Raw genomic sequence first — 1,126,241 nt, forward strand, 5'->3', positions numbered from 1 at the left:
CACCTGATGGTAAAAGTAACGGTCATTATTTAAGCAAAATTCTAAATAAAATTTCAAAATTACATCACCTCAATGATATGTAAATCCTATATGTCTAGCGGGAACGAACCACATGTGTGTGGATAACATGCGAGTAAGTGCGTGCGCCTATGTTTGCCATAGTAAGTATGATGCGTTAGTAAGGTGACACAGGCGAAATAGGTCATCGAGGAGCCAAATGTGCGCGTACTTACTCGCTCATCTATCATCTTAAGGGGTTAACTCCTTCTTGGGAACATTTTATTTTCTAACCCAAAGGGGATAATGCACATTTTTACTTTGAACCTTAAGAGCAATTCTCAGTAAGATATAAGAGTAGGTAGAGTAAAAGATGAATTACTGAAGTGAATATTATTATAGAGTCGACTAGCTAATAGACATTAGCTGCTAATGGTTGCTTAGGCATTGTCATGATATGAGTAAGGCAGATAAGTTTATTACACAAGATAGGTAACTAATATGTTGGCGGTCAATGTGCTACATTCATAATTCTAAGTAACTACTACGACTAACTAACAAAATCATTATAAATAGGTAGGTAGGATTAAGAAATCATATCATTGAATTATACCAATTCGCACGTTGATGGTAATTTCTTTTGTAACTGTTCCAGTTATTAAGAATTTGTAATAAGATAGCTGGGTAAGAAATATTAAACCAATCTGGGCCATTTTTCAACTGTAAATAGAATGCAGGTTCAATTTAGTCGTCTGTCAAGCTCACGCAACGTAGATATCGACATGTCTTACTCTTTACATAAATTCAAGTCTACCGTACACAGGGCATTATCATAAAGGTGAAATTGGTATATTATTGTTATTTTTATTGTTTTTTTTTTAAACTTCGAAACTTAGAAGATGTTTAAGTTTTTTCTTCATCCTTTCTGTTATTTTTCGATAGCACAGGTCAGCGCAAGGTAGTTACATCGAACAATCAGCGTTAATTTACATGATCACTTACTTTCAATTTATCTATACTTAATATGTCAATGTAAGACATTGCTGTATCAATGTGTCAATCCATTAATAAGTTCTGTAAATGTTTGTTACTCCTATGTTTAATGCATGCCGTGGCAGCCTTTAATTAAGGCTACACTACAAAATGTATTTATGTGAGTGCTATAACATGTATTTTCTGGTGTATGCTTTGTTGGTTGTCCTTAAATAAATAAATAAATTAAAAAGATTTAAATAAAAATGCTTGTTACTGTAAAAAGGGTAATCATTTTATTAATTGATAATTAGGTACAATCATTTTTCCAAATAAAATTTACTGTAGAAATAAAACGTCGTAACGTTTGACCATTTAATTATATTGTGACCAAGCCCTAATCAGATATAATGGTACCTTTAGTTATCAACAACTTCATCACGATCAAGGCAGGCACATGTATGTGTATGCATACTTGCACAATAGGAATATTGAGGCTTAAATCTTACCACTTGATTCATTTCTTATTTTTTTGACAATTTTGAGTGTAAAGATAAATAATACAATTAATATTCTAATAAACCTAAATATTTTAACATAAGACATAAATTCTAAAATATAGAAAAATTAGATTCCCTATGGTTGTAATGCAATCAACTGCAGAAAAATTCCTTCAAAAAGGAATAATATAAAATAATGAAATATTAATTATTCACAAAAATAGAGGCATGAAAGAGCAGCACCTGAGCTAAAACCTGTTCACATCAAAATTTAATGGAATATTTGCAGTTCTTAAATCTTTACTATGTTTGCAACCATTCATATTAACATTATAATATTGTAAATAACAAACCCATAGAAAATTTTACACAAATCAGTACAACATGGTCACATACGAGCCCCAGTCTTTGCTGCAGTATCTTACTCAATGTAAGCATTCTGTGTTGAATATATTTCCCAGACAATGTAGTAGAAGTATTATTTTAGAGACTACAACAAAGACTGGGGCCTGCATCGAAGCAGTGTGAGCATTAGCAATCCTATTAATATACACGTATATCCACACCGCACTAGTGACTATCAAATCAAGTTCTATTTCATCAGCACAATTTTAGATTGTCTCCGTGCTCTATCGAGTCTGTTCTACACGTTAGACACTTTGTTACTCGTTAATTTATACACTTTACACTCGAGTCAACTGTAAAATGGACACAATTTGAAGCGCGCACACAAACTCAATGCTCGTGCTAATCAGATCCGCCGTCATCGGCGTCTTCTAAGAAACTAAACTTGTTTGATGCAACAAAGTTCTGTAACAAAAAGCAAACATTGTAATAGGATTCAATCGCCAACACAACATGTATTTCGTAAAACAATAAAAATATTGATTAATAAATTAATAAAATGTAGAACATACCGGCTTCTCCTGATCTTTCAACTTCGGCAGTGGTTTTTCCTCGGCGTCGTCATGCCTGTCGCGCGAGCGGCTGGGACGCGAACGTCCGTTGCGCTCGTGTGACGGCGGACGGCGATCGTCGTCCCGATTGCCGGAATAGTCGCGGCGTCTATCGCCTGAAGGATCGCGGCGTCTTTCTGGAGACGCCTCCCTGCGCCTATCGCCAGAGTTGCGACGGGAGCGTCGGTCTGGCGAGTAGTCGCGACGGTCTCGTCGATCGCCAGAAGAGTCTCGGCGTTCATCTTTGTCGCGACGATCGCGATCGTCACGGTAGTCGCGTCTGTCCCGCTCTGGTTCTCTCCTGTCTCGGTCGTCACGTTCGCCGTGACGATCTCTGTCGTCCCTATAATCCCGTCGGTCCCGATCACTATAATCGCGACGGTCCTTGTCATCTTTAGAGTAATCACGTTTTTCTCGGTTGAAATTGCGAGAATCTCTGGGACGATCATCTGTAACACATTAAAATATAGAATAAGGCATATCAAAAACAATGTTTTTATGAGATTATGTACAGAGTAATAAAAATTGAGATTTTCCCTCTTCGAATTTCCTCTCGATCCTTCCAGCCGTTTATAATATTACTAATATTAGTAGGGAATTATTTGTATTAAAACATCAACACAATTTGTCTTGAGCTATGGAACTTTATAGGATTTGGTAATTATATCTACCTCGTTTTGGAGCAGGTCGACGATCGCCGGAATGATCGTTCTGTAAAAAAGAAATGGTGACGTTAGTGTTTGATTTTTATTTAAATAAAAGTAGTATTTAGTGTTTATATAGCAAATTTTATTGTACTGACCCTTCGCCCCCAGCGCTCCTTCTCTTCCCCACCACGCCGGGCTTCTTCCTCTTGTTGCTTTCGTAAACGCTCCTCTATCTCTCGTTCTCTGTAAGAGTAAAACAATCAGCAACAATGTTTTGGTAATAATCATTTATTTGAGTATATACTTAGTAAATTTTTACTTTGAAAAAGTCAAAACACTACTACTATAATAAAAGATCTAACTTACTTAGCTGCAGTATCAACAGGTTTGGCTGCACCAAACACTTTTTCAGCTGGCACGGGCTTAGGTGCTGCCTTCTCTGGCGGTTTGTCGTCCACTGCGGCGCCATCTGCTGGCTTCGTGGGTACCTCGGGGTCGCGAGGGACCGTACGAGGCAGCAAATTGAGCTTTGGACGCTCTCTTGGTTTTGTGTCTAAGGAATTATAAAATATTACATATTAATATATAAAACTCGTAATTTTTGGTCAACCACCATTCATGTTATTTTTGAAATGATTAAATTTAGAGTCATCATTGTATGTAACCTTTTTCTCAGTTAGTAAATTCTTTGGATTTCATACTAAAGTTTAAAGGTTTGCCCAAATGTTTATCGAGGCATACTAGTAGTTGGGTATTTTATTAGAATTTCGAAATTAAAACGGAAAATCAAAAGAATCATAAATATTTGTAAACTGGATGTGTTTACAAAAAAAATAATAATAATACATTTAGCTACAACTGTTATCAATATAACTAGAAGTACGGAAAATTACTTGATGAAGTAATTAAACTGATAAGTGACAAACTAAAGATGCTGTGTCATTAGTATGTTACGACATTTTAATTTATATTTGTTTGGAATGATATCAATTCTAAATATTAGTTCTTGTAATTAGTAAACATTCATGATAGAAGTCAAGTGTTATTGAATGTTTTTGGTTTTTAGGAAATTATCAATCACAGCTCAAAGTCCAGAATAGAACCCATGTATGGTAACAGACTCATTCCCTATTTAAAGGTGACTTAAAACATTTCTGTTGAAGAGTGGGTGTTGCATTTACCATATGTACTCTACCTTTGAAGATTTAATTATATTATGTATGACAACAATTACCTTCTCTTGGTGGTGGATCACGGTCACGGTCGCGATCACCGAAGTTTCTTCCGCCGAAACCTCTGCCTTCTCTACTTCTATAAGGAAAATATCAAGTTATTTTACACTTTTTCCTGTTAAAGTTAGAATAATGTGAAATATTTTAGTTTCGCTTCGACTTCCTCAAAATGTGGACCAATGATATTTTATTTTAGAAGTATGACAGTTAATGACTAGACCAGGATTTTCCCAATGGACTTACCCAAATCCTCCATCACGTTCAGCAGTACGGAACCCGTCGCGGCCGCCATACCCGCTGCGTTCTGGACGGTCCTCACGGCCTCCGAAACCACCACCGCGCTCTCTACCCCTGTCAAATTACCACATTATTAGAATATTTCCTAATACATTATTGCTTTTAAAATATAAAAGTGTAACAATGTTGGTATAGAGCGACCGATTCTAGCACAGAGCATGAGCCGGTGTCTAGTTAACCTCTTTAATCTAGCACTGTGTTATATAAAATTATATAACTCTTATAAATACCGAAATATTGATATCTCGCTACTTTTTTCATGTGCTGGAAGACTGTTTTATTACAGTCAACGAATTCTTTGGAAGAAATTAGTTTGGTATTTGACTTACTCTCCATAGCGGTCGCGTCCGAACGAGTCGCGTCCACCGTAGGGTGTTCTTGCGGGCTCAGGTGGTGCCGGGCGGTCGCCATCGCGCCATCCGCCGGGACGATTATCGGCACTCGCTAAAAATGGTTCACAGTGATAAATATACAAAGGGATAAACAGATTATGAAATGATTAGCAAATAAAATATTATTCACTCAGAGTTGATTACTTGGTAGAAGGAGCAAACTAAAGACTAGTCTGAATTGAGTTATAGCGATGCTATGTCACAGATTGAACTAAAACAGCTGGTCACAGGGACTTCCAAGGGCAAAAACAGCCAAGTCTCGTCCAAGTGGAGTCCTCAACAAAGCTCCTAAGCCCGTGTTTCTGGTAACCCTGCTACCGCTATAAGCAGTACCCCTTGCTGAAGGGTTCAGTGCCAAAATGCACCTGACCTTTACTCAGACCTTCCCGAGACGTATTGAGTAACCAAAGTCGTCGATTTAAGTAATAAGATCGGAAAATTCCAACCAGCTGAGATGATTATGCCTAGCGGACTACGACGTATCAGGATACGTAGAAATTTTAGCTGCAGGAATGCCGGATCATGCTAAGCGCGCCCCTTGCTTGTTGCTTTATTGTTCGATCTATGTTCACCACGTTAGTCTTCCCCTAAGACCGCAGGTCGATCTAATTGAGTCAGCTGTCGCTGAAGAGCGGTGCCAGAGCCAGTGTATGTTGTCCCTAGTCCCAGTGAGTCGGAACTGTGCCGCTGGAGCCCAGTGAGTCGGGTGCGGGTGCAGGGCGATACTCCAGTGAGTCGGAGTAGTGATCGCAGTGCCCCAGTAAAGCGAGGTACATGCTGCGAGAGTGCGTAGTGGCTGACTGCTGCGTGTGACGGTGAGAGACGTCCTCTGCTTACGTGAACCGTGTGCAGTGTGCTGAGCCTACACGCTAGTGAGGCCGAAGGAAACACCAGGCATGTGTCTTTGCTGCATGCATATGGTGTCCCTGTTGGGGCTGAGGTGCTGGTTGGCTTTGACTTGATTACTGCTCAATGGTGGAGGAGTGCTGTGTTGGGAGATCATGTTGGTGGTGACGCTGCCTAACTGCTCCGTGATGGCTACTTCCAACCGCGTCGGGGTAATGTTAGGGAACGTCATGTGTTCTTAAGTCAAGAAATAGGACCATCCTATGACAAGCCGCGGCCCAACTGATGGAACTTTGCCACATCATTATTACAATAAATCGACGAATGCTTGTACTCTGTATGTGCGCCCCAAGTGTGACATTATAGTTAGCTCCGACCGCCAAATAACCCATCATCATTGTGAAGTTTTAAAAATCTCGCTATGGTATACCTGTGTTAGCGTTATAAATATGTACATAGCTACACTAATACACATTCGTCACGAGCAATTTATGAGTTTTCCGACCGGAACAACAAAGTTTAGGTAGATAAGCAAATAATTCAGAGAATTTCTAAACATGTTGCCATGGAGAGGTGACCCTAAATACAGTAAATGATATCTTATAAATAATGTATTAGGGGCCGTTCAATTATTACGTAAGCACTATGGGGGGCGGGGGGTCTTTGCTTTGCTTATTTTGGATGACATGGGGGTAGGGGAGTCTAGATGATGATTACGTCATCGGTAGTTATTTTCTTTTTTACACGAATGGCAACCCACACATTGTCTTTGCTTGAAAACGAAAAGCATTTTCGGGGATTCCCGCAAGTAATACATACATTTAGTGAACAGTGCGCGGTAATTCCCCTACTCGCTTTAGAACCGAGTAAGGGAATTACCGCGCGCTGTTCACTTGTCTAAATTTCCTCTATCAGTGTATTGTTTCGTTTGGCTGCTATAGCGAGTAGACGTATTGTAAGCATAGTAAAGCAAGTTAACATTTGTGTTACCATTCATTCCATTATCCAAAGTTTAATGTTTAAATAAGATGTCATTTCAAATAGACAAATCCAAGTTATACCAAAAATTGTTTGAAAGTTTTAAAAAATCTCATACAAGTACGAAAGTACAAAATGTACAAAAGTTAGTTAACGAAGTGTGGCGAAATTATAAATTACAAGCAAAATCCGACAAGGAACTAGATATTATTGTATCTAAGAGAATCGAAGAAGAATTGCAAGCAGCGACTAAGAATAAATCCAATTTACTACATTTTTTTCTAAGGTGAGTGACGAAATCATTTTAGGTACCTACTAGAAATATTAGAAATCGCCAAAAGTTTCTCTTTGCTAATTAGAAAATATTATGGCCTATCTTAAAGTATAGAGGTAATATTCATTATATAGATTTATTTCTTATAATTGATTCCGTCAATTGGTCACAAAATACAGGATGTCAGTTTTATACATATATATTATATACCTACAGAAAACTATACTCTATTCAAATAGGTATTTAACAGAATGTAAACAATCTTTATATGTCTTTTTATTGAAATATGTGGTTTAAAATTGTAAACTGTGTAAAATCTGTTGTGATTCATTTAAAAACTCAACCAATATTAACCCTATACTTGACCATGTGCACTGTAATGCACACATTTAAAAAATAAATATAGCGACCAGACACAGCAGTATTTATGTTTTATTTTACTACTACTGTATAGATAAATGTCCTAAAATGTCATAAAAAAGAGAATCAGTGTTATTTGGCAACACTGGTTGTCAGTCGGCTTCAAAATAGCGGCGCGTGCGCACACGTCGATGACTAACATGGTAAAAATCGATTATAATACTTATTTATAATCGCTTAAACTTACGTTTTATAATGTTAATCTACTCTTGAATGTGTTTGCTTGGATGATTGCTAATATTTCAAAACGATGGCGGTAATTTGGTATCGTAATATTTGTTTATTTCTTGATGTGTCTGCAAATGCACATTGCCAGCTTGCTTGCATTTCTACCTTCCCTATTCTGTGTGCATTCAAATGCACATTGCCAGATCACTTAGTAGGTACTTATAATTGTAAATGGAGGAGGCTTACGTTCAGTAGCGGGCTACAATAGGCTTATTGTATGTAATTAATAATAATGAAAGTCCATAGTAACATTTTTATTTTTCGTACAAGATCAGAGGACAAAAAATATTAGCGTTAGTCCCCAAAGCAAGAGCAGGATCTGGCGCAGAGAACATTGATTCCTCAGGAGACGAACTAACGTTTCATCGTAGTATTTCTAATCATGGCCGCAGACGTGACTCCGACACAAGCTCAGGGACTCCATCCTTACCATCTTCATTAGAAAATCTGCATTGTTGTGGAGATGTGATGGCTGGTTGATGAACATCGGTGGTTTTCTGATTCAAAGTTATTGGTCCAGACGGAGAGTCTAACGTTGTAAAAACTTCACAGAATTCATTCTCTTCATCTGACAATAAATGCCCAGGCATCTATTCTCCGCCAAACGGAGTCAATTTCCACTGGCTCCTACTTTCCGAAATGTACCCGTTCCAATATCGGATCATCTTGAGCTTCTGGGCGTAACTCTCTCGCCAACGCTAAACTTCGGCTCTTATATAGAGTCGAAGGACATCTGGCTGGTAGGAAGCTGGGTATCCTCTCGAGGGTGAGACGGTACTTCACACCGAAACAACCGCTGAGCCTGTACCAAGCGCAGGTTCGGTCATGTATGGAGTACTGTTCTCACCTTTGGGACGGCTCGGCTAAATACCAGCTGGATGCGCTCGAACACATTGAAAGGCGTGCCAAGAAGCTTATCAATGATGATGCGCTTGTGGAGGCCCGGCTTCAAAGTCTTGAACACAGGCGCAAGGTGCGACCTTGCGCCTTTCCGTTTTTTACCGGATACATTTCGGAGAGTGTGCGGGGGAACTGCATAACTTGATTCCTCCTAGTCCTTTCCATCATCGAACCACAAGACAATCGGCGAGGCGTCACCGCTTCATGGTAGATATCCCACCCACTCGCACGAAGCGAAAGCGAACTGCTAGGGAGTGGAACTCCTTGCCGGAGTCTGTGTTTCCTGATGGGTATAACCTGGGTGTCTTCAAAGCCCGAGTGAATAGGTTGCTTATGGGCAGACGTGCTTCATCGTAGGCCGCATCATCACTTACCATCAGGCAAGATAGCGGCCAAACGTCGGCCCATTTAACATAAAAAAAAAGATTATCACACAAAGTAAAATTATATTTACTTTGTGTGATAATCTCAACAGTTACTATCAGATTTTGTAGTAATTACGCGACTGCGACTCAAATTGTGATCTCAAATATAACTTATGTGATTCTTAAAGACTTGTTAAAATAATTAGTGTTAAGAATATTATTCCTCAAACATTTATTTTTATTATAAACTTGGATTTTTATTTTTCATGTACTACAGCAATGTGCATTCTGGGACACACACGCTTTTTTCCATTGTTATTCAGACCCCTTGGCAATGTGCATTTTAAGACACATGCAATATTACAATAACTATAGACGTAGGATTTTTTTATTATTTTTTACAAGTTACTTGCCCATGTCAAAAACAGGGTAAGAAAAAAAAATTAAAAAAAAGCACCTAAAATTCTTTGCCAAGTATAGGGTTAAAAAATTGCTTTTCTGTAAATACATAAAGGTGCGTACAAACATCGTGAGGCGTGCGCCGCGAATGGTTCGCACGTATACATGTGCCGTAGCATGCCTCAGGTTGATGTATGCGAGACGAACCATTCGCGGCGCAAGCCTCGCGATGTCTGTACGCACCTTTACAGATATCTGATTTTATAATTGCATATTTCAATAAAAAGACATATCAAGATTGTTTATATTCTTTTAAATACCTACTTGAATAGACTATAACACCCTGTATTTTGTGACCGGAACGATTTGCTCGTTTAAAGATATTAGATTTAAAGCCATAGGGTTTTGTATTTACCATATTTATTGCCATACTTTGTATTTATGTAGCTTAATAAGAGAATCTTTAGCAGAACCCATAGAAAGTTTTTATTTTTAGGCAACCTGTAAACCTGCAGAAAAAACACAAATTACACAGCCAGCTTCAAATATTAAAAAACAGGAAGAAGATAAAATAAAAACCGGTAATGAATCACAACAGCAATGCGAAATTAATAAAAATACAGATAAACAGAGACCAAAACCTTCTCAGGAAGCTATGAAAAATAAGATTGCTCTACTCGAAAAAAATTTGAATGCTTTGTATTCTGCCAGAGATACTATGTCAATCCGTGCTGAAGTTGATAAACAGATCATTAAGTTGCGCGAGGAAATAAAAACAGCAAAACAGTCTTTAAACAGGAAGGTTCAAAACGCAGTTGCCCAGAAGAAACACAGGGATGGTATGAAAAGAAAGTTAGAAGATATTTGTCATGAAAATCCAGAAATGAAAAAAAGACTATCTCTGAGGGATTCAGTGGGACGTCCTAATCTTGAAAGCAATCAACCTTTACTATTGAAAACAATCGCGGATATAGCTTTATTTGGGAGTGCAGCAGATGATAGAAGACGAACGGAATCAATTCGCAGCGTAAAAACTCTTGATGAACTCACACAAGAATTACGTAAAATGGGATTTGACATTAGTCGCAGTGGGACATATCTTCGTTTGATTCCCAGAAAATCTAATTCTGCAGAGGGACGAAGACATGTATCGACAGTCCCCGTTAAGCTCATTCGGGCTCAAACTGATCACCACAAGAGCCACTTAGATAGCAAGTTCGCTGAAACATCAATCCATTATTTAGAGAACATAGCATCCATACTAGGACCAGATCAAGTATTTTTCATATCTCAAGATGATAAAGCTCGAGTCCCTATTGGCGTAACTGCGGCAAATAAGCAAGCACCTCTTCTAATGCACATGGAATATAGAATCAAATTGCCTGATCACGATTGGGTAATCGCTGAGCGTCATAAATTAATACCATCTGTTTATGCTGGTATCAAAATCACTTCCAATATGCTAGGACAACCGCAAGCCGTTGGATATTCTGGACCAACATACATCGCTATTCGAAGTGGAAAGCATAGTTCATCTACTGCTAATACTCATGCTCAGGATTTCGAGACGCTTCTCGAACTTGAAGAGTTTCGACCATTAGCTAAAACTGACCATGGACTAGTAAAACCAGTGGTAATCATGACGGTTGATGGAGGGCCAGATGAAAATCCGCGTTATCAAAAAGTCATAGGGTTTGCTATACAACACTTTAAGCGACATGATCTCGATGCATTGTTTTTAGCTACCAATGCTCCCGGAAGAAGTGCGTATAACAGAGTAGAGCGCAGAATGGCTCCTCTTAGTCGGGAACTGGCTGGTTTAATATTGCCTCATGACCATTTTGGGTCTCATTTGGATGAACGTGGCGTTACAATTGATGAACATTTAGAAAGATCTAATTTCGAATTTGCAGGAAAAGTATTAGCTGAAGTATGGAGTTCAATGGAAATTGATGGCTATAATGTTAATGCAAAATATGTTGGGGCAGGTGAACAAGATCTTCCTGATTTTCCAGACATTAAATGGTATTCAGAACATGTGCGTGAAAGCCAATACTTGCTCCAAATTGTAAAATGTAGAAATACAGAATGCTGTCGTCCAAGAAGTGGACTATTTAGATTACTAGACAACAGGTTTCTTCCACCACCTGTAAAAGTAAAACAAACAGTTGATGACTTGGTTTTAGATGAAGGAGGGCAATTTCTTAATCTTCCAGTCAATTTAGCTCTACGCTTAAGTGCTTCACTCAAAGATTTCCTGCAAATGCCATACGATTATTTTTGTCCGACGGTACAATTGAGGCTATCAAGTCGAACATGCAAAACGTGTGGTCTTTATCATGCTTCCGTCAAGTCACTAAATCGTCACATCGAAAAGATCCATAAGAAAGTAAACACGCACACTGATAGGAAAGTTAGACCTGTAAGAGTCGCTGCTCGTCGTGCTAATGAACTGATGTGCATTATTCAAAATTTAGAGCACCATGATGTTGAATGGCTCGATGAGAATGACGTAGACATTCCAAAATCGGATGAAAGCGAGCAGACTCACAACACTGAGCAGCAATCGAAGCAATCCAATGTCATCGAAAACTTAGAATCATGGATTCGGGTTTCATGGACTGAAGACTGTTAATTTGAATTTAATATATGTACCAAAAATTTAAAATAAGTTTGTTATGTTAGTAAGATATAATATTTTTGTCCTTTACTCTATGTTGAATACCGTTTCAGTAAAATATAATCTCTATCCTAAATCTATTTTCTTATTTTTCAAATTATAATTATAACATTATAAAATTAAAAAAACAATACATTAATTGACAAATGTTTACGTAAGCATGGGGGGAGGGGGTAAGAGCTTTGCTTACTTTTGCTGACAAGGGGGATGGGGGGTAAATAATTGCAATAAATCTGCTTACGTAATACTTGAACGGCCCCTTAGTATGTCACTCATAAATAACTGCTAAGCGTATGGCGCGGTGCGTGCCTTTGTGACGTCATCGTGGATCGCGTGGTAAGTTGAAGTTGTAATGAACTGTACACATTTATGTTATCGAATCGATGTTACCTAAATCTTTGGCGAGTCCTGCGTCAACATCTTTAATAATATTTAATCATTCGCTCGGAATTACGGGTAGATTACCAGGTACCGAGGCCACCGCATAACACACACAACAGTAGTTATTACCTAGAAAGAATACTGCACTCCCTTTCGCTTCACCCAGAGCAGGAGTTATCTGATCAAAAAGAAGTATTTCATAAAGCTTTACTTACAATCACGTTCACGATCGCGATCGCGATCCATGTTGCTGCGATCCATGCGTCGCTCTTCATTGCGCGGCCGGCCTGAAGGCTCGGGCATAGCACGTGGCCCAGATCGCCAGTCACCCATAGTTCTCTCTGGATCATATTCCCTAATACAAATAGGTATAATTTAATAAAGCATTCTCTAAAATAGATATTCTATTTTTAAGTTTGAGCTCGAGTAATTCAATTATGTTTGTGTGTATTAGACAAAGTATTATTGAGTCGTTTTAGGTTATATTAAATATTCTCAGCAGTAGCATGAATATACAAACGGATAAACAGATTACAAAATGATTGTAGTCAGGAATAAAATGATTGTCGCTTGACGCTAGCATTTACCCATGTGTCGTGGGTGCGTTTACAAACATACAATTTCAGATAAATCCCGCGAATAGAAACCGCGGCACATTGTATATTATGTGCAATCAATGTTATCAAATTGACTATTATATACTGATTACATCACTAAAATGAATCCCATTAATCTTATCATCTGTATGTGCTTTATCTGCACCATAAACTATTACATTTGGTTTTGTAATTCAAGCATCAATGTGGTGAAACCTTCACATTCAATATTAGAGAAAATTCTTGAGTACTCAGGTAAAAGCATCCTTTTTTTGTAGTACTTTTGTCAACTGATACTTCAAATGGTTAAGTAGTTCTACAAAATGATTATTGTTCTTAAAACTGACCATTTGCTGCAAAAAATATGGTAAGTAACAAAAGTATTTACCTGTCACGGTCGTTGCGACCGCCCCTTCCCATCCGACGGTCATTATCCTGCGTCGAAACTTCGATCCGTATTCTCCTGCCCCCAATAGTCTACAAACAAATGAAACTAGTTACAACCGGCCCACACACAATAGACCCTTTTCAACAAAAAAAGGGGTCTGCCAAAATTTTTTAATCAGTATAATAGAGAGGCAACAATATAGGGACATTTCTTTGTCTTGCTAGTACAGCTGGGTCTTCAAACTTCTTTGTTCTAACTACAATAAATGTGAGAAATATTCAGTTTGAAAACATATGGTTTTAAAACTGAATAGTTCTGCTATAACATGATATGTAAGTGAATATTATTCTTACCAAGTCAGGAATGTTCATAGCATTTATGAGACCTTCCCGGTCTTCAAAATCCACGCAACCATATCCTTTAAGACGGTCGCCCTCGCGCGGCAGTCGAAGATTTGTGATCTGGTAAAAAAGAGAGAATTATAAATTAAAGAATTCATTATTATTATTACACAACATGTCATGTTTTCTTCACCTTTCAACTTTTCTAATATCATAGCAGTAATTACTAAAGTTTCCGCTAAAATAATAGTTTGTTTCAACCATCCATTTTGTAGGATTATTAAAAAGTTCATGCTGCATTATTACGTCTTTAAAATATGCTTTAAGTTGCTAATCTACAATCGTAATGTGAACTAACATGCTTATTTATGTAACAGTATCAAAGAATAAGATCTCATATTTAAAATGTTGTATGATAAACTGGTATGTATGTTCAAGCAACTGGTTTTGTTGTGTTCAAGGCTGTTGACATAATTTACAGAGATATACTTTCTATAAGTTATAAAATTCATACTAAAGTGGTTATTGTACTTGTTTTCATGTTCTAGGTTTACATATAATATAGGTTACAATTAATATTATTAAATTCATGTTCAAGAATCACTATAATAAGTTACTGAGAATGGCACACCTGACCACGCCCAAGATATTCAATCAAAATTGACTGTGGGATTCAGTATCCAATGAATAAAGGAACGGTGAACATAATGAGATTACATTATATTCCAGGGCTCACCGATAAACAACTTTACGATTGTACCAAAGGACATATTATAAACGAGATTAATTGGTTTTAGTAGGATGATGCTAAATCAAGTAAACATGTGGTACTTGTATTACAATACTTTAGATAAATTCGCCTTTTTACCTGGTATCTGTTGGGATAAATAACATAGAAACTATTCTGGTAAAAATTGTCTTGCATTGTATATAAGGTCCTCTGCCCTACGGAGATCAATATGGAGACTTGATGTTATGTGTGTACTGTGTGAATTGTTTGTGTAAATGGCAGATCCAAAGAATTTCTAGAAATCATTATATTACCTTCAGGCCTGTGAACAGTTCCATTATAGCTGATTCGTCGACGTCATAAGGTAGGTTGGAGATGTGTGCGGTGAATGGTGGGCGCCGGGGGATGGACTCATCGTCCACCGCCAGGCCGCCGCGCGCCGCCCGCGACGCCGACGGCAGCACCACCGGCGCTCTCTGCCGGGACTGGTGGTATCCTCCGCCATAAGCATTTTCCGCTAAGGCAATATAAATTTTACAACATTATAATTACAATTCAAGCTTTACAATACAAGACGATCCTGATATCATTTCATCTTTATTTATTTTTTATTTATCAACAAAATGTTATGTTAAACGACTATGTTCATATATAACCTATTTGTTGTAGATAGTGCTAATTACATCATTAAGAAAACATTAACAACTAATTGAACATGATAAAATTGTACTGTATAGGTAATTATACAAACATCAAACTAAATGCTTCTTTTTAAAATATTATGAAATATCAATATTGAGTTAGAACACTATAAGATGTACAATATATTCAGTAGATAGATACTGTCAGAAGCAAAGGCTAAGAAACTGTATTGTAGTGTTTGAAGGAAACTACTGGCCGTTGTTCTCTATGTTATTGTTGTATACAAAAATCAATAAAAGAACAACCAGTATGATGATGAACAAATGAAAAAATTTTTTGTTGTTAATTTGTGTCTTAAAATTTGTATCTACATTATATTATTATGGCAGTTATAGCAAATACATATTGTTAACAAAAATGTATGATACATGTGGTAATTAATTCAAAGCAATTGAAAAGTTTGTTTCAATATTTTATGACCCTCAGAACAATTAGGGAGCAAGCCAATGAAAGACTAGTCTGAATTGAGTTGTGACATAAGTCATCTCGTAGATTGGGCTAAAATTGCTGGTCACAGGAGTTTCCAACAGTGATAATGTCAACAACTCCACCTGACCCCACAGGCCTGGCTTCACAGGCTTAACATTACACTGTAGTTTCTGGTTCCCCCGCCTTCCCTTTAAGAGAAGCATCCGGCTAGAATGTGTTTAAACACAAAGACCTTTACTCAGACCTTCCCGGGGCGAAGAGAGTGACAAGCACTCAGCATGTGCACCCCATGTACGAGATTGACATTGGCGAGCCTTTACCCTTTACATCTCATCATTGGGTCGTACTGAGACTCAACATTATAGTGTTATGATAGACATGACTATTTGCACTTACGTTCCTCATCGACCGAGTCTGCCCAGTTGTGGGTTGTCGGAATCGTCGTCGGCTCCGCGATTATGTCCGTGATACTCGCGGGTATCCATTTAGATTTCTTCTTTGATTTGCCTGGAAAGGTTACACGAGAAAATCATCATATGGTCCGTACAATATTTGTGACAGCTGGATGTACGAAATCTAGAAAAGGACAAGCTAATGAATAATGATGACGCATAGTAAGTGAACGACCTACTCCGTTTTTGGAAAGCGGTTATTAGCGGACTTATGAAAGGACAATTAGCATTTTACTATTCACCTATATCCTCACCTCCTCAAATATTAATAAAACCCATAATTTGAATATTATATCGAGTAAAAGAGGCAATAAAAAATTGAGAGAATTGAAAAATGTGGCCACGCGGTAAATCCAAACGTCCGCAGAGGTGAAATGATGACACGTTAGCATTATTAGATAACATTATATGAGCTTCAAAATGGGTACAATAGAAAACTGTTTCACATGCAAAGTAAATTGGGTATGAATTTTTGATAATACATAATAGAATTAGATAAAATTTAGAGATTTTTTCACGTGACAAAATTACCAGAACTAACCTGAAGCGGCCATATTACAGGCTGACCGCTGAATCTGATGTTGCCAGAATAATACGGACCATTGCAGGCAGACGTTTACATCCAAGTGTTGCCAACAATAACATTTGTTTTATTACTAAAAACCACAAAAAAGTATAATTATCCAGATTGTAGGTATGTTTAAATTTTTGTTAAACAGGCTAACAACATTGCAGAATACATTGAAATTCAATGATTGAATTACAATGTGAGTATATTGAAATGTGTAATTAATTTTAATGATGAAAGCATTTTTTATCGAATTTTATGGTTCTCTAATGCTTCTAGACTGTATAATGAAAACGTTATTACTTTTACAATAAATTACTGATAACTCAGGTTCATTCTTAAAAAAATATATGGTAAAGATTTTTTTAGGATTTTATATGAAAAAAAAATGTGTCCGAACTGAAGAAAGATTTTTCAGATAATTATTCCAAATGGATAAATATTAGATAAAAAACGAATTTTCACTCACTATTTATCCTTTTCAGTATATATCCAAAAAACGCTCACCTCTCTCTATTTTACATAATCAATCAACGTCCTTGCATAATGCATAAGTAATCCAATAATCATAACTTATTATTTTGTCGAAGCTCGAGTAGGAACTTGAGTTGAAACTAGTATTTTTTCCTTAAGTTAAGTAGTTTACGCGACTTTATTTTCGAAAAGCATATTAAAATTGTTAACAATGAATAATGTAATATACTCTAATAATGTAATAATGTAAAATACTCTAATAATGTAATATACACGAAACTACTAGCCCGCCATAATGGAATCAGTACGGTAAATTAAATAATCAGAATTAAAGAATGCGTGATTTTTGAAATTATTTTGCATTTGTTGTCTTGCGTCATTGGCTGCATCTGCATACCTATTACCTAATTTTATACATGTTTTATTATTTAACTGCAAATATGTTGCCAATTTTTAATTTTTCTTTTTTGCTTGGCAGTTTTGAATACTAGGACTTTGAGAATCCAAACATCAGGGTTCAAATTTAAGGGCTAGGAGTGCAAAGAGACATTTTTAGGGTCAAACAATTTTCAAGGACGTTATAGGAGCTACAAACTTAGATGTAATATTTTAGTTTTATGCGTACAATGGAACTGACATTAAAATATTACAAAATTGGCTTTATTTTCCATTATTGACATTGCCTGTTTCTAATGTCTCTGTTGAGTTTTTATTAAATTAATTTTTTTACGTTCGTACAGATTTTACCTTGGCCAAGCTCGGCTTCCATGGCCAAGCTTGGCGGCATAGCCGCACAGGTTTTATCTATTCACCAATAGATGGCGTTCTGCAACTGGCGACCACGGCCAAACTTCGCGACTATGGCCAAGATTGACGGCCACGGCCAAGCTCGGCGACCATAGCCAAGCATGGCGACTATGGCCAAGCTTGGCGACCATGGCCAAGCTTGGCCAAGATGGCCAAAATCTTAGCTTAGATTATGGCCATCTTAGAAGGCCCGGAAGGAAGGAAAGAAGGAAGAAATGGCCCAATAATCATAATGACATTGCCACCTTAGCGTGACAGCACGACACATTTAGCTTGCGTCACTAGAAATTGATTGTAATAATATAGATATTGGTGTTATCCTTCTCATTTACCCACCTAGGACTAGTTAAGTAAGGGGTGAGAATAAAAAAATCGATAAATCGTTCGACCTGTATGTATGTATTTTTGTATGTATGTATGTTTGTGCGCGATTATCTTGCGTTTGTCTCGCTCTATTTTTTTTTTTTGAGGTGGGAAAATCATCTAATGACTTCTCCCGCCTTGGGCAAAGCCAGAGGGAGTGTCAGACTCTTACTGATTAAAAAGCACCCCGTTCTTTTTTTTTTTCAAGTCTGTGTAGTTTGTTTTCTAATAAAGAAACGAGCATGCCTAAAAGGAAATATTTTATATGGAGAAGCATTAAATTAAATAGGTACCGTAAAACATGGCAACTTTACCATATTTTGGAACAAAAATCGAAATATATTTTTAACCATAAGACGCATAGAAACCAAAACTATATATTTAGAATTGTAGTCTATCTGGCTCACTTTACCGTAATCGTCATTATATACAAACGCTTACTTTAGCCGTAGTAAAGAAAAAACAACATGGGTAAAGATACCAAATTTTTGGCAACTTTACCTACGCGCCGTATTCATCGTGTATTGCATATTAAAGAGTTGTTGAGGTACAGAGGGCTTCATCTAGGACCTCTTCGTATTATAATGCAAACAATATGAGGAAATCTATAAAGATAACGGCTACACAGACGTTCGCGAAAGTTGCCACGGGTTTCATCGAAATTTACATACAAATAATTTGTTACGCTCGGGGTTGTCAAAAAATGAGAATTATTTTTATGACATGTATATTTAAAAAAAAATATATAAACCTTAAACCTAAAGTAAAAAAAAAGCATAAATATCTGACATAAATATTGTTCCCTTTTAAACTAAATTAAGTTCTAAAATTTTAAGTATTTATGTTTAAAATTGTAAAAAAAGGCTACAAAATAATGTTTAATCTTTTGACTTTTTAATTTTTTGACTTCACTATCTCCATAGCTAATTTTAACATTGCTTTCGTATACTTTTTATATTGTCTAACTCCGAGTTATCTGCGGTTTTGTTTCATGTGAGCCATTTTGGCTCTAAAACAAAAGGTATTATTAAATACATTATAACTTATCATCCAGGATATTCACTATTATGCTGGGAAATTTAGGTATTCGAAAATGGTTACATACACACAAACAAGAAAAAAACATTTATTGCCAACCCTAACTGTAGGTAAAGTTGCCACAAAGCAGGCCGTGGCAACTTTACCTAACCTGTGTCAACATTACCGAAGCGATTATTTATCAATAAATTAAAGAAAAAGCAATTGCTGACATTACAACAGTAATCCCAACTATATTATACATTCAAGATCAAAATTTCACTCACCTGTGACATATAATTAAGGCTCTGTGAGCACAATTTAGGAACTACTAACTTTTAGCACATTTTCACGCACTACACTGTGACGGCCATTACTGGTATAATAACAGTCTTGCGTCTACGCAAAATATAGTAAATATTTCCTTTTAATGTCTAAAAAATACTACTATTACAAAACAGAATTCTAGTGGGTAGATTTTTAGATAAATGAGTTTATACTGAATACCTATAGTATGGTAAAGTTGCCAAGGGTCCGGTAAAGTTGCCATAGTTTACCGGTACCGAATTTGAACGTACTTTCGTTCGTTCGTTGCTAAGCATTTGACGTAATTGAAGCAGATTATAATTGATTGATATGTAACATAAATTATTGAATGACATCATCGTACCATTTCAACCCGAGAGGGTGCCGTAAAAGGCGTCTAAGGGACTAACCTTGAGCAGACAAGAGAATTTCGGTAATCTTCGAAATTACTGATCCGATTCTTTCACTATACTATTAGGAAGCTACAATAGCGCCGAGTGTGATCTTATGTTAAAACAAGAAATTTTCCGCGGAGGAAGTTGCGGGCAGAAGCTAGTAGGCTATAAATCGTCAAGTTATAATAAACGGGATCCAAGTAGAGCGGTTGTATACGCGCGGGAACTCCTAGTGGATAATCTATGCACCTTGTGCCTCATCGTCATCTTCACTAACATTATTTTAAGTGTGGGAGAGCCATGCTTCGGCACGAATGGGCCGGCTCAACCGGAGTTACCACGACCTCATAGAAAACCGACGTGAAACAACGCTTGAGTGAGGTTTGCGGAGGTCCAATTACCCCTCTTCCCAATCCCCGATTCCCCAACGAACCTTAAAATTCCTAACCCCAAAAGGCTGACAACGCACTTGTAACGCCTCTGGTGTTTCGGGTGTGCATGGGCGGCGGCGATTGCTTACCATCAGGTGATCCGTAGGCTCGTTTACCGGCTTATAACATAAAAAAACATACATCATACTAGGGCGTTTTACATAGTACACACATGCATACAACATTCACATATCTATATCATCACGCCTGTTTCCTATTGGGGTAGGCAGAGACAATGGAATGTCAAATGACGCGATTCTGGCATAATATTAACTTCTGTTTTATCATCCATCGGCACATCATCGAGGGGTTTACAACGAAAGGTTAGACCTGTGCCATAATCTTCATGTTTGGCAGGTAGGTTGGAGACGGCAGTTTACAAGGCTTTTTCATCAGTGAGGACTGATTAATTGCAGTATTTAATTTATTTGGCACAACCGCACAGGATTTTTTCTAGTATTTCTGTGGGCACAGCATTGCTAGTCACTACAGCTTACTTTTTATGTTCTAATTGCGTCATACATGTAACATTGTTTAGAGTTCTGCAGTATAAATAAACCGGCCAAGTGCTAGTTGGACTCGCACATGAAGGGTTCCGTAAGAACAAGTAGATGACATAATATAAAAGCTATAAAGTAACTTGGTTGTACATAGTGTTTGTATGAACATTATACTTGCGTTTTTTGAAAATGTATTATTACTTACTTAAAAACTAATAATTACACTAGTCTACAAGAAAAAGTATCCGAAATAATTTTAACTAATTTTTGCTTGTCTATACATGCTAAATACGATTTGATAAGTAAAAGTAATTTATTAGTTTAAGTTTTCAAGATACCTCATATCTCAAAAATGTTACGATTAACTTTGTTAGTTGGCATCAAATGTTAAAAATATCGTACTTTAGTGCTCTGTTCTGTATTACTGAATAATAAATGTGCTAAAAGTGAAAAAAAGTAAAACTAAAAATTATTTTATAACATAATGTCTCGGAAATGTGCGAATAATCCCGACAATTTTTGTTACATTTGCAGAGAGGTGATATTTAGTAAACAAAGGTGTTCTATATCGCCTATGATAAAAAATCCTATTCTTACTACTTTAACAAAGACATATCACACCAGATCAAAAGCTGGGTTCCACATTTCTGCTGCAATCCGTGTGCTACAGGTTTGAGAAATTGGCTGAGTGGCAAAAAAACATCATTTCGTTTCTAATAAATGGAAACTAATTTATCTAAATAATTATTGTTTTCGTTACCAGCATGTGAAGATAAATAAAAAAAACTACTTTGCTCGAAGAATACTAAGGCAAAATTTGTCCAAGGCGGGAGAAGTCATTGCATGATTTTCCACACTCAAAAAAAAAAAAAAGGCAAAATTTGTAGACCAGTGTTATTGATATCTCGTGCAAACCAATTTTCGTTGAGAGTTTCTATTGAAATCTAGCGGTCACCAGAATACATCAACTGACAAAGTTTTAACTACGTAGGACCAACAGTTTTGCAAATAAATGGCTGTGATATACAGACGGCCGGACGGACAGACAGACATGACGAATCTATAAAGGTTCCGTTTTTTGCCATTTGGCTACGGAACCCTAAAAATATTGATGATATGATATGATTTTTCAAGTCGAATGGAATTTTATCAGAAACTAGCCTTGCATTGTTCGAATAATCTATTGTCGCAATGCTTTTCAAAGAAGCTTTATGAGTAAGCCGTATTTAAGTGCCTGCTCATAATTCGTAGTTTTACTTCTCTAATCAAAATATTTCCTACTAAAGAGTGATTAGATAAATTGAGTCCTAAATAATATTTATTGCTAGTTTACATACATACATATCGTCACGACGTTAATCCCCGAAGGGGTAAGCAGAGGTGAAAATTATGGCAGGTAATACACAATGTACACCCGCTTTTCACAATTTGTGTTGTAAGTCCCATGTAAAAGGTGGTAAGCCTATTGCCATATTGCTAGTATAAACTATAAAATATATCTAATCAGATTTATTTGTAGATTCTGTAGTTATAAAACTGAAATAGATACCAGAAACTGAGGCAGCTGATTAAAAAAAAAATAGCGTATCTGCCATGTTATTATTTACTGTCTGGGTGTTATATCATGTTGTCGTAAGCATTTCCTCGGCGACGACGCCCGCGCCCGCCGCCCGCCACGGCGCGGGTGACTGGGCCGGCCAGCAGCGCTCGCGGCACCAGCCCGCAGCCCGCAGCCCACCAGACGTAGTGTGCTCGCGATAGATGGCATTCAGGTCGGACGACGTTACCGAGCGGACGCGCGTTCTCATATTTCGAGCGCGCCCACCTCGATCGTTCAAACATTTCTAACGAAACTTTTTTGTTGCACAGTTTTTATTTAGCTTTTACTGTTAGACTGCTACGCGGGTGCTAGTACTAAGATAATATTAAAAGTCCACATTTAAAAGCTTACGTGTTCTCCTTTCTCTGTTGTGGTTGACATAAATTGAATTTTGTTACCAAGTGACGTATAAACACTGTGCCGGTGATAACGGAGAATGATGTGAATAGTGTTGTGTTTATGTTTGTGATGTGCAGTTTAGTGTAGACGTGGGTTGTTTACAATGGGGTACGCGTCGAGCGGAGCGGGGCGCGCTGCCCACGAGGCGCTGCTGGCCCGCCAGGATGCCGAGCTGAGGCTCATGGAGACCATGAAGCGAAGCCTCCAGGCCAAGATGAAGAGCGACCGCGAGTACGCCCTCGCCCTGTCCGCGGCTGCAGCACAAGGCCAGAAGATGGACAAGTGTGAAGAACTTAACGGTAAAGTTCACCGCCTGTTAACGAGAATTAGCCCTATTAGCACCGCCGAATAGTCTACTAACACCAAAACTTCATTTCTCTGTTATTTTAAAGAGTATTGTATAAAGACCAGGAGCTAGAAAAACCTAGATTACAAATTATAGCGTTTAAATAGATAAACACTAATTTAAAAAAAAAGCTCTTAAACAACACTGCAGTGGAATATTTTCTTTGTTTACGTGAGCTACTTTCTAGGATAATTTGCAAAGCAACTGGTAAATAGAATCCCAATTTGAGTTTTAAAAAGAAGGTACTTTGAAATTGGAATAGTTAGATGGCGAAGGTGCATTATAAAAAAAAATACCAGTACCTAGTAACTAGTGGTCTTTTAACTGGATTATTTCGTCTATAGAAAAAATTTGAAATTTAAATTAGGTTCAACATAGGTACAAGTTTCTTTTTTCAAATTCAGATAAGCACAAAAAAAAAGATGTCGGAAACCATCGATTGGGTGGCTAGACTAATGATTTAATTTCCTATTTACTTTGAATCGTGTTTAAATTAAACATTTTTACCAATGATACGGGTGTTGTTTATTTCCGGCAAAATAAAGACCTAGGCTGTTTCCTGATTGCTGTTAATTAACTATCTAAGATATAATTAGGCAGTAGTTTGTTAGCAACTGTTTTAAAGGTTGATTCTCACGAGAATTCGGATTTTAAATTTTGCGACAGGTACGTGTATGTATCTCCGCCCTAGTAAATGCCAACAATCGTCAGCGAACTAATTAAAATATTAATTTACAAAGCATCGAATTTGGTTGTTCCTATTTCAAACGTTTCAATGTTTTACTATTCTGTGGTTTTGCGGCCGAATTTAATAACCGATCGCAATTAACAAATCTATGGATTAAGACCTATTTTAGACATCAGCTGTGCCTATAGAGTGACTGTTATAAAAACAAATATGTGTTAAAAAATAAACGCAATTTAAACTTTATTATCAACAGACATTTTCATTATCTACATAATCTAAATTAAATTTGGGGCATCCTTGCGAAAACAAAAAAAAAAAACAAGATAATAAAAAAAATGCACCAAGTGCCAAACTGCAAATTAACTACAACCGTATACTTAATTATAATTATTATCCTTTTTACGAATGACGTTACATAATAATTAATAATTATGTTTTTATCAATATTCCAAGTGGTAGGTGTCGCTAGTCACAGTGGGCGATACCATTGTTCTCACTACAGATAGTCCACTGTGGGGTGGTCCTACATAATTATTGTTTTTGAAGACCATATAAAAAAATTGTCACGGTTACTTCAAAGTAGGACAGGAGGCAGGTAGCATTTTGTGACTTATTTGGTAGCTTTTAATTCTCATTTTATGCTACTTTATCTCGTAGGTAACAAGTTAGTTATTCATATATACTTATAAATAAAAATGAATATACGTTAGTTAGTCTCGCTATAAAGAGAACCGATTTGACAAATTTTGATTTGAGAAAACGGCTGAACTGATTTGACGTATATTAGTCTTGAAATATTCGTGGAATACCAGGGAAGGTTTAAAAGGCGAGAACAAAATATTTCAGACAATACAAAGTTTGCCGGTTCACCTAGTGTGAGATAAAAGAGTAAGTCTATACATGTAAACAAATATTACTTACAACTGGTACCTGGTAATTGTAAAATTATTACTCTGATGATACGATATCTTATCTTATGAATCTCTGATACCTACATCTTGATTTGCAATTGATTTAACTGTTTATCGATCGTGATCGTATCATGATTGATGATTTGTTGACGATAAATAAAATAGCAATAAGTATCTATGTAATAATAAAACAAGGATTAAATAAGAAAATAACATATATAGGATGATTACCTAATCAGATTAATACCAAAATAGGTCTTTTTATTAAGTCTTTTACTGCCAATAGAAAACTGTTAAAGGCAAATCCTCCGCTAACGTCGGTCACCGGTGACCACCACGGCGTTCAATGTGTTAAGGCACCTATCCCACCTGATGTAATACGTAGATACACTATGTAGAAGTACTACCTAACCACACAAAAATAGTAATTGGAATGCGTGAAAAAAAGAAATAGATTAGTGGGACGAGTGTCATGCAAAATGCTTTCAGTCAAATAGTGCCAGGAATCAGTCACCAGGTTCGACACGCCTCCAGTCTAGACGGAAACGTAATCAGTAATGTCTTATGACTTAACTATGTTACATAAATATTTTTTGTGACGGTCGTTGTAGACCAGCGGTTCCTAACCTTTATTCTGGTTAAGGACCACTTTTATAATTCTTGTTAAGTTAGAGATTACTATTACTTTTTTCATGTGGTCTCACACTCATATTTTCTCTTTCACTCATAAAAATAGTGACCTTTGGATTATTAGCATAGGTTTAATTCGAGTATTAACCGTTGCATTTATTGGACAAAGGTGTAGTCTTGTGTATTAATTTTTTATCTTGCGGATCACCGGTTGATAACTGTTGTAGACAAATAGGTGCAGTTATTTCCAAGATAATAAAAAAAAATTGCAACGTTTTCTTATATCATCATCTGACAATGGCATGTAATGCTGAACAGAAGTTTCTTTCTTAAGAGGAGTTTAATGAGACAGCTAAGGATTATTTTATATTCAAAATTCTAAATCCATCTATGATTATCATATCAGCTATAAGACGTCCACTACTCCACCGGCTTCCCCCAATTACTTTTACCTATTATTACAATTTTTCTTTCCTTATTCTAATTTTTCGCGATGTCAACAATGAGGGTCAAAACTGCCTTATTAAGTGATCATTTTCATCTAAAATGTTTATTAAATTGTTCCTATTAAACAATGATTTCAAATAAGATAAGAATGTAAACGTATCACGTTACATGTAGCATTCTATACTTACAGTAATTGTCCTTTTGTTCCAGGGTCTGTGATAGCATCTGCCTGGCGGGCCATGACCGAAGAATGGGAGAATATCAGCCGCCTTATCAGGGCTAATGCTGAGGCTCTAGAATCTAAAGCCCTAGACAGACTTACTACCCTCATGACAGAACGACGAAAGTCAAGGAAAGTCTATCAAGAAGATCACACAAAAATCTCTTCGCAGTTCACACAGGTACGTTTGTTACAGAAAAAAGTTAATAAATAGATTATAATAAGTTTATATTGTACAATAACTTAATATAGAATTCCTTAATTAGTACATGAGGATTAGTATTGTCTACAAGGCAGAGTAATGATATACCCCTTTTCTTTTAAGTCTTTTCGCAAAGAATTTATATGGTTTTATCTAAGTCAATTATTTGTCTTCGAGAGCTTGTTTTAATTGAAACAGGCTCCCTAACAAGTCCATAAGTCGCAGCTTTCTTATCAGGAGTGGTATCACCATATCGGATCACGTCTGACGTCGATAATACTGACTCATGTACTATTTCATTGCTTCTTTAGTTCCTATTCAATCACGTACGTCTGTCGTTGATAACTTGGAACGAAGTTATCTTCTCATGTTTGCTAGCTTCTCTTAAACAAACCTTTATCTTAATTTGGGAAAATTATGGAATTGCGATGCCATTTTTGGAGTTTATTTTAATGTTGTGTACTTAAAACTATACCATGTCGTATGACTGCAGTGTACAACGTTCTCCGTAATCAGATAGTACCGTTCGCAGTTGCACATATTGTGTTTATGTTTATTTATTTTCTAAATGGCCATGTCTAGAGCCGAACAGTCGGAACCCGCGGCCCGTTACTGACCGGTTCGGCTAGCTTCTTAGTTCCTCGTTCGCTTCCTATCGCTGATCTACTCCCAGTACCTGATCCACGCAATTAGGTCTTAGCGAACGGTGCAAACCAAAGAACCGTGTCGAGGCCAGTTTACAAACAGACTTTAACTTTACCACCAACGACTGGGTTCCATGTTGGTTAATCGATTTCATACGACGGACAATGCCTAGTACCACTGGTAATTAATGAATGATCCGCTATGATCATTGTCTATAACAAATTGTACAAGAGAACATGCGAGTGAATCGACTTATTGCCAGATGCAATAACACAAATCGATTTCATATTCGCTCCAAACTAACGTTTACCGGATCGAATCTCGGGGAGGGACCAGTTTTGTAAAGTGTATTTTTGCAGCTTAAGTTCTTGTTAAACTATAAACCTGTTTGTCGAGATTAGGATTTCGAAATACTCAGATATCATTATGGACGCCATCTCGTTTAGGTTTTGGACTAATGCCAATTTTTTGCTTGTGATGTAAATAAAACAAGCAATATTGGCGCCGTCGTGCCGTACGCCGAGCGTTACACCAGTTATACCACCAACATTATACACGCATCTGTTAACATTTTATCTGGAACTTAAAATTAGGTTGTGCTCTATTTACCAATGCTTACTGGCTATAAATGATTTATATTTTCGCAGAAACTGCGGGTTTCTTTCTGGGCGTGGACGAAATGAACGTCAGTGTGACTAAATGTTAGAAAGTTAGTTACCGACTAGTGTCGTGGCTCGGAGGTAGAAGCGACAGGAAGGACATTTGTATGCTAGGGAATGCACTCGCTTTAATGAATGACTGACATTAGACCGCACAGTAACGACCTCCTGGAATGCGTGGGACGATACCCGGAGAATTACAATTCCGTTCACAGATCACCGTCTACTTGAACTTTTTCAGCTAACAAAGGATTACGTAAGCCTTTGGATCAAAGCTTACAACGATGACTTTGAACTTTTGTGAGAACTAATAATAAAATCTGTTTCGTTCTTAATGTTAGTGCGGGACATGAAGTAAAATTGAGCTTTAATAATGTCAGACTAAGTTAGTGATCAGAAGATTGATCGGTAAACAAAGCCAGTGCAAAAGCAACCCGGGTTAGGTGAGAGGTCCTTCGCCCTCCGCGTCTCGCTTTCACTCGTTGTTATTCGAATGCACCAGAGAAGGATGTAGACATAATTTCGTGATTTGAACCGAGTCGCGTAAAGTGAGATTCTGTATCGGGATTGGTCGCGCGGCACCTGTCAACGTTCATTGGCCCTGCGCCTGCGCTGCGGCGCGTGCACGACTGATTTCTTTTTAGTTTCACCTTTTTGGCCATTATTTTTGCATTAGTTTAAAAATGATTGCTTTTTGTATGAGGATAATGTTGTCTCAATATCTTTTACTGTCAAAGAAATACAAGATTTTTGTAGCAAATTGTTTTTAAAGGACAATAAATGAAGTCCTAGTCCTATATCATTTGTTCTGATAAGTATAGGTATGAGTATTTATGCCACATTCCCACGTCAATACCCATACCTATAGGTTTAAATTATTCTGCGGTTTTAGACCGGACATTAGTCATATTGTACCTATTATGTGCATGTAGTAGATGTCGAAATGCGAAACTAAATCCGGTTGGGAATATAGTAGAAGTACTCACGGAGTCTTCGCATCTACGTCGCACCGGATGTTTGTCATGTTACTAGGCCTTTTACACTCAGTTAGAAAACCAGTGTCTTTTCGTGTTTGCATTACAAAACGAATAAAAACATCTGTATCTAGGGCAAAAGAATCGCGACGTGCTTCTCTAGTTTCCCTGCTGACCGCTAACTATTCACAAGTCACCCAGTTTCGTTGATGACTGACAATGCTTTCCACTAAATTGCTGTTCATTTCTACGGCAGATGTAATAATTACTTCCTGATTAAAGTTTGTCTTTTTGTCTAGACAGAATTTGACTGATGAAGTATCAGAAAATAACCAAATTGTCTGAACTACTGTTATATTGAACTAGCTTTTTCCAGCGGCTTCGTCCCCATTCTCATGGGATAAAAAGTCCTATCACCCAAGTCAGCTCATACCTTACCAAATTTCATCAAAATCCATTCAGTAGTTTCAGAGTGATTGATGGACAAACATCCAAACAAACAAACTTTTACATTTATTATATTATATTAGTGTGATAGTGTGATTTTGATTAATCATTTGACTAACAAGCATCCTTGGGGAGTCGCAAACAAATTACAATTTCATACCGAGACATATTTCTCACGTCGCGTCGATTCACGTCATTTGAAGCCCGAAGGTGAATGTCATAACGTGTATGATACCGATGTTTAAGTCATCATTGCATTTCAGCCAGTCTGCAACATCATTAGGCCATTACACAGATATGCTATAATTGTAGACTTGCTGTGAACTGTATTCAATTATCACTTTATTACTTTATTTTCTAAAGGTGTCTACTTTATAGCTAGGATATACAGAAATCTGCGGACGACTTAGCGGGTTATCAGGGCTCCGGTTCGGAGCTGGAGTAGGAACGGGGTAGTTTGAAGTTAGTAAGAGTCTGTTGCTCACTCTCACCTTATCCAAGGTAGCAGAATATCATGCAATCACCATGATAGGGAATATCCCTCAAAAAAGGATGTAGAGAAATAACAAAAATGTGTGTTCTTGTCTGCAATGTTAGCTTGTGAGGTCAAACAATACATATTTTATTTACTTACGATGATATGAATGTAATTGTAGTAGAATATGAAATGCGTATTTTTTATAAAGTAGGTCATGTTCATAGCACGCAGTGTAATTACGAAGTATTTCTAGACTGTGTGTAACGTACAATTAGCTGTGTGAACATCAGTCTATGACATTTTATTTCTTGTCTTTATAAACATAGTTATCTGGTTTGTATTGCAAAATATCCGTTTGACTTCAACCAGTAATCCCACGGAAATAACTTATTTTGTAACATTTAAATAGGTATTATTTTTTTGTCGTAAAGATTGAGTTGGTGCCAATGCCAATATTATAATACGATGCTACAAATATTTTAATGTAAAACAGATTTAGTCGTAGTCGTGCGTCTTGTATTGATGGATTGGGCTGAATCCATCCATAAAAACAACAAAATAAAATTGTGTCATAGTTATATTTAGATGAGCCTATAATTAAAATAATTGTTCTGGGCAAAAAATTAAACGATAAACATTTTTTCTCAAATAAAGGATAGCCGTCTGTTCGCCGAAAGCAATTTATAACAGTTGGTATAAACGGCCATGAAACCATTTGAGTAAATTGTAAAATAAATTGAATGGGCAATTGCTAACCGTATGGATATAGCGAGTTGTGGATCAAGACATTATTGGTACTTGGGAGGCGATTGTTTCGTATTTGATAAATATGAGGTAATTTACGGTAAATACTGTACGAGTACATTATAAGGTCACACTTTAACAAGCCCGTATTTAAATATAATATATTAAACTACAAAATATAGTAGTGTATCTGTTATCACACATTGGGATATAACACAGATATTCACACCAGATAGTCTGATTTGAGAACTATCTTCCGCTGTTATAGTACACTAACGTCTCTTCAGTGGGAGTATAAGAATGAGAACTAAGTTGACAGGAAATCAGAGTGACACGATCGTTCCAAATATGAATCGATGGGAGCCTGCGACGCCCCCATTGTTGCGCAAGAGTCGAATCGTCTCATTAGTGGGCCGAGTGCGCAGGGAAAGTGAAATCAACCGACGATCAGTGAAAGTCTCAATGACAGTTATCTAATTTTGATAGCAGGTTCGTGATTATGACGCGTCTGGCTGTGGGTGATCTCGGACCAGTTTAGGGAAGATCAATTAGGGACGAGTTTTGATACAGCACCTACGCTGCGGCCGCGGTCGCCGGTCGGCTTTATTCCAATTAAACTTCCGATCGTGACTGATCTCTTCCTCACTGATTTTACTCACATTCTTCGTGTCAAGATAAAACTAGATCAAGGTAGTTCGTACTTGTTTGTTTCTCGGTAACATTAGTAATTCTGGTCGCCTAAGGCCGTAGGACAAACAGAAAACCTGACCAGCTGTTCACACTAAATGTTTGACGCACGTTATTGAACAGAAGTCAGTGTTGTTATTTATTTGTCTCTAGTATTAGCTGCTACAGAAAACATTTATTAGATAGGCAGGTAAAGTTGAGTAATTTCTAATAATTGTTGGCATATCTGTGTAAAAACCACTTAACCGACAAATTCCTTTGAGTGATGTACCGTATTGCAACATTAAAACTCGACAATGAGGTTTTATCTAAGAAATTGCATTCCAACGCCGCGCTGAGTCAATGGACAGTCTTTGTTCCCAGTTTGTGTGAATACCGAACAACAGTATGGTTATTTAGTGGTATTTCCTTTTACCAGAGATAACATTATCTTATGACATTACCGTGCAAATATCAAGGTCACTACTGAGTCTCGTAGACTGGACGATGCTATTCTACTGACACTTTTCAGGTTTTTATTGTAGAAATAATATTAAATGAACACGAACCTGCTTAGTGCTAGAAAAATGTTAATGTCAATTTTAATTTGGAACGAAATTATTCTTTGCCAATGGAATAATTAATTTCAAGTAGCTAGTAGTCTTATCTATAATGAGTCTCATTCACAAAAATATAATTATTTATTATGTCTTATCTTTAATTAATTAGAATCCACTACCAAGGAAAAGAGAAGTAAGACAAAATATGACAATAATAATGAAATGTTAGAACAATCAATGGAATATTACTGGGTGCAGATGATCTAGGCTGAAATGATAAAGATAGAAGAAGATAGATCGCCTGTAAACTTACTGTTGATGTAATTCTATAATAATAGTCTAGTCTAGATCTTATAAAGGAAACGCGTAGTAAGGACGGGATAGCATAGCATTGTTCCCAGTCAGCACTTATATTCTGTTGTGACCATTACGAATTTACATAAGCACTAATTTTAACCACATACCAGTTGTAGTGTTTAGTCAATGTAATGGAGTCACAGGCAATAAATTATGGCAAGATGGCTGACTGCCAGAAATGTCCAACTAACACCACCACGTTACATCGCTTAGAAGTTTTCTTTGAAACCGTTTGTTCTTGTTGTCTACTGCTCTCCTAGTACTTCTGGCGGCCATTATTTTGACTAACTAGATTTAAATGTAGTGGTAGCAACGTCACGCCTTTTATCTCCGAAGGGGTAGGCAGAGGTGCACTATACGGCACGTATGCCGCTATACAATGTACTCCCAGTTGCACCATTTGTCTTATAAGGCCCATGTAATAAGTGTGAGCCTATTGCCATATACTGGGCACAATTCCAGACTCCGTGCTACTACTACTGAGAAAGCTACTACTAGTAATCCTTTGCCCGACCCGGGAATCGAACCCGAGACCTCTTGACCGGCAGTCGCACTTGTGACCATTCGACCAACGAAGCAGCTGATTAGATTTATGAACTAGATTTAAATCGTACTGTAGAAAGTAATTTGCATTAGCAACTATCAATTAATTAATTTATCCTCATTATCCATTTGTTTATATTCCGTAATCTCTTGATAGTGATTCAACAGGAAAATATTATGCAGCAATAATGTTATCCATTCCATTCCACGAACTTCGGGGACTTTTCGAGGTTTTCGGTTCAGAAAAGCTAGGTGCATATGTAGTAGGTACATCCCACCCACCGGGGGTAATACTGCAAGTACCTATTAGGATGCAATAAAATGTATCAGATTTTTATAATTTTGGAAATAAACCTGATCCCGGGGAAGTTTAAATAAATGATAGTTAGTTGAATTAACTTTTTTTTTGGTTTGCATAATAATTTTGGCTAAAGGTAAATTTTTTGTTATGAGTCAAAGTCGAATTGAAGTATAAACTCCAGTCTAAATATGGCTTGGGCTTTACCTGTCGGTTTTGGCTAAGGATATTCCCAAGACTGTTCTTTTTTTGAGAATATTCTATTTCACAGCTTATTTTCATATTAATTTTTGGCTTGTTGGGGAATTGTATGGATCTAAATTAGAAGATAGTTTCAACAGCATTATGTTTTGCTTGTCTCGTTTACCTGTTTTCTTTATACTGTTCTCGCACGATTGAATTTTTGCAAAATCGAATTGGAAAAGATGATGACTCAATAAGAAAGAGCTGTTAAGTCATCCCCATTGTTACACCAACGTTCAGTTACCAAATATTTATATCGGGTTTCATAACACTCCAGTGATTAGATAAAACAAGTTAATTAAAACAACACATCTCTTTCAATAATTTATTTTCTTGTATCACAGTTTGTACAACTTAAAATTAAATGGAAATAAATAATGCATTAAGAATAGATGACATGACGTTGCTTGAAAAAAGTACCGGTACCAATTGGTACCACACATGTGACTAACTTACATGACATAATAAATTCAAAGGAAAATCATGTTACGGAAATGGACGTTGGCATGTCCATACGTCACTAGCCAAGTAGTTCCCCTGATAGGAATTAAATACCTATAATCTATAATGTTCTTATAATATTTTCCTGTATTCATTTACCTATTTTAGTTAAATATATCTATATCTAATCCTAATTCTGAAACGAAATCTATCCGATTTGACGTGGAATTAGGAATCGATAACACAAAATTCAGTCGTTTGTTCACTTCTGCCTGTTTTCTTGGGGCGAAAACAGGCGGTTATCACTTTGCTCCCAAAATATCACTATGAAGTAAATACTGATGAACTTTACACACTCGAAACTCCGTTGATAAGTCACTTTTTACTTCTTCCAAGTGCCTTCTTCACGTACAAACTAATGAATTTCTCGAGACTAACTTTAAAGGACTTTTTCTCCTTTTGGCTCTTTATAACAGTTCTGTTTGGTAGTCCATTGGGTTCAACAGCTCCATCAACCGTCGTACTATCGTCACAATTAGACACGTTTATTTTCACTGTATTACTTGCACTTCTCATTTCTACACTTCCATAGTTATCCATAACGTCTATACTGCACTCGTCACCGATTATTGTGACGCTGCCCACATTTTTATTAATTTTAATGTAGTTATTGTTGCCCACAATCTTCAATAGATGGACATTCGCTTCCATTTCCATCTTCAAATTATTCCCAATAATTGAATATTTCTTCATATTTGTTTCTATTATTATATTCCCGGTTACGTAATATATGTCCGTCTCGCTACAACGTAAAGTCACAAATGAGCTTTTGAATCAATTGTATTCCTCTTTTATTAGTGCCTACGGTCACGTTGATGGTGAATCCCCGGTGCGGCGTGCGGCCGGTTATTATGAAGTCATCTAGATATATTTTATCAATAATGTTATTTTTATTTTTCGTTTCCACCGTATCTTTATATTATTCAGTCGACTAGATTTTAATCATTGAAAATTCATGCATTATTTCTTATGCTTTCAGTTGCATATAAATGTACCTCAGCAGTTATTATTACCAATATGATTCGCTAATTTCCGTGGCGTTTATTTTAAAACATAAAATAAAATTGTAAGTAATAAAACGTTGTCATGCTCACATAACTTGGGTTTGGCTTGTCGATAGTCGATAATAATTTCAACGGATTGTCAACATGCGTGAGCGTCGGAGGCCGGACCGGATGACCTCAGGTGGCTCGCTCTAATACCCGTCTTGAGATCATTATGATCTATTATAGCCGACGAGACGTATTGATTACGTCGGCACAGATTTTGCAGACAATAAAACAGCCGTTAACCTGGTTTAACGTCCAAAGTTCTACATCCAAACATAATGTAATGTTTCTGATTAAACCAGATAAGATCAACGTCGACATGTACGACGCGGGGTTACGACGTTATTTATAATTATTACATGCGATTAAATAACTAGAAGTTTGGTATGAAACCATAACATCAGCATGGTAGCAATTTGCAATCGTTATCGTGTTAATATATTCTGTTTCATTTGGTCCAGAGATATGGCGCAAATTACTCACTATACCTGCCTTTGTTGACGACGCCGCCATTTTAATTTGGTCGAGAATAACCGTCTCGGTTCGGTTTTAGTTTCGCGAGGAGGAGGTTGCTCGTTAGACGATCTCTGGGACCTGTTATTTGCCTCGCCGACAATCGCATCCGACTATTGGTAACTCTAGAACGCCTCTTTCATCTTGCGTGAAATTGCCTTTTGATCGTTGTTTTTAACTTGTTTTATGTCCGGACGAATAAATTATTATTTGGACAAAAACTTGATAGGTTTGGACTGAAGATCGATGCAGATTTGGTTTGGATATAGATATGGGATTGTTATTAAATAAAATTCAAATAATAATCATTCCCAAGACTCCAAAACATGTGCGTAAACAAGAGATGTCAATATCCTCTGAAGAGCCCATAAGATGAATTCTATGAACTGTGAATGAGTATGACTTCATGTTAATTGTATATTGGAGTCTGACAGTCCTTGTGCAGTTATTGATTATATTCCAGCTCATTAGGCTCAAGTCAATAATAAGTGCGTTGTTGTTGGCTCCGCGTCTGCCCCATCATTTATTATCTGACTGCAGAACGCATCAATTATGGATATTAATTCGAGATGCAGAGCAGAAATAGATCAAACTCGCGCGCATCTGATGTATGATATCACAGGCGCATCTGTTCCAATCCTTTAATTGCATATTGATTTGGTTTTGGCAGTTACACTAATTCATATCTTGTCAATAAGTCTGATATCATGCCAATGTGTTAATTTTGTTTATCCATGTCGAAGGCTTGAGAAAGATCTTAGAACTTGGTGGGTTTTGATAAGTAAGGGCCCAAGTGAGGTTATTGACGTAACGTATATTTCGTTGAAAAGATTGTAACGATGATTTTGAAAGTTGCGACACAAATGTCTACATTGCTGACAAAATTTAGTTAGGTGAGAATTGTTGGCGACTCAGTGAACAGAAACGACAATAGCTCATTAGAGTTATGATAGTGGGAGTGGGAGTATTTTGGCGATCGTCCCGGTCTACATGCGATGCACATTAATCTATTTACTCCACAATAAAGCCTTATATGTTACGTTATCGCAAACAAAATCGTTACGTCTTATATTGCGTCAGCTTTGCTAAAACATGACTGGTTGTTTTGGTCATGCGTAGCTAATTCAATAGGTGAAATATTGTAAAAAAGAATCTAGATTTATTCGGAGTTAGACCAGATCCCAGAATAATCGTCTATCCAGGACTGTGTTTAATGGCTATTGATACAAATGTTCGTGCAAGAAAATAAAATGAAGTGTTCAAAACAACGGTTCCACTAAATAACCAAGCAAATGCAATAAAATGGCGGTTTAGCGTGTGGGTAACAAAGTCCGTACTTTCAATCGACATTCGGCTGGCTCTCAGCCGAGCCACCGAGTCGCGCTTCTTGGAATTAAATGTCGCACCGCTCCAAATAGTTCGTTGCACTGTCCTCGCATCCAGCCATACTGACCTCTCTCGAAACAAGACCACGTGGACCGTTCGTACCGTCGCCATTATAATCGTACACTTATGAACACGAATTATCCTAATCTATTTCGTCGTCTGTCTTATTTTACAGACGTTTTATTCATGCATTGGGACCTACTTTTTGCTTATTATGTCAATTTCACACTGCAGAATTATTACAGTCGGTTGCTTTATTTATAATAATATCGATTACAATTTTACTGTCATTGCAAATCGTCGGAAATCTTTTATTTATAGCGTGCAGTTATTGAAGCAAGTAATTCAATTTTTCTCGGTTCAGTGAGATCTTAATTGAATGTTGCATTTAGGGCATTAGGCCAAAATTGTTCTTTGTGAAGATTATTTGTTTTGAACTGCGCAGTATTTTAACTGTTATAGGAACACGTCTGAGCAATATTCTGATTGTGACGTCCATATTAGGTACTTTGAATAGCGTTAATAGCATCTGAATTGCTAATTTGTAAAGTTCTCAAAATGGTGCGCTCGATTTAGTTTTCCCAGAAAAACCCACATAACTGATGTGTTGTAAAGATGGATGTATCGATACTGCCAAGAAAACTTAAATTTTTCAAACATGATTCTCTACAAGTATAAAAATTGCATTTAAATATTCTCTTTACTTCACGACAATGTGCATTGTAAAGAAACAATCGAGCTTTACTGTGGATTGTTGTTATTATAAAGATAAATACCACGTTCACCTTTGTTGCTTGGTAATTACTTAATAGACATGTTGCAACATGACCCGGGTGCTTGTCGGTGGCAATGCTGACATAGACACATGGCATGGTGTCAGTCATGATCTTGTCGGAGACAGAGAGACGACGACCTCAATCCATTCAATATCTCATTATGAGACTGACGTATTGACTGGACATTTGACAAGTCAAGAGACGAAAGTAGCACAAGGAATACTGAAGTTTGCATTTCATTGTCGTGTATCTTCAATCTAATCATCATCTAGTTCATTATGTATTGCATAGTTCACCACACTCTTTTCAAATATGTGTTGTTAGATGACTGGTAAACTTATAAAAACATTTTACAATAGAATACAATCAAAGATGAATTCAGAATGTCATATTAATTGGCGAGCTCAATTAAAATGTTTGATATCATCTGTGTTTGTTGTTTCTGTGTCTTCATCTATCTTTGCTCTATATTTTGGTTCCATTGCCATGTCATTTTACATTTTAATGAAGGTAAAATTAAAATATAAATTCACTTTTTTATACGCACGGTGCTTAAAACTATTGTTTGAATGTTATCTAGTTTAATACCGCACAATTAGGTAAGTGGTCACAACTGTAACGAATGACGTAACATAACAAAGCTGTTGTGAATTTTTGCTTTCGTTAAGATTTGTGATATAATAAAAGTTAGTACAACTGGGTTGCGCTAAAGTGCCGTGAGAATATGAATTTCAATTAGTCTACGCATTTACAGAAATATCTTTGTTGTTAATGTTGTTATACAATTTTATTATGGACACCCAACTCGTTTGGTAATATAGGAAATAATTACTTTTTTCTAGGTTTTCAGTTTTCAATACTTCACTACCTTTTTCGCAATCCATCATCTTGTTTTATGCGAGCTGTGTTGTCATAGTTTTATTATTTAACATCGATATTAGCACTAATCGCTCCGCTTATGAAAATGTGCTGTATTCCAGTGATTACTGCTTTTAATAAATACCAGTCTGGCGTCAATTTAGAGTTCAAGTAAAAGGTCAATTGCCAATTTCCTTTGAGATTGTGAGGGGCTAATTGCTTATTGAGGAGATGGTCTATGGCAACGCTCTGCTCTACAACTAGTGCATGGAAATGTGCGAGATTACAAGCTCTGCCAGTATTTATGGTATCTCCCTCCTGCGTGTTCAATATCTGGTGAATACATTACCCTAAAACCGTGTGTGCTGTTTTATTTTTAGATCCAGCCAGTTCATTTTACTTCGCAGAATAGATGATTTTTTTCAAATCCTTGAGCACGTTTCTTACATCTAAAGTTATTATTAAACTGATGTGGATGTTTAGTTTACATCGGGTTTTTGGTTTCTGTTTAAAGAAAGAAAAATAAAGTTATCAAGTTACTTTTTACATTTAATTACGATCATATTAGTAACTTTGTAAACATTCTACTCACTTGAATGTCTTTTGTATTCCAATAATAATCTAATAAATACAACAACCGCCCCGCAGTGAGGGATCGACACCAACCATTTTCTGTTGTTAACATAAAATTAGTTATTAGTTCTGTTCGTTTAACAATTTATTTATATTTTATGGCATTTCACACGATGGCCCCGATACCACAATAAGCTCCCACCGTAAAATGGTACACTCCGTTCAGGTACCTAACTCGACGTCGACTAAAAAACAAAATTGACAGCCAGCGTCCAACGTAATATATTAATGAAAAGATGGGATAGAAAAAAAGATATTAGAATTCGAATTTTAAAAGGCGGTGCGTTCAAGCAACTGTACTAGAGTTTATTTTGTTTGAGTGTTCGAAAAAGAAAACAAAAGTGTGGACGTTCTTTTCTCCTATTTGCCTCTGACCTCGCCTCTTATTGACAATGGCTGCCAGAATGAAATATGGCGCGCCTCTAACGAAAAAGAGATTAGGTGGACGATATTATTTCTCGTCTATTGTGGAGTATCGGTGCGGCGCGGCACTGTTTGCCGTTTCAAATGCATTTTACCGTGTTATTTTTTTAATCACCTGTTAAGCTGTGACGAAGGTTAGATGTTTTCTTAGGACGTCATGAGATCCATCATTTATATCATTAACATAAAAAAATGATTTGATTCAGAAGTATACATAGGTGCTTCGTTGTATAATATGTTAAATCCGTGACCTTTAATCCACCAAATCGTGTACCAGATAATTGGAGATGAAGAGTATTTAAATAAGAATATCAGACATCCTCTGTCCTTGTTTACGTTTCATTTAAAAAAAAGTAATACCTGTCCAAAAGCAAAATCATGCTTAACTATCTTAAATTGAATAGTAGCAAGTGATCCAAATCAGCGCGTAAATATCACAAAGCGTTGGCGCCTGGGTTAGTTGACCACTAACACATCTGTGGGGGGAGGAGGGGGAGTCTGGAGGGCCGGTAATGAAGCGGCGCGTGTGGCAGAGGGCAGACACAATAGTCGCCGCCGCCGCCGACGCGCCGAGCCTTCTCAGAACCGGTCCCGAGGGCAGCGCTCTGCCGAATTTCGCGTCGACCACCCATCGCCCCGCTCCATCCTGGGCGATACTTATCGCGCCTGTATTTATGACTAGAAACACCATTACAGATATAGTCCCCAGGCGAAGAAATCGCAACTCGGACCACCCGTTGTAGTCTCTGCAGCCAGTGAAATAAATCGCTCTGCGGTTTCTGTCCGCGCTCACCATTTGACTTATGCTCGGCTACAGCCGCGCTGTATTCATAAATTCTCTGATTGAAGGACGCCCGTCTTATTCTTTAGTAGTCTGTTAACACTTCGGTTTACAAATTTTGAATCACTTTCAATATAAGCAACCCTAAAGCCTTGCTATAGTGTGCAAAAGAGAGGGAAAACTGCACCGCTAGATTTAGATACTAAGTGTGAGTGAAATGGAAGGCTGCACCGCTAGTCAGTGCAACGATCTCGCCTACTTAACGTCTACTCTACTCAACCATAGTGTTGTTGTAACTATCAATCTCAAAAATATCGACTGTTGTATTTTGCCTCCATAATTTTCGAAAATTATAGGTCTTCGTTGCTTAAAATTTGTTTTCTTTTCCAAATCAGGTTAACTGCTTTGATGAATTTCACAAATTGTCCCTGAGACATATTTCTGTTGGTGACGCAGTGAAGCGATAAATGAAAAAAGTGAGTGACATTAGAGTGATCGTAAACCAGCGTAAACGAACTTGTCTGTTGCCTTGTCGCGGCCACATTATACATAGATGACGCATCTACCGAAATACATGTATTGGCAGAGAACGTTACAATAAATAACTTGGAACATTCGTTTAATGTAGACAGAGCTAATGATAATAATTATATCGTTTCTAATGAACCGATTGTCGGAATCACAGGAGATAGATAAATGATCCTTGAGATAAAGTTGTTAAAAATTCGATAAAAATATGGATGAATCGAGTTGTCCCACCTCTCGAGGCGAACAGTTCATTGAGTAAACCTGTGTCCGGGGCTGGGCAGGGCGCAGCGCCGCGGGCGCGCACGACCTGCCCGTGTTCGTGTGTGCGTCTGTGTCAGCCACTTATTTGTTGTGAGCACTCGTAAGTTTAGAAGCTCGCCGGCGCCCGCGCCGCTCTCCAACGTGTTTCGTTAGCTTTAACAGTTGTTATTGTATATTTATTGTTGTTGTTCGCTTCTCTGGGAATCATGCCTCGATCTTTTATAATATTACTGCCTTTCAAATCAATTTTTATATTACTTATTTATCTATTACCTACCGCACATTTGCATATCTGAATGTATTGGCTGCAGCGTTTTCTATTTCTTCAGCCATCAATCAAACCGAGTTGGCTACTTCATTATCAATGATTGTATAAATCTAAACGAAAGCTTGTTTAGTAAACATAGATTTCCGTGTTGACTCCGACTTCGCAGCACGAGTGAGGGAAAGTTGACTTTCTGAATACTGATCGATTAAAAGTAAAAGTGCCGTCTATGTTGTATTTGAGAAGTATAATTTGCGTAATAATATGTTATGCGAATTACGTATGAGAGCCATACAAGGTGTGAACTGCATCTAAATTGTAATTACACCATTTGTAATGGCGAAAAGAATAACAAATAGACATATTAAAACCATGTCCCATTGCTCAATAAAGACATAAGTGTAGGTCGTGACGTGCGTAGGGACATGTATGAATGTGTTGCCGAATCGAAAGTTGCTTTTGCTGTAGGAGGACAAATTAAAAAGGAATTAATGACTGGTGGAAACTATAATGACACATCGATATAAGGAGCAGTTCCAAGATGTAAATGTGGAACATTATGTAAAGGCAACATGCACCTTATATGTAAAATTAACCCAATTAGGTACAGATAACATATTGATCGGACGAAGGATCGACGTCTGATGTAACATACGATAGTTTCATTTCCTGCCAACATTTCCGGATATTGAATTTAAAATATTCAAAAAGAATTCAGCAACACTTTTACAAAGTGGAACGAATTCGTTGATGCATTATATCATTATGGACAAGAAATGGATAAATATTTTTGGCATCGATAAGAAATCATTGAGTAAAGGCAGAACAAGATTTGGCCTCAAGAGGAATGAGTAATTTACTTCTTTCTGTTTCCAAAGTGTTTATAGAAACAACAAAATAAACACAACAAGAAGATTTATTTCCGAACAATATTCGTAAATGTCAAGAATCACTACAGTCTACGGAATTTCCGACACCTTGAGCCCTTTTAAGGTGCGTCGCGGCGACATTAGCCGTGTACCTACAGTGCTAACGTTTCTTAGCGTATAAATAGTGGAAAGTTGTTGGCTCATCAATAGGATGCGGTGTCGTTAGTGTCAGGCACTTTATTTGAGGCATTAACTGGACATTACAGAAAATGAATGTCACAAATGAAACATTCGAAAAGGTTGTAGTAGATATAGATTTAACTACAGAATATATAGCTTTTGTTGAGAAGTTGATGAAAACAGATGCAGCAACGTTAGCACAAGTGTATCGGATCGGAATACAACAAACAATGTCCCTGTTCGACGCGACAATGTTTTCCACGAGAACTAGTTAGTTTGGCTGGCGCAACACCGTCGTCATCATACTTTAATACAAACCCACCATCTTACCAAGAACCGTTGTCGAATACCAAATTACCATTTATTGCTTCATTATTGCTCTCAAGAGGGAGGCGAGAAAGGTCTGCTTACATTGGATACCGATAACACCACGCAGTTTGTATAGCTGTGCAAATAGAGTCGGTTTGGTAGCAACACGCGCGATACCAAGAACTTTCTCGTTTACTTACCGTTGTACTTAAATTATATTTATCTTTGTTATTTCTATTAAGTCACCTACGGATGTGAACGCTGATAATGTTGTTTGCTTACACATTTTCGTTGAAGTAATATTTTTAACGTTTATTGATTGTTAAACATGATGATGTCTCTGAAGATGGAGACAAGTCAATGAATGCTGTTGCAGTTAGGAATTCTCCACAATTTGTAAGAATAACAAAATCTTTGATGTTTTTCCGTGTGGCTAACGTTATCCATACCAAATTACATAGTTGTGGTGGGCGAAATATTTGGATGAAATGTTAAAATGCTGCGTAGTAATGTCAGGTCACCCATGTTAAAAACAAAGGGTTCAGTGGCTTAGCAGCATTAGTTATCATCACGGACGTGCAGGCACGTACGCTTCCACCAGTCAACGTCCTCACTATATTGTTTACAGTACACGACAATGATAAATTGCTACTGCTTATGTGAATACTATTTTACCGCCGTACTCAGAGACATATTTATATTAAACTTAACCCTGTCTTTAGGATTTTTTTAGGAACAAAATCGTTTCTAAAGTAAGTATAGTTTAAGTAATCGTTAATTGTTCCTGAGTACGGCAGTAAGACTATTAGTAAGACTATTAGCTTGTGGATATTCAAATCAATATTTGAACACTTTTTTTATTCTACGTTAAAAATCTGACTGAGTTTTCAGGAACTGAAACATTTCATCCCAACATTGTCACATCGAGTATCTACTGTGTGTGAAATGTGTTAAGACATAAATCATAGTGTTTCCCGTGTTGTTATATCATCATTATTAATTCTAATGTCATGCTGTGCGCAATATTTTTTAATTACGTTTATAAATATCACAACAGATGACGTAAATCGTGAAACAGCCACAATGTCGTTTTTACTGTGTCACATTGAACATTTTTTATAAAAAAGAAAATGTAGAATTTGAAATTATATTTGTTATGTACACTTATTATAAAGATTTATGCACGACTAACGTTATATAAAATAAACAATTTTATGATTCTTACATAATATGCAAATGTTTGGGTTTACGTGGAATATTCATATATGCTAAATTCAATTTTCGTACGGAAGGACCAGATGCATATCTTTAATATACACGTTTTATAATTGGGGAAGAGAACGATGATTCTAATAATCATGATTTTATAACACAAATTAACACTACAGGAAAAGAAAAGTTACTTTATAAAAAGAATAAACAAGAAAAAAATCACATGGCTACAACTCCACCTGCATACAAGACCATAAACTTAAAAATTTCAACTTTAAAATGAAGCTAAGCATTCCTTGCAAACATTCATCGAAAATTGTTTTTTTGCATAATAAATTGGCACCTAAGTATAGCTTAGGTTAGGTCTGGTGTATCTAATTGGGGCGTTGTGGAGCCTGCCGTGGGAACTTGCCTGAGGTAGTAACCACTTCAATGAACTTAAACATGATTGTGAATCGACTCATCTAGCTATTGTTGCTAAGTAATTTACCTAATTATCAGAACAGTTTACTATATTTTCATTGATGAATGATATACATTCATTGATTTGGTGATATGAAAAGAAATTACGAGTTTTTGAGTTACTGAATTATTTCTATCAAATAATGTTTTTACCCGACTGCCAAGGAAGGGTTATGTTTTTCGCGCGTATCTTGTATGTATGAGCCTAATATTCTTTATTACCTCATTTCTTCGAAACGGCTTGATGGATTTCGACAATCAGGGTATCGTTAGATTCGTCTTAATTACCCAAGTGTTCTTAGATATGTGACGTAAAACAAAAACCAACATGGCGGCCGTGAGGCGCCCTAGATAGGAGTAAAAAAAAAAAAATTTTTTTTATTTGCTACAATATGGGTATCAAATTAAAGAGCTCATCATGAGGATTCCAAAATGGTATATCACTGACATATAGAAAAAAATACTATGTGCAATTATGTTCTTTATTATCCAAACTAAATACTCGTATAGGTACTACGCGACGCGATTGACTAGCGGTGTCTGAACTTAAAAGTGAAAAGTGATAATAAAAGTACGTCTTAACTAAATTATTTACAATGAATTTATTTATAAATAAAGGACTAGCGACCCGCCCTCGCTTTGCTGAACGTTAAATAAGGAATCTATCTACATAGTCGTTTACCTATAGCCCATGCGACGCGTCAACTGTAAAGACCGTTTTTTGTCTAAAACTAGTAGAAATTTTGAAACAGTGTAAAGAGCAAATTTTATCTTCATTTAATGTAGAAAATTAATAGACTATTTAAAAGGATAAGGATTAATACTATTACGGACAAAAACCCCTCACAATAAAAGATCCAAAAAAAATATATTAAATAGTCCACACGACGAAAATTCTTTTAAAGAATTAGACCGTTTACGAAATTTGTAAATAGTAAATTTACTGCCCTTAATCCTTCTTCTTTTTCTAATTCCTTTACTCTCTTTGTGTTACGCAATCAATCTAAAATAACTGGATCGACGTGTGTTATTTTTTTATTATCTTGGTATTGGAATTAGTTCTCTCGTGTCGCGGGTGAAATCTTGAGAAACACATAGCCGAAGTGTTAAATAAAAATAAATAAATTTAAAAAATTAAAAAACCCGACTGCATAAAAAACACTTTAAATAAAAACTGAAAAGTAAAAAACAAGCTTAGTCTAAAAGTGTAGATAGCAATGCTATTACCACCAAATTAAATAATTTCATAATCAATACACAAAAAATAATAATCTTATGCGAAACATAATTGAGTGTAACAGTCGGGACCCATTAAATAAACTAGACTAAAATCATTCAATATGGGTCCCGAATGTTGCACTCAATTATGTTTCGCATAAGATTATTATTTTTTGTGTATTGATTATGAAATTATTTAATTTGGTGGTAATAGCATTGCTATCTACACTTTTAGACTAAGCTTGTTTTTTACTTTTCAGTTTTTATTTAAAGTGTTTTTTATGCAGTCGGGTTTTTTAATTTTTTAAATTTATTTTTTTCTGTTTGTGATCTTCTTCTTGTTCGAGTTCTCTAGCTTCAAATAATTAATTTTGTCATTAATAGACCTCTGTGTTAATCAATCTAGGGAATAATTTATTTAAATAACATAATTTAGCATTTTTCCTCCGCCTTTAGACTCTATACACCTTTTAGAACCATCTGCTAATGAAGTACTTTTTACAATTCTCTGTAAAAGTTTTGTAAAAGCAATTCAGAATGCAGTACCGTTGAATATGAATGAGGAATTAGTTAGTACAAGGAAAACTTCACATTGGACAGTTGTTTGTTTTTCACTGTTTTCCTAAAGACCTCACGTAGCGTTGATGTAAGTGTGTACACCACACGTGCTTAGATTTAGAATTCGATAGCTGTTCCCATTCGCGGTGTGATTTTCCTTAACATGTTTACAAGTGCTATAAATGAACGATAGAGAGGTCAAAAACACATTTATGGTTATTGGTCCCTATTACGTGAAAATTGTCTTAACATCTCCATTTCTTGAAAAACACAACATGTTTTGGTGGTTCCATTATAATCAAATAATGCGAAAATTTGATAACCAGACTTTACCAGACGTTATCGAAGTTACGTAATAATTCACTGCAACAAAATACCGACATTCAACTGAATTTGAAAAAGTCCCTATAGATCCTGATGATGTTGATAAGAAAATCTAGATCAAGATGATAATAAAGTAGACCAAATAGTTCCACACATTGACAAGGCTGTTCCTGAATCTGTAGCACCAGTAAGGAAACATTGAGATCATGTTCAATTTCTAATAACGCCCATAGAATATAACATACCATAAGTTACTCAAGTACTACTTGAAACGACTTGAGATCTCTATTGCCATCTGTTGATGACTTACATTACGGTAGATACAGTAAATACCTTGTTCAAATATAAATAAGATGAAAGCGGTGTTCCTAAGAAACTAAATCATGATACAATCACAACATAGCTTTCCTATCAACTTATCGATGTCACGTATCTAATGATTGTACAAGTAAATAAATAACTTTCTGTCGCTAAACTATCATGTCTATCAATTGGTAAATGATGAGTAATATCGCCTTATTCATTCAAATAATTTACTGATAGAGATTTAAATCTATTTATGAGTAATATTAGGCTTAATGTTAAGTTTTTGGATTTAGTTTTAGTTTCGGATTTTTTGTGTTTGATTAGTTTGAATTTTAGGAATTTTGGGGATTCGTTGTCGTCCTATACATATGAGCTTTATACATAGGTGTGACTGACATTAAAGTGATGTTATATTAAAAATCCTATTCTAGGCTATACAAAATGTCCTCTATTTATTTCTAGCTACACTATATTCAGCATGTTACCGACCTAGTTTACAATTAGAATCGGTCGTCATAAATCAACATGTCGTAACCTTGGTATTGACAAAGTTTGGGCTGATGTGGAGCATATCACACTTGTCAACGTCAACGCGCGTGCGCACCGCACGTGCAGGGCGCGGGCGACCAGCTGACTAGAGAAAGCCGTCCCGCTTGCCACACCTAGCTGCAAGTCGCCGTTCATTCTACAGATGCAGTTTTTGTGCTTTAGCAACGGAAATGTCTTTCGGTCTTCAGAATCGCAACGTTATATGTCCAATGGCCATCCTTTTATAAAGCTTTTTTATCTTACAAAATGGAATCATTGAACCATAATACAATTGCTTCGTTAATCTCTTTCTAGTGTAGGACAGAAATAATATTATTAGGGATTTTAAGTGTCATTAATGATACAATCTGGAATTGCGTTCAGTTTATCCCCATTGTATATCTGACAAAATAGTTAAAAGAAATACCTATTTGTCCATACAGAAGGTGTCTTAAGATACGAACCCAATAATCAAGTATTCAATAATAGATAATGCATGCAATCATTTATTTTATGGACTAGTAAACATTCAGGTCCAGAGTCCTGTTCGCAAGTAGGACGGGCTTGGAATTTTAAACATAGTGTCGTCACTAGCCCTGAGGCCATTCCCGTACATCCCTACACTTACTAGGTACACATATCAGGGTATATATGACCAGTATAAAATGACCGTTGCTGGTGAGAAAAGATCAAGGAAAGCGAGGTCATGATAAACTGGTTTTGTATAGCTTTAAATGTATCTGTGTACAAGCAGGTCCAACCGCTGCATTCGAAATTACCTGGAGACCTGGTGATGACTCACAGCCAATATACAATTTAAAAAACTATGTTGTAAGACGTGTTTCAGAACATATGATCGACATTCTTGCTGGCGAAGTCATTCCTTTTCCTATCTTAATGTCTGAGGTGGATGAGGATAAAGGTTTTACTAATTAAATTGTTTGGGAGGAAAATTATTCAATCGGTGTTTTTGTGTGACTTGTCTCAAATGATTAGAGGTGAAACAGAAGTTGACAGGAGTTAAACAGTAATTTGAATAGAAATAAGTATTAAGTATTTAATGCTCGACAAGTTGTAGATTGCACAAATAACAAATAACGTAGAGACATGATATGATTTAATAAAGATAAATAATAAATAGACTATACACGACTTTAAATACAACAATTGTAATGAAGTCTAACACAAAAATGAAGATATTAAAATGGTCAAAATTGTAATCTAGAAGTCCAGAAAAAAGCTAACCACGACGGGCCTCATGGCTGACTCAATCCAAGTTCAAGGAATCGTTAATCGATAGATAACAAGTAAGAGGATGACACGATGACTCATGCACTCACCGAGCTAGTTATCAAACCGAAATCGAAGTTTATGCGTAATAAAATGGCTTACTAAAGATGACATAATTATACCCGAAAAAGCTTAACCTTAAAGTCTGAAATATATTTAGAAATTGTGTTCAGTTGTAAAGGTTCATAGTCCAGAAATAAACTGTCACAGGCAGTTTTTGATGTTCAGCTTTTCTATCTATCTTTGGGTGATGCAGAGTGATAAAATCATTGGTAATTTGCGCCACGTTTTGCGAAAAGTATGGTCTAATACCAGTAAGATAAGATAAAGATTGTTTATTTGCAAATTTTGGTTAGACAATAAAATGTGATATTTAGTTAATGATGATGATGAAAGGAGACATGAAAAAACCAGCACAAATAATGATCATTTAGCAGAAAGCTTGCGTGATGTAAAATCGATGCTCATGACGTGAACAAGGGTTCATGAACATGTGATAAATAGGGAGGACCCTTTACAACACGTTTATTATAATTATACTCTAAAGCTTTGTCAGTTTCGATCGAGGGGGACATGGGACATGGTTCGATGGTAGTGCGTGTTCACAGAATGGCGGCCACACGATGTGCAGTAGACGATATGATGTAAAATGAATTGTTTTCTTCTCAAACGTTGACCGCAAATATTTCACGTTCAGTGGTTAAAGTTTTATTGTCAACGTGTTTTAAATCTTGTTTTTTTTTTTATTAAACAGAATGTTCCTTTTGCCTTTTTTGAGGTAAATGAAAATAGGTATGTTTTATATTTGTAGGAATTAACCAATTACTTGAATCCTGAAGGTTAGGTAGATAGGAGAAGTATTTTTTAAAGGGCCCTATATTTTTTGTCGCTTGTCTTCAAATATGTCAGTACCAAATCCTTGTAGTTTGTAATTATGGATGTTTGCTACTCTTTCACGCAAAAACTACTTAAAGGATCGAGATGAAATTTGGAATAGGGTTAGACTGTAGTCTGGAATACCACATAGGCTACTTTATATCCCATGGAAACGCGGGCAAATCCACTGGCAGAAGCTAGTTGTTCACTAAGAATAAAGTTAGTATGATGGCGTTAAAACATTACAAGGTTAGACATAAAAGTCACACATTCTTCGTATAAAAGACCTATTATATTCTTTGTCGGTAGGAAGATTTTAATATATCTTAATCTTTTTACATTTCCCTATATATACATACCTATTGTCAATAAATAATGAACATTTTATACGAACCACCACTGACCTCACATTTGTTTAAAACGAAGTGATATTAGTAATAACGCTTATGAATTCGAAAAATTTGAATATAAATGGCGTTATTTAATTTATTTGTTTAGACACAATTCGATTATATTATAAATTATGTAAATAATTAATGAATGTGGCGCCGACAATGGCTATGCTGAATGTCGCAGGATATTTTAGAATTAATCGTAGGAAGCTACTGTAAGATTACACTCCGGTACACAATGATATTTACAAGGCAAATAATATAGCCTCTTAGGTACAATAAATAAATATTATCATAAAGTTATTTTTCTTAGAAGAGGTAGGAAGTCGTGTTTGAATACTTATCTTTCGAAATAAATTGCAGAATCAAGGATAACTTAACAAAGGAACAAATTGTCCACGCACTGCTAATTAAAACGTAAATAAAATTTGGATTCAAGCCAAGCAAGGCAGATTAGGAAATGTCAAATCAAAAACAAAATAAAAAGATTTTATAACACAATCTGATTATATTGGGCAATAAAACTGTTATTTCAGTTAAGTACGATGTGAGTATTTTTATTTTTGACAACTATTTAACTCCGGTTGTTGAAGAATTGACGTAAAAAGTACATAATGTTTTATCGTTTCTACGAAAAACGCTTTCTCTGCCGTCTGCGGTGTTGCTCAAAGAATCTTGGTTAATGCCATTACAGCTTGGTATTGGTACAGACGGTTTTGTCACACCGTTTTAATTTTAAACTCTTTTTTCTTCAACAGATTCTGAGCAAATAAATCGTCGAACGTTTATGAAATACTCGCTTAATGGCCATAAGCTGTAGGCCCAGCGTCTTGGTACTATTGACTTATCAACTGGCTGTGTTGTTCGTCATTTATTACCGCTTGCCCTATTTAGATATCCTTGATAATGTTTGCAGTTTGCTGTTATTAAAGCAGGGTTTGTTATTGTGGAGTTGTTTCTTTTGTTATGTTTTATTTTACACTTTTGGTCCTTGTGTACGTTTAAAATCCTAAAGGACCATTTAAAATAATTGGTTCCCGTTACGTCTTGTAAGTTTTTGTCCCCACAGTATTGGTGGTTTTTCTTACTTTGGTTTAATAAGAAAACGCTTTTCCGATTCAGTTAATGAGGTCAGTTCGATGACAAATATGGAAACTGTGACTGCACACAGTTACCTTATTTGTTTACAGAAAATCGTTAATACTGGTTGTTATTCGGTACGCCTCAATAATGCACATATTTTCTCACGGGACCTGTTGCTGACGCTTCTCGGAAGTCAAATACATAAAAGCATTCTTTGGTCTAATGCGCCGCCGTTACCTACATAGTTAATGCCACAATTTGTCAATATTTACTCAGGGTTAATGTTACATTTTCTTACCGATAAGCAGAACTATGTGTCAACATGTAGCTGGTTATTTGACTTCGTACACGGGATTTATATTATAGCGAACAGTATTGTAAAACTTCCAATAATATGTTTATTTAATTTACATCCTCAGATAATATGTATGAACAAACACACAATTTTTTGTTGACCTCGAATTCCTTTAGAGTTGTATGACGTCAATATGCCATTCAGTCGATTATTGTCGATGACGTGTATCGATGGGCAACAACACAAGTAAGATATCCTCAAGTGGAGTCAAAGGCAATGGCATGTGAGTTGCCGCATCTGATGTAAGTGGGTCACAGACAATGGAGGTGCGTGTTTATGTTTATAAATATCTAGCACACATTCTTGCTAATGTCTCTTAGTAACAGGAGTCGAGCTCGCCACACGGGATTCTCGAGGGGCTAATTCTATCCTGACCCAGTTCACTACTTCCGAACTGTTTGCAAAATCCACGTAATATCCTAGGATCTTTCCGTAATAAAAAGTTATATTCTAAGTGAAATGCTAAGTTCTCTCTTTACTACAATAACCTCATTGCCTGTGTGTTGGCTATTGACTTTCTTATCAAGAAAACGCGTTTATGTGGTACTAACTTTGCACTTAGAACAATTGAGTGTAACCTGACATGAACAGTTAGGTAGCCCATTTACAAATGTACACTTGTACAGATTTATGCTTATCGTAAAAGTAAAAATATAGGTTGCTTATCTAACTAACGTTCACATAAAACGAGGGTTTTACGTTGGCAGACACCGTTCTTGGAAAACCGTTACTTTGTCTCCTTCCGTGCATGCGACATTGTTACTTTCTGCTTTTGTTCACGACACCTACTAACCGTACCACTTATGTTACTCATAATACGTAGTTCTCAAGCATTTTACAAGTTTTTATTTGCACAATACTGTTGCAATTTTATTGCATTGCTACTTTCTCTATACGAAATTCTATTGGCAGTTATTAACATCTAAAAATACATGTGTGACGATTTCACTTTTAATCTAGCACATCCATCTTTGTATACATAAGGCATTATGTCTATTAAGTAACATATTAATGTTTTATTTTGGTCTATGACTCAAGATAATGCTATTCGATACACTTCGTGGTTCAAGTGTTAGTCTTTACGCAGTTATTATTGTGTTGATGTGTAGAAGATTTTTACAGACTTAAGTAACTATTTTTGCGCATTCAGACCATGGATACGATTAGGCTTTAGGCTTTAGATACTACTATACATAATATACATGATTTTTGTATGTTTAAAACAAGATTTTTCCTTTATGATTACTCATTTTCAATGATGATAGTAAATCTTCGTTAATTTGCTGAGAGTGAGAGTGTTGGAGTCAACGAACTGAGTGCGTTGTTTGTGGTTTGCCACAGGGTGCTGTACTAGGACCTCGGACATGCATGGCTTTGTTCATTCTTTTGTGCTGACATTTTTATGACAAAATATGTAATTTTACTTATAGGATACTAAAATTCGTGAAGTTGAAATTGAATTTGATAATACAGATACAAGTCCCAAAATTTTCCCATTTGAGCCAAACAAAAATATTATTGTATTTACTTTTGACATTGTAACGTCCAAGAATACCAAAGCATTTTGCATATACATTATATCATACGGTCATTATGTCTTCGAAGATTTATTTGACTGGAGAGCATTAGCGTGAGAAATCATATTGTGCGAATTACCGTATTCATTGTCCAATGTTAACGGTAATGCAAGTCATGTGATTTCAATTCTTGTAATTATCACCATTCAAAGATGTTCCAAGATAATCCTTGTATCAATTTTATCAATTCATTTCTTAGTTTGCAAGTCTCAGTATTTCTTCTTGCGTGTTCGGTGGATGCCGTAATTACCTAAATTATAATATAACTTCCAATATCTCCAAGACGAACCCGTCATTTATAAGAGGATTTTTAACGGCTAGCCACGAAAAAGTTGCCATTAATTCTCAAAATATGCACTGGTGACCGGATGCTGTTATTTTGATTTTATTTTTCTTACGCCAGTCTGGAATTTTTTACTGGAAAATGTCAAGAACATCAATTTCATCATTAACAAAATAACTGTAAAGGATTTAATTCAGACTGAATAAGATTGATAGTCTTCATTTAAAATATTCGCACGTTAGCAACCAAGGTTTTTACATTTAATACGATTTTAATTTAAACCGAAATTAATTTTGATGTGTTACATCCCAAGGCAGTTATGGATCATATGATTCACCTAATGATGATTTAATGTGTTACGATATCTCAAGTTTTGTACGTGTTGAATTGAATTTTTTATTATGTATGTTATGTTCAGTTAGAAAGGTATGCTATTAATGAAATAAATAAAATATTTATTCTTCACATTCTCATTCATAAATTCTATCTACTGAAATTGAATTATACGCAGAATTTTCTATTATGTATGTTATGTTCACTTATAAAATCATGCTATTAATGAAATAAATAAAATATTTATTCTTCACATTCTCATTCATAAATTCTATCTACTGAAATTGAATTATATTTATATATACTCAATCGAATATTTTTTACAATTCTATAAAATGCATTTAAAACATTCGTAATTCTGTTGTTGACAATAAAACAAAGGTTGGTCAGTAAACAATCAATGTGTAAACATAAAAAGGACCAAACTCGGTGTTGTTATTCCAAATATTTCCGGACGGCTCGATTCGATGACGGACGCTGACGTGAATTGGCTCCTAAACATTTTTAACAAGATGCTTGTGATCGAAGTATTGGTAAAGAGACCCGATTTTATAAGGAAGTTGTTAATGAATTTACTAAACAATAACACTTTGCTTAGAAGGAAAAGATTATATTAAAGAAGTACAAATAACATAATTTAATCGTCATACTACAGTAGGTGTTCCGCAAGGGACCGTTTTTGGTCCTAATTTTGCGAAATACCATTATGTTGAACGTAGAAGCATGCAAAACTGAACCTGGTATCGTTATTATTGTATTATTTAGCGTACAACAAAATTTAGTTTTGACTATTTGAAGATACGATACTAATAAATCATTAAACTTTATAGAAACAGTAACCAAAATACTGAATGTTTATGCGTTTCCATTTTTTTAAACAAACGTACGAGATATGTTTATTGAAGAATGTGTGTATACCATATTGTTTGTGGTAAGATCTCCTTTGTTTTGCTTGTTATTGTTTTAACGTCCATTAGCTATTACTATTACCCATTCAACAGTTGTTGAATCATGAGTTGCTAATGCCTAATAAATATTTGAAGCATTATCATAATTTAGCTGTAATCCAATGCTACAATGTTTTAGTGATTTATCGAAACATTTATCTATAAACGATTTGATTAAAAGCATTTTTATTTTCTTTTTGTGTGTAACATGACTTGGCAACTGATTTCGCTGGCAGTTTATAACGCTATTAATTTGTGCTTCCTGTATTTTATTTGAAATAAGACATGTTTTTTCGTCTATTTTTTCTTTGGTAGTTTTATTATGTACGATGTGGCTTATGAGGGTTACCTCATCTATTTTGGTCTAGGTTTATTGAATGCACGATTCTGGTCCTTTGTGACTCAAGCATAATTACATCATCACATCTAGATTTAAAACTGATTGACGAATAATTTTGTCTCTCTGCTTTACCAGGAACTTCAGCTCCCTGCTTAGATTGCTTATTCTTGCTTCAGCTTTTCACGATTAAAATAAACTTAAACACTACTATCATATTTCAATCCAATTATGGTAACGATTTTTGTAACTTTATTGATATCTCATTTACAAATACATTCATAGACTTCAGTTTTTACTATAAATCAAATATTTATTTAATTTCAGTCGTAGTAACGTTGCACAATACATGACATGACATCATAATGCACAATACATATTTACATAAATAAATATGTACATAGTAATCTCGTGTGTAGTAGGAAGAAATTTTTTGTCCAATTCTTTGCAGAAGCAATTTGGAATTAGCATTTAATTGTTAATGGCCGCTGTAAAAAACGTGCCGATACTTATGAAGCAAGCTCTAATAGCCGAGGAAAACATTAGCTAGTGTCGTTAACTCTTTATTTAATTAACTCACTATATGAAGCCAGTAAGGTCGTGAGAAAACTTTCGGATTTCAACTGTTACTGAAGTTTTCTTCACAATTATGAGCATTTGTGGAAGCTTAAACTTCGATAACGATTCTTTATGAAACCATATAGGTATATACGCAAATGTTTCCACGGGAAATTACATTCGGATAAGACTTTTGCTGATAAATATTAATGTGTTGTAATGATTTTGTACACTCGCTGATTAATGTCGTAGTTACTGCGATATACCATGATAGACGCCAGTAGTCAAGAAACGGTCGCCGTAGCCGAAACCGGCATGGAAGGACTACTATTATTATCAGTTACTGCGAAGATATTTTTGCATTTGTATATAGCATCTCTCTAGTATGGTCGGTTGAAGTCACCGCTATATATTGTTCTGCTGTAATTAAATCTGAGTAAATAGATGTTCCTACTAGCAAGGCGTTAACGCGAGGGCGCGATGGGAGAATAAATCTGGTTGTTAGCATGATTTGTTCGTCCCACACCTGCGCGCGCGCCTCTCCCGCTTCACTCATTTATTATTCAAGCGCATCTGTTTTCATTGGCAATTTATCGCTTTATTTAATAGTTCGATATAGATGTGAAGATAAGCCCACGTGGGAACATTGGCTCGTTTCGTCAAACTTTATAACTTGAAATGCAAAAACTGGTTCGCTTTTGGAAAACATAAATGGTTTCCTACGTAATTTTCCTGCTCGACAGGTTAGGCTTTTGTCTGCGTATACGCATGTCCTTTTAGAGAGATCCAGACTGACTGGTTTATCAACGCTCAGCTTAAACACCTGGGCCTTGATTGTGAAATCCCGGAATAAACTCATGTTTCTTTTTGTTTCGATGTAATATCGGTTCTAGTTGGAACAGTTTTATGTGTTATAATAAATTATCATTTAATGCATTATAGGACTGTTGTTCAAGCTTTTGATTGGTTAGGCATTTTTTCGGATGATAAATTAGAGACAAAATGATGTAGATAGAGGTTAAAGTGATTCCCATGGTAATACAGTTGTTATAACATTATTAAATGATGATGTTTTATTGTTCACAGCTGTCTGAGGAGGTCCAGAGGAAGCAGAGCGAGTACCAAAAATGCCTCGAGTCTTACAAGCAGATGAGGGCCAAGTTCGAGGAGAACTACCTCAAATGTAAGTTATACTCTTTGATTTGATCTGTTTAAACAGCTACACGCTTTTATTTCTAGGCACTTTTAAAACTAGGCATTTATTTTATTCATGTTGCTGATTTTGATCTTGTAAGAAAAAAGATTCGATTTAAAGAAATTTTAGCCGTGGTCGTCCCACTGTAGGGCAAAAAGCATACGCCTTCCTACTCTCCTTCCACTTCACTTTATGGGGAACTTTGGGGCCAATCCTTATCGAAGGTGCCAAGTTCGTCCCGTCATTAAACAAAATTAATGTACAAAAAAAAAACCGTCATATTTATTTTGTCAATCTTCAGTCCACATCATAATTCACATCTCTTTTAAAACTCACCATCTCCTTAAACAAAATTAATGTACAAAAAAAAAACCGTCATATTTATTTTGTCAATCTTCAGTCCACATCATAATTCACATCTCCTTTCCAATCTTCCAGGTCCCACAAGCCGAGGCGGTCGCAAGCTGGATGAGACGCGTGACAAATACGGCAAGGCCTGCAGACGGTTACACAGGGCACACAATGAGTATGTCCTCCTGTTGGCTGAGGCTACGGAGTGCGAGAGGGCACTGCGAACCGCTGCATTACCAACGCTGTTGGACCAGCAACGCCGGCAGGGAGAGGCTACTGCTACGTCTTGGTAAGATTGCTTTAAACTTTATCTAGGCTTTCTTTTAAGGGGAGAAAATCATCCAATGACTTCTCCCGCCTTGTGCGAGGCGAGAGGGAGTGTCAGACTCTTACTGAATAAAAATCACCCCGTTCCTACTCCTGCTTTTCGTGCCGGAGCCCCGGTAAACCCGCTAGGTAGTCCGCAGCTCCGGAAACTTTACCTAGGCTACCAGAAAGATCTACTAATTAATTAATTATTTAGGTAAACTGTAAATAAGCTTAAATTATTGATCGTGGTTCAATTTTCGAAATTATTAACGAAATACAAAAAGCATTATATACTAATGTTTGCAAAATTGCGTTTATTTCATCTGGTAACGTTTTAGTATTTAATATTGCAATGGACAATTTACCTAGATTGTTATTGGCACACGTCTAATCGCGGTTTCCAACATCAACATTAGTTATATTCTATTTAGCTTGGAAAGTTAGGTAGCTGTTTATTAAATCTCATTATTAGACTACCTAGTTCACATATAAGGACGTTTAGATCCTTATTACGTAGTTATATGAATTTGCAACGGTTCATTATTATCAGCAAATAAACTCAATGTCCTAAATGGGGAGCATAGTATTGTATTGTCGCAATTGCACAAAATGAAGTAAAGTACATATCAATAAATAAACGGTTATAGATAATATTTGATAAGGACAGTTTAACAGAAGTGTCCCACTCCATGTGAGATAAACATCTATCGATATAATTTAATCAATCGATACGAATTCATGTATCGTTAAACTTCGATATGCAATCACTGCAGTGACAAAAATGTTTTTACATTGATTCTGTCTGTTGTCATTCGATAATGCACATGAACATAATCGATCAATGTAGATTTAGATTAAATACAAAGATGGAATGCTAGATTGGAAAGATAATTTTATCAGCTGATTATGAAAATTAGGACAGTCTTACGCATTGTAGCAAGAAATATGGACTGACAATACAAACAGAAAGTAGCTAAGTTTTAATGACTTATGAATTGTGTTTTGTTATTTCATTATGGTACGATATTTCCATAATTTAGCTCACTTAAGTACTGACGTTTTTTAGAGAAAACTTCGGTTATCTTTTTCATATTTTTTCTACAACATAGATTCATCGCCGAACACGACGAATAAGTATTTAAATTCAGAATTCTTACAACTTATGATTCAATGTCAAGAATCTTCGTAGAAATATAAATACTATGGTTTGTTACAGGAAAGGCGTGCTCTTAGAGGTGGTGCAGAGGTCAGACTTCAGCACGGACAAGTTCAGAGAGATCCAGACCAAAATAGAGACCACGATACAGAACCTGAGGCCACAGGACGAATACAAGGAGTTTATCGAGAAGTACAAGTAAGTGTAATGAAGAAAAGTATACGTATTTTGTTTTAATGATCACATTACTTGGGTCAAACAGGACCGTACCGATAGTATAGTATAAGACCTTTTTTTTTTGTTTACGTGGGTTTAGCTTCAAGCTTTTTGGGGGAAAAACTAGGCGGTGTGGGTTCATTACCTCACTAAAACCTCCCTGGTGGCCACCTAATCTAAAAAAGGCACCGGGTCCTCTTAGTAAACCCACCTCGAGCCCTACGAAGAGTTAAAACTTAAACACAAGTTGTTATTAAAAAAATATTCAGTATTCATTTATATTGTAAGCCAGACCATTTTAGCATCCTAATAGTAGCTAGATAGGTACTATTTAATAGCAATAAAACTTGAAATCGCAGAACAAATTGACGGTCACGACTAAAGAATACATAAGAAACGATGAATGTAAATAATTTCCCGTCCGAGTTATTAACATTTCGCAATTATATTTCTATAATAGGTTTCTTTTTTACGTATCATTCTCGAATTTCAATCAACGGTCAACGGTAAATGTGCAACATCATGAGTTATCATTAGTAGAAAGTAAAATGATATCTAGGTACCGTATACTTTCGACTTTGCTATATTTTTGTAGCGTATGCACTTTGTGGCGGTGACAGACGACAGACGGAGTACAATATTTTTTGTCATTGTCTCCACCCCTACACTTCAGGCGGGTGTCAGAACAACTGATTAAGGAACTATAAACTGATAAACAAGGAACCTTACTGCGATCCTGTGTGTGGAGATTGTGGCAAATCCTATCTATGTGAATGAGGGTCGGAGTCCAGAGAGTTTACTCTTGAATTCAATTCCAATCGATTGACATTGATATTGTGAAATTTTATATTTTTGAGTTGCAACCCTTGCGGCCATTGCATCCGTATTGCGTGGATATAGAGTTAACTAAATGGTGTTGAGTTTAGTTTTACATTCCTTACTCTGAATAAACTTTTAACAGCTACGATTTGGGTTGATAGTTTTAACATTGAATAATTATTGAGATTTTATTGTATTGAAATTGCAATAACATTCAGATTGATTTCAAGAGTAAGCATCCTTTGCATGGAGACTGGAAAATCTTCCTTACGTGAAGGAGGCCCATAGTCCAATGGGTTCTGATAATAATAATAAATATGTCTGTACTACTGCAAGTAGGTAGTGTACAGTAGTAGTAAATAGGTGCTTAGATTGCAGGGTATAGTTTTGTGAAATGGACACAAAAAGTCGATGTTTGCTGTTTTGTTCCTAGAATAGTAGTTACTATATTACAGTGTTAGTTATAGCATTATTTGCTTACTATGCTGAGATAGAAAAATACGATATGGGTAGTATAACCTTTAGTTACATACTGTGTTTAATACTCTTAGGCTATGTTAGAGTTTGTGCTGAATAAATATGGGTATTTTATCAGTTAGCTTCAAACGGATTACTAATAAATATCTCGATAAAAAACATAAGATTAATCGAGTAGGCTGTACGTCTTAAAACTGTGAACGGCCACCGTTACTTGCTAGTGTCTTCTTAACTGACCTAACTGCAACCCTCAAGCACCACCCGAGTAGGTACCTACCTATAGCAATTTCTGCGATCAGTAGTGGACATAATCCCTTCCTCTTCAAACCATCTTATATAGAGGAAGCTAGCAGCGGACTGTCTCCTGTAGATGTTAGACATCTTTGAGATAATAATGAGCAAAACATAAGACGATACTTTAACCCCAGTAAAGATGATGAAGAAATAAAAAATACCAACTAAAGACTTTGTGAAAGTGAAACTCAAGTTCAATGGTAACTAGTTTTTTCTATTCCGTGGGTAGTAATAATTTCAAGTTCAAATAACAATTTAATGACTAAACATTTTACTTTTGGTACGGTTTTTAAAGAGTTATCGGTGACAATGAGCGATGAGTCGTACATCGAAGGTAAGCCATGAATCAGTGGTAGTCAGGAACTTACCGTTACTTTCAAACACTCAAAGGCCATGTTTGTACAATTTGTGGCTTATTTGAGGCCATTTAAATGTTTAACAATGGTTTTAAGGCACTCAATTGTGTATTTCTTTAGTACTGATGATTTTGTGTATTGTTTTTTAATTTTAAGTGATAAGTCTCACTTTCGAGTGGGGTTAAACTGGAACAGAAAAAACAAATGGGGTTAAGTGATTTCAAAAGTGATCAACAAAAACATTGAGAGTTTGAGCTCGTTATGAATAAAGTGTTTTGTAATAGCACTGGCAGTTACTAGTCTGCTAAATCAGATTTTAAACATAGTTGATCTAATATAAATTAATATCTTCTATCATCAATTCATCACGTCATCTGCCATTAAGGAATAATTCGTAATGAGTTCGAAATTCAACACCTTTGTGTTGATTCTCTTGCCTAAACACGGAAGTTAGGACTTGGCTTATTCTTATTCTTATTCTTATAGATAAATAAGGATGAAGTAATCATGCGTTTACAATAGCCTATCTTCCGCAAAAAAGCGATGACGTTATTCGTCAAAACAAATTCACGATGATCACAATCGATTCTCATTTTGGAAAAACGCAGGTAATTTACCAAAACAATGCTATTGTAAATCCCAGTCTTGAATGAAGAAATAAATGATAACAAGTATCTCGATTCTGAAACCACAAAAGCGGTAATTTACAAACCAAACCGCATTGTGACGTCATATTTGTGATTGTGTCAACGAGTACTTTATGGAATGCATTCAATACTAAAACTCTGCCGTTATCTTTTATTAACTATTGGCTAATTACCTGTTAATAAATACAGAGGCAGTTCACTGCTAGACTACTGATCTCTTTTACATAAGAGAATTTGCTATGATCTCCACTTTTAACAAAATTGCACGCGGCTTAGAAAGTGGTTGTTTCTAGATAAACATGTCATATACAATGTTCGTGATTTTTGTAAGCCCATTCTTTAAGGCCAGAAAAATAATTTGAAGTAGAATTCTAATCTAATGCCTAACCATAGTGTCTGCAATTTCTGGTTCAATTACATAAAAAAACTCGTATATAAATAGGTCACTCATTAGTTACTCCATCGTTAACCTTATATGGTGCAAACGACTGATCCATATTACCTATTGATCCATTGTATCCACTGTACTTAACCTTTTTAATCAGCTTAGGTACTTTACACACATTTCTCATCTAAAACGAGGAAAACCACATTAAAAATACTTTTAATAAATTAATGTTCCTCCCCACAATTCTGCACGTGGCGTCAGGATTTTACATACTACTGACACTGAGTCATCAAGTCATGTTACCTTCGTAATAAACGCCTATTCAAAAATTTATTTATATGTATACTTAAGTTTAGTTTAAGGAGTTCTTTGTTAACTTCTAATTTCCTTTGATGACGTTACTAGGAATTTGAGATTGATTAAACCTTAAACATGATTAGAAAGAATTGATCCTATAACTTCTTCTGGGGGTTTTCGGGAAGCCATGCCTTCCAGAAAATGATGACGCAATGAAAGACTGGGTATGGTAGTGCATCCCATTTTGGAACTCCCACTTATCTACCGACACTTAATATATTATTATCTATCTTATTGTAGATCACCACCATCAACACCAGTCACATTTAACTTCGACGAAAGCCTAGTCGAAGACACGAGTGGGAAGCTGCAACCAAACCAGTTGACTGTCGACAACCTGACGGTGGAATGGCTGAAGGAGAAGTTGACTGAGCTGGAGAACACGCTACAGGACAACCGGGAGAAGCAGTCGGCTCTCCAGGGTCCTGAGATCATAGGGAACGGAGTCTGCAAGAACAATAATACTGGACTTACCAATGGAGTTAATGGTATTGATAGGTGAGTGTTGTGAACAGAACATTTTACTTTTTAACCTAGTTAGAGTTAAAGTGACTAATGCTATACCTAGAGATATAAGAAAAAGTTACATTGAATAATCAAGATTTAGTATTCAATCTGATAATGTCTTTAAAACGTGTTTATTGATACTTTATAATTTTTTCTGTTAAGGTGTATAATTTTATTTTTTATCAATTGCATAGGCATTCCCCGCCACCCCTGCCAGTGACAACCTCAGAGCCAATAAAACTCCTGGAGCTCCGTGTAGCGGAGCGCAAATGTGCCAAACAAGCAGAGATGATCAGGTCAGCCCTGGCTGAACTGGGCTGTGAAGAAGCGCCAAGTGGATGTCCAGATCTATCTGCTGAAACTGTGGGCGTTGACAGCCTGGACGGCAGCTCTCCTGACCACCAGGTAGGTTTACTTGCATGATTCTTTATAGACAATAAGTTAATACTGAACGATTACCTGTGCGGCGAAAAAATTGTATTGATAAAATGGTATTGGTAAAACAAAGTTACCGGCTTTGCTAAAGAAATAATTCGGTTATCAGGATCGCTCCTCAATCGGATCTAAGGCGTCGACAGACGTTCTAAGATTGCACCTCCACTCAATAATACCACCGAGACCCTTCTTCAAACTATTCACACGGCCGTTCCGGCGCAAATCTGCGCCTTCCAGCCCGGCCCTACCGCCCAAGACGTATAGAAGCAGCAGTGAGGGCCCTGCTGACTCGGTAATCACGCCACCTCGCAGAAGGATCAGAGTCCTGAAGCATCGCTTTCGAAAACGTGTGGATATCTATGTGCATTGCCGAGTTCACAACAAAACGCTCTTCAAAAAGAGGAAACAGAGCCGCGTTGTACTCGATAGTTGTTCTAACAGTGTGGTGAGTGCCACTAACCGAGAAATCCCTCACCCACGCATGGCATGGAATTAGTTCGATGCATGAAGCTTTCGTCTTCCACGACGCCACTGGAAATGGCACAATTAATTCGCTCTGAAACGAGCTTCAGTCAAAACGTGTCAGTGCTAATTTTAGCGCAAACACTCCACGTCACCGTGCACCGCACGAACTTCTGTCGGGAATGAGATTTCAAATAAAATGAAAATAGCCCCGGCTCTCCTTAAAACTCAGTTTCAAAATCAAGGTGAAGCCGCTTGCGACGTTCCAGAAATGAATCGATGTTTACGTGTGGACTGTGTACGCTTCAGTCGTGGGGTTTACGTCAAGTTCATCCTGTTTCTGGTAACGTTCGCAACATGCGGTGAAATAAACGAGATAATAAAGTAGTGTCGGTGTGTTTTGCGGTGTTGTGACCGATTCGTTTGTGTAATGGACGTAATGGATCCGTTTTCGATGTACATCACGCACAGCGAGCTGCCCCCGCCGGTGGTGGTGCCTCGCAGGAAGAAGCGGCTGAAGCAGCTACAACTTGAACTTGAGAAAGAGTTAGAGCTGGAAGTATGTTGTCGCTTATGGTTGTTACGTGTTTGTTTGTCGTGTGTTTTTATCGCATTATGTAATTAAGTAGGTGAGTGCATGTGCATCGCGTGCTGTGTAGTATTTTTTTCTTGATGCGTTTGATCGTGTTACTAATATGCTGTAAACAATTAGCAAATGTTTTATTAGTGTATTGACATTATCAAGTAAGTGGAATCGTTTGCAACAGCAAAACCAATTAATTTTATTGATGGTTCTCAATCACACTTAAATATTATTATAGCCATCAAATCAAATAAAATAGTCAATATTAAATGATTCGATTTACGTCTAGCAAGGCAAAGCAGTCACTATTTATTTTACTCTTTACCTTAGTCATCGATGTTTCTTCTAAAAGTTCTCGTCCTTGACATCGTCACCGACTTTCATTATAACCTACCTACATGTATTTATTAATATCTCTGTTTTCTCAGGTGAGTGTGAGCGAGACAGAGAGATCCTTGGTGGAGCAGGAGTGGTTCCATGGAGTGTTACCACGAGAGGAGGTTGTGAGGCTTTTGAGGGCAGATGGAGACTATTTGGTGCGGGAGACTACGAGGAACCATGCGAGGCAACTGGTGCTGTCTGTGTGTTGGGGACAACACAAACACTTCATTGTACAGACGACCCCTGAGGTATGTATTGCAGTAGATAGTGTGCCTCTTCAGCTATTCCAAACTTTGCGCCTGCAGTTACGTCAGAGCGTCATTATAATAATGTTTTTTGATAATAAGAAAGTTTAAAACTTTCCAACAAGTCAATAGTCCTACTTAGTAAGATACTCAAGATGTCTCAACTCAAGTCCCCAAGATACAGGATTATCCTAGTTTGGGGACTAACGATACACTTAATGATAACACTAAAATTAAACAAATTGTGATATAGTATAAGACCATGATTGTGAAGTTCATTAATAAATTTATTCTTATTCTTTATTCTTCTTAACTTACAATGTACATTTTGCATACTTGTTGCTACCTCTTTATAAAGCTCTTCCGAATTCCTATGCTCCTGACCAGTCTAGATTCGCTAAGCGGTTTACACAAAAAATGTCTTGCAAAAAATATTACTAGTTACACCTGTTATTTGGAACGTTTTTTGTTTATGTTCTTAGAGTATGGACCTGACAATTGCTAGATTGCTCCGAACAGGTTTCAATGCAAATCTTCAAGTAACATTTCATAGTGAATCGATTCTAGAGCCTGGTACAGGTAGGTATAAGATACTACTTAATATCTATTCCGCATTAAAGACTAATTAGTGCTCATTTAGGTTTTGGGAACAAAACATTTCACATAGGAATTTTGAGAATTAATTTTAGGCTTGAATATAATGTCTTAGACTTTCGGGATACCTATTTAGAAACAGGAGCATTACATTGCAATGCAGGTTGTGATCATATACATATTTACTTTTTACGATTACGATAGGTTGGTTATACCTTGAAAGCTTTGTAAAATTGCACAATTCGTAAGAGGAAATTACTTAATTACATTAAGAAAGCGAATCTGCAATCAAAACGTGGTACGACAGACATTTTGCGATTTGTGAATCATAATTTTAAGTCGCATGGTCGTCAATTAATGAATCTTTTAATTTCTCAGAAGTTCGACTTGCCTAGTTCAGTTTAACGATTGAAGAATTAATTTTATAAGAATTTTAGAACATTATGAGGTCAATCGTGGTCCATTCCACTTAAAAGCTGTTCTTCTTTTTGTATGATTCATTTATTTTGTTTTGTATTTTGATTAAATTGTTGTTGTTTTGCTCAAGACGACGCAACGGGACAAATTATTATCGTTGTTGGTTGTTGCCATCCTTTATTACATGGGACTTATAACACAAATGCTGAAAAGTGGGTGTTCATTGTATAGCGGTATTAAGTGCCGTAATGTGCACCTTTGCCTACCCCTTCGGGGATCAATGGCGTGACGTTGCTTTGTAGGTTGTTGAGCTTATTAGTCTGAAAAAGAAGCAAAGAAAGAGGTAGACATCAAATGCGTAGTACAGGGAAAGCTGGCGCTAAAGGCATCGGCAATTTCACAATTTTTTGGCAAGACAACTGACAAATATTATGTTGTTGAGTTATGTCATACACTACAAAACATTAGGTATAGCTCTGAACGTAACTAACGAACGAATGCGTCATAATAGTCCATTGAAATGTTACATGAGCTTTACATTTTTTAGAGGACGCAATTTTATTTTTTGATCATGTAAGGGGGTCAATAGAAACTTAACTTGAAGTTTGTGGGGTCGCCACCCTTGTCCCTCGGCCGCCATCTTGGAAAAAGGGATGGAAACACTTTTTTTGCTATATCTCGGAAACTATGCATCGTAATAAAATTTTTAAAATCATAATTTGTAGGAAATTATTTTGCCTACAAATATGTTTCATAACTTTTTGCCCTAAATTAACAATTAAAGAAGTTATAAGTAAAAAATTGAAATTTTGTTAATAAAATTTTCTCTTTTGCTCTATAACTTTTTTTACATTTTATAAATAAATGGCTTCAGACCAATCTAGTAGAATATTTTTCGAGAAAAATTTTTCCATACAACTGTTTTCAATTTCATTCATTAGAAACTCAGTTACAGCGCTCCGAAGTTAACCGGGTTCGTCAAATTAGTCCAGTCAAATGAGCTTAAATTAGGTAAGAATCTCGGAATGCGAGATGACCAGCTGTAATTTTGTAAATACTTGTATATTGACACCCTAAAACTTGTCTCAAAACCATGGTATATATGGTAGGGTGTAAGCAACTCTTAAAATTCAAGGTCAAAGGTCCCAAAAATCGTTATTTTGCGGTTTTTTGGAAATATCTCATTTCCTATGGGTTTTTGGTATTTGTATTCATTATCAATATTGTAGAATACAAAATTCTCTACAACTTTTGTCTAAATTTTTTTTTTACATGATGAACCGTTGTCGAGTTAGAGGGCGGAGAACGCACGGTCACTGCATCACATCAGACATTTTTTTTTCAGCTAACCTATCCGTGATGGTTGGTTATGGATAGGACATTAAAAAAGACGTTATGGTTTCTAAAACCATTTTTCGTCAAATTCAATTGTTTGAAAGATAGACGCTTCCAAAGTGGAAAATTGACCGTGCGTTCTCCGCCCTCTAACTCGACAACGGTTCACCATGTAAAAAAAAATTTAGACAAAAGTTGTAGAGAATTTTGTATTCTACAATATTGATAATGAATACAAATACCAAAAACCCATAGGAAATGAGATATTTCCAAAAAACCGCAAAATAACGATTTTTGGGACCTTTGACCTTGAATTTTAAGAGTTGCTTACACCCTACCATATACAACTATGGTTTTGAGACAAGTTTTAGGGTGTCAATATACAAGTATTTACAAAATTACAGCTGGTCATCTCGCATTCCGAGATTCTTACCTAATTTAAGCTTATTTGACTGGACTAATTTGACGAACCCGGTTAACTTCGGAGCGCTGTAACTGAGTTTCTAATGAATGAAATTGAAAACAGTTGTAGGGAAAAAATTTTCTCGAAAAATATTCTACAAGATTGGTCTGAAGCCATTTATTTATAAAATTTAAAAAAAAAGTTATAGAGCAAAAGAGAAAATTTTATTAACAAAATTTCACTTTTTTACTTATAACTTCTTTAATTGTTAATTTAGGGCAAAAAGTTATTAAACATATTTGTAGGCATAATAATTTACTACAAATTATGATTTTAAAAATTTTATTACGATGCATAGTTTCCGAGATATAGCAAAAAAAGTGTTTCCATCCCTTTTTCCAAGATGGCGGCCGAGGGACAAGGGTGGCGACCCCACAAACTTCAAGTTAAGCTTCTATTGACCCCCCTACATGATCAAAAAATAAAATTGCGTCCTCTAAAAAATGCATAATTCGGCCCTCAAATTGTAACATTTCAATGGACTATAAGTGACGGAAGCAGATTTGAAATAACTATACCTACGAGTATGTCTATCAAGTTCCAGTAGGAAGTAGCTATTCTTAGCCAAACGTTGGGACTAGGTTTCCGTTCGTCAATTTAAATGATATGATGAGAGATATACCCATAGCTATAACCTATATTATTCTCCAGTGTCCTATCTTCAGGCAAAAGAATCATACCTTCCACAAAACGCTTCGTGGCGACGTAAAAGAAAGAACTGATAAAGTCATTCTCGTAATTTTAATATTAGCAAGTATAGGAATATCTCCTTTTTCATTGTCTCAACCTCCGTTTATTCTTTTTTAACAATACGCTTTTAATTTTTAGGGCCACTACCGTTTCGAAGGAGCAGCGTTCCCGTCAGTAGCTGAGCTGATAGCGTGGCAGCGGACCAGTGGAGTACCCGTGACTGCTCGATCGGGGGCTCTACTGCGACGCGCTGTGCCACGAGAGAACTGGGAGCTGAACAATGACGATGTACAACTACTGGACAAGATTGGACGAGTAAGTTTTATTTGTAGTTGCTAAATCTACCTAGGATTTTTATCACAAGATTACCTGTAGGTACAACCTTTTCGGTGATTTAGGCTTTCACAAGTGTTTGGTGTTCTCTTAATTAGGATTAGGACATCATCTGACCCAATTCCGATAACTAATATCTTGTTTAGTCTGGAAATGGAGCTGAGAGGTCTTCTTGAAAACCTCTTGGGAAGAACTTTGTATTTAGAATGTTACTAATATGTATATGTGTCTGAATTGAAGGAAATCTTGAGGGCTTTGACACATCTTACTGATGTAAAGTGAAAAAAATGAGTTAAAACCAATATTATGAGTAATAGTTTTTTTGTAGTACTTAAGGATAAAAAGTAAATTAATAAACAAAATAGGTTACTTCCTACTTTATTCATTGTTTACTTCACTCCTAGGTAATTAAAAGCTAGGTTACTTTGTAAGCTTCTAAGAATCAGGTCCATTGTTCAGCTGGACGTTATGACACAATAACTAAGGTGCATTACGTCTGTATGTATGTTTATCAATGCACCGGTCACAATAGCTGTTTGATTGTAACAATAAGAAGTTTACTGCATGCGTCACACGAAATTAGATGCATTGAATAATCGTTTATTTCAACTTGCGTATATTACGTAAAGATAAGGAACAATTCGTTCTAACGTGGTTTGGTAAATTACCTACGTAATCTTACCTATATATAGGTGCCTAGTATCAATTTGCATGGGCTCCCCCTTATTAGAACGAGGAAAATGTATTTAAATACGTGTATACGTATTAGGTAAATTATAATGAATTGTATATAAATAAATTAATTATATAAAGTCAATTTGAAGGAATTCCTTAAGTATTTTATAATGTTGGATTCTATAATTATAAATTGATACTTACCGACTATTTTGTCATTTAGATAAAACATTGATGTTCATCGCATCACCTCATTAATAGGATATGAAGCTCTTTGATAGCACGCTAGTCGTTAAATCGATTATTTGCTCTTCTGGTTCAACTACCTACTACCATAATACCAGGCTACTTTAAGGATATCGAGATTTCACTTAGTACGATGGCACTGGCATCCTACACTAAACTCTTAACGAATCTTAAATCTTAATCTTGTCTTTCTTTCACCAGGGTAACTTCGGGGACGTGTACAAGGCTCGGCTGAAGAGCACCAATCAGGAGGTAGCAGTAAAGACCTGCAGAGTAGCGTTACCAGACGAGCAGAAACGGACCTTTTTGCAGGAAGGTCGCATTCTCAAGCAGTACCAGCATCCGAACATTGTGCGGCTCATTGGCATTGCTGTGCAGAAGCAGCCCATCATGATCGTCATGGAACTTGTGCCTGGTGAGATTTTTGTTTTAAAGCTGAGTTAAGAACTTTTTTTATCATCCAATTACTTCTCTCGCTTTGGGCGGCTACTGACTTAAAACCACCCCGTTCCTACTGCTTTTCGAGCCGGAGCCCCGGTAAACCCACTATGTATTCCGCATCAGGCCCTACTAGGCGCCATCTATGTGAACTAAGAACTTAGGATAATGTTTAGGTACGGATTAGACCATATTGGAACAGGCACATAGGTATGGATTAGAAGGTAGGTAGGTGAAGAGTGGCTTGAGATGGTTAGAAGCCAGGTACATAATTTTGGGATAGATTTTCATTTAAGATTTGTGAAAAAAACATATTTATGGATACCTACATGACTCATATACTGACATAATACTTTATCTTAAAATATTATGTTTATACTTTGTACGTGGTCTGTTCAGATTGATTTGTTATTACGAATTTTCAGTTTCATTATTGAGATAAACTGAACTGAGGTTCGTTGATCTCATTTTATGGCTTAGCGAATGATAAACACATACCTGGCTACGCTAGAATATTGTAAATCTTATGTGAGTGTTCATAAAAGTCAAAGAAGCATTAAAATGACTCTAGCTTTGGCTTAAAAATGTGCTAACGCTCACTTCAATTCCTTTTCATGAAGCACTAACTCATAGCTAAGCTTAGGTTAGGTCTAGGTATTGCTAATAACCTTTAAGACCTACCTACTAACTTTTAAGACTACCTGGGTGTATTTTTCTAATGCCCCAACTACATAGGTATAACTACCGTACCGACCAGACAAATATAGTGGAATTTCAGACGCAATAAGTAGGTGCCAGGTAGCCAATATCTTCACATTAAAATACTTCGTTTTAAAAATATCTCTCATAGTTGCATATGACAGATAACATTTGCTAATTTTATACAAATATTGTTGAGTAGGTCGCCAAAATTGAATAAACATGAGTGTCATCTTTTGAGTGTGAGTTATAAAAATATGCATTTATTTTTACAATGTCTTGCGTCACACGTGGCATATCAAAAGTCTTTGGTTTCGTCTACATTCCGTGGACAGAATTACCTCTTGACCTGATTCTTTTAGTAGGTACATAATTAATTTTGAATGCTTCTTCGTTTGAGTGATGGGTATTGGGTATAAGTGTGATCTGAAGAATGACGTTAGGCTTTTATCCTATTATGTGCATTTTCCCGTTAACTTGATTAAATACTCTGTAAAGAGGTATACATACTCTAAGGTATCTAAAATTTATAGGGTTTTTCCCTCACATTGAATGATAAGTTCATCATCTTTGTTGGGATTTAGGTTATCTAAACGTTAGGTAATAATCAAAATACGAAATAGCTGTTTACGCAACAGCACCTAAGTATAGTTTACCGTGGTGTTTCGGGAGGATGTTTGTGAAACTCGCCAGCGTGGGTGTCCAGACCCATTTCAGGTTGGGTGAAACATGCATTTAAAATTATCTACCGACATTAGTTTTCAGAACACACGTGGCCATACATTTTGCTGGTAATTACGTGCAAACATGTAGTTATGGTTTTATGAGGCAAAGCGAAAGTCTCAGTAAGAGCGTTTGAACACCCGTTCATAATAAATTCCTGATTATGATGACAAAAATGTTTAGCTACGTTCTTACATATTTATACTAAGTTACATTATCTGTCATACAGTATCAAATCAGCATTTATTTCTGACATAAGTTCCAGCGATTTTTTTTATCAATAAGGCCATGTAGCAATTTCTGATCATCACCCAACTTATTTCTTCTCCTCAGGTGGTTCCCTCCTCACATTCCTTCGTACGCGAGCATCGTCTTTGAGTTCCCGGTCACTCCTGGCGATGTGTCGAGACGCTGCCGGTGGCATGCGCTACCTGGAGTCCAAGAACTGCATCCATCGGGACCTTGCAGCCAGGAACTGTCTCGTGGGAGACGACAACATCGTCAAGATATCTGACTTCGGCATGTCGAGAGAGGAGGAGGAATATATCGTGTCGGGAGGCATGAAGCAGATTCCTATCAAGTGGACGGCACCAGAGGCACTTAATTTTGGTAGGTATTTTGGTTAATTATTAGAGCAAATTGTGTTTTAAGTGGGTTTGAAAGGACCTGACAAGTTTTACTATATTGGTTTTGTTGGGTTTGAAAGGACCTGACAAGTTTTACTATTTGGATTTGTTCAAATGTTTGCATTCTTCCAGGTAAATACACATCGTTATGTGACGTGTGGAGCTACGGCGTGCTGATGTGGGAGATATTCTCCAAGGGAGACACTCCATACGCAGGCATGAGCAACTCACGAGCACGCGAGAAAATTGATACAGGTAATTATACGAAATGTAAACACACATTATTTTCATGGCATATTCCTCTCAGGAAATGATGACATTAATCTTGCACCATACTAGCCTGGTGGCAAACGGATTCCGTAGCTCTAAATACCTACATTTGCCTACTTCAGGCATCGCAAATGTACTTAGGTGATGTCTGCTTACGACCAGTCCGTCCATAAGCTTTGCTACTACTCATAGTAGTAAGAAAAAAATTACCAATTATATTTACCAATTTTATACTTACCTTCCTTTTTCTTCAGGTTACAGAATGCCAGCGCCCGAAGGCTGTTCCGAAGACGTATACGCTTTAATGCTACGCTGCTGGGAATACGAGGCAGAGAAGCGGCCACACTTCCATCAGATATACACGATCATAGACAATATTTACAATAGGTAACACTGTAGGGGTCATTTCCTGTGTTAAATATGCGACATCTTGTTCTTCCACCCTGGGTCTCCTCTCGAAGCCAGTAGAAATGTTTGATGAACTAAAACTGCGTCTATTCTATCGCTGATAAGGTGTCTTTGCATAAGAATAGTCCGTCAGCCATACAACGCATTTATTTCGAAAGTCGGCGACAAAACGGTTTCAAAAATAAGTGCCTATCTAAGAGGAAAGGACACATTATTATGAAAAATCTTCGAAGCTAAACTTAATAATTTGAAAATAACGGCTATTGAACGAAAACTTGAGTCTACTCTGCCTAGTTTATAACCAGGGTTGCGACATTAAAAATATAATTTTGTAAACATTCATTAATAAAAATAAATAATTATCTGTGTAAAATAAATATAGCTACTTTACTCATTTTTCCATTATACAATAAGCAACTGAATTCTGTATTGTCTGTTTAAGTTTTGTTATATACTTATTTTATGTGTTAAATAATAAAATTGTACTTGTATGTAGTGACTATATCTTTTGTATTATAAATGGATGTGTTGCGATACATATTTAAAAGAAACAACAGGGGCTGTGGTTATCAAACATTTTTTTCTTAAATAAGTATTCAAATGGCAGCATAAACTATATTTGGTAGCTATTGAAATGTGTTTTAAAACGAATATCCTTGTATAAAATGTGAATTACATGTCCAACGAGGATATTCTGTAATTATCAATTGGAAGTCAGCTCGATCGCTGTCCGTCATGTCCTTGGTTGTGACAATAATCGACTCGACCAATGACGGGTGAAAATGCGATCGAGTTCACTTTAACGTTTCGAATTGACAATATTACAGAATAGCTTTACAGTTTCTGAGTCTTTACCTACTTAAGAATGTAATGTCGATCTTATATTTAGCTTTTATATACCTACTTATTACTAAATTATATTCATTTACCTTCTAGTCTAGAATAATACAATTGTAAGGAATAATGTGGATTAACCTTGAACTTCAAAAATACATAGGTAAATGTTCTGAAGTAAAGACTTAATTAGAATCGCCGCCCTCTGTTGTTTCTTCTAGTATGCCTACTTATAAGCGCTAGACAGTGTTCTTTATAAGTAATCGAAGTGTTGATCTCTTACGAATGGTACTTTAGCGATAGATGGAAATAATAGTATCTAAGTACAACATATTATATCAGTTCTGACTGACATATGTACGTATATTTTGTATTCAAGTACAATGTTAAGTATAATTTAGTTTATGTATATGAAACAATATTTGTATTTGTAAAGTATAGCATCAAATGTTAGATATAGTTTAGATATAATATTAAGATACAGAATAAAACCTTTTTGAAATGAGCCTACCGTCCTGGGCAACTTATTTTATATATATCTACGTATTACATAGATTTCTAACAATGTAACTTGAGTATAATAGTAAAGTTATAGCAATGAATAAAGTCATATATTTTATAAATTTCAGTATATAATATAAACAGTATAAAAAGAAAATATTATCCTTCCTTAGGGCTTCCAATACTTTCTGAAGATTTTATAATGAAATATTTAAGTAGTTTTTTTAATTAAGATAGATGTAATTATAACTAGTGGCAATAAAGGACATGTTTGTGATATCTTTAATGCTTCCACAGATAGTGTAACAGTGTATCTAATATAAGTATTGTAACGTATATCTTCTTGCCTAGTATAATTGCATGTTATGATTAATTGATATTTTAACACAAAGTGAGATAAATGTATAGGCAGTCTAGTATTTTAATTGAACACTATACTATATTAAAACTATGTAAATATATTTCGTACAACATTAAAGTGCCAGACATTTTGGAATTCGATTTTTTTTCTTGTTTAGAATTACCCAACTTTTTCCTTTATGATTTCCTTATTAATTTATATCAGAGTTACCCAACCGATGGTAAACAGAGGGCAAAATATTGTCCGCTGACCGCAAAATAAGAAAACTACACAAGACAAGACCTAATTAAAATGGTTAAAGCTCCAATAAAATATATGTCACAATTGAGAGGATCAACTAGTATCTATAATCAAAATGTCGTTCTTATGAGAACGAACCTCGCGACTCTAGACTTTATCATAAAAAATAATAGTAATAGTGGTCCCTGGCATCACAAAAATGTAGAAATGGTCCTGACTCCAGAAATGGTTGAGAACCCCTGATTCCTAACAGAATTTAGACAATTATTCAAAAGCACAACATTTCTTTAGTTTTTCCCTAATTTAAATTAAAACAAAAACAAACCTTGAATACTTATAAATAAAGTTTATTGTACACATAAATATTTACAAATACAGTTTCATTAGTTCGTCACTAACCGCCGATGGTGATAATATTCCTAAATCGGTGAACAGCAGCGTGATATATACAGGGGGCGTATAGTCAACTAGAGGGTGTTCCTTCGACAGGTCTTTACCGGACTTTATGACACTTGACAGGTACTTGAACTCATTTGGTAAGTCCATCTCGTTCAAAGGATATATTCTAGAGAATTTGAAGCTCTCCGTCAACACAAACACTGGCTTCTTCAGTTCGTAAGCGGCTATTCCTAATGAGTAGGTTCCGATCTGAAAAAGGTAAATAAATAAAAATAAGCAATAAAAATGTAAAGATCAAGATCAAACTTAGTGGCGTGAGGCTTTGTACACCAGTAGGTCGACTGTGATTGTTTTTATCTTTATTTTTTAAATAGGGCTTTTTTCCTAATAGAGAAACATCTGCCCCATTATAGGATTCCAAATGAGTACATACTACAATGAAACAGCTAAACGGTTTAGGTTTAGCTTGTCCCTAAACTTAAATATGAAGTAATTAAATGATACAGAGATCTAACCTTTGATGATAATGTGACCAACAAGCTCTGAAACTTACCTTATTAATAATTCCTCCATTCTCTGTGACGCCCTCAGCGCCCAGCAGCACCAGGTCCACCTGTTCCATGATATAGCCGACTGCTGCGTCCAGGATGAGGGTCACATCTATACCGGCTTCTTCTAATTGTTTCTGCATTACTAGTCTGGAAATAATCACATTGTCTATTTAAGTAGTAGGTACTTTTTATTGAAACTATAGATGATGGATAATCTTTTTTACGAAGAACTGTTATACATGATAGTCCGTAATTTTAATTTAAAGATAAATGACAATGCCAGAATATCTATAGAGCTTTGCCCCACCAAAAAATATATTGTACAGGCATACCAAATGTAGCATTCTATTGCTGCTCTATTAGTGATAACTAAATACAGGATTAAAAGCCTTTAGAGCTTGCGGTTTCTATATAAATCTAAGAACAAAATATTACATTTAGGTTAGGTACCGGTTTAGATTAATTGCAGTTATAATGGTAGAAATAATAAAATTAAGTGCTTTATATTATTACAATGCTATCATAGGGTGTTTAGCTATGAAAGGAAGGAATGTCATCACCAATATCACCTTTAGTAATCCTACTTTTCATTCATAGCCATAACGAAACAACAATGTAAACAGAACAGACAGAGCGAATGTCAAATAATGACTTTTTGGACATAACTGACACAAGCACGCCAATGACGTTTCGTTACATCTGATCACTTACGTTCAAATACGAAATAATAATTAGAATAAGCATTCATTATAATATATATTATAAAAATAAATAAATTAACTAACAGTATGTATTTATATTATACCAAATTCATATTAAAATCCGTACACGTTACATTAATAAAACTTTTTTTATTGAATGACTCGTTTTGTTCCTTGTGCAAGCGTACTAAGAAACGCAGATAGTCGCGATAAATACAGGAAATAGGCCTTGGATTTTTTAGATTCTTTTTATTTCCTAATTTTTATCCGCAACCTTATTAGAATAATAATTAAGTAACCAGGGGTCTTATTTTCATTGCATAATATTGATTAATTTACATTTCTTGTACATTGATGAAATTAAGTGGGGCAGGATCTGGCATTGTCATTTAAAGTCCTTCTTGATTCCTACAAGAACAAGGTACTAAGAAGATTACTTATTTGTCATAAACTAGTGTAATGGTATACTTACCATTGTAGAGGCTTAAAGCTAAAGACAACATTTTCGTTTATTCTGTTTAATTTATCAGTTGCTAAAAAATTTAAATGATGGCAATATTATAGTCATAATAAGGAGTACTTACCCGCTATTGTCAGGGCCGGACATTGTAACAAATACTTTAAACCTTTTATTTGCTTTAGCTGCTTCTATCATGGCTTGTAGGACCACTCTTGATCGGGAGTGTGTCAAAATTCTCTGGAACATGAAGTTTATGATTAGCTCAGGCAAACTAGGCTACACTACAAGAACTAGCCAAAACAGTAATTGATATTTTATGGTAATAATAATAATACATTCAAAGTTCCCTTTATATATTATGGAGTACAGTTTAATAAAGAATAAATTAAATATTTTCTGGTAAATAGCCATGCTTTGCAATGCACACTCGTAGCATTTAACAAGACACAAGTGATTTGCAGGCATTTTAAAAAGGAAGCAATACGACATCTCATCTTTAATCCGTGAAGGCAAAGGTGCACATTATAGCATGTAATGCCTCTATAAAATGTGCAAGCACTTTTAACCATTTGTGTTAAGTATATGTCCCATATAATAGGTGGTGAGCTTTGGGAGCAGGAATACATTCTTATTTAGGTTTGAAGGATGTATATGAATAGCCATGCTTTGCCCATGAACACTTGTTGCATCCAAGCAGTCACAAGTGATTTGTGGGCCTTTTAAAAAGGATGCAATGCAACATCTCGCATTTTATCCCCGAAGGGTTAGGCAGAGGTGCACATTACGGCACGTAATGCCTCTATACAATGTACACCCACTATTCACCAGTTCACCTTTGTGTTATAAATCCCATATGTGTAAGCCTTTGGAGAAGGAGTACACTCTTATTTTAGTTTGAAGGATGTATATGGTATATCTACACTTGGCCTGGTTGTCATACAATTGTTGTGATACAATGAATACTTACATATCCATCATTTATGGCATGTGCTGCTATGTTGGCTACCTTCCCTCTAGCCTCCAGTAAGGTGTTCAAAAATATGTGACCTCTTTGCAGCATAATTTGTTCACACTCTTCAAAGGACTGGAAAATACAAAAATGATAATAATAATGAACTGAATGGTAACAATAAAATATTAATTATAGACAACATCTAACCTGAACAAATTTGATTATAGTCTGGCAAATGATTGCAGGTGAATATATAAAAAAAACGTTAAATAGATAAATGATTAAATAGATGATGTTGATAACACTTAGTACAGAAGACATTCACAGCTGAACAAAGGCTTTTCTTTTTTGAGGAGATTTCCCATAGTACCAATGGAGCATCCATTGGGGATTGCAGTTAGTTAACCAAAAACTAATGATGTTGCCCAATCTTCAGTAGTTTAAGGACTTTCAAGTACCTAATTATAATGTTTATTAATTTCTTACCTTAACATCAAGCTTGGCAAAAGTAATAAACCTCATGAACAGCTCACATCCCGAGGAGATGGCGGTGACGGGCTGGTCACAATGTTTCATGGCATCTACAGCCAACTGCAGGTTCAGATCCAGCTCTCTAACTGTTGCCACTGGTAGGATAAATATTAAAACATACCTAAATCATGGGACATCTCAATTATACGACAAACACAAACATCCATGGCCCATGTCCCTTTTACTTGTTAATTCTTAAATTTATGTGATCATAAGGTGTGATATTGCATTTGGGTTATTTATTTATTTCTATACAGCACATACAGAATATAGGAAATCTTAATTATCAAACTGAGGTATATAGGTACTGCATATTCCTGTTGAAATTTGTACCTATTAATAGAAGTCTATAAGTAAGTCTGATTCCAAATGCAATGAGACAGTAATTACCTAGTTTACTAAACATATTTTATTCAGTATTATCTTAGTTTCAACTTTTAATGATTTCTTAGCAACTAGTATTATAGCTAGTTATGTAGGGCACCCTAAATAAATTGTAGTTGACCTTGGAAATACTTGTAGTTGGACTATGGTTATGATAAAAGTTCAGATTCAACAAATCAATAGATCTCATAACACTGAAAAATAATAAGAAAGGTTGTACTTATGCAAAAAATGTATAGAGGTAAGGTAAGTAGGTACACATGGTACCTTGTTGAAAAATCAAATTATCGTGATGAATGATGCAAGAGTAAGGTAGATATATGAAGTGTAATTTAACTTTGTTTTTTGTTTATTTACCTTTGTAGTTTTCTATAACAGATAATAACGTCCTAATGGCAGCAACTCCTGCTGATACATCCTCTTCCTCCTTCAATATTTTTAGAAAGATTTCTTGAACTTCTGAAAATAGTAGAACACACAATACATGAAAATTCACCATTAGAGTTAGTAAATTTTATTCTTTCCTTATTTTAAGTCAAATTTATATTTCATACCTTCTTTCTTCATTTTGGTAATTGAATTGTTTAATTGATAGAATAGGCAAAATAATTTAAATTTGTTTACGTATCATACATCACACAACATAACCTTAAAACCAACAAATGTCAATTTAAGACAAGCAAGCTCGACAAGCTGTCAAAGTTACGTTTAGAAACACAGAATTTTACAGAAAGACTTCATTGTATAAAAAAATATATAATGATAATTAAAACAAAAAAGAAACAAAAATAAAAAAAATATTAATTGCCTACGGAAGTTTTATTATTATCAGCAATTAGTAATATTCCAAATGTAATTATCTTATTCGAACAGGAATAACAGGTCAATTATAAAACAGACGTTTTTTAGGCGAGAACAGGAGCAGTTCATTAACTTGTGTTGAAATATTTAATCACTGTTACTTATTTATTTAACTAATTAGTTACATGCCATCAACAACTATTTAAAATCCATCGTAAATTTTAAATGAGTTAAACTGTCTAGGGAATAAATATAATGTTTGACTGATGTCTAATTAAATAGATTGGCGATTGTTCAGATAAGTACTTACTCAAAATGGATAAATATGGACTAATTAACCAGTTTTACTTGAGTACCTATTTATCCAAAAAATAGATAAACACTCAGTATTTACTCAGTTGTTTTTCATTTTGGGTAGGTATAGTATCTGTCTTATAGGTCTATCTAATTAATCAGTAAGTAAAGCAGTAGTACTTGGTAGTATCTACTTGGGTAATCCCAAGTAAAGCAGTATTACTTGGTAAGGTTATACAGACAGGATATTTTATGATAACACTTGTACTTCCCGGCTGCTCACCGTATTATTATTGTAAGCAGCTGCTGTAAACTAACGCACACAGCCTTGTTGATGCAAACAATTAATAGTGGGAACTACGAGACCAGTATCACGACCTAAGGATACTCACTGACCGAGAAAACCCTCTAGGAGGCATTTGGTTAAAGGTAAAAACATAAGAGTAATTAATAAAAACTGGCATATGAGCGTCGCACCCACCGACTTATCATTACACTGGTCAAATAAAAATACATTGGCAAGAGAACTTTGTAGGTAACTAAATACTGTTAACTACGTGCTTACTGCGCGAACGCACACATCTAGAACCTAGCAGGACGTAGGTGATAAACCTGCTTAGATGTTAGATCTACTTAGTAACTCATCACGTGTGAAATAAATATAGAAGTTTATAATAATCAAGAACATAAATCATCGATATCCGTAATAAACATTTATTATCAACATTCGCAATAACAACTTCTCTGTAGGTAATGGAAATATCGACGAACACCCCATAATGCAGCGGTTAACGCCATCTATTATCACATTGGAGGAACTAAATTAAGCGGGAACACGACACAATCATCCCGAATTTCCTTTGATGGCGGTCTAAGATTTTCTTAAAACAATTAAAGGAAATGACGCGTTGTTTCTGTTAGTTAGCGAGGGAAAGTCATGGCCACAGCTCTCTAAGTTGACGTTGGTTATAGTGTTACTGGTAGTTGCGTGGGCTAGACGCGTTTTATGGATAGCAGACACTGCTTGTTTACTAAAACACCGGTATTCATTGTGAACTATTGTTGAAGTACCGACCAAATATGGGAAACTCCGCATCTGTCAAGCTGAACGACAAACGACGGTGGCAGTAAGTTTATAATATTTTGATTGACTTCCTTTAATTAATTATATTAGATCTTTTTATGATTAACACCTTACAATGTGAACTGAATTAGTTATATATAAATAGATAGTTTGATTTTAATTAAGCAGACCTGCGTACCTACGTAGTTTAAAATGTAACGAGGAAAAGTTAAACATGGTATTATTTTACAATTGTTTTGGCAATTTATACGTGTGGATTAGCATTTCGTAGGTCGTGGGTAATGTTGTAATTCTACCTGTTTTGTAGGGAATAAACAAAACAAGAACTTATTTTTCTTTAATTAGGTACTAAAACAAATATCATAGCGTAACTGATTTAGGACCTAAAAGCCATAATGTTATGGACGAAAATTAAATTGAACTTTTGTTTACAATTTTACATCTACTTAAAAAATTAGCAGTAATTATGTCACTTTAACTAGGTAATGTTCTAGTAGATAGAATGTTCTACAGTTTTGTCGCAACGGTCTTGTTTCATAGGTGACAGTTAAAATGTTGAATCACTTAGGATTCGTTTGAATTTGAATACAATAATTATTTGTTTGTATTTGAAAGTTCAAGGTAATTAACTAACGTAGAGTAGGTTAGGTTCATATTTTTTGAAGACTTGGGCGCCTTCCATGTAGGTACCTTAGTTTTTTAGGGATAAAAGACTAGGGAGTGTGGGATTTTTACCTCTCTAAAACCACCCTGGTGGCCACCCTCAGCACCTATAAGGGGCACCGAGTCCTCTTAGTAGACCTGCTTAGGAGCCCACCCATATATACGCACCTACGACATCGAATTAAAAAAAAAAAAGTTTCTTTTTGAAATTTTTGAGGGGATGGGGAGGGCTGGACTAGGTCTATTTCAATGGTGATATTCATACAAGCACTAACAACACTTCACTTTATCTAAGCGCGAATGCTGAAAAAGGGATCTTGGATGCGGTTTTTAAGTTTTAAGTAGTAAACCTCTGCCACACCTTGTGAATTAAAAGGTTGTTGTGTTTATTTGTAAACAACTTCAATTGCATTCGGCCAGTGGGTCATCTTAGGGGCGGATTTCATTGATTTCGATTTTTAGTAGCAACCACACTTTGAGAAACACACACTTTGCGGATTTTTTACCTAGGGCTCAACGCACTTGTGTCTCCTCTGGTGTTGTGGGTGTCAATGGGCGGCGCTGATCGCTCACCACGAGGTGACCGTTCTACCTATCCCTTAGTTAGATAAATAAAAGGGTTGATGTTATGTAATATCTCGGTAATTAACTAGTTAAGTTACACTACAACTGCAATCAATCAATTAGGCTAAGTAAATAGATATTACCTAGATTGGTATACCTACCTAATGCTAAGCTCACAATAGGCGGCAGTGCATTGTTCTAATGTTCGTCAGCGACCTTATCTAGATCAGTGGCGCGATAACAGACATTATGTTTAGTTACTGTTTATTATGATATTGTCTACGTCATAGCCCATATGCATAGTCTACACATAACATAATATTATGTTTTACGAATCTTTGAAGTTACATATCGTCTTAAAATGTATTATCGATTCATGTAGCACCTTACCTAGTCTTCCCCACTCAGTACCTAATTCCCCAAACAGTGCAATTTTTAAAGAAGGTTTCCTTCTAATTTTTAGTACCTAATATTAATTAATTTACTAATCTATAGATCGCATCTGATTTGGATTTCTACTGTCGTATTATTTCTTATATATTTTCTTTAAATTGTATGTCATTTTTTGTAATTCAATTAAATTTAATTTGCATGTTTTTTGCACGTGTTTTCCTTTAATTGAAATATCACAAGACTTTCATCGTGTATAGTAAATTTTATTTTAGCTTGCAAGTGTTTCCTTTGTTGGGAGTCCAAATAAACAAATTAAATGGGTCTAGCTAAGTATGTACCTTACCTATACTATCTAATATCAAGCTATAAAGAACGTTAATGCTTTTATAAGTGAACCAAACCAATTCATAATATTTAATATTAAAAACTAAATACTTTGAAATATTGCCCTATATTCTTCGTAGTCATATTAACGTATCGATGTTATGTAGTAATAATAAGTATTTAAAAAACCTATAGCCTATAAATAGTGTTAAACATAAGTAATCGATATGCTTAGTAGAAATAATAATGAATGTGTCATAGCGTGTTTATTTGTGTAATGATGTCAGTAGAAAAATATAGACATATTTTAAACACTGCATCTACATTGACCGGGAGATTTTGGGTTCACTGAGGACAAACACAATAACATTAGCTACGGGTTTTTATTTAGGCGCAGACAGACAGACTGAAAGACAGACAGGATGTTATTAGTCACATAGGCGGCTAGCTCAAAGGAGCATTGGAGCGATAAAATCTAACAAAATCCATAAAAAAAGTATATGTAATCTATACAATACAATAAATGAATAAACATTTTTCCATAAAAGTAATCAATTAATTAATATTTTAATAATACGTATCAATTGTTTGAAGCACTTAATTTTTTTATCATTTTCTAAGAGTTTACCGCTTTGCTGCACCTTTGAGTCTGCCGCCCACATGCACATGTAACTATTTAACACTTACCTATCTACAAATATCTATTTTAATTTTGGGTTATTCTTGAACTATGCATGAACACATCTATAGCTAAGTTCATCTTTATCTATATTAAAAATGATAAGATACATACATTAAATCACGCTTATTTTATTATCAATACATTTTTTTCGTATGGTCATTAATAAATGCATTCTTGCATTTATGATGGATATGGGTTTGAGTGTCTTAAGGCAGTCAGTTTAATCTATCGCTCTGGAATAGTCTAAAATGGGTTTTAAAAGTGTATAGACCACACACAACCTCCTTACATTTTGAAAGTGAAAAGAGACCAAGTTTTATCGCTAATTGTGCAAAAGTGCAAAAATAGGGAATGAATTCATTTTCTGAATTCTGAACTTTATTATAAAGTCCTAAGGGTTATGTGTTGTCGACAATAAGTCGACAAAACAGACAATATAACACGAAATCTAAGCAGCAACGAATCGGGAATCTTCATCGTTACATTTGGTAAGCAAATAATCAGAGCGAAACCTTTCCTTGGCCTCGTAAACACTATAGATTCTAAGGCCATCGTGTTGTAAAGTAAATTTATATATAATTATATTTTATATTGTATAATATTTATTTCTTTTTAACTATCATTTAGATGAGGTAATGATTTAGGAGTTATGAGTTAGTCAAGGATTCTAACGCCTGTACTGCTATGAGTACATTTTTTCTGATTAAAGAGTTTCTCAAAACCTTTAAAATAACGCCCAATATGTTTAGTCTCGCAAAAGCAGACGTATTGATAAGAATATCATGTAAAATGGTAGCAAAATCTGTCTGTATTCCTAAAAATCTAATTTATATTAAACAACTGCTTATTTTCAATAGTGGATTTCTTGGGGCTGATGACACATAAAACTAACATACACTAGACATTTACAGTGAGTGGCCAACTTTATCGATCGACAATAATTTTGAAGTCCGTTTAACTATTCAATTGATAGGCTTCAAATTTGGGTCATAGTGTCATTCACATTTGGTCAAGTCATTCTCCCATAAAAAGACCCATGACGTACCTATACGTAGATACTATAAGAATCAACTTAACCAACAAGGATATTTTGCCTTAGACATAGACACCACAAAATATAACTGGTTTTGTATAAATGATAGATTACATAGGGAAGTATAATTATCTTCTTACTCGAGAAGCGATTTTCCGACATTTTAGTACACGGTAAAAATACTCTGTCTGGTATGGGGATTCATCAGACAGAGTATATGTTCGGTGCGGGTCTCCGGCTCGTAGCAGGAGTTAGGTCCGATACTCCCTCTCGCCTCGGAGTAATTCGATGATTTTCCTTCCTTCCGCATAAAAATAATAAAATAACGACAGTGTATTTTTGGACTTCTTCGATCAAAAAAATCTAAGGAACGGTATTGAGTTTGGAAATGGACCAATACTCTTAGTACAAGTTTGCTTTACGTTTAAAGAAACGAGGGTGTGAGAAACGAAATGAAACTCGTACTGAGGGTACAGGCTTTTATATCCATACAATTCTTCATACAGTTAAGTTTTTTGTCACACTATGGGTTTTCTGTACTACAAGGCCGTCCGACTTCCTCATAAAACTTTGCGTCTCTAACGGTGCGTTCCAATAAACTACCGATCGGTAAATTTGCTTACGAGCCGTAGAATTTTGACACATTTTGTATGGAGCTTATGTCAAAATTCTACGGCTCGTAAGCAAATTTACCGATCGGTAGTTTATTGGAACGCGCCGTAATTGTGGTCCAGTTTGCGCTGAGTAATATTGACTTTTATTGCCAACGTTACTTACGCCCAGTCATGTTCGTTAGTCACTAGATTTATGACCTTACTATACTATACTATGTTGCTTATTGTATTCTGTTATCGCAGGGTTACCTTCAGCTGCATCGGGTTCCTAACTGTTACTGTAGCTAGAAGGTTTAGCTAGGAAGTGATACAATTAGGTTTATTTTAAGCTTGTATGTACCTAGTTATGCGGAACGATATTGTATGACCTTATTTTTGTCTAAAAATATCTTAAAATACTATTTAATAAATAACTCCTACTCTTCCTACTTCGTTCATGGTTCGTTTACTCAATTTCCTAAATTATTTTTATTTTCATAGGCTGGTAACCTATCGATTTTTTTGGAAGTGGTTAGGTATCTGTGTTATTACCCTAGGGGTGTCATATTCCGACTCGGATCTGCGGACTGCTTAGCGGGTTCCTACGGCTCTGGCTCGAAAAGCAGGATTAGGAACGGGGTGGTTTTTAGTTAGTAAGAGTTTGATACTCCCTCTCGCCTCGCCCAAGGTGGGAGAAGGCAAGGATGATTTTCTACCATTACAAAAAGGGGTGTCAAATCGAGGATTACAAAACCTTTGAGAACATGATGATAATAAAATTGCGAATTTATACCGCGACCGTAAGTAGTGATCTAATATCATTAAAATCTTCCGCTCACAAGACAGGATATAATAGAATGTATGACTGTATTCTTAGAACTTTTGGTCAAGGCAACCAAACCGAGTATTAAAGGTTACAAGTCCACAATACACACCAGCATAGTAATTACACTACAGAAACAATCAACTGTACCTATCATAATTTGGCCTCGAATTATCTCCGTACTTTGCAGACAGACCGGCGGCCATTACAAGATACCGAATTATCAAGATTTATGTACCGAACACACAGAAACGGAGTAAAATAACTAATTGTGCAAAACGTTTTATCCGTTCATTCACATTTGCCTCTGTTTTGTAATTTACTGGTTTCGAAATTCCCATATTGCGCCCGTTCACGAAGTTTGCAATGTTAGAGTAAAATATTGTTTTTAAATAGTTTTTTAATGTTGTGCCACTATTGTCATACATTTAACTTGAGTTGTGGCTTTTACCAGTCAGGTTAGTTGGGGTTGACCTTGAATTGCCCAGTTAGTGAATTTCCGTAATTTCCTTTAAAGTTGAACAGTTACTTAATGACTGTTTGTCAGTGAGTAATTTTGATCTCTATAATAGCATTAATCTGTAATGAGAATCAGAATTTACACATTTATATGTGTGACTGGTTTAGATAGTGTCAGTTACAATATCTCCTACGTCCTCGTACGCCCTGGTTTCCTCAGGCACCGATGGCATCAAAGATTACTTAGTGATACGTCAAACATTTTTCTTTCCCATGCGATAATCTGACAACGTGACAGCCCTGACCTCGAAACTTTCATTTAATACTCATTGTGCACATTAATGAACGCGTCGTTACCACACAAGTGTCAACCACATATTACCCCCCACTCTTGGGAATATACGATAGAAATTACTATGTATATGTATAGCCACAATTTTCCAAACAAAATAAGTGTGGAAAACCTGTCCATATAAGTATAATGTACATTATATTTTCACTTTCCACTATAACAGGCGTACAGCACTCTCTCCTAGATGCGTATGATTATGCGTAGGCGCAGGTATTTGCGTAGTTTCGTCAGAACGCTACGTCTGCGCAGTGCAACTGTGCAACTCACTACACTACCATTACTGCACTTACCACACCGTGATTTGTGTAACTGCGTTATGATTACATGTAGTTTTAATAAACGGTAGCCAACATGTTCATTCTATAAATATCTAGTTAGGCAGTGTTTTCTAATGTCTTTTACTCATGATAGCTTTTTATTAAAGAAAATATATGATTTACTCTATAAAATATAGCCTGATTATTTGATTTGCATATAATAAAATGCTATTTTCGTTGATTGAATTTATAAGAGAATGTAGGAAAGGTCCCTTTATATGTTTACCTTAAATAAATTGACAGACGACGCCTTAATTTGGATCTATTTGCTGTTACGAATATAGCTATGAAATTTTTATAGTCTATTCAAACACTAACGGCGCGTTCCAATAAACTACCGATCGGTAAATTTGCTTACGAGCCGTAGAATTTTGACACATTTTGTATGGAGCTTATGTCAAAATTCTACGGCTCGTAAGCAAATTTACCGATTGGTAGTTTATTGGAACGCGCCGTAAAACTAAACCAGTTATTTATTTTTAGCTGTAATCTAGTCCCTCTGCACGGCAAAAGACTCCCTACCTTCCCTCCACTCCTCTCCATCAACCAGTTATAAAACTAAATCAGTCATAAACAACATAAATCAAAAGTAAGTAAACCAAGAGTGTCGGTGTCATCAGACCGGTGCACGATGCGCAGGAGTTGCCCCATCGCTCAACGTCGCCTGTCATTATGGCGGCTACTTTTTGTCTGACTTGCAAAACTAATGTAATGTTCGGTTCTTCGGTTACATCAATCCCAACGTTTTTTTGTTTTCTAATTCAACATTGTGTTGTAGACAAAATAATTATTTGGCTTGTCCTTGTAAATTATGCACTATTATAATAATACCAATCTAATCATATTATTATATGTGTCTAACAATAATTAAAGTAATATTTATGGCTGGCTTTATTTTTGGGCGTTTGTCAACATTTACTGTTCTTGTAGGAATACAAATAGGAAAATAGGAAACGTCACGTGATCGGAGTTAGGTTACAAACTGCCGCAATCAGAGTCATTTAATTATTACTTAAACTATTCCTTAGTAACGATTTTATTCCGAAAACAATTGCTAAGGACTGGGTTAAGTGACCATTAAATGACACCGAGTACGGCAGTAATTTATTTAGAGAAAGTTACTCACTGTTTTTTGGCGTCTAGTTTCAGTATTAGACATAACTAGGCGTTTAAATATTAAAATAAAGATGCTATAAAATATAAAAGATCTTCAGCTAGACGATGAAACATGGAAAAAATATAGTGCATTGCAAAAGGCCTCGGTATAATGTTTTCATATAACTTAATGTTGTAGGTTGAACTAATTTGCAAAACATCGTATGTTTTCATAGTTTAAGCACGTACGGTACGTAAGGTACGTCTAAACGAAGGTACTTTACTATTAACTACTTCCATTCTATCTATTCTTTTATTCTTACGTATCAATAGAACTATTGTATAATATGCATTCTTGTTTTTTTGAGTTGGGAAAATCATCCAATGACTTCTCTCGCGTAGGGTGAGTGACAGGGAGTTTCAGACCTTTACTGACCAAAAACGTTCCTATTCCTGTTCTTTGAGCTGGAGCCGTCGCAACCCTTTTGGTAGTCCGCAGCTCTGGTTCAGGGATCAGCCCTATCTGTGATGGGTGTACTCTGGAAAAAGTAATTTATTGGATAGATTCAATTTTCCATTTCGATTTGCTAAGAGCTTGTAACAGCAATCAACTACGTCATTGCGTATATTCCTAAATTATAGTGTTGCCCATGGTATGAATGTAAATTGTCGTAATGGGAGTGGGACGCGACTTAAAATGTCAGAATAATTAAAATAATGACTGCAAACACGGTACATTGAAGGAAATGTAGGTAATACTGTTAACCCTTCAAGTGTCTTATTTATGTGGGTCTTTAGAGTCGGAAGACTTGTCTTCAACACTTCTCAACAGCCTATAAATGGTCACTGCTGACTAAAGGTCTCTTCTTACACGGAGAAGATTTCATCATGTCAGTCAGTCAGTGGGGCGTAAAATCATCCAATATCTCGCGTTGGGTGAGGCGAGAGGGAGTGTTAGAGTCATACTTACTAAAAACCACCCTGTTCCTCCTGCTTTGAACTGGAGTCCCAGTAAACGACATTATTACCTTAAACATGAAATTCAACATGCTTTAAACGTAGGTAAATATGACCGACGACCTAACTGTCATTGATAAGCCGCAATCAGGTCAAATGTCTATGCACTAGACACCTAGATAATCGTTATCAACATCAATACAGTGCTCGATTATGTATGTATATCACTTCCTTGTTTCTAGATATTTGTACATATGTATAATTGTATGTATTTATTGGATAACCACTAATTTTATCAGAGTTTTTTTTCACTAATGGTTAAGGTAAACTTTGTAAATATTCTATTTAATGCGATTTAAAAATGTTCAAAGCATTTATTTTAATTCGAGTACAGTTCAACCTTTGATTTTAAATATGCTTTTTATTATATATTAGCTCATTTAATTACACATTAAATATAATTAACGAATCATCATAATTATAGTAAAAGAGCCATAAAATAACAATTTCAAACATGAATCTCTAACAAGTAATTATATAACCTCCTAATAGGTATTGCCCTATCACGCTGTATAACATGCGCTTTCTGCCCTTGGCCTGATCTTGATCGACCTGCGCAATGCTCATACGCAGCTCATGCGAACGTCATGTCAGGTCCGCCATGACAGAATATTGTAAACGACATCCGTTCTACTGCAGTGACATTGTAACTAATCTTTTGACCTTTTTTTAATGGGCCGGAAGAGCTTTAGATTTTTGCTATAAATCTATTAGCCTAGGTTATTACCTAGCTAAGATATTTAAAGCAAAAAAACTTCACCCCAGGGAATTTTATTATAGTGTCGAATTTTCAAAAAACAGTAAGAAAGAAAGAAAAAATATTTATTTTGCAGTAGTCATGCGACGAAAAATTAAAGGAATAAAGTTCGTGATGCAATGTTATGCAAGTAATTTATTTTAAATTATATTTTTAAAGAAACTAAATAAATAAGAGTATATAATAAATAGTCTCCTGAGAAGACTGGAGAATTGGGGAGACTCCTCCATTCCAGTTATGATAGTCAAAACCGATCGTCGTCAAATTCGTTGTGGTTTTAGTAGAACTTAGTTTTATTAGAGGTAGGAAAATCATGTATCGTCTTCTCCCGCCTTGGTCGACGAGAGTGTCAGACTCTTACTGACTAAAAATCATCCCGCTGCTACTCCTGGTTTTCGAGCCGGAGCCCCATTAAACCCGTTAGGTAGACCGTAGCTCAGTAGAACTTAGAACGTTAAATGTGAATACATTCTTTAATCCCTGAATTAGCGTTTATTTGAACTGATTAACCTTTGTTGGATGTTTGTAGTATTAATGTTTGGTTAGATTCCAAAAATGTCTTGTTTGCATTATGATTCGGTTACGAGGTAGAGCTGTAGGTTGATTAAAAATTATGCTAAAGAAATGAAACACATATTATGAAACATTATGTAAATGGCAACATAGTTATAAATAATTACACGAAAACGTTTGTGATCACTTTTATTCATCAGCATCACTACATTTAACCAAATAATATGAGTGAAAGTCTCATAGCCTTGAATAAACCAAAATATGACTTAGCTCAACAGACAACAAGTACATACAAAATTACATAACGAAATATTTAATAACAAAGCTTCAATGTAAACAGAAAGGTCACTGACACATACATCAATACAGGCTGTTGTTAAAACACAAGTATTTTTTTAAATACATTATCGCAGTTTATTTAATGTGGTGAACTAGCATTTGCTCGTGAATTTGTATAAAAATTAATTTACATAAAATTTACTTCTACTACAACTATTTGTTTTTTTTTTAGGGTTGTGCTATATTTATTTCCACTTTCCACGACTAATTTGGTGTTTCCATAAATATTTGAAGCAAAATCTACAGATAAGTACGAAATTCCAATTTCTACAACGAACAATTGCGGTTGCGCGTTGTCTGTCAGTCACTAATTGGCGAACAGATTTATGTACATAGAATAAATAATGTATATACCTATTGTAAATTAATATCACCGGTGAGTTTCCGTTAACAAGTAGATAACACGTTCAGGTCACTCCAATACCTACTGATAAAACTGTACAGCTATAAATATCCCAATTACTATGTAATATAATCACGCGTGTCAGTTTGTCCATTCAGGAAATGATGAATAAAAATTACGAGTTGCATCATTTTGGTTATTTTTTAAGTCCTCACCTATGTCATTGTAAAAAGCCAATTCATCATAGTAATTGTACATCTAAATCATCAGGAGATAAAGTCTAAGTGTGGGAAAGCCATGCTTCTGCATGAATGGGCCGGCTCGACCGGAGTGATACCACGGCCTCACATAAAACTGACGTGAAACAACGCTTGCGTTGTGTGAGTGAGGTTACCGAAGGCCCAATTACCTCCCTTCCTAATCCCCGATTCCCCAACAACTCTAAAATTCCTAACTCTTAAAAGGTCGGTTAAAACCCACTGGTGTTTCGGGTGTCCATGGGCTAGCACTAGACTAATCTTCTATTATATAAAATGAGAGATATCATACGTTACGAAACAGTGAAATGTATTTAAAATAACAACAAAAATACATGTAATAAAAATAATAGAAATGCTTAAACATTTCCGAGAACAACCTGTATAATATATAAAAGAGTAATAAACCCCTAAATATATCGATTACCAGACTACAATACAAGCCAAAACAATACTTCCAAAACTTGCTACACTTTATGCGTTAAATATAGTAATTAAAAACATAAATTGAACCAGTCTACCCTACAGCCTCTCTGTCTCGTGATAAAAACAAAATCAGCTGCTTATCACACGACTAGCATTCTGAACTAATAGAGATGAGTAGAAGTGATCTCAATCGCGGTTATAAGTACTAGTCATCTAAATCAGCACTTTATTGCTAATAGGTCTCCGATCAGTGCGTACGGGCTCCTTGTGCTAGGCAATCAAAAATCCCACTAGGGAATATACCAGTACAGAGACAAAACAGGTAAGTGTCTCATTAATTTAAAACTTAAAACACGCTACTACTCTAAAATTGACTTTATCATTATTTATTTAACGCTCATTTTTGTTAATACCTAGACAAGCACCGATCACGCGCTTTCAGATTATTTATTTATGCGCCGCGTGATGGCTGCAGGTTCACAGTTGATCCAGTATCATCTTATTGATATTGATAACTCATTTATGTTCCGTGACACTACTTACCAACCTTTAGTTGTCATTTAGAGTTCGTTTGAGCTCCTTGGCAATCTGTTACTTTCTTATTTATTTTAGAAATATCACGTGTTAATTTAAATTCTATAATTTTACTGTAACTTCTATTAAATTAGAATTGATAATATTTTTCTAAATTAATAAAACCTCATTTCTTGTTTGTAATAAAAAAAACGGATAAAAAGTTTAATTCAAAAATGGAATTTTTGTCGCGCAAAGTAAAGTCACATGGACAAATTGACGCACGTCAAGTGAATGGCGCGTTGGATACTTCAAGAGAAATTAAAAAACGGTAAGCATTGGTTAGCAATAAATTATAGGAAACAATATTCGATGTGAATTCACAAGTAAATGAATTAAAATCTTATTAAAAGTAACAGTAAACAGATCAAGTAACTATGAAGGCTCGTGAGTATGTTGTTACATGTGTTTTATATGAAATTGTCTTTGTACAAACATTGTAACAATGTTTATCTTTACCATTTATGAAAGAATATCACTATGTTTAATACTTAATGGTTTATTTTTTTTAATTTATTTTAATTTTTTTAGTACTTACAACCTTTATCCGGACCGCCGACAATTTCCTGAACGTGCACAGTCCGAAATTATTGAATCGTCTCCGTTTACTAGAAAAGTAAACTTCTTATAACATTTTATTATTATTATTTTGACACAGTACCTGTAGTGTAGAGTTTGAATTTGTTTATTACGTATTTTTCAATTATAATTTAGGCTAGCAATATGTAGTGAAAATTGTGAGAACACGAAATTAAAAACGTAATAAAAATTACGCTGAATTGCGACTAAATTAATATGTAATCTTATTACAATTTATTTGGCATTATAAATGCATATATTATAGATAGTTAAACGTCCGAAAAAGAATTGTATAGTGTGCCCACAAGCGCCTGATAGCATGTCGCGAGCAATCCGCGAGCGGCGCATTCGTCAGATGTGGATACACCTTTAAATAAATATCCCTAATACCATTTTCAACTTAAACCATTTATAAAAAATATATATAAATGGTTTAAGGTGGTGTAAATATAATTTAAAAAAGACACCCTAAAGAAACACTTTCTGAAAGTAATATAATTATTTTTCGACAATATTTATTAATTATTGAAAAGCTATTATTTTATTTTCTTTCAATTATACTTATTCTTATTTCCAGATAGTGTTTCGTAATGAGCTGTCCTTGTAACGTGGGGGATCGACGCTGTCCCGCCATACGTAGGTAGGCCGTAGAGCTTCGTAGCATTGTTGTAGCCTCGTAGGCCTCGTAGCAAGCTGCGTAGCCCGCACCTGTGACGTAGACACGTTTTAAGATAAAGTTGAGAAGTAACTTAGATCACTCAGTTGTGTATTGTAGTATATGGATTTTCTAATAGTAGCGTTGTTTGGTTGTAAAGTAAAGGTGAAACATAACACTAGGTTTTTGTAGCTATAAGCAACTTCAACCTCCTTTTTTTGCAGTCGGTTAATATACCTGCTTCTAAGTGTAACAAACACTTTTCTGAAAACCGCATCAAAATCGGTTCGGCCAAAGGATCGATCAGCTAAGGTGAAACAAATAACCTCCTTTTTTGAAGTCGGTTAAAAATACAATACATGGTTTTTTAACAGTTACTTGCAATTATACATTTTACGTCCAATCAAATTATATTGATTATTTTTTGTTACATGAAATAGAGTATGGTCAACTGTTATTATTTAGCAATACAAACAAATCTTAGGTACTAATTATAAAATAACCCAAAAACTAACATAAATTAATAAATAGAAGCTATACATTATATTACCAGTAAAAATGTTGCGTCCTCCTCGCTCTACTATTATACTTTGACTAAATAATAGGTTACTACCAAGTACCTACCTATCTTCACGCCTAGTAGATAACAATAAAAGTATATAGGTAGGAGTGCAACCGCAGTTTCCTGAGATAGTAGCAATGGTGTCAATGACCCCAATCACAATTATTTTACGTGTGGTTAATGTATGGACTGATAACTGTATAGGTATGCTGTTATCGTTATTGAAAATGTTTAAAAATAACTAGCTTTTTACTCCCGACTTTGTCTGTGGTTGCAGTGAAATTTTGTTTGTATTTTCTTAAGTTAAGAAGATCACTCCAATCTCAAAAATCATATTATCAGAAAATGTTCCGATTTTATGTTAAACCTAAACATACACATACATTTTGTATTTATAATATTAGGAAGTACTGCATTTATTCGGCTTCTAAAAATTTTCAATAGGTGATTTTCTTAAATAATATACCCAGCTTATATTTTTATCTTCTATTAACATTTGTAGTTTAGTAAACTTTCACAAAAAACTACGTAAAAAAGGATTCGCAATACACCTAAATATTCTCACGCTATGGTTCAAGGACCAGCGCCATCTGTTATCAAGCGGAAGAGACCGCAATGCGGTTCCGAACGTTATCGCTGAAACATTTTCCTGCTTTCCCAGGAGCGAAACCGCGATGAGTCCAGCGCCCCCCGCCCAACGAGACAAAACAAGCGCGACGCATGCCGCCGTCAAGCAGTCGTACGCGACAAGCGTAGGGAAGTGTACGTACGAGATGGAACGCGATCGTATCGGAATATGGGGCAGCGGCGACTCCACGTCCGCCAGCAAAGTCTCCGGCCTCGACCGCCTCAGGCACCCGGGACTCAACAAGGTATGTACTCATTTAACCATCCCTTAAAATTAATCTCCGTATATTTTCGGTTAGGTCATGGTTGTAACTTGGCGGAAGTGTTCTGTTCTTACGGTTACGGCAAATCATATAATCCGAGTGCATCGGTCTAGTTAGCATTATAGCTGAGGTGTCAATGTCGGTGTCACCTCACATCCGCCGTGCAATTGTCATGCAAATGTTTGTTTTGAACTTTACACCCGGCGTCAAAGTTCACGTGGTCGGGTAATGTCAACAAACTTACGGGAACAAAACAATGTTACTTACAACGTAGAATATTGGTGAAAATATTGAAAAATGTATTCTCTACTTTGTATAACTGGATGTATGATGAAATTGACTTGTAAACACGTAGTCGTAATGATTAATCATTGCGATATGCAAGTTGTGAATAAACAGCTAATTCCTAAGCCGCTTATAAACAAATCACACCGTAATAGCACAATTAATTATATTACATATTTACTTTGTAGTTACATAAGGAAGTGTCTAATACAATTGATAGATAAATCCTTGTTTTCATAGTTAGATAATATAATATAGCACTGGTTGTAATAAGGAAATATTTCGCCATGACATTGGCATACTTCCGACTCACTATTGCAATTTTGATTACCTGTTATATTTTGTTTGCCTTGATATCAATATAGTATTAATGTGACAAGCGTGAGTTGTACATAAAGACGTAATTTTCCACACATAAGAACATAGGTAACGGTAATTTAAAAACGAAATAAGTATCTTATTTTTATTCATTGTTTTGATGCCACTAACTCTGCAATCAAGCTGAAATCAAAACCAAACATTACCCATTTGTGTGCCAACAACACGCCTATGTTTTATATTTATATCTTCAGATGTGCATCATAATTCAGATAAACATTATCTTATCGCCATAGAAACATATTTGGCAGACAAAAATAAAGCATGGTATACTCAAAATAAGATTTAAAATACAGTGACGTGATTTTACTTGAAAACGTGTGTAAAGAACGTATAACACTCATTAGTACAAAATCAATTACTTGATTCAATTGTGTTAATGCAAACAAGCCCTTATTATCATATGTTAAGTCTCAATACACTTTACACCCGTCGTTTTTACCTTTTCATCATAGAGGGAAGCAGGAACTATATCCTGCATTTCACTCCTAAATGAATGGGGGTTCATTATACTATAGATATTTAGCGCGCCCCAGACACTATTGATGCTCTTTAAAAGGGGTCACTGATTCATCTCAAAGGGGGACTTGCTTTAAAGTGCTTTAAACCGGTAGGAGTGTGTTTTACTAGCATTTTCTCGTGTAGTTTCTTATATTTATAAACTACTTTGTCTAAAGAGTAACTTATAAATGTTTCGGAAAAATAATTTTCCTTGTACAATTTCTTTGTCTTTTATCGTGTAAAATATAAACAAGAAAACAGTGCTTATTTCAGCAATAGTTAATCAATAAATAACTGAAGTTATGGGTAGAATATCGTTATAATGGAATTCAAAGGGTCTGAAATAGTCTAAATAGTTGTCGAGGCTTTCAGTGAATCACAAACCCAGGTGCTTTGAAAATGGTTGCTATAGTAACCTCGTAGTAGATATTGATTAGAATTCTGTATCTAATAATAGGAATGAAGTATAGTTGGCGATATTGGAAATTTCATGTCTGTAATTTATTTGGTCACAGAGAATCTTTAAAAGATTTCTAGGGTTTATGGAAAAAGATATTGGAATTGTGAGATTATTACTTCATTAAAAGGACTCCGGTGTTCACTATGAGCCTATAAAGGACTAAATAGGTCTTTAGTAGGTAACCCTATAGGCAGGCTTGCTCCATCGTAGGCCGCATCAACGCTTACCATCAGGCGAGATAGTGGGCAAACGCCTGCCTATTACCAATAAAAAATACACATGATATAATATGTTGATTAGTAGTATTTGAAATTTTGTTACAAAACAGATAAATACAGATGAATGAGTAATATTTATTTTCGCAATTCTTGTTGAATCGTTACGTGTTTTCGATACATAACCTTCACGATTTGTTAGAGCCTATGTGTGGAAATGTAAACTAGTTTTTTTTTAATGTACAGGTCATACATGACTCTTGAAAAGGTAGTAAAATGGTGTTAATTTATAACTCTTAACATTTTTTTACGTGAATATTTTTTTTGCAAATAACAGCTAAAATATTTCTGGTGTAATGTCTACAATTTTATAACTCTTGTTTATTTGTTTCCTAAAGAGGAAAATGAGATGAAAATAATGGGCTCGTTTTTAAGTCATTACAATAAAAATAGTTTCCTGTACACTAGGATTTTAGCATTTACAAACATAACTTTACATTATGCATTGACTTACACATACACATACATAGCACAGCCAGACAACATTTTGTCACACAAATAATTGTTATGTGGAATCTACAAGCGTATGACTCGACACAATGCACAATATATTTTAATAGCTCTATGGTTTTACTGTAACTTTTATAAACACTGGAATCCAATTCTAGACTACAAGCTACTAAATACCAACTACATTAGGAAATTAATCGGTTAAGATCGTTTATTCTCTACTAGAAGACCGGTTGCAGTTACCCTTTGATTCTTAGAACTGCAACTCTATATAATTAATTGTTACTATGAAATCTATTTAACGTGCAAATATATCTAATTGCATAAAAAAAGTATGTTAATTTAATTACAGTCTCAGTAGTTTAATGTAGAATCTGAATTCTGAATACTATTTAAACACGACTCGTGTACGTAACAATTAAAATTTCTAATTAATACTGAGTTTCTCTGACAATTGAGGCTAGTTTCTAAATGCTGTAATACGTCTAGATTATAGAATAGCCTTAAATTAGATTTTATTGTCAGAGTTATTTTTGTTTTAGTTAATAATCGTACTAATTAAAAATAATGGTTTGGACTATTTAAGAGGAGCTCTGCTAGTTTCAAGTCACAATGGGAGATGTGAATTTTTCCAAGAAACTTTCTTTTGATAACTCGTAAAACATCAGAAAATTCGTCACAAACATGGTAAAACACTTCATATATTGCACACAACATCACACTAATATTATAAATGTGAAAGTTTGTATATTTCGATGTTTGTCCATAAATCACGCTGAAATTACTGAACGATGATGAAATTTGGTATACAGGGCGTATAAGCTGACTTGGGTGATGGAATACTTTTTTATCCCTCGGGTTCGTAGTCACTACAAAGTATAAAACAAAGTCGCTTTCTCTGTCCCTATGTCTCTTTTTATGCTTAAATCTTTAAAACTACTTAACGGATTATGATTTTATTTTTTAATAGGTAGGGTGATTCAAGAGGAAGGTTTATATGTATAATACATGCATAATATATCACCATTGCACCATTGCGAAGCTGGGGTGGGAATCTAGTTAGTAATAATTCGTTCCGTTATAATAAATAAATTTAAAAAATAAAATAAATAAAAAATTTATAAATAAATAAACGTGTAATAATTATAATAAACGTGTAAATTACAAATTATTCGCAAGTTATTCTCTCTAAATTATTACGTAAACTTAAACACAAAATGAGAGTTTAATCGTCGCCTATGAACTTTAAGCTAACGAAACTTAACCGTCAATTAATAGTCAAGGATTAGGATAATCCCTTGTTACAACCAGGGGTTTGTTCCTAATGAGTTTAACTTAACCTTTACTTTATCGAGTTTGCTAACTTTATTCACGGGATATCAAGTTAGGTGAATGATTTATCTAGTATTGCAGGTGTACTAATGCCCGTTTTCCCCTGAAACTGTAGAACATAAGTTTGTAGACTATACTGTTTAGACCATTAGTAGCTATTTAGTTATTGTAGTTATAGTAGCACCTAAACTATCTTTTTTTGGTGTTAGGTATCACTTACCTATAGGTTGGTGAAAACAAAAATGTTATTAAGTGTCCTAGCTATCTTTTTAAGGGTTCCGTAAGCTATGGTGCGATTGATAGTACTCTAAAAACGATTACACTCTCTGTTACTTGGGATTCAAAACATACACTTTCAAAGTTAATTGTAATGTTGTTATGTTCATCTCTGCCTTTGGATAATAACAGACATACTTATACTCTATATTATTAGTGGAATAGTCGTATTTCAAAGTTCATGGTAACAATAACTACGTAGAGACTAACGACTAAAATATCGATTCTTTACTTGCTTACCTAACCGGAGACGATGCCAATACAATGTTTTATAGCATACCTAAGTCATATATAACATGTCTGTCAAACGTTTGAAATATTTTTAATTTTAACTCAAGATCTGCTGAATATATTAAATTTATTAAACGTAGTTTAAAATAAAAACCGACCTAAAACTTGTTTTTTGTTCTAAAACCTGGTCCTATAATACTTTATAGGACAAGGTTTTTAAAAAAAAATCTAATATTTAAAATTGAAAATCATATCAAAATTGGTTCATTAGCGGACCAACACGTACATACATACAGACATTATCTAAAAGCGAACTCCAATCTCAAACATTGAAAACTTTCATTCATTTTCAATAAACAATTTTTCATTTTTCATACTGGCTCATCTTTTTGAGCTGGCTAATTTTTTATCTCTATTTCTCGGAGAAAAGCGTCGTGCATTATGCAAGCACGCTAGAACATAAGTCAGATTTACCAACCCTATAAATTGTTTGCTAGGTAAACACTTTACTGAAGTGAAGAACAGCTAGTTCCACTTTACTGAAGAATGGAAAATTTATAGCACAATGGAAGCTTAAACGATTTTCTTTGAAGATTTTCTTGAGTAAATGTTTATTCCGTAGACTTTAGAGAGGGACTTTAGAGCTTGCTTTATGACTCACAATGGACTTAGAGAAATACGAAACTTAGGTCTAATAAAAATTTCAAAGAGTCTTTATATCAGAGAATTTAATACTGAAATATATAAAAGACTTTAGCACCTGTAGTACTCACAGCTGTGTGGTTGAAATCGGATTACATAAAATACGTGATTCCCTCTTGTCTATTATTTTGAAATAAGCTCCTTACACTTTCAGTCCTTTCTAAATCTCAGTCTTCTGTATCTTCACACCTTATACTAAGGGTAGGCAGAGGTGCACATTAAGGCACGTACTGTACAATGTACACCCACTTTTCACAATTTATTTTGTAAATCTCAGTGTTTTATCAAATACAAACTACAATAACTTTAAACTCAGAACAGTTGTCTAAACATTTTAAGTATATTATTTTAATTTTCTTTCAATATTAAATTGCACTACCACAATTAGGTCAAAATCTAATACGGGGTCCAACAAGTAACATATATTCTAAATCATAAGCTTCAACTACCTCTAATGCAATCCGTCTTCATAATTGACATCCTAAGGGTCAATTTCAATGTCCAATCACGTTCCGTGTCTCACAAGTTGAGTCGGTGGGTGTGTCGTGACGTCACTAGTGTCGAGGTCAACGCTATTTGCTTGGTCATGATCGAAACCTTGCCGTGGGCTATCAGCTACCGGTAATTAAGCTATTGCTAAACACTGATTTACTTGTTTACTGTTATTAGTTTATTGTGGCTATCTAGGTTTATAGTTTATAGCTTATATTTTTATATTATGATGTTGTTGTTGTTGTGTCGTATAAAGGTATAGTCGTAATAAAGGTATAGGTAGTTTTGGTATGGCTATGAATTTTTGGATAGCTATTCGATAGCTATCCAAAAAGTTTAGGTGCTACTTGCAGCTCTAGTAAAGTCTATAAAAAGCATCTTTTCCCCAAGAAGCTCAATTTTAGTTAAAAAATTCGATCCTGTGATTTATAAATTATGTAGAATGTGCTAGTAATAAATACTGGCATTTTAATTTTTATTTTGTTTACATTAAAGACATCTAAGGCATTTAAAACAATTTACTTTTCATCCATTCATAAATCTTATTTACTAATAAATCTTTCCTCTTGTTTTTGGCACCATTTCTAACTTGACACACACACATACACACAACGTATTATTTATAGCTATCTCCACCGGCGTTTATAAATAACTTCTAATCAGTTTTTAATGAAAATAAAATGCGTCGACTGTCCACGACTGCTTTAATGGCTGATGGCTGCATGCGACCCTGGCCTTGTCACGAACGAATGGAAAATCAATCAGATACACCTGTTCCTGTTCCATTTAACTCCTATCTCTTTTATCGTAGACTCTTTGGTGGGTTATTTATTTTGAATTTGACTTTTGAATTAAATCGAATGTATTACTACTCATTCAAATAAACACGATTTGATATCGATTACACGCACAATTGAAGATTGACTTGAATAAGTTTAATGTATGTTTTGTTTTCTAGCAGTATTAATGTATGTTTTAAAACTGGTAAAAGGCACGGTTTTTACAGAAGACAAATATGAGGCTTTAATGAAAATATCATGATAACTAGAGGTAGATACAGTGATTTTTAATAGAAACTTTTATAATTAGATAAAAAGGTACAGAGGGATTATAGTCCTCTTTTTGATATTTAAAGAATTTAAACCTAGAGAAGTAACGAAATACGGTTGCAATGTAATGATGAACCATAAATAAAAAAATAAATAAATCGTTTGCCACTTATTCCATAAAAAACCCACTAATCACATTTTACGTCATATCAGAGCTACATCTTCAGCTGTTTTGATTGCGTTATCAAAACATGCAACCTAGTTACACGTGTTGAACATTTTACATCAAAGATGACCTCAGATATTATCAAACTTTGTTTTTATCTCTGAGAAATATCAGATACTGATATAAATCGTCAGCTTCCTTAAAATGTACCGTGACGTCATTTGTCTGATGAAGTCGGCAGATTGTGTATTATTTCACATATACACTAGATAGAACTATTTTTTACAGTTTTGGTGAGAATCTCAAACATTATTGGATCCTACATAATATATGAATACAATTCAAGACGTTACTACAATTTGTTACTAAAATTTACGGAACTAACGAACGGAATAACCCAATAAATACTTCACTTTAGCTTTTGGTTTCCTTTCTATGGTTACATTGGGTTTGGGTTTTTTGGCATGATATCGACGTCATTTTCCTAGTAGCCGGTGAAGCAATAATAAAAGTTACTTCCCTATTACCTATCTGGTGTTAATAGTGTGGTGTAGTAGAGTAATATATGTATATTTTGAGATTCTGCTTTTTCATTGCGTATTCTCATGTACGTGGAGGACCAAGGGGAGGCCTTTGTTCAGCAGTAGACGTCTGACGGCTGATGATAATGATGATGATGATTCTCATAGAAGACCCCAGCAGGACAAGCAAATTGGAACAGTATATCTTTAATTGGGTTATTGCTTCCTAAATTAAAACTAAACCGTTTCTATTAACAAATCTATTAAATTATTATATGATACTCTTATTCTTTAAATACTTAATACGAGTAATAGTACTTGTGTTGCTAAGTGAATTCTTCATTCTGAATTCAATTCTGAATTCAGTGCCAACAGCTACATTACCTGTACAACAATTTAATCTATACTACTACTCATCAAAATAGTTTACTAAACTGCAGCATAAACTTCGGCCACGTTTAAATTTCTAATAATTTCATAAGCCGAACTATTCTCCGGTTTTAAACTTAGTTTCTAACACTTAACACACATTTGATTCAGGAAGTCTAGTTTAAATGTGTATTGGTACATAATTGATACAATAACTGAGATTGGTATTGGTGCAATCAGTCAATTTAGTTTAGGTAATGTGTGTCTTATTTATTAATCTTTTTAAATATATATACGTCAAAGCAAATATTACAACATTAAAAAAAAAAAACAAAATATTTGTCTGTCGGTCAATCCTCTAGTGTAGCTATTTGCTCGTTCTAAAGTGTAGATTCCTATGAAAAAGAACGAGCAAGAAACTCCATTATATTCCATTTTATATGAAATTGTCTCCTCTACTCAGACCAAATGGCCCAATCACACACAAATGCTCATCTCCAAAAACCGATGAACCCATGATTATTCTCGTCATTTTTCTACACAAAAACTTCATGGTACAAATAAAATGCTTCATCATCTTCGGTTTTGTGTTTTAATCGCACGATTAGTGACGTAAACTACTATGTATTTTTAACTGACTATGTATGACTAAGTAAATTTTGCTTTGCGTCATCAGTTCACTTCAGATTATTGTATAACCATTACGATGAGTTTCAAGCGACTTAAAGTAAATACATAGACATAGTTTTCCAGTAATAAAACGTATGTCTACAATACCTTCACAAATATGACTTTTAATGAGACAAGCTCGCCATAACCTCCCAAATTCGTAAATACAACCACCAAAATACCGAAATACTGAAGGCGCGTGCGTTCCAGGGACATGAATAATTGTTTTGGATCCCACAACGAAATAAATCAGAAGATATTAGAGGAGAAGAAAAAAAAAACGATTGTTTCCATTAACCTCGGTGAGTTTTATGCAGGAGACAGAACGTGAACACGACTTGCTTAATTTAATGTCCCTTTCGGGGTATCTAGAGGAAGACAACTCATCCATTGCGATCTGTCTTAAGTTTCAGGCTTCGCCAAAAAAACAGTTTCAGATAAAATTTCCCGTAGGTCTAGTGAAGAGTAATTAAATTAATTGTAATCTTCTCTTCTCTTGTATATAAAGCTCGATGTATTTGTTCTGGTCCAATCCTCTTTGCAGTACACTTAGCAGTATTATGTGACTAACTGTGACGTCATTAATGTGACGTCATTCCTATCCCATTACAGATTTCTGGCGCCGTCACGGATTACATTCCTCCTTTGTATTTAAGCACATACCTATCTAGTTTCTTTTATGTAAAATGCTCCACATTCTAGGATAACAAAAGCAGTTTTCTTTAACAATTCAAAGGACTAGAATGTTTGTTTTAACGATAAAGGGTTTTTGGTAAAGGCAAAATTTTGTTATTTCTTTATGAGATCAAACAAAGAAAATTCTTTTTCCATACACATTGGTTTTCTCTGTGTTTATTTAATTTCTTCTCGAAATGTAGCAGAATATATTTCGTCCTTATTTCTCCTGTGAGTAATTCTGAATACTTATTGGTATTTATGTGACGCACAAGGGACTGTCAGTCAATATTACGTAAACGAGTGACTTTCATCAACTGAGAAATAAAATATTCAAGAATTTTACCTTTACATATTTATTTATATACATACTATAACTAGCTTCTACCAGCGGCTTCGCTTGCGTTCCCGTGGGATTAAAAGTATCCTCTCACCCAACTCATACCCTGTATACTAAATTTCATATAAATCGGTATAGTAGTTTCAGACAAACATCCAAACAAACAAACTTTTACAATATTAGTGTGATTAATAATAAGTATCTAATGTAAAATGATGTCGTAGTGTATGTATAAAGGAAAGATGCGACTTATACACGTGTTTTCTTGTGAGTTGCACAATTAGGTAAGGATAATTCATCATACAATATGTTTTCTATATATATGACTACTAAGAAAGGGATTTTTTCTATGTAGGAACATCCTCATAAACCATCGCATTAACTACATTACCTCGTACATACTTGTAGAATAGATAATAATAACACTACGATCTTTAGAAGATGGTCAAATTAATTTTCTTAGATTTGATTACCTACATAGTTACATAAATAAATACAGGTCGACCAAATAACAACGTGTTAAAAACCTTTCTATGAATATTCTAGAAGCTCCTAACCTTTATTTATATTCTTAGCCAAAAAAACAAATGCCAACTTAAGCAAGTTACGTGTGTACTCAGAAGATAATCGCTCCCGATTACTTACGTCCTCTCAGGTGCAATTCTATTGTCTTGAGATGTTCCTACTCGTGAGAGGATCTGATAAATGTATGCTAACGTAAGAGGCATTTCTTTCCTTTCTTCTTTTATTTATCAGAATTAGAATGTTTTTTTTTCACCAGTGATGTGCTATGCTACGTTGCTGTGGATGCCTTTGGCTTCCACCAATCATATTCATTGGTATACATGGCTTAGCACTGGTGGAAACGGAATCGCCAAGCTATGTTTTTTTGTATGGGAAGATGCGTGTTATGTATGTCTTCCCTTCTATCGATACATCGCATACTCAAGCTGTGCATGTTCCTCGCACAGCTACATAGCTTAGTATCAGTGGAAACGGTCAGATAGTTTCACAGATCAGCTATTACATCTTCGTAGCATAGTTACAAAGCACATCTCTGGTGGAAAAGCACCCTTATACCTGGGTAACAAACGAGGTTTCTCCTTAGTGCAATTTCCTACATTTTTTGCGGCTTTTCTTAACATATGTGAAGGTATAAAAGTGTCTGGTTTGAAATGAATACTGCAGTTTACTTATTATTCTGTGACTGCAAGCCGTTTTAATTAATTTTCAAGTTGTGTGCAGCAAAGAAAAGGGTAGAATAAAATAATGGTTTTACCTTTTATAAGTTATTGCTCTCATAGAAATTATAACGCAGTTATGATATGAATATTGATTACCACGCTTGGTACGTAGCTTCATAAAACCCCAGGATTCGATGAATAGAAATTCAATAAAAGTAATACCTGCGATATTATCATAATTATCGTTATTTATTGATGTCCTTAAAAGTTAAAACACTATTGAAAATAAGTCCCTACCTTTGTAAACATATATCTATCAGTATGTATATGTAATCTTATGTTTTGCCTTGATTTATTATCGTTATTTCAGATTGAAAAGATCCCCAAATCAATTGCCACGTCACTAAATATTAGACTCTTTATAATCAGCAAATCTTTGACTAAGCTACACAATGTCTATTTTACCTCAATTTCAACGCATCGCAACATCACGCATCTTATCCTCGAAGGGATAGGCAAAGGTACCTACACTTTACCGCAACCGCACTTCTCAATTTCAATCAATCCCTTATCTAAAACTAAACTAGTGTAATCAGTACTATTATAGATTTATTTACTACACACAAACACCAAAGAACACAAGTATACACTATGATAGATACAATCACTTAGCTAGACTTGCCGTCGCCTATCGATTTAGGTCACAACATCCACGTCCCGAGGCGAAAGATAAAAATTTGCATTTCATTTAATCATATCTAAACGGATTACGTTATCTGCATATTAATATCTGATTCAGGATTGATATATGGATTTATATCTAAAGTGTTTGTAGAATACTAGCTTTGGTTAGTTGCTTCGCTTACGTTACCTGGATATAAAGTAGCCCGTGTGCTATTTCAGACTAGGCTATTTCAAAAGTACTTATTTATGGTTTAATTGGAATAAACGATTTAACTTTAACTTTGGTATAATAATATATTTTGTGGCGAATTTCATTCAGATCCGTTCAGTAATTTTTGAGTAACAAATACACATACGTCCTCACATACGTTTCAAATATAAATAGTAGATAAATAGTATAGGATATATCACGGGTTCTAGACATTGACTGGTATATTTCTGAACTTTTCATGCATGCATTAGAATTTGTTATCAACACGGTATTAAAGTACATTTAAACTTTACAAAAGTAGCTCAATGCTCCCTAGTTAGAATATGCCATTCTACTGGTTTACCTTTAAATAACTGCTACACCTACATTTCGCCATATTTAAGTTTTGATTTGACTGTGTAGGTTCGTTATTACATTTATATTTCTTCTCTAACGTATATACCAATCCTCTTTCACCGTCTTTTCGTAAGTTTACCAAGGAATTACAATGCCCTAAGGACTAGAAATTTACAGACTTAGTCGGTTTACTTTAATTTTATGCCTAATTAAATGTTCATGTAACTTAGTAGAGCTAGCTATTAGCTGAAAAGGGCGATCCATGCATTTTTAACGTGCCCGTAATAAAGGAAAGTGTTTAGCTATTAATTATCAAATCCCAATATAATTCCCAGGTGTTCCATCAAAATGAAATAGGTAAACAGTTGTGTGAGTAGAATCAGTTAGGGCTGGTTGCATGTCACGGTTAATTGAACCATTCCGTACATAATCCTCACACACCACGCGTAAGCCCTGCTTAGTTTGTAGGGCGGCTTAGCGTTGCTATGGCAACACGATAAAGTATTTCAACGGTGTTATAAAAGCTATGAAAAAGGTTGAACCTTCACGCAGTCAGTGTGAAGTGGTCCTTTGTGTGATTCCCAGTTACGTTTGGGACATAAATAATAATTGTCGTGGCCGAAATTACGCGTTGTTTGCAAAATATAAGCGGTTATTGCGTATAGTTGATTGTGATGTTTGTGTGCGATGGGTTTGTGGCTTTCCTAACGTGTGGTTACTGGTCGCATTATTTTGTAAATGCTAGTTGTATCTTCATTATCATATAAACAGAGTGGTAATAAAATTAACAATGACTTTGAGTTGACAAAAACAAATTAATGAATTTTACTACATTATACTTATTACGCTGAAGTTGAATGAACGATGCATAAACAAGTAATTTAAATATTTACGTTCTTTTGTTTAAATAACATTATTTTATACAACGTAAAATGACATGGGTAGTATAATTGGAGACAATACAGATGACAATCTTAATATGTAATTACATTATATACAAGAGATGAAACTCCTGTATGATAAGAGGCTTATAATTAATATTTCTGAATATGACTAATATGCAGTCATTACATTTAATGCTATAAGCATTTTTAATATAGAATAGTGTTCAGTTATTCTGTTTTTATTGATTATATTATCTAAGTAAATATCTCTAAGATAAAGTGGTATATGGCATTGAGCAAGCGTAGTGATTAATGCTCAAACCTTCTCCGTACGAGTGGCCACTTACAGGCTGGTCTATGTCAGTAGGCTTAATTCTTAGTAGCTATTTCACCCGCTCTGTTCGGCTCCTTTTGATTGTAATGTTTTGTTTTATAGCCTCTAACTTTTCTCGATAAATGCACTATCGGATACAAAAAGATTTAATTAGCGGGTTCAAACAAACAAACTATTCAGCTTTATATATCAAGTAAAGCAAGCAAGTTGCTTGGCCTCACAGCATAACTGGTGAAAACTAGTAGTGTTACACTATATAATATATAATATGCACCCTTACCTAAAATATGAATCCTTTGGAGCTCAAAAAGACGTGCTATCATGTTCCTTTGAAAATGGCATTCTTTTAACGTCATATCAGTAACGTTAGTGTTTATTTATTCACGTTTTACCGAGTCGGGCTTCCTGGCCCCGCTTTGTGAATGTAGGTTACTGTATCAGTAAGCTATTGTTAGCAACCTTGCACATATCTAGGTGTCCTAAGCTAAGACCTAGACTAGTCGGCACGCCCCACACGTTCTGGTGTATAGGTATCCTTGCATTGTTATTTATTGTTATAGTATTTTATCTTGTTTTATTACAGCTCTTTGTAAAATACTATAAGTATTGCATAAATAGCCTCACTCCCAGTTAGGGAATTGGTACGATAAAAACACCTCTATATACATCTCGTGTTTAAAAAACGACTTACGTGATGATTCTGTTACTTATTTATGTCAAAATTGAATTGAAACTGTTGAAAATAGAATTTAACTCAGTTATGAAGCCAGAATTAACCGATTTAAAACTTAGTTGTGGTGTGTTTTTTAAGATGATTTAGTTAGTTATTCTGTTAGCTACTTAAATACATATACATACATAACCTCACGTCTGTCTCCCATGGAGATAGGCAGAGACAATAGAACGCCAATTGCTACGAATCTTACATACCTCTTTCGCTTCATCAACAGTCATCAGTCTTTTCATGCATGCTCTTCGGTTAAGGGTACTTTTAATAAAATAACATTATAAATTTATATAAACACAATCTTTTAAGCATTGATATTGGAGTTTGTGTTTACAATTTGTTTCTCACAATTAATATTTGTATTCCAATTTCGAACAAATCGACCTAGAATTTATTTTTCGTTTCCAAATCTAGAATCGAATGTCTCTTGAGGCGCTGAATTGTTCGTACACTCAAATATAGGTCATATTACATATAAATAAGGTCAATAGTGTAAAAGGCAGCCCCTCTACTTTGGTGTTGTTGTATGGATGAGGTTTTTTATCCAAAAATGTGACTACTGACTTGACTAAAAGGTTTATTTTCGGTTAAAGCAAAAGTCAATAAATAAATATTTTCCTCCTTTTGGCTTTTCTTTGTATTGTATAAGTCAAAATTCTTTGTAAATATATTCTGTAGCCTTCGCAGTGGGTACGCTCAGGAATTTATGGAAGCCAAATTAATTCCACCTCGTTTCAAACTAATTATAACGAAGTAAATATTGAAAGTTTCATGAATTTTCAAGACGTTAGGTACTTATTATGAATTATTAAATATTTTATCATAATCTTTGTTGAATTAGATATGATATAGAAGTACCTAACTTAATGTCTGTAATATCTAGTTTTGAGATATTTTAGAATCTAAATCTTATGTGGTTTCAAGTACCAAACTGTACCACATGGAATCCGCGATTCAAAATGATTAAGTACCGACTTACACTAAGACATATAAATACTTAAAAATATAGAATTAATTTACATGAAAGAGACCTTTTAACATTTTACCTCTACGCAATTAATATGAAATGCATAAATTCCTTTTACACACATATGTATGCAAATACAAACCAACAGTCAACGATTCACGTCCCAAATAAATTGAGCTTCCTATCTGAAAGGCCTTTAATCAAACCCCCTTTAAATTGCTTCGCTTTGTGCATCAAAGAGAATACTGTATGCCTACAATCTAGTTTGATGAAACTGGAATATTGTAGTGACATGCGTACCTGGTGAAGTAAAGAGACTATCTAATCCAAACATTCCCTTCCCTGTTTATTTCAATGGTTAACATAACATTAAACCTTTTGGTACTTTAAGAAGTTTTACTGCAACATACACTTTTCGGTCTGATCCGGAGCTGCGGACTGCCTAGCTGGTTTACCGGAGCTTCAGATCGAAAAGCAGGAGTAGGAACGGGGTGGTTTTGAGTCAGTAAGAATATGACACTCTCTCTCACCTCATCCAAGGCGAGTTATTGGATGATTTTCACCCTTAAAAAACACTTTTTGTTAGTTAGGAAATTGATAAAGAAACACAGATTGTCGTAGGTTTTTACCTTCTATAAGTAAGGCTATATCTATGGAGGTACCTACTTACATTAATTATAAAGTAAACGGAATTTGCAAGTAACTAACTACTATCGATATCTGACAGTGACAAATGTACCAACCTAGCTCAATAAACAATCTGTGCCTTGCCAAAATTAATGATTTATTCATAAACTGTTTAGACATAGAATTTATATAACTACATACCTGATAGTAGACTATATAGGACTTCTGTGGAAAGAAATCAAAGACAGTAAAACTTTCAATAAATTTTACTCTTGTACCTATAAAGAAAAGAAACGTGTAAACATTCGAAACCAAATTCTCATCTGGCTTTGTTCACGCCAATGTAAGATTTTTTTCCGTATTCTTATTTCGTGTAGCTACACAACAAAAAGGTTCCATATTCACATACCTATCCATGCATAGTCAATTGGGAGTAGTAAAAAACTCACACGTAAGGGTTGCTTACAAAAACGGATAGCCGCCCATAAGTAATGGGGTAGTCAACACATGAGAACATTATTTTTTAATGTCGAGTATAACTTTCCTACACTCAACGACCATACTTTTAATTGAAATGCAAAACCTTGCACTCTGCATACTTCGTGGGTAAATATACACCTGACAACTGCAATTAGTGACGTCACATCAATTAAACATGTGCTCGATTGCTATGTAAACAAATATAAACAGTAAACTATAGAATAAAGCGCTTTATCGCTTTACACTTGCGGTACAGCGCTGCAAGTGTCAAATTGATGAATATTGACTCCGTGCCAAGTTTGTTCCCCCAAGCGACTTGCTAACTGGCATTTGGTTCAGTGTCCTTACTCTTGATTTTAAACGTAGATGTCACAGGTACATAAATATATCTACTAGTACTATATATCTACTACTACGCACATATTACGTCACTGAACTTCAACGCGCGCGTAAACGTTGAAAGCATTTTTAACGCCTCGTGCACTTGGAAATTTTAACAACGAATGTTAATGTCCCAGTGTATTTTGAGAGCCATGTCTGAGCAGAATATGAGATATTTTACGTTAACACAAATTCTATTTCGTGGTCTCCAGAGGGTCGGGATGAAATGCGAAAATAATAAATTATATTACGCGAGTCTAGTGATGTAATATATGAATTCTCCCTTATCCAATTTTGAGAATTTTATTCGAGAAGCCTATGTCTTAGCAGTGGAGGGAAATGAGCCGATGTTGGTGATGATATCTTCATCACCAATCTGCTAATGGCATCACACCATCATCGGCTAATGGCATCGGCAAACTAAGTTTTGCTACCTTACTACTACTAATTGCTTCGCAGATTAAGCCATTTTGAATTTGTTTCTTACTTCAGTTTCAAATTACGTCTATGTTACACCCTCGTTAATTTAACCCATTTATTATTTATAGAAATAAAAACCGTGAATAAACGCGTGATGTAATCATACAAAAACGTCTGATTAAGATCTATTACTGCGGACCCCAATTTGTCTACAAAAACTGACCGTGACTTGTCCAAAGTATATAATATACTGATCTGGTCATTAGGTCAATGTTTTTATACTAGACTAATTTAGAGAACATTTCATCTTTTTGCCTCTGTCTAACTAGGTTGGTTCTTAATGTCGTATTAGGAAATTGACCTCTAAGATGATGGGTCGATGACATAGTTTCAAATGAACCTAGACTGGTAAGACAATTGGGCTAAAATAGATGGCATGAACAGAACTAGGTCTTATCTAGCCACGATATAGACGATAAGTGATCTTTATGAATTACAATAGCGAAACACTTATGTACGTCATAGTTAAAATTTACATATGTAAATAAGATCGGCTAAAATAAGAATTGAAAAGTTCTGAAAACAGTGCGAACTAAGTAGTTACATCTATATTATTCTTAATCTAAATAGGTAAAAAAGGTCTTTTTTTAGGGGTGGTAATCATCCAATGTCTTCTACCGCCTTGAGCAAGGTGATAGGGAGTGTCAGACACTTACTGACTAAAAAACCATCAGGCATCAGCCCTCTGGGGCCCATTTGTGGAGCTAAAGGTCTACGTCATTTAACGAAAGCATAAAAAAATCCATTTTTGAGGGTAAACATTAAACAGGAGAGCTAAAATAAATATTACATATAAAGTCATGTTTATCGACGTCACGACATCACGAAACAACTTTTCTGCAACGTGTAAGTGCCAATAACAATAACGTGGCTCCGTTATTTCGATGTTAAAGTAAATAACGCTTGTCACAGGATTACGAGAGCTTTGAGCGTGTTTATCGTTGTCATAGTGCCTGTTATAGATATCGTCAGTAAACGTAATCACGCTAAACGGTTTACTATGATTACACAGAGCTGTGAGCGTGTTTCGCACAAGATTTTGTTGGTTGGTAAATATTTGTAGACCAAGTTAGGTCATGTTAGTCGGCTAGATTAAGCTGTGAAAGTTTGATCTTAATTTTGGTTCATAAAAGGGTATACATGTAGTTAGAATTGAAGGATAAGGACTGTTAAGTGGCTTTTCACTCTTCTGTTTTTAAAATAGCGTCATTATTACAGAAATGTTTCAAAATGTAGTGTATAAAAGAATAATAATGGAAATTATTAAGCTCAAATGATGTTTTTAAACAAATCCCAGGAGAACTTAAATGAATAATTAAGATAAAATTTCACTTCACTTATTTTATTAAGCTGTAAACCCGAAAAGAGTTTACTCGCTTAATGGCCTATTCCGTGGATTAATTGAGTAAGAAAATGAGCCATTTGTCTATATGACAGAAAAGTCATTTGTTGTTTATGTACGGAGTATTAGAGCTACTGAATTTTATAAGGGGAATAGGGCCACCTTAACCTTGGAACGGGTGCAATTTTCCGACTTTTCTTGGAGATATTTGCGAAGTAATCATTCACAGTCTCGTCCTAATACTGACAGTAAGACAGTTATTGTACATGTAATAAAAAAGCAGTCAATTTTGTTGTGATGTTTTTAGAGTTTTATACTAATACTCGTGATAATTATTTATCTTTATTTACTTCTATAAACAAAACACTAGTAGTAAATCGAAATGTATTTTTTTGTCAGTCATACTTTCGAAAGTACCTAAGATATTTTAAAAAATATACTACACAGAAGAATAATCCGAGACATATTATAATATTTAGATAATCTCATTAAAAATCTTGGTAAAGATCAAAGAGTAAGTCTGTAGCAAAAGTACAGCCACTTACCATAATGAAAGTATATTTCCGAACAAAAGTTATAACTTGAACTTAATTAAGAGTTCATCCATCTCTCTTAGAGATCCAAGTAAATTTTAATTAATGTGGCACCTGTTTTATGCCCTGTGAAATTAAAAAGATATACGAGAGAAATAATTTATAGGTAATTCTTTTACGTTGGTACTCTCGAAAATGTTTTAGAAGTTAGAACCTGTTAGCGTAACTTTTACTGATTGTACCTCTACTAATAAGGGTCGGTTCATATCTGATGAACCATGCGTCGCGTAACGCCATATCAGGCAAATGTATAGAAAAACAGTTGACAATAAACACTCAACCGATGATACGTCTGTACGGCCGATGATACGCTCGACGTATTTTACGTCAGATATAAACCGACCTTAAAACGTTAATAAGTGCTACAGTTACTCGAGCCCCTTGTGTACATAGCTCCAAAATTATGTACCTGCTAAAGCCAACACGGGAATATGAGTTATTTGGTCTGAAAATTCATGTTGTTTACATAACTTCTCGTTGTTTGCTCCTCCTGATTGCTCGCCAGATTCTCTCTCTTGTATGAATTCATATTTTCATATTTGTGTTTGTTCCGTAAACTGACTGGACAGCGAACGAGGTTTTTGGACTCGAAGATAAATAGACTATGAATTTTCCAAAATTTCTGCTATAATTACGATAGTGTAATTTTATATTTACTAGGAAGTTTCTTTGATAAAATATACATAAGGTACTCTTTTTAGGTAGATAAACACTAGATTAACTTAATCTTAACAATATAATTAATATGCTGGACCATATATCAAAGAGTAAATTGAAATTCCATGTAACTAAATATCCTATCAAAATCAAAACAGTAATAATTCAAAGCTTTACAACTAAATCCATTACTATAAGACGTACCTACCATTGACAACGCAATTAGTGTCAATGCTAGCACCCAGTTTACGAAACCTCTAACGATCCGGAACAACGTCAGTCTTCATAAAAACTAAATCGATTTACCGAATACGGTTCGTAAACGTTCCAAGATTTGTCGCCGACGGCACTTTACATCAAGTTGAAGGCTATTAGGTGATTACTCATGTAATTGGGACAATTTGCGATCGTATCGGATCCGGCGACGGTAATGAGAGTTCCGATAGAATTGCCGTTGAGCCTTGCTCTGAGCCCGCGAGGGATAGAGACGTTGAAATGTCGAATCTCCTATGTATTTTGTAATTAGACACGTTTGTAAAGGTTATTGTTAATTGAAACGTGTATTAGTGAATTCAATGTAGATTTTATTGAACAATAAGCCTTATTGTGTAGTGTTAGAGAATAGTTTACTGTCTGTAATTTCAGAAAGCTGTTTGTTATGTTAAAATTTAATCCAACACAATACGCACATATCTAAAATTTTAAACGTATTGTAGGTACTCGTTGTTGGTACCTTGGCAAATATTCTTACCTAAATATTGTCTTTACCTGCCTTACGTAATAATATGTCGGTCTTTGTTTAAAGAATTTATAAATACGCTCAAACATAAGGACAATTTGGACCTTTCTTTTAATGTTAGGAACCTTTTCATATTAATTCACATTCACTCGAGATGACAGCATTAAATTAACATAATCCATGTTAACTCAATGGGTTTCACAACTGGAATAAAAATGGTTTGAGAAGGGTAAATGTGAGAGCGATGACAGGATAATGAATAAGAAAATTTGGTTAAAGTGTCTGAATGTAATATAGAAGTAGTCTTTGTATCACAAATGGTTAAAAACAATAAATTATATTAAGGTGAACATTACAGGGGATTTTTCTGTCATAGTTTTATATGAAATTAATGTACGTGATGTCATACGATTCTGATTCGTCATACCATCGTTATTTATTTATTAAGTGAAAATACATGTTCCATATTTTAATTAAATTAACTTTTAACGATATAAATATTTGTCGTAGTACCTATTACATAGAAATTATTAGGTACTAGGGGAAGTCAGCTCAAAGCGGCCACCTTAACTTTGAGTTTAAAAAAAAGCCATTGAACGAAAGATTTTTAAAGAGAATTTTATACTAGCTAGTCGAGAATTTATCGAATTTTTGTAATGGCCAATTGAAATTTGCGTAAGTTGAATAATAATCATATGATTTGCAGATTACGAAAACTTGTCATAAAACCGCTTTGCCCGAGTGGTCGCCCAAAGCGGCCACGGGGGTAAGGGCAACGTGGCCACCCCAAAAGTTTTCAAGCAATGAATTGTTTTTTGTTGGAAAATACCGTGATTGACAAAATAAAAATGCAAAATCAAAAATCAACACATATAATTCACATAAAAAAAAATCAACAACATTTTACCTATTTTAATCACAATCAGTCATAATTTTATTTATCAATCTCAATCAATAATAATATATGTTCTACTTACTTCTATTATTTTAAGTCTTAATATCTTCTATGCATTTTTTTTTTTTGAGAGGGGAACATCATCCAATGACTTTTCTCGCCTTGGGCGAGGCGAGAGGGAGTGTCAGACTCTTACTGACTAAAAACCACCCCGTTCCTTCTCCTGCCTTTCGAGCCGGAGCCCCGGTAAACCCGCTAGGTTGTCCGCAGCTCCGGATTAGACATCAGCCCTACTGGGCCCCATCTGTGGTGGTCTGATGGCTCTTTGAGGCGCGCGCGGAACGCGACGCGCCGCACGCACGGGTCTGGTTCTGGTCGGGCGGCGAACTACCCTTGCTCGCCGTCCGCAGGCCCGCACTTACGGTGGCCGGAGATCGTCGCGCGATCCCCGACGCCCGGAGTGTCTCTCGCGACGGCTGGGGCGTGAGGAGGTTCGTTCTCTCACGCGCCCCGCCTCCTCCTTAGCTAGCATGACTGCTTCGCAGAAGGAGGAGACGGCATCCCAGTCCCCCTCGCTCCGCACCATGGCTTGTACCAATGCCGGACGCGAGAGGTCGCCGTCGCCAACCACATCCCTGAGGACACGGCGGTGCTCAGCCCATGCAGGGCACAGCGCCACCGTATGTTCCACTGTGTCCTCAGGACGGTCTTCGCAGTGATGACACCCGGGCGTTTCCTCCCGCCCAATCAGAAACAGGAACCTACCGAAACTTCCATGTCCGGTAAGCACCTGCGTCAGGCGGTAGGTGAGGACGCCGTGGCGTCTCTCAAGCCACTCCTCAAAGAGGGGACTTATCGCTGCAATGACAGCGAGCCCAGCCCTCGGTTGCGACAGTCGTTGCTGCCATTCCGCCATGAGATCGCGCCGGAGCTCGTCCCGCCACGCACTAATCTGGCGCGGCAGTGGAGTTTCGCCCCGGCGACATCTTCTATGCATAATCTACGAGTTTTAACCTATACCTAGCTTCGTCCCAAGAAGCCTTTTTTTGTTTTTTTTTTTTTGAGGGGGGAAAATCATCCTATGACTTCTCCCGCCTTGGGCGAGGCGAGAGGGAATGTCAGACTCTTACTGACTAAAAACCACCCCGTTCCTTCTCCTGCTTTTCGAGCCGGAGCCCCGGTAAACCCGCTAGGTAGTCCGCAGCTCCGGATCAGGCATCAGCCCTACTGGGCTCCATCTGTGGTGGTCTGATGGTTCTCGGAGGCGCGCGCGGAACGCGACGCGCCGTACACACGGATCTGGTTCTGTTCGGGCAGTGAGCTACCCTTGCTTGCCGTCCGCAGGCCCGCACTTATGGTGGCCGGAGATCGTCCCGCGATTTCCGAGGCCCGGAATGTCTCTCGCGACGACTGGAGCGTGAGGAGGTTCGTTCACGCGCCCCGCCTCCTCCTTAGCTAGCATGACTGCTTCGCAGAAGGAGGAGACGGCATCCCAGTCCCTCTCGCTCCGCACCATGGCCTGAACCAGTGCTGGGCGCGAGAGGTCCCTGAGGACTTGGCGGTGCTCAGCCCACGCAGGGCACACCGCCACCGTATGTTCTACCGTGTCCTCCGGGCGGTCTTCACAGTGATGACACCCGGGCGTTTCCTCCGTCCCAAGAAGCCTGCGCTGTTTTTCTCTTGTAGTTATTGACCATCTAAACAAAATAAATAAGAATTATATCTATGCAGCGATAATATGAAAGTAAGGGCAAAGCGGTCAGTTGGCCGCTTTGCCCGAGCCGCTTTGCCTTTTTCAACCATTTTATTTAAAAAAATATTTTCACTTACACTATTTACTATATTTCGAAGCAAATGCCACACAAAAAAGGCAAAATAGATAAGTAACGTTAAACGTGCAATAAAAGCATTTTAATATAAATAGTTTTGACCAAAACAGGTTGAACTTACCTCGTATTATTTTAACAAAACGCACAAAAAAATATTTGTCGTTACTAGAACCACGGGTTCATTCTCACCGCTTGAAAATGAGTGACTGGCGCGGGGCGGGAGTTTGGTTATACGTACAGAACGGCAACGTTACGCTATCATTTCAAATAACCGAAAAATTAAGAGTGGCCGCTTTGCCTCCTATGGCCGCTTTGAGCTGACTTCCCCTACGTGTCAAGAACATTCGCCCTACATTTTCTTTACATACATCGTAAAGAAAAGACATGATGTACAGTTATTGAAGTATCGATCGTTACTGGTGCCGCATTCCCGATAAATAAATAATAATGGCTGTTCTAGTAACTGAAGTTCCTTCCACTTCAAATGCAGTCCGATGGCCGTCAGCGACGCTGAAAATTGAAAAGCGTCCCATTTAGATTAAGTGTAAAGAGATGCTCGTGGAACCGAGTTAATGGGAGATAGATTGGAAATAACCATGCAAATACGTCCTATTATAATACAATAATAAAAATTGTACTTTATTATAGTTAACGGTAATGATAAACCAGTAAAAGTCGATAAAAATGAATGTAATTTTTTCAACGGTGACGTGATTTGAATAAGTGGTTTGTGACGTCAAGTGTAGCCTTGGTTTAAAGTGATGGTGCTTTTGTAAATAAAAGTGGACTTGGTGAGAAATGGAGAGGGACTGGTGGTATCTCACACCTCGCAGGGATTTGTACTCCGTGCCGGAATGTGTTGCTGCTATCGATTCTCGGGTTTGTTTCATTTCATATCTTTTTACGGTTGAGAGACTTGATAAATAGTTACGAGTAATCGGATGTTACAGAAGCATTGTTATTAAAAATATGTAATTTTCAACTTAACAGAGGAGTGGGCTTGATTGAAACACGGTGTTAACTTTTAGGTCTTGATGTCGCGGGCGAGGGGAACGTTATTTACTTTGTCTTCGCCGTCGGTTTCCGTGAGCCTACTTAATTTCGCATCCATCTTTGCCCAAAGCGATAACCAAATTTTGTAGCCAGCTTATGTCATTAGTCCCATTTTTCCTGGATCCGTGTGAATTTTGTTATTGTACCTACGGTAAGACAACAGCCGAAGTGCAAATATAATAATTTTCAGGACAGACAGACAGACAGACAGACGTTTTAAGGTTTTTATAGATTTTATAGGCTTCGGCTATATTTAACTCATTCACGCCCTTGTCTTACCTTCGATACAATTATTTCTATTTTTTCACGATGCAAATTTTAAGCTATACGTTCGTATATTCTTCTTATTTTCTTATACCTAATATTTAAATAACTTTACGTCCTTAATGTTCTGTGAAATTAGTGGGTATCTAACTGGTCATATTTCGCTTGAATCCTTCTCACTTACTTATTTCTCTATACCACTCAGCAGCTGTTGACCCTTTTATCAGGAGTCAGATCACGTCTCCCTACAACGTGCTGCCTCAGCAGTTTTTAAGATCCTTTTTAGGTTCACTTTTTATGACATACGACGGTGCTGTAATTTTTGCTGAAAGGCTGAAGATACTTTACGTGCATTTTTAACACCACTTTGATTGAGAAAGTTGTTAACTGTTCTTCTCGTTAAGCAGCAAAGTTTATGGGGGGATTTTTTATGTTTCGACATAATTTTTTAAATTAATTATTCTTATGAGGTCACTTTAGCAATCTATATTTTACATGAAAAAGTTCAGTAGAAGAACAGGACCTTCTACATTCCATCTAGATGCCGGCAATCAAACAGCATTTGAATTCATGATTACAATTTTATTTACAAAGACGATTCAAATCAAACCAAGTCCCGGCCTAAGCAAATGTTAGCACAATCCTAATGGGTTTAAATTGTCCTGAATTGGTGTGTTCCTCAACATTCGTAATGAATTCTTCACAAAGCTCTTACAAGTACCATACCTACTCCAGACTTGTGACGTCACATTCATTTTATTTCAAAGCAACCATTTAATTTTACTTGTGTAAGTGCTGAGGGCAGCCTTTTGTACCCTAATTGCTTTTTAATGAAAGGGTTCAGTACTTTAGAATCCGTGTTTTGTTGGTATGATGAGGTACCTTAAATATTCAGGCTTCGTTAGTACATTAGGTACTTACCTAAAATTTTCTTTGTTGAATAGGTAAAGAAAACACTTGTCTACGCTTTATTAGTTTAAAAAAAATGACAATTTAAAAAAGTAATGTAATTAAGCTTCAAAGCAACCCGCACTGAGCAAGCGTAGTGATTAATGCTCAAACCTTTTCCGTGCGAGAAAAGGCCTTTGGCCACTTATAGCACAGCTTATAGGCTGTTGATGTGGGATGTGTGTAAAGTTTAAATGTAAAATCTGTAAGATAAATCCTGTAAGTACCACCTTTATTTTAAATAGCATTTATAAAATGCGAACATGTCAGTAAATCCGATGTTATCCCACTTAAAATGAGCTTGTTATCTCACGGCTTTTAGCAACACTCGATAATGTTAGTTTAGCAACAATGTAATGATCAATTGTAAATACTTATGAGTATTTAATCAATACCAACAAGATCAGGATCATCTAACATGAATATCACGTATAATCTTTAGTCGAGTGGTTATTAGTGTCAATGTTCAACCACAACGTCTGGAGTTTGATTCCTGAGATGGATAAAAAACTGATGCTAGATTTTTACCCAGTAGATACCACTAAGGTGGTCCTATAGGTATATAGGACTTGTATCTTTTATATCTACTCAGTAAGCAAGGACTACTGAATATTTCGATATTATTTTTTTTAAATATTAGGTAGGTATCCTACATAACGGTCTTCAGTCTGGATCTAAGATAAAAATAAAAAACATGTTGAGCTCAAAAATTTACTCACAGACCTTTATGGGTGCAAAGAATTCTCATTTCTATCTTATTGTTAGCAGAACTAGGGAACAATTTTGTAAAACCAATTTGTTTCTTGTTACGTACATTTCTATTAGTTTCACTCAGTGGCTTTTGTTTTCATTTATGTATACAACAAAGTTTTTCTTCACGGATGCCTCGGGCGAGCTGCGAGAAAATTAAACTTCCGACATTTTGTTCTTACATCATTTCGTATTTTTATATTCTGTTGGGAATTTCTGTGTTTAATATGTCATGTCTACAAAGTCTGTGGAAATCGTTGGCTTCCAAAGCTAAGAAGCCATAGAAATGCGTCAAATCCAAGTAAATCGAGTCGGAAGGAAATTATTCACGTAGTACAGAATGTAACTACGTACTTGTAACTGCCGATAAATCAAAATAACTAGCACTGTCAACTACAGGTCATACCCGCAACGATTTAGCGGAAACTTTCCCACCATAATATAACATATAACCCGATAATTGCGATCCAAACTACTATAAACCTTAAGTCGATTACATTAAAGTCAGTTTACTGTAACCAGTAGCGGTGCAGAATCGAAGGTCGTTTAGAAGCGGTCACCTTCGTTACGTCATTAGCTCTCAGCTGATTGTCGGCCGATCGTACGTTTCCGGGGCCGATGTTTGTGGAATTTTGTTTATGTACCAACTAGTATGTACAGCAGATCAACCTACAACATTCTGTACATTTTTTCCATTGAATTTTCGTCGTTAACTCAAAATAACAAAGTTGAAAACGTACTAAATTAGTAATTAGCAATAAAGACTCTTTTAGAGACTTTATACCATTTATTTAGTAACTGGGTCTTTATGGACTTTATCTATAATTATCTGTAAAGTGTTGCAAGTAGGTACATTTTGTGTGGGCGCAGTGCAATGCCCATTGCGGTGCACCGCAGAACCGAGCGTTGACTCGATACTCACTCGTAAGGAGGAAGTTATCAATCACGTACTGAACAATGTCAGTCACTGCAACATTGTATTCTGCGAAATTTACTTCGCATTCACTTAATAAAGGAAATATTGCGCTGTTCCTTTCTCAGGACTTTATTAGTGATCTTTTCTGATGAAATTATTGCACAAAGACTTTATATTTTACAGCGAATAGGCCAAATAGATAGCGGTACAATATAAACTAGTATAAACTAGTATCAATTAGGTATATAATAGGTAGGTAATTGGACAATTACCTTCCTTCGCTAGTTTCTAACCCCCAAAAGGCTGACAACGCAATTGTAAAGCCTTTGGTGTTTCGAGTGTCCATGGGCGGCGGCGATAGCTTACCATCGGGTTATCTATCTGCTCGTTTACCGGCTTATATCATAATAAGAAACAAAAAAAAAAACTAAACGGCACCCTAATGGTCAGTGACAAACGCTCTATTAATACGTAATTAACTAATTTCATTAGAATACGTAAAAAGTAAATAAATATAATCGAAAAATAGCACTAAGTATCATGTGGCCATCATTCAGTACTCCACAGTAATGTGTCGACCGTTATCTAAGTAGATACTCATCGATTTTATGACTATTGTCATGTTTACAATACTATTATCTATGTACAATTGTCATATTAAACTGCAACAACAGTTATTTGTTGTGCTATGTACGTGTATATGTATGTAGAAGGGAATAATACGAATTTATCACCGCACTAGAATCTTGGAACCGCGCCAAGTAAACGGAAGATTTCCAGCTGAAATGAAAAATGTTATGTAATTATTTTTGCACTGCTAGTAGCTAATGGAATGTGGAAATCTCTTATAATTGCGGTCTAATAAAATATTTTTGCTTACTTATCTAATTTGAAAATCTCGAAAAACGAACCTTCGGAAATGAAAGACAGCTTGAGTGCTTTTCCACCAGAGATATGCAATATAGCTATGCTACTAAGATATAATAGCTAAGCTATGTAGTTGTGCGACTAAGATGTGCTATGAAGATGCGCCTTGCAAAGTGGCATAAATCTAATCTATTACGTTGTCCCATACTATAAAATCTTCCTGAGTCGTGGGTGTTTTTATGAACACTGACGTACATAATACAGTAGTCTAAATATCATAAAACCAAGTTACAACCAGCTTTAGATAACCCTCATATTTTCATTTAAGCCATTTTCGATCTTGGTACTAGTGATCTAATGTCCAATTTCTATTGTCCACAGGGCTTGGCGTTCACCATTGAGGAGCGTCAGACCTTGGGCATCCACGGGCTGCTGCCAGCCAGGGTGAAGAGCCAGGAGGAGCAGGTCCAGCTGTGCAAGCTGTCCATCGAGCGGTATGAGGACCCCCTCAACAAATACATCTACCTTATGTCACTGTTGGTAAGTTTTGATGTATTGAGTGTATCTTTGTGTATTAATTCTGATATCATTTGGAGACTCTCGGCTCCTTAATTATATTACCTGATGTTTAGCGCATTAATAGGTGCGGTGCAAAATTTGTAATTAACTTGGTGTTCACATGCGTATCGTCGTACGCAGGGTCATTTAATGGTTATTCAATCCAGTTCGTAGTAATTGTTTTCGATACAAAATCAAAACTAACTATTTCAGTTTTTAAGAAAGTAATCATTAAATGCCTCTGAGTGCGGCAGTTAGACCGGTATACAAAATAGAATAAATCGTAGTAGCGTTAATAAAAAGAGGTTAATAAAATGTTCAGTTACATCTTAGTTGTCTAAATAATAATTAATAGGAATGAAGTTATAAGGTAACTTACTAAATTAGATCCGAATTTCCAAGTTGAATATTAATATTAATATAGTTAGCACTTTAGCGAGACGAAATTATATTTATTTTTCCCTTAGAACAGTTATTTAAAAGTTCTAACTTGAGTTTCGAATGAAATATTAAAGGTTATCAAATAATTGCTACGAAAATATTCACTCGGCTTGTTTATGAAAAGAATTCATCATTCAATATTTATTTCGGTACTTCGTACATAATAAATTAGGACGAATCTTTTGCTTCACCGCGCGGAATATTCACGAAGTTTCAGACAAAAGGACTGACAGACGTTATATCTTGATAATAGGGACTTGCAGGGTTATAAATAACAATAAAATATTTTAGCTGTTTTCGAGTCTATTTCATAAGGATTGATATTCTAGAAAACTGAGAATCGAGTGTTTTTTTTAACAATATTACTCATATTTTATTAACCGAAAGCGTGATCACTGTTCAAAGTTGTTGCTACTTTTCACCTTTTATTGGTAAGGAACGTCCCATAATACCATACTTTTGTTCTCTTTCTACGACAATACTACAAAAAAATTATTATCAAGTATCCATTGAACTATAAAATAGTTGTTCAAGAATTGTCAGATTCTCCAATTTGCAAGCTAAACTGCAGTGAAGGGACTCATGAAGCATAAATCCCGTCAATGCAAGGTTGTACTTGTACCAGCTGTGACTGTGGACTTCCTACCTACACAATGACTGACTTTATTGCAACATAGCTGACCATTTTAGAGCTTCAGTTAAAGAAGTTATAGTGTCAAAGTTACTTATTGGCGTAAACTGAAAAAATTCAATTCAAATTAATTACTAATTTAGATCCATCTTCTTCTTAGAATCTTACAATTTCTCAACGTGGTCAAAGTTCTTTTATCAAACTATTAAAAGTAGATTGGGACATATAATATTAAATTCGTATTTTTTAATTAGAACCAGCAATAAGCTATCGCCTACAAATTCTAGAACCATTTCTTGATATTAAATTGTGGGCTGGACTACCGTACCACTGCCACGTACAATATTAGCACAACTTTGCAACAACTAAACCAATTAGAAACTTTGCTCTACGTTCAACTACGCTAGTTTTACTAACTACCCGCGTCACAGACGTACGCTTGTTAGGACCTATTCAACTATTTCCACATTTGGCCAAAGGTTTTTTACTGGTAAGGGTCTCTATTGTGCTCTGACCCTTTTCAAAGATATGATTTCTCTCTTAGAAAGTTGATAAATTGAAATATATGAAGGTACCTTTACCCTTGTTATCATTTATGTATATACTTTTCGCAAAGATCTTAGGTATTTTACTGAACACGGAGAGCAATTCAAAAGTTAATAACAAATTCAGTACTTTACGATTAATAATAAGTAATAGCTTTACGTTCAAAGTAATCGAAACGAGTCTGATTTTCCGACCATCCAATCAGAGCGCCAAAAGCGCTCTTGTCTAACTAAAGACCCTTTCCTCATCAGTAGCATCCGAGACAATAGGACAAAATAAGAAGAACAATGTCTAATATCAATTTAATTCTTTCTCCAGGACCGCAACGAGCACCTGTTCTACCGCTTCGTGGGCGAGAATGTGGCTGACATGATGCCCATCGTGTACACGCCCACCGTGGGCCTGGCCTGCCAGAAGTACGGGCTGGTGTACCGCCGCCCCCGGGGCCTCTTCATCACCATCCACGACAAGGGACACATCTACGATATACTTAAGAACTGGTGAGTTTTCGCCTTTGACAAGTTTTATCATTACTCTGTTTATATCCACCATATTTTTTTCTGCCCTTAAGTGAAGATTGAAGTGAACTGGTTAAACTGAACAGTGAATTTGGTATCAAACTCCTTCTGAGTTTGGTAAACTTTTTGTGTCACCCTCTTATGTCAGTCTATCCATCTTCTTTTCGTAATTCTACTTTGGTTTTCTCCATCTGTTGTTGACCCTTTGAAACTGTTTGCAAGTCAATTAGAGAAGAAAAGAAGTCACGAAAACCAAAGAAGTAATATGTTCTGATCGTTAATCTTTTAAACGTTTATGCTCCCATCAACACCACATTCGCTTTTCTGTATCCACCTACTAAAACATATTAAGTTGGTACGTTTTCTGCATTTTCATGTTACTTATTAAAAATGTCTTCTTTTTTTATTCACCAGGCCTGAAACAGACGTCCGAGCTATAGTAGTGACAGACGGAGAACGTATCTTGGGTCTGGGAGACCTGGGAGCCTGTGGTATGGGCATCCCGGTCGGCAAGCTCTCTCTATACACCGCACTCGCAGGCATCAAACCACACCAGTGCTTACCTATCACTTTGGGTAAGTGACATCATATTTAGAACATTATAATGATCAACTTGTGTAAAACTAGGATTCAAATATGTTCTTTTATTGGTCGTAAAGTAAAAAAATGTGTTTGTCCAAATAAGAAGTGTGTATGTACTTGACTTTGGATTTCACTTTTATGGCTATCGTTTATTCTATGCAGTCTTCTGACTTACGTAGATATTATTTTTCAATCTTATCCAATCTAATTTACAAAATAAATGCTTCAGTACAAATGATAACAACCAAGCAATGCAACTTGCAAGATTTATATTTATACCTCTATTATACTAACTAATCTCACTCAATGAAGATATAAATAATAGGTTTATTGTGTACTTAATATATTTATTTATTTTATGGATATCCAACAGCTATACATAGCAAGCAAATAGTGACAGTATAAATATAATCTTCTATTAACCCAAAACTTCAAAAATGATACTATCAAATAACACAATTATTTATGTATCCTTATTCCAGACGTGGGTACAAACAACCCGACGATGTTGGAAGATCCCCTATACATCGGCCTGCGCCAGCGCCGCGTGCGAGGGCCGCAGTACGACGAGTTTATCGACGAGTTCATGGACGCCGTGGTCCGCCGCTACGGACAGAACTGTCTCATTCAGTTCGAGGACTTTGGCAACGCTAACGCCTTCCGTCTGCTCGAGAAGTACCGTGGAAAGTCAGTACCGTTTGATATTATTGCTATTTAACACGCTAACCGCTGTGAGGAACACCATGTGGGCCCCGCTAGCGGAGGATTTGTCTTCAACAGTTTTCTACTGGCAGTTAAAGACTTAACCAAACTCTAGATCTAGAGCGTAGACCACGCTCTATCTATCATGACTTTTCAGTATCAATTTATGAAATTTTCGAATCCAAAAAAGTTAATTATCATCATGAAAAACGTGACATCTAAACAGTTATCAAATTTTTAAAAGATGTAACTACTACTCTCCCCAATTACATTTCAGTTTCAAAAGTTCTTGTGTTCTTAACAAATGATTATCTCGTCCAGATACTGCACGTTCAACGACGACATCCAGGGCACGGCGGCGGTGGCGGTGGCGGGGCTGCTGGCCAGTCTCCGCATCACCGGGAAGAAGCTCTGCGAGAACACCATCGTCTTCCAGGGCGCTGGAGAGGTACACATCTATCTCATCATCTCTTTACGTATAATTTCTAGCAAGCAATGTCGCGCCTTTTATCCCCGAAGGGGTAGGCAGAAGTGCTCATTACGACACGTAATGCCGCTATGCAATGTACAGTGTACACCCGCTTTTCACAATTTGTGTTTTAAGTCCCATGTAATAGGGGGTCCCATATAATTTCTATTAAAAAAAAACCATTCAACTAACTCAAAAATTCTTTCTTCTCAGGCAGCTTTGGGTATCGCCGGTCTGTGCGTGATGGCCATGATTGCCGAGGGTTGTACGGACGAGAAGGCTCGCTCTCGCATCTGGATGGTGGACTCCAAGGGTCTGATCGTGAGGAACAGGCCCGAGGGAGGCGTCAACGAACACAAGGAGAAGTTCGCTAAGGACCATGCTCCAATCCGCACTCTAGAAGAGGTCATCGATGTAGCCAAGCCCTCCGTGCTCATTGGTAAGTTGAAAAAGCTCTCATATGTCAGCTGAGACTTCAAAAGAAGAAGGCGATTGACCGTTTTTGTATGCGAATATCATCAAATGACTCCTCCCGCCTTGGGCGAGGCGACCGTCAGACTCTCCCGTTCCAACTCCTGAGAAGAACTAAGACTATTAGTCTGATTATGAAAAAAATAATTTTGTATAATTACGAAAACTGTGTCATTTACAATATTCCCTTGCAAACAAGTATTCCATAATTTTTGCAAAACTGTTGGGTAAAGTTTCTTAAAAGCTATATTTTGTGTATTCTAGGCGCGGCAGCCATCGGCGGAGCGTTCACTCCGTCGATCCTGCGCAAGATGGGCGCGCTGAACGAGCGGCCCGTCATCTTCGCCCTCTCCAACCCCACCAGCAAGGCCGAGTGCACCGCCATCGACGCATACTCCAACACCGATGTACGTGGACAATTACACTTTATTTGATTCATCATTATCATCATCATCACACCTTGTGTGCAAACTGCAAACTCCAAACTGCTAGGAAGTGGAACTCTTTCCCGGAGTCTGTGTATCCTGATGGGTATAACCTGGGTGCCTTCAAAGCCCGAGTGAATACCTATTCACTCGGGCACACGTCTGCCCATAAGCAACCTTGCTTATGGGCAGACGTGCTCCACCGTAGGCCGTATCATCACTTACCATCAAGCAAGATAGAGGCCAAACGTCGGCCCATTTAACATAAAAAAATCATTGTGAATTGTTCTAAGTTAGCAGAGAATAAAAATAATTATTATGTTATCGGCTTACTCACGTAACTGTTTGACGAGGAACTCGACTAGTTTCAAGCCATGCTAGAGGCTCTTATTCATAAGCAGCATTCCGCGACACACGACGCGGCTATTGTCGCGTTGCTACTCTCAGCACTCAGTATGAGCGCATAATACATAACACATTTAATCATTATTTTAGTATGTGTTACGAAGGTTATAATAAAATAATTTCAGGAGCGTGCAATCTTCGCGTCGGGCTCCCCGTTCCCGGACTACCGCACGAAGGACGGGCGCGTGCTGCGGCCGGGGCAGGGCAACAACTCGTACATCTTCCCCGGGCTCGCGCTCGGCATCATCTGCGCCGGCATCATCGACATCTCCGAGGACTTCATGCTGCTCGCTGCCGAGGTACCTAGACCTTCCTATTTGTTGTTCTACTACTGCTGAATACTTATGGTGAAAGTCAAAATTATTTATTTCAAATAGACCAGAAAGGCACTTTTGAACGTCAAAGCAAAATATAAGTACTTCTTTTTAGTAGAAGTTTACTACAATCGGCGAGCTTGGTAAATAGATAGAGTGACCTCGTACGAGTTTAATTTACTATTAGCGAGATCGTGTTCGGCGCTCTAATGAAGCAACTATGCTACATTCGAGCCGGCCAATCAGAATGCCGAACGGACTCTCGTTCTGATTTCGTACTAGGCCCTCAGATCGCTGAAAGTTTAGAAGATACAGTTATTCATAGAGAGATTCAATAGTAATTGAGAATATGAAACTCGAAATTACTAATACGTACACTGTCAAAATCCAACTTTAGTAAAGTAATGAAATCAAAATAATTCTGAGGATTGTCATCTATTTTGAGAAAATAATCAGTAATAATGCCGCTCCCTCGTTGGCATAATTGCCTGTATGCTAACTCTGATATTCCCGTGATACAGGCGTTGGCCGAGATAGTGTGCCAAGCGGACCTGGACCAAGGCAGCCTGTACCCGCCCCTCAAGGACATCCAGGACTGCTCCGTCAAGATCGCCAAGAAGATCGTCGAACACGCTTACCAAACTGGTCAGTATTTGTTATATAAATTGAAGATTTTATAGAACATTTACTTAGTTTTCTTGTTCTATAATACATACTTAGAGACAGAGTTTATTTCTCGTTTCAATCTTAAAGTATGTTAGGACTTATTTATTATGTCATCGGCTTACTCACGTAACTGTTTGAGAACGAGGAACTCGACTAGTTTCAAGCCATGCTAGAGGCTCATATTCATGAGCAGCATTCCGCGACATACGAAGCGGCGATTGTCGCGTTGCTACTCTGCTAGTAAGAATGGATTGATTGTGTTACTCCTGAATTTGAGATTTATTAAGGACTTGCCCTATCGTCGATCTAAAAGAAGTCAGTTGAGGAGTTCTTACATATGAGTAATAAAAACGTCAACGTTTTGCGTTTTATCAGTACGTTTGAAATGCGCAAGATTTACACAGAACGGTATAAAAATAGCCTTAGTTATAAACATTTACACACAATGTTAGTTTAGTTTTTTATCGATGTTGAATTTGTAGATAACGGTTTTATTTCTTTACTCATTAGGTATAGAAATTATCTTAGCGCCTTCTTCCATTATACACCATATTTTAAAAAACGTCTCATGATTTTTACAAATAAATTCGATTGAGAATCCTATGATTGATAACGTCTACAATGTTCCACATCACACACCAACATCCTATATGTGGGTACACTGCTGACGAAACGCTTCATTTCACACGAAAAGGGTTTGATCGAGTATTAATCACCACGGTTGCTCGATCCGGGTTGGGGATTTCAATCTTATAATTAGAAAATAAAAGCCCAGGTTTCTGTATATAACTCAAAAAAGTCACATTGACTGATTGACACTTGCCGTTGATAAGTTTTGAAATTGCGCCCTCATGCATGAGAAGCGGGCTTAGAGAGCTTAGATCTGCAAATGTTCCATAAGAGATAAAAATAAAAAAGGAAAATTAAATACTCATTAATGCGGATACGGAACACTCGATTCGTTCTAAGCAGTTCTAAAATAATTTACCAAGAAGTTGACGTACCTTTGGCTACCTATTGTATTCCGAGCTTGTCGATGAATCATAGCGCCTGTGTATTGAGGTTTACGGAAATATCTCATTTTGTAGACCGCAGCGCGTTTAGGCGTGACCTCGGCATTATTACAGATATTTTAAAGTGGTCTAATGGCTGCTCGTATCACCATAATATTTGTTTCTTTAAGGCTGCTAGATATTTCAACGTAGGCCGACATAAAATTTGTAGTTATGTGTCTCGTGCGTCATACTGTCGGCAAATTAATTTTATTTTAGCTCGCATCTCTATTAAACGAATGAATTATGAAGTTAATTTGTTAAGCGTTTTCTCGAATACCTGTCTGGTATTAGTAGACAAATTGGAATTGTAGAATGTGTGTGAAGTATGCCAGGCTAAAAATATACTGATTCGAAGAATAGGTTACTGAACTGAAGCGACTAAACATCAACTAAACGTGATTCGGGTACTAACACGCGAAACTAAAAATCTTTCGAATCTGAGCCGATAGTATAACCGAATCTAAAGTCCTGTGACATGGTCATGCATAACTTTAAAAGATACGTAAATAGAAATAGACAAAGTCGAGTTAAATATAACAAATAGGTACATTGGGCTGTAAGGTCGAATTTTTCACACTTTGGATATTCAGGTGTAAGAGTCAACCCAGTGTGTGTGGTGGTAGATTTAATATAAGTATATTAATAAACATAATATTTTCTTCACCAGGCAAGGCATCAGTGTTCCCTCAGCCAGAGAACACGGAGGCGTTCATCCGCGCACAGATGTACGACGTGCGGTACTCTGCCGCCGTGCCGCCCGTGTACACGTGGCCGCGCGACGACATGCTGCGCGTCGACATGATCTAGGAACCACACGCAGCGCTTGGACACAACACACAACTCATTTGTACGACGCCATTCTCAATCAGAACTTTATAGCGAGGCTGAAACGCTGTGTTGCAACGACGCATTATACATTATATACAATTTCGAACGGTAATATCTAAATTGCGATCAAAATCTTGTCGCGCAACAAGACGTTAACGATTAGTGTAGTATGCGTCTCATTGCGTTGTGCGGCGTCGCAGATGTTTGCGATGTGTCGTCGCAAAGCAAGGTATCGGCCTCGCCCTAAGGCAGTTGTCCCAGTATTTGCGAGGAACCGTGTAACTATCGCTTATTTTTCACAAAAGATTTAGTATTATCAGGTGAGATATCGCTTCACTAGTTTAATACGAGCTTATATTTCTTCAGAAATTATCAGCGCGAACGGTTATGCAAGTAGGTACTACCTAATGTGCTTCTCGTAAATCACCAGCGATGGGATAACTGTCTTAGCTCGGACCAATTGAAATAAAAAGTAAGGAACAAAGAGTTGGCAGTACACGCGCTTCTACTGATATAACGCGTCGAATGTAATGTGTCGTAATATGCTTTGTCTCGAATTTATCGCCAATCGTGTTACTTTGTAAATATCATCATGTCTGCATTATGCTAGCAGTGGAAGACTCGGTAATATTGTTTACTCACCTCAGTGTAGCGATAAATAAACGTGGAAATCCTGTATGAACGTTATTTAGTGTTTCAATGTTTCAGTTTCAAGCGCTCGCAGTGTTCTCAGAATCTAGCTTCGAATATTTATTTTGTTAAGTCGATCGTACTGATGACCAACGGGCTGTTCTAATGGATTTGTTAAGTGAACTTAACGTATATGGCGGTTTAAGTGACTGAAATTATATTTAACGAAATACAAGAGGCATTTATTGTGCCGCCTGATGTTGTTTATATTAATTCGCGGGTCGCGGCACACGCGCCGCTAACCAACGCGGCGAGCCACTCACTACTTACAATATTACTTCAACATCGATGTACACAACAACATTGCGTGTGTGACGACCCTTGCTGTTATTTATTCACCATTCCAAAAGCAACCTTGAAATTAGTTTTATTTTGTACTTAAGTGTTATTTATTAATGAAATTATTGCTTGGTAACTAAGCTCGCACATAGCCATCAAGCAGGTTTTGTATTTGTTCATGTAATGTTATTGCAATGTATATTGAGGGCAGTTTGCGGTTATAATGTGTACATTAGAATTAGATTAAATTGCATGACGTTCCTTTAAAATTATAGTATAAGTTAAAACTTAAACCATAAATGTACGGTATTTATATGTAAATTTTTGAAATAAATTGATTGTAACATATTGTTGTTGTTTTTTGTTTACAACTTGTTGAATAACAAGTACCTACCTAACATTTCGTTGCCAAAATTAATTTTAGATTGATTATATGATCAACACGCAATAGTCAATAATTATATATTCATTGTACCTAGCTTCTGCCTTCATCAACAAAATAAGACGTAGGTATTCTATGGCAATGGACTAATGGGATAAATTATTATACTAATATGATAAAATGCGAAAGTTAATATGTAATAGCAACTTTGTTACTCCTTCACGCGAAAACTGCTGAAGGGATCGGAATAAATTTAAACATACATACATATCATCACGCCTTTAATCCCCGAAGGGGTAGGCAGAGGTGCACATTATGGCACGTAATGCCACTGTGTACACCCACTTTTCACAATTTATGTTGTAAGTACCATGTAATAGGTGGTGAGCCTATTGCCATATACCGGGCACATTTCCAGACTCTGTGCTACCACTGAGAAAATTTCGAAAACCCGAAAAAAGCCAAGTAATACTTCGCCCGACCCGGGAATCGAACCCGAGACCCCTTGCCCGGCAGTCGCACATGCCACCACTCGGCCTCGGCCTCGGTAAATTTAGAACAGGGATAGACATTATGGTCTGGAATAACACATATAAGCTACTTTTAATCCCGCAGGTATGCGGGCGAATCCGTTAGCAGAAGCTACTATGCAAATACATCGTAACTATTACGTAATAACACTCACCCACCATAGGGTGCGTACCCTATATTGGATGCCGATGAGGCTGGCCTTTGTTTCAATCAGGGAAAATTAATAGGTATATTAACGGCGCATTCCAATAACCTACCGATTAGATTTTCCTACCAGCGGTAGAATTTTGACACATTTTGTATGGAGCTTATGTAAAATTTCTACCGCTGGTAGGCAAATCTACCGATCGGTAGGTTATTGGAATGCGCCGTAAGTATGCAAGTAGTTCAAGTAGTAGTTTAGTTGGATCAAAACCCAGCGTTTGCCCAATATTGATTCATATAAATAAAAATGCTACCGAAGGTCGCCGCCAAGATTACTTTCAAAGAGATGCATAAACTAAATAATTCAAAACAAGTTATAAAGACCTCTCATTTTCAAGACGCCGTTAATTTGTGCCTCTGTGCTACAGCCTCCATCAGTGGCTACTCGTACCTATTGCAAGATTTTTAAATGGCTAGGCAAAGCCAATCTATCTGCCGTAACTTTGAAAATTATCTGGAGCTGCTGACTGCTTAGTGGGTTTACCTTACTTAGTGGGTGGGGTGATTTTTAGTCAGTAAGAGTTTGATGCCCTCGCGCCTTCGCCTAGGCGGGAGAAGTCAATGAATTTTCCCCTCTTAAGAAAAATATTGAAAATTAGTAGTTAAGTATTCGATAGGTGTTTATGACATGATGTGTAATGTGGTAAAGAAAAAAAATACAAGTTATTTCAGACTGACAGTCTTTATTTCGAATAATAGTTACTTTATAAATACAAATTGAGAAGTACCGATTCACAACAAAATATTACCTAGATTACAATGTTCGACAAAATAATTATCACTTATCACTTCATTACAACTGTACAAGTTTACACGGTCGGCGGGCACGATGCGGCCGCGCCATTTTGACTATCGCTGTACTGCGGGCCGCCGGGCCGGGCCGGACCGGGGCGGGCCGGATGGCCGGGCCGGACTCAAACTCCGGCGGCTCGAGCCTCACGGCGCCCGACTGCCGCTCACCTGCTGAGCGAGTGCGATCGTTCGCGGGACCCTGAGCTTTCACCGTTGCATCGCAACCGGTCATTGCCTGTAACACATACACTCCTATTATTTATGTTATCACGGGGAAAATGTTTAAGCAATAGCTATAATATATAACAATACGTTAAAAATATATAACATTTTGCAACACTAGCATCATCAAGTTCTCATTTGGAACATAAATAAATAAAAATACATTTATCATGCAAGCATACTAGAAAGATCTGATATTAAAAAAGTTTTTGATGGCATAAATAAGCCGATATGGTGATCTAGTCTATCTATCCAATTAATTTAGGTTGCTAAATTAATTATTAGAACTTCATGATACGTATGCAACAGTGTATGAAACTACGTAACAGTGTAAGAACGTCTATTACTCGTATATGATTAGGTTTACGTAACAGCTTATGCAGTTTCATACCTACTGCTATATTTAGTTTTCGAATGTGACGAAGTGAGCAGCACGGTATAATCATCAGATGGCTTGATTGCCGGTTTCGAATACAAGTAAATAATAAATCAACAGAGTAGGTTAGGACGAGAACAAAAAGTGAATAAAGCGAAAGAAATCAATGACACACTAACAGCACAATGTAAAACCAATTAATGATAACGTCATGTCGCAACATGTGTTTCATTAAGTATAATACAGAAAAAGCTTTAATAGGTAAGCATCTAACGACAAATAGGCCTGACCTAAGGAATGATGGCCTTGTAAACTGGTGTCCTATAACAAAAGATCACTTGTCACAAGTTACAGCTTTATAAGTTACGAAACATTCAAATGAGCTTCCTTGAACATTTTATTTGTATTCAGTTTTTCTTTTTTATTTTATGTAGAATAAATTGTCCAGTGGCGACAAATATTCTTATAGCACTATATACATAACATAGTGATATGTAAATGTCTATGTTTAGCCAAACGGGTAATATTGCAAGGATCTTGTTATTTTCCTGTTTCAAATATATTGTTGTTTATTACTGTGTCTATGTAGGACTTATATGTACAATGTATAACTACTCACCGAGCCTCTGGTGCTGTGGAAGTTTGTTGAAGAAAGGATGCTTGAGTGCCTCTCGCAGCGTGATGCGTTGTGAGGGCTCGTACTCCAGCATGCGCGCGATCAAGTCAAACAACTGCCGCGACTCCTCGCTGTTACTCTGCAGGTACCTCTGTAGACAAGATACACCATGCATTAAGTAGGTAGCTTTCGAATACATTATAGATGATTGAATGTACATAAACATCTTGTTGTCAAATATGGATTTTTATTTGTAACATTTCAATTAGAAAGGTGTCGTGAGTAGAAATTGATTGTAGTGGTAAAGGAAACGCAACTTTCTCGTAATTACTTACATATTTACGTTAAAACATGTATTTATTTACAAAATACCATTGGATAATAAAGCAGCCAGGTTGCGATTGCTATTTGCGGTTGTACTCACCATTAGTGGTTTACAGTTTTCTCTGACGTATCTGCCAGCTGACGATTTCTCGTCCCAGTCTAATTTTCCGTGGTAAAAGTATTTTGTTTTTGTTTTGCGCGCCATTCTGAAATGACACAAATAAGAATATTATAATTAGTGTAATGTGGGGCCGGTATGCGACGATAATAATTGCCCTGGTTTTGAAAAAGCAGACAAGTATTTATACCACGCGGTACGTATGTGTACGGAACAAATCGGTGTGTTTATTTAAGTCGTTCGGCATGTCGGTTATAAGTACTCAGCTCGCAGAGTTGGGTAAAGTGGAGCGGTGCGCGAGTAAACAAAGACATCAGAACACTCGCAGCGCCAGTGTAAACACACCAATATAACCAACATACGTTGGGTTTTTAGAATGCAGACACATTGGCGAGTTCTGGAATTTATAGACGACATAATAACGCAAACATTTCTATATTCAGATTCAAAGAATGCGAAACAATTAAAATTATTGTCTAGACATGATGTCTGGTGTACATTAACATGGCACATACCTGTATGGTATAGGTCCTAAGATTCTCTCCATCATGGCGAGATGTTCTCTGTTGTCATGTGTTTGGAAGAGTGTGATACCGAGGTAGAGCTCGAACATGATGCAGCCGATAGACCAGACATCACACGGCTGTGACCACCCCAGTTCTGGAAAAGAATACATATTTTGTTACAACAATGCATTTACGACATTATTTTACATGGCTCTAAGAGTTTTTTTTTTTCCTTCTTGTTTTTATTTTGTCTAGGGTAATGTATTATTAGGATTATATCGGAATGAAATTGTCAGTCATCATAACACGAAAACTAGCAATGTGCCTACAGTTTGATTCAAGCTTTTACAGTGGCTCCTTAATACAATGGAAGGAACAAGTAACCGACGAAAACGGTTGTGCAATAAACACATCAAGATCAGGGTGGTAAGTGAAGTATTTTGTCAGAGAGATGCAAACATTTCCAGTCAAAGATTGCTGGCTACTTAACACACTATCATAGTTTCGTGAGATAGACAAATTTTTGTAATTGTGTGGCACCCCTTAACGAATTACATGATCAATCATGGTTACAACAATTAGTAGAAAGATATCGTACCTAGTATGACTTCAGGCGCCCTGTAGTGCCTGGTGGACACGATGGTACTGTGGTGTTCGTGGTCAAAGGTGGCGCTGCCGAAGTCTATCAGTCGCACGTCACTCCGCTTCACACGCATTAGGTCATGTTTCTGTAAACAAAATACAACAATATTAGGTTACTGTGTATTTACCCATATTATAGAAATAGAATACAATCAATTCCTTGTAGATTTTAGTTTTAAATTCACTTATATCTTTAAAGTATTAGGTAATACAATCATCTTAAAACTGTAACAGTAGAGATTCTCGTGAAAATGACGAAAATAGCGAGAGTTCTATATTGAGGAGCGATTAGTCATTACTTGGCCATCACACGTGGTGTACTGATTCAACGCTATACCTAACTACACAGTACAGGTCTGCAACGATTGCTACTGAGCGGTTCGATTTGTGCGATCGTTAACATTTTTCGTGTTTCCAACAAACATTGAACACATTTATTTATTGCATTGTTATATGGAATCCGGCCGAATGTTCTATATTGTATTTTACATAAATATAAAGTAAATGCGTCAGCGGAGCTCTGCCAACTGCCAAAAATGTTTAACATACTGTTGATGGGCGACAGACTAGTGAACTTTGTTCGTCATCGTCACTTTGTTTTTCAGGTGGGTAATTACCTTTTCCGCAATGTATTGTGCGATTATTTATAAAATTTTGCTTTTTATAGCATAAAGACTTGGTTGTATGAATGATGGATGTAGAAGTTGTACCTTTTTAGAGGCGTTGTAAACGCTGACGACTTCGTAGTCACTGTCGACGAAGAGAATGTTCTCTGGCTTGAGATCGGTGTGCGTGAGTTTGTTGTCATGTAGGAACAGCACGCTGTATATGAGCTGGTACGCGATGTGCCGGACCTGCTCGAGCGGGTACGGCTGGTAGTTATTGTCTTTCTGTAAATACATAATACATTCATTTTAATATTAAGTTTATACAAGACATCTTGTATGTGGGTTTAGCTGTGTGAATAGTATCGTGATTGCAAGAAATGTTCCTGTAGTTTTGTATTAGCTATGCTAATTAAATTAATTAACCGATTTCAATTATAGGCTTAGGTGAAATATTTTCTCTATATAGAATCCCAAAGTAAATTGATGACATTGCAGTAATGTCAGGACGTGTCAACTGCGTGAATGAGACTGGCTCAGGACCAAAAACTATGACGTAAGCGGGAAATGCAGAATATACGACTGTAAGTGAGAATGGACGCAGCCAGACGTAAATCCGATTTCATATTCATGTACTGGGAACAATTTCAACGATTTTATGGAACAACAACACTCAAAAACCACTTATGAAGCGTTTGAAGTCAATATAAAAATATAGTTTACCTTGTAGCAACAACAATAACTACAGTTTGTGGTAAGGAAAACCAAAATATTGCTATAAAATCCAATATGTGATTGTAGCGGGACAACGATGTTTGGTTTGTTTTTATTTTTGCGTGAATATACTTCTGTGTGTGCCTTAGATGGTAGTCGGGTGGATATTTTATGATAGCCAAAGAATAGTTGACTAAATTATCTCTTTAACCAATTTTAGTGTAAATTGTCAAAATCAATGACTCAACCTCGGCGTATATAATTAATTGGGGACAATGTAAAAACCCCGCATGTCGGAGAGCCATTACCATTGACGTTAATACTTGTTTTTAATAACGTTTATCGTACGCGTGTACGAGTGTACAGTTACATGGACAACATAACTAACGATAATAATAACTTGACACTCACCAGGAAGTCAAATACACTCTGGCCGAGCATTTCAAATGCGATGCACATGTGTCCGTGGTACTCGAACCAGTCCAACATCTTAACACATAAGCTGAAATAGAATAAAACAGTGTTTGAGTAAAACTTTCCACTTTGCACTAAAAATAAAGGTTTTCTTTTTATATAACCTTTACAAAGTGGCGTCATACAATGAATTACATGGAATCAAATAATATGTGGAGCCGGTGTAGTGGGCAGACGGTATTTTTGTGTGTTAGGAGTTGACATCGGGGTTCTTCGTTGGCGAGTCGCCAGCCAGGAGCAGTAACGTCGCATATAAACGTGCAAGGTCAAATATTGCTACATTCGCCGGCGTCGCGCGTCGCCCGCTCCAGCCTCGACTATTATCAACACGTGACGTCGAGCACAATAATAACACATCATAATATCAAACACTCACTTTTTACAATCAGGGTCAACTTCTGCTAACTTTTCTAATACATTTATCTCGAGTTTTGCAGCCTCTCTGTACTTCTCAACGTTCTTGATAATCTTCAGAGCCATTCTGTGCTCCCTGAAATGTATAATTAGACGTGCTTTATTTCTGAATATAAAACTTGGAATTTTGGCAATATGTATTAAAAATTGTCGGTGTTACTATAAACAAATGGAAATAGAAATGAATAACTACTAGCGAGGCGTGTCCTGCCAAACAATGCGTGTCATCATCCGGCGCCGATGTGAACGACACCACATCGCCTTACTATCACAGAACTAGCTACTCTATTATCCAACAACTGATCCTTCAACCAGATATAACTTGTTTGCTTTCTGTCACGTTTTGTAAAGTTACAAATAACATAAAAGTGGTTCACGTTTTAATGCAGACTACAAAGCGATATGCTAATATAGTGAGAGACTTACACGTTTCACCACGAGTCACAAGTACAGCGTGGTAGTGAACTAGTGATAGTATCGCAGAGATTACAATAACTTACTAGCATACGTCTGTATAATGTATAAAGAAAGATACTCACAATTCCAAGTCCTTCACCTCGACCACCTTGCCGAAGGTGCCCTCACCGAGCGTATCGATGATTTTGTCTGCAATAAAACCAAGGCAACATAATTAATCAAATGTACGCGGCACAAAGTCATGATGGAATCGACATTGGTATTCCATTCACTATATGTTCACTGATACACGTTCGCAGACTCTGAGAATTATGATATCAATTCTTGAGAACATCAACTACTCCAGTATCAGGAAACAACAAATAGTTACAGGTAACCAACGTGCGAGGCTCCAACATGACTCATTTCACATCCAAATGGAATCTGTAATCTTGTTTAGTTTTATCAAAAGTATAAAAATACAATTAAAAAGCAGAAAAATTTAAGTCTGAAATCTTCAAAACACGAATCACTGACTGCGAGGACTTGGCGGTGGTTAATGTGTGAGAAAACTCGTTTCTTGTTCAATTTTCAGCCATCTGTCGTGTAGTGTTATGTTTTTGTGAGTCACATTTAACTAGTATGAGTTCTAGTTATTCTGAAAGTGTAATGAATGTTTCATTTCGTTTTGTGTTTGTTTGTGTCTGTCTGTGTGTATGTGTGTATGTATGGTGATTTGTTTGTATGTGTCATGTTTGAAATGTGTATTTATGTGTGTGGTTGTGTGGTGTTTGTGTGTGTGTTTGTACGTGTGTGTGTATGTATGTATGTATGAGTAAAAAGTTGTTTAAGTTATGGGTGTGGACACGAACATCTCGCTCCCATGACATATCCGGGCCAGTAGACCAGATGTCCGTCCTTGTCGTCCTTGACGGAGGAGCGTGCCCGGGAGCTCTGCATGCGCCAGCGCCGCGCCGCCGCACGAGGTCACCGCCGAGCCGCACAAGCCGCCGAGCCGCGCCGCGCAGACATCACGCCACACCAGCACAAGCCCGCCAAGCACGGAGAGCGCGCCACACGATCCGCACGACCCGAGTAGTGTTGTACCCAACAATCAGACAATGGAACGGTTGCCCGTCAGACAAGCGACAATTGGTATGGTGTGTCGGAGGCATGCTGTTAGAGGGCGGACGGGTGGGCGCAGCGGGGCCGAGCCGGCCGAGCACCGCGCGGCCGGGGAGGGGACGGGACGTTCCGGGATTGGGATATACCACACCACTCGCATTCCGATCACTAACACAATCTACATCCACACAGGTGATTTAGGATAAATGTCCACCCGAACCTCTTAACTAACAATTATTTCATATAACACATTACTATACGGGAAACAGAACTAACGCTATTTCTTTTAATTTTTGTTTTTGAAAACATTTTAACACACAAAAGACACATGTTAGCTTTTAAACCACGCACAAAGAAATTTAGGACATGCACTATCATTGTTCTTATTAGTTTGTTTCTGTATAACTCAACTGCCATGTGAATTAGTTGCTCGCGCTAAGCTTTTTTAAGATACCCTCATAAGATTGATTTTATTATTTTACTTTTTGTTCTACTCTAGCTTGTTTAATTCATATCGTATAAACTGTAGTGAAACACATGCACCCTCTATGTTTTTATTATGTCAACTGTTTATTTTTTTGTTGTTTTTCAAATAGGTACGCATTTTTTTAATATTACCGGTAGTATAATTTTATGTAAATAGTGAATAAATGTGGAAAACCACGGACCAGGTATTTGTTAGCGGCACACAGTGCGCAGGCGGTGTGTTAGCTTGTGCTTACAGGCGGCGTGGCCGCGTGCCGCATCAGATGGCGAGGCCGCTGCGGCCGCTGCCGGCCGCGCAGCTCGGGCGGCAGCACCACTATATCGCCAACAGCTAACGGCTCAACCTTCTTTGGAGCAGCTAATCCATTCGTTTTCTCGTTAATCTCCTTTTCGCCGATACGTCCGTACATCTCATCAACGTGTGCATACTTCATGATGAGCCCCTGTATCTCTTTCCGCCTAGTTTCTCGCTCACTGAGCACTCTGTCTCCTACCGGGGTCTTGTCGTCGTCTTCGTCACTTGATGGAAAATATATTTGTTTTTGTCGTCCCACCTCTCTAGCAGGAGAAGCTGCAGGAGTTTTTGTTATTTTTGATTTTCCATAAGCTTCGTTTATGTGTTGTTGGGGAGGTGATACTAAATCTCTAACAGCTGGGTTTATGTTTATGTCTATTGGACGCAATGATAGTTTGCCCATTTTTCTATCGTTGTTTTCGCTTTTTTCAGCTCTTAGTGATCTTCTTTGATGTCTTCGATATACACTATCTCTGTCTTTACCATAATGCCGATCTTTTAATGGAATGTCAAATCCATTTTTGTAATCATCTTTTTGTTTATGACTAGAAGACAGTCGTCTGTCCACCGTGTTTCTGAAAGGAGTTTTATCTCTAATTTTTTCATGGGAATAATTATTTCTTTTAAAGGAATTTTCACCAAAAACTGCTGTCGTAAGACTCCTCATCAGTCCTCGGGATAATACCGGTTCAGGTTCTAATGTCTTATCACGGTCTTCCTTTTCTTTCCTTGCCCTTTCTTTTTTCTGTACCGCTATCCTATCTAAAACAGAGGAATACTTGTCTTCCAATCGACTACGCGTGCTACCTAACAAAATGCCATCAATGTTATTGTTGGCCTCTTTCAATGGGTACCGCTTAGTGAACGGTGATGATTTATCCTTCAAATGAGCTCTGCGGAACGAGTCAGTGCGGCTGAGTGCGCTAATCCCGGAGGTAGAATGCAAAGGTGATGTGTCGACGCGCGACTTAGTCGCGCCCAGGTAACTCGAGTACGTACGGTCATCGTTCAACTTCCGCGCTGGCGCACCGGACGTCAAAGATGTGTATGGTGAGATGTGGCCATTGTTCTCGTACCGTCGCACATTCGATAGTGCGGAATTTTTGTTTGAAATGAGTTTTTCGTCGAAACGCGGTCGCGCAGTGCTAAGTTTTGTGTCTGAAATAATTTCACTTTTCTCGGATGGTCCACGACGAGTTAAACGATTGATAAAACTGGAGTAACCGTCTGACAGTAGCTGTGTGACGCTCGTGGTGGAAGATCTATTATAACGTTGACGACGAGGACTAGTCGTACCACTAGCACTGGTGCTCAAACTAGCCATTATGTTTGTTTTTTTACTGTTTTAGTGGAAACACTTTAGCCTGGATATATCACATAATAGTCCATAATAGTCATATTTACACGACAGAACCGTTATCACGACACATTGATATATTCCCGCGACTTTCTTTTTTACACGACCACTTCTTCGCCACCGGACATAAGACTGGGTCTATCTCGAGATCGAGAGCGTACCTAAGCGCGAACGAATTTCAGAAAGATCACTAGCGCAACCGAGTGCGGCCGCCGGTGCCAAGTAATCGTCGTGCACTAAAAATATCGGCAACCCGTGGGAGCGCCCTCCCGCGCACTCCGAGGTGCCCGCCGCGAACACATTTCTTCGCATTACACTTTACTACGTTTTTTCGTATTATTGAAATGTAGATTTCATGCCTATTCTGCGAATTTCTATTATCGGAGTATATAGTAGCCAGAGGTTAATGACCTATTTTTAATAACACCTAGGTTCTATTTAGTTCACGTCATGATTTTGGCAAGGAAATAATTTTTATCAATACAATTTAATACACAATGGATTATACGTGGTATTTAATTAAGTAGCTATTTACTAAGAAATCAATAATATTCCTGACAATAAGTGTTTATGGATGTTCAATACGTGTTAAATATATAAACGTAAACAAGTGTTGAAACTTATACATTTTATAGGTTGAAATTAAAATGGTATCATTGTTTCATAGATGCACACCTTTCTCTGAACGGTGAGCAGCGGAGCCAAGACAGTTCTGTCAATAAGCTGTAGGTAACCAGGTCAGTGGAGCGCGTGTGAGCTGTGAACAATGCCGGCGGTGGCCGAGTCTGACGCGGACAAGCCTCAACACGGCGCGTGCGCAGCGAACACGCAGTGTTATCTTTATATACGCATCATTGGGCCTAACCCCGTAATTTGTACTTCTAGTAATTATCAAATCAGCGTGTCAAAGCATGCTTTATCTATTGAGAATGAATACGAGATGAGCGGATGCGGGCTACCGGACTTGAGATGATAAACTAACGCTCCACGATCCATGTACGTGCGCTCTCACGCTTATCATTGTGTTAAACATATCTGTCCTCATCCGCGTTCTCTAATAAGTCGGCAGACTGTATTAAAACCTTGATTGATTCCGGAATGTTCCAAGAATTATCTATTATTATTTATTTGAATAAATTATCGATAACTACATCATTTGTTTTTTTATTTCTCTAAAACACAGGGTTCGAAGATAAAATTAAAATACGTAGGCAGTTGCTTTACAATACTGCACAGTAACGTTGTCATTTTAAGTCAACACAAAATTGTATTGCATTCTCGCAAAATAGCTCACTCGCAGTTACCAAAGCATATAGTACATATGCCCACTGCGTGGTAATTTTCTACTTTCACTTGGCGAGTAAACATTTTTCAACACGATTAGACGGCGTCGCCGTCGTTACAAACTACCGTATTGCTTTTAATTACCGATCAATATCTGTCACTTTTAACTAGATGCATGTATTTCACGACAATTTATTGCTGTTTTACATTGGAAACATTATTCTGAAAAGACATACCAGTTGACAATCCTTTTCATCTATCAACTCCGGATAATTGAATTTTATGATTTTTTCCAAGACACTTAGCAAGCAAAACGTTTTCATTTTGTGAACGGTCAGATAGGTCGTAGTCACTAATAACAACACTGATGCAATATGTCCACAAGTAGCACAGTTATCGTCACTTTTGTTCATGATAACTACCGCATGGGAATTATTAGTTAACATTGCACATCGACGCCACGTGAAGGACTGAATGTTGTTCAAAATGCCGAACAGCTGTTTTGCTCGTTTGTTGTTAGGGTGCAGGTAAAAAGGAACTCCCAAAGGGTCGGCCGTCGTGTTATCGCATCCTATTACTAAAGGGGCCAAGCAAAGCAACACATTTTTGAATGAGTATAAATAACGGTCACATTTGCAGCTGTATTATGTAATTTCAGTGAGTAGTACATATGAATACAGTTAGTTTATTGTACCTATGAGCAGTTCATTAGCCTAAAACATGACATCTCCGTAAATACGATAACACTTGCTTAAATAATATTAAAGAGACATGTGAATGTTATTTGAATGTGAATGCTTTGTTATTTATTTGTTAGACGTTATTACAGATCTTAGTTGGAATACCTATTTTATTTCATTGTGATGCATTTTATATTAATATTTTGTATTGGCGGAATTTTTTTTTTGTTTGCCTAGTTTGAGTGAACTTTGCAATATATGTAGGTAATTTCAATTTATGTTAAATCTGAACATCAGTATAAGGATACTTCAGTTATGGGAGTAACTTTTCTATGCCAAGCCGTTGTTTATGACTGACCTTGCCCGCTAGTCGACTACAAGCTCCGTCTACATCGAATAGGATTTCTGCGACCACAGAAAGTAACTTCGATACATCATGCCACTTGCACCCGTGCTCCTTGAGAAACTTCTTGTAAAGCTCATAGAAAGAGCCGAAGCGTAAGGGGAGACGCGCGCGGTCTTGTTTCAATGACAATTCTGCCATTGTGCACTTCACTGCACTGCACTGCACTACGTGTCTAGTGAGCACTGTTTAGTTTACAACACGAGCGACGGAACCGCCGGCGTCGTGGGGCGGGTGGCCAACCGGCCGGTTATTACACAACTGGGTAGCGCGCCGCGATACCACTGCACGTCTCACTTAACTTCGCGGGCGACACAGATGACACAATCAAAAAGATAACCCAACTCAAATATTGTACTAAAACGCTGTAAAACAGTTGAGTAAAATGTGTACTCCGTTCCGCGACTGCGACTTGACTGCGCGAGGACCACAATTCCATGGCGTTTAATTAAAGATGGCATGCACAAATGGAGCAAACAATTTCAAGCTTTTTCGTATCGGTTTAAACAGGATTGATCCGCGTCCCACTCGTTAACATTGTTGTCGATCCGACGACAAAATACCAAGGGAATTTTTGGTATGTACTAATAAACACACTGGTTCCACTCGCTAAATAAACCTAAATACTTTCTTGTTCTAATTGTTTTCGCACTGAATTGTACAACTTTGGGGCAATGCCCTTTATCTTAATTTTAAATATTTATTTTGATAACAAAATAATAAGTGCGTAATTCAGTTCATACGTAATTAAAAAAAAAAAAACAATATTTGGTTGCACGGTTGACGCAGTGACTGAGAGGCCAGACTGCTGAATTGGTGCGGGTTCTATGCAAATTGCGTGTTTGTAAACGCACGTACGACCTAGGAGAAAAAGCTAGTGTAGAGCTACGTACAAAATATACCTACGATATAATATAAGTAGGTACTGTGTGTACCGTATTGTTAGCTGTAGGAATTTACAATATTGGTATTCATAACGTCAGCAAGTGAGTATTTTAATGATTTGGAACTATTTTAATTAATCAAATATGTCGCCAATAGTTTATAGTTGAAATAGAATTGTGAGCTATTTATAGCAAAGTAAAAAGAAAACAAAAATGGGCAAAACAATACAATTTGTTTAATCGAAACTGTTTTATAAATACCTAACGCCACAAACGAAACAAGAGCAATTCTGAATATTAGTAGAGAAGGATCAGCGACACGAGAGTAGATGCTCAAGGCAAGAAACAGACGGGTGCTAGCAATCGCAAGTGATATTTGGCGAAGCAAATCCGTGCACTTGACGTGTAGTGGTGCCGCAACCTGAACGATATGGGCAAGGTCGACCGGAAGGAATCGGGCATTACAAAATAGATAGGTGTGCAAAACAACGGGCGCACCACATTTATCAGACCATATCTCGCCCGTTGCGGCCAGCACGCCACGGCCTATTGTATTAATGATACGCGATAGCATATTCTCTCACTACCTTATGAACTTGACCCTTAACAACCATTAAGCGTTAACTACTTATAATAACCTAACGTGACTAATAGAATCCTATTTAATTAACGATATTTCTTAATAACGTACGAACAGATTGAATGTATGAAATAATGGTTATTGTAATTCTATTATCAGACAAATACGAATGCTGTAAAAACATTGTTTACTTAAAATCTAATTAAACAGCTTGCAAGTAATGTGAATTACATCTGCATCTATTACTGTTTTAGTTCTCCTAGATGAAAGTTCATTATGTAATATGTTATGAGAAAATGTTATTGCATTCTTATCAGTTTTGCGTAAACAAGCTGAAGGGTAAACCTTTCAATGTTATATCTTTCTTTATTTTCTAGATAATGTGATCGTAACAATTATAGATTTTCTTTATTATACGTTAGTTTATAATAATTTTAATGCATTTCAGTTGTAGCAATAATACAGGATTTTTCCTTGTCCAGGTATCAAGATGGTGGATTAAACATCGCACACAATAGTTTCGCTACATGAGAAACCATGTGTTCGTTTTATTACTACATTTTCCACTACAACGATATCATCTGCATCGATCCGGATACAACAAGCTACAATTTAGTTTTGGTTTCTCAATTCAATACAATTGACGAGCACGCCTCTTGATGAGCATTCATTAGGCAAACGTATCAAGTATGAGTCCACAACGATTTCCACTAACTCTTTATTGTCAAACTCTGTAGTATCTTACTGTTTAATAGTTTGATATGAATCACTGCACGCTGTATTAGATAGTTAAATAACTTGATGTGTTTATTTCTTAAGAAATCGGAACCAATTTTACATTTACAGGTTTAAAAGCAAACGCGAAGCAAGAAAATATTTTATTCTCTGTTGCAAGCCACGCTTAGGACGGAAACTAATACATTTGGTTATTTTAACTGCGGTTACCGCGACACTGAAAGCAAATGTAAACTCGAAAAAATGTTATAATAATATGAAAGTACTTCTTTTCATTGACGATGCTTTTGAAATAACAACGAAAATCTAATGTATTTAGTGTTATCATTGTAGAGATATATGCATGACGGTTCTCTCCTAGGTGAAGGTGATCATCGAGAGACTATTTCTGTGCGCATGCGTCGTTCATGTTTTCTGTTTGAGAACAACAACTCGCAACGCCATCTATCGATCGCTTTTGGAATCTCATAGATCGTGCCAGCTGCTGATACTATTTTAGAACATCATACAACGTTGTTTATTACACATTGGTACATAAAAATCATTATTGTTCTATTCTATTATAGTTAAGAATACACACAGCCATAGATGAAATTATGTTGATAATGACTTCTTTATTTCTGGAACCTAAAGGAATTTATATCCATGCAAATGTGACGTTTCAGTATTCAAAGAAGTATGCTATATGCATGTCGAGAATTGCGTACTCTGTACAGCAAAAGCAGAGGTTAAATACAGCACAAACGTTATTAAGGCTAAGAGGAAGTCCTTTGGTTCGGTTTTTAAACATATTTAACAGCGTTCCGAGGATAGTGATAAATCCTTGACCTAATAATATATGCTAAAATAGATGCACATTGCTCTCAATACACGCGCGCTGGCAGCGCGTGGCGCAGTTACTTTTCATACAACATGTTTAATATAACATCAAATAAAATAATGTTTGAGGCTTGTTAAAGTATAAGATATGTTGGCTGACCTCTACTTCTTTGGACTGTTTCTCCGGTTTGAGCTGTGAACTTTGAATCGGTTGTTGCGGTACGAAGGAGCACGAAGGCTGCGGCTCCACTGCTGGTTGCTGTGATTTCCCGGGCGGCTGCGAGGCAACTTTGGGGCTCTTCTGCAAATCTGTCACAGCGCCTTCTGCGTTCTGGACACGTATCTGAGGCGGATGCACCACATTTGTTTGAGTACCACTAGCTTGCGGTCTTGGCGCCAACCACGACGTGGGCACCGCGGGTGGAACAACAGGAGGTTGTTGTTTTATTTTCAAGGCATGATCATTAGTATTATTGTCACGGACACACGGTTCTGGTAATTGCTGACTCGTTTTATTACACTGTGATGTATCTATCGGTTTTATTGTTTCTGGTTCATGGCTCAGTGCTACTTTCTTATTGGATTCTAAATTTTGTAAGTTTTTTTCTACATTAACCGTGGCTTTTGTGGGCTCATTTTCAGATTCTTTATTTATTACAGGAGGTATTTGCGTTGGAGGTTGTTCGTGAAATGGAATGGATGGCAATTGATTTAGAGGTAAATTCGAAGAAGCAGCAGTAGTAGTAGTTATAACTGCAGCATTAGTTACATTTTGATTTTCTACGGTAGCCACAGCGTTACTTAACGTGGGCAATTCTGGAACCGTCGGTGAAACTTCTTCTCTACTTTGGGAAAAATCATTACTATCACAACAAGAAAGCTCTTCAAGACTTTGTACTAAATCAAGTGCAGATGCTTCGTGATAATCTGTTGAACACGGCGATGTGTCATCACTGGTGTCGTCAGTATCATCAGGTCTCTGGGAACTTTTACTACTAGGAACAAAAGCTAAACTAGACGTGACGTCGTTTGAAATGTCTGCATTCAATGATTCCTCACTTTGTGTTGATTCTCTATTAACAGAAGAATCAATGGCACTAACTTTTTCTTCTTCACTAACTACATTGCTCACTACGACATTTGACACTGGAATATCATTATTGTGTGTGTTGGCTTCATCGTTGTTATTTTTGTCACTAGGTTCATTAGCACTAGTTTGATTTGAGTTTTCTAGTTTGCTAACGTTGCCCTCTATGTTTTGTACTTTCGCCTCCTCCACTACAGGTAAACTCATATACTGTGGTATGGCATAGTCTAAATCAGTTAACGGTGTATAATGAACACCTTCCCCCGCCAAAGGTGCTTCATAGTTAGGAGCATAATATTCAAAAGCAGCATTTTCATTGCAATAAACAGACCAAGGATCGTTTGAAGGAATTAAAGGTAGACCATCATAGTACAATTCGGGATTAAATTCTCTATCTATTAGATATTCAGGTTTATAATCCCAAGTAGGGACGAATGAATCTTCAAAAGCTAAATAATTATCAGGTAGCATCACCATAGCTGGATTGAACTGATTGGGATCCAGTGCATACGAACCATCATAGAAAGGGTTATTGAGCACAAGAGGGGGTGGTTGCATAGGTGTGCACTCCATAGTTACTTCGGCAAATAATCCATACTTGGACAAATCAGGTTCAGATCTTCTATGTCGGAATGCGCGGGAGTCGATTTCGTGAGCGATATTTGCAGCGTAAATTTCAGAAACGTCAAAACTATGTGTTCTTCGTAAATAGCTTTCAGGTGGCAACTGGTATTCATTGTTTTGATCTTTTTCAATAAGTTCTACTTGATCATCGTAAAAATCTTCACAAGTGGGCACACCCACGTTGTTTATTTCGTGTAAAGCATCGGCTTCGTTTGTTTGGCTGGTAATACTGGATGCAACTTGGAGATCGCCGTTGCTGCATGCAGTATCACTGGGTAGTAGTAACACGTGTGGAAGGGCAGGCGGAGGACTGCAGAACAGGAGGTTGTTAGGAGGAGGACGCGGTGGCTGGGCAGCCATGACTCCGGGGCAGGCCGCCCGCGGCCCGACGCGGTGACTAGAATTTCGGTGCGGCAGAGACGCGCCGGGCGGCCGGCTCAGCTTTGCGACTGACTGAAGGCGTTCCGAGTGACGAAGGCGAACACAAATAGAACGGGCGCAAGCGCGAGGAGGTCGCCGTCTCTCGCGCACATCTTCACGGGCGAAGGCGCACGCGCACTCGCAAGCCAAACCCGTCCCGCGTGTAATCCCAAACAGGCACGCTGACGTTTTACGCTTTATTCTGGTTCCGCACTTTGCTTATGAGGTGCAGTACGTATTGTGTCTTAGAAGTGAAGGATAGACAGGTTTACGGGTGGACATTACTGTGAGGTAATGGCGAGGATTGGATTTTACGAGTCGCACCATCCTTTCGCACATCTTCATAATATAAGAAAAAGAAACAGTAGGACTCACCTGTTCAGGGGGTGAACGTGGCGAAGACTCGTCGCGGTGGTGTCTCCTCCGTCTGTGTGATGTAGGCGAACGCCGGTGATGTGACCGTTTAGAACGTTCATTTCTCCGCCTCCACGAGTGCTCCGAGCTGTGAAATCATCGATCGATGGACTGTAGGGTTAGTGAGTAGGACATGGCAGTGCAATGTATGCAACGAACGTTTAGGTGAGGTCCGTGTGTAAGCTAAGTTTAGCCGAAGTTTTACTAACGTTGGCGAGCGTTTTCCATGGGCAGAATGTGGATCTATCAGCTGTGAGAAATGGTCGGGTGGCGGCAGGCAGCAAGCGCTCAGGAGCGCCCGCAAGGCAGCCCACCGCCTCTGCCCCGTCCCTAACTGTTTGACGGTGCCCTATCTCTATAATCGTTCTTGTGACAACATGTGAAATGTCGCATACTTATTAGGCAGTATTACGTATACTTATTTCCTCAAATACAAACAGAAATTTATCTAAAATAAATACTGTGATTACCGCACCCTACAATTACGTTAACACACAATCCTAATATCTGCGGTTAAGCCTTCACAGTCAAGGTCACTGTAACATAAATCACTTTTTATTCGAGCGTTACTAGAAGCGATAACACATGAAGCGGGGAAGTTGAAATTAGGTATGTAGTAAAATGAGTTTGAATGTCTGAGCAGCTGTTTGGTGACAATCGTAAGTGGTAAGTCCGCGAGAACCCGGCGCGAGCTGCGGTCGCCGACACACTGCCAGCTTTGTCAGCTCGCCCGTGAACAAGATACCGGCTCAAGTAAAGCGGCGTACAATCAAGTGTTCATTTCAAAACACCGCCGCCCGCCGTCACAACCTAACAAGCGAACAATCAAACCTCACGTCATTGGCACAATGTCATCGTCTATGAGAAATCACCGCTCGATTGACGTTTGTATACTTTGACACAAATTATAGTAAATTCATGGCAACATTTTGTAATACATTGCGAAAGAGAATAATTTGGCTAAGTAAATGATATTTAATAAACATGTAATAATAAACTTAGCTATGTATGACTTACCAGCAAACACGAAAGGTTTGTGGGCTATTTATTAAATTATGATCAGTGAACGTAAAACTGGCGCTTTTGTCACCCATTTTCGAAAGGACCATTATAGAAAATGAAGCTTAAAATGCAAATACTGTATTAAGGGAAATAAACTTCACACCAGTAAGACCCAACTGAAAATAACATAAGAACACTGAACGACGAACGCTAGCGCAACTAATAGAATTAAATGTACGTAATTGGTTTACCTAGTCGCAGTGGAGATAAATATGTATACGCAGGAGATAATGCATAAAATAGATTACTTACTGTTACTACACTGTAGGTACTTTATAAAGATAAATAAGTTACATTTCAGAGATGTGTACATTAATAGACATCTAGCGGCGAGTAGTGGAATTACTACATACGAGAAAGCTGAGCGAAATATTTGTGTCGCGCTTGTTCACAAAAGAATTTACGTTTAATTATAATTCTTGACAATATCATCACAATTATTCACATAAAGCAGTCAAGATGACGCGGTAAAACAGAAAGTATGTAGTGAAAATGTTAAGTGCGCTGGAAGCACAAAAAATGTTCTAATTGCGGAGTGACTTAATTTATTTTTGTACTAGATATGAATAACCGGAGTTTGTCTAGTATAATATACTTCTATTTAAATATCGATGAAAGAAATATAACTGTTTTTATTTTTATTTAGTTTATTTAAAATTGACCTGAAATTATTCACATAAATCGGTTGAATGATTGAATCGCTTGAATATGAAATTTGGAGTTCGGTTCGTGAAACGAACTTTGGTACTAGTTAATAAAAAAGGTGCAGTTATGTATTTCTTGACTGAAAAATGGTACTACGGTGACTATCCCGATGCCTCGATTTGATTCGGTTTCCGAAAATTATTAACATAGCAGTAAGTCTAGAATCATTATGATCTTGCTATAAGGCAACGGAGGTTCGCCCTCGTTTTAAAGAGACTTTATTAACACGCAAAAAGTAGGTTTCCTGTGCAATAGATGTTGTTATGAGAGACAGTTTCTATGATTATTATTGATTGTACCTGAGAATCTTTATTTTTGCACATAAAGCATAAAAGTATAGTATACAGCAGTAAAGGTACACGATATAATGTAAAAATAAATTCCTTAAACAGTTTGTAGTGTCGTTAAAGCAAGCACGAGCGCGGGCGCAGACGAAGTGGACTGCGTGGGCATCGTTCATATCTAGAGCTTAATGTCACATTGTTTAGCGCCATACGACAAGTTGAACTTGAACACTTTATTGTTTCTAGGCTGCGAGCCTTCGCAATCTCGTGCTAAGACCATATGTTAAATAAACAACGATGTCAATTTAATTTGTTGCATTTCATATGGTCACTACTAAATCGATCATTCGAGTATTCCACAATATACATTTCAATATTTGATTCATAGTGGAGTTGTGACCCATTTAGCGACAACAGAAAAGAAATATAAAAAAATCCGTAATTATCGGTCTACTCTATAATTTTATTAATATTAGGTTGGTGAACAAGTGAATAATCTGATTAAATTAGAGATCTGCACACTTCGCAGATATTGGCAATAGACATTGTAAGCCTAGTTTTAATTTAGTTTTACTATAATGAGTTCGGCCATTTAGTTTGATAGAAACTTCACTGTTTCTTGTAAGCGGGACAACGTTGTGTACCTACCATTTTTTTGTTTCATTTTCGCTGACCCAGATTATTTTCGTACAAGCAGATTTCGAAAGTGATTTAGTATGGCACAATTAAGTTAGGCTACGGTGTAATTTGTGTTTAATTCAATAATTTATTTAAAGATAACCTATTTGGACTGTTGAAATCTTGAAATTTGGGATATTTTCTTGTGTCCTGTCAAAAGGCTTTGAAGTTATTTGCAAGGATTTATTAGGTATGTGAATAATATTCATTGAATTCCTTTTCTTAAAGACATACGAGGTCGATATATTTGTAGTCAAGCGCTCGGATTGTCGAATGTCAATGACAACCGTATCGGTATGGTTTGTTAAATTTTCGGCTACCTATTTTAGTCAGAAACAATAAATTTGAATGTTATTTCTTTTATTTTTAACCTTATCAAGTTTATTGGTTTTAACTTAATTTCGAATGGCATGCCATTAAATAGTATCTTTAATAAGTAGTACAATATATTTAGTTGGCTGTCTCAATTTACTAGTGCCGTGATCGTAAACGTCGTGAGTATTGATTGCACAACGTGTGTCACTTTTATTTAAAGAAGGCACTCGATGGTGGTATCAATGTTCAACAAAGCGACTCACGTCACACGACACGGACTCCGTCGCGAATAACAAACACCGGAACATTCACTTTCGACGAACCACGACATAACATTATAGATTCGAAGCCTCAATGTAGGCATTCATATGTGTAAGCTACTCGGAAACCGGCTATTTCATAAAACTCTAAAACCAGTGTAACCAGTACCCACACGTCACTGACATGACACCAAACTAATTTCATTAATTAATAGCATAATATTCGTCTCTCATTAAATATCGTCTGCTACCATTAATTTTAATTGGTCGAATTCCATATTAGGCTTTCTTTCCTCTTGGTTGGATACCGGTAGTCGAGGACTCTTTAATTACAGTCTGAGGTGGTTGTTGAAGGTGAAAGCGAACTTGGTCGTAATTTGCGAGTCGCGTTATGTGTTTATGTCCTCACAATGTGTACTTTCGGTTCCACGGCGACCAGCTGACTTGTAATAACTATATTTGTCAATATTTGTAGAAAATCTGGTGAGAAAGTGAGTTTATCTCTTGGGGCCGGTTTTGTTACATATGGTTGTTATGTACAACTTCCTCCGACTTCAAGTTATGTTATTATAGTGCCCTTTAAGTTACAGGTACCTGTAATGCGAGGCGTAACAATATTAAGGAAATTCAACAAATTCGTTTGATGGAAAAGCGTTGAAGGGAAACATTAATTTGCAACGCGGTCAACGTTCAAGTAACAACGGCATTCACACAACGGTTCTTTATATTTAGAAATACTCAACACGTGTATCGTATTGAATCATCTCTTGTTTCACTGGTATTTATTTAATTTTACTTTCTTCGACCCTGTGTGACTTGATGTAATTATAAGAAAAAACACTATTAGGTTATAAAATTAGCACAAACAACGAAGAGTATAAAGGTCAGAGAGCTAACGGAGCACGCAAAATTATAGCGAGAGTGGAACGCCTCTGGCACAATGACCATAATCGATCGGTTGGTCGGTGCACACTGCGGGCTTGGTTACGAAATCGAAAGCCGAAGTCGGCAACGTGACACGAACAAGTACCCGGTCAAGGATCCACAGCATGACAGCCGAAGCACATGATGTATACTCGTTTCAGGCTTTCAGTAGTTAAGTACCTACATTGTTTTACTCGAGGAAGTACTCCCGTCCAAATGAAAGGGTCCATACTAGTGATAAGTTACAACTAAATTGTAGCATACCAGAAGAATGGATTCTCGGCACTCTGACAAGGCCGCGCCGGATGAGCGATTACTGTGAACCGTGTCAACGCTGCAGCCACGACTAATCACCCGCCCGCACCGCTTTTCGTCGGGTCAATGACAAGCAAAACTGAACGCGTCGGTCGTCGTCGACAAGTAAGAGTAACACGAAAACTGACATTATTTTAGTTTCATTTACACATAGAATAAAATACCATTTAGGACACCTAACACTGCGTGAGGAAGACGGCCCAAATTAATTCTAGTTCATAGTAAAATACCTAATACATTAAGTACAGAGTAGGTACGTTGAAACACACCACGAGTTCGCCTGATCGCGTAACTAAAAACCATTAGCCATAATTAGAATACCGAACCACCGATAAAGAAAAGTTACCTCGTCATGAAAATGGATAATTGCGGGTTTGTATCTCCAATGTTGATACATTAACTATGCATGAATTGAAGTTAATAGTATTTGTTTAATACATTAATGAAACGAACAAAATCAGGTGAGTACATAAAGGTACTAAATATTTTGGTCACTATCGACATCTCTTTCCAAAGTATTGGATGAGTCAGTGATAGACATTTTTAAATCAGTTTGCATTATAAAAGGCAGACCATTCCGTAAATTCCAAACGGACAACTCAGACATGGAAAAATAAAACATTTAATTGTTGTATTTGTGTAAGCAAAATAAAATTCGTTTAGGTATGGCTAAATATGTCTAGCTTTCTATTAACTATTGATTGATTATGTGAATTCTTAAGAGAATTATATAGATATAATTAATGTAATAAACAGCATATACTTATAAGATCAACAATATAGATATATTAGTAGAGGTATATTCAATAATAAAATACACATGCTACAATTTATTATTGAAGAAGTCAGTCAGACTGTTCAAGAAATCTGAAGTGAAAGTTCAATAAAAACCATGAGCGTGTTTTGGTTATCTACGTGAGCAGGACACTGTTTTCAACATTATCAGTCAAGACGCGAAATAGTTACCAAATTAAATCATTATTTAACTTTTACAATGTGCGTAGTTATATATTGTTAGGTTTCACCTAATTTTATAACACGTAAAGTTTACATAGGTATGTACCTACGTTCTATGTATTTTAATTTTTACCGGCAATTGAGAATTTCTCTGTCTGATGTGTTTTTGATGACTTGGTGAATGTTTTCTCAGTTGTTCAAGTTGAAAATTGTGTTAGCTGACGGGGTTATTTTTGAGCTATTTTGGAAGTTGTAAAATCAACTACGCTCGATTTTCTTTTTTTGATCAGTTAAATTTCAAAATTATGATTTGCTTTCCTTAATCCAATTTAAACGGACTAAGGTTCTTGGTACTAAATGGTTAATTTTTTTTTTATTGTCATGATGAGTAGGAAAAGCCATAAAAACAATTAATATACTTTTATTTTACTGTAATCGCAATTGTTGCACTTTCTCTTTTCATTACCACTGCTCGTAATATTGCCTTATTATTGATTGATGATCCAGTATCACGTATCAGTTCCGAGTGCAGCCGTACAGGAGGAAGGAACAAAATATGTCTTAGTTACGTCATAACGCCTACCGAGTTGACAAATCCTTTGCGAGCACAAACCAGGACAGGACCTTGAAACATTCACTGAGAACGCTATCGAGACGAATCTTTTAAGCTATGGCTATGCTTGGCGCCCACGAATTTGTAGTATGTTTATTTATTATGTTAAATGTTTGTATATAATAACCAAATCTAATACAAATAAAGACTTCGTTACGTACAGTGACTTTGTACTAATTTATGTATGTGTCATATTGCGAGATAATAGCGCAAGTGAAAGACCCGTTATTCGACCTGAAAATTATAATTACGCGTCTCTGTGTAAACGTGCACAAATGGAGGCTACGGTCCGCCAGACGGTGGATCTTATATCTACTTTAAGATTGCTTTACAAGTAGTGCAAGTAGTTTTCTATTCCTTAAGGAATCAGGTACTTAGTAACCAAATGGCGTTAATGAGCAAAGAGATTAAGCAACCGCTAGCAGGATGGAATAAAGCGCAACGATGGTGAGTCACGGTGAGTTGTGCAATGATTTTGCACAACCACTCCTCGAGCCCTCACCACGTCTACTGCCATACTTCAATATAATAAAACGAGCTAGTATAAAAAATGTATCAAAATAATGTATTTTGTGTTATAGGGGTCATGGCCAGTAAGCTAAACTGGTAAAAACAATTACAATGTCATAGAAACAGTTAGCGAATTCTCAGTAAACCGTACAGTAACGGTACAAACATAATGTCTGCGAAATAAGAATGAGTGTCGAGCATACCGAATGTGATACAGATAAGACTCAGTTAACAAAAATTATGACACATCTAATGGAAAGGAAAAGTTTTTATTTAGTCCAGTTTCTATTTTAACCGGTAGCTGAATATATAATATTGTAGGTTGGCAAACTGTTACATTGAGGTACGAGCAGAATAATGCATACATGTAAACACGTTCATATTGTTCCTGGAATGGTTAGATTCGTTGTAAAATATCTCTGTTGACAAATACGAAATGTAAAAGCCTACTCAAGTGCTCACGCTGCACTCAGACCGGATCAGAAGCAAGTCGATGCACTCGAGCTACCGACTGCGCGCTAGCTTTTTTTCCTATTTATAAGCGCATGGAATAAACTCGGTTTCCAACATGTTTAGCATGGTATATACTTCGGCGCGCTCATTACAAACACACAAAACCAAGGTGGGATTCTTAAATATTCTGTGAAATTAAAGGTATGGAGTATGTTAGTATGGGACATTGTGTTGGATGTTGGTACATACGAAACGCTCCACTCGTGGTCCCGCATGTTCTTCTGGAATGCGGCTGATTTCGGTGTCCAGGAGTCTACTCCCCGGTAGAGAGCGGGTAATTCAGCCACCTTCACCTCGAGACGTTCAGCTAACCTCTGTTCAACGATCGCCTTAGGACCGCTCGTCAAAGGCCGCTGTTGCTCTTTTGCACTGCGCCGTTCCAAACCACCGTATCCATTTAATTTCTCTCCGTTGCAAGACGTCACGCTTTTGGGGCTATCTGTGCTGAGCAATTTGCTTTTAACGGTGTCTACCTTACCGTAATTTTTATATTGTACTGATTCAGTTCCGTTCGCAGTTCGCGAATACTTCAAAGAATCGTACGTGTCGCCGTTTAGGCTGCTATATTCGAGATTGTTTAGGTTGATGTCTCTATCGACTCGTTTAGTCGTAGCATCATACCCATTTCGTTTGCTATAGCGTTCCTCGTGGCTTTGTTTGAGGAAGTTATTTTCGAAACTAGTTTTACATTTAGGAACATTATTTAGGTAATCGCTATAACTTAAATCCTTATTGTGTAAACCTTTATCACAGCCCTTCTTAAGTGTTTCTTGTATATCGATACCGTTTCCATTAACACGGCTGTATGTAAAGCTAGCAGGCTGGCCATTATCAGTTCTGTTGTCAGCAGTTTCTGTTCGTTCAGCATCCTTGCTCTCGAATTCGTGTTTGGCAAGTGCAACACGCGATACGTCGCCGTTGACGCCGTTCTTGTACTGTGTCTTGCCGGTGAAATCGGCCGCAGTGATGCCAACTCTGCTTTGTTCAGTAGGCACAGTCCACGTGTCGTGCTTTTTCTTTTCACTGCTCTTCGAAGACCACGCCTTTGCCAGTGCAGCTTTGAGTGCTTCCCGCCGCTCGTGCACGCTGACCCTCGGGTACTCGTGTATAGGAACAATAGCGGGAGCGTACAGAGTCGACCGTGGTGTGGCTCGCGTTATGCGGAAACTTCTGAACTCCCTGTTGAACTCCGAACTCAGAGAATAAGCCGGTATTCTCGAAGTCACCATTTTGAGATCAAAATTTCCAGTCAACAGTCATAAAAACGTATTATTCTTCACAATAAAATCTATTTTAGCACAGAGCACACTGAACACATATCGACTCTACCTGTAAACAACGTTGCGAGTGAGAAAAGTGTTGAACTAATGATAATGGTAGAAGGGTGCAAGTAATACATTAGTGTGTTATTTTCACGTGTATTTGTATTCGATGCAAGTCGTGGACGTGTCGGTGGGCTGTGGGCCGCGACCTTCGCGGTGGGCGGTGCGCGACGGAGCGGCGGGACAACGCACTGGTCAACGAACCGCCCCGTGCGCCATCGCTCAGCTTACCAGCCTGCTTGCATAACGCACTCGCAAACGGCTGTCCGCTATCCTACCTTATCTCTTATGCAGTTATACGTCAATCATTTCGACCGCACGCACATTATATCGAACATAAAGAAACAATGAACGAGAGTGCCGTTTTAATATTTATGAACATTAGTAAGTGATAAAGTAATATGTTAAATGGCAGACGAGACGTCACCAGTTTTGTAGAGCATTTATACCGTATAAGTGCAACAAGTGTCGCCTTGGTCGGCGTCCCTAATAAGGCTAGTGGCGTTGCTGCCATATGGCCCGCGACCGACACATCCTAGCCTGTCTCCACTCCAGCTGCACCGATATCAACGTATCGTTGTTCAAACATGTTTTCTGGGCCAACACTTTATGACAGTTATTTATTATGAGATAGATCTGTTGGTATTGTTTATTATCATAGGATTGAGTTTGACAAACTGAGACTTTTATCTAATGTGTAGGCATAGCACAGGCTGTTTGATTTTGATGTTGAATAATTAACATAATTTGAATTCAAACGGTTATAAAAACAGTATTATGTTGTAAAACAATAATAAGACTTCTTTATTGAATACATATCACGAATTAACAACACACAATGTTTATTAATGTATTAATGCGATTATTTGTTGTGATATCCAGGAAAACAATAGAGCGACACTTTTATCATTATTATTTAGTTCAACACATTTTCGCAAACACTGAAACCGATATCACTGAGTATAAATATGTATACACTTTACAAGACACAGACGCGTTCGGTGGCTGCAGCAAACCAAATGGCATAGAGCACAGGATATTATACATAGCGAATAAAACCAGCTTTAGTGACACAACATTACGTCCGTGTAGCGTAGGACAGAGGTAGTATCAGTTGTTGGAAGGAGAGCAGCCACCGGAAGCGAATGCGTTTCGATAGCGACGGTGGCGGCGGAGCCGGTCCGTGCATACCTTCTCGTTGCGAGCGCGAGAACTGCGTGCGGTGTGCGTGCACCGCTGCGACTAAACTGACTGAAGGGAGGCAAAGCGCGGCGGCCCGATGCGAGGACCCCACCGCTGCCGCCGCCTCTCTCCTGCGGTCCACCACTAGTGACTCTATCGCGAGAGCAGTACGGGCTGAATCGCAGGAGCACTGACCTTCGATACAACGACGAGATGCCGATACACTAGCGACTGCCGAGCTCGAGTGCACGCTTGCATCCGAACGACCGACTGCACTATTCTACTACAACTTTGTAACAGTTGCCAACGAAGAACCGAACTAAATGCACGGGTTCACCAATATATATAATAGCATTTTAAAATGATATGCCTTTATAAGTTAAAATTACCTTGCAATAGTAGCACGCCTGTTTTAATATTTTTTTTTTTTTCTATTTAAGAGATATAAAATTCAGGGGTACAGTTTAGTATTAGAAATTAGGATTGTCGGATTGTAGTGTGTTGGTAATTTTATGGACATGAATCTAACGCCAACCTACAAAGTGTTGTATTTTGCGTAGAGTACTTGATTGCATTTCCTGGCCTTGCGTAGTAGAACATGTGGGATCTCACCTTAAACGTTTCGTTGCACGCGTTATAATGGATAATTACCTGAAACAAAAAATATTTTGTTAATAACACTGCGGTTTTAACCTTGTCAAAAAACGTTACGATAGTTACGATAAAAAAAAAACATTCAATGAAAAAAAATATGATCACATCAAGCCAACCGGGGTACAGAAGGTTAAGTCGATTTCGAAACAACTTCACTTTAACCGAACATTATTATTATGTATTTGGGCCACAGTGAAAATATAACTAGCTGTATAATATGTATAGGTACTTAATAATACTATTAATTAGAGTACAATAGAGGTATGAAGATTTACTGAAATTATAGCAGATATTCCCATTTTAACATGAAATCGGATTAGATTGTTTGTGCTATAAACGAGTTATAAATATAAATTTCATTTTCAGGTATAATTTTTAAAGTTATTATACATTATGAAACCAAACAGTTGAAACTGGAAAGTAAACAAGTTAGGTAACAAGGCGGTTCGCGGTTGTATAATATTAATATTATTATTTTACAGTTAGATAATGTTAGGATTAAGTCACAAAATCTTACAAGTATTTTATTTTTCGTTTTAATCATTTTAATAATATATCTACAGAAGCTATCACGCAAGTACCTCAACAATGAAACAATATGGGGTTTTATTTTTTGTGGAACTTAGCGTGCCGCTAGGACTGATGATGTCTATTTTATAATTTTTAGAAAATCGTATCCAATACAAACACGATAAATTTAAATTAGTTTTCTTCTGTGTGAAAAATTTAGTCCTGAAGAATGGAATCGAATCCTTTAGTCAAATTGTGAAGTATTTTACTCAATAGATTAGTATCAGATACTTCGTAGTCCATGTGACAGGAGTGGGCATGATCCTCTCCAGGTTACCAAATATGGGAGAAAGTCATGGAGAGAGGTAATGAAAACAAATTGAATTATAGCCTGTCGGTCGTCTTGTGCATAAATTATTGCTGCCTACAGTTTGTTACTAAGAAATATAAAATTCAGAGAACATGCTCGAGAGAGTAGAGAAATAAAAATTGAACCGACTTGTTTCCTTGTGATTGAATTTCGGAGCGCGCATAATAATGGACAGTATTGCCATGATTGGTCTGTCTTAAAGATTTGCTTACCCTAAAAGCACCGATACATAGTAAACATATTTAATGAATATTATAGTGACACGGTCCGTTTAATATTTATTTATGTGTGAAACAAACATGGCCTAGACTGGAGCATTATTGCTTATTCAGTGGTGATGTGTGTCACTGCCAACGATTATGCGCTTGTATGATTTCATTCCCCTTAGGGCTTAAAGCTTTGCAACATTTGCTTGACCTTTATCGCACATTATACTGTAAATAGTAACACAGAAATAGTTCCGAGATTATCGATCTATTTTAGCAAAATGAATTTGACATTTGAATGCACATTGACAAAACAATAATTGGTCACATTTATTTGTTGATTTAAGGAATATTCAAATAGAGCAATACTCCATCAGAAATTTTATCTAAGATGACTCATCTGTTATCAAAAACTGACGCGACACTGCGTCATTATCTTTAAATTTTTGAAACTATATTTAATTTTAATTATATGTGATATCAAGATAATTTTGGTTTTTATTCATGATTTTCTTGTAAAAATTATTAGTCAAGTTATTACTAATAGGTACGTGTTAAGTAAGACACCGTTAGATATCTCCCATCCTACACAACATTGTTTGTACGCACCCTCAATCATCTCCGTTACACAGTAAGAAGAAAAATACAAAATTGATGGTAAGAATTTACATATGCGCGTCATCAGTAAAAACACTGTTCGATCTGTGATTGTAGGCGACCACGTCACTCAGTACAATTGGTGGCACGTAAATGGTGGCAAAAAAATAATGACACCGGAGGCGGCGTCGAGTAGCCGACAAACGGCGAGGTCCAATGACCCAAATGGTTCATTACTAGGCCGGCTAGACTAACTAACGAAAGAAAAATCTACCGCCGCCAAGCGCAACGACGCGCTGTCGCTTTTTCTCAGTATGGATGGCCCCAACGCAAGAAGCTCCCGGCTGATTGTCAATTAGTGTCAATTGATTTAATCTGATTTCTAGACATTGAACCTCTTCTAGTCCGAAAGTAATTAAGTGTTTTTCAAAAGTGTGAACGGAATTGAGGATGCGACAGCATGCACCAGGTGTTGAAAAAGAAACTTATTATCTGTTAAATGGCAATTAATGTCGATAAGCTAATCCACCATCCCTGTGGCTGATCTGTACAAGTAATAATCCGTGAACATACGTATTAGGCGGGTGTTTTAAGTGCCGCGATGCTAGCAATGACCACAGCGAATTAATCCGACACCATAAATGGAGCTACAGCAGAAACCTGATCAAGCAGACACGAGTTTGAATCCAACAAACGCCAATCTAAATTACATATCAAAATACCGACCATAAATAGACTTCCTGGAGTTATGGGATTCAACGCCACTACTTGATTATTATTGTTGTATAAGCGTGAGTAAGGAATTATTTTATAGGTAAGTACTTTACTAACGACAGTTATTAGGGTATATCAAACAACTTGACAAATCTCTTTGTAGTATTACAGTCTTCCTACGAAGGCTAAGTATTTCAAAAAATAACGCAATCATAACTGAGTCAAAACTAACGGTCCTCATTAATCATTGGGGTCAAACAACTAACCAGGTACGAGTATAACAGAACATTACTCGATATTGATTCGTCATCTTTCATTAAAGTATTTGTGCCATTTATGACGTTCCATTTTCCGTAAAATTTTCCGGTTGCCCCAGTAGGTACAGTTATGTTCAATTTACATGTTAAATAACATGTGCGCACTAGGAAAACAAAGGATACTCATTAGTTACAGAGACTAATTATAAACTACAACCGATAATAAATGCGTCAATTGTGGGTTTGTTTGCCCTATTCTACCAGGGATTTTTTTTAATTACAATAAACCCATACCGCTTATTCGTAAATATATACAATAATGTTTTAATAAACTAGTATCTTACATAATGGAATGAGAACTACTGTAATATCTGGAGGATGTATTTGGTGTTATTTTCTTTTTGTCTTTTATTTAGCCTACATACATCAATCAGCATAAAATCAAATCTTAACTTTCATTAATTTGATCAATTGTGAATGGTTATCATAAAGAAAAATGATGGAGTCTCGTAAAACTACAGTATAATAATGACGTTTTAAATTAAGGATCATAAATAAACTGAATATCTAACACATTAAGTTTCCAATTGGACGATTTAATTATTTTTTACTTTTATATCGTCCGGTAAGCAGGACAGGAGAAATCAGTCCGTCGACCTGCATTAAAACACCTTTCCCACAAAGACGTACCCGTTGAGCTTCTCGGAAGCATAACAAAGATCCTGTACACGTTTGTGACTCACACATTCGGTACAACCTTCAGTCCAGACAAAAATAAAAACAAACTACTGATCATCACATCAGTAAAAACGTTTAACCTTATACATAGGTTACATTTTATAATGATTGGTTAAAGGGAATTATAGACATACCATAAAGAACGACGTATATACAGAACCTATCGTATACAATAAGTTTAAGGACGGTTACAGTGGAATCGAAGATTCAAGAAAGTATACCCACGTGTTGGTAAGTACCAGCATGAAGACATGTGTAATTGGGGCAGAAAGTCGGTTCACCGTACAGTTGGATTCTTCGAAGTGGAGGCGCGTAGGTGTCGCCAGCCACATTACCGTGCTCGCCATCCTTCATACAAGAAATTGCTTGTTCCCATAATTTGTATTCGGGGCCACCGTCACACTTGTGATGTGCGATTAGAAAGGAGACGGCAATTGTATTGCGTCTCAGAAATGATCCACATGTGGGTGGTTACACCCGATACTGATTGGGGTAACTTTCCAATGAGAAACGCCTACTCTGTCAATCAGTCATCAAACAAATCATCAATAAAAAAAAACTACTTAACTGAAAATGCGAGCATACTCGTCTTAATTAAAATTCTCTGAATTCATATCCAGTGAGTGCCCTACACAAGTTACACTACAAAGACAGCGGTAGCATTGCCCTAGGTCCACTTAGCATTAATTAAATTCACTATCATTAGCACCTGCACACTGCACAGTATGACTCACATCAAGAAAAAACACATTACTTCGGACTATTCGAAACGAGGAAATGGGTATTTTGTTGAGAAGAAGGTTAAACGTTTGACATTACTTTTCTAAACGTCAATTGCTTTAAAACACTTCGTATAAATCTTCATAGTCGCAGATTGCCGTAAAGGAAACTTTCACTGATTAATATTTCTTGTGATAAAAGGGAAATCATGTCACGTCACATGACAAACGACTGCAGACAATGTGCAATGGCGCGGGTGGATAACAATCAAGGCCGCCGAGAGTGGGCCACGGCAAAGCTCGGAAGACGTTTGAAAACAAAAGTGATCAAAGTTTACGGGACATGCGAATATCTGATTGCGTAAACCAAACATTAAGCTTTCCGAGCTTAGCGTCTTACTGAGGAAATAATACCGCCCACGCCCGCATTCTGATGTATTAGAGACGATCATTTCAAGAACTATTTAATAGAGAAATGGCTATAGTTAACAGAGTTCACCTCAGGACATCTGACACCTTTGTGCTGTTCGCTAATTGATGAAAGTGAAAAGTTTTCGTCATTCAATTCAATGACAGGCAATGTTACTAGGCTAAAACTTTCTCCGAAAAAGATTTGTCAAGATTTGGACAACCAAGTATCTACTTACTTATTTAATTAATAATCTTTATGCGTGTTTTTGAATGAATGTGCTTCAAGATCCACAAATAATTAATGGATAGTTTACAAAATATGTGTAGGTTTTTCTTCACAATATATGGGTATCTAAAAATTGCAATACGCCTAAACGCCGAAAAAAAGGCTATGGTAGGGTTGAATTTAGTTTGTCTTGTGTCGTACCTTAGGCATAACTCTTTGAAAATCAATTAAATAGGTAAATTAAGGCATCCGTTACCTACATATTTCCAGATAAACGTAAAATGTCGTAGTCCAAATGAATTAGAATAAAAACTTGATCATGACCATAAAAATATCATTGTTTAAATGACAGTCGGCGGTGCTTAATTTTTTTTTACGTGGAATTCTTTTTAGTAGGTATACAAATAAATGTACAAAAAAGACAAGCAGCATGTAGGTACGTGTAGTTCACATAGTATATGTTCCCACATAAGTTATAACTAAAAAGTATTGCGATTTACATGGAACGAGTGGCTGTTAAATACTTCCGTGAACGAACGAATTACCGAATGATTGTTTGCAATGTTTTAGTGCGACGCCTCCGTCGATATCTGAACAATACGTGGGCGGCCGATGCATTGCCAATCCTTAAACGGAAACCTTGTTTACCTACTTGTCTTCCCTTTAGGATAGCCGATATCGATGCGCGACAAGGTCCCACTGTCATTATGTCCACTGTTGTACAGCGAGGAATCTTATCTGACACTTAATAAGTACGTACACACGCCGGCTCCCAGTCCGTCCTTGACGAAAATGATTCAAATATGTATTGAACTTCCGTAATCGTGACCCACACTTAATTGTAATGCGTGTTGTAAATACCGTGATGAGTGCATCGACAGCGTTGTTTACAATAAGCATTTTTATTTCCTACGAAAAAGGAAATAAATGATTCGATTTGCATAATCGATAACGAATCGTCACGGTATATCTTTATATAGTAAAACTAGCTTAACGAACTAACTTACCGCGCATAAACGCAACCACATTGAATTGAATAAATTACCAATAAAACTACATGATGTGATGCAAAATATCCGTACACAAAGTTCAATAAAATATTCAAATACGTGTTTTTCCTTTGTGCTTTGTTTGCGTGTGATGGCCAATGTCGAGCTACAGTAAAAGCTCACGTTCATAAACCTACGACATACCTACATACAAGTTAGATTCTTTTTAATACGTGGATTCATACACTTTCCAAAGGAGAATGCTCAAAAAAAACCCAGGCCCGGCGCAAACTATACGTATCTCAGTTTATCAGTATAAATGAGTAATGAAATGCTATATAGGTACCATCATCGAAAACGATGGCTAAATGTTGGAAATTGATATTTATTTTTTAGCATGGATTAATTTTTATCATTGTTTTGATTTATGAAACTTAGTAATATCTCTTTATTTTATTGAGTTAATACGCTTCGTATACGCCGTGAGCATCAATTACAGATCACCCCCTCATCAATACAGCGTGATATAAGACGGTTTATATAGTAGAGGTAGTGGCAGAAATGCAATTGGCGAATATTATTGTTCATGCATACATGGGAATAGGACGCTCGGTTGTTGTGCCCATGTGATGTCCATCATATACTACCTTGGGTGGGTAAGGCACCAAGATGGTTTTGCAAATCCCGCACTTTCACTACAAAACGTAATATAAGAAGTAGAACTAAGATGATTGAACTTTGAATAATCTAATACATGATGTTTTGATAATGTATACATTTGTTTTAATACCTTCTACTCGTAATATCCTTTAAATATCATCATCATACCAGCCGAAAGACGTCCACTGCTGATCGATTTAAATATAGTCCCTGACAAAAAACAAATAGCAATTTCCTACATTTAGCCACCGTTTTCGACGATGGTACCTATACGGGATTTTATTATACATTTATACTGATAAACTGAGATACAAATCGTTTGCGCCGGGCCTGGGTTTTTTTCCCATACTTCGTGAGCATTCTCCTTTAAGATACATTTTAATTTATACTAATTGCTAATATTATAAACAAAAAACATTTATATTTTGTACGTTTGTAACGATTTCAAACAAACACTACTGGACCGATTTTAAAAAATATTTTACCATTTGAAAGGCAATATAACATTGAAAAAACAAAAAAATAGGGATCCCTAATAAAAAAATTAATAAACATTTATTGCCATAAACGCCTTTAATTGCGTATACTGAAAGTATTGATGATAGAACAATAAAATGTTCTACAATATTATAGACTTTAACATAAAATAATCTACAAAATTTTAGCAAGACTACATATCGGACTGTTGTTGTAGTTCCGTCACTAAGACGTCACAAGTGCGCCACCGACCTTTGGGGAGGGGACCGGGCCAAAAATCAGCCTTATGTCACTTTTAGACAGAATCCAGTATACGTAAGGGCGATGGAAATTGTTTTGGAAGCATCCGTGTTCTTCAGTTTCTACCAAAAGTAAATACGCTACGAGTTACACACTACGCGCTACAAGCTACACACTACGAGCTACGCGCTACGAACTGCGCACTACGCCGCAATGAGCTACGCGTTACACATTACGAACTACGACGTCGGCGCTACGAGCTACAATATGTGCTGAGAGTTCACGCTACGCAATACACATTAGGCGCTACGAGCTACGCACTACGCCCTATGAGCTACGCGCTCCGAGCTACACACTACGCACTAAATAAAGCTATGGACGACAATGAGAGTTGAAGCCAATTGGACAACCGGGAGCCGTGCAACGTGTAGCGGGTGCGATTCCTTCACGGTGCAACTCTGTGTGATAAACAAATTGTTGTTTCGGGTCTAGGTGGCATGGGTGCGTGAACTTGTATTTGTTTGTAAACGCACCCACGACACTGGAGAAAATCCTAGTGTTGGGCAATATTCATATTAAAGTAAGAAGCTCTTGAAAATTTGGGTTAACGTGCTCGTTTATAGATTCTGAGTGAGTCAGAATCGAATAAGTTACTAAGCTGTGGTCAGTTTGAGTTCCCACTTGTTCTAATACCCCACATCTTTTAATATCGCATTACATTTAAAAACATTATGTGAACTCATTGTGCCAGTCTTTTCTATACAATGTTATAAAAACATATGAATTTAGGTTATGTATCATCCGCTGTCGGTAATTCAAAATAATATAGCTATTATAATAATAATATTTAAATACATACATATAGTGCGTTTGACCTATATGCTGTGAAGCAAGTTATCTATCACCCACGCATGCCCTGGCGAGACAATAAAGCATTATTTGCTACGAGTTCCATGAAGCTCACACAACGGATTTGGGTACTACATAGTACATATACTATTTAACAAACACTCGTAAGTATATTTATTTGGTACGTTTAACGTTCGATCGATTGGAACTCATATGAATACAATGGAGATGCGTTATCGTACTCTCTACGTTGTAACAGATTTAAACATTGAATTTCTATTAACCGAACCGTTAATCTTTTATTTGTACATAATTGATTGCAGTATTGGCCATATCATATTTGTTAATATACATATTATACATAACTTCACGCCTGTCCCCCCCATTGGGGTAGACAGAGACAATAGAAGGCCAATTACAACAAATATTATATATTTCTTTCACTTAATTTGTTCATAACAGCATTAAATATATGTACATACATTATGCACGCAATTGCCAGAAGAGCAGGGATGCATTGAAATAAAAGCTCATTATTGGGAATTAATCCGAATTCAGAACCTATGGCAGTACTAATGAAGACTACACCAAGCAACGAAGCAGACATCAAAGTTATAAGCGGATATTACGAAAAAGCGTTGTGACAGCACACTAGAAACAAATTTATTACTTTTCTGCGAAATGGAGAGTTTATTAACTAATGATTTTAATTAACAAGTGAGTATAAACAAGTCCACATTGAAAAGCTTTCACTGAACGCCCACCGACCGCCGCCAGCAGTCAGGGCTGGATACTACAAAATACAGGTTTTGTGTTAGAAAGAAATTTTACAAGGCAAACCGATGCAACAGCTAATTTGTTTTAAAATCTAGCTAATTAGTTACTGCTAACTGCAAATTGTTTCAGAATTTGATTGACATAGTAATGGCGAAAGTGAAAAGATGTCACGGTTAGTAATTTTGAGAGAGAAAGGCTCTTTTAGATGCCTATGCTAAAAAGTAATAATGGTATGTACGTAATATGACTTGAATTAATATTAACCAAACGAGACAGGCGTAAAATCATATTCTTGTTTGTTTAGTTTTTTTATATAATTGTTGTTTTTATTTGTGTTCCAAATTATTAAAAACATTGTGGAAAGGTATATTCATCAACTTTCCTACAATCATAAAAATAAGAAATATAAATCAAACTGTAATTTTACGATTGGAATAGAAGGCAAACTGCTAATACTTACATACGTATTTCATTTTGAGTGATGTTATTGTTATAACAATTATCTATGTCTATTTACTCAAAAATTAAAAAAAATAAAACAAAAATAAAGTAAAATTTTCAAACACATAATTACAATAATTACCTACATACAATCTCTTTATATTCTCCATTGGCTCAGCACTCTTCTACATTGCACGTTATTGTAATTGTTTGCATGCTGCTACTGCAACTTGTCACGTTACACGATTATCGTACAATTGTTCAACTGAGCGCAATATTATGAACACTAAGATGTAAATATTGTGTATTACTATAGATTTGTAAAACACCTTACATGTAGCGAAAATCTCTATAAGGAATCTAGAACAAAATCCGTTTAACACAATGTATCTAATATATTATAGTAGTGCTAATAATTATAAATAGTAGAGGTTTAACAATACGGTCGCAATTACCGTTCTTGCACGCGTCGGATACTTTCTACGAGACTCGTCTGCCACAATGAACAATCACATTATTATACTTTTTGTGTATATTAGTAAAAGTAAACACCTTTGTTTCACACTCATAGGAATCAAATCACTTTCCGATACATGTTGGCTGTCTGTGTGACTTTACTGATAATCTAAATAAAATTAGTCAATCAAAATGTCATATACTAAGGAAGTAACAACATATTTCCAGTAGTCTTAAAGCTTTTATTTAAGCGACTGCATGTAAGTTGAGCATATAAGTTGTAGTTTTTTGTATTGCTCGGAACCTACAGGTTCAAGTTATTCAGTCATCAAAACGGATATATTAATGGTGAATAAGATTATAATATATCTGCTATTTCACAAGTTATTAAAACAAACGTTAATCTAGCTAATGAACCACCATCATAATCTGTTTGAATGCATCACACATGCCTATAAACGCAACTCGACTATTTAAGTCAGAAGCTTCAGTACGCTCAAATAAGCGTTCATTGAGCATGAATCAATTTATGAAAAGTCACTCATGTGTAGTGAGTAGTGACCGTGGCGGGTTATAAAAAACCACCCTTTTATCTTAAAAATAAAATTAATTAGTCAGCTTGGTAAAACACGAGATAAAGCCTACACTCGCTTTCGTCTTCTAAAATGGCGATAGCAATAACGATGAGTAATGAATAGAGAGCTGCTTTAATTCGCGCCGCTGCCTGTGCCCACGCACTCAGTACAACGCGCATCCACTCGGAACAATGCTTACTGGTTTACTTTCTCGATTGACTCATACAACAATTCATTGCATATGTCTACCACTACGAATTAGATAAATGGTCTCTTTATCAATTTGTAAAAATACGAACTCATTCTAGCAACAGACAAATGCTTTATGCTTTCATTGTGGCCGTGTGCCGCACACTTTTCTTTACACAAGCAAAACCAACACAAGATGTTTTAAAATATAAATTGAAGAAGTGGCACCACGATAAAATAACGTTACAAAGGCTAAGTAAGTAGAATTTCTACGGAAAACATAAAACCACAATACTTGGTGTCGGCCATGAGAAGCGCAATGTCCTCGTAAACCTTTTAATTCAACAATAGGTGCGTACCCGACAAAGAAATGACGAATTAAACAGGTCGGGTTCGTAAATCGCACGTTTAAACAAATATAAACATTTATCAAAGGACACTACTTAAGAAAATATTCCGAGTTTTACAGCTTTTAATATTACTTTGCTTGAATTTTGACAGGACGGAAAATACAAATTTATGGCTTCCGTGATGGGACCTTCATCAACGTAAGCGGTAGGTATACGACCTTTAGGAGAATAATACCAGACACACGGTTATTGTCTAAACTAGCACATAAGTTTAGTGAAAAGGGCAATTTATGAGGCTGCTTGTATACAAAACTGGTTGAAGGATGGAATAGCGTGTATTGTTGGTATAATAACCTGACATGCAAGTGCACATAGTGTAACATGTAGAGGGAGGGCTGCGCGGGCGCACGAATGCACTAATGAACGCGTGTCGCGCCGCTGACCCCCGACCCACGCGAGTTCGACGCCCGGAGCCGCTCCCCGCACACCCGGCCCCCGCTAAGCCCTTACACTACCAGGACAATGCCAGACAGCTTTATCACTTTTAATCAACACCAACTACTTCTTGTTTACCCGTCTTGGTTTACTTGGTTACTACCAGGGAAATAATGAAACATTCTTCATAATATATTTAGCAAAAACAACATTTACAACTAATGTGATTTCTCCAGGATCCATCGCATAGTTGTTTCGTGATAATAAGTAGTAGATCAAACCGGTGTGCATTGACCATATGCGCAAAAAACACACATTTTCCTATAATTGTCATAAACGACAGAACTGCGCGGCACACCTGCTAGTAATTGAGAAAAAACGAGCAGATACAAGTTGTTAAGAACAACGAGATGCCGACGAAATCGTCTGCGGAGTAAAACTAGTCGTGGTTTACTGCACCTTCTTTAGTCGTTAGTAAGGGAAAAACATTTCACCCAAGCCCGACGCAAACAAAATGTAAAGTTATAATGTATATGTACCCATATAATATGTAATACATCAGAACTGCATACTCTACAAAGAGGGCACCATTGAAATCGGTGGCCAAATTAGTGATACCATATTTTATTATTCGAAGAATGGGGTACTACTGGAAAATAAGATCGAAACTTATACCAACTTGTTCAGATTGGTAATGAATCCTTTTGTAATAGGGAGCGAGGCTATGTAACAAGGACAAAGATTCTCAGTTAGCGTCCGAGGGTAAAAATAGAGTGGTACAATGGCGGTACTGCATAATTCGCGTGCGCAGGCACAGACAGTGGCCCTCAGGAGTCAACGTACTGTGGGGACCGGTTCACTAATCGATCCTGCACCGACTGGCCTGCGCTCCTGTCCGCACCTAAACGCGCGCGACTAACGGCTCCTTCGCAACCAGCCGGGTACGTATCGTGGCAGTGCAGTTAATACATTTCTTCAACTTATGTTCATTGCTAGGCACCATGCACTGCAACTGATCTAGCAAACTCTGACTTACTAATATGATATAGTACATATATTCCTACAGTCAGATATTACTTTTTCTAGTGGATATTGTTAGACAACGCTGATTTCAAAGTTGCTACAAGTTATTTATGTCAATATTACTGATATACAAGGAAGTGACGCGGGTGTATGTGCAATTTTCTCTAAACTGATTGAAAAGAGCATTAAACCCGCAATTCGGGCCAATTTCCACGGACATGACAATGGTATCATTGTTTACAAGTATTGTCCGCCACAATGCATCGCATCACTTTAGTTTTTGTGGTCTGGTTTTTACGGAAGGACTTAATTTTACAAGCTCTTTTTAGGTTAATATAACGGACCGTTGTGTTCTTCAATGACGATCATAATAAAATGTCTATATCCACAGAACAGAGAAAAATAAGTAGAAGTAGTGTGTAGGCGGGGCACGCGTAGCCCCTGATAAGTACAGATATGCTTATGTTCGTCATTTAGACGTTTGTACGCATATCAGTCTTCGTTGGACTGTAATAACGTCAACTAGACTTGGAAAATAGCGTCAAAAATCGAAAAAAACATAAAAATGACGAAATGTGCTATTTTATAGTCAAAAGATGAAAGCCATGACAAAAATGTGCCTAGTAGTGGTATATCGTATCATCGGTAAGTGCTTTTTTATTTTATTTTAATTTATATTTGGCTTAAAACTATTGACATATATTTTTTTAAATCTACAAACTAAATATAAGTTTATGTCTAAGATGATAGGGTCTACTTTCTTTCAAATGCAAACTGCTGTTCTAGAAGATTTCATTCGTGACATCTAATATTTTGCTACCCGTTTAGGGATTGACATTATCGATAACAAGCTGTCGATATAATTAAAACTTTTTATTACGAATATAGATAAATACAAAAATAATGGATAATAAGTAACTATTAAACATTAATTATGTTGTTTTAGATTTCCGAAGGATCCAGAAATAAAAGGAAAATGGATCGAGATGACTGGAAGACAAAATTGGTTTCCTGCCACTAACTAGTACAATTTGTTTGGACCATGTTGTACAACAAGATATTATATTATGAGTATAACTGAAAAAAATGCGCAATTTTTTACTATAAATAATCAATAAAATTTCCAGATTGCGCAGGCAGAAATACCTAATCACGTTATATAATATTGGCCACCAACTGAAGGGAAGTAACTTTGTTTAATGTTCAGTTTTATTTTCTATTTTTTGTAACTTACGACTGTAATAAAAAAATAATTTATACAGGGTTAAAGGGTAAGTCGACCTAAATCCTTTAAGACGTGATAGTTTACATCATTCCTGACTGATTTGACCATGGGACCCCATATCCCAAACTTAACCGTTTTCAAATTATCGGCATTTTAACTTTTTTGATAAAATTTCCCATTTTTTTGGCTATTTCTCCCTTGTTTTGTCTTTGGTGGCTAAATTTTGTTTTGTTTTTGCTTTTTTGTGTAGTAGATTAGTTGCTTTATTATTTAGAAAACTAAAACTGTTAATAACTGTACCAACAGAGTCGTAGCAGACGATCGAATGTTAAAAAAGTAAATAAATTTGTGATAAGTTGTTTTTCTTTGTAAGATATTTAAAAAAAAGTCTATGACAACTGTTCTGCAAATGTGCGTTAAAATATCTACAATTCTTCAGCTTTCTGATAAGGTATAACATGATAGGGAATAATTTGAATTCTTTGCCAAAACATCGATGAAGTACTACAAGGTAGTAATAAGAATATCGATATTTAAGCTTCAAATTTAACTTGAGTCAGATAACAAAATAAAACAAACTGGTTCACTTCACTTCAGAAGGAGTGTCAGGGAGAGGCTTTTTTTTGAGTGGAGAAAATCATCCAATGTCTTCTCCCACCTTGGGCGAGGCGAGAGGGAGTGTCAGACTCTTACTGACTAAAAACCACCCTGTTCCTTCTCCTGCTTTTCGAGCCGGAGCCCCGGTAAACCCGCTAGGTAGTCCGCAGCTCCGGATCAGGCATCAGCCCTACTGGGCCCATCTGTGGTGATCTGATGGCTCTTTGAGGCGCACACATAAAAATCCATAGGGGTCAGGTCTGAACTTCTAGCTGGCCACGGTACAGGTCCGCCTCTCCCGATCCACTTATTGGGATAATTAGTGTCCAGTGCGGGCCTGCGGACGGCGAGCAAGGGTAGCTCACCGCCCGAACAGAACCAGACCCGTGCGTGCGACGCGTAGCGTTCCGCGCGCGCCTCAAAGAGCCATCAGACCACCACAGATGGAGCCCAGTAGGGCTGATGCCTGATCCGGAGCTGCGGACTACCTAGCGGGTTTACCGGGGCTCCGGCTCGAAAAGCAGGAGAAGGAACAGGGTGGTTTTTAGTCAGTAAGAGTCTGACACTCCCTCTCGCCTCGCCCAAGGTGGGAGAAGACATTGGATGATTTTCTCCACTCAAAAAAAGCCTCTCCCTGACACTCCTTCTGAAGTGAAGTGAACCAGTTTGTTTTATTTTGTTATCTGACTCAAGTTAAATTTGAAGCTTAAATATCGATATTCTTATTACTACCTTGTAGTACTTCATCGATGTTTTGGCAAAGAATTCAAATTATTCCCTATCATGTTATACCTTATCAGAAAGCTGAAGAATTGTAGATATTTTAACGCACATTTGCAGAACAGTTGTCATAGACTTTTTTTTAAATATCTTACAAAGAAAAACAACTTATCACAAATTTATTTACTTTTTTTAACATTCGATCGTCTGCCACGACTCTGTTGGTACAGTTATTAACAGTTTTAGTTTTCTAAATAATAAAGCAACTAATCTACTACACAAAAAAGCAAAAACAAAACAAAATTTAGCCACCAAAGACAAAACAAGGGAGAAATAGCCAAAAAAATGGGAAATTTTATCAAAAAAGTTAAAATGCCGATAATTTGAAAACGGTTAAGTTTGGGATATGGGGTCCCATGGTCAAATCAGTCAGGAATGATGTAAACTATGACGTCTTAAAGGATTTAGGTCGACTTACCCTTTAACCCTGTATATAAAGTGTGATTTTTTATTTTTGCAATACAAATTTTGTTAGAATACTACGAACGGCATGTGACTCTTTCCGAGTTATATGTACTTAACTAAGACCATTAAGACACCACTGACAAATGGTGAAGGAAAACATCGTGAGGAAACCTGGGCTTATTATTTTCTAATTACCTATTATAAGTTTGAAATCGACAACCCACATTTGGCAAGCATGGTGATCAATGCTCAAACTTTCTCCGTGCGTGAAGAGGCCTTTGGTCAGCAGTGGCCACGTTTAGGCTATTGATGATGATGATAGATAGATAGATACTACTACTTTTTCAGTCCAGTTTCAGTTTGCTGCGCCCGATGTGACTTGAAACTAGTACAGTGATAAACTAATGTAGAAAAGTCTACATTAGTTTATCAGAGGACGCTGCTTACTTCAAATACATATATACTTATTTTATTATTCTGTATACTAATAAATCTAAATCCTTCAACTATTATCTCTTTAAAATTATAGTTTAGAAAAGAAAAACATATATATTTACAGTTTTACAAGGAAAGATGTTTATTTCTATAGAAAGATAAAATATTATAATGTATACGAGTATTAAAATGTGTTGAACATTTTAATTATATCGATAAGTAAGCTTTCGATATCAGAACATTACTAGAGAAAATACAAGCGATAAAGTAGCTAGTTAAACAAATGTCAACCTTAACATGATAGCAATACAGCGTAATTGAATGCATTTATGATAGTGACATCTAGCGTCGAGTAGCAGAACTTGTTTTTGAAATTATGTTGCATTGAAAAAGAAGATTCTTTATTTTAAAATTAGTAGACAAAAGTCAACTCTATTAATATGTAATTAATGTGTTTTTTCAAAGTGGTGACGGCTGATTTAAAGGCTATTTAACACGGACCAGTCACAGAAAGATTTTGCTAGTGTGACATATTATGATTATCCTGGAGATGTGTTAATTTGGGCGTGGCTTCAGAAAAATTGCCACGCTGGTTCTGATACTAACACAAGCGGTATACTATTTCTATCTCTTCTTCTTTATTCTGTGTCTATATCAAATAAGGTTTGATACTATAAACATGGTGTTGTATAAAACAAAGTTGTAGCTATCGTAGGAATGATTTACAAACTCTCCAAGTAGGGTTAGACGAGTGATTTATTGTATTCTAGGACTAATAAACGACACGACCGCTCAGTTGGTGCAAATACTGTTTGTACCAATCTGTATTTAATACAACATTAAACTTATTTATTTTACACCACAAATTATTTACTTCGTCTTAGCACAAACATATTTAAGTGGAGAACTACTTCACAAACTTTACTCCTCGACTAACTTATTACCCGACTGTTTTAATATAAGTTTTTAAGAAGTTTACCCAGTGAGATTTGACCGGTCACAGATACGTCTTACTGCCATTAGTAATAATATGACCACCGAGCAGTGTTACTAAACATTAAACAATCATCATATATTATGTATTCATAACACATATTACAATAACATCGGCAACAGCACCAGCTGAACTACACTAAGGCCTTTATCAAGACACAACACACGTGTGCATTTATGCAATATCACCAGGATAAAAACTACAGTAGCATGTACTACGTATACATGTGCAGGTATGCTAATGAAGTTAGACTTAGATCTATACTATGATAGTTTCCAGAAATTGAGTTTTTTAAGTATTTATTTATGGGGACAATATAATACCACTAAAACAAAGGTACCGATTTTTTGTGGTGGGAACAATAGGAAAACAAGGTACACGATAATACATACGAATTTGATAAAAATGGACGTAACAGCAATATGACAGAGAAGACCCTGATAAAACCCTCGCAATGTAAAGACGACGCGAGCGAGGCCGACGCGCGCTTGGTTCGGAGAGCTATTGTTAAATTAACAGGATATGATGAGATGTGACCTTGCCATCATAATCCAATACGTTATATTTCTTACAATAACTTTTGCCTTGTGTTTGTGTCAAAAAATGGCTTGACAGCGGCGATGTGTTGTAGGTAAGTATCCTATTGCGGAAGTAGCAATACCGACTTGGAAAACGATCATTAAAGAGTTCGTGATCTTTGTGCAAACGAACCAAGTGTGGCTAGGAAGTCGAATCTGTAGACTGTAGAGTAACGAACGGGCAACAACAGGCAAGTGGTATAAATCCTCAATCGGATTATATCGGACGTGGCGATACAAGGCATAAATCGCGACGGCGGACGGCAGCGTTCCGCCTCGCGACATGGAAAGCGTTTCTTGGCCGAGATCTACGCAGATCACGCCAGATAAATCTCGCGCACCGCGTGCCGTACCGAGCCAGGAACGCGGAGAAATCAAAAATAATAAAATTGCTTTATTTGATTCTAATTCCTAATGTCTCCAATTACAAATACTACACTTTACTATTAAAATAAATTTTAAGTTATTTTATTTTAATATAGAAGCTCCTTTGATTGCATAAATGTGCACGAACTTTGTATTAATAATATTTATGCATACATGGCTTTAAAGATACTTCGAACATTACAAACTACCGAATAGCAAGAATGCAGCACATTTAAAGCTCCCGAGACCGGTTGTGGATAGTATTAGCAGCTTGCAAAAAGCTCAGCGTGGGTCGCAGCTGCACCTACCTACTGCACTTCTAGTTTTACTGTGTCAAGAACAACGCCTCTCGCCCCCACCCCGCGCGCCTTGCCAGCATTTGTCACCTGAATAATACACGAAACACCAGCTCTTGCGACAATTGGTGCTCGTACCATGTACGCAATCACTGGCCCTCGCTTACGAGATGTTGCACTTTTCACTAAATAACAATGTTGTCTGAAAGCTTCCTCATTTAGCAATTCTACTGTTTCAAAGACAATAGCCATTCGAAACTATTATTCGTTACAATAAGACGAAAAATATTCAGATAGGCACACTGTCGTTTTGTGTGGTTAGATATTTCCAAGTAAAGAGATTAACTACGTGCTTTAATTTAGTGAAAACCAAAACAAAGCATTGTTTGCTCAAAGATAAAATAAAGATTACCGTTTTGGTAAACGACCTTTCAGATGTCCTTGGCATAAAATCGTTGCGAAAGACAAGAAAATGAAAACATATCGACATGTTAAGTCATGTGCGTGCATCAGCATTACAGTTGTGGATAAAAATATCATGCGAAGCTATTCAACCGCTTATGATTCTGATCATTCAACGTGTAATAAATACATCGTGATCTTACGTTAGTTGCAGTGTTCTTTAGTTAATTGACAAATCTGAACAAATTGGCAATTGTAATCGAGGAATTGAGATAAATTCGTTATTGTCTGACCTTAAATTCAGAGCACAAACAGGGTTCACTGCCCTCTTAGGCAAACGTTCGAATACAGCATGTAATAGACTCAATTTATCCTTACAGCGTTATGTAGTTATTAACAATGGACAGTTCAATATTCTATGTTTATAAACTTGTAACGCGACGCACAGGTACAACACTGTAAGTGCTGAAACGTGTCATCGTACGTCTATAACACTGATCAATAGAATATTTTGTAACAGCTGTAACAATTGTGTTACTTAAAGAACTTAATGGGAGCAGGGTATTTTGCAGGTAGATGTAATGCCTGATAAATGAATATGAAAAATATACGATATTCTATACTTTATAAAACGTCCACAACTTTACAGATATAGATGGGTGACAAAGGATATCTGGTAAAATAAAACTGTATTCTTTTACAATGTTTATATTGAATCAAGTTGTCAAGTTTGGATTTTTTCTACAGTGAAGTTCAAAACAAGTTTGGTTACAAACAAGTACTTATTGCAAAACATAAAATATCACAAAAAGATTTAAAAGGCTGAAAAGGCAGTTATAATCAACACTCTTTACTTAGTAGGTTATGACACATAAAAATGAATAAATAAAGAAACATTCTGTCGTTAAATCGAGTGAGAACAAATTCGCAAAGTAAATCTTGGTCAATAGGGTAAATGAGTGTCAATGTTACCGTGGCCAAATGAAGAAAAAAGGAATATAAAGTCAAGTGCGTTCCCACGAAACAACACACATGAAGGCCGACGTTAATCAGCCACGTGTGACAGCAGTACCATAGCTTGTGCTGCCAATTTGTACAACAAGAACTACATACTTAATCATGCAGTAATTGATTGGCACCTCTTGACAAGTGCCAACAAAAAGATGCCGCCAAACTCGATATTGCACACAACATTTTTTATGGTAACTCTGTAAAATTACTTATTTATCGTTGTATAGCCACGTCGACATAAATTTTGTAGTGGTCTTGCGTCAGACGCTTCGGATGATCTCCGTGCACATAAAGAAACAAGATTGCAATGGCGAGATAATTTCTTATTTATGCTGACAACGAGAACAAAGACGTGCTTGTTCGCAAATAATTATTTAACCGAACATTATGACACATTGATCTTTAAAACTGAAAAATAAATCAGTGTACATAAATGTATTTCAACGGAGTAATAAATAATTAATAATATTATCGGTGGTTTCCTGTTGACCTAATGCTTAGGTACCGTAGCAAACTTTGTAAAGACGAAAGAGTAAACAAAAATGACATGAGAGCGCAGTCCCGTAAGGATCAGTAGTGGTTTGGGAGCGGGGTCGATCCGCTCACCTTGCACGACTCCCCACAATATGACTTATGCCCCGACAGCGGGCCCTAATCTGTAGATACCGTACACTAACCCGTACCTACCTGGAGACACCGTTAGTTTCGCTCAATACCATCTTATGCATTCGAATATGTGCTCTTTATCAAGTCGTATAAGCTCTCATTATGCACATTTGAAGATGCGCAAAAATTTTAACATCCAAAGCTACAGATCGTTTTGTTATTTTAAATATCGGAAAACTAATAATATTTGTAATCTCTTCAATCTATTCTGGCCCTATACACATTTCACTAAGGGTGAAAAGCCGCAATTAACAGTAATGTAGGTATGTTAAGCTTACATCAAAGCTCATATTTTAGAAGTCTTCCAGGTGGTCTCTGTGAATAATGTAGATTTGCATATTGTCCATTTACACATAAGGAAGTAAATCTAGGTACAGCAAAAAGTACTTCACGGAGGTATGTTTTAAGTACTTAAGTCTGGGTTTCATTACGAGTGCGCATTTTAGTCCATAAGGAAAACAGTTACTAAGCAATACAATGGCCATTAACACAATTAATCATAGGTATTGCTTTCAATTACCTTATATTTACACGAAAAACAGGAAAATGAAAAACAAATACACATAGGACTATGTATTTTTACATGTCATGTTGCGTACTTTTGTTTATTATGTATTTCTTAGAAGATAGCAAAACACGATGCCTAAACAAAATTGTAAAAATGCAGACAGAAAGCAGTACCTGCAGTTTCAAAGTATTAATACCTGTGGCATTTTACATTGTGACATTTTATGTTTTTAATTAGAAATGTCTGCTGAGAAATGGATGCTTTTTATGGTAAACGAGCAGACGGCTCGCCTGATGCGATCAGCGCCGCCCATGGACACCCCGCAACACCAGAGGAGTCACCAGATGTGTTGCCGGCCTTCAAAATATAAAAGTACATAAGTACGTACTTAAGCAGAGGCATTGCTCTGCTCTGCACCCATCAGGACTAAGGAGTAAGTATTACAATCAAACCTTTATCCAAAAAGGAACCAGTGTTTGTTGGACTGTATTTCATTTTATTAGTATCGCTTAATTTCGTGAAATCATGTAAAGGTAGGTAATCGTCAGTCATTTGATCACACAATTACATTAAAAATATTTTATGACTACAGTATATTTTGGAACTACAATCGCCATCTAGCGACTAGTGGCGGTAACGTATAAAATTGACTACGTATGAGCTGCGGCTCACTACGAGAAACTAAACCGAGCCAATAGATGTCGCTACTGTCAACATAATTGCAATGACCTCGACTACGAACGACTGTCTGAATTGAAGCATAACAAGTATGTTTTTCCTTCATTATACATGATTTATTTTTTATCTTGCTCAATTTAACAATGTAACCTACAAATTCTGGAAGGCTTGTCCATCAAATCTTGTTAGTAATAAAGCAAAAGTGATAATATTAATATTTTGTTGTTGCAAGTAAGCAATTTATATAGCAAGCATTTCAGAAATATGAGGACAAGCTAAGTAGCTATTTGCTTACTTAGCATTTATGTAAACCTATGCAAAGCTAACCTAATCAATTTAGTGATCATGTATTCATAATCACTTTACATGATCATGTTGGGCAACAGACTGGTAACTATCCATACCTTAAATATGTTGCATTTTACCTATAATTTTTTCAAAAAGATATTAGTTACAAAAGGTACACCCAATATTCATAATTAACATTAATTCCTAGACAAGATATGTGGTACAATCAAAAACATTTAAATAGAAGTATGTAAATAAGTATTCCAGATTATAACTTTTTTTTGAGTACTTAGGAATGTAATTTAAGACAAAAGAATTATGTCTGAAAGTAGACAGTACATACTACATCTATAATATGTAATCCTGTCTTAAATCTATCCTATATCATTCCTTTAGGAAATATAATTTTAATTCTTATGTTCTGTAGGTAGTTAATTCACACATTTGGGTTAAATTTAAGGTAACATTGAATGTTTACTTTGAATCACAGCCTAACAATTAAGTTAAAATGACATAAAACATAATATTATGTCTTCTAGATTAGTAAAGTATGTAATCAATTAGGTTTTTTGAACAAGAGACCTCTGTGTATGTGGGTGTTTATATCATACAGAATTATAATGATGTTGCTGGTAATCACTGCGAAATAATACGAAAGTATTCATGAATAATCATTTTTATTGAAAGTTTAATATTTTTGTAACATGTGTTTATCTATTTATGTTCAATACTGTCAATTGAAACATAGTATTTTGCTTATGTGCGTCCTTTTTATTTTTTAGAAGGCGAAAGAAGTAATTGTAGAAAATCATCCAATGACTTCTGCCCCCTTGGCAAAGAGAAGGTGTGTCAGACTCTTTCTGACTAAAAACTGCTTTTGTAGTCAGAGCCCCAGTAACCTGCAGCTTATGTGAATCCCTGCCTACCCAAATTCGTGGTATTGAATTACGTTATGCAACAATGTGGGGTGTGTAACGACAGCAGACACAGAATACATTTGTCATTGCAAGTGCTTTTTCCGCAGGTTTGTGTAGTTTCCACAAATTAAATGTAACAGACACTTCACCAGTTTACTTTACTAAAGAAACTCGAGAATTTCGCGATTAGAAACTCTGAATAATATTTAGCATTGACACACGAAGATCCTTGACTTGATTAATTAAAATAGAAATAAGAGGACCTTCATTAGATAATAAAGGTCCTCTTATTTTCCGATGTGTATGTAAATGATTAATATCAATAAAAATATGTGCACTAACCTGTCTCTTTCTCCCCTGCTGCGACTCCGCTTTCTGTAGGAACCCTCCGTAGATCCGTCGTCGAGGCGGCGGCGCTTCGCCTCGTACGAGCGGGACCGAGATCTGGAGTGAGATGAATAGTGCTTCCTACGAGTTCGCGGCATCTGTAAACAGGATACACTACTTGTAAATATTCTATGAAGCATAGCGAGGAGTTTACCAACATGTCACATGTCACCAGTATGACAAATGTATGTAGTTATTTTTATTAATGCTTCAGTTATGAAATTTATTAGGTTTTCCTAGTGTTATGTAACTATGATTTTATGTTGCATGATCTGCTCATACTGCCATCTGGTGCACTACATGCTTCCTCCTCATTTAACATCAATTCCAAAGAAGTAGAAATATTAGCATTTCTAGCAGTACAGTTTTTTTTTTTCAAAGGCAGCTCAGCAATTGATAGCAAGCTGTGGACTGCCACACTAATAATGTTACTATTACTGGCAGATGGAATACTAATGGGTGCTTGTACCATAAGCATGGCTGCTATTGCTGTGTAAGAAAGATAGATACTATTTGTTGTTAATCAATTGGTAACTAACAACAAAGTTATATGTACACAATCAGAAACTAAATTCTATTCTAACTGTTTTAGGTAGCTATGTTATTTTATTTATTTATATATATTATATTTTAGTTGAACACTTAATTGGCTTGTTCTAAGCCTTGCATGGCAGTTAGGGCAGTTTCTAAGTATAAATGTTATTGTATTAATTTAGTCTTATTAATTTTATTATATCTGATGGATGCAAAAATTATGAATAATCTTAAAGATTTCCTCTTTGTTATAATGTGGAACTATGGTTTTTTGCTATTGTATGTTAATTTTAATGGCAGGTTAGAGTTAAACATAGGTCTACCATAAAGATTTGTAACAGAATGATCACCAGAAGGTTCAGTGAACATTACATGTTGATTGGTTTTATGAAAAGTAGTAAACATTTAATTAAAACATTCAACAACAGAGTATCTACCATGAAAGAATTGCAACATGTTTTATAGAACTAATTGTTTATTTAAAATAAAAACAATGCTTATAGACATGACAATGTCCAAATAACTGGTTTCATTCCATATTTGAGAACCGTTATCATGTCACACCACTATTATAATAGTTAAGACTTCTAGAACATTACTAGAACATTCTTTCACAGGAGATCCTCTAATAGGTCTTCAATACCATTGAATCAAGCCATTCCACTTATAAACCAAACATGCTAAAAATGTGTGTCTGTCAAGAATAATGCATACAGTAAGATTAATTACAGTTTACATTATTTTTCACAGACATGCTTTAGGAAAGTACATTTAGTACTTCCACTTACCATTACTAAGATACCAATACTCGTATCCGAGCGGTTTAAGCTGAAAAACATAAACTTTTTTAACCATTGACAATAAGTCAAAGGTGCGTAGTGGAATTTGACTTCACACTGGCATGCACTTTGAATAGTAAGCAATATTCTAGAAAAGTTTATGACTTGGACAGAGATCAAAGCTGTGTTCTACATGGGTAGATAACAGATGTAGCTGACAGTACTTAGAGCCTGATGTTTGATGGTTAAACGGGCTAAATAAGCCTAACAGTGGACAGCCAATACTGTAGTCAATTAGAATTATGGTTTTAATGATGATATTTCAGCAAAATATCTAGTACATTCGTGTCTTATCAATAAGTACAAATAATAAATAACACCTAATGAGAGTATCTCGAAGCACACCTCTTTTGATAACTGATAAGCCTCAATAATATCGATCACAGTTGACGTATTTTTGGGTCTCGGTTGATTAGCCTTGAAACTCATTAAATATCAACAACATAGTAATAATCAAGATGTCCTAGGTATATTTTTAGACTGGCTAACTAATGCTTGACTCCAGAATACTAGTTTGCCAAATATATCGCAGCTGCGACACTTGCAACTGCAACAACTAAAACGTATTGTATCTGCAATCTCTTATGCGAAAAATTGTGCCCGATAGGATAAAAAATACTACGTTTGCAATTACTAGTCAAAACCACGACGCACTATACAAAACTATTTTATTTTCTTGCTCATGTAGACATAACGATAAATGTCACAAGTTATTTACATTTTACATGCTGGCGCCATGTTGGTTTCTCTACGACTCCACTGGAGCCCTAAGTACGCGTTGATAATAAATCACATCTATTTTAACTTACCCTCAATTCACCAATATATTTCAATTTACACCAAAGTAGTTGAGTGAAATTAATTAAACAATTCCAAGTTCGCGATGCAGAACCTTGAAGTATGCTTCTTCGCAATAAAGGCCCGAACATCGATCCGAATCCAAGACAGATGCTTGTTGGTTGGTTGAACGCAGCGCGATGGCGTAAATCGTAACTCAAGTTTCTCTTCCGTATGAAGATAAATACTTAAAATAGGTCATTCATGACGAAAACTTATTGAATAACTTAAATAAAAATTATAAAATATATTTCACTAAATTATTAATTAAAATATAAAGTTAAAGATAAAATAGATATTAAAAGAAGAAAAAAGATTCCACTGCAAAGGAAGTTGTCATGATTATAACGCCATCTAGCGATATTTTTTGTAACTTATTCCAACTTGGTGCTACCAACATAATGAACAAAATTATGCGTTCATGATAAGATCACTTGCGAAAATAAACATTCAATTTTATTTTGTTTTTAAACTTCCAATCTTAAGTAGTTATTAATGATAATATTTAACTTGTTGGATCGTAAAATTAATAAGAGAACCACAAAATAATGAGATTACAGGAATTTTATGCCTTCATAGTAAAATGATAGTATAAATAGCGTTTTATTATTTCATTAAGATGCGATCATTTCTAGATGGTATAAATTTCTTCATAGATTTCTTTTTTCTATTTCTTAATAGAATTCTATAATAGATTTTCGATTATTTTGCGTCAACTAGGTAATAAAAAGTAACAAGGAAAGTAATAAAAAGCAAAAATATTTATTGAAGCTCTATAGAAATTGTAAAATATTTTCCAAAGTGTTGACTGAGTTACAACTGCTTTTATTAATACATATTTTGGCGACGTTATCCGAGTAGCCTGTAGCTACGTAGGGAGATATAACTCATCGCTACAGTTCCAAATGGACGGTGACGTAGTAAACCCGTCGCAAACTCAGTTATGTCATTCCAATATTAATGGTACAATTGCTTGTTTTTTTTTATTATTGGGACAAGCCCGCCGCAAGCTCCCGTACCGCTGCAACTACTGTAAGCCAGGATTTAAAGTAGATACAACCATAAAAACACCGGAACACTGAAGTCCGGCGCGTCCCAGGGAAATGAATGACTGTCTTGGATCCCGCAACGAAACAAATCAGAAGATATTATTAGAGGAGAAGAAAAAGAGACACATAGGATTGCTTGTTGCTAATTTGTCTAACCAAAACGTTACAAATAAATAGTACCTATACAAATAGTTCCCTACATTATAATCCCAATGCCAATTTGTCAGATACCTACAATTGAATAATTACTATTGAATGCATTTAGATAGAGATACACAATATATACCTACCTATTTAATGAAAATAACGAAAATTCAATATACAAAGAGAACCTGAAATAAGAAAGACTGTTGATTCATGTACTGGCTCTGTATAGTAGAATTCTAACTTAGTTTGAAGCCTATCTAAGCGTTTGCACATTTTACACCCAGATGTCGCTAGTAACTAATGCAGAGTGTTAAAACTTCGTTACTTATATTTATTATTTTTATAAACATCAACGTAACTTACGCACGGTTTTAGTCCCATTTAGTTCTACATAGAAATTAAACGTTTAGTAAACCTTAAATTCAGTTCATATCCCTGAAAGTCTTGATACCTACCTGAAAGCTTACAAGTTCAACTCTACAGAAAAACTTATTTTTAGAAAAAGCTTAGTACTCACTCTAAGCTATATTTTCTTAGACAGTCAGGTTATATGGATTCTGATATTATAAAAAAGAAAAATGTCGTGTGTAGATATGAATGGTGAGTTTATAAAGTTTCATGTGTAAACGAGAATAGTGTTACACTCGGACAATGAGTGAAAGTGCAAGGAACGGGCACAGGCTAAGGGGCCGACCTTCTGGCGGGAATCAGCTGATCAGGTTTGCGCAGTGCGCAAAAGTGCGGGGCGCGGGGGGCAGGGCGAGATGAGCAGCCGGGGTGTGCGGCGCGCCCGGCCAGTCGCGCGCGCTGCGCCCGCCCTCCGAGCCCACGACCCGCCGCGAGTCGCCGCGCCGCCGCGGCCCGCTCTTCCACCAGAGAATAACAGAAAACTGGCACCGCCGGCGTCCACGGACACCCCACGCTCCACACTAATGCTGTAACTGTGATATTTGTACAAAACTCCGCGCTCCGCCACTCAGCCGACGCTGGACCATGCGGGTACACAACGTGAGGAACGGATCCGTGCCCCAGCCTCCCGCGACACGCGCTGCCACGCTGCGGAGATGAGGGACGGTCAGAGTGTACCTGATACATGTACAAAAATGTTCGATATGTCAATTCAAGAAGTGAACGGGAAAGGACCTAAAAAGAGGAAAAAGTCGTTAGAGCGTATCTGTGATAATGAGGAGCGTGGGGCTGAAGTGGCCGGGGAGAGTGCGCCGGAGGAGAAGCGGGCCGGCGCCAGCAAGGGCGAGGAGTCGGGCGGCGTGCAGCTGCTGCACTGGCGGGACATGCCGCAGCACCTGCAGTTCAACCCGTACGTGCTCACCGGCTACCGCCCGCTGCAGAGCTGGGCCGGCTGCGTCGGCAGCCTCTTCTACTTCCACAACGAGACCATCAACATCCTCACGCATGGTAACGTACCGCCTCACTTATTTCCGCACCCTCACAATATACGCGAACATTGAATTCGCGCGCACCGCTAGTTTACTCTTGTTTCCCACATGAAACCGGTTACATAAAGACTTAGTCGTACAATACTTTCATGATTATACTTCGCCACGGTTACCAGGTTTTCTTTTAAAATTATCTGGTAAATTCTTATAACTTTTAATAGATATTTAAATATTTAATAACTTCCTGAAAGTGGTTAAAAAAGAAAAGCAATTGGAAAATTCTTTTTTATCTTTGACGAAATAAGAATAGGAATAAGTATAAAATATTTAGTAAGTGTTACTGAGTGGGTTAGAGGCAGATCGCGGATCGGCTGAGTGCAATCATAAATTGCGAACATTCCTGTATCCGCATACGTAGCGTAGCGTAGGCTACGTCGCGTCTCTCGTAGCAGCGGGCTACGGGCTACGGGGTTTCGTAGCAGAATTTATGTGCCATTTAGAAATACCAAACGGCTTAGTGAACAATGCACGCTGTAGTATCAGTATTTTAAAGGTGTATATTTATATTATAGACGTTGAAACTAAACAAAAGAGTTACACAATTTTCTAGATTGAAATTGAATAACTAGAATTGTTTAAATGACATCTAAAACTATTTCATTAAGTTTCAATGTCTAAAATGTAGGAACAAATTTATATTCAACTCACTTGCCGTAACCGATTCAATGGGATTCGACTTCAGAGTACCCCATAAACCCGGGCATTGTGAGCCGAAGCGATGCAGTTATCGCCGACGTCTTTTGTATCTAGACACCCCATGCATTGGCCTTGTAGTCATTAGGCACCCCTCGAAGCTTTTACTTTAGGCAAAGAGCTCTTTTTATTAGGGGGGGGGGGTGGATTTTTTCAAACTAAGCGTGAATATCAGTAATGTACTTGTACACATCCATGCATTTTATTATATAATAATAATACGTATTGTAAAATCTCAATAAAATCATTATGGACGGAATTGTATGATTTCCCAATTTATTATAGCGAGGTTATTTTACGGGATCTTTAGGAAATTGTATTAATCGGACATAAAGAAGTCAATCAATCTTAATAACACCATTGGGGAAGTAGTTAGAGAAGGAGAATGTGGCAAATGGAGAAAGGAGATTATGGCACATGTGGCTCTTATTGTTAATGATGACGATGAACATTGGTATAAAGGAAGTAAAAGTTTTATTTTGTTTATTTTAACTTATTTCCATTAACAACTAGCAAGGTACTTTCCTACATCACACCTTTCGATTGAAATGAAACAGGCAGTAATATATTTAAATATGTCTTTGTCTTATCTCTAATTAATGGGTCGACGTATAAAAATCACACAACCACGCTATTATAAAAGTTTGTTTCTTTGGATGTTTGTCCGTCAATCACGCTAAAACTACTGATCAAATTTCAACATTTCCAACAAAAGCTGAGTTGGGTGATAGTATATTTTTTATACCACAGGAACGCGGACAAAGCCGGTTGACAGAGGCTAGTAAAAGAACAAAACAAACCGATTAGATACCTTGGCTTACTACAAAGTAGATAATTGGCCGGCCTACCCAAGTTATTGACAACGGATTACATGATTAGCCAATAGAAACCCTATTTATAGGTAATCAGGGTATCATTTGGAAAATTACCTCACTTTTCTAATGTTTGCTCTAGTATTGAAATTACTGTTTGTGCATAGTTGGAGTAATTTACCTTTGTGTATGATTAAGTGGAGTGGCTCGGTGAGTCGGTATCATTAGGGGTGCATAGATAATGTACCTAAGTAGTAAAGTAGCGTAATGTTTCGTTGACAAGTCGGTCAGCAAGTCAAGCAAGGAGAATTAACAGATATTATTTTGGCTACTATACAATTATCATCATAATCTACAACGCTTGATATTCCACAGCTGGACTATGAGTCTGCTCTACATAAAAGGGATTGAACTCTTACCGCCGCACTCAGAGTCATTAAATGGTTACTTAAACACAGTCCTCACCGTAGCCTAGTCCTACAATTGTTTACGAATAAAATCGTCTCTGAGGAATACTTTAAGTACAGTTTGTTGTAGTACTAAAGCACAGGGGTGGCTATAACTTATAACATGCGATTAAATTAGTAGGATTTTATAAAAATTAGTAGGATTTTATAAATTGAATTTTCTCGTTGATACTTTGAGGTCTCAAACTTTAGGTTTGTGATTTAGCCTGTTTATGGATATGTAGTAGAAGTAGATATTGGGCCTTTCTTTTTCAATAATCTTTCTTTAATTATAAGTACATATTATTTGCTCGTTGAGTTATCAATGAATTTCTGCAATTTATATTTTACACCACTATGTGATTAATATCGAAATAGACTAAACTTGCTAAACAGTGAATTTAGGTCATGGGTTCAAATATACTGTATAATATATAGGATACAATTATACAAGGATACTTGGTATTAGATATTAGTTATGAATGTATACATAATTATAATAAGTATGTCTTAATGAAGAACACACCAATGCTCAGCTGTCGCCTGTCCTCGACCCATCACCTTCCCAGCACTGAAACATTGAATGCATTTACTTTCATAAACTGCATATCTTTGATGTTTTAACTCGTTTTTCTTTATGTATAGCAGTTAATGAGCTACTTGACTTTATAAAATGTTGCTTTCAAGGCAAATGTATGCTAGAGCCGCGCTGGAGCATTTATTTTTAAATTAAATGTTATTCAGGTTTCAGAATTTTGTTTGAACACGTCTCATCTTTACTGGGTTTTATTCCCCCTTAAGGAAATGCACACTTTGGTATTTATGTACAGATAATGAAATCACCTCTATCCATTGGTCTTTTAAAATTGATTTTAAGTAGTTATTATTCAAAGTGTTTAATTTCATATTCGGCTACTATTAGCAGTTCTAAAACTGCTGTAGTGAAAACAAATATGTTTTAAGAACGGTACATAACATAGATAAATATGAAATTGAAACCATTTTTTTTTAAGATTGACTACATAGCAACTTCGCTTTTGTATCCTGTTGAATTATGACGATGATAAAAAATATATTATTAAGGTCTTATTTTAATTAACAAAAAATACGGTTTACTCATATAAATTTTTGGAGAAAAGCTCTATTAGTTTCGAGTGCCAGATACTCTTACTTAGGTAAACCGTGATTTTTAGTTAATTTAGTATGTCTCACGATAGTCTTATTTGAAACTTACCTATATTAAAGGTATATTAACATTTATTATTAAACATAAAAAAATGCATCTATACAAATGAGTTTTGTTACATGCTAATAATTCCTTAAAGGTATATTAAACTTTATTATTAAACATAAACAATTGCATCTACAAATGAGCTTTGTTACATAATAATATGATAATCTAGATGTAGTTATCTACGTACGCAGTCTGATTGAGCGGTGGCTGCATGCGGTTTGCAAATAATGTCAGTTAGACGGCAAATGGATGGCTGTGGTCGGGGCCCGTCGCGCCCGAATGTACTCTGTCGAAGCTATGCACTAATAAACACAATGATCTCGCCATTTCTATGTAGGAACTGCTTGGGAACGTGACTTATTGTATTGTGGAGTTTCTTATTTGTTCTTCTTTATATGATTCTACTCTTTTGAAATCAAATAGAATCAGTATTGTCAAAGTCCACAATACTAATGATAGTTCTTAGATATTGTTTTCGATACAAACTCGTTACCGACTAAGGAATAGTGATCATAAAATGTCTCTGAGTGTGGCAGTAACACTGACAAAAGCGCTTACTTATTTTTGTTTTTTGTATATAACTTCGCTTCGTTGGTCAAATTGAAAATGTCGAGAGAAGCAATTCCTATTCAGTACAATTTTGTGCACGTTTGTGCAACGTGTTCCGAACGAACTCTACAGCAAAGATATATGGTTGGAAACCGTGTCAGTTGAATGACTTTTTGGAAAATAAAAAGAAGAGTCGAGAAAGTTAAGAAAAGTGAACCGGACAGGTCTCTGGGGCACTATTTTCTCAGACGTCGGCGAACTAAGGCCGTACAGCAAGCACGTATTACTTCTCTCATCGAATTTTCTACTTGAAAACTCCTTTCTTTTCCAATAAAATACAAGAAAAAGATTTACTCAGCTAAAGTTTTATATGTATTGTGCAATGTCACGCCTTTTATCCTCGAAAGGGTAGGCAGAGGTGCACATTATTGCACGTAATGGCACTACATAAACTTATTATAAATTGTTATTTTATTGTAATGCATTTCCTAATGAACAAAACATGTACTGTTGACAAACAGATTTCCGCATACTCAACTAATATAAGCATGCAAAATGCCCAATCATAACTTCATTGCTGCCAACCGCACGCACATGAATTGATTAGTCGAAACTAATTAACACGGACAGAACATTAATCTCGTTCTGTAGCTTTCATATTAACCGAAATTCATGTGTTTGTTGGATCGATTGTGTAATGAGTATGTTTGTAATTGACCCGGGTACCAGTCGCCGATGGAATCTTCAAAATTTTCAATGACTTAACTGTGAGATTCCTAAGGCGCCCGCCGAGGGCAGGAATTATGGCAAAACCTAATCCTAAAAGGATATGCTTTGTTCAGCAGCAGATGCATTCCTGTTTATGATGATGATAATGATCACGACTATCTCCCATGGGGTCTTAAAGTATCTGACTATTTATGACTGTTTATGAAACGATAAATCTTAGTTTTCAAAATGCAATAAATATCATACTAGGGACGTTAAATCTCAGTATTGTCGGTTTAATAGTCACTATCGGAACATTATTTGTCTGTGATTCTTGTTACGGAAAAAATGTGGTATTTTCTTGGTGACTTAAAGTATAGTTATTCAAAACATATGAGAACAACAAAAATATGATGTGGGAAACAAAACGAACGGCATTGGAATATGAAATATATTATATTTCCAGTTCATTCAGGGCAAATACAAGCGAGAAAACCGAACACAGATAATGTAACGTTATTATGTATTCAGAAAAGTATATATGAAGGTAAACATATAATTACATTAGTTTCTTTTATTTACTTATTTGTTTACATGCCCATTATTGTTTTGTGGTTTACGTGGACATTGTTGGCCAAGGTTGCCTACGGGTTGAGGATGTTTTGGACTAATTTGTTAGTTAATTGAGTATGAATGTCAAAATTTTAGAGGACGTGATTATCAAAATGTATTATTAAAACGAATGAGATTATTTTATATTCTTTATGGATTATAAAGATCTCTAAAAGTATAAAACCTTTTTGAATAATTATTATAATTAATACTAATAAAATACTGGCCAAATCTGGAGAAAAAAAAAATAGCCATACATTTTATAAAAAAAAAAAATATTTGGTTTTTATACATTTTATAGCTTTCATAGATTTCACATGCCATTTATTTTTTATATAGTAAAAAGTTCTTATTTGTTCTGTTTTATAGGTAGTACCTATATAAACTTTTTACACACATGATAATGGTTAAAATACTGGCCAAATTAGCCGAGAAGAATTAAGGAATAGCCATTAATTTTCTGAAAGAAAAAAAGGGTGTTTTTTTTTTATACATTTTATGACTTTTATTGATATCTCTGGCCAGATAGTTTATATTAAGAAAAAGTTCCTATTTGTGTTCTGTAATTTTAATAATATTTTGTTATGATTATTGTTATCTAGTTTTGATGCTATATACACAATTGTTAGAGTCGATTATACAATAATGTAATGCATTTAAAGCTGTAACATAAAATATAAAAGGTTCTTTAATTAATGTATTTTAATAAATTATTTTAAAAACAGTTGTGGGACTCAGCAGTGCTAATGCCTGATCCGGAGCTACCTAACGGGTTACCCGCTCCAGCTCTAAAACAAGAGAAGGAACAGGGTGGTTTTTAGTTAGTAAGAGACTGACACTCCGTCTCGAGTCGCCCAAGGCGAGAGAAAACATCAGATGATTCTCCTCTCAAAAAAAGGTATCTACTGTGAAAAATATCATCTATCCATGGAGGGCCATGCGATGGTATGTTATTACATTATGTTCTCAACAACTGATGTTAAAACTTTATCAGTTTACGCACAAACCAGAGAGGTGCGCGTTGAATTTAATTTTATAATGAAAATTAATCATTTAGGTATTAAGTTGCTTTAGGCCCAAAATTGGGTTGGCCAAGTTATCCCGAGGGTGTCGTCAACAGAATAGGTGTTCCTTACGAGGGATTCTGTATATTATATAGACATCAGTATTTTATTTACATCAACCTCAACAATATGAAGGGAGTTTGATTAGCAAAGCTTTACGTTTATGTACCTATATCTTATTTAATGTACAAACATAAGTAACTAAATTAATATTGTAATGACAATAATAAAAAATATTCTACCTATGTCTATTGTCTATATAGTAAATAGTATCTAACTAGCTTTGGAATTAGTATTAATGTTATCCTATTCATAAACTAGTAATGTTTTTTCTTGCCAATAAAATAATATTTTGGATTTTTTGTGTTCGTCCGAGAAATCATAGCATTTAAATCTAGTTTAATGCTTTAGTAAGTTTAAAATTAATATTGACTAAATTTATTATAAAAACATTAAGTAAGTAATCAAATAATAAGTTACGTTATTTTTAATAAACAATTAGCACTAAAACTCAAGTTATTTTCATCTTGAATCTCAACAGAATATTCAACGTCCGTTAAAAATGCAGGCCCATAGATTTACCTTCCAAATTGTTGGCCCGTCTACGATATTAGCGAGGTGGACGCGGATTGGCATCAGCCCAAATATTACACAATCACCATTTTGGGTGAAGGCTGTACGTTCACGCCCAAGCAGAAATAAAAGGAAATGTGTGTATTTTTTACTAACATAAGTCGTATAGGAAACTCGACACAGTTTCATTGAATGACTTTACCATAGATATACCCATAGACCTTCCATTTGAATTGTATATTTTCGGGAGCCAAGCCAGCAAAAGAAAGTGCTTGTCATATCCTCGCTTTCAAATAATAAAAAGAAAATCATTTATTTGTTAGATAATTGTATAATGCTTGGTGGATATCGCATTTCATCCTTTTTAATTACTTTTCCTCAGAAAGGAATAGATATATTTTTTTCACATTTTTCCTATGAACATTCTGATTTCAAAAAATGAAATCGCTCCGTTAAATGTTGGGAGTGCCAACTTACAAAAACAAACTGACCACAGACCACACAAAGCTATTTCTCTATTTATGTAAGCCCATCGATATGAAACCTTTGTGATATTCTGTTACTTATTAATTTGGCGTCAGCTTCCTCGTTGACCTGTACATCTACGTAAATATTCGCATAATCCCTTTCCCTTTGCATAATTTAAAAGCGGCCATAGACGTCCTTTGTTGACCCAGGGATATTCTAACCATTTTGAATGATTTAAAATACAATTGGTTTAGAATATAATTCCACAGTTGAGCTGTAAAAGGTCAGTGCGGTTGTATATTGACTTTCATTTAAATAATTTAACATCGTTGGTGTGCTTACAAATATAATAGTAATTGATCGGCTCGTGGCTCCGAGCCTGCATACCGGAGGCTATTCCTATTTCCCGAATAAAAGCTACAATTTCCTTTAGCATGTTTTCTGTTAAAGCCCAAAAATGTTTATCCATTATTTTTATTTTATAAGAAGTAACGAGCGAGCTACGGAGCTGTTTGTTGTTAAGTAATTGTGTCTGGGTTTTTCCTAACGGAACAAATAATCTTCTAATTAGCATAGAAAATGTTACGGAAAATTTCGCTGTTTATATTTGCGATAGTTGTGAAACTCTAAGTTGTTTCAATGACTTTGAAATTGAATGAAGTTTTGAGAGATTTACAAAGTTGTTTTTACACAGTGACCTATTTTGAATAATAATATTTTCATAAGATGTGTGAAGAAGATGACATTTAAAAAGTTTATAATTCAATATTGAGTGGCGAGGGTATAATGTTTATTCAGCCTTCAAAACTCGGTGGGTTTACTGCCATTAAGTAAACTCGTTGATTGCCTGATAGCGTGATAATAATTCTCGTTCGAGGGAAAAGAAACTACCTACTCGAGCTGAGGGCTATTTTTGCCACCAGTGACTTCATGGTCTAAATCATTATGAGTTAATACAGAATTACTATTTCCCAACAATGCTTTTATTATGTTGATAGCAAAAAGGGGTTATAGACATTTACAATCCAAATCGACACGAGCACAACTCAATCTAAAGAATACTTTTCCTGAGCCTAGTTTAATATTTTCATGCTTAACAATACGTTATAGAACTCGTTAAAATGTCTCATTTATTACATAAAACTTGAACCACGACTTTCTCTCGGGAGCTCTTCAAGAGTTTGAAAGGTGTAAATCCCACAAAGCCTCGCAAGCAGGACAAAGATATCTCGAGATTTTTCTTGTACTATGTGCGATAAGGCTGAATACATGCATATTGTATTAAACCTTTGCCTTTTACAATACGGAAAGTTGCAAACTTGTCCGAATGTCAAACTACTTTCGAATTTCGAATATAGTTATTTTTTAATGTTGTTTACGCCATACTAAGCGCTGTTTTGAAATATAACTTTATTTTGATTATTTTATACATTTTTTTATTGAAATCATAAATAGCTACATAAAAGCATGTGTATGTGTGCACATTTTGATAGCAAAACAATTATAAAATCGATTGATTGAATAACTAACAATGCGAAATCGTTGTATAATAGACCACTTATTGTTCGTGTGTTGATTTTCACAGAATTCAAGGAAATATTTATGTATTGTACTGTATTTAATATCGATATTGACGACGGAGCCGATAATACCTATGCAGCTATGGTTGAAATCATTACAATTGCTAACTCTTATGTGAGAAAGATTAGGTGAAAGGTCTTCAAGGTGAAAGGTGAAGGTGATGATGCCAAACGCATCCACAGCACATATCTGGTGGAAAAGCAGGCGAACTTCGATTTTAGACATCGATCGGTAGATTTTATAAACAAAACGCTTATGTATTACAATAGCTAATGTCCATTTACAGATCTTAATTGGATTTTTGCCAACTGCTTCAATTAAAAACTCGATATGAACATCGCGTTCGATGCTAACGTGGACACCGGAATTGAACCGTAATGCCGGAAATAAACCGGGGGAGCGCCGTAAGGACCGTTTAGCCGGTTATACGAAAGCTAATACGAGCCAAATACGTTCCGATAGCGCGCAGCTCCGACAGTTCGGGATTGTTAGTTTTTATGTTCGTTTTAATTAAAACTAGACCTAAACTGTGCCATTATACAGTTTAATTTCATACGCTTGATGACTTTAATATAAAATTATTGCATTAGTATGGAAATTAAGCATATCAGTTAGGTGTAATTAGCTATTTACAAATTAATGTCACTACCTAAAGTTTTCGTTCAAACAAATACAATTCTGGTGCCATGGCAAATTCAGTAAAAATGTTATAAATAAATAAATGATAAATTATATTTATTTTTGCAAGATCTTTAAAATAACTAGATGAGGCCGGCCGGTTGTCTAATACAACCTGTTTATAAGATTTAGCTAGCTAGTTAACTTATCCCGTAACCCTATTAAAATATTATGATGAAATATCCCACAAACTTCCGCGGCTCAAAATGAATCTTCTAAATGTAGTATGTTTGCGCTGCCGTACGGCCGACTCACGTCTGCAACATTAATAATTCACCAACACTCCCCAACAGGGCAAAGTTCACCAACTTTGGCACCAATACCCAAATCCATTAAACATATCCCTTGGAGTACAACGGATTGTGGATTCTGAATGTTGGTACACATTGTTTGTGTTGCCAACTGCCTAACTTGATTTCGGCATTTTCGGCTAATCTGTCTTTTGATTAATATTCGTGTTAGGTAGTAAGTGATAGATTATTTCGTGACTTGGTTTTAGTTATCTGAAATAATACCTCTAATACCTGATAAAGGTACCTATTACAGAGGTTTATTACCCGAAGCAGATTAAGTGTTTATTATTTATTACAAATGTAATAAAGATAATTTATAATAGGACAACAATGCCTTCCAAAAACACTTGTACCTATATACAATACTTACTGTACTTAGTAAACAAAACATAACGTCACGTCTTTTAATCCCCGAAGGGTGCACGTATAGGCATGTATAACGAAACATCATCCCATTAAACAGGGGGTAAGCCCATTGCCATATACTTACCGGGTACAATTCCAAAAATGTAAACAGGAATAATAAACATCGCTTGAAATTAATTCACGGCTCGCTGCAGCCTATTAACAAAATATTCAAACGTGGCATACACGAGTCGGTTACAATTTAATCATTGTATCCAATCATTCAATTAGTAATGAGGTTTGCATGATCAAAACGTTTTTGAATATGAGAACCTAATTCTACATTCTACATAATTGCCGCTCAAATATTTTAATTGAATGTTTTGAACATATCACACTCCTGTTCTACTTCAAACGAAAGGCTTTACAAAAAATCGAAAATGAAGACTTGATAATCATAATTGATAGTATTACCCAATATGCTTAGACGTTTCAGATATGATGGCGAAACGAGCAAAAATATGATTTTCTGAAACAATACAACTGTCCCTCTTAAATCCTACAATTCCACCTCACCTCTCCTTAAAAATAAAGGCACATATGCACTGACGGAATTGAATCGGTGCAAAGCCAGGCCAGTTTGCTAGTCCTTTATATTCCCTTTTCAATGAGAATTGCGTCTCGATCCCGTTGAATGGGCGCCTTTTATTAACGTAACGAATGTGACGAATTCTCGGCACCTATTTCGTTTTCATTTTCACACTTGCAACATTTTCATAAAGTACGTAATTGGACGGATTACTTTACGTACGTTTATTTTCGTCTGAAAAATTCCGGGAAATAGCGGTGATTATTCTCTTATTATGAACTTTTTGATAATTGACAGATTTAAAAACATGAATTTTGGTTTTAATTGTCGAATCATATGCCACGTTATAACAATAAAAATAGACCTTCAAGTGACTAATTAAATAGTAAAAAATAATGCTAGGATTTTAGAAAATATAATTTTTATGTTTTATTATTTTTATAATGTCCACTGCTGATAAAGGTCGCAGGGAGTCGCTGGATGCAGCTCGCTTCAAACCAACTAACTAACTAACTGGAAGTCATTAGGGGAGGCCTTATGTTTAGCAGTGGACTTCTTATGGCTGATTTGATGATGACGATGATATTTATGACTTTGAGAATACAGTATAGAATTAATATAAAGTCGTAAAAAGAATGAATTGCAGTTAAGACAAGATAATAGCAACAAAAAACAAAACATTCTATTTAAGTAGCATTTAGTTTTCAAGTGGAACGAATCAGTACATGTCTATTTCAAACTTTGATTGACGTTTACCTACATGCATTGTTAAGTAGAGAGAATTCAACGAAATGCCAACAGTAAATAGTTTATTTAGATAGTTGTCGACTTGTATCGTGTGTTTCGCTGTGGTAAACTATGGAACTTCCACTGAAATCTCTTACTTATTCATTCTCACTTGATGGAAATGTTGCATTTGTAATTACGTGGCTACAATCCTTTTAGTTTCTGACTTTGCTGAGTTTAGTATCACTGGGGTGAAAGACGAACCTATGGCAAACATTGGGTACAACTCCAATGCTTTTTTGAGGGCGAAAATCATCCAATGACTTCTCCCGTCTTGGGTAAGGTGAGAGTGAGTTTCACACTCTTACTGACTAAAAACCATCCCGTTCCTACTCCTGCTTTTCAAACTGGAGCTCCGGTAACCCGCTAGGCAATTTGCAGCTTCGGGTTTGCGCTAAATATTACTAAAAATAGAAAAAGAAAGTTTAAGACACTTTTACATGCACTTTCAATTCAATACATTTTCAATCATGTTACATACCAATATCTAAAGTTGATTGCTATTAAAAATAATTCATCTAAACATTAGAGGTACTTTTATCATAATATTTGTATTGGTACCAGTAAAATATCCTACAGTCGTTGCTATCTATTTTATTGCCACACGAATGCCATTAGAATATGAACTCAAATATTATTCACATTAGAGTATAAAATATAAAAGCATCTTTCTATAGGGACATTATTGAGAGTGCCTCTTATAATATATTTAAACACACTCGATCTTAACGAATGATTGTTACAACAAACGTTAAAGTTTTATATTTTCTTTTTGTTAACATTTTTCCTCTCAATTGTAAGGCTTTTACCGTAAAATACCGTGGCAGTACGCTACAGTAGACTACACTAGTATCAGTCAAAGTCAGTCTCTGTTTAGCTGAACATTAATCTCTTTTATTTATGATATTTCATCAGTTCGTTATATTTTATCTATCCATGTACAGTTTTATGTACACATACACTGATTTACTAAACAATTTTAGTAAGTATCGCCGCTAAAGTGTTTAATATAAAGTTCGCCATTTATATTGACACACTAGAAGTATAAACATAGGTAAGCATATATGTATAAGTACATATTCCTTTTTGTAATTCAGTAGCAGTATAATGTTACGAAAAATAAATGCAAAGACAAAACGACAACCACCAATCACAGAGACACTGCCGCCACAAAGACACTACAATTAAACCATTATGCCGCGTACCGCATAATATTCGATATAAATGTTAGTTGTAGAACAATAATGGCCACGTAGCAATGTTCTGCAATCGATATATTTGCACTAGTGTCGGAAACTATGGGAAATTGCAAGGCAATCACAATTATACGAAACACGTCCTGCGCGATACAAAACTTTCGCACAAAAGAAAATTGGCCTTCATGTATAGATAGGTAGCTATATTCTATATTCTATTGTATTGTTATTGCTTTTATATGCATGTATAGAATAATACTAGTACATATTCTGTACTTATAGATAAAAGGTAAAATAAATACAACGGTATACCTACTTTAAACATGTAGGTAGAGAAGTTAGGTAGAATTCAACTCACGTGAAATATTATTCCGTTGAATTTCATTAGGTACAGCTTTGATTTACTCGATAAACTCAGTTGTTAATAAATAAATTAATTATAAGTGTATAAAAAATATAACAAAAAATACCAGTATAATCATCATTCTCATTACACAATTAATAAATTACACCAAGAATTTTCCTACCCCACGACACGTAAAGCAAAATACCACCTGAATTTTATCCTCAATTTTGCGAAAAAGCCTTCACACAACAACTGAGGTAATTTGTTGAGTTTTTTTTAAGAAAATTACGTAAAATGTTGTCTATTTTCCTTGTAGCCAAATGAGATGACGCCAAGGATAAACGTTAGACAAATAACCGTAATCTTTCATTAAGACGGACTCGCACGAATTAAACGAACTCACGAACTTTGCAGTAGGTATTATAGTAATATTCTACCTGGCAAAACTTGGTGCAATCTCTGTTAATATTTACCTTTGTGTTGAAAAATTAATTTACTTTTTCCAAATTCCAACTTTCACGGAAACCACAATTTTTTCTAGACTCTACGAAACGTGGGGAGAAAAATAAATAAAGGTATTTCTGAAGAATACCCCTTTGAAGAATGTTTTATCTAGAGCTCCGTGGTTAGGTTATAACAAGGGTTTATTTCTGAAACCTTACATTAAATAAGATGATCTTTCCTTACCTATGTCACACATGCTGTTTTCTTTTTTTAGCTGTTAGGTTGCTGATGTCAATAGAGCAGCGGTGTTAAAATAAAGTTTCTAGCAATGCTCCAGAAAAATGTTAAAATAAATGTCTGTACTGGATTAACTAAAAATCATGGTTAGTGGGCTACTAACAGTATACTTAATGTACGTAACATTAAGTATACTGTTAGTAGCCCACTGCAGAGTAGACTGCGCGACGTCGCCGCGTCTGCGCTCACTGCTCATGACGAAGAGTTCCTCGGTTACTCGAAACTAGTAGAGCTTTATTAATGTATGTGAGTAAACCGTGATTTTTTAGTTAATTTAGTATGTTTCACGATAATTATTATAAAAATATAGTTATACTGGGTATAAAAATTCACTGCGTATTAGATTATTATTATGTATTTAGGTAGTAACACGATTTTTAGGGTAATAAGTTAAGAACAATGGATTTATATTCAGTCTTTAACTTATCTTGTTGGACGAGTATACGCTCTGGTCTAAACTTCCAATATTGGATTTCACACGGAACCCTTTGCCGGTGGAATGAATGCGGTGGCTCTGTGTTTGGAATACAGTGGTCAGGGAACTCCAATTATTTGCAAAGGGTCAGTGTCGTACCTACCTATTGAAGAGTTAAAGAATATTCTGTTGTAAAAATAGTAATTATTGGATGCAGATGTTACAATAGGGATGTGTTGCTAGATTTCTGATTGCAGAAATAAAATTCTGGCGTAATTAGCTTTTAAGTTCGTAAGACATTTAATATTATTCTTAAATACTGAGACTAGAGTGTACTATTTACGAAAAATTATTTTATTCTAATACTATAATCACATTTATTTTATATGTATATACAACTTAAAAATAACTTAAAAAAAAAGAAATAAAAACTAATTTGAATCTAAAATAAAGAAAAATTAAATAAAATTTCTCGTTAGGAGTTATTTATTATGAGAGTATACTTATTCATTACAGTGTGTAACTAGAATTTATATACAACAATTACAATATACAGCATGATTTTCTTTTTTATACGATAAAAACAAACCAGCATTTTTACTTACATTTTTACGTGGAATTCACAAACCCGTACACAAACATTTCAAACTCATTCGATTAAAAAAAAACTCTCAGCAAACGAAATAAAAAAATACAGACCCACGCAACACCCGCAGATTTTACTGGAAATTGCAAAGTTTGGACATGCCCGTATCAACACACATACATAGGTAAATACATATAAACAAACATACGTACTAACTCCAAGAACATGAACCTGTGTCAAACTGTCAACACATTTTAACGCATTTACAACTTTAATACAAAAAGAAAAAGGTTGAAAATGTATTAACCATAAAGTGATAGCTTCATATGCTGGAGGACTATGTAGTTTCCTTTATGATCCTGGGCCGGGTAAACTGAGTTACATACATATGAAGCAATTTATTAGGGGCCTGTTATGTCATGATGTAATGAAGACTAAGGACACTATATAACACGTTTCTTAGCAACATCAAGTACTTGTATACTTTAGTTTATGTTTTAAATCTTGTTAGTTTTAACTCCATTATGGCGTGAATCTAGTTGAAAGTTTGTTACGCAAAGTTACTTTAAGTTTCTCGTGGTAAGTAAGATACATTTGTCACAGTTGTTTGTTTATATGGTTAGGTGATCAATCTGTATGAGTGCTCTAACCCAAGGGTGGATTAATGGTTATTAAATTTTAGTTTTGAATACCTTTGGTAATGACACAGGTCCGGGATAGTATGGAGTGTTTATCAATAAACTAAATCGTACAATAATAACTATGAAACAAAGAATTTATTTTTGCAAATAGGCTACAAAAGAGCACTTTAACTCGCCAAAATAGACCTTAATTTGTTAAAAAGAAGACATAGAACTTTTCCAATTTGTTAAAAATTATCATCTGTAGAAATATATATGAACAATACTAATGTAAAACAGTAACCTAGCTTTAACATCTCGTACATACAAGAAAAAATTAGAGGAAAATAATCCAAGAGCAAGCGCACAATTCATTATACGTTACCGCGGTATAAAAAGTGGAGAGATCCTCATTACGCAGCCGCCACAAAAAATGGTAGAAGAAGCGGACAAGAGCCGTGTCCAACGCTTACGAGCTGAAATCTACTTTCATGTTTATCAGACATGGAACATAAAAGGGAAAGTACAGTAATAATTAAGTTATATTACGTTATCTTTCAGAATCGCAGTGATTCGGAGAATTATATAGAGTATTCCGAGAATAAGGGTACGGGGTTTACGTATTATTGTGGAATAGGGATGATGACGGGATATGAAAATTAAAAATCTAATTAGTCCGTCAGTTAGGTAATTAAAAAATATTAGACACGTATTTTGTCATACAAGATAACAATACTTAGATAAAACGAATTAAAGTTTGTTAGACATCACTTGTAGGTACGTTTTATATGTGTAGAAGTGATTTGATTCCGTAAGAAAATAAAAAATACGTTAAAAAGTACGCGTTTTAAAATTATCTACAAGACGGACATTAAAATTATTAGTCATCTTACAGAATAAAATACAGAATTCTGTATTTTTATTTCTGTATATTGAGAACATAGTGTATTTATGTTAAATTTTAAAAGTACTACTTGCAACTGACCGATACGCAAATTTTTTTGCTGCAGTACAGTGCGAGACAAAAAACAATGACAACATAGCAAATCCCACAATTTTAAATAGTTTTAACAAAAGTTGACATTATAGTAAACCGTCATTGTCTAGGTTATATTATTAATTAACACATGAAAATTAAACGCAACAGTTACGAAATGTTACAATGAGTTGGCAGATACATAGTTACAAAATGTAAAACCGTTTATTTCCCTCGAGAAATATACAGACCTACAAGTTACGCGCGGTATATTTTATACTATAACATATAACGTAATATATATGCGAAACAATATGGCCACCAGTACCACAGAGTAAAAATCGTATTACACGCATTCACTTGGAAGCGATAAATTGTTTTTTTTTGTCCGATAAATTGTGTGTGTACAGGTAGTGTTCAATGTTCCTAAACAGCAAGCTTAGTACTTCAATAAGATGAAAATTGGAAATATTTTTAGTTTTTTTCTTTATGAAAAGATTAAATGATCGTCTAACAATACAGTCGATTTTTAGTTTTAATTTCGCTTATAGACCAAAACAAAATAAAAAAACTAAAAATCTAATGTATTGTTAATTTAGCAACTAATTCTATTCTATATATTAAATGATCGTGCTTCATTGTCATATCCTTATTAGCATCTTACTTAAATAGCAGTCGTCTAAAATCTAGAACCATAAATAATAATTAGTGACAATGAAAGCTTTAAACATACCTAATTACCCACATCTATACCTACTTATAATCTTTATATATATAATTCTTCTGTACGTGTGTATGTCACTGAACTTCTCTTAAACGACTGGACCGAATTTGATGAAAATTTTTGTGTGTGTTCAAGGGGATCTGAGAATGGTTTAGATTCACAATTTTGTCCGCTGGACAATGCTTTTTTAATAAATTTTTAATTTATTAGTAGTTGTTGATTTTGGAATGTTTTACATTGGATCCGACAGACGGCGCTACTATCGCAGTGTCAAATATTAATGACGTTAGATATTGTCATAACATTTGAATAACAATTTTCATCAAAAAGGTCCAGAATGTTTTAGCTTATTAAAAAAAGTTTAAAATTTTCAAATTAAAGACGTGTAGACAGGACAACGTCTGTCGGGTCCGCTAGTAATATTATAAAGCTGAAGAGTTTGTTTGTTTGAACGCGCTAATCTCCGGAACTACTGGTCCGATTTGAATAATTCGTTTTGTGTTGGGTTATCGAGACAGGTTATAGGATATAAAACATCACGCTATGATCAAAAGGACCCGAGTAGACCGAGTGAAACCGCGCGGAAGTATCTAGTTATCTATCTATATCTATACATATAATAAAATCGTAGAAAAGTGCTGTCTGTACATTGAAAATAAAAATAAAAAAAATAGCAGGGGTTATTGTTATGTCGATGTCGAACCCAAAAATGTAATTAACTTTTTTTTGTCTGTTTGTCTGTTTATCTGTTTGTCTGTTTGTCTGTGTGTCTATGCGCGCTAATCTCAGAAACGGCTGATCCGAGTTGGATGCGGTTTTCACGAATATATTGTGGTATGCTTCAATTTACATTTAGTGTTTGTTTCATGTCAATCGGTTCATAAATAAAAAAGTTATGTCAAATTAAAGAATCACGTCGAACACTATTCTATGCTTATACCATTAATCTCCGCAACTATTTGACGGATTTGGTTGAAATTTGGTACAGATATAGTTTAGAACCTTAGAAAGGACATAGGATAGTTTTTATTTCAAAATCAAAAAATAAAAATCTTCTATCTATACTTATAATAAATCTGTAGAGAGGTCAATTCTGTACATGAAATATATTTCCAAAATAACTATCAGCGGGTGATTAGTGATCGATACTGACACCAAAAATGCAATCAGAAAAATTTTTGTCTGTCTGTCTGTCTGTCTGTCTGTCTGTCTGTATGTTCTTTATAGAAATAAAAACCACTCGACAGATTTCAACGAAACTTGGTACAATTGTTCTTCATACTCCTGGGCAGGTTATAGTATACTTTTCATCACGCTACGATCAATAGGAGCAGAGCAGTGAAGGGAAATGTTGGAAAAACAGGAGAACTTACTCCATTTTTTAAGCTTCCGTCGCGTGTGCAGCCTTAATGGTTAAAGCTACACAAAAATCATGTATGACGGAAATATTCTCCTTAAAATTGTTTAAAAAATATTTCACGACAGCAAATGTCTATCTTTTATGGTTGACTCACTATAACACGTATAACTCCCGATAGCTTAGCAGTTTGGAGCTTTCTGATTATATTAGTCTACTCTTACGTGTATAACACTCTCATTCATTCATTCATTTATTCATTCATTCATTCATATTATAATAAATCTGTAGAAGGGTCAATTCTGTACATTGAAAATATTGAAAGAATAAATAGCAGGGGGTGTTACTGGATCGATACCAAACCCAAATATGTGATTAAAAATGTTTTTGTCTGTCTGTCTGTATGTTCAGGCATCACGTGAAAACTAACGGTTCGATATCGATGAAACTTAGTATAATATCCTTATTATCCTGGCATAAAACAGGATTCCTTTTATCCTGGAAAAATACGAAGAAAAAAAAATCTTTATTTTTCGGTTTTATTCTACAGAACGCGAGCTCAACACCAATAGCTCAAAAGAGGGATCTCCTTAATTATTATGGGTCTCGCCATATTTGTGTCCAATAGATATTTAAAAGATGTCATTGTCAGAGTTACTCAAAATGGAGAAATAATAAATAAATAAACGTTATTCAAATCATTAACTATTCAGACCCAAATATTAATGTTCACGGGTGTAGATACTATTAAGTATTTTACTGTTTCCTTTTACGGTCATGCTGTACCAGCAGTACTAGTACAGGAATTCTGCCAGCGCAGTGACTCAAAGCATTCGTTTGTACACACATTTTGTTTATATCTCTTTTTATTATCTGTGTAAAAGAATACTATTTCCTATAAGAAGAAAATTATTACGAACACCCTGTATACGACACCAGCAATTTATACTACGCTAACTCAAAAAGCGTACTTTACAGTAGAGGCGTTTAAAGGGAAAAACGTGATAACTTTTACATTAATTAAGATACATATACCAAACGCATATTATATTTAATTTATTCATTGTAATATCTCATATTTATATTTCCTTAATTATTTCTATTTTTTGATTTAGCGCCAGTTAGCCTTATATAAACGTAATTCATCAAAAAAATGTTACATCTTATACACGTCTAACTTATGTTAGCGAGCTCCAGATGGCGTTCAATTTCCTATCAGCATCAGCATGCGAAGCAATTTATACAAATTCGATCGCTCACAGACATCGAGCTAAGATGGATTCATGAATTTTAGAAAATTATGTTTGCTTTTTTCATGGTATAAGCCGGGAAACAAGAAGACGGATCATCTGATTGTTAGCAATCGTCACCGCACATGGACATGCGCAGCCCCAGAGGCGTTACAAGTGCGTTACCGTTTGGGGGTTAGGAATTTAAGGCTTGTTGGGAAATCGCGGATTGTGAAGATTCGGGGTAATTGGGTCTCTGGTAACCACAATCATACAACGAAATATAAGCAAACGTTGTTTCACGTCTATTTTCTGTGAAACCGTGGCATGGCTCTCCCACACTTGATGTGAATAAGAAGAAAAACTAACATACATTACATAACTTTACGCCTTTTATAAATCTCCAAAGGAGAAGGCAAAGGTACACAAATTAATACAATGCGATACTCACTTTTTACCTATTATAAACTCTTTGTTCGACCCGGGAATCCATATGACCGAAAAGTCAGTCAGAATAACCCTAGCAATAGTTTACATATTTCAAATTTTACCCCTTGATGATTTATTGAGGAATCCTCATAAATTACGTGTGATATGATCTAGGACAAACTGTGACTAAAGTTAGATACATATTGCTTTGTTTATACTGCTACAATATGGTACATACATATATAAATGATGCTATTCTATAATAATATAAATGCGAAAAGTTTGTATGTTCGTTTGTTTGTTACTCCTTCTCGTCAAAATTGCTGAAGGCGTCTAGATGTAATTTGGAACAGAGGTAAATTATAATCTGGAAATACATAGGCTTTTAAGAGTAAATTTCGATTTCCATCTTGAGATTTTATATACAAAATAAATTATTATGGTTTTGGTTGTCTTATTTCTTGGGTTTGGTTTTAATTATTCTGGTTACCGAGTATCCATTTGTAAAGTGAAGTCAAAAGAAATGTTCTTTACGTTATTCAGTTGAATGTAGTGCCAAGATGTACCGCCTACTATCTGCCTTCCATCAGACATTAGGGGATGATAATATTATTTTTATTAACGTACCAAGGACTTGTAGGTCATATAAAATGGCATACATTTTCTTCACTATATTAATAACCACATCACGTTTTAGATGTCACCAGTGTTATTACACACATAATATATAACATACATATATTATATTATGTATAGTACAACATAATCTTTCATTTACTTACTTGAATTATTGTTACATATTTGTGTGGGTAAATTGACGTGTAAAAGAGTTACATTGTAACCTATTTGCAAAATAAATATCATTTATCATTTAAATATATGTATATTACGTTTGAACACTTATAAAATAATATCCCCCTAAATGTTCCTTACTTTAAGGTACTTTATCCTTGTCAACAAATAGGTGAAACCTCACCACAAGCAAAGTGAATCACTAAAGAGTAGTTTTGCCATCTCTCCTTTTGAATATAGAAAAGATAGACCTTATATAATAATCTAGATAAAACAGGTTTTGTTTACGTAAATAATCCCGAGCAAAACACGAGGCTAGCTAGCTCTTATAAAAATCCAATATAAGAGCTAAGCCGGCCCGTCTCATGCCAAAATGTAGGCAGATTCATAAACATAGCTTGCGCTGAAATCCTACGAAAAATATGTAAATAACGGTAAATCTGCAAACAAAATCGTATTCTCTTTATCTGTGTTGCAAACTAGACTCAAAATAAACAAACACAAGGTTTATTTTTGAAAGCAATTTATTTTTAAACAAAGAAACTGATTTGGAATTATTTAATTGGATTCAGATTTCGGGGGTCTCCTTTTCGGGCTGGGTTTTTTGTTTTCGGCAACGTTTTGTGTTGTTTAATAATTCTGAAAATTGGAAAGAATATATAATTTAATATGTTATTACTTGCAGACGTTGTCGTTGTGGGCTATTCTCAAGGTGTTAAGTTAATGATTTTGATAGTCAAAGAAATTGGTTTAATGCTTTTAGAATTCTTAGCACGGACCTTTTTGCTTACTGTTAGAAAGATCAACAGAACTGTAAAGAATAATTTTCCTTTTTAGTGAGTTACCAAGACTGATAAGAGGATTTGAATTCGCAGATGAAGACATTAGACAACACAATATTAGCAACAACATATGAATAACTAAACACTCGTACATATTTTAGTTCACACATTTAGAATTCAGCACTAGAATCCATTAGGCAATGCTTTTAGCATAATCTGTAGTAAACCGTCGTTTTCCAGTGTAGAGTCATTTGTCTTAAGTTTCGCAATGTATGTAGGTATATAGTGACTTTGTAAGCGAAAACAATGTTTTATCATAAACACATGCAGGAGACAGACATCGCATATTTGTAGAATGTACATATTTTTATTAATAATCTGTCATCGCTACATAGTATAAAATAAAGTCCCTTTCTGTCCCTATGTCCCTTTGTATGCTTAAATTTTTAAAACTACGCAACGGATTTTGATGCGGTTTCTTTGATAGAGTGATTCAAGAGGAAGGTTTATATGTATAATACATGTAAAATATATCACCATTGCACCCATGCGAAGCTGGAGCGGGTCGCTAGTAAATTATATTTTTTTCGGAATACAGAAGAAAATTCTAGCTTACTTACTTTGATTTCTATAATCTACTTAAAAGGTTCCTATAATAAGTTAAATGCCGCAAGCAGTGCTAATGGGATCATGGAGAAGCCTTAGTATCTATACCTAGATACGTAGAGTAGAGGTTAGATGACAAGCGCGAAATGTGACGATAGCGTGCGTATTGATCATAATACAGACAAACAGACAGACAGACACATGAACTTTAACTTTATGGGACAAACTGAAATAAACCAGTTAACATGGTTTTGCTTTGTATGATCTTTCCGCACATTCGACGATCAGTTTATACTGGTTTTACATAGGTTAATGTATAGCCGTATGTGGACTAGGGATATTATCTTTTTCGTCTTTCCTGACAGCATCAACCTAGTGCACCACTAAGACTCAGATCTGCTTGTTTACCGCTAAAATATTGCCGATGGTCGTCTCACTTCAGTTTCAAAGTAGTCAGAGGGATCTGACTGCCTCAGCCGGTATTGGAATACTTGGCATTAACATTTCTAGCGATGTCCAGTTTCGTGGCCACCTGCTTCTATATAAGGCGCAAGTTCGGAATACGGGCGCAAAAGGAATTATGAAAATATGTTTAAAGTTTATTAGATTTTCAACTTTATTGTTTTTATATAAAGTCGAAACAATATAAATAATTATGTGTTAATAGTTTATAGATAAGTTGACTTACTGGACTATGCTGTACCTAAGTACCTTAAAAAATACTAGGCAGATATAATACAACAGATCCACAAATCGCGTGTAGCCATTCGTATTCATTGTGATTCTCTCGCAAGATCTAGGTCAGGACAATCTATATTTGTCTGAATAATTAACTTAGGCTAAATGGTAATCCGGGGGAGTTCCAGATATATGACTGTTTACTATTTATGCTTCATGTTTCTCATTATTGAGTACATGAGATATTTTCGTCACGTTTCGCTTCGACTATGAATGAACTAAATACTAGATTTAGATGTTTTCTTGTATATCGAATTTTGGAGTCAATGTAGCTAATGTCACAAGAAAGAATGTGTAAGTTTATTTAATTGTTGGTTAGTGTAAAATCCTATATTTTATTTCCCGTTTAGGATCAGTATTATTGGAATCCTGAAGCCAAAGTTCTATGGTTTTTTTTTTGAGTGGGGAAACTCTTCCAATCCAATTACTTCTCTAGCATTGGTGAGAGGGAGTGTCAAACTCTTACTGACTTAAAATTACCCTGTTCCTACTCCTGCTTTTCGAGCCGGAGCTCCGGTAACCCGCTAGGCAGTCCGCAGCTCTAGAGTTTGCAATTATGCTTGTTTAGCAGCATTATGCATCATTAATGCTAGTGGAATTCTTAGTCTACGGTGTACGTCCTACGTATTATCTATGTCTACAATGATCTACGCGATAAACTATAGAATTATATGTATAATATGTTTTATTAAATAAACATATACGTATAACAAAAACTGTCCGTCCTTGTTTAGGCACACAATATTATCGGTCATGTCATTGTCCTAGCACTAATTAGCTGTTTACGTGTCACGCAACGTGATTACAATACCTACAGATTTGACAACCGACATCCGTGACGTCACCACACATTGTACTGGAACGACGGTCACGGGTTTTAACAGTTTTAATATACAGCATGTCTTATATTTTGAACAGGTTCCGTAAGTAGTATAAGTTATAATTAACGTTACTATATACACTTTACTTCGTTCGGTGGTTAAGTGTTACTGCCGAACAAAAGGTTTTATTTTCGATTCCGGGTTGGACAAACAATGAAATTCACAGCCCAGCCTACTACTAACTTCTTGCCCACAGTTTCCTACGTATTTTAACATATAATATGTTATTTTTTCTGCCGCCTACTCTTCAAAAATAAGTTTTAATAATTTTGTTTACTTTCAGTTATTAATGATGGTAGCAAAATAGGGACTTGTGACACCAAAATATCACTGCGTGCTCCTAAAAAGATATTAACGAGCCTGTCAACTGAACAATTAACTTGACAACTCGATGTCAGCGTAATTTCATTATGTTAACGCGTTGCATGACGTGATATTGACATATTTTCGGTTCAAAATCTTTCATATTAAACATTATACTAGAAAGTGTTATTTTGTCGGTGTTTACCTACTTTCTACCATCGTAAATTTAGATAGAAAATAAGTTATTTCTGAGCGAACACTATATTTTAGCTAGAATATCAGTGTATACATTACACTTACTAACATAACGACTACATCCGAAGCTTGATAGTGTTTATTTTATAGCCTTTGTTTAATATAAACCTTACAATATAAGTATATTATATATGTAGATAGTCCACAATTTTACAAAGATTCTTAAAGTGCCTATAAAAACTACTAGTTTAATCAATTTTTAATCCTTTTTGTACCAATCTAAATCCTAGCACATTTTTAATTACTATTGTAATAAAATATTAATCAAGATTTTTCACCGACTGCACGGTTGGTGCGGTGGCTGGGCAACTGGCTGCCGTGCAACGGGTAGCGGGTTCGATTCCCGCACGGAGCAACTCTTTGTGCGATCCACAAATTGTTGTTTCGGGTCTGGGTGTCATGTGCATGTGAACTTGTATGTTTGCAAACGCACCCACGACACAGAAGAAAAACCGTTAAATTCTTATTTATAGCACTAACTAATATATCTTTTTCCTTTGGTTCCAGGAGTGTCCCTCGTGTACATACTGGCGGTGCTGCCAGGGTTGCTCCCCTGGCGGAGCGGGCCCGGTGCCTGGTTCCTATCGATGTGCCACCTCCTCGGCGCGCTGGCTCCCTGGTGCGGCTCCTTCCTCTACCACCTCTTCATGAACCACACGCGCGGGGAACAGCTGTACCATCGACTGCTGCAGCTGGATATGCTTGGCATATGGGTCAGTCAGAGCATAGGTAAGTCGTAGTCATTAGTTATTGAACTCTTTATCTATTTAAATACATAAATATCTCAATTGTATTATATCTGACTCTATTTGGCCAAACCATTCTAAATATGTCTTGTATTTCGAGAATTAAATAAAAAAATATTGAAAGAAGATAGATGAAGTCAAGTACTTCATCTATTATTTTAAACACGGTAAATAGTATTTAAGTAATGGTCTGTTAATGGAAGTTAATGGTTTGTTTGGTAAATAAAATTTTCATAGATATAATTAAAAACTACGTTTGCAATGGCAGGGTCGCCATGCAATGACGTGTGTTAGGGAGCGTAATAAGGAGACGTGTTGATGCTATGAATACCTTTAATTGTCTCTCCTTATATGACTAACTTACTCTACTTATAGGCGCGAGGTGTCACACACACTACAAGTTCATTCATATTTTTTAGTGTCTAGTAAATGTATTCTCTCATCGATATACGTAATTTAATCGTAAGGTAATTCGTACCCTACCGACAGACTGGCTACTGAAGCTTATTAAGTATCTGGATACTTATTCCGGGAGATCGATTCCCGAAACTCTATTTGTAGAATGATAAGAACGAGATTATCTTCATCAGAATATTTGATCGGCAAAATGCTAATGAACAAGTTTGTTAAACGGTTCGTGGAACTGACAACTTTCGGAGATCTAATTTGAGAACGAAGATACTAAATATAGAAATAGAATACACGTATTTAGAATTACCGTGGGCTCACTGGAGCATGGGGTACGAAAATAACTTATGGAAATTCATTGGCTTAATATGAATATACCTCAAATATCTATGTATCTATATACCCTCCCGATATTGGAAATGCCCATTCAATGGTTACTCTCGACATGTAATGTGTGAGTATTTCTACCGCTCATAATGTTCATCCATTACCTGTCTTACTGGCGAAATTCATGATCGGAATATGCCAGACAAATATTCATCTTACATGCTTGATTTCGCGTGTTTAATGAGTTTCGATAGCTTCGTATAGTCATTGAATTTAGTCTTAACTGATTTAGGTACATTCATAAAACTAAATAAAACAGCGTAGTTTTAATATTAGGTTAATAAAAACTAATAATAATGGTTTTTGTTAAATTATTTAATCAACTTGAATAAATTTCATTAGACATCAGTTTATTTTTAATCCACATATTAATATAGAATTTAAATATTATGCCTGTGTTAGACAGGTTTATCTGCCCACTGGATGTCAGACACAGGCTGTTATAGTCCTACGCTTTTATCATCCACTTGAATAAGCACCCTGTATACTACGAGTGTCACTTCAAATGACAACTACACAATATTATTGGCGGGAATTATGATTAGCGTACAAATATTGACATTGGCTGAATGTGACATATCTTTTCTTTATTTTCTGCTCTATTTATTATGAGAAGTAATATAAAAATGTTTCGTATAAAGTTTTGACGATTTTTACGCAGATTTGACAGCTTGTCACAAAAGTTTGTTTTAATGAGGAAGATACTTAGGTTTTGCGAAATGAAAGTCTGTAATTTTATACACTAGCGACGGTTAATTATGTTAATCTGGTGTGTGACAAAGGTGTGCAAATATAATTGAGAGAAAATTTTCCACTTGTGCTTGAAAGAGCGAATATAACGACAGTGCTACCCACACAGAACAGGAAAATTACACTAAAATCAGGCAAGTGAGTATTACTAAAAATTTTACACGAATTCGTTAGGTAGTCATATACGTACCTATATATGTAGGTTCCTATATACATAATTATATACAAAGACGTTCTGAGACACACTGAGATTCCGTTTACTTTTTATTTTGATTTTATATCTGATCGAAATAAAGTTTCTTTGTTTGACACGATTAAACTCATATATTTATATCTAACAGAGCTATAATGCCCACTGCATTACTAAATCACATATAAAATATTCTTCGACTGCAATGGTCCAAAATTCCATATGAAAAATGAACAATAATTCCACTATTATATATCAGAAACAAAGTCTCACTTCTACACTAAAGACAAAGTTATCCAAGTGAGACAGGATCACATTACAAAGTTGTGAAAGAACAGAGGAAGCAACGGAGCGAAATATTTTAATATCAGTGCGAAGTGTTATACAACATCTTCATTTGTTTAATCAAATTTAACTTCCAACTTTCTCTTAGGGTCTGTCACGCATTTCCCCAAGTTAAACTTGAAGCTAGATTGTTAAAGAAAATCTTTCACAATGAATCTACGTCAACGTTTTTGTTACAATGCAATTTAGCGCTTTAGGGAGACAAGTTTTAAAGCGATTGAAGCGCTTTCACGCGACGCGACAGTCAGTCAACGTCGAGTGTGGATGGCGTTGAAAATGTTAGTTAAAGTTTTATAGAAAAAAGAGTTTAACTACGTGTTTGATAACGTTTTATGGTATCAGAACATGAAAGGTTTTGTGAAATAATGAGAATGGGGAAAATGTAATAATAAATGTCTAATTATACTTATCATAATACGGTTTTGGCTTAGAGTTACACCGTGTCTTCTCAAAAAAATAACATAATTAAGATTTCCAGCCTTTACTTGGTTGGTTCTAATAAAAAGTAGCCACAACCATATTCCAAGCATTTGTTTGAACGACTAATTTTAAAAGATTTAATGTCTCTTTTATGGAGAGTACAGAGAGTTGTGTGTTTAGTTCATTCTAGACACGTAACGTAATTAGTCACCGAGCCACCGAGTCACGCGACTGTTATTACACACACGTGGACGGACGGTTCCATTCCGTGCTTTTTATTACAACGTTTTTATGGGGACTAATAGTTAGAATCACGGCGTAAAACTATAGTATGGTATTTTTACAAAAGAGACTGAATGTGAGAAATGGATACAAAATGCACAAAGATGCATGCACGTAAAGAGTAGGTATAGCTTTGCACATGCATACATATAGTGTGTAAGCACACACTATATAACACAGAATATAACTATAATGATACAAATTAGACCCAAGTACGTTGAATTATCCGGGAGCTGCGGACAATGAATAGGATACCGGGGCTCCGGCTCAAAGCAGGAGTAGGAACGGGGTGGTTTTTAGTCAGTAAGAGTCTGACACTGCCTCTCGCCTCACCCTAGGCGAAGAAGTTATTGGATGATTTTCCCCAATAAAAAGAAGTACGTCCAATTAATGACATACATGGCGCAAAACTCGAAAACGACTGAATTGATCTTGTACTCTGTTATTCAAAAGTTTAGAAAACCAAGGTACTTTAAAATTGAAAATACACCAAAATATAATGAATCCAAGTCAAAATTGTAAAGGTTTTCCGAATCAATGAGCGCACAGACAAGCAATACAAGGAGACACTTGGGGAAGCATGCCAAGTGAAGGAGGTCGTTACTCAATAGATGTCGCCACTTGAGAGCGGGCCCGCGCTGTCTACAGTGCAGTTCTAATGAGTCACCGGAGCCAGCTGTAATTGCTTCGCCATGCCGCAGCTTTCCAAATGAATTCTGATATAGATAGGTCATTGATTAACACTTTTTTTTAATCTAAGTTCGCTAAACTGTATTGAAATTGTTTTTATTATATAGAAACGCGTGTTTCGCCTAAGAGTTTTCTTATGACAGCAATCATTGAAACTAGACTGAAACCTAAATATAATGCAAAGTATTACACTACATACTTTCAGATTCTTAGATTTCTTAGACTTAATAGAAGTGTATTAACAAATATAATACAATTCTCGTTTACCAGATTAAATAATAATACTTTGTATTTTTCTATATTTATGTTGTTTTTGAATTTAACATAGTGGAAGAGATAAGGGTCTCTTACTAGAGCTCTGAGAAAGTATTCGAGCTTGATGAATGGTTCTAGACACGTCTAAGGAAGCACGTCATTGCTACAAGACGCTACAACATTGCTACGACGGCTACGACAGCTACGAACTAGCGTAGCGTAGCATTCACATATTCTTTTTGTAAAATGTGACATGGGTTAAAATATGTATGGTTATTTATTTATTTCGGTTTTAGAGAGAAGAGAGGGGTTTTTAGAGAAAAGACTTATCTTTGACTGTAAAAGTTGAAAAGTGTTGACGGCAAATCCTCCGCTAACGTCGGTGACCGGTGACTCCCGTGGCGTTCAAAGTGTTAATAATATATTGGGTATTCTATGCATATACTTTGTGTTCACATATTCGATTTATGACAAGGTTTGTATGTAAAATAAGGGACGGTAATATTATGAAAATTTCATCTGAGTTCGTTTCAGTGAACAAATGTTTACTGCCAATATTTTACAAGGTACAATATGAACACAAGCCCAAAACACATCACAGTAAATATTCACACATCATCACTGAAACTCGTATCATCAACTCCTTCAATTTCACACTGCTTTGGAACCTTAGACTTTAACTTAACAGCGTGCAGTTCAATTTCCAACGCTAGTGGAATTGTTTAATGTCCTTTGTAATTCTGTCAATCTGAGAGCAACTTAGTTTTTATTGGCATAAAGTTGAAATTAGCTGAGGATGTAATAAACATGTAAATTCCATTAACATAACAAGGAATGTTCGTTCATCCATACGTAACGGTATAATCTCCGCAACGAGGCTCATATTCCGACACATTTTAAATTATTCATTGAGATTACAGTGTGGGGAAATATATGTAGAGGTAGTTTACGAAATATTTGGATAAGTAATGAGAAACATAACTTCATGCTTATTCTGAAGCAGCAGCCTTAAATGTGCGTAAGAGTACTTAAAAGCTGTGATTTGTACTCGTGATAACCGCTATTTATGTATTTGAAACTGGTATGCTACATTTGTACACATGTGGTCGATCTTCATCACATCACGCTATTCTTTATTTTTCGCTTCTTGCGCCATATAGTGGATTGTGCATAATATATAGTTCGACCTGGTGATACAACCTACTAGCTGGTATCTAGACTACACTACTAGACTAGACCAGGTTGAAACTAATATCTACAGGACTAAGATTTCAAATATAACCAAAACCATGTGTGTGGTATGTGACAATGATTATATCTAGTCCTACATACATACAAGCACTGAAATTCATCTCAAACATTTAATGAAAACCGCCACTCATGCTACAAATTACAATGTTGTCTTACAAAGCCTACACAACAAAAAATGGTTCAAATAAATAATTCTCCCCGTTTCCCTTTCCGTATTATTTTATTTTCAAAGTTAACAAGTGGTTTAATTAAAGCGTTAACCAGAATACATGGCTACTATTAAATTGTTCGAGATTTAACACGATAAATATAATAAGAAGTAAAGGGTAACGTATATTATTTTTTTTTCCTAACCCGGTTTCCAACCATAATACGATGTTACTAACTTCTCATTCTGGCTTGAAATAAGTCTACCTTGCAAGGCTACAATCGCCGCGTCGTGTGTCGCGGAATACTGCTCATGGATATGAGCCTCTAGCATGGCTTGAAACTAGTCGAGTTTCTCGTCAAACAGTTACGTGAGTAAGTTCATATAACATTAATTAAGTCTACCATCATTCTGTGTTTATAAAAAAACATAAGAAGTATTTAGTAATTTCACGTCTCGTCGTAGACCAAATGTACCGTACACTACTCGTGAAATATATTACATGGTACCTGTATTCTGCATACCTCTTTGTGTACCAATATACTTGTATTGGTTATATTGCAAATAGTAATTGAAATAATACTTTTAGTAACCGCGGTTCGGCATAATCCTACTAATTGCGATACACATACGGCACAAATCGGTTTGAAATAATTTATGCTCAGCTGCGGCTGCGGGGATTACTGCGATCTGACCTTTGTAACGCGCGTTGTTTGCATTAGCCCATACAGGATTTGTATAAAATTATCAGATTTTATTACTACATTTTATTTCGTGTGAAAATATAAATATGAATCAACATTTTTTTTAAAAAGGAATCAGTATTTTTTCCTGCGTCGTCGTGGGTGCGTTTACAAACATACAAGTTCACATACATATAACACCCAAGCCCGAAACGAGTATTTGTGGATCACACAAAAAGTTGCTCCGTGTGAGAATTGAACCCGCTACACGTGGCACGGCAATCAGCTGCCGAGGTGAAAACTAGAAAACGAAAGAACGAAACTAAAATTTTATTTCAAATGTTATTTTAACAGAAAGATTACAACAATAAGTACAATATAGAATAACGTCTGTCGGGTTTTAGTGCCGCAAAATAATAGTATTGACCACGCTTTTAACTTTCCTCCATATTCATTTTAAAAACGGAATTGTATAAAACATTTCTACCGTTTGCATTTCGCATCGGCTCACATTCTGTTTGAACCGGATAAATGCGGATATATTCGGATCATGAATTGGTGCGCGGCGATTAACGCGACCTATAATATAAACAAATAAATGCATTTTAACAATGCAAAGCGATTTTATTTCACAAATATTTTTGCGAGCAGGCTCATAGATAAAGAATATATTTTATACTGACTTTTAGTACAAGTATTTTAATGTTATTGAAGTGAAATGTTAATGTACTTTTAGGCACAAATTCCCAGTTTTATTATATTCACAAGAGAAGCGAATTAAAAGAGACTAAAGAATTTTCTACGATTTCCTATCAGATCGAAGACTCTTTTAAGCAAATAGCTACAGCAACTCTTAATGGTCCCATCAGTTGCTTCTGTAGTGCTAGGACACTAATTACTTTGCAAACTGGCAAACTTATTAAGTGGCCAACTTGAGGTCGTAAACCATATCGTTATCGCCACCGTCAGTACTGCCCATTAGTTATGGGGCACAACTGCAGCACTCTGAAACTGCATGGCGTAATTATGAACTTCTTTATTCATTTTAAGACATTTTCCACATCCTATTAAATGAGTCAGAAGTATTTTTCCACGTGTTAAATAAGTGATTTTAAATTAACCTCAAACTGCGACCAAAGTCGAGGGTCAAGCAATACCGATGTACCAACATTCGCATGTAGGTATGTTACTACTACCATATTGCTACTAAAACTGTAACTCAAGGAAAATGTATCCCATTTTCGAGTGTCAATTGTCCCGTCGCCTGAGAGGAAGATATCCTGTATTTAACGGTCCTTTGTTCGAGACAGCTGACTGTCATTTATTTTCCTGTCCCATCCACGAAAGTCGAACACGGTGGATTGAGTAACTTTCGAAGAAATGTTAAGGAATGATCCAATCCCGAAATCAACTTAAATATATAGCACTTGTGTCACAATAAACCGATTTTTTTATCTTTTTTTAACAAAGTAGGCTGTTTTCCTCGACATTATAAATAACCAAAGTTTTGTCCCAATAGTTGTGAAAGCGTTAAATAAGAAAACTCTTTAATGCTCCCTCGGAGGGTCACGATCCTCCAAACACGAAACAAACAATAAATTGCTGATAAACTTTACCATTCATAGTATCGGAATGGAAATACTTTTGTTTGGAAATACTTTACAAAAAATACACAACATAAGTTGGAAAAACGAAACAGGTATAAAAAATGATAAGAATTTCGTAACTGTTGCTCCCTCGGGCTGTATTAAGGAAGGCCGAATACTTATTTGTTTTAGTTTTCGTCAATATTTCTCTTAATATTGAATGTGTACAAAGTTGTTATGTGGACAGATTGTTAGTGAAAAATAGGTTCAACCAATTTATTGCTTTTTTTGAGGAGAAATATCATCCAATTACTTCTCCCGCCTTGCTACTCCTGCTTTGCAGGCCCCGGTAAACCAGCTAAGTAGTATTTTTTTTTATTGCCCCACATTTGGATTTTCTCCTGTGTCGTGGGTGCGTTTACAAACATACAATTTCACATGCACAGTTTTTCAGTCTGCAGTTCCGGATCATTTTTTGGCTACTTATGCTATTACTATTAGTAATTAAACAGAAAGCAGGCAGAGTTATAAAGGAATAGGAAAGTACGGACAAATCATCAATAATACAGGTATTTTACCAAAAACAAAAAAAAGCCTTCTTTTGACACACATATTCTTCAAGGAATAGTATCTGTGACACATAGTAATTCATCACGATATATTACCTAACCAGTGGTCCAGAATACGTGAGGGACGGTGAGTACGGAGCACAACAAAGTGTAAGCCCACACGTGTCAGCCCTACTGAATTACTAATGGTGAACACGGAAACTGCGGCACCATGGTACACACGAGACGCAGAGTAAACGTCACCTCCTTACAACTAGGCCTTCATTTTGCAATCGTGTCAAAGTAGCTTTAGAAAAATGAATCACACTAATATTAATACATGTGAAAGTTTGTTTGTCAATCACGCTGAAACTGCTGAACGGCTTTTTATGAAATTTGGTATTGGAGCTGATTTGTGTGTTACTTTTATAGCACAGGAACGCGGGTGAAGCCTCTGGTAGAAGCTAGTTTAACATGTTAACATTATCAACCTGCAAAAGTTCACTGTTGGGACTGCGCTATGGGAATAGGCCTCCTCTACTTAAGAGGTTTTAGTTTAACTTTTATGATGGGCTGTGGAGCTTTAATTCATAATTTAAAAAAATCTGAATATCTAAAAGCTTTCACAGAGTATTAAAAATGATTTGGTTTATTATTCAAGAATTGGATTTAAATTCATCATTGTGTGTTAATATGTCTACGTTTATTAATTTCTCCATTGTAAAGAATGTGTGGGTACCATAAACCATATATATTATCTATTATCTTGAAAAGCATTGTATTAAAAATGTACGCAAAAAATTTAACAATTGTGTTTCTAGAACCATATTAAGTGGACAAAGAACGTACAGCCTACAATTTCTATAGAATTATGCTGTTTCTTTTTTATTTAAAAATTAAATTGTATAGATCTATCGTTAAAAAGCTTTGCTGCCTGAAACCCCAGATAATAATTAAATCTGCGTCTATAGGTATCGGAAAAATAATTACAGATTTGAAGAGTTCTTGAGACGTGTAGTAGAGAGAAGGAATTAAAATACTATGAGATGAAAGACCGAGGTACTACGACTAGCAAGTACATAAAATCAAAAGTAATTTTCAAATGCATGAATATTTTACGATGTTCTACAGACGTAGAGAATGCATACAAGTAGGTATTAGTCCAACTCTAGATATCGTAAAAAGACCGTAAACCGAGCTCAAACGTTTCATAAGACGAAGTAGCAAGTTGATGCATTGGATCATAAATTTTCATAAAATATTACTGATACTGAACCTTACCTACTTTGTAATACGTTACATTTTATTGATAGCTGTGTTTTCTCGTGGACATTTTCATTGTACAGGGTTGATTATATAGGCAGATATTTTTATATCCCTCCATATTATTCCCTTTGTGTTGTATTGTAGGGACAATATGGACTTATTTATGCAATTATTGCAAATAGAATTGAATTATGATTAGCTTTGTAATGTGTTTCATTTTATCTTGAACAAAAGCTTTCTTTTTAAACGAGATCTTTTTCTTTTTAAAAGGAACCTTGTTCTTAGTCGTATTGTTATCAATGAACTGGGCACATTCCTCTAAGGCAAATGTCAGTTTCCATATGTAATAGGTCGGTATTAACACGAAATGTCAAATTGCATCCCAACATTAAAAATGTAACTGATAAAATACTAGCGAATGGTGAAGCTTGAGCTAAAACCTGAGCTTAACCTTTTGAAGAATATAAAGGTGGTGCCAAGAATCCATTTAAAAACTAATGAACTATTCACTTTGAACCGGTGCGCGATGTACCTAAATATAAAATAATCCAACAGTCGTTCTCCTTAATATTTCAAAATGGCGGCTACGTTGAACAACTCGGTAAATATTTCTGTTTGTGTTCCTTTAAACTCATTTTTTTTTAAACTTGCCCCACCCTCGGATTTTCTCCTGTGTACACAAACATACAAGACCCGAAACAACAATTTGTGAATCACACAAAGAGTTGCTCCGTGCGGGAATCGGACCCGCTACACGTTACGCGGCAGCCAATTGCCTAGCCACCGCGCCAACCGTGCAGTCAATATTCATTGGATTATTGTTACGGTTACCGGGGACATTATTGAGTAATTACCGGCTGCGAGTAACTATCGGTTAGCAGTCGCTGTTAATTATAGTTTTGCTTGTAAATCGATAGCCAGTGAAGACTGCTATGTTCGTAGACACGTGTCTAATAGGTTTACGTGGTGTTTAATTATACCTGTTGCTGCTGAGTTGTTGTAGTGTTAGTTTAAGTAAATAGTCATTAAGTAATTTTGTGAGATTTGTATTATTAAGCTTAATTTTTTTTTCAATTAAGTTCGGTACTGTAGGCTCTGTACGCTTAGTTTAAATACAAATGTTACAAGTCCCTTTTTAAAGGAGACGGTATGTTAAGTCAAACTTCTTAGTCCTTACTTTTTTCGATACATATCGAGTGGTATATTTATTTCTCATTATCATATTACAGTGCAAACAATTTGGATATAATAACTAGAGACTGGTGTCTGTTGTAGGTAGAACCTGTCTTACAGATCACCAGGCCAACCCATCGACGCAACACATTGTTTATAAAGTAAAATTATATGACAAATTCTAAGATAGTTAATTGATATAAACATAACACTATGGCTTAAATGGACTATTACATAATTACCTACTATATCAGGTACAAATGAGATCAGTGATGTGGGTTAATATTTTTAACATATCAAAATTATCAGAATAAATTTAAGTTCAGAAGGAGAAACAATAGTCTCAGTAGCTAACTACAACTTAAAACTAATAAACATTAAACCAAAGTTAAATTTATTAACTCAAGTTATGCTATTAAGTACTGAAGTGTCTAAAATTAGGAATTAGAAATTCAAAGAAATTACAATACTGTAGGTTAACATTTATAATTAAATAAAATTTAGGTTATAAAATTAAGGTAAAAAAAAAAAAAAAATAGAAAATAATAAATTTAAACATTTGAAATTATAACAATTAAACTTAAAAACTATGAACTTAGGAACTATATACTTAGGAACTATAAAAATTAGGGCAATAAAAAATTAGGGCAATAAAAGTAAAGATAAAAAAATAAATAAATATATAATAAATAATACCGACGTTAAATCCGACTTCAAACATGACACTTACGGATCATTTAAAAGCTTTTACTGGTCTTAGGTACTAATATTGCATAACTTATTCTTGATCCCATTTGAACGAATCTGACATTGATACGTAATCTCAGCCCTTAACCCTAATGCCTACGAAGTTTGCCATCAAAATTCTATTTTAGCCGCAATCAATTAAGGGTTGCCAAAAAAAGATTTTATCAAAAAATCCAAGTCATGGCATCTCAAGATCAGCTTGATATCTCATTATGTAATATTCCAGCTCAATTTTTCTTTTTACTGAAGAATTGTCAGTCATCCTGCTATTGTTCGGTGGAACCGTATCAGTGTGACGTCACAAGCCGCCATGGCCACTATCTCGATACCAGATTACAGTCGTGAAGAAGTATAAAAGGAAAATTAATGACTATTGCCCTTTTGATGTGAGCATAAAGGACTTGGTAGTATATGTGACCAGAATTGAATGGAACTTCTTTTCTTCGTGTGTTAAAGTATCTAGACAAGTGCTTTTCAACGAACGTAATCTTTTGGAGATCGCTAATCAGAGTAGAGATTTATTGGAGATTTATAGAAGTGTTCCACACCTATATAAGTTCACGACTGCATCACCCAAAATAGAATTAAAAATACAGAGGTGCAGACAAAATTCCCTTGGCGTTAAATTGGCGTATAAAAGTTATGTGTGCGTATAAAACTTTTTTAACCGTTTCCGCACACTAGGATTTACACTGCTGTGTGTGTTTGCAAACATACAAATTGATACCCGTGACAACCATTTGTGGATCAAACAAAGAATTGCTCCGTGCGGGAATCAAACCCGTTACACGTTGCGCAGCAGCCGGTTGCCCAGCCACCGCACCAACCGTGTAATCAACTGTAAAAAATGTTATACCTAATATCACAACCATTTAATTTTACGATCGAGTGAAAATATGTTCAATATACGTTCTTTAACCCTTAACGCCTTTGAAAATGTCACAAAAAGCATCTGTGTGTTTAAATAAATAGAATAACTCGGTAGTAAATCAACGCTTTTTACGATTCAAGAGTGAATTCGTTTGTGAAATCCTTTGTTGACATTGTTTAATACGTTTCAAAGTCATTTAAAAGTCGTTTTACTTCAATAGAAGTTTACAAAGACTGGTTTGTTAGGTACTTCCATAGAATTACATCTATATATAAACGAATCATCTAATTTTCTTCATTATATCTTAAGCATTTTGCCCCTGTGTTCATAAGCCAATTACCTAATCGAAATACTTAAATATTTACATAAAATTACGCAACACAACGTTTGCAATCTACATTAATTATTTTGGAACACTTCGAGTATACTGTTACGGACGGTTGGATTAAAATAATTCGTGGGTCCGGACTCCGGACTCGAGATGCGGGTTATGCCAAAAATAATTGCTTTGATAGACAACTGAGAATTGAAATGGAAAAAGAGAAGTAGAGGCGTTTAAAATACATAAGCGTGATATTTTTTTGTTACTGGCGCCCGAATACTCAAACGCAACTCAATTTTAAGTTGTACTTAAATATCGTGCTATCTCTGTCATTTTATAAAGAATTGATAGTGACAGAACTACATTTGAGAGCGACTTAAAATTGAGTAGCGTTTGAGTGTTCGGACATTAGACTTTTTAAAATGTTAAAAACGCGCCTAGGTATGTTTTTTTCGTTACTCTCTCTCTCTTTAGAGCTCAAAAGGTTATAGAAAAAATAGCTTTCACTATGAAAACACCTCTGTTTTACTCTCTAGAGACTCCTCTACATTCGTTTTATTTACATACGGATTTGCACGCACGAAAAAAAGAGTGAACGTCGAAAATTGGAAAAACTTCAATAGACCGTGACAAAAATAAATATTTGTTCCATTTGCCTTAAATAAATAATTCTCTCAAGAGGCTCTTACAGGCTGAAGTACTTAATTTTGTTCCGTGTTCGTTCCAAGTGGCGTGTGAAGATTTGGGCCATCGGTTACATTTGGAGTGAAGGAAATTAGAAAGCAAGTGTTTGTTCACACTCGCAGGATATTGTAAACAGAATTGGCTGTGAACGGTGAAATCACGAAATCTCCTCAGGATTTTGGTAAATATAAAAAAGCGTGTTAGATTTATACCCAATTTCCGTCTCCTTCGTAAACCATTAGCTGGTTGAATTGAAACGAAAATGAAAGAGGATTTAGGGTTAGGTTCAGGGGTGTAGTTGCTGCTGAACAAAGATTCGCATTAGAATCGACAGCTGCGAAATCGTCTAGTTTTCTACCCATTTTAAAATGCTAATTAAACACATTTGCATTCATTGACATGTAAAATACTGTTTAATTATTTATAGTTATTTACTTTGTAAGTCCTGCGTGGCTTTTACGTTCAAGCCCGTTATTTTACTTTCAGATATTCTCTAATCTTTCTAATACTATAAATGCGTCAGTTTGTGACTTTATGTATTTCTGTGTATGTTTGTTACCCAAACACGTCCAAACAGCTGAAGGCATCGGGATGAAATTTGGAAGGGGTAGATTATGGTTTAAAACAATTCATTTTTTGTCACACGAGAACCCGATCAACACCATGGGTAGAAGCTAGTTACTTATCTATATATTAATACGTGATGAAAAAACTTTGGACTTCTTTTTACGATAATTGCGCGGACGTAGGAGCATAAAATTTGGTACACTTATAGTTTATGTGTAGGAGAAGTGCATAGCGCTAATATTTTTCAAAAATAATGCTTATAAAGTACATTAAATCAATAAATAAAACATTACACACACATGCATAGTATCTGATCGTATTTGACAAAACGTCAAAATCGATAGACATTGCGATGATATTCTCACGTCTCATATGAAAAGAGTTTTATAAAAGAGTTTGAGTTAAATAAAAATTATCCTTCAACGTACGTTAAGTGGTATTGTAAATTAAATCATATATGGTCGAATTTCGGCCACTAGGCGACCACTAGTAAGTACTAATTTTGTAATACATTGTATATGAACACTGCTGTCTACCCCTTCTTATATTTATGTTATGTATTATGTAACCGAAACATATTGGCACTAATTACTGAATAAATCAAGTGTGCGAGTGTCTATTGACACACATTCGCGATAAGCGTTGTATCATGTAATATGGAGTTAAGTACTAACGTAAATATTATTATGTCTCGTATCTAATGATTGGCGCGACATTAGCACAACTGACAGCTTGTTTGTTTGTTGTTTAACTAAATACTTTTAGTCAATTGTTTACTGTCTCTTTGAGCACTTCTCAGTGGTTATTAAAATTTGAATGAAATTATTTTTATAATAACTATCGTGAGACATACTGTATTAACTGAAAATCACGGTAGGCTGCGCGACGTCCCACACTGTTCATGATGAAGAGTCCCTCTGTGATGGACACTAGTAGCCCTTTTATCTTCATTCATTTATGTGAGTAAACTGTGATTTTTAGTTCAATTATTTTTCACTGTTGTAAAATCTTTAGGGTATAAGATTATTAAACTTAGTTACTAAGGCTGCTTTTTGTTACTCTTTTTACGATACTATCAAGTCTAGTCTAACTACAAAACTCGTGCAACTACAAAGTAAAGTATAGACTTCTGTATATTTATGAACAAAAAAACTATGTTACAAACTAACCGAGACACGTGTTCATACTGTTCGTTCATCAATTTACATAATCAAGTATTTTGCAACATTGTGAATAGAATCGCTACCACAATGCGTTATGGGCTTTATTACAAACCAATAAAGTTAACATTATTTTAAAGGAAGAATACCTTGGTAAGCTGCACAGACAAAGTTGTGCTTTAATACTTTTATTTTTAAGTCTATGTTGCAGTGTTGTAGAGCTTCATGACCTCATAGATCACCTGTGGTCAATGTCAGGGTTTGCGTGAGGACCTCCAGTAGCGGATGAGCAGAAGTCAGTTAACGGAAATTTGTAGGGTTGTGGTTCTTCCTGCTTTAATTGCTAGCTGGTGGTAATTTGATTGAAGGCGGATAATACTGGCATTGAGTTAGGTAAAGGTGATTTTTAATCTAGATGGATGCTCATCGTCTACTTTTACTTGATACGCAAACCGTGCATTCATACATTACTTAGTTTTCTTTTCCTTATACTATTCTACTTATCGTGGTAGTGTAAAAAGCTCTTAGTTCTAAGTCTCAGAGAGTCACGGTCAAGTGCAGTGTCAGTAGTCGCGTGCTGATCTCTAGTAAAAGATGTACTTCTATAGCATAGCTGTACAGCATAGATACATAGGGCACCGGTTGTGTCAAAATCAAAGGGATTATCAAGATACAATTTTAATTATTTGGATGAACATAAACATGACATACGCAAAATGAATGAAGATAGAAGAAATCCTGAAAATTTGTGTTTTAGCTGAACGTACTTGAAATTATAAAAAAAGGGAACCGCCTTCAAAAGTTAAAGTGCGAACCTCAATTTTTTAAGTCGTGTAATATATCTAAAACTTAGAACTACGCCTAAATCTGAAAATGCGTGAAGTCATATGCAAACCCAAGATATTCGCGGACACACATACATACATATATACAGGTCAAACTAAGAACCTCCTTTTTTTAAAGTTAGCGGTTAAAAAGGAAATTGTTGATTAAAAGTTCCATTTATTTTGTATCACAATCAACATTAATTAATCTGAGCTGATACCGATATAATGGTTCGTAGCGAAATGATATTGTACACTCATTACTGTTGCACGAAGCCTGAATGCCGTACAGCATTAATAAATAAATATGAACACTGTAATTTCAGATTGGAACATGGAGCACTTCTAGGAAATCGCAATTTCGTAATTTAACTTGCAAATAGTCGCCGATACGAGTACAATAGCGTAAAATGACACTTTATGGTAGAATTGTGTATATTGTCGCAATACTAACGGAGAGTCCATTATTGTAAAGTGTTTCTTCCTCGAATTTCAAAAATGAAAAATAGGAACATCGACAAATTGAGGTCTTCGAGAATTGAGTTCGGCTTATTCGTTTATCGTAGATTTATTTAGAAGGCCAGACATTCTGGCGGAACATTTTATGTTATTTTTACTTTGTTGTTCATATTAAATAATACAATGATATTTGTTAAAAATATGAACAGTTTAAACCTTTGTATGTTATATTTAGGAACGTGTTAACTAATAAGTTAAAGGCAATGGGTACAGTTACCTAATTAAAAGAAAATACGACTGTAAGGTTCGCTGGGTATGTACACAGGAATTAAACAGCAGGTTGAATAGTAATGCACTTAACTGCTCGGCGGCTAGACAGTGACTGAGCGGCTAGCGACTCGCTAGCCGCACACCCCACCACTGAGCGCCCCCACCAGCTAGCGTGCTACGTTTATTATATGTAATACACTACATATCTACCTTTTACAAAATTTGAAAAATTGAAAATATTATTCTAGGATGCTCATCAGAATCACAATACTACAATATTAACACTTAACAATAACAAGGTACAAAATCAGCCAAAAATCAGTTATTCTCTTTCACTTAATTCTTCATCTTCATTATTATGGTTCTCTAAATATTTATTTGGGCATACTTCCCATTTACCTTCGACCTTCTTCAAGTGTACTATATTCCTACGAAGTCGTTTCCCATTTTCATCATTTACTACTTCAACGTCATTGCCTTTTTTATTGAGTACCGTATGTGGCGCATCATTAAATGTAGCTGTTAACTTATTCTCCTTCACGGTGTTTTTTACATATACTTTTTCTCCGACTTCAATGCTTGATTCAGTTGCTTGTCTTTTTCTGTCTGCATATTCCTTGCCCTTTGTTTTCATTTCCACATCTATGTCCTTTGTTTCTAGATCTATTTCTGCAAATCCAACACGGAAGGTAGCTTGTCTCTGAATTTACGCCTGAAAAAAAGTTCAGCAGGAGATTTACCGGTCACAGAATGAGGAGTGCTATTGTACATGGTCATATATTTAAGTAAATCTTCTTGCCAATTGGACCTTTGGCTTTGGCTTATTCGTAACCGTTTCAATATGTCCCTGTTTTGTCTTTCAACCTCCCCGTTTTGCTGTGGCCAATAAGGAATGCTATGGAACAACTGAATACCGAATTCTTTGCAAAAATCATCGAATTCTGTACTAATAAACTGTCGGCCGTTATCAGCAGTAATACTCACGGGTGTGCCTAATCGAGAAAATATTTCTTTCAGTATATTTGTTGTGTGCGTTGAGTCAATAGTTTTTGTAATTTTTACCTCTTTATAACGACTATAATAATCTATAACGACTAAAAGGTAATGTCCAGTCGGTAAGGGTCCGAGATAATCTATGGCTATATCAATCCAGGGTTGTATTGGAAGCTCACGTCTGCGCATGGGATTCGGGGGATTAGGAGCAGAAACTAGAGTACAGCCCTTACAAGATCTGACATAATGTTCTGCGTCTCTATCGATTTTGGGCCACCATACTTTGGATCGTAGTCGTGTTTTCATAGCTACGATGCCCGGATGACCTTCGTGAGCTGCATTTAAAACTTTCGACCTCAAAATAGACGGAATAACGATTTTATTCCCTCGCAAAAGTAAATTATCTTGAAAACAAAGCTCATGTTCGAAGATCTTGTAAGTGCTGACGCTTTGTTCCCAGTTATTATTATAGATTCCAATTCTAACTAATTTCAATTCTGGATCCGCTTCACATGCTTGCGTCAGCTCACGCAAGGTGATTGCGGTAGGACGAGATTCATCAACAACTAGATTTAAATAGTTATCGTCATCGAAAGGTTCTGGAGACTGACTATTATTGACACAAAATCGCGACAATGAATCCGCAATATTTTTCTTGCCCGGACTATAGACAATTTTAAAATTGTACGACTGTAGGCGGAGAACCCAACGTTCGATTCTCGCACATGGTTTAGAATCTGGCCCGAATATTACCTCCAAAGGCTTGTGGTCACTGATGAGTTTGAAACTATCCTTGCCAAACAAATACATATCAAAATGTTCTACTGCCCATACTAGAGCAAGAGCTTCTTTCTCAGTTTGACAATAACGTTTTTCGCGGTCTGAGAGGCTTTTGTTACCGAATGCAATTATTCGCGGCCCATTCTTACCATGCTGAACGAGTACAGCGCCTAACCCAACTGGACTAGCATCAGCGTATACTTGGGTGCGGTCTAGTGGATCATAGTATCCTAAGGTTTTAATTTGTGTCATAGCCCGTTTTAACCCTTCAAATGCGCGTGACTGTTTATCACCCCAATGAGAAGTAATATTAGTACCCTTGTTCAGTTTTAATCTTAAAAGTTCGCGTAAAGGTTCAGTCCATGTTGCTAAATTAGGGATCCATTTTCCTACATAATTTACCAGCCCTAAAAAGCTTTGTACCTCTTCAATGACACTAGGTACTCGAAAGGAGTCAATTGTTTTAATATACTTATCTAAAGGCTTTACTCCCTCACAAGACAGTTGATGCCCGAGGAATTCTATTTGTTTAACCCCGTAAACACACTTTTCATCATTTAAAGAGACATGATTATCTTTTAAAACCTGTAAAACTTGTTTTAACCTCGCCCCATGTTCAGCCACATTGCTACCGTAGACGACAATGTCATCTATAAAATTAACCACCCCAGTACAAGGCAAAAGTACTCTTTCTAAGTTCTTCTGAAAAAATTCAGGAGCGCAGGAAATACCGAACATGAGTCGCTTGTATCTAAACAGTCCCTGGCTACAAATGAATGTTGTGATGCATCTACAATTCTCACTCAACTCTAATTGATGAAATGAATTTTTTAGATCCAGTTTAGAAAATATTTTGGCATTTCTGAACTTTGGTATTAGCTGTTCCATAGTGGGCAAAGGATGTTTTTCTCTAATAATGGCTTGATTTGCTCGCCTCATGTCTACACAGATGCGAACATCTCCGTTACTTTTTAGAACGGGTACAAGGGGAGAGATCCAATCAGAAGGGCCATTTACGGGTTCTATGATATCTAAATCAAGTAGCTCCTGAATTTTTTTATTAATTTTAGCCTCCAAGGGTATTGGAACTCTTCGACAAGGTTGAGAGACCGGTTTGACAGACATATCTATAGGGATATGGATTTGGACATCTTTAAATTTAGGAAACCTACCATCAATTGCATTAACACCTATTCCTAGTTTCAGAACTCCGAGTCTAGTAGCAGTATCTTTTCCAAGTAAATTCCTTGTGCCGTCCTTTACAACATAAAAAGTTGCTTTGATGCCAGGCAATCCGTTATTAACCATTATGGTAGAATCAAATGCGCCGAGAACTGTTAGAGGGTTTTGACTTCCATAGGCCTTGAATGTCTTGTTCGGGTTTTTTACTTGATTTTCAACTAGAATTTTTTTGCTTTTTAGAGTTTGCCAAGTTACGTCACTAACTATATTATATTTACTACCAGAGTCAATTAACATGTCAATTAAGACATTCCCAAGAACACACTTAATAGTGTCGTCACCTTCAATTTGAAAAATGTAATCGACTTCATCAGATTTACTTTTTAACTTTTTATCAGGATGTATATACTGGTTTGACTTAGATGTATCATCATTTGATTTTCGTTTCTTTGCCCTAGTTCTGCACAGTTTTCGGAAATGTCCAATAAACCCGCACTTGAGACATTTTTTATCACGGGCTGGGCAAAACTTACTATCACTTGAATGAGTGCCACCACAACGGGAACAAGAATTAGAATTCGAACTCTTTTTACTCGTACGCGTCTCTACTCTATTTACTGACAGGTCTTTACTAGGTCCTGGCAAACCAAAGTTATTGAGTTGACGGTTTACTGTTTCCAAAGCGTTTGCCTCGAATATAATTTTGTCCAGTGTAACGTCATCACCGAGAGTCAGGATTGTTTTTCTTAATTTGGCTGACTCGCATTTTTCAGTGATTTGATCGATCATATGTTCATCAGGGGCAGTAAATTTGCATTTCGAACTTTGGTGTCGAAGCCTAACAAGAAACTTATCAAACTTCTCTCCGCTTTCTTGTTTAATGAGTCTAAACAAATGACGCTCATATACCCGACTTTGTTTGGGTGCAAAATACTCATTTAGTTTGTTGATGGCAACTGTAAAAATATCGTTGTCATCATCGGCAGTAGTTTCTAAATGTGCGCCAGGAATATTATAGTAAACTTCCTGCAGGGTTAAACCACCCATATGTAAGAGCACAGCTCTTTTTGCTTCTGGTGTGGTAACATTAGTAGCGATTAAGTACAACTCAAGCGCACGCTTCCACTTTTCCCACCGTAGTCCCACCGAAGCCGGGTCCCCATCACAGTCCAAGGACTCTAGTGGCGGTAGGTGTGACATACTTTTTTTTTGGACTACCTGCAACAAAGGGTTAATATCCTTTTATAGGTACCGTTCCGATTTTCATCGAACTACCTCTAGATCTCCATGAATCGGCATTTGTCGACATAATTATACATGTTGGTTTTACCAATCATATAATAGATCTTTTAGGTACCGTTTGGTTGCCCAAACTACCTCTGATAACCACGTTTATGTTGACAGAACAGAAATCAAAATTAAACATATTTAGGTGTATACTATATAACAGTAAATTAGCTAAAAGTTCTCAAAAAGTTTGTCTAATGAATAATAATTTATTGTAACAATAGCTACTTTGAATAACACTGACATTCAAATCATTAAACGGTTTTGTTCCACCAACAACTATCGTGGTATATTTTCATGCAAGGTACATTGGTAAGTCAATAACGACTATTTAGGTACCAATCGAGTAACAAAATCAGCCTTATCTTGAAACATTCGTTTTGTGATCCAAAAGACAAATTACGGAAATTCATTGTTATTATTATTGAACCGAAATTATAGTTCTTTAATTGTGTATATAATTAAGGTAGTAAAAAGGTTAATCAGAATGCTGGTTACAATAAAATAATAGCATACGAAAGCTAAATAACCCAATCAATTCAATTATTGTGGCATAACTAAAATTTTATTTAAGTAGGTGTTAACAACCACTGGGAACACCAGACACATCTTACCTAATATTATTTAATTATTAGGTAAGTATTACTCATATATTAAACCTCTTTTATGATTCTAAAAAGTAAATAAAGTAATTTAAAAATAATTGTTTAAAAATGGAACGTCGAGGTTTTTTAAAAAAGAAATGGCGGAAAATTGTTTATTATACAAATTTTTCGATGACTAAGAATAAATTTGTATTTGCTGAATAGTTTTAAATTTAATTTTATCTTGAACTAACATAGGTTATTTTATTTCAATTATGACGTATGAATTTTATGTAACAAGATTCAATAACAGTATAAAGTTCATATTCATTCCTAGTTATATAAAGCTACAAGGAATATCTCAACAAATAAAAACTGATTAGTCACTGATTTACCTCTTAATTCGATATTTTTGGAATTTTTGTACATACCTTACGGTTTTGTAATCCTGGCAGGGTCGCCACTTGTAAGGTTCGCTGGGTATGTACACAGGAATAAAACAGCAGGTTGAATAGTAATGCACTTAACTGCTCGGCGGCTAAACAGTGACTGAGCGGCTAGCGACCCGCTAGCCGCACTCCCCACCACTGAGCACCCCCACCAGCTAGCGTGCTACGTTTATTATATGTAATACACTACAACGACACATTTTACAACAATTAAAATCAAGTAAATTCTTAAGAAACAGAAAGTATACAATATAGAATTGTAAAAAAACATTATCACTGTCAGTATTATAACCAACTACGCGACATATAAAAAATCACACTAGTTTCATAGACAGTAACATTATTTTTCCAATATCAAGTCAGTCTATGGTGCATTTAGGTATCTAATACCGGTATTATGATGACAAAGAACTAAAAATACCTAGACCTAGGTACATTAATGACCTACAATGGGTGTTAGTCAGGCGACAGTGACGTCACAAAGTTGCATGTTTGCACTGCAAGCAAGGGAAAGCGTTCTAAAAATATAAATAAAAAGTAATCGTTCAGTTGTAACTACTGAACAGTGAAACTGGTGGCACGAAGGCTTATTCAATAGAACGGTTCATTTTTAGGGTTCCGTAGCCAAATGGCAAAAAACGGAACCCTTATAGATTCGTCATGCCTGTATGTCTGTCTGTCCGTCCGTCCGTCCGTATGTCACAGCCATATATTTCCGAAACTGTTGGGCCTCCTTAGTTCAAACTTTGTAGGTTGATGTATTTCGGTATACGGAACCCTTCATGGGCGAGTCCGACTCGCACTTGGCCGGTTTTTTTATACAAGCAATATATAAAACATCGCGATTTGTTTTTTTATTCGAAAGTCTGTTGCTGACTGAAGGGAACACTTGGATATTGTACAATGCAAGATCGCATTGCAAAACATCGGGCTTTATTTCAGACCCCGCGAATACTTTATTACTGAGAAATTTTTAGAAACAAAACAAATCAAATAATACAAGCCACTTTGCCAGATGTGGTAATCCAATCGAAGACTCCTTGTTTGAATGCTCTTCCGATGCTTTATTTATGTAGATTGATGGCTCCCATCAAGCATACATCAGGTAGCAATATAAATAATAATCATATTCATTCATGAACATCAATTTTGTATAGCTAAGGTCTCCTTATAATCGGATCGTTTTGTTCCCAGAATAGACCACTTCGTCCCAATCAGTAGCCGAAGTAATTTCTTTACAACGAACAAGGGCATGTATGGACTCATTGAATTATTCTGGGAAATTATTTCTTCTCCTAAATATGAATGGAAAAATCTTCTTAACTCGTTTGTTTAGCAATCATTCATGGCCTATACGAGGTTATTCATTGATAATAAATATTTTTATTTGTAGAGATAAAGTACCCCCTGTGGATGCCTTCTGTCCCATTTAGGGAACATAAAGGACTAAAGTCTAGGTAAATTGAGGCTATATACTATCACATTGACTACTTCTATGATGGTATAGTCCTTACCAATTACAATTAAGTTGAAAGATAAACGTTGCAGCATCCTACATTGTACGTACAAGTAAAGTTTACATGATTGAATTAGAACGGATTTCACGAACTACTTATCAGGCTCTAGGTACAATAATCAACTTTGGTCAAATAATTTTCCATTCTTAGAACTTTTATAGGAACATCATACCCAGTTTCCTAATGTAAGTACTAAAAAGTAAATAATTATCAGTTATATTTCTACTAGGGTAAGAAAGCGTGAAATTATGTGTGAGTCGTTTGTCATAAAACTATGACTTAGTGACCAAACACCAGGTAGATAAACGATGTGTAATGGAAGGGAAATGTCGCGGGCCGCGGTAGTGAGTAGCTACGTTAGACAATAGCCTCGGGAAACACTGACTGTACTATGGCCCCAGTAAACGCCTGAGACGGGATAAACTTTAACTATTTTCATGTCGTCGGTATCTCCGAATACTACTTCAATCGTCTGCTTTATTTCCGAACCGATTCAAACCTTCAAGAAAAGAGCGCATTCCTTTTTAATAGGCCGACAACGCAACTGTGACTTCTTTGGTGTTGCTTGGGTGGCGCTGATAGCTTACCATCAAGTGATCCGCTTGCTCGTTTGCCTCCTGTTCCATAAAAAATATTAATTGTAAAATGTAATCGAGTTTGTTGTCTAAATAGTGAAGAGTAAGTTGAGTAGTGAAGGTTTTGGGGCTGATAAAATAATAATGTTGATGATGAATAATGGAGTAAAACAGTCACTTTTATTTTCGTACATCCCTAACAGTTTCAGTGTTCTGAGCTTTGATTATACCTACAAGCGTATTATTACAGTTCTTGTAAAAAAGACAATGCTTCATTCCTAGCATTGTCTCTGTTTTAAAGTAATTGTAGCCTTCTCATCCAGGGACAATGTGGACATTCAGTCCTCGCATAATGTAGTTAAACTAAAAGGGACTGCGACCCTCAAGTTTGTATCTATCTTTCTACCTAGAGTCATTAGTAAATACCGAGTTCATCTAGCTTAAAATACGGTTAGCCAAAACATTTTGTTTTATATCTCAAAGAGAGTTTAACAGTGAACAACCCTACCTATTTATATACATATATAATAAAAAAAATCGACTGCCTCGTTGGTCGAGTGGTCGCAAGTGCGACTGCCGAACAAGGGGTCTCGGGTTCGATTCCCGGGTCGGGCAAAGTATTACTGGGTTTTTTTCGGATTTTCGAAAAATTTCTCGGTAGTAGCACGGAGTCTGGAATTGTGTCCAGGATATGGCAATAGGCTCACCCCCTATTACATGGGACTTATAACACAAATGGTGAAAAGTGGGTGTACATTGTCTAACGGCATTACGTGCCGTAATGTGCACCTCTGCCTACCCCTTCGGGGATAAAAAGGCGTGACGTTATGTATGTATGTAATAAAAAAAAATAACCTCTTTAACTTTAACAAACTTGAAACCCATTTAAAAATGATCCAGATCAGAAAAATGGCAATAGAAAGAAAAAAATCCGACGAGTTGATCGGGCCGGTCTCCATTTCATAAAAAAAGACTGGTAACATCAGTTACAGTCGAAATGTCAGTGGGCCGGCTCTGCACTAACTAGGTCACGTTATTAAGGGAATGAAACATCAAACAGAATATATACAGAAGAACCAGTTCAAAGGGACCCGTGGCTTAAAGTGTGTTACACAAAATGAAAGTTACATTGAATATGAGATACGTTTTTTGAAAGGTAAATGGAATATTGGATTCTAATTTATTGGCTATCTCACCCATACTTACTAATGCAGTGTAGGAAAATGTATATGTTAAAGGCAAATTTTGGGTATAGTACTTTGTGCATGTGATAAATTTTGATTTGGAAAGAAAAACTTATCAAAGAGTTATTTTTTTACATTTGATGAGTCAACCTGATGGTAAGTAATGTTGCGGCTTACGATGGAGCACGTCTGCTCATAAGCAACCTATACCTCAAAGGTTTAATAACCTAAAAGGTTGAATAGTGTTTTGTGTGATTTGAATGTTATTCTGGGTCTGGGTGTAACATGTATGTGAAATAATGCGATTATAAACGCACACGCAACATGAAAATATCCCCTATTGTTGCAGTTTTGTTAAAAAATACTAACTTAGCCTTCTACCCCTACCTGTACCGTGTCGCTCTTCGTTACTTCAGTCACAGCTCTGCTTTCTGCCGCCGCTAATTAAACACTAGCTCTATTAATGAGAGTCCCGTATTTGCATCACATTATGCAGCCACTCCAGTCGCCCGGCTGATGGTGTCCACTTATGTTTAATAATGATTTCACTTCTACATTACTGTTGTTATATTAATATCATTTTATTTGGTGGATAGTCTTTTGAGTTTAATTAATCCGATTATTATTTTCCTCTTTAAACTGAACTCCTACCTCCTAAAATACCTATGTACTTTGCAACTGACTGCATGGTTGGCGCGGTGGCTTGGCAAATGGCTGCTGTTCAACGTGTGGTGGGTTCGATTCCCGCATGGAGCTACTAGGTGTGATCCACAATTGTTATTCCGGGTCTGGGTGTCATGTGCATGTAAACTTGTGTGTTTGTAAACGCACTCACGTTTCTTTCATCAAAAAAAAGAAACTATCAATAAAAAAGGTATTTTAAACTTGAATGTTTACTGGTCACTAGCAAAAGCCATTGCGTAAACTGGTTTGGCAGCAATACAATGTCATCTATTTCATGAGTACTCAAAACTTTGCCCATTGCATTAAGTTTATTTCCAAAGTCTCGTACTTTTCGCTCACTGCACTTAACGTTTCAAATGCAAAAGTAAAACAACACGTAAAAGATTCCGACGACAAAGCGAACGACGGGCACAAAGAGATTATTTTAACTGAAGTGCCATCACAAATATTCTTTGTGACTTTAAAATAGAACGTTCGAGAAATGTGAGGGAATATAAACCAACAAACTAAGAAAAGAATATTAAGTATTGTAGCGTAAGCGAGAAACTTTTTCACAATCCAATAAGGAAGTTTCACTTTTAATGAACGAAGCGTTTCGTCCGAGAAGTTTGAACAATAACCTTAATGCCTACCATTAAACTGCGCGAGATGTTGTACTCGATAACTTATGTAACGTGCCTTCAGAGGCATTATAGCGATACGGACGTGAACAAAACATTGTAAGAGGAACATATTTCCAGGCTGTCTGTACTGCGGCCAGGATTAGCACATAATCCAGGATCAAGTGCTTAACCCGAAGGATCATCTGGCTACTTTCAGTCGAGCCTGCTCTTGTCACATTTCTGACAAATTAATGGTAGATTTATGTTTCCGACAAATTAGAACGCTGTTATAATTTATTCGTGGGGAGCGCGGGCTGGATAACTTTTTAATCAATTCGTTGAATACTTACGTAGATTGGTGTAACGAAAAAGAAATTTCACGCTCTCTGCTCGCTTGGAACAAGTGGAAATCAATGTATTTGAAGTGTCTACTTTGATTTTCGTATTTTTCATTGAAGTGAGATATTTATTTTATGTCGACGCAGTGCCAAATGTTTGTCCAAATAGTTGAAATAACATTTATATCGGCGTTTCCTTTTCTAAGCGAGGTTCACAATACATTATGAGGGCGAGGGTTGCGGAGTATCTGTGAACACGGCCATTACGGCGGCAGCGGCGTCCTGGCCTAGTTGGCGGAGTTTCCACGTCGATAAACAGTGCTCACACAACAGGAAGACACTCTCTATACTAGTCTAGTAAACAATGAATACACACAACTCTCGTTTTAATTGATAACGTTTGTTAGAATGTATTTTATTTTCTGACTTCTATACTTCTATGCAGACAAGTCTATCTAGTGCTTTAAATAATATATGATTGAGTGCTTTGAATAATTCCATGAAAATATGCAAGCTTTGATAGCATGTTTATGCTTACTCATTCACAAATATAATGTGAATATAATGTAAATGAACTCGCTTTCAACGCTTTTAAACTACACTAGGTGGTTTAATTATTCGTATAAATTGATGGTGAAATCCTTTGAAACATTTCCCTTTTAGCGAGCGCTGCATGAATTCCGTTCGAATTGATATTCCGCCCGTGAATTGAAGCTCACACTAATGATCGATTAGTCGTGTTTTGTCGTACAAAAGGCACGTTTCGTGAATACACCTGTGTACTACTACATTTTAAATTATATTTACAGTATTCCCCTGCTCCCCTTTATACCGAATTAATAGGTTCAGAGTAAACTTTGTACGTATGTACCCCTTTTTAAGTACTTTTGTCGTGCGCTCGGAAACAGTGGGTTTATTCGTAATATGGTTAAATGAAGTTTGGAAAGTTACGTTTTACATACGAACATGTGTCACAAATATCTACATACATACATAAAGTAAGTAAATAAATTAAATTACCTTCCTCTCGACTTTGGCAGCTAAATAATGACCTAGGTAAACCTGCAGGTAGTAAGGAGAGAGTATGCAGACAAGCTAGACTTACAGCGACTACAGCGTGGATTACTTGAAGACTACTATGCTAGCGGCCATGAATATTCACATCGCGCAGAGTATGCCAAATACCTACTTAAAGAAATCTTTACTCGCCTTAACATAAAATACGTTTTAATTATTATTTTTCTCTTGTCTTTAAAGGGGTGTCGATTAAAATAAACGGGATACGGTTCTTTCTCATATAAAATATCTATTTCCACTCAACAGGAACAAAGAAGGCTTGGACATTATGTCTATGTGACTATGTGACTATGTCAAACGGCGCCTACACATGCGATACCCCGCAGCCGATATACATACAGCGTGTTTCATAATATCGGTGTTATTAGTGTTATTACAACGATCCGATTTCAAGCTGCGATCAACGATAACCCTACAGTCTATACAGCTTCGGGTCATTATATTTTATCGCGTAAATTATTGCTCTCAGATTTATGGCAGGGGTTCAACAATCTCAGAGAATGCAATTAAGATATGCGCGTAACAGTATCATTTTAAAATGGGAGTTTTTGTTTTTGTCTAATTGCGTTGGGGAAAAGGGTGTTTTTAATCAGTTCTTTCCATCATCGGTTATGACCATTTTGTTAAACGAATTATCTTGTTGTTTGAAAGCGTAATCGTTAATGCTGTTATCAGTTATAATTTTTACGAGTTTTTGTTATAACTTTTGTTGTAAAGTTTAAAATAACTCTTTGTTGACTGACTTGATTTATACATAGAAGAAATTAAAATAATCCCCATTACATGGCATTGAAAGTCTCCGATACTCTATGACGTGGGTATTGAGTAATTGTTTTAGTATTTTTTGGTAATTACACAAAGTATTTAATTACAACAGTACCTGTGTATTTTTGTCTATGACACATTCTTTATTAACACCATACACTTTTAGGCTGTGTACCTACTGTTGGGCACACTTCAGTTAGTTTGTGTGATGATGACGATGTTCGAAAAATACACAAAATACTCGAATAGGCTTTTGATTAATAAGCCATAATTAATTTCATTCAAATATTCACGTCGTTGTAATTGGTTGCTGTCATATTTCGCACGCGAACGTGACTCGTGACAAACAACAATACATAAATACCTATACTACATATAATATTATATAAGCACCAAACATAAAAATACTTACAACATAAAACGCATGACCTAGCCTAAAAACCTTGAACGTGTCGTAAAAAGTAAAATTCAACCCTGAGCTAGTGTAAAAAGGTGATAAATTACAATACATAACGGTTAGGATTCAAAATCTAGCTTTTTTATAAACCTACGTTTATTCATACCATGTTTTATATTGCTAAGGACAATGTGTACAAAAACCTAGGTTTTGAATTTGAAAAGGTAAATAGGTTTCACTTTTACCCCTTTTTACAATAGAGTTTGTGCACAGGCACAATATAAAGGTATTTTTGTGCTGAAACTCTTCAAAAAGTTGTCTAGACCGCGCTCTATAGTGTATTTTAAAACCTAACCTACTTTCCACGTATAGAAGTCAATCTTTTATACAGAAGTATTATTAAAGTTTTAGTGTAGGTGCTAAATAAATTGATTGGTGCGGCTTTTCAATCAAAGTGTGGATATTTTTGGATTTTAATCAAAGGAAGTTTTTTTATGTTACATTATAAATAACTGCTTTGTCAGCCGTCAGGGAATGAGACACTACAAACACATTTAAGGATTTCTTAATCCAAGTACATCTTCCTAAAACAAAAGCAAAAAAGTTCAAAGACAGACAACACAAGAAAATAAAATCAACCGCATCTCTTACAAAAAAAAACAATATCAGACAGAATTCCTTTTTGAAATTTGTCTAATTAATTTAATACCGGATATTAGCTCGACACGGGCCGTGGAGGGCCGGCCCTCATTGGGCGCTCCATCGAGACTCTTCACGTGATTTCCTCCCCCCTCCCACCACTCAACAGGAGCACCCACTTTGTAAGTCTTTGTAGGTCTCCGATGCTCAGGTCTGACAAACGTTTAAGATGTTTCTTCACAAATGTTTTATTTGAAGCCGTATTTGTGTTTTTCTTTGATTCCTTTAAAACAAACCCTCGTTATTCTTGTGGTGTGCAGCATCAGCGCGGCTGTTGGATTTGGAAGAGTGCACAAGATTTTGAGTCGCACAACGTGTTGTTTTCTATTTATTATACATTTAAACATTACAAATGTCTTTCTTACCATGGCATATAATGCAAAAGCTCAAATAATTATACTTAGACCACAGTAGAATATTTTCGAAGGTACAAAAACGTACGTAAATTAGATCAATTAAACTTTATAGATAATATAAGTATAGTCATCAATATAGAGTGAAATCTACCTTTAATACCTCTATTGTTACTGACCTTCACCAACAAAATAGAGCAGCCTTAGCCCTGCTATACCTATTAAAAATAACAATGACGAGAATAGAGCTTGTATTCAGAGATATAATACTGGTATGAATACAATATTTCACAGATAATTAGAACCTAGACCTGTCTAGACTATTTAGCCTCTGAAAATGTACACGCATCAATCAATGTATATAGCCTAATTTACTGTATCTAGGAACTCGATCATTTTAATATGTGACTATGGCAGTCACAGCTTGTGACTAGGATGACAAAAATGGTGACGAATACCTATGAGAACCTTAAGTTAAAGCCATATTCTAAGTACAGGGAGATATGCTAAGAAATTTATTTTAATATATCGCTCACCTAGTAAATATATGGTATGAAGTCAATTTCGCATTTTTTTCAGATGTGCCAATATATTAATTACTAGGTGATTACTGTATAAAATTGTAAACTACACTATGGATGCATTAAAGTGATTTAATTTGAAATCAAAACAAAAATAGCAATGCACTGCGAAAGTTAACACTTTCCATAAAACTCAGCGACAAATCTAAAACTTATAAACAAAAGTTTTAATTTAAAGATATTTCTCTATGAATGCAGTAAATCGTGCTTCATTTTAGTCTTCCATTTACTCAGTTAATACAGAAGGTACTTAATAAAGCCACAAACGAGAACTCGACGAAAGCCTTTAAGAAGTTTCAGCGCTCGTGCAAATATCGGATCAAGTTGTCTCGGAGACGCAGGTGGACAGTTTGGTTAGATCCCCGGGATTATACGACGCTAGTTACTGCAGTTATGAAATTGTAGACTACTAGATAATGTGACAGCTGGCTAGGATTCAGGTTTGCATTAAAAGCTCTATGGAATGGTGAATATGTTTAATAATTAAAATACTAATTATAAACATTGTTCTTTGTGAATTCCAAGACTTTGTTTATATGGCTCATACCCACAGCTAATATTACAAGACACCAATATTTTATTAGATGACCATGATGTTAAAGTTTTAAAAGTCACAGTGCATAGTGTAGATTTTGTACAATTCCATAGTATTTTTATGTACACACGACGACACTATCTAGTTAGCAGGCGACACGTCGACACAACTATAATTTACAGGGTTATACAATATACATGTGTGGGTAAGTTCATACTAGTGTGCATAAAAAAGTTTGATCATTACGCACACATTGCGCATAAGTATTTTTATAATTTAATATTTTTAGGTAATTTTTTTTAAGAAGTATTACCCAAATAACCTCAAACATCACCTTTAATTTCCGTAATAAAGGTTAATTTTCGCAGATCAAGCATGTCTACTAAAGTGTGGTTTCACCCGACCGAAACTTGCGAAAATTCCTCTCCTAACATTAATACATACAATCTAAATCGTACAATACATTAAGCTGTTCAATGTACCGTGGAACTTATCACCACTCCACCCGCTGGCAAAGTTTTCAGAACATTTAAGACATTAACAAGATGTAGGGGTCGCATTATTTTGGTAAATCCTTGACCTACATTCAGGTTAGAGTTCTAAGCTAAATTTTTGATACAATTTTTAGACCATTACTATGAAAAGTTTACGAAATAAAGTGAATGATATATAGGTTGCATACAACAAGCGCTCTAATACAAATAAAATAAATTAAAATACTACTGGTGCTGCACAACCCATGTGCCTATATAATAAGTATTTTTGACTATAAAACTGTAAGTAATTGACATTGATTCGTTCTCATTAACTCGAGTCCGTGGAAAACAAACGATTATAATATATAAAAAACCCCATCTGCTTTAACGTTTGCATTATCATATTGTTGACTCGAAAAGATATCTGTTCCATCTTAAAATGAGCTCACAATGGTTCTTTAAAACTTAGAAAGACATACATATTCTCTTCATAAGTTTAATCGTCTCCTCAGTTGAATGACAACTAGAACACGCAAAACACATCAAAACTCGTTCTAGACCTTTCTCTTTGTTTAATTAAAGTAAGAGCTAACGCAATGCTCAGCTAATTACAGTTCCACGAAGTTTCTTCAAGTAATAACAATAAAAACATTAGCTCTACAGTTTCCATGACTACTGTTCTGAAGACACTATTCTTTGCGTCTAGAAACAGGTTTAATTTTATAAATGGAATAGTCTTTTCTTCACTACTGCATACTCTTTCTTCAAAGTTATAAAAAAACTAACAAATCCGTTTTTCACCAAAGATTTTTCTGTTTTCCTTCTTTTTCTTGAATTTATTTCCAAAATTTTCTTTGCTATAAACCTCACGAAGCCTAAGACTTTTCCAACAAATGCAGAACCGTGGAAATTAGTTCGTGCAATCTGGAGTTGTTAGGAAGGAAACCCTGACTTATTTTTATATTATAGAAGATTAAAAAGTATAAATAAACACAAAGTCCATTGCGGAACCAACATTCAATAAACTTTTTGGCATTTCAAGCAAAAAACTACTTTTCATCATGCATCGATTCCGACCACTTCAATATATTTTAATTAATTCTGTTATTTACAATTGGATAGTGAAAGCAATCACTTTATTTTCGTAATAAGTCAACGAGTTTATAATACTCGTTTTTTTTAGTTCAGAATATTAAATGAAATTGACTTTGGTGTTTATTTACCGATGCAATGTTTGTGGTACTCGTAATAATATAGAAATGAAAACTCGAATGTGCACTCATGTATTTTTATTGGTCAAATTAATTGTACCCTTACAGTCTTACACACATTAACACAAGCGTACATTTTTGCTTCATTGCTGATTACTTGTATAGAAATAAGAAACCCTAAACAAATAAATGCGATACGTCATTATTTTGTACATTTTCACAACAAAATTGTTTAATAACTTCTAGCAAACAAAGACTAATATATATACATATTTTATTAAAACTTCTAGAAAGACTAAGACATTAATACCAATAAACATTATAATAACGTAAGCCCCCAACCGTCAGCAAAGCAATCTCACATAACTACATCGTTGAGAGAGAAACGTTTAAACTTTTAACATCTTCAGGTCTTAAGAACATAATCTACGAGGCCTTGCAGCAAAGCCTTCATGTTCCACTAGTTACACCCAAGGCCAGCCTTTCATGAAGCTAAGTTTATTAAAAACATGTAATACAAGGCCAGGTTTACGCTCCAAGTCTTTAAATCGTTCTACTTTTCATAGTTTATTAATTTTAAAAGTAATATGGTGATGTTGCGATACTGTAAGCTGTTGAAAATTCAAAGATTGAATGGAAGGTTAGTTTATAATATGAAGCATGTTATACAATAATAGACTTTCATTCATTTAAAAAAAGGAAATTTAAAAGAAAGCTAGCAAGCTAGTTTGTTTCCGACCTTCAGTCTGCCTTGGTCATGCAATGTTGCTGTTTCTAGTTACCTTTAAAAATCACGTAATTTCACAAATGGAAAGTACAAATGATGACTTCCATTATTTTTTATGGAGTGAGTACGTCTACGTGATGTTTTATGTCTACGAAATGGCTACGAGAAGATAAGGAATGCCTACATCGTGCTACGTGCTGACTACGACGCTACGAATTATTCCTACGAGTTTTGACATGTAGTTAAGTTTTAATATACGTACCTTAAGAGTCAATGTATCTTATATCTTGTAAATAATCACTAGAACAACTTTATCACAATAATATTATAAATGTGTGTTTAGATGTTTGTCCGTAAATCACGTTGGAACTACGGAACTCATTTTCACTCTGGTATACAGACAGGGTATGGGTAATTTGTATGATGGGATACTTTTTTATCCCACAAAAACGCAGGTGAAGCCGCGGGCAGAAGCTAGTTAATAATAATTACACAAAACAATTCTAATAACTTATATCCCAAATACAGTATTCACGAAACAATGGCGAGCCACGAACAAATAAAACAATGGACATTTTGTGTTCTATTTTTATGATATTTTTGGATTCCGTGATCGAAATAGGTCTAGGTGGTGTAATGCCGGGTCTGGGTGTGGTGTCGTCAGGTCGGAGGTCAGCTGTCACGCAGGTAACAGCGGAACCAACCTGATTTATCGCGCACAACCTTCCCTACCTACCTACCTACCTCATTTCGATAAAATACGAAGATAACTTATTTTATTTTTATGTCACTAATGTAGTTTTTCATTTCATAACGTCATTATGCTTTTTGTTTTTAAGGGGTGGTCAGACGTGCTTACGTGGCATGATATTTACTTACTATTTAAAAAACAGTTATATGATAATTCCTGTATAATATAGCGGGATTTATTACCAACTAGCTTTTGCCCGCGACTTCGTTCGCGTGGAATAGTGACTTCCGGCAAATTTTTGGTTTTAACCACATAGTTCCCGATCTCGCGGGATCTCTTCAAAAATGAGATGTGGAAGATATTCCAGGGAACTCTTCAAAAATCAACATAATGAGCTCTGCGTTTGAATTTAATAGATGTATACTCACTTAGGGCATTGAAAAAATAGTTTAAAAACGGACTTAAACTAACTTAAAACTAAAGAAAGCTACGAATTACGAATTTATAACAATTAAAAAAGAAACTATATTACAACCTATCCTCTATGCTATAATAACCAAGCTTAAACTAAATAATTTAAAAGAAATGACTTAAATCTAATCTAATTAATTTATAAATTAGACTTACAATTTTATTAAAAAAACTAACTACAGTAACTACTAATAATCGATATCAAACTAAACCTACGTTAAATAGTTTAACCAAAAAACCAGGAAAACCCAACAAATAAACTTATTAATTGACAAATACAACGAAACCAATTTAGAATATACGAAACAGCAGGACCACTACAGACCAATAATCATACGACTGATAATACACTTTTTCTACGATAGTACCGAAGCGCTCGGCCGATACCCAACCAAATGAATGTAACGAAACCATAGCGCGATCTATTTCGATCCCAACGCCATCTATCGAGGATAAAGACAAATTGGATTATTTATTTATACTCCGTTCGGGCATTTTCTTTGTACTAAAAGTTTAATTATATTGATATTATTTTTTTCATACCTTTTTACTATTTATTTACTTCTTTTCGATGAATTAAAACAATAACATGAACCGAAGTCGTGTAACGATCGACATAGAATTATCTATACTCCGTTAGAGCATTTTCTTTGTACTAAATGTTTTATTATATTGATATTATTTTTTTCATACCTTTTTACTATTTATTTACTTTTTTTCGATAAATTAAAACAATAACATGAACCGAAGTCGTGTAACGATCGACATAGAATTATTTATAAATAATTTATTTCTTATTTTTATTTTTTGATTTTTGTAATAAAAATATATCTATGTCCTTTCTAAGGTTCTAAACTATATCTGTACCAAATTTCAACCATATCCGTCAAATAGTTGCGGAGATTAATGGTATAAGCATAGAATGTTCGACGTGATTCTTTAATTTGACATAACTTTTTTATTTATGAACCGATTGACATGAAACAAACACTAAATGTAAATTTAAGCATCCCACAATATATTCGTGAAAACCGCATCCAACTCGGATCAGCCGTTTCTGAGATTAGCGCGCACAGACGAACAGACAAACAGACAAACAGACAAACAAAAGTTAATTACATTTTTGGGTTCGACATCGACATAACAATAACCCCTGCTATTTTTTTTATTTTTATTTTCAATGTACAGACAGCACTTTTCTACGATTTTATTATATTTTGATTTTAGCAAAGCTTTCGATAAAGTTGATCATTCCATATTGCTCCAAAAACTTCATTACACTTTTAACATTCATGGTTCTCTCTGGCATTGGTTTAAATCATATTTAAAAGATCGTAAAGCGAAAGTGGTTGTAAATGGACATTCATCTCGTTCCTTCATTCCTACATCTGGTGTTCCGCAGGGATCTCATTTGGGCCCAATACTTTTTATAATGTTCATAGATGATATAAAATACTGCATTCACCACTCTAATTTTGAAATGTACGCAGATGATCTCAAAATTTCAAAAATCGTCAATTCTGACTATGACCTAAATCTCCTACAGGACGACATAAATAGACTATGTCAATGGTGTGATACTAACGCCATGGAACTTAATGTCAACAAATGCTATCACATTAAGTTTTCGCGCAAGAAGCACAGATTCTTAACATCTTACACTATGAAGGGACAAGCTTTAAAAAGTGTAACACAGGTCAGAGATTTAGGGATTATTATTGATTCGGAAATACGTTTTACTAATCATATAGATACAATAGTTGATAAATCAAATAGAATGTTAGCATTTATAAATAGGAATACTAGACAATTTAAATCAATAACAGCATTAAAAGTTCTTTACTATGCCCTGGTACGTAGCAACATTGAATACTGTTCCGCGGTGTGGTATCCTATGTATCAAAATAACATTCAGCGTATTGAAAAAGTACAGAAAAAATTCCTGAGAAGACTATCTGTCATCTGTGGTATACGGCATACGGTGAAAGATTATAATGATAGGCTGGAGTATTTTAAAATGAAATCCTTGCTTTGGCGCAGAGACTATTGTGGATTAGTATTTTTATATAAAATTTTAAACTGTAGAATAGACTGCCCATCTTTGTTATCACAGATCCAAATAAAAGTCCCAAGATCTTCCGCGAGGTTAGTTAATTATACTCCATTCGCCACGAAATATACCCGAAATAAATATGGCGGTAACGCACCTCTCACCTATACTCTCAGAAAATGTAATGACATTTATAAGAAACATGACATCGATATATTAGCAAGTAAAATACATGTATTTAAAAGAGCCATTTATAGTTTACCCAATCTTTAGTTTTTATAATGTTTGTACTTAATTTACCTACCTTACCTTAATTTCTTAATTTTTTAAATTGTTTTTTTTTATACTTATTGCTTGAACGGTCTAAAAATAATGTTGAGCCTACCTTTAATTTAAGAGCATACACTAACTGTTGTTTCCCATATTTTTAAGATTGTCTGTATGTATCTTAGTTGGTAAGCCTTAATAAATAAATAAATAAATAAATAAATAAATATGTATAGATAATTTGTCAATAACACTTGTGACTAATTACATCAGTAAGTCAGTGAGATTATTAATGAAGTATTAATAATCTCACTGACACACCTTTACTTTTGTGCCGATAAAATTCAAAGTCATAATTTTAAAGGCATCTTATTCATTTATACATTTTAAACTTTAAATACTCAGCATAATTGAGAAAGTTTTCTAACAAATTACCACATAATACGCTGAGTGGCGATTTGCCAAACCACTGCCATGTCATTGGACAAATTCTAAGTTTTCAATGGCTTTTAATGGCTTGGAAAATATTGTAGAGATTACAATTGAAAATGTTGGAAAGTAGTTCAAATTACATTCGATGCTTATTGAGGGAACAGTTATTATAATAAGTGAAGTGCATTTTAGTATTTTCAACTTATACATTTGAATAATAGCAACTAGAACTGCTTTCTAAAAGGGTATTTATTGTAAATTCTGAATAAGTATTAAGGGTTTTTTTATGAAATCGAATAAATAGAAACTAGTAACCAGATTGTTTTTGAAACAAATTCGTTACTAAGGAATAGTTTAAGTAATCATTAAATGTCTCTGAATGCGATAGTAAGTAATGATTCTTTTAACTTTTATAGATGGGATATATATTAGAAAACGCAACAATATTCATATTTGACGACTTGACAAAAGAAAAGCAAATTACTAAAAGCATAATACCCCTTAAAGTGAGTAAATATTAGCAGTACCTAATGATAATTTTAAAACAAATATGGCGCCGCTTGTGCTAAATTATTATTTGAGGACTTTAATGCACAAGTGAACGTCAACATGTCATATTAATGAGAGCCGAGTTAAATGAAAAGCCTGTGAACTTCTACTGACTGCTAGTGAATATTATTGGTTTTAATTTTCAATGATACACGTGTATCTATAAAGTTCATATTTGTGACCTTTAATTTTTGTCTAAAGTTGTTTTATTTGATTAGAGAAAGAAGTGTAATTGGATGCGGTTTAGTTACTACTGCCGACGATTAGGTGAAAACTATAAACTGAGACATTTTGTATAAAGCGTTTAGAAACCGTCAAAATGTAATTCAACTGCTTTCAGTTTTTTGTCGAAGCATCAGTCATACAAGTTCCATCTAGACCAAGAACTATTGATTAAACAAAATATAGGCTTATAAAGAGAAACAATCCCTAACGAATGGAACAATGGCTACCTGTATGCATTACACGATTGGATGGCTCGTACTACCGGCCATCGTAAAAATACTACTTAGTTTAAGTGCAACAAGCAGTAATACTGGCTTTGATAACAAAATGCATAACTAATTACTATTTTTTTTTTTCTAGTGAAAACCGAATTAGAAATTAAACACGGAAATACTATTTTGGATCGCATAAATAATTGTCTTGTGCGGGGAACAATCTTGCGGGCTACCATCATCAGGTGAAACCAACGCGGGGGACCAATGCAGTTGTAGTTGGTTACCGCGGGGATCCAACTACTGCATACAATTTTGTATCAATTTCGTAGACAATCATCCTCCTCATCATCATACCAGCTATCAGACGTCAACTACTCAAAAGACGCTGTCTCGTAAAGATAGCTAGATTGTTCGGTTGAAAATAACTTGGAGCGGCTGCCTGCAGCCTTTATTAGATAGTCAGTTTTCCACGTAATATAAAATTAATATAGTAACTATTGCCATAGATTATATCACATCATATCATATCTTTACATTTACATACAACAATGTTAAATAAAATACTTGTATACTTTGTATATTATTTTTTAATTATAAACTGTCAACAGAGGTAATAGCATTCCCTAAAAAAGCTTTTCAATCATATTAATGTTCAAACTTTTACCTATATAACTATTAATTAAAAAACAATATCAATATTAGTTTACTTTAACCCTTTGTGCAAAGTAGGCTAACGAGCTAGTTTTAAAAACTTTTCAGTATAAATGTATAACTATTTAATAATGAAAACAAGACTAGGAGTTAGTATAAATATCAAATGGAGTAAAATGAAACTCTGAAATTGAAACTGGAATATGAGATAGGTAACTTTGCTGTGGAACTTTTACCGAGCTGATTCCGTTTGAAATGTTACCAGTTCAATTTAAATATAGTGAACCAACTCTAGTTTGTTTGGAAAATACTATTTTATACAACGAAACGAAATGTTTGGTACTACGGTCTGGGTGTCAAATGCATCAAGCTGTGTCAAATGTACGTCAAAAGGCATATTTTTGTTGGAAAGCTGTTCACACAAACTGTTCACAAAAAAATCCCCCTTTTTTCAGACTGTGTCAAAGTTGAAAGGAATTAAAATTCTCTGCGGCTTTGTGTACCGACACACGTCGGGAACTATGCGCAACAAAGGCAATTAAAATAAATTAGCACATGCTTGCTTCTTGATCTCGGTAGCAAGCGACGGCGGTTTAAATCCAGTTTGTTATGATTGACATTCTTTGAAAGTAAAATACAAACCATGCACCATTTTTAATATTATAGTTACCTAACATTGTTGTTGTTTAGCGAAACGATTAAAGTCTCTCGAACGATATTACCATAATATGTGATTTATTAGAAAGTGCTGCCCAGTTCCATTTTAATTCTCTTTTACGACACCCACGGCTGGAGCAGGGGTGGTGAAATATATTTTCAACTCATCTATCTCCATACAACCATAACAAGAAAGAGAAAGAGCAGCCAGAGATGATATTATACAATTTAGAATTGTGGTATCATTGTTCAAAGTTTAGGTACCCACATTATTTTGTTAGCAACCTTCGTCAGGTCATTAAAGCTGTATGTCGGATTCGTGATATGTCGACGAGTAATCTTTTCACACAATTTTCGCCCCTTTTGTTTATTACATAATAAATGTTGATCGCTCACACACCCTTGGGTAAATATAGACTATTCTCGCATGCGGTCGAGTCGACTCTAATTTTAATCTCGAATATGGATTACAAATAGATGTATTTTTTTTATAAAATTACGCGCAAAACTTTATTTAAAGATTTTTGTTATTAATACTACATAATATGTTGCGTAACCTACTGACATATTATAATATGTGTAACAGATACCATTTTTAGATTGCGTTAGTGCACAGTGGGGGCCTAAATGACTACAGTCTCTATACATATTTATTTATCATTTATCAATCACGGGAACGATCATAAATATCATTACTATTTACTTTTACATCGATCACAACATTTCTAACATTTTGTAATCCGGTTAAATTTCATTTTACAATCAACCTGCGCCTAGCATGACATACAAATCCAATTGCAATGTAACCTATTTGCAACTGTGAGCCTCCAATTGCATAACTATACCGTAATTGCATAACTCCCAATATAAACATTTTCGAGCAGTTTCATATAAAGGGAATTTCAACTATCGCAATCAGTATGAATTTACCTGTAACAGTATTTCGTGCCACAGGTGATTAAAATTACTACTATTGAGATAACTATTTATGGAGTGCGTATATGCATATACCTGTTATTGTTTTCAATGCTAAGCCTATGCTTTTTGCTTGTTTAGAGAAATGCTACACATATGTAGGTAATAAAGAAGATCATAGTAATTCCAAAATGAACAAAAATAACTACGTTCTGTATTTGACACATAAAAAACTAAAATGAAACCTACTACTTATATCACCATTTTTGCAAAATGAAATTGTCAAGAGATATATCATCTCCCACACCTGTACGAGTAAGATATATCAAGGGATCGTAGCGACGTAGCAGCGTAGCGGCGTAGCACTAATATCCCACTAATTCCGTAGCGCTACGAGCTACGACGAGATGAATACCGCTCCACGACGCGACGCCTCGGCGCAGACGAAACTGTGAATTTGTGAAATGGTGGAGGAAGATACTAACTTACAGCGTATATTTCTGTAGGGATAGAGATTGATGTAGGGATAGGTGATCTTAAAAACAAATGGCTCGTTATGGTTCCTATCTATATTTTCGTAATGAAACTAATTTCAGCATAAACTTAAGAACGTAATAATAAAAATTACATACAAAAGACACCTTCACATTTCTATTCCTCATAGTCACAGCATCGTAGCAGTAAAGTTTCTACATTCCATAGACTCCTTCAAATCAAACAAGTACTGAACAATCCTAAGCTCCGCGCCCGCGTTCAACTTGCGGCCAAGATAAGAAACAGTCCACATTCACAGTAAACAATTCCCTCCGAAATCCAGGTCAGTCGTGAAATAATGCTTGAATACGCAACAATACATAAATAACTCCAGCCAAGTTATTCATATTGTGTGGGACCCTCCCGACTTATGCAAATCGGAGCACCATGTAGGTAGGGGTCATAGGGGGTCCCAGGCACTGGGGCCCGGGTTACCCTGCACCCCATTGTACCAGGTAACAATGTTTTGAATTAATTAGTGTTTCAGATAATAGATAAGGGATGGGATCAAATTGATGTTAGTTGTTAACGTGACTGTTATTGTATATTAAAGGGGCAATTAATTAATTAATATTACACGTGTATTATTTTGGCAGGTAATAATGGTTATAATCAAGAGTATTGTCCAATGAATTACAATATGCTGTATTCTTATTCTATATTAAAAAGTGATTGTTAGGATAATATACGTTATTTACAAAATGCCTAGCTTCTGCCAGCGGCTTCGCACACGGCCTTTGGGATAAAAAGCGTGATATGTGTTATGCCGAACCATAATCTGTCCTTGTTCCAAATTTCATCCTTATCCCGTAACAAACATACACACAAACTTACAATAAGATTTGATCTTAGAATTCATGTCGTTAAAATTGTTATTTATGAACAAACCATACAGCCGCAAAATGAACTAGCTCCATCTATCTACTTAGTTTTCATCAAATAACACAAACACAAAATCAAATAAAACCGAAGTTAAAAGCAACGCAGATGAGCTGCAATCAAATCATATATTTGGAGCGCCGAGAGCTCCATCCATAAAGTAAATACATATTCAATAAGGCTCGCAGACGTGGTATTATTTATGCATTCCTTTATTTGATAAATAATGGAAACCTGTCTCCGAAATAAAATAAAATAATACGATAAAAGTAACCGCGTATTATGAAATACCGGGTACAATGTGGGATTATATTCGTATTCTCAGCCCTTGTTGTGGCTAACCAACTTCTGACGTATGTTAACCTCTTTTCAAAGGGTAAACATATTATTTAACGAAAGCCCACAGTACAAATATACCGTAGCTAATAAATATATTATGGCGCCACTCCCTCGGAAATAAAGTGGGTCCCATTTATAAGCCACTTATATTTTCTTACCCCATTTTGACAGGGGACTAAAGGAAAAAACCGCTTCATAAGTCCATTTCAGGGGTATTTGCGTGACTTATCTAAAAATAATGTCTTACAATTTTTAACCGAATGACTTAAATGGCGCGCAATGATTTTTTGGTGAATCTAACAAAGCGGGACTTTCCGAACTCCCATTGGGAGTTCATTGACAACAAAAAGTAACAGTAGCATAAACCATTAAGAAAGAATCCGTATAAAATTCAATGATATCCCGTAAGTGGCCCAAAAAAAGTTAAAATTTTCTTTCTTAAAAAACCAAAATCATAATTACGTTGACTACGGAATGTTAGAAGCGATATCCTACACACTTACTTTGTATTTCATTGGACAGATAACGACAATGCCTCATAGTACCATTCTTTATCCCAGAACATTACAGGGCATGGACGATCCGTTGGTATTATCAAACACTTGGCTTAACCGACTCTAACTTATATAGAAAATTAAATAAAACAATATATGAACTGGATAAAAGTCGAATATTCTACAATGCTGAAATAAAATATCGTTTGTTTATTTAGTTAAGTAAAAGACTGAGCTGATCCCTACAGAAGATATACTCTTAATAAATTGTAAGTGTACTCCATCAATCTCCATTCTATTGTATAATACCTACTGTAGTATTTGTTCGTCTAGAATAAAACTTTGTTAGCGAGTGACTCTCTCATGTAACACGCACTCGTGTCGTTTATTTTTAGCCGTTCAATGTTCATACGTTATTGAAACAGTAAAAGCTTTACAAATCGTGAAAATTTAATCATTGTGGGACGTCGCAATAAGAGAGGAAGATAAATTATATATAGATCGCTTTTTGAGTGTCGAATTTGTTTGTGAGTGTTCGTTTTGCCTCGTTTTTTCTGTAATTCCAGTTGAAAGCGTGAAATTTTATAAACGGTATTATGGTGTTTGATTTGTTCTCATTAAAATATTTACAGATCACACATTTAAGTAATCAAAGAGACTTGAAATGAACATGAGCTCTATTTTTATAGAATAAATAACTGTACTAATAAACCCAGTTCCGAGAAACCCGCTGCAAACTAAATACAAATAAATATTAAATTCGAAAATGAAACGCAAACAGCTGAGAGTATCTAGAACGTAATATCAGAGATCCAAGTACCAATGCCTAGAGCAGGGTCCCGCGGCTTTCATTTATACTTAGAATCAGTACCACTACTATGAGTTTTAACTTAAATACATATTTATCGATACTCGATAGCGAAGACGTATACTTTTTGTATGACAAAGTATACAGCGCCTCTACCGGTCAAATGCGGAACTAAAACTTCCCATACAAAAAATGAACGTCGTGGCTATCGATTATCGACAAATACTGCTTTAAACTCTGTGTTTAAACTCATGGTAGAGGTGCAGAACTTACTTCATTGCACGTTATTAAGCTGCTGGATTGCACACACTTTAGCTAGGTATTGCAATGAAACTCGACTCGGTTCATAATATATAGTAATCCGCTCGTTTGAGCGTATAAGGATTGTTCTTAGCTCTCAGCTTACATTTGTGATGTGAGAATGAAATTCCAGTCTAGTTGAGAACGTTTTCAAGTAGACTGTAAGGATTATTTGTACTTTTACGTAAGCTTAGAAGTATTTTTATTTAAAAGTAATAAAACGTCTATTAAATTTTGTCGTATACGAACTTAACATTAAAATATCTAAGGCCAGAAGGGTTGTGTAAAGTCAATATAGAAATGATTTCAGTACGAATATGCTATGATAAAAAGGAATGCAAATATGAAAGTAGGGTGACGAAAAGGGTAAGAATCATAGCGGTAGAGGAAAGGTGAACCGATAAAGGAAAAGTAGTGCATAATGTGATGACGTGTCACAGGGTAGTGTAGGCGTAAGGGCAGACAGAAAAAGAAATGCGACACCAAAAAAGATCCTGCTTTTGTAGTAAATTCATACAAAATATGAAAAATGATTTTTGTGTTCAGTGTCTATCCTGTTTATGTACAAAGTTTTATGTGTGGATGTGTGAAATTTTCAACATATTTAAGTGCCCTTAGGGTCCGAGTAGTATCAAGATTTTTAAACTATGAAAGATATCTAACATAATTAGGATATAAACCTAACTGATGTTACTAATGATTCAAACAGCACTTTACAACTAAAATCTTACTCTTCGGCTACATTATGTTAATATACCGTTAGATTATTTGCAGACTTAATTATTTTCTTTGAGATATTTTTACATGACTTAAACATATTTAATAAACAAAAATACCAAAAGTGTAAATTCCATTAGAAATCTTAATTAAAATAACAAAAGTAGTTCGTATACCGCAGCTGAATAATGTTGCCAGTAATACGAAATATTTTTTTTCAATGGTAACGTCTTGACAGAATGACGGTTGACGTTTGAATTATTTATTTTTGATAATGTATATTTTGGCTTGGAACCTTCATTTATATTATTTAATCATTTTGTATATAATTTATGTATTGTTTACGAATCTAGTACCGTCGTAATATCATGTTTGGGTTTGGGAGTATTACAAGAAGCTTTTTGCTTGAATATAAAGTGATATCATCGATGTTCGAAGGGGAAACTGGTGGTCCCAACATTGCAGCAGCTTTTTGCTTCGTTTTGTGTATGTACACACCCGTAGCTATGTTCATATATACAAAATATCTCCGGATAAAATAAATATATTGTGTTTATTAATGTATCTTGTGTATCTTTGAGTTTCTTAATAATTAACACAACATTCACTAATAGTGATCTGTAAAGAATATCGTGGCCAGTAATATCTCTGTATACAACAAAGCAGACAGGATGGTGTGTCTTCTTTTTCTTCTTTCTCACTCATTCCAACCGGTTCAAGTATATATTAAATGGTTTCGTCTTAATAAGCACAGGTAACATTGCTTACAAGGCATAAAATTACTTATCATTCCCAACGCCCACAGGAACAACATGAAAACGAGAAAATCTTTCCACTTACTAAAAATTCAAGAGTCAATTTTAATGAAATTGCGGTCTATGGAAAGTTATCAAAAGAATTAAATACAGAATAAATGCTAGCGACCGAGGCTGGAGTGTTTTTGAGACAGGCTGGGAACGATTTATCCTAATTACGTAACAGTTGGGCAGTAACGGGCAACTTTACGTGCGGGCAAGGCTGGGCATGACGTTTCAGCTCAGTTGAACATTACCCGTGGTTATGGCTGCCTGTATATCTAATCTACAGCGCCCCCTGTCGGGAGCTCACTTACATTATAAACATATATTCTCATTTGCTTGTCTGGAGTTACCCAGCTCTTGCTCTTGAATTTCTGAATAGCTTTATGTAGTAGAATGGAGTTAGTTACAAATCTCTCATCTCTTCAGACTTATCCCTGTTCCGTGTTCGTATATTAACCCTTACCAGGTACTATAACATTAGCAAAATCTCAAACGTATTATAGAATTGTTAGCTTTTTACCAACTGACCAACCACCGTCAAAACCTGTCCAAACCCACATATTACTTAATTCACATAAATATGTATAGGTTGACCTCTACATACCTGTACCTACTCATGTTTTAGTTACTACGAAAACTCGTAGCTAGCGTAGTAATCGTAGCACGGTCATTCAAACATCCCTAGTGTGTATGTGATATATACCACGACATACACACAAACATATGTTTATATACGTGTAAAGATTAAAGCCGTATGTGAGTAAAATATGCGAACATGTGTAACTTTGCGTAATCTAATATTCAGGTGACCGAGCAGGGGCCGGCCTGTTTCTGACATCTGCAGTATTATCATCAAACAGCACTTGGTACCTGCTATCTGAGAGCACACTCGCTTTTACGTATTTAGATAAGATTTTTATTTAGTACTGTACTGTTGTATATAATTTTATAATTAGTGAAAATGTTAAGTCGCTTCAAACTACACACTCACAAAGTAATATCAATTGTGGTTAGAAATCTTAGTTTAAGTACAACAATCTACATAGAAGTGGATATACATAATCCCGTTAAATCCTCAATATCATTTCTATGCAAATTAAATCCTTATTTTCAGAAGCTAGACACTCTCAATGTGTAAAAGCCTAAGGAAAAATAAACACAGACAGAAAGTGAGTACCTAAGTTGATGTTAGGCAGATTTCTATTGACATGGATGTCACGTCCAGCCACAAATTAAGTCACTAAAGTAAGTACCTAATGTAAACTTGAACATCCAACACTAGTTCGCTTCAGTTTACTCGATCCGGCCGAGCAAACATTCACTGCGACGCCCAATTGCTCTACCGTGGCACAGTGGCTCAGTGGCCCACAAACAATACCTATAAACTTTATTGTCCAGATTTTACTCCGCCGCTACTCGCTACTGTTTTACTACCGAACTACACAATAGTAAAAATATCAAACGGAACTTTATACGAAAGATCGTTGTAAATTGTTTATAGCTGTCACAGAATTGTATCGATACATGAAGTAAAAATTTAAACACAGAGTATTTTGAAATGTTTTTTAGGCCTAAGGTATTATGTTTGAGGAGGGTGCTTGCGGATTAATGCTTAGACCCTAAATGACCCATTACTTATCACCCACTAAAGATTTTGAGAACCATTGAAGTGTAAAACACTTCACACAAAAGTGGACATAGCCAACAGGTTGGGGGGTTTAAAGAATCTGGATTCCTGATAGCCGGATGAAAAGAGGTCGCATATTACGTATAAGCTTGAGCTTATCACTGGTTTATAAATCAGTTTGAGTATGATGTCTTCGAAAATGGAACTCTATAAGGATTTTATGCCTCTGAGTTTGTTTCAGCATTTTTTCTCAGAGTAGCTCGATAGGAAATGCCGGTCTCATCTAGTTATTTAAGAGATTGACGTGTCAAAATATTATCTTGTTACCTATTTCAAATAAATATCATTTATCATTATCATGATTCAATATTCTTGGCTACAGAAGGAGTATCTGTCTAATTCCTATCTTTAATTATAGTCGATGCTTGGCTTAAAGCGGAGTTATAATCCTAATGGAATGTTGACGAATTACTTAATAAACTAAACATAGATTCAGACACAAGTAACGTAACAAATTATCTAGCTCCAAAGGAATACCACTGTAATTGCGAGTAAATTAGGTTGACTTTCGTCATCTTCCAAAATAACATTTGAATTTGTACAAGACGTCATAACATTTCAAGCTATATTAGGTACATAGGTCCTACATTTTGAGACCTAAATAAACGGAGACCAGGTGACCGTGAATGTCCTAAAATATCTACCGTATTATTAATTTTGCTTTGTTTACTGAATTTCGTCTTCTGTAATTCAGGTCTTTATTTATTTCTGTTTTCAATTTATAGTTTATTTTAGTTTTACTATAAGTTTATTTTAGTAATGGTTAGTAGCATCAGTTTCGTTTTTTATGGGATAAAAGCAAAGCATTATATCATTCAAGCTAGTAGTAGTACTTATTTACAGTGACAAAGCTAGTTTCTAGATATTTCAATTAGACTGCAAGTTGCATAACAATAATAAAATTATTATTGAAACATAATATTTTGATTTCGAAAAATGGACATGTGCCAACCACTTCAACTTCCAAGCCTGGTCCAATACCAAGTTATGTAAAGTTCTTAAAATTCACGTAATAGTAACAATATCTGGACTGTTGGCTTCTTACATTTCTGGGAAACCGCCTTAATGTAATACCCATTGTTTCCTTAAACCATACCCGGTTTAGTTTCGTAAGTAGTGTACGACTTCACGATGGCTACTAAAGTTTGTTGTAAACTCCTTGGCGAAACCTCTTTAGACAACTCAAATACGGGCGGAGTGCTTCTAGGAAAATTGTTGCGTACTACATTAGAGCTAAGATTTAACTTTACTTGATATGTCTTCAAAATAAGACCCTTTGCATGTTTGTGGACAATCTGTAAAGTACAAATCTATCTTTTCCTTAAAATTCTTGTGAGATTCAATTCATATTCATTTTTTCACGCGGGCCTATCAGCAATAAACAAAAATAAATCGTATATTTGAAAACCTTTTTTTGCATTGCTATTCAGATTTTAATCGCATTGCTATTGGACAATATGAACAATAAACGTCGCGTTTTACTACAAGGGCATATAGAAAAGAGAAATTCAAATCAAATCTCAAATTACTATTTTACTGTGATTTTAAACACTAACACTACCTATAGTTGAGTTCTCAAATCGCAATGCACATTCAACTCCTCGCTTAAGCTGAAATAGATCCAACTATTAACTGGAGCGTCTGAACAAAAGATACATCAAAGTACGACACGTCTTTGTTTCAAGTCACAAGTTTTCTGTACTACGTCCAACTTGGCGTACCCCTTTGCGAACTGCACAGCATATCGTTGTTTCCCTCACTCTTCATAATTACTGCTACTTTTGTCCCGCTCTATTGAACGGGTAGCTTTAAAGGGATAAGCTATGGACCTACCTATACTTCAAATGTTGTAGGCTTACAAACTGGAACGCATTTGCCAATTGAAATTGTATGTATGTACGTATTTATGTTTATATGGAAGAGGGTGGTTTTGTTTCCTTTGTTGGCACTACAGTGAGAAATCAGATATTAAAGTTATCGTTTGTTTGTGCTTGTTATGTTAAGGTTTTTAAAGTTATAATAATAATCAGTAGTGGTAGACATGCACCACTCGCATATTTATATAAGAACTGCATTACTAAGTCTTTGACTGCCAATAGCAAACTGCTGAAGGCAAATCCTCCGTTAACGTTGGTCACCGGTGACCACCATTTCGTTCAATGTGTTAAGGAAAACAATAAAGAATTTTAATTTTGAACATTTAAGAGATTTCTCATACAATAAAAAAGGAACATAGCTGACCATCGCATTTTTTAAGAAAACCATTTAACACCAGCTAGCTAAAAATCCTATAATCAAATAATCTTATTATATATTTAGTCACCCAGGTGCGCAAAATCACAATTGACTCCAATATTACGAAAAGGTGTTAATCCAGTGCCGAAGAAAGGTATTTTGGACCTTATCCACCGATATCGAATGACTAATCTTAATGCTTTAAGTGGGAAATCCCGGGGCGACGGTGGGTCACCCCTCTATAACCACAAACAAGGGGCCTAAAACACACAGTCAGGAGAAAATGGGGCCATTCACTTCGCAAACTGATCATAATGAATTAAATATTCACGGTGTGCTTTTTAAAGAGGACTTTATGACTTTGTAATAAGGTTGAAAATTTATTAATAATGGGGTATGTTGATGTGCTAGTGTCTTTGCAATAATATTGGAAAAGTCGTGTATCTTTAGTATATTTAAAAAAAAATGTTTACGTTGATATTTCGACACCAGCAATTTATACTACGCTAACTCGAAATTTGGAAAAAACGTTTTTTTATGCCAAGTTGCTTAAAATGTGCGTTTACATACGTCATAAAAAAATTGAGAAGAAATATGCAAAAATAAGAAAGTTACAAATCTTATAAAACGCTAAGTAAAGGTATTTTTTGAAATCACTCGATTTATATTACGCTAACTATTATTAGCGGAGTGTGCGCGGGGATCACTTTGGTCAAAATCCGTGCAACACTGCACTAACTCATAGTTAGCGTAGTTTAGTGCGTTCGTGTGTATACTTGTTCGTTTGTAAAATGAACGACTTAGCGACTTTTACATAGTAAATACTTATGTGTTAACGTATAAATTAGTTTATTAATGGTACGTTGACTATTCTTTTTGTGAGTAAGTACATGTTCTTTATAAAATATTGAAATATGCATCAGATGATTGATCAAGCACTACGACGTCCCGTACTACACTACGCTAACATAAGTTAGACGTGTATAAGATGTACATTTTTTTTGGTGAATTACGTTTATATACGGCTAACTTGCGCTAAATCAAAAAATAGAAATAATTAAGAAAATATAAATATGAGATATTACAATAAATAAATTTAATATTAAGCATACCAAATTTCAAAAAAGTATCTTAATTAATGTAAAAGTTATCACGTTTTTCCCTTTAAACGCCTCTACTGTAAAGTACGCTTTTTGAGTTAGCGCAGTTTAAATTGCTGGTGTCGATTTGTTGCAATTTAAAATTGCCGCACTTTCAGTCAAATGTGTCCTAATATCATGTTATATCAGTTTTTTTAATCAATGGTTGTATTCCTTCCTTTTCCCTTCGAATCGTTTTCGAGAATGTGACCGTCTAAAAATAAAACAAAGTTATTAAGTAAATATCGTTTAACTTACAACAATATTATTGGAAAATGTGTATAAAATATGAAAGAAAAGTCATTATCTGCAACACGTGTGATGATTTATTCGCATTAAGCTTTACCCACATACATGCAATACAAGCGTTTTTTTCATAAAAAAATGCACGCTGCATTGTATTCTTAACAAAGAAACATTAATTTCTTGAATTTATCTTTTACCATACACCATTGCTTTCAATAAACTATTGCTTTAGATTCGAATCCGATTCAGTAAATCAACTAGCTTCCGTATTGGAACGATCCGTAATCCAGCTAAAGTTTCGGCTATCAATAAATATTACCGTCGTAGTTTAACGAAGCCTACATACAATTTACACGCTCATAAAATACAAAAAACTAGAGGATATGAGCTGTATTTAACTTTGCTTTGCTGTATGAAAATTGTTTAGAAGATAAAAATAAAGTCATACAGTCATACTTCATTAAGGTTGTTTTCTGCTTTTGTCTCGTTGGTGAAGTTGTCGCCAGTGCGACTGCCGGACAAGAGGTCTCGGGTTCGATTCCCGGGTCGGACAAAGTATTACTGGACTTATTTCAGTTTTTCGAAAATTTCTCAGTAGTAGCACGGAGTCTGGAATTGTCCCTATGACATGGAACTTATAACACAAATGGTGAAAAGTAAGTGTACATTGTATAGCGAAATTAGGTGCCGTAATGTGCCTACCCCTTCGGGGATAAAAAGCGTGACATTGCTTCTTTTAAAGTATATCTATGTATTATTGGAACATACTTAACAGCAATAAACAAAAACTACTCTTAAACCTCTCTCTGTTTCTTAACCCTTAAATTGGCACTGTACTCCACAAATACCATAAACTTTAAAAAAATCTAATGACCCAAATATTTAAAAAAACCTAATTTTTTTATATTTAATAAGTAGCAATAATTGTCAATCTAGGTAGAAATTTATTGTAAATTGTGGTAAATCGAAAATAATTTGTCAAATACAATTTTTTTTCGAAACGGTCTGGTGTCTCTGCGACCCGGGTAAGGTTTTTATTGTTTTCTTTACTTTTTCGTTTGGGAGTTCTGGGTTTTTGGCTTTGAGGCACAAGGGGGCCTAACAAGTAACATAAAATATTCGATATTATTGCTCTAATTTACGTAATAACAATATTATAAGCTAGAATCAAAGTATGTACTCCGTGAATACCGTTGCCAGATCAGTAAGAAATAGACTTTGGTATACACGAAGTACATTGCCAAATGAATAGTGTTAATCAATATGTATTTTATTTCCATATTTTATATATTATAATAACAAAAGTTGAGTTTTTTTTTACGTTTGATGGGTTGACGTTTGGCTGCTATCTCACCTGTTCGTACGTGATGATGCGGCCTACAATGGAGCACGTCTGCCCATAAGCAACCTATTCACTCGGACTTTGAAGACACCCAGGTTATACCCATCAGGAAACACAGATTCCAGCAAAGAATTTCACTCTCTAGCAGTTCGCATAAGGAAGCTTGAAACAAAGCGCTTGGTGCGAGTGGATGGGATATCTACCATGAAGCGTTGGCGCTTCGCCGATTGTCTTGTGGTTCGATGATTTAAGGACTAGGGGGAATCAAGTTGTGCAATTCCACCTCGCACTCTCCGAAATAATCTTGCAGAGTATGAACGTGACTGATGACGTCAATTTCATACTAAATAATTTTTGTTTGTTATGATTTTTTTGTAAATAAAGTAATAAATTAACAAAATGAGTATTAGTGATATATTGGCAGTGTGCTACACGTAGTACAAACGTAGTTTACACTATAATTGGCAATGTACTCTCTGAAGTACACAGGTTTTCGCGAAAACTGTAATATACAGATTTTTTCCATAATTTTTTTCACTCCTCTGGGATCATAATAAATACAAAAATAACATTAAAATGATAAATTAAAGAAATAAAAGTGCTTGCCAGTTTAAGGGTTAAACTCTACTAGAAAAGCAGTGAAGTGAACCCCATTGAGAAATAAAATCCGCTTGTACTTAAACTTCAAGTAGGCAGTATTTTTTCCAACAAAGCACAGCTCAGCTTTAGTTGGAACACCAAACATTATTCTCCGACCGACCACAGAACGGCGACGCAAACTAAAGCCTCTTCAACGAGGCAAAGGGTCTTATATTCTCGTAACACATCGACGGTTAAAAGGAAATAGGGTATAAGCGACATTTTGGTCAAAAATTAGTTTATTATGCTATCCTACGTAAAATTTTCTACTCTTTCGAATACGCTTACTCTCATGGCTCTACGATGACATTTTTGGCATTTATATCCTAGCAAAAAAAAACATTTTCCTAGTATTCTTTCGACGACTGACGAGTATAAACGGCTCTCCTGAACATTTCATTTTTTGTCCCTTTCCTTTTAACCGTCGATATATTATGTACACAGAACATGTTTCGAACGAAAAAAGGATTTATTACAACTACAATAAAACTTATTTCGGAAAGAGGGTCATTAAAAACGCATCTATCATGAGATTGACGGCCAACGAGGAAGTTTTCGGTCGTGAACAGTATGTAGGTCTGTAGGTACATAGCTAATCGTGGCTCGGTGGTTCTCATGTAATGGCTTGTAACTTCTGCCCGTCATTCTTCATTTTATGGTCGATTATTTAAGGCAGTTGAGGATGTAATTTTTAAATTATTCTTTCATGTTTCCATGGGTTCATGTTTGTTAACCATGTTACCGTAACTATGGAGTTAGCAGAATCCGCGTTATGTTTTAGAGGTGTAAAGGAGTGGCTAATATAAACTGACTGCACGGTTGATGCGGATGTGTAGCGGGTTCTAATCGCGCACGGAACAACTCTTTGTTTGATCCGCAAATTGTTGTTTCGGATCTGAGTGTGATGTGTATATAAATTTGTATGTTTACTCAATCAAACATTTACTCGTATTAAAAAAATTAAGATAGGTTACATACATACGAACGTACAAAAGAACCGCAAGAGTGTAACTTACGTAAGATATAAATAAATGTTACTTTTGCACTGCATAAATAGCTGCGAGCAGTTTCTGTGCTTTTATTATTTTTTCTTGTTTTCCCCAGTAGAAACACATTCATTCAATTAAGCAGAATGCTAATGGGCACTGAGAGAAATATTAATTTGTTCTTGGAACGGTTCTCTTCGGGATCTTAATGCAATTTGTTATCTGCAACCATTTCTCCAGTGTAAATTGTGTTGCAAGGAACTTTGTTTACTTTACGCTACGTGACAAGATTTTCTTAAGCATAAGCAATGACTTTTATAAATACTAAGAAGAGAAATTAAATTATTTAATCCGAAAAGTGAAGTATTATTAGTGTGAATGGGTTATTGGCGCTAAATACTAGATTATTGACACCTTTACCATAAAATACATGACTGTTTACAATATACATTTACCAGAATTTTGAAATCGATAAACTGTCCATATTGTTCATTGAACTCCTAACTTACCTAATATTTCACATATAGGTATAATATTATTTTCGACACCAGTAAACCGGAAAACTGTCTAGTATATTCGTGACTTTTATAGCGAAAAGATAAAATGGAGCTCCCACTTTATTTCCGTGTTTAAAATTCTTGGTAAAATTGTGAGGAAAATGCGGCGCCGTCTCTAACGTTCGATTGTGTCGGATATTTCCCGGCCGGCTACTTCGCGCGGCTCTATCCGACTACCATGTATTCTGTATCGTATATCTGTAACAAAATGCTGTTTGGAACTTGTAACGATTGCCTTTTTTGAGAATTAATCTGACGTACGAAATGGATGTAAAGAATTTTGTAGCGAGCGTGAGACGTTAATAAAATAATTTAGAATTATTTTTCTCCTGCTTAGAATTAATATTTCTCCAGAATAGATCCCGATACAGTAGGAATGAAGGTACCTATTCTATGGTAACCTACCCCTGAATAGTAAATTGAATTATCATCTCTAGATATAATATTATTACATTTTTTTCTAATTAGTTTCAATATAACTTTATGGTAAAATTTATTGATGGCCATATTTTAATAGCAGTTTCTGTTTGTCTGCAGGAGCGATCCCGATGGTGACAGCGACAGTGTACTGTGCGCCTGCGCCGCTACGGTACCTCGCACTCGCAGTCTACAGCCTCGGCAGTCTCATCGGCCTCTATAAGGTAATAATAAAAAAATAAGTACACCGTCTATCTTGACAAGTTTTTCACTGAAAAGCGAAATCTATCAATTTTAGTTTTCATTTCAATTCAAGATTGCTTTGTATAGAATTTTCAATGTTATTACAGTAGATATTCTTCACACCTACTTTACGTTTAATTCAGGCAATGCGCGCATGGTCTCCATGGGAGCGACGGCTATGTTTCGCCGCTCCGTTCTGCATGCGCGTGCTGCTGGCCGGCGCGCGCGCAGCCCGGCTCGGCGGCGGCGATCCGCACGCTATACTGCACGTCTTTTTGCAGGTACAGTAACTCTGGACAAATGTGAATTAAGAGAAGAATTAAATAAGGGATATAAAACTGTGACTTATGCAAAAGTATTATTTCGAAAGAAAAAAAAATCGGGCTATTTTGAAATGCATCATATAACACAACGTGACGTTCTAAAATTTTTGCGTAGTAAATAGTAGTAACAGACAGTTTACGTTTATTAAAGTACAACAACTTGGCGCTTTAACGATTAATAACCATTTCATCGATGCAATAAAACCCTTTTAAAATGTCGGCGTATTAGCGAGTCTTTGTGAAACATTTTCTTATTCTCTCCTTAATTTTAAAACCTTCATCTAATTGGGAGCGTACTCAGCTCAATAACTCCCATTCCCAATCAGCCGTAAAATGTCTTGGCCGCTGATGTAGAGTGCAATTACCGGGAACACAGCTTGGTAGGTATGCTTCTAGATCTGGCACACATCCAGACGGCTGCTGGTGACACTTGAGATTTATCGTCCACTTTACCCTGCCCGTGACGTCACACAGATGTTACGGCGGACACCGGCGCGTCAAGTTACCCTACAGCTACCTTTGTCTCATAAATATTAATGTGTGCAATACTGAAAAACGGTCAGAGGGTAAATGGAGGATATTCATTCGACAGGCTGATCATGGTAATGAAGAATAATTCAATCAGGTGTGTTGGTCGGTTTTGAGTTACCCTTAGCCAACCCACTCTGTATTGAATACTGAAGCACTTAGTTAGGTTTTACATAGCACGGATGTCTTTATTTTATAGCAATAAAGTCGAAGGATTTTTTTAAATATTTGATGGGTCGATGTTTGGCCACTATCTCGCCTAGCGGTAAGTGATGATGCGGTCTACGATGGAGCACGTCTGCCCATGAGCAACCTATTTTTAAAGGAAAAGTTTGATATAGTTTAATGTGCTCTGATATATGTACTGTTATACAAGAGTAAATATATATTATGTCTACATAAGTACATACATATGTGCTAATATTATGTAGGATATGTCAGAGTTATCCACGTCGGTTGACAGATTGATGCTCATAATGCGAGCGGCAGCTGGGGCTCTCGTCAATTGTGCCACATATTGCCGGAATGGGAAACTGAAAGCAAAGTTTGTTTTTAAGTCTTTTGTTATAGGTATCTTCTTTGGAATTGGAATAGCGATTAAAAAAGTTAAGTTTAATTTGAGAGTTAAACAAATGGAAACAATACCAGCATTTCTTTTTCTGATCTATTTAGCAGCCATAAAAGATCCTGGAAACTCAAATCTTAAAGAACGTTTCTTACAGTCTACATATAACTTTTTTGTCACAGGTTAGCTGTTGCCCGCGACTTCACTCGCGTAGAATAATGACTTCAGACAGAATTTATATTCTTTACAAATTAAAATATTTTGTCTTAAATATTCCCAGCCAGCCATTTCAGAAATTAGTCGCAAACTACACAAAAAAATATTTAGTGTATTTATCGTATGTATGAATATTCCTATAAGCAATTAGTCGTGTAGTAAAATGTAGTTATTTCAATATTACAAACAGAGACTCCAATTTTATTTATTAGTCTAGATTTAGATGAAAACATTTAATTGCGTTTGATATAATAAATTACTCATAAAACCTTTATCCAAATATAGCGAACACGAGAACTTATACGTATCTATCTGCAGCTAATTTCGGTCGTGTTCCAAAGACGGGGGACATCGCAATAAATGTCAGACATCCAGACACAAATGTAGCTAGAGTTCGGTCCGCAGTAATATAACAAATTCTAGACATACGACAAATAATTCGCTTTTGTTCTTTACTTTGGAACGTTGTTCATTGTGACAAACGAGTAATGAACTTTATACTGTCAACTGTAAATACATAAACATGGCTTCGCTCTTTTTTTTCTGAAGGGGTAGACAGAATGCTAATAATAACAGCGTCTATACGTAAATCTTTTTTTAATTAGTACTTAGACTATTTTAATTCGAATATATTGTTGGTACCCGAAGTAACTCAGCAATCGACTCGAGATCTCTGGACCACACACAGAATTTTTCCTCCAATCTTAACTCGATCAAACTCCCCTCGTATTCAAAGTAAGAGTATAGGGAAACCAACCACAAAGAATGACAAAATATATGAAAGTAAACTAAACGAACCCTTTTGATAAGAAAATGTACTTTTTATGTCCCTTTATGAAAAGACCTCGTTGGTCGAGGGTTCGCAAGACAAGAGGTTTCGGGTGCGATTCTCGGGTTAAGCAAATTATTACTGGGATTTTTCGGACTATCGAAAATTTCTCAGTAGTAGCACAGAGTCTGGAATTGTACCCGTTGTATGACAATAGGCTCACCCTCTATTATATGGGACTTAGTATAACACAAATATTGAAAAGTGGGCGTACATGCCGTAATGTGCACTTCTGCCTATCCCTTTGGGGATAAAAGGCATGACGATTCGACGACACTCAAAAGATAGTTCATAGAAAACCTTAAAGTACACAGACAGTAGATAGGTTACTGGAAACCTTATCTCGTTGCAATAAGAGCTATAATTGTTGTGTAACTGTCAAGTACTGCGGTCGCTAAGTTAACAAGAGCATGTTTTTCCGTTGTTTGTATCAATATTATAATTGTCTATTGATTTCCATGACAAGCAGGATGTTTCCTGCTTGTCACGCCATCAGTCAACTTGAGTCACTTTATTCAATACTTATTAGTATTTTTACGTTTCAAGTAAAATATTAAAACAAACAAAGATTTTATCAGTCTCAGTCAGAGAAGGCCTATGACTCTCTTAGAGGTCTATACCTGTCTAATGGGACATCACTGAGCTCAATCTAAAATTTGAATCCTTGCAAACATTTTGTAATTGCTGTTATCATCATCATCTAACTTATATATATCATCATCTGTCTTACCAAAATTTATTGGAAAAGATAAATATTCCCGCTCGTCCGACATGCGGCAGACATGTGCAGCCCAGTTCCACTTGAAGCTTGCGGCTTACGACAAAACTCACTTCTGAGTGGAGCACACTCAACGTCATTAGATCTCGCGGCAGGCCCAGAAGGAGACGGTGGGATGAACTAGATTCCTATGAAAAGGATTGGCCACAGAAAGATTTACGAAGAGACGAGTGGAAGCAGGGTACGGAAAGGAGGCTTTTACCCTGCAGTGGGACCACCATGGCTATAAATAAAATAAATAAATAATAAACATTCCAAACTTCGACGTTCTCAATTCGTAATTCCTTCAGCTACTTGCTTTACGAAAGTATTGTCTGTACCTTGATCTAAACCAGTAATAAAATCGAAAGCACTGAATAATGAGATTCTGGTACCACAATAAAATGGCAATAGCTCGTCATTTCGTCTCTTTGTTTGCAATAACACATTTTACGGGCACTGTAACTGTGTAACTGGTACTAATGGACTGTTATCTTGGTACTGGTACCTTTAACACTACTCTTAACTGATATTTATTGTTTATTGAACAGGTTTCGTGTACTTACATTGAATAATGACCTGATATTTTATTATAGATTTGTTGTATTTTTTTTAAGAAATATTGCCCGACACTAGGATTGCCTCCTGTGTCGTGGGTGCGTTTACAAACATACAAATTTCATATGCACATGAGACCCAGACCCGAAACAACAATTTGTGGATCACACAAAGATTTGTAATGTGCGGGAAGCTACACTTTGCAGCCGAGCAGTCAAATAGTGCTAGTTAACAGGATTTACCCAAAACCTTATTTAAAAAAAGTGTAAATATAGCACCTTTTGCGATTGTAATCGGTATCACCACACACTCCGGGGGCGCACCTGACCGCGCATCTTTTTAATCCAATTTCCTGATTAAAATGAACATTTTGTGAAGTGCTTATGGTGCTATTTAACTCGATAAATTTAGGTCAATACTAGTACATACTATTTATCCAGTCTTAATATAGTTACTATATACAATTTAAGATTTTTTTTATAGTCAAAACATAGATAGTTTTTATGATTCATTATTAATTCATTAGTTCGCTCACTATTATTTATTTTAACGCATTAGTAAGTTAAATATTGATATTTAAGTCTTAGACTACCAATAGAAAACTGTTGAAGGTAAATCCTTCGCTAGCGTCGGTCACCAGTGACCACAACGGCGTTCAATATGTTGAAAAAGCTATAAAACGACACCAAAAAACAACGCTAGAACCAAAAAACAAATGTAAATTACACGACATCAAAAAAACCACTCATGTCTCTATAACTTTTCACATTCTCTTACCCGCAACAAAAACCAACGTGTATTGAATAAGTTGAATCAATACGCTCCACAATAACCTTTGCCTATAAACCGGGGTTCCAATGGCACACAAAATAATAATTATTGTGAAGTTACATAGTTGCATGGCCCGTGTTACAACCCTCCGCCCTCCATGGCTTGCTGTACGGGCACAATGGGGTTGGAAGCCTGCCAAATGACGTCGGGCCGTACTCCGAAACCAATAGAAACGAAGCTAAATAATCGCTCATCCGTACGTTTTAGACGTTGTGCCTATTGTTTGAAGACATAGGTTAATGAAACTGCGTTTTTGGAATGCAATTGAGTTGTTTAAAATGTTATGTGTTTTGATAAATTAAGGACATACTTGTATGCGTAGGATCTTTCGTTTGTTACTTTCAAAAATTAATTTTTTTCATGATTCAATATGAGTCGATACTTTACGTTTTATATATTTGGAAAAAATCTATCGCCACTTGACTAAGTGGACGTGGAAACAGATATAGAACTTTAAAGAAAAGTTCGCCAACTAGAAGTTAGATAAGGGTATGCCTATAGTTCGTTGAAAGGTCGCAGTGATTAATCGGTAAAGAAACATACAGACCTTACTTACTTTTAGATTTACGAAGAAAGCGGTTTTACCTTAGAATAAAGCAAAAACGAAAACGAGCAATAGGAATCTGTAATATATCATTAGTTTGTATATATGTGTACAGTAAGTATAATATTTCGTGGACATTATATAACACATTATGTTCCTGTGGGTAATGGATGCTGTGCGCTGCCGTGTGGGGAGATTGATGGCGTACTATTTCTGTAAACATTATATTAATAAATCATTACATATTGTTTTTCTAGCAACTTTATTCCTACAAGATTGTATGTGAATACTTTTAGATTTTTATATCAGAGATTCTTAGAATATGAGAGGATATGTGAGAATATATAACACGAAGTCTAAAATAAAATTTGTTCTTATTGTTTTTTTTTTATTATCATAAAACGTTGCCCCACATTAGGATTTCTCCTGTAACGTGGGTGCGTTTACAGACATACAATTTCACATGTACATGACACCCAGACCCGAAACAACAATTTGTGGATCACACAAAGAGTTGCTCCGTGCGGGAATCGAACGCGCTACACGTTACACGGCAGCCAGTTGCCCAGCCACCTCGCCACGCCAGTCATGACATATACAATATTGACAAATACATAGCTATTATTAACATAACCACAACAGTTATAGTAAATGCACATCGATTACCTGGTATTGAAGAGCTTAATTACTAAATTGCCGATGTTAGTCATTACCCACCTAATATTCTGAAAAACCATATAGGAATATAAGAATTTCCACAGATAACTTCAAGGTAACTTCCTTGCGGTTATGTTTCTCAATTTACCTTATCACATGTACTTAAAGTGTGCGTTTAAATTAAACGTTTTCCAACAAACGTGATGATTCGGTTTTTTTTAAAGTGAGTCACTTAACAACTTAATAAGGAACTTAACTCAATGGAAATGAAGGTACTCAGTGATAAATCGAGTGTCGTAAATACGGCTTCCACGAGGAGTTTTTGATCCATCCGATATTTTGCTCAGGCAGTGTCATATTATGCTTAATAAGAACAGAAGTCAGGGGTCCAGAAATGCCTTAGAATCTTGTAATATATTGATTACACTCCAGCAGCCATAAGTTTGTATTATTAAACGTAAAGGCACCTTTGATTTCAATACCTTAAAGTTACTTACTTACCAAATAGAGTTGCAGACTACCTAGCGGGTTAACGAGGCTCCGGCTCGAAAAGCAGGAGTAGGAACTGGGTAGTTTTTAGTCAATAAAAGTCTGGCATTCCCTCTCGCGTCGCCCTAGGTGGGAGAAATGATTGGATGAATGGCCTCTCAAAAAATATATAAAACCTGCGTAGACTCAATATATGACTTACCTATGTAGTACCCCAAATCTAAGAAGAGCGAACTATTAAGTTATACTTACAATCAAAATCGATTTAATGACTAGTACCTACATTAAAGACTTGTATAAAACATCAGCTATAGTGGGTGATGTTTACACAAGTCTATCCAATGTAGGTAAGGCTCAGGTCTCTTTGTATTTTTCTAGCGTACCTATATCCGTTGACCCCCTTGCAGCCGCTAGATTATTACGCTCTCTGGCTCTTAGCCAGCTCCATAATCCGTAACGAGTTTCTTGGCTTTAGTAATAAAACCAAGAGAGGAGATCAAATCGAAAATCTTCAACTTATATCTAAAATACGTATAAAATACAAAACTGTGTAGATAAAACTACCATCAAAATATTTGAGTCATCTTTTATCAATACAAAAATACCCAAATGAAAGATTCGTTGATAAACTCTCTTTACACACACACACATATAATCTAGTGACATAATGACCCCATAGATTACACACGATACAAAACTAGACAGTATAGTATTAATGTGACATAAATATTCCATAAATAATAAACAAACAATCCCCTACGATGACAGCTCGGCTGTAATAGGATCAGTGTGCGTAAACCGATTACATAGCTCGTTAGGTCCAAATGAGACCTGCCCGACTGTGCCCGACTCTGCCCGAGTGTGGCCGAGTGTCCCCGACACACGACCCTGCAGGGCTTCAGTTATGAAGATGCACAATTAACTTACTCCGGCCCTCGGCTAACTAATATTAATGAAGTTAGAGGCATTACATCAAAGCTGTAGTTTGTTGATGGAGAAATAATGTTTGATGCTACTTCATTCTGAATGAGCAGGTTTCACATAGACTGGTTAAACTAGGTAAATGGTATATTGTAGTTTATTTACTGAATAAATATAATTCATAATCTAGTTATCTTCATAATCGTTTGAATAGTCATCATTTAATTCAATAAAATGTATGTAATAGACAAAAAATCGCTGCGATTATCTGCAAATTCAATCCGCACTAGTGACCAATGACTATTATTATTGTTAATTTGTTACTTGTTTGTAAAATAATATCGTGAGTCACTCGGAGCGTGCCGGTGCAACAGATAAATCTAGTTAAAAAAATATGTTGTTTTCCTGGAGTTCACATAATACATACACACGTCATATGTTATATGTTATAATAATTCTTCTTGTAGGTATTACCATTTTCCTTAAAGCCAATTACATAATACCTGAACATAAAAAATATATGTATACGATTATACATATATTTTTTATTTATGGTAAACGTATAAAAAATAACGAAACATAAAATGTATTGGTAATTCCAGTTTCGACAGACCAGGGACTTACTTTTAAAATGTGACTTAAATGATAAGCATGTTAAACGTACCAGGATCGCAGCAAGGAGTATTATATCACATTAAAAGCAAATTGTAGGTACACAATATCTCTAGCGGAAAAATTCAGATCTTATAAGAGGATCTTCATGCCCTGACTTATAGGTTCATTCTACCAGCTTTCCCAGTGTAATCTTTCTTTTTTACTAGCTTTCGAATAGAGAATTATTGGAAAAGGTCTAGCCGTTCTCGAGTTATTCCATTAATCATTAACTTCTGTTTTTATAGATTCATGTACTTATGAGCCGTTGTAATGTTACAGGATGCAGTATCCCTGGGTGGCGGTGTGATCGGCGCCATGCATATACCGGAGAAGTGGTTCCCGGGCACGGTGGACCGCTGCCTCAACTCGCACAACATCATGCACGTGCTCGTCGTGCTCGCCGTCTACTCCATGCACCAGGTCAGCACAAAGGAGAAGTACTTCTTAACCAGACAGGGTTAATATACCAGCTACGTCAACTATTACATAGAATGGCAATAGGCTCACCACCTATTACATGGGACTTACAACATAAATTGTGAAATATGGGTGTACATTGGCATTATGTGCCATAATGTGCATCTCTGCCTACCCCTTCGGGAATTAAAGGCGAGAGGATTTGTATGTATGTATAACATAGAATGCTTTAAATTTTTTATGATCATCAAAGATTGATGGAAGTCAAGCATAAAAAAACAAATGATTTAACGACTACTATAGTGAAATATAATTTCAAATCGCTATAATCTGTTTCCAGGTGACAACGCGCGACATAGAATGGATGTCGCGCGTCGACTGCCGCGCGCCGCTGCGCACTCTCTGACGCTCAGCGCACGCCTCGCCACATCAACTCGCGTCCTTTGCCGCGCCAACCCGCGTCCACACATCGCCTCCGTCTACTCAACTTTACTCACTTCTACTCAACTCACGCACCTTTACTTAAGGCTTCCTAACTCGCTGTTCGGACTTGGACAACTATAATTCTAGAACCGTAAGACCAAAGGAGTCAACTATTGATTGATTGCTCGACAACTTAAGATATCCTTTACTCACTTTTGTTATTGGAAAATTAATCAAGGATTATAGAGTGAATATTTACAACTAAAACACTGACAAAAGTGAACAGGTACATTTATAAACTGCTAAATATTAGCGCCTATATTTAATAATCTACGATGTGACATCGATCCCGGCCTTTAACAAAATTAACGCCCGATTTTTTTCATTTCAACTTACTTGTACACAACTTGGCTCGAAACAAATAATTAGGAAGTCTTAAAATCTCGTAAGTTACAAAGTAATACGGTTTTTATTGGATAAAAGTCAGTCTTCCGAACTTGCGTTAAGGTCGAGTTTAGAAAGATAAAGTATTAAGCGTGGTCCTCCAAATACGTCTTCGAGAAACAAAAACAAGTTATTTTCCATGAAGGGAAATTGTTCCAGAAGCACGTTAGTTTTAGAACCTTGGACATCTGACAAGACGATTAGATGCCAAAATAAGATGTGCAAGAAATCTTCCTATTAATATAGTTATCATTTGGTCTTATGGAATCGGCTGTAGCTTAGTCAATAATGTAGTACCTAATTATGATGACACTGATGACGTTGCGCTGGACATACGTCGGACATTCGACTGCTAACATATCTACACCTGCTATATTGACGATGCTCACACAATAAATGAAACATTTGTAGGAGAATTCTCTAATTTCTACTTATCTGATGACAACTAAACAAATAGGGATGGACTGCAATAGTAAACAGATGATATTTTTGCCTAATTAACAACGTAGGTGAACACAAACGACAAACAATACTCCAGTCTATCTGGCTACTACTGTAGAACATTATGTTAATGTTTTATTGTTAACAGATTTATGAAGGAAGCATTATCATTTGTTATAGTTAACAGCGCGTCCAACCTTTGTTAAATCTTCACGCTTCGAAGTATTTTTTAAAGAAACGATACATACTTAATATCGCGTATTTTGTATCACAGTCAGATTCTGATCTCACTACAAAGAGGATATATTGCAATCAAAACAGTTTGTAATTTCCAAAGTGCCTTCTCGGAGAGTAAAATATGGCAGTTGCAACATGTTTTACTGATCGATCCGAAAGTTAATTAAGCCATGCAGTCTTATGTCATCGTCTTGCACAATGGGGCTTCTAGATCGGACCATATGGCAATTTTAAAGTGAGACAGACCACACGTAAAATTTTAACCATACAAAAGGCCCCGGTCTACCAAAAGTAAAGCATCTGACTGTCTTACAAAATAACGGAAAAGCAATCGTCTTATAAACAGCTTGGATAGCAGAATGAACTCGTACTCGTTAGTTGACAATATTGCGGCCTACACATAATATAGTATTAAATTAAAACGAGACGTCGTTGCGATTGGAGACGGAGAGTACCCTTCTAATGTACCACAAGATGGACGATGGAATAAACCATTTAACAATAACTAGGTAACTACACTAGATCAGTTATTAATAGTTATAATAATTAGTGCGATAAGTTATCGAAAGTAACAGTTATTTTAATGAAACGAACACTTCAACAATCTTAGTAAGCTTACGAGAATAGTTAAATTATTATATTGGATTATAAACACGTTTTTTATAGAATAGGTTTAAGGAGTTGGATTTGCATACTCGCTTTTGAATTCGCGAAGATTGTGACTTTGCTGAGAGGTAGACGAGACAGGATAGGGTTGCTGAGAGTGGGATGTACCTATACTAGCTTAGAAATATTATTTTTATAATTCCTCCACCTGCTTAGTTCTCATTGAGAAGTAGCCACCTTCACATTAAACTGTTTAACTCCTGCTGCAGTCAATACTCACGGTACTCTAGCGCGGTTTGCCAACGTTACGAGTAACCCATTCCACTCTCAGTTACCCCCACACCGTTCTTTCAATCTAAATCTATTTTTTATGTATTTCTAACAAAATTCTACTTACCTATAATAAATATTTATAATTCAAAATATTTAACTAACTTCTTTTCGTCCTTGCAATGTAAATGTGAAAATAATTGCGCATTGAATAATTGCCAAAAATGTGATCGAGACTTAGCGGAATTTTATAGTAAAATTATACTATTATAATTGTATAGGTAATTTTGTCAAACTTGTGATTACTGCTTTTGGGTTTAGAAATATTAAAAATGTGTCGTGGACGCCAGTAACGTCTTAAACTGCAGTTTAAAGTTGATATTTAACATTATTGTTTTAAATATTTGACAATCAATGTGGCTAACCGCTTATGTCAATGTTTTAAACATTTCGTCAATTTATTTGTTAAAACATATCAAATTAGGAAAATCTAATTATTCCTAAAAAGTCCTGAAACAAGAAAACAATTGCTGCTTTATTGAAATTATATCACATTCCTAAGAACCTTGAAACCAAAGAATGCATTTAATTTGTTCTGAGGTTAACTAAAACGGTTCTGTCCGACTATTAAGTTAAACATACCTAATTGGCTACACATTTAATAAATATATCAGATACTAATTAACCATAACTGTACTTTAGTTATTGTTACATTTTATTGGACAGAACTAATCACGTTTGTTACTAACGAGTATTTAGTAATGAATCGTTATTTGTTGAAAACATTATAAATAAATAAATCAAAAACTAAATTTCTGTTGAAGATAAAAATTGAGTTTAGAATACAGAAATTTGTAAATAGCTAGTTGTTATTTTGAATTATTAGTCCCTTCGATATGAAAAACCTGAAAGTAATAATTGGACGAAACTAAATATTGTCTTTTGCTGAATCTTGTCATAGAGGTAACTCTGCTAAATATTAGTATCTCCTTCATCTCGTCCCTGACTATGTACGTATATTGAGTTGTATGGTTACTAGTGAACTCCTGTACCTATCGGTGACCAATTGTTGCTATATTTTTATATTCTCGGTGTTGTGTGCTTTGCCGCTTGTATACAAAGGCATCGCGAGTGAAGTTGAGATGTATTCTCTTACACGACCTCTCTTAGTCAGTTTGATAGTTTAATGACCTAGAGTAACGTAGCGACAGTAGTTAGGTAGTTTACGAGCAATAAATACACGACAATTGTTACGAAGTTTGACAAAAGTAGTCGAGTAAATGTTCCGCACGAAACGAATGCAAACAATTTTACACAATAATTTATTGTTGATGAAAATTTTTAACGCATCTTTTTGATGGCTTTAATGTTCTACTTTTGTCAAAGTTCTTTGTTCTAATTAATTATTTACTAAACGAAGTAGTGTTTTAGACGAAACGAAGTGTACTTGAGGTTTTTTACTAGTGGTTGTCAACGAGACACTCCCGATGTCTCCTGAGCGTGTCCGAATGGCGCCGGGCGGTGGTTCCGTCGCGCGACGTGCACCCTCGACAGACACACGTAACCTGCCACGTTTTGCAACCAAATATAATCAGTACTTTAATTTATATTTTTGGAGTACGATATTTCAACTAGGCACATATTTACAATATCACAAATTTTATTTTTCTGTGAAATTACACCACAAAAGGATAAAAGAGTAGAAAACTACACAAATATTTTTAAATGAAATGATTTATACGACTTCTACACTCCATTGACATAGACCCGGGAATAACTCTGCAAAACAACTGATTTGCTGATTGATTCAATGTTATTCAAAAATATTAAATTATTGGAAAATGGAGTGTATAGTCGTATAACAGAGACGTTATTTTGTCTTAGCAATCCAATTAGTTTGTTGAATATTTGACAAGTTAATATTAAGTACTTGTATGATTTGTAACTGTTTACTTGCCTAAGTATCAATTATTTACATGAAATCATTGGAATCACGTTTTATGAATAGTTATTTAGGCGAGTTACGGCGGCAGCCGTTGAAATAACTATTTAAGGATTAATTAGGTGTACACTGTGAGTAATGGAGGCTGTGCTAGGAGGTGACAGTCGGAGATAGTTGCACGTAGCTTTCCGAGGGCTAGGGAGTCGGAGTGACTGGGAGGAGAAGCTTTACATCCGTAGCTCCGCGAGTGAACGCTCGTCACCCTGTGTTATTGTTTATAAATAAATAATTTAGTAAACTAAAGACGCAATAATTTATCACCCTCTTAATTAAGTTATTGAATAATTTTGTAGTCGTACCTCTAGAGACGTTGGACATTCCTGATTTTGTAGGAAACTAAGGAAATAATCTCACGTTAATTTGTAAGAGTTCGTCTGTAGGTGATAATAATGAGCAATATGACAGTATTTAATACTACATAACATAATGATTACGATTGGTTACGAGGTTACTTTGTGACAACAGACGTTGCGCGTAATTGCACTTATCTTGGAATTATTCATAGTAATTGATTATATTATATTATTGATCAAAATTCTCAAGCTGTAGACGTTGAAGAGATTATTAAAGTTTATTTGAATTCAATTCTTGTGTTTTATTGTACAGATACATATACCCTAAAACTTCATACCTTCAGTCGCATGGCGGAAAGTGCTACTATAGAACACCACACGTCGGTGTCGACTAGATCTTATCCTTATTAGACATCCTATATCTAACCTACATATTATTCTGATTCTGAGAAATAATTTATAATTTAAGTAACAATTTTATCCTCTATCCATAATAAAATTTGATAATGTATTTTAATAGGTACCAAACTCAGAAAACTTTTATTTTCCTGATGGGTCTCATAAACTTGATATTATTATACTCACGTTACTCTAAAAATAACTGCCAAGTACACATCATATATCAGATTCCTCAAGGTCTATGTCCAGAAGCACATCAAGATACTCCAATATATCATATTTCATTAATACAATTTAAACTTTAATGTTTTAGTTTAAAGTCGAATATGTATTGGAGCAATTATCCAGATTCTTGCAAATTTTTGGCAGACTAGATAAGGAATAGAGGTCAAATAAATGTTTTTGTAACCTACTTCAGGGACTTGTCTCTGTTTAATAAGATATCGTGACCTTGCCACTCTTTGTGTTTTTATCAGAAGTCGTCACATTAATAGGAGATACATTGTAATGTATGACTGTCCATCCTTCTTCAATCATCCTCAGCAAGATAATTTTCTGACTTGACTGCACGATTGGCGCAGTGCAGTGGCTATGCAACCAGCTGCTGCGCAACGTACTAGAATAAGACCCCGGGGCCGCCCGACGTTTGTAATTTTTGAGGTAATTAATTTTACAGAATGGACACTCTTATACGTGCTGAAGCGTGTGAGCACACTGGCTAGTTTTAAAGTTTTAGCTAGTTTTGCTGAAAACGTTTACTTTTTTTCAAATTCAAAGCGCTGATTTTTATACGATATACATCACATAGAATATTATTAAAAATACATATTTCATATTAATAGACTATCCCTGAGGGTGAAAATTCCTTCCAGATGCTTTAAACCTCATCATAAATAATTGTTTTTTTTTTTATATTCGAAGTCAACTTTATATAATGATGCTTGGGGGACTATTTTAATACAAATTAAGAATAACAAGCATTTCGAAGGCTATTCCGATGTGTATAGAATAGCATTCAAAATGCTCGTTATTCTCAAAAGTATAGTCAAAGGAGTACTTGCATCACCCGAGTACTTTTTGTGAGTTATATGAGATCCTTTTGCCAAAGGGCCAAACTCGAAAACACTTCACCCAACTCAAGGATCAAGACCTTGTCGTACTTCCCACTCGAAGAATAAACAGGACAAGGAATTATATATTTTTCCTTAAAAAAAACGTGTAGCGACACACTTAACAAACAAGACTCAATAAACAGATGACGTCATATAATCCTATATCGCACAAGTGAAGTTCTGTTGCACAGTAGCCCGCCAGGCGCGATCACCTCTGGGCTCGCTGTCATTGCAGCGGTAAGTCCCCTCTTTGAGGAGTGGCTAGAGAGGCGCCATGGCGTCCTCACCTACCGCCTGACGCAGGTGCTTACCGGACATGGGAGTTTCGGTAGGTTCCTGTTTTTGATTGGGCGGGAGGAAACGCCCGGGTGTCATCACTGCGAAGACCGCCCGGAGGACACGGTGGAACACACGGTTGCGGTCTGCCCTGCGTGGGCTGAGCACCGCCGTGCCCTCAGGGAAGTGATCGGCGACGGCGACCTCTCGCGTCCGGCTTTGGTTCAGACCATGGTGCGGAGCGAGGGGGACTGGGATGCCGTCTCCTCCTTCTGCGAAGCAGTTATGCTAGCTAAGGAGGAGGCGGGACGCGTGAGGGAACGAACTTCCTCACGCCCTAGCCGACGCGAAAGACACTCCGGACGTCGGGGATCGCGTGACGATCTCCGGCCACCGTAAGTGCGGGTCTGCGGACGGCGAGCAAGGGTAGCTCGCCGCCCGACCAGAACCAGACCCGTGCGTGCGGCGCGTTGCGTTCCGCGCGCGCCTCAAAGAGCCATCAGACCACCACAGATGGGGCCCAGTAGGGCTGATGCTTAATCCGGAGCTGCGGACTACCTAGCGGGTTTACCGGGGCTCCGGCTCGACAAGCAGGAGTAGGAACGGGGTGGTTTTTAGTCAGTAAGAGTCTGACACTCCCTCTCGCTTTGCCCTCGATTTTCCCCCTGAAAAAACAAAAAAAAAAAAAAAAGGCACGATCACCTCGCCTGGGGCCTTAGTCTGCTATTACAATTGTGTCAGAATGGTCGATCATTGAGCAGTGCAAGAGGGACAGAACTATGTAGGTTGTATAGCTCCTTCCCTCTCGCACTGCTCAATGATCGACCATTCTGACACAATTGTAATAGCAGACTAAGGCCCCTGGTCGGAGGTTTCTCCTTTTCCTATCTTAGGGAACTTTACTCACTGTTCCCTAAAAAAGTATAAGACCGACGTTCGTAGAGTGACTCAAAATCGGATACTAGCAGTCAAGGAACATAATTATATTTGTATTAATTACGAAACAAACTGGTTTATCGAAAGATCGCAAGTGTAACTGTCGTGTGTAGTCAAGGATAAGCAATGACGTAGTATCGAGTAAGGAATTTTGGAGCGGAGATTGGGAAGGAAATCCCGTCGACGTCATACTCTAGCAAGTTTTAAATCATTGATGAGCTTTTTGTTTGTAGATATTTCTCGGTACACCGTCCTTTTTCACTTCGGGAGATTACGGACAAGATTTTGTGTACAAAGCCAAGTTCCGTTTAGTTATGTATCTGATGATTCCTTTGAAGTGTATAAAAAGAAAAACCATAGCAATTGGCGTTCCATTGTCTCTGCCTACCCCCATGTGAGACAGGCCCCATGTGAGGTTATGTATGTATGTATGTATGATTCCTTTGGTGTTGTTGTTACCGTGACTATTAGGTAACATAGAAGGTTAAATTAATGTAGTTTGATGACTAAACACACTATTTTGGAACAAAAGACCGCCAGTACGAGGAACATATTATATACTTTGTATAGTCACAGATAATATTGATACTACGTACGTCACGGACTTGCCCGCATTAGGTGGATCACGACAATTATACGTACGATACAGGTGTTTGTTTAGGTATAAACTGAGCAAGTATAGGAAATAATACGTAAGCCAGAATACCACCAGGAAAGGCCAACTACTAATAACACCAACTTAGGTATTTAACTCATCATGCTTTGCTTAGGTATATCTACCTAGCCGTACCTAATAAAAGACACAAAAAAGTTATGTTAAAGTTTCTTAATAAAACTTGTAGACCGCTGTAGATCACCAAAAAACCTGTGAAGCTGCTGCCCTTTCCTCAATTTATGTCCAATTTTAGAATATAGCCTCATCTCGCTAAGCATGAAAGTAAGAATTCTTGGAACCATTTTATTTATTGTTCGAAAAACCCGGACCAATTCGGATTCCTTGTAATGCAGTTGAGTGTGACGTAAAAATGTGTGGTAAATACAATAGGTAAATACTAAAATGCATCCTTATTATTATTAGACATTTGTACAACCACAATGAATCATAACTACTAAGAAAAACGGATTTGTTAGCTATATTCAATACGCGTAATATAACACGCTAATTTGTATAACTACGTATTATAAATAAATATTAAAAATTGTCAACGGGTATCTATCAGTATAATGACATTATATGTATGTATTTATAAAAAAATATTATTATATTCTTCATCATTAAAATACAATGAAAAATATATTCAAGTCTGGACCAAAATAAACCTGTTATTAGTAACAATTGATTAACATTTATCCGCCATGTTTAGTGGCTTTGTAAATAAATATTAATAGTAACATAATATAATAGGTATACATTAGTAGCTACTAGCTATTAATAAACTGACTCACGTGTTACACATGGCCAGGTGTGTGATCAACTACTAAGTATTGGGTAGTTAATAGATCATAAATTTTATTTAAACAATTTTATACAAAAAATATAAATATACATATATTTTCTCACCTTTTAAAAATAAGTGTCTGATGGAAACGTAAGTTGATCTGTAATAAATACAGATTCTACTTACCTATATCTTAAATACGTCAATTTATAAGATGACTAGAGAAACAATTGGACTAATGAAGAGAATACACTGACGGGAGTTTGTCCCTCATTGTCATCGTCACTTCAGACAGCCAACTAACGCGATGAGGAACAGTGATGTACCGAGTCACCTTACCTTACCTTACCTTGCCTTGCCAAGGGGACCTGCAGGGGGCTACGGGTTTCTTAGTAAGTAATCCTTTAACTTGCTAGAACTTTAAAACTCATTGTAAGTAGTATGTAAAATGCACAGTCCTTACTTCAGACGGGATATGCTTCAAACTAAAATCAAAATAAAAAGCAGTCAAAAATACGCACCAACTGTTTGCACTGAGCATTACACGCACTTAACACGACTATGTTTACAAATAAGGTTTTCCAATAACATGGTTTTCTTGATAATAATTAGTTAGTTATCAGCCGGAAAACATACTTTAAGAAGAAACGAGATAAAGATTATACCCTCATAGTTTCCAATAAGTAGTGAGGCGATTTTCTTTACATAATAGTGCAACAAAGAGACAGGAAATATTTATCTACGTACGAATATAAATAGCCATACATTGTACGTGATGAAAAAGTCAACAATGCTCAATACACCCGCATCTGATTAAGCACTATCTATTCAAACAAACTGCAATGGCAAGGTGAAGATTTTCGTCAGTTTCATGACGTCAGCGATCCCTTATTATCGATTGTTTAGTTTTACGACTGGTGCATCATCCGCACCTGATATTGTTCAATGAGGTCGGATGTGACTAGATGCAGTGTCGGTTAAAGGCGCGGGGCGCGTAGCAAATGTGAATATGGGGCCCTTGAGTTGCATTGCCTATTGAAGTTTAGGATTTAAATATTCCAGAACGTTAGTTTTTTTTTGTCATTGGTAGATTTTTAGTTTATAGTTTTTGGAGTCGGTTTTTTGTTGATTTGGGCACAGGCGCGGGGCCCCCATATAGCGCGGGGCCCGTAGCATTTGCTGTCACCTGGCAATACAAGGCATTCCGCCACTGACTAGATGTAGATAGGATCCTCACTCTGCTGGCCATGTAACTAATCAAGTCAGAAAAAGTGTGTTTTCTTGACCGATAGCCTATTAGTTCATGTTTGGATATTCAACATTTAACTTCCAGACATTGGAAAGAATCTCATCAGTATCGCATCGCCATCAAATGAACGTAAGATGGTCAACCCTAGCTTTACCTAATAGGGTCCAACTTGTTTATAACCGATAACCAAAGATTTTCATACAAAAGTAGTATAGCGATCTAATTATTTGAAATAAGGCCTATATTGGAGTGAGTTTAACAGTTAAACATAGAACATAAACATGCCTAAGATGGCATAGCAGTACATATATCTCCAAAACTTCTTAAATAAATATACCTAATACACACCTGTTCACAAAAAAAAACTTGAAGCGGGTCTTAATTGCTGCAAACAGATAGTTTTTAAAGCAATAAAACGTTTTTTACAGACTATTGTTTACATATCGTCCTGGTAATTAATGACCTCATTTAATGATACCTAATACCTAATAATATGTAGGAACTATCTTTTATTAGTCACTTTTGAGTAAAAACCAATGAATAAACAGCACACCTACCTACCTTTGACACTAAATAAAGAACATTTTTTTTAAGTTTATGTTCAGTTTGTGACAAGTTCCTAGACACTGCTACTCCTGAAAGCAGTTCTACAAAAGCGATCAATGAAAAACCACCGAAAGAATGAAACCATGTGTATTCCAGGAAAATAAAAAACGGTTTTTAATTCTGTAATGAATCAGAATATAATTAAATCATTCATCAAAGAATTAAAAGGTTATAATTATAATGTACATTAACTATCGTGAGACATAGTAAATTAATTAATGCCATAGTTTAAACTTTCTTTGGGGTTTTGGGATATTTTTCTTATGGTACTGTAAACTTGCTATGTAACGCCACGTCTTTTATCCTCAAAGGGCTAGGCAGAGGTTCACCTGCACATTACGGCACTTAATGCCATCATTTCACTTTTCACCATAACCAGCTGATTTGTGATTTCATACGTGAATTAAATTAAAATAACAAATTATCATACACAATTCTGATCTAATTAAAAAGGTACTCAAGTTAACGTTTGTATTGTGAATCAGGCAATACATTCTGGTGAAGAAACTGTAGTTGTTTTTAGTAATCAATTTTTAAAGTCAAAAAATCATAAAAAAACAACAAGCCCTGTATACTTTATGAATAAGTAGTTACAGTTTACTAGGAACATAAAGTCTCTATGAGCACGTAAGTAAATAACTACTCACACAAAGATGATGCGATGATTTCATTACCCTTTGTGTTCAGTATTAAATGTAATCATCTTTAGTTCAAAATCTATAGATTTACTTAAAACATTATATTACTATTGGCACAGAATAATAAGTGGTGTCATCAAAGATTTCAAACTCAATTTCTACTTCAGAAAATCTACGTCTGCTGATACAATCAATTCTTACATCAACTCTTTAACTACACCTAGACAGAAAATATCACAAGATACTAAATTACGAGATAATAGTACATAGTTAATTGGTCCATAATTACTCTAAAGCCATTCACAAGACCATCATTTACCTGACTGACACCGTCACATTGGTTGGTGGCTTCCAAATGATCTGGAAATCACTGGGGGACGCCTATGAACATAGGCGTAACATATGACAACAGTTCTCGTTTAATCTGCAAATGATCATAATTAAATTAATCCTTCTGTAAAATAAAAATAGCTCACTGACACGTAGACCGTAACACGTAGTAGTAACCTTAATTTCTCAGCCCTTTTACTGTAATAACAAAAAAAAAAATACCTAAAATCGTTGGCTTATATTAAATGCACCTCTGACCCATAATGATACTCCTCATTATACAGATAAACCACCGTCATTGGGGTTTTCCTATGCAAGAAAAAAATATGTGTAATAAGTAATAACCTAACTTAAATGAAAGAATATCCAGCTAATGGCTCTGGTGCGGTAACTTAGGGGTTACATGTAACTTTAAAACATTCCATTAATTTAACGAATAATGATGGTAAAAATGTTCCAGTAGTCCAGTAGCCCAAATCTTGAGGCATAACAACAACAGATATCGGTCACAATGATAACGCCGCGTCAGGCCTCGGCCGTGGAGTTGTTACAGCCAAAGTAATAAATCTTGATATTATATATACCGTCTAGCAATTATATATAACATCTTCTCAATTTAGATAAAGTGATAAATGACACAAAATTAATCACATTAACTAGCAATTTTATATACTATCTTCGAAGACTTGGATAATGTAATAAAACGAGCAGCATGCAAACAAACATGCAGCAGGCAGGGTTTCTGTCACGGCTCCGGTGCTGCGGGCCTCCGGCGGCCCCACGCATGCTAATCGTCGCAGACGGCTTTCGCTCACCACCGCAGCTTCGGCTTGTTGGCCGGCTTCGCCGGCCAGCCTCAGCCGCGATGGCTCGCTAGCAGCCTCCTGCTCCTCAGTCCGCGGGCCGCCTCGCACCTACGCGCCTACGCGATTTTAAATTACACTCTAGGGGTAGAACAAAAAAGACAACGTGGAATCGGTTTTGTAGCAATTCGGTTCTGTCACAAACTTTTTTTGCATAGCATATTAAATTTTTTAACCAACATTATTATTTAATTGTTACAGAAACTTTAGCAAATTAGTTTGATCGGAATTATAGTAATAATTCTCTACCGCCATTTTCTACATAAGTTATTAGGCCTACTAACGTTATGCGGATCAAATTTATGCCAAAACAAATTTGTCTTTGATATTAAAGATTAATTTTTATTCTTACAAGTTATTCTTACAAGTAAAAGACTTGTGACATTTTGAGTTACACATGTATTATTACTTTGACTAACTTGGACTCCCTATTATGAATAATATCCAGATAAAGTGATTAATTTATTACATTGTCTAGTGAATTTGACATTTTTATACGATTATTCATAATAACCAGTCATTATGAATAATTGCTATTTAATCACTCTGACTGTAACAGAGTAACTAACGATTCATATAAAGTGCGGCGGCTGCGCGTACGCATCAAAACTCCATCATGTTCGCAAGCAAGTCGATTGTGTGCGCCGCGCTTGCGCTCCTTGCGGTCACAACTGCTGCGCCGGGAGGAAACGACATACAAAAAATCACAAAAGCACGTGAGTGTCATAATAAAAGCTTTTTTATTATTAAAATATTTTTTTTAATAATGTGGGCCAGAAATTGTGTGATTATTATGTAAAAAAGTGATAAAGTAGGTAGTTTTTGTTGTGGTGTGCAGGTAAGGTCTTTTTATTTATTTATTTTTTGTATAATCAAGTATTTACAGTTTCGTATAAACCGCCTTTTTCTCCTAGATAATATTCGACAAATGAAAAACGTTCGATAAAATAGTTAATCTTAATTCGTTAGATTCAGATAACATTTGATAAAATATAATTATCTTTATCTTTTCTTTTCCATTAAAACTACACAACAATTGAATTTCATCAAAGTGAGTGTTGTTGTTTTTATACAAATTTGTGAAACATGCAATATTGCATTAATAACAGTGTCTTATTATTTATTCAGTTAATGCTAAACATAAATCCGACTTCGCCATACAATTGTAAGTTGTAAGCACAGAAATATATTGTAAGTATTATAATGAACAACAGTCGATTTAATATTAGACGTTTAGTTCTAGGAAATACATCATTAATTTACTTTTTATGCATTTAACACAAAAGTCATAATAATAAATTAATATGTTAAAGTGGGTAGCTAATAAAATCTAATATTTTGTTTGTGTAAAATTGCAGTTTATTTGTAAATAGGTCCTTTAACCATAAGATAATGACCATGGCAATGTGATCCTCACATTTCAGTACTAGCAACGTTATTAACATTGCACTGTTTTTCAATAATAGCACAGTACTACAGTACTAGACTAATGAATGCGCAACATAACGTGTGATTAATGCGTTACACTTTACAATAACTACAAAATTACCGTAAAGATAAACAACGTCAAAGAAACTAAGTATTCAATTTTTTGCCACTACTACAACTAGAGCCTACAAATTTTCAGATATCAACGTTTAATAATAATGCAGTACATTACAATAACAATTTGAATAAGTTTTCTGGTCTTAATTGTTTTAAAACTGCAAAAATACTTTCAACTATTGCCTATATTTAAAGAAAAATTAAACAAGTGACAAAAATATTCTATGATATATTGTATACTATATGAACTATACAATATATGTACAAAGACACGTATCATTGTCTATGTATACTGTAGTTGATGCTGTGATACAGTATACATCAACACATACTTAAAACCTCTCACTTTCTCCTGTCTTTAGGTTCCTTCAGAGTTGTCTTATTTTACCTCGAACAAAATTAGATTATCAAATAAAATTAGGTGTGTTTAGTCTGATGTGATTGCCATTTAATTTAGAGTGTAGTTTGTCTCCAGCCTTCCAATTCGCCGGTACCCTACGTGGTCCTGGGTCCTGGAGATTGGGAAAAGCAAAAAAAACTAGATTTTTTGTAAACACATGATTAAGTACCTAAACAAGTTCGATAGCTGGGCAGAGGACAACACAATAATTATGGTAGTAAAGTAATAGTAGTCATTATCAGACCGAGGACATAAAAACTGCAATTATGTCTGATTGTCAGGAATACATAATGTAGGTAACTAAAGCTAAGTTCCGTTAACAAATGATCACGAGTGAATCAAATAAAAACAAAATAAAAAACCGGTATTTTAATCAAAACATATCGTGAATAAATTACACTAAATACCACGCTAAAAACAATCAGTCAATTTGGCAAACTTGTTTAAATTAATAATACTTAGGTAGTTTTTGTCGTTATTGTTTTTTGTAAAATATACGATTTAGTCGATTGAACTTAATTAATTAATTGTGCATATGTTTGGGCATAAAGATACTTAAGTACCTGCTTCATTTTAATACCTCATTAATTACACTAGTGTTTACATTAAATACATATGTAAATATTAAATAGTAGACACGAAGTCTTTGTCCCTTTGTCCTTAATGTGCTACTCAACTCCGTACATAGTCAATTTAGAATAACTCATTTTTCCACTCACTGTCAAACTATCACAGGCTTTCTCCAAAGAGAAGATCAGAACCAAGAACTTTAAGAAAATATCCTATACTTTGTGCTTTACTTGGAGTTTCTTGACCATCTACTTACAAATTCCAAGCGCACTCACAATTCCATTTCCATTTGTTTCTACTACATTCTCTTTATCTGTAGCTGATTCCTCTTATTCTTCTTTACTTATACTACACTCTTCTTCCCGATCACTCTTGCTTGAAAAAGTAATCATTTGAATGTATGACTAACCGATGTACCTATGGCAACCGTGGATTCGATGTGAAATTGAATTGATTGCCGGAAAAAGAATGCACTTCACCCTAAACTACTTACTTATTATGAGAACACCTTATAAATTATAATAGTGAATTGCATAAGAATTGTTGACATATACTTTCGTGCTTTAAACCGAATGAAAAATTCTTGTTTTACTTTAGCTAGGATAGTCGTTCAAATCATATTAACCCAGTGAATGAATATCAACATCAAGTGTCATTTATCAACATTCGCCTAGTTACCGGATAGGTAATGTCGGTACCCATGAATGAACTAGTTCAAATATAACAATACCCTCTTAACTGATTAACTAAACTAGAATATCTACTGGTATTGAATTGGAGTCTGTTTTTATACCGGTGTAAACAAACATAAATATATCCAGCCGGAATAGGTTATTTGATTGTTTAAGGCTGCTTATAAATTCAGGAACTGCTTATTCTATTCAAAACGTATGCTCTGTAGTTCTTGGGTGCCATACAATAAAGATGACATATCCCCTGTTCTACTAGTTGTAATATTAGTTCAGTGTCATACGCACAACTTCATTCATCATGCATTTAAATTGAAAAACCCAATTTGTTACAGTATATTAATCAATAATTCTACGTGGAAATACCTACCTGGGAAAAACACAACAGTATTTTTGTTTTTTAACTGCACTAATCCTCATGCTTATCGCATTTGGGATGGATAATATCTACGGTAGTTAGCTGGCTGATAACGGTCTAAATATTTAACACACATAGATTGAGAACTACGTCATAGGCAAATTAGTAAAAATGCTCCATTTTAACATGGTTTTCATACCATAATAAACGACGATAAGCTTCTTTTTCGTAGAAGTAGGTAAGACTAAAATTACCTTAAATCCATTGCTCACCTGTTAGTTATGTAGTTACCCAGGTACCTTTGTTATAGGGCCTATTGCCATATACCGTGGTTACTCCTCTACTGACGTATGAGTAAAAGTAGTTTTACCCCATCTACATGACTGTATGTTTCAATTCACCTGCAGAAAACAAATCGACCACTAATGCGCTACGCTACGGTTATAACACGTCTGTAATACAAGTTACAACCGATGCGTCACGTTTTCCCTTAAATCGTTACGCTTGGAAACTATTACCCTAGTACCTTCAGTGGCCTTTGCCATGAAACTGATTTAGTTATTTACTTGTATTCAGGGTCTATCAACTGAAACGAAATCAGTTTCCCATCGATATTATGATGGCACGTCACTATGTTACATCGACAACCTGAAATAGACTTTAATTTTGTCCGAAATAAGGTACGTTTTTCGTAAACGATTGTAATTTGGATATACAAAGGTACATGCTGACATGATATAATTGGCCTGACGCATGCGCATGGTAACATTAGTAACAAATTGCTCTGATCGTGTTCTCGATCATTTACAAGTAACACGTCACTGTTATTAATTGTAGGGAAACCTTTGTGGTTTTTTCTACGAGATAAGATACCTTCACAACGATGTAGTTAGTTGCTGCGGTGTACCTGTGCGTGGTAAAATACAGCTGCTCTAATAGATGTCATTAATACATTATCAGACGATAGTGTGTCGTGGACAAGTTATTGTTTAGTTTTTGTGAGAGGTTTTTGTTTCACTAGTTCCTGCATAGAACTAGAGATGTAATTTCATCTACGATACGTTTATGAATACAAATTGCAATCGTGTGGGAAATACCTAGTAATTTCCTCTACCTCGGAGTACGCACCTATTAGTTTGAATGTTCCTATTTTAATGGCATTGTTATTATCTGGCTCATGTGCATTGAATATGAAATTATGGTCAGTAAATAATTATGTCAATACATGACATATTAACTATTGACCACGAAGTGATAAAACGAAAAATGGTAAATGGTAGTAATCAAAAACTTATATTCTATCTTACTGTTTCCAGCCAATGTCCCAACGAAGTCGGAAGCGGTAACAAAAGCGAGTGCACCCGGGCCGCAGCCAGTAAATGAGAGGTTCCCTCATGCAGTGCTGTTCGGAGGCACCTGCGGCGGTACCATCATCAGCCCAACATGGATCCTCACGGCTGGCCATTGGTAAATACTTTAACTTTTATTTAGCTCACAAAAACATACCAGGTAATCCCAAATTCTTGGTTTTTACCAAGCTCATGCTGTTTTAGAAGGATCTAATAGGATCCACCGAATATCCAAGCCGTTTAAACTTTATATCAACTACTTTGTATAAAAAACTTAATGAACTAAAAACGTCGTCACTCTTGTTCGGCGTCGTCAAGTCGTGCCGGCTACATAAAAGATCTCGACCCAAAAAAACTTAATATCACGTAACAGCCAATTAGCAAACAGATTATAGTCAAATTACTTGTAGGTATGTTAAGTTTTTGCGGATATATCACATAGTAATAATACAGTAGACTAGGTATACACGGATATATTCTAAAAGAACCGTCTAAGTCTTTTATCTAGGTTCTCTGGAAAACTAATTAATGTATAGGTAAGTTAGTACTTAACTATAGGTTATATGGTAGGTACGTATATATAACTAGTAGGATTGCTAAAGTTTCTATAATAAGTAAATATTCCTACAATCTAAAGGTATAACACATTTAACAGAAATAAACTTGAACACTGACTCCATGCCGTCCTCCAGTCCAAGACTTATTGCACGTAGGTACCAGTAATGTCAATCTTCCTGTTTATCGACTTTGCCTTCTGATGTATCGTGTCTGCGATTGGAGTAGCCTTCACCACATTCTGCGCCACAGTGACCTGTCCTTATCATTTCACTGATATAAGATGTACTAAAGGAAAAAACGTCAAGTCGTTAATGATATTTATTATTTTTTTACATCCACTGCCCATTCAAAACATTGGCCAATAATTACCTATAAAGGGATTACCAAAATTGGTACCTACATCCTTGATAACATTGAAGGAAAAATTTAATTATTGGGATTACCAAAATTTATGTCTACATCCTTGATAACTATCGGTTATTTTAAAGAAACGTTTCCTTTGTCACGAACTAAGTTGGTAATATCTGTAAATATAGAGAACCAGTATTTTTGTCGCGTTGAATCGTACTTATGTAAGGCACAAACTTGGCTTGAATATTCTCTTCAAACTATTAAATTCACGGATCGCATTGTCGCACTTCCACGAAAGAAATCACAAGAAGTGGTCCAAGCCGGCGCCGGCGTTTGCTTAAGATATTTCGAAACCTTTGATTTATTATAACTATATGTACTTACCATAGAAGCTATTCTTTGTGAACCCCGGTTTTGAACTGGTTCCTTTTAGTTGAATGCAGCCCACGCGACATTAAGATGTATGTCGGCTCACGCGCATGCATAACAAAACAGTTGGGTTTTCCGTGTTCGTCATATTGACTCCGTGCATACCACAATACAGCCAGTTATTAATACATTTGTCGATAAACAACACAATCAACATTTACGTGACTAGATCTCGTAATTCTCAAAGGGCACATTACCTATGCTCTGTATACAAATAAAATTCTGTTGGTAAAAAATAACCACGTAGGTCGGTCCGGTACTCGGCCATCAATTGTTTCAAAGTTAGGTACTTAGATGTGACTTTCTTCTGCGAATTGGGATTGCAGATCTATTAATTTGGCCTGTACATATGATAACATAATTATTCAATCCTCTTTGTCTAAGTGCATCCTACAATAACACAGTTCCGTCCATGTCTGGAGCTGGTTCGGTTATTTATTCTCATAACAAGAATCGTTTTACTAAAATACAAGATGTAGGTAGGTCAAGATGTACATGCGTCTTATAGATTGAGGTGAAATACAAATCATAAATTCCAATAAAATTGGTTTTAGTCATGCACAGAAAGGTTCTGATATTTAGCTACTTAGGTATATTACAAAGAATCCATTCTTACTACGCATAATATTTGAATCCGTAGATACTACACTCGATATGGTATCGTATCACTAAAACTTACATATTGTATGTATTACAAAAATTGTATATGAAATCCATGACCGTTTCAGCGTTTAGTCTTTACCAATAACATTGGGTGGACCTTAATTTACACTTAGTGTAATTATCACTGTAGCGTGACACTAGATAACCTCAGATAGGACACGTGAAACTGTGACATTGAACAGATATTTTAATAAAAATAGTGTAATGTCATACCCACTGAACTAATATCATACGTTAGATTAATATTTCATTTGTCTGTTGGCCTAATGGTGAAGAAATTCTATCGCTGGATGTCAAAACATTCATCCTCAATTATTATGGTAGGTATAATAAGGTAAAGAAAGACTCTCATCCGCGCACATAATATGCACTTATGCAGATAGAATAATATTTTTATTTCACACGTGAATCTGGTTCTCGTGTGGGTTGTTTTACAAATTATGATTATTATTCGACATTGACACTGTTTGTGACCAAATGCTATCACCTGAGGAGCCATACAATTAGTTACCTATTGACGTCAACAACATAAATATTTATCTGTTACGTGCAGGCTCCCAGCAGATGCGTAGGTTTTAGCATTGGACATAGGTAATAGGTAATCAATTCAGAATCATCTACATTGCAAGTTTCAACGATTTTCCTATATCCACCGAAACTGGTTTATTCTTTCCTCTGCACATTTTGACTTATCTACCTATTCGTACAAACCCACTGTTCACCTTGTAAAATGTTTATAAGGCAGAAACACGTCATGACGTATCCACGTAGCAACTACACAATATTGGTTAAATCCAGTCTATCTAACAAGTTTGGTATTAAAATGTGCTCTCAGCTGGAACCCAATAACTGATGATAGATAGGTAGGTACTATTCTCATCGAATTAGGAACCACAAAATTGCATCAGTGGAATTGATTGATTTGTCCATGAATTACGTCCAAATAAATCCAGATCAAATAAGTTCGTAGTAAGGATTCAACTTCGAATATAATTTGCGAGCGAACCGATGGTGAAAAGGTCACCGCCGGTTAGCAATAAATAACTTAATTTTCTCTTATAAAGAATAACACATCTTACGATGTGCCTTTCGATAAGCAACCACTGCCTCTTACCAACACTACACAATCCAAACGATATAGGTACCTGTCTGCTTTTATTTATTAGGTACCTACGTTCTGTTGCTATCAGCCGGACATAATTGCAAGACAATGCTACTTTATTCATTAGACTGGCAGTGGCATATTAAGGAGGTGCCACATGTCCCTTTGTTTTTATGAAATTATGTATAAATGTAGATTTATAAGGAAAACCTTTCTGATTTCAGTACCCTATTCACTGGTGGACGTTACATCCTGGCCGGTACGAACAACACAGAGAATGACAGTGGTGTCACTCGTCGTGTGAAGAGACAGGTCATCCACCCACTGTTCACTGTGGGACCATACTGGCTCGACGCTGATGACTTCAATCTCAAACAGGTAAGCAACAATGGGAGTTGTTTTGCTCTCTACACTACTTACCTACATACATCAAACAAAGATTTGAATCAAGGAAAATTACAAGAAAAATAAGAATTATGTAGCCAAAAAATTGCCTATTTGTATAAGTACCGTACAACAAATACGTTAGACATCATATGTATTTTAAACACATATCCCATACATAATAGGAGTAATTTTAAGGCAATCTCTATACCAACAGGTGGCTGCCCGGTGGGACTTCTTGCTGGCCGAGTTAAACGAACCCCTGCCCCTCGACGGGAAGACCATGGCAGCCGCTCCTTTGAACGACCAGCCCAACTTACCTGTTGGACTCAACGTGGGATACGCCGGCTACGGTACCGACCACTTCGGTGTAAGTATTCTAAAAAAGACTACATCTGATAAGACTACATCTATGTCTGATGGTAGTTAATTAACAAGCTGTGTCTCTCGAATAAAGAAACGATTTCAAAAGGATGAAAAACGTTAAGAAACTCTTACACTTTAGTTAGACACTTGGCACCAAGCCAAGCCAAGATGTAGCAAAAACACAAAAGAAAAAATACAATAAAGCACCAGCATATTATGTACATATTCGTAGGTATATAGTGACTCATATAGGGAAATGGTGATTTGGGTAACTAAGAAACCTACATCATCATTCATTCAGTATCGTATCGCAGATAAATAGTGTAGCCGCTAAAAGTGATAGGTACCCACTGCAATTGCATTTGGGGGCACGGCAGTGCCCCCGCCAAGTCGAGCAAAAAAAAAGCGGCACGGCCGTACCATCCTTTTCTCGAAGCAATTCGGGCCTTTTTCGACCCCCTATAATTCGGTTGTGGATAAAGCAAGAAACCTGAATCTTCAGTAACTAATCCGGCATTGTATAAACACGGAATATTTAAAATTTCAGTCAATTTGAACCAGTAGTTTAAGAATGACAACTTGTTAAAGTTTCTAAATTTTGTCACTCACTGACTCACCGATCATCAAAAGTCCAAGGCACTTCTAGCAGACTTAGAAGCTTCATATTTGGAATACATATAGAGTTTAGTGTCTTAATCATGGGAAAACTTAAATATTTTGTAATTTCGGTCCAGTTTTCCAAATACACCAACTGCATCAATAACTTTGTAATCCCATATAAATATATGGGATTACAAAGTTATTTATGCAGTTGGTGGTTGGTGGTGGTTATAAATTTAATAGGTGTAGATAGGTACCTACCATATGAGGCAAGGGAGGGGGTATAGGGTGGGTAAAGAAAGGCTCTACAAAAAGAAGTGAGATCCCATCAAAAACATCCTGTAAAAAACCCAAGTCTCGCAGCTCAGTCTTTCTACCGTCAAAAGTTGTGAGATCCATGTAATACCAAGTCGGTTAATCTATTTAGTGTCTACTTGAAGGACCTTCTGTCTTAAGTTATTACATAAGTTATTATCATGCCAATATTAAAAATATTTAACGTTTTAAACAAATAGATCGACTTGGACATCGCATGAAAACAAAATGAATATTACAATATTATATTAGATTCTTTAGTCTCTCGCGCCTCACGCGATTGAAACTCTCGTTCCTGTTGGTCGCTGGCCCGTCGTGCTGTGTAGTGTGATACATACTAATAATCAAATCAAGCGATGTCCAAGTCGATCTATTTGTTTAAAACGTTAAATATTTTTAATATTGGCATGATAATAACTTATGTAATAACTTAAGACAGAAGGTCCTTCAAGTAGACACTAAATAGATTAACCGACTTGGTATTACATGGATCTCACAACTTTTGACGGTAGAAAGACTGAGCTGCGAGACTTGGGTTTTTTACAGGATGTTTTTGATGGGATCCTACATATTCATGAGACCGTGACAATTTCTTTTTTTGCGTGATATCGAAACCGCCAGTGCCACTACATTGGCAACTCGTAACTTTCATTACAGTACATAACTAACTACTTATATTATAGTTACTTATTATAAGTATCATTTGCATGTCTTTTGGTCCAATACAACAGATACTATCTACCTACAATTTTAGGATTTTTAGGCGACAATTATTAATTTCATCTCACGCTCGCGTTAATAATATGTAAACTCGGAACAAAATATATTATATAGGTATCACTTATCAAATACAAAAGAAAAATCTAGGTTATTAGATGTTTGTTATTATTAGAACCGACATAGGCTTTACGTAGCTTAATATCAGCACTGAGAGTATTTCTACAGCCTAAACTGTGGTAACATTGTAACTTACAATACTCCTACGATGATTCAAAATACACACCAAATACTCCAAGCTAATAATATTCCTACCTGCTGTTCCCAGGGCACCATGCGCAGTGACATGCACGGAATGGAGTTGGCTGTACAGAGTGACGAGGTATGCTCCACCCTGGAGCAGTACAACAGCAAGGACATGTTGTGTGTGAAGGGACGCCCACCGCGGTACGACTCTGCTTGCAACGTAAGTGTCAACAATATTTCTATTAAGAAATACTCTACCTCTAGCAGCCCATATCTGTAGTCGAGACTAACAAAACGCAATGCCACTGTCATGTCTCAGGAACAGCTAAATATCATTTTGCTCTCGATAATATCCAATTCATTTTGGATTATTGGTACCATAGATAGGGCAGAGGGCGGTCGCAGCACTCTTCCGTCGCGATATTTTTTGTAAGACGAACAAATAATAAGATTGAAACCGTTAATTTTCTTGCACACAACCCTAGTATAAGAAATATTTTTCGCCAAACAAAAAATGGTAAAAAAGGTGTAAGGAAAGGTAGACACTATACTTAAAAATATAGGTGCCCACCATCTTTAAATTATTGCAAAATTGTTTATACACAATTTTTTACCCACGTGTTTTACTTTCCAGGGTGACAGTGGCAGCGGCTTGGTTGACGAAACTGGCAAACTCATCGGTGTCGCCTCTTGGGTGGAGAACGATGCCCACGAATGTAAGAACGGCGCCCTAGTCGTGTTCTCCAGGGTGTCCAGCGTACGTGAATGGATCAGACAAGTTACCAACGTCTAAACAAACTGCCACATAGCTATATATACGTATACACATAACAACAGATCAATATGTAACATTATGTTGACTAGTCAAGTAAAGTTGTTCTCCAAAGAATTTATTAAGTAACTTGTGATACTTAGATATCATTCACAACTAAAATTATGTAATTGTTTTCATGACAACTATTGAAGTTAGGAGCTAATCATAGCCTTATTTTGTACTTAGCATTTTTAGAATAAGATTAAAGTACAATTATAAGTAAGTGGTCTGGTTGTGATATTAAAAATGGTTTAAATATGACTAACGACTTACATAAGTTATTATGTAATATTTATGACCTTGTGATTTTTGTTAAAATAAACTTATTAAAATATCCACCATGAACACCCTGGTTTCCATAATTCTTTCGCATATCAAGCCTCCAAATCTCCATTAATTATAACAATGCTCCATCAAGGTTCATAGTCCCAATACATCTAAAGTTCCCGTTAGACAAAATACTGTATATCTACGCCACACTGGAACACATATCGATTATCTGTAAAAATCTATGAATTCTATAATAAATATAAGGTTAATTATGATAAAACATAATCAACCTGGCAAACTTCAGATTGTGGAGAGGGAGGACAGGACAGGGGACATACATGATAAAACATAAACATACATAAATATAGGGTTTATAGTAACTTTAATAGACATTTAAAGTATCTAAAAAAATAATAATAATGCAACCTCATTAGGTAACTGGCGTACGCTAATGTAAAACGGGGTGAATAGATGCAGAAGAGGGGTGAATAAATGTTGGGAAAATATTCTAACATCTATTCACCCCATTCTTATATTAAATGCAAAACCTATTGACGCCACGAGTCGAAACTCGTACCAAACTCATGAAAACTATTTACTATATGTATATAGTTAGAAATAATAATTAGCAGATCAAAAAATCTTTATGAAGGATTACAGATAATAGATAAGAAGTTCAAAGTGTTTTCAGGATAAACAATATTTGCCCAATTTTGAGTGAATAAAAGATGTAACACTCATCTATTTTTATGGTCGAAGCATTTCTTTTATAAATTTTATACAAAATACAATTCTTATTGTTTCATGGGGACAATCAGTTTAAAGATCAATAAAACATACCCAGTGAATTTATTAGCAAACGTATATTTGGTGCAATCAACAATATTAACATTTTTTTCCTTGGAGAATAATAAGAGGTTGATCGCCTCGCCGTAATGTGGCGCATACAGTAATATACTTTGTCAACAGTCATATTAGGATATAACGGGCTCCTTTTCAGTAATGATTAAACTTTCAAATAAAGAAACTTGTGTTATCAATGTGAAAGTTAACTTTAGTGGGTTAATTGAAATAAAAACATACATATGTTCCTGAAAATTTAATGACTTTAATAAGAGAATAACTAAATTAAAACAGCAAGGTAGAAGGAAAATCATTCATTAACATCATCTTTATCTGATTATGTTCAAGCGAAAAGACCAAAATTAATCAATGACCTAACAAAATATACAACAAAAGTCATTAAATAATTAAGTCCAACCAATCAGTTAGTCTACTGTGGACAACGACCGAAGCGATACATAGGTATTATTGATTCAACTTCACCACTAAATGAACAAGTTACATAATACAACTTACAATTTTGAATAATATTGTGATTAAAAGAAAAAAGCTAAATAATTCTTTTTCTACTTATATGTGTAATAATATAAAGTGTCGACTACTTATAATATTTTATAACTATCCGTAGCTTACTTAAAATTTCACACAAAGAGCGGAGCGGCGTGGGAGCGGCTGGCGTATATGTAACAGATACTGGCAACATGGCGCTGACAACATGGCGCACGCGGGCATCGGACACCCGGGGCCGGCCGCCCGCAGCCGTCGCGCTCACTTAGCCGATACACACCACAATCTCGCTAAACTCTAGTCACTTATGCCGAATGTTAAGACAAATAAGAAAGCGACGACTTCCCAAACCAAAATAACATTACTAACAATTTGAAGATGATGTTAATTCACAGTCCGAGTCGGCGCGGTGCAGTCGCGAACTAATCGTTGTCTAGCACAGATGCGGCCTGCGGAGGTTCGCTACTCTATCACGGTCCGAATGTTTGTCACAAACACGAGTCAAGTCGGCGGCAGCGAACTCCTTACAATGTACAACTAGGCGATCGACGGAGAGACGAGCTCGGCCGCGGTCGGCTGAGTCGGCTCCGACTACCATTGTTACGTCGATATGGTCAAGCGCGCTACGCTCTCCGTTGGAATCATAACAATGTAGGTTTTTTTGGGAGTTTTAATTTTTTACAATATATAGGATTTGTTTCTATAATTAATTATATCTAATATTTACAATGGAGGTGAACGGACAATATTCAAACTCTACTTATTATCTCAAAAATTAATCCTGAATTCCTACCCGAAACGAACATTATCTACAACTTTTAATAAAAATTTAAAAGTAAAACTCTCGCCACAAATAAATCTAAATACAGTAGATCGAGTCTGTGTTTCCTACGCTGTCGCATTCGTCCGAATAACGGTGTCAGTCGCGAGGCAAAGGAGCTCTCGTCAAATAAAAGAAACGAAACAAAGAGAACGAACGACGGCACGACGTCGTCGACCTGCAGTCGAAAATACATACAAAATGCAAATAAGAAACACAAACTCGATCGAATATTTATTTAGAGAAAATCATAAAACGTATGTAATGCGGTGCGGTGAGGGTGTAGTCCTAGGACAGGCGGAGGGGCTCATATCTTGTGTATCTTCTGCGACACCACCACGGGGTTGTTGCGGCGGATCTCCTGCGCGCCCAGCTCCCGGTAGTCGAACGAGCACTCGTGCTTGTCGCTGTACCGGTGCACGGCGCAGAACAGCCCTCCGCAGCGGCACTCGAACCCTGAGCCAACACCACGCATGTACTCGCCACCTCGCTACCGAGCGTGTCTCACACGCTACACTATTGCATATTCGTTATCTCTTGTTTAAATGTCGTGCACTAAAGTGCGTGCACGAGTGCTATGTGAAGCAGACTTTGTCATTTGTAAGACATGAATACGTGGAAACGATATGTTGCATTGAATTCAACTCTATTATCAACGACTACTACTTTAAATGTTAAACTACTTTTTACTATTTAAAAAATTAAAACAAAATACTCGAATAAAGAAATACAAGGATCATTTTTTACCTGTGAGGCCAACCTTCTTGCGGCAAACGGCGCATCTATTCTTTTTCTTTTTGTCCTTGCTAGGATCCTTGTCGTCGGCATCGGTGTCCGACGTGCCAGTGCTCGCCCCGCTTGTGCCTGCTCCACTCTCCTCTTCCAATTTCTGAAATGTATCACAAATACGTTAATAATTTGAAGATGCACATCTGACACGCTTCGTATAATGATGTAAGCCAATGCACTGCAAAAGCAAATCCACACCCAATGCTGGTCAAATGTAAGACCGGTAACAACCCCAATCTATGTAGCGATACTTCTAACGGTATTTCAAAATAAAATAATTTAAATTCGCTTATGTGTCGAGATCAAGACTAAACACAGATGTACATTTCATCACATCGATCGAGGGTCAACTTATTCAAACTGCGTAAACAGTTTTATCTGATTGCAACAACTTTAAAGACCAACCCTTTTGAGATTCTTTTTTCCGCCTTCTGCCTCAGTAGGGCGCTGTTCTTTAATCTCGAGCTTCGGAGATGATATTTTTATGCCCTTGTTAGATACAGAAGGAGCCTCTTTATACTCCTGTATGCCCACTATTTTGGCCTTGCCTGCGTCTGCGATTGGATCCTGAGGTGGCTCATTCTGGGTGCGGTCATCAAGCTTTATCTTCTGACTGGCATCTGGTTTCTCCTTGGTGCCGTCGGGTGTGGGCAGAGGCGCACTGTCATTGACTTCGATGGAGAGACCTTTATTCTCGAAGCTCTTGGATCGTGACACGCTGATCCCTTGCTCTAAGGCAGAGTTCTGGCTGCTATTGTTAGATTTACTGATGCGGCGAATTGCTTTTTTGAATATCCTCTTCCCCTTCGACTCTTTTTTACTAGGGTCATTTTCCATTATTCAGATTTTTTGTAGACTTCAGGTTGTGCATTTTGACTACAAATCACCATTGTTGAGAGAACACCAGATTTAACGCTTAGGAATTTTTATGGCTATTTTTGTTTTATTTCAAATAACAAAGATATGAATTAAATGTTATTATCTCTACGTAGTTTAATCGTTCGGAGCAATAACCACTTTACCAGTTACGATGTAAAGGTGCCCCTCATCTCAAGTCAATGACTCGAGGGACTAAACATATCAAAAATGTTACATTTTAAAAGCTACGAAACAACAAACAACTGCTTTTGTAAAAAAAACTATCAAATATAAACAAAATGTCTGTGTATAACTGAGTCAAAGCAATATTTTTTGGTTTTCCTGCCGTTAATGCAATGTCAACACGACGTAAGTTTTTGTTTTAAAAATAAGTACAGCTGCCAGTGGTTTTTGGTTCTTGAGCAAACAGTTTTTACATAGAGGCACGCCAATAAGGTTAATATATCATAGGTTCATCCCACTAATGAGTAAGCAGTCGATAAAGGTACTTTTATGTATTTGACCACATACGAATACAAGTGATTGTTAAAGGAATTAACTCTAAGATTTGCTCTAGTTTAGTATCGACTGCATTTGCGTGGCGTCACACGAACTATTCCATAGAGCACCGACGCGTTACACAATGTACACGTGTTATTGCAGTGACACTCGCCAGCTTGATAACATAATCTGACGGGCTACAGTTATGTGCTAACCGCAATCACTCCACTTTATTCTAAATAAAATCAAGTGCCACATCTCAAAATGGCGAATCATTTTATTTGCCATTTCATGTTTCTTTTTACTTGTTGAATCATTACACTGATATCATCACAACTATACGTAGCTTAGACGCTATCAATACGACTGGAATGATATCAGCACATATATTTCGTCGTTTTGTTTTTCTACCGCTGTATCATAAAGAAACTTATCAGTAAAATGTAATTTTGCGCCACTATCAAAAACAAACAATCTCCAATTCTCTAGTGAAGTTTGAGAAGATTTCATTTGCAACAAAAGCGATATTTACGTACACAAACAGGAAATAATGAATGTTAACAATCTTACCTGTTATGCAATTGGAACAAAAATCCAACACCACCATATAAAGTGTAGCATTAAATTAATGTTATTGTATAACATAGTTCATGGTAAGATATGTAATATATGGCTAATGCTTTATATTGCAGCGTCTACCAGACATTACTTTATAATTGGGAAAATAATTGTAATTCAAGATTACAAATATTGATGACCTCATTACCAAACAATGACATTTAAACATTCTATCATAAGGTTCACAATATCTTCATTAATTGTTATTTATGTTGATATAAGAATGATAAAGCTTTAAATGAGTACTTTTATTCACATATTTACGATTACGAACAAAATTTAGCGGAATACATGACTCAGTAAGTACGTTTATTTGGGCCAATTATTATGGCCAAGTTATTGGAACTGATATAGATGCGTCAAGTTGATGTCCCTAGGAATTTTTTGCAAAGACTAATGGAAGCAGCGAAAGATGAATGAAATAGTTAGTGATGGTGAGATGTGTATAGGATAGTAAGAGAAGTGCGGCCTCACGTCTGTATGCGTCTGTGGCTGGGCGGGCAGACTGGGCACGGTGGGCGCGGCGGCTGCCAGCGGCGTCGACGGCGCCGCCACGAAGGGCGCTGACACGGGCGACGGGGACGACGCTGGCGGCTGCTGCTTCTTCTTTAAAGCTTCCTGGAAAGTCAACAAAACAATGTTACGAAAATGTAGTATATCTCTTAACTTCTGTGTCCTACAGGAGTTGTGGCAAGCTTGTCCCAAAAATAACGACCAGGTACTAGCTGTTTACCCAACAGTGCATTTCTATGCACTGTTGGGAACGTGATAATCGCATACCTGCATGCTGTCTCAAACACGCCACGGACATAGGTAGGAATGTGCAATAGCACACATACGACTAAAATCGAGCTAGCATGCGTGGTCGCGAACACAACATAAATTAATTATTGTTACCAACTATGTATAAGCCAGTTAGCGCAGTTTTGGCTTATATCTTGTTTTATCTTTTCGCTTTCCTTTCACCTTATGAGATAAAATATTACTATGATAAGGTCTGTTATAATGTATGTAAAAATTTAGTCTAGGTTTTCTTTGTCTTAAACTTAAACATTATAGAAAAGATAAAAGCACTATGATTCTATAAATTTACTAATAATTATGAGATATAAAGCTAAGTAATATTACTTAGGTAGAGATTAACACTAGTCTTACAAAACATCAAAAAAATTGCTGAAGTGGATAGCTTTAATTCTTGATGCAAGCCTGTTTTAGACCTTATAGCCTAATAGGTGGGGGTTCGAGATATATTACCTTAAAGCATACTGAGCAGAGTCCGTCTGTTGAGGGATTTCCATAAAATCCACACCCTGAGCGGCACAACGTTTCCATCGGATTCGATTCGCGCTCCATTGTTCCACTATATAATTTCACTTTAATATAATAAAGTCACTTCACTCGAGTTTGTAGTCAAAAATAGGATTGCACTAATTGTATATTGCACTTGTTTGTCGTAACACACAGTGTTCCACAATAGTACCGGCAAGTATGCTGCACTTAGTAACGTTTCAATTTAGATTTGATTATCTCTGGCTTGTGTCCGCGGCTAGTGGCTTTCCTTGTCGACGAGCTGCAATTCCTTCTATGTCAGGATCGTAGTGGGCCCTGTAACAACCAAACCACAGCTTTATAAAAGCGTTCATCTTCAACGTTACTAGACTAGATGTCCCAAAGTGATGTGCTACGAAAAGGAAGAATCGAAAGCTGCTACATTTACCTACTTGAAGACAACGTATCAGTATACAGAGCATGATTATCACGTAGAAAGTGGAATTAGGCGTAGTATATGATTTCGTAGAAGCAAACATAATATGCATAACGACAGGTTTGCGTAACAAGAGAGAGCTAACGCTAAAGTGGAACGTGCCCGCGAAACGGATCACCCGCGTGCCCCGCGCCCCACGCCAAGGTCGCTAAACCAACAACACTTGCATGCCTCTTGTCAACAATATCGACAAAGAAATAAATTGCTATTGCAGTAATCTCTTGCACCAACCTCAGCAGGGTTGCCGAAGAAATTATTTTTTTAAGTTATTAATTCTCCGTGACAGTCATGTTCCTCAGCCATTGTACGTAATACGTATTGACGAGTTAAAGTTCAAACTTTTGAGCATTTGACTGAGACTGAGAAATTAATCACCTGTTCTTCCAAGACTAATTCGTGTTGCAATTGTAACTATGGAAGAGGTATGGTAATCATAACTTATGTCCAATAGAAGAGTGAATCTATAGTGAACCCGTTGATATTGTATACATTGTACAAAATTGCCATTGATAATATTAACGAGTGGAGAGTGTACGGTAAGGTCATTAGCACCGAGCCTGGGACTTGGGGAGTCATCGACCGGGCTGCACGCAGGGGTGTAAGGCGCCGTCGGCGCCCGCGCACGCCCGACGCCCGTGTATTCGTTATTATATCAATGTAGAGTAGAGACGCATCATATCACATTCACTGCACACTGCATCTTCGTTCAAAGTCCACAATGTACGTGACAGAGAAACGCTGACGAGTCTAAATGAAATCTTGAGAAACTAATTCGATGGAATTCGATCACTTTGGCGAGGTGAACGTGTGTTGTAACGTAAACATTTGTACGTCGTATCATAAATTCATTGGTATAGTTTTTTAATCTTTAATTTCATAACTGTTTAGAGTTGTTTGAGAACGGCATATTAAATATAATATACTAATAAATAATACACAGACAGATTGCAAGATTCCTCAGATTCACAAACAAATTACTTCCCATAAAAACCCCATTTTTGGCACTACTACTACCTAGTGCATCGAAAATATCGTAACAAATAATTTCGTATGAAAATAACTTGGTAAATTAGAGACGGGTTGCATGCAGCAATTAACAACTTTAAGTAATATTGATACTAAATAAGTATGCCAAGGCGACTATCAACCTATTCAAGTAGACGGAAACGTGATGTTCAATTATAGCAATAAAGCGGCCATATTTACCGAGTTGCCAAATTCACGCTATCAGTTAGAGCTAAGGTATCGAGTTAATACTCTAAACGAGCTAATAAACAAGTTTCCATCTAGATATCACCAAATCATAAAAATCAAATTATAATATAGTCGAACGAAATCATTACATATTGCGTGTTGTTTTCTTAAGAATATGTAGAACCGAGAGGTAGATAAGTCGTAAGGTATCTGTCTTCGGAGCTATGAGGTGCGCGTGTGTGTGTATGAGATACGTCGCGACGACAGCGTCGGCGGGGCCGTGGTGAGCCGTGCCCCGCTGACCCAGTTGCCGAGTGTTCGCTACGCAATTCGAGCGCGACCCGCTTCGCGGTGCACCGACACACACACACACACACACACACACACACCAACCATACGAATCACATCTCACCGATAACACTGCACCCTTGTCGCGACACATGTGCTCAGCATGCCCGCCCCTACAGAGACACCACCAGTCAACCGAAAAATTACCACCCACGAACAGTTACTAAACACAAACCATATAGGCAGGGAACGTGGGTGTACAGATGAAGAACATGGCGGCACCAATATACTTGACGTAAATGTGATAAGGACCGCTGAATGGAACGCATGGACGGTGGACGTTAGGAAGATATTCCCAAGCGTGTATTACAACAACGGATTGACATAATTGTCTATAATATAAAGCACATTATATATTTTCCTTCCTGCTATAGTTACTAAGGTGAAAAACCAGATAATAGCTATGTATACCACGATGACCGTGACAACAGTGGGCATTCAGACAAATACATTTCTAGTTATGTACTTAGTAGTTAGTCTAGTTACCAGTTTTGCTTTGATGTCTAGGTATTAATAACATTATCCAAGGTTTTAATACAACTATATTCAAATGTATCCTTTATAACAAATACAAAACCTAACTGTAATCCAGAAACAGACGCATCATCATTTGATCATGTAGCATGTGACGTCATCACTGTCAAAGTAACTTTACGAGAGAAATAGGACCACATCCAAACTTCGCTCCCATTCCCCGAATTCCAGACAATTTAATGATGTTTTAGCACTCGCCGTTATATTTTTATGCCTGAGCTCTAGATTTGTACCCATAGTCAAATAATGAACATCTAATAGACACCTAATAAATTCAAAATAAACCTTATAAGCAGTTTTTAGCCGTTAGTAAATGAGGTCAGTTAAAACTGAGTTTCTGCATTCAATTATACAAAAGTCATCACTATCTCACCAAAATAACGCATCTCACAGACTAAAAAAAAAAAGATAAGCCGCATCAAATCAAAACAGACTATTCATATGTGAGCTATGCGTATAGCTACTATTAATAGATAACCAATTACCGATGGACATAAAATAATTATGAAAGAATAAACTATTATAGTTGGTTTACAGCTGAAGCTATTATTGGTATCGATGGATTAAAACTCTAATATTCAGGCTACCTCCCACAAACAGTAGGTATGTATTATGTAGGTCGACACGAGCCCCATAACACGCATAAAAGCTCCACTCAGTTCTATACATAGGTACAGTGCTCGAATTTACGTCTGGTTGAGACAAGATACAGGTCTGACCACTCGATCAACGGTAACAGTAACGGTACAAGACACAAAAATCGTGCAGCGCAAGAAAAATCCTACGAAAACCCGACTGCGTTGGGTATAAACCTTTATCTACCTACTCAACTAGCTAAAGAATTAAGTCAAAAGTACTAGCGATTACAGCTAGACTAACTAGAATAAAATTGCTTTCCACATCAATGACCTAAGCTGTTGTTACACGTTATGTAGGTAACTACCAACATACGATTGTATTTTTGGAACAATCCTAAGTCACATCAATACCTACAATACTTTAGATCTATCTCGACCCGAGGAATGTATACGAAGACATTCTAACGGGACAGCTGCGCGTCAAAATATTATCATTTAATTTTATAGATATAATCTTACAAAATTAAATACAATCTTACATAGGTTAGAAAGCAATTAAAAAAAGATAGAAACTTTGTATTCAGGATGACGAAACAAAACTTAAAAATACGGAAACTAAACGATGACGTATTGAACGAGGTCAACGATGTTTTGCCGGGCGTAGGCAGGCTGTTTCGAGAAAAAAACGGCAATAATAAAGTAACATCAGTCCGTGTTCAAGTAGAATACTTATGTGTGTAGTGTGTATCTATCATAGCGGAAACGTTTCTGACCAAAAATAGACTAGCCAGGGTCTTACAATATCTTCCGCAGTTCCGCGTGGTTAAACTACAAAGGAACAAGCCGGCAAGCGGCATAGAGAATAAATTCATCATTCAAACTGGCTCGTTCAATAACCAATAAGGTGACAATGCAAATAGCCAGGACGGGAAGGACAATGACATTAGCATTTAAAGGAAGAATTTTGCGTCATCAACTACACAATGACGCGGCGACAACGAACACGCACGGCAAGATGGCCGCCGCAGCGTCAGCTGATCGCGCACACGCAGCGCAGCTGTGACACTGCGAGCTCCACTCTCATAAATCATTGTGAGCATATCGCTCTCTCTTTCGTCCGCACCTATTCAACACAATGGACGCGCTCAGTCATTGTTTGAAACACAATGCTCACTACACACTTTGCTACTAGTTGCTAGTAACATACGTACATTATTGAAATAGTTGCGCACCCAATTGTGTATCAAATCAACAGGTACATACAATTCATCATCTAGGATTTCACCGAAAAACGCAATATTCACACTGAATCACGGTTTAACTTAAAATATTCGTAGAAAACGAGTTATCTTTTAGTTGTCTTATATTACAATATTGTTGTAGCAATTTAAATTCTCCGAATCTGATTAAATTATTGACATACTTATACCTACGTCTAAACAAACAATGTGCGCAATAACATTTTGACGATAAGACCCACACACAAACACATCGTGATAGAACTTACTAGGATCAGTCAAAACATTTAACACAGTCCATATGTACAATTAAATACATACGTAGTAGGCTACTTGTAAGTATCTATCTATATCACATATTTATCATTTTGTGGTCTGTTACAACTACCTACTTAACGTGTACATAAATTATCATTAACAGACGTATGTTTGTGTCTATAACGTATGTGGAGGTATACCTGCTCTATTGATATTGTCTTCTATTTAAAAATCTTTTAATCTATACTTAATGAAACAGTTTACATCCATGCAAAAACAAAGACTTGTTAGTCAACATATACTCATATCGACTTATTTATTATTCACTCATTGACTATTAATTGCGTATTTTCAGATTGTTTTCTTTTATAAACAATCATTAAATTAATTTCAGTTCATTAATACGATGTACAACCTTCGCCTGTGTTAGTTAACGATGCTATGTTGGTACGATGCGACATTGATGAACGAACAATCACTGTGCAGCTATGTACAGACTACATTGTCTACACACGAATAGCACAAGTCAATCGAGTCACAGATTGGTTAAGGGTATCACAACGTTTGAAAAACAATTAATTTACATGTCGAAAACTGCATAAAGTTTTGAACACGTGAGGACGTTGACCTTCTGACACCAAGGTCGGGGCGGCGGCCTTCAAACAGCCTCGTCTAGCTGGCGCACAGGCTCCTCTCAGACACATCTCGAAACACAGACGCACACAAAAACAACGCACACTTAACTATATTACCTTCGAGTGGGAACACGAGCCCATGGCCACGTAGAAACTACGCTCGAAAGCGCCTCAAAGTCACAAAAACGATATCACTGACACATTAAATCGTATTCAGGCAACGCGGCGCACTAATTCGCACAATTATCTTGAAAGATAAGGTGCAATAGTCGCACCCGATGTTGAAAACTGTATTTGTAACATGTAGCGAGTGTATCGGCCACGCTGGGACGAGCTCCGACGCGCTCAACGGACTGGCGAGAACTGAGCGAGGAGCGGCAGCGGTCGCGCTCACCCGCCGCCGCCTGCAACTATTCGCGTCATTCCATTCTACACGCGCACGCACTCACCAATACAAACAAGCCACTGATCGCCTCGCTCGTTCACAACACATGTCATGCCCGATCCGACCAAACACTGCGCAACGCACATCAAATACGTCGCTATTCACCTCACAACTGCTCTCTCATCTCTGTGAGAACACTCTTTCTTCGGTCACTTATGTCCGTCAGTTCTAGTAGTGTATCTGGGCTTACCCAGTTGATGTATGACTCACAGTTTCGTGTTGAGAAATTGTTCATGAGTCAACACTTTCCACAAATCAATTTTAATTTCTTATTATTATGAGTAATGCAATATTCTTCTTTTTGTTCATATTTCAAACAATAAGCACGTAATAGAAACTACGTGAATCGATCACCTTGAGCACACAACACAAACTAGTCTGTACGTTTATTTAATAATACGATCCTATTTATATTAAATAATACAATCAATTTTACAAAAAATCCCAACTTAAGCATCTCATTACCTTGATATATCATTATCACAAGTTTTCAAAGAGAGATTATAAACTTGTTCCTCTCTTGCTTTTCACTCGAAAATAACGTTAAATTGAACTGGTTGTAACCAACATTGCTACAAAACACATCGCGCCTATTTTTTTATTTTCTTAATTGCCTCTTAGACCACGTTGCCAGATCCTACGTAAATAAGCGATCTAGTATAGGCGCAAACTAAAAAAATAAAAAATAAGCATCGATTGACCATAACTTAATTTTAATAGAATTAATTCAAGCAACACCATTCTAAAAAACAAACCTGACCATTGACGACCTTATCGACATAATTGCTTAGGTTTATGAAGAAACTGTCGAAACCGGGACAGTAAAAATCAACAGTACAATGCACCCTGAGATAAAAGTGAAATCACCAATAAAGATCAATATTTGAATGTCGTCGGACGTTCAACCTAATATTAACCGAACTGCGTAAATGGCTGAAGCGTCACTCTCAAATCCAGCAACAACAAGAATTTCCAATTTAATGAAAATAACCTCACAGCGTTATTTACCTACTTATACCGTTTTGCGCACTTCAGCACTCGTCAATGACAAGCAGTTTTATGATAATGGCGAAAAGGTCGTGAGAGACGATCGCGTACACAAACAAAGCCATGCGTGCGAAGTGGTCGGTGCGGCGGCGGAGGCGACGGACGCAGACAAAGCCGCGACGGAGCAAGTCGTCGATCTCCCCCGAATTAGTCCTGGCCGGGGCGCTGACCTCTGCGGGCCACGCGCCCGCCGCCCGCACCACCGCTCCGAACATAATCAGCGCTGTGCGGGACACGCACCACGTCCATCCCTCGGCAAAACTAAACGCCATCGATACTGACATCGTCGTATTTAATGAAAACAAAGCGTGACTAATTATCAGGTAAGACTTGATAACTGAGTCAAGTTTATAACAAAGGGACAAAGACCGACAGAGATCATTCCCGTAAGGTCAATGTAATAAGAGCACGTGGAACTCGAAGTCGAATTCTTACCGAGGACGGCGCAGTATTACATCGTGTTTCAGATGTCGATTATTTGGCACCCAAAAAGGTGGGTAACATACCTAGTACATTCAACCAAAGCCACTAGCTAGCCAAACTACAACTGTCTATAAATAAGAGCAGTTATACTCAATGATAATACTTTGCTGACATAACTTCCCAAAAACCTATAATATAAATACTATTGCCAGATTTATGACAAATATTTTTATTTATTTTCATCAAGAAAAATCAACAAGGAGTAGAGTGCATTCCTTATACTCAAATCTTTGTTTAAAAATTTATAGCTTTGAATTTTTGCAACTCATATGCTACTTGAAGAAAACAAGGGAAGATTGGAACAAAGGCGTGACACTACAAACTTCGAAATTGTTTAAGCCACAGTGACTGTGCAGAAATTATTCAGATTCAAAAGTAACATAAACTGCAGGAGAATGGTACTTTCTCTTCACAATCATAAAACTAAACCAAGCTGTGGTTAAGGGGTGTGCATACCTGATGTTGAAGTGAATTTCGTACCAAACAAATGTCTTTCCAAGTGCGCAGGCCCTTCAGCTCACAACCAGGCGACACCACGTCTGTGCGGTTGAGGTCAGCATCCACCGGCATCACAATGAATGGTTACACCACCTGAGACAAGCGACACAATCTATCTATTAAAACTAATGCGCCTTTATGGTCCCTCGTTAACTGATGCTCTCATCATTCAATAATTCATGGTTCCAAGTAAACTAAAATTAGTTATATCTTACACTTCTAATCAAATAGAACTGTCTTATGTTTGAATCAATCACACAAAACAATTATTAGATTATGTTCTCATTTGACCACACAAATCAATCAACAAAGGTAGAAGCTGGTATCAAAAAGAATCAGTTTCAATCCTTACTGTAAATAAATAAGTAATTGTAGTAAGAATCTGCCTCCCACATACAATTTTACTGGAATAATTACAACAGTAAACAAGATACTATGATTAAATTGATGTTTGTTGCATGTTGATCTAAGTGGCTATAGATCAATGCATATTTTTTTATTAATCATAAATAATGTATATAATTATTCCATGAAGTTGGAAAGAAATAGCAATAATCTAAATAATAAGTTTCCTTGTAACAAAACCATTCATAAACAAATTTACCAAAGTTTAGTTAGAAGCTACCTACTTCAAATATTTCAATGAGGTATTGGAATTGGACCTTTAAAGGAATAAACTTTAGTTTATTAATTCTACCACAGGATATCCATTCTCCTCAAACATGGTATAATAAAAAAACTTGCATGATTTAGTATTCAGTTACCATACCTTTTTAAGATAATCCACTAACTTCTGTTTTTTTTTTTTATGTTAATGAATGTAAAATGAACTATATTAACTATAAAATATATTATTAAAAAAATAACTTAATAACACAGAGTAGTAACAAAATGGAGCATTTAAAAGACATTATATTTCTCTAATAATCCCACTCACCAAATCTGTAAGGTCCAAAGAGAGTAGATATGTCTTTCATTGGATGATCACTGGTGAACAAAGGTCAATCAGCAAATTTTCAATAGATGCTTGTAGTGTTTTTGAAGGTGTTTCTAGCTCCCTTCTCCCGTGCATTATCTCTCCATTTGCTTACTACTCTGTGGGTAAATGTGAGGACTAAATTTACTCTCTATTAACTCACTACAGTCATTTAATCATAAGTACACATGAGATACACTAATGATAAACAACTTTGTGAGTAAAAGAAACAGGAAACTAAACTACGAAGCTACAAGAGGATCTAATCTACAAGTATGACTCACATATATAAATTACTCTATTAAGGAACTCATTAAATTGCTATTTTCACAATCAACCTTTATCATAATAGATTGTATTAAAAATGATATAATTAATATGACAAACCAGTACAATTAGAACTTTCTTGATAAGTTTCAAAAGGCATTATTACCTGGAACTAGCTTTGTCAAACTAATTGGAAATAAATGTATTGTTAATCATTTTTGGCAGAGAAATAGGAAACTATGCAACAAAAGCAGCTACAAGCTGAAGAGAAATTGCCACATGTTAGCTGCAAGTTATCATGCAATTTAACACAGAGATAACACTTATCTCAACTATACTTGTGGTTTAAATTCATATACATTTGATAGGCAACACAATATAACAAAACTGTAACACATAACTATCATCTGTACAAAAGAAGTTTTGTTGCCTACCAGCAGACAAATTTTGTACACTCAGTGTTATAAAAAAAATTAAAATATATGTAACATCTAAATTATTCACTTTTCATAACATTGTATATCTACTTTAATACAAAATGTCAATGGAAAAGGAACAAAACTTTAATCAAAGATTTAAGCATACCCTTTATATCAAAACTGCAATAAAATAGTCTTACACTAATGGCAACAATGTAGTTATTGCTTTACAGAATAGAAATATATTTTCACTTCCCAAAATCTAAATGCCATAGAAAAAAGACAATGTGGTTATAACAATTATTAAGGTCTTCAAGCAGATGGCAAACATCTACTTGAAAACTTTAAACAACATTAACTGCTTAACAACTAGGCCTGTTAACATTGCAAAATAATAAAAACATTTTCTAGAAAGTTCTACTCTAAATAGTTTATCAATGTTTAAAAAATAGTTCATTTGGCACAAAGCCAATTTTAATCATAATCAAAACACTCCAGTTCTGTCACCGTTTACAAAATATTGTGGGCTGTTCTTGTTTCCACAACTTTGTTTTTTTCTATTGTTTTGTTATGATATTCCTTAGGATTTATACAGTGCAATGTCCATACATAGAACATTTCACTTAACAAGGGATAGATTACTGAAAAACTCAAATTAATCTGCCCCACATACTAACAATAAGCAAATATAAAAAAGTAATTTGCAACATGCAAATAATTAATTACTATGTACATTACATAGCCATCATCATAAAATAGGTACTTTAGAAAAATTGGAAATAAATAATAGTAACTATAAAGGCACAAACATAAAAAACCATTAATTAACAATAAGAACAATGTAAATAGTGGTGTAAAACAAAGTGTTATAAAATCTGTTACAAATTAATAAAATACAATTAGCTTAACTTGACTACCATGTCACTTTAACATGGAAGTCATTATGGCTGCAACAAGCAGCATGCACAATAGCAGCACAGTACAATATACTGTTGTGTCATCACCACCTTGTGCATTGTTACAATTTATACCATTCAACTTTCAAATACTTATACCATTGGATTCTCGGTAGGACAAAAATCTGTAGTAGACAATATTCCCCAAGGAAAAAATAAGAATACCTGCCACACAGTTACAGGAAGTGTAGCTCATGGGCAGCTAGCTACACTAAAATACGTAAAAAAATAAGAAGTAGGAGGGTACGCAGTAACGAATCGTAACATTGTGAAATAAATAAAAAAACAATGATTGAAGCTGAAGATACGCCGTGTACTGCAATTATAACTTACAGCACGGAAGAAACTACACTATAATGCCTCCCAAGGTGGTGTCATGCAAAAAATGCGTACCTAATGAACAAGTGCACTTTAGGTTTCAGGCAATCCTGTGCACACCAAAGTCTTGGACAAAACATGAAGCCAAAGTCCTAGACCAATATCTTTAACAGCTACAGTCTCTTCACGGGGCAGAAACAAAGAAAATATTGAAGAATTTAGTAATTGGCATTCACGAAGAAAATGGCGTCATATCACTAGCTAGTCACGGAACAAGGTACAATTTCGTCATATGAATACACGAGTCACAATCACAAATAAACACCACAATAAAACAAATACATGCTGTACAAGTGATTTTGTTCATAAAATTACTCACTTTGAATAAAAATTCCAAAGAAAATCATCCAAAAACTCAAAGGACTGATGACAAGGCACTCCACTCACCGTTTGCAAAACCAGACTAGTATCACGTGACCTGTAGTGTTACCATAGCCACTTAATAAACTTTGCTTTTGGTAGATTTCAACTACATTGGACAAATAATCGAATGTAATAGTAATGTTTCAGTTTAAAAAGATATTAATGTATATAAATATACAAAAATAATATTGAAACAATCAACAAGCAATTTTACTACCGATTTTACCGACACTATAAATGTTAAACCACGTTCAACTTATGTCGACCTTTCAATTATATCCTACATAAATTGTTTGAGAGAGATATAAAATAGTTTTATTTGACCAATATTGTCCCACAACATACGCATTCGACAAATCAAACATAGTTAATTATTGTATTCTCATTTTAAACTCGTTATACTTAATATGTATCAGTATAGTCAGAATATAAAATTCGAACATGTCTTAATATTATTCTCATCAATATCTAAACAAGGATCTGCGTAAACAGCGCGTTATGCTAATTAGTACAGTAATAACAGTAAATAATACAATATAACGTCGTAATAGATATTTTTATAGTTAGTCTATTGTGTTTTGAAGATTACTGCTAACTACATTTCGTCATATTACCTAACTGACGATATATAATATAAAAGTAATTTCATCTCGTCAAGCCTAACAAACTTTTGAGAATTTTGCACAATCGTCTTTGTTTTAAAAATGTTTCATAAGTTATTAAAATAACACAGAGAGCCTTTTGCCAGACATACATACTGAGGAACTTGTTAATGTGTTTTTGTCAATATTATTCATCTGCTTCTGAATATCTAATGTTTTCCTAGGTCACAGCAACAACACAAACAAAAATAGAAATACATTCATGACGTCACTTTGTCGTACAATCGAAAACAAAAAAGGGGGTTGCCATTAATGCATTTAAATAAACTACTGTTTTAAACTTAAAAAATGTTTAAAATAATATTTTTTCTGTGGCAAATTGTCAAATTGAACCAGGTGTCAAAATGTACTATAATATTCAGGAAAGTTCCATATACAACAAAATACTGTTGGTTTTTTAGCATACAAAAATAAAACATGCGTACCTAGACAGTGAGATAGAAAAGAACAAAAACATTTAGCATGCAATATATTTTTAATTTCTTATTAGACTGACGTTGGCATTATATCTAGACGTGCCAGCTGATGAGAAATATCAAAGTTGTACGATACTTGTACTTTTGTTACTAATTAAATATATTTGTCGCACATACTATAATTTACAATGCCGACTATATCAGTGAAACGTGACTCTCTATTTGCCGCACTTGGAAAAACTTACAGTTAGTATCTGGCTTGATTATTTTGATTGAAATTTTGGTTGGTATTGGTACATTGTTCACTTGGTACTGATTTTCTGAATTAAAATATATTTATAATTGGTGTATTTCAGCTGACGATGAATTCCAGGAACTTTGTTTCGAATTTGGCTTGGAACTGGATGAAGTTGTAAGTGTTTTTACAATATAACCTGTTATTATAACCTAACATGCAGTAAATATTCTGAGCACTAAACTCCAATCTTTTTGATATTAAGGCTTGAAGTAGATTTTGGCTCTAACTACCGTAAAGCAACCAAGATATCAGATTGTATTTTTATGCTTACAGATTTTAATTTTTAATTGTCATAGTTAATTATCTAGATTGTACCTAATGTAACTTGTTTTAGGGCTTAACAAGGGTTCTATTCATTACACCTGTATTGTTCACAATGTATGTTAATTAATATAATTGTATGATTTCAGACAACAGAGAAACAGATGTTAATGAAAGAGCAAGGTGAGCATGTTGGAGCGGGAGTATCAGAAGAGATCCTCTACCGGATAGACATCCCAGCCAACAGATATGATCTCCTCTGCTTGGAGGGACTGGTGGATGGACTCCTAGTTTTCCAGGGAAAGTATGTATTAATGAAAACATTTTCTAGTCAATGTATATTAAGGATGTGTACGCAATTTTAGTATTTGAAAAATGTTTATCTTACGAGTTAAGTTCTTATAAATATTATTTACTTTGTATCTTTTCTTCTATACCTTCTGGTTTATTCATACAGTTAAAGTAAAATGTGTTTTATAAAAAACTATGCCTAAATGAAATCCATACAACAAAAGGTGCAAAAGCATCCATTTAATTTTATAGAACACATTAATTTATATTATAACTTTAGTGACATGTACTAAATTAATTATTATGATTTTCCCCTTACTCACAATACATAATTATTTGATAAGGAACCCGACTAGTTTCAAGTGGCGATAGTTGCTACGTCGAGTGCCTCAGAATGCTGTTCATGAACAAAAATCTCTAGCTTGGTTTGAAACTAGTCGAGTTCCTTATCAAATAACTACTTGAGTATAAAAATAACAATTAGACACATTAATGTTTATGTTTACAGGAAACCTCCGCCACAGTATGTCCTGAAAAAGTATGAAGACTGTCACTCTCTGCACTTGACACCTGCAACAGGACAAATCAGGCCATATGCAGTGGCTGCTGTACTCAAAGGCATCACTTTCACTAAGGAATCATATGACAGCTTCATAGATCTACAAGTGAGTTACAAAAACTAAAATGTTATGAAAATTAAATGTGTTTGTGAATAATTGAATATTTCATAGAAAACATGGTTAGAAAACATCAGTTTCTTACAGCTAGCATTATTCTTGTAAGATTTTAATTGGATTCAGAGAGACAGTATAAATTTTGTTAACTTTTTATTAGAAATCAAGAGTAACACTATAAATGATTCTTATATTTCTAGGGCTACACATCTATTACACCTACCATATCAATACCTTTACTTACAGGACAAGTTACATCAAAATATATGCAGGAAGAGAACACTAGTGGCTATTGGTACACATGACCTGGACACAATACAGGGACCCTTTGTATATGACGCTTTGCCTCCAAGCGAGATCAAGTTCAAGGCATTGAATCAAACCAAGGAAATGACTGCACCAGAGCTTATGGAGCTATATTCTGTAAGTGAGATTGTATATTTGATATTGTTTATCTTAAAATCTTGTCCCATTTAATAAAGGTCAAACCTATTACCAAGTACCAGTTCCACCATAAAAAAGACTCCATGTTTTTACTGAAAATTCCAATAGTACCTTTTCCAATCTGCATAATTGTATTCATCACACATTATGTGGCAGTTGCCTATGGTTCTTCTATGATCGAGATAGTCACAATGAGGCTATTTATCAGTATTTTAAAAGAAACCAGGCAAAAATAAACAATAATATTTATTCAGTTTGAATCTATTCACTACCAAGGCTATCTTGTATAATAGTGGCTGACATCTTTATCTACAAATATTCCAGACACATGCCCAATTGAAGCAGTACTTGGGAATCATCAGGGACAGTCCAGTGTACCCAGTCATCAAGGACAAGAATGGCATAGTGTTATCCATGCCGCCCATCATCAACGGAGACCACTCCAAGATCACTTTGGACACCAAAAATGTGTTCATTGAGTGCACAGCTACAGATCTTACTAAGGTAAAAACAACTGCATCTTTAATTTATATTCCTTTACAGATAGAACTTGTGCAATGTTTAATAATGTTATGTTATATAGTCCCATTAAATAGGGGTAGTTTTATTTAACTGCCATACACTAGACCAGGGATGGCGAACCATGGGTCGCACAATATTTTGGGCATGTCAATGTTCACAAAATCTATCCTATGCCTTTCGTTATTTTCAGAAATTAATAATAATATGCTTGACATTTAGATTTTTTTTACCCATAATCGTCCCACTGCAGGGCAAAGGCCTCCCAACCCTTCTTTCACTCCTCTCTGTTTAAACTTATTACTTATATTATGCTCAATAAAGTACCAACAATATATAATTATTATTTTGATGACATATGTAGAACTTAAAAAACATTTCTTTAAAAAAAGTGCATGTTGTTATGTAGAGGTTCGCCAATTTTGCAATAGGCATAATTAGATCTCATACTCTCATACATATAATTTATCGAAAATAGACTATATCACCAATGAGGCAGTTATTACTGATGGCTGAATACATGCCATCTGCATGTATGTATATTGACATTTGATCTCACAGTTCAAACAATAGGTAAAACATTCTTGTTCACTTTATTTTATCAAACTAGATTGTCTTGAGATGATGGCTGTTTATTATTGACACATATCCATTATAGAACGAAACGAAATTGTTACAAATACTCAAATACATAACTTTTCCATTGGTTGGCTACTAAACTGACCAATATGGTTCTAAAGCATAAAAAGTCAAATAATAATAGTTTAACCCTTTGCAGAAGAAGTGTGCATGCTGAATCAATCTTGATTGAATATGCATAAGGTCTATTTTGATTTGTTTGTCTGAATGTTGCAGGCGATAGTGGTATTAGACACGATAGTGAGCATGTTCTCGAAGTACTGCAGCAACCAGTACGAGGTGGAGCAGTGCAAGGTATTCGCGCCGGACGGGACGTACGAGCTCTACCCCAAGATGTGCACCCGGGAGGAAACTATCAGCGTCGAGAAGGCCAACAACTATATTGGTATTAGGTAAGGTTAAATCGTGTGAGATTATTAGATACTTTTGTTTTTGATTTTATTGTAACTTTCGTGAGACATACTAAATTAATTATTATGTTATCGGCTTACTCACGTACTGTTAGCAGCTAGCATGGCTTGAAACTAGTCGAGTTTCTCGTCAAAACAGTACGTGAGTAAGCCGATAACATAATAATTAACTTTTGTTTTTCTTTAATACAAGATACTAATTTGTTTTATAAGTTTCGTGAGACATGTTAAATTAATTATTGTTTTTCGGCATAGTCACGTAATTGTTTGACGAGCAACTTGACTAGCTTCAAGCCATTCCCGAGGCTCATGTTTATGAGCAACTTTCCACGACACATGACGCAAAAGATACTCGTTGGTCAGCTAATCACAAGCGAGATTACATAGCAAGGGAGGAACACATCTATTGTTATAGAAAGAAATATAATGATGGACTTTATGTGCGACTGTGTCCCGTGGTAATGGAAGAAAAAAAAATTACACTACCCCTAATCTCCATCAAAACGGTGAACGCCGACTAAGGGACTACACTTTTAACAGATAAATGACAGCAGCTCTCTCTAATAAACTAGGACCATTTTACCCTTTAAAATGTGAACCCGTCTTATGTAGAGGAGACCCATAGTCCAGTAGTGGACTGTCACTGGTTGTTAATGGTGTATTTTTGTTTTTAGTGAAACCGGAGAGAATCTAGCGAGTCTCCTGTCCCGCATGTGCCTGTCGAGCGCGGCGGACGGCGACACCCTGCGCGTGCGCGTGCCGCCCACCAGGCATGACGTCATACACGCCTGCGATCTATACGAAGACATCGCCATTGCCTATGGGTAAATAAATTAATGTCCTATTTCTTTATACATTTAGCTTACACTGATTCTTACGGGAAGTAGACGCTAGAACATTCGCTGATTGGACAAAGTATTATTGATGTTGTGAAATTCTCAGAAAGTAGTAACAGAAAGATTTGGAATTGCATGTGGCGCGACCATGTCGTACCCTCCTACATTAAACTCATAATGAAACTAGTTAAAAAAAAAGCAGTAGTTTCATCGATTAATAATGATAAATGATATTTATTTCTGTAAATAGGTAATAAAATAACAAAGTCAAAGTCAAAGCATTTATTTCAATTAATCCTAAATAAGGCACTTTTATACGTCAATATTTCAAATAGCTTGATGAGGCCGGCATTTCCTATCCGACTACTCTGAGAAGAAATGCCGAAACAAACTCAGAGGTCTCTTTTGAAGTCCAGACAATGAAATAGAGGATAATGTGAGAGAACCGGTCTGTATAACATCGGTCTGTATAACTTCGTAACAATGTCACCTAACTGTTAGTTAGATAACTTATCCAAATTAACTGCATGTTTTGTTTGGTAGATGTGTAAACAAAACTTACAACATTCGCACAGCCTCTTGTTTATTCTCTCTGGACATTTATCCCCAGCTACAACCGCATAGTCCGTCGACCTGCGCGGGTAGTGACGACGGGTGGACAGGACCCCATCAACAAACTAACCGAGCAACTCCGACAAGAATGCGCACACGCAGGGTACACAGAGGCGCTCACCTTCACACTTGTGAGTATTTGTTGTGAAATACTTATTTTTGTTATTATTTCATCCATTTGTAAATAGTGTAACCACAATGTAACAACTGTATCTTAATTAGTTTTTTAAGATATGAATTCTGGCCATAATTTCTGAATCTTAGTTCATATATACACATAATAGAATAAATTAAATAAAAAAATATGTTGCGGTAAATTTCAAAATAGAAGAAACTCATTAATATCCAGGACAACAAATCCTTTTCTGCTTAACACACGACAAGAGACCAGGTAAACATTAGCATCTGAGCCAAGCCCTTAACACGTTCACTGTTCATAGCGATGCCGCCCTGAGAATATACTGAGAATTTAGGACACACCTGGCGTGTTCAAGGCGTAGTTATAAAAATTCTCAAGAACACGCTTGGCGTGTTGGTGGCATTGAACGTGTTAACAAAAGGTTCTTATTCCTTTTCCAGTGTTCCCGAGATGACGTAGCAACGAAATTAGGAGTTAAAATCGAAGATGTGCCAGCAGCCCACATTTCTAATCCTAAGACCTTAGAGTTCCAAGTCGTACGGACCTTACTACTGCCAGGCTTACTCAAGACTTTAGCTGCCAACAAGAAAATGCCACTACCAATGAAACTGTTTGAAATCAGCGATGTTGTACTGCAAGATAAAAATGCTGGTGAGTTATTCAATTTCTACGTGTGTTTTATCGACATGGCTCTATTTTGCTATCAATTATTGATAATAATAAAATCTCCTGATCGATTTCGATCACGGTGGTCTGTCTTACTAGACTAGTCTACTACGCAGGTATATTACAGTGTACAAGTATGTGCGCTAACAAAGGTACACTTTGTGTTCCCTCACTCAATGAAATAAGACGAACCAAGACACGGGGGTGAAACACCCCTGAACTTTCTGACTTTCTGATAATGGTAATTTAACTCAGAAAATGACATTACCACTTTATGGCCGACTCCCAAGCATTGCGCCAACCGTGCAGTATTACACATACATTATCATATCAGCCACATGACGTCCACTGCTGCACATAGGCCTCCCCCAATGACTTCCAGATAAGATGGCAGTAACCTATATTCAGCAGCTGCCTGAATATAATAAAAAAATGAGACCTTTATTAGGTCGTGTATCTACATCTATATAACATACATCCGTCCGTGTATGCATAGATTCAATAGACAAAAAACAAAATAACTAGGTCACAATAAGGAACATATGTTTTAAAAATCAATTTACTAGGAACCTCATTTCCTCATTACCCAAGTCCTATCAGAAAGGAAACAAACTAATATCACAATGTTTTGCTGCTCGTTAAAATATAGGTCATTGTTGTACCGATTACGAGGGCAGTACCTACGTAGGTATTACCTACGTATTTAGCGCAAATCAATATTTAAATTAATTCGGTGTCAACTTCTACAATTGACGCTAATCGATTTATTGTTTGTATTTATATCCGCCTCAAATAGGAGATTGATTATTCAAGAACCGAAAATATTAATTAATATTTTTCCCAGCATATTAATGTATGTAGAGATTTAGAGAATGATATTACTCTATTATTCATAGAAATTACGCACACTAGTAAAATATGACTTGACCGTATTTACAGAATTCTTTGAATATAATAAAAAATTGGGTCAACGGCAAGATATTTTCGTTGTACTACTTTAGTAATAACGGACGTTGTCACGCCTCTATGCTTCTCGAGATTGTAACATATTTTATTAGGCTAAAATAACTTTGTTTTTCTGTATAACTCTTAATAATTGTGGTCCATCTCTGTCTATAACGTAATCTGGTCTATGGCTGAGATTTTAAGCTCTTCGCAATGCTCAAGAATTGAAAAAGCTGTTATAGTGGATATTTTTACGATACTTCAACTTGTGATCAGTTTATCAAATTCTATTCATATGCATACTATTATTAATATTAGAACGTATATTGTAGTAGTAGACGATATATGTTTTGTGTACAAAGCAGTCGTTTCAGTCAGGTACACTAGTTAGTACTGCTAAAGCATTTTGAAGTCACAAAAAAGTAGCCTATGTGTTATTCCACACCATAATCTACCCCTGTTTTAAATTTCATTCTATCCCTTCAGCCGTTTTGACGTAAAATAGCAACAAACATCTCACTCACAAACATTCGCATTTGTAATATTAGAATTTTATAATTAAAAAGAAGTCACTGTTAGTCCAGGTGCAGTAAAACTGCACCATACAATAGATAGGTACAATGTAAGCAGATACTTATGCAATGAATAGAGACATTACAAGACTACCCACCATATCGGGTTTCATACTGATTACAGTACTAGTTAAATCATGTACCGTGTTAGAATACCACCAGTTATGTACATCTATTGAAACACGTGGCAAAATGGTATGCGTATTTGTAAGGCCGTTTAAAATGAAACAAGAAGAATTTCGGTGGAGGCTCCCAGCTACCATAAAATGGGCTATTTAATATAACATTTGCTAGAAATTCAGAACTAAAAACCTGTAATATAACTAACACAAGCTTTACCTTTCATCAAGATTACCTATAATATTTTTATCCCATTAACTATGACGAACAGTCGTAAAGCTTTATTATACCAGAAATCTTATTTTTTAATTTCTAGATACTAGATTTAGATCGTTAAACATTGAATGTTTGTGTGCACAGAGACTGGTGCCCGCAACGAGCGCCGCCTGTGCGCGGTGCACTGCGGGCGCGCGGCCGGGTTCCAGTTCGTGCACGGCCTGCTCGACCGCGTCATGGCGCTGCTGCGGGAGCCCTGGGACAAGGACACCGGCTACTATCTCAGACAGTGCGAAGGTTGGTATACATTTACAACCAATAATGTTACTGAACGATGACTTGAGATATTGAGTGTCAAGTTCCTACTAAGTCGGATCGGCTAGTAATGTCGACCATTACTTAATAAAAAAAAAGAACCTGCAACATTGCGAAGGTTACAATTTTCTAATAATCAGTCATGTTAAGTCAGTTAGCCGGGAATCGTTATGATTAAAAGTTAGTTGTATTAGTTTTCGCTTTCTAGAAATGACGTCAAAACTTTAGTCGTAATTTTAACAAATTACCATTTAAAAATGTAACACAAATATGTTTGTAGTATCTTACCTACTATTTATAAAACATTAACAGCATATGTCGTGTTCAATCAGATCCCGCTTACTTCCCGGGTCGCTGCGCGGCCGTGGTACTACGTGGCGAGGTGATCGGCAAGGTGGGAGTACTCAGCCCCGCCGTGTTGGCTGCCTTCGAACTCACCAACCCCTGCTCCGCGCTCGAGATCAATATACAACCCTTCATTTAATTTATTACACAGATTTATCACCCAACATACATAATATTATACAAGTAATAAAATTGCTTAATTGTTGCAAGGTATTTTATTTTTCATATCTTAATTTAATTTGGGGAGCCAAATTAGAATGGTCCTCCAAATTAAATTACGTAGTTTTCTACCACGTTTCACAAACCCTCCATTTTGTGGCAGGTATATGTTCGACACAAGACATCCACTCCTGAACTGTAATGATGATAAATTTAATTTGTAGAACAGGCTTTGACAGACTTTTTTTTAAATGAATATATATATTTTTTGCTTTTTTATGGAATAAGAGGCAAACAAGCAGACGGATCACCTGATGGTAAGCGATCAGCGCCGCAGGAGTCATAGGTGCGTTGCTGACTTTTTAAAAAAGAGTACGCTCTTTTCTTGAATGTTTGCAGGTCGTATCGGTTCGGAAATACCGCCGACGACAGTTCATTCTACAGTTTTGCTATGCAAGGCTGAAAGTTACGACGCAACGCAAAGTTGTGGCCAGCCACCCATCTATTTGATGGGGATAGAAGTGCTATCGTGTAGCTTCTATCTTAATTCTTTAATTCTTAAAGCACTTTACAACTATCTAAGTAAGACCCAAATGCTCACATTTTGCATATTTAATTTATAGTTTGGGCGTTCATCAAATAGGTGAAACAAATAGGCAATGTAAACTACCAATACAGGTTATGAGGTACACTCGATCGGTAGTATCTTATCAGTCGCTTATCGGCGGCGTTATTGACACACGTTATAGTATCTACAATCATTAGCAATAGTAATTACTAATCTTAATAACTTAAGAAGCCAGTTTTATTACAATCAGGCGTGATTTTTTACGTGATAGAGAGGCGTAGTTATTGACCAAGTGACTGCATTTAACCTCATTGTGAAAAGCTTCACAACAAGTAGTTATTGTATTTTGTAAAATTCCTAATGATAATGTACACTTGTAACCCACAAATTAGAGACCCCATTAATATAAGCTTTAAATTCAATTTAAAACCCATTGATAACGCGTTTGTAATGACATCGACACACAATGAATACGTTAGCATAATTAATAGGTATTAAGTTTGGTGTGAGAGCATCAAACATGGTAAATTAAGTACCATTGAAAACAAGGAATGCTGTTCAAAATATATTTTATTATTCGCGTACAATAAAACAGCACAAACAAAATAATTAACTATCAAAATCACATTTCATATAAGTAGACATACAATTTATAGTTAATTCGTATTTTTTCAACCAATAAAATTGAATTTACAATGTTTTATAGTCTAAAAATGACACTCGGACATTTTTACAATAAACGTAAAAATAATTGAATTAAATAAGTAATAAAAGGTACCAATAGACATAGTAATTCGAAAAAAATATTCGATTTTGTCACTTATGTTTTCATATTTTTTATTATAATAACATGATATAACTATTTACTTAAAAAATTACAAAAACTTGACTCAGCAAACAAAAATAAAGTTTAACGACATTCAAGTACTAAAATTAAATAGCCATTAAAACTGAGTTGATGTAAAAATTGCAACTTGTGTATATGATTTTGAGGACGATATATTGTTCTAATTTCATTGAAATATTTTCGCTGTCTGTCGAAGGAATCTCCTCATATGAAAACAGTCACCAATACTAGTAAAACTGTTAAGGCACTTCATTATGTGTAATTGACTATGATTCCTAAACAGAAAGGCGGAAAATGAACATTTTTATTATGTATCATGTCAACACATTCTAAGGTTACTACATCTTCAATTAAATATGGATGTTCCAACACATTTAATTATTACAAGTGTCAAATATTTGGAAGTGCACAATCTAAACAGATTGGTTATTTAATCAAAGATGTAATACCTTTTGTACTTCAAGCTTCAGTCCATAGCTTACCTTAGATACCTTTCATATCAGACAAAGCCATGTTTAAAACAATCATCCCAAAGCTATGTACTGAAACTTTGATACAATTAAATCTACTATGTAGATGTATCTAAAAGTTATGTAATACTTCTTAATTTTTTTAAATACTGAAGATTGTTTAAAATAAATTATTAGTTGATACATACACCACAACACAACCTACAAACTAGTATAATTACTATTTATTATATAAGAGATATATTTAAAATCATCATCACATATAATGATTTACCAATTCGTATGATGTTAAATCACATTCAATATTATTATGGTATGTATGTATTATTTTCACAACTTTACTGATGAAATTTATTTAAAACAATGATGCAGCATGTCCCTCAGTGAGGACAGCTGCCATCATAGAGTCACAGTGGTGTAGTTACAATTTAAATAAATATTACATGTAAGTTGGACGGACATCTATGCTGCCTTCAATATAATCACAACTAAGTCAATCAAGTAACAACTGTATTTGAAACATTTTCTCTAGTTCTGACCTGTCAAAGTTGCGAGCTATTATAAATGGACATAGATAGAATGATAGCTCCTGTAGGTTGGGTGCACTTGTTTTAATGGCTTTTGCTACTTGCATGGTCACATGGAGACAACGAGAGAGACTCAGGTAAGTCAAATTTTGAAATGAGTTATTGGTAAAATATGCAAGAAGGGCACTAGTTGAGAAGTAACCATGTCGTAATTTAAGTGAGTGCATATTCTTTAGTCTATACAAGTGCAATAAACTTGAATCAAAGAGAGTTTTACATGTCATGATGTGTAATACTTGCAATGCTTTACAATTAGATATGTGACGCATTATATCATCATTCAGAGTGTCTCCATAAATATGTAATGCTCTCAGAGTTGTTTGTTTAGTTCTCAAGAGAGACTCGAGGAAATCAGCTGGAATATTCTTCATCTTTTCCATACTAATACTGACTAAATTGGAGCATTGTAACATTTTGTAGAGGCTATCATGTGTTAGGGCAAAATTTGACAATACAAGAGTTTCCAGATTCTTCAACTTGTCAAATGGCAAATGGTAAACAAAGTTACCATTTGCATTTTCAGGATTTTTCACTATTAATGAGTTCCGAAAGCTCAAGAACTTTAGGTTTGGCCAGCAACCTAGATCATCAAAGATACAGCTGTCTACTTGAGATATACTTATTTCTAAATGAGTCAGATTGGGGCAGTAGCTTATTAAGGAAGCCCTCACTTGAGAATACAACTTGAAATACTGTAGTTTAACATTCTTCACATACTTGGCGACAAAAGGCACTATGTTTTCACTTATCCTCACATAGTTCTTCATACATACTATGAGGCGTGTTTTATCCCAAACGCAGGGAGTCAGGCAGAGTTGTTGCCATCTCATACAAACTTTAGCAACTGCCAATAATGATTCAAAATCCACCATTGAAAATATATAAATAAGTATTTCATTAGGTAGGTCGTTTAAGGTGAGAGTGCTTGGGTATAGAGGGGCACCCGTAACGTCAAGTTGCACCATGGTCGGCAGCAGAGCGCGGCCCCGCACTTCTGGAAACATGCGACGGATCGTATGCTTTACACCAACACTATTAGTATACACTGTTACTTAGACACCACATGTTCACTAGCTGACGTCTAGTTACCATTTAAATTGTATTAAATATAAATAACAGGACAAAGAATATTAATTAACCCAGTAAGGTCATGAACCTTGAACAACCGTAATACGTATTTAAAATCAAGTTTAGGAATACAAATAAATGATAATACAATTGGTAGAGTAATACATATAATTACCTCAGGTTTACCTTGCTTCCTATTCGAGAAAATGTTAATGTTTGCTTTGGTAAAAACATAAGTAACTTATGTAAATTTTTATCCAAACGCACACAAAAGCCACATAGTAAAATACTCATCAAAAAGTAATACTCTGCATTTGGCTAAAATAGATCATCCCAAAGTATGGTACAATATTTCAAAATTCGATTTTTAAGAAATATTAAAAATAACTTTCATCTTTGATGCTATTTTTGTATGACGTTATGACGTTTTACATTAAAGTTCCTTTGACGTTTGACTGACTGATGGTATACGTTTCGTTTCTGTGTAAAGTCAAACATGGTTGTAAAATATAGAAAAAATATTCATTTTAACTTTTATTAAATCATTTTTTTTTGTCTATTATATTCCTATTATTGTATCAAAACTACAATATCGATTGGTTTTATGAAAATCTGGACATACTCGTAACTCTAACCATGCGTTTTTTACTATTATCGCCCGCGGTCAGAAATACTCGCATGGGTTCGCAATGTTCGCATAGGCCTTAAAGTTTTAAGAAGTAATTAATTTTAATCTTAGGATAACAACCACGTTAAATCTTTTGTTTACATTAAAGACGCATGCTTAATTCCTTACCACTGGGACCAATATAAAATTATTTTTATCAGCATCAAATCAGACAATCTCGTTGCGTTATTTTGAAAAAAATTGCGTAACCCATTTAAATATTATGAAATAAAAATATGTGATTGAAAAAATCAATTACACCATATTTTTGTAACATGTGTAACACAATTAAAGATGGATTTACTAATTTTTATTGTAAGGTTTAACTAGACTGTGAAATGTTTATCTAATAGTATTATTTAATAAGTACCTATATAAAACGAATACGATGAATTCAATTCACATATTTATTTACGTATTTATTGTAATTTTGTAAGTCTTAGTCTAAAAAAACGACGGGGGTAAGTATCCCGATGCTGGAGTTGATACTGTTCCTGTTCCAGAATTAGTTCTTGCTGGTGGTATGTAACCAGTTTGTGGCGCTGGAGCTGGTTGAGGGCTAGGAGCTCCTGCAGGAGATGCTGATGGTGCAGATGAATTGGGTGGCAAATATGAGGCACTTGGAATAGATACCGAACCACCTGCGTTAGTTTGAATGCCTGCCGTCGTACCAGTGACGGTGCCTCCGATCGATGTACCAGAAGCTCCAGATGTTGAAGTACCTAATGGTGGCAAGTACTTATCAGATGGAGTTCCCACTGAACCAGCTTGAACCGAAGTAGTACCAGCGTATCCTTGTCCAGAACCGGAATTAATAGAGACACCCCCAATGCTCACACTGCCACCAGTGGTAGCACTTCCTCCAGATGTACCACTTTCAGTGGGAGGTAAATATTTTGGTGCGCTTGTGGATACGTCTGAAGAACCCTGAAGAGTCGGAGAAAGAGTAGGTGACGGAACATTGTTACCGTACCCAGAACTAGATTGAGAAGTACCAGTGTTAGTGGCAGTTTGACTTCCAGTTGTAGTGGTCTGTGATCCTGTTGAGACCTGAGAACCACTGTTGACTTGAGTTCCAGATGTTTGAGAACTATAATCGTAGCCACCGGCTGCGCTTCCAGTACCAGAGGACCCGTAGTTGTATCCCCCACCTCCACCTGTACCCGACGATCCAGCTGTGGCAGTGGTAGCTGTGCTCTTCGAAGTTTGTCCAATGTTCACGGTGTCTCCGCCGGCCGGCACTGGATACGCGTAATACATTGTCTGCGTCAGCGTCCTGTCAACATTCGGTGCTTGAGTAGGTGCCGGAGTAGACCTCTGCGGCAGGTCAAATGATACACTGGGCTTGTCGTACACGTACCCGTCTTGTCGCCGCACTCGGACGCGCAGGTTCTCTTCTACAAACTCACCAGCGGATTGTACAGGTATCGTCGCAATACTTTTTAACATAATAGTTGGGAGCAAAACATAAATATAGTTCAGCTTTAACAGCATTTTGTGTTTGGAGAAAACTTAAGATTATAAATTCAACTTTAACTGTGCCTACTAGTATTTATAACAACGTCGAGGAAGTCCCGAGACCTCGGCGTGCATTACGAAAATTGCTGTTAGTTAACCCTTCGTTCACTCGGTTATTGAAGAAGCCAAAAAACAAACTATCTAATATTTTAATGTTCCAGCTAATTACTCTCAATGTAATCTTGTGCCAGGGGCACACATAGAAAGAAAACAATGGTACTCAGCCAACGAGACCAGTGTAGCAGGATTTCCTGAAGATGAGGGGTTGTAGGGTCCTTAATCGTTGTGTTGGAATTCGTGTCAAATATTTTGCACAACATGTCTACATAACTTATGAATTAAACAATCGTAGTTTTTACACAATTAAAGAACTTTTCAATGTGTATTACAAGTTTGGGTACCTATGTAGTCTATTTTATTATTTTTAATTCAACTCATTGAGATTATGGAAATCGCCTCTCGTATACTCTACAGGCATCGCAGGGTTGGCTCCTAACTTCAATCAAAACTATAATTATGTGGTTTTGTTAAATTACAGAAACGTAAATTAAATTATTTTCTTTTCTGTTCACGATCACGACCATTCTTAAGGAGTAAGGAGGTACTACCTCCAATGTACCTACTACCTGTCTTTATTTTTATTCATATTATTTTCATGGAATATTTCGTTACTTGGTTAATTTATTAATTTTAATTAATGCCACATTAATTTTCTTATGTGAAAATATTGTTGCTGTTACGCACATTGATAGGTACCCAGCCCATAATACCTAAATCTTAATCCCCAATAAATTATTATCAATATTTTGACGGCAACATGTTGTACCGAGTGAAAATATAATTGTCATTGCCTAATCTTATCTGCAAAACATTTAAAAATAAACGTAACTAGGTAAGATTTCAGCATGGTCTGATTTTAGCATCCGGCTTCTTAGTATCACTAGGCATTCCTGCAAGTATATAAAATTGGATAAGCGAAATTCGACGCCATAGTGAGATAGGTCGTATAGGCTAGTGTTTCTAACCGCTAGCGATATACCTTAGTATATAATTACATTCAATACATAACAAGTGAAAGACGGCGTTTCGTATCTCGACCCTCCCACAAACATTCAATTCATTGCTGTGTCAAACGCCGCACACGACCCACGGTACTGATAGAACTGGTATGTGCGTTTATAATATTATTTTAATTCTTATTAATTCGATATGTTGATAACGGTTCTTCAAGCTAACTAGACTTTCTCTCACTGTGCTTGTATTAACCGCACTAAGATTTTTGCAAGATATTGTTTAGTAGCAAGACTATGTTCGATTTAAAAATCATATTGAGCGATGATTGATGAAATGATTACTTACTGAGTAGTGCGGGAAAGTTAGGTTTCTCGTTTCTCTTTCTACTATAAAGGATTCAAGGATATACATACCAGATAGTCGTATAGCCATAATAATGTATTTGTGTAATACAGACTGCAGGTAGATTATTCATTACCAGGCGTCCTATAGTCCTATGGCATTAAAGAGTACTTATTAAACTCGTACACATATACATAGGTAGGTACAGGTACGTACCTATACATTGGTAGGTACCTACATACTAGATACATTCGAAATTTTTTTTTATCAGACAAATTAAGCGTTTGTTTTTTTTTCAATTTTAATAACGATCAAAACTCTTTGTTTTGAATTTGCAAGTAGGTAAGGTTTGCGTGCAAGATCTATCGCAGAAGTCTTACTAACGCATCTACCCGCGTAGGAAGTGTATACGTTTGAATACTAATTTGTCCTTGATGTCAATTTGAACTCAAACCGCATACCTTTTTATTTTAGCCCCCTTCACTGTTCAATGTATCAACAGTTGAGTTTTAATCTGCGAAGATATTTCCTCTATAATACTTTAACTACTTTTCTTACGATTCTGTAAAATATACAAAAAATAATTGCTATTAAGTTGCCTAATCTATTTCAGCACAATGGTCCTAAAACTGTACTACTTGGAAGATGGGCCGCCATCCCTCTCATGCAGGCAAACCCTGGAGGCGTTGGAGGTACCCTTCGAGATTGTCAACGTTAGCTTTTACCATGGAGAGCACATGACTGAGGAATTTGGAAAGGTGAGTGTTTTAGCACTGTAGAAAACTGAGATAGGTAATAAAAATCGAACACTATCAGCCAGAATATGTCTACTGCTGAATAAGACCTCCTTTTGAATATGGGTTCGCCATAATTCTCACGCTTGGTAACCTGTATGGGGTTGGCAGTCATATCACCGAAGGTTTAGTTAGTAGGTACTTAGTTGTATTTAGAGACTACTGTCGCATGACCTCTGGTGGCTGATCGCAGTTTTAGGATCCAAGCAATCTAATGAACATGAATGAGATGATAGGTACCTAGTGCCTATTCAGCAATTGGTATATTTTCCATAGCATGTTTTGTTGTAAGTATGATATAAGTTCCCACCTAATATTTTTTATAGTCACCTTTTTCTGCAAGTCACCTTTGTTTAAATACGATTGGATAATGTGAAATATTTCATAACAATTTACACAGTGATAAGAATGAATGATAAGTATTTAGATAACGTTTAATATCCCCTCGGGTGAACAAACATCAATGAGTTTTATCTGAATGAAGAACAAACTAAAGATATCTTTATGTTCGAATTCACAAGTAGAACAAGTCCTGTGAATTTATATTCTACAAAGCAGGTACATACACCATGTAGGCAACCGGTAGTGTTACCTACCAGAACACAATACCGACCTTGCTATCCAAACTTTAGCCCATACTTGCTCAGATTATCATAAAAACATTGACATTGAATCGAGGTTAGCTTGTGCAGAATATTTTTTATGACGCGGCTTGCCATTTGTAACAAAATCAGGAAGTGTTCAACTATTCTAATTAGGTACCTATCTGGCTATCTTAAGAACAACATTACCGAAGAGAACTGTACAATTTTATAAATTAAAGGGTTCCCAATTATTTATGTAAGAAGGAAATATTAAGCGAAGAAATTGCATAATATTCAGAATGAACCAAACCAAGTACACCGACATTTATTTTATAGATTGTAGGTCTGTATGTACAAGCTATCTACTGTACCCAGTATCGTGTGTCAATAGTACCGTAGCCTAGGTAGCTGACCTAGATACTAACATTATGGTACTACCTACAGTTACTGGGTATTGTTGAACAATTTGCACACAATAAATATTTAAACCTAAGCTATCGACCTAGTTAGATAAATGTTCTTGTATCCAATTTACAGAAAAACCCACAAAAGGAGTTGCCGGTGCTGGAAGACGATGGGTTCTTCTTGAGCGAGAGTGTCGCCATGATGCAGTACATTTGCGACAAATTCAAACCGAACAGCCCGTTGTACCCGACCGACCCTAAAGCAAGGTGATAACTCAATTTTTTTATGGACCAGCAGACGAATCATCTGATCCTCATGGCAAGCAAATGATATCGCCTATGGGCATTGGGCACCCTAATGGGCAATACTAAACAAGTTGCAAGTGCGTTGCCAACCTTTTGGGGATTTGGGGATTGAAGATGAGCTAGAAAAGGTTTGGGCCTCCAGTAACCTAAAGTCACACGTTTAGAAATAGTTTCAACTAATGAAATATTAGTTTAAAGCCCACTTCTCTTTCTCCGTTAACATTTTGTACATTATACATTCCAGGGCCATAATCAACCATCGGCTGATGTTCACCATGACCACATACTACGCTGAGCTCTTAAGTTTTTTTGTAAGTGTCATAAGTCATCCTTATTTGATATCTAGCAAAAATTAAAATATAATAACCGGCATGTGTTATAAGGCAAAGGGCGTCTTTCCTCGTATATGGTGATGTGCATTCATTCGATAATATCCAAGAATGAAAATAAATCACCCGATGACCCAAGTCATACCGGCCAGCTTGTCAATGTCATTTAAAAAACCCTGCTTTAGTTTGAAAATACTTAATAAGTTGTTTTAAATTCGTTCGTTTTGCGGGGACTCCTGATTGGTATTGTATTCGTATTTCCAATGATGATCCCAGTTTCTGGCAATATTCGGCTCTTTTTTATTTTGGGTATATCACGTCTGTCTTGATGTTTACATAAATTAGATTTAAAATTGATGTCCAAATTCATAAGTCAATTCGCATTCACATTCGCGATTATCATCGGCAAATATTCACATTCGCAAACGCGAATGTCGAAATACAGCATACCTTATTGTTGCAAAATAACACCTTCAATATTTTTTCTCTTTAAAATGTATCTATATACCATTACCTCATAAAATTTGTCTCGTTACAGATTATGCCAGTCTATTTCAAATATGAGCACACTCCAGAGGGCCTGAAGCGTGTATACCGTGCCCTAGGTTTGTTCGAGACGTACCTGGAACGTGAGAACACCAGCTACGCTGCTGCCAATCACCTTACCATCGCCGACTTCCCCCTCATCAACGCCACTATGGCTATGGAAGTCACTAATTTCGACTTTTCTAAATATAAAAGGGTTGGTAACCATATTACTGATATTCTTTAAATTGTTACTTAAACTAAAAGCATTAGTATGGCAGTCGTAAGGACCTAATTAACTATCTAAGTTTAACCCGGGGATTGATCTAGATTGCTTTACTTGAAGGACCAGAAAAGCCTTCAACTTTTCTTTTCGATCCCGGACCCAAGCAGCCAAAAGCTTCCGGAGCTGCGGACAACGTAAAAGGTTACCGGGGTTCCGGCTCAAAGCAGGAGAAGGAACGGGGTGGTTTTTAGTCAGTAAGAGTCTGACACTCCCTCCCGCCTCACCCAAGGCGGGAGAAGTCATTGGATGATTTTCCCCCTCAAAAAAAAAAGCAGCCAAAAGCTGAGTCGATTTCGGTCATTAGGGGCCGGGCTGGCTATCAGCACTTTGAATTCGTTGCGTTAACTACACAGTCCGCACTAGATTATAAAGAATTTTACTGAAATGTCTACTGGATTACTAGGTGCTTCGTCACCTCTGGAGGTATGTTCTTATCTAATTACTATTTTTTCTTCACAGGTTACAAAATGGTACAATGATTTCAAGAAAAATCAGCCCAAACTATGGAGTATCACCGCCGAGGGCATGCGATTGATGAGGAAATGTGTAGAAAACCCACCAGATTTGTCACACTTGAACCACCCCATACATCCAGCGAGAAAATCTGAATAGAAAGTCTGAAAAGGAATTATTTTTAACTATTTTCTCAAATACTTTTGTGATTTTCGAAGAGAGGGCGCTGATTTCAATTTCTATGTTGGAAGAATGAAGTACAATAAACAACAAACGTTGCAAAGATTGTTGTCTTAACCATGTGTATTTTTTTCTTATGTAGACATCTATCTACTTAATATATTTTGTAAGCTATAATTTTATTTTACCTATACTTATTATACATTCCCTAAAATTAACCTCACTGCGATCCTACGAAGTTCTCATATTTGTCGATAGGTGGCAATGTTAGCTAAATTTACTATGTCGTTTTACGGCACGATTTTTAAGTTTATACAAAGACCTATTATATAGTTATAGGCCCATAATAAAATGTACTTTAGGCATAGGCTTCATGTTAATCGTTAACACAGTTATATTCAATCGAAAAATTAAAACCAGACACGTTGACTGAAGACCAGACTACGTGTTAGAAAAACACAACTATAAAGTTAAATAGGTAATAACAGATTAATTTAATATTTGCAAAATAATTTTAAAAATTAAGTACATGGATGTTTTAGATCATATCCTCGATGAAGCTAATTGTGAAAATTAGCTCAACTGCTCTTCCTCTACCAGTTCTCGCGCCGACACACATCTCTTCAAGTAACCATGGCAGGCGTTAGAACAGCAATCCTTGTGGTTCATACACTAAAAAAGAAAACAGACAATATTCAATATAAGACAACACGAAAAGATCTTGAAAATTGAAACTAATCAGAGAACCCAACGTAGGTACTGAAAATTCGTCAAGCAACCACTGGGTGATGTAGCAATTTATCTGTGATGTTCTTTATTGAACACTGTTATTGTATTTACAAAAATACTCCCTACCTACTTTAATAATAAAAATGTATTTACACACTACCTGCATTATCTAGTTTCTGTCTTGACAAGCTTTTGGCAGCGTACCAACACGGCGATACAGGACAATGAAAGATGCAAGTGTATTGTGCATAAATTAATATAAACAAAGAAGGATGCAACGACAACTTTTCAAGGTTCGCTTTTACATCAATTTATCCAGATTAACTATTCATTCCGACATCTTTAAATCATCCTAACAAAGGCTATTCAGACAAGTTTTCCTTGTTCACATCTTTCATCGTCATCATCATGTTTGGCACATCCTATTTGAACGCACGATTCACGATGTTCAACAAAAACAAAACAAGGAAAAATATTTTATTATACTTACAAATTCTCCGACTTTAGCGCATCCAGCATTCTCAGTGAAACTGTTTGGTTGTGGTACTTCAATGGGCGTTGCTTCAGGTGCACTGTTGTCTTCTAATTCCGCATCAGGTAGAAGAATATCCTTCGTGAGTCGATCGGTGATCAAACTGCAGGTCACGCAAGTTGACACAGCGAGGAACAAAAGTATGGACGTGAAACGACGCATTGTGGTTAGATGCAGGACGATACTAACGGAGCCATGTGTCGGGTGCTGATATAGGGTCAGCTGACATTCGCATTAACGGCACCCGCATGGACTTCGATAACGGAGGTGTCGTAAACATCGCTTACAGGACGTTGTTTTTGTCTGTACCGTGTTTTTATTAGTCATTTCGTTCTTTTAGTATCTATTTAGTTATTCTTTTTTCCCCAGATAGTTTTATTTTTTCCACGGGTATAATTTATTAACAAGACTAAACAACACGGCCCAGGTACTCTATTGTCTTAATACGACATTGTAAAATAAATAAAAAGTATCTCGTATCGAAAATAGTTGAATGTTGAAAATAAATAATTGGTCGTAAGAAATCAACTCTTTAGCTTGAAACGTTACATTTATTCGTTTATTTAATTCGTTCCCACGGATATACGACGTTCCCTTCTATGTTTATTATGTATTCAGATGTATTAAGTAGAATTTTGTCAGGAGCCAGGAGTCAGGAATACAATGCACATATGCATTTTTGCTATTGCTCGGAATTCCTGTTTGAGGAGGTGAGTCAAACTCCATGACCTTTTGTGTGAAACAGGTTTTTCAACTTTAGAGATTATGTTTCGGTTTTTGGTTTAAAGGGTTTGTTAGCTTATTCCGAAACCAAACTCCCACCAGAAATAAAACATAATTAAATATAAATAGCACTTTATTAGGCAGTAATGTCATAAAGAATTTAAGCTTAATAAACAACTCGTTACATTTACATGGTTTGAAAAACGACTGTGTCAAACACAGGTGTCAAACATCACAAAAACTCTAAATAAACATTAAACATGAATATTTTCCAAAGCTAACAAATATTATCCAGTTTACTATCAAGTCACACATTTCTTGGCAAAGCCCAGGCAGGCACGGGAGCAGCAGTCATTGTGGTAAATGCACTGAAAAAGAAAAATAAATTAAATCCCAAGGCCCTTAACAAAACTTATTGTTATGAATAGCAACTCCCATTTTCTTTTTTGATGAAACATATGTCATTCACTGATCTATTTACCTAACTTTCACATACACATGACACCCAGACCCGAAACAACAATTTGTGGATCACACAAAGAGTTGCTCCGTGCGGGAATCGAACCCGCTACCCGTTGCGCGGCAGCCAGTTGCCCAGCCACCGCACCAACCGTGCAGTCAGTAGTTTTTAAAGTTTCAAATCAGTTTTTTTTTTAATTTCAATTTTATGTGTATTCTACTGATTAATTATTGTACGTCTTACTTTTCTAAACATCGTTTAATACTCACAGGTTCTCCTAGTTCAGCGCATTTCTTTAGTTCAGGTAAAGAATTAGTTTGGACCAGAGGAACCACAGCAGCAGCGTCCAATGTCTCACCATCTACTTCAGCGTCTTTTGGTTCATTACTGCTAATCACAGTAGCAGTTAATACTTGAGCAAGTACTATTAAAAGTACAACAGTAGAAAGGCGACACATTGTGGATAAGAGAAGGTTCGATACTAAAGAAATTCTCGTGGGTGAAGTTAATATAGTTTCTGATGAAGCCACATTAACGGCACCCGCATTGACCAGCGATAACAAACGAGAAAATATTACCTACAGGACGTTGTTTTATTTATCTTTAATTGAACCTCTTTGGATTAAAAAAAAAACGGATATTTTACCTGAGCGACCGCCATCAGTTTCTTTCGTCGGAGGTTATTTTAATTAGTACCTAACCAGATGTTCCTCGCGATTTCGCCCTCATTTAAATTCTGGCAGAATTTGAGTTTATGATTTTCCAAGGTATGAATATTCTATGACTGTAACAAATCTCATTAGAATTAATTCAGTAAGTACTTAGGTAAGCTATATTTACAGTGAAATGAATTTTCGTGATTAAATATAATAAACCTTAAAAATAATGCCCGTTCCCGTGAAGTTTCAGTTTTAAAAACTATTCCATGTCCTTTCTCTGGTATAAAACTATCGTTGTCCGGAACCGAATTCCCGTTCCCTTCAGATATCCGGCATCACATTTTTACATGTAAAAGTTGTTATTGTGTGGTAGTTACACGTATTATACCGCGAACTTTTACGTTAATATTAAATTCCTCTATTAGACTGTAATACATCACTTTACTCTATCGTCGATGATTTCCAGCGACGAGCAATAATAAGGAGCTTTTTGGTAATTTATATCGGTAATAAATCGGTCATCGATTTAAATACACGACATTTTCACACGGTCCCCTTTTTTTGTCTTGCAGATGTAGATGTAGAATGGTTGTATTGCGACGTGGAATGGAACACCGCTACTTTATGTATTTTTATTGGTAAATGGATAGACAAGGATTCGATAGATAAAAGGTAGGGGGACAAAAGTAAAACAAAACATTTTAAACAAAGTAAAACGAAACATTTTATTTAAGAAACAAAAAATAAAATCGTGTCTACATGTCTAAAATCTACTGTGGGTATAACTCTGGGTAGTTCTTACAGAACTTTCTGACATCGGTTGAAATCTAGGACACAAAAGTGGTTCTCACAGCAATCGTCATCGTCTGCACACTGAAATAGGAGAATGGTAAGAATTATAGAAAACTATGGCGTCATTTACTGGCAAAAGTCGTCTCCTGCTAAACACAGGATTCCTCTAATAACATCATATGGGTCAGTACAGTTGGAAGCTGTGATGGACAATTTTACGAATGAATTTGATATTGATTTATCCAAAAAATTAATAATAAATATGATAATTGATATTTATTTTGCAAATAGGTTACAATGTAACACTTTTACACGTCAATCTCTTAAATAACCAGATGAGGCCGGCAATAGTCAGTATTTTCTCAGTAAGTTTTTAGTGTTGTGATTGTTGTTCTCAACTTGAAATTGTTCATATACAAGTACATTGACGGAAAGTAAATAGACCTCTTTATACCTAGTTTAAACTTGATTTTTCGCTTGATTGCGTTCAATGGTTTCTTTAGAAAAAAACAGGGGGCCTACTATTTACTAATGAAATTACTTAAAATAACGTTTTATTTTTAATTTCATATCAAAATCTGTTTATTTATCTTCATTTCATTCGTTCATTTTTGTTAACAAAGGTTCGCAATAAATGGAATTGTAGTACGAAATTTGCGAAGTTTCGGACGAAACTTCGTTTTTCGTTGAATTGGAGTAGACCCCCAGTTATGTATATTTAGCCTTCAAGGTTCTGTAATACTCACTTCGTCTCCGTTTTGTCCACAATCTGCTGTAGCCCGCAAAATCAATTGATTAAATAAAATAAATACAAACATAACTATGAAAATCCAACGCATTTTGGAATCCTGATCCTTTTCCAAGATAAAATGATGATGAACGAATGTTCTTCACGTATCTACTGATGGAATGTTGTCAAAACAGATGTCTTATATAAGCTGTAGTAGCGGGTACCTACGTCGCGATATATTGGCCCAGCTGTGGTACTTATAGTTACTGATTTACATAATAAAATTCTAATTATTTAAAAACAAAAAATTGTGAATTTATTATCGTCTTGTTTCCTCATTTTAAGACTAAAGAGTTTGTTGATTTGTTTGAACGCGGTAATCTGGTTCGAATAATTCGTGTGTTTTATGCTAGATTGGATAGATTGGATACTTTGGAGAAACCTTGACAAAGTGCTGACTTATTGTCAGGATGTTAACGCAGTAAGCACCAAATATAAATAAACATCTGTATAACAAAACATAACATGTTATTATAAACATTTACTTGTTCTCCAAGGAAAACATAACAAAATAAATGAAACAACCTGTAGACTAGGCGCACTATACAAAATAATCATTTAACCTCATCCACATATATTTTCCACTAATCCATTATACAGGACACTGACATTGGAAACGATTACTTATCTAATCCAAATACCTTACTAGTGTTAAAAAACAAATGGTTGACAAACTGACCTACATTGCGTGGAAAATTAATTGCCTCACAGCGTGAATCATTCCTTTGACATACCACTAAATACTTAAGGCCATAACATACTTAACAAGCACGGCTCCTGCACGGCGCTATTTGTTTTGGAAACAATAGAAAAAGGTGGTAAGCGCGCTTCCAGCGTGCTTGCTGACACTGACGATGTGAAAAACCGACATCCGACAATCCCAGTGAGGGGAAGACCGGTGCAGCTATCAAAGAAACAATCCTTTTGATATAGAAAAAAATAAAATTGTAAAACAAAAGTTCACTGATATACGGGTAACGCCAATCTGCTTATTTATGAAACTTCATTCTTATTTAGGTAGGTAGTTGTTTTCTGCCACAAGACACAGTTCAATAATAGCATATTCCAAAGATGGCGAACCTTTACGCGACAACGTGCCATTTTTTTTAAGGGAATGTTGTTTTAGGTGCTACATGTGCCATCAATATAATAAGAATTGAGTATAATATTGAGAATACCGGCCGAATTGAGAACTCCTCCTTTTTGGGAAGTCGGTTAAAAATTCACGCTGAACTGGAGTCATTTGTGTAACTCTGAATCCTTAATGTTATTCATATGTGAAAATAGCGACAGGCATAGGACAGATTCATGAATGGCACGCGTGCCAATGGTTGTCCATCCCTGACTGATTTACTGAATATGCCATATTCAATAAATCAGTCTCAAGACGTCCTCTGCTAAAGATAAGCTTCCCCTCAATGCTTTGCAGACAGACCTGCATCCAGTGGTTCCCAGACACCTCGTAACTTTTACCAAGTCCTCTTTTTACTTTACACCTTTGATATCTTGTTCAGTCGGTGTTTAATCTATACTTATAATAAATCTGTAGAGAGGTCAATTCTGTACATGAAATATATTTCCAAAATAACTATCAGCGGGTGATTAGTGATCGATACTGACGCCAAAAATGCAATCGGAAATTTTTTTGTCTGTCTGTCTGTCTGTCTGTCTGTCTGTCTGTATGTTCTTTATAGAAATAAAAACTACTCGACAGATTTCAACCAAACTTGGTACAATTGTTCTTCTATAGTATACTTTTCATCACGCTACGATCAATAGGAGCAGAGCAGTGAAGAGAAATGTTGGGAAAACAGGAGAACTTACTCCATTTTTTAAGCTTCCGTCGCGTGTGCAGCCTTAATGGTTAAAGCTACACAGAAATCATGTATGACGGAAATGTTCTCCTTAAAATTGTTTAAAAAATATTCAACGACAGCAAATGTCTATCTTTTATGGTTGACTCACAATAACACGTATAACTCCCGATAGCTTAGCAGTTCTGAGCTTTCTGATTATATTTGTCTACTCTTACGTTTATAACAATCTCATTCATTCATTCATTCATTCATCTTTATATATATAATTCTTCTGTAAGTGTGTATGTCACTGAACTTCTCTTCTCTGAGCCTGTAAAGCCAAATGTCACTTTACTTGCCTACAGAGATAGCTAGAAAACTCAATGTATGGGAATGACATGGACTAATGTCAATATTTACGTCAATCCCATACAATTTATACTTTTCCTTTCTCTTTGTAGACACGCGCTAATTGGCATTTTTCTAAAGGTAAATAAAGTATTTGGTTACGTAAATCATAAAAAGAAATGGGCATAATACTGTATATACCTATGTCAATTGATACCTAGCATTTAATAAATGGGCCATGTGGTAATTGTCACACCAACACCATTTTATCTTAATGAGCTTTTGTGACGTATTCATTATGCATGTTTACAGTTTATGTTTACTTATTCAGGTTCACGGACAGATAGACAGACTGATGGAGATATACTTACAGTTTCCCTATACTTATTACTCTTTGTGGACAGTTCATTTTGGCTGTAAATAAGATCGGTTGCTGTATATGACCAACTCCTAAGTCATATAGAGTTTGAATTAATTAGAATTTGTAATCACTGGATTACAAAATATCATAAGAACTTCCGAAATAGCGTGAGACTGCGTAGGGCACTGACGAATAAATTACTGGTAAACCGGGGTTACTTTGATTCACGGGGTGACTTTGATCGAAACTTTCATTTCATATAAAATGACGAATTGCGTAAAACGAAATGCGTATGGTAGTTTTTTTTTTTCTAGGTTAGCAAAACTGAAGAACTGTCAAATCCTTTTCTGAAAACACGCTGGGAATCCACCCGCAAATTTAGTTAAAAAAGGTAAATACATTGTTATCTCTATTAATAGCTAAATAATTTTGCTGCAAAACTTCATTTGTATTTAAACACAAGATGGTGTAATGAAATTTCTAGATAAACTCCATTATGTGCCTATGATCGATTAATCAATACAGAGATTATTGATATTCTAACCTCAAAAAGAATGCAATGAATTGAGTTTGCTTAATGCGGGGTGTCATTGATAGGGTATATGGTGTGAGATTGATCAAAGTTATGAGATTTGTTTTAGTGAAGTTTTGGTCACAACGAGGCAAGAAAACTTACAAATATGTTTGTCGTATTATCGATCCACACCCACTGGTTGTCGAAGGTGTCAAATCTTTGGGAAATAAAAAAGAATTCAAATTGGTTCGTGATGATATATCTCAAATTGAGACAAGTGACATATTAGCCTACCTGCCAAAACCAAAGCCTTTTGCAAGTCATCATAGTAATGTTGAATGTGTCCAATTTTTTTTTGATATTGATATCGCAGAATTGTTAGCATAGGTTTTATATTGTTGATTTTATGAAGACTAATTATTTTATAGGTTTTAACTTTGTTGATTGTATGAAGGCTTACTATTTCTAAGTTCCTGTTTAGTTTTAATGAAAATAAATAAATAAGACCTGATTTTAAGCTAGAATTGTGTTACCAACATGTTTAATAAAGAAATGTTAAATTTCTCTGATGACTTTTATTTGATCAAAGTTACCCCATAAGACAAAAATGTGAATATTTATTTTTCCCGTTGGTAGATTTTGATTTTTTTTAATTTATTGGAATTATAATTGGAGTTACTTTGTCGTTACGCAATAAAAAATGGGGGTATCAAAGTAACCCCATCCTACGTATAACTTTGATCAGACAGTTTTTTTATTTTTTCTCAATATCACGACACATTTTTTTACTTATTATTACAGGAATCGAGAGTACTAAAAATACCGATTAATAGACTTTTTTTGTATTTTTTTTACACCCACAAATATAAATGTTAAGGACCTTCAAAGTTCAATATTGATCAAAGTAACCCCGGTTTACGGTACGTTTTTCAAAGACCCAAACCATAACCCAGAATATTAAAGATCAATACTCATGTTAAATTAAACCAAAAAATAAATGATTCGATATTGATATTGAATTAAACTTTTAAAAAACAAAAGTTATAAACGAAATATTCATTAAAATAATCGACTTTTAAAAATATGACAATTGATCTGAAAGCTTAGAATATATTTTTAATCCTATTTTCATTTTTACGTGAACGTTCTAGGACGTTCACAACAAGTTGTAGCGGTACATAGACTGACAAACGTCAGAGTTGACCTCTCAGATTGTGCCGAGTCTAGTGACACTTTTGCTTAGTGCTACTCTTAATATGCCAGGCGCCATCACGTAGTGTGTAGTGTCAAGCATCTAGTATTAATAAATATATACTCGTAAATAATTATGCAAATTAAAAAGTGTAGATATGTACCTATCTACAGGTACGTTATCGGAAGGTTTTAAAAAATGTTACACAGGAAATAGTTTTAATTAAGTAATATTTATTTGGGCTTAGTAAAAATAATAACATAAGAAATAACTAATTAATAATTCTTAGGAATACCTAAATTTAATTTAACTTGGCATCTTTTGGCGTATCTGTGGCATGTAGAGTTTTCGCAGCAGTCACTGTCTGAAGTGCACTGTAAAAGAAAAGATTTCTATAAGAAATAATACATACTTACTAACTAACAGTATGATCCCTTAACCTACATAATTAGAATTATTCATGGACTAATACACTAAAATAGGTACCTACCTAATTACTAAAGCACTTAACTAAGGTATTCAGGCTAATTATGAAAAATGTACACTAAACTACCAAAGACATATTACTTATAAGTTATAAGTACCTAACGGTACAGACACATATCAATGTTACTTTATATTACCACAATAAATCAATCGTTATGACGCATATACATGTATACCAATACCAACCAGTAAATAAAGTTAATAAGACGACGAAAATAAAATAAAAAATCAATCAAATGAAATGAACATAAGTAAATTCACTAAACTACTAACTAGAATTTCGACAAAATAATATGTACCTAGGCCTAGGTATAATCTACTGATACAGACAGGCTAGCTTATTAGAAACTGGCTGGAGTTTAAAACAATGAATGTATGTTTGTTTACCTTAAAACATCAAAGCAATATACTTACAGTAGTACCATGGGTCCCGCAAGAAGGCCCGGCAGAACCATACTGAGGACTGGGCGTCGCCTGGGACGTCTCAATCAAGTATTGAGTGAACACAAGGAACAAAATAATGGCACAGGCACGACGCATTTTGATCAATATCAAATAACCACTGAGGGAAATATTCACTCGCGTCTTAATATTATCCCCAGTGCAATCACACTGCTACTTAAATAATAGTCATGTTTGTGGGTCTGTTATATCTATTATTATTATGGTCAAGCGATAAACCGGTTTTCCTGTTTTGACTCAGATTACCTACTCGGTTCTATCTACACTAATTACATAAAGACAAAAGATTCGAGTTTTTGTCTGTGTCATCCGTATCGGAGTCAACTGGAGCGTATACGCTTCAATATCTGTATCATATACTACATCTACAAGGTTTTTTAAAGTATCTTTTTGAATCTTATTACTTCCACCTTAAAATTGTGTTTTGTTTGTTTGGATGATTATCCACCAATCAGGCTGAAGGGGTATGAGCTGACTTGGGTTACTTTCTTTCCCACAGGAACGCTAGTGAAGCCGGGAAGCCGCTAGCAGAATAAATCTGAAGAGTTTGTTTGTTTGTATGAACGCGCTAATCTCCGGGACTACTGGTCCGAATTGAAAAGTTATTATTGTGTTGGTTAGTCTATTTATCGAGAAAGAATCAATACGCTACAATCAATAGAATATGAACCAAGCAGAGCTGGTGATACTGCGTGGGAATGGCTACTAACTAAATGATATGCCTAGATTGACATTGTTTTAGTCAGCTTTAATTTACTTTTTGAATGTATTATTAGTTGATGATTTGATTTATAGTTAAAGACGGGATTAGGATTGTGAACACGATAGAAATTCACGGAACAAAGTCGCGTGGGAAGCACTAGTTTTCAAAACCACTGAGATAAAGCAGGTCAATTTCTAGAATCAATGTCTGAAGATGGCAAGCACAAATACATGACGTAGGTATTGATACAAGTATGTTTACTCAAACAGATCCGAGAATTTCATATATTTGTTCAAAAATTATTATCTTGTAAGTACACATCTAATTTTGACAAATGTTTTGAAAACTTTAAAATTAAATACATGTTTCCTTGTTTAGTTGGGAAGATGATTTTTAAATGCATTGTTTCAATGCCCTCTCCAGAACACAATAACCTTGATTTTGTACTTGAGGGCAATCCTTAAAATATTTTGGCTGGGTATCTCGAACCAGCTATTCTTCTAAATATTAGTTACGTAATGAAAAAACTTAGAATTACTGACGTAAGTAAATTTATTTCTTTATTTAATCATTAGACCACCTGTACAAAGAATTAATATTCACATAAAGCGAAAACAAAGACAATCAAGTTAACTGAGTACGTTTAGGACATTATTATAAAATTTAAAAATCAAATGGTAGTCTGAAGGGGGCCTGTGTGACTCTTTGTGGCTTCTTCTGTGTCTGTGTCTGAGGTGCCCTGGTACCCGTATTACCCAACAGGCCTGGCAGGCCCAAGGGCCCGGCGTTCTGTCCTCCCAACGGCTGCGCTATATTAAAGTTCGACAATTGCGACAGGTTTAACAAATCACCAAGGAAATTCTTGCAGAGAGCCCCTGTTAATCTGTCTGCCATGTTGCCCCATAGACCGATTTGACAAAATCTAGAAAAAAATCAAGAATTAAGTACGCAAAATTTTCACATATAGTAAGTACCATGTTATTTGATCTAATAATGAGAAATATAACAATACAAACGCACCTGAAATCTTTGTCGATAGTTAAAGATTCACCAATTTTCAAAAATTGGTCTTTACTTCTAGGTAATAAGTTATTAGCAAAACCGAACAGGGTGTTGTTATTGGCGTCAGTTTTATCAGATCCATGAGCGAATTTGGCAATAAGTCCCACGAAGTTGTCACGCACTCTAGCATCAGTGCTAGATACCTCATCTCCCATCGACTTGCCGTCAGCATCCAAAGGCTCGAAGATATAAGCTAGTTCATCACCATGAGATGGACCTTGTGACTTTTTCGGCTTAACCATTTCACTGTCATCTTTCTCTGTAACATGTTTTTTAATTTTTACTTTTTAAATAATGAATAATTTAAAGTTTATGTCTTATTGTAGACTTTTGTAGATTATTTCATTTACCTGCAAGAGCTACTCCAGGCAAAAAATGCCATCCTTTCGAGAGGTTCCCAACATGTTCGAAGCTGTAGAGAAAAGCATCGCCCCCTGAACTCCACTTCTGGACACTCTGGTAAGCGGGGAAGTTAAACAGAGCGTCACCTGGAAACAAACCATTTTGTTAAAAAGTCAAAGTGTATGTCAGGATAGATTTTTTATGGGACCTAATTGTAGTTTATGTAATACATAGATAAATTAATTTAATATTTCTGTGATCTAATGGAAGCCTACGACGGTGCCCATAGGCTCTTGGACAGGTATGACAAAAACCTGGTAACTGCTGTTAGTAGCCAGACTAATATAATTGCCCAAATTAACAAACACCTACACTCTGTATGTTATGTAGGTAAAATTGTTCATTTCTGAGTAATGTATTTAACTACATACTTACCTTCAATAACCGTAACAAAGGTTATCCAAAGTGAACTCAATTACTCCCGCAATTCGATAGAATGTACTTAAATAATAATAAATAATACTTTCCATGTAATGTTTTCATTGAATTGTTTACATTACATTCTACGAACTCGTATTATCTACATGTAATTAAAAATAACTCTCGAAACCAAACAAAGGTGGATGTGTTCAAGTATCTTTAAAGGATGCTTTTGGATGATAGGTTAATTATTTGAAGTACTTAATATAAACTGCATTATTTCTCACATATTGGAACATAGGTTACCTTTGTTAAATTTATACATAGATGTATAGAGATGCATCTAACTGAGTGTAAGTTTGAAGTGAAAAAAATCTTGTCTTTTTACCTTCCGACATGCTTAATATTCATAGAGAACATCAGGCATCAATATTTCTGCTATTATATTAATAATACCTATCGTTCGTTCATTAAATGTTTTAAAACTTAGGTAGGTACACATTTCACAAGAGCAACATCGATTGTGCTAGAAGCGGAGCTGCACAAAAAAGTCTACCTGCGAGCTCCGTGATACAAGAAATAAAAGGGTCGAACCCTTATTTAGGGAGCGCAGCTTGAGGCCTTGAGCCTTTGGTTGGGGTTGGTGCCTATACATGTGGAGAACAATGATCACGTTCTCGAAAAAATTCCATGCGACTTGCGTATTAAACTATACTAAATGTTTATTTTTATTTACTGCCTACTGCGTTACCTTCCAGAGAATTAATATTTGTGATACCTAAGTTTGTAAACTTAAGAGTCGTGGCACTCGTGGCAGACCTACCAACACTGCAATGAATGGACATAACCTTTGGCTTTTTTTTCACCAAGTTAGAAAGTCGGAGTGTTTAGTCTTACCTCATTCATATTAAACATCAGCCACTCGAACCGGGCGTGGCTGATTTGACCAATATGGCGTAAAGTATGCGCATCTATTGTTTTGAACCCCGTATGATATGTTAATTGGTATGACGGACGATATGATTACCTGTAGCCTCAGCAACTTCAGAGAGACTATCAACGATATCAGTAGCCTGTTTGAGCAAACCCTCGTAGTAGGCGGTTACAGGCAACACGGCTTGTACGTTGGAAGCCAGAGGAATCAGACCCTCCACTCCATTCACCACGTTTTGCAGACCACCGATCAAGTCCTTCTTCAAAAAGTCCTTCACGGTTTGAAGCTGGTGTGTTAAGAACTTGTTGAATTTTCCTAGAGAGAAATAAAACTGTTAAGTCAATTTAGTGTTACCTATACCATAAAATAAAGTCTTTTTTTTCATTGGGACAAGCCCGCCTCATCCTTTCAAATCCGCTGCAACTCCTGTAAGCCAGGATCTACAGCTAATAAAACCAAGAAAACACCGGAACACTGGTGTTTGAGTTTTTGTATTGCTATAATTTGGTCTAATTTTACCGGGTTATTAACGAAGTTACGTACATTTAGATTTAATACAAGCATACAATATTTACCAAATACAGCTCTCGAGGTCTCTGCTGAAGTAACGCCAGTAAGCAGAGGAACTCGTTTCTGTTTCTTGTTGAGAGCCTCAGCTGGAGACTCAGCCACTAACGGTGGAAGAGCTCTGAGGTCATCCTCACCTTCCACTCTGGCGCCAGCACCTGCTCATCAGTATCACTCGTGTATTTTTGCAAAAAGTGTTTTGGTATTGCTACCACATTTGTATTTGTTTTTACAATTTACCTGAACGTCCAGAGATTTCTTCTAAAAATCTTTGCGTATCTACCATATCCATATTTATATCCTCGTCCGCCTGTAAAATTACACAAATGTTTATTGTGAACTAATTAAATATTTCATTAGATGATTTGTGAAGTTCCTAAATATCAACCTATACAAGTTACCTGCACAAGTTTCTCAACCGGTAACTGTCTCAAACATTTGAGTAGACTTTCAGCTGGTTTCTTTGGACACCCTGTGCGTTCAGCAACAGCCTCAGCGTGTTTGGCCGGATCGGGTCTCACCGCGCCTGGAGACAATGGAGCTCCAGACAGGGCAGCCACTCCTGTAGCACTGCGACCTTCAGGTGACATTGCCATGAGAGAAGCCGCACTGCCACCAGAACCTTGGCCCATAACAACCACGCGTTTTGGATCACCACCGAAAAATTGAATGTAATCTTGGATCTGAAATGACAATAAGATAAGATACTCTAGCATTTTTAAAAATCGAAAATGAATGTAACGTACTAAAATATTGTGAGTAATTAGACTAATTTCACTCTTACCCAGATCATGGCAGTGTGCAGGTCAAAAAGTCCTAGGTTTCCTCCAGCATCCCTCTGCCCCGTGCTCAAATATCCTAATGATCCCAGTCGATATTGAGCTGTTACCAATATGGTGTCCTTCTGGGCTAGATGTTGACCCTAGTAAGAATTTAGATTTTATTAACAAGCAGGGTTCCCTTTACCGTAAGAAAATCAAAAAGTAAAGCTTTACAACTTACCCCATACGATGCCGTCGATCCTGTTCTGTAATTACCACCATGAATGAAGAATACTACTGGGCTTCCTGCAAACGATTTAAATTTGGACTTATTTATTTGCAGTGTAAAAACATAAACGAGAGTTGCTAGCTTGCAGTCGAGTTTAATGAATCTCTTTTGTTAGAACATGTCTAGTCCCAAGTCCCAACCATATGTATAGTTTAACATAAAAGTGCCTATTATTCAATTCACTTGCAAATAGCTAATAAAATGAAAGTTTTGAAAGTTGCGTTCTTTCTGATTAACTTTTAAACCCACCTTCCTCAGTAGCAGGCATTTTGGGAGCATACACGTTCAGACACAAGCAATCTTCATGGCCTATGATCCGATTCCGCTGGTAAGGGTCTGGTTGGGGGCATGGATAGCAGTGTCGGTTGGCCACCATCTCTCCAGCGAGGTACCGGCGAACGGGTCGCTGGAACCTTTGAGGACCCAATGGTGGTTCCGCATACCTGTACATGTACATACATCAGTAGTGCCTAGGTTTTAGAAGACTTTCCTGTCTAGATAAAGCTGTTGGTGTGTTAGGAACAGATTGGACTTACATTTATAGGTAAAAGTAAACATTTTGAAATGACTACTAAATAAATAAATAAATAAATTGTTTATTATTACTCCATTTGTACAAATATTTTACAATAATTTGCTTACTTCTAAATAAAATGCTAATGTGTAAATTGCCTGAACTAGGTAAAACCTGTGCTTCAGGCATAAAAATGCTTATTAATATATAGTAGTGGTCAGCAACAAATTAACAACTACGTAATAACTATCAAAAAACTAAAAACAAGGACAAAGTTAAAAATATACATAAAGTTGTTATAAGTATAATATTGCTTACATCGATATTTTATTTATATCTCTAGGTAATTTTATTTACATACAGTCAGCAGTTCTTCGGTCTGGTCATAAGACAAGCCTTGCAAATATTTCGAGACCTTATTTTTACACATAAAAGAATTCAAATTATAAATATTTAGTATTCTATTTAATCTATTGTACAACAAGGGCCCTAAAAACGTGAAGAATTTATTTGAAAATGCATATATAGAGGTAGTGGTTGAGCTGCAGACTATATCGTTCCGTCTTTTGTTAATTATGTCAGCGTTGTAAGTAAGTGTAGCATGCTGTTTTAGTACAATGTGCAGAATGTAAATTTGACGAACAGTCAACACTTCGCAGGATCTAAATAGCTCGTTGGTAGGAAAAAGGTAAGGCAGAGAATTTGCTACTTTTAGCACGGCTCTTTGTGCTCGTTCAAGGGAGAGAATAATTGTTTTTGATGCTCCGCCCCATGAGGTGATACAATATTGAAGGATTGATTGACATAGAGCAAAATAAACTTGCTTGACTAATTTAGTGTCTGCAATGGAGCGCAATTGCTTGAAAACAAACATTAGTTTACGAACTCTAGTAACCAAACTGTCAATATGTTGCCTGAAGGAGAGAGTGTTATCAACAAAAACCCCAAGATACTTGAGATATTTTGTTTCCAGGATCGTAGGACAGGTACATGAAGTGACTGACGGATCGTTACATTGGTGTGCATATAAGCGAGGATTATTAGTATTGTTTTTAACATTGCGCATGTTGAACTGAATATATTTTGTTTTATCTGTATTCAGTGTTAGTAAATTACAACGAAGCCAGTTTAGAACAATGTTAAAACCAGCTTGTGCAACATCGTATAACTCTGAAATGGTTTTTGCAGTGAAAATAAGCGCAGTGTCATCGGCGTACGATATTATTTTGCAATTTCCTACATTCAAATTACATAGATCGTTAATATAAATGAGGAACAATGATGGACCTAGTATACTGCCTTGTGGAACTCCAAAACTTAGTGTTTTTTTGTCGTTACTAGTTATATTGTCTATTCGAACACATTGGGATCTATTGGATAAATAATCTTCAAAGAGTTTCAGCTGTGTACCTCTTATACCTAAAGCCTCTAGTTTATTTAAAAGCAAAGGAACAGATACGGTATCAAAAGCTTTTGCTAAATCTAGGAAGATAGTCAGGACTTGGTTTCCATCGCCAAGTTCTTGTGCAACGTGATCTGTTAGTTTTTGAACCGCATCTGCTGTGGACAATTTGCTTCTAAACCCGAATTGTGAGTGTTACTAAATAGTCTATAACATCTGGGGGCACGGCAGTGCCCCCGCCAAGTCGAGCAAAAAAAAGCGGCACGGCCGTACCATCCTTTTCTCGAAGCAATTTGGGCCTTTTTCGACCCCCTATAATTCGGTTGTGGATAAAGCAAGAAACCTGAATCTTCAGTAACTAATCCGGCATTGTATAAACACGGAATATTTAAAATTTCAGTCAATTTGAACCAGTAGTTTAAGAATGACAACTTGTTAAAGTTTCTAAATTTCGTCACTCACTGACTCACCGATCATCAAAAGTCCAAGGCACTTCTAGCAGACTTAGAAGCTTCATATTTGGAATACATATAGAGTTTAGTGTCTTAATCATGGGAAAACTTAAATATTTTGTAATTTCGGTCCAGTTTTCCAAATACACCAACTGCATCAATAACTTTGTAATCCCATATAAATATATGGGATTACAAAGTTATTTATGCAGTTGGTGGTTGGTGGTGGTTATAAATTTAAGAAGTAGATGGTATCAAAAAGAAAGGCTCTACAAAAAGAAGTGAGATCCCATCAAAAACATCCTGTAAAAAACCCAAGTCTCGCAGCTCAGTCTTTCTACCGTCAAAAGTTGTGAGATCCATGTAATACCAAGTCGGTTAATCTATTTAGTGTCTACTTAAAGGACCTTCTGTCTTAAGTTATTACATAAGTTATTATCATGCCAATATTAAAAATATTTAACGTTTTAAACAAATAGATCGACTTGGACATCGCATGAAAACAAAATGAATATTACAATATTATATTAGATTCTTTAGTCTCTCGCGCCTCACGCGATTGAAACTCTCGTTCCTGTTGGTCGCTGGCCCGTCGTGCTGTGTAGTGTGATACATACTAATAATCAAATCAAGCGATGTCCAAGTCGATCTATTTGTTTAAAACGTTAAATATTTTTAATATTGGCATGATAATAACTTATGTAATAACTTAAGACAGAAGGTCCTTTAAGTAGACACTAAATAGATTAACCGACTTGGTATTACATGGATCTCACAACTTTTGACGGTAGAAAGACTGAGCTGCGAGACTTGGGTTTTTTACAGGATGTTTTTGATGGGATGTTTATGTCTATAACTGCCTAAATCAAAACGTGTAGGTACAAACCACTGTCCACAAGCGGATTATCTGTTGGCCACGAAAATGGCGGAAACCGCTATCAACATCCGTCAAACTAAATTATAAACGCAAATAAATTTAATATCACTTTTGATTTCATTTATTATTATTCCTAAGGTCATTTTATAAATTATTATTAAACTAGTTTTATTATTTACTAAATTAATCCTACTTATATTATAAATGCGTAAGTGTGTATGTTTGTTTGTTACTCCTTCCTGTCAAAACGGCTGACGCGATCGAGATGAAATTTGGAACACGAGTAAATTATGGTTTAGAATAACACATTGGCAATAGACCCTTTTTGTGCCACGGTAAGGAAGAAAAGCGTGGTGAATGTAAAAAATACTGTTACCTGGAAAGTTAAACGTTTTACCATTAAAATCATGTTTTAGTTTACACTCAGAATCATAAGATCTTGGCATTGAGCAGGCTGAAAGGAAACTTTGAGAGTTTTTGAAAATGATATAGGTATCCTTTTCAAGCTATACCATTAAGTACATAGGGCATGAAGTATCTTGAACATTCTCATTTATGCATCAAGTAATAAAATTAACTGTTAGTGACTTGACTGCGACTTGACTTAACAGGCTATCTAGTTTGGCTTGTTAAAAATGGAATCACACATGTTTCTTTACCAATTGCACCAAGGAACTATGGAATTACAAACAAATTTCAAATTATACATATTAACTAAGTGTTACCTGATGCCAAAGAAGCTATAATATCCGAGTTTGTCATCTTTAATTCCTTCGATGCGTGCGCTGAACCCGTGCCGCTGCGTGAAGACTACCGCAGCATCAGGTTCGGGAGGTGAGGCTGGGGCACCTCCAACGACAGCCTGCGCTGGTGCAAACCATAGCGCTGCCAACGCAAGCGCAACACACCACATCCAAAGCCGATACATCACTAAGCCCATGACACTCGCAATCGGAACTTGACATCCCACGACATGTGATAATCGTCATACCGAGTTGCAAAATACCTATCCAACAACCGATGATAATTTTTGTTGAATCCTGTGTATGATCCTGCTTACCGATAAAAGTTCCCTAAAATAACGGCATCATTTATACGTATGTTTTTCCTCATTCTCCAATGATGTGTAGTACTGGCATTCTGATTATTTTATTGCAAAGACCTGGACAATGTTCAATATGATTTTGCTTTTTGTGTTCTGGCTTCGCAGCAACTGCTTCATCTTATACTTTTCTTCATTCTACCTTATGTTTGACTGTTAGAAATCGTCTTAAGTCATTAAGTCCGCCATTCACTGTTATTTGTGTTATTTTCTTGGAATACAAAGCTTAAGTTCCTTCTAAGTTAAAATAAGTTAAAGTTCGTCGAGTTGCGGTCGCTTAATTAATCAAACAAATCTAGCACCAGGGTCATATTATCCCTAAGGCACCACTAACGATCAGCTGCCATTAGGGATCGCAATTGGATTGGATTAGTTTCAGGCTAATCTTGCAATAACGCAGCTGGATGGAAAATGCTGCTGGATTGCAATAGTTAGTTGCCATAAATTTAGACTGCCAGCCTACCAGCTTCCTGCCATATCTAGTAGACTTTCGACTATAATTATTTAAAATCTGTTTAAAACCTAAGTTTAGTGGTTGGCTAAAAAGTTTTTTTTTTATCTAAATTTTTATTAGGACTTTTTTCCTAATAGGAACATGACAGCCCCATTACCTATATGACACAAAAATAAATGATGTAATAATCTAGGTACACAGAGAGCAGCTAAACCAGGTTTAGCTTGCCCTTAAACTTAAAAAAGTAAGTACACATGATGCCTTGAAGCGAGAACACAATATGTACATTGTACACAAGTCGTAGTGTTGGTTTATTTTCTATGGATACTTGGGGCAGTAATTTGGACTTATCTAACATTAAACCTAACTTAGAATATATAGACAAACCTAAAAATACATGCAATAAGCTATAACTTAAGATCGATCTGTTGTAAGTCTTTAAGTTCATTATATTCAGAATACCATTGTGTATATACAGACGGTTCAATCAAGGATAATTGTTACGGTGCAGCATTATTTGACTCACAATTAGGTATAAGCTTTAAATTGTGCATTTCATCGAAACTGTCAATTATGCAATTAGAATTAATTGCCATTGCTGAAGCTTTGTCGTATATTCATTCCTTAGATGGAGACCGTTTTGTTATCTTGATTCTAAGAGTGCTCTTGCACCTCATCCATTCAAATTTGTCTGTACGAGGGCTTCCACTGGCATATAGTATTTAAGAGCTATTTTTGACCTTAGGGCCAAGGGCAAAAACATTATGTTACAATGGATCCCTTCCCACATCGGATTGGAAGGAAACGAGGAAGCTGATCGGTTAGCTAATAAAGCGAGATCTTTATACTTGTGCTCTGTAGCATAATGAACTACTACTGCCTTTGGTAAGAGAAAGTTACCACAAAGTATGGTCTGTGTACTTCGACAAAAGGTCACTTACTAAAGGCATTTGGTACAAAACAATACAACCGACCCTTCCTCATGCTCTCTGGTTCAGTGAGGGTGGGATGAACAGACAGGAAATTGTAACGGCTTTAAGGCTCAGATCCGGACATATGCCGCTTAACAGATACGGATTTTTGATGCGCAAAATCGAGTCGCCCAACTGTGCTGTGTGTGGTGTGATAGAGGACGTGCATCATGTCTTGTACGAGTGTAGACGAATTAAGTCTCAAAGAAGTAATATTTTTGGTTTAGATAATTTTAATATTGGTTTTTTTAATAGTATTTTGGCATCTCCATTATCACCCGAGGCTAGATCTCTGTTTCATTTGACCATTTATTTTTTAAGTTTAAGGGCAAGCTAAACATGGTTTAGCTGCTGTCTATGTACTATATATATTTTGTATCATATAATGGGGCTGTCATGTTCCGATTAGGAAAAAAGCCCTAATAAAAATTTAGATTAAAAAAAAAAATAAGGGCTTTAAAAGTGAAAAAGGTGCGATGTTTAGGTATCCGAGCCTAACTTAATTGGGACATAAACAAAATAATAGAATTGAGATTTAAAAAAAAGGCATTAAGTAATTGGTAGGGTATAACCAAATTGGGAAGTGTATTAAAAATTAGAGCTAGGTTAAGTAGGTACATGGAATGCCTAATAATCGAATGTCATTTGATCGTAAACTATAAGTAGATCAAAATTCCAAATACTCGAAAGTTCATAATTTCGAATAGAAACAAATCAGGGGTGAATAGAGACAAATCAGGGGTGAATAGGAACAACATTTTGTTGTGTTTTCACGTAATTTAGAACTGTTTACACCATTTTAATATTTTTTAGTAATTCGTTATTAAAACCAAAAATCTCTATTAAAACCAAAAACATGAAAACAAATAAAACTAATAAAATCCGCTCCGAAGGGGTAGCCTTCGGAGCGGATTTTATTAGTTTGTATTGACCAATAATCCTAATAAAAAAAAATCTATTCACCCCCTGAGTTTCTATTCACCCCATTTTACTTCTACACACCTGTGCTACACACTGATTACATCGAGTGTTCAGAATGTCGAATGTTGGTTTAATCGAGCATTCAACGCATCGAATAATTCTATCGAAAGATTCAATTTATTTGCAGTATGTACTAAGATTTGAATTTTGTATTCGATCATGCGGCCGACGTTTCTTTTTTTTAATCTTTATTAAATTAATAAAAGGGTTTAATCACACAATGATTATGTCACCCTCATAGGAACATTTATTAAGTAAGTACATAAATTGACTGCACGGTTGGTGCGGTGGCTGGGCAACTGGCTGCCGCGCAACGGGTAGCGGGTTCGATTCCCGCACGGAGCAACTCTTTGTGTGATCCAAAAATTGTTGTTTCGGGTCTGGGTGTCATGTGCATGTGAAATTGTATGTTTGTAAACGCACCCACGACACAGGAGAAAATCCTAATGTGGGGCAACATTTAAAAAAAAAAAATATGAACTTAATATCTTTTAACAATTGTATGTTTTGCAAGTACATACGTTTTTGGTTTAGGCAAAAATCCTTTTCTTAAAATAATGATTAAAAAACAAAGAAAAACACAATATTTGCTAAAAAGGTACCTATTAGGTGTTTCGATCTACAAGTAGTTTTCGATCAAATACCTAATTTCGATTATCTAGATTTAATTAGTCGATATCGATATCGACTTTGACCAAGAAAACTCGTACAGCTCTAAAACGCCATCGTGCAATTAAGGAACCGTGCACATTCACAATGTTGCCAGCATCTAAAAATATAGATTGTTTTAATTAATATTTTTTATTAAGATATATTATTCCCCAGATAAAATATAAAAAAAAACAATAGGATATTAATGGGCAATGACGATGAATAAATTCACAATATGTTTAGTATTTCACACTTAAGTCATACCCTCGCAATATATTTTGTTGCGAATTACAAAACTAATGTTCTACAATGGAATTGATTAAATATAAGTTTTTTTTATGTTTAATTTTAATAAGGGTTCTTTCTATAAAGTATGTCACCTCTATAGGTAAGTAACTAAATACCTTATTCAATATAGACACTTATCTAACCACAACCTATCCTGAAAACAAATTTTTAAATTGTTTTTTTTTAATTTAGCATTTTGGCATCTCCATTATCACCTGAGGCTAGATCTCTGTTTAATTTAACCATTTCTTTTTTAAGTTTACCTGGTTTAGCTGATTTCTGTGTACCTATATCATTTAATTTAATTTTGTTTCATATAATGGGGCTGTCATGTTCCTATTAGGAAAAAAGCACTAATAAAAATTAAGATTAAAAAAAATATATAAAAATCAACATCAAAAATATTGTCACCAAAGTTTGCCCGTCTTTGTGGCCAATTCCGACTACATTCATATAATATTTGATAGGAGTCTACTATAACCGTACAAAATGCTACTACAGTTAGGTGAATCAATTCCATGCATAAGAAACCCAAAATTATTCAAAGGAATATGGCCAGAATGGAGCCGATAAGATAAGAAGATAAATTAATAAGAAGTCGCTACAAGAGTGAACAATATAGCATGATTTTATCACACAATATTTTTTGTATATAGAAATAGGTAATTTATTTTACACTAACCTACTTAAAGAAGAACAAACTAGTAAGTAATAGGTATATCAAAATATTGTGTTTGTGTATATGTATAAACCAGTTTAATGGGTTTATATTCTATGGTCGACAATATTAAGAGTGTGTGGCAAATATAAGATCGATTGGTCGTCCAAATACTAAATTTGACCCAAACCAATCAATCTAAATTTAAATAATAGCTATGACCAAGGCTCGGAACCGGTTTAAAAAATACCGGTTAATACCGGTTTATATCGGTTTTCCTCCGAACTTTTCTTAAGAACGTGAACATTAAAGAACTTTATTTTAACCTAAATTAACCGGTTTATTCGACGAGGGGCATGTCGGTACACGCGTTGAAATATTATTATTGAAATAAGCTGAACAGCGCGCGGCGTTTCTTTGATGTGCGTCGTATTAACCGGTTTTTATTGCTCTAAACCGGTTAATCCGAAAAAACCTTTATGAAAATACTGTTCCAAATACCGGTTTAAAAAAACCGGTTTCGCGAACGAAACCCAATGTAAAGGTTTTGCGTACAAGTACATAATAACGGTTTGAAAATTTAACCGGTATCCGAGCCTTGGCTATGACAAAAATATATTAATAAAAACTACAACTTCATATTATCATAAGAAAAAATAAAAAAGGGGGAAAAGGATTATTATATTACAATGATTTTATAAAGGACCTTAGCCATCAAACAAAATATTTTTTTAAAACATCGTATTGCACGAAAAGCCTCACAGTTGTCGTGCTGGTAACCCTAATTTAAAGCCCAGGCTATAATAAACCACAAGCCGTGGGAATAAAGTCCATTTTCATTATTTATATCTGTTTAGGAGAGAACAATATGTCTCTCTCTTTCTATGCAGCAGGAAGACGAGTTAACGATAACTAAGAACTGATTTTAATTTCGTGTTAAAATAATTTACATGCACAGGTTTTTCAGCGTTTGGAATATATTGGGATTTTTTAACTGGTTTTCTTTTTTTTTATATGTTTCAATTCTTGCGTGTTATTGTATACAATTACGGTTTTGTAAATATTTCTTTATTGTCAAATAAAGTAGCTTACGTTATTAGAGCATAATTATTCGGTATATATTTGAAGAAAATACGATGTTCCAATATGGCTGATGTAGCTAATATCCATTTTAATAGACTTAATAACATTTAAACACCAACTTAAATTACCAAAACTATCCACTTAATCTGGAATAAATACTAAGACTTTTGAAAATTGTAAGTACTTTTTTATAGAGTAATGTATGTATATTAATTTTATGAAATTAGTTTAGGGATTACTTACATATTTGGAAATATTGCATCAACAGATAAAAACGTTTTAAGTTTAAATAATATAAAAAGCGCCTAATAACAGTGACAATATTTATACGCATTTCCATTATGCTTCTGTACCAAAAGGTGTACTTCTTCTGTGGTGGAATAGCGGTAGAACCAAAAGGTTGTACACAACACTTGATTTTAGCACAGTCGGCTAAAGCATATTTCGTACCGTTTGGCTACTACGCCATAAATTCTCCACATCTTTAGTTATAAAGGCCAGGTTTAAAACAACATAGAATTTTGCAATAATTTTTAAATTACCGTGTGTGCAACTTTAAACACGATTAATATTAATAGCACAAATTAATACATTTGTAATTTTTTAATAGAAAATCGGCAATTATAGTTATCGTGCAAACGTTCGTGCAAACGGGACCTCGGTGACGACACAGCATACGTCGCGTTTGCGTCATCATATCGTGAACAGCGCTCAAACGGGGAGGACGTGGGATGATTGAGTGTGGAGAGCATCATTAGAAACATTTTTTTATTTTTTTCAAATGTTTCTAATATCGGAATTATAAAGTACAAAGTTTAGGATAGGTAAATATTTGTGTTATTGTTCTATTCAATTTTGAGTGCCGTGTTTTCTCGTGTGCAGTTGCTAATCGCCTTTTTTTCTTTCTCAGGTTCCATTCGGGATCGCCGCCATCATGGCGTCGGACGAACAATTTTCACTATGCTGGAACAATTTCCACGCAAATATGTCAGCAGGCTTTCACGGCCTGCTGTCGCGTGGAGATCTCGTAGATGTTACATTGGCTGCCGAAGGCAGGTTACTGCAGGCACACAAATTAGTTTTATCAGTATGTTCTCCTTATTTTCAAGAGATGTTCAAAATGAACCCAACTCAACATCCCATAGGTAAGGATTTTGACGTCCATTAGTTGACATGTTGTTTTTATTGTTCCGAACTGCGTATTAATCATTTTCTTTTGTTTCAGTATTTTTAAAAGATGTTAGTCATTCAGCATTAAGAGACTTACTACAGTTTATGTACCAAGGTGAAGTTAATGTTAAGCAAGAAGAATTAGCCTCTTTTATTAGTACCGCGGAACAACTTCAGGTTAAAGGTCTGACCGGAAATCAGAATGAAGAAAGTTCCACGCCATCTAAACCAAAGCCGACCTCTAGGCCAGGCCCGAGGTCGTCACAACAAAGGCAATCTGTTATGACTAAGTTAGAGACTGATTTAGATTCTAAGCCCTCCACCACTCCAGTAGCGGTTAAGCGACCAAATAGGCCATCAATAGCATCAAATAATTCGTCATCTTCACAAAGTGGACCTGCGAAACGAAAATGCGTGGACCCATTAGAAGCCGGACCATCAGGATCTGCAAAGGAAGAATTTGTAACGATACCAGATGAAGATGAAAACAACGCTGTGGCACCGAAAATGGAACCCGAATTCGTTAATGAAAGTATGTGGGACGATGATGACGATGGCGCAAATAATGAGGAAACAAACTTCGGCGAAGATGACTCTAATATGGAAATGACTGGTAAATATAATTCACTTCCTTCTTAATTACTTGCCGATTTGTTGTCATTTGTATTAATAACTTTGTTGTTACAGCTTTTGATGGCTCAACGACAGGCGACGGCAATATTACTGGAGGTGGTGAAGGTGGAGCTGTAGGCGATGCACAAGGTAGGTTTGCTACTTCCATTAGTAAAGACAGTTAGTTCAACAAAGGCTTGAACCAGCTGTCTTCTTCCAGACTTATGTGATTAATATTCATATCAGTTTATTACATAATTTATTAATCAGCGGTCACATAAGTCTCTAGTCGTAGGAATGAAATTTGTAAGTTAGCATAAGTAGTTTAGATTAATTAGTATTGATTAGTAAACTTGAGATGTTACAGGTAAAGTTCAAGGTATGGTAGAGCTTCTTCTGAAGCTCGAGGTAAAAGGTATTAAGGTAAAGGTAAATGTCGGTAACGTTTTCATGTAAAGGTACTGGTAAAAGGTTTGGTATACGTATTCTTTGGTAAGGTAATGTATTCAAAGGTAAGGTGAGGTATGTCAACACGAGGTGTTATGGTAATAAAACTGATTATACCAGATGGTTATATGGTGGGTATTTGGTATGGTAACATTGGTATAAAAGGTATGGTAAGTGTTCTGGTAATGGTAAAATGGGGTGAATAGGGATCGAGAGGTGAATAGATATGAAGAATTTCCCTATACCTATTCACCTCTCTTCTGTCCCTTTTCACCCCATTTTACGGTGCTGTGAAGCAGAATGAATAGGTGCATTATAGTAAGGTTGAGCAGGTATATTCGCTCTCCCTATTCATCCTGTTTTATGGTGAACGGTTTTTTTGGGCAGGTATCGTAAAACTGGAGTTTGAAAGTATGTACCTATTCAAATCTTTTCACCCCGTTTTACCGTCATGACAAACTGTTTAGGGAGCCTGTGCTTCATGGTATGCTACGCACAGGTGGTGTCATTGCGTTATAGTATGCAACGTAGTGACTACGTACCGAATAGGTGCACGTATAAGGTAGGATTGATGTCCCATAAAACGGGGTGAGGGAATTAGGCGATTACTGGGAGGTACCTATTTGTATCCTAACAATTATATTCACCCCGTTTTACTGTCACGTACAGTAAAATGTTTTACTGTGTCACTTACAGTAAACCCCATTTTACTGTACGTGACACAGTAAAACGGGGTGAATAGGGATCGAGAGGTGAATAGGGACAAAAGAGGGGTGAATAGATACTATGAAAAATTTCCCTATACCTATTCACCCCTCTTCTGACCCTATTCCCTTAGGGCGCGTTCACATATAACGTCCGTTTTACAGGTCCGTTTAAACGTGTGTGTTATTAGCGTATGTAGTTGTATGAGCCAGTACACATATAATACAGTATTCCGTATCCAGTAAAAAAAACCGATTCGACAAAATAACAGCAATCCGTTTTACGGGTCCGTTAAACGTATGCGTTACAAATATTCGTTCTACAATTGTTTTAGGTCTACTACTAAATCCTAGAACTTTCATTTTAGTCCAGTCATTTGGTAGTTTTACCTGGAAAGTTTTCCGGGAGTTTTGAAAATTGGTGAATTTATAGATTTGGGTATGCTCTTTTCGAATTTCAACTTTGCCACCTCGTACAACCGCCGCTCGCGCCGCCATATTGAAAAAATGGCGCCTAAAAACGGTTTTTTATTAATATCTCCGTTCCGACGCATTTTACGAAAAAATATTTATCTACAAAATTAAACTAGAAAAAATTTCCTACGATTTATGTATTGATAACTTTTTCATAAAATCAATAGTTTTTGGCGTACGAGCGCCGCAAAGTATTATTTATCTGCACCACCACGTGTACAAAAAATGTGTGTTGTGTAGCAACGACTGTCGCAACCGAGGGCTGGGCTCGCTGTCATTGCAGAGGTAAGTCCCCTGTTTGAGGAGTGGCTAGAGAGGCGCCATGGCGTCCTCACCTACCGCCTGACGCAGGTGCTTACCGGACACAGGAATTTCGGTAGGATCCTGTTTTTGATTGGGCGGGAGGAAACGCCCGGGTGTCATCACTGCGAAGACCGCCCGGAGGACACGGTGGAACATATAATATAACACATATAACATCAGAAACAGGAACCTACCGAAACTAACCTGTGTGTACAACACACATTGTTTGTAAACGGTTTTTTATTAATATCTCTGTTCCGACGCATTTTACGAAAAAATATTTATCTACAAAATTAAACTAGAAAAAATTTCCTACAATTTATGTATTGATAACTTTTTTATAAAATCAATAGTTTTTGGCGTACGAGCGCCGCAAAGTATTATTCATCTGCACCACCACGTGTACATACAATGTGTTTTTTTTAAATGTATCAATTCTTAAAAACTAATTATGATATCTCGTTCAAACCAATTTTCTTTGAAAGTTTCCATTATATATATTTTTTTTAGTTTTCTTACTCACTTATTTTAAAAGTTAGAGGGCAGGACACATTCGATAGACCTCATTTTTCCACTTTGGAAGTGTCTATCTTTCAAACAATTGATTTTGACGAAAAATGGTTTTAGAAACCATGACGTATTTTTAATGGCCTATCCATAGACAACCATCACGGATAGGTTAGACGAAAAATAAATTTTTGAAGAGGTGCAGTGACCGCGCGCTCTCCCCCTCTATCTCGGAAACGGTGCACCGTATAAAAAACAAGTTTAGACAACAGTTGTAGAGAATTTTGTATTCTACAATATTGGTATTAAATGCAAATACCAAAAACCCATAGGAAATGAGATATTTCCAAAAAAGCGCAAAGAAACGTTTTTTGGGACCTTTGGACCTTAAAATTTAATAGTTGCTTACACCCTACCATATGTAGGTTTTGAGACAAGTTTCAGGCAGTCAATATACAAGTATATACAAAATTACAGCTGGGTATCTCAAATTCCGAGGTGAAATCCTAATTTGACTGGACTAATAATACTTTGTGGCGCTCGTATGCCAAAAACTATTGATTTTATGAAAAAGTTATCAATACATAAATTGTAGGAAATTTTTTCTAGTTTAATTTTGTAGATAAATATTTTTTCGTAAAATGCGTCGGAACGGAGATATTAATAAAAAACCGTTTTTAGGCGCCATTTTTTCAATATGGCGGCGCGAGCGGCGGGTGTACGAGGTGGCAAAGTTGAAATTCGAAAAGAGCATACCCAAATCTATAAATTCACCAATTTTCAAAACTCCCGGAAAACATTCCAGGTAACCCCCTTTTTATCTACCAAATGACTGGACTATTTCGCGAATTCCCAGTGTGGTCCCTCAGTTCACCCACACATGATTTGTTCTACAGGTGCTCCCACACAGCGGTTATATAACGTTATACAACAATGTGTAACAATAACATTTGTGTTTAAACAAATTATAACAGTGGTTGTAGAGTATGTTACATGCTGTTATAAATGTTACACAATGTTGTATTACGTTATATAACTGCTGTGTGGGAGCACCTTACAATTGTTATGTTATCTATGTGTGGGTGAACTGAGGGACCTCACTGGGAATTCGCGAAATGAAAGTTCTAGGATTTAGTAGTAGACCTAAAACAATTGTAGAACCTGGGGGCCTACTCTAATTCAACGAAAAACGAAGTTTCGTCCGAAACTTCGCAGATTGCATACTACAATTCTATTTATTGCGAACTTTCGTGAACAAAAAAGGAAGAAAAAAATGAATAGTATTTGATATGAAATAAAAAAAAAGACGTTATTTCAAGTAATTCTATTAGCAAATTAATAAAACCTACGGCCGAAGATTAAACGTAACTCTGGATTCGAGAACTGGAGTACATAGGCCCCCTGACGCGCTTGTGTAGCGAAACAGACGCGATGCAAACGCGCGTGTGTAGCGATACAGACGCGCGTTTGTATATCGATACAAACGACAACAAACTGCTCTACAGGAGAGTAGTTTTTCGTTGTAGCAATGATGATGACCAAACAAGATGCTTTTTTACATGCTTTGCACTATGTGTGCACTTGCTTGGCTTTTTGAGCCAACTTCCCTTGAACTTTTAATTTTCCATAGCTAGGAAAAAAACCCTAATAAAAATTTAGATTAAAAAAAATAAACAGTACATTTCTCCGTACTAACCTATTGTTTGTAGTATTACGTGGAATTTCTTGAAGACAATGGTCAGATGAAGAAGTGTGAGCTGATTTAGTAGTTATTAAGACTTAACAATATTGTCACATGTGTGACTTCACATGTGTGGTTTTTGTAATAAAAACATAAGAAATTTTCTCAATAAACATTTTTTATTTAATTGTTATTTTTGTTTTATTTCGTGCTAAATATGTACAAGACCATAGATACAAAAAAAATGAGAAATTTTATTTTGTTATTTTGTAGTCTAGGTTTTTTGCTATACGTTCAAGTAATTATAATATGTTCTTAAAAACGGCCATATCACTGGGATTGGTCTATCATCACCGATAGGACTATTGTAGCCAATAAACCTGATATAGTGGTGATAGACCGACAAGCGCACCGCACGATGATAATCGATATCACCATCCCCCATGACGAGAACCTCGTGAAAGCTGAGAAAGATAAACTCCTCGAAACGGCACGTATTGTGAGGAGGTTCCTGTCTCTGGAGCCCTATCCACCGGTAGCACGGTGGACCATGCTCCCGCTACTGGTCGGCTCCTATTTTTATATTTGGAAATGTTATTTTGGTTTTTTTTTTATATTTTATAAGCAATGTTTAAAAATACACACGCACACACACACACACAACGTCACGCCTTTTAACCCCGAAGGGGTAGGCAGAGGTGCTCATTACGGCACGTAATGCCGCTATACAATGTACACCCACTTTTCACCATTTGTGTTATAAGTCCCATGTAATAGGGGTGAGCCTATTGCCATATACTGGACACAATTCCAGGTTCCGTGCTAACACTGAGAAATTTTCGAAAAACCGAAAAAAGCCCAATAATACTTTGCCCGACCCGGGAATCGAACCCGAGACCCCTTGTTCGGCAGTCGCATTTGCGACCACTCGACCAACGGTCGAGTGGTCGCAAGGCAATCGTGTTAATAAATGTTTAAAAATATAATTTCTAAAATACTCATTTTAATTCAATATATGAAAATATTACTCCACGCTCAACAAAAATATGTGCCAAAGTTTTTTTTTTAATCTTTATTTATTTACAGGGTTTTTTCTTAAAAGAAAACGACACCCCGATTATTGAAGACAGAATAACAAAAACAGACACTTATGTGCCAAAGTTGTATAAAGAAAATATAAATTTAATAAATAACTTTCTTGGTTTCATTAACCTTTAACGTCACGGGCGGGGTCTGAGCAGACCCCACGCGCTATTTTTAACGATATTTTTTAAAATTGTCTAGTTACGATCGTGCGTTTCTTGCTAATCTCAGTGCAACGCGAAACCTGTCGGCAAGTGGACGTACGTCGCTCTTCTGCTAAGGTAAGTTACATTTTTTCTTACGTGGGGATACCTGCAGACCCCACCCGTGATTTAACGTGGTTACTTTTTTCACCTTAGTTATTTTTTTATTTGTTTGCTTTTCAGAATTGGTGTTAAATAAAAGGAAAAATGAGTCGCTGTCTAACTGAATATCAAATTGATCAAATCATACACGATTTTAGTGACTCGGAAAGCGAAGGCATAGGAGATATGCCTCAAGAGAATATTTTGGAAGAAGTGGGTGATATAAGTGACCATAAATCTATACATAGCGAACAAATTTCAGCGTCAGATCTAAAGATAAAAAAAGCACTATTGTATGTAAGTCTTGCAAAAAAAGTATTTGCAAGCCACATTCAACAGCAATTACCTATTGTTTACCATGCCAACCCAAAGTATGATTTTCAACGTTAGTTTAGGTTAGTACATTTCAAGGCTTGTGATTTTTTTTTCTATAATGTTTATTGTTATTTTTTCTTCTAATTACTTGTTTTTGATTCATATTTTATTAGAATAATTTAGTTAAGTTAGTCTGAAGTTGACTCTTTTGTTAAATTGTATTACATTAATCATGCGCCTAAAAATTATATATAAAAGACTTTTAATTTGATAAAAATATTCCTTACTCTCTAAGGATTGATTGTTTTATGTTTAATAAATACTTTTAATAAATATTATAATGTTTTTTATTATAATCTAAAACAAATTTTAATAAATATTAAAAAAATCGGAAAATATATGTGAATTTATATTGGGGATACTTCTGGACCCCACGCGTGACGTTACGTTATCCTAAACAACGCGTGTACTTAAAGGTTAATACGAGTACATATTATATGGTCACCCTTCACGCTGAATTTACAATAAAATTAGAATAATAATAATAGAATTAAAAACATTGCCTGACTGTGCAGATATACATATTTAGAAGACATTTCTGCTAAATGCTTTGAAATCTCTGGCTTTTCCGTTGTCATCTCAGGTGGGAACAGTCAAATACATATATAATTAGAACGTGGATTGAGGATCCAAGGAAAATGCGTTCATCTACAAAATTTACTCTGTTTTACTATTTTATACCTATACTTCAAAAACTAACACAACATCTACTAAATGATCATTATGTCGAATAGAATAATTGATCGCTCACATCCAGTAGAAAGATGAAATTCGGGCAAGACGGGTCGTTAAACGGTCAGTACAGTTCCACACTACTCGACCCATTGGTTGTCTCTAGTTTTCACCAGTTATGTTATAATATGAGCCATATGTAAAAGGACGAGCCTATTGCCATTGTTCAGAACACATGGTATCATTGAAAACTTTACGAAAAACAAAAATAGCACTGCCCGATTTTGTAATGGATCTCGAGACCCTTTGCTCGGCAGTTGCACCCGCGACTACTTCTCATACATACATAAAATTATAACGTCACGCCTTTAATCCCCGAAGAGGTAGGCAGAGGTGCACATTATGGCACATAATGCCAATGTACACCCACATTTCACAATTTATGTTGTAAGTCCCATGTAATAAGGTGGTGAGCCTATTGCCATATACCGGGCATATTTCCAGACTACGTGCTACTACTGATTTTTTTTCGAAAAACCGAAAAAAGTCCAGTAATACTTCGCCCGACCCGGGAATCAAACCCGAGACCCCTTGCCCGGCAGTCGCACTTGCGACCACTCAGCCAACGAGGCAGTCTACTTCTCTCTGCGAATATTACAAAGTAACTACGAATTACTTTTATACAAATTATGGATGTATGTGTTTCTTATGTGTAGGTTTGTGTTACTCTTTCACGCAAAAACTACTCAACGGATTACGGTCATTGGCCAGAGACAGTTTATAGTTTGGAATATTCAATTATGGAGATGTAGGTATATAATTATCAATTAGCAGGCGCAGCAGCAGCAGCACTGGCTCGACATACTGAGCTTGGCAGATGATGCAAGAGTATCAACGCAAGTGGCGTCCCATACTAAAGGCCCATCCTATTCCATGGGAATAATGACGTACTGCCAGGTCTCTTTCCATCGTTGCGTACCGAGGCCACTAGGCTCTAAGTAACTAACTGACATTACGACGGAGCGTTTCGAGCAAAACGGCCTGCACTTAAGCCGTGATGTCTAAGGCTGCTTATAACTTCATCAAAACGATAAGGATGAGGCAAGCAAATTATGGAGTACTTTTTAAATAATATTCGGGTAGGTTACGGGTATACAGCCGTAAGTAGAATGATGCCAATATTGAATTTAGTTACTTGATACATAATATGGCAATTGTTTATACAAATAATAGCAAAAAATCTACATGTTAAACATATGGCGAAAAGTTTTAGATTAGCTCCAAAATATATTGGATGCAAATCACTACTAGATGGCGCTACGTGTAACTTGGTCTTAAGTTTATGCCATTAGCAATATTAGTTTAATATCAATATGAAGGACCATAGCTAGTGTCGCTTATTAGAATTATTACATTTTTAGAATAAAATGCTTATAATCCATGTACCTAAGAAAGTATATATTTAATTTTATTTAGCTTGGTAACAATGCCATCTTACGTTGAATAGATGAACCTTTGTAAAGATTTTAGTAGTGGCAACACAAGTTCAGATTTCCTTGCCACATTATAATTCCAAATTTTCAAGTATTCTTGTTAAACGTTGAATAGAAAATTGTAAGAATAACTATTGTTTTATTGTATTGTAATAAGGAAAAAAATAAATAATTTAAATTAAAATGTAATCCCAAATTTTGAAAATACTAAATGCGTTCCGAATCACAAAAGTTCCTGGTACAATATTTTTAACAAATATACTTGCGTGTGCTTTAAAAATATGATCACCTTTATCATGGTCTTTTATAAACTATTTTATTGTAATAACAATAAAAATAAGTTATCTATCTAATAGATAAAATACTGTTTATTAATAATATTTTGATAATAAATAATGGTAGTAAAAATTAATAAGTTGATTCAATAAGGTCACAGGATCAACATCATCAACTTATTTATTCAATTATAATCAGAAATAATTAAAGACATTGTTTATTTAAATGATCAACAAGTAAAACATATTTTTTTTAAACCATTAGTGATGTGATTCTTGCGTACCATGGAATGCGATTCCGTTATTTGTGGTTGTCCGTCTTAACGCCGTGGAATCTATGGTAGCAATTGTGTCACTCGAGGATTGTTTACTATTTTGGGAAATAATAAAAGTTTGTTGTGATTTCTATTAATTATACAGGTGTATTATCAACAGACTTTTACCGGTGGACTGCAGTGATAATGTTCTAGATAATAATCTTGTGATAATTGTTGACTTGAAGTACCACCTTTGGAGGTGTTTACGTGATGATACAAAATGTTTGGTGCAATGAGAAGTGATTATAATTAGTGAATTAGTGTTAAAATGTGTAAAATGTGCTGGAAATACATCTGGTATGTACAATTCTTTATTATAATATTTAAGCGTTGGGGAAAGTATCACGACATGTAAACGAATGCAGGTTGTCAACTAGAGTATCAGGTATTGCGTTTTTATCAAAACATGAATACATTCAATTAAATTGTTTAAAATGATATTGGAGTCGTATCATTCATATTTCTAATACAGTTTTAACAATAATAAACAATGTTTCCACGCTCTAACTTGCAGCTTGTAAACATAACCTAAAAACTTAACAATGTTTAGATCTCTACTTTTCTTTTTAATTTTTCGTTAAATACTATTGGTAATTAATCGAGAAAGGGACAGCAGTTAGTACGTTTTCATCTAAGCCATGCAAATTATTTAAATATATGACGAGTTCATTTGTATTTACGTTAGATCAACTTATTTTATGCTTAGCATGCAGACGTCATTTTTCGAGGCAAAAGAAGTTGTATAGATCAACAATAATCCTGAATTCGAATGGAAATAAAACATGCAACACCATAAAGCTTTTCCTGTTATGAACTCTGATATCAGCAACTTTTGTTTTGAAGAATTATAATTTAATTTAATTTCTTCGAAAATGTTTTAAAAACATGTTCCTAATATAAATGATAAATGCAAAGACATAAATTGCCTATATGCATTGAATCATGATCTGCCAAAATTAACAAATACCTATCTGCACTGTAACTCTGTAGATTAGGTATATGTTATATATTTTTCAATCAGTTTCTTATCTTAGCTGTACAGAACCTTACATTGAATAAATTATTCCACTTAATAAATAAGATATAAAACTAAGCAATTGCATTGAGGCTAGGATGATGAGACTGTAGTGGAAATAATCCTATCTCATGAGTTTCATAACATAGTAAGTTAAAAATGTTGATAAATCACTTAGAAAGTCCACCTTTACTCAATCTTTATACCAAAAGGATTCAAACAACATAATATAAATGAAACATGTGGCACACCACTTGTATTATTTCTTGATAGAGATGATTCTCTTATCACTATCACACATGGTGATAAAAATTAAATTAATCTTATTTCCATAAAGTCAGGATGAGAAGAAAATTTTAAGGCAACAAGTGCTAAAATATAATATGTGCAATACTTACTATGATATCTTTGATTGTTTTATAAATGAATGGCTTTTCATGTTGTCAAACTATGTATTTTAATTTATTTAAAAACGTGAATTTTATAAGAAAAATAATATCTGTAGACCAGTGAATAATACTTCATCGCTTCCATATTTTGTTATATCATATCATAGAAATATAATTACCTTAACTATGGCAATAGTGGTCCCCATAAATATATTGTGTCATTAGCTATCCGGCGTCAAACGAGAAGTCATAAGCAAGATGAGCGAGCAATCTCTTTTGGGATTAATTCTCAAATCAGGCAAAGCATTCGTGAATTTCGTAGCTTTCTGATACTGAAGTAGGTAATAGCAGAATTTTAGGAAACAAGTGATGTGTTGGACCTTTTCCCAAGTTACGGTAGTATGCTTATCCCTAATTAGTTATTATAACTAGGAGGGTATTAGCGTAGTTAGTCTAAGTGTCATTATGGTACTATGCTTTTGGTGATATAATATGTATGTGTTGTCGTACTTTAACTATATTAACCACCATTAGTAACTTATGGCAATGCTAGTATGTATGTTTTGTCTAGGAATTGATTTCAAGACTATTTATCTCTGCTCAGACATAATTTTACTTATTGTGCTAAGTTCGTAAAGTATTACATATTATTTTGCATCACATTTATTAACTTATTTATTGAATATATTTATGTCAAAACAATTAACAAAATTACTTTCATAATCAACTCCATTTTGCCAGTGACATCCACATTAATTCTCAATATAAATTCATCTACCTACATATTTATAACAATCAATTGTTTAGTTACATAATTTTTTGCATACTCTAATATTTATATACCATTTACAATGTGTATGTTTGTATCTGTATTTCCCCACATAGGTTTAGTAGAATAATTTGATCATATTGAAGAGAAAAGGTCAACTGATTTAAGTTTTGTAATGCTAATAATTATTACCGTTGGTTTTAATATAATTTAATCAGCATTTTAGCTTAAGTCAACAGTGAAGTGTACTGTAAGTCGAAATTCTATTATCATTTGTGTAAGAATGGAGTTAATGTCATTTCATATAACTTAAAGATTTTAATTAATACCTAATTATCTCAGCATCAAAACCAGCCTTTAAACACCATTTCTCACAGTTTCTATTCACATAGTTGTTCTAGTAAATAAAGCAAGTGCCTGGGCACTGCTAGCTCTACCCTAGTTATGGCACTGGTTAGACCTATGTTAATATACAGTTATGTAATATATTAATCCAATGTTTGCCACAACATAAACTATGTTTGACCCTGTGTTTTTATTTGTCTCATAAAATGGCAGTTGATAGGTTAAGCTATGTGTAATCTTATATGTAGAACACGCATTAATAATTACTTACATTGACTTAAATAGAACTGCACTGAATATACACAGATAAAATACACGGCAAGTAAAACATTTACTTGTACATTATTGTCTATTTTCATCACTTATGGTAGTATTTGTTTTTGACTTAATTTTTAAAATGATATATAATTTATGACTGTAGTGTATATTTTACTGGATTAATTAGCTTGATGTGTCAGTCATAACTAACTGGGGCTTTCAAATACAATTTCTTTTTGGTTTTATGACTTATATGTGAAAAAAGGTTTGTTCATGTGATCATTTATTAAATAAACTCATTAAGTATTTTAAATATAAAAAGTGACTTTTTGTTTTATTGATATACAAATACTAACTTTACAATGTACATAGTTAATATTGTGTATTTTATGGTTTAATAAAATAAAAATAAATATTCCTGTTTTATTTTCCCCACAGTAATTATATCTAAGTACAACATTTGTGTATGTAATATTTACAATAATACTAATGACACAATTTCTTTCAGTTATGGGCGCGTTAAACAGCAATATAAAGAGTGATCTACATTTTATTCAGACAAAAAGTGGTCATTTGCAGTTGATCTATGAACCGTATATATTTGTGACTGATAGTGTACGTAGTGGTCGGACTTTTTGGAGGTGTATGGACTATGGCAAACGCTGTCGTGCCAGAATAACATCAAAAAATAATGTTTTGAGAATAACTAACCCTGTACATAATCATGCTGAGAATCATATGTCAAAAATATCGCGAAAGTATGAACTAGGCGAAGTAGTTACCTGTCCTACTGTGTAAGGAATTACATAGCAGTTTTGTAACACAAGCAATAAATAAAATGTGTCATTTTGTGTGTGCGTTAGTATTTTATTAGGCCTAATTTAAATTTTAATGCCATACTTCATGTCTTCTGTTGGTTTACCTTTTCAGCTTTACTGACGTTAAACGTAATTCCGTTTGTAATCAATGGCCGTACTTATTATAAATTTATAATTAATGTACGAATATTATTTCTTGATTCTTTTTAAATACGCGAACTGTTCGCACTTTACGTACAGTTTTTTAGCTGTAATGTTGTATCTGCCTATGGTTTAACTATCTGTAACTGTAGTTAGATTTTGAATGCATGGGTCGATGTGATTATAGCATAGAACATTCATGAATAACTAAAATTCATGTAGTATTGTAAATGATTATCAATTTTCTAGTTTTGTCTGAACATTGTGATCAAATAATAAGGTAATTGTGATTCTGATAAGATTTCAATAAATAAATGAAACTGAATACTTGTTTCCTTTAATTACATGTTAAGAAACGTGTACGAGAAGGCAGGTTGCTTTTGAAATTGTTTGGTTGTGGATTAATACTGAATGGGACAGGAACTGGCGAGGGGCAGGTGTGTTACACTGTAACGCGCCGAGGGGCACCTTCCTTGCTGGTCGACGGATTCGGGTTTATAGCACGCAAGCGTCGTGGTCCTCGCGTCTACTGGACTTGCCGCAGCCGTGCACAAGGCTGCCCCGCCAGGGCTCTCACCACGGACGGCAGGCTCGTGGCACGCGCTGGCAGCCACACGCATGAGCGCCACGCACCTGTCATCGACGAACATGCGCGCATTGAGAGTCTCATCGAAACCATTGCAGCAAACAATTAACATTCCCTATTGTTATAAATCTTAGCTTAGAAATAAATAATTCATCAGGTATCATTCTTGTTTCTATTTACATACGCATGCTCTAATATTTTTGTTGGTAACTAATGCAATACTGATCTAAACGCAAATACAAAATTATATTATTTTAAATATTTTTGTTACATGATGTACTGTACCTTATGCCATGAGCATTGCACAGTAGCTCAATAACTGTAAGCATTGTTTCATTCAGTTTTTCCGCTTTTCATTTCTTCTGAACAGCAGCTGTGTTGGGTCCACCACTAACCACGCACCGCAGAGCTACAAAATATTTTAACCACGACTAATAATAAGATCAGTTTGCATTGTTGTGCATGATGTAGAGGCACTGCAGAATTACAGCTGATAACGATATTGGTGGTATTTTGCAGTTGAATTCGTGATATCGAACCGCGGCAGACGACATATGCGGCTCGATGGTTTCTCCTTTTACGCGGAGAAAGTGTTTCCGGAGAAGAATAAGGTGCGATGGCGATGTACGCGGCGGACCTGTCGTGCATATGCACATACGCTGCACGACAGAATCTTCGCCCTCAGCAACGTGCATTCGCATGAACCTCCTGCAGGGGGCCAAGCAGATCGCGAAAGAAACTCGAATCGCGGTTTTACTAATGCGAACTTCGCTGCTCAAGCAAAGGCTGTCCTTGACGAGTAATAGTTATATGTATCTTCCACTAATCTCCTAGTTAGCACGTAACTAATTGTAGCTTATGGTGTCTAATTAACCATTGGTTCCCGTCGAATCTAACTATGCATGTGCTCCTATAAAATCATATTTTATTGAGTGTACTCAGTACTCATTCCTTCATTAACAATTAACCTCAAGTAGGTCATGTTGAAGGTAAAAAGAGCGCAAGAAAGCGGGTGTTTGTGGACTGATAGTACATAAGAAGTTAGCTTGTATTTGGTTCGAGCAATGTGCACAAATAGGCCATTGTAGTAGTAGAAATCTATCTAGTCAAGAAACATTACGTAATATTGATCTCATTGTGTATAAATGTAATTTATTGTAACTAAATTGATATTAAAGTATTAATTAAATTATATTATGTATAATATGTTTAACTTCAAAACTAACGAAATTGTGTGAATAAGCAATAAATCTCTTGTTGTACTAATAAAGCAATAAATAACCTATGCCTAGGGGTAAACAAACGGTTTTACGTTGGAGCTTAGCTACAATACATGTTGGATTAAACTAATTATTTAGTAATAACTATACGTACGTGTACAGCTATATTATTTTTATATTTGTCCAATCCATGTTTGTTATTGTTTGTGCTTAACAAATACCAAATATAACATTTTCACATTTTTCAATGTTAATATTTTTCTGATAGTTTGCGAGGTTTCTAACATTGGGCTTGTTGCATGTTGCTGACGATCTCGTAAATGAATGATCAGACATTTGATTGAACATTGTGTGGTTGTTTGATAGAGGACAACAAGTTCGTGCGCTTGTGCGTGGGCCCGGGCGGGCGGCCGCGGCTGTGGGTGCGCGGCCGCAGCTTTTACGCGGCGCACACGATGCGCTCGGGAGTAGTGCGCTGGCGCTGCACGATGGGTGGCTGTGGTTGCAAAGCCTATACACAAAAGGGCACGCTGCACAAACTGGTCGGCGAGCACAACCACGCCGGCCGGTGCGGACGACGGCTCCCCAACATAAATCCTACGCAGATCACCGTATCAGTTCCAATTTCTGGTTCCTCGTCTGCCTCACCTCCCACTCCCTTACTGGTACCTCGTCTCCAGAATTTTGACCCGAATGCTTGGGTAGTGCGTTATTAGTATCGCATATGAACTTGACGTAGTATTGTTGCTAGCCCCATATCAAAAAGTAGCTGTCGGTTTCGAATGTTCCGACTTGTGGAACTCGTGTTTGTCTTCATGGATGATTCTAGAAGTAAATATGGTTTGGATCAGATTTATTCTGTTACATATATTAATGTAGAAGACTCGAATAGATTTGATGGGTAGTCTAATAGTGCCGTCTATGTATGTATGTGACGTTTTCGTTTGAGTTCAAATTTGCAGTGATGTTAATAGTTTGTAGCATGTTTTAATTGCCAAAGATTGTGATAATAAGCTCATGTGACTACTTAGTTATACATTGATCTCAGTATTTTGTTAGGATAGGATAAATAAATGTTGAACTTTACAATTGTGTGTAGGATGTTGTTCATACTTTAATAGTTAGTTACCTATTTACTATTATTTAGTGTTCTTTTAAAATATCGAATTACCTCATAGAAAATATAAGTACTTACTAGTGAGTATAGTGTTAGTTAAATTATAGTCTTCCTATTTAAGATTTTGTTGTTATTAATTTGAAATTGTTTAATTTTTACAAAAAATGCTCATCGACTACTTATGCCAAAGGTCTGTGCCAAATTTTCTTGCTCATAAAGTAATAATTTCTCAAAGAGAAAAATATAAGAAATGCCTCTACACGTCACGTTCGAAACTCTTGTTTTATGGAAATACTTTTATAAATAATGTTTAAACCAAGAGCTCTGTAATAAATAATGTACTTATTGTAATGTGTAAATGTGCTAAATAAATATATGAACACAAACTGATTCTTTATTTATATGATTAATTAAATTATGCCCGTTGAATGTCGTTTTATTCTCCCATTTGTCCATCAATTGTTTAATTAGAGTTAGTAATACTCTTGGGTAACGCGAATTATGATTGCATGCTTAGTTTTAATTAGTTAGGCTTTCCGAGGTAAATGTTCCCTCGGACTTTACGTGGAAACCAGACTATAAATAAGTTTTAATGAATTTTATCGAATCATAAACTAACAGTAATTAATTTTTTAGCGCGCTTCATCCGTGCCGGCAAAGGGCGTCTTCTGCTTCATCGTGGTTACACCTTCCGTTTGAAGAATAACTTGGCCCATGGAAGAAAGCAATGGTACTGTTCCTCGCGACTTACATCTCGCTGTCTAGCCGACGTAAACACGGAGGGCCCGGAAGGACATGAGCGTATCGTGCGCTCGCGTTACGCGCACAACCACGCGCCGCCCAACGTGCGCCGGTTCGCAGACGGGCGCTACGTGGTGCGCACGCCGCACCAGTCGGGGCACCGCGCGCCCGCGCCGCTGGACCCGCACCACCAGCTGCTGCAGCTGCAGCACGCGCTGGCGCTGTACGCGGCCACGGCCCACGCAACCGCTACTGCCAATGCCTCGGCCGCTGTCACCGCCGCCCCTGGTGGTCCGCCCACGCAGACTTCGCCTAACGCGCTGCCGCCCTCGGCGCAGCACACCAACTCCGCGAAACCTCTCCTCGTTGATACCCCATGCAAGGAGGAGGATTAAGTTGTATCACAAGCGTCACATAAACATCGATCGATTTTAATACGAGTTCACGACTAATTTATAAGCGATTTTGACAATGGTAATCGAGTATTCGATATTTTCTAACCGCCTTTTGGCGAATGTAGCATAATGGATGTAGATTTAAATATTAGTTAAGTATGAGGGGATAAGGTGTCGTTTACTTAGGATTCAGCGAAGGCTATTGTTGGTTATTCAGTATCGGTTATGTGAATGTATGTCAGCATATAAGTAGGTGTTGTGGTGTATTGGATGTTACGACCAGTGACGGGAACACAGCAGACGACCAGTAATACGAGTGAACACGTCCGTCGTGTCGTAATAGGTTAGACGGTCTCGTCGAGATCTATAAAGTTATCCGTATAGGTGTGGGCTATTTATCGAATCGAATAGAGCTAGTAAGGATGTTATATATGTAAGAACTTCTGAATGTATAACGGTGTCAGCTCGTATTGATGTCAGGTTTAGACAGGCAGGGCCGCTTTAGCGTTTGATTGATTTAATGTTTACGACCCGTGCAGTATGCAGTATCATCCAGTAGCGCTAGGCGGACATTGCGCGATATTCACAGCTGGTCATGTCAGGCAGGGCAGGTTGGTGCGCCATGCGAACGCAGCCGAGTCAGCTGTCGACACGAGTGCAAGGTAAGGTCGGCGGCCACGCCGTGGTCGCTGGCAACGCGTCGGTGACTGATTTAGAGAAAACTCGTTCGAAATTAAGCAATATGACGTCCCCTGGACTGTACTTAGAATTACTTAATTTATTTTGAGAATTATAAAATTTACACTTTTCAGATACTTATTGCTACTTAGACATTTAGATGTCCGCCTCTTTAATCTATAAGAATTTACAGTAGATATTCGAAAGGCATTTGTCTTGATTCGAGCAACCAACGTTTTGCTCTTTAGGATTGATTTAAAGAGTACTTAAGCTCAATCATCTACCTCTTCACTTTTATACGGGTTTTACATATTAGTTTAAATTTTAAATTATACAATTTTATACAAGAATGAATACTCAGAAGCTTTACTCGAGTAAGGTGTCGTAGCGTAAGCCTTAGGTTAGCATTAGCGTAGGAACAGGCGCGCCGGGGCGGCTCGCCGCGCAGGGTCCGGGGCGCCGCACTACCTCTAGTTATATCGAAACTCAACTACCTCTTTACTTAGTTTACACGTTCGTTCACTGTTAACGACTTTAAATTAATTAAAATTTAATAGGCTCTTTTTGAGACTTGTCTGAATATATTTTATTATTAATTATTAATTGTTTTGTAACTAATTTGTTACTCGTCGAAAGATAACTTATTCAAGAACGAAGGCGATGAGAACGATGAACCGCTTGTATGACTCTGATTTAAGTACAAATTTTTACTAATTTTAATTGTTATTTAGATGACTTAGTTCTACGGGGTCTAATGTGTGTGAATTTACATAATATTGTCAACTTTTTATAAGTGTTATTATAGACCGTGGCAAATTTTGAACACTGCATAGAAGTATTGTATAGGTGTTGCAGGCCTGGAGGTGGGGCTACAGTAGGAGCGTGTCCCAGCGTTTACTAATCTGTGTGGTTTGTGTGAATGAAATGCCGCTGGGCACGTCCGCGGCCCCATCGCCCGCTGTCCAGTGTTGATCGTTTGGCACGCTCTATCGTACCTGATTACTGTCACTAAGCCAAATACTATGGGCGATATACGTTTTTTATGAAACCGTGGCGATAGTTAGTATTAAGTGTAATTATTACATGTAATAATTGTAAGTTTAATATGTATAATATATTTTAGAGCAATGACAATATACGTCAATTATATAAGATACGAGTTATGAGTTTTTATGTATAACGTCTGTCGCGAGTCGCGAGGGGGTGCACGACATCTTTTGCTGTAAATATTGTTTCTTATATTCACGCAATATTTACCTCGCGTTTATTGGCTCTCCTTAACTTTTGCAACGTTTTTCGATGTTTGTATGTTTCGACTATGGAGTCACGTGCTATTTCTATGTTTGCTCATGTTGTTAATATTATGAATCTCGTAGGTAGTGCATGATAACCGTGTGTTGTTTGTTGAGCCTACCGCCACGGCTTCGTCTTGTACCGCACATCGAACACTCCTATTTAAAACTATCTACCTCAAAACCTCCTAAAGTGTTACTACTCATATACAAGTCTTATATAATTATAATAATTAGTGTAATTTTATACTTATACCATTATATCATAGGATTTTTAGTTCATGTACGGGGTATGTTTTTTGTGAAATCATATTAAATTGTACTTATAAATAACCGCTAGTTTTATTTCGATGATTCCTGATTCACCTGGGTATACGTTGCGGTTGTCGGTTTGGGGTCGCACCGTGATTTTGGTCTACTTCAGTTCTCTGACGTTTGCTTCTCCCACAGGTATTAAGTTTCTCAAGTCGCGGCGCGGCAAAGTGATCATGATGGTGAATACGTTCCCCTTCTGCGAGGAGTCCAAGTTGAGGGACAAAGTGATATGGCGGTGTACTTCCAAGAAGACGAATTGCAAAGCAAGGATACATATGTTGGGCTCCAACGTGGTCGCAGTGAAGGGCATGCACAACCACCCGCCGCGCGCTCTCTGCCTGCCTCCACGGCGACCGAACGCACGCAAGGGCGTCGAGCCGATCTCCACTCCTGTGTCAGTAACCGCTCCAGTCACGACACTCGATGCTCTTGCGCTGCAGTCGCCTGAAATTGAATGAACACTTTATATAATCTGCTGCGTATGGAACAGCATTACTTTTTTACTTCAGTCGCACTGAATGTAGTGTATTTAATTTAGGTATATTCAAGCAATTTAGACAATAATATTATTATATAAATAAGAACATAGGTGTTAGGATAGAAGATAAGATTGTGTGGTACTGTCCAGGACTGTCAATGACCACGTCGATTCCATTCCATGAATAATATTGTACTGCCGCCTTTATCGCTTACTGGTGCTTTGATAAGTGAAAAGTTTTCCATAGATATAAAATGTGTTGTATTCTATTGAACTGAACCTTCCCTGTTAATGTATTATCGGAATGTATAGATATTTAGTTATGCACTATCGTTTTAATTGATACGTTTAAATGCTCGCCGAGCTGTAAAAAGTTGATCACGCAATCGAGTGATGCGGTGGTGTTGCCATCGGTACTGTTATAAAGTTGTCTACGAACATGCTAGACATTGCGTAGCAACTTGACATGCACTGACAATGCCGACTTGTGATAAGATTCGATCATTACTATACAGATATATAATAGTTAATGTTAAATGTTTTATGTACTTATGGTAAGATTGTAAAATGAAGTATTTATTACTCGTTGATATTTGGCGGATGTTATATACTAAATTTAAGTAAAAGTGCCTTGTGTATAACAACGGGACCATATATTGTCAATTACAATAATTGATGTACTGAACATTCCCTATTGAAAATCTTAGCTGTGCTCTTTGTAGTTATATAATTATTATACATTATACAGTAATTTTGATATTATGTTTATAAATATCGATTTGAAAGACATCGTTACTTTTATCAAGAGTATTACTCCTAAGGTTTAAATCATTAAAGTTTATATTTGAATATAATTTTGTTTGTTTAAATTAACACTTTATGGAAGTACCTATACAATATTTTCTAAGTAATTACGACATAATTGGTCGTTCAACCTCGTACATCATATTTATGTTATACAATGAATAGTACCTACTACTTCTTGTAACGAAGGTACCGGCATTAGTGACGCATGTTGTTTAATAAAACCCTTCACCAGGTCGGAAGTCCGAGACGTCGCAGTTCAAATTCGGGAAGTCATCTCGACGACAAGGCCCAGTGATATCTACTGGCCAATTCACTTTTGTCAAGGATAGGGACTTCCCAAATGGCAAGACTAGATGGAAGTGCTCTCATTCTAGTGGGAAGTGCCCGGCAAACATTTATACCATAGACACCGATGTAGTGCTGTTCTATGATAAGCATGATCATGAATGATGTGTACCTTAACGCAAAATTTTCTATGTCAGAAAGTGCTTGCTGTATTGCATTAAATTAGGTCTAGTTTATATCTAATAATAAACTATTCTTGGTGCATATTCTACACTGCTTATCCAGGGCTCAGCCAACCATAGATTTAAGGTTTTGCATATTACATAAATCGTATTTTTTATGAATTTTTCAAGACTATTTGTTTTCATGAAGTTATGTACAAAGGTCTTTTGTTTTTTTTTTTCTATACTATGTTATAGCTTTTCATATTCTCTACATATACCTATTTACTAATTGAAACTTTGAAACATTTTGTAGAACTTACTTAACTGGAATAAAAATTTCAAAACTTGGGACTTCGCATTATTGTATGGCTTTCCTTTGTCAAAAATGTTGAAAAGAAATTTTCGAGTACTTTTATTACATGCCTGTGGTGTTTGTAGGCAAGCTAACCGCTGCGTATATACCGACTGGGAGGGGTAAAAAGAACTTGGTCCTCGATGGGTTTTCGTTTACCGAGTCGCCTGCAAGCTACTGGGTATGTTCTCGTAGGAAAAACCTTAATTGCAGAGCATCAGCGCGAACCAACAAGCGCGGGGAAGTAATCCGATATGACAATACGCATAACCACCCGAAGCCTAAGTTTTATAGTAAAACTACGAAGAAGATGATTACTCTTTGAATATTGCAGGATTATGATTATCTGACTGTTTCTAGTTATCTAAAAACATCGATGTCCTTTTAAGTTTTTTGATTTTATGATACGTATCAATGCCGTAGAGCAGTTGCATATTTTTGTTTAATAAAAAGTTAAAATTATTTTTCAAATCTTGATTGGTTTTATTAATCTTCCTGAATCGTTTCTCTTGGAATGTAACTTATTTGACAAGGCTTTAAAACTGAGAAGTTAAGGCTCCAGTCTGATCACAGAGTTAACACTGTATTGACATTTACAGAGGCCTTCTTCTTACCGTCCAGAGCTGGAAAAATGGTTCTGATATTCCGGAACAATAAGTTTTGGGTCAACAATCAGTATCGGGACAAGCTGAACTGGGCGTGCCGTGATAAGGACTCCAAGGGTTGCCTCTGTAGAGTTCAGACTACCATGGACGGTCGATTCGTGCGCGTCAAAGGTCATCATACGCACAAACCAAACTTTACTCCGGATAATTTCAATGCGTCTGGTCTAGTCCAAAGTAAAGGCAAGGAATGTGCTGATCCTATACTGAGCAAGAGGCATGACGAGAATACTGTCGAATAAACTTCGCAAACGAATGAATTTGTATCTCAGTGTAATAGCTTTAGTAAAGTAGAAAAAGGTATTGCAGATAATTTTGGCAAGTACCGTAAAACCCAAAATGTCGGGTAGGGCATTGGAACACGGGTGTATGCTGTATGCAGACAATATTTTGGTCACATATTGATCACCCTGTGGCTTCAGTGGCTGTGATTAACCATGACGTAGTAGAAATTCGTGATATTTACAATTTACCTATGTAATATGCATTCCCTACTTAGAAGTAAGAGTATTTTCGTCGTAGATCATTAATGATTCCATAATATAATGAGTAATCAAGAAACATTCTAGTATCGAATTTATCGCCATTTTGACTGATCTGACATGTTAGTAAATGTTTCATATTGTTCATACATAATATATTGAGAACACAACAGAATTGATTTCGAATAACTATGTTGCTTTACACAAATATACGAAGGCATGTATATTTGCGATGTTGGTGTAACTGTAGACATTTTACTTTAGAATTAGATGTGATGATTATATTAAACAATTTGATGGAAATCATTGAGCTGATTGAGTACAGGTAGATCCTTTCAAGGCAGTTCTCTGTATAATACTGTGAATGTTTTAAACTCTTCATTCTTCTATTTTAAATTCTCTTTTGATCTGAATAATGAGTCTGGAACTCTAGATTTTGTATACAATCAAATAAAAGTTTCAAGATATTTTATAAAATTCGTATTCTTTTTAATACAGAATTTGAAATGACTTATTGAATCATGTATTTATTATGTATATTATAGAATTTGTATGCACACATTGACTTGAGCTGTTCTGTGTTTGATACACGTATACGGTTTTACATTAAATAAGTTTCCCTTGTATCAAGCAACAGTTAATGGAGCTCGTTTCCCTGTTGTAGCGTAGGTTCCGTACCAACGCTCGTTCGTTTAATTTGTCGTAATCATCTTGTGGCACACGCCTATCTACATACTTCGTGCGTTATAAACGTGGACCTACCTACTTCATGGAATTGCCGACATTTTTCCTCATGCTAATGAAATTGTAATACTAATCACTCGCCCTAAAATTATTTTGAATTACGACCTTAGATGTAACATGACTATTAGTAATAACCGGTTTCCTCGTGTAGAAACCGTTCAGACCTTCATTACAAGATCTCACACAGTATTTTTTTAAATGTATTGTAACTAATTATATATCGTAATTTATACTCATTTAAAGATTTACTAAAAGTATTTTGATTTTGATTGATATAATATAAGATATCTTTTGTAAGCGTTAGTTTTATTTTGGCGCTTGGTCTCACTTTGTTAAAGGTCTAGTATTAGATTGGATACGTTAATGTGTTTTCAGCGCAATGGGGCGTGTCTCGCTTTGGCAACCCGGTGTTGGTGATAGATGGATGGAGGTTCCGTAAGAACGGGAAGCAGTTCGCGGGGAAAACATCCTGGCTGTGCATTAAGTCGGACGGAGGCTGTAAGTGTTACGCCGTCACCAGCAACGACGAAATAATTGCCATCGGTAATCAACATGACCATGCAAATACTAAAAAACGCCGGCCACGAAACCACAACAACAGACGTGTAAAACTAAAAAAAGAACGACATTATTAGGTATGTTGCTCTAGTCTTGAAATTATACAGTGTATTTGGTTTAATAAAGTACAGTGGTGCTAGTCGAAATTACAAAATTATCAATAAAACTTCGAATGACTCTGGTAACATTTATATCGTGCATGTTTTACTACATGGATTGCATTTACAATGTCGATTATCTTATTAAAAGCAATAACTAATGTCATGTCTATTTTTTATTAAATGAATTTTATTTTACTTCGACTTTACTCATTTATTACATTTTCAGTTGAAACTTCCCTGTCAGTACCTTACGTTGTGTGATTAGATTAGTTGGTTTGTATTTTTATTTGGTAATTATTTAATTAACAAGCAGTAGGTAGTTGATAATAGAACGCCAGCAGAAATTAACAGTGGAGTGATTAGTTGCAGGCACTCCCGCCCCTGAGGCCCCGCCGACCTTGGGCTTGCCGTTCCCGTTTCCCTGCTTCCCTGGACAATTCCGCTACTGCTTGAGTAAGAGGGGCAAGCCTGCAATAGAGGTGGGAGCGCACCGGTTCTGTTTCAACGGTCGCGCGGCCAGTGGCAAGGTGTGGTGGCGCTGCTCGCGCAACCCGCGCTGCAGGGCCGCCGTGCACACGTTCGGCCTGCGCGTCGTGCAGATGAACAGCGCGCACACGTGTGGCGTGCGCGCCACGCCGCTCACGCCCATGTTCTAAGCACAATTTATTGTTGATCTCGATGGCAAGATCTGATTAGTCAATTTGTCTGTCATCGAACCGACCACCGGCGGACAAAACGAGGTAGTAGGAAATGGCACAGATTTTGATCTCAACGGTAGGTACAAACGGAGAATGTATGTTACAAGTAAATATGGATATGTGTTTGGTCAGGTGTTTGAAATATTGAATGTTGTTATGCTGGAGTTAATTAACGTTTAACACTATGTAGATGTGGCCCACGCAGACTGGCAACTTACGGCAGCTTACCTGTGACGTGGGCAAACGGCGGTCCGATTGAAATGTCAAGCAAATGTATATTCTCATACCACCTACATAGTGTTAAAGTGTAATTAGAAGAATTAACTATGTTTCGATTGGAAAGTCAAATTGCTCTTGTGCCTTTCTGCCGGTGGTCTAGACTTGAACATTGAATACGCCTTTGTCGATTACATACATGTATACGCAATTGAGATTTTGCAAACTATAGTTTGTACGTTTACTCTCTTATCTTATTCTCCAAAGAGATTATTATGATGTATAACTTATATTATACTGTATTCAGTAGATACATTTAATTGGTAGATATTTTTGCGCTGTGTAAAGTATACGAATATTTTATAAGTTCTAGTGAAGACCGTCTGCGTTCAAATGATTTGAGACTGAATTTTTCAGATTTCGGTTTGTATAGCCTCCACGAAATATATCTGTAGTATTATAGTCAGTCATGGTCAGATAGGTTTCCATAGCCTATCCTAGGATTAACCTTAGGACGGTCTCGAGGGTTCGAGTTGTGTGGCAGCTAGCGAGGTGTCTCAGCCCGCTCTTCCAAACGCGGCGGTCTAGTTGTAGTGTACTGTACAAAGTGATAGTTCTCTTATGATATCCTAAGTATTTTTATACATTATTTTTTACATTTATTTTTTTACAATTTTATTCGTGGATTTGTACATAAAATTACGATTGTTGGCATCGGAGTCCGTCTCCGAATGGGTTGGTTTCGGTTTGACTATTCGAATGTCGGGTTCTGTTCTCAGAGGGCGCTTAGGTCATAGAGGGAATGTTACGGAGTCATGTCATGTATACGATTAGGAAAGTAATGTGTAACAACTTGTTAAAGTAGGAACTGCATTTATCGAACAATTGACTAAATAAATAATACTCATGTATACGTTGTAGTTGTAAGTTTGTTCTTTAGTGAGATCTAAATATTTTAAGATTTATTTTATACAACTTTTATTTTACACTTTTTTATATTATTAATTATTATTATTGAGTACTTAAGCGTTTATTGAAGCCGTTGTCCGTATTTAGGTACGGGTATGTTGTCTCAAAAATAAGTTAACCTGAATGTTAACCACACAATTATGTTAAGTACCGTACGAAATGTATACGAATATTATGTTAACCTTGAAGTATTATTTTTAAAGTATTATTTTATTGTGATAAGATATTTTATTGCTATTATTACGTTTAGTCGTGAAAGTATTATGGAATTATGGTAAGTATAAGCGGCAGTTGTCGGTCAGAGAATGTTTATGCTGTGTAGCTGGTAGTAGAGAGACGTGTCTCTTGTGTATAGGTACAAAGAAACGATTATATTGCGCTGAACTAACATTGGCTTTTCATTTTCACCTCCGATTTCCTATGTTACAGACGGAGGACCTTGCTCCGTACTTTAAATTGTGTTTTTTGTATTGAATTGTAACACTCTTTAGGTAATAAATCCATTATATTATAATACACCTGATAACATGTCTGAAAAAGTTTTTATGCAAGTTACAGATTACGAAATACCTAGATAAGAAGACGTGATAAATTAAGATAAAGAATACGTACAATAGCCATCTAGAAACGTCTACCATTTAATGCTTAGCCATCTAGATTCTAGATAATAAATAAATAAAAGAATGTCAAACAGAAAAGTCCTAAATATGTAGTTGCCTGCAGTCAATGATCCGGGGATAGTAATTCTGAAGACATTGTGACGAAGGTCTACGTGGTATTTCACGCGAAATTAAATAGGTACATGTGCTTTAAATATTGTTCTATTGTTATTTATTTGGTGAATGTGGCTTAGCTATGAGGTAGATACGATACGGTGCGACGCAACAAGGACTAACTGTGCGGTCGTTTCAGGATGGTTCTACATCCGATCAGCGCGTGGGGGGCTGCACCTGGTGGCTGACGGTCACATTTTCTATGAGGACGGAGGATCGCACCCTCGCAGGGTCACTTGGAGGTGCGCGCGCTCCTACCAGAAGGCCGAGCGTTGTCAAGTCGCCTTATGCTTGAGAGACGGACGACTTGTCTACTTCCGTGGTTCTCACAACCACCCCGCTACGTACAATCCTGCTAAGCATGAGTCGCGGCGTTTCCAAGTGGATCCCATGGGCAAGTACAAGATAGTAGCTAGCCCTCTGCCGCGGGCGGGGGCGGTGATCGCGGCGCCCGCGCCCCTGGTGCCGCCGGCGCCGCACGCCGCCATGCTGCTCTAGGCCTGGCGCGACCTCCTGGTCCGCGGTCTCTTGGATGCCACCCACTGATCGCGCACTTGGAGTGTCGCACCCCTACAAGTGAGTCACCACACGTGACCACCGATTGTTATACAGTTCTAAATGTTATGAAGGAACAAAACAAAGCTGGAGCTACAAACCCAACCCAGGAATTGAAGCCTAGTTTTGTTTCTTCATGATTTCGGAAGCCTTATTATTTTTATGTAGTTATGCCAAAGGTCAATGTAATTCCTTTATCTATGTATACTATTAACGGTTTAGGTATAGTTTGGTAAAACTATTATAGTTACTGCGCTGGATGAAGTGATTGTGTTCACTTTCTCAACTCCTCTCAGATTGTCTGCTCCGAATGTATGTCGTACACACACTAGGTACACAGTGTATGACGAATGTTCCATTATAAATGTATAATTCGAGGAGCCCTTCGGGTTAGTGTGATATCAAAGTGAACGTTGATATAGATTTTTGAGCGTGTTTATACTATAAACTATTTGGAAACTGTTGGAATCAATAAAACAGGTGGCTGTAGACGCTTTAAAGTCGCCTTGTTATGCCTTAGCGGCTGTTTATTAGGAGACTACACGATATAAGTATATAAAACAATGTATAACGTGAATGTGCAATATTCTCTTACCAAAATGTTTAGAAATTATGTATACAAACTGTATAGCTTTAATGATAGCGTAGCCGTCTTGTTGATGCTTTTTTATAAAAATTCTATTTATTGACCGCGATGTAGGTGCGGAACGACTGATACACGATGTTACGAAATACTCCAATATTTATGATTTGTATTTAGCCGTAGAGGTAGACTGTGTAGACATAATAATATACCAGCTTATGAACAAAGTAATACGAGCATAGTTTTTATATTAGATACTTATACGACCATATATTATTGTAGATATGTACAGTAGGGTGGGGAAACGTAGAACTCTGTAACAGGTTTCAGTAGGTGAGTAATGTATTTATGAACTATTATTACGTAAGAATTTATTCATCATCATCATCAGCCTATAGCAGTCCACTGCTGGACATAGGCCTCCCCAATTGTTCGCCACTTTGCTCTATCACTAGCGACTCGCATCCAGCTCCTGCCAGCCATCCTGCGCAGATCGTCACTCCACCTCGCCTGGGGGCGTCCTACACTACGTTTACCGAGACGCGGTCTCCACTCCAGGACTCGCTTACCCCAACGGTTGTCGGTCCTGCGGCTAATATGGCCGGCCCACTGCCACTTCAGCTTGCTGATCCGGTGGGCTATGTCGATCACCTTGGTTCTCTGCCGAATCACTTCGTTTCGAATGCGATTTCGGAGAGAGACACCGAGCATAGCCCTTTCCATAGCCCGCTGAGCGACTTTGAGTTTGTGGACCAGTCTAGCCGTAAGTGTCCACGTTTCGGCACCGTATGTCATTACGGGTAGGACGCACTGGTTAAAGACTTTCGTCTTTAGGCACTGTGGGATTGACGATGAGAAGACTCGACGGAGTTTTCCGAAAGCTGCCCAACCCAACTGAATTCTCCTATTCACCTCATCCTCAAAGTTGTTTCTACCTAACTGCAACGTTTGCCCGAGGTAGACATATTTCTGAACAACTTCGAGGACGGCTCCGTGAATCGCAATCGGTTCCGGTAGAACATGTTCATTGAACATGACCTTGGTTTTGTCCAAGTTCATCCGTAGGCCGATGCGTGCAGAGGAGTCAGCCAGGTCGTTCAGCATCCCTTGTAGGTCCTGCAGCGTTTCTGCCATTATGACGATATCATCTGCGAATCGCAAGTGAGAGATGTGTTCGCCATTGATATTGATGCCACGTCCTTTCCAGTGCAGCGTCTTGAACATATCCTCCATTGCATTAGTGAACAGTTTCGGGGATATGACGTCCCCTTGTCTCACTCCTCGATGCAATGGTATGAGACGTGTTTGCTGATTCTGTACTTGGACGGACATAGTGGCGGCTTCGTAAAGACATCTCATCACTTGGATGTATCGCCAATCAACCTGGCATCGCTGCAAGGACTCCAGGACAGACCAGATTTCTATCGAGTCAAAGGCCTTCTCATAGTCCACAAATGCTAGGCACAGGGGCTGATTATACTCTTCGGTTTTCTGTATAATCTGCCGCACTGTGTGGATGTGGTCTATGGTGCCGTATCCGCTCCGAAATCCAGCCTGTTCCGGTGGTTGGAATTCGTCGAGTCTTCGCGCAAGACGGTTCGTGATCACTCTTGAGAACAGCTTATAGACGTGGCTTAGAAGCGAAATGGGTCGATAGTTCTTCAGAAGGCTTTTGTCCCCTTTCTTGAAGAACAAGACGACCACACTTCTGCTCCACGCCTCTGGAGTTCTCCCTTCAAATAGGACAGCGTTAAAAAGCTTTTGGAGCTCCCTCAGTACGGGTTTGCCTCCAGCCTTTAGCAACTCTGTGGTAACGCCGTCCTCTCCAGGGGCTTTTCCATTTTTAAGCTGCCCAAGAGCAATCTCGACTTCGCCAATGCTGACTTCTGGCAGGTCTTCAGTGAAATGGCGCGTTAATGTAGCTCTAGAGTCCTCATTTTCGGGATCAGGGCGAGATGCATGCGAAGCGTATAACCGGCTATAGAAGTCCTCTATCTCCGAAAGAACCGCCGGCTTAGAGGCAACAACTTCTCCAGTTGTTGTGGTCAGTTTCGTCAGGTGGCTTCTGCCGAGAGATTGTACGAACACCTTAGACCCCCGATTCTGCTCGATGGCTTTTTCAATAGAAGCGGTATTAGAGCACCGGAGGTCGTGCCGCACGCGTTTGTTGATCTCCCGGTTCAGTGCTCGTTTTCCTGACGAAGTGACGGGTGGGTTTTCACGTCGTTTCCTCATCAGCCCCAGGGTCTCCTCGGAAAGTTTAGACTTCCTGCCCTTACGTCGCATGTTACAGAATCTCGTACCTTCGTCCCTGAGGACTCGAACTACATTTTCTAGGTTCTGGTTAACGTCTGTTGTGGTTTCCAAGGCAGCAAATCGGTTTTCCAGATTAAGCTGGAACGTTTCAGATCCAGTGATGGTTTGGAGCATAGTAGGTCGGAGCCTGGACTTCATCAAACGGACACGTTCGGCTTTAAAGTCGATATTCAGAGTGCCTCGGACAAGTCTGTGATCACTGCCGGTGTTAAACCTGTTGATCACGGAGACATCTCTGAATATGTATCGCCTGTCCGCTATGATGAAGTCGATCTCATTTTTTGTCATAGTGTCGGGGCTCCGCCAGGTCCACTTCCTTTGGGGCTGCTTTTTGAAAAACGAGTTCATCAAGAACAGCCCCTCTCGTTCGAGGAAGTTGACCAGCATCCGCCCCCTATGGTTTCTGACTCCAAAACCATGGGATCCTACTACCGATTCACTGCAATTCTGTACTCCCACTTTAGCGTTAAAGTCTCCCATGACAACATTGTAGTGGGTCTTAGTAGTGAAGTGGAGGGCCCTCGATATGTCATCGAACATTTCCTCCACCTCATCATCTGAATGTGCCGAGGTCGGTGCGTACACTTGCACCACCTTAAGGCTGTACCTCTCGGTGAGCTTGATAATGAGGTACGCTACCCTGCTCGACACACTAGATATTTCCACAACGTTATCAGAGAGAGACTTATTGACCAGAAACCCAACGCCACCTTGGGATTGTTGGTCTCCTCTTGGAAGTACATTAGGTGGCCGGACTCTAGGGTTACGGTGTCCTCCCCCTCTCTTCGGACTTCGCTTAACCCCAGAACGTGCCACCTAATCTTCCCAAGCTCCACCTCCAGTTGCGCCAGATGCGAGTCAAGCCGTAGTGTGCGTCCGTTGTACGTCGCCAGGGTCAATTTGTTTTGGTGGCCTCCCATAACCCGGGGATTCTTCGCACCCCCTGCCCCGCCGCTACCATGACCGCCACCGTGGCCAGGCCTAGCGGGGCCGCCGGGAACTAGGGGCCGCGGCCTTGTTCTTTTAAACATTGGAGGAGTTGCCCGTAATCGCCACGCTGGGCAGGCGGGTTGGCGATCGCAGGGCGTAAACTTCTCGCACCAGTGATGCTGCTGCCCGTCACTGGCCTGTAATTTAGTTTACGCCTTAATAGTGATGGTTATCCCGCCATCAGTCGGTCGCCAGAGCCTCGTTCGCTAATCGGCAGGATGCACCACGGGCAGGTGAGGTTGGCATTTGGGCAAAATGGTGGTAGTTCACCCCTTACACCCCTTAAGAATTTATTATTATTATTTAAATACTCGACTGGAATTTATGAATTGATACTCAGTACCTATGAAAGATCTGATTTTCTATGCCAAAGTATATTTGACTTTTTAGTTAATATATCTAGTTGTTATTTTTTGTTGTATTAAGTATTATTGTACTGATTCTGATTATACATTTATTTTATTTGTTATCTAAGTTAGTAATTGTGAAATTATTTAGATTTTGTTATTAATTTATAAAAGACATATACTGATCATTAAGTTTTTTATTGTTCATCTGCTAATCCCAGGGTAACGTGACGTTTGTTTTAAACTGGTGAAGTAGCTCAAGCTTCAATTAGAATCGGTACCTAACTACCTGAAGGTTTAACTAAAGTTCCCAACCAATGTGAACTACTACATTTTGGGTTCTGGATACCAGTGATATAAAATGTAACTTTGGCAATGGTTTGACTCTGTAACTTGTGATAAATTCTTGGGCAGTTTTACGTTCGCCGCAAATATTGGAGGGTACGGAGGCAGAGTTGCTGAAGATCGGAGGGTACTGGTACAAGTTGGATGGCTGCTACACGAGCAAGCGGCGCTGGGTGTGTGCGCGCGGGTGCGGCGCGCGACTGCACACTATCGGCAAGAGGCTCGTCTTCACAGAACTCAGGCACTTCTGCAGAACCAACAACTACACCATTTGACGTACTCTCGTTTATTCCACCATGTACATAGTTTCATGTTTAAGCAATGAAATCAAGCTCTCTTATGAATCTTTCTCCTTCCACGATACTCGAAGCGATCTATATTTTAGAATAGCTTTAACTTTCTAGTGTTGAGATTAGTAAGTGATACTTCTATCAAAAGCAAGTGTTGTACTTAAATCCCCCACCGTTATAATATTTTTTTTTACTTTTACACATGTTGTAAGTCTCTTGTTTATTTTAAGAAAAATGTTACTTATAAAACATTGTTTTATTTACTTCTAATGATTTCTAGCAGAGTTAAAGGTAATTGTTTGTTATTCTGAAAAAGATATAGGTACAATTGATATGTATGTGAGATTACTAACAATGTTACCATATTCCAGTGAAGGTTATAAAGACGCAGACTGGTTATCCGAAACTGTCTCTGAACGGTTACATGTACCGGCCCCATAATGCGTATAGGAACCAGCCGCGGGTGCTGTGGTACTGTGCAGCAAGGAATAAATTCCAGTGCACGGCCACGCTGCGCACCTACAACAACGAGGTAATCGACGTCTCCGGAGTGCACAACCACGACCGCTGACCGCAGGCTGCGCGGGCGCCGCCGACCAGACCGCGCGTGCGCGAGATGACGGCGCACCTGCTGCGAATATTCACCCTGTACGGTGAACGACTCGGTTTGACTAGCAATGCAATGAATACTGTGTAAACTTTCATCATGTATAGCATGCATTACAAACTATAGCAGAATAAACGTAAAGCCAGGTTTCAGGTATTAGTTTGGGCCATACAACTAAACAATTTTAGTTTCAGCACATAGTTTGATTTTGTTTCATGAACTGAAGAAGCATTATGTGTTTATTCTGTTATATTTTGTTGCATTAAACTTTTCAGTATAGTTACTATCGTGATACACGAGTATCGAGTACTACCTTATACAATTTTTATGAGCCTTATTACGAGGACGCACGTCTAGTTTCGATCTTAACAGGAGCCTTTAGTCATGAGCAACTATACTTGTTAAAGTTTACACTATTAAGTATGTACCTAACCTAAGGTTCACTTGAACATGACATGATAAAGTACGCAATTATAATTTTGATTATTTTCAAAAATACATAATTATACTAGTTGATTGTTAGTTAAGGGTGTTTATTAAGTCATTATTTTATGTTCAAACTTCTTTTTGCATTAATGAATGTAATTGGAACAAAACTGAACGTTATGTCGTTTTATTTTAGACTCAAAATCAGTTACAAAATGTCTTATTAATTTTAAAATTGTAGGTGTAAGTTCTAAATTGGTCCTATTTTTTATTGTATAGGTACCTAAATAAGTCGTTTATAGAGTACGTTCCTAAATGCCATGTTGTTTCTTGTCCCATTTTTAATCTTAAGTATAATTAGGAGTTATTTATGAGGTAGTCACAAAGGTATATAATGTAATATGTCGCAGATCATATTTCTCCACTGCCATCGTTTGAGAATTCATGACTGCTTCATTAGAGCAATACAGAACATATATTGTAGACGTTAAGTAGTTGAAATCTCAGTGTAGAAGTATCTTTTGTATGTGATCTTAGTATTTTGGATAAAGTTATATGTAAATATTGAAATGTAGAGCTGAAAGCACTTGTAAGATATTCCTTAAAGGAATTTATTAATTTATTCGTCAAAAATATCACAACCGGTGTGTACTTACCGGATTGTTACTTTGATATAATTATTTCATTATTATATTATATATTAAATATTTCTTTCTTATATTCTTGTTTTCAAGTGTCGTGTGGCCGATAGTGTGACGTTTTACACGTGTTTTGACGTATTTTTCCTCGTAGGTGTAAATACTCAACAACATTTTAAATTGAATAATTCGACTCAAAATGCTTAATTTCCTATTTTCTATGAATTTACTCTTTGTAAAAATGTCTGTATTGAAAAATGATTAAAAAATACATATTTACTGCGCCTATTATTGTACCCGCGGTAGCAATAATGTAGTACTTACCAAGTAGGCTATCAGTTGAGTACAGTTTTGTGGAGCACTTAGAATGGCCATGTATTGGCCAGTGGAACGTTCATGCAACCCAGGTTGCGGTCTGTTCAGTCGGTAGTCGATTGGTCGGTGCATTCGGTTGGCGGTGGCAAGGGACGCCGCCACCCGAATGTCGGTGGTCACATGTGGGTTTTGACGCAGTGCCAGCAGTGTACGTGCCTTCGAGGACGGGCAAGTCGTTGCTGCTGCACGACGGCTACACGTTCTACCTGAAGAACTTGCAAGCGCACGGCAGGAAGCAGTGGTACTGCTCGTCCAGAGACATGGCGGGCTGCCGCGCTGACGTCATCACGGCGCCCGCGCGCGCCGGCGGCGGCGACGTGCTGTTCCTGGTGCGCGGCCGCCACATACACGGACCTCCCAGCTATTACTTCACTCCCGACGGCAAGTACGTCAGGAAGAAGGACGTCTACCATAGGTATAGGTAGCGCATACATGCGATATCATTTCACTTTTTTATTACTTTTTTTTTTACAAAAACTTTTCTTTACTATTTTATTTTGTCTACTAATCAAGTTTATTTTAGCTTTTTTTTATATTTTCTTTTGTCCCTCAATTATGGTATGATTTTTTATGTAAATTGGAAGTTCCTAACGTTAGATATGAAAGGTTTTTGTATTTTTTTAATTGTGTATTTTTTTACAACTTTTATCAGTTGATGTTGATTTTTGTGCCAGCATAGCGATTGTTTCTTGTAATATCGTTGAATTTATTAGAAGTCAATTAGGAAAGAATATCAATTGAATTTGTTTTGCATTTTAAAAAAGAGAGGTACTTATTGCCTTTTGTTTTGTTGACCTATAAAGACTGCGTCATATTTTGTCAAAAATCGATTTATCTCGTATTGTAACATTTTATCAGTATTCAGTTTGACACTGAAAATGTTAAAAGCGTAAGTTTACGTAAGTACATCATTAATGAGATTTTTATATCATGAAAATTTCAGTGTTATTGAATGATTCCAACCATTCAATTACCAAAACTTTTTTCGTAGTCCTTTGAGGACATTCACATAAAAGTCTTGGTATTTATTTCCAAGACAAGACACAAATTTTGAAAGTTCAAAAACTATAAGCTGTTTATAATGAATATTCAGCAAAAAATGTGTAAACTTATTCGATAAGTTGTTATATTATATTTAACAGTAACACATGTTAATTAGCTTGGTGAAACTAGATTTGTATTTGCTTGTGTCAATGCAATTGTAACTGAGCGCCTCTCTATATGGACGACGACGTAAACGGTGTTTTATGATCGGTGTTTTGTCCAATATAATATCGCCATGGTTTCGTCCTCCATACATACATACATACATACAGACACAAACACATGGCAGCTTACTATGTGATAAACATATGACTCATACTTTGTTGAACGTGAATTGTTTCGACTCTCTCGTTATTATTACGATATCATTTTATTTGACATTGAAAGTCATGAAACGATAAAAAAATGAATTAATTCTTACTTAATTGTAATTTAAGTTACTTATATTTCTTATCTAAAGGTTTCATCAGTTTATTTTTACATGGAGAGTATATTTTTAGACTACTTAATGATGACCTTTAATAATTTTAATCGAAATGTCAAAGTTGTCTCTATGAGAAATTGGATCATATTGTTTTGTATAAAATTAAGACTAAATTGGGATCTAATAAAAAGAAGTAAGTAGTTGCGATGCAGCAGTGTGCTAGTATCGGCTCATAGATAAATGTTTAACATGCGTCTAGCGTGCTTTGAAGAGCGATGCGTAGTCGAGCATGTGGAGCGGAGCTCACATTAAATGCGTATTTGTGTTTTGACAATATAAGTTACTTAAGAAACGATAAAATACTCTGTAAAAGACTAGAAAGTTTTATTAAAGGGTATGAATGAATGAACAGTGTTTCCCTTAGGCCTACGCAGTGGAACGTGACCGGGGGTGGCGTGGGCGGCTGACGTAGTACGGCCCTAGGAATATATATTACGCAAGCTATGTAGCTATGTACCACGCTTTGTTTGTATACAATGCTCCACACTTCTACACACCGACTTCACTTTTATCTACCTTTAAGGGGCGGTTTTTATTTTTTAATTAAACTATTTGTTTGATTACTAATAACATCAAGTGTCACATTATAAGTTTTTTAATATTTGTATTAATTTTTAATTATTACTTTCCTTAAAAATGCGGATTTTTATATGTCTCTAAAATGTAAACATCGGTAAACTTTTTTTCTCTGTGTTTATTTCCATGTTGTTTATTATTTCAGTTACACTTTAATTGTTCAGATTTAAACATATTATTGTTAGATAGATAGAAATAAAAATATAAATCGATAATAGTCGAAGAGTACGGCGCGACGTATCGAAACAAACAATATTATAATACGCGCGGCCGTTACTATCGTTGCAATATCGGATGTATTCGAGAGGACATGAATTGCGCAGTTGTGACGGATCAATACCTACAAAGTTATGAAAGAAGAAAGTTCCGCAGGGCTCGGGGAATCGCATGGGCGTGCCCTCCATCTCCCGCGCTATAGCCTAGTTACGCCCTGTATGCCCTAATTTGACGTACTACCCCCTACCCACCCCACGCGCTCCCCTCCCGCTGCGGGTGCGTGAGTAAACACCGCTGCGTAGTAACCCCGTGACGTAGCGTGTTTTGATACATAATGCTACTATGATTTATTTATAGATCGCTGCTCTCTACTACGTACCGATGTTTACGCTTATTAGTTTTGTTGTGGGAACATAACAACTCATTCTCGATTAATGAAACATTATAATGAGCATCTAACGGTACGGTGACCTTTCCGGACTGCATTCGTCCGGCCTACAGGTTTTAGGTTTATCTGGTTACGTGAGCGGGTTTTTAAATTTATGTTAGTTATTTACATTAATGCTAAGTGGCATGGCCAGCGGTGGCAGCGTAGTTGTAATAATTAGGCCAATGGAGTAGCTACATACATAATTGCATAGGTTGCCTGACAAATGATGAGTTAAGCCATGAAGATATGAGAAATGGTGGGTGAAGCACGCAGCTAGCGCAAGCGTATCGTGGCGTGGTGCGTGGCGCGTGTGTGCGTGCCCTGGGCGAGGAATGTAGGTTGTCGAGTATCTGCGCGCTGCGCTAGGTCCCGGGAGCACGCGAGCGCGCGCCACCACGCGGTGTCGCGCCACGCTCCAGACATGCGCGCGGCGCCACTCGCATCCTGGTGATGGTGCCCCCAATCGATAATGCCCCAGAATCTTACTCCGAGTGCCCCTTCCCGCTCCTCTCCCAGCCCTAGCTCACCATACCCGTCAAATTATAACATCCCATTGTAGTAATAAGGTCGTTTTTACATCCCCGCTTCCGCTAATGTTTCCGTTATGGTTAATAGTCGCTATAAAGAATCTTTTGAAGAAAATGTTGTTTCTTTGTGTTTCAGTATTTTTAGAATAGAAAAACTGAATATGTTCGTTTTAAATGTGCGTATGAATTATTAATGTAAACTTTGTACATTTTCAGTGGAAATGTTGAGTTTGACACATTTTATATGATGTAGAAATATATTTTTTGGAGTACGAGCTGTTTTTTTTCTTGTATAAATATATTTGGTTAATTGCACATTCACGTAGCACGATCACCTGGTACTGAAGCGTTTAGTGGTCATGTATTGGTGCTTTTAGCGTGGGAGTCGAAGTCTTGGTGCGTGCGGGTGCGAGTGCCGGCGTGGCGGAACAGGAGCGTGTCCATTCTGCACGCGCCCACCTGCTACGTCACCGTCCACAACAGACACCTGTGTGATTGTCTCCTGCGACGACAGAAGCAGCCTCCGTCCACTATTCATTAATTAACACAATAATAATATTTTCTTTTCAAAAAAATGTAAACATTGCATACCTAGATAAATCTTACAGCCTATTATAGTACAGATGATGTCAGGACTGTAGATTTTAATGACCATTATCTTGTTTGAGTCTTTAAAAAATATGGTTTGCGGTTTTCATAGTACAAATAATGATTTGTGACGTAATATTTGTGTTTAAGCTAATTTATTAGACACTAGCAAGCACACGAGTGATACAACACGCACATTAAGGTTACGTAGGTAGCGTAGGTATGTGGATACTATAACGGATTAGCTTTTGATGGAAACAACTTGTAAACTATGTTCAAAACAAGTTTTTGTTGTTTTCAAATCTAAAATATAGGTACACAGTCCAATTTAATCGTAGATACGTACCTATTTTATTTTATTAGTACAAGTTTCCGCATTTTAGTCATAGGCAACTTCATATCAGTAATTTTGTGTTAAACTATTCAATAGTTTATTAAGTTATTATTATATAAACAGAATTTTACGTACATAATGTTGTCGATGTAGTAATACCTACTTAAATATCGTTTTAGTAGTTTGTAGATAATTGTCTGTGCCTGATTAGTGATTATGTGATTGAGAATGTTCTAAAGGAGGCTGTAATATGGTATTGTTTAGGGTAATGTCACAAACATATTGTAAACACTAAATGTGATCTATGTATTAATTTTAATTAATAATGTTTTAAAAACACGTAACATTAGAAACGGGCTGGTTTTTAAGACCGCGTCTCATTACTATAACTTTACTGGGAAACGTTATAATATTGACTGGAATGACTTCAGTAACAAAATTACTGTCATAAATTGTGCTGCCTTTGTCTCAGTCACATGAAAGTTGCGAGTTTGTAAGTATTGTTAAAATAAATAGAGGAGAGTACTTATTTAATATTTAGTCAGAAAAAAATATACTACCTGTTGATTTTTTTAGGTTTACCAGAGAAGAATTCTTTGCAATACAGACGCTTAGCGAGCAAGGGACATGGGCTTATTGTAAGGCCGTAGACACGCCGCTCAATTGCCGTTTCACAGGCTCTTTACAAGGATATTACAGAACGTTGTAAAAGCGTGAATTCGGATAAACAAGGAAAGATGTTGAGAGAAACTACAGAGGGCTAACATAAACTATTTGGGACTCGAACATGTTTATTTATGAACTATTTATAGCTGCAGTTATTCTCAGACCCAAGAGAAAGTGTACCAGTACTTGTAACATCATCAGATTTATTTCTATTTTCCCCAGTACTTATTCTAAGAAGTTCTGGTTTCTTACACATTGAATAATAATATCGAGCCAAGAAATGTAGCTATCTACTGAGATGTAAAAGCGCAAACAAAATAAAGGTAACTGTCATTCATTATTTAGTCCTTTATTATATTATGTGGACATTACCTGATACGTATTGAATTGATATTTTTTATTTTGTTGAAGGGTTGCGTTGCCAAAGGAGGGGATGACATATAAACTCGTGGACTATTATGAATTTCTTTTGATGTGAATGATCACATGTGCATTGAAAAATAAGTTCGTCGTCGATACCCTTGGATAGAAAGTAAAATAATGTTTATCAACTAAAAGCCGGAAGCTAAGAACATAACTAAAGACTACAATTTTTTCAGGACTACGGTTTGCCAATAAAATTTTTTTTGATTGCTGAAAAATTTTTTTTCTTGTAAGCCCACATGTTTTTTGTTTGATCATGTTCTAATAAATATAAGTACCGTATAATAACTTTTGTGTTTCAAAATCTTAATTTGATTCAGAATCTTTTCATAAACACTAGTTATGAAAACGTTGAAATTAGCCAACTGGCCAACTCCACGTGTTACATGTCAGCCATTATTCTCCTCTCTTTCCCACGCTTTCTTAATTCCGCCCGTTTCTAATTATAATCTAGCCATTTTATAATAATTTAAGAGTGTTAGCTTTATTTGTTAGTATTAGTAGTGTAGCTGGCCACGGCCACGTAGTTCGGACGTGGATTCACGGCCTACGTGACGTAATGCCGGCACCACGTGCGCCACCGACACTTAGTACCACAGATTACTAAACAACATGGACGATGCCACAAATAATTGTTCTAAAACAATATAATGTGTCAGTGGGTCAATAAGTACTGTATGTTTAATTTGTTATTGATTTTTGTTAAGATACATAGATAATTATTTTATTATTACTATGCCATGTCTAATATATGCCACAAATACAAAGTACAAATTATTCTAATGTAAAGTTGAGTTTAACAAGAATTACAAAAATCGGGCGTTGTGCATTAAAATCTGAGCGTTAGTTAATATTTTATGAAATAAAATGTTTCCGTAACGATCAGGCGCCCTAATCGCGAGTAAGATACGGCGAGAGGTCACAGCTCAGTCCCTACACGCCCTTAGTTCAACGTTCTATTTTTAGTACGTACAGTCGGTATTCGGTATTCGTACAACCGAATGTAGTACTTACGGACGTACTGCGAGCTGCGCATGTCGTGCTATCAATGAAATTATTTCTGAACATTTTATAGTAGTACGCAGGGCTTCGGACCTGTTTTTTATCCGTTACGTAATGGCCGACTAGCTTGTTTTGTTTGTTACTGTACACATGTGTTTTGTAATATTTTAAAATATTTTTCTAACCTTAGATTGGAGTTGTACTAAACCGGATCTTGGGTTTCACTGTAGGTCTGATGGAGCCATGATATATCTATTAACTGTCACATTCCACAGTTTGTGTTTTAAGGTATTTAGTTCTAATAAGTCTTGTTTCACAGATGTTTACAGATTTGTCTTTTTTAAAAGGGTATCTTAAGGTCTATTAATTACTATGACGTATGTAAATGTGTATTGACTTGTGATGGGTAGTCAACAAGAGACGACACGAAATAACTGGATTGACTAGAATGTAGTGCTCACGTCATCACGTACAGAATGAAAGCTTGTTTACTACCTTTATGGAAATAGAAAACAATCATACTATATTTTCAACCAGCAGGTGATTCACGAGGAATCGGTCATCAAAATTTTTATAGCACTTCTTCCAATCAAACAATTGTGTTTTCACACGGAGTTCATAGCACCATGATGAAAATAAAATGTGTGTTTTATGAATAAAATATTTTGTTAAAGACAGTTTGTTTTAATTCATTGTGTCCCTGCTTCATTGAACTTTAGTCTAACGACTTAATTTGTTATTGTAAGGTACTCAGTTCATAATTACGTCGAGAGGAAGCCGACTATTGTACTGCATGGGCCACACTTACTACGTAAATTGTAGAAGGAGGCAAAACAAGTCCCGAGTTCTGTGGTACTGCTCGTGTAGAAGGTCCAAGAGGTGTTTCGCTTCGATTCTGACACTCGACGACAGAGTCGTTGGACAGGCGCCCAAACATACACATCCGCCAAAACTGCCTTTGGACATCATTTAATTTCAAACAAAGATACATATTGCCAAAGTGGTGGAATGAGTCACCTGTATCCAGCGAGCACGTGGAACTGATGTCACAGTATCGTTGTAATAGAGACGTGTGGGGATCATTGATGATCACACACAATGGCTCGTATAATTCCACATTAGCATATTGTTCAGGTATTAAATCTGGTGTTTTAATTTACTGCTCAACCATATAACATAATTAAATGTAAATGTTACATCTGATTTGTTCTTGTAATGTCTAGTAGTGTTTCGAAGTTTCTAGAAACGATCCAAATCATTTCTATTCAGTGTTAGTGTGTCAGTATCAAGAAATAATATAAGCGGGTGCTGAGAGGCCTAATGTAACTTCCGTATCTTATGGATCAGAAGAAATACCTCTAAATGCCAAATCTTTTACTTCATTATCCTTCATTAGCGAAGGAATAAGCCGAGTCATGAACGTTCTGTCAATAAATTGACGTTAGTGCTAATTGAATTTTATCATTAGGTAGATATTCGTGCCAAAGCTAGTTTAATGGGTAATAGAAGAATGGATATTTAAGGGATTTAACTATTTAGGGACTGAGATATGGAGCGAAATTTTTAGTTTGTCTCCTAAATCTTGAAGGTCACGCGATGACCTGTGCCGATGATAAAATACAAGATAAGCGTAGTCAAATTTAATTGTACGTGACGTATAAGTTAGAATGTTATGCGGCATGAGCACGTGTAGAATAGGTAGTTTATTACAAGTTGTTGATTAGGTTTACTACCAAACAGGGCATTTTATTTACTGTTTAGAGCAACTCTTCACTAACTCGAGTAATTTTAAGTGAATCAAATTTATTGTACGTAGCGTGATTCAAAATATAGAATAACAATAAAAGTTGTAAAGCCGAGCCCATTTCTAGTCAGTAATAATACTATCTCGCCGCATCGATCCGTACGTCTTTGTACAGATCCCTACCTGCCCGTTCTGGGAACTAAAAAAAGGAACGTCTAGACGTCCTGCCTTTTGATGCTTTTTCTATTTAAAACATGTTTTTATGGAATACTTTGATTTCTTTCAATGTTCTAGCGCCAGGTGCAGGTAAAGGAACCGGCTTCCAACACTTTTATTTGGAAGTTAAGGTATCTTTTCGTCAGTTACATGTGCCTACAGAATTCTAAAGCGGTACTTTTTGTGTTAGTCCTTAAACCAGTCCCTTGTCTTGTATTATAAAGATTCAACAGACAGAATAAATTTAGGTAAGAGAATTTTATCTCGTGTATTGTTGTGTAGAGAGGGGCTTACAAAATTTACAATAACAATTAGCATATCACAAACGGTTGATTTTAATTCCATGAGAGTTTTGAAAATATTAAAGATCTTAGAGATCATTCAACATGTTTGTAGATATGCAAAGTACAACATAATAATAAGAGAACGGTGTGCTTAGATAACGGAAGTTAAACATTTGTTTAGCTAACAGTTTGTTATTGAACGAAATATTGTACTTATATGTCGCAGTTTTCCTCCTCATTCCCCTAGCAGAGCATCAAGCGGCGCAAACAATCATCAACGATCCGTTTACCGTTTGAGTTTGATTAAGTACAGCGGGTACGAGCGATTACTTCGGAGAAGCGACTAGAACATTAGTGAAATTATTTGTTTTACAACCAACTCCTACAATATAGTATTTTCTAATGGATTTACGAAAAATGTTCTCAATTGTCACCGTAACTAAGTCCAAATATGCTTGCAATCATTTGAACTTAAAAATGTAATGGTCTAAAAAAGTCTTTCACACAATTGTCAGAGATAGCAAGCAACTGATGCATTTCGTTTTACGTACATTCATACAGATTGTATTCAAACATCGAGATAATCACTATTCACTGAGAAATTTTTAGAAAGCGTTCCGTAATGTACTAGATGAGTATTATTGTGATAAGGGCAGACAGTATTCAATTATATGTACAGTTGTGAAGCTTAATAGCGTAGCTTCTCTAAGTACTTGTCGAGTGGCTCAGAATGATTTCGTCATGACCTTATTGCCCGTCCAACTAGTAAATACCTGAAGAAGTACCACAGGCATTCTCCGTACCGTTACGGTGAACAAACTGGACAGCCGACCACTTGTTTAGTTCAATTGAAATGTTAACTTGATTACATTTTTTTCTGAACAGCAACACTGATGACTTGCTACCAAAGAAAAATTCGATTTTGATCTCTATGTATGGCGCGTTACCGCCTATCCGCCTTCACGGACATATTTTTAGCCCACTGATTCGAGTTTAATGTACTAAAGTTGTTTACTAAGGTTCGTACGTACCTACCTATCTAGAGTCATCGTACCGCCGAATCTTGGGTTTTCCGCGAACGTACGCGTGTTGTTTATTATAGTACTAAGTGTAGCAATGACCCTAATGATTTTCTTTACGATAGTAGATTAAATTTTTTCTGCCATATGATTTCAGCCCTTTCAATTCTAATGAGCTTGTATTGTATCTATTCATTTCAAGACAGATAAAAATGTATTGCTAGAACACTACCTAAATAATCATAGAAGTAATTTTGTTTCGGTTGCTGCGGAAGAATAAAATAAGCTCCAATAACTTTTCATTTTCGTAGAGATATTAATGTTTTCATGTATTTATTATGGTGAAGTTAAAAGGATGGCGAAAGCGTGGGCGGCCGTCACCCGCCAGCGACATTAAGTGGTAGGTACTCAAGTAATGTGAATAAATGATTGCGAATTACTGCACTAATTAATGTACGTCCGTCATGAAAGTTGGTAATAAAATATTATATAGCCGATTTATTTACGCATTTCTCTCCGTGGCGTTTGTTTGCAATGCCGTTCTTTCTCCTAGGTCTTGGGGAGGCAGATGCTCGTATTGATATACGGATGTAGATACACCTACTGTTATTCGGGTGGCGTTCGTTGCTAGGCATGCCTCCGCCCTAATATTTTTGTTCACATTAGGGAGCGTGGGGGCACCATGCCAACCGTCTGCATTTAATAATGCCGTACTTCATAAATAAGTACAAATAGTAGCGAGCTTTGAAAGGATCTTGCTTTTAATTTGAAACAATTATTTAAAATGTTGAAATTGTAAGGGAAACTCTTACGCAAACGTACCTTCTAGTATTTTCGCAAGGAGTCTTACGAATTTCACAACTGTTTTATTTTGTTTGTTTCTCATTGAGCTACACGTGCCCTTTTCCTTGGTGACATGTTTTATAACAAGATTGCTAAATAGACCGGTTTACCTAACTGTAGGAACTTGGTGGATTTCCAATGTTATGAATTTGAATTATATAGTTGGTCGCTAGTGATTCAGTCTTACCGACCAATGCGTAGGTACCTACTTTGAAATTAAACCGGATGTGAGTAGTATAATATAGTTTATTTTTTGTGACGTGTTTTTTGACTATATATGCCTTAATTGTAGGTTGCTGTGGTAGCTAGTTAATATGCAGAAGACTAATTGCATTGACGTCAATGAAATAGCGTTAGGATTACGTGCTAACGAACTTTTACACATGAAAGGTACAAAAAATAAACAAATACCTACAATATTTGTTCTTTATCAGGAAGCAGTACTGAAGAGATGGCTTCTAATAATCAATATCCGGCCTATTCTATTGTATTGTATCCCACAAAGTTCGCTTTCTTTGCCTTTATTTAATGGCTCCTCCGCACAATGACTGATCTCGCTCCAATGTTAATTGATGTTGCGATTTATTTTCTTTCTAGTATTTAATGGGACAACCGCACTAGTGATGTGTGTTCAATGTGGAGTCATTCATCAATAATATTGTATGTCATAAGGAAGTTCACTTTATTTAGTTATCTATCGAGACATTATTATGTATTCAGAATCTCAATGAAATAGTAACTATTTCTGTCAGAATCGTTAACTGTCGGGAGATTTGCGTTTGATCACAATTTTATCATCCAATAATAAGAGATTTGAATGAAGCTAATGATCTGTAATATTCTGTATAGAATTGGTCGGTTTCCTGGCGGCGATGTAACGGGATTACAGAATCATGCCTCCTATTATTCTGACATTGTACAGACAGAAGAAAACAATAAATTATTTATCATGGAAACAGTGAAGACGTGTGTATCGTTCCGTGAGAATGGTCGTGTGCCATTAAAGCCAGGTAGCCGCCCCGTTACTTATTGTTCTGCCTGGGTATCATCTAATACTGCTTGCCTACATTGTGTTTCATAATTGCATACCTGACTTAGGTACTCTGTAGTTAGTTTTTTGAAAGCTAAATTGGTCATACAATATCGTCTTGCTCGAGAGCACCAATTTATTTGGGTACGTGAAAGGAGAAAATGTCATTGTGATTTATTTCTTAGTTTACATATAACTGGTAGTAATTGCACATCAAAGCACTTCATTAATTTAAATACGTGAGTTCATATAAACTCAAATTAATATTCCGTCATGTAATAGATTTCGTTTACACCAAAAAAGATAAACGATTTTCTCCAAGCTCAGTCAAAAGCAGGTCAGCTATAGATGCGGTTCACCAAATTCCATTATAGAAACTTAAGAGCTGCATCTGTGACGGTCGTTAAGTGAAGCATTAAGGTATGATGGTAATCTCTCTAACGGTAAACTGCATTTTTTCCACTTGTTTCTCGTTAACTACAATCCGCATGTCGGTCACGTAATCTAAGTAATTATAAATACACTGTCATGCAGGCATCTTACAACCAATATGAATAGGAAATCTTGATATTAAATACAGATACCCATATAGGACATAGTTGGAATATTAAGGAATTTGACCCACTAGCGCCCTCGTACGCTGCGGTGGAAATGTACCCGAAACAGTAAGAAAGAATATCAACTGTTTCTCTCAGTGTTTCTTAAGGTTCCACTGTAGATGGCGTTGGACGTACATAAATAAACCCTTGCCGCGTTAATACGCTCGACTTCTTGAGACATTTTGAAGATGAAGATGTATGAAGTATTTTGTTGTTTTGTTAATAAATTATGTTACGCATAGTAGCATAGTATCAAAATTCTAATTATATTCTGTTTTACTATAAATTGAAATTGTGTAAATACGATAATAGTGTAGGAAAAATAAAGATGAGAAAACATGAAAATACAAAAAAAATATACGTGAGTAAAGATGAAGCTGCTTGTCAACAGATGGCAGTGTCGGTCCTTAACCAACTTGAATTCGTTTTAAAGTTATTCAAAACTAGCTTTTGCCCGCGACTTCGTTCGCGTGGAATAGTGACTTCCGGCAAATTTTTGGTTTTAACCACATAGTTCCCGATCTCGCGGGATCTCTTCAAAAATGAGATGTGGAAGATATTCCAGGGAACTCTTCAAAAATCAACATAATGAGCTCTGCGTTTGAATTTAATAGATGTATACTCACTTAGGGCATTGAAAAAATAGTTTAAAAACGGACTTAAACTAACTTAAAACTAAAGAAAGCTATGAATTACGAATTTATAACAATTAAAAAAGAAACTATATTACAACCTATCCTCTATGCTATAATAACCAAGCTTAAACTAAATAATTTAAAAGAAACGACTTAAATCTAATCTAATTAATTTATAAATTAGACTTACAATTTTATTAAAAAAACTAACTACAGTAACTACTAATAATCGATATCAAACTAAACCTACGTTAAATAGTTTAACCAAAAAACCAGGAAAACCCAACAAATAAACTTATTAATTGACAAATACAACGAAACCAATTTAGAATATACGAAACAGCAGGACCACTACAGACAAATAATCATACGACTGATAATACAGTTTTTCTACGATAGTACCGAAGCGCTCGGCCGATACCCAACCAAATGAATGTAACGAAACCATAGCGCGATCTATTTCGATCCGAAATCGAAAGACAACTTGGATTATTTATTTATACTCCGTTCGGGCATTTTCTTTGTACTAAAAGTTTAATTATATTGATATAATTTTTTTCATACCTTTTTACTATTTATTTACTTTTTTCGATGAATTAAAACAATAACATGAACCGAAGTCGTGTAACGATCGACATAGAATTATCTATACTCCGTTAGAGCATTTTCTTTGTACTAAATGTTTTATTATATTGATATATTTTTTTCATACCTTTTTACTATTTATTTACTTTTTTCGATGAATTAAAACAATAACATGAACCGAAGTCGTGTAACGATCGACATAGAATTATTTATAAATAATTTATTTCTTATTTTTATTTTTTGATTTTTGAAATAAAAATATATCTATGTCCTTTCTAAGGTTTTAAACTATATCTGTATCAAATTTCAACCAAATCCGTCAAATAGTTGCGGAGATTAATGGTATAAGCATAGAATTTGACATAACTTTTTTATTTATGAACCGATTGACATGAAACAAAAACTAAATGTAAATTTAAGCATCCCACAATATATTCGTGAAAACCGCATCCAACTCGGATCAGCCGTTTCTGAGATTAGCGCGCACAGACGAACAGACAAACAGACAAACAGACAAACAGACAAACAGACAAAAAAAAAGTTAATTACATTTTTGGGTTCGACATCGACATAACAATAACCCCTGCTATTTTTTTTATTTTTATTTTCAATGTACAGACAGCACTTTTCTACGATTTTATTATATGTATAGATGAGCCACCTAGTTTTATAGAAAAATAGTTTTTATTTATTGTAGTTTTTTAACCAAGTACTTATTTTATATTTAGGGTTACTTTCGTGCCAAAGGGAGCCAATCAATCAATGTTTAGTGTAGACTTGACACGTGATGTTGAAATTGTTCCAAATACAATGCATTCCTAATTAGGTCGTCCCATATTTCCGTGCCCCTCCGTCATATTATTGTTCATGCCGAACTGACATTAAAGGGGACATCAAGGGATACATATTGCCATATTACGACTAGTTCGCTTGGTTAATTAATGTATGTATTTACGATGTCAGTGAATGATTATATCTGTAGTAAGATGTGGATAATACGAATGTACTTATTGTGAACAAAGAGCTATTTATTTACATTTAGGATAAAACTTGAACTCGAACTTACAAGGATACTCAATTTGTGAAAATATTTTTATAGTTTTATTGATTGTTGAAGAGGACAGAATGAAATAAATTCATTGTCAAAATAAACTAAAACGTGCTTTTAATAATATTTCTTTGCCATCAGTCGAAATTGACTATCTGAAGAACTTAGGTTCTTTCGATATGTTTACTTGTAAGTAGACATGCTTTCATCAACCACCTTCCAATTCCATCATTAAACCTGCTCGGTAATCCAATCTTCATTGCTAAGTTTCATGATAATAAAACAATATGAAGTGTGTGTTATTCAGATTTAAATTAAATTATATCGACTACGCGCTTGAGAACTAGTTACTCATATGGCGCTAGACTTGTCAAGTCAATGGCAAATTAGTAGGAATTACTTCTTTATGGCACATAAACTCTCCATCTACTCACCATTGCAGGGCCGTTCTACGTCACGTCACGTCGAGGTAACCCTATGATCATTTACGAGGGCAAGAACTTCATTAAGGAGAGGGCCAGAGGGTCGCAGATACGATGGGTGTGCGGGAAGAAGAGGAGGCTGCAGTGCATAGCTACCGTCACTACCTTCGAAGGAGAAGTCGTCAAGACCTATGGATTCCACAACCATAGCTAGCAGAAAGATATTTTTTCCTGCATCCTTAGCCAAGTTGATTGTCTATCAGGTTTACCATATAAACTTAAGTGCCCCTGTAGGTGCCGATTCAGGCCATGGTCATGATGGACTATTGTTTCAGCACCATTTTAGTTTTAAATTAATAATAATTTGTAGATTATCAACTTGGCTACAGCTGCTGGTATTTGTTAGATATTATGTCCATATTAGAATTAGTTTTATTGAATGCCAAGCAGTATATAAGAAATGAAAAATAATAATAAATGTCGGTGCTAAAAGATTTACACTCGAATACTGAAACGCTATTTTAAGTTGTACTTAAATATCGTGTTATCTCTGTCATTTTATAAAGAATTTGTATAGACATAATTATTCTTGGTAGAAGTCTTGAGTGGCGTTTGAGTATTTGAACAATAACTATATATATTTTAGATGTTAATTGTTATAATAAAATGAAATGCTCAGTCACTTATAACGTATAATATTAAATATTGAGTCTATAGGTGTGTATATTTTAAACCATGTTAAATAAAATATTGATACATAAGAATTATTTAGAGTTATTGTAGGTGCTAGTTTTCGAGATTAATTCATTTCAGGCATGATACAGACTAGACCTGCTATACATTTTAATAGGGACAATAAGCAAGCACTCGTGGCGCTTTTGTAAATAGTAAATACTGATATTATGTGAAAATTGACAATGGAGTCGCGTTTTAGTTAATTAAAACGTTAGGTGTATATTAAAAACTATTTGGAAGCAAATAATTATATTCGAGGTCCAATCTTTTTAATGTAGGTTAGCGTCTTCGAGCTAAAAAATAAAGCTGTTTTGTTTTTTGACAATATATTAATGCAAAGACTCTTCTAGACGCCAATATTAAAAATATACCGTCGAACTTGTCATGTAAGGTCGTCGGCCTAGTTTGACCCTAGCAAAACATCGATTTTTTAAAAATATAATATTAGACAATGATTTATATGGACCTAACTTCATAGATTTTGTCATTTTTGATATTATTTCCTTATTTATTGGTATTAAAAGTCAGTTAAATTAGACATGTCGGCCAATTAGGCATGTTTCCGTTAGTTGGGTAATAAAAACGTGTTGGTTGGTATTTATCTTAGGAGGAAAGACTGACAAAAGGGAGAACGTTAGTTTTATTACTTACTTATTTTATTAACACTAATTAATATTGACGTCATACGTTACCTTACCTATAGTTAAAAAATATGACGCAATTTTACATGAAGATGTGATATTAATAGGTCGAATTTGAAAGTATTTTCTCTTCTATTCTTCTCTTTAGTCTTAATTGTTCAAATTTTTGTGCTATTCCTTATCAAGCAAGTACCTTTTTTAAAGGCGCCTAGTTTTTTGAGTGTAAAAGAATAGGGAGTGTGGTATTTATACTTCACTAACACCACCCCGATGTCCACACTCAACATCTGTAAGGGGCACCGAGTCCTCTTAGTAGATCTCCTCCGGAGCCCCCTCAGTGCAACGCCTGCTACAGTTACGGTACTTCCTTAGGATAGACAATCAAGCAAGTACCTAATAATTATGTAACAGTAAAACTAGTGACATTTCAGTCTGATATACTCTTTAACTCTTAACTCAGTATTTCTTTCTCCATACTCAAATCTACATATACCGTACCTAGATAATGAAACATTATACGTAATTACTAAAACAAATTAGAATTAAACTTTATTACTTATGGTTTAGTTTATAAGTAAAAGTTAAATTAGTGAAATATTTAGAACAATGTGGTTGACTAGTGTATAGGAATTTAGAAATGTCGTTATATTCTTGAGATGAAAAATTTTAAAGATTTTAAAAGAATTCGATTTTATAGAAAACTTATGTCGGTAGATTTTTTTATTTAAGTAAGAGATATTATGCCGAATTAGATTACCTACACTGGGAACTAATTTACTGTTATACATATTTTTTGTTTAATGATTGAATTTTAGATATACATAGTAAGTTAATTGTTTTACATTGTTCTCGGACAAAAATATAGAAAAACATTTTATCTACTTACCAACATAGAAAATATATTATATTAGGTACATTCCGTCCAAATTGCTGTTTGGCCATTTTGAAAAATGTGTTTATATCAATGAAAGCATAATTATTAGTGTTGTGAAACTACTTATTTTGTTATAATTAAATTTAAATTTCTAAAATATGTAAAAATCGTGCCAATAATAATATTGATATGTTTCTTGTTGTTTTATTTTTATTTTCTTAAAGTTTTATGTTTATGTTGCTTTTTTTTTTAGTAAAAATGTTTAGGAGATTTTATTTCTTTTTTACAGATGAATTGGAGGTTTCATTTCGAGGCAGATTATTTTCATTCTACGATCTAGAGATTGCGTTACATCATTGTTCGAATGACTAACAATGAATCCTTGGACTCAAGACTTCGCGGGGTTACAATATTTTGTCTCCTGTGAATAGAAAGAGAGAGAGAAGTTCTTTAATTATAAATTATAATAAAGGAATTTGGTCCCTGCGGCTTTTGTCCAAGATACTACTTATAGTAGCAGCTTCTTTGCCATTTTACTTGCATTATTATTTAATAATTAACTATTGATTAATAGTTATCATGCTATATGAAACGTAAGTACGCTACGTATTTAGACAGTCCACCGAATTTAAGTTGTTGGATGTTCAAATGAAAATGTGTATCGGTAAGATCGGGTTTCTTTGACCCTAAGGGGTAACTTTGGCCCAATCTCTATAAGTAATAGGAATGCAAAACAAAAGCGTAAGTATATTAAAATTTTGGGTCAAAGAAACCCAATCTTACGATTGGTTTTTAAAAAACACAAATAAGAATCGTTTTTTTTTTTAATTTTAATTGTTATAAAATTAATATTACTAGTTATTCAGCTATTGCTAATATTATTACGTTGCAAAATGCTATTTTTGTGGCATTTGATGAAATGAGACAATAATTATTTTAAGATTAGGGGTGTTGCCATATTGTAATATTTACTTAAATGTAAGGAACCAAAGAATATTGCTCGACAATAATACTAACATATATATATATTATCATGAATTATAATGATTTGTAATCTATATCATGATCGAGATTATGTAATTGAAATAAATGGACAATATTTGAAGTAAGAGAACAGATTAAATATATAAGTAGATTAATAATGTACTTAAGTAGGTAGTTAATACAATTATGTACCTCAATTTATTTACACGAGTGACATATACATACAGTATATAGTACTTTATATTAAGGTATTGACCATGTCATAAGATGTTTAGCCATATATTTTCGTGTGCACTAAAATTGTAGTGATAGGAAGTGCATTTTTGAAATATTAAATTAATAATTTTGCTTTTTTTCTAGTTTTCTGGTATTATTTTAGATAAAGAAATTTTGTTGCTTGTTTATGCCGTATTACATCTGCTATAGTCCGTGTTTCAACAAGTATTTTTAAGCTTATAAAAATATTTGTAACGTGGTACGTTGTTGAAAATACGGTTCCTTAATGGCTAATTAATAGTAATTAATTAATTTTGCTAAAAAAGCACAATCAATAAATATTATTACAGGCAATTGATTTTGAATTCAATAACTGCGGTACTACGGCAATCTTAATGACATAGCTTAATTTACCAGTTATTTAAATAAGAATCCAGAGTTCCTAGGCAGTTAGCAGTATTGCTTTTAGTACAGAAATAGTTACTTTATGTGGTTGTGAATTATTAATAAGATTTAATAACGTATATTAAGTTTATTAGTTAGTAATCAATACAACGAATGATATAGGTAAGCGAGACACATTTGCTTGCACAGTTTTGTGTTTAGGTAATATTTCATAACGATTCTTGTCAGTGACAGTATTTTATTCAACAATTAAATAATACAATTTATTAATGAACTTCACAATCATGGTCTTAATACTATATCAGAAATTGTTTAATTTTAGTGTTAATATTGAGTGTATCGTTAGTCCCCAAACTAGGATAATCCTGTATCTTGGGGACTTGAGTTGAAATACCTTAAATAAAATACTTTTTATTTAAGTTATTTACTTAGGCGGACGTTCTCAGGTATCTTAGATACAAGTACCTACTTTATTATTACTTATTAGTTTCGTAAATTTTTTACTTTTTTATTTTTATACGTAATTAAATGACATAAAATAATTATAATTGTGTTTCCTATTAGATACTTTTTATATGTTTTATTGTTAAACTATATATATATTTATTGTTTTTACCTTTGTGGTATGTTTAAATTTAAAAAGTATTTGATTATTAAAATAAATGTTTGACCTTGTACCTGTTGTGTTTTTTTCTCAGTTTATGATAATTATGTGTAAAGGGGTACTTATATAGGTATTGTAATTGCTTTTGGTATTTTTCACAGTACTTAAGGAAAACTTTATAATTTTTAGGTGATTAAAGTTTTCGAAGTCAATAAACTTAAGTGTGTAGAAAACGATTTGAACATATTTTTACAAAGTTACTACTTAATACTGTAAACCAGCGACTGGATGATAATGTAATCAATATCTATAGAACGTTATAAAATACACTTAAATTGTGGTATTTTAGAATTAGTTTCTAAATGTGATCCCATTACAGACGTCCAGTTCATACCCACGGAGAAGGGGAAATATATCCTCGTGCTTCGCGGCTACACGTACTCGCAAGTAGGGGGCCGGTTCTTCTACTGCTCCTCGAAGCACATGGGCTGCCGGGCGCGCGTGCGGCTCATGTCGGGGAAACTCGTCGCCTCCGCGGACGAGCACAACCACGCGCCGCCATCGCACGCGCGCTGCGGCAACGGCGCATTTGTCCAACTCCGTCCCAGAGGCCTGTCCAACTTCACAGGACTGGCCTCAGCTATCCTCCCCTCCCCCATCACATCCCCTACTGTAGCAGCTTTAGCCCTCCACGCCCTAAACTTCCCTCGAATACTTCCTAAAACAGACCTCTGGTTACGACCTCCTAACCCTGAAGAGAAAAAGGATCCTAAATAGGTTAAGAGAAATATATGAGCAATAAATGATATGACATTAGAGTTGACGTCAACTGCTGCGTGCCGCGGCCTGGTTGTTATACTTGTTATGCGCATGTGTTTGTTAAAGAACTTTACGTAGGTAGGAACTAAGGCCTTAGTTGGAGTAGAAAATGTTTTTAAACAGATATATTTATCTACGAATACAGTGTCAATTATATTAGTATACTTGTGTATGTCTGTTTGAACAGTGCAGCTAAATTTATATTTGGTTTAATTGTTTATAATGCTCAAGTAGAGTTTTAGGATGATGACGGGCGGGGCAGGCACCTGCGCCAGAATGTTGTCAAAATGATATATTTCCTCTCGAACTAAGGCTTTAGACTAAGATGTGATTTTTTATTTAGTCGCGACACGCACCAGTTGGCTGAAGCGTTTACTTAATTATAGAGTAGATCGTTATGGAAATCAAATGTTTCTTGAATTTGTTGATCTCTAAAATTTATGTATATTTGAAAATTTTAATGTTATAAGCTTCGCTTTCAGTGATAATTCAACGCGATACGTAATTCGGTGATATTTTCTAAGTAATAATTATGAGCCTTATTATTATATCTACGTTAATTCTACTTATAAATGTCTACATGTTAATACTTAATAGGTACTTCGTTTGTATATAGATACAATCCTATTTTTTAAATATAGACTGCTCCTTTATGAATTATATTGTGCTTAAATAATATTGCTTTTTTATTATTTATCCTGTGAGCAAAAGAGAAAAATATATCTGACTAAACTTTGATATGAAAATCATGTAAGAACCAAGGTTCTATCTCTTATTAAGAGGTAACTGAATTGATGCTTCTGGGGAAAGTTTTCAGCTCGACATAGAATACAGTAAAAAATTAAATGATGAACGTACACTTTAAAATGTCATAGGTAATCATTGATTGTCGCATTACATAGTGAGCATTTTCTTTTATGGTTTTACGTAAAATAACTAAAATAATGTCGAATCTTGAAATGAAGGAGAGAAGAAGTGGAGGATTGTTAAATTGGCTGATTCCTCAACTTTCATTTCAAGCCAACAAACAGCTACAATTACTAATCAAACTATAAATGACATAATATCGGTTTATGCTATAGGTATACGATTCTCAACAAATCGGCTGGGTGGCAAGAGTTTATACATCGATGGCTACAGCTATAGGAAAGAGTATACCTCGGGGAAAAGATTCTCCTGGAGGTGTTCCAAGCGAGGATGTCCAGCCACTGCTGTCACCATCGACGATGTTCTGTTAGGCACCAGACATGAACACAACCATACACCATCAAACATCTGAAAAGGACAATTACGTTTACAATTACTTTCGAATTAAGAGACTGGACCTCTGAGTTTGTTTCGGTGTTTCTTCTCAGAGTAATCAGATAGGAAATGCAGGTTTCAACTAGCTAATTATAAAATGTTGATGTGTTATAGAACTCTTTGAAGCCTATCGATTGAAATTAATACTATTTCATTTTAATTAAATATTATGTCCTTACCATTATCATTTTTATCATTATCGTTTTTGTTGACTACTGTTTTTATTTTTTTTCTATTCTTTTTCACTCATTGTGTTCTTTTTCTTCATTCATTCTTCTTCTTTATTTTATTCTAAGTTTCGTTTAGTTATTGTAGGATTATTTGTTAAGTCACAAAGTCCTTTTCTTTCTCCCTTTTCCCTCTTATTAATCAATCTACATCATTAGATGTGTTATTGTCAATTTTACCATCAGTTGTGTACGCACAACGATACGCAAAATATATTTTTATACCAGATATTATAGAAATCAAGAGTATTTTTAAAATAAAACATATTGTTTGATTACATATTTGTCGTTTTAAAAGTAACTTTAAGTAAAAAATATATATTTGTTAAGAACATTGTCCGTTTTATTTTCTTTTGTATCCTTTTTTTAACTTTATAAATTCACCTTGTGGTGACACACACCATAGAAGTGGTGGTGAGGTACTTTGAACATCTAATTTTTGTGACGTGTTCATATTTTAGAAACAATTGAATACTACATGACTGGTCGTGGACAGATCGGTGCCCTATATAACGGGCAAAGGTTCTATAAGAATTACATGGGAACTGACGGAGTGGTGTCTTGGATCTGCCATAACAAACACATCTGCAACCGTAGGATCAAAACACTGGGACGCCAAGTTGTTGCTACTTCAAACAAAACGCACTCTATGAGATGCATTGAGCTGGAACTTGAAGATGGCACCGTCCTCTAAGATGAAATATAATTATTTTATATTATTATATCATCATCGTTCAAAAGTTGTTAATGTTGGGAAGTTGTACTATATTTCAAAATGTGATTGTTATGTACTAGATCCATATTTAAATAAATATCTAATATATTTATAGTATACGATTCTTTATTATATTTATTCAAAGTGAATTTTATGTAGATAAGTATGTACATATGTGCAAATTATAGATAGATAAATTATTTTAATATAATGTGATTGGATTTCTTATTTTATATCTACATGTAAGCCATTAAAATTGTTCAGTGGTTGAGGTAGATGTATTTATTGTAACAAATAAAAATTTTAGGCCTGGTTTCCTTCTTCATGACGTCTCGTCATCAGTTGGGGGCTGAGTTTGAAGGTAGGAAGTTTCAGAACTATCTTGAGGAGGACGGTGTGGTCTCCTGGATCTGCTACTCCAAGAATTGTAACCGGAGGATCAGGACGCAGGGCCCTTATGTTATCGAGGTCTCCGACAACGAACATTCTAGTGAATGCCTTGGTTCACCTGTAGAAACATTATATGATGTATGAGAGTTTTACTATGCGTTGCCAAATAACAATTAGTATTAATTTGAACTCATTAAATATAATAGCCATGATCGCGTTGTATTTCAGCCAAAAACTTTAATTTACTTCGAATATTTTTAACCTTTTGACAGTCAAATTCGCGTATACGAAGAAAATTATAAGTGCCCTGCATGCCACAGAGCATGAGTTTTTTTAATATAAATTATTATAATTAATATGCTATATACTTTATATGTTGTTTATATCTTAAGAAGACAAAAACTTTATTACTGTAATAACTATTTAACGATGAAGGCTTAGTTTGGCGCTGTGGCGATATCTTTGCTTTTTTTGTGGCGGTCAAAGGTTAAACCTATTATAGATAATTATGTAGCTATTAAATTTTTTATCGTGTGAACGAGAAAATACATTTTTTTGAAAGAAGGAGAATGATCAGTTGTATATGCGTGTGCGCTGGTAACTTTTATATTTTACAAACAAATTAATTTGTGTTAACATTGTTTCTTTTTTATTAATTAGTATTCTATTCAAGTAATTTGTTAATTATTTAAAGTATGACTTATCACATATATGTACTAGTCTCATTAGTCAGTATTATAAAAGTTTAATGTACTGTGATTTATTTGTGTGATTGAATAAATTATTGCCTTCATACAAAAATCGATATTGTGTTTTGTTTACATTACCTTATTGGTATTTTTAGAAATACATCTTACGTAAGCTTACATTAATATTTAGAAAGATTATCGAACAATAACGTCTTATTCAATCCATGTAATAAAGCTCTAAAATTTAAATGTTTCAGTGAAATTTTTAAAGACATCGAAATCGATTATGCTTATCTACCAAGGATTGAGATACTCCCGCAATTACCGCAGTATGACGGGGAAGGTATCGTACCGATGTAACAAGGTGGGATGTCATGCCCGCATCACCACACTGAACGATGAAATCATAACAGTCGTGAATAGGCATAATCATACTCCCGAGAACTCTGTGTCGGAATAGATGTAGTATTTTGGAAAAGTAATGTGTACATAGGTACCTATAATTAGGTATTGTTATAATGTTCGTTTAGTAATGTTTGTGACTATCATAATTGTCTGGTTACAAGATGAAGTAATGAAATATAATAATTGAGAAATTATCGCTCTGTTATTTCCAGTTGTATGTACTTGAGGAACACATATACTGCCGCACGCAGAGACATTTAATGATTATTTAACCCAGTCCTCTGCAATTGTTTTCAGAACACGAATAGTTTAAGTAATCATTAATAATCTCTAAATACGTTAGATAGTTATTGGTAGCTAGTTCTTTAAAAATACTAGTCAGTTATTCGCATAGATATATTCGTATTCGTATGTTTATTCACTTAAAATGTGGATAAAATTGTACTATTACAATAGTTGTAATAAATTAGATGATATGTTTTGTGTTTGTAAATAAAATATTAATAACTTATCTTGAGTTTAATTTGTATTCCTAGAAATTGACTAAAGCTTAATCAAAGCTACTAAGCACGAGACTTCTGGTTTGAATTCCGAAAAGAACAAAAATTAGGTAGTTGGATTGCGAAATTTTCAGTATCATCACTTTGATCCTGGGTATGGGCATGTATGGGTAACTGTCGATAAGTAAATGTATCATGGCTATACATGTGGAGATCGTTTCCAAACGTAAAAGGTGTACTGTCAAGTTTATACTACATATTTACATTATAGGTTCCAATTCCGATGTGTCGGAGTGTACAGAAGAGTACTACTTCGGCACCAGCTCGCGAGGCAACCCCGTGCTGGTGCTGTCAGGACAACGATTTAAACTGATGAAGGACAGAGGCAAGTTGAGAAGGTGGATCTGCATCAAGACTAGAGAGCGATGCAACTCTTTCGTTGTCACCGAGGACGAAAATATTATCAAAATGAATGTACATCATACACATTGATTATAAGTACGAGTAGGTATTTATTGTAGCAAAGTTATATTTTTATGGTCGTAGATGAAATCGGTGTTAATCTGGTGGTACAGTATACAAAGTCATTATTTATTGAATTGCATCGAATATTGTTAAAATTATAAATGTTTATTTATTATCGTGCGTTTGTTTACATAAATAAATATTTTTGTGATAATTTAATATCATGTTTTATTGTCCCTTGGTCCCTTGAAAAAAATAATTGAAACTTTCTGATCTGTTGTTTAATTTCTGTTTAAAGACTTATACGGAATTCAAACTTCTTTTTCTATTTTCTAGCAATGTCTACGAATCCCCTGATGTTTGGGACAACAAGATTCGGCAACCCTATAATTACTTGGGGCAATTATCGGTTTGTTAGAAAACTGGGACGTCGCTTTAAGACGTGGTGGGAGTGCACGGGGAGAAAGAGTCATGGTTGCCGATGTGTCGCTGTCACCGTCAATGACAGACTAGTAAAGCTTAATGGCTGGCATAATCATTAGCTCGGAACCTTGGTTTTTGAGACAAGGCTTTTTAAGCTACCTTTTTTATGGTACGAAAGTGTAACGCATTATATGAACTGAAGACTATTTAACTACATGGAACATCAGTTCCATTTAATGGTAGCCTATGAGTCTGATGAGGTAGTCAGCCCACATAATAGGTCAGAATAGATTTCAATTCATATCAAGTCAATAAACAATTGTTTAGTGTGATGGAGGAAAGGTTGCGGTACAGAACTATCTAATCTAGTTCAGTTTGGGTGACGGTAAAATTGACATATTATTTTTTTTTTTATGGATTAGGTGGTAAACGATCAGACGAGTCACCTGATGGTAAGCATATTATTTTTCTTTCGTTATATAGTTGTTTTATTGTAACATAACAAGGTTTAGGGTGGTTCAGGATAACCACTATTGTTGTACACTTATCTGAACCCTACTTTTTAATGTTTATTTAAGTTAGTGCTCTGCATTGTACTAAGACTATAAAATTTTCTTACTTACTCGTTGATTGTTACTTAGAAAACCAATTTAATTAGATCTATGAAGTCATTGTTTCTGGCATTTGTACATAAGCTAAGTTATTCCAAAAGATTGGATTTGTTTATTAAAGATTTGAATAATAAGAAGTAAACGATAGATTAGTCGACGTTTGTACATAGGGTTGTAGGAAAATAGAATTTTATTATGGGTGTTTTGTACGGAGAAATATTTATCTGATTTTATGTTATGATTGGTTGATAATAATACAAAAAAAAAACTATTGATTTTACGTTATTTTTGGGGTGGATAAATTGTTGAACTTCTTACGTTTTCTTTGATGATGTTGGTCGATTATTGTTTTAATTATGATCTGTATTTTATGTTATGTGGTAAAACCAGTTTAAGTTAAAAACCTAATTAAAATTATTTAACCGAATTCTTTTTCATTTGTTCTTACGACAAGATCCCACCTATGTATTACAATTTTAATTGGTAGTTTAATTGAAAAACATGGCCTAAAACCCATAGTATAATTTCAATTAAGGTAATAACTATGAAACATTTCAGAACCGAAATTTGATCTGTCTCAACGTGGGAACTTGGTGGTTCAGATAGGACCGTGGCGGTTCAACAAGCATGCGTGTTGGGGGTCCAAGGTTCGATGGACGTGTATTAAAAAGAAGAATGGATGCACTGCGGCCATCACTACCGTGGACAACGTCATTGTCAAAACTCTTGGCAAACATAATCATTGACTTCTAGATAATGATCCCTACTTGACAAATTAAATATAGTTACTCAACTTGAATAGAATACAATAATAACTCTGGCATTTAAATTAAAAAATATTAATAAGACTAGGAATAATACAAATAATGTGTGATGCTTAAAAACGTAGTAAGTAATGATTTGTTAGTGTTGGGCGGCTGTTGGCCATCAGGCTCATTATGTGCTCTGTCGACCTTTAGAATAAAAAACATATATTAAGGTTTTTCTAAGAAACACCCTTATTTAGTAGCACGCTATGAAAAGAGGCACATGCTGAAATATGTTTGTCGTTCTGCCATCAATTGTATCTTATAATGAAAGATATATTCAATGCAAGTACTGAATTGTACCAATTGTACGTTAATAGAATCATTTTTACAGTGGTAATAAGTAGTGAGTTTGAGTGGTTTTAGGAAAAATATATAATTAGAAATGTTTTACTTCCTACGTGCAGTTAAGATTTGGGCATATACTGTTAATATTTGCATTTGTATATGGTATGTGTCTGAACAAACTATGAGATTACAAAATGGTTTCTTATAAAAGTACCTAAGTACCTACTCATATTTATTAAAGATTTTGTTAGGAGTGTTAAACTTCTTGTTTAATGAAAATGTTTTCTTTTTATACATGAGTCATGTATCTTTTTTAAATCTAGATTACTAGAGCTTTTATATCTGAATTAATGTAGACAATTTTGTGTGATGTAGAGTACAATTTAAAACAAATGTACGAGTAATTATACATTTATATAACTAATAGAAATTATTGTTACTTGTATGTTATGTATATTTTAGTGTTTGATAAATATAACCCAGAAGACGTATGTGGGTAGTGAAATGTATTGAATTCAATGTTTGTATATGTGTATATTTTATAACAAAATTGGACTAAGAATTTATATGTATATGAATTATGTTATACACATTAATATTCCGGAGTGAGTGCTGGCCAAATCATTATATTCTGTTATACTTACATAATAACAAGTAGGTAGCTAATATGCGCTACGACGTAAGAAAAACAGCTGAAACCGCAGCTACGACTTAGGATGTAGTTTTAATCTTGTTTACGTATGTAATTCCATGGAATTAGTTTATTAATGTATGCTTACTAGAGCCTCATGGTGTTCCTAAATTATTGAGAACGGTGTGTTAGTTGTTGATATGAATTGTGTAGCTGGTTTAGTACATTTAAAAGGAATATCCTACGTTATTTATATAGGAGATCAAATCTTTGACCAACGAGGCTTGCTTCCTTAAAGCTTTGATAATTAATGTTATAACTATATTCTTAAGATACGTATTATCGAAATATGTAGAGCCTTATGTTACTTAGAAATCTGCAATATCGTATTAATTCTATAAGTAGTTACTACCTATTTGTTTGACAGACTTTCCATTTTGTCTAATAACGAATAAACATCGTTTTTATACTGTGCTCTTTTATTTTTGATATTTAACTGTATATACAAGTTACGTAGAAATAGGTTATATAAATAGGTATGATAATTTCATGATCAGGTACTAAACTAAATGTTATTTTCAGATCTGAACCCGGTTTTCGCCCAATCACAACGAGGCAATCCAGTCATTATGATCGGCCAGTACCGGTTTAACAGAGTCAATAAATATGGCAGCAGGACACGATGGGTGTGCGTCAAAGCTAAAGCTGGATGCAGGGCGTCTCTTCACACCATGGACAACGCCATCGTCAGGGTGTGGGGGTTCCATGACCCGCTCGCACACACCAGCGCAAATAGATTTTAAATTGTTAAAGAAATCAACAATGTTAGGTGCCCAGAGTTTAAGGCATGTCTCGTTTTTGCAATAAATATGCAATAATTTTAATAGAGCGTAAGGTATTGCATCACTACGTAGATTTAGGTGTTTTTGAATACCGTGTTAGGAACATTCCAGTTTGGGATATAAAAATGACAGCTTTGTCACTGTGCATCTATTCGGCTGGTACTTAGTAAAATTTTATTATTAATCATGAACTTAAGGATAATTTACACTTTGTATATTAAAGTTCACTCGACACTGACCAGTCTGCAGTTGAAGCTAGCTCTAAAGTTAAGGAAAGGAACATAATACACGCTTTGATCTCAGATCCAAATCTGAAAAAGATATCGATCTAACAGAAGTTATGTATATCAGAAGACATTAGGGAGTTTTTACATTGTATACAGTTGTTATTGGACGAACAAAGTCGAGACATGACTTACCGTTCCCTGAGATTGCAGAAGCAATACTTGTAGTCTAAGATTCGGCTGCAAGATCACTAATTTGATGAAATAGGAACCTATGTAGGTATGCAAATGTTTCTTTTTCTGCTTTTTGTGTTTTTGTTTTTTTTTTCTTTATATTAATTTACATATAATGATGAAGAATCTCCTAACAACGCTTCACCTCTCCAGATCCCGTACATTTGCCCATCTTTTTATTATAAACCAAACAGATTTTAGTGATCTTGCAACCAGATGTCATACGTTAATGGATTCAATCAAATAATTATGAGAAAAGGTGCTTCCCAATACATAGATGTTGCTTGTTGCAAAATTTTACATATTGAGGCTTATAATTTTTTGGTGGAAGATAATATCAAATTAGTTTTGATTACGATGAAATATATTATAGGCAGTATTTTTATTAAGTTTAGGGTGGGTAGAAGATAAGTGTTACAACATAGTATTAAGTTGAATTGTAGCATTGACTAACTCGATCAGTATAAGCTCTCGCACTCCAATTACTAACATAAATATTACTTAGGTTTCGGTGGTGGATAAAATAGACAATCTTTTATTCAGTATTTAATCGTGAGTAATGTTTATCTTCAATAGTTTCTACATAAGATAAGATTACACGTGTATAATTTATGAATTTCTATTCTGTTGTTTTATTTTATTGCACCCATACCTTCATTAGTTTTAGTAGATACTTGTCCTGGTAACTACATATTCTGTAAGTATTCTATATATTATTTGTATTGGATTTTTAGCTCGAATCAGTAATAGGTTCAATATTATTTTCATTTCAGTCAAGATGGATGTTGTTTGTATTTAAACGTCATTCTATGTTTTTATTTTATACCTTGGATGAATAATTTCATAATAGTTTGTTTTCAGTGCAGTATAATAGTTTACAAAAAGTTTAAATGCAAGGTAACTGTTACTACAGCCTACAACACTGTAACGAGGATTTATTTAGGACACAATCATTGATAAATTAATGTTTGATACACATGAAGCCAATATTTTAATTAGTTTTATTACGAGTGAGTTAAAGTGCATTTTATTTATTTATAAAAGATTTTTAGAATTCAACTCGAATCTTTCCATTTCTTATCAGAAATTCTCATTACACCATTATTTTTAACATATTAATGTGTATGTAATGATTTTCAGTTCAATTGGTGTATACTAACAGAGGTACTGAGATGTTTTTAGTGGGAGAGTATAAATTCTCGAAAGCTGGTACCAGAGGAGCGAAAACTAGATGGCAGTGTTCTCTCAAAACTAGAACGAAATGTAGAGCAACCATTACTACAATCTACAATCAGATTGTTAAGTATAATTGTGAACATAATCATGGTAACTAACTTCGTTGAGTGTGTGTCGATATAAATATATTTTACGTATTTATTTAATTGTGTCGACGTCATACTTTTATGTATTTATATGTTATTTATTGTTCTGTTTGTGCACTTCGCCGTCTAATGCCAATAAACAAAGTGTTTCAAAAAACTACTTTTATTTTAAATCCGCAATCTTGCCTAAAGATAGTAACGAATAAAAGCGATCTTTCCATTTTGACTCGTGTGTAGAACATATTGTATTTGTGTATTTCTTTTTAGTGGAAAAGCTAATAACAGAGCGAGGTGCTACTATATTGGTAGTGGCTGGTGAACACTTCTACAAGCAGAAAGTGCGAGGACCCAGAACTCGTTGGCACTGTTCTAAGAAGACCAGAATGAAGTGTAAAGCGGCCATCACGACGGTGGGCGACACCGTAGTAAGGACCTATTTACACCACAGTCATGACGAGTATGGAAACCTGGCGCCTCCACCACCACCTTCGTTTGACATTATACAAAAACATACCTTAAGACATTTATAACCCTTTAATTTTGAACCCACTGTTTATTTCTAAATGATCAATACGCTGTACAAACTAAAAATTACTTTTAGTGTATAATTTCTTCCTTTTTCGTTATGTAGGTACATAAAATTATGTATATACTACCAGTTGACCTGTGTAGAACTGAATGTAAAGTATATGAGAAGAAATGTTACGATTGATATGTATAGTAAAAAAGAATTAGTGATGTAAGAAATTAAAGAATTTTGAAAAAAATGTGTGATTGTGATGCCGGTTACAGAGGATAGAAAAATTGAACTGATATATATTTAATTGTTTATTTTAATCGTGTCTCATGGTAAGCTGGAATCTAAATTATATTACAGAGTATTTTTGTAATTTTATTTCTAGTAAATATATTTAAGTATTAATTTTAATTAATATTGTTATTTTGAATACAAGGTGGTATCAATTAAAGTGAATAAATATTTTTAAATATTTTGGGCTCTCACAGTTTTCTTTTTTAGATAACCAATGAGTTATACCTAAACGCTTTACCTAATTAGCTATTTTTGCTTATATTTTTCTTTATGTTTCTTGTTCAGTATGTAACAATTATTATGCTAATCGGGTACTTTCAGATGTGATTCTCTTCTTAATGAACGCAAGGTAATAAAATAATTTATTAACTAAAACATGAGTTATATTAATATAACATAATTTATTCAGTTATCACATCCTAATTAACTAACGTAACAAGTTCAAAATGAAACATATACATATAGCTTCCTACCATGAAGTAAAACATTCTAACAAATATTCTTATTTATGTTTGTAGTGAAAATGACCACATCAAACAGAGGCACTCCGATGTTGGTCGCAAACGGCGTCCGTTTTTACAAGGAGAAGACTTTTGGCTCAAAAACAAGATGGCAGTGTGCCTTCAGGAAACTTTACAAGTGTAAAGCTTTTATACGAACCATTGATTCACACGTGGTTTGTACCAATTTTAGACATAATCACGGCCCGCCGCCTACACACGCATACTACAACTGAAGTTTATTTTACTAAGCATTAAATCCGCCATTTTAATAATCGAGCAGCCACATGTTGCCATCTCAGGTTGTTGTTTGCAGGCAGAATTGTTTTATTCTGCTGTTTAAGTAATAATATTTTTATTGTAATATATTTTTACTGTATAAATGTGATAAATGTACATTTTTATCTTTATAAACAGCGAATTATATTAGGCATTTGTAAATAGCTTATTTATAGTCTTGAATTACATTCTGTAAGGGAAATCGTAAACGGTATTCGTTGTCAATTCTTATATATTACTTTGTAAATAAATAATTAGGTATTATGATCTCTAACATTAGCGTTGCCTGCATTAACTTAATAATAATTAAGTATCAAGTTTTGGACGTAAATGTGTAACATCTACAAATTACATTCTCTCTTTGTTTAGTGAATGGATTAAGGTAGAAACAACTTTAATCGATGTGTCTGTCAATTGATGTCATTAGTGTCTCTTTATGAAATATTGAGGACTTTTTATACACTCTCAGGTTGTTTTAATTTATTTAATCTGGTAAATAACGTAGGTACGTTGGATTCAAGTAATTTTAAAGCATATTGCATAAAAATTACCGCTATACCAGCGTACCTATTTGAATAATACTATATTCATATTTGTTTATCTATTAAAATAAAAATAGAAGGTGAGTTATACAAATTTATTTATATTCCTGATATGATGACTTGAATGAAATATTAAACATGTTCACGATCATTGTTTCAGTTGTATTTGTGAAAACGAATAGAGGGAATCCAATGATAATGTTACACGGTTATCGGTTTCACAAGGAGAAGGTAGTGGGTGCGAAGACGAGGTACCATTGCGCTGTGCGAAAACGTTTCAAATGTAAAGCGTTCATTACAATGTCACATGGACATATTGTCAGAGGTAACTTGCAACATAACCATGGAGATTAAACTAAACTGAACTGAACAATCGCCAGATTTGGCGATTAGAGATGGAATTTCGACACAATATATTTCGTATCAAGCTTACGTATCTATACTAATATTATAAAGCTGAAGAGTTTGTTTGTTTGATTGTTTGTTTGTTTGTTTGAACGCGCTAATCTCAGGAACTACTTGGTCTGATTTGAATAATTCTTTTTGTGTTGGATAGCGCATTTATCAAGGAAGGTTATAGGCTATAAATCATTACGCCACGATCAATAGGAACTGAGCAGTGCGGGTGAAACCGCGCGGAAGTAGCTAGTGTAAAATATGAGTTGTATGAAGACAAATCTAGATTAGATAGTAAATAAATAAAGTATTGAGACTATTAATCAGTGGCCTTAGTACAAGTTTGCTTTCCGTTTAACGAAGTCGAAACGAGAGCGCGTCTAGCGCTATGATTGGTGGATTTTGTTCCGTGCAGAGCACCGCACTAGTTGTCTAGTTTCGACCTCGTTCAGCGTAAAACAAACTCGTACTAAACCCTCAGTTAATTTTGTGCACATATTCTATCTATTTTTTTATTCTATTCTAAAGGTAATGGTACCTAGATTTACTTAATTTACTATTGTGTAGTTTATAATAAGTAGAGATAGAAAAATGTTATACAGGGTATTTGGTAAGGTTGCACGCTAGACAAGTAGGTACAGCAATTGCAAGGAAATATTTTTTTGTGTTTTTGTGAGTATATTTAAGATATTATGATATTACTTAAATATTCTCTTAAGAGTGTTTTGAAATGTGTACATTATTTATATACTTACAGATGTTTTCTTCATAAATACTTAGGTATATTATTTTCCAATATTCTGTGATTTTGATCTAAGATCTAACACTTTTGTTGACTTGAAAACTTGTTATGGTTATGTCCTCGATTTAAAAAACTCAAATTATAAGATGAACCAACAGACTTGTTTTTTATTTGTAAGTTTAATGGTAGAACATACTGACTGAAACACTGATAGGTACTTATATTTTTAGTATATTTTACAAGAACAATGCACTTAAATAATATAGGTTATCAAAATCTGACATTTCTTTTTATTAACTTGTCGAATTTCCGGACTTTCCTATACTTTCCAAGAAACTTACTACCTGAATTAAGAAAATCAATAATAAAGGTAGCAATTACAACTGTTTGTCTTATTTACAGATGTCTTATTTACAACAGTTCTGCCCCAAAACGTTAACGAAGCATCGGGTACATACGTCATACATAGTAATATTTTTCGTAATGGTTCGCAGGGTAAATTCTTACTTTTTTAATAACATATATTTTTTTCTATATTTAATTACAGTTACGAGATATAAAACCAGCAGAGGAACTGTGATGCTGTTGATCGGAGGCTATCGGTTCTCCAAGGAGAAGACTATGGGCTTGAAGACCAGGTGGCAATGTTCTGTGCGATCCCGAACCAAATGCAAAGCCTTCCTTACCACGGTCGATGATCAAATCATGAGGAGCTGTTTGAATCATAATCATCATTATTCATAGCGATTCCTTATGGACACTTGGTGGATAAGGAGAAAATCCTAGCATGAGCCACGTTTTTTTTTAACAAGATTAAATGTTCGCAGTATGATTGGCAATACCTGTACTCCTAGTACGAGTTTGCATTACGATGAACAGAAACGAAACAAGAGCGCGATTGGCGCTCTGATTGGTTGGTTAATTCCAACTCGCCAATCAAAGCGCCGAAAATGAAATAAGAACGCGTTTGGCGTTCTGATTGGTTGGTTCATCACGCGCTCTCGTTTGAATTTCGTTCAACGTAATGCAAATTCGTACTAAGACCACTGTTTTTTTTAAATTGAGTACTTCGTTATTACATGATAGCATGTCTTTCTAACCATTTCAGAACTTTCGCGTAATCCCACTAGACATACCTTGTCTCTATATCCTAGAGGAGGTTTTGTGACAGATCTGATCGTACTTATTATGTTTTTGCCGTTGCCAATTATATTGTTACAACATTATTGCTATATAAATAAGGTACTTTTCGTATTTTTAATGATTAATTGCGTATTATTAGTTATAACGTTGAAGCTGTTGTCGCACAATAAAAAAAGATCATGAATTATATAATGTTAAGTTTATTTTAAGATATTAAGAATATGAAATGTTTGTTCTGGTTGAGGTTTACATAGATTTGTAGTATTCTGTTCAGATATGTGTTGTTAGAGTTTGTAAAAAGGTTTAATAAATTTTGTTGGACAGTCTGAAGATGAAGACTTATGAAGAACTGTGACTGAATACATATCTATTCACAGCACTATTGGAATTGCTTCTAACTGTATGTTGCCTTTAATAATTTAACAACGTGATATTTGTGAAGGACCACAACTGTAGAACAATGGAGATATTAATATACATACATGTATCTTAATAAGAATAATAAAATAAGACGCTAGAGCTTAGTAACAAATGTTAAAATGTATTTTTTAATATGAAATAGTTTTGTAACGCATAGTTTTTGTACATTTGCAATTGTTGGGGGAAATAAAATGTTTTATTACATTAATGATTGTTTCAATGCATGGTAAACGACAACAATATTTTTCTATTGAAAAAAATGGTTAGCCCTGGTGTGGTTTATTTTTGATCTGTATCTAATGTTTTCGGTTTCAGTGATACAAACCAGCAGGGGTGTTTGGTACATAATTCTGGATGGGTTCCGGTTTTCCAAAGACACAATACGTGGGCCCAAGACAAGATGGCGGTGTTCCCTCAGACATCGAACTAATTGCAGAGCTTTTGTTGTTACCGTTGACGGCAACTATATTGTGAGATCTTCTCCAGAACACAATCACGAAAGACAGGTGGTTTTCCGCGATTGTGTTCTGGACGACACCACTGTGCAGGCGACCTAACTACAGAATAAGAAGCTTTGTTTAAATATTTAGAAATATTATACTTACTACACACACATCACCACATTAGCCTATAAGTGGCCACTGCTGGCCAAAGGCCTCTTTCACACGCAGAAGGTTTGAACACTAATCACCACGCTTACTCAGTGCGGGTTGGCGAAATCAAACTTACAATTATAAATTACAAGCCGAGGTTTCCGCACGATGTTTTCCTTCACCGTTTGTCAGTGGTGTCTAAATAATCTTAGAAACTACATATAACTCAGAAAATGTCACATTAGTACCTACTGTTTCTGTACCATTGAGAGCTTGCGAATCCGCACTCTCATGCATGAGAAGCAGGCGTCTTAAACCTCCGGGCCACCGCGACTACACAACAGAGTCAATAAGTGGTCAACGGTTTGAGTAACTGTTAAGAAGATGGGCCATAAAAATATCTAGTCGTTTTATTTACAAGGCAAACATTCCATTTCTTTTGAACTAATTAATATAATATATATTGTGTTGTTTTTTAACTAATTAATGTGTTTCATAATAAACCATTGTAATAAGTACATGATAAGGTGGAAATCTAGTGATTAATACTGTATTTTCATGTTATTGTAAAATGTATTAGGATATCTGTAAAAAAATTGTATCACAGTTATTATTTATTTTACTGTCATTGAGTATTTGATTATTAATTACAGGCATGGAAACATGTAAGTACGGTAATAGTATTATTTTTAAGTTATTGATCTTTGACTATATAAGCGTTCCTAGTCCAGATTGTTGTAAATATAAGCAAAGACAAATAGTCATTTTTTCTTGTCATATAACTATTTGATACAAAGTAATTATTGTAAATAATCAACTTGATAATATTCATACAATTAATTGTATACGTATTATGTATAAGTGAGTGTTGCAAAGTATCAAATAAGTACCTATTTAATTTCGATAGTGTGTATTTATTTGTCCCTTTTCTTCTCCCTTTTGATAGTATATACCCCTATATAGTACCAACGTAGGAATGTAGCTGTTGGATCGTCATTGTAAATCCTAGTTAGAATAGCTTTAAAAAGTTTGAAAAGTTACATCTAAAGCAGGTTGATGATTTCAGTAATGGAAATGACTACCAATAGAGGTACAAGAATGCTGGTAGTTAATGGTTGTCGCTTTTACAAATCAGTGACTTGTAAATCTTCGCAGACTAGATGGTATTGTAGCAAAAGATCTCGAACTAAATGTGCCGCCTTTTCTTCATTCTTTATGAATGGAGAAATTATTAATTACAGTTTCTACCATAACCATTTCGATAAAAATGTCACTATCGCTTGAATAAATGGGTTTGATTTTATTTAAAGTTTTTCATTTTGTAACAGTTTAGGTTAGGAATTTGGTTATATGTACAGAGCCTGAATTGATAGAGGATAGGGATCTTAGTTTATTACAAATCATTAAAAAATTGTGCTTGGTACTATGATTTTTTTATTGTTATGTTTTTCGACTTACTCACGTAACTGATGAACGAGGAACTCGATTAGTTTCAAGCCATTCTAGGGACTCGTATTCATAAGCAGTTTTCGATACACCACGTGGCGACTGTCTAGGTGCTTGACTATGACTTTTTTAATTTAAATTTTACGAATGTGTAAGCGACAATGTTTTGTGGTGAAGGTTTTGGGTTTTATAAACTGCTGTTTCCATAAATGTTCTTGTCTAGGTCATCTAAAATATTGTGGTGAATTATTTCAGTCATGGAAATGGTAACAAATAGAGGAACACAGATGCTAATGGCTGACGGGTTCCGGTTTTCCAAATCGTACGCGAATGGTAGAAAGATTAGATGGCAGTGTTCCACAAGGAGTCGAACTAAGTGCTCCGCCTTTATGATCACTATGGAAGGACACATTCTAAGAAGTAATTTAGTCCACAATCATATTGATTAACTATTTATGTATGTATGTATAGTTTACAATACAAAAATTTACATGAATCTGTTGTTTTATTAAGATTCTTCTTGATCTTGATTCCGATTGTTGTAATATTCGGCGAACATGCCAGCATACAGACAATTTATTCAACATTTTATTCTTCATAATAAAGAATGCATTCTGGTTCAATTTATATTTAATTTATATTTTATAAAAAATAACTCAAACGTTAACTATGCCAGTTTTCAGAATATTCACTGAGAGAGGTACAGAGATTCTGGTGGTGAACAATTTTCGGTTTGCGCGGTCCGGGATAGTGGGGCGCAATGGAAACATTCGGTGGCAATGTACTACGAAAACCAGGACTAAATGCAGGGCCAGGATGACTACTTATGGCGGCATTATTATCAAGTCTAATTTGTGTCATAACCATACATACTAATACAGACGTGACCAGTTTAATAGTTGGCAAAAGAGTAAGTCTTCTGTGAGATTCTGTGAGTCTTCTTAATTTCCTTCTACTTACACGGTCTAGATCTACCGCTCGTTGTAACCTTGGTCGACATTACGATGATGATGATCAAGGCTGTTGTCTTCAACAAAATATTGGTTGGTCTGCGGATTTTTACATCAGTTTAACTAAGGACACGATGATCGGCGGTTGGTCCCGAACGTGTAGAATACCTTTTAGGGCTTTTGATTTAGACATTTCGTGTCGCGCTATTTGGGATCATTTCTTTCTTGTTTTGCTATTTAATGATCAGAGAGTTAAGTATGATATGATAAGTGACTAGTATTTGGTCACAATCGTATTCTTTTTTGCAGCAGACGGCTACTGTGCGACGCGAATGGTCTAAATTAAAAACTGTTGTTGGCTTTTATTCCCAATACCAATGGTATATATTGGTATTGGGAATTAAATAAGTTAAATATGTTCGATTTGAAAATATTTAGATGTTTCCACTAATTATGTTAAGATTAAGTGTGAATTTATTATGCGCTTTATGGGTAAATTATATACGTATGTTTGAGTAAGTATTGTTTTCGAACAAAGGGATTTTGGATACGTATATTGTGAATAAAATACCTACTATTTTTAAATAATACTTTGATCAGATCAAAATATAAATGCGTGATTTGTTAAATAGCTAATTTCATAATGTATTTACTGAGAAATTATTTTTATTTACTTAAATAGAATGTTTTATATTCTAATTTGTACCATGACATTAAGTATTACATAAATGATTACATATATTTAAAACGTTAAGTGTGCAATTATATGCTTTAGTACAAGCCAAGTTGTTGTAAATATTTTTTATATTGTTAACTCTTTCTCAGATAAGATCTACGCTATACAATTTTATGGTGACTATGTCAATTACGTAAAACGAAAAATACATTTCAATGTTACGAATTTTGTAGTGTTTTATTAATCTGTTGTCGATTCGAACATCGGAGAGATCGATTTAGCTTCGTTTGATTCTATTTTTGTTGTAATTAAAAACATAATATTTAATAGCTTATTTATAGTTCACTGATACGTTATAGTAGATTAAGACTAATACATTATTTAATTTTCAGTGCCTGTGTTCAGTGCAAGTCGTTATGGGAATCCTATGATAGAGTTAGGACCGTACAGGTTCACGCGGTCTTCTGTGTCCAAGTGCGGTCGGCGGCGGCGGTGGGTCTGTGCTAGTTCTAGCAAGCAAGCGTCTGGCTGTCGCGCCGCCATCTTTACTCTTGATGACGTCATCGTGAGAACAACCAATGAACATCAGCATTGATCGAGGGTATTTCATAATGAAGTTACTTACGGCCAATTTCAGTAACCTATCTATCTGTGGATTTGCTTAATAGTGATATAATTATGACACATTTCTATGGATCTTATGTCAAAATTTTATCTCTTGTAATCAAATCTACAGATAGATCAGTTATTGAAAATAGCCGTTAATCAGCAGAATCAATAAAATATTTGCTAAAGGGCAAATATGAAGTCTTGTTACACTGGCCATCTAGTGAACAGAACAATGATAGCCCTATTGACTTAATCAATTGGCTGAAAGAGGTTTCAGAAAGATTCTACCCTTTTGGTTATGCATGTAATGTTGATATGTAGTTAGGAGTTATCAGCTTTTTATCTCAAGACTGTTTGTAGTAAACCGAACTGTTTTGTAGTTCTTAAATGCATTTCTTAGTTTTACTTGATGACATTTAGATTTTTATTTGAGTTAATGCATGAGATATTTGACATTTGTTTTGTGTTTTAAGATGATTTTGTTTTCCATTATTAATTGACTTTTATGTTTGCATAGGAATATGCACCTGTATGATTTTGTAGTGAAGTAGACCAAAGACGTTGTTCTTTTATTTCCTTAAGTTTTAATTGAATACAATAATATTTTAACGCTGCTATCAACCGTTATTTTTATTTTGCAATTGCGTTACGTTTACTTATTGCATATTAGTTCTTCCTATTTCTATATCTTTGAGAGCGTTTTCATTCTGCAAATGCGATTTATACTTACCAGAAAGATTTTAATGGGTTGCCAATTTAATCGGTTTACGTTTAGTTGCAAATGTTGGCCGTCAGAAATGTATGGTACTATAAAAAGGGTATTCTGAACATCATGCCTTCCATCTTCTATTTCGATTTTGATGTGTTTTCCTTCGTTAACTGTAGGTTTTTGGTTTGAATTTCTTTCAGTGCCAGTATTCGGTAAAACGCGGTTCGGGAATCCAATGATCCTGGTGGGCAAGCACAAGTTTTGGTCGTTACAGAATTCGAAAAATGGCCGACGTTGGATATGCAGCAAGAAGAATTGCAAAGCTATGTTCTTCACCAGAAACGACGTCATTGTGAGCACTAGTGGCGAACATAATCATAGATAATTGACACCATGTTCTTTCTTCCAGTTACCAACTATAATTCCAAAGGGTATTAGGGTTTAGTTAGCTTTTAGCTCTGATATTTTCAAACTGTGTAAAATACTTGGAGTTTATTGGTTCCTCGGGTTATATTTTTAATAATGTCTTCAGTCAGAATTTAGTATTATAAGTTGTAATAAGTTTCATCACAATTGCCTTTTATACTTATGTAACATTAATATTAATTTAAGTCAGGCATAATTTTTCATTCCAATTGTAACATAATCCTATATACTATAGTATTACAAAAAAAGAAAAATAGATCATAGGAAAGTCAAAGATGTCTTAGTACGAATTGGTGTATATTTTTTTTTCTATTTTGGTGTACTTACACAGGTGTAAGTTGATTTTTTATTTAGTTAATTATAATTTTCCTAAAACAATATATTATTTGGAAGTCATTGAAGGTGTGTAACAGATTCCTTCCCTTCGTCTTATATGGGCTTAAAAAGGACATTTATGTTCAGCGGTGGACATCTTGTATGCTATCTAATGTGATAATGATATTTGTAACAAAATCTTGAAGTTATCAATAACAAAGTCATATTGTCATTAATGAAAATGAAAACTGTTGTGGCCTTATTAAAAAGTGTATTAGGTATATTACTCTCAGAGTTTACCAAAATTCATACATAATTTTGGTGGAAAAGTGAAATGTTGACCAATTTAAATATTTTAATTGCATTAATACATGTTTAGGCTAAGCTGGATTATTCTTAGACAACATTATTGATATTATGGTAGAATTAAAGTATTGTTGATTAGTTGTGACTAATAATATTAATCGGCTATGTAACAGAAGTATTTGGTAGTCAAAATATATGTTTAGTTTCGCTCAAACTTTGACTGTAAGTCGCGTAACATGTAAGGAACTGTGATTGGCTGAATAACAATCAACAATTAAAAACAGTTCCAAAGAGATTGTAGTGCCTTTTGTTTCTTTTTATGTTTTTAGTTATTGTTTGTTTCTTCTGTCGTCTGTCTGTTCGTGTTATTAATAACGTAGGTGTAGATATTAATAATATTTTTTGTTACTTATGTGCTACCATTTGTACTTTCATAATTTTAGATTCGATCTAATTGATTTATTATTGACATTCGTTGTAGGTCCTCTAACCGCCGTACTCATTGTCATTTAATGGTTACTTAACCTAATCCTTAGCATTTTTTTTTAGTTTAAGTAATTATTAAGTGTCTCTGAGTACGGTAGTAAAAGTATTTTAGATTGTATGAGAACTCGAATTTTACTGTGGTGTGTCCTTACCTATGTATGCGTACAATATGTGTGAAATCAGTGCCTATATTAGGGAGTAGATAAGTAAGTGTTATTTCTACTAAGATAGGTTACTTTAAGAGTAAGTTTGTTTGACGACCTGAGAAGTATTTTTTTTAAGTTTTTCTAGTTTCTAAGCTTTTATCATACTTGATATGTTTACGTTGGCTGTTACTGTCCGTGAGATAATTTAAAACATGTTTGGTGAACAAATTGTAGATATAAATAAAAGGACCATTTGCAATAAAACAAATTTATAATGACTGGTTTTATTTTGTAGCGAGGTATTAAAGGGTATGTTTAAAGGTATTTTGTATAAGCCTTTTTTGCAAAAGACCACTGCTCTCCAACATAGCAAACTTACTCCTCTGTACCCTTAGTACGAGTTTGTTTTACATTGAACGAGAGCGCGTTCGGCGGCGCTTTGATTAGTTGGTTCATTCGCGCCGGCCTATCAGTACCGTTTTGGTCTCGTTAAACGTAAAACAAACTCACACTAAAGGTATTGTCTGTGTCTGTGAGCAACTCCGATTGTCCATCCGACCATACGGTGTTCCGTCTGTTCGTTTATGACTGTAATAGCTATAATATAAATATATAGTGGTCGACAGTTAAACTATGGTATTTGTTCAATCATCTTCCAGGATTTTACTTCGAGGCATCAAGGTACGGTGGCAAGGTGTTACGTCGTGGAGTATATCGGTTCAGGAAGCATAGTTCAAGTAAGCCGCCTCGCACTCGGTGGTTCTGCACGAGGAAAAATTGTAACAGCGCTGTTGTGATGGTGGACCAGGAGATAGTTAAAATTTTAAATGAACATAATCATTAAACTTGATTAAAGTAATAAACAATAATTTATATTTGCATTGGTACTTTGTTTATTTCTACCTCGAAAGGTCGTTAATAACTTGTGACGAGTTCAAATAATAAAGAACTCCATATATTTTTCTATTGTAAAAAGTCCTCCAAGAAATATATGATATGGTTTGTATAATATGTATTTAGTATGTTTACGTTTACATAAAATATTGCGCCAACACAATTTATACTAAATAGTATTTAAACAGCTACTCATGTTCATGAGGTACATGAATGAGTACCTACACAAATGAAAGAAGTATTTTGAGAAAAGGTTTGTTTAAAGGTATCTTGAATGAAGTTTTTTGGTAAAAGACTCACTAGTCTTTCCCTAACGCACTTGTAACTCCTCTGATGTTGCAGGTGCCGATTGCTTACCATCAAGCTATCTGTCTGCTTGTTTGCCATCATGGTTAATGTTTGTGCTGTCTTCCTTTCCAGGATTTTACTTTGATTCATCAAGGTATGGTGGCCAGGTGCTATGCTGTGGAGACTATCGGTTCAAAAAGTATTGGGGAAGTAAGCCTCCTCAAAGTCGGTGGTACTGCACAAAAAGAAATTGTAAATGCACAATTGTGATGGTGCATCAGATAGTAGTTAAAATATTACATGGACATAATCATTAACCTTGAAAGCTGGTTAAGAAATATATTATTTGTTGTTTTGAATTGGCATTATATTTATTTCAGCCATATTGTTTATCAATAAAATTTTAAGAACGTTGATTTTAGTTTTGTACTCCAAAAAGTCCTCGAATTGATGTATGTTTTAATTGAACAGGTTTTTATTTTGAGATGACACGGTTTGGTGGCCAAGTGCTATGTTGTAATGGTTACCGATACAGAAAACATACTTGCAGCCAGCCTAACATGAGTCGTTGGATTTGTATCAAAACTCGCCACGGATGCAAAACCACCGTTGTACTTGTACACGACCAAGAACGCAAAACGTTACATCTTCATAAAATATTGCACCAACATAATCACTAAATCATATTTTAAAAGGTTACTCATGTATTTACATATAAATGATTAAGACTTCCAATGTGACTCGAAATTAATCGGACTAATCTGAGAAGTATAGGTACGTGAGTAACCGTTATTGTATAATTGGATAATAATATTTATAAATGAACTTCACAACCATAGTCTTAATACTATATCACAAATTGTGTAATTTTAGTATTAACATTAAGTGTATCGTTATTCCCTATACTAGGATAATCCTGTGTCTTGGGGACTTACATAAGTTGAAACAACTTAAATACCTTTAATTTGTCGGACGTTCATATGATATATTTCAATATTTTTGGGAATGTATGTTTGTTAAAGTTAAGAAAATAATATCATATTTAATTGTACTAGTGGTCGCCTAGTGGTCGAAATTCGACCATATACGATTTAATTTACAATACCACTTAACATACGTTCAAGGATAATTTTTATTTAACTCAAACTCAAACAAACTCTTTTATTTAAACTCTATTCATATGACACGTGAGAATATCATCGAAATGTCTATCGATTTTGACGTTTTGTCAAATACGATCAGATACTATGCATGTGTGTGTAATGTTTTATTTATTGATTTAATGTACTTTATAAGCATTATTTTTGAAAAATATTAACGTTCCGCAATTCTCCTACACATAAACTATAAGTGTACCAAATTTGATGCTCCAACGTCCGCGCAATTTTCGTAAAAAGCGGTCCAAATTTTTTGCATCACGTATTAATATATAGATATGGAATTCAATAAACATGTCATGTGATGAATGGAATTTAAAATGATTGGATACCGTCCTGTAAATAGTCAATATTTATAGATTTAAATGTAGGAAAATATGATTAACAAACAGTTATATGGTCGTTCTTAATTTTGTATATAGTTTAAGTATTAATAAGACTTATTGATACTATACATGTATAAAGATTTGACATTGTTTTATTATCGCCATTCATGTTCGTAATTTTATATACTCATAAGTATAAATGTTTTCTGTGAATTTATTAAATTTTTAATACAACTTGTTTAACAAACAAAACACGTTTTTTATTGAAACTAATTTAGAAGCTTTTCTATTGGCTTTTGTATTTTCTGTATTAATTTCATCATAATTTCATTTTACAGCTTTACTGAATATGTGCAAGTTTGAGACGACTCGGTATGGCAACCCTGTGATAGTAGTGGGGCAGTACCGGTACAACAAGTGGAGTGGCAGCAGGGGTCCTCAAGTGAGGTGGACGTGTGTGAAGAACCAGCAGGGGTGTCGCGCCACTATCACCACTGTTGACAACATTATCGTTAGAACTAAGAATTTTCATACACATTTGTGATTAGACTGCGCGAAGAATTTGCTTTACATGTATGTAGATTTGATCTTAAGTGTATATTTCTTGCTTTATTGAAGTGCAGGATTGTTACTACTACCGCCCTCTACTGTGTGAAAATGATTAATAAGTTAGCTATGTGCCATGTATATGAAATTCACCAATGATAGTAGGTAGCGGCAAATCATAACCTGCCGTAGACTGTCGGATATTTTGAATACATTTTCACCTTAAAGGTTTTGGGATAGGGTTGAAAATGTGTTGAAAAACGACAGTACCACCACCCGGTATGCTGGCATTTGTGCCTCAAGGATATGAAGGCCCCAATAAGTCTCATTATGCGTCTGGTAAACGAAAATAGGTATGGTCTAATTGTATGTGATTGCCTAATTGTTCACGTATTATTATCATATAATTGAATATGATATAAGATTTTTCTTTTTGTTGTGTTCTACAGTCAGTATGTTGACATTATTTAAATGTAAGTCACCAAAGAGTATTTTTACAATAGAACCAGGTTCCTTTTATTAATATAAATAATGATAGAGATATTTTTCGAGTGATAGTTTGGCTTTAAAGCAATTAAACAAAGCAATAGTAGATAGTTTTAGAGTATTTGAAGATATTATTAACAGTAGTTTGTAGAAGAAATTAAAGCAGAAACTAATGAATAATGCCAATGTTCAGTGCCATGTAATTATAAGTGCATCAGCCTGGTTTCTAGAAGAAAACCAGTGCAGTGAAATAATAATGCCAAAGAAAAAATATGCTGTTTCGATCTAGTTACAAGACTTTTTACATAATGTATTAGTTGTAAAACCTTTATTATAGGATATTTATTGGAAGGTATTTATTTCCTCAGTGATTTTTGTTTTAATAAGCTTTTTATTTATATGTCTCTAGTCGTGTGATTTAAAAAACAACATAGCAGCTCTATGTGTCTAAATGACACTCCTAAATTATTGTTTACATGTTAGTTTAGCAGCCCTAAGTTTCATTTTACCAGTATTAAATACATTGTACTCGTATTTATTTTCATTAATAAACAATTTGCTTTAATCTCTTGTTCTATTCTGTTATAATATTTAATAAAAAAGACCAGGTCGAGCATTAAAACGTGGGTTATTCTATATCTAGATGCGTTCTTTTAGTGATACTATGTGATCAATGCTAAAGAAGTGTAAAACGATAGTACTAACTGGTATGTAAATTGTATAGTAGTATAGAATCTGTAGACTGCCCAAGTATTGTATGTCTAACAAACTAAATCTCAAATTGTGAATACGTTTCAGGCAGTTCCGATCCAATTTTCTCCGTATCTAGTCGTGGGAACCCTGTCATACAGATTGGTAGATACAGGTTCAGTAAATGGAGTGGGAGTAGGGGTCCCAAGACCCGTTGGATCTGCATCAAAGATCACAAAGGATGTCGAGCTAGTATCGTTACCATTGATGAGAGCATTGTTAAATATTTAAACAATCATAATCATTGATATAATATACGTAGTATTATAAAAATCTGTTTTCGTACCTAATCGAGTTCTTATATTATGAAATTACTGATCTCTCTTTGGAACTCTGGGTGTTTTCATAAGTTCACGACTTGATTTAATTAGTGATTTCTTACATAGGTAAGTATTATTTAATATTTTGATTGCTGAGTAAATTTTCAAATTTTCGTTAATCTTTTTTACATAAATTTTCATATATGTATTTCATAATGAACTTGTTTCAGGGCCCATTTTTTGCGAATCGCGGTGTGGGAAACCTGTAATAGTATGGAATGGTCATCGGTATAACCTAAAGTTCTATAAAGGTGGCAATGAGAGGGCGCGCTGGGCTTGTGTTAAAACTCGGTTGGGGTGCCCCGCTTCGCTTTTAACTGTAAATAACGAAATCATCCGCCAAAACTATGAACATAATCATTAATTATAATTATTAATATATCTTTGTATATGTATATAACTGTCGTGAGACCAATTAAATAATGTTTATATGGTTTACGTGTCCTGTTCTTGTATCATCAGTGTAACTTGTGAGAGCCCCAGTTTGACTCGAAAATAATCAGTTATCCTAGTTATAGAATACAGGGCTGTATCGTAAGTTATATAAACATTGTTTAGTCGAATAACATACAGTATATTGATAAAATAATGCATGAACTAAAAGTACCTAAAATATCATAAGAGCTTCAAACTAACAAAGATTTTAAAACAAAATGTAATAAAGTTTATATATTACATCCTTATATACCTTTTTATTTTATTCTAATAATATTAATGTGAGTAATTACAGCTGTCTCTCATTCTAACATTATACTTAGGTATTCACTTGTATGGAGATAGGAGATATCTCACTTGCAATGTGTTGGTGTAAAGAGAATCCGATGTCGGAGATAGCGTGTGCGTGTGGACGATATGTTAGTAGCAGTAAAACAATAGATTGTTCGTATTAAAATGATTATTTACTTAAACTGCACTGTTACTTTAATTAAGCTACTGTTTGGGTTGGCATTTCTTACTGACTACTCCGAGAAGATATACTGAAACTAACTCTATACTTTCATAGTGCAAACATGGTGAAGATAATTCACTGTTACAATGTCAAATTCAATAGCAATTTTACAACACTGATTCTAATGATTCTAATCACTGAATACTAATCAACTGACAGTATTCCCAGTAGGCAGTTGTTAGTTCGGAGTCCAAGACAAGAGTGTCTGCTGTCAATCGCGATCTCCTTTCCTCTTCGATAGACGTGAAGTCACAATTAATTATTGTAGCGTGTTATCTTTCTTCCTTTATTGTCATCCATTGGTTTTGGAGTAAAGTGTAGTCTCATACTAATGACCCTTCCGACACACTTAAAAGTTCTATATTTTTACTACTAAAAATTAAAAAATTTTGTACTACATATTATGTACAGAATTTTAGTTTTGTACTGTTATCATAGTATCATCATGAACATACAAATACTTTCCTCTTTTAAAAGGGTTTTCCGGAATCTCCAACTTTTGTTTGCGGTTTGGTATAATAATGGTAAATGAATATAATCCAAGTTGTTTTTTTCAGAGCCAGTATTTTCAACGTCCAAGCGTGGTAATCCTGTGATCATTATCGGCCAGTATCGGTACAACAAGTGGGTAGGCAGCAGAGGCGACCGAGCTCGCTGGGTGTGCGTCAAAGTTAATTCTTACAAGTGTTCAGCTTCCCTTGTTACTTATAATGACGTCATTATAAAACAAACACCTCATAATCACTAGTTCAATATGTACCGTATTTACTTGACTTTAAAGTGTAACTTGAACAGTGGGAAGTTTTTTGTTTGACATATTAAATGATATATTCAAAAGCCCTATTTATTTGAAAATGACTTATAATACAATTTTGAATGAAGTTTTCTTACCGATCATGATATTATATTCTTCCCATAAAAGACGCTGCAATACTCGTATACCTATACATATAATGAATAATTAATTTGAAAATCTCAAAACATTAAAGTTAAAAAAATGGTATTAGAGTAAGTAGTATTTATTTTTATAAATAAACTTAAAGTCTGTTTGAATATTAAACATTAAAATGAAAATAAAATCTAGTAAAAATGACTGTGTTGACTTAACTTTCATGACTTTACCCCTTATTTTAAATTCTCAGTACTTACTTATAAAATTAGCTTAGATAGCCTAAAATTAGCTTAGATAGCAATATTATTTATTAAGTAGATACTAACTTTTCTCAAACTTATTTCAGTACCCAAATTTTCTGTTTCGAAATACGGTAACCCTGTATTGGAGCTTGGAGGCTATCGTTTCAACAAGTACTACAGAAGCAAGGGGCCCAAGGCACACTGGGCATGCGTGAAAACTAGTCAGGGTTGCCGCGCCAGGATCACTACCTTCAACAACGTTATCATCAAGTGGGATAACTATGGCCACAACCATTAAATTAATGAAAAAAATAAACCTAGCTGCATTCACAAATATAAATGTTAAATGTAGGATCAATAACTCAACAGTATTATTTGCCGTAGTTGTTTTAATCTAATATTTGTCAGTAGATATTAGAGCTCAGAATTTTTCGATGTTTTAGAATAGTTTGCCCTTATTATTGTTCATTAGTATACCGTTTTACATATATTCTAATATTTATTCTACTACTACAGTAAGTAAATGTTAGTGTGACTGAAACTTGTCAGTAGCAAGTAGTTTGAATTTAGAATGGTGTCCGATATATAAAAATAATAAGTAGCTGCTCCCCATTATTGGGCATTATTTTCTCGTTATATATCGATATAATGGTATAATAGATATAATATCCGTAGATATAATTTAATTCTGAAATCTGAATGTTATTTATTACTGAAAACTGACAGTAGGTAATAGGTCGAGTTAGTGGAAATTTAGAATCGTGTCCGATAAATTATTATACCTAATATGTAGCTCAGTCCCATTATGGGGCATTATTTTCTCGTTATTTACCAATAGATATAATATAATGGTGAAAAGTGGGTGTGCTGGGTGTACAATGGCATTACGTGCTATAATATGCAGGTGTAGGTACTTCTGCCTGTCTCTTTGGGGATAAAAGGCGTGAGGTTGCTTATATAATATTTGTAGATAAAAATATAAAATTTTATTCTAATAATACAATTCTGAATGTATAATTATTATTGAAAAGGTATGGTAGGTAGTAGCTCAGCATTTATAATCGTGTCTAGTATTATGATTATGATATTATGTAGCTTGCCCTTTTTACTGGGCATTATTTTCCCGTTATATATTAACAGATATATAATATCTCTATAACACTATATCACTTTATTCGAATTATACAAAAATGTCGTATGACTGAAAATTGATTGCAGGTATTAGCTCGGAATTTAATATTTAATGTTTTGTCTCGTATATTATATAATAATAATAATTAATACGTAGTTTGTCCCCATTATTGGGCATTTATATCCCGGTTATATATCTATCAATAGATTCGTCTTTTATTGCATTAAATAGATCTCATTAGATAACTAGCGAAAAGTGTATGTTATTACAATTTATGTGTATTGTGTACAACTATGATTATAATATATCAATGGATTAGTCTCTTATTACATAGATCTCATTACATAAGTAGGGAAAAGTGTATGTTACATTTTATGTGTCGTATAATAGATGGCGTATTATTATATTATGTTTAGCTCGCTTTTATTATGGGGCATTGGTGTTCTGCTGCATATCAATGGATTTGTCTCTTAGTAGTTAAATGATCTCATTAGATAAATAGAGAAATGTGTATGTTACTTTTTATGCGTACAATTATGTAATAGCTGGCGTAATGTTATGTTTATATTTATTTATGTTCAAATAAATGTGCAATAATAAATCTTTAGACCACATACTATGTTGTCTTTATTCTACTGTATAATTTGTTTTTGGTTTTTTATTGAGTTATGTCGTTTATGGTACCTATTTATTTATTATTTTTGTTTTTGTTTTAGGACTCGTTTTCACTACATCCCGTTTTGGTAAGCCTGTGGTGATATTTGGGAATTATCGATTCAACAAATACTATAAGTGTGTAGGCCCTAAGGCGAGGTGGGCGTGTACGCGACGAAACTGCAGGGCTGTACTTATCACCATAGATGATACATTGGTCGCCCACAAGGACTGCCATAATCATCCATGATCATTATTTTACTGTTAATATTTTACCATGAAAATCACATGTCAATTAATTCTATGTAAGACGAATTACCAATCGATTTTTACCCAAAGAAACCTTGAGCTTTATTATGCTGAAGAATAATAAAATAATTAAGTTCATATTAGTAAATGAACCAGTCCTAGTTTAATGTTTTATATTATGTTATCTATACCTCTACCTGTAAATGTATAACAAAATATTCACACACATAGTTTTTAATACATTTTTTTAACAATTTACAAAATAAATTCCATGAACTGAATTCGCGTATTTTCATTTCGTAAAACTTAAGTTAATAAAGATTTTTCTGCATGAATGTGATTGTTGTTATAGTATTAAAATTTATCTGTCTTCTTTATATCTATATACTTTTCATGCCTTATGCTTATACTGTACGAGTATATATAATTTTCATGCCTTATGCTTATACTGTATATAAAGAAATAAATAAGTATTTTCTTTGTTAGCCAATTAGTGTTCCTCACAGCGTTCTATCTTTTAGATTATCCTCAATTCATAACATCGACTCGCGGTAACCAGATGATCATATACCAGCACTACAGGTTCAGCCTGAACAAACCAAAGACTTTGAATACACCAAAGAAACGATGGTTGTGTACAAAGTGGGCCACGGGATGCAGAGCACATATCATCACCATTGATGAAGAAATCATCAGGTTAAATGATGCACACACTCATTAAACTTATACCTACATATAGTTCATACAAATTATATTCTTAATTCTTCATCTGGTACATAGAGGCTATTTAGACGTTGTGGAGTACAATGAACTTATTTAAAGTGAATGTAAATAAATGTATTAGTAGTAGTTATTTATGTTCATTATTTTATAACGGGTATTTTTCGACAGTAGTGGCAACTAAATATGATAATAAAATTTATGAAAATAAAATATCAGAACTTTGTGAACTTAATGTATCTTTGTAATGATCTTTGTCTAATTATCATATTTTTTCTACTTATATTCGTTTAAAACATATCGTCCACATAATAATGTACCTACTGTGTTACAATAAAATATTTGTAACAATATTTTGTAGTTTTTGTGTCCTAAACAGTTTTGCTTGCGTTGTATAAAAAAAAATTAATTTGTTGTAAAAATTCAATTCAATATTTTGTATAGGATACCTCTTTGGTTTATTTTAGATAAACCAGTGTTCGTAATATCGAAACGAGGCAACCCAATGATTGAGTACCACAACAACAAGTTTAGTTTCAACAAGTGCAGCATCGGAGCCAAACCCAAAAAGAGATGGGTGTGCACCCGCCGGGCGTCGGGGTGCAGAGCGTTCCTCGTCACGATAGATGATGCCATTATTAAACAGAGACTTGATCATTCACATTAAGAATTGTACTGATTTTTATTATACACTGCTGATTCTATAATATTGATTCGATTATCAATGTATCATAGTGTAAAGTTTTAAAATGACATTTTGTAAATTATAAGATCTTTTAATGTAATAAAATGATATGATATGGGATATTGTTTATGTGAATTATTGAACAAATACTCGACTCGAGTACTGGTGTATATTGCCTTTCTTATCATCTCACAAACTCAAAACATTGATTATTATTTTATTGTTTTATTGATCTCTGCTTTTTTCTTGTTTTAGGTCCGATATTTTATGTGACTCGTAGTGGCAGGCCTTTCATTCTAATGGATGGTTATAGATATATGCTGAAAAATGAAGGAAGACCTCAATTTACAAGTAAGAAAGTTTTCAGATGCAACCGTTGGTCTCACGGGTGCCGCGCGTCTATCACAGCTGTGGACACTGAAATCGTCAAATGTAGAAATTTTCATAGTAATCATTGATTATTCATTTTACGTTATATTTCACAAAATTGTTCCTTATATTCCGAATAAACACTTATTGTTTATCTTGTTAAAGTTAATCGCTAAATGCGGAGATACTAGTAAAAATTTGAGGAGAAATATGAACAGTCTATGAGAACAACTAGTTTTTAAGTTTATATTTTCTTTAATATAGTTATTTTTAAGTTTAAGTTTTAATGTAATAAGCTTTTTTATACAATAATACTATTGTTAAGTTTAAGCAACGAATTGTTCATCACAATGGACTACGCTCGATCTTTAAATGATGGTTCTTCTTATAATAAAAATGTCATATTGAAAATGTTGTTTGTTTGTTTTTACATGACATACCTGTTTAATTTGAATAAATATTAGACTATTATAGTATGTGATCCTATTAATTATCATTTACCTTATGTAGGTATTTTACCAAACATGGGACGAAATGTTGATATTATGTAGGTTTATGGATATTTATGTAGATATCCCATATATCTACAAAGAATAAAAGATAGAAAAGTTAATTTTCAGAGGTGTATACTTTGTCACAAAGAGGAAATCTAGTAATTACTCCAGTAAATGACCAATAACGAAGTGACAAAAAATTAACAATGATGATTTTTCAGAAATCACATTAATTGAATCGAGGAGAGGCAAACCGATGCTGCAGATGGGAGAGAATCGGTATTACAAGCACAGTTCGAATCGAGAGGGACACCCGAAGGTGCTGTGGGTCTGCGTCAAGTGGTGGAAAGGATGCAGGTCTTCAATCAAGACCTTTGAAAACCAGGTTGTAAGCATTAACGGGACGCATAAACATTGGAATAAAAATACCAGCTTGGAAGAAGGCAATCAAAATACGGATCATTATTGAGTAAACTCTTGGCTTTCTGCAGGTATACTTAAGGCTAGAAATTTTGACATGAGCTCCTTTCATAATTATTTAAAGTTTTAAAGTTATATGTCTAGTGGCCTATAACTGACACATATAACGGAGTTTAATAAACACGCGATATAAAAAATGTGTAATCAATAAAATGTAGGAATTACAAACGTTCATTATTATATGACAATGTCATACAATATAGTTCATGAGTTACGCGTTATATATCTGTATAATTATATTTATGGGGTTTCTGTGTTTGTTTTCGTTTTAAATTGTTATTCAAACAGTAATCAAATGATATTATTACTAACGATATGTACGTATGTACATAAGTAACAGACGGGTATATAGGGCAATAATTTTTGTGTATAAATTAGATATCATTTCACGAAAATGTGTATTTTTAGTCCTAATATTGTAAAAAAAAACGTAAAACTTCGATAAAGTTTAACTAATATACTGACTGTATGTATATTATTTAATTAAGGTTTGTTATGTAGTTCAGCAATAATAAAATGTAATCATTAAATTATGTAGATAACTATTAAAAAAATATAACAAGGATATTTAGATTTTTATTTAATATACTAATTCTCATGATACGAATACTGGGTACATACAGGTGAGATGGAAAAAAACATATTAAAGTGAACATGAATAAATAATAATGAGGTTTGTTTCCAGATATTGTGAGAACTGTATCGAGACAAGGGAAGCCGATGTTACAAAAGGGTCCGTACAGGTACTATCAGCACAACTGCTACCGGACTGGCCCCAAAGGATTCTGGCTATGTGTCCGCAAGGCATCTGGATGTCCAGCTCAGATCAAAACTGTGGACGATATCGTGACCCACATGGTTGATGAACACAATCACTTTTGAGATTATAAGTGTTATTTAAGTATTGTGAATGTTGATTGTTCAGCGTGTATATGATGTACTGGCTTCGGCCGTGTTCCCGTGGGATAAAAAGTATCCTATCAACCAAGTCAGTTCATACCCTGTCTGTATAAAACATTTCATCAAAATCTGGTTAGAAGTTTCATTATGATGAAATTTTTGCTGTAGGTAGGTGGTTCTAAATAAAATAAATTTACATGTACATGTAGGTTCGTATTACGAGTATATATTGATATTATTTGGATGTACTACATAAATGAACATATCATTGAATAAAGTACTTTGAAGGCCCTTAAACTTACAATTTTATTATTATATTACTTATATATTTTTATTAATCTGCCAGTCTTTTAGTAATTTGTCACCGCGTTGATAGAATGCTGAAGAATTTTGTGTTGCCTTCCATTAGATGGGATTTACGTGGGATTTACAACATAACTGGCTAAAATTGGGTTGGGTAATCATCGCTAATCTGAACCTAATTTTAGTTTACATTAACTAACTGGAATTCAGTCGTTTCTCAAAGATAAAAAATACAGGTTGAATGTACCTTTTCAGAGCTGTGGTTCTCAACATCAAGGTGTGGCAAGCCGGTTCTGAACGTCGGGAGACATCGTTATCACCGCCACAGTCGCAGTAAGGGAAAAACTTCCCGAAACTTCTGGATCTGCTGCAAGTGGTCCTCAGCTTACAACTGCAGGGCTACCATCACTACATTCAATGACGTCATCATCAAAACATCGGGAAAGGAACATACGCATTCATGATTAGTGATTAGTGAAAGGTGGATTTATCTAGGACAAATGGATTTTTATAGTATTGACTGGTGGGTCCAAGTCTGTTCTTAAGGTTTTTGGATTTTCAAAGGCATATTTTCACAGCGCAATTCAGAAAATCTGTTCTATTACTTAATACATCATTTAATAATGGTCTAACTTACTCGTTGTTTTTGTTAGATCATCAAGTGTTGAGGTATTTGGTAAAGAAATTGTAACGAAATTAACAAAACTGGACACATGTGTGAATGACGTTATGCTGTATATGACTTTTATTTACATTTTAATTGGTGCTATAATCCTATCAGTGTGAAGTTGCAGCTAAGAATACCTTCCTATCGAGATGTATACTTTCCTATCCAGATGGATAGGGAGATATTCTTCAATCTATTCGATTTTTCGACAGTCAACCAACCCGAGTTGACCTGCTGGCAAAAATATGTACAGTCTACAGTCTACTTACCTTTGATTGGTATCGGTATATATTATATTAGTTTAAGGATTAATAATATTAATCGCAAGATGTGTTGTTAACTGACAATGGCCGTTATGGCTTGTTAATTGTTGAATATGTTTGTTGAATAAATTTGTTATTATAAATAAGTATAGCTCTTTTCATTGGTTTACTCATTATGACGTTTTATTAGTATGCATAGATACTATTTTGTTCTACTTCATATATTTGCTTTGCTTCATAAAATAGCACTTAGCTTGCATAGTATGAGTAATCATTATAGGCCATAAGGCCACGTCATCGCTTACCACCAGGTGAGTTAGTAGCTAAACACTGACCCATCAAGTATAAAAAATAGGTACATAATTTTTTTTTTTTCGTATATTGTCAATGGCGTGGAAATATACCTAATGTTAAATAATACGTTTATTTGTCTTATCTTTCTAGAAATAGTATTCACGACATCCATTTTCGGTAAACCCGTGATTCAGATCGGGAGTTATCGTTATTTTAAAGCGAGTTGGAGGGACGGGGCTCTTGTTACGTGGAGGTGCTCCAAATGGAGAACGAAGTGTTGCAGGGCCACAATTACTACTATAGAAAATACAATTATTAAGTGTAAAAATGACCATACACATTAAATAGTACTTAATTTTAATAAATTCGTTAGAATTTTCGTGGTATGTTATTTTTGCGTAGGTAAAGAGTTTTGTGATTCTGATAAAGTTTAGTGTTAATGCGCGCAGATACGCGCGTTTTCGCGTGTATCAACGAGCACGCCTCTAATATTGAATCTTCAAAGTAATGTGTGCTTTACACTGCGGAGATAAGTTTGACTTTGTTATGTTAATAATTGAATTTCTGCTTCAATGTCCTTCGATTTTGTGCCTGTATCTTGACGCTTAATGTTTCTTTGATATGGTTCACAAACAATTTTGGCACTTTCAGATATAAAATTCGCTATGTCTAAATATGGGAACCCTGTCTTGATAGTGGGGGGATACAGGTTCTGTGCTCGTAGTGGCCAGACCGGGCACAAGGTGCTGTGGGTTTGTACCAAACAGAGCTCGCGATCCTGCAGAGCTACAGCCGTGACGATATATGAAGAATTGGTGAAGCTGAGGGACATTCATAATCATGCTCCTGACTGACCATACCAAATGGCCATATGATATGGATGTTACCGTAATAAATAGCTACGTTTGAAACGTTTTAATTTTTGTTTAAACGTTGTCCTACACTAACATTTTCTCCTGTATCGTGGGTGCGTTTACAAATATAAAAGTTCATATGACACCCAGATCCGAAACAACTATTTGTGGATCATGCAAAGAGTTGCTCCGTGCGGGAATCGAAACAGCAACACGTTGCACGGCAGCCGGTTGCCCAGCCACCGCACCAACCGTGCAGTCTATTATTTAATAGATATTGTTTTATTTTATAAGTACATATACAAGTCTAAAGCATCAAATCATAAAGCATTTATTATTTTAAATTTATAAAAACGTTGAGCTCTGGTTTTATATAAGTATGAGGTATGTTATATGTTTTGCAGTAAAAAAACAACACTTTTGATTCGATAGTATAATATTTATGTGAACCAGATGATATATAAAATGTGTACATGATTGACACGTGATCACTACAGTTGTATAAAAGTCATATAATAATTATCATTTTTTATTGCAGTTCCAAAGTATACATGGTCGAAATTTGGTAAGCCTGTTATAGAGATGGGGCGATACAGGTACTATCAGCGGTACCAGTACGGGTGTAAAACACAGTGGGTCTGCACGAAGTACCGGTCTGGTGGGTGCCAAGCTGCCATGACTACCACCGACCAGGCCATCATAGCTTTTCAACATAGCCACAATCACTGATCTTTAATTTATGTATATTTAGTAAAATCGTTCCTCAATTTTGTCTATTCAAAAGTTGACAAAAAACTAAATATGAAGGTAATACTGTACCGTTTTTAAAATGACATTCCCCATGTTTGAAGTTCAAAGAAAAATTAAAGCAATATTTTTTATACCTATCATGTTGTTCAAATTGTTATTGAAGTTCCGAGTATGTGATGCTATGAACATTTTAATCAAAGATTAGATGTATATTTTTATTACAAATTGTTGATATTAATCAAACGAAACATTGTGTTAAAGTTATAATAAATGGTTGATATAAATGAGAAAGAAACCTGTTTTATTTAAATTCCATTTTTTTATATTTGGTGTAAGTGTATGGTAAAATTTATTTAGTGACTTATAAAAGACCTTTGAGCTACTTCAATATATTTTTGCAGCTCCGGTGTTTGCAACGTCAAAATTTGGCAAGCCGGTCATATTGTTCAATAACTATCGGTACAATTGGTACAAACCGTATAGCTCTAAGGTGGATGATCACGGCATGGTGTCCAGGTGTCGGTGGCGGTGCTGCAAGTGGAGCAGTGGTCACTGCAGGGCTGGACTCGTCACTGTCGACAACGTTATTGTCCAAGTGAACCACGAGCATAACCACGGCACACGGAATAATGTATGAAGATATTCGAAATATATATTAAAAATCCTTTGAAATGTTTTATGTTGGCTATAATGTATTATGCTGCTTGTTGGCCTTCCGATATTATTTAATACTGCAAGACTAGACTCACAACCCTCAATGATATCATCACCAAGATTAGCGGAGAACACAATTTTTAGTAGCCATGACCGATCTCGGAAACGAAGATAAGTTTTGACGAACATGTTAATAAACTTTAAACAACGAAAATGTATTTGTAATATTAAAAAAATACCCTTCCTTATGTATATTATACAAATAGGACAAAAAGTATACTTAAATAACGATTTTTGTTTAGATATGGTGACCGTATTCACTTTCACGCCAACGTTTTCATCAACAAGAAATGGAACTCCAGTGCTGGATATAGGTGACAACCGATACTACAAGAATAACAGGAGTAAAGGCCCGAAAGCCACCTGGTTCTGTAGTAAAAGGCGATTGGGATGCAGAGCATCGCTAATTATTTGTGATGAGGATATTATAAGCTATAAACACTCGCATAACTATCGCTTAATCACACAGGTTTATCGGGGACCTGTGCAATAATTCGTCTCGTGTTTTGTATAAAGTTAGTTTAGGAGATAGTTTTAGAATTAATGCAATATAAAATACGATATCTGGTAATATTTTTTTGTTTTCAAATAGTAGCGGGTTTATTTACTGCTTAAATTTAATAACAGTTGTTACATAATTTCGCAGAAGAAAGTGTAAAGTGGCTCTAGTCGTTCATTTTTCCCATAAAAATTTCGGGTGGTTTTCCACTACTGTTTGGCATTGTACATCCAAAATTAAACATAATATCGTTTGTCTCATCGTTACCTTCATCGCTACGATTTTAGAAAGAAAGAAAGAAAGACATTGTTTATTTATTATTAAATTATTTATTTGCCAAAAATGTAGGTAACAGATATGATGTTATGTAACTTATTTGTAAAATAATAAACCATTAAAAAGTTATAAAGCTGTCTAAGTCTTCGTTTTCTTTCTAATTTTAGCGCTATATTGGAATGAATAACAAAACAACCACAAAAACCGTACCGGTAAAGTTCGGTTACTAATGACTTTAATTAACTTTATTTGTCGTTAATTGAAGCAGTATTTTTTTCATAAAGCCCAATCTTCTTGCATCAAGAGTATCTACTTATAGCTATGTATCTTTGATGCACAAGAAACATGCTGTATACATTTTGCTTTTTAATATAAAATTAATTTTCATTGTATTTTTGTTATTCATTATATAGTTAAAGTTATTTATAATATTCATTTTGTTTGAGGTAGTTTGGTATGCACTATGATATAACTGTTTTAACATTTTGTAGATAGCACAGAAGAAATAAAGCCAACGTTTGGATTGTCTAAAAATGGGAAACGGGTGTTGGACGTAGGAATATTTCGATATTATAGAAACAACAGAAGCAAGGGAGTGAGAGCCACGTGGTTTTGCAAGAGGAGGTTCCATGGGTGCCGCGCGTCCATCACCATCGATGACGAAACCATAGTAAAAGTCACGAACCCACATAATCATAATTGTTAAACATAAACTATGTTGGGGCGCAGGCCTACTTACGAATTATTTTGTTTAGATAAACTCTTTTTATCTATCTTTGATAGAATTGCTTAGTATTGTTGTCGGCGTTAGGGTAGTATTTTTAAATGTTTTTCCAAAGATGTGTCTTGTTGTATAGCTACAAATGTACCATTTAAACAAACAAATCTAGTCTAAATCTAGTCTATGTATATGTAGGTAAATAAATAATATTAATCGTTGTTTATGCAGAAACTTTGTTAGTTAGTATTTATTGATTAGTTTTTGTTAAAATTTTAATAGGGAGTTCTACGAATGTTTTTAGGGTACCCACCTAAGTAGTTTCAAAATATGCACAATTTTAGATAACTAAAAATGCTTATCTGTATTTTTTGTTTTATTGTTATGTACTTAAATATCTGCGGCTAAATAGGCGGCACAGTGACCAACCTACGTATGTGATGTGTCGCGTATACTTATTTTACGAACAATGATTTCTGAGATCCACAGTATTGGTATTCCGTACCAAGTGTAAGTATGATTTGTATTTGTAAATGTTCCTTTCCACGATACGAAGCTTTCTTAGTTTATATTATAACGTTCGTGAGACATACTAAATTAGTTATTATGTTTTTTTGGATTACACACGTAACTGAGTCGTGTGTCGCGTAATGCTGTTCATGAATATGAGCTCTTAACGTGGCCTCAAACTAATCGAATTCCTCAAACAGCTGCGTGAGTAAGCCGCAAGACATAATAATTAAAACTTAGTTTTATCATGAGATGACGTGATATTGTTGACATTGTCGTTTCTGTTCCAGTAACTTACATGACGACTAACAGAGGGAGCCGTGTCTGCCGTGCACTGTTGTATAGAGGCTATCGATTCAATATAAACAGGACTGATGGGGGCCAGAGAGCCTGGTGGAGATGTACTAAATCCCAAGCCCTAGGGTGCAAGTGTACCGTCACCACCCACGGAGAGATTGTTCTTAAAATTAAAGGATGTCATAATCATGAGTCATTTTAATAATAGCGAGGTTTAAGTCAATCTGTTTGAATAAAAATAATTTATTCTCTCCTTATAAATGTAATTATATTTAATTTTTTTTTACTCGACTCTTGGTTTTTAAGTTTTTGTGTATAATAAAATCACATACTTGTGTATGTACATTTATATATATATTTTTAATTGATTATCTATTCCTTATTTAGTGAAACTTCTTCAGTTCATTTTCTCACTAATTTAATTTAATCTTTATAGATTTTATATATACTCACACGCGGTACGGTAAGCCAGCGATCCAGATGGGCAAGTACAGGTTTTATAGGAACAACCGTAGTACTGATATCAGGTCTTTATGGATCTGCTGCAGGAACAGCATGGGCTGCCGAGCTACCATCACAACCTTCAAGGACATCGTCATCAAACAGAAGTGTGTGCACAATCATTAGATAGCTTTAAATCATATTGGCCTAATTATTATCCACGAAAGAACAAAATAAGATGTCGTTAAACCTAATTTAGGTAGAAGTTTTCTATAAAAGAATTCATAGACATCAACATGGTCCTCAAATATTAAACTTAGTTTCAAAGCATGTTTTATTCACATTATATTATTTGCCTATACATCATTGTAAATTTCGATTTTTTGTAAGTGCACCTTTAAAATGCGACGCAGGAAATAAATATATTGTGAGTATAAATTTTATTAAATAGGTATGACATTTGGCCACCATCATCCTTCATTTTTATCATCTTCTTTTTGACTCTTTCGTGGATAAAGTTATTAAGAATGTGTATTTACAAAAATATATTAGCCGCTTCATTACGCTAGTAGCATTGTTAAATAAATTCATTTAAATAAACCGTCCTCCAAGTGCATTAATATTCATGTCAAGTTATCGGAATCAAGTTAATCACCAATTTTATATCAATTACGACCTAATTGTTCTTCCTAATTCTTTTTTCTTAACTAGTTGTTTATTGTCACAAAACTAATGTGAGTAATAGATATTAAATATCTATGAATTTTCATATTTTTTCTTGTTAACTTAACATACTATGAAGTTTTGTTGTATTTTTTTGTATGTAGTTACTTATCAGTCTTCTTTAAATATTTTGTGTTAAATATATAAATAGAGTATTTTATTACAAAATACTTTGTATTTTTTATATTTTTAGCGTAATCACTTTGTTTTTATTCATCTATCTTATCTTGTGGTTCAACCAGCTTTGATGTCTATTGAAAGATATTTGGGTGAGTAACTTTTATTTCTTATTGCATTGTTATATACAAATAATACTGATACTACGTATTTTATATCAATGTTTACCTTACATACTATATTGTATCATGTCATGATTTTATTCTGGTTTACTACATTACCATCATAATTTTTACTCAAAGTATATATATATATATATATATATATATGCATCGTCACGCCTTTTATCCCCGAAGAGTTAGGCAGAGGTGCACATTACGTCATGTAATACCATTGTACAATGTATACCCACTTTTCACAATTTCTGCTTAAAGTCCCATGTTATAGGGTGTGAGAATATCTTCTAACTAATTTGTGATTTCAGGTCCAATAATAATGAACACAAAAAGAGGTACTCCTCTACTGCAAGTCAATGGTCAGAGATACAACTTTAAGCGGACACTACAGAATGGTGCGAGAATATACTGGGTCTGTAACAAGGCACCGCAAGGGTGCAGGGTGTCTATTGTCACATACGACGACCATATTATCAGAGTCAAAAATGAACACAATCACTAATAACGTTTCTTAAAAAATATTTAAGCTAATACTCATTTGTCCATAGTCAGTAATGAACAAAATAAAATAATAAAGAGTCAAGAAATGTTAAAATTTAAAGAAATTTTATGAATTAACGACGTTATCAGATCTGCATCTTTAGACATAGCACATAAACGCTACTCGACTTGAATTAATAGAAAAGTTAATGTGCTAGCGGCATTGACATATGTTTTGACACATACATAAATGGTGAATATTAATGTGAATCGACTTATACTGATTTAGATATTCAGTAGAAGAAGAAGAAGAAGAAGATTGCTGTCTGCAGTTGGATTGCATCTATAGCAACTACAAGCTACGGCGTAGCACACTCGTAGCAATGTCGTAGTCTCGTAGTCTAAAGCTATGAAAATTGTGATCTTATTTGTTTGTTAACTCTTGTTTAAACTTTTACCTCAATATTGTACACTGTGCGTCAGCTATAGTATATTATTATTATCTATTCGCTTAATATTCACATATCTGATGCGTTTATCACGGTTACGGATTAGTTTTTGTAAATACAGTTGTAAGTCTTTTATTCTACAAAGTTACGAAGTGAATTTGTATGTTTTTATTTTATTTTATATATTGATTTGCCTATTACCTATTTTATAAGGTGTAAATTTCCATTATAACTGACATCGCTACAAGTAATGTTAGTAAAATAAAATTAATACCAAATCATCTTTTTTCATTATTTTATTCATGAAAACGCATGTTTTACCTTTTAGCTTCTAAGTAGTTCTAATCAAAGTTAGGTTAATTTAGGTTAGTTATAAGGTAGTTAGATTTTATTGAAGACTTTGAAGAATATACTAACATAAATTTTATTTCAGCGTCTCCAGGCCCCTCGACGTCTACAACAACTAAGTTAGAAAAATTACTTCGATTTTGGAGCGGCGAGATCGAGTGGAAGCGCCCCAACAGGCCACCTGGCAACACCATCGCCTTGCTCAACTGCACCTTGTTGGCCTCTAAGAGAGTCGTCACCAATCTGAAGGTGAAGGCATGGCCGAGAACCTTACAACTACACTTGGTACCAAAACAAGCGTTCGATAAAATTGGCTTAGTACGTTACATGAGAACTAGACGGGGACTTGTATTTGCATTAAGAAAAAGTATAGAACGGGAAGAGCTCACTATTGCCTTTGAGAAGGGCATGATTGGCTGCATCAAGCTCTCCCCCCCACCTGACTGTGATATTAAAATGATTGTTCTCTTTTATGATCGCACGAATAAAGTTTTCTTCGGTGTGCTACCCGAACATCAGGACGTGGTCATTAGTAAACTACACAACTTTATCGAAAATCAAATTAAGCAAATTTCCAAGGAATAGTTAGTGTTTCTCTTAATTAACTCACCAATAAACATTGTTAAGGCATAGACAAGTGGTATTTCTTGACAAAAGTCCAATTGAGATGAATGTATTACGTAAATATATTTTTGAAATGGTCATGGAGATTTACTTGAAATTGGATACTGAAATACATTGAACTGATTAGCGTGGGTCCATGTCAGGGAACTTTGGTCTGATGATATAATCATTCATACTTTGATGGAATTTTGTCAACGTTTGTAAATAGTCGCTTGTAAAGAGTCCACTTGTCTGTAAAGTTCTTATCATTCCGAGTTCAATGACAGATTTTAACTATACCCGGGTAATACACGTAAGCATTTTCTTGTTTTAATATTTATGTTTCGACTTAGAAAAGATAATATTGTTAGCTGCAGTTCACGATTAACCATTTTATCAACATTTGTCTTGTACCAATTTACTATAATTATAATTTGACTCTGATTAGCTATTAAGTTTATTTCATGACCGTTTTTCCAAGGAAAAATAAGTGTTTTTGAATCAATCTTTGTGTATAAATAATATTGAATGTAATAATTGACTGTAATTAACCCTCAATTGTTCGGGCGTTGATATTTATTTTAGTACATTATACCTAATCATGATAAAAATAATTTAAAAATATTATTTTTTTTACAAATGTTAGTATTTAGTCTTTGGATAAGTTCTCAGTATTTTTATTTCACTCAACTGTCCCTGCTTTTAGCTCATATGTAATATATTAAATGTTCCCAAAACTGTGATGTTTTGATCTCACATTTTTTTCTATATTTTTACTCCAGTGCGCCAGAATTCAAAGGACGATCATGATTCGGTATGGTCTTTTTGCAATTTTCGAAATAAGTAAAAAATCACACCTATAATTTATAATAACAATTCTGAAAGCTTTAGCTGTGGATCTATTTTAAATATACCTAAGAAATTAAATTCTCTGCAAAACTACTTTGACTGGTTGTAATGTAGTGATTATGACAGGCAGAAAAAATACACCGTAGTTTACTACGGTACACTAGAATTTAAAATTAAATAAAAATACACAGCATTAGCTTTAGGTATTATATTTCATTTCAATTGCATTATTACCATACGAAATTGCTGAACAAAGCAAATTCAACTGAGAACTGATCCAACGGCTAATATATTTTTTGAAATCTTTTACTAAACACCAAAAAACGTTAAAAGATTTGATCTCTTTTTACTTTTTAGTCGTTTCTAATACGTATTTGTTTTTTTTTAAATTTTATTGATTGTAATGATACAATTCTAGTCACAAAAACTATTGATTTAAAACGTACTGTTAGCTTTATAAAGGTTCCTAATACTTTATTTTGTTAGATTTTATTATTTTGTGATATTTACATAATTTTCCACTTAATTAGGATTTACGTTCGAATGTGTATAAATAATTTAGTTTAATGTTAATACTAAATATTCAATAGTTCTCAATGTAGTTGGCCAGTTAAGGGTTAATTACTTAAAGATATATTTTCTAAGAATCCAGTACCTACACTACTACATTAATACTTACAATAATAATGTCTCGAATTGATGTCTATTAAACGATCATATGACAGGTTATTCATACCAAAATATTATCATGAGTTTTATTTGCATGACACATTTTGCTTCCTCACACACATACTCTTAATTATTTTGTACATGTAATCAGCATGGTCTGTATAAATAATGCACAATATTCTTCATTTTGGTAGCTGCTGAAATATTAATAAACACCGCTACTCATCAGCTTCATATCATCCCAACATATTACATTATTTGCTTATTCTTTTAAAAGTAGCTTTGGCATTATCTAACATTGATCATCACTTATCATTTTCCCACATATATTCAATACATAACATTGGTTATAGTCCTACCTACATCCATAATTATTTTTATAGGTCCTATATTCAGGAAGTCGTGGAAGGGTAAGAGAATCTTGCAGATAGCTGGGAGCAGCTTCAACCTGGTGAATTTCAAAGGTAAAAGGTCCTACTGGTACTGCAACCAGTGGGCGAAGGGTTGCCGAGCTTCTGTGATCACCTCTGAAGATGTCATTATCAAGATGAGGGATGAACATAATCATAGTATCAGTTCATCAAGGAATACTTCTATTGAGATAAGGGCACCAAGTTCTAGCTCTGGTTACCTTCTTAGGCCTGCTGGTGAATCAGGCTGGAATGCTGTCCATGCTATGTCTGCCGATACACAGTTTCCATTATAAAATATGTCTGTGCCATTAGCTATCAGTTCTTCAACAGACATGGATATGACTGTCACTGTATCAGGTAACAGTTCAATAAGTCGTTTGGTCCTCCAAACATCGTCTTCGTCCTGCTCATGTAGTCATATTGCAAGTTATTTATGGTCGTTGAGAATGGCTCACGTTATTCGAGGTCCATTCTCTCATATCAGACATTATTGCAAAAACCTTTCTCCTACGCAATATTTAAGACTTATAGTTCCTAGTTCTAGTATTAATAAGAGTAAATTATAAAACTATTATCTATGTTAAGGTATAATGTGCCTAAAGAGTTTTATTTATCTATTTTTTCTAGTTGTTGTAGTAACGCGTATTCCTATTTTATGGTATAATTGTTAAGTTAGACATAAATTACATACACAAACATATTAAGGCAGCATACCGATAATAAAAATTATGAGTAAGAAAATATTGTTTTTGTTTAAGAAAAATAACTCAATAGAAACTAACGATATTTCAATAGAAGTATAATTATAAATCTTTATTGAACATCAAATGATGTTCTAACTAATTATTTGTTCAACAGAGTCCGCGGTGTTTTCATACACTAGACACGGATCGCTGGTCCTCAATATTAACAAATATAGGTTTAATCTCAAAAGGATGGGTGGCAACCGAAGGTACTGGATCTGCAACAAGGCCTGGCGAGGATGCAGGGCATCCGTCACCACGGTCGGCCAAACGATCATCAAAACGAGGAACTTGCATTCGCATACTTAAATCTTCCTTATTAAGATTTTTTGTATTCCTAGTTGGCCTAACCGCATTATAAATGGTTGGATTGTTAACAGGTCTTCTTTCTGAATTCATTAACCATCATTCAAGATTCATGTAGTCTCGACATCGATCCGTGGTCACGACATTTTTATTATTTTCTTTATAAGATAAGTATTTCTTAAGCGTTTAAGAAACTGAAGTATGGTGCGTTGGTAGATACAGTCACCATACTTTCGAGCTGATTAAACTTATACCTATGTAAGTAAAATAGCTAAATTGAACGACGAACTGTTTTTCTTTACAGCAGGACCAGTTTTTTCTTACACGATACATGGAAAGCCGTCTCTAGAAGTAAACCAGTACAGGTTTAACTTCAAGTATAAGGCTGGTGCGCAGAGCTACTGGGCGTGCAACAAAGCATGGCGCGGGTGTCGAGTTGCAGTTATTACTATCGGTACACAAATTGTTCATGTAAAAAATCTACATAATCATCCTTAACTCTAACATTATAAGATTTAAAATGGACATCGTGTGCAGTTTTGTATTTGTTATAACTATTTATTTATTAAAGTCGTTTATAAGATTCTACAGTTTTATTGTAATTAGGTAAGTAAGGGAATGTTTTGCTAAGACACATAAGTGCATCCTTTAAACAAGATCTTGTGTTTCGCTTCGTAAATGGATTCATGTTACTGAGGTGTTGTTTATTGGATGATAATGTGATAAAATATGTAATTACAAGAGCCAGCTTTGAGTATTATTGTTTTTTATAGCCGTCATCTTCGAGAGCGGGATTGGAACACGATATATGAGATATAAAGGCTACATATACAGAAATAACCACACAGGACTGAACTCAAGAGTTTTTTGGGTTTGTAGAAAGAGGCAATCAATGAGATGTAAGGCTACTGCAGTTACCATCGACAATGTACTTGTAAAGATAAACAATCTACATTCACATAATCCAACAGTGAAATAATATTTATGTATGTAAATCATTATTTTGACAAGTTATCTGTGGTAATAAAATATATTAAAGTAAAATGAGAATGCTATTATTTATTTGGCTGTATTTTATAAGCATACATATTATAAAACGTAGACAAAACGTAGTTAGTACCTAATAGTTAAGATATAGGAAATTTTCTATGTGAGCTATAGGAGACCCTTTTTCTTTCAGTTTTTTACGAGAATTGCTGTGGAAGAACATATCTCTGGCACAAGGGGTTTTGGTACCGAAAGTATAAGGAATCCGGAGCTACCATCTGGTGGGTTTGCTACAAAAGATCTTCTCTCAAGTGTACCGGCTCCATTATCACAGATGCTGGGGAACTGGTTAAGACTGAGCCTCGGCACACCCACGAGAAGAATGTTTGGCAGAAAGCTTTCCATGGTCTCCTGAGCTGAGAATAGGCCTTATAAATAAACTAGACGCCCCTACAGCACCAAGACGGTTATTGATTTTAACAATTAGTTTTTTTTTAATACAATTTATGATTTGTAAAGTGTTCATGAAAATAAAGCATTTTGGCTGTACGATAATTATTTTTATTATTGAATGTGCATTTATTTTGTGCTGTTAAAAATGTGTTAAAATTTAAGGTAAATTTTTTTTTTGTATAGAATTAGCTTATGATTGATTTATTTTCATGAGAACTAGTATTTTTATATTAGTTAGGTAGTATTTTCTTAGGAAAATTATGTTTTTTAATTTGTAATTTTTCCACACCCAGCGATTGGGTAATGGCTTCAAAGGCTCCGTTTTTATCGGAATCTAGTCAACTCTACAATATCTTCACAATTATTGCTTTGTGTATAAGTTAATTCATAATTGTTTGCAATACTAGATTTTGAACTGTATTTCAATAGTATTTAAGGACATATTAAATAGGTACAATTTGATTTTTTACATTTCGTCACTAAATTAAATATTTGTTCTCGATAAATTTAAAAAGAACAAATATGGGAGACGTATTAGTAAATTAGATAATTGGAAAAATGTAATGAAAATGGCGTTGGCTGTGCGAGAACAATTGTATTTGTAGTTAGTTTTTTATAAATAATGTAATTAATGTTAGTTTAATCCTGGATTGAGAGGTTGTCAGTGTTAGTCAACTAGTTCGAGTTAGAAATTGAATAGTCAAGTCAATGATTTAAATTGATTTTAGCTTTTGATAACACACAATAAAAAACTGTAAGTAAGTCTATGTCAATCCAGTAAGTACTGTTCTATTCTGTTTCTTTCTCGAGTATCATTTATATTATAACATTTGTCAGTCTACGCCCATTGTCTCAACAAAAGTGAGTTTTTAGATTGAAATTAGTTCGAAGTTAGAAACCATTTTGAACATTTGTTTCTTATACAGAGCGCTGTTTTCTGTAAAATTTTGTTTATATATACCAATACTTATGTCTTAAAATGGTTATACGTATTAACCTTTTATGTATTGACCGCCAGAGTCATGTTTAGGCCAAAAATTGCCCACCACGCCACAAGATACGACAGAAACGTAAATAAACTTTATTTTTTTATACCTATATTATTCTTTATTTATTCAAATTAATCTTCTTTCTTCTTCTTATATTTTGTCTATATTTACTCAAGGTGACAAAACACTTATACAAATGCGCGTTGAGGGCACGTCATTGTATTTTTGACGTGGCGGTCAATGATTTGTGATGGCAATTCTTAATGTTGTAGTCAAAATTGGCTGGTTTTGAACGAAGTACCAAAATTTATTTAGTTAGATATATTTGTAATTTGTATATTTTAGAAAAGAGCTTCGTCAGTTCAGATGTAACTGTAAACGATTTTACAGTGTGAAGCATAGTGTTATTCAGTGTTTAGTTATCTAAATTCTTAGTAGAACACTCCCTTTTATTAGGGATATTAGGGTAGACCAAAATTCGTACATTTGTATGTGAATCGTTAAATGGTTCAGTATTTTTATAGTCTTTGGTTGTAAAATAATTTCGAGAAAATTGTAATTGTAATCATACCAATAAAGTACTTTCTTCGAGCAGCTCTGTAGAATTTTTATGATGATATAATTCAATTTTAAGCGTCCTAATGAAATGTCTGTAAATATACCTTCTATGTGTGCTGATGAATAAACTTTTTAAAGTTATTGTTGTTACTTTATGAAAATCATACATAAGTACTGCTCGTATATATAAATATTTATTAAATACGCAATTGCTTCTAGATCGCTCAACGTCGCGTAACGACGCGACGTTGAGCGATCTAGAAGCGAACGCGAAGCGGTGCGGTGACACACCAATTCAACGCGATGCGGTGTGACCAAGCTAATTGATCGCTTACCGCATCCCACGTGCGGTTGGTAACGTAGGCTACGTCAATAGATTTTGACAGTTTGTTGTTTTCGTGCCGCAGAACTTCGCGTTCGTTTCTAGATCGCTCACGCAAGACGTCGCCTTAATGCGTATGCGGTGAGCGTATGGTTAAAGTGGATAATAAAGTTTTTTTTTACACCAAGTTTAATAAGGTACTGTATAAACGTTGGAAAAATAAGATATTATATTATAAGAAAAAACTAGATGTTATAAATTTGATTAACTTAACATATTAAATTTTTTCAGGAGCAACCTGGACAGAAGAAAACGGTAGATCCTATTTATATTATGAAGGTTACCGGTATCGGGTAAACAATCGTTCCGGGTTTAAAGTATGGTGGATCTGTACACAAAGAACAGCCAAGGGTTGTTCTGGGTCTGTAGTCTCATTTAATGGGCAAGTCTTTAAAAAATCTGGCCATACGCATTAATCCCTAAACGGCCGGTAACGCACTAACATAACAACTCGTCACTTGCTTGTCACTCACTCAACTTGACGACTTGACGAATTGGCGGCGCGAATTGCTCACCATCAGGTGACAGGTCTGATCGCTTACCGGCCTATGCCATAAAAACAATTTCTAGTTGTTTTCAAATAGTGTTTAGCTTTTTGTTTTTTGTTGTGTTTACTCTGTTTCTAAAGGGAAACGAATTTTCAAATTGTTGATTTTATTGTTTTGTATTTTATAAATTTAAATAATAAAAAAATACTTATTAGGTGGTTAGGTGTTATGTTTTGTACGTAAATACGTATACGTAAATACGCATTGTGCAACTTGATTTTTAAGAAATTTCCTTGCTTTTAGTTGTTTTTTTATTATAAATAATCATATTTTCTCATCATCCTCCTCATTTCCTTCATCCGTCCACAATTAAATTCATCGCTCACTTTATCACATAATTTTTATTACAAATTAGTTTTATATTCTTATCTAGATTTAATATGGGTTAAAGTTTAAAAAAACTAAAATGTCCTTTTCGTGTTTTCTTAAATTTTGTTTTCGGTCTAAGGGTTCATATTTTTGTTTATTAAATAATAATATTCTTTGTGTCATTGATAGATAGGTTAGTTTTTTAAGTAGTCTCTTTGTGATTTTTTGTGTTCATCATTCAATAACGAGATAGTCATTTATAATAAAAAAGTTATATTATATAGAATTGTTCTTACAAAACGAATTTAAATAGTTATATAACTATGTCCAACGAGTTTGTACATGTGTTTTATTGCAATAAATAAAGCTGTGATTTATATAACCTCTGTCTATTACTTTCTGAAACAAATACCATAATTTTGTGATTTGGTTAAATACTTAATCTTGGACCCGGGTAGGTCCTAAAACTGCGACCAGCCATCGAGAAATGCTCAGCAATTAATGCGTCATAACGTCTTCTGATTGGTGACAAAGAACTAAATATTTTAGTATCAGAACATCAATATTTCTGCATATTTTTTTAGCAGTGTTTTATGCCACCACATATGCGAATCCAGATATTAAAAATGTAAAATTGAGTTTTTTTTTTGTTTAATTGTAACTTCTCTTGTATACTACTGTTGTATATAAATTGTATATATAATTCCTAACCTACAATGTACAGATAAATGTACGTACAAAGTTTTTTAATTGATAAAATTTCCTCCAAATGAAACAAAAAGTGACAAAACGTTTTTTTTTTACAGAGAACAACGTAGAATTGCAAGATTGTGAGGACAATTCGTTTTTATGGTTCCATGGGTACCGGTACGCCAAGAGCACTACTTTTGGGGACAGGACCTGGTGGGTGTGTAGCAGGAAGAAGTCTATGAGATGTCCAGCGTCCATCGTGACATTTGATGGTCATCCCATCGAGATTAGCATTAAGAAACATACTCATAAGAATTATTGAAGTGAAATCAATCTTTTGACTGCACGGTTGGTGCGGTGGCTGGGCAACTGGCTGCCGCGCAACGGGTTCGATTCCCGCACGGAGCAACTCTTTGTGTGATCCACAAATTGTTATTTCGGGTCTGGGTGTCATGTGCATGTGAACTTGTATCTTTGTAAACGTACCCACGACACAGGAGAAAATACTAATGTGGGGCAACGTTTCTTTAAAAAAAAAAACATGTTTAGTTTTTTTATATTTTGGTTGAAGTGTACTTACGTTTTTAACAAAAAGAAATACGTTTTTTCTTAAAGGCGATCATTTGGTTTGTTGGTGATTTTCGTGTTTTATATATTAATCTTTAATGAAATTGGAGTGAAATTAAAATATCGGTTGTTACTTGCAATAATTATGTTCGAGTATTAATTTTGAAGCGCGTTATTAAGTCAATATAGTAACTTGTGCAATTGTTTAGCTTAATTACTCATATAATATAATATAATATTAATTAAAACCAGCACGAACCGAGGTAGAATTTATGCACTTGTGTTCTGTCCTATATTATTATGTTCTATTTACAAGGAACAAGTAAGAAAAGTAAATATAGAAAAATAAATTAGCTACTAAAAGTAATATAGGCTGTCTCGTTGGTTAAGTGGTTGCAAGTGCGACTGTCGGGCAAGAGGTATGGGATTCGATTCCCGGTCAAAGTATTACTGGGTTTTTACGGGATTTCGAAAATTTGTCTGTAGTAGCACGGAGTCGGGAACTGGGCTCTGTATAAGGTTCTTGATCATAAGAGGGCTTATTACATGAAACTCATAATACAAATGGTGAAATATGGGTGTACATTGTACAGTGGCATTACGTGCTGTAATGTGCACCTCTGCCTACTCCTCACTCCTTACTTACTTATTGTGTACTTAAGGTAACATTCCGAGCATTTCTACACTTTCTATCAGTATCTACGGACACCGTCCTATCAACCTATTCTACTCCAATCTTTAATAGATTTTCGACTTTACTCTAGTATATAGCATACTTACAGTCTTCTGTAAAGTAAAATAAGTTGATTTGGAGTGTATAATTAAACTAGTCATAGAATCTCTATTAGTATAACCGCCTTACTCAGAATCATTTCGACACCAGCAATTTATACTACGCTAACTCGAAATTTGGTAAAAACGTTTTTTTATGCCAAGTTGCTTAAAATGTGTTTTTACATACGTCATAAAAAAAATGTGAAGAAATATGCAAAAATAAGAAAGTTACAAATCTTATAAAACGCTAAGTAAAGGTACTTTTTGAAATCACTCGATTTATATTACGCCAACTATTATTAGCGGAGTGTGCGCGGGGATCACTTTGGTCAAAGTCCGTGCAACACTGCACTAACTCATAGTTAGCGTAGTTTAGTACGGTCGTGTGTATACTTGTTCGTTTGTAAAATGAACTACTTAGCGACTTTTACATAGTAAATACTTATGTGTTAACGTATTAATTAGTTTATTAATGGTACGTTGACTATTCTTTTTGTAAGTAAGTACATGTTCTTTATAAAAATATTGAAATATGCATCAGATGATTGATCATGCACTTCGACCTCCCGTACTACACTACGCTAACATAAGTTAGACGTGTATAAGATGTAACATTTTTTTGATGAATAACGTTTATATACGGCTAACTAGCGCTAAATCAAAAAATATAAATAATTAAGGAAATATAAATATGAGATATTACAATGAATAAATTAAATATTAAGCATACCAAATTTCAAAAAAGTATCTTTATTAATGTAAAAGTTATCACGTTTTTCCCTTTAAACGCCTCTACTGTAAAGTACGCTTTTTTGAGTTAGCGTAGTATAAATTGCTGGTGTCGATTTAAAGGCTATTTAACTCTGTCCAAAAATTGCTTTCGGAACAAAATCGTTACTAAGAAATAGTGTAAGTAATTATTAAATGTTTCTGAGTGCGGCAGTAAGTGTTGTTAATTAATATTACTTAATATTTAACAATTTAAATGTGGTGTTGTGATTTGTTAACGTATGAGGTATTTATTGTTGACGTTGATTTTGGTTGAATTATTATATTTATGCCTTTTACTAAGAAAGTGTTTTATTGCGTCAAAATTGATTATATGATTCTGCGAGGAAAGTTTTTGGGAATCAAATTTTTTTGTGTAATAATATATTTTGTATTTCTAGAGGCGTGCTTCGGTCAATCTAATAGAGGGAACCCGGTTATTATAATTGGAAATTACCGTTTTCTTAAAGATCGCGATCTTGGCCTGAAGACTAGGTGGGCTTGCATCAAGAAACGGTTCCTGAAATGTACTGCATCTATAACGACTTTGGAAGGTATCATTGTCAAGACGACTGGTTCGCATAATCATGATTAAAGGGATTTGTGGATAGTAATCCCTGAATCCCCAATGATCCTGAAATTCCTAACCTACAATTCCTATTATGTTTTAATTAAAGATAACAAATGTTATGTTGATATTGAAAGTTCCTTTGTATTTAAAGAATTTTGCATATTATAATATATTTGTTTTATTTTCAATAAAACATTAAAAACTGTTTATGTAAGCCTTTTTATTATTAAAACTTCGACACTGAACCTTCCCACCCATTCCCTGCCTACTCATTGGGGCATTTATATAAAAGCCGTTATATTATTCTACCAAAATTAAAAACATTTGAAATTAATAAAGAATTTTCTTTTACAGATGACGATGAATTGGTTCCAGTGTTTTTAAAATCTAAGTTTGGCCGTCCGGTCATTGAACTCGGGGGCTACAGATACAACAAGAGATCAGACAGGAACGGCCGCAGAGCTAGCTGGAGATGTGTGAAGAAGCGACGCCTGCTGTGTCCAGCATTCATCGTCACTTTCGATAAAGATGTCATAGACATAAGGAATCGACATAATCATAACTAAGGCTATTTTTGTATAATAACTTTTTTAGTATAGTATCTGTAGTTAAAAATAAAATATTTAATTTTCTTACTTATGTACTATTCAGGTTAGCCTGACTAGTTTCGAGTCTCACCGAGACTCTTACAGCTTACCTACGAAACTCGTCAAACTAAGTGACTAGTATGCATGAGTGGGTCTTTTAAATATTAATGCAGCTATTTTATTATGAAACTTGTATATTATGTATATGGGTATTTAGTTATTATTGCTTCATCATTTATATGATTATAATATGATTATCATTTAAATGACCTTGAGTACGGCGGTTTATATGATAGTATGTTCTGTTTTTTTCTGCAGCTCTTTAGGTTAATTCCAATGTAGTGATTACAACACTCCTAAAATGAGTATATTAGATGCACTAGTTGCATATTTGTATACTGAGTTTCTTAGATATTTTATCATGAATTCCTTTCTCGGTAGTTACCCATTTTGGTTTATCTGTCATAAGTAGACTTGTCTACTAAATAACCTCTTTTAATACTCGAAGGATAAAAAAAGAGAGAAAGTAGGATGGGCAGATGTACCTATATATAAATGTAACATCCATTTGCGACCACGTAGTACGATAATATTAGGATTTTAATAATGTATTGCATTATTACTAATAGAGGATATAAGTGAAAATCTAACAATTATGATGACATGGTCGATTTCACATATATGGTATTTGTTAATCAATAAATAAACTTGTAATGACAAAAGGCTGTTTTATTTATTAAATATGTAAATTTTTCTGTGATCTAAATACTTCATTTTGGTAAGTTTTCAATGAAACTCTACAAGTAAGTAGGTAAAACAAACAGTTTAAGGTAAGAATCTAGACATAGTTGTGCTGGTAGTGCAGTAGTACACTTAATTTCTAGACCTTTTGGTTGTAACGTTTATAACAACTTTTATACGAATTTTATTGTCCAACTGTAGGAAGGGTTTTGTTTGAGCTGATTCCTAATCAAGCTGACTGTAGCAGTTTTAACACTTGAAGTCAATCACATTGGGTATTTCAAAAATATAATGTTCAAATTTTATTTTGGCTTATGATTTTTCTTTATTCTTACACCATTACACCGACCTTACTTCTTTATTTATTTTATTAACTAACTTGTGCCCGCGACTTCGTCTGCGTGGGATAGCGACTTTCGGGCTGAAAGGTAAAAATAGGTGTGCCTACGACTCCATCGGCGTGTAACTCCTTCCGTTACACATAATTAAATAAAACCTCGCTAAAGAATAATATTTTGGTATAATTAAGCAATGTTCTTACGTTTCAGATATTATAATTTTGGCCGGACATAGGGGAGGTATGAAGCTCATCATGGATAACCATGTGTACCATAGGAACAAGACGAGGGGTGACAAAGCATACTGGGTGTGCTATCGCAAGCACTCCGGTTGTAAGGCGACTGTTCTCACCATTGATAACAGCATCGTCGCTATCAAAGGAGAGCATACCAATCATTTAAATTCATGTGTGAGTATTAGTGATTGCCTATAAAAGAACATTTTATATATGAGAGCTGCTAAAATGAACGATTCCTTGTAAATGTGGTGTGGAATTCAAGATCACATATTCTAAGCAAAATACTGCTTCTGTGGAATTATGACACAGTTTGTGAATATCGGATAGGTAACAGCGATTCCGTTGTTGTTATGTAGATAAAAGAGCTATTGTGGATATAGAAAATATAGATAAATGGAAAGCAATAAAACATGATATGATTATTTCTATAATTCACACAAGTTGGGCATAACAGGGGTGTTGCGTCAGGGCATGGAATACTACATTCCATTCTCGGACGCGACATCTTTCGGTGGGACTCGTCCATGGTTCGGTGCCGACTGCAGACGTGCTGAAGCGCGAAAGCATGCGGCATACTTGGCATGGGCGGATGCCAGGCGTCGTAAGGCTGACGACACTCTTCAGAGGAAGAGAGCCTATAACAGGGCTGCCAAGTCATGCAAAAAGGCATTACGGATGGCCCGGTTCAACCACATTGGCCGAATAGGGAACAAACTGGCTTCTTACCCAGCGGGTAGTAAAGCATTCTGGTCCCTGGCCAAGGCGGTTGAATCGAACTTCTGCCGCCCTTCACTCCCACCTCTCCTGGGGCCTAACGGGACGCTGGCACACACCGCGGTAGAGAAGGCAAACCTGTTTGCTTCTCTATTTGCGGAATCTTCACGTCTTGATACTGGTGGCGCTATACCTCCTTCTCTAAATAACGTATGCGAGACGAAAATGTCGAAAATTCGCATCCGACAGAAGGAGGTGTATAAGACGTTGCGTAATCTCGACGTGAACAAGGCCAGTGGCCCCGACGGAATCCCGGCCGTGGTTTTAAAAACCTGTGCGCCTGAGTTGTCTCCAATCCTGACACGCCTGTTTCGACTTTCCTTGGAGACTGGTCAAGTGGCGGTTGCATGGAAGCTGGCCAACGTGCAGCCTGTGCCCAAAAAAGGTAGTCGTGCCGACCCTAACAATTACCGACCAATCTCGGTCACGTCCATACTCTGTAAGAGTATGGAACGTGTACTCAACAACAGGCTCCTGGCATACCTTGAAGGTAACGACCTCCTCAGCGATCAGCAGTATGGGTTTCGCCGCAACCGATCCACTGGGGACCTTCTTGCGTATGCCACCCACATTTGGAGCGAGGCCATCGAGAAGCACGGGGAGGCAATAGCGGTCTCTCTCGATATATCGAAGGCCTTTGACAGGGTTTGGCACGACAGCCTTATCGGCAAGCTTCCTGCATATGGACTTCCCGCTGATCTGTGCAGATGGATTGCAGACTTCCTGAGGGATCGGTCAATTCGAGTAGTCATCGATGGCTGCTCGTCTGACCAATTTGGTATCAACGCCGGAGTCCCTCAGGGGTCAGTACTTTCAGCAACGCTCTTTTTGCTGCACATCAACGACATGCTTAAGCCCGGTATCTTTGGGTATGCAGATGACAGCACAGTTGTTGAAAGGTATGTGTCCGATGCGCGGACTAGCGGAACACAGATCCAGTCTCTAAGAGAATCCATGGTCGAACGGTTGAACTCGTCCTTGAAGGCGGTCTCCGATTGGGGTGACGCCAACTTGGTCAAGTTCAACGCTACCAAAACCCAGGCGTGTCTATTCTCCGCCAAACGGAGTCAATTTCCGCTGGCTCCTACTTTCCGAAATGTATCCGTTCCAATATCGGATCATCTAGAGCTTCTTGGCGTAACTCTATCGCCAACGCTAAACTTCGGCTCTTATATAGAGTCGAAGGCACATCTGGCTGGTAGGAAGTTGGGTATCCTCTCGAAGGTGAGACGGTACTTCACACCGAAACAACTGCTGAGCCTGTACCAAGCGCAGGTTCGGTCATGTGTGGAGTACTGTTCTCACCTTTGGGACGGCTCGGCTAAATGCCAGCTAGATGCGCTCGAACACATTGAAAGGCGTGCCAAGAAGCTTATCAACGATGATGCGCTTGTGGAGGCCCGGCTTCAAAGCTGAACACAGGCGCAAGGTCGCAAGCCTTTCCGTTTTTTACCGGATACATTTCGGAGAGTGTGCGGGGGAATTGAACAACTTGATTCCCCCTAGTCCTTTTCATCATCGAACCACAAGACAATCGGCGAGGCGTCACCGCTTCATGGTAGATATCCCACCAACTCGCACGAAGCGCTTCGCTTCAAGCTTCCTTGTGCGAACTGCTAGGGAGTGGAACTCCTTGCCGGAGTCTGTGTTTCCTGATGGGTATAACCTGGGTGTCTTCAAGGCCCGAGTGAATAGGTTGCTTATGGGCAGACGTGCTCCACCGTAGGCCGCATCATCACTTACCATCAGGTGAGATAGCGGTCAAACGTCGACCCATTGAATGTAAAAAAAAAAAAAAAAGTTTATAACCATTTAACTGATACATAAAATAAATTAACAGGCCCAGTAATGATACCGACTACGCGAGGAGGTATGAAACTTCTGTTTGGAGACGAAATCTTCTTCAAGAACAAGACGGCTGGTGCGAGCTCCTACTGGGTCTGCAAGAGGAAAGTCTTTGGATGTAAAGCCACCATACAGACCTTTGGAAACACGATAGTTAAGGTTAAAGGTGTACATAGTAATCATTAAAGGATCCAAGCGTTATAAAAAAAGGGCAAAAATTACTGGTAGTATGCTCTTCTCAGCTTTATCGTCATATCAGCCACAAGAGGCTGATATGCTGACATAGGCTTCCCCAAATGACTTCTAGATAGGTTGGTTGGAAGCGACCTGCTTTCACCCACTCCTTAATCGGGTTGTTTATCCTCCTTGTGGGTGAATATTTCAGCTCAATTGTACTGAATTTGTACTTTAATTATTAATTATTTCTTCTTTCTTCAATCTTAATTAATTATTATGTTATCGGCTTACTCACGTAATGTCATGACGAGGAACTCGACTAGTTTCAAGCCATGCTAGAGGCTCATATTCATGAACAGCAGCGCGACAATCGCCGCGTCGTGTGTTGCGGAATGCTGTGACGCGGTGATTGTCGCGCTGCTGTTCATGAGCCGTAAGCCAATAACATAATAATTGATAACATGAGAATTTCTTGTACTTAAATTAATTGTGTGATGTCAAGTATTAAGTTTAGTGCGTCTCCAAGGCACGTAGGTACTGCCTGGCAGTCCCTTGATACTACGAATTTGTTACTTAAATAATAATTTAATAGGAAATACTATATAAAATAATTATGAATGTTTAAAATAAATGCTAAATAAATATTTATGAATGTTTATGTCTTTGTTGCATATATATAATAACTACAATATATTGTTAATGTTTTGTATCATTTCTCTTCTTCTGTATCTTGTTGATTCTGGAAGTACAATAAAAAAGTACGTTTATTATATATGTATGTTATGTGTAAATGATATATTGGTATATAATATAAATATTATATTTTGTACTTCGTTGTTATTCAAAGGAATTGAAAACAAAAGATTACATTTTAAGATTGTTGTGTAATGTTTCTTTGTTTGGTTGGGTTGTTTAATACTGTAAACTTACAGTTAAAGTTATTAGGTAAATAATGTAAAATGAATGAAAAAAATATTTTTATGTTGGTTAGTTTCCAGTTTAAGTATTGTTTGCCCATTTGAATTGCATGTGGCATCGATGTTATTGAAATTGTTATTTTGTTCATTAAACATTTACAACAGTTTCGTGTAATATTTCGTATATTTTCATTAACACTTAACATTTTCATTTTAGATTTTATTTTATATTTTGATATAATAGAAAAAAGTGTTTCTTTTGACATCATAAATAAAAAAAATTATAAACAACCTCAAATTAAAATAGTAACGTCATCCTCCATAAGAGCTAAAATATATCCCTACTTAAAATAAGTTCTTGGCTTACATTTGAGTTCTTGATTCCACGGTCAATTTAGAATACCTGAGGAATAATCTAGACGCAGTTTTACGACATATGTACTTGATTTACCAAAATACTATTTTTACAATTTAATTTAATATGAGAAGTATTTATAAAAGGTACCTTTGTAGATGCAGTGTTTGAGACTAGTCAGCAAGGTAAACCGGTTATCCTGGTGGGCGGTTACCGGTATAACAAGAGAAACGACCGAAACGGCAGACGGGTCACTTGGCGATGTGTGAAGAAGTTGATAAACTGTCCCGCACAAATCATCACTATGGACAATCAGATATTGGCCTTCAAAAATAATCATAATCATACATCTAAATAGTAGATAGTCGTTAGTCAGAATCATAGTTTTTTAATAAATTATGAAATATAATTTCATCTGACGCACTTTATACCATTTTTAAATTAAGTGTTATATGTAATGTTAAAATATATGACTATTATTGTGACTTACCCGACTTGTTCATAACTACCAAAAAAAATTAGTATTATTATGGTTACTAGCTATTAGTTGTATTGACAAATTGTGGTTTTAATATTGTTTATATTGTTAAAACATATTTATATTGACTCTGTACATAAATATATATTATCATGAAGTAATATGGTGTTTCAATTGTCCTGAACTACCGATACAAAAATATATTTATTTTGATAATGTTTTGCGATCATTGAAAATGTTTTCGATTTACTAATCTTAATTATATTTGTGTCTATTTCATCAGCAAGATATAATAAGTCTTCTTAGCTTCATACTTGAAGAATCTTGTTCAGAAAGCGCATCCTTACTAGTGGAACTTAATTAAAAACAATAAAAAAGTAATATAATTAATCATAAAATATCAACTAACGTTGCTGTTATATAGTAAACTGGACTAATATAATAACCAAATAATAATCGATTCCAGCATTTTTCGGGACAACGGAGTATGGCAAACGATGTTTGTATATGGGGATAAATAAGTTCACTGTCCATCAAAACGAGGGTATGAAGACTAGGTGGAGATGTGTGAAGAAGACCAGGGGCTGCCAAGCGTTCGTGATCACCATCGACAACGTCATCATCAGACAGAGAGAGGATCACAATCATGAATAGGCACTCAGAACACAATGATCTTTTGAAAATCCAAAGACCAGTAGTATTTTTTTCTGACTGGTGTGGAATTTAGAACCTTGTATCCAGTTGTCGCGTTCGCGGTCACTAAGTCTACAAGGTAGAAACTATGGAAACGGCGTCAGAAATTGAGGAATAAAGACATTATTGACGAATAATTATGGACCTATAAGTGCACATTTTCTATTGAGTATGATGACATATGGACAGGCTTTGGCCCAGCGCACATCGGCGGAACGAAATGCTAAAGAAGCTTGACGACACACACGCGCCTCCCATCTTTGGCATGCCATTGTCATTCATAAGCTATAGTTGTTAGGGTTTATTTTAAATTGCTTCATTCTTAGTATCTACACTGCGCATCCGTCGGTGTGTGCTGGGCCTTTAAAGTACTGTTGATATAGTGTAACAATCTGCTTCTTCTTGCAGCTAAACTAACTCGGGACTGTTTATTAATTTAAGTCGATGCAATACGCCTATTTCCAAATCGAATTTATGTCAATTTTATAGTTTTACTACAAGTATTAGACATTATGTGCAGTTAATACATTTTTCCTTTGTTAAATGTAAATAAATAATTATATTAACTTAAAATAAGATATTTATATGTAGTCTGGAGTCTGGAACTCCGGACGGAGCTGTCCTCGCGTAACTTTATATAAAATCTGATCAATTGTTATTTACCAGTGTTAGTAAAGGTCTTCACGGGTATCCTGTATTATTATTATAACAGATAATGTAAAAAATATTTAAATTAAATATTTAGAGAATACTAGTGTATAATTTTTTACCCTATTACACTGAAGGAAGATAAAATATTTGTATTGGTTTGAATATTTCTTACTTGTTGGATCTTAAAGAAGAATTATTCTATTAACTCATTGATCTCATGAAATATATTATTATTATTGTTTCAATTACATTTTGATACACTAACTGACGTACTCAGAGACATTTAATGATTACTTAAAACTAGTATTTAGTAACCTAAATTTTTCAACTAGCGTTTGTTTTCGGAACAAATCTAACGATCTAATGACTGTGTTAAGTAACCATTAAATGGCTGTGAGTACGGTGGTAAGTGATTTAAAATGTCTGAATATAACGTACCGATATTTTTAATTGTTTGTAATGGATCGACTACAAGATCTTTTAACTTATTCCTTGAGATTATGCTATGACACTATTAATATTATTTCTATTTTAGAGTTCGTGGTGCAAACGAGTCGGGGTTGTTTCCTTATGGTAAATAACCATAAGTTTCATAAAAAAAGGCAAAGTATGCACAAAGTCGAATGGAGATGTGCTAAACGGAAGAGTTTGGGCTGCAGGGCTGCTGTCACCACCATGTTTGATAATGTTGTAATAAAGAAATCACATGTTCACAATCATAAATGACATTTAAAAAAATAATCATCCGTATGTCGCATACTATTTTTATTATGTTTTTCATAATAGGTATTTCTACCTAAGTTATCTTAATGTTTTAACCTATTTATATAATTTGAAATTATGTTGCATTTAAGTATGTCTTTGTGTTGAAACATACCTATATTATTTTGTGATTTAAACGATCATATTTGTTTGTAAGTAAGTTTTAGTCCCTTTCCTAATTTAATTTACGACATTATTGTTAATTAATAAATCTGTAATGAGATTTAAATATTTATTGTTTTATTTAATATTTTAATAGTACATTTATATCTTACGTAGATGATTTCGTATTATGTTCCCTATCTTACTACATCTGAATTAACGTTTCAGTGGCACTGCATAGCTTTGTAAAATCAGGGCAGACTCAAACATTAGTTTTAGGAGATGTGAAATACTTCAGGACAAAGGAAGTTAAAGACAAGATATTCTGGCGTTGTGAGAAGAAAAACCAAGGGTGTAAAGCGTCAGTAATCACCACGAACACTGAAGTTATGCAATTCAAGAATTTTCACAATCATTAAAGTTATACACGTAGAACGAATGGCTGAAGTTAAAAGTTCATGTAATTCAATCGGTAGCTAAAATCATATAAAGTAGTGTGTGTCTATACATAATAATATTTTTAATGTTAAACGGTTTTAATGACCTCCATTCCACCAATCAAACCTTTTTCTTTGACTATTATTAGAACTTATAACGGGATATTTACCATGTTTATTTTCTTTGATTTGATATCCATAGTTGTGGACAAAAAGAGATTAAAATATTGCATGTTATAGATTACAGTATTTACAGTATTGTATGTTCATCAAGATTAAGTGTGTATCAGAAATTACATCTAAGTATGTATCTGTCCTCAAGAATAGGGTGAAGTTCCAGTTACTAAAGACCCAAACAAACAACGAGTCAAGCTTAGGAAAACCGTTTAATAATAAAAATAGACGTGGTAGGTCGATATAGTATGTATTTGTTAAATTTTATTCTCTATCAGAAGATCTCTAATTTATTGCAGCTTTCCTAGATGTGTCTTTAGCAGTATTGGTAGGCTTACTATGACTGTTGTGGGTGCTTTTTTAATCTTACTGATCTCAATGTATTAATAGTCAAAATTATAATAATGTATTATGTAGGCAGTCGTATATTAATAGTGATATAATAATGTTAAAAAAGTATTTATTAGATTTTTTTGGGGTTAATGTCATATATTCGGACATTGTAGTAGAAATACAGCTAAAATATATGATATGTATTGTTTTATTCAATGACTTATACGACAAGATTGATATTCCTATTTATGATTTGTTTTTTTTTTTACATTTAATGTTGTTTATATGAACAAAATATTAATCTTAATAAAGTTTATTTATAGTGAGTGAATATGGCATTTATAATTTACAAAATTATTTTGTTTTTTAGAAATAGTTTTGGTAGAAAATCGGATGGGTAACAAGAGTCTGTTGTTCCTCGACTATCGGTTTAACAAGGCCAGGGATCGGGGCGGCCGCACCTCCTGGAGGTGTGTCAAGAGGAACCAGGGCTGCAGGGCAATGGTGGTCACCTACAACTCCAGAGTACTCGAATACAAAGAACACAATCATGCTCTCACCGATTAATCGGATAAACTCTACTCGAATATCGATAAAAAATAATCAATATCAATGTGTGTAATGGAAAGGTCCATTCTTTAGTACTTTTCTGTTTTTTGATAGATAGATATGTAAAACAAAAACAAATTATGTACAAAGCTTATGTAGCTTATAAATATTATACTAATTATATAATTGGTTAGTTAACATCCTATGACGGGTAACGATATGTTAGTGGCATCTAATTTCGGCTTAAAATTACTGTACTTAACTTAATAATTATGCGTATAAAGCAATCAATACTTGTGTAGGTACTAATAAAGTTCTTGTAAATATTGTTTGTTAATTACAATAAAGTGTCATTATTAATATCTGATGTTTGTTAATGTAATTAATTAATTGTTATTCTCTATTGCAGCTAAGTATTAAGTTTTTCGTCGGTGGCCTGTGTAATAAATAAATTCACGCTTTTTTTCCACACGGATTGGCAGAATCTACGGAGCACCACTTACAATGATCTTCCTTCGTCACATTCACATCATACTTTATTTTCAGATGTACTAATATAACATAACATAAAAATAAATTTTCAGAAATTCCTATTTTTAAAATGACAACGATTGGCAACGAAGTGATGTTGTATCGCGGTCGCAAGTACAACCAGGGACATATAAACTGTAGCAACGAGATTATATGGCGATGTAATCAGAAGCGAAGACGGTGCCGCGTCACAATTCGTACTAGGAACAAAATTATATTAAGCGTCAATGGTCAGCATAATCATGAATAATTTAATTTAATTGTATGGCTTATTCACGTGGATTAATGAAGGAAAGCTCTACTAGTTTTAAGTCATAGGCGAATCTCATACTGCATCGCATCCCGCTGCGGTAAGCGGAGCGAAAAATAACGCGCTACCGCGCGGTATTTAGTGTTGCCCAAATGCAAGAACAAGACGAGACTTAGCCAGTCTTGGTCTTGGTCTTGCGCCAATACACCTGGTCTTGGTCTTGGTCTTGGTCTTGCGCTCCCAGTCTTGGTCTTGGTCTTGGTCTTGCAGCAAGAGTCTTGCAAGTCTTGCAATTACCTATTAGTCTATTACTATTTATTAAAGTTTACCTTAAATCTTAGAAAAACGTATTAGAATTGGAACATTGTGAGCTTGAATTAACATAGCCATAATAAAGATCGAGCAGATTAATAAATAAGCTGGTAAGTAATACAAAACTCTTATCGCAGGCTTTTTATTTTATTAGTAGGTAAGTACCTACGCTTTTTATATTATTTTATTAGTTTTGTAGAATTTTTTACACGTTTCAAGTATATTTAAAAGTGGCTACAATATTTATTAAACGGGTGATATTTGAACACTTTTTTGCTATTTTTTCTTGTAAAAACTTAAGAAATATAATGACTAAATGTACAATAATAGTACCTAAGTAATTAGTTTAAAACCATATAAGTAATCAATATTATAATAATCAATATTAATATATACTTACTAGAATGAATTAATATGACATCTACTAGGATAGGTATCCTTACCATTTTATCCTAATCATAATACTACTTGCGTGATCAGTATAATGTATTCATTTTCATTCTAAGCACTCTGAAACTTATTTATTCTTTGGAACACCTGTAGGTACTCTTAAAATTCAAAATTATTTTGCATGAGTATACCTACGCCCTATGGCGGCAATCAAATAGTGTCAAATGTGAAGATTTCGGCGTGGCGGCAACGGTTGTTTTAGATTTCAAAAGAAGCCGCCGGCGCGTGTATCATAACCATGTACTTCCGAAAAGCGGCAAATTTCTTTGAGAAGTAAGTACAAAACCTTTGATGCCGCATTATCAAAGTACCGATGGTTAAAACATAACTATGCATGCACTCAGTTTTATTTTAATAGATATTTTTTATTCGCTATGTTTATAGTATTAGTCGTAATGCGCATAGGTCCAGTTTTTCATATTCTTTGATACAGTTTTATGCGTCTCATAGAATTCCTAAGCGTACCTACCTATACACCGAACTGTTACACCTAACTACTCAGTGAAATAGCGCGAAGTCCTAGTTGCAAGACGCAAGAGTCTTGCAGGCTATGTCTTGTTCTTGCTCAAGTCTTGCACGGTCAGTCTTGGTCTTGGTCTTGCTAAAAATACGCGGTCTTGTTCTTGGTCTTGGTCTTGCAAAAACGCAAGAACAAGACCAAGACTGCAAGACCAAGACTGAATTTGGGCAACACTAGCGGTATTGTAACTCGGCACGCGGAACACCTTGTCTCGCGCGCATTGACGCATTGTCTGTGCGTTGAACTACGCGTGTGTTCTGTATAATAAACTGTGATAAAAAATGTACGATACCGCGCTACTTGACGGAGTGTGATGCAGTGTGAGATTCGCTTTATTCATTATTCATCGGCGGCGATCGCGGCGACGCATTGTTCATTTATGTGAGTAAGTCATAAGTATAGATTGAATTAAATTTGTGTGTCTTACAATAGTTATAACTCAAAATAATGTTTAATTTCTACCTTTTACAATGTTTTACATATTTATATCTTAGTGTTAGGAACAATTATGATCTCTTTTCGTCCTTCCTTTAAATGTAATTATTGCTCTGTGATTGTCTTAATGTCTGACTGTTAAGATTTTTATTATTGTAAATAGATAGTTTTACAGATATTTTAATCTAAGTAGGTAAGTAGGTAGGTAGGTAACTATAATCAAAGAATTCAATTTCTAGTCAACTTGTGAAAACGAATATGGTTGGAACAACCTTACTTGATAAAAATTCGTTATTTATGAAACTTATATATTTTATGCGTTAACTATTTCTGTAACTATCTAGTCATTAGTTGTTACGGCAACATTTTAACAACATAACATGTAATTACTCTACATGTGAATACTAACATTTTAACAAAGGTGAATGGTTTTTTCTCTCTCTTTCCTGCCAGCTGTCATGGATTCGCTCTCTATATTATTACCTTCCCCTTGCGCTATCGAAACTTGTTTAGGGTTCACAAAAGGGCTTAGTGCAGCTGCACCGTACCACGTTACGGGTGACTGAACATATTATCTAACATATTAGAAAGTTTGCTACTTGTTTCATCTAACTCTAATAACTTCGTGTGTGAATATACCCGAATGAATAGTCGTTTTGTTTCCACAGAAGAAGAAGAAGCAACGTTCGTCAAAAATTCTAGAGGAAATATTATGTTACTTTATCGAGGACAAAAGTACAGTAAAGATCGGGCAAAGAAGAATTCTCAGGTATCCTGGCGATGTAGTAAGAAGAAGGCGAAATGTAGAGCAACAGCAACTACCATTCACTCATTTGTTATTAGCTCTTACGACGTTCATAACCATGAGTGAATATTAGTACTTACATAGTCATATTTCTGTCTCTTTCTCAATACGTTTTCAAAGCGCGATAGAGAAGAACAAATATATTTTGATGTGATTGACTGTGACGAATTTTATTTTTTATACATTTAGTTTCTTTAAAAGCAAGTCAGTGTACCTCATTTTTGTTTTGTTATGTAAGTAAGGTATTTTATGTTTAGTACAATTTGAGACTGAATGTTTAGTTTAATCAACGATGATAAGACTGTTTTAGTGGAAATTGTGGTTGAAGGAAATTCAAACAATATAGACAATTTTCATGAAACATATTATTTTTATTTTTATTAATGTCTAATGTTCTTATCGAAATACTAAAAAGGATGCAGGGTAAATAATCTATGCTACAAGATGAATAGAAGATACACATCTGGTATTATAAATATTTTTCTTACTTTACAGCTATACCTATTAATATACATAAGTCGTCTTAAGACATAAGTCCTTTTGTATGATGGAAAAATACAATAAATACCTCATTTTATTCAGTGACGATAACGTTATAATAATAACGTTGCAAAATCATTGGTTTTTATTTACCACAGTGGTGTTTGTGTACATATAAGGCCGGTATATTATTATTTATTACTAATCAACATAGTTTTATTGTTAACTTACCATTGGGATCCAGAATTCAGTTCTATATCTGCTTGCAGAGTTCGTAGCGTCGCTCCTTCGTGCCCGTTTCTGCGCAAGGGAGACGACAAACATATACATTGGGGGACACAAGTTCTTCAGGCATTCGAGATCTCTCGTCGGCAATCGGATAAGGTGGACATGTGCTAAGAAGCACAAACACAAATGTAAAGCGTCTGCAGTCACCATTGACGGTATTGTCGTGTCCACTACAGGGCTGCACTCACACGCTTAAATCTCACCACAAAGCTTCAGGAATTGAAACAAAATAATCTCGTAAATTGAATCGTGCAGAATGCACTGCGACTGTTTCTCATTGTTATTTATTCCCTTGAAAAGTATTTCTTAAATTTTTAATCTTAAAAATCGGTAAATTATTCGCAAAAAACATTGTATTTGATAAGAGAATAGGGACTATGTGAAATAAATCACATTTCAATGTATTAAGAAGTTCGGGAGACTTTTATAAGAATTTTGACGTGCCTTGAGATGTTCTGAAATATTTACGAAAATATCAAATTACAATATTTATGAAGAATTTGTCAAATACTTATGATATAGACAAGCTGGAATATAATGAAGCTTTTTATGTCTACATAATATTGTAAGCGACCTCAAGGAGCAACATTTCTTCAAAATTGATAGTTCTACAAAATTTGTAAATGTTGACTTATGAAGCAGAAAATTTCAGATTATTAGATGTTATTGTATAAAATTTACAGTGATTTGATCTAAATGTAATATATTTTTATAATATTTAATGTATAATGCACATTCCAACTACGTAAGTACATGTTACTTGTGTGAGTTTCGTTAAAACTTTGAGATAATATTTGTAATCGTTGTTATTGAAATGTATGTAATGTAATGTTACCAAAGGAGCTTTGAAAATTACTGGTCAAGAGAATCATTTTAAAATTGTGTTATAATTTTGTTAAATATTTAACAATTCGTATGTTTTGATGAAGATGAAATAGTATTATATGTATAGAAATTATTGATGATTATGGTATCATTCTTGATATATTGACTGCATCGTTGGCTAAGTGGTTTATACGTGGGCCTCAAGATTAATTCTTGAGTCGGGAAACTTACTGTTATTATCTGGGAGATACCATTAGAAAGTCTATAACTGAGGTTGAACCGTTCCCGGTTAACCAGGGGTAAAAATATATGTCATTTTGGTAATAAATGGCCAACCTAGTTGGAAAGATATCAGGAGAAAAAGGATCTTGATGTACGGAATCTGAAAAGTATTGTTTTATTAAATACACAGTTTATTATTACATAGTTTGTAAATGTAAATATTATGGTAGATCGCGTGTATTAAATACTTTTACTGTTTGTTCTAATTGCTTATATTTGTTTTATATTTTGCACTTTTGTTTTTGTTTTAATGGTGCTTTTGTTTTATATTTTCTTGTAAGTTATCTAGAGGTTTGGAAAACTTTGTTGTTTTATTATAAAAAAACACTATCTGAGTATTTTAAAAAATAAATCTATTTAATTGTCAGTATTTTATTTTGGAGTTTGATTGTGGCCTCCTACTTAGGTACATAGTTTGTCAATTACCTACAACCGGTATAATCATTGTGCACATCCGGACCCGGGTATGTCCTAAAACTGCGACCAAGTACCGAGAGATGGAAGAAGCATGCTTTCAGGGTTTCAATTACAATCCTTAAGTTACCAAGTCAAGCCAAGAGTGATCAATGATAATGGCAAATCTCTTCAGTTCAAGATGATAATGGTAATTTTGTTGCTTGTATTTATCATATTTACTTGACACCAGAATGTATCTATTAATCTTTGTAATCTTCGTATATATTGGCAAGTATAGCCTTTAATACATATATTATGTAATCGAAAGGTTATCAATATATGTATAATATAAACTGTAACTAAGTGTAATTTTTTTTAAAAGAATTTACACTATCTTTATTTCATTTTATTTCATTACTATAAAATCTTAATATCTCGTACAGATCCAAATTAATTTCCTTTAACTATTTGTCTTTTACATTTAATTTATCTAAGCCTTCTTCGTGATTCTAAAACAAATCTATAAACTGATGGTTAACATATAAATGATTTTTGCAGCAAAACTAATCAGAAGCGGAAAGAATAAGGTGTTACTTGCATCAGGATACTTATACAATCGGAGGCACAATGCAAGAGATCAGAATTGGGGCTGGTACTGCACCAGGTACCACCATGGATGCAAGGCCAGGATCATCACGGATGATGCCTTCTTCATCATAGCCTATAATGGAGAACATGATCACGTGGCTCCTGGTTATATAAACCATATTAATTTGTGCCAGCAAAGATACTTTTAACTACTGTGTAGTTATATTTTTTTTTACATTTGATGAGACGTTTGGCCGCTATCTCACCTGATGGTGGTACATACATGTATATATTTAGTATATCTAGTTTTTAAACGTACATATCTCTTATTTGACTGTTTAGAGGTTAATGTACTCAGTGTCTGTACGCATTACAATTAAATATTTCCCTTTTAAAAATATCTTTAGGAATATTTTTTTTAATGTTACTCTCAGATATATCAAATGTTTTGAAAAATTTGGAAGATTTTTTTATTATGCATGTTGCTTACGAATTTGTTGAATTCGAAGGTATTGTAATAAACTAAGATTCTACTAACGACAACAAGAGCAACAGGGCTATTGCCACATAAATCTAGTCTTATAATTACGTTTTATAATTGTTGTATAATTGTAGTTGATGTCATCGCTAAAGGCCAAAGGTAAATTATTATAACAAATAAGCAGAAAATAAATAAAAATCACAATGAATATCTTTCTATCTCTCTTCCTCAATTACATTATTACGAATGTCACCTGCACGGCGGGGCTCAGTGGTTATTTGACCGTACAGGACGGTGGTGGGGCGTCTGTTAGCAGCGCAGTGGTACACTGACTACATAGATGTGTAGACGTATATTGTTAACCAGCTTCTGCCAGCGGCTGCACCAGTAGCCTTTAGGCGCCGAAGTACTCGTACACATCACTGTTGGAATTTGGAAACAATCATCATCTTGGAAGCAATTTTTATAATCTGTGAAACCTAATCTAGTTTTAATTAATTATTACTAATCTAGTCTTTTTTATTTTCAATTGTATTTTAGCCATTTTATTGGGAGATACATTATGCCTTTTTTGTCGCGTAGGTTTTAGGCCATTGCTTTCGCCGAACCAAAGTCTGCTGACTGGGTAGTTGGTAATCAAACGGCGCCCTCGGAATATCACCTGTGTCCAGGGCACCGATAGATTCTGCGAAATAAACATACGCTTTTAGTTGTGTGATCTTTCAGTAACAAAAAGGGCAAATGAAACAGGTTAATAAATTAATTCTTTATCACAGGGGAGATAATAAAAATTGGCAAAGCAGAGATGCTTTTGGCTGGCGGATACACCTTCAATCGTAAACAGTGTTCCAAGAATAAGCAGTGGAGGTGGTACTGCACGCGCTACCACCACGGCTGCAAGGCTGCTGTCCTCACCACCATGGAGCTGGTCGTCACCACCCTCCTCGGAGAACACAACCACGGTCTACCAAACCTATACTACACTAGTAGTGGAAATGCTTACATTCATTATTAAGAAATAATATACACTTGGGAGCAAAGAAACGGAGCCTAGCCTTCTTTCTTTTTCATTTCTTGTAAAATATTTTCTGATATAAATATTTTGTTGATTGGTAACGTATGTCGCATTAAAGGCAATTTAATTACCTTTAAAATGAGAGTATTTTGTTGTAAAAATAATAATTTCTTTTAAAGTTACAGAGGAATTTTAAATTTAAACTGAAAGAAAAACGCTGCTGGTTCCATTTCTTTGCACCCAAGTGTAATGAAATTGACTGAATATACTATTTCTCATTTTTGTTTATAAATTAATTTATTGTACTCTTTACATGTACTGTTTAATTTAACTATAATTTAAGAGCGTGTGTTCTTCTTGTTTATATTTAATCGTGTTTGCAATTGGCCAAAATAAATACTAGGATTTGTAGATTGACGTTTTTATTTGTAAGAAACAGAGAGAAGAGACATTTTTACTCTTCGTAACTGTACTGCATACATAGATAAAACAATTTATTAAGTATTTTGATCAGTAACCAGTGTGCAGAATGTAAGATATTATTTTTATGTTAACAATAGAACAGAAAGCAGATGAAACATTAATCCATGACATTGCAGCTGAGTTATTGAAAACTGGCAGAGGAAAGGTGCTTAATTTCAATGGCTATACGTACAGTCTGCGGCATTTTAACAAGAAGACTAATCTATCGAGGTGGTACTGTTCTCGGTACTGTTATAGAGCTAAGTGTAAGGCAGTTGTTGTCACAACTGATCACCTGGAAGTCACCAGCGTCGTCGGAGAACACAACCATAGTCCGCCCAGTGTACATCACCATGGCAATGGACTGGCTTATGTTACATATTTTGAATAATAATGGATTTGTTTGACAAAATTTGAACAATTCAAGACTATTATATTTTATACACTTTTACGTATAATTTAGGCATTATACTATGTATGATACTGTATATAATTATACTTATATTCATGTTATATAAAGTTAAGCGATAATTTGACCTATTTACACTTTTTTCTTACATGGCAATATTTTATATTCTGCTCCATGTGGCGGTAAATATTTGGAATACATAATAATTAATTGTTATAGATCGGTATTATGTTACTAAACTGCTAATTGAAATAAAATAAAAACAGCATGATACAAAAATGGTGTTAGTGCTTCACATATTTGTGTATATATTTTTTTTGACATTGCTTTATTTTCACTGTATTTGGATTCATATACGAAGCAAACAGTATCATATATAACTAAATAGTAGGAAAAGGTCTTTCTTTCTCCTATAATTTTGTATCAATGATATAATAATTCTATACTGACGTGAGTATATTTTTTTGCAGTGACAGTGAAATGGTATCGGCGACAGTCGGGTAAAGAAATAGCCATGTTGAAAGGATACACGTTTTTCCTATGTGACAGTCGAAATAAATCCACCGATGTTTATACGTGCACTGTTGGACGAAAGTGCAAAGCCCGTTTCGTGGTCACCAAGGACAGAGAATTCTTGAAATCCTGCTACACGGTCCACGAACATCCACCACCAAAGCATATTATAAGAAATGGTATCTTTATTCGAATGTGAATGTGCGTTTATTTGAAATCTGAAAGGAAAATTGTTGTTGGTTCAAGTGTACAACCCACAGGTTACGGGCTCAAATCCCGGATTGGGGACTACTATTTGACTTTTCTAGTCCGTAATGTTTCTGATATAACATGAAGCCTGGAATTGTGTGTTTAACATGCGGTTAAACTTGTGACAGGTAGTAAGTGCAGGCATTTCAGAATTAATGTGATTTTATGTTATTACAGTAGCCATATTAGTTTAGGCATAGTAGGCTATTGATGGCACACAGCCAACTAGTCAGATCTGCAAATATCTTTAGATCGCTAATTAGACCTGCCTTGTTGTTTCACCTGCTTCGTCCTTGTGTCGCGGCGTGACGTTAGTCGTTGTCTTTTATATCTTACTATCAAATATAAGAACTTTATTCGATAATAGTTCAAAGAGATTAATGTTGAGAACTAACTTCAGCTTTATTGTTAGTATTGATGTTAATAAAATACAACTTGTTGTGTACAATTATTATATTGAATAGTTAAATGTGTGTGTTGGAGGAGTAATGAATTTATCTGTTAGTCATAATCGACTTTATTCTCAGAATTTATAGTTGCTTTTGCAATGAGTTGAAACTGAACTAGTACCTACTACACAAATAATACTCGTTTTGTACTTATTTATTTATTTCGTTGACTATTTCTAGTGTTTATTTTGTTTAGTATATGATTGTCTGGTCATTAAATTTACGCTTTGATATGGTGTTTTATTACTACTTACTTGATTTTATTGTTCTGAGAAAATACTGAAAAAATCAATCATCATCATCATCAACAGCCTCTTCTCACACGGAGAAGGTTTGAGCATTAATCACTACATTTGCTCAATGCGGGTTGGCGATTTTAAACTTATAAATAGAAAAAAGCCTAGGTTTCCGAATGATGTTTTATTTCACCGTTTATCAGTGTCAATTTTACAAAATACTTGTAACTCGGAAAAAGTCACATTGGTACTTGCCATTAACAGGTTTCAAACCTGCAACCTCGTGCATGAGGTCTTAAATCTTCGGGCCACCAATACTCAAAGGATAACTATCTAAAAATATATTGATTTCATCTTAGTTTAACACGTTAATTAACTAAAAATCATGGTTTGCTCGCGTAAATATCTGGAGAAAATGCTCTACTAGTTTCGAGTCACAGAGGGACTCTCGACTCCGCTCAGCCTACATTTCCCCCAGATATTTACATGAGTAAACCGTGATTGTTAGTTTATTTAGTACTAGCTGGCCCGGCAAACTTCATACCGCCTCAAACATTTTTTTTCTAACCTTTTATACCTTTCCTGGACTTCCACAAATAATTCAAGACCAAAATTTGCCAAATTTGTCCAACCATTCTCTAGTTTTGACGAGACTAACGAACAGCGATTGATTTTTATATATAGAGATATCTCCCTATAATTATTGAAAATGTAACATGTTAATGTTTTATATTTACAGTGCAATGGGTTAAAAAGCTGTCGGGGAAGGAAGTGGCTATCTACCAAGGCTATACGTTCTACCTGGCCGGTCGAGCCAGGTCTGTCGACCATTACTATTGTACCGTCAGAAAGAAGTGCATGGCTCGTTTCATAATGGACAAGGAAAGAAATAAGATTAAAGCCTCTTTGCTGGACCATCATCACCCGCCACCCAACTTTGTTATCAAAAACGGATTTTATATTAAAATAAAAATGTAAGCGATATGTATGTTTATTTTAAGAATTTAATTTAAGTATTAAATAATGTAATAGGTATAGCGACTTAGAAATGTTAAAAAAGGTATTGTAATATTTTCCGGTATTTTGTTATTCCACCCCTTGTATCTTATGTTTATTTGTGTAGACAGAATACTTTTTTAATTACATATTGTCATAAACATAATGATTACATGATATCATTCCTTTGCACGGCTTTTTTCTTTTCTCCCTCCCCTAACTTATATTTGTTCTTTAATTTAACACGATTTAAAGAAATAAAAATACATTATTTATTATATTCTATCTCACTCACTCACTATATATTGTGTGGTGAATCGTCTCATAATATTTGAAACGTTAACATATAATTCATTGAATTAATGATATAACTGACAGTATTTTCTATATTTATGACATAATATTTACAATTAACAATAATAAATAAATTTATTCAAACAAATAAATAAATATAATATTAAAAAAGTATAAATAAATTGCATATTTATGTCTTAAAAGCATTTTAAATAAATCTTAAAATGTAACAAAATAAACAAAAAGAAAACTAAAAATGATGTACTACATATTTATTAAGCGTAAAAAAATTTGTCCGCATCGACGTCAATGAAAAAACTGCCCAGAAGGCTGACAGCATTGCCACGTTGTATGGCAATGCTTAGCTTCTAACTGAGGAACAGACCACCCCTTTGGTCACGAGATACGTCGACCAGGCTTTTGCAAATATTTTTAAATAAACTTTGAGATGAAGACTTCCTAAAGTCTCCACCTCAAACGGCTCAAAATATAATAACCATTTTTATAACTCATTTATACCTTATATTTACAGTGCAGTGGTTCACAAAACCGTCCGGAAAGGAAGTTGCAGTTCTCCAAGGTTACACGTTCTATCGGGATGGTCGAGCCAGGGTCTCCGACAACTATCTATGTACCCTCGGGAGGAGGTGTAAGGCCCGTTTCGTAATGGACAAGGAAAGACAATACATTAAGTCCCACCGTCTGAATCATGAACACCCGCCACCCAAGTATATTTTGAAAAATGGGTATTACATTAAAGTTTAAAAGATCTTTGATAAAAAAGCTATGTTTTTTTAAGGAGTATAATTTTAAGAATTAAGAGCAACTGAGAAATGTTATATTTTCTGGCAACTAACTGATACTACATACATATTGGTACATATTGGTTTGGTACATATAGGTACAGCATCCTAGGCATGATGATGGATAAGCACGATGCTCCAGCCTTGCTATAAATGTGTTGGTAAAAAATACAGAAATGGTTTAATATTTGTATTTTCTTATTTACCTTGTATTGCTGTGTATGAGATTATGAGATTTATGTAAGTAACTAACCAGTGGAGTTTAGTTGTCACATTTTTTTTAATTAAATAAAGAAAACTACACACTCAATGTATTATGGAGTATGAATATTAAAACATGTAAAAAGTTATGAAATACATTTTTATATACTTTTTACTTTTGTTTAATTTCATTATGCTAAGCTTAGTTGAGGCTTACCTGCGTATAGTTATTGCGCAATACTGAGATGTTCTTTTTTTAGTTTCAGTGACATGGGCGAGGAATGTGAAAGGGAGATCAGTGGCCATCGTGGATGATTATACCTTCTATTGCAATAAGCAGACAGCTTCCTACAGCGTGTGGAGATGCAGCCGAAGCTCCAACTGCAAAGCAAGATTTACCATTAGAAACAACACTCTTCATAGGCCACATTTGGTTCATGAACATGATAGATTGGACTACTTCATTCTTGATGGCACTATACATAAGGCATGTTAGCACTTCGATCGCCATCGCCACAAGCAAGTATATAACAATATGTAGTTGTAGGTACATATTTGTTACGCCGGCGTCACAAATAAATAAATGACAAAGTACAGAAAATATTGATACGTTGCAAAATAGTGTGAAAAATAGGTTATCGAAGCATCACTTTAGTGTGTTTCTTTACTTTATGGATTGTATGAAAGCAATTAACTTATGCTATTAATATTGAGATATTGATAAATTTTACAATATTAGTGACTTGGCGTCGGGTGCGGTGGCAATGGCGATACGTGCGTTTAAAACGTTGACACGTCAAACGCCATAAAGGTCACTTGTGACTGGACGCCGTGGAAGTATTTGATTTTGAACTATCGGCAGTCATAGTATTAATCGTAGAAGATTCTTTAGAGTGTGAGGCTGAGGCTATATTAGACCACGATGCGAAATGACACATGAGCGAACTTCAATTTCTTTATGTTACAGAAACTAAAATACTGTGATCGTGGCTTCGGTTACATTAACATATTAGCGGAAAGAGCTTTGGTAGTATAATTGTATCACTGCAGGTGATAATAACGCAATAGTGCAACTGAATATGAGTGTGGCGCAATAATAATATGGCGATGAAATGGCGTATATATGGTGTACGCCATTTATCGCCATATTTTCACCAGTTTTAGCTGACAATGTAGTTATTTCCAGTGTATCTCTTTCGCTCTCTCAGTCTAATGTAGCCTCAGCTTTACAGTTTCCTGCATTTGTATCTATCACGTTAATAATAAAATTATGATAGAAATAATATTTTCCGCTGTTAACATGTTTAAGCGAATGTGTTTGAGAAAGCGTGTTTGTGATTTTTGATGGACCCTTAAAAGACATACGAATAGGTTAGTTTAGTTTAGTTTTAAAAATACAATTACTGGTTTCTTCTAGTTTTTGCACTTAAGCTAAAGTTAAGCTGAAGCTAAGTTTTACACCCCACTTGGGAATAGCTTTAAGTATCATTTCATACCACGTTTTGTTAGTTTTTAAGAATTTAGATTTGGGATAGTGACATTTGATTCCTCAGTATTATTATTTTTTTAATTCGTACTAAAGTAGGGTGACTTTTTATTAATGACACACTTCGTATTCACAATTATTTATCTAATTTATTACACATAATTCTTATACTCCTTAACGTAAAAAGTGAGGTTACAATGTATGTATTACATAGAAAATTTTAGTTTTTTAACGTTTGGAATATTGTAATGAATTTGACTAGCTAGAAATTGTCTAGCCTTAAGTGTAAAATTTTCATTTTTTATTCATATTATATATATTTATTCAGCTAGGTCAACAAGGTACGAGTCTTCTATATATCGCATATGAGGTAGTTCTTAACATTAAAATGCTAGACATACTAAATAAATCATAATTAGTAAGCTGCACGATGTTGCGCCGGTCGCCATTCATGCTGCTCTTAATTATGAGCTCCGGTCGTGGTTTGAAACTAGTCGAACATTCTCGAACAGTTACGAGGTAGTCTAACTAGATTAAAATGCTTTCGGGCTTTCGATACCAATAATGTTAGAGAAATAGTAATATGTATGGTTTAAAATTGTATTTTTAAAACCATTGTTACCTCATGCGATATTTAGTACAAGTTGTATATATTTGTTATAAACAAAATCGTTAAAGAACAATTAGCTTATTGAGCATGTGTTTGCTAGTTTCTTGTGTTTTATTCTTATTTTAGTTAAATGCTAGTACAATGTATGAGTGAATACATAAATTATGTAGTAATTAAATTGGCAGCAAAAAATACCACTAGCACCTTCTAGGTTTTTAGAGTGAACCGATTTTACCAAATATTTTGATTGACAACAACTGGTGTAATGATTCATGTAATTTAACTGATGTACTGTAATTTTATTGTGAGATTATTTCTTTGTGAGTTATTGTATTTATTGTATGTATTCTTTTCAGAATAAATAATAATATGATAAATATTCAGGGGTGTTTTATTTTTGCACAAAGTTCCTTTATAGTTTTAGTTTATCCCTAAGGGAGGTAAGCGTAATTTTATTGTAAATCAGTTCAAAAATACTGTTTTTCAAGAATCTTATTATTGATTGGTGTTGTGTAATTACATGATTTTCAGAACCAGTATTTGGTCAGACAAGAAATGGGACCCCAGTGATCACTATCGGCCCGTATCGGTACAATTTGGCCAGCGGTTATAAAGGCGCCAAGTCACGTTGGACTTGTACGAGGTACGCGTGCGGGTGCCGATCTACAATATTCACTGTGGACAATATCATCGTTCAACATAAGAAGGAACATAATCATTATAAGCGATGAATAAAACTTTAACTTATACGGTTAGTTACTGTATTTTAAATGTAAATTGTAAATCTTTATGTCGCCAATAAATTATGCTGTAAGTTAGTAGATACTGTAAATTATGCTGTAAGCTACACGTAGTATAATGAAATAGAAATTGTATTACAAAAGTTGTGTTTCATTACAATTCGAAAAGGAATTTAAGGAATGAAGGTGACTTATGTCTCGAGTGAATAGATTACCTATAAGAAGACGTGCTCCATTTGTCGGTCATATTATTGTCTATCACTAGGCGAGGTTGTGGACAAAAGGTAATGCGTCAAAAAATAAAACCCATATTCAAAAAAGGATATTATACCCTAAAACTGTTATCAACTACCGAGGGGCTTAGAGCATAATGCTCAGAATTATCGGTAACCTAACAAAATACCCATGCCAAGAAGGACTCTTGGGAAGTCGCGTGGAAAATTATCCAATGACTTCTCCCTCTTCCGTCTTGGGTGAGAAGGGACACTGGAGTAGAAGTGTCAGACCATTTCTGACAAAAAGCTACCCCTTTCTTACTCCTGCTTTGAGCCGGATCCATGGTTACGCGCTAGGTTGTCCGTAGCTCCGGAGAGGTGTAGTTTTCCGTCTAATGATGGTGATTGAAAAACCTTTGTAATCTTTTCTCTATTCCAGATCCCGTGTTTAGCACCACACTGTCTGGGAATCCTGTGATCAATATAGGCCGCTATAGGTACAATAAGGCGACCAGCTGCAGGGGACGTAAGGTCCGATGGTACTGCAACAGGGCGCCGGCTGGATGTCGAGCTGCTATCTTCACTTTTGACAATGTCATCGTCGACCATCGACACGAACATAATCATTAGAAGTACCTTATAAGGATATAGGAGTAAGTTAGTATACTGAATGTGTCAGTCATTACCATCATGTTCTACAGCCATTGAATGGTGGTAGCAGGCTTCACTTAAGGCAGCGTAAGTCTTAATTTAAATCGAATGTGTGAAACTAAAAACCTCCCTACTTTTATAGTAAGTTTATATATGCAAAATTAAATATGTTTAGTTGGATAAAATTGACAATTTCAATATAACAATTTAAGTTTCGACTAAATTAGTATTATTTTTTGTAAATATCAATAAGTTTTCATTGTTCTTCTCGGAATAAAATCTTCGGTAAATAATACGCAAACATATTGCTTACTTGATAAGAATGCAAGTAATCACGGTACGTAATCGAGAAATTGTCAACTGAGTATTGTGTAAGTTACAGTAACATAATATGAGTACAACAGACATAGCAAGGATATAATTACTAAATGACCCTCTGAGAGTAAATATAAATATATTTGTTTTATTTACGCCTTGCTTTTTATTTTCTCCTCACTTGCGGTAACGGTACGGTTCAAACTTATTCAATTTAATCGCAATCATTGCAGCTATGTTAATAACCTGCTAACAATTTATTTCTGTTGTTATAATTCCAGGTCCGTTCAAAGTCAAAGTCAAAGTCAAAGTCAAAGCATTTATTTCAATTAATCCTAAATTAGGCACTTTTGAAACGTCAAATTAAATTGTCCGTCAGTCTGTCTGTCAGTGAAGCTAGGCGCTCGTTCCAAAGTGTTGCTTCGAATGGAGAAGAAGGAGCAAGAAACTCCATCGTTACTCTTTTCAAAAAATGTTTTTTACAATATCTCTGATACATTATTTGATCATTTACCTATTGTATATATATGTAGGAACAATGTAACTACAATACGACGTCAAAACTATGGGACAATAAAACCAATTTGTAAAGAATATAAATTAAAAAAGCGGTTGTTTCAAACATAGTGCCCACATATGTACACTTACAATTTTGAAATAATGCTTCTATACAAATTAAAAATAATCTTTAATTTAATTTCTCAAATAAAAAAATAAAAAATGAATTTATTTATTTAATTTTAATTTTATGATTTTATTTTATTGACCATTTTGTTTATATTTGTTAACATTTTAACTTTGACATTTAAAATTATGAATCATGTTGTTATTATATTATATGTATTACTAATATAGATTTTAAGTATTACTTACTCACTAATTTTATGGACCAATTTTGTTGTCTGAATGAATAAATGATTTGATTTGATTTGAATAACTGCTTGATGCCACAGGATCCCTAGACTACATTGGAATAAATTATTACTTTAATTTAACGTGTAACTAGTGATCGTATTAGAGCATTGTCTAGTGTGAGCGAGTGTCCAGTGGAGCCGGACCAACATGCTGCCACACATTTTTATCTTCAATATAATCTGACAGTTTATAATATGCCTGTTTACACAGTTCACGCTTTATACAAGATTTAAATTTTTTCTCGTTCAGATTCAGTATGGTGGTTGGTAGTTTATTGTAACACTTAACACAAAATCCCATGAAGGATTTCTGCACTTTGGACAATCGGAATTGCATGTGTGGGTGAACTGAGGGACCACACTGGGAATTCGCGAAATGAAAATTCTAGGATTTAGTAGTAGACCTAAAACAATTGTAGAACGAATCTGGGAATTTGTAAACAAATATATAAAAAACTATGACCCATAAAGTGTGGTCCCTCAGTTCTCAAAGACGATCAGCCAGATCTCGGAAAGTATCTTATAAAAGAAGGTTTGGTGAATACAGACATTTAGTAAAGAATTTGTAAAGATATCTATTAAATATCAGAGCACAAAGCATTAAAGATAAAAAAAGTATAGCAACTGAACTGTGGTCCCTCAGTCCACATAACAAAGATAAATATTTTAGTGAATATTACTGAATAAAACCGTTATTATTTTACATAAAGTTTTAGTAAAAGTCTTAAAACATATTGTAAAAAGAAATGGATCTTAAATATCGAAGCATTTCGAAGATAGCGATGATTAAAAGTGGTCCCTCAATCCTCTCCTCCACTGACATATAGACACTGCTAGCTGCTAGACGAGAGGAATATCAGAAAGTCTAGTGTACTTAACATTTAGTAATAGTTTTCTACTAAATAATAGGTATATAAAATTTTGTATTTCTTACCTCTAAGCTGAGAAAATATTAATTTTTTAATCCTATGAAAATAGGTAGACCAGTGTGACCACAAAATCAAACAAAGTGTAGACAAACGCGTAGGTATTTTAGAAGAGGCAATTACCATCGATGAAGGAAACAGGAGCTGTACCACTTGTGATCACCAATTTAGTTACAATTACGAGCTTTCAAAAATAATTTCATTCGATTTGAGTGGCACTGATAAAAATTGTCTTAGTAATGTTCCTGTTACCGTAACAGTAAAGAACAAAACTTACAAAATCCTGGGCGCATCTGAATTCATTCCATCATTAATTCCAAGCGGTCTTGGCCATTACCGATGTCACTGTTTTATTAATGAACGTTTCTTTTGCTACGATGATCAACGTCTCAAAATTATTGAAAGTACTGACCAACAAATATACTTACACTCATTAAGCTACGTCCAAATGTCACTTACTTAAATAAAAGTATTTTAATAAGTGATGAGTTAATTTTGTACATTTTTTTCTACTTTTTATTAAATACACATAAGCCATGTAATAAAGCATTAAATTAATCGTACAACCTTGTTTTCGTTTCATCTGAATAATGATGTTATATTAAATAAAGAATAATGTCTACACTTTGTTTGATTTTGTGGTCACACTGGTCTACCTATTTTCATAGGATTAAAAAATTAATATTTTCTCAGCTTAGAGGTAAGAAATACAAAATTTTATATACCTATTATTTAGTAGAAAACTATTACTAAATGTTAAGTACACTAGACTTTCTGATATTCCTCTCGTCTAGCAGCTAGCAGTGTCTATATGTCAGTGGAGGAGAGGATTGAGGGACCACTTTTAATCATCGCTATCTTCGAAATGCTTCGATATTTAAGATCCATTTCTTTTTACAATATGTTTTAAGACTTTTACTAAAACTTTATGTAAAATAATAACGGTTTTATTCAGTAATATTCACTAAAATATTTATCTTTGTTATGTGGACTGAGGGACCACAGTTCAGTTGCTATACTTTTTTTATCTTTAATGCTTTGTGCTCTGATATTTAATAGATATCTTTACAAATTCTTTACTAAATGTCTGTATTCACCAAACCTTCTTTTATAAGATACTTTCCGAGATCTGGCTGATCGTCTTTGAGAACTGAGGGACCACACTTTATGGGTCGTAGTTTTTAATATATTTGTTTACAAATTCCCAGATTCGTTCTACAATTGTTTTAGGTCTACTACTAAATCCTAGAACTTTCATTTCGCGAATTCCCAATGTGGTCCCTCAGTTCACCCACACATGGAATTGCGGTATAGCTAACTTATTTTTACCTCTCGTATTAAAATTGTGTCTGTCGCTTCTTTTTTCAAACAATTGTTGATTTTTTCTCACGTACATAATATTTTCGTAAATGAATTGAGAAGGCACTGTAAGAATGTTTATAGTTTTAAATAGTTCTCTCAAAGATTCGCGACGGGGCAAGTTATATATTGCTCGAATAGCTCGCTTTTGCAAAATAAAAATTGATTCTACATCCGCAGCTCGCCCCCACAGCAAAATGCCGTAAGACATTATGCTGTGAAAATAACTAAAATAAACAAGCCTTGCCGTACTTACGTCCGTTAGCTGCCTAATCTATCTAACTGCATAAGCAGCTGAGCTTAGTCTCCCCGAAAGTGCTTTTATATGGGGCCCCCATTGTAATCTGTCATCTAATGTGATACCCAAAAATACAGTCTCCTTAACAAATTCCAACTTTTGTCCGTTCAAAGCAACATAACATTCGTTATTTTGTACGTTTGGCAAGCAAAATTTAATACATTTGGTTTTTTTCTCATTAAGCGCCAAGTTATTAATAGTAAACCACTCATAGACTCGAAGAATGGAGCTGTTCACGTCGTCAAAATTATTCGTACGTCGACCTATTTTAAAAATCAGTGATGTATCATCTGCAAACAGAACCATTTTTGGTTCATTTTCGAATATGAGTGGCAAATCGTTTATGTACACTAAAAAGAGGAAAGGACCCAATATTGAACCTTGAGGAACGCCCATTTTTATCTCAGACCCTTGTGAATTAACACCGTTAATATGAACTTTTAGCTGCCTATCTCCTAGATATGACTTCAATAGACGGAGCGCAGTGTTTCTAATCCCGTAATGATTTAATTTCAGCAAAAGTGTCTCGTGGTCAACGCAATCAAATGCTTTTGAGAGGTCACAAAAAACACCTATGGCATCCCGTGCTTCCTCCCAGGCACAAAATATTTCTTTCATTAAAGTAACACCGGCGTCAGTTGTACAACGACCTTTAGTGAAACCATACTGCTGATGGTGGAAGATGGAGTTTTTATTAAAATGATGAAGCATCTGAGACAGTATCAACTTTTCAAACACTTTGCTAAGGACCGGCAAAATAGATACAGGCCTATAATTATTCTTTAGTATTACAAAGCATGGGAATCCAGTGTTAATGCTAAACAGGTACAGATACAATGGAAGAACTAGTGCTAAAAGCTCCAAGATCAGATGGTATTGCACAAGGGCCTCATTAGGATGCAGGTCTTTAGCCATCACTATTGATTACAACATCGTTTACCTCAAAGCTGAACATAATCACTTACCCTAAAGTAAAGACTTCTTTAAATACCTTTCCATCCTATTTTTATCTTTTTACTTGCTGGCCCGGACAAACTTCGTACCGCCTGAAACATTTTTTCTCACCTTTTAAACCATCCCTGGACTTCCACAAACAATTTAAGGCATTTAACAAAAATTTGCTAAATCGGTTCAGCCATTCTCGAGTTTTAACGAGACTAACGAACAGCAATTGATTTTTATATAGGTATAAAGAGTTTTTTTTTTATTCTTGGAGTACTATTTACAAATGACCTAATTGTAGACATTTAATAATATAAAAGAAGTAGCTCTGTATGTTCTTTTATATATCGTCAACGTTGTAGCCTAGAATACTTGTGTATTTATATTTTGACTAATAAACTATGTATAGATATTTTTTCATCGACACTGTGTTTTATTGTGAAGAATACAACATGGGATCTTTTCTTTATGTACCTCAGAAAACTTGTAGTAAATTTAGAGTTATATAACATATTTCTTCATTTATTTCAGAAGCTATTTTCGGTGTGACGAAAAAAGGAAATCCTGTACTAATCTTCAATGGTTATAGATATAATAAGGACAGCCGGAGCACGGGGCCGAAGAAGCGATGGTACTGTACCAAGGCGGGTTGTCGAGCTAATGTACATACTATTTTTGAAAGTATTGTTGATAACCGATTTGAACATAATCATGCTTAATTGGAAATTAGGAATATTGGTAAATATGATGATGATCAAAATAGCTTTGCGATTATAATCTATCTTTATGTTATGAGATCCCTATAGGAGTTTTTGCGTGATTAACTACAAACATTCTGATTATTATTTTTTAATTAAAATTTAGCTTCACGTTTTTATTTTATTTTATTCGTTGTTTTGCATGTGAATTATTATTTCGAGTTTAAATGAATAAATAAATAAATTATTCCAACCATACTTAAGAGATTTATGTTTGTCACGATTCAACACGGAGCATATCATGAATACTTAAGTTATAATTAGGTAGGTATAATTTTTTGTAGTTAGTCATTTGTGTATAGTCGGTAGCTTATTATGGTTATAGGTACATAGATTTCAATATTGTTTAACCCAACATAGTACCTATTTAAATTGCAGATATTATTTTTAGTTCGACGAGATCTGGCTTCCCAGTTTTGATTCACGCTGGCTACCGTTACAACTTATCTACTAGGACTGAAGGAGCGACAAGGCGTTGGTGTTGTGCTAGAAAAACGCTTAAATGTCGGGCGATCGTTGTCACAATGGATGAAACAATAATTCAACTTAAATATGAACATAACCACGTTGCCACCTATCTTAACATGATCTAGTCAAACTTAGTTTAACTTTAACTTATATTTGGAGTTGGGTATGAAGTACCTAGTATTAAAGCGTTTAGTTAGTAAACAGTTGAACATAATGTAATTTGTTTTATTTTTTATTTGTCTTTTTGGATATAGCTATAATTCTAACTGCATGTGTGTGTTGTGTGTGAGAAGAAACAAAAATGTACAACGACAGGTATGAGATATTCCCTCACATGTATTTTAAACCGATTCAGAGTTTAAGCACGTCACTCGTGGATGCCTAATAGTAGAGTCAAATTGTAAAACTATAATTGCTAATAAAATATACATTTTGATAATGACAATTGTTTTTGGTTTTTTAATCTTTACAAGCAACATGTTGATGATTCAAAGCAGTATAAATTTTAGGATTATACAAAAGCTGCCCTGAGCATTGAAAGATTCCTTATGTAGCGTAGTATCAGCGGGCCACAACTCAAACGAAAACGCAATTTTTTTAAATGGTTTTATCTAACTTAACCCGTTTGTGTTAAACTTATTAATAGGAATTTGACCCCCTTTCCTGTCAATAGATCGATCTGATTGTTGTACCCTTAATCTTGATGACCATACAACTAATTTTATTTTTTCCGCAACAACCTCAATTAACATATCAAACGAAAGGCCTTCGTTGGTAGAATATAACTCTTTAAGCCTTTTACTATAGAACATATTATTTTTATGTATTAACTGGTTTATATTTGTAGACATTTTAAGTCCTATTTAGCCATTTTATATTTTCTTTCAGAAATAAAGCTGGAGTTTGTCGAAAGCAGGAACGGGAATCCAGTTCTTATCATTGGGAATCATCGGTTTAATAAGACAGTACTCCGTTCAGGACCTAAGGCGCGATGGTACTGCAATAGACGAATCCTGACTGGCTGTCGAGCGAAAGCTTACACCTACAATAACGTTTTGATCAGCAGCGACCTCACACATAACCATTAAGATTTTTTTTAATTATATGAGCTATGATAGTGGTACATTATTTTGGTTTACATATTAAAAAAATCTTTTGTTACAATTGTTTTTTTTTATAAATTTAAGGGCTTTATTAAACAAACGCTTGAGATGTTTAAATTGGTTTAGACAATTTGGTATTTTTTTATTGAGCAGACGGATTACTTGATGGTAGGTAGGTAATTGATACCGCTTGTGGATAACACTAAAGGAGTAAATAACAACTGCTTTTCGGGGCCTTAAGAGTTAGAGTTTTGGGGATCAAAATAACGATTTCGTCACTACTAATATAAGTATTAAATTATACATTTTATTTTAGCTCTGGCACCAGTTTTCACCGAAACCAAGAATGGTAACCCTGTGCTCTTAATGGGCGGTTACCGGTACAATCTGACATATCACAAATATAAGCGTGCTGTGTGGAGTTGGTACTGCTCCAGGCGATGCCAAACTGGATGTCGAGCAAAGGCCATCACTGTAAATAATAAAAAAGTAAAATCGCATACTGAGCATAACGATGGCTGCATACAATTATCTCGCAAGCATCGAAGGAGCCATACGGAAGCCTAAGTGACAAGAAATGGGTGCAATCAGATGGTATGTACGTATCCCTCTTCTGCCAATACCTGGAAATTCCTCAGAACTCTTGGTATCGGCAAAACATTCATCCAGACCTTCCTAATTGCGTGCGGAACTAGCTGGCTGCTCGAGTTAAACTTTTAAATGTTCATTTGTATTATAATAGCTTTCCGCCCGCGGCTTCGCCCACGTGTAATTCGGTTATATATAGCGTTTTTTAATGATCTCGACAGGGCTTTTTCTTCCACAGGCTGAAATCTTGTTACAACTGGAATTAAATATAGCCTGTGTTACTCAGGGATGATGTAGCTTTCTAATGGTGAATGTTTGAAATCGATTCAGTAGTTTCGGAGTTTATCGATTACATGTGTAAACAAACAAACATATAAAAAAATAGATTGTTCCTCTTTATAATGTTAGTATACATACAAATCTATATAGAAAAAGTAAAGCGAGACAAAATCATCGTCTCAAAAGAAAAAAAAACAGGATTTATAGGACGAAGAGGCCTTACAGGATATTTCGTCTCTTCACTTGTTTCCTTTTAGCTGTTTGTATGGGTAGTGTTAACACAAAATAGGGATTTAAAGGCGTGATGATATTAATGTTATGCATGTATGTACATAATTATGTATGTTATTATGTATGTTAAAGAGACGACTGAAAGTTGTCATACAAAGTCTTTTTTTTTAAGGATGGGAAATCATCAAATGACCTCTCCCGCTCTGGGTGGAACGGAAGGGAGAGTCAGACTTTTACTGACTAAAACCCACCTCGTTCCTTCAGTTGCCCTTTGCGTTCCGGGGCCACGGTATCTCGTTAGAACTTTCCCGCAGCCCCGGCTCAGTTTATCCCGTTCCCCCTTGGGGGTTGACATTTCAAAAATCCCTTCTTAGTGCTCACTTATGTTACTAAAGGAACCTCTGTTCAAAATCTCAGACTCCTATACCGAGCGGTTTCGGCTGTGCGTTAATAAATCAGTCACCCAATCGCACCCCCTAAATCACGATTGGAGGGTAGTTTGAAAAAACTTATAATGTCAAACATATTTACTTGCCTATGTACGTGTTCATGCCAAGTTTCAAGTTTATAAATCCAAGGAATAAGATTTTTCATAGAAACGTTTTTCCCCCCTTGGGGGTTGAATTTCCAAAAATCCTTTCTTAGTGCTCCCCTACATATCCCAAGGAACCTACATTCCAAATTTCAGCTGTCTACGACCAGTAGTTTCGACTGTGCGTTGTCAGTCAGTCAGTCAGTCAGTCACTCAGTAACGGAAGAGCAAGAGAAAGAGCATGGCATGGTAACCGAGAAATTTAAAAATCATTGCTCACTATATCTCGACATTGGTCGTCATTGTTACATCGCATATGCGTTGCAAGTAGTAGGCAAACCGCCCCATCACCCCTGTCGCCACCTAAAGAGCGGCCCTTGCGCACGCATTATTTTCAACCAACATACTTTTACGTTTACGTTTGTTAATGCGCTGGTCTGAGAAGTACTGGCGACTTTACTAACGCTTATAATATGTCTGTTGCAGAACCTGTCTTCAGCAACACTAAAAGAGGGAATCCTGTGATCAACTTGGGAAAGTACCGATATATAAAGAGCAATAATTGCAAAGGGAGGTGGTATTGTAATAGATACTCCTATGGTTGTCGGTCTGTCGTTCTTACTTACAACGATGTTATTATCGGTCAAAAAGGTGAACATAATCATTGATTTCTGTTTCTATATGAAACGCTCTAGAAAAGAACTGTATTAGATATCTGTATCTAGTGAAAATTGTAATGGCTAAATGCTACTGCTCTATATTTCCTTTCTGATTGTAATAGTAATATCATGCATACGACAGTCAGTACATATACTGACTGTACTCAATTCTGTTGGTTGATTTCTATGTGAGAGTAGAAATAAAGTATCGTATATTGTATTATATGCTTTTTATTTAATAGTTTTAATAGGTTAATCTGAGAACTATTGTAGAAACATTGAATGTAGATAAGTCAGTTCGAGCCGAGTCAAGCTTCGAGCTTCTGACTGACAATTCTATTCTGACGTGATAAAAGTGCCTATTACTGAATTAATTAAGTTAAATACTTTGACTAATATTGCAGAACCTGTACCTGTCTTCAGTAAAACGAAAAATGGTATTCCTGTGTTGATAATTGGGCGTTATCGGTACAATATGGACACTAGTTGTAACGGGCTCAAAGTGAGGTGGTATTGTAACAGAAGCTCCTGTGGTTGCCGCTCTAACGTCATGACCTACGACAATGTTATCATACGTTATAAACCAGAACATAATCATTGAACGTTGTGTTGGTGTCAATTACATTGTATTTATTTAGATATAGAAATATGATGTAAGTAAAGGTACCCCTTTTGTCTTTATACTATTTATAGTGACTGATGTGGAAACTCTAGTGGCTAAATGTCACCTCTCTATTTTTTATGAGTTTTTTAAATACATAAGGACTTAATATTATGTTGTTTGATTTGGTCATTGACTTCAAAGTTATTTAACATGCCTACCATTAAATAGGCCCGAATCGGCTTGCCGTGGTACTTCAGCTTGTGCTAACGAAGAAAACTGTATCCCTCTTGCTAGTGCGGATCGATTATCTCACGTTTTTGTAAGGGTTCGTCAAAGAAAAATATTATATTTCGGCTTCTGACTAAAACTGGAAGTAGGTATTCTCGATCAAAAATGATAGGTAATTTTTGGTGAAAATTATTTCTGTACATAATAACATGGTAAACAAATCATACGGAATTAAAAAAAAAAAACATTTAAAAAAATCAAGAAAATTGCAAAAAATCCTCATCAATGTTCACATCGATGCGGAGACATTGTGCAGGGTGTTACGAGAAACTACGGAAACTCTTTAGTATTATTGAAGCCAAAAAGAAAGTAACTATAATGTTGCAGAAAACGCAACCCTATCTTTAGGGTTCAGGGCGATATAGGCCGGCTTTTTTCTCCAGTTAACTTACTATTAAATAATTTACTAACCTTGGTACTATTGGCACATTATGTTAAATCAATTTGTTTATTTCCAGTACCCGTCTTCAGCACGACGAAAGGTGGGAATCCGGTGATCATGGTTGGGAGTTATCGGTACAATAGGACAAATGGCTGCAATGGGGCTAAAGTCAGGTGGTACTGCAACAGGTACCCTTATGGATGCCGGTCCAGTATCGTTACTTACGACAATGTGGTAATAAGTCATAAAGCTGAACATAACCATTGATGCATTGACTTGTGTGTTATCATCTTTTTTGTATTAGGAGCAGCAATGGTAGTGTTAGCAGTTCTAAAGCTCCTCTTTATTTACCTCTTTAAAAAAATCGTTGCCCTACACTAGTATTTTGTCCTTTATCGTGGGTGCGTTTACAAACACACAAGTTCACATGCACATGACATCCAGACCCGGAACAATATTTTGTGAATCACAAAACGGGTTGCTCCGTGCGGGAATCAAACCCGCTACACTTTATACGGCAGCTAGTTGCCCAGCCATCGCTCCAACCGTGTAGGCATATAAGAGTATTTATATTATTTTATTTGTTATGTTATGTTTAAATATAGGAGTGCCTAGCTGTAAGTATTTATCGGTAGCTAACAGTGTAATAAAATAAATGTACATACGTTGTCGTATGTATGGTTTTCTCGTAATTATAATCTTATATTGCAATAAATAAAACATAGATAATTTAGTAATTAAAGCTATGTATCGAGTGTTTATGAAATAAGTATGTATTGCTATTTAGATATTTCTTTATATTATGTTAAAAAAATGCGAAATACATATATGATTTGAATTTGAAGTTTTTGCTGTTTGGTTAATTTACTACCCAACCCTGTGTTGTAAACATAAAATATGAAGTTATTACTAATCCAAAAAACTCGTTGACCAACTTTAATTTCAAACAATACTTAACCGTCATTTAGCATGAAAGAACAGTTGTTGATTTGTCCTTATTATTATTAATTTTTATTTTCAGGGCCGGTTTTCGGGACGACGAAAAATGGCAATCCGGTTATCACTTACGGTAGATTTAGGTACAATCGATCGAGTGGATATAAGGGGGCCAAACTCCGATGGACTTGTACCCGCTACCCGACCGGTTGCAGGTCCACTATTGTGACTGTTGATAGCATAATCGTGAGCCATAAAGATGAACATAATCACTGAAGTTACAGTATCTAATGTATTAACAGTGGGGTAGACAGAGGTGAACATATTTTCTAGTTATAAATCCCATGGTCTTAAGTTCTGGAGTCAAGGCCCACTTGGGCATATTTTCTTTAGTATTTCTCAGTATATTAGTAATTATGAAGTCTAGTTTTTGCCCTGTATATAAAAATAAGCTCCAATCATATGTAGCTCATAGATGGTAATAATGTGTGTTTTGCTATTGTATATGTGCAAGGTAGTAAGATTCAGATCACAGGATTTACAGTGGTCATTTGATTAGCATGTTAGTGATAATATGGACATAGTAATATCGTAAAATATAATTGCTTACTTAATTGGAATTAATAGTTTACTAAGTACAAAGAAACGTTTTGAACCTCTACTTAATATTATGTACTTATTTATAAGCTTGCTACATTTAGAATTATATTAGGTTATGTTATGTTAGGAATTGTGCAATAGGTAAGCATTTTCTGCGATAGGTTAAGAAATTGTAGTACGATATATTTTTTTAGTAATTGTTTATGGTACTGCTCACGATAATATATTTAGGTATTAGAAAGATTTATTGAAAGCTACGTATTGTGTTTTGCCATATTTTTATATCATAGGAATGTACTTACCTAATATAAATTTATTGTATCTTTGTAGTAAAAATAATATATAAAAATATACCTCTATAGTTTTATTTGTAGTAACATTTGAAGGTAAAGATTAAAGGAGAAAATTGATAAAATCAATTAATAATTATTTTAATAATTATTTTTTGGCCGTAAAGAACGTGGTGGACTAGGGGTGAGGCCTTTTTCCAGCAGTGGACGTCTTCCGACTGATAATCATGATGATATCAACAGTACATGTACAAACTTTTTATTATGTGTTTTTGTAAGGAGTATCGAGTCATTGTGAGGGTGGCCTGGTGATCTGTATCACAGGTATTACCTATCACAGACTCTAACCACTAGTCTCTCTCTTTCTTTCTCTCTTTAAGTGTTTAATATTTATTTGACTCTGTATAATTGGTGATGAGAAAAAAAAACATCATTATAAAAATACCACTTTAAACTTACATTTCTCATTGCACAACGTCTACACGTTACAAAGTTATAGCATATCTATAGCATTATATTTTCCTTTTTGTACAACTTTAACACGTTACAAAGTCATATCTATAATATAAGAATAAATCGCTGAATGCGTTACTAAGTGGAAAATTCGAGAACAGCTAAACCGATTTCGGTAATTCTTGTATTGGTCGGTTTAGCATTGTAAAAAAAAATCCAAGGCGAAACATCGTTCGTGGGGCGTTTGTGGGGACCAGGGTGGGTATAATAATTAAGTCACTTTTTAATGTTATTATTTTTTACAATTTACAGAGGCAGTATTCACAACCACTAAATATGGGAATCGTGTGATCATACTCGGCCCATATAGATACAATCAAGCGAGTGCCATAGTTAGAGATTGTGACAGTAAAACGCGTTGGAGATGCACAAAGAGACCTCGGGGTTGCAAATCCGTCATGTATACTATTGGCAATGACATCGTCGCGTTAAGAAATGAACATAATCATTAATTTGTTACAGTAATATATGTAATATTGCATTGGATTTTATTAAATGTTTACCTGTTTGTTTATATGACTTTCATTTAGGAGTTTTTATTCAACTTATGTTAGAAGCGTGTGTACTTACTGTCGATTTAGTTTATTTCTTTAAGTATACAACTGCTGTTGATTCCTACTTAATTTACACTATAGATTATTCAGTTACAAGAACCATTTTTATAATTTTGAACTTTTAACATGGTACCAATTGACCAAAAATGTAATTAATAATGTAAGATTGTGACATTTAAAATATACTTGCTTTGAGCGAGCATAAAGACATTACTTACTTAATACTTATTGAATAATCTTCACTTGTTTTGTTTTCTTACAGGAGTAGAACCGATATTTAGTGTAACGTCCAGAGGTAATCCGATTATCTTGTATGGTGGCTATCGATATAATCGGGTCAGTGGGTACAAGGGTGCCAGGTTACGCTGGCACTGTAACCAGACAATCAAAGGGTGCAAGTCGGTTATCGTAACAGTGGACAACATTGTGGTGCAACACAGGAGTCAACATAATCATTAACATTATAGGAATAGTAGTCACACATATTTTAAATAGTGCTTGGTATAATTCATCTATCTCATCTCATTAGAATTTATATATTTTTTTAAATTTATGATGCAATAAACGATCTGATATTATGACGTATGTTTATTATTTCTTAATTTTAGAGAAATAAAATACTGTAGATTGATAATTTATTTTATTCATTATTGTAGTTCATTTATGCTACAGCTGTTTTAAATTGAAACTTAATTGACATACTACCAATTGATTAAATGTAAATAACCTGTTTTTACAGAGGGACCGATTTTTAGTGAATCGAAAAGAGGTACTCCGATTATTTTGTATGATGGTTATCGATATAATCGGATTAATCGGTACAAGGGTCCCAAGTTTCGTTGGCGATGTGACCACACAAGTAAGGGGTGCAAGTCGGTTATCATCACAGTGGACAACATTGTGGTAGAACACAGGAGTCAACATAATCATTGACATATTAGGAATAGTAGTCACAAATGTTTTAAATAGTGCTTGGTATAATTCATCTATCTCATCTCATTTGAATTTATATATTTTTTTATGATGCAATAAACGATCTGATATTATGACATATGTATATTATTTCTTACTTTTAGAAAAATTTATAATTTATTTTATTCATTATTGTAGTTCATTTATACTACAGCTTATTTTGTATCAAACAATCTATTTTTCGTTTTAAACTGAAACTTAATTGCCATACTACCAATTGATTAAATGTAATTAACCTGTTTTTACAGAGATGGGACCGATTTTTAGTGTAACGACAAGAGGTACTCCGATTATCTTGTATGATGGTTATCGATATAATCGGATTAATCGGTACAAGGGTCCCAAGTTACGTTGGCAATGTAACCACACAAGTAAGGGGTGCAAGTCGGTTATCATCACAGTGGACAACATTGTGGTACAGCACAGGAGTGAACATAATCATTGATATCATCAGTAGGACAGAATACTCTGTAGATGACAGCTGGCTAGAAGACATAGCTGGTTAACATAAATCTTGTAACATAATTTGAAGACTCTCTGAAGACTGAAGACTCTGTTACTCGAAACAGTTAAAGCTTTTTTCACGTGAATAAACCCATATTTTTAATTGATTAATATTAGTAACCTATGGTCTACATAAAGTCTATAAAGTTATTTTAATATAATAGAAAAATCAACGATTGACGTATGAGAATCTTACGTCTTGTAATTGTCACACAATGTGTACAAGATACATATATGTAAGACGACTAAACAGTCACGGTGTATAATTTGAGCATTGTACCTTATGATTACCAGTACATATTTAATTTACTAATAAGTCATTCCTATTAATCATGTAATAACAATGTCTAATGAGGCTTTAATTCAATGGTATGTTAGTTATTACGAAATTTAATTTCATGGTCATATTCATGAAAAACTCATAAACTTTTGTAGACTTATTATTTACGACTAATGCTAAAGAAAAATAGATGTTATAATAACGATAAACGAATGTTTCTTTTACCTTATTTGTTCAACGTTTCAAGGTCGGATGCAGGATTGATTCCCAATGAAATTGCGTACTAATATTACAAATATAAGTAGAGTGGGCGCTAAGGGGGTGGGGTGGCAGAGGGGAAATTACAGGCTGGCTTGCTTCGTTGAACTTTAGTTTGATTATATCTGTACACGGGAGCGCATCGCGCATTTTCTATTTGACCTAATTACGATTAATCTGTCATTAGTGATCGACAATAGTAATATTCTTAATAAGAGTGTCGAGTTTTGTCTCAAAGCTACAAGGTTTGTGACGTCACACGCGGTTTGTGAGCCTGTTTTGGTGCAACGTGTAACACTCGCTTTGTAAGAGAAGTTTATCTTACTTTTTTTTTTTCAACGAAAGAACATTCGTGTTTATTTACGTTTATACGTTATTACGTTATATGTAGTGATGAGATAATAAAATAGCCTAGTAACGAACGAATGTGGGCGAGATTTCTTTCGAGAACAATCTATGTATTCCCGCTCTTTCTCCGAAGCCCGTTGTGTGGGTAGTACTGACGTCATCACGTGTTGGTGGGCGTGCCTTTTTGAATAAGAAGGTAATTCTGAAATTATAGTGTAATGAGTTAGTATTTGGTGTAACTTATGTGAATTTTACGACTCTACGAGTTACGATAAAGTAACAAAAATATCTTAAAGAGTCTTGCAAGTTATTAATTACCAATCAGTGTAACAACCACTGTAAATGCCATATAGTTGTAAGATAAATAAGCGAGTGCGACTGCCGGACAAGGGGTCTCAGGTTCGATTCACGGGTCGGGCAAAGGATTGCTGGGTATTTTTCGGTTTTTCGAAAAATTTTCAGCAATAACACGGAGTCTGGATATGTGCTCAGTACCTATATTGCAATAGGCTCACTCCCTATTACATGGGACTTATAACACAAATGGTGAAAAGGGGGTGTACAATTGTACATTGTGTAGCGGCATTACGTGCCGTAATGTGCACCTCTGCCTACCCCTTCGGGGATAAAAGGCGTGACGATGTAAATAACACTGAATTCTTTACAGTTACAATACCACGAACAAAGAAAAGAAGGATTCAGTATTCTAAAGACGAGAAATTAAGACGCAGACGTGAACAGAAGAAACTTAGTAATCGCCGTTGTCGTGCTAGAATGAGCGAAGCAGAGATAGAAGATCGTAGAAGAGTGGAAAGAGAGAGATATCGACTTAAAAAAGAAGTGGAAAGAAAAGGAAAAATTAAGATTCGAAGGAATTATTAATTTTTCCTTTCCGAACCTTAATTTCGCATATTAATTTTGGAAATGCTATTGTGGATAATAAAACAGTTATTTTGTAATAAAACACTAAGTTTTTATCACTTATAAGGCTGAGCAAAGTACCTTCTCTTGTATGTATAATAAATTAGAGATCGCAATTTCGTCCGTGTCACCTTGAATGGAATGTTTTTTTAGAGGTAGGTATTTGTGTGAAACCTCGTTAAACTTGATGAGAAAAATTAACAAATCACAATGGTAGAATTACTACCATTATGATTTGTTAACATACATTTCATGTTGATTTTGGACTAAGTATTGTATTTTTCAGAACATCGACGCAAATGGCTTTTCGACCAAGTAACTTTTCCTGCAATAACTTTACTTTAAAACCTGCAACCTTTAAGAACTGTTTCAACAACCATTTATGAAAACTCTAGCCGCCGTACTCAGAGCCTATTAATGGTTACTTAACCCATTTCTCAGCAATTGTTTTCGGAACAAAATCGTTACTAACGAATAGTTTAAGTAATCATTAAGTGTCTCTGAGCACGACTGTAAAAATTATTTGCTTCAACTTTCTTTATTTTGTTGCAGCTCTAAGGCCACAATTTAGTAAAACTAAGAGAGGCAATTGGGTGATGACTATGGGTGCATATCGGTACAATCAGGTGACTAATTGCCTTGGACCGAGGATGCGGTGGACTTGTATCAGAAAACCTCGAGGATGCAAGTCGAAAATTGTTACTATAAGGGACGTTATTGTTTGTCACGATGCTGAGCATAATCATTAAAGATTGTATTTCTAAGTATTTGGCTATAATATAGTCTATTTGTTCAGATAAAATTTATCTCTATGTAGGTATATGGGTTACTTTTTATCATATTTTAGCGCTAATGACATTTAGCGTGTGTTAAAGGTGGTGGTTCGTATGTTGTTATACTATGTACAAAATTGTTGAATTTATGTAATACTCGATTTCTTTTTCTTTTCTTTATGGACTTGTAAATATGTATTGTATCAGAACATGACTAATTAAAACGATTTTTTATAGATAGTTATGTGACATGATGGTATCAATTTTAGATACTTTAGTTACAAATAATTTATTTTATCTGGAAATTACACAGCTTATAATTCTGCCTATATTATATTTTTTGTTATCTTTGTAATATTATTGCAATATTTGTGAATCTCGTTGTATTTTAGTTTCTACATAAAGTGTTAAGATGCTTTCACAACACACAATTTTGTTTTATTAAACCCTTCTTTTTGTTTAATTTTACAATTTATGTGTACTATTAATACAATCAAAACTGCGTTTTCTGGTGAGTTAAAATGTTGCGGTACTAACAAAATCAATAAGATGCATATATGTATGTTCTACATTGACATCAGCGAAATAACAGAAAGGGAATGGAAGGAAACAACGACCCAAACCTCGACATATAAAATTATAAAAAAAATAATCACATTCAGTTACAGTAAAATGGTTGATGAAGAAGAACAAGAAAGAACTAGCGATGGTAAATGGTTTCACGTTCTACTGCCACAAGAACAATGCGAAGACCAAGATCTGGACATGCACCAGCGGATGGCTTTGCAAAGCCAGGCTGATCACTTCCAGTGACTGCGACCCTGAGAAGCGGTCCATCATTTCTGCTAAGCTGGAACACAATCATCCGCCTCCAACGTATGTCATTACTGATGGATTTTATGTTAGGATTTGAAGAAGAAAGTAGATAGATATTTATGTTTTCGTAAGATTAGACAAAGGCAGATTTAATGCCTGGAAGACTTGTTAGGCTATATTTGGGTGATGTGTAGATGATATGGTGTATTTGTTGACGGATTTTATTTGATTGTGTGGTTTTTTGAAATATAGCAACTGTTAGTTCCTAAATTATTGCCATTTTATCTTAAATTGTTCTTAGACTCACTTTAAATTATTATTTTTTTATTCTCAAAACGACAATATTTGTTTATTTGTGAATACACTGCCATATAATATATTTAGTGTTGTAAGGTTATTATATGTATGTGATGAAAAAAGTGTCTTAAAATTGTGATTGTGATCGATTTGTTAAAAAAATAATTCTAAAAGGTGCTAAAGGAAAGTGAATCTATAGTTTTAGATGGTACTCTTGTCTATCGGTATATCGATATAAAACACTTTGTGTCTCGCGTGAATCTGCGTCACGAGTTAAAGTCAATTCGTCGTCTTTACTCTATACAAGTTTTTATTTTAACTGAAAGTGTTAATGGTATTGTGTTCATTTATGTTATTTTTTCTCTAAAATTTATAGGTTCGCTATTTCTGTAGAGGCCAGCCAAGTTATTTAATTATATTTTAAATTTCTGTTACATTTGAATTTATAATTTACTATTGGAATATATTTCTTAGAAGCATTATACATTTTTTAAACTTTATACGATTAAAATATACCAAAGTTACCGAAATTATTTCTAGTTTTACTTAAAAACGCTTTGATTAAATTACTTTCTAAAATCAACTGGACATTTTTATTGTATCTCTTTACTTATAACAATTACCTATATTTGACAAAAGCATCTCAATAAAATTGTATTTAAGCATGTTGCATGTAGCATGACAAACTACAGTAAGTAATAGAGAAAAATATAACTACACAACAATACTAACAAACTAATTCTCTTCCAGTGAAATTTGTCAAGAGAGTCAACGGGAAAGAAGTCGCTCTAGTCAATGGCTATACTTACTACTGTCGTAAGCAGAGTTTGAAGAAAAGTACCAAGATATGGAACTGCACGTATGGAGGGACATGCCATGCAAGAATGGAGATCACCAACCACGTGAAACCTTCCCGTCGTATCGTACTCTCAGCGAAATTGGAACACAAACATGAACCCTCTGAATATTGCATCAGCAACGGGTTTTATGTCAAGTTGTAATCAGTAGAATTAAGTTTTCGGATTAGATAATACAGCTTATTCACTTACATCAGTCATCGCGTAAATTTTTCAAGATTATGAGCCCCGATCGTGGCCCGAAACTAGTCGAGCAATTGAGTGAGCTGTATTATCTAAAGAATATATGTCTCACGATATTATAAGTATCTTATGCAGGTTTAGATGTTAGAGTTATTGATTAGTATTTGAGGTTTATTAGAAGAATCGTTTGATGTTTCAGTCATAATATTAGAATGGAGTAAATATGTAGTTGTTCGGCAGACGCTCAAAATGAGTCAAGTTTTGGAACATTCATGGTTTTGTCCAATACTTACATGTCATATTTGAATAGCAATGTACTCTTACAGTTTCGTGTCTATCTTGATGTCTTTACTGCAGCCTGCGGTAGAATCAATTAAAGTAAGCTGAATTAAGAACGTCTGATTTGGAAATTTATCTCATTTTTGAAAAACCTTTTTAAAATCGTCAAATTGAATGCATGAATCATTTTGGGCGATATGTAATGTTAGGTTTATTGTCGTATAAGTTATTCAGAATATTATCAATGTATTATTATACTTAGTAACGATTGCTGTTATATTAAATTACAAATGTTTTGTCTCGATGTATTCATGGTGTTTTAAATGTATTTAAATTAGATTTTAGTAGAAGAGTAATACAATCTTCATATACACAGATCTTATTGAATTCTAGTCCTACCTCAAAGATATTTAAAACTTTATTTAAGTAAGTACTTACACATTATATCGTACAAACGTATTATTGAATGTTTAAAATAATATTTTAAAATTAAATGATCTCTTAATGTATTTTATTCATGTGTGTTTGTGTGTGTGTGTTTAAAAATTACAAATAAAGATGATGTTTGAAAATTTTGTGATATTTATTTTACAAAATTAATAACTTATCCTAAATTATACGTAGAGATTTACGTCATTATCTGTAATGACGTCATGAAAGGTAAAAGTTTGTATTAAAATGAAACGTAACCTAACAGACATTTAATATAACATTTATGTTTCAGTGCACTGGGTACAAAAGGATAATGGCAAAGTTTTGGCTATTATGAACGGGTATACCTTCTACTTGCGAAGGTATCATCCTGTCAAAAGCACCTGGAGTTGTACCCAAGCTGGTAAATGCAAGGCCAGGCTCATGATTACCAGTGAAAAGGAATTGGCAGACCGAGTGGTTGTGTCTGCCAAACTCGACCACAACCACAAGCGTCCCAACTTTTCTATATCAAATGGTTATTATACGAAAACCCATAATAATTATGAATATTATTTCTAATGTTATTTTGTGCAATAAATTAGATTGTGTATATTTTTGTTGATAAAAGTTCCTAAAGTATTCCAACTACTTCTATTAAGCGTTGTATTGATGTTGTATCAAGCTGGGTTGATGATTGAGTTCAGTGGTGTGTCATTGTATATGTCTATGTATATCAAATGGAAGAATGAGGTTGCTGATAATTATGGTGATCATGATGGATTCTAATCTTCACATCATAACTTAAAAAAGAAAACCGAATTCGTTCTTGTGATTTTTAGTCCAATCTAGTAATTACATTTTTAGGTAAATAAATGTATGTATAGAAGACATTTATTTTATTCCAGTTAAAAAAAAACTTAATACAATGCTAGAGGCTTATGGGAAAACAGGTGCGAATTGATGTTTATTCGTTGCATTAAAAAATAGGCTGTTGGTACTTGAATGATTAGTTTTTTCTAACTATACAATATTGTAGTAAGTGTACTTAGAGGATTATCAATTAATTGTGTAAAGATTTGTGTGACTTATATTTCGTAGAAATGGTGAAAAGTGAGTGTACTTTGTACAGTAGTATTATGTGTACTTCTGTCTACCCGTTCGGGGATAAAAGGTGTGACGTTGCAAAATTACCTATTTAAAACCAAATATTGTTTCGTTTCTAGTCTAATGGTGAAGATTAATTATTATATATGTATAAAGTATACCTTTTTGAATTATACATATAAGATATAATTATTTAGGTTGCAGTTGATTCTATTATTGGCACAGAATCAATTAGTTTGCATTTGTTTGTCTTTCATTATTTAATAAAGTTTCTGTGTAATAAACGTGTTATATGATTTCGCTGTGTATTGTTTGTAATTTCCTATAGAAATACATTGCCGTCTATTTAAAGTAAGTTATTTTTATAAAGGATTCTAAAAACAATAAAAAAAATATTTACTAGCTGTTTGAACATTAGGTGCATGGCAATTATTTAGGTTGCAGTTGATTCTATTATTGGCACAGAATCAATTAGTTTGCATTTGTTTGTCTTTCATTATTTAATAAAGTTTATGTGTAATAAACGTGTTATATATAATATTTCTGTGTATTGTTTGTAATTTCCTATAGAAAGACATCGCCGTCTATTTAAAGTAAGTTATTTATATCAAGGGCTCTAAAAACAATAAAAATTTGTTTAGGAAAACAAAAAAAATACTAGCTGTTTGAACATTAAATGACTTTTTCGACGAGTCTTTATTCGGCATAACATGCCATTCAATGTCAGCAGCATAAGCTTCCGCAATACTACTAATGAACTTTTAAAATTTCAGCATTTAATATACAATGGGTGAAAAAGACCAACGGTAAGGAGCTGGCTATTGTTGGCGGGTATACCTTCTATTGCCATAAGCAGAACCCTATGAAAAGTACATGGACTTGCACCAATGCAATGCGGTGCAAGGCGCGAATGATGCTCATGAACAAACAGGATCATGCGCTCAGGACAGTCCTGAGCTATAGACTGGAACATAACCATAAACCACCGTGTTTTACTATCTCTGGCGGGTATTATTATAAGACTTCTTCACTATATTATTTTTAATATCTTTACAACATATACACATACACGCTTCAGGAATAACTCTGTCAGTATATATTATCAGTTGTAGTGCAAAATAAAACCTTTAACTTACCATGTACATAGTCTAGTTCACATCACACATTATATTATCAGCCTATAAGTAGCCACTGCTGACCAAAGGCAGCTTTGAAGGTTTCAATAAGCATAAGGTTTGGCTATTTTAAACTTGTAATTAGAAATTATAAGCCCAGGTTTCCTTACGATGTTTTCCGTAGTGGCTAAATACTCTTAGAAAGTACATATAACTCGGAAAACGTCACATTGGTACTTGCCGTTGGTAGGTTTCGAACCCGCACTCTGATTCACTCCGGACCCCGGATCACCACGACATAGTCTAGTCATTAGTTATTGGTTTATTCACGATTATATTAAAGTTTTTATTTATCTACTGTATGGAATTAAGTAAAAAAAAATGTTTAAGGAGATTACGCAAATTGATCTTGCCGATTATTTAATTCAACAAAAATGTTAATATAAAGAAAGATCCACCGTTGATACCCAATTATCTTTAAAAAAACCAAGGGTTTAAAAATGATGAAGAGGCTCAGAGATTTCTTCAAAATATTAAAAATGTGATGTAATCATTCTTCAAAGAATTACACTATAGTATAATCAAAGAATTTATTTTAAGAATGTGTGATATATAATTTTTATGTATAGCATAGCTAATTATTTATAAGGAAAAAACTTATCTAGTTCACATAAAACAAGGTTTGTTTCTTAATTAAAAATATATTATCACAAGTCATTATTCGATCTCAGTACTTTATTTATTAGGCACATTTAAGATTAATAGTTTAAGTAATTATGCGTATGATATCAATGCAAATAAATAATTATGAAAATTTGATATGGTGTTTTATTTCTTAACTAAGTTAATGGATGTTTCTTTAATGGCTAGTTTCAAAATGATCAAAAGAAGAAAAGGATTGCTTATGGGCAGACGTGCTCCATCGTAGGCCGCATCATCACTTACCATCAGGCGAGATAGCGGCCAAACGTCGGCCCATTTAATATAAAAAAAAAGGAAATCATTTATTCGTACTTTATTAAAGAGAATCTGTGGCTTAACTACGATACCTTAGCCGTCTGCTAAGTATGGAGATTATTGGCCCCAACTTCAGAAACTTCAGATGAAAGCCTTGTTATGATATCGTATGATTACTTTACTAAATACTTTCATTTTTGTTTTAGTACAATTCGTGAAAAAACAAGATGGAAAAGAAATCGCTATATACGAACAGTATACGTTCTACTGTCGACAGCTAACAAATAGGACTGCGAATTGGGTTTGTACTAACTCACACAGATGCAGAGCAAGGATGGTGATGTCCAATGAAACAGACCCGTGGGATCGAGTGCTGATATCTGCGAAACGTGAACATACGCATCCACCCCCAAGTTACGTCATACACGATGGTGTTTATATAAAACTGTAATTTATATTAGGTATTAAAAATTATAATGGGATTCATTGGTGTTGTGTACTTCGTTATTTAGTTACTTATCCTTCGGGGATTATAAAAGATTGTACGTATGTATGGAAATATTATTAAAATGGGACATTTTATAATTATGTTTATTACTTATATGACCTTGTGTTGTCGATGTTTCGGTATATATTGTTACGAACAGTGTATTTGTTTATAAGGTGGTAATCAGACTTCTTGTCGTACTCGGAGACATTTAAAAATTACTTAACATATTCCTTGGTTATGATAGCTAAGGACTATTTTACAATTGGTAATAAGCCATTCAAGTTTGTTGTAAATCTTTTTTATAAATAATAAAATTTTATTTTTACATACCATTGTTTTAATTAGATATGTAAGGTAAAGTTTTGTAAAATATTCATAACTTTACCAATTAAGGTATTTTGCTAGATAATAGAGTATCAAGAGATAAGGTATATCCAGGTTACATAAAGGATAAATTTGCTTCTTATTAATAAACGTCCCAGACTTATGAAAGCCGTGCAAATTGTATATCTACTAATCCTCTTACCGTTAAATATTTTCAGTTTCAATACAATGGGTGAAGAAACCAAACGGCAAAGAGCTGGTTATTATAAATGGCTTCACGTATTTCTGCAATAGAGTGGTACCAAGAGGGAAGTTCAATACCTGGCTCTGTACCAGCCGATGCAAAGCTAGAGCCGCGTTCTTCCACGCAGACAATCACTCAGAGCGTAAACTAAAGTCTTTGAAGGAAGACCACAATCATCCTCCGCCTCTGTACTGTGTTTCCGATGGGTTGTATGTAAAATTATAGTTCATGTTGAGGTTATTTTGACTATGTATAATACCAGTTTAGCCTAAACTCATTAATCACGAGTATCCTACAAATAAAACCAGTGTTAACCGTAGTTTGACCGTAGCGTGCAGGTTGGATATCAGCCTTATTATAAGCTCCAGCTCATCGTTGGTCGAAAGAATTCGATAATGCTCGTTCATTTCACTGCGCGTATACTTAAAGGCATGGCAATAACGGTCTTACCATTGGTTTTCATTCGGTTTCAAGTTTAGGCCTAACTTATAAGTCATGGTCAAAATAACCTCCATTTACTGTATCATCATAGTTTTAAATGTTGTAACTAGTATGTTCCTCTATAGTACATAAGCATACGTTATTAGTCTAATTGTCATTGATTTTTCACCGTTATTTTAAAGTGTTCGTGTTAGTCTGATTATATAGTCTATAGACGGCGAGTACCTTATATGAAAGTTATTCTTATGCGTGCCTCTTTGTTTATTACTTAGCGGTGCTATAAGAATTTGCGTAGATGTAATTGTAATAAGTCTTAAACCGTCCAACTGATTTGATATAAAGCTAGATAATTATGTTTTGAAATATCTATCTTCTGCTTTGAGCAAGCTTAGTGTTCAATGCTTATTCTTTCTCTGTACGAGAAAATGCCTTTGATGAAAATAGCAATTTATAGACTGATATCAAGATTGTTCATTACTTTAATGTTTGATGTTTGCTATATAGTTTCAGAGTCATATTGTTATTTCTACATAAACATACTATAATAAAGGGATTGTTGTCTATGTCTATTGCAATCTTTTATTTGATACTTGTCTCTTTGTTTCATTCGTCCTGTAGGTTTCAGAGGTAGGTTCCTGTAGGTTTAGTTTGTCCTGTAGGGAGTCGAACTCGGTGCCCATTGAGCTATTGAGTCTTAACTTACTTAACTTACAGCCAAGTCGTATCTATCGTAGCTAGGTTATGGATAGTATAACATATAAGAATATGCTGTTTGAGAGGAGAGAAATGGTAATACTTAATATTTTTTACAGTGAAATGGGTGACAAAAAAAGATGGAAAGGAATTTGCTATTATTAACCAACATACGTTTTATTGTCACAAGAAAACAATGACTACTATTAATTGGCCTTGTGCTAATGCTAGCTGTAGATCGAGACTTATTACTACCAATGAAGATGATCCACGGAAACGTCAAATACTATCGTTGAAAGAAGAACATGCACACCCTCCACGCAATTATGTAATTGTTCATGGGTTTTATGTAAAAGTGTAGCTAACATTCTGGGTTTTATATGAAAGTGTAGCTAACATTCTGGGTTTTATATCAAAGTTTAGCTAACATTCTGGATTTTATATGAAAGTGTAGCCAACATGTTGGGTTTTATATGAAAGTGTAGGCAACATTCTGGATTTTACATGAAAGTGTAGCTAATATTCTGGATTTTATATGAAAGTGTTGCCGAAATTCTGGATTTTATATGAAAGTGTAGCTAATATTCTGAATTTTATATGAAAGTGTAGGCAACATTCTGGATTTTACATGAAAGTGTAGCTAATATTCTGGATTTTATATGAAAGTGTAGGCAACATTCTGGATTTTACATGAAAGTGTAGCTAATATTCTGGATTTTATATGAAAGTGTAGCCAAAATTCTGGATTTTATATGAAAGTGTAGCCAAAATTCTGGATTTTATATGAAAGTGTAGCTAACATTCTGGTTTTATATGAAAGTGTAGCTAACATTCTGGGTTTTATATGAAAGTGTAGCTAACATTCTGGATTTTATATGAAAGTGTAGCCAAAATTCTGGATTTTATATGAAAGTGAAGCTAACATTCTGGTTTTATATGAAAGTGTAGCTAACATTCTGGGTTTTATATGAAAGTGTAGCCAACATTCTGGATTTTATATGAAAGTGAAGCTAACATTCTGGATTTTATATGAAAGTGTAGCCAAAATTCTGGATTTTATATGAAAGTGAAGCTAACATTCTGGTTTTATATGAAAGTGTAGCTAACATTCTGGGTTTTATATGAAAGTGTAGCCAACATTCTGGATTTTATATGAAAGTGTAGCCAAAATTCTGGATTTTATATGAAAGTGAAGCTAACATTCTGGTTTTATATGAAAGTGAAGCTAACATTCTGGTTTTATATGAAAGTGTAGCTAACATTCTGGGTTTTATATGAAAGTGTAGCCAACATTCTGGATTTTATATGAAAGTGTAGCCAAAATTCTGGATTTTATATGAAAGTGAAGCTAACATTCTGGTTTTATATGAAAGTGTAGCTAACATTCTGGGTTTTATATGAAAGTGTAGCCAACATTCTGGATTTTATATGAAAGTGTAGCCAAAATTCTGGATTTTATATGAAAGTGAAGCTAACATTCTGGTTTTATATGAAAGTGAAGCTAACATTCTGGTTTTATATGAAAGTGTAGCTAACATTCTGGATTTTATATGAAAGTGTAGCCAACATTCTGGATTTTATATGAAAGTGAAGCTAACATTCTGGTTTTATATGAAAGTGAAGCTAACATTCTGGTTTTATATGAAAGTGTAGCTAACATTCTGGATTTTATATGAAAGTGTAGCCAACATTCTGGATTTTATATGAAAGTGTAGCTAATATTCTGGATTTTATATGAAAGTGTAGCCATCATATTTTAATTCTAATTTATTTTTACAGTGCAATGACGACTGATGATTTTAATTATGATTTTTTAGCACATTAAATATTGTATAAAAACGTTTGTTTTCTTTTAAATCAATATAACGTCTAATAAAACTTTTAACGTCTAATAAAGTTTTTAAGATAAGTCCTATTGAAAATATTTAAAATAAATAAATATTAATAAAAACCTTTCCTAACTTTCTCATTCATTTCTAGTGCACTGGACGAAAAAGCGGGACGGGAAGGAAGTTTTGATTTGTAACGGATACACGTACTTTTTGAAAGTGAAATGTAGAGGTACAATACTTTGGCTTTGTACCTATGGCCGCAAATGTAGGTCGAGAATAATCACTAGCAATAAAGAGGATCCTGCGCATCGTGATATTATCGCATTGAAAGAAGATCACGTGCACGCACCACCGAACTACGTGATAGCTAAAGGATTTTATGTCAAAATCTAGCTTCGTGCATTGAGTAAAAAACGATCTTAATTAGAGTGTGTTAAGAAATAAATGGAGTTCATTGAATTTTGAATTTTACTGCCATGCCTGTAGGGTCTTTTAAGGGGGGAATATCATCCAAATACTTCTCTCGCCAGAGCAAGACGATAGGGAGTGTCAGATTTTTACTGACTAAAAATCACCCCGTTTCTGCTTATCGAGCCGGAGTCCCGGTAATCCCTCTAGGTAGTCCGCAGCTCCGGATTAGTCATCGCCCTTAGTTATCAATTGTATGGAAAAGATAAAAACTGTACCTGTGTTTATTTTTACAGTGCAATGGGTGAAAAAACCAGATGGGAAGGAACTTGTTATTGTGAACCAACACACTTTCTATATAAAGCATAAAGGGAAAGACACTCTTAACTGGTCGTGTACTTCACCTCACTGTAAATCGAGACTTACTACTACCAGTGACGAGAAGCCATTGGAACGAAGAATACTGTCTTTGAAAGAAAAACATGCACACTCACCACCGCAATATGTAATTGCACATGGATTTTATGTGAAACTGTAGCCAAATAATTAATAAAAATAAAAAAATTATATATATAATTAAATTAATTATTTACACCAATATAATAATTATAATATTTGAAAACACATATTTTAATTTGTCTAAAAGTAATAGTATAGTATTAAAGTTTTTTTTTGCACATAACGTGCAAAAAATATAATGGAAAATTATGTTTATTTGATAAATTAGGTTATTGTATTGTATTAATGTAGTATAAGTATATAATTATATGTATGTAGTATAAGTGTATAAGTATATTATAAAAAAAACTAAAATAAGTGCATACTCTTTTTTACTTTTTAACATTTCATGTAGTTAATTATCATTTATACAATATTAAAAGTTGTGGTCTAGGTAATTATTGTTTTATTTTGGATTGCTACGTATCATTTTCTGACGGCAAGCTTAGGTAATTTTCCAATAAACTGTTAGGAATAAGATACTTTTTCTATAACTCTATTTCTTCTGTTCATTTGTAGTGCACTGGACGAAAAAACCAAACGGAAAGGAAGTGTTGATATTGAACGGGTACACGTACTTTTTGAAACAGAAATTTAGTAAAACAATCCTTTGGCATTGTACTTACGGAGGTAAATGTAAATCGAGGATTAGTACTACGAATGAGGAGGATCCTCTGTATCGTGATATCGTCTCATCGAAAGAGGGCCACAACCACTCAAGACCGAGCTACGTGATAAACAATGGATTTTATGTCAAAATCTAGTTTAACTATAAAGAAAGAAAAGTTTACAATGTCAATTTAAATTATATTACGTTTAACGGTTCACTAATATCACTAATTATTTGTAAGAAGAATTTGAAGATAACTCGACAAGTTTCAAGCTACGCCAGGAGCTCATATTCATGAGCAGCATTGTGCAACTTGAAAGCAGTCGAGCAGTGCCGGCGTTAGGGGGGGGCGACATGGGCCGATGGCCCAGGGCGACAAAGTCTGGGGGGCGCCAATAAAATTAAAAACTACTACTAACACTTGATATTGCTTCCGTCAAGTGGGCGCCACAATATTTTCGCCCGGGGTGTCAGTGGCCCCTACGCCGGCACTGCAGTCGAGGTATCTCGACATACAATTATGTAAGGGAGCCGTTAAACATAATTAATTTAATGTATTTTTTGAAAGTTGTACTACAATTAATGGTAACTACTATTGAATACCACCGTAAACTTTAAAGTATTTACATTTATGTTCATAAGTAAAATGTTTAAAGAAAATTAATTATTACTTTTTCTGTCATGTCCGTGCAAACGAGCTGTTTTCTGATATGTCTTATGTGATATTGAGATTAATTTCTAGGGATCTCGTGATAACTTTGAATTATGCAGAGGTTCGAATTATCGAAAGGTTGAAGTAACGATCAAGTTACAAGTAATTTATCAGACATTTAAATCCATGTGTTTGCTGTTTTTCTAAAAAATAAATAAGGCTTCTACATACTATGCTGTTGTGCATACTGCTCCATACATTTCTCACATGGCGCATTGCCACCCACGTAGCCTGTAGGAGCCTTTATATTTATATCCCATGATATTGATTTTGACATTCCATAACAGTACATTTATTATCCTTTGATTATGTATACATTTTTTTCAATAAATTGCATAAAACTATTATAGTAGTTTACTTGCCAAATAAAGTCAACTGTCTGTGTGTATACTACTGTGTCAATGAATATACGGCTACACATAACCAGTATAAACTGATCGTTTAACGTGCAGAAAGACTATACAAAGCGAGACTGTGATAAACTGGTTATGTAGCTCATGAAGCAAGTGCAAAGAGGAAACGCCATAATGTGCACTGTAACGCAAAAGATCGGCCCTGCCCAATAATATTATAATAAGTAAAAAGGTGTAGGTAGGTTAGAAATAAGTGCTCATAAAGTAGCACATTAAAATGTGGATAAGTGGCAACATTTTGGCAATAAGGAAAATAGAGAGGGGCGTGGTTTGTAAAGTCCCGCACTCCCCGTATAGTGTCACGTTAAAGGGAAATCCAGTTACGAGTATGACATCTCTTTGTATTTGCTTCATGCTATAGCTTATTGTGTACCTTATTTGTACCCTTTTATTTAATTAATGTCTAATTTTCAGTGATACAATGGGCAAGTAAAATGAATGGAAAACAGCTAGCCATTCTAGGCGGTTATACTTTTTACTGTCGGATACAAAATATGAAGACACAATTATGGAGTTGTACTTTTGGACAGAATTGCAGAGCGAGGCTGATTTTGAGCAACGATGCTAATCCTCAAGATCGGGTGATATCATCGGCAAAGTTAGACCATACACATCCAGCTCCGAAATTTATTATTCGTAATGGAATATATGTGAAGTTTCGCTAGTCCTAAAAATACGGCTGTTAGTAAAACATAAAAGAATACTTAGAAATCTGTTAATATTATTATAACATAAATATGTATTTAAGTTATACTATACAAAGCCCATTAAATAGTATCTGTTGTTAGTCCAATAAATAAAATATATTTCGTAAAATAATTCGTGATTATTTCGTTTCTATTCCTTTTTTCAGGTCTGAAACATTAGTTGCATGTCTGTAATAATTATGGAGTATCATATAAATAAATTCCATAAAGCTAGAATAGTGCCTTGATTCCTACTTTACCTTCTAACCACTATTCAGAATTTCTTCTTAACCCTCACTTATTACCCCTTCCAAAACACCATACTAAAGTACATAAATAATTTCAGTACTTCAATTCGTAAGGAAGAAAGACGGCAAAGAATTGGCGGTTGTCAACGGATATACTTTCTACTGCCATAAAAGCAATGTGAAGACGAATACTTGGAGCTGTACCAAAGGAGGTTTCTGTAAAGCCAGGCTTATCATCACGAACGACACGAGGGCAGCTCACCGCACCGTGGTCTCTGCCAAATTGGAACACGTGCACCCGCCGCCATCTTTCATTATTTCCAACGGCTTTTATGTCAAAATTTAATTATAGAATTCCATATCTTTGTATTAAGAAAAAAATGTATTCGTTTTAAATGTAAGTCTTTTCGATCTCGAAATTGTAATTTGAAATGGTTTTTTTAATATTGAAATCATTATTCTTATTTAGCGTTTCTTAGATAATGGTATATTGAAAGAATGAGATATTGTAGATTATTAAAGCTCAGTTTCACAATTGTAATGCCAATATAAACCTCTGTTAGCAGTTACAAGATCTAAAACATGAAATATAATATTATGGCAGCCACACACGATACAGTATATTTGCGCAAGTCTGGCCTTGCGCAAGTATACTGTATCAGTATAAGCAAGTGTAATGTATGTATACTTGTATTAGACAGACATATACATACGTAGAGTCTGTTATTTGGTATACAGGTAAGAAAAAAAAAGAAAAGGTAAACAGGTTTTCAATGAAAAACTAAAAAGGTTTTCATATATATTGTTAGTAGAAACAGAAATAGCACCTATATTTAAAATACTGAGTAACTAATCGGATCTGATACATATATTGTACACTAGTGTATTATGTCGGTATATATAAACGTAGTTTTAACATTAATAGACGTAAAATAAATAATAGTACATGAAACACAAGCAATAAAACTGTGTATAAGTACATGTAAGTACATTCATATTATGTTTTAATATTTACGTTCTTGTACGTAATGAACGATGCGTACGATGCGGGCCTGTGGACGCTTACCTTAACAAGATATTTAAACGATCAATTATTTTTAAACGTCTACATAAAGCAATAGTTTCAGCGTTCGTATAAAACAAGCAATAATTTCTTTAATTGATCTCCATTGCAAAAATCTAAGTAATCCTACTCTCTTATGTTTTTAAAGTACCTAATGTTACTTAAAATTGTAAACTGATTTGACTTAATTATTAACTGTATTATATTATCTAGTCATGTAGTAAATCTATAAGTACTTATGTTTACAAGTATCTGGTTTACTCGTAACAATTTAATAAATCTATTTTAGTTGTAGTATTGTTTCTCAACATCTTTCGTATTTACGTATTGACTAACTATGAAAGAGATTTTACACATGGCCACGGCATGAATGGGTCAGCTCGACTGGAGTGTTACCGATATTATAAGTTAAAGGGCCTAGTACGAGTTTGTCTTACGATTAAAGTGTTCGACACGACCCCGCAATCACTCCTCTGATTGGTTTGTTCATTAGAGCAGGCCGATTAGAGCGCCGAACGTCATAAACGTAAAACAAACACGTATTAAGCCGTCACTGGTGTTCCAGAGCCGACCTTCCATCTTCCAAAAGGTTGGCATCGCACTTGTAACTCCTCTGGTATTGTTGATATCTTGTCAGCACGTGATCTATCACACTATACAGGACTGATGGACTGATGGATCATCAATGACCAGTTCTAACTGGTCATTTGCCATCAGTAAAAGATAGATTAGGACTCTAAAATTGGTCTATTGTTTGTTATTACTAGGTACATTAAGACATGCACTAGAATATCATCTTATTATATTCTTATACGTATGTAGGTAGTTATTAGGAATTATTTAGATTTTTTTCTCTAAATATTAAGTATTTACTCGTGTGCTTATTTATTAGGTCTCTGAATAGTACTTAATAGTTATTGTAGTTTATTTAACCTTTTGCTGTGTGATGATTCTGATTACTGTGTCTTTGATATAATATGATAAGCTCAGCCCCTATTACTTGGGACTTATAACACAAATGGTGATAAGTTGGTGTATATTGTATAGCGGCATTACGTGCTGTAATGTGCACCTCTGCCTACCTCTTCTGGGATAACAGGCGTGACGTTGCGTGTGTTTATTTGATTTTTTATCGGTATAAAATATAAGTTATAAGGTGATGAAAAAAAAGGTTTTTTTCATAAATTTCGTATACACAAAGTTAAGTTCCAGTACGATATAATATAAGTTTAAATATTACTAGATATTACACAGAAATATGTACTTATTGTACTATTAAACATCGAAATGTTACATAATAGTTATTTACATTCATCAAATCAATTCCAAAGAATGCTTTTACCTTATAACAGTTAAAATGTAATAACGAAAGCAAATGATTTTTTACGCATTTTGTATTTAATTAGTCGTATAGAACGTATAAAGGTAGACTCTGCAACTGACAAACATACTGTAAAAATAATAAATATATAAGTACTATAAAATATGAATATATAGTTATTTTTCCATTGTAATCACACTTTAACATGTATCAAAGAAATAATTAAATACTAATTAGAATCAAATAAAAGCTTAGAACATATTCAAATGATTTTAATTTTTAAGGATATGCATACATGAAACATGTGTTTTATAGTTTTCAAAGGTTTGTTATAAGTATTCTTTAATTTCGGCTTAAACTTTAGAACCAGGATTTATATCTTCATTATAGGTATTGGCTTTTTATAAATTTGCTTGAATTTATTTCCAAAATATTAGGGACTTTTCTGAAGAAACAATACAAGTGCAAAGACCAGATTCTTACTGTAAATTTTGTTTCAGTGATACTACTTGTGAAGTCGCGTTACTCAGGAAAGCACTTGGTTATGCTAAACGGCTACACTTACTACTGCAAGAAACAATGCAAAAGGACTAGGAATTTCCACTGGTACTGCTCTACGCACAACTGCAGGGGATGCAATGCTAAGTTGAAACTAAATGACAAGTTCGCTATCGTTGGATTAGAGAACCAACACACACATCCACCGGCAGAGTACTGTATACACGAAGGACAGTACATTAAGATGTAAAAAGCACAAAAATAAATTATCTTGAGTAAATTATGGCAATAATTTCATGTACAAGGGCCTTAGTCTGCTATTACAATTGTGGCAGAATGCAGTGTGTAAGAGGGAAGGAGCTATACAACCTACATAGCTCCGTCTCTCTTGCACTGCTCAATGATCGACTCTGACACAATTGTAATAATCATTGAGCAGTGGACGGAGCTATGTAGGTTGTATAGCTATTTCCCTCTTGCACTGCAATGATCGACTACTCTGACACAATTATAATAGCAAACTAAGGCCCCAGGTTGTCCCAGAAGTCAACGTCTGACCGACATTAGGTGATCGGCAAAGTTATAAGAATATAATATATCGAAAAAATACTTTTATAACTAAATGACACAATAACTTGTACATTTTTTGTCTTTTGAATGTCAGCGTTGACTTGTGGAATGCCTTGTGTATAGCACTTTTTTGTACTTTAGCCTAGTAAAGTAAAATGCCTTGAAAACAAGCAATATTGGCTTTCTTCATTTTGTATTAGGTTTTATATATTTCAGATCACCTAAACAAATGTTTCTTTACATACTAAGCTATTTTCCTGCTTCTAATCTTTATTGTTTTAAGATCAATGTTAAAAAATCTAGTTATTGTAACATTGTACCGAAACCCAAAGCAATAATATAACTTTTACAATATACAACATGTTATTTATTTATGCAATAATATTTTTCATGTTCTTATTATAATATAAAATAAGCATAAAGTATTTACGATATTATATTATATGAAATAATAGCCTTTACAGAATTGTGCGATATCTAGTTTACAGATATTTTTATATTAAAACGGGCCATGTAATCGTAGGAACAGATGCATAAATAAGATTTTAGCTTTGAATTATGTATATTTTGTATTAGTCGTTCTCAAGATTGCTTACTTAAATATTTATATACAATAAAATAATTTAATCTACACTGAACACTCTTATATTTTACATATATTAAAGCTATTTTTCTTGGCATAGAGATGCTATATATGCCAAGATATCAAATTATATCAAAATACATTCAGCAGTTGTTGCAAACAAATATACAATAACACAAACTTGTTGTTTATAATATTATTAATAGGTTATGTATGAATTTGTTTTTATATTAGTTATAAGCACAGCTTTAACGTTGATAGTTAATCTTACTTAAAACAAGCTTTAGAACAATATAGTTATCTCTCTTCCTTCCCTGGGTTTATAAAGCAAAGGAAAGGGATAGTTATATATGTTGTGATTAAAGTATGTTTTAAGAAACATTTTCTATCTCGCCTGTAGTTTTATATAATACTAAGCTTAGCTTCCAGCCTAAGAAGATCACATAGATGTATTGTTGATTTATATTTTGTAATTTTATTTAGAATAAAGGGAATCATAATCTTAGTTCTGTTTTATGAATAGACTTAAGGTAATGTCAACACTGTGATGCAATATGAAGATAAACCTTTAATTTACCTTTACTTTTATGGTATAATATATTTTGGGTTATGTGTTTTATTTATTGAACCTTCGCATTATCACAACTATCTACCTATATATAATACTAATGCACCTAATTCGGTATTTCAACAGGTACAAGGTATTTGATCTTTTATCAACCATAGAACTTAAACATAAGGTTGAATTTTACCGATTAAGTTTTAGTGGTTATCCTAGTTTTAGGTAATCAGGTACTTTTGTATGCATACTAACGTTTTTAAATTTTATTACAGCTATTCAATATGTGAAGTCTAGAACGGGAACGCAGATGATTTTAATGAACCACTACACTTATTGTCTGGTATGGCAGTCTCCGACGAAAGGTACCACCCACTGGCGCTGTTCCTCTCATAATGGCAAGAAATGCAAAGCCAAGCTGATCACGGACACTACTGGGAACATCACTGGAAATATGGTGCACACTCATACCCCTTACAAATATGCTGTTCTTAAAGGCGTTTATATTAGAATAGGTTAAAGTCTAACATCGATGTTATATTTATCTTCTTTTTTATTTATAGACATTTAGTTTATAAAGCTATATAATTCATTCGTATCTATTATATTATACAGGGTTATTTTTAAAACACCAACAACCTCTTAGATCTATGTTACTAACATCATAAACAACAACTTTTGTTCAGTTCAGTTGGGTAATACAGTCCTAAGAGGTTGTTAGTGTTTTAAAATTAACCCTGTATAATACATTTCGTTTTATCTTTATACATATATATAATTCTTCTGTAAGTGTGTATGTCACTGAACTTCTCTTAAACGAATGGACCGATTTTGATGAAATTTTTTGTGTGTGTTCAAGGGGATCTGAGAATGGTTTAGATTCACAATTTTGTCCGCTGGACAATGATATTTTGATTATTTTTTAATTTATCAGTAGTTGTTGATTTTGGAATGTTTTACATTGAATCCGACAGACGGCGCTACCATCGCAGTGTCAAATATTAATGACGTTAGATATTGTCATAACATTTGAATAACAATTTTCATCAAAAAGGTCCAGAATGTTTTAGCTTATTAAAAAAAGTTTAAAATTTTCAAATTAAAGACGTGTAGACAGGACAACGTCTGTCGGGTCCGCTAGTATACTGTATAATAAAAGGAATGTTATGCATTATTTAAAAATGTTTGACATTTCACTTGAAGATTTGACGAGGTTTCACTAATCGTGATCCCAACCTAATTATCAGTATATAATTACTGATTAAATGAAGTATAACAGATTATTATTAATTCTATATGAAATATAAAAGTGTATAATAGAACAAAAATCAATGCATCGTATCTATATACTTCACTACGTATAAACATATGTATATTTAACTTAAATCCATTTTATGATATTGACGCGAGTTGCGTATAGTTTTGTTAGTTTTACTAAAGTTTTATAGACGAGTTCAGTACTAATATAATATATGTCATTTATAGGTATTTAGCCATATTGATTGTCTTTCAAATTCAATATATATTTGTTTAAGTGTACCTATATAATAAGAACCTTTCTGGCTTTGTAGTCGTAGAATATGTGAACTTTGTAAACATAAATATTATCACATATTTTTAATTAAGCTTTACTAATTTTATAGCCATATTATGTACAAGGAGTTAGTAATAAAAGTAGTAGTAGTATTAAACGTATCAAATATCATAGAATTTTAGATGGAAAGTCCTAATGTGTGTCGTTTTGTTCGTAGCACTAGATGTTTTTCAAATTAGTCTTCGATCTGATCTCAAAATTAAGGTATTTAAGGTTCATTTTGGTTTACAAATTTTAAAGGACAAGGTTTTGCTACTGTTATTTATATATTTTGTGACTGCTCATTAGCCTGGCTTAGCCTGACCAATTGACCCGTGTTTGAAACTTGCGTTGCCCCATAAAAAATATTAACGTAATGGTGAAAACAACACGTAAATTGGTGTACTGTATGTAACCTTCCTGCCTACATTAAGGGTTATGTTATGCTTAGAGAATATGTATTAGTTATAATTCTATTATTTAACTAAACAAAATTAAGGATTAATATTTAGTAATTGTAGATTTGTATCTTATTTACGTAAATAAATGATTATTAGGTACTTTCGAAGTAGTTATTCGTATAGTATACATATTGTATCAATTCCGGTTGTTAGATTATTATATAATATAAAAAGAAAATATATGTAAAGTCTTAAAAAAACTAATAAAAACTAAAAATGCAAAAAAAGTTATTCATGTATTCGTAGGATTTAATGTAATTCTATATAGTTATTATATTGTCCTATGACTTGCCTAGGTGTTCCTGCAAAAATACTTAAATTTATTTACATATTTTATAAAATATTACGCAGATTGTGATATAAGGTTATTTCCTTTCTTTATCTGTCTTTAAAGCCCGAGTGAATAGGTTGGATTATGGGCAGAAATGGGCCAATGTAGGCCGCTTCATCACTTATCACCAGGCGAGATAGTTAACTTCGACCCACTACTTATAAAAAAAAATATAATAATCATTATTGATATTAGCGGCTTGCTTGGTAATGACCATACGGTCGAAATTTTCAAAATATAGCCTAAATTTTTAACTTAACGTTGGAACAAAATACTGCAACTCTCATTTTTTCTCAACATTTTTGTTGACTATATACAATTCCTTATTAAAATGATCTAAATGTTCTTTAATTCCATGTAGTGCTTTTAAAATAAATACCTATTTCTATGGAATTATGATTTTTTTTTTGTAGCTAAGTACCTGTCCGTTGTCAGTATGACTCATATATTATAAAACTGTTTAAAGGGCATTCAAAGCGAAAAAATAGGTAGGTATATTGAATGTTTATTTATTTATATATTTTGTTTATTTCTTCTTGTTTTAAGCTTTGTTTATTTTTACAGTTTAATAATTAAACTTGATTTCAGGACTCGAGTTTATAAAATCGAAAAGGGGCCGGCCGTTGCTTTTACTTAACAATTACACGTACAATTTGACGTCTTCATCACAAGTGAAAGGTACTAAGCGATGGATATGTACCTCAAGACCTCAGAAGAATTGTCGAGCTAAAGTCATCTTGAATTCTCAGCAGAAAATAGTGACTATTGACGCCGACCATAATCACCCACCTCCCGAATATCATTATCATAATGGAGAGTACTTTAGGATAAATTAGTAATCATTAAGCATATTCATTGCATAATCAATTGTAGGTATTAGTAATCATTAAGCATATTCATTGCATAATCAATTGTAAATATTATTTTTGTTGCTATAATATTTTTAAATGTCATTTTTTTATCGTGTTGTCGTATTGAAGTTCTTGGGTTTTTGTATTTTTTCTGAATATAAAAAATAAGTATTTTATTCGAGTTGTTTCTTTACCTAATATGTTTTAGAAAAGTTCAATAACATAAGATACAGAACAAAAGCTTTTCAGTTTCTGAAATTTCACATACACAATAAAACCTCATAAGTCCTTACAAAGGTTTCTGTGGCTAGTTCGGATTATAGTATAAAACACAATATACATACTAAAGGTATATAACGGGTGTCCCAATAAGAACGCAAGATTTAAATTTGGCGGCATTCGAAGTATCATTGTTTGACATTTGAACACGTGTTATTTTTTGCTAGTATAGGGTACGAGGTTAGTAAAAATGGAGCATTACACGATTAAAAATGAGCCAGGTCAAGCGCAAAACGTCAATCATGGTGTTCGGTATCGTAAAATGATAACCAGTCTTTTCGTACCTCGAATTGAAGAAATGGATTTGGAGGGCATGTGGTTTTAACAAGATAACGCCACATGTCATACAACCAGAGAAACAATTGAATTGCAGCATCAGTCATGTCCCGGTCGTGTTATTTCACGTTTTGGAGACCAGAATTGACCGCCTAGATCATGTGATTTATCACTATTAGACTTTTTTCTTTGGGGTTTCTTAAAGTCGATGGTTTATGCGAATAAGCCGACGACGACTCAAGCCTTAAAAAGGAAATTGGACGCTGTATTAATGAAATACCGCAGAATTTATGCAAAACGGTCATTGAACATTTCTTTGAAAGATCGCGTATGTTTCAGCAAACCAGCGGCAGCCATCTGCCCGATGTATTGTTCCATAGATAACCTCATCCTCTCTACTTTACGATATTATAAAGCTTTCACAATTTTTTTAAAAATATCTGCGTTTTATTTAAAATTTAAATCTTGCGTTCTTGTTGGGACACCCTATATAATAATACTTGCTTTTTCAGGAGTCAAGTTTATAGAATCAAAAAGGGGTCGGCCGTTGCTTTTACTTGACAATTACACGTACAGTTTGTCGTCTTCCTCACAAGCAAACGGTACCAATCGGTGGGTATGCACTTCAAGGTCAAAGAAGCAAGGCTGCAAGGCAAAAGTCATCTTGAGTTCTCAGAGGGAAATAGTGGCTGTTGACGCCGACCATTGTCACCCACCTCCCGAATACTATTATCATAATGGAGAGTACTTTAGGATACATTAGTAATAGTAAGTTAAATGTATTTTAGTTTTTAGTTGTATTAATATCTAATTTTATATAAAAACAGTGTTTAATTTGTCAACCTCCTTCACATAATATTTTAAAACAATTGTTTAAAAAAAACTGCCATAACGTCGGATACGTAATAATACATAAAAATTCAAATTTTTTATTAAGGGTTTTTGTGATTAGTTTGGATCACATATAATCAAATCCATTATCCATTTTGTATTACTTGTACCAAATATAAAAAAATGTTTACCTGTGTTCTTCCCCTAATATATTTATAAAAATTACCGAATATCATTATTATATGTTTTAGCAATTTTGAATAGATAGAAAATAAAAGATTTTCAGTTTCTGAAGTTAAAATTTGCTTTTACAGGAGTAAAATTTATAAAATCGAAAAGGGGCCGGCCGTTACTTTTTCTTAACAATTACACGTACAATTTGACGTATTCATCGCAAGCGAAAGGTACCAAGCGGTGGATATGCACTTTAAGGTCACAAAAGAAATACTGCAAAGCTTCGGTCGTCTTGAATTCTCGGCAGGAAATAATGACTGTTGACGCCGACCATAATCACCCACCTCCCGAATACCATTATCATAATGGAAAGTACTTTAGGATACAATAGTTATAAATGAAGCATATTTTTATACTTAGTCCATATTATTTCAAATGAACCTTCACGTTCTTCATGGTAAGAAAAAATATACCGAATTGTCTGATTCTCTCTCCTGTAGTTAAAAGACATTTATTTTATATAATCTATGGCAAGCGCTAAAGAGTGAAGATAATACAGGGTATTTCAACAAGAACTTTGTTTTTTAAAACAAAATAAAATAAAGAATTTGGTGGAAAATGCATAAAATTTTTATTGTATTAAAAAGAGAAAAGTTTGGCAATTATGAATGAAAAATGATATCTGACAAATGTCCACCAGGACCACGCTGACAGATGTTGATTCTTTCATCAAAATTTTTAATGACTTTCCTAACAATCACACCTCCAGACCACATGGCACACCACACAGTGACACGTTGAGCATGCAAAGGCTTCTTAATAATGGCCAAATGCGGCAATTTTGCTTATTGACATACCCTGACAAATGAAAATGTGCTTCGTCTGAAAAAATGATTTTTTGAGAAAAACCAGCAGGTTGTTCTGAGCAAATCTACGGCTATTTGAATGGTCGGTCAGCTTCAATTCCTGCACCAGTTGAATCTTGTAAGGCTTCAAAGCCAAATCCTTGTGCAAAATTCGCGATCTCAGACGATTATGTTGCCCGAAAATATCACGAATTTTACGAAATGTAACTTTAAAAGAACGACTACTTTCATAGTGAGTTTGAATTATTTTAATGCAATTTTTGAGCGAAATTGAATTCATTGTAGCAATTGCCAAAGCACCTACTACGAATACCGCCAAAAATTTAATGTCAAAAACTGCCACGTTCTTGGTATTGCCCTAATTAAAAACAAAGTTCTTGTTGAAAAACCCTTTACTTATGTTCATGAGTTGGTAGACCTGTGCGCGGATGGCACACCTGGCGTTTTATCGGCCAATCACAGCGCTTCCCGCTCTAAAAAGCAAGCGACGCCATCCCAACGCGCCGAATATACTCCCGCCATAACGACGAAAATATTGTAACACGCATCGTCCTTGCATTAATTTGTTAAAGTTAGTTTTTGTGCAATAAAAGTTTAATTAAACTCTACAACATTTAATAATTTGTATTAGTAAATAAACCAATGAAGTAAGTTAATTATTTATAAAAATAATCACACATCGTGTTTTTTCTTATTATCGATTTGTCCAACAAAAATGTTGTTAATGATTTGTTCTTTACCTCTATGTAAGATTATGCTTAAGTAATAATTTAGGCTTAAATAATCAACCTGATTGTGTTCTAGAACATTGACTTTTTTACAGTTCTCTAATAAAACCTGCTTTTTCAGGAGTCACGTTTATAAAATCGAGAAGGGGTCAGCCATTGCTTCTGCTGGACAATTACACGTACAATTTGTCATCTTTATCGCACGCGAAAGGTACCAATCGGTGGACATGTACCTCAAGGCCGCAGAAGAATTGCAGAGCCAAGGTCATCTTGAATGCTCAGCAGCAAATAGTGAGTGTTGACGCCGAGCATAATCACCCACCTCGCGAATACCATTATCATAATGGAGAGTACTTAAGGGTACAGTAGTACCAAATTGTGAAGTATACTTTTAATATGCATAATCCATATTATTGTAATGTCCTTAAATAAATTGTTCACGTTCTTCATATCATAATTAGGAAGAGATCTACCGAATCGTCTGATCTCCCTGGATCTCTCTTCTCTTCAGTTCAGGTAGATAATTTTGGAATTAAAACTAAAAGTAAAGGTTCATTACTGTCTATTGGTTTGTTCGACAAAAATGTTGGAAATGATCTATTCTGTAACTCATGCTCCAATAGAAAGTTATCCTGTATAAAAAAAAGAGACACAGCACCTAGGACTGCTATTTTAACAAAATTCCTCATATTGACACGATCCCATCGTCATTTTGTTGTAAGAACGTAATCTACTACATTTATAATGGTCGAAAATTGGTCGATCAATGTTCCCCTTAACCCATTAGAAGTCATTGTACTTATCTATAGAGATAAGTCAATTTATGGGATATAGTTAAATAAATGAATTAATTTGTTATTTATTTAATAGTAATATGTTTTAATATAATTAATTAGATTTAGAGTTTAGGGTAAGTTTCTCATTATGTACGAGATTACCCTGTGCCACCAATATGTTGCACTTATTGTTGTTTGAAAATGACAATTTTTGTTTTTAATGTAATGTCGTGTCCTGTTCATACATGTTGTGTAATATACGTACTATACAAAAACAAGTCTTTTACTTACGTGTTGTTTTTTCACCTAATATTTTTTAATGTGTTGTATATATGTTACAAGTTTTAATAAAGGTATATGTGACTAATTCGGATAACAGGATTAAAAGAAAAGATTTTATTTGAGATTGACTGTATCTCTGCCATAATTATAAGTAATAGGTCAAACAATTTAATCTATTTGTGTTAAAAGGTTGTGTTAAAGTTTTCTAATAAAACTTGCTTTTCTAGACATCAAGTTCATAAAATCGAGAAGGGGTCAGCCACTGATATTACTGAACAATTACACGTACAATTTAACGTCATCATCGCACGCTAAAGGCACTGAGAGGTGGATTTGTACCTCAAGGCCCGGAAGAGACTGCAGAGCTAAGATCATCTTAAATTCTCAGAAACAAATAGTGACTATTGAAGCCGACCATAACCACCCACCACCCAAATACCTTTGTCATAATGGAATGTACTTTAGGATACATTAGCTAATAGTGAAATATTTTTTTAACATTTTTTCTTATACCACTTTATTGTAAGTCTTCCATTTAAAGATATCATATTTCTTGACTAGAGTAAAATTCTGTTGTCTTTTAATCCCAAATGGAAAAATATACCTACCTATATTATGTGGTGGTGGTTACAGTATTTTAGCTCTGTATTTTCTATAGGTAATATTGATTAAAAAATATGGAATTACAGTTTTTTTGTTTTTCTCTTGTAATATTATTTATCCAGAAGTCAGCAGAATGATTATGTTGTATGACGTTACTGACGTTACTATTTTATCATGGCTATTTTTAATTTTGCCCGAATCTCCCTTTCATTTTCTATTCTATAACAAAAACTATTATGATACAACGTCACGCCTTTTATCCCCGAAGGGGTAGGCAGAGGTGCACATTACGGCACGATATGCCGCCATACTATGTACACCTACTTTTTTCCCATTTGTGTTATAAGTCCCATGTAATAGGGGGTGAGCCTATTGTTTTATACTGGGCACAATTCCAGGCTTCGTGCTACTATTGAGTTATTTTCGAATAGCCGAAAAAAGCCCAGTAATACTTTACCCGACCTGGGAATCGAGACCTCTTGCCCGGCAGACACACTTGCGAACTCTCGACCTACGAGGCAGTCAACAAAAACTATTCTATCAAAATAAATTGCTTGATAGTCTTCTGCCAATGTTTGTTTGATTATTTTTGAAACGTTTTATTTTCAGGGTTGCAGTTTGTAAAATCGAAAAAGGGCCATCCGTTGCTTCTGCTTGATAATTACACGTATGCGTTTGCGTCGGTGGCGCACACCAAAGGTACAAACCGGTGGATATGTACGTCTCGATCTAAATGTAACTGCAAAGGCAAAGTTATTCTAAACTTGAAGGAGGAAATAGTGATTGTTAAGGCCGACCATAACCATCCGCCTCACAAATAACATTGTTTTAATGGACAGTACTTTAAGATTTGACTGCTCGGTTGAAGCGATGGCTGGGCAACTGGCTGCCGTGAAACGTGTAGCGGTTTCGTTTCCGTACGAAACAATTCTTTGTGTGATCCACAAATTGAAGTTTCAGATCTGGGTGTGATGTGTGTGTGAACTTGTGTATTTGTAAAAAAAAAATCCTTAAGGAATTTTTATAGGTAGTAAAAATGTTGAAACATTACTTCTTTCTTTTTATTCAAGATTCCTCTAATACTTGTAGTATCATTATTCTACTAATTGTAACATAATTAATTTTATTCTTTTTTTTGCAGACATCAAATTTATTAAATCGAAAAACGATCGTCCATTGATTTTAATGAACAACTATACGTACAATTTTGCATCTACGTCGCATACGAAACGCACCAAACGTTGGGTATGTACCTCGCAGTCCACGAGAAATTGCAAAGGTAAAATCATACTTGATATGGATCAGAAAATAGTGGCAGCTGAAACCGACCACAACCACCCGCCTCCTACATACCATTATTTTAATGGACAGTACATTAAGATTCATTAAATATTTTTATGGGACAAGCCCACCACAACCTTCAATAATCGCGGCAACTCCTGTAAGCCAAGTAATCATGAAAACACTGAAACCCGGCGCGTCACTAGGACATGAATAACTGTCTTGGATCCCGCAACGAAATAAAACAGAAGCAATATTTAGAGGAGAAAAAAGAAAACGTAAGTTTCCACTTCCCTCAGTGAAATTTAACGCAGAAGACAGAACGACTGAAGTCTTAAGGCACAAAAAGAGATTGCCCACCTGGGATAAACCCAGTCATCAAGCACCACGGAAATATGAATTAAAAGTAAATGATAACGTAAAGATGTCGTATATTAAAAAAAAAATACTTGTAACACTCGAGTGTACTCTTATCACCATTTTTTGTATAAAAGTCATCCGACGAAACTACCAGTAGGAAATATTGATTTTCTCTTTTATTTTTGGTAGATTTACAACCTATTTTTGTCATTTATGAGTTATTTTGATTTTAATTAATAAAGTATGACTTGAGTAAAAATTGTGAAACTTATTTGTTTTTCTTCTTTTTGTGTATGTACACAATTACACATACACACACATACATTTAAAACGTCGACCCGGATAAGTCCGATTTCACCAGATTAACTGTATTTGTTGGGAAAATAAACAAAATTTTAATTCTAGAAGTTTTAGCAATTTTTGAAAAATTTGTTCTATCTCTTCAGGCTTCAAGTTCATCAAATCGAAAACCGGTCGTCCGCTGATCTTATTGAACAATTACACATACAGTTTCGCATCTTTAGCCATCAAGCAAGGTACCAAACGATGGTTATGTTCCTCACAGGCCGCGAGAAACTGCAAAGCTAAGATCATATTAAATGTAGATCAGAAAATAGTGTCAGCTGAAACCAACCATAACCATGCGCCTCCCAAATATGTTTGTATTAATGGGGAGTATATTATGGTTCAACATTCATCCTCATTAGCCCGTAAGTAAATGTTTGACTGTTGAGAAAAGACTGGAGAAGTAATGAAGATTAATAGTGACCAAGCATATTCAAGCGTTGTAAATAAATTGTATTGTATATGTTTTTAACTGAAAATCACGGTTTACTCATCATGAGCAGCGTGCGTGAATAGAAGAATCGCACTGTGCGAAGTCGCCGAGTCTGACCCCTGATTGAACCCTGATTTATTAGTTAATTTAGTATGTCTCACGATAGTTATAAGAACACGGTCTATTGTATGTGTTTTGGGTGCATTATGATTATGTAATTTAAATGTAAATACATACTATGTCAATTAAAAAATATTAAGTATTTGACTTGTATTTTTTGCTATTCAACTAATATAAATGATTCTATTTGTACTAAGTAATACTATCAAATAAAATCACGATGAAGATTAACAAAAACTTTTTTTTTATTATAGACGTTATCAAATACATGACGTTTGAAAGTGGCAAGATTTTGTTACTGTATAAAAAATATACCTATTGGCCCCAGAAAGATTTTTTGAAGAATGGAACATACAACTGGATGTGTTCAAGTACCAGACAAAAGAATTGTAAGGCAAAGCTAGTTCTCAACAAACCTGGTTTCATTGTACAAGACGTTTTCGTACATAACCATGATCCACCCAGGTTTTATGAACCAAATGGATTTCGTTATGTGTAAAAAGGAGAACTTTTCTTCTCTTTTTTTTCTTTAATCTTTAATATCTGTTATATTTTCCATTGGAAACAATTACTCATTTTCACGTGGTCAAACCATGTTTGACGACGTGCTGACATGTGTGACGATGCGCTGATATGCGATTTATTATAATGTAAATCTAATTTGCTCGACTTGGCGGCGCCCTGCCGTGCTCCCACATGTGTATGTATTATAGAATACAACACGAAATAAATAATATGTTATATTTGACTTGTATTTTTTTCTCATCTTATATATTTTTGGAACGTTTCTTTAATATTATTATGAGTGGGTGTTATTAACCGACTTCCCAAAAAGGAGGAGCTGGCTTTTTTTCTATTCTATTTCCATAGGTAGTATAGGGTTTCTTTATTCCCTAAGAACACGATCTATTAGCGACATTGTATGTGTTTTGGGTGTTTTTGTATATGGTAAAATTATACAATAAGTTATGTGCATTATGGCTATTTAATTTAAATGTAAATACATAGTATATCAAATAAAAAATATGAAGTCTTTGACTTGTATTTTTTGTTTTGGTCTTCATCTAACTTAATGGTTGTTTCCTATTTTTCAAAGCTAATACTAATCTACCATGACGCAGATTCAAAAAACCTTTTTTATTACAGAAGATATTAAATACATGAAGTTTGAAAGTGGCAAGACATTGATACTGTATAAAAATTATTCCTATTGGCACCAAAAAGATTTTTTGAAGAAAGGAACATACCATTGGATGTGTTCAAGTACCAGACGAAAGAAATGTAAGGCAAAGCTAGTTCTTGACAAATATGGCTGCATTGTATTAGACGCCTTCGTACATAACCATGAGCCACCCAGGTTTTATGAACGAAATGGATTTCATTATAAAGTGTAGAAAAGGACAACTTTTCTTCTCTTACTTTTTATTTTCTTTAATCTTTAATCTCTGTTATATTTTCCATTGGAAACAATTTTTAATTTTCACGTGGTCAAACCATGTTTCGGAACGGTGTGTTGTTATGCGATTTGTTATAATGTAAATCTAATTTGCTCGACTTGGCGGGGCCCTGCCTTACCTCCAGATGTGTATGTATTATAGAATACAACACGAAATAAATAATATATTATATTTGACTTGTATTTTTTCTCATCTTTTATTTTTTCTTACGTTTTATAAATACTCCTATTATAATGAGTGTGTGTTAAAACTGTGTACTTTTGATTTAAAATTCTTGTGTAAAGTTTGTGGTAAATCAGTGATGTACTTAAGGCTTGTTGTTACAGATTTCCAATACATAAAATCGATGAGAGGAAACCAGTTAATTTTGTATAAATCGTATACTTATTTCTGCCAGCGGACGGTTCTATCTAGAGGTCTTGCGCATTGGATCTGCACTTCCAGTCGAAGTAAAAACTGCAAAGCTCGAATGGTGCTGAATTCTAACAGTAGGATTGACTCCTGTAATCTTGAGCACAATCATGAAGCACCATCGTACCGTTGTGTGCGTGGGGAGTATCTGAGGATTTAATGCACGTTCTCTATTTATCTTTATTGGCCCTCGAACAATTGTATACATTTAACAATAAACACTGGCATTATTTGCAAGCAAAATTTTAGCACAGCATACGTAAAAAAAATCTTTAAAAAAAATAATTACAACAAAACAAAAAATGTTGCGTTAATTTACATGTGACAAATTTAATACAGTGCAATAGATAATGAATAATAGAATCAATTAAACTAAAATTAATAATAACAATACAATAACAAATTGCATTTAATTTTGAAACAATCTAATCTTGAATTTTAAGACACACGTAGTCTAAGGTACAAGACACTATACTACAGACTATACGATTTTGACTTTACACCAACCTTTACCTAAGTGACACCTAACAGTACAAGTAAATAGTTAGTTTAAGTGCTCCGCCATGCTAAGTAATTCTTAGTTAATAAATGGTTAAAAAGCTATTATGACTGTCTAATTCTCATAATGTGATTTTGTTCGGCGCAGTCTCTTTTTTCTGTATAACTTTTGATTCGTTTTTTTTTTTACTTGATTGCTATACATGTATGACTGTAAGTATTTATAAAAATACGCCTTTTATTCCCTAAAAGAGTAGACAGTGCACATGTTTGTAATGTTATGAGTCTATGTCAAACATACACCGAACATTATTTTGTTCGACCTAGTCAGGGCGCTCGACACTCGTTGCGTTGAACAACGGTTTTTTATGTGTGTTTATTTAGTGTATTTATGTTACCGTGTGAATTAAAAAGCCAATGATAAAATGTTTTTTTTTTTAATCTTATAAAGTACATATATTGTCTTTTATAACTATCGTGACACATTACTAAGTTAACTAAAATAACGGTTTACTCACGTAAATTAATGGAGAAAAGCTCTACTAGTTTCGAGTCACAGAGTCCCTCTATGACTCGGAACTAGTTGAGCTTCTCTTCTTTAATTTACGTGAGGAAATCGTGATTTTTGATTAATTTAGTACATATATCTTGGAAAAAGTCACATTGGTACCTGCCGTTGGTAGGTTTCGAACCCGCACCTTAAGCCTCTGGTCCACCACGACTACCACAACTATTAATTTTACCTTGTATTGAATTTAATTGCTGTTAAGTTAATTTATGTTATGTTTTTACAGACTTCAGCTACATTAAATCTATGAAAGGAAAGAATATAATTCGGTACCAAGATTATACATATTCTCATCGTCGTCGCGTTCCATCGAAGAAGCTGGATTACTGGGTCTGTACTTCGAACCGAAGCAGGCGCTGTCCGGCAGCCATAATGATAGACTTTGATAATACAATTATAGCCAAGGAAGGTCGCCATACCCATCCAACGCCACATTTTGTTTACCACAACGGACAATATTTTAGAACCTATGAAAAAAGTAGAAGAGTTGAGAAAGAGAGAGTTGTAGATAATTTTTAAATATTTTTTGTATGATAACCATCATAAAATATACTAAATTAACTAAAAATTACGGTTTACTCACGTAAATTAATGGAGATAAGCTCTACTAGTTTCAAGTCACAGAGGGACTCTGCATCATGAGCAGTGTGCGCAGACGCGGCGACGTCGCCGCGTCCGTGTGAGTAAATCGTAATTTTTAGTTACTTTAGTTATATATACAGATGAATGAGTTTTACATAAATTCTCGTGTATTATTTTAGATTTCTTTCTTTTTTCCCATCTTTCGTTACTTTTATATCAATAAAAATATAAAACCTATATAGTTTTACTGTTTTGCTGTTCAACACCAAAAGAGTTCCACTTAAAACGTCATTTTTATGAATGTTAAATCTCACACGGGCCTTATCTCTTCTACTGGGGTTTAAATATATAAACTTAAGATTGACATATATTTTAATTTTATATGTGTAAATTAAGTAAGTTTTTTATTTATTTTATTTACGTGGTCAGCTAATCTCAACATAACGTGGATAATTAAGGTTTTATATGGTCACACTTTTTATTCCCGAAGGGGTAGGGCAGAGGTGCACATTATGGCACTTAATGTCACTGCACAATGTGCACTCACTTTTCACAGTTTGTTTTATAAGTCCCACGTAATAGAGGATGAGCCTATTGATCGTTTAAGTTCTATAAGATTATATAATGAAAAACAAATAAGTTGTGTAATGAGATCAGTTATTATATCATTATACAGGATATTATTTGTTTCAGCCGCCCAATATGTGACCACTGTGCGAGGACATCGTTTAATCATCTATAAAGACTACACTTACTGCCTCCAGCATTCCGCAGCATCCACCGAGAAGTGGAAGTGTGTGTCACGAACCGCTAAGAAATGTAAAGCGAAAATTGTGGTAGACGCCTCTGGTAATGTGCTACGTGGGGAGTTATCCCACGACCATCCACCACCCAAGTTTGTCATTAAAAACGGAAAATTTATTAAAATATAAAATTCATCTGTATATAAAAACTATTGTGTAATATACTAGATTATATTAATTAGACTAATTTATGAAATTGAAAGTTACTTTTCTCACGTAAAGTAACTGAGAAAACCTCTACTAGTTCAAGTTACAACCTGAGATGTGCTATGTAGCTATGCTGCGAGGATGTAATAGCTAAGCTATGAAACTATGATCGTTTTCACTGATACTAAGCTATGTAGCGGTGCGAGTGCTATGAAAATGTTCTGCCGCAAAGTAGCTGCACGACGAAACTGGGCCGCTGAAAAGAGAGGAGTCATCTTCTTTCTTTCTCTCTTCTTATTTTTCTTTCTCTAATAACATCATCTGATTTGTTTCGTTACGGGTTCCAAGACAGTCATTCATTTCTCTGGGACCTCAATGATCCGGTGTTTTCATGTTTGTATCTACTGTAGATCCCGGCTTACGGGAGTTACAGCGGTAAGGGACGTTGTAGCGGGCTTAACCCATAAAAAACCACCGAAAAGCACCCTCATTCATGAGCAGCGTATGCAAACGCGGCGATATAATATAATACGTCATTGTTTCACGTGGTTTTAATGTTTAATTAGGTAAATTATGACATCCATTGTTACTTGTATTTTGAAATAAAATACGATTTCTTGATTATGATTAATTAAAATCTTTTCATTTACCTATTAAGGATTCACGTCTACTAGTATGGTCATAAAATTTTATATTGTATAGTCTTTTACCTGACTTATGACATCCATACGAAGAATTAGGGTGGTGACAGGTTAATCATCACAGGTACATGTGCAGATAGGTATAAATGTTATCTTCATGTGTTTTCAGAACCAGTATTTATTAAAACAGTCCGAGGTACAACTTTATGCTTATACAAAGGCTACTCTTATAGCTACCATAGAGAGTTCCAAAAAGGTACAAATCACTGGCGGTGTTCATCCCAACGGCGTCGAGATTGCAAAGCAAGACTTATCCTAGACGATCAAAACAAAATAATGATGGCTTCTGATGATCATCATCATGAGCCACCTCGGTATATAAAAAGCAATGGGCTTTATATAAAGGTATGAAAATGAAATAGGTAACTACTGAATGCCTACCTCATGTCCGTATTTTCGTTGGTTCCTTGTTACGGTTACTTGTTATGTTTGTTTGTATATAATAAATGAATCAATTATTTGGATTTGCCCTGGTTGTTTTCTTGTTAAAGGATACTTGAATATAGAGTTATGTTATCACAATTATAATGTAAATATTATGCTACGATAGTACATGGGTTGGGTGTTTCAAATTAGAAAATATATATTTTTAATTTTTATGATACATGCTCAAGTTGTTTATGTTGTATAGTGACCATAAAATTCAACATAAATGACGGATAACGTTTGAAATATCGCGAGACGTCACTTCTAGGTACGTTTTGTACGTAAAAATTACGTATTTTCTCTCACTTCCCTCGTTTTATCTTGATATTGTTATTTTATACAAAAATACCAGTATCTAATATTTTTTCATTATCTAACTGACGGACTAAATAGATTTTTAATTTTCATACCCCGTCATCATCCCTATTTTTTTTGCAGGAATAGAATTTATAAAAACAGTTCGAGGAACGACTTTATGCTTATACAAAGGCTACTCGTATTGCCTCTATCGAGAGTTCCGGAAAGGTACGAACCACTGGAGATGTTCCTCCCGACTGAGCAGACATTGTAAGGGAAGGCTGATACTACACGAGAAGGAAATACTGAGTGCTACCGACCATAGCCATGAACCACCCCGTTACGTTAAAATGAATGAATACCATATAAAGGTATCGTAATCGATTGTAAATTTTATAAGTAGAAATGACGTATTTGCTCCCACTCCTAAACTTTGATTCGTTTCATCTAAGTATTGTTATCTTATATGAGAAAACAAAAATACGTGTCAAATATTTTTGCATTATCTCACTAACGGAGTAAATATATTTTAATTTTCCCTCCATTGTTCATAGTTAAGATTTTCATAACCTCCCTATCCTTTGAAATGATTGTTATTTTAGTTTTTGACTGCCAACAGAAAATCGTCAAACGCAAATCCTCCGCTAACGTTAGTCAGCGGTGACCACCTCGGCGTTCAATTTGTTAAGCAAATATGTTCACGTTACAACATTATTTAGCATTATAATTGTAAATATGTAAAATAAATAAAATGTGCAATACACTGGTTGATAGGATTTTTAGTTTTTTTACAATGTATGGAAGTTCAAAGTTCAAAGATTCCACCACATGAAAACTGACAATGGTATGAACTCCAAGGAAGATTTTTCACTTTGATAACATAAGTTTGTAGCTAATGTAGAAACATTTTTTTAGGATCACAGAGAGAGGAACAGTTTTTCCCGGGAAGGGCTGAAGGTTCATTTTCAAGGCCACCCCCAGATATTGATGTGGTACCAGCTCCAACCGAAGAAATGCATACCGTCGGTGATGCTACTGATGCTTTGCTCACTGAGATTTCAAATAATCTCGTGCCATCGAATAGCTTTCATTGCATGAGAACTGAACATGTGAGCTCTGAGGAAGATTTTTCACCATCAGGTGAAGAGTATAATCCAAACAGTGATGAAGACTCTATAGATTGTGAATTTGAGAAACCAAGACAGATACCAGAATCAGATATGTCGTCCATCGATGATCTGGAAAATATTAGACATAACGGAATGACACAATCGTTGAACAATACTCCCTCAGATATTCAGCCAGACCTATCACCTCAAATTTCTGTAAAGAAGAGTCGTAAAAGAACTGAACATAAATTAAAATGGAAATGCAATTTAAGAAAACAAGGTGCAATCACAGGCAAATCTTATACTTCTAAGAAAGGAAAAGTTGTACCAGAAAAGAAGATGAAACCAGCATGTGATTGCAGATTGAAATGTAATGAACGTATAAACGACTCTATTAGACAATTAATTTATCAGAAGTATTACGCGGAAGAGATGACGTGGGATTTAAAAAGACAATTTATTATATCTAGAGTCTCAGAAGTTCAAACTGCTAGATCCAGACGACGTGACCCTGATCAACCACCTAAAAGAGCATACACATTAAATTACACATTTTTAATTGATGAAAAAGTCGAAAAGGTTTGCAAAAAGTTTTTTTTGAATACGTTGGCTATTTCAGAAACTGTGGTGAGGAATGCGATAAAAAAAACTACACAAGGATTTGTTCAAGCGGATAGACGAGGAAGACATCCACCACCTAATAAAACAGCAGATATTGTTAAAGAAACAGTACGAAAACATATTGGCAAGATACCTAAATATGAGAGCCATTATAGTCGAAACAGAACAGAAAGACATTATATTGGAAGCCACCTAAATATTCATAAATTATATTCTTTGTATTTAGAGTTCTGTGCTGAAGAGGTTATACCGAAAGAGAATATGGCAAAGGCGTGGCTATACAGACATATTTTTAATACAGAGTTTAATCTCGGTTTCAATCCTCCTGCTAATGATACTTGTGATGATTGCGATACGTATGTTAGTAAATACAAAAATGCCACAGATTAAACTGAAAAAAATAATATTAAAGCTCTACATAATAAACATCTTGAGGAAAGCGGTCTATGATACACGTTGAAAGGGTTTGATAAAGTTGCAGCTATGGAAACCCACGGTGCCAAAAAAATGCTGACAGTGGACCTCCAAAAATGTTTACCCACACCCTATTTAACTAACGGGCAGAGTTTCTATTACAGAAAGTTGTGGACTTTTAACTTCACAATTATGGATTCAGTTCCCAAAGAAAGTTGGTGTTTTATGTGGGATGAGACCGTGGCAGGACGAGGCGGAAATGAAATGGCGTCAGGAATAGTTAAGTTTTTTGAGCAGCTAAACGATAGAGCATTAAAAGAAGTAACAGTATGGAGTGACAACTGTGCGGGGCAAAATAAAAATATTTATTTAATGATGGCTTATTTGTGGATATTGTCACAAAAAGAAAATATAGAGGTAATAAACCACAAATACTTATTGGAAGTGGGCGTTGTTCACTCTATAATAGAAAGAGAGAAAAAGAAAATGCAAGAGTTTTCAATCGTGACTCCTTGGGACTGGCAACAGTTTATAAAGAGCTGTTCAAGGAACTGCAAAATTAAGGTGGTGAACATGGAAACTATGGATTTCATGGATTTTTCTGCCTTCTGCAATGGGTCATCAGCTCCTTTTGTGCATAGAAAAAAATCTATTGCTTATAGAGTATGCTATTGTATGGATGCAATTCCGAAAAAATTAGATTGGTTCGATGTTCTACAAAACTTCTTTTGACCAGGAAACATTCGAAGAAGTTAGTTTCATACGAAATAAACGGAGAGGATTTTCTGTACCCACGCCGAAACCTATTCGAGAAACACAGACTCAAATATAACGACTTACAAAAATCGTTGCAGTGGATACCAGCCATGTTCCATGACTATTACAGGAATCTTCCATGTGCAGATGTCCCGGATTTACCTGAAGCGTACGAGTAGCTGTTTTGGTTATTTAAAATAAATTGTATTTTGATTTTAGTTTTGTGAAGTAACTTTTGTTTCATTTTGCTAGTAAACCCCTCAGAAATTCTTTTATAATTCCATTACGCTACATACTGATAAGAGACATAATGTTTCTGAATGCCGAATTCCAATAACATCCCCAAGGTTTATTTAGAGGTAAACAAAAGTATGATATTTTAATGCTCTCTTAAAACACCTTAGTTAGTAAATGTTTCGAGGTAAATAACCTCAAGTCCACAAAATCAGATAAAAATTCACTTTAGTATAATGTTATGTAATACAATATAATTCCATCAAATAATAATAAAAAATAATGTTGAGTTTGTTGCAATAGCTTTAAAGCTACTATGTCAAAATTGCATTCAAAGTTTCGTACCGCGCATTTTTGCCTGTCCTGTATTTTTTTTTGTTTTATCAGTAAATGTTGTATACCTCTACAGATAGGATAGGATAGGATAGGATAGAGGTACAGATATATAAGTTTATCTTTTTGTGTTTCTGTGGCGTACAGTTTAGTGTACAATAAATAAATAAATTACGAATATTTGATTTATTTCATTCGTACAACGTTTAAGTAAGTGCCATCGCCTCACAATGGTCACACATCGATGAGTTTACATTAAATTATTGTTATTTTTTACAGAAGCAACATTTATACAGACACATCGAGGATCGAGGTTATGCTTATACAATGGATACTCCTACTGTTTATATCGAACGAACGTTTCCTCAACACACTGGCGATGTTCCTCCCGAAAAAGTCGAAATTGCAGGGCGACACTAAATTTGTCTGATCAGAATAAAATAACTACAGTTTCAAATGAACACAACCATAACGCTCCCCAATATGTTAATAATAATGGAGTTTATATAAAGGTTTAAAAAGAAAATACATCTAACATCCCCAAGGTTTATTTAGAGAGGTAAACAAAAGTATGATATTTTAATGCTCTCTTAAAACACCTTAGTTAGTATATGTTTCGAGGTAAATAACCTCAAGTCCACAAAATCAGATAAAAATTCACTTTAGTATAATGTTATGTTATACAATATAATTCCATCAAATAATAATAAAAAATAATGTTGAGTTTGTTGCAATAGCTTTAAAGCTACTATGTCAAAATTGCATTCAAAGTTTCGTTCCGCGCATTTTTGCCTGTCCTGTATTTTTTTTGTTTTATCAGTAAATGTTGTATACCTCTGAGGTACAGATATATAAGTTTATCTTTTTGTGTTTCTGTGGCGTACAGTTTAGTGTACAATAAATAAATAAATTACGAATATTTGATTTATTTCATTCGTACAACGTTTAAGTAATTTCGGAGTCAATTTCCGCTGGCTCCTACTTTCCGAAATGTATCCGTTCCAATATCGGATCATCTAGAGCTTCTTGGCGTAACTCTATCGCCAACGCTAAACTTCGGCTCTTATATAGAGTCGAAGGCGCATCTGGCTGGTAGGAAGTTGGGTATCCTCTCGAAGGTGAGACGGTACTTCACACCGAAACAACTGCTGAGCCTGTACCAAGCGCAGGTTCGGTCATGTATGGAGTACTGTTCTCACCTTTGGGACGGCTCGGCTAAATGCCGGCTAGATGCGCTCGAACACATTGAAAGGCGTGCCAAGAAGCTCATCAACGATGATGCGCTTGTGGAGGCCCGGCTTCAAAGCCTTGAACACAGGCGCAAGGTCGCAAGCCTTTCCGTTTTTTACCGGATACATTTCGGAGAGTGTGCGGGGGAATTGCACAACTTGATTCCCCCTAGTCCTTTTCATCATCGAACCACAAGACAATCGGCGAGGCGTCACCGCTTCATGGTAGATATCCCACCAACTCGCACGAAGCGCTTCGCTTCAAGCTTCTGCTAGGGAGTGGAACTCCTTGCCGGAGTCTGTGTTTCCTGATGGGTATAACCTTGGTGTCTTCAAGGCCCGAGTGAATAGGTTGCTTATGGGCAGACGTGCTCCACCGTAGGCCGCATCATCACTTACCATCAGGTGAGATAGCGGTCAAACGTCGACCCATTAAATGTAAAAAAAAAAAAAAAAAAAAAAAAAAAAAAAAAGTGCCATCGCCTCACAATGGTCACACATCGATGAGTTTACATTAAATTATTGTTATTTTTTACAGAAGCAACAATTATACAGACACATCGAGGATCGAGGTTATGCTTATACAATGGATACTTCTACAGTTTATATCGAACGAACGTTTCCTCAACACACTGGCGATGTTCCTCTCGAAAACGTCGAAATTGCAGGGCGACACTAAATTTGTCTGATCAGAATAAAATAACTACAGTTTCAAATGAACACAACCATAACGCTCCCCAATATGTTAATAATAATGGAGTTTATATAAAGGTTAAATAAAATACATCTTACTTGGGGACATATAAGGATTGCTTTGTATCTATAAGATTTTACTTATCGGTGTCTGCTTAACTTATGTATATGTATTTGTAACTATAATATACCGGGGACATATTAGGCATATGCTTCATTTACTCATCATCTTATAGGATAGGTAGGTAGGTATGTATATGTACCTCTGGAAATTGGACATTTTGTATTATTAACCTAGACATTTTAGGCTACGTTTCAATACATTTATGTATATGCTTTGTCTCTTTTAATTGGTTTGAAGATGGAATATGTGTTTTCTTAATAAAAGAGAAGAATCCACTACCTCATTTGTTTTAGTTTAACGTAAACTGTTACGTAAAAATTAAACGCCATTTGTAGGTGGCTGAGGATCTACAGCTTCTTGATCTACAGCTAATTGTAATACATGTTTGTTTTTCCAGATATAGAATTAATAAAAACGGTTCGAGGGACGAATTTGTGCTTATACAAAGGGTATTCGTATTGCCATATTCGATCGAACATAAAAGCTGATACCAACTATTGGCGATGTTCCTCCCGACTGGCCCGGGGTTGCAAGGCGACGCTAATCTTAGACGGTCAGAATAAAGTTACAAAAATGGTTTACAATAATCATAACCATGACCCACCCCAGTATATTAAAACTCATGGGGTTTATATTAAGATAAAGTGAATGAAAGCTTTTAAGGCAGAATTATTTGTCCTAATTTTATTTTGCATAGTAACAAATACTGTACTAGCCTTTTTGAGCCGTGTATACTTTTATTTTATTTTTGATCAATTTTATGTATGTTAATTATTTTTGTAACGGTGCAAATAAACAGTTTTTCTTCTAAATCTTCATTTTGCAGAACTTTGTTTGGCATTCATATACAGAGGTAAAAATAGAGGATATCACCTACCTGTAACGTCTTACAGTTTTTGTAAGTTTGATTTAAGTTTACAAATATTAAAGTATTTTTGTTATTTCTTTAACTTTTTGCAGCTTTAGCATACAAGGGTCGGCATTAAGCCAGAGGCATTGCTACGACCACTTTCTGTTATTTGATTTAGTTCGGTTTTTTCCTGAAAAAGTTAGACTTTAGAATTTTAATATTGTTTGTAGATTGATCAATATTTGATATGTTTGTTTTGTCACATCAATGTTTGTCTTCTATTTATAAAGAAGAAAAATCAAAGAAGAGGATATATCTCCACAGTTTTCTTAGTTTACTTTGGTTAAATTTCTTGTCGAAAGAAGTTAAATTCCAGGGTTCTATTATGGTTTGTGAATGTGTATAATTAACGAAATATAAATCATATAGTGGTTGATTGGCTAGAAGCAAAAGATATAATTAGAAAAATATAATTTTGCGGATTAAAAAAGATGAAAGTACATAATTGTCTTATTTTTTATCTGAAATTGTTGTTATCGTTCTATATTGTTTTTGTTTTAAATTTTGAGTACCTTAAAGAGTTTTTTAACCGTGTTAACTTAATTTTGCAGAACCAGAACTGCTGAAAACAATTCAAGGGGACTTTGTGTTTATGCAAAGGGCACTCTTACCGCTATCTTTTATCTTTGCAGAACTAGAATTCATAAAAACTGGCCGAGGGACGTTGTGCTTATACAAAGGGTACACGTATAGCCAACAGCGATCCAACCCAAAACTTGGTACAATGAGCTGGCGGTGTTCTTCCCAGTTGAGCCGACGTTGTAATGCGACACTCACCATGGACAGTCAGAAGAAATTAAAGATGGTTTCTGGTGAACATAGTCATGGCCCACCCCGGTATTTTATAAGTAATGGGGTTTATATAAAAGTAACTTAATCAAGGGCCGTTTCATAGGGTCATTCTTTATTTTATCTGTAGTTTCTGATGTATGTGTTGTGTTACTATATTTTGTATTTAATATGTCTTCGATTATTTATTGTTTTTTGAGTTTTATTACAGTAAAAACTAAAATAAAAAAAACGAATGGCACCACCTCCACGATTTAAGTTATATAATATACGTAAACCTTCTCCCAAGTCTGAAAAATACTTTGCTGAAAACCGCATCAAAATAGGTTCAGCCAAACGCAAGATAATCGCGCACAAACATACATACTTACAAGTCAAACAGAGAACCTAAATTTTTTTGATGTCGGTCAATAAGTAGTATGTGTTTATTTTCACAGAACTAGAGTTTATAAAAACTACCCGAGGAACGACGCTTTGTATGTACAATGGATACTCTTACTGTCATGATCGAAAGAATCAGAAAACCGGTGACCAGCACTGGCGATGTTCCTCGCGAATGAGCCGGCGTTGCAAGGCAGCACTGGTCCTGAACGATCAGGATAAAGTAAAGATGGCTACTGGTGATCACAACCACGATCGGCCTCAGTTTGTTAAATGTGATGATGTGTTTATAAAAATAGGTTAAGCTGATAAAGTAACAGAAAACAATTTTTTTCTTCTAAGTAAACTTTTGTCGTGTTGTGAAAATTTTGATACTTCTTTTTTCTTTTGAGGATGGAACTTAGCTTTGAAATTAAATGTGGAAAGTGAGAATGGTTTTATGATTAATAGATTGTAAGTTGGAGTTTGAAATAAATGACAATGAAGTATAGAACTGTTTTCATACTACCCGTTCTGATTCCTCAATCTGTATATATTAGGATAATTAGTTATATATAATTCAATTTTATATCACTAGTAAATATCTTGTAGTAGTTTCAAACTATGTTTCGTACGGTATAACATAAAGAACTTGTTTCAGAATGGCAACTGATAAAATCTCGCCGAGGAACAAACCTGGTACTACACAATGGGTTCTCGTACTGTCACCATTCGTACTACGAAAGCAAAGGTACTCATCACTGGCGCTGCACTTCTCATAACTATAGGAAATGCAAGGCTAAGATTGTTTTGGATGCAGAAAACCGCATTATTTGTGCTAACGACGTTCATAATCATCCTGCACCTTATTGTCAGGTTAATTCTCTTTATTATAGGAGTAGGACTGAGTAATGGGAACTCCTGGCAATCTCTTTTGACTCTCAGGCGAGAGAGTTTCTTGAGGATATTATGTTACCCTGGGGTTAAAAAAAAGGGATATTCCAATTTTACCTTAATGATACTAGTCCGCGCAACGGTTTTTGACCTCGTATATATATTATATGTATTAAATTATATCTTTTAAACATATCTGTGTCTTTTTAGTGTATAATTATATATAATATTATACATTTTATAATGATTGTATTTATATGTGACGCTTTAACGTCTAAATCGCTGAATCAATTTTGATGTATTTTTTTACAATGATCGATGAGACCAGAAAGATTAAAAGAAAAAAGGATATTGGCATTTTTGTAAAATTATATCTTGAAGGGGAGGTAAAAAGACTTAAATTGGTGGGAGATATTTAATTTTATCTAAATCGGCTCAGCAGTTTAGCCGCGATGAAGTGATAATCACTAACTTATATACATTTAGATTGTTGTCTACTAATATAAATTATTATATAGAAGTAGAGTATATACTTAATCAGTCATATAATATATTTTATCTGAATATCACGTATTTCTAACATTACATACATAGCAATTCTTACTCATTATTAAGTAAATATTAAATATTCTCCGTATTTTAATATAATTGTTGCATTTATAGTAGTCATAGGGGACTCATGACTGGGAGGCATTTTATGACAAAGTATTACTGGTAAGATAAGATATGAATTCAATATGTCTGCTAGTCGATTTCTAGTCTATAAACTATAGTCTATTACAATTATTTATGTAATCTATTATGAATATATCATCAATATTGTAAGTTTTAGGAGTATCATCCAAATTGTTATGGCAGATATTTCTGTGATTGATAAGATAATATGTTTATAATATAATTATATTACATATTAAAAATATACCCTTTTATGCAAGGCTAAGATTGTGTGTGAACGATATATATGTGATATTATATATAGTTATATATCTATAATGCATTTAACGTTATTGACTGTTGTGTTTTAAGTGGCTACTTATACTGATGTAGGTACTATAGGTACACCTTTGCTTACCCCTTAGGGGAATAAATGTGATATTATTTTCAATTAAAGTTTCATTTATAATTACGTTTTCTATTAAGCTAAGCAATGCATCATGTATTGCTTAAACACAATATGGTAGTATTGTTGTTATAACTTGTAGCAATTACATATGTAGAATTGATTGTAATACTAGTACTTACATGCATATAATACAATATACGTACATGGAAAATTCATTAACTCTTAAATTATTTGTTTTATTTTTCTTGATATTGCCTCGAGTTGAGAGTTAGCCGTACCATGGTTGAGAGTTTACAGCGCGTTGCGTTCCGCGCCTTCGAAGCTGCATACTACGTAGCTAGTTACGCGGGCTTCGGCTCGAAAAACAGGAGTAGGAAGGGGGTGGTTTTTAGACAGTAAGAAAGTCTGACACTTCCTCTCGCCTTGCTCAAGGTGGGAGAAGTCATTGAATGATTTACCCCACTCAAAAAAGACCACCACAGAGGTGCATTAAATTGATTTGATTGGAAAATTTTGTATTACATTCAAACTAATATGTTACCCTACCTTTCAGATTTTAGAATCATACCTGCAGGTCGGGCGAAGAAGAAGTTGATTTATAAAAACTACGTGTTTTGTTATTACAAACAAAATGAAAATAAAGGAACGATCCATTGGCGTTGTTCGTCAGTCAGTAGCAAGCGGTGTAAAGCTAAATTGATTCTGGATGAAGAAAATAAAATTGCCTTTAAATTGAATAATGTGCACACCCATCCTCCTCCCACAAATCCTTATTTTGGTTTTATTCCATATCCTTCATAGAATTTTAGAGATAATATTATACTTATATTTTTTCCCTCCCCCTATCTCCTTAACCCCCAAATCCTCAAATCCTTAATCTCCAGAAGGCCGGCAACGCACTTGTATCTCCTCTGGTATTTCGGGTGTGCATTGACGGCGCCGATTGCTTACCTTCAGTTGATCCGACTGCGCTTTTACCAGCCTATCCGAATAAAAATAGTCATAATATTCTACTGTAGGTATAATAACAATAATAATTAATCTCAGAAATGTATGTACTCGTAGGTACATAGTTTTGGAATGAATGGATCCTTTTTGGTTATGTTCGTTATTATTGTTTATGTAAAATAGTCCATCAAAAAGGTACTCAAGCAAAGCCAGGATGAACTGCTAGTCATTAATGTATTTTTTGAACTGTGATAATATTCGTGGCTTTAATTTGTTTTGTTATTTATTTATAATTATGCTACTATAAGTAGTGTGTACTGTGGAAGTTATATACAACATGTTCAATAATAATTAAAAATGTATTGATAATTTTTACTCATTATTACTAATTTTGTATTTATAATCACCAGATTAACTTTAATTGTATGTATAAACATTAACTGTTGTTGTTAGTGAATAATTCAGTTTTACATTTTTATTAAGTTTTCATTGGTATATAATATATTTCTCGTAGTCATTGGTAACGTGAGCGCTACGGCGTAGCTCATGCTACGAATGCTACGAAACTGTCTACGACTGCATAATTCTTGCATTTCATCTCATTACTTGCCGCACTCAAAGATATTTAATGATTTCTTAAGTCTTTGACTGCCAATAGAAAACTGTTGAAGGCAAATTCTCCGCTAACGTCGGTCACCATTTTATTCCGATAACAATAAATTGTTAAGGACTGGAAGAATATTCTAATTACGTATATCTATTTTCAAGTACTCCTTTGCACAAACACCTTTAAAAAATGTGTTAATTGCATACAATGTGATAGTATTAAAAAGTAGTTGCTTTATCTTTAATTGATGTCTCTTGTATACGATTGAATAGAAGATATTGTTGTGATACTCATAGACTAATGTATTAATTTAGATATTTGTGTGTATGTATGTTGGAGTTGGGTTAGAACTAACAAATTATATTGAGACGTAAAGTAGTTAATCTTAAACTGTGTTAGTAGTTTGAAATGTAATGTCAAAAAGACCTCCTTAGTTGGCCTAATATTGAATAAAAATTACAAATAATTTTCAGACTTTAAGTTTATTATGTCGCAAAAGGGCAGGACGTTGATTCTACTAAATGATTACACTTATTGGCATGCTAGTGAAGGTAGCAGGAAGAAGATAGGTCGATGGCGTTGCTCCTCCCACAATAGTAGAAGATGCAAGGCTAAGCTAGAAGTAGATCGGTTCAAACATATCATACAAGCGGATTTGAACCATACGCACCCACCTCCACAGTACTGTCACAATAATGGGAAATATTTCAGAATTGCTTGACAGACCATCTTTTTTGTGTTTTTTCTACCTCGTTGTTGTGGTGTAGGTAAGTACAACTGCTAGGACTAATGTCCGATCTTATCTAGAAAATGAGATTTGTTTTTGAGTTAAAAATTCAATAGTTTAAAAGTTTAAAAAATTCAATAGAACGACTATTGAATTTGGCCTAAAATTGGTTAATTCAGTTGTTACATGTCTGAAGTCTAGGCGGGTGGAATAGAGTAGTTTTTTTCTTTAATATTCAGTTGTATATGTCCTTTATATTACTATTTCATTCCATCATAATAATCTTATTTCATGATCTCTCTAGTTACATGATACGTGATGACAAGTCATATTTTTTGTGTTCCATCAAGATATTGTTTTTGTTCTTCTTTGTTATTTTAAAATCCTAAGATATTTGATCTTTAATTTTAAGTTACATGCTTTTGTAATAAATTACGTTGCGTTTTTTGCTTTTATTGCATGTTGTTAATAAACGATTTTGTTTATGTTCTGGTTGCTTTTAATTTTGCTTTTTGGTTGCTCGGTAATACATCCAACTGCGCTAGCGTAGTGCCAATAGCTGCTAGCCCAACGTGTTGCGAGTTCGATTCATTGTGTTTCATAAGTTGGATCTACCATGGTGGCTTTTAGGTCTACCAGCACATTTTTTTTCATGTGGCTCTTCATGGATGCAAGAAGGGGAAGGGAGAGAAGATTAAGCCTTCAGTAACTTCACACTTACGGTAAAATACGATGCTTTTCTGTGGTGACTCCGGTCGAGCCGGCCCATTCATGCCCTAGCATAACTCGTCAATACAAAACCTTTTTTTTTTTATTTTCAGTAACTTTCATTAGATCACAGAAAGGTTCGCAGTTATTAGTAATTAACGGTTATGCGTATTATCGTGACTCGGCAAAAAGAAGAGGCACGCTCTGGAGGTGTTCCTCAATGAAGAGCAAAGCCTGCAGAGCTTCATTACTGTTGGACTCTGAAAATGTCATCCTGTATATGAAAAATGACCACACACATGAACCACCTATGCAATATGTTCGAGGACAGTACTTTAGGCTTTAGTAAGTGTTTAAATAAGATTGTCTGAAGTCTTATGAGGCCGTCTTACGGGAATATGAGTCTCAATGTGTCTTGAAAGTAGTCCCGAAAGGTTATTTGTATTAATGTTGATATTATACAAAATAGAATGAGACTTACTAGTCTTATGATATTACAGTTTTGTAGGTATATTGTATTGTAACTGTAAATATTACAAGTATTCTATTTTATCCATATCATTGTAAGAATAATTATTGTATAATTAGACTTGTGTCTATAACTTATGTTCTACATTTCTGCTTTTCCGCAAATCATTTCTGTTTATAATCGATAAACAGATTTATGTTTCATACATACAGATGTGAGTCTGAGTAAAGTGAATATTAAAAAAAAAGAGAGTGTGCTGTTTTTATTTTACATTTTATCATTATAGCATCTCATTAACAACTTGGTTTACGTACCGTTAAAAGTTGGACTTCTATTTGAAATGGAATCTACTGGTGTGTATACATGGTAATCCACCACCAAAATATATTCATCATCATAATCCTATCAGCCACAAGTCATCCACTGTTGAACATATCCTCCAATGACTTTTAGACAGGTTGTTTGAAAACAATCTGCGTTCAACGGCTCCCTGCGATTTTTTAAGTAAAACATTTTGTTTGTTTTCAGACATAATATTCACAAAAACGCGAAATGATAAACCTATGATTATTTTCAATAATTATAAATATGGCACCCATAGGAAGGGTTGCAATGGTTTGCAGTACTGGCGATGTTCCACGCACAACGGTAGAGGATGCAATGCCAGACTGGTGATGAACGATGATAATATAGTTGTATATGGGAAGTGGGAACATAACCATCCACCAACCTGCTGAATGTTCTTCGAACATTATGGTCTATGGGCTGATCCACACTATACTGTTGACCATTGTTCTTACTTCTTTTCGTGGTGTGATTTTATAAACTGATAATAAAGTGCCTTACAATAGTTTTTTTTTTTCTTTAAACTTATTCTTGTGTTGTGAGCGTAAGTTTCAAGAATAGTAAATATATGTTATATATTATACATAAATAACTAGTTTTATTTCTTTTTGTAAAATAATATTTACTAAACCTCTTTTTTAGCTCATATTTGACAGAGAGATTGAAAACAAAAAGTAGTTTAAGTTTTACACTAAATACAATAATGTGTTTTTTTATTGCAGGTTATGTTACAGGGGGTAAAAGGTATATATTGGAGCATGCCGGCTTCATATACTACTGTAAGAAGAATAGTAGTCGGCGCGTGCGTTGGTATTGCAAGTTTCGACCCAATCTTGGGTGTCCAGTGAAAGTCATCACCATTGATGGACGCCCCATGATCATTGATGGCGAGCATAATCATTACTGAAGCATGTAATACATTCCAGAACATATTTATTATGGCATCTTCTATTTATAATATTTATGTTGTAATTTTACGACGACTATGATGAAATCAATTTAAATTTTTTTATAAAAAAGGCATTAATTAGTGTACCAATCAAGATTTTTTATTTTTCTGTCATCTTTTTAATGAAATCATTTTAATGTTTGTTTATCTGCAACTTATTTATGACAAATACTTATGTTTTAATAAAATAAAATAACTTCATTCAAAGAATAAAAAGTAAAGTACAAAATTGTTTTAAAATTAAGCTTTTCAAGTAAAATTGTTAAACTTTGTGTGAATGTATTTATTTCTATGCGTAGTTGTGAGTTAATTATACGGAATAATAATTGTGATCCTTAAATGTCATTTATGTTAAGATGGTGATATTCAAAGCTAGGAAAATGCCGAAAAGAAATTACTTTAAGGTCCTAACATTTTGTACTTAATACTTAAGTTTGTATTAGCTTTACTGAAACATTATCGTGTGAAAGAATTTATCGAATTTTTATCCGTCAGCTTGACTAATGAGATTTAGTAAGAATTGGTTGAAAACCTAATAAAGTGTTACAATCGTGTCTAATTTACTTTTTTATTTATCCTAGTAGATATGACTACATATCAAGTTATGAAAATCCAGTATAAACTGATCGTGGAAACTGCGAGACCATGGTAAGCTGGTTTTTGTGGCCCTGTGTACATTTAAGTATTTAGGTATAACTATATACACAAGCCTATCTTTCTTCATCTCATTTCCTTGGTGTAGTATGAATAATTGAACATAACGGTACAGAATTTCACAGGATTCAATGCACATTTGCTTAAAATTAACGTGGTTTTCGACTTTAAAATTTTTAAGACGAACATTAATTAAAAATCATGGTTTACTGACATATATTAATGGAGAAAAACTCTACTAGTTTACTTACTAAGTCACAGTGGGAATCTTCATCATGAGCAGCGTGCGCAGACGCGGTGACGTCGCGTTGCTTACTTTATATATGTGAGTAAACCGTGATTTTTTAGTTAATTCAGTATGTCTCACGATACTTATAAAAGTATTACAACATGATGAACATAACAAAACTGAAACGGATATAAATTATTATTTAACGTTGACTTCTTTGTTTGCAGATTACAACCTGATACCCTTGCCTACGGGACGCTACTTACTCAATATTGGCAATTACACATATTCTACGAATAGAGTCAATTTCGAAGGTCAATCTACTTGGTACTGTTCGCAAAGGGTCAGCAAGAACTGTCGTGCCCGTATCCGAATGGTTCAAAAAATGGTCGTTGAATGTACCGGAGAACATAACCATAGTCCAATCGAGTCAATCAGACATCTAGGAATGAAATTAAACTATGCTAATTATTAAGTAGTAATTCTAAAAATATGCTGTAAAGATTACGGAGTCTTTTTTTTTTGTTTGATTGAACTGTTGGCGCGGTACTTGGGCAACCCGCACACAACTCTTTGTGTGATCCACAAATTGTTGTTTCGGGTCTGGTTGTTATGTGTATGTGAACTTGTATGTTTGTAAACGCACCCACGACACAGGAGAAATACCTAGTGTGGGGCAACGTATTTTTGTATTGTTGATTTTTTTATTATTTTTTGTTAAGACTGTATATTATATGGTAGTGCCATCAGTTTTTTTTTATTTTTTTGTTATTATTAAATGTCCGCCACGTCGCGTGTCAGTCGTCGTATGTAACGGCGGCTTAGCAAGTGATGTGTATCAGACAAGGCAGAAGTATTTTAATAATAATAACTATGCGTCTGCGCAGACTGTAACGTAATGTGTTGTGGAAATGTCAGTTGATACTGCGACTTCGAGACAGATGCACGTGTAATGTTAACCAAATATTTACTTTTTAATATATTTTTTATGTATGATGTATTTTTATAAAACAATCGTGTATGTGTAACTTGTATTAATATTTTGTTTTATATTCCTAATCAAATTGTTACAATAATAATATTCTTCAACTTAACGCTCAAATTGATCCTAAAAAATTCAGACGAGATAATTTTTTTGAGTATTTTTGAATACATTTAATCTACACAATTCATTTATTTTTAATAATTTTATGTCAGTACTTACACATAAAAAAGATAATTTTCGAAACAATTTAATTTAGCGATTTTAAATATTTGATTCAAGATCGCAAATGATCTCAAAAATTTGAGGATACCTTCTATAAAAGGGTGCCAAGGGGCCGTGACCCCTGTTATTGGAACCCTTCACGAAAGTTAAGGTGTATTATTTTGTAAAGGGGACATAACTGGCATTTTTGACATTTTAGAAAAAGACATTGTTTTTATCGTACCTTGTTATGATTTTATAAAATTTTATGTATTTTTGATTGTACATTTTAATTATTTGAAACAAACATACTATGTTTGTTTGTCATTTAATTTTATGTCATGTAATTTTTTTATTACTATTATGGGTTCGGTGTCTATCTAGTAAATAAGTAGATATATAAAATAAAACGTGACATAGTCAATAAGGTTCCTATTGTAATTCAAAGCATTTATTAATTAATTAACCAATAAGATTTTAAACTAGTCGAAGTTGTGACATAATATTGTGATGTATGTTTTTTATAAAATTCGGGAATGGGAATTTTATTTTTAATACAACAATAATAGGTAATTGTATTGCATAAAGTTTTATTAAACAATATTTATGCATATTCTTTTGTTTTATTGGACTCGGATATGCCATAAAACTGCGTCCAATGGACGGAAGGTGGATGAATGGCAGCATCTTCTCAATGATTGTCACTGTGATCTCCAAGCCAAGCATGAAGATTATTGCACCCATCGTCTTAAGAGAAAGGTCTCTTCAGGAACAGTGTTCGTAATTTTTTTATTACTTAAGTTGTGATTAATAAATGCACAATCATAAATACAACAGAAAATAACCTTTTCATACTCTTTCAGTTTTCTTTTTAACGAGCAGAGGTAAGAAAGGGATGATTTATAAGAATGAGAAGTATTATTCGCAGATTGAGCCTCATGGGACAAGATGGCGGTGCACGAAACGAGGGTGCAAAGCTTATTATTTAGAGACAAATGGAGTTATAAGGAGAAAACAGGAGGAACACACACATCCACTGAGGTTATGTTTAGATAATATGTGTGTTTAATTAGTCAAATACACACATTGTATAGACGTACATGTCGCATATGTATATTTTATTTATGTTGTTGAAAATAAACTAAGACATAGAGAATTTGAAATATTTTTATGTGTTCGCAGACAAAGATTATGTTTACAAATTATACTAAGTATAGATATAGTTAATATTGTATAGTTAATAAAATTACCTGTTGTTAGTCTACTACAACTTAGTTCTTATAATATAGCGTTAAAATAATTATGTTGTGGTATCGTCTTAGGTTAACTTATTGGTGTTATTATAGCTTATTGTAAATAGCTTCTGCCAGAAGCTTTGCCCGCATTTCCGTGGAATAAAAAGTATCTTATGTGTTATTCACGACTACCCCTGTTACAAATTTTATCCCGCTCCCTTCAGACATTTTGACGAGATTGAGTTACAAACATACACACACACAGACAATCACACATATTTTCTATGCACAGAATTTACACTACTACAGTTTTATTATATGTATAGGTAAATATAACTTTACATTGATACGCAATCCTAATGCTTTTTTGTGAGGTATACCTATAATACCTATTTAGTTTTATTATATTATCGTTAGCTTTATAATAATACTGTTTTCGTGAGTTTAATTTATGTGAAAAGCCTATTTCATTAAAAAAACTACATGATATAGTTTGTTGGATTTTTAATTTCAATAAATGTAATTTATCTTGAAACTCTGCATATTATTTATGGTCTACGTGTCATCGTAAATTGTTGCATATTAGGTTTATATGAATATGACCTTAAAAATCAATTGTCATCCACTGTCAAAGTAGGTAAGATTTATCCGTCTTTTATAAATATAGAAAAGGTTCAAGAGGTTCCTACACTAAACATCCTAACCATTACACAGATAATACAAGTTACACTAGTATTCAATATTTGTCAATGCTGTTTGATTTCAGTGCAGTACCGTTTCTCAAAAAGAGGACATCGGATGCTACTTATAAATGGGTATACCTTCACAAAAAACACCGAGACCAATCATAAAACTAGATGGCGCTGTTCTATAAGGTCCTGTTCAGCAAGGGTCCACACTATCGAAGATGTTGTAGTGTTAGCTTTATTGGAACATAAACATCCACCAAAGGCACATGAAACATCTGTTACGACGAATTTATCTCTTGATAATGTATATGAGCTTGATGATGACTAAATAAAAGATAATGGTATATCAATCTAAGGGACGAATCATAGCCAGATTGTTAATGATGGGTGAACGTTTGCGCATTGTATATTTTCTTATTATTATATTATCTTGCTCCCTAGTAGACTTGAATAGATAAAACTAAGAAATTACCAATAACTATATAAAATAATAAGAGAATATACAATGCACGAATTTACTCACACTACAGGAAATCTTTAGCCAGATTTCCCGTTCGTGCTTGAGACTTTATAATTTATAAGTGTTGACATATTTATAGAGATTATAAATCAATTTACAAAATAATTTTTACATCTAAATTAAAAATCTTAAAAAATAAAAGAAATCTATTAATTATTTACTACATGACTTGACGAATGATTGAAAATAATGATCATAATAAATATATTTTCACCGTAAAATGTTTTTGTTACCGATCTGATTTCAGGATTTGAAATGTAGATGGAAGGTTTGGTGGCAGAGCATGCTATAAATGGAATTAAGTTCATATTATGTACCATTAATAAAAACCGACAAAAGTATTAGGGTATATTATCAAATAGGTGCTCGTAGTCGGAGGCCGTGTGTTGAGAATTATATCTTATACATTTTGAAAAAAAAGTACCTATATGACAATAGATACAGAAACTTAGATTGTGTCCACATTTTTAGTTGGTACGTAGACGTGTGTAGCGCTGCCTACAACAAAAATAAAGTACATTTAAAAATACGTTTATTTTTCTTAGACACATTTTGTTATAGTAAGTATAAAAATTTTGTTCATTAAATAAAACAAGTTTCGCGAAAACAATTGACACAAGCGGCATTCAAATCAGCATCACTATTATACTGTCAAGCACTTTTTGAACAATTAGACCAATATTTTAAAGAACGGGCCAAATTAAAAGTGCTCTTAATCGCATGCATGAAAAGACTGGACTATTGATGAAAGAAAAGAGCTATGTAAGATTCGTAGCAATTGGCGTTCCATTTGTGCCTACCCCCATGGGAGACAGGCGTGAGGATATGTATGTATATTAGACCGTACATTTCGATTAAGGTAATTATTACTATTTAAGCAATTTATAGGTATATGCTAAAGTTTGCGTCCCGCAGAACAAAACATTTGTTTAACACTAGAAATAACTCTAGATAAATATCAAGGAACAGCATACTGTAATATCTAATATTTATTTCAGATGTCCAACCAATATTTCTCCACAACATGAAAGGCTCCAGAATCATGGTCATAGGTGGTAATAGATATAGAAGAAATGGTGAAGGAGTGTCTTCCAAAGTCCGTTGGAGATGTACCAGCCACGCCAAATATGGATGCAAGGCCGTCGTCCATACAATAAATGATGAAATAGTATATTTCTGGGATTATCATACTACAAGTTATGACCTCCTTCCTAATTTTACTATTTAAAATGTGCAAATAAATGTATAGTATGGTATAATTGCACTCTTAAACTGCTAAACCGTACGTGACGAAGTTTGGTTAAGGAGATAGATAGAAAAAACAGATAAAGTAATATAGTACCTATACTAGTATACAACAATTCGGTATTTCGGACCTAAAAATTGATCACCATTCGTAATCATAACTTTGAATTGAAGACTCGGTTGTCATTCAAGGAAAAAAAGCCTCGATGTAATTTGTTAATGTATCAGATTGACATTCGACTAAAAATAATGTCAGATTTTCCGTTCTATTCACACGATTACTCCTCCTTATTTAGTGTAGATATAATTTTTGCGATGTGTAGCCGCGCGCTAGGGGCAGAGTAATTGATATTTCACTGGGTGCTTAAAGGGTTAAATCTAGGGGACAGATCTTTTCCATTTCTCTCATTTGTACAGAAGTTAACATATCAGCCTATCTACTTATAGCTTACTGATCTTCTCGTTCCAAAACTATTTCTTTTTCTGCGTATACATGCGTTTGATTGCCCCGATTTCGAATTTAAAGACTCGCATTTAGAGCATCTATCTTTTTAAAATTAATCTTGTAAATATTATGCTTAAGTAATCAATAATAATAATAGTATTAATTGAATCGTTAATAAATAAAATAAATCAATGACTAAGTCTAATTAATAGTATTGTGTACATAATAATACAATGTTGGTTCGTTTGGAGTATTATTATTTATTTTTGTACTTATCTCTGAATTGTATATTATTAATTAGTTATTTATAGAGATTATTTGTATCTGAGTTTATTACTTTAAGTAAAAATTTTATTACCGAATTTAATGTTTCATTTTGTTGTTTATTTGTTTCTTTCTTAAATAATCCATAGGTTATATTATTATATTGTATATACTTACTTCTGCCAGCGACTTCTCCCACGTTCGTGAGATAGATATGACGTGTTATATCATAATCTACCCTGTTCCAAATTTTATTTCGATCCCTTTAGTCGTTTTGACGTGAAGGAGTAACAAACAAATAAACATAAAACCTTTTGCATTTATTTATTATTTTAGTAGGATGTTATGTTATACTGCCCTTGTTATTTTACAGATGTTGTAGCTGTTTACGATTATAGCAAGCGAGGAAGTAAGGTCTTAGTCCTAAATGGTATAAAGTTTAGGAGCAATGGGATATCTGGGAGCAAAGTAAGATGGCGGTGTGCTACCCACGAGAGGTGGGCGTGTAAATCTATAGTGCACACCATCGATGACGTCATAGTCCGCTACATTGATAAACACACCTTTGATATACTAGAACATAATCTATGACATGTTGCTTTTAATGTTTATAAATACTTTATATTACTGTTAACTCATTTTTAAAATGAGTTCTTAACGTATTGTGAACGCGTGTGACTGAAACGAAATAATTAACTTTTTACTTGAATTATAAAACAGTAGAAAATCTAAGTATGTTACTATAATACTGTGAGCTAGATACTTAGTTTAAATAATTTTTGTCTCAAAAAAAATTTTTTTTTGTATTTTCTATGATTTACTATATTTGTTTCAATTAACGTTTATGATGTCACACTGTGTTGTCTTACAAAAAGTTTATGTCAATAAAATATATTGTTATTTACTGCATTTTCTTTTTCTATGATATTTTAATATTACGTGTAATTTTACTTGTGACCATTATTAAATTTTCCCTAAATAATCCTTTAAGTCTTATATATATTTTGTAAAGCAATATAATTGTTCCTGGTATATCCACAGGAATAGTCGCCGAATACGAATATACTAAACGAGGCAATAAGATTTTGGTCTTAAATGGTATAAAGTATAGATGCAGCGGGGCGGCTGGAAGCAAGGTTTGGTGGCGATGCGCCACCCACGAGAAACATCGATGCAAATCTGTGGTACACATCGTCGATGACGTCATAGTTCGCTATTTTGATGAACATATCACTGATTCACTTGAAACTAGTTCGTGAAATTAATGCTATACAACTTCTGAATCTATGTTTTATATATTACTAGCAAACCTGGCGAACTCCGTTTCGCCACCAATAATTTTCCCTGTTTTTCTACTTTTCTCTTAAAATTTTCCTAAATTTTCTTTGATATAAACCCGTGGATATCGGTTTGTTAGTTCTGGAGTTATAGCGTCAGGAAGGAAAACCCGACTTATTTTTGACGTAGATCATATATTGTTTTGATTGATAATTATTGTACTATATTATATCTTTACAAAAAATGTACCTGTTAAAATTATGTTTAATATATTTAACAGACCTTTCTTTTGTTACCATAATGTACAGATGATTTTTTCATTGTTTATAGTTTATTCGTTGATACGTTGTCATGTTGAGTACTTATAAATCTATATATTAATACGTGATGCAAAAACTTTGGACCGCTTTTTACGAAAATTGCGCGGATGTAGGAGCATAAAATTTGGTACACTTATAGTTTATGTGTAGGAGAAGTGCGAAACGCTAATATTTTTCAAAAATAATGCTTATAAAGTACATTAAATCAATAAATAAAACATTACACACACATGCATAGTATCTGATCGTATTTGACAAAACGTCAAAATCAATAGACATTGCGATGATATTCTGACGTCTCATATGAATAGAGTTTTATAAAAGAGTTTGTTTGAGTTTGAGTTAAATAAAAATTATTCTTGAACGTAGGTATGCTAAGTGGTATTGTTAATTAAATCGTATATGGTCGAATTTCGATCAAAAGGCGACCACTAGTATGTATAAAAATACCTATTACAAATATTTATATATTTTTTGTTCAATACCCAGACTGTCAAAGCATTTTAAAACTGCCTCAATAATTCTTAACGTACTACTTTTTTTAGTTATTATTCTTGTGATATCCACAGAGGTAAACGCCGTGTTCGAATACACTAAGCGAGGTACTAAGGTGTTGGTCCTTGACGGTATAAAGTACCGGTGCAATGGGATGGCTGGAAGGAAGGTTTGGTGGCGCTGTGCTTCCCACGAGAAATGGAGATGTAAATCTATAGTGCATACGGTCGATGACGTCATTGTACGGTATATTAATGACCATACTACCAGTTCACAAGCATCTAATCAATAAAGTGAATTTGGACAATAGGCTCACCCCCTATTACATGGGACTTATAGCACAAATAGTGAAAAGTGAGTGTACATTGTATAGCGGCATTACGTGTCATAATGAGCGCCTCTGCCTACCCCTTCGGGGATAAAAGGCGTGACGTTGCTTGTTTGAATTTGGAATGAACATTATTTTTATGTTTTTTGGCTTACTCACGTACGTAACTATTTGACGAGGAACCAGCAACTAAGAGTCGGTTCATATCTGCCGTAAAATATGTCGAGCGTATCATCTGTTGCACTAACAAATCATCGGTTGAATGTGAACGGTCAAGTATTTTTCTATACATTTGTCTGTTCTGGCGTTACGCGACCGATAATACGCAACGCATGTTCCGTCAGATATGAACCAACCCTAACACAAGACGCGGCGACTGTCGCGCTGCTACTGAGTCGACGCGTCGTGTATCGCGGAATGCTGTTCGTGAATATGAGCCCCTAGCATGGTTTGAAACTAGTCAAACTTCCTCGTCGAATAGTTACGTGAGTAAACCGAAAAACAATAATTAATTTAGCATGTCTCACGAAAGTTACTATAACGTAAATAATAATTTTTAATTGTTTACCGTAGCTATTATTTATGTAAATATGTTTGTTTCTTGTGACGTTTTGTGATATTTCGCTGTACATAGTAAAAAATATGTATAATATACTACATGTCTACGTATTCTACAAGAATAAATAGTTTTTTTTTGTACTGTGGCGTGATTTTTTGTTTTTGATCATTTAATTATACGTATTGTTTATATTATATGTTATAGTTATATACATCTTTTCCTTATATCTACAGATGTAGCAGCCGTTTTTGAATATAGTAAGCGAGGCAGTAAGAAATTAGTATTAAATGGTATAAAGTATAGATACAAAGGAATGAATGGGTACAAAATATGGTGGCGATGTGCTACCCATGAAAAATGGGGTTGCAAAGCCGTAGTACACACCATCAATGACGTCATAGTTCGGTATATTAATGAACATATCATTAGTAAAAGAAAATCTTAATTATTTTTAAAAAGGACTCAATCTTTATTGGAGTTAAGTTTTTATTTGCTTACTTTAGCTATCTCTTAATATATATATGTATACATATATATTATGTTTGTGATATTATGCTGTAATTAAAAATTATAGATAATGAAATATAAGTATTCAATAGTACATTAAGTTTTGTTATTGCTTGTCTTAATACTAATTTTACGTGAAGAATCCTTTTATTATTATTATAATAGCTGCTTCCGCGCATTCACCCGCTGTTGACGTAATGTTTTATTGCTTAAAACCTTTCTTGATAAATGGTCTATCCAGCACAAAAAAGAATGCGAACCAGTAGTTCCGGAGACTAGCCGTCCAAACAAACTATTTTCTTTGTATATTACTAGCTTCAACCCGCTGCTTTGCCCGCGTTTCTGTGGCATAAATAGTAACCTGTGTTATTCCAGATCACAATATATCCCTGATCCAAATTTCATCCCGATTTATTGAGCCATTTTGACTTGATTGAGTAACAAACACACAGTCTCACAAACTTTCACATTTATAATATTAGTAAGAAAATATATATGTAGATATAGGTATGTAGATTATGTTATGATAATCTAAAATCTTTTTATATTCACAGATGATGTCGCTGTGTACGAATATAATAAGAGAGGCAGTAAGATTTTGGTTGTAAACGGTATAAAGTTTAGAATCAAAGGAAAGAATGGATGCAAAGTGAGATGGCGATGTGCTTCCCACGAGAAATGGTCATGTAGAGCTGTAGTACATACTATCGATGACGTCATAGTCTGGTATATTAATAAACATACCATTGGTTTACAAGAATCTTGTCAATGAGATAATTTTGGAAATGACAGGACTTAATGTTTATTGGAGTTGTATTTTTATTTACTTTACCTGTGGGTTAAAAATATGGTAAAACGAGTAAATCATGGAAATAACAAAGCTCTACTAGTTTCGAGTCACAACGGGACTCTTCCTCGTGAGTCTTTTCTTCAAACACATTAAACGCCATAGAGGCAACAGTGACTCGCGCTAGCGGAGGATTTGCCTTCAACAGATTTTTGTTGGTAGTCAAAGTCTTAATGTACTTTGCCTGTCCCTTAATTTATGTATATATTTGGGATATTATAATGTAAATAAAATATATGCATTCAACAATAATCAATGTTTTTTTTAAATTTATGTTTGTTCGTATTAAAAACTTATGTATATTTTATATGTGTAACAAGTGAGACATACGAACGTGATACATACGCAATTGCAAATGACTGCTAAATCACGTAAATAATTTGAGAAAATCTCTACTAGTTTCAAGCGTGTGACGGGGTTGTGCCTCGAGACGATGACGTTACACGTGAACAAGAGTTCCGCTGTAATTGGTAACTATTACAGATTTTTGTAAATAGGCCACATAAGTAAGCCGTTATTGTTAATTAATGTAACTTATATATAATATAAGTATTTATGATGAAATATTATATTGTGAAACATCATGGCGCTTGCAAAAGTGCCGAAATTTCGGAAACTCATCGAAATAAATAAACATGTTGTACACCGTCTCAAGTTCTAATAATTGTGAAATATGAATTACAGGGATTTTTGTCTTGTAATTTTACGTGAATTTTTTTTAATTATTATGTGATGGTAATGTATAATAATTTCTTTTTATTTATATCCACAGATGTATCTGCCGTGTATGAATATAGTAAGCGAGGCTCTAAGATTTTGGTTCTAAACGGTATAAAGTTTAGATTTAGTGGAACGGCTGGAAGTAAAGTGAGATGGCGATGTGCTACTCACGAGAAGTGGTCGTGTAAATCTATAGTGCACACCATCGATGACGTCATAGTCCGCTATTACCATGAACATACCTTTGATCCTACTGTATAACAAGACATTAATTTTATTTAACTACTTAAAGTATGTGTTTTATGATACATATTATAATATTAACATACTTTCACAATCCTTGTTTAAAGAGAATGTTGAAGTAAAAAAAATGTACAAATGTATCCGTATAATTATTAGATACAACTAACATAATACATGTTTTTTTGTATAGTTTGTACAATTCTGTATGATTTCTAACGGAGCTGATATGTTCTGTTTTTCTTTATTTCCTTCTTCCTTTATTGTTCTTACGAAGTCCTTAAAACATCAGATAATATAAAAATAGAGCATTATAATATATTTAGGTACAAGGTAAAATATTTGTTAATTAATAACAAAATAAATACCAAAATAATTTAAAGCTTGTTTTATTACCATTCCAGTCTATTGTCTATACTTAAATGTAAAATCTATAGTAATAATTATATGTATTTTTGTTTACAGCGTCATATGTGATGTCGCGCCGAGGTAAATGCTTGATATACATCGGAGGCTACACGTTTTGTAAGCAGCATGTGTCAGGGCCAAAAGCTAGATGGGTGTGCTCCACCCATAATCACAAGCGATGCCGGGCCACTGTGCATACGATCGACAATGAGATTGTTAAAGTCAACAATTGTCATGTACATTAAGTTACCTACATATATTTCAGTAGATTTATGATAGTTTTTTATTTAGATACTATTTGTATATCTAATAAAATGTGCAATTTAGTTTAAATTTACGTTTTTTTTTGTTATTGCAGCTAGTGCCTTTAATTTTTTCTTGTAATTATACTATACTTATAACATATTTTTGTAATTTGAAATACGATGAAAAGTAGCAATGTAGAGGATATAATAATATGTAAACTCCAATTTCTTTTTAATTTATATTGTGCTAGTAGAATATGTATTCATATATCACTACATTATAATAATATTTAATACTATATCACATTTAAATTCGGATTGATCTCAAATTGATTAAATTTATTACAAAAAAAATGTATCAATAAGGTTATTTCATCAATATATAACCAAATATTATATTATGAAATAAAAATTCTTACAAAATTAAAACGTTTTTAATACCTAATAATAAAAAAATAACGATATTTTGTTATTTATAAATATTTTATATGTACTTTAAAATAAATACAGGTGTGTTTCAGGCGCTTTCTACACGATTACAAGATATGGAAACAAACTGCTGTGGTTGGGCGAGTATAGTTATTGTTTAAAAAAAGTAATTGGAGTCAAACACTTGTGGAGATGCTCAACACATTGTAATAAAGGATGCAGGGCTCGTATTCACACTATAGACCATCAAATAGTCTATAACATTAATTGCCATAATCATTAACAAATTTTATACATAATTTGCAATTGCAACGTTGTCCAATTGTGCATTTATGACAATTATACTAGTTACCCGTTTTCAGATGACGTGATGTAGGTTTTAATATAAGTGGCCATGCTTTTATAGTCATTTATTAAATCATAATTCTATTTTTAAATTCAAGATTTTTTTTTAAACTTTTCCACAGTTAGTGATATATTGATTAAATATTTTTTTACATTTGTATAAGTACGAATAATGTTACGATAAGTAATACAATTTTTATTTATAAAATATGATGTTACTACGATTAGTAATTTGTTGTTATTTACGTATATATCAATAGTAAGACTATTGTATATATCTGAAGTAAATATTAAATTGTTATGAAATATTTTGATTTTTTATGCCTTATTAAAAGGTAAGCCTAAAATTGTTTATTTACGACTTCAAAACGTGGTGGTGACAATATGGTGGTTTGAAGATTGAAGAATTATTTGGCATTAAATTCAATTTAATGTGAATCTTTCTAATATCCCACGGAATCTCAGTATAGCTAATGTTTGTTTCAGATGAAATCATCTATTTGATTCAAAAAGTGAAGCGTAAATGTCAGACGAGAGAAGAAAAATTGCGTAAAAAAAGAGAAGCTGAAAGAAGAAGATATAAAAGAATAAGAAATGATGAAGAATTGTGGAAGAGAAGAAAAGAGAACGTCAAGAAGAATCGTGCTAAATCGAAAAGTGGACAAATTAAAACACGCACAATGAAAAAAAATAATGAACACAACGATAGGTTTGAATTACTACAGAGATCGAAGATGTATAGGAAATATAATTTAAAACAACAAGAATTCGTTGAATGTGAACCTAGTTTTGAGTTAGCAACCACATCACATAACTTTTCTATTTTATCAAATGACATCACTCCTTTCATAAAAACTGAATGAACAATTTAAACTTAGGGTTTCCATTGGACTGTTCAAATTATGTACTAGTCTACTAGAATACGTTTTACTAGACTACGCCTCTCTAATTTATGTGGTATAAGCTCAGAGTCATATAATTTTGGAAATAATACATTTATTTCTTGCATTCCGTCAGTTACCACTTCAAACTCCAAATCGCCATCTTGTACTATTCTCTTTTCTTTTTCGAACAGAATGTCAACCCTTTCATGTATACACGTTTATTTATTTAAAACAATTTGATCTGACAATTGATGTAATTAACTTAGAATGGGTAATAAATTAATTAAACTCTTCTCTTGAATCTCTTATTCTCTATTATTATCCCTTTTCCGACCACTGCTCTCTCTGTTGAATATGAGGACGCCCAATATTTTTGTCTACTACTGAAAATGTGTGATTTTTGTATCTATCTTATTGATAAGACTATTGAAAAGTAACTGACACAGAGAATTTTGTCATTTTTTTTAATAAAACCAAGTAAGTACTATATTATTTCTTGAAAAGTAGTCTTCTTTATAGTTTTACTGATTACGTGTTACTTAAAAGAACATTTATCATTATTATTTTTTTTCAGGTTTTGAATTCCAATTCATGAAATCTAAAAAAGGGAATTGGTTGATAAACTCCGGTAATTACAAGTACTTTGCTCATTATAAGAGGAAAGATAGAGTGTCATGGCGGTGTTCAACACATCACAAGAAGGGGTGTAGAGCAACACTTATAAGCATCAATGGACAGATTGTATCTACTGGAAGCTATTTACATAATCATTGACAAGAAATCTTCGGCGTTATATTCGGGAGAAGATATGGTGGATAGATGCCCTATACAAATTTGGCGGTTTTGAAGAATTAGCTTTAATCTATACCTAGCCGACCTCGCAAACTTGTACTTAAGAACCTTCTCTTGTACTTAACAAATAAATGAATTAATATTATAATTCTCTTAACAACAATAAACCCAACACAAAAAAGAATTAACGAAATCGGTTCAGCTGTTCTCGAGATTTGCGCTTAGCAACACACTTAGCGATTCATTTTCATACAATAGATAATCTTTTAGCATATGTATGCTGTTAGCTACTTATCTCTTTGAATCCCACGTAGAGATCCCACATAGTGCAATATCTTCCTTATATATATAATTCTTCTGTAAGTGTGTATGTCACTGAACTTCTCTTAAACGACTGGACCGATTTTGATGAAATTTTTTGTGTGTGTTCAAGGACATCTGAGAATGGTTTAGATTCACAATTTTGTCCGCTGGACAATGTTTTTTTAATTATTTATTAGTAGTTGTTGATTTTGGAATGTTTTACATTGGATCCGACAAATTTTCAAATTAAATGATAAATGATGATAATGATATTTATTTCTGTAAATAGGTCATAAAATAACACTTTTACACGTCAATATTTCAAATAGCTAGATGAGGCCGGCATTTCCTATCTGACTACTCTGAGAAGAAATGCCGAAACAAACTCAGAGGTCATAGTCTCTTTTAAAGTCCAGACAATGAAATAGAGGATAATGTGAGAGAACCGTGCAAGTTGGTTCTGTAGTGGTCTTTAGAGGAAAGAACCACAACAGTATGAGCGGACCTGTTCAGAAGGCCGTACGCATGTGTCAGTTTACAATCAGCTCAGCTAACGGCTGTTGCTGAATGATCCGACGAACATTACCAACCAAAAGAACATTTGGGTAGGTCTCGTAAATGCTCACACTGTCAGAATATAATTAACTAAAAGTGAAATAACTAAGCAAACTCTCACACGGTCCTCAGACTAACAATTTTAAAAATAATATGTTAAAAATAAAAATAAAAAATATCGAATGATATTAATGTATATCATGTCAAATTGTATAAAAATGTAACTTGTGTTACAAACATGTCAACATGACCTGTGTGGACATTATAACGGCTCACTCCCAAGCCTGACTATCATCTAAGTAGTCTTTAATTTTATAAAAAGCTTTACTATACAGTTTTTCTTTAATAACATTAAGGACGTGTAGACAGGACGTCTGTCGGGTCCGCTAGTATGTATATACTCCTCTAGTTCTTGCGTAGAACTAAGTTTGGGATGAAATTCACTTATTCCTCGGAAGTGTAACTTATCATAACATATAGGTTATTATGTTATAGTTTTAGCTAATTATGGTATTGTTGTGTCGTTTGATAAAGTAAAAACTGTACCAATAAGTACAAATGATGGCAATTTCTTAATATCCGTGTAGAAGATTAATTAAAATTGTTGGACACATGTATTTTGTTGTTTTCTTACAGAATCAAACACACATGACATCATGTCTTTATACATTTCATACTAAGAAATGACGTAACGATCACATAAAAAATACCTATCTATAATTTTTCTCTATCTTATGAAATTGGCAGTAAATCGCAAATTTCATCGAACTCTTCATAACCGTATCTATTCGAAAACCTACTTTAATGTATATAAAATGCTTTACATTGTAACATTAAAAATATTAATTTAAAAGAACAGCTTTTCTTGAATAATTATAAATAATATGTACTTCAATATATTTACATTTAGTAACTTAGGTATAGTAAATAATAAAAGTTCCTTTTACTGAAACACGCTGTTTAAATTTAGTTTTATATAATTATATACTAACTAAAAATAACATAATTAAATTGAAACTGTCAGTACCTACAAACGACATAATAATTCATTTTGTAATTTTAGGTCGATGTCACTTTATAGAATCAAGTACGACTGGGCGAACAATGCTGAAAGTTGGTGACTATCTGTTTACCCACAAATCTTCAAGAGGATTGAAGTCGCGATGGGTCTGTTCCAGCCATTGCTTCAGAGGGTGCAAAGCTCAAATATATACTGTAGAGAACCAAATTATTAGGTTAAATAATTTTCACAATCACCCCAAAAAGAAACATTTGTTTTAAAGTGTTTTTGTTAATGTATATACGTATTTATTTAATTATAATTATCCATGACAGTACACTGGACAAAAAAATATATACAATTTACTTAAATATATAGGTATGTATGTTATTTTGTAGCAGATCTAATTGTTTATTAAGGTAATTGTCTTCGAAAAAATATCATAAATTAATTTTACCTTATCGTAAAAAATCTGAAGCACCGAGCTTCACTGATGGACAGACTGACAGACTATTATTTTATTTCTTTAGTTGTTGACATTACAGAGTACCTATTTATGGTTTAATTAGGATAAATACTTTGACTCTGGTGGTAGCAAATTTAAATCGTGTTTTACGTAGATAGCAAAATTAGAAGTATAGGTAGCTAAATATATGTATTTCAGATTATTAACTTTTTCGAGTTTTCATTTGGGAACAATAAATAAAAATTAATAATATCATATTATATTATTATATCTCGTGGAGAGTACATTTTTACAATTATACTGAAATTTTAACAAATTAGGTCAATTTGCACTCTTTATAGAATTTAGGAGCTTTATTCTGAGAGTAGGTTTATTACCTACCCTAAGAATTATTCTAGGTAGTACAGATGTATGTTCATAATAATTCTAAATGTACAGTACAATCCATTTTTTGAGGAAATTAATAGATTTGTGTGGTCAAACTTAGCATCAATACATTCAAATATATTAAAGATTTATTATTTTAGTAAAATAAATATAAATAAAGAATTCTAGTCGATGTTTCTCTGTTAATTGTGATTCTAAATAGTACCTTATTACCTTAATTATTATGTGTGATAAGTTTGGTTATACAGTACAAAAACATTTTTTTCTATATCTAGTGTTAGTTGTAGTGGGAACCTGGTTAATATTAAGTACAGAATATTTAATAAAATTTCGTATATATCGAATTTGTTATTTAAGTTATTTTGGGCACAAGGTTATGTTTGGGAGATCCAATAGTTTTATGGCACAAAATGTATGTTTGTAAAAAGGTCGAGAGGTTAGTACGAATTTGTTTTACCGTTTAACAAACGCGCAGCGCTTTCTCGTTTCGTTTTCTTTCAATGTAAAGCAAACTCGTACTGAATGGCCAGCGCGAATGAACCAACCAGTCAGAGCGCCTAACGTCCTCTCGTTTCTATTTCGTTAAACGTAAAACAAAGTCGTATCGTACGTCAATATTTAAAAATTTGCAGTTGTTTTCAGAACAAAATCGTAACTAAGGAATAGTTTAAATAATCATTAAATGTCTCTAAGTGCGGCAGCTATTATTGTTTAGATTTCTAAGTAACATGTAAATACTTAAAAACTTACTTACTTTGTGCATTCATTCTTGTTGAAAAATTACCACTTATTCAATAACAATCGATTAATATCTTACGGAGTTTTTATGGATCTACACTAACGGCAAGGCAAATATCTACTCTGACACGATTTTCTACGAAATTTGTTTTTAGTATATTAAAATACCACTGTGGTATAAGGTCAACAATTTAGCGAGCAGCCCCATTCATTTATCAGCAGTATTTCCGAACCGATAAGACCTTCAAACCTTCAAGAAAAAGCTTTTTAAAAGGCCGGCAACGCACCTCTGGTGTTGTGATTAGCTGACTTGTCTGCTCATTTGTTCCTTATTCCATATTCCATTGTTTAAAAGCAACTAGGCTCTACCACCTTATTAACCTGAGGTCAACTTTAAAAGAAGTCAGCATATTTCTATATATTTATTGATTACTTTTTGTCATTTTAGTGACACTAGTGAAAACTAGGAAAGGGAAGACGAATATAAAAGTCGGTGAATACACATTTTATTTGAAACCAGGCAACAACAAGAGGGACAAGAGGAGATGGTCCTGCTCACAAAACAAATACTGCAGGGCGTGCATTCACATAGTCGATAACAAAATTGTTGCTATCTATAATGAACATAATCATGAAAGGAAATAAATGTTTTTATTATTACATGTTTCTTGTTTCCCCTTTTCCCATATAATTGTAAGAGAGAGGGATATCTAATTTGAGTTTATCGTGCCGGAAGATAAAAGTAATAAAGTGTCCACAAAGATGGTTTTAGTGACTAGAAAGCCCGTTGTCAAAATGTGACATGCCAAAAAAATGCCGAAAATGTAATGGGTAATATTAACTACAATTAAAGAAACTGTAGATTTCAATGACCGTTCTCAATCCAAAATCCATAGATTAAGATCGATTTTTGACATTAGTTCTATAGTGTTTATGTTAAAATGTCAATCGATCCAAAGATTATAGATTAAGGTCTATTATTGAAATTTGCAGAAAGCCATCAAAACATTTCACACTTTAAGGCACGTAATGCCATTGTACAATGTACACCCACTCTTTACCATATGTTAGAATATAAGTTCCAGGTAATAGGGGGTGAGCCTATTCTCATATACTGAGTTATATTTGTAGTATTGTTTTATAGAAATAAGAGTATTTCATTTGGTAACAGAATTACAGTCGCATCATTTTCTTTTTCAGAGTTTCTCTCAGTAAAAGCGGAATTTGCACCAACCCGGACTGGGAACAGAAAAATTATATACGGAGGCCATTTCTTTGTTGTTAGTAATAGGAATCAAGGGTCTACCAGACTTCGTTGGGGCTGTTCCAGGAGGATGTCACATCGATGCAAAGCCAGACTATATACTATAGACGATATGATTGTTTCTGTGTATAACGTGCATACTCATGAGTTAATATAATTTTGAAATGTTATATATTACATGAATATTGTTATATATAATAAGAATACTTATCCTTACTGATGTTGTTAATATACGGATTGGTTTGTTATGCTAATGAGAGTAAATAGCTTAATAGATTTTTATGCAAATTATATATGCATGTTGATGGAATAATTTTTCAAAGTTAACTGAAGCTACCTGTAAAATGCATGAAAAACTGGTAATGTCTTATATTTTAAGAATCTCCGTGACAAGCTCATTAGTGTAATCGAAAGCACAACTACTAGATATCAGTAAAGATATAATTTCTGTAAATATCCTAACATTTTTACATAATGTAATAAAATATAATTATTAAATTTTAAAATAAATGAATTCAAATAAATATAAGTACAACGATTTATTTTGTGGACTTCTAAATTAACTTTGACTGCACGGTTGGTGCGGTGGCTGGGCAACTGGCTGCCGCGCAACGGCTAGCGGGTTCGATTCCCGCACGGAGCAACTCTTTGTGTGATCCACAAATTGTTGTTTCGGGTCTGGGTGTTATGTGTATGTGAACTTGTATGTTTGTAAACGCACCCACGACACAGGAGAAAATCCTAATGTGGGGCAACGTTTTTTTTAAAAAAAAAAAAAAAAAAAAAAAAACTAAAAATCACTTCTAGGCTGTAACGCGGCTGTGTTTGCTCACGCTACTCATGACGAAGAGTCCCTATGTAACTCGAAATTAGTAGAGCTTTTCTCTATGAATGTACGTGAATAAACTGTGATTTTTAGTTAATTTAATATGTTTCGCGATAGTTATTACTAGACTTCTAAGTTTTTATTTAAACATTTTTTTTTATTAATCTTCGTCGTACACCAAATAAACATTGTTATTTTATCCTTATCTGTTTTGGTTGCTAATTATATTATTTATGGACGAAATAGGTAGCTATCATAGTTAGTACAATATGTTATTATTCAGTCAAATGATTAATAATAGTTTAATTAACTTAGATTATTGTCGTTTTTAGAACAGAAATAAAACTTTGCATCACATATTTTGTTTATTTTTCTCTTGTTTTTAAATATATAATTTGTGTAATTGCTGCAACGGAAAGACGGCAATTTTAGGTCATCGAGGAGAAACTGTAATGGATGCTACCAAACAATATTGACACAGTTTGGCAATAAGCCAGCCAAGAATACTGCGAAGAAAGTTGCTACGTCCCATGTCCCATGTGTCCGATACAGCCACATTATTGTTTGCCCTGTTTTAACAAACATTTTCTTTAATACTTTAGTAACCAACTCGTTTAGCTTTAATTAAGGGTTACTTCGCTTCTTGCATTACGGCATAATCATGTAATGCAGTCTAATCCGTGGATATGTTGCATTTTATTATAAAAAAATTAAAAAGTGTTGAGATGTTCTTTTAAAGTGTTTATTACTTTAAGCATATTATGGTTTTAATTACCGTTAGTTACAGTTAAATAGGTTTGCCACAGTTATGTATGGAAATAAAAATCTACATTCATTTTGGTCTCACTATTTACGAAGTGGCAAACCGCCACCGACATGTTGAAACACGAAAAACTTGCTTGCATCATCATGTTTAGACACGAAAACTACCAGTGAGCGGCGGTGATCCATTGTTCCGCGCCGCTGTTGTTTGGTCTAAACTTGTTTTGGGCTTGTACGAACATGACTCCTGCGCCACAGAGCGACTGAGTCACGAGCCCGGCGACAGGATTAATCCTGTTCGCGCGCCCCACCAATCAGTTCATATAAAAAGCACAACACCTTTTGACGCGCTCTCAGTTGTAATTGTAACGCAGACAGTAAATCTATTATAGTAGTCGTTTGAATCTGTTATCTATACTACGTGTTATCATTATTAAGTTGTGTAAATTGTGAGTAATAAAGTGTTCTTTACTATACGAGTGTTTTTTCAAGTCACTTTGTACTCCGTCGAGTTTGATTCATAGCATGAGTCCTCGGCACCAGCACTATTTATTTAAATTATGTACTACGTGGTAAGTTGTAAAGGCAAAGGCTCATTAAAACATTTAGTGTTACTTGGTTATAGTAAAAGTAATATTACTTCTAATAGGACAACAGTATAGTTATTCACAAATGTTCTTTTCTGTTGCAGCTGTCTTTGTCATTTCACAAAGAGGCAACCCTTTGATAAGTTACGCAGGCCATAAGTTCATGTTAAAGAAAAACTATAAAGGACCTTCTGTAAAAAATAGATGGGTTTGCTCTACTCACTCCTTTAAAGGATGCAAAGCTACGGTTACAACTGTGGAAAACACCATTGTTGCAGTAAAAAATAAACATAATCATAGATAATTTTCTTTCTCTAGTATATAATTATGTATTTGAAAAATTATATTATATGTGTCTGTAAATTGGTGTACCTAAAATAGAGATTTTATTTAATATATCTATCTATCTTATGTAAGGCTATTTTGAGTCGGAATAATAATAAAATGTATTTATTTTTCCATTTTAGAACGATTTTTTTGTGAAACTACGCGGGTATATTATTGATTGTTAAACTCATATGCATTTATGTAGCATAATATGTAAGTATTTATAAATTAAAAATAATTATAAAGTAAATCTATTTTATTTGTCATACATTTATAAAAATTAAAACATGTTACATTATACATCCAATCCCTCCGACACCAGCATGATCACACACAGTCGAAGATAAAATATAATTTTTTAATGATCATCATGTTTTTTTCCAGCCTTCTTCATTACTTCCCGAAGGGGTAATACTATGATCAACTTCCAAGGGTATAACTTCTACCTCAAGAAAAATAGCTACACTACAGGATTTCAACCAAAACAGAGATGGGTTTGCACGACTCATTTTGGCAGGGGATGCAAAGCTATCATCTACACAATTGAGAACGTTATTGTCAAAGTTGATAATTATCATACTCATTCCCCCCTTCCCAATCCCCGATTCCCCAACAACCCTTAAATTCCTAAACCCCAAAATGCCGGCAACGCACTTGTAACGCCTCTGGTGTTTCATGTCCATGGGCGGTGGCGATTGTTTACCATCAGGTGATACGTATGCTCGTTTACCGATGTGTACTATAAAAAAACTTTAATATCTGTTTAATTGCGGCAAAGTCACTTGTTTAATTTCTTTTTTCCTACTTTCCTGCGTTTCACGAAGTTGGTACCTTCTGAAACAATATCATGTGCTTAAAGAAAGGGTGTATAATCCTCGAAGATTGATCCTATATCTATCACGTCGCGACTAATCTCATTTTTTCCCTTGCAGCTGTATTCGTCACTTCACAAAAAGGGAATGCTATGATCAGTTACGAAGGCTATACCTTCTCCTACAAGAAATGTAATAGAGGATCCAACATCAAAAAGAGATGGGTTTGCTCTACTCATTTCTGCAAAGGATGCAAAGCTGCTATCTATACTATTGATGACATCATTATTTCAGTCAAAAATGAACATAGCCACAGATGATCCATCTCTTCTTTCTTTCCAATCTCAAGTTGTGTGGAGTCGGTGCATGAAATCTAGTTATTATCCTTATTTTTTTCAATACTTTCTACTCCATTTAATACCAATTTACGTTTATATGTTTTAGGTACCGTATCTGCGTTAGATATGTATTTATTTATTTCTGTATCACCCTAAGGTGGACGTGCAGGCAATGTCATGTGTATAAAAACAATGGATAATATAATTCTTGTTTATATTGATACTGTTAATATTATTGTATACAAATAAAAATCCTCCACCTCCATTTTTATTTCATCATCCAGGTGGGTACTTATATTTGGAAGCATTTGGTGAGCTACAAAGACCTCTAACAATTTACCTTTCTAATCACGTACGGTAATAATATCAGTACATAAAATAATTATAATTTTTTATTATTCTATCCTCTTGCAGCGGTTTTCGTGACTTCAAGAAAAGGTAATACTTTGATTAGCTACGATGGATATACTTTTTTCCACAAGAAGAACAAGAGAGGAATGTCTATCAAGAAGAGGTGGCTTTGTTCCACTCATTTCACCAAACAATGCAAAGCTACCATCAGCACAGTGGATGACATCATCATTGCAGTCAAGAATATTCACAACCACAATTGAACGTCTTCCTCCAACCCTTATCCTAAGTTGTATGGAGTCCCTCGCAATATTATAGCTGCCCTATTTGATGTCAACGTATTCATCTTTATTTTCTTTTTGTTTTTAAGAAAGGAAATCGCCTTTTTATTTGTACTGCGATCGGTAATCGGTTAATCCATTAAAAATGGTGATATCGATGGTATTTCAGTCATTTCTTGAATAAAATTCATGAAATCTCAATTCAAAGGTTGTTTTATTGATCATAATTTTTTAAGATGTGCAGATAGATAAATCGTTAGGTTTTAGTCTGTTGGATTCGGACACTCACTAGCACAAGGCAACAGCAGAAACAACTATACTGTGTACTCTATAATATATCGTACTAACTCGATCATTTACAACGTTAAATTCTAAAATAATATAATTAAAATGACTATTCTTCTTTCTTGCAGTTGTGTTCGTCACTTCGCGTAGAGGATATCCTATGATTCGCTACGAGGGCCATACCTTCTACAACAAGAAGGACTCTAAAAGACCTTCGAAATACAAAAAGAGATGGGTGTGTTCCAGTCACTTCCACAGAAGCTGCAGAGCTACCATCTACACGGTAGAGGGCGCTATTGTCTCAGTCAGAAGTGTTCATAACCACTAATGATATTTTCCCTCAAACTCTTATCCCAAGTTGTCTAATGATTAAATTTAACATTTTTGAAGGTTTTTTTTTCTTATTTTGGTAATCAATTAATCTATTACATAATATGATTTTTTGTATAAATTCTTAAATAAAATTATTAATAAAAAATGCTGTTTCATTGATCTGATATTTATAATAATTTTATTAGTCTGAATATAATGTCGCAGCTTGTTTTGAAAGTTAAAGGAAATATTTATATTTATATGTTATGTCATACAATACAGAAAAATACACTCAATTAATCATCAAATAAAATGAAAAACAAAAAAATTATAACAATTACATTTCAGAAATGAACCAAATCAAAGTAAATAAAATTACGTCAAATATACTTAGCCCACTATCAAAAATTCAAAATTAGAATCACCTAAAATCACCTAGAATAAAAAATGTTAGAAAATGTCAAACAAACATAATACAATGTCAATATCATTATTATGATTATAACTATTCTCTTGCAGCTGTCTTCGTGACATCACAAAGAGGCAACACTATGATCAGTTACGAAGGCTATACCTTCTCCTATCAGAAATCTCGTAAAGAATATAATATGAAAAAGAGATGGGTTTGCTCTACTCAATACAGCAAAGGATGTAAGGCTGTTATCTACACGGTTGAAGACACCATTGTTTCAGTCAAAAATGAACATAGTCACAAGTGATCAGGAGCTGCGGATGCGGATGCTGCCTAGCGGGTTTATTGGGGCTCTGGCTCGAAAAGCAGGAGTAGGAACTGGGTGGTTTTTAGTCAGTAAGGGTCTGACGCTCCCTCTCGCCTTACACAAGGCGGGAGAAGTGTCATTGGATGATTTTCCTCCCTCAAAATCTTCTCTTTCCTAAGTTGTAATGTATCTTTCTATCCTAAGTTGTAAGGAGTCAGTACATGCAATCTAATATATGTATAATTTATTTATTTATTTATTTCTTCATCACATAACAATACAGTGAATGGCGGACTTAATGCCTTAAGGCATTCTCTAACAGTCAACCATTTAATCCAATTCTATTTTCTTTTTCTATCCTCTTCTATTAGATATCGTCGTTTCATAAGCTAAATTTTCTTTCACATCATTCCTCACTTCATCCTTTCTTTGTCTAGTCATCTCTTTCCTATTCATCTGTCCATATTTATTGTTCTCGTTAGTATAAGTAACAAGTATTGTGTAGGATACCTGTTATAATAATACATAACAGGTATTATCGGAGGCAAGCTTATATTATATTATCTAATACTAGTTGCATTTTATAGCTGAAGTCACAATTGGAGTTCAATTAATCACAACATTGAAATTTACAAATTTGCCAAAAGGTAGAATGATCTGTTATTTAACATGAGTGTTATTGCGCATTCCATTGTGTCTGCCCACTCAAATGGGGGACAGTCGTAACAATATGTATGTGAATTACATAATAATATGTACAAATATAAACTAATTAAATATTTTATTTCTTAATAACTTTTATTTTATTCAAACAACCCTACTATCGAGTGTAGCCGGTTTTATTAGCGACCATCTTGTCATAACATTTGCATATTATACTTACTTACTTGATTTTATTAATATGTGTTTTTTTTTACTGAAACAAAATCATTTATATTAAGTTATTAATAGTTTTGACGTTGTTTGACTCTCAGTCAGTCAGTCAGTCACTCAGTAACGAGCGTTTTGTATACCTACATATATAGATTATTGTCATTTTAAAGAGTATATCATTCGCAATTTCAAATAAACTAAATTTTATTTGTGATTTGTATATTGTTTTGTAAAAATACAAAAAAATTATTGAGCTTAACTCAGCTCAGACTACATAGCGTATGGACACATCACTGACAGAGAAACCAGCCTATTATCGATCACACACAGCTATAAACCATAATTGCGCCTAGCTTCACTGACGGACAGACTGACGGACAATTCAATTTGACGTTTCAAAAGTGCCTAATTTAGGATTAATTGAAATAAATGCTTTGACTTTATAATAATTATTATTCATCTTTCTTGCAGCTGTCTTCGTCACTTCAAAAAGAGGCAATAGATTGATCAGTTACGAAGGCTACACGTTCTCCCACCAGAATTTAAAAAGAAAAACTAGTGTCAAAAAGAGATGGGTTTGCTCTACTCATTACTGCAAAGGATGTAAAGCTGCTATCTACACCGTTGAAGACATCATTATATTAGTCAAAAATGAACATAACCACTAATGGATCCTCCCTTTTTCTATCCTTACCCCAAGTTGTGTAGAGTTTATTTATTTTTTATGTAATGCATGCTATCTCACCTTTATTAATTATATTCTTTGTATTTTTTAAGTTGTGTGTTAATATTGTATTTGTATAGAAATAAAAATCATGTAACACCATTTTTATCTCATTATCGACGTTCGTTATTTGGTGAACTGTAAGGACCTCTTACAATTTACATTTCTGATCACTAGCAATTTCTCAACTTGTGTTTATTGATGGGAAAAGAAAACTTTGATTCACTTATTATTGTGTCATTTATCAAAAACCACACTAACTCGATTACTTACCCAATAAAATAATTATGAAACTCAACTGAACGTACTGTTGAAATAGCCTGTGTGGAATTAGAGCGGTTTATTGTTTTAAGTGTGTATAGACCAACTATTGGTTTGTATGACTGTTTTGAAACAGTATTAGATGAAGTATTAAATAAACTCAGTAGTTCAAATAAATTCATAATTACTTGTGGCGATTTTAATGTAAATTTGTTAGAAAATTCTAGTTTAAGTACAAAAATTGTAAGTTTATTTGCCTCATTTAACCTCACGAACCTGTTTCTGGAGCCCACTAGGATAACTCCTACTAGTGCCACTTGCCTAGATAATATTTATACTGACATTGTACCAACTAATAAACAAATTATATCATTGCTTGATTCAGATCATTGTGGACAATTAATTTCAATAAGTGTCGAAACCACATATAATTGTTAACCCAAAGACTGAAAGACGCATTGAAACTTTCAAATCTAAACTCACTGACAAAATACCTTTATTATTAAGGAATAAAAATTCTAATAACTTGTGTGATGATTTTTTTAACATTTAGCATACCGAGTTTAAGTCCACCTTCACACCTAAAACCATACCAGCTCATGGCAATGCGTCTTTCAATCAATGGGCAACTACTGGCATCTATAAGAGTAGGAAACGCCTATATGAGCTTTATAACGATAGGACATATATTAATACAACTGAATTTAGTGAATATTTTTATACAATTTGACATGATATACATTAATATCATTCGATATTTTTTTTAACATATTATTTTTAAAATTGTTAGTTTGAGGACCGTGTGAGAGTTTGCTTAGTCATTTCACTTTTAGTTAATTATATTCTGACAGTGTGAGTATTTACGAGACTTACCCAAATGTTCTTTTGGTTGATATTGTTCGTCGGATCATTCAGCAACAGCCGTTAGCTGAGCTGATTGTAAACTGACACATGCGTACTGCCATCTGAACAGGTCCGCTCATACTGTTGTGGTTCTTTCCTCTAAAGACCACTACAGAACCAACTTGCACGGTTCTCTCATATTATCCTCTATTTCATTGTCTGGACTTTAAAAGAGACTTATGACCTCTGAGTTTGTTTCGGCATTTCTTCTCAGAGTAGGCGAATAGGAAATGCCGGCCTTATCTAGCTATTTGAAATATTGACGTGTAAAAGTGTTATTTTATGAAATATTTACAGAAATAAATATCACTTATGATTTATTAAAATTATTGAGATTATTCCCTACAGCTGTTTTTGTCACACCACAAAGAGGCTATCGTATGATTAATTATAACTGATATACCTTCTACAACAAGAAAGAATCAACGAATGTTCAAAAAAAAAAACTAAATTTGCGGTGCGTACGATGCGGACCTGCGTACGCGTACTTTTAACCTTATACCAACTTTTATGAAGTCAGTATTCATCAACAAATAGGTATCTTGTTTGTGTTGCGTAGTAAAAAACCTGTGCCATAATTTTTGTCTTTTATTTATATTCCGCGGGAGCTAGGAATTATTATTGGGTAATTTTTCACAATCCATACTAAGTCGTTTAATTACACAATGAAATATTTAAAATTAGACATTCACGTAGAGCTGTCTCAATTACAGCTGTCTTCGTAACTTCACGTAAAGGCTATCCTATGATTAATTATAATGGGTATACTTTCTACAACAAGAAAGACTCAACAAGATCTTCAATTAAAAAGAGGTGGGTTTGCTCCACCCACTACAGGTGCAAAGCTACCATCTACACAGTGGATGACGTCATCATTACAGTCAAAGATATACACAACCACGATTGACCATTTCTCCACACCTGGGGCCTTAGTCTGCTATTACAATTGTGTCAGAATGGTCGAATATTGAGAAGTGCAAGGGAGATGGAGCTATGTATGTTGTATAGCTCCTTCCCTCTTACACTGCTTCCATCCCAAGTTGTGTGGGGTCCGTACAATATATCTGCTTTTTTATCCTCTTCTATCATATATCATCGTTTCATAAGCTGAATTTTGTTTTACTTCATTTCTTTCAGTCTAATCTTTATCTAGTCGGGGATGACTTCCTTTTCATCCGTCCATATTTCAATATGGCACAGAGTTTTTTGAATTGTGGTTACTGTACATGGACATTGTATTGTTGTACATAATAATTGCTGTTTTTTTTTTTTTGTTATATATTTCGTCACTGTCATATCAGTCACAATACGTTTACTGCTGAACCTGCCCTGCCCCAATGATTTAAGATCATGAATGTCATTGGAAGGTAGGATAATTAAATAATTGCGAATTATTTTAAAGCATTTTTTTATCATGAAAAATTTAATACATAGAATGTGACTTATTTTTCATTATTATAAACTTTTCTCTGCATAAGAATCTTTTACTAACAAATCAGAGTGATCTGGTTGTTGAATTTGAATGAAAATTTGCGCTTAGCAACATATTCAACGAATCATTTTTATATTATATGTACATAAATTATTCTGCTCCCTTGCAGCTGTCTTCGTCACATCACAGAAAGGCAATACTATGATCAGTTATGAAGGCTATAATTTCTCCTACCAGAAATTCAATAAAAGATCTAATCTCAAAAAGAGATGGGTTTGCTCGTCTAATTCCTACAAAGGATGTAAAGCTGCCATATATACCGTTGATGACATAATTATTTCGGTCAAAAATATTCATAACCACTAGTGATCCACCAGATCTCTAAGGTAAGCGTCCACAGGCCCGCATCGTACGCATCGAACGCATCGTCCGCATTCCGTATGACGTCATCAGTACTTATTGCATATAGGCATTACTGATGATGCGGTGCGTACGATGCGTATCAGTGGACGCAGTTGTTTGAGTTTCTATACAAGACAAACTAAAATCCGTTGCGTGCGATGCGTACGATGCGGGCCTGTGGACGCGTATATTCCGTGCCACTAAGTGACCAGAAGGCTTATTCTTGAATCCTATTCCGATCGATCGACATCAATATTGTGAAACGCACTCTTGAGTTGCAACACTAACCGCCCACTGTATCCGTATTTTGTGGATATAAAATAAAGTAAATGATACTGAGTTTGGCTTTATATTCCGTACTCTGAATGCTACTTTAACAGTTGTGATTGGATTTAGAGATTTTATTGGATTGAAATTGTATAGACACTGAGATTGGTTTCAAGAGTCGTCCTTTCCTCTCACTACCTATTTACATTTCTGATCCATGACAATTTCTCAACTTGTATTTATTTGTGAAGGGAAAAGCTTGGAATTATTATTGGGTAATTTTTATTTAAGTAAATCGATCAATTAGGTAATAAAATAATTAAAATTATTGTGATTATTCTACTATACATATATCTATAATCCAGGCTATCCTATGATTAGTTATATTAGTTATACCTTCTACAACAAGAAAAATTTACGAAATCTAAAAAAAAAAGATGGGTTTGCTTTAGTCATTTTAGTAGAGTATTCAAAGCTATCTGCACAGTGGATGACGTCATCCTTACAATTAAAAATATACACAACCACGATTGATCATTTTCCTTTAACCCTTATACCAAGTCGAGTGGGGCCCGTCACAATGTATTAGCTTTTCCGCGTCCCCTCCCCCCTTTTTAGTGTAAAAAATAACCGTACTGTTGTTGTTTCTAGTAGAAGTGATCAGGCACTACCATATTTTAGAAAAGTAAACATTAAATGAGTATTCTATCCTCTTGCAGCTGTCTACGTCACATCAAAAAAAGGCTATCCCATGATTAACTACGAAGGTTATACTTTCTACAACAAGAGAAATAAGAAGGGAAGAATATCTGTGAAACAGAAATGGGCTTGCTCAGCGAACAGAAATTGCAAAGCTACCATCTTTACAGTAGAAGATGTCATTGTGTCAGTCAGGAATATTCATGACCATACATGATCTTGTTCATAGAATACGGCTACTTTATTTAATTATATGTCCAGAGTTCATATGTACTTGTGTGATATTCTATGTGAATACTTTAATAAATTTTTCATAAAAATGCTTTCTGTTTTGTTGATTTTTGCCACCCAGTTTTTTTAGTTAGTTTGTATTTATTACTTTATGGCTCTTTAGCCGTAATAAATTTGAATTGGAATATGTTATGTTTACTTTAACAATCTTAATTCAAGAAAATTGAATATTGTCGTGCACTTGTAAATCTAAAGATGGAGAAATAACTATACTGCATCTTTGGCCATACACCATAACTACACGATCACACACAATCGTATATAACCGAATTATAATAATTCCGATTATTCTTTCCTCTTGCAGCTAACTTCGTCACATCACAAAGAGGCAATCCTATGATCAATTACAAAGGTTATAAGTTCTACTACAAGAAAACCGGCGGTTCTTCTATCAAAAAGAGATGGGTTTGCTCTACTCATTTTACTAGAGGATGCAAAGCTTCCCTGTACACAGTTGAAAACGTCATTGTTGCAGTAAAAAAAGATCATAACCACGAGTGATCTCCTACTCCTGTCCTAAATTAAATGAAGTCTGCACAGTATGTTTTCTTCTTTTATTTTCTCCCCCTACAATCGGAGACCCTATTTCCCCCTCTCCAAACTCCCTAACCCCCTATGCACTTGTAACGCGTTGGGTACCGATTGCTTATAATCAGGTGATCCGTCTGTACGTTTACCAGCTTATACCATAGAAAATCTGATAGTAATTAATAATAAACGTATATTTTGTTTGTCGTTCCTCACACAACTTTGCTTTTTTGTCCTTCATTCATCCTCATTTAGATTTAGCGTTTGTTTTGTAACACGATAACTACAAAATCAATGGTCCATACTGGTTTGGAAAGAAGCAAATCCTTTTAAGTACAGTTTCTGAAGAAAACACGGTACTGTGATTTAATGATCATAATGCTTACTAAAACTACTCTGGTACATTCTCAGCACGTATAAGGTACGGCATGTGTAAGGCACTGATATCTATAAAGAGAACGACTTCACCCATTCTCATTCATTAGAATAATAATAAAGGGTTTTTAGTGGGATAGTCTAAAAAAAAAAAAAAAAATATGGGAATTATAATTATGACGTTTCATCACAAATTAATTGTTATAGTTATATCTTAACAAAAAATGTCCATCCTAACATCTTCAAAAAGTATTCATATCACTTATTATATCTAAAAATGTCTAAAAACTTTTGTTTATTTCAGCTACATATGTGATATCGAACCGAGGTAATAAAATGATTCTTCACGAGGGATACACGTACACCGAAATGAAGGACAGGCGTCGGGAAGGATGCACCGTCACCAGGTGGGCGTGTTCCAACCGCATGAGGTACCGCTGCAGGGCCTCCATCCGAACGATCCAAGATCAAATTATTCTGGTTAAAGATACCCATAACCATTAGGTATATACACTACCGATCACAATCATCACCCAAAGAATTTTATTGTAACTTTCGTGAGACATACTAAATTAATTATTATGTTATAGGCTTACTCACGTAATGTTTTGACGAGGAACTCGACTAGTTTCATTCCGCGACAATCGCCGCGTCGTGTGTCGCGGAATGCTGCTCATGAATATGATCCTCTAGCAAGTCTTGAAACTAGTCGAGTTCTTCGTAAAAAAAAAAAACAAAACGTGAATAAGCCGATAACATAATAATTAATCACCCAAAGAAGTTAATTTGACTATAGTATTTATTTAAGAAGTTCTTAAAAATATTTTTGCGAAGCGCACTGAATTAATTGAAAATAACGGTAATTATAAATAATAAATACGGTATTAATAAATAATAAATACGGTATTAATAAATAATAAAATAAATTATAACCTGAGCCTCCAATAGTTCCAAGTCATAAGAGGACTGTAATTTATAAGCACAGCGCAACGTGCACGAAAGCTTTGCTTGAAACTGGTAATTGATTTACGTGAGAAAACTGAGAAAGCTGTTATTTTTAAATAATTCTTAAAAACATGTTATAAGTATTATAATATCAACGAGTGCTGTTTTATATTTCTATTTAGTAGTAAGTTGCAATAACATCTATAAAGATGTCATAATGATAAAATAAGAAGATAAAAAATTGTTGTTAATTATTCTTTTATATTTTGAAGAATAAAATAGTTTTCGAAGTTTCAGTTTTTGTTTATTTTTACGTTTTCTATCATATTATTTTCCATATATATTTGTTTTTGTTTGTTGGTTTCACTCGTCTCTTCTTAGACTTTTCTGTGGCCAATCCTTTTTAAACGCTTCGAGTTTACGAGTGAAAGGAGGGTAGGAAAGCCTTCGTCTTGCAGTAGGACAACCATGGCTGAAAATAAATAAACTGTCCCTACTTTTTTTGTTTTATTTCAGGTTTTAACGTAATGTTCGTAAAATCTACAGCGGGTCATCAAATGTTGGCGATTGACGGTTTCCGATATTCTCTGGTCAAGAAAACCTCTGGAAAAACTAGAAAAAACTGGCGATGTGGTCTTCATAGTGTGGGGTGTAAAGCTAGAGCTGTGACCGTACATCGACAGTTGACACGCGTCCATGGTTGGCATAATCACATTCCACAAAAAGGACACAAGAAATCAAATACAAGAAAATAATTAAGCCCGAGTGAATAGGTTGCTTATGGGCAGACGTGCTTCATCGTAGGCCGCATCATCACTTACCATCAGGCGAGATAGCGGCCAGACGTCGGCCCATTTAACATAAATAAAATCATTATGTACTTTTCATTAAATATTATATTACTTGGGCTGGCATGTTAATAAACATATTTTTATAATAACTATCATGAGACATACTCAGTTTTTTAGTTAATGTAAATAAATACGGTAACTTATTAAAATTTTGTCTTCTTACTATTCGAAATCGAACATACCTATCGAAACTTCTTGAATTTGGAGATTGAAATTTAAAAGATTCTAGTTTATCAGAGAGCGCTGCTGCTACATTTCTGTCAAATGTGTAGTTCTTGAGTTGGCCAGAAGAATTACTTTTTTGAGTGGGTATATCATCCAAGGACTTCTCCTGCCTTGGGCGTGTTAGATTCTTACTGACTAAAAACCACCCTGTTCCTACTCCTGTTTTTCGAGCCGGAGCACTGGTAACCCGATGTCCGCAGCTCCGGGTTGGAAAATGATGGTGACAAAGGTTATGTTCTGTCTTGTTTTGTCAGCCCCATTCAACTTCAGACTACTGTAAGTATAGATGTTTTTTGGATAAGGATTAACCAAACATGTTTATTTTCAGAAAACGTACGCTGTCAATACGTGCAATCTAACCTGGGCAATCCAATGCTGGTTATAGATGGATACCGGTTCTGTCTCCAGAAGAAGAGAAGTGATGCCGTCAAGAAACGCTGGAGATGCAGTAGTCAACATGCTCGGTGCAAAGCCACTGCAATGACGGTCAATGACACCGTCGTCATACTAGGGGCGCAACATAATCATTGAAAAGTTTACTTTATGTGCCCTGTCCGTGAGCTTAATTTTAATTGCCTAAATATTCATATTTTTATGTTGCGTTCTATAATGATAATGTCGTGAAGCCAAATGGGAATATGATGCTGTTATTTTCTACAAATTAGAAAACAAAGTTGAAAATTGGTTTGTATTGAGAGCATTTCTGTATACGATATCAAAAGGTGTAAAGTTATGTATGTATATCTAACCCTGATTTCTGTAAGGAAAGCTTAAGAGATTTATTGAAAAAAAAGACATTAAGAATAGTACTTAATACATAGATATATATACTGACTTCCTGAAATGATACCATCTACTTATCATTCCAAAACTCGTAAGTAATCTACGTAATATAATGCTTAGTGTGAGCAATAATACGAGTAATAACAATATAAACATTCCAAATATGTTTGTGAATTAGTTCAATTAAGAAGAAGAAGCATTATGTCTAGTCATTATTTTTATTCTGCTTAGTATATAAGAGTATATAATAAATATTTAGTAGAGGCCGGAGTCCCAAACAATGGTCCGACTAAACATCCAAGGAGCTACAGACACCCATGAATGTTGCTCTGCATCAATCAATCAACCGATGGAACCAGATAAGTAGCGACATCTAGTGAACAAAATCAGAGGTCATCATCTTCTGCAGTCAGGGAAACGACTAAGAAGAGACATATATAATAATTATATAGCCTTATTATTGAAGCTTTGATATATTCTATGTAAACATTATTTAACGTTAAGCTTAGGATAAAATTGCAAACTACAAACTACATAAGTATGTGTAATAACTGTTATACATACTTAGTCATTCCAATAAAAATTGCATTAAAGTTAACACACATTAAAGGTAACACGTAAAATAAATTATATTGTATCGCTAACGCAACTTAACTTGACTAGTTTTAAGCGACATTATACTTCTCCTGACTATGGGTCCTTAGCGTAGCTTGAAACTAGTCGAATGTGGTGGTACAATATATTAACTGTTATAGGTAGTAAGAAAACATAATTATTTTAATATTCAGTAATTCCAGTATAAATAAGTCAGTAGTTTTTAGGTATCAGGGTTCATAACTCTACATGTTTGCTTATTCATTCTAGTCCATGCATTGGATGCAATTATGAATATTTTATTAAACAATAATAAAGAAAACTAATCTAGTCTAATAATGTGATTACATAATATTTTAATGTAATGCTCGTGTATTTTGATCTAGTCAGAAAATAAATAAATGAAATTATAAACCTTTTTTGCTTTAGATGGTTTTGTCATAACCTAAATTTTATCTATGTGCTTAGACAAATACTTACTGCTAATCATTCGTCCTTAGCATATGCATAACAGTTTATTCGAGCGAATAGAACAATCTATTTATGAGGTCGACACTGACATTCGACAAATTATGTCAAATTTTATGTCAACTCCGTACTTTAGTATTCGCTCGAATCGACTAGCATTTGTCTTTCTTTGAGCATCTCCCTAAGCGCGATAGTTTTAAATAGTGAACATTAAAAAAAAATCTAGTTATCAGATCTCATATTTTAATATAAGTTTAAATTATAAGTTAAGAATTAATTATTATAGTTAGATAATATAAGCTAATACACTCTGGACATTCACTAACAATTATAATTTGTTTTCAGAATACCCTGTATGCGAATATGCTCATTCGAATGTTGGAAACCTGATGCTCGTTATCGACGGATATCGATACAATCTGCAGAAGAAACGCAGTGATTTAATGAAACAAAGATGGCGGTGCAGCTGCCAACATCTGCGATGCAAGGCCACTGCAATGACCATGAACAACCGAGTGGTATCGCAGACTGGAAGCCACAACCATCAAACTAAATCATGCCAATAAATATCAATATCCCAAAAAAAAAATCTAGTCATTTATGTAAAAAAATAATATTTACGGCTCATGCCCACTTTTCGGGAGCACCCGACTAATTTCGAGCTGGCTCGAAACGTTAAAACGTCTGTATCGTACATAATCGAGAGCCGTAAATTTTATTTAAATTTCGTTTGTGTAATTAATAGTTACGATTCAAAATATCAAATTATATTTATTGATGTAAAAACATTCCATTGTTCTTATAAGATATCTAATATATAAATGCTAAGTGTAATCTGAGGTGCTGGTGGGAGAATAAATGGAGAACTGATAATGAGTGGTGTGAAAGTAATTTTATAAGTAAACCTGCCGTTAGATTTAGTTATTAGAGACGAATATAAACTCTATATAAAACGTGTTAAATGTTCTGTCTGTTGTAACCAAATCTATCGGCAGATATATTATATTGTGGAGCTGTTAATAAGCAGGTTGCAAAAGTTTATATATGTAGGAAAAGCTTAGACTGTGGTATTAAGAGACTGGCAAATGACATTTCGTTTTACACTTAGTCTTTAACTTTAAGAATATAATAATAATTCATATATACAACTCTCAATGTTCAAATATATCGATGTTCAAATATAAATTTCAAATTTAAAAAAAATCTAATAAATGTGTAATAGTAGCAAATGTCAATGTATTGTCAGTGTCAAGGATTTCTAAAACAATAAAAATGTTATTTAATAATCATATTAATTAAATATTATCTACAATAGATTATGTCATAATATTTCACTATTATTGTCTTTAAATAATATCGATGTCATAGGTTTTGAATGTTACCAAAGATAAATATTTTATTGGTGGAAATAAAAAAAAAATATTGAATATTCTATTATAGCCAGTAAACAGATCTCATAAAAGTAATTTGATGTTAAATTATTAAAAATCCGGTTTACTTACAAGTATTAATAAATGTCATAAAATATTATCAATGTAGTTCAACGTTTCATGTTATTCGAAGATAATATTCATAATACAAAAAATATGTGTGTTTTACAACAGTTGCATAAATATAATATATTAGTTATTATTTGTCAGAGATATGATGGTAGAAAAAATATTGATGTTTGATGTTAAATTAATCCAATTATTCTTGATGTTATAGACAAACACGATAATCTTAAATATACTTTACAGTTAAATATAAATTAAATACCAAAGAGTATGCATTATATTGCTGTTATATTATAATTATTAGACAAAGAAAAGGGAATCATGTTTCTGCTAAAAAATACTTTATTGGTGTCATAGATGTGTTATTACTGTTGTCATTCATGTTTCTTTATTGAAATATTCTGAATAAAATACAATATACTATATTGATGTCATAGCATTTGAATTATGAGTAAAAAAATATGGGTGTTATAGAAATTGAATAATAATAAAATATTAATTGCTGTTCATGGAAATATAACATGTAGTTATTGCAGTATTTAGTAAATGTGTTGTATTGATCTCATATTTTTTGTTGCCATTAAAACTGAAGTTTGGGATATCATTAGTAAGGAAGGATTATGGAGTTATAATAATTATATAGAGAGCTATTAAAGTGTGATTTGAGCGTGAAGGGTGACTGGAGAGATGGAAAAAATAACAAAAATATTTTTACAACTTTAGGTTATTTTTTATTTATATTTACGTAGATATACTATATATTATGTTCTAGTCATTTAATAAATTATATGTGGGGTCTACTGGTAGTTTTCTTTATTTTATCAGAAGTTGAAATTTTGAATAAAGTTACTCCTAAAACTTGTTTTATTCTATACTTCATACTTCACTCTCTCTTCTAACACTACATTATAACCAGTTAATAGTATAGAATTTTAGAACAACCTAGCCTTACAAAATCTCCTCCGCTCTCGACTATGGTACTAAAACTATTTTTTTGTTCCAGAAACGAGCTGGACAATAGTGAAATCAAACGTTGGCAATCCGATATTGGTTGTTGGAAAGTACCGGTACTGTTTGCAGAAGTCCCGAAGTGATGCGAAGAAACAACGCTGGCGTTGTAGCAGCCAACATATTAGATGCAAAGCTACAGCTATCACAGTCGATGAGACTGTCCTCACCCGTCTTGGGGATCATAATCATTAGAATGGGATCATCATATTTTCATCCACGTAGGCAAACTGTCCTGTGTATGACATTAGGTGGATTTCACGTCGCTGTTTCGTCGACAGTTTTTATTTTTTCTAAGCAAGATGCAAGCATTTTTCATTTGTAGCTCGCCTATTGTCATTTGCCGCGACGTCGTGGTCAGTACGCCTATTGCTTAATGCTTCGTAGTATTCATCGATGTTTGTGTGTCTATCTATGTATAAACGCATATCTGCTGTTATATTTTAGGGTTATTTCGTAGTGCTATTGTAATACAATAACCTTTTCTGTGGTTTTTAAAAGTTTGTCAGTAGAGTTTGCTACTAGAGATGTAGTAGTAATAAATTCAAATGAACAAAACCATAATTATTTATAGGATACATAGCATTTAGAGGACTACCTCTTTTTTTTTTTTTTTTTTTTTTCAGGGGGGAAAATCATCCAATGACTTCTCCCACCTTGGGCGAGGCGAGAGGGAGTGTCAGACTCTTACTGACTAAAAACCACCCCGTTCCTTCTCCTGCTTTTCGAGCCGGAGCCCCGGTAAACCCGCCAGGTAGTCCGCAGCTCCGGATCAGGCATCAGCCCTACTGGGCCCCATCTGTGGTGGTCTGATGGCTCTTTGAGGCGCGCGCGGAACGCTACGCGCCGTACGCACGGGTCTGGTTCTGTTCGGGCGGTGAGCTACCCTTACTCGCCGCCCGCAGGCCCGCACTTACGGTGGCCGGAGATCGTCCCGCGATCCCCGACGCCCGGAGTGTCTCTCGCGACGGCTGGGGCGTGAGGAGGTTTGTTCTCTCACGCGCCCCGCCTCCTCCTTAGCTAGCATGACTGCTTCGCAGAAAGAGGAGACGGCATCCCAGTCCCTCTCGCTCCGCACCATGGCCTGAACCAGTGCCGGGCGCGAGAGGTCGCCGTCGCCGACCACATCCCTGAGGACTTGAGGACTTGGCGGTGCTCAGCCCACGCAGGGCACACCGCCACCGTATGTTCTACCGTGTCCTCCGGGCGGTCCTCGCAGTGATGACACCCGGGCGTTTCCTCCCGCCCAATAAGGAACAGGAACCTACCGAAACTCCCATGTCCGGTAAGCACCTGTGTCAGGCGGTAGGTGAGGACGCCGTGGCGCCTCTCTAGCCACTCCTCAAAGAGGGGACTTACCGCTGCGATGACAGCGAGCCCAAGAGGACTACCTCTAAGAACTATATTAGCATTGTCTTACTTATTTATGTCGCTTTTTGTGTTAGAGACATTTTTATATGTGTATCTTAGATTTTAGTGTTATTCTGAGCTATCGTATATCTACCCGAATTCCCTAAACCCCTCAGTAGAATACTAATAAATCATTTTATTCTAGTCATGTTAGGTTTCCTTTTCGATCAAGTGGTTTGAAATGATTGCTGAGAATAATGTATCAGATTTTTGACCAGGTTTACAATTAGCAATATAATGTAGAGATTTTAATCTCAGTAATATTATAATGTTATGTAGTTTGGGATTGAGATCAATAATCATAATAGCATAAGAATAAGTTGCCTTTTAATAAAAAATCAGTAACTGCTCAAATTAACTGTAACATTACATTACATTAACATTACGTACATACGTAAGTACGTAAAAGTGCAGTGTGTAGAGCAGTCTCCCAGCTCTTTCATATTTAAATGATGCTACGATCGACTTAATTTATTTATTGTTTAAAATCATAAATAAATAAAGGTTTCGTGCTTAAAACATTCCGATAGATTTAGGTAAAGTGGATAATAGTCGCTTTGTGTCTAGTCATATAAACATAGATGTAGGTTTAATGGAAAGCTGCTTTTAGATTAAATATTTGGCATTTATCGTAAACACATTAAAAAATATAACCTCAGCTATGTTTTTACTTATTTAATTTAGATCTCAATATAGGTTACAAAATTATGTGACATTACTAAACATTTTGACTGCTGTAATTTTAATGTGTCATTTACATCTTTGATCCCAAATTCCAAGTAACTTTTTAATTGATAAGTGAGCTACGTGTATCTAAACTAATAATATTAGACAAGAAGATCCCAAATAAGTCGTAACTTAAAAGAAACACAGATTATGGATAAACATGACAGATTAATTTGCTGTTTTTTTAAGTAGATTGACATTTACGTAATCTAATGACTTATATATTGCATGATAAAGTTAAGAATTATAACAGCATATATTATATAAATATAACAGGTACCTGTATGTTTCGATGTTCTCTGTCTACCTCGTAAATTATTTACACATATTTAACATAACAGAATTCTTCCTATACCTATAGGTACATAATACAAAAACGAACTATTCCAGTAAAATATTTTATCTAGTTAGAATTTCTAATAGATTTATTGTCGTTTGTACCCTTCCATTGTACCTGAAGTTTGATCTCACATATTTTAAGACTGTTACATTTACTATACATATATAAACAAACCAATACAAAATTGTACCTGTTTATGATACATATTATACAAAAATACATAATACCTAAATACTATACAGTTTTCAGAAATACAATATTTAAGTACCTAAAAAGAAAAATATTTATAGTGGATTAATATTTAATATTATTATTTCCAATAATACCTAATTATTAAAATGTGTATTGTAGTGAATAATGTCAATGTGTTTGTGTGTAGTTTGATATGTAGTTCGTCGTGAAAACACATAATATTCTAGTCATTTTGTGTGATAAAAAATTATAAAATAAATCCGTTGAGATTTATTGGTGTTTTATTTTAAAATAACTATTTTTTTAATTAATATATCATTGGACATTATATATAATTTAATTTAATACACATTCTAAAATGTGTTTTATTATTTTAGGTGCAATAATACACGATTTGCGCTTCATTGAATCTAATAAGGGAAACAAGATGCTGGTTATTAATGGCTACCGGTTCTCTGCCCAGAAGACGATGTCGGAGTCCAGCAAATGCAGGTGGAGGTGCAGCAACCAAGGACGTGGATGCAAGGCATATTCAGTCACCGTCGACGGTGCCATCGTCTCGCATTTCGGAAACCACCACGAATCATGCAAAACTGAAACACAAATACATAATAATAAATATTCACAATATTGATATTCACAATAGTAATATTGTATAATCAAATTAAATGTATAAATTATTGTTATTATACGCTGTTTTGTTATATATAAGTATTAAAAATAAAACAATAAAAGACAGTACTTATTATATGTTAGAAAAAGGTTTCGTCGAAAATATTTATTTCGTTTTCCTATCTTTTTTAATTTCAATCTTGTTAAAACATGTTTTTGAATTATAGAGTACTGAATCGTATCAGTCTCTAGTAATAGATATTTATCAATAATGTAGTGAAATATGGTAAAGTACCATGAACAAAATATAATACTCTCATATATTGAATTAGTATTGTATGTCTGTTGTAAAATTCCATACATTTATTTACCCATTGAATAGGGCATAAAATAAATATACATATTAATATAATTATTATGTAAAAAGGGTTTCTTTTGTCTACTATTAGAGGTAATACAGTGCCATTGTGTTGGGACCTCAGTTCCAGTTTATAATTCAGAAAATACACAATAAAGTATGAAAGACTTAATATTCTAATTTTATTATTAGAATAATCAAGTACTTTTTTCATTTAGTAGAGTGTAAAAAATTAAATATCCTGTCGTAATATTAATATTAAATTGTTTCCGAATTTCAGCATATCAAGGGGCTACCTACGTAGTTGGGAGACGTGGTAGTAAAGTGTTGTACTACAACGGTAGAACTTATAGTTTAAAAACAAGCATTGGTGCTAAAAAGACATGGAGATGTTCTAAATACAGCGCCTTGAGGTGTAATGCAACGATTTGTACTTTTGACGACAAATTTATTAAAATGAGAAATGAACATTATCACGACTAATATATAGAATAGAAATTTATTATTAATTTCATACTAGCGACCCGTCTCGGCTTCGCCTGGGTACAATGTTGATACTAAATACACTACAGAAAAAACTGTGAACGTTATATATAAAAACATGGCGCGAAGGCAGAGCAGCTCTGCTTCGCACAGGTACAACATATATAGCCTATGTCACTCACTGAAAAAAATATTAAAATCGATCCAGTAGTTTTGATTTCTTTTTTCATAACTCGGATGTTTTATGAGAGTTTAATTTCCAATTTTAATTGTCTTTGTCTTTTTTATCTTCTTATTGCTATCAACCAATATGTGAAAGAAAAAGTTAGATAATGACTAAAATTCTGAAAACTTCTAATAAATTATTAACTAAACGTGTTTTATTATTCTTTCTCCCAAACTTAGGGTGCATTTCCCCCAGAGATTTGTTTATATTACGTTGCTGTGGATGCGTTTGGCTATCACCAATCATGTTTATTGGTATACATAGCTTAACACTGGTGGAAACGGACTCAGTTAAGCTATGTTTTTTATATGGAAAGGTGCGTGTTATGGTTGGCTTCCCTACTATGGATACATTGCATACTCGAGTTGCGCATTTACCTCGCATATCTACATAGTTTAGTATCGGTGGAAACGATCACTTAGTTTCACAGCTTAGCTAGAAGAAATAATTCTTCGTAGCATAGATACATAGCACATCTCTGGTGGAAAAGTACCCTTATTCTTACATTAATTTTTATTTACATTAAAGTTAATTTTCATGAATCCCTTTTGTGGCGTTACGTTTTGATATTAGTTAATAAAAAATATAATGATTAAGAAGTTAATTTTCCTGGATCCATTTTGTGGCTACTCATAGAAACCTTTTGTGACTGTTAACCGTTTTAATATTAGTTTAAAAAATATATACAAACCAATTGCTTTCTTGACACTACGTCATAACTCATTACTAATTAATTAATCAATTGTTTTTTTTTTTTTATAATGGGCACCTTACATAATGTGCACCTCTGCCTACCTCTTCGGGGATAAAAGGCGTGATGTTGCGTTTACATTGGGTTTTTATTTATATTTTAATGTCTTCACTACACTACCTTTCCCTGTTTCAGAAACGCCTGCACTGACATACATCACAGCTCGTGGGGGCTGCAAATTACTATGTTTTGGGGGATTCACATATAGTTTAAAAAGTATGAACTCTGATCGTATTGTGTGGAGGTGTTCTAAATGCAACTCCCGGGGATGCAAAGTAACTGTACTAACTTGTGGCGAGAGTATAATCCATATTAAGAATTCGCATAATCATGATAGAGTCATATAATGAGATTTTTTTTATATGATTAAGATTTATAAGACTTACTAGCATAATTTTATAATTTATTTGTTTTTCTTACTTATAAGTAAGTGTTGAACTACTTCCAATCACTAATTTAGATTTTATTGTTTTATAACAATTAGGTATAGGATTATTCCTATAACAATAAGCACAACCCATAACTATATCCTAGAACAATAGGCATGTCACATTTCAAAAACGTTTTTTTACAATATTTATAAAACTTGAAAGTAAGAATATTGTGAATTATCCTCTCTGGTCCGCTTATTAAAGGTTGATGTAAAATGATAAAAATTATTAGGTACATATAGCCTGTACACTCATTCATCTATTTTTACAGTTTACATAATTACAGTTTACATAATGATTACTGTATTATCATAATAATGAAAGTTTCATAAGTGCACAAAGCATTGACTCAGTTCAATGAACTTCTGTTCCAAAGTTTAATTAATACCTATGCATAATATGATGTGTCTTCATAACATATGTCAAAATTTCAATCCAAATAAATAGTAAATTATAAGGAACCATGTTATGTATAAATACAGATCCATGCCTTTTTACAACTTGTCTTTACTCCCACCTGTCCATTTCAGTACTACCAAATTAATTAGCTTTTCTATTATCTTAACCTATTTATAGTATTAACCAACTGCTACAATTGTGTCAAACCGCATCCGGACCCGGGTACGTCCTAAAACTGCGACCAGACCAAAGCGTGGGCAACATTCTCTTAACGTTCAGTAACCTTATGGCGACCACAGAGTCACCTGTCAGGCGTAAAGTCTTCAGAACATCTTGGGTCTGCTGCGACTGCATGACTTCACAGTTGGCACGGTGGATGGGGCAACTCGTGCTGTGAACCACAGATTGTTGTTCCGGGTTTGGGTGTCATGTGTGTGTAAACCCCATGGCGTAGGAGAAAATCCTAGTGTCCGATTTAACGTTACCCCACGTTAAATCGATCGATTACTAAATCGATTTTTGATGTAAATTAGATGGAATTTCCATTGCGTACGATTATTATTTCCAGCTAAATTTCATTGTTTTACCAAAGCACTTACAAAACACGTTTTTTTTTTTACAGGTAAACCAATTATCGAGACGTCTGCAAAAGGATATCGGCGATTAATAATTGATGGTTACATTTTCCACATCCACGTCAAAAGGACAATAGTAGTTGGTGAAAGAACGAGGTGGAGATGCAACAAATTCAGGCGTGGCTGCCATGCAGTAATACACATGATCAACGAACAGATGATCAGCGAACCGCCAACTCACAATCACGATCCTTTGATTTGATTGATAAAATTTAAATAAAACTACAAAATACCAACCTCACAATATCTCTTCTCAATCGTACACTCTTGGCAGAGTGGTCGTGGTTGCTTCGATGATATTAGGAGGTTACGTCGTCGGTCTTCTCAGCATCAGTTGCCTTCCTGGCAATGGTTGGGCCTCACAATATACCTTACCTTATATCACTACCTCGTTGGACGAGAGGTCGCAAGTGGGTCTCGGGTTTGATTCCCGGGTAGGTCGAAGTAACACTGGGTTTTTTTTTCAGATTTTGAAAATATTATTTATAGTTTGGAAAAACTTCAATCCATAAAATTTAGTGATAAGTTAATTGTACTATATAGAATAAGTAATTTCTGACTGAAGTGTTAATTTTTGTTATCTTTAAGCGATACTGTTTATGTTCGGATGTAGGTTTTTATAATTTTTTATTATAATAAAACGTATTTTAAGAACAGATTCTTTGAAATTGTATATATATTACGATTATTCGACTGCACGGTTCGCGTAGTGGCTGGGCAACTGGCTGCCGTGCAACGTGTATTAGTTTCGATTCTCGCACAGAGCAACACTTTGTGTGATCCACAAATTGTTGCTTCGGTCTGGGTGTCATATGCATGTGAACTTATATGTTTGTAAACGCACCCATGATACAGGAGAAAATTGATCAAAGAATGTATACTTATAGTCAAGGTAATTAAATGGTTATTGGCAAATGGTTATTAAAGTAATAATTGTTTAGGATGGTTTCAAGAAGCTGATTTCAGTTTTTCTTTTCAGGTTATCAAAGAAGACAAGGCGTGCAAGTGACGTAAGCATTGAAAACTAAATATTTCAATATTTATTGTCAAATATACAAAAAGTGTAGTAATATAAACATATTACTAGAATTGTTACGATATCTTTGAAATTAAATTATTTAATGAACAAAAATTTGTTTCATTTTAATTTAGGAATTGGGATGAAAACATTTCTCGAACACAAGTATAAAAAATCTTATGTCCAAAAGAATAAGATATATATATATTTTTAATCTATCAGTAACCGTTCCATATTTCCTTTCCAGGGCCAATAGTCTTCACGACTCCCCGAGGGAAAAGGCAGCTGTACTACAACGGTTTCAAGTACTCTTGTCGCAATAGATACGAAGGTAAAACTGACGTCCGTTGGTACTGCTCCTCACACCACTCGAAAGGATGCAGGGCATCTGTCAGAACGATAGAATATAAAATAGTTAGCCTCTCAGAAATACACAACCATGACGCAACTACACATTGGAGCGAAAAAATGAATCTTATGTGATAACTGTTATGTATTTATATACATAGGTAATGATTTCACAGTGTATTATTGTAATAGGTAAATAATAAGCCATGCAGTCCAATATACTGGTGAAGTCAGATGACAAAAATGAACAGAAAATAAACAAATATTTCCTTGTCGGAAATATTTCCTTATAAACATACGTCAATCTGCAAGTCAATTAAATTATTATTGATACAACTTCTAGAGTCTAGACTAATAAATAAAATTGATACATACCTACACCAAAACTATATTTTTATATATTTTTTATCTGTCTATTAATCTTTGAAATTGCTGTACCGATTTTAACGGGACTTTTTAGGGCAGGTAGCCGATGAACTAAGGAGTAACTTAGACAACTTTTATTAGTTACAATGTCCACAATCCACGCGAGCGAAGCCACGGATTATCAGCTAGTTTATTAATATAATGAATGGTAACTATTACTGTTGCAATCGAGTGGGATATTCTATTATTGTCATATTTCTTTAAACATCATAATAGTAAACTAATGTACTATTATAAGTTGTATATGTATATTACTATAGAGTAAAAGACGTATGACGTCTTTCTTTTTGTAAAAAAAGGAATGCTGGACATTCCACGTGGTAAGTTCTGGAGTCGATTTCCGGAGCCACTTTAGTCCTAGGCATAGTTTTTTTGTAACATTGAGGTTAAGATTAATTAAATTAACTGAAATTTTCAAGAACTTATGTCTTTATCATTGTTATTTTTATATGGAAAATAGTTTTTTAAAAAAAGTATATTTATGGGAATATTTTTTTGTTCGGTCATTGTTTAAAATTGAAATTTTTGTTGGTTTTGTTTTTGTTAATAAAAATTAAGTACTAAGTCAATACTTAAATTGTTTGTTTAATCTGAAAGTGGAATTTAAATTTGGTTTTATGAAGTTTCTTTCTTTTATTTTATCCTTTAATTTTCCTTAAAAAATCTATAAACGCACACCGGCGCCTTAACTAGTAACCAATTTTTTCAAATGACGTATATTTTTTTTTTAATTACCTAATTGGATGATTTTCCCCTCTTAAAAGAAAAGGTATGCACATTGCACGGAAAGAAGAACCACATTAATATTTTTCTTATTATATTGCGCATAATTTTCAGTGCGCTTTGTATTATCTCAGAAAGGAAACCGAATGATCGAAGTGAATGGATTCACATACTATCTGGTTACTAAATCAAAAACTATGAAGAAGAACTGGCGATGTTCGACGCATTCTCATAAGGGTTGTACGGCATTCGTGTATACCATTGACGATAACCTCATCGCGTTGAACGAAAAACACAGTCATCTGAAATCTAATAAGAGATTTTCAATAGTTTTTGAACCAAAAATTATACAAGTTCTGGGAGGAAATTATAAACTATACTCATAGAAGGTGACCGACCGATCATTTCTATTTTTTTTTTATTGAGATCAAGCTTTCTACAAGTTTCTTTAGTTATTCCTTGTACTTTATTTGTATACCGTCTAAGTATAGTTATAAAGTTCTTGTTGGTGGTATTAACAACCTATCTGACGTACTCTCTGAGTACTTCGTATATACGTAATTTAATGTTTTTTCTTAGTACGGAACGATTTTGTTCCAAAAACAATTGCTAAAGATTGGGTTAAGTAACCATTAAATAACTGTGATTACAGCAGTTAGTTATGTTTTTAAAACAATTGGTGCTTATATTGTTTTTGCTTTTCGTCTCTTTTCTATATTTGCCTTCTTTATATTTTGTACAAAAATTACAAATATGTCAAAGAAATGTGATTCAATACAACAATATATTTTTCAAAGGTTCTAATTATATTTTTATTTATTTATTTTTCACTCAGCATATAAAAATAAACAAATTTAACCCTTTGCGTTGTGACTTAGGGACATATTTAACAGAGACTGAGCAGCAGCACTCTCTGATAAATCTAAAATTTCCATAACCCCTGCCAGGCGTGGATGTGACCACTCTTATGTAGCCATAGCCCACCATTACACCATTGTCTCGAGCTGTTAATGTTATGCCATAATATTTCTTATTATTTTTAGTGCGATTTGTACTTTCTCGGAAGGGAAAACGATTGCTTGAAGTTAATGGATACACGTACTATTCGCAAAACCTGAACCGTCCAAGGAGAAGGTGGCGCTGTTCGACTCACTTAACGTCAAAATGTTATGCCTCTGTTATTACTGTTGACGATGTTCTCATTACTGTGAACGAAAACCATAATCATCCACCGTCTCACAGGTATTTAAGATCGGTACGATGAAGGGTGATTCATGTAGTCCGGACCGTGCCCCAGCCGGGGTCAATCCTTACATAAAATCTTTCTAGTATTTTTTTAATAAATAATTCATATAAAAGTCATCGATATTTCCATTTCCCATCACTAAATTTTGTTAAAATGTGCCCTGAACTTTTATGAATAGTGATCATCAGGGATCATGAGAAATTAAAATGCATTCTATTATCAGTAACTAAGACACATTTTGGTTCGCCAAGCTAATGAATACATTTTATCTTGACTTGACTGCACTAGTTAGTGCGGTGACTGAGCTAGGGCTGCTGCGCAACGTGTAGCTGGATCGATTTCTGCACGCAGCAACAATTTGTGTGATACAAATTTTTGTTTCGGGTCTGGATGCCATGTGTATGTGAACTTTTATGTTTGAAAACGCACCCAAAACATGAAAATATCCTATCGTGGGGTAACATTTTTTGAAGAAAAAGAAATGTGTAATAATCTCATAATTATAATATTTTCAGTACATTTCGTAACATCTCAAAGAGGGAAAAGGATGATTGAAGTCGACGGATGGACTTACTCGCTACGGGAATCGAAGGGTGTGCGCAAGAAATGGAGGTGTTCAACAAGATCTCACGCTGGGTGCCATGCTCACGTGCTGACACTTCATGATGACCTGGTTGCTGTGGTGGGGGAACACACGCATTCACCAAACAGAAGAAAAAAGCAGATTTAGCATAGATAAAATTTCCGTGGTGCTTGGCGACTGGGCTTCTCCCAGTTGTGCAGTCTCTTTTGTGCCTTAAGGCTTTAGTCATTCTATCTCCTGCATTAAATTCACCGAGGGAAGTGGAAACTATCGTTTTCTTGTTCTTCTCCTCTAATAACATCTTCTGATTTCTTTCGTTGCGGGTTCCAAGTCCCGTTGCGGGCGACAAGATTCATTTCCCTTGGACGCGCCGGACTTCAGTGTTCCGGTGTTTTCATGTTTGTATCTACTGTAGATCCTGGCTTACAGGAGTTGCAGCGATATGGGAGGTTGTGGCAGGCTTGTCCCAATAAAAAAAAAGATTTAGCATAGCTAAATTCGTTGGTTGAACAGTTCACCGTAATATTCCTGTTCGTGCGGTGTATATAGGTATAATGAAGGCTGTGTCTTCTATAAATGAGCGTACTCCTTTTTAAAAGGTCTAAAAAATATTGACGTGACTTACTTATAAAAATGATGAAATTTTATAACTTGTTGTTTCTTAAATTTTATTGTAAATATGAATATCTATTAATATGTACACATGTTTTATACTATATTTTACTTTTTATACGTATATTTTATAAGTGCGTGAATCATTATTTTTTATTGAGTATTTTAACGACATTTCGATCTCTCTAAAATTTCTATTTCTATCTCTATGTATCTTGTACCTAACTTAAAAGATTTAAGCGCATATTGTGATATAAGTAAGATGATTTCTACATTAAAGTTATAATGCCTTTTTGTTTTTTAATAAATAATAGCTCAAATGCAACTTTTAGTTTTATTTTTACTACCCAGTACTTGTTTTCACTACCATGTCCAAATTAATCAGGTCCACGAAATATTGCATATATGTTGTCGTATATTCTGGACTCTAGTTATTTATTGTAGGTACAGTTCAATCAATGATAAAGATGAGATATTTCATTATTCTAATTTCACTCTAAGTAGAATTCCCATATGTGTCACATTTATTCTGGGCTATATAATTTAAATTTAAAGTTTCGATAATTTTTATTTTGCAAATTCAATACTTGTAAAGTATCTATCTCATTTCGGGTTTTTTTTTTATATATGTGACCAATGTTTATTAAACTCGACTTTATACAAGTTTTTTTTTTATTTCAGGCGCCTCAACTAAATACCTCTACCCAAGCCTATACAGTACAAATTGCCGTGTCAAAATCCATCACAAAAACTTAAAAGGTCTTATGGAATCGTTATCAACAGAAAAATGTAACTTCGCTGTTCTAGAAAATCGCCTGAAATCTATTTATGATACCATAATATCCGCAAACTGATGTGTGTTCAGAATGCGTTAAGTTTATTAATTTGCACATTTAGTGAGACAAGAAAAGGGAAGACATAAAATGAGCGAAATAATGCATGTGTTTATCATGTTTTTATAGTACTCAAAACTACACATAAGCTATGCAAAACCAATATAAACTGACTATTGAATGTGTAAAAAGATCACAATGTGAGAGCAGGATGAACTGATTTTGTATAGCTTATTATACACACGGACAGTGGAGGACAAATCCGCCTGATCATTTTAAAATTGTGTTGCTTGAACCCAGCGAGAACAAAAGCAATGCTCTATAAATCTATCTCATGTAATAGAAAAGCGTTAACGTCGTAGATTAGTGACGCGACACGTGTAATTCCTTAGTCAGTGGTGCGTTTGATATTGGTCGGCTACCTTCGCCGGCGCCGGCTTTGCCCACTACCTTGCTTCATTCGTCATTTCAAGGTCATGGGGTGGCGGTAGAGAACGGATCTTATCAGGGAAACATTAACTGAGTGGTGGTCAGGATAATGTGACCACCATTGTACACTGCCACATTTAGCAAAAGTGTGAGTTGTTTGTGCTAGCATGAATGCATAACGAGATATATCAAATATTGTCGTGTCTACATATGTCGTATATTAAATTCTCAGTAGCAACACCAATTGAACTTTGTGTACGACATAAGCGTTGCTTTTTACTCCATGGCTACCTCTCGACGAAAAAAGATGTTATGGTCAATAACTCTGATTCCTATTGTATCCAAACTATAATATAATGACACTATTTATATATTGTATATGACTTTCTACTGCTTATAAATATGTTAAATAATATAGTATGTACATGTCTGTATTTAATACCATGTAATAGAAATAAAATTATACTGTCATAATCTTTTTTATTAATTTTTTCATTCCTATCATAGAAAATTATTTTTAAACAGCTTTGTACAACATTATTTATTTTATTTCACAGTGAAATTTATAAGATCTTCATAGAGGAAAACTTTTGATCCTTTACAAAGGGTAGTAATCTATAATTTTTTTTTTTTTTTTTTTTTTGAGGGGGGAAAATCATCCAATGACTTTTCTCGCCTTGGGTGAGGCGAGAGGGAGTGTCAGACTCTTACTGACTAAAAACCACCCCGTTCCTTCTCCTGCTTTTCCAGCCGGAGCCTCGGTAAACCCGCTAGGTAGTCCGCAGCTCCGGGTCAGGCATCAGCCCTATTGGGCCCCATCTGTGGTGGTCTGATGGCTCTTTGAGGCGCGCGCGCAACGCGACGCGCCGCACGCACGGGTCTGGTTCTGTTCGGGCGGTGAGCTTGCTCGCCGTCCGCAGGCCCGCACTTACGGTGGCCGGAGATCGTCTCGGGATCCCCTAAGCCCGGAGTGTCTTTCGCGACGGCTGGGGCGTGAGGAGGTTTGTTCTCTCACGCGCCCCGCCTCCTCCTTAGCTAGCATGACTGCTTCGCAGAAGGAGGAGACGGCATCCCAGTCCCTCTCGCTCCGCACCATGGCCTGAAATAATCTATGCCTACAGAACGCCAATCAATTAGGTTCTTAATACATTACTTTACAAATTTTGCACTATTCCTTCTTCAGCTATAAATCTAAAGAGTTACTATGAAGAGATACCACGGCCTCACAAAAAACCCGACGTGAGGCAATGCTTGCGTTTGTTGTGTTTCGTTGTGTGAGTGAGGTTACCGGAGGCCCATTTAGCCGCCCTTCCCAATCTTTCCAATCTCCGATTCCCCAACAATCCTTAAATTCCTAATGCCTAGAAGACCGATAACTCTATTGTAATGCCTCTAGTGTTTCAAGTGCCCATGGGTGGCGGCGTTTGCTTACCATCAGGTGATCTGTCTGCTCGTTTACCGGCTTATTCCATAAAAAAAGTGTTATATAGCCAATTAATCGAAGAAGAGGCAAACTGCAGATGAAACCACGCTTGAGTTAGTTTCTGATAGATTTATTTATGTTCTTTCGCAGTGGAATACATAACATCTAAGAAAGGGAATCGTTTGATCCGGTTTAATGGATACACGTACTATGTGACCCCATCGAAGTCAGCGAAGCGAAGGTGGAAGTGTTCCACACATGTGCCTTTTGGATGTCGAGCATACCTGATCACTGTAAATGACGAACTAACATACTATGATGAACAACACAATCACACACCGAGGTAGTCCTGGTCTAAGATATTGTAATACATTATAACCATACACAAACATGTGTGTATAATGTTATAAACAACAAAAAAATCATCTTCTTTGAAGGGGAAAGTTTAAGTTTCTCGTTTTTTTCTCGTTTTTTCGAGTGTATGTATGTATGTATGTATGTATGTATGTATGTATGTATAATTTTCTATTGGCCACTTTCTATTGGCCACTTTCTAAAAGATTTTAGTCAGCACTAAGGCAATTGTGTGTAAGTATTTTGTATCAATTTATTAGATAAGCAACAATTAAAAAACATTCAAATAAACATGTCGTTTTATTGCACAAATCTACGCCGATTTCATCTCAGTCACAATTATTTGTGTTACCAATTTGAACTTTATTTTAACTGATGGAGGATCTATTTTTCTTTCAGCACCTGAATATATTCTGCAAATGAGAGGGAAGAGAGTAATGAAATATAGAGGATACACATACTATACTACACTCAAACATGGATATAAATTGTGCTGGAAATGTTCCACACAGAGTAACTGCAAAGCAGTTGTTTATACTTTAGGAAACAAAATATATGGGAGAAAGGGACAACATGAACACTAACTGAATTTCTAAAATGACAAAAGCAAATATACATAAATGTCATATAATATTTTTTATAAGCACATGCATGATAAAATCGTATGTGGAAATAGTATTTTTAAAAAGATCTGATTGTATTATTATACAGACTTGCTTGGCAAGATTTGATCTGTACCTTTAGTATGAGTTTGCTTTACTTTTAAGTAATCGAAAAGAGAGCGCGTTCGCCAATCTGATTGGTTGGTTCTATTGATATTAAAAATCTAAGACTTATTAAATAGACATTAGATCCCTTTAGGTTAGGTTTATTAAGTATATTTTGTAGGATACCTACGCTTATGTGATTATTGTATTGTCTTTTTGACAAATGCCTATTCTTAATGTTTATTACTTTTTTTATAAGGTTTTGCCATTTACAATGTTCCAAACCAAGTTTGATATTATTGTTTATTGATTAAAGCTTAGCTTGAAATAAATCTGCTTGTTTCATTCCAATAAATATTATTTTCTATTTGACCTTTGTAAGTAAGATTTATGTATAATATGAACAGTAAACATACACCATCTTGTTGTAGATAAACCTATGTATTTACATCTATTAGTGATAATAGAAATTGAACCAAAACGATATAGAAATAAAGCTCAAATTTTGAATTTCATTATTGGTGCTAATTCACAACTTTGTCCTCAGACGGTCCAAGGTTTGTCCTGTCCATGAAAGGGAGGAGAATGTTGAAACTCAACCGGTACACATACTACCCAACGTCTATAGGCCCCAAGATCAGATGGAGATGTTCCAGTCAGAGCGGCTGTAAGGCAACTGTCCATACCTACGAAGACCATATCATCAGTCTGAATGAGAGCCACACCCATCCTCCGAAATATATCAGAAAATCTCGTATCTATAAAACAAGTGAATAAGTTAACTATAAATCACGGTTTATTCACGCCTACTCCTGAGTAGGCTGTACGACATCGCCGCATCTGGCACGCTGCTTATAATGAAGAGAGAAAACCGTGATTTTTATCTAATTTATTATGTCTCACGATAGTTATTATAAAAAAGTGAGTAAGTTATTTGAGTAGTCTTACCGCCGTACTTAGAGACATTTAATGGTTACTTAAACTATTCCTTAGTAATGATTTTATTCCGTAACAATATTGCAGTTGATAGGACATAAAAATTAAAAATCTATTTAGTCCGTCAGTTTGAAATGAAGAAATATTAGACATGCATTTTTATTTTGACGTATAACATACTTAGATAGAAATAATTTAGTCACCGTTCCCTTAAAAAAAATGTAGTATATCGTGACGTCACATGCTATCTCACTATCATCGAAAGTACCTATTTAATTCTGCAAGTTAGGAAAAAATACGTGTCCAATTTATTTAAATTAATATATCACACGGACATTATAATATTATTTTGGAAACAACTCTATTGCTAAGGGGTACCTAATCATTAAATGTCTTCGACTATGAGAATTAGAATATGCTTGGTAGAGGTAAGAAGTAAATGTTAGAGATATAACTAGATGTTAAACTTTTGCTCTCGTTTACATGCGTAGAAAAATCCCGCTCTTCCCCATTCCCTTAGAAATGGTTAAAATAGGGTTACGAAGGTAAATAATAAGCTACACTGTGAAGACCAGGGGCCTTACTCTTAAAACGAATTCCGTACTCTTGAGTTGTACTAGAGTCCGTTGCAACTGTACTGCGTGGCTATTAAATGAACTACATGGTTTCGAGTTTGCCTTTATTTTCCGTACTTTGAATGCTATTTTAACAGCTACGATTGAGGTTGTGTAGTTTTGACATTCAATAATAATTGAGATTTTATTCAATTGAAATTGCATTGACATTGACATTATTTTCAAGAGTAAGCGCCTTGGTTGGCAGTCTCGTGGATTGTTAAATATTTTTCAAAAGAAATTGAATGAAATACGAACCTTGGTCAATGTTAAATAATAATTAGCCAAAAGAGAGAAGATGTCCTTGCGGTTCTTCACCGTTGCGCCGTTTGGTGAATCGATTATTTATCACAAACAAGTAATTCCTAAGACAACTCACTCTATTGTTCCCTTCTATTTAAAATAACTTTAGTAAGCTAGATGGTATTCTTACCCGACTATAGGAAGGGTCATTGTCTTGTAAGTTGTTGTTGTAATATCAAGTTAAAGGTATTTAGGTAACGAATAAATTGTAAACGTAACTTAATTCATATCGATTAATGAGTAGGCCTCATTATAATCTAAGTATTAAAAAATAATATCGAAGAGGATTAATAGTTTTTGTTCTCATTAATTTGTTGAACACACTATTGCATAACACAAATAATTTCCATGACGTGATTAAGTGTTTATAATTGTACCTATGACAAGAGAAAATTCTAGTAAACTAACATTTTTAAAGAAACAAAATATAATGTAATTTTATAAGAATGAATTTCTTTTTGATATAGATACCTACTTTTAATTTGATTATGTGCTTCATCTTATTGGAAGCTTAGGTACTTTATAATATGTACTTACATAGATTTAAGCTAAGCAACTAACTAACATTTAAATCGAAAATATGTAGTAATATATTTATAAGAAATCAATTTAACCATGTTGTTAAGTCCTGTTAAAAATATACTTGATAAAAAGAGTTTAACAATAATTCTAATAATATGTTACTGATATTCCTTTATGATACTCCTCCACAATTCTCCATATTCCTCCACCTTCCCTCCCTTTCCAGCCAAAAAAACAAATTATGTTATCAATATTTAATAATAATCATTCATGTTTAAGTGTCGTACTTAAGTATTTGCCAACGTAGTTTTTAAATATATAATAAAATGTAGTTACTTGACTAGTAATGTATTTCTTTAGACATTATGATGTTCATTATATGCTTTCTTACAAATATTCCTTCTTTCATTGTTATGGAAAATAGAAAAAATATCTATTTGACCACTTAACATCGATGGGGGTGTTTCCGTTTTCATCCCAAGTTTTCATCCCACGAATATTTTATTCCGTTTTCTACCCAAATCTTAGTCCGTGTTCTACCCACAATCATAATAATAGTTGTTTTTTCCGTATTCTACCTAAAATATATTCCGGTTTCTACCCACTGCAGTTTATAATTGTTTTTTGTACAGACAGAAAAATAATCTTAAACTATTTAAACTTTTTACCCGACTGCGCCAGAAGGAGGGTTATGTTTTTCGAGAGTATGTATGTATATATGTATGTATGTATGTATGTATAATTGTTTGGCACGCCCTGCAGCCTAAACGGCTTGATGGATTTTGGCTTGACAGGTGTCGTTGGATTTGTATTTACTGTGAGAGTGACACTGGATATATCAAAATATTTAAAAATCTAAATGGCGGATTTTTGGCGCCAAATTCGAATATTTCTCACTGTCTACCCTAAACGGCTTGATGGATTTTGACTTGAGAGGTGTCGTTAGATTCGTATTTACTGTGAGAGTGACACTGGATATATCAAAATAATAAAAAAACAAAATGGCGGATTTTTGGCGCCAAATTCGAATATTTCTCACTCTCTAGCCTGACCGACTTGATGGATTTCTGCTTGATAGGGGTCGTTTGATTCGTATTTACTGTGAGAGTGACACTAGATATATCAAAATATAAAAATAATAAAACTAAAATACCATAAAATAAAAAAGGGAATTTAAAAAACTAAAAAACCCGACTGCGTTTCTTTATAATATTTAAATGAAAAATCCCTAAAACAAGAAAGTCACCGTAAAATTGAAGCAGTCGGGACCCATTCTAAAAAGCCAGTCATAAGTATGTCACTAAGTCTTCCTATTTAGAATGGGTCCCGACTGCTTCAATTTTACGATGACTTTCTTGTTTTAGGGATTTTTCATTTAAATATTATAAAGAAACGCAGTTGACAGGGGTCAAAAAGAAACAAGCCAGTGTTAGTGTGTGGTGGTAGACAATTCCATAATATGGCGATGTGCGAAAGCGCCTTCTTGCTTTGGCATTATAAAAACAATGGACAGTGAAATTATTAATAGAAGTGGACACAATAGTAATTGCCATGCTTATTATAACAAACTTTAAATTAAAAACTCTATGAAGAAAATAAAAGAACAAGTCAAATCTACCGATGGTCGCCCTATTCAACAGATCTACGAAGATGAAGTTTTATTAATAAAAGAACAAGGGTTATACTTACAATCTGTGATTTTTTTTAAATGTAGAATTGATAATAGTTAGTACGAATCTGTGATTTTCTAGATATCAATATTCTAAAGACGTTGTGTTAATTATGAATAAAGATTTTTCTAACAAAGTTTGTTTGTCTGCTAACGTTACTTACATAAGTACATAAGTTACTAAACAGTTATGTACTATGCCGTGGGTTGAAAACGGAGTCCATTTTTGTTGCGGGTTGAAAGCGGAATAATTATTATTATTTTTAACTCCTGGGATGAAAACGTGGGATGAAAACGGAAACACCCAAAATAACGCCCTGAGGAACTCCTACGTATAACCTTTTTGCAACATCAACATTATCTATATATTAATACGTGATGCAAAAACTTTGGACCACATTTTACGAAAATTGCGCGGACGGTAGGAGCATAAAATTTGGTATACTTATAGTTTATGTGTAGGAGAAGTGCATAGCGCTAATATTTTTCAAAAATAATGCTTATAAAGTACATTAAATCAATAAATAAAACATTACACACACATGCATAGTATCTGATCGTATTTGACAAAACGTCAAAATCGATAGACATTGCGATGATATTCTCACGTCTCATATGAAAAGAGTTTTATAAAAGAGTTTGAATTAAATAAAAATTATCCTTCAACGTACGTTAAGTGGTATTGTAAATTAAATCATATATGGTCGAATTTCGGCCACTAGGCGACCACTAGTTAGTTGTAAAATGTCTTTCTTTTTATTTTTTCTTTATTATAGCATTCAGACCTTTTTGATACAATTTTATAACGTTAAAATACCTACTGTTCGGATGGTGGTCGGATAACCACTTACGCATTAAAATCTTCTTAGTTAGATGCATAATCAAAGGCTTTAAAAGGTAAAATGATATTAAATAATTCTTTCGTTTTTACAGGATTAAGTTACAAGTTCTCAAGAAGAGGAAACAAACTGCTTGTTTTGAATGGATATACTTTTTATCATCAGAAGACTTATGCGAACAGTAAAGCTAGATGGGTTTGCACTAGGATCAGAAAGGGCTGCCGATCTTACATACAAACCTTTCACGATGTCGTTATTTATGTAAATAGTAATCATAATCATTGAAAAAATATATTTTCTTATATACTAGGATAGTAGGTACACCTACCTAGAATAATTTAGGATAATTTAGATGTAACTAACTAAAAATAAATGAAGTGATTTCTCTATTCGTGTTTTATTATGTGTACAAATATAATTATAACAAAATGAATAATCGTCTTGTTCTTACTCTTAATCAACCTATTACATTGTATGCCAACTAGAATTGTCATTCAAAAAATATACAAATAATGCCATCTACCTAATTAACAGCGAGATAGTAACAAAAAACAATAAAATCAATTTTTCTGTGCGCATTTTAATTTAAAGTAATATATCGTCCTTTTTTGTGTAAAGTTTACCTTTCATCCGTCAAATATCATGTTAATCTGGTGGCCGACAATGACTCTGTATTTTCAACTTAAAAACAAATAACTTAAATTCCATTTTTGTTTCAGTTGCCTCATTTGTGTACTCGAGAAAGGGCAACAAAATGATTCTTCTATCAGGTTACACATTCTACCGACACACGACGTTCAAGAATAATATAACGAGGTGGCTATGTGGCTCTCATCATAAAAGGGGATGTAAAGCACTCATCCACAGCTTTGAAGAAACCATTGTGAAAGTCAGGGCCGAACACAATCATGAACCTTTGCCAAACTCCTCTATATATTATTCCCAACCTGCCTAAACTCGATATGTTTTCAAGCAGACAGTCCAGGGTTCCATCCACCTTTCAATCCCATCATCAGATTTACTTGATGGTATTATAATATAGGATGATCATTTGTTCCAAGTGTGGGACTAGCTTTATTTCCAACCGTGGCAGAGCCATGCTTCGGCACGAATGGGCCGGCTCGACCGGAGTGATACCACGGCCTCACAGAAAACCGACGTGAAATAACGCTTGCGTTGTGTGAGTGTTTTTCCCAAACCCCGGTTCCTTAACAATCCTTGAATTCCTAACCCCCAAAAGCCGGCAACGCATTTGTAACGCCTCTGGTGTTTCAAGTTTCAATGGGCGGGGCGATTGCTTACCATCAGGTGATCCGTCTGCTCGTTTACCGGCTTATTCCAATAAATTAATCTTCATATAATTGCCAAGTTTCATGATGATACAACAATTTAAAAATTATGTACTAGAGGTTCTTAGATTTTATTTCATCATTCTTTACAAGTCGACTTAGTAAAAGCGTGTTAATACGTTTACTAAATTATAGTGTTAAACGAAAAAAAATTGTATTGTATTGTTAGTGTAGCATGGATTTCCGCAAAGTAACGCCTGAATCTAAATAATAAATCTAAATAGAAATATATAAATAATTTTAACCCAAATTGATGTTAAGCCTTAAACTGAGCTCAAAATGATAACTAGTGCATCTATTTAGATTTGAATTAGGTTTTTTTTTATTAATTTTGATTATATTGTTTTTTATTTAGTTGTATTCGTTTACCGTCCATTTTGTTTCCATTGTAATCTTCTTTTACCTAATAAATACCTTATTTTACCCTTCTTTAAATGTATGTTTACTTGCAATGAATATTGTGTACATTTGTTAGAGACACATTTGTTTGTTGTCTGTTTTAGTCACAAAATTAAAAAAAAAAATGTATAGTTTAGTTATGTATGTATATTGTTGATGTACCTTATTAAATAAATAAAACATTCTTATGAGCCTATCAACGTCTTCTATTTCGTGTTCTAATAAATTATTTAAATACGAATGTGTTTTTTAATCTCCTCCTATGATGCGGAATACATTTACCTTTATTTATGAGATCGATGTGCTTTATTATTTTCTTTGGAAATAAACAGATATCTGATTCCTTCATCAATATTATGTGCACAATTTATATTAAAGTTATTACTTGCATCATCTCTAGTGCTTTATTTTGAAACATTTGGCTGAACAGTTGCCCTATATTTCCATACAATATTCTATACCTCAAAGAAAGAAGCTTTAAAAAGAAAACTTTAGTCACAGTAGACTTTGGGGATAGATTTGGTTATGGTGTAGAGGTGATGGTAATAGTGGTGGCAGTAAGGGTTCGTCCTTCAAACATTCAAATCAAGAAACTAAATAGACATAATTGTTTCAGATGCCAGATACGTATATTCCAAAATGGGCACTAAAATGATTCTCCTAGCCGGTTTCACATTTTCTGTTCACGATACATACAAAAATAGACTTAGGTGGCGATGTTCTACGCATAAGAAAAGAGGGTGTAATGCCTATGTTCATACGTACGGCCATATAATCCTGAATGAAAACAATGAACATGTACATGGACCAATAAAAAATTGGTATTGAGAATTTAAAGCCAAATATGACGATAATACTTGTGATATTAGACAAAGAATAAGATATGTTGTAAACAAGACTGTTATATGTATATAAATGAAGAATTTTTTACTCTAGATAAGTAGAGACATCTCCAGACCACTTTCTAGTCTGTGAGAATCGTTTATAAAAAAAAAAATGATGCTTTAGAATAGAATATGTATACTTGAAGTTGGTTTGACTGTCCATTTTCATAATGAAAAGCATAATTAATTGACTATACCAATTTGTTTTGTTGACAATATTATAAAAACGTAAACCTGTGATAAATATAATACATACCATTGCGTATTTTCTAATTCTTACTTTAACTTTAACTTCCATGATTTTACCAAAGTAAATAATAGCAATAACCATAATTATTGAGAAATAATGAGAAAATATACAATGCGTGAACTCAAAACAAAATTTTGCCTAGTTATGTGTCTAGAACTAACTAAAATAAGAAAATCCTAAAGGATATTTCACATGTAAACGGCACAGCTCCAACTCAGCAATCAACTTGTCATTTAAATTTGAACATTAAATCGTATGTCGCATGATCTACTTCATAACGTCAATACAAAAGAGCTGTAAGCACGCGGTCTGCGGGTTGACTGCGCGCTTACAGCTTTTTTATATTGTTTCCGAAGCAAAAAAACGCTGTGCTTGGAGCCGTGCCGTGTCCATGCGGTTTATGTATGCGATGTCCTTTATTCATTGGAAAATATTATTATTATTAAACGCTTGTGGCATTCAGTTGTCACATTAATAAATGTTAAAGAGTGATGTTCTGTGATACTAATTATAGTTAGAGCGAAATTTATATTATTACGATTTTATTACAGGCGTGGTTTAGTTCTTAAACTTCTCAGACTGTTTTTCTATCTGTAGAAATGAATTTTGAATTAAATGAATTGGACCAATTCTGCAGTTTTTCTTTTCATTTGGTTACCCATTTAATTTGTACTAAAACGTTCTTATAGTAATTTATGTAAGATTAAAATATTTTCACAATCTGTGCTTCATATGCCACGTGACTATGCGCCCTAAGCGTGGCTTGAAACTAATCCAGTTATTACGAGAAGAGTTGCGTAAGTAAGTGGCAAAACATTATTAATTTTATATGTGTCATCATTTACTTTATATGTTCTAATATAAACTCAAAGAAGTATAAAATATTCCTTTGTTCCCAGGTTTAGTAAGTTTTGTGGAAACGAGATGGGGAAGGAAAATGATTGTCATAGATGGATATTATTTCCATCGCCAGAATACTTCGTCAAAAATACGCGGCCGATGGCATTGTGCTACGCATAGAAGAAAACAATGCAGAGCTTCTGTCTGTACATATCAGGATTACATTACAAGGTGTAACAATCAGCATAATCATCCTCCTAAACTGATTCAACGATTATAATTAATTTTACATACAAAATATTTTTCATATGAAAATTAATCATTATTTCTTCAATCAATGCATAAACGGATCGATTCACTTTTTATAATTCTCTTTAAATGTTAAAAAAGAAATTTCCTTTCAAAACAAAACGGGCCAGCCAACCTAATTAAAATAGAACAAATTACGTGTTAGATGACATCAATCACATCTTTTCGTAGTATTTTCTGTAGAAAGACAATAGAAAGTTTACCAAAGAAGTAGAGAATTAGGGTGTTTTTTCACCAGAGATGTGCAATGCTACGTTGCTGTATGGATGCATTTGGTATCATATTCCTTGGTACATATAGCTTAGCATTGGTGTAAATGGGTTCAACTAAGATAAGTTTTTATATAGAAAGATGCATGATATGGATGCGTGCTATGGATGTGCGCTATAGATTATCACGACTGGAGTAGCAGTTACTTTGCGGCGATGCATTTTCATAGCACATCTTACTATTATAGTTTCACAACATAGCTACATAGCACATCTCTGGTGGAAAAGCCTCTTAGCGCCCGTGCCGTTCTTGCTTAACAAACGGCCCATAGATAATAAATAGATATTAATGTTAACACGTACTAATTTTAATCAGATTCTCTTGTTCACATAATAGTATTGATGTCGTCGATTTATCAATTTTAGCTAAAAATCCAGAAGCTTTGAAAATTCAATATAAAATAAATAACACATCTGTCTATGTCTCTATAGTAACAATGTTATTGGTGTGCTTAGAAACGATATATTTATTATATTTTGTACGTACTTAAGTATTGCTGTGATAGGTAAACGTGGGAAATGGCAATTAATATTAAATTGCAGTATTCTAAAAATGTGATGATATTTATATATTATAAATATATGAAAGTTTGTGAAAAGATATTCCATCAATGTATGTCAGTTTGTCTGTGCGTAAGTGGGGTATAAACGGAAGAGGTAAAAGCGACTGCTAGAGAACTTGTATATAAAATATGTCTATATAATATATACTTCTTCATAAGTAGCAAGATGTTATCTTATATTTATTAATATTAACTTGAAATAAACGAATTTGTTGGTTTTAAAAGTAAAATGTTTGTGAATTACCAATAAAGTATGGTTTCCTCAGGGTAGTATCCTAGGACCAATGCTATTTGTCTTGTATAAAATAGTTCATGAAACTTGTTTTTTATTACAGACGATGAAGCTCAATACGTGTACTCAAGGAGGGGTAGTAAGCTGGCCCTGGTAGACGGATATTCTTTCTATCGGCAGGAAACTTACCCCAATATGAAGTCAAGGTGGCTTTGTTCTACCAACCACTCTAGAGGCTGCAAAGCTTCTGTGCATATATTTGAAAATATAGTAGTACAAAAAAAGCATAATCATAATCATGAACCAAAAATGAATTGGACATATGAAGACCCAACGTGTATATGGTGAAACTAAACCAAAATAAATTGTATTAAAAATATTTAAACATAATTCTTGAACATGTCCATTTTAATAGAATATTTGAATATTTTGTAATTTTAGGGCTGATTTTCCTAAGATAACTTATCATACAAATACTGTCGGATATTCACTTTGGAAAATCAGACCATAGTCATTAATTTTGTGATATATTGCTGTGTATTATCTCTCAAATTACTCATACTAACTACTATGTGAGCTTTACTTGACAAAGTTTTGGGTTAGGTAATTCCCTAGGTTGGGATCTTGAGATATTTAGTAGCACGTAAGTAGTCAAAATTCGTGCTCCATGTGTGATAATGGCTTCAGTATCCTCATTGTATGTTGTAATAAAGTAGTTGCTAAGAAATGTCAAGTGTCATTATTATATGGTTATAGTCTATGAGTATTTATAAGGTAGTCATTTGTGTTTTTATTTTTTTCTATAAGTAATGTATGTTTTTCAAAATCGTGTTGAGTTTTACTTCGTATAGCCTTATTTGTTCTATTTTTTATTTATTTAAGTCTATGACAAATGGCTTGCCCCATATCTAATAGTTTTTATTTTTGTTTTTAGATCGGGATACTGTAAAGTACGTGTTCTCTTCTGACGGGGAGGAGTATGTTCTATTGGATGGTTACTCTTACCAACGCTTGAGGACCTACAGCACTCGAGTGACTACATGGGCATGCTCCACCCACTACAAGGAAGGCTGCAAGGCTAAAATCCAAACGTCGGAAAACAAAATAATCCTAAAAAAATTCAAGCACTACCATAAACCTATGAAAAATTGGACTAATGAAAATCTGAGAGAGAAGGTAGAGGAAGAAAGCCAAACGTTTTATATTGCCATTCAAGACGAATAAATAGAGGCTGAATATTAATTAAAAATAACGGTTTACTCACTTGAAATTACTGAGTAAAGTCACAAGTCACAACTTGAAACTAGTAGGACTAGGCGGGACTCTCACTTAAAGCGTGAACCGATATTTTCCATTAATTTAGTAGGTATTCCTCGCGATTATACATCGACATAGGTATTAGACGAAGTCACAAAATATTTTCTATTGTTAACTATATTTTTCTACATAACGCATATTGGTGGCGCCACAATTTTTATTCTTATGTCTCAGTTACTTAAGGTCTATTTTCCTGTATCCTTGTTTATCAGACATCATTACATCATATATTTCTACTTCTTTCATATCATTTTTCACACAATCTAATCATTACCATCTCTCTTCGACTCGTTTTCTTCTTTTCCATCTAACCATATTTAAATATAACTTACAGATATTGTATAGATTTGAGATTTTATTGTTTTTATTATTATACTAAAATTAAAAGTTCCTTAATCATTCAGTGCTGCCAATATGCATATACTGGACCAATTGAGATTATGAAATTTAATATGCACAAGAAAAGTGATGTTAATTGTATTTTTTTACTTTAATGTTAAAATGTTAAACGCAGAACAAAAACGATTTCAGTAGGCTAGAATTTTTGGTGATGGGTTTTTTATATTACTTTTAAGTGGTTAAGAAAGTTGACTTCTAATCATTGGATCGGTCAATAAAACTTAAAACTTAGTTAGTTTTTAGTTTCAAGCCTTCTAGTTTTAGTCAAAGGCCTTTTTAGTGTGTATTATTTTCTTGTTCTTTTAGTTTAAGGTCTTTTTTTATCTTGCTTGTTTGGGTACTAATTTGGGTAAATCATAAAAAACAAGTAATTTGGATCTGTTATCGTCTTTTATGAAATATGTTGAATGAATGGTCTAATTTAAATATTTATTATTATTGGAGTTACGATTCTGTGTATGTGACTAATTATAAAATATTCCATAATGCTTCGAAGTGTGGGAGAGCCATGCTTCGGCACGAATGAGCCTCAAAACCCCGGCCTCACAGAAAACCGACCTGAAACAATGCTTGCGTTGTGTAAGTGCGGTTACCGGTTGCCCAACGACCCTCCTTCCCAATCCCCGATTCTCCAACAACCCTTAAATTCCTAACCACCAGAAGACCGGGAACGCACTAGTAACGCTTCTATGTTTCGGGTGTCCAGGGGTGCGGCGATTGCTTACCATCAGGTGAACCGTCTGCTCGTTTACCTGCTTATAGGTACCATAAAAAGATAGTTACTAGGGATAATCTAAGCCAATGCTGGTTTTACATGCTAACAAGTGCAGTTATATTTTGACTAAACCAGTTTTAACCAAACTACAATATACAAAGTTGTACCTATGTACTTTAGATGTAAGCTGTATTTTTTTAATTTTATTAATTGACTGTGAAAAATAAATAAAGGTGTGGCTTTTAGTTTTGTTTTTTTATTTGTAGTTGAGACTTATTTTTATGAGCAGACGTGAATATAGCAATCTCTTGAAAGTGTGGGTACTTACATGCTGCGTATTGTATATGTGTTTTTCTTTCTTTCTTTCTTATTATAAATAGCTAAAATCTGGTGGTAAGTAGTGATAATAATAAGTTTTTAACCGACTTCCTAAAAAAGAGAAGGATCTCAACTCGGCCGGTGTTTTTTTTTCTCTATGTATGCCCATGTTTCACCTTGTGAGTGAGGTTACTTAAGTCCAATCCTCCAGACTAGGACTGTGTCGTGGGTGACATTACCATATCAATCTATACTAATAATTGTATAACGCTGAAGAGTTTGTTTGTTTGAACACGCCAATCTGCGGAACTACTGGTCCAATTTGTTTTTTTTTTCTTTTGGACAGTGCTTTTATCCAGTTATCGAGAAAGGCTATAAAACATAACGCGACGATTAATAGAAGCCGATCAGCGGGTGAAACCGCGCGGGAGTAGACAGTTATCAATATTTTAATATAACATGTATTTTTTTCACAGAAATGATATTTGAAGAGATTGGTACAAGCGAAGGAAAAACTTATTCGTCTGTGTGGCAATATTTTCTGAGGAGTAAAGACAAACGTCATGCTAAATGCAAACTGTGTTCCCGAGTGTTAAAATGTGGTTGTTCTACGTCACCTCTGTGGAAACATCTGCCAGCCATACATAACATCCATTTAAGCAAAACTTCATAGCACTCAAAGGACCACTAGTATAGTCAATTAATATCTTTTACTACAATTAAACCATTGTTATTAATCAAATGTAAATCCTATTTTTATTAATGTAAGGTGTAATTTCAATACATTTTAGTCTGTTGTAAATATTAGTTACAATATATTAGTTTGTAATTGTAAAATTGTGTAAAGTATTTTAATATTGTAAATAAATTTTCTTATACAATCAGCTAAAACTTATCACTTTCTAAATGACCATGTTATTTTTTTTTCATTTATACTTATTGTAATGTTTAATAGTTAACGTTAATTTTTTTCTTTGTTTAAGATATTGAAAATATTACCTTCATTGAATTTCAACCGACCTACAAAGGGCGAGAAACATCTGCTGTGTGGGATAACTTCCTCAGGAGTGAAAACAAGGAGTATGCAATGTGTAAAATATGCAAAAAGGTCTTAAGATGTGGATCTACAGCTTTACGATACCATTTAAAAAGAACTCATAGTATAGAAGTAAACATTGTTAAAAGAAATATCTGGAACAAAAGTGATGTCGAAAGTAAGTATCTTAAACAAGACTATAATGTCATGTCTATTATACTTCTAAAATAGACTCAAATCACACATGAATAGGGATGATGACGGGGTATAAAAAATAAAAAATAAAATCTATTTAGTTCCGTCATTTAGGTAATGAAATAATAACAGACACATATTATTTTTTATTTTGTCCTATAACATAACAATACTTAGATAAAACGAATATCTTTGTAGCATAACTACATAGCACATATCTGGTGGAAAACCACCATGGTACTAACAAAATAGCAAATTACAACGATAATAAAAAATCACTCAACCACTTTATGAGCGACGAAATGAAGACGAAGTTTCAGTCCAAAGGAATAATAGACATGACCCTTTTTTATGTCTTTCTTTGACTTAAATAATAATGTATTTATTTAGTTTTTTCTTCCAATCCAGAAATGGAGTTTTCCTATAAACCAACCAAGAGGACTCCTTCAACGCTATCTTCGGTTTGGAAATATTACTCAAGGAACAGCGATAAGAATTGCGCGCAGTGTAATATTTGCCAGAATGTTCTCTGCTGTAGCGGTGGCACTACGACTGGTTTGCGAAAGCACTTGAGCTCGAAACATGACATCCATATAGAAAAGAGAGAAGCATATCAGTTTATCGAAGTTGAAAATGATGATACAAGCAGGTGAGGGTCATAACATAAGTAATGTCGTATAAAAATCTGGTAAAATTGGAAAAAAAGGTTTCTTTGCTTTAGATGGGTTATAGGTTCCAAAACAATGGTACCGAATAAATTGGTACCTATGTCTTTTAGGGACGCAAAAAGTGATTAATATTTTTATGCTAGTAGGTATTCTGATACGATCGAAAATAACATTTTACAATGGTTATAAATTTATAACATTTTTAAAAATTGTTTATAATAATAATGAAAATTTCTTTAATTTTAGCGACACAGACGAGTGAATTGCAGACTCCTGAGGAGCAGAAAATTATTCTACCATCTACCAATTCTACTAAGCCAATCAGATCATCTATTACTCCAAATTACTCCTATGGATCCAAAGAAAATAATAGTTTAGGATTTTCTTCTGTATCGTGGGTGCGTTTACAAACATACAATTTCAGGTGCCACCCAGACCCAAAACTGCAATTTGTGGATCACACCCGCTACACATTGCACGGTTGCAATATTTGTTAGCAAGTACAATAATGTACCTCTAAAAAAGTTTATTATAGTTGTATAACTTTTAAGTTTATTAAATATATGTATTTATGATTAGTTCATGAATGACATTAAATGAGTATTTATGGATAAGTTTTTTATTTAAACCATGGTTATTGTTTCTTTTAACAACCTGAAATATAAAAAAGGTAGTATTTGTAAATATTTTATTAATCATGCTATAAAAGTAAGTAAAATGTCTCAAACAAAAGTGTTCATAAGGCTTTCTAACACCGTAGCATAACAAATATGTTAATCGTAAGTATTTTTGTAGTTATAATTGAATAGTTGTGGTAAATTGTAGTGTGTAAGGTAGATACCATATTGATAAAATTTATTGTAAAAAGAAAAACAAATTGTATGACAAGGGCACGGACCAAGAGTCTGTGGAGAACAAATGTAAATAAACATATAACACCGTAGCATTAAACGGATGCCAGTCTGATTTCAAGCCTGGGGTCATTGCTCACGCATTAGCATCGTATACAATGATGTGGACAAAGAGCATTGCAAAATGTTCGTATGTCACACACATTATAAAATATAGAATTATTTCTAAGAGTATGAAGTAACACCAATCTTATTTCCTTCCAGGCTATGACTCGCCGATGTTTTTAATGTCGAAGCATGGCAACATGATGCTCATGCACCGCGGGTACACTTACCATTTGAAGTACACCAGGAATGAGAAGAGTACGTGGCGCTGCTCTCGCCACTGTTCCTACAAATGTCGAGCAACCATCTGTACTGTAGACAATGTAGTATGCAGGATGAAGAATATGCATAATCATTAGGACCAACCAATTTTCCTTATTAGCTGTAATAGTTTTCTCTATTCAATAGGGATTATGTCCAAGCTCAATGTGCCTTTTTGCAAAGACCTTCTCCATCAAAAATTCTATTGTTCTTTCTCCGTAATTAAAAGTACACTTAACCGACGAGCATGCATGAAAAGACTGATGACTGTTCATGAAGCGAAAGAGGTATGTAAGATTCGTAGCAATTGGCGTTCCATTGTCTTTGCCTTCCCCCATGGGAGACAGGCGTGACGTTTTGTATGTATGTTCTTTCTCCGATGACCGCTGTCCAGTAAGAATATTACTTTCAACTCGTCTTTCTATATTTTAATTGTCACGCCTTGACTCCATTCTTCCTGAGTGCTGCTGATCATGTAGCCCATCCACCACCAATTAAGTTGGTATATAATATACTCTATCTATCTATTTTCTTCATTTTTTTTCAAAGTAGATGCAAAGAAAATCAATTATTTATAAGTTTAAGAGATTATTTTAGAAACAGGTTTTGGGCACGTAATCTATTGTTTGAATTTTATAAATATACATATGACAGCAATCTCCAGTTAAATTGCAGCTAAATATTTTATTAAAAAAAAAAAGGATTTTTGCAATCAATGATTGGAAAATATACAAGGTTGCTCACCTTAGGAGGGTTTAATGAAATGTGTTCATAGGCCCGACGCACACGATGTCGTCGTTTCGTATTGTGAGCATTTCTTAAAAACAAGTAACATCTTATTTGATATGCTTCATGTATAAAGTTTTACTGTCACCGTCTCATGTATTTTTCGTTTTATGTAATTTTATGTAAATATTGTAAAAAAAATCTAATATATTGCGTCAAACACAACAATGCCTTGTGTTAATTATTTTGACTATAAATATAAATTTTAATATACATATACTTATTGCAAAAATCAAAGGAAGTCTTAAAATGTTTTCATATTATTGCATATTTTAAACGAGTATTGTATTATAAAATAAATTATTTATTCGATTTTAAATAATGGATTTTATTAAAATGTCCAATTTGACTGACCAACGACTTGTTAGTAATAAATAGTATATTGGATAAATAGTCCGTTTAAGTAGTAGTTTCAATAATATTTAAAAAAAGCTTAGAATCTGCTCGAACAAAAATAAAATAATGTTTTTTCGTTACAGATACCAATGACATTTCTGCAGAAGCTACCGCCCAAGACAACAGTGTGGAGGTATTGGTCAACGAAACGAGTGATTATGATGATGATGACGACACAATCCAGACCAAACAGAAGAAGCTGATAGTCAACACCCGTCTAAGAGCGATGACAGAAGAATACTCCACGATATATTTCCAAAAGAGTCACATTTTGAAAAAGTTAGCTCGTACCCCTCTGCTCATAAAATCCGGGGGTAGGCGCAAATCACTCAGAACTAAGCGGATGAATTGCAGAAATTGCTCTTCTAAAAAAAAGATAGTTAGAACCACTATGCAATGCACAGAGTGCGTTGGTAGTCCACCCATGTGTATGGACTGCTTTTTTAAAATACATGTGTGTGCAGAAAAATATATTGCTTAAAGCAGCAGTACGGTACATAATGCGCCGTGGCGTCGTGCGACTTTTGTCGTACGATAAATATTATATTGCGTATTTAATATACATGTGTATGCAGAAATTTTTGTTAGGTGTATGTTTATATCAATTAAGGCCTAATGTTTCGGCATATTTTTATGACATAAGTTGCCCCAAAAACTTGCTAGTCTTTTTAGTCGTAGATACTCGTATTATGTGGATGTAATATAACAAATCGGTATCGATGATGTACATTGTAACCATGCAGTATTATATCATTTTAGGCTGTTCATTCTTCAAAAGTCGAATAAGTACTATTTTTGTTAATTTTATATTATACATAAGTTTGGAATAAAAAATCATGGTATGCTGGATACTTTTTGTGATATGATAAATTATGTGATTTTGAAATGTAAGTAAGTAAGAACTGCAATGCAATGCTCAGAGTGCGCTGGTAGTCCACCCATGTGTGCAGAAAAATATATTGCTTAAATCTGCGGCACATAATGCGCCGTGGCGTCGTACTACGACTTTTGTCGCGCGATAAATATTAAATCGCGTATTTAACTTTTATGACGCGTGTGTGCGCGCTATTCCATTAATCCAGGTGTTGCAATTTTGCGATTAATTTATTAATCGTAGTGTGTGTGTGATTTTAAAACTTTCATGTGATGCGATTTTGTCTTAGGTGTATGATTACATCAGTTAAGGCCTAATGTTTCGATATATTTTTATGAAATAAGTTGACTCAAAAACTTGCTAGTCTTTTTAGTAGTACTCGTAGAATGTGGGTATAATATAACATATCGATGTCGATATACTAGGTATAGTATATAATGTCACTTATTGTCGATATAAAGCGATAGATGTATGTTGTAACAATGCAGTATTATATAATTTTAGGCTGTTCATTCTTCAAAAGTCGGACTAAGATCTATTTTGGTTAATTTTATATTATACATAAGTTTGGAATAAAAAATCATGGTATACTGGATACTTTTTGTGATATGATAAATTATGTGATTTTGGAATGTAAGAAAGTAAGAACCTCAATGTGATGCACAGAGTGCTCGTCAAGCAAGAGTAGGGATGAGGTGGGTTTTAGTCAGTAAGAGTCTGACACTCCCTCTCGCTTTGCCCTGGCGAGAGAAGTCATTGGATGATTTTACCCCCTGAAAAAAAAATGCACAGAGTGCGTTGGGAGTCTACCCATGTGTATGGATTGCTTTTTTAAAATACATGTGTGTGTAGAAAAATATATTGCTTAAATCTGCGGCACATAATGCGCCGTGGTGTCGTACTACGACTTGTGTCGCGCGATAAATATTAAATCGCGTGTTTTACTTTTACGATGCGTGTATGAGCGCTGTTTCATAAATCCGTGTGTTGCAATTTTGCGATTATTTAGTTAACCACAGTGTGTGTGTGTGTGATTTTAAAATAAATAGAACGTAACTTTCATGTAATGATGCGATTTTTGTTAGGTGTATGATTATATCAATTAAGGCCTATTATATTGGCATATTTTTATAAAAACTTGCTAGTCTTTTTAGTAGTAGGTACTCGTAGTATGTGGATATAATATAACATATCGTTGTCGATATACTAGGTATAGCATATAATGTCACTTAATGTGTCTGTATACGATATAAAACGATAAATATACGTTGTAACCATGCAGTATTATATCATTTTAGGCTGTTCATTCTTCTAAAGTCGGACAAAGTACTGTTTTTATTAATTTTATATTATACATAAGTTTGGAATAAAAAATCATGGTTGTTTTCGTACTTTTTGTGATAATTATGATAAATTATGTGATTTTGGAATATACGAAATTATCAATAGAATAGGTACTACAAGTACATAGTAGTAGGTACATTTACTTTTTTGTGATACGAAAATTATATGATACTCATAATTATTAGGTATTTTGTGACGAGAAAGTTTTTAACCAAATGCAGAAACTGCTTTTCTATAAGGATAAAATGGGTATAACCAAAATATGAACTGTTTTTAATTTATTTATTTATATTTTTTTATTACAATGTGTGATTGTGTGTGCATTATTCTTAAGCTTCAGTATTATCATTTACGATTATCAATACTGTAATGTGTGTATTTGATTAAATAATTTAAAAAAATACATTTTGGAATATTATATGATACATTTTTACTTCATACCCACTATAGGAACCTATGGAATTTTATGGTCGACGACAACCGTGAAGATACATACGTAACCCCATAGGGGTAGGCAGAATACGTCTGTGAACAACAATCATAAAATATCTTCTGGTAAAAATAATAATATATTATGTTTTAAACCAATCTTTATACTACTTTAGACACTAATATATGTACAATTTATTTTACAGATCATTCCGTTATATACGAAGAGGGTCGATTTCTCTCTTTCAGAGGATATAAATTCACTCGACATAAAGTTAGAGGACATAAAATCCGTTGGCAGTGCTCAAAACAGCGCCATTCGAAGTGCAAAGCAGCTATATATACGATAGGTCAAATGATAGTCAGATGTTATACGGAACATAATCACCCACCACCTACGAAATGGTGATTCAAATCTTGAAGAAGAAAATCATAATATTTGAAGGTTTTACATGAACATATATACAAACACACCTTGCTATGCTTAACCAGACTAAACTGACCGTCGGATATGCGAATAGATGATACAAATTGGGGTCATGATAAAGTGGATTTGTTTAGCTCGATGTGTAGTCGTGTAGACCTAATAAATGTATTTTTTGGTCCAATGTGGGAGTGCAACTTATTGACGTAAAATGGTTGGCCACGCACTCATGCTTTGTTTAGTATCGTACGTGTAATATCCGGCACGAAACGCGGTAAGATTTTGTCGTGGTGGGGGTAAGTTTGCGTATTGTGTATTTTCTCATTTAACTCACTACTATTTTTTTAACTTATTTGTTACTCACTTATTATCTTCAAACAACATTGCCTCTCATTAAAGCCGTGGCAGATACTTTTAAAGCTTTTTTTTTACATTTAATGGGTCGGTTTTTTTACATTTAATGGGTTGATTTCATGTGCAAACATATTTCCATCATGACAAAATTTGACCATAGCGCTGGGTACTATTACTTAGACTATTTTAGTATCCAAAGTGAAAGAAACTGCAATATATTACTATACAACTGTAGTCATAATAAAAACCCCGAAAAATCCATAAGCTACACTTTGACTCTATATTATTATAAATTCGATCTCATCATTGGCTTGTATATTCATTATGATATTTTTTTAAACCAATGTGTGTTTGTGTAATCTATCTTTATGATATAAAATCAATATGTTGTATTGGGGTTGCACTAATTATTCCCATTTATGTAATTGATCTTCGAAATAACCACCGATATTAGGATAAATTATACATATAATGTAGTATAGATTACATAATATATTGGATTATTTTAGATAAATAAGTTTTAGTACTTATTTTAGAATATTTTTGATCTGTATATATAATATTTTATACGTATTATATTGTAATATATGTATTATAGATGATCGTGTATTATTTTCATCTACAATGAGGTAGATGGCTAAAATTATGACTAATCACGGAAGTAGATTCTGGTAGCTGTATTCTCTAAATACCTGCCTAGCTCCCTTTAGGAAGAGGATTTCATTCAGTTAGGAGCATCTTCCAGGTGATGGTAAAAATAAAACAATAAACGTTTAGTCGTACATATTTACAAAAACCTGGTTTTACTCGTTACGTCACAATGTCTTAAAAGTCCGCCTGTATATTCACCGAAAAGTTTTAAATCTTTCTACGACCAGCAATTTCCACGTTACATTTTTTGTCTATGACTTAATCAACAAAATATTTTAATATAAATACTAATTAAAACTAATTATAATTTCGAATTTTAATATACATTATACACAATACAATAGTTCAACTCATATATTATACTTATAAGTTTTATATTAAAATTAAATGTTCACAGATGGACCAATTTTCACCGTGACACGAAGGGGAGCAAAATGCTTATGGCTACAAGGATACATGTTCCGGCGACATATGGATTCAGGAATGAAAACCCGCTGGTATTGTGCCACTGATTACAAATTCGGATGCAAAGCAGTATTATTCACAGTAAACAACACGCTTATCAAAGTACATAATATACATAATCATAACCCCAAAATTCCAGATAATTGATTCTAATATTAGTATAATAACTATGTATCCTAAAATAAACTGAATTAATTGTAATAGCTTATTCACGTGAACTGTATCGGGTCTGGGTGTCATGTGTATGTGAACCTGTTTGTTTGTAAACGCACCCACGACACAGGAGAAAATCCTAGTGTGTGGCAAAGTTTTTTAATAACAAAAATAACGTCTTTTCGAGAAAAGCTCTACTAGTTTCAAGTGACACCGGGACTCATGTTCACAAGCAACGTGCGTGACTCAAGAATGAATGCAAATACAAATGCAATACAAACACGTGAGTATGCAGTTTAGTTAAATGAATGGATAGGTACTGATGTCCAGATTTCATGGACTATTTAACAGTAATTAATATAGATAATATTATTGTAAGAGTTTATACTAACCTTTATCTATGATAGCTTTAAACTCCTTTGTGTTAAGGACTCATTTCCTAATTTACTTTTAAGTTTCTAACCTAGTGTAGTTTTTTTTTAGGTTTTTACGCCTCACACAAGCCATTTTGTACTAGTTTGTTTTTTCTCTTTTGATAATTATCAATTTGTCCTTTATTGTGGATATAATAGAACATCAAAATATACTTTTTTACTAAGATTTGCTAACTAAAAATGTGATTTATTGTAAGAGGGAAAATATTTAACACTACTTTTTTAAGTGCCGTTACTACTATAGCGTATTAAAGTATTCAATTGTGTGATTTTTTTTTATAATTATAGTATGAATAAACTTTGCAACTAATATCGTTAGTTCATTTTAACACCATATGCACCATGTAGCTAACAATATAAGCAGAGAGCTTCCCGTTCTTGCGTTCAGTCCCAACGTATTGACAGATCAAAAAAATCCTTTTCTTGCCACAGTGTACTTCACCTACTCACCAAAAGGCGCTCGTATGATCGTAGTAGAAGGGTTCAAATTTGTTCGCCATTACGACACGGGAGAAAAGACTAGATGGTACTGCGCTACACACCGGAGTAAAGGCTGTAGAGCCGCTCTGTTCACTATAGGAGAAGAAATAGTCAAGATTAATAACTTACATGTTCATAATGGATAGTTAACTAACCTCATTCATCATCATCATCATCAATATCAACCCGATTGTCACAGATGGACGAAAAGTTCTCTCGACCTTCAGCTTTTCGCATCAAAAAAACTGTCAACCGTATCTTCATTCTATCTAGTTATTAGAAATGTTCTGAGTGTCTCGGAAGCTTAGTTATGAGCTGTACCCTTAGTACGAGTTTACTTTACGTTGAACGAAAATGAAACTAGAGCGCGTTCGGCGCTCTGATTGGCCTGTACGAATGAACCAACCAATGAGCGCCGAACACGCTCTCGTTTCGATTTCGTTTAAAGTAAAACTAACTGGTACTAAGCCCGCTGATATTTTCTTGTTCCTTTTCCAATATGTCCTGTCCAGATGCCAAAAAATGTCACAAAACTTCCTTTTTTAAAATAATCCTTTCTTTGATCTCTTTCTTTCTGTTCCTCCACATATTAAATCAACACTCGATTTGTCACCATTGTCCTTCTTCCTCATTACATGTCCATGTACAATTGAACATGTCCAAATTTTATATGATTAGATAAGTAGACAAATAAGTATTTTTTATAATGTAATTTACTGTTATATAAATAATAAATTATTGTTAAACGGCAGATGAGAATTCATTAGTAACTCCGTACTCTTCCCGCGATTGGCATATGAGCCGACGATGCCAGTTGATATACAGAGATCGGGCAGCAAAACTCTGTCTTAACCAAAACCTTTTACACGGTGATGTGCAACACCCATGAATTATAAAGGTAGAGGAGGCTCATAGTCAACGAATTATATTTTAAAGCCTGTAGTCCAACTGTCGATCAACGGACTGTCATGACCTGTAGATAATGAAATAAAAATTATATCGTCACACCTTTTATCCCCGTAGGGGTAGGCTGTACAATGTACACCCACTTTTCACAATTTATTTCATAACTTCCATGTATTAGGGAGTGAGCGGCCACATTTCTAGACTTCGTGCTTCTACTGAAAAATAAATTACTGAATTCTTTTTCGGAAAACCGAAAACCCCAGCAATACTTTGCCCAACGCTTAACAATCGCACTAGCCACTCGTCCATCGAGGCAGTCAAAAATTATACTTCTAATACCATAAAGTATTTACTTATGATTTTATAAAACTGAAAGCTATAAAACATTAAACTATAGAGTACTTGGTCAAAAAAAGTTGCTAAGGAGTGGTTAATTTTTTTTCAGAAGCAGTATTCACGTTTACCAAAAGGGGCGGTCGAAGAATAACACTGGCGGGATTCAATTTCTTCCACAAAATGACGAAAGGACCCAAAAGTCGGTGGATATGTGGCGCTCATACAAAGAACAGGTGCCGGGCGTGTATATATACCGTCGAGGATAAAATTGTCAAACTCAACAATTTTCACAATCACTCAAGATAGTCAAGATCATACCAAAAATGTAACTTGCTGCGGTACTCAGAGACATTTAATGATTACTTAAACTGTTTCTTAGTAGGTAACGCTTTTTGTTCCAAAAACAAATGCTAAGGACTGGTTTAAGTAACCATTAAATGACTCTGAGTGTGGCGGTTAGTGATATAAGTTTGAGATACCAATGTAAGATTAAGTTACGTTAAGTTTGAGGTGATATATCACTATGATATTATGATCTCAATAATTTGTTTTTTTAAAGTGTGTACCTTGTTTTATTTAAAAAGTAATTTTGGCTACCATTTCATTATATTACTTTTTAGAAAATTGTAAAGGAATATTTGTATAATGACCAAAAAATGCATGCCAACATTTTTTTAATTTTAATTATCGTATACATAGACTATCTTACTGCTGTACTCAGAAATATTTAATGATTACTTTAAGTTTTCCGTAGTATCGATTTTGTTCCGAAAACAATTGCTAAAGACTGGGTTAAGTAATCATCAAATGACTCTGAGTACGGCGGTAAATGGCTCTTAATATCGGTCGCTTAGGTTAGGCAGTGCTCGCATCATGATTGTATATGGTATTTTTATATTAAAACTAATAACAATTAAGTGTTGTATAATTTCAACTCAAGAAATACATGCAAGAAAACCCCAAGATAATATAAAGGTAAGAAGTTATTACAGATGCATATTCTTTTTTCATTGGCTGTTTACTCAACTTCTAAGAGAGGTGCTCGCATAGTAATGCTAGAAGGTTTCACCTTCTACTACCAACAAACGGTAGGACTCAAGAGTCGCTAATTATGTGGCTCTCACTCAAGACTTAAATGTCGGGTAGTTATATACATACTAGCTACTTCCGCGCGGTTTCACTCGCTCTGCTTGGTTCCTTTTGGTCATAGCGTAATGTTTTATAGCCTATAGCCTTCCTCGATAAATGTTCTACCCAACACAAAAAGAATTATTCAAATCGGACCAGTAGTTCCGGAGATTAGCGCGGTCAAACAAACTCTTCAGCTTTATAATATTAGTATAGATAGATACGAGGGTATCATTATCAAAAGCAATAATAATCACAATCACCATTTAAAAAAAATTGATAAAAATAAAACCCCTATTGACTTTTAAAGTTTTGTAGTCGACTGTACCAAACTGTCACATTTGTACTTGTCCTGTTGGTAGGTTTCTAACACGCATTCTCATGCATGAGAAGTCTTAAACCTCCGAGCCACCACGACATGCTAATCGAACTTAAAACGTGTATTCAAAATAAAAAGACTTTAAAATTATTTCTTTTTCTATTGTATCTCGTAAAACATAAATATAAATCACAGTCAATATTAAATTACTTTGAGCGTGTAACTATTACCAACTACATTTGGCTAGGCGACTCTAGCCTCAACGCTTGACGCGCAATGCTGCTCATGATTATGAGCTCCTGCGATGGCTTGAAACTAGTCGTGTTACGAAGTAGATTTACCGCCGCACTCAGTCATTTAATGGTTGCTTAAGTCACTCCTTAGCAATTGTTTTCGGAACAACATCTTTACTAAGTAATAGTTTAGGTAATCATTAAATGTCTCTGAGTACGGCAGTTAGTGGTATTTGTAAATTGACGGTACAGTATTTTATTTCAGCAGCTGTATACTTAACTTCCAAAAGAGGTGCTCGAGTACTAACCCTAAACGGATTCAACTTCTACCATCAAGTGACGACGGGGTCCAAGAGCCGTTGGATCTGTGCCTCTACTAAAAAAGGATGTAGAACATCCATTACCACCTACAAGGATGTTATTGTGAAGGTCAATAATAGTCACAATCATTCCAGTTATGATCATGAGTAACTCATGACTAATGTGTATTCTATCAGTAAAAAAAAAATATTAAAAAACATGCAGCAGCGTTTTGATAAAAACATATGTTTTTTTTAAATATTCATATTTGTGTATATTTTAATTAAATATAGATTTAAAATGTAATAAAAATACATGTCTATTGAAGAACATATACATAAATAACATATACGTATATATATAATACTTTGATACGTCTGTGCATATCTAAAATTGTTGGCATGTAATCACTAGCAGTTACCTTTTTTGTAGGCAAATATATAAATAGTATATATACTAAAATATTGTATGTATGTAGCAATAAAGCATTTTTTTTATTATTCATGTTATATCATTTATGAAGTTGACCAATTTCAAGCCATGCTAGAGGCTCATGTTCAATGAACAGCATTTCGCGACACACGACGCAGCGACTTTTACGCTGCTACTGGCGACTCGAGTTTTTAAACACAACTCAAGCGTTGTTTTTCACGTCAGTTTTCTGTGACATCGTGATATTACTCTGGTCGAGCTGGCCCGTTCGTGCTGAAGCACGACTCTCCTACACAGCATGATACTAGGCGCATCATCATTCTGCACATTTAAAGGTCAGTTTATATTGGTTTCACTTTAAAGTTAAAAAAAAGATCTTTTTTACCACAATTTTGCTGGTCTTAAAGTAGGAAGTGTAACTAAATATTTACTATTTTCCACAGAACGACCGGTGGGAAATATCATTCACACACTCGAATATCCAAGTTTCGGAGCACTCTATCGAGCTTATTTGCCTTAAAATTATACTAACTTACAAAATGAATTTAAAGGAATTATAATATACAAGGCTAATGGGCCAAAAAGGTTCTTGAATGGAGCCCGCTTAACAGCAAGTACAGCATAAGACATATACCTACAAGATGGACAGACGACCAGATAAAGATCGCAGGAGCTCCTGAATGCGGATAGCCACCAACTGGTATATTATATAGTAAATGTGAAAGGATGTGACTGAGTTTGTGTGTAAGTATGTTTGTTATTCATTTACATCGAAACGTCTAAAGCGATCGGGATGAAATTTGGAACAAGGTAGATGTAGATTACGGTCTAGAATAACGTAGATTATCTACATTGTATTTAATCTACAATACAATACAAACAAACATCTATAGATGTAGATTATGGAGAGTAGCACACAGGCTTTTTATCCCACGGGAAAGCAGGTAAAGCTAATGCAAAAGTTATTAGATTGATAATGGACTCGAAAATTAAAAATATTTTTTAACATACGTAAATATTATAATGTTTGTGATTGACAAATAAGTTTTATGTTGCTATGTATCTATAGATACTATCTTAATAAAAAATGTTATAGCGTATCGTACCTATATATTATAAGTAACGTTTTTACCCCGTGTATAGAGTAAAGAATTAATTTAACTTTGCGGATCTGACCAAAGCAAAAAACAAAGAATGCCAATAAAGTAAAAATTGTAGATGATAAAATCATAATTTATTTCTAGTCTATTAATTTATAAAGTAAAAAAAAAGACATGACGACTTGAATGACGTTACACTCGACACATCGACTGTCAATTTGTCAGTGTAAAGTGAATTTAATAAATAAAGGAACTTCACTTATTTTGACGTATGGTGTTTAATGTCACATAATTAGATGCCATATTTTACCGATTTAATTTTCTAAAAATATTTTTTATTGTTTTTATACACTTAGTTTATCTACATAATTATTATAATTATTTATCAATATACGAGTACACGATTTATTCTTACTGAAAACAAGCCTATTATTTTTTTGTAATTACAGATATTATCCAAGGCACATCACAGAGAGGAGCTCCAATACTCATAGTAGATGGCTACAGATACTCCCGTCACCGCGTTCGTGGGCCCAAAACACGGTGGTATTGTTCATCCCACCATAAGAAAGGATGCAAAGCAGCCTTGCACACAATCGGGGGTGAAATTGTAAAAAAATATGAATGTCATAATCATAGCACAATGTACCCTGAGCCTTATACCATGATAATGACTAACAATTAACTCTTAATCGGATAATGGACAGTTAACTGCACTGCGGAGAATCCTTAACCATAGAAATGATGGTACTTTTACCCTTTACCGACGAGCATGCATAAAAAGACTGATGACTGTTGATGAAGCGAAAGAGGTATGTAAGATTCGTAACAATTAGCATTTTCTCTGCCGAGAGACAGGTGTGAGGTTATGTATGTATGCGGAGAACCGCAAAGGTTACCGGGGCTCTGGCTCGAAGCGGGAGTAGGAACGGTGTGATTTTCAGTCAGTAAGAGTGTGACACTCCCTATCGCCTTTCCCAAGGCAGTAGAAGTCCTTGGATCATTTTGGCTCTAGTGATCTACAGAATAGGTTGTTTTTGTGTGTTAAACTAACGTTTGTTTTGTTTGGAATTTTGTAATTACAACCAGTAAGTACATAGGATAAAAAGTTGTGAGGATCCACGTAATTTTTTTTACCTTTAGTGCAAGCACAATAATATGGTATGAACTATGTCCAAATAGTGCAAATGTGTGAAATTTTATAATAAATGTTGTTATTAAAAGTTTCACTTGTATTTTTATTGATTATATTTTTCCGTTTGTCATTATTTATTTTCATCTTTTATTGCCCGTGAAATCAGGCAGCCATAAATTCATCGTACCATGTAGCTAGGTGTAACCTTAATTAATTAAATAATGAATATTTTTATAACACATAGTAAAAAATACTGTAAAATAGTGCTAGTTGAGACTTGCTAGAGGCTTTGTTCAAAAACAAATAAATAAATAACAACAAAAATACGATTTTATTATAAGCTTATGTTCTTCATTCCCCAATCCCCAGCTTGTTGCAAAGTAAAATGTAGTTGCTTAAACGTAAACGTTGCAAGTGTGACAAAAAAAGATAAGCTAAGATAGTTATGTGTAGCTTATCACAAAACTCAATAGGGATCAATTAATTCTTCTAAAAAAAAATAAAAATGCTTAAAAAATGGAGTACAAATTCACCTGGAAAATGCTTGTTGTTACTAAAAGCTTATATAGTTAATAATAATATGTACAATATCCAATGATAAGAAGTTTTTGATCGTTGTTACAGAGATTACCTACGGAATATCACAAAAGAATTCCCTATTATTATTGTTAGATGGATTTAAGTTCTCTCGTCACCGTCAACAGGGAAACAGAACGAGGTGGTATTGTTCTACACACCACAAGAAAGGATGCAAAGCTATCTTGTACACAGAAGGCAATACAATCGTCAAAAAAATTGACACACATAACCATGAGAAACGAAAACATTTGTGAATCTATGAAGCAAGTACAAAGAGTTCAATTTTAAGTTTTTATTTTTTGCGCTAAAATAATACTACGGATGTTTTTTTTTTTATTTTCATTTAAATGCTTTGACTTGCTCATATATAACACAATTGTCTATTTTTTTAAATATGTATTAGTAAAATAGGTAATAAAATGTGTTTCACATCGAGCGTTTTTTTTTGTCTCCAGTATTTGGGGTCAATTACAAATAAATACAAACCTCCGCACTCAGAGACATATAATGATTACTTAAACTATTCCTTAGTAACGATTTTGTATCAAAAACAATTGTTACGGACTGGGTTGAGTAATCATTAAATGTGTCTGAGTAAGACGTTTTAATAGCAATTAACATTGCTAAAATTTACCTGTTCTACCCTATCCTACTACACGCCGTATATTTTTTTATTATTTTTACTTTTTATTTTTAATTCCTTCTCTCTTTTTTGAAGACTTTTTGTTTTTTACTTTATTCAACTGAAATATTTGATTAAACTATTACAATTAATACAAAACGTTCAATACTTAGTATAAATTACCTCTCTTTTTAAGCACATTATTATTTTTTGCAGGAATTTTCTTCGCTAAATCACAGAGAGGAGCTCCTATGATAATAATAGATGGGATTAGATTTGCGCGACATCGGACCATAGGCCTCAAAACACGGTGGTACTGCTCTTCTCACCATAAAAACGGGTGCCACGCTGCCTTATACACGATAGGCGATGAAATCGTCAAAATATCGAATGATCATGTTATATGATCCTCTACAAATAAATTAGATAATAAGAATAACATAGAATTAACTAAAAACAAGTTTCTTCACGTAAATATATAGAGAAAAGCTCTACTAGTTTCGAGTCATACAGGGACTCATGAGCAGCGTGCTGTATTCTGCTGCTAGAGCTTTTTTATTTTTACACTAGGTATAGTTATTGTAAAAATAAAAATATTGTTACAATAACTTCTTTTATTTCCAAATTTCTAAACCTTTATCTGATAGCACATAGGATACATAAGTTTGATGGTAAATGTTCAGAATCTGATTTTAACACAATGTCAAGTTGGTACTTTAACGGATTCGGTGGTGTTTTAGGGAACAGAGAGTAAAGTTCCCTAAGAAAAGGAGGATCCTCCGACCAGGCGAGGTGATCAGCCTGGCGGGCTTTCTGCCCAACTGTTGTTCGTTGGGATTTTCTATCCGTGTTATTTCGCATGTAAACTTCATATGTGCGATGCAGGATATTTGTGACGTCATCCATCGATTTGCTCGTCGATAGTCTATGTGCGCGACTTCTGTCATCTGTCACTTGTCACTTGTCAATGTGTCGCCACATCACTCCCCCCCAAGACCGGAGGTCGATCCTGTTGAGACGGCTGTCGATGCTTGAGATGAGCGGTGCCAGAGCCAGTGTAGAAATTCCCTAGTTCCAGTGAGTCGGAACTGTGCCGCTAAATGCACAGTGAGTCGGGTGAGCGGTGCAGGGCGATACTCCAGTGAGTCGGAGTAGTGAAGCTCGCAGTGTCCCACAGTGAGTCGGGGAATAGATGCTGCGAGGGTAGGTGCGTAGTGGCTGGCGTCTGCGTTGACGGGAGGAAGACGTCCTCAGACCGTGTGCAGAGTGCTGTGCCTAGACGCTGATGAGGCCGTAGGGAAGAACCAGGCTGCATATCTTCGATGTAGCGTGTGGTGGTCCCTGATGAGGCCGAGGATGCTGGTTGGCTGCGACTTAATTACCGCTCAGCGGAGAAGTGATGGGTGAGGGAGATGGCGATGAGGATGACGGTGCTGATCTGCTCCGTGAAGGTTGGTTTCAATCACGTCGGGGTCACCACTTTAGGGAACAGAGAGTAAAGTTCCCTAAGAAAAGGAGGATCCTCCGACCAGGCGAGGTGATCAGCCTGGCGGGCTTTCTGCCCAACTGTTGTTCGTTGGGATTTTCTATCCGTGTTATTTCGCATGTAAACTTCATATGTGCGATGCAGGATATTTGTGACGTCATCCATCGATTTGCTCGTCGATAGTCTATGTGCGCGACTTCTGTCATCTGTCACTTGTCACTTGTCAATGTGTCGCCACAGTGTCATAGTTTGATGATTTATGGAAATTGAAGATAAGTATGATACAATTAAATTAATTTATATTTTTTTTTCTTAGAACAAATATTCCAAGGCAAAACAGTGTTCACTGGTTCTTATTAGGTACTAGACCTAATAAGATTTCTTATTAATGCCAATGAAAACTATAACAAATTCAACATTTTTCTTACAGATAATATAATTTACGGTCGTTCACAAAGAGGGGCTCCTTTAATAATAATAGATGGATATAGATATGCTCGCCATCGCACACTGGGAGATAGGACACGATCGTTCTGTTCCACACACCACAAACACGGATGTACTGCCTTCTTCTACACAATATGCGGAGAAATCGTCAGAATGATAATGAAACATAATCATTCAAAGCCAAAAAAATATTAGCAGAAACTGGTACTAGTTGGCTACTTTTTATAACATATGAATCGTCACGTCTTTTTATCCCCAAAGGGGTAGGCTGAGGTGCACATTACGGTACGTAATGCCACTGTACAATGTACACCCACTTTTTTACCGTTTTGGTTATAAGTCCCATGTGATATGGGGTAACCCTGTTACCATGTATTGGGCACAATTCCCGACTCCATGCTTCGATTAAGATTTTTGTGAAAAACCGAAAAAGACTCAGTAGTAATTACTTTAACCGATTACTACTTAATCAAACCCGAGACCTCTTGCTCAGCAGTCGCATTTAGTCGTATGTAGAACTTAGCAAAAAATAAACTTTTATAATTTTTACAAGCACCTAGCTTGACTGACAGACAGATTAACGGACAATTCAATTTAACGTTTCAAAAGGGCCTAAATAAGGATTAATTAAAATAAATGCCATGGCTTTGACTTTGATTTTATATTAACCTATACAAGATCAAAATAATAAGTACCTAATGTAAAATGAATTACATTAATTTGTTTAGCCGCTCTTCATCAGATCCCAATACTGGTAAGCTGTTGAAACAATACTTATATTTTTTAAACATTGTTTATATTATTTATACAAAACAACTTATATTTATGCTGTTAATTTTCAGATAAAGACAGAGAAGTCTTGCTCCAGGGATTAATAAGACATTTCTTCTTCCCAACCTAAAAACTAAGAAAAAGCTAAGAAGAACAAATTTTGAAGACTGATTTACACTTGATTCCTTATTATATGCCAGAAGGACTAGAGCCAGCTTTTTTACGTTACCGCGTTTAGCCCCTGATTGGTTAGGTAATATGAGCAGGCCAATCAAACCAACATAATGAATTATGTTTTAAATTAAAATTTGTCTGAAAAAAAAATGTAGTGTCAATATCGACTTTAATACAAAGCGATGGAATTGAAAATCGTGTAAAGAAATACGATATTTTAGATTAATTTGATGTAATGACGTGTACATTGGTGAGCCATAATATATGCTTCACAGGTATGCCTGTATTATACTATGTCCATTTTAAAAGACTTTTACAACTCTATATTAATATTTAGCAGAACTAGTCACTCGTTTAATAATTTTACAATCACAAAATTTAATTATTCTCTACGTATTCCGACATATCTATGTACTATTTATTAAATGCTTTTATACAGAAAGCTTTTCATTTTTCTTTAAAAAACAGAACTTGTTATGTTGTATATAGCAGGTATTCTTTATAATTGTTCTTTATAACCTACATATTATATTGTCTCATCTGTGGCGGCCATTTTTTGCAAATGGCGATCCGTGGCGCCACTTGCAAAAGTGTTCCGCAGTTACGAGAGTGTGCAATTAAAATAATGAGAACTCTTAGCACTATAGGAACTGTATAGAATACTGATGTCATATAAACATTATAATATGTTTTCAGTGGAGCCAATCGTCGTCGAGACTAAATCAGGAGGCCGCATGTTGTTCTTAGATGGATATAAGTTTATACGTCACCGTGCAACGGGTGTTAAAACAAGATGGTACTGCAGTAGACACACTAAAGGTTGCCGAGCCGCTTTCTTTACTATCGACGATACTATAGTGAAACTAAATAATGTACATAACCATGACCTAATGTAAGACTGTGATTGATGTTCCGTGTTTAAGTAGAATTATTGTACGCACTAAATTAATTTAAATAATTATTCGTTAAGTATTCAAGAACTAGTTTCAAGTCTTATCAGGCAGCTACTTTCGCACGGTTTCACCCGCTCTGCTCGTATCCTTATGATTGTAGCGTGATGTTTTATAGAGATAACCTTCCTCGATAAATGGACTATCCAATAATTTTTTTTTTTTTTCAAATCGGACTAGTAGTTCCGGAGATTAGCGCGTTCAAACAAACAAACTCATTAAGATTTACACGTAAGCTGTATTTTTTAATTACTCTTAGAGGAGGGTAAGATTTATTGTTTGTTTTTTTTATGGTATAAGCCGCTAAACGAGCAGACGGATCACCTGATGGTAAGCAATCGCCGCCGACAATGGAAACCCGAAACACCAGAGGCGTTACAAATTTAATTATTTAATTTTAATTTAATTTATTTACGTTAGGAATTGGTTGTTGGGGAATCGGGGAATGGAATCAATCCGCCACACATTGTATGTGTATGCCTAATTTTTCTTTTTAATTATTTTTTTATAATTGAACAATAAAACATGGAGTGCATAGACTATTTATTTTTCATAATTTTCCCTCACACCTATTCTACCTTTCTACTTATTTTTTTCAGAAATTGGTATATTTTTTTACTTAAATATATGTATGTACAAATAATATTTACATACAGGTAGGTACATAAAATTAAATATTTTCAATAAAATTAAAGTCATCACAAAATTCATTCGAGTCAATGTCCACGTTTGCTGCCTGCACCCTTAGTACGAGTTTGCTTTACATTTAACGAAATCGAAACGAGAACGTATTCGGCGCTCTGATTGGCCGGCTCGAATTAACCAACCAATGAGAGCACTGAATGCGCTCATTTCGATTACGTTAAACGTAAAACAAACTTGAGAAACGAAACTCGAAACGTAAAACAAGAACGAGTTTTAACTTGGAGTTGTTTAACGTTTTAGTTTGTTTTACGTTTAACTTTTTTTATAAAAGAATATTATTATGAACGTATTTTTGTAACAACATTAATTTTGTCAATAGTTGCAGTCTTCATCCGATCAAGAACAGGAGGTCGTATGATTTTTTACGATGGGTACAGGTTCACGCGTCACCGCAAATCTGGAATAAGAACCAGATGGCACTGTAGTAGACACTATGAACCTTGCCGAGCTGCTTTGACCACCATCAACGACATTATAGTGAAAGTAAATAACGAACACGATTGCAAAACGAGCTTACTGAGTCGCTATATGACTGCTAAAAATATTTTACGATGATGGATCCGTCATCATCCAGGGGCCTTAGTCTGCTATTACTATTGTGTTAGAATGGTCGATCACTGAGCAGTGCAAGAGAGACGGAGCTATGTAGGTTGTGTAGCTCCGTCCCTCTCTGACACAATTGTAAAAGCAGACTAAGGCCCCAGGTGGCTGGTATGTCCATCTCTATTTATTTGTTTTGTTTTATTACTTTGTTCATCGACACCGGTTTCGAAATTTCGATACTTTGCCGAATGTTTTACGTAAAATTTGTTAAATAAACGATTTACAGAAGTTTAAAGTGATTTTTTATTAGTTTTTAAACTGACATGGTCACTCTCTCACTAACTCTACCGAATCGTTATCTTGGCGCTTGCAACAGTGCTGAAATATCGGAAATTCATAGACATAAATAAACATGGTAAATATCCCGTCGAAGTTCTAATGATAGTAATTTTTTTTATTATTCTATATTCTCCACAATAAATTACTATCATTGGTAAGGTAATAGAGATGATGACAGAGTATCTATTTAATCCGTCAATTAGGTAATGAAAAAATATTAGACACGTATTTTTTATTGTGTCATATAAGAAGAAAATACTTAGATAAAACGATTCAAAGTTTAAGACATGGAGCAAATACGTCATTTCTACGTCACATCTACGAAAGTATTTGTTTCCGAAAGAAAATAGAAAATACGTGTCTAATTTTTAAAAATAATGTACAAGACGGACATTATAATAAAAATTAGTCATCTACCCCATTGTAACCACATTCATTTTGTCTATAGTTGCAGTGTTCACCCAGTCTAGAAATGGGGGTCGAATGATCGTTTACGAAGGATATAACTTCACTCGTCACCGTTCCAATGGACCGAAGACCAGGTGGCATTGTACTAGAAATACACATAAGAATTGCCGAGCCGCTTTATTCACAGTTGACAATGTTATTGTTAAAGTCGTGAACGAGCACAACCACTGATAGGAACAAAACTACTGCGTGTGATTAATTTTTTCAACAAATTTATAGTGAAGGGATGTATGTTTTTACGGTTTTAGCCGGTACAACAGATAGTTTATCTGATGGTAAGCAATCGCCGCTTGTAGACACCCGAAACACCAGAAGCGTTACAAGTGTGTTGCCGGCCTTTTGGGGGTTAGGAATTTAAGGGAATTGAGAAGATTGGGAAGGGTTGGTAATTGGGCCTCACTCGTACAACGAAACACAACGCAAGCGTTGTTTCGCGTGTTCTGTGAGTCCGTGGTATCACTCCGGTCGGTCCGGGCCCATTCACGCCGAAGTATGGCACTCCCACATTTGTTTGTTTGTTTTAATACTTTTGGTTATGATAATATTTTCAATTGACATGGGGCTGCCATGTATGTATTTGGTAGTTTCTCAGTTTTAAACGGAGAGCAAAATGACTGTTGCACATTAATTAGGTATTATCTGACAATATGCCTGAAAATATTTTTAAATCTGACACAAAATTTGAGAATGCTTTGTTTTAATTAGTTACAATCTTCATACTTTATTCTTTGTATTTTTACTATTTGTGTTATATATTTTTTATTAAATTGTAATATTTATAGTTGTGTATATATTTATGTTTCCGAATTCCGATGCTTCAAAATGTTCTGTGCAAAATTTTGTAAAATAAACCATATACAAAGGGGTAGTCTACACCTTTTGCAACTTTAATCAAACTGCTTTGTTTTTCTCTCAACATACCTTGAAGACTGACAGGTAATTATTGGAACTATATACATTATGTTTGTATTTAATGCCAGTTCTCATCTCATAAAGAATAGGAAGTCGCATGATTCTTTACGATGGAAACAGGTTCACTCGTCATCGCGAAACTGAGCCAGAGACTGGAATCGACATGGTTATTTATTTATTTATTTGGACATTCAGTTGAACACCTAGTCATTATTTGTTTATAGAGCCATTCTACATTGAAACCAAGGGAGGAGGCCGTGTGATGGTTTACCATGGATACAAATTCAATCGCCACCGCCGAACTGGGCCGAAGACCAGATGGTTCTGCAATAAACATCATCATCTGGGTTGCCGAGCAGCTTTGTATACGATTGACGATATTATAGTGAGAGTCAATGACAAACATAACCATAGGTGTACAAGAATCTGAGTACATATTCCCATTTGAGCGCACAGAGCGCCTGGCTGTTTCTTCAAAAAGCTTTAACTTTTATTTTACAAATCATTATTCTCCCGCGTTATTGAGCATCGTGGCAGCTTATTATCCTCCTTATTTTTATTGGATTGGTTGAGAGCAGTGTCACATTGAAGTTTATTGAAACTAAATTTTGACTTTCAACCGACAGAATTGTTAACTTTTGGTTGATGATAATGACGCCGGTAACTTTTGTGTTTTTTTTTTTTGAATAGGCTTAATGTATAGATGCCTGTGAATAAGGTGGGTGATTCTTCACACTAACCATATTCAACAATATGGGTATAATTAGGTGCTTAAAAATAGATGCTCAAACCAGGAGTGGGGTTGGGACTGCCCCAAAAAATCGGCTATGTATTGTATATATACGGCGAAGGGATGTTTCGACATTTTTGTATTCTTAAACTTTATGCCCTCGTACTGAAAAGTACATTGTCTGACATTCGAAAGACAAAATATATAAGAGAACGATAAAAAAACATTCCACAATCGTAAAACAATAAATTAATTTTATAAATATAACATAAAGTATTATTATTTTTTTTCTATTCTAGTGAACAAGTTCCAGACTAATTTTCATGTCATTTTCATTTTTAACAATAATTTGGAACTGTATAACTCCTATAAAACCATCAACATCAACTGTAAGAGATTACGCTTAAGTACTACGGTAACACACTGTATACATTTCCGTAAATGATACCTGCGAAGTAATTTTCGGCTTTGTCAATTACCTAGCTTTTCTTTCTACTTATGTGCATAATTTGTATTTTGTTGTTTCAGATATTAAACTAAAACTTGAAATAATAAAAAATGATGATATTTTGGTAATTTTAAATGCCGAAGACCAGGTTGGATCAGCATCTGAGGACGAGGACAGCCAAGTTGAAGATAACGTTCTGAATGAAGATCATAACCGTTACGTCACCAATGAAGTTGACCCGTTACAAAATTTTACTGCTATCAAAACAGAACCTCGCTCAGAATCATTATACACTCATATTTCGGGGTCTGATGACATAGAGCAGCTATATAATGTGCCGGGAAATATTCTTCGCGGTAACGATGGACATGAATGGTTAACAACAAAGAGCCAAACATCTCAAATGACTCCTGTTGTAAAAGACACCCATAAATCTGGAAGCCCATCTCGCATTTGCGAGAATATATTTGATCCTGTACTAATTTTCAATCAGTTCATAACAGACGAAATAATTGCGGAAATCGTGAAATGGACCAACGTTGAAATGTCCTTCAAGCGCCAAAACAAAAGAAACATACCGGCAACTGAAAGGGATACGACAGATTTAGAGGTCCGAGCACTTATAGGAATTTTGGTCCTTACTGCAGCTATGAAAGACAACCATCTATCAGTAGATGAGTTATTTGATACAACTCTTTCTGGCACGCGTTACATTTCAGTCATGAGCAAACAAAGATTTGAATTTTTAGTAAGATGCTTGAGAACGGATGACAAGAGTCTTCGACCGGCAATGCGACCAAATGATCCCTTCATTCCTATAAGAAATGTTTGGGACCTGTTCATAAGACAATGTCGAATAAATTATGTTCCGGGATCCGAAGTAACCATTGATGAACAGATGGTAGGCTTTAGAGGTAAATGTCCGTTTAAAATGTATATCCCAAACAAGACTGTCAAATATGGAATTAAATTTCCAATGATGTGCGACGCAACCACTAAGTACATGATCGACGCTGAGCCATACATTGGAAGTCGAACAAATACTGGAAGTATGCCACTTGGTGAGTATTATGTCAAGAAATTGTCTGCAAGCATTCATGGATCAAACAGAAATGTAACTTGCGATAACTGGTTTACATCTGTACCGCTTGCCAAAAATTTAATAGAAGAACCTTATAAATTGACTTTAGTGGGCGCTATGCGGTCAGATAAACTAGAAATCCCAGATAAAATGAAAAATTCTAAGTCACGACCTATTGGAAGCACGGTGTCTGTATATGATGGCCCATTGACACTTGTATCTTATAAACCAAGTTCTGGTAAGATAATTTATCTATTATCCTCTTGTGATGAAAGTAAAATGATTAATAACTCAAGCGGCAAACCAGACATATATCATTTCTACAATCAAACAAAAACAGCAGTAGAAACATTTGACCGATTGTGTTCAGCAATGTCATGTAGCCGTAAAACCAACAGATGGCCAATGGCCGTGTTTTACGGAATATTAAATATGGCATTTGTAAATTCAGCCATAATTTATATACAAAATATGATCAATACGAACCAAAAACCTTTGAGCAGACGGGAGTTTATGAAGAAACTTAGTGCAGATTTGGCTAAGCCTTGGATGGAGACGAGAATTGAAGTAACTACTTTAAAGAGATCTGCACGAGAACATATAAGTCTCATTCTCGATAAACCTCTATCTTTAGATGACGACATGACAGAAGATGAATCAGAGCCCAAAAAACGTAAATATTGTTCATTTTGTTCTTACAAGAAAAAGAGAATGTCTAAATTAATTTGTTGTAAATGCAAGAAGTCTGTATGTGGCGAGCATAAAGTTATCCTTTGTTTAAAATGCTTGAAGTAATCGTCACTTTAATTCATATTTAGGATTGTACTAAGAATTTTAATGATGTTAAAAATATGTTCGTGTGGTTTTGTTAAACTATATTTTGTTGACGATGTTGGCTGTAAGTAAACATTGCCTTAAATATTTTTGTTTTATTTTTGATGGACGTTCTTATTAATACTGAACAGTTACGCTTTTAATCTACGAACAGTTTCTTTTAAAACCTAAAAATATTTAAAGATATTTAAAACAAAAATTTTCCTTTTTATTTGACAGAACCAGTATTTTTGGAATCTAAGAGAAGCAGACACATAATTTCAATTGGCGGTTACCGTTTCTGCCGTCAAACAACAAATGGTGCAAAAACCCGATGGTTTTGTAGCACAGCTCATCACAAAGGATGTCGAGCTGCGATCTATACTATAGATGATATTATAGTTAAGATAAATAATGAACATAATCATAGTCCCAAATAGTATTACGTTAGAAACTCGCGTTAAGTTACGCCTGCACAGGCAGGTGGCTTAGAGCCTAGTAAGTCACCTTATAAGCAAAGAAGTAAACCAAACGTTCTAGAATGTAACCGACAGCACCGTGTGTTTAGCTAGCTAGCTGGCTATTCACCGAGCATGTCACCGAGCATCATCTTAGAGGAAAAATTGCATTAAATATTAATAAAGCACAGTTTACTTAGTGGTTTAACTGGCTGCTGTACAACGTTTTATGGGTACATTTCCCACACACTATCTACAGTTAAAAAAACTTCGGTTGGTAAAAAATAATCGTCTCTCAATGAGGACATTGTGTACCCTAGCAACCTAGTCGCTAAGTGATTCACTAGGCTCCAAGCACCAGATAAATAACTTGCTTGTGCAGCCATAGCTTTAGGAAGTCCAATAGTGCAATTTTATTATTTCTTTTTCTATTGCTTTGACTGAATATTAGTTTACATTGTTCTCACATAGTTGAAGCAATCGAAACAATGTAACCAAGAATTGTATTCTGAATATTGAAAAAGAGTAACCTATGGAGTTTCTTGCTCGTTCTTCTCCATAGGAATCTACACTTTGGAACGAGCAAATAGCTTCACTAGAGGACTGACCGACGGACAGACGTTATTAATATTTGTATATTTGCTTTGAAAAGTGCCTACCTTGTCTATTTGAAATAAATAATTTTGACATTGACTTTGACTTTTGATAATATACATATTTTAAAACATTAAATTTAATCATGTTTTGTTACTTATTGTTTATTTTATTTTATTTTTTTGTTTTATTTTACAGATCCAGTATATTCTATATCCAAGCGAGGCGGCCATTTAATTTCAGTTGGCGGTTACCGTTTCTGTCGCCAAAGATCGAGTGGGTTAAAAACTCGATGGAGTTGTAGCACGGATAATTCTAAAGGGTGTAGAGCTGCTATTTTTACCGTAGATAATACGATAGTCAAGATAAATAATATTCATAATCATAGTCCGAAATAATATGACGAATTAGTACTTATAGACTTGTGAAAACGTGTGTATTTATTGTGCTTTTTAGTGAACTAATAAATATATAAGTGATTTTGATTTTTTTCTTCGTTTTTCCGTCTTTATTTCAATTTACATATAGTCTATATGATAGTTGCTCTCCCATATCTGATGTCATAAAACAATGCTTTGTCTCTCATACCGTTTCTCCCCAAAACATGCCAGCAAATTCGTGCCGAAGTATGACTCTCCCACACTTAACACTTTTCTTTTACTTTTCTTACTTACTTATTGTTTATTTTTTCTGTTTCATTTAACAGATGCAGTATTTTCGATATCTAAGAAAGGCACTCATCTAATTAGAGTTGGAGGTTACAGTTTCGGCCGTCAACAATCCAATGGGGTTAAAACTAGATGGCGGTGTAGCACAGGTCACAAAGGATGTCGAGCTGCGATCTATACAATAGATGATACAATAGTTAAAATAAATAATGAACATAATCATAGTCCCAAATAGTAGGTAGGGACTTGAGTAAAATCCATTAAGCATGATTTGACGAATGTATATACCAATGTATAAAAGACAGCCTACAATTAGGCTGTCTGTTGAGACGATTTACAAATGACAAAAAGGCGTCTTGCTTATAAATAAAAACTGAAAGTAAAAAAGCTGAAAACTGTCCGCGAATCCGCCTACCGTCGTGGCCCATATTAAAACAATAAATGTGTAATACATTATCATCAATGACAATGATTTATTTTATCCTTTCCAACCTTTTCCCAATTTAATACAAAACGTCGTCTATATGACTGCTGTTTTGCAAAGTCCATTTATTGAAAAGGCAACCAATAGCAGCTGCTGATGAAACTGCGGGCTTAGCTAGTAAAAGAATATATTGTAACATTAAAATTTGTGATTGTTCATTACTCAGTTTACTCAGTTACTCATTGTTTATTTTTTTTATTTTATTTAACAGATGCAGTATATTTTTCGAAATCTAACAGAGGCAATCGTCGACTTACAGTTGGTGGTTATCATTTCTGTCGCCAACAATCCAATGGTGTTAAAACTCGATGGCGTTGCAGCACGGACAACTCTAAAGGATGCAAAGCTGCCATTCTTACTGTAGACAATACGATAGTTAAGATAAATAATAATCATAATCATAAACCCAAATTATGGTAGAGACTCGAGTTATGAAGTCTGACGGTTACTTAATTTGTATTTTTAGTTAACCAATAAATGTGTAATTTGTCTATTTTTGATTATTTTTTTCTTCTTATCGTCCATATTGCAAAATACATGTAGTTTATCTATTATAATGGTTTTGTCTGCTCTGCTGTATCAGACGTCACACCACGCACAGCCTTTTCTCTCATCATTTCTTTCAAAAAGCACGATTTTTTTCATTACTTTAACATTAAAATTTGTTATTGCTCGTTACTCATTGTATATTTTTCTATTTTATTTCACAGACGCAGTATTTTCGACATCTCGGAAAGGCTCTAATGTCATTACAATCGGAGGTTACCGATTCTGCCGTCAACATTGGAGTGGGCCTAAAATTCGCTGGCGTTGTAGCACAAACAACTCTAAAGGTTGCAAAGCTGCCATTGTTACTGTAGATAATACAATAGTTAGGCTAAATAATAATCATAATCATCATCCCAAATAGAGACTACCAGACTAGAGCTCAGATGAAGGGCAAATCCCAAATAGTTTTACGGTTGATTGGATTTCGGTACTAGAGATATTTTTGGTGAACTAATAAATGTGTGATGTTTTTGTGGTATAAGTTATTATTTTCTCCTTAGTTCCATTTTATCCTAATTTACATGAAACCTGTATCCCTGCTTTTTCTACTAGTGATACTGCGGCCTCTCAGAAAACTGGCGCGAAACATCGTTTGCGTTGTGTCTCTTAATATGAGCGGGGTAACTAGAAGCCTCTTCCGTCCCATCCCCAATCCTCAAGTCCCACCCTCAAACGACTAGCAACACACTTATAACCAGATCCCTAAAGCTAACTAGGGAAGCGCCTAGAATGCCAGATTATAAGACGCCGTGAGACGTGCGTGCCCAACTGCTAATTTAAATGGACGGCGGCGCCGAAAAAAATTAGGGGTGCCACCTTTGAGGTACTTGCCTAAAGGACTCTAGGCTTAATAGCGCTAGCATTAGGTTTAATTCGCCTCTGCTTGTAACTCTTTTGATGTTTCGAGTTTCCGTGTGCGGTGCCAATTGCTTACGAGCTAATTGTTCAATGTGGTTTATGTGTTTTTTTTGTTTTATTTAACAGATGCGGTGTTTTCTAAATCTCAGAGAGGTACTCATCAAATTACGGTTGGAGGGTACCGCTTCTGTCGTCAGCTATCGAGAAGTACTAATCTTAAAACTAGATGGCGTTGTAGCACTGATCACTCTAAGGGATGTCGAGCTGTGATCTATACTGTAGATAATACGATAATTAAGATAAATAATAATCATAATCATAATCCTAAATAGGATTACGGTAGGTCACGTTGGGAAGTTTACTTCTTTTTAGTTTTTTGGTAAACTAATGAATGATTTATGATTTACTAAAGTCAATTATTACTATGAAATAAATCAAAATAAAACATATTTTGAGTTTAACTCTTAACCTGTACAATAACCTGTTTCATGAGAAGTGAGACGTTACTTGTTATGAAAAATATCAGCTCGACTATGTTCTTAAATTTTTTTTTTATAATTATTAGTTTGTTTTGGTCAAAAATTAAATTTTACCCCTTTCTATCGACAGATCAATCTGATATCTGGTATACACTTTTAATCTTGATGACCATATAAAATATAAATATATTTTTTTACAAATGGTTCATAATGGATGTAGAATGATATACTCAAAATAGAAAGTTTTTTTACAGATAACTTGTAAAACACTTTGTTTTTTACAGGTGCAGTATTTAGTACGTCTAAAAGAGGTCGACATTTGATTACCATTGGAGGATACAGCTTTTATCGTAAAAAAACAAGTGGTATCAAATCAAGATGGAGTTGTAGCACAGACAATTCTAAGGGGTGCAGAGCAGTAATCTTAACTATAGAAAATAAGATAGTCAAGATAGATAATAATCATAATCATAATCCGAAATCTTATTTCGGTAGACGCTTGTGCTAGGTATTCTGGTGTTTAACTTTATTTTTAGTCAATTATATCGGTCACCTAATAATATATTGGCACTTCTGCACAAAATGCGAAATTGACTTTATATGGTTTACGTGTTTAAAAGTGCATATTAATTCTATTTATTTCCATATTCATCGAGAGAGGTCGTAAGTGTCATTATACCATTATTGTGGTTTCCCCCCTCACGCACCTAAAACAACGGATCATCGGTCAGTAAACTAAAAACTAAACAAGTCAGGTAAACTATTAAAACCGTAAATGTGCCAATATTTTACTAGGTGTAGTGTAGGTGACCAGCCCCAGCTTTGCATTCGTGCAATGGTGATATATTATGCGTGTAATATACATATAAACCACCCTCTTGAATCATTCTATCTATTAAAAAAACCACATCAAAATCCGTTGTGTAGTTTTAAAGATTTAAGCATACATACAAAGGGAAATAGGGACAGAAAAAGCGACTTTGTTTTGTTACATACTATGTAGTGATGTGTTAAATATTTAAAATGTTAATTTTTTGTGAATAATAATAAATTTGTATTGCTCTATAAGGAGTTCTTATTTTTTGCTATGATTATTGATAGTCCTTCCCATTCCTGGCAGATGAGAGATATTAACTAAAAATCGCCGTTTACTCACGTATATTATTGGAGAAAAGCTCTACTATTTATGAGTCACAGAGGGACTCTTCGTCATGAGCAGCTTGCGCAGACACGGCGACACACGCAGCCTACTGACTAAACCGCCATTTTTGGTTAATTTAGTATGTCTCACTATACTTATTATAATAAAAATATGAGAGCCTTTTTAAAACATCACAACTAACCAGTTTCACGCATTCATTTTTTAATTATTTTTCCTTTATTCCACAGAGGCAGTATTTTGTATGTCTAAAAGAGGCACGAAGTTACTCATATTTGGAGATTACCGTTATTATCGGGACAGAACGAATGGTATCAGATCAAGATGGCGGTGTGGCACGCACCAACCTAAAGGCTGTCGAGCTGTTATCTACACTATGGAAAATACAATAGTTAGGATAAATAATAATCATAATCATAGTCCCAAACCCTTATATTGGTAGACCCTTATGCTAGCTAGTCTATTACTAAACTAAACTAAACTATTTACTTAATATGTATGTTCATAATGGTAGTACATAAGGATATTTTAATGTTTTAGTAATAAATAAATGTGTGTTATATATTTTTTTGTGGTGTAAGGCGGTAAACGAGCATACGGATCACCTGATGTTGCTCTCCCACACTTATTAATGTAATAGTGTTAATATTAGCATAATAGTCAGCATCATAATTAGTAATAAACAGTAATATTAATGACAATGATTATTTTATTTTTCTTCCCATTCTTTTACCAATCTAATAGTAATAATGGCTTTTTCTGCTCTCCTGTATCAGACGATATATTATCATCACACTACACATTACCTTCTTTTCAATTAATGAGAAATATAACACAAAAAACGTCTAATTTAATCTTACATTACCTATGAAACAATATATTTTAAAACATTAAAATCATTTTTATTAGTACATAACTCATTCTTTAATTATTCCTTGTTTTTTTTACAGAAGCAGTATTTTGTCTGTCCAAAAGAGGCACACCGATAATCACATTAGATGGTTACCGTTACTACCGACTGAGTACGAATGCTGGAAAAACCCGTTGGCGTTGTAGCACGGACAATACGAGGGGATGTAAAGCTGTACTCTTTACTATAGACAATAAGATAGTTAAGTTAAATGATAATCATAACCATAGTCCCAGATTGTACCGGGACTAGATATGTGTCGTGTGTCTAGAGAATTTAGATTCTTTGTAAAATAATAGGTAAATTATTGTATGTGGTATGTGTAATTTACTTAGACTGCCTCGTTAGTCGAGTGGTCGCAAGTGTGACTGCTGAACAAAGGGTCTCGGGTTCCGATTCCCGGGTCGGGCAAACTATTGCTGGGTTTTTACAGGTTTTTCGAAAATTTCTCAGCAGTAGCATGGAGTCTGGAATTGTGCCCGGTATATGGCAATAGACTCACTCCCTATTACATGGGACTTATAATACAAATGGTGAAAAGTAGGTGTACATTAATGGTATTACGTGCCGTAATGAGCACCTCTGCCTACCCCTTCGGGGATAAAAGGCGTGACGTTGTGTGTATGTGTATGTGCGTGTGTGTATAATGTCTTAGTGACCAGAATTATTTTTTCTTCTCTTTCTTTTCTTTACTTTATCAATTGAGATATTTCTTAGGAACACTTTGATTTTTACATGATATTTTCTTTTAATAAATTCTTTTTGTTTTTTATTCTAGTGTATAAACTCGGTTTGAAATTATTTGTACACCAATTCCATTTGGTAGAACATAGAGATCTGACATGTTTAATTCTAAGAACTTTCTCACAAATAAATACATTTGAATTTGAATTTGAATGTTTTTCTAAATTTACGTGAGTTCTTATCAAATTATTTTTATCTTTCTCTGTATATTTATTTGAAAGCTTTGAAACATCCAGCTACAACCTTATAGCTGTTGAGTGGCTTTGGCTGAACCGCACGGAATTAACAAATTCGAACTGCTCATTTTTCGTAACTATTCTTTATCACACAAATCATATCATCACCCTATAAGTGGCGACTCCTGACCAAAGGCCTCTTCACACACTAAGAAAGTTTGAGCATTAATCACCACGCTTACTTTAATGTGGGTTGGCGATTTCCAACTTTTAATTAGAATATAATATTAGGAATTTATATGTACATATGTCGGAGAACAGTTCGTGAACACACTTAAGACGACCGCTGCCAGCCCCTTTTCCATGAATCACTTCAAAATCAATTGGTTTAGTTTTAAGTTCTCACCAAATTGTAAAGATAGTGTGATCGACACATGTTAAGTAGGTAAGACAAAAAATACAGTTAAGGGCTGCGACCCTGCAAAGAGAAAGCGGTTTTTTTAGGGACGCTATAGGACCCAGCCGATACGAGGAAGGGTCAGGCACACATTCCTTCATGGGACACGGTTGCGCGATCACGCTCATCTCTTAAGACACTCCTAATTGTAAACTAGGGTAGTATTACCAACTTTTGTAAAAGCTTACATTGCGTTATGGACTGTTATCATTGCGAATACAATATTGTAATAAACATAGACAAACAATGTTCTCATTACTACCGGTAAACTATGGCAACTTTACCGGACCCTTGGCAACTTTACCATACTATAGGTATTCGGTATAAACTCATTTATCTAAAAATCTACCCACTAGAATTCTGTTTTGTAATAGTAGTATGTTTTAGACTTTAAAAGGAAATATTTACTATATTTTGCGTAGACGTAAGACTGCTATTATGCCAGTAATAGCCGTTACAGTGTAGTGCGTGAAAATGTGCTAAAAGTTAGTAGTTCCTAAATTGTGCTCACAGAGCCTTAATTATTTGTCACAGGTGAGTGAAATTTTGATCTTGTATGTATAATATAGTTGGGATTACTGTTGTAATGTCAGCAATTGCTTTTTCTTTAATTTATTGATAAATAATCGCTTCGGTAATGTTGACACAGGTTAGGTAAAGTTGCCACGGCCTGCTTTGTGGCAACTTTACCGACAGTTAGGGTTGGCAATAAATGTTTTTTTCTTGTTTGTGTGTATGTAACCAATTTCGAATACCTAAATTTCCCAGCATAATAGTGAATATCCTGGATGATAAGTTATAATGTATTTAATAATACCTTTTGTTTTAGAGCCAAAATGGCTCACATGAAACAAAACCACAGAAAACTCGGAGCTAGACAATATAAAAAGTATACGAAAGTAATGTTAAAATTAGCTATGGAGATAGTGAAGTCAAAAAATTAAAAAGTCAAAAGATTAAACATTATTTTGTAGCCTTATTTTACAATTTTAAACATAAATACTTAAAATTTTAGAACTTAATTTAGTTTAAAAGGGAACAATATTTTTGTCAGATATTTATGCTTTTTTTTAAGGTTTATATTTTTTTTTTTAAATATACATGTCATAAAAAAATTTCTCATTTTTTGACAACCCCGAGCGTAACAAATTATTTGTATGTAAATTACGATGAAACCCGTGGCAACTTTCCCGACTGTCTGTGTAGCCGTTATCTTTATAGATTTCCTCATATTGTTTGCATTATAATACGAAGAGGTCCTAGATGAAGCCCTCTGTACCTCAACAACTCTTTAATATGCAATACACGATGAATACGGCGCGTAGGTAAAGTTGCCAAAAATTTGGTATCTTTACCCATGTTGTTTTTTCTTTACTACGACTAAAGTAAGCGTTTGTATATAATGACGATTACAGTAAAGTGAGCCAGATAGACTACAATTCTAAATATATAGTTTTGGTTCCTGTGCGTCTTATGGTTAAAAATATATTTCGATTTTTGTTCCAAAATATGGTAAATTTGATGATTATTACCGCGACGACACCCCGACTCCGTCATGTATAACACGGAAAAAGTCACATTGGTCGGTACTTGCCGTTGGTAGGTTTCGAAACCGCACTGTCATGCATGAAAAGGGCGTGTTAAACCTCCGGACCACTACGACCATTCTTTACATTTGTTTTATTTTACAGGGCCAATATTTTGTACATCTAAGAAAGGCGGCAGAATTATTTTAATTGGAGGTTACCGATTTTGTCGTGAGAGATCGAATGGTGTTAAAACCCGATGGCATTGTAGCACAGATCAACCCAAAGGGTGCAAAGCTGCTATCCTTACTATTGAAAATGAGATAGTAAAGATAATAAATAATCACAATCATAATCCCAAATAGTTTTAGGTACTTTAGTGACTCATGTAGTGTTCACTTATTGATGTAATTATTTTTAATAAACAAATACCTGCCTAATGCTTTGTTATTATCCCGTCCTTATTTCAATTCACTTGGTGTCTCTAAATACGTCTGATCTATCGTTTTCTCTTTTAAACTGTGATCACAGTTCTCACTCTGTGATCAATTCAGTTCAAGTGAGATCTTTCTTGTTGTAAGCTCTGTTAGTATAAGCCCACGCGACAAGGGCAGAAGCATCATGCACACATTAATGTCCTAGAGTCAGCTATGTGTTGAGTGGTTCATTTAAGTACGCTTGTAGAAATAGTTATATTTTTGTGTTGTGGTTAATTGCAGTGTGTAACATAGGTACTCTACAAATATATGTAGATGAGACTAAATTGTAAAAAAGAAATGTATGATAAGCGCGGACCAAGAGTCTATTTAAATAAAAAAAATAACCTCTAACTCGCCTGCCAAGATTGAAGAATATGGCAAACCCCTTTTTCGTAGAAGAGGCTTATAGTCCATCAGTGGAATCCTATAGGCTTCTTTTGCATAAAATTAGAGATTAGATCCTTTATGTTCTAAAACATCAAACGAGGTTTTAAATTTTAATATTGGTTTTTATCGTAGCATTTTAGCTTTAACATCTAAGTCACCATTGTCATCTGAGGCTAGATCTCTGTATCATTTAATATTTAAGTTTAAGGGTAAGCTAAACCTGTTAACAGTTTAGCTATTTCATTGTAATGTGTACTATTTTGAATCCTATAATGGGGCTGATGTGTTTCTTTTAGGAAAAAACCGTACTTTTAAAATAAAGATTAAAAAAAACATCAAACAAACATCTGGCTATTATTTGTTGCCTATGAGTATTGATCATTTTTTCTATTTTCATTAACAGATGCAGTATATTGTACATCTAAGAAAGGCCGACATTTAATTACAGTTGGAGGTTACCGCTTTAGTCGCCACAGGTCGACTGGTTTAAAAACCCGATGGCATTGCAGCACGGATCAACCCAAAGGGTGCAAGGCTGAACTCTATACTGTAGACAATACAATAGTTAAGATAAATAATAATCATAATCATCATCCCAAATATTTTAGGTAACTTTGACATTGACTCATCTTAGTTATATACTTTACTAACGACCCGCCCCAGCTTCACATACCGCAATGGTGATATATTATGCGTGTATTATACATAAAAACCTTCCTCTTGAATCACTATCTATTAAACCTCACATACCGCACCGCATCAAACAAAATCCGTTGCGTAGTTATAAAGATTTAAGCATACAAAGGGACATAGGGATAAATAAAGCGACTTTGTTACATACTATGTAGTGATTATATATTTTAGTAAACGTGTTAGTTCCTACTGATTGTTTTTTCTGCTCTCCTGCGTTCTCTGATAAACCTGATCCTTTGAAACTGCTATCTCAAACACGCCTGCCAAGCTTGAAGATTGTGTCTGTCTGTGTGATCCACAAATTCTTGTTTCTGGTCTGGGTTTCATTTGTATGTGAACTTCTATGTTTGTTTTTTTTTAAATGAATAATAAGAGAACAGAAGTCTTTTTATATTTTTAAACATCAAACCTAGTCTTATTCTTTACCTATTGAAATTTATTCTATTTTATTTCACAGATGCAGTATTTTCTACGTCTAAGAAAGGAGGCCAAATAATTATGTATGGAGGTTACCGCTTCTGTCGTGAAAGATCGAAGGGTATGAAAACCCGATGGCGATGTAGCACGGATCAACCTAAAGGGTGCAAAGCTGCTATCTGTACGATTGATAATACGATTGTCAAGATAAATAATAATCACAATCATAGTCCCAGATAATTTTAGATACTTTAGTGACTAATGTTAGTTAATTATTAATTTTAATAAACCAATAAACAAGTACCTACGTAATGCTTTGTTATTATCCCGTCCTTATTTAAATTTGCATGGTGTCTCTAAATATGACTGGATCTTCTGCATTCTCTTTTAAACTGCGACCTATAACCCGCTTGTCAAGATTGAAGATTATAATAAGTATAGTTCTTAAATAGAGAAGGCTTATAGAGCCCGCAGCAGCTCAGCAGTGGTCTCCTATGGTCTGTTTTTGCTTACAATATGAGAAGAGATCTGTGAGAGCTAAATTATGTTTTAAAACAGGAATTCCCAACCTTTTTCTGGTCAAGGACCACTTTTGTAATTCTTTGTTAAGTTACCAGGGACTAGGAATACTATTACTATTACATTTTACATGTGCTCCCGCACACTGATTTTCTCAGTCACTCCTAAAATAGTGACTTTTGGATTATTGCTCCTTTCAGTTGTCTTTTTGAAATATTAGGTAAGTGTAATTCAAACTTTAAGCCTCGTCTCCACTACGAACTTTTGTCAAGCGACATGTCTCCGGGGACACATGTCAATCGACAAATGTTCCTAGTGAAGACGAGGCTTTAAACGTGGTATTAATTGGACAGAGGTGTACTCTTGTGTATTTATCTATTTTTAATTTTTAGTCCTTTGCGACCACGGGTTGGGAACCACCGTTCTAAAACATCAAACAATTTTCATTACCTATTAATCATTTTCTATTTTATTTAACAGGTGCAGTATTTTCTACATCTCAAAAAGGCCGACATTTAATTACAGTTGGAGGTTATACATTTTGTAATCAAAGATCGCACGGTTCAAAAACCCGATGGCGTTGTAGCACGGATCAACCTAAAGGGTGCAAAGCTGTACTCTTTACTATAGAAAATAAGATAGTTAAAATAAATAATAATCATAATCATAATCCCAAATTGTACAAAGACTTTCCTTTTGACACACGTCTGTTTAGGAATTAGATTATTTTTTTGTAAAATCTAATAAATCTGTGTAATTTGTGACTATAACTATTTTGTCCCTCCCTTTCTTTTTGAAAATTTACGTGAGGTCTTATCAATTTTTTTTCTCTTTCTTTGTCTATTTATCGAAAAACTGTAAAATATGGTAACACGGTAGAGAGTTAAAAAGCCTGGTGATGGCGGAAATTATTTGTTATGGGTTTGGCTCACATAACTGTAACTGTTTTCAAAATAATAGTAAAAGCATCGAAAAATTATTCGAATTTCTTTAATCTAAACTGATCATGGAGTTTCACTTTTTATTTTATTTAACAGGTGCAGTATTTACTACAACTTATAAGGGCAAAACATTGATTACAATTGGAGGTTACAATTTCTGTTTTCACAGAAAAAGTGGTTCGAAAACCCGATGGCGTTGTAGCAGTGGTCAACACCAAGGGTGCAAAGCTGTCATCTTTACTGTAGACAAAATTATAATTAAGATGAATAATATTCATAATCATAGACCTGCTAAATACAGTAGGATCCCCATCTTGAGAATGGACTCATAATGCTACGGTTACACCAGACAGTGAAGGATACTGTTCGCATCGACACGACAAAAGTTCATAGTCGATCCTGGACGAAGTGCTTGGCCGCACCAAAGAAAATACTTTAGTACATTGCGATAATTTCGCGAAAACCCGCTAATTTGCTGCGTCTTTATTTATTTTATTTTGCAATGGCGTATGTTATTAGTATATTTATTTAATCCAAACGATCCGACGTTTCGCAATCAACTGAAGCGCGGTAACTGTAGCCAACAGTACGAACTTTGTTGCGAAAAAACGTTTTGATGTGCGGTAATTTACCGACGATGAATGATCGTGATAGAACGAATTCTGTGGCCAGACTAGTCGCTAAAGCTCGAATGTTCGCAATGTCGATAAATAGAATGTCTAGTTTTGTTTAGACTTAAATAATTTTAAGTTTAAGTGAAACAAATATTATATCTTATCTCATTATTCTGTGATATTTAACTAAAATAATGTTTTTTTGATAACTTTTTGTTTTATTTCTTCCTCCTAAGACATTTAGGTATTCAGAATCTCAAAATAAATTTATATTTCTCATTATTCATTCTTTATTATTTTATTAAACAGGTGCGGTATTCTCTACATCCAGAACAGGCAATACGTTAATTACATTGGAGGTTATAGTTACTGTCATCATAGAACGAACGGTGCAAAAACGCGATGGTTTTGTACCACGCACAATAACAAAGGATGCAGAGCTGCAATATTCACTATAGAAGATACGATAGTTAAGATAAATAATAATCATAATCATAGCCCGAAAGAATGTTATACAATTCCTATTATGATGGTGAAGAAAGACTAGTGAAGAGAGCATTCTCCGACCATGAAACGTGGTCATATCTGGTTACCTGGCTAGGTTACTAGGACGAATATATATGGTGGTCGGGAATAAACATAACATGCGAATAATGTGCTGTAAAATTATTATACAGCCTGTATTTTAACACTTTCCATATTTTTTTTGAGAATTAGAGATCATTCAAACTTTCTGCTTTTGAAATAAAAAAAAACTTTTTACAAAAAGAAAATAACCGACTTTACTGAAGAAAGACGGTTAGAGAAACAGTATTAATAAAAATACAGGCGGAGTAGCCAGCAAAAAGTTGTATTATGTTAAGGTATCTTCGAATAATGGATTTGTAATTGTTATACATATACATATGCTGATAAGTGTTATAAAAATAAATATTAACAATTCCTTATTTTGTTTTGTTCCACAGAAGTGGTATTTTCCACGTCTAGCAGAGGCTGCAATTTGATTATAGCTGGAGGCTATCGTTTCTACCAGCATAGATCGAATGGACTCAAGACTCGATGGTTTTGTGCCACCCACCACAATAAAGGGTGCAGTGCTGTTATCTTTACTATAGAAAACGTAATAGTTAAAATAAATAATAATCATAATCATTACCCTAAAGACTACATACTCAAAAGTTAGGACATTTGGAACTATGTCATTTAGAAACTTTTTAAAGATCTTTATTTATAAAATACAATCAAACAAAATATAACTAAAGAAATTGTTACTAACCTAAAACAAAAAGAAAATCAACAATTAAATGTTCATGCTTCCTTGTCTGTACTTTGCTCTGAATTAACTTTACTTATTTAGTTTCTTCGTAATTTACAATAACGCGAGGAAAAAGGAGATAATCCAAGATAATCATGAATGTTAACTATCATTGTAAATGTTAGTGTCGATGTCAATCGATGCTTTCATACGGCTCTTTACATATATAAGCATAATATTTCTTTTTGTGAGATTTATTTGGTCACATAAGTACAAGTCAAAGGTTAGAAAATAAATAGAATAATTCGCTAGATAAAACATTTGTGCAATGTATCCAATAAACTAAATTCTGATAGGATCGATAGTTCACACTGTAGTTAAGTACTTACTAAGCCGTAAACATATTTCTCTATATACTTTAGATTAGGTATGAATCTAATGATCATGATGTTTTTGCTGTAATTTTATATGAAGTAAAATTTCTTAAATTGTGTTTTGAATTTGATTTAATTTTCCCTTTCATCAGTAGTCGGGCTAACAAATACTTAACCTAAAACATTGATTCAAATCTAAAATGTTAAAGATCAAAATTGAATAATAATAAAGACGGATCACCTAATGGTACGCAATCGCCGCAGCTCATGGACACCCGAAACGCCAGAGGCGTCTCAAGTGCGTTGCCGGCCTTTTGGAAGGAATACGAATTTGAGGATTGATCGATTGCCGAAGCATTGCTCTTACACACTATTATCTATTATTTCATGATCATTTAATCTGCTATACAAGTACACCCACTTTCACCTTTTTGTGCTATAAGTCCCATGTAATAGAGGGTGAGCCTATTACCGTTATGTGCACCTATGCCGTTGTTGATCATTTAATCATCTTATTTATTATTTTCAGATGCAGTATTTTCTAGAACAAAGAAAGGTAATTATATACTAACACTGGCAGGTTACCGTTTCTGTCGTCACCGATCAACTGGTAGTAAGATCCGATGGTTTTGTAGCACAAACCACACCAAGGGGTGCAAAGCTGTTATTTTTACTGTGGGCAAAATAATTATTAAGATAAATAATAATCATAATCATAGACCCAATAAATAGGGCAATAGACTCGCAGTAAACCTTGCCACCGAACTCAGAAAATTATATAATTTGCCAGGATCTCAGAAAATTATAATATAATTTGCCAGGATCTTAGAAAATTATATAATTTGCCAGGATCTCAGAAAATTATATAATTTTCCAAGATCTCAGAATATTATATAATTTTGACAGGGTCCCCATGTAATATCTTTGTAGGGTATATTCGAAGACGTGTTGCTTACAATAAGTCTCATTTATTATTGGAAAAATTCTGTATAACCATACAACATTAATGTACTTAAGCTAAAGCTATTGGCTGATTAATCGGATCATACCTTATTGTTTCTAAATCAACCTTGAGTTACAAATGATGTTCTTACACAGTAACTTATTTTATTTCTCGTCTTGCTGTATTTGACAAGTAAGATAATGTTTTATTGTAACTTTGTGTTTCATTCTTTGTTCATCAGTTGTGCTACTGACAACCTAACCTAACACATTTATTGAAGTAGTTGTATTTAATCAATTGTAGTTGCAGTCATATGCATGTAAAAATGTATGTTTGTAAAAGCATGTGTGGAACACGTTTATTTTTTTAAAGTGATCTTTACTAACTAACTAGGAAATATTTGAAATTTTAACACTATTCGTTGTTTATTGTTTTATTTTACAGGTTTAGTCATTTCTACGGCTAGTGCGGGCAGTACATTGATTACACTTAACGGGTACGACTACACTAAACATTTAAAAAATGGTACAAGCACCCGCTGGCGCTGCAGCACGAATCAACACAAAGGATGCAGAGCTGTACTCTTTACTAAAAGAAACAAGATAATAAGGATAAAGAATAATCATAATCACCTACACCTAGAACCACCTCCACTACCACTCAACAGCTCCTTCCACCCAAAGGTTGCCTGGAAGAGATCGCTATAAGCGATAAGGCCGCCTTTGTGCACTTTAATCCTATACGTTGTTATTTTATGCTGAATTTATGTAAAGGTGTACAATAAAGGTTATTATTATTTATGTATGTTCTTTACATAATCACGGGACCACAGGGTCCCGGACCTTTGGAAGGCGTACGAGGGGCCGAAGCCAACTCGCAGAGGCCCGTTGAACAATTTTAATCTAAATGTAAGGGGACATCAGCCGGCGATTATCCCTGTATGCACTATGGAAGTACACCAAAGGACAATCCCCGGTTGATGCAGGACTATTGTGAGATATGGTAAAAGGAAATGATAGGGATATGGGTGTGGGTGGCTGTGGAATAGTTAACCGGTTAACTATGGGAACTATGGCCCCTGCCCCTGACCAATATTGAAAAATACGGATAAACAGGCAGGGGGTGACTCGCAAACTCAATAGTGGGCCCCCGGAAACGGTTGCTAGCATGTAGCGACAAGGGAAGCAACATCCGTTGAGCTGCTTGAGGAAGGGGGGGCATCCCACGGCTATCAGAGCAATCCCGGAAGTACGGTCAAGACCCCTACCAGCATCTTACTGGGATACGTCCTTCCCCCAAGTGGAGCTGAAGGCAACTCCACTCTTGCGAATCTCCACTCAAACCAGCCGATTAAGGCAAGAGTGAGGTAGGAGAGGCCACTCCGGATAGTCACGAGTACTAACCGGAGTTAAAAAGTAGGGCCTCTCCCGGGAGTCAGGTCCGTGGGGTCGCCACTGCCCAACAGCTCACCACAAGCTGCCTTGCGGACTTATTATTATGTCTGTTCTTTACATAATCTCGGGACCACAGGGTCCCGGACCTTTGGAAGGCGTACGAGGGGCCGAAGCCAACTCGCAGAGGCCCGTTGAACAATTTTGATCTAAATGTAATGGGACATCAGCCGGCGATTATCCCTGTATGCACTATGGAAGTACACCAAAGGACAATCCCCGGTTGATGCAGGACTATTGCGAGATATGGTAAAAGGAAATGATAGGGATATGGGTGTGGGTGCCTGTGGAATAGTTAACCGGTTAACTATGGGGACTATGGCCCCTGCCCCTGACCAATATTGAAAAATACGGATAAACAGGCAGGGGGTGACTCGCAAACTCAATAGTGGGCCCCGGAAACGGCCGCTAGCATGTAGCGACAAGGGAAGCAACATCCGTTGAGCTGCTTGAGGAAGGGGAGGCATCCCACGGCTATCAGAGCAATCCCGGAAGTACGGTCAAGACCCCTACCAGCATCTTACTGGGATACGTCCTTCCCCCAAGTGGAGCTGAAGGCAACTCCACTCTTGCGAATCTCCACTCAAACCAGCCGATTAAGGCAAGAGTGAGGTAGGAGAGGCCACTCCGGATAGTCACGAGTACCAACCGGAGTTAAAAAGTAGGGCCTCTCCCGGGAGTCAGGTCCGTGGGGTCGCCACTGCCCAACAGCTCGCCACAAGCTGCCTTGCGGACTTTATTATTATTATTATTATAATCATGCTCCTAAAAAACTTTTTATCACACAGAACTAGAGAGAACTATAGATCTAATGACAGTTTTCACCCATCACTCTGAAACTGTTATGTTAGTGTGACGTAGCATGTAAACTCGTATCGTCACGCTTTTCATCCCCGAAGGGGTAGGCAAAGGTGCACATTACAGCACCTAGTGCCACTGTATAATGCTACAATGTACACCCTATACACCCACTTTTCACACCATTTATTTTTTTTAAATCCCATGTAGGGGGTGAGTTTAGTTTCACTCATTAACTCGACACGATTATTCATAGACATAGAAATATCGTAATTTTATTTAATACTCGATTCGGAAAAAATGGTAGCTAATGCCATCTATCGAAAAAAATGCCAACAATTTTCTCGATATCGGAACATCACGCCAACTTCTTTCTTCTTGGTTTCTTTACTCGTGTTGTGCGGAAAAAATGTTTGTTAATGTTGGTGAAAACTAAGCGTGTGCGAGTTGTTTCAAAGCTCTGCTTGATAATGAGAACAACAAAATTAAATGCCAAAACCTACACCCATACATAACCTTTTACACCTACAATTATAAATAAATACTACATATTAACAATACCTACTTAAATTTTACACTAACTCACATAATATACTATAAGATATACATACTATTCACTACATAATACTCACTACATAATATACTATTTGATATACATACATGTAAGAAATACATATCTACTACTATTAAGTTTATACTAAGTCCTAGGTTAAGTAAATGTAGTTTACGCTAAGCCCTCAAAGCAACGCCTTAAAAAGGTCGTTAAGCTGTACATAACATTTAAAATAAGACCTGTATAATACCTTAACATGCAAATAAATAAGTATTTCGAGTATGAGTTTGATGGTAATCCGACTCATTTAAGAAGTCAACAAAACGTAGCGCTTTTGGATTGAAAATTTGATTGAAATTTTGATCAACTTATTGATTAGGTACGTTTTTTATTGCCATTTTGTTTTTATTGTTTTTCTGAGCGCAAGTAAATTAATTGTTATTAATTACAGTTGTAAGGAATAGTAATGTAATTTACCAATTGGTAATTAACCGTAAATTAGGTATGGGAAGTTATAAAGTCAGCTGTGTTCTGGTGATGTGTGTTTCAATGTCTAAATTAAATAATATGACTGCATTATGTTTGTTATCGAAGAAACGAAATTATTTTCAAAGGTGATTGTGCGTACACGTAAATTAGGCATTACTTAAAAAAAGGTAATGTTATTCATTATTTTAATAATGGATCAAGGACCTGATGCAGAAGGCAGTAGGTACTTCTGTCTCTGGAGCCCTAACCATCGGTAGCTTGGACCATGCTCCCGCTACTGGTCGGCTTCTATTTTTATATTTTTAAATATTATTTTATTTTGTATTTTAAGGCGGGTCCAGACATGTATCATTTGCCCGATCCGATAACCGTATCCGTATCGTCGACGCGTATCATGATCGCATATGTGGACGGGGAATGATACGCGTATCATGATACGCGATCTCGATACGCTGTTATGATACGGCCCGTCCCATGTCATGTCGGTTTTTGTCCGATCATCAAAGGTGATACAGATACGGACGTGGGTCAGTCTGGACGCGTCATTAGGTCTCTCATCAAAGCTCTTCCTCCAAGTCTGTATCTGTTTCTAAATAATTCCGTTTGCCACCATCGTCTCTGTTTTGGTTTTGAAGTTAGAATATTGTGAATGACAATAAAACAGGCACATGAAATTGCTAAATTCTCGTACACTTCAACCAACTGCGACGACATGTTTGATCGAGAGCAGAAACTGCGATCATGACTATTGTTAAGATACGGATACGGAGCAAATCGGAGGCGTCCAAAACTTGATACGGGGCTTGATACAAACGCAGATACGGATACGGTGATCGGATACGGTGATCGGATCGGGCAAATGATACATGTCTGGACCCGCCTTTATAAGTAGTATATGTATTTTAATAAAAAGTACTGCGATTATAGGTATAGTAGTAGTAGTAGTCGCGGTCAGTTTATACTGGTATTTCTAGTCATGTGCACTTCGCTGCTCCGAAGTAGGTACTTATCTAGTCAATAGATGTGTAAAATAGTTACCGAGGTCCCTATATTGATCTCACTTTATACGTGAATATTGATTATTAATGTTTTAAAATGATAGGTCGTTCGTTTTATTTTATTTATTTATTTTACACTTTATGTACATTACAAAGGTGGACATTTTTGATAAACCGAAAAAAGCTTAGCAATACTTTGACCGACGTGCGACAGCCGCGTAAGAGATTCTTGGTTTGAGTCCCGTTCAGACCAAGAACCTCTTGCCCGGCTGTCGACCAACAAAGCAATCGCATGTAAACTAACTCCTAAATAAATATATTGTAATACATATGACCGCACATTTATTCTTCCTCCATAACTGCGCTATCCAACACAAAAAATATTATTCAAATCGAACCAGTAGTAAGTAACCAAATTCATTGTAGTACCTACATGTATCTCGTTTTACTACGATTATTTAGTAAAAAAATAATTATCAACATAATAAAAATAATCGACATAATAAATAATCATCATAATCAATAATCGACATAATAAATAATCAACAAAGAATAATAATCTTATCTTTTATTCCTTACTCAGCACCCAGGCTAGTGAACACTCAACCTAACACGCTTACTGAAAACCTCCAAATATTTTTAATTTTTCACACTATTTGTTGTTTATTCTTTGATTTTATTTAACAGGTGCGGTATTTTGTACATCAAGAACAGGCAGTAATTTGATTACAATCGGAGGTTACAGTTTCTGTTATCATAGAAAAACTGGTTTAAAAACCCGATGGCGATGTAGCACGAATCAACATAAGGGGTGCAAAGCTGTAATCTTCACTGTAGACAATACGATAATTAAGATAAATAATAATCATAATCATAGTCTTAAAGAATATTATACAATACCGAATGTGAGATGGGACTTTTAATAGAAAAGCTATTTTTTATTAAGACTTATCATTTATTTATTACTTATTTAAGTATTAATTTCACGAAGACCCACTTATACTAGACTTATTATAAATATTTTCCAAACTAATTGAAGGGAAACTAATATTAATTGTTTTTTCAATATCTCATTTTTCTGTGATTATTTAGTAAAACAACGCTTTTTGATAATCTTATGTTTTATTTCTTACTCAGCACTCACGCTAGTGAACACTCAACCGAACACATTTACTCAATACCTAAAATAATTTACGCATTATTTCTTTTTTATTCTTTGATTTTAATTATTATGTTATCGGCTTACTCACGTAACTGTTTGACGAGGAAATCGACTAGTTTCAAGCCATGCTAGAAGCTCATAGTCGTGAGCAGCATTCCGCGACACACGACGCGGATGTTGTCACGCTGCTACTGGCAACTCGAGTTTTTTTTGAGGGGGAAAATCATCCAATGACTCCTCCCGCCTTTGGCGAGACGGGAGGGAGTGTCAGACTCTTACTGACTAAAAACCACCTCGTTCCTACTTCTGCCCTTCGAGCCGGATCCCCGGTAAACCCTCGTAAAAGGTTCTCGTCAAACAGTGACGCGAGTAAGCCGATAACATAATAATTAATTTAGTACACATGTCTCACGAAAGTTATAATAAAATTCTTTGATTTTATTTATCAGGTGCGGTATTTTCTACATCTAGAACAGGCAGAACATTAATTTTAATTGGAGGTTATCGCTTCTGTCGCCAAAGAACGCTAGGTGGTAAAACCCGATGGCAATGTACCGCACATAACTACAAGGGGTGTAGAGCTGCTATCTTCACCATAGAAAATGATATAGTTAAGATGAATAATAATCATAGTCATAGTCCCAATTATTGGTAGGTACAGGACTATGTTGAGTAACAACTAATTTTAATGTACATACATATAACGTTTAATTTTTTACTTTAATATCGTTTGTACTTATTAAGTAAAACAATGTTTGCCTTTAAACTTGTAATTTATTTTTTACTCAGCACTCAACCTAACATATTTATATTTTTATTTTATATTATTTGTACTCATTATAACCCATTAATAACCCAGTATACCTCATTATAACCCATTAAATCTCATTATAACCCATTAATAACCCGGTATATCTCATTATAACCCATTATAACTCATTATAACCCATTAATAACCCAGTATATCTCATTATAACCCATTTATAACCCAGTAATTTATTATAACCCAGTATAACCCATTATAATGATTCGACGTTGAATGTTCACATTATTAATTATTTTATTTTATTCAGCAGGTGCGGTATTTTCTACATCTAGGACTGGAAGTAAATTAATTAAAATTGGAGGTTATAGTTTCTGTCGCCATAGGTCGAGTGGTGTAAAAACCCGATGGAATTGCAGCACGGGTAACTTCAAAGGATGCAAGGCTGCAATCTATACTATAGACAATATGATAGTTAAGATAAACAATGATCATAATCATGATCCTAAAAAATATTGTAAAATTCCTTCCAAACAAGATAACTACTATCTAATACATAACACGTAAACTAACCCCTTGCTTGTACTGCTAAGTGTCATTTGTAGGTTAAATGTCACCTATCTTTTATTTTCAATTAAATTCCTTTAATTTCCTATGTTTAAAGTCTGGCGATGTTGGCAATTTTTAAATATTATTTTTCATAGTTTCACTGTGTATATAAATGTTTTAATGTATGTAATGGCCACTTAGACATTTTTATTAAAATAAAATTCTACTCCATGTTTGGCTGAGAACAAAAGGTGAGGTGAGAAGAGAACCCAAAAATGTATTTTTTTTTTGTATATTTTAAAATGTTAATATTACTAGCCACTATAAACTCATCGTTTGTTTCGAGTGCTTCTAATAATGAACAAAGAATTTGTTATTTGTTTGATTAATATAACAATTATTAAAATGTGTGTATGTCAATTAGAACAAAAGGTTTACTCACGTTAATTTTTAACAGAAGCTCTACTAGTTTCTAGTCTCACCGGGACTCATAAGTTAGTGAGTGGACGCTGTCGTGCAGCCATTTGAGTGAAAATTAAAAAAAAGATTCTTCCTTTTCTATTTTCTAGAAAACCTTTTCCTTTTCTAATTGTGTTTTCCCTAATAGTTCACACTAGTAAGCCCTTAAATTAACCTCTATCTCTTGAATATTTAAATAGATAAACATTAATATAATAATAATACATTATTTATTTAAACTTATTAGTAATTTAATTTATTTTGTTTTGTTTAAATGATAGTCATTGTTTTGGCGTTTAGTATTGAATTCTTTTTAAATGCAAATTTTTGTTCCTGACCACTGAGTGCCACTGAGTGTTTAAAATTTGAGTAGTACAATTGTGACTCTTCTTAATTATTATCTACTGTAAGATAATAACCGTCAGGTTAATAAAAACCAGCGAGGAGTGCTACTCGCTTTTCAAACGACTGATTTTCATTGCTAACTACCCAACTAGCTACTCCTCGCAAATTACGTCAGATTACCTACATAGGTACCACCTACCATAGGTACTACCTACCATAGGTATAGGTACAAATAATTACCTACAATAACATATTTTTGTGTGACTATGAAATGTCTTATACTGTTCAGTACTTATTCTATTTGTACCTATTCTGTTTCAAAACTAAGAAATGTTTTGAAACATCGGCATTCAGCAGTTTATTATTTATTTTAATTTTTCACAGGTGCCGTATTTTTCACATCTAAGAGAGGCAGTGATTTAATTTCAGTAAAAGGTTTCCGTTTTCGTCGTCATAGAACAAAAAATTATAAAACCCGATGGCAATGTGGCACTCACCACAGAGAAGGATGTTCAGCTGTTCTTTATACTGTAGACAATATTATAATTAAAATGAATAATAACCATAATCATAAACCCAGAGAATATTATAGCAGGGACTAAATATAGGACATTCTAGTCCTTACTTATATTTCTTAAAAGTAAAATTAAATATTTTGTAGAAAATTAATGCTGCTGTCAATTATTTTAATGGTAAGAAATGAAACTTTGGACATTGCAAATAATTTAATTAAATGTTTGACTGCCACAAACTACTCGGAGTCGTTTAATGGTTATTTGACCCAGTCCTTACCTATTTTCGATAAAAGATCGTTACTAAGGCATAGATTAAGTAATCATTAAGTGTCTCTGAGTGCTGCAGTGACTGTGGTAACTATTTAAAATAAATAAATAAACGAAGTGAATTTTTATTATTGATCATTTTGCTTTATTTTTACTGCATGAAGAAAATATTGATAAACTATTATTTAATAATGCAAGAATATTTTTTCAGTACCATACATCACGCAATCTAAGAGAGGAGCCTACATCTTGATGGCAGCTGGGTACAAGTTCTACAGACACTGTGAGATTGGCACGAAGACCCGCTGGTACTGTGCCACAAACTACCACAAAGGATGCAAAGCTTCCGCCTATACTGAAAACTTTATAGTCACCAAAATAAAAAATATTCATAATCATGGTCGTTAGCGTATTACTATGTAACTAGCATTATTTGCAAGAAGGTCTTTAGGTTAGAGTCGGTTCATATCTGACGGAATATGCTTCGCGAATTAAGCCACGTAACGCCAGAACAGTTATCTGTTCTATGTATAGAAAAACAGTTGACCGTTGACGCTCAACCGATGATACGTCAGTACGACCGATAATACGTCAGTACGACCGATGATACGCCCGACGTATCACACACCGACACTTAGGTTAAAGCCCGTGGAACCAATAATGACTTCGTAAAACACACAAGTGCAAACTACATCCTTCTATTTCTACCAACAAATAATCGGACGGAAAAAGCTAACCGTGTAGAAAGACAAGACGTGAGCTCGCTCTAGAAATCAAATGACTGACTCTTCGACTCTTGTTAATAGTACAATAAACCTATTTACAGGTCCTATAACATAATGCAGTTGGCTTAAGTGTTTCCCGCTTATTACTCTTTCGCGGTGAAAATCGGGCTTTAGTATTTTGATGTTTGACTGTAACGTGTAGCAGGTTCGATTCCCGCACGGAGCAACTTTTTGTGTGATCCACCAATAATTGTTGTTTCGGGTCTGAGTGGCGTGTGTATGTGAACTTGTATGTTTGTAAACGCACCCGCGACACAGGAGAAAATCCTAGTGTGGAGGAAGATTAAAAAAAAAGAAGTTAAACATGTCTTTACGAGCAAAAATTATGTTCGGTACCTACGTAATATTACTCATACCTATATAGGTAAATAAAGTGACATACAAAATTACTTTACAATGTTGTCTTGTGTCATTAATGTACAATACAGTAGGTATTATTAAAATATTAGTGAATAGAAAAATAAACTTTAATGTGTAGACAATAGTGGCCAATATTGATACTGTGCCTTCCATTAGCCAACTTAATGAAAGTAAATGTCAATTACATACCCGCCAACGCTACACTCAAAGTCATTTAATGGTAACTTAACCCAGTCCTGAGCTATTGTTTTCAATACAAAATCGTTACTAAGGAATTGTATAAGTAATCATTTAATGTTTCTAAGTGCAGCAGTACTTATTAAACCAGGTGTAGCTAAATATATTTTATACGTACAATAAGATTATTACTACTTTTTAGTAGAGTAATGCCCGAATACTCAAACGCTACTCAATTTTAAGACGCTCTCAGATGTAGTACTGTCGCTTTCAATTATTTATAAAATGACAGAGATAGCATGATATTTAAGTACAACTTAAAATTGAGTAGCGTTTGAGTATTCGGGCGTAAGTGCCATAATTATGTTAGGTAGTATACCTTAGATTATTCTGTGACTTGTGCTTAACATATTTAAATGTCTAATAAAATATGTTGTTTGTGTAATCATTTGGTTTTATTTCTATTTTTATAAACTGTGGAATGAGCTGTCGTTGGCGGTATTTCCGAACCGATACAACCTTCAAACATTCAAGAAAAGAGCATACTCCTTTTTAAAAGACCGGCAACGCACCTGTGACTCCTCTGGTGTTGCGTCCATGGGCGGCGCTGATCGCTTACCATCAGGTAACTCGTATGCCCGTTTGCCACCATAGAAAAAACATGATCAAATAGATCTACGACGTTTGTCTTATATTTCAGTTCAATTCGTGTCGTCAAGTTGCGGGAATCGGATTCTGGTTTATTCTGGTTACCGTTACCGTCGACATCAGCATCATGGGACGAAGGCTCGCTGGATTTGCAGCCAAAATCGGGATTGCAAAGCTGCTCTTTACACGTTAAATGATGAATTGCTTACCAGTTTTGGTACACATTGCCATTCACCACCCAAGATGTCATTGGCATTGAAAAAGTAAAATGCTAGCGAAGGATAAATATGAAAAATTATTTAAACTTTAATGTTGCTTATGAGCCAAAACGTCGCGTCGTCGTGTTTAATTATAATATTTTTGTCTTCTTGATGGTTTAAAATTTATTTTTCTTGTGTTTTTAAATTATAACTTAATTGTTTTTTCTATAGATAAATGTTCTCTCACTCGTATCGTCACGCCTTTTATCCCCGAAGAGGTAGGCAGAGGCGCATATTACGGCATCTAATACCACTTCACAATGTACACCTACTGTTTACTATTTTTATTATAAGTCCTATGTAATAGGGGATGAGTCTATTGCCGTATACTGGGCACGATACTAAACTGAGGAATTTTCGAAAATCCGAAAAAAGCTCAGTAATTCTTTTGCCGACGCGGGAATCGAATCCGAGACCATTTGCCCGATAGTCGCACTTCCATTCCGTTCCACATGACCAACGAGAGCAGATATAGAGAAATATCTTTTATATATGTATTAGATAAATGTCATGTTTTTTGTAGGTTAGGTAGTTTTATAAATGAGGCTGTTTAGTAAAAAGGGAAAATTTAAAACCAAAAAAATGTGCCTTTTAACTAGTCGTATAGTCCAAAATATACTTATATACAAAAAAAAAATAATTATCATAATAAACTATATGCCTTTACCCACAAGTGTGCTATATGTAATATGTCGCATTATTTCTATAAAAGCCTTTAAGGTATTAAAATATATAACGGTATGTTACCTATTTACTCCACTGTTATGCAATATTATAGTTAATATATTTTAGAAATAAATGAATGTATATTTTAGATTTGTTACATTAAAATGATGCTATTAAAATAGCAACTTTACAATGACAGGGAAAATAACTTCGAACATGAATAAATAGTTAAATATACTTAGGTAGGTATAATATATAATATTGTTGAAGTTATATAAGAGAAATAATATGAATCTTCCTCCATAATTCTTATATACTTACATGTGTTCATGTTACCAATTGTTACTATCAACTGAAGTTGACTAAAGTCAGTTTTATTTAATTTATTATTTAATTCATTTATAATTTTATTAAAAAAATATTATACTGTTGCTTGTTTGTACTCATATATTATCTGTAAAGCTTAATTTAATAAATGTTTTAATGTAAAGATATTGGTTTTTTATTTTAGACTTTTCACCCCTTTCTGAGTAAATATTTAAATGTAACAACAACAACGTCACGCCTTTTATCCCCGAAGGGGTAGGCAGTGGTGCACATTACGGCACGTAATACCGCAGTATAATGTACACCCAATTTTCACCATTTTTGTCATAAGTTGTGTTATAATATTTAAATGTAACTATGTATATACTTGGTTGCGTAAGTTAATGGACCCGGGTATGTCTTAAAACTGCGACCAATGACTACTGGACAGCAGTGTCTTATAAATTGTCGGGAATCTGCTCTAAAGACTGATGATGACTAATTTAACTGGTAATGGTTATATAAGTACAGAATCAACTTGCACGGTTCTCCGACATCTTTAATTGATTTTGTCGACTTTGACTTTAAAAGAGACTATGACCTCTGAGTTTGTTTCGGCATTTCTTCTCAGAGTAGTCCGATAGAAAATGCCTCATCTAGTTATTTAAGAGATTGACGTGTAAAAGAGTCACATTGTAACCTATTTGAAAAACTAAATAAATCATTTATAATCGTAAGGAAATGCCCTAACAGGATACTAACATAGGTATATTTTTTTGTTTCAGATGTATCCTACTCATACACGCAAAGAGGCTCCAAGGTTGTAGTACTAGATGGCTTTAGGTACACTAAACATACAACTCAGGGCCTAAGAATCAGATGGCGTTGCAGTCACCACTTTTCACAGAACTGTACTGCAAGCATCTACACTTACGAGGATAAAATTTATAGAGCTAATGTGAAGCATACACATCAACCTATCCCACCGCAAAATTCTTTCTATTAGATTTACTTAATACTTATACTGTGTATATTGTATCGAATCTGTCACAGGCAAATACTTATAATTCAGTCGTTTATATCAGGTGTCAAAAATGGTCACAATTATATTACAAAATGCAACGTCACGCCTTTTATCCTCGAAGGGTAGGCAGAGATGCGCATTACGGTCTTTTACGAAATGCTGTAGATAAATTGCAACCACGTTGATAGTGCCCTGCTCATCGCAGATTTTAACCTATCTAATCCGAAGGTTTTAAAGTACAAAAATGGCATTATTCTGTCAACCTGTTTATAATTTTGGGTAAATTTAAAATTTTCGACATTTCACATTACTGTAAGCCTTAAAATCGGAGGCTTTACACTTATTGCCTGTGACATATACATTAGTGTTAAGATATTGTTTAATTTCACTATCCTCTGAGTCATTTAATGGTAACTTAACCAAGTCCTTAGCAATTGCTTCCGGACAAAAGGCCTCTGAGTACTGCAGCTAATCTCTATCTAGACACATAACATTATTTGGTCATGTATAATGTATGTAATTTTATTTACCTACTGAAAAATCCTTCCTTTTGTATCATGCACTCTTTTTTATAGAATTAAACGTATGTAAGAATATTATTTATTACATTTTAGGCGTATTTATAGAATTGATTGTAGGATAAGTTGTAACATGGAAGTTTTTGGAAGAGGCCTATGTTCTGCAAAGACATTTTGTGGCTGATACAATGATTTCATGTAACTAGTTTTATAAACATATAATAATATAGTATTTTTAAGCATTGTAATAATATTTTTAACAGTAGTTAAGTTAATTATTATATTATCGGCTTACTCACGTAACTGTTTGATGAGGAACTCGACCAGTTTCAAGCCAATCAGGTCAAACAGCGCGTCCGTCGCCGCGTCGTGTGTCGCGGAATGCAACTCATGAATGAGCCTCTAGCATGGCTTGAAACTAGTTGAGTTGCTCGTCAAACAGTTACGTGAGTAAGCCGATAACATAATAATTCATTTAGTATGTCTCACGAAAGTTATAATAAAATTAATAATGAATTTAGATTTCATCTAATAATTAAGTAATCTTGTATTTTTACGTAAATGCGAAATGGCATTATGGTTTCCAATATAAGTAAACTTTAGATATCAATATCTATCTAATATTTGATGATTTTTTCATGAAAATGAAAACGAATAAAAATGTCGTCATATATTAGTGAAACGAATGTGTTTTATTTTTTCAGACGAAGCGTAATATTTTCTTTGTGTTATTTGGTTGTTTTTAATGTTAGTTTATTTCTTTTTCAGGTACTTTGGGAGTATTTTTCAATGGTTTGATGTTTTTTGCTCATACAGGGTTAATTTTAAAATACCAACAACCTTTTAGGACTATGTTACTAACATCATAAACAATAACTTTTATTCATAGTCCTAAGAGGTTGGTGTTTTAAAATTCAACCCTGTATTTTAACCGCTTTCAAATATCAGGTTCTCAATTTGACCTTTATGTGTGTATGATTGTACGCAAATATCTTGCGTTTGGCTGAACCGATTTTCAACATAGTATTTTTCAGACTTTGGAGGAGATTTTAGGTATATTACTCAACTAAAAAATGGTGGATCGCAAATATTAACTAATGAAGGCGATTTTTTAAAAAAAGATTTATTACTTAATTATATCAAAGATATTTAGTTTCTAAGAAGACATTCAGATGAAAACGAAGATATTAACGGCCTTACAGGGATTACAATCACCGTGTTTGATGAGCAGAGTAAAGGTCGCCGTTTCAATTACTCTGTCCAATATGTACTCCCTTAGGTGGTCCCTCCAACACAACAAAAATTAACTATACCCAAGTTTGTAGCTTACTACATTTTATGATGAATATTACAAATAACTCTGTATGTAGGTAGGTTTTCTTTGCAGGCTCCATCTTAAGGTGCGCAGAGAAATTAGGTATAAGTCTCCACATTTTAGTCCGCCTACGGATTAAAATGTGGTAAAAATAAAGTATAAAATTGAGAGCCGGGCAGGCGCACGGCACAACCCGCGCCACGCCACACCAATCGGCCAACACAACAGCATCGGCGCAAGCGCGCGCGCTCGCTCCCCACCCTAATTTTCTATTAAGTCCGACTCAGCTAACTATTGTAAACCTATATTACAATATAACAATTTTCTAGAACGCTATATTTCATTTAATTCCCAACGGCTTACAGTAAATTTATTTTTATGTCGACATTACAATACAATTGTTTAATGAATAATAATCTTATCACCTAATGAATCCTTGTTTTGTCATAGATGCAGAGTTTATAAAGATAGAAGAAGGTGGGTTTGCTGTTGTCATGTATGGTTACGAGTTCGTTCGGCATTGGACTAAAGGGTCCAGAGTGCGCTGGCATTGTGCAACCCACCGCTTCAAAGGTTGCAAAGCGTTTGTGTACACCCTCGAAGACAGTACTCGGATCATCGAATGTTCGAACATACACACGCATCCTGTGCCCAAACGGCATACAAAATACGTACAGGATATGTAGTAAGTTATTAGAATAGGGATGAAGACGGAGTATGAAATTGAAAAAAACTCTTAAATTGCATCTATAGCGACATGATACATTACCACTTTACCTTCGTCAGAACCAGATTACCAATACCGTACCTCCGTGCAAAACCAGATTACCTTTACCATTCCTCAGTGAAGAACCAAACAATTACCTTTGTTTTTCACTCTGTGTTATCGAGAAACAGTAAAGCAAGTCGTCTTGAAAAAGACGTTTGTTAAGTTTCAATTGACGGCTGTAGGCGACATGCAGAAGCACGGCATGGCGCAAGCGACACCCAACACACGCAGCAAGCAAGCAGAAGCTGAGCACGAAGAACACGGAGTCACGAAGACACGGCGAACAGCGAGATAGCACGAGCGGAGACTGAACACGTCTGCACTCGTCGACGGCACCGGAGCAAAAGGACGCGGCAACGGGTGAGCAAGCGAAGCCCTCTCGCGGCCGCGATGTCAAACACGCGCGATCGGCCCTGCGCTGCTATTGGTCGTTTTCAAATTTGTGTACTTAGTATGTAAGTGTGCTACGACAGCTGTATTTATTAGTAGAGACATTTGGCAAATAAATTCATTCCGAAAAACGACTTCGAAGAGTTTTATTCAAGAAGAAACCTGCTCTCTCCCTCGAAACATCTAAATCAATATTTTTCTTTCATTCTTTATTTATCTTCACAGGTCCATTATTCTACACGACATCAAGAGGAGCGAGGGTGCTTGTCGTGGCAGGGTACAAGTTTTATAAGCACCGTAGCTGCGGTGTCAAGACTCGATGGGCGTGTTCTATCACGGGCAAATGTAAAGCCATGGTGTACACCATAGAAGATACCATCGTTCGCCATAATAATAACCATTGCCATCCACCTTGTGCTTTTCCAACAGAGATGTGTGTAGGTAGATATGCTATGAAGATGTTATAGATAAGCTGTGAAACTATGTATGTAACTATTTCCACTGATGCTAAGCTGTGCGAGTAAGATACGCCGCCGCAAAGTAGCTGTGCGAGGAAGATGCGCAGCACGATGCGACGACGCGTCGCTCAGCCGACACTTCTCAGTAAATTAAACTTATTTAGTATGTCTCACGATTGTTATTATGCGCTTACCGCTTATGACTATGAGCCCTTGTTTTGCTTGAAACTAGTTGAGTTAAGTTGATTTTCTCGTTAAATAAGTAGTTTAACGGTAATTATTTTGTATCTATTGATTTTGTTTAAAATCTAATTGTAATTAGACTAGGTACATACGTGAATACAATAAATGATGCAAAATATTAGCTTTTTCTATTGCCATTACTCTGTGCAAAACACGTTGCTACGACTTTTTTCAAACATCAAACATATTATGTACCTATATGTGAAATTGTATATTTCATTCATTAAGACGTTGCCCCCACGGTAGGATTTTCTCCTGTGCCGTGGGTGCGTTTACAAAAATTCAATTTCTCATACACGTGGCATCCAGACCCGAAATAACATTTTATGGATCGCACAAACAGTTGCTTCGTGCGGGAATTGAACCGCTACACGTTGTAACAATCTGTCATAGAAAAATTGGTATTTTATTATTACAAGTATGTTTTTTTTAGATTTTTCAGGAGCAATCTTCACGAAAAACTCAAGAGGCGGTCCTCTGGTTATCCTGAATGGGTACAAATACACACAACAGTGCCAGACACGGAACCGTTCACTTCAGAGATGGTTTTGTGGGACCCACCGCCGATTTGGCTGTAAAGCTGCCCTCTACACTTTCCAAGCTGGCGAAATTATTAGAATTACTCAGACACATAATCATCCTCCTTAGTGGAAACAAATGACGTGATTAAACCTGTAGCCTTAGTATGAGTTTACTTTCGAAACGAGAGCGCGTTCAGCGATCTGGTTGGTTGATTTATTCGAGCCGGCCAATCAGAGCGCCGAACGCGCTCTTGTTTCGATTATTTTTCACGTAAAGCAAACTCGTACTAAGGGTACTGTTTACTAGTTCGTTTTTGTCTTTTTCGTTACGTGACGAATAATAATACATAATAACACCGATAAAACATAAGTTATGTGACAGATTGTTCATACAAATTTTATTATGCTCTTAATTCTAATTAATCTGGTACCATAGCGGCTATCCAGAAATTGTGATATAGGCCTGTAAAGTGAATGTGTGTATGAAAGTTCATCATAGATTGTATTTTTTTTAAATAAATACTTATATAAGTTTTGTACGATGACATTTAAGACCTTTGTTTTGTCATGTTTCTGATATTGTAATTGGTCGATAATACAAACTACTAAATTCTAATTATTTTTAATCCGAACACTAAAATTGTATTTATATCCTTTTTTATAGGTATAGTATTCACAACATCAGCTAGAGGTGGTCGGATGATCGTCATAGATGGATACAGGTTCATGAAACACAGCCTAGTTGGGAAGAAAACGAGGTGGCTATGTGGCAGTCATAAAAACCAAGGATGCACTGCTGTGATATACACCTACGAAGATATTATAACAAGGATCAAAAATATTCATGATCATGATCCTCCAATGGCTCCTACATGTCAGTGGGCGCCGCCATATTTACCGAATTCGTCTATTTTAAGTTAAGTTAGCGCAATTATTAGAACTTGAGACGGGATATTTACAATCTTGATTTATTTCGATGAGTTTCCGATATTTCGGCACTGTTGCAAGCGCCATGATCACGGATGAACTGGCTAAAATTGTCTTGTCAGTTTAAAAACTTATAAATTAGCGAATATGTGAATAAGTTATAAGGTTAACTGTTAAATCATAAATATATTGCGCCCTCGATTTGGGGAAAAACGTGTCCAGAAAATGTATATTTTGTAATTAAGTTATTTATGAAAAAGTTTAGGTTTAATTTATTTTCGAACAGAACTGAACTTGGTATCTTGTATAATATAGTTTTTTACTTTATCACAGATCGATCTTAATATAACTGAATAAATATGGGTATTAGGTTTGTATGTTATTTAAACTAAAGAACACAAAAAAAGAAACAGTTGCTTGGTTTGTTGAGTTTATGAATGGATGTGCACAAAATTGTTTCTCTTCCTTATTAATAAAGATTTTTAGAGATTTATATTAAAAATGTTCCCTCGTTTTTTTTATTCCCTGTTGTAATTGTATTAATTAAGTATTATGGAATGTACTATCTTTTTATAACTAACTTTTCTGAATCAAATTTAATTTAAATACAAAACTAATGGTAATTACTTAAATCTCAATTTTTTTAGTGGCGGCTCCGTATCTGGTATTTTTGAATTTTCCAATATTTTGATCTATTATTAAATAGATCTCTTAATAAAACTGGTGAACTAGGAACATAACTGTTGAACATACTCCACTACATAGGTACCAAAGGAAACTTGTATTTAAAAATGAATTGATGTTCGTTAGTCTCGCTAAAACTCGAGAACGGTTGGATAGATATTGCTAATTATGGTCTTGAATTATTTGTAAAAGTCTAGGGAAGGTATAAAAGGTAAGAAAAAATATTGAGGCGGTAAAAAGTAAATATATATTAAAAAAACACGTACGTACACAACAGACAAGCATGTGTAGATACTCATTGATGCTTATTCCACGTAACTTTCATTCACCATACTAACTAAAGGTACATTTCTAGATGCAGTGCCAAAATTCATCCGTTCATCTCGTGGGGCCCTCATCATTTTGTGTGGAGGCTACAAGTTCTATAAACATAGGACTCAGGGCTTGAAAACTCGGTGGTGGTGTCGAAACGTCAGTCAGGGATGCACTGCAGTCATCTTCACTATCAAGGAATGCATAGTCCGCATTAACAACTTCCATAATCACCCCCCTTTGAACATGTAGCATAAGAGAAAACAGAGAAAACTTGAAAAAACAACTGAGACACCAAACCTTACTCTAGTCAATCAACTTAACTTTGACTGTTCGGATGCTCTTGCGAGTTCCCTTCCCGTGCCGACTAAACACGATCGCCGATAATTTTTTCCTAATCTAGGTGTGTTTATGTGCACCTATGGTTTTGAAAATCTTCAGGCAATTGGCATCGTTGTAAAATAACGGTCAAAACCAATGTGTCTCAATGTTCTTCCAAGATTTCTTTGTTTTCATATATACGTACTAAGCAAATATTACGCTTTTTGTACGAACATGCGTGGAAAACCACGGATATATATTTAAGAGTACTATAGTCATATTTTATAGTATTACATGATATGTATTGCGCTTAGAAATAATTAGATTTTAAGCTGATATATTATGCTTGCAACACCAAAATGCTATTTTTATAATTGGCAACACAACGTGGCGCGACAGTTCATTTAAGTGTTGACTATCATTCGTATAGGACGTAAAGCTTTATAATTTACAATTATTTATTTATAATTAGAATTAGAATAAATAATGGAGAATATGAAATGTGTAATCTATTTCTGTATTACTTAGTATTAGGAAATAAAGCGCTTATGTATTCTTTGGAAATAATGTAATCACAATGGATAACTTTAAATAAAGTTGGTGAGCGTGTGTGTGAAATGTACATTGGGTATTTTTTCTTCCCTTAATTGGTTTATTCGACATAAATTCGACCATACATAAAGACACATTAACATGGATTCGTCTGAGGTAACTCGTTACATCTCTAGCTGTTAAAGGAAGCCTTGGTTTATTCAGAATGAAACAAACCTGTATGACTAAAAATGTACCGACAGTTTCTTATGTCTGCAAAATAGATTTACAGCACTGCTGAACCAGAGACCTCCTATATATTAAGGGGGTTTGCTGTTATTAGGTGGCAAACTGGATGGACATGCAGTTTAAAAGGTTCAAGTTGCTTAGAGAGCCCTACTACGCTACGACAGACAAAGATGGAGCCCTCTTTGTCAAATAATGGAGGCATGTAGACATAGAGTCCAAATGCGTCTGTTATTAAAAAAAATAAACAATATATATTTTATTTTATGATTATTTAATTCTCCGTACCTTATTTTCGCAGACTTTCTCTTTGAACTCTAAAATTGATTGATATAGAATGCCATACGGCATTAAGTTCGCCTTATGTACTTTGTATTGTGTACATTAAAGATTCAATAAATAAATATGTCGGTATAAAACTTGTTTCATTTTTAATCCCGATTATTTGGCAATAAAAACTATACCAACAAGAATAACTATTCTTTGATTGAAAATACCTTCCCATTATATAAGCTATATTATTATAAGGCAACGTTTTAACCATAGAAATTACTAGAACAAAAATTAATAATTGTGTTTTTTACAGCGGCGGACCGACCGATTTTCTATACTTCGGAGATTGGTGCTAAAATAATGAAGATTCGAGGGTACCGGTATACTCGGCATTCAGTGTGCTCGTCCAGGGTTCGATGGCTCTGTTCTGAGAGCAGGTCACGGGACTGCCACGCGATCGTCGTCACCATAGGACACACCATGGTAGATAAGCAGAACAAACATACACATCCTCCAAGCTAAATTGTTGTTCCTATTATTATGTATAATGTATTTAAACGCTGTTTTTATCTCTATATAAAAATATTTAAGAAATGTGCGGATTTTTTCTTAAACACTATGTAAATTTTCAGACATATACGGAATGTTTCTTGGTATATAAGTTCAACCGAAAAGCATTTTTCGTTGTATTAGTTTTATTTATTTCTATCAAGCTTTCTTCTATACCTTAAATACTATAATTTGACAAAATACTTACGTATTGCTATTAGGGAGGTACCTTAAGCATTTTTTTTTTCATAATGATTATTTTACTTTTATTTTTACACTATACAACGTCTGTTTACAAAAATAGAGATAAAAACAGCAAATCTTTAAGGCTCAATCATATATGAATACGATCCTATTATTTAATGTTCCTTATTTCTCTTTAAATAAATGTCTATTTACACTGCCTGTATACATAACAAATATAATTTGACTTTATTATAGATGTTAAATATTACTTTTAAGAGTCTAGCTTTGTATCCAAAATGCATTTTCAGATTTTAATAAGTTGGTAATAGTTTTATTTAGGTATCATTTATGAATCGCTTTAAGCTACTTTATTTGAATCTTTCATGACTCTGAGTAACTTTGTTCCTATGTAAAAATCATAATTGTTATTCAAAAAATGCACTTGGGAGCAAAGAAACGAAGCCAGAAGTGATTTTTCTTTTTCATTTTTTGATAATTATTGTATGTTATTAGTATTTTATTCATTTGTAACGTAATTATGTCGTATGAAAGGCAATTTAATAAACTATAAAATGAGAGATTTTCTTTATAAAATGGTTATGTTTTTAATGTTATAGTGGGTTCTTTAAAATATAAAAATAAACGCCAGTGGATCCGTTTCTGTGCTCCTAAGTGTATGTATGTGATATATTCGCTTCTGGTTTAAAAAATTCATTTAGGACTGAATAATTTCAATCAATCTAAAATCTTTTGATTAAAACATTTTTGACATTAGTTCTATTGAGTTTCTGTCAAAAATTCATAGATTTGATAGTTATAATCGATTTTTAATTCACCTATTAGACGTTGTTCCTAGATAAATGTGTTTCAAATCAGTACTGATATTATATTTAACTATTATTGTGAATTAATGTTAATGATGATATAAAATTATATTATAAATATTAAAATGCCACACTTGCCATCTGTATGTTGAAAATAATATAGGTATTAATTGTATGTAAAGTAAATAAAACAAGGAATCTCAGGTTCAATTGCACGTTTGAAAAAAAATTTTTAGTGACGTATTTTGCTCTCAGTACCTAATATAATTTGTTTGTCCATCTCTATATCTAATGAAAAATGATCGTTTTCCTTTACTATTATCTATGTTTTTTTTAACTAAAAGGATCTGTGTTGTGTTATGTATCCGCTTAATGGCACCTAGAGGATCTACAATTTAATTATGAGTGTGTTCACGATATGTCTATACACATAATATATCTTAAAATATGTAATATCTTAAAATAATCTACCAGATGTACATAATTTAGGATACTATTCTACTGTACTATATCTGACCAATGGTGTAAAATTTAGTATCATATACTTCTGGGATAGTGCAAAACTGCGAAACTACCATAGGTAAAGGCCGCGTATCTGCATTTGATCTAATTTTACGGGGGCAGGTTAAAACTCTTTAATATCATTATTTTAATGGCAAGTGGTCTCATTTTTTTTAACATAGATAATTTTATTATAACTTTCGTGAGACATACTAAATTAATTATTATGTTATCGACACAAGACGCGTCGTGTGTCGCGGAATGCTGCTCATGAATATGAGCTTCTAGCATGGCTGGAAACTAGTCGAGTTCCTCGTCCAACAGTTACGTGAGTAAGCCGATAACATATGTTTTCTTTGTATTTTTACCATACAGTCATTCAGTAGCGAGTACCAATCGGAAACTTATGTGGAATGTCCGCGAAATTGAAAATCTTTTGTCCAATACGCGGAATTATCCAATGGTAGTTAGGCAGATTTGCACTATCCCCGACGTTATGTATTATTGTGGTAGAACTCTCAAAGACAACGATGTCGAAATGTGAATCATAGGTCACTGTATTGTATTTATTTGACCCTAAAAGTCCATTGCACTGAAAGTGAATTAGTTATACTACCAGTTTGAAATGTATATTATATAATTAACTGCTGTTCTGACGTTTTTGATGTATATGTTATTTATAGTAGATAAGACGCGCAGGGTATGTTTGTGAAATTGGTAAGTTTTTTGTATGTTGATTTCCCTATTTTAATTCTTAACTTATTAAACGCAATGGAATGTAAAAGTAACCGGCGCGAAAAATTTGCCTTCAACAGATTTTTGGTAGCTATCAAAGTCTTAAACAACCTACTATCTTTTCTAAAATTGTTTTAGTTTCCAGAAAAAATATTCTGTTTTTAGAGTATTTATATGTACTGCCTTACACAGAGCCATTTAATGGTTACTTAACTCAGTCCTTAGCAATTGTTTTCGGAACAAAATTTTACTAAGGTTAATAGTTTAAGTAAAAAGTTAAGTCTCTGAGTACGGCAGCAACACAATAGTTGATATTGTACTGCAGATCTACGAAAAAAACAGTCCTTTGATGAACTATCTTTGATTTAAAAACTTATCAATTCATAAATTAATATGCTCTGCAAAACATTATGTAGATTAATGGTTGTGGAAACTCAGGTCCAAATGTTATTTTATCCTGACTATGTAATGGTTCAAGGTTCAATATTTGGCTAGTGATTATTATGTACTGTTAAGATCTCACTCTCGTGTTAACTTGTATGTAAAATGTATGTAAATTGTAAATGCTTAAATTACATCAAATATGGTCCATTTATTTGGGTTACAAACTGTCTTTTATTTCTTTCAACTCTGATATAATTTGATCCTAACCTACCTTTTACGAGTATGCCGTAATATCTTTTATATTATTATCATGTAGGGCGCGTTGCTCACTGGTAAGTCGAGGCGACGTCGCGTCAGCGGCGGTGCGGCGTTGCAGCACGGGCGAGGATAGGTCTCTGCGTAGAGACGATGCGCAGGCGGCTATGCTTAAAAAACAAAATGGCGGTGGAGTCGTGGCCCCTCCGGCACATGCACCTCGTCTCCGCTGCAACTCTTGTATATGAGCGCACTGCCATTAATCTCTAAAAAAGACTTTTGTTGCGGCGTGCCTCTTATATGCCTCAACTGTTAATCTTATGAGGGACGCGCCTAAGAATATAAATAAGTTCCAAAAAATAACACATTTTATTTTATTTTCTACGTTTCAGTGATAATATCAAGTCACGGGATAAAGCAAATTATCATGGACGGACATAAGTACAGTTTCCATCGAAAGAATGGGACCAGCCTAACAAGATGGCGGTGTGTCAAACAGAGAAGGGGCTGCACAGCTGTCCTCATGACATACGACAATGAAATTGTAAGATACAACACTGATCATAACCATGCTGCTCCTATAAAATAGCAGAATGGTCTATAATAGGAATGATGACGGGACATGAAAATTAAAAATCTTATTAGTCCGTCAGTTAGGTAATGAAAAAATATTTGACAGGTATTTTTTTGTTTTGTTGTATAAGTACTTACATGCAACGAATCAAAGTTTAGGAATGTAAGCAAATACGTCATTCCAACGAAGAATATATCGTCGAAAGTATCTGTTTCCTTAAGAATATAAAAACATACCTACTAATCTACAAGACGACGTCTAATGTTTTAAAATATTCTACAATACACGGATATTAAAATAAAAGTTTGTCATCTACCATATATAATAAATAGTTTGATCAAATAATACGTTATTTTATATTGAAATAGTTTTTACCTTGTCCACCGTTCATTCCCCAGTAAAGCTTGTTTGCAAGACTGGCAGAGATTTTCATGTGGGAGGGCCACGGTTCGATGTGACTGGGCCAGCTTGATCAGAGTGATAATACAAGACAGAAAACTGCAGTGAAATATCGCTTTGTGTTGTGTGATATTACCAGAGACCCACTCCTGGCACCTCCACCAAAAAGGCTGGAAACCAACTTGTAACTCTTCTGGTGTTTTCACAATAAATATTTAACTAATACTACTCCCGTGTGATTTCACCAGCTGCACGGTCTATTGATCGTAGCTTGATGTTTGATAGCCTATAATTATGCCTTCCTCGATAAATGGAATATCCGACCCAAAAAGAATTAACGAATTCAAACCAGTAGCTCTGGAGATAAGCGCGTTCCAACAAACTCTTTAACTTTGTCATTTTAGTTTATATTCAGTTATCTTCTTTCAGTGACTATAACTAAACAGGGGATAAAACAAATCGTTCTGCAGGGATACAAGTACAGTTTCCTTCGGATGAATGGCAAGAGTTTGGCAAGGTGGCGGTGCGTGAAACAAAGAAAGGGTTGTAGAGCTCTACTCGTTACAGTTGACGGTGAAATAGTTCAGCACAAACATTCGCACAACCATCCTCCGTAATAGGTTAAACATTATTTATATCAAAATTTCATTAGAAAATAATGAAAACTTGAAATATTGACTATTTCTATGTACTTACCTATTAGTAGATACAGGCGCAGTGTACATAATATCTGTTCCGGATCCAGGAATCAACTCGAGAGATTTAGCGGCACTTAGGCTTGGTTAAAAATGCTTATATATAGATACCTATGTAGTATGTTTTTGTGTTGTTCGTTCAAATGTAATATATAAAAAATTCATTTCGCCACCAATGACTTCCTGCTATTCTCTTGATATTTTCTGAATTTTCTTTGCTATAAACCTCACGTAGCCTGAAACCTTTCCAACGAATGCAAAACCGCGAAAATCGGTTCGTGCGTTCTGAAGCCGACTTGTTTTTATATTAGGTATAAATAATAATTCGAACCGTTTTATGTGCACGCTGTGTTAACCAGTAAGTAGTTGTTACACTCACATCAGTATTGTTCGAAATGAAATAACAAATGTATAAGTGTAAATAGCTGTTAGTTAACCAAATAAATCAATAAACAGGTACCTACATTTATTTATTAAATTAAAGTCTGGTCCTGCATGACTAAAGGAGCTTGTAAAAACATTTCCTATGCATAAGCATATAATACGTACTTCCAAAGTTTATAATTCGTTATTTAGTAATAAGTATAATATTATTTGTAATTTAATTATTGTAGATAATTATTATGTTTTTAGCTTACTCAAGTAATTTTTTGACGAGGAAGTCGACTAGTTTCAAGCCATGCTAGTCAGTAGCAGCGCCACTGTCGCCGCGTCGTGTCGCGGAATACTGCTCATGAATATGAGCCTCTAGCTAGCATGACTTGAAAATAATTGAGTTCTTTGTCAAAAAGTCACCTGAGTTAACTGAAAAACATAGTAATTAATTATCTTGTTATTTAAATAAAAAAATCGTACTTAATTACTGACTTTTTCTTTTATGGTTCCTTGTATCCAAATTTAGTTATCTACATTTATATCATGTTTTTTTTTTTAAAGTGATTATCCCTATCTAAATAAATACTTACGTTAGTAATGCCTTTTGAATTAAATAAATTCGCCTATGAATTGTAAATAAATATGAATTAGTTAAAGTAGATTCTAATGTTATTAATTGTTTAGAAATAATAAACTAATCTTGTATGTACCAAAATTAAAAAGAGTTAATTAGTATATGTGTATTATAAGAAAAACAAACATTATTATGTTTCAGTATTTATTAAAAAAATAATTATGATTACATTGTCAAACGTTCCAATACTTCGCAGTGTTTTTCCTACAACTAAATGTATATTTACTAAAAATAGACATGATTATTAACATAACCAGGAATATTAAAAAAAAAAACAAAGACACGAGTTTCGTGAGAGTATTTTAGCCATACTTTCTTTTACGCTGACGACCAAAAGTGATCTCAGCGCCACCGTTTATAATCGGATATGAGTTATTATTTCTTATCATTGTACAATTAGTTCAAAAGAATTTGTATCAATTATTTACAATTTGTATCAAATGAAAACTGTTGTAATGACTAAGATATGCATGAACATAGCTTATTTAATATTTCTACACCAGAAATGGAAGTGTGATTCTATGGTAAATGTAACATCTCAGTATACCATGTACTTAGAAATAAATTTATCTTTATTTTTAAGCATTTACAAATATTTACTGTATATTCATCCTGGTCTTATGTAATAAATAATGTTGTTTTAGGTACAGACAGTATTTAGATTGTTATCCAACTTAAGTTACCTAGCTTATTTAAGTTTTGGTATAAGCCTGAGAATTATTTTAGTAATAGGTATATTATACAAAAATAATTACTTAACTTGTTACAAATAATGTGAGAGGTAATTATAACATGATTTTTTCAACTTATACATATATGTACTTATTTCTATGCTATTTATATAGTATATAAAACATCTTTATATACATATATTTTTATATAACAATGAATAAGTTAAGGGTAACAGAATGTATTAAATTAACTACCTAAATATACCGTATGGGGAGACCTCTTATGACTTAATTTAAACCACATTTTTGATATCATCTTGGCTGACAATATACGAAAAATGAGCTAAATAGGCTCAGTGGGTAAGTCAAGCGTGTCCGTAACATTCCTAGACAACCTACAACATAACAGCTCTTCTATGATCAAGGAACATAGAGCTATTCATACAGAATTGAAAACTTGACTAATTTATTTATTTGTTTTGTCAAAAATCTAATTTTTTTATTTTAGATTTTCATTGAATTATTTATATAATTGTAATTACAATTTATATAATTGTAATTAGAATATAGTTGTATAATGTATCTGAGAACTAGTAATACTTGTGGTTTCATTTAAGTCCTATGCGTGATCTCCATACTGTAGATGTTATCTTAAATGTAATGAGTAAATGTTATGTAAATAATTAGGTAACAATCGGAATGTAACCAAATAAGTGATACAAGTTATAACAATGTAAGTTTACCATTTTTGTTATATAATATAATTGTCGATTAGTTCCAATAACTACGTACAGTAAAAAAGATATATTTTAAAGATATTAATCATTGTATAAAGTAAATTCGTATTAGTCTCTTTAAGGCACATAGTTACATAATATGTTGTAGATTAATATGTTTTTAGCAACAAAAGGTTCATTAAACTTCTTTTGTATAAATTTTGTACAAATTACTAGTAAAATATACGAACCACGTATAATATTGAATTATTGTATTAAGATATAACTATGCAATCTTTATATAAATTCGTATTAGTCTCATTAAGGCACATAGTTACATAATATGTTGTAGAATAATATGTTTTTAGCAACAAATAGTTCATTCTCTTGTTTTGTATAAATTTTGTACATATTACTAGTAATATTATACGAACTATGTATAAAATTGTTTAATAACTTGTAGTTAAGTTTAATTTGAAACTGGTAATATCAAAGTGATCTCATAATATGTCTACTTACATTAAGCAAATAAATTATTATGAAAATTTTACATAATTGTTATTAATTCATAACCCTCTCTTCAATATAGGTATTGTTTATTCAAACCGAAAATTTAACTAACAAATGTTAGGTATATTATGTACGCCTTTTAATCCCCGAAGGGATTAAACATCGGTTTACTTACACACACAATGTACATACAAACTCCGTTTTCACAGTTAAGTTATAAGTCCCATGCAATAGAGGGTGAACCTATTGCCACGATTACCGAAAATTATACTGGGTGCAATTCATGAAGCAAATACAAAGAGATGTCATAACTTATAACCTCTTTGCTTATAACCTCGTCGTATCGTGACGCCTTTTACCTCTAAATGGGTAGTCAGAGCACGCACCGTTTGTGTTATAAGTCCCATGTAATAGGGGGTGAACCTATTGCCATATACTGGCCACAATTCCAGACTCTAATACGTTTATAATCTATCTACACCTTTATACTTACAATATCAATGAGCAACAACTTTTTGTACTTACTTCATGGTGCAATCGCAAACCATATTGAGAAATATTCCAAAAATCAAATAATGTCAGTACATTAAGACAAAAGCAATAAATAGCTTTAGTTATAACAAAACAGATATACATAAGCAGACTTACACACATATTTATATAACATCACATCTTTTAATAACCGAAATTGTAGTCACTGTTGTAAATAATACAACAACCACTTTTTACCAAACTAAACTAAAACTTGGTAGGTTAAAAATAAAGCTACATTTTACTGAATATCATTTACTTTTTCTAAAGCCTCCGTGATCGTGTATATTATACATTTTAATTATGACGTCTTTTAGAGTGGTGAGTTTGGCCTTGCAGCCTTTGTCACATTTGTTGCAAACCCAGTGTGTCTCATGCTTCTGGTTAATATGTTTGGAGCGCTTCTTAAATCTATGCTCGCCTAGTATGATGATCGCGTTCCCATGTCGCGACCAACTGTAACGCGGCAGTATTCCTTCTGAAAACAAAGAAACTACATTATTATTTTTTATTTTATTTTTTTACACTTTTCCACAAAACTTTCCAAATTAGACACTGGCTCAAACATAAATTTCAAAATTTCGATATCCAAATAGAACTTCAATAAAAAACGTGTCGAGGATTTTGAAATAAAAACAATTTGTTGGATGTATATATAAAACATTTAATATTAAAAAATAATATTATACACTATAGATACAGTTTTAACATGATTGCACAAAATGCGTTGACGCATAAAATTATATTTAATTAACTACCACCGCTTAACAAAAAGTAACATAATGTATTAACAACAATATTATTTATGATTAAATAAAAAAAAAATAGTATAATAGAATCCTACTTTTACTTATTAAATTATTAAGAATACAACAGTAAAAATATCTATTTTAACACATTATTGTAAAAATAAAAGGAATATACTATTATAAGAATAAAATGTAAAAATGTAGATTTGGGGAGTTTTTCATATCGACGAAAAATATGATAAAATACAACACAATTTATCCACGGTATTGTGATGTAAATAATTGTTTAAAGATATTAAACATGATCTCTATTAAAGAATTCTAAATAACTAAATAATAGGTATTCTTGGACTTCAAAAAATAATAAGCTTTTGGCTTATTAAAAATAGGATTTATCTGTTAAAAAGTTGTCGAACAACATTAAACAGTAAATAATACGTTTCTTTTTTACTAATATTGCGTTTCTAACGTAACTAATTTCAATAAAATATATAAGTGAAAATTATATACATTAAAATAAATAAGTATAGTCTACAAAATATGTATGTTCATTTCTTTCAGCTTCTTAAATTGTACTTTCTTTATTTTCTATTTAGATGCCTCAAAATATAATTTAAAATATTGCTCTTATATCCTACCTATTTATCAATTAATCGTCATTGCCTTTGCGGGCCAAATCAGCATTTAATTCTATACTCACAGATAAATTTAAATACAAAAAAAACTTGTGTTAACAAAAAAAATAGCATAACACTACTAATTACAACAATAAAAAATCTGATTACATTACAATTTCACCACAATTACAATATATTTATCTGACTTATCACAAATTATATACCTAACAAAACAAATCAAAAAGGATTACTAAATCTGTTTGTCGTATTTTGATCCATTGGATAAAACCTTTTCACTTTATGTACCATTTCAACTTTCATACCAGCAGTTAAACATTTTTGAAACCTGCACAGTTTGCACCAAGCTCTCGTGTGGATGGTTACGGCACAAGCCCTGCTGCCTGAACAGGTGTAGGAATTCTCCTTTTCCAACTGCACAGTTCTTTTGAAGAAGAGTTTGCATGATTCACAGGTCCTCACGCCATAGTGAATGCCTGAAGTAGTATCGCCGCATATTGGACAGAAGTACAGCACTGAAATGTATAATTTTAGATGTTTAGACAATTTCATTCGTAGGTAATATTGATACATATACATGAAACAGGCTCGAGCTATAATATGCTAGCTACCTACTTCGATTCATATACCTATACCTAAGCCGAGAGCACTGCCAGGATGACTTCCCATGAGGTGTGTTTGGTCATATTGTAATAATGCATAACAGGTTAAGCAAGTTTTTAAAACCACCCGGTTGTATACCAGGGCCTTGATTTCTGGCAAGTATCAACCCTAGTAGTGGGCCTGGTCTGTTACTCAAAGTTACAAAGAATCTTCTCTATTTCGTACTTTAATGTTTTGCAGCTTCGAATATTCGGGCGTTTTCTGGCTACACATCAACACTTCAAAAATTCGTTATTGTTCGGTTAGGTACCCTTAGTATGACTTGAAACCAACCAATCAGAGCGTCTAATGCACTCTCGTTTCGCTTACTTTAAACGTAAAGTTAACTCGTACTAAGGGTAAGGACCTCTAGATTTTGGGATATTTTTTTATTATAAGGTTAAGGTCTCTAAGGATGGTATTAAATGAACACTTGTTTTTATAACAATTTATTTATTAATAAATTGCACATTTTTATACAAACTATAAAAAAAAGTATAAACGGTATTATTAACGCACAACATTATAAAATGAAAAAGCGTCTTCGTTTTTAAATTAGCAAGAGTTTACTCCCACAGAGAACCATTCAAATCGGTCTAGCCGTTTTGGCTCTGGAAGAGTATAAAGACATTACACTAGTGAACTTAACATAAATAACAACAAAATTACTGAACTAACCATTTTCTCAATTTATACCTAAATGTAAAAAACCTAACTTGTAATACATATACTTACTGTTTATTATAAAAGGATTAATCGTTGTAAAAATAAATAAAAAAAACAAAACGTCAAAATTACATAGTTGCCAAATAATAATACAAAATTAAATCTTCGATAAATAGAATCGAATCAAATCGATGGCTATCAACGCCATCTATCGACAACGGTAGACGTTGTTCGTTTTGCGTGGAAGCTTTAAAACGCCTTACCAGTCGATAAACCAATCGATCGATAGCTGGCTGTTGGTCGATTGGTCTGGTAGAAACTGACGATCAACGTCGACTAATCCGTTCTACTATTGATCGATCGTTGACAATTAAATCAGATTTCAAATATTGACAATTCAACATGTTTACAAGGCACATCTGCTGTCACTTTTTATTTTTAACTTTCCTGCACTTGGTCCTTAAAATACCATTGATTTCTTTCCAATTCCCTACATTATTCAAAAACCAATTATACACACACTACTACACACTTTTTAATTTAATATTAACATAAAATATAAGTACGTATTTTTTATAGTAAAACTATAATAAATTACTGATTAAATCTACTGGCAGTGATGTCAAAGGAATATTCATGTATTTAGCTACACCATTTTATTATTTAAAACTATGTACTACAATAATGTATGATAACATTGTATTCTTGTTAGAAAAAATACATTTTGATATCTAATATATAAATATAATAATACATAATTAGGTATAATATCAAAGTTATTTTCAAAATGTAACTAGGTATATTTTATATTGGGATAGTAATTATATTTTATTAATCAAAAATTATATGTATAATTAACACTAACAACGAGAGACATTCCAACACAATATATGTATAAAGATTTATTATACATATTAACTTGCCTTGTATAAATACATTTTATACATATAATTATCTTGAAAATTATTTTAAGTAAATTGCGGATCGTCCTCCCCGTTCCTTAGTCAGTCTTACTAGGGTAGGCAGCATACCTGCGGCCAAACATTTTTCATACCTGCACAGTTTACAGCATCTTCGTACAGGCGACAAACGACATCTCCTGTTTCCTGACACACATTTGAACGTCAAATTTTTCTCCAACGCGATAGCCCTCTTGAAAAACGACTTGCAAGACTCGCATGTTTCGACTCCATAGTGCATCCCGCTGGTAATATCTTTACATACTGGACACAGTTTCCGTTCAGTGTTAGGCAAACTTCCAATGATTCGCAGATTGACTGGGAAAATAGAAAAGTCATATTTAGTCTACGTAGTTACTAGACAGTAGGGATATTTCAAATTTAAGAAACTTGGTCACAAGTCAGTGACCTACGTTAGCGGAAGTTTTCAATTTATTTTCATTCATTTCAACAGTTTTCTGTCAGCAGTTATTATTTTATCAGTTTACTCACGTAAGCCAGTAGCAGCGCGAGAATCGCCGCGTCGTGTTTCGCGGAATGCTGCTCATGAATATGAGCCTCTAGCATGGTTTGAAACTAGTAGAACTCGTCAAACAGTTACGTGAGTAAGCGATAACATAATAATTATTTTGGTTAAACGTTTTGGAGGTAAGAGGTTCAACGTATCGATCTAAGAGACCTTTGTTCAGCTTAGGGATTTGCTTAATATTCTAGGATAACTATTAGGAATTGGAATTTCAATGTGGATAAGTGCTATTTATTATAGGTAGATGTTTTTACGGAATTTTTAAAGAGATTCATCGATTTTTGGAAATAAATACACTGTTTTAGTAACCATTTTTTTTATATTTAAGTAAAAAAATATTTTGTAAATGGCAATGAAAAATATAGGTAATATAAATGTTAACACAATACCCTAAGAGGTAAGCTGAAATGGAGCACCTTTATCTTAAATGTCACAAGTCATAGTTTCATGTAATCAAAAAAAAAAAATTGAGCTAGCTGCATAGAAATTCATACAAAGTAGTATCACAATTGTACATGTACTAAAAATTATCAAGGTTCATGATTATGGAAGATATTCTGATATGTTATAGCTCCTTCCTTCTTGTGCAGCACAGCTTTGCAACCGAAGTAGCTTCTTCTTGTGCACTGCCACCGTTCCTTACAATTTCTAGAATAATGCAAAGAGAACTTATACCCGTTGACTATCATCAGCATTCTATTGTTTTTCGACATTCCATATGTCAACTTCACTGAAAACATAAAACAAAATAACGGGTTACAATTTTCATTTACCGTAAAATTGTGACTTTTGTTGTCAATTACTCAAATGTCGCTCATTTTGAGTTATACTTAAGTAGGTAAATATCGTGCTATCTCTCTTTGTTTATAGAGCCTGTCCGCATAGTGAAAAGAAAACGCGTTTTATTTTCGCATCAAATCAAATCAAATTTCTATAAAATGGCAAAATAATTTTCACGCTAATTTTATTTCAGACATAACCTAATAGAAGACCAGGCGGGTCGTTAATTTATGAAACTCAATTTTTAAAGCTGATAATTTTTAAAAATGTAGATAATTATTTTTTTCTTATTTAAAATTTGACAATTGTATGAAGTTTTAAAACCTAGATTTGTTTAGCCAGTCGTTTCGTGTAATACGCCAAATTATCAATAATATTATTCATCATGACCATGTTTTTATCCACTGTTAGACATAACGTCCTTAGTGACTTCAATAGCAACCTGCTTTTTGAGGGGGATAATCATCAAGAAAAAGTTTTATCGCTTTGGTGCTGACAATAAGGGTGAAAATACTACTTTGGTAAACTGTATTTACCAAATGAATGTATATGTTACAGCCAAAGTAATAAATCTTGTTATTATATATACTGTCTAGCAATTATATATAACGTCTACTCAATTTAGATAAAGTGAAAAATGACATAAAATTAATCACATTAACTAGCAATTTTATATACTATCTTCGAAGACTTGGATAATGTAATAAAACGAGCAGCATGCAAACAAATATACAGCATGCAGCAGGCAGGGTTTCTGTCATGGCTCCGGCGTGCTAATCGTCGCAGACGGCTTTCGCTCACCACCGCAGCTTCGGCTTGTTGGCCGGCTTCGCCGGCCAACCTCAGCCGCGGTGGCTCGCTGGCAGCCTCCTGCTCCTCAGCCCGCGGGCCGCCTCGCTCCTACGCGCCTACGCGATTTTAAATTACACTCTAGGGGTAGGGCAAACAAGACTACGTGGAGTCGGTTTTGTAGCAATTCGGTTCTTTCACTAACTTTTGTTGCACAGCATATTAAATTTTTAACCAACATTATTATTTAATTGTTACAGAAACTATAGCAAATTAATTTGATCGAAATTATGTATAGGGCACTACAAGTTCTCTGCCACCATTTCCGACATAAGTTATTAGGCCTACTAACGATATGCGAATCAAATTTATGCCAAAACAAATTAGTATTTGATCTTAAAGATTAATTTTTATTCTTACAAGTTATTCTTACAAGTAAAAGTCTTGTGACATTTTGAGTTACACATGTATTATTACTTTGACTAACTTGGACTCCCTATTATCAATAATATCCAGATAAAGTGATTAATTTATTACATTGTCTAGTGAATTTGGCATTAATATACGATTATTCATAATGACCAGTCATTATGAATAATTGCTATTTAATCACTCTGACTGTAACATATATATACTAGTCATTGGCTTTACAATACGATATTGAATAAAAAAACAGTTTTAATGTTAGAAATGTATTTGAAACAACATAACAATTAATAAATTATATCTAATAAGTACATTAAATAATACTTATTTAGAAAATACTTTCGTTTTCAAATAAAGACTAGCGAGTATTTGGGATATGTAAAAAATAAATGCATATCACTTGTGACAAACTTATCTACTGGAATAAATAAAATAGGTTCCCTAATATAATGTAATATCAGTCGTGTCTAGTATTGGCGACAATAATAAGTCTGAGAGCAAATTAACCAACCAATCAGAGCGCCGAACGTGCTCTCGTTTCGTTTGTGTTCCACGTAAAGGAAACTCGTGCTAGGGATACTGGTTGCGCCGCCAGATTGGTTGCTCAACCAAGCGGACACCAGGTGAGTAACTCTCTATAGAACTGTATAGCCCTAAAATTTGGTATTTCAACGATAATTTTATGATGTGTCTAGCGCACTAAATCTAATAAATAAATGTCTAGATACATAATAAACTAAAACTATAAGCTAGTTTGTATATAAATTATCTTTTTTGGAATAACTAGACTAGGTAGCACATATTATTGGATATGTATACCAATTTTGATGTTCATTTAATTAGGTAAAAATACCAATAAAGATTTAATTAATGAATTATTTCAATTTAAATAGTTAATAAATAAAGATCAAATATGTCAATATCTTAGAATTTTATAAAGAGATCAAGAGAATCAAATATCTATCAATTGAAATATACGGCTTATTCACGCGAACTCGGCCAACTGACAGCGCGACATCAACGTCACGCTCAAGAATATGAGTCCCAATTGGTCTTGAAATTAGTAGAGCTTTTCTCAAATAGTTCACATGAGTAAGCCGTATACTAGGTTTAATCTCACGATAGTAATTACACACGAATATAATCAAATATCACAACCAATTCAATTAAAATTATTATAAGGTATTAAGTTCAATCATTAGAAAACACAGTTATTGCTTTTTTTATATTATATCCAATATCATACTTAATAAATATCACACTTAACATCATTAGATATATAATTATATTTTTTAGGTTGAACATAAATTATTTCGGTACCATTAGTATGAGTTTGCTTAACGTTTAAAGTAATCGAAACGAGAGTGCGTTCGGCACTCTGATTGGCCGGCTCGAATAAACCAACCAATCAGAGCGCGCGACACGCTCTCGTTTAAACGTAAAGCAAACTCGTGCTAAGGGTACGAAACATTAATTTGACTAGTGATTCCTTTACCTGGGTTCATTTTACCCCAATAAAATTTTGTCAGGTCAAAATGTCAGATAAGTAATAATTTTCATTCAAGATTTTTCTCCATAAATTACTCCATAATAGGTTAGGTAAAACTTCCTAAAATGATAAATATAATAACTTACTTAAATATAACCGATATGGTTCTTGAATTATAATACATAATTGAAATTATAATAATTACTGAAATCGTACTATCTAGGTACAATACCTCGTATTGCTTGCCTAAACTACAATCTAGAGATAATGTTTACGTTTCAGATAAGATCAATTTATTAAACATATTAAAATAAGATGAATCTAGCCCTAAACACCCTCATTTTTATATAACTAATAAGTTAGTGGCAGTTGCAATTGGAATCCTGTTAAAACAATACCCCCATTTTAAATATAATTCTAATGATTTAGCTAAATAGATTATTAATCTACAGCCTTTAAACTACACTAGCGCCGCCTGTGACGCAAAACACGCAAGCGTACTACGAAAATCAATCAATTATTGTTAATCCCATCCATCCAAAAGTGGGTTTAGACCGATTAATCTGGAGTTCTGATGCGTCGTGGTTGTGGCTGCCTTTTACTTCGATGATGCGTTTTCCAGCAGTCTTCACAACGGCTTTGCAGCATTTATAGGAGTGGGTGGAACAGGTCCACCTAACAACTCCATTTCGGAAAGAATGCCGGCAGTAAGTATAATTTCTGTACACAATTAGGGGTTTTCCTCTAAGAGATTTAATGATGAAAGCTTCTTCATCACCGAATGTGATAATTTCTGTAAGTACACAAAAAGCGTTAGCAACAAAAAAGCATTTTAGTGATATTTTTGAAGCGTTGTGTAATCTAAGCTAATTTATTTTAGGTTAGGCATTATTATGGTTTAGTGTCGAGGCTGGGAAGCATTAGGCCCATACATTTAGATGATTTTTCCAACACCAGGTTACATGTTGTTACATGTTAAACATAACTGTTACACAGAGGATTTAATAATGGGATTGACACCAACAATTAAAAGTACGTTATTACTTTTTAAATATATTATCGTATAAAAAGAGAGCAATGGAACACAAGTGCACTAATACTGAAAATACATGGTATAAAGTCACATAACCATTCTTGTACTACAGCATCTAGTGAAAAATAGGCAAGAATTTATAATACAGAGATCACAAAGTTGATTTTTATCACAAATTAGCACCTTACAGTAAAGATAATTTAAATTTTAACTAAAATACTAGACTACACCCCTGTTTCATGAAATATCGTTGAACGACATATATCAAAAACTTAAGTAAAAAAAATATTAAAAAAATTGCATTAGGTATGGCTTGGACATGACAAAAATGAAAACTAATCATAACTCCAGAAACGGGGTGCAAAGAAAAGGAACTGTCATGAAGAAATAAATACATAGACTCGACAGTTCATTTTAAAATATCACCTAGTCACTATGCTACATGTGGCCATCTTGTCCAATTGAATGATTGATCAGCCTCAATAGTAGGTAATGTAACCATTTATTTATTATTATTGTCAGCCTGATCATCCTACAAGACAAAAGCCTCTCTAGCATCCTTTTACTTAACTCTCCACAAAAAATTCTATCAAAATACCTTCACAAAAACCCATTAAGGCATTAATGACAACAAACTATTAAATACTATTTTCTAACACAATGACAAAAAATCTTTAACAGAACTAGACAAGATGGCTTCCCTGTACATTTTATTATGCTGATCTAGAGCTGAGACGATGTCAAACAAAAAATTCTGTTGGCGGATGATTGTGTAAGTTTTTTGCATAGATCAGTCTGTTTCGTTCCGTGTACACTTTGGCTGGACAACCATGTGAGTTGTGAGTATAACAAGACCAGTATGAATGCTCTCCCTGAAACTGCACCCTGGTGAATGTGAAGTCTCCGAGCTTCATCAGTCGGTCTCCGCCTCTTGAGATCATAAATTTTACTGGAAAGTAAACTTCGTATGAGGATATTTTATTTAAAGTGTAAAACAACATGTTGGATTTCAATGATTTTTTGTATCAGATTGTACAATTACTAATATAATTTTGTTGTCTTTGTTAATAAATTCGTGAAGTTAGTTCTTGTTCTTGCAGCAGTGTTGATTTGCTTGGTACCCAACAAAAAAGTCCTACACCTACCTAAATATATACTCATTTACTCATTAAAATGCCCAATAAAACATTTATAATCCCCAATTCGATATTTGCCTACTTCTCCAACTAAAAATTAAATATTAAAAACCATTTCATGTAATATCTTACTTAACCTTATAACTGAACAATACAATCTACTATAACTATGTATATTTCTTACTATGAGATAGTAAATAAAACTAAATCTTTCCCACAAAACAGGCATATATTTATTTAAACATATTAAAGCTAATATTATCTAATTTGACAAAAGTATTGCTTATACCTTATTTATTATTTTACATGCAACCAAATGGGTATTTAACATAGAACAGAATATTTTTATCCATGGTTTTGATAAAGACATTTTACCCTGTTTATATTATACCATAAAATATTATGAAGAAGAAACATTTGATATTTATTTGCAAACGAAGCAAATATGGCTTATATATTGCAGGATTTTTTTTTAAATATTAGTGCTGTATATGTGTATATAATTTTTTTTTGGAATAAGTAGCACAATAGTATCATCTCTTTGTACTCTAATATTAACTTATTTAAAATCTTTTATTTTGAATAAAATAAATATAGGTCTCAGTAAACCAGAAATCAGTTAAGTAAGTATTTTTATAAATAATACATAAGTTAAGAAAAAAAGAAGAAGACACAAGACAAAAAAATATTCATAAGTAGGTAACTAATTTCATGACTTATTTTCATTACATTTCTTACAGCAAGCCATATAAATTTTAATGACCTCTCCGGACACATTACAATATGTGACATTAATTTGTTTCTTCATAACTTCTTTATCAGCGTGTTGGAATAATAAATGCATAGTGTGCAATACACCAAATAATTCTTCAGTTGATACATAAAACTTAGGGTGAGAGCATACTTGGTTCGGTAACACCAACCGTTCCCTACCATTAACACATAGAACATCATAATTCGCAAGCATTTTGTAATCTTCAAATGTTTTAGACTCTTTACTCTTGACCTCTTTCACTTCGTTAATAAAATCTCTATACCGTACGGAGTCCATGAGGTATACGCTGTTACTTTTTCTACGGCTAATAAGTTGATTGAGTTTTTCATAAAATTCCGCTTTCATCGGTAAAACATGGTTCGGAGAGAATTGAGACAAAACTGGAATAAAGATACATTCATTTTGTTTACATTTATAAAGATAAATATAAAATAATTCAGCTAGAGGCAACAGATTTAAAAATATGTAGGTAATGTGACATATATAAAAAAAATGTGTAAACAAGTTTAGTTAGAACAAATAAAACATTGAAATTCATGTTTCATAACATAATTTATTAAAATATAACATCTGAAATATTGAGAGTATTCAAAGAATTAATCTATTGTTTGATTAAGTACAATTAACCATTGCATATATTTCTTTAAGAAATTTTATTCTAGTTATGAACTTTCCTTACTGACATATTTAAGTACATTATTTCTTTGAGTAAAAAATAGAATTTATGCCAGGCACGTTTAGTATCAAAATACAGGTGCTGATGACAAATATTATTCTCTACTATTATTCTAGAAAAATACGATACAATTTCCCTTTTAGCAGAATAAACAATATTTAATTTAAAACATTTAATAAGTACATTTTCTAGGCAATAACACAAACAAACAATGATTAAATAAAATTATAAAACAGGTATTTTGAGACTAACTACCTACAAAATATGAATCAGCTGACATAAAAAGTAGGTCACCTTTAAACACTTTTACCATAAAATTAAAGCATTAAAACATTATTATGGCGCATCTGAAAGATCATATTGAAATATAATATCATACTAACGTCCTTAAAACGGGAACAAACCGGACAAAATAGAAATACAAAATAAATAACAAAACTTAATATATTGCACTTACCAAAACTCGCAGAAAACCATGTAAAATCAACGAAAAGAGGCGAGAAATAAATAAATTGACTAATACACTATACTTACTAATGAAAAAAGTAATATTATTTAAAATAACTTCATTTAAAAAACAGTTTATAAGGCAAAAACTTTTGAAACTCCGCGCACAATTTTAGGTTATAATAACTATATTGAGTGGTTTATTTACTACTTACACATATTTAGCACTATATTTTATCACACATTGTTTATAAATAACACAGTATTACGTTATTTTCGAGAAAATCTTAGGAAATAAATGTTTATTTTTGTTATTCATTTCACGTCAAAGTGACACGACTGTCATAGCAATGCGTTTCGTTTCACGCGGTGTGATATTCTTTGGAGCGTTGTTAGTGGCGCCACCTCGAAAATTAACGGCAACATTTCGCTTTATTTTTTGTTACGATTTTTAATTCATTAATGATTTTTATTATGGTATATATATACGTAATACTTAAGGTATTAAGAAACGTAATATATAAATGTTGGCACTGTGTATAGAAGGTTTTATTTTTATATTTGAAAACATATCTGTTGAAAATAGGACATACTTATTTCAAAGGGCATAATATGCCCTTTCCTACTACTTAAATCAAAATATTATTTTGATTTAAGTAGTTAAGATGTACGATATTATCGAAATAATAGGTACTTAATAGGTATAAGGAGGTACTTTTATTTAAAAAATTAACAATATATTAGTATTTTGATATGATTAAAGACGATTTACTTAACAATTCGATAAAATTTGTTAATTTTGTAACGTTTATACATAGGCATATCTATTTAAAGCATATTTCGGTTAGTAAAACCCGATACAAATATTTAAAATACCTATTTGAAAATACACCTTTTTTCAATCGCAATGGTAATCCTCATAGACTTCTCCCGTCCGTAGATAGATACAAAAATACATATTTTAATTTCATAACAAAAATAAGAAACAATTTCATATTTCGTTAACAGCTCTTATAATATCACTTTTTATACACTTAAGTATTTGAGAACATAAAAAACCTTCATATTTCCTTACATATTATTTAAAAATACATTATTACTTAAAAATATTTTGTTTGACAAATTCGTTAAACATTTTTTTTATTCTCTTAAGATTGGTATCTGGGCTTTTGGTTTCGAACGCGAAGTTCTTTTTAATGATTATGGAAATTATTATATTTTATTATGTTGCCGTAGACATCCAAGATGACTCGTGATATACATTTGAGGGCCTTCCGCTTGGAGCAGTACCAGCACCTGGATTTCCAGCTATTGGAGAAGGTATAACCTTGGAATATCATCACAGTTTTACCGCTACGTAATTGCGCTATTTCATAATGAAATTCTGCAAAAAAAAAACATTGATAACTAAATTTAATTAATTTTTTTTATTGAGACATCTCTCTTATAAGAAGAGTACTACTAGTAGTTAACCAAAGAAAATTAACTATTTACTAATTAGTCTCGTTATCAAAAAAATCGGTATGTGTCGAGAGAACAGTGTCCGTAAACCTACCTATCATGTAGGTACCTATATCTTGTTACACCGCTACTTCACCATTGTACACCTTATCATAATCAGATGCTCGGAAATGCTCTTTAACATAATTGGGTAGGTCAAAAATAAATTATTTTGATATTTCAATATAATAAAATATCCTAAAATAATCGTATTTTCATTCATTCATTTGACGATATACTTGTTTATTTAAATTTTCTTGCTATTTTTTGCGTAATAAGTATGCTATTTGACGATAGTAGGATAATACCCTATTTCCTACATATAATTGAAATACTCCTTTTTTGTTTCAAAATATATATTTGTTACCTTCAATATACTACTACATCATATTTACAACTAAACTATAATACTTAAAAACTACAAAATAAAAGAAAACTAAGTATTCACAAATTATTTAATACTATTTACAAAGCATAAAAAATGTCGTCTGCATCAATTTCAATAAGAAAACTGCCCAGAAGGCAGCATTGCCACTTGGCATTGTATATCCCACTGATCGAGGAACAGACAGATCCTCTGGTTATGACATACCTCGACCAGGCGTTTATAAATCTAAAATCTCATTCCTAAACAGCTCAAAAATATAATAATAACCAACAAGGTTATATTTTGTTGTTACAACGTCGTATTAATGCGTTTAATGTAGGTACACATTTTACAGTCTTATATAATACCCCAATTTAGTTTTATACAAAGAAGGCGGTGGGTGGTTATGATTTAGTTCGTAGTGGGTAAGATTCCCAGAGTTGTCGAAGCGAAGCTTAGCTGGACATTGGAAGCTCGTCTTTCCACTGCAATGCCAATATTTCACAGCACTCGTAGTTCGGGCAAACGTATGTTTCTGGATCATAATCAATGGAGTCCTGCCTGTACCCACTTGGATCTTTTCGAAGTGAATCGCTGGAAAAACAAACCAAATATAAGCAATCCCACCATAATTTCTATGTAAGTAGGAAAACAGAAAAGGTGAAGAAATGAAAACGTCGTATTAATGCGTTTATTGATATTTATAATATGACTAGACTGACTAGACGATTCGTTGAAAATAACAGCTTAACTGAAATAAGCTCTACAGTTTCAAGTTTTTAGTTATTTACGTAAGTAAGGTAAACCGTTATTTTCAATCAATTTAGTATGTAGATACTAATTGTAGTTATGTCTCACGATAGTTAATATACTAAGATGACTAGACGATTTGGTAAATGTTGTTTTAAAACATAATATTATATGTATGTATGTAAGTGTTCTAAAATTATCTGACACGACTTTAATGGGAGATAGTGTTTGTTGTGTTTGAAAATTACAATAGTAAATATTAATTATTGATTATGAATATATTTTATTCGTACAAAAAATCTACGTATGGGTTTGTTATAAAAGAGCTATCCCTTTTACTGTGTCTGTTGCTTCGTCAATCAAAACAATTGATAGCAATCGCATATAACTTTATGCAGAGTCAATGTTTATTTTACTTCTTTATTATAACTATTCTCAAATTGAATTAACTGGTCCGGGGTACGAAATTTCTTCAATATTGTCATCTTCGAACACAACACTACCACCCATTAAAGCCGGGCAGATAATTTTAGAACACATCATATTATACCTAAATTACAAGAGGTTACGACCTATTCTAAGATCTACAAAATATGCATCGGTACATATGAAGTATATAAGTCCATAAATGTAGTTTAATAATATGCCAACTAATATTGTGATATGATAATTTGGAATACAATATGGATATACAAAGCAGAAAATGTATCTTGCTTAAAGTTGTATTTCGTAGTAATGTAGTTGCTGTCCAGGCTTTTCGAGACGAAGCCTGGCTGGGCAGTTTTCAACGTCTTTTCCGTTGCAATGATAATATCTACTGCCACTATACGTTCGGATGAATATATGTCTATGAGCTGTTGGTTTATGTATGATTGGCTTTACTTTACGAATCAATGCCAATGGTTCCGTTAGTGGTTTCTTATGGATTTTTTGTAAACGACATCGTTTTGCTGGAAACATACACATTTTATTTTAATACCCGATCGTAGTTTGTATTTAAAAGCATGCGTGTACAATGTAAGATTATTTTAGTGATATAGAAAAGGTGGGGGCTAGAATAGCTAGTGGGTGGTGAAAAATAAAAAACTTTGTAACTTTGATAGTGTTCATCAATAGTTTTAATATTGACTAACTCTTCGATGACAGATCTCTTCCAAGTGGGTGTCTACAGGAGACATTACAATGTATACATAATATTGTATATTAAATTAATTGCTAAAAACTCTTATTGAAATAATCAATACACTTTGCAGGAACAAAACACCTTAATAATACATATTCAGTCAGATTCCAACTATATTATGTAGCAATAAACTAAATCATTGGAATTGAAATATTAAAGTCATTTTACGATTTCAAACCTAACCTATTTTAATATCACATACAAAACAGATTGCACAACAGACCAAAAATTTTCTAGCATATAAATAAAATTTGATAGGTAACTATCACACATATTATGTTTATTTACACACTAGGTACTACCTAATGTACATACATATCTAAGGATAACATGACAACGAAAACTTAATTTTGCAATATTCAAAAACGTCATAAATCTTTAATATCTTCAATCCATTTAAGTGAGGCGTGGAAAGAAGTACCTTAACATGTTTTTTTTTTATGTACGTCATCTTGACGTACATTATAATTATGACTAGCAACGCTATGTACCTTTAGTACGAGTTTGCTTTACGTTTACAGCCTCTCTCTTGTTTCGAATACTTTAAACATAAATCCAATTCATGCTAAAGGGTACTATAATTTCTGACTTGCCACTATTGGACAAAGTGAGAACTTACCTACATATGTTAATTAAATAAAGGGCTTACGGCATGTGAACTAATAGACTTAGAGGAACGCTCAATCAGTTTCAAGTCATATCAGGACTCATATTCATCAACCGTTAGCTGCTACGCCAAAGCTAATATCTACATAGATATCTTTCCTTCATTAGTTAGAATTAGCAAGCCATATTTACAATTGCTCACAGGAAAAGTATATGTTTTAAGATAGTTTGACATAATGTCCTGCTTTAGTTTTAAAATAAGATGGCGGCTCATGATTATGTTCCAGTTCATAATGTATTAGTGCCCCAGAGTCGCTGAACCGCAGTTTCGCTGGACACTTGGCAGAGTACTTCTTGCTGCAGTTCCAGTACCTATCGTCACTGGTGGTCCTCGCGAAGGTATAATTCCTGATCATCATCAACGGTTTCTTTTGTTTACCAACGAAAATTCGTTCAATATGAATTCCTGAAAAGGTTTGCGATTTAGTTTGGAATTTCCATTCAGATTTTGGTTTAATAAGTTTTTAAATGGTCGTTGTTAGAAGCTGTACATGATGTTAATGACTGAATATTTTACGTACTTTACATACAAGTACATGGTACATTGCTACATGGAATGTTGACTATTACTGAAATCTTATGCCTTATTGAAATACGATTGCAATTAGAAAGAACATTTGACAAGGCCAGCAGCGCTTTCCACCAGAGATGTGCTATGTAGCTATGCTACGAAAATATAATAGCTAAGTGACCGTTCTATGTGGCCGTTTCTACTGAAACTAAGCTATGTAGCTGTGCGAGGAAAATGCGCAGCTCGATTGTGTAATGTATCGATAGTAGGGAGCCATACATTGTATATACAATGTATATACATAATTAATGATTTATTATACCTAATACATTAATACTGTAATTGTCAACTAAGAGGGCTTAGTACGAGTTTGTTTTACGTTTGACGCGATCGAAATTCAGCGCTCTGATTGGTCGGTTCATTCGCGCTAGCCAATCAGAGCGCCGAACGGGTTTACGTTTCGTTTTCGTTTAACTTAAAGCTAACTCGTACTAAGGGTACAGATTCCCTATTATTTATGTTAGTTCTTTTCCTATCTCAGGACCACAGGGTCCCGGACCTTTGGAAGGCGTACGAAGGGCCGAAGCCAACTCGCAGAGGCCCGTTGAACAATTTTAATCTGAATGTAATGGGACATTATAATACTAATTACATAATTGTCACTCATTGGCTTTATTACTTATTTATTGTATTATAACCTAGCGGCTTGCCTTGTCGTTGCACGAAGCCTATTCTCACTCTAGACACTTCTAGTTTCGTCGATTTCTACTTTCATACAAACCTTGTCCAGATACATATTTATTTACATAGTTAAAACATATCATTCTTGTGATTTTATTAATAACGTATCTATTAGTCAGTGCTACAATAAATAAAATACTTTGTCATTAGCGTAAACTTAACGTATACGTAATAAGTACGTACGTATGTTTGTACGTCAGGTCACACTGAGAACCTTCGTTTTTTAAGTCGGTTAAAAAGACAAAGTCTAATGGAAAGAAAAGAGGGAAAGGGAAAAGATAACATCAATAATTGCATTAAAACTAATTTATTTATCCAATTACACCATTAAAGAATATAATAAATAATTAGCAAACTAACTGTTTAGTTAAAGAGCTTTTTCGCACAGCGAAACAAAACTTATTTTCGCATCTCGACACGTCAATAAAATTGCAGGAAATCTGATATTTTTTTGCGTTGTTACAGATTTGCGAAATAAATTCGCGTGATTTTTTGTATCACTGTGCGAACAGGCTTAATGTAAAGGTTTAGATTAACACATTAGATACTTATATCTAATTAAAAATAGAAGAATTATACCTTATACGCAGGTAAATTATTATCTTTAATAATAATAGGGATGATGAAAATTAGTGAATTTCTATATTTTTATAGGAATGTCATTTCTAAACTCTATTATGTAGGTACTTATTAAAAACTTGTTCGTCAAAAGTAGCACTTATTTATTGTGAATTGGTTAGAAATTAATTTATTATTATTGGAATCTTAATTATTTTTAAATTTCCGAATAGATTTAGGTACAAATACAAAAATTTATTGTTGACTGAGTAATTCACATTCCCTATTAATTCCTATAATACTTAATTAGCTTATGTAAGGTCGCCGTTACCGAAATCGGTAAGGACTACTACTACCTACATATTAGGTATTTACTTTAAACTTACATGATTACTTATAATTATTATCTACTTAAAAAAAAACAGTACAATTATTGAAAATTTAATTATAGTTGGGCCTTTACAAACGCGCGAACTCTCTCGTCAAAAGATTGTGATTATCCCGCACAACTGGCAACAGTGTGACGCGACGCCTTGCGTGAGCGATCTAGACGCGAAGTTGCGCGGCGCGTTTTTTTTTTAATCCGTTTATTGATAATTTTCTACTTCTATAGTTTATGATTAAGATGCTTTTTTTCTAAAGTTTATTATATTCATTCTATACTTATTATAAGGTTATATAATGTATGTAGGTATTACATAATGTAAACATTAAAAGATGGGTGTGTTCTACTCTACTCGTACTATCCTATCGTGTTATACTGCCTATTTCCCTATTATTTATCCTATTATTCGCTTTACAGAACTAAGGATATGAAAATAAAAAAGATAATTAGTCCGTCAGTTACATAAAAACGTCGTTACGTTACGTTACCCTATAAAATATGGTAAATTATGACATTTCAAATCAAAACATCGTCGAAACTAGTCGAAAGTTTTTTTAGTTATTTTGTAAAAAAAAAGATAAAATACGAATCTAATGTATTATTAAAATATTCTACAAGATGAACATTAAACTACCATTTTCTAACAGTAACTACACCTATTACTACCTATTCAACTAATACTTATCCTACTAATATTACGAAAGTTTGTGAGTATAGAATGTGTATTAATCTTTTACGCAAAAACTACTGAAGGGATCTGGATGAAATTTGGAATAGAGATAGATCTATAATCAGCCCTGACCATAGTCGGCAATAACACATAGGCTACGATAGGCCTAAGCTAGTTATACCTAAATACTTAATGATTTATCTGTAAAGATGTCTAAATCTATGTACCTACGTTGTGTCACTCTTTCACGCAAAAAATCTGCTCAACATACGCTGGGAGAAGCTAGTTATGCCTAAATACTTAATTATATATCTTTTAAAATGTCTAAACCTATGAACGCACACATATGTAACTCTTTCACGCAAAATAATCTGCTTAGCATCACATTTTCATGCGACGATTGCGCAGTAGGCGCAGTGGCTGAGTAACCGGCTGCCTTTAATTAATAGTAGATGATAACAACTAGGTACTAACTTAATCTATGTTGATAATGCGGCAAATCAGCCTGCAGTAGCTAGAAATTCCTCAGTGTAAAACATTTTATAGTGACATCTAAATAAAGTAGAAGAATTATACCTTACAGACAGGTAAATTGTTAGCTTTAATAATAATAGGGATGATGATAATTAGTAAATTGAATGAAAATTAAATTAGGTAGGTGCTATTAAAAATTTGTTCGTCAAGAGCTTTTTATAGTAAATTGGTGAGAAATTAATTAATTATTGGAATCTTTAATAGATTTAGGTACAGACACAAACATTTACTTATTATTGACTGAATAATTTACCATCCCTATTAATTCGTATAATACGTCAGTTATGTATTAGGGCATTCATTTTAAATCGTACCCGGCTGCTTTAAATTAATAGCAGTAGATAATAACAACTAGGTACTAACATAACCTATCTTGATAATACGGAAAAATAGCTTGCAGAAGCTAGAAATTCCTAAGCATGAATAATGTTAAAGTGATATTTAGAACTTAAGGAGTTACTTTCATCGACACATCTTTACGATTGATTACAGGTCTGGGATGAGTATGCATATTATAAACCCATTCCAAGGTGCCATCTTTTGCAATCTTCAACTTGGCCTTGCATTTCTTGCTTATCTTCTGTGAGCAGTAATAGTTTCTGTAATAGGAGCTGCCCCGATGGGAGAAAGTGTAACCGTCGTACAGGATCAAGTTTGTGTTGTGCATTTTAATAATCTCATATTCGCCTAAAACAAAAAAGCTACGGTTAGTATTTAAGTACTTTAACGTTAAGCAAGCACCTTATACCCTTTTCTTATAATAATAATAATCTTATATATAGACATTTGCTTATACAGCCTAAATTAAAACAAAAAAAAAATTACAAAATTTATTTATAATTGCGTAAAATTAGGTACAATTGATATTAAATAATACAGATGAGTAGAAAAAAAAACATATTTTTTACCCATTATATTAAACAAACCCATGTGTCGGCTGCAGCTGCCTCTGCCGTTGGTAACATGTCGTCCGTGTGTTCTCTTAGGGAATATGACATAATAATATATGGGTAACTAGGGCATCGTCAATAAAACAACCAATTGCCGCTTAATATAGAGTGTAGACAAAACAAATTTTATTACAATCACATATTGTTTGTCAGCTGAAGTATAATAAATAAATAAGAATTGCACATACCTATGTACATACACAACCAACTACAACAAACATACAAATATTACAATTAAACTACGTAGACAGACACACAAATATCTACAATACTAACCGCCGCACTCAGAGACATTAAATGATTACTTAAGCTATTCCTCTGTAACGATTTTTTTAAGAAAACAATTGCTAAGGATTGGGTTAAGTTACAATTGAATGGCTTTAAGGACGGCGGTAAATAAATTAACAATTTTCATATTGTAACTCATTCACTTCACATTTATAACTATGGTTCTAAAAGTTAAAAATACTATTCGTTCTTGATAAGAGATGCAATTTTTTTCGGATAAATACTCAAAATGGATAATAATGACCAAGTAAATATCCATTTTTATCCACACTGAGTCCATTATCCATTTTGAGCATTTATCGGAATCACAAATTATGATGAGGCATCTTTACTCGTGACTAAACAGGCCGATAGCTTAAATGCTTTGCAATGCTTATAACTGCACCCAATTTATCGTCATCATCATCATCAAATGCCCACTGCTGAGCAACAGCCTCTTCTCACCCAGAGCAGGTACATACAAAGGAAAAAATATCAATAAATGACTTCTTGACAATGATTTTACTTCATTTAATTAATATTTATAATATTTGCCATCTTTACTGCGATGTACTATTGGTTTGGGATGGGAATGGTCATCATAAACCCATTGTAAAGCGCCTTCCTTCGTAAGTTTCAACTTGGCCCTGCAGTGCTTGCTATCTTTCTGAGAACAGTAGTAGTTTAAGCAAGAACTGCCTCGCTGTGCATATGTGAAGCCTTGGTATAGAATCACTTTATTCTTGTAATTTTCTATTACGTTATATTCACCTAGAAACAATAAGGTTACAATTACCATCTTTACATAAGTACATATTAGATGAATAAAGTAAATATCTTGTATAGAAATCAGAGCTAAGATTATAAGTACAATTTTTACCTGAGAATTGGCTGTCGTCGCGTCGGTGTAAAGGGTATGTATTCGTTCAGTGTACACACTAATACTAACATATTATGTATGAATGTTTAGACCATTAAAAATAAATAAGGTGTGGGGGCCCTGGGGTCTCGCTCTATAAGAATAAAAATATGTCAACGGTCCGTACCATAAAAAATATATACTCAGTTTACAATCAGTAGTTTATTTTATTTCAAAATACGAATAAGTTAAATATCAAAATGGAAACCACAGTCTACATAATACAATGTCAAGGTACAATGTCTACATAAAGAAAACTAGCCTAAGTTACTCTTTAGTACATCAGCTACCTGCCAATAAAAATCCCTTCAAAATCGGTCCAGCCATTTCAGAGATTAACCAGGACGAACAGGCAGACAGAACAATTGAAAAAATATTATTTTGGTGCATGTATCGTATGTATGTAGTATATAGTGCATAAGCATGTAGTGAAAAGCAATTATTTCAATATTACAGAGAGACACTAATTGTATTTATTAGTTTAGACTAGATTAACAGGTTCACTGCGGATCACCCATAATCGGCCCGTCTTCCGACCTCCAGCTAGTGCGGACGCAAAATGTGAGAACTTTCCGCCGGTGCGGGACTTAACAGGACATTGTAGTATTTTCAGGCTCAAAAGGCCCGCCACGCACTGTCTGAAAGTTTATGGCAGGCTTGTTTGGACCGCCACCGCACCAGTTGAAAGTAATACATTTTATTACCTCAGCGAAGGTGTTAAATGATGAGAATGGATAACGTTTGGCTTCCACCATAATACACAAGCGGCAATTTTACACATCAGTCTGCCATGGTCTATTGAGCATGTTATTCAAATTGCAACCTTCACACTTTACAATACGTGCCATTTGAGACTTTATAAAGGTTCGGTGGTAAATGATTATGGTCATTGACTTCGTTGATAACAGTGCTATCATCATGACTTAGTATTATTTTAGCTTTGCATTGCTGACTTTTTTTCGAACAGTACCGTGTTTTGGTGTTCAGACCTGACCTGTGAAATGTATGCCCCTTGTACAGTATCACTTCACTATTCCGATATTTTATTGTTTCGTATTTACCTAAAACAATATGATTTATAATGTTAATTAAATGAAAAAAAAACAAAATAACCTCCATTTCAATTTCGGTACAACTTTAATGTCCAGATAAAACATTTTTTTTCAAAATATGATATTTAGAACGTTCACTGATTTTTTCTGCAAATCGGGATAGGAAAGTAGCATATTTTTGCTGAAATGTTTAAATACTAAAAGGATAATGAAACTCGTATAATATAAAGTACAAACTTATATTTAAAAAAAAACAATCATACACTTATTTTCAGAATTATAACAATTAATATCTTAAACGCTAATTCCAGTATTTTTATTTGCTGAGGAATATAATTAATTCCTCATTAATAAGTATGAAAATCAGTAACATTTGCCTAAGAAAGGACCCAACAACGTTGTTAGATATTAAGTAGCCTTATTAAATTATTATAATCAGAAAGAAAGGAAAAAGAAATAAAAACTCATACAAACAGCATATTTGCACCGTAATAATAAAAAAAAAAAACAAAGAAAATAAGTAAAAAAATCGTTAAAAAGGCGTAAAAGGCTCAACTAAAAAAATGTGAATATCATAACAAACTTAATGCCTATCAATTTCTGATAACAGACATACTAAGAATTGGAGGTTGGAGAATATTACCTAATCTTTTTCTGATCTTAAGAACTCATACATTGGAAACTCCTACACCCTGTTTCCTAAAGGTGAACGCAGACCCGGCCGCACCTCACGCACCGCAGTTACTCCAATAGAATTCTTTATATGAAGTTATATTGCAACTTCGCAAAGCCAACCGCGCCGGAGTACCTGAAGGGACCAGCAGAAGGGACCGGAGTACATGACGTAACCAACATCGACAGCACGTCATTCTCATCTACCATGAAATAAATCCAGTACGATGCCTGTGGTAACGTAAATCATTGCGGCACGGCGCATGCAGTGCGACCAAGTCTGCGTCCACATTAAAAATCGTAGAGAATAGCTCCATTCACATTCTATAGAAATGACCAGCGGAAGTCTTTATAATATTAGGAGGAGGGTGGTTGTGGTCAGTCCTTGTAAGTTTCAGAGTACCATCCGCATTGAGGATGAGCTTCGCCGGGCAGTTCTTACGAGCTCTCTTCGAACAGGACTGGTATCGGAATGAAGGTCCCTGTTTCGAAAATGTATGGTTCTGATACAGTATTATCGATTTCCCGTTCAAGGTTATCACTTCGTATTGCAAATCTGTGAATAGAATGGTAAATTAAAAGTTATAGGTAGGACTTAATAATAATGGTGAATTTTTGTGGTGCTTTGGGATAAATATGGATGGGTTTTGTTGTATCTTCTTAGGAGAGATAGAAATAAAAGGATTCTTCGTGCCAATTTTAAACACTTTGGGAGAAAAATAAAAATTCATATAAAAAATAAGTCATTTACTTATAGATATTGTATTATCATCATTCATATTGTACCGTTATTTACATAAGTAGTTGATTTTTTTTTCGGATTTTCGAAAATTCCTCGGTTAAGTATGTACTATGCAAGGGGTTTAGAATTTGTAGCAGTTAAAAAAAAAGATATGTATTATGACAATACACCCCTTTATAATCACATTGCTCTAGTTTTGAGCCGGTACTATTTTAAGAAATAAACTTAGCGCAATGGTCCACTTCCCTAATATAATATACATCAATCACCACAAGAAATGTAAATGCCTGGTTTTACTCGTATTATTTGAGGAGGAGGATGGTTGTGACAATTCTTAAATGCTGCTACATAACCAGAAGGATCCACCACCAGACTTGCTGGGCACTTCAAGGACTGTTTCTTTGAACAATAGCGGTTACGTGGCGACGGGCCGTGTTGGGAAAACGTATAGCCTTGGTACACAAAAACTTTCCTTCCATTTAGGGTGGCTAATTCGCATTCATCTGAAAATATAAATCTGTATTATTAAACTTAATTATAAAAATATTAATGTCAAAGTCGAAGTCAAAATTATTTATTTCAATTAGACCAGGAAGGCTCTTTTGAACGTCAAAACAAATAATAACAATGATATTGAAAATGTCTGTCTGTCGGTCAGTCCTCTAGTGAAACTATTTGCTCGTCTTGCTCGTAGAAGCACGAGCAAGAAACTCCACAGGTTACTCTTTTTCAACCAGATTCACAATACAATTCTTGATTACATGGTTTCAAATATAACAAGTTGGGTATTGTAAAAGCAGTTCATGAAATCCGAACTAGTAAACACGCAATGTAGTATAAATTCTAAAATAGAACCATCGTGGTTATTTTACTACAAAGGCATCAGACATTAAACAAAGAAGTATATTTGCAGCTCACCCACGAACGAGAAAAACCCTCCAATTGTAGGTCAGATGTGTTATTTATCTTTAACATTACATTATGTATTACTTGTATCTGAAAACAGTATATTTAACATCATGGTGGTAGGTGGTAGAGAACTCTGTTTAATCACTACGTAGTATAAAACAAAGTAACCTCCTCACGCCCCAGCCGTCGCGAGAGACACTCTGGGCGTCGGGGATCGCGTGACGATCTCCGGCCACCGTAAGTGCGGGTCTGCGGACGGTGAGCAAGGGTAGCTCATCGCCCGAACAGAACCAGACCCGTGCGTGCGGCGCGTCGCGTTCCGCGCGCGCCTCAAAGAGCCATCAGACCACCACAGATGGGGCCCAGTAGGGCTGATGCCTGATCCGGAGCTGCGGACTACCTAGCGGGTTTACCGGGGCTCCGGCTCGAAAAGCAGGAGAAGGAACGGGGTGGTTTTTAGTCAGTAAGAGTCTGACCCTCCCTCTCGCCTCGCCCAAGGCGGGAGAAGTCATTGGATGATTTTCCCCCTCAAAAAAAAAAAAAAAAAGTATAAAACAAAGTGGCTTTTTCTGTCCCTATGTCCCTTTGTATGATTAAATCTTTAAAACTACGCAACGGATTTTTTAACAGATATAGTAATTCAAGAGGAGCGTTTATATGTATAATAAATGCATAATATATCGCCATTGCACCCATGCGGCGGGTCGCTAGTTTAGTAATAAATTGATGGTATATATTTTTATTAGTTCGTGTTAATACACAATTCAGTTAGAATTTATATGACAAGGAACTAACATATCAGGCTAAAAAATCATTAATAACAATAAAACAATGATTGACACACATAGGAAACATTTATTTAGAAATTATTCTAACTATAAACTAATTGACAATGTCATACGACAATTAATTGTTAAGTAAAAATGACTAACTGATGGACAATTGTACAGACTTATCAAAGGCGTTGGCACAAGAATTCCTTATTTATTTATTTATTGGTTTTGTAAATTTCATCTTGAACATAAATATACACAAAACCCTATTTTATGAATACATCATAGATAGCAACCAGAAAGATAACAGAATAAACATTATAATTTTAGTTACCAACAAACAAATAAACAACAAGGTAAATTTATTCGCTATAAACTTCATATTCTTAGTTTTGCGACCTGGGGGTCTACTCTTAATTCAACAAAAAACGAAGTTTCGTCCGAAACTTCGCAGATTTCGTACTACAATTCCATTTATTGCAAACCTTTGTGAACAAAAATGAACGAATGAAATGAAGATAAATAAATAGGTTTTGATTTAAAATTAAAAATAAAACGTTATTTTAAGTAATTTTCTTAGTAAATCAATAAAACCTACGGCCGAAAATTAAACGAAACTTCGGATTCCAGACCCCCTGGTCGGATGATCACCGTGTCTAATCAAAATGTGGTTCGACTTAATTATGGTCGCAAACTGGCGTTGGATGCAGGTCACTTCCAATCCAACCGACCAATCAAAATCATTGGGGGAAGCTCATGTGAGGCAGTGAACGGGGTCAAACCACTATCCATGAAATGTCTATTTCGTACCATAGATAAACTAATAGAACTTCTTATGTTTAGTAAATCGGTAATACCCGTCACCTGTCATTTCGCATATTGGCGGCAAATGTGTATGATCTGTGACAGCTCTCATAATGTTGCCATGTTTATCCAACTTTATGAACGCGCGACATTTTTCACTCACTTTCTGTGAACATCTCAACAGCGATTTCCCTTTCATATGATAGGAGTATGTGTAGCTATTGTACATTATCACTGATTTGTTTTTTGCTAACGGGATCACGTGGTAATCTGAAAAAATTACAATTGTATTACAAACCAGAATTATTTATTTAATTTGTCACAACCAAAGAATAAAGGTCTTGCCACCAATGTTAATTAAAACTCATTAATTTCGTTTATTATCTGACTTTATATAATGCTAACACATATTGACTAGAACATTTATGGAATTGACAGTTATATGCAGTTTACTGACTAGAGCCTTTTCACACACTCCGATTTCAAGCCAGTACAAGTAAAGATTATGGCTCGTCTTGGCGGGGGCACTCCCGTGCCCCCAGATAGTCATGGAGCTTTCACATGTACCGGTATATTTTAATTTACATTTGCTCCTATAAATATGGCGCTAGTAACCAATAACCGGAGTGTTTGAAAAGGACTATAAAGTCTTCTATCATCTCTAAATTTTATTTATTTCAGGATTCTTCTTGAACGACTTTTTCGGTCTATGGTTCAAGTACGCCAACGTACATTTCTCCATGTTGTCTTCAAAAAACTTCAAATTAGCTGAAAACCATTGCAAATTACTAACATGTACTAAAATTCGGTCCAAACTTGGATAATATATGCCTTATACATACACAGGGCAAAGGATGTATTTAAAATAAGAAATAGTTTTATGTCTCATTTAAATTGTTAAAATCTTAAACACATTAGTAGGTGTTTTAAATAAAAGATTGATATTTTATTAACAAAATATTTAATAATCGTAACACACTAACACGAGAATATACAAACACGACAGAAATCTACTCACTGGTATTTGTAACAGAAGGCTTAACACTAAATCAACAAAATACTTATTATCTCTTGAACTGAATATAATGAATACATAATAAAGAAGGAGTATGGACCCTGAAAATCCTGATATAATCAAGAGGAACAATGGACTCGGGTACTTAAAATGCAACCAGTTGCAAATACACAGAAACATAAACTCATTTACATATAATTATCCATTACTACCTACTTATATATTATTAAACAGCAATATTTTCCTAATTACACACACAAACTCGTTTACATATTTATATTTTACTACCTATAGTATTATTGCAGCAATATCTTATTCAGTCTTAGAAATTATATGTAGGTAACTACTGTTAATGTAATACGTACATTATACATATACAAATTAAAGGACATAACACGTACCGCTCGTATGCCATGCCTACTATTATGAAACAATGTCAGATTGCACGCCGTGAGCGTGCCGACTGCAAGCTTGCGCCTCGCGGGCGGCGCAATGTAAGCACGCTGCTGGCAGCTAGTGGAGTCGTGCTTTTTTAAATTTGCTAAAACCTTAACAAAAGACTGTAAGGATTGCGTTGCGTGTATTTAATCCGAAAATTAAATGCAGGCAACGCAGTCATACTTAAATTGGTAGATAAGAAAACTCCCCATTATCAATTCTTACATATTGTCCGTTGGCATTTTTCATTAACTTTGGGGGTGGATGGGAGTGATTAGTCTCAGCAAACACAATTTCTCCACATTTATTCAACCTCAGCCTAGCTTTGCACTTCCTGCCGCGTTTTCTGGAGCATATTCCATAGTTTTTGTGCACACCTTGCATTGAGAAAGTATACTTCTGGTACATGAGAAGTGTTTTTCCGTTCGTGAATTGAATTAATTGGGCACCTGAAAATAATAGTGGTATTCAATTATTTACATAGTTAACCAGTGATACTGCAGGATGATAGATTATCATTTACATAATTTGATCTGCAATCACATTTGGTCTGCAATCCAGCCAGTGATACTGCAGGTAGCGGAATGTGAGTTTGTGGGATAGGATTTATTTCCATATAGATACCTACTACATCCATTATAACAGACAAAAACTATAAGACATGTATAATAATCTTATATTATTATTTTTTGAATGAAAAACCAAGTTTCGTTTTTGAAAATAATAAACACACTCTTTTATTTCTTTAGCAAAACTTTAATACAAGTTAGTTTGACAAAGAATAACAGTAAGCTAGTAATGACATACCAGATAATAATAAATAGAAAACAATAATTAAAGCCTTTATAACGAAATAGCAAAAAATAATATACACGTCTTAAACCATCATTGTTTTAATATTCGGTTGCCACATTACTCCACAGGCAAAAAAAATGATATCAAGTTCAAAATACTAATGATATACAGACTACTGTCTTCTTGTTACTGACTACTTTCTTTTTTTTATCCCCGAAGGGGTAGGCAGAGGTACACATTACGGCACGTAATACCGCTATACAATGTACATTTACGTTTCACCATTTGTGTTATACGTCCCATTTAATAGGGGATGAGCACACAGACTACTTTTATTAGACAATTATATTTAAAACACGGGTACAGATTAATAATAATGAGTATGAATAATTGTAAACATTATTAATATGAATGATTAAATATTTGTTTTAAATCGCTATATCCTATATTTTATATTATGTGATTACATATTAAACAAGTATCGTTTTTATAATATTTTCATTTTTACTTACGGGACTCACGGTCAAATACTCAAACGCCACTCAATTTTAAGACGCTGTCAAGAATAGTTCTATCGCTACAAGTTCTTTATAAAGTGACAGAGATAGCACGATATTTGAGTACGACTTAAAATTTAGTAGCATTTGAGTATTCGGGCGTCAGTAAGCCTACATCGAAGGTAAGGGCAAAACTCTATTCTATATGACATGCAATTTAAATTATATAATACGCATACAATGCTAAGTATATAAACATTACGACGGTTAGACATTTTTTTTTTTTTTTTATTAAATTGGCCGACGTTTGGCCGCTATCTCGCCTGATGGTAAGTGATGATGGGGCCTACGGTGGAGCACGTCTGCCCATAAGCAACCTATTCACTCGGGCTTTGAAGACACATGAAGTAAGTTATATTATATAAGAATAATTAAATGTTTTTATTAAGAATTGAATTGAGTATGTCGCTGACTCTCCCCGCCGGAGTCCTGGGTGGTGATGGCGCCTGTCTACTAGGAAAACGCTCCGGATTTGCCTGTCTATACTGACGGTAATAACGCAGAAATGCCGGCACTTCTGTAAAAATAAAATCATTTGTAATAATGACCCATAAATGGTAAATTATTGACACATATTGTGAACTAAGTCATGCATAGCCACTTATGAGTATTTTCTATAGTTAAATCTCTAAGAAGTTATTTCAATAAATATTAGGTACGCTTACCTAATTTTTATTGATAATACTTTTTTGAACACAGAAAAAACGTATTGTCATCACATTAGTAAATGGTTTAGTTTTTAATACTAAGCAACATTGAAAATAAATTATAATACTTAAGATGATATTAAAATACTAGTATAAATAGTATAATGGTCAATATTCTATCGCACATTAGCCCCAGTAGCGACTCAAAAAATATCCTTGTCACATCAATTACAATAATTATTGTGGTCAACAATTTCTTTTTACTTGTTGAATGCAACAGGTGGCTATAGACGACAACCAAACACTGAGGCTTTAGTACGAGTTTGTTTTACGTTTAACGAGATCGAAACGAGACCACGTTCCGCATTACCGAGCCGAACACGGTCTAGGGCCTTAGTCTGCTAGAAAAGGGAAGAAGCTATACAACCTGATGACTGCACGGTTGGCGCGGAGGCTGGGCAACTGGCTGCCGTTCGATTCCCGCACGGAACAACTCTTTGAGTGAACCACAAATTGTTGTTCCGAGTCTGGGCGTCATGTGTATGTGAACTTGTATGTTTGTAAACGCACCCACGACACAGGAGAAAATCCTAGTGTGGGGCGAAGTTTTAAAAAAAAATGCTATATAGCTCCGTCCCTCTTGCACTGCTCAATGATCGACCATTCTGACACAATTGTAATAGCAGACTAAGGCCCCTGGTTTCGATCTCCTCATAAGCTCTCAGGGCCAATCCGTAACCGACACGAAAACGTCATTTTTAGCACATTATTTGTCGTTTACAGCCGAACATAGAGACTTACCGAATTTAATAATAATGAATAGCTGGCACATTGAATTCGTTCGTTTCATGGTTGTGTTCACCTCGAAACTCCGTTATATGCGTGTCGTTTTCTATAATCATTTCGAATTTGCACCCAATATTGGTGCAATACCAATGTGATTTACTGATCATCTTCTGGCAGAAGATATTGTTGTCAAACTTGAGTAGCTTCTCACCAAATCTGGTCAAAGTAAATTGCAGATTCGAAGGGGATCCTAAAAACAAGAAGGGAATTGTTAATGAACTTTTGTCATAGCATCTTCATCTTATACCTCTATTGGGAATTTGAGAGGCTTATTATGTCCAGTAGAGGGCTTGGAACTACAAGTTTGCAGTCAAAATTCAGTAGAAATGCAGTAGAAACTCTAGTTAGGAGAGCTGTATTTCTACTGAATATACTTAAATACTGAAACCTCTGGGTTTCTATCAATGTGCAAGATTACATGCCAAATGCAGTGCATTTTATTGCCTGCTGGGGTCGCAGGACAAACTAATTATAAACCATAATGTAAGAACTAGAACGGGATTTTATTCAGTCAGCAAAATGGATTTTTTGTATAATATAAAATTCAATTACTTTGAAAAAAATATTTAATCTCTCGAAATATTTTACAATTTCGTAGGTCATCAATTTCGATATCTGTAATTTGTTATGAGCATTTATTTTGTACATAATCAGGCATCCAGCATTACAATGTTAGTCGAACGAGTAAATAGAAAAATAATCACCGCCGTACTCAGAGTAATATAATGGTTACTTAACTCAGTCCTTAGCAGTTGTTTTCGGAACAAAATCGTTACTAAGTAAAAGTTTAAGTAATTGTTAAATATCTCTGAGCATAGGCGTAGCCAGGGGAGGTTTTGGGGGTTCAAACCCCCCACGAAAAATGCGTACCTAGACATTACAGAGCGTTATTTTTCTAGTTAGCATAGTACATCCCCTGTTTGGCAATGGTCCCTATGAATCTGTTTATTACATAAATTGTTTTTTTTTCTCATGAATGAAGGAAGTTCATGTAGGAAATTTGTTCGTTTTACTTTCTTGAACCCCTCCCGATACTAAAACCTGGCTACGCCTATATCTCTGAGTGCAGCAGTTAGACTTGACTATACACATGATTGCCATTACCACCGGCCAATATCAAAAATCTTAAGTTCTAAGCCGATAGATCTTTCCTTCAGGAGATCGATGTATACGTGGTGGTTCATGGTTGTGCCAACCCATCACGTTGACTAGTTCCCCATATTTACTGGTGATGATCCTGGCATGACAGCCTGACAGTTTCTTCGAGCAGTACCACCTGGTCTTCGTGTGCATGTGGAAATATGTGAAGTTTCTAAACAGAAGAATCATGCCTCTTCCCCGACTGCTCGGTAAGAACTCCAATTCATTCCCTGTGTAGTAAAACGTAAAGTTTAATTTAAATTGTACCATTGTACTGCTGAAATAAAACTTTTAAAGAATAGTACCTGGTTGGTGTTAGTTAGATTATATTTTTATTTGTGCGCTATTTGTTCAACGCTGATATTATTTGCAAACAATATGTACTGTTGCAGTTATTTAGAATTGATATTTTTTTAAGAATTTTAAATATACGTATTTTAAGTATAGTCTTATCTATAATTTATTATAAAATATACTATTATCTGAGACGATATTCTTTAACGAAAATTAAAAAAAGAACGAAATATTTTCTGTTTAATTTTCAGAAACACTATAAAAAATAGTTTCGAGCGTAGCTAACTGATAAATGAAAACAAAATGTACTTTATAATATAAAAATTATATATTTGAGACAACCAAGTTAGGAATCAAATTTATTTCTGTATAAAATAACAATTTAAACAATCACATATCAATAATAAATCAATTAATAAAAAAAATTAAAAACTAAACATAAACATATCGCTTTTAGCTAATCAGTAGGTATTAGATAACTTATCAATTTAGATCAATCATTAATAAAAAAAATATAGATTGCCCATCTTTTATTTAAACTAATACCTGCTTTTTGAATCACTACCTAATTGAGGGCAAGTTTTATTGTAAAACACCTGATATTTAACATAATAAAACTTATAAACGAATTATTTAAATATTACAAGTCCAAAATGTAACTATTTTCCAGATCTATGTAAAAGCAACCAAATAAGTTTTGTATGCAGTTAGCAAAATAAAGCTACTTGCCGACCCAATGGCTACAAAAAGTAATGGTTACCTTTAAAAAGCATACAGTCTAGTATACAGTAAAAGTTTTTTACTTTTTAACCTGCATATGATATAATTTGGCTGAGCCTAAGTTTGTGTACACACTAACATAATATGTACGGTAAAAGAAAATGTGATGACGATATGTCGTTTATAATTTACATACAATTACGTATGTGTAAAGCTGCTAACTTGAGCAAGAGAGGTAATCAATCATTGCTTCTCTATGAGAGAAGGGTCTACTGCTCAACAGTGCAAAAGATGTCAAAACAAAAATCTGACTCTTTTAATTCTCCCATAAGATTGGTAACAATATATTCCCAATTCTTTATTAAACTGGGTCAAGAACCTTCCTAAATAGAAGATTGATCAATCAATATAGTTCAAAATTTTCTTTCTTCCTAATTGTCCTATTCCTTTTAGCAGACTTTAGGAGATCCTGAGGGGTATGGTATTTAAATGTGCCTGAATACTCATCCTTGATGAAGATTGGGGGTGGGTGATTATGCTTCGTATTGGCTGCTATCATGTTTCTATGAGAATCAAACGTCAGACGCGCTTGACATTTCTTTTGTGAATATTTAGAACAATATGCATTGGTCTTCTTCGTGTTTTTGAACGAGTATGTGTACTTCTGGTACAACACCACTTGTTTTTTCCCAGAAAGTGGCAACATCACGTAGTCGTCTGTAAACGGTAACTTGGTATTAAACTTTGCTTTTTGGTAAGTATTAAAAAAAAAATGTTTTGTAATGTGTAACGGGTTGGATTCCCACACGGAGAAACTCTTTGTGTGATCCACAAATTATTTCGGGTCTGGATGTAATGTGTATGTGAACTTGTAGGTATGTTTGTAAACGCACCCGTGGTCACAGAAGATAATCCTAGTATGGGGCTACGATTTAAAAAAGAAACTAAAAATTAACACACCTTGGGTAGCACATATAAGGTTTAACACCAACGGCGCATTACAAGAATTATGGTAAGCATCTCTCAATGATTCGTGTTCGATACTTATATTTTGTAGTTTATAGGAAAAAAGTTTCCTAAGAACCTAGTTGTTCTTGAATATAGTACATAGTTAAATATTCGAAAAAAGACAAACATATTCATATAAGACATCAATTTATTTCAAAAAATATCAGTGACTTTTATGGTAATAGTACGAAAGATTTCTTAGAAAGATTCAACAAGATAACTCGACTAATTTCAGGCCACGCCAAGGGCCCATAATCATGAGCCCGTATCTACTCGATCTTCCTCGAGTAATCTCGGCGATCAGTTTCGCAAGTACAACCTAATAAGTCTCATGTTACTTACAATTAAGAACATACCTACCTACATACCTTAGGGCTACCCCGGTTCACGAATGCGAAGTTTCGTTGAATCTTCGGCCGTAACGTTATTTTAAGTAGTTTTATTGATTTACTAATAAAATTACTTAAAATAACGTTTTATTTTTAATTTCATATCAAAACCTATTTATCTTCATTTTATTCGTTAATTTTTTTCACGAAAGTTCGCAATAAATGAAATTGTAGTACGAAAGTTTTGGACGAAACTTCGTTGTTCGTTGAATTAGAGTAGACCCCCTGGACAGGACGTAGCATATCTAGATTATTGAATTCTTATAAACAGACCGTCCGAGTTTTTGAACAACTTAGGTGGTGGGTGGTTATGGTCCTTGGTATTCGTGGCAGCGCGCAGACTGCCATCAGGATGTAATGTAAGCCGGGCTGGACACTTCACCTGACAGTACTTGGAGCAATACGCCCGACTTCTCGAAGGATCCCGGAAAGAAAATGTGTGCCCCTGGTACAATACTAGCTGTTTCCCTGTAGACATCGTGATGACCTGGCACCCTATAATTAGAAGATCATCTTATTGACACGTCGTTTACGAATACAGACGGTCATATACAACCTGTAACATAATTAACGCACGCTGTCTTAGGGGGTCATTGTACTCATCATAATGAGCAACTTTTACTATGGGGCCAACTCCGAAATCGCAAAATTAAAATCAGCTGATCCATAAATTTGCTTGTCGAAATGTATGAAACAGGTTGTAAATGTACACATACAAATAGAATTGTAATATAGAACTATACGATGAGACTTACGACTATCTGGAGTCGTTGAAAACATCTGTATGTTGAGAAAATAAATAAATACGTTACTTGTAATAATTTAGAATAATTTATTAATACTTATTACCTTTAATACACAAAATATCACTTGATATAAAAGTTAAAGCATTTATCTAATGCTAAATAATACGCAGGTACTTCTGAAACATCTACGTAATATAGAATAATCCGTCATTTTGTTCGTTTTGGAAAATCAAATCAAATATAGAATAATCCGTCAGTCTGTTCGTCAGTGAACCTATTTTATTAATTACAGAGTTGAACAAAACAATACAATATAAACATTAAGCATTATTTACGAAATTAGTGCGTTTAAATAAGCAAACAAAAAAAAATTTGCATCTTTAGAATATTACTACAGATAATAAATACTTATAGACAAAAAATCCTAAACAGGTATGAACAAGGCATAGCATGCAATCCCATGCAACCCAGCATATTCAAGTTTTATGAGATTATATATTGACAGCATATTCAAGATGTTTAGTTTATGCTACCGTAAAAAACTTGCCATCAATATTTTTAAACAACTTGGGAGGTGGGTGATTATGTTCCATGGTATTTGTGGCAGCCTGCAGACTGCCATCAGGATACAATTTCAGCCGGGCTGGACACTTCTTCAGAACATACTTGGAACAATAAGCGTGCCTCCTTGAGGGATTCCGGAACGAAAACGTGTGACCATTGTAGTATACCAACTGTTTGCCTGAAGACATTGTGATGAGGTGGCAGTCTACAATTAGAAGATGATCTATTTGTATATTAACTATAGTAAGACAATTATTATTAAAAACTTATAAATTAGAATACCTCTTCTTGGTAAAGGTCACTAGTACCAATAGTCTACTAGTTTCAATTGTAACAGTAGACCGCGTATCATCGCCGCGTGCGCGCTCAGCTTATGAGGATGAGCCCCATATAGATTTGAAACTAGTAGAGCTTTTCTCAATATTATTTTTTATGTTTAATGGGCCGACGTTTGGCCGCTTCCTCGCCTGATGGTAAGTGATGATGCGGCCTACGATGGAGCACGTCTGCCCATAAGCAACCTAATCACTCGAGCTTTGAAGACACCCAGGTTGTACCCATCAGGAAACACAGAGATTTTATTGGCACTATAGTTACTTTTCACATGTTTATAGTATAGGATGCAAAGGAGCAGTCCCATAACTTGATGTTAAGAGATTAGTGTTGTTCATAGACCTGCAACACCAAAGAAGTTGCTAGTGTGTAGCCAATCTATATGCGAAATTAATTCAGCCTTAACCGATTATATGGACATTCCTATACTAAAGTCAAAAGTCAAAGTCAAAGTCAAAATTATTTATTTCAATTAGACCAGGAAGGCACTTTTGAACGTCAAAGCAAATATAATAATATTAATAACGTCAGTCTGTCGGTCAGTCCTCTAGTGAAGCTATTTGCTCGTTCCAAAGTGTAGATTCCTATGGAGAAGAACGAGCAAGAAACTCCATAGGTTACTCTTTTCCAATCAGATTCACAATACAATTCATGGTTACATTGTTTCGATTGCTTCAACTATGTGAGAACAATGTAAAACTAATATTTAGTCAAAGTGATAGAAAAAGAAAATAACCCTGAGGACAACAATCTTAATGCAGTCTGGAGCTGACCAGTCCCAGTTGACAGCGCCCGTTCACGAACATGACACGTACACCAGCAGCGCCCAACTCAACCATGTTGCAGGGAATCGAGCGATCCAATGCCCGTGCCACCGCCAATGAGACCTTTGAGTGAGCATGACAATTCCAAGCTGACACAAGTGCATTCTACTAATCTAATACAGTTTTAGCTAATTACAGGGCTCTCACATTTACAATGATTATATCTAATTTAACAGAACAAATTGAAATAACATGGTTTTATTATTACATTATTGGAATTACTTTATTTTTTCGTTACCCTGTGGAGCTGGACCAGCCTGCCTCCAAGCATTTTTATCCTCTATATAATCATTCAATTTGTAGTATGCTAATCTACACATCGTTTTTTTAATACATAATTTAAATTGTCTTTCATTTAGGTGTTTTATTTCCTCTGGAATTTTGTTATAACATTTAACACCGAATCCCATGAACGACTTACTTATTTTTGACAATCTAAAGAATGGCTGGCTCAATCTATCCTTATGTCTAGTTTCATAATTGTGTCTGTCAGACACTTTGTCAAACAAGTTTAGATTTTTCCTAACATACATAATGTTTTCATAGATAAATTGACATGGAACGGTCATAATATTGATCTCCTTAAACTTTTCCCTGAGAGATTCGCGACGACCAAGATTGTAGATAGCTCTGACGGCGCGCTTTTGTAAAATAAAAATAGACTCAATGTCAGCAGCCTGTCCCCACAGTAAAATGCCGTACGACATGATGCTATGGAAGTAACTGAAGTACACTAGTCTTGCCGTGTCTATGTCGGTTAACTGTCGGATTTTCCAGACAGCATAAGCTGCAGAGCTTAATCGTCCCGCTAGAGATGTAATGTGAGGACCCCATTGCAATTTGTCGTCTACGGTGATTCCCAGGAAAGTAGTCTCTTTTACAAATTCTAATTTTTCACGATTCAATAATATGTCACATTTATTACTTTTAACATTTGGCAAAACAAATCTAATACATTTTGTCTTTTTATCGTTTAAGACTAAGTTATTGACTGTAAACCAATTCTGAACCTTCATTAGAGCATCATTTACGTCGTCATAATTATTTGTTCGTCTGTTTATTTTAAAAACTAGTGATGTGTCATCAGCAAATAATACCATTTGAGGTTCATTTTTGAATAAATGGGGCAAGTCATTTATATATGCCAAAAATAGGAATGGACCTAGTATTGATCCCTGAGGTACACCCATAGATACGCTAGCCCCATGTGAGTTTACTTTGTTTATTTGAACTTTAAGTTGCCTATCCTGAAGGTATGACTTTAATAGATTTAGCGATACCCCTCGAATGCCGTAGTGTTCTAGCTTCAGCAACAAAGTCCCATGCTCAACACAGTCAAATGCCTTCGAAAGGTCACAAAATATTCCGATAGCGTCCTGAGCTTCTTCCCACGAGGCGAAAATCCGTTTAATCAGAGCTACCCCCGCGTCAGTAGTAGAGCGTCCTTTGGTAAACCCGTATTGTTGATCATGAAAGATAGAATTCATGTTAAAGTGACGCAGCATCTGAGTAAGTATCAGTTTTTCAAATACTTTACTGAGTACTGGTAAAATAGAGACCGGCCTATAGTTATTGGGTTCTGCGCTATCACCGGATTTAAATAATGGAACTACTTTACTATGTTTCATTAAATTTGGAAACACTCCTTGATCTACACTTTTGTTAAAAATTAAAGCTAGATGAGGCGCTATAGTCTCTATAAAAGACCTACATATCTTAACCGACATTCCCCAGAGATCTTCAGTCGACTTAACTTTAATATCTTTGAATGCTTTGATGACTGCTTGTGGGTTTGTGTATTGAAATCGGAAATCAGAAGTGCATTCTTTAACATTACTTTTAAGAAGCTCGATAGAAAGAGATGGAGACGATTTCAATGCTTCCGTAGTTTTTAGCGGAATATTCTTAAAGAAACTTTCGAATTCCTGAGCAACTTTTAAATTTGTACTGATGCGTCCGTTTTCAGTATTTAAATTAAATTCAACATTACGTGGTTTATTTCTACCTGTCTCGTTATTAATTATATTCCAGGTAGTTTTTATTTTGTTTTCCGCGGTCTTAATTTTACTGCTAATATGAAGTGCTTTAGCATGCTTACAAACCGATTTAAATATTTTTGAGTACCTGGAGACATGACTGTGGAAAGCCTCACTACTATTAAATGGTTTCATGCCGTAAAGTTCAAACAACTTTTCCCTACTTATACGAATACCTGGTGTAGCCCAGTCACAAAAAACAAACTTACATTGAATGTGTTTACGTTTTAAAGGGAACAATTTATCATACTGTGTTTTAATAATGGATAATAAGTTGTCATAAATCTCACTCGGGTATTCACTAGCATGTATTTGGTTGCCTAATTCATTTTTTAAGTTGTGATTTAATAACTCAATTTTTTTATTTGTGAATTGTCTGAACATAATTTCCCTATTTTGTACAGTCGTGACAGTGTTAAAGTTGACTGTCAGCCCACTGTGATCAGATGGTAATCTATTTACAATGTCCTTATGTAAATAATCACAGTTGCAAAAAATATTATCTATACATGTCGCCGAGGTGGATGTTACTCGGGTGGGCTCTAGGAAAATATTAGACAAATCAAATGATTTAAAGAGACTCAACAAATTAGTACAATTATTGTTCTTTTCCAGGAGATCAACATTAAAATCGCCACATACTATAACATGTTTACTACTGGAACATGTTTTCTGTAGTACATCTTCCATTACTGAATTGAAAATACTAAGATTCTGCAAAATAGGAGGCCTATAAACACACACTACAATATGCCTATCCAGCTCAACACAGGACAACTCTATTGTGTGCTCTACTGATAGTAATGTAATATCTTGTCTTTCTTTATATTTCACTGACTCTTTCACTAAGATCAAGCTACCACCATGTATCATTGATTGACGGCAAAAAAAGTTGCCAACACAATAGTTTTTAAAATTAATAGATTCTACTTGATAACTTTTCAGCCAATGTTCAGTTATACAAACAATATCATACTTAAATTTTTCTAAAAACACAATTCAATTTCTAGAGTTTTTGATGAAAAGCCCTGCATATTTTGATAAAACAATTGTAACAAATTATCTTGTGTATTCTTCTTATGTACTATTTTCTTAGATTTAGATTTAATTAAACTGCCAGAAGATACCTTTCCAATGCATGTAACATTCATAGAATTTAATTTGATATCTTCTGTTGTCTTAGAATTTAGTTTAAAATATTATCAGGAGTGCCACCCACATTTGCCATCAAATGATGAGTCTCCTTCGTACTATTATATATACTACTTATCTCTATATTATTAGATTGTCTATATAATATAGATTTGTCACTTAAATTATCTAAAACTAAATTAATATTATTTGCTAGCAATCTAGCAAGTAATACTTTACATTTCCTAGGAATATGAATATATTCCTTTGTCAAATTAAATCCACTAACAAATTTGTTAGTGTCGAAAAACAATAATTTGTCCTTATGACAACATGTCAATGTGAACATTAAATTATTCAGGTAATGAATATTTTTGTTTTGTGTTTCTGACAAAGTGTCAGAATATGGGAAGGCACATATTACCCTCATTCCTATATCTAAATTCAATAAGGTTTCGATACCATCCAATACATCCCGCCTTTTAACCCCAGTACTATCACCCATCAATAACACTATAGGCTGATTTTGTGTGATACATTGTTGTTTTATTTTTTGTATCATCTGTGAAAATTTGATGTCATTATAACAGTAATTGGTCATACTATAATTATAATTGAGGCAATTTGAAATAAGAGACCCAATACCCGCTCCTATTGAGTCAGTGAAAACACAAATATTCTTATCAGTACCTGGCCGGGTAACCATATGTGGAACAGATGTATTATGTTCCGGCTCAGGAGGCAGGGTGTGGGTACAACTACAAGAAAGGTTATTTGCCAGTGATTCATATCTCTCAGCACTATAAGTTACTAAGTCTACTAGTTTACCCGCCTCAATCATGTGTTTATTAATTTCTGATTGAGCGGATTCATATTTTTCAAACATCTGATTTAGGAACATTTCTCTCTGTAGTAATTCTTGTCTGAGAGCTTGAATATCTAAGTCATATATAGTTTTACTTTGTTCTAATTCATTATGACAAGATTTTATCTCACTAATTAGTTGTACTTTTTGTTTTCTTAAAGTTAGATTTAATTTAGATAGATTTTGCCTCTTTTTAAGTTTTTTAATAGTTTTGTTTAATTTAATATATTTTTTAATTTTATTGTGGCTGTTTAGCATGGGGCACGCGGTTGGCACCGTAATGGCATCATCACCCGTTAAGTCTATTACAATGGCTGGCTCACATGCGTCACCAGACCCACTCCCGACTAACTCCTCATATAAACTTTGAGTGTTGTCTGTCACTACTGACTGTTTAACTGCCTCTAATGAACGTATTGAGTTGTAGGCTTCTCTTAATTCATGCTCTAGTTGTGAAATGCGTGTTAAGGCATGTTCATGAGTGTCGATGCACTGCTGGAAGGTAGTAACCTTTTGAATCAATAAATCATGTTGTTGTAGTAGGTCTGTGTGACACATATGAAGTTCAGCCAATTCCGATTTAAGTTTAGTGTTTTTATTAATAATTTTTGTAACTTCCACTTCACTGTCGTCACGTTCCTGTAACAGCTGACTACAAAGGTGCTTGGATGACTCCAGCTCCTTAAGTGCTGCTCTCAGTTTGCCCTCGGTTTCCTTTCCTCTGGTCATCATACTGAATATGGATGAGATACTGAAAGTAAAAGAAAAAGAACAGCAAAAAGATAGGGAAAATGTCTTGAAATAATGGAAATTATGGAAATTAGTGGATCTATCTACAAGATCTTATAAGAAGAACTGGAGAAAAAGTAGATTGAAAGCTTTAATTTAAATTTTTAGACAAGTATGATGAATATTAATTTATAATTTAATAATGTAGGTAGTGGGTAGGTACTAAGGAACTATATTTAAATTTTAGTTATTTAAACTTGAGCTAGGTATAAATAAGCCCTAACAACATTAATAACACTACTAGTAGTGCTATTACCTAATTTCACACTTAAGTAACAAACTTAGTTAAGTTTTTGTAATATTTCTTTGTTACTGGTGAAAGTTCTTATCGTCGTGTTTATAACTTTTCACGCAAACTGAGGACAGTTATGTATGATTTTAATTAATATTACGGTGGTTTTTATATTATTGTGTAATGATTATCGCTAATACTCCCCTGGTTTTATGTTGTAAATTGAATATTTGTTTCGTCCGTTGGCCGTTGACAGCTCGCAGGAACTTTTCGATTTTGTGGTTGTAGTTTCGTCAATTTCACAAAGATAACACTGCCACTAGTACTTATATACGTAAATTCACATATTATTATGTATTTAAAGTTACAATAATACTTAAAACTAATTTTAAAATTAAATTTAATCGCGGTGTTAATTTTTGACTCACTCTTCTATCCTATATTCTGTACATGTGTATATATACACGTACATAATTACAATTTAACTACAATAATTAAAGTAGGTTGGATATAACTGTAATAAGAAATTAATAAATCAGTAAGATATTATGCAAAATCATCATTTATTACATTAATCTTTATTCTACAAAATATTTAAAGAATAATATTCACGGCAGAGTTGAAACTTACAAAACAATCATTGAATATTCACACAAGTCGTGCATTTATAGAACCTTATTGTCACCAATAGAGTGGTTTCAGTGAGGTGAGAATCCCGAGACTTCTCTTATAGTGGTTAAATCTTGACCTTGGGGTTCTGGGGCCTTAGTCTGCTATTACAATTGTCTCACAATGGTCGATCACTGATCAGTGCATGAGGGATGGAGCTATACAACCTACGTAGCTCCGTCCCTCTTGCACTATTCAATGCTCGACCATTCTGACACAATTGTAACAGCAGACTAAAGCCCCTGGTCTTGTTTCAACATGTTTAACTTCTGAAAAAGACGTATTCGCCAGTTTTGGTGACATGATATGTAGGAGGCTCGTGAAAATGTTCAATTACAGCTTCACGTATGGTGACTCCATCTTCAGCCATGTTGATCTTGGCTTTGCATCCAGCATTCTTCTTGGAACAGTACCAGTATCGTTTACGCTTTTGTGCAAATGTATAGCCATTCAGCATGAGCAGATTGTTTTTGTAAGGACCTGGTATTAGAGTGTAACCTGGAAATACATTATAACATTTAAAGCAAATTAAAATTAAAAGAAGTAATATAATTATACATAAGATAGTTAAGATATCGCTAATCGTAAAAATTGAGATTCTTTTATGGAATAGTGGGCAATCGAGCTTATGGGTCACCTGATGTTATTGCAACACCAGAAAAAATGGATAATTACTAATAATAATCATTTATTTCAGACCATGTCAATAAATTTGTTAGTAACATTAAACTTAAAAACTAATCTTGGTAGATATTATGTGATAACAATCACAGGACAGTACAAAAATATCATGAATTTAGTATTTTATTTAAATATCTAATCTATATATTAATACGTGATGCAAAAACTTTGGACCGCTTTTTACGAAAATTGCGCGGACGTAGGAGCATAAAATTTGGTACACTTATAGTTTATGTGTAGGAGAAGTGCAGGACGCTAATATTTTTCAAAAATAATGCTTATAAAGTACATTAAATTAATAAATAAAACATTACACACACATGCATAGTATCTGATCGTATTTGACAAAACGTCAAAATCGATAGACATTGCGATGATATTAACGTCTCATATGAATAGAGTTTTATAAAAGAGTTTGTTTGAGTTAAATAAAAATTATCCTTGAACGTATGTTAAGTGGTATTGTAAATTAAATCGTATATGGTTGAATTTCAACCACTAGGCGACCACTAGTGTATTTAAATAAATAAACTTTATTATCATAACTAAACTACACTCGTGAGAATAATATGGCCAAATCTTAACTTCTGGGTTATTGTTTCAAATCTTGTTTCTCATATATTCACCAGATTTTGTGATATAATACGAGGGAGGTTCGTGAAAATGTTCATTTACAACTTCTCGTATGGTGACTCCATCGTCAGCCATGTTGATCTTGGCTTTGCATCCAGCCTTCTTCTTGGAACAATACCAGTATCGTTTACCCTTTTGAGCAAATGTATAGCCATTCAGCATGAGCAGATTGTTTTTGAAAGGACCTGGTATTAGAGTGTAACCTGGAAATAAACTTTACATTTAGAGCACATAATTTATAAAAGTAATATAATATTACAAAAGATAATCTAGGTACGAGATAAACAAGCTGACTTCTCATGTGACCTGATGGTAAGCGATCAGCGCCGCCCATGGATAAAACCAGAAAAATGGATCATTACTAATAATAATCATTTATTTTAAACCATGTCCATTTAGTAACATTAAACTTAAAAACTATCTCGGTAGATATTATGTGATAACAATGACAGCACAGTACAAAAATATCATTCAAATTCAAATTCATGAAATGAGTATGTTACTTAAATAATGTGGCCAAATCTTAACTACTGGGTTATTGGTTTCAAATTTTGTTCCTCATAAAGATATATTCACCAGATTTTGTGATATAATACGAGGGAGGCTCGTGAAAATGTTCATTTACAGCCTCTCGTATGGTCACTCCATCGTCAGCCATGTTGATCTTGGCTTTGCATCCAGCATTCTTCTTGGAACAATACCAATTGCGTTTCCCCGTTTGTGCAAATGTGTAACCATTGAGCATGAGCAGCTTGTTTTTGTAGCGACCGGGTATTAGAATGTAGCCTGGAAATAAACTTTATATTTAAAGAAACAGAAGATAAAAGGAATACAAATCAATAAAGCAAAAATAATACCTATCATAAATTGTTACGACTGGTGGTTTCAGGCAAAGGTTATTACTATACCACTTATTGCCATAAGTTATGTTATGTTAAGTGGTATAGTAATAACTTGCCTTGCATAGTAATAAAAGCCTGGCAAGGCTTGATAATAAGTGGTCTAGTGTTAACACTAATAGGGTTCAAAATAAAACAACTATTGTGCTCAGATCTGCTGATTCGAAAAATGCCAATTTATTTTCTAGTTGGTCCATCACCCTATTAAACTAATGTAACGTAACTTTAGCGCGATTTATTTCGATACCAACGCCATCTATCGAGCGAGGGATAAAACTTTTTAAAACATAATCACAAACAATTTTAATTTGAAAATAAAAATAGATAGAAACAGATGAGAAAGTTTGTTGACTTATCTTTTTTTACAGAACGTTGCCCCTCACTAGGTTTTTCTTCTGCGTCGTGGGTGATTTTACAAATACACAAGTTCACATACACATGACACCCAGACCCCCAAAACAACAAAATTAACACAAAGAGCTCCGTGCAAGAATCGAACCCGCTACACGTTACGTGGCAGCCGGTTGCCCTGCCACCATGCTAACCGTGCAGTCATGTTAGTTTGTGTATTTTCTATGTATATTTTTATACGACAGAATAAAAAATACATGTGTAATATTTTTTCATTACCTAATTGACAGGCTAAATAGATTTTAAATTATCATACACCTATCATCATTGCTATTATTGGAGTTTATTATTTGTTTCCAAATATTTTTACAAAAGAAAAACAAGGATCCAATATTTACATAATTTATTGCACACCATCTTACATAAAATACTGATTAAATAGTTACATGGACCACCACGAATAAGTTACTAAAGATAAAATTAATTAAAGATAGAAAGATAACTGAGATCGAAATGATTATAAATGAGATAGAAATGTCTAATACTATTATGACAGTATTATATTATGTTATTTTGGTATAATACTATGTATATAATGTACTTTTAAATCAATGCGAAACGACTTACGGGAGCGATAGACTCCGACACACGTGGGAGAGGCATGCTTCGGCTCGAGTGGAGAAAACCGATGTCAAACAAATTAACTGACATTACGGAAGGCCCAATTACCCCTTTAATTCCTAACCCCCAAAAGACCGGCAACGCACTTGTAACGCCTCTGGTGTTTCGGGTGTCCATGAGCGGCGACGATTGTTTACCATCATCCGTCTGCTTACTGGCTTATACCATAAAAAAGTCACTGTCCTGGTTATCATCACTAGTTTCAAGTACGACTTTAAACCTACGTCTTTAAGATTTAATTTTGAATGTTTACAACTCGTGACTTTTGTCTTAAGAAGATGTATTCACCAGCTTTAGTCACATAGTAGTCTGGTGGCTCATGATTGTGTATCCTGCAGGCTTCAATGACGGTGACGAAGTCTACGTCCATCTTGATCCTGGCTTTGCAGCCAGTCTTCTTCTTGGAGCAGTACCAATGTCGTCTGCTGTGCATCTGTGCGAAGGTATACCCATCAAGCATCAACAGCTTGTTCTTCTGCCCTGACGGTATTAAGATGTAATCTAAAACAATATTTAAATTTTATTAAACAAGAAATGTGTATTTAAAAAACGTTGATTTTGCATAAGTTTACATGTATAATACCAAAGTTGTTAGATCAGGTGGAAGATATGTCTTTTCTAGGCAAACAATGGTAGATTATAAAAAAATACAACCGATTATTTGAATAATCTTATTAGTATTTCAGTTTAAGATCGAAATTATAAAATTAAGTAATAATAAAAACAAAACAAATATGACATCAAAATGATAAGTCAAATCAAGTGATTTTTCTTACAAATTCTTACATCTACGTCAGTATATAATGTACAGGTATGCCTATTTTCTAGTGTTTTACATACTATTAATTATTAAGTATGACATTATGTACTTTTTATTCTAATTTTATGCATTGCATTATATATTGCAAAAGTCCAGTAGAAAGAAACACTGCAACATCGGTTCACAATCGCGAAATCCAGTCAACTAACGCGACGTCTTGCTTGAGCGATCTAGAAGCGAACGCGAAGCGGTTGATTTCGCGCCGCACCGTACCGGCGCGAAATCAACAAACTGTCAAAATGTATTGACGTGGCGCCTACGTGACCAACCGCACGTGGGATGCGGTGAGCGGTCAATTGGCTTGGTCACACCGCATCGCGTTGAATTCGCGTGTCACCGCACCGCTTCAAGTACGCTTGTAGATCGCTAACGTGAAACTACTAAAGTGAAGCAAAGGAATTACTGAATAAAATCAATTCACGGGAAATTATCATAGCATTCCTAAGGTACTATAGAATTGTGGTGACATTATCAGCACTCAACAACATCACAAAATGCTGCATGTACCGCAAAAGTTGTATAGTTAACAATAAAACATGATCTGTAACTAAAATCTGACAAATGCCTTTACCACATACTAGTATTCGATCCTATGACTAAACGATACAAAGGCTATAGTTTAGGTGTAGGTTAGATTTAGGTTAGGTTTAGGTTAGATTTAGGTTAGGTTTAGGTTAGCTTACAGTAGGTAAACGACAGCAAAATGTGCTTACAAGTTAAAATACACTAAGTACAAATATTTTTATAATAACTATCGTACTCACGTACATTAATGGAGAAAAGCTAAGCTACAGTAGGAGAGTAGGCGGCGCGACGTCGCCGCGTCTGAGTCCCCCTGCTCATGATGTAGAGTCCTTCTGTGACTCTAAAATAGTAGAGATTTTCTCAATTAATGTACGTTAGTAAACCTTGATTTTTAGTTAATTTAAAATACACTTTTAAAAGAAATGATATTTTCCGCTATGAGCCACCACGTATTTCTTTGGTTCATGATTATGGTCACTGAAATAGGACGATATCTTTCCCTTTTTCACATTCATGGTGACCCGAGCCTTGCATTTCAAAGTGGTCTTCTGTGAACAGTACCAATTTCTTCCGCCGTTCATTTGTGAAAACGTATAGTTACCTATCATCATCAAGTTGTTTTTTGTACCAGTCGATATGAACTTAAATTCTGTAACAAAAAAAAATATTACAACTTTAGTGAGACATACTAAATTAACGAGGAACTCGACTATTTTCAAGCCACGCTATGGGTTCATATTCACAAGCAAAATTCCGCATCACACGAAGCGGCGACTGTCACAAAATTGTGCAACACGACTCATCAATAGGAGTCCCTACTGTGGCTTGAAACTAGACGAGCGGATCGTCAAACAGTTACGTGAGTAAGCCGAAAAACATAATAATTAAAAATATATGGTCCTATTAAGGTGTATGTCCTATTGAACGTTAGGGTATGGAGATAATTTCATTACGTAAGGAGTTTCGATAAGAAAACAATAGTTGATCAATACAAAGCTTTATTTCCAATCAAAAGAACCGAGAATCGTTACGTATTATTCAAGTATTAATTTACATCTAATTTAGACCAAACACTATGCCATAAAAAGCTTTTATTTCATATTCTACGTAAGAAAAATGAAATATATTATTACAACTCGTAATTGACAAGGTTTTAAAATACTTTTTAATTGTCCTAATTTAACATCACCCACACTTTTTGAGGGCGAAAATCATTCAAAGATCTCCCGCCTGTGAGTGAGTGAGGCGAGAGGGAGTGTCAGCCTCTTACTGACTAGAAACCAGCCCGTTCCTACTACTGTATTTCGCACCAGAACTTTGGTTAGCTGCTAGATAGTACACAGACTCGGGTAAGCCACAGACCTACTGGGCCCCATCTGTAGTGGTCTGATGGCTCTTAGCGACGCGCCGTACGCACGGGTCTGGTTCTGTTCGGACGGCGAGCTGCCCTTAAGATTAGTATTTTACTGTAGGTATATTTTTTATGGAGCCGCCCATGGACGGGTGTCCATAACACTAGAGGAACTTACAAACACGATGCCGATTTTTTTAGTGTTAGGGAATTGAGGATTTTGGGATTCAAAAGTTTGGGGACCCCTCCCCAAACTTTAGTAGTAAGTAAGTAATGGGGCCTATATAAAAAGGGCAATTTACCCAGAAACCTTAACATAATACCCCTTACTAGTAAGCTTATATACTGGAGCATTATGATTATGTTCGTTATTAAAGTAGATAATTTGAGTGTCGTCCTTATTTAAAAATATTCTTGCTTTGCACCCCTTGCCTTTTTTAGAACAGTAATAGTGTCTCGGAGTCGTTTGGGCGAAGGTATACCCATCGGCCATTAACACTCTCTTATTAGCTGCGAGATTTATAAACTTTACTGAAACAAAAAAACAGTTTACAAATAAACCAGATTACATTTCGAAGAGACAATTCTGCATTTTTTTTTTTTGATGAGAGAGAATTTCCAATCCTATTTGAATCGAAAATTTTCTCAAAAATAAAAGAAATATGGGTGCTAAGTAATATTTACATGCTTTATTGAATACGTAACATTAATGCATGGGAATTGAAATCGTAACATTAATACATTTATAAGAAGTCGGTTAATACTAAAAATTACCTTTAATGTTTTTAACTAGTTTTTTCCAGAGGGTTTCCTCCGTTCTGCTCGGTTCCATAGCGTGGTGTTGTATAACGTATAACTTTCTTCGATAAATGGACTATCCAAGACTAAAATAATTATTAAATCGGAGCTGTAATTCCGGACATTAGCAATTATTAAACTCTTCAGCTTTATACAATAAGTACGAGTATAAGATATTAGTTTTATAATCATGGTTTATTATACCAAGAATAAGGATACCATTAATTAAGTTATAATGTTTAAAATCTAACCAGTATTTTTCGAGAGGGTATAATCATGCAATGTTCTCCCGCCTTGGGTGATAACTTGATAAGTGTCAGACTCTTACTGACTAAAATCCACACCGTTCCTACTCCTGCTCTTCGAGCCGGAGCCCCGATAAACCGCTAGGTAGTCCGCAGCTCCGGAAATCTTAATCAGTAGTATCAGTATCAAAATTTTGTTCAATTTTACATCTTTGTCTGTATTTTTTAGTATTTTCTTTCCATTGAGCCCGTAACTTAAGTTGTGCTTCTTCTGTCAAATTGTATATAGATCTCGATTGAGTCATTTTCTTCTTTTTCTCGTGATAATATTCTCTATCTTTTGCCTTCTTTATTTCCTTCTGTTCTGGCGTTAAATTGTCCAGATATATGCGTTTTCTTGCATTCGCTAATTGCCTTTGTCTAACATAAGCGGGGCTGGACTTGTCCAATTTCTTTTTTGGACAATTTTTCGTATTCATGTTTTCAATTTTCACGGTAATACCACAGTATGGACCTAGAAACAAGATGGTTGTAACATCAATTCTAGGTGCGCATTTTGTCTTTCTATTCGATTTTAACTATTATTATTATTTTATTCTTTTTTTTTAGCGTGAACCTATAGTTAATATAAAAATAAAAAATAAACTATAGATAAGTAATGTTTTTTGACACTTACACAAACTCTTTCCATTTCCATGCGTTTAAAGTAATCGAAACGAGAGCGCGCTCGGCGCTCTGATTGGTTGGTTTATTCCAGCCGGCCAAACAGAGCGCGTTCTTCTTTCGATTACTTTAAACGTAATGCTAACTCATACTAAGGGTACAGATAACTCAACGTTTTAGTTTGACGCTTACGTTTTAGGTTTAAATAAAATAAACAAATTGCTGTTTGCTATTGGAACCACTCTTACGATTTATTTACACATAAATAAATTTTCTTAAGAATAAAATACACATATTCACATGGCACACTTTACATTCAAACTCATAATCACGATTCTATTCACTACTAACATCCACAAAAACACTTTCTTTTACTATCTATCAAAATAAAAAATAAGTTATTTGGCATCACTGAAATAAACATTAACTGCCGTACTCAGAGGCATTTAATGTTTACTTAAACTACTCCTTAGTAACGATTTTATTCCGAAAATAATTGCTAAGGACTGGGTTAAGTAACCATTAAATGACTCTGAGATAGGTGGTAAGCCTTTATCTTAAACTTTAAAATAAAGTCCATTATGCATCTGTCTATAGACAGGAGGAACATGGTCATGTTCATTATACATGGAGATGATCTGAGTCTTATCTTTATTCAGCACTAGTCTAGCCTTACAGCCCTTAAACTTTTGCGAACAATAGTAGTAACGTGGCTTATACTGCGAAAATGTAAAATTCTCCACCATTAACAGTATCTTATTGCCCAATAGTTGTATGAACTTCACATTGGCTGTAAAGAGTAAAATCATTTTAGTATTACTTTATATTAGTACATTTTCCTCAAGAGATCAAGTTATTGATATCATCCCGTTAATAATGTCAAATTGGTATAATTACGAAGTTTCGAAGCCCCGCCGTCATGACTAGAGAATGCCAATTCGTTCTGTTTTAAGTAAAGGTTTTTAAAAAAACGGGGTCATAATTGAGATGCGGGAACATTTGGATATCACTTACTTATATTATCGTCATATTCTAATAGGTTGATAAATAAAAGCAATATATTAAGACGCAATTATTTACTAAAATACGATACATAGGTGGGTTATTCTATTCTATTATATTCTAAATCCTATATGTCCTATAATTCTTTACATGATTAAAAATACATATTGTACGTTTCACAACACAATAAAGCTGCACACAAATCGGTTAAGCCGTTTCCGAGACTAGCACGTACAAACACAAAGATAACTACAAAAAACAAGATTAGCACATACGTTTATCGAACGCCTACGCTGGACAAACGTTAATGTGAAGGCGCTCTAAGTGGCTACGACTAAAGGAGGAGGCCTTTATTTAACAGTAAATATATTCCATACTCTTGCTGTAGCATTCAATAAAATTAATAATATATTTACAGATTGATTACGTACTAAGTCATTTTGTTCAGAAATGAAGCACAGATAGACAGAGTGGATTGTACTGATGCGGCACAAATATTTGTCTTCCAAAGTAAAAGCACATATTGTAAAATTACTGCCCTCGGAGATATTGCTCCAGTAAAACTTGAAGATCCGATGGTGATGATGACTATCTAAGTGCCAGTATCTTTTTTTATATTTTAATATATACGCCATTAATACACGTGTATTTCGGTGGTTCATGGTTATGGGAGTTCTTCATAACAAGCAATGATCCCTCATTGTCGAGCACAAGTGCGGCTTTGCAGCCAAATCCCTTTTTCGAACAATAAAAGTATCTTGGAGCATACTGGCTGAAGGTATACCGCTGGTACATCAGCAACTTTCTCTTTGTCCTCATATTTAAGAAAAACGGTTTTTCTGCGAAGAAAGAAGGAAGTTAGACGTATTGTTTTAAAACTAAATTGTTATTTATTGGTATGTATTGGTAAGTTTACCTTCGTAGCTTACCCACTATTTAAGGTATGAACTTTTAATATACTTAGTTGTTAAAAAACAATATGTTTCTGTATACTTACTCTTAAAAGAAAAAGGTGTATAATAAAAAAAAACTGACAAAATGATATAACGATATATTTATTTACCCATATAAATACTAAATTCATAAACATGAACACAAAATACTTTTTGTAACACATAAAAATACCCTTACGATTGTTTTTTTTTATACTTAATAGGCTGGCGCTTGGCCAAGATCCTGGCTGGTGGTAAGCGATGATGATTTACTAAGTTATTTGCTATTACATACCAATACTATTAACGGACTATACAGCCAACTGGCTTAATTAGCCATTCAAGAAGAAAGGAATCAACTGAAGTATTTGTAACGAAAGTTCTGACGATTTTCACCCGATCCTCACATACTCCCCACTTTTAGTCTTCATATATTGTTTTGGCAAATGATCATGTTCATTATAAAGCTGTTCTATGTTTCCAAACTTGTCTAGGCGAAGTTTCGCTCTACATAAAGGTCTTTTTAGCGAGCATACCCATAGCACATCAGACTTCGCGACCTTTGCAAATGTATAATTGTCGATAAGGATTAAATCTTTGCCCCTTTGCGATTTAATTACCTCGTATGCGGGGCCTGGGTATAACACGTCACCTGCAAAAAAAAAACAAAGTTAAGTTACCACCTCCATGAAAATACCCGATAAAGTTTTGTGACAGATAGTTCATACAAATTGCATTCTTAATTCCAATTAATCTGGTACCATAACTGCTATCCAGACATTGTGAAACAGGCCTTAAGTATAATTAATTTACAGTTCGAAATTAACACAGTAGTAACGTAAGTTTTATCACAATGTATCCGATTCCAGGTGAAATAAAAAGCACTTCAATATTCAAACATATTTATTAAACTGCCATCTAGTCATATTATTATACTAATTATCGTGAGACATACTAAATTAATTGAAAAATACGGTTTACTCACGTAAATTAATGGAGAAAAGGTCTGCTAGTTTCGAATCACAAAGGAACTCTTCATCATGAGCAGCGTGCGCAGATGCGGCGACGTAACGCAGCCTACTGAGCTTTTCTCCATTAATTTACGTGAGTAAACCGTGCTGTTTAGTTAATCCGATCTTGTGTCTTATGTTTTTTTATTACAATTTAAAATGCAAGCCATTGACACATCTATACTGGGGTGGTTCATGGTTGTGTGAATTCTTCATGGTAACAAATGCACCCTTACGGTCGAATACAAGGGAGGCCTTGCAGCCACATTTCTTTTTTGAACAATAAAAGTATCCGGGAGAGTACTGACTGAAAGTATAATTCTGGTACATCATCAGCTTCTTTTTGTCCGTTGTATTCAAGAAAAACGGTTGTTCTGGAAAGAAAACATAAGATTTAATAACCAGAATGGATCTACAGTACCGTGAGCTCATCTCAAAGGACGAGGGGTGTTTTTCCATAAAACAGGCAACAGCGGGTAGGGGTTATCAGGTTTGACAGCCTGTGGTGGTCTGGTGATACTAGGAATATCTTCTCTAAGACACACCTGGTATTCTCTAGGACCGAAGGCCACCTGGTCTACGAAGAAGCTCAAAAAGTTATCGAAGCCAGAGCGTACGACGCATCGCGTTCCACACGCGCCTCAAAGCGCCATCAGACCAACAAAGACGGTGCCAAGTAGGGCTGACGCTTTATCCGGAGCTACGGACTACCTAGCGGTTTACCAATACCAGCGGTTCGAAAAGCAGGAGTAGGAATATTACACTCCCTCTCGCCTCAAAAAAAAAGATACATCGTAAGTATATAATTATTTATTTATCTACATATGCCTAGTTTGATTTATCTATATATTATATAGCTTTACTAATCTAGTTCGAATCTGACATTAACAACGAATCCTTACATTGACGCGATTTATATTTCTTTATATTATATTCTCTAGGTGCATGATTATGTTCGTTGCAAATATCTATCACTTTATTGTACGCGTTTAATCGAATTTTCGCCTTACACTGAGGTCGTTTTAACGAGCAAATCCATATTGAATCGTTGTTTTTAGCTGCCCTGGAGAACGTGTGATTATCGAGTAGGATAAGGTCTGCTCCTCTTTGAGATTTAACCATTGTAAAAGGTAAATTTGACTGGCCGTAATACGATACTGGAAGAGAAAAAACAGAATTATTATTATTAGTTTAAAGTTAAGTGTTAAGATTCCAATTACTGTTTAATTTAATATTCAAATAACTTCTCTCCATCTTTCTGATCTTGGGTTGAAAGTCTTCCGGAGCTGCGGACTACGTAACAGCGTAATCCGACTCAAAGCAGGAGAAGGAACGGGGTGGTTTTTAGTCAGTAAGAGTCTGACACTCCCTTTCGCCTCGCCCAACGCAGGAGAAGCCATTGGATGATTTTCAGCCCTCAAAAAAAAAGTTGAAAGGCTCGACAATAATTACAATAGAAACTGGTCGCTCTGTCACAAACATTAGATATACTTAGTAGATATTCAGCTTTATCACAAGAGGATGAGATGGCTGCTTTAGTAATGTAGGAATGACTGATAAGAGTATAGTAACCATAAGGTAAAAAATCCGAATAAAACAACTGTAAAACCAACCTTATTGTCAATTAGATGTTACGATTTAAATAGTCAGGGTAAAATAAAATCAACTTCAATGATTTAAACTTTTTTTTTAATAGTGATGTTTTAAATCTTAACTTAGGTGCATTAAGTCTTAGTAATCCTCTATTTCTAATATTTACTATCAGACTCAGAGACATTTAATAATAATTACTGAAACTATTCCTTCGTATTCGTATACTTGAGCTGCGCATCTTCCTCGCACACACACAGCTTATCTATTACATCTTCATAGCACAGCTACATAGCACAACTCTAGTGGAAAGGCACGCTAATGAGTGCGTTCAGTAATCATTAAAATACTCTGAGTACGGCGATTAGTGCTTAATAATAGTTTTCTCTGCAACTTCACAGTCACGTTGCTTTATCAAAAATTCGACAAAATGCATAATAGTTGAGTTATAGAATTTTATTATAGCATAATAATCACTTACTTATAACTACTTAATATAAGATAATAATACTTGCAACATTAGCTGTTTATTTAGTACATTAATTTATTTATATAATGCTAACTATATTCATTTACTATTTTCTTTAACATTTTGAAGTTAAATGTACATATGTAATCCGGAGTTGCGGACAACCTAAGTGATTATCGGATCTTCGGCTCAAAGCAGGAGTAGAAACGGGATGGATTTTAATCAGTACAAGTCTGACACTCCCTCTCGCCTCACCCAAGGCGGGGCCATTGTATGATTTCCCCCCTCAAAAAGTTTGTAGGATAGTAACGGTAAAACGGGGTGAATATAATTTGAGGGATGAATAAATGTTGGGTAAATGTTCTAACATAATATAACTATTCACCACATTCCTGCATCTATTCACCCTTTGAATACTATACACCCCGTTTCACTTTATGTATACTTCTTACCCTACTCTTATATACTGTCCATTATCAAGTTTAACAAACTGTCTTGGGGGATGCGGGTGTTCATTGTTAATTTTAACAATATTACCTAATTTATCCAGTCGTAATCTTGCTTTGCAACTGGATCCTCTTCTCTGTGAACAGGTCCAAGTGTTGGGAGAAAACACACATTTCGTAAACGTATAATTATCGACCAATAACAGATCTTTGCCCCTCTGTGATTTGACGATCTCGTATGTTGGTGATTGTGAACTGTAGTAATATTCTGTAAAATGGGAATTAAAATATTTAGTATTATCTAGGTAATTGATTGTGTTATTAATATGTATACGTTTTTATTTATGACTGCCTTTTCGATCGCAAGTTCAACACCCCCACAAGGGGTTTCGGATGGGATTCTCGGGTCGGCCAAAGTATTACTGGACATTTTTTCGTTTTCGAAAATTTCTCAGTAGTAGCACGGAGTCTGCAATTGTGCCCAGTACATGGCAATAGGCTCACCCCTTATTACATGGGACTTGTACACAGATGGTGAAAAGTGGGTGTACATTGTATAGCGGCATTACGTGCCGTAATGTACACCTCTGCATACCTGTGCATGCATGTATGTTTTTATTTATTTCTATAATTAATATGTCGATGTTTGACCATATTAACTCGACTTGTAATCGATAATATAGCCAACTAGGTATAAATTAACCCAAGAAACAGACCCTAGTGTAGAGCAAAATAAAAAAAAACCTAGTCAATTTTATTGAATCATGCATGCTTTATTATTATTCTTTGACAACATATTATACTTTTTAGTCACAATTATCTTTACAAGTTAATCAAATAGTTATGGAACTAAATTAACTATATAGTCCTCGTCAAATAAACGGTCACATTAAAAACTTCATACCAAAGTTTCAACTCAGTACCCGTAGTATGAGGTTCCTTTACGTTTGATTGGTTGGTTTATTCGAGCCAGCCAATGAGATTGCTGAACGCAAGTAATCGAAAGAAGGCCCTTTCGATTACTTTAAACATGTTTTGGCTCAAACTGTAAAATCATGCATGTTTTTTTTTCTAATAAATCAGTAACTAAAGCAAACTCATACTTAGGGTACTGGTTTGCTTGTGTCGGCTAATAGTTACTGTCTTCTAGTTCTTTTTACATAACATTTCATTCCCGACAGAGATAGGACCATATTTCAAATATATAACTGTTTTTGATGTTATTCCTACGCCTCACGTGTACATGATGCGAGTCATTAATTACTACATGCTTACAAAAATAAAAGAAATCTTTTAAAAACTATCGTGAGACTTTTAATACTAAACTAACTAAAAATAACCGTTTACTCACGTAAATATATTGAGAAACGCTCTACTAGTCGAGTCTCAAAAGAACGCAACGACACCGACCTCGCGAAACCTACTCAAGTGAACTACTGTAGGCAGTACAACGTTGCCATATCCGCCCACGCTGCTCTTGAAGAAGAGTCCCTTTGTGATTCGAAACTAGTAGAGTTTTTCAAAGAATATTATTACGTGATTAAACCGTTATTTTTAGTTGATTCATACAAAATTCACTTTCACCCAGTTCAACCTTAATGACCATTAGATTCACTAGTAACACGCCTTATGACATCCCAAGCAATATTCTTTGGTGGATGGCAATGCACGTTCGATATTTCAGTTATATTTTTGTTTTGGTTCAATCTGAGTTTAGCCCTACATTTTGGGTTCTGTTTTTTGTAAGCACAATGCCAAATACAACCATCTTGAAACCTGAATGTGTATAGGCCGACGAGGATGTGTTCCCTTCCTCTCACCGACCTAACAATAGCGTATGGTATGAACTTTGGTGGTGGGTTTTCTGTTGACAAAGAATATAGTTTTGTTCATCTACATGTCTATTGAATTTGAACTTTATACACATAGTAATGTTAGTTATATTGGCGTACGTGTTGTTAATGGGGCAGTATCTAGTACTAACAGTCAACTATAGAGAACATATCGTTTCCCTTGTACCAAAATATAGCATGGTTCTCATTATATGTATAAATTAAGTGGGTGATGTTAATTGATGTTTAGGTATTTTAGCGTATTTCAATGAAAGTTTGTTTTTAAATACCTAGTATTTTATTCTTAAAATATTTTTTTGCGTTTACAAACATACAAATTGTCGTACACATCACACCCAGACTCAGAACAAAATTTTGTGAAATATACAAAAATCGATGTACTTTATTACATAATATATTGTTCATTCTTCATATAACAGATTTAATCATTCATCTACAACCTATTAAGTGGCCACTGCTGACCAAAGGCCTCTTCTCGCATAGAGAAGGTTTGAGCATTAATCACCACGCTTGCTAAATGTGGGTTGTAGGTAGTTTCTTGCTAAATAATCTTAGAAAATACACGTACCCGCACTCTCATGCATGAGAAGCAGGCGTCTTAAACCTCCGGGCCACCACGGCACGATTTAATCATTAATGTCGGGGATATTATACACGTTAAAGTGTATATTAATGGACCAACTAATACCTAAAGCAGGAAACTACCTACTATCAAATTATCTATCTATTATATTATCTTATTCTAACAAAATAAAAGTTTATTTTAAGGTAATTACTGTTATTAAAAAAGTTAATTACAAATAACATAATTAAGAATCGTATAATACAAAAATAACTATCATTCAACAGTTAATTATTATCCTATTATATATGATTTTACTATTATATACATATATTATTTGATTTTAACACTTCATTTTTTAGAACAGAGATTACAATTAAAGTTAAATTAGAATATGACATGGGATTATAAGGACCCAATTGCACAAGAGCTTTTCAAGGTATCGTTAAAATTCAATGTTGGCAACTAAGCAATACAATTTAGGATTTATCGCCTACCGCCCAGTGTCGTAAACGCAACACTGTTCGATAAAAGCGTGATGCGTTTTAAAAGCGCGACGCGTTTTAAAAGCGCGTTACACATTTGAACGCCTTGTTAACGCGCGTTAAAAATCGGTCGTGCAAATGGGGCCTAAATAAAAACATTGTAAGTTCCCTTGTCTACTTAGTTCGCTTTCTATAATTCTTCGATCGTAACAGAACTACCTTTCCATTAACTTCAATCAATTGTCTCGGTGGATGGCTGTGTTCATTAAAAACGTAGGCTATTTCAGCTGATGCAGGATTAATCTGGATCTTAGCCTTGCAACTGGGTTTATGTGTTGAGCAGATCCACAGGTTAGTACTCTTTCTCCCATAAGTGTATCCGCCATACACGATCAAATCCTTTCCTCTTTGAGATTTCATCATTGAATATTTCAGACCTGAAAGTTTAATCATAAAGACTTGTATTTAAGCATTACATACAAATTAAATTTGTAAACATAATAATTAACTAAAATTAATATTAAAATTATGTAACTTAAATAAATCGTAACTATGAACTAAAACTTAAAAATACCTTAAAAGAAATTAAAAAGAAATAAAAAATAACTTAAAGCGTCGAAAAAATAATCCTCATCGGAGTCGTGAGGTAGGGTGCCCAAAAGACTGGCAGCATTGCCACGTTGAATGGCAATGCTTAACCTTTGACCAAGGTAGCAGCCAGCCTTTCAGTCACCTGAAATGTCAACCATCCTCTTTACAATATCTTTGTAAAGGAGATGCGCACTTGGGCCCCACGGCTCTAAAGTTTCAACTCCAACGGATCGAAAGTATAATAAATTGCTAATTAGGCTATTATACTTTCGTCGGTTGAGGTATTCAGCCGCAGCAGCTGTAGCTCCGGCTCGACACGCTGAGCTTTGAAGATCTATATCTTCAAATATAGATATAGATCTTCAAAGCTCAGCTCTCAAAGAAAGAAAGAGGAAGAAAGAAAAAATATTTATTTAGCAACGGGCACAATGCACCAAAACACAAGAAAAAATAAATAAAAATTAAAACACAAATAAAAACAGTACAAACAGTAATACAACATTTTTTTTATAAAAATCAGGGGCAACAAAAAATTCTCTACAATATAAATAAAATAATATAAAAGTAAAACTATAAAAATATTACGTACAATATCAAGGTGGCAACGTGCCCAAGCGAAAAGGGTTGCCACTGATTTTTAGTTGGCACCCTTTGCAGTAACCCGTAAGTGATATGAAAGCCGGTAGACTTCCACTTTAAATTTTACGGACACCTCGCCCATCTATGCAGACAGGTAGGGTAGCCTGTACCCAAGTTCGGTCATCGAGGGATACATTCAGAATTAAGGATAGAATTATGACCAAGAAAACGAAGAGAACATTTGTCAATGACCGAGATGTTGGGTGCGACAGTATTAACAAATATTGCATAGCATAAACTGTTTAATTCTTCGACCAATATTGAAGAAACGACGATTCACTTAAAAAAGGGAAAAACAGACAAAAATTTAATTATCTGAGTAAAATTTTAATATATTTTCTTAGGAGCATTCAAGTGGAAAGTATATAAATCGGAGTTCAAATGGTATCTTGACTAGAACTATTAAAATACTGACTATATAAACATTTATTCCTAAAACTCTGTAAACTTATCGATTAAAATGACATAATTTTAAATTCGACTTATAGATATCAAAACTACTCTAAGTATGTATCAAAAAATTCCGTATAAGAACAGTCAAATATAATCTAATGACTAGAAATTTCTTAAAAAAGAACTAATATTATATAATAAACTGGATATTAATAGACACTCTATAAATAATAACAATTTCAATATACTAACAATCGAATATTATTATTAGTAAATATTTTCTATTCTTAAGACTTCATAATAAATGCAGATTTTTTGCTATATTCAAAACTATACCTAACTCACTAATAAATAAAATTGAGTATCATATGTGTATTTATCACAGACCTACCACCAGTGACGTAATATGGGGATAACAAGGCAAAATATTTCCCACTTCTGGGGACAGGTATTACAGGCACAATGTGATATTTTCTTCAATAGAAGACTTCAAAAAATCCCCTTTCATTTATTACGTCACTGACTATTCCTTTGATATCTTTTCCAATATATACTACATCTACATATATAGACTAGCACTCTATACCCTGAAAGGATAGACAGAGGTGGAGATGAGGACTAGGAATCTGCAGCATAAAAAGTAAAAGAGCTGCAGAAACCCGAAGGCAACATGTAATTATTTATACACTGCGTTACACAATATTTCGCTTTATCATTAAAAACTGCATTCATGTTTTATTCTTAATCAATAATATGGAAAAAAGATCTACAAAATCGCCATACTGCATTGAAGAAACGTCGTAGACAGTCGATTCTAAGTGTAAAGAAGACAAGACTGGTAGAAGCAAGAATAAAATGCACACAAAAATTAGAAAACTTGAAAATGTACATTATAAAAAAAGATTGACGTGGTGGAAAGTTTATACACTCTTTACGTTATTCTTTTTTGAAAACGGCATTAATAGGCTAATCACATATTTTTTTTGTAACGCAGTGATTCGTATTGGAGAAGATTAAAAACACCTCCATTGACTAGTTAACCCACTGCCTATCCCTTTTACAGTTCACTAAATATATGTCAATTATTCTTAAATAATATCAATCTTTTATGCCCTGAAACCTTAAATGACTAGGTAGAAGATTTAGACATCGACTTATTGCTAATACAGGTATCAATCTCACTTTTACCACTAAGTATATTATACATAACTATAAGACACAATAAAAAAGTTGTCTTGTTTACTGTGAAAACCGCAGCAGGGACCGCTGATGTCATAACCAGATCGTCACGGCCTTGATACGTGATCAAGTCGGCTCCAAAAGACTCCTAAAGGCAGCGATGAATGCGGTATCATCGAGAACTTCTAGATAAGACAATCCCTAGTAGTTACAAGCGAAAGAACAAATAGGAAGGCAAAATCTATCCTCAGACTCATTACCAAGTAATTGTATTAATAGTAATAGTATTTTCTTCTCTTTTTTAGCACTATAACGCCATTGTGTTTGTAGTATAATCTCGGTGGATGGCAGTGTTCGCTGTTGACATACCGAAGGGAACCATTCTCCAACATTTTAATTTTCGCCTTGCAATGATTCTTGTCGGAAGAGCATCCCCAATAATTCACGCTTAGCCGACCATACGTAAACCCATCCACTAGAATCAAATCCTTCCCCCTTTGGGATTTCGTATATTCGTATTTTTTTATACCTGGAACAAAGTTCTGGTATTAAATAATATCTAAGTTTTACCAAGATCAATAGCTAAGGCATTATTTGTAGGAGCTAATTACGTATTTAGTGAATATAAAAACCAAGTATCATAAAACCAAACATAAGTTATAACCTCAGTATAAAGTATTACCTGGATAGGGCAAACTAGACATAAAGACCTTATGCCAAAATAAACCAAAATTTTTCATCGAATCTTCATATCATCTCATAAGTAACAGAAAACTTAGCACTAGCAGTGAAACCAAAAAGAAGGTAAAACTTCCAGTAAATGCACTTTATTTACAGCATGATAAGTATGTACATGGATTTTATTGTCATATTACAACACCATACTAAAATTCTAATGGTTTTCCAATCAGAAGTGCATTGCTCTAATGGTAATTATTATAAAAGTGTTAAACAACTATCCTTATTAATGTTAAGGCATAAGCACCAAGGGATGTGAGATTAGTAGTATTATAGATATGTATATTGTATATATTATGTATAGTTTTTTATGAGACGGATCACCTGATGGTAAGCAATCGCTACCGCCCATGGACACTTGAAACACCAGAGGCGTTATAAATGCGTTGTCCGCCTTTTGGGGGTTAGGAATTTAAGAGTTGTTGAAGAATCGGGGATTAGGAAAATGAGAAGGGGGGTAATTGGGCCTCCGGTAACCTCACTCACACAACGCAAACGTTATTTCACGTCGTTTTTCTGTGAGGCCGTGGTATCACTCCGGTCGAGCCGACCCATTCGTGTCGAAGCATGGCTCTCCCACATTTAAAAGTAGAGTATATATTATATAGTGTTATATACATAAAATCGTTATTAAAATCACATCATATTTACTGATTCGTGTACAGACCTAATTCTAAATTGATTCTTAGGTGCATGTGAGTGCTTATCATCGATATATATGATGAGGCCTTCTGCATTAAGTCTCAGTCTTGCTCTGCAGAAAGCGTTCCGAGTTGAGCAAACCCATCCATTTTGGCTCTTCTTTGAATACGTGTAGCCATCAACCATGATCATTTTCTTCCCTTTTTGGGAAAGCACCCATTCGTAATAAATTTCTGGAAAAATATAGCACAAATTATGTAATTTTTGGAAATATATATGTTAACGAAAAAGAAAATGGAGTATAATATGGTGATTTCTTGCAACTAGTTTGTGTATACTTCGATTGTAAAGTATTAGGAACCGACACTTGCTTCAGCAGTTTTTGGATCAGTTTTCTTTGATAAAAAAGTTCTTGTGAAGTCTTAAACAGGACTTTCAGGGTAAATATTTATTTTGCATAAAGGGTTTGGTTCACAGGCAAGCCAAGGTACCTCAGAGTTATAAAACTCTATTCAACAGTTTAATCTGTTACTTAAAGAATGTCTAAAATGAAAAAAATATTGTTTACTCAAATATTTTTTTATAGAAAATGTTTTTGTCGCAGCTTAAACATTTTAAAGTAAAACACGTCACTTACATCTATTTTATAACTTAACTTAAGTAGGAACTAAGACATAAATTAACCATAATCCAACATTTATCTAATACTAACTATCTACAGAGAAACTTCTTAGGAGTAATTAGTTTAAAAAGTCCATTCTTAATACAATTCTTCTTTTTAAGAGATTTTATTCGAAAATGAAAATATCCTTTACTATTGCAATTTGTACTTACTCCTGTGTGTGTATGAGAGAGAGTGACAGAGTAAGAGCTAGAGAAAGAGATTGAGTGACAGTTTTGTATGAAATGTATAGGTACGGTATCTGTTAATCCGTACGACCTTTGTTATGTGTGTATATACATACCTGTGTTTAACAAATAAATTTCTGAATGTAATAGGCAATAATAAACTACGACTACGACTTATAAGGCTTGACATTTAATTTGGATGTTATTTATAATTTGGAATATTAATAATGTATAATTTTATTGTTTTTTTTTTAATTCTGATGTATATTTTATTATTGTATGCCTCAACGGCGGGACATAGCTGAACTAATTTTAATTATTTAAGATCTGTATTTATAATGCATACCTATGGTCCACAATAAAGCTGATTTGATTTGATTTGATTTATTTAGTCTGACCCATTTATTTGAGTCTTTAGTAATTGGAATTTCACTGTGTTCCTAGCGACAAATCGATTTTATTTTTTGATACACACTGATCATGATAATCATACAACATTATAATCTATTTTTTCCACAACTATCTCCATTATGGATATCAAGCGAAATGGCTCAATAGTCAATTGGTAGTAAATACTCTTACGTATTAGGTACTTGGTTTTTGATAAAGAATACATATTATATTTTTAAATAACTAGTTTAAAATCGAACGTACTTTCCAGTGTTAGTAATTATATATTTTCTAGAAGGATGGTTATGAGAGGTGAAATCCCTAACAGTTTTGTCTTTAGTCAATCGGAGAATTGCTTTGCAAGCAGGATAATGGGTAGAGCAGGACCACCTTAAATTAGTGACTCGAGAAAACGTGTATCCTTGAAAAAGTATCAAACTCTTCCCCCTTTGCGAAGTAACCATTTCATATTCTGAAAGAAAAAAATAACTGAATGGTTATTATAATATATGCAACATCACCCCTTTGCATATTTCGGCACATAATGCCAATGTACAATGTATACCGAATCATCACCAATTGTTTTATAAGTCCTATGCAATAGGGGGTGAGCCTATTGCTACATACCGGACATAATTCCAGACTGCTGTTTTTTTTTTCGATTTTTCGAAAATTTCTCAATAGGGAAAGTTTATAAGTTTTAAAAAAATGTTTTGTATAATCATTGTTTTTATTTACTTATCCAGCTTGTAATTTTTATCCAGCTAGAATCTTTGTCAAATTCCATTAATATATTAAAAAGTGATTGCTTGTAACTACACTGCTTTATTTTTTTCTCTTCATTAGGTCACCAACAATGGTTTACACCAAAGGATATTTTTTTTGTATACCGTGGCTTACACATATTAAAGAAACATTAACATAGGTATCATTACATTATTTAAACATAGGGTTTATTATTCTTACTTTTCTACAATATAATATTTTGTCACATTGTAGATTCCATGTAGTATTAGGGACTAATCTACAGGAGACAAATTAAAGATAATATCACACAATCATTTATTTTAATAATTATATCACAAAAACTAGTTTCGAAATAGAAATATTTACTGTCAAAGAATTGTGTTATAAAAAATAAGTGACTAGATCACGGAAATATTAAAAATATATAATCTATAGGTATATAATATATGATATATATGATACGTAATGTCGATGACTAGCTGATGATGCGATTACAGCATTTATGACAGTCCTATAGCAAGAGACACTTTAAAAGCGCCTTAAAAAAGCGTTCAAATAAAAGAAATACATCTACTATGTAGTATGCTAATATTATACATACGTCGCGTCAGTGATTTTGTCACGTCAATGTTACATTTTCAACGCTGGGCATTAGGCATTAAAAAAATAATTGTATTATATACTTGTCAACACCGAGTTTTAACGCGACAGACGTTAAGAAACTCGTGCGATTGTGGTCTTGGATGACCTATAAGTCCTATAACACACTGCGATACGGGGAGACAGAACCCCCCCCCACCACCACCACCATCATAGAAGAAATTTTCTCACCGACCGTTTACAAATCAACTTTGTAAAATGGTATTAATTGGACGTATCTTGTTAACAAGTTACACAAATTCTCGACAATTATTTATAACTATTACTACTTATATTCGATAATTCTTCCCATTAATGACTCGATATCTCGGATAATGAGCGTGTTTATTGAAAAGGTGGAGGATCTTCTCATCATTGCCTAGTATGAGCTTCGCTTTGCAGCCATTCTTCCTCGTGGAGCATACCCACACGGGACCTGGTCTCAATTTCGCGAAGGTATACCCTCCAATTAAGATCAGCTGCTTCCCCATCTGTGACTTGACGAACTCATACTTGTATTCTGTATGAGAAACAAAAGATTACATTGTACACTGTAATTTTATTGTAACTTTCGTGAGACATACTAAATTAATTATTATGTTATCGGCTTACTCACGTAATTGTTTGACGAGGAACTCTACTAGTTTCAAGTCATGCTAGAAGCTCATATTCATAAGCAGTATTCCGCGACACACGACGCGGCGATTGTCGCGCTGCTACTCATATAGCCTCTTGCATGGCTTGAAACTAGTCGAGTTCCTCGTCAAACAATTACGTGAGTAAGCCGATAACATAATAATTAATTGTACACTGTGTTTACCTTATAAAGTCAAAGCATCTACTTTTTTTTCAGACTAGGGATGATAACGGGGTATGAAAATTAAAAATCTAATTAGTCCGTCAGTTCGGTAAAGAAAAATTATATTATTAGACACATATTTTTTTTATCTTGTCATATAAGCTAACAATGCTTAGATAAAACGAATTTAGAAGTGTTTACGCGTGTAAAACTTACCAAGAAGTGACGTCACGCGATATTTCAAATCAATGTAGTGTCGGTAATATTTGTTTCCGAATAAAAAATACATGTCTATTGTTTTAAAACAATCTACAAGACGGACATTAAAATAAAAATTAGTCATCTAATCTATTCTTGACGGAAATGAAGTCGATCCGTAAAATTGACAAACCGATCTCGTCAATTTTATCATTCAAATGGAATGTTAAATTAAATACTGTAAAATATTAAGTACATAATAAAAAACTGTATTCAAAATATATCATTTATTACTGTTTTTAAGAAAATTATATACATATTCTTTAGTTACAGACCATAGTAGACAACAAGTATTCAAGTACCTTATATAATTTGTCAGCACTGCTAAATACGATAAGTTCTCCCATTAATAACACGGTATCTAGACGGATGGTTGTGTTCGTTGTAAATCTGAACAATATTCTGATGACTGTCCAATTTCAGTTTGGCCCTGCATGCATGACTCTTTGCGGAGCATACCCAAGAGTTCCTGTGCTTCGAGAAAGTGTATCCTCCAACCAAGATCATCTGCTTTCCCAATTGTGACGTTACGAACTCGTATTTGTAACCTGTTTGAGAAACCACGAGATTTGTTAGGTACTTTACTGACGGAGATTTATTTTTATTGAATAGGTGACAAACGAACAGACGAGTCACTTGTTGATAAGCGATCAGCGCCGCCCATGGACACCCGCAACACCAGAGGAGTCATAGGTGCGTTGCCGGCCTTTTAAAAAGGAGTTAAGATAAAGTTCATCATTGAGTTAGTATACCTTGCTGGTGGATTTGAAGCCGATCTTTCATAAATTGTATTTGAGAACGGAATAAAACCAGTATTTTAGACTAATCTTTTATTTAAAATGACATTTTAAATATTAATTTAACATAAATCATTTTACATTACAACATAAAATAATCCTCTTCAACTGAACCATAACGATATAAAAAAAAAAACAATGACTTTCTTTACTAAAATAAGTAACGTAGTTTGGTCATCAGCCATAAGCGCTATATTACACCGGGACACCATGGTGGCGCAACCAGTCACGCCGTGGTGACCGCAAGCTACCAATCTTGACACCATACAGATACCAGAGTTGCCACACCATACTGCGACAGTATCAATATGGACCTCGAAGGGGCTGCCGAAATGGCGGCTGAGTGAGTGACACACCATAAGCAATTAGTGGTGGCGCCACCAGCGTGGATGTGCAACCAGTAACATTATATGCTTCCATACGACCTGGTTGGTATCCGCAAGCAAGCGGATACCAGATGAGACACTCTCTATAGAGTTGTAAACATTTTTTTAATGGGGCGACTGGTTTGCGCCTCCATGGTGTCCTAGTGAAATATAGCCCTAAGAAATGAAATAACACTGGTTCAAATTTGTTTATGTCATCTGAAACAATAAAATAGCTTTTTTGCTAAAGAACTATGCATAGGGTGCAAAATCTTTGAAGAGAAAGCAAGAATGCAGATGAGAGATATATGGCAGTTTTATTAGCACGTGATATAGCTATTTTTTAAATATACGTTGTATATATTACGTGCTAATAAAACTGCCATATATCTCTGTGAATCAAACGCGTAGAAACAATTCAAAGCATGTACATATACACATAGGTAATAAAATTATTTTATAACAACGGAAAACAGAAAAAGTACGATTGAAAGCAGACACCCGAATATAGTAACCCTCTCCTTTTTAAAGTCGGTAGAAATCTAGACGTTCATCAACAGACTACAAAACTCAAGACATGATAGACATTATAGTTTCTTCAGGCATCGTGCACACTATGCCTAGTTTTCTTCTTGTAAAAAAGCTAATATTTCAGAAGGTAAGTTTAGTTTAAATAGTCTAACTACCATACTCAGAGACATTTAATGATTTTATATCGAAAACGATTGCTTGCTGTTTAAGTGACCATTAAATGAGTCTGAGTACGGCGCTAAAACACCAAATTATTTCCGAACATATTTTCCATTGACCTTTATGTATCTAGGAGAATGACAGTGTACGTTGTACAGACTAATTATTTTTAAGTTTTTGTCCACTTTGAGTTTTGCTCTGCAAGAGGGATTCTTTGTGGAACAGACCCAGGACGCTCCCTGACATCGGAAAGTGTATCCTCCAACGAGCATCACCCTTTTCCCTCTCTGAGATTGCACGAACTCATATTTATAACCTGTGGAAAAAACCGTTTGGAATTCTGCCTTCAAAATTCTCTTTTTTTAATTATTAGAAGCGAATGCCTAATAGCGATACTTTATTTTCAATCAACTGTATTTAATCTTGACAGATGAGGAGGTAAGTTACACCATATACAGACGAAAATAAATAAAACACAATGTTACAAAATTCAACGTTCTTCATTATTAGATCGTAATTTTTAAATCCAAAGAATAATAATACTCAAGCTTACTTCTAGAACTATAGAACTAGGCAATATATTTAAATTTCAAATTAATATGCTTAAGATATTAATTCCCTTCAAAGTAAAAGTCAAAGCATGTATTTCAATTCAGCCTAAATTAGGCACTTTTGAAACGTCAAATTGAATTGTTCGCCAGTCTGTCTGTCAGTGAAGCTAGGTGATCATCTAATAGAGATGAACGAGCAAGAAACTCCATCGTTACTATTAAAAAAAAAATTACAATCTCTCTGAACCTCCGTTTTTGTGGAGAGCTGTCAAAATACACACTGAAGTGATATAATTGTAGTCTTCTTTATTTTTGAAAGGCGAAAATCATCCAATGACACATGAGGAAGAGTGTCAGACTCTTACTGGCTAAAAATCATCTTGTACCTACTCCTGATTCGAGCCGGAGCCCCGGTTATCTACTAAGTCGTCCGCAGCTTTGGTTAGGAAAATTTGTCTTATCGACACAATTTAATATACTCCCCTTTCGAGATCATATATTTCGGTGGATCATGTATGTGAAGAGTAAAGGAAGTAGGCAATATCTTCCCATTAGAATCCAACTTCAGCCGAGCTCTACATCCCATGTCTTTTTTAGAGCAATAATAGTTACAAGTTTGACGGGCTTGAGAGTAAGTATACCCTTGATACATTATTAAAAATTTGCCCTTGTTTGTCGGGATCATTTCATACGTTTGACCTTCAATTGAACCTGCAATGAGAATAAACTGTAATTTGAACTGTTTTTTGTTTTTTCTGGAATTGGTTCGATTTTAAGAAATCTTTTTCTTAAGCTGATCATGTTAATATGTTACTAGTACATGACTTCAGAACGTCTATGCGTCTATCTATCATTACCTTTTTACGCGTTTTAAGGTGCGTTTTTAGGGATTGACTTCTTTCATGTTGAATGCGGTTTGGAACGTGAGTTTCAAGAAAAGGTTTCCTCCTATATAATTGAAAGAAAAAAAAACACTGTCTGATTTCAAACTAATTTCAGCTACTTATAATTTATTTTTACAATGTAAAAATTGCTTTGTTTACGAATAGACGTGTAAATGAAAACACTGATTCCCTTTTTTAAATACTTTATAATACAACCAATTTCATTTTTGAGGTATTCCATCAAATTGGCAAGGAGCCGTTGGAGCAGGTGGTGGCTTGTCGTTCTACACGGAGGACTAAGGAGGAGGCCTTTGTTCAGCAGTGGACGTCTCTTGGCGATTGATGATTTCAATGAAGGTTAAATTTTGATTTTGACCTTTTATTCACATTACACTTTAATATAACGTCCATTTGAGATCACATACTGCGGTGCAGGATGCAAGTGTTTAGCGAAAGCTGTACTCATTATCTTCCCATTGGAATCCAACTTGACGCGAGCTTCACATCCAGATTTTTTTTTAGAACAATAATAGTGACTGGAACGATTCTGTTGATAGTAAGTATACCCTCGAAACATTAGTAAAAATTTGCCCTTCTTTGTCGGGATCATTTCATACGTTTGCTCTTCAATTGAACCTGCAATGAGAATAAATTTTAATTTGACCAGTTTTTTCTGGAATTGGTTTGATTTTAAGAGATCTTTTTCTTGAGATGATCATGTTTATATGTCACTAGTAATTGACTTCAGCACGTCTATCTATAATAATTTTTTTAAGCCGTCAAGATTCCATATAACCATATTTCCTAATAATGTACGGAAAAAACTACGGTGGGATTTTTTAGGGATTGATTTCTTTCAAGTTCAGTAGTTCAGTTCGCGGTTTAGAAGGTGAGCTTCAAGAAAAGTTTTCCTTCTATATTATATAGGAATTAGAAGGAATTAAAAGAAAAAAAAAACACCGTCTGATTTCGAACTAATGTCGGCTATGATTTATTTTTACAGTCTAAAAACCACTGTGTTTACGAATAGACTGTGATTTAAAACACTGACTCCCTTCCTTAAATTCTTTCTAATACAACCAATTTCATTTTTGAGATATTTAAATGAAATTCAAGATTTAATTTGACCTTTTATTCACATTACACTTTAACATAGCGTCCATTTGAGAACACATATTTCGGTGCAGGGTGCATGTGTGTAGTATAAGCTGTACTTATTATCTTCCCATTGGAATCCAACTTGAGGCGAGCTTTACATCCAACGTCTTTTTTAGAACAATAATAGTTACGAGATTGATTCTGTTGAGAGTAAGTATAACCTTGAAACATAAGTAAAAATTTGCCCTTCTTTGTCGGGATCATTTCATACGATTGACCTTCAATTGAACCTGCAATGAGAATAAACTTTAATTTGAACTGTTTTATTATGGAATTGGTTCGATTTTAGGAGATCTTTTTCTTGGGCTAATCATGTTACTGGTACATGACTTGAGAACGACTGACTATCTATTGAAACTAGTCGAAACCTTCGTCAAACAGTTACGTGAGTAAGCCGATACCATAATAATTAATTAAGTATGTCTCACCAAAATTACAATAAAATTAAAAGTTTTCTTTGTGTATAATTAAAAGAAAAAAAAATACACTGAACTTCGAATTCAAGTAAGCTATGATAAATTTTTAGTATGACTAAAAATTACTTCGTTTATGAATAGACGTGTGAATGAAATCAATTTCATATTTGAGGTATTTAAATGAAACTCAAGTTTTAATTTGACATTTTATTCACATTACACTTTAATATAACATCCATTTGAAATCACATACTTCGGTGCAGGATGCATGTGTGTAGTATAAGCTGTACTTATTATCTTCCCATTGGTATCCAACTTGAGCCGAGCTTTACATCCTGTGTAGTTTTTAGAACAATAATAATTGCTGGAACGATTCTGTTGGCAGTATGTATACCCTCGAAACATTAGTAAACATTTGCCCTTGTTTGTCGGGATCATTTCATACGTTTGCTCTTCAATTGCACCTGCAATGAGAATAAACCTTAATTGGAACTGTTGTTTTTTTTTTCGAGGCGAGAGTTAGTGTCAGACTCTTAATGACTAAAAACCACTCCGTTCCTTCTCCTGTATAGAGCCGGAGCCCTGGTAACCTGTTGCGTTGTCCGCACCTCCGGAGTGGAAATTAAACTACGATAGGATTTTTTATGGATTGACTTCTTTCAAGTTCAACACAGTTTGGAAGGTGAGCTTAAAAAAATATTCTTTGTGTATCTTGTGTAAATGAAAAAAATTTACACTATCTAATTTCGAACTAATGTCAGCTATGATTTATGCGTGAAGGAAAACACTGATTCCCTTTTTTAAATACTTTCCAACACAATGAATTTAATTGAAATGAAACTTCAGATTTGATTTTGACCTTTTGTTCACATTACATTTTAACATAGCATCCGTTTAAGATCACATACTTCGGTGCAGGGTGCAAGTGTGTAGTGAAAGCTGTACTTATTAACTTCCCATTGGAGTCCAACTTGAGCCGAGCTTGACACCCAGTGTGTTTTTTAGAACAATAATAGTTACGAGATTGACTCTGTTGAGAGTAAGTATAACCTTGAAACATTAGTAAAAATTTGCCCTTCCTTGTCGGGATCATTTCATACGATTGGCCTTCAATTGCACCTGCAATGAGAATAAATTTTAATTGATTCAATTATAGATCTTTTTCTTGAGCTAATCATGTTACTAGTACATGACTTGAGAACGTCTATCTATTGCAACTAGTCAAGTTCTTCGTCAAACAGTTACGTGAGTAAGCCGATAACATAATAATTAATTTAGTATGTCTCACGAAAATTACAAAAAAATAAAATAAAAATTAAATGTTTTTTTAGTGTATTAAAAGAAAAAAAAATACCCTGAACTTCGAATTCAAGTCAGCTATGATTTATTTTTGGAATGTTTTAAAATTACTTTGTTTATGAATAGGCGTGTGAATGAAATCAATTTCATATTTGAGGTATTTAAATGAAACTAAACATTTTAAATTTGAGCTTTTATTCACGTTACACTTTAACATAGCATCCGTTTAAGATCACATACTGCGGTGCAGGGTGCATATGTGTAGTAAAGGCTGTACTTAATATCTTCCCATTGGAGTCCAACTTGACCCGAGCTTGACACCCAGTGTGTTTTTTAGAACAATAATAATTGCTGGAACGATTCTGTTGATAGTAAGTATACCCTCGAAACATTAGTAAAAATTTGCCCTTGTTTGTCGGGATCATTTCATACGTTTGCCCTTCAATTGCATCTGCAAAGAGAATGAGATTCAAATTAAATTAACGCGTGTTTTTTTGGGTTTCAAATCTCACCAAAACAAACTCTAATTTGTTTTCTACGATTCATTGTTTTGACATGGTTCAGCGACTGGCTGCGCTGTAAATTGAATTGGATAGATACCTGAATTTTTAACAGGTGTTTATTTTTAAATACAGGTAAGGTGTATGGGGGTGACACATATTTTTGTACTTGCCTGTTTATTCATTGGTAAATTGACCAGCAAATTGTTCGCAAACGTTATAGAACACAAAAATATAATACTTGAGTTTGGGTTTAGGTAAAAATAATAAACATATTATTGGTAATGTTCAATAAATATATTCTATAAATGATGTTAGTTAAACCTAACAGCTCTCAGCTGTTTATTAACGAAAGTTATTAATAGTTAGATTCAGTTATTATCTATAGCTAATAAAAATTAAATAAGTTGCTCGGGAAGATTTCGTTGATACTTATTATATCTTTTTATATATAGGTAATAAGAATGTACCTACTTAACAAATATTCTCAAATAGTCATAACTAACTTAATCACGAGTACTAACATGGATAAGTAAATAACTGCAGTCATTTAATGGTTACTTAACCTAGTCCATAGCGGAAAAAAATCGTTATTAAGGAATAGTTATTTTAAGTAATCATAAAATTTTTCTCGGTACGGCATTAAGTAACTCATTATAATAACTTACTTATTTTAAACATGATTTTTTGTTTTCGTGACCACAGTCAAACTAATCAATTTAGTATTTCGTATTCTTAGAATGTAAGTAGTTGCCCTTATTATTATTATTATAAAGTCTAAAATATGTTACCTTTGTCAAAACTTATTATATTTTAAGATTACATCTTATTAACAAAATTTTAATAACACTGTATTTATTTATAAGTTACAAATTATTATTATAAATAACTTTAAATTTTAAGCTAAGGATATTGACCTCTAAATAACTTTTCATTTAGTTAATTAGATTTAAAATAGTTACTAAATATTATTTTATTATATCTGTTCACATCAGTGACGCTCTCTGCCGGCACAGTACGGTTTGACATGGCATGGCATATGGCATGGTATGGCATGGCAAAATCACTAATCAAATTGCTTTGAATTTTATTTCAATGAGTTTAGAGTGCATGTTACTTTATTTCGACACCATGATTGGCTTGCCGTTTCATTCTACGTGTTGTCGCTGCACGCCATTGCATCCAGCGCGATGAATGAGTCACCTTGTGTCGAGGAATTATGATTACTTTGATAGTTGAAATAAGGTTGTAACTTGTATTGTACAAGTTCAGAAGAACGCCACGGTATGCCACGGGATACCACGAGATGCCATGTCATGCCAGCAGTGACCGCCGACTCCTAGTGGATATCGTCCCTCTACAAAATTAATCTATAGCTAGACTTTTTATAAAAACAAAAATACAAGTATAAAATCCTAAGATAGTCTCTTATGTATTGGTTGTCCAGAAGTTTCTCTACGACCAAAAATCGAGTGCACCGGTATATCAGTATACATCGAAGGATTCTGATCAGTGCTGCATTTGAAATATAGTCCATTATGGGTTGGCTTGTAAATTGGAGGACAGTGGTTATGGTCCAGTCGCACACTGGTAATTTTTCCATTATCATCAAACTTTATGCTTGACTTACAACTTTTGTACTTTCTGGAACAGTAGTATGTATTTTTTGCTCTGTTGTTTTCTGTGTATGTGTATCCATTGACCATCAACAACGTTTTCCCATGAATCGTCTGAATAAACTTGTAGTCCGAGACATCTGAAATCAAGAACGGTGTCAGTAAAGTTTATACTGTACCTTAAAGGCTTTAAAGTCTAATTTTAGTCAAAACATTATTAACATGCACATTAGATATGGTTGTAGTAAACTGATCTTTTTTATTACTTTAAACGCCACGGGAATCACCGGCACCGGTGACAGACGTTAGCGGAGGATTTGCCTTCAACAGTTTTCTATTGGCAGTCAAAGACTTCATTTTAATATGCAATGTATAACTTGATTTTATTTATTCCACATTGTATAATTCTAGTCAAAATACAAAATTCTAGTCAAAATACATATTTTTTTACAGAATACTTTTTTAACAAATAAATATATAAATCTTTTATAAATGTGAATATTTATTGAATATTATTATCTGAACCACATTCCTGTCTTGGTTATTTTCTTTCGACATGACATAAACTGCTTTACAAGGATATATTCTTTATATCCTTTGCTTTTTAACTTAAACAGGGAGGCGACTTTTTATGCCATTTCTGCTTTGCTTTAATTGGAGATTCAGAGGATAACATAGTTATAAATACAAGGGCAGGGAGTATTAGAAGAAAACCTTAACACGAATTGCTTTATGCTAATATGATTATATCAGTAATCACAGAACAAAATAATATCTTCCATTACACATTATTCACGGCTAATTACATTAGCATCGAACGGATACAAACCACATTTTCGAAAACCATTGCAGATTACTTCTTTTGAGACACCATTGAATGTGGCCTCCAAAAAGATTGCAAATACAGCTTTGGTGACGAATTGATAGCCAGTCTTTAACTTCCAGTCTTTGACAACACTCTCCCAAGAATCCCCTAATGGTCGGAAAACGGACACATATACTGGTTGAATGTGTGTGGAATTTGGACAGAACGAATATAAAATGATACCATTGTCTTCACACACTTGAGACACTCCTTGATTTAAGAAAGATTTATGACCATCTACCAGTAACAAAACCGGAAATTTTGTGCCATTTTCTTTTAACTTTGGGATTAAAGTATTTGCTATGTAGTCACTGACGTTTTTTGACGTCATCCGTCCTGTTTCCGACTCACCAATGCCCCATTCTTGATTAATTTGTCTATCTATTTCATATGGCATGCGACTACGAGGGTATACAATCAAGGGTGGTAATATAGTACCAGATGCTGTAAAAGTTCCTAATACGGTTAAGTTTTCCTTCTCTTCATCTGTACCTTTATAGTATCTGTTTAATCTCTGCGAACCTAATATCACTTCTGAATAAGAGTTCGTTTGGAATATTGATTCATACGCATTGATAATCCTTTCGGGATCTTCTAAAATATACGCTACACCTTCAGCAATTAGGTATTCTTTTAAGTCTGTATGCCATCGCAAAGCACTTTCTCTTACCCTAGTTTTTAAAATATGTCCAGATTTTGTAAGATAAGCAGCTATTTCAGGATGTCGTTTTAAAAAAGAGGAAAACCATGCTTTTCCTGGCGTGTTATTTTTAAATGGATTTGTTCGATTATCTTCACATACAATTTTATTAACAGAGTCAGCTATCACTTTTTTATTGACTGGAAATCCCTTTTTTACTATCGCTAATACCCAGGCTTTTAGCATGGATTCTTCTGGCTCGGTCAATATAGTGGCAGGTCCATTTTTTCGTGGAACAGGATACTTTTCATTTATTTTATTTAAGATTGTAGAGTGACGAGTATTATCGTTTCGGCATGTTTCTCTAATTTTTGTGCCTTTTCTTATCTCGTCTATCGGTTTTAACACGTCTTCCTCAGTATAATTGAACAATTTTCTTTTCTGCGGTATTTTATCTGTAAAAATTGAAGGTGGTCAAATACTGGGATAAAAATGGAAAGCATGTCGTGTCAACAGATGGCGTGTTTAAAGCTTTTATTTACGACAAAATGATTCGAAATTTATAGGAAACCGTGACAATTAATGCTCATTCCTTCTAAGCGTGAAAAGAGGCTTACGTTCAGGAGTGGGGCAGTTAGGTAACTGCAAGCAAAGTTAGGTAGGTACCTACAAGGTAATCGTGTGGATTGCCAGATGTAGGACTATGCTACCATATGTAAATAAAGTGGCAGAAAATACAATAGAAGATTAATAATATAATTTTAATTAGCATTGATTTACTACTGATTTCTGGTGTGACACTAGAGCACCTACCCTTATTTATTTGCGATAAACGGGATATAATTTATCATCATCATATCAGCCACAAGACGTCCACTGCTGAACATACCTAGGCCTTCCCCAATGACTTACAGATAGGCCAGTTGGAAGCGACCTGCATCCAGCGACTCCCGGGATATAATTCATTTAATTTAAAAACAAAAAGCAAAATATTAACTTAATCTATTTTATTTTCACTTATGTAACAAATTCGTTTACACTTAACAAATGTATTTACAGGCTGTTAATTAAAATAAAAATCCTATTTGCAATTGGTAACAGACAATAATGGGTTTAAAGGTGTAATAAAATAAGTAACACTTTTGGTTCTTCAGGTCATGAGACTGAAAAACGTTGAGAATTCCTTATACAAATAAAAAAATGTCTTATACAAATCAAATGTTAATATTAATATCAAATAAGAAAAATAAGAAGCACTTATAAAATTAAACTAAGCATAAGAAAGAAGAAATAACCTTATAATTAATTGCTAAATGTCTTCAACCACATTTTACATATAGACCACCTGGCAATTGTCTATACAGTGGAGGACCATGAGTATGTTCCCCTCTCACAAACACAGCTCCATCTTCAGTCAACCTCACACTGCATTTACAGTGCTTCCTCACTTTCTTCGAACAATAATAAAGTGTTTTTGACCGACTACTCAACGAAAACGTATGGTTCCGGATCATTAACAATCTAATTCCTTGGATAGTCGTAATGAATTTATAGCCTTCGGGGTCTGAAATTGAATTAAGTCACATTAATACACATAAGTTTAATTTCGTAGCTTGTTAGGGGGGAGAAATCATCTAAACTCTTCTCCCGCCTTGGGCGGAGAGAAAGGATCAGACTCTTACTGACTAAAAACCACCCCGTTCCTAGTCCGGGGCCCAGGCTACCCGCTTGGCAGTCCGCAGCTTCAGGGATAATTTCATAGCTACATTACTACATATTTTGTCCCTACCCATAAACGTTTATACAAGTAATGATCTATTATTGTGTATATATACAGGGTGACTTTGAATTCGACGTATTCCTCTCGGGAGGTGATAGTACAACTAATTTCCTACAAAATTAGCCCTGAGGTCCTTGGGCGGAAAGTGGCTAGTTTCTGAGATATTCAACATTTTCGGTTTTGGTAAAAAAATCCCGAATTGATTACAAAAACATCAATAAATAAAAAAATAGTGGTTGGATTTTAGTTATTTTAGTTTTAATCAGTTGCCAATACATTAGTTATCATTTATAAATACTAATATTTGCAATAATATCACTCGTTTTAAAATAGTAAGTAATTTCCTAAGAAATTTTGTTTTGTTTCACTAATTTGGTCAATAGATAACTGGATTTATTTCAAAAAAAATATATGACACTAAGCGTACAAACTATTAGAAAAACTTCCTTGGTTTATTAGCTACCCAGAAACGTAAAAATATTAATAAAATTCCCAAAAACAAATGAATTAATTGACGATAAGTAGAGCGTAAAGAGAAAAGCGCAATTTCAAAAACATCTTAATTTGCAAAATTTTGTTCAAAATGATCTTCCCTACGACGAATACATGCCCGAACACACTTCCTTATCTCTATGACGTTTACTCTTGGGCTGAATATGCGTCTTATTTCGTCACTATGTTTCGGAGAAGAATTTCGATGCTCGGCCAATTCCCTCTGCATAAACAAGGGACTTCATGTAAAAATCAACCAGCGTTAGATTCTGGACACCGCGCTTGCGATGTAGTTGGACCCCCATGCCAATACAACGCCTGGGAACCAAGGTATCCAACCATTGCCCCACAATAGTTCGATAGTGCGCTGGATAAACTATCACAATATCCATTATTAGCTACAAAAAAGTCAACAAACTCCGAAAAAAGCAACCCATCGTTAGCGGTTTTAATTCAAATGTTTGCAGGGGTATCATAAATAATTATTTGATTGGACCCTACTTTTCATCCAACAATTTAAATGGTGAGAATTATGAAAAAAAATTGAGGAATGTGCTAGGGTCATTGTTTTAAATTTGAATTTAGAAACAAGATGAATTAACTTATTCTACTTATTGAATTAATTTATTAATTTGATTGACGAATTTATTCCACATGACGATTGTCAAGTGCATTATCGAACTACTGTGGGGCAATGGTCGAAAACATTAATTCTCAGGCATTGGATTAGTAGGGTGGTCCAACTACGTGGCATGCACAATGACCAGAACCTTCGCCGGCCGATTTTTACATGAAGTCCCTTGTTTATACTGAAGGAATTGGCCGTGTATCGTAATTCTTCTCCGAAACATATTTGAAGATAATGTCGAAATAAGACGCATATTCAGCCCAAGAGTGAACGTCATAGTGATAAGGAAGTATGTTTGGGCATGTATTCGTCGTAGGGAAGATCATATTGAACAAAATTTTGCAAATTAAGGTGTTTTTGAAATTGCGCTTTTCTCTTTACGCTCTACTTATCATCAATTAATTCATTTGTTTTTGGGAATTTTGTAAATATTTTTACGTTTCTGGGTAGCTAATAAACCAAGGAAGTTTTTCTAATAGTTTGTACGCTTAGTGTCATATATTTTTTTTGAAATAAATCCAGTTATCTATTGACCAAATTAGTGAAACAAAACAAAATTTCATAGGAAATTACTTGCTATTTTAAAACGAATGATATTTCTGCCATTATTAGTATTTATAAATGATAACTGATGTATTGGCAACTGATTAAAACTAAAATAACTAAAATCCAACTAGTATTTTTTTATTTATTGATGTTTTTGTAATCAATTCGGGATTTTTTTACCAAAACCGAAAATGTTGAATATCTCAGAAACTAGCCACTTTCCGCCCAAGGACCTCAGGGCTAATTTTGTAGGAAATTAGTTGTACTATCACCTCCCGAGAGGAATACGTCGAATTCAAAGTCACCCTGTATAGAGGTCTTTTATTACTATGCCTGTATAGCCCGCTGACTGCGCGACCTCATGTCGCGCAATGCTGCTTATGAATATGAGCCACTAGCGTGGCGTGAAACTAGTCGAGTTTCATCAATCAGTTACGTGTATAATAATTGTTATGTAAGATTGTGATTAAATCATAATCTGTCTTATTATTAGGTACCTGCATTAACCTCTTATCTCTCGGTATATAAGACTAAAATAGAAAACACATTATGTCTCGCGTAGATCTGAGTTCCGACATGCAACGGGTTGCCTAGTACTAGTATATTTTATTATCTCGCTAATCCAAAGTCAAAATTAGGTCCCAATTTAGCATGAAGTAAGAAAAACTAGAAATTAATTTCAACAGCCCATTTATTCATGTAGGTAATTAAATAGTCATAATTTACTTATAAACAAACGCTTCAAAGAAAAAAGCCTAAGTATTTGTTCCTAATAATAAAAAAATAAATTAGGTACATGTCTTTATTTTCATTCACTTCAATCACAAGGGAATACCTACAGATAGGTTAAACCATTAATACTAAAACAAAAGATAATACGAAAAAAATTAAGTAAGAAAGAAGTGAAATAGTTATGGAAAATCACATAAAAAAATAGGAAACATACGCAAAAGCATCACAAAAAAGATACTAGTAGCCAAAAATTTAAACCACTATTTTATGATTGACAGCAAAAATTCATCAATTGATCATTATTAAAAAAAAACAACATAATTTACAGAACCACAAACGGCAAATCATAAAACCCAAATAAATCCCAGAATAGATGAGTTCCTTTAAAAACTCCAGACAAGAGATCCATCTGTCAATACCTCTTCAATCTAAAATTAAGCTGCCCAAAGGTAAGCATTCACAGGCCCGCATCGGACGGATCGCATCAAACGGATTAATTTAGCAAACTGCGTCAACTGTATCGGCAGCGTTCGGATTGCCGACGCGAGTAATAGTTATCAGATTGCCGATCCCATTTTCACTCGGCTTTTTGGCATCGGTATTCCGTATGACATCATCGGTTCGCGTCGCATGTAGGCATTGCCGATGAGCGGTCCGTACGATGCAGACCAGTGGACGCAGTTGTATGAGTTTCTATACAAGACAAACTAAAATCCGTTGCGTGCGTTGCGTCCGATGCGTACGATGCGGGCCTGTAGACGCTTACTTCAAGTGTCCAATCTTGCTTCTTGAGTTCGTAAAACTATTCATCTTACTTCTTCACCTTGTAAAACCGTCCATCACTCATTTCTTTGAACACTGGCGGAGGATGGTTATGGCCAACTGGAGCGCACATTATGGTCCCGTCATCATTCAATCTAATTCGACTCTTGCACTTATTCGTTTTCCGTGAACAATAGAACCAACGTTTTTTATGATTCTTCTGCGAAAATGTGAAGCCATTAAGCATCATCAACCTCGCTCCTCGCACTGTTTCTATGAATTTTACACGTGGATCTGTAATTAGGAGATCTGTAAAAGTAAAGAAAATAAACATTAAGTCCTGGATCTACCTGGCAAATTGACTCAGCTGTATGTGCTATGGACGAGATACATCAGGAAACCGGTTAAAATGAAATCTCTATTCTAGAGTGCGGGCAGTATATTTCTAAAATAAATAAAGAAGGAAATTAGATTAACTATTTATTTTGAAATGAAATACGTATAATTTAATTCATAAGAATTATTTAATAAATTAAATATATAAAAACTAGCAAACCCGGCGAACTCCGTTTAGCCGCCAATAATTTTCCCTGTTTTCCTGCTTTTCTCTTAGTTTTTTCCTGAATTTTCTTTGCTATAAACATCGCGGAGCCCGAAACCTTTCTAATAAATGCGAAATAGAAATCGGTTCGTGCGTCCTGGAGTTATAGCGTCAGGAAGGAAAATTGTTTTTATAGTTATTATTATAGAATATTTATATTGAAATAAAACACGATTAAGATGTGTCCACGTCATTTAATATCAATCACAATTAAAGTATCCAGAACATCAAAATACCCCGTAAAGGTTTGTCAAAGTTTAATTTATTTTCAACCCTATTACTTTCTTTATTAAAATGTTTTTAAATTAAGAAATACAAAATTGCTATTTAAATATATCTACATGAAATAAGAAATAAATAATTATATAAACTAGTATTAAACCTTATAGCTTTGTAGTTGTACCTAATAGTCGATAATATTATTGTCTATGTTATATTTTTTGCCAAACTGGTGATTTGGGACAAAAGGTAAGATGTAAGAAGGACTTGTGGTATCCTCGTTTGAATAGGTTAGGTAAGGTTAAAAAGGGATCTAGATTTTTAAGCATTTCAATGCCCTTAGAACGAGTTTGCTTTACGTTAAACTAAAACAAAACGAGAGCGAATTCGGCGCTCTGATTAGTTGGTTTATTTGAGTTTCTATACAAGGCAAACTAAAAACCTTTGTACGCTTACGTTTTTCCACGTAACTATACCATTACGTGTGTGGTTACCATTAGACTTAGTTATGGTAATTTAAGATATTTACCGCTGGCTGTTTTCATATATTTTGGGGGCTCATGATTATGTATAGTGATGGCTTCTTTAATGGCATCCCTCTCCTTGGTAAGCTTCACAATAGCTTGGCATCCACTTAACTTCTTCGAACAATAATAGGTGGGGCTATTATGGTTTTGTGAAAACGTATACTGGTTGAACATTAGCAGATGTCTACCTTTCAATGTGGGAATGAATATAAAATCTGTAAACAAAATTATTTCAATTTAAAATCAATATATTAACATTAACGTCAAAGTTTTAGGAATCCTAATAGCGCACCGAAAATCATCAAGTAAACCGAGAGGGAGAGTAAGTGTCTAAACACACTATGCCGAACGTACGCGACTGAAGTTCCGCGGCTGATTTTACGTCCCAACGTATTCGGCTGATATGACACACCATAAGTGCCGAACTTACGCGGCAGAAATTCAATTTCGCAATACAATTCTACAGAATACGTTGCCGCCGAATTGCCGCTGAACTTACGCCCGACCGAAGTTCGGCTGTACACTATAACACAACGTAATTTCGGCATAATGTGTCGTCAGTAATTCAAATAGCATTGCGTAATCATGCCGAACTTCGGTCGCGTATCCTCGGCATAGTGTGTTTAGACACTAAAACTCTCACATACATCACACATTAACAGCCTATAATTGGCCACTGCTGACCAAAGGCTTCTTCTCGCACGAAGAAAGTTTGAGCATTATAACTCAGAGCAGAAACCGCGGTCACAAATGCGGCTGTCCACAACCGGACCTTTCTAGAAAGTAGGTACCCTGACCGATTAGGTAGTTAGATTAAAAAAAATACTTTCATTGGAAAAATTACTTTATTATCTGAATTTATTTTACATACATATTCAGTAACATACATAACTAAAAAGTCGCATCGTCAACTGGTATGTCAATGTGTCTAAAAACATAATATTACACAAAGAAGACGTAGATTTTTATATAAAATTAATAAACAACAAAGTGCAGAACACACTGTTTTTTATCTAATAAGCCGGTAAACGACCAGACGGGTCTGTTTCTGTCCTTTAAAATTACATTTAAAATACTAGTTACAAAAAATTCGTAAGAAATAAATACTACTATAAGTTATGCTTAATCTAATTTAATTATGTCATGATAAATTAGTGCTAGCCCTTAAATTTACAACGTCTGAAAAGAAGATTTAAATTTAAATATATTCACTCGTACAATGCGCGTATAAACGACAATTTGTCAGTTATTATAATAACTAACTATTATATTCTAACATATGTACCGTTGGACATTTTCATATATTTTGGCGGCTCATGATTATGAATAGTGCTCTCTTCTCTAATAGCTCCATCCTTTGTAAGCCTCACAAAAGCACGACATCTACCATAAATCCTCTTTGAACAATAATACCTGTTACTTTGATGGTCTTGCGAAAACGTATACTGCTTGTACATTAGGAGATTTTTACCTTTCAATGAAGGAATGAACTCATATCCAAAATCTGTAAACAAAATTATTTGTAAAGAACATAGTGTTTAATTAAAATTAAAAATCTAATTAATCCGTCAGTTAAGTAATGAAAAAATATTAAACACGTATATTTTTTTATTTTGTCATATAGTTATTTACATAAAACGAATCATAGTTTAGGAGCGGGAGCAAATCATTGCATTAACACTTACGGTGCTAATGCAATCGATGCTTGAGTAACTATAATATTAGTAACCTGTTCATTCGTCAAGTAGTTTAATTCGTCAAGACATCGCACAAAATTGAGTCCACCAAAGTTTTACACTTCTATAAAATCTTTTTTAAAAGTCTAAAATCATTAAATGACCACCCGTTTTAGGGTGAGGCGGGAGGGAGTGTGAGACTCTCACTGACTAAACATCACCTCGTTCCAACTCTTGCTTCTAACTGGCCCCCGGTAACAATTACAGCTGTCGGCAATCCTGGTCGCACCTTTCTAGAAACCCTGATCGAGTAAGAAGTACAATTAAAAAAAACACTTTCATGGAAAAATAACTTTATTTTTTTATTTCTTTTTTTTTAATAATAGTAACATAAAAGTACAAACTTTTATATAGTTATACTAAATAATAAAAAAACTAGGAAAGTGAGTGTGTGTGTGTTTATTTATCCGTCTTTAACGACCAAAACGTAATGACAAATTAACGTAATTTTTTTATTGGAGATAGTTAAAGGGATGGAAAGTGACTTAGGCTACTTTTTGTCCCACTTCCCTAAAATGGGGTGGAAGTTTGTATGGAGCATTCTACATTTTTTTATTTACAAATCTAAAAATTGGTATACGGACTATGCATTCACCTCCATATACTTGTATGTATATATTCTATATCTATATACATTCCATACATACACCATTAATTTATTCCAGTTCAAAATATCGTATCGTAACACAATAGCTACCCAGTTCATTAATTGCTATACATTTCTATATTTTAAACGTAATAGGGATTCCGGTAACCTCACACAACGTAAGCATTATTTCACGTCGGTTTTCTGTGAGGCCGTGGTATTACTGTGGTATTACTCTAGTCGAGCCGGTCCATTCGTACCAAAGCATGGCTTTACCACAATTGACTTCTAACTATATTCTAATGTATTCACCGCTGGCCGTTTTCATATATGTTGGCGGTTTATGATTATGTGTAGTGCTCTCTTCTCTAATAGCTCCATCCTTTGTAAGCCTCACAAAAGCACGACATCCACTTAACTTCTTTGAACAATAATAGCTGGTGCTATGATGGGCTTGCGAAAACGTGTACTGCTTATACATTAGCAGATTTTTACCTTTTAATGTAGGAATGAATACATATCCCAAATCTGTAAACAAAATTATTCGTAAAGGTAATTAGTCTTAAACTGTTTACTTTATGTATAGTTAAATAACCACCGTAAGTGATAATGCAGTCGACGATTGATTATAAAATTAGTAACCTAACTATTATTCACTCGTGGTTTGCGTTCTTAAATCACCAGAACAGACCTGGATCCATTAAAGTTGTACCTTTCTAGTAGAAACCCGTTAATAAGGCCCTAGGTGAGGCGAGACGGAGTAACTATTAGACTCTTACTGACTAAAAATTACCGCGTTCTAACTTTTGTTTCGAACCACAGCCCCGGTCGGAGCCATCTAGAAACCCTAAAACCGAGAAAGGAGTCCAAATAAAACAGTGCTTTCATTGAAAAAATAACTTTATTATCTCGTAATAACTAATATTATAGCGTTCTATTAAAATAAATTCGATATTTTAGTATCAGCTGTCTTTCCATTTTACCAATACTTATGCCATCCTAATTTGGGGATAGGCAAAAATAAGAATAATTAATTAGGTAGAGCAATGAGGCTCTACAAAATGTTTAAGCCACTTTTAAAGTCATTTAATATAATTAGTCCATTTTTAGGGACGGTCCAATTTCATAGTTTTATAAACTTTCCATCAGACGACTTCACGTACCGAGGTGGATCGTGTGTGTGATCACCTCTGATTATAATTATGTTACCAAGTTTACCAAGTTTCACAGCAGCCCTGCATCCTGAATTTTTTCGAGAACAATAGTATGAAAAGCTCGAATGGTGTTGAGAGTAAGTGTAATTGTTGAACATCAACAAATCCTTTTTCTTGTGACTAGGAATAAATGTGTAACCAAAATCTGAAATAAAAATGGTTTTGAAAGTCAATTATTATCACCCACTGTCCACTCATCCGTACTGTCCTTGTATCGATTTACCGATACCTATCTGTTGTAACTAACTAACTAATCTTTTTTTACGTTTTACAACTTTGCGATGAAACAAATATCAAACTAATACCAATACTACGGCTCTAGAAAAAAAAACAGTCTAGTAGTAAGGTCTGTATATTTCTTTTTCCTATTAACAATACGTGCTAGCTGGACAGTGGGCACAATCCGTGACAAGCAGGATAAAATAAAACAATAAAAATGCTCTACCAAATATTATTTTATTTCAATAATAACATTTGAATTAATTCGAGTTTTTTATCTCTTTATAGAAAAACGAATCACAATCTGAGAGACTTCTTCGATTATTACAATATATTTTCTAATTACAGTTCTTTCCATCTATTTAAATAAATAGTATAAAACTGACCAAACAAAACAAAACCTTATTTACTACGTAGATAACTACGTAATTTGAAAAAAATTATAACGTATAGACTTGATGATAATAAAATTGTACCCTTAGTACGGGTTTGCTTTACGTTGGACGAAAACAAAACAAGAGCGCGTTCAGCACTCTGATTGGTTGGTCCATCCGTATCTGCCAATCAGAGGGCTTAGTACGAGTTTGTTTTGCGTTTAACGAGATCAAATAAAGATCGTACTAAGGTACGAATTGGCCGACTTGAATGAACCAACCAGTTTTTTTTTAATAATACGACATTTAAGTTAAAGAGACACTGTATAGTTAACTAAAATACCTAAATAATAGGTGAATTAAGTACAATATCACACAACTTAGAAAATATATTTTTGGCAAATAATTTATTGACTACCTATTTAAAATTCAATCCCTAATACCTGTCATGGATAATATTATCTTCTCTTTTCTCATAAAAAGCCCAGGTACACAATCACAGGTATTTTTAAAGCAGGAACTATGGCACTGAACAGTGTTACACACAAAAATACACTTAAACACTATCACAACAAAATATTTTTTACAACCAACACGAGATTCTTCTGAAATTGGTACTAAAAATGGCATCTGCATTAAATAACTAGAATTGACTTAACTACTTAACATAAAACATTTGAGTCTTTTGTTATATTACAGTTTGCTCGCGTAACTTTTCAACTAAGTAACTCGTTTCGTTTCGTTCTTGACTATGGGCCCTCAGCGTGGCTTGAAACTAGTCGAGTTCCCTTGTCGAACAGTTACGTGACTAGTAGATGCTATAAAACGTAATCGATTGAATTTGTCCTGAAAGACTAAAAGCGCATTATTTTAGGCTCATGGTTATGATGAGTTGATGCAGATAGGACACAATTTAGTTCATGATTCATCCTAAGATAGGCTAAACATTTCTTCCGTCGTTTCGAACAGTACCAATAGATGGCGTTCTTGTTTCGCGCGTCTTTCCAATACGTGTAACCATTTAGGAGAAGTAAATAACCTTTACGAGTTGGTATGAACTGCATTCCACCTGAAAATAATGTTTGAGTTTCTTTAAGCTTCCTCGGTTCCTGGAATAATTACTACGTGAATTTTGGTTCCTCAGGCCATATTGACCCAGGTTAAAAAGTTTGAAGTTAGGCAATTCTTCATAAATGTTATATGCGCATCATATAATATTTCATCATACATGTAGATTATTTCTAGCACCTTTATATTTATTAAAAACAAAACAGAGCCACAATAAACAACATTATAATTATTCATACATTCGTTTACTTTCTGTGTAACATGATAGACACAAAATTTCATAATGTTTAGGACACACATGTTTTTTACAATCTTTACATATCTTCGAAGTTTTTGTATCTTTTGAAGTTGGACATACGGTACACCTTTTTCGTTTATGTAAAATCTTTGTACATGAAGTATCTGTTGTCTTGGTAACACCTGTTGACTGCGGAAGAGTTTTCTTACACTCTAATTCTGCGCTTAAATTTTCTAAAAGCCGCCGTCTTTGTACCATCATGTTCGGTTTCCAATCTAAATTGGTATCACAGAATAATATAATAGGCATTGAAACATGGATCAATCATAAATATTATGGAATACGGCTACAGATCACTGTATGGTTTGTAATAATCCAAAACCAGATTGCCTAGAAAATCCACAGCACATTTGTTGCATTATAGTCCACACTCATTCATCACAGTATAAGATATTGTTACCAGCTTGACATAAGGATAAGGGAATAAAATAAGGGTATTACCAGATAAGGTGCTTTTGAATAACTATTAAAAAAAATTATATACAAATACACTTTATTGAAAACAGTCCCTGAAATTCATGGTAACAATAAAAAATATCTTCATTTTAGTAGTTCAGTTTAATTGGAGAAAATACCTAATTATAATAGAATAAAAACAGAAACCTGGCAGAAAATATAGTGAAGATTTCTTGTATTATGTAAACAACAAAGTTACCTCCAAAACTGTTTAGAAACAAAATAAAACTGTAAATATGTACCTGGAATAATTCACATGAAGAATAAAATTCAAACCTAGAATCCCGATGAACATGAGAAGAACTTAAATAATTCTTATCAATAATTTTATTTGAATTGAGAAAAAATGCCTGTTGAATTATACATTAACACATATGTAGAGCCTCCTGTACTAAACATGGAACATTTTACAGACAATTTGGAAAAAAAAGAAATTTCAACCTACCTGTTACTTACCTTCGCATATTTATTTATAATTAATGGCCAACTTGTTGAATTACAATGTTCATATTTACATATACAGTAGCCAATATATTTCGAATTACCAAATTCACGTTTTTTAAAACAAAGATTATAAATGGAAACATTCTAATTGAAATGTTTGATAACAAACCTAGATGTAAAATTGTCTATATTGTTTTTACACTATTACATGAAGTATTTCTTTAAAACTAAGACTTATATTTACAGGAACCCTTTTAAAATTAATGAAAATTAACTAATATGTTATTGTTTGTTAGAAATCCGTTCATAATACAGGTTTAAATGGTAAAACAACATTGGCAACTTTCTACCCTTATAACTACGTACTCACCGATACCAGGATTTTTTCACGGCAGCCAATGGACACTCATATCACCAAATTCACTATTACACTGTAACACTACCACATTTTCCACTGGATTTAAATTTAATTCACAATTAAGCACAAAAAACACAAAAGTGTTTGAGGTTAGAAATACTGGGAACAAACATTACGATAGCACTTAGTTCATAAAAATGTCATCAACATATTTTACGCGACGGAATATGTTGTTTAGAATTTATTTTATGAGCTAAACACTTATTAAATAAACAATAATCTTATATTTGTTTTGACATTTGACATTAGCAAAATGTTTACGAACCAACTGAAGCGCGTTTCATTTCATTCAATGTTCGCGTCGTAAACTTATGTTTTTTTTTTAAACAACGTCTCATGCCCTTTATTAAAAACGCATAAATATATGACCATTATTGGAAACAGCACGACTATAACATGAATGCATATTATTGACTGCACGGTTGGTGCGGTGGCTGGGCAACTGGCTGCCGCGCAACGGGTAGCGGGTTCGATTCCCGCACGGAGCAACTCTTTGTGTGATCCACAAATTGTTGTTTCGGGTCTGGGTGTCATGTGTATGTGAACTTGTATGTTTGTAAACGCACCCACGACACAGGAGAAAATCCTAGTGTGGGGCAACGTTTAAAAAAAAAAAAAATATTTCTTAATAATCATTTCTTAATACATAACTTTTTAGAAAGGTTTTATGTTATCTTCAAATTGAGGTGAGGCAGGCAGCCTGGTTCTGGTTAACCATCCACCACCCGTCATAATAATTTTGTACCACGAACTTTCATGAGAGGCAATGCATGTCTATTTCTTTAATCCTTTTATACACCGTTTTAATCCAGCTATTAATGTATTGCCCTTGTCCTAGTTCAAACTTGATAGCATTTAGCAACACTTGAACAGTAAGTACTAGTCTGAGTAGTCTCCTTAGATTTGAATGGAATGTTGAAGAAATCTCTAACTCTGCAAGTTTCCTTAAGTAAATAACGATAAAATAGCAAATTCATTTTATTTAAAATTAGTGGCTATCATCTCTCCCTTTTCTGATTTACTATACGAAGTTAGTTCTTACAGTTAATAAACACACAGCGAATTGCGGGTATTTGAAAACTGAATAGGGTTTTAGAGGAAATATTTTGTTTCCATTATTTGTACATAAATTTTTATTATTTTTATTATGTAATAAAATTATGTTCATGTAACTAAAATTATCTACTTATAAAGGCTATGTTAAGATGTAGATTGGATGTACATTATTTTTTAGGGCGTAAATAGGACACGGCTGTTTGTTACACATTCTGGAAGAAAACTTGTACCTGTCATTTTTGACAATTCTTCGACGCTTCAAAAGTTAACCTCAAAGATTACTTGTTTATTTATTTTGTTTTTCAAAATGAGTTTTCTATTCTGTTGTGTTGGTTTATTAAAAGGTGAAAATGTTAATGTGCAAAAATGGGACTAATCCAATGGTATCTTAAATGCCCGTTGGCTCGACATTCATGAAAATAATCGTTGCATGAAAATCAAGTACAAATTACTTGTTTTATTATTTCTTAGTTTTCTTGTTGATATTTTGTTAATTTAAGGTTCAGTTTGGTTTAATAGTGAGTCTTAGTTAAGTGTTAGTGTTTTGTGGTTATGTGAAGTGAATAAACTCTTTGGGAACACTTGATTCAGGAGGATTTTGTGGCAGGTAAACCTATTGACTGTAATATTTACAAAACTAGTACATTCGAATCACTTATTTCCCTTAAATTTAGAAAAATACCTTAATAATATCGTACTTTAAATGAAGAAACGATATTCCCAACGCAAACTGCAATATTGATATAAAATTATTAGACATCTTTATTATGCTATCCCGACTGAATTAGTGTTAAAGGTTCACATTTACTTCCAAAAATACATTGCATTTTGAAGCATATTACTTTCGCAATATAGTTCAATATCTTCTTTCTAACAATGTGCCGTTATATTGCAGTACTCCAGCGCCTAATTGGCTTGAAGGTCATCTTTGATTTCACAATCATTGTAACACAGTTGATAACTGCCACTATCTAAACTTTTTAAAGGTGCAATATATGCCTATCTAAGCAAACGACAATATATTAGAACAAATAAGAGTGTAAAATAAAAAAAGTGTGTGTTAAATGTGTATATTTTTGTATTTATTTCTTTTTCTTTTATGGCTACCGTATCTCCAGATCAATTTTGTCGACTATACTGCCAGTGTTGTTTGTGTTGGCAGAATGTATGACAGAGAAAGCGACTTTGTTTTATACTGTGTGTGTGTGATATTTAATCAAAATTATTTTTGACCTAGGAAGTGATATTTAACCAAAATTATTTTTGACTTAAGCTACCCAATTCATGGTTTTGTTTTCATTTAGGTATGTTTATTCATAGACTTTCTTTTATTTCAGGTAAGTCTTATATTCTGCAAGACAGCGGGTTCGAGGTTCGGGAGAGAATTGGTAAGTCTTTTACTAAAATTACTCATAAGAGCAATTACTTTCTTGTTATGTTATTACTTGTGCACTATTCTTGATAGGTTGTATTAATGAATTTAAAACAGTGTTAAATTTGTCTACTATGACTATTTATGACTTATATTTGAGAAAGTCAGTCAACTTTGATTATTGTAAACTTTTACTATTATGCTCTTTTAATTTTGAATAGTTAGTATTTATTTTTATCTTTATGATTTTTTTTTGTGTTTTCGTCAATTAGAAGAGAAGTGTGACCAAAATTAACAAACTATTTTATTTAAAAAGTAAGTATTTACATGATATTATTTATACCTGACTCAAAAAAGGTGGACGAATAATTCTATCAACGTGAAAAAAAAAATTATTTTTTTTTGTTTAGAATAAAATGTAATGAGAACTTAACTTCTTTTTTATTTCCTGAAATATTCAAGTGTTGGTTTTCAGGCAAATCTAAAATTCTACACGCAAGTCTGCAATTCTGCATATTTGGGTAGGTACTTAAATAAATGGGGAAAATATATTTTAGTTGTTTTTCTTAAAGTTTTCTTTTCATCACTGTGATAACATTGTTTTTTTTCTGAATATTTAAATAAACTTTATAGTTCAGAAAAACATAATTTCTTTCATCTATTACACTTCTTGCATTTTATTGTATTAAAAATCAATAAAAAAAGTGGAAAGGAGATCTAAGGAAGACGAGAGAGGTTTACCAAAACACAATAAGTCTGTATGTTTATAAATTTCTTAATAAATAAGTCCTTAAGTGACATATCAAGTAGTCATCTTATGTGTAGTATTTATTTTGTAGATGCTTTAATCATACCTTCGAGAAATCGACGGGGACCGGGGATGTTGTATTTTCATGGCTATACATATTCCTGGAGGAACTTCAAGAAGCATGGTAATTACTGGACATGCTCCAGCCATCACAAGAAAGGCTGTAAAGCAAACGTATCCACTAACGAAAATAGTCATCCATTCACTGTTACAAAATATAATGACAAACACATACATCCACCCCCAAAAATCAGACTACCCGTGGATATAGAATACATTATTTGATGTTAATTTCAAAGTTCAAACTAAGACTAAGGTGTTGGTAATTCTTTAATAAATTGTTCAATACTGTTACAATATGTGTTTCATTTTTTACTTTAACACATGCAGCTAAACAAATATGGAATCACATAATTCCATTGTTACAGAGATACATTTTATTACTTCGAAGAAAGGTAATAAGTTGCTAGTCTTCAAACAGTATACTTATGCAAAGAATTTTGAGAGTAAATACGGAGTCTCTTGGACTTGTTCTTCACGGTGTTCTAAGAAATGTCAGGCGCAGGTTACCTTGAGCAATGGTGGGAAGTTCCAAGTCTTGGAGGGTAATCATACTCACCCTCCTCCAGTGTTCTATGTGAATGATGATGGCAGGTACTTGAGGCTAACCGAAAGACAACTCAAAAATGCAAATGATTCCAAAGAAGATCTCATTGATGATGATTATATTGAGGAGCTTATTGATTAATTTTGTAAATTTTTTTTTAAGAAATTTTTATGTGTAATGTTAGTTTTTTTTTTATATTTTCTGTGATTTGGACTTTAAGTCTTCATTATAACTGTGTATCCATAATTTCTAGGGTTGTAATGTTTTTTATGTTTGTATTTTTTTTATGATTTTAGTTTTTTAGTCTTGTGTCGGTCAATAGAATAAATGTGAACTATTGTAATTACATTTGCCAAATTTTACCAAAGAGATGCATAATTTTTGAAGTGTTGATGCTGCAGATATTTTTATTTGAATTCTAATGCCATATAACTAGCGTATAAGTAATAACTTCAATAATACATGTTAATAGTGTTCGATATTAATGTTTTTGGAGTATATTTTTATTTTATAATAGACTTTACTACTTTTTTCCAAATATTTGCTGATATGACCTAATTAGTAAAGGCTTTAAAAAAATTATTAATACTTAGGTAATATTAAGTAATGTAAGACTAATATTTTTAATTATTATTTTAACTGCATAGTTAGGTGTATCTTGATTACCCAGGATGAAGACATGATTACTAAGGATCTCATTTTTAAAACCTACATACCTAATTGAAGTGTGATTTTTGTATTTTCACTATGTCCAAATTGGAAGACTGAATTGAAAGTGATACGTATTTTTGATAAAAATAAATATTAGGCTTAGATTATCTAGTTAGTTACTGATTTTTAAATTTGACATTGTTATTTTATTTGCATGGGTGTCAAAAGCGACAACATTGTTCGTCGAAACCAATTTTTGGATTTCTCGATTTAAAAATCATCAGACTGATTTTTTATAAACATCTGCCGTACTCAGAGGCATTTAATGATTACTTAAGCTATTCCTTAGTAACGATTTGGTTCCAAAAACGATTACTAAGGACTGGGTTAAGTAACCATTCAATGACTCTGAGTGTCCCTTTTTATAATTTAGAACCAAGTACATAAATGGCAAGAAGCTAATATACGTTGTCCTTTAATAGCAGCCAGATGTTTTTTTTTTTATAATTTTAATAAATAAAAATGTTGATTGTGATATCTTACTTAGCTAGCTGTGAAATACTTACCTAATAAATATTTTATAACAAGATAAACATTATAATTGTTTTATTCTCTATACATTTAAGTTAATTTACATTTTCGTTCAAATTTTATCATAAAATGAAATTGTTTTAATGTAAAAAGCATAGCATATATTTTAAGTCTGGGTAAGTTTACATAGTGATATTAGTTTAATGTACAAAAACTGCGAGAAACTATAGAAAAATAAACATTAAATAAATAGAGCATGAGTAGTGACTTATAAAAATTACAAAATAACTACAATAAAAGTTTTTTTACAGCGTATGTGACGAAGTCAAGCAGGGGTGAACCAAAATTGTTTTACAAAAATTTTACATACAACAGGAGTTATGTAAACCATAGGGATACCTATGTAAAATGGTACTGCTCATCCAGAAATTCTAAGAAGTGTAAAGCTAATGTTGTTACAGATTTCGAGAATAGCATACTGAAAGTAATTGGTGAACATAATCATAAGTCAAAAGGTATGATGAAAGGTGGCCCACAACCGCAACCTCTGTATTATATAGGTATATGAAGTTATGTAATTTTGATGATTTTTATTTTCATAGAGATGATTTTTCATAGAGGGTCGGTAACGCAATTCAACCCATCTGGTGTTGCAGGTGTATCTGTACCCTTAGTAAGAGGTCGTTTTACGTTTAACAGGATCAAAACGAGATCGCGTTCGGCACTCTGATTGGTTGATTCATTGCAGCCGGCCAATCACAGAGCCGAACCCGGTAACGTTTCATTAAAACAAACTCGTACTAAGCCCTCTTGTTTGAACGGTAATTACTACTAGAACAACAATGATGCATCTGCTTATATACTTACATCTGCTTATACCACTTCCCCCATAAAAATAATAATTTCTAGTCTCTACTACCCTTGAAATCTAAATGATTTGATTAATCATTAACATTGTATTGTTTTTTTATTTAGTTATATAAATTTATTTTTTCGAGTGTATTTATTTTGTCATAGAAAATATTATTATCTATGCGGTATTACCATAATATACTTATTACTTACTATTTTATTAAAAAGAAATGTATCTAGTCAGCTACTAGGCAACTGCCTACAATCAATTATAAAGTATGATAAGTTAGAATGTGTGTTTTCTAGATTTAAGCAATTAACAAAAAAAAAAAACTTAAATAGTATGATCTTCCGCCATATTTTACTGCCGCATTTACATACATTTAATGATTACTTAAACTATTCCTTGGTAACAATTTGTTTCTAAAACAATTGCTAAGTACTAGGTTAAGTAACCATTAAATGACTCTGAGTACGGAGGTTAGTCATTAAACTATTAGTTTGGGTAGTTTATGTGTCTATTGTATACGTCTTATTTATTAATAATATAATATAATATAATAATATCTTTAGATCTGAAAAAAATACTAGAATTATTAAATTAATTAATGTATTGCCATATCTGTGTGTTGTTGTATGTATTGTAATCATTGATTAATTAATAAATTATAACCAATAATGAAGTTTTATTTAAACATATTTTTAAGCTACTCTTATTGGTATTGGTTGTATTGTATGGTTTTTAGGTAAAATGGTATAATGGTATGATGATGGTAATAATAAAAGGTATACAAGGTGTTTTTTTATTGGCAAAGTTTGTGTGAAAAATTTAGGGAACAGTATCTGAATATTTTAAAATCCCCAATTTTAAGTATTAACCGATTCAAATCCCCTTTTAGGACCTGTTCTAATAAGGACCAAGAGGAAAGGGCAGTATGTTCTTCTTTACGAGTCCTACACGTACTCAAGGAGCGCGAAATCGAAAAAGGGAACGGTTTGGAAGTGTACTTCAAGCAAGAGTGAGGAGTGCAAAGCTCGTATGACCACTGATGATAACCTGAACGTCGTTGCTAGTAAAGGAAGCCATACCCACAAACCCCCAGAAAGGGAGGGCAAACCTAAACATGTATATTTTACCACTTAATTTCTATTATTTGTTGTGTTTAGTGTTAAGAAACGTTTATTTTTTGACAATATGCCATAGAGGCCGTATATGCAAGTTAATGGGTAAGGTTTTAGAATTAATCAATCGATTAATTATTATGTTATCGATTATTCACGTAACTGTTTGACTAGGAACTCGAGTAATTGATCGATTATTTAAAAATATGTAAATTTAAATAAAGTCTGTTTTCTGGAGTGAATACAATGTTAGATATAGATATTCTTGATAGCCCTTCTTACATTACATCTTACATTTTCATCGTGCAACAGCAAATTTTTTGTAACGTACAACCCCATAGTGGTGGACAAACAATTACCTATTTTAGGTACGCAATTAACAATAGGGATGATGACGGGGTATAAAAATTAAAAATCTAATTAGTCCGTCAGTTAGGTAATGAAAAAATATTAGACACGTATTTTTTTATTTTCTCATATAAGATAACAATACTTAGATAAAACGAATCAAAGTTTAGGAGTGGGAGCTAACTACGTCACTTTTCAGTATAAAACGTACTCTAAAGTGACGTCACGCGATATTTCAAATCGATATATCTTCGAAAGTATTTATTTCCGTAAAAAAATAAAAATACGTGTCTAATATTTTAAATAATCTACAAGACGGACATTAAAATAAAAATTAGTCATCTACCCTATTATCGTAGTAGTAAAATTTAATATTATTTTATTGTGTATGCTTATAAGTTTATTATAATACTATTTCCTGGACCACCGACGCCGATGTAACGAGAGGACACTAGTTCATCGTCTTCTAGCCAGTTCTAGCTGATGATAGACCTATTATAGACATGGCACAGAGGCACGTGTTTGAGTGACGTCACAAAACGGCACAATAATATCATCATTGCTTTTTATTATCTTGTCACACCTAAGTAAGTAAGTGTAGTTAGGCACTTTTCTTGCTGCAACGAATTCGAGTCACTATTATTGAAATATGTATTAAGAACGTACCAGTTATACGTTGTTCATGGAAAAGTACAATTTAGTTGATAGTAAAATAATTATTTAAATACTTTAGGCGTGGACTTCTGATTTTTTTAAATAAATCAAGTAAGTATGTAGATTTAATTCTACGGTGAATAAAAAGGATGGTATTTAATAGATTTCTTTTTAATCTAGTAATTAAGGATACGTTATTAAACTTTACTTGGTGGTGGATTTAGGTTAACAAACCCACTGTAGATGTGACCGTATTCATATTTATATTGTTAATAAATAGTTATAAATAGTTATTACTTACATAAATAAGTGAAAAGAAGTACTTATGTACTTAGTAGTACCTACCTACCTTTTTGTCCATACTAAGTTATGGCAAGGTAATTAAAAAAAAGTTTATTTTATATCTTATCTTAAGTAGATTATATGTTAGGTACAATTTAGATTACCTACGATATATGTAGAGTATTTTAATTTTTCAGTGTTTTTTATTGTTTAATAAATACAACTATTTTACTTAACGATAAGTAGACAAATATTTTTTTGAAATAACTTATTTTTTAGACTAATAAATGTGTGTTTTTACAAGACATATCTACCTCAGAACAGTTTTTTTATACAAGCTACGTGTGTATCAATATCTGACTGTCTGACAAGGTGGGTTATGTGTTATGTGTTAAAAAATAAATATATTTATTTTTCCCGCATTTGCAACTACTGCCGCTTTTAGAGACATTTAATGATAATTTAAACTATTCCTTGGTAACGATTTTGTTCCGAAAAGAATTACTAAGGACTCGGTAAAAAAAACATTAAATGACTGAGTAGGACAGCAAAACTATATTATGTCTTCAAATGTTGTATTTCTTAATTTGACGTTCATACCGTATATACTTATTTATAATTTAAGTACCTATGGTTGTTTTTATAAATTTAAATAGTCACCAATGATAAAAATAATCCACAACTGCCATAAATCATATAAGTACTTCTTATTGGTTAGACATCGATGGCTATTATATTTTTTACTAATATTTATTACATGGGTTTTTTTAAATTATGGAACGCTATGTTCTTTTTCTTTATTTTTGTTAGAATAAATGCTTTGTGTGTGATGACTGGTGTTTTAATTTCTTACACCTACGATAGGCCAGGATTTACATGTTGCAACATATTACATTGTTGTGTTTTTTTAACAGAATATTTTATTTAGAAAAACGAATAGTTGTTCTAAATAAAACCTACACCCAAATGACTTCATTTTTTTTCACAAAACTTCGATTGTGTTGCATAATAAAAAAAAAATCTTAATAAAAATTGACTGCATTTAAATTCAACCCAACCCAATCCAACCAAAACTAATACTTAACCAGTATCTATTCAATGTCCAATCCCATTCCAGTGACAGTGGTGACCACGGTAAGTGGTGCGACACTCCTCATCCTGAACGGGTATTCTTTCACGAACCCTGCACCAATGGCAGGCGGTGAGCGATGGTTCTGTTCTGGCAGGATCAGGTGGAAGTGTAACGTATGTCTCTGTGTCAACGACGATTACGAACTCGTCTGTATATCCAACGAACACACTCACGAACCCCCTGTATATGAAAAAACACCAGACGGACTAAACATAGAAACTGCACCTTAAAATATCTGTGACAAGGCTCAAATTACGTTGAATCTTTTCCTTTTAAACGAATCTCAGTGTTTTTAGATATAAGTCGGAAAATATCGTTAGTTTTTATAAGAATTTTTCTATTTTACAATGTTCAGGGTACTTTGTATTGTTTAAGTTAGTTTTTAGGGAGAAATATGTAAATAGATATATTTGATGGAATTGTAATCTCTACCGTATTTTGGTTGTGTATGAAATAATGTGTCGCTGTTTTGAATGTGATTATTGTGTAGAACAGTTTTATTGATGCATTACTTTGTTACGTTAAAAATTAAGGTACCTAGTTACACATGCTCATAAAATATCATACTTCCTAAAAACAAACCTGGCTTTTTACACATTTGCTTCTATTTAGCATGCTTTTTTAAGCAGACTTCTAAATATCTAATTGTGCCAAAAGCACCGACCACCGGAATTCCATAAATAAAAAAAAAAAAAACTTAAAATAGGCATGCTCATTAAATGCAATGTTTCATACACACATGCTACTAAATAGAAATCTTTCAATAGCGGCATGTTTCTTGCTAGTGATGGATGGGCATGTGTAACTGTACCTTTAGTTTATGAGGCTCAAAAAAAGAGACAAAAAATTGACGTAGACTGTTTTTAGTTTTTCGCAAAAGATTAGTTCCGTCGCAGAAACATAGACATGACCCATGATTTGGCAAAGGAGGTTGATAAAAAAGGACCCGATCTTTTCATCGGTCCAAAATATTTTTTTGTAAAATGTAACTAATTTAGGTATATCCTAGAGTTACGAACATACCTTTATTATAAGAAATATAGTGTTCTGCCCTTAACAAAAATAATATAGCATCATAATAAAACAAACAGGCTTACAGGAACAGGAGGGCAACATTGAAGTGACTATTTAGTAATAAAATCTTGCCAAAATAAAGTGTAAGTTTTCATTTTTATTTTTTCTTTGCTTATAACCCTACCGCTTTTTTAACAGCGTTTTTCTTTTGCTTCGGGAAACAAAACTGGTATCGGTGTCCTTGTCGAACCTAGATAAATAAGGCTTGTCTAGAATAAGCTTGTTTTTTTTTATTTGGGCTGTAATTAACGGACTTTTCTATTTACAGATGGTCGGAGGAGACGTAAACGTCGACAGAGTTGGAGAAACACACCGATACTCCGTTTGCGACCACGGCGTCGTCATAGGAAACATCAGCTCATACGCCCAGTCGGACCGTACAACGAGCATGGGTACTGCGTGAATTGCGTAAAACTTTGCAATTTGTTCTTAGGCCCGGGTAAGGCTGGGTATACTAATATGCGGAAAGTGACAACTTATTGCAATCGTTGCAAGAATAATCCACACTATTGTCCGAAGTGCTTCGTAATAAAACATTCTCATCTTGTGTATTAAAGATGGTTGCGTGAGTTCGAGCTCTTTCGATGAAATCATTGCTGGGTGTCTAGTGCGAGTTTATTCTACGTATGACGTTTATGACGTTTGGCTCTCTGATTGGCTGCTTTAAGCTAATAAACCAATCAGAGAGCTTATCTCGGTAACGTTTCGTTCTCGTTAACGTAAAAAATCTCGCACTAGGTCCAATAGTCTCTATACAGTTTTAAGCTCAGAATTGATGAAATATTTTTCTTATTCATAATGTTAAAAAAATATTGGTGTGTCATTGCACAGTAGTATCAAAAAATATTTCAGAAAACAATATTAAATAGTAGTGTGTAGGTGATTAAAATTTCAAAGATAATACTACTACTCAAATTATAAAATACTCAATGAATACTTAACATATGAGATAGGTTGTGTAGAATAGGAAAAGTAGAAATGATGATTATATTTTTACAAAAAAATATTAAAATTTTCAAGATCTCAATCTTTATAATTATAAGAGTCTATTTGAATATTAGTATTTATTACTATGTATAGCAATTAACAGTTTTGTTAGTGTGATATTACGAAGGAAATTGATATTAAAATGGGATTTAAAGAACGTTTGACGTTTAACCGCCGTACTCAGAATTATTTAATGTTTACATAACCCAGTCCTTAGCAATTGTTTTAGGAAAAAAATCGTTACTAAGGAATAGTTTAAGTAATCATTGAATGTCTCTGCGTGTGGCAGTAAATATTTAACTGAATTCTGCCAAAATACATTCGGTTGGAAAGTAATTTACTGTGATGTTGTCTCTAGTCAAATTATTTTTAAAGATTTAAATATTATTTTGCCATAGATATTTTAAAATGTATGGTTTTTGGCTTTCTGGCGTTATACAGTGATAGTACGTAAGAATTATTATCAAATGTTTGATATGGAATCTGTAGAACAGTAGATTAACTGTGCCGATAGTTTAAAGTGTTAGGAACTAGACTTAAGATACAGCCAAATAATTTAATGTTGAGAAATTTATTCAATCTGTCAAAAATGATTATTCTAGGTATATTTAAAGACATAAAATCTAATAATTCTCTGTACAATTCTTGGTGTATAAATATTAAAAAATGTTCGGATATTTACAGTTATTATCATATTTCAAAATTTAATATAAACAATAGAAAATTAAATAAATGATCTGCATGTGAAAAGGTTTACTTAATATTAAGTTACCTTCTTTGTAATCTCTTTTTGTTTTGTTGTATTACACCCCCAAATTATTCGAAAAAAAATGGATCAGTTTTGTGATCTCGACAAAACAGTTGGTAACAAAGGTTTTCGACGACCCTCTTCCAGTCCCCTAAATAATTCAAGACGGATTTAAAAATGGCAGCTGCAAAAATCAAAATGGCGTGTAGTAGCACTACACGCCTATATCCAGGTGCAATTTGGCGGGAATGCGGATGATCCCTATCTTACTAATAGCTTACTGCGTTTGATTTGTGAGTTTGAATGGATGTTTGTACCTATTTTAGTCAATAGCTAGTCGACAGATCTGACTAATGGATTATAGTCTGGAATAGCACATGGGCTACTTTTTAATCCAGGAAGAATGGGGTTTCGGATAGGTATGTCAAGTCGGGTGACGTCATAGGCACAAACTATATTTATTTTCTGGATACGAATTGAGGGCTGTTAAAACATACAATTTGGAAACCCTTTGAGTCAATTAACCTCCGTTTTATAATTTAAATTATCTGTTTTCAGACCTGGACTTCAAATTTATACCATCTGGACGCGGGAAATATTTGCTCTTGATAGAGAATCATACGTTTAATCAAGTTAAAAAAGATTTTAGGTACTGGAACTGTTCGAAGCGAACGACGTCGGGATGCAAGGCTAAAGTTAAGTTCGACAATCATAATAATATTATTGAGTATGTCAGAGAACATAACCACAATGCCCCTAAATTTGTTGTACATAATGGAAGCTATGTGAAATTAAGATAGTTGCATTTTTTATACTTTTTTATTATTTATTAAATTATGGTTCCTCGTATTTGTAGTTGAAAGCGATCAATAAAGAAGGAGATGTAAATTTCTCGCAATTGTTTATAAGATACTTATTTTATTTATGTTCTGGTTGAAAGAATAGCGATCAAATATAAAATCTCGTTGCATTTAGTACCTGTATTGTTTATTCACCTTTTTGTAATAAAACTCCTTGATGATTTTAAACGTAACAGAACCTTTTGCCGTCCTTTATTGTTTTAATATTGGTTGTGATGAATTATGTTTTTTTAAGTAAATATTTTTGTCGCTTTATTTGTTTTAAATAAATAAGTAGAATTAAGTTACATGTAGGTTCCTACATAGTTAAATTTGTAAGAATAATTGGTTTCATTTTAGCTAGAAAGTTAGAGGTAAATAGGCACTTAGTAGGTATGTACTAAAAAGTGTAGATAAAGTACTTAGTTAAGTTAGTAGTTACAAAGTTATTTGATGTATTATAAAATTAAGTATTTTATAAATAAATGACACTATCCAAGATCATCAATACAAGATGGTCGCAGCTTCTTTTTGGTTTAACTTTTGTTGCCATATTTTTTTCTTTAGTTACAGTTGTTACATTGTCCTCCGGAAAGACTTTACTCATTGTCAATGGATACACGTTTAAAGAAGAATATTCTGTGGCCAAAGAAAGAAGAATTCACACCAGATGGTGCTGTAGTGAGCCCACAAACAGCAAATGTGATGTGTACATCCATGTCAATGATAGATTTGAAGTGATTTTCACTGCTAACGCCCATAACCACGAACCAATATTTTGTCAAATGTTCCAAAATAGAATGATGTAACGATAAAATTATAGATTTTTTTTAACTGTTTGGTTGAGGATGGTTGTTTTCTTGTTTTATGCAACATGATTATTGCAAATCTTGCATTGATAATTTGAGTGCTAAGTTTTAATGTGGGTGAATATAAAGGAAGGGAACTACCGAAGTAGAGACAGACAGATAGACTTATCTGTCTTAACAGTGATATGATGAGAGAGAAAGAGGGTTTGTGAAAGTGAACATGACGAAAATTGAAGAATCAAGTATACGGCACCAACAACCTAAGTGATGGATGAGGGTATAAAGAAGAAGAAAAAGCTATTTTTGTCTTTTTCTTGCATTGTCGGTCTATATTTTCTTAGGCTTTCCTTGCGTCCATCCACATTTAAATGCAGTACTTACTTACTTTTATTCTCTGCTATAGGTAGTGTAGTTACTAAATAAACTTAAAAATCATACTGTAGTCTCAGAAGGCAGCGCGACGTCGCTGCGTCTGCGCACGCTGCTCATGATTACGAGTTCCTCTGTGACTCGAAAGTAGCAGAGGCTTTTCCATTGTGTTTTTTTTAGTTGATTTAGTATGTCTCACGATAGTTATTATAAAAATAAAGTGTAGATACTGTTTTTATTATTACGACAAGCAAAATACGTCGTTAGTATTACATATAACAGCTCTGATGTTAGATCATATGCAAAATAAATCTTTGTTTTTATAGTCTTACTACGTAGGTAGTTGATTTTACTTCTCGAGTATCAAATCCAAGATCTCATTGCAGTATGCTTGTTTTGTTTTACTAATTAAGTCTTATCTTAAGTATTAGGCAACCGTCAAAGACGCCTATTATGTTGTGAGCGCCAAAAGGCAATAAACTTTTATTTTATTGTTATTATGATTGCAATAAATTAAAATGACTGATTTTAAATACGTTGTGTCATTTCAAATCTTTGTTACCTACCTACTGGCTTTTAGTTGCACAAAATAAAAGACAATAACAAATTGCATATTCATTTCTGTGTTCCTAAACCTCTTATTTTAAGTTCTGCATACAGTAATTCGTATACTTTCTACTGTAATCTGATTTAGTACTAAGATAAAGGTAAATTTGTATTGTCTCCAGTTGAACCAGAAACAGTGGAAGCTCTTGCAATTGAAGCAGTGACAATCGAACAAGTTGAACAACCAGTAGACTCTTTAGAAGGAGTCGGTTTAGTTGATGCTGATACCCAAGTTAGCCAAGAATTTGAAGAAAAGTATGACATTGAAACTAAGGAGGAAGCGATTGTTGAAGGTGTCGATGGAGTATCAAATAATGTAGCTCTGCTAGTAGAGTCACGCAGAGGAAAAACAGTTCTTCAATACAATGGACACAGATACCGCCAAGCATACAAATCGAAGAGTGGAACCCGGTGGAATTGCTCCGTTAACAAACATTGCACTGCTTTCCTGTTTATCAACGACCAGGATGAGATTCTAATGTCTTATGAAGAACATGACCATCAGCGACCGACAAGGTTCGAAAATGTCGATGCGGATCAAAGTGGTATGTTTTAAACTTGGTATAGGTATTTCTGTTTCCAAATTCACTTTACTCTGATAGGAATTTTAATAATGGACATGGTTATCCTTTTTCAGATACAGCAGTTGTGATCACATCTCGAAAAGGCAAGGAGATGCTACTGTTCCGCAAGTTTACCTATCGCAAGCAGTACGATAAAGGCAACAGGTCTCGTTGGGTTTGCTCCACCCTCAAGAACTGCCGTGGTTGCGTCTTCACTGACAACAACAACTACATTATCTCTGCCTTTGAGGAGCACTGTCATAATCCTCCGAAGTACTATCTCAAGCCAGATCATCTAATCGGAGCTCTTAGGGAACCTCTAATCATTGAGACCGATTGATAAATAAAGTTTTTTTTTTTTGTTTTACGTCTACGCACTAAATGTAATCCTAATTAGGTATTTAGATCTATTGAATCTAGTGTTAGTGTATCTAATATATTATTTTATGAAATAAAGTAATTACCTAATAAGGTGTTCATTTTAAATGGATGTTTCATTTCTTTTTTTCATTTTAGTCTCAATTTTTGTTTTTTTATTCTTTTATTATTTGGAAAATTACAATTTCTTTTTGTTACTTACAGCTTACGCGATTAAATCGAAACGAGGCAGAACGATGATAGTGTACAAGAATTATACTTATTCCCGGTTTCCGTATCCCCTGAAAAGTGGTTGGCGTTGGTATTGCTCTAAGGTTAAAAGCTGTAGGGCACATATTCTTACAACTGAAAACAATGTTATCATTACTGAATTAGGTAATCACAATCACTTGCCTGGCTGTTCTCCTGGACACGTCCCAGTACCAATTGAAAGTAAACATGAAAGAAAAATACTTTATTTTGCACCCGATACGATGCAATAAAAATATGTATGTTTAAAAATTAGAAAAAAAATGCAATAATAACTAACATAACAAAAAACTTTACACACATAAAACTATGTACATACAAAAAAGAAATAGGTGGCAACACGACAAATGATCATAGGGCTTGGGATTGCAGATCGAAGCAGGAGTAGGAATGGGATGGTTTTTAGTCAGTAAAAGTCCCTCTCGCCTCGCTTAAGGCGGCAGAAGATATTTGGTTGAGTTGAGTCAAAATGGAGGGTATGGATATGTAAATAGAGAATACGAAGCAAATTATTACTAGAAAGGTACCAAAATATTTTTATATAGCTTTAAAAAAATTGTTCCTTCGAAACGAAATAAAAATACATCCGCCGTATTGACATAAAGATAGAAGGTTTATACTATAATGTTTTATTATTTAACCACTAGTTATAAAATATAATTTTACCTACTAAACATTGTATCTAAACTAAAATTAAAGAAAGTAAGAAACCCCACATACAACTTCAAAACTGCCGTAGTGTTCACAGATATTCAGTTAATAAATTATATAGCAATATTTTTATACTTTTTGTATAGTTATTATAAAATATGAATATGGCTTTGTTTATTATAAATACAATATTATATAAATATATCTTGTATTTTATTTCTTACCTATAGTTAATTTACCAGTGCATGTGGCCTCAGTTTGGTGACATTTTTATTCCGTCATTTTTGGACTTTTACAAATATCACCAAACTTACTATATAAAGTTGGGACTCCATCCACAATTTGCAATATTTCTTTGCAGGTTTTCTTGAAATATATAAATGTATGCCATTATCTGGTGCGGAAAGGCAACGCCGTTACAGAGAAAGATTAAAACTGCAACGCCCTGAAGATTACGAAAACCAAAGAAGGAGACATTTGGAAAGAGTTAAACTTAGGAAAAAGAAAATTTCGGAACTGAGCCGAAAAGAAGCAGAGAAGAGAAGAGAACAGTGGAGGAAAGACAAGAGAAATAGCCAGCAGAAACTGTCAAGAAAAAAGGATCAGACTATAGGCCATGGTACACAGTAACCGCAGGGCCATGGTACTATGCTGTTTTTGGCTTTGGAAAATCCAACGGTGGGCTATCTATACCCTTAGTATGAGTTTGCTCTTTGTTAAACGAAAACGAAACGAGAGCGCGTTCGGCGCTTTGATTGGCCAGCGCGAATGTTGCAACCAATCAGAGCGCCGAACGCGCTCTCAAACAAACTTGGACTAAGCCCTCTCGCTGGGTTGGGGCGGTGCCTTTTCTGTGATATGACCTTCTATCGCATTTTTTTTGTATTGTTCTTATAGAAGGAATATAATTATAATTATTATTCAAATATAATTATTCTAAATATGAAACTGTTTAGGTGTTTAAATATTCGAAATGTAATCTTTCATGCGACCGTTTAGGTAATGGTTGTACCAATATTTACGTAAGTATTATAACTGTCTAAATATTATTTTGTCTAGTTAACAAGATACGTTTTATGTACATTTTTTGGTAAATTATAATAAAAAGTCATAGTAGGAACACCCGCCATCATCAATACGCGGGTGTAGATACTTGTAGATTAGATTAGAAAACTCTTTATTGTACACCATAAACACACATTCACAAATTGTACCTGATTTTGTAATAATTTCGTTCCGAAAGTAGTATTTTTTTTAAAGTTACGTACTAAATAGTACATTTTAGGTAGGTACCTGGTATAACATGCTTCGTTACCATTTAACACACACCCACCATTTTGACTCTCAACTGCTTTTCAGTCCGACTCTACACAATATCTACTCATATAGTCTCTATTGGCCAAAATGATTACCAGATCCGAATCCAAAATCTAATAAGTCTTATCTTGCCATTAGCGAGGTGAGAGTGAGTATCAGACTCTTATTTGACTAAAAACTACCCCTTTCCTACTCCTGCTTTTCGAGCCGGAGCCCTGATAAACCTGCTAGGTAGTTCGCAGCTCCGAATAAAAATCTGTAGATACAATACTATTTTTGATATCTGCGTGAAAAGATCGATCCAGAGATTTTGAATTAAGATCGAGTAACGGTAAAAAGTATGGTTCAAGGTAAACCGGGAAATTGAAAGTATTTTGTTTTTTTTTTTTTCAATTTAGGTGCATGCTTGTCATATCCTATATTATGTTACGTTACTAGGTATTATTATATACTATTTTTTTTTTATTACTATGATTAGGTACCTATGTTAAGTATGTTAACCCTTAGACGTGTAAGTAAACCAAAGCTAAGATAATTCTTTTATTGTAGGTATTATATTTATTGTAGACTAATTAAAAATAAATGTAACCCATGTATGAAAGGGATTTACCTATACCTAGGTGACTACGATTGTCAATACTGAGTTACGAAAGATGTTTATTATTGCTAATGCATGTGATTTTTGAATACCTACTTGATGGTATTTAGGTATACTTCTAGACGATAGGACAAAAACGCCTAAGATATATTTTAGGAATTATTTTTGTGATATTATCTCTTTATCACAAGTTGCCTTTCTATATAATTACATATGTATGAATAAGAGTGCTTTATTAACTAGTTATTACCTTACCTACCTAGTATTATGTTACATATAACCAATCAACTATTTTTTTAGTTACCTAATAAAACTATTGCTCTTTCTTTTGGTTGTTTTCATTACTATTGCACATATGCATTTATTTTAAATAGCTTTCCGCCAGCGGCTTAGCACACGACCCATTTTACATGTATAATATTAGTATGGATAACACCAAAAATATTTTCTTACATGTAAATCAATAAGATTACCTTACATTATTTATTATACCTACTTAAAATTTTTCTTTGTAGATAATATTTTAGATTGCAAATGATGAAATAAAAACACCATATTTTCAATTCAAAGTTTGTATTAGCAATTTAGCATAAGGTTTCTTAATTCTACAAAGGTTTTGAGGTAGTGAGTATTACAATCAGTCTTAATTGAGTAATTCATCAGTCTAAAACAGGAATATGATCAGATACAATATGTCTAAACACTATACCATAAAGTAAGTACCCACCAACTTAAGATACACTTAATGTTTATCAAATTAAAAAATAAACTTAAAACTACAAGCTGTAGACAATGATTTTGGTCGTGATTACAAGAATAATTTACCGTGATTAAAAAAAAAACACCGAAAATATTAATTCATTTAATGTAAATATAAAAACTTACACTAAACTTATTGTAATGCAACTTAAATTAGTTTAAAAAGTATATTTGAGGTAGAAAATAAAATATCAGACTTATCATGTTCTTTTTGAGGTCATAAAAATGTTATAATTGGTATAAAAAAGGTACAATTTCAGTCTTTGATGCTTTGGAGCAGGCCAAAATGAAGAGTAAGACCAAACAGTTCAGAAACAATTAATTTCTAAATACATATAACCCAAAAACAACATAGGTTTCATAGACTGCACTCTAAGATGGAGTCTGTGAATCACCCTATCCGAGGAGATAGGATGATAACTATGATAAAATAAAAAAAATATTAGGTAGCTACTGTATGGTCATACTTTTATCATGGCCTTGTAGGTTGATTCAGTCTTAATAGCTACTTCATTTACACACTAAGACAAAACATTATACAACTTTATAAGATCCATCGTTACGACGGTAAAATCCATGCGGTGGGTGATTGTGGACATTCCTTACCCTTTTAATCACTTGTCCCAGTCGATGCACCACTGTGGTTACGTCCACGTTACATCCAGTCTTCGTACGTGATGTGCAGTACCATTGTTTCTTCCCATAGGCCAGTTTATTTTTCAAACGGAACGCATATCCTTTATTTACCAGGAGTAAACTACCTTTTCTTGTTGGTATGAAGTTTGCAACTGAAAATATCAAGCATTGTTAGTAAATGTTGTCAAGTATTACCTATCATACACTTCTACATACTAAGCTTGCTTAAAACAAAAATGTGTATAATGAAACAAGTTATACTTTTGTAAGTACTGATTTTATTTAAATTACAGAGATTACATCAATTATTTGACACTATCTTAATCTTAATTACAGGTTGTAAACTAAGGTACTAATTGTTAAAAACATTATTATAAACAATTTGTTAGTGTGAAAAGTTCTGAAGTTATTCGCGGGTTTACAAAGTAACCTATTGTTTATCACATCTCAACTTCACTAGTTCAAAGTCACTGCGTTCACTTTCACGGACAAACTATTCAGAACAACAAATTGAAAACAAAAAATAAAGTAATTAATTCAATAAACACAAAATTAAAACAAACAATAGAAATACGACGCAAACGCTCATTTACTCGACTCGAACGCTGATTGCTCACAGATAAAATATAACTATAACGCTGATGCTGTCAAATATAAAACATGCAAGATTCGTAATATTTGAAGAGTTTTGATTTTGATAAATTGATTTCAGAAGACTTTTTATTTTTTATTATAAATATTTTAAAGTGATTTTTAAAAATTTTTATGCATGAATTTGAATAAAACCTAAACATTACAAACAATGTCTTTTATGTTAAAAATGTTTTAAAATCTCTGTTATAAATTTAGATATTGAAATATCAATATGGAAGTTATAATAAATTGTATACTGCATTTATTTATTAAATATAATGTGCATGTTTTTTTTTAAATAAAAACATAAAAGATTTCTGATCTGCAGTAGAAAACTAATATGTAGTAAGAACGAAACGAAACGTTATTGTCAGAAAAAAGTGACAACAGATAATTTTGACAAACGTGCTTCGTTTCTTTCGTACATACAGCGTAACACACCAAAGAAAACAATAAATTAGTTCGTGTTATCTGATTTTAGTCTCAATATCGAATTATGATTAGTTTGCGGAATGTATCTGGCTCCTTATATCGCGCGCCACAGTCAGAACAACAGCGATGTGATTTAAAAAGTTTTAAAAAAAGTTTCGTAAACTTTAAAACAAAGTTTATTGTTGAGTGATTAGTAAAGAATTGTGCTTTTGTGTGATTGTTAAATATGTTCAGTGTTGTTTTAAGTGTATATTTATTGCTAGTTAAACGAAATTTAACCATGAAATCATGAATGCAGAAGGTAACAAAACTTAAAAACACAATTCTTATTTTGAATTTTGACTAATAGTCAGTCAAGCAGTCTTTATTGATTAGAATTCAGTAAATTAAGTTCAATTTATGCATCTGTCAATCGCATAAATATTTGAGTAACTTGATTCCATTAGTTATTTATTAAAACATGATACTAACCTATAAAATGTGTAATGTAAATTCTTAAAATATTATTTTGTGTTACATAATACATGTTTACAACGAAATATAGACCTCACTGACGTTTATTTTATGAATTACCCTTTTTTACTAATTTTTATGTAGATATTCTATTGTACAATATATTTTGTACAAAATATATGTAAAATTAAGGCAATATGTTCATAAGAAAAATAGAATTTGATTACATTTTTTCATATTCTTTTAGATATTTCTTACCAATTGTGATGAATGTTCAGTTAAAACCTAATACTACAGATAAAAGCTATTCATATATTAATTCCTCACTGCACTAAAATATATTGTACTGATTTTCTAATTTACAACTTGTATAACAATTAGTACCTTCATGTTCCAACTAACAATAATATTAAAATTAAAATAAAATACACTAACTAACATTCTATTTTTTATTCATTATCAAGTTATCTATTCTGAGTTTCATAACCAATTTTATATTGGCATTCATACCATCTCGGCTTGAGTGATATAGAAAACCAGCATACAACAACACATACATTGTATTTTTCTATGTAAATAACAATACTGGAAGGAGACCAAATTCTTCCTCCGCATACCCAATCACCAAATCCCTTAAAGGCCATTAACATAATTGTAACTACTGGTGCATAAGAGGTGCCGATTGCTTACCATTACTTAGTCAGTGCTTGTTTGCAGAATGCCATTTACCTATCAAGCATTTTATGTGCTTACGTCAGTGCATAACACAGTACGTTTGTAGAATCAAACATGTGGGGGCTGTTCTGTGTGATATATCCCTTAACCCTGGGAGTATCAAATCTAATATTGGGTTTTCAGTTTGTCTTTATTGTTTAATGTATTTAATCTTTTAATTTGTAAGCTTAATACTTATTATTGTGCACATGTTTTTCTACATCAGATTTATATTTTCAGCAAGATGTCAATAAATATATTCTTTTAAAAACATTTACTATGTAATTAAATATTACCTTGTAAATTCTACAATAAAATTTTAATATTACTCTTAGTGCTAGACGATTATGACACTCTATTTCCTATTTTTGTAAAAATATCTATGTGATAAAAATAGAATAGGTACATAATGTGTGAATGCAAAACAAGTAAAAATTTGCATAATATAATTTATGTTGTTTTGTTTTGTATAATGCAAATGATTCTTTTGTAATCTGCCTTATCAGATTTAATAACTTCTATGTAGTATATTGTAGAGTTATAGTGTAAACAATGTCTTCCTTATGATAGACATAACTGTACATAACTTCACAATTTTAATAATGCTATGTGGAATGTATGTTATTTACTTACACGATTTGGAGTTCCTCAGGGCAATGTATTAGGTCCATAGAATTTCAGTTTCCTGTAGGTAACTTAGTTACCTATATGTAATCATGGTTTCATTTTGTATTTAATGTTTTAAATTATTATATTACAAATTAGGGATTCTATTTTGTCAATATTCATGTTGTTCTGCATAATTTCTATTTCTGTTAATAGTGTTTTGTTACCAGAACTGTTGTGTTAATATTTTCATGATATATTTCTTAGAAAATTTCCATAATTGTTACCAACTCATATAATATTGAATTATAATAATAAAGGAACAGAATTTGTTTTATTTTCCTTCCTGTTAATGTAAGTGACGAATCCTTTATTAGTGTTACAATACCTTTTTTGTTTTCAGGTATATTCATAAACACTAGAGGGAATTCGAAACTCTTCATATATCAGAATCACACGTTCCGGTTTATGTATAAGAAGGCGTATGGCAGTCAACTGTGGTACTGTTGGTATTTCTTCAGCAGATGTTGTCCAGCGAAACTACGGATAAATAACGCAGGGAAAGTCACGGAAAGCATCGGCCGACACAACCACGACCCCCCAACTTGTTGGATGACCCCAGATGGTAAAACATACAGCCTCCCCCCCTTACCAGATAAGAGCAACACCCCAAACAATGTATAATTACAATAAAAGTATTTGCAAACAATGTGTTTTACTGCCTTTATTTTGTTGTGAAATGAACAAACTGCCTCGATTTCAAACAAGATGAGATTTTTAATTTGTATTCTATGGAATGTTAAGTTTATGTCGAGTTTAGATTGTAATTTAGTGTAAGTATTAAGTACGTATATTAAGTACTAATGTTCGTAGGTTATGTACAATCGTTGAGAGTTTATTGAAATGCAAACATATATTCTCTTTTAGAGTTTAATATATTTAATGTACGAATTTGTTTCGTTCTATTTTTTTCCATTATAAGTGGCGTTAAGTTCTTTATATTTTGATGAGTGTCGGTTCGATAACTGTGCTATAATTTGAGCATATTGTCCTTGAATTTGGACAACGGAACTTCCGCGACCGATATGCTAAACAGTCGACCTAGGTTGTTATGAAGTTTTATATGTCCAGCAACATGTCGCGAATCGAAATATAAAGAACTATTCGCATATGCAATATTTGGATCCTAAATATTGCTAGGTACATTCTTAATTGTACATTTATCATGCATTTTGAGTCAGTTCAGTGACGTTTATTATTGTTATAAATGACTATGTATTATTGACACTTTTTACTGTCTGTTTGTCCTTCATGACCTACATAGTTCCGCCCAGCTATTGTTACGTTCGTTGACTTATCGTCAAGTCAGTGTAAAGCGGACATTTCGCCGTAGTGATGTGATTTCAAATTGTTTTAATAATAGTAACAAACCTTGATGTTTGATGAGAGTAAAAGTTTGTAGGTAAACATAATATTTATGACGTGTTGGAACACTTGATATACATTGTCAAGATAATCTGTGCTAATCGGGCATTGCGATTAATCTGAATTTTGATATCAATACATACCTATTGGACATCGTTCTTATAAACAAACGAAATTTAAAACGTCTGCAAGAGACGAAGACGCATAATATTGCGAAACTACAACGCATACCTACTTTAAAATATCTTAGTGTCTTGATAAAAAAAAAAGCGTTTTAAATACAGTTACATAATTTATTGTTTGCGTGCGTCATTTTCTTGTCGATGACGAGTGAACGTTACTCTCATCAAGTATTAAACTGTACAGTATTTTATTTAATTTGATCTTGAAACAGGAATTTAGCTTTATATCCTTATTTTTAAAGTCTATTTTTCTTCGTGTTATAATTTCCTGTGTACAATTTTTCTTGCTATCACTATACTAATCACTATACGCATTTGTTTTGAAATAAGGTTCCTATTAAAATAATGTATGCCTGACCCAATTAAATAAAATACGTTAAGTACATTTACATATTTATGCCACACACACGTGAACGAGATTCGTTAAATGAAAATAAATGTTAAGAAATTAGTTATAAAGATCAAAGTTCCATTTTGTATTATAATTATTGTGCCTTTCAAGAGTTTTATGTAAACCAAAAATAAAATATATCTTATTATATGACTAAATCCTGTTTTATTAACTTATACCAACGATGCAATTGTGTAAGCATTTAATTTATTTTAATTAAATAAATGTGTATAGTTCCTCAATTCCACAAAACTTAAGATTTTTTATGAAATAGGTGGCGTTGTCATCGTTTTAGGGATGTTTAGATACATTCTGCGGTAAACTGCTGTTACCTAAACGGTGCCTTTATATACTTGTATACGAAATAAAATCGAGTTTGTATTTTAAGTAAAGACTGAAGAGGTACCCCTAGGTGCTAATAAAAATAAATCTTTTAATATATTCTGTAGTTTTATTGCTGAATATTAAATGCCACTGTTCAGTATTTGCTCATATATAACGAATCATTAGAAGATAATAATAGATAATAGCATTATTATAGATGCCTACGCAACCGATAATATATCCTGAGTCATATTTTATCGACATTGTTTTCATATAAACACCCCGTACTTTACCACACCATGTCATGTCTACAAAATGAATCTAGTAGAGATTTGAACTGTTTCAATAAAGCTAGACGGTACGATCGATTGATTAATAAAAAGAGATCAATACCAATTGATACCATATTGTCACGCTTGGGCACCAAATACAAGGAACAATTATGTCTGCAACCAAAGCCCAATTTGAGCCCTGAACACTTTGGTATAAAGTTCAAAATTTAATAAAGTGCCACTCGAAATTGGTGACTACGTTAAGGACGATGTTTAATAAGAACAAAAGTGATTCATGCAGAATTTTAACGGTGTATTATTTGTCATTGGGTAGATAGCAGTTATAAAGTAAATATGTACACTGGCACATTAATGATTTCTTATAATTGTGAAGAACCATTCAAATGTACCTACTACCTAGGTACTTCACAATCCTTTTCTATCACGTCATCATGTTATAGGATAAAGAAACTTATTTTCTGTGTGGGAAAGACACATTTCGATTACAAGTGACGTCATTGTATAGGTAAAGCCCGAGGAATTGATTATCGCATTGATTTGATTCACGGATGTAATTTTTTAAAGAATAGAATATTATCTGGTTTCCTTATCACCATTAATTAAAAAATTAAAGTAGTATCAGCTTTCGTTTTTCTCCTTTCAATGGTAAATATAAGTTTATATCCTAGTAAAAATAATCGAACATATGTAAATAACGCGGTAGGTATTCCCAGAAGGGAAACACAAATGTGTATATATATTTACCTACATAATGCCATACCGTTTTCAGTAGATACGATTAGGTATGTTATGTCAGTCCAAAGTCCATACACCAAGTACATAATAGTACATAATAACTATACAGCTTCTGTTTTATTACTTGGTGAGAAATTTTCGAAATACTTAACTCCTATTTATTTTAATAATTGGAATCTTCGTGGTTAGTAGGTAACACTAAACGTAGCTAGCAGTCTTCTTTGAAATTTTTAGACAAACAAAAGTCTAATGGTTTAGATAATACTTACGCCAATTTTCCTAGAAGTAAGAACAATTTGCAATTCTTTTTTTAGGTTAGAATAACGTCTTTTTTGATGCACGTAATAAAATATATGTAGGTATATTATAACATTGGTTCCATCGAATTACTTTAAAACGAATTTTTCATTGTCTTTAATGAGCTAATTCCACATGAAAATTAACTGGTTTTAGTTCGACTGTCCAGTTTGCACTGGTTTTATCTGGATACCCGTCTACTTAACCACTTATCAACCTTTTGCTTTGCACTCGCAAATGTTGTAAATATTGATAAAAATAAATAGGTAGGTTTTAAAAAAATACAATTTTATGACTGATTGGCAGTGTTTCCAAATAGGTAGTAGCTAAGGAAAATATAATTTAGTACTCCATTCATGGCAAGTTAGTTAGCATAAAATAGTTACCTAATGTGTTAGTTTACTTTAATCAGGCTAACTTTCGAAGACACCTAAATGAAAAATAGCACTAGACAGAGGTTTTTCTCGAGATTACAATAAATATGACGGTTAAAACTCGAATGAAACTTATGTCAAACGAGACAACTGAGAGGATCAGCTGATTTCAATAATCAAACAGTCAATATTTTTATAAAAACCAGCCTCACGACTGGAAAAAATCTTAAGAGCGACCACATGAGAAAAGTTATACTTAGTAATAGTGGTCCCAAACCTTACAAATGTTATAAAAGTGGTTCCTTGATCAAGAAAAGGTTGGAAACCCCTGATGTTAGGGTTTGCAAAAATAATGCAAATGGAACACCAAATGATATGTCTCTAGCATACCTCTTTCTTTCTATATTAATCAATCTTTTCATGACATACTACCTATAGTATGTCATGAAAAGATTGACATACCATACGTATGGGGTTTTTTTTTTTTTACATTTAATGGGTCGACGTTTGGCCGCTATCTCATTGGTACAATGGTAGATCCATTACATCTACCAAGTTCTAATGACAAAAATAAACAAGGAAGTCCTTTACCACCGGTACAGTTTAAATGAAAATATGTACTACCAATAGTATATAATAAATATCAGCAGCTCAAACAAATATATTGAGAGCACGCTTCGTAGGTGTGTCATTTGTTATGTACACATACTGCTCATCAAGGTATACTTTACCAGTATATTCTGACCTTTGAATGTGGAGAGAGAATATGTAAAGCGAGTTCATGATAGACTGGTTATGTACTACTTCATGTGTTCACGTACAAAGATCGAGGTAAGTGCTGATTACCTGATTGCGTAAATGTGTTTGTACGTCCTTGGACTTGAGTCTGTTCAAAGTACAAATGTTTACGAGTTTTTTTTTATTATCGTTATCAACAACGCAAAGATGTGATGTGATGGGGCAATTTTTTATTATTTAAGATAGCTGTTTGCTACTTTTACTAAATTGCCTGTAAGTTTGTTTTTTTCTTAGATGATGTTCTGTTTTAGGAATATTATTTTGGGATTTAGTTAGTTAGTTTATTGCCTTGCTCAATACGTCCACTGCTGAACGTAGGTACCTATACCAGCCCCTATGACTTATTGAACCTGCAGGATTCCAAAACAGTTGCATTGATTTTGAAGAAAAATACAGAGTTTGAACTTTCAATCTATTCCACAAATTAATTCTAAATTAATACTTATTCGTATAATTGATATATTGCGCAGTTTGACCATAAGTAAGTACATATATCATGGCATAATTATTAATATATTCATTTCAAAATTAGAACAAACGTTCTATACTTAGATATAGCTACGCACATGCCTACTGCGCCCGCGCATATAACGGACGTAAAAGGACGACCGGTAGTGCTACGTCATTGTTATTTGCATAAGAATTTGCATATATTGTGGCCTTATGATATAATTTAATTATTATGTTCATATGAAATGAGTAATCGAAATTGTTGTCGTAGTTTCTAAACCTAAAGTGATTTTTGGTAAACACTGATCTACAGCTAGAAAGACAATCAATCATAGCTACCCATATATCAGGATATAATTATTTTTAGATAGCCCATTAACATCTAAGTTTAAAGAGTGTTCGTTCAGTCGGGTCCGATTCCCACAGGGAGTGACTATTTGTGTGATCCGCACATTAAATACGATGTGGTGCATGTATCTAATGTGTACCTATAACATTTGACTTGTAAAAGTACCTAATATTATTATTCTTGCGGTCCATTGTCTCTGCCTACCCCCATTGGAAGCAGGCGTGAAGTTATGTATGTATTTATTCGTGTTCATAGGCCGGCAACGCACTCGTGATCGCTTACTCATTACCATCAGGTGATCCGACTGCTTGTTTGCCCTATTCCATAAAAAATAACACACTCAATTTCTTAGAATTAATTCTCAAAGAGTTCAACAAAAGTGCTAAAATATGCACAATTATTACATTTATTTTTTGATGACTTCATTCAGTATAACAACGTTACCTAATAGTGTTAACATTGATTCGTTCGGGGAATAACATATTTTTACATTTAAATCAATAAATAAAATGTCATTAACAACGAAATTAAAATCTGGTATCAAATAACCGATTCATTAGCAATCAGCGATAATACAGATACCTTTTGTATGAAGACTATTAATAATTAAAGATCATACGAGACTTATTGCTTTCAATCTATATTTATTAGATAAAGAACTTTATTAATTTGTGATATAAAGTCGAATATTCAATGAAAAAAATTACAGATTGCAGTAGTTTGATCTGCATGCAAAAATAAACCTAATTTGAACTGAATAAAGAGTTATCAGTAAGACTCAAGTTCGTGGGCGTCTGTGTTCCTACTTCCTTTATCTCGGACGATACTGCGTCATAGATAAGAGAAACTGTGTTGTGGGCTAAAGTCCAGCTGGACGGCTGTGAATAGACGTCATACATTGCTTACTGTCATCGTTTTTACTTCTTTAGTAATGCTAATGAGATAATTAGTATGGGTAGGTAGTTTAAATGTGGAGTTAAAGTATAAATTAATGTTGGATGGATGTATAACTAGGTATCTATTATATGTTTTTGTTAGACTATTTCAGTTGAAAATTTGCTTAAACTGATCCTGGTTAACGATTTTCCTCGTGGTCGAAGACACATTCGTGATGTGTTTTGTGCATTTTATACATCATTTACCAATAACAATTTTATTATAACTTTCGTGAGACATACTAAATTAATTATTGTTATCGGTAGCAGGTATCGGCAGCATCGCGACAATCGTGGAATGCTGCTCATGAATATGAGCCTCTAGCATGGCTTGAAACTAACCGAGTTCCTCATCAAACGGATACGTGAGTAAGCCGATAACAAAATAATTAACAAGAATGTTTTGGTTGCTGCCCACCCTTTTGGGACGAAGGTTTGATTATATAGATATATGGTTAGGATATTAGATAACGATTTGTGCGTTTACAGACACAATGTGGCTACCAGAATTGTTTACGATGGAATATGACGTAAAACGTGAGATGCATCTACGGAGAAAAAGGGAAGCGCAGCGTCGGCGGTACGAAAAGGCCAAAACTGACCCAATAAAGTTACGAGAATGGAGAGAAAAAGATCGTATTAGATATTTAAGAAATAGAAAGCTGGTTAAAGACATGGATCCTGAAGAACATGAACGTGTGAAAGAAAAATGGAGGAGGAAACATGCTAGGGCCAAAGCCCGTAAAAATCAAATATAAGGGTAGTTCTTCAGAGACAACATTTTCGATGTCTATGGGAATATTTTTGAAACCAACTAAGAAAACTTTTTTTTAGTATAGTTTAGCTGTATCAGTTACTAGGACAAATAACATTTTTTAAATAATTTCCTTCTAAGTACAATATTTTATTTTTTTGAAGTTTGTTCTTCTGATTCATATGACGCGTCCGTTTGCCATTTTCCGGAACAAAGTAGTCGATTTCGCATTTTCCTTGTGATACTTCAATATAAATTATAATTACATAGAAAGCAGATGAGTTGTCCTCTTCAAAAAAAAAAATGTATTCGTTATAACTATGTTAGTATGGTTAAATAAATAAATAAGAAGTGTCCGGGGTATAATACTGATTTAATGTGGCGTAAGCTGTGCATGACCATACTTGGTCGGGTATTAATAATGAGAGTCTGGCTTCCCGCGCGGGGGAAACCAGTTGTGCAACGGACAAGCTTTTTGGTTATACATTCGTGTAGAAAAATGACAAGAATGAAGTCTGTAAATATGATGAGTTAAGCATGATTGTAAGCCAAATCCTGATTCATCTGGGCCTGATTCGTATGGTCAAAACCGCATATGAATCATAAAATAAATTATTGATTCTTCTGTACAGCACGAAAGGACTGCTCGTGTTGCGTTGTCCATTTTTTTACTAGTCTTATTTTTTAATTTACTTAGCTATAAAGGTTATAGCTAAGTAAATTTGTGTAAATAATTGAGGAATGTAATTAATATGAGTCTGAAATTGCTAATCCGCCCTGAGCAAGCGTGATGATGAATGCTCGTTACTTCTCTGTGCGAGATGAGGTATTCGCCCTGCAGTAGGACAAAAATAGGCTAGATTTATTCTTATTTATATTTAACAATTATTAAACCTATTAATTCATATCAAAGTTTCAATCTAATTTCTGTTTTTTTAGTATGGCAGTTAATAACAATGCCACTTACTGAAGACCAAAAGAAGGAGAAAAAGAAACTTGCGGAACGTAAAAGGATGGAAAACATTAGAAAAGATCCAGAAAAGTATGCCCAGTGGAAATTGAAAATGAAAGAAGCATATTTGAAAAGAAAAAAAGAAGGCAAAACGTCTGTTCAGAATTTGACACCCAAACAACAAAAAATAGCTAGGCAAAAAAGCAGAGAAAGTACTCGAAGATGGTATACTAAAAAGAAATTAAAAGAACGTGTTATGATAAAATAAATACAGATAATAGATACAGAGCTCATTTACATAAAGCTTTTCGTTTTAATTTTGATTTCTGATTCATCTGCAACAATTTCTGATTAATCTGGGCAGAAAATATTCGAACGTCGATATCTCGAAAACTATTTTTTAAAAACGACTCCCTCATTCAAATATACGTTTTTTGGTATACCTATTTTCATATGAACACGTGTTATAGATTTTAAAGTGAAATTAAATTTTGGCCATATGAATCAGTCGAAGAATCAAATTTAGAAGAACTACCCATAAATTATAAATTAAGTACATTACATTATTGTAGGCCGCATTGAGCAAGCGTGATGATTAATGCTCAAACCTTCTCCGCATGAGAAGAGGCGTTTGGTCAGTAGTGGTCACTTGTAAGCTGTTGGTTTAATGTAATGATGGGTCAGGCTAGTTTGCGTCTATAATACAATATACCTTGTATGTATGTACATATTTTTATTAATTAGGTATTTCATAAGTTCGCGTATAGCTACAAACTCGTCTACACGATGGGAAACGTCTGCCTCCAACAACCTATTCACTCGAAACTTGATCTCGTTAACAAACATAGTTAGGATAGTAAGTAATATTATAGGTAAGGTAATGTAAAATAACATAATGATATTCAATAGGTTACTTAGAGGCTGTATGCTCTATTATCTATTGGCAATTGCCCTCATCATCACAGGCATCACCAGGCGAGTTTAGTCATAGGCATAAATTACTCATGTATTATTCTACGTTTAATATGTATTTAACTGCACGGTTGGTGCGATGGCTGGGCAACTGGCTGCCGTGCAACGTGTAGCGGGTTCGAAGTGCTGCCTCGTGCGGAAGCAGCTCTTTGCGTGAACCACAAATTATTGCTTCGGGTCTGGGTGTCATGTGTATGTGTAAATTGTATGTTTGTAAACGCTACCACAGGAGAAAATCCTAGGGTGGGCCAGTTTCTCAGAAAAAAATATTGAGAGATATCAAACTTTAGGACGTTTTTGTTACTAAATTGATCAAAGTGTTGTGTACAAATTAGGCATGTACATTTTTTTGTATATTTACCTATATTAGGTAACGTTCTAAGATTAGAATAATTTTCAAACATTCCTGTAGGACTATAGTCAAACTCTGCTCTGACCAAACCCAAATTTTATATAAAATTTGGGTTGAAAACAGTTTTGAAACTTATCTATATGTGATTGTGAATATATAATTATGTGTATCAAGATTATTCTGAATTAATAAATTTATATTTCTCTTACAACTAGGTAATATGATATATACCTTTGTAATGATCTTCTGAGAATTATTTATATTTATATACTTCATCTTAGGTAATATTCCTGGGCAGTACCTACCTAATTGCGTGTGATGAATAAATTCCTGGTTCTCTAAACTGGCTTTTATTTAGAACTCTATTGTTTGGTTGCATTGAGAATAACGCTTCTATTTCAGCATAGGTAAGATTGCAGAAAGTTTGCGAGGAGCCATGTCGGCTGTTATTCTTTGTTGTTCTAATTATTCTGGGCAGCATAAGATTTAGTATCTACTTTGTACAAAACAGTGGACAGAATTACCAGGTTCTAATTTGATGGAGCAGGACGAGCAATACTATAAACTATAAGCTATTTCTCGAGCAGCCTTGACTTCTGTCCGGAGTGCTTCTAAAAATATCAGATCGAGTGTCAATGAGTCACGAACCACGGGCCTTACAAACTTGTCCTTCGGTTTTGAACTGCGTTCTACATATTTTTTTATTGTATACTTATCAAAATTATTGAAAAAATTGTTTGCTTTGAATTTCGAGGCTGTCTGTACTAAACTTGTTTATGTTTAAGTAAGGTCTTACAGCGGTACTCAGAGTCATTCAATCGTTAGGTATAATCCAGTCCTTAGTACCTTAACAATAAAATTGTTTTCGACATAAAATCGCTTCTAAGGAATACTTTAAGTAATCATTTAATTTAATGTTTCTGAGTACGACTGTTGAACTACGATTGGGTTTTAAATATCAAGTCAGTAAAATTAAGTGATTTTAGACTAGGTTAATTTAGTAAAAGTAGTCGAATCGGATGGTTTGTTTCTAAAGCTTATTACTTAATGTTGTAGGTTCATATCTACTATATGTATAGGTATTATTCTACTGATACTAATATAGAATTTAATGGTAAATACAATGTATACTGTATATGCAATTGTAGATATCTACGAATAAAAATATTCTCCAAACTAAAGTTTGTAGGAACTAAACAATACTATCTAGCTGCGTACTAGACAAACAATGACACACGCTAGTACATAAATACGCGATAGATGTAATATGCGTATTTGTATTGTGGTCTCCGGCTTCAAAAGCCGTCCCAGACGATGCGACGTCGGCTGTCTGGCACAGAACCAAAGCGGCTGCACGAGTTTAACCCGTCCCTAGCCGGAACAACAGAAATGTAGAAAAAATGTTTCACAAAATATGCCGAACATTCAGTAGTCGTATTTAGCGTTTCCATAAAAGGATTGTTTACAATAATTAAGTACTTGCAGTCTACTACTAATTTGGTTGAACAAAGTTTTTACGTCATAATTCTTTAACACGTGTAGAATATTCGTGCGTAAACAAGAGTTCTTAAATTAAAACAAATGACGTACAGTCTACTTAAAATCGTACCCTACCTATTCTATTCATATAATACTTATCAATACAATAAAGTACTTTGCATTATAGCATTAAAAATAGTATTCTATGACATGACGATAAAAATATTTGGGACTACTAACGCCATCTGTTGGCGAGTAGCGAGAGTGAGAACGTTTATCTTTTTGAACCGTGTTTTCTGATGTTGTAAGTTATTTTGATGACATTAAAAGGTTCATTAATCACTTATGTATATTTTTAGGTAGTTTCATAACAACCACAAGAGGTGCGAGACTATTTTATATAAACGGCTACACGTATTGGCGAGGGACTCAATCGAACAATTGTGATGTCTGGTACTGTTCATCTAAAGCAAACAAATGTCGAGCTTCAGTAAAGTTTTATAGTCCTGACAAAGAGGTACCAATGGTTGAAGGATTTCACAATCACGGTCAACCTATCATGGTTAGGAATCAAGACGGCACGTATCATAAACTAGCTGCTGCCACGGTGTATCAGGTGTAGCACCTCTGATAATATAGAGGAGCACAAGACTTTCCTTCATAGCGAGATGTTTTATAGATTTCAATAAAAAACTTCATTATTATTTATTAATATATTCTCACTTACATACTTACTTCTTCAGTTTTTGAGTACATATTAGTTTTTATTTATTTATAAGTAAATAAAATGTAAGTAGCAATTACTTAACTAAATAGGTATTTTGATTTAAAAATAGTCAGTTTAATTTGACATATATTCCTGTCCCTGTCTATGAAATAAAACTTTAGAACTGAATTAATATTTATATCTTTTTGAAGTGTCCAAAAACACCAAACAACCAAATGAATACAATCGAAATAATACCATTGATACAACTAACGCCATCTCTGTACAATAATAGTAAGTTCATTTTGTACCGTTTTATTTTTGACATGGTAACCCTGTATAGATTATAAAGAAGAAGAGAGGGCTATGAAGTTTGGTAAATCGGAAAATAGCTGTATTTTACAGTGGAGGTCTTTATTATTACGAAAATATCACAAAATTGAGGTATCTGTACGCCTTACAAACGTCAGAAGTGGTTTTACGACTTTTATACATAACTTTTTACTTCTACGTGATCCGAAACGTAATCATCAAGCTTCGAGTTGTCAAACAAATCCAAACGTCATTTTGGTTTGACAGTTTTGTTGCGTCATTTCATTTATTTTCACTGTTTTCCCACGTTTATCTTTTAGTTTCTAATTTATTAAGTATTTCTAGTGTGTTTTATTTAATTTAAACTATATTTTGCAAGCTAAACGATAGGCCTTGTGTCATTTATTTTTGTTCTTTGGTTAGGTCGTTGGGGACAACGAACGGTGTAATGTTCAGTTGTTTTGATTCTTCATAAAACAATATTGGTGTAAATATAAGCTTATTACCTGTTGAGCTATGATTAATTGTATGAAAACATTGCAGGTGATGACTTTGTGCAGTGCGTGCCTACTAAAAAGGGACATCAAATATTGTTTAAAGGTTACACATACGTTTTTAAAAGTAGGTTGCAGTGTGGCGCCGAGCAGTGGATATGTTCGTTTAGACAGAAAACAGGTTGCATATCTGTCATTAATATGCAAACATACGGCGTCGAAGTAGTCAGAGACTTCCATAATCACAAGAAACCCATGTTCTCTGATTAGTTAACTTGTATCTTGTATTTGTGACCAAGTTCAGTATTATTCTGTAATCTGCTCTCTGCAATCTGTTTGTGATTGTTTGGAAATACTTGTTTGTTTTTTTATAACAGCAACAAATTATTGTATATGTATTGACTAAGAATAAAAAAATCTTTTGACAAAACCTGAAATCTTTATTTAATTCTAAGTATTATTTATTTCTTGTGTATTTATGCAATAATATGACACAAATCAATGTATGATGTATTCATCGCCTATAAAAACTAACATTTATTTATAAATAAATGACAAATACTCATGTTGTAAGTTTTAAATAAGAATTAAAGTATTAAATTATGAAAAATGTTTTATTTTCCCTCCTATTATGTTTATTCGAATTAGTTATTTAGCTTTTATAATAAAGATATGAACTATTAAGATTATTATAATCTGAAAAATTATTCAAATTGGTTACAGATGAGCCTGAACAGTTTCCGGAATGGACATCTATATACTTTGTCAAAATAGCAGAGAATGAGATGAAATGTAATCTTTGTGACATCAATCTTAAAGTCGATGAGAAGTCTATGGAGTTGCTAGAACATCTGAAAATTGATCACAAGGACATTTACGATCTTCACAAGGACAACCCTGAGGCTACCGTAGGCTTCCGAATTGAATTCCTGCATTTAAATATGTTGAAAGACGATGGAGACCCTAAGAATGAACCTGTAATTCTTGGTGAAGTTTGTGAAACTACTACGGAGACAATCGAGCAGAAAGATGAGGAAATTTCAACTAAAACTGATGATACTACTTTGCCTTTTGTACTGCTTGACCGTAAAAAGAAGCCGAGACGGGAAAGCACAGGTTAGTAGCATTTTTATTAAAATTTACACTTGTTAATAACGGTAATCATTATATTTTCTTTTAGTTTCATATGGAGTTTGTTTTAAGTGATAATAAACTTTAATTTGAGATTTAACATAGAATAAGTTAATGTACATTTTGTAGCAGGGATCTCTTTTTTTGATTTAGATTAGAGATTATCTCTTTAATCACACAACTTGTGAAAAATAACACCATGAAACAGTAATTGAAAAAAAATTGAGACCAGATACCTTTTAAAAGCAAACCTTTTATAACAACCAATTACTTATTATACACACATACAATATAATTTTTATCACATTACAGGGCCACGCAAGCGCAGCTGGGTGTGGAAGTACTTTGATAAGCTGAGCAACATTATCTACCGTTGCAAATTATGCAACGTAGTGCTCTCCATCAAGGGATGCAATTCCAACAATATGAATAGACATGTCCGCTCTAGACATCCTACGGTCTTCAAGAGTGAGGTGACAAAGAGACAGAAAGGAGATACCATTTTAGTAGATAGCGGTTATGTGCTGACTAGCGAGACAAATACACCGTATGCTATCAAAACTGAAGAGATATACGCCAGTGATAGAGACTTTGAAGAAATTATTACTACAGGTAAGATTTTGATTACATTTTTTGTATTTTGTTTGATAAATTGTCAGTAGGTACTATCATACCTTTTGGTATAAAAATATCAGGTATCAGCGACCTTTAATGACGATGTGGTTTTAAAGCTTGATTGATATGTTATCTCATTACGATACTTAGCAACAAAGTATGGGATTCCAATCCTAGGAAATATTATATTCTTCTGAGGTGCAAAAATCAAATGATAGATTTGTCTCATGGAGTCACTTGTCGACAAAACTCAGCCCATCATCAGCCAGAAGGCAACTGCTGAACAAAGGCCTCCTCCTCCTCTACGTAGAACGACGAGCAATGACAACATGAATCCACTGGCTTTCCGCAACTCTGACGCGGTAGCCACTCGATCTCTTTCCTGGACACAACTGAGTCCATCTTTGCCAAATTCCAATCATAATTGAAATCATTAATTGAATCTCAAATGTCCTATGTCAAAAATTATATATTAAATCCATAAATGTAATTCCAGAGAGTCCGACACAGAAGATGCGTCGCAGCTGGATCTGGTCGTACTTCGACCGCGTGTCGAGTACACAGGCACGCTGCAAGCTCTGCGACCGCCACATCTGCCACGGCGGCAACGCTACCGGCAACATGAACCGACATCTCAAGATGATACATCACAAGACTGCCTGCGATATGCCTTGTAAGTACATTTTCATATTATATGTACTTTGGCTAAGACTGCCTCGTTGATCGAGTGGGGGCCTCGGTTTCGATACCCGGGTTGGGCAAAGCATTGCTGGGATATTTTTGGTTTTTCGAAAGTTTCTCAATAGCATGGAGTCTGGAATTGTGTCCAGTATATGGCTCACCCCCTATTACGTGGGACTTATTACACAAATGGTGAAAAGTGCGTATGGCGGCTTTATGTGTCGTAATGTACAATGTACATCTCTGCCTTGTGACGTTACTTTTTTGGTAGAAGTTTATATTAAATTGTACACCTTTGCTAATACTAAGAGTTATGAAAATCTAAAGATTACTTACTAATTTACCACCTTCAAGAAGCTACTGTATAACTTGATGAAAAAAAAAAATGAAATTGTTATCTACATATTGCACACAACATAGTGTCAGTTATGTTATCACTTCTATTTCTATGATAAGGGAACTAGAGTGCGAGTCAATATCCTACTTAAATCTACAGACTGACAATTTTGAAATATCCTTTTTACTCAGCAATCGCGTTTATAATCATGAAAGAAAGGGGAAACACAAAGAAAATAGTACTTACATCTGTTTACCCAACACGAAATATTTACCTACTATTTCGCTTTACTATACATGAAAATTATAATTCCATCTAAAAAAAATATTACGGTACTTAAACGAAATTGTATAGTTTGAGTTCAATGTATAACTACTACTACCTTTTTATAACATTACATAATGAATGTACAATGACAGTGGGCGAGAGAGATATCCGGTGTCCACTCGGGGATGTAGACACATGACCTCAATATTATGTTTGCTGGTCGAGTGGTCGCAAGTGTGACTTTTGAACAAGGTGTCTCGGGTTCGATTCCCGGGTCGGTCGGGCAAAGTATTACTGGGTTTTTTTCGGATTTTCGAAAATTTCTCGGTAGTAGCAAGGAGTCTGGAATTGTGTCCAGGATATGGCAATTGACTCACTCCTTATTACATGAGACTTATAACACAAATGATGAAAACTGGGTGTACATTGTATAGCGGCATTACGTGCCGTAATCGGCACCTCTGCCTACCCCTTCGGGATAAAAGGCGTGAAGTTGTGTGTGTCTTACCAATTCTAAATATTTTTTTCTAAAATACGAAAATCCATGTTCCAGGTGACCAAAGCTGGGTGTGGAAGGTGTTCGAGGCCATTGACAACGACTTCTACAGCTGCAAGATATGCCAGTACAAGTGTCTCAAGTGTAGTGATATAGACAAGAGCATGGCCGGTATACTCAACCACCTCAAGTTGGAACACGGTGTAGTCTCCGGTGATCAGATCATCACCGGAGCAGACGTAGAAACTGAAGAGACTTGCTGAGATACCGTTCCAACCCAGTTAAACTATATACTGATTAAAAACATTCTGTGAATCGGTTGAAGAACTTTCTGGAATGTTAACTGGGTTATTTCTATGTGATGGTGTGATTTAAACTAAAATTCAAGTTAAAATATTTGGTGTTGACATTACGTTATCCGGAAGGGACAGCAAATAGATAAAGTATGGATGTTGATTCAGAAATCAAGCTCCAAAGTTATCATGGTACTGTCTCCAATGTTCACGGTTTCTTGACGAAACGTTATGTGTAAATTTTGTACAGTATCACGTATTTTAGCTAATTTTAATAATGATAGCTTCCATGTTCTTGTTTTAGATATAAATAAATCATAATAACTTTTTGACCGTCACAACCATGCAGGAATATGCACTCGAGGCACGGATGCGTCGTTTGTGACAAAATTTTAATCGTATTATATCTAAAAACGTAATCGTTTTGACTATCTTCTTTTGTGAAGTGAGGGTTTAGTACGCGTTTGTTTTACGCCCAACGAGATCGAAACGAGAGCGCTAACTAAGTTCAATCGTGCCGGCTAATCAGAGCGGCGAAAGCGCTCTCGTTTCGTTTTCGTTAAAAGTAAGGAAACTCGTACTAAGGGTACTGCATTCATTTGATTGTTGATTCAATTCATTTCTAATAACACATGGATTTTATGAAAAGCCCTTCGCATCAAAGACAAAGAAAATTCTTCAGTGCTAGCTTTCTTTTCATGTGGCGGTCATAAAGTTAAATTACGTATAAATTATACTTGTTAACACCAATTGGTTAGAATTTGGTTCTAAATAGTGATGAGGCTGTTTCTTACTTGAGTCAATCATTTAAAATCAACGTTACAGCTAAGCTGATTGGGCTAATGTGACGTTATGCCTCTGAAGCGCCATGTCCTGAGCGCAAATTCAAAAACTCTCATTTTAAAGCTCCAAGCTGTTATAATTGTATTTTTGGCTTTTCCTAGGTAATTTTACCAAAAGTAATAGTAAGGCTATTAGCCTTTGTGGACTAAAAGGCGTGATGTTATGTATGTGGATCCAGCATTTATTTAGGTTTTATTGGAGAGTATTTTATGCAGGGTTGTTTTATTATAGCAATACCCTACCCACAGACGGGTATCAAAGGCTTGCACTTAGCTAAAGGTTGGCACAAGAAATATGTGTATTAGTGTCCTTTGGGGTTTTTAAGTCTTTGACTACCAAAAGAAAAATGTTGAAGGCAAATCTTCAGTTAACGTCGGTCACCGGTGACCACCACGGCGTTCAATGTGTTAAATAAATAATATCAACTGCACGGTTTGTGCGGTGACTGGGCAACTGACTGCCGTGCAACGTGTAGCGGCATCGATTCCCGCACGGAGCAACTCTTTGTGTGATCCACAAATTGTTACGGATCTGGGTGTCATGTGCATGTGGATTTGTGTTTGTAAACGCACCTACGACACAGGAATAAATCCTAGTGTGGGGCCATGTTTTTTTAAACATAAAAAATCAAATTACCCTGTAATAATACCTTCAATAAAATCTCTCAATGTAATGTTTAAACATTAGTTGATTTTAGTATATTTAGGTTTATATCTACTATATTTTTATATCTAGTGAAATATAGTTTTATTTTTAATCTAGCATATAATGTAATTATAGGTGTTTATATATTAGTTAGTGTACTTTTCCTTTGGTTTTCAGTGTGTACAAAGTTAATAGGTATGGTAAAATATTATCGTTGTTTTAAAATCATTAGTTTATATTTTATTATGCACCTATGTATAAGTACTGGAGGCGTATATTTTAGCACGTTATATTTATACATAAATTGGTGAAGCATTTTATCCATATTTTACTCAAAATGTCGATGTCGTGTACCTTTTAATGTTAATAAGAAATTGTGATGATACTTAATTTTAAAATCTATACTTACTCTCAAATATGTAGATTCAGTATGTCATAATTATGTAGTCATGCAGTAGTATTCATAAAATACCTATATCTGTTTTTAAAGAAATAATAGCTATTATAAAAGTTCTAGTTTCTGTAACTGGCTACTAGGTGGCGCTATTAACTAATTATGCCCCATTACTTCAATCAAAAGATAGATTGCCTTTAAATTGAACGAATTGTTTACAAGAGACATTCGTTTTAATACCCCTAGTGGTAAATTCAATTTCAATAGTGTACTTTTTATATCTAACAGTGTAAATAATAATATAATCTAATACTTTTACTATAAAATCACAATATTTAAATTAGTAACTTTACAAAATGCACCACATATAAATTATACCTAATATGCAACATTATTACTCCTGTCATTGTATACGACAACTCAATCAATATTTTAAACTTATACATGATATATTCTGATCATCGTGAATAGTATTTTTTTGTTAATTTTGTATACCAAATTGGTTGTAAGGTTATGTTATTTCGAAAATACATCAATTTTTGTTGAAAATGTAAGTGGAACTGACAGGAAATGCTAATTATTATTGTTTTCGTATATTAGCTTGTAGACAGTTCTACTATGTTGTAATTGGTACTCGATATTCTATAATTTTGAAGTTATGTTGCTTTTCGAAATGAGTAGGTTCCAACCTCCTTCCAGAGTTTTAAAGAAATAAATTTATTCTATATTATCTGTGCATAAAATTGCCGCGTATTTTATCGTATTCTCAAAAACATATTTTAGTAAAATAAAATGTAAGGAAAGTAGTCCTTTTGATTGAAAAAGAAATAGTATTTTGTCTTGTGTATAAAATAATGCAAAACTAGTTTTATGTTTATATAAATAAGGTAGGTTTTTGGGAACCTAGTATTAATTTAGTTTTTTTTGTTAACGGCTATTGGTAGCACAGGTTTTTCTCTAGGTTATGTATTAAATAAAGTATAGTTTGTGTACATATTTTAAAGCTTAAAAATAAACATGGGCAAAATACTATGGAGTTGTAATTTTAGATTTAAAGTTTGTTTGTTTCTGTTTTTACATATATTTCTTTATTGTTTTTCTTTATATGTTTGGTTTGTGTTGATAATTTTTATTTTTACCTATTTCCAGGTCCCTGTTGCTTAGTGCAGTGTGTTCGGTAATATGCGTGTTCTGTGCAGGTTAGAGTCAATCCTACAGCTTAAAGATACTTTACTAGTGATATAATTTATCTAAATTGTTAATAGTTCATGTGTAATATTTTGTGGAAAAAAATTGACGTGGTTTTAGCCAGCAGTTTCTCAAGCCTTTTTAACTGTTTTTTATGTGGTGGTCAGTTATTAAGGTTTACATTATTTTTTTATAGTACCTAAGTAATCCATATAATATATTGATACTTTATCCACATGATACTAACTTTAATATTTATATTTGATTATCAATTTTATATTATTTGTTAAATCTATTTATTTAATGAATTATTTTTTAGTAGGTGTGTTGTTTAGGAGGTATGCATAACAATGAGGGTATAAAAAATAAAAATAACAGTTATGACTAGTTTTTATTCTCTTGCAAACATCAAATTACATCAAGATACGTCTACACAATTTGGCAAGTATTCACTACCGGTAATAAACGCACACAACCATGCAGACATTATATACTATAATACATACATATGTAATTAATAATTATATATTATATTACAGGTAAGAGGTAGCCAATTACATAGGCGTCTGTAGTTTCACATTAAATTCTTCTTAACTTAATTTTACGTTAACATTATTGATATATTTTCTTTATTCCAGTCAAATTAAATAATGATATGGATTTTTTTTTATATTCTGATATATTTCAATCTTTTTATTGTCACTTTTTTTTATAAAAGGAACAGAATGACGTTTTCAATTTATGCTTAACACTTACAATGTTTTATTATAATTTTATATTCTCATATTTCTCATTTATATCTGTGTCAAAGTAACAATTTGGCAAGATGGTTATTTTAATACCTAATTTACAAACAGCTGCATAAAAATATATTTCCTAATAAATAACTTTAAATCCTCATGGATTGTGATATTTACATAATTTATTTTTTCCTGTGAACTTGATCAATTGCTTAGACAACAAACCCTGTATTGTGATCCTATATAACATGCCCTTGGAACTAATTTTTGTGTAATTCTTGAGTCAATGTCATACAATTTATAAATAATGAAATTCTTGTACATACCTATTATTACATCATTTTGTCACTTCTATATTTGGCCATACAATATTTTGTTGTATAATTATACATATATATTATATTATATATAAGTACTGTATAACATCCATATTATACTGTCAGTTTTCAAACAACATATTCTATACATATATAGATTTTTCTGAGCACATTACAATAAGGGTGAAGATACATGTGTGCCTTTTATAAATTCACACACATTTACACACTGATTTGTTTGTATACATTTATATTTTTTTTATTATATACAAAAGGACATGTACTGACTCGTTCACCCTACTAACAATCTAGTACTAATCATCTATGAGGTAAAATTTTCTTATATACTAACTTATGTACTAAAAGATTTTTGCCCGCGAAACATAAACTATTTTCTTCAAGGACGGTAACTATACATTACACCAAAATAAATAACACATACATTATGTATATAATATAATTTCATGTTTTGTAATTTGAGCTTTTTTTTCGTTTATTTCTTTCTTTTGAATGACTAGGTAGCGTCCATTAATTATGTGACATATTTTAGGTGTACATAAAATCCAAAAAGAATAAGAAAATGCTTAACTAGAATTTTCTTTAAAAACGATTGAAAATATAAATAGGTGGATGAAAAATGGTTATACTTTTGTTATAATATAAAATTAGATTTAGGGTTAAAAAACTGAGTTAAATTTCAGAATATTTGACCTACAGAAAAACTAGAAAATAATCCCACTTAATTAATAGACGCTCCTTACCTATAAATAACATGTTTTTCTAAATGAAACATTTTTTTTATTTACACTTACAAAATAATTGTTGATATTTTTACATAGATTTTGTTAACAAAGTTTGCGGTATTTTGTACTATATTTTCCATTTTTCTGCATTTGAAAATAATATAAAAAACATTTCAAAATACAGAATTTGTAATTCCCATTTTAAAAATAGATTCGAAATCGAATACAAAAATGTATTCAATAAAATAACTCGTTTTCAACGCTTTATTATAAAATGAGCCTGTCACAATAAATTCGAGTAAAAAATAAAATAGATCACGATTTTTGTAGTTTTTCTTTAATTTTTTTTTAAGTAGGCGGTTTTGGGCCACAGTTGTGGGTGCTTTGTATGTAGACGATTCTTCCTCGGTACGTGTGGAGAGCTGCCTTGCACCAGGGTCCCCGTGAGCACCTCCAGCGAATCTTCCCGTTCCTGGCGCATCCATTGAACCTGAACCTGTAGCCACCGACGTTGATGCCCATCTTCCCCTGCTTGCTGAGGCAGTATGAAGCGAAGGAATCAATGCCAGTTCCAATCAGACCAACTGTAACAAATAAAATGATGAATTATTATCTGGTACCGGGAGTTGTTTTTTTTATTACTTATGTACTATTTTCTTAATTATTTCTAAAGGTATTTTTATTAATAAAATAAGAAATAAATTCTACTTTTTTATTACTATGTAACTATAATTAAAGAATTATATTTATCTACAATATTCATATTATTCTATACTAATTTACAAATACAAATAAACAACACATTTATCATATTACTTTACATTTTTATATAGGTACAAATAAAAAAAAACTATATTTTTTTCCTAACCTTAATTTTTTTATTTACAGTTCGCTTCGGGCTGTCAAACCGCGGCCATCTTGTTGTACACGTGGGGGACCACAAGTTTATAAAGCACGAGTGTTATAGAAAAAAGGTTCGATGGACTTGCAGCAAGCGGATACAACTGGGGTGTCGAGCAAGTATCACGACGCACGATGCGACTATAGTCAGGTCGTTTTTAGAACACAACCATGACGCTATGTGATCTTGGTACTTGATTAATTTTTGCTATTTAACCGCCGTTCTCAGAGTCATTTAATGGTTACTTAACCCAGTAATTAGCAATTGTTTTCGGAACAAAATCGTTACTAAGGAATAGTTTAAGTAAATCATTAAATGTTTCTAAGTACGGCAGTTAGTCTATTATTTTTTGTGTAAGATGTTTGTATTATGTTTTTTTTAGTAAATACTATTTTGTTTAGTTTTTTCTCAATATTCAAAATCATGAGAGTTGAATTCATTCGTATAGGTTTCTTCTAAAAAAAAAATATTCAACTAAATCTTAGAAATATTAAATGATCTAGAATTAAGTTTGACGATAAGACTAAGAGTAACGAATTCCCATCATTCCTTATAGTTTTTCTTTTGTATTATTATATTGTAGAATATTAGAAGGATAAGAAAAATCTCGAATATGTTTGTTTAAACGAAAAAGTGCCTTAAGATCTTGTGAATAAAGTGTCTTTTACGAGTGTGCATTTGATGCATTGTTAATTAAAAATAAGCTTTAAATAATAGCATTAGTTTTTTTATTATAGACCGTATTCAGTAAGCCCGTAAGTACATTTCTTGTTTCAATATTTTTGTATAATGTTGATATTGGATATTGCAGTAAAATATTTTAAAATTGACTTGTCTTTTCTTCTTAAAATAATTAACTAATAAACCTTATTTCTTTACAATAAAACTTTAAATAAAAAAAACAGCTTGATTAAATGAAGGGTGTATGGCCACATACTTTAGCCCATTACTTGCACCGTACTACTCCACTACGCGTGCATTGCGGCGGCTGTTAGAAAGTACGTATGAATATAATCGTAGAAAGCAAGTGAGTAATTATGAGCAGAGTTTTTGATCTGCAATAAGTACACTACGTAGGTACTTTTGCGGTGCCCAAAAGGGCCCTGTAAGTCTATAAATGCCCACGGCTGAAGGCCTCTTTTGGCACGAAAAACGTTTGAGCATTAATCACCACGCTTGCTCAATGCGGGTTGGCAAAACGGATCATTGGGACATATTATTATTACTGTATTAAAATTGTAGATCACACACTATGGATGCATTAAATTGATTTGATTTTATTTACAATAGACATCTTATGGCTGATGATGATTATGAAAAGATCTATGTCCTGAACCATCTTTTAACTAAGAGTTACTTAAAGTGAGAGACATTAACTATCACCTTCTTTACCTAGATGTCACTTATGTACATACCTTTCGTCTGCCAGTATATAAGACATTGTGTCTTGCGTAGATCTGCGTTCGACAAACCAAGGGTTAAATCACTTCGTTTTCTTCAATTTTAAGACAGATCGGTATAAAATTTTCTCATTAGCTATTCAAGTGGAAGTTGATAGTTATGATTATAGAAATTTAACGCTCGTGGCGACTGGCATGTATGTTCAACCCCTTGGAGGTTGTGCAACACAACACCCTGGACAGTTTTTACCGTAGCCCTACAATTCCGTACTTCTCTGAACTTGCAGTACCATAATTGAACTTTGTTCTTCCTATGAGCGTTATGCGGCCTGTAGACGTATCCTTGATAGAACAACTTGGGATGTCGGGAGCCGTGTATAATCTGAGCTGTAAGTGAAATGGACAAAAATTGGGTTAGTTTTCAATTATTATCTAGAAACACATAAAAATTGTATTCACCAGAGTATTTTTCAAGGTTTTAGCTTAGAAAATAAATCAACAGGGAACTCTTTCTTACCAAAGATGTCTCCATTTTGAAACCCATTTTCAAAACAAAAATAAAAAGACATCAAATGACTATTACATTTTATTAATATAGTATTAGATACTACTAATGGTTGTGTTTCCTTTTAAACTTTATAATGCTGTTTTCGATGGTCCAAACGGCTGCTTTGCAGTTGGATCGGTTTTTGTGACATCGCCAGCGAACCATGCCCACCTTGTTCACCAAATGCCGATAGTAGCAATGCCCTCGGAGCATTAATCTCTCCTTGCCGTCTGACATACGCATTATTGCCATATCTGGAAGGAAATATTTTGGTATTTACGTTTGCTTAAATATATTTGTTGAATCTGTTGGTGGTCCGTATCCGTTTGTTCGAGATGAACTAAAATAGAAAGGAATGGATTTTATCATTTATGCCGTTTTTAGTCGAAACGAATAGAGTCATTCTTTCCCAGTATAATGACTAGGGCTCACCTCCTATTACATGGGACTACACTACACATTGTACAGTGGCATTACGTGCCGTAATGCGCACTTCGGCCTATGCCTTTAGGGATAAAAGGCCGTAACGGTAAAAAATTCAAGTTCCTACTCTTTTTTGCAATTACGTCAACGTTAAACTAGATCCTTACCTTAACCTCTTGTTTTAACCATACAACGAAGTAGTACTTATACGTAAAGTAAAAAAATAAATCGTATGTAAAAAGCATAGAATAACATATTTATTAATCGCAGAACTTAATTGTTATTTACATAAAAAAACGTTCTACATAGTAGTAATTAGTGTTATTTTATTTATACACGGTATTGTACAAAGTATAAGCATCTACCTCCAAATTAAATTACTACAAATCTTTAGGTACCTACTTAATACTATAAATCTCATTTAAAGGAATATAAACCTTAACAGAGTAGAGACAGGAAGCATTTTCTGGAAGAAATTTATGCATCATTAAAGATAGGAAGAGATTAGGTATAATTCAATAATTATCACATTAGTTCTACATACTTAAAGTATATGGTAATCACAACAATATCTTATTCATAACATAAATAATTAAGTCAAAAATTATATATTTTTTTTATTATGAATCACATAAAAATAAATGATAAATTATGATAGAACTAGAAAATAATGTAAAATGATATAAGAAAAATGAACTAACATAATCGATTTTTTAAAATAAACATGTTATTTTTTTAATATGGTTCAAAAATCTACATTATTTAAAATAATCTACAACTAAAATCGAAAAGCGTTTACATACACATTACATAATTATTATTTATTTATCACGATTATTTAAAAACATCTTTGTTCAGCATTAGAAGTTAGGTTCTCATTTTTAATATTATTACCACACATGACTTCTTTAAGAACAAAAAAAAAAACATATACAACTCATAATAAATTAACGCATAGTACGATAAACGTTATAAAATTGTCGAGATAACTTTTAGTACCTAAGTGGACAGATTTGCCCTTTTATAACAAACAAGGTCAATAAAAGCTTGTAAAAAAATAATAAAATTGATTCAATTGGTTCTCGATATATATTTTAGTTCATAACTAAAATATATATCGAGAACAGCGAATAAGACTAGCGCCCGTTCACCAACCAATAAGTCACCTAATAGTGCAAATAAGTCTTTAGTTTGGGTGTGGTTATTTAAGAGATGGTTGGTGGAAACGGACTTTATTTTCGTTATTCTCTATAATTCTTAAGATATTACGTATATAGATTGTCCATTAAAGGAAGTACAGATCCAATGGGTATTTTTGAGGGAGGAAAATCATACATTGACTTCTCTCGCCTAGGGCGGGACGAGAGGGAGTGTCAGACTCTTACTGACTAAAAACCACCCCGTTCCTACTCCTGCTCTTCGAGCTGGAGCCCGCTAGGTAGTCCGCAACTCCGGGTCGGGCATCAGTTCTACTGCGCCCCATCTGTGGTGGTCTGATGGCTGTTTGAGACCCACACGGGGCGCGGGGCGCCATATGCACAGGTCTGATTCTGGTCGGGCGACGAGCTACCCGTCCGCAGACTCGCACTTACGGTGGCCGGAGATCGTCGAAAGAGCGAGCCTCGACGCCTGGAGTGTCTACCGCGTGAGAGGGTTCATTCCCTCACGCGCCTCTTCTCCTCCTTAGCTAGCATAACTGCTTCGCGGGAGGAGACGGTATAGATCTAATGGTTATGTTGATTATTAAGTTTTATAATATAGCTGCCATCAGTGATGGCTATGGCCCTGCACTTGTTGAAAGACTTGCAGCACCTCCATCGCGTCCTTCCTCGCCTACTGACGTAGTGCCTCATGAATCTGTTGGTACCTATCATCAGCACATTTCGTCCATTCTGCTCCGTGAATGTTGCCTGACGCTGGCCTGGAAGGAATACTGAATATATTAATGCCGGACGTCAAAAATGTATGGTAGATGTCGCTTTTGTTGAAGTTTAGTGACCTTGATCATGTTCCTTTGTAGGTATTGCATTCACTCGCTATGTTGATGTTATTAAACATATATTTTAAAGAAGATAAAGTTTTGTGGAGTTAGGATTTGTAGTTCCCAGCTTCCTATCTACCGCCTCGAAGGTTGAAAGAGCCAATGCTTCGTTCTAGATAGATAAACTTTCTAGTAACGCAAAATCTGTCTTACTTACCAAAATATCAATATACATGGCATCGAAGTTAATTAAAACAAAGAAAATATAATCTGTTGTTTTTTTATTTTGACAACATAAATGGCAGTTATGTAAACATAGGTTTACTAACCTAATAACAACAATGAGATTAAACGATGAGATTCGTTAAATATATCAGAAGACTAAAAAGCTCTAGAACAAATACCATGGAAAAGGTATTTTTATCACATTTTTAGTAATTTATTATAATACATTTTTAGGCTATTCTTACCTACAAAGAAAAAAACCGCAACCTTTATACCAATCACTTTCTTAATTATTGCACTAGTAGACATAAAATCTGAATAAAAATAATAAAAATTCATTCAACATTAAAAATAATTTCATTTATCAGGAAGATCAAGACAGACTGAACCGACTATTAGTCTAAATACACATATTTACAAGGTAAAATCTCTCTGAGATAATTAGTAATATTCTCTATTCTCTCTTAGTAACTAAAGAAAGTTGAGAAAGAATATAAGAAAGAACTATTAACTTCTTAGCTGTCGGTATATGAGATACAATGAAAATACATTATGTCTGGCTATCTACGTTCCAGGGGTTAAGAGTGCTTTTCCACCACAGAGGAGACATGCTACGTTACTGTGGCAGCGTTTAACTTCCACTAAACATATCCATTGGTATACATAGTTTTAGCAGTGGCCGAAACGGATTCAGCTAAACAGTATTTTTGAACTGGAAAGATGCATGCTATGGATGGCTTCCTTACTATCAATACATTGCACATTCGAGCACATCTTCTTCGCAGTCACATAGCACATCTCTGGTGGAAAAGCCCCCCTAAATCTCTCGTTTAACAGAAATCCTGGATCCTGAAGATTTAACAATGGTTATGTTGATCCTTAAGTTTGACAACGTAGCCACAATCAGTGATGGCTATAGCATTGCATCTGCTGTACGACCTGCTGCATCTCCACCGGGTCCTGCCGTGTCTGCCGACAATATGTTTCATGAATCGATTCTTTCCTATAATAAGCACTTGCTTCCCATTTACCTCTTGGAATTGCGCCAATCGCAGTCTTAGAAATCCTAGAAGTAAGTAAACATTTATTTTTTAGACTGAATGCCGTTGATATTTTGTGATACATATCTAGTAAGATGTCTTAGCATCTCATTTTGTCGGTAATCGTAATCCAAATTAATAAAACACCAGTTATTTGATCATTTTTTATTTAAAAATATCAAATGATATGTCCGTTTTAATTTTAAATTCACCATATTACTAAATTCTTAAATTTCAATAAAACGATTTCCAATAATATGATTTAGTACTTACATATTTACAGCTATAGATACTAAATAACAATATGATAAAATAAGATGTTACTATTAAAGTACAACTGAGATGGCAGACAAGTTTTTAGAACGATTGAAGAAAGTGACTGTTGGTAATGAGACCTATGACACTAGAAAGAAATATCCTCAACTTGATGGTGATCACGCAGAAACTGTTGTTTATGCAAAAAGGTTTTAGTACAATTAGGTCGCCATTTTTGTTAATTTTTGTCTGCTCTGGTCACTTTATTCATTCGTAGAAACAAATTCCTATAAGTATTTTTGAGATACGATGGCGATTTTCTCAGATAGTACATTAACAGTAAACAAAGAAATAAAATAACAGTTCCAATAAACATATGGATAGCAAATTATATCAGCTATCTAAAAAATATGTCCACATTAAGGGTGCTTTTCCATCAGTGATGTGCTATGCTACGTTGCTGTGGATGCGTTTGGCTTCCACCAATCATATTCATTGGTACACATAGCTTAGCATTGGTGGAAACGGACTCAGCTAAGCTTTAGCCTTATATGGAAAGATGCGTGCTATGGATGGCTTCCCTACTATCTATACATCGCATACTCGACCTGCGCATCTTGTTGGCCCAGCTACATTGCTTAGTATCAGTGAAAACGGTCACATAGATACTGTTTCTCACATCTCTGGTGGAAAAGCACCCATAATATTGTATAGTATAGACCGCCGTATAAAGCACTATCCTATTTCAACGATGTATTTATACAAATAACTTCAAATTTAATTTTATCATCACTATCTTCTTCCTCCTCATCATGTGTGTGTTCAGTTGTCTTCAAAAGCTTTTTGCCTTTTGTCGCAGCTGCGCCTTTGCAGCCCTGATGCCTTCGAATACATCTCCAGGAAATCCTATCACCATGTATATAGTCCTGACGGTACTTGAACCCTTCATGGACCAATATCACCGCACCTCTTCTACTTTTCGTTAGTAAATAACCCATACCTTCTGCAATTAAAATTAAGCCATCATAAAGAGTAATTAAGGTTTGTTTTAGGAAGGAATTCAATTAATACGACTTTGTTAATTAAGTACCATATATTCAGATAAACGAAATTATCTATTCGCTAATAAAATTGTCAATAAGAGCACACAATTGCTTATATGTTATCATTATGTTACTATTTTGTCTGTACATTGTTATAAAAATTATTTGTTCTAATAATATTGGTGTTATTTTGATATATGTATAAATCTATTTTTCATATTTTTCTGTGTATTAAAATTCAACAGCACTGCAACAATGAACTAGCAATATAATAAACATTAGTGCTCTATCTATCGTCAGTATTAGAGGTAAATCTAGAATCTTGAATGCACCCAGTCAGGAAGGGATTGTTTCACATATTCCTAATAATTATCACCACACATAACATGATCTTAAACGACTTGCTTAACAAATTATTCTACAGGATCCGCTTTTCTTAAAAAGCGAAGCTAACAAAATTATTTCCTACTTTAAAATAATACTAATATAGAATTAACACGCAACATTATCGATTATTAAAAAAATAGAATTAGCATTTACTTAATTAGATTGTAAATTATCATTATCGTTCAAAGTTTCATTCGGCTCGTTGTTAGGAACATCAGTTTTATTGCTATCAACAGAATTACAATTATTTTCATTACTTGCAATAGGATCAGTAGCAGTAGTATCATTAGTTTTGTCGACATTTACTTCTTCTTGATTAAGTTCAGTCTGTATAGGTTCATCAACATTTACATCGTCTGTCACATTAACGTAGACATTTTCCTCATCATTATCATCGAAACTATTATCACTTAATTTTTCCCCAGAAATGATATCTATAGTTGTTTCGAATATTGGCATTTCTAATTGTATTACAGGCTCACAGTGTGGAATAGAATTACTTGTTATTTCAATATGTGTTATTGGGTGGGGGACTTGATCTTCATCGATTCTATTCACATCTATTTCAGTATTAGATTCGTCTGTGTTTGATCCGCTAACATTTGGGTTAGCAGGTTGTGATAGAAAGTCCATATTTTGCATTGTATTATTGAGTGCTTGCTTAGTCTTTTCCAACTCTAACTCTTCTCCGTCTGAAAGTATTTCAATTGGAGCATCGTCTCGTACTACTTCTATGACGTCATCATCAGATCCCGTGTCCGGCACTTCAGTAGTTACATTATTAATTAGGAGATTCTCAACACCTTGTTCCTTGTTCTTTACGTCTGAAACACAATAAACCATTGTACTAGAAATTACAGTTTTATCTAATTCTGTGTCTACAATCTAAAAATACACTAGCTTTTGATGGAACTACTGGAAACTAGGAACTAGTAGAGTTAAAAAAAGAGAGAAGATATTCAAAATATATTTTATTAAGAAAAGAAAACATTTTAACTCTAACATAACATTAATTTTATAATTTTTGTCTTTTGGGAATCGCTTTTCCGTTTTCATATAATTTGTTATGTCAATATTATGTACTGTTTTGGGTGAAATTAAACCAACACGTTGTAACAGTGATCCAAACATAGAGAAATAAAAACTTACACTATTAACCTATTGACCGCCACGGTCGGCTATAGCCGACAAACAAACTATGGTTTGAACTGTCACTGTCGGCCACAGCTAACAAGAAAAAAATTTTTTTAAGTACATTTCGTTTGTCGGTTATAGCCGACCGTGGCGTAAAAACAATAAAGAGTTTGCTTGTGGTTTTGTTCAATGTTACATCACTGGTCCAATTTCATTCAAAACGAGTGTCCGTAATTTACAAAATTTAATTGTATTAATAAAATACATCGATTTCATCTCATGAAGAACAATTTTTCATATCACAATACAATTTGTTTGACGGAAGTTAGTATAGATAAAGTTAAGAATTCTAAATCCGTAAATACTTTACTCTTATTGTATTAAATAAGTATTAAATTATGTAAATAGTATTAAAGAGAACATTATTTTGTGAATTTTTCCAGTCCTACAGTATTTGTATAGAGCTGCAACTGACCCAAATGTAAGACGTGACCACCGCCGTGTACCACAGAACGTATCAGATACCACTGTATCTGGACACTTCCAGTGAGGACGTAGGCACGAGTCCGCTGTGAGCCGCACGCGGAAGGAGCGCAGAGAGCTCGTAGTGACTTGCCAAGTGTTGGTATCACTGCAGACACAAAGGTGGCTCGTACCTATGTAGATACGCTGTGGACCGTGGACTAGCCGTACCCACTTACAGGTTGATACTGTATCTGATACGTTACGTGCTACACGGCTAAGTGAGTACCCAGATTACAATTCTGTTAAGGTAGCCAACTTTCCGAATACCAGCATAGGTAACCACTCAAAAATATGTCCAAATATAAATCTTATCCGAGTGTAGATACATCGAAAAGTATTGAAAAAGTCTACCACACCGACTAGAAGAGCTAATGTAATTAAGTAATACACCGAAACCCAATTTACATTCTATGAATAACCCTACCATTGGACATCGATACTTATTATGAGTATACTATAGTTTGAGCAGGTAAAAGAAAATATGGACGCTTGCATCAAAAAATGCAGAATCTATAAATTCTTTACACGTCTCTAGTTCTGACGTGGTTATGTTCATTGGACATGACGATTTTCTTGTTTATAATCCTCACTTTACATTTGCAACCGAGAGATGCTCTTTTGGAGCAACGCCAATAGCTTCGCATTTCATTCCCATACTCCCTGTAGAATCGATAACCTTGGAGTATTAAGACCTGACCTCCTTTGCCAGTGAGGTATATCCGACCTGTCGTCGGGTAGTGATATCCTGGAAATGTATGAAATTGAAATTATATCCTGATATTCAGAATAATAGGTATTGGCGCCCAACAGGGACTGAATAATATGAATTGGCGCCCAACAGGGACTCGGGATAATGATGATAATACTGATTGAATGGGAAAGTAGTTCAATGGCCAAAATGATAGAAAATGAATAATATATCATAAGTGGGGGAGTACAACAAAAAATCAACACAAATATTGATTTATTTATTTCTATTAACATTAAAATATTGAATTGAATCGAATTTTAATATAACTAACTACTGAATTATACCATTATATTTAAGTAACAACGTATGATATTCATTCAGAGATATCAATGACAGTGGTGTCCGACAATGGCTACGACTTGTCTCCCTATAGTATGCACTTTGGCTTTGCAAGGAGGATGGTTATAGTAACTCGTGCAATACCAAGTATTTTTAAATCCAGAAGTAGTCTTTCTGTTAAAACTATATTTTCCCATATGCATTATAATCCCACCTCTTTGGGATATCGCAAACTTGATCGGGAATTTGTAGGCTGAAAATTTGATTGTGGTTAGTATAGTGACCTGTTGGGGTACTATTTACTTTAAAACACTATTAATCCATATTTCCCATACTAAAGTAAAACTTTTTCCTATACTGCAAATTTCCTACGTGGCCTGAATGTTTTTATTTTTTTATTTTAGTGCCATGCAATGGCTCTCCCCTACGTAAAATATACCTTGTTACACAATAAATTTTATTTATTATTTTTAAGTAATTGGGTCTCCGGTAACCATATTCACACAACGAAACACAACGCAAGTTGTTTCACGTCGGTTTGTGAGGCCGTGGTATCATTCCGGTCGAGCCGGTCCATTCGAGCCGAAGCATGATTCTCCCACACAATAAAACAATAATTTATGTAAAAAATACAACAATTTATTATTCTATCTACAACAACATACAAAATGTACCTATTACACATAACATTAAAATACGTTTGAAACGTTCCATTTCAAAGGTGCTGGATGATTATGGTCATTATTTATATTGAATATAGTGTCTTCTATCGTATGAACTTTAGCCGTACAGCCGCTGTGTGTGGCACACTTCCATGTTTTCCTAATGTGTTGCAGGCAGTAAGATCGACAGATGAAGGGATACCCATCTACTATGAGTTGTCGGGTACCTCTAACCGAAGTTCGGAAGTAAACTGTAAAAAAATCGTTGCATTTGAATTAAATATGGAAAAAAATCTTCTTTCCTGACAGAGATATAAATCGCAATAAAAAAAATCAAGTTCTAAATATTTTTTTATTATTAATATTTGTAATATTGCACTTGAAAGATAATACGTTATTAAGTATATTAACCCGTCGTATGCTGGAGGGCAGGGGCCTTAGTCTGCTATTACAATTGTGTCAGAATGGTCGAAGCGGTCAGAGGGACGGAGCTATGTAGGTTGTATAGCTCCAGACTAAGGCCCTGGATCTACATGACACGCAATGTATTTTCTCTTGTGTCTAGTATCCGCAGACGAAAGGTTAATCAAAAGTTATGAAGTATAGGTATTATTAGGTATATACAAAATGATGATAGTTCAATAGACACATATTATAATTAAGAGATACTCTAAATCATTAGGTACAATATATCGGGACAGTTTATTGATTATTGCACCTTTTTTACATATAAATATAAATTTTACATGAAAATGATGAAATACAAAACATCAACTGTTTTACTCGACCAGTTGAATCATAAATACAATTTCTAAATAATGGTATTAGTACTGCAGTCAGACATTTTGCTCCCCTAGCCTCGACCACAAGAACCCTATGGTTTTCCTACCCTCCCTTACAAAAAAGGGCTAAGCTAGGGTGGCCGACGATGGTACTTAAATCCGGTTACACATAGGTACAATGACCCGCACGTCATAGCATTTTAGCATCACCATTATGATGAGAGATCTAGATCTCTGTACTGTTATTTAATCATTTAATTTTTAAGTTTAGGGGCAAGCTAAAACTGTATACGATTTAGGTTTAGTATTATTGAATTTTGTATTATACAATAGGGCTGTCATTCGGAAAAATCCATATCCATAATAAAAAATAAAAAAAGATACTCCGAAACTGTAAAGTTGACTATGTAATAAAGAATTTTGAGGAAAGTCAACGTGCTAGTGTGTCAGCTTTGTCTCTCTAAAACCGGAGATGAAAGAGAAAACAGTGTCTGACTGTTCACATTCGAATGAACGTTATCTATAACTGATTATGTATGAGCAAAATACAAGTATTGTATTATTTGTCAAAATAATCTCAGTAAATATAAATAATAATCGAATAATGCCTACAGATACAGGTTAGCGATTATTATTGAATATTGACATTAAATCTTAAATATACATAGGCTCAAATTAGTGAAAAAAAGACAGGTACTAAAAAAATAAAGATTTTACATGATAAGCTACCGTAGTAAGGAACTTCTGGAAAGTATTCTCCACTTGAGACAAAAAAAAATCTTTAGGTGCCAATGGCAGGTACAGTGTGGTATTTCGGTTATCAAATCGCATTCTTTTGTTTGAAAATTACATTAATTGTTTTTAGTTCAACCGTATTTTAACAGACTGTACGCATTTATTTGTTCAAATTGTGTGGCAGGCCAAAATTGCATCTAATGTCCGTGGCACATGTGAACACTTATCTGAACAAACAAGTGCACACATATCTGGTGCCGGCATTACAATAACCCCTCTGTAATGTAGTGTGACAACCTAAACGCCACCCTGTATAATATGGACATTACGTGGAAGATAATATTCATCGCTTTTAAGTCTAATCCAGTTTCCATTTCTGTTGACCACATATTTCGGTGGCTCATGGTCGTGCTTATGTTGCCCTGGACCCGGCTTGACCTGGTCACCGCACGTGTAGATCGTAGCTCTGCAACCTTTGGACCTACTCGAACATTTCCAAAGTACGTATCCCGTATGCTTTGCCTCAAAATACTTGTTGTACGTATATTTATTACACATTAGCAGAGGATGTTTGCCTTTTGACGGCAGAAAGAAGAACTTTGCTGTAAAATATAAATATTGTTAAGTTTGTATTATCTATTAGGATGTATACGTATTCTGTCGAGTAATAATGCGTCATTTTTGAGTTTATTTCGGTACCACGTCGTAATATATTATGGTCAAGGGAAAAACCGTGGAGAAAGCTGAACATTTACTTAGTTAAATTATCAATACTCTGAAATCTTTAAACCACCGTGAGCAAGCGGAGAAGCCTTTTACTCAATAGTTGAACAGTTTACAGACAGATTTCATTTTGAATATTACTTAGTAAAAATAGAAAATTGGTAAAAAAACATTTATTAAGAAAACAATTTTATTATTACTTCCTTGAAACATACTAAATTAATTATTACGTTATCGGCTTACTCACGTAATTATTTGACGACGAAGTCGATTAGTTTCAAGTCATGCTAGAGGCTCATATTCATGAGCAGCACACACGGCGACTGTCGCGCTGCTACTGGCGACTCGAGTTTCGCGCCCATCGCTAAAGAAAACTAGTCGAGATCCTCGTCAAACAGTTACGTGAGTAAGCCGATAACATAATAATTAATTGAGAAAATGATATAGGATTCTGTTTTTTTTTTTTATATTCAAGTCAACAACATCCATCTCCCGCTCGTGGATTTATGAGTAGGAGGATCATGAGTGTGATCACCTTTTAGTTCCGATATCTCACTGTCTTTGATCAAACAAGACGCTTTGCATCCTCTGTGGATCAGAACACATCTATAAAACACTTTTCCTGAACGATTTTCTTTGACTCTTTTGTAAACATGGTTCTTGACAACCAATACTGGATATTTAGTTCCAAAGTGTACGAATTGGAAATCTGAAATAGAAACAGAATATATATTTTTTAATTTAAAACCTTGTGTCCTTGTTTAAGTGTTGATTTTCGCACAGAATCATAACTGTTCTTTATGATAATTTATTTTAAGTTGGTCAAAGAAGAATTAGTCATGAAATATATTTACGTAGGTCTTACTATTGCTACTACTTAGATTAAAATAACTATTTTCTTTATGGCATTAAACATTTTTGCTAGTTGATAAAGTAGCTTTGTAGTTAAAATAATAAAACATGAATACGTTTACAATTAATTTATTCGATATACGCGATATAATGTCAATGAAAATAAATAAACGTACAAACTACAAAAACATAGTGTACTAGGAACAAATATAATAAGGCAAATTATTTAACACAAACACCAATAAAGGCTTAATATGATTACATAATTGTAATGTTATTTTCCTATAAATATTCTCTAAATCTAATATTAATTAGGCATATTTTGTTATTACATTTAGTTTATTGATTTTATCACCATTTCTTATTTTGTAGATGTAAGTAGATAGAAGATAACAAAATAAATATTGTGGACATAAATCTCAAAAGAAAATCAGTGTACAAATGTACGCAGACTTAAGTAGAAAATTATTTTAATAAAAAATTTAATGAAATAAATTGTTATTTTTCATTCATTTGATGTAAAAAATTAAAGCCTAAAAATCACATAATTTGTAAATAACTAAAAATAGTCGTCATGGTAGAAATACTGAACAGATTTTTGTAAAGTTTCACGATTATGAAATCGGATTTGTAGAGGCCAGCCCAGAATTTATGGGACACAGGATAGTACCCTGAGGAACTCCTTTATAATTTTATATTATACATATAATATCATAGGTATAATACCTATGTAAACTTTACGAACAAATGTTAAATACATAGTAAGTTTCTGAAAAGCAAGCGGAGAACAAAACATTTACGCTTTTTAATGTGTAAATTAAGACGAAAGCATATTTACAGTGTCAAAGGCTGTAGTTAAAACATACAATACATTAGTTTGACGGTTAAATAGTTTAAAATTATTTAATAAAAATGTTTGGCAAATTGTTAGATTGATGACGTGTATACGAGAGCGCGTTCAGCGTTCTAATTGGCCAGCACGAATGAACCAACCAACCAATTTGAGCGCTGAACATGCTCACAAGTTACAAACTCGTACTAAGTCCTCTGTTAGACCAAAAGTTTATGAATAATCACTGATATCACCTAACCTTTTTTGTAAACATACTATCGCTAACCAACTAACCTTAAGTATATGTTTATCCCAGCTAAAAATAACAGCTTTTACAAAATTAGATTTGATTTAAAATTTTGCGTTGGTTTTAATGTTTCTTTGTTCTTCGGTTGATCGATTTATTTTGTTTGGTAATAGTTACTCTAATTTTTCAACTAAAATCATAACCGATTGTTTTTGTTGAATTCCAAAGAAAAAAGTTGTAAACTATCGCTTCCTCATTTCGTATAATATTTAATATATTTACTACGAAATAAAGAATAGTATTGGTGGAGCGTTTAGAATAATTATTTAAATTGGTTGAATTATTAAAAGTTACAAAACAAACAATGCCCAGCTAGTTTTTTAATGTTTTGCCAATAAACCAAAATAGTATTGAATTTTGTACTGCTCCGTCATCAATACGCACTTCTTTTAACTTTTTATAAACTGCTGCTACTGCATCAAGTCCCTTCAAAATATTGATCTATCCTACACCTATTGCTCTATTTCTTATATTGTGCACATAAATATTTTTTAAACGAACCATTCCAGTCTTATTGAACTTAACGATATTGTTAATATCAGCATCTGCAGAATAATACTTACTTAACCGCTTATTTGTCTACCCAACTACTCTATCATAAACCACTACCGTTATACCATTAAAAGTTTTTAAGTTTTCATATTATTATAAACATATTTCGGACATATTTTTATAATCTAGGGTTTTAAACATTCTTACTTATTTAGATGCCCTTTTCTTATTTATTTTTGTGAGTGGTGCAAGAAATCATAGAAAATGCACGTCTGAGATCGAATTCTTGTTTTAGAAACCCGTAAGCTTTAAAAGAATTTACTTCTTTAATTTTAAATGAATTTAAAGTACAAAGTCAATATGAAAATATTGACTCCGTGTTTTATAATGTTTATATTGCTTATTTTTTTAAATACATCTGTAATATAAATTGCCATCACCTTTAATACATGGTTAGCTGCATTAGCTAAAATAGGATCTGAGAATTGCACGGATCGAAAAAGAATTTTCTAACATATAACATAGCCTTGCATACAACATATAAATATTGCAGTATTTTGTTCAATATTTAGTATATTTGTGCATCCTCTGGATATTCATGTTTGACCCCAACAGTGTAGGGTAGTTTTGGCGGTGGGTGATCGTGGGGTTTCGCTGAATAAGCTCGGGTTCCGAAACTGATGGCAGATGCTCTGCAGCCTTTCAACCTTCGGGAGCAGTACCAGGAGATCCGTCCATCAGCATTCTTCTTCTGGTAGCTGTAAGTGTATCCTGACAGGACGAGGAGAGGATGTTTACCCCCTCTTTTTGTCCAAAGAAATGTGCCTGTTGAAGAAATTGTAGATCAGTATACTTCAGTATTACTATTTATTGATCTAGTGTCTAGTGTGTGGCTTCAGGGTTGCATCTTATAACCAAGTATTGAAAATAAGACTGGTATAATAAAACATATATTAAAAAACAAGGTACAATTAATTAATATTTATCACTAATATAACAATTTACTTATATTCTCCTATAAATAAACAATCACATATCTATTTAACGACTTTTTTGTATAGACCCATTATATGGATGATTAAAAACTAGTGAATTTTACAGTCCTCCGTACTTTAATAATGCGAGTCATTAAGGCACTGTTCAGTCTGATAGTCTTTTTAATTTAGTTCAGCAGCCATCATAATTTTTAAAACTTAATAACAATAAAGGCATACATTTCCATTTAACCACGCTTAGAGCTAAAATATTCGAGTATTACTATAACAAATCTTTGAAAATAACAACAGATTCAATAAAAAATATATCTGAGAATATAGGAAAACGAGATTGACAACAATATAACAATAACCTAATTGAAGAAAACACTTCAAGGTGTCTATATATAAAGAAATCTTCAACAATATTTCCAGCTTTGGAGTATATTCAATAAGCTCTAACAAGAACATTATTTCTTTTAACAAACTTTGGTTTATTGTGGTTGTGATCGCCTGAGCACTCGAGCACTTCATACTGAATGCTTGTGAATAGCTTAGCAGTGCACCTCTTGGCTGTTCCAGGCTGCACCATAGTACATCTCCATTGCGCAGTTTCGTTCCGAAATTTCTGCAAGCTGTAGGAGTAGCCTTTGAAGACTAGAAGCTGCCCCCCTCTTTGGGAACGGGCAAATGTTACTGAAAATTATGCGGTTCGTTACCGTTTCGGTATTCAAAAGGATCAGGGCTTACTCTTGAGTCCAATTTCGATTGATCGACATTGATATTGTGAAATTTTGTACTCTTGAGTATCGCTAGCACTAGTAGACATTAGCGCCCATTGCATTCTTATTGCATGGATATTGAATGAACTAAATTGTGTTATGTTTGGCTTGATATTCCGTACTCTGAATGCTATTTTAACAGCTACGATTTTAGTTGGATAGTTTTGACATTAGATAAAGATTTAATTGAATTGAAATGGTATTGACATTGAGATTCAAGAGTAAGCGCCCAGTTGAGGTTTTTTTGTAACTCATGTATTGTAGTCAAAATAAAAAATTACAATGTGTGTGTAAATACTTACAATTTCACGAAGATTTTTCTACTAAATTATACCTAAAAGTAACGTAAAGGGGTGAATGATAGATCTTTATTGTATGTTGTCCCACTAAATTAAACTAAATTAAACTTATACATGTAGTTAATGGGTCAGAAATCCACTTCAAATGTGCATCAGACAGTAGAAATAAAACGAAGATTTTTTAAATATTTTCTTGTATTTAAAGATATAAATTTATAATTTATAAGAAGTTAACAAAATAAAAAACAAAATATAGATTATGTTATGAGCTCGCATATGAAATAATGTAATTATGTTGCTTAAATATATATTGTAAAATTATTCTAAATATGAGAGCCATGTAATTGACTAAAATGAAATAAGAAGTATAGAGGGGAAATAGGAGTTAAGCAGAGGTGCACATTACACACACGTAATACCACTATACAATGTACACCCACTTTTCACCATTTGTGTTATAGGTTCCATGTAATAGGGGGTGAGCCTATTGGGGAGTACTTATAAAAATTGTCAAATGAGAAAATACTTAACAAAGTAAGACTTAATAATAACTCATACTGCACAAATATGACATCACGCGTAATCCACTACTGTCCGCACTATAAGCACACATAGGCAACCTATGCAACGAAATATCAGATCTGTTTTATAGCATATTAAGTTCAAATTTCAATTTCGGTTGTACGCGCTTCAATTGCAGTGGATCAATATGGTCTTTTTATACATATGTTTGACGGCAATGCTATAGTAAGTATTTATACATGCATCAGTTTATCGACCCCACCCACACACACACATACACAGATGTATGACACGTCTGGTTTTTCGGATGAGGGGTAACATTTCAATCATTTATCAGTGTAGACACGGCTACTCATCAAGCTATAACCAGTATAAACTGACCGTTGAATTTGTGGAAAGATTATACAAAGTGAGTCCATGATAAACTGGTTTTGTATAGAGATGAATTGGTTTTAAATTACAAATGTTGATGTTTTACGTTAAATCATTTTGATAGTATTGGATCTAAAACTAAATATAACAAATTATCAAGTTTAAATTTCTTATTAAGTACTCATATATTATTTACAGTGGTCAACAGGTCAAAGTAAGTACCTACTTCCATGTGTTAATTTGTTTCATTAGTTTTTCAACTTTATTTCAAAACAATAAACTTGAAAATCCAATAATCAAAGTCAGAAAGCAAAACCCTTATAAAATTATATTTAGAACTTAGTGCTTACATAAATTTTACATAAGTACACATAACCATAACCTAATTTATTTCTAAAAACTCATTTTGACTATCATTTTATATTTGCTATTTTTTATGGAATAAGCCGGTAAACGAACAGATCACTCATCACTTGATGGTAAGCAACCCCCGCTACCTATAGACAGTCGAAACCCCAGAGGCGTTACGAGTGCGTTGCCGGCCTTTTGGAGGTTAGCAATTTAAGGGTTATTGGGGAATCAGGGATTGGGAAGGGTTGTAATTGGGCCTCCTTGCTGGTTAAGTCTGTTTTTAAATCGAAAGAAGCTTGACGTACTTTCCATCAGATCTGACATAGTATTTAGGTGGTTTATGGTTGTGACTACCAGAAATCTGTATCAATTCGTTCTGGCAATTGATTATAATAAACACCTTGCACCCCGTACACCGCCATTTCGCCCCTCGCTTAGTATCAGCTCGGAACGAGTACGTATAGTCGTTTGACATGTAAAACTTCTTGCCGGATGCCAATTCAATCAGTTTTAAATCTGCAACATAACAATTTATGCTTAATCATTACATAGTATATTTCTCTGTCTCTTTGTATGCTTGAATCTTTAATTTTTCGCAACTGATTTTGATGCGGTTTTTTTTAATAGATAGAGTGATTGATAAGCTAAGAGTTTAAAAATGTTATCTGATTCCAAATAAGAGCAAGAAATGGGTGGGTTCTAGTCAGTAAGAGACTGACACTCCCTCTTGCCTTACAGGGTGCGAAGACCTTTGATGGATTTACCCCTTAAAAAAAGGTTTAGTACTTGTTTATGTTTTTATTAATGAATCATATTCTGAGGATTTTTATTCAGTTCTTTCTATATTAGGTATAACTTTCGTGAGACATACTAAATTAATTAGGTACCTACATCATTTTAACGGCTTACTGAGCAATGCAGGTCATAGCGCAGATACGAATCCTCAACGTGGCTTGAAACTAGTCGTTTTACCTCGAGACAGTTTCGTGAGTAAGCAGTTAAACATTATGTAATTAATTTACTCGGTTACCTTCATAGTCGCTATTGGACAATGTGTTTTTTTATAAAGTTGTGTATTTCATTTTTAAAAGGCTGGCAACGCACCTGTGACTCCTCTGGTGTTGCGGGTGTCCATGGGCGGCGCTGATCGCTTACCATCAGGTGACTCGGTTGCTCGTTTGCCACATATTCCATAAAAAAAAACTTTCTGTTCCTTATAATATATAATTTTCTTGAGTTCATTCTCCATCTTCAGTTCCTCCCCTCTCCTCTCTCTCTCCATCGTTGCTCCCGGTTTTGTTGTTCATTCATGTCTGTAAAAGTACGTGTGGGAGAGCCATACTTCGGCACGAATGGGCCGGCTCGACCGGAGTGATACCACGGCCTCACAGAAAATCGTTGTGAAACAACGCCTGTATTATGTAAGTTGTGTGAGTGAGTTTACCGGAGGCCCGATTACTCCCTTTCCGTTCGTCCCAAATCCTGATTCGCCAACAACCCTTAAATTTTTAACCGCCAAAAGACCTACAACGCATTTGTAACGCCTCTGGTGTTTCAAGTGTCCATGGGCGGCGGCGATTGCTTACCGTCAGGTGGTTCGTCTGCACGTTTACGTGCGTGTTCCATAAAAAAGTAAGGATTTTTTTAATTCGTTTTTGCGCCATTTAGCGCCTATTCTTATGTTATGTTTAAAGGAATACTTATTCGACATAATTATATTTCTTTCCTGATATCAGTTCAATTCTTTCAAATGTAATAACAATTATGATTTTGTCTTTGATCTTTATATTTAACATTGCATTTTTAATTCCCTGAAGTGACGTAATAGTGAAATGTTGTAATATATCTGATTTCTATATAAGTGTGGGTATTTATTGGTGGTTACAAAAAATAAAACAAAGATTAAAGAGTATCATTTATTTTTTAAATTACCTTATTTGAAATACCTACAATCTACTACATAGGATAAAAAGTTTACACATTGAACGGTAGATTCGACGATATCATATCCCAAGTTTGTTATGCCTACCAAAAATAGATAGTATCAATCGATTCAAACCAAACATTTTTTTAATACGTTGCCGCACCACGTCGTGGGTGCGTTTACAAATACAACACAAATAACACATACACACATAGACATGGAAGTACACATAACACACATACACATGACACCTAGACCCGAAAGAGAAACAGTTTGTGGAACACACAGAGTTGCTCCTGCGGGAATCTAATCCGTTGCGCGGCAGCCCGTTGCCCGGCCACTGCGCCGCTCTGCTCGGTCCCTATCGGTCGTGTAGTGTGATGTCTTGTAGCCTAAACCTTCCTCAATAAATGGACTATACAACACAAAGAGAATTTTTCAAATCGACATACAAACAAACAAACACAGCTTTATATATTAAAAAGAGTATATTATCTCCAGATGGTTTACACATGGACAAATTGTCCATCTTCTGTAAGCACATATTTCCTTGGGTGATGGTTGTGTGCTCCACAAATCTTGACCAATGCCCCATCGTCATTGACTATGATATATGCATGGCATACAGACGTCTTCGTACATCGCCATTTCGCTCCATACTTAGTACGATACCGATACGAATATGTGTAGTTATTCAGCATATAATATTTCTTTCCAGATACCATTTCAATTTCTCTTAAATCTGCAACAATAATTTTGGTTTTAATATTGCTTTTAAACACCCAACGTGGCTTATGATAAGTTTTTTTGGAGTCTGATATGGTTTCGACAAATTACTTAAGTATTTGACTACCAATAGAAAACTGTTGAAGGCAAATCCTCCGCTAACGTCGGTCGCCGGTGACCACCACGGCGTTCAATGTGTTAAGTGTCCTCCTCGCTTCGCCCAAGGCGGGAGAAGTCCTTGGATGATTACCCCCCTTCAAAAAAATAAGCCGGACATCTCGGTAACCTAACTGCAATCTAGAGTATTCTCCTCTCTCGTGGTTATGTTTACAAGACACCCGGTCTCAATCTTTCACCGTATAATATTTTCGAGTTTCTCAAGTCACACCAAAATTCTATCCTTTGGGTATCCTAAATATCGACTTGCAAAGATTTTTCGATATCATCAAACAATTAATTATTTACACAAATGAATAAAAAAGGTCAATAATAATGATTTGATGCGTAAATATGTATTTAATGAAAACTGAAAAGTACATTCAATTTAAGTTTAAATCTAAGTTTAGAAAGTAAATAATTATATGATTAACCTAAATAAAAACAAAACTATCTATAGTCTATAATTATCATACTAATACAAAAACTAGCTTAATCTATTAATAATGTACATATCGACGGTTAAAAAGAAATAGGGTATAAGCGACAAAAAATGAAATGTTCACGAGAGCCGTTTAAACTCGTCGGAAAGAATACTAGGAAATTGTTTTTTTTTTGCTAAACGCTAAAAATGTCATCGTAGAGCCATGAGAGTAAGCGCATTCGAAAAAGCGGAAAATTTTACGTAGGATAGCATAATAAACTCATTTTTGACCAAAATGTCGCTTATTTCCTTTTAACCGTCGATGTGTAGCTTATATATTTTTTAAATACGACAATATACTTACATAAATAATCTTAGTATATTATAGAAAAATAAGGAAAAGTAAGAACGTATTTTCAACGCTCCTGCAATAGTATTTCTGGCAGATCTATAAAATGCTCTGGAAGATTACACCTTGACATATTTTCCACTAGCTGTCAGCTGGTATTTGGGTGGTTCGTGGTTATGTGTCCCAGACACCTTCACCAGCCGTCTTGGTCTCTCAGATTCATTAGCCTCGAAGAAAGCGCAGCATTGTGCCGTTTTTGTACATCGCCATTTCGACCAACCATTCTTAGTCATACGCAGGTAAGTATAAGTGTAGTCACCCAACATGCAATATTTCTTCCCGGTCACTAATTCAATTTCTTTGATTTCTGCAACATTTAAATAATGTTATCATGTATAATTTTCAAATATTTGTCTTTTATACAAACTTACTTAGTGAAAGTGACTCAAAAAGGAGTATGAATTTAGGACATTTGCAAGAAAAAGGAAGGATCACAATCCATATTAAAATTACCCAACGTGATATAACAGAGAGACACATTCAAAAAATTAAATGTCTACGTGGGGCAATTTTGATCCATCCCCTTTAAATGACATTTGCACATAAGAAAAATAACTGTATTAGTCTGATAATCTCATAAACTGCTACACAGATGTTAATGTGATTTTCTCCAATTAGCATATAGCAGTGTATCAGGATTTTGTAGTAATTTACTGAAGCCTATCTTTTTAAAGGAAGGAAATCGTAATGGGTTGTTACAAGGTTAAAAATGTTAAAAGTGTTGGGGGAAGCTTTGAAACACAAATGATTACGACACACACATTTATATTTAAAAAACTACAAACACACACTATTTAGTACATTCAAATTGTATGAGAGACATGTAAAACTGGAAAAACTACACGGGTTGTGAAAAATTGTTCGATCAAAAATGCTTATTATATGTAGTAGGTAATTAACTGTAAAATTTGCGACACGCACACAAATAGGAGACCAAAGATGGCGAATTATATTATTGGCACACGTGCTATTGATAGCAAGCAGCACAATATTTTGGGCACGTCATTGATCTCAAAATCTGTCCTATGCCTGTCACTATTTTCATATATGAATAACATTAAAGATTCAAGAGTTACACAAAGTACAGCATAAATTCTGCTTTACGATCTATCAGAAAAAAAAATTGATGGCATTACATACATGTATTTAAAAAAAAAAAATTAAATGGTACGTTGCTACGCAAATATTCGCCATCTCTGTACGGTACTACAAACAGATAGAGTAAATATGAAAAGTTTCAATGTATTTTTTTTACACTAGTTAATAAATACTACACTACAGACATCTTAATACAAAAAAGATTTTAAAAATCCTTAATAATTAAATTTACTTCTTACTAACATACATAATAATACTTTCTTTCTTTTTAAAAAAAACGTTGCCCCACAAGGATTTTCTCCTGTGTCGTGGGTGCGTTTACAAACATACAAGTTCACATACTGATTTATTAAATATATGAATGATTTATTACCGCACTCAGACACTTTTAATGGTTACTTAAACTATTCCTTAGTAACGATTTTGTTCGGAAAACCATTGCTAAGGTCTGGGTTGAGTAACTACATTAAATTACTCTGAGTACGGCCCTTAGTTTTTCATTAACCTATTCATGACTAGGTATTATCTAAAGTCTTGTTTTACAAAAAATGCCACAATGAGCTTTAAATATAATATTTTAGAGTATTTTGATTACAATCTAAAATTAATTCTGAGAATTATAGAATTACATAAAAAATGTAAATTATAGATTTGATTTCATTATAATAATATCGAAAAGTAAGTGATTTACTTGTATTGAAGTTAATTTATTTCATTGTCATTGGTTATTCAGAACTCTTGAAGTTACTACACATATTTATGAAATATACTAGGTAGCCTAAGACATAAAACATTAAAATGACATCAAAATCTTATATTCTAAAACTATAATTAACACCTAGATATAAATTATGGTCACATTTATGCGTAAAATTGGCTAAAAGCGTTTTCGTAAATTAAAAATATCATATAAAAATAAAATTTCGATAGGGACTAGTCAAAGCTCATACTAGGTATACTTAGTAGATCAGCCTCATATTTACCCATTTTTTTGATTCCTCGAAACTCTATCTAAGTATAATTTTATCCGAAAAATCCGCCTAAATTTCATAGCTGATTCATATATCAAATATACAGCAAAATATATAAAATAATCTTAATCATTTAATGATTCTAGAGTATTGTCTGAAAATAATTGTCGAAGGAATGTAGCAGGAAAATTATTGGACCAAAATGTATAAGTACTTAATGAGATCATTAGTAGTAATAGTTAAGACAAACACTTAATTTTAATTAGGTACTCAGCATTCACAAAATCTTATGTTTAATCATACCTTTTTCATCAATATTGTTTAATTAATAAATATGATTATACGACTATAGAAGCAAATAATGACTAGATCATATTCCTTGTATACAGCGATTGTCACAACTAAATCTACCTCTATTTTACGCTTGCGGTAGTAAAAAACACATATTTCGTGCAACTAAACTATATCGACTAGGCTTAATGATTAATAAATTATAGATGTGATTTCATCCATTTAACGGACTATTGTGACTCCTTTTTCTTGCAGAAGACTTTCCAGTACAACCTCTCGCGACAGAGGGTAGATGCCACATTTAGCGAAACCATTAACTATATTTTCTGAACTTGATTCGTTATTTTCAATAGCCCGGTTAACAAGTTTACAGAAAACATCTTTTGGTATTCCTAGGTTCACGGTACTAGCTAGAGATTTCTTCTGCCAACGAGTAAGCTGACCCGTCGATGTTCTGTGCCAACTATACAACACAGCACGCCAAGCAGTTTGCATGGTTTCATAAAACTCAAAATCGAACGGATGCAGGTGACTCGAATTGCCCAGAGGACAAATGAGAGCGATATTGTTCTCCGCACATATTTGAAGCGCTTTCACGCTGACGTGCGCGCTCAGATTGTCACAAATCAAAATTTTCTTTCCATGTTTTTCGTCTATTGTTGGCACGAAATGCTTTTCTAACCAGTCGTCAAATACACTCGTGTCTATCCAGCCACTGGTAGATGCTGAATAGTGAGGATGTTCACTGGGTGCAGGTACGCTTTCTTTGAAAATAAAGAATGGATCGATAAGTTCTCCGATGGCGTTGCCACAAAATACAACTGAGTAGTTTGATGTTCCACAGAGCTTATCCAGATCTGGGTGACGGGAGGATCGTCTAAACAAAAGATTCTTTTTCTTTGGGTCAATTCCGAATCCACATTCATCCATAGTATAGATGTTGTCTGGAGTTACATAATTGGAGTAGAGTTCATCTTCAAAGCGATTGAAAAAGTTGTTGATGGTTCTTGGAGTGTTTGGAACAATCCTTCCCTTCGTATTATGTTGATTGGCTGCGATAATTTCTTTGACTTCTGGATACCTTTGCATGAATTGTTTGCACCAGAATGATCCTGGAGAGTTGCTACGATAACAAGTGATGCCTTTGTCTGCCTCGGTGAGATAGGCTTTCACAACTGCTATAATGTCATGGAAAGTGACTGGGATCCCCATTTCATGTACTTGTAACAAGTGCTTCTTGAAAGTAAAGTCTTCCTCGTTCGTGACCGCCATTTTTAGGAGAGGCGTTTTTCTTTTTGGTTTTAGAGCCCTGAGTTTGAATTTTAACGTGGTGACGGGCACCTTATATGTCTGCGAAGCTGCCTTTATGGATAAAGCTTGAGATAGAATTTTTTCGATAGCGTTTTCTACATCTTCAGGAGAGTACGGCTTTAGTTTTTTATTTGCGCGTGATGATCTGGTACATGGACCTTCGACTTCGGAATCTTCTGTAAAAAAGAAACCAAGATTCATGTAGTTTAGAAAGGTGGCAGAATTCTAAATCTAATATCTTAACTTAATGCTTATATGTTATCTTCAAGGATTAAAGGACGGATTGTATACTTAACAATTAATAAAAATATCAGTTTACTTTATTTATGTTGTTGATTGTTGAATATTTGTAAAGAAAAATCTCAGTTTACATTAATTACATTTATTAAACGTAATATTACAATATAATAAAATATCTAGGTATACTTATTTCAACGTAGATTATTTATATATTATTATGTACTGTATTAAACTAATAATATAACTGTCACGTATGTTCTAAATGTCCATTTACATCAGGGGTGGCTACGATCGCGACTAGTCGATCGTGGTAAAGCAAAAAATATGCATCATCTTGTATAATTTTTATAATATACAGATAGAACCTACTACAAAATGTTGATTGTATGATGATCAAAACTTATAGTTCAAAGTATTCGGTAAAAAAGGAAACAATCTCATATGTGATACGAGAACGTACTCCTAAGACTGTTCATAAAAATATTTTACAATGGTGTACAGTAGATCTTATCTCTAATCAAGTTGGCCATCCCTGATCTACATGATGTATATTACTATTATATTAATAAAATAATATCTATTGATAAATAAACATAGACGTAATTGTGAAAAGAAATGCAGCAAATTATTAAAATACAAAGTTAAATAGTTTTTTACTCAATAAGGATAAAGATTGCGTTATTAACTTGTTACACACTTTATAATAATTATTCTATATATCTATCTGGTCAATCTCATCTTAATTTATTCAATCCTCATATAGGTCCCATCGGAACAATGATGGTATTTAGGGGCCTTATGGACATGAGTTCCTACGGCCTTTATAAAATTTCCATTATTACCAATCAGGATAAAAGCCTTGCATATAGAAGTACTCGTACAGCGCCATCTAGTGCCAGCATTCGACTTAAAACCAAAAGTGTATGTGTAATGATCATACATTAGGTATGTCCGTCCATTTTTGAGCCGTATTGTATATGGAGCTGAAAAATGACATTGATAAATTGTAAGTTTTATGTAGGTTACATTATTATTTAGTTTTTCTTTTTTGGTGTAAATTTTTATTCCTAGATGTCGTCTGTAGACCCCGTGTTAAGGAGATTATTAATCAAGATAGATAATACAAACGATTAACTAATTTTGGGCGTAGCTCTAAAAGACTAGACAATGTAATTATTGCTAATACTTTTTATAATTGTAAACCCTATTTCATACTCTTGCTTCGAAGTTCCAATACCTAGGTCTTCTCTGCATCATAGGTGCTGTCATCATCATCAGAATTCACATGTGATATACATTTTCATAAGATGCATTCCTTTGAAAACGAGCATGTGAATCATCTGATGCTATGCGGTCAGCGTCGTTTTCACAAGATTTTAGTTCATTTGAAATAAAATCTTTGAAATTGGTCCATTTTTTAATGTGAAGTAGTTAGATTCAATCATTGGTCTGGGATACATTTTGTCTTTGTACATATTAATTAGATGGGTGATAATCTCTATAAAGCATTTTTTAGATCAAATAATTTTTAAATTGCTACTTATTTGTTTTTTCTTTTAAGGTACTGCTAAGAGCTATACAGAAATGTTTTAGGCGACTATCTGCCCTATCCAGAGGCATTGGAATACTTAAATAATTTCTTAGCAACAATTAATTTGGTTTTCAAACAATTGCTAAGGACTGGAATAAAGTAACCAATAAGTGACCCTGAGTTCGGCAGTTTTTTTTTTGAGGGGGGAAAATCATCCAATGACTTCTCCCGCCTTGAGTGAGGCCAGTGGGAGTGTCAGACCCTTATTGACTAAAAGCAACCCTATTCTTCCTCCTGCTTGTTGAGCCGTAGCCCCGGTAAACCCACCAGGTAGTCCGCAGTTCAGGGTGGTTAGTTGATAATGAAACAGCAATGTTACTTAACACTTTATTATTTTATTACATTACACCAAAATGTAAAAGAAAATAATTAGGGACCGCGAGACAAAAAATTTTTTTTTTTCTCAAAAATTCTTATAACATGCATTACGTTACATTACCTTACTTATTTATCTTTATCGAATGGAATATAATAATATACTTATTTTAAGTAAATTATTTTCATTTATGTAGTAATGTATGTCCTTCATAGTCATTTATTAATATTCAATACTATTATTAAAAATAATATTTGCTAAAAAATAAACGTAAATGCGAAAACAAACTTTAGATTTTGTTTTTTTTTTACGAAAACGTTGCCCCACACTTGGATTTTCTCCTGTGTCGTGGATGCGCTTACAAACATATAAGTTTATATACACATGACACCCAGATCCAAAACAACAATTTATGGATCACACAAGGAGTTCGTGCGTGAATCGAACTCGCTACACGTTGAGCGGCTGCTGGTTGCCCTGCCACCGCACCAACCGTGCAGTCAAAAAATAATTCTGTAGAGCAGTTACTTACTAAAATGCAAAGTTATAATGTTGTATAATTGAAAAAATACAAACAGCTCAATATTTTAGTCAATCTTCGTATAGGTGCCATTGGAAAGACGATGATATTGAGGGGCCTTATGGTCATGGTATCCTTCGGCCTTTATAAAATCTCCATTACTCCCAATCAGGATAAAAGCCTTGCATAATCGTGTCTTCGTACAACGCCATCTAGCGCCAGCATTCGACTTAAAACCAAAACTGTATGTGTAATTATCGTACATTAGGTATGTCCGACCATTTGTGAGCCGTACTGTATATGGAGCTGAAAAACGACATTGATAAATTGACAATTTTGAATTAAGATTGATAGATATTTCAGTTGCTTTTTTAATCTTAGATATTTTTTTTTATGTTAAATGGACCGACGTTTGGCCGCTATCTCGCCTGATGGTAAGTGATGATGCGGCCTACGATGGAGCACGTCTGCCCATAAGCAACCTATTCACTCGGGCTTTGAAGACACCCAGGTTATATCCATCAGGAAACACGGAATCCAGCAAGGCGTTCCACTCCCTAGCAGTTCGCACAAGTATTATTTGTCTGTAGACCCCGTCTCAAGGAGATTACGCTAAGTCTCCTGTTGTTAAAAATCGAAGTACAACTTTGTTATTAATCAAGATAGATAAACAAACGATTAATTTATTCTGAGCGTAGCCCTAGAAGACTAGGCAATGTAATTACTGGTAGGTAATACCTATAAACGGACAACGCCATCTAGTGCCAGCATTCGTTTTAAATGTAAAACTGTATGTATAATGATTATACATTAGGTATGTCAGTCCATTTGTGACCCGTATTTCTGTATATGGAGCTGAAAAACTACATTGATAAATTGTGAATTCTTAAACCTGCCATAGACCTAGCTATGTATAATTATATATTAATATCATATTATATATTAGTACCACGTTTAGTTTTTAGAATTCTAGGTGTTCGTTCCAATGTGTAGCTTCACCAGATTCTTGTTTCAAATGACTGTAATACCAAGTGGTTAGTTGATAATGAAACAGTAATAGTTACTTAACACTTTATTACACCAAAAAATAAAAGAATACAATTAAGACTGCGAGACCAATTACGCAAAATCATATTACTTTTTTGTCAAAAATTCTCAAAAGAAATTGATACAATACTTTGATAAAATAGGTATTTCCAGTTATTAATTATTAAAAATAAAAAAAAACTAAGTTGGCCGCACAGTCGATAACTAAATTAATTTAATTAAATCAAAAGCGTTTTGGTTTACCGTAATTTTTTGCCTAAAACTAGCCTCAGTTGTGATGAAGGTACAGGTAGATCATATTACTCTTAGATATTATAGAGGTATCTATAACAAAGATTATTATGTTACATTTCCACAAAATTCAGAGAAAAATAATAAAATATTAAGCAAAAAATTTTACAGTAAACCTAACATTTGTTAGTAACCTTAGAACGAGTTTACGTTGAACGAAAACGAAACAAGAGCGCGTTCGGCACTCTGATTGGCCAGCGCGAATGAACTAACCAATAGGAGCACCGGACGCACTCTCTTTTCGTTTTCGTTCAACGTAAAGCAAACTCGTACTAAGGGTACTGAAGAACGAATGCTTAAAATTTTAAAACAAAAGCCGAAAGCGATTTTCTTATAACTACGTCACCTATGTACTAAAGTTCACAAATAATTTATCCATCTAGAATTCTAGTATCTAAACAGTTTAGCACTAGATTATGTGCACTAATCGTTACAGAAGACATTAATATCATGACATTATTATAATTAGAAATTTTTATAAGAAAGAAGTTGTTTGTATAATTCTCGACATCAAAAATGTGGTACGTTAACCTGTATATAGTCGGGTAGGGTCCATCAGACCCCAGGAAACTTTAAATTGTTATTATAAAAAACATTTTTTTTTTCTTTGTAATCTGCACACGCACATTAATATGACGAGAACTATACAAGTTTAGCTACAAATATGTAGATATGGTTATGTTACTTAATTTTACTCAAATTTAATAATATAAGTGCATATAATCTCATATTATACATATTGTAATGACAAAGAGATACAGCTTCAAAACCGTTGCTCAGTACCAATTATTTTATGAGAAAACCTTTTTAATCAGGGATATTTTATTTAAATCATTTTATATAAGGGATATTATATTATAGTAGGTAGTTTTAATTTCTCGCACAAATTGCAGTTTAGATAATGCATTGTTCAAAAATTTGAAATGGGACCTCAGTTGAGAAATTGCGCGTCAAAGACAAAAAGAATCACGCAAATCGGTCCATTAACCTCGGCGTAATCGGTGTACATACATAGAAAAAAAAAACATACCGGCCGAATTTAGAACCTCCTCCTTTTTGGGAAGTCGGTTAAAAAGAAATATCAGGTTGCACAGCAACCGTTACATTTCGAGTACTGAACCAACGTGTAATGAAACAAAAGATATTTATAACAAAGAAATAATTAAAACACATTACTTAAATAAATAACAACACAATTCCAATTGAAAGGTTATTATTTAACTCATTACATATTATTATTACCTTCGTGATATATACTAAATTAATTATTATGTTATCGGCTTACTGACGTAACGACGATTGTAGTAGCCAATAGCAGCGCGACAATTCCCGCGTCGTGTGTCGCGGAATGCTGCTCATTAATATGAGCCTCTAGCATTGCTTGAAACTAGTCGACTCACGTGAGTAAGCCGATAACATAACAATAAACTCACATACATAATTAATTGCTACATTACTATTCGTCATTAATTTGACAAAATCTTCCTACGCATGCGTAGTATACATTTTACTAATAACTAACCTAAACACACATTATTTAGAAAAAGAGAAATACATATTATATACTAAGATATTTTCCCCACTACCAAATTACTTAATTATAAGAGGTAAGAGAGTAACTACATAATATTTAAGCGTTATATATGTAGGTATCGCTAAAAATATTTCAATATAAAGTTAATTATATTGTGATAGGTAATTATAACAGTCTAACCGAACAAAAAATAATAATAATCGATCATCGTTTAGCATCAAAAATGTCCTTAACATATATATACTCTTCAAATATCACCAAAAACTCAATATCGTATCGTATCGTCACGCCTTTTATCCCAGAATGGATAGGCGGAGGTGCACGTTACAGCAAAAAAATATATATGAAAAGGGCCAAGCAATACTTTGCCCGACCCGGGAATCGAAACGGAAACCTCTTGCCCGGCAGTTGCACTTGCAACCACTCGACCAACGAGGCAGGTATAAAGTCAATATTATTATGAAATAAGAAGTAAGTTTTTGCCTAAATGAATAGTATAAGATAAAGTTGTTGTGTTCTGGCGTTTAGAAGGTTAAATTGTTTAGAGAAGACAGACAAAGAGATGTTGCTCAGTGCGTTTTGTCGATTCTCAAATTATAGACATAATTTTCTGTCAACTGAACCTATTTTGAAGTTTCTTATTACGAATAGAAATGAACATGTTGGTACCTATATCTTTTAAATTGCCTCTTAAACCAGTTGATATGTCAAAAACCCTTTTTAAAAAGGGCATCCGCCTCCATTTTTGTTCAAGCCAGGTAATATCCGTTAAACCTTCACCTAAGTCTGAAAACAACTATGCTGGAATCCGCATCTAAATCGGTGCAGCCAAACGCGAGATAATCGCTTACAAATATACCAACATACAGATCAAACTAAGAACAAAACTTTTTCAAAAAACGACGACCAAGAAATCATCTGTAGTTACGATAATTACCGCCGTACTCAGAGTAATTCAATGGTTACTTAAACCAGTACTTAGCAATTGTTTTCGGAACAAAATCGTTACTAAGGAATAGTTTAAGTCATCATTAAATGTCTCTAAGTGCGGCAGTTAGACTGTTACATTAAACATTAGTATTCGTAAACGATATAATCGCTGGACTTATTCCCATAATCCTTATCTTTGACAAGTTTGTATCTGCCATCCTCGGTTTCCACGAAGAACTTCGGTGGATGACAGTGTTCACCAGGTTCCTTCTTGATAGAGAAGTCATTGTTCACAATAACACCGACGTAGCAGTTGTTAGTATTGATGCAACGCCACCTTTTCTTCAAGTATGGAGTCTTCGAGTAATAATGCCCTTTGTACTTCAACAGCAATTTGTCCTGAACCGTCGTTATCAGTTGTACTGAAAGAAATTTTAATCGTCAGTTTCGATCGTAATGTAAAATAAAATTTTAAACTTAACACTAAAATAAAAAAAAAAACTTAAAGTAAAAAGAGGAATATGGAAAATTTGGTTTTAAATAAAAATAAAATATAAATGTTTTTAAAATATTTACTAAATAAAATGTAGGAAATAAAAACACAAACACATTATAATAATATGTAATTCGACTATACTTAGATCGTAAGAATAAATGACAGAAGAGGATTCGTTAACTTAACTGAGTTTCACATTATTAGGGTTTAACCATGTCTTCCGGCATAAGAGACACAATAGAAAACATATTGTCTCGCGTAGTTTTACGCGAGACAGTATGTTTTCTATTCACTCCAGCATACCACTGGCTAGCCAATTTTTGTTTTGGAATAGTAACAGAGACGTATTTTCCGGTTTGAGTTTTAATATATTCTTTGGGTGGATGTAAATGTTCTTTCGGTTGCTTAATCACATTACATTGACCATCAATGATCAAGGAGGAGTAACAGGAACTCGTATGAACGCATCGCCAAATATAGTCTTTCGAGGTTCTAGCGTAACAATAACTTTTATATCTAAACAAAGTTTTATCTTGAATTGTAGTGATAAATTCCCCTGAAAAAGAATTCAGAAATTAATAATAATTTTTGTTTTGATATAACGGTAAAACGGGGTGAATAGGAACTCGAACTCGAACCCTTATTCACCCCGTTTTACCGTTACTAAATTAGTGAATAGAAAAAAGCTAACAAAATAACATAGGGAGTAATAGAGGTATGCGGATATAGGATCGGTACTCTTAGTATAAGTTTGATTTACTTTAAACGTAAAGGAAACTTGTACTAAGGGTACAGGACCTGCAAATCAGGGTAACACATTGAACAGGCAGAATACGAGTAAAAAAAATAAAACAAACACCACTAGCTTCCTCTTCTATTGCCATAACACGTCATTTATTAATTAATAGTCACATTTGTAATAGCCATCCATTCAGTCCTCATGCCATAAAATTCTTGTATTACAAATATACATTTCGTCAGGGTTTTTATAGTACATTTTCAGAGAATGTGTGTGTCTTGGGTCCTTTTATAAAGCCTCCCAATCGATTTCAATTATGTGTCAAGTCTAACTAAACTAGGCCCCTACCTAGGAGATATTATAGTGCACAAACGTGTTACAAACACAGGTGCACTCCCAGTCCCCTTAATCTCTGAACCTGATGGGACCTGATGGGCTAAAGTCCCACAGTGAGTTGGTACACGCTGTTGATGTAGAGACTACCTACAGATGTCTTTTCAAATGTACTGCCCATCCTTAGTCTTATGGAACCCTTTAGGTGGATGATCATGGATCCGAGACTGCTTCAGTCTCCCATCATCATCTATACTAATACTGGCATAACACGTATTCGTTTTCACACACCTCCATTTCCTTTTAAGATACGGAACTTTTGTATAATAATAGTTGTTGTATTTCAAAAACTCTTTGCCATCTTCCACTCTTATTATTTGCACTAAAACAAATTAAATGATTAAGAAAGTATAATATATGTGATTATGAGTAATTTCTGTACTCAGACATTGAGTAACGATTTTGTTCCAAAAACTATTACTAAAGATTAAGATTAAATGGCTCTGAGTATGGCAATGAATGATTTTATTTGAAAAATAAATATGGAATACTGTATTAAGACATTTTTAATTGAAATGATTAAACCTCGTGGATAAGGAGTTATTTCCATTGCATATTTGAACGATGTTAAAGCCGGTGGCTTTTTATAGGGCATCCTTTAAAATTACACCTATGATGAGGTGGGTCTTTGGAATATTGAACACATCTCTTCGATAATAAAACTGACTTAAAATATTATTCTATACATTAATTTAGCAACTTTTGGTACCTACATAAAAGAGAGACACAACAAAAAACAGCAGACAGACAACAGAGAAATAATAAATGAGACATTTTTGACTAAAGAATACAGGAGTACATTCATAACACATGTTAATGAAAATTACTTTCTGTTACTTTTAAAAAAAGCGTTTTATTCGTTTCAAGGTAGACTTAGTATTCTTATAGACATTATGGCAGACATTTGATCACTATAATTAGGTGTGTATGTGGTAGATTACTATATAAAAATAAAGTCATAATTTTATTTAAATTGCAATATACCTATAGATATTAATCATAATCATGTCACAAATTGACTTAGCTTATGGCTACTTCAATGACATCAGCATTATTGATAAGAAGCGACTTATATACCGCGGCTTTCTGCGAGCTTTAAAAGGAACTAGTATACAACATATAGTCCCGAAGCACTAACATACATCTTCTTTTTTCCATGACAGTGTTCTCCAATCGTTTTGGATACAACGTGGTGAATGTTCGCGTAAAGATTGGCTTTGCACTTAGGATATTGTGAACAGGCCCAGTGTGTCTCATTTTTGTGTTTAGACTCATAACGCACATAGTACGTATATCCCTCGTAGAGAAGACGCTTTTTCCCATTGAGTAAGGTGATTAGTTTCGCTAAAACAAATGTTAATGTTAATAAACTTTCAAGGATAAACAAAAATGGATTGATTAAAAAAAACTCACATTTATATCGATTATCTTTGGTTTTTATCATGTATGAATTTCATATTAGTTATTGCATTGCATTATAAATATAAAGAAAGAAGAAATGTTCTAATAAACATTTGCAGTCAGGCCATTCACACGTAAAGCGCAAGCATATTGGAATAGGAAAAGAGTAAAATAATTTGGTACATATTCTAAGAGGTTAGGATAAGAAGCGTATATATACACAGCATGAGGTTTTTTTGTTAATGCTGAACAAAAGCATTTCTAAGTTTAGGACTTAACTAAAGGTGTTAGTGTCATGGTAGCCCGGAGGTTAATGTGCACTCCTCAAGCATGAGGTAAAATAACTTAAGCTACTTGTTTCCCCTTTCGTTGAAAATCCGTCGACATATTTAACATTCGTGTCAGGAACATGGAAAAAAGAAACTGATTTTTAGTTTAAAATAAAATATTTATTTTTATATGTAGTATTGCAACAATTAAGAGCTAATATTTGCACGCCTATTACATACAACAAAGAGACATCTATGTAACTTAAATAATCTAAAACCTTGATCATTATGTACTACGTACACCTTTTTAACAGCAAATATAGCTATTATATTTGATTTATACATTACTATTTAAAAAATATACATAGTATATACTTACTCTAAATTGCATGGTAAATCAATTGGAATTAAATTAAATTAGACATAAATGACTATATTATTCAAGTGATTTAAAATAAAATTATTATAAAATATAACCAAATTAAGAGCAGATTCGTAAAAAAGCACGATAAAGCTTTCTTCTAATATAACCCACCACCCAGTTATACCAACAGTAGCGTGTTTCTTAAAAAAACTTTAACTTTTATTTAAGATATCATTATTCTCCTGCGTTATTAAGCATCGTGGTAGCTTATTATCCTCCTTATTTTTATCCGATCCCTTATTTTAATTTATTGAAACCAAATTCAAGTTCCAATCGGCAGAATTGTTAACTTTTGTTTGAAGATAATGACGCCGTTAACTTTTTGTGTTTTTTTTTGAGGTATCACCGAGTACATAGCTACTGAGTATATTCAATGAATAACTTATATTCTAAACTCGAATATACCTTCCACAATGATTTTTAATGAGAGTCTTTTTGGGATGCATATGGTCACATTGAGCTTCGTGGATTACCAGCGACTTATCTAGAATCAGAAAGCATTTACACCTCGGTTGACTGGTACACCGCCATCTATCGAGCGAAGCAGGTCCTTTTTTAGCATACTGATTATAAAATGTATATCCTTTGTACACAACCAGCTGTTTACCGTTGAGCATTGTTATTAGTTTCACTGAAATAAAGATACCATATTAAAAACCAAATAATAAAACAAAACAAAATACTTTTGGAAGGAAGAAATGCAAAGCATATTCGTTTAATTTGTTGTCTCAAGTCAGTATATAGACATAGGTAACAAAGAAATATTAAAAATACAAATAACACATAGTTCATAGCATTCAAATTGATTTTGTAATGATACCTAAAATATTTTCATATAAAACATCTTCTGTTTATAGTAAACATTAAGCTTTTTAAGTTCTTCAACAGGGATTCAAAAGGAATTGGGTATTAAGGTTATGGCTTATTGGAAGCTATATTAAAAATAAAACAATTTTGAGTTGATTTGTGTATTTTTTTTTAATAAGAATAAAGATAAAGATTATTTCATTATACATTTACGTCCTACGTATATAATATGTTTTTCCCCATTCGAACATCTGATTACCGGTCCGTTTGTATGTTCATCATTTCAGAAATATCCCACTTTATTATTATGATTAAGATAAAGAAACGACTTGCACTTTGGAAATATCGTATCTGTAGAAATAAGGGTGATCTCGGAATAAGGCTTTTTACCTCTGCTCGTGTCGATTATGTGAACTGAAAAAGAAAAATAAAAACAAAATTAAAGAAATGAATTACAACCATAGCAAATTTTGGTAAAACATATTTACATTATGTCCAATACTGATAATACAACAATGAAAACATTGCACACCAAATATAATGAGACGTTAGTAAATTGGTTAAAATCTATAAATACATAAAGGATAGATTCAGGCATTACTTTGGCAAACCCATTATAAGTTAGTATTATTAAATACAGTTTTTGGGGGGATGAAGTAAGGAGTTTGATGTGTTGTAGATGAATGGGTGTAGATGGAAGGATATACCATGAAATACCAGCACCAAACGAAGCTTTAGAAATGATAAGAAAATCAAATCATGCACATGTCATGAGACATTACCCTGTTATCAGTAAATAGGGTAAATGACTCATTTTTATTTTAATGTTTGTCTTGTGTTTATTTTAAAATATTAGACACGTATTTATTTATTTTCTTACGGAAACAAATACTTTCTAAGATATATCGATTTGAAATATCGCGTGACGTCACTTCTAGGTACAATATATACGTAGAAATGACGTTTTTGCCCTCACTCCTAAACTTTGATTTGTTTTAACTAAGTATTGTGATCTTATATGACAAAATGAAAAAATGTGTGTCTAATACTTGTTCATTACCTAAGTAAGCGACTAAATATAAGAATTAAATAGATTTTTAATTTTCATACCCCGTCATCATCCCTATTGTAGTTGTCCAAGGTAACAGTTAGTGCATGTATTTTCCGTTGGGGCATTTGATCATCGGTCTGTTCTTATGTTCATGGTTCCATAGATACTCCAGTAAATTGTTGTCGTCATCGAGAAAGATGAACGACTTGCATCTTGGAAACGTGGTGCATACCCATTTATGTCCATTTTTAGTTTTGTATCTGTAGAAATATGGGTGTTCACGGAATAAGGCCCACGTTTTACCGTTGAGTGTGTCGATTAAGTGAACTGAAAGAAGAGAAAAGTAGTTCTTAGAAGGAATTCTTAGTTGTTAAACCATAGTAGCTTTTTGGCACATGTCTTTCAGGGTCTGATTATATTTTATACAAAACAACTCACAAAATGTATAGTATCTCAAATATTCTTAATAATAAATAAAAAAAAATTGTAAGTAATAAAATTTTATTAAAGCATATACCTTTGTTGCCATATAATTGTTCTATTTAATACCTAATAAAAATAGTAAAAGACCTTAAGGAGGTAGATAAAATAACATTCTGGCAATTACTAAAATAATAACGATGAGATATACGAGTAATTAGTCTTTTTATCTTATTAAAATTGCCATAATCGATACCACAAAATATTCGACTATGGCACAATAAAAAACAACACTTGAGATCTTTTACTAGTAAAATAAAATAAAAAAATAACAGTAATCTTGATTAGTCATCGCAAGAATAATATACAAAAATATTAAAATTAGTTACCCATATCCATATCACCATTTATTAATTCTATATAATTATGTAGGTACATATGTATGTACACTACATTACTTACTAACATTTAGGATAAAAAATATATAAATTGTTTCCAATTTTCTAATGGAATGGAAGAAGAATTTGTCATGGAAGTATCCGCACAGGCAATAAAATTGGCGCTAGAAATAATCTGAAGTTTACGCAAAGACGCAATGCTGTGCGGAAATAAATCCGCGCAAATTGTGCTGTGCGGATATGCTCTTAATGATGTTAAATAGAATTAAATAAATTGACACTATAAATAAAATATCATTAATTTATTCATAGGTCAATCTTATAATAAAATTTTTGAATTGATTTTAATACCGGTAAACTATGGCAACTTTACTAGACCCTTGGCAACTTTACCATACTATAGGTATTCGGTATAAACTCATTTATCTAAAAATCTACCCATTAGAATTCTGTTTTGTAATAGTAGTATTTTTTAGACTTCAAAAGGAAATATTTACTATATTTTGCGTAGACGTAAGACTGCTATTATGCCAGTAATGGCCGTTACAGTGTAGTGCGTGAAAATGTGCTAAAAGTTAGTAGTTCCTAAATAGTGCTCACAGAGCCTAAATTATTTGTCACAGGTGAGTGAAATTTTGATCTTGTATGTATAATATAGTTGGGATTACTGTTGTAATGTCAGCAATTGCTTTTTCTTTAATTTATTGATAAATAATCGCTTCGGTAATGTTGACACAGGTTAGGTAAAGTTGCCACGGCCTGCTTTGTGGCAACTTTACTTACAGTTAGGGTTGGCAATAAATGTTTTTTTCCTTGTTTGTGTGTATGTAACCATTTTCGAATACCTAAATTTCCCAGCATAATAGTGAATATCCTGGATGATAAGTTATAATGTATTTAATAATACCTTTTGTTTTAGAGCCAAAATGGCTCACATGAAACAAAACCGCAGAAAACTCGGAGCTAGACAATATAAAAAGTATACGAAAGTAATGTTAAAATTAGCTATGGAGATAGTGAAGTCAAAAAATTAAAAAGTCAAAAGATTAAACATTATTTTGTAGCCTTTTTTTACAATTTTAAACATAAATACTTAAAATTTTAGAACTTAATTTAGTTTAAAAGGGAACAATATTTTTGTCAGATATTTATGCTTTTTTTTACTTTAGGTTTAAGGTTTATTAATTTCTTTTTTAAATATACATGTCATAAAAAAATCCTCTTTTTTTGACAACCCCGAGCGTAACAAATTATTTGTATGTAAATTACGATGAAACCCGTGGCAACTATACCTACTGTCTGTGTAGCCGTTATCTTTATAGATTTCCTCATATTGTTTGCATTATAATACGAAGAGGTCCTAGATGAAGCCCTCTGTACCTCAACAACTCTTTAATATGCAATACACGATGAATACGGCGCGTAGGTAAAGTTGCCAAAAATTTGGTATCTTTACCCATGTTGTTTTTTCTTTACTACGGCTAAAGTAAGCGTTTGTATATAATGACGATTACAGTAAAGTGAGCCAGATAGACTACAATTTTAAATATATAGTTTTGGTTTCTATGCGTCTTATGGTTAAAAATATATTTCGATTTTTGTTACAAAATATGGTAAAGTTGCCATGTTTTACGGTACTATTGTAAATTACATTCCTTTTTTTGTGGTACTTGCCGGCAGACGAACACACGGATCACTTGCTAGTAAGCAACCGCCGCTGTCCTTACACAGCCGAAACACTAGAGGCGTTACAAGTGCGTAGCCGGCTTTTTAGGGGTTAGGAATTTATGGGTTGTTGAGGAATCGGGATTTAGGGAGTGGGGTAATTGGACCTTCAGTAACATCACTCACACAATTACACATCTTTTACACTCTCAAATAGTTTCCATTGCCCAGTTTAATATAATTAGGTCTAGGGTGATTGTGTTTATGTATCACTTTAGTTATGATATCTTCTTTTGACAATATGAGGTACGAGGTACATTTGGACGTGCACTTGTATCGAGCTGCTCCCTCGGCCAAGAGTTTATGAAAGTTGAACGAGTAGCCATCGACCATCAAACGCTCTTTTCCACTGCTATCCATCGTTATCCTCATTACTAAAACATACAGAAAAAACTTATAATTAAACAATATAGGTATATCTTTGATTATATTTGTGGAGTTAAGAATTTTTCACGCCTAATATAACTGCAAGTATATTTATTTCAGCGACTATTGTCAAAAATGCCAACTCTTGAGGGCTTTTACTGATAACCTCCTTAAACATCTCAAGCCTCGGTCCAATGCCCCTCTCTCTAATCTCCCTATCTTCAATTCCCAAATGCCAATCTTCAAATTCCCCCAATAAGGCCGGCAACGCACTTGTAACTCCTGTGTTGATGTCGGTGTTCATGCGCGGCGCCGTTTACCACCCTATACCATAGAAGAAAATAACCTACAACTTGAATCTAACTTAGATAAAAAAAAATAGCAATTTTTTCTTAAAAATTTATTAGTGATATAAAAGTAATTATAGTATTAAGAATATAACCTATGTTTGAATGTAATATAGTATTAACAATTAACATGTAAGAAAAAATATAAAAATAGTTTCAGATTTAACTGATGTCATTAATTCGAGGTTTGATAGAAATCTTTTTAAGTTCATACTTCATCACATACAAGCACAATGCAAGAGTCGCTCTTGCGTAATAATATAGGTACACGTATTATATCCACAACATATTACAAAAAGTATTAGGTACTGAGTTACTCACATTTTTTCTTTTTGATTTTTTGAACTAAATAGCAACTTATTATTATAATACCTGTCATTTCAAATATAATTCCCAAAAACTCCGCACAACGAAATAAAATTCACCCATTTAATTTGCAATTCTATAACACAGAAAATAATTCTGCGATTTCATGAAAATTTTACACGACACGGTGCGGAAATAAATCCGCGTGTATTTTATTTTGCTATGCGGAAAGGCTCCTAATGGTATCGAATCTAATCAATTGAAAATGTAAAAATAAAAAATACGCCAATTATAATCGGCGTATTTTTTTAAAAAATAAAAAATACGCCAAATATAATTGGCGTATTTTTTATTTCACTAACCTAACTCATCGGCCGCTTTAGGCCACCAGAGATGTGCTTTGTAGCTAAGCTACAAATATGTAATAGCTAAGTTGTAAAACTATGTGCTGTGTCAGCTAAGTAGCTGTGCGAGGAAGATAGTTAGCTTGAGTATACGGTGTATCGATAGTAGCGAAGCCATCTTCCCATATAAAAACAGTTTAGCTGAGTCCTTTTCCACCAGTGCTAAGCTATGTGTACCAATGAATATGATTGGTGGAAGTCAAACGCACAAGAACGTAGCATAGCACATCTCCGGTGGAAAAGCACACAAAAAGTACTATTTAAATCGACCCTAATCCAGCCTCCAAACAAATTGCAGTCTTATCATTAGAACTTAAAACGATCAGTTAATCCGATATCGGAAACTCACAAAAATTAATAAACATATTGGTAAATATCCCGTTTTAAGTTCTAATGATATTACTAGTGACCATGTCGATTTAAAAACTTGAATTGCAGTCTTGCTACACTTTCAAATAATTTCCATTGGACAGCTGCATATAATTGGGTTTACGGTGGGTGTGGTTTTGTACGTTTTTAGTTAGGACATAATCACATGTCGTTAATACGTATGAGGAGCACGTTGATGTACATCGCCACCGCTTTTTCCCATCAGCCAAACGTTTGTGAAAGTAGAATGAATAGCCGTCGACCAATAGATACTCTTTTCCATTTTTTTCCACCTTTATTTTCTTCACTGAAACTAGAGAGGAAAATCCTATATTAAAATACTTAATACATTATTATCATTAGCCTTAACCTAATTAACGTCTAGATTTCATTAGAAAGATAAATCATAATTGTATCTTTCTTGCTATTCAGTAAACAGGACGTGTATGATAAAATTGGTTTCTAAAGGTTCTCAAAAGAATAAGAAAGAAAAATATGATGTATATCTTTAATCCTTGGTATGAATGCAGATCCACGCGAGACATAATGTGTTTTCTATTGTGTAAATAGATATGAATGGGTATAACAGAGAAAATTACCATAATTATGATGATTTGTCATACGTCATAATCCGTCCAGGCAAGGGTCATGTAAAGATTTTATTCCGTTAAGATTTCAGATCACAAACTCACTTCAGAACAATATAATAAAACAAAGGTTTATAATAAAATATGATTTACTACAATTTATACACACACAATGGAACATACAGAAAAAAGAAAGAAAGAACATACGAGTACATTCTTTACATAAACCAATGGTTTGAAAATATACTTAGGTACATAATATGTAATTTTATAGAAAATATTTAGGTTAAAAACACGAATTCTTAGTCGCATTTTATACCGCATTTAAAAGGTTTTCGTTTTTTTACTATTATTAAATTTAACTATAATTGTCTAGTGCTATGATTGGCCGGCTCGAATAAACCAACCAATTAGAGCGCCGAACGTGCTCTCGTTTCGATTACTTTAAACGTAAAACAAACTCGTACTAAAGGTACTGAAGAGTAATAATTTAACCTAACATAACCTAAAGTATGTGCCGTCAGACATTTTATGATACCTTAATTTGTCGTGACAATGTTCCTCGTAGCTCTTTACTATTACCCAATCTTTATCCACCAAGAGAAAAGCTCTACATTTCGAAGTTCGTGAACAGCTCCATCTATCGCCCGATTTCTGAGCTATGTGTTTGTAGTATGTGTACCCATCCTTCATCAACTGTGGTTTGCTTGAACCCTGCACTGTTATAAGTTGCACTGAAAATTATGTGAAAAGGAAATTTAAACGGTACATCTACAGTAATTGAGCTTAATTTTATATGATCCGTTTGGCTATTCACATAATTATGTACTATGATAAAACCTTTACCTTTATACAATTTTAATACGTATACAAACCAACCATTACATAGTTTTTCAGTTTTATTCGGAACGTCTAATTACTCTATTTCAAAACAAATTATGTCAAATTACTATAATGTGAAATAACTATGCCTAAAAAAATACTGAAGTAGGTACTAGGGTACACTACAAAAAAAAACCAGGTGCGCTGATTAAAAGTCCTCAATCGTTGAACAAAAAAATTTTATATTTCGCGTCAAAATGATATAACATATTTATGTTAGAAGTAATAATAATACCCATCAGTTTTTCCTATTTGACATTTTTTTATTAAATCATGTACAATCGAATACATATCGATGTTACAATTTACAATAAAAATCTATGCGCGGAACATAAAGGAACATAAATCTCCGTATTTATACAAAAATGAACCAGTCTACAAAAACGCACTTCTGAGATTTCAGTTTTGCTTTATAGTATAATGTTTGTTGTTGGTGTTGGTTCTGTTCTGCTTTTAATATACCTTATTTCCAAGGAAAAAATAATTTGGTATAAGTATTTAGACCATTTTTAAATTGGTATTCTTCAAAAAAAAGCAAATTTTACGCGTTGTTCCATTGTGCATAAATACGAACATATTGCGGTACAATTTTACCTTTTTTATTTTAATATTCGCATAAACGTTAGAATCAATTATTTGATCGAAAATAATAATAAGAGACATGAGAATTAGAAGAACGTCCAGAAAAGTTAAGGACATTATAGAAATTAAGAAAAATAGAAAACATATTTTTTTTTAAAAGAGACTTGATTCTGCATTTGCATACGGTTTATAAACTACCTGATTATGTTTTAGTCGTCTTTGGGGTCTACTTCTACAACTAAGATTTAGACTCCATTTTCCAGAGGCGTGCATGTTGTAAACAGGGGCGGGATGCTTATGGTAGATATCACCAGATACAACTCTCAAATTGCAGTCAGCAACTAAGAAAGCCTTACAATTATACTTCATGGCTGATGAACATTTGTAGCGTGTTCTTAGGTTCTTAGACATACCGTGCGAACTGTATGTAAAGCCCTGGTATCTGAAGATTTGAGCTCCTGACACTAATTGCATTATTTCACCTGGAAAGTAGATAAAAAAAGTTTAATTAGTTCATCATCATCAATTAAAAGATGCCTGGAATGAAGGCAACTTCACATCAACAGCTTATAAGTGGCCACTGCTGACCAAAGGCCTCTTTTCATATGAAGAAGGTTTGAGCATTAATCACCACGCTTGCTCAATGCGGGTTGGCGATTTCAAACTTATAATGAGAAATTATAAGCCCAAAAAGTTACTTACCTATTGTCAAATCTTTAAGTTAAAAAAGAACAAAGAAAAATTGTGCATTATTAAAGTAGCACTTTTATTGTAAACACAGTACAACTTATACATAGTAACAGTATAACAAGACTAGAAAAAAAAAACATGAACATTGAATATTCTTATGTAATTTAGAATTTTTTATAACATTTTTTTTTTGCATTTTGCCATACCTACCTATGATTGGCAAACTTGGGTGTTAACGGAAGACTTAATTAATCAAATAAAATTCTGTCAAAACAAGTGCCAATGTCCTTGATACATTTTGGACTTTACAGTTATGGAATAAACAACATTTAAGTTTAGTAGAGACAGATACCTAGATGCTATATGTGTTAATGACAGATATGAACAAATAAGTTTCTTATACACAGAAAAGTATCTAAACTATTTGTGCCACATAAAATCTGAAATGACAAACATAACTACACTTAATCTAAAAAAACAAGCGGTAAATAAAATACTGGCGCACCTATATTTATACAGGCCTACAATAATTGTATCATCATCATTATGCCGTAATAAAATCGAACAATTATTTTTTTTATTTACACAATAAAAAAAGTAAAAAATATGTTTACGAAACTTTTTCGTATATCTTAACTATCTAACTTTATTCTTATCTAACTATAGATTGACTGAAAGTTCTTAGCCCTTCCATAGGTAGAAGACTTTCTCGACTCTAATGGAAGTATCTGCGCAAACGATAAATATTTTGCGATAAGACGCAACGCAGTGCGGAAATAAATCCATGCGATTTAAATTTCCGCACCGCACAGACATGGACTTACACAAAGATCTACATGTTTTTTTTTTTCGGTTTTAAAAAAGAGTGAAGTGGATGTAAGTGATGTGGTTACGCGTCATTTGGCGAATGCTTGCAACCGACAAATAACGAGAGGCAGCCTTCTATTGCCGCTTCACAGTTACAAGTTTCTAAGCAAGATACCAGCATTTGTAGCTTGTTTGCATTCGTCAAATGATACGCCGTGGACATCATGTCTAAAGGCCATACTCAGAGTCATTTAACAGTTACTTAACCCAGTTGTTAGCAATTATTGTCGATTCAAAAATGTTACTAAGGAATAGTTAAATCATTATTAAATGTCTCTGAGTCCATCAGTAACAGTAGTACAGATATTTCAGTCAAACCTTACAGGTAGTATACTTAATTAAAGTTGGATATTAAACCTAATTTTATTATCAACCCAAGAAGCATTAGTCTCGTGGTTATGGTTGACATATTCTTGACTTATTCTGTTTTTATTCTGTGCCGTATCCATCAGTATGAAAGCTGGACATTGGGAGTTCTTACATTTCCACCGAGTCACATTCTCTGATTCCTTTACTTCGGTGTAGACGAAATTTCTACAGATTAACACTTTCTTGTTACCCTTGATGGAAAAAATTCCGCCGACAATTTTCCGCACTGAAAAAAAAAACAATTGATTACGTTATAATTGCAATGCTATGGTAATAATTTTATTTGTTACTACATATTTTCATAATACTGGAAAAATAAATATTAGGATTTTTTTTCTGTAACCAACCGATTTGAAACAGCAGTTCTCAAAAATGTTTACATAGCACATTGCGATTTTTTAAAAACTAATAATCAATCAATGATCAATAATCGAACAACAACTAAGAAATTGCATATTTTTTATCCATTCGTAGCCTAGCACTTCAAGTCTTTTATTTTATTTATGTAATCATTATTTAGTACTTGTATCATACTAAAACGTACAATTTTATTAGGATTTTCTAAAAGATGACTGAATAAATACACACAATTGTATTTCAATGTAACCTCTTTTAATATCACAAAAAAGAAAACTATATATAAATCACTTAAGTATGTTTATTATCATACCATTTTTAAAACTTTCCAATGATCATTTTCAAATAAAAATAATGTGTAGGTACTTTATTTTTAAAATACGTCAGACGTAAAAAAATAAGATATGTCTTTTTACTGCACTTTTATGTTCACAGAATCACAAAAAAATGCGTTTAACAATGAGTATGAATTACATCCAATAGTAAAAAGACTTTTGAATTTTATTCATTTTGTATAAATAATTTAACCAAATTTTCATTACCTTAACTAATTATAACACTAATGGTCAAATACTCAAACGCTACTCAATTATAAGACGCTCTCAAGAACAGTTCTATCTCTATTCATTCTCAGTAAAATGACAGAGATAGCACGATATTTGAGTACAACTTAGAATTGAGTAGCATTTCAGTATTTGGGCGTATGTATTAAGAAAAAATAAAAATGATATGAAAGAGAAAGGGACGCCGCACGTGCGCACACTCGCACGTGCTCACACTCGCACTCGTTCACGACACTGCTCCAGCGCCAATGTCGCTTTGACATTAGTTGTCACGATCGCGGCCATCTTGCTTTGTTTTCGTCTACGAAGTTATAGTAGACACACTGACTGATTTACTTTTAACTAGTGGTCGCCTAGTGGTCGAAATTCGACCATATACGATTTAATTTACAATACCACTTTCCATACGTTCAAGGATAATTTTTATTTAACAAATTGCTATTAGTTTTGTGAAATTCAAATTAATATATTCCGGCGGATCATGAATAACCAAACCTCCTTCAATGAGAAACCTCTTTTCATATGAGACGTGAGAATATCATCGCAATGTCTGTCAATTTTGACAAATAAGATGCTATGCATGTGTGTGTAATGTTTTATTTATTGATTTAATGTACTTTATAAGCATTATTTTTGAAAAATATTAGCGTTCCTCACTTCTCCTACACATAAACTATATCTGTACCAAAGAACATCGGGCATTTTTGTATGGGACACTTACCTACGGCGAACAAAAATAAAATTAGGTACGGTGGATAGGCAATTAAATCTAGTTCACAATGGTATAGTTATTATCTGTGGGTCGTGGCAATAAGGAGAAATTGGACATTTAAAAAATATTTATAAATGTTTTTGGGCAATAATTGAAGAGGAAAAGGGGAATCAAAAATAATTAAAACAACATATTTTTCTCTTAACTTTTGGCGAAGGACTGCGATGATGATGACGAAGGACTGCGATGTAGTAAGATAAGCTAGCTACCTGCGCGAGCGCAACATATGTATACCAGTTTTAGGACTATGGGCGAGAGTGAGAACGAAACATGCACATCAACTTGACGGATTTAGTCTGATTGGGTTTACAAAAATACCACGGAGTGATATTTTAACTTACTGAGCGGTCGTTTAGTAATTAGGAAAAATAGTCAACTTAAAATATCATTTTCATTTTACTAATTATTTCCATTTTCCCATTATTGTGAATCAAAATAACTACACAATATTAAATATGATTGCAAACACTATCATTTAAAAATATTTTGGTTTATGTTCGCGACTTTTAAAAAATCGGGTAAAAAACGCCCGATGTCCTTTTATGCTCCTACGTTCGCGCAATTTTCGTAAAAAGGTTCCGAAAGTTTTTGCATCACGTATTAATATATAGATTATGACTCGCACACACGTGCCCATCAATTTCAAAGTGACATTGGCGCAGCGTGTGAGAGTGCGAGTGTGAGCATTTGCAGTGTCCCAATTGATATTGGGGAATGGAGAACGACATATTGTGACACGAAATAGCTTGTGACGATGAAAAAGGACCATTATGTATTTAAAACTAAACTAAATATAAAGGCGGGTCCAGACATGTATCATTTGCCCGATCCGATCACCGTATCCGATCACCGTATCCGTATCTGCGTTTGTATCAAGCCCCGTATCAAGTTTTGGACGCCTCCGATTTGCTCCGTATCCGTATCTTCACAATAGTCATGATCGCGTATCAAATTGCTTAGTTCAGTTTCTGCTCTCGATCAAACATGTCGTCGCAGTTGGTTGAAGTGTACGAGAATTTAGCAATTTCATGTGCCTGTTTTATTGTCATTCACAATATTCTAACTTCAAAACCAAAACAGAGACGATGGTGGCAAACGGAATTATTTAGAAACAGATACAGACTTGGAGGAAGAGCTTTGATGAGAGACCTAATGACGCGTCCAGATTGACCCACGTCCGTATCTGTATCACCTTTGATGATCGGACAAAAACCGACATGACATGGGACGGGCCGTATCATAACAGCGTATCGAGATCGCGTATCATGATACGCGTATCATTCCCCGTCCACATATGCGATCATGATACGCGTCGACGATACGGATACGGTGATCGGATCGGGCAAATGATACATGTCTGGACCCGCCTTAATAAGACTAGTTAATCACACAGAAAAAACAAAAAAAAAAATGCAATTAGGTATGTGCGCAAATACTCAAATTACAAACATCGTGCGTAACCCAGGCGAATAAGAAACCCTTGAGAATGACTGTCGAGAGTTGTTCTCTTTCACACATCTTTGGTTATGTCTAAACGTTCAAGTCTTCATTTGATATTCCCCTTTAACAATATACTTTGGTTTCTTATGGTTGTGTTCACCAGCCAGTCTGTCGACGATGCTTCTGTCCTCGTCTACCACCATGTAGGCCGTGCAGCCTCTACTCTTGTTGGAGCAACACCATCGGATCCCTCCCCTTCTCTTCGCACCATTTCTATGGAACGTGTACCCATTGACCATGATCAGCATTGTACCATTTACTAGCTCTATAATTTCCACTGTGAACATAAATATTTATTCATTTTAAAAAAGTTACCAATAGTACAAAGTGAGACAAACATAATTAAACATTTTAGTTGCAATAAAACATCGAATTCATTAAAGTATTATAATAAAATAAATAAGCAAGCCTTTGTTTGTAAATAACAATAGTAAATACTTATTTGTTAGATCTAAACTCAAAAGTACTTAATTGATAAATACATAACCACAGAATAAAAAAGGAACATAACATCACACGTTATTGGTGAAGGACGACGCATTGCCTACAAATGATAAATGCTTGCATCTTGCTTAGTAACAATGAAAACTTACCATGAAGCGGTAACGACAAACGCCTATCGTCATTTGACGAATGCATGCAATCGCCAAATGACGCGTCATGGATAGTAAACCTTAGGTCCTGTCTAAGCACAATGTGTACATAATTATATAAATGTAACACCCACCACTACTTATGTAAGTAGCTTCTATTTTTCTTTAGAAATACGACCCGGGTCTTTTCAAGTTAAGAGTAAATAGGTACTTTCTAAGTCTGTGTGCTCTTCGGCCACATCTTCGGTTCGCCGTCCTGGGAGTAAGCGGGTGGCCAAACGCAGACTTATCAACGTTAAAAAAAAATAAAGAATGAACTTATTTACATATTAATAAGTACATACCTAATTAATTTTCATAAAATATCCATTAGAAAACGTATAAGACGGTGGGGGATGTGTATGGCAACTATTATATTTGAGGATCTCATTATCCTTAGACACATGTACGTATGCTGGACAGGATTTTGACAGGCGGTTGCCACAAGCATACCTGGTCCCTCCTTGCCTGATCTTCGTATTTTTACTGAAGACGTAACCTTCCATTAATAGGTACACAACACCCATCGGAGATTTCACGAAGCTGGCTAAAATGTTTAATGGAACAGACGGTAATTAGTTGCTTAAAATAATCTTCACGGAATATTTTTATGGTTTTATAATGATTTTTGCTTTAACTTTAAGAATAGAAAAATTAAATGAAGTCTAATAAAATATTGCCAATTTAAACGAAGCAAGTTATGTTAATAAGCTTTATAAACCCAAATAAGTTAGAAAAAAATAGCGTGTTTGCAAAATTGGTCATATCCATACCATTTATAAAAGAACATTAAGTAAAAAAAAACTAGTGGTACATCCCATTTATTCGCAAATAGGTATATTGAATTTATGACATACGAACCACTAATACAAAATCTATTTGAATAAATATTTATGAATAATAATTACAATGATATACTGGTAAGAGCATTCTCGAAAACTACTGAACAAAATAGGATAACATATAACTCAATTCTTTTTGTTACTGACACAGCCAATAATTTTTACGACACATAGAGAGAAATATAATCGAGAATTGGAAAATAGCACCTAATAAAACAATAAAGTAACACAGGACATTAAAAATAAAGTTCGCATAACATTAAAAAACAATTCAACATGTCATCTTAAATTAATAAATAGCTAATAATTATAATAAAAAAACAGGTAACACAGGAACAAAACAACTAGATAAGAAGTTACTTTCACTAATAAAACAAAATAAGTTATGGCCGTTTTCATAAACCACTACCTAAACTATAGCTGCGGACTCCCTAGTGGGTTTACCGGGGTTCCGGCTCGAAGGGCAAGAGTAGAAACAGGGTGGTTTTTAGTCGGTAAGAGTATGACACTCCCTCTCGCATCGCCCAAGGCGGGAAAACTAATTGGATGACTTTACGAAAAAAAAAAACACCTAAACCATTTTTTTACTAAAAGTTACTTGGTGATGTAGCACCTAAACAAAGCCCTCTTGTTAGGTGTCATATTTTATAGATTAGTGCAAACCAAAATGTTATTAAATGTCACATATTTTAGCTTAGAATCTAAGGTTAGGAGGTCCTTGCAATTTAGGAGAGGGTTGTGAAAATGGCCTATAATAACATTCAATTAAATAGTTAACTAATAAATTAAAATAACATCACAATTTATATTCCTCGAAGGTTTAAATTAAGTCATATGAGCTTCTCCATACAGAACCACACAATGCTAGATGTGTTATGGACCCCCAAATAATAGGGGAGGAGTCTATTTCCATACATTTATATTCTTCTAATATTATCAAAATACTGATAGCTTTGGTACATTACGAATACTTAAGTAGCTCCTATACATTAAATAATTTGGGTACAACTAGAGACATCAATTAAAAATCTAATTTCTATTTAAATATCTACTAATGAAGCTTTGGCAGTGAGGCTGTCTATAAATAATAATTAATCTCAATAGTTTCTTGGCTAAAGACTGGTAACTTTTTAACGGTAACATAGGAATAAATAATAGTAAATATTGCACACTAGACTATCACTAGAATGTTAACATAAGAAATTAACTTAATTATTATGTTATCGGCTTCCTGCCACACTCAGAGTCATTTAATGGTTACTTAACCCAGTCCTATATACACATGTGTTGTTTTCAATACAAAATCGTTATTAAGGAATGGTTTAAGTAATTATTATATGTCTCTGAGTGCAGCAGATACTCATGTAACTGTTTGACGAAGAACTCAACTAGTTTCAAGCCATGCTAGAGGCTCATATTCATGAGCAGTATTCCGCAACACACGACGCGCCAATTAGCTGCTACTTTAGTGCTAAACTAGTCGAGTTCCTCTTAAATTTTATATAATATTACTAACATAGGCTAAGAACATTGTTACTAACAAATTATGGAAGCAATTCTGAAAATAAAATTTGATTTGATTTGATTTGATTAAACAGTTACGTGAATAAGCAGATAACATAATAATTAATTTAGTTTGTCTAAAGAAAGTTATAATAAAATAAATTAACTTTCTATGATAAAATCGCCTATTGCACATTGTCTTATGTATAACTTATTAGGTAAGGTGTATAAAAAGTATAAAATGTAGAGATAAAAGAATAAATAAGATGTACATTGTACATACGGAGCCAACAATCCGATCCGATCGCTTTAAAGTTGCAACATTCAACGCCATCTATGAGTAACAGGATCGAACTATCAAAGAACTAACTAAATCATATATGTATAGCGAAGAAATAGACACAAGCCAGTTATAATTAACTGTGACTAGTAAAAACAAGGAAATGTAAGTAATTGCGACCAACTATTATTCATTTAAGGTAAGCGTCCACAGACCCGCATCGTACGCATCGCACGCAACGGATTTTAGTTTGTCTTGTATAGAAACTCATACAACTGCGTCCACTGAACCGCATCGTACGGACCGCTCAACGGCAATGCCTACATGCGATGCGTACCGATGACGTCATACGGAATGCCGATGTTAAAAATCCGAGTGAAAGTGGCATCGGCAATCCGATTGCTAATACTCGCGTCGGCAATCCGAACGTTGCCGATACAGTGGACACAGTTTGAAAAACTAATCCGTTTGATGCGATCCGTCCGATGCGTAAGATGCGGGCCTGTGGACGCTTACTTTTAGGCATATTTTTATATACAGACTGTCTATATCATTACTTTCTTCAATTTAACTTGATATAATGTCCGGATAGAGTGATAACATACTTGGGACGCTCATGGTTGTGATTCTTTAAGTACCTGGACACTTTGTTATCAACATTCAAGAAGACGCGAGCTTTGCAGTTTGCAGCCGAAGCCTTGGAGCACACATATCTTGTACACCCATTGGCCATAGACCAATTTTTACTGTACGTAAACCCGTCTAGAAGCAATAGTGTAGCACCCTGTAATGTCTTCACGAACTGTGGTGCGTCTGTGAAAATTGAGAAAAAATAAAAATTTTGGCTTAAATTCAAGTTTCAAAGAACATGCAACATGCGTTTTTCTTTTACAATTGCAACAATGAACAAAGAAGAAATAAAAGCGAAGCAATTTAGTCTTACAGTGCGGTTTCTATGCAAAATAGTGCAGCTACTGTGTAAATTACATTACGTGCTTACTATATTAAATATGCCAGCATGTTATTATGTAGGGTATAATGGTGAGAAGGTATTGAATGATTAAATTCAAAATACAGGACAATAATATATTTTACAATTAATCATTAACATACAGGGAGTGCGTATCGGATATACGCTACAACTACACCCACGTGCTGTTTATCAAATTTTGTTCCATCTGGAAGGCCTAAGTCTTATTTAAAACTATTTAAGGACCAATATTTTTAGAAGCAAAACATAATAGCAGAATAATTTACACTTTGACAAAAAGCCCAGTACGAGAGAATATATATTTAGGTCGTTCATGATTATGTTTCCTATCATATTTAGTTATTTCATTATTAGAATCCAAAGTGATTTGAGCTTTACATTTTTCAGAAGAAACTTTTGAGCACACGTATTTAGTATTACCATTGACCATTGCAGATTTTTTACAAAACGTGAATCCGTCTATAAGTAAAATCGTAGCACCGTGTAAAGTCTTCACGAATCGCAGTGTACCTGTAAAATTAAATTTAAAAAAAATTAAGTTCTGCACAATTTATAATGGAGTATTTCTAACAAACTTACAACAAAATCCCATACCCACTCAAACGCCCGGCCCGCGCGACCGTTTATCTCTCTAACGTCCAGCCGCGCGCGGCATCCGAACCGCGCGCGACTCGCAAGTTCGTCGTAACAAAAAACCTATACAGCTACTGAACCGTAATGCCTAGAATAAAGAAAAAAATACCAAAAAAAAAGATTGAAGAATACTGATCAATCTTAACGATTTTTTTAAATCGTTAGTTAATCTTTAATACAAAAAAACCTCGTAATTTTACCGCGATGTCCCGAGCGCTCTTGGCTCGTCCGAGAAGGCGAAATAATAGCAATATGGCCGCCCGTCTAAGGTTTCCCACACACGATGTAATTTTCATTAAATAATTTTATTTATAAATTGGTATTATGCAATATTTTTTTTATGAATTGGTTTTATGCAATAATTATATTTTTGAAGTTGTTTATTTGTTCTAGTTGGTTTTTTGAAATAAAAAACAAATAAAAAAATCAATATATAATTTAATTTATTCCGGCCACACACTTATGGTATGGTAATCCATGAAACAATTTTCTATGCAGAGATTGACGTTGCATTGTAGACACTTCCATACGGTCCTAGCAGTGACCTTTCTCTGTGCACACATCCTACAACGACTCTGTTTGAAGCCGGTTCGAACCGGAAAATGACGGTTTTCGAGTTTAGGTCTAGTGGTCTTCACGACTCGCAGTATACCTGTAAAATTAAATTAAAAAAAATTAAGTTCTGGACAATTTATAATGGAGTATTTCTAAGTAACTTACAACAAAATCCTATACAAAGAATTAAGTACAAAAATACTTACAACTTGACTAAATAAAACGTTGTTTTACCCAACAACCAAACAAGAAGGTTGCAAGCCTTCAGATTTGCAACTTACACACTACACAGACTCATATACATAGAAGAATTACGTAGAAAATATAAAAAATTAGCTTTTACTTAAACACTTTAATGATATATTAATTGCTGAATTGTTTGTTACTTAATCACGTCAGAACAACTGAAAGGATCGGGATGGAATTTGGGACAGAGGTAGATTATGGTCTGGAATAACAGAAAGGTTTACTTTTTCATCCATGGTAAAGCGGGCAAATCCGATGGTAGAAGAAAACGTTTTACATATATTCCATTGTAATAATATCTAGTTATTTTGAATATGCAGAATAAATGAAAATAAGACGTGGGACAGTAAAACAAAAAGAAAAAAATAGATGAGAATCACACATCCATTGCTTTATTAATCTTAGATTAATTACTCAAAACTAGTTACACAAAATAATAGAATAACTATAATAAAATGAATACTGTGCTGACAATAATATTTAAATTAAATTAAAAGCCTCAAATTTTGCACTTAACTATAGCGATTCATAATTTTTACAATAATCAGAAACAAATTTTAATAATTTGTTCCAAAACATTTATGCTACTTTGCAGTACCGTCCGCAACGCAACCGTATATATTTGATAGGTTCATGTATATGGTTGTCGTCATACTTTACAATGACGTCATCAGCTGTGATATGAACATACGCCCTGCACTTCTTGGCATTAGCACAGGAACAATAATAGTACTTTATCCCGGTTTTGCTTGTATAATGGGTAGAAAAACTATGTCCGTTGAACATTAACAGCTTACTGCCTCGTTGCAGCGTTATGTAATGAGCTGTAAATTGTATATAAGATATAGGTATTTAATAATATGTACGATATTAAAAAACATCCTATATTAGGTAGTGTTTAATGACACTTATACTATAAATGTGAAAGTTAGTTTGTTTGGATTTTTATTTCTTGAGAACGCGGGCAGAAGCTAGTTCTTCATAATTTATTTTTGTATATACCATAGGTACCCACACATCTCACCCATACGTAAAATTTGCACAGTTATTTAGTATGCAGGTACGAAAATAAACATTGATTCAGTACAGGGACAACAGTCAGTTTGGTTATTGAGTCGACCAATGGTTAATAGATATGACTTCTTTAAGAACTGTATAATTTTAATGCAACAATAATTACTGTCTCTATACGGAGTCGATCTTTATTTTCTTAACTGCATACTGTGTGGACTGTATGTATTCGAGGTTCACACAAAAACTAGTTCCATATTGGGATCAAATCCAGGTTCTGCGGCAGTTGTGAGTAGTTGAGTACAAATACACATAGTTATACTGCAACTGTATAGTATTATAGATTACAGAGGTCAATGCACTGGACCTCCATTCGTGACGTCACTCGAAGCTCTTCAGACGACCGCATCTAATGTCTGCATTGAACGTCTGAACTGGTTTTGTTATCTTGAACATAGTATATGGATGTAAAAGCCTAAGGTATGGATGTGTAATGGAGAAGCCTAAGTATATCTAATCAATAGTAATGATGAGATTTGATTGTAAAAAAAGGAAAAAATATATTAGGTACTTAAATAGTATATATATTTAGTAATATACTAGACTTAATACCTATATGTACTATGCTATGTATTATAACATACATTAATAAATCTAAACATTACATATACATATGTATTTACATAAAAATAATGTTATTTAAATATAGCATTAGTGACTATGAAAATAAAAATATATGTATCTAATCAAAAAATATAGGTACAGGTGTGAGGAGGATTTGGTAACATGATTTGCCCATAATTTCAGATTGATCGATTACACTTTCCCTACCCACGTAAAGTATTTGATTTATTTATTTATTATACATATCTTTAATGTCCACTGTATTAATTATCACTCTAAAATTATAAATGTGAAAATGTATTTGTATGGATGTTTGTCCGTCAATCACGCAGAAACTACTGAACGGATTTTGATGAAATTTTAGTATACAGACAGGGTATGAGGTGACTCAGCTGATAGGACTTTTTATCGCACGGGAATAATACTATAATAGTTACATAATAAAATAATCTTTGATGTACTTTAGTAGTAAGATTACAAAATAAATACGACAATATTCTTCAATTACCAGCTAGTTAATATTCTTCAAAATTCTCTTTTACCATTTTTTACTACTAGAAACTTTTATATATTTTCCATTGCTTGTTCTTACATACTGAATTGGGCTATGGTTATGTTCAGTATAACATTTGAGGAGGACGTCATTAGCACTGACATGGGCAAAGGCTTTGCATTTTTCCGACAATAAACTGGAACAGGCATACCGAATACCGCCCTTAGCAATCCTGCTGTTTTTGGAGAAACTATAACCATTGATCATTAGCAGCTTAATCCCTTTCTCTAAAGTTATGTATTGAGCTGGAAAATTAAGAAAAACATTGATTATAATATTGAGTATACTATGAAAGTGATAGGTCACTCATTTATCATGAAATCTCGAAAACTGTTGAAGGAATAATGATGGGACTTAGCATATAGGTATCTACTAAGAAACGGGTTATAGTTTATAGTTAGCAGGCTTCACTAAAATGAGATAAAGGGCTTAGAGGGCCTGAACCCTCAGAATCCAGCCGTGTTACAAACATCTTTGCGAGTGTCTACCAACTATAAACTACCTTCAGCAAAAGTTTTTGATTTTTTTTTTCATAGGTTTTGTTCAGAAAGCATGTGACTTGACTTGAGACATTGTAATAAAACACCGTTTAATGCTTGGTGATGATTTATATTATAATTTTACAATATTATTGCACACCATTAAGTATTATATATACATTTTTTTATGGTATAAGCCGGTAAACGAGCAGACGGATCACCTGCCAGTAAGAAATCGCCGCCGCCCATGGACAACCGAAACATCAGAGGCGTTACAAGTGCGGCCTTTTGGGAGTTAGGAATTTAAAGATTGTTGGGGAATCGGGGATTGGGAAGCCTTGTGGGGGTTAGGAATTTAAGCGTTGTTGGGGATTGGGAAGGGAGGTAATTGGCCTTCGGCAACCTCAAAAATGTGTTAAAACTCTATGTGCAGTACACAGATCACACAGACTGTCTGTTAGTCATAGTCACAACTTATATTACACTTTGACATATCTTCCATCAGTGACCTGTTTATATTGTGGGCGTATATGGTTGTGTTCTAAATTAGCCTTGAGGATGACGTCATCCGCAGATATATGTGCAAATGCTCGACAGTGTTTGTTATTGTAGGCTGAACAGGTGTACCGTAACCCCCCATTACGGATAAAGCCACTCTTGAAGAAGGAAAATCCGTCAATTAGAAGAAGTTTCGTACCACGAAGCAGGGTTATGTATTGTGCTGTGAATCATAAGTCAGATCGATTAATTTCTTACATTAAATATAACTTATAAATGCAAGTTACGACTTATAAGTTCACCTTATAAGTTATAAGTCGAGACAAAACTTCACTTCTGTAAGTATAAATAGATTAGAAGCCTAGTTTGTCCTTTATTTAGTTAACTCTTTATAAAATAAAAATATTTAATGTATACGAATTAAAACAAATAAAAGATCCAACATAAGGTATTTGAGAAAACAAAGAATCTTTTTATTTTGGCATAACGAAAGTACAAAAATGGTAACATTAATATAAAGAATTTAACAAGTTTATACAAAAGAATACTTCGTACATATATACATACATACTATAATAATATATTTTATTTAAAGTTTGTTCAACAATGAAGAGCATATTCTACAATAAGTACCGGTAATCACACCAAAAGAAAATAAAACAGAATTTCTTATACATATCTTATCTTATACCCAGCTTTATATACTTTCCGTCTTTAACCCTCGCATATTGCGTAGGTAAATGGTTATGTTCTAAATTAGCTTTGAGAATGGTATCATCCGGAGATATATGGGCAAAGGCTCGGCATTTCTTCTTGTACCGTGAACACGTGTAGCGGTAGCCTCTGTTCCCTAAATGGCCACTCTTGTTGAAGGAAAACCCATTAATCAGGAGTAGCCTGGCACCACGAAGCAGAGTAATGTATTGTACTGTGGATCAGAACCAATATTTATTTTACTTTAAACACCGTACTCAAAGGTTTTATATTTAATGGTTACTTAACCCAGTCCTTAGCAATTGTTTTTGATACAAAATTACTAAGGAATGGTTTAAGTAATAATCATCAAATGACTCTAACTACCGCACTCAGAGACATTTAATGATTACTTAAACTATTCCTTAATAACGGTTTTGTTCCGAAAACAATTGCTAAAGAATAGGTTAAGTAACCATTAAATGACTCTGAGTATGGAGGTAAGTTCGGCAGTAAGTTTTTAAACTTATAATTGTAATAACCTTATAAGTTATAATCACGAGACGTGACTTTAACTTACGTTATAAACTACACTTATAAATTCACACGGTTTTACTCAAAAAATACTTCGTTTGCATAGTAATAATTTAATTTTGGTATACTGAAGTAAATTAAAGAGTTTTAAATATAAATGCAACATTATATTTGAAAAAAAAAAACTGTTAACATTTTGTAACTAAAACATGTTTGCAGGTCAGTTTTGTTTTAAAAGATCGTAATTTGTGTTATATTAAAATATACTATAAATTATCGTTACATATATATATTTATTTTAAATAAAAATAAATCACATTATAATACATCTTAGTAGACTTTCAGTAGCGTGCAGCAACTATCTTTTTATACCACAACGTTGGCAAAAAAGCAAACGGTCCACCTGATAGTCAGTGGTTACCGTGGTCTATAACAACTATTTTTTTATAGTTATTTAAGATAATTCTAGTACTTTCTGTTGTGGTTTCAATTTTGTAGTAAAAATTGCATTCTTAACCGTATTTTCTACGGTAAAAGTTATGAGTATTAATTCAATATAAACACAAGAACTCAAAATATTCTAATATACAACTCAATATAGGTTCTCTTATACAATATAAATGCTTCATTTTATAACGGACTAGCGTGTATCGACTAGGATTTAAAACTTACAGTGTAATCTGAGATCATTATAAACAAAGAGTTGCAATCTTTTTGTGGATAGAAATATAGCGCTTACGCTACAACTTATTGCATTGCATTTTGAGATTTAAATACACACATTTAAAGTTAAATTTGATTACAAGTTTACTGGAGCGAGTATTGGTGGTAAACACTAACCACTTAAATTGAACTTCTGTGAACTACTTAGCAGGTTACTTAGCAGGTGTTTAGATGCGAAGAGCTTAAAATCAGGGAATCAAGGGAATTGGATGATCATGATCAAGCCGATAAAATTTATTTTCAACTAGCAAATCCGGTGAACTCCGTTTCGCCACCAATGATTTTCCCTGTTTTCCTGCTTTTCTCTTGATTTTTTTTCTGAATTTTCTTTGCCATAAACCTTACGGAACTCGAGACCTTTCCAACGAATGCAAAACCGTGGAAATCGGTTCGTGCGTTTTGGAGTTATAGCGTCAGGAAGGAAAACCCGACTTATTTTTATATAATAGATTATTTTCAATAACTATTGAAAGACAATTTCACAACTGGTGTGATTTTAGAAAATATGCCGTATCGAATGGGATGACAAAATGTGCTCTTTTCACCTAATATTCTATGATTTTACCGTAAAGGGGTTTTGTGCCATATACACTATCGCTAAGTACGCGATAAAATGTCCATGTCTATGATATAAAATTAAAAAGCTTTTAATACCGTGTACTTTCTATACAGGGTGTAAGCGGAACGCTCCCGAAAAACGCCACAAATTGTTTATGTTTTTATAATTTTAATCGTTTTTGTGTTTGTATTATTCATGCTATATTAAAATTCAGCATTAGATTACAACTATTATTACTTAAAATAAACATTGAATTCTTAATTTTTTTTTAAATAATACACGTTTTTTACCATCACCTGTTTGCGACGTTTGGGAGCGTTCCGCTTACACCCTAATATACAGTGTTAAGAAAATGCTTTGCAGTGTAAAGAAATTATACTTTATGCAACAGTGAAAAGGTTTAAAACAGCTTGATTGCAACTCTACTAACAGGACGTTTATTACAAACATAATACTATCATCTATCGAATAAGCTCTAAAGGTACGTATGCGTTAAAACCTTAACCTTACACTAAAAATCACTTTTTCTAATTTTATCGGACGACATGTGAAGAAGACATTTGTCAACTATCTAGTACAAGAGTCACTTGTATACAAAACAGCTTATCAAGTAACACCAATTTCTTCAATAGACTTTACACTTTATTACTAAACTATTAAAGTTAAAAATCTATTAAAGATATATGACAGTTTAGAATACCTTGATCTGCTGTTGTACGTATACATAATAATCTTATAAATAAGACAACACAAATTGATATGGATAACATTATTGCAGACTTATTTTAAAAACATTGGAATAATCCAGGAAGGCGAACATGGAAGAATCAATTTTCATTGATATAAAGACAAGCACGTCAAGCTATCCCAAAACTGTAACAATGTTTATTATAAGTTCTTTATTGCACAATAATTAAGGTTGAAAATGTAATAAACATTTTATACAGAATGGGGAATCTTGATGTGCTGTTCATGAATAAAAATGGAAGACTAAAATTATTTATTTACGCCTGATTACTGAAACTAGTACAGGGTCGAAATGAGCTAAAAAGGTTTCAGGAGTCACAAGCCAGCATGGGACTCAATATTAATTAAGGAAATCTCACTGATATATTTTTTACAACAACTTTAGAACCAATGTGTATCACACGTAGGTAAGGGTTAAGTAAAATGGCATAGTTAGGCCTATATGTGGATCGAACTGGACCAACGAATCAGTGAAATGGAACCAAGAATCTTTGGAAACAGATTGCAATAATGTACTTTAGTACAATTTGAATATTATATTATAACAAAATTCTACTCAGTAGCTTGTATTGATTCATCAGTTTCAGTTTTTCGTTGTTTCTTTCTCACCGGAGTGGCAAAAGGCGTGTGTGTGTGATCCATATTACTTCTCACAATTGTCATATCATCAGCTAAGTGTAGGTAGGCTTTGCACTTATGCCATCGGTTCTTCGTACAGCCCCATCGGAATCCACATTTTGTCCTGCTCTGTTTATAGTACGTGTAGTCGTTGAAAATCAACCTCTCTTTCCCTCGTGTCGTCATGAATATGTTAACTGAAATTGCATCACATTAGGTAGTAGCCATGATGAGTAAATTCATTAAAATAAAGCACAGCAACTACTTGTGTTAAGTTTATTCTAAGATACTTAAGTTTGGATTAGAAATGAAATTCGAAAATTGTTAAAATCGTTTTACTAATGACTAATCAGTCTTTTAATTATACATACTGTTAGAATACAAAAATCAACTGAATGAACATCACTAGTTTAACGGTTATCGGCAGCACTAGCTGTCATGTTGACGCTGTCAGCTGTCAAATGTGACAGATGAGTACATTTTCCCGCGCTAAGAGATGTAACGGCTATTTAGATTGGAAGTTTGAATATGAATGCATAGGTGGTTTTATAGATCTGTTACAATCGACTTTTAAAATTATTAAAGAATTGAGTTTTTACAGAACACCGGCTGGTGTAAAAAAAAGAAAAGAAATGTAATCCGAATATAAAAAAAAAAACACTCACAGTAGCATTAAAACGTTGTGTTTATGACCACCATTGAATAAACCTTATAGTAGACAGTGACCGATAAAAAAGCCTTAAAGTACATAAGGCAGAAGAATCAAAATTTATTGTCAGTGACCACAGTACTTTTTGTAGAAAGAAAACCCATATAAAAGAATTCTATTGCCGCTATCTGATTCTATTATCTGGACCCTTTTGTTTTGATCTGAAACAAATCAAATTATTTATAGACACATATGATGATAATCACCATATAATAATGAATAAGAAGAGATCTTACCGTTAGATAAAACTATAGATTTAGTCCTTTAGATCTGTATGTGTTGATAAATGATGGAATCGAAGAGGATGTTTAAAACATTGGTAGAATGGTCAAAAATTTAATGAAATTAAAAAAGAATACAGTAGAGGTTGCTGTAAAATTACAGAGTTATAATAATGTAGGGATCCTACTTATACAACTGTTAATCTAAGGATAATCGTTTACATGTAGTATTAAAATGCTTTAAATCATTACACATTTAGTTTTATCTTCAGGTTTGTTAAAGAAAGGTAACTTATAAGTACTACAGATTTTGAAAATTAAATTTATCTCATAGGTCCTATTACTAAAATCGTATACAATAGTGTTTACACAGGTCACAGTCTTGGAATCAGTGAATTTTTCAAACAATAAAAAATGAGATCCAAATAAAATGCCAGAATATCACAAAACGTCAAAGTATGCAGTCTTAAGTATTACGATTATTTTCTCACCAATATGTTGTTCAAATGACACATGTTTCTCTTAAACTAACTAGGAATATTAGACTATCAAAATCTTAAATAACTTAATATTGTATGTCTGGTATATTTTGTTCTGGGTTAAGCACAAAACCTTTCAACTTAAAATCAGTTTAAAGAAAATTGTCTTAGATTAATGGTAGATGATTGGGGATTCCACAGGGTAGTATTTTAGGGCCACCCTCAAAATTTATCACAAAGGAAATCGGATATTACAGTATGTAGCTAGGTTCAAGTGGTGCTGGATCCATTTTCATTCAATTCTGTCCATTTGTCCGTTCTCTTTAATCAAAATCCATCAGCAAATATCGGTTTACGTTTCGCTTATTTCTATTATCATTACTTTTGTCAGTTAAATAGTGGTTTACAGCCTCTCTATCTTACATTACATCGTATACGTGAATAATATAAATATTGATAGGCAATACAGTGATATATTGGCAGAATAATTTTTAAAAGCATGTACTTACTTACTTCCTACGAAAAAATATTTCTTAGACATTCATACATTGCTTATCAAAATAACGGATATGTTATAAAAATAGACAAGTAAGAGGCGTGTTTTCATTCTAGTCTAATCCTAAAGATAAATGCAAGAATATATTCTATAACTAATCTAAATACTACAAAATGCTGAATCGATCACAAATATAATACTGGATGCGTTATCGAAAGGCAAAAGAAATATCACACGAGTTGCTAATAATCAAAAGGTTTAACATAAAACATTGGTGTTAATACTAATTTTAAAGACACGTTTAGTAAAAGGCACTTTTCAATGATCTTTGATATCTATCTTAATTTCTACTTCGTTATAACTAAGACTATTTGTAATACTACTTAAGATAAAACACAATATATGGTAAAACTAACACTGAAATAGGCAATAAAATACGGTTACATGGTTTCATATAATCACAATACACATACATCCTGTATCACTTAGCTTGATCAATTAAAGTAAGTATCCAAAAAAAGAAAAAAATTGACTGATCTACAGCCTCCTTCAATTCTGAGTATGACAACTTAAAATAACATTTTTACCCTACATCAAAATCTTATACAAAAACCAGGAACAAACATTAATTTAGACGGAACTTATAAAAATGAGATTTTTAAGAGATCCAAATTTCAACGACTTAAATTGTGAATTACTTCCATAATTAATAATTCCTTAATTCTAAAAACAGAATGGCTCATACTGTTTATAAAGCTACAAGTACATACAAATCAGCTAAGCGCATAATTAAATTAAACTTATCAAAATAAAACCTACTGAAGCAGTTTTAGAACTTAAGTTAACTAAGAATGAGTTTAAATTGTAATGACAGAAAAAGAAAAAAAAATGATGCATTATACGTATAGTACTAACATTTAGGCCTACACAGATGTACTCGTATGATGAATTAAAAAGGGGGCTACTGTGCTAATGTAGAAAGAGATTTTTTTACCAATCACAGCGGCTGTCAATTATTGAACGTCCAATGTTTTGACACTAGCTAATTCTCTATTGGACGAATACCGAAAGGTCACACTAGCGGTATTTTGTGAACAAAATACAGTAGGCCCTATTGTGAGGGCATCATGGGCAGTCGTACCAATGCTTGCAATGGGAGCTATCATTTCTTTATCACCAGATATCATAATTGTAGATATACGTTAATCATTTTCGATGATAATTACAGTTTTTATTCATTCAAAAGTTCCTAACAGTAGGTACCCTTCTACGAAACAAAAATAAATTTTACTTTACTTATTTTGTCATTCTGTGCAAGCCTTGTTGCAAGTTACTACTAAGACTAATAACTACCAAAAACGCTGTGAGCAGCTAAATAATTTTGAAACGGAGTTAAAGCAGGGTAGTGTTCATCGATATTGATGATGCTATTATTCTGTGTATCTTGTTTGCCTTCTTTTTTCACCAGCTTTGGTACTGGGCCCTTTATTTCCTTCTTTAGGCTCGGGGGATGACTGTGGAGGATGTTGGCTTTTAAGACTTCGAGACGGTCGGTGATGATGAGGTGGGCCTTGCATTTCCATTTGGAGCCATAGGCAGTGCAGCTCCAGCGATGAGCGTTGCTCCTTGCCTTCAAGTGCTTGTAGAAGGTGAAGTTGTTCAGACGCAAATTGATCCTACCGCTCGGTCGTAAGTAGAATTCCACTGTTGGAAAAACAATTTGGTTAGGTTCGTTACCAATTTTATACACATCTTCGTTATCAAATAGAATGGTATGTACTTTAGCACATTTCCTTTACGGCCCTACTTAGTTGGATTACAAATCTAATAGTTCTTACATAATAAAGGGTTTTCAAATAATAATACAAAGTATTCGTATCATCATTTTATAATAAGTGCAAGGATCTCTATTCAGATCAACAATACAAGCTGAAAACGACAAAATAAAGGTAGTTATAACTTCGATTCGATTTTAATAAGCAAGATACAAAACGATATATTTATTCATACAATTCTATACTCTATTCTAGTACATATAAAGTAGGGTGTCCCAAAAAATAAAAGTCGATATTTTTGAACGCATACCCTCTAATTATTTTCGAATAGTGTCAACATACACGTATATAAAGTTTCATTTACCTAGAAGCATGGTAACCCGTGCCGACTTGCCTTGATACATGTCAGTACTTGCATATTTTGGCGCGTCGGAGTTATCGTATCGCAGTGCTAGTTATTACTTGTTTGATTTATTAGGGAACATATTGTTTTCGTTTAGTCAAGATATCAGGGGTATTGCACAGTTCTAAAAAGTGCATATTCTTGATAGATGATGTAAAACATTAAATTACCGGTTCGAAATTGCCCTCCAATGGCCAAGTATTGGCAGTTTTGTTTTACAACATTCGCGAAGACAATATAATCAATGAAAGTCCAAACCTAACTATTCGTGAGTGCATTATTTATTAGGAAAAAGCCCGTATATCAACTAAAGCATCACCCAACTGAGTTAAGAAGCTAGTAACCTTTTATACCAAGTTTGGAGAGATCTACAAAAAAAATACGAAAAAAACCCAAGACTTATTTAAACGGCCTCATCAAGTTTATTTCTAATTTGGACAATTTATTCGACATTGCATATCAGATTTGACGCTCAATAAAGATAGATGAAAATAGGATCTTCCTGCAGCGACAGAAAGAGTCTGGCAGGCCTGGTCACTTAGCTGAAGTGGACAAAAACCGGATCCTCGGTAAACTCGCTAGGTAGGCCGCAGCTCCAGATCAGATATCAGCCCTACTGGGCCCATGTATGGTGGTCTGATGGCTCTTTGTGCCGCACGGGTCTGGTTCTGGTCGGGTGACGAGCTACCTTTTGCTCGCCGTCCGCAGACCCGCACTTACGGTGGCCAGAGATCGTTGCGCGATCCCTGACGCCCGGAGTGCCTCTCGCGACGGCTGGGTCTTGAGGAGGTTCGTTTCCTTACGCGTCCCGCTTCTTCCTTAGCTAGCATGACTGCTTCGCAGAAGGAGGAGATCGCATCCCAGTCTCCCTCGCTCCGCACCATGGATTGAAACAATGTCGGACGCGAGAGGTCGCCGTCGCCGAGCACATCCCTGAGGACACGGCGGTGCTCAGCCCATACAGGGCACACGGCCACCTGTACACCAATATGTTCCAACGTGTCCTTCAGGCGGTCACTATTGAGGCACTTGGACTGAACATTGTCGATTATTCCATATGTAACTCCTCCAAAATCAAGGCTTTGTTCGATCATTTTAAAATTGATGACTATAATTCCTACACTAGGTCCTATTCAAGGTCAAAGAATGCTATTTTACTACAAATAAAACACAAATTTTAATACTGAAAGCCGTTAATGATACAGCCAATGAGGGAGCAGTGAAATTAATGCAAGATTTCCACGAAAAAAGTCACACTTGAATAGAAACAAAAACAGTTGTTACTACATTGCGCACAGGAACACAGACTGAAATATTGACTGTAGAAGAATGCCATTAAAGAGGAAATTTTATATATAATATTATTTTAATAATAAATAAATATTTAAAATAGCTAAATTTAAGTGATTTTCCTTACAATCTCCATACAAAATTTTTCTTGAAACTTTGACATCAAGTCGGCACGGGTTCCCGTTATCCGATACCAATGATATTTTTTATTTTAGTTATTATGGTCAAATAGAAAAAATATAGAGGGTATGCGTACTTAAAATCGAAAAAATTTTTTTCGCCCTACTTGGCTGGGACACCCTAATATAAAGGCATGTTTACCGTTATATGGTTGTAGATTTGTACGTGTAGTCAATGAGGGTTGTTGGGGAGGTTTAAAGGCTTCTTAGGGGTGAAGAAAAGAGGTCTCTTAACCTAGTTCTCTTGACAAAGGATCGGTTTCTACCCGTACAAATCTAGTTCAACTATAAAACGTTGCACGTTTACTATATCATTCAGTTATACTAGACGTAGTAGACTATTATAATTTTAATACGTTTTCTATGGAGTTTGTATCAAAATTTCATCTTTTATTAGTAAATCTACAGATTGGTTATCATAAGTCATCTCATAGTCAATTATTATTTCGTATTCAACTAAGACTATATTTTATTATAATTATTATGTATTTACAGTTTTATTTATACGAAATAAATGATTTAATTATTAATAACTAGTTAATTACTCATAAAATAATAACTTAAAATAGTTATAAGGATGTCAAGATTTTATTTAACTTTAAAAATAACTATGCAAGTTTGGAATAATACATGATTTAATAACATCAATACCTACAAAAAACGTAAAGATTGTTAAAACAATTCACTGAATTGATGGACTAAGAATACCTGAAGCGAAAATGCAGTAATTAAATTATCACATCATCGATTTGTTAAGTTATTCATTTGACTTCTCAATTTTACTTATATTAATACTTATTACTCTACAGCAGGGATGGCGTACCAATGGCATGCAGCACAATATTTTGGCTCAAATTGTCATCGATATTGATCACAAAATCTGTCCTATGCCTGTCGCTATTTCCAGATATGAATAACATTAAAGATTCAGAGTTACACAAATGACTACAGTTCAGCATGAATTTTGCTTTACGAAGTATCAAAAAAGAAAATGATTATATTGATGGCAAATGTAGCAACTCCAAATACATTAATTTAAAAAATATTACCTTAACTTTGTTACGTAAAGGTTCGCCATCTCTGTCCTATAGTGCCTATTCTAGCTTTCCTAATTAATACGACATACAATAACTGCCGTACTCAGATAATGACTACTTAAACTATTCCTTAGTAACGATTTTGTTCCGAAAACAATTGCTAAGGACTGGGTTAAGTAACCATTAATCTGAGTACGACGGTTAGTGTTGCTTTCTATACATGATATTTTATTTTTGTCTGTAAAATGTAATTTTACCCTATTTAATTAATTTACATACGTGAATATACGTCACAGTTAGAGGCTTTGACTAACCATAGCAAATACTATATTTGTAATTGTAAATAGAACATTATTAGCTCTAAATAAAAATTAAAATAATGATCTATAATTATTAAAAATGCATTATCAATAACCCGTTTAGACGAAACAATCAAAATCAAGATCATCGGTTGATATAAAACATAATTTAGAACTTGGAATGGTTTCAGTACCCTTTGTATGAATTTGCTTTACGTTTAAATTTATCGAAACGAGTGTGCGTTCGGCGCTCTAATTGGCCGGCTCAAATAAACCAACCAATCAGAGCGCCGAATGCGGTCTCCTTAAGGGTACAGAATAATTTAGAAAAAATATACTAACCAAATTGAGAACCTTAATTTTGTGGAAAATGAAAGTTCAAAAATGCAACATTATGCAATAAATGCTTCGTTCGCTTTAAATGATGTTCGTGTTTAACCTCGTTTGTCATTTAAAACGCTACTTAAACGATGAACTATATTTTTGACCATTATGGTATAATTAACTCATTTTCGAGAAAATTTAACTTAAACCCTTGTTCACTAGGGCCACAGATATGAAATTAGCAGATAAATTATGAAATAGATATCAACAGAAATAGAGAATTTCATGAACAATCCTATTCAGTATAATCAACTTCTTAATATATTTTTCAAACATAATGTTTGAAGACATTCCTTTATCAGAAATTCGCACCACCTTGGATGCTACTAATCTTCCACGGAAGAGGGTTCCATAATTTCTTGCCCATGTTAAATCCTTTTGTCTGGAACAAAACAGTTAAAATTTTAATCGACAACCAGGAATAAGTAATAGCCCCTTCGCACATGATGTTTTTTATGATAATTAGGTACCTACAATAAGCTGATAGATACAAATGTACAAGATGGTAGTTCGTCGTGGTACTAAACAAGTCTTTCGGCTGATGATGATAAAGGTTAGAATGGAATGTTGGTAAATAACTAAAATGATACACAAGTCTACAACTTGTGTGAATGATTTTCTATGGTAGCCTAAATGGATCGTATACGAAGGGGCTTCGTCAAGGGTCCTACTAAAATAAAACGTACTTACATCCTTATTCTTTTTAAATTTTTTGATCTTCCAAGGTGGGGGATGAGTGTGTTCAGTGAAGGCCCTGAGCACAAACATGTCGTGGTTCACGTGTAAGAATCCTCTGCATGACCTCGAGCCCATCTGCGTGCAGCTCCATCGGAAGCCGTCCCTCATAATCTTGTGTTTGTAGTAAGTGTACCCTTCCATCATCAGCAAATCCTTCCCGGTCCTTCCTTTCACCAGGAGCACTGAAAACATTGCTTTTGTCAACTGAAATGTTACACCTTATCACATAATTAATTTGTAAATGTAATAACTATTTTATTGTTTAATTAGTAGAGATAGATTTAAGACTCCAGACAATTAGCGAGAAATTGCTAAGACCATAAAAATTGACGTTGTTTCTTAGTAAAGCTAGAGATTAAATCGTTGAGACTACGGTAGCGTAAAGATATATTTTAAACCCTAGTGAATTTTACATGTCTATAAAACTAGCTTTGATTCATTCCTTGTTAAACACTAAACTTTAGGAAGCACTCTCCCAAACATAAGCATCTCCTATTAACCATTATTTCTTAGTGAGAAGTACTTACCACATTAAACGCCAGAAAGGAAAACTACTTGTCTAGACACAGAATCAACAGACAACAGCCTTGATGAAATTACTGTTTCTGATGAATGTGTTGCAAAGAAATTGAAAATAGATAAATTGCCAATGCCACGAAATAATGATTCTTTAAGTGAAACCAAAATGAATCCTGCATGATGTGCCGCCAAGAAATATTTTATCGCATTATTTGCACAAGATTTAAAAGCCGAACTGAATACAGAAAACGAATTACCTCCAATTTACGCCCTGTTCGAGCGTGATTTGGGTATAATGCTTAGGTACTTTTAGACTTAGAAATGTGCCCGCAAACAGGCGATTAGAATGCTATGAAAAATTAATTCGCACAATACGACAGTATGAAGATTGAAATAAAAGACAAAGATTAAGACAAAATCATTTTTATTGATTACAAAAAAGGGAGATGTGACAATCAGATTTGGGAATATAAACTGTGATTAAGAGTATAATAATTATATGGGTACTTCTACAAAAGTTGGACAAATTTTACCCTCATTTTGCTTTTTAAGTTTTTGATGAAAAATAAACAGTTTTTTATTATTAGGACGTAGGTAAGATAACCATTGATACGATTTTGAATCAGGCCAGACACTTTAGCAATTAGTTTTTGAGATATTTCGATTTTTGTAAATTTGAATGCCAGGGAACTGACGAGGTTCCCATGGAACTGATTAAAACACACAATTCATACAAAATTTTAGATATATTGAATACAAAACTAATATTTTATAATGGCACATTGTTTTAAATCAAATGACATTTAAACTAATTAAGTACTTAGTGTACATGTAACAAAATTCACGTTTCTTGCTTAGATACTACAAGTAATCTTTAAGCAGTCTTACTGAAAACGTATTTAATACTGAGTAAGTTTCCTTAGTAATAGACAGTATAAATATTAATAGTTATGAACAAATTAATCATTTAACAAAAACTTTTAGTTATCAACCACTTTTCCAGATATCACTTTTCTGAATTCCGCTTTATCTTTGTAGTTCCTAGTTTTTGCAAAGTTTTCTTCTAGTTGCATTTTCATGACTTCTCCAAAAAGAGCTTTTTTCACTAATTCTCGCTTTTTCGCCACATCTTCACTCATTGCTTCGATTCTAGTTTTAGGTGTTTTTTCTGCGGATTTAACTACTTTTTTCAACTGTTGTTTCACACGCTTGTACTTCTGACGCTGACTGTTTAGTTTAGTTTTAAGCTTTGCAATAACATCATTCATTTTTTTTATTTGCTTGTTTCTGCGTTTTCGTTGCCTTAAGCTTCTTCTTTTGGCTTCTAAGGCTCTTTGATTTTCAATGCCATCAGCTGCAGGTCTGTTAACATGTATTGCAAGATCTTCAGTTTCATCGCCGGTGGATGGGGGTGAGTTTTGCCGGATAAAATTATCCATATTCCGGTTAAACTATTGTTTCCGTCGGTAATCTTTAGCATACCCTTTCCAGTTTTTTCTCGTTATACGTTGTTCCCGCGGTGTCATATCTTTTATACTTTTTCTTTGCCCCTTTTCTTTTTTTTTTAAATATCTTAAGCGTTCTTTTTCCTTGTATTCCGCTAATTTAACAGGGTCATTTCTTATTCTACTCAACCGGGCCTTTTCGGCTTCCCTTTTTTTTTGCAAAATTTCTTCTCTACTTAATTTTTGTTTTTTATTTGTAGGTGCCATGGTGTTTTTATCTGAAATTATGAAACATATTGTATACCTACGATATCTATCCAAATTTAAAGGCCCTGGCATTAAAATCATCAGTTCCGTGTCGAAGCATCGGACATAGAACTGACGACACGGTACTGATGAATAGGACACAAATTCTAGGTTATAATTCAAAGTATCGTTTTTACGGGTAAATTTTGTTAGTAAGATGCAACATTATAACAAAGTATACCTTATTTAAACTGCAGGAAAATATATAATAATAGAGAAATAATTACTCACCACGGAACTGAAGTCTTGACTGGAACAACACGTGCGTACGCCGCAGCCTGCTCACTGTTTTTGAAATCGCGGCGCGGGACAAAATGGCATCTGTAGATAACTTCACCACCTATACTTTACTGAGCGATGACCTTGACGTATGAGCATTGATGTTTCGCGGGAATTTCGAATGTTAATATTGCACACGGAACTGACGAGTAAAAGTGAAGACAACGTATAAACGTAAATTTTATACTATTATTGTTTTAACTCTATTTTAAATTGATCTAATATAGATTATTAGATATGTCTAAGTTTGTAATTCAGAGGTAAGATTCATTATAAATTGTATACATTTCGAGAAAAAATTAATATGTGGTGTAAATTGGGAATGGTGACAAGCCAAGGTACTGATGATTTTGACTTATCGATTACGTTATTTTTATAACTTATATTAAAAATAAAACTAAAATTGAGTGGACAGCTTAAAGTGACCTAGATAAAATGAAATATAAAGAAATATTTACAAAATATACTAAAATATTTCTTATATCGACTGATGACATCAAGTTGCCCAACTTTTGTAGAAGTACCCATATATTAAGTACCTATTCTTTAATATAGGAATTAAGTAACCATCTTTTTTAATAACTGGTATATAAAGCAATCTATACATACACATAACATAACCATGAAAATCTGGCTGTGATTATAATATAATATACATATGTCATATATGTATATAATTTTTTCAGTTTTTCAAGACATTAATAATGAATCATATTGTGTTCCACTACTTACATAATATTGAGACTGATTTGCTTTACAAAAACATTTATTAACATCATCAACAATCATAATATTGTAGTCCACTATACATATAATAATGAGACTGATATATGTAGTAAAAAAAAAATCTTTAAATGGTCTTTCATTTAGCATACTTGGAAATTAAAACTGAATATATTTTTTTATGTTAAATGGGCCGACGTTTGGCCGCTATCTCGCTTGATGGTAAGTGATGATGCGGCCTACGATGGAGCACGTCTGCCCATAAGCAACCTATTCACTCGGGCTTTGAAGACACCCAGGTTATACCCATCAGGAAACACAGACCCCGGCAAGGAGTTCCACTCCCTAGCAGTTCGCACAATTAATATTTGTGGTACGGTTTGAAGCATTCTAAGCACAAGCCTGGCTGTCGGGGACATTTGTCGCAAGTAAACAATGTTTGTACCCTTTTTTTCTTCGTTGTCCAGCAGTAGAAGCATCTTCTTCGTTTGGTTTTACCTTTTGTGTCTTTTTGTAATTTCATAATGCAATGAACATTTGTCCCCAATGGAAGTCGCAAATCCGGAGGAAAATGAGGCTCTATAATAAATTTCATTACATTTAATCTAAAATCATATAAAGTTATTTTTTTATTTGCCGAGTACTTATTGCATGTTTTTCTATTAAAAAATTATTGGCTTTATTTTACAATTGCTTGTAGTTCATCTTTCTTTAATTTTTTCTTTCATTCCTTCACGTCTACGTTGATCGATCAAGTTAGGGGTATTTGTAGTCAATTTAGTTTTATGCTTTCAGAAGTTGACGTTCACCGGGTTGAGCTTCAACATACACATAATATAAGAAAGCAAAGAATTAAATAAAAATAACATTAAACCATTTATTATTAATAATTAAACCTGAATTCCACACTCTGTCTTGTTTTACTCAATATGGTTATCCACAAGTAACAAAAGAAAATAAATCCTTTCCTTTTAAGAATATTTGTAATATTTAAAAAAAAAACACGTAGGTATTTAAAACATTTTAAGTCACTTTATTACTTTACTCCAACTTCTAGCTTAATATACAACCCATCTTTATTCTGAACATATTGTAAAGGGGTATGAGAGTGATTTTCATTAATATTCACGATTTTTCCTTTTGTATCCATTAAAAATTTGGATTTGCACTGTCGGGGGTAAAGTTTGGTGCACTGCCAGAATGTAATTTATGTTGCAGAAAGTAAGCGTACTTACTATAAAGAGCTAATTTTTTTTCAAAAATGGTTTCCATAAACAAGACTGAAACAAAAAACGTTCATTAAAATATATACATAAATACAATGAAACCATCAAAAACCAATATACTAATATGGATTTTTACATGTTTTCATCAATAGTTATCGCCTAGAGGTGAGAGAGTGTCAGACTCTTACTGAGTAAAGACGAACCCATTCCTACTCCTGCTTTGAGCCGGAACCCCGGTAACCTGGGGCCTTAGTCTGCTATTACAATTGTGTCAGAATGGTCGATCACTGAGCAGTGCAAGAGGGACGGAGCTATGTAGGTTGTATAACTCCGTCTCTAGCAGCATAACTAGCAGACTAAGGCCCCTGTTAGATTGTCTGTCGCTCCGGATCGGGCATCCCTTACTGGTACCCCATCTGTAGTGGAGACGGTAACCTCTAGTGTGCCAATTTTGCTTTAAACTATTGTCATTTCAGTATAGACAAGACCTTAAGATGGCATCACTTCATCCTATTCCAAAATGAATACATTAAAATTGCAACTTAATTGCAAAACAATAAGGTTTAAAATTGTAACCATAATAGACTACTTGGTCAGATATAAAAAGTAGCTTTGTAAAAATCATACAAGTTTACCGATTTGATATTCTTTATTGCATTCACTACGATATAGACATCACAAATGAGTTATTTTTAAAACATTAAATGCTGGTTAAAATACATTAATATATTAATATAATCTGTCGGCTCCTTCAGGCGGTTTTCGCAAATTTTGGTGCGTTTTTGCGTTGGCTAGATGGCGCTAGTGTCACTTTATGTCCTTAACAATTTAGTTCTCTGTTGGTCTAAACATCACACGAGGCACTGATGTTAAGCTATTTAGATAACCCTAATAAGGACTTTTTATGATCGCACATAGTTACTAATTCTGATTTAAAATCGATCACATTCATGCCGACACGCACACAAACTTGAACCGTCGATTAGGTACAAATATTAGACACCGAATACAGTGCATATATTACCATAATATATCCAAAAATTCGAAAAAACAGTCTAATATTCCAATCTCTAATTAATATCAATAAAATTTTCACAAAAGAGTGAAGTAAAATGACTAGAAGTCAGTACTAAGTACTTACAATATAATAAAATTGTATAATACGTTAGTTTCTAAATATACACAGATAAGAGTATTATTATAGCATAATTATTTATTTTGACGATTATGATATATTGTATAAGTAATAGATTATTATTTTTGGGTAAGTATTAGCCATTTTTCTCAGCTCTAGGCTAGCTACCTGCATTCACGGGCTAAAACCAAGTGAATGTAGGGCGCATATTATAATAGATTATTATTATCAATAATATAATAATTCCAAATTCGTATACTTAATAGTTACTTTAATAACGGATTTTTCAATTATCACATCACATACAATTATGTCAATTACTCCGTAAGCCACATGCGATAAGGCATTCTTCCACCGATTTCTTTTTTCGTAAAATATCACAAGACAAGATCTAATCTAAGCATTAATTGAAAAGTCCGTTTCAAATGTTATATAGATTAATATAATATTAAAAACTACGACATTGAGAGATCATCATGAAAATATTTTTAAATAGCTTTGGCTTTTAGCTTATAATACCTACTATGTAAAAAAAATAATACTGATTTGGACGTAAACTGACTAGAGTAAGGATCACAGGATGTAACACTACAACTAAAGCGTTAACTTACACTTATAATATAACTAGTATAAGTAATATCATATCATAAATCATTCAAATCAAAATAGAAAACTCTATTTTCTAATGATTTTAAGTATTTAAATATCATTTATGTAGACATAGACGAAGTGTATAACTACTAGTTAAGTCTAAATATTTTGATAGCAAATTCTATTTCGAAAAATTCTTGTAAGCAGGTCAAAACTACGCAATAACCAGTATTAACGTGTACGTGTCATTTCAGAAACCTTTTTAACGTAGTCTTTGTAAGCAGCTTTCAAATAGCTAACTGGTATTGCAGATATATTGGGTCCCTTCTCAACTTTAGCATACAATCCATCAATTCTGCGCAAATACAATGGAGGAGCATGGTGGTGGACATCATTCTTTTTGAGGACATTCAGACGTTCATCCAATACTAAATGGGCCTTGCATCCAGTTTGAACGTACTGGTTGCACCTCCACCGGTCCCCATGTTTCAACCTGCAATGGGTACCATACGTGTACCGTTTGTACCTGATCAAGCACTTGCCCCCAACCAGGTTTATGCAGGACACTGGAATACAAACCCTTTCATCAGCAGACCGTTCATAAGCTAGTAATTTGCTCTACAAGTTCTATTTACAAAATCAAAAGCCGTGAAAGAAATTACATCGATTTCGTTACATACGTACAGTATTAACTCAAATTGTAATATATGTAATGTTTCATTTTTAAGTAAAACCACGTGACGATTAAAAATAAGATAAACAATGCTTGTAGAATAGATTTATTCATTCTTTTTTAAACTTATTAACTATCCTATGTAGGAACTAAACTTAAGATTAAAAATAACCAAATAAAATTCAAATCCAATCATTTTAATAAACCTATAGTTGTACAAGTTAGTCTACAATTTTAATAAATATAATAATCTGGTTCAACTAAATATATTTTTCTTCCTTTAGCTTCCTTTTTTAGCCCTTTGAAGACGTATCTCATATCACAAACATGGACAACAAAGAACAGTAAGACTGACTACCTAAATAAAACCTACTACCTACTAAATATACCATTAATATTAACCAAACCAGTGACACATTCATTTGGCCTATAATAAACCCCGTTCCTCAACTGATAGTCATCAGGTTTGTGGTTATGAAGACCATGACGTCTCACGATCAATCCGCCATTAACGATGACGAAAGCATAGCATCTTCTTGAAGTCCTCTTGGAACATCTCCATCTTTTACCATCCTTAGTATGATTTGTGTCCATGGTATAACTATAGTCCTCAAGCATTAGCAAAGTGGCGCCTTTTTTTGAAGTAACGTACACCGCTGGAAGGACAAATATTAAAAAAGGAAGGTCAAATGATGGCATTTTTAATTATATTTTACAGTTCACTCATGAAACTGTTTTACGTGGTAACTCGACTAGTTTCGGGTTACGCCGGGGCTTATATTCATGAGCAGCATTGCGTGAGAGAAGCGGTGACGCGTCTTTCAACCAACAGTTACGTGAGTGAGCTATAAAATATAATTAGTACGTCTCACGGTAATTACAATACAGAGACATGAAAAATATTACATTTTTTCAAAATTACAGATAGAGAAGAATAAAATAAACAAAGTTTCAGGTTTGTCTTTATTTCGCCAAAAAACAACATTATAGTTACGCGATACATAAGTACAAAAGCTACAGTCTTACCAGAAAAAAAAAACAAAAAAAATATATAGAAATATAAGTATTCTAAAAAATCACACTGGAATGAATACCGTCTTTTGAGTATACTTTAACAGAACTTAATTTAGGTATACGAAAAAAATAATAAATATAAAAAATAACGAAGTATTTAATATAAGTAGGTACCTTATAATTAAGTACCCTTTCACTATATGAGGTCGAAACTACTTTCAGTATAAAGTATATAAAAAAAAAAATAGAATAACAATTACAATTCAATTGATTTATGTAAACTTTTTTTTTAAATAACGATTTGGCACACATGTTCATTGAGAAGGAAAACATTATGACTAGTTAAGATAATATTTAGTTTTCATGTATATAGGTATTTACTTACTAATAATTACGTACATGGATGCGATATTTCATCTAAATATTTAAGTAATTTAGTATAACTTGATATAACTATAATATTATAACTTTATAAAAATCTAAATACAAATATGTATGTATACGTTATTATAAATCCAATCTTATATGAGCACACGCATCTATTTTTTCTAACTACTCACGCCATCTTTTGTTACATAAACGAACTAATTACTTGATTGATTGCGTCTAAAGGCCACTAGGTGGCGTATTTACAAAAATCTAATTTGTATAATACCTATTATGTAGATTTAAACGTACTTATATTGGGGATGATGAGTGGGAATGAAATATGAGATATATTTATTAAATCCTTCAGAAGTAAGATTACAATCAGAGAAAAAAAAAATATGAAAAAAAAACCAAATTTCTGTTGAAGTAAGGTGTAAGGGATTGTTACGCAAAACGTACTGACATTTCAATTTTGCATGTATCCGACGAATAATAAAAACATTGCTATCTTCCCTATTGCAGCACATTGTAGTATGTACATGAATTATCTGTTTAATAATTTAAAAAAATATATATTGCTACCATAATAAATATTCAACTGAAATAGGGCGGGCATAGGAAATTACACCAATTTTATAACCTAAATAAACCACCTTTCCACTCTATTTGAGCCGCTAATACCTATATGGCTGACAAAAAATAAAAATATTGTTTCATTAAGTATTCATTGACAAAGTATTATATTTTTATCCCTAGTCATTATAACAGTTTTAAATTACCTATATAATATATCCTTTACCTAATTAAATATGTACGATAAATGCGAAATTATATTATCTATGCAACTACTGAGGCCAGTATAAAAAATGGCGCCTGCCCAGTTTACGCGGGAAAATCTGCAAGCCCTTTTTTATAATCTAGATACAAGGTACAATTATGTACGTTTTTACAAAAAATATAAAGTTTAGACAAAGTTAATTAAGTACCTTATCAAAGTACAGAAAAAATTCAGTATCCAAAAAGACTAGTTATTAAGTTTCAAAACTTAACAAAAATTCGCATTCGCGACAGGCAGATATACATTTTTATTAGAGTATAGGTATTTATTTATAAATATTTGTCGTATAATATAGCTAATCAATAACCACCTGAATTTAATGTCTTTGCTAAAAAATAAGAGGAATGATATATATAAAAGCAAAGAGAATACAGAACGAAAACGAAACGAGATAGCGTTCGGCGTTTCAATTGGTTGGCTCAACAAGGCCGGCCAATCAGAGCGCCGAACGCGTTCTCGTTTCGATTTCGTTAAACGTAAAGCAAACTCGTACTAAAGGTACAGGTGAACTCTACGAACAGTCTGCAACAGAAATAATCACTGGCCAAAGTAGGTAGTCCTCGACATCAATCATTGAAGTTGTACTTGGTATAATTATCCTCATGGTTGTGGAAACCTTTATGCTTGAGGTACCTTCCTTCAATGGTGGTTTGCACACAGCTGTTGCATCCAAGCCGTTTCCGATCCCTACAAGTCCAGTTGATAGTGTTCTGGTAGCGGTTGTTGATCCAATACTTGTTGTCGTTGTATATCAACACCATGCTGCCGGTTCTGTGTGATGGGAGGTAGTAAATACCTGGAAAATACCTCAAAACTTATTACCAGTACAAAATTATGTTCATCTATTGCGTTTGGCTATAAAAAAAAATGTTTCTAGTTTAGCATAGGACCTAAAACGGAGATTAAAAATATTGCTGTTATATTCTTTTTTACAATTCTACGCACAGTTCTCTATACTGTACATAAGTGAAATACACACTAGGTAAATTAAAAACAATATTAAAATTAGTTCTCCTCTATATTTACATAATATTTCCTACAACAGATTCTAGTAAACAAAATAAAAACGATTGCTTGAGTTTCTTTACATCACTATCTTTTACCGCATCTATTTATACATAGTATTGATTGTTCTCATTTACAAATAGTACCTTTACAATTTGTCTATTAAATAATACTTAACAGTTTATTGGCAATTCTGTCGGGTATATATTTATCTAAGCTAATCACATACACTGTTATAAGGCGGGTCAATAAAACCAACACACATGTACCAGAATACTGTATTTCCTAATATATTCACAAATAACTGTTCACCTACAGCTAGCAGGTCCCTACATCAGAAACATGCGTTACAATAACACGTTACAATAAGTACATCACAATTTGTATTTAATATAATAAAATCAAATATAAAAAATATGAGTCAAAACTAAAGATCACTGTAGCGATTGTTTGTTAAAGAAATATTTTTCTCTTATAAATCTGCCATCGTGGCATTGTCGTAAACGGGGAGGATCGTGTATGTGTCTGCCACGGAATATAGATATATAGTCTCTACCGTCTACACCTTTATACGTGATGACATCAGCTCGGCAGCCATGGACGTCTCTTGAGGAACAATACCACTGCTTCTTCCCGTGTGCTTGGTGATTTTTCATGTAAAATGTGAACCCGTTGAGGATTAGAAGTCCAGCACCCGTTCTCCCCGGAATGAACTGAGCCGGCACTGTGAGCAAAACCTTTTACGTTAGTTATTTACCTTGGGTAGGGGGAATGAAACAACAAGTTTAGTTTGATAAAGTGTTTAATTCTAAAATTGTGTCTGCACTCTTGTATGGAATTGTAATGAAAATCCACTACCAAGAGAACACACTGGATACCTTATTCCTAAATCTAGTGATCAAGGTAGGATAAGGATGAAGGATAGGTAAATAAGTACACCAACCAATGCAAATGTCTTTATTTCAATATGTCTGTTTTGATTATTTTATTTATTCTTTTCTTTTTCTTTCTTTATTAAAAAAGTAATAATTTACAATGTTTACCTTACATACTAAAGAAATAAAAATAAAAGTATAACATAAAAGTTTTTTTCATTGTAATAGAGACATAATTTTTTTAATTAGGTATAATAAAAACTTGAAGTTTTTAAACATTAAAAAAGTTTTTACGAATTGGCATAATGGTTATTAAAGTAATAATTTTTCGTCAATAATCATCAAGTAAATAATAATAGGATGAAGGAAATCTAAATCATGCAGATTCCTACACTGTGGATGCTTGAAAATGGCTTGTTTTAGCTTATGAATTTTTATCATAATATTAGCTCGGAAACAAACACACTAACCAATCAACTTTTAGAACTGCATTCTTTGGATATGTATCTTACTTGTTTACATACACATACATACCTGCTTTTAAGAAAATTAATGTTTCTGGGATTGAACCCAAAAAACAAATAATTTGTAGCGGGATTTGAACCCGTCTTGGTGCAACTACAAAATCAAATCGATCATTCATTAACTTTTGTCACTCAAATAACTCACCATTATTTAGGATATGAACCCAAATATGCGGAATAAACCATCATGGGAATCTAACCCATGTTTACACCTCTCTTATATAAGACACAATAAAAACACATTATGTCCCTCGTAGACCTACACTCGGCATACCACAGGTTAGTGCATTTATACATAAGCCTTTGGCCTGTAACGGGCAAATTAAATGGGATTTGAACCCATGCAAAAACCATATTTGCCTGTTTAATCAATCTAATCCAACATTATGGGAACAATCTAAAACGTTATGGGAATTGAACCCATGCTAGTTTAATACTTTTTGTATATTTAACAACCTTAACTTTGTACTATGATGAAGGGAATTCATTCTGAACTGGGATTTGAACCCAGGCATTAACCATTAGACTCAGCATGGGAGTCTAACCCATTTCAAAAACATAACATATTATTTTTCCTATGGGATATTGTACCTAAGTATTAATTTGTTAGCCTGGGGTTTGAACCCAAGCAATAAACATATAAATAAATATGGGAATTTAACCCATACTCAATCAAATTTTCAAATGGCACTTGAGATTTGAACCCAAATATGCATCAGAATAACTAGATGCTATGACAATGTAACTCATACAAAATATGTTTTAGCCAGGATTTGAACCCAGACGAACATGTATATGTATAACTAGTGGGAATCTAACCCACAACTATGTATGATTGTATAATAATAACTATCACATATATGTATGGGAATTTAACCCATACTTTAAAGCATTAACTGCTGAAAAAAAAGTATTGAAGGCAAATCCTCCTTTAAGTGTAGCAGTTAACATATTAAACAAAAATATATGGGATTTGAACCCAAACTTGAAAACATTGGTCGCATTCCATGTCAAAAATTCTTTAGAATATCTATTCTTGGGTTTCGAACCAATAACTAATACTTATAAATCATGAAGAAATGATAAATAAATATACTTACTTGATTTTATTTGTTTATCATTACTTAGATAAACATATTTCTTCTAAATATTATGAATGGGGTTTGAACCCATTGTTATGTACTTTTACATATTTCAACTCGCAACACTTTTTGTTTTGTGCTACAAACATACTTTCATACTGTGAGGGTACTTACTTTCAGTATTGCTATATAAAATAATACTGGAACATTGAAAACAGGACTTGAACCCGTTTGAAATATCATTTAAAAAGTTAAGTGTTCTATATTTAAACTTGTTGTTATTGTTTATATACTTATCTCCGAGCATTTGTTTGTTGTGAAAGTAGGTGGCAAAAAGAAGTTAGTTTTTGTATAATGTTTACTTATATTATCAAAACAACATGTTGTTGACATTTAAAGTTACTTAAAAACATCTCTATCAGCCATTTTCATGCATACAATGCCCAAAAAGGGACTTAGTAGTAGGAATCTGCTGTTTTTAAGAACAGGACAAACTTCGTTGATTTTGCTTCATAACTGTGTGGATTTTGCAATACCTTGGAGTCTTCGTTTAGATATCCTTCCATAGAAAATTACTTGCTAACACTCACCGAACCGCAGGCAGGATACAAGATCAGGGACAACATAATAGCGGGAACAAAAACTAACCTCACCATCACACTTTACACAGCGATATTTCGGCACTAACACAACCATTAACCCTAACGTGATGCTAACCAGTAACACAACACTTCTCTGCACCAAATAGCAATAATTTAAACCGCGTTTTGTAACAAAAATACATACAAAACACTAAAAAACAATTTGACATTTTGAAGAGTTAGGATTATCTACCAAAACCGGCCACGGTACGCGTTTGGCACACTATTTCTTATGCCAAATGTTAATTAACGCGGTCGCGATTCACTCGATCTCGATGCAATTTATCAAAATACGCGGAATAACATTGTAAAAACAATAATAGTCACTTGGCATCGAGAGAGTGTTATTTTGACATTTATTCATGAAATACCGTCACAGTCGCCACCATTATCGTATCTGTAGCGTTGTATCTCGACTGGACAACTTTGGTTTTGTCTCATTTATTAACGGACGCCATAGTGCGTGCAAGTGAGAAAGCAATAGTCGCGGTCCATTCCTTTCAACTATAGAATAGGTGCGAAAACCAGATTTACTTTTTAGATTTGTAGTTTTTAGGCAAAGGATCTTGCAAAGTTGCACCAGCCGAATGGACCTAAAATGGCAACCTTGTTATTCAGCCAAGTTTTATACTAGCTTCTGTTTGATGGCGATTTATGAATTGATGTTTGTCTAGGTAAGTATAACGTAGGCTAACAGATAACTTATAATATTTGGTTTCGGTTTTAATTACAAACAAATCATTTAAAAATACAAAATGATGTAGCCCACCGGTAACGGGAACGGGAGAGAATACTTAGATACTTAAAAGTTGTTTAGATGAAATAGACATCAATGTTTTAAGGAAGTGAGATAGGTAGTTAGATATATTATGTTACCTATGTGATAATAATAGCAACCGTACTTATTTAATAAAATCATTGTTATTTAGTTTAATAATAAATGCTTTGGTAGTAAAACTTCCGGCCGATGATGATAACTGACAACATTAACATCATACGTCCACGAACTCACTAATGACAAAAATCATCATCATCAACTACAGTTTAACGTCTTCAACACCGGCTCGACGAGGTTTATTCTATGTAGCCATTCTTTGGAAGTTGGTTTATTAATTTGGTATAAAGTTCACATCACTATTTTGGTCATTGTTGTGCCTATTAAAATTAGGTATTAAAATAGATAGAACATAATATAGAACAGCTGAAACATAATAAAATTAAGATAGATATTTATTTATGCGGAATTTTAATTGTTTTTTAGATACTTACATAATTTGTTATCGGAATTTTTAAGTTTCAGTTAATAAACATTAAAGTTAATTACAGCTTAAACGGTCTTTTTTCTAATCGGAACTTCTAGTACCTAGAAAAAAAAAACAGTTCAATGTCTAGAATCCAGATTACAAAAAAAAAGTGCTTCGGGTCAACTGCAACTGGCAACCGACAACGCAATCGAGTTTAAAATAGTAGCTACTGCCATCTATCTTCAACAATCAAAACTACTTGCATTACATGGAGTAGTTGCTAACTACACCTAAAAATAATAGATGGCCGTATATTATAATAAGAATATAACAAGAAAAATATCGGTTTTTAGATTTTTTATAATTATATTTTTAAAGCTTTCTTAATATTTACTAATTTAAAATATTTCGAAATCACTGCGTAAGTAAATGGGAATTATTAAATCAGCAATGGTTTTAGCATCATTCGATAGATGGCCGTACCAGTAACAGTACTATAATTTCAATGTAATCATAATAAAAGTAAGCCCTATGCATTCATAAAATTAGTACTTTTAATAATTTAAAAAAGAAACATTGAATTACGACCTAGATGACCGTAATTATTATTCAATGTTTAAACACCGACACTAGAATCAGTCATAAAAGCAACTAATTTTCTTTTCCTCTCGCAACAAACACGTTACGTACGACAATTTCAGTTTCGGCAGTTATAAAAAACATTAAACTTAGGGGGTAGGGTAGGGTACCTATAGCCTAACTGTCAAAATTGAAAAGTTCCCTAAAACTACCCTCGCTACGAGGTTAACTGGACAGACACAGTGATTGGATTTTAATCGGACGTCGGACTTTGAAAAAACTAAATTAAAAAGTAAACTAGAGCAGAGTGGACGCCCCCTAGCGGACAGCATCGGAACGCCAAATATTGGATTCAATCAAATTCACTGCGATTGTTCGTGTTTCGTATTTTTCATACCTTAAGTTGATGTTCTGGATGTGGTCTATTGTTTTTTTTTTTTTTTTTATGGAACAAGCCGGTTATCGCTCATACGTATAACCTGATGGTAAGCAATCGCCGCCGCCCATGGACACTTGAAACACCAGAGGCGTTACAAGTGTGTTACCGGCATTTTGGAGGTTAGGAATTTAAGGGACAACCCTTACCTTGTTCGGGAATGGGGATGGGGAAGATTGGGAAGGGGGAATCCGGCCTCCGGTAACCTCACTCACACAACAAAACACAACGCAAGCGTTGTTTCACGTCGGTTTTCTGTGAGGCCGTGGTATCACTCCGGTCGAGCCGGCCGATTCGTGCCGAAGCATGGCTCTCCCACACTTATATTATAATTTGTTTATTCCAAGTTTATTAATTACTTAGTATAATTACGTTAATATATTTACATTCCTGAAATGTTACACTGCCTCGCACCGTTGATAGATTGATTGCAAGAGTGAGTTTAGAGCATGGGAATTAGGGTTCGATTCCTGAGTCGAGCAAAGTACTTCCTTTGTTTTTTTTTTTTAAGAATAAACAAAACGAAATAACTAAAAAGCGTGTCCAAAACAGTCCAGTAAAAGGGTACAAAATACGCAGCGGGCATTTGCATACAGAAAGGAATTTAACTTGTAAATAACATGTTCAGATGTGAATTCTTGATCGCGTATATCGTATTTGTATCTAGCGTTTCAGCCTTTCAGTATCGCTTGATATCGCTTCAAAAGGAGGGCTGTATTCAGCCTTTCAAAGCCTAGATAGTAGATAGAAACTAATACTTTTATGAAATATTGGAGGAAATCTGCCGGGCTTTGAGTATCATGAAATGCTTTCTCGTAGTAAAATTTGCTTGTATTCAAATTTGTGCGATATGTAGGTACGAACTAAATCGTTGTTTGTTTTGGAACTTAGATTAAAACTATTTAGATTTAATTATCATATTATTGTTCATTACTACCGAGTCAAAAGTACAGGCGAGGCCTTTAAACATCATACATTGACTTCTCCCTTGGGTTACGTGAGGAGGAGAGGAGGGTCTTACTTTTAAATCTATCCATTGAAGAAAATTCCCATCAGTAGTTTTTTGTTTGCGCGTGACAAAGACCCATCCTCAATATTTCTTAAGGTTCCTTTATCTTCTATTACGAATGGCATATTATGCCTATTAAATTTTCGTATAGATATTTCTTAAAGAATCACCCTTAATCAATCGCTGAAAGAACATTAAACTCCGTTCGACACTCAACAAGATGGAACGAAGAAACTTAATTTTCGAAACAAGAAGTCCCATACAGCAAGAAGTACGCCATCTAGTACAAAGTGCAAAACATCTTTGTAATTAGTTAGTCCCGGCTCGGTCGATATAGTACGAGCAGCTAGTGCTGGGCCCGGCCCGGGATTTCACGACTTTGATTAAGTATTCCGTTGTTTAAACCAAGCATTTATGTTGTAGTGATTGAATTAGCGCGGGATTGTGAAGAACTTTGGTGACGAACTACGAGCAACGAGTACAACGGCGAAACAAGGGATTTTGTTTACAGAATGCCGGGAATTTTAAGCGACTGTGTTTTTGAATTGTTTCGTTTTGTTGGGGTGAATTTTATGCTTTTAATTTCTTTATTTAAGTTTGTTCTGAGTCGCTCTCAAACTCTCATAATAGCCATTACATTCGCCTGCTTGATGTATGATGGCTAGTTTCTTTATCAAAGACGTACAATTATTTATTTATTTATATATGCTTTATTGTACACAATTAAGTAGCCTAGGTTACATACATTTTTAGTAATATGCGTACAATGGGCGGTCTTATCACACAATTATGCTCGTGTTTGGCATAACTTTGCCCCACTAAGTGTGACCCACCTACGACAACATACCTAACTGGCGAAACGTGGGTGTATCATAAGTAGTATAAGGACACCTCTGTTTATCCCTTTAGGACTTCAGGGAACAGCAAGAGTCACGTACAACAAAAACACATTTACACAAGACAAAACGAGTTAATCCCATTGAATTCACCATTTACACTGGTTTTTAAAGCGTTTGATCCCACAAGAGTAATGGCTGCTGTTTCACAAGATATATCTTCAAACTGCCTTTACAAAATGTTTTATTACTCTTTGTGCCAACAAGTTGTACTGTTATCGTTACCTTTTGTTCTAGGTTCTTTCTTAGGAAGGTAGTTAAAAGATAGAACTACGTGATAGACTTGATGTATTACTTATTTTGTTGCTTTTTCCTAAAAGTACTTAACAGGTATTCTTTCTATCTTCTCTCTTGTCTTGGTCATGTTTCTGATAGCCCTAAGAAAAAGAAATTATAGAAGCAACCTGTAGTGGCTGTGGACTGGTCACATAATATGTTGTAGATCCGATGTCCGTTGGATTTGTTTTATCATGAGTTCTGGAAAGTCAGGAGTACCATAAGTTCTGGAATGTACGAAGGTTATGCATAGGCAAACGGAGCTCCGGTTAAATGTGGAGAACTAGCGATTCCATAAAGTTGCTGCTGGTAATCTACAGTGGTTGAATGCAAAGAACTGAAGTTAATTGGGTCTCCGGTAACCTCACTCATACAACGAAACACAATGAAAGCGTTGTTTCACGTCGGTTTTCTGTGAGGCCGTGGTATCACTCTGGTCGAGCCGGCATGGCTCTTCCACACTTAAATGTATCAAGGGTAACATATCTTAATGATCTATTAATACTAAAACTCTTGATGAAACGACAAGTAATTAATTGAACCTTAACCTTATAATACCTAAACTTTACCAAACTAGTTAAATACATTGGACCAAAATGGTTTGAACAAAAACAGTGTCAGACTAGAACAAGCAAAAAATGGTTCAATGTTCCCTTTGGGCGAGTTACCTACTAAACTAAATAGTCGTAAAAACTTAGGGATTACTACTGAACTAGAATAGGTAGCTATCTATTACCTAACGATAGTTTGCGAACAAGAAAGTACTGTGTTTAATATGAAGACATTAACTCCGATTCGTGTCTAGATTTTTTTGCTGACGGATGTCAGATAAAAATGTGTAAGGTTACTTTTTGCGTCGTTAGCATAGACTGTCGTGTGCCTGTGGATTTACCTGCCCTTTTTCGCTAAGTGGGTATAATAGAGAAGATGACTAATTTTTATTTTAACGTCTTAAAACATTTTTTTTATGAAACACGCCGTAAACGAGCATACGTATTACCTGATGGTAAGCAATCGCCGCCGTCCATGGACACTTGAAACATCAGAGGCGTTACAAGTGCGTTGCCGGCTTTTTAGGGGTTAGGAATTTAAGGGTTGTTGGGGAATCGGGGATTGGGAAGATTGGGAATGGGAAATTGGGCCTCCGGTAACCTCACTCACACAACGAAACACAACGCAAGTGTTGTTTCACGTCGGTTTTTTGTGAGGCTGTGGTATCACTCCAGTCGAGCCGGCCCATTCGTACTGAAGCATGGCTCTCCCACACAAATACTTTCGCAGATACATATATTGCTTTGAAATATCATCATTTCTAGGTAGGTACGTTTTATACGCAGAAATGACGTATTTGCTAGCACTCCTAAACTTTGATTCGTTTTATCTAACTATTTTTATTTTATATGACAAAAAAAAAATACGTGTCTAATATTTTTTCATTACCTAACTGACGGACTAATTTGATTTTTATTTTCATATCCCGTCATCATCTCTATTATGTATGACAGTCCATCCAACATAATAATATATTTTTTGCTTCACTCTGTATCAGCACGTTTCCGTACCTAAATAACTGAATGCCTTGCTTTGCCTTGTTTTCTTTTTCTACACCATTCCATTTCCATTCTACATCGTTCCATCGTACACAATTTAATAACCGTCTTTTTTGATTCAGTTATTCATCTACGTGTTTTGACGTTATAATACATCAAACAAACCAACAAACAAACTGTCACAATTATCAGGCATGGATCTGAGTATATCACAGTTCTTTTGTACACAAAGGAATAATAAAGTAAGTACCTATTTAGAGCTTCTAGAATTCTAGATATTGGTACTACGCCAGGTCACAATGCCTACGTTTTTCACGCTCTTCCAGTGCCGGCGTAAGGGCCACTGACACCCCGGGCGAAAATATTGTGGCGCCCACTTGAGGGAAGCAATATCAAGTGTTAGTTTTTTGCTGATCCCAAGTAAAATTATATTAAGAATTTCATCTTTCCTTTAGCGTTACCCAGAGCTAACGACGCGGACGTAGAAAGTTTTGTAGCTCCTTTTTTATATATTTTATTTTACATTATATATTTTTTTTGGCGCCCCCTAGAATTTGTCGCCCTGGGCCATCGCCCATCACGCCCCCCCCTAACGCCGGCACTGTTCTCTTCGAATCTTTTTCTTCGTAAAATAAATTATCATTAGTCGACGTAAAATATTGTATGCCTCCAGCCTTCTTTTCGTGTCTTTATTATAGAAGGAACGCCGAAGTTTTTCCATTCAATTAGATTTGTAATTTTTCAGACATAGTTCGTTTTGTAGTCTGTAAAAAAAAGAAAAATTTGACAGCGCCATTTTCTTTTATTTTTACGAGTTCTTGTTTTTTATGGTAGGTACGGAATATGAATAGATAATTTTACTATAACTTTCGTGAGACATACTAAATTAATTATATTATTATGTTATCGGCTTACTCACGTAACACGTAACATGACGCGACAATCGACGCGTCGTGTGTCGCAGAATGCTGCTCATGAATGTGAGCCTCAAGCATGACTTGAAACTAGTCGAGTTCGTGAAATAGTTACGTGAGTAAGCCGATAACATAATATTTAATAAATCGATATTTTAAAAGTATCGTTCGTTATTATGTACCTAACATTTTGTCATTGTATGTCTAAACCACATTTGTAGTTAGAACAAACAGACCAATTCTTACGTTCAGCGATACCACACTTGAATAAACAAACACTTTAACCATTCTGTGTACACAATAACATATCTACGTAGATTTTAATATTAAAAGCAAAGAAATACAAAATGTATGTACTCAACTAGATCACAATGCAACATCGTACGAGCCATAAAATGCTAAATATTTAGAAAAGTAAAGATTGCAACGTCACGCCTTTTATCCCCGAAGAGATAAACAGTAATGCTGCTATACAATGTACACCCACTTTTCAGCATTTGTGTTATAAGTCCCATGTAATAGGGGTGAGCCTATTGCCATACACTGGACACAATTCCAGACTCCGTGCTACTACTAAGAAATTTTTCGAAAACCCAAAAATAGCCCTGTAATATTTTGCCCTATCTGGGAATGGCTTCCGAGACCCTTTCACACAACGAAACACAACGTAAGCGTTGTTTCACGTCGGTTTTCGGTGAGGCCGTGGTATCACTCCGGTCGAGCCGGCCTATTCGTGCCGAAGCATGGCTCTCCCACACTTAAACTCACCTACCCATGTTGTCAACTTAATACCGGCCATAATTATGTCGAATGTTCCCCAGAGCTGCGGACTACCGGTTTTCAACGCTATTATAGTTTATAGTATATTCGTATTGACAAGAGCAGTCGGTGGATGTCCCTCTGTGCCCCGGACGCTGCGGACATGCGGATATTGGAGGAAATTGAGAACAGGGGCCTTTAGCTCCCAGTGTGGATTAGTGTTATAGTTAGAGTGTAAAATATAAGTACTATTAAATTTACATTTTTGCAGCTTGCAGAGTTACTTAGGAAACTATTTCTTAGTTTAGATGAGTGTTTGATGCTATAGGATTGCAACAAAAGAAGTTCAGATGAAATTTTCTAATTAAAGTTAGCAATAATTCTAACCTACTTAAATTCTACACCTAATTCTACACGCGTTACGTAAACACACACGAAATTACGTAGTGATTTAACTGACAACGTGTAACCAAAAATACTTGTCGTATAAAGCTGAAATGTTCCTTAGAGACTATAGTACTAAGAGAAGAATTGCTGGCAATAGCAAAGTTAGCGGAGGATTTGCCTTCAACAGTTTTCTACTGACAGTCAAAGACTTAATTGAATACATGAATCATAATAACCAAGAACTTAGTGGGTATCACCTTCGGCATTTAGGTACTGTATCTAAATTAGGTACTTATGACCTAAATAAAGACTAAGGAAAACACATATGTATTTATAATTCTACACCTACTAACACGATTTTAACTGACAACGCGTTATTAGTCGTAGAGAAACTATGTTCCTTAGAGACTAAAGCACTAAGAGAAGAACGGCTGGCAATAACTGGAACTATCATGGAATACTAACTAGTGAAATAAAAGCTGGAACAAAATTCAATGTTTCTTGTGGTTGTGATTTCCAACTTTGATGTTACGTTTAAATGATCAATCTTTAGTTTCATAAAGATATTTCTCTTTGCCTCGTTGGCTGAGTGGTAGTCAATTGGAATTCGATTTACAGGTCAGGGAAAGTGCCTCTATAGTAGAAGCTTTATCTACACCACAAGGTATACCAAGAAAGTTATTGAAGTACTACATCACGTACATTTTAAATAATTCAGAAAATACTATTAAAATACACTGTAAAATAGAGCAGTCTTCAGGGATAGTGGCTAGATGGTACCTAATAAATAAGATTATCACTTTATAGCGTGTAGACTTCAGAGAACACTACCGATATAATATTAAGCTCATTATGTTAAATATACTCACTAACGCCAAAAATTTTAAGACGTTCTTAAAGTTCCGTTACTAAAAATTATTTGTAAAAGTGAGATTTAACACGATATTTCATTGTACAATTTAAAATTGTGTAAGCCTTTCAGTAATACTAGTCGTATTACTGAAATGTTCCTTAGAGACTATCGGTACACTAAGAGAAGATACGGCTGGCAATAACTGATCATAGAACTTATCACGGAATACATCAACTTAGGTAGAGGGAATAAACCCTTAGCTGGAACAAAATTCTATCCCGTTCCAACTCCTGCTTTTGCCGGATTCCCGGTAAACCCGCTAGTTCGCATGTTACGTTTAAATGATCAATCTTTAGTTTCATAAAGATATTTCTCTTTGCCTCGTTGGCTGAGTGGTAGTCAATTTAAGTTCGATTCCCAGGTCAGGGAAAGTGCCTCTATAGTTTTTCGGATTTTCGAAACTCCATTGGAGAAGCTTTACCTTCAGTACAAGGTAAACCAAGAAAGATCACGTACATTTTGATTAATTCAGAAAATACTATTAAAATACACCGTAAAACGGAGCAGTCTTCAGGGATACTGGCTAGATGGTACCTAATGAATGATTATCACTTTATATCGTGTGGACTTCAGGGGTCTTAGTACGAGTTTGCTTTACGTTGAACGTAAACGCGCTCTGATTGGTTGGTTCATTCGAGCCGGCCAATCAGAGGGCCAAACGCTCGGTTAATTTTCGTTCAACGTAAAACAAACTCGTACTAAGGGTACAGAGAACACTACCGATACGATCTTAATTTCGTTCGTTAGTTACTCAATTATTATCTACTGACTGGTTATTCTCCTTCTTGCGTCGTTGTATTCTTCTGTACAATTTACCCCGGAAGGATAGGCAGAGGTATGAAAAAAATATCAATATGGTAAACTGTACGATGAAGAGCCAACTTTTCACAATTTATGCGTTGGGTAACTCCGCATGTTAATATTTGGTTGGAGTGAGCCTATTGAAAGTGTATATCGGGCGCATGATTATTTGTCAGAGGTCCTGCTGTTTCGTATTTTCGAAAAACGGAATGTATTTGCTCAGCAATAAGTCTGATTTGTTAGTTACCTACTCCAATATTTAACGTAGTTTTAGTTTATATCGATTACGTAGTTACTATATAACTACAGTAATAACATTGTAAGTCTAATTTATTAATTAATTAGTAGATTGATTTAGTCGTTTCTTTTAAATTATTTAGTTTAAGCTTGGTTATTATGGCATAGAGAATAGATTGTAATATATTTCTTTTTTAATTGTTACCAAATTCGTAATTCGTAGCTTTCGAGTTAGTTTTCATCTTAAGTTCGGAAAGATTATAATATTTCTTCAGTTTAAGTCCGTTTTTAAACTATTTTTTCAATCCCTAAGTAGGCATCTATTGGTCAAACGCAGAGCTCATTATGTTGATTTTTGTTCCCTGGAATATCTTGTACATCCTAGAGCCGCGAGATAGGCTATGTTTAAAACCAAAAATTAGTCGGAAGTCCTATTCCACGCGAACGAAGTAATACAGCTATTCATATAATAAATCTGTAGAAGGGTCAATTCTGTACATTGAAAATATTGAAAGAATAAATAGCAGGGGTTGTTACTGGATCGATACCAAACCCAAATATGTGATTTTTTTTTTGTCTTTCTGTCTGTATGTTCAGGCATCACTGAAAACTAACGGTCTCGATTTCGATGAAACTTGGTATAATAATATCTTTATTGGGCATAAAATAGGATACATTTTATCCTGAAAAATACGTGAAAAAAATCTTTATTTTTCAGTTTTATCGAGGAAGGCTATAGGCTATAAAACATTACGCTATGACCAATAAGAGCCGAGCAGAGCGGGCGACAACCGCGCGAAAGTAGCTAGTAATATTATAAAGCTGAACAGTTTGTTTATTTGAATGCGTTAATCTCAGGAACTACGGGTCTGAAATGTACTTATATTTCTTTTTGTGTTGGATAGTTCATTTATCGAGGAAGGCTATAAGCTAAAACATCACGCTATGACCAATAGGAGCCGAGCAGAGCGGGTGAAACCGCGCGAAAGTAGCTAGTGACCTATAAGCTCCTAACATTTTCATCTTTAATTAACATTTAAATTGTTCTAGACTACAGCTTCGGTATGGCTCGCCTGATCTCAAGGGGATAGACATAATTATCGGGTCCAATAGAAGAGTTAACCAATCTGGTCATATGCTAATAACGAGTTATCTTAATTTGCATTTACATGAGTTTAAAGCGGTTTACAGACTAACTAGGTCTCTTGTTGGCATTTTTAAACCTGGATGAAGTAGAGGGCCATTTCCTACCGACTTCAAAAAATGACTTTAAAAAAAGACGAGGTACTATGTTCGAGTGTTTGATTTTTTTATTTGTTTACCGATTACTCCACCAATTATTATTCGATTTTCAAAATTATTTTTTGTTTGAATGAAAGGTTATAATCCGGTTATAATTGGATCCCATTTCCACCAAGTCAGGATCTGATGATGGAATCCTACAAGGTAACAACCACACTGTAATTTAAGAAAAACAATTGAAAGATCTAACTCACTAAACCAAAACACTCACCAAATCAAACCGCTCTGGATATTAAAAAAAAAAAAAAAAACGTCCATCGTCCACTCCATTAAATGCATTTTACTGAGCAAATATTTTTCAACATTATTGAAAGATTTTCTATTGCAACATCGTTTATTAAAAGCGAGCCAGCGGCCATCTTGAAAATCAGACAATACTGTTTCAATATATAAATTCTCGTTTATTGAGTACAAAATGTATTCGAGTTTCTTCTTTATTATTTTGTCTTTGTTTACGTAGTCTTTGCGAATCCTCTCTGTCTCCGTTGAATAAATTGCATTGTGCAAGCTGCAATATTGCGAAGACGCTTGTTTTAATAAGCGAACGAACTGAAGGGGTTTTCTTGTGTTCTTTTACTAATAGGTTATGTGTTTTTGTTTGTTTATAAAATTTTCTTATTTGTTTCGACACTGGGATTTGGGAATGTGTGAGTTAATCGAGTATTGGACTTTTGCAATGAAATTGAATGTGAATTGAAAACACTTTTATTCTGATGAAAGACAGCTATTAATACGCTACCTGGTGATATTTAGAACTAAGTCAAAGAGACCTATAAAATTCATATTCAGTAAGAGTTAGTAGAATTTTGGCGATTTCAGGTGTTACTTTTTCATTCAATTAAATTTCAGCGTTTTTAACTTCTATAATTTATGTGAGTTGCTGCTTACGAAAACATAAAAAAACGACCATCCACGAATTAATTCATAAAAAAGTATATATTAGTAGGCAAAAGTAAATCGTGAAGATTGCAATACGACGGGCGGATCACCAGACGTAAAGCTAGTGGAATGATAAATGTTATTCCTTGCACTCGTTAGTTTTGGTCCAAAGCCGGAATATCCCAGCATCGTTTACCTACTGACATTTTGTTAAAAGCTTTTGAAAATCGAAAAGGAAGGAAAAGTTGGATATTTTTATATTAATAGAAGAGTAAATATGTCAGGACCCTATCGTAAACTGAACACATTATGATGTGACCGACCATTTTAGAAAACGGTGAGAATTTATGTTATCTTGGGTCCTTGAGGTCAAAATTTTAACTTCAATCATATAAAATATCCGCTAGATATCTAGACATATTCGATTATGAGGAGCACATATTACTAGGTTATAATAGCTTACTGTAAAAGTGGTTTTATAAACTTTTAGTCCAACAGATAGGTAATGAAAAAATATGATGATGACACATTCATTTTTTTTTGTTTTGTCATATAAGATAACAATACTTAGATAAAACGCATCAAAGTTTAGGAGTGGTAGCAAATACGTCATTTCTACGTATAAAATGTACCTAGAAGTGACATCACGGGATATTTCAAATCGATGTATCGAAACAAAACCTTTCGAAGGAACGGTTTTGTTTCCATATGCAAATTTAAAAAAAATGCGTGTCTAAATATTTTAAAACAATCTACAAGACGGACATTAATATAAATCATATTACATACTGACCACATTAATAACATTTTATTACAATATCACCATATTTTTTCCATCCATATTTTTACCTTAGGATATAAATTCTAGTTTACCGTCGATACTCGGCTAATAGAGATTGATGTTCAACCGATACGTCCACACGTTCACAAACAAAGATGGAGGACTGTTTTATCTAGATAAGAAACATGTTGTGTTACAGACAATTCCAGTAAGCTTGGTAAGGGTTAAAATATCGCAGATTTCCTTGGATTTATGTTCCTTTCTTTGGAGGAGACGACATTTTCGGGGGTTGTTTGTGTTGTATTTAAGTAATTTATTGTGTAGTTACGGGTACTAAGGAAATTTCTTTAGGGTTTTTTTTTGGCTGTGATAAAGTATTTACATGCATATTATTGTAATTGCTGGAGAGACGCTAAGGTAGGTAGGGGGCTCAATAGGGGCTGATCCGAAGCTGCAGACTGCTTAGCGAGTTACCGGTACTCCGGCTCGAAAAGCAGGAAGGAGCAAGGTGGTTTTAGTCAGTCACAGTCTGACACTCTCTCTCGCATCACCCAAGGCGGGAGAAGTCATTGGATGATCTCCCCCTTGAATATATTGTGCTATCTCTGTATTTCATATAGAATTTGTAGTGACGGAACTATTCTTGAAAACATCTTAATATTGACTGGCGTTTCGGTATTTGAACATAGGTATATATTTTAACCATTAATACAGTCAATTTAACTCCACGAGCCTTGTACAAAGTTACCTTACTACCTAGTAAATACATATAGTAACTTCTTTCATGTGTCAGCAGCGTCCATCAATCTCGTCGTGGTTGCGGTTGCTTTTTTAATTTACGTACTCCTTTTTGTAACGTCATCAATCTACTGGATCGATGTAGGTAAACGTACCACGAGCGGGTTTGGATTTGATTTCTATGTAATTTCATCTAATATATAAAATTTCTATGTCACAATATTATTAAAAAACCTATTCAGTACGTAACGTATTCAGTAGGTCTGAGAATCGGTTACTATCTATTGTCCATACCCCTAAGTGATAATTGTTCACCATTTTTTTTTCTGACGAAATAATTTATAAGGCAAATCTACGTACCTATGCCTAGTCAGAGTTAGTCTCTATATATAAAAAGCAATTGCTGTTCGGTAGTGTCGCTAAAACTCGAGAACAGGTGAACCGCTTCAGCAAATTTTGAAAAAAATTGCGAGCGTATGAACCCAACTGGTTTTCAGATGGCACCCGGCGCATATGTTGTTTAAGCAGTCGTTGGCTGACCCTTAAATAAATAAATAAAAAACGGAATAGGTACCACGCGGGAGTTTCTAGACCATTTCCCCGTTCTCGAGCTAGATTCTAGATTATTCAGGTTTCAATCCATCTGCTGCACAATTAGATTTTTAGCAGATAAAGTGCTATTCAAATATTTCATGAACTACAGAGTGGAGAGAATACAAAATCTAAGGAATTTCATAATTCATAATTCATAATTCTTTATTGCAAATCCACAATGTAAAGATAAGATGGTAATATAAATAACATGGTAGCAATCGTGGACCCTGATGGGCACAGCAAATAGTAAATTAGAAGAGAGGAAGGCGTTGTATATAAGTATAGAATTATTTGTTTATACTCAAGTATTCATATTCCTTTTCAATGTATGTATAGGTACTATCTATACATATAATAAAATCGTAGAAAAGTGCTGTCTGTACATTGAAAATAAAAATAAAAAAAATAGCAGGGGTTATTGTTATGTCGATGTCGAACCCAAAAATGTAATTAACTTTTTTTTTGTCTGTTTGTCTGTTTGTCTGTTTGTCTGTTTGTCTGTTTGTCTGTTTGTCTGTTCGTCTGTGCGCGCTAATCTCAGAAACGGCTGATCCGAGTTGGATGCGGTTTTCACGAATATATTGTGGGATGCTTAAATTTACATTTAGTGTTTGTTTCATGTCAATCGGTTCATAAATAAAAAAGTTATGTCAAATTAAAGAATCACGTCGAACATTCTATGCTTATACCATTAATCTCCGCAACTATTTGACGGATTTGGTTGAAATTTGGTACAGATATAGTTTAGAACCTTAGAAAGGACATAGATATATTTTTATTTCAAAAATCAAAAAATAAAAATAAGAAATAAATTATTTATAAATAATTCTATGTCGATCGTTACACGACTTCGGTTCATGTTATTGTTTTAATTCATCGAAAAAAAGGAAATAAATAGTAAAAAGGTATGAAAAAAATAATATCAATATAATTAAACTTTTAGTACAAAGAAAATGCCCGAACGGAGTATAAATAAATAATCCAAGTTGTCTTTATCCTCGATAGATCGAAATAGATCACGCTATGGTTTCGTTACATTCATTTGGTTGGGTATCGGCCGAGCGCTTCGGTACTATCGTAGAAAAAGTGTATTATCAGTCGTATGATTATTTGTCTGTAGTGGTCCTGCTGTTTCGTATATTCTAAATTGGTTTCGTTGTATTTGTCAATTAATAAGTTTATTTGTTGGGTTTTCCTGGTTTTTTGGTTAAACTATTTAACGTAGGTTTAGTTTGATATCGATTATTAGTAGTTACTGTAGTTAGTTTTTTTAATAAAATTGTAAGTCTAATTTATAAATTAATTAGATTAGATTTAAGTCGTTTCTTTTAAATTATTTAGTTTAAGCTTGGTTATTATAGCATAGAGGATAGGTAGTAATATAGTTTCTTTTTTAATTGTTATAAATTCGTAATTCGTAGCTTTTCTTTTATTCTTTAGTTTTAAGTTAGTTTAAGTCCGTTTTTAAACTATTTTTTCAATGCCCTAAGTGAGTATACATCTATTAACTTCAAACGCAGAGCTCATTATGTTGATTTTTGAAGAGTTCCCTGGAATATCTTCCACATCTCATTTTTGAAGAGATCCCGCGAGATCGGGAACTATGTGGTTAAAACCAAAAAATTGCCGGAAGTCACTATTCCACGCGAACGAAGTCGCGGGCAAAAGCTATATTATAATAAATCTGTAGAAGGCTCAATTCTGTACATTGAAAATATTGAAAGAATAAATAGCAGGGGGTGTTATTGGATCGATACCAAGCCCAAATATGTGATTAATTTTTTTTTCTATCTGTCTGTATGTTCAGGCATCACGTGAAAACTAACGGGTCGATTTCGATGAAACTTGGTATAATTATACTTTATTATCTGAATTATTCAGTTTTATTCTACAGAACGCGAGCTCAACAGCAGTAGCTCAATAGAGGGATCTCCTTAATTATTATGGGCCTCGCCGTATTTGGGTCCAAGATGTCATTGTCAGAGTTACTCAAAACGGAGAAATAAAACTTCCACGCGAAGACCGACATGCGCGCGGACGGAGTCGCGGGCGGAAGCTAGTTGTTATTATGTTTGTATTTTTAGTAGGTGTTTACATATAAGTATATTTTTGTACATTATTTTATTAGTTTATCCGTTCTAAATTTATTATATTTATTTTATTGTATTATTTATATTTATGACTAGCTTCTGCCCGCGACTCCGTCCGCGCGGATGTCGGTCTTCGCGTGGAAGTTTTATTTCTCCATTTTGAGTAACTCTGACAACGACATCTTATAAATATCTATTGGACCCAAATACGGCGAGGACCATAATAATTAAGGAGATCCCTCTATTGAGCTACTGCTGTTGAGCAGAATAAAACTGAAAAATAAAGATTTTTTTCTACGTATTTTTCCAGGATAAAAAGTAACCTATTTTATGTCCAGGATAATAAGACATAATTATACCAAGTTTCATCGAAATCAAACCGTTAGTTTTCACGTGATGCCTGAACATATATAGACAGACAGACAAAAAAATTATAATCACATATTTGGGTTTGGTATCGATCCAGTAACACCCTGCTATTTATTTTTTCTATATTTTTAATGAGCAGAATTGACCCTTCTACAGATTTATTATAGCCCGCGACAGAATTGACCCTTCTACAGATTTATTATAGCCCGCGACTTCGTTCGCGTGGAATAGTGACTTCCGGCAAATTTTTGGTTTTAACCACATAGTTCCCGATTTCCCGGGATCTCTTCAAAAATGAGATGTGGAAGATATTCTAGGGAACTCCTCAAAAATCAACATAATGAGCTCTGCGTTTGAATTTAATAGATGTATACTCACTTAGGGCATTGAAAAAATAGATTAAAAACGGACTTAAACTAAAGAAATATTATAATCTTTCCGAACTTAAGATGAAAACTAACTTAAAACTAAAGAATTAAAGAAAGCTACGAATTACGAATTTATAACAATTAAAAAAGAAATTATATTACAACCTATCCTCAATGCTATAATAACCAATCTTAAACTAAATAATTTAAAAGAGACGACTTAAATCTAATTAATTTATAAATTATAGACTTACAATTTTATTAAACAAACTAACTACAGTAACTACTAATAATCGATATCAAACTAAACCTACGTTAAATAATTTAACCAGAAAACCAGGAAAACTCAACAAATAAACTTTTTAATAGACAAATACAACGAAACCAATTTAGAATACACGAAACAGCAGGACCACTGCAGACAAATAATCATACGACTTATAGTACACTATTTCCACAACAGTACCGAAGCGCTCCGCCGATACCCAACCAAATGAATGTAACGAAATTTAACGTTTATTTTTATTTTTTTAAATAAAAACTATCCTATGTCCTTTCTAAGGTTCTAAACTATATCTGTACCAAATTTCAACCAAATCCGTCAAATAGTTGCGGAAATTAATGATGCTTATACCAATAAGCATAGAATAGTGTTCGACGTGATTCTTTAATTTGACATAACTTTTTTATTTATGAACCGATTGACATGAAACAAACACTAAATGTAAATTTAAGCATCCCACAATATATTCGTGAAAACCGCATCCAACTCGGATCAGCCGTTTCTGAGATTAGCGCGCACAGACGAACAGACAAACAGACAAACAGACAAACAGACAAAAAAAAAGTTAATTACATTTTTGGGTTCGACATCGACATAACAATAACCCCTGCTATTTTTTTTATTTTTATTTTCAATGTACAGACAGCACTTTTCTACGATTTTATTATATGTATAGATTGTATTGAATATTTTATATTTTTTTGTTACAACTGAATATTTTGTTGTTAATTAGATACAATACACCATTTTTAAAAGAAAAAATAAATATAAACTAAAAAATATTTATTGCATCGGCCGGGAATCGAACCCGGGCCGCCCGCGTGGCAGGCGAGCATTCTACCACTGAACCACCGATGCTTATACCTATCACTGGAAAGTAGTCATCAATACAAATGCAAGTACGGTTAGCAGAAACATTCACTTTTACGTAATATTAGAAATATATACGTTTATCGCACGTATAAGAAATAATGACTTTAATCAACAATGTTTATGGTAAAAACGTGCCTTTTGCCTCGTTGGTCTAGTAGTTGTTCATACAACTATCGAGTATTGAGATTTTGACCTCGGGTTCTGGGATTGGTTCTGGGGTTGAGTTCTGGGATCGGGAGCAGTATGAGTAATCTAGACACACGGCAGTGTGTCCGCCAAGTTCGAGCAAAAAACCGACACACCGGCCGTGGGTTATATTACACGAACCATTTCGGGCCAAGTTCGACCCACCTATAACTCAAAATCTATTTTATCTACGCATATGAAATTTCTAGTATCTGTCGAGATCTACTTACTTATCTAAAATACAAAATTTCATTAATGTACCTATTGTAGGTCTTGAGATATTGACGTCAGAAAATCGCTAATTTTACTATACACTCACTGACTGACTGACTCACTCACTCACTCACTCACTCATCAAAAACCTAGACCACTTCCAATGGTCGTATTGACTTGAAATTTGGCATGGAGGTAGGTCTTTAGGTCAAGGTAAAGGAAAAAATCTGAAAATGGCCAAGTGTGAGTCGGTTTTAAAAATAATGAAGGTGTAAATTCATACCCCTAAGGAACTAAAACAAAAAAAATATCTATATCTTCCAATGGTCGTACCGACCTAAAATTCTTTACGAGGGTTTGTATTTAGTCAAAGTAAAGTAAAATAAGAAAAAAGAAAATAAACCTTACAAAAATAAATGAAATCCCACCCAAAACATAAATGTGAAAGGCTGCCAAGTTCGATAATATTGGAATGCTTCGCCTATAAAAGAAGTGAGATCTAAATAAGTACCAAGTTCCATACACAGACCTCAGTTAAAAATGATATAACTTGGCAAGTTTTAATAGAAAATTATATACTTGACTCATTGCGTTTAGTAGGTTTATAACAAAGTGTGTGAAAACTTGCCAACTTGTTATATCATTTTTAACTGAGGTCTGTGTATGGAACTTGGTACTTATTTAGATCTCACTTCTTTTATAGGCGAAGCATTCCAATATTATCGAACTTGGCAGCCTTTCACATTTATGTTTTGGGTGGGATTAATTTAAACTTAAGTGTTATCAAAATTTAGCTCAGGAGTTAGCCATAGGACGTGGGTCCGCCTCGGTGTATTAGTTGGAACGGGGTGGTTTTAGTCAGTAAGAGTCTGATACTCCTCCTTATATCCTTAGAAAAAATTGTTACCAAAATTATCATTACCTATATACTGATTATTATTGTAACCGATTGTGTGTCTAACAATAGAATTAAAAAGCTTAAATTTTTTTAGAAAATATGTTAAGAGAAAATAAGATGCAAAAGAATATCTTGCATCGGCCGGGAATCGAACCCGGGCCGCCCGCGTGGCAGGCGAGCATTCTACCACTGAACCACCGATGCTTATACCTATCACTTGAAAGTAGTCATCAATACAAGTGCAAGTACGGTTAGCAGAAACATTCACTTTTTACGTAATAGTAAGAAAATGTTGAAGCACGTACAATTTGTTAGAATTCTGTCAACAATCTTTAAGATGTGCTATTTCATAGAGTTACTCAAGTGGACATCAGCCTCTACTACTACTGAAAGATGTTATGATCATAATCACTGAAGTTATATTTAATGGAAACCCTTCAAAACTGATGTGTGGGATTCTTACCTAACTAAAACCACCCCTTCTTAATGACGGACCTCAACCTTTTTTTAAGGGAGGAAAATCATCCTATGAGTTCTTCCGCCTTGGGCGAGGCGAGAGGGAGTGTCAGACTCTTGCTGACTAAAAACCACCCTGATCCTACTCCTGCTTTTCAAGCTGGAGAGTCCCGGCGGTGAACCCGTTATAGTCCGCAGCTCCGGAACGGATCTCAACCTAAATCAATTTTTCATTCCTAAGGAAGGATCATAATTACCTTATTAGAACTGAAAATAAAATAAGATAAAGTAAACCAGGAAGTAAAAATATTTATTGCATCGGCCGGGAATCGAACCCGGGCCGCCCGCGTGGCAGGCGAGCATTCTACCACTGAACCACCGATGCTCATACCTAAATAATAAAATACACATCTTGATGATTTCTTCTAAGTAGCACGTTCTACAAACTAATGATTTTTAAAGCATCGACGCAACGATTTGTACAAAACGTTTCAAATCGAGCTACATAAGCCAGTTTATAATGGTCTCGCTTTTGTATGATCTTTCTACATATTCAACGGTCAGCTTATACTGGTTTTGTATTGCTTGATGTGTTACCATCTGTACATTCACTTTTGTGAAATCATCACTTTTTGTGTGCATTTCGAGTTAATGGACTTGGTTTGTAAAGATGTTTATCTGCAGTGATAATGCATAAAATCACACTAATCTCCACACTTGGTCCATTAAGTGTGGGAGAGCTATGCTTCGGCACAAATGGGCCGGCTCGACCGGAGTGATACCACGGCCTCACCGAAAACCGACGTGAAACAACGCTTGCGTTGTGTTTCGTTGTGTGAGTGAGGTTACCGGAGGTTCAATTCCCCCTTCCCAATCTTCCCAATCCCCGATTCCCCAACAACCCTTAAATTCTTAACTCCCAAAGTCCGGCAACGCATTTGTAACGCCTCTGGCGTTTCAAGTGTCCATGGGCGGTGGCGATTGCTTACCATCAGGTGATACGTCTGCTCGTTTAAAAAAAATCTTTTAAACTGCAATCTCCAACCCAAGGAGCGTAATTCTGAAGAGGTGTCTCCATAAGTCATATTGGTACCGAAACCCAGACACGGAACAGGAGTGTTAGTTGGAATGAGGTAGTTTTTTAGCAATAGTTGAAAAGACTGATGACTGTTGATGAAGCGAAAGAGGTGTGTAAGAATTGTAGCAATTGGCGTTCCATTGTCTCTGCCTACCCTCATGGGAGACAGGCGTGAAGTTATGTATGTATGTATGTATTCAGCAAAAGTTTAACCCAAATAAAGTCTCTCCAGATAGATAGAAGGCATTTGTTGATATTTTACCCTTATAAAAAGTGTACTAATAATATTTTCACATGACTCGTACATTGAACCCGAACATGGTAGTTGAACTTGCAACCACTCGACTAACTAGGTAATAGGTCATGTCTCAAAGATTGTTGATAAACCTCTTGTAAAATGTACGTGCTTCAATATTTTTCTTACTATTACGTAAAAAGTGAATGTTTCTGCTAACCGTACTTGCACTTGTATTGATGACTACTTTCAAGTGATAGGTATAAGCATCGGTGGTTCAGTGGTAGAATGCTCGCCTGCCACGCGGGCGGCCCGGGTTCGATTCCCGGCCGATGCAAGATACATTTTTGCTTCGCAGTTTATCCTGATATTTCTTTTTTACTATTTTAGAAATCTTGTGAGTTCTATTTAATTTTGGATGGGACTATATAATAGTACTTATGGATACTATAACAGTCTCCGTATAATCATCATCATCATCATCATCAGCCGAGAGACGTCCACTGCTGAACAAAGGCCTCCCCCTTAGTTCTCCACGTAGAACGACAAGCCGCCACCTGCATCCACTGGTTCCCCGCTACTCTGACGATATGACTCTCCATAATACCTGATGGAATTTTGATAACCTTTTTTAGTGAAGTGGCAGAATTACTGACAAACTACTCCGTTCACCCCGCTCTATGGCCTAGGCGAGAGGGATATCAGACTCTTACTGACTAAAAACGAAATTTCCTATCCCCTGCTTTTCAATGTGAAAAGCCGGAAATGATTTCTCCCGTTTTGGGTGTAAGTTCTGATATTCCTATACTGCTCCCGATCCCAGAATTTTGAACTCAAAGCATCAATACTCGATAGTTGTATTTTCAACTACTTGACCAATGAGGTAAAAGGCACGTTTTTACCATAAACATTGTTGATTAAAGTCATTATTAGTATTATACGTGCGATAAATGCAATATTTCTAATATTACGTAAAAAGTGAATGTTTCTGCTAACCGTACTTGCATTTGTATTGATGACTACTTTCAAGTGATAGGTATAAGCATCGGTGGTTCAGTGGTAGAATGCTCGCCTGCCACGCGGGCGGCCCGGGTTCGATTCCCGGCCGATGCAAGATACATTTTTGCTTTCCAGTTTAGCCTGATATTTCTTTTTACTATTTTAGAAATTCTTGTGAGTCTATCGACGTCCACTGCTGAACAAAGGCCTCGTCCTTAGTCCTCCACGTAGAGCGACAAGCCGCCACCTGCATCCACTGCCTCCCCGCTACTCTGACGATATGACTCTCCATATAATACCTAATGATAATTGTGATAACCTATTTTTAGTGAGTGTCAGACTCTTACTGACTAAAACCACCCGTTCCAACTCCTGCTCTATGCCGGGGCTAAGATACATGGCTAATTGTCGAGTCAACTGCGACTTCGGATTTTGATTATCCACTTCTTTTCGATGTGCTACATCATCTAATGGTTTCTCCCGCCATGGGTAATGTGAGAGGGACTGTGAGACTGTTACTGATTAAAAACCACCCCAATCCAACTCCTGCCGTATGGGCATCATCTACAACCCGGATTGAAATTTCGATTTTTTTTAAGGAAGAATAACTATCCAATGGCTTCTCCCGCCTTGGACTAGGCGAGAGGGAGTATCATCTTACTGACTAAAAACCACCCCGTTCCGATTTCTTTTCGAGCCGGAGCCCCGGTAAACCCGCTAGGTAGTCCGCAGCTCCTATTTCAGCGACCCTAAAGTTCAATATTCGTACTGCACCCGATCTCAGAATTTTGAACTCAAAGCCTCAATACTCGATAGTTGTATTTTCAACTACTTGACCAATGAGGTAAAAGGCACGTTTTTACCATAAACATTGTTGATTAAAGTCATTAGTTCTTATACGTGCGATAAATGTGTTTTTCTAATATTACGTAAAAAGTGAATGTTTCTGCTAACCGTACTTGCATTTGTATTGATGACTACTTTCAAGTGATAGGTATAAGCATCGGTGGTTCAGTGGTAGAATGCTCGCCTGCCACGCGGGCGGCCCGGGTTCGATTCCCGGCCGATGCATCTTCCTTTTGATATTTTTTACTTTTACTGCATTTTTTGTTTAAATTATATTTTAATTTGTCTTTATTCAAGAGGTCTTAAAAATAATGCATGGTATTGTTTCTAATGGGTTTAGCTTTTATTTCTGAAACCTGAAAGGTTTGTTTGTATTTTTTTATCAAATCGGACAAGATCCTTTTTACTCTCTAATAAACCCGATCCTTGTAAACTGTTATCTCCAACCCGCCTGCCAAGCATTGAGATTATAGCAAATCTCTCTTTTGTAGTTTGTGGCGTTAGTTGGCAGTCCACTGCTGGACTATAGACTAGCAGTGGATAGGAGCAGTCTTATTAATGTTGTTGAAGTTTCCTGCAAAAATAAAAATAGAAACAAATAATCTTAAGGACCCACCATTATAAATAGCATAATTAATTTAATGGACCGTGTAAATGTCTCGAATTATCATATTTCTCTGCAAATAACAAAATTCGGGAAAGGAAATTAATTAAAATTATAATTTTAATGGTTGCCGCAGTCATTTGCGTGTTTAGGGCTCCCTGTACGAAAGAAGATTCCTATAGTAAACCTTTTTTTTTAGGTGAAACAGAAAGAAATAAAAAACCATTTATTTTACACTACATTTTTTTTTTGGGACAAATCGGCGGGTTTGCCCCGAAAAATTTTAAAAATTGTAGAAAAGAATTTCCCAGAACCGCTGCAATTCCAGTAAGACAGGGTCTACAGCACAGATACAACCATGAAAACATCGAAACACTGTAGTCCGGTGCGTCTCAGGGACATGAATCTCTTGGTTCCTGCAACGAAATAAATCAGAAGATAATATAAGGGGATAAAAAATTAAATATCACTAGAATATCATCATCCAATATCCTGTCTTGGGAGATGCGAGAAAGAGTATTAAACTCTTAGTGACTAAAAACCAAACCGTTTCTACTCCTGCTTTGGGCCGGATAGAAACCAATTTTTCCCAACCATTTTGTAGGTACAGAACCTTCAGTTTGCTATCGACTCGGACTTAAAAAAAACGTTTTCCTGTAGCCACCTTTTAGGGAAGACAGTTACAAATAATATTTGTGAATACTTAAGCGATTTAATTATTACGCAAAAAGAACATTGCTATCCTTTTTTAGAGAAAATAAAATTTTGAAACAAAAGTACAGAAAAAAATCATAACCCAAAAAAAGAACATTGCATCGGCCGGGAATCGAACCCGGGCCGCCCGCGTGGCAGGCGAGCATTCTACCACTGAACCACCGATGCTTATTTCTAACACATGAACATACAAATCTGTTCAAATAAAAACCATATTTCTTAAAAGTAAAAGTGAAGATGTAGCTCTACTACCTTTCACCTCGATGAGATGACCTCGCGCTTCTCTGCAAATAACACGTTTCTTTAGAACGCATCTATAACAGTATTTATTAGATTGCGCCAGCGCCGACGTCACTCGTTGGTCGAGTAGTCGCAAGCGCAACAACTTCTTTGTCCGTTTTAGGTTCGTTTCCCTAAGCATGTATTAATTTTTATGGAGGTTATCAGCGTTTGCGTTTTATGACCTTTTTGTCAAATAGGTTAGTTTCCTACGAGTCAAATTCAATATTTTTTTCGAAATCTTATAAACTATATTTTCTATGAATTGTATGAAATAGTGTTTTATGACGTTTTCAGATTTTTAAATCAAATACCTAGCAACCTTATTTTTAGAAATTTAGCTAAAAAAAAAATCGAATATTAAGTAGATCATCAATTGTATAAACGAAAGACTGATTATTTTTAAATATTTATAATATAACTAGCAAACCCGGCGAACTCCGTTTCGCAACCAATGATATTCCTTGTTTTCCTGCTTTTTTTTCTTGAATTTTCCCAAAACTTTTCTTTGCTATAAACCTCACGAAGCCCGAGACCTTTCCAACGAATGCAAAACCGTGGAAATCTGTTCGTGCGTTCTGGAGTTATAGCGTCAGGAAGGAAAACCAGACTTATTTTTATATTATAGATAATATTTTATTGTATTGATAAGTCGGAGGAATTTATTTTTGACTGAGAAACTACCCAATTGTCAGTACTTTTTTTTGAGAGGAAAATCATCCATTGACTTCTCCCGCCTTGGGTGATGCGGGAGGGAGTGTCAGACTCTTACTGACTAAAAACCACCCCGTTCCTTCTCCTGCTTTGAGCCGGAGCCCCGATAACCTTTTACGTTGTCCGCAGCTCCGGATCGGGCATCAACCCTACTGGGTTCCATCTGTGGTAGTACTGAGTCTGAGATGATGTTCGGATGTTCACCCTAATTAGACATCTACATGATAATTCTATTAAAGACTGTACGGTTGGTGCGGTGGCTGGGCAACTGCCTACCGTGCTATATGTAGCAGGTTCCATTCCCATACGGAGTAACTCTTTGTGTGATCCCCAAATTGTTGTTTCGGGACTGAGGGTCATGTGTATGTGAACTTGTATGTTTGTAAACGCACCCATGACACAAGAGAAAACTTTAGTGTGAGGCAGGAGATTTTTTTAAATGTAATCAAAACCAAAACCTTAACTTCCTATCCCATAAAAGACTGATAACACACATGTGCCGGTTTTGGTGTTTCGGGTGTGGTGTCCATGTCTAATCCATGGGCGGTGGCGATTGCTTACCATCAGGTGATCTGTCTGCTCGTTTACCGGCTTACACTATAAAATAAATTATTCACATTAAAAAGATAACTACTATACGTCACATCATTATTGCACTAACCGTACTCTTACCGATTTACATGGTCATTTTAATACTCACCTATCAAGCATCGGTGGTTCAGTGGTAGAATGCTCGCCTGCCACGCGGGCGGCCCGGGTTCGATTCCCGGCCGATGCATATCCTTCTTTTTGTAGATATTATTTTTATTCGCTTTTTTTTACAAGTTCTTTAACATTAATTAAAACGGTTAATTAGTAAATTCCAGATCCAAATTTAGTTTTTGCTGTATCAAAAGATCAAATCCCTGAACATAAGAACCTAGTAATTATCTAGAAGAAGTTATTTATATTTCAGGGACAAATGACAAATAGTTGTCTACTGGGGAACTCATTACTTCTTGCGAATATGACATCACTAAACATGAATAATATAACATTTATTGTTTTGTCGATTAGAGGGCTTAGTACAAGTGTGTTTTACGTTTAACGAGAGCGTGTTCGACACTTTAGTTGGTTAATTCGCAAGGTATAGCAAAATATCATAAAATGATCAGCAATATTTCTCTATGCGTGCTCGGTTCCTGCCAAATAATCCAAAACTTCAGACAAAGGTCGTCCATGGACGGCAATGATCCCTTAACAAGTTAACAACCACCAGTGATCTGTCTGCTCGCTTACCTCATCCCATAAAAATAAAGGAAAGGATAATTTTTTCATTGGTCAGTTTGAATAAAACGATCACAATTGACCGAACTGCCACAGGCGAGGTACCAGGGCAATATAATATTTCACTGAGAGATAAATTCAAACTTCCCGTCTAAGAATATATATATATCAATACGATTTATACATACACAGCTAGTATTGAAGATGTAATAACTAAGCTATGAAACTATGTGACCGTTTCCACTGATACTAAGCTGTGCGATTAAGGTGTGCTATGAAGATGTGCCGCTGCAATTTAACTGCTGTAGGTTGTTTGTTCTGGACATAGCTATACTGGAACCATGTATAGCGCACACCCATAGCATGCAATAATCAAATTTGACCGAACTCTCAGGCGGTCTACCAGGGCAACATATTTCACAAAGGGATAAATTCAAACCCCTCTAATACGAGCGGATGCGTATTGATTCTATTAGTCCAAGCTTTAACGAAACGAGAATAACTTTCTTTAATAAAATGATCGAAATTGACCGAGCCATCACAAGCGAGGTACCAGAGCGACATATCCATTAAGGAATAAATTCAAACCGCCAGTCCAACAATACGACTAACATTTATATACAGCATACAGCCAGTATTGATCCCTTTAATAAATAAATAGCCGGGTCACGTCCCACAATATTGTGACCGTTACGTCATTCTTTAGTTTATTATCTTGTGTCGGGAACGTGACGATATTACTTGTGTTAAGTAAGATATATTTAGAAGTGTCACGGTTTTTGTTCTTCGATAGATAATAAGCATTTTGGTTTCACTCTAAGTAAGAATCGGAGGTGGATTATACCTGGAGACACTCATTAGTGGACTGACCGACAGACAGAGGTTATTAATATTATTATATTTGCTTTGACGTTCAAAAGTGCCTTCCTGGTCTATTTGAAATACATGATTTTGGCTTTGACACCCCTATTTGTTTTTTGGGCTAAGACAACTCTATGTGCTGTTGGGCACACAGTATGTCGCGGAACCCTTCTATAGCCAGGCGCTCCAGGCACTTGCCAAGTTTGCCTTCGTGATAAAAAGTATGGCTCTGATAAGTACCTAATCAGTTTTTCCAAAACCTTGTCTTATAATGTATCTTTGCATAAAGTAAGGAATGCCTTTACCACTTTTCGACCAACTAATTTTATGCAACGAAAAACCTACTACAGAAATGCTCGCCACTTTATTAGCATCGTAAGACGAATTAACAAATACAAAAACAAAGCCAAAATTAAATTAAAACTTCAACCAAAGAGTTTCTATCAACCCCTCTGTAAACATTAGGTTATGTGCCAAGAAATGGATTTGTATATTCTCTAATTTATTCACAACGCACATGCATGTTCTTCGCTTTCCCGCGTTCCCGTGAGATAAATAAATCATATCACCAAAGTCAGTTCATAACCTGTCTGTATACCAAATTTCATTAGAATCCGTTCAGTAGTTTCACCGTGTTTGGCGGACAAACAGACTTTCACATTTATAAAGTGTGATACCAAAATAGTAAGTACCAACATATATCAGTCACATCGATGTTCCTAGTCGCAATGTAGGTCGGTCTGTCAGACCATTTATAATAATTTGTAAGACAACGGGTGGTGGCTGAACTACCGACGTTCTATTCCTTCTACCGCATTTTTCATGTAAACTTCTTCGAGATAACTGTTAGTAGTTTCCGTGTTACTGACATATATTTCATATTTTTTTTATTATAACAATTGTAAAATATATTAAACCATGTTAATGAAATAATCACAACTGTGACTATGACTAAAATATTTACAACTTAAAAATAACTGAAAAAAAACTAACTTAAAGCGTCGAAAAAATTCTCCTCAATAATATAAGCATTTTTTGAGTAAAATTAATGTTTCTCCAATATATTATCAGATTAATTCTCAATTTTCAATGTGTACCCAAGTAATGAAGTAACAGTAGCATAGTATTTAAAACCACTCCACTAAAAAGGAAACTCAAGTCAAGAAAGGCAATCAAACAACAATAAATATTACTAAATCTTTATAAAAATTACGGTAAAAACAAAAAAAAAACATTAAAAAAATATACAAAAAAAAGATTCAATCGCAAAAAGAAGATTGCATCGGCCGGGAATCGAACCCGGGCCGCCCGCGTGGCAGGCGAGCATTCTACCACTGAACCACCGATGCTTATGTACTAGTGACCAAAATACCTACCACAAGCTATGTAGTATATAAAGTAAAAGTAAAGATGAGCAATATTGTTTTTTTTATTGATTTGACCTCGCTCCTAATTTTAAGACGATAATAGTATGTATGTATAGAGAGATGTAGATACATTATTAAACAATTTGTGAATACCGTAAAATGTTACAACATTGCCCGTATTTTCACGTTTTTTTTATATACTCTCTATTTTAGAGAAAGTCATATGTATTGTCAATTATAATTCAATATTGTACCTTAAGCTATCGGGATAAAGTTCATATTAGACAAAAAACATCAATAGGAGTTTTAATTACTAAAAATTGCATAAAATATTTAATTAAATTTAAAAGAGTGTAAATAAAAAAAGAGTTAACATATATTATGTCTGTTTTTCCGAAATAATTTGGCGTAAAATAATTATGATATTAATTTGACAGTATGTACTTTAATAGTGTGTTTAAACAGTTAAATAGTTTATGCTCGACAGTTGTTTTTTTTTGAGAGGGAAAATGGAACTTGCATCTCGCGATAAGAATTCAATTTAAAACTTTAATTAAAAATTGTTTAACATCACACGTAATAATTTAAAATACGTAAAACAGCAATTTTATTGAAGTGTTTAACGGAAAAACAATAATGTTTGTTCAAATAAAGTGATAAGCGTGTAGCTTAGGAGAGATAAGAATTATAAAAAAAAAACTGTTTATAAAGTAATTAAATATTTTGCCTTGTTACTATACTACCGATGTTAATTTGATCTACAAATTGTAGTTTCGGATCTGGGTGTCATGTGTCCACGACAAAATCAAAGCCAGTGTGAACTTGTAATGTTTGTAAACGCATCCATTACAGGAGAATCCCCTAATGAGAGGCAACGTTTTTTAAAAGAAAATAGAAAGGAAGAAAATAACAATAATGTCATCCTATACTATTTATATTTTTGATCCGGAGATGCGGACTACCTAGCGGGTTTAACATAGCTCCGGGTAAAAGCGTAGACGATGGTGTTTTTGTCGAGTCTTCTCCTCTCGCCTCGCCCAAGTTAGGAGAAGTCATTGGATGATTTTTCAAAAAAAAAAATACTATTTATTTTGTTTATTTATTTGTATATGCTTTATTGTACACATTTAAGTAGCCTAGGTTACATAAATTTTAAGTAGTATGCGTACAATGGGCTTATAATACAATGGTGATTTCTTCCATTACTATAATTATTATTAATTCTTGTATTTTTTGATAAAAATATCAAAATAAGATATAAAGAAATTTAGAAACTTTTTATACTTAAAGGACGCCTTAACACAACCCCTAACACCACTAAATCATAAACTAAGCTGCAACAGTAGTTCTAAACTATCATAGAGAAACTAACACGTAGTGACGTCACCACTATAAAAGCAGTTACTAACTTGTAGAACGCTCGTTTGCCACCCAAATGTCTTACTTAACGCAAAGTGTTGCACGTTCATGCATACTTATCGTGGGACGCCTCAAGATACGCGTAAAGATGTGTTCAGATGAACGATCTGAGATGTATTTAATCTGACAAAGAAAGACAGACGTATTTGGCAGATTTTGGCATCAAACCTGATGCTCCAGAAATATTACATGAATAAAAAGTATAGGTACAAAAAACTACATACCAAGAAACAACGACAAACATAACATTTATTAGCATCTATCAGCGGCTTCTTCGGTGTTCCTGGATTAAAAAGTTTACCTAGTGGATTTACCGGGTCTCCGGCTCGAAAAGCAGGAGTAGGAACGGGGTGGTTTTTAGTAAATAAGTCTGACACTGTAAGAGTCTGATACTCCCTCTCACCTCGCCCAAGGCGGGAGAAGTTACTTGGATGATTTCACCCCTCAAAAAACAATCATGTGGTACCTACCTATTCCACACTATAATCAAACTACAATCTATCATCGTACCAAGTTTTATTCAAATTTATTCAGCAGTTTTTGCGTAAATGAGCAACAAGCGTGCTTATACATTCTTACAGACTTTCACATTTCAAATAGACATTTTCTTTTTTATTCATTGTTAGTCAGAACTAAACGTGGATTGTAAAGATATAAGATTTGATAGACAGGTCTGAGCTAGATGAATTTGGATGATATTTTAGATGGAATATAAGTATTCCATCTAAAATATCTATATATAAGTATTTTGAAAAATATTTAATACTTGATTTATTAAATTTATTATTTTGTTTGAAAATTGCAATTTTTTAATTTTCGGTTTTCGTTGAAATATTTAGTTGCTTCTGTGGATGAGTGCTACTTGTGGTTTATAAAAATTCTGCGTTTTTAATTGATACTTGATGATCCAAAAGTAAAATTAATTAGAAGAAAAAGACGGTCTCTATCTAGTCGAGAGAATGTTACAAGAAGTTTTTATTCCAGGTTCTTGTAACAACGTCAGCGTTTCAAACAGTTTCTACTATTCATCCAATTGTATTATTCATCGCTTCAAAGTCTAGGGTTTCAAACATTCAGCCGTCTTCAGCTTTATAGTTAGCAGACCAGTTGATTTATTAATAAGTATCGTCTATAAATAGTTTACTGAGTGTGCCATTAACGCTTTTAGATTTAAAGCAAATCTTAAGTAAAATCTGATAGTCCAGAACATTTTATTGCTTAGTAGCGTAATCTGTAGAAGAATGAGAGAGCGATATTGTTTGGTGTCAGACGAGTAAGACAAGTAATTATTTATAAAGTACTAGCAGACTTCGTACTGTTTCTCATTTTCCCTGGAGTTCCATAATAATTTTTATTTTATTGTCCGTCTTGTAGATCATTTTAGGCTATTGTGTCTTTCTAGTAACTCCCTCTACCATTGATTTGGACAAGAAAAGGCAACTGGATAGATTGTTAATTTAAAGTTATGTGAGAATAATACTTAAGCAAAAAGTAAGAAAGCAAGAATGATGGCTGATCTAGGGTTCTTGGCAAAAAATATAAAGGAGATAGCTAAATAAGTGTTTTAGAATAGCCCGACACGTGTGAACACACACTAAGCGCGCGGATTTAGATACAGGGGGAGTCTCTTTGAAAATTCGTTATGGAAATGGGTCGTCTGTTCAAACGTTTTGTTCACACATCTTTTGTTTTCCACCTCCCCTTTAAATGTTTCATATTTTTAAACACGAGTTTATTTGGGTTGCTCTGTTTGTTTGTTTGTTTGGGAAAAAAAATAGTAATTTGAATTTTACTCCTTTCTTATTAGAGATCGATCTGATGTTTTGGTACACACTTTCATCTTGATGACCATACAATATAATCTATGTTTTTCAACAACTAGTAATGGATATCAATTTTTTTTAAGGAATAGGTGGCAAACGAATCACCCGATGGTAAGCGATCAGCGCCGCCCATGGATACGACTGCATTGGTAGTAATAGTGCTCATTAAAACCGTTTTATACATAAAAAAAATATATTAATTACAGCCTTATCTAGTTATTTAAGAGATTGACGTGTAAAAGTGTTATCTTGTAACCTATTTTGAAAAATAAATATCTGTCTACAAATGTTTTCTTTTGGCTACATTTCAAATGAATCTTTTTCAACTGGAGGTACGAATTTGCATAAATCCTTTTTGACAGCAACTCCAGACGGGTTTTGAATATTTTCATCGTTGTCTGGTTTTGTGTCAAGAACAGAAGGCGCTGTATTTATGTGTGTCCTTACCTAAACTATTTTAGAATACGTTCCCTGTCTAAATGGAGCTGAAATGTTTTGAAATTCAAATTCAAATTAGGTACTTGATTTTAGTAGCATCTGTGACAGCGACAGCTAAATGTTATTAAAATTATTCAAATTGACACAATAATGTATGATTCAACTGCCGTACTCGGAGTTATTTAATGGTTGTTTAACCCAATCCTTAGCAATTGTTTTCGAAACAAAGTCGTTACTAAGGAATAGTTTAAAAGTAATCATTAAATGTATCCGAGTAAGTAGTAGGTGTATTTCTTACGGTTAGTTTCAATAATAACCTATCTATCTGTAGATTTGCCTACTTGAGATAGAATTTGATATAAGCTCCATACAAAATGTGTCAAAATTCTATCTCTAGTAGGCAAATGTACAGATAAATAGGCTATTGACATTTTTAGATACCTTTCATTTTCGCAAACTCAAGCTGCGCATCTTCCTCGGACAGATTCATAGCTTAGTATCGGTGGATAGGGTCACATACCTTAGCTATTATATCATCATCTATGGTGGAAAAGCACTATTAAACTCTTTTTCTGAAAAACAATCATCATTGAAGTCAAGACAAACAAATATCTCTCTAACCAAAAAGTCTTTACTTCCCATATCAATTCATTCACCCCCAATTTTGTCCCATCTATTAACTAATGAAGTAGTCTGTACCTGTACCATACATAAACAGAACGTGACTTTTAGCCAATGAAAATCTGAGGCAGCCATTACTGAAAGTTGTTGAGACTAGTTCGCCTCGGCTAAATTGGAATGACTATTCACCATGCTATTGGTCGGGTTTGGGCCAAGAGTTCGGGTCCTGTAGTACCTTTTGAGTAGGGCCTTGAAGACAGCGTTAAAAGTTATTTGAGTTAGCTTTGAGATAGAAAAATGGTAAGGTTATTAAATACTTTTTTTAAGAAGTATAATAACGTCACGGTATGAATACCTTACATAGACAAGGTTTATAGTTCAGCAGTGAATTGAGATAAGCTATTGTTAAAGAATATGATCTCCTTGTATTGGTTACCATAAGCGCAATACTTCTCCTATTTCTATATCTAATTCCCCTTTATCATCCATTGACTTCGAGGCGAGAGGGAGTGATAGACTTTTACTGACTAAAAACCACCCTGTTCCTTCTCCTGCTTTTCGAGCCGGAGCCTCGGTAAACCCGCTAGGTAGTCCGCAGCTCCGGATCAGGCATCAGCCCTACTGGGCCCCATCTGTGGTGGTCTGATGGCTCTTTGAGGCGCGCGCGGAACGCGACGCGCCGCACGCACGGGTCTGGATCTGTTCGGGCGGTGAGCTGCCCTTGCTTGCCGACCGCAGGCCCAGATATCCATTCCCTAACCCCAAATTCTCAATTCCCAAAAAGGCTGATAACGCAACTTGTAACTTTTTTAGCGTGCACGTACAGCACCGATTGCTTACCATCAGGTGATCTGTCAGCTGATTTGTCGACTATATAAAAACCGCTAGTCTCGTGGCCCTCCCGCACTGTGACTTATTGAATAATGTATGCTGTATATCGGTGACCGCGACCGCGGGAACTCCCCTCGTTGCTTTGTGGCTGCACTCCGATTAAATTCTGTCCTTCCCTTATAACTTCCAGGATTTCCATGTTTTTTTTTTCTACCGGTGAATTTATTTCTTTGGTAAATACTTAAATGTATTTTATGCTAGCTACCTCTGCGCGGTTTCACCCGCTCTACTCCGCTCCTGTTGATTGTAGCGTGATGTTTCATAGCCTATAGCGTTCATCGATAAATGCACTATCCAACACAAAAAATATTCAAATTAGATCAGTAGTTCTGGAGATTAGCGGGTTCAAACAAATAAACTCTTCAGCTTTATATATTAGTATGGATTTATCTTAGCTATTTTTGTAACTTATTGTCTTTTCTTTATTTATTCCTTGCTTGTTACTGTATGCTCCGAACAGTGTCACTGTAGGCGCAGGATAATTATATTTATTAAAGGTACATGAATCATACAGGCAGGTACTGAAAATCAGCGCAGCGGGCTCAAGCCTTCGTGCCCGGGCTTCGGCATTAAGCTGAGCAGCTGCCTTTTGCGCTGCGACGCACCTCTCATTTAAATTTACTGTGTACCTTGTATTCTCGGTCACTTGTGTGTCGTGGTGTAATAAACGGTTTCTTTCTTTTTTTATGTGCTTATGCTATAACTTTTTCAATGTAGCTGTAGTAAATATACAATCTTCTTTAAGACTGCTTTGTTAATGAAGGTCGTGAAAATATGTTAATCAGGTTCAGCATCTCAAGTTTGATCTTAATCAGTTACGTTTCTACTTATAACGTCGTACCTTTATTCATTTTCAGACGTAATATTTTTTTTGATGTCATAATTTTCTTTGATAGCTTGCGCTTCAAATCCTACCTAGCACTTGGCAAGCCTCACATCACATATCACGGAACTGTTGAATTCAGAAATTGTACTCACACCTATCTACATATATCCTCATTTCCCATCACATACAAAATTGAATTTTGATTCATATAAAAAAAAACTGTTTACATGTCCCAGAGTCCCCAAAAATCTCGGAGGATAATGGCAAAAGGATTTCCTCTGAAAACGCGAGGATTAGTGGCAAAGGGACGCGTATGGAGAAGTGGAATTTTAATAAGGTTTCATAACTCCACCGACATTACCATATTTCTATATATGTGTCGATTGTGGAACTGTACCCTTAGTATGAGTTTTGCTTTACGTTTAAAGTAATCGAAATGAGAGCGCGTTCGGCGTTCTGATTGGTTGGTTTATTCGAGCCGGCCAATCAGTTTCGATTACTTTAAACTTAAAGCAATCTTGTATTAAGGGTACAGAATGGTTGTGCTTTTAAGGGTAAAGGGTAAGCGTTTGAGTTTTTTTTTACCTTTGCAATTTTTATTAGGTACCTTTGTAAGTTTTAATAGGTTTTTTTTAGGTTTTATTACCTTAGCAATTTTTATTAGATACGGTAATAGTTGTAGACTCCTTTGCTTCTTAAGAAGGTTCTTAGTTTCCCTTCTCAGCTTCGATTCAGGCAAAGTGTTATAAAACATTGGTTTTCGTTTTTAGAAATTCCAGTATGGAGTTTAAAATCTGGTTCTACCAGGTAGGTTGTTATCTACTTTTATGGGTTTATGGTAAATATCCGAAGCTGCGGACAACATAACAGGTTACCGGGGCTCCGGCTCAAAACAGGAGAAAGAATGGGTGGTTTTTATTCAGCAAGAGTCTGACACTTCTTCTCAATTCACTCAAAAAAGGGTTTTTGGTAAAGGAACAAATGGGTCCCCGAATAATAAGCGATCTACCTCGTATTTCGGACTTAATAAAGACAGACGAAATAATAAAAACAGTGTCCTGAAAGCAATAATACCCTAGATAAATAATACAGAATAATAAAATAAACAACATACAAATAATTATGTCACCGTATAATATTGGTTTCGAATGATTAATGTATTCCTGTGGTCCCATTTATCGTTTCAAACAAAATGGTTAAGTAAATGGGTTTTATTACAAGAATAATTAATGTGTATTGATTAATCTTGCAATAAATAACCCATTTCATACTCAGAGATAAGCCAGAACAAACAGACAGACAGACAAAAATCATTATTTTGGGGTTAGGCCAGTGCAGATAGGTTTTGAAACAAAAGAAATTTATAGTACATAGAATGAAACCTATTGGAAATGGAAGAGAATATGCTAAAAATGGAAAAAAATAAAAATTCCACTCCATCCGAGTTCGGGAAGTGGGGGGGAGGGAGGTTTTAAGAGGAAAAATCGGTTTATCGCAATTTACGGCGAAACTACAAGTCCTATAAAAAAAAGTTCAACGGCAAAGTTGTAGGTAATAAAAAGATCTACAACTTTTGTATTTACACTTTTTTTGTATTACCTCAAAATTTTGTGAAAAATTCAAAAAACTACGATTTCGGTTTTTTATTGTTATCTTCGACATAAATATTTATTTTTTAACGAAATTTTGTGAAAACGTGCCTTTATATGTACCAAATACATTGTATTTTTTTGGAATTGAAAAATTATTTTTTTTACCATTTATTGATTAAATACCGAAAAATTATCCTAATTTTCAATCGAAAATTCACGCGTCAAAATATCGGTTTTTTTATAAAGTTCGGTGGGCTTTTTGTTTGTTGAAATCTCTACTTTTCGATAGTGTAAAAAAAAAAACGTTACTATGGAAAATGTTCTGAAAAAACAGGTGATAGTGAACGGTGGCTGGAGATAGTCCCGCGATTCCCGACCCCCGGAGTGTCTCTGGAGGAGCGAGCGACACTGGGATGACGTCTCTTCCTTCTCCGAAGCAGTCATGCTAGGAAAGAAGGAGGCGGGGCACGTGAGGGAACGAACCTCCTCACCCCCCAGCCTTCGCGAGAGATACTCCGGGCGTCGGGGATCGCGCAAAGTACTCTGGCCTCCGTAAGTACGGGTCTGTAGACGGCGAGCAAGGGTAGCTTCCGCCCGAACAGAACTAGACCCGTGCATGCCGCGCGTCGCGTTCCGCGCGCGCCTCAAAGAGCCATCAGAATACCTCAGATGGTGTCTAGTAGGGCTGATGCCTGATCCGGATCTGCGGACTACCTAGCGGGTTTACCGGGGATCCAGCTCGAAAAGCAGGACTAGGAACAGGGTAGTTTTTAGTCAGTAAGAGTCTGACACTCCCTCTCGCCTTACCTAAGGCGAGAGAGGTCATTGGATAGGATTGGATGATATTGCCACCTTAAAAAAGTAAAATAGGTTTATAAATTATCTTCAAATAAGAATATATAAGTATCTACGTATTTAATTAAAACGTTTGAGTTTTTTAAAATTCTACATTTTTCTTATAACATTATACATAATAACATATGTCTTATCAAATATAAACATTATTAACTTATTTGATTGTTAATCATAGTAGAATGTTTTAATTTATATATTTTTTTTAATTGTCAATGTACCATTAAATCTTACGTTACATGAGTTAATTGTAATAAATAGCTCAAAATTGTGCATAATGATGAAAAACAAATTTTTTGATTCGAGTTTTTTTAGTTTATTGCGTTTTTTCAGAACATTTTCCATAGTAACGTTTATTTTTTTACACTATCGAAAAGTAGAGATTTCAACGAACAAAAAGCCCGCCGAACTTTATAAAAAATCTGATATTTTGACGCGTGAATTTTCGATTGAAAATTAGGATAATTTTTCGGTATTTAATCAATAATTGGTAAAAAAAATAATTTTTCAATTCCAAAAAAATACAATGTATTTGGTACATATAAAGGCACATTTTCACAAAATTTCGTTAAAAAATAAATATTTTTGTCGAAGATAACAATAAAAAACCGAAATCGTAGTTTTTTTGAATTTTTCACAAAATTTTGAGGTAATACAAAAAAAGTGTAAATACAAAAGTTGTAGATCTTTTTATTACCTACAACTTTGCCATTGAACTTTTTTTTATAGGACTTGTAGTTTCGCCGAAAATTGCGATAAACCGATTTTTCCTCTTAAAACCTCCCTCCCCCACTTCCCGAACTCGGATGGAGTGGAATTTTTATTTTTTTCCATTTTTAGCATTTTCTCTTCCATTTCCAATAGGTTTCATTCTACTATAAATTTCTTTTACTTTTTACCTTTATTAGAGGTATTTGCACTGGCCTAGGTGTGTATCGTGTATTCATTTACTAGGGGCGTTTGAAAAGTCCGTGCAAAGTCAGAGAGATAGCACTATTCGCGCGTATCGAGGTTATGCCTAGTTAGTAGCGTCTTTTGGAAGACCACACACCAAGTTTCAGCCAGATCGGTCTATTTCTTTGTGTTTGGCATTCGTTTGAAACGAAGAAGTCGAGTGATTTTCAAAAAATGGACGAAAAAGAATTTCGTGTGTTGACTTTCTTTACTTTACTTTTGAAAGACAACGCCTCAGGAGGCTAAAGAAAAGCTTGATAAACATTATGGTGACTCTGCACCTTCGATTAGAACAGTTTATAAGTGGTTTCAAAATTTTCGGAGTGGCCATATGGGCACAAATTACGCTGAACGTTCTGGACGCCCTGTTGAGGTTACCGCTTCAGAAATCATTGATAAAATCCATGATATGGTGATGGATGACAGAAGAGTGAAGGTGCGTGAGATTGCTAGTGCTGTGGGCATCTCGAATGAACGGGTACATAATATTTTGCATCAACATTTGGATATGAAAAAGCTATCCGCAAGATGGGTGCCGCGATTGCTCACGCTTAACCAAAAACGAAATTGTGTGAAGTGTTGCATGGACGGTTTGCAGCTGTTCTAGAAGAAACCGCAGGTCGTTTCGTCACTGTAGATATAACATGGATACATCACTACACTCCTGTGACCAAAGAACAATCTAAACAATGGGTTACCAAGGGGAATCTGCGCCAAAAGAGGTGAAGACCGGTCCTTCGGCCGAAAAGATTATGGCGACTGTGTTTTGGGATTCGCAAGGCATAATCCTCATCGACTATCTGAAAAAGGGTAAAACTATTTTAGGTGCATATTATTCATCGTTATTGGACCTTTTGGAAACCGAGATGCAAGAAAAACGCACACGATTGGCCCACAAAAAGTCCTTTTCCATCACGACAACGCACCAACTCACACCTCAGCAGTTGTGGTCGCAAAATTAATGGAAATAGGGTTCCAACTCGTTTCTTATTCCCCTTATTTTCTAGACTTGGCTCCCTCGGACTACTATTTGTTCCCCAATATGAAGAAATGGCTGGCGGGTAAAAGATTTTATCCAAATAAGGAGGTAATTGCAGAAATAAACGGCTATTTTTCAGACTTGTACAAATCCTATTATTCGGAAGAGATCAACAAACTAGAGCAGCTTTGGACGAAGTGTATAAGCCTAAAAGGAGACTATCTTAAAAACTAAAAACGGTTTACCCCAAAAAATTAAGTAGTTTTAATTTTTGCACGGACTTTTCAAACGACCCTCGTATATAGTAAAAAGCGATTATTATTTTAATATTAAAAACAGACAATCCAATTTTATTTATCCGTCCAGACTAGATTAGCCGTAGATTTTTCATAACATGCTTTCCGACACTGGTATTTCAAAACGCTATGCAATACTCCCCACTGCTTGACTTACTTATATCATCCACAGTTATCTAACTGTGGATAATATAAGTGCCTATATATATAGGCATCCTTACACTTCCTTGAATAGCACACCACCGAACTCCACATTTGTGTCCGAAAAAAATATTGTGGTATGGAGGTTTAAGACTAACGCTTCTCATGCTTGAGAGTGCGGGTTCGAAACCTACCAATGTGACTTTTTCCGAGTTAATTGAAGAAAAACCTCTTAAGGAAATCTGAGCTTATCATTTCTAATTATAAGTTTCAATTTACTAAATCGTATTGAGCAAGCGTGGTGATTAATGCTCAAGCCTTCCTCGTACGAGAAGAGGCCTTTGGTCAGCAGTGGGCACTTAATTGACTGTTGATGTGATGTGAACTCTATCTCCAGTTCTTCATATCTAACCACTGTCAGCCATCTTGCGAATAAATATATAAATATCTCGACTAACATTACTAGATTGCAGCATGATAAAAACATCATTTGGCAAGAAGAATTTTAAAGAAATGTATTTACGAGATGAGCAGAGGTATTCGTACCGCGTCAGCGTAATATTATCAATTCATTTCCATCCCTTGGAATAGTGCCAGAACACGGCTTCAGAATGAATATTTTAAATAAATTCAATTGTAGGAACTTACTTTTCATGTGGATAGTTAAGTCTTTTATCTAGTTTCGCAATGATGCACTCTCGGAAATGGTTTTGGGGGTTTCTGCGCCATTAAATTCGAAGCGAAATAGTGGATGAAGAATTTCCTTGTCGTTTGGTGGTCTTTTAAATATTAACGAGTTTAATGTACTGGAGAATTTTACCTCCTTTTGGTACTTATATGGAATTTTAGATAGAAGATGTCCAACGTCTCAATAATTATAAACTTTTTTAAGTGGGAAAATAAACCAATGACTTCTCTCACCTGGGGTGAGGCGACAGACCCTTACTGACTAAAAATCACACCGTTCCTTCTCCTGCTTTTCGAGCCGGAGCCCCGGTAACCCACTAACCTGTCTGCAGCTCCTGGTGATGTTTTTATCATGCTGCAATCTGGTAATGTTAGTTTGGATATTTATATATTTATTCGCAAGATGGCATTATTATCTTGAGCAGAATTTGAATCTATGCTCTTATAATTCGTGGACGAGTCAGTCATGTTCGGTACGAATGGATCAGCTCGACCAAAGCGGTACTATGACATCATAGTTGTGTCTTGCCGTGTAAGTAAGTTTACCAGAATGCAATGCAATCTCTGATGACTTACAACCTAAACATCAGCTACTTCACCTTCTAATTACGTGAGACTTCAGTTCTCTACCAAACTAATTACAAGCTAAGGTATTTAAGCAACTAATTCTCCGCAACATATCTCAAGGCAGCTCGCTCTAAAACCTCAATTTATTGTAGTAACACGACGATATATGCAGCGCGGTACAGAGTGGAAGTTAAAGTTTTCTCAATTTACAATGAGGTAGTATTTTGTGGTTAACCGAATAATGGTAAACATAGAATAAAACTTGCTATGTACAAATCACATAGCAAGCAACTGTACAAATATGGATTTGGGAACCAAGACAATCACTATAGCTTAGTAATAATACCATGGTCATCAATTGTTGTATGCCAATGAAAAACATGTAAATGTTCTTACTTATATAATTTTAAATTAATTATTTAGTCAGTTATTTGCTTTTAGTCAGTAAGAATCCGACACTTCCTTTCGTCTCATACAAGGCAGGAGAAGCAAATGGATGATTTTACCTGCTTAAAAAAAGGTTTCCTCACGATGTTTTCCTTCACCATATGTCAGTCTAAATAATCTTACGAAGCTTAGGTTAGGCATGAGAAGTGGGTGAGTTAAATCTCCGGGCCACCACGATCATATCAGAAACTACATTTTTTCCCTGGTATCAATAAAATCGGCCTCTTATCTATTCAGTTATGACACTTTAAATTATTATTATTCATCTTTTAAAATCAATATCCAGTCTTCCTCTCCGCTTCTATTCATCTGTCATTCACCAATAGATGAAAAATCGTTCCGAATAGAATACAATTCTTTCAATTCAAGACTAAGTTTAGAAAACGCTAGGCAATCTAAAACTGCCTTGGCAAGAATGCAAATGTAAGTTTTACTAGGAAATAGTATGCTTAAGGTAAGCGTCCACAGACCCGCATCGTACGCATCGCACGCATCGGACGGATCGCATCAAACGGATAATTTTTTCAGACTGCGTCCACTGTATCGACAGCGATCGGATTGTCGACAGCAATCGGATTGCCGATACCACTTTCATTCGGATTTTTGGCTTTTGCATTCCGTATGATGTCATCGATACGCATTGCCGATGAGCGGTCCGTACGATGCGGATCAGTGGACGCTGTTGTATGAGTATTTATACAATACTAACTAAAATCCGTTCCGTGCGATGCGCGTCTGTGGACGCTTACCTTTAATATAGAATATATTTTCTTTGCAAACTTACCTGTGCTTGTTCGAAGCAAATTGAAAATGTTTCTTTATGAGAATCTTTTGAAGCAACAAAATGTTAACATTCGAATCGTTTTGTATTTTTCAATTTCGATTTCCTATATATGACGACAATGGACTTTGTTATTTGTGGATGCCAGCACTTCAAGCTGCACAAAACTGTTCATTGGATTTTAGACTTTATGTTGGAACGAAATAAAGTTGAAATTGGTTATAGTTTGATATAACAATGGTGTAGGTTGACAGGGTGCTATCTCTATGTGTTTAAAACCCCGGTCGACTCTCATCAGTGATGAAACTAGTTATTTGATATTCAATTTTAGTACAATGTTATAAGGTGTACAAGTAATCAAGTCAGATAGATTCGTAGACATCCTCTGTTTCATTGAATATGGCAGAAAGAAATGTGGCAGTTTAGAAAAAAGTCATCGTAAAATTGAAGCAGTCGGGACCCATTCTAAATATGAAGACTTAGTGAGGGCACATTCGGCTGGCTTTCTTGCAAGCAGACCCTCGATTGTTTTCAAGGAACGCTTTATTGTTTTCGAGGATTGCTCGATTGTTTTCGAGTAACACCCGATTGTTTTCGAGGTACGCTCAATTGTTTTCGAGGAACGCCCGATTAATTTCGACGATCGCTCGATTGTTTTCGAGTAATGCTCGATTGTTTTCGAGGATCGCTCGATTGTTTTCGAGCAGCGCCCGATTATTTTCGAGGCACGCTAGATTGGTTTCGAGGATCGCTCGATAGTTTTCGAGGAATGCTCAATTGTTTTGGAGGAACGCCCCATTCTATTCGAGGATCGCTCGATTGGTTTCGAGGGTCACTCGATTGCTATCGAGTAACGCTCAATTGTTTTCGAGGAACGCCCGATTATTTTCGAGGATCGCTCGTTTTTTTCGGGTAGTTCTCAATAAAATTGTTTTCGAGAAACACCCGATTGTTTTCGAGAATCGCTCGATTGTTTTCGGGAAACGCTCGATTGTTTTCGAGGGACGCTCGATTATTTTCGAGGAACGCCTGATTGTTTTCAAGCAACGCTCGATTGTTTTCGGGTAATGCTCGATTATTTTTGAGGAACACCCGATTAATTTCGAGTAGTGCTTGATTCGTAAAAATCCCGACTGTGTTTCTTTATAAGAACCCATTCTAATTATGAAGACTTAGTGAGGGCACATACGGTTGGCTTTCTAGAATGGGTCCCGTGGCTTCAATTTTACAATGACTTTCTTGTTTTAGGGTTCTTTCATTTTCATATTATTATAATAAAGAAACGTCGTCAGGTTTTTTAGTTTTTTTAATTAAGTACCTTTTTTGTTATTTTGATATATCCAGTGTCACTCTGACAGTAAATACGAATCTAACGACAACTCTCAAGCCAAAAATCCATCAAGCCGTTTAGGCTGCAGAGCGTGCCAAACAATTATACATACATACATACTCTCGAAAAACATAACCTGGCGCAGTCGGGTAAAAATCCAAGGAACACTTCGATATAAGAAGTCTTGCTTCTAATCCTTGACGGTATACACAAACGCATTTATCGTTAATGGCATTCTAATGACGTGCAGTTTTTGTTCGAAGGCGTAAGGAATTATGAGGAAAGCACTAATGATTTGCCTCGGGTTTTCAGACCATTAATCCTACTTCTTTTATACACGTTAATATAATGTAGGACTATGTAGGAGTAACAATTTCTTTTCTTAAACACACATGCGTGCTTAAAACAATTACCTATGCAGATTTTCATAAAAGGTATTGAGATACACTGACTGTTACAACTAACTACACTCGCGAGCAACCAAATCGACTCAACCTACATGTGCGCATTCGTAGCTGTTTTCTTAAAAAAATACTGAATTGTTTTTAAAAACCGATATACCATTAGAAAGCTCACAACTTAAGCTTTATATTGGTACCATTATTATAAAAATTGTATCAGCACTTTTTAAAATATTTAACTCGCTGTCAGCCACTCCTCGAACTCTTCTGAGTTCCTGTTGAACATCGACACCGGTCTAGTGACGATTTCGTAGTGAAGTTGAAATAATAAAACGGTCGTCTCTCTCCGAGGTGGACCGGAGGCGGCTTATTCTTGGTCTTCGATTGAAGGCACCAGTATCTTGATACCTTCTGTACACTATTGATACTGCAGATTGGCTCAAACTAAGCGGAGCAGCAACTCTTCGCTGACTAAGTCCTTGTTCCAGTAGAGCAACGAGTTGAGCGGCTTCTTCTGGTGTCCTATCCATAATTTTTGGAAATAAAATGAAGCGTTTTTACGGAGATGTGTACGATCAACTTTCGATAAGCTGCAGATAAAGTTAACCTTAATGTGGAGGTTTTATAGGGGTAGTTTGTGTTATAACTTGTTGGTGTCGTAGTGAGCAAATACTCTTGTCCGCTGAATTAAGTTAAATATTTTAAAAAGTGCTGATACAATTTTTATAGTAATGGTACCAATATAAAGCTGAAGTTGTAAGCTTTCTAATGGTATATCGGATTTTAAAAACAATTCAGTATTTTTTTAAGAAAACAGCTACGAATGCGCTCATGTAGGTTGAGTCGATTTGGTTGCTCGCGAGTGTAGTTATGTTAGTGTGTCTAATAAACTTATTCGAATCAGCCAAGTTTCGATCCGGAGCTGCGGACTGCCTCCTAGCGGGTTACCAGGGCTCCGGCTCAAAAAGCAATAGGAACGAGTTGATTTCTAGTCAGTAAGAGTCTGACACTCCTTCTCACTTCGCCCAAGGCAGAAGAAGAAATTGGATGATTTCCTCCCTCAAAGAAAATAATCACTGTTTTATTAAATTGTTTACCTACGTATTGGTTATTTGTTGTAGTCTCTAGTATAACCTATGTTACTTTTATAAAACCTCAGCGATCGCAGGTTCAATGCCCCTGCAATCTCGTAAATTTTATAATCGATCACTACTTGTAAATAAAATAGTAATTTAGTATGAATATTACATTGATATTAAGTGCTTAACTAATAAAGTCGTAGTAATGAAACATTAGTAGTAATCACAAGCAGTAGCTACTCGTAGTTCGATATTAATCCCAGAATTTCGGGCGCGCTGAACAAGCGGAACATCGATGATACCCTCAATTATCCAGCCACATCATTACGGGGTTCAATTTACATGGCGTGGACACCACACCCGGTGCAGTTACTGTAGATTTACATTTACTAGATAGGGACTACAAACTTACAGCCGACAAATACAAACTAAGAGTAAAAAAATACTCCTTTTTCGTCGCTTCCAATTTTATCTTCTAATTTATTTAGTTGCAGGTTGTTAAGTTGCTCTACACTGCACATAGAGGTTCAAGAATAACATACCTATAGGTCTCTATAGGGAAGGGCCATAACAGGCGTTGCGCCATGGGGACTCTGGGGTTAGTATACTAAGAAAACCCGTTGCCTCCCTAAAGTGCAGATGGTGGCCACCGGAGACGTTTTAGTGAGGTAAAAATCCCACACTCCCTAGTTCTCCTGTCAACAAAAAATCCTATAAGCAACATATTCTCTCAAGACTTCAAGACACCGAGGTTGTACCTTTCTGAAACCACACACTCTGCAAGGAATTCCACTTCTGTGCGGTTCACAGAAGACAATTTAAAGCAAATTACTTAGCTTTTTTACAAATGTTAAGTTATTATTAAATCGAAACCAGGTCTTAGACGTATCTAGTTTCAGTACTTTATATCTGTGTTTCCAAAGTTTGTTCGGAAATAACATGCAAGACCGATATTTTGATTGGAAATTCGCGAAATGAACTGCGCAATGAAAACTTACGAGCAATGTTGTTTCATATGCTGTATCATAGCTGTTCAGACCTTATTGCATGGATGCAGTTATTACTTCTTATTAGTTTAGTAATGTATATCATTTTTGGAGTGTAGAACGAATGTTGTGTTATGTAACCACTACTCCTGTTCTTTCTGTGAGCGTTGTTTGAGCCGATTAAGGAATATCTGTCTTTAATAAGCTTGAGCCTTTTAAACTGCAACCTCCAACCCGTTTTACGTAAAGGAGTGTGAGTGTTTAGTTTCACAGTCTGGATCATGACATTAAGATTTAAGATAAACGCAGGTACCGCACTTGTGACTCTCTTGAAGTTGTGGAAGTCCATGGGCGGCAGTGACTACTTAATTATCACCTGATGACTTTTCAACTTGTTTACCCCTACCCTTTACCTAAAACCTATTAACTATATATATAATTGCATAAACTCTATCTCAACAATCTATCTCCAAGAATCACAAATCTTACTTTAAAAATAATTTATTGCAGCTCCGGAGATAAAATATATCACATAATTTTCGTCCCGTCACTGCTTCAGCCTTAGCGGGGGTTGAAATCTAGAACTTTCTTCCCCTTATACTTGTGGAAACTTGGGCTAATGTCTTCCAGAGTTTTCCAGCCGTACCTATAATGAGACAGCTAAAATATAGTTCCTCTCGTACTTGTTAAGTCTTGTAGAATCGATTTATAATTTGTAAGTAAACGAGTTTGGTTTTTGTTATAATGTTAGCAAGAGTTAAAGTTGCGTTGTTGTACTTAAAGTATACTTTGGTAATTTACATTGAATAGTTCTTTATTCATGACATTGTAGTTTTCATCCTTAAATATTGTTGTCTTTTTCAGGGTTAATCGGTTTAGTCCTTTTTTTTGAGATGAAAATCCTCCAATGACTTTTTTTGCCTTGGGCGAGAGGGAGTCATACTCTTACTGAGTAAAACCACCCCCTTTCCTACTCCTGCTTTTCAAGCCGGAGCCCCGGTAATCCGCTAGGACGTCCGCAGCTCCGAGTAGTTTGGTCCTTGGATCGATATATATGAACAACTTATATGTAAATGGGGTGGTTGTGAACTGAAAGAAAATTAAAATAATTGATGAACATACGTAAAAAAAAGATACCGACCATTTGAGAACCTTCTCCTTTTTTTGAACTCGGTTAAAAATAGACAGCTGCTAAAGTCATGACAGACGAAGCACGTAAAAGGAATATTATCGTTTAGAATAAAATAAATACCATCTATTCATATAGAATATATAAGTAAATAAACATATCTAAGTAAAGACAAAAACACTATTCCATCCAGTAGCATATACTTGACAAATACCTTCACAACAAAGTTCCTAAACCCATCAAAGTATTTGCTTATTCATTTAAGATACACGGTAACGTCATTTGGTGAACAGCTTGCATTCAGGCAAATAGGTAAAGTTAGAATCTTTGATGGTATACGAGGTGTTACTCTTCAAGACATTCTGATCTTTATCAAGGAAGGAAAAAGGTTGAATATCGAGTGTTGGTTGTTGGTTAGGGTGTACTTTGATGTGCTTGTGTCCGTAGAAGATAGAAATCTGTTTGTGAAATGCATTTTAGGTAGTACGAGAACGAAGTGTCTTGGAAAGGAAATGTTATGGAAGGAAATGTTTTTACAAATGATACTACGTTTTTACAAATGACATTCAACTTTCATTCCTATACTACTACAAATAAAAGATAAAATCAAAAAGCCCTTTCCAAGTTTAGTTTGGAACAAAAATGCTGGTTTAATTTACGAGTAGTTTGTTAATAGCGTCACTGAATTTACGCCCTCATTTTAGTTTTACCGAAGTTCCGAACTCCGGCCGCAGCGTGCGAACTTGTTCGAACTATATGGGTGCGGTATATAACATGTTTTGCTGGTAGGAAGTACTATCGGCAAAATTACTAATGCTAGAAGAAATATCAATTTCCTTAGACGCGTTCCATGATGTTAAAAGAATAATATCAATTTCCCTGGTCGTGTTTCAAATAGATAGTGTTTAGTATTAGGATTACTATCAAAGCTATTTTCTCCTCTTTAAAGGTACGATATCAAACTTCCAGGGCATATAACTTACTTACAGTAACGAAATTAATGACTCAATAGTCTTTAGAAAAGATTTGTAGGCAAACCACCATAACATGTGGGATAACTTAGAAATATTAGAGAAATCAATAATATATATTGTACACTATTCATAAAAAATAAAAATAAACAACAATTATAATAATGGACACAAAAACGGTCTTGTCACTGATAGTGATTTCTACCAGAAATTTTGTGGACATACCGCAAAATAAATATTTAACTAGAGTGTGTACTCCGACATAAATAAAGACTTCAGAAACTAAGATTAATTTGTTTGCGACAAAAAAAACCTTGTACAAAATCCGCTCGCAAATTCGCTCCTCCCACTCCATTACACAACCATTAAGGTTAGTCACGAACAATTTCCTCGATAGTACTTGTACTGTACTACATACTGACTTGATGGTACATCAGTTTTGGTTTTGATAACGCTTCCAAGTTTTATAGTCTGTTTGAGATGGAATTGATAGATAAGTTTGTTTTAGAAGCCCCTCATAAAATAGGGGATGTGTTGGAAGGATAACCGCTTGTTTGAACAGTCGTTATCAAATCCCGTATTGAAGTTTGTTATCAAGTATTTTATTGATTTATTTGTGAACGTGGTTCTGTTGTGTATGGTGGTAGTTGGGTATGAAGAGGTTTGTTTCTTGATGGAACTTCTTTTTCCTTGAAATGGGGGATGTGCGTGATAAAACATTAGTAGGTACTTTTACTTACGTTAATCTCCAAGGTGGAAGGAAATGTAACCTTCCAAATTCGGGAGCTGCGGACAACGTAACAGATTACCGGGGCTCCGGTTCAAAGCAGGAGTAGGAACGGGGTGGGTTTTAGTTAGTAAGAGTCTGACACTCCCTCGCGCCTCACCCAAGGCGGGAGAAGTCATTGAGAAGTCATCCAAATTTTCAATCAATTTTCGACGTTATAGCAACACTTTAAAGTTGAAAATCTTAAATATCATATTGGTGTACGTTGATATTTAGAGGTAAATATTGTTTACAATTCTGTCTGCATAGAAGTGTAAATAGAAACTTCCAGTTACTGGCACGCATCGTTGCTCTTTGCAAGCTGAGTTTAGTTTCACAGGACACTGCAGTTGAGGAGGACCATGTGTTTATTATTTATATATTAAAGCTGTGCTTTGAATGTGTGGAATACTATAATATAATAAACACTGTAATATTATAAATGTGAAAGTTTGTTTGGATGTTTGTCCGTCAATCACGCTGAAACTACTGAATGGATTTTGATGAAACAAGTTTCTATGAAATCTGGTCCCACCGTCCGATAGCTACGTGTGTTATATTGGATAGGTCATTTTGAGCTGAATAAAAGTTACTATGGCGCCAAGATACAAATCTTAGTCCGTTTAGAGTTATCCTTTATTAAACATGATCGTTTTATCAGTAGCCTCCTTGACTTAAGTGATATAATACTTTTTATCCCGCGGGACTGCGGGCAAAGCCGTAGGCAGAACCTAGTCTATTATTATCTAGTAGACAACTTAGTTAACCACCCTATTGTCTGTAGTTATAGTATTCTTTTGTTTTTACTACACCGTATTACACTGCCTGTCACGATGAAGTGCAGAGCATAATTACTTTGTGCACTGACCTGTCCCCAACTAGATTACATTATAGTGTCGCTGTTTATTTTGCTCGACAGTGTAATTTTTCTATTTCATCATATTTACATTATACAGGACTGTCTTACAGTTCGAGTAAGGGTTTTTTGTATGAGTATTATTGAGGGTGTACGGATTTTTTAAAATATTGTTCGTTCCCTTTAAAAAATGCCTGTGCTAGAATGGGAACTAGTTTAGCATATGAAAATGAGCTCTATCACAGAGCTTCCCAACGTTGTGCTAGTCAAGGACCATTGGTAATCCTGCTGAGGATGGGCGGCGGCGATTGCTTACCATCAGGTATGGTAAGCAATCGGCGCCGCCCATGGATACCCGAAACATCAGAGGCGCCATAAGTGCGTAGCCTTTTGGGGTTAGGAATTTAAGGGTTGTTATGGATTCGGCAATTGGGAGGATTGGGAAGAGGGAAGGGGAATTGGGCCTCCGGTAACCTTACTCACACAACACAAGCGTTGTTTCACGTCGGTTTTCTGTGAGGCCGTAGTATCACTCCGGCCAAGCCAAAAAAATGATACATTGAGTACATATTATCAACACTACGACCTCTAGATATTCAAATGAGTTATTCAAATATCGCCTGAATTGAAAGGCATACGCAAATAACTTCGCAGCTTATTATGCGATGTCAAAGTCGTATGGATAATGTGAGATTTGGTTAAAATTATTTGAAAGACGTATCAAATAGTGGCTTGTATCCTTAGGCCTCGTGAAATCGTAATTCAAGCCTGTCTGAGCTGGTAAATCTTTTAAGGACGGTTAAAGAAATCTTTTGGTGGGCCACTTTTATTAAATCGGTGCAATATTTTATTTTAAGATTGTATTTTTAGTAGATAGAATAGTAATAGTATTTTTTTATATCGTCGCGCCTTTTATCTCCAAAAGGGCTAGACAAAGGCGCACGTTATGGCACGCAATTAAAGCCGGTGTACAATGTACATACCTACACACCGAAAATAGCCCTGTTATACTTAGCCCGACCCGGGAATCGAACCCGAGACTCGTATTCATAGTGTATACATATAGGACTAATATTAGAGCTACTTACATGACTATCTATATCTCTACATATATCTACAGTACAGTTATTTTACTCCCGCTCCACCAAAAAATACTTTGAAACATAAAACTACAAAGAAAGACGTTTACTCTTTATTATTTACGACCTTTTGTTTATAAAACTAAACGAAATAAAAAAAAGGTAATGTTACGCATAGTCGTCTAAAACCCTTTAAAGAAAATAAAAAGGTAATGTAAATGTAATGTATAGTCGGCACTAATATTTAATAAATAAAAAAAAATATTTTAGAAGTATCTTTGTTTTTCTATCAAGTATCAAGTCGCAACGAAACGATTTGATTTTTGTGTCTAGAGATAGAGATAGAGTAGACTGATATAGGCTATTTACTATTTTTTTATTATACAAGCGAAGTTATGTATAGAAGTAAGTATAATGAATTACACTAAGATATCGCACACATAAACACATCAATAGCCTTTGAGCGGCCACTGCTGACCATTGACCAAAAACACATTCTCGCACGGAGAAGGTTTGAGCATTAAGTAATCATCATGCTTGCAAGCTGATAGGCATGTCTGCCCAATGTGGAAATTAGTGCTGCGAAATAAGTCCCTGCTTACCATTAGTTACTAACTAATTGTATTCCTTATCATCATCTGTATGGATCTCTGTTATCTTAATAAATAAACTTATATATTATATATATAAATTACGGGTTGGCAATTAAAATATATAAGACGTACATTAAATCCTTGTCTACACGCCTTTGACTGTTTACCCTTAACAGGTAGGGTAGGGGCAGGCCGGTTTGTGTGTTCTAGCTTTACTCCTTTACTGCGAGTAAAGCTAGTACACACAAACCGGCTTCGAGCTAGATTTCTAGCTCGTCTAGTGTGCTCTATGGCTTAGGATACTGTAGTAGGGATTATAGAGACGAGGCAAGAATGGAGATTAGAGATAAACTACGTATTTGCTTGATGTTCTTTACTGTTTCAGCTGATCTTTAGTTTATAGTGTGATGGTTTGTAGTTTTTAAGATTTATTTCTATTACGTACGAAAGTAACAAAACAAACATAGATACATTCAATTGTTGCGAACATACAATCGATCGCCTCCTTTTTTGATTCTTAGGATTCTTTCTTAGGAACATGACACCCAGATCCGAAACAACTATTTGTGGATCACACAAGGAGTATCCTGACTGCCTCGTTGGTCGAGTGGTCGCAAGTGCGACTGCCGAACAAGGGGTCTCGGGTTCGATTCCCGGGTCGGGCAAAGTATTACTGGGCTTTTTTCGGATTTTCGAAAAATGTTTCGGTAGTAGCACGGAGTCTGGAATTGTGCCCAATATATGGCAATAGGCTCACCCCCTATTACATGGGACTTATAACACAAAATGGTGAAAAGTGGGTGTATAGTTGCATTTCGTGCCGTAATGTGCACCTCTGCCTACCCCTTCGGGGATAAAAGGCGTGAAGTTGTGTGTGTACAAGGAGTATCCCCATCCCCGGGAATCCAACCCGCTATACGTTGCACGGCAGCCAGTTTGGCCAGCCACCGCGCTAACCGAGCAGTTTTACATGGTACATAATTTTTACTTTTATCCAACATAACATTGCACAATGTCATATTGAAGTTATTAATATGATATTAGCAAGTTCACTTAATAATAAAGTATACACCAAACTACATAATTATGTACCGAAAATATATGTAGTTAGTAATATTTCGCTGTGTCCCCGAAATATGACAACCCAGCTTTAGGGCAGGCCCCAACCTTTTATTTATTGGGCACACAGCAAATATTCCTTGTGTTAATTATTTGCGTAGCACCCTTATGTAGATCCTAGAAATTTATTGGCATATAGGACATAGCATTACGACAATGGAGAATATTAGTACTACGTAAATTAAGAAATTACCTACGCATTTATATATTTAAATAGCATTACAACATTTTTAGATGATAACCTACTACTTATATAAAAAAATATAGTATACGGGACGTTGTACTATGACGTCAGAATACAACGTTAATTTTGTATGAGAAATTCAAGTCAGCTAACTTTAGACGCATATAATTTGGTCAGGTTTGATCGTACGACAAAACTAAGTACACAGATCAATTCGTTACATCGAGGGCTTCATAGTTACATACATACATATCTAAAAACGTGAAGATTCTCCATTATTCTTTAATCGTGTGTGGTAGTGTAGTGTCTATTAGTGTTTGGAGACAAATAAAACACTAGGCACTAACGTTAATAAGTCTAGGTATCTAAATAAAATAATAAAATTTACAATAATAACGAATGAGATCAACCAAAAAATAACCTGTAACAACAATAAAATAATTATTCAGTTCAAACGCGCGGTAGATTTTTCTAGTAAAAAGAGTTATAATGTGTGTCTGTGTTTAAAAAGATATGAAATAAAAATTCCCTCCATTAGGCGTTAAAGTACTCGTCCGCATCACTGTCACTGGGTAACTTATATTATTACGAAGTCGCTTTACCAATAAATGATAAATGATATTTATTTTTGCAAGTTGGTTACAAGATAACACTTTTACGCGTCAATCTTTAAAATAACTAGATGAGGCATGCATTTCCATTAGAATACACTAGCGGACCCGACAAACGTTGTCCTGTCTACACGTTAATTTGAAAATTTTATTCTTTTTTTAAAAAATAATACATTCTGGACCTTTTTGATGAAAATTATTATTCAAATGTTATGACAATATCTAACGTCATTAATATTTGACACTGCGATGGTAGCGCCGTCCGTCGGATCCGATGTAAAACATTCCAAAATCAACAACTACTAATAACTTAAAAATTAATTAAAAAAACATTGTCCAGCGGACAAAATTGTGAATCTAAACCATTCTCAGATCCTCTTGAACACACACAAAAAGTTTCATCAAAATCCGTTTAGTCGTTTAAGAGGAGTTCAGTGACATACACACGTACAGATGAATTATATATATAAACATAAATCACGTATATACATAAGTATGTTGATATATTGGTGAAAGGTGCTTCGCACATCTTCATTAGGTAATCATAATGTTTACATTATAAGTGGAGAGTTATTTTAGTTAGAATAAGCATCGGTGGTTCAGTGGTAGAATGCTCGCCTGCCACGCGGGCGGCCCGGGTTCGATTCCCGGCCGATGCATCTCTTTTTGCTTCGTATTTATTTTTGTATATTTTTTTAATGTATTATGTTCTTTCTTATCTATGTTGATAATTAATTAAGTAGATAAGTCATGTTTTAATTGATTGTTTTTTTTTAGAATTTAATCAAAATTAATGAAGTAGGCCGTGGAATCTAAGATATCATGAATTATATTTATCTTTGTTGTAAAAAAAATATGCCTATACAAACTAGAAAAACGACATCTTTATTTTTTTGTGCGCCTATAGCACGCCTACAGCCTTTTTTATTAATTTTTTATAACGTCAAGCCTTTAATCCTCAAAGGGGTAGGCAGAGGTGCACATTATGGCAAGTAATGCCAATGTACACCCACATTTTACAATTTATGTTGTAATTCCGATGTAATAGGTGGTGTGTCTATTGCCATATACCGGGCACATTTCCAGGCTCCGTGCTACCATTGAGAAATTTTCGAAAAACCGAAAAATGCCCAGTAATACTTCGCCCGAGACCTCTTACCCGGCAGTCGCACTTGCAACCACTCGGCCAACGAGGCAGTCTTTTTTATTGTTACCAAAATATGTAGACTCTTTACAAATGGCCACAAAAATACTGTCAAACCATGTCAAACTGATAAACACCTTATAAAATCGGAAAAAAAACAAACAAAATAATTCTTAAATTGTGTCAAAGGAGGTCACATGTCATATTACTGTCTATTTTATACGTAAATATCTTGCATACGATCAGTATTATATTTTCATGTTAAACTCGACATACATAGGTACGTCTATAGGTAGGTATTTGAATATAAATAAATTATTTTTGAAATGAACTAGAAACTCGCTCCGGCATTACGCGACTTTCTTAGTGAATTTAACTTTTAAAATATTGTGGTGCCGCACCTACGTACTAGGATCGCCTCAATGAGATCACCATAGATGTGCCCTAGTGGGGCTGACGCCCGAGTCGGAGCTGAGGACTATGGATCACCTCAATGAAGCATCAGATCACCACAGAAGGGGATGACCCAGAAAGTTACCGGGGCTCGAAAAACAGGCGTAGGAACGAGGTGGATTTTAGTCCAAAAGAGTCTGACACTCCCTCCCGCCCCACCCTAATGCGGGAGAAGTGCGGGAGATGCTCCCCTCAAAAATAGGTACTAAGATTTTCTCCTAACATGCTATATACCATCGTCTATATTATCTAAGAAAACAAAAGAGAATCTATTCAATAATTATTCATGAGTTACTTAATCATAGTTTTTCCTAGAATATCAATATTATCTGTTATTTTAACGTGTTCAAGATCTACGAACAAACAGATGTAAGATATTATACATATTATCTACATCATACATATTTCATGAATGTACCCATTTGATAGTAAACTTTACCGTTCTTATCATACATATTTATTTCTTTTGTGTATTATTGTAGCTATGTAGGTAAAATCATATTTTCTAATTCATTTGGGGATTAGCATTTTACAAACAAATAGTGTCTGATTAAAGCTTCGGCTTCGGCATCGACTACATTCGGCCGGTGAAAGTCTGAGCAACCGTAAAAAGAACATCTTCGGCGAAGATCCGATTAACCGTCGAGATTGAACGAACTCTTTCGAAAGATTGAGAGAGCGACGGGCCGGTCGTGTTTACAGACGCCGCGGGGAGTCACTGTCAAATATCACATTGCATGCTCATCTATTTGAGACAGTCAATATAAACCTTCAATATTGATTGAAATAGACAATGTTAAAGAAAATTAATTACTGATAGATTATAAGCTTTCGGCTTCGGCCAAAAATAGGCCTTCGGTCAAACACTACGAGCGAATCAATCCTTTTATTTCCCAGAGGTATACCGTAGGTTCACCTACATTTTGCCATTCATGTCACAACTACCGAACCGCGGCAGTTTATAACACCTTCATGGTCTTTAGTCTCCTTTACGCTAAGTAACTCTTAGTAAAGAGGTTGCGTAGGAGTGGTTGGTGTAAATGGTTATCAGAATTTTCCATACATACATAACCTCACACCTGTCTCCTATGGAGGTACGCAGACAATATGGAGCGCCAATTGATACGATTCTTGCATACCTCTTTCGCTTCATCAACAGTCATCACACTTTTACCACATACATATTACTACTTTTACTGCCAAATTCCGCTCTGCCCCCCGTTCTGACTACCACGACCCCGGTGCAAATTAGAACCGAATGTATCTCGAAACCTTGTAGGTACTTGGCACCTATTTACATCACAAAAATAACAAATCTCTGCAATATGTAGGTACGTTGCAAACTTCTGATACACGTACCTTACGTACCAACAACCTTCCAAGTTTCTTTTATTTCGACGCCACACGACATGTCCTGACATCTTGGAAGTCTGCCCACCCCGGAAGGAGCCATGTGTCACACAGCGCTGTCAACACAGCTAAAATGCATTCTTATATCTTGACAATTTTATTTGAATTTCTAACGGTTTTGTGGCGGCCATGTTTGAAAGCAAAGAGTTGGAGTGATAGTTTTTTGAATTAAGAAGTTGGTATTCCATTTTACTTCGTTTTTAAACTCAATTTAGAAACAGAGAGGCACAGAAAGTTCTACAAAGAGACGAGTGGAAGGAGGGTAGGGAGGTCTTTGCCTTGCAGTGAGACAACCATGGCTGAAAAAAAATGTAAGGAGAATAAGGCTTTTAAAACTAATCAATTACGAGCTATTCAGTGACTAAAGTATGGACCAAATTACAAAGAATATTCCAAAACACATACATATTTACTTATAATGTTTAACAAAGTAACTCATAAATACAATAAAACTGTAAACATTATATTAGTATGCCTTCCAAGAAGTAACTCAAAAAGCATTCCTCAAACATGTTTCGCTCCGACCCCAGTTGAAATTAAATTTTACTGTTTGCCTTCGCAGATTTAATGTGATTTCCATTGACCTGAAGCCCGCCTGAAGTTGTATTTACAGCATTATAAAGTCCCCTTCAATATTCATACACTCGTTCATTCAAAAAAACGTTCATTGAAATCTAGGTATAATTTTGAAATGTACGATTTAAGCTCATATGAACATTTCGTTCGTGAATATTTTTTACATCCAGCCAGACATAATGAGGTCGACGGAATAGCAGTTAGCGTTCCAAATTCAAATAAAATAACGTTATGAATTTCGAATTTGCTTTTCGAAATTTAAATATAAGTACAGAATTTATGAATTTGTTTTTTTTTGTAGTATGATTTTATTACAATGTTGGTATATTGTATTCATAGATTATATTCAGAATTTATTTTCGAATAAAATGTTATTTGAATACCAGCATTTCTATTTGAATTCAGTCTGCGTCTGGGAATATTTAATTTAGCTACAATAACATTCAATTTCAGTTTATAAAAGCAATATTAATAAAACCAAAGTTATTAATTTATTCTGGCATTTAAAAGCAACATTGTATCATTGATTCATTTATAGTTCATTTAATATAAAGTTCATTGTTTTAGAATTTAATAAAGCGTTCATTATGTAGTTAACAATAGCCGTAAAGATGTCAGCATTGTTCATAGAAATATTTACTTTAGAATATTGAAAATTCTTGTTACACTATGAATAAAGAACATTGTCAAATAAATAGAAATCATTTAAAAGTATTAAACCGGTTTTATGTGAAAATCTTTATGTAGGTACTTAGTTGATTCAGCCAACTCTAGCCACATTAGTCCTCATTTATTTTCTTTCGACTATCCGCCGTACTCAGAGTTACTTAATAGCAATTGTTTTTGGAACAAAACCGAAACTAAGGAATAGTTAATTTAATGTCTCTGGGTGCGGCAGTATGTGGTTGAAACCGCGGGTAACAGCCTGTCTTTTCTTTAATAAAGCCTGAATTTTCTTACCTATTATAATCAATTCAATTCAATTATAATCCACTAAAGACAGTTATTATATCAAATTCTCTTCTTTAACTTAAGATATGAAATAAATCAAAATGAATTAAACATTCGCACGAATGAATTTTCAGATTTTTCATCTTAGACTCTCGACTCAGTAAATTGCTTTTTAAATTGCTCAAAAGCCCGGAGTCTGCCGATAACTGCGCTTTCATTATTGGTTTTTATCTTTTTGTATTAATTAAATAATAATTTTGTTCTGTGGATATCTTTTGTTCTTTATTTAATTTTTGAGTGCTTTTTGCTATAGTTTATGATTGTTCAATGTGAGAATCAAATGCTTACTTATTACTGACTGGCTTCTGCCAGCGACTTAGTACTTAATAATAGGTGATTCCCGTTTTTCCGTTCCCGTGGGAATTTAGAAAAATCTTTTCTTAGTGTTTCCCTTACACTCATTAAGGAACATACATGCCAATTTTCAGCTTCCTATGTCTAGTAGTTTGGGCTGTAAGTATCTTGTCTGTTAGTCAGTCAGTCACTCAGTAAATGAAGCGTGGTGATTATGCACAAACTTTCTCCGTGTGAGAAGAGGCATTTGATCACCACTGGCTACTTATTTATAGGCTGGTGGTATGCATGTGGCTGTGACGTGTGATTGACATTTTTGTTTAGTTCTACCTACTTAGGAATCAAAATATGAGAAATACTCAAAGAAAGATAGAAGTATAAAAAATAAATAAATATCACTATCTTCAAGTTCAAACATTTATATTCTCTCAAGTAGAGAGATCCTGTTTTTAGTAGAAAATATTTCTGCTGATGGCAACCCCTTCTGCACGTTTTTGCCGTCATCTGGTAGTAGCTGCGACAGGGAGATGTAAGTTTGTGCAAAAACTTAGATGCAGTAACATATTATATAGTGGTTTGAACGATGTCTTAGGTAGACCAGACGCTTGAATATAAAGAATAATGCTACACTCGCTTTCTTCTCGTTTCTTTAATGAATATGTTGATCGGTAGATCCCTGTCTACTCTCTTTAGAAGTACTATTTTTTTAAGGGGGAAAAATCATCTAATGACTTCTCCCGCCCTGGGCGAGGCGAGAGGGAGTGTCAGACTCTTACTGACTAAAAACCACCCCGTTCCTACTCCTGCTTGTCGAGCCGGAGTTCCGGTAAACCCGCTAGCCAGTCCGCAGCCTCTTTGAAGTACTGTGTTCCTATTTTGTATGTTATGTAATTGCTAAATTTTTACCCCAACCCAAACATTTGAATCAAATCCATCTTTACGGTAAAAAACCTATAGATTAAGATACCTAATCCATAAAACCTAACGATAGCTAGAAACTATCTCAAAAACGACCGTTATTTAAATAAATACCTACTAAAGTTTTATACTCCAAACCCGATTTAACTAAACGACCAATAAACTAACAGACAGGTATACAACTAACCAATGATCTAACCGTAATATTTTATGAGAACTCAAACTATAATGCAGGGATCTCAAAACAAGTGCGAAGTCATAAAAAGACCCAGATGGCGTTGTTTTATTCTCCCTAAGTTTTTGCCATAAATTGCTCTTGAGGGTAAAGGGAAATTGGGTTTTTAGTGGAGCCCAGTTTTTCATTATTGCCATGGGAAAATTTGTTAGTTTTGTTTTATGGGTAGGTAGGTATAGATCGAAAACGTTTTGCGGTTCTCTCTTCTAGTAAGATGTCGTATTTTTTCTCAATGGTGTCTGTTGGGAAATATTAAATTTGGTAGTCATGATAATAGTTGAGTTAGTATCTATTTTTATTCATTTAAACATTGCGATGCTGGCTATAAAATGCAGATTTTTCGAAGAAGAGTTGTTCCCAAAGGTATAGTTGATACTTCCATTTCCTGAAAAGAAAAAATATAATAAAAAAATGTTTTTCATTATGTACAATGGTACTTACTGCAATACGCATAATCAAGAGTCATTTAATGGTTACTTAACCCAGTCTTTATTAGCAATTGTTTTAGAACAAACTCGTTACTAAAGAATAGTTTAAGTAAATCATTAAATGTCTCTGAGTACGGCAGTTAATATTCTCGAGGGCACAAACTATAATTTAACTAGTTTTTAAACAATAATTCTGTATCTGAGATAATCGTATACACCATGTGCAGTTTAGACAAAACAATTAATGTTTTGTCTAGACTTTTTTATAACATTTTGTTAAAAATATCAAAGTATTTTCAATAAATTAAAACATATTTCCATCCGTCAATTCAATATGGCGTATAATTCCAAAATGGCTGCCCTACAACGACGCGACGCGGCGTCGGCGGGAAAATCATAAGTATTTAATTAAAAAAATAAACATATTTTGCTACAGTCCTCATTTTAATACCTGTTTCAAGCAGCTTTATTAAAAAAGTTTATCATTCGTTACATTGCAAAAATTTCATAACTGTACAATCTGTTGCTGGGTATTGTTTAATTAAATTACTTATAAGGGCCAGTCGAATTCATTCATGGTATCTGTAGGTACTACCTTAGTAATGTGCCTACCTATTCCTTTTTTTACTCCCAGACCCGATATACTACAATTTGTTGATCACTACCAAGAGTTGCTCCATGCGTAGGAATCGAACACGCTACACGTTGCGCGACAGCCATGTTAGATCCAGCCACCGCGCTAATACGTGCAGTCTGAACGCCTATTAACCTACATAATAAGGATCTGAGATACCTTTATAGCCCTTAGGCAATTGATTATCAATCCAGTGCAATTTTGTTTCATTACCTAGTTGCGGCGCGTCGCGTTCTGCGCGCGCCTAAAAGCCATCAGACCACCACACGTGCGGCGCGTCTTACATCTAAACAGTTACGTAACAATTAATGTAAATGCATAACATTGTAAGGTATCACAACATGCACTGTAACATTACATAACGTTGACACTTTTATGAGGTATCGGTTATAAAGGAAATAGTCGACTAAAAACAAAAAAAAAACTAAATTAAAAAAATACCTTCGCATAAAAAAGCTATAGGTAATTCAGCAGTCTTTTTAAAATTCGGTAGTGTGTTAGCAAAAATATCTTCAGAGATTTTACAACACGAATTCGGCAGTGCAGAATTCTAGACAAAAAGTTAATTAAGCGAATAAATACTTTCCCAAGTACTATGTAAATATTTATATAACTCACAACTATTTATAACAGTAAGCACATAGGTACATAATATACATTGACACGCAGCGTGAGTGACTAAAAAAAATGTCTTGTAATCATAATAATTGAAACTCCCGAGTTCGCATCTTCCTATTGGTTCATTCTGTAGTTATTTGTTGTTAATCATTGGTTGTTGTAATAATAAAGAGAAAGGTATTTGTAAGAGTATCTTCTTCAATACAAATAGTGGTGGTTAAATTCGCTATGGAAACGTAAGCATCGGTGGTTCAGTGGTAGAATGCTCGCCTGCCACGCGGGCGGCCCGGGTTCGATTCCCGGCCGATGCAAGTCTCTTTTTGATGTTTAGAATTTTGTTGTGAATATTGTTATAAATATTTATGTATTTTTTTATTATTTTTATACATATTTTTTATGGTTATGTATGTTTGTACACATGTATTTTGTTTATAAATTCTTTATTCTTAGTCACAAAATGGGGTGATTAAATACTATAAAAGTTTTTATTTTAAAGTAACATTTTTTTTTAATAATTAATTAATTAATAATTAATCATCTTAAAATATAATACATGTAGACTAAATAATAATAAGAACTATGACTAAAATATTTACAACTTAAAAATTGAAATTAGGGTCAAACAATTTAATTATTAGAAAAATTTATTAAAACATTAGACTTCTCCATATTATACGTTGGATACAAAACAGGACAGCAAGCACGATAAAACAAGATAATTTCCACATACCTTGTACAGTCACGTGCAAAAATTTGTTTAGTTTTATTTATGAGGTCATTATATACCCCAAACCCCGTAGAAAAAAGGGACCAATCACGATAACAAACCTTTTTGAAAAACCCTTTGCCAAACACGGAAGACTTCCTGAAATATTTTTATCTGAATTCAGTTCTTCAGTTAATGTGCATAAGGGTCAAAATCGTGTACGGGACCTTTCCATTCATGTTTCGTAAAAAGATCAGGGATTTCAAAGGCATATTTATATGAGACGAAAGATTCTGCTCTTAAGATAGGACATAAAGCTTTTGAATTTTGGTTTGGTAATGATATTTTCTTAACGTATTAATTTTCGTTCATCATTATGACTTTAGTGGTTTAGGGAACAGTGAGTGCGGCGCGTTGCTTTCCTCACTCGCCTCATAGAGCCATAAGACCACCACAGATAGGGCCCAGTAGGGTAGATGCCTGATCCGGAACTGCGGACTACCTAGCGGGTTTACCGGGGCTCCGGCTCGAAAAGCAGGAGTAGGAACGTGGTGATTTTTAGTCAGTAAGAGTCTGACACTCCCTCTCGCCTCGCCCAAGGCGGTAGAAGTCGTTGGACAATAAAAAACTATTTGTACCACCAAAATAATACTTATAATTAAAGTTAGCAGCTGTTACAAAAGTACCAATTTTTTACATACAAAATAATATTTCTAAAATGTTTTGCTATTTTAGTAAACAAGTTTTATGGTAGCTACATCTGGTGCCCGTGCTATCTGCTATGATTTACATAAATACTTTATTTTACCTATTTATGTGTGTGAGTGTACCCGTCTGCTTATATTGTCTCTATCGTAATATTAAATTATTCTAAGTACACTCATGTGTAAAATATTTTAGTTTTACTAGTGAATATGTAGGTAATTTACTATTGTACGCCTTCAATTTCAAGAAGTAGGTAGACCGAGGTATTCTCTAATGAATTGAACATGATGGTGCTATCTACTTTTGTAAGTTATTTTTGATTGTCACAAATTGAACCAAATTCAGAACCACGAGTGTCTATTATTGAGAGAAACCAAAATCTTACTAATGTTATAATCGTCATGCCTTTTATTCCCGAAGGGGTAGGCAGAGGTGCACATTATGTCATTCATTCATTCTAATAATATTTTATCTGAGTTGGGAGTTGAACCCGAAACTTCTTCGGTAGTAAACATTCGAGCAATAAGATATATTTTTTTCTTCATTTTTACGTGAATAAAAGGTAGACACTGGACGATAAATAATGTACTATTTTCCCTTCAATATGTGTAAGTAGCTAATATATAACAAAAGTTGTTATTTAATATTAAGTTTGGTAACAAAAATGAACCACCCACCTAATTGGATAACTTAGATTCCGACACAGAGCAGTTGATAAGTTTTCTCAACGAAACTCAACGTACAGTTCAAATTGAATTAGAATAGTTTAAATTACTAGCCAAGTAATATAACAGTAGATTTATATTTTGTAGTCAATTATATAGTTTTACTAGCGACCCGCCCCAGCTTCGCATGGGTGCAGGTGATATATTATGCATATATTATCCACATAAAACTTACACTTAAATCCCACTCTATCTATAAAAACAAAACCGCATCAATATCCGTTGTGTAGTTTTAAAGATTAAGGCATACAAAGGGACCTAGGGACAGAGAAAGCGACTTTGTTTTATACTACATATGTAGTGATGAACACCGGTCCAGTCATATATGGACGAAGACTGATAAATAAATAAATAAATACTGTCTCAGTTTTTGACGAATTTCATAACAAATATGAAAGCTTGAGTCGAACTTGTGAGAAGTTTTGCAACAGCTGGTCACACACGCACACACACACATAAACACTGTATATAGTTATAATGACTCTTGCTGGAGACACAAATTGTAATGTTGTTTTAGATCTGAGTATAATGAGCTGGTCGTAAAGGTTCAACCGATCTCCCAGACCCCCTCTTACTTATGGCGACGCAGGTGCGCTTCTAGGTTTTTAGTGGGTATTCCGGGTTTCTCCCACTGATTCCCACATATCCCTCTCGTCCCGTCGGGAGGACGATACATAAAGTTTTTCTAGGTTCAAAAAGGACTGACTGTGATTAGTGTGTGAATGTTTGTAAACATGGCTCATAGTTTAGGAGAATATCCTGGTTTGAGGTGACATTTCGTTCTTAACTCGTGTACTACCACGCACATAGGTTACCGCTGACTGGAATTAGCGAAGTATTTGGTTTCAACACTTTTCTGATGGAAGGCTTAAAACCTTTGGCTTGAGAGTTTAAAAAGGCAAAGGCTTAAAAAGACTGATCTTAAAAAATTATAGAAAATACGATAATCCATAAACGATAAAGCTCTTAATCTTATAAATAATGTTTTGTTTAGATTGCAATATGGCTACACTGAAATCAATTAAAACGAATATGTCGTTTGGCAAGCAAAATAAACAGTGCAAATAAATAGGATAAGTCCACACGTACGATTGTATCAACACAGCTTAATGCCGTCGTGTTAAAGGGGCAGACACACTGTCGGCTAACTAAGCACTACTAAGTTCGCGATGCTACCTCTTGTAATTTAGAAACATAGGTATGTTTGTAATATTACAGGAAAAATGTAGAATTCGAAATATGTAAGTAGGAATTAAGTAAGAGTAGGTACTTTCAATCAGTAGATTGATTCGGTACAGATATATTAGTTATATTGTTGTACCTATTAAATTGTATGCTGTTTAACAAAGCCTTTTTGTATTTTGACATCATTTGTAACCCACTGATTATACAAAATCTCTATTTTCTGACCTGCATACATAGCAAGTACATGAGTTGCAATGTATGTGTTGTTGACTATAGATACCTAACATTTTTTTTTTGTATAAGGCGGTAAATGAGCCGACGGGTCACCTGATGTTTGTACAAAGAAACACGTACTTAGCTCAACTTTCTTTAGCTTTCAGTGTAGACCAGACTGAAATCTCAGCTAACTGTGAGAAACGTTCTCTCACGATCGTACATATAAATGGCGACGCGGAGATTACAAGCGTCCAGTGGAAATCTAATCATACTTTATACTAAGATTCCTTCGCTTTCTCAATTATATTGAAGCTGTGTTAACTAGATTTCGTTCTGTAACACTAAGGTTGAACATCTGACAAGAAACTTCTTGGATAGTCACTCCAATAAGAAACAGAAGGGAACGATTCAATTATGTTACCAAAAATTAAAAAAAATATAGTACCAATTTATATGACTGCACGGTGGCTGGGTAGCTGCCTATCGTGGATTCGCAGGGAACAACTCTTTGATCTCTCTTGATCTACAAATTTTTGTTTCGGGTCTGGGTGTCATGTGTTTGTGAACTTGTATGTTTGTAAACGAACCCACGAATCGTACTTTCATTCATTAATTTGATGATTTTACATATTTTTTAAATTCTTCTAGCTAATTTTTAAGAAATAGTAGGTATGATATTTGACACAAAAATTTGATGACGTCATTAAAAGCGATCTCGTAAAAAATTCACAGAAAAGTATCGTTTTTGACATTTCGATAAACGTACTGAATTTGAATATATGCAAAAATATTGCTTGAATAGAATAATGCTAAAGAGGTAACAAACAAACATTACCTTTCCCAATTTACAATATAAGTTTGCATCAACGCTACAGGTATAAAAATAGTACGTACATTTCCTATGACGCGCTCCTACACATTTCCTCAGAAACGCTGACTAAGCGATCGTGATATATAGGTATCGTTATGTAAATACCTTACGAGCGAAACTTTTTAACGCATTGCGGTCTAGTCCGGGAGCGTTCTGCCAAGGTTTTTAAGAAGTCAAACATAACAGAGTTTGAAGACTTTCTTTAAATATATAAAAGTCAAACATTTCACGTCTTTTAAATTTTATAGGCAGGGTGTTTCCTAGGGAATTACCTATCCTTATCATATGACACTTTATCTACCTACATTACATACAGCTTACATTGAGTAAATACTTATTTTTCGAAGATAAATAGGTTTATAGTAGGTACCTATCTCTTGATCTCGAGCTGCGGACTACCTCACGGGTTTACCGGAGCTCCGGCTCGAAAGGCAGGGTAGGAACGGGTGGTTTTTAGTAAGTAAGAGTTTAACACTCTCTCTCAACTCGCCCAAGGCGGGAGAAGTCATTGGGTGATTTTCTCACCTTAAAAAAGTGCCTATCTTTAATGTAAGCCACACGTAATGATCAAATTATGTGTCCTTTTTTATTGTGTATATTTAAATTTAACGTATTTTTCGTATGAGACAAAAAGTATATAACTTAAACCAAGTATCAGTTAAGCTATTTTTGTCTAATAATTTTATAAACTTTATTGAGACATTAACCACGGCTAACTCATTAATTAAGTTAAAAGGAACACAATCACACATTTTGAAACAAGCCCAAGTTTCTACTAATTACTAAAATATTACAAATTACTAAAATACTATTTCTATAAATTTTTCTACTAATGTTACTAATGTTTCTACTAATTACTAAAATACTAAACTACTAAAAACATTAATGTCCAAAATGCTCCCGGTAGAAACTCAAGTTTATGTGAATATTTATGTGTTTCAGAATCCAGGCAACGGCTAAATAAGATAAACAAAAGAGGAAATATGTTTAAAACTTATGTTGGAGCGTTTACACTCAGTACTTGCTTGTTTCTGTTTTGAGTTATTTGCCTTGAGTTTGGTTCTCAACTTAAATCCGGGTTGAAAACATTACATATGTATGTAGGTTTTGCTTTTATTTCGCTTATGTTGTGTTTGTATTTGAAATGGTTAATTTACTGTACTATAATGTAGTATTTCTCAGTAGTAGCACTGAGTCTGAAATGGTGCCCGGTATATGCCTATAGGTTCACCTCCTATTACATGGGAATTATAACATAAATGGTGAAAAGTGGGTGTACATTGTACAGTGGCATTACGTGCAGTAATGTGCAGATGGACCTATAGATGCATCCGCAAATTGTTGCACCGGGTCTGGGTGACATGTGTATATGAAATTGTATGTTTGTGAATGCACCCACGACATAGGAGAAAATCCAAGTGTTTATATAAAAAAAGATGTCAGCAATACGCTTGTAACTGCTCTTGTGTTGCGGATATACATAAGCAAAGCTGATTTGGTGGTCCACTCGTTTGTCGCCCTATCTTATAAAAGGAATTAAAAGACCGTCTCCGTCTAAAAACAAATCGTCACTAATTATGTCACAGAAAGTATTCCAAAACAATCATTGCCTTCCTACCCCTTTTCAATAGCAGAACTTTTGCTTTGAATTTAATTAATTAAAGTTAGCTGAAGTTTTTTGAACGGCACTGAATGGATCCTGACTTCAGATCGACATCGAATTCTCTTGGATTTGTATGAAAGAAGAATTTCTTTTTTGTGTTCTAGTTGAATGAATGTAAGGTTGAATTTGGTTTCTTTTCGTTTCCTGAAGACGTGACTTCTTACATCACGTTTTAGGAAAGTCATTTCTCTTTATTTCTTACTAGGAAAAGACAGATGAGGCTTTTAAATCAGTAATAGTATAGAGACTTGAATTGTGCCTGGTTTTGATTTATATGGGATTTATATCATAACTGGTGGAAAGTACCTACCTATCTCGTGCTTATCCGGGAGCTGCGAACTACTTCCCGGAGCTGCGGACTACCTAGTGGGTTTAACGGGGCTCCGGCTCAAAGAACAGGAATAGGAACGGGGTGGTTTTTAGTCAGTAAGAGTCTAATACTCCCTCTGAGTCTAAAAAAAAAAACTCTCTTCTTCCAGATAAACAATTGGATGATTTTCTCTGCTGCTTATCATCAAATGATCCGTCTGCTTGTTTGCCACTACCATTGCAAAAAAAAGTGGGTGTTACATTGATGTCCACCTCTACCTAACTCGTATTGAAATGAAATGTTCGTGGTTATTGTCTTAGGAAGATGTTCTGAATACTACAATATAACAGTCTAGATACCCTAAATGTGTGTAATACTATTGTACCAGTACCGGCTTATGTCCATCGAATACAAGTTGTGCAAAGCTGGGATAGTGTTCATTCCGTTGCGGTTCGGTCTAACTGCACTGGTTCTATTGTTCTAACACTAGCATATACATAATATTGGTTAGATAACCCACAGAACTTGGCCACCTACATATGTATGTATGTATGTACAGTACCTTTGTATGTGCAGCGGTTTTGTACCTACCGATCTGCAAATTGCATATGTAATTATCTGAACTAAAGTAAAATAAGACGTAAGTACCGCTTTACGGGGTGCATAGGAATTGAAAGGTGAATAGAAATAGAATATCTATTCAACTTACTTCTATCTCCCACCACCAAGCTTTAATGAAAGGCCACCGGGCTTTTTCATGGAATAGGTCGTAAACGAGCAGACGTGTCATCTGATGGTAAGCTATCAGTGCCGCCCATGTACATTCGCAACACCAGAGTCACAATTAATCACAACTTCTGAAAATTGGGCGTTACTAATATGCACCTATACTTGCATCTTAGAGAAAAAATTGTGTAATATCATACTTACACTTGTCTACAAAAGTCCATTGCATTATACCAACAAATGCCTTAAGGAGTTAACCGCACACTAGATGTGGAGAGCGCCACTGTCCGATAATGTTTGTACACACATCAAGCTGTATAAACCAGTATAAAGTGACCGTCGAATATACGGAACGGTAATACAAAGCAAGACTAAGATAAACTGGTTATGTACAGTTTGAAATGTACCCGTTCCAACAACTTCCAACTTTAGACACAGTGCTAATGGGCACACTAGTGGAATAGGAAGCTGCACGTTTAAAAGCAATTTGATGCTTTATTAATGGACTTTAACGCCTCAAGCTTGGCTGAGTTGACGGTATGTAATTTGTTAATGCTATTGTAGGAGCTTGTAGCCGCGGTGCGTATGTACTGGGAGTTCTAATGTAGTATGTGGAAGAAAACACTGATGTCTGTATACACCAGTTTTATTGAACTGAACTAAATGTAACTTGTAAACGACACTAATAATTACGTATGACAATGAGATCGCGGGCGCAACAATTGTTGAGCGTGCTCGAACAGCTATGGATAACGAAACAATTGGGTTCGGGATGTGGAAGGCAAGCTTATACCATGACTATGTGATTTATCATTAGTCCATAACAGTCTGTGCCTCAACTATAGCTCTTGTGGCAACACATGACAAGTGGTAGATGACAGAAGTCGCACATAGACGATCGATGAACAAATCAACGGGCCCGAAACACCAGAGGCGTTACAAGTGCGTTGCTGAACTTTTGGGGATAGAAATTTTAAAGTTGTTGGGGAATCAGGGAATAGAGTAATCCGGTAACCGCTCTCACACAACGCTGTTTTACATCGGTTTTCTGTGAGGCCGTAGTCTCCGGTCGAGCCCGACCATTCGTGACGAAGTATTGCTTTCCCACACTTAGGTTAAATAAAGAACGCTTCTGCCAGATCTCTGTCGAATATGTGATACTGTATTAATTAAAATCCCTATATAATAATAATGTTAGTTGTACAAGATATAACATAATCCTATTTCAAGAAAAACGATCATTTTCCCCCTTGCAAAGATGTACCGTACCTACACCATTCTTTCTTACCTAAACTAAAATTTCCTTCTATTTTAACATAAATAAAGTATCTGAAAACCTTGTATTTCGTCAAGAGAACTGAAAATTGGATTCAGAGGTACCCACGGTGCATTCAATATCAAATTCTGTAAGTCCCAGAGCAATATTCCTGAAATCGCTGCAAAATATTCCCTGAAGAATATGAAACATCTTCGATTCGCTCAAAATGTAATCCTGATCTTTTTGTATCGTGATTTTGTATAGTTTGATGGATGCGCGATGGTATATAACGGTATACGGTACGGTACCAAAAATACAGTTTTTCTAATATTATCCCTTCGATCAATAAACCCAAAGAATGAGATGTATTTACGGGCTGAAAATCAGTCAATGGCTTCTCCCGCCTTGGTTGAGGTGAGAGGGAGTGTCAGACTCTTATTGACTAAACCCCCCCCCCGTCCCTAGTCCTGCTTTTCAGTGCAACTCTTTGTGTGATCCACAAATTGTTATTTCGAGTCTGTGTGTCATGTGCATGTGAACTTGTATGTTTGTGAACGCACCCACGACACAATAGAAAATCCTAGTGGGGCAACGTTTAAAAAAAAGTGAACACCAATTACTTCAACCTTTTTATTAAACGTAGCAGTGTCCAATGCATAATCTACTTCTACTATTCTCTTACTTAAACACCTTAATGTGATGATAAATGCACAAACATACATCATAATGTCCAAAGAGTTCAGTATCAAAAGTTTTGACGTTCATTTCTTCTTCAGTTTTAATATTCATTCCGTAAGAAAGTTCCAAAGTGGTCCCCAAACAGATGATACCAGTCTTTATAAGACAGTATTTAAATTGAAGATTCGTTTTTATTCGGAGTATAAAGTAATGAAATAAATAATTGTGTATGTTTATCAGAAAAGTTGCTATTTTTTTGGGTGAGCTTCAGGATAATTTGGTTGGTTTTAAAGAAATTGTCATTTCAGTTGCATGCAGCGCAAAAATTTTATTTTAAAGTTTGCAACTGTCGTAAACAAAGTACCTACATAATGATATATCTCATGTATCAAAAAGACAAGCTGAGGTGGTATGTTACTATATATTTATATTATACTACTATATAATACTAACTGACCTGCAAATTTCATACCGCCTCAAACATATTTTTCTCATATTTTAAAGCTTCCCTGAACTTCCGCATGTAACCGGTCTAGCCGTTCTCAAGTTTTGGCGAGACTAACAAACAGCAATTGATTTATATACATAGAGTTATTTTTAATACTGTATTTATTTTACGGCAGTTATATTTCTAATTATTTTCCAATAGTAGACGGACCAATAATGACTTTTCTGATGTAATTCCAGTAAATTCGATTTTCAATAAAAATAACTTCGTTTTCTATAGAAAAGGGGATGAGAAAAGTTTTCAAATAATGAGTAACATGGCCAGCAGTAACTAGTGATGGGGAGATGCCGCGGGATCGCGGGATATCGATATCTGCGGGATTACGGGGCTCAAGTTGTTACTTGTTTATTTTATCGATATGTGACTTGGAAAGTCTAATGGAAGTTTCTGTTTATTTTTTCTTCTCAGGAAAAATGTTGTATGTGGTTTATGTATGTAGTATTTATTTATGAGTATTTCTTAAGTAAGAAAGTATTTGTTTTGCAAAAAATAATTAGATACTTTTTAAATATGTGTAAAACGTATATTGAAAACTTCATTGTAGAATAAAAGGCATGAGAGCTAAGTTTTTAGCCTAATAAACCCGACAATTAGCCACAACAATCTTGTTCCAAAACCCGGGTCGGAATGAGGCTGGCATTTTCGGGCTTGAAACCAAAAATAACTGGCCAAAACCGATATCCGACCTACACTTACATGTAAACCACACACCCAAATTATCCCCTAATTGAGTAGCAAATAGCAGTGAATATTGCCATTAGCTGGGTACTACCATGTGAGCAGATATTAGCCATTGCTTTCATTTAACAGTTAGGGAATATTTACGTGTTTTGAAGACATAATTGCTCCGTGTGTTTATAAAAGGCTTTTATTTATCATTTACCTATATGGAAGGACTGTGTTCTATACTTGAGCGGCTTATATGCTAGCGATTATATTCAATTACTTGTTACTTGGAAATTATACAGTGGTCTAGGATTAGGTAATACCAAACAAAACTTTTCAAAGAGGCTAGTAAAAACCATACTTGTGTATCTTAAACCAACAGAAACTAAAAAAATTGGTCTTGTTGTAACACCGGGTACAAGGTATGTTCAAAAATAAATTCCTTTGTTCAAAAGTACCTACTAAGTTCAAATTAGTGTGGCAGTAACCCAGTTGTTCCGTAACATGTGGGATTTAAAACCGCAATAGTGCAGTTTTCAAATAATGAATTACGCCGACGCCGTGCCGACTCACCAGACCAAGTTTAGTGAGGGGAAAAGCCGGACTTTTTAATGTTTTAAAGTTTTTTTTTCATGAATTATTATGTTATCGGCTTACTCACGTAGTGTTTTGACGAGGAACTCGACTAGTTTCATTATTAATAAATACTTTTTTTTTCATTATTAATAATGATTAAATTATTATTTATTTGAACTTGAATTATTATCTCTAGTGAATGGTCCTTCATTTTAAATCTAAATCAATATTTTGTGCTGAAAAGTATTTCAATCACATTCAACTTTACATTTCGTAAAAAATAATATTATTATCTTAAAATTAATACACAAATAAAGATATCCAATTACAAACACTAAATATCAATATAATCAGTTAAGCCGTTACGAAGATAAACAATCACACTCACAATAACACGCGTCAAAATTAATGTCCAAAATTAGTAAGTTCCGAGTCTTTGCAAAATTAAAAACAGTAGAAAATTACTGTAAAAAATACCATCGCCATCCCGCCCTATTAGACTTTCCCCACTGAAAGAATTGTTTCAGGTTAATTAGCTACGACTGGGGTCTGCCCTCACGTTTTTAATGAGGCTCGATTTATCAGACTCTCTCTGTTTTCCCTCTAATTACCCACGATTGCTATTGGTCAGCATTTCAAATTAAACTTGAATGTTTTTCCGCGATGTTTTTTTTATCGACTCGATTCGATTTTTATTAAGATTCCCTGGTGATGTTCGCTTCACTATTGATTTTAGATTTCTGCTTATTGAATTGTTGATGTTTTCGTAAATATGGTATAGTTATAATAATATGTGAGGATTTGCCTTCAACAGTTTTCTATTGGTGTCAAAGACTTATTTTAGTTTTAAGTTTAGTATGTTGTACATATTTATTTAATTTTTTTTTCTGTAAATAAATAGTAAAGTAGATGAATCCGTCGTTACCTTACTACTACACACTTAGATGGTCTGTTTCATTTAAATAAATAAATCTATTGTATTATCTAAGTAGTTTAACTATGTCTCACAAAGGCATTATTATTATGGTAAACTACAAAAATATTTCTCTTTACGCCATATTAAGAGCAATACTCGTCAAGGCTAAAGACTATTAGCACATAATGAGCAAGACAGAGTTGATGGCTACTACAATTTACCGAGAAAGTAATCCCACCCATTTTTGTCAACCAATCCATTTCGTGTAATCCTAATACAAATGGTCTCATTGACACGGCTTTAGGTCACGTCACAACGGTTTTTTGTTTCAGTTAGACTAATTATATGGTTTTTTATATAACATTAATAATCACTACATGGTATTTAATGTATGCTTAAATCTTTAAAACGACGCAACGGATTTTGATGCGGTTTTTATAATAGATAGAGTGATTCAAAGGTAAGGTTTATGTATTATACATGCATAATATATCACTATTGCACCCATGCGCAGCTGGGGCGGGTTGCTAGTGTCTTAATATTTCACATGTGTTGCCGAAATTTTAGCTGACTGAATTTGACGTTTCGTTTAATATTTTATTCTCAGAGCGATAGATAGAGATGTGGATAGATAATTTGCTTAATGCAAAATTCACATTTTGCTAATTATGTTACGCAAATATGTTTGACAGGAAAATCGAACCTTAGAAATGGGTCCTGATACTGAAAGGGCGAAAAAAATGGGTTTACAACAGTAACCCTTACAACTACGCGATCGAAGCAGTAAGAAATAACATCCACAGAAAACAAAACATACGATTTCAAAAATCAAAGCAAACCCGCGAACAAAGACGTGTATGACAGTACAATATAGTGACATCAAGCAGTTGACTTATTCATAACGATAAGGAATGTAGACAAAAATACAGAGTAATGAATATTTATGATGCCATTCTGGTGAACTGACGGGCCCCGATGCTTTATGCTAGGGACTGTTATAGGCTGTGGGCACGCACATCTTATTTCGTCTTTAAATGCGAACTCTGACTTATTAGGCTGGTTATAGACTGAGGGTCTTGAAGCAAGAAATAATAAACATAGAATGAAAAAAATAATCTTAATTAGGTACACAATACACCTGACACGGACATTCCGGCTTGTTGTTCTACGTGGAGGACTAAGGAGAGGCCTTTGTTCAGCAGTGGACGTCTCTCGGCTGATGATGATGATGATGGGACTGGGACTAAATGGGAACCAGTAGGGCTGATGTCTGATCCGGAGCTGTGGACTACCTAACGGGTTTACCGGGGCTCTGGCTCGAAAAGCAGGAGTAGGAACGGGGTGGTTTTTAGTCAGTAAGAGTCTGACACTCCTTCTCGCCTCGCCCAAGGAGGAAGAAGTCATTGGATGATTTTACCCCCTTAAAAAATTAAAAAAAAGTCCATGCCAAATTAAAGATAAAAAAAAAATTTTACATAGAGGAAAGTAGCATAAAGCTGTGTACTCATTATCGTTATGCATATTTATTTTGTCTTTTCAGCCAATAGTGTGTACCACGCCTTATGGCTCATCAAATTATGATATTTCCGATAAGTTTACATTACGTTTTACGGCTCTGGAATTCGAGTTGACTGAAGAATATTACTGAAGTACTTCAAATAATATTCAAGTACTCAATGCTTGCTCTATATTTTAGGTTAGAATTTGTTTTATTATATTTAAATTAGCTTTTCGATCGTAAAAGTCGGAGGAGTTTAGCAGTAAAGATAGATATGAGTACCTATGAGAACTTCATGGTAATGTAAATAGTATCATTAGAACTTGAAACGGGATATTTACCATGTTTATTAATGAATTCGGATGAACGTTCATCAGTGATCTTGGCGCTTGCAACAGTCCTGAAATATCGGAAACTCATAGAAATTAAACATTGGAAATATCCCGTTCAAGTTCTAATGATTATGCTTAGTGACCATGTCACTTTAAAATAAATGTAAATAGTCTACTGCAGTCTGCAATACTATGGGCCTTCTCTACTTAAGAGAGGTTTGCATAGTGTCCATGGTTGATAAGGCTAAAGACTGCAGTTAAAAAGGTTTAACCTTTTTCAGCCTATAAAGCCTAAATACCTTTAATTTATTTTTTTAAACCATAAAATAATCTTGACTTCTACATTTACATGTAACACTAGTAAATAAATTTAGGAGTTTCTGTTTGTATATTATTAAATAACTGCTTTTTACTTCATACATATGAATGTACATACAATATGTACATCAAATTTTTTTACATCTTGTTTGTCTGTCTGTTTTTTTCTAGCAAATTTCTGAAATTTTTGGACCGATTTTTATTGTCTGGTAGCTTATATATTAAGGAGCACTTTAGGTTACTTTTATACTACTGTCAGAAGTATTTACGTGGATGAAGTCGCGGACAACAGCTAGTAGAAAATATATATTCCCAAAATCTGATAAAGAAAGAAAAGTAGACGATGTTAAACACTGTTGGAAGTAATAATAAACTTTTTGAGACAAGAAGAAAAATTTAGGGCCTTATGTAACCGGTGAAAGTTTTGCCGAATCGACTTTTCGAATAACTGCGATGTTTCATTCAATGGATCCTTTGTTTCATTGTCTACTCGATCTGGTTTCACTCCATTTTATTCATGTTCTTAATATTTTATTACTTTTTCTTTGGTTGAATAGTTATTTGTCTAATATGTATATTCAATAGGCACATATATGGCAATAGGCTCACCCCCTATTACATGATACTTATAACACAAATGGAGAAAGTGGATGTTTTTGTACAGCGGTATTACGTATCGTAATGTGCACCGCTGTATACGCCTTCGGGATAAAAGGCGTGACGTTGTGTGTGTATTTTATAAAATTGTAACACTCGTTCAATATCTTCGTCTGACTATTTTTAAGTGTGGTAAATCAGCCAATGTCTTCTCCCGACCTCTGGGCGAGGCGAGACGGAGTGTCAGACTTCCTACTCCTGTTTTTCAAGCTGGAGCTCCGGTAGACCCGCTACCGGTAGTTCACAGCCACATTTTGTCATAAAAGTTATCATCAAATTTAAGTAGTATTTTTTTAAATTTTTTTAAGCATTTGACTGATCTACAAAAAATATTAATCTTTGTTAGCTACTTTAGAGCTGCCATACACGAACCGCTCTTGCAGTTAGAGTCAACTGATTGAAGCTGTCTTTGTCTGTGTATGTACGTAATAACGTATATAGTAGTCGATCCGGACTGCTTTATGTTCGTGTATAGCGGCCCTTACTCTCTTTTGTTTCACGTAATTATGTTCCTGACTCAACCTTAACACAAACAGGGTGTCATACTCAGCATTCACTGGTGACCGACTAATAAATTCAGTAGCAAATATGATAATGACTAAGCAATAAATTCCCACTCAAATACATATCTCACGTCGATGTATAAAATAAAAAATCTACCGGCGTGGCTTTATAGCGTGAATTCGGCCATATTTCATCAGATGTGGCCAAATTGCGGCCATATTTATAATGTTTGCCCACATCAAAAGTGTGATCGTGTACCGTCATAAATTATGATGACGTCACGCTGGTAGAAATGGTGAAAAGTAATGGCGACCGGTCCCTAACATTTGCTCTTACTTAGAGGGTACTGAGTAAAGTATGTGGTACAGTGTCAGCTAGTCTACACAGTCGCCTGAAAGTCATTGAAAATGCAAGCTCGACAACGCTAGTAGGTACATTGTTTTACTTCTGTTCTGAACCTCTAGACAAATGTGAAGTATAAAACTAAATTACATGGAATTGACGTAAAGTTTAACACGTATTGAGTGTCATTCCCTGACGTGACATTGAGTTTTCTACTCACTCAGTAGACAAGCGCTACAGTGGCATTTGGCTAGAGGCTCTGTTTATATTTCCAAGGTAAGTCAAAGAGACCATACCTCAACATTAACAGCCAATGCCTGTAGAAAGAGTAGGTGTGGTGAGAAATGTATGCTACACAACGTTCACAGTATCATTTAAAATGGGCCGATTTAGGGATGCAAATAACGTATAATTACAGTACAAAAAACGTGAAAAATCCTCAGGCCCTAGGCTAGCCTTATATCTATTGCTAACCTAATTCACGTGTCGTTCTCAATGTAAATGAAAGTATAGAAAGAAGTAAAGCGAATCTAACTCTACTCGCTCCTCGCTAGCTATCGTGCAGTGTGACCCACCCTTAAGGCAAGGTTTGTCGTAGATAAATATGTTTACTACGATGTGTCACGTATTTTTGTTGGCATTTTCTTGCTATTAATATAATATTAGGCTTGGTTTTCCTCAAAGGGTTTTGTACAAGTGTGTGGTGGACTGTCCTATTGACAGACATATTATATTATGTATGACGTAACAGAACAATATGGCCTTATTTTCCTTAGGGTATAAGAATGGCGAATTTATGTATGGGATTATAACTTCTTGTCATTGCCACCTGTTACGTTAAAGGAGTCTACGTGTTAGTTACACATATATTCTTCTTAGTCATCGTTAACTTTACACTAGACCAATGAAGAAAATTTTTATGAACCTACAAAAGTTTTAAGCGCAATAATTTTCAGTAAACAACGTTTAAAGATAGTATACTAAAACCTACTCGTAAGTGTAGGACCTGCGGACTGCCTAACGGGTTGCCGGGGCTCCGACTCAAAAGCCGGAGTAGGAACGTGGTGATTTTTAGTCAGTAAGAGTCGGACACTTTCTCTCACTTCGCCCAAGGCGGAAGCAGTCATTGGATGATTTTCCCCCCTTCAAAAAAGTGTAGCAAATACTTTTTTGAAATCCTCATCAAAATCAGTTCTGCCAATCGTGAGATGATCGCGCACAAACATAAATACATACTGATCAAACTGAGAACCTCAATTTTTTTGAAGTCGTTTAAAAATACCTTTTAGTGCCACCACAAACGTTGAGGCAGTTTCAATAAGACTGTGTGTTCAAAAATCGGAAGATGAAATCTCAGAAATATACCCTTTCAACATTTGAACATTTTTCCTTCAAAGCCTTAGGAAAACTTGAATTGAAAGCTTTTCATTACTTGATTGGACTGTGGTGAAGAGTCAACAAAGTGAAATGTCTGGAAATCGATACCAAAACGTATGGAAGTACTTTGAAACGACCGCACTCGATACATGCGGTTCGTTTGACGGTAAATAGCATTTTATGAGTGGCCTTTTATGAATATTGTTGTTACATAAATGTTTGTTTATTTTATTGTTAATTATTGCTGTAAATATGTTTAGCTGTTTGTGTGCTCGTAATGATAATAATGGCTATGGCTGACATGGAATCATTTCCTTAAGCGTTACTTTTGTTGTCCCGAATCTACGGACTGCTTAGCGGGTTGCTGGGACTCCCGCTCGAAATACAGGAGTAGAAACGGGGTGGTTTTTAGTCAGTAAGATACTCTTTGAATCGTCGAATTATAGGTAATTGGTTTTGACAATTAAGTCTTTCAAGTGCAAAATAGCACTTATCAGTGAAGAAAACTACAAACGTTATAATCACAAAATTAATTTAATTAGTACAATTTCAATTCATAACCCAATTTAACAACATCAATCCTAATTAAAAGTTTTTAATGAGGATATTTACCCTTCAGGAGAACTTGGTCCGAAAGCCAAGTTTCCATTCCACTGTTCAAACACCGATCCAGCAAGTTAAGTCAGGACAGAGCAACTTTCCAATCAAACGTAACAGGTCGCTCATTCAACACAATAATGACGTCATTACAACTTCAAAATGGCTGCCTCTGATAAATGGTTTTTCTATAGAAGCTGTTGATTGTTCGCTACTTGGAATACGGTAGTTTCCTACTAGTCAAATTCAATTTTATAGGAGAACGAAACTTATGACGTCATATTTTATTGAGTCAAAAAAAAAGAAAAATTAAATAAATAAGTATATCGTCAAATCAATGAATAAAAGTACGATTATTTTGGGATATGTTATTGTATTAAAATATCAAAATAATATTTTTTTTACCTAGGAAACTACCCAATTATGTAGTCTTATTAAGGATGGTGGATGTTTTAGCTTGCGTTGCAGGTAATTCATCATCAATAGCCTTTAATAAGTGGCTACTGCTGACTCAAAGGCTTCTTTTCGCACGGAGAAGGATTGAGCATCAATCACCAAGCTTGCTTAGTTGGTGATTTGATATTTAAAATTAGAAATTATTGGTAAGCTCAGGTCCTCTCACGATGTTATCCTTCATAGTTTGTCAGTGGTGTCTAGAAAATCTTAGAAAGTATATGTAACTCGGAATATGTCACATTGGTACTCGCCGTCTGTGGGTTTCGTACCCTCATTCAATAGAAGCTCTCGTCTTAAACCTTCAGGCCAACACATCTTTGTAGGTAATTAGCTGTAATATTTTTCGAAGCCTATCACTTCGGGTAGCCTTACTCAAAACCCTCAAGTTCTAGTAAAGCACTTTTACTCCTCTGGTGTTGCAGATGTCCATGGCTAGCGATTTATTATAGTGGGTGATCTGTGTATTAATTTCATTTTTCATTTATTTATTCCTATCCCGTAAAAATAGCTTACGTTGAGCTTGGCGGTCCCGAGGTATGTGACGGGCATTTTATAACTTTTATACAATAAATTGGTGTATATATATAGAAGTTAATTTACAAAACTAGATTCGTATTCCGAACTAGCTTTTGCCCGCGACTTCGTTCGCGTGGAATAGTGACTTCCGGCAAATTTTTGGTTTTAACCACATAGTTCCCGATCTCGCGGGATCTCTTCAAAAATGAGATGTGGAAGATATTCCAGGGAACTCTTCAAAAATCAACATAATGAGCTCTGCGTTTGAATTTAATAGATGTATACTCACTTAGGGCATTGAAAAAATAGTTTAAAAACGGACTTAAACTAACTTAAAACTAAAGAAAGCTACGAATTACGAATTTATAACAATTAAAAAAGAAACTATATTACAACCTATCCTCTATGCTATAATAACCAAGCTTAAACTAAATAATTTAAAAGAAACGACTTAAATCTAATCTAATTAATTTATAAATTAGACTTACAATTTTATTAAAAAAACTAACTACAGTAACTACTAATAATCGATATCAAACTAAACCTACGTTAAATAGTTTAACCAAAAAACCAGGAAAACCCAACAAATAAACTTATTAATTGACAAATACAACGAAACCAATTTAGAATATACGAAACAGCAGGACCACTACAGACAAATAATCATACGACTGATAATACACTTTTTCTACGATAGTACCGAAGCGCTCGGCCGATACCCAACCAAATGAATGTAACGAAACCATAGCGCGATCTATTTCGATCTATCGAGGATAAAGACAACTTGGATTATTTATTTATACTCCGTTCGGGCATTTTCTTTGTACTAAAAGTTTAATTATATTGATATTATTTTTTTCATACCTTTTTACTATTTATTTACTTTTTTCGATGAATTAAAACAATAACATGAACCGAAGTCGTGTAACGATCGACATAGAATTATCTATACTCCGTTAGAGCATTTTCTTTGTACTAAATGTTTTATTATATTGATATTATTTTTTTCATACCTTTTTACTATTTATTTACTTTTTTTCGATGAATTAAAACAATAACATGAACCGAAGTCGTGTAACGATCGACATAGAATTATTTATAAATAATTTATTTCTTATTTTTATTTTTTGATTTTTGAAATAAAAATATATCTATGTCCTTTCTAAGGTTCTAAACTATATCTGTACCAAATTTCAACCAAATCCGTCAAATAGTTGCGGAGATTAATGGTATAAGCATAGAATGTTCGACGTGATTCTTTAATTTGACATAACTTTTTTATTTATGAACCGATTGACATGAAACAAACACTAAATGTAAATTTAAGCATCCCACAATATATTCGTGAAAACCGCATCCAACTCGGATCAGCCGTTTCTGAGATTAGCGCGCACAGACGAACAGACAAACAGACAAACAGACAAACAGACAAACAGACAAACAGACAAAAAAAAGTTAATTACATTTTTGGGTTCGACATCGACATAACAATAACCCCTGCTATTTTTTTTATTTTTATTTTCAATGTACAGACAGCACTTTTCTACGATTTTATTATATGTATAGATAGATAACAAAGCCGGCTAATTCGCCGAGAGAGTTGTAGTCATTAGCGCTGCGCTACCTGTAGCCAGTACTAAACTAAAACTAACTGAATTAGTCTGATTGCACTGTAACATGGGACCGTGGACAGTGGACACAGCTCAATTTATTCGAGTTGGTATGTTGCTATGAGTTCTTTTAATTATATTTTTTTTTGGTACAAACCGGTAAACGAGCAGACGGATCACCTGATGGTAAGCAATCGCCGCCGCCCATGGTCCGATACATCAGAAGCGTTACAAGTGCATTGCCGGCCTTTTGGGGATTAGGAATTTAAGGGTTCTTGGAGAAACTAGGGATTGGTAGGACAAGGAAGGGGTTTTTGGTTTTCAGTAACTTTACACACACAACGAAATCGAAGGCAAGCGTTGTTTCACGTCAGTTTTCTATGAGGCCGTGGTATCACTCCGGTCGAGCCGGCCCATTCGTGCCGAAGCATGGCTCTCCCACACTAGAAAATTCTATACCTTGTTAGAAAAACACCGAGCGTCCTTAACAAAAATAACAGAAACATAAAAATATACTTCACTGTCAAAATAAGCGTGCCTGATTTATTTAATTTATCAACAAGTCAATATAAATATTGACAGTAAAATGTATTAACTTCGGCTAAAGTGAATGAGGCACGGTTCACTGAAAAATATGAGAAATATCAATTACACAGGACTCTGGGGGACGATGCCAAGTATGCCAACTGTCCAACTTTGTATCGAAAATGTTTTTGACAACGACATCGATATTATTTATTTATGGGAACGAAGTTTCTGTACCCTTAGTACGAGTTTGCTTTACGTTTAAAGTAATCATAACGAGAGAGTGTTCGGCGCTCTGATTTGCCAGCTCGAATAAACCAACCAATCAGAGCGCCGAACGCGCTCTCGTTTTATTCGTAAAGCGAATTCGTACTAAGGGTACTGGTTTACTTATGGGAGAGGAAGATACTTTTCTTGTCAGTGATCGGCAGTGAGTTAATTAAATGGCTATTTTTAGATATACACATTACGGCACGTAATGCTACTGTATATTGTACACCCACTTTTTAACATTTGTGTTATAAGTACCATGTAATAGGGGGTGAGCTTATAGCCGTATTCTGGCAAAAATGCCAGACACTATGAATTTTCCACTACATATTCATCAGAGTCCGGACAGCTGTGTTCTCTGATCAACCTGATCCACTTACTGCGATCTCCTACCATCTCGGTCACTTTCCTTTGTCCCTTAACTTTAAATAATGTATCAAGTAATGACATTAGATGGATCATGTTTAACTTTCTCTTTAGGGTTCTGTAGTTTAAGAAAAGGTATTTAAATTCTCCTATATTAAGTTTTACAGCTTGTCCAACTCGAGAACTGGATTTACTTCATGATTTAATGAGATTAATCTTACACAGTTTTCAATTCGGAGTTTGGAAGTGATGTGGCGACACTGACAAATGACAGATGACAGAAGTCGCACATAGACTATCGACAAGCAAATCAACGGATGACGTCACAAATATCCTGCATCGCACATATGAAGTTTACATGCGAATTAAGACGGATAGAAAATCCCAACGAACAACAGTTGGGCAGAAAGCCCGCCAGGCTGATCACCTCGCCTGGTCGGAGGATCCTCCTTTTCTTAGGGAACTTTACTCGCTGTTCCCTAAAGTGGTGACCCCGACGTGATTGAAACCAACCTTCACGGAGCAGATCAGCACCGTCATCCTTATCGCCATCTCCCTCACCCATCACTTCTCCGCTGAGCGGTAATTAAGTCGCAGCCAACCAGCATCCTCGGCCTCATCAGGGACCACCACACGCTACATCGAAGATATGCAGCCTGGTTCTTCCCTACGGCCTCATCAGCGTCTAGGCACAGCACTCTCTGCACACGGTCTGAGGACGTCTTCCTCCCGTCAACGCAGACGCCAGCCACTACGCACCTACCCTCGCAGCATCTATTCCCCGACTCACCGTGGGACACTGCGAGCCTCACTACTCCGACTCACTGGAGTATCACCCTGCACCGCTCACCCGACTCACTGGGCATTCAGCGGCACAGTTCCGACTCACTGGAACTAGGGAATTTCTACACTGGCTCTGGCACCGCTCATCTCAAGCATCGACAGCCGTCTCAACAGGATCGACCTCTGGTCTTGGGGGAGTGATGTGGCGACACTGACAAATGACAGATGACAGAAGTCGCACATAGACTATCGACAAGCAAATCAACGGATGACGTCACAAATATCCTGCATCGCACATATGAAGTTTACATGCGAATTAAGACGGATAGAAAATCCCAACGAACAACAGTTGGGCAGAAAGCCCGCCAGGCTGATCACCTCGCCTGGTCGGAGGATCCTCCTTTTCTTAGGGAACTTTACTCGCTGTTCCCTAAAGTACTATGGTATAGTGTCACTCCTATTAGATGGAACTCTTAACGTAGTTGAAACAGGCGTTTCATTATATGTAAATGCCCCTTTGGGGGACAAAGGCGCTGTGTAGGTAGCTATAGTATCTACATATCAACTAAATTCTTGTTTACAAGCAAAAAACATGAAAAAAGTAATACAACTTTGTATTCTCAAGGAACCTTTTAACTTCCCAATCTTGATAAAAAGGAACTAAGATAGGATATTTCCGAAAATTCTTCCCCAGTTCGAAAAAAAGGGGCCTTTATCGTCAATCTTTGTCGAAGTTTTGGAAAACTGTGTTTGTAATCTTCACGCTTCGTTAAATTTTCTTTGGTAAGCAGGCGTATCTTTCGATTGATTTGAGATTGATCAAAAAATTAAAAAAGTATGATGAATTTTTGGGTTCAAGAAATGAAAGAATTATTCGCAACGTCACGCCTTTTATCCTCGAAGGGGTAGGCAGAGATGCACATTACGACACGTAACGTCATTGTACACCCACTTTTCACTATTTGTGTTATAAGTCCCATCTAAAACCCCTAACAGCCTATTGTTGTGTACCGGGCATGATTCCAGACTCCGTGCTACTGAGAAATTTTCTAAAAACCGAAATAAGCCTAGTAATACTTTGCCCGACACGGGAATCGAAACCGAAACCCCTTGCTTGGCAGTCACAATTGCGACCACTCGACCAACAAGGCAGTCTGAAAGGATTATGATCTGTAAAATGTTTAAATGTCTACTTATCTTCAAAATATAAAAAAGCGTGTTAAAAAAATGAATTCAGAACAAAAAGTAAGATCTCTACAGGGTATCCACCATGATCTCCATGCTTGGCGGGCAACTTTTTAATCACAGTTAACCCATTTATAGACATAACCCTGTTTCTAAAAACAGTCAAAACATTTAATTTATTATTCCAATAAGTTTTTGAATAAAATAATGTTCCATCTCCCTCCAACGTAAATAAGGTAGCTGGACCAATTTATGGCGCACTTAGGACATACGGAACCTTAGCAATGCGCCCTCCTTTGTTTTCAAAATTGAAAGTTATTTGGTTAAGAGTTCTCTTAAAGAAATGAATATTATTTTTTTTCCGAGTAATTTACTTACTTCTGTTTACTTCGTTTTATTTGTGAATGTTTTTGTAACACTAAAAGCTTTTTATTTTATTGTGTTAGAGTATTATAATTTCTCTAAGAATGAATAATAGATAGAATTGAAGTGTAGGAGGGCCATGCTTCGGCACGAATGGGCCGGCTCGCCTGGAGTGATACCACGGTCTCACAGAAAACGACGTGAAACAACGTTTTTTTTTTATTAAGAGGGAAAATCATCCAATGACTTCTTCCGCCGTAGGCGAGGTGAGTCCCTTTCAGTCCCGGTGTCAGACTCTTAGTGACTAAAAACCACCCCGTTCCTACTCCTGCTTTTCGAGTTGAAGCCCCAGTGAACCCGATAGGTAGTCCGCGTCGTGAAACAATGCTTTCGTTGTGTTTCGTTATGTGGGTGAAGGTAACGGCGTGATATAGGTTACTATTTACATCTAACCACTCCAACGAAGCTCTGTATGGAATGCTAGTTAAAAGTTAAATTGCCAATCTATCAATACGATCAAAATCCCAATATGAATATGAACATTTGTCTGAGTAAACATGGAGTGCACTCCGATGGCACCAGCTGGTGGAGCCGGCAGCCATTAGCTCCAATTACTCCACAATCGATCGTCACCTCGCCCATGTATGCTTTTATATATCAATAGCGATAGTTTACTATATTGGTGCAGGGTGCTGTCGTGTTTTACGATGATTTCAAGACTGGCTGATGAGAATAAAAAAAATAGGGCAAATTTATTTTTAATTTAATTTATAACAATACTACAGGCTATAAAATGTTACGCCTATGTACGTGTCATGTCTATGTACGCTGAAGGTAAAAGTACCTTCATCGATACATAGACTATACAACACAAAAATAATTATTCAATTCGGACCAGTAGTTCCGGAGATTAGCGCGATCAAACAAACAATTTAGTTTTATTATATTAGAACACATTTAATATCTATTCTTCTATATACTTCTGTAGAGTATTCTTCTGCTATTTGGGCCCATTTCTTTTACTTACTTACTTATACATTAGAACTCCCCTCTAGTCTTCCAGGTAAATAATGTTTGCAATTGACTGCTGTGCGCCGTGTAATAGCTGGTTACTTTCATGAATATTTTTACGTGATCCACAAATTGTTGTTCCGGGTTCATTCGACTTGTAGGTAGGTAACTTGTGTTCGTAAAAGGGTAGATGATAAATTTTTGTTATATTTTAATGTCTGTCTTGTAGATAATTTTAAAATATTAGACACGTATTTTTTTATTTTCTTCCGTAAGAAAATACAAATACTTTGGAAGATATTTTGATTTAAAATATCGCGTGACGTCTCTTGTAGGTACGTTTTATATGTAGAAACTAGCTTTTGCCCGCGACTTCGTTCGCGTGGAATAGTGACTTCCGGCAAATTTTTGGTTTTAACCACATAGTTCCCGATCTCGCGGGATCTCTTCAAAAATGAGATGTGGAAGATATTCCAGGGAACTCTTCAAAAATCAACATAATGAGCTCTGCGTTTGAATTTAATAGATGTATACTCACTTAGGGCATTGAAAAAATAGTTTAAAAACGGACTTAAACTAACTTAAAACTAAAGAAAGCTACGAATTACGAATTTATAACAATTAAAAAAGAAACTATATTACAACCTATCCTCTATGCTATAATAACCAAGCTTAAACTAAATAATTTAAAAGAAACGACTTAAATCTAATCTAATTAAAAAAAAATTAGACTTACAATTTTATTAAAAAAACTAACTACAGTAACTACTAATAATCGATATCAAACTAAACCTACGTTAAATAGTTTAACCAAAAACCAGGAAAACCCAACAAATAAACTTATTAATTGACAAATACAACGAAACCAATTTAGAATATACGAAACAGCAGGACCACTACAGACAAATAATCATACGACTGATAATACACTTTTTCTACGATAGTACCGAAGCGCTCGGCCGATACCCAACCAAATGAATGTAACGAAACCATAGCGCGATCTATTTCGATCCCAACGCCATCTATCGAGGATAAAGACAACTTGGATTATTTATTTATACTCCGTTCGGGCATTTTCTTTGTACTAAAAGTTTAATTATATTGATATTATTTTTTTCATACCTTTTTACTATTTATTTACTTTTTTCGATGAATTAAAACAATAACATGAACCGAAGTCGTGTAACGATCGACATAGAATTATCTATACTCCGTTAGAGCATTTTCTTTGTACTAAATGTTTTATTATATTGATATTATTTTTTTCATACCTTTTTACTATTTATTTACTTTTTTTCGATAAATTAAAACAATAACATGAACCGAAGTCGTGTAACGATCGACATAGAATTATTTATAAATAATTTATTTCTTATTTTTATTTTTTGATTTTTGAAATAAAAATATATCTATATCCTTTCTAAGGTTCTAAACTATATCTGTACCAAATTTCAACCAAATCCGTCAAATAGTTGCGGAGATTAATGGTATAAGCATAGAATGTTCGACGTGATTCTTTAATTTGACATAACTTTTTTATTTATGAACCGATTGACATGAAACAAACACTAAATGTAAATTTAAGCATCCCACAATATATTCGTGAAAACCGCATCCAACTCGGATCAGCCGTTTCTGAGATTAGCGCGCACAGACGAACAGACAAACAGACAAACAGACAAACAGACAAAAAAAAAGTTAATTACATTTTTGGGTTCGACATCGACATAACAATAACCCCTGCTATTTTTTTTATTTTTATTTTCAATGTACAGACAGCACTTTTCTACGATTTTATTATATGTATAGATGACGCACTTACTCCCACTCCTAAACCTTACTTCGTTTTATCTAAGTATTGTTGTCTTGTATCACAATATTTTCATTAAGTACCTAACTGACGGACTTTTAATTTTCTTACCCCGTCTTAATCCCTATTGAACCCGCGATTGCCACAGGAAAAAATCGTAGTTTAAAACTTACTTTTGACTGCACGGTTTGTGCAGTGACTGGGCAACCGGCTACCGTGGAATGTGTACCGGGTTCGATTCTCATACGCAGCAACTCTTTGTATGGTCCACAAATTGCTGTTTCAAGTCTGGGTGACATGTACATGTGAAATCGTATGTTTGTAAACGCACCCACGACTGGGGAGAACGATCGACTTTTTTAAGAAAAAAAAAAAAAAAAGTTTTTTTGTTTGTGAATAGCTTTAAGTTTTATTCTTTCAGCAAATATACTTACGGCATCTTACTTTATAACTTGCAATATATCATTTACAATATTAATAACACTTACGTGCCTTATAACTACTCCGTAAGGTTCCTCTCAAAGCCCTTTATGGCCTTCGAGGATCGAAGTTACTCTTAACGGTCCTAGAATTTAATACCGTACACATTTCACCCCATTTTAGACTCTATAATATTGGGATAGAAGTTAAAATATCATGCTAACACCTCGGTATCAATGTTTGGGTAAGCGTCGTTCAAAAATCAATGGGTAAGTGTAACGCGGTTAATTTTCCCGGTTATAGTATATATTTAAATATATAGTTTATATTTAAAAATGAAAATGGATAGGTATTTTGGAAAAATGGAAGATATGGTTTTGCGTCAGCTGTTTATAATTATCGGTCATTGAATGCCATAGCATACAAGATTATTAAAAGACTTACGACTTACGTTTATTACCTATATTTATATTTTATTTATGAAGGTTATTTTTCTTTTACAGAAAACCAGTTACATAGTGGTGTAGAATAAAATTCAAACAAAAAAAAATACAAAAGAAACATCATCTTCGCCTTTTGAGCAAAAATATCATGTTTTAATCCAACAGGAAAAGTATGGAATTATTCATAAACAAAGAACGTTTTAATGTCGTATTAGTATCGCATAAATATCATTTTAAAATTTCACTTTTCATTTCTTTTCTGGTGTCTATGAATTATTTATAGAGTATTATATTTCTGGAACATTAATTTTGAAATATTTTGTTCAGTTCTCTTTGGTGGTCGGTCAACCGTGATGCTGTGGTCGGAAAATGGAAAATTGGGTCATAATGAAATAAAATTTCATTACTATGTATTGTTATTCATTATTGGCTCGTTATTTCTGTTTAAATAATGTTGAATTAATTTACAATTCATTCAATATTTGTGAAGCTACACTAACAGAGGCCGGACAGTGGCACTCTCTGATAAACCTGAACCTTTTCAACTGCAGTTTCCAATCCCCTGCCATGGGTGAAAATTATGATAAAATCCTCTTATTGTATTTCAGAAGAGGACTGTTGTTAATATTAATGAATTTCATTTACTTTATCTATAATGTACACAATACAGAAGGGGAACCTAATGCCATATGGTATTCTCTACTAGTCAACTTTAAGGTTATAAAAAGGGTGCGAAAATAAAGTACGGAAAATTGATAAACCGCAAAGAGAAAAATATATTAATTTCGTATACATATTTTACGTAGAAGTAAGTATTTTTTTTTTTCACATAAAGTTGCATGCTATGGATGCGTGCTTAGGATGTATGCTTAGACTTCTCTACTATCGATACATCGTATACTCAAGCTGCGTATCTTCCTCGCACAGCTACATAGCTTAGTATCAGTAGAAGCGGTCACATACTTTCATAGTTTAGCTATTACATCTGAGAACTATGCTTCGAATATGAAACAACGTTAGCATTTCAAGTATTTCGCTATGTGAGTGAAGTTATTTATAGCCCTCAGACTCTTCATAAAACACAGCAACACACTTATAACTCCTCTGGCGTTTGGGCATAGCTCATGATCACTTGCAGGTGATACGTGTGATCGTAACCCTATTACATAAAAAGATGAAAAAGCGTCTTAAGTTTTAACCAACAGCTACTCAATAATCGACCTTGTGTCTGCAAAGTTAAGTTTTGTTCACAAATAACTTTCTTGCTATCAACTTAGATCATCTTCAACTACATAAAACAAAAAAACTGGAGTTACCACTCCATTTTAAGTCTTCACAGTTTGTAGTTTAAGTTTAAAATCAATAAAAACTTTGTAGTGCTGAACATTAAACAGTTTACAGTGCATCGCCGTCATCTGTTGCAAGTTTAAAAAAGTTTTATAATATTAAAAAGTAAGACTTGAAACTTTATCATAGTTGCAACGATTTATTGTTGAAAACGAGGGTTGTTTTTTTAGGGTTGTGTAAGTAATAGAAGCGATCTGTATTTTACTTGTAGGTTTTTTTGTGTGGTTGTTGATCAGAGGGAGATAATTGCATTAGATATATAAGGTGATCTAAAATTATTAGCCACGGCTTTACTGGGAGGTATTGTTGTTTCCAGATTACAATTTGATAACATAAAGAAGTTTAAATAATAATTGACTCTACTTTGTATAAAGTGGTTCACAAATACGCAGGACGCGTCAAAGACAGTGAAAGAGATAGCTCTTTCGTAACAAACTCCTAGATTTGGCATTACTACGGAATCCTCATTCTTCCTCAAACTCGCCCTTGTCCAATTTTTTCTCGGTGTATTTAAAAAGTTTCCTCCTTCAAGTATCTCATGAACTTTGAAACCGTTCTGTCCGCAATTTAACGTAATATTATACTTTTATCATATTAGTTGAAATTTACTTTTCACTGCATTTTATAAAGTTTAAGTTTGCACATCAATTAACTATATATGTATAATCAATATATTAGAAAATATAATAATATCTTAAGAACTTCAGAAATATCCTGCGACTACGTAATGCATCTCCGAATCTATGACTTTGATTTGATATTAAATCTTAAATATTAAATCAATTTCGTAATACAATGATGTAAAGTAAATAACGTAATAATTGTTGTTCTAATTTGAACACTCTTTACAAATACGGGTTGTATAGAAACGCGTACAACTGCGTATCCACATCGTACGCACGGCATCATGAGAAATGCGTACGATGCGTACGATACGTGCCTGTGGACGCTTACCTTTATAACAGCCGCGTCGCATGTCTGTAGCATTCCTAGACAACCTACAACATTACAGCTCTTCTGTGGTCAAAATACATGGAGCTGAACCCACAAAATTGAATACTTGATTAATTTCCTAATTTATTTACTTGAAAATATTATATATTTTTTTATTTTCGGTTTTTGTAAAAATATTTAGTCTATTTATGCTTCTGTGGACGAGTACTACTTGTAGTTTCATTTAAATTATATGAGTGATCTCCATACTGTATAACGATATAAATAATAACGAAGTAACTACACAAATTAGTTTAACAATAGTCTGGTATCTTGTAACTATACATTTTCACATTACGTCCATTTCCACACACACACATCTACACATATACACACACACACAGGACCCAATAAGTAAAGTCACTTGACATTTACAGACCGTTTTCTTATTAACTATTGATAAAGAACAGAAAGTACCGCTAAGTACCACTAAGTGCCATTACGTAGTTTTTCCATTATTTGCGGAGTCGGATAATAGCATTATCCTTACTCAATACACGTCTCCAGAATTTAATATCTAAGATGAAAAGCCTAACTTCGTGAATACACCACAAGTTATACAGGGTGTAATTGAAAAAAGTAGGTCTAAATTGTACCGTCTTTAAAACAAAGTATTTACAGTGATACGAATTTAAAGACGCCTTGATGTCTCACTTAACAAGGTTTAAGTGTATTTATTAGAATAGTATTCCTAGTGTAAGTAGCTCTATTGCTACGGAAAAGGCTAACTTATAGCCTATCTCGTGGAAGTGAGCAAGCTAAGTGATGAAACTACGTTCTAAGTACTAACTCATCACGCTAAATTCGGTATTCAAAACATTATTACTTAAGGGACACTAAAGTTTTGGGTCCAATTTTCGGATTCGAAAATAGGATTTTTTAGATTTTTTAATAATTTTCAGTCAGTCAAGAATTGCGCTCGGTATATGGCTGTGGCTCACCCTCTATTAAAAGGGACTTTTAGAACAAATGGTGAAAAGTTGATGTACATTGTATAGTCGTTTTATCTAAGCATTGTTATCTTATGACGAAATTAAAAAAAAAAAACGTGTCTAATATTTTTTTCTATACTTAACTGACGGACTAAATAGATTTTAAATTTTTATACCCCGTCATCATCCCTATTATACTATTCTTTAGTTTATGATTTTTAACTAAGATAATTTATATTAATTATATCCTCATAAGACCGAATAATGCTATTTTAATGACAAAAAATTGTTAACACTCCGGCCCAAGACAGATTTTTTAAATATTAGACCGACATTAAAATTTATTTTTTCTACAACCTGTATATAAAATTCACAACAGCGTGGTTTCTATGCTAAGAATAGGCTCTTAAGGGTTGAACCCGTTTTAAAGATTATTGGTTGGCTTGCACGTGTCTTTTATATTTATAGGCAGCATATCAAGCTAACCTAAATACCTTTATTACATTACCAACTTTATTCTTATTGTATTAAGGTTGAAAATGTGTTGGAGAATTATGGCTGCTTGGAGTGGCTTGAAGTGCTGGTGTCTACGTTCATATTATCTTGTATAGTGGGTTTTTGTTTAGAATCTTTTGTTAAGATTAGTATGTACTAACGCTTTGTTTATGATAAATCAGTTTTATGTATATTCAGTATCTCTATCACTATATGAAAATCACGAACGAGTGCGAGTGTGAGTACGTGTAGCGCCCTTAAGTAACGTCCAGATTTCCACGAAGAACCTTTACCTAACCTACCTACCTATTATAAAAGTCTTATGATTGATACTTCTCAGCACTTCAGACTAAGATTATTATGTAAAAAACCTACCCGTCACTTCAGTTTACTCCCAAATAGATAAAGAATACAAAACGTCTTTCTATAAAGCTAAAAGAGATAATTTCAACACGAGTGCTTCCAAAGAAAACTCCAAACTATTTATAAAGCCAAACTTGTAAAAAAGGTTAGGGTTAGAAAAGACCGTTTCGTTTGGCCTTTTTTCCAAAATTGGCCTACTTTTCATGCAGACTGTGAGTTGGGGCACATTTTGTATTTCAAACAAATTTATATCGTAGTCTTTTTGAGCGTAAATCCTTATTTTTACGGTTCGTGCTTGGCGTCTGTCCTATTTGTTGAGCTAACGTGCCCTATTCGTTAGGATCAAAAATGTTTGCATTCACATTGCTCTTAGTTTAGGTAGATAGATTGTATTATTTTTCAGCAAGTGTGGTGATTAATGCTTCTTCGTGAGAGGGACCTCTGTCTAGCTTTGGAACAGTAATTAGAAGTGTTTTTAAACGGTTTTAGTTAGCTTGCCTCGTGTTTGTGTCTAATTTAGTCACAGCAATTTTACCCTCTTCCTGACTACAGATCGATCTGATGTTTGGTACACACTCTTAATCTTTGCACCACCCAAGGGTCAGACAAGTAGAAAATGCCAACGGCATTATGTCCACCCATGTATTTATGTATATGCATAAAGGTTTTAAATAAATAAATATTGATGACCATACACATTAAAACCGTTTATACACATTTTTGTGTTAATGTTATGTTTTCATAGAACGTAGGTATAATATTCTATTCAATCAAGATACGAGAGTCGTCGGTTGTCAGAATATCGAAATTCTTGTGATCCATCACTTGGTATAGACATTTTCTTACACTGTCTGTATCAAAAAAGAAAATTGAAAAGCCAAGATGTATCACTTAGGTTACCAGTTGAACGAGTGTTCAAGTGATAATCGACATATTGATATTAAATAATAGATACTTTAAAAAAAAATCAAAGTGAGGAAGCAGCCTTATCCAAACCTTTGAGGATCATTTGCTTACCTCCGTTCGGAAAATGTTTCGGAAAATCAACGTGGAAAGCTCGTCCGTTTACCGAAACCCAGCTCCACTCTTATTTATATTTCGTTCAGCGCATATAATCGGGTTGACTTTCTTGTTTATTTTATTCCATTTCGTTATTTATTTTGTAAAGGTAGAAATGTAGAGCTATCGGTTTTTCATACTTTATTCCCAATAAATATATTGTCTTATCTTTACATTAGTGGTTAGTAGTTTATTTGTGTGCTTAGTATCTAGGGTTAGTCGTAGTTAAAAGTGATAAAAATAAACCTATTTAGGTACACCATTTTGAGTGTATGGATCCCATTTTGAGTACTGATCTCTCTCATCTTTTTCACCTTTCCAAAATTGTGAAGTGTGACTAGTATTTTATTAAATATTTTCCCGAAAATTTTATTTTTTTGATACCCATAACATTCCACAATTTGAGCTTAAGCCAGACTGCTTCGTAAGTCGAATGATTGTTAGTGCTACTGCTGAGTAAGAGCCCTCGTATAATTTACCCAGGTTAGGCAAAAGGTGATCAATTTCATTTAATTTTGCAACCATAGCACAAAATCTTTAATCGTACCCAACGTATGACTATGACAATTTTTGACTTCAAATATACATGAAAACGACGCATGCATGTGCTCCAAAGATCACTAAACAAGATTCGGTGTTCTATCTCCCAAGTTATATTCCCCGAGAAACTAAAACCTCGTTATCGTGCCAAACACTGCCAAAAAGCAAACTACACATAATATCGTTCTATTTCGCTGAGCATTTCTATTCTATTCTGTGAGGAGTACAGTTTATATTCCTATTTGACCCATAACTTTGGCATCCTCAGATGTCCGCATTGCACACGAAGTTTAGTGCTTAGATAATGGACATTTCATGTGAAGGATAAATTTCGAGATGGTTTATCTTGCTCTAGAATAAACATCACCATGTGTATTAGTTTTAAAGTTTATCCTTGTATCAAATTTTAGTTGTAAATGAGACTGAATATATGCTACACACTGGTACTTTTAACCTTTTTACTAACATAAAAAAAGAAAAAACTTTTGCGTCAAGTATGAGTATATCGATAGAAAGATCTTTTGCCTGACTTGGGAGTTGAAACCGAGATCCCATACTTAGCAGTAGCACCCGTACACAACATTCGACCACCGAAGCAGTAAAAATATATTATTATGAGTGAAAACCAAAAGAAAACTATATAACATTTTTATTAAAAAAATGTGTAAAAATGTAACAAAGTGCTTATTATCTAAAATCGATAAAGAGTTACTTTTACCCTAGACAAATGGCGTTTGTTGAACGAATGAATAGAAAACTTATGTTTATGGGCTTGACATACGTTCGACATATTTTGTAAAATGTGTCAATCTCCATACACTAGATTTTCTTTTCAGTAGTACTTAAGTGCCATTTTGTCTGAGGGCTGATTTTTCCAAAGTTATCGGAGGATGAATTTTGTTTTTTTTTTTTTTTTAATTTTAGACAGTTTTTTCAAACAAAAATCTGTCAGATGCTGATTATTCTATGAATAAAAAATTAACAGATTGAAAAATCAGCCCTAAAAAGAAGTTAGAAGCTCCTACACTCCTAACTTTCAATGTTTCTTAAGCAGTTATTTTCAATATACCTACTGTGGATTAATTTGGCAACAAGAGACAGATAATTGACATAAGCTCCATTCAAAATGCATCAAGATTCTACCCCTACCAGCCAGTCAAGTACAAGTTAAAGCCAATTTAGAAGTTGACCGACAATTATCCATTTTAAAATGAACAATAGTAGATAGCTTGTCTATCCCAAAAATTAATCGTGCCACTCCTGAGATCCTTGTTGGTGGTCATTAAGTGAAATGTGCACTGGTAACTGATTGACCAATTACAAATATTACTTTAACCTAAATGTGTATTGCGTTCGTAGTTAAAATTTTGTTTTAAAAAGATTTTACATCTGTCGAAAGAACGCAATGCAGAAGAATCATTTTAGAAACATTTCTATTGGACGTTCACCAGAAAATTATTCATCGACAGACCTTAACTTACGACTGTTTTCTTCTTGAACCCTAATTAACGTCTTCAGAATGGGCCTCCGTAGTTTCTTCCTGATACCTCAACCAAGATTTGTCGGTTTTTTCTTCGCACGCCATAGTGCCATTGGGTTTGTTCTCCCCAAAGATCCTTAGAGCATCCAAGATCTCTTGTTTTCTGGGTCGCGAAGGTACTCTGCTGAAGACCACGAGGTCACCAGTGTCACAATCTCTCATCACCAGCAGATTCTTTATCACCAGCCACTGGTCCCCACTTTCCCGGTGCAGAGTTAAATAAGTTGTGTTTTCTGGAAAATAAAGAAGAATTCTGAATTTTGTATCTGATGTCATTTAGTGTAATTATGATGTGAAGGTATTACTTCTAATTGAATGATTAGCTTTTTTACCCGGTGGTTTAAAAGCTCGCTCCTCATGCATGAGGGTACGCTTAGTAGACACCACTGACAAATGGTGAAGGAAAACATCGTGAGGATACCTTTTTTTTTTTTCAGAGGGGAAAATCATCCAATGCTCTCGCCAGGGCAAAGCGAGAGGGAGTGTCAGACTCTTACTGACTAAAAACCACCCCGTTCCTACTCCTGCCCGTCGAGCCGGAGCCCCGGTAAACCCGCTAGGTAGTCCGCAGCTCCGGATTAGGCATCAGCCCTACTGGGCCCCATCTGTGGTGGTCTGATGGCTCTTTGAGGCGCGCGCAGAACGCGACGCGCCGCACGCACGGGTCTGGTTCTGGTCGGGCGGCGAGCTACCCTTGCTCACCGTCCGCAGACCCGCACTTACGGTGGCCGGAGATCGTCACGCGATCCCCGACGCCCGGAGTGTCTTTCGCGTCGGCTGGGGCGTGAGGAAGTTCGTTCCCTCACGCGTCCCGCCTCCTCCTTAGCTAGCATGACTGCTTCGCAGAAGGAGGAGACGGCATCCCAGTCCCCCTCGCTCCGTACCATGGCCTGAACCAAAGCCGGACGCGAGAGGTCGCCGTCGCCGATCACTTCCCTGAGGGCACGGCGGTGTTCAGCCCACGCAGGGCAGACCGCAACCGTGTGTTCCACCGATCGTGAGGATACCTAGGTTTACAATTTTTAATTATATGCACGTTTGAAATCTCCAATCTGCATTGAGCAAGCGTGGCGATGAATGCTTAAACTTTCTGTGAGAAGAGGATTTTAGCGAGCAGTGACCACCTATAGGCTGTTGATGATTAGTTTTTTGATTTCCTATATTAAAGCTCTAATTACGAATTGCATAGTTTGGCTTTTCTCTTTTCTCATGAGATTAGCTTTTCTGCTCTACTAATTCAAGGTCTAATTCTGTTTTGTTCACTATATTTTCAGGTAAAAAGTTTTGTTAAATATGCAAAACCAAATTTTGTACTTATACAATTTTATCCTCTTTTTCTGTAAAGGAAAGATTATCGATCAAGAAGCAGAAGTTGCAACATGAATTTTAAAACAAAACATGACTTCACAAGCCATAGTTCAATAAATAGTATCTTGAAAATTGGGTTCTCGACTGAACGGTAAAATTTAACCGTCAGTTAAATTTAACTAGTCGTTAACGTGTGAAGGGGTCTTAAAGGAAATGCATTACTTACTAAAGGGTTTGCCCTGGCTTATTTGATGCTATCTTAACACGCTAAGATTGGATTAGATTAAACAGCCAATGCCTAGATTAGATTAGTCATTAGTAGTAGATGGTAGCTATGTAATTAAGTTTAGGCTTAGCAGGGAATTACTAAGCCTAATATTCCTAATGCATCTAGTTACTAGAGTGCCTATTTAGGGCTTTTAGGCCATTCTTTTTTAATTCCAATAATTAAAAGGGATTAAAAGACTACGAAAGGAAAAAAATGCTCAAATTAGGGACTCTATTCATTTGATCATGGAATTTTCTTTTTTTTACATAATTGTTCCTTGTATTGTTTTTCTACTGAACGAAATATTTAAATTAATGATAACAACGTCTTCCGAACCTATTATAAGCATTTTGTCCGGAGCAATCCGGAGTTGCAAACAACGTAACAGGTTACAGGGTCCGGCTCAAAGCAAGAGAAGGAACGGTGTGGTTTTTAGTCAGTAATAATCTGATACTCCTCCCGTATCACCCAAGGTGGGAGAACTCATAGGATCCCGAAAAAAAGGGGTGGAGAAAGCCTGTTATTATATATGTCTTAAGGTGTTTAAATAAAAAAACATAGTTTAAGTGTACTTACGACAATGTTCTTCATCAATAATAATGTTATCCATCACGCCTTTGTCACTCTGTGTTCCTTGTAGGAAGTGTCTGCGGGAACCACCGTCCAATTTCTCACTGGATTTTATTTCCAAAAAGCATTTCTCCCAGTGCACTGTTTCATTGAAGTTGCCAAATATTGATGCGTAGCGCTGTTGCTCCTGTGGACAAAGTAAAAGAAAAATTGGTATTGGTTTTGAGGATACAAATGGACTAAGATTGACCGCTTTTGTTCTCTGATTTTTTTACTACTGATGTTATTTCGTTTAATGGTTTTGTTACTGATGTCGTTGATGTTGATGACATCACGACGACAAACTTGATGACGTCAGCTATGACGTGAGAGCTTTGACAATGCGTTTAGAGAATTTCATAAATGACGAGACTCAGAATACATAATTACATTGAAAAATAGTAGACAAACACATATCTAAGCTTTTATTAGAAATGATGACAGTAAAGGTGCTACAACGTTTCCTCGAATTTTAATATCTACATAATTTTTCCAAAAAGATCTATGAGCCTGCCTGAAAAACTTTAGATTACTGATATTATTGGTCTCAATAATCAATACAACGACAAGAAACTACGAGAAATTTTAGTATTATAATAAATTCCCGAACACAATTTATATCCATTGAAATCAATGGAATACCATATATTACAGCTACGTTATATTGGAATGTCAGCCATTCATGACCATTTATCAACACTACAGAATCGAACTCAGAGTGTAACATTACATCACAATAGCGATTTTGTGGAGGGTTTAGTAGAGATGAATTAAATACTATATCTGAATGCAGTAGGTGATTTTGCTGGAACGTGGTAAACGTCCCATTTTAAGTCCTAATGAGATTCTAGTAATTTCTCTGACGTAGGCGTTTCACACGTGGATGGGATGGTATTAAAACATTTTGAAGTGTTTGAAAGGAGTGTTAGTATTGTTAAACACACAGTTTTATTTTAAAGTAATCTACAAGACGGACACAAAAATATAAATTAGTCAGCTACTCTATTAGGAAATTAAGAAATTAAATCTTCTATTGAATTAGCACTCGTTACCATTTAACCACAAAAGTAATGAGCAAAATAAAATAATGTTATAAATGAAAATTTACCAAAAACTTCACCATCTTTATGTGCAGTTTAAAACATTTCAACTTATTCGGCAATCTATAATACGCTACTTGCCACACGTCTGCCATCTTGGATAAATTAAAGGAGTTTCCTTTCTTGTAGTGTGGACATCTTTCCACCAAGTCCTTCGGTGAACTCTTCACTATCTTCATCTTTTTCCGACTCGCGGCCTCAGTGGTGTTCTCAAACTCTAAGTCTATTGACGAAAGTTCATTAAAATCAACATTGTTTTCAGTTGCTTCCACAATCAACTCTCCACTGTTAAAAGTAGTTTCTGTGGTTGTTCCATTATCCTTGGAGGGCTTTTCCTTTGTACCATCTTTCTTTTCTAGATCATTATCCAAAGTTTCAGCACTGATAGTCTCAATAAATATGTCAGTAGTAGTTTCATTCGACTCTGATCCGTTCTGATGCGGCGATGTTGATGAGTCGAAGAATATTGTTTCTGTAATATTCTCAATCAGTTCCGTCGTGGTAAAGTCTTCAAACTCCAGTTGTCTTTTCTCTATGTTTAAATTATGTTCACTTTGGTTTTGGGTTATGTTCACGCTTTTAGCGTTACACTGACAACAACTGATGAATTTTAAAAATATTAGAAAATACAAATTCGATAACGAGTGTTTCCACAACATGACTAGTTTGGTCCACTGACGATTAGCAAATGAGAACGAAACACTTTTCATCGATATTTAAATAATCTAGGTATGATTGTTTTGAGATATTATTTGAGATTAGGTTGTGTTGTGTTGATATTTCGGTAAGAATGAGTAAATAATGGCCCTTTCGAGTGACCACATCCATTGTTAAAGGAAAGTTTACTATATTCGACGACTATTGTTTTTCTTTTCTCTGAGAATCGTATTGTGTGATGTGATTTTGGGTGTAGAATGAATATTGTCTTGGTTTGAGCGTGCGTAGTCGTGTTTAGTGGTGATGGCTTAATCGTGTAATGTTCTTCTTGGTTATATGAATGGCGTTTCTAAAGAGGGATAGGATAGGTGATGTAATTTGACACTGTGTGACGTGACATTCGTGACTTCATCGTCATTAGTGCTAGTTGGAAAGATATCGGTATGGATGTAGAGTAAATTATGTGTATTTTATTGTGTTCTTAATCTTTATAGCTGAACGTTTTATTTAATTTATGTGAAGTGCTTTTATTGTGTGGTCATGTGGTTTGTCGTAAACTCCAGGCTTATAAATAGCCGTTAAGGGTGCTTTTCCACCAGAGATGTGCTGCGAAGATATAATAGCTAAGCTGTGACTCTATGTGACCGTTTCTACTGATACTGAGCTATGAAGCGGTGGAGATGAGGAAGATGCGCAGCTCGAGTATGCGATGTATCTATAGTAGGGAAATCATTCATAGCACGCATCTTTCTATATAAAAAACATAGATAAGCTGAGTTTTTCTCACCAGTGCAAAGCTATGTGTACCAATGAATATGATTGGTGTAAGCCAAACGCATCCACAGCAATGTAGCATAGCACAACTCACGTGGAAAAGCACCCACTCCGCGCTTATGGAGGTTTTATATTAAAGGATAAGTTATCAACAAGACTGTCATAAAACTTATATGAACCAATAGATAACAAACAGTTTCCTGATACTTTTCCTATATAACTACGAGCTTCATTTGAAACAATTCCAGGGTATTTTCTCAGCGCAGTGAATTTTGTATTATAGCTTTATTTCAAAGCGCAGTTTTCGCTGGAAATTGGTATTTTACTGCCATTGTCTGCGTGAAGCGTAACTCCGGCACGGATTTTGGTATCTCCAGAGATTTTATTTTAGAAAATGCAGTGTGCTAGTGTAGTCGGTAGATCTGGTTTAGCTTTGTTCGTTGTGATACCTGTTTTATTGTATTCTGGGTAATTATTATAGTTATCTTGGGTTATTATGGTTAGTGTCTCTGTGTTCCGGGTTTTGTATTGTTTTTGTAGAAAATAAATGTTTTGGACATAGTGATATGGAGAATCCGTAGTTGTTAAATATTGCGCTAGTGGATTTTTCTTTACCTTAAAAGGGAGATAAAACCTTGTGTACATCTAGCAATGAAAATGATAGTCAAACATCCTATTATTGGCAGTTATACAAGCTGTTACCCACGGCCTTATCCATGTGTTTAAAAGAAAAAAGTAGCCCATATCACTTCCCACCTTCCTAACTACAACCAGACACAAAACATCCTTTTGTAATATAAAGGAAAGACAAACAAACAAACACTTTTGGCCATTTGTAATATTACTAGGAACTAGCTTCTGCCGGCGGCATCACCCGGGTTCCCAACGGATAAAAAGTCAGCTTATACCCCGTCTGTATACTAAATTTACTCAAAATCTGTTCAAACAAACTTTCACATTAATTTATAATATTAGTGTGATAGTGTGATACAGTATACATTTTCATAATAATAAACCTCATAAACCTCTATGATGCTTAGCTCAAAGTTCAGGACTTGAATTTGGTCTATCTAGTTCCTGAAACTTTCTAAGGCTTCTTATACTTGTTCCTTGTTACTATAGTTAGGAATAGGACGTGGTGAAGTTTGGTACCTAAGCTCTTTTGATAGTTCTGGAGCTGCGGACTACCTAGCGGGTTTACCGGGGCTCCGGCTCAAAAAGCAGGAGTAGGAACGGGGTGGTTTTTAGTCAGTAAGAGTCTGATACTCCCTCTCGCCTCGCCCAAGGCAAGAGAAGTTATTGGATGATTTTCCCCCCTTAAAAAAAATGGATGCCTATTCTGTATGCTACATTAGTCTTGGTTTTGGTGGAGTACGAGTATAATGACGTAAGATATGTTTATGTTTTAAGTCCATGTTATTACATGACAGGGCTATTGTTATTGCTATGACATAGATATTTTTTTTAAACGTTGCTCCACTTCACTTGGATTTTCTCCTATGTCGTGGGTGTGTTTATAAACATACAATTTCAAATACACAAGACAGTCAAACCTGAAGCCACAATTAGTGGATCGCACAAAGAGTTCCGTTTAGGAATCGAACCGTCTACCCGGTGCACGGTAGACAGTCGCCCAGCCATAGCGTCAACCATGCAGTCATCTTATTATTACACTGGTGCGAATTTAACGTCAAAACTATTTTAAAGAAAATTATCATTATCAACAAGGAGGTAAGTTTATCAACACATTATTGAAACAGTACACTTAGTACGAGTTTGCTTTACGTTTAAAGTAATCGAAACGAGAGCGCGTTCGGCGCTCTGATTGGTTAGTTTATTCGAGCTGGCCAATCAGAACACTAAACGCATTATTCTTTTAATAAGTTTAAGCAAACTCGTATAAGGGCTGTACACTTACAATACCCAAGATCTTGGGATCTTGAAAAAAAAATTACCAAAAACACATCCAAATATCACAAGATAATACAACGCCTGCCGGAAAACGATAGTATTTCAGAGCAGGTACGACAGTAAACCTTACGGGCAGCAGTTTATTGCAGCACGTACTGAAACTACAGATAAAACATAGCTACACGATCTAGTGCAAGGAACATGGTCTTATGTAATGGTTACGAAAGAATTTGGTCGTGGAACTGTGAAAATCTAAGGCTAGGTGAACACGGACAACGTCATGCAGTTCGGACCGAATGCTTGAAGTAGCGTCCGCGTGGTGAACTATAGTCATTTATTTGTTGCTGTATTTACACAGGACTGCTCGAGCAGTCGCGACCGCTTCATGCCTTGACGTGTAAAATACCCTCAGTACGAGTTTGCTTTAGAACAAAAACGAAATGAGAGCGCATTCGGCGATTGGTTGGTTTATTTACGCCGGTCAATCAGACCGCCCAACGCGTTCTCGTTTCGATTATTTAAACGTGAAGAAAACTCCTAGTAAGGTTACAGCTCACCCGTTAACTGATTGAGCAGTTCGTGTATGACTGGCCTAATACTTTTTTAAATTGTTTTAACTTCCTTGTTGGGTACAATCAATTTGTAGTTTGAACAAATAAATAATGTTGACAAGCTATAGTTGTCTACGTTACTAACTATTTTGCAATTAAAAGCATTGTACGTAAATATCACAGTCTCGCAAATAGATTCAAAATATTGTGTATTGTTCATTGTGTACATCGCCTTTTACGGCAATTCTCTGGGAAGATCTGCATTTCCTATGAGCCTCGGTCTCGGTAATTAGATACATCTGCCAACCCTGTAATTTAATTGCTCAATTTAACAAAAAAACTAAGCGACCAATTCACATATAAACGACAAAAATAAACAATAAAAAAAAAACAAAAAATAACAATCACAAAAAATAAAGATAAAAATAAAAACAAAGCGACGTAACGTTGGCTCGTGTTCAATGTGTTGTGACACGTAACGTGTTACATGTTACACAACACGTTCGTTGTTGCACCGAATTGTACAGTCGTGACATTAACATATGTGACGTCATTACTTTTTATAGCACTTCCCATAGCCGGGTTTCAAACCATTATACCACGCTTGTAATTCCCCAAAGGAGTTGAGAAAGGCGCCAAGGTGTATTTACTGTCATAATAACGTTTAGTAAAGTAATATTTGTATTTTTAAAGTGAAACGTCATCATCATATCAGTCACAAGACGTCCACTGCTGAACATACGTCTCCCCTAATGACTTCCAGCCAAAGGACATCACATCAACAGCCTATACATGGCCACTGCTGACCAAAGGCATCATTTCGTATGGAAAAAGTTTGAGTATTAATCACCAAGTTTGCTAGATGCAATTACATACTTTAATTAGAAATTATAAGCATTGGTTTCTTCGCGATGTTTTCCTTCACCGTTTATCAGTGATGTCTAATTATGATTACTTAGAAAGTATATAATTATATCTTAGAAAAATGAAACATGCATATAACTAATTGAACGATTTCGTACATCTGACATTTCGTATATATAATTAACTAGCTGACCCAGCGAACTTCGTACCGCTTTCGCGTAGCAATGATGCTCTACTTTATTTTGTATAGCTGAGTTATACATGAGTCCCTATTCAATTTGAATTGGAATCTATAAATATCCTCCATATAAAAATGAATCCATAATTTCCTGATCTCACTATACCTGAAAAGGACTTTACTAATTTAAAAAAAAAAACAAAATATATTTTCATAATAGTGTTTATTTCATAGGATTCAATCATTTCACTGTCCTGCAGGCGCCTTATCGGCTCTGATGACAATTTTGTGATTATCTGATGGCATGCGATCTAATGCATTTGTGAATGTCTAATGCATCGGTCTAATGCAACTAATTTATTGTGTTGAAGGAAAAATGTTTGAAGTTGTTCATCACAATGGATCTCTTTACTGAGTTGTTGTGTGCGCAACGACTTCTCTTGCTGAATTGTCCATAAAATATATTTGCAAAAATGTATAGTCTTCAACAGGCACTGGCAATAAGGAACCTGTTTGATGATATATTTGAATCCCTGAATCTGCAAGAATATAAATATGTATACAGGTAGTTGTATAGCAAATTGTATCACCATGTGGCTCGCAAAATACTGCCACAATACTTTACATCATTTTAAATTAAAACTACTTTTAACCTCGACATTAAACAGCCTTCCACGGCAGCTTTAGTTTACCAAGAACATCTTGCTCATGCCACTATAAAATACAACATGTTATAAATGTTGCTGATTAAGTCTTCGGATTATAGACTATTATTATGTATTTGATTTATTGTTTACAAAATAAACACATCACTGACTCGACATATTTTGCACCAGCTACAATGTTTTAAAACTAAAAAAAAACGTTTGCCATGATACTTACTTGCTAAAAGTAGGCAAAAAATTGTCTCGTATAACTTTTGTTGCCCCAAATGATGTCATTTGAAAGCAATTATTGTACTGCTGGATATGAGTCAAAAAATGAACCAATGAATGTAGTGGCTCTGGTGGCGGTACCAATGGCGTCAATTTGACCGCTGGTGCAACACAATCCAGGGGCTTCATTTTTTAATTTCAATCCCAATGTGGACACACAATGTTCATTAGTCCAATAGCAACAATTTGCTCTGAACTGTAATCAATTGCCACATTATAACTGAATGCAGCTTTGTGGGGATTAAACACAACATTTCTATCTTGATATCGATTCAGTTCAAGTTCATTTCGCGCTTCGCGTTGCTCATCAGTTTGATTTGCTCTTATATTTCTTTGACTTGCCGTATTTCGAGTTCTGCGGCCTAAGCTTGTACGTCTGGTTGGTAGCATTGTTAAAAACGAAATTCCAACTGAAAATAAAAAGCTCTCATACATTTTCTGCATAACCGTGTATACCAAATTGTAGTATTGTGTAGTCACCAAAAGTTACTAAAAATCAATAATGAAGATGTGAACTTACCTTGATTAACAAACACTTATTAGCAAATAAAAATCTTCTTAGTCTTTAAAACTCGAAGAAATATTAAGAAAATCTCTCAGAAATATTGAAAAATATACATTTAATTTTGCATATTTTAAAAAACGCGCAATACGAATGTCAATGTCATTCACACCAATAGACTATATTGAAAGAGTATCGTTTGTTCGAAAACGTGAATAGAAACTTTAATTTACACAAAATAAATTTCTGAACACACGCGTAACTGTTGATCATTTGTCATTATTTCTGAACGCATGCATAATTAATATTTGAGGAATTTCTATTAATGCTTAATGCATTTTTCAACATTTTCAATAGATTAAAAAAAAATACAGACAATTGTTTATTCACCCTTTTCATAGTTTATGCATAAATGTCAATCATTATTTACAGAATTTGAATTTAGAAACAACAAATATTTGACATGTACAAATGAAAATTTATCGAATCTAGCTTTTGCCCGCGACTTCGTCCGCGTAGTGGTGTTAGTGGTCAAAATGCTGCCGTATGTCATCTAAAATGTGAATTACTTAAGAATATGTTGCTGTTAGCATTTTTAAAGATATGTATTCCAAAGAAACCACGACCGCCATATCTATATTATTATCCTTTAATTTCCTATATATTGCCTATCAATAAAAAAATACATTGTTTCGTTGTTATATTCCAAAAAAAAAACATACGTGCAAGCGTAACCTCAACACAAACAGGATTACTTTCGCATTCATAACATTAGTATGGTAGTAGGGATATTGGCGATTTAAATAAGTATATGTGTATTTAAATAAGAATCGAACGCGAGTGAAGCCACAGGCAACGTATTAACGAAAATGACGAATTTTCAAGTAAACATTAATCTCCTCTATTAAACATACTATGCCTTCTACCCTTTTTATTAAAAAGTAGCCTATGTTCTTTCGCTCCTCATTAAGTGTCTAAATACAAAATTTCACTGTTACAGCTTTAAAAATGACGAATTTCCATATGACCATTCATCCCCTATTTTTACCCACTCTCCCCTATTTTTTGCAATAAAAAGTAGACCATGTTCTTTCGTTCCTCATTAAGTATCTAAATACAAAGTTTTACTGTTACAGCTTTTAAAATGACGAATTTCCATATGACCATTTATCCCTTATTTTTACCCATTCTCCGCTTTTATTTTGCAATAAAAAGTATCAAGGTCTATTCTATCTCAGTACTAAATTCCATCAAAATCGGTTCACTGGTTTAGGCTTGAAAGCGTAATTACAGACAGACAGAGTTACTTTCGCATTTATAATATTAGTAGGGATTCTGTGCTCCAAGTCTTATTCAATAGCATTTGTTTTTTAGTATCCAATAGCATTTATCCAACAATGAACTTTATCCAATAGCAATAAAGCTCAAATTGACTCTACGTATTAGTTAGAAAATGTTTGTATGGGATAAAGAAAAGGGCTGTTTTTAGGGCTTTTCCGTCAATTATTTGATATTTTCTCACCTTTTAAACCTTCCCTAGACCTCTACGAATAATTCAAGACCAAGATAAGATAAATCCGTTCAGCCGTTCTCGAGTTTTAGCGAGACAAAGGAACAGCAATTGATTTTTATATATATAGATTACATCATGTTATATCAGGAGAGTTACGTAAACTATTTTAATCGTCAGCAATAGTTTTGAAACACGACAAAAACAAATATGTTGACGGCATCTCTAAAAGCATATTGTTACAAAACAAAACAGTTTATGTACTGTCAAAATATAAATAATATACTGCACAGTTCTCGCTGCGAAAACAAAAACTTTACTTATTTGTTGTTTTGAAACTAAATATTACAGCATTTTATTGCATCGGGCGTGAACAGATGTTGGGAAAGAGAGTTGCGAACTTAGTACTTTATACTCGTAATTATTATGTTTTTTTGCTTACTCACGTAATTATTTGACGAGGAACTCGACTAGTTTCAATCCATACTAGAGGCTCATATTCATGAGCAGCATTCTACGACATACGACGCAGCGACCATCACGCTGGTACCACATAATGACCTCGTCAAATAATTACGTGTATGTAATACGTAGCATGACCGGTACGTAATATTACGTGACATGGCGATATAGCATATCTCTTATCAGAATATATACATTATTATGTGCCCGATAAACTTATGTGACAGACAGTCCGTACAAATTACGATCTTAATAAATTGATCTGACTCTAGCGGGTATCTTGACATTAATTATTATGTTATCGGCTTACTCACGTAACTGTTTGACGAGAAACTTAACTAGCAACTAGAGCCTCTAGCATGGCTTGAGGCTAGAGGGCTAGAGGCTCATATTCATGAGCAGCATTCCGCGACACACGATGCGGCGACTGTCGTGCTGCTACTCGAGTTCCTCGTCAAACAGTTACGTGAGTAAGTCGAGAACATAATAATTAATTTAGTATGTCTCACGAAAGTTATAATAAAACTATCTCGATATTGTAACCCAGGCCCTTATTATTCTTTGGTTCAGGCCATGGTGCGGAGCGAGGGGGAATGGGACGCCGTCTCCTCCTTCTACGGAACGATCCTCCTCACGCCCCAGCCGCCGCAGAAGACACTCCGGGCGTCGGGGATCGCGTGACGATCTCCGGCCACCGTAAGTGCGGGTCTGCGGACGGCGAGCAAGGGTAGCTCGCCACCCGACCAGAACCAGACCCGTGCGTACGGCGCGTCGCGTTCCGCGCGCGCCTCAAAGAGCCAGACCACCACAGATGGGGCCCAGTAGGGCTGATGCCTGATCCGGAGCTGCGGACAACGTAAAAGGTTACCGGGGCTCCGGCTCAAAGCAGGAGAAGGAACGGGGTGGTTTTTAGTCAGTAAGAGTCTGACACTCCCTCCCGCCTCACCCAAGGCGGGAGAAGTCATTGGATGATTTTCCCCCTCAAAAAGAAAAAAAGGCCCTTATTATTCCATTCCCAGTAATTTTAAGAATTTTGACAACTCTAGTGTAAGAGATTTCTATTTATTTCCAAAACAAACCGAGATTAAGTAATGGAACATTAGTTATTCTTTTCCTTTGACGGATTCCATCTTTCAAAGCAAAAGAAAAATCTTTTATTTATAATCCTAAGACTGTTTGTGTTGGTCGTTTGTTACAAAAGAATTATAATAAAAATATCTGAAAAAACATGAAGGCTGTTACAACTTAGATTCGTCTGAAGACAACGTTTCAGGAATTTCAGAATAAATAAGTTTGTAATAGGTAAAAAAAGTTGTTTTACGACATATTTCTTTTGATTTCTTAGGTCTTTTGTGAGTTGAGTTGTAAAAACTTGAGTTTGTACACATCTTCGTATCTGTGAGGTCGTGAAACGTTTTATAGGTATCTTTATTTTATCTCTGAGCTCTTAAAATAATTTAATGCGTACGGAATTTTATGGTTTTCAAAAGTAACCAAATTATTATAGTCTTTTTACTTCTTGCTTGGCCTTGACTCCTTGAGACACTAATTTCGGTACACAGATAAGAATTTTACTTTATTAAATTAAAGTTTACTGATACAGGTATATCATGCATAAAGGTGCCTAACTTTAATAGTGACGTACATAAAACTACTGGCCATTTGTGAGGCATATGCCAAGCGACATGGTTTAAAATACAATCCACTCAAAAGTGAGGTCATGGTCTTTGAGGCCAGAGGAAATAGTACAGGTGACGTGTTTCCTAACATCATGCTTAATGGTACAGCCTTGCGTAGGGTGTCTAAATTCAAATATCTAGGACACATGCTTACCTCTGACCTCAAGGACAATGAGGACATCGAGAGGGAACGGAGGGCGCTGGCGGTGCGGGCGAACATGGTGGCCCGCAGGTTTGCACGGTGTTCGACAGAAGTAAAAATTACACTTTTTAGATCTTACTGTACGTCATTCTACACGTGCAGCCTGTGGGCTGACTATACCCAAAAGTCGTTCGGTGCTCTCAGAGTTCAATTTAATAATGCGTTCAGGGTGCTGATGGGGCTGCGGCGATTCTGTAGTGCGTCAGGGATGTTTGCTGAACATCGCGTCGACTGCTTTTACACTACGATGCGTAAAAGATGTGCCTCCCTGGTGCGTAGAGTGCGTGGCAGCGCCAACAGCATCCTTAGCATGATCGCTAGTCGTCTGGATTGCAGTTACATCAATCACTGCAGCGCCATTTGTCATGGGGTGGCGCGGCGGTGATTGTTGTGTTTACTTTACTTATCTTGTTTTTTATTTTTCTTTTATAATATGTTTCTGTATATTACTAACACTAGTCTATAAGAAAATTGTTACTAACTAAATGGACACGATGGTCTGAATTAAATAAATGATTATAAAATAAGCGTACAATTACAGATTTTTGTAAGATAAAAAAGATAAGTGTGGGAGAACCATGCTTCGCAACGAATACGCTCGTTCAACTAGAGCGATGCCATGCCCTCACAGAAAACTGATGTGTAACAACATTTGTGTTGTGTTTAGTCGTGTGCGTGAGGTTACCGGAGGCCCAATGATCCCCAATCTTCCCAAACTATGATTCCCCAACAATCCTCAAATTCCTAACCTCCAAAAGGCCAGCAACGCACTTGTAATGCTTCTGGTGTTTCGGGTGTCCATGGGCGGCGGTGATTGCTTAGAAGAAGCACTCATAATTTGCTTATTAACCATATTGTCGCCCAGACATCGTCGTTTTAGAAAAATATATTTTTTACTGAAATTTTCTAACAATCTTTTTCCACTTCTCATTTTTCCGCCACTAATATAGGTACATATATAGCCTGTAGCCTGGTCTAGCGGCTAAGTCTATCCTACTTTCGTAGCTGTTCGGCTATTGTCGGCTAGTTTCATTATAACTTAGACCAAGTTTAAGTTGAGTGAGCTCCTTTTACTTAGCCACAAAAATGGTCTTGTGGCTACTTTTTTAGTAGTTTGTAGATTTAACGTTACTGTCTTTTTAGTAGTTGGTAGACTTAACGTTACTGTGTTTTGGAACTATATTAATTTGTCTAGGTTATTATATGTTTTTGCAAATGTAGCATGGTGGAAGTGTGCCTGGTCGGTGCTGGTAATTGAGTTGCCCATATCACTTGAGCATTTTTGGGCACTTAATTGATAGTCTTTTACAGTACAATCTAGATGCAGACTTATTTTTTGATAGTGTTGGTACTGTGTCAAAATACATTTTGTGTTATTTCAATAATACTAAGTTTAATTGAGAATTTTATTTTGATTTATAGAAATGTAATTTTAAAAACATATAGACGATTTGGTGTTAACTGTAAGTCTATATTGTTGTTAAATTATGAATGAATAAATTATTATAGTACAAAATGTGTTACATTTAATTATATGCACCTCTGCCTACCCTTTCAGAGAATAAAATGCGCGATACCACCTCGACGCAAATTTCCATTGCGCTGGTACAATAAAAATGCAGAGCAATTTTACAACGTTAGTAAAGAAATTCCCTTTGTGAGTTTTGTAAGCCCTGGGCTTTGTATCGGTGAGCTACCTATACACATAGCTACCTAATATCTATGCTTTGTTAAAATTTTGCCGAAACGCCTTATCTTAATACTGTTTTGGATTAAATATAGCTGATTTTTCATTGGGGAAAATCATCCAATGACTTCTGTCGTCTTCTCTTCTTGGGCGAGACGAGAGGGAGTGTCAGATTCTTACTGACTCAAAACCACCCCGTTCCTACTCCTGCTTTTCGAGCCGGAGCTGCAACTTTCTTTCTAACTAGCGAGCTAACACTTCCTTTCGCCTCACCGAAGACGAGAGAAGAGATTGATTGATTTTATCCCCTCCAAAAAACAGGTACTCGTACATATGATTTTCTATATAAATTAGTATTTTTTAATAACTTAATTTCACTCATACACCGTTTAACAAAAAACCTTATTACTCGTACAAGAGAATTTAAAATTCAAATAGAAATTACTTTGGTTTTCTAGCACGGTAATGTATGGAATATTTTCAGCATATTTTAGTGCAAGGATAAAATCTAATTTTCTGCATAATATACCTTAAAACGTAGGTACGTAGGTATTAAGTTGCATACGTTGGATAACTTTGTTAAATTTATCCTCTCTGCGAGTATTTAAGAGTTTTAAGCGAAATTTTGTTATTTACTTTGAGATTCGCTTTGCCATGTAAGAAAATTTAAGTTTTAATACTTATTTGTATAGCGTATTAGGCTCTTTTATGCATTTTAATTTAACATGCATGTGCTACTGAAATAATTACTTACTAAAATTGAATTTAATTTAAACGCAACTTGATGACTGTTAATGAAGCGAGAGAGGTGTGTAAGAATCGTAGTAATTGGCTTTCCATAGTTTCTGCCTACCCCCATGGGAGACAGGCGTGGTTATGTATATATGTTGTATGTAAATTAGAATTTGTTTCTTTACAGTCCAACATCATCATAAGCAGCTTGTGACAGTCCACTGTCTACTGTTCATAAACGGTTTGACTTTGACTGTACCGCTCCGAAGGCGCAACGCAGCGCAGCGGACGAATAGGGGCCTCGCTGTGGTCGGCTCTAATGACACCCACGGAAAGAATGACAAGTGGTGATAAATGTATTGATTTTACTCTGCATTCACCACATAACACTAATCTAACCCACTTACTGCCGCACTCAGAGACATTTAATGATTACTTAAAGGATTGCTTAGTAACTATTTTGTGTCGAAAACAATTGCTAAGGACTGGGTTAAGTAACTATTAAATGACTCTAAGTATGGCGGTTACTCCTTTTAATTACATAACAACAACACACAGCTAATCCTTTACAAAGAGGTTCACAATTCAACTCAAGTTAGCCACTATTTATTTTAGAACTAGCTTTCCGTTCCCGGTTTCGCCTGCATGGAGTTTAGAAGATTTCCTTTTGAGTAGTTTTTGATCTTTTTTTTTTTTTTTGAGGGGGATAATCATCCAATGACAAAAAACCACCCCGTTCCTACTCCTGCTTTTCGAACCGGAGCCCCGGTAAACCCGCTAGGTAGTCCGCAGTTCCGGATCAGGAGTTTTGCATTAATATCGAAAAAAGAAACTTAGTGCTAAAAGGTATGCTAGCTAAGATTGAAATAAATGTTCAAGTCACTTCAGTACTTACGAAGCCTATGAAAAAAACACATGCGGCGTATTTCACCGTGTAAGTGAGGTTTTACCCTCAAATTCCAAACCCCCAAAAGGCCGGCAAAGCATTTGTCACGCCTCTAGTGTTTTCTTCTGGCGTCGATTGCTTACCATCGGGTCTGCTCAATTGCATCCCATAAAAACCAATGCAAACAAATAAACAATAAACCCATTCCTCTTTATATTATTACTAGTATAGTTTTACTAAATTTCTTAATTAATTTGTACTTAGTTCCAGTTGCGTGGCTCTGAATTTACAATGGCTAGTGGTTTCTAATGAATAGCGCCTGTAAGGTCAATCCTAATTGGTATAAGCTGATTATGAATGGTCACCAACTTATGTAGCCTTTGTTGTCGGCCATTGAAATTGTATTTGTGTAAACGGTTTACTGTTTATTTGCTAAGTCAAATGTCAAAGTCAAAATGTCTTGGTTCAAATTAGAATATTGTTAGGCAGTTTGGATAATTCACAATTATTAAGTACCCAGTGTTGTGCTTGGGATATTAAAGTATAATTATACCAAGTTTCGTCGCAATCGGACCGGTAGTTTTTGCGTGATGCGTGAACAGACAGACAGACAGACAAAGTCTTGGTGTGTCTTTCTAGTAACGTTAGTATTTTTTAATATTTTCGATGCATAGAATTAACATTTCTACAATTTTATTTATATGTATATATGTAAATGAATTTGTACCAATTCTTCATGTATAATTTTCAGGTATCTCATAGGCACCCGGAGCTGTGGATAGGCTAGCGGGTTATCGCTCAGGTTCAAAGCAGGAGTAAGAACGGAGTGGTTTTTAGTAAGTAAGGGTCTGAAACTCCATTCTGCCTCAAAGAAATCAATGGATGATTTTCCCGTTCAAAAAAGGGTCTATTGGTTAATTCGAGACTGTTTCTAATAGCACCTCAGAAATAATTTACAATTTACGTAATACTTAAATCAAAATTTTAAATCATGCCTTATCTGTCTCAGATATCATACTCAAACCTTTAAGAACAAAAACATAATTATTCAGGCTACCGTAACAATTAAATTGGCAATCAGTCAACCAATGAGGAAGTGAGCATTAATTAAGTCAAATCAAATCATTCCGGGTTCGAATCCCAATTAATCCACTTGACAAATCTTCATCTCGTTCAACGGAGCACTCAGGGAAATGGATGCTATTGCAATTAATTTACATAATATACATACTTCACATATATAAGGTGTTCTAAAAGTATCAGCCACGGCTTCAATGGGAGGTAGTGTTGTGTTTGAAAATTATAATAGTAAATAATATAAATTATTTATGAGTAATTTATTTTTCATACAAAAATAATCAATCTATCTATCTCTTTCACTGTCTCTGTCTCTCTCTCTGCTATCAATTGTTTTCTTTGATGAAGCGACGTGTTTTACGTATGTATTTGTGATCCACTTTATGCATAGTAGAGTCAATGTTTATTTTGCTTCTTTACATATACATATCGTCACTCCTTTAATCCCCGAAATGTTTTGCTTCTTTATGTTCTCAAATTGAATTAACTCACTATTGTAATCTTCAAACGCAACACTACCTCTCATTAAATCCGTGGCAGATAATTTTAGAACACCTTATATATGTATAAAAGCGTTTGCATGAATGGGAATTAGGTTCAATTCAATTTCAGTACAAACTGTAATGTTCAGGTATACATGTGTGTGTAGTGAAACGGCTTAGTTGCAATTTGAAACCTTCGGGCTGTTTAGAAACAGGCGATGTGCGTTAGTGTGTGTATTTCGTATTTTAGTTATATAGTTTGAGAAAGCGCTGTATGTATATAGTAATTTGAGTAAGTTGAATTAGGTTTCTTTTACCTTTTTCTTTTAAGGGGGGAATATCATCCAATGTATTTTCATTCCTTGGGTGAGGCGAGAGGAAGTGTTAGACTCTATTGAATAGAAACTACCCTGTTCCTACTCCTACCCCGATAAACCCGCTAGGTCCGCAAACGGCGTGCCCCGTCGCGCGCCCCAAAGAGCCAGACCAGCACAGATGGGGCTCAGAAGTATTGATGCCCGATCCGGAGCTGCGGACAACATAACAGGTAACCAGCCTAAAGCAGGTGTTTTTTTGTCAAATGGTTTTAATGTGTATAGTGATTAAGAATAAAAGTGTGTACCAATAATCAAATTGATCTGTCGTCAGGAAGGGTGAGAGTTCCCAAATACCAAATTTGACTCAACAAACAAACAGGTCAAGCCAAACAAAACCGTTTAATAAAAACAGTGTTCCCTTGTATTAACTTCTAAAGTCCGGCCATTGGACAGTGTCCATTAATATAATGGAGTAGCAAAGGGTCGGCATTAGTATAATGAAATGGATAAGGAAACTGTCTCAATTGTCAGCTCTCTTCTAATTTGATTGTATTAAATGATACCCTTTCGCTTCTTTTGTTTTTTTTTGTCATATGTATTTGCTATACGAACCTATTGTTTTAGAGTACGATGGTAAAATTAAGCCGTAATTATTACACCTTTTATTTACCGAAGCTTTAATAGATTTCTGCTTATCCTCAAGGAAATAATTTTATCATTGCTACATAAAGCATTGCTAGGCATAGATCCTCGATACAGCATTGAGCTCGTTTTGTAACTCTTTGCATCAATCAACTGCTAATCAAGTTATTACCATCCAAGGGCTTTAATGCAGAGACCAATTTTTTATTTTTATTTTATAAAAACTTTGCCCTACACTAGGATTTTCTCCTGTATCGTGGGTGCGTTTACAAACATGCAAGTTCACATGCATATGACACCCAGACCTGAAACAACAATTTCAAATTCTCGCAAGCAAAGCTGAAAACTAGTATAGTATAATATATCATACAATTAGTCTTCTCAGAATATTGCCAACTTGCACATGTAAGACGCTTACAAGCTTTAGAGTTTAAACTCCTGCTAAATTTTGGTTTCCTGGTAGTTGTTCGGAACTTGGCAAGCGATCGCTGAGTTACATACATTGCAGTTTGTTTAAGGTTTCTTTGCTGGCAATACTATCGAGGTTCTAATCTGCCTATTTTACACCAGGTCAAAAGACCTCATCGTGTAAATTATAGTTTAGATTTTAATAGTTTTACATATACCGATGTCCCAGTTCAGCACCAGGAGATGGAACGGGGTAGTTTGTAAGCAATCGCCGCCGCCCATGGATACCCGAAACACCAGAGGCGTTACAAATGCGCTGCCGGCCTTGTAGGGCGTTAGGAATTTAAGGGTTGTTGGGGAATCGGATATTGAGACGATTATTAATTGGCCTTCGGTAACCTCACTCACACAACGAAATTATTGTTTCACGTCTGTTTTCTGCCAAGCCACGGTATCACATTGGTCGAGCCGGCCCATTCGTACCGAAGCATGGCTCTCCCACACTATGTCTATAGTTCAGCAGCTTATCCTAAGCTATTAACGATGAAGTTTCTAAATTAGTTTTCTTCTGCCGGTAAATACGCTGAAGGCTGGAAGGAAATTAATTTTCTTAACAAATGTGATTATAAGGGAATTCCTCGGTAAAACTAGTTGTAATGAAGTTTACTTGGATGACAAAACTATCCTAGGACGAGCGTCGGCTGAGTTTATTAAACGTTGAAAGATAAATAGTGGGGAACAATTTGCTTTTTACCTTTGTGAAGATGAATTATTTGTTTAATTGAGTTTTATGTAAATAAGGAATGGGTGTTGTTTTAGTCAGTCAGTATCGTCATGCCTTTTATCCACGAAGGGGTAGGCAGAGGTGCACATTGCGGCACGTAATGCCAATATACAATGTACACCCACTTTCGATAGTTCCATACTCTGTGCTACTACTGAGAAATTAACGAAAATCCGAAAAAAGCTCAGCAATATTCGGCCCGGGAATTGAACCAGATACCCCTTGCCCGGCAGTCACACTTGCGACGACTCGACCAACTAGGAAGTCGTGTTGTTTGAGGATTTATAGTTTAATACTACATTTATTTTAAATCTCTACAAATTTAAAAGAGATATAATAAAAACATAATTATTCTGCATTCGGTTTCATTTTATTATATTATTATAATTTTCTACATAATAATAATATACACACAGCGATCTAAAACCTTTTCTCGTTTCACACTTGCAGCTTGTTTAATAACATTCAGGTTTAAAATCCCTGCGTTTGACAGCTTACTTATAGCTAAAATATTAAGCTGTAGCGTAGAACATGCTATATTGCATTTAAAACAACATTGCGCTGGTATTTGCTACATTTAAATTAATGGGACCCTTAACCGACGAGCATGCAGGAAAACTGATGACTGTAGATAAACGGAAAGAAGTATGTAAGAATTGTAGCAATTGGCGGTCCATTGTCTCTGCCTATCCCTTTGGGAGACAGTCGTGAATACATGTATGTATGTTTGTTTGCTACGTGTGACGAATGCATGCAACCTACAAATGACGATAGCTGGATAAGAGAGTATGTAGAAATCTCCACATTTAACAAGGAGATTGGAGATTGCAGTAACTAACTTAATGAACACATAATGCATCTTTAATAGATTCTCAATTCTATTGCTTAAGAAATATAGTTGAAAATCTATTCAAAAAAGGGGTAACTCGATGTGCAGTTGTCTGCACTACTGTGTCTTAATACAGAATTTCACATACAATTAAAAACCTTCTTTATTTCGTACATACAAAGGCGCACTTTGTCTTGGCAACAACGAAAGTTTAATAAACACATAAACGTCATACCAGAACACACAACAGGTAAAAATGAACTTAATTTTATATGTGTTTAGGTGTATTTTACCTTGCAAACAATAAGAGGAATTTAATAAAAACAAAATTAGTTACTACGACCACAGTAAGGGTCTCATTATGAGAACAACTTGAAAGAATAATCTTTGTAAGAAGAAGAGTTTATGTCTCTGTCCTTATCACTTACTATAGAGAAGGAAAGGGATGTCATGATTTTCGAGTCCAAAAACTATTTTTGGTGGATATGCGCTAGTTAAACTAGGTAAGTTAAGAGGAGGTTCGATACCTACCAGAGTCGGACAAATCTCAGCATGAAGTCTAGGATTGTGCCTGGTGTAGGGCAATAAGCTTATCATTACGTTGTAAGCCCTATTAGTGCATCTCTGGTTAGGTGTGCTAAAAAATAGATAAGTATTACATAAAACGAAAATACTCAACAACACGAACACCCATAAATAAACCCATTTTAAAATTAACAACTAACAAAAACAAACAAAATCACTCTCTACCACACATTCAAATAAGGTCCAAAATCCAACGTTTTTATACACCAAAGTACCTAAGATATAAGATAACTAACCAGTTCGTAACTTAATTAAACAGCTATCATACCTTGAATATCTTTAAACCCTAGACCAAAATCTAGGTCAGACCTATTCATCAAAAAATATCCTTTAATCCAGACCATTTTAACCCTAGGGCCTATTTGAATAGTCACACATTAAGCTAAACAAAACCAGTATATCTTGGCCTCGCTTCGCATGGTCTTTGCACGCAATCAAAGGTCAGTTTATACTGGACGTATAGCTTGAATAATAGTCGTGTGAATAATTTATAATGAGGTGTTTCAAACTTTGAAATATTTATTAGGGCACTGGATAATCTAGAACTAGATGTTAGATATCTTTAGATGTTTTGGAAAACCTAAACATGTTTTGGGAGTAGATTAAAATCATACGTTAGGTAATGTAAGTACCTATTTTGTATACATCTTTGCTCGAAAAGCAGGAGTAATAAAAACGGGGTGATTTTCAGTCAGTAAGAGTCTGTCACTCCCTCTCGCCTCGCCCAAGGCGGGAAAAGACATTGGATGTCCCTTCCCCCTATTAAAAAAAAGTAAAAGAAACCTAATTCAACTTACTCCTGTTACTATGTAATTTTCTTTCATGACCGCTTTCTCCGACTCGAACACCAAAACCGCGCGAGCGAAGCCGCGGGCTCTGAGTTTGTTCCAGCATTTCTTCTCAGAGCAGTTCGATAGTAAATGCCGGCCTCATCTAGTTATTTTAGAGATTGACGTGTAAAAGAATTACATTGTAACCTATTTGCAAAAATAAATATCATTTATCAGCAAATCTGTTATAAAGATGTAGAGGTGGGTCACAGACCAGCAATTGACTGAAAGCAAGAAGGATGTTGAAGTTGATATTTAGTTACGTGTCGTGTGTATGGGTAGTACTTGGCTATACCAATCAATTACAATCTATCATCTTAGTTCCGTACGTGGGTAGGTAGACATATGATGAGTGATTAACTTTAAGTGATGGATCACGCGTGTATTATAGTTGCAGATTGTGGAAGTTATTGGTTAAGTAATTGTATGAAGTATTAGCTTCTGACGGCGGCTTTGCCCGCGTTTTCGTGGGATAATAAGTTTTATTCTATCACCCAAGTCAGCTATACCCTGTCTGTATTACAAATTTCATCAAAATCCGTATGTAGTTTCAACGTGATTGACGGGATAAGAGGCTGGGCAATAGCTACAATCCCAAAAATATTGTTAAGTTTCTTCAAACCCAACCCAGAAATTAAATACACGATGCCTTTAGATTCCGTGCGTAGCATCGATAACATACGATTAGGCCATTCATTCCTAAGAACGGGATAGGTTTTTTTTCAGTAAGAGTCTGACACTCCCTCTCATTTCACTTAAGGCTGGAGAAGTCATTGATGAGGCCATCTCAAAAAATTACAATCATCCACTGCCAAACTATACCACTAAAGAAATTCATATAAAACTAAAAAAAAATAATCTGTAAACATTTTTGCAAACACAAATTATCTCTAATAGCAATGTTCACTTTCCATTTCCAACTAGGTACTGTTTTTCCACCTAACGACTGTACGCTCATTTATGACCTAATATTTTAGCCCCTCGACTCCTTAATTGGAAATCGGCGTTAGCATGAAACTATAATGAAATTTTTGGAGCCCTTGTTTCGGACCATTTGCTGAGATGAGATTAGATTTTTAACGGGTTTTTAGTGCATTGAAATATTCTTGTTTAAGGATCATTTACTTTTATATAGCTGCTTCAGGCATAGCGCCTGTTTCATCTTCATGTGTGTATAAAATTATTTGACAGATAGTTCATACAAATACGTTCTTACTTCAAATGTATCTGGTACATAGCGGCTATCCAGATACTATGAAACAGGCTCTTAGAGTTTAAGGCAGTAGGTAACAAGTATAGAATCTATCCATGGGTTAATCTTCGACACTAGTAACTGTCTACTGTTGGACTATGGACCTTATTTAAAAAGGATTATTAAAACAAATCTATTGACAAAAAGTCTTAGCTTTTATAATTTAATAACGTATTTGGATTCTCAAATTAAATTCAGCCATATTTAAAAAGCCAAAACAAGTATAATTAATTTTTATAACTATCGTGAGACATACTTACAAAATTAACTAAACGCTTTACATCACGTACATTAATGGAGAAAATCTCTACTATTTTTGAGTCATAGAAAGACTCTTCATCATGCGCAGCAACAGTAGGCTGCTCCTAATATACGTGAGTAAACCGTGATTTTGTTAGTTAATTAAATATAATTTACCAAACTAAGTTATACATATACGTATGTTGGTAGACCTACCATAGCTATATTAATAGACCTATTAATATAGCTAGTACACCAATTTCGATCAGACAATAGACCCTGTCAACCTCAAGATTGATAAAATCAATGCAGGACATGGCGTATGAGGGATGATCAGATATCAGACCATAGCAGCTAATTGCTCATATTTAGGGCTGTTTTCCACTGTACGCAGTACTGATGTTAAGTTAAGCTATAAAAACATACTGCAACTCTGTCTAGTTCGTCTTTGATTTTTTATTAAGGCAAACGAGCAGACGGGTCACCTGGTGGTAAGCCAATTAACGCCGCCCAAATGGTCACAGCTGCGTTGTTTTCATTTTAAGGAATGTATACATCTATATTAAGTGACTGTACATTACCTGAGATTCTTAAAATAAAAGTGACTGAAATGGCACGATGGAGACGATCGGGTTCTTACTGGCTATAAAACTATCCTGGGCTCTGATTTAAATATTTGCTGCAGTCATTACTAAGACCTGTCATCATACTCATATCGATCAAAAAGTCCTTTTTGATTGATTGAAAACCAATGAAGTTTTAGTACTTTGATTGTAAGTACAACAACGGCATTTTGCTCAAAATGTGCGTTTATAACCGAGACACCATTCTCCGTATTGAACCATCAAGACTTAGCACAATTAGCATTGTATATTAGTATATTATAGCTTTTTATACACTACTTTATTAAAGATGCAATCACGTCTTGTGGGTACTGCATATTGGACCACTAATTGGACTGTTCCTGAATCAGTAATTAGTCACTACTACATACTCCTATGTATACATCATACGAATTAGCCAAATCGTATTGATTTGGCTTGATTTATTCAGCTAGACACTACAATCCTATTTCTATCTGATTTCATTGACTTATATTTTATTGTTTATTTTAATCAACGTTAGAAAAATCACACACAAGCACCTTCTATTTAATTTAGATCTGTTGTCTTAAATTGATATGAAATTGTATGATCATTATCATTAAAAGAGTGTGTACCAAATATCAGATCGATCGGACGTCAGCAAGGGGGCTAAATGTTTTGACCCAAATAAACAAGTCATGTTAAATGAGACCGTTTAAAAAGAAAACAATCTGTACAATTTGGCACAAGATTTCGTAACAGGAACTGTAAAAGATTTCGCAAATATACGATGCAGTAAGAATAAATTGAATACCAGGTATCCTAAGTAGATCGGAGTACTTCCCTTTGAAACTGACTGAAAGATACTGCATAATTAAGTAGCGAAGAAGATTTTTTACTTTTTTCTTTCAGACTTTTAAGTAAAACTTAGTTTTCTCTCATTCGACGCAGACACGAAAATCGTGCTATAAAACACTTGGTAGTTTCCTCTTCATTTTAATTTATACCTAGATTTTTGCTCGAGACTGCACTTCACTTGGCTTCACCCGTTCTGCTCCTAGTGATCGTAACATAATATTATATAGACTTCCTCGATAAATAGAATATTCTAATCCAACAAAATATAATTGTTTATAAACAAAACAACAAAAACACAATTTGGACTTATTAAAAGTATCGGAGATTAGCGGATTCAAACAAACAAATTCAGCTTTATATATTGGTTGTCGATGTAGTTAAATACAAGCTGAATCGTTAAAAGTAAAATAATTTGAGATACAGGTGCCTCAGGTACAAACTCAAAAATATCACCATTCATTAAACCTACAGAAAGAAAATACCCATAAACTATCCGAGAACATTTCATGGCACGCTTTTGTCTTCATAGTCTAGAAATATAGACGTTCAGGAGTCTGAGTATTATTTATGGTCATGTTAGGTCTCAAAGACTATACTTACCATCTTCGACCCTAAAGGGGAGGGGATAGAAAGGCCAATGGGGCGTTATCTGACTCATATTTCATATTGTTTTAAGAGCTAAAGTGTGTTACATGACTTTCGACTCAAATTCTTATAGAAGGAGGATACTTGAAATGGATTTATTTTAGTCTTGAGTTCTTTTTGTTGGCAGTTGGTGTATTTGATAACTGAAGTAATGTTAAGGGTCTATTCTGCATGAAAGCCAACATGATAACCATGAGTCCAAAAAAAAAGTAAAATAATAAAGCATGAACTTTTTTATATTTGATGGTATGACGTTTGGCCGCTATCTCGCCTGGTGGTAAGGGATGATGCAGCTTACGATGGAGCACGTCTGCCCAAAAGCAACCTATACACTCGGGCCTTGAAGACACCTAGGTTAGGAACTCATCAGGAAACACAGACTCTGGCAAAGAATTCCACTCCCTAGCAATTCGCACAAGGAAGCTTGAACATGTATGTAGGTATTACAAAATTGACAATTTTATTTACTCCATGGCATCATTTTGAAAATTCTTACGCATTAAGTACACACACAGAAAACTACAGTATAAAAATATAAATATTATACAATATTACGTAACATTTGACAAATAAATCAACATTCGCACAGCGCTCGTAAAAAAACTGACGTCTAAACGTGACATAAAAACACCATGTTTTGCTGACTCATTCCATCATTTGTTTTGTTTAAAGGGAAAACGGTTTCCCTTGTTTATTTTCCACGTTAATCCGGCTCTTAAGACCAGCTGTGTACCTACATACTTCTCTTTCACTTTTCCCCCTCTGCTAAAAGGGTTGTTTTGGCTCCTATTTGAATGCAATGAGACGGAAATGGATTAATTTTGACACGGATTTTTTTTTATTATTGTTCAAATGGGATTTGAGCAACGTTTTTGGATTTTTTTAATTTTTTTTTTTTGTATTTCCAATGGTTTCTAGTCCTACTATGCACTACTGCCCCTATTGCATAGATAGGTATTTATGATAATGGGTTTTGCATTATGTGGCTCATAACAAAACTGATATACAAATAAATAGGTCTATGTATAATATACACCTAAATCTACATTTTCGGACACTAAAATACGTGTCAACGTTAATGAAATAGTATAAAAAAGATTACCTTAGTAACTGAAGAAATATATTACGTAAATCAACCGCTTTTTTCAATGCAACGAAAGTTAACTGACTGATCCCAACAAGGTACATAATATATTACAACCGTGTTGCAACAAGATGAATGGGTTCCTTCCTACATCTGTGTCACGGGGATCACACCCCTTAACCTTCGAAGGGAACTCATTTATCTGTTTGAGTTATTTGTCTACCATGACGCATTCATGGTGTTTACCTACTGTCATGCTCGTTAGTTTAAAAATGGACCTTCCAGGTTCCTTATCTTCCCTAAGTGATAGAAAAATGCATTGCAGTGAACAGCACATTTTTGGAACGTTTTTAGTAACCTGACACTCCATATAGACATATATATAATCAAAGGCCACATACGACGACGCGGCTCGCGTAATGCTTGAACGCGCGTGTCGCCTATTCGGTTGGATTTCCAACAAGTACCGTTTTCAAGATCTATCCCGCGACTTGTAATGACGATGATAATATACCTATTTGTTAAAATCTTATTACATTTGGGTGGACCCGTCAATTTTTGAAGTAAAGTAATAACTGCATTGTCACTTACGAAACAAAAAATTAGTGTTTCTTGTTCGTGTATTAATTTTACATACACATTATCCGACTATACAGTTAGCGCGGTAGGCAACAAGCTACCACAGGAGTGTAGTGGATCCAATTCGATTGCCGCACAGAACAACTGTTTGTGTGTCACACAAATTACTGCTCCGCGTCTAGGGCTAGGTTTTCTTAAAAAATAAATATTTTTTTGAAATTTTCTTAAGATTGCTTGAATGGCTTCTATACCATTTCTTGTAAAAAAAAAAAGTAGACTCCCCGTTCGTGTATTAATTATTTAATTTTGTTTCTTTATTAAAACAAAATTGAAAACGCAAATATAAAGTAATATGTATATTAAAAAGTCTCAACGTTAAAACCCGTAGTACACTCAGTACAATAACCACAACCACCGTACGTACGTACAATCGGACTATAACCAACCGGAAAAGCAAAATACACAAGAAAGAAAAGCAACACGCAAAATTTCGCAAAGACACAATAGCGCAAATAAATAAGCAGTACGAATTATATGAATAAATATCAAGTAAACTATAAAAATGGACAAAAAAACAGAAACAGACAGTTTAAAAACAAATTCAGAAGTACCAAAAACGCATTGAAACGAAACAACATCGAGAGCACAAACGACCAAGCAACGACAATACCTGTAAAGTCATACAGAAAAGAGCAGAAAAATCATAATTAATTACAAACCCAAAGATCGAATTACAACAGACATCACCCGTAAGACACCACAACCGAAACCGTATAACGATCCTTAACAGCCGAGCAAGAGAACACGCAAAGATACAATACACAAAGAACTGCAAAACACAACGACAAAATCAAACACAGGACACAAAGCGAGTACAAACAAAGTGAAAGAGCGAACAACACAAGGAATATAGACGAATCATAACAACAGACCAACGAGAATCGAAATCAACAACACCCACACAATGATACCTAAAGAATTTACGAGGTACATAAATATAGGGGACATATAAAATAAAGCGCTCGGTTGTTTCCGACGTTTAGTGGTAATACACTTTTAACTTTTTAAACCATATTTTTTTTTTACTTTAAAACCGAATGTCACCGTGCCCGCCTGTATCGACCGTTCCACTGCAGCGACAGCATCAGCATGTCAGCACATCAGCACCGGGAACAGGCAGACACGTGACACCTTTACTTTGTGTTTCAACGTTAACTTTTTTAAACTGGATTACGTCCAATTATTCAAAAGTTAATGTGAATTTTGTGAAACTGATTTTACGCACACTTTTCTTTAAACTTTTTCGATTTGATTTAAACCGCGTCGTATTATAAAAAAGACATTACACTTTAAAATCTAATGTCACCGTGCCCGCCTGCATCGACCGTTCCACTGCAGCGACAGCATCAGCATGTCAGCACATCAGCACCGGGAACAGGCAGACAGGTGACGGCTACACCACCCCCTTACTACATTAAATTTTATTTTTGTTAACTTTGGACAGATCCAACAATCTTGTGTTTTACGCGTTACGTTTTTTGACAAGTACAGCGCCGCACATTTTTTTAAAACTTTCTCGATTGGATTTAAACCGCGCCGCTTTGAACGTGCAATAAGACACACTACACTTTAAAACCCAATGTCACCGTGCCCGCCTGCATCGACCGTTCCACTGCAGCGACAGCATCAGCATGTCAGCACATCAGCACCGGGAACAGACAGACACGTGACACCTTTTGAACAGCAAAGCAAAATACACAAGAAAAAAAGCAACACGCAAAATTTCGCAAACACACAATAACGCAAATAAATAAGCAGTACGAATTATATGAATAAATATCAAGTAAACTATAAAAATGGACAAAAAAAACAGAAACAGACACTAAAAACAAATTCAGAAGTACCAAAAACGCATTGAAACGAAACAACATCGAGAGCACAAACGACCAAGCAACGACAATACCTGTAAAGTCATACAGAAAAGAGCAGAAAAATCATAATTAATTACGAACCCAAAGATCGAATTACAACAGACATCACCCGAAAGACAACACAACCCTAACCGAATAACGATCCTTAACAGCCGAGCAAGAGAACACGCAAAGATACAATACACAAACGAACTGCAAAACACAACGACATAATCAAACAGAGGACACAAAGCGAGTACAAAGAAAGTGAAAGAGCGAACAACACAAGGAATATAGACGAACCATAACAACAGACCAACGAGAATCGAAATCAACAACACCCACACAATGATGCACACATAAAGAATATAGGAGGTACATATAGTAAATATAGGAGATATATAAAATAAAGCGCTCCGTTGTTTCCGACGTTTAGTGATAATAAATACACTTTTAACTTTTTAAACCATAAGATTTTTTTACTTTAAAACCGAATGTCACCGTGCCCGCCTGCATCGACCGTTCCACTGCAGCGACAGCATCAGCATGTCAGCACATCAGCACCGGGAACAGGCAGACACGTGACACCTTTACTTTGTGTTTCAACGTTAACTTTTTAAAACTGGATTACGTCCAATTATTCAAAAGTCAATGTAAATTTTGTGAAACTGATTTTACGCACACTTTTCTTTAACCTTTTTCGATTGGATTTAAACCGCGTCGCTTTGGAACGTGCAATAAGACACACTACACTTTAAAACTCGATGTCACCGTGCCCGCCTGTATCGACCGTTCCACTGCAGCGACAGCATCAGCATGTCAGCACATCAGCACCGGGAACAGGCAGACACGTGACGGCTACACCACCCCCTTACGACATTAAATTTTATTTTTGTTAACTTTGGACAGATCCAACGATCTTGTGTTTTACGCGTTACGTTTTTTGACAAATATATAAAATACACTTTGAAACCTAATGTCACCGTGCCCGCCTGCATCGACCGTTCCACTGCAGCGACAGCATCAGCATGTCAGCACATCAGCACCGGGAACAGACAGACACGTGACACCTTTTGAACAGCAAAGCAAAATACACAAGAAAAGCAACTCGCAAAATTTCGCAAACACACAATAGCGCAAATAAATAAGCAGTACGAATTATATGAATAAATATCAAGTAAACTATAAAAATGGACAAAAAAAAAACAGAAACAGACACTAAAAACAAATTCAGAAGTACCAAAAACGCATTGAAACGAAACAACATCGAGAGCACAAACGACCAAGCAACGACAATACCTGTAAAGTCATACAGAAAAGAGCAGAAAAATCATAATTAATTACGAACCCAAAGATCGAATTACAACAGACATCACCCGAAAGACAACACAACCCTAACCGAATAACGATCCTTAACAGCCGAGCAAGAGAACACGCAAAGATACAATACACAAACGAACTGCAAAACACAACGACATAATCAAACAGAGGACACAAAGCGAGTACAAAGAAAGTGAAAGAGCGAACAACACAAGGAATATAGACGAACCATAACAACAGACCAACGAGAATCGAAATCAACAACACCCACACAATGATGCACACATAAAGAATATAGGAGGTACATATAGTAAATATAGGAGATATATAAAATAAAGCGCTCCGTTGTTTCCGACGTTTAGTGATAATAAATACACTTTTAACTTTTTAAACCATAAGATTTTTTTACTTTAAAACCGAATGTCACCGTGCCCGCCTGCATCGACCGTTCCACTGCAGCGACAGCATCAGCATGTCAGCACATCAGCACCGGGAACAGGCAGACACGTGACACCTTTACTTTGTGTTTCAACGTTAACTTTTTAAAACTGGATTACGTCCAATTATTCAAAAGTCAATGTAAATTTTGTGAAACTGATTTTACGCACACTTTTCTTTAACCTTTTTCGATTGGATTTAAACCGCGTCGCTTTGGAACGTGCAATAAGACACACTACACTTTAAAACTCGATGTCACCGTGCCCGCCTGTATCGACCGTTCCACTGCAGCGACAGCATCAGCATGTCAGCACATCAGCACCGGGAACAGGCAGACACGTGACGGCTACACCACCCCCTTACGACATTAAATTTTATTTTTGTTAACTTTGGACAGATCCAACGATCTTGTGTTTTACGCGTTACGTTTTTTGACAAATATATAAAATACACTTTAAAACCCAATGTCACCGTGCCCGCCTGCATCGACCGTTCCACTGCAGCGACAGCATCAGCATGTCAGCACATCAGCACCGGGAACACGCAGGCACGAGACGGGTACACCACCCCCTTACTACATTAAATTTTAAATTTAATTTTATCTCACTTGAAACATTCTTTTTAAATTGGATAAACCCAACAATATGAATTTTGGGAAACTGCTTTTACAGATGACTGCGACAGATCCAACGATCTTGTGTTTTACGCGTTACGTTTTTTGACAAGTGCAGCGCCGTACACTTTTCTGTACTTTGAACTTTTTCGATTTGATTTAAACCGCGTCGTCGCTTTTCTTTACTTTAAAACCGAATGTCACCGTGCCCGCCTGTATCGACCGTTCCACTGCAGCGACAGCATCAGCATGTCAGCACATCAGCACCGGGAACACGCAGACACGTGACACCTTTACTTTGTGTTTCAACGTTAACTTTTTTAAACTGGATTATGCCCAATTATTCAAAAGCCAATTAAATTTATTTAAACACAAAAAATACACGTAGCTCGCTCCTCGCCGCAGACGTATTATTATATCAATGTACAATACTCGTCGTGCAGTGCGAGCGCGCGCTGCGCGGCCACACGCCGTGCACTCAGTGCACGCGTCGTGTGACATCATTGTGAACGCTCCAATTGATGCGATCGGGGCGTTGAAACACACTTTGAAAGACGCGACTTAGGTAGCGCAGATATTTATCTGCGCTACCTAGCGCAGAATAAAAATTAATAAACATATTTATGTTTATTAATTTTTATTCTTCTTCACACAATTAACTATGATACACTACAATATTCAATTCATAATAAAATACACATAAACTTTCTTTTCTTTTCATTGTTGGGTTCCATGGGAGACTACAAATATCACGGATTTTGAGATTTTGTTATGTTTGTTAAGTAATTTGAGTTTTCTGGTTGAGAACCCTTAAAGCCGTTAATTTAAATAACGTTTCTGAGCTCCGAGCTTTCGTGCGTGCACGCGACTGGTCACGTAGGCCACATACGACGACGCGGCTCGCGTAGTGCTTGAACGCGCGCGTCGCCTATTCGGTTGGATTTCCAACAAGTACCGTTTTCAAGATCTATCCCGCGACTTGTAATGACAATGCTAATATACCTATTTGTTAAAATCTTATTACATTTGGGTGGACCCAACAATTTAATTTGAAAAAAAAAATTGTTTCTTGTTCGTGTATTAATTTTCCATACATAATGTGATTTAGACGGTTAGCGTGGTGGGCAACCAGCTACCACAGGAGTGTAGCGGATTCGATTCAACTTCAACAATTTTATTGAAGTAAAGTAATAACTACATTGCCACTTGCGAAACAAAAACTTGTTTTACTTGTTCGTGTATTAATTTTACACCTTTTTTTTTAAAACTGTTTGTGTGTCGCTCAGTTTCTGTTCCGCGTCTGGGGCAAAGTTTTCTTAAAAAATAAATATTTTTTTGAAATTTTATTAGGATTGCTTGGATAAACCCGACATTTCAATGTTGGTCTCTATGGGCAAATGCCATTCTATACCATGTCCTGTATCTTTTGATGAGGAAAGTAGTTTCCGGTGCTCGACAACGACGTCAATTTTTTGTATGTCAAGTTTAGCACTTCCCGTTCGTGTATTAATTATTTAATTTTGTGTATATATTATTAAAAAATAAAAGTCCTATACCTCATGACGCAAATACAAAACCCGTAGTACACTCAGTACAATAACGACAACCACCGTACGTGCGTACAATCGAACTATAACCAACCGGAAAAGGCCATCACCAACAAACAGCAAAGCAAAATACACAAGAAAGAAAAGCAACACGCAAAATTTCGCAAACACACAATAGCGCAAATAAATAAGCAGTACGAATTATATGAATAAATATCAAGTAAACTATAAAAATGGACAAAAAAACAGAAACAGACACTAAAAACAAATTCAGAAGTACCAAAAACGCATTGAAACGAAACAACATCGAGAGCACAAACGACCAAGCAACGACAATACCTGTAAAGTCATACAGAAAAGAGCAGAAAAATCATAATTAATTACGAACCCAAAGATCGAATTACAACAGACATCACCCGAAAGACAACACAACCCTAACCGAATAACGATCCTTAACAGCCGAGCAAGAGAACACGCAAAGATACAATACACAAACGAACTGCAAAACACAACGACATAATCAAACAGAGGACACAAAGCGAGTACAAAGAAAGTGAAAGAGCGAACAACACAAGGAATATAGACGAACCATAACAACAGACCAACGAGAATCGAAATCAACAACACCCACACAATGATGCACACATAAAGAATATAGGAGGTACATATAGTAAATATAGGGGATATATAAAATAAAGCGCTCGGTTGTTTCCGACGTTTAGTGGTAATAAATACACTTTTAACTTTTTAAACCATAATTTTTTTTACTTTAAAACCGAATGTCACCGTGCCCGCCTGCATCGACCGTTCCACTGCAGCGACAGCATCAGCATGTCAGCACATCAGCACCGGGAACAGGCAGACACGTGACACCTTTACTTTGTGTTTCAACGTTAACTTTTTAAAACTGGATTACGTCCAATTATTCAAAAGTCAATGTAAATTTTGTGAAACTGATTTTACGCACACTTTTCTTTAAACTTTTTCGATTGGATTTAAACCGCGTCGCTTTGGAACGTGCAATAAGACACACTACACTTTAAAACTCGATGTCACCGTGCCCGCCTGTATCGACCGTTCCACTGCAGCGACAGCATCAGCATGTCAGCACATCAGCACCGGGAACAGGCAGACACGTGACGGCTACACCACCCCTTACGACATTAAATTTTATTTTTGTTAACTTTGGACAGATCCAACGATATTGTGTTTTACGCATTACGTTTTTTGACAAATATATAAAATACACTTTGAAACCTAATGTCACCGTGCCCGCCTGCATCGACCGTTCCACTGCAGCGACAGCATCAGCATGTCAGCACATCAGCACCGGGAACAGGCAGACACGTGACGGCTACACCACCCCCTTACTACATTAAATTTTAAATTTAATTTTATCTCACTTGAAACATTCTTTTTAAATTGGATAAACCCAACAATATGAATTTTGGGAAACTGCTTTTACAGATGACTGCGACAGATCCAACGATCTTGTGTTTTACGCGTTACGTTTTTTGACAAGTGCAGCGCCGTACACTTTTCTGTACTTTGAACTTTTTCGATTTGATTTAAACCGCGTCGTCGCTTTTCTTTACTTTAAAACCGAATGTCACCGTGCCCGCCTGTATCGACCGTTCCACTGCAGCGACAGCATCAGCATGTCAGCACATCAGCACCGGGAACAGGCAGACACGTGACACCTTTACTTTGTGTTTCAACGTTAACTTTTTAAAACTGGATTACGTCCAATTATTCAAAAGTCAATGTGAATTTTGTGAAACTGATTTTACGCACACTTTTCTTTAAACTTTTTCGATTTGATTTAAACCGCGTCGTATTATAAAAAAAGACACTACACTTTAAAACCGAATGTCACCGTGCCCGCCTGTATCGACCGTTCCACTGCAGCGACAGCATCAGCATGTCAGCACATCAGCACCGGGTACAGACAGACACGTGACACCTTTTGAACAGCAAAGCAAAATACACGAGAAAGAAAAGCAACACGCAAAATTTCGCAAACACACAATAACGCAAATAAATAAGCAGTACGAATTATATGAATAAATATCAAGTAAACTATAAATATGGACAAAAAAAAAACAGAAACGGACAGTTTAAAAACAAATTCGGAAGTACCAAAAACGCATTGAAACGAAACAACATCGAGAGCACAAACGACCAAGCAACAACAATACCTGTAAAGTCCACACAGAAAAGAGCAGAAAAATCATAATTAATTACGAACCCAAAGATCGAATTACAACAGACATCGCCCGTAAGACACCACAACCCAAACCGTATAACGATCCTTAACAGCCGAGCAAGAGAACACGCAAAGATAGCAAAACACAACGACATAATCAAACAGAGGACACAAAGCGAGTACAAAGAAAGTGAGAGAGCGAACAACACAAGGAATATAGACGAACCATAACAACAGACCAACGAGAAACGAAATCAACAACACCCACACAATGATACCTAAAGAATTTACGAGGTACATAAATATAGGGGATGTATAAAATAAAGCGCTCCGTTGTTTCCGACGTTTAGTGGTAATACACTTTTAACTTTTTAAAACATTTTTTTTTTTACTTTAAAACCGAATGTCACCGTGCCCGCCTGCATCGACCGTCCCACTGCAGCGACAGCATCAGCATGTCAGCACATCAGCACCGGGAACAGGCAGACACGTGACACCTTTACTTTGTGTTTCAACGTTAACTTTTTAAAACTGGATTACGTCCAATTATTCAAAAGTCAATGTGAATTTTGTGAAACTGATTTTACGCACACTTTTCTTTAAACTTTTTCGATTTGATTTAAACTGCGTCGTATTATAAAAAAAGACACTACACTTTAAAACCGAATGTCACCGTGCCCGCCTGCATCGACCGTTCCACTGCAGCGACAGCATCAGCATGTCAGCACATCAGCACCGGGAACAGGCAGACACGAGACGGCTACACCACCCTCTTCCTTACTCCATTAAATATTTTTTTTAGTTTTAACTCACTTTAAACTTCTCACTTTTGTCTTATTTTTAAACGTTTTTTGACAAGTACAGCGCCGCACATTTTTTTAAAACTTTCTCGATTGGAATTTAAACCGCGCCGCTTTGAACGTGCAATAAAACACACTTCACTTTAAAACCCAATGTCACCGTGCCCGCCTGTATCGACCGTTCCACTGCAGCGACAGCATCAGCATGTCAGCACATCAGCACCGGGAACAGGCAGACACGTGACGGCTACACCACCCCCTTACTACATTAAATTTTAAATTTAATTTTATCTCACTTGAAACATTCTTTTTAAATTGGATAAACCCAACAATATGAATTTTGGGAAACTGCTTTTTACAGATGACTGCGACAGATCCAACGATCTTGTGTTTTACGCGTTACGTTTTTTGACAAGTGCAGCGCCGTACACTTTTCTGTACTTTGAACTTTTTCGATTTGATTTAAACCGCGTCGTCGCTTTTCTTTACTTTAAAACCGAATGTCACCGTGCCCGCCTGTATCGACCGTTCCACTGCAGCGACAGCATCAGCATGTCAGCACATCAGCACCGGGAACAGGCAGACACGTGACGGCTACACCACCCCCTTACTACATTAAATTTTAAATTTCATTTTATCTCACTTGAAACATTCTTTTTAAATTGGATAAACCCAACAATATGAATTTTGGGAAACTGCTTTTACAAACTACTGCGACAGGTTTAACGATCTTGTGTTTTACGCGAAACTTTTTTTAACAAGTGCAGCGCCGTACACTTTTCTGTACTTTAAAACCGAATGTCACCGTGCCCGCCTGTATCGACCGTTCCACTGCAGCATCAGCATGTCAGCACATCAGCACCGGGTACACGCAGACACGTGACACCTTTACTTTGATTTTCAACGTAAACTTTTTTAAACTGGATTATGCCCAATTATTCAAAAGCCACATGAATTTTTTTAGACACAAAAAATACACGTAGCTCGCTCCTCGCCGCAGACGTATTATTATATCAATGTACAATACTCGTCGTGCAGTGCGAGCGCGCGCTGCGCGGCCACACGCCGTGCACTCAGTGCACGCGTCGTGTGGCATCATTGTGAACGCTCCAATTGATGCGATCGGGGCGTTGAAACACACTTTGAAAAATGCGACTTAGGTAGCGCAAATAAATATTTTCATTAATTTTTATTCTTCTTCACACAATTAACTATGATACACTACAATATTCAATTCATAATAAAATACACATAAACTTTCTTTTCTTTTCATTGTTGGGTTCCATGGGAGACTACAAATATCACGGATTTTGAGATTTTGTTATGTTTGTTAAGTAATTTGAGTTTTCTGGTTGAGAACCCTTAAAGCCGTTAATTTAAATAACGTTTCTGAGCTCCGAGCTTTCGTGCGAGCAAGCGACTGGTCACGTAGGCCACATACGACGACGCGGCTCGCGTAATGCTTGAACGCGCGCGTCGCCTATTCGGTTGGATTTCCAACAAATACAGTTTTCAAAATCTATCCCGCGACTTGTAATGACAATGATAATATATCTATTTGTTAAAATCTTATTACATTTGGGTGGACCCAACAATTTAATTTCAAAAAAAAAATTGTTTCTTGTTCGTGTATTAATTTTCCATACATAATGTGATTTAGACGTTTAGCGTGGTGGGCAACCAGCTACCACAGGAGTGTAGCGGATTCGATTCAACTTCAACAATTTTATTGAAGTAAAGTAATAACTGCATTGCCACTTACGAAACAAAAACTTGTTTTACTTGTTCGTGTATTAATTTTACACATCTTTTTTTTTTAAACTGTTTTTTAAACTGTGTGTTGCTCAGTTTCTGTTCCGCGTCTGAAGTTTTCTTAAAAAATAAAAAAATTTGAAATTTTCTTAGAATTGCTTGGATAAACCCGACATTTCAATGTTGGTCTCTATGGGCAAATGCCATTCTATACCATGTCCTGTATCTTTTGATGAGGAAAGTAGTTTCCGGTGCTCGACAACGACGTCAATTTTTTGTATGTCAAGTTTAGCACTTCCCGTTCGTGTATTAATTATTTAATTTTGTGTATATATTATTAAAAATAAAAGTCCTATACCTCTTGACAAAACCCGTAGTACACTCAGTACAATAACCACAACCACCGTACGTACGTACAATCGGACTATAACCAACCGGAAAAGGCCATCACCAACAAACAGCAAAGCAAAATACACAAGAAAGAAAAGCAACACGCAAAAATTCGCAAACACACAATAGCGCAAATAAATAAGCAGTACAAATTATATGAATAAATATCAAGTAGACTATAAATATGGACAAAAAAACAGAAATAGACAGTTTAAAAACAAATTCGAAAGTACCAAAAACGCATTGAAACGAAACAACATCGAGACCACAAACGACCAAGCAACGACAATACCTGTAAAGTCATACAGAAAAGAGCAGAAAAATCATAATTAATTACGAACCCAAAGATCGAATTACAACAGACATCACCCGAAAGACAACACAACCCTAACCGAATAACGATCCTTAACAGCCGAGCAAGAGAACACGCAAAGATACAATACACAAAGAACTGCAAAACACAACGACAAAATCAAACACAGGACACAAAGCGAGTACAAACAAAGTGAAAGAGCGAACAACACAAGGAATATAGACGAACCACAACAGACCAACGAGAATCGAAATCAACAACACCCACACAATGATACCTAAAGAATTTACGAGGTACATAAATATAGGGGACATATAAAATAAAGCGCTCGGTTGTTTCCGACGTTTAGTGGTAATAAATACACTTTTAACTTTTTAAACCATATTTTTTTTTACTTTAAAACCGAATGTCACCGTGCCCGCCTGCATCGACCGTTCCACTGCAGCGACAGCATCAGCATGTCAGCACATCAGCACCGGGAACAGGCAGACAAGTGACACCTTTACTTTGTGTTTCATTTCAACGTTAACTTTTTAAAACTGGATTACGTCCAATTATTCAAAAGTCAATGTGAATTTTGTGAAACTGATTTTACGCACACTTTTCTTTAAACTTTTTCGATTTGATTTAAACCGCGTCGTATTATAAAAAAGACACTACACTTTAAAACCTAATGTCACCGTGCCCGCCTGCATCGACCGTTCCACTGCAGCGACAGCATCAGCATGTCAGCACATCAGCACCGGGAACAGGCAGACACGTGACGGCTACACCACCCCCTTACGACATTAAATTTTATTTTTATTTACTTTTGACAGATCCGACGATATTGTGTTATACGCATTACGTTTTTTGACAAATATAAATAAAATACACTTTACTTTAAAACCCAATGTCACCGTGCCCGCCTGCATCGACCGTTCCACTGCAGCGACAGCATCAGCATGTCAGCACATCAGCACCGGGAACAGGCAGACACGTGACGGCTACACCACCCCCTTCCTTACTCCATTAAATATTTTTTTTTAGTTTTAACTCACTTTAAACTTCTCACTTTTGTCTTATTTTAAAACGTTTTTTGACAAGTACAGCGCCGCACATTTTTTTAAAACTTTCTCGATTGGATTTAAACCGCGCCGCTTTGAACGTGCAATAAGACACACTACACTTTAAAACCGAATGTCACCGTGCCCGCCTGTATCGACCGTTCCACTGCAGCGACAGCATCAGCATGTCAGCACATCAGCACCGGGAACAGACAGACACGTGTCACCTTTTGAACAGCAAAGCAAAATACACAAGAAAGAAAAGCAACACGCAAAATTTCGCAAACACACAATAGCGCAAATAAATAAGCAGTACAAATTATATGAATAAATATCAAGTAACCTAAAAATATGGACAAAAAAACAGAAACAGACAGTTTAAAAACAAATTCAGAAGTACCAAAAACGCATTGAAACGAAACAACATCGAGAGCACAAACGACCAAGCAACGACAATACCTGTAAAGTCATACAGAAAAGAGCAGAAAAATCATAATTAATTACGAACCCAAAGATCGAATTACAACAGACATCGCCCGTAAGACACCACAACCCAAACCGTATAACGATCCTTAACAGCCGAGCAAGAGAACACGCAAAGATAGCAAAACACAACGACATAATCAAACAGAGGACACAAAGCGAGTACAAAGTGAAAGAGCGAACAACACAAGGAATATAGACGAACCATAACAACAGACCAACGAGAATCGAAATCAACAACACCCACACAATGATACCTAAAGAATTTACGAGATACATAAATATAGGGGATATATAAAATAAAGCGCTCGGTTGTTTCCGACGTTTAGTGGTAATAAATACACTTTTAACTTTTTAAACCATAATTTTTTTTACTTTAAAACCGAATGTCACCGTGCCCGCCTGCATCGACCGTTCCACTGCAGCGACAGCACCAGCATGTCAGCACATCAGCACCGGGAACACGCAGACACGTGACACCTTTACTTTGTGTTTCAACGTTAACTTTTTAAAACTGGATTACGTCCAATTATTCAAAAGTCAATGTGAATTTTGTGAAACTGATTTTACGCACACTTTTCTTTAAACTTTTTTTCGATTTGATTTAAACCGCGTCGTATTATAAAAAAGACACTACACTTTAAAACCTTATGTCACCGTGCCCGCCTGCATCGACCGTTCCACTGCAGCGACAGCATCAGCATGTCAGCACATCAGCACCGGGAACAGGCAGACACGTGACGGCTACACTACCCCCTTACTACATTAAATCTTATTTTTAGATTTGTCTCACTTTTAATTGGTTTTTTAAATTGGATAAACCCACCAATTTGAATTTTGGGAAACTGATTTTACAGATGACTGCGACAGATCCAACGATCTTGTGTTTTACGCGTTACGTTTTTTTAACAAGTGCAGCGCCGTACACTTTTCTGTTCTTTGAACTTTTTCGATTTGATTTAAACCGCGTCGCTTTTAATAAAATACACTTTACTTTAAAACCGAATGTCACCGTGCCCGCCTGTATCGACCGTTCCACTGCAGCGACAGCATCAGCATGTCAGCACATCAGCACCGGGAACAGGCAGACACGTGACGGCTACACCACCCCCTTCCTTACTCCATTAAATATTTTTTATCCGACTGCGCCAGAAGGAGGGTTATGTTTTTCGAGTGTATGTATGTATGTATGTATGTATGTATGTATGTATGTATGTATGTATGTATGTATGTATGTATGTATGTATGTATGTATGTATAATTGTTTGGCACGCTCTGCAGCCTAAACGGCTTGATGGATTTTGACTTGAGAGGTGTCGTTAGATTCGTATTTACTGTGAGAGTGACACTGGATATATCAAAATTAAAAAAAAACAAAATGGCGGATTTTTGGCGCCAAATTCGAATATTTCTCACTCTCTAGCCTAAACGACTCGATGGATTTCCGCTTGATAGGGGTCGTTTGATTCGTATTTACTGTGAGAGTGACACTAGATATATCAAAATAAAAAAATAATAAAACTAAAAATATATAAATAAATAAAGTAATTTAAAAACTAAAAAACCCGACTGCGTTTCTTTATAATATTAAAATGAAAAAACCCTAAAACAAGAAAGTAATCGTAAAATTTAAGCAGTCGGGACCCATTCTAGAAAGCAAGCCGTATGTGCCCTCACAAAGTCTTTATATTTAGAATGGGTCCCGACTGCTACTTAAATATTACGATTACTTTCTTGTTTTAGGGTTTTTTCATTTTAATATTATGAAGAAACGCAGTCGGGTTTTTTAGTTTTTTAAATTACTTTATTTATTTTTTAGTTTTAACTCACTTTAAACTTCTCACTTTTGTCTTATTTTAAAACGTTTTGTGACAAGTACAGCGCCGCACATTTTTTTAAAACTTTCTCGATTGGATTTAAACCGCGCCGCTTTGAACGCGCAATAAGACACACTACACTTTAAAACCGAATGTCACTGTGCCCGCCTGTATCAACCGTTCCACTGCAGCGACAGCATCAGCATGTCAGCACATCAGCACCGGGATCAGGCAGACACGTGACACCTTTACTTTGTGTTTCAACGTTAACTTTTTAAAACTGGATTACGTCCAATTATTCAAAAGTCAATGTGAATTTTGTGAAACTGATTTTACGCACACTTTTCTTTAAACTTTTTCGATTTGATTTAAACCGCGTCGTATTATAAAAAAGACACTTCACTTTAAAACCCAATGTCACCGTGCCCGCCTGCATCGACCGTTCCACTGCAGCGACAGCATCAGCATGTCAGCACATCAGCACCGGGAACAGGCAGACACGTGACGGCTACACCACCCCCTTACTACATTAAATTTTATTTTTGTTAACTTTGGACAGATTCAACGATCTTGTGTTTTACGCGTTACGTTTTTTGACAAATATAAATAAAATACACTTTACTTTAAAACCGAATGTCACCGTGCCCGCCTGCATCGACCGTTCCACTGCAGCGACAGCATCAGCATGTCAGCACATCAGCACCGGGAACAGGCAGGCACGAGACGGGTACATCACCCACTTACTACACTAAATTTTATTAATAACTAGCTTTTGCCCGCGACTTCGTTCACGTGGAATAGTGACTTCCGGCAAATTTTTGGTTTTAACCACATAGTTCCCGATCTCGCGGGATCTCTTCAAAAATGAGATGTGGAAGATATTCCAGGGAACTCTTCAAAAATCAACATAATGAGCTCTGCGTTTGAATTTAATAGATGTATACTCACTTAGGGCATTGAAAAAATAGTTTAAAAACGGACTTAAACTAACTTAAAACTAAAGAAAGCTACGAATTACGAATTTATAACAATTAAAAAAGAAACTATATTACAACCTATCCTCTATGCTATAATAACCAACCAAGCTTAAACTAAATAATTTATCTATATTATTAAACTAATAATCTAATTAATTTATAAATTAGACTTACAATTTTATTAAAAAAACTAACTACAGTAACTACTAATAATCGATATCAAACTAAACCTACGTTAAATAGTTTAACCAAAAAACCAGGAAAACCCAACAAATAAACTTATTAATTGACAAATACAACGAAACCAATTTAGAATATACGAAACAGCAGGACCACTACAGACAAATAATCATACGACTGATAATACACTTTTTCTACGATAGTACCGAAGCGCTCGGCCGATACCCAACCAAATGAATGTAACGAAACCATAGCGCGATCTGCTATGGTTTCGTTCCGTTCGGGCATTTTCTTTGTACTAAAAGTTTAATTATATTGATATTATTTTTTTCATACCTTTTTACTATTTATTTACTTTTTTTCGATGAATTAAAACAATAACATGAACCGAAGTCGTGTAACGATCGACATAGAATTATTTATAAATAATTTATTTCTTATTTTTATTTTTTGATTTTTGAAATAAAAATATATCTATGTCCTTTCTAAGGTTCTAAACTATATCTGTACCAAATTTCAACCAAATCCGTCAAATAGTTGCGGAGATTAATGGTATAAGCATAGAATGTTCGACGTGATTCTTTAATTTGACATAACTTTTTTATTTATGAACCGATTGACATGAAACAAACACTAAATGTAAATTTAAGCATCCCACAATATATTCGTGAAAACCGCATCCAACTCGGATCAGCCGTTTCTGAGATTAGCGCGCACAGACGAACAGACAAACAGACAAACAGACAAACAGACAAACAGACAAACAGACAAACAGACAAAAAAAAGTTAATTACATTTTTGGGTTCGACATCGACATAACAATAACCCCTGCTATTTTTTTTATTTTTATTTTCAATGTACAGACAGCACTTTTCTACGATTTTATTATATGTATAGATTTTATCTTACTTTTAACTTTCTTTTTAAAATTGGATAAACCCAACAATATGAATTTTGGGAACAGACGACTGCGACAGATCCAACGATCTGTGTTTTACGCGTTACGTTTCTTGACAAGTAAAGCGCCGTACACTTTTCTGTTTTTTGGACTTTTTCGATTTGCTTTAAACCGCGTCGCTTTTAATAAAATACTCTTTTTACTTTAAAACCGAATGTCACCGTGCCCGCCTGTATCGACCGTTCCACTGCAGCGACAGCATCAGCATGTCAGCACATCAGCACCGGGAACAGGCAGACACGTGACGGCTACACCACCCCTTACGACATTAAATTTTATTTACTTTGGACAGATCCGACGATATTATGTTTTACGCATTACGTTTTTTGACAAATATAAATAAAACACTTTACTTTAAAACCGAATGTCACCGTGCCCGCCTGTATCGACCGTTCCACTGCAGCGACAGCATCAGCATGTCAGCACATCAGCACCGGGAACAGGCAGACACGTGACGGCTACACCACCCCCTTACTACATTAAATTTTATTTTCATTTACTTTGGACAGATCCAACGATCTTGTGTTTTACGCGTTATGTTTTAGACAAGTACAGCGCCGTACAATTTTTTGTACTTTAAACTTTTTCGATTGGATTTAAACCGCGTCGCTTTGGAACGTGCAATAAGACACACTACACTTTAAAACTCGATGTCACCGTGCCCGCCTGTATCGACCGTTCCACTGCAGCGACAGCATTAGCATGTCAGCACATCAGCACCGGGAACAGGCAGACACGTGACGGCTACACCACCCCCTTACTACATTAAATTTTATTTTTGTTAACTTTGGACAGATTCAACGATCTTGTGTTTTACGCATTACGTTTTTGACATATATAAATAAAATACACTTTACTTTAAAACCGAATGTCACCGTGCCCGCCTGCATCGACCGTTCCACTGCAGCGACAGCATCAGCATGTCAGCACATCAGCACCGGGAACAAGCAGGCACGTGACGGCTACACCACCCCCTTTCTCCATTAAATTTTATTTTTAATTTTATCTTACTTTTAACGTGCTTTTTAAATTGGATAAACCCAACAATATGAATTTCGGGAAACTGCTTTTACAGACTACTGCGACAGGTTTAACGATCTTGTGTTTTACGCGTTACTTTTTTTTTAACAAGTGCAGCGCCGTACACTTTTCTGTACTTTAAAACCTAATGTCACCGTGCCCGCCTGCATCGACCGTTCCACTGCAGCGACAGCATCAGCATGTCAGCACATCAGCACCGGGAACAGGCAGACACGTGACGGCTACACCACCCCCTTACTACATTAAATTTTATTTTCGTTAACTTTGGACAGATCCAACGATCTTGTGTTTTACGCGTTACGTTTTTTGACAAGTGCAGCGCCGTACACTTTTCTGTACTTTGAACTTTCTCGATTGGATTTAAACCGCGCCCGCTTTAAATAAAACACACTACACTTTAAAACCCAATGTCACCGTGCCGTTCCACTGCAGCGACAGCATCAGCATGTCAGCACATCAGCACCGGGAACAGGCAGACACGTGACACCTTTACTTTGTGTTTCAACGTAAACTTTTTTAAACTGGATTATGCCCAATTATTCAAAAGCCACATGAATTTTTTTAAACACAAAAAATACACGTAGCTCGCTCCTCGCCGCAGACGTATTATTATATCAATGTACAATACTCGTCGTGCAGTGCGAGCGCGCGCTGCGCGGCCACACGCCGTGCACTCAGTGCACGCGTCGTGTGACATCATTGTGAACGCTCCAATTGATGCGATCGGGGCGTTGAAACACACTTTGAAAGACGCGACTTAGGTAGCGCAGATAAATATTTTTATTAATTTTTATTCTTCTTCACACAATTAACTATGATACACTACAATATTCAATTCATAATAAAATACACATAAACTTTCTTTTCTTTTCATTGTTGGGTTCCATGGGAGACTACAAATATCACGGATTTTGAGATTTTGTTATGTTTGTTAAGTAATTTGAGTTTTCTGGTTGAGAACCCTTAAAGCCGTTAATTTAAATAACGTTTCTGAGCTCCGAGCTTTCGTGCGAGCAAGCGACTGGTCACGTAGGCCACATACGACGACGCGGCTCGCGTAATGCTTGAACGCGCGCGTCGCCTATTCGGTTGGATTTCCAACAAATACAGTTTTCAAGATCTATCCCGCGACTTGCATTGTCATTAATGCTAATATATCTATTAGTTAAAATCTTATTACATTTGGGTGGACCCAAAAATTTAATTTGAAAAAAAAAAAAAATGTTTCTTGTTCGTGTATTAATTTTCCATACATAATGTGATTTAGACGGTTAGCGATTCGATTCAACTTCAACAATTTTATTGAAATAAAGTAATAACTATATTGCCACTTACGAAACAAAAAAAATGTTTTACTTGTTCGTGTATTAATTTTACACATCTTTTTTTTTTAAACTGTTTGTGTGTCGCTCAGTTTCTGTTCCGCGTCTGGGGCAAAGTTTTCTTAAAAAATAAATATTTTTTTGAAATTTTATTAGGATTGCTTGGATAAACCCGACATTTCAATGTTGGTCTCTATGGGCAAATGCCATTCTATACCATGTCCTGTATCTTTTGATGAGGAAAGTAGTTTCCGGTGCTCGATAACGACGTCAATTTTTTGTATGTCAAGTTTAGCACTTCCCGTTCGTGTATTAATTATTTAATTTTGTGTATATATTAAAAAATAAATAAAAGTCCTTATACCTCATGACGCAAATACAAAACCCGTAGTACACTCAGTACAATAACCACAACCACCGTACGTACGTACAATCGGACTATAACCAACCGGAAAAGGCCATCACCAACAAACAGCAAAGCAAAATACACAAGAAAGAAAAGCAACACGCAAAATTTCGCAAACACACAATAGCGCAAATAAATAAGCAGTACAAATTATATGAATAAATATCAAGTAACCTAAAAATATGGACAAAAAAACAGAAATAGACAGTTTAAAAACAAATTCGAAAGTACCAAAAACGCATTGAAACGAAACAACATCGAGACCACAAACGACCAAGCAACGACAATACCTGTAAAGTCATACAGAATTAAACCCAAAGATCGAATTACAACAGACATCACCCGTGAGACACCACAACCCTAACCGAATAACGATCCTTAACAGCCGAGCAAGAGAACACGCAAAGATACAATACACAAACGAACTGCAAAACACAATGATAAAATCAAACAGAGGACACAAAGCGAGTACAAAGAAAGTGAAAGAGCGAACACAGGGAATATAGACGAAAGTAACAACAGACCAACGAGAAACGAAATCAACAACACCCACACAATGATGCCTAAAGAATTTACGAGGTACATAAATATAGGGGATATATAAAATAAAGCGCTCGGTTGTTTCCGACGTTTAGTAGTAATACACTTTTACCTTTTTAAACCATAATTTTTTTTTACTTTAAAACCGAATGTCACCGTGCCCGCCTGTATCGACCGTTCCACTGCAGCGACAGCATCAGCATGTCAGCACATCAGCACCGGGATCAGGCAGACACGTGACACCTTTACTTTGTGTTTCAACGTTAACTTTTTAAAACTGGATTACGTCCAATTATTCAAAAGTCAATGTGAATTTTGTGAAACTGATTTTACGCACACTTTTCTTTAAAATTTTTCGATTTGATTTAAACCGCGTCGTTTTATAATAAAGACACTACACTTTAAAACCGAATGTCACCGTGCCCGCCTGTATCGACCGTTCCACTGCAGCGACAGCATCAGCATGTCAGCACATCAGCACCGGGAACAGGCAGACACGTGACGGCTACACCACCCCCTTACTACATTAAATTTTATTTTTATTTACTTTGGACAGATCCGACGATATTGTGTTTTACGCATTGCATTACGTTTTTTGACAAATATATAAATAAAATAAAAGACGTTTAGTGGTAATAAATGCACTTTTAACTTTTTAAACCATTTTTTTTTACTTTAAAACCGAATGTCACCGTTCCACTGCAGCGACAGCATCAGCATGTCAGCACATCAGCACCGGGATCAGGCAGACACGTGACACCTTTACTTTGTGTTTCAACGTTAACTTTTTAAAACTGGATTACGTCCAATTATTCAAAAGTCAATGTGAATTTTGTGAAATTGATTTTACGCACACTTTTCTTAAAACGTTTTCGATTTGATTGAAACCGCGTCGTATTATAAAAAAGACACTACACTTTAAAACCGAATGTCACCGTTCCCGCCTGCATCGACCGTTCCACTGCAGTGACAGCATCAGCATGTCAGCACATCAGCACCGGGAACAGGCAGGCACGTGACGGCTACACCACCCCCTTACTACATTAAATTTTATTTTTGTTAACTTTGGACAGATCCAACGATCTTGTGTTTTACGCGTTACGTTTTTTGACAAGTGCAGCGCCGTACACTTTTCTGTACTTTGAACTTTTTCGATTTGATTTAAACCGCGTCGTCGCTTTTCTTTACTTTAAAACCGAATGTCACCGTGCCCGCCTGTATCGACCGTTCCACTGCAGCGACAGCATCAGCATGTCAGCACATCAGCACCGGGAACAGGCAGACACGTGACACCTTTACTTTGTGTTTCAACGTAAACTTTTTTAAACTGGATTATGCCCAATTATTCAAAAGCCACATGAATTTTTTTAAACACAAAAAATACACGTAGCTCGCTCCTCGCCGCAGACGTATTATTATATCAATGTACAATACTCGTCGTGCAGTGCGAGCGCGCGCTGCGCGGCCACACGCCGTGCACTCAGTGCACGCGTCGTGTGACATCATTGTGAACGCTCCAATTGATGCGATCGGGGCGTTGAAACACACTTCGGTAGACGCGACTTAGGTAGCGCAGATAAATATTTTTATTTATTTTTTATTCTTCTTCACACGATTAACTATGATACACTACAATATTCAATTCATAATAAAATACACATAAACTTTCTTTTCTTTTCATTGTTGGGTTCCATGGGAGACTACAAATATCACGGATTTTGAGATTTTGTTATGTTTGTTAAGTAATTTGAGTTTTCTGGTTGAGAACCCTTAAAGCCGTTAATTTAAATAACGTTTCTGAGCTCCGAGCTTTCGTGCGTGCACGCGACTGGTCACGTAGGCCACATACGACGACGCGGCTCGCGTAATGTTTGAACGCGCGCGTCGCCTATTCGGTTGGATTTCCAACAAATACAGTTTTCAAGATCTATCCCGCGACTTGTAATGACAATGCTAATATATCTATTTGTCAAAATCTTATTACATTTGGGTGGACACAACAATTTAATTTGAAAAAAAAATTTGTTTCTTGTTCGTGTATTAATTTTACATAAGGTAACCTAACCAAAAAAGGCCTACCTTATTTTTATTACCGCCTAGCTCGTAGGTTTAAAATGACAATGGGCTGATAATTTCAAAATCTTATATTTATTTATTAAACTTTGTAATAATGGAATCAAAATGGCTTCAGAAACAAAAATTTCAATTTTGTAAACATAAATAACTCAAGTGTCACTTTGGCCTTATTGGGAACCCTATGTCTTAATAAGGCCTCAATGAAAACTAGTAAGTATTCAACTTCTTAATTATAATAAAACTTTGTCAATGCTTATAATAAATGTAATGAGATCTTATTAATTAATTTTGGTCATTATACAACAGGCTAAACGAGTTTCTCATCATGTAATACCCAAGTAACATCTTTGAAGTCATCGGTACCCCAGCATCAGTCAAACGAATGAGAATAACTTCTTGTTCTGTAGCCAATTTAGCGACCGACCTAGCTTTCGTGTAGTCGAACCACTCTTTAGATGGTGCGTACTTCTTTGGAAGTTATATCTAGCTTACCGGGTAAAACAGGGTGCATAAAATTCGAAGGGTGAATAGATACTATGAAGAATTTCCCGATATCCATTCACCCCTTTTCTGTATCTATTCACCCCGTTTACCCCTTTCTACCATTTTAACAGCGTTTATATCTTTTGCAAAATCCATTGACGTTCTTTTTGACAGAAGCTGGTGATCCGTTTTCTATGAAATTACTGAAAAACAACTATACCGTAATAAGGCCTATACGTATTTTTTGTAGGCTTTATTAGGACATGGCACATGGGTAAACAAAACAACGATTATATGAAATACACCGATATTATAGGTATTTCACTTATGTGAGCAGATGGCTAAAGCTATAATTGTCATACAGACAAAACACGGCACGGCGTATACTGATAAATATAAAAATACTAACAGTTTACGCTACTCGAATTTTATAAAAACTAAAGTGCGCTCCACGTCGTGATTGTTTTCGACTGTAGGTTCCAACATAATCGCGGCACAGGTGCTTGCTATGCTTAAATTAGTTAAGTAATGTGCATGCACACTTCTACAAACTTTGGCGACCATTTGAAATCGGGAAGAGGGAAATTTTCAAAATAGGCCTTATTTGGTTAGGTTACTATACATAATGTGATTTAGACGGTTAGCGTGGTGGGCAACCAGCTACCACAGGAGTGTAGCGGATTCGATTCAACTTCAACAATTTTATTGAAGTAAAGTAATAACTGCATTGCCACTTTCGAAACAAAATTTTGTGTTTCTTGTTCGTGTAAATTTTGTGTTTCTTGTTCGTGTATTAATTTTACACATTTTTTTTAACTGTTTGTGTGTCGCTCAGTTTCTGTTCCGCGTCTGGGGCAAAGTTTTCTTAAAAAAAAATATTTTTAAAATTTTCTTAGAATTGCTTGGATAAACCCGACATTTCAATGTTGGTCTCTATTGGTAAATGCCATTCTATACCATTTCCTGTATCTTTTGATGGGGAAAGTAGTTTCTGGTGCTCGATAACGACGTCAATTTTTTGTATGTCAAGTTTAGCACTTCCCGTTCGTGTATTAATTATTTAATTTTGTGTATATATTATTAAAAAATAAAAGTCCTATACCTATACAAAACCCGTAGTACACTCAGTACAATAACCACAACCACCGTACGTACGTACAATCGGACTATAACCAACCGGAAAAGGCCATCACCAACAAACAGCAAAGCAAAATACACAAGAAAGAAAAGCAACTCGCAAAATTTCGCAAACACACAATAGCGCAAATAAATAAGCAGTACGAATTATATGAATAAATATCAAGTAAACTATAAAAATGGACAAAAAAAAACAGAAACAGACACTTTAAAAACAAATTCAGAAGTACCAAAAACGCATTGAAACGAAACAACATCGAGAGCACAAACGACCAAGCAACGACAATACCTGTAAAGTCATACAGAAAAGAGCTGAAAAAATCATAATTAATTACGAACCCAAAGATAGAATTACAACAGACATCACCCGTGAGACAACACAACCCTGACCGAATAACGATCCTTAACAGCCGAGCAAGAGAACACGCAAAGATACAATACACAAAGAACTGCAAAACACAACGACAAAATCAAACACAGGACACAAAGCGAGTACAAACAAAGTGAAAGAGCGAACAACACAAGGAATATAGACGAACCATAACAACAGACCAACGAGAATCGAAATCAACAACACCCACACAATGATACCTAAAGAATTTACGAGGTACATAAATATAGGGGATATATAAAATAAAGCGCTCGGTTGTTTCCGACGTTTAGTAGTAATACACTTTTAACTTTTTAAATCATAAGAATTTTTAAAACACTTTGTTGTTTGACAAGTGCAGCGCCGCACATTTTTCTTTACTTTGAACTTTCTCGATTGGATTTAAACCGCGCCCGCTTTAAATAAAACACACTTCACTTTAAAACCCGATGTCACCGTGCCCGCCTGTGTCGACCGTTCCACTGCAGCGACAGCATCAGCATGTCAGCACATCAGCACCGGGAACACGCAGGCACGAGACGGGTACACCACCCCCTTACTACATTAAATTTTATTTTTATTTACTTTGGACAGATCCGACGATATTGTGTTTTACGCATTACGTTTTTTGACGAATAAATAAATAAAATACACTTTAAAACCCGATGTCACCGTGCCCGCCTGTGTCGACCGTTCCACTGCAGCGACAGCATCAGCATGTCAGCACATCAGCACCGGGAACAGGCAGACACGTGACGGCTACACCACCCCCTTACTACATTAAATTTAATTTTTAATTTTATCTTACTTTTAACGTGCTTTTTAAATTGGATAAACCCAACAATATGAATTTTGGGAAACTGCTTTTACAGACTACTGCGACAGATCCAACGATCTTGTGTTTTACGCATTACGTTTTTTGAGAAGTACAGCGCCGTACACTTTTCTGTTTTTTGAACTTTTTCGATTTGATTTAAACCGCGTCGCTTTTAATAAAATACACTTTTTACTTTAAAACCGAATGTCACCGTGCCCGCCTGTATCGACCGTTCCACTGCAGCGACAGCATCAGCATGTCAGCACATCAGCACCGGGAACAGACAGACACGTGACACCTTTACTTTGTGTTTCAACGTTAACTTTTTTAAACTGGATTATGCCCAATTATTCAATGTCACATGAAATTTTTTTAAACACAAAAAATACACGTAGCTCGCTTCTCGCCGCAGACGTATTATTATATCAATGTACAATACTCGTCGTGCAGTGCGAGCGCGCGCTGCGCGGCCACACGCCGTGCACTCAGTGCACGCGTCGTGTGACATCATTGTGAACGCTCCAATTGATGCGATCGGGGCGTTGAAACACACTTTGAAAGACGCGACTTAGGTAGCGCAGATAAATATGTTTATTAATTTTTATTCTTCTTCACACAATTAACTATGATACACTACAATATTCAATTCATAATAAAATACACATAAACTTTCTTTTCTTTTCATTGTTGGGTTCCATGGGAGACTACAAATATCACGGATTTTGAGATTTTGTTATGTTTGTTAAGTAATTTGAGTTTTCTGGTTGAGAACCCTTAAAGCCGTTAATTTAAATAACGTTTCTGAGCTCCGAGCTTTCGTGCGTGCACGCGACTGGTCACGTAGGCCACATACGACGACGCGGCTCGCGTAGTGTTTGAACGCGCGCGTCGCCTATTCGGTTGGATTTCCAACATTGTACCGTTTTCAAGATCTATCCCGCGACTTGTAATGACACTGCTAATATATCTATTTGTTAAAATCTTATTACATTGGGGTGGACCCAACAATTTAATTTGAAAAAAAAAATTGTTTCTTGTTCGTGTATTAATTTTCCATACATAATGTGATTTAGACGGTTAGCGTGGTGGGCAACCAGCTACCACAGGAGTGTAGCGGATTCGATTCAACTTCAACAATTTTATTGAAGTAAAGTAATAACTACATTGCCACTTGCGAAACAAAAACTTGTTTTACTTGTTCGTGTATTAATTTTACACCTTTTTTTTTAAAACTGTTTGTGTGTCGCTCAGTTTCTGTTCCGCGTCTGGGGCAAAGTTTTCTTAAAAAAAAAAATTTTATGTCAAGTTTAGCACTTCCCGTTCGTGTATTAATTATTTAATTTTGTGTATATATTATTAAAAAATAAAAGTCCTATACCTCTTGACGCCTATACAAAACCCGTAGTACACTCAGTACAATAACCACAACCACCGTACGTACGTACAATCGGACTATAACCAACCGGAAAAGGCCATCACCAACAAACAGCAAAGCAAAATACACAAGAAAGAAAAGCAACTCGCAAAATTTCGCAAACACACAATAGCGCAAATAAATAAGCAGTACGAATTATATGAATAAATATCAAGTAAACTATAAATATGGACAAAAAAAACAGAAACAGACAGTGTAAAAACAAATTCGGAAGTACCAAAAACGCATTGAAACGAAACAACATCGAGAGCACAAACGACCAAGCAACAACAATACCTGTAAAGTCCACACAGAAAAGAGCAGAAAAATCATAATTAATTACGAACCCAAAGATCGAATTACAACAGACATCGCCCGTAAGACACCACAACCCAAACCGTATAACGATTATTAACAGCCGAGCAAGAGAACACGCAAAGATACCATACACAAACGAACTGCAAAACACAACGACATAATCAAACAGAGGACACAAAGCGAGTACAAAAAAAGTGAAAGAGCGAACAACACAAGGAATATAGACGAACCATAACAACAGACCAACGAGAATCGAAATCAACAACACCCACACAATGATACCTAAAGAATTTACGAGGTACATAAATATAGGAGATATATAAAATAAAGCGCTCCGTTGTTTCCGACGTTTAGTGGTAATAAATACACTTTTAACTTTTTAAACCATAAGATTTTTTTTACTTTAAAACCGAATGTCACCGTGCCCGCCTGCATCGACCGTTCCACTGCAGCGACAGCATCAGCATGTCAGCACATCAGCACCGGGAACACGCAGACACGTGACGGCTACACCACCCCCTTACTACAATAAATTTTAAATTTAATTTTATCTCACTTGAAACATTCTTTTTAAATTGGATAAACCCAACAATATGAATTTTGGGAAACTGCTTTTACAGATGACTGCGAAAGATCCAACGATCTTGTGTTTTACGCGTTACGTTTTTTGACAAATATAAATAAAATACACTTTACTTTAAAACCGAATGTCACCGTGCCCGCCTGTATCGACCGTTCCACTGCAGCGACAGCATCAGCATGTCAGCACATCAGCACCGGGAACAGGCAGACACGTGACGGCTACACCACCCCTTACTAAGGTAAGCTAACCAAATAAGGCCTACCTTATTTTTATTACCGCCTAGCTCGTAGGTTTAAAATGACAATGGGCTGATAATTTCAGAATCTTATATTTATTTATTAAATTTTGTAATAATGGAATCAAATTGGCTTTAGAAACAAAAATTACAATTTTGTAAAGAAAAATAACTAAAGTGTCACTTTGGCCTTATTGGGAACCCTATGTCTTAATAAGGCCTCAATAAAAACTAGTAAGTATTCAACTTCTTAATTATAACAAAACTTTGTCAATGCTTATAAAAAATGTAATGAGATCTTATTAATTAATTTTGGTCATTATACATCAGGCTAAAAGAGTTTCTCATCATGCATTACCAGAGTAACATATTTGAAGTCATAGGTACCCCATCATCAGTCAAACGAATGAGAATAACTTCTTGTTCTGTAGCCAATTTAGCGACCGACCTAGCTTTCGTGTAGTCGAACCACTCTTTAGATGGTGCGTACTTCTTTGGAAGTTATATCTGGCTGCAGCAGCCTACCGGGTAAAACAGGGTGCATAAAATTCGGTGAATAGATACTATGAAGAATTTCCCGATATCCATTCACCCCTTTTCTGTATCTATTCACCCCGTTTACCCCTTTCTACCATTTTAACAGCGTTTTCCATCTTTTGCAAAATCCATTGGCTTTCTTTTTGACAGAAGCTGGTGATCCGTTTTCTTTGAAATTACTGAAAAACAACTATGCCGTAATAAGGCCTACACGTTTTTTTTGTAGGCTTTATTGGGACATGGCACATAGGTAAACAAAACAACGATTATATGAAATACACCGATATTATAGCTATTTCACTAATGTGAGGAGATGGCTAAATGTATAATTGTCATACAGACAAAACACGGCACGTCGTATACTGATAAATATAAAAATACTAACAGTTTACGCTACTCGAATTTTATAAAAACTAAAGTGCGCTCCACGTCGTGATTGTTTTCGTCTGTACGTTCCAACATAATCGCGGCACGGGTTGCTTGCTGTGCTCAAATTAGTTAAGTAATGTGCATGCACACTTCTACAAACTTTGGCGACCATTTGACATCGGGAAGAGGGAAATTTTCAAAATAGGCTTTATTGGGGCATAGGCCTTATTTGGTTAGGTTACTATACATTAAACTTTATTTTTGTTTACTTTGGACAGATCCAATAATCTTGTGTTTTACGCGTTACGTTTTTTGACAAGTACAGCGCCGCACATTTTGTTAAAACTTTCTCGATTGGATTTAAACCGCGCCGCTTTGAACGTGCAATAAGACACACTACACTTTAAAACCGAATGTCACCATGCCCGCCTGCATCGACCGTTCCACTGCAGCGACAGCATCAGCATGTCAGCACATCAGCACCGGGAACAGGCAGACACGTGACGGCTACACCACCCACTTACACTACATTAAATATTATTTTTAGTTTTGTCTCACTTTTAATTGGTTTTTTAAAGTGGATAAACCCAACAATTTGAATTTTGAGAAACTGATTTTACAGATGACTGACAGATTCAACGATCTTGTGTTTTACGCGTTACGTTTTTTTAACAAGTGCAGCGCCGTACACTTTTCTGTTTTTTGAACTTTTTCGATTTGATTTGAACCGCGTCGCTTTTAATAAAATACACTTTTTACTTTAAAACCGAATGTCACCGTGCCCGCCTGCATCGACCGTTCCACTGCAGCGACAGCATCAGCATGTCAGCACATCAGCACCGGGAACAGGCAGACACGTGACGGCTACACCACCCCCTTACTACATTAAATTTAATTTTTAATTTTATCTTACTTTTAACGTGCTTTTTAAATTGGATAAACCCAACAATATGAATTTTGGGAAACTGCTTTTACAGACTACTGCGACAGGTTTAACGATCTTGTGTTTTACGCGTTACTTTTTTTTAACAAGTGCAGCGCCGTACACTTTTCTGTACTTTAAAACCGAATGTCACCGTGCCCGCCTGTATCGACCGTTCCACTGCAGCGACAGCATCAGCATGTCAGCACATCAGCACCGGGATCAGGCAGACACGTGACACCTTTTGAACAGCAAAGCAAAATACACAAGAAAGAAAAGCAACTCGCAAAATTTCGCAAACACACAATAGCGCAAATAAATAAGCAGTACGAATTATATGAATAAATATCAAGTAAACTATAAAAATGGACAAAAAAAAACAGAAACAAACACTTTAAAAACAAATTCAGCAGAACCAAAAACCCATTGAAACGAAACAACATCGAGAGCACAAACGACCAAGCATCGACAATACCTGTAAAGTCATACAGAAAAGAGCTGAAAAATCATAATTAATTACGAACCCAAAGATCGAATTACAACAAACCTCATCCGTGAGACACCACAACCCTAACCGAATAACGATCCTTAACAGCCGAGCAAGAGAACACGCAAAGATACAATACACAAACGAACTGCAAAACACAACGACATAATCAAACAGAGGACACAAAGCGAGTACAAAGAAAGTGAAAGAGCGAACAACACAAGGAATATAGACGAACCATAACAACAGACCAACGAGAATCGAAATCAACAACACCCACACAATGATACCTAAAGAATTTACGAGGTACATAAATATAGGGGATATATAAAATAAAGCGCTCGGTTGTTTCCGACGTTTGGTAGTAATACACTTTTAACTTTTTAAACCATTTTTTTTTTTACTTTAAAACCGAATGTCACCGTGCCCGCCTGCATCGACCGTTCCACTGCAGCGACAGCATCAGCATGTCAGCACATCAGCACCGGGAACAGGCAGACACGTGACGGCTACACCACCCCCTTACTACATTAAATTTTATTTTTGTTAACTTTGGACAGATCCAACGATCTTGTGTTTTACGCGTTATGTTTTTAGACAAGTACAGCGCCGTACAATTTTCTGTACTTTAAACTTTTTCGATTGGATTTAAACCGCGTCGCTTTGGAACGTGCAATAAGACACACTACACTTTAAAACCCGATGTCACCGTGCCCGCCTGTATCGACCGTTCCACTGCAGCGACAGCATCAGCATGTCAGCACATCAGCACCGGGAACAGGCAGACACGTGACACCTTTACTTTGTGTTTCAACGTAAACTTTTTAAACTGGATTATGCCCAATTATTCAAAAGTCACATGAAGTTTTTTAACTCCAAAAATACACGTAGCTCGCTCCTCGCCGCAGACGTAATTATTATATCAATGTACAATACTCGTCGTGCAGTGCGAGCGCGCGCTGCGCGGCCACACGCCGTGCACTCAGTGCACGCGTCGTGTGACATCATTGTGAACGCTCCAATTGATGCGATCGGGGCGTTGAAACACACTTTGAAAGACGCGACTTAGGTAGCGCAGATACATATTTTTATTAATTTTTATTCTTCTTCACACAATAAACTATGATACACTACAATATTCAATTCATAATAAAATACACATAAACTTTCTTTTCTTTTCATTGTTGGGTTCCATGGGAGACTACAAATATCACGGATTTTGAGATTTTGTTATGTTGGTTAAGTAATTTGAGTTTTCTGGTTGAGAACCCTTAAAGCCGTTAATTTAAATAACGTTTCTGAGCTCCGAGCTTTCGTGCGTGTACGCGACTGGTCACGTAGGCCACATACGACGACGCGGCTCGCGTAATGTTTGAACGCGCGCGTCGCCTATTCGGTTGGATTTCCAACAAATACAGTTTTCAAGATCTATCCCGCGACTTGTAATGACAATGCTAATATATCTATTTGTTAAAATCTTATTACATTTGGGTGGACCCAACAATTTAATTTGAAAAAAAAAATTGTTTCTTGTTCGTGTATTAATTTTCCATACATAATGTGATTTAGACGGTTAGCGTGGTGGGCAACCAGCTACCACAGGAGTGTAGCGGATTCGATTCAACTTCAACAATTTTATTGAAGTAAAGTAATAACTACATTGCCACTTACGAAACAAAAAATTGTTTTACTTGTTCGTGTATTAATTTTACACATCTTTTTTTTTTTAAAACTGTTTGTGTGTCGCTCAGTTTCTATTCCGCGTCTGGGGCAAAGTTTTCTTAAAAAATAAAACTTTTTTGAAATTTTATTAGTATTGCTTAGATAAACCCGACATTTCAATGTTGGTCTCTATGGGCAAATGCCATTCTATACCATGTCCTGTATCTTTTGATGAGGAAAGTAGTTTCCGGTGCTCGATAACGACGTCAATTTTTTGTATGTCAAGTTTAGCACTTCCCGTTCGTGTATTAATTATTAATTTTGTGTATATATTATTAAAAAATAAAAGTCCTATACCTCTTGACGCCTATACAAAACCCGTAGTACACTCAGTACAATAACCACAACCACCGTACGTACGTACAATCGGACTATAACCAACCGGAAAAGGCCATCACCAACAAACAGCAAAGCAAAATACACAAGAAAGAAAAGCAACACGCAAAATTTCGCAAACACACAATAGCGCAAATAAATAAGCAGTACGAATTATATGAATAAATATCAAGTAAACTATAAAAATGAACAAAAAAAAAAAACAGAAACAGACACTTTAAAAACAAATTCAGAAGTACCAAAAACGCATTGAAACGAAACAACATCGAGAGCACAAACGACCAAGCAACGACAATACCTGTAAAGTCATACAGAAAAGAGCTGAAAAATCATAATTAATTACGAACCCAAAGATCGAATTACAACAAACATCACCCGTGAGACACCACAACCCTAACCGAATAACGATCCTTAACAGCCGAGCAAGAGAACACGCAAAGATACAATACACAAAGAACTACAAAACACAACGACAAAATCAAACAGAGGACACAAAGCGAGTACAAACAAAGTGAAAGAGCGAACAACACAAGGAATATAGACAAAAATAACAACAAACCAACGAGAATCGAAATCAACTACACCCACACAATGATACCTAAAGAATTTACGAGGTACATAAATATAGGGGATATATAAAATAAAGCGCTCGGTTGTTTCCGACGTTTAGTAGTAATACACTTTTAACTTTTTAAACCATATTTTTTTTTTTACTTTAAAACCGAATGTCACCGTGCCCGCCTGTATCGACCGTTCCACTGCAGCGACAGCATCAGCATGTCAGCACATCAGCACCGGGAACACGCAGACACGTGACACCTTTACTTTGTGTTTCAACGTTAACTTTTTAAAACTGGATTACGTCCAATTATTCAAAAGTCAATGTGGATTTTGTGAAACTGATTTTACGCACACTTTTCTTTACTTTGAACTTTCTCGATTGGATTTAAACCGCGCCCGCTTTAAATAAAACGCACTTCACTTTAAAACCCAATGTCACCGTGCCCGCCTGTATCGACCGTTCCACTGCAGCGACAGCATCAGCATGTCAGCACATCAGCACCGGGAACAGGCAGACACGTGACGGCTACACCACCCCTTACTACATTAAATTTTATTTTTGTTAACTTTGGACAGATCCAACGATCTTGTGTTTTACGCGTTACGTTTTGTGACAAGTACAGCGCCGTACAAATTTCTACACTTTGAACTTTTTCGATTGGATTTAAACCGCGTCGCTTTAGAACGTGCAATAAGACACACTACATTTTAAAACCCGATGTCACCGTGCCCGCCTGTATCGACCGTTCCACTGCAGCGACAGCATCAGCATGTCAGCACATCAGCACCGGGAACAGGCAGACACGTGACGGCTACACCACCCCCTTACTCCATTAAATTTTATTTTTGTTAACTTTGGACAGATTCAACGATCTTGTGTTTTACGCGTTACGTTTTTTGACAAATCTATACATATAATAAAATCGTAGAAAAGTGCTGTCTGTACATTGAAAATAAAAATAAAAAAAATAGCAGGGGTTATTGTTATGTCGATGTCGAACCCAAAAATGTAATTAACTTTTTTTTTGTCTGTTTGTCTGTTTGTCTGTTTGTCTGTTCGTCTGTTTGTCTGTTCGTCTGTTTGTCTGTTCGTCTGTGCGCGCTAATCTCAGAAACGGCTGATCCGAGTTGGATGCGGTTTTCACGAATATATTGTGGGATGCTTAAATTTACATTTAGTGTTTGTTTCATGTCAATCGGTTCATAAATAAAAAAGTTATGTCAAATTAAAGAATCACGTCGAACATTCTATGCTTATACCATTAATCTCCGCAACTATTTGACGGATTTGGTTGAAATTTGGTACAGATATAGTTTAGAACCTTAGAAAGGACATAGATATATTTTTATTTCAAAAATCAAAAAATAAAAATAAGAAATAAATTATTTATAAATAATTCTATGTCGATCGTTACACGACTTCGGTTCATGTTATTGTTTTAATTCATCGAAAAAAAGTAAATAAATAGTAAAAAGGTATGAAAAAAATAATATCAATATAATAAAACATTTAGTACAAAGAAAATGCTCTAACGGAGTATAGATAATTCTATGTCGATCGTTACACGACTTCGGTTCATGTTATTGTTTTAATTCATCGAAAAAAGTAAATAAATAGTAAAAAGGTATGAAAAAAATAATATCAATATAATTAAACTTTTAGTACAAAGAAAATGCCCGAACGGAGTATAAATAAATAATCCAAGTTGTCTTTATCCTCGATAGATGGCGTTGGGATCGAAATAGATCGCGCTATGGTTTCGTTACATTCATTTGGTTGGGTATCGGCCGAGCGCTTCGGTACTATCGTAGAAAAAGTGTATTATCAGTCGTATGATTATTTGTCTGTAGTGGTCCTGCTGTTTCGTATATTCTAAATTGGTTTCGTTGTATTTGTCAATTAATAAGTTTATTTGTTGGGTTTTCCTGGTTTTTTGGTTAAACTATTTAACGTAGGTTTAGTTTGATATCGATTATTAGTAGTTACTGTAGTTAGTTTTTTTAATAAAATTGTAAGTCTAATTTATAAATTAATTAGATTAGATTTAAGTCGTTTCTTTTAAATTATTTAGTTTAAGCTTGGTTATTATAGCATAGAGGATAGGTTGTAATATAGTTTCTTTTTTAATTGTTATAAATTCGTAATTCGTAGCTTTCTTTAGTTTTAAGTTAGTTTAAGTCCGTTTTTAAACTATTTTTTCAATGCCCTAAGTGAGTATACATCTATTAAATTCAAACGCAGAGCTCATTATGTTGATTTTTGAAGAGTTCCCTGGAATATCTTCCACATCTCATTTTTGAAGAGATCCCGCGAGATCGGGAACTATGTGGTTAAAACCAAAAATTTGCCGGAAGTCACTATTCCACGCGAACGAAGTCGCGGGCAAAAGCTAGTATATAAATAAAATACACTTTGAAACCTAATGTCACCGTGCCCGCCTGCATCGACCGTTCCACTGCAGCGACAGCATCAGCATGTCAGCACATCAGCACCGGGAACAGGCAGGCACGAGACGGCTACACCACCCCCTTACTACATTAAATTTTATTTTTATTTACTTTGGACAGATCCGACGATATTGTGTTTTACGCATTACGTTTTTTGACAAATATATAAATAAAATACCCTTTTCTTTGAAACCTAATGTCACCGTGCCCGCCTGCATCGACCGTTCCACTGCAGCGACAGCATCAGCATGTCAGCACATCAGCACCGGGAACAGGCAGGCACGAGACGGCTACACCACCCCCTTACTACATTAAATTTTATTTTTCTTAACTTTGGACAGATCCAACGATCTTGTGTTTTACGCGTTACGTTTTTTGACAAATATATAAATAAAATACACTTTGAAACCTAATGTCACCGTGCCCGCCTGCATCGACCGTTCCACTGCAGCGACAGCATCAGCATGTCAGCACATCAGCACCGGGAACACGCAGGCACGAGACGGCTACACCACCCCCTTGCTACATTAAATTTAATTTTTAATTTTATCTTACTTTGAACGTGCTTTTTAAATTGGATAAACCCAACAATATGAATTTTGGGAAACTGCTTTTACAGACTACTGCGACAGATCCAACGATTTTGTGTTTTACGCATTACGTTTTTTGAGAAGTACAGCGCTGTACACTTTTCTGTTTTTTGAACTTTTTCGATTTGATATAAACCGCGTCGCTTTTAATAAAATACCCTTTTCTTTGAAACCTAATGTCACCGTGCCCGCCTGCATCGACCGTTCCACTGCAGCGACAGCATCAGCATGTCAGCACATCAGCACCGGGAACAGGCAGAGTCACGTGACACCTTTACTTTACTTCGTGTTTCAACGTAAACTTTTTTAAACTGGATTATGCCCAATTATTCAAAAGTCACATGAAATTTTTTTAAACACAAAAAATACACGTAGCTCGCTCCTCGCCGCAGACGTATTATTATATCAATGTACAATACTCGTCGTGCAGTGCGAGCGCGCGCTGCGCGGCCACACGCCGTGCACTCAGTGCACGCGTCGTGTGACATCATTGTGAACGCTCCAATTGATGCGATCGGGGCGTTGAAACACACTTTGAAAGACGCGACTTAGGTAGCGCAGATACATATTTTTATTAATTTTTATTCTTCTTCACACAATTAACTATGATACACTACAATATTCAATTCATAATAAAATACACATAAACTTTCTTTTCTTTTCATTGTTGGGTTCCATGGGAGACTACAAATATCACGGATTTTGAGATTTTGTTATGTTTGTTAAGTAATTTGAGTTTTCTGGTTGAGAACCCTTAAAGCCGTTAATTTAAATAACGTTTCTGAGCTCCGAGCTTTCGTGCGTGCACGCGACTGGTCACGTAGGCCACATACGACGACGCGGCTCGCGTAGTGCTTGAACGCGCGCGTCGCCTATTCGGTTGGATTTCCAACAAATACAGTTTTCAAGATCTATCCCGCGACTTGTAATGACAATGCTAATATATCTATTTGTTAAAATCTTATTACATTTGGGTGGACCCAACAATTTAATTTGAAAAAAAAAAATTGTTTCTTGTTCGTGTATTAATTTTTCATACATAATGTGATTTAGACGGTTAGCGTGGTGGGCAACCAGCTACCACAGGAGTGTAGCGGATTCGATTCAACTTCAACAATTTTATTGAAGTAAAGTAATAACTACATTGCCACTTACGAAACAAAAAATTGTTTTACTTGTTCGTGTATTAATTTTACACATCTTTTTTTTTAAAACTGTGTGTCGCTCGGTTTCTGTTCCGCGTCTGGGGCAAAGTTTTCTTAGGATTATTTTATTAGGATTACTTGGATAAACCCGACATATCAATGTTGGTATCTATGGGCAAATGCCATTCTATACCATGTCCTGTATCTTTTGATGAGGAAAGTAGTTTCCGGTGCTCGATAACGACGTCAATTTTTTATATGTCAAGTTTAGCACTTCCCGTTCGTGTATTAATTATTAATTTTGTGTATATATTATTAAAAAATAAAAGTCCTATACCTCTTGACGCCTATACAAAACCCGTAGTACACTCAGTACAATAACCACAACCACCGTACGTACGTACAATCGGACTATAACCAACCGGAAAAGGCCATCACCAACAAACAGCAAAGCAAAATACACAAGAAGAAAAGCAACACGCAAAAATTCGCAAACACACAATAGCGCAAATAAATAAGCAGTACGAATTATATGAATAAATATCGAGTAAACTATAAATATGGACAAAAAAAAACAGAAACAGACACTTTAAAAACAAATTTAGAAGTACCAAAAACGCATCGAAACGAAACAACATCGAGAGCACAAACGACCAAGCAACGACAATACCTGTAAAGTCATACAAGAAAAGAGCTGAAAAATCATAATTAATTACGAACCCAAAGATCGAATTACAACAAACATCACCCGTGAGACGCCACAACCCTAACCGAATAACGATCCTTAACAGCCGAGCAAGAGAACACGCAAAGATACCATACACAAACGAACTGCAAAACACAACGACAAAATCAAACAGAGGACACAAAGCGAGTACAAAGTGAAAGAGCGAACAACACAAGGAATATAGACGAACCATAACAACAGACCAACGAGAAACGAAATCAACAACACCCACACAATGATACCTAAAGAATTTACGAGGTACATAAATATAGGGGACATATAAAATAAAGCGCTCGGTTGTTTCCGACGTTTAGTAGTAATACACTTTTAACTTTTTAAACCATATTTTTTTTACTTTAAAACCGAATGTCACCGTGCCCGCCTGTATCGACCGTTCCACTGCAGCGACAGCATCAGCATGTCAGCACATCAGCACCGGGATCAGGCAGACACGTGACACCTTTACTTTGTGTTTCAACGTTAACTTTTTAAAACTGGATTACGGCCAATTATTCAAAAGTCAATGTGAATTCTGTAAAACTGATTTTACGCACACTTTTCTTTAAACTTTTTTCGATTTGATTTAAACCGCGTCGCTTTGGAACGTGCAATAAGACACACTTTAAAACCGAATGTCACCGTGCCCGCCTGTATCGACCGTTCCACTGCAGCGACAGCATCAGCATGTCAGCACATCAGCACCGGGAACAGGCAGACACGTGACACCTTTACTTTGTGTTTCAACGTTAACTTTTTAAAACTGGATTACGTCCAATTATTCAAAAGTCAATGTGAATTTTGTGAAACTGATTTTACGCACACTTTTCTTTAAACTTTTTCGATTTGATTTAAACCGCGTCGTATTATAAAAAAGACACTACACTTTAAAACCGAATGTCACCGTGCCCGCCTGTATCGACCGTTCCACTGCAGCGACAGCATCAGCATGTCAGCACATCAGCACCGGGAACAGGCAGACACGTGACGGCTACACCACCCCTTACTACATTAAATTTTAAATTTAATTTTATCTCACTTGAAACATTCTTTTTAAATTGGATAAACCCAACAATATGAATTTTGGGAAACTGCTTTTACAGATGACTGCGACAGATCCAACGATCTTGTGTTTTACGCGTTACGTTTTTTGACAAATATATAAATAAAATACACTTTGAAACCTAATGTCACCGTGCCCGCCTGCATCGACCGTTCCACTGCAGCGACAGCATCAGCATGTCAGCACATCAGCACCGGGAACAGGCAGGCACGAGACGGCTACACCACCCCTTACTACATTAAATTTTATTTTTGTTAACTTTGGACAGATCCAACGATCTTGTGTTTTACGCGTTACGTTTTGTGACAAGTACAGCGCCGTACAAATTTCTACACTTTGAACTTTTTCGATTGGATTTAAACCGCGTCGCTTTAGAACGTGCAATAAGACACACTACACTTTAAAACCTTATGTCACCGTGCCCGCCTGTATCGACCGTTCCACTGCAGCGACAGCATCAGCATGTCAGCACATCAGCACCGGGAACAGGCAGACACGTGACGGCTACACCACCCCCTTACGACATTAAATTTAATTTTTAATTTTATCTTACTTTTAACGTGCTTTTTAAATTGGATAAACCCAACAATATGAATTTTGGGAAACTGCTTTTACAGACTACTGCGACAGATCCAACGATTTTGTGTTTTACGCATTACGTTTTTTGAGAAGTACAGCGCTGTACACTTTTCTGTTTTTTGAACTTTTTCGATTTGATATAAACCGCGTCGCTTTTAATAAAATACCCTTTTCTTTGAAACCTAATGTCACCGTGCCCGCCTGCATCGACCGTTCCACTGCAGCGACAGCATCAGCATGTCAGCACATCAGCACCGGGAACAGGCAGAGTCACGTGACACCTTTACTTTACTTCGTGTTTCAACGTAAACTTTTTTAAACTGGATTATGCCCAATTATTCAAAAGTCACATGAAATTTTTTTAAACACAAAAAATACACGTAGCTCGCTCCTCGCCGCAGACGTATTATTATATCAATGTACAATACTCGTCGTGCAGTGCGAGCGCGCGCTGCGCGGCCACACGCCGTGCACTCAGTGCACGCGTCGTGTGACATCATTGTGAACGCTCCAATTGATGCGATCGGGGCGTTGAAACACACTTTGAAAGACGCGACTTAGGTAGCGCAGATACATATTTTTATTAATTTTTATTCTTCTTCACACAATTAACTATGATACACTACAATATTCAATTCATAATAAAATACACATAAACTTTCTTTTCTTTTCATTGTTGGGTTCCATGGGAGACTACAAATATCACGGATTTTGAGATTTTGTTATGTTGGTTAAGTAATTTGAGTTTTCTGGTTGAGAACCCTTAAAGCCGTTAATTTAAATAACGTTTCTGAGCTCCGAGCTTTCGTGCGTGCACGCGACTGGTCACGTAGGCCACATACGACGACGCGGCTCGCGTAGTGCTTGAACGCGCGCGTCGCCTATTCGGTTGGATTTCCAACAAATACAGTTTTCAAGATCTATCCCGCGACTTGTAATGACAATGCTAATATATCTATTTGTTAAAATCTTATTACATTTGGGTGGACCCAACAATTTAATTTGAAAAAAAAATTGTTTCTTGTTCGTGTATTAATTTTCCATACATAATGTGATTTAGACGGTTAGCGTGGTGGGCAACCAGCTACCACAGGAGTGTAGCGGATTCGATTCAACTTCAACAATTTTATTGAAGTAAAGTAATAACTACATTGCCACTTACGAAACAAAAAATTGTTTTACTTGTTCGTGTATTAATTTTACACATCTTTTTTTTTTAAAACTGTGTGTCGCTCGGTTTCTGTTCCGCGTCTGGGGCAAAGTTTTCTTAGGATTATTTTATTAGGATTACTTGGATAAACCCGACATATCAATGTTGGTCTCTATGGGCAAATGCCATTCTATACCATGTCCTGTATCTTTTGATGAGGAAAGTTGTTTCCGGTGCTCGATAACGACGTCAATTTTTTGTATGTCAAGTTTAGCACTTCCCGTTCGTGTATTAATTATTAATTTTGTGTATATATTATTAAAAAATAAAAGTCCTATACCTCTTGACGCCTATACAAAACCCGTAGTACACTCAGTACAATAACCACAACCACCGTACGTACGTACAATCGGACTATAACCAACCGGAAAAGGCCATCACCAACAAACAGCAAAGCAAAATACACAAGAAAGAAAAGCAACACGCAAAAATTCGCAAACACACAATAGCGCAAATAAATAAGCAGTACGAATTATATGAATAAATATATCAAGTAAACTATAAATATGGACAAAAAAACAGAAACAGACAGTTTAAAAACAAATTCGGAAGTACCAAAAACGCATTGAAACGAAACAACATCGAGAGCACAAACGACCAAGCAACGACAATACCTGTAAAGTCATACAGAAAAGAGCTGAAAAATCATAATTAATTACGAACCCAAAGATCGAATTACAACAAACCTCATCCGTGAGACACCACAACCCTAACCGAATAACGATCCTTAACAGCCGAGCAAGAGAACACGCAAAGATACAATACACAAAGAACTGCAAAACACAACGACAAAATCAAACTGAGGACACAAAACGAGTACAAACAAAGTGAAAGAGCGAAGAACACAAGGAATATAGACGAACCATAACAACAGACCAACGAGAAACGAAATCAACAACACCCACACAATGATACCTAAAGAATTTACGAGGTACATAAATATAGGGGACATATAAAATAAAGCGCTCGGTTGTTTCCGACGTTTAGTAGTAATACACTTTTAACTTTTTAAACCATATTTTTTTTTACTTTAAAACCGAATGTCACCGTGCCCGCCTGTATCGACCGTTCCACTGCAGCGACAGCATCAGCATGTCAGCACATCAGCACCGGGATCAGGCAGACACGTGACACCTTTACTTTGTGTTACAACGTTAACTTTTTAAAACTGGATTACGTCCAATTATTCAAAAGTCAATGTGAATTCTGTAAAACTGATTTTACGCACACTTTTCTTTAAACTTTTTTTCGATTTGATTTAAACCGCGTCGCTTTGGAACGTGCAATAAGACACACTTTAAAACCGAATGTCACCGTGCCCGCCTGTATCGACCGTTCCACTGCAGCGACAGCATCAGCATGTCAGCACATCAGCACCGGGAACAGACAGACACGTGACACCTTTACTTTGTGTTTCAACGTTAACTTTTTAAAACTGGATTACGTCCAATTATTCAAAAGTCAATGTGAATTTTGTGAAACTGATTTTACGCACACTTTTCTTTAAACTTTTTCGATTTGATTTAAACCGCGTCGTATTATAAAAAAGACACTAAACTTTAAAACCGAATGTCACCGTGCCCGCCTGTATCGACCGTTCCACTGCAGCGACAGCATCGGCATGTCAGCACATCAGCACCGGGAACAGGCAGACACGTGACGGCTACACCACCCCCTTACTACATTAAATTTTAAATTTAATTTTATCTTTGAAACATTCTTTTTAAATTGGATAAACCCAACAATATGAATTTTGGGAAACTGCTTTTACAGATGACTGCGACAGATCCAACGATCTTGTGTTTTACGCGTTACGTTTTTTGACAAATATATAAATAAAATACACTTTGAAACCTAATGTCACCGTGCCCGCCTGCATCGACCGTTCCACTGCAGCGACAGCATCAGCATGTCAGCACATCAGCACCGGGAACAGGCAGGCACGAGACGGCTACACCACCCCCTTACTACATTAAATTTTATTTTTCTTAACTTTGGACAGATCCAACGATCTTGTGTTTTACGCGTTACGTTTTTTGACAAGTACAGCGCCGTACAAATTTCTACACTTTGAACTTTTTCGATTGGATTTAAACCGCGTCGCTTTAGAACGTGCAATAAGACACACTACATTTTAAAACCCGATGTCACCGTGCCCGCCTGTATCGACCGTTCCACTGCAGCGACAGCATCAGCATGTCAGCACATCAGCACCGGGAACAGGCAGACACGTGACGGCTACACCACCCCTTACGACATTAAATTTAATTTTTAATTTTATCTTACTTTGAACGTGCTTTTTAAATTGGATAAACCCAACAATATGAATTTTGGGAAACTGCTTTTACAGACTACTGCGACAGATCCAACGATTTTGTGTTTTACGCATTACGTTTTTTGAGAAGTACAGCGCTGTACACTTTTCTGTTTTTTGAACTTTTTCGATTTGATATAAACCGCGTCGCTTTTAATAAAATACCCTTTTCTTTGAAACCTAATGTCACCGTGCCCGCCTGCATCGACCGTTCCACTGCAGCGACAGCATCAGCATGTCAGCACATCAGCACCGGGAACAGGCAGAGTCACGTGACACCTTTACTTTACTTCGTGTTTCAACGTAAACTTTTTTAAACTGGATTATGCCCAATTATTCAAAAGTCACATGAAATTTTTTTAAACACAAAAAATACACGTAGCTCGCTCCTCGCCGCAGACGTATTATTATATCAATGTACAATACTCGTCGTGCAGTGCGAGCGCGCGCTGCGCGGCCACACGCCGTGCACTCAGTGCACGCGTCGTGTGACATCATTGTGAACGCTCCAATTGATGCGATCGGGGCGTTGAAACACACTTTGAAAGACGCGACTTAGGTAGCGCAGATACATATTTTTATTAATTTTTATTCTTCTTCACACAATTAACTATGATACACTACAATATTCAATTCATAATAAAATACACATAAACTTTCTTTTCTTTTCATTGTTGGGTTCCATGGGAGACTACAAATATCACGGATTTTGAGATTTTGTTATGTTGGTTAAGTAATTTGAGTTTTCTGGTTGAGAACCCTTAAAGCCGTTAATTTAAATAACGTTTCTGAGCTCCGAGCTTTCGTGCGTGCACGCGACTGGTCACGTAGGCCACATACGACGACGCGGCTCGCGTAGTGCTTGAACGCGCGCGTCGCCTATTCGGTTGGATTTCCAACAAATACAGTTTTCAAGATCTATCCCGCGACTTGTAATGACAATGCTAATATATCTATTTGTTAAAATCAATATTTGTGCAATAAGACACACTACATTTTAAAACCCGATGTCACCGTGCCCGCCTGTATCGACCGTTCCACTGCAGCGACAGCATCAGCATGTCAGCACATCAGCACCGGGAACAGGCAGACACGTGACGGCTACACCACCCCTTACGACATTAAAGGAGATGGCTAAATGACTGACCCAGGCATAATAACAAGAATACGAATTTCACGCTAACCCGTATCATTTAAATATTCACTTATGAATTATTTTGTGTTTAACTAATTCTTATAACTTGGTGAACAAAAATTAACAAAAAATAAGTTTCATAATTGATTTTTTTCTGTTGTGGTTACTGGTTACTGCAAGCTATTATTAGGACATTAGTTTCCCCGAAAATCAAATCGAAATAATTAAACGAACATCAATTTTTAATAACGGTAATATAATGACTTTTTTCTGAAACCAAATAATTGTAAATGTTTTGATCGACACAAAATATATATTTTGTATAAGATTGCACAATCTTACTATATATTTTGTGTCTGTCCTTGGTTACTTTGTGTTCATTATCTAGTATATGCAGAATTGTTTACCTATCTACCTCATATATAAATAACTTTCGGCTCAGGCACCTCAAAACGCCTTGGGAAAAGTTCAGAGCAATGTTATATTTTGAAGTTTTTGTAACGTTGTTTGACGTAGGAGCGCTACTTTATTTTCAGGATTGCGCAGATATGCCAAGTTTCTGGACCTTCTTAACTACAAAATATCAATCTTTAATTATGCGGCTTTATTTATTGCTAGGTACCATATTTATACAATATTTATTTGTACGGGTTACGACGTCCATACTTTGGTTTAGCCATGTCCTTTAATTTTTAATTTTATCTTACTTTTAACGTGCTTTTTAAATTGGATAAACCCAACAATATGAATTTTGGGAAACTGCTTTTACAGACTACTGCGACAGGTTTAACGATCTTGTGCTTTACGCGTCACTTTTTTTTAACAAGTGCAGCGCCGTACACTTTTCTGTACTTTAAAACCGAATGTCACCGTGCCCGCCTGTATCGACCGTTCCACTGCAGCGACAGCATCAGCATGTCAGCACATCAGCACCGGGAACAGGCAGACACGAGACGGCTACACCACCCCCTTACTACATTAAATTTTATTTTTATTTACTTTGGACAGATCCGACGATATTGTGTTTTACGCATTACGTCTTTTGACAAATATATAAATAAAATACACTTTGAAACCTAATGTCACCGTGCCCGCCTGCATCGACCGTTCCACTGCAGCGACAGCATCAGCATGTCAGCACATCAGCACCGGGAACAGGCAGACACGTGACGGCTACACCACCCCCTTACGACATTAAATTTTATTTTTAGTTTTGTCTCACTTTTAATTGGTTTTTTAAATTGGATAAACCCGACAATTTGAATTTTGGGAAACTGATTTTACAGATGACTGCGACAGATCCAACGATCTTGTGTTTTACGCGTTACGTTTTTTTAACAAGTGCAGCGCCGTACACTTTTCTGTTCTTTGAACTTTTTCGATTTGATTTAAACCGCGTCGCTTTTAATAAAATACACTTTACTTTAAAACCCGATGTCACCGTGCCCGCCTGTATCGACCGTTCCACTGCAGCGACAGCATCAGCATGTCAGCACATCAGCACCAGGAACAGGCAGACACGTGACACCTTTTGAACAGCAAAGCAAAATTTACAAGAAAGAAAAGCAACACGCAAAATTTCGCAAACACACAATAGCGCAAATAAATAAGCAGTACAAATTATATGAATAAATATCAAGTTAACTATAAACAATGACAAAAAAACAGAAACAGACAGTTTAAAAACAAATTCGGAAGTACCAAAAACGCATTGAAACGAAACAACATCGAGAGCACAAACGACCAAGCAACGACAATACCTGTAAAGTCATACAGAAAAGAGCTGAAAAATCATAATTAATTACGAACCCAAAGATCGAATTACAACAAACATCACCCGTGAGACACCACAACCGAAACCGAATAACGATCCTTAACAGCCGAGCAAGAGAACACGCAAAGATACCATACACAAACGAACTGCAAAACACAACGACATAATCAAACAGAGGACACAAAGCGAGTACAAAGTGAAAGAGCGAACAACACAAGGAATATAGACGAAAGTAACAACAGACCAACGAGAATCGAAATCAACAACACAATGATACCTAAAGAATTTACGAGATACATAAATATAGGGGATATATAAAATAAAGCGCTCGGTTGTTTCCGACGTTTAGTAGTAATACACTTTTAACTTTTTAAACCATAAGAAATTTTAAAACACTTCAATTTTATTTTTATTAACTTTGGATAAACCCAACGATCTTGTTTTTACCCGTTACGTTTTTTGACAAGTACAGCGCCGCACACTTTTCTTTACTTTGAACTTTCTCGATTGGATTTAAACCGCGCCCGCTTTAAATAAAACACACTACACTTTAAAACCCAATGTCACCGTGCCCGCCTGTATCGACCGTTCCACTGCAGCGACAGCATCAGCATGTCAGCACATCAGCACCGGGAACAGGCAGACACGTGACGGCTACACCACCCCTTACTACATTAAATTTTATTTTTGTTAACTTTGGACAGATCCGACGATATTGTGTTTTACGCATTACGTTTTTTGACAAATATATAAATAAAATACCCTTTACTTTGAAACCTAATGTCACCGTGCCCGCCTGCATCGACCGTTCCACTGCAGCGACAGCATCAGCATGTCAGCACATCAGCACCGGGATCAGGCAGACACGTGACACCTTTACTTTGTGTTTCAACGTTAACTTTTTAAAACTGGATTACGTCCAATTATTCAAAAGTCAATGTGAATTTTGTGAAACTGATTTTACGCACACTTTTCTTTAAACTTTTTCGATTGGATTTAAACCGCGTCGCTTTAGAACGTGCAATAAGACACACTACATTTTAAAACCCGATGTCACCGTGCCCGCCTGTATCGACCGTTCCACTGCAGCGACAGCATCAGCATGTCAGCACATCAGCACCGGGAACAGGCAGACACGTGACGGCTACACCACCCCCTTACGACATTAAATTTTATTTTTGTTAACTTTGGACAGATCCAACGATCTTGTGTTTTACGCGTTACGTTTTTTGACAAATATATAAATAAAATACACTTTGAAACCTAATGTCACCGTGCCCGCCTGTATCGACCGTTCCACTGCAGCGACAGCATCAGCATGTCAGCACATCAGCACCGGGAACAGGCAGGCACGAGACGGCTACACCACCCCCTTACGACATTAAATTTTATTTTTATTTACTTTGGACAGATCCGACGATATTGTGTTTTACGCGTTACGTTTTTTGACAAATATATAAATAAAATACACTTTGAAACCTAATGTCACCGTGCCCGCCTGTATCGACCGTTCCACTGCAGCGACAGCATCAGCATGTCAGCACATCAGCACCGGGAACAGGCAGACACGTGACGGCTACACCACCCCCTTACGACATTAAATTTTATTTTTATTTACTTTGGACAGATCCGACGATATTGTGTTTTACGCGTTACGTTTTTTGACAAATCTATACATATAATAAAATCGTAGAAAAGTGCTGTCTGTACATTGAAAATAAAAATAAAAAAAATAGCAGGGGTTATTGTTATGTCGATGTCGAACCCAAAAATGTAATTAACTTTTTTTTTGTCTGTTTGTCTGTTTGTCTGTTTGTCTGTTTGTCTGTTCGTCTGTGCGCGCTAATCTCAGAAGCGGCTGATCCGAGTTGGATGCGGTTTTCACGAATATATTGTGGGATGCTTAAATTTACATTTAGTGTTTGTTTCATGTCAATCGGTTCATAAATAAAAAAGTTATGTCAAATTAAAGAATCACGTCGAACATTCTATGCTTATACCATTAATCTCCGCAACTATTTGACGGATTTGGTTGAAATTTGGTACAGATATAGTTTAGAACCTTAGAAAGGACATAGATATATTTTTATTTCAAAAATCAAAAAATAAAAATAAGAAATAAATTATTTATAAATAACTGTCGATCGTTACACGACTTCGGTTCATGTTATTGTTTTAATTCATCGAAAAAAAGTAAATAAATAGTAAAAAGGTATGAAAAAAATAATATCAATATAATTAAACTTTTAGTACAAAGAAAATGCCCGAACTACTTGGATTATTTATTTAAACGTCGCATAAATAAATATTTATTTATTTATGTACTCATAAATAAATAATCCAAGTTGTCTTTATCCTCGTTCCATCGAAATAGATCGCGCTATGGTTTCGTTACATTCATTTGGTTGGGTATCGGCCGAGCGCTTCGGTACTATCGTAGAAAAAGTGTATTATCAGTCGTATGATTATTTGTCTGTAGTGGTCCTGCTGTTTCGTATATTCTAAATTGGTTTCGTTGTATTTGTCAATTAATAAGTTTATTTGTTGGGTTTTCCTGGTTTTTTGGTTAAACTATTTAACGTAGGTTTAGTTTGATATCGATTATTAGTAGTTACTGTAGTTAGTTTTTTTAATAAAATTGTAAGTCTAATTTATAAATTAATTAGATTAGATTTAAGTCGTTTCTTTTATTATTTAGTTTAAGCTTGGTTATTATAGCATAGAGGATAGGTTGTAATATAGTTTCTTTTTTAATTGTTATAAATTCGTAATTCGTAGCTTTCTTTAGTTTTAAGTTAGTTTAAGTCCGTTTTATCCGTTTATTTTTTCAATGCCCTAAGTGACTATACATCTATTAAATTCAAACGCAGAGCTCATTATGTTGATTTTTGAAGAGTTCCCTGGAATATCTTCCACATCTAATTTTTGAAGAGATCCCGCGAGATCGGGAACTATGTGGTTAAAACCAAAAATTTTCGGAAGTCACTATTCCATGCGAACGAAGTCGCGGGCAAAAGCTAGTATATAAATAAAATTTTGAAACCTAATGTCACCGTGCGCCTGTATCGACCGTTCCACTGCAGCGACAGCATCAGCATGTCAGCACATCAGCACCGGGAACAGGCAGACACGTGACGGCTACACCACCCCCTTACGACATTAAATTTTATTTTTATTTACTTTGGACAGATCCGACGATATTATGTTTTACGCATTACGTTTTTTGACAAATATAAATAAAACACTTTACTTTAAAACCGAATGTCACCGTGCCCGCCTGTATCGACCGTTCCACTGCAGCGACAGCATCAGCATGTCAGCACATCAGCACCGGGATCAGGCAGAGTCACGTGACACCTTTACTTTACTTCGTGTTTTAACGTAAACTTTTTTAAACTGGATTATGCCCAATTATTCAAAAGTCACATGAAATTTTTTGAAACTCAAAAAATACACGTAGCTCGCTCCTCGCCGCAGACGTATTATTATATCAATGTACAATACTCGTCGTGCAGTGCGAGCGCGCGCTGCGCGGCCACACGCCGTGCACTCAGTGCACGCGTCGTGTGACATCATTGTGAACGCTCCAATTGATGCGATCGGGGCGTTGAAACACACTTTGAAAGACGCGACTTAGGTAGCGCAGATACATATTTTTATTAATTTTTATTCTTCTTCACACAATTAACTATGATACACTACAATATTCAATTCATAATAAAATACACATAAACTTTCTTTTCTTTTCATTGTTGGGTTCCATGGGAGACTACAAATATCACGGATTTTGAGATTTTGTTATGTTTGTTAAGTAATTTGAGTTTTCTGGTTGAGAACCCTTAAAGCCGTTAATTTAAATAACGTTTCTGAGCTCCGAGCTTTCGTGCGTGCACGCGACTGGTCACGTAGGCCACATACGACGACGCGGCTCGCGTAATGCTTGAACGCGCGCGTCGCCTATTCGGTTGGATTTCCAACAAATACAGTTTTCAAGATCTATCCCGCGACTTGTAATGACAATGCTAATATATCTATTTGTTAAAATCTTATTACATTTGGGTGGACCCAACAATTTAATTTGAAAAAAAAAATTGTTTCTTGTTCGTGTATTAATTTTCCATACATAATGTGATTTAGACGGTTAGCGTGGTGGGCAACCAGCTACCACAGGAGTGTAGCGGATTCGATTCAACTTCAACAATTTTATTGAAGTAAAGTAATAACTACATTGCCACTTACGAAACAAAAAATTGTTTTACTTGTTCGTGTATTAATTTTACACATCTTTTTTTTTAAAACTGTTTGTGTGTCGCTCAGTTTCTGTTCCGCGTCTGGGGCAAAGTTTTCTTAAATTTTTTTTTTAATTTTCTTAGTATTGCTTGGATAAACCCGACATTTCAATATTGGTCTCTATTGGCAAGTGCCATGTCTGGTAACTTTTGATGAGGGAAGTAGTTCTCAGTACTCCATAGCGATGTCAATTTTTTGTATGTCAAGTTTAGCACTTCCCGTTCGTGTATTAATTATTTAATTTTGTGTATATATTATTAAAAAATAAAAGTCCTATACCTCTTGACGCCTATACAAAACCCGTAGTACACTCAGTACAATAACCACAACCACCGTACGTACGTACAATCGGACTATAACCAACCGGAAAAGGCCATCACCAACAAACAGCAAAGCAAAATACACAAGAAAGAAAAGCAACACGCAAAATTTCGCAAACACACAATAGCGCAAATAAATAAGCAGTACGAATTATATGAATAAATATCAAGTAAACTATAAATATGGACAAAAAAAAACAGAAACAGACACTTTAAAAACAAATTTAGAAGTACCAAAAACGCATTGAAACGAAACAACATCGAGAGCACAAACGACCAAGCAACGACAATACCTGTAAAGTCATACAGAAAAGAGCTGAAAAATCATAATTAATTACGAACCCAAAGATCGAATTACAACAGACATCACCCGTGAGACACCACAACCCTAACCGAATAACGATCCTTAACAGCCGAGCAAGAGAACACGCAAAGATACAATACACAAAGAACTGCAAAACACAACGACAAAATCAAACAGAGGACACAAAGCGAGTGCAAACAAAGTGAAAGAGCGAACAACACAAGGAATATAGACGAAACATAACAACAGACCAACGAGAATCGAAATCAACAACACCCACACAATGATACCTAAAGAATTTACGAGGTACATAAATATAGGAGATATATAAAATAAAGCGCTCGGTTGTTTCCGACGTTTAGTGGTAATACACTTTTAACTTTTTAAACCATATTTTTTTTTACTTTAAAACCGAATGTCACCGTGCCCGCCTGTATCGACCGTTCCACTGCAGCGACAGCATCAGCATGTCAGCACATCAGCACCGGGATCAGGCAGACACGTGACACCTTTACTTTGTGTTTCAACGTTAACTTTTTAAAACTGGATTACGTCCAATTATTCAAAAGTCAATGTGAATTCTGTAAAACTGATTTTACGCACACTTTTCTTTAAACTTTTTTCGATTTGATTTAAACCGCGTCGCTTTGGAACGTGCAATAAGACACACTTTAAAACCGAATGTCACCGTGCCCGCCTGTATCGACCGTTCCACTGCAGCGACAGCATCAGCATGTCAGCACATCAGCACCGGGAACAGGCAGACACGTGACGGCTACACCACCCCCTTACGACATTAAATTTTATTTTTATTTACTTTGGACAGATCCGACGATATTGTGTTTTACGCATTACGTTTTTTGACAAATATATAAATAAAATACCCTTTTCTTTGAAACCTAATGTCACCGTGCCCGCCTGCATCGACCGTTCCACTGCAGCGACAGCATCAGCATGTCAGCACATCAGCACCGGGAACAGGCAGACACGTGACGGCTACACCACCCCCTTACGACATTAAATTTTATTTTTATTTACTTTGGACAGATCCGACGATATTGTGTTTTACGCGTTACGTTTTTTGACAAATATATAAATAAAATACACTTTGAAACCTAATGTCACCGTGCCCGCCTGCATCGACCGTTCCACTGCAGCGACAGCATCAGCATGTCAGCACATCAGCACCGGGAACAGGCAGACACGTGACGGCTACACCACCCCTTACGACATTAAATTTTATTTTTATTTACTTTGGACAGATCCGACGATCTTGTGTTTTACGCGTTACGTTTTTTGACAAATATATAAATAAAATACACTTTGAAACCTAATGTCACCGTGCCCGCCTGTATCGACCGTTCCACTGCAGCGACAGCATCAGCATGTCAGCACATCAGCACCGGGAACAGGCAGACACGTGACGGCTACACCACCCCTTACGACATTAAATTTTATTTTTATTTACTTTGGACAGATCCGACGATATTGTGTTTTACGCGTTACGTTTTTTGACAAATATATAAATAAAATACACTTTGAAACCTAATGTCACCGTGCCCGCCTGTATCGACCGTTCCACTGCAGCGACAGCATCAGCATGTCAGCACATCAGCACCGGGAACACGCAGGCACGAGACGGCTACACCACCCCTTCTACATTAAATTTAATTTTTAATTTTATCTTACTTTGAACGTGCTTTTTAAATTGGATAAACCCAACAATATGAATTTTGGGAAACTGCTTTTACAGACTACTGCGACAGATCCAACGATTTTGTGTTTTACGCATTACGTTTTTTGAGAAGTACAGCGCCGTACACTTTTCTGTTTTTTGAACTTTTTCGATTTGATATAAACCGCGTCGCTTTTAATAAAATACCCTTTTCTTTGAAACCTAATGTCACCGTGCCCGCCTGCATCGACCGTTCCACTGCAGCGACAGCATCAGCATGTCAGCACATCAGCACCGGGAACAGGCAGACACGTGACACCTTTACTTTGTGTTTCAACGTAAACTTTTTAAACTGGATTATGCCCAATTATTCAAAAGTCACATGAAATTTTTTTAAACACAAAAAATACACGTAGCTCGCTCCTCGCCGCAGACGTATTATTATATCAATGTACAATACTCGTCGTGCAGTGCGAGCGCGCGCTGCGCGGCCACACGCCGTGCACTCAGTGCACGCGTCGTGTGACATCATTGTGAACGCTCCAATTGATGCGATCGGGGCGTTGAAACACACTTTGAAAGACGCGACTTAGGTAGCGCAGATACATATTTTTATTAATTTTTATTCTTCTTCACACAATTAACTATGATACACTACAATATTCAATTCATAATAAAATACACATAAACTTTCTTTTCTTTTCATTGTTGGGTTCCATGGGAGACTACAAATATCACGGATTTTGAGATTTTGTTATGTTTGTTAAGTAATTTGAGTTTTCTGGTTGAGAACCCTTAAAGCCGTTAATTTAAATAACGTTTCTGAGCTCCGAGCTTTCGTGCGTGCACGCGACTGGTCACGTAGGCCACATACGACGGCGCGGCTCGCGTAATGCTTGAACGCGCGCGTCGCCTATTCGGTTGGATTTCCAACAAATACAGTTTTCAAGATCTATCCCGCGACTTGTAATGACAATGCTAATATATCTATTTGTTAAAATCTTATTACATTTGGGTGGACCTAACAATTTAATTTGAAAAAAAAAATTGTTTCTTGTTCGTGTATTAATTTTCCATACATAATGTGATTTAGACGGTTAGCGTGGTGGGCAACCAGCTACCACAGGAGTGTAGCGGATTCGATTCAACTTCAACAATTTTATTGAAGTAAAGTAATAACTACATTGCCACTTACGAAACAAAAAATTGTTTTACTTGTTCGTGTATTAATTTTACACATCTTTTTTTTTTTAAAACTGTTTGTGTGTCGCTCAGTTTCTATTCCGCGTCTGGGGCAAAGTTTTCTTAAAAAAGGATTTTTTTTTAATTTTATTAGGATTGCTTGGATAAACCCGACATTCAATGTTGGTATCTATGGGCAAATGCCATTCTATACCATGTCCTGTATCTTTTGATGAGGAAAGTAGTTTCCGGTGCTCGACAACGACGTCAATTTTTTGTATGTCAAGTTTAGCACTTCCCGTTCGTGTATTAATTATTTAATTTTGTGTATATATTATTAAAAATAAAAGTCCTATACCTCTTGACGCCTATACAAAACCCGTTAGTACACTCAGTACAATAACCACAACCACCGTACGTACGTACACCTGGACTATAACCAACCGGAAAAGGTCATCACCAACAAACAGCAAAGCAAAATACACAAGAAAGAAAAGCAACTCGCAAAATTTCGCAAACACACAATAGCGCAAATAAATAAGCAGTACGAATTATATGAATAAATATATCAAGTAAACTATAAATATAGACAAAAAAAAAAAACAGAAACAGACACTTTAAAAACAAATTCAGAAGTACCAAAAACGCATCGAAACGAAACAACATCGAGAGCACAAACGACCAAGCAACGACAATACCTGTAAAGTCATACAAGAAAAGAGCTGAAAAATCATAATTAATTACGAACCCAAAGATCGAATTACAACAAACATCACCCGTGAGACGCCACAACCCTAACCGAATAACGATCCTTAACAGCCGAGCAAGAGAACACGCAAAGATACAATACACACAGAACTGCAAAACACAACGACAAAATCAAACAGAGGACACAAAGCGAGTACAAAGTGAAAGAGCGAACAACACAAGGAATATAGACGAACCATAACAACAGACCAACGAGAAACGAAATCAACAACACCCACACAATGATACCTAAAGAATTTACGAGGTACATAAATATAGGGGACATATAAAATAAAGCGCTCGGTTGTTTCCGACGTTTAGTAGTAATACACTTTTAACTTTTTAAACCATATTTTTTTACTTTAAAACCGAATGTCACCGTGCCCGCCTGTATCGACCGTTCCACTGCAGCGACAGCATCAGCATGTCAGCACATCAGCACCGGGATCAGGCAGACACGTGACACCTTTACTTTGTGTTTCAACGTTAACTTTTTAAAACTGGATTACGTCCAATTATTCAAAAGTCAATGTGAATTTTGTGAAACTGATTTTACGCACACTTTTCTTTAAACTTTTTTTCGATTTGATTTAAACCGCGTCGTCGCTTGTCTTTACTTTAAAACCGAATGTCACCGTGCCCGCCTGTATCGACCGTTCCACTGCAGCGACAGCATCAGCATGTCAGCACATCAGCACCGGGAACAGGCAGACACGTGACGGCTACACCACCCCTTACTACATTAAATTTTATTTTTATATACTTTGGACAGATCCGACGATATTGTGTTTTACGCATTACGTTTTTTGACAAGTACAGCGCCGTACAATTTTCTGTACTTTGAACTTTTTCGATTGGATTTAAACCGTGTCGCTTTAGAACGTGCAATAAGACACACTACATTTTAAAACCCGATGTCACCGTGCCCGCCTGCATCGACCGTTCCACTGCAGCGACAGCATCAGCATGTCAGCACATCAGCACCGGGAACAGACAGACACGTGACACCTTTACTTTGTGTTTCAACGTTAACTTTTTAAAACTGGATTACGTCCAATTATTCAAAAGTCAATGTGAATTTTGTGAAACTGATTTTACGCACACTTTTCTTTAAACTTTTTCGATTTGATTTAAACCGCGTCGTATTATAAAAAAGACACTACACTTTAAAACCGAATGTCACCGTGCCCGCCTGCATCGACCGTTCCACTGCAGCGACAGCATCAGCATGTCAGCACATCAGCACCGGGAACAGGCAGACACGTGACGGCTACACCACCCCCTTACTACATTAAATTTTATTTTTAATTTTATCTTACTTTTAACGTGCTTTTTAAATTGGATAAACCCAACAATATGAATTTTGGGAAACTGCTTTTACAGATGACTGCGACAGATCCAACGATCTTGTGTTTTACGCGTTACGTTTTTTTAACAAGTGCAGCGCCGTACACTTTTCTGTTCTTTGAACTTTTTCGATTTGATTTAAACCGCGACGCTTTTTATAAAATACACTTTACTTTAAAAACCAATGTCTCCGTGCCCGCCTGCATCGACCGTTCCACTGCAGCGACAGCATCAGCATTTCAGCTTATCAGCACCGGGAACACGCAGGCACGAGACGGGTACACCACCCCCTTCCTTACTCCATTAAATATTTTTTTTTAGTTTTAACTCACTTTAAACTTCTCACTTTTGTCTTATTTTAAAACGTTTTTTGACAAGTACAGCGCTGCATATTTTTTAAAACTATCTCGATTGGATTTAAACCGCGCCGCTTTGAACGTGCAATAAGACACACTACACTTTAAAACCGAATGTCACCGTGCCCGCCTGTATCGACCGTTCCACTGCAGCGAAAGCATCAGCATGTCAGCACATCAGCACCGGGAACAGACAGACACGTGAACCTTTTGAACAGCAAAGCAAAATACACAAGAAAGAAAAGCAACACGCAAAATTTCGCAAACACACAATAGCGCAAATAAATAAGCAGTACAAATTATATGAATAAATATCAAGTAGACTATAAATATGGACAAAACAACAGAAACAGACAGTTTAAAAACAAATTCGGAAGTACCAAAAACGCATTGAAACGAAACAACATCGAGAGCACAAACGACCAAGCAACGACAATACCTGTAAAGTCATACAGAAAAGAGCTGAAAAATCATAATTAATTACGAACCCAAAGATCGAATTACAACAGACATCACCCGAAAGTCAACACAACCCTAACCGAATAACGATCCTTACCACCGAGCAAGAGAACACGCAAAGATAGAATACACAAAGAACTGCAAAACACAACGACATAATCAAACAGAGGACACAAAGCGAGTACAAAGAAAGTGAGAGAGCGAACACAGGGAATATAGACGAAAGTAACAACAGACCAACGAGAAACGAAATCAACAACACCCACACAATGATACCTAAAGAATTTACGAGGTACATAAATATAGGGGATATATAAAATAAAGCGCTCCGTTGTTTCCGACGTTTAGTGGTAATAAATACACTTTTAACTTTTTAAACCATATTTTTTTTTTACTTTAAAACCGAATGTCACCGTGCCCGCCTGCATCGACCGTTCCACTGCAGCGACAGCATCAGCATGTCAGCACATCAGCACCGGGAACAGGCAGTCACGTGACACCTTTACTTTGTGTTTCAACGTAAACTTTTTAAAACTGGATTACGTCCAATTATTCAAAAGTCAATGTGAATTTTGTGAAACTGATTTTACGCACACTTTTCTTTAAACTTTTTCGATTTGATTTGAACCGCGTCGCTTTTAATAAAATACACTTTTTACTTTGAAACCTAATGTCACCGTGCCCGCCTGCATCGACCGTTCCACTGCAGCGACAGCATCAGCATGTCAGCACATCAGCACCGGGAACAGGCAGAGTCACGTGACGGCTACACCACCCCCTTACTACATTAAATTTTATTTTTATTTACTTTGGACAGATCCGACGATATTGTGTTTTACGCATTACGTTTTTTGACAAATATATAAATAAAATACACTTTGAAACATAATGTCACCGTGCCCGCCTGCATCGACCGTTCCACTGCAGCGACAGCATCAGCATGTCAGCACATCAGCACCGGGAACAGGCAGCCACGTGACGGCTACACCACCCCCTTACTACATTAAATTTTATTTTTAAATTTGTCTTACTTTTAACGTGCTTTTTAAATTTGATAAACCCAACCATATGAATTTTGGGAAACTGCTTTTACAGATGACTGCGACAGGTTTAACGATCTTGTGTTTTACGCGTTACTTTTTTTTAACAAGTGCAGCGCCGTACACTTTTCTGCACTTTGAACTTTTTCGATTTGATTTAAACCGCGTCGCTTTTAATAAAATACACTTTTTACGTTAAAACCGAATGTCACCGTGCCCGCCTGCATCGACCGTTCCACTGCAGCGACAGCATCAGCATGTCAGCACATCAGCACCGGGTACACGCAGTCACGTGACACCTTTACTTTACTTCGTGTTTTAACGTAAACTTTTTTAAACTGGATTATGCCCAATTATTCAAAAGTCACATGAAATTTTTTTAAACACAAAAAATACACGTAGCTCGCTCCTCGCCGCAGACGTATTATTATATCAATGTACAATACTCGTCGTGCAGTGCGAGCGCGCGCTGCGCGGCCACACGCCGTGCACTCAGTGCACGCGTCGTGTGACATCATTGTGAACGCTCCAATTGATGCGATCGGGGCGTTGAAACACACTTTCGGACTTATCGCAGATAAATATATTTATTTTTATTGTTCTCTTAAATTGAATAATGATACAATAATAATTCTAACAGATAAATAAATGTTAGACAGTGTCGCATTTCAATTCTTATTCGAGTGTAGAGTCAACAGAAGCACATCGGCCGGTATAATGTGCGCTGCGAACATCGTGCGTGATCGGAATATCGTGTCGAGGATTGCCAACACTTAGATTGTTTTGTTTCACCATTTGGTTTAAGAAGCGTCTCGGGATTATTTATTGGTTTCAAGTTGTTGTGAGTGCAACTGTTGAACTTTACAATCGATTCTTATAATTTATGAACATTAATTGTTAGCTTGGGTACACTTTATAGTTGGGATTGCAGTCTTACAGACAGACACGGGTGGACCTTTTAAAATAGTCCTTTTGATTACTGAATTAAGGAACTTTATTATAATATAACGTATTAACTTTATATAAGTTTTAAAACTGACATGGTCACTAAACTATTATTAGAACTTATAACGGTTATAGTTTAGATTAACTCACTTAATCCGTGAAATGGCGCTTGCAACAGTGCCGAAATATCGGAAACTCGATAAAATGAATAAACAGTAAATAGTTATAAGTTCTAATAATAGTATTAACTTTGTTCTTAATTGAAATAATGTACAGATTTTACTTTCAGTGTAACACCCACTGTTCGTTGGTTATGTTATGGTTTCTATGGTGTGGTCCTATTAGCGTATAGCTCCGTACCTTTTCGTTTCTTTTGTTGTCTTCTAGTTATTTCTTCTGATTTATTTCGTTCTGGATCCAAGGCAGTTATACATGTTCTTCAATGTTCCGATATTTTCATGTTGTATCTACTGTAGATCTTGACTTACAGTTGTAGCGGTATGGGAGGTTGTGGCGGGCTTGTCAAATATTTAAAAAGACTTCGTGCCTAAACCACCCAATAAAGCTCTACCCGACTTTTTTTAAGGGTGAGAAAAAAGAGAGGAAGCGTCAGACTCTTACTGTTTAAAAACTACCCCGTTCCTACTCCTGCTTTTCGAGCTGGAGTCCCGGTAAACCCGCTAGGTAGTCCGCAAATCCGGAGCTCTTCCCGACTTAGAAATCGATACACTCCATGTTCGGCAGTCACACTTGTGACTCTGTCAACATAGATTTATACTCCATTTTCTCACTATTTTCCAATACCGAAGATGTTGCAACTACATTGATAAATGCACTGCGACGACTTGCAACGATAGAAGCTATCGAGATAACTCATTATAGATATTGCATCGATACTTTACTGTAGCTTCAAGTTGCTGGCAGTAAATTTAGTGTCAATGTTTTGCACTATCTAAACTATACTCGTATTACAAAAAGTCACAGTTAAAATTATTATTCTCAACTTAAATGAGTTAAATTTGCGATTCTATAAAAATAGAGTCTAGATCTTTGCGATTAGAGACCCGGGTGACGATACAACAATGACGTGACGTATTTGCAACTGGTGTTGCAATAGATTAGGTGATTATTTACTTGCTCATTACGATACTTACACCAGACAAATGTTTTAAACTTATGTCTGAACTGTTTGTCCTGGGTACCGATTCATTTGAAACGGTTAGTAAATCTACGATTTTGACTGGATAATTTTATTGGCAGTGTATATATTTAACATTGAAGAACCGTTTTTACTACAGGCGTAATTGAATTACGCATGATACATACACCAAAATATTATTTTACAATTTTTGTCTGTCTGCTTGTTCTGGCTAATCTCTGAAATGGATGGACTGATTTTGATGGGAATTTATTGACAGGCAACCTAATGTACTAAGGAGTAACTTATTACTTTTATTTTACTTAAAGAAACAAAAACTGATATTCTGTCAGAAGCCAATTCTACGCGGACGAAGACGCGGGCAACAGATAGTACTTAACACTAGCCAGGTAAACCTTATTTAGATTGCAGTGGCCAACCAAAGAAACTCATTATCCCGTCCAATCAAATACATCCATCGTCCAAAGGTTTTACAAAGAGTTTCTGTATTTTTTTCACTTCTTTGGTTCGCAAACTCCTAATGAATGAAAGCGTGTAAGGCAGAAAGGTCCCGAAAAAATCCATTTGAGACGCGTCTGTGTGGAACAAAGTAATTTGTAGTCTTGGACATCAAAGGATGGAATTTTTACGGGTCCAGAAACTATGGTTTGTATAGATAAAGATGTTGGTAGACTATCTTTTATGAGCCTTTTCTTGATGAGTTTTTCGAAGGTAGTGTAGGATCTTAGTTTAATGTGTGAGGTGGTATCCAGACTTCCATCAAACCTATACCAAGATATTGGTATGTTTAAAGTCACGCCTAAGGTTGCTTTTCCATCAGAGATGTGCTATGCTACGTTGCTGTGGATGCGTTTGGCTTCCACCAATCATATTCATTGGTACACATAGCTTAGCACTGGTGGAAACGGACTCAACTAAGCTATGTTTTTAAATGGAAAAATGGAAAGTGTGCGATGCTATGGATGCCTTCCCTACTATCGATACATCACATACTCGAGCTGCGCCTCGAAGATGGCCGCCATCTTCATAGCACAACTTACTCGCACAGCTGCATAGCTTAGCACCAGTGGAAACGGTCAGCCATAAAGTACATGGTATTTAGAACCTCCTCACCTAAACCACAAGGTTTAAAACTGTAACAAACTTGTAACAATTTATTTTACGTTCCGTTGTAAACTAAATTACAGGCCATTCCGCCAGTACCTTACACTACACTGTTTGCTCATTAAAACCAGTACTAAGCAGTACATCAAGCTACCCCATAAACTATTTAGAACTATCATAAGATCTGCTAACTAAGAACTAGGTACTTACAACATAATCTAAACACGTGTAATAAAGACCTAGAGTCTTTTTGAATTTATACACTAAATCGTCTGATTAAGGTTGAAAATGATCAATTAAACATAAACAAATGTGTCAGTTTGGAGTAGCTTGACCGCTTTGTGCAATGTCTTATTCATATCACCGTTTAGTTTTTAGTCTAAATGCCGTATTCATTATCTGACTTCAAAAAAGAAATTCTCAGTTTTTTACCTGTATGTATGTTTATGCTTCGCTTTTGCTAAACTGATTGATACGTTTTTGCATAGTGTTTTAGATTTAAACCGAAGGTATAACTTGAATGAAAAAATGGTGTTCCGCACTTTTAAGGCGGTTAGTAATAACCTATATTAAAAAATAGTTTTGTTTTAACTCACGCATATGTTAACGTTGAAAATTGTTCTCTTGTTCTCTATTTTGCTTGTATGTAAACTGCAGCTTTGAAACAGTAGTACATACTTGAAAATCAGTTCGGTTTTGCTCCTGAACTAATTTGAAGTTGTTGTGTAAACTACTCTAGGAGTAGAAGTTAAGTAGAGCTGGTTTGTGTTGAACTAGAGAGAGCAAAAACGTGTACAAATTACTGTTGTTTGAAATTATATTACTGTCTTGTTTGTCGAGTGAGTCGCAAATGCGACTGGCAAGGGGTTTCGGTTTCGATTCCCGGGTCGGGCAAAGTACTATTCGGTTAATAGTTATTTCTTAGAAGTAGCACTGAGTCTGAAATTGTGCCTAGTAGAATAGGCTTTGTTTACATTAGATATACTGACTTCTCCTGCCTTCGGGCGACGCGAGAGCGAGTGTCAGACTCTTACTGACTAAAAACCACCCCGTTCCTACTTCTGCTTTTCGAGCCAGAGCCCCGGTAAACCCGCTAGGTAAGCAGTCCGCAGCTTCAAAAATGTAAGTCTACCTTTATCTACCTACTATAGATACTTATTACTAAAGTTTTCCTGAACTCTTTTATTAAACTGTCCCGTATTACCATCTCAATAGACGAGCGGTTCTCGCCGAGCTAACTATATTACCTAGTACTCATTACGAGTCTAGCTGCAACGGTCGCATTGACTTGTAGATTGAGTCACAATCGCAGACATTGTCTGTCGAGCAATGAGAAGTATTGAGTTATTGGCTCTTTGGTCTTATTGGTTTATTATCGATGCCATCGAGCAAGGTTTCAATTTTTTGGTCAGGCAAATTATTTTTTGGTTATATAAGGTTTTTGAAAATGTTAAGTATTAGTTCTGAGTGTAGATTTATGCCAAGTAGGTTGTAGCATTAGGATCATTCTCTATTACACTGGACTCGTTGGTGTCCCCACAATGTATATGGACTACGGCGTAACTATTCTCCTGTATCATGGTTGCGAACTTTATTTTTTCTATTGGGAAAAGGGGCTCATAACGAATTTTCGGCATATACACTGGTGACATGCAGACCCGAAACAACAATTTGTGTATCACACAAAGAATTGCTCCGTGTAGGAATTGAACCCGCTACACGTTGCGCGGTAGCCGGTGCCCAGTCACCGCGCCGACCGTGCAGTAAGTTGGTTTTACATTGTACACTTCTGTCTACGTCTTCGGGGGATAGAAGGCGTAACGTTATGTCTTAGCTATGTTATGTTAAAATTCCAAGATTTTACTAACAAAACCAGGCGATAATGTTATGAAAGAGCTGCATTTTAATTCCTTACTGGGTATTAACAAAACAAATTAAAATAAAACTTTAATAACATTTTGAACCATTTTAAACGAGTGCGGCCATTGTAGCTCTCTTAAAATGGGTTTTTAGATTTTATCGTGTAGAAAATTGACTTTTATTTTATTTTATGACGCGTATAATAGTAGCTTAACGGTGCTTTTCCACCAGAGATGTGCTATGCTACGTTGCTGTGGATGTGTTTGGCTTTCACCAATCATATTCATATATACATATAGGTATACATTGATAGGTGTGTGCTATGGATGGCTTGGTGAAAACTGTCACGTAGTTTCACGGCTTACCTATAACATCTTCTTAGCATGACTATATTTCCGGAGCTGCGGACTACCTAGCGGAAAAGTACCATAAAGGTAGACACATAATAAGCACGACTCCGGCACGGCGTGGAACGCACAGTTGTAGCCTGCCAACCATCCACATGATGGGGATGGAAACGAAGTGCTGTTGTGTACGTCGATGGCGACGACGAAGACCTCAGAGCACTTGTATAATTGTGTCGTCATCAATTCCGAGAAGGTCGGTTCCTTGAAAATGATGGCGAACGTAAATGTATTTATTCTACTTAGTACACATTTCAACTCAGTCCACACCACATGGCTTGCTATGTATGTACATCCAGCAAAAAAGGCACCACACATTGATAAAAAACCGCAAAAACATGAACCTTATAACTGTTTGCGAGGGACTAAACCAAATCTTTCTAAGTAAATCAATTCAAGAATTTTTATTCGCGAGAGCGGACAATATTTATACGGGTCGAACCTCTGAGGAACGCGACGCGGACCCAATGAAATTTTGTTTAGCCTCCTCATATTATTATGTAAAGGAAATTCCTTCCTTGCTTGGCTTTTCTTTTTTTTTGTCGTATCATATAATGTAATATTAGTTAACTTCGTTTTCTTGCAGGGATCGATAGTATATATCAAAGGTGATTTTGTTTGATAGTCAGTTGTTTACAGGTCCGAGTAAAGAATCTTTCAAAAAGGACGTATATTAGACCATTTTAATGCTCTATAGCACAGTAATTTAGACTGAGAGAGATTCTGAACGTAACAATAGATTTTAAACCATTCTTTAAAGTTAGGTTTTAAAATTTTCTCTCGTGTTTTTTTTTTCAATTTTCATTCATTTATAAGGAATAATCTCGAGATTGCGTCCATTTTTAGTGATATTAATGTCATTCGAAAAATGGAATGAAACAATTCCTGAAAGTAAATAGATTATCTTAAAAACTTCTTCCTTCCTAATATAGTTCAAATGTTATATGATTATTATTTGCAATATAATAAACACACAAACCAGTGAATCTCGCTTGAGCCCCAATCTCTCGAGATTTGCCTTCCTTAGTACCTAGTAATCTTCAGCTACTATTTACCGCTACATTTTCTTGACTACAACATGAACTAAGCTACATGCAACATAATATTAAACTCATCACACAATTTAATACCCAGCAAACTAAGGTTAGTTACTTGTAAACTGTTAAACTTAACCCCTCCCCTGCGCAGTCAGTATTCGGTAACACACCAACATACATGGTGGACAAAACTTATGCAATAACTAGTAATTAGGTCAAACTAGGCAGACTAGACTGTGTAAGGATCCTAAAGATAGGAGGTCTAGATTCTAGGTATATGAGAAGATGATTAAAGTAATTGAGTTTATGGAAGATAATAACTGTAATGTAGGTAGATCGATATTTATCTGTAAACTAGCGACCCGCCCCAGCTTCGCATGGGTGCATTGGTGATATATTATGCTTGTATTATACATATAAAACTTCCTCTTGAATCACTCTACCTATTACAAAAAACCGCATCAAAATCCCTTGCGTAATTTTAAGACACACAGACAAAAATAGCGACTTTGTTGTATATTATGTAGTGAATTAGGTGGGGTATGATAGGCGCTGGCCGCTAATAAACGATCTAGCCAATGCCCGTATTTTATTGTGCCTCCAAGCACATACAGACATCACAATAACGACTGTCAGTTATGTATGTATTTGCAAATGCAATTCGGATTGCTAAGCGAAGGTATTGGCTTCGATCCTCGATTTGAACAAAGAAGTAAGGAGTTTTTTTAATCAATTTATAGATTCCGACTTTCAAATTGAATTCGACAAATTGCCCTTAAAAGTGCGGTAAGCATGGCATCACGACAATTCCTCTGGTGTTGCGGGTGCCCATGGGCGACATTAATTGTTCTCTACTAACTGTTACGTTAACTTTAAACAGAGAGGATTGGAAGGAGGGTCAGACAAACAGAGAGGAGTGGAACAGAAAGGAGTGGAAGGAGGGAGGGTCATCGTGGTTGAATTCTAATTCTAACTGTTGCATTAATTTCCTTCTGGTTCAAATTGTAAAAAATTAAAGACCCATTGATGAAGAGACCATAACTCTCTATCAACAGCCATGACAGTAAAATAAATCTTCTTGGTCACCATTTTCGTCTTAGAGTCCCAAGCTTACCCACTGATTAGAAGCCTCGAGCCCCAAGACTTCTGTGACTCAGCCGGCAACCATCTTTTTTCCTTACCTTTCAAAATATAATAAACTGGATTAACTTGAATTTGTGGTACGGAGGGAATTATGAGGGCATTCCCTCAGGCTCGGAGTAATGAGTTGTTTATTCAAAATTTTGACTCTCTGGTAATTATAGGATAATAGACTAGAATTTGTTTCGCTACTGGAAAAGTTATAAAAGGTCAGCTTCGTTTGTTTTTCCAAATGGCGGTGGGCGATTTCATTATGGCGTTTCTTTTGACTGTCAATTGGATTATGAAAAGGTAATAAATGTACTGTTGTATGTTTTTACCCGACTGCGCCAGAAGGAGGGTTATGTTTTTCGAGAGTATGTATGTATGTATAATTGTTTGGCACGCTCTGCAGCCTAAACGGCTCGATGGATTTCAGCTTGATAGGGGTCGTTTGATTCGTATTAATTGTGAGAGTGACACTAGATATATGAAAATAATAAAACTAAAAGAAAATATAATAAAAAAGGTAATTTAAAAAACTAAAAAACCCGACTGCGTTTCTTTTTTATAATATGAAAATGAAAAAACCCTAAAACAAGAAAGTCATCGTAAAATTGAAGCAGTCGGGACACATTCTAAATATGAAGACTTAGTGAGGGCACATACGACTAGCTTTTTAGAATGGGTCCAATTCAAAAAGAAATGCAGTCGGGTTTTTTAGTTTTTTAAATTACCTTTTTTTTAGTAAGTAGTTTGAAAACGAAAATATTATGAAGTTTGCGATCTTTAGGTTCTTTAGTTTTTTTAATGCCAAATTCTTAATTATAAATTGAATTTAACATTTATTGATAAATGGCCCAAAAAATAATCAAATCAGAGCCTTTCTATGTCTGATCTGAGTACCTAACAATTTCTATTAAATCTACTGACTAATAAAAACTGCATTTTCTAGCATAAAACCTAAATCAGACTGTCAAACTAAACGGTCAAGAAAGTACAAAAAAGAAACAACAAAATCCCTTTCAAAACAAAAATAAATATTCAGCGAAAACCATAGTCAGCTCGTTCACACCAGTAAAGACACGTCCTATTAATTCCGAGCGCAAATATCGACTGCCCTGCCCTCTGCTTGTGCAGTCAACTCAGGCGAACCGTCAAAGTTGCGGGCACTTGCTACTTTTCGAACAGCTATACCAACCAATTTATCGTGACCTCGCTTTGTATGATCTTTTAACATATTCGACGGTCAGTTTATACTGGTTATGTATAGCTTGAAGTGTAGTTGTGTATACAGTTTGGCACGTTTGCACAATTTTTCTCTTTTTAGTTTGTGTGGAGATATTCGTCGATCGGAAGGTTTGATATTGAGTGTGTTTTGTTACTGTATGCTTTATTGATTTGTTGATTGAAATTTTGTTTGTTTGTGTTTCGCTACTGCAAAATGGATGCTACTGTCATTTGATGCGTTGCTTACTTAAAAAGACAGTCAGTTTGAGGATATTCTTGGAATTTGTCCAGAAAAACAGTTTGCTAGTACAAGAATTACATGCTATATAACTGTAAAATTTTTTAAACATGCCAACTGTATTTTTTTTTTGTAAGAAATTTTGCTAAGTAATGGTATGGTCTCCTAACACAATCATACTTTGCTTAAAAGGAATTCCCAAGGCACGATTACGATTACCCAATGTTCTAACAAGTTGCAACAATAAACGATTTTTTTATTTCATTCAGTTCATATCTGTTAGACCAGTCATGCAGTAGTCATTAGTAGAAATTACGTCGCTATTAAACAAATTAAAAATGCATTTTATAATACTTTTTCTGTTTAAAAATGTATCATTCTCCTAGTATTAAATGTAATCAGGCTATTAGATGTTATTTTATAAAAATAAGTACTTCAAACATTTTTATAGCTTTTTGCTTACTGAATGCTGAATTGATTTGAAGCGTTTTTAATTTTTTTTTATTACAAAATGTGTTCTACATATCGTATGACTAAAAGTATCAATTAGCACTTTGGGGTCGATCACAGAAGGTTCAGGTTCGACTTCCGGGTTAGAAAAAATATTATTGGGAGGATTTTAACTATCCGAAAATGTTCAGCAATGAAGTCTAGAGCCATAGTCGGTACATGGCAATAGTCTCGTCTCTTATGTTAGACGGGATCTTATAACATTACCTACTGACAAAAAGTGACTCCTTCTCCTCTGCTTTACTCCGAAAAAGCTTTAAAAAGCGTAATTTCTAGTTTAATATTACACTTAACACGATGTAGCTTAAAGCTAAACGCTCAATTGCTTTCAAGCGCTTTTTATACCGCTTTAAACCCAATTACTACCACTTATTTTTAAATGGACGTAGTTATAATTACTCTGTGAGCTATCCAGGTGTACACTTCATTTAGAATTCTTATAATTGGATACATTATGACTGCCGTGGTCGAAGCAATGGGTTCGTCAGTAATTAGTCATATAATTATGAGACTTATAAGTGTTATGAAGTCGTTGTTACGTTTTAATATCTATTTTTATGCTTGTTATGTTAAATAACACAAACTGTAATATAACTAAACGACTTTTAATCACTGAAGGAGTAGAAAGAGGTAGAGAGGTCACCTATTTGTAGGAGAGCCATACTTCGGCACAAATGTGTCAGCTTGACCGGTGTGATACCACGGCCTCACAGAAAACTTACGTAAAATAACGCTTGCGTTGTGTTTCGTTGTGTGAGCCAAGTTACTGGAGACTCTATTACATGCATCATGCATACTCGCCGATTTAAGGCACTTTTGATTTGGTTCTTCTATACATATAATAAAATCGTAGAAAAGTGCTGTCTGTACATTGAAAATAAAAATAAAAAAAATAGCAGGGGTTATTGTTATGTCGATGTCGAACCCAAAAATGTAATTAATTTTTTTTTTGTCTGTTTGTCTGTTTGTCTGTTTGTCTGTTCGTCTGTGCGCGCTAATCTCAGAAACGGCTGATCCGAGTTGGATGCGGTTTTCACGAATATATTGTGGGATGCTTAAATTTACATTTAGTGTTTGTTTCATGTCAATCGGTTCATAAATAAAAAAGTTATGTCAAATTAAAGAATCACCTCGAACATTCTATGCTTATACCATTAATCTCCGCAACTATTTGACGGATTTGGTTGAAATTTGGTACAGATATAGTTTAGAACCTTAGAAAGGACATAGATATATTTTTATTTCAAAAATCAAAAAATAAAAATAAGAAATAAATTATTTATAAATAATTCTATGTCGATCGTTACACGACTTCGGTTCATGTTATTGTTTTAATTTATCGAAAAAAAGTAAATAAATAGTAAAAAGGTATGAAAAAAATAATATTAATATAATAAAACATTTAGTACAAAGAAAATGCTCTAACGGAGTATAGATAATTCTATGTCGATCGTTACACGACTTCGGTTCATGTTATTGTTTTAATTCATCGAAAAAAAGTAAATAAATAGTAAAAAGGTATGAAAAAAATAAAATAATTAATATTTTTTTTTTTTTTTTGTTAAAAACGTTGCCCCACACTAGGATTTTCTCCTGTGTTGTGGGTGCGTTTACAAACATACAAGTTCACATACACATAACACCCAGACCCGAAACAACAATTTGTGGATCACACAAAGAGTTGCTCCGTGCGGGAATCGAACCCGCTACCCGTTGCGCGGCAGCCAGTTGCCTAGCCACCGCACTAACCGTGCAGTCAATATGAGTATTATCAGTCGTATGATTATTTGTCTGTAGTGGTCCTGCTGTTTCGTATATTCTAAATTGGTTTCGTTGTATTTGTCAATTAATAAGTTTATTTGTTGGGTTTTCCTGGTTTTTTGGTTAAACTATTTAACGTAGGTTTAGTTTGATATCGATTATTAGTAGTTACTGTAGTTAGTTTTTTTAATAAAATTGTAAGTCTAATTTCTTTTTTAATTAGATTAGATTTAAGTCGTTTCTTTTAAATTATTTAGTTTAAGCTTGGTTATTATAGCATAGAGGATAGGTTGTAATATAGTTTCTTTTTTAATTGTTATAAATTCGTAATTCGTAGCTTTCTTTAGTTTTAAGTTAGTTTAAGTCCGTTTTTAAACTATTTTTTCAATGCCCAAGTGAGTATACATCTATTAAATTCAAACGCAGAGGTCATTATGTTGATTTTTGAAGAGTTCCCTGGAATATCTTCCACATCTCATTTTTGAAGAGATCCCGCGAGATCGGGAACTATGTGGTTAAAACCAAAAATTTGCCGGAAGTCACTATTCCACGCGAACGAAGTCGCGGGCAAAAGCTAGTCTTTAATATATTGCCAATCTGGTCTCTATATGTCGGTGTGGGGCGCCTTTTACCGACGGCCTTTCTATCGAAACTGTTATCAGGTTTTAGTATTCCAGAAAAAAACAAAACAAAGAAAATATGTCCCTATTTTAATGTAACGATTTATTTTCATAAAATATTCATGCGCCGGCGATGGCGGGCTGTGTATCGATCGTGCTAATAAAAGACATTGTCTAATGCACTAGGCTGTTATTGATGTCTAGGTTACCTAAGTTCTGGTTTAGCGATACAAAGGTTGTGTTTAGTTTTTCTTCGAAAAGGTAGAGGTTTTTATTTGCTTATCATTGTTAATTAACAATTTTTATTTAACAGAAATGGTAAGTCAAGGTATACTATATAATAATTTAAATTGTGGCCTGAATTTTCACCAATTATGTTATCAGATCAATGCCTTGTAATGAGGGCTACTCTATTGCAGCGCCACTTTATTTACTGCTCTATAACAGGTTCGATTAACCCACGGAGCAATCCTTTAATCCACTTATGGTTGTTTCAGGTCTAAGTATCATGTGTATGTGAACTTGTATGTTTGTAAACTCACTAACTACACAAGAAAAAAATCTACTGTGGCATATTTTTTTTTAATTCGATATTAACAAAGTAATATTAAATTGCGAATTACAGTGAATCCACTTGTATAAAATAAACTACGGTATACATTACGTTCTCTTTGAACAAAAACAGGCCATAAGGTACAAAAATAAACACGTATTTTACTACAGAAAAAGGATTCGAGTAAAATTAATTACACTGACAACTTCAAATCTCGGCGACTGAGACTTAGCTTAATTCAAAGGCGTTAATGAGCTTAGCGCCGCTTTGAAATATTTTCCATGTCCTTTAAAAAACCTTTCTAAACATATTTTTAAAAGAATTTGGAACGAAACGGATTTTCGTGTAATATATTTTTTTTATAACACCGTCGACAAATACTCCGGGGAGAGCCCAAAGGATTTACCCTTAGGGGTAAGAGGAGTGACGGAATTCAAAATTTAATCTTCAGCAGACTTCGCTTTCTCCATTTATGTTAATGTAATACGATATCAGATTTATTATTAACACCTTTAAGTCTAAGAATATTAATGAGTAACTTAAATCTTGCCCATTCGACACTAGATTCGATCTCAGAATTTGTTTGCAATTAATTCTAATTTATGTAAACGTACTATACCAATAAGGTCTTGTGAATAATTTGAAAAGGAAAATAGGGATGATGATGGGGTATGAAAATTAAAAATCTATTTAGTCTGTCAGTTAGGTAATGAAAAAATATTAGACAAGTATTTTTTTATTTTGTCATATAAAATAACAATTCTTAGATAAAACGAATCAAAGTTTAGGAATGGGAGCACATTATAATATTTCTACGTATAAAATAGAGCGAGATCCCAGAGCCGTCAGACATATAATATTTTTACAAGCATTTAACCTTCGGCTTACAGTAGTCTTGTATATACTTTTTAATGCCTTAATGTTTGTAAAGCTTGCCGAGTGACACCTGCGCAGGTACCAGGTGAGAAAGGTTACGAAAAATTTGACTCACTTAACGTAAATTTTTATGTCTGATTTTTATATATGTTTTGTAGAATATTACTCTGAAATCATATTTAAAAAATCAGACACTTTCCATGGACCAAACCTTTTACACTCTAAAAAATAGTGCGCCTTACAAAATTGTAATAGCAATATAGCTCTGGGATCTCGGACCAAAACGTACATTGAAGTGACATCATGCGATATTTCAGATCAATATATCATCGAAAGTATTTGTTTCCGTAAGAAAAAATAGGTGTCTAATATTTTAAAATTATCTACAAGACGGACATTAACATAAAAAATAGTCATCTACCCTATTCACCCTATTAGTCCACAAACTGTTTCGAGTAAACATTAAAAAAAATTATACAATAAAAAATATTTTTGCAAGTAAGCCAACCGTCCTGCTTTTAGAAGGACAAAGTGGGACAGAAAACACACAATTACCCTTTTGGGGATTAACATCGAACCTGAAACGTGTGAGGTTTTCACGGGCAGGGATAGGCAGGCGATCCCACGGGCATCACAAACAACTGGGCATGAATGTGCCCATTCACTGTTGGGCAGAATAAATCGCCGTTTGAATAGGACCGTGTTGCCAAAATGTATAAGGGCAATGCGGAAATTCGTGTATTGAAGAATTGGCGAGATGTGACAAGAATTGATAATTTTGGATTGCGTCAGTTACGTAGTTTCAGCTAAAAACAGTAAAATTTTTAAACATCATCAAAGATATAGTTAGTATAGAGTTGCGTTTGTTTTTGGTCGTAGCCAATCTTGGAGTTACGAAAACAATGTGTCTTTTTAAATGCCTGTTTCACCACCTTCATATAAGTACCCGATAAACTTATGTGATAAATTACGTTTATATTATAACTTTAGTGAGACATAACTAAATTAATTATTACACTCACGTAACTATTTGACGAGGAAATATACTAGTTGTAAGCCATGATAGAGGCTCAAATTCATGAGCAGCATTTCGCGACACACGACGCGGCAATTGTCGCGCTGCTACCAGCTGCTACTGCTAGTAACAAATTACGTTATACATATATTTAATCTGTTACACAGCGACTAAAGAGACATTCTGAAAGAGCTCCTTAATGAGCAGCAATCCGCGATACACGACGCGGTGACTGTGGCGCTGCTACCAATTGCTACCAACTGCTACTGCTAGTAACAAATTACGTTATACATATATTTAATCTGGTACACAGCGACTATAAAGACATTGTGAAAGAGTCACTGTTACTGCTTATGACTGCTCGTTTGGTGCTGGGCAATTGGCTGCTTTGTGCAACGTTTAGCGGGTACGATTCTCGCACGGAGAAACTTTTTTTATGTGATACACAAATTGTTGTCGAAAATCCTAGTGTAGGAGTAAAGTTTTTTTTTAGAAAACCTATATGTGCGAAGCTATAGCAGATTTGATTCCTGACACTCCCAAGAATACAACAATAACAGTGTCTGATGAATTTCATGACATTTCCATAATCCTGTTTCGAACAAACTTGGTGAATAGTCTTTCTGAATTTCAAGTGGTTGTGTGTTCGTGGAATTGTTCCAATTCTCAATGGGAATTGCCTTTTCAGTGCTGAAGGATATTTCAGCTTTTCAAACAGTAATATATTTAAAGTGTAAAGTCTAAAGTACGTTTGTAAGTTCTTGCTGTCCTCTGGTTGGCGTTGCGACTCCGTATTGTTCTAGTTTCAAACAAAAGGCGGCCATTTTAGATTTCTCTTTTGTTTTTTTTTTCTTAGAAACAAATTGACTTAGAAGGGAATTGTTTAAAAGGGTCTAGAAATAATATAGTTGAAGATTTTTGCTGGAAATAGTTTAAGAGAGTAAAGTAAAAAATCAACATCATAATTTAATAACTCAGCTTTGAACTGTCACAGTCTATTATTGATGTTACATAACGTCACGTTTTTGTCCAATTCTTCTTTCATAATTATATTTCGCATATTATTTTTAGATATATACCGCCTTGGGAGAGGTGAGAGAGTGTCATACTAACTACTGTCTTACTGATTAAAAACCACCCCGTTTCTACTTCTGCTTTTCGAACCGGAGCTCCAGCAGTAACCCGCTAGGCAGTCCACAGCTCCGGGGTATTTCGCTTACTTAGGTTGGGAATCAGCACTTCCAAATAAGGACAAATAATACATTAAATTAGTGTAGGCAAAGCTGTGAGTAAAACTATATAAAAATACATACTTTGTAACCGCCAGATAGATAATACGAGTATCGGTAACCCGGTAGACAGTCCCCAAGCCTGGGATATTTCGCATACTTAAATTGCGGATCCGTACTCCCAAGCAAAGACAAAGAATAAATTCATGTGGGTAAATTGTAAACCTAGATAAAAATACAAAACCACTGTTGAATACAACACATACTTTGTAACTGCCAGATAGATAATAATATAATTTCAATACCCTTCAGCAAAATTTTGAATAAATACTGTTCCCTGCTGTTACAATCGATCGGGCTTGAAAAGCCAACGCAGGCTTTATTAATAAGCCTCAAACTTGGCCCTTACAATATTTAAATTGGCTATTCAATGAGCTATTCACACAACTTTTAATTAAACCGTTATCAACGACGTTGCGTTATAAATAAAGGTTTTGTTAACAATGTACAGACTGTAGATCAAATTTTGTGATTATTTTCAAAGTAGGGTGTTGATTATAGTGTTTATTTCATTAATGGGGGGTTGAGGTTTTGTGTGTTTAATGTTTTGGTTGATTGTGTCGTTTGGTGTAACTGCTTGTTTACCTATGTGAATGTGAATTCATGGTTTCTGACACTGAAACCAAACTTTACAAACATACAAGTTCACATACATATGATACTTAGACCCGAAACAACATTTGTGGATCACACAAAGCAAGCAAATATCACACAAGAGAATCAAACCCGCTATACGTTACGTGGCAGCCGATCACTCAGCCTGTTATTAAATATTTATTGGAATATCACTGTATTTTAAATATTCATATGCATAATAATTAGCCCCATCAAGTACTTGAAGCTTTCAAATGGGCACCACTCAAGAATTTACATCGAAAATGTGATTATTTGACCCAAATCAGCAAACCCGACCCATGTGCATCCCTGTCACACTTGTAATTACTCGAGCTAGCATCCCTGTAATATACGAGTATTTTAGATCAAATATATTATTAGTGAGGAAACAACATTTTTTATTTTTACGGTCACTGAAAGTGGTCATAAAGTGTTTGTGCAATAAAATGTAATAGGTTCGATTTTAGTGTTAAACACACTACTGCTACCTAACGTCGAAGTAAAAGTCAACATCAATTTCAGATACATATCGGTTTGAAATACTTTTTTAATAGTTCAAATGTACTAACAAAATAGTTCATTATGGCAGAAGTCTAATTAAAGGTACGCGTCCACAGGCCCGCATCACACGCAACGGATTTCAGATTGTCTTGTATAGAAATTCATACAACTGCGTCCACTGATCCGCATCGTACAGACCGCATCATCAGCAATGCCTACATGTGATGCGTGCTGATGGCGTCATACTGAATGCGTACGATGCGGGCCTGTGGATGCTTACCTTAAGTAGGTACTAAACCATGCATAATAAGGTTTTAGTGTATAAATCTAAGTAAATTACTGAGCTGGCAGCAATCACACTTGCTAACGAAGAATTAGAGAAGAAAACTAATTACTAGTTACGAAAATTCTGCACTGTTATTAATATCATAATTAATTATGGAACCCTGCCATACAAAACTAACATAACACCATTATAACAACTCACAATGATTATGTACTCAGCAACTGTTAGTTTGTGTTTGTTACTAAGCTATGTTAGGCGAGGCATATTTATTATCACAGGTATTAGTAACCGGTATTGAATAAATATTAGATAACAGTTATTCTGGTAAATCATAGGTCAAATCACAGTCATAGCATGTTGTGTCATTACCTGTTGTCAGAATTAACAGAAAAAAAGAAGAGTATAATGTATTTTCTTAGATTGTAAGTCGTAGAATAAAAAAAACGTGCGATTAAGACAAAAATGCATTGATAAAGGTACCTGAAAAAGATTGTGAATGTAAAAATAAAATTAGAAACAAAACGCTGACAGATATTAATATTAATGGAGAATATCAATAGAAATGCCATGGCGATAGAAAAGGCGATAGAAAAAATGCCAAGCTAAAGAAGAAAAAGATATAACAGAATGTGATCTGTTATTTATACCTGTTATTTAATAACAGGTACTGCGATTTTTAAGGAACAGTTATAAAACAGGTATCGTGTGTGGCCTTCTACGCCACAGTCGTCACAGGCCTTTCGTTTCCTACAAACGAAAACATTGGTGCATAAGTAATAAGGGTAGCAAGCCTTTTTGTTATGCAAATAAAACCTCTATGTAAACAGTCATAACATTTCCTATAATTTAATGCTTTATGCCTTTAGTGTGCATACATTCATGTAATATGAAGCAAGGGAATGCGAATGAAAAATGTTGAATTAATTTGACGTAAGCGACTTTTGTATGTGTATTTGGTTGGTTAATTTATTGCTTATATGTATTATGTAAATTGTTGCTTATGTATACGTAATAAGTACTAAATTGATTTGAAAATGCGTTATTTCAGTTATTATCTTAAGCTGCGTAGTTTAATGTCCTTTTGCTACGAGTTCGTAGCATATTCTGTCAGTAGCTATGTCTACGTCGTAGCTCGTAGTAAGACTATGAAAATATACATATAATTATTGTTACAATAATTTGCAATGAGATGAGATTTAATAAAAATCTCCACTTCAATAATTCGTTATAACTGGATGACTCTAAAGAGGAAAATTAAATAAGAGAAAAATGTGATAAAAATGTTACTATACTTATTTTTTTTTAATTGAAGAGCCGAATTATTATTATTATATTTGTACTAGGATTCATTCTCATAGATGCCAAGTAGATAAAAATAATTGTTTACCAAACTACACTAGTAGGTACTGAAGGTTTCTTCCAACACAAATGCATGAGTTCTTTGGTAGCATTTTTCAAACGAAACCACGCTAGGGCGGGAAGTAATTATTTCTCGGCACCATCTTGAATATTACGTCATGTGACGTCATTATACTGGTGTTTATGGGGACACGCTTTAATAATTATGAGAATTAAAAGAAACTGGTCGTTGATCTCATTGCATGTGAACCTACCGAGAGAGGTTCGGGTTTGCTTCTGAGCTGCCAATTTAATTAATTTGCTAAGGCGAAAGGTTAATTTTAAATGTTAATATATTTACCATAAAGCTGCCGATAAACATTCAAAATCTATAATACATAGATAAGGTCTCAGGCATATTTTACTCGATGTTGAACTACTACGAACAAATTGTGGAAAATGTAGGAACTACACAACTACTCGCATATAGTAGATTGTCTGTTTATTTTATGTAATCACAATTTTTCAAATCGAATAAAAACACCGTTTTTTGTCCTACTTATTACAATGAATTCTTCAATTTCATAAAACGTCGAAGTTATCGATAACATGTAAGGTCCTTGACACACTGCCGGTAACCATTTTGTTTGTGCGTCCCACATGCAAACGTGCGTGTGTTTAGCCCTTATTACCGTAAACTTTCTTTTCCGTCTTTCTCATAATAATATGGGTGACTGTATTTTGTTTTTGTTACTGTTTTTAAACATTTTGTTTCTCAACATTTCAGCTTTCTAAATGCATAGTTTGTGCACAATTTATGCAGTGGCTAAGCAGCTGGATGGCGTGCATCGTGTCGCGAGTACGATTCCTGCACAGAGCAAGTATTTTCTTTGTCCTGGGTGTCATGTATCTTCCGGAGCTGCGGACAACGTAACAGTTTACCGGGGCACCGACTCAAAGCAGGAAAAGGAACGGGGTGGTTTTTAGTCAGTAAAAGTTTGACACTCCCTCCCGTCTCACCCAAGACAAGAGTAGTCACTGGATGATTTTCCCACTCAAAAAAGGGTGTCATGTATCTATGTGAAATTGTATGTCTCTAAAGGCACCCACGGCACAGAAATAAAGTGTTAGGTATATTATTCGTTTCAAAATTAAAAATAACAGTGTTTTGTTTCCTTTCTCGGAACAAGCAAACTGGAGCTTAAAGTACTATTATCCAGTTGTTTTAATAATCCCATTTTGAGGAGCACGAGCTTGCTAAACAGCTGGCACAATGCCAGAATCTACCATGTTACTATGGTTAATTCTGAAAATTGAAAACTATTTTAATGAGAGTATTATAAGAGTTGAACACAACAAAAGTAATATAAGGGCATGCATGGGTTGATGGGGAGAGCAACAGCATTTTTTTCTTTTATTTAATAGTGGGTATACTCCAGTTGATTATAATGAAATAGGTAAATAATATTACTGCGACTCCTCTGGTGTTGCGCGTGTCTATGGGCGGCACTGATTGCTTAACATCAGGTGACTCGTCTGCTCGTTTGCTACCTATGCTATGTACAGTTTCTGATTGTACGGTAAGCGTGGTGGCTGGGCAACCGGCTGCCGCGCAACGTGTAGCGGGTTCGAATCCCGTGCGCAGCAAATCTTTGGGTCTGAGTATCATGTGTATTTGTGTAAACGAGCGGGAGGAACGCGATTTGTTTTAAAAAAAATTACAAAAGTCACTTCTATTTTATTCTGCGACGATGTAAATTGAGCCAAAATATCTATAGTATAAATCACATAATGCCAAACTGCCCCACTCCCATATAAAGTACTTTACAAACATCGTGTTATTTAGTTAGACTCGTTAGCAAAGATTTATATTCCCCATTTACTTAATGAGTGTATTTATGGTGGAGATTATAATTATGAGAAGTATTTAGTACATTTGTTTCTATAACTGTGTTGTTTCTTGGTGTTGAGGGGAATGACCTAAGATTGAAAGGTCGAAAGTAGTATTTTTTATGCTATAAGTCGGTAAACGAGCAATTGGATCACCTGATGATAAGCAAACGCCGCCGCCCATGGATACTTGAAACTCCAGAGGCGTATTGGGAATGTACTATTTTTATTTTTTCTGTGAATATATTCCCGGTGTCATACGCGGATAGTCATCAGCACGCTCTACAGGATGTTTTTTCACAAGGAATAAAATGTGGATGTAACACTAAAATATGTCACCTTTCAGGGATTAAAAGAAGTAAAGTTGCATGCATAACGTGTTTAAAAAAATATTCTATTCTTCGTAATAAAATTATATAAATTCTTGAGTACAAAATTCGTCATTCATGACGAACTTTTTTTCTTGTATCATAAAAAGTAGAGTCAAGTTTGTTTTATATTTTAAAATGCAGATAAGGGTCTTCAATCTAAAGTAATAGGGGTCTCAAGGGAACTATTTATAAGGCGATTGACCTGATGAGGTACCGTAGAAGAATTTGTATCAAGAGGAAAAAGATTCACCTCGTTACCTTCAAGGGTTGAGAGACTTATGAATAAAATGGATTGCGGTTACATAGATACAAAATTGCTGCTTTTGGTCGAGTTTTTACAGATTTCAAGGTCACGGTTTTAATTAAAAAAAAAAAATGTTTCCCCACACTAGGATTTTCTCCTGTGTCGTGGGTGCGTTTACAAACATACAATTTCAAATACACATGACATGAACAAACAGCCAGATAAAGAAGCATTTTAAAATGTGATTTGGGTGTATGCATGTTTTATATAAATGTAATAAAAAGTGGTTATTTTAAATCTAATTAAATATTTAAAAATGTAATCAACAAGTAAGGTAAATAAATAAATAAATGATAATATAAAAGTGGTTATTTCATTATTACAAACAGACACGCCAATTTTTATTTAATAGTCTAGATATAGTATAGTATTATAGTTTAAGAAGTTAATTACAATACGTACCAAAAAACAAAAGAAATCATGACCATCATTTGATTCTAAAAGACCAATTAGTTTTACATTACGTTGACAAATCATTAATGCGATTACATCACTAAATAGACGCGTGATAAATGATGTCTCGGCACGATTCAATCGACTTTTTAACATGTCGGTCAATTGGGTGACTTGTTCATTATAATAGACTACCTTTTAGCAGTGACTTTGGCCGTATTATTGTGATAAAAATGAGATATGTTTGTTGTTTTAGATTATAATTTAGCTAAATATCTATCTATAAATGTTTATTCAAAACTGTCTTTTTTTTGAGGGAGGAAAATTATTTATGACTAAAAACATGGAAAATTATTTATGACAATGACTAAAAACCACCCGTGCATATTTCTGATTTTCGAGCCGGAGCCCCGGTAACCCGCTAGGCAGTCCGCAGCTCCGGGTATTCAAAACTGTTTAGCCTAGTGATTGTTGATAGCTTCACTAGAGGACTGACCGACAAACAGACATTGTTAGTATTGTTGTATTATTATATTTGCTTTGCCGTTCTAAAGTGCTTTCCTGATCTATTTGAAATAAATATTTTTTGACTTTTGACTTTGACTTTAGTTAAAAAACAGTCTAAGTTATTTCAAAGAGGAAAAATATCAGTTACCGATTTTTTTATGTTTAAAAGTAACCAACTTGTATATTATAAGTTTCTAAAAAATTATAATGGCAATGTCATGAACAAAATATCATGTCATGAATAAAAAAAAGGGACATGCAATCCAATTTCATTATATCTTATCCTTACGACTTGAAACAAAATAGACAGGAAATCTTCACCACAAAAGGAACTATTACTAAACCCAATACCCATGTTCTCACTCTGAAGTACCTACCTACCTATGTAATCCATTTTCACCAAACATCGAGAATTTCTCCTTTGAAAGGTAACAATCTCGAAACGATCCCCTTTCAGACCTTCGGAATTCCATAAGTCATCTTTTTATCCCCCATGATTTATCTGTAAGCACAAATTTTTCAAAGAATGTCCTACCAAAGAGTCATTTGTCAACTTATATTGGCTGCCCTTTGGTGATATTGAGTTTTTTGACGTTACAAATAAGGTTCTTTTTTGATGAGATAGGTATCTAATTTTTCTTTTTTAAATGTTCGAGCTTTTTGATTCAAATTATTTTGATTTCAAATGTTAATGACTATGATTAATTCAGTATTGACTATTTAATACTATTTCGCGTGGAATAAATAGTATCCTATCATCCAAGTCAGCTCATACCCTGTCTGTATACCAGATTTCATCGAAATCCGTTCAGTAGTTTCAGCGTGTTTGACGGACGAACATCTCAGCAAACAAACTTTAATATTTATAGTACTAGTGTTTTTTAGCATGTTTTTAAATAACTTAATTATCTGCTTGGTTGCAAGCTCAATTATTAATTTCAGGAGTCTTAGTTCAAATTCATAGACTAGACGAAAGCTATCTCAAATTAACTTTTGTCTTCTTCAATTCTCAAAATTCTCAGTCACATTCCGTTCTAGGAATAAAATATAGCGTTGCATATTAAAATGGCTTCTCAGCAATTTATCTTCGCAATATCAAGGACAGCAATATAACAAAGATAGTGAAGAATAGTTGTACGACTGCATGGTAGTTAGTACGACGTTGACAAATTACATTCACCTACCTCTAATAATATCTTTTGCCAAGGGTAACCAGTTGACATCTGTCATTATTTACCCCTATCCTGTCACGGGAAAATATGCTCTATTGTGATCTAGGTAACGTAGGTTATCTATATTAATTTGTTCTAAATATTTATAGTATAGTAACGATATTTTTTTACCTGAAATAAGTAAGATTAATCTATACTACTGTTTGTTTGTTTGAATGTGCTAATCTTCGGAACTACTGATACGAATTTAGTAATTATTTTTGTGTTGGACAGTGCATTTATCGAGGAAGGCTATAGGCTATAAAACATCACGCTATGACCAATAGGAGCCGAGCAGAGCGGGTGAAACCGCGCGGAAGTAGCTAGTGAATATTATCGGAAAAAAAATATACTCGTATATATACGACTATCTGACCCGTTAACTTCGTACCACCTTAAAAATTTTTTCTCACCTTTTACACTTTCCCTGGACTTCCACATTAGTTCAAAACTAAAATCTTCAAATCGATTCAGCAGTTTTCGAGTTTTAGCGAGACTAACGAACAGCAATTGATTACATATAGAGATGAGATCATCATTATCATCATCATCTTGAAAACAGTTAGCGCTGCAATACCAGAAGAGTTACACTCACATTACCGGCCTTTTGGAGTTTTGTAGTCTCTCCCACAAGTCGAAACACAACGGCATCGCATGAATAGTAGAATTAGATTAAATACTTAACATCAAACTAAATACAAAGTTCTATCAAACATTGCAATAGTTACTTTACCCACGCATTAAAGCAAACAGCATTTCAATGTAGCTAGTACATATATACAAGTACGGCATAATTGCTGGCATATGGCGCATTCAATTTCACAGACATGGCGCGCTTGCTCATATTCCTAGTCTAGTAGTTTAATTGCAAGTTTAGCCACTGCGAGTACCGAGCTTGGGGGCTCGAAATCAACTTGGTGTTAAGTAAACATTTTTTTTTCACTCATTAGTACTACGAGTCCTAGTTAGTAGTGCGCTAAGTCAAATCAAATAATATGTTCTAAAAGTAGACATACAATGCAATCAATCGTTATAAAGCTTGATGAAAACCACACCGAAGTTATATCCATAACATTATTTCTTTTAAACTAAGTTTCTCGATAATCTTAAGTAATGCTCGTATCCATATTTTAAATACAATGTAAATTAATAGCTCTATAATTTCAAAGGCATTTTCTTGGCTGGTATTACAAAGTCAAAATCAGGTCACCGAGCTTGTTTTAATCAACAAAAGTAATCACCGCATTTGGTTACAACCCCGCCGATCACATCAACGGCGTCATGCTTACTTGTAGGTTAGGTCTAACGATATTGTTCGTGCCTTACAAGACAAATTATACCATTCCGCTAAGGCGTATAACATATGGTGTGAATACAAAGGGGTGGCGTTGCGCTTCGTTTCGATTCAAGCGAGGCGTTCTAATTTCGTTGTCTCGGAAAATTTACATGTGAAATGATTTTGTAATTAGATTGTTAAGATTTTCATTGCTTTGTTATTGCTTTCTTTCTCATTATTTTTTCGTTTCCTTTCTGTTTTCACAACTCGTTTTGTTTTGACATATTGTTGAATTTGAACTGTATTATTAATGTGTGTAGTAATTCAGACGATAACTACGACTGTCAGGGTGCTTTTCTAACTAGAAGAGATGTGCTATGCTACGTTGCTGTGGATGCGTTTGACTTCCACCGATCATATTTACAGGTACACATGACTTAGCACCGAAGGAAACTGACTCAACTAAGCTATGTTTTATGGAATGTATATGGAAAGATGCGTGCTATGGATGTATGCTATCGATGTGTACTATGAATGACTTCCCTACCTCGCATACCCAACCTGCGCATCTTCCTCGCACAGCTACGTAGCTTAGCATCAGTGGAAACTGTCACATAGTTTCACAGCTTAGCTATTACATCTTCGTAGCATAGCTACATAGCACATCTCTGGTGCAAAAATACCCTTAAAGTTGGAACATATGTGATCGCCTTGACCTTGTAATTTTTTCAAAACATTCTCTTTCCTCTGAGTTTGTTTCGGCATTTCTTCTCAGAGTAGTCCGAAAGGAAATGCCAGCCTCATCTAGTTATTTAAGAGAGTTACGTGTAAAAGAGTTACATTGTAACCTATTTGCAAAAACAAATATCAATATCAATATCATTTATCATTGAATATAGAATCTAAGACCAACTTAGCTGTAGTATAGCGACGAGCTACCCCTTTGTATCGCGAGCTATACTATCTATCTTTATAAAACTACTGATAGAATTTTATATCATGTTGAACGTAAATTGATAGTCAATACTCTGCATGGACGAGTAATTTTATCGTCAATTGTACGTTTTATACTGTTTTAAAAGATTAATAGTTATTTTGCATTTGTATCGGTTTTTATGGGCTTCCGATGGTATCGACTTGCTTTGATGGATATTTCGTGTTCCGAAGTGAAATGAGGTGTCAGTATGAGTTGTACTTTTTGACTTAATTGTTTTTTAAGCTTCGTGTAATTACAAGTTCGTTACTCAACATTCTTTTTTGGAAAAATGACTTTGTTACGAGAATGAGTTGTGCTTAGCCGATTAGACAAATGGAACTACAATA

The 1,126,241-nt window shown here is 34.8% G+C and overlaps 21 protein-coding genes, 9 long non-coding RNA genes and 11 other non-coding genes across 74 annotated transcripts; 14 read left to right on the top strand and 27 right to left on the bottom strand.

The window, feature by feature from the left end:
• Window positions 1–1,239: 1,239 nt before the first annotated feature.
• On the bottom strand, window positions 1,240–16,764 carry LOC118270046 (eukaryotic translation initiation factor 4B). Its single transcript, XM_035585493.2, has 14 exons — window positions 16,644–16,764; window positions 16,047–16,157; window positions 14,834–15,036; window positions 13,802–13,909; window positions 13,449–13,537; window positions 12,680–12,819; window positions 4,931–5,045; window positions 4,548–4,655; window positions 4,307–4,383; window positions 3,439–3,625; window positions 3,228–3,315; window positions 3,097–3,136; window positions 2,387–2,874; window positions 1,240–2,279 (listed from the first exon to the last, which is right to left on the bottom strand). Exons 1-14 carry the CDS (start codon window positions 16,654–16,656, stop codon window positions 2,217–2,219), a joined length of 1,830 nt encoding a protein of 609 aa, XP_035441386.2. The 5' UTR covers window positions 16,657–16,764; the 3' UTR covers window positions 1,240–2,216.
• Window positions 16,765–22,594: 5,830 nt separating this feature from the next.
• Window positions 22,595–73,917, top strand: LOC118270045 (tyrosine-protein kinase Fer). 4 transcript variants are annotated; one of them, XM_035585490.2, is made up of 14 exons: window positions 22,650–23,261; window positions 26,195–26,385; window positions 56,078–56,174; window positions 56,625–56,826; window positions 58,063–58,200; window positions 61,797–62,054; window positions 62,258–62,468; window positions 62,608–62,790; window positions 63,972–64,172; window positions 67,807–67,983; window positions 69,124–69,337; window positions 71,116–71,391; window positions 71,541–71,663; window positions 71,933–73,917. In XM_035585490.2, exons 1-14 carry the CDS (start codon window positions 23,066–23,068, stop codon window positions 72,067–72,069), a joined length of 2,604 nt encoding a protein of 867 aa, XP_035441383.1. In that variant the 5' UTR covers window positions 22,650–23,065; the 3' UTR covers window positions 72,070–73,917. The 4 variants fall into 4 exon arrangements, with proteins under 4 accessions (XP_035441384.1, XP_035441383.1, XP_050562988.1 ...); XM_035585491.2 differs by lacking the exon at window positions 62,608–62,790 and having other exon boundaries at window positions 22,595–23,261; XM_050707031.1 differs by lacking the exons at window positions 22,650–23,261; window positions 26,195–26,385; window positions 56,078–56,174; window positions 56,625–56,826 and adding an exon at window positions 57,728–57,864.
• A 431-nt stretch (window positions 73,918–74,348) lies between these two features.
• On the bottom strand, window positions 74,349–78,640 carry LOC118269579 (translation initiation factor eIF-2B subunit alpha). The gene is made up of 7 exons (XM_035584747.2): window positions 78,555–78,640; window positions 78,358–78,459; window positions 77,572–77,711; window positions 77,101–77,217; window positions 76,258–76,370; window positions 74,975–75,119; window positions 74,349–74,670 (listed from the first exon to the last, which is right to left on the bottom strand). Exons 1-7 carry the CDS (start codon window positions 78,565–78,567, stop codon window positions 74,389–74,391), a joined length of 912 nt encoding a protein of 303 aa, XP_035440640.1. The 5' UTR covers window positions 78,568–78,640; the 3' UTR covers window positions 74,349–74,388.
• Window positions 78,641–80,059: 1,419 nt separating this feature from the next.
• LOC118269578 (NADP-dependent malic enzyme) lies at window positions 80,060–131,635 on the top strand. 6 transcript variants are annotated; one of them, XM_035584741.2, is made up of 13 exons: window positions 91,695–91,973; window positions 92,234–92,318; window positions 94,160–94,370; window positions 122,089–122,247; window positions 124,202–124,383; window positions 124,816–124,976; window positions 125,466–125,670; window positions 126,007–126,133; window positions 126,368–126,593; window positions 126,890–127,032; window positions 127,581–127,754; window positions 128,291–128,414; window positions 130,158–131,635. In XM_035584741.2, the coding sequence occupies exons 1-13, from the start codon at window positions 91,937–91,939 to the stop codon at window positions 130,295–130,297; spliced, it is 1,974 nt and encodes a 657-aa protein (XP_035440634.1). In that variant the 5' UTR covers window positions 91,695–91,936; the 3' UTR covers window positions 130,298–131,635. The 6 variants fall into 6 exon arrangements, with proteins under 6 accessions (XP_035440638.1, XP_035440639.1, XP_035440635.1 ...); XM_035584743.2 differs by lacking the exon at window positions 91,695–91,973 and adding an exon at window positions 92,065–92,089; XM_035584745.2 differs by lacking the exons at window positions 91,695–91,973; window positions 92,234–92,318 and adding an exon at window positions 80,060–80,222.
• A 1,432-nt stretch (window positions 131,636–133,067) lies between these two features.
• On the bottom strand, window positions 133,068–185,310 carry LOC118269551 (serine/threonine-protein kinase Doa). 10 transcript variants are annotated; one of them, XM_050707024.1, is made up of 15 exons: window positions 185,015–185,178; window positions 184,155–184,194; window positions 182,788–182,930; window positions 149,758–149,884; window positions 147,412–147,594; window positions 139,476–139,557; window positions 138,747–138,813; window positions 138,170–138,283; window positions 137,731–137,821; window positions 136,711–136,890; window positions 135,957–136,086; window positions 135,368–135,512; window positions 134,835–134,940; window positions 134,414–134,561; window positions 133,068–133,431 (listed from the first exon to the last, which is right to left on the bottom strand). In XM_050707024.1, exons 2-15 carry the CDS (start codon window positions 184,155–184,157, stop codon window positions 133,361–133,363), a joined length of 1,590 nt encoding a protein of 529 aa, XP_050562981.1. In that variant the 5' UTR covers window positions 184,158–184,194; window positions 185,015–185,178; the 3' UTR covers window positions 133,068–133,360. The 10 variants fall into 10 exon arrangements, with proteins under 10 accessions (XP_050562981.1, XP_050562980.1, XP_035440585.2 ...); XM_050707023.1 differs by lacking the exon at window positions 184,155–184,194 and having other exon boundaries at window positions 185,015–185,310; XM_035584692.2 differs by lacking the exons at window positions 182,788–182,930; window positions 184,155–184,194; window positions 185,015–185,178 and adding exons at window positions 157,122–158,261; window positions 159,446–159,581.
• Window positions 185,311–186,998: 1,688 nt separating this feature from the next.
• LOC118269550 (progestin and adipoQ receptor family member 4) lies at window positions 186,999–280,912 on the top strand. Its single transcript, XM_035584691.2, has 6 exons — window positions 186,999–187,654; window positions 212,610–212,831; window positions 267,493–267,596; window positions 267,759–267,896; window positions 275,767–275,907; window positions 276,245–280,912. Exons 1-6 carry the CDS (start codon window positions 187,303–187,305, stop codon window positions 276,308–276,310), a joined length of 1,023 nt encoding a protein of 340 aa, XP_035440584.1. The 5' UTR covers window positions 186,999–187,302; the 3' UTR covers window positions 276,311–280,912.
• An 8,114-nt stretch (window positions 280,913–289,026) lies between these two features.
• Window positions 289,027–300,269, top strand: LOC118269751 (scolexin B). Of its 2 annotated transcripts, none has more exons than XM_035585042.2 (6): window positions 289,027–289,184; window positions 293,347–293,497; window positions 296,707–296,860; window positions 297,084–297,236; window positions 299,193–299,330; window positions 299,745–300,269. In XM_035585042.2, exons 1-6 carry the CDS (start codon window positions 289,085–289,087, stop codon window positions 299,901–299,903), a joined length of 855 nt encoding a protein of 284 aa, XP_035440935.1. In that variant the 5' UTR covers window positions 289,027–289,084; the 3' UTR covers window positions 299,904–300,269. The 2 variants fall into 2 exon arrangements, with proteins under 2 accessions (XP_035440935.1, XP_035440936.1); XM_035585043.2 differs by lacking the exon at window positions 289,027–289,184 and adding an exon at window positions 289,482–289,633.
• Window positions 300,270–301,038: 769 nt separating this feature from the next.
• On the bottom strand, window positions 301,039–317,584 carry LOC118269750 (AN1-type zinc finger protein 6). 9 transcript variants are annotated; one of them, XM_035585039.2, is made up of 7 exons: window positions 317,469–317,577; window positions 315,091–315,248; window positions 314,136–314,246; window positions 306,385–306,735; window positions 305,605–305,748; window positions 303,112–303,253; window positions 301,039–302,820 (listed from the first exon to the last, which is right to left on the bottom strand). In XM_035585039.2, the coding sequence occupies exons 4-7, from the start codon at window positions 306,481–306,483 to the stop codon at window positions 302,672–302,674; spliced, it is 534 nt and encodes a 177-aa protein (XP_035440932.1). In that variant the 5' UTR covers window positions 306,484–306,735; window positions 314,136–314,246; window positions 315,091–315,248; window positions 317,469–317,577; the 3' UTR covers window positions 301,039–302,671. The 9 variants fall into 9 exon arrangements, with proteins under 9 accessions (XP_035440932.1, XP_035440928.1, XP_035440930.1 ...); XM_035585035.2 differs by having other exon boundaries at window positions 314,112–314,246; XM_035585037.1 differs by lacking the exon at window positions 315,091–315,248 and having other exon boundaries at window positions 317,469–317,584.
• A 951-nt stretch (window positions 317,585–318,535) lies between these two features.
• LOC118269749 (phenylalanine--tRNA ligase beta subunit) lies at window positions 318,536–327,097 on the top strand. The gene is made up of 12 exons (XM_035585031.2): window positions 318,536–318,836; window positions 318,947–319,002; window positions 319,299–319,453; window positions 319,949–320,105; window positions 320,361–320,537; window positions 320,883–321,062; window positions 321,933–322,108; window positions 322,801–322,950; window positions 323,573–323,705; window positions 324,154–324,364; window positions 326,377–326,529; window positions 326,880–327,097. The coding sequence occupies exons 1-12, from the start codon at window positions 318,779–318,781 to the stop codon at window positions 327,029–327,031; spliced, it is 1,758 nt and encodes a 585-aa protein (XP_035440924.1). The 5' UTR covers window positions 318,536–318,778; the 3' UTR covers window positions 327,032–327,097.
• Window positions 327,098–328,171: 1,074 nt separating this feature from the next.
• On the bottom strand, window positions 328,172–331,041 carry LOC118269830 (F-box/LRR-repeat protein fbxl-1). Of its 3 annotated transcripts, none has more exons than XM_035585160.2 (2): window positions 330,778–331,041; window positions 328,172–330,517 (listed from the first exon to the last, which is right to left on the bottom strand). In XM_035585160.2, exon 2 carries the CDS (start codon window positions 330,486–330,488, stop codon window positions 329,430–329,432), a length of 1,059 nt encoding a protein of 352 aa, XP_035441053.1. In that variant the 5' UTR covers window positions 330,489–330,517; window positions 330,778–331,041; the 3' UTR covers window positions 328,172–329,429. The 3 variants fall into 3 exon arrangements, with proteins under 3 accessions (XP_035441053.1, XP_035441052.1, XP_035441051.1); XM_035585159.2 differs by having other exon boundaries at window positions 328,172–330,514; window positions 330,767–331,041; XM_035585158.2 differs by having other exon boundaries at window positions 330,767–331,040.
• Window positions 331,042–331,651: 610 nt separating this feature from the next.
• On the bottom strand, window positions 331,652–333,378 carry LOC118269852 (protein rtoA-like). Of its 2 annotated transcripts, XM_035585188.2 has the most exons (2): window positions 332,619–333,378; window positions 331,652–332,534 (listed from the first exon to the last, which is right to left on the bottom strand). In XM_035585188.2, the coding sequence occupies exons 1-2, from the start codon at window positions 332,750–332,752 to the stop codon at window positions 331,703–331,705; spliced, it is 966 nt and encodes a 321-aa protein (XP_035441081.1). In that variant the 5' UTR covers window positions 332,753–333,378; the 3' UTR covers window positions 331,652–331,702. The 2 variants fall into 2 exon arrangements, with proteins under 2 accessions (XP_035441081.1, XP_050562684.1); XM_050706727.1 differs by having other exon boundaries at window positions 331,652–333,378.
• Window positions 333,379–333,761: 383 nt separating this feature from the next.
• Window positions 333,762–338,175, top strand: LOC118269853 (glutathione S-transferase 1-1). Its single transcript, XM_035585189.2, has 6 exons — window positions 333,762–333,942; window positions 334,746–334,890; window positions 336,048–336,181; window positions 336,465–336,531; window positions 337,088–337,291; window positions 337,820–338,175. Exons 2-6 carry the CDS (start codon window positions 334,750–334,752, stop codon window positions 337,970–337,972), a joined length of 699 nt encoding a protein of 232 aa, XP_035441082.1. The 5' UTR covers window positions 333,762–333,942; window positions 334,746–334,749; the 3' UTR covers window positions 337,973–338,175.
• Window positions 338,176–338,458: 283 nt separating this feature from the next.
• LOC118269854 (uncharacterized) lies at window positions 338,459–339,523 on the bottom strand. The gene is made up of 2 exons (XM_035585190.1): window positions 339,213–339,523; window positions 338,459–338,665 (listed from the first exon to the last, which is right to left on the bottom strand). The coding sequence occupies exons 1-2, from the start codon at window positions 339,414–339,416 to the stop codon at window positions 338,567–338,569; spliced, it is 303 nt and encodes a 100-aa protein (XP_035441083.1). The 5' UTR covers window positions 339,417–339,523; the 3' UTR covers window positions 338,459–338,566.
• Window positions 339,524–347,102: 7,579 nt separating this feature from the next.
• LOC118269824 (pyrethroid hydrolase Ces2e) lies at window positions 347,103–357,115 on the bottom strand. Of its 2 annotated transcripts, none has more exons than XM_035585150.2 (12): window positions 356,886–357,115; window positions 353,165–353,358; window positions 352,868–352,932; window positions 352,650–352,787; window positions 352,267–352,548; window positions 352,106–352,175; window positions 351,874–352,023; window positions 351,392–351,613; window positions 349,953–350,090; window positions 349,561–349,861; window positions 347,790–349,462; window positions 347,103–347,263 (listed from the first exon to the last, which is right to left on the bottom strand). In XM_035585150.2, the coding sequence occupies exons 1-11, from the start codon at window positions 357,098–357,100 to the stop codon at window positions 349,204–349,206; spliced, it is 2,034 nt and encodes a 677-aa protein (XP_035441043.1). In that variant the 5' UTR covers window positions 357,101–357,115; the 3' UTR covers window positions 347,103–347,263; window positions 347,790–349,203. The 2 variants fall into 2 exon arrangements, with proteins under 2 accessions (XP_035441043.1, XP_035441042.1); XM_035585149.2 differs by having other exon boundaries at window positions 349,561–349,885.
• Window positions 357,116–363,006: 5,891 nt separating this feature from the next.
• LOC118269558 (uncharacterized) lies at window positions 363,007–833,499 on the top strand. Of its 3 annotated transcripts, XM_035584707.2 has the most exons (8): window positions 363,007–363,172; window positions 363,259–363,493; window positions 363,574–364,131; window positions 364,206–364,280; window positions 827,492–827,884; window positions 828,212–828,511; window positions 829,011–829,187; window positions 830,353–833,499. In XM_035584707.2, the coding sequence occupies exons 2-8, from the start codon at window positions 363,283–363,285 to the stop codon at window positions 830,556–830,558; spliced, it is 1,920 nt and encodes a 639-aa protein (XP_035440600.1). In that variant the 5' UTR covers window positions 363,007–363,172; window positions 363,259–363,282; the 3' UTR covers window positions 830,559–833,499. The 3 variants fall into 3 exon arrangements, 2 of the variants coding, with proteins under 2 accessions (XP_035440600.1, XP_035440598.2); XR_007707431.1 differs by lacking the exons at window positions 827,492–827,884; window positions 828,212–828,511; window positions 829,011–829,187; window positions 830,353–833,499 and adding exons at window positions 551,069–553,412; window positions 554,180–554,539; XM_035584705.2 differs by lacking the exons at window positions 827,492–827,884; window positions 828,212–828,511; window positions 829,011–829,187; window positions 830,353–833,499 and adding an exon at window positions 655,779–657,700.
• On the bottom strand, window positions 748,363–754,103 carry LOC118269561 (uncharacterized). The gene is made up of 2 exons (XR_004783134.2): window positions 751,333–754,103; window positions 748,363–751,089 (listed from the first exon to the last, which is right to left on the bottom strand). It is a non-coding gene; the product is annotated as an uncharacterized LOC118269561 (long non-coding RNA).
• Window positions 771,860–778,814, bottom strand: LOC118269564 (uncharacterized). 2 transcript variants are annotated; one of them, XM_050706729.1, is made up of 2 exons: window positions 774,389–778,814; window positions 771,860–773,083 (listed from the first exon to the last, which is right to left on the bottom strand). In XM_050706729.1, the coding sequence occupies exon 1, from the start codon at window positions 778,502–778,504 to the stop codon at window positions 777,542–777,544; it is 963 nt and encodes a 320-aa protein (XP_050562686.1). In that variant the 5' UTR covers window positions 778,505–778,814; the 3' UTR covers window positions 771,860–773,083; window positions 774,389–777,541. The 2 variants fall into 2 exon arrangements, with proteins under 2 accessions (XP_050562686.1, XP_050562685.1); XM_050706728.1 differs by having other exon boundaries at window positions 771,860–773,802; window positions 774,247–778,814.
• On the bottom strand, window positions 782,378–784,811 carry LOC118269559 (uncharacterized). The gene is made up of 2 exons (XM_035584709.2): window positions 784,548–784,811; window positions 782,378–783,507 (listed from the first exon to the last, which is right to left on the bottom strand). The coding sequence occupies exons 1-2, from the start codon at window positions 784,717–784,719 to the stop codon at window positions 783,248–783,250; spliced, it is 432 nt and encodes a 143-aa protein (XP_035440602.2). The 5' UTR covers window positions 784,720–784,811; the 3' UTR covers window positions 782,378–783,247.
• LOC126912788 (uncharacterized) lies at window positions 792,619–795,170 on the top strand. The gene is made up of 3 exons (XR_007707436.1): window positions 792,619–793,021; window positions 793,752–793,802; window positions 795,023–795,170. It is a non-coding gene; the product is annotated as an uncharacterized LOC126912788 (long non-coding RNA).
• A 9,805-nt stretch (window positions 833,500–843,304) lies between the features above and the next one.
• On the bottom strand, window positions 843,305–844,563 carry LOC126912783 (probable cyclin-dependent serine/threonine-protein kinase DDB_G0292550). Its single transcript, XM_050706731.1, has one exon. The coding sequence runs from the start codon at window positions 844,501–844,503 to the stop codon at window positions 843,814–843,816; it is 690 nt and encodes a 229-aa protein (XP_050562688.1). The 5' UTR covers window positions 844,504–844,563; the 3' UTR covers window positions 843,305–843,813.
• A 16,692-nt stretch (window positions 844,564–861,255) lies between these two features.
• LOC126912854 (jerky protein homolog-like) lies at window positions 861,256–862,545 on the bottom strand. The gene has a single exon (XM_050707164.1). It carries the CDS (start codon window positions 862,543–862,545, stop codon window positions 861,256–861,258), a length of 1,290 nt encoding a protein of 429 aa, XP_050563121.1.
• A 3,525-nt stretch (window positions 862,546–866,070) lies between these two features.
• LOC126912784 (uncharacterized) lies at window positions 866,071–877,065 on the bottom strand. The gene is made up of 2 exons (XR_007707432.1): window positions 874,453–877,065; window positions 866,071–873,756 (listed from the first exon to the last, which is right to left on the bottom strand). It is a non-coding gene; the product is annotated as an uncharacterized LOC126912784 (long non-coding RNA).
• Window positions 877,066–905,986: 28,921 nt separating this feature from the next.
• Window positions 905,987–919,858, bottom strand: LOC118269889 (uncharacterized). Its single transcript, XM_035585255.2, has 4 exons — window positions 919,823–919,858; window positions 917,317–917,488; window positions 906,581–916,542; window positions 905,987–906,272 (listed from the first exon to the last, which is right to left on the bottom strand). The coding sequence occupies exons 1-3, from the start codon at window positions 919,856–919,858 to the stop codon at window positions 916,313–916,315; spliced, it is 438 nt and encodes a 145-aa protein (XP_035441148.2). The 3' UTR covers window positions 905,987–906,272; window positions 906,581–916,312.
• Window positions 919,859–938,065: 18,207 nt separating this feature from the next.
• Window positions 938,066–938,136, bottom strand: Trnag-gcc (transfer RNA glycine (anticodon GCC)). Its single transcript has one exon. It is a non-coding gene; the product is annotated as a tRNA-Gly (tRNA).
• A 1,445-nt stretch (window positions 938,137–939,581) lies between these two features.
• Window positions 939,582–939,652, bottom strand: Trnag-gcc (transfer RNA glycine (anticodon GCC)). The gene has a single exon. It is a non-coding gene; the product is annotated as a tRNA-Gly (tRNA).
• A 566-nt stretch (window positions 939,653–940,218) lies between these two features.
• Trnag-gcc (transfer RNA glycine (anticodon GCC)) lies at window positions 940,219–940,289 on the bottom strand. Its single transcript has one exon. It is a non-coding gene; the product is annotated as a tRNA-Gly (tRNA).
• Window positions 940,290–941,483: 1,194 nt separating this feature from the next.
• Window positions 941,484–941,554, top strand: Trnag-gcc (transfer RNA glycine (anticodon GCC)). The gene has a single exon. It is a non-coding gene; the product is annotated as a tRNA-Gly (tRNA).
• Window positions 941,555–942,259: 705 nt separating this feature from the next.
• Window positions 942,260–942,330, top strand: Trnag-gcc (transfer RNA glycine (anticodon GCC)). The gene has a single exon. It is a non-coding gene; the product is annotated as a tRNA-Gly (tRNA).
• Window positions 942,331–943,216: 886 nt separating this feature from the next.
• On the top strand, window positions 943,217–943,287 carry Trnag-gcc (transfer RNA glycine (anticodon GCC)). Its single transcript has one exon. It is a non-coding gene; the product is annotated as a tRNA-Gly (tRNA).
• A 1,190-nt stretch (window positions 943,288–944,477) lies between these two features.
• Window positions 944,478–944,548, bottom strand: Trnag-gcc (transfer RNA glycine (anticodon GCC)). The gene has a single exon. It is a non-coding gene; the product is annotated as a tRNA-Gly (tRNA).
• Window positions 944,549–946,080: 1,532 nt separating this feature from the next.
• Window positions 946,081–946,151, top strand: Trnag-gcc (transfer RNA glycine (anticodon GCC)). The gene has a single exon. It is a non-coding gene; the product is annotated as a tRNA-Gly (tRNA).
• Window positions 946,152–948,778: 2,627 nt separating this feature from the next.
• Window positions 948,779–948,849, bottom strand: Trnag-gcc (transfer RNA glycine (anticodon GCC)). Its single transcript has one exon. It is a non-coding gene; the product is annotated as a tRNA-Gly (tRNA).
• A 25,024-nt stretch (window positions 948,850–973,873) lies between these two features.
• On the top strand, window positions 973,874–973,944 carry Trnag-gcc (transfer RNA glycine (anticodon GCC)). The gene has a single exon. It is a non-coding gene; the product is annotated as a tRNA-Gly (tRNA).
• Window positions 973,945–981,246: 7,302 nt separating this feature from the next.
• Window positions 981,247–981,317, top strand: Trnag-gcc (transfer RNA glycine (anticodon GCC)). Its single transcript has one exon. It is a non-coding gene; the product is annotated as a tRNA-Gly (tRNA).
• An 18,252-nt stretch (window positions 981,318–999,569) lies between these two features.
• Window positions 999,570–1,000,887, bottom strand: LOC126912786 (uncharacterized). The gene is made up of 2 exons (XR_007707434.1): window positions 1,000,326–1,000,887; window positions 999,570–1,000,176 (listed from the first exon to the last, which is right to left on the bottom strand). It is a non-coding gene; the product is annotated as an uncharacterized LOC126912786 (long non-coding RNA).
• A 12,936-nt stretch (window positions 1,000,888–1,013,823) lies between these two features.
• Window positions 1,013,824–1,019,352, bottom strand: LOC118269789 (uncharacterized). Its single transcript, XM_035585101.2, has 3 exons — window positions 1,018,661–1,019,352; window positions 1,017,520–1,017,700; window positions 1,013,824–1,015,600 (listed from the first exon to the last, which is right to left on the bottom strand). The coding sequence occupies exons 1-3, from the start codon at window positions 1,019,309–1,019,311 to the stop codon at window positions 1,015,329–1,015,331; spliced, it is 1,104 nt and encodes a 367-aa protein (XP_035440994.2). The 5' UTR covers window positions 1,019,312–1,019,352; the 3' UTR covers window positions 1,013,824–1,015,328.
• Window positions 1,019,353–1,023,654: 4,302 nt separating this feature from the next.
• Window positions 1,023,655–1,026,668, bottom strand: LOC126912787 (uncharacterized). Its single transcript, XR_007707435.1, has 3 exons — window positions 1,025,043–1,026,668; window positions 1,024,470–1,024,932; window positions 1,023,655–1,024,126 (listed from the first exon to the last, which is right to left on the bottom strand). It is a non-coding gene; the product is annotated as an uncharacterized LOC126912787 (long non-coding RNA).
• A 22,558-nt stretch (window positions 1,026,669–1,049,226) lies between these two features.
• On the bottom strand, window positions 1,049,227–1,076,346 carry LOC126912790 (uncharacterized). The gene is made up of 3 exons (XR_007707438.1): window positions 1,075,842–1,076,346; window positions 1,073,174–1,073,475; window positions 1,049,227–1,049,545 (listed from the first exon to the last, which is right to left on the bottom strand). It is a non-coding gene; the product is annotated as an uncharacterized LOC126912790 (long non-coding RNA).
• On the bottom strand, window positions 1,065,692–1,071,416 carry LOC126912791 (uncharacterized). Its single transcript, XR_007707439.1, has 2 exons — window positions 1,071,319–1,071,416; window positions 1,065,692–1,065,937 (listed from the first exon to the last, which is right to left on the bottom strand). It is a non-coding gene; the product is annotated as an uncharacterized LOC126912791 (long non-coding RNA).
• A 2,172-nt stretch (window positions 1,076,347–1,078,518) lies between the features above and the next one.
• Window positions 1,078,519–1,098,908, bottom strand: LOC126912785 (uncharacterized). Its single transcript, XR_007707433.1, has 6 exons — window positions 1,098,313–1,098,908; window positions 1,095,031–1,095,694; window positions 1,094,600–1,094,815; window positions 1,089,661–1,090,265; window positions 1,088,089–1,088,540; window positions 1,078,519–1,078,661 (listed from the first exon to the last, which is right to left on the bottom strand). It is a non-coding gene; the product is annotated as an uncharacterized LOC126912785 (long non-coding RNA).
• LOC126912789 (uncharacterized) lies at window positions 1,080,280–1,081,811 on the bottom strand. Its single transcript, XR_007707437.1, has 2 exons — window positions 1,081,441–1,081,811; window positions 1,080,280–1,081,174 (listed from the first exon to the last, which is right to left on the bottom strand). It is a non-coding gene; the product is annotated as an uncharacterized LOC126912789 (long non-coding RNA).
• Window positions 1,098,909–1,126,241: the final 27,333 nt, after the last annotated feature.

This window comes from Spodoptera frugiperda, chromosome 30, assembly GCF_023101765.2.
Source record: "Spodoptera frugiperda isolate SF20-4 chromosome 30, AGI-APGP_CSIRO_Sfru_2.0, whole genome shotgun sequence".
Classification (NCBI taxonomy): Eukaryota; Metazoa; Arthropoda; class Insecta; order Lepidoptera; family Noctuidae; genus Spodoptera; species Spodoptera frugiperda.

Excerpts from the sequence above, each read along its gene's own strand:
- LOC118269750 (XM_035585032.2), bottom strand. The coding sequence starts at position 303,990 with ATGGAAAATGACCCTAGTAAAAAAGAGTCGAAGGGGAAGAGGATATTC. Across the intron at positions 303,254-303,558 it reads GAAAAAAGAATCTCAAAAGG|AAATTGGAAGAGGAGAGTGG; the intron begins GTTGGTCTTTAA and ends GATACATTTCAG. Across the intron at positions 302,821-303,111 it reads CAAGAAGGTTGGCCTCACAG|GGTTCGAGTGCCGCTGCGGA; the intron begins GTAAAAAATGAT and ends GTGTTGGCTCAG.
- LOC118269558 (XM_035584705.2), top strand. The coding sequence starts at position 363,283 with ATGGCGTCGGACGAACAATTTTCACTATGCTGGAACAATTTCCACGCA. Across the intron at positions 363,494-363,573 it reads CCCAACTCAACATCCCATAG|TATTTTTAAAAGATGTTAGT; the intron begins GTAAGGATTTTG and ends CTTTTGTTTCAG. Across the intron at positions 364,281-655,778 it reads AGCTGTAGGCGATGCACAAG|ATATTAAACTAAAACTTGAA; the intron begins GTAGGTTTGCTA and ends TTGTTGTTTCAG.
- LOC118269789 (XM_035585101.2), bottom strand. The coding sequence starts at position 1,019,311 with ATGTTGTGGAAACACTCGTTATCGAATTTGTATTTTCTAATATTTTTA. Across the intron at positions 1,017,701-1,018,660 it reads TAAAGATGGTGAAGTTTTTG|GAGCAACAGCGCTACGCATC; the intron begins GTAAATTTTCAT and ends CTTTGTCCACAG. Across the intron at positions 1,015,601-1,017,519 it reads TATTGATGAAGAACATTGTC|AAAACACAACTTATTTAACT; the intron begins GTAAGTACACTT and ends TTTATTTTCCAG.
- LOC118269830 (XM_035585160.2), bottom strand. The coding sequence starts at position 330,488 with ATGGTGCAACTTGACGTTACGGGTGCCCCTCTATACCCAAGCACTCTC.
- LOC118269853 (XM_035585189.2), top strand. The coding sequence starts at position 334,750 with ATGGTCCTAAAACTGTACTACTTGGAAGATGGGCCGCCATCCCTCTCA. Across the intron at positions 336,182-336,464 it reads CCGACCGACCCTAAAGCAAG|GGCCATAATCAACCATCGGC; the intron begins GTGATAACTCAA and ends TATACATTCCAG. Across the intron at positions 337,292-337,819 it reads ACTTTTCTAAATATAAAAGG|GTTACAAAATGGTACAATGA; the intron begins GTTGGTAACCAT and ends TTTTCTTCACAG.
- LOC118269564 (XM_050706729.1), bottom strand. The coding sequence starts at position 778,504 with ATGCTAAAAGCCTGGGTATTAGCGATAGTAAAAAAGGGATTTCCAGTC.
- LOC118269559 (XM_035584709.2), bottom strand. The coding sequence starts at position 784,719 with ATGTTCAACCAGTATACGTTTTCACAAAACCATAATAGCCCCACCTAT. Across the intron at positions 783,508-784,547 it reads ATATATGAAAACAGCCAGCG|ATCTCCTAATTACAGATCCA; the intron begins GTAAATATCTTA and ends TTACTTTTACAG.
- LOC118269579 (XM_035584747.2), bottom strand. Across the intron at positions 76,371-77,100 it reads ATGCCATAAATGATGGATAT|AGAATTTTGACACACTCCCG; the intron begins GTAAGTATTCAT and ends TTCATGTTCCAG. Across the intron at positions 75,120-76,257 it reads TCCGGCCCTGACAATAGCGG|ACTAGTAATGCAGAAACAAT; the intron begins GTAAGTACTCCT and ends GATTATTTCCAG.
- LOC118269751 (XM_035585042.2), top strand. The coding sequence starts at position 289,085 with ATGTTCGCAAGCAAGTCGATTGTGTGCGCCGCGCTTGCGCTCCTTGCG. Across the intron at positions 293,498-296,706 it reads ATCCTCACGGCTGGCCATTG|TACCCTATTCACTGGTGGAC; the intron begins GTAAATACTTTA and ends TTCTGATTTCAG. Across the intron at positions 296,861-297,083 it reads ATGACTTCAATCTCAAACAG|GTGGCTGCCCGGTGGGACTT; the intron begins GTAAGCAACAAT and ends CTATACCAACAG.
- LOC126912854 (XM_050707164.1), bottom strand. The coding sequence starts at position 862,545 with ATGAATCTTGGTTTCTTTTTTACAGAAGATTCCGAAGTCGAAGGTCCA.
- LOC118269551 (XM_050707016.1), bottom strand. The coding sequence starts at position 149,322 with ATGGCTGCCCAGCCACCGCGTCCTCCTCCTAACAACCTCCTGTTCTGC. Across the intron at positions 136,891-137,730 it reads AGAGTGTATTTGACTTCCTG|AAAGACAATAACTACCAGCC; the intron begins GTGAGTGTCAAG and ends ATGTATTTACAG. Across the intron at positions 133,432-134,413 it reads TCCACAGCACCAGAGGCTCG|GCAATGACCGGTTGCGATGC; the intron begins GTGAGTAGTTAT and ends TATGTGTTACAG.
- LOC118269854 (XM_035585190.1), bottom strand. The coding sequence starts at position 339,416 with ATGCGTCGTTTCACGTCCATACTTTTGTTCCTCGCTGTGTCAACTTGC. Across the intron at positions 338,666-339,212 it reads GCGCTAAAGTCGGAGAATTT|TGTATGAACCACAAGGATTG; the intron begins GTAAGTATAATA and ends TTTCTTTTTTAG.
- LOC118270045 (XM_035585490.2), top strand. The coding sequence starts at position 23,066 with ATGGGGTACGCGTCGAGCGGAGCGGGGCGCGCTGCCCACGAGGCGCTG. Across the intron at positions 23,262-26,194 it reads CAAGTGTGAAGAACTTAACG|GGTCTGTGATAGCATCTGCC; the intron begins GTAAAGTTCACC and ends CTTTTGTTCCAG. Across the intron at positions 56,175-56,624 it reads CGAGGAGAACTACCTCAAAT|GTCCCACAAGCCGAGGCGGT; the intron begins GTAAGTTATACT and ends CCAATCTTCCAG.
- LOC118269578 (XM_035584741.2), top strand. The coding sequence starts at position 91,937 with ATGGCGCGTTGGATACTTCAAGAGAAATTAAAAAACG. Across the intron at positions 92,319-94,159 it reads CGTCTCCGTTTACTAGAAAA|GAGCGAAACCGCGATGAGTC; the intron begins GTAAACTTCTTA and ends CTGCTTTCCCAG. Across the intron at positions 126,134-126,367 it reads TCTTCCAGGGCGCTGGAGAG|GCAGCTTTGGGTATCGCCGG; the intron begins GTACACATCTAT and ends CTTTCTTCTCAG.
- LOC118270046 (XM_035585493.2), bottom strand. Across the intron at positions 15,037-16,046 it reads AGACTCGGTCGATGAGGAAC|CGGAAAATGCTTATGGCGGA; the intron begins GTAAGTGCAAAT and ends ATATTGCCTTAG. Across the intron at positions 2,875-3,096 it reads TCGACCTGCTCCAAAACGAG|ATGATCGTCCCAGAGATTCT; the intron begins GTAGATATAATT and ends AATGTGTTACAG.
- LOC118269852 (XM_050706727.1), bottom strand. The coding sequence starts at position 332,752 with ATGCTGTTAAAGCTGAACTATATTTATGTTTTGCTCCCAACTATTATG.
- LOC118269749 (XM_035585031.2), top strand. The coding sequence starts at position 318,779 with ATGCCGACTATATCAGTGAAACGTGACTCTCTATTTGCCGCACTTGGA. Across the intron at positions 319,454-319,948 it reads CTCCTAGTTTTCCAGGGAAA|GAAACCTCCGCCACAGTATG; the intron begins GTATGTATTAAT and ends TTATGTTTACAG. Across the intron at positions 321,063-321,932 it reads CAGCTACAGATCTTACTAAG|GCGATAGTGGTATTAGACAC; the intron begins GTAAAAACAACT and ends TGAATGTTGCAG.
- LOC118269889 (XM_035585255.2), bottom strand. The coding sequence starts at position 919,858 with ATGTTGTCCCTGATCTTGTATCCTGCCTGCGGTTCG. Across the intron at positions 917,489-919,822 it reads TGTATCCTGCCTGCGGTTCG|GTTTTGCTCACAGTGCCGGC; the intron begins GTGAGTGTTAGC and ends CTAACGTAAAAG. Across the intron at positions 916,543-917,316 it reads TGATGTCATCACGTATAAAG|GTATTTACTACCTCCCATCA; the intron begins GTGTAGACGGTA and ends GGTATTTTCCAG.
- LOC126912783 (XM_050706731.1), bottom strand. The coding sequence starts at position 844,503 with ATGGTTTATTGTGTTTCAGACGTAAAGAACAAGGAACAAGGTGTTGAG.
- LOC118269550 (XM_035584691.2), top strand. The coding sequence starts at position 187,303 with ATGAGGGACGGTCAGAGTGTACCTGATACATGTACAAAAATGTTCGAT. Across the intron at positions 212,832-267,492 it reads ATGGGTCAGTCAGAGCATAG|GAGCGATCCCGATGGTGACA; the intron begins GTAAGTCGTAGT and ends GTTTGTCTGCAG. Across the intron at positions 267,897-275,766 it reads TACTGCACGTCTTTTTGCAG|GATGCAGTATCCCTGGGTGG; the intron begins GTACAGTAACTC and ends GTAATGTTACAG.
- LOC118269824 (XM_035585149.2), bottom strand. The coding sequence starts at position 357,100 with ATGGGCTTAGTGATGTATCGGCTTTGGATGTGGTGTGTTGCGCTTGCG. Across the intron at positions 352,933-353,164 it reads AATGCCTGCTACTGAGGAAG|GAAGCCCAGTAGTATTCTTC; the intron begins GTGGGTTTAAAA and ends AATCGTTTGCAG. Across the intron at positions 352,024-352,105 it reads AGAAATCTCTGGACGTTCAG|GTGCTGGCGCCAGAGTGGAA; the intron begins GTAAATTGTAAA and ends ACTGATGAGCAG.